This window comes from Podarcis gaigeae (genome assembly GCF_964106915.1).
Source record: "Podarcis gaigeae genome assembly, chromosome: 4".
Classification (NCBI taxonomy): Eukaryota; Metazoa; Chordata; class Lepidosauria; order Squamata; family Lacertidae; genus Podarcis; species Podarcis gaigeae.
In genome coordinates this window covers 96,663,604-97,613,431 of record NC_139677.1, presented here as the reverse complement: position 1 = coordinate 97,613,431, position 949,828 = coordinate 96,663,604, and the positions used below count along the sequence as shown (strand labels likewise).

The following is a 949,828-nucleotide window of genomic DNA, read 5'->3' as shown; positions in this document are numbered from 1 at the left end:
ATCAACTGCGTTTGCCATTCCTCCAGTGTGGGTAAATCTTGTGACTTCCAATATTTTGCAATCAAAATCCTTGCTGCTGTGGTGGCATACATAAAAAAAGTTCTATCCTTCTTAAACACCCTCTGGTCCACCATGCCCAAGAGGAAGGCCTCTGGTTTCTTAGGTAAGGTAAATCTAAGTACCTTTTTTAGTTCATTATGAATCATTTCCCAAAAGGCCTTCACCCTCGGGCAGGTCCACCAGAGGTGAAAGAATGTCCCTTCCGCCTCCTTACATTTCCAACATTTATTATCAGACAGGTGACAAGCTTGACTGGGGTCATGTACCACTGGTATATCATTTTCATAATGTTTTCCTTCAAGGCACTACATGCCGTAAATTTCATTCCGGTGTTCCATAACCTTTCCCAGTCTTCAAACATAATGTTATGCCCCAAGTCCTGCGCCCACTTTATCATTGCGGATTTGACTGTCTCATCCTGAGTATTCCATTTAAGCAGCAGGTTATACATTCTCGAAAGTAGTTTACTTTTTGGTTCTAACAATTCTGTCTCTAGTTTCGATTTTTCCACCTGGAATCCAACCTTCTTATCTACTTTAAAGACCTCTTGAATTTGTGCATAATGCAACCAATCTCGCACCTTGTTTTTTAGTTTTTCCAAGCTCTGCAACCTCCAATTGTCTCCAATCTTTTCAATAATTTCCCCATATTTAGGCCAATTGGCTTCCATATTAGGTCTCTTACGTGCCTTGGCCTCCACCGGTGAGAGCCACCTCGGAGTCTTACTCTCCAATAAGTCTTTATATTTTGTCCAGACCATTAAAATTGCTCTCCTGACAATGTGGTTTTTAAACAGTTTGTGCACTTTAACCTTGTCATACCACAAATATGCATGCCACCCAAAAGCATTGTCGAACCCTTCCAGATCTAGGACATCAGTGTTTTCCAGTAAAATCCAATCTTTCAACCAGCAGAAGGCTGCGGATTCATAATATAACCTCAAGTCTGGCAGGGCAAATCCCCCTCTTTCTTTCGCATCAGTTAATATCTTAAACTTTATTCGGGGCTTTTTGCCCTGCCAAACAAACTTAGAGATATCCTTCTGCCACCTTCCAAAACATTCCACCTTGTCCACGATCTGTAGGGTCTGAAACAAAAATAACATTTTTGGCAATACGTTCATCTTTATAGCTGCTATTCGGCCCAACAAGGAAAGTTTCAATCTTGACCACATTTCCAAATCTCTTTTGATTTCTGACCAACATTTCTCGTAGTTGTCTTTAAACAGATTCAAATTTTTGGAGGTCAGATACACCCCTAGGTATTTTACTTTTTTAACCACATTTAATTCTGTTTCTTTCACAAACTCATCTGTTTCTGTAGTTGTCAAATTTTTTGCTAGAACCTTAGTTTTTTGCTTGTTCAACTTAAATCCCGCCACCCGACCAACTCTCACACAAACTTCTGTGCCTTCATCCCAGGCTCCTTTTCCCCTGGAGCTTTTTCCTCTCCCTTGAAGAGAAACTTTTGCAGGTGCTTTACTCCATAGAGTCTGAAAGAACAACAAAACCAGTCATCACCCCTCCAAGATGGCAAATGTGCAATTCAATATCATAATCAGCTGATCTAAGGTTACTTATCACTTGTTAGCTGCTAGAGAACAACAGTCAGTTAATTATTGACCAGTCAAAGCTCAGAGAGAGCTCTTTTTTAGCTTCAGTGGAATCTCCCCACCCTTTTCACCAGGACACAGGTGTTCCCATTTCAGTGTGATTTAACCCAATTATACTTAACATGATCTTCACCTGGTCAGCTAATAAGCTGGGCTGTGTTTCCTTGCCCGCCTCAATTTCCTGGAGGGCACTTTCCACTGTTCCTGATGCCTCAGAGCCCGCCATGTCTGTGGAGAAGGGAGAACCTTTGGTTCTGGTGATGTGTCGACTTCCACTGGCTCCCATGAACTATCAGCTGCTCCTTTGACATCCTCCGATGTCCTGTGAGTACCTCCTAAGTACCCAACCTCCCCTTCTCCATCTTCAGCTTGTCCCAGTGTTTGCCAGTTGTGGTTACAACCCTCCCAGGAATCCTTTCCCCCTTCCTTGGTATCCCGTCGGTTCATGACAAGTCTTCTTCTTTCTCATAGCCAAGTAAGATTGTCTTCCATGAATGTGGTCTTAATGGTGTGTCCATAAGTGACTGTGGAGGCCAATTCTGGATCCACACGTCCTTCCACAGTGGGGACATAGGTTTCCGGGTGGGAGTTGATCATGGTGAGGGCTTCCCAAACGTGCCTTCCTCTTAGCACGCTTCTCCCTTTCGTCCTGAGTTCGAGCGTCTTCAAAGCCCATGACACCTTTGGTAAAGGCTGTTCTCCAACTGGAGCGCTCGCAGGCCAGTGTTTCCCAGTTGTCGGTGTTTATACTACATATTTTAAAGCTTTGCCTTGAGAGAGTCTTTAAACCTCTTTTGTTCAATGTTATTTTTGTTTCAGGCCCTACAGATCGTGGACAAGGTGGAATGTTTTGGAAAGTGGCAGAAGGATATTTCTAAGTTTGTTTGGCAGGGCAAAAAGCCCCGAATAAAGTTTAAGATATTAACTGATGCGAAAGAAAGAGGGGGATTTGCCCTGCCAGACTTGAGGTTATATTATGAATCCGCAGCCTTCTGCTGGTTGAAAGATTGGATTTTACTGGAAAACACTGATGTCCTAGATCTGGAAGGGTTTGACAACGCCTTTGGGTGGCATGCATATTTGTGGTATGACAAGGTCAAAGTGCACAAACTGTTTAAAAACCACATTGTCAGGAGAGCAATTTTAATGGTCTGGACAAAATATAAAGACTTATTGGAGAGTAAGACTCCGAGGTGGCTCTCACCGGTGGAGGCCAAGGCACGTAAGAGACCTAATATGGAAGCCAATTGGCCTAAATATGAGGAAATTATTGAAAAGATTGGAGACAATTGGAGGTTGCAGAGCTTGGAAAAACTAAAAAACAAGGTGCGAGATTGGTTGCATTATGCACAAATTCAAGAGGTCTTTAAAGTAGACAAGAAGGTTGGATTCCAGGTGGAAAAATCGAAACTAGAGACAGAACTGCTAGAACCAAAAAGTAAACTACTTTCGAGAATGTATAACCTGCTGCTTAAATGGAATATTCAGGATGAGACAGTCAAATCCGCCATGATAAAGTGGGCGCAGGATTTGGGGCATAACATTATGTTTGAAGACTGGGAAAGGTTATGGAACACCGGAATGAAATTTACGGCATGTAGTGCCTTGAAGGAAAACATTATGAAAATGATATACCGGTGGTACATGACCCCAGTCAAGCTTGCTAAGATATATCACCTGTCTGATAATAAATGCTGGAAATGTAAAGAGGCGGAAGGGACATTTTTTCACCTCTGGTGGACCTGCCCGAAAGTGAAGGCCTTTTGGGAAATGATTCATAATGAACTAAAAAAGGTACTTAGATTTACCTTACCTAAGAAACCAGAGGCCTTCCTCCTGGGCATGGTGGACCAGAGAGTGCTTAAGAAGGACAGAACCTTTTTTATGTATGCTACTACAGCAGCAAGGATCCTGATTGCAAAACATTGGAAGACACAAGATTTACCCACACTGGAGGAATGGCACACGCAGTTGATGGACTACATGGAACTGGCCGAAATGACTGGCAGAATCCGAGACTTGGGAGAAGAAACATTCGAGGAGGACTGGAGAAAATTTAAAGACTATTTGGAAAAACATTATAAGTTGTATGAATGTTAAAAAACGCACCTTTTAGGAAATTCTAGCTTCAGTAATGTTAAATTAAAGAAATGGAAATTAAGGTACAAAGAGTCAGAGATAGAAATAATGAAACAACTTTATTGTGTTAAAATGAAAACGTACATGATTTGGGCCATAATATATTTGAAATTGGGTAACATGATAAAATGGAAGATACAATAAGTATTGAAACAAGTTAACAAATTGCAGACGTTATGCATCACAGAGAATGCAGGGTTGGGAGGACGCGGGGAAGTCCAATAGATTTGGAAAAAAGAGTAAGAAAAATTTGTAACTTTCTTTTTCTACTTTTATAATATGCTCTTTATTCTTTTTTCTGTATTTCATAAAACTAATAAAAAATATTATTAAAAAAAAAACCTCTTTTGTTGACCGCCAGCATTACGCTTTCCATTTTTAAGTTTGAAATAGAGTAGTTGCTTTGGAAGACGATTATCAGGCATCTGCACAGCATGACCAGTCCAACGAAGTTGATGTTGAAGAATCATTGCTTCGAGACTAGTGATCTTTGCTTCTTCCAGGACACTGGCATTAGTTCGCCTGTCTTCCCAAGTGATGTGTAAAAATTTTCGGAGACACCGTTGATGGAATCTTTTGAGGAGTTGGAGATGGTGTTTATAAGTGGTCCATGTTTCACAAGCATATAGTAAGGTTGGTAGTACAATAGCTTTGTAAACAAGCACTTTGGTTTCCCTGCGAATGTCCCAGTCCTCAAACATGACAAGTGCTGGGGTTGTGATTCTGGGGCAATTTTGGGTATTTAGACACCAGGATATCTCTCAAAACCACAGCAGTTTCTGTGAATTAACTCCTAAGGCTCATAGTTGAAGTTCGTGTGCTGTTTTGTACAGAAATATTTCCCTGCACAGTATATCTAGATATAGACAGATATAATACAATCTGTTGTATATTGAGTCAAAGGATTTTATATCTGTATTATTATTGTCTGTATTGCATTAGGGTAAAGTAACTGCCTTTTGGTTCCAGAGGGTACAGCTACTATTGGTTCATTTAAGCTGCTGTATTTGGATCCTCTGTCTTATTGGTTTCCTCCAAAAGGCAGGACTGTGATTGCCTGAGATTGTTCCCTCCAAAATGTATCCTTTCTAGCTTGTTCCCTGTCCCTATAAATGTAGCTCTCCCCTCCTCAAGTCTCAGTCTTGTTTGCTTTAATAAAGAAGTGTTACTAGAGAACTGTCTCCAGCATATTATGTCAAGAGAGCTGAAATCACAAACCCCACGTCACAACTACTGGCGACGAAGGTGGGATCCGGAATGCTGAGGAGCGGTTAACGCAGCCCTGCCTCAGAGTCTGGATTGAAGCTAAAACAAGACTCACTGGCCAGCTGAGAAGACGACACTGCCCACAGGACAATGGAGAGTCCAAGGGTATTGGAGCCCTTCCAGCCATCAGAGGCCCACACGTGGGAAGACTACGTCGAACGCTTCGAGTTCTTCGCAGTGGCTCAAGGGATCACCGATGCCAGCAAAAGAAGGGCCACATTCCTGAGCTACTGTAGGCCTGAGATCTTCACGCTGGCCAAGGCATTGCTTGCTCCAGCGAAGCTAAGTGAGACATCTCTCAAAGATATTCTTGCCTGCCTAACAAGCCATTTGGCGCCTACTGAGACCATGATGGCCCGGCGGATGGAGTTTCATAAGAGGCAGCAGCGTGCTGGGGAGTCTGTATCTACATTTCTAGCTGAACTGCGGAAGCTCGCTCAGCACTGCGACTTCCAAGATCTGGAAGAGACTCTCCTGGATCATTTTATCGGTGGTCTGAGCAGCAAGAAAGCCAGAAGACGCATCGTGGCTAAAGAAGAGGTTACCCTTGCTTCAGCCTTGAAGGAGGCCACCGCCACGGAGAATTATGAAAGAGAGGAGCTTGATGCCAGTCGCAGGGCCCCTAAGCCACAGATAGAAGTTGCGCATGCCATGGACGAGCTAGAGGCTACTTCGAGCCAGAGCCCAGTCCGTGGAGTCGAGTCATTGCGTCAGGCCTGCACAGTGCACAAAGATCACCGAGGCAGGTGCCCTGGTTGTGGCGGAAACCATGAGCGGAAGAGTTGTCGTTTCCGGGATGCTATAGGCCGGACGTGCGGGAAGACAGGTCACATCGCCAGGGTCTGTAGATCGGCGGCGTTGGGAGCGACAGGAGCACCTAGACTGGAGCATCGCAGACCGGCCACAGCAACCCACGTTCTACAGGACTGCCACTACGTAACGGAGATCAACGGGAGGGTCGTGCAGTTTCCAGCGCAAGGCAAGGCACACGTCAAGGTGAAGATTGAGGGTCAGCTGTGCGACATGGAGGTGGACTCCGGATCTGGATTCACTATCGTGTCGGACCAGACCGCGAGGACGTTCTTCCCCAGGGGTAAGTTGCCCCCTCTGGAGCCTTTCCCAGCAACTTTGCAGTCATACTCAGCGGGCCGCATCCATGTCATGGGAATGTGTGCCGTGGGAGTACAGTTCCGGGACAAACAGGCGGTACTCAAACTGGTGATTGCAAAGGGCAGCCGCCCCAGTCTCCTGGGCACTGACTGGTTCCCCGCCCTGGGACTGAGTATATCAGGGCTTAATTCAATCCAAACCTGCCCTGAGATGAGTGAGGCATTATGCAAAGAATTTGCTGGTCTCTTTAATGGAAAACTGGGTTGTTATAAAGGGCCCCCAGTTGACTTCGAATTGGACCCTGGGGTGGCCCCAATCCGACTCAAACCAAGGCGAGTGCCATTTGCACTGCAACCCAAGATCGAAGCAGAGCTGGATAAATTGGTCAAGCAGGGAGTTCTCTCACCCGTGGACTCCGCTAAGTGGGAGACTCCAATTGACACGCCCCTTAAAGCAAATGGGGAAGTCAGGATCTGTGCTGATTACAAATGTACTATCAATAAGGCACTCAGGGGAAACTCATACCCCATTCCAGTCGTATCACATCTGTTGGCTAAACTGGCTGGGGGCAAGGTGTTCGCCAAAATTGACCTGGCACAAGCTTACCAACAGCTGCCAGTAACCCCACAATCAGCGGAAGCACAGACTATTGTCACACATAAAGGGGCGTTCAGAGTTAACAGATTACAATTTGGAGTTTGTGTGGCCCCAGGGATTTTTCAAGGGCTCATGGAACGCCTGTTAAGAGGTATGCCGGGGGTCTTGCCATTTTTTGATGACGTTTTGATTGCTGGAAAAGACCCACAGGAACTGGTTGCACGTGTCCGTGCAGTGTTGCTCAAGTTCAAGGAGGTGGGATTGCAACTAAAAAAGGAAAAATGCAGTTTTGGGGTGCCAACTGTGGATTTCTTGGGGTTTAAAATTGATGCATCAGGCATCCACCCCACAGATGCTAAGGTTAAGGCCATCATCGAGGCACCACGACCACAGAACAAGACGGAGTTGCAGTCATTCCTGGGACTTATTAACTTTTATCATTCGTTCTTACCCCAGAAAGCTTCGGTAGCTGAACCATTACATAGACTGTTGCAGAAAAAGAATGTGTGGCGATGGGGGCAGGAGCAACAGAAGGCTTTTGACTCCTTGCGAGGAATGCTGAGTAGCAGGAGCGTCCTTGCTCATTATGATGAGTCGAAGCCGCTGGTCCTGGCATGTGATGCCTCTCAATACAGTCTGGGGGCGGTGCTGAATCATAGGGAACCGGATGGGTCGGAAAAGCCCATCTCTTTCTATTCCCGTACGTTGTCTGCCACGGAGCGCAACTATGCTCAAATTGACAAAGAGGCGCTTGCAATTGTGGCAGGAATCAAAAAGTTCCATGATTATGTGTACGGTCGCCATTTCTCCATTGAAACAGACCACAAACCACTGTTAGGGTTGTTCAACCCGAACAAACAAACGCCACAAATTCTCTCCCCCAGAATGTTGCGTTGGTCTATATTCCTGAACAGGTTCCAGTACACCTTGACCCATGTGCCGGGGAAGCGGTTGTGCCACGCTGATGCGCTGAGTCGATTGCCCCTTCCTGGCGGGAGCAATGAGGATCCTGCTCCAGCGGAGCACATAATGATGCTGGAAACACTTCCGGGGGCTCCTGTAACGGCTACTGATATAGCTGAGAAAACGAGGAAAGATGCTGTTCTCTCCCGTGTGCTCACTTGGGTGGGGAGGGGGGTGGCCAGGTGGTCCGCATGAAGACAAATTCAGGCCTTATGCGACAAGGCAGCACGAGTTGTCCATGCATAAGGGTTGTCTCCTGTGGGGAGATAGGGTGATCATCCCAGCACCACTGAGAAACGGGGTTCTTGAGACGCTTCACATGGGACACCCGAGAATGGTCAGGATGAAGTCGCTAGCCCGATGTTATGTGTGGTGGCCTGGAATGGACCAGAACATAGAACAATGGGTACGAACATGCAAGGCATGCCAAGAGGTGCGGCCAGAAGTGGCCAGAGCACCAGTTCACTGGTGGGAGCAGTCCAGATCTCCCTGGAGCCGGCTGCAGTTAGATTTTGCTGGGCCATTCCAGGGGAAGGTCTTTTTGGTTATCGTCGATGCATATTCCAAATGGTTAGAAGTGGCGATGGTCCCTAGCATGGCATCAGCTGCCGTAATCAAGGTGTTGAGGCAGCTGTTTGCAACCCATGGGTTACCTGAGACCATTGTATCAGATAATGGGGCAGCTTTTGTATCCCAAGAATTCAGGGCATTCTTGGCTGATAACTTCATAAGAGGGGTCACATCCGCGCCCTTTCACCCATCCTCCAATGGGCAGGCGGAGCGCATGGTAAGAACAGCCAAAGAATCCATTGCGCGCTTAATGGAGGGTAACTGGTCAGCTCGCATCGCGCGAATGTTATTTTTGCAGCATGCGACGCCGTGTACTGCAACGGGCAAATCACCAGCTGAGCTGCTCTTGGGTAGAAGACTGGTAACGGTGCTGGATTATGTCCATCCGGATAAAATGCCAAACCGTAATGCAAGAGCAACCCCCCAGGCTGAGACTGACACAACAAGGTATCTCGCCCCTGAAGATCTGGTCTGGGTGAGGAACTATTCACGAGGTTCGCGGTGGGTGGCTGGTGTGGTCACCCGGGCTAGTGGACCTGTGTCCTATTATGTGACCTTGGAAAATGGGCACGTTTGGAAGAGACATATAGATCAGCTGAGGCGCCGGGCGCTCAGCAGAGAGGAGTCTGATAATTCATCCCTGGCTAACGACGCAGAGCTACAAGGCCAGGGTGAAAATGGCCCAGAGGTACAGTCACCAGGGGCCTCAGCAAATGAACCAGGGTCTGCTAGTCCTCAGGATGACGAGGTACAGGTAGGGGACCCTGAGATGTCTGGGACTCCATCTGTTCCTGGCGAAACCCCTATAGCAGCCCCCCTACCACAGGTGACACCCAATCCAGAACCGGCAACACCTGTTGTCAGGAGATCTAGTGGAAGTTGTAGGACCCCACAGTACCTGAGAGATTACGTCTGCTGTGCTCACTAGGGGGGGAGGGGTGTTGTGTATTGAGTCAAAGGATTTTATATCTGTATTATTATTGTCTGTATTGCATTAGGGTAAAGTAACTGCCTTTTGGTTCCAGAGGGTACAGCTACTATTGGTTCATTTAAGCTGCTGTATTTGGATCCTCTGTCTTATTGGTTTCCTCCAAAAGGCAGGACTGTGATTGCCTGAGATTGTTCCCTCCAAAATGTATCCTTTCTAGCTTGTTCCCTGTCCCTATAAATGTAGCTCTCCCCTCCTCAAGTCTCAGTCTTGTTTGCTTTAATAAAGAAGTGTTACTAGAGAACTGTCTCCAGCATATTATGTCAAGAGAGCTGAAATCACAAACCCCACGTCACAACACAATCTGAGAAGGCCTTGCCCAGTCACAACAGTAACGGTGGACATCCCAAGGTTGGAGGGCCACGTGACATGGATGCTTTAGTTGAGATTCCTGCATTGAAGCAGGGTTGGACTAGATGACCTTTGGGTTCCTCCCAACTCTCCAATTCTATGATTACAAAAGAGACAGGAGCTTCTGAACAACGTTGCTGTCTAAAAGCGAGAAGTTAACTTCTGAATGTCAAAAGATGCCAGCTTGATAGGCACGTTTGGCTGTGAAGCAGATGGTTAAAAGGTACATAGATATGAATTAGCCTGCTAATCAAAACCAACCGTTTGTGTATTTTGGAAGGGGGAACTGAGCATTTAGAAGCAGAGCAGGTTGATCCATAAGCTACTTAGTGCAAACTTGTTTACAATTGGCTGCTAATCCCGTCCTGTGTGGGACTTCATTAACACCGTATCTGGTCAACTGATAATCCAACTTTGTTTCAATAGTGGATTTTCCAACCCCAACGAAATGGAGATTAACCCAATGACTTTTCAAAAATTGAATTTGTTTGTTCTTCAGCCCAGTAGGCATTGTTCTCTATCAATTTATCTGCTATTATTAGCGGGTGGTGGGTGAGTATGTGCCGGGTGCTGACAAGAAACTCAAAGAAACCCAAGCCTGACTCAGGATCTTGAGAACAATCATGCAAAATTTGGTTATAATATCTTAAAGTGTGTCCAAATACCTCGGGAGCAAACATCTTCCAGAAATATTGAGTAGAGAGCAGAAAGTGCCAGGTGTTCCTCAGGAATTCTAAGAAACCAGTAAAATCAGTGCCATCTTGGAATCAGTTGTTAAAATCCATGCAATTCTGAAACGTTCAGTCTCTCGTCTTGATTCAAAATGGCATCGAACTCTATTCAGAGACAGACTCCTGCTCCTTGATGTCAGGAAACTGCCATACAAAATGTTCTTATGATACTGAAATATACTCGGAGTCGAGAGTGGATTTCATTCTCTTTATTCAGCTCATAGTGGTGAGGAGGAATGGAAGTTCCCCCAGAATGTCTGCTTTATATACATTATTTACACCATGGGCCCCACGTGATTGGCTCATTCCGGAATTCATCTGTAGGCCAATCAGGTTGCGGATTCACTTCAACCTGGAGCTGGATTGGGTGGCTCATGTGGACCAATCAGACTGCTGCAATCTGGACCCTATTGTTCTAGGACCAACCAGACTGCTGCCTTTTGGATCCTATTCAACTCAGTACATAACAGATACCTTACATTGTTTAAAATCAGTGCCTTTACCCCTCTCAGAGCTATTTTTCAGTTTATTGCATTGCATTTTCTCCCAATCTTTTTTACTCCAATGAGCTCAAGGTGATTTGCATGGTTCTCCCCCATCTCATTGAAACCCCACAACAACCCTGTGAGGTAGGTTAGGCTGAGAGACAGTGACTGGCCCAAGGTCACTCAGGGAACTTCTGGGCATGGTGAGGAAGGATTTAAACTCGGGTCTTCCAGGCTCTTGGCCAACTGTTGATAACCCCTGCACCATGCTACAATTGCCTTAAACAATTCCCTTGCACTACAATTCCCTTAAACTACAGTTCCCATGGTCCTTTGCTTTAAATATATGGTGTGGAACTGAGTATATTAAAGGGGGGGAGGGGAATGGCAGGCAGAATTTTTTTGCCGACACAAAAGGCTTGGTGAAACAAGCATAGGAAAGCCAGCCTCATGCTTAAGTCTAGTTAATGTATGAAAGGGTTAATATCACAAAGTAAGCTGTCCTGCCAGGCTTAGCTATGTCCACTTCCTCTCATCTTGGGAGGAACTTGGTCATCAAGCTTTCATTCTCCTCCACTATACATGAGAAGCTCCACTTGTGAAGAGGTTTCAGCTGGCTACTCCAAGCAGCCAGCTAAGGTTGTTGTCTTAAAATTATTGTTTTTTTATTGATTAGTTCAGCAAGCCACTCTCTTGGATTCTCACCCTCATTGCACGCAGCACCCCAAGAACTGGAAGCGACTCAGGACAGAATCCACAGTGCCGAAACCCATAAGAGCACATTCAACGTACATGACTTTCCCCAAAGAATCCTGAAATCTGTAGCTTGCGCCTCAGAGCTACCATTCCCAGCACCCTCTTGCCTAACACTCCCAGGATGCTATGGGGGGTGTCATGTGCTTTAAATGTATGGTGGAGACGTGGGACAGCGGGTGGCACTGTGGTCTAAACCACCAAGCCTCTTGGGCTTGCCGATCATAAGGTTGACGGTTCTAATCTGTGTGATGGTGATGAGCTCCCGTTGCTCTGTCCCTAGCTGTTTGAAACCATACCAGCGCAAGTAGATAAATAGGTACTACTGCGGAGGGAAGGTAAATGGCATTTCCATGCGCTCTGGCACTTGCCACGATCCTTCATGCTCCAGTAGTGGTTTAGTCAAGCTTGCCACATGACCCGGACATGACAAACGCTAGCTCCCTCAGCCTGAAAGCAAGATGTGCGCAGCACTCCACAGTCAAATTTGACTGGAGTTAACCGTCCAAGGGTCCTTTTACCTTTACCTTACCTATGGTGAGGACATCTGGAACGCAGGCTGAGACCCTACCTGCCCGTAGACCATCTCACCAGAGTGGTGCATGCTCTGGTTATCTCCCGCTTGGACTACTGCCATGCGCTCTATGTGAGGCCACATTTGAAGGTGACCCGGAAACTACAACTAATCCAGAATGTGGCAGCTAGACTGGTGACTGGGAGTGGCTGCTGAGACCATATAACACCAGTCCTGAAAGACCTACATTGGCTCCGAGTACATTTTTGAGCACAATTCAAAATGTTGGTGCAGACCTTTAAAGCCCTAAACGGCCTCGGTCCAGTAGACCTGAAGGAGCATCTCCACCCCCATTGTTCTGCCCAGACACTGAGGTCCAGCTCTGAGGGCCTTCTGGTGATTCCCTCACTGCAAGAAGTGAGGTTACAGAGAACCAGGCAGAGGGCCTTCTTGGTGGTGGCGCCCTCCTTGTGGAACACCCTCCCTTCCGATGTCAAGGAAATAAACAACTACCTGACTTTTAGAAGGCATCTGAAGGCAGTCCTGTTTAGGGAAGTTTTTAATGTTTGATGTTTTATCGTGTTTTTAATATTCTGTTGGGAGCTGCCCAGAGTGGCTGGGGAAACCCAGCCAGATGGACGGGGTAGAAATAATAAATTATTATTATTATTAGTGATAGGCAAACAGACACCCTAACCCCCCAGAGACTCTCAGAAATGCTAACACATTTGTATGCACATCCCTGATGCCTGTGATGGTGGGAATGGCAAGTTTGTGTGTGTGTGTTACTCCTTTCCCTAGGGAGAAAGAGGGGGCAGGGTGGGGAGACACAAGGAACGCAGAAAACGGCCCTAGGTTTCACCCTTTATTGATTAACCCGAGGAACCGACTGAGCGCATTAGATTGCTGGCATTCAGCCCCGCGTTCTATTCCCGAAAGGTGCTCACCGCATGGCCTGCGTCTATGGTGCGGCGAATGACACCATTCACCGCAAAGCGTTATATTTAGGATTGAATTACGGTAAGAGCACGGAGGTCGTGCGCACATCAGAGGCTTTCTGCCGGTGACTGCAAGGGGAGTTCTGCTCGCGCCCCGCAAATCTTTCTGTTACGTGCAAAACGTCCACAGGGTACTTTGGACACCTTGCAGAAAGTAGAGGAAGTGGCACTGTCCCCCCTCCCCCCGCAATGTGTTTTTATTAAAGTTTTAATTGGTTTACAAAAGTATGTGCAATGTCTCTCTCTCTCTCTCTCTTTTTCCCAAGTAACATTTTTTACAGATCAGTTTCATTTGTTGAGACATTAGGAAGAAGAGGGGGGAAAGAGGTGGGGGGGGAGGTGAGTGGGGGGGTTGGGTGTCGTTGTTTCTATTATACTTAATATATGTGGGGTTTTGTGTCAGCATCACTTATGCGGGTTCTCTGCTATTCACTAATAATAATAATAATAATAATAATAATTTATTTATACCCCACCCATCTGGCTGAGTTCCCCCAGCCACTCTGGGAGGCTTCCAATCAAGTGTTAAAAACAATACAGCATTAAATATTAAAAACTTCCCTAAACAGGGCTGCCTTCAGATGTCTTTTAAAGAGAAGATAGCTGCTTATTTCCTTCACATCTGAAGGGAGGGCGTTCCACAGGGCAGGCGCCACTACTGAGAAGGCCCTCTGTCTGGTTCCCTGTAACCTCACTTCTCGCAATGAGGGAACCGCCTTGTGTTCCTTTGGTGGTGAGAGAGGTTGGGGTTGGCCTAGGGTGTGGTTGTTCATTTGTGGTTGGCTGTGGTGGTCTTTGTTTTTGTTAAGTTGCAGGTGAACATATCAGACGACACAGCGATTCTTCAAACAGCTCTTGTTTATTCACAGGCCCAGGACAGAACTGGGCTAAAGGGTTCAGCCAACCTGCTTATATAGAGCTCAACTACAAAGCAACAGTAACAACTTTCTGTAACTATCCAGCCACTAAACGTCACTTTCAATTCCTTATTTGCATATGCAGACCTGAGTGAAAACTATCTACAGTGGTGCCTCGCAAGACGAAATTAATTCGTTCCGCAAGTTTTTTCGTCTTGCGAAGCACGGTTTCCCATAGGAATGCATTGAAAATCAATTAATGCATTCCTAGGGAGACCGCCTTCAGACCAGGTCCGGGGACAGTCTGTCCCCAGACCTCATCTGAAGGCTGGTGGGGGGGGGGGAGGACTTTTCTCCCCACCGCCAGGCTTCAGAACAGCCTTCTGAAGGCTGGCGGTGGGAAGAAAAGCCCTTCTCCCGCCGCCAGCCTTCAGAAGAGTTCCTGCAGGGCTGCCTAGGCTGCGAATAGCAGCCTGCTGCCCAGTGCGAGGGACGCTCTGAAGCAGAGCGCCCCTCGTGCGGGGCAGACATCTGCAGCTTGGGGAGCCCTGCCGGACTTCCCCGCAGGGCTCTCCAAGCTGCGGATAGCAGCCTGCTGCCCCGCACGAGGGGCGCTCTTAAGCAGAGTGCCCCTCGCGCGCGGCAGACATTCACAGCTTGGGGAGCCCTGCGGGGAACTCTTCTGAAGGCTGGAGGCGGGAGAAGGGCTTTTCTTCCCACCGCCAGCCTTCAGAACAGCCTTCTGAATGTTGGCGGTGGGGAGGAAAAACCCTCCTCCCACGCAAGCCCCGGGAAGAGAGGAGAAGCCGCGCGCCTTCCCCTCTGTTCCCGGACCTGTCCTGAAGGCTTGCAGCGGGAGGAGGGCTTTCCTCCCCACCGCCAACATTCAGAATGCTGTTCTGAATGTTGGCGGTGGGGAGGAAAAACCCTCCTCCCACCGCAAGCCCCGGGAAGAGAGGAGAAGCTGTGCGCCTTCTCCTCTGTTCCCGGACCTCCCACCGCAAGCCTTCAGGACAGGTCCGGGAACAGAGGGGAAGGCGGGCAGCTTCTCCTCTCTTCCCGGGGCTTGCGGTGGGAGGAGGGTTCCCCGCTGTCCCGGAGATTTCCCTATGGGCTTTCGTATTGCGAAGCAAGCCCATAGGGAAATTCGTCTTGCGAAGCCGCTAAAAAATCGGAAAACCTTTTCGTCTTGCGGGTTTTTCGTTTAGCGAGGCATTCGTCTTGCGGGGCACCACTGTACAGTATCCCCCTGCTGGCCCAGGGTGAGAACTTCAGTACTGTTACAGGAAAAATCCGAGGGCTCCCTTGGACAAAACAAAGACACCAACCAGGATAACTTGGAGCAAAACAGCAGCCTGTAGGCTTGGTCTTTATTGAACTGTTGCAACAGGGTATTCCCCTCACGTGCAGGAGAGAGGAAAGACCCCGAAGAATAGTGTGCAAGGTCTTATAAAAACTTTTGAAATTCCCCTCCTCTAGGTCTAGCCCACCCCCAGAAAGGAGGGGTTGAGGGAGGCATACATTACAGAAAGGAGGTGCTGAGGGAGGCATACATTACAGAAAGGAGGGGCTGAGGGAGGAGTTGGTGGTAACTTGAGTGTCTTGTCACCTGGCTGGTTCCTCCTTCCCCCCTCCCCTTCCAGGAATTTCTAGGAGACAAAGGGGATTTTGCAGTTTCCTGCCCCCTGAGGGAAGATCTGATCAGTGTCCTTTGTTTGAATCCACTCCCATATGCAGGTTCTTTGTGATCTTGATTGTCTTCTGTCTGGGATCATCAGGGTTGGCATGGGCAGGGCTCCAGTGTATGTGCTGAGACAGTGAAGGGATTATGGCTGACTAAGTCACCCCCCTTTGTTAGTTCTTGTCATAGGGAGTAAAATAAAAATGGAACAGTGCAAATCCAATGTATGGTTGATTTTCTATGAATTTATAACAGAAATGTGGCGTATGTAGTGTGTGAGTGTGAAGTTTATACAAACAGAATGACTGGGGTGGGGGGGTTCCTGCTACAGTACATAACAGTTTTCATGTGTGAGTGGGGTGGGTGGGTGTATGGGATCCGGTTTGCCATATTGATTTGTAAGCTGTTGGTGGATTTTTGTCATTGTCTTGTTGGAATGTGTATGTGATAAAGGGGAGCCATACCAGGGTGAAGGTGTCTTCTTCTGTTTGTCCCCATGTCAGTTTCAGTTTATTGGTTAATTTTTCTAGTAAGGCTGTTTCCCATACTATTTGGTACCATTGGTCCATGCTTACTCCTGACAGGTCTCTCCAGTGTTTGGTTATGGTGTTTCTGGCTGCTGAATGTAGGTGGGTTATGAGTTCTTTGTGGTGTAAATGGGCATTATTATTGATTGGCAGCAAAGGGACTGGGAGGGAGGGAGAGAGGAAGGATGGGTCCTGTAAGGAGAGAGGTGAAATGAGAAGGCAAAGCTGCTTTCAAGCTGAAGAATAAATTGACCTTCCATCTACCAAATGATGATGGAGGAGACGCCTTCGATTTACAGCTGGGTCAGGCCTTTCCCACACTGGGGCTCGCCATTTTGGGGGGAGAGATCACAACTCCCATATGGAGTGGGTTTTCGGGGGGAAAGTTGTGGCTCCAGCAGAAGTGCGGTTGAGTCCTAAGTGTGCAAAAGGGCCTTTTTCATATGCCCATATATTAGAGGCGGCAATGTGCAAAGCTGTTCAACAGATGGCAGCACAGCACAAAGAAAGAATATAAAAAAAATGGGTTGATGGCCAAGAATTCCAAATGGAGAATTTTATCTCCCAGGATTTGTTTTGATTTTTCTAAACCTTATTCTCTCTCCCCGCACCTCCATTTGGAAGACTATATTTTTCTAGCCATCTACTCTTTGCAGAACATTACGTTCTCTTTATTTCCCTAAATAAAGCCTGCATGTATTACATTTGCCGGACATTGGGGAAGATCTATGCTTTACCATATTCTCCATCTTCAAATAGCTCCGATGGTTCCTGCAAGTTAAAATAATAATAATAATAATGATGATGATGCGGCAGAACTTTATTTTTTTTATGAACTGCAAAATACCATGAAGCAAGAGTTTCCTAGGTGGGTTACTTCATGCGCCAGGTTGCAATGTTATGCTCTTAAAATCAACAGAAACGGTGTGGTATTGTAGCCTTATGAGGCTTTGCCCTCGGCTGGGAAAAATATTGCGCCTGGGAAAGGGAAGTGGGAGTCAACAGACACTCAAGGAATAGTTTGGGAGAAAAGGCTTTTATTTCTACCATCCATGAACTGGTAGAAGGAGCAAGTGTGATAAGTCACAAAAAGCATGCACGAGTTCACAATCATGTGCACAAGCATATATACCCATTCCAGATCCCTCCTCCTTTCTCCTCCCTCAGGAGTCCTCTGAGCATGAACAGAAAGCTGTCTTGGGACTATTGGACTCTTCCCAGGAAAGGGGTTTCAGAGTGTTCAGATATGTTTCAATCTCTTGTTCTGGCATGGTTCCCGGACAGAAAGTAAGTTGCAATGTGGTTCTTTAGCAAGGCCAGAAGGCATCAGAAAGGCCTGAGAAACAATGGACTGTTCTCTACCTTTGTTACAGCAGAGCAGAATGTTTCTGATGCTTAGCTGAGAAAATGATTTTGAAAAGCTCTGGGAAGCTTTGAGCCTGCTTTGGTGGGGGGTGACTTCGGGCCTAGGTGGGGTCACCTGTCCTCACCTTCCTTCAGTATAATGAGTTACAGTGTTGGGCGTGGGAGATCTGGGTTCAAATGCCAACAACATGAGCTGGGGTTGCCCAAGCTGGCTGAGGTTTTGTTATGGGGTTATTTTGGGCTAGGGGCTTAAAGGTAATCTGTGTTTCATCCTCCCAACTGTAGGGGGTGCTGCTGCATAATTAACTAAACACAATTCTAGTTTAGTAATGGCTAAAGAGATAGAGGAATATCAGGGCATCTCGGGATTGTCAGTATTTTGTGCGAGAGATTCAGACGCATACTAGGAAATGTTGGCATGCACAATTAAAGTGGATTAACGTTTCCCTTTGTGCGAGAAGCCTACTATGAAAAAGAAACAGAACTTTTGCGATTAGGAGAGTGACGCGGGGAGATTCACTGAACAGCAGGGAACGAACGAATGATTAACAGGTAAACACCCACAAGCAGATAAGAATGAATGCCCATTGTCGTACAACCTCCCTGCAAAGTAATCAGAATGAACGCAGAAGGCAGACTGGATACAATTTTACCTCTGCACGAGCCTTTTGCAAGCGAATCAGGAGGAATGCCTCATCTGCAGTGCCAAAGGTGAGCCATGGGTAGTTGCCAGAGTTGAACCCTGAGCCAGGGATTGTGCCAAGGGGTCAGAAGCCACCTGAGTTACAGTGGTACTTCGGGTTAAGAACTTAATTCGTTCTGGAGGTCCATTCATATATATATATATATATATATATATATATATATATATATATATATTTGCTTTCGTAGATATATATATACACACACACACACATATACACACACACACACACACATTTTTATTGGTTTTTTAACATATCATTTCCAACAATCATTTAACATAAATTCTTATCTTATACAATATTTTAGACTTCCATCAACAACCTCTGAAGATTTTCCGTTCTTTATCACTTATTCTGCATTCCTTAATTTCTCTATTACTTTTAATTATCAATAACTAATAATTCTCTTGCAATATTTTGCATAATCCTCCTTACAGAACTTCTTGCAGTCCTACTAGCGTAATCTGTTTATTACAATTACTTTTTAGATAGTTCAAATAGTTACTCCAGTCTTCTAAGAATCTCTGGTCCCGCAGGTTTTGAATCCTTCCTGTTAATTTGTCTGATTCTGCATAGTCCATTAATTTCATTTGCCACTCTTCTTTCGTTGGCAATTCTTCTTGTTTCCATTTCTGTGCTAGTTCTGGAGGTCCATTCTTAACCTGAAACTCTTCTTAACCTGAGGTACCACTTTAGCTAATGGGGCCTCCTGCTGCCGCCGCGCGATTTCTGTTCTCATCCTGAATCAAAGTTCTTAACCCAAGGTACTATTTCTGGGTTAGCGGAGTCTGTAACCTGAAACGTCTGTAACTCGAGGTACCACTGTATTGTTTTCGTTTGGTAATATGGTATATATTTTTGTGTTTTTATATTGCAAACTGCCCTGTTTACAATCTTTGGATGGAGGGGGTGGTATAGAAATTTAATAAATAAATAGCAGCTAGAACAGCAACGTTTTCTCTCTCCTGAATCTTCCAGCAGTCAGCTTCACTGAATCTCCATGAGATCGCTTATCGTGGCTGATAGCAACTGACAGCCTTCTCCATGAATTTTTGTAATAGTCTTTTAAAACCATCCAACTTGGTGGCCATCACTGCTACTTCCATTGAAGGTCAGATAATAAATTCTATTGCTGTCATTAGCCTGCATGGAAATCCGCATTGAAATAAATATGCGTTTAAATTAGTAGTTTTGAATAGGTTTTGTGATGGTCTGGGAATCTGATTGAGAAGCTGAATCTGAGGAGTCCCAGCCTGCACAGGAGTCCCCGCCTCCAGGGCCGGCTAAGCTGGGGCAGGGGCTTGAACCTGAAGGGCCCTCACCTGTGCCGGATCCTCAGGAGCAGACACCAGCTGACTCCACTCTGGCTCTGGAGGTGATCGAGGATCCATTGCCTGCAGGTGCTCCTCTCCCGCCCTGTGCTGCAGAGGCTCAGGGCAGAGAGGCGGAGGGAACTGGTTTCTCCCAGGAGGAGTGCTCGCCTTAAGGCCGGGAGAGGTGGGTCACCTGTGGGCCGGGGCCGCCCCTGGCCTCAGAGGAGATAAAGGCCAGTCAGCCCGGTCCCAGGTTGCGGGAGCAACGACGTTGGAGACCTGTTTCTGCCAGCACCCAGACCTAGAATGATAGAGTTGGAAGAGACCACAAGGGCCATCGAGTCCAACCCCCTGCCAAGCAGGAAACACCATCAGAGCACTCCTGACATATGGTTGTCAAGCCTCTGCTTAAAGACCTCCAAAGAAGGAGACTCCACCACACTCCTTGGCAGCAGATTCCACTGTCGAACAGCTCTTACTGTCAGGAAGTTCTTCCTAATGTTTAGGTGGAATCTTCTTTCTTGTAGTTTGGAACAATTGCACCGTGTCCGCTTCTCTGGAGCAGCAGAAAACAACCTTTCTCCCTCCTCTGTGTGACATCCTTTTATATATTTGAACATGGCTATCATATCACCCCTTAACCTCCTCTTCTCCAGGCTAAACATGCCCAGCTCCCTTAGCCGTTCCTCATAAGGCATCGTTTCCAGGCCTTTGAACATTTTGGTTGCCCTCCTCTGGACACGTTCCAGTTTCTCAGTGTCCTTCTTGAACTGTGGTGCCCAGAACTGGACACAGTACTCCAGGTGAGGTCTGACCAGAGCAGAATACAGTGGCACTATTACTTCCCTTGATCTAGATGCTATACTCCTATTGATGCAGCCCAGAATTGCATTGGCTTGTCTTTCCATTGCTTGACCTGTCTTTCCGGAGTTCCCGACCACGCCTGGCTTCTTGCTTTGGACCCCGCTTCCCCCTTGGTGGACAGTCTCCAGACCCTCAGCCCAGGACCGGACTTTGACCACGCCTCACGGTAACCCCCCCCCCCCCGGGACCAGCACAGGTTTTCTCTCCAAACTTGCAGAACCAATCAGGGTGCCTCTTAAAATATGCACCACTCGATGCATTTTGTCTCGGCATACGCATTTTTAAAAATGCATTTTCATGCCTCGAGCCCTCGTTTCCACTTCTTCTGCATTCCTGGGTACATTCCAGAGACAGCCTCTAATGTTTTGCTCGTCTACCGTACCATGAAGCCATCATGAGTTGGTTCCTAAGAGTTAATTCACACATCCATTATTAATGTGTGCCTGGAAATTCAATTTACTCTCATTAAAGAGTGATTAATAGCAAAAGATTCGGCAGATTACAGTTATGGCGCTGCACCTCTTCCAGTACGCCCAACTTGACAAATGCACTATTTCCCTCCTCCATTTTCCAAATAAATAATAATAAAATAATAATTCAAATAAACAATAAACAATAAAAACCCACAGCAAATTTTAGCCATTTGGAAGTTGTCTGGATTTTTCCATTTTTTTAATGTTCTGGCTATGAAAAATTGGCATCGCTGTTGGGAATATTTTATAACGGGAAGGAAGGGAAAGAGGGTTAGGATTCTTAATTATGAAAACGTCACCTTTCCCTGGCACCTCTCCGTCATCTACTCCTTTCAAAAAATAAGCACAGATGGTCAAACTGAACAGGCCTCCATCTTGATTGGGAAGCACAAAGAGGTGTAACGCCATTATCTGGGTTACAGTTTTGGACAAGAAACGGAGTATCGTCCCCAAACTCCTTCAACATGTTGAGATCTGAGGCCGGGCCCTGAGCCAAAACCTGAAAGTGGTCTAAGCACTGGCGTAGCAAGGTGCAGAAAATTTCTTCTCATACCCCATCGCCCCCATTGAAATTATTAAAAGAAGGAAAAATAAGATACTTACAGTCAGTGGCGTAGCTAAGGCTTAGGCTGCCCGGGGCGGTCACTGACTTTGCCACCTCTCTTGCTGTTTCTCATGAGGGAGTCCTGTTGATTTGCCACGGTTCTCCCCTCAGACTGACATGGATGAGCAGGGAGAACAGGTGGAAAGGGGATGCAATGCAACTGAACCCCGCTCCGTTCCTTGAGGTAACCACACGCGCAAACATGCACATGCACATGCACACACACGCAGACCATGCCCAGCCCACCACTGGCCCTGAAGAAGAAGAAGAAGAAGAATTTCTGAGCACAATTCCAAGTGTTGGTGCTGACCTTGAAAGCCCTAAACGTCCTCGGTCCAGTATATCTGAAGGAGCGTCTCCACCCCCATCGTTCTACCCAGACACTGAGGTCCAGCTCCGAGGGCCCTCTGGCGGTTCCCTCACTGCAAGAAGCCAAGTTACAGGGAACCAGGCAGAGGGCCTTCTTGGTAGTGGCACCTGCCCTGTGGAACGCCCTCCCACCAGATGTCAAAGAGAACAACAACTACCAGACTTTTAGAAGACATCTGAAGGCAGCCCTGTTTAGGGAAGCTTTTAATGTTTGATGTATTACAGTATTTTAATATTTTTGGGGAAGCCGCCCAGAGTGGCAGGGGAAGCCCAGCCAGATGCGTGGGGTATAAATAATAATAATAATAATAATAATAATAATAATAATAATAATAATTAGATATCCCACTTTATCACCACCCGAAGGAGTGTCAAAGCGGCTAACATTCTCCTTTCCCTTCCTCCCCCACAACAAACACTCTGTGGGGTGAGTGGGGCTGAGAGACTTCAGAGAAGTGTGACTGGCCCAAGGTCACCCAGCAGCTGCATGTGGAGGAGCGGGGAAGCGAACCCGGTTCACCAGATTACGAATCTACCACTCTTAACCACTACACCACACTGGCTCTCCTTTGCCTCGAGTACAAATTCAGAGACAGTGTTGAGATGAGTTCAGCAGGCATTTTGTCACCCCCCTCAGGGATGACTCCCGGGGCGACTCGCAACCCCCCCTTCCTACGACGCTGGGTCTAAGCTCTGGGTCTAAGCTCTGTGGTGCCCATAGGGACTCGGAATGCAGACGGCAAAAGTCCCATGCCAATGGGAAGTGAGGCAGCTCCATGGATAGATAGAAGCTTTTGCCTTCATTCTCCTGCCTCCTGAATTTGCTGGGGACAACATTGAGACCAGCTCTGACCACACATTTAAAGTGGTATCGTACCGCTTTAAATGCTCATGGCTTCCCGCAAAGCATCCTGGGAACTGTAGTTTGTTAGGGTGCTGAGAGTTGCTAGGAGACGCCTCCTCTTCTCCTCACAGAACTACAGTTCCCAGAGTGGTTTAACATGAATTCCTCTTTCCTGGGAATTATAGCACTGTGTGAAATAAGTGTCGTCTAACAGCTCCCAGCAGTCTTAACAAACTACAGTTCCCAGGCTCCTTTGGGGGAAAGCCTAGATAGATAGATAGCAAAATTCCCTGGATGTCAAAATCCAGTTTGGGGGCAAGTACTCTTCGGTGAGGGGATGCGGGTGGCGCTGTGATCTAAACCACAGAGCCTAGGACTTGCCGATCAGAAGGTCGGCGGTTTAAATCCCCGTGACGGGGTGAGCTCCAGTTCCTCGGTCCCAGCTCCTGCCAACCTAGCAGTTCAAAAGCACATCAAAGTGCAAGTAGATAAATAGGTACCACTCTGGCAGGAAGGTGAACGGCATTTCCGTGCGCTGCTCTGGTTCGCCAGAAGCGGCTTGGTCATGCTGGCCACATGACCAGGAAGCTGTACGCCGGCTCCCTCGGCCAATAAAGCGAGATGAGCACCGCAACCCCAGAGTCGGCCACGACTGGACCTGATGGTCAGGGGTCCCTTTACCTTTACTCTTTGGCAAAAGAACCCCAGCAGAGATTTAAAATCACAAAACATGCAGCAAAGTAAAGTGGGGAATTATAGGCTGTTAGACCAGTGTTTCCCAACCTTGTGCCTCCAGATGTTTTTGGCCTACAACTCCCATCATCCCTGACCACTGGTCTTGCTAGCTAGGGATGATGGGAGTTGTAGGCCAAAAACATCTGGAGGCACAAGGTTGGGAAACACTGTGTTAGACCTTTAAAATATGCCCTTGTGAGTTCCGTCCAAAGCTTCCCTCTTCCCACAACATAGAAAAAGACCACGTACTTAAAGACTCTCCAAAGCTCAGATTCATGTGCTTCAGGAAGTTGCACAGGCAGTAAAACCTGCCTTAGTTACAAACCGGTGAAAGTTCCCAGATTATTGGCATAGAAACTCAGGAGAGGCATGTCAGAGCCATGTGGTCTGAGCGGGAGCTACCAGCTCCAACTTCTTCACATATCGAGCTTCTCAGGTAGACTAGGGATGAAGAAAGGCTTCATTAGCTAGTTCCTCCCAAGGTGAGGAGAAGGGGATTTAGCTAAGGCTGGCAGGGCAGCTTATTCTATGGCACTGGAAGTTAAACGGCGTTTCCATGCGCTCTGGTTTCTGTCACGGTGTCCCATTGCGCCAGAAGCGGTTCAGTCATGCTGGCCACAGGACCCAGAAAGCTATCTGTGGACAAACGCCAGCTCTCTCGACCTGAAAGCGAGATGAGCACCTTTGAGTGGACTTAACTGTCCAGGGGTCCTTTACCTTTCCCCCCCAGTACGTTTCCGAGCACAATTCAAAGTGTTGGTGCCGACCTTTAAAGCCCTAAATGGCCTCGGTCCAGTATATCTGAAGGAGCGTCTCCTCCCCCATCGTTCTGCCCGGACACTGAGGTCCAGCTCCGAGGGCCTTCTGGCGGTTCCCTCCCTGCAAGAAGTGAGGTTACAGGGAACCAGGCAGAGGGCCTTCTTGGTGGTGGCGCCTGCCCTGTGGAACACCCTCCCATCAGGTATCAAGAAAATAAACAACTATCTGACTTTTAGAAAATATCTGAAGGCAGCCCTGTTTAGGGAAGTTTTTAATGTTTGATCGTGTTTTTAATATTTTTTTGGAAGCTGCCCAGGGTGGCTGGGGAGGACCAGCCAGATGGGCGGGGCATAAATAATAAATTATTATTATATTATATATCTGCATATATTAAAAGCAGTCAACACAACTGCATGGTAATATAACCACCAGTTACTGCTGCTGCGAATGCCGCTCACCTGGACTTGTCACAGACTTGTGCTTTTTGCATTTCATAGCATTTTGTCCCCAGTGTTTGCAATTCCACTTCCCCACCCCACCCAATCTTTGAAGCCTGTGTGTGAAGGATAACTCTCACGCATCTGAAGAAGTTGACTCAGGTCCACAAAAGCATATGCCACAGTAAATCTGTTAAGCCCCTGAGGTGCCACGAGGCTGCTTGCTATTTTTTGTTATGTCTCGGTGGCCCTGAATCGCGTTCTATTGTTATATGTTGTGCAGAGGCCTGAGGTGCTCTGATATCCTGCAGCCAAAGGCTTGAGGACGGTGGAGGTCCTTCTCAAATGAAGCCCATCTGTGGCAACACCGCTCTGTCCTTGACCCCAGCTGTTTCCCTTTTGCTTTCGGCGGGGAAAGAAAGCCCCTTTGCGCCTGCAAGCTAAGTGCTCCAGTTGCGTGCAACATGTGGGGAGCACCGTTGCAAATCGTGCCGAAAATCGGAGCTGGCAGGACGGCCCAGAAAGCTGCTTTGAAAGGTTATTGAGAGCAGAGCCAAACATTTACGTAAGGCCAACAAAGCCGGTCTCCAGGGTGCGAAAGGGCGTCCGAGTCCCACTCCCCTTTAGCCTTCGGGGCTTTCTCACCTGCCCTTTCTCGAAATGATCCATGCTCTTTTTATTACGATTATTATTTCAAAAAATATTGAAAGGAATAACTTGTGCTCAGATCTGCCGGGTAACTCATGCCATATGCCCGCCGTCCTTCAGACAGGAGCGACACCAAAAGTTCATTTTACCTTCCTCTGTTCTCCCAGTGTGCAGAGGTTTGTTAGAAGTAATTTCAGGTGCTTTCATAATTTCCAAAAGCGGCAATTAGATCACGGGGCTCAGACCGACACTGGCAGTGAAAATAAGCCCCTATTTCCTTTCCTGGGCCTAAGGCTAATCGCTTTGAATTTGCCATGGCTGCTCTTGTTCCCCTGGATTTATCCCTCAAGGGTAATTATAACGTTTCTGAGGCTAGGTCGACCATCACGTTTATGGGATTCGAGATGAAGTTTAACTGTTCCCTTTCCTAGTCAAAACCCTGCGTGCCCCACCAGGAATGGAACCCTCATGAAAATCCACTAGCATTTTAGTGTAAATTTATCCTATAACCAATTTTGCCTCATATACGCATTTTTGCAAAGCACTTTTCCAGGATTTTTAAATTTTCCACTGAGGGGCCCAGTCACCTGATGTCAGTGTGATATGTCAGGTAACTGACAGACCGGCGGTGTGAATGGTCAATAAACAGGTTGTCTGGAAGCAGCTGTGAGGGCAAGGTATGAAGAGGACCAGAAGTTGGTTCAGAAAAGTGGCAGATTGCAGCAAATAGTACATTTCTTGGCATCGGATCGTATATGCTAAATGGAGAAATTAGGCCACTCGCCTGTGGCTTTTAAGATTGCATAGCCTGCTCAGTGTACGCAATGCCCTTCTCTCTGCTAGCAGAAAGGGAAGTTGCCCTCTTGCTTTTCAGTGGAAAAAACCAGGAAGAGGAGAGTGGAAAGAGGCGAGGACTCGGGCGGGTTCCCGTATCACACAAAGGTTTTTTCCAGCCCTAGTTACCTGAGATCTCTTAGCCTGACAGAAAACGTAATTTAGCATGCCCAGTGGACATTTTATCTCTGCGGTGCCATGCCGTGGCTGGCCCTTGGGATGCAGCAAAACTAATTCTTGTATCATCCGAAGCAGAAGGAAATCTGAGGACAGCAAAACAGAGGAGAAGGGCTCACTATCTGGAGCGTTCCCTAATCCCCGTCTCTGCCAATCCCCGCTATCACCCGATTCATGATGTTCCTGCCATATTGCAGAGCAGGAGATAACATAATTCTAAATCTCTGTTACAGTTTGGGCTCTGCGATACTTGCCTTCGCCTTTCCACCTTTTATTTAAAGCTGAGCCTATTGCATCAAATGACTCGCAGCTGGGGCGTACGCGCCATGGCTCTCTCTTGTGCTGAATCCCACAGGGTCGCTCCTTGTATCGTTTTTCTAAGGCAAGCTGTTTTAAATCTCTCTCCTCCCCGTCCCCAATTTCTTCCTCACAAAGCAACAGAGCCTTTTAACATCTCCATGTGCCCAGGCCTTGCTGTTAACAGGCCCCCATAAATACTGTGATGTATTTTCCCCCTTACTAAATAACTCTGATTTATTAGTGGGAAAGAAACTGCACGTAATGGCTCCAATATGCAGTTACATGCTTATATAATGTAAACCGGTTGCCGGGTCTCGAGTAGCTGATCACTTCCTGCATTAGACCCTCGAGGTCTCACCTGATGCCATGAATGTTGCCTTCCTTGGGCTGCAGCCTAATTAGTTTGAGTTTATTACTATGCTATGGACATGGGTGGCGCTGTGGGTTAAACCACAAAGCCTAGGACTTGCTGATCACATGGTCAGCGGTTCGAATCCCCACAATGGGGTGAGCTCCCATTGCTCAGTCCCTGCTGCTGCCAACCTAGCAGTTCAAACGTACGTCAAAGTGCAAGTAGATAAATAGGTACCACTCCAGCAAGAAGGTAAACGGCATTTCCGTGCGCTGCTCTGGTTCGCCAGAAGCGGCTTAGTCATGCTGGCCACATGACCTGGAAGCTGTATGCCGGCTCCCTCTGCCAATAAAGCGAGATGAGCGCCACAACCCCAGAGTCGTCCACAACTGGACCTAATGGTCAGGGGTCCCTTTACCTTTACCTTTTACTATGCTGCCTTTTGACCATCACCTCCCCTAAGGTGATTCACAAAGACTAACACAAATATAAGATGAAATACAACCGGGAGGGGGGGGGCTGAAGACAATGGGGCCACTGGTGGGCTTCCCTCAGATCCACCCCTTGCCCATTTAAGCAGTCAGCACCTGGGGGCTCAACCTGTTTGTTCCTGTGCTGGGTTTCCCTGCTCACCCACCCTCGGTTTAAGCTGATAGTCGATGACTTTTCTGTGGCTACAGTGGTTGCCGTTCTTTATGGGCCCGGTAGGAATTTGCCCTCCGGGCTAATTGGCACTGACCCTCATAGCAATTGTCACAACTGGTTGGGCACTGGGGCAATCCTTTGTTTTGAATGGAGGGGAGGTTGTAGTCTCTGCCTGCCCCTCCAAACTCTGGGGGTATCCTGTTAAAGCAGCCTTTCTCAACCTGTGGGTCCCCAGATGTTGTTGAACTACAACTCCCATCACCCCTAGCTAGCAAGGCCAGAGCTCAGGGATGATGGGAGTTGTAGTCCAACAACATCTGGGGACCCACAGGTTGAGAACCGCTGTGTAAAAGGGATCTGGGGGGAGTGGCCCTGTCCGTATGCCCTGGGGGAGGCCAGGGCCGAAGTTTTGGGAAGCCCCGCCTGGATTGACCACATGTCACTTCTGGCATCCTGGCCGGAAGTATTTTGATTGCCCCATGCCCAAGCCAAGCCTCTTTCGTCTGTATTCAATAAAGTTGTGGCCTGTTTTGACCCAAACCCCAGTCTTATTGGTCTTTTACTATTTTGGTTGGGGTATGGGAAGTCCACATATGACTTATGTGGAAGTCTGATGCCTGGTCCTGTGAGGGTGCTGAATTGTCAAGAAACTACTTAGTTCCCAGCACCCTTAGAAAGCTAAGAGTTGTAGGCCAAAAACATCTGGAGGGTCGAGGCTGAGGAAGCCTGGTCTAGGCCCCCCCTCTACATCAATATAGGGCTGCCATATGTCCGGGTTTCCCCAGGAATCAAACAGCACCTTGGCGTCTGGGGAGATTTTGGTGAAATCGGCAAAATGTCCGGAGAAACCCTGAGAAATGACAAGGGGTGTTTCCTCCTAGCCTGTGCATTTTGGTTGCATGTTCGGTATGCATCATCTTTATTTAATTCCCACTTTCTTGTTTAGTCTGGTTCTGTTGGTTTGAGGCTTGATATCCCAACCTTATTGTTTTTAGATATTGTACACTGCTGAGAGATTTTTGATATGTTACGCAGTTTATAAATGTTTTAAAATAAATAACAAAAAAAGTTGGATGATATTCAGTGGTTGCTAAGAGGTTTTAAGCCCCCCCCCCCCATTTAACAATACAGTGGTACCTCGGGTTAAGTACTTAATTCATTCCGGAGGTCCGTTCTTAACCTGAAACTGTTCTTAACCTGAAGCACCACTTTAGCTAATGGGGCCTCCTGCTGCTGCCGCGCCACCGGAGTACGATTTCTGTTCTCATCCTGAAGCAAAGTTCTTAACCTGAGGTACTATTTCTGGGTTAGCAGAGTCTGTAACCTGAAGCGTATGTAACCTGAAGCATATGTAGCCCGAGGTACCACTGTAGCAGAAACAACATGGGTTTTTTTGTTCTAAATTAGGCACTTAAGCCCCAGATCCGCAGTAACTAGATGTAGTTTTGTCTGGCTCACGGGGTGCAGTTGGTTATTAGCGCTGCACCTCGGCCACCATTTTGCTTCTGGCTCCTTCCCCACAAACCACAACTTTTCAGCTGTCTCCAGTTAGTAGACACCGGCATCCTAGTAAAAAAACAGAGTAGATTTGGAAAGCCTCAAATCTGCCCACACCTGGTCCATATTATAACCATCATGGAGTCTCAGCATCCTTGTGGCAAATTTCCCACTCGCTGGATATATCATTAAGCAGAATTTATCAGATGAATAACAGAGAGACTTTCTTAAAGGTAAGCACAGCAGTTAACCCTTGGCGTGTATAGACCGCCCATGTAGTTTGATAGTGTCCTGACATTAGGTTTGTTCACACATTACACTGAATTCTGGTATGAGCGGTCTCTGCACACGAGCTTGTGCGAAAGAGTGTACACTTTTTAATTTGCACAGCCCAACCATTGTCTGCGCAGACTGTACACACACTGAATGCCACATGTGCAAAGTGCAGCACCACTGTGTGTTCACATTGGTGCATGTATTGCACGCTCATTGAACGTAAGGTATGAATACCCTTATCACTGGTGTTTACAGCTTCTTACACTGCGACAAGATGTTATAGCAAACACAAGGCAGCTGCTCAAAATGGCAACCTCATGGTTGTACCTCCCTCTCAAGAACTAAAGAAACTCGGTGTAAGAGCATAACATCACCATGTTGTGGATTTCCCCATTTTTGCTGTAGGTTTTCGGATCAGCTGCAAGGTTGCTGTAAAGCCTTAAATTGAGGGTGCCTCTGGATCAGCAGTTTATTGAGCATTCACCATGGTTTGTTTGCGGTGAGATGAGACAACATTTGGCTCCTTAATGAGCATTCACACCGATTTGTTAGCAAGGGAGATTAGATTGTTTTGCATCAAATTAAGCGTCACACTTTCCAGTGCAGTTCACCATCACTTTGCAAAAACTCAGACCTTTTTCTTGCACAATCAGTTATAACTATATGACTTATGTGGACATATATAACTATATGTCGCTTAGTGGAACAGCATCTGCCTTGAGATCTCCTAATAGGACCAGGAGAGTCTCTCTGTCTGAAACCCTGGGGAGTGGCTGTGAGTCAGTGTAGACCAGGCATAGGCAAATTCAGCTCTCCAGATGTTTTGGAACTACAATTCCATCATCCCTGACCACTGGTTCTTTTAGCTAGGGATGATGGGAGTTGTAGTCCCAAAACATCTGGAGGGCCGAGTTTGCCTATGCCTGGTGTAGACAATACTGAGCTAAATGGGCCAATGGGTCTGACTCTGTGTAATGCAGCTTCCTATGTCTGCTATGTTGGTATGTGGTTGAATCCATCCTGATAATAGTGAACGTCTGGAAGTGGCCTTCACTTGCTGACATCATGTGGCCCAGAGAGGTTTAGGAAAGGGTTGACAATTTTAGGGATTCTGCGCCTAAAGAACATTGGTGGGATCCTATCATCCTACGACCAGCCATAAGAAATTAGTTGTATGCATAGAAAGAAGTTAACCTTGTGTTGGGCTGTAGTCTTGGTATATTGTTGTTGGCACCTGTCTGTCTCAAGAGACAATGGAGTGTGCCTAAGGGGGTGAAGTCAACCACTGCGTTAGCAGCACCGAAGCGACCTCACTGGGCAGCGTGGATGGAGGTCCTGGGCTGCCCAGAAGACAAGACCCCGCTCTCAGCCTCGCTGATGTGGTCCAAAGGAAAACAGAGCAAGACGTTTGGCACCAGCTGGGCTGCAGGAGTTGCCGGAAGGTGTAAAATAATAATAATAATAATAATAATAATAATAATAATAATAATAATAATTCATTCATTCCCCACCCATCTGGCTGGGCTTCCCCAGCCACTCTGGGTGGCTTCCAACAAAATATTATAATACTATAATGCACCAATATTAAAAGCTTCCCTAAAAGGGTTGCCTTCAGATGTCTTCTAAAATTCTGGTAGTTGTTGTTCTCTTTGACATCTGGTGGGAGGGCGTTCCACAGGGTGGGCGCCACTACCGAGAAGGCCCTCTGCCTGGTTCCCTGTAACCTCACTTCTTGCAGGGAGGGAACCACCAGAAGGCCCTCAGTGCTGGACCTCAGTGTCCGGGTAGAAGAAGAAGAAGAAGAGTTTGGATTTGATATCCCGCCTTTCACTCCCCTTCAGGAGTCTCAAAGCGGCTAACAACCTCCTTTCCCTTCCTCCCCCACAACAAACACTCTGTGAGGTGAGTGGGGCTGAGAGACTTCAAGGAAGTGTGACTGGCCCAAGGTCACCCAGCAGCTGCATGTGGAGGAGCAGGGAAGCAAACCCGGTTCACCAGATTATGTGACTGCCGCTCTTAACCACTACACCACACTGGCTGGGTAGAACGATGGGGGTGGAGACGCTCCTTCAGGTATACTGGACCGAGGCTGTTTAAGGCGCCATCCAACCGTCTTAGAGTCTCCACTCTGGATTTGTGTAGGTTTGGCTCCTCAGACTTTTCTTCTCCTGAAGACAGGGGCATAGGAATGGTGGGGGGCAGATCGCCCCGGGTGCCCTCACTAAGGGGGGTGACATTCGGCATACCGCCTGCGACTCCTAAGCCTACCCCAAGCCATCGGGGTAAGGGGGAAGCTGCACCACGACATTCCCCCCTTCTTTTGACAGCTTGGGGGAGGGTTGGGAGTCACGGGCGGACGGCGTGCCAAATGTCCGTCATGGGCAGCTCGCTCTGCCCCATGGGTGGCTTGCTCCACGCTCAGCTGCAGGGCACACGCACCGCTCTGGGCACCCAAGTGGCTATATTGTGCCTGGGATGTCACCCTCCGTGCCATGCCCCCCTCACAAATGCAGCCACCCTGGGCAGCATGGGCATATACTGCACCACTGCCTGAAAAGATCCTGCAAGGCAGCAAAGTTTTAGGACGAGAGTGTTCCTTCTCCTGCCAGATTCTGCGCCCAGATTTGTAGGCACAGATCATCCTCTAGAATAAAATAGCTTACTAGGGAAATGCTAGGGACACGGGTGGTGCTGTGGGTTAAACCACAGAGCCTAGGGCTTGCTGATCAGGAGGTCAGCGGTTCGAATCCCCGTGACGGAGTGAGCTCCCGTTGCTCGGTCCCTGCTCCTGCCAACCTAGCAGTTCGAAAGCACGTTAAAGTGCAAGTAGATAAATAGGTACCGCTCCGGCGGGAAGGTAAACGGCATTTCCGTGCGCTGCTCTGGTTCGCCAGAAGCGGCTTAGTCATGCTGGCCACATGACCCGGAAGCTGTACGCCGGCTCCCTCGGCCAATAAAGTGAGATGAGCGCCGCAACCCAAGAGTCGGTCACGACTGGACTTAATGGTCAGGGGTCCCTTTACCCTTTCTAGGAAAATGCTGAAGTTGCTCTTTGGGGTGCCTCAGGGTCAATTTTTTATGGTAGCCCAAATCTCAGTTGTATGGCTATATATATATATATATATGTATATGTATATGCATATATCTCAATTTTAACTCATGCGCTATTGCTGCAATCTGCTCCAGTTGTATATTTTATCTTTATGAACGCTGTTTTTATTGTGTTATGTGTGGTGTAGTGGTTAAGAGTAGTAGACTCGTAATCTGGTGAACTGGGTTCTCGTCTCCGCTCCTCCACATGCAGCTGCTGGGTGACCTTGGGCCAGTCACACTTCTTGAAGTCTTTCAGCCCCACTCACCTCACAGGGTGTTTGTTGTGGGGGAGGAAGGGAAAGGAGATTGTTAGCCACTTTGAGACTCCTTCGGGTAGTGATAAAGCGGGATATCAAATCCAAACTCTTATGTTATGTGAGCTGGTCTTTGACCGTAATAAATAATCTATCTATCATCTGGAGGGCCAAGGTTGAGGAAGCCTGGCCTAAGGTGCATCTCCTCTTTTTAAAACCATAGTATCTGTTCCTTCTCCTAGATGGGCTCCTTTCCCAGGTAGGTGAGCCCCCCCTGCCCCTCTTGGTATATAGCGAATGGCATTTTCAGCATCCCTTTGCAAATGAAATAAAATAGTGGTCCATTCTTCCCATGTACCATTTATGCAAATCTCCAGAGCGCTTGGAGGCAGGCAGGTTCGTGTAGGTCCTCTGTCAGGAGAGGCTTTTCTAGGGCCTATTTGTAAATCCTGCACCTGGATTCAGAGGCGACCGAAACAAGACTTAGTTTGTTCCAAGCCATCAAAAACTCGCCCACTCTTTTTAAACACAAAATATTCTTTTTATTTGTCACCGAAGGCTACACATGGTCACTTCTGTTCTGAGACTTTTTTTTTGTTTTGATTTTTGTTTTCTAGAAGGTATCTACATCTGCACGTATTTACAGGCCTGTCTTATTTACACAATCAAGAATACAGTGTTAGAAACACAAAGTGGAGAGAGAGATTTCTATATATATATATAAAAGGAATAAAAAAATTAGTTCCAGACGTCAGGAAATTACAGACAGTAATGAGAACAAAATCGTCCAGTGCTCGGGATTACAAGTGCGGCTTTGATTTAAAAGAGGGGGGGGGGGGAGTCCTTCTTTTTCAAACTGGTAGCTGTGTTCAGAAGTTCTCCTGTTATATAAAGCATATTTTTCTTTGTGTACCATGGGGTAGGGTGAAAGTGTTTGGTTCTTTCTGTAAGGGTCCTAACCTTTAACCAATTCCTTGCTGGAAAAGGATGGGGAGAGCTAAGTTGTGGGTTTCCCCTCCCTCACCCCTATTCTTTCATTTAGGAGTTTACGGGCTTCTTTTGCAAATATAGTAAGCCCGCAACTTAGGTGGGTGATCGCGCCTAAAGCCAAAATTATATATAGTCAAAGCCCATTGGGTTCGATGGCCGGTGGTTTTGCCAAATTCTTTCCCCCCGAACCCCTGCCCCTTTCTCGTTTTGTTAAGAGTTTTGCCACGCATGTAAAGCTGAAGGCACACAAGTTAAATGTGGAAAAGTTGTGGGCTTACTACAGCAGTAACCTTAGAGGTGAAGTCACCTTTGTCTGTAGCAACATGATGTCAACAGCACATACCTTTTGATGCTTGGGGTGTGGCTGGGGGCATGTTTACAATGACTTGTGTTTCAGTACGAATTCTGGGTCAGTCCACATACCATTAAAATGAACACAGTCTCTATTATATTTACAGTGGTACCTCGAGTTACAAACGCCTCAGGTTACAAACACTTCAGGTTACAAACTCCGCTAACCTGGAAGAGTTACCTCGAGTTGAGAACTTTGCCCCAGGATGAGAACAGAAATCATGTGCCGCCGGCGCAGCAGCATCAAGAGGGCCCATTAGTGAAAGCACGCCTCTAGTTAAGAACAGTTTCAGGTTAAGAACGGATCTCTAGAAGGAATTAAGTTCATAACTAGAGATACCACGGTACTTTTCTCCAGCAAGGAATATTTAAGAGAGATATAAGGATGGCATCTGGAGTGGAGGAAAGAGAGAGGAGTCCTTAGCAGAGGAAACCCAGAATCCTAAATATATATTTGGGACTAGAGATGGGAGAATCTGCCTTTTACCAATCATAAGTTCAGTTTTCCACATCTGCATATTAAAAAGTTCTTTTTAACTTTAGTGCAAATCTCTTCTAATATGCACATTTGTATACATTTCCTGAATTTTCACATTTTTTGGTAAAGAAATCCCCAATAGAATGCATTTTTGCATTTGACTTTCAACAAGATAAGGTTTTTTTATATATACCTTACTGGAGAACTGCATTGCAAAATTCAGAGAAATGTGAAATCCCAAGGAAAGTTCTGCTATTGGTTCAGATATTGTTTTGGACAGTGTCAGTTGTCTAATTTGCCTTTAAATGCAAACTGAATCTAATTTCTCCCCCGCCCCCAAAAAAATCTCTACTTGGGAGTAAGATTAACTGGACTCAGTGGGGCTTCTTCCTGAGTAGACATGCATAGGATTGCACTATAATAAAGCTTCTTTTTCCTCTTCTCGCCTGTATAGCCATAGCACACACAGACCATCGCATCCAAGAGTGGCCTTTACTCTACGGTGGGATTTAGGTAAAGGCGGCTGCATCTCAGCCCCATTGAAATGAATGGTCCTCAAGTATTTAAACATGCACTTCCATGTCACTGGTTTCACTGGGAATTCTAGTGCTGTTAACTTTCTCTGGACTGTGCCCTGTGGCCAGAATCACATCATGTTCTCTCTTTGGTGAGCAGGAAAGACTTCAGTGGTGAGGATAATGGCAGAATCACCCATAACCCCCAGATATTCATTCTTAAAAACCTGCTCCAGCTCTGTACACAGAACAAGATCAGGAAAAGCAGATCCCATGCATTAGGAAAAGGGATGCTGTAATGAATTTCATGTTTTCCGCAGAAGATCTCAAATATCCCGTTTCTCTTATAATACACCCACTACACTCCCTTTAGAAGCCAGATTCCTCTTTCCATCTCCTTTTCAATACCTTTTCTGTCCTCCCATCCTCCTCCCTTAGCTCTTGTCTTACGAATCTGATTCCATCTGTGAGATAGAAAACAAATAATGTGCGCTAATTTAGCGCACCGTATGCACAAGTTGCTCCCTACTTCTTGCTTTGGTGTTCGAATAACACCCAGTGTCCTTCTTAGGTCCCCACATGAGTCAATGGATGCTATCAAGTGCCAAGAGTGTGCTATTGAAAAAACACAGCTGAGACCCAACTTCCTAGTGGTGCGTTCTTACTGCTCAGCAACATGCGTGGTGGAGACGTGTACAGATATGTAGAATGGGCATGTACACATGCAGAAGAAAGGTTTAGGTGTGGTGAAGTTGTCTGAAGCCCCTCCCCCTCAGTTTGCATGCGTTCAGCACTACGTTCTCTCTAAAAATAGTAATATCTGTGGTCATTGAGAATTCTTTCCCGATATATTCAAGAGGTTAAGCACCCTCCGATACATCTCTTCTGTCTTGCGTGGTACAAATCTTGATTTGCAAGTGTGTGTACGGATATCTTAACCCCAATTGGTTTTGTTAACTTGGGAGCCAGAAATTCTTGAAAGGAATGGTGAAGGAATCGGGTCCCCAGAATTGAAGCAGTTAAAACGTTTTGTAGAAAGACCCAATCGCGGCCGCGAGGAACTCCCAATCAAGCATGCTACACAAAGAGAGCTGTTGGGAACAGATAATTGTTTGCTTTTTATATCAGATCAGTTACTGGGTTCATCAAAATGCCTGTGGATGTGCAGGCCCTTGCGGTGGCAACCGTCAAGAAATAATCTTTTGGGTGTGTTATATTAGCCTTCTTTTCAAAAGGAGCTCTGGTGTTCTTTGGAAGCTTACTGAGGATTACGCCATGAGATCGATAATGGCAGACAAATGTCACTCAGAGACAACTTTAAGCAGAGGGAGCATTTGGGTGTGCTATAGGCTGAATTCAGTAAACAGTGGCGTTAAGACTGGGCTCTCAATCACAACCCAGAGGCCTGCATAATACACAAAGGGTTTGGATGGCAGTGGCCCAGGGAGCCCTGCCACAGGGAAACAAACCCACTTCAGGAGAAGAGGTTGCAGTAGACACACTAAGAAACCTACACCAGCTTTCAAAGACCAACACCCATGATGGCAACCACATCTGGCATTGAACAGACTGCTCTCCTATCTCTCGACAGTTTCCAGTTTCAGTTTCGTCCCTGGTTGCTTTTCTATCCTGTCCTTCCCTCAAGAAGCTCAAGGTCATATCCTGGCTGTCTCACCTCCAGATATTGGCCAGTGCCTAATTTGAGCCCATCAATACATGCGCCTATTTCATGTCAAGACTTGACATCTGGGATGCCACCAATGGCCCTTGCCTGAAGCTCCTTCTCCTCGCTTAAAAGATGAAGTGTAAACAAGGTCAAACCAATGGCACAGGATTCCTGTGAGTTAAGGATTTGCCAGGCAAAATTTATCTTGCTCCTTCGGGAATGTTCTATAAATGTGTGATGGCCTGGCGGGTTCCAAACTACATGTAGGGTAGCTTTCAGCTGCTGTAGGTGAGACAACTACACAAAACACCCAGGTAAGGCCAAAAGTGATGAAGTCATCTTGATACTGTGCAAAGGGTGGCTCTGAATTTTTCAAGGACTTGAAGTGACAGACATTTTCCTACAGTCTCCTCCCCGCTTCTCCCTGATGAGGTCCTCTACTGCCCTCCTCACAATGCTAAAATGGCATGATCTGGTGCCGGGAGTGGACCTGCAGTCTAGACACATGGCAGTCTGTTTATCTCACATCCTGTAACCATACTGAACACTCTTCAAGGCATGCATGCATGGACCAGTGTCACCTTCTGCTTCTCTCCCACGTACAGCCTTGCAGGAGAAACAACCAGCTGTGAATGGATGCAACCCATGAAGGCAGAAGACAGTGCACCTTTGGGCTAGCCATCACTATTTTTACTCTCTCACTCTATGGCTTCTTGACACTCAGGAAAGCATCAGGGAAGGACCACATGCCAGGAAGCTTGCTGGTTGGCCAGGAAGGACAAGGGTGAAGTTTTAGAACCTTACAGCCCTAGTCGAAACAAATTAAATTAAATTAAAAAATTCCTTCCACTAGCACCTTAGAGAGCAACTAAGTTAATTATTGGTATGAGCTTTCGTGTGCATGCACACTTCTTCAGATACACTGAAACAGAAGTCACCAGAACCTTATATATAGTGAGAGGGTGGGTTGGGGTACTACTCAGAAGGGTGGTGGGAATGGGTGATTGGCTGATTCAGCAACTTCTCTTTCTAGTCTATTTCTGAAATTCTTTTGTAATAAGACAGCTACTTTGAGATCTTGTATAGAATGTCCTGGGAGATTGAGGTGTTCTACTGGTTTCTCTGTCTTGTGATTCCTGATATCAGATTTATGCCCATTTATCCTTTGGCCTGTTTGTCCAATATAGAGAGCTGAAGGGCAAAGTTGCACAGCCAGGGAGAACGTGTGGGCTCACTGTGTTGGGTGTGTCACCAGATGAAAACAAGTGGAGCAAAGTCATCTCATGGCCCCATTCCCAGTCTGCCTGGTCTGTGCATTGTAAACATTTGGGAATGGCGCCACGAGACTCTTTCCTCCTTCTGAACTCCCAAGTGCTTCGTTCCTAGGTTTGGGGATTATTTTACTCATGGTCAATTCACAAGGGTGGGTGAATGCCCATATTTGTTTGGAATCCTGGTTTTCTTTGGAGAGACACCTAGGCACATGTTGATCTGCTCGTGAGGCCATGTGCCTTCCATGTACACATTCTTATAAGAAGCAAATGAAAGTATGATGCTGAGATGCTAGTAGGGTCTGGGGCAGGTTCTCCCTTGGCAAGGGGGCAAGTTGCAATATCCTTTCCTACCACCCCACCCCTAGTTATTTCTGTTCCTGCTTCAGCTCACCTGTCACCAGTCTCCATATCTTTCTAAAAGCATCCTCAGAAGTAAAGTAAATCGCAACAAAGAAATAAGAAGTAGGCCCAACACTATGTGGTAGCAAAATCTGGGTTTTCACGGACTACAACTGAGGATGTTGGTTTCTAGCATGGAGAATTAATGGCAGTTTCACTTTCCTAGACTGGAGGTAAAGGTATTTAGACACATGACTGCACTACCACACACCTCTGTAGTAGAAGATGTGTTCTGTGTGCTCAGTTCCTTAGGTTGAATTCATGAAAGGCTGCACAGAGGCAAATAAAGACCTTCCCCAAGCCAGAGAGGCGCTGCTGCAAGCCAGAGTGGGCGGTCTTGGGGTTGGCCTGGCTTAGTAGAAGGGGCAAAGCAGGTGTAGCTTGGTAGACATGTGTAATGTCTCCTGATGGATTGGTTTTTTAAAACTTCAATAAAATTGCAGTGGGCTTTCGGGATCCTAACTATGCGTGACATTGTGTTGCTTGCAAGCACGTTATTCCCCCCCCCCCCGCTTAATTTAATTACAGGTGGGGACAATAGGTTTGTGCAATTTCTATTTGCATCACAACGCGTGGGGAGGGGAGGTTTAACCCTTCCCTCCTGTCAAAATCTTGTCAAAAAAATCCCCCACCCTCCTCATACTGCAGTCAGAAAAACGGTTTCCCTATAGTAACAAGAATAATAAGAATAATAATATTTTATTTATACCCCGCCCTCCCCAGCCAAAGCTGGGCTCAGAGCGGAATGTGTTTTCAAGTGCAGTTAGGCCCAGAATTTGACCAAAACAGTGTGTGTGTATGTCTTTCCTCACAGACCATCTGCCCACTAAATATTATCGCCAGCTACTTTTCTACTTGAAGGGGAAAAGATACATGGACTGAATGCCTTTCTTTCCTGAGGGGGGAAAAGCAGCAAGGGAGTGGGATTCTGATTGGGAAAATGGCCCTCAGAGAAAGGGGTTGCTGTCGATCCAGTCACACCCAATTCCCCCCCCCCCGTCCCCACAGCAACACTGAATTAACAACCAAAGCCATTGAGAGATTCTCCACACACTCACACAGCCTCTCACATCCACCTCTAGTTTGGTCTATCGCCCTCGTGAGGCGCCAAGAACATCCCACCACTAATGGCGATTCTGCTATTGGCCATTTGCTGCCTCAAAAGATAACGGTTAAGACACTCAACCTGGTGTACAGAAATACTATATATTTAAGGAAGGTTTTGCCATTTGACAAATATACATCATAGGTGCTTTTTTTCCATCCAACAGCATGTGCAAGAAAATTTATTCTAGTAGAGCGTCAATCTCTCCCAACCCCCGCACCCTGGGAAACCCCCCACCCCAGTCTGAAATGGGGTTTCAAACTAATAGAAAAACAAACCAAAAGAAGCAAGGAAGATTTGCAGCGATACGTACTCTGTCGCACTCACACAAAAAACCCAAACCAAACCGGTGAACAAAATAGCCTATCGTAGTAAAAAAGACTCATTTAAAAAAAATAAAAAAGAGATTATTTCCATCTCGGGAAGGGAAAAGACTCATCTGGCAAGTCTATAAGACGCAGCTATTTCGCCTTGCCCGGCTACTTCTGAGCTGCAGGGTGGCCCAGAAACGAGTGTGAAGTGTGAAAATGACCTGCAAGTTCTCATTTGGAGGCTCACGTTTATCACGTAAAGAAGATTCAGAACAGTCCACGGCTGCTTCTTCTTCGCTTTGCTGTGTGCAGCACATGATGCTGAAAGCTCGCATCCCCCCCTCTTCTTCTTTCACCTTTTCTTCTTTTTCAACCCAAACAGGGTTTGCGCGGAACTTACGCAGAGACCCTTTTCTCGCCACACGAAGAAACCTAACGGGTTTTGCATGGACAAATCCCCCGATTTTTCAGAACGTTGCACAAAGGGGAAGGGGAGAAGGATGGACGAAAAGGACACAGGATTTCCACCGTGCTCACACAAAGGTGAAATATACCTTCTGGTCCGTGTTTGTGTGTGCGTGCGTGCGTGTGTGCATGGAGGGAAATGATAACAGTAATGGGTGAGAAGGCCTATTTTAGAGAGAGAAAAATAAAACAATAGGATGTTGCATGAGTTACAGTGCAACTGTATTATCATTCCACCCCAACCTTTTTCATCACCGTTTCTTTAAAAAAAAAAAAAAAAGAGGATTGAGTACAACACAGTCTGGTATGCGGCCACAAAAGAGTAGCTGTCTTTGGCAAGAAGTCAATGCGCCAACCCTCCCTGTCACCTCCTGCCCATCTCGCTCTGTCTCATGAAATGAATGTTGTTGGCGCTGTCTGAGAGTTCGGGGTACTGCTCCACCGAGATCACAAAGTAGCCGTCGTAGCCCTGCACCCGCCCTGTGCTCAGCAACTGCTGCTTCTCCCCTTCTGTCCAGGAGCGTGTCCCCTCCTCCCCGTCCCGCAGTCTCTGCTGCTCCTGTGCCCAGGCTTGGGCAACCGCTCGCTGCCTGGCCAGCTCCAGCACGCGGGTCTTTTCCTCGTCCAAGGTCGTCCCGTACCGGGTGTTCAGGCACAGTGCTCCGTACTGGAGCTGGATGTCCGTGTAACGTCTAGTCCTTCCGTTGAGCACCGTGTTGATTTGGGAGACAGTGACGTTGACGCCGTTCTCCAGGGTCCTCCGGCCGCCGCTGAGGCCCAGGATGGACAAGTCTCCGTCCGACGGCCCTTGCTTGACGAAGTAGTGGGTGTCCACGCCCTCGACGGTGAAGTGCAAGTCGTCTAGGTAGTGGGCGTTGTTGAGTATGGCCGCAACCCTCCGCCCGTCTTCGTTGGCCGTGCTGATGATGTCCGTGGCCACCCTGCCGTCTTTCATGGCGAACTTGACCCCTTTGCCGATGACGGAGCCCCCTGAGGCAAAGTTGTGGTTCTCCTTGGTTTCGTGGCAGCCGGCGATGCTGGAGCTGTAGATCTGCTCAAAGCGCTCCAGGGTGACGAAAGCCTTCAGCTGCTTCTGCACCTCACACTGCACTCCCAGGATCGACTGAGGAAGCAGCAGAGAGAAAAAGAGAGGGGAGAGAGAGGCTCGTGTTAGCGATGGGTGCAGGTTGAGCAAACAACAGCAGTGGCAGCAACAGCAACAGCTTACAGCGCCTTAAAGACGAACACATTTAGTCTTTATGGCACAGAGTTTCGTGAATTAGCTCCAACACTTGTTCATAGACCTCTGGACTTTCCCCGGTTTTTGCTACAGATTAATAATAATTTATTATTTATACCCTGCCCATCTGGCTGGGTTTCCCCAGCCACACTGGGCTGCTTCCAACAAAATATAGTCCTTCAGATATTAAAACAGGGCTGCCTTCAGATGTCTCCTAAAAGTCTGGTAGTTATTTTTTCCTTTGACATCTGGTGGGAGGACATTCCACAGGTCGGGTGCCACTACTGAGAAGGCCCTCTGCCTGGTTCCCTGTAACTTGGCTGCTCGCAGCGAGGGAACCGCCAGAAGGCCCTCGGCACTGGACCTCAGTGTCCAGGCGGAACGAGGGGGGTGGAGACGCTCCTTCGTTGGCAAGAGCTTCTGGGTTGTTCTGCACAATGTTATCAGGGACCTGGCCGGGATCGTAATTTTAAAAAAAGAAAAAAAAAACCCACTTCCCTGTTATCTCAAAACAAGCTCTGTGCCTTTGAAAAGCTGCTTAATTTTAAGATCTAACGACCTTGAATACACCCTTTTAATAATACAGTAATGCATTTGGGAAGAGCGTTTTCTTCCGCGGGAGAAAAACAACTCTTGGGCTGTGTGGCTGTGGAAATAAAAAGGAAGGGGCGCAAACGGATTGTGCAGAGTTCAAAGAGACAAAGTACCCTGCCTTTGAAAATTGCTATCCATTCCGTTTCATCTTCTACCATGTATTCCCCACCCCTTTGCCACTGAATTAGCAAAGACGAGCGGTAGAAAGTGCAACTTGAATGGGAGCTAGCGGGCCTCTGATAATGGGGAAGCTTTCAGCAAACTGTTCAGGTAGAGAGAAATGGTACAAAACAGCCCAGAAGTATCGTGGATGGAAAGGAGAGAACTCATGTGCATTAGTAGATAAGAGCACTGAGGGAAAACCTGCGGATGCTGACAGGGAGTCCCATGTAAATCCTGGGAAAAGGCAACTGTTTTGCTTGGCACAAAAGGAACATCTGTAAGGACATTGACAGCATGTGTGCAGATTGCCAAAAGTGACTACTAAACGTGGCCGCCACATCGCAGATCTTTGATCCGGTGAAGGGTAAGTTAAACCACCACTCCCACCCAATATGTTTTGAACGTGGGGGCAAAAGAACCAACTTTCTCCACATGTCGGGGGCGAGTCAAAATACCAACCAATCTAGCTGTGGAGCGGATTGCAGAGGCCATTCTGGCTTCCATGATCCATTTGGCAGAATGGAACCAATTTTAGCCCAGTCACTGCCAAAACCCTGCGGAGTAGATACGGAAGGAAGAAAATGCCACATTGCTTCTCCTGCTGAAACCTTGTAACTTTTGACACCACCAGTGCTCTGTTTTCGTCCTGCTTCCGTTGCATAAGAGCACCCCTCCAATGCAGAAACACTGGATGTGTGGTTTGGTATAAATCACGAATGCACTATTATTGTACCCATAACCATTTGCAAATGAGGTATAGGGGGTAGTGACTAAAGACACAGTCTTTTTAGTGGTGGTGCCCATTTGTCGAATGCCCTCCCTAGAGCGGCTTGCCTGTCACCTCCCAACATTTTGCATCCAGTTATGGCCCTCTCAGTCCCGGGTGAAGATCATTTTGGCTTCCCAGGCTTTTCAATCTTAAAATCTGTTGGTGCTTTAAACATTATTTGCACTACTGTTGTTTGGTTTGCATTTTTCTTCTTTACGTTTCTAGTTTTTTAAGGGAACCTTGGCTATTGGGCGGTATATAAAATGTTGTCTGTGTATGAATAAGGTTCTGTGCACCTGGAAGCAGTTATGTTTAGAGAAGTGGTCCGCTGGCTATTTACCCCACTAAATGGGAGGGTAATTTGTGGAATAATTTAATGACTCCAATAGGGGGCTTTCTAGAAACAGACAGTGGCCTGGTTCCCACATCACATTAAACCATAGTTAACGTTTAACTATAGTTTAACATGAATGAGCAGAATGCTGGTAGATTATGCTCAGAAATCCCTCCTTCACAACTCCCTCACTGTTGGCTGCAACAACTGAGAAGCTTTAGCTTGTCACATTAAGACTTGTGGTTGGCTTATTTCCAAACAAAACAACCAAGGCTTAATCTTGGCTTACTTCTCATGGGTTGCTTGTGGGAAACAAACCATGACCCTGGGTCCAAGCATCATGATAAACCAAGGCTTGTGGTTTGTAACTCAACGCATGGATCAGCCAGGAGTCAGGGAGGAGCAGAACTGGGTCTTTTGAAAATTAAACTATGGCTTACTGTGATGTGTGAACAGTGAGGTAGATTACCTTGCTATTGTCCCATTCTTGAGTCTTCAGTTGGGTGTGGATGAGTTCATAAGATGGCTCCACAGCATCCATGTCTGGCTTAGGATATCCAGGGATGACGTTGTGCAGTTGAAACCCAAATGTGAGCAGCCAGCTGTTGACATCTGGGATGTGATAAACGAGAAACCGAAGGGTTAGCTTGTTCATTATATTTTATTGCCTGTAGGCACCTGGAAAGAAAGTCAGGTAGCTTGGAAAGGCCTTCAACCCAATGTGTGTGGGTGGGGGGAAGGAATTGACTATATTTGCTCATGTCTATTCATGCAGTGAAGGGACATGGGTGGTGCTGTGGGTTAAACCACAGAGCCTAGGACTTGCCGATCAGAAGGTCGGCGGTTCGAATCCCCACGACGGGGTGAGCTCCCGTTGCTCGGTTCCAGCTCCTGCCAACCTAACAGTTTGAAAGCATGTCAAAGTGCAAGTAGATAAATAGGTACCGCTCTGGCAGGAAGGTTAACGGAGTTTCCGTGCACTGCTCTGGTTTGCCAGAAGCGGCTTAGTCCTGCTGGCCACATGACCCGGAAGCTGTACGCCAGCTCCCTCGGCCAATAAAGCGAGATGAGCGCCGCAACCCCAGAGTCGGTCACGACTGGACCTAATGGTCAGGGGTCCCCTTTACCCTTATTCATGCAATGAATGAGGTGTAAATCTGAAGCTGCACGTTTCCTAAGATGTCTATAGTGGCCACATGGCAACTCTACTTTCTCCAGATTTTAGATTGCCCAAGTTGGCTCAACGGGAAACAAATACACATCGTGCAAGCAGGCTGATGGCTTGCTTCTCCTTGCTATATTCTCAGAACTCTGCTAAAGATTCAGGAGAGAGAAGATCCTTTGCTGGCCATTGAAAATACCTTCCTTCTGTGTCTTTGAAAATCTGACAGAGAAAAGGCAATGTTGCTTTTTTTATTATTTCATTACCATTAAAATTAAAGCACTTTGCTCTCAACAGCCATTCACTCTCTATATCAATAGCAGCAGCAACCAGTTTCTTAATAGCTTTGTGGTGTGATCTTCTAAGTTATGCAGAAATCTACCCTGCTTCTGAGCAGTAGGCTATTATACCACTAGGAATAAGCCAGTGTCATTTATTGGAAGGGATAGAGGTCAGGAGGAGACGTTTTTTTAAGACGTCCCAATGTTCAAAAGACAGTCAGGGCAACGCAGAAGCTTAGTCCTATCATTGAAATCAATGGAACCCCGAAAGAATTTAGGATCTGCCCCAAATATCAATCTGCTGAAAATGAAGCAGTGTTTATTTATGTTAAGTAAAAACAGTGCATTTCATATGACACTGGGTACATTTTGGCTTCCACTCAGTTTGGTTCCCTACATGTCAGAATGAATTCATTTTGGGGGCAGAGTAAAGAGCATGGCTATTGGAAACAGGGGTAATACAAATGTCATAGAATCATAGAGTTGGAAGAGACCACAAGGGCCATCGAGTCCAACCCCCTGCCAAGCAGGAAACACCATCAGAGCACTCCTGACATATGGTTGTCAAGCCTCTGCTTAAAGACCTCCAAAGAAGGAGACTCCACCACACTCCTTGGCAGCAAATTCCACTGTCAAACAGCTCTTACTGTCAGGAAGTTCTTCCTAATGTTTAGGTGGAATCTTCTTTCTTGTAGTTTGGATCCATTGCTCCGTGTCCGCTTCTCTGGAGCAGCAGAAAACAACCTTTCTCCCTCCTCTATGTGACATCCTTTTATATATTTGAACATGGCTATCATATCACCCCTTAACCTCCTCTTCTCCAGGCTAAACATGCCCAGCTCCCTTAGCCGTTCCTCATAACGGCATCGTTTCCAGGCCTTTGACCATTTTGGTTGCCCTCCTCTGGACACGTTCCAGTTTGTCAGTGTCCTTCTTGAACTGTGGTGCCCAGAAGTGGACACAGTACTCCAGGTGAGGTCTGACCGGAGCAGAATACAGTGGCACTATTACTTCCCTTGATCAGTCTGCTGATCAATGTCAACTCAGTCTGCTCCCTCCACAAAAGCCAGTCACAAAAGCATTCCTTCTCCACTATAGGGGGGCTATGAACATAAACTCCAATTAATCCTAGGTATCCTTTGCCAGTTCTCTTTTAGGTGATCTTTTACAACGCTCACAAGCAGAATCCTAACATAGGTTTATTCAGAAGTTCCCCTGCATTCAATCAAATCTTATCCACTATAAATGTGTTTCAAATTGCAATCTTCATTTCAGAACCACCCCCCCCCCAAAATCCCCTCAACTTTAGGGACGGGAAAAATCTGTAAATTGTGGTTTCACCCAGTTTCTCAAATTTCCAATCTTATATTCAGTTCATTTTTCTACAACAATTTGCAATTATTATTATTTTTAATTACAGGTGGGTAGCTGTGTTGGTTTGCCGTAGTAAATGAATAAATAAAAAAGAATTCCTTCCAGTAGCACCTTAGAGACCAACTAAGTTTGTTATTGGTATGAGCTTTCGTGTGCATGGTATCTGAAGAAGTGCGCATGCACATGAAAGCTCATACTGATGCAACTTGTACCTGCGAAGTGGTTTTAAATAAGATCAGCCAGACATCAATGGAGAATAAGAAGGTGAGGTTTATTGCCAGGCAATAAGGTACCCAGTTGGAATAGTTTCCAAAGAACTGGGACCCTGATTGACAGAAATCCAGAGGTCTTTATACCTGAGCAGAACACAGCAAATCATTGATCATAAGACAATCACGAAGGATTCACAATATTGTCAGCAAGAGTCAGCCAATCAGCAAGCGGTTGTCACGCTACTTGACCCCCGGTCAAGCCTTGGTCAGCACCGGATTCTAGTTCTGCTTTCCGATGCTTATAGTGACGCTTTGTCTAACCTTTCCCCCAATTATGACAGGACATGGACATTTTGGACATTTTGTGGTTTTGCTCTTCCTGTTCTGTGGATTTATTTTAGCCTGTATCTGAGGGGATTTTGTACCAGAATCTCTGATTCATGTCTTTCCCCCTTGTTCGGGGTGCGCAGATGTTTAGGGGAAAGGTCGGCTCCAAATTCCGCTGTTTCAAGCATTTTGCAGTTTGCTAAAGCACAGCTTCCCTTTTGATTCAAAATGGATTTTAAAGTACTGTAATCCTTCATTATGTGTAAGCATATATGAATATATTGATTATATTGGTTTCTGATAACTGATTATGTGGATAGCATAGGGGTAACCCTTCTCCCTTGCCTCAATACCAATAACAAACTTAGTTGGTCTCTAAGGTGCTACTGGAAGGTATTATTTTTAAGGGGTCCTCATGAAAATTCACCATCTGTGAATTTCTCTTAGCATTCACAGGATTGTATGCAATTTAGTCTAATACATGTTTGTTGCAAGCAATTTTGTCTTGTAATGCATTTTTGGGATCTTAACTATTTTATTATTGATTTTGTTAAGAAGCGCAACATAAAAAAGAAAGCAAAGAATACAAAATGTCAACCATAAAGCGTCACAGCCTGGAAGGACAAAAGTACAAAGGTTCAGCACAGCTCCAAAGGAATAAAGCATGGACTCGTGCAAAGATTCCCTCTGCAAATAACTAAGATTCATAAAAACAAAAGCATTATCCACCTGTGAGTGCCATCATTATTGAAAATAAAGGTTCCAAAAAGGCTTAGATGAGCCAGACATTTGCGCATACTGGTGGCACTGAACTGCCGCAGGCCTCAATATTCATACTGGAAATAAAATCATACCATATAGCAAAAATGCCAAACAAAAAAACCCTGGTCATTAAAGGACCCCTGACCATTAGGTCCAGTCGTGGCCGACTCTGGGGTTGCGGCACTCATCTCGCTTTATTGGCCAAGGGAGCCGGCGTACAGCTTCCGGGTCATGTGGCCAGCATGACTAAGCCGCTTCTGGCGAACCAGAGCAGCGCACGGAAACGCCGTTTACCTTCCTGCAGGAGTGATACCTATTTATCTACTTGCACTTTGGCGTGCTTTCGAACTGCTAGGTTGGCAGGAGCAGTGACTGAGCAATGGGAGCTCACCCTGTTGCGGGGATTCGAACCGCCAACCATCTGATTGGCAAGTCCTAGGCTCTGTGGTTTAACCCACAGCACCACCCACATCCCCTACCCTGGTCATTAGAGTTCTCTTAATCTCAGGGTTGTGGGTTTGAGCCTCACACTGGGCAAAAAGATTCCTGCATTGCAGGGGGCTGGACTAGAAAACCCTCATGGGTCCCTTCGAACTCTACAATTCTGTGACAAAACGGGACACAATTTGCTCAGCCGGCTGTCCAAATGCTAACTATGGATGGACAAGGTCTAGTTCACCCTGTCTCCCATCCTCTCAAGCTCTCCCATTTTATGGTTCTTGTAGGTTTTGACCAGCCAGCACTCCAGATGAAGATGATTACTATTCGATACCCTCTCTAAAATGGGATACTGGGAATCCGTCCCTCTGGGGTCTCTTCCAGCTCTGTGAATCTAAGTTGCCTTGTGCAGAATCATGACTTGGCCCATGCGGCTAAGCACCGTGCCTTCCACTCACACTAGCGACAACCACCCAAGGCCTCCTGCAGGAAGTTTCCTCACATGTTCTGCCTGAGTTACGATATCTTTATTGTCATTGTCCCATACAGAACAATGAAATTGAAAAATCTACATAAGACATTCAAAACCCCCTAAAAACTCTGATACCCCATTTTAAAATACAATATACTCCTATAGAGACTCCTTATACTGTGTTTAAAACCAGAATTGCATTTGGGTAGAAACTGTTTCTCAGGCAGCTAGTCCTAGTCTTTATAACCCTGGACCTTCTTCCAGAAGGCAGAAGCTGAAAGAGATCATTTCCGGGGTGCGCACTATCCTGCGCTATCTCTGCAGCTTTCTTATTGCACCTGGAAGCATAGATTTTATCTAAGGCGGGAAGAGTGCACCCAATTATTCTCTCTGCAGTCTTTACAACCCTGGACAGCATTGTTTTTCCCCTGACTGTGCAGCTCCCAACCCCCCCCCCCCAGACCATAAGTTAATACACTCTCCACAGTACAATGGTAAAATGCCATCAACAGGTCCTTTGAGAGATTGTTTTTCCGGAGGATTCTCCGGAGGAGCTTTTAACTAGCAATCCCAGGGGCTGAACCTGTGATCATCTGATGCAAAGCATGCGCTCTACCACTTGAGCTACGGCCTGCCCCCCTCATATACTCTGCCATTCCTGTCTCCGTGTCTCTTGCTTTCAAACCAACTCTCCAAACTTGCTGCGTTTTCCCACCCCTCTTTATTTCCTCGCTGCAAGTCCTTCGAGACTTGCTGAACTCTTCCCGTGCCACTGAATTCTTCCCTACCGCATTCCTGCTACTGTTAATTCAGTGTGTTGTGTCTGTCCAGGCTGTGCTATTCCTCCCCCCGAATGCACACTTGCTCCCACCCGCGAATTACTTGCCCCAAATTTAATTCCGCAGCGACTCTGGTGGGAGTTTGGTCAAAGGCTGCCGTCTCTCTGCTCTGGCCTATATTTAAGGCACATGATACTTGTTTTTCCTCCATCCCTTAAGTAGCGCTTCTCATGGGTGAATTAACGCTTAATCGCATTGTTATTTTTAAAAGGCTTGATAAAAAGGTCATGATTAGAAAGGACTCAGCCGCTGCTCTCCTGGAGCGAGCCTCCTTAATGCAGTTTATTTAGATGCAATTTTGAATTTGGCCTGCCAGCTTATGCACACATGGATACCTCTGTGCAAGTGATAGGAAATTAGAAGAACATTAATCATCCTTTAATCTGCAGGAAGGGGATTATCGGGTCTGGCTGAGCCCCTTGGAAAATGGAGAGCTTTGCAGCGGGACTTCGCAAAACCCAACCATCAGCTGATAGTCAGGCCGTGAGGAGTCCCTTGCAAAAAATCCTTTGCAAGACCCGTGTGGACAAGCAAAGGTCACTTGACCCCTGCCCACTTGGCCTTCAAGACCAGATCCAGCCCCCTTCCACGTGAAGGACTCAAAAGGGGGAGAGGGACACCTTTTGCACATTGGCTTAAACTACCAACGTGGGTTTTTGATACAACCAAGCTAGGGAAAGTCTAGTGTCTATTGTGTCTTCTCCGGCAATCTCTAGGTTAGATAACTGCAGCGAGTTACATGTGGGGCTGCCTTTGAAGATGGCTCAGTAACTGCAGATGGTGCCAAAATTGGCAGCCAGATTGTCGAACAACACAATACTGTCTGAACATATAACACCAGTTTGGGCACAACTGCGCTAGCTTCCAATGAGCTTCCGGGCTCGCATCGAGGTGATTGTTTTGAACTATAAAGCTTGTATGTGGTTCAGGACCATAGCTGTCAACTTTCAGATTTGAAAATAAGGGATCGGCAGCCTCGAAAATAAGGGATCAGAGCCTCACCTGTCCCAGGGACAGTCTACGGGATATCTAACAATCTGGGATAGCAGCGGGAAATGGCGCTGGAATAAGGGGATTTCCTGCAAAAAAATGGAAGGTTGACAACTAGCTCTTCCCACTTGAACCCGGGTGCCCCCTTTGAGGGAGGTGAAGACTCATAATCTTGCTCCAGTGGGCCTTGTGGGCATTTCCCTTCTGCCATGAGTAGGACTGTTCCCAAGTTAACCCCTGTCAGACCCCTGCCTGAAACTTGAGAGAGCTGTAATCAAGTATAGATGATTCTGAGCCACACTGGCCAAAAGTCAGCTTTCTAAATTTATTAAGTTGTTTATGATGAACAGGCGGCTCGGCCAGCGTCCCTCCTCTTCCAGCTCACCTAAGTCAGTTCTACTTTGTTTTTGGAAATGAGGTCTGCTCGTGCAATTGCACTTCCTCCCTCTGGGTGCCCCGTGCACCCCCTAAATAGGCTCTGGAGGGCTGGGAGAAGCCCCAGATCAGGTTTAGGGGCCACAGGAGAGGAGAGATTGGAGGGAAGTCATGTTTCATGAGTGGACCTTGTCCCCTATGCATGTACTCAACTTAGTGCTACCCCTTTGATTCCCCTCCTCAGTCCTTACACCTTGAACGTTTTTGGGCGCGACAGAGATTTGTAGTCCTTTATAGCGTTTTCTGCTATAAACCAGTTTGCACAAGTTTGTGGAGTGTTTAAATCGAAGGTTTCCACCTAGCTAACTGACCTGAGAGAATAACAACCTCTGCATGAATCGATGCACCTTGTTATAAGGAGGTTTTCAATGTTCAATGTTTTACTGTGTTTTTAATATTTTGTTGGGAGCCGCCCAGAGTGCCTGGGGCAACCCGGTCAGATGGATGGCATATTAATATTAATATTAATATTAATAATAATTTGCTTTAACTCTTCCCTAGCAATCTAAGGAAACATTTCTTCTTTTCTATCTAGCTACCATGAAACAGTTGAAACAAAACTAGTACAGTCAGAGATTCAGCTTTTAACTCCAAAGTATAGAACCACATATAAGCTGCTCTTCCCAATGAAGTAAAAGATAATTCGGGAGAAACTGAAAATACCTGGGTGCAGATTTTAAAACTGGCATTGTTTTTAAGAGACGCATAGTCAAATACGGTGAAACTGAGCCGACTGGTGGACCTGGGCTGGCCAAAAATGAACCTTACCTGTCATGTAGCACTTGATATCCTGAGAGTTACTGATAGGATTGTTATTCTTGAACATGTAGAGACTGAAAGGCATTATATTGCTGCTGCTGAGATGTTTCCAAATGTCGTGGTCCGGGCTGGTCCACCGGCCGGCGAGCACATCATAGTCTCTCTTCCCCATGTGTATCAGTTTGGTGAGGGGATCGTAGAGGCCTCCATGGTAGCCGATGATGATCTGGAAGTTTGGGTTGGTGTCAGTGTAGATCTCCCCATAAGCCGTGTACAGGATCTGCTTGATCATGAGGCCCGTCCCACTGAAGACGGCCAGAGGCGTCCCAATGTTGTCGCAAGCAATGTAGAACTCGTCCCCGCTGCTGAGCTCCATGGCAAAGAGGTGGCCCTGCAGGTCGTAATAGAGGGACGTTATCTCAGAGCTGGAGTGGTTGTATAGGTGGGTGACTTTGGTGGGGTTGGTGAGATCTGCGTAGAAGAACTGCAGATGGTGGCCGTGGGCCGTTTTGCTGGAGACTCTCCTCCCAAGTCCATCATAGCGGTACTTCACGCTCCAGCCACTGGCTTTGTTGTACGCCTTGATGAGAAGTCCTGCGGAGTTGTACTCGAATACATCATTCCCTCTTTGTCTCAAGAAGCCGTCTTCGTCCATCTTATATTGCACGTCCCCCAGCCTCGTGATCCTGTCCCTGAGGTCGTACCTCAGAGGCGTGAGGCGGGCGCTGTTGCCGGGACTCAGCAAATGGAGATTCCCGTTCAGGTCGTAGCTGTACCGCCAGAGTGGCTTCTCGTTGATAGACACAGTCTGCAGCTGCCCATCGGCATCGTACTCATAAGAATACCTTGTCGTGTTTGCGTACGGGCCGACCTTCAGTTCCTTCTTCACCACCCTCCCCATGTTGTCGTACTGCACCGTCATCCAGTACATGAGGGACCTGAATATCTCGTACTGCACTTCCTTCATCCTGCCGTAAGCGTCAAAGTGTTTCGTGTGAGTCATGACGGCAGTGGTGATGATCTGGTTGATGTCGTAGTAGATGACCCCGAACTTGCCGAACTGCTCCGTCTTGCCCGACACGTCGTCGTACCGGTACAGGTCGATGGGCAATGGCGTCTCGTTGATCACCGCTTGCATGCTGGTCACCCGGAAGCTGTTGTCGTAGTTGTAATCGAAGCGGGCATTCACCATGCCTTCCTCCGTGAAGCGGAAAATCTGCCGGTCAATGAGGGGCCCGATCTGTCGGTACCGGATGGTGCAGGTGAACCCTTCGTTTTGCAGGTTTATGGTCTTCAGCATGCCAGCGGTTTCGTCGTAAGTGAAGCTGATCTTGGTGGTGTCATAGAGCATTTCGGCCAGTTTGGACAGCTTGCCGTACTTGTAGATGACCCGCCTCCCTGTCCCCAAATGATAGGTGTGGAGAAGCTGCTGCTCCTCGTTGAAGTCCTGAACGACAGAGGCGTTTCCCTCGGGGGGCCTGTAGATGTTCCGGTAGTAGCCGATGGAACGGATTGTTTCAAAGGTCTGCCGGGCTACATTGGGCATGGTCACCGACGACAAGCGGTCGTTCTTATCGAACTCAAAAATGTACTGTCGCTGGCTGTGGAGAAGCAGCACCATGGACTGTAACCAAGAGAGAAAGCAGTTATTATCCTTCTTTTTATAGCCGTTGGAAATCTGAACTTTCTCAAGCAAGGAAATTCTTTAGGGCACTGGGGGGCATTCAGTGTAGCGCTATGGCAATTGCTCCATCAGCTCAAGCATTTCAGCTTGCCAGGTGGAATGACCCCCCCACCAGGTGTACTATTTTTTTCGGTGTGTGTCCCCCTGTGCAGAATTCTGCTAGCTGGATTTGTTGAGTTGGATCTGGTCCATTATTTTAATTTTAATTATCATTTGCAATTCTGCCTCTTTAGAAACAGTGCCCCCTCCCCCTGAAATTTCTGTAATTAGGGCAGGGGCAGTACACTTGAAGACTGAAACATCGAAAAACGCCTATTCTGTGGTACTGATAGCTTACTTCCTCCTGGTGCCCCTGTAATAAAATTTTTAGTGGATGTCAGGGACTGGCTGGACGATGAGGAGTGATGGGAGGCGCCAGCTGGGGAACCCCTAAGGGAAGCCCTAGAGAAGGAGGGCTCAGAGCCCGGGGGTTGGTGGTGGGACACAGAGGAGAGGTCAGAAGGGGAAGATTAGGAAGAGGTGCTGGATACTGAACGGACAACAGGGTTCAGTGAGCAGGAGGAACCTGTGACAGGGAGCACTTCAGACTCTGAGGCTGAAGCAGAGGAAGGGGGCGGGGCCAAGGGACTGTTCAAGACTCCTGGGAGTCTCTGGATGCAACAAGTTCTCCTCCCCCCTTGTCTCCAGGAATGTGCAGGACAACAAGGAGAGAAGAACAGAGCCCAGCAGTGCGCGGACACAGTTTGAGACTGCTTGGGAAACATCTGGGAAAGGAGAAGTCTTAGGAGGGGGTGGAAGGCAGGGGCCAGCAGTCCTGGCAACTGCTCTATGTGGGTAAAACCTACTGGAAAGGTTGTATGCCATTTCCTTGAACAAAGAAGACACGGACAACAGACTCTGCTTCTTTGCGCTGACCTGCATCTGACTCCAGCCCTGACAGAGGAGCAATAGATAGCTCCAGTTTCCAGAGGGGTAGCTGTGTTGGTCAGCAAAACCGGTAGTGTGCCTTGTAGTACCTTAAAGAACAATGACTGTATCCAATGTAGTACTAAGTAATTCATTAGTGCAATGATTTACTGCTGAGTAATGAAGCTTCTTCCCCCATTCTCTTTTCTCAGTGCCTTGCCCAAATCTGCTCCAGGGGGTGCATGGGGTGGGGCGAGGAGGGACAGGGAAAATTCTGTTGCACAACTTTAAACCCTTGGATTAGCTGGATACCATAGCAACAAATTAATTATGGCACAAGCATTCATGGACTGGAGTCCACTATCATCTGACGAAGTGGGCTCTAGTCCATGAAAACTTATGCCATAATTAATTTTTCAGTCCTTAAGGAGCCACAAGGCTCTATTATTGATAGATCCAGTTTCTGAAACAACCAAAATCCCCTGTTAAACTCCACCGCTGAACGCTAAACAGCCCAGAATTCCATGAGAAGAGGGAATTGCTATGCTCAAAATTAAGAATAATGTGGATTTACTTGTTGACAAAGTGGGCTGATGTCTTCTTGGCTCGTGTGGGATATGGGAGTGGTGCTGTTGCGACCAACTCCAGAATCCCCAAAACTATGCTCCTTAAGACTGAATTTCAGGGTCACGTACATGAGCTGTTAGAATTATTAAATGGGAGTAAAAATGAGGAATAGGAGAGAACATAAATAAAGGGATGTGGCATTCAAAACACCTTTAGCTGAGATTGCATTGCAGGGGGTTGGGCTAGATCACTTTGGGGACCCCTATGGTTCTATTACTCTACGTAGGCTACAGGTTTAGCAGCATCTTTTTACAAGCGGTCCTCACCTTCTCCAAGTACGTGTAGCTCCAGGATTTGCCATCGGCAAAGATTCTGGATGTAATCCTGCCAGACTGGTCGTATTCCATCCTTTCTGACATGGTTCCCCTTTGGATCCCAGCAATATGTCCTCCCGTGGAGTAAGTTACGTTGACCCCGTTCAACCTGCTGCTAGGAGACCAAAGCGTGGGCCGGCCGGCCTGGTCGTAAAGGATCCTCAGGGTGAACTTGCGGTGGTCGTCGTAGATCTTCTCTGTCCTCGTCACGCGGTCAAAGTCTAATGACAGCAAGTTCCTGTTATGAACCTGCAGCAGAGAAAGGGGAAGAGTTAAGCATCAGAACTGAACAGAAAGCTGGTGGGTGACCTGCTCTGCAAAGCAACCAAGTCTTCTTCAGGGTTACAATTTCTGGATTTGAGTTTCTTTTTTTGAAAGCAAATCCAAGGGGTATCTGACAAGTTCCAAGATCCTGGATGCTGTTCGAATCAAGTTTTAAGCAAAGCACACCTACTGAAATGAATGGACCTAATTTAGCCATGTTCACTAATTTCAATGGTTCTGCTCCTGAGTACAATTTAGTTGCTGGCCACCCGCATCAAGAGAACAGGAAGGACAATAAAATGAATCTTCACACGCAGCTCAGTTGCTGAATAGAGGAATTAAGGCTGCAATCCTATACACCAGCCTTACTCAAGTTGGAGCGTTCCGGATGTTTTGAACTATAACTCCCATCAGCTCCCATCATTCATGACAATAGGCTGTGCTGCCTGTGCTGGGATGATGGGAGTGGTAGTCCAAAACATTGGTGGGGGGGAGGTAAGTTTGGGAAAGGCTGCTATACACAATTAAAGGTAAAGGGACCCTGACCATTAGGTCCAGTTGTGACCGACTCTGGGGTTGCGGCGCTCATCTCGCTTTATTGGCCAAGGGAGCCGGCGTACAGCTTCCGGGTCATGTGGCCAGCATGACTAAGCCGCTTCTGGCGAACCAGAGCAGCATGCGGAAACACCGTTTATCTTCCCACCAGAGCGGTACCTATCTATCTACTTGCACTTTGAGGTGCTTTCAAACTGCTAGGTTGGCAGGAGCAGGGACCGAGCAACGGGCGCTTACCCGGTCGTGGGGATTCGAACCGCCAACCTTCTGATCGGCAAGTCCTGGGCTCTGTGGTTTAACCCACAGCGCCACCCGTGCTATACACAATTACCTGGGAGTAATTACTCAGTGGTTAACCTTACTCTTGTATCATAGACTTATAGAGTTGGAAGGGACTATAAGGATAATACGTAGGACTTGAACCCTGAGATTAAGAGCCTCGTGCTCTGTCCTCAACTACTTCTTTATTAAAATAAACAACTCATCCATAGCTGCGTTTCGGTTAAAAAAACAACAACCCACTTTTTGGAGATCCACCAGCTCAGGTAGATTAAGTTTAAATGAATGGATGGATATCAAGGAATCACAAATCTCTCAGTGCAAATGTGGTTTGGCCCCAAAGACGTTTTAGGGTAGGAATTAAGCTGGAAGTCGACAGAAATGTTTGCAGACATCTTTGTAATTCCAAATGGTCTGCCTATGGGCCTGAAGTCCATAGAGCACATCCTTGAGGATTCTAGTCCATCCTTGTGTGACTGCTTTCCATGAGATCCTTGTCCATTCTGTGTACAAGACCAAGCCAGGGGAGACGTCGCTGAGATAGGAGTGAGAACATGCTAGGAATGTGGTCTTGTGACAGAATTCTAACCTGCTATGTTCAGCTAGGCATTTAATGGCTGAAATATACCATTGCTAGCAATCTTGCAATTATAAGGTGTGGGAGCGTGTGATTGCTTTTAATTTCCCCGAGTTTTTATTTTAATTTATTGTTGCGTCACTTATGCGTTTGCTAGCCTAGGCTACCTTGGAAGGAAGGGAAAGATATAAGTTTGATAAACAAATGGCCCCTTGTAATAAGAGCTCATCTCCCAGGCATAATGAGTCAAAATTGTAAGGCAAAAATCATACGACCACTGCAGAAATTTCAGCACCAAGTATGTGGAGTGTAGCAAGCTCTCTGCAGCGTGACTGTACACTGTGTGAATGGTTGTAGGGGCAAGGTTAGGACACTCTACTTAGCCAAGCCGCAGCTTAACAGTTGGCAAGGTAATCTCCGTAGTGCTGCTGGGAGCTATGGTGCAATCTGTCATTGTGACAACCACCTTTGCTGTCTCCCCACCAGAATCCCAAAGACAGACCTCCCGTTTTAAGCACGTCCCAGGTTAAATAACCAAAGTGAATGTATCAGACTGCGAAGACACCAGTCTGCGCAACCTAAGTGGCGGGCAGTTTTTGCATCGCTATTTGTGGAGGTTTGCATTTGTGCGAAGGTTGTGGTATTATCCAGAGCGGTGTGGTACTGCAAGCGTTTTCGATCCAAGGGGGTGTCCGGCGAGTGACTGCTGGCTATGGATTTTTAAGGCTGCTGAAGAGCGGGGCTGATCAATCCGTAATAGCCATAGGACCAATTAGAGGTCTAGAATGTTATGACAGCTAGAGGGCCATTGAAAGGTGTTGGCCTGCGAGGTGCTGTACGAGGATGCAGACACTGATCAGTGGGCTAGGGAAACCAGGAGAAGGATGGAGTCCGTGAATAAGGAACAAGATGCAAACTCTCTCTCTCTCTCTCTCTCTCTCTCTCTGTGTGTGTGCCCTTTTGTGTGTCTCCTTTTGTGTGACTCCAAGGGTTCTCCTGGTCCTAATGATACACTCTGTCCAAGTAAAAAGGTAAAGGTAAAGGTACCCCTGCCCGTACGGGCCAGTCTTGACAGACTCTGGGGTTGTGCGCCCATCTCACTTAAGAGGCCAGGGGCCAGCGCTGTCCGGAGACACTTCCGGGTCACGTGGCCAGCGTGACATCGCTGCTCTGGCGAGCCAGAGCTGCACACGGAAACGCCGTTTACCTTCCCGCTATAAAGCGGTCCCTATTTATCTACTTGCACCCAGGGGTGCTTTCGAACTGCTAGGTTGGCAGGCGCTGGGACCGAGCAACGGGAGCGCACCCCGCCGCGGGGATTCGAACCACCGACCTTTCGATCGGCAAGCCCTAGGCGCCGAGGCTTTTACCCACAGCGCCACCCACGTCCCTCTCTGTCCAAGTAAGAATCCCTATTTGGACACAAACATCTTGTGTTCTACAGTGGATGCTCGGGTTGCAAACGTGATCTGTGCGGTATGCATGTTTGCAACCCACAGTGCTCGCAACCTGCAGTGGCGCATCTGTGCACGCGCGGGTTGCAATCTGGCGCTTCTGTGCAAAGCGAGATTTGGCGCTTCTGCACATGCGAGACTGGAACGGGTTACTTCCGGGTTTTGGCGGTCCGTAACCCAAAAAAACGCAACCTGAAGTGTTTGTAACCCAAGGTGTTACTGTATAGGAAGGATGCTCAGCAATGTATTTCTAGGGCAAATGGTACCCGGGGAAGCCAATAGAGATTACTCCCCAATCCACAGATGTGGCAGGTCTTGGTGGTTTCCTTTGGCTCAACCGCATTCCCCACTGGTTATGTGAACTGACTTATGGTCCCTTGCAGCTCAGATGTCAAAAAGTGTGGACGCACCTCAAGGGATAGTTGTGAAGCAAGCTGAATACAATATTGGGATCGGGGTGTGTCAGGGCTGCCTCTAGGTCCCAGCTCACAGAGGACCAACGCCAGGTTGATGTAATGTACAAAAGTCTTTATTGAAGTTTGGTTTCCATTCCAACGCCAGAGCGTGCAGCCCTACGTCTTAACCTTAGATCGGCGAAGTTCCGTCTGACTCATCACCCCTTCCGCACCAGTTTAAGATCCTAGCCCTACTCCACCTCTTCCGTTGTTCTTTCCTCCTCTGGGTCCTCCTGCCCCCTGGGGTTTCCTCCTTTCTGGACTCTTCTGACGCTGACCCCCCTGAGTCTTGCCCCTCCTTCCGGCGGGCTTTAGGACCTGGCTCCCTATCCGGGCTACCTGCTGTGCCGCTCGCCTGTACATTTGAACTTGGCGCGCGCGTCCAGCCGGTAACCTTCCTCCTGACCGTTTCCCCGCTCTCCGATGGAGGCGTGGCCAATCCTGACTCATCTCCTCTCGCTGGTAGTGAGAACACTGGTCCCGATTCCTGGGACTCCTCCCCCCCACTGCGCTCTGGTGGGGAAGCTGGTCCTGATTTCCAACTGCTGCTCTGGGAGTCCCCGCTGGCCCCTTCCTTCTGGGGTTTCCCCCTTGGCACCCCCCTTGCCCTGGCCATCGGTGCTCCCTTCTGTGAATCTTCCGATTCGCTGGAGAGGCTCGTGGAATCCCTCTGACCGCTGTCACTGCCTCCACCCCCCTCGGATTCCTCCTCCTCGCTCTCCATCTCCGCCCACTCCTGTGCCTCTGCTCCCGAACCCCTGACAGGGTGGTTTCCAGGTAAGTCCCACTCCGCATAATCGATCACATGACATGGCACATGCACACCATTTGAATGGCCTTGGGAGGCCCCTGACCCCCTCCAATATTTTATGGGGTGGTGGTGAAGGGACCTCAGACCCCAGGAGTTGGCTCCTATGGTATGGAGTTAAGGCAGCCAGCCTATGAGTTGGGAGAGACCAAGTTCATATCCCCACTTGACCCATGAAGCTCACTGGGTGACCTTGGGCCAGTCCAGGGCCAGATTTAGGTTTGATGAGGCCCTCAGCTACTGAAGGTAATGGGGCCCTTCATATGTCCAGCTGTCCTTTGTCAATAACAAATTGTCGCTTTTTTGTGTTGAATATATGCTATATGGTAATTTATGGACCGAATAGGTTTCTAAAGTCATTTGCACAGAACAAAATACTGTATTTATTTTATCAAAGTAATTGATATAGAAAGGAGCAAACCAGTAAAATTTTAGGGAGCAGGCTAGCAGGCAGGGCCCATTCCTTACATCATAGGAGCCTACACAACACAAAACACTGTTGCTGGATGTAGGTTTTATTTTTTTATCTTATATTTTGGAAATGCACATCCAGTTTTTCCCCCTTTAAATTTTTTCGGGGCCTCCAAGAGAGTTGGACCCTAAGCTATAGCTTTTTTTAGCTTATACGTAAATCCGGCACTGGGCCAGTCGCACTGCCTCTCAACCTAACCTACCTTAAGGGGTTGTTGTGTGGGGACTAAAGGGGAACTACGGCATCTTAAAAAGCAGAGACATCACCTTGCCAATGAAGGTCCTTATAGTTAAAGCTATGCTTTTCCCTGTAGTGATGTATGGAAGTGAGAGCTGGACCATAAAGAAGGCTGATCGCCAAAGAATAGATGCTTTTGAATTATGGTGCTAGAGGAGACTCTTGAGAGTCCCATGGACTGCAAGAAGATCAAACCTCTCCATTCTGAAGGAAATCAGCCCTGGGTGCTCACTGGAAGGACAGATCCTGAAGCTGAGGCTCCAAGACTTTGGCCACCTCATGAGAAGAGAAGACTCCCTGGAAAAGACCCTGATGTTGGGAAAGATGAAGGGCACAAGGAGAAGGGGACGACAGAGGATGAAATGGTTGGACAGTCTTCTTGAAGCTACCAGCATGAGTTTGACCAAACTGCAGGAGGCAGTGGAAGACAGGAGTGCCTGGCTTGCTCTGGTCCTTGGGGTCACGAAGAGTCGGACACAACTAAATGACTAAACAACAACAACACGGCATGTATGCATGTCACCTTGAGCTTGTTGGGCTGGAAACGCAACAAACAACTAAGCATCAATACCGTCATCAATACCAGTTTCTTATTCCGCATGGTGGTAAAGGTGATGTTGGGGACTGAACCTACAATGCACGGCTTTTTCCACTCACCCTCAGCCTGCGCCCGAAGACGGTGATCTGACCCCTGGCCTGCTCTTTGCGCTGCCTCCACTCAACCAGGTTGAGACCATTGTCAATGGGGAGGGTGACATTCCTCTTCCCCACCGTAGGGTTAACTGTGCCGGCCAGAAGATGAGGCTCAGTCTGCAGGGCCACCTCCATTCCGTTAGCCAGGATGAGCCGCAGGGAGCCATCTGCGCCGATGTAATAGCTGTTTCGCACCTGATCTGTAAGAAAGAGGATGTGGGGAGGAGAGAGAGTGATCCAGAGGGCTGAAACTCAGCTGCTGAAGTCATGAAATAATAATAATAGTAATAATAATAATAGCAATAGCAATAATAATAATAGTAACAACAACAACAACAACAACAACTTATACCTCGCACTCCCTGGCCAGAGCCGGGCTCAGGGCGGCTAACACCAATAAAATCACAGTAAAAACATAATAGGGGGAAAAAGAGAGGGGGGGGGGAGAGAAACAACCAATTTAAAATACAGGTTAAAGTGCAATTTAAAATGCAGTCTCATTTTAATGTAGCCGATAAATCAAGACCATAAAGGGAGGGAAAGATAAGGGTCAGACCGAGTCCAAACCAAAGGCCAGGCGGAACAGCTCGGACTTGCAGGCCCTGTGGAAAGATGTCAAGTCCCGCAGGGCCCTGGTCTCTTGTGACAGAGCGTTCCACCATGTCGGGGCCAGTGCTGAATAGGCCCTGGCCCTGGTTGAAACCAATCTAACCTCCTTGAGGCTTGGGACCTCCAAAGTGTTGTCATTTGTGGACCTTAAGGTCCTCCACAGGGCATAGCAGGAGAGGCAGTCCTGTATGTACGTGGGTCCTAGGCCGCATAGGGCTTTAAAGGTCAAAACCATGAGATACAGAATGGGTTAAACCAAGGAAGAAGAAGAATTGAGCTGTAGGCTCAGTGGCAGAGCAGCTGCTATTCTGGTTTAATCCCTTGCACCTCAAGGTTGGGTTGGGAAGAAACCTCCACCTGGGGATACGGATAAGGTCCATTATCTGACTGTTGACTCAGGACACTAAACTGTGCGTTTCTATTTAATTTTCACTTTCTTCTGTGTATATTGTAATGTTCTCTTGCTGCTATGGCCATTGGCTGAGGCGAATAAAGTTTCTATTCTATTCTAAACCTCCACCTGAGACTTCGGAGAGCTGACGCCTGTCAGTGTAGACCAGGGTTTCCCAAACATGGGTCTCCAGTTATCGGACTGTCATAATCTCTAGCTAGCCATCTCTAGATGAACCATATCCTGACTCGGTATAAGATATTGTTACAAATGTTGGGTGCCTCTCTCTCTGCTGAGCGGTGGCAAAAGTTCATGGGGTTCCAGGCATTCACCCAAGTTCTGTGTTGCTTTGGAGAACTGAAGACACGGCAGAAACTGCTGTTGCTTTAAGAAACATGCTTTATTCACCTATTTGCACCTTCAGCCTGCATGGAAAGGGTCCAGATCCTACAGCGTGGTCATTTCAAAAGCACCTCTCCCAGCCAGCCTTCAGCCAACCTGCCCAAGATGAAGTCTTTCTTCTTCCTCCTTCTTCCCACAGCGGTACCTATTTATCTACTTGCACTTTGACGTGCTTTCAAACTGCTAGGTAGGCAGGAGCAGGGACCGAGCAACGGGAGCTCACCCCATCGCGGGGATTCAAACCGCCGACCTTCTGATCAGCAAGTCCTAGGCTCTGTGCTTTAACCCACAGCGCCACCCACGTCCCTCTTCTTCCCAGTACACCTTCCTAAAAATTCTCTTTTCCTGTCACCGTATACCCAGTTACCCTGGCAAACTTCCAAACACCCAGTCTCTGTTTATACCTCAGGGCAAAAGAGCAGGACACTCATCTTGCCTTGCCAATGGCTCTCAATGGCCCCATATTGTTTCTTACTGGACCCCAGGCTTGGCCAAGTCATTTTGCATAGGCTAGCTCAAGAATTCCTGTGCAGCTAGTATTTTCCCCTTCACTTCCCAAATCACCAAAATCCTACCATTTCTTAATTTCTACGGTTCTATGACAATATTTTCTAGGGTTCTATAACAATATTTCCCTGTGTTGCTTTTTCATTATTAGAATTAATATGGCAGAATTATTTAGTGCCCAACCAATTGCTAGTTTCAGGTTATATGAATACAGCAGTATTCAAACTGCTTTCAAACTGTTAGAATTGTCTCAAGAGTTATTTATTACTGCTCTTGTGCCTTTAACAAGCTGTAAAACAGGCAGAAATTCAGTAGGTGAAGCTATACATTTCTCCATGTTAGAAGGAGTATTCCCTGTTAAATTTCAGCCTCTCAGGTTGCTGTTACAAAGCCCAAGGTCTCGCTGCCTGTTCACATGCGTTTATGTGTAATTAAGATTTTTTTTGCCCCGATATGCATTGCTTTACCCCCCCCTTTTTTTTTACATTGCATGGCATTTGTGATTTTTCCAGGTGAAACTACAGGGTTTTCTTTGCCCAGCCCACCCCTCTCTCCAGTCCTGGAGCTGGTGCTGATTTAGAATGATGTACCTTTATAGCTGTGCCGAGCTGCCGAACACGGAGATGCTTGACCACAAGACAATTATTAGACCCTCACCCCCAGATGCATAAATCTCAGCAAATCAATTAATTCCCCGAAGAGCCCCGAGCAGCAGCTACTGTGCCTTAATTAGACTCATGAGGAGGCGCTAAATTCCCTTCCCAGCGTTTGTCAGACATCTGAACGCTTCTAAAATCCGGCTGGTCCAATTAGAAATGGGCTTGATTTGTCTACATGACAGGGAAACTTATGGGGCTGTAATATAATTCAGAAAGGGCAGGTAACAGTTCCATCTCCTTTGCCAGGCATAACCAGTGTGGTCACTTTCAGATTGTTGCTCCTGGACTCCCAGCTCCCTTCAACCCTGACCCCCTGGGGCTGATGGGATGGGAAGTCCCAGCAAGATCTGGAGCAGCGGTTCTCAACCTGTGGGTCCCCAGATGTTGTTGGACTACAACTCCCATCATCCCTGAGCTCTGGCGGTGATGGGAGTTGTAGTTCAACAACATCTGGGGAGCCACAGCTTGAGAAAAGCTGAATTCTGGAGGGTCAAGCGTTTCGCTTCTATCTGGATCACAGCCTTAGCAAAAATCCAAGTACAGTGGTACCTCGGTTTACGAACTTCATCTGTTCCGGAAGTCCGTTCTTAAACCGAGGTGGGCTTTCCCTAATGAGGCCTCCCACCGCCAACATTCAGATTCCGTTCTTAGACCAAGGTAAAGTTCTCAAATCAGGACACTATTACCGGTTTTGCGGAGTTTGTAAACAGAATCATTCTTAAACAGGACTGTTCTTAAACCGAGGTACCACTGTATTAAGGGACGCGGGTGGCGCTGTGGGTTAAACCACAGAGCCTAGGACTTGCCGATCAGAAGGTTGGCGGTTCAAATCCCCATGACGGGGTGAGCTCCTGTTGCTCTGTCCCTGCTCCTGCCAACCTAGCAGTTCGAAAGCACGTCAGAGTGCAAGTAGATAAATAGGTACTGCTCTGGCGGGAAGGTAAATGGAATTTCTGTGCACTGGTTCGCCAGAAGCAGCTGTACACCGGCTCCCTTGGCCAATAAAGCGAGATGAGCGCCGCAACCCCAGAGTCGGCCACGACTGGACCTAATGGTCAGGGGCCCTTTACCTTTTACCACTGTATTATGCACAAAATAAATGAGAATATAAATTTAATATGGTTTTCCAGAGCTGGGCTGTTTGTTTTGCATGAAGTTGTCCTAACCCCATTCCCTGTCCCCGATTATGATCTCTATGCTATGATAACAGCACAAGGACACTGGAAGACTTTTGCCTTGTGAGAAGAGCTGGCAAGCAAGGAAGCAGGCTGAACCCCCAACAGAAAACAGCTGCAGTACCACGACAGGCCTGGCAAGGGCTCCGCTTCTTAATTAGGTGCAAGTGCGCGCCAATCAGCAAAGGAAAGCATTAGAAGGCGCCAGGATATGGGGTCCTCATGGTGCTGGGATTACCATGATGAGGTCTGTTTCCTGCTGCATAATCCAGTCTGTGCCGCTCAGCCCTTCCCAGCCCTTGCCAATAGCTGCAGAGCGAGATGACGATTCATTATCTGAACGAATTTGTGTTAATGGCCTGACTTATCTCTGAGACTCTGGGGAGGTTACAGAAATAGTTTCAGCTTTACATTAGCACTCCCGTGAAAAGGGATTCATACCAGACCTTGAAGCAAGTTCATAGTTGTAGGGTCGAGGAGGTGGAAAGAGGTGGGGGGCTTCCCCCCATCCACCGGCACACCCTAGAAAATTGCATACAGTTTAATTCCCCCTTTCCCTTCTGCAGATTCTGTTCGCGTTCCTTTTGGTCGGGGTAAGTAAACTTTTTAAAGCAGGGGGCCAGTCCACTGTCCCTCAGACTTTGTGGGGAGGCCGGACTATATTTTGAAAATATAAATGAACGAATTCTGATGCCCCACAAATAACCCAGAGATGCATTTCAAATAAAAGCACATACAGTGGTACCTCAGGTTACATATGCTTCAGGCTACATATGCTCCAGGTTACAGACTCCGCTAACTCAGAAATAGTGCTTCAGGTTAAGAACTTTGCTTCAGGATGAGAACAGAAATCGAGCTCTGGCGGCACGGCGGCAGCAGGAGGCCCCATTAGCTAAAGTGGTACTTTAGGTTAAGAACAGTTTCAGGTTAAGAACGGACCTCCGGAACGAAATAAGTACTTAACTCGAGGTACCACTGTATTCTACTGATGCAAAAACAGCAGGCAGGACTCACAAATAACCCAGAGATGCATTTTAAATACAAAGACACATTCTACTCATGTAAAAAACATGCTGATTCCTGGACTGACTGATTTAGAAAGCGAATGGGCTGGATCCGGCCCCCGGGCCTTAATTTGCCTACCCATGCTTTTGGTGCTCCTAGCTGAGAACCCCTGCTTAAAATCTGGCGAGTAGACAGATTGCGGGTGGGCACAGTCAGATCCAAATAGGTCCCTTGCCCAATTGATCACTGCACTCTGCACAAAAGGGCTCCTGCTGATAACCATCTTATCAGGAGGTCTGTGGCACCATCCCCCTTGGAATTCCCTCCCATCACATATTGAAGGGGAGCTGCCTTTGTTGTCTTTTCAGCACCTATTGAGATCTCCCTCTTCCAACAGGTGGCACACCTGAACTTTGATCGAACTATTTTTAACTGCTTTTGTATACGGAATTCTTTTGAAATGTTTTATAGGTGGAACTGTTTTTACACTTTCCTTGGTTGTTGTTTTTTGGTTGCAACTGGTTTTTTTCTTGTTTATAATGAGTGCGCCTGTCTGTCTCATACCCTCCAACACCTCTCCAATGAAAATAGGGACGGCCTATTCAATAATAAGGGGCGTGGGTGGCGTTGTGGTCTAAACCACTGAGACTCTAGGGCTTGCCAATCAGAAGGTCGGCGGTTCGAATCCCTGTGATGGGGTGAGCTCCTGTTGCTCTGTCCCAGCTCCTGCCAACCTAGCAGTTCGAAAGCACGCCAAAAAGTTCTAGTAGATAAATAGGTACCACTCCGGCGGGAAGGTAAACGGCGTTTCTGTGCGCTGCTCTAGTTTCAGTATTCCGTTGCGCCAGAAGCGGCTTAGTCATGCTGGCCACATGACCTAGAAAAACTGACTGTGGACAAACACTGGCTCCCTCGGCCTGTAAAGTGAGATGAGCGCTGCAACCCTAGAGTAGTCTGCAACTGGGCTTAACTGTCAGGGGTCCTTTACCTTTTTATTCCATAATAATAATAATTACTAATATTTATACCCTATCCATCTGGCTAGGCTGCCCAAGCCACTCTGTGCGGCCTCCAACGTATAAAAAAACACAACAAAACATCAAAAATAAAAAACCTTCCGTATACAGGGTTGCCTTCAGATGTCTTCTAAAGGTTGTATAGTTACTTATCCCCTTGGCTTGGGGGTCGGATAGCTCTATACCCTCCAATATTTCTCTGATGGAAATAGGGAAAAGCGGGACATTCCGGGATCAAATCAGAAACCAGGATGGCTTCTGTAAATCCAAGACTGTCCCTGAAAAATAGGGATACTTGGAAGGTCTGCAGAGACAATGGAAGAATGCACCTTCAGAGGTGAAGTTAAACCATTGGAGAGTTACAGCGTCTGCTGTGGCTGTAGAGACTGAAGAAGAAGAGACATGTTTTGTTGCAGTTGGGGCACATGAAGGCATCCGGTTGTGGAGATGCAGGTGTATCATAGCATTGATAATAGTACGTTTTATTGCTGAAACCTGGATTGGGGCCTTAAGGTAAAGGGCAGGGCTGAAGGAGAACGAACCCAAGCCAAAAAAAACCTGGACAAAGCCCGTCCAGCAGATCTGAAGCTCACCTTGCAAGAGGGTGTAGAAGGCACCTGAGGCTGAGAGGTTGGTTGTTATGGTGACGTCATCCTTGCTGGAGGTCTCAACCTGGACATGCACTGAGCTGTCCGTGTCGCTGCGGAAACTGCTGACCAGACCGGTAGGGAAAGTGATGTTGGTGAGGCGGCCAAAACTGTCATACCTGGAATGGAAGGAGATACATGAGTGGCAAACAGAGGAGGAGGAGGAGGAGGAGGAGGAGGAGGAGAGAGAGAGAGAGAGAGAGAGAGAGAGAGAGAGAGATAGAGAGAGACAGCAACCTCCACCCCAAAGCATTGGGTTTTAACTTGCTGCCATCTGACCTAAGCCTTGCAGTGCAAGAAAAAAATTCTTTTTTTAAAAAAGAAATAGTATCACTGATGCTGCAAACCATCTGAGCAACCTCTTTTTTATTTTTATTTATTTGAGTTCCTGCCTCCGAGAGTGGCACATATTTGCTTCTTTGCTGTTTGCTCAGCAGGTCATGACCTCACTTACCATATTTTCCCGTCTATAAGACGCCCCCATGTATAAGACTCAGACTTAAGAAAATGGGGGGTGGGGAGATGGCCGAGAGTATAAGACGCCCCCTAATTTTTTACTTTATTTTTTTTAGGGGGGAAAACCTAGTTTTACACATGGAAAAAATACGGTATATTCCCAGTAGCTGTTAAAAGGTTGCATGTTATTGAGGAAGGTGAATAGCTGGAGCGACTGATGTTCTTTTGAAGGTGATTTTTTAATTAGTGGCAGATGAGGTGTAAAATATTCTTGCCCAGAAACAAAAATCTGCTCTGCTACCAAGGAGGATGTGTGAACGCAAATTCTGAACAGAGTTTGCTGCCGCTGTTCCTCTTTGCCACACAGGCATGCTTCTTTTAACAAACGCTTTGTGCAACTTTTCCTTCCACCTTCTTATGCCCGCTTTGCCCTGCTGTTCCTAAAGATGTCTTAGGGCTCTCCATAATGCTTTGAGGTAGAGTTCCTCTCACCCCTGGGCCCCAATTCGCACACGGCTCGACAGGTTAAGTTTTGAATCTGCAGAATTCTCGGCTTGCTTTGATTCAAAACAAAAATTTATGGAAAAATGGGATAGAAGATATATGTTCAAAAATATAGTAAAGGTTCGCTATCTATGCTGCCAATCAATTGACGCTGGAGAGAAATTGAGTTGAGAAACAAGATCAAGGGTACATATTGATATAGGAATGTATTAGATAAAATGTAAAGAACATACAACAATAAGAGTATATTCATTTGTAAAAAAAAGAATATACAACGAGATTGACAGGAAGTCCGTAGTGTTGGTACAAATATTATTTTGGAATAGCTATTTGTCTTTTTTTGTCTTTTTTTTTTAGGTATATAAATTTTGTATATAAACTTTGTATACATGTTGAAAATTATATTATAATAAGTCCTGTAATGTAATATGACAATGTATGCATATGTAATATAAGAACGTTAATAAATAAATAAGTTGGGGGGGGGGGAATTATCGGCTTGTGAGAAAGTGGTTTTGATTTCAAGGGTTGAGCGTGGAAAAATGGCACAAGATGTTCAAATACGCTGCTGACCTGGGCAGATGAAGCAAAAGCCAAAACGGCTTGAAATCAAAAGGGCTGAGTTAGATGTGTTCTATGAATGCAAGTCCGTACGTGTGGACATTTCTAGCCTTTCAGGAACTGTTTTTACACATTTTTAAAATTAATTGCGACCTAAAATCTGAACAGCTTATATCTATGTATATGTAAGGAATGCGGGTGGCACTGTGGGTTAAACCACAGAGCCTAGGACTTGCCGATCAGAAGGTCGGCGGTTCGAATCCCTGCAACGGGGTGAGCTCCCGTTGCTCGGTCCCTGCTCCTGCCCACCTAGCAGTTTGAAAGTGCAAGTAGATAGATAGGTACCACTCTGGTGGGAAGGTAAATGGTGTTTCTGTGCGCTGCTCTGGTTCGCCAGAAGCGGCTTAGTCATGCTGGCCACATGACCCGGAAGCTGTACGCCAGCTCCCTCGGCCAATAAAGCGAGATGAGCACCACAACCCCAGAGTCGGTCACGACTGGACCTAATGGTCAGGGGTCCCTTTACCTTTACTAAAATTTGAATAGCTTATATCTATGTATGTTGTTGTTGTTTAGTCATGTCCGACTCTTTGTGACCCCATGGACCAGAGCACACCAGGCACTCCTGTCTTCCACTGCTTCCCGCAGTTTGGTCAAACTCATGCTGGTAGGTTATATATATATGTATATGTGTATATTTTTATATATGTTGGAAGCTGCCCAGAGTGGCTGGGGCAACCCAGTCAGATGGGCGGAATACAAATAACAAAATTATTATAACTGATTTGTCTGATTCAGTGATATCCTAGAATCATAAGTTGGAAGGGACCACGAGGGTCATCTACTCCAACCCCCTACAATGTAAGAATCCTTTTGCCCAACGTTGGACTCGAACTCACAACCCTGAGATTAAGAGTCTCGTGCTTTAGCAACTGAGCTATCCTGCAGGCTTGATTATACTAACCACCCCTCTTCATACTTCAGGAGTCCCCTAAACATAAACAAACCAAGTTTCTCCTTTCTGTAACATCCTTTTTCTGTTACAGGTAGGTAGTTGTGTTGGTCTGCCGTAGTTGAAACAAAATAAACAAAATTCCTTCCAGTAGCACCTTAGAGACCAACTGAATTTGTCATTGGTATGAACTTTCGTGTGCATGCACACTTCTTCAGATACAAATTTATCTTTTTTTCTGTGTGCCCTTTCGTAAGTGAGGAAACCCAGGGAAGCTGGAAATTGGGGCAGCCTACAGAAAACCCCTGAAAAGAGCATCCAGAAGACCCGTTCAACAACTGCATCGTTAAAATCAAAACAGACAAACCAAAAGCACCACACTCCCCCCAAAACATCTGTTCTGAAAACTGGGTAAAACGGATGGGTGTCAACATATGGCGATCTCTGCTCATTTCCACCTCTATGAAGGCACATAATTCGGTTTGAAAAGATAGCCTAGGAAAATGAGGTTACAGGGAACCAAGCAGAGGGCCTTCTCGGTGGTGGCACCTGCCCTGTGGAACGCCCTCCCAGCAGATGTCAAGCCAATAAACAATTATTTTACCTTTAAAAGACAACTGAAGGCGTCCCTGTTTAGGGAAGTTTTTAATGTCTGACGCTGTATTGTTTTTAATATTCGGTTGGAAGCTGCCCAGAGTGGCTGGGGAAACCCAGCCAGATGGGCAGGGTATAAATAATAAATTATTATTTGAATTATGCTGCTGGAGAAGACTCTTGAGAGTCCCATGGACTGCAAGATCAAACCTCTCCATTCTGAAGGAAATCAGCCCTGAGTGCTCACTGGAAGGACAGATCCTGAAGCTGAGGCTCCAATACTTTGGCCACCTCATGAGAAGAGAAGACTCCCTGGAAAAGACCCTGATGTTGGGAAAGATGGAGGGCACCAGGAGAAGGGGACGACAGAGGACGAGATGGTGGGACAGTGTTCTCGAAGCTACCAGCATGAGTTTGACCAAACTGTGGGAGGCAGTGGAAGACAGGAGTGCCTGGCGTGCTCTGATCCATGGGGTCACGAAGAGTGGGACAAGACTAAACGACTGAACATCATCATCATCATCATTATTCTTATTCTTATTATTATCTGTAGGGAGACAAATCCTCGCAAGTCAATTCATTCCACGGCTAAGCTGGCTGTGCCCTGTTTCCACAGTCCAAAGGATTCAGAAGTTAGGCTGGTCTCCATCACACCCTAATGTTCTCATGTTCATTTAACGCTCTGACTTGCACCAGAATTAAGGACAAACACCGTGACGCAGGGAGGCTCCGAGCAGCCGGCACCGGCAATGAATTCATCACCCCCCCTAATGTAACCTGCTGCTGTCCGACCGAGGTACCCCAGCCTTTACAATCACGGTGGCAATTATGAGGCTGACAAAGGAAACCAGGGCCATCCATCCCCAAATGGAAACGCATTTAGCCGCGGTTCACTGCACAGAATTAATGCAGTATTTGGTGCTTATGAGACCTAATTGTTTGCTTGTGAACATCCGACACCGTCATTTGTCACATTACTGGCACGGAAAGGAGGCAGTTGGTTCCAGAAATGCCTGCTCAGAAGCTCCCATCCCCCCCGGGTCCTCTGCTTTCGGCAACCTTTGGCAGCTAAATAATCGGTGGGAAATGAGTCACCTTGAAATACTGCTACATTTGGTGACTAGGAAGCAGAAATAGCATCAGTGTTTTTTTCTTCCAAGACACGGGGGTTTGGGAGAAAGGGAAAAGGGGCCATATCCTCCAATTTCAACTGCCTCGCTAAACTTTTAGTCACTAGCAGTGCTGCAGGCAGGCCTTGGAAAATGGGATGAGGTTCAAAATGCAATTTTCAGTAAAAGAAATCTCCTCTTGCGTGTTGGATCAGCCCAACTTCTCAGGAGTTTAGGACAGCTTGACATGGGTTTGTTACTGCCCCTGTCCCAAACCTCGGTTGCGCTCCGCGGCGACCCGGAAGTAACGGAGCGCATTACTTCCGGGTTTTGCCGCTCGTGCATGCGCAGATGCTCAAAATGAATTCACGCGCATGCACGGAAGCGGTGAAACGCAACCCGCGCAAGCGCAGACGCGTCTTACGTTTACTTCAGGATGCGAACGTGGCTCCGGAACGGATCCCGTTTGTATCCAGATGTACCACTGTATATATATTTAGGGGGCCAGGCCCCCAATGTTCAGAGGGCACCCTGTGCAAAGTCCGGCCCCCTCGATCCTCCAGAGAAGGTGGTGCCTCTGTGCTGCGCGCATGGGTTCAGCAAGGGGAGGAGTCGGGGGAGAAGTCCATGCCCTGAAGTAAGTTCCAGGGGCCAAAATTACTTCATGGGAATTTGCTGCTGGAAGATATGGCGACGGTCACTGGACTTGATGGCTTCAGAGGGGGATTAGAGGGCAAATTCACCGAGGATGGGGAGGTGGTCTAACAGCAGCCATTAGCTTTGATAGCCACCTGAGCAGACTTTATTTGGATGAATACAATGATAATTGATAATATATCAGGCTACTGACAATTACAGTCGCACCTTGGTTCTCAAACCGAATAATAATAATAATAATAATAATAATAATAATAATAATAATTTATTATTTATACCCTGCCCATCTGGCTGGGCCTCCCCAGCCACTCTGGGCGGCTTCCATAGAAACCAAAAATACAGTAAAATATCACATGTTAAAAACTTCCCTGAACAGGGCTGCCTAAAGATGTCTTCTGAATGTCAGGTAGTTGTTTATTGCTTTGACATCTGCTGGAAGGGCGTTCCACAGGGCGGGCGCCACTACCGAGAAGGCCCTCTGCCTGGTTCCCTGTAGCTTTGCTTCTCGCAATGAGGGAACTGCCAGAAGGCCCTCAGCGCTGGACCTCAGCGTTCGGGCAGAATGATGGGGGTGGAGACGCTTCTTCAGGTATACTGGACTGAGGCCGTTTAGGGCTTTAAAGGTCAGCACCAACACTTTGAATTGTGCTCGGAAACGTACTGGGAGCCAATGTAGGTCTTTCAAGACCGGTGTTATATGGTCTCGGCGGCAGCCCCCAGTCACCAGTCTAGGTGCCGCATTCTGGATTAGTTGTAGTTTCCGAGTCACCTTCAAAGGTAGCCCCACGTAGAGTCATTGCAGTAGTCCAAGCGGGAGATAACCAGAGCATGCACCACTAAGGCGAGACAGTCCGGTTCTGATTTAAAAGAGAGGTAGAGCTGGGTATCATCCGCATACTGATGAACACCCAGCCCAAACCTCCTGATGATCTCTCCCAGCGGCTGCATGTAAATGTTGAAAAGCATGGGGGAGAGGACAGAACCCTGAGGCACCCCACAAGTGAGAGCCCAGGGGTCTGAACACTCATCCCCCACCACCACTTTCTGAACACGGCCCAGGAGGAAGGAGCATTCCAGGAGTCCGTTTGAACTCCCAGAACCATTCGAAAACCAGAGTGCGTCTTCCGATTGGCTGCAGGAGCGTCCTGCAACCAGTCGAAAGCTGCGCCTGATGTCCGGCTTCCAGAAATCATTCAAAAACTGGAACACTCACTTCCGGGTTTCGATCGTTTGGGAACCAATTGTTCGGGAGCTAAGGTGTTCGGCTTCCAAGGTATGACTGTATACTGTATTTTTCGCTCCATAAGACACACTTTTTCCCTCCTAAAAAGTATGGGGGAATATGTGTGCGTCTTATGGAGTGAATGCAGGGGGGGAGGCAGGAAGGATCCCGCTCGCTGTCTTGGCTTCTTTGCTCTTTGGGGCTGGGGGGGGGGGGAACCCGGGCTTCCCCCGGCAGCCCCGAGAAGCTCTGGGAGAAGTGGACAGGCTTGATTTCTCCCTCTAAAAACTAGGTGTGCTTTATGGAGCGAAAAATACGGTATGTGTATTAGATTAGTAAGAATATGCACATCTGTATATTAATGTATGGTAATGCAGTGGTATTTTTTTCATTCTCACTCACTTTTTTCTTACTCTATCTTTTTATAAATGAAATTCATCATCACCATCACCATCATTATTATTAAAGCTTTGATAGCTATCTGGAACTTTCGTGTCCCAAAAAGACAGTGTGCCCCTGTTTACTGTGCACACTGTGCACACTGGATGGCAAAAATGGGAGAGGCCTATTATGCTCATAGTGTTCTGTGGGTTTCTCAAGGGTATCTGCTTGGCCACTGGACTACACAGGCCTTTGGTCTGATTCAGAGAAGCTCTTCCTATCTCCTTAATGTTGGCTGTGGTTTTATTGTACGTGTAGCGACTGTTGGAATACACCATGTCCTTTGGTTGGTGCAATAAATGATGGTGATATTCTTAACGCGATCTGGGATTCTGTTACACCCAACAAAATACTCACTCATAAAACGTCGTCCACCCGTTTTCATTGCTCTTGGTGGCAAGGAGGCCAGAAATGCCATGATAGGTCATCATGGCCACCTCGTGCCCCTGGGCTGTGACGCTCTTTAGGGCGCTGTTGGTGCCAATGGTCAGCCAGTAGACCTGCCCGTCCGGTACCACCAGCCAGAGCGGCATCCCGGTGGAATCCCTCCGGATGTTGACCAGGTTTCCATTGTTGTCGGTGATCAGGGTGATGTCCCCGTCTCCGGTGTAGGTGAAGTTGTAGAGGTAATCTCCGGTGGGGAGGCTCTGGGTGAAGAGGTGTTTGCCGCTGGTGTCGAACAGGTAGAGCTCTTGGTCGATGGGCGAGGACAACTCGTACAAGTTCTGCGTGTTGAGGAACGGCTTGTTCTTCCGGATGAAACGGATCCGGATGTTCCCCAGGTCAGCCACGTACAGCTCCCCATCCGCGCACACCGCCAGGGAGGAAGGGGCGTTGAGCTTGGCGTCCTTTGCGTAGCCATCGTCGCCGGAAAAGCAATCGCAGCTGACGTCGTTTTTGCAGTCGCAGCCGCTCGGCGCGCCGGCCACCAGAGAGATTTCCCCGTTGGTGGTGACCTGCCTGATGCGGTTGATCTTCTTCTCGTCCGTCTCCGTGATGTACAGGACGCCGCTGTGGGAGACGGCCAGAGCTGTGGCCGATTCCAAGGTAGCATGGATTGCCACCTTACTGAGAAGGAAGTGGTCGATGCCTGGAACCTGGCAATGCATCGGCCTCCCTGCCAGGATTCGCACTTGGTGGTTTTCGGAAATCTGCAGTACCACGTTGTTGTCAAGGACGTACAGGGAATTGTCCATCGGGTTGACCGCCAGGTCCGTAGGCCACTCCAGGCGGACCTAACAGAATGGAAAGAAGCAGAAACGGTTCTTAGGACCACCACCATTCGTGTTAACATTGCAAGAATAGTGTCCTGGTTTCTATGTGGGTTACGCAAGAATAAATGGATTGTTATTGTATCATATATCTGTCACGAGGGTGCCATTCAACAGCTCACTGGGCTAACTGCCCAGTGAGATTTGAGACGCGGATAGCTTCTTTCAGTTCTTTTATTTATCAACATGCTGGACTATGCCAAGATGGCAAAATCAACCGGGAGACTCAGGAATCAAGAAGATAAGGACCTTAAAAAAGAATGGGGGAAACTAATAATCTACCTAAGAGAACATTGTAAGCAAATTAAAACGCTAGCTGGACTTTAAGAATCACTTGTAAAGTGATGAGGTTTATGCATAACTTATAGTAATGAGAATTATGGAGAATATATTGATATGTAGATTGGTAAAAAAATTGTTACTATGATCCATGTAAGGGGGGGGAGTCACGAGATTCAGAGAATCTCATGGATTGATTTTATAACAATTTTTGTTATTACTTTGTATATATAAAAGCCAATTTAAAAAAATTTCAAACAACAACAGAAATACACAGAGACATGGAGTGTACTCCCCCTTTCTTGAGCTGTTTCTCTGAGTGCCCGCTTCTCCCCCCCCCCCCCGCAGTTACTTTCTAGCTCTTGACCCCTCCTGCTGTTTAAGGTGGCCAGCAAGGAAATATTTCTGGTTCTAGGACAGGCATAGGCAAACTCGGCCCTTCAGATTAGGCTTCCTCAGCCTTGAGACTACAATTCCCATCATCCCTGACCACTGGTCCTGCTAGCCAGGGATGATGGGAGTTGTAGGGCCGAGGTTGAGGAAGCCTGCTCCAGATGTTTTGGGACTACAACTCCCATCATCCCAAGCTAGGTTTGAGCTTCCCTGCCACTTTCCCCGCAAAAACCTGAATTGACATTTACTCTGATTCATCCCTACCAATGGTCAGGGATGATGAGAGTTGTAGTCTCAAAACATCTGGAGGGCCAAGTAATACTGTAATATTGTTATGACATAAGAGACAAACGACAGCAAAGGGGGAGAAACCAAAATCACCATGGAAAGCGGGATGCGGTCGACAAAACAAAAAAACTAAATCATGTACTAGAGTGTATACGTGGAATTTTTTTAATTAGAATATTTTTTTAAATAAAATAAAATGGATTTTTTAAAAAATTAGATGCATTACTTACTAAAGGGACTCTGTTCTACATTGTGACTTGAAACACAATGTAGAACAGCATAAGAGAAACGTGTTTGGGAACTGGGTCCTTATACTAAGATTCTGATAGGTCCTGATCGTAGCCCTTTAAACCCAAACTGCCACACTCTTAAATTCGAAGCACATCCTGCAATTATAGAGAAGGGCTCATTGTGACTCAGGATCCCTGGCAAATGAAGCATGAAGCCATGTGTCATTTCAGCTCAGGATCCGGGGATCCTCACCACGAGAGTGGCTGAATGCCCAGAGCGAAAAGCAGATATTGATTTAAATGCAGTCCCCCCCCCCCATCATGGCTGAAGAGAAGAACGGACAAGAACCATGAGCAAAAAAAAGTAAGATGACTGTTTTGGCTCAGCCCTAATCAAGAGATGGTTGCGTTTTAGTTCGCGACATGTTTTAGAAAATGCAAATTGGATAAGATCCGCCTTTGAATATGAACCGAGCTGAATCCGTCCCTCCAACCCAGCCCTAATTAGGTGATATCTCCTTATCTTCTGGCCCTGAACGGCAGCAGCTTACCAGCTTGTGTAGACCCCAAAAAATTGCTGCAAGTTGGGTTCACCTGTCCATCTTAAGCAAAAGCTACTGTCATGGGTCTAGTTCTCGTTGAGGTCGTGGATAGATGCCCGGGCTGCTCCCCTTCAGAATGCCAATGGAGGCCCATGTAAATGAATGCTCTTCTCTCTAATTAGACTGGCATGCACCAGATACAGTGGGGAGACCCCCCCCCCAAGTATATACATTTGGACATCTGTATTGGTTTTTAAACAGGCTTTTGAAAACCCATTAATTTCAAGCTGGCGAGCTTCTGATTATTTAATGGTTTATTAAATTGCTGCTGGTGGTTTAAAATGCCCTCCCCCCCCCTACACTCCTTAATTGTTTAAATTGTTTGTGCTGGACTGTGAAATGGCTTCAGGCTGCTGTTTTAGTGTGTTCTAGTTTCACCTGAATGAAATACAGTGGTACCTTGGGTTATAGAGGCTTCAGGTTACGTGTTTTCAAATGTGAAGGTTCATTATTATTTCACAAGTTGTGTATGTCTTTAAGGGCCAGGGCCAGGGCAAATAACGAGACCCAGTCTTACAGCTGTGAAACATAGCAGGTGCTGCTGAGTTGTGTTAATCGAGCTGTGTCAGCAATTGGGTATAGTATATAAGGAGCAGCATTTAGCTCTCCCATTACCCTGGGGGATGGGTTGGTGGTTGGGTCTGGTTTGTTGTTGATGTATTTAGTGTATAAGGAGTTTTTATTTTTGTTATTAAAACCTTGTTTAAGTTATTTTTGAGTCCCTTTCTAATGCATGGTCTCCCCAGCAAGCTCTCTGCAGCACTACTAAACTGCAAATAGCCAACATGTTGCCCCCTGCAAGACGGCAAAGCAATATTTGAAAAGAAATAAAAATAACATAAACAACATCAAATATCCTGCAGATAGTAAACCGGTATGTCATGGAGAGAGCTAAGTTGGAAGCCCTTGGCCTGGCATCTCATCTTCTAGGTGCAAGGGTTTTTTACGGGGTTTCTTTGAAAGTTTTGTTCTTCTTAAGCTTTCGGACTCAGCACTGCTAAATCGGAGGCAGCTTTACGGGGCATCTAGCTTAACGCACTGCACAATCCTGGATATCCAGGACCAGAGGTAAAATTTTTGTCTGGGTGGATTTTTAAAAAATTGCCAAAACGTCTCTGGCTATACTTTCTGGATGAGATATAACTGGTGGTTGAAGACTTGCTTCCCTCTTCTCCTGCCCCACTCAACAATATATCACAGCTTCTATAGCCTACATATAGTAAAGGTAAAGGTAAAGGTACCCCTGCCCGTACGGGCCAGTCTTGACAGACTCTGGGGTTGTGCGCCCATCTCACTCAAGAGGCCAGGGGCCAACGCTGTCCGGAGACACTTCCGGGTCACGTGGCCAGCGTGACATCGCTGCTCTGGCTAGCCAGAGCCGCACACGGAAACGCTGTTTACCTTCCTGCTGGTAAGCGGTCCCTATTTATCTACTTACACCCAGGGGTGCTTTCGAACTGCTAGGTTGGCAGGCGCTGGGACCGAGCAGCAGGAGCGCACCCCGCCGCAGGGATTCGAACCGCCGACCTTTCGATCGGCAAGTCCTAGGCGCTGAGGCTTTAACCCACAGCGCCACCTGCGTCCCCCTACATATAGTAGGGGCATTTAAAATAGAGAGTCATCACAGTGTCCTCTTTTTTGATCTTCAAAATATGGCAACCCTAGACATTACAGTGGTGCCTCTGGATGCGAACGGGATCCGTTCTGGAGCCCCGTTCGCATCCTGAAGCGAATGCAACCCGCGTCTGCGCGTGAACGGGTCACGATTCGCCGCTTCCGCGCATGCGCGTGATGTCATTTTGAGCGTCTGCGCATGCGCGAGTGGTGAAACCCGGAAGTAATGTGTATGACTGTACTGTTCTTACCCAGAAGTAAGGTATGACTGTACTGTTCTATGCAGTACAGTGGTACCACAGGTTACAGACGCTTCAGGTTACAGACTCCGCTAACCCAGAAATAGTACCTCGGGTTAAGAACTTTGCTTGAGGATGAGAACAGACATCGTGCTCCAAAGGTGCAGCGGCAGCAGGAGGCCCCATTAGCTAAAGTGGTGCTTCAGGTTAAGAACTGTTTCAGGTTAAGAACGGACCTCTGGGAGGGGCCACTAGGGGCGCATCGGAAGATGGCTGACAATAACATCTCTCCGACCCACAGGAGGTAATTAGGAGGCTGTGATGGGAGTAAATAGCCTCCCTACCCCTCCCAAGGTTGGGGGGGCTGCCCTTGCCTGCTGTGCCCTATACCACCCCCAAATTTGAGGGGATGGGGGCACTAGGCAGAATGCCCTCCTGTGGGATCTCGGCGCTCCTGAACGCCGTTTCTGATCCGCGCCACTAGCTGCAAGAACTTCAAAAGAATCAATTAGGAGGAAGCGAATGCACATATTTCAAGGAAGGAGGGGGAGTAAAGACTGCTAACTGAAGAGATCTCTGATAAACAAGAAGAGTCGGAGGAACAAGCATAAATCATGAGAAGATACGCCAAGACTCGGTATGGCAAAGGGACTGGATGGGGGAGGGGAAAAAAACTTTCCTTTCTTTCCTCTATGTGATTAAACAAGAATCCACCCCCTCACATCAGAAATGTCGTTTAATGACTTAAGCTGTGGATTTAAGGCTGTGTGGAGATAAATTTTCTAACCAAAACATGTTTTAAGAAGATCGTGGAATGTACAAGAGCTTTGGAATGACGCAGTTAAAAATACCGTCGCCATATTGGCAAGCTCTGTCGGAAGACTTGAGTCTGGGAGGAGAAATAGAAATGCTTTTATATTGTGTGTGAGACTCCTCAGAGGGACTTAAGAACGACAGTTTGCGAGATAAATGATGGAAAGAGCGATGTTATTTATGAAAGCGATGATATATGGAAACCATCTCGATATGAGGATTGGACGAACGGAAAAATTCACACAGGATTACAATTGGTGTTTATCTGCTTAAGGAGATTACCAGAAGAGATCATAAGGAAAAAAGAAAAAAATGTACGAACAAGATGAGATGTGGAAACAGCAAGATGAGACTGGATAGAATTATGAACTTTATTTGGACTGATTTGGATATTAACGCAGTAGCAAGAAGATGATCGGAATCCCCCTTCGGAACTTGAAATATGGGTCGCCTCAACAAAAATTTAAAATTTGGCTTTGTAATTCGGAATTTATGTGATATGATTTGATTTGATTGATTTGATTTGATTATTAAAAAAAAGAAAAAAAAGAATGGACCTCTGGAACAAATTAAGTTCTTAACCCAAGGTACTACTGTATAAGGTTGGGGAGGAAGAGGGGGAGAGAGAGATATACTCTGCTACTTAGTATACATGTTGGGTACACAGAATCACTTGGGTAGGTTCTCTTTCGATTCGTTTATTATATTTCTTTGGTAGTGACAGAGCCATTGAGAGAGAGAGAGAGAGAGAGAGATGGAGAGAGATGGAGACCACCATCCCTTCAGGTAGACGAGAGATCAGTCCTACCACCCAACAACTTAGCTTTACTGCTTCGGTGGGAACTAGGCCACCGACAAAGCTGCGTCTGGTCTCTCTTTCCCCCCCTCCTTTTGGCTCCTGGCCCTCCTTAACCCTTCCTGTAGTAAAACATGACAGCTTGTGGTTTCCCCTTCAATAATGCATGCCTCTCTGCCTTGCCGATAGCCTTCTGAGCGCCTGCTACTACGCTTGCAACCTTGAGTTAGCATCAAGAATGTAAGTTTATTCGGAAACGGCGAGGGAATTCCAGCCCCCTCCCTTTCTTAAAACCAATTCCTTGTCAACAACGACTGCTAAATATTTTATGGCTGCTGGTCCCTCACTGCCTGAGGGGCTCTGACTGAAGAGACCTCGAGAGCGGCTTTATAGGATGAAAGAAGGGAGAGTTCCCTAACCGGGGTGGTTTTAAAGAGACCTATCGCCAGCATCTGCGAGATGCAAGCGGGAGACTCGAAAACGGGTCCATCGCCTTTGAAAGAAGGAAGAATGAGAGCCTGGGCTCCAGATGGCTGCTTTCTAAAAGCTTTTGCAAGGACTATATAGAGAAGATGTATTGTATGCATTTTTCAAAATGCAACCAACGCTGAGATGGAGTTGGGGAAAGCTTGGGAGCTGGGGAAATATGATGGACAATAAAGCTTCCTAAAGTTCAGTTGGAATAATAATAATAATAATAATAATAATAATAATAATAATACCCTGCCCATCTGATTGGGTTTCCCCAGCCACTTTTTGCACCTTCCAGAAAAATATAACAAAAATAATAAAATGTCAAACATTAAAAGCTTCCTAATACAGGGCTGCCTTCCAATGTCTTCTAAAAGTTTGGTAGTTCTTTATTTCCTTGACATCTGATGGGAGGGTGTTCCCCAGTGAGAGTGCCACTACCAAAAAGGCCCTCTGCCTGGTTCCCTGTAGCTTCACTTCCTGCAGTGAGGGAACTGCCAGAAGACCCTCAGAGCTGGACCTCAGTGTCTGTGCAGAACAATGGGCGTGGAGACACTCCTTCAGGTATACTGGGCCGAGGCTGTTTAGGGCTTTAAAGGTCAGCACCAACACTTTGAATTGTGCTCGGAAACGTACTGGCAGCCAATGTAGGTCTTTCAAGACCGGTGTTATGTAGTCTCAGCAGCCACTCCCAGTCACCAGTCTAGCTGCCACATTCTGGATTAGTTGTAGTTTCCGGGTCACCTTCAAAGGTAGCCCCACGTAGAGCGCATTGCAGTAGTCCAAGCGGGAGATAACCAGAGCATGCACCACCCTGGGGAGACAGTCTGCAGGCAGTTAGGGTCTCAGCCTGCATACCAGATGGAGCTGGTAGACAGCCGCCCTGGACACAGAATTTACCTGCGCCTCCATGGACAGCTGTGAGTCCAAAATGACTCCCAGGCTGCGCCCCTGGTCCTTCAGGGGGCACAGTTACCCCATGCAGGACCAGGGAGTACCCGACACCTGCCTGTCCCCTGTCCCCACGAAAACAGTACTTCTGTCTTGTCAGGATTCAACCTCAATCCATTAGCCCGTTAGCATGCCTATATATAACATACAAAAGTGAATAACATTAGGGGGAATTGCATACAACGTTGTGTACGTTCAGACAAATGGCTGCTGGCTTAGATGGCTTTAAGAAGGGGGCTGGACAAATCCACAGAGGGGTCTATCAACAGCTATTTAGCCATGTTAGCTGAACCCCCACATCCCAAGAGAGCATATCTCTAAATAACACTATCTGCCAGGTGGCAAGGAAACAGAGGTGTGTTGTTACTGCCATAGCTTGGGACATACATGCCAACTCTAATAATAATAATAATAATAATAATAATAATAATAATAATAATAATTTTATTTATGCCCCACCGCCCTTCCTGGGTCAAAAACTGGGCTCAGGGTGGCTAACAACAAATTTAAAAGACTTGATTATAAAAGCAGCATAAAATACATTATAAAAACATGAATAACAATAAAATTCAAAAATCAATTTATGGGGAAATAAGCATTAGATAATCCCCAGGGCTAGCTGGCTGAATTGGTCCTACTTGGGCCAGTGAGGAGGCCAGGGGAGAATTAGCTGTGGGGTCTCAGAGCGGGTAATCTTCATAAAAAGGGGAGGGGAAGGGAAATAGAAGATCAGGCTGAATTCAAATTAAACGCCAGGCGGAATAGCTCTGTCTTACAGGCACGGCAGAAGGAGGTTAAATCCTGAAGGGCCCTGGTCTCATGGGGCAGAGTATTCCACCAGGTCGGAGCCATCACAGGACCTGGCCCTGGTGGAGGATAGTCTGACTTCCTTAGGGCCCGGGACCTCTAAACTATGGTTGTTCATGGACCTTTGAGCTCTGGGTGCCTGAGCACCCACAAAATTCCCCATGAAGGGGCTGGGAACCCACAAATTAAGGTGCACGCTGCATGGCACCCATGGTCCTGGGTACCCACAGTCACGGGGCCAAGTTGGCACTCCTGCTGTGGGATTCCCCCAAAGCTGGCTACTGTGGAGAAAGAAGAAAGGATCAATGGGCAAGTTAGGCCACATCAGAGCTATTATTGTGTTACATTCCCTGCCCACCTTCTCTAGCTGCTTCCCCAGGGAAGACTGGTGTGAGGAGGTCTAGAGGCAGCCATTCCAAAGGCTCAGCAGATAACTAAACAAGCTGTACAGTGGTACCTCGGGTTAAGAACTTACTGTATTTTTTGCTCTATAAGACTCACTTTTTCCCTCCTAAAAAGTAAGGGGAAATGTGTTTGCGTCTTATGGTGCGAATGCAGGCTGCGCAGCTATCCCAGAAGCCAGAACAGCAAGAGGGGTTGCTGCTTTCGCTGCGCAGTGATCCCTCTTGCTGTTCCGGCTTCTGAGATTCAGAATATTTTTTTTCTTATTTTCCTCCTCCAAAAACTAGGTGCGTCTTGTGGTCTGGTGTGTCTTATAGAGCGAAAAATACGGTAATTCGTTCTGGAGATTCTGCCGCCGCCGTGCAATTTCTGTTCACATCCTGAGGTAAAGTTCTTAACCTGAGGTACTATTTCTGGGTTAGCCGAGTCTGTAACCTGAAGCATCTGTAACCTGAAGCGTCTGTAACCCGAGGTACCACTGTAGTTTGGTGGTGCTTTTAAAGAGGACTTAAAAAATAACAATCTAGTTTGAGTGGAGAGATGGTGGAGGAAATCACAGGTCTAAGTATGTATCAGGCCCCTGCTTGCAGAAGGGAAACCACAATGTTCGCCAAGACAGATTTTTTTTTTAAACAATCAAACTTTACCTCTGGTCCACCAGGCAGGTGACTTTTGTAGGGCTGTAATTTTTATCCCGCTCATAAATGGCAGACGGTGGGGTAGCTGCCACAATGGAGCGGGAGCAATCTTTTCAAATTAGGGGGAGAAAGAAGCAAAGGAACAGGTGCCAGGTGGATGCCTGGAAATTGCATGGGTGGTTGTGGAAAGAAAAGAAAAAACCCCATTGACTTCCATTGTGCCTAACTTACAGTGCTCAAGCTTTCCAGCTAGGAACTGTGGTTCCGCAGAACAAAGTTTCATCCCCCAAGCCGTAATAATAATTATTTGAGGCGTGCAACCCCTGGCAGATTTAGAGGTTATGGCTCCAGGCTGGTGCTGATTATTGGGACAGACAGTGCCCCTGAAAACCGAGCCCTGAGCAGCATCAGTTTGCCTACCTTGTGCTAAGAAATGCAGGTGCCAAAATAGATTTTTTTTCCTATATAAAAAAATAAAAATAAAAAATTGAGCAGCTGGACTGAAAAAGCCCAGCATGAAAGCCATTTGCAATCTGAAGCAATTCAAGATTCTTCGTTTTCCTGCTGCTGATAATTTGGGCAGAACAGACTTCAACCAGTTTCTGAGATATTAATTTGAACCAGTCCCACTCCAAAATGCACTGTGTCCAATTTAGGAAGTCTCCGACACATACGGAAAGAAAAAGTACTTCCAATGAGCAAATGAATTGTATATGTAATGGAAGACCTGAAGCCATTTTGAATTTAGGCTGCATTGCGATGTATATGCTGACTCCTAATAATAATAATAGATTATTTATAACATGCCCGCCCTGCTGAAGCCAGGCTCAGAGCGGCTAACAACTAGAAAAGCAACACAGCATTCTAAAATCATTTTAAAATCAATTCAAAATCAAATTAAATTAATGGCAACCATTGGGCTATACTATCATATATTGATTCATCTCTCTCTCTCTCTCTCTCTCTCTGTGACACAAATTGCCAACTGCAGTAGTCTCTTAGCCATTGGCTGAGCTGCAGTGATGTCAGAGAATGCTCATATTCTGAGGGCAGAATGTTGACAAAGCAGTTCAGTGGCTGGAAAAGGGAAATGGCTTGAGATGAATCCTCTTCCAAGGGCTGGAAGGCAGGTGGTAAAAGACAGGGACTTAGATGGCAAAGGAAATGGGGATAAAGTCAGAAGGCAGCTGCAAAAGGCTCATCTAAGCCAGAAGCTGAGGCTCCAAGACTTTGGCCACCTCATGAGAAGAGAAGACTCCCTGGAAAAGACCCTGATGTTGGGAAAGATGGAGGGCACAAGGAGAAGGGGACGGCAGAGGACGAGATGGTTGGACAATGTTCTCGAAGCTACCAGCATGAGTTTGACCAAACTGTGGGAGGCAGTAGAAGACAGGAGTGCCTGGCGTGCTCTGGTCCAGGGGGTCACGAAGAGGCGGACACGACTAAACGACTAAACGACAACAAGCCAAGGAGGCAGAGGAGGAAAGAAAAAGCGGAGTCAGAGAAGCTAGAGAATGAGAAGTGAATGAGAAAGGAAGGTGAGGGGAAAACCTGAACGAGAGCTAGGAATGGGCTTTTTCGTTACTACGGAACAAGTTCCCCAACCTGGTGTCTTCTAGATGTTTAGATTACAACATCAGATCTGACCTGCTGGCTGGGGATGATGGGAGCAGCAGTTCAAAATCTCTGGAAGGCCCAGGTTGGCAAAAGCTGTTGCAGGCAAAAAGTAAACAAGACAAATAAGAAAGTGAGGAGGAGTTAAAGAACCTTTTAATGAGGGTGAAAGAGGAGAGCGCAAAATATGATCTGAAGCTCAACATCAAAAAAACGAAGATCATGGCCACTGGGCCCATCACCTCCTGGCTAATAAAAGGGGAAGAAATGGAGGCAGTGAGAGATTTTACTTTCTTGCACTCCATGATCACTGCAGAGGGTGACAGCAGTCACGAAATTAAAAGACACCTGCTTCTTGGGAGAAAAGTAATGACAAACCTAGACAAAGAAGAAGAGAAGAGGAAGAAGAGTTTGGATTTGATATCCCGCCTTTCACTTCCTTTAAGGAGTCTCAAAGCGGCTAACATTCTCCTTTCCCTTCCTCCCCCACAACAAACACTCTGTGAGGTGAGTGGGGCTGAGAGACTTCAAAGAAGTGTGACTGGCCCAGGTCACCCAGCATCTGCATGTGGAGGAGCGGGGAAGCGAACCCAGTTCCCCAGATTACGAGACTACCACTCTTAACCACTGCACCACACTGGCTCTCAGAGGACAAGATGGCTGGACAGCATCTTAAAAAGCAGACAGCATCTTAAAAAGCAGAGACATCAGCTTGCCAACAAAGGTCCGTATATTTAAAGCTATGGTTTTCCTAGTAGTGATGTTTGGAAGTGAGAGCTGGACCATAAAGAAGGCTGATCACCGAAGAATGGATGCTTTTGAATTATGGTGCTGGAGGAGACTCTTGAGAGTCCCGTGGACTGCAAGAAGATCAAACCTATCAATTCTGAAGGAAATCAGCCCTGGGTGCTCACTGGAAGGACAGATCCTGAAGCTGAGGCTCCAATACTTTGGCCACCTCATAAGAAGAGAAGACTCCCTGGAAAAGACCCTGATGCTGGGAAAGATGGAGGGCACAAGGAGAAGGAGACGACAGAGGACAAGATGGCTGGACAGTGTTCTCGAAGCTACAAACATGAGTTTGACCAAACTGCGGGAGGCAGTGGAGTGCCTGGCATGCTCTGGTCCATGGGGTCACAAAGAGTTGGATACGACTAAATGACTAAACAACAACAACAACTTCATGAACACTAGGGGACAGGCAGCTGAACGGTCCATGCAGGTAAAAGATGAACTTAAGGAAAGGAAATAAAAATGCATATGAATTTGACACAACCAGCAAAATATTTGCAGGTCTCCAGTTCCACAATATTGATTGTGTGCACACAGTGTGCCAGTTGCTGTTCCGATGTGACAAAGATGCTGTCCAGAGTGCTTACAGTCAAAAGGACATTTAAAGCCCAGCTTGGAACACAGGAAGTGGCTTGAGAATAAGGAGACAAATCAGGCCGTTTCTGCTCCCAGAAGACCTCTGCACTCAGCCGGATAATCTAGTTTCCCAGACTCCAAATGTGTGATGATGCAGCTGGGAATCCCTACATTACTGGAGTTTGAGGGTACCGCAGATTGAGAGTTCCCATGTACCTTCTTTCCAAAAACATTGCAGAATGCTGATTTCAGTGCAGACAGGCCAAAAATGAAGATATTGGAAGGTCGTGAGACAGGAACGAAGAGGATTTATTTGTGGTGGATACTTTGGAATGAGCAGAGTTGTGGCAGCCCACGAGAACCTTTGCGGAAGCGTTTCCTATTGAGCTGTAGTGATGCCACGCAATAGCTTCACCAAAGTTGCCCATGTGTTGGAAACCTCAAGGTCAGATGACTGCAATGCCCTCCATGTGGGGCTGCTCTTGGGGGCTGTCTGCAGGCCAGTTGGGGCAGATCAAGGGGTAAACTGGTGCAAATACACCTTGCTTGTGGTATTTGCAATGGCTGCCAATCTGTTGCCAGGCCAAGTTCAGGATTTTGATATTAACATAAAAGGTCTTACATAGCTCAAGACTGTATACCAGGCGCCCCCAAACTCTGTTTTGTGACTACAACTCCCATCATCCCTAGCTAACAGGACCAGTGGTCAGGGATGATGGGAATTGTAGTCCCAAAATAGCTGGAGGGCCAAGTCTGGGGATGCCTTGCTTTATACACTCAGAAGGTGACTCACTGCAGTCTGTAGGAAAGCTTCTCCTCCAGGTTCCTAAGATGTCAGAAGCCTGCTGCAAATGCAAATGTGGAAAAGCATTCCTGTCGATACATGACAGGTGCTCAGTATTTTCCAGATTTTCCAGCTGGATGAAAAACCTCAATTTTTTGTATCTTCTTTAAAAAAATGTATATTCTATTTTTTTGGAGTTGTTCTGAATTGCTGTTTAGTTGTTGTTTTTAGCACGCTCTGCACATTGCCTCAATTACTAAACGGCGACGATAGAATATGCATAAACATTCCAACTTCTGAGCGAGAAGGTGCTGTAACAGAATGTGGGGAGGCAGCGCAGCCTGAAAGGAAAAGGTGCCTGGAGGAGGAAAAGGTAATTGGCTTGCCAGACAAGAGATGGAGAAGTTCTGCCGTGGCAGATGACGCACAGTTTTGACAGTGGAGAAGGAATGAAGAGGCCTTAAATACCTGGGATATATCCATGACTGAGTCACAGCTCAGAGGCCGGGCGGATGTTAGGTCATTGGAACCGAGCACCGTTGAGATGATCCCGTTCTGATCGATGCGCCGGATCATGGTGCCATCCACAAAATAGATGAACCCAAATTTGTCGACTGTGATGCCTGCGAAGAGGAAACAAAACCAGCTTGGATAACTGCGCAGAAAGAAATTCACTATATATATATCTATAAAGGTAAAGGTAAAGGAACCCCTGACCATTAGGTCCAGTCGTGACCGACTTTGGGGTTGCGGCGCTCATCTTGCTTTATTGGCCGAGGGAGCCGGCATACAGCTTCCGGGTCATGTGGCCAGCATGACTAAGCTGCTTCTGGTGAACCAGAGCAGCGCACGGAAACGTTGTTTACCTTCCCTATTTATCTACTTGCACTTTGACGTGCTTTCAAACTGCTAGGTTGGCAGGAGCAGGGACCGAGCAATGGGAGCTCACCCCGTCACAGGGGTTTGAACCGCTGACCATCTGATCAGCAAGTCCTAGGCTCTGTGGTTTAACCCACAGCGCCACCCGCATCTTTATCTATCTATCTATCTATCTATCTATCTATCTATCTATCTATCTATCTCTATCTATCTATCTATCTATCTATCTATCTATCTATCTATCTATCATCTATCTATCATCTATATCTATCCACACACAACAACAACAACAACAACAACAACACACAAATGCATGTTTGTTCTGAAAATGTGTTTGGCATCAATGCATGGCTGGCAGGCACTTCGTAACGACGGCTCAAGGGAACCGTCATGTCATGTGATTGGCAGGTGGGGCTGCCCCTCCCACCTGTCAAGGTTGCCCTGCAGGCAGCCTAAAAGATTCTCCCACTTCCTGGAAGGCTGGGATAAGGACTTTTGCAGCAACCGTTTTACATGTAGTGACGAGATAATTCAAAAGTGGACAAACTCTGCTTGGTTGAGCCCTTGACGTACACCAACTAAAATTACGTCTGCAGCGCTGCCAGCTAAAGATCAAAGGCATTGGCTCACCCCATTTTTTAAAAGTAAAACAACCTGAACCTCCTAGGTCAACCCAACCTGCCTGTTTCAAAGCCACTGCATTCTGCTAAGGAACGGCTGCCCCTCTTACCCCTAGGGTTTGTGAGCGTGGCCTCCGTCGCTTTCCCACCGTCTCCGCAGCGTGTGTCATCAAAGGGAAGGCACTGGTCTCCTGTTCCGGCCACAACCTCCGAGTTCTTCACAACGTCTTTCACCACGGTGATCGACTTGATTCTAAAGACACGGCGGCTGTTGGTGTCGGAGAGGTAGATGGATCCAGAAATGGGGTCCGTGGTCAGGTAATACTTATGAGCAGGGCTATGGCTGCAAAAACAAAGGAGGCAGGATATTGAACTTGTTCCTACATTCTCAGGACGACAATCAGGAATCCCGCTGGAGGTGTGATGATGTCACAGCACCATGCAGCCAATCAGGTTTGGCTATACGGGCGATGTCAAATGAAGCTCACACATTGCCTGAGGGCAAAGGCAGAATGTGCTCCCATTATTGGAGGAGGAGGAACAATGAACTTTTGTCCCCTGACAGTTGGCTCTTATGTAAAGTGCAATATTTTTCAGACTCCTCCCCCCGAAAGCTGAGGCGCAAGAGTGAGACTTGTGAGATTCAGGTCTCACTTTATTCGTGTGTAGCTCTGATCTGATCCTTATTCATTCCTTGAGATTATGTCACTAGACAGAGGGCGGGATGCTCACAGAGTTATGTGGAGCGCCCAGTCCAGTGGCTGCATCCACACATTACAATAACCTCGGTTTATTATGCATAACAGCATGCTAGTGCATGCCGTTGGATCCTTCCCACGTTGCTCTTTCCCTGGAGAAAGAAGGTGAAAACAAACTAGGAGGCTATGATTACGCTTGGCTCCCTATTACATCCAAACTTGGGATTGTGGCCTTTTGCTCCCTGAGAAACCAGCCTCCCTGCTCCAACCCTCTTTCTGAAGAGAATTGTAGATTATGCTTATCCGCACTTATCTTTCGCCTCACATTTTGCTAGGCAGAGATCCACACTTTCCTGGTTCGTCTCCAAGCATGTTTATTATTATTATTTGGTTTGTTTAACCCCAACCCTTTCCCCAAGAAAGCCTGATCTCTACTGCTGAATCGGAGCAAATGGCAATTCAGGTTTCCGCGGGGAAAGTGGCAGGGAAGCTCAAACCTGTGCCTAGAAATATGGAACAAAGATTAAGTGTGGATAAGCCCTTCATTGAGGGGAACCAGAGTCTCCCAGTGACTTTTAGAACCCTTAGCAAACCGTAGCTCCAAGGATTCTTTGGAGCACGGGTAGGCAAACTAAGGCCCGGCCCAATCGCCTTCTAAATCTGGCCCGTGGACGGTCCAAGAATCAGCATGTTTTTATGTGAGTAGAATGTGTCCTTTTATTTAAAATGCATCTCTGGGTTATTTGTGGGGCATAGGAATTTGTTCACTCCCCCAACCCCCCCCCCCCAATATAGGCCGGCTCCCCACAAGGTCTGAGGGACAGTGTACCGGCCTCCTGCTGAAAAGGTTTGCTGATCCCTGCTTTGGAGGAATCCACAGCTGTTGAAAGTGCCATGATACTGCTTTAAATCTATAGTGCAGATGAGGCCTCAGTCAGGGACCCTGGCCTATCAAGGCATGCAAGTCCGGCCACTGCCTTAATTTTGTAAAAACGAAAACAAAACCCACCCAAAGAACATGTTGCAAATTACTTACCTAGCTAGCATCCCACCTGGCTCATTCAAGTCTCATGCCATGCACCTTGCTTGAAACAGCCATTTTACGTAACCTTGCCCTTTTCTCTCACCTGTCTCCCAAATGCTCTGCATCCCTCAATTTGTAAAAAATATATATAATAACACCTCTCCTCTGCCCTGCCTATTGAATTAACTTAGTACCTTTTCCATAGAGCGAGGGAGCTGGGCAGAAGAGAGGGTTTGTTTGTGGGAAGACCTATCTGATTTATCCCAGAATATCCCCCTGTGATTTTACCTTATTAAAGTCTGAGCAGATTTCATCTGCGCACGATGACACTGATTCTTGCTAAATAAAATACTCTGACCTTCAGCGACTCGGGATGGCAGTTTGGGCTCCATCTGTATTCCTTCTCGATGACAGCAAACTGGCAGGGTATTATTTCATTTACCCGCCCGTCACTCAACCTGAGAATCCACTTTGTGTGTGTGTGTGTGTGTTGGGGGGGGAAGGTGCCCTGTGGGAATCTGCCATCCATTTTTATCAGGCCCCCAAGAGTTTGCCGCTCTTCTCCAGCAAGGCTCGGCTGAATGTCAGTCAGCTCTTGAGCGGCTCATAATCACCGGAGGTGGGCCGGAGAGGCATTAATAACCACCGGCTGACATTCCCCAGCACCTCGTTTGCCTCCAAGACTTTCAAAAGCACTTTCCGCGGAGCCTCTCGTCAAATTGGACGAGGCCGTGGCGGTGATTTACACACAATGACACACAGACAATTTGGACAATGTGACCCCTCTAACCACTTCAGGTGTGGAGGAGTGACAGGTGCCGGCAAGTCTCCCCTGGCGGCCTTCTAGAAAAAGCATTTTTCACCTCAGAAAAGTGACGGGCAGGTAGTTGCCGACGGGCCAGGTCCACCTCTTGAGTTAATTTGATCTGGCTGCCCGACCAAATTTCAATCAGCGCAGAGTTTAAAAAAGGAAAAGGAGTTCGGCCACATTTTTATGTAACTATGGGGGACCAAAACCCTCAGGTCTGGCCCGCATATGGGGTGGAATGAACCAGCTGCCTTGGGTGGCAAAATCCTGTGGGGCGGCAAATTTTTGCTGGAAGCCACCACCACCCAACCCCAGTAAGCGAGGCTTTGGTGGGACGGGCCTCCCTTGAAAATATTTTCCCACTTATGTCTCAATAGGCACACAAGCACCACACACACACACAACAGAGGATCATATTCCCCACCCCCAGCAACAACAAATATTTATTTGTGCTAGGAAAGTCGGATTCCCTTCCCTGCATAAGTGGTTTAAGACATCTGGATTCCCATACAACAACGTTGTAAACAAATGCAACATTTTGATACCCAAAGCAGTCTGAAATCTCTGTGATTTATTCTAACCTAGGTATTTTTGTGGGGAATGTCCATTTATGGGTGGATGAGGGCAGATGTAGATCTAACCAAGTTCTAATGTGTTTGGAGCAATTGCTATTGTGCTTAACTCTGCTACCAGAGAGTAAGAGATCTCTCTTCCAAACATTTCTCTCCGGCAGAAAAGACCATTGAAGTGCAGAAAGCACATCATCTTGGCATGTCCTGGGTATGATTTTCGAAAAGTACCTAGGAATATAAAAAAATGCCCTGCTGGATCAGACCAAATGGCCCATCTAGTCCAGGATCCTGTCCTCACAATGGTCAACCAGATGCCAATGGAAAGCCAGACATGAGCACTCCTTCCACTTGAGATGGGCAGCAAGTGGTATTCAGAGCCAAAACACCTCCAATAGTGGAGGCAGAATACAGCCATTTTGGCTAGTAGCTGTTATCCTGCATGCATTTCTCTACTCCTCTTTGCAAGGCATGTTTCGTCTGTACAGTCATCGGGTTACAGATGCTTCAGGCTGCGTTTTTTTGGGTTACGGACCGCCGAAACCCAGAAGTACCAGAATGGGTTGCTTCCGGGTTTCGGCGGCCGCGCATGCGCAGAAGCACTAAATCGCGCATGCGCAGAAGCGCCAAATCGCAACCTGCACATGCACAGATGCACCGCTGCGGGTTGCGAACGTGCATCCCGCACGGATCATGTTCGCAAGCCGAGCATCCACTGTAATTTGTGTGTGTGTGTGTGTGTGTGTGTGGCATCTAGCAATAAAATATCATTTGACAAATAATCCATACACCATGTAAAAAAACTCAACCATCTACATATAGCTCAACAGGCAAGAAGTAATAAACGAGAGAGAACACGCAACGGAGGAAGGGAGAGAAAGCGACGGTTGTCCGCTTGTTGGCTTACCTATGTCTGAAATCTTTATTTCTGACAGAAGAGCAGGAAAGCAGAAGAAGAACAAGACAGGAGGAGGAGGAGGAGGAAGAGAGAGAGAGAGGAGAGAGAGAGGTTAGCGGCTGAGCTCCGAAGCATTATTAGCAGGCTGAAAACTTGACAGTAACAACCACATTGTACAAGGCAATAATAAATAAAGATTTAGCAAGCCTGACACTGATACATTTCATAATGGAGATTACTTGTCAGAGGAGCTGCCTTATACGTTGCTGCTGCCCATCACTGGGGGGCCGGAGGAGAGAAAGTGATCTCCTGGATGCCTTTGGAGTTGCAGCTTAGGTACAGAGGGATGCAGAGCACTTGTCATGGGGTCCGCTTTTCCCACGGTCGCCTCCGTCTCGAGATGTCGTTTCTCGAGACAGATCTCCCTGGCACTTTAGGGACGGCTCATACAGCCCTCCTTGCACATGGTGGACCGGGTACCTTTCCCCTTTCACCGCCGTGTCCTCGTGAATGCACAGAACAGCTGTGCAAACAGGCCCCATACTGTGAGCATTCGTGTTCGTACCACCGGTCAGCGTGCTGCTTCTATTTTACAGAAAGGCAATTTAGCAGCTGCAGCGCTGAGGGCAACAACGCACGTCGGTGTGTTTAAAAAAATAATGTTTGAACAAGGCTAAAAAGCAGCCGCAGGAGAGAGAGAGTGGGGAGAGCCGCGCTGATGTTGAGGCTGCTTTTTGTTCTTCTCATTGTTCCCGAACAAAAGTTACAAACCTTCCCTCGCGGCAACCTTTTCTGAAACCCCATTTTACAGCCCTCTGGAAAACAGGGCCCCCCACAAAGAAACCACACTGAAATGGCAGTCACCTCCAAGGGAAGGCGCTTTGAAAAAGGCACAGAGTTTTTAAAAAATGTTTGCGCCCTCCAAAAAGCCAGAGTTTCCCCGGATGGCCATTAGCTGAGACCAGCCAGTCTGTGGGCCTTGAATAATTCCTTGATCCTTGGATGTTTAAGCACAAAAGAAACAAAAACGGCTTGCTTTCATACCAGAGTATGCTTACGTCGGAGGCAAGGAAGTAAGTTGTTCTTCTGAGGATCTGGAAAATGATTTTTGGGGGGGCTGGGCTGGGCAGAAGGTTGTCTTTAAAGTGATTGAGACTATTTGCCCACCTAGACCAGTGTTGTCTGCTCTGACTGGCAACAGCTCCCCAGGGTCTTTCTCACACTTGCTGCCTACTTGGAAGGAGTGATGCTGGAGACTGACGCTGGGACCTATTGCACGTAGAGCATGTCTCTCTCACTGAACATGGCTCCTTCTTCCCCGATATGATCTCATCTGATTTAGGAATGGCTTTGTAAAGTCTAGACCAGGATTGATCCAGACCAGACCTGAGCTAAGCATAGGCTAGTCCACCCCAGGATTTACAGAGAATTATGGTAGGAAGAGCTGCAGTTTGCATGGAATCGTGGGCAAGGAAACTATTCTAAAGCAAACCTCTTTACCCAAAGCAGTCTCAGTCCAGATTTTTTGTTTCTAAGAGTCCCAGGTCCTGAACACCGGATGCTTAATAACACCATATTCAAAGTGGTTTTATACCACTTAATGTGCCTGCAATTTTGTCCCTGCATTATTATTTTTTTAATGCTAACTAAGGAAGCAAACAGTAGCTTGAAATTGGGCTGTGGGAAAAGACTGCAACACTTCCTTTCCAGAATTTTTGGATCTTGAGTGCTTAGGAAAGGAAATTTGGAAGTAGGCTCCTGTCTGGTTTGGACTAATTTCTTTAGAAGCCCCAGACTCAAAGCGAAGGTAGGCTTGGAACGAACCCTTTCACAATCTCTAGATGTGTGGACATTATGGGTTGCATCCAACATAGGTAAAGGGAGCCCTGACCGTTAGGTCCAGTTGTGGCCGACTCTGGGGTTGCGGCACTCATCTTGCTTTATTGGCCGAGGGAGGCAGCGTACAGCTTCTGGTCATGTGGCCAGCATGACTAAGCCGCTTCTGGAGAACCAGAGCAATGCACGGAAACGCCATTTACCTTCCCGCCAGAGCGGTACCTACTTATCTACTTGCACTTTGACGTGCTTTCGAACTGCTAGGTTGGCAGGAGCAGGGACTGAGCAACGGGAGCTCACCCCATCACGGGGATTCGAACCGCCGACCTTCTGATCGGCAAGTCCTAGGCTCTGTGGTTTAACCCAAAGCGCCACCCAACATAGTATCCAACATAGTACTACGCTAAAGCCACCTTAACTGCACGACTTGCTCTGCTGGGATGTTGTTGCACAAAGAGAACGCAACAGCAGGTTGCACAAACACTCGTGCAAGGAGTTTCTGCAAAGCACAACTGTTGCGCTGCATTCTGCTGCTGTGTAATATTGAAATGCAATACGGCTTGTGTTTTCGAGACAGTCGCGGGAGTCAAGGACAGATCTTTCTGGCAGCTTCTCAGCGCTGTTGCCGTTCCACTAATATGGACACAAGGGAAGCACAGAGGGGGAGAATTCCTTCTGATGGCAGGTCACCTTTCCATTATGTTGGACGGCAGAAAGCCCACCCTCAAATCCCTAAAGAGGCTTCCTGCCCGCTTCTATGAACTTACTGAACTCCAGCGGGTACAGAATGCTGCAGTGATGCTCCTCATAGGGTCACTGCCATGGGAGCATATTCACCCAGTGCTTTTCCAGCTGCACTGGCTCCTGGTGGAGTACAGAGTCAGGTTCAAGGTGCTGGTCTTAACCTTTAAAGCCCTTCATGGCCTAGGACCCTCGTACCTACGGGACCGCCTCTCCCGGTATGCCCCACGGAGAGCTTCAAGGTCCATAAATAGCAACACCCTAGTGGTCCTGGGCCCTAAGGAAGTTAGATTAGCTTCAACCAGATCCAGGGCCTTTTCAACACTGGCTCCGGCCTGGTGGAACGCTCTGTCTCATGAGACCAGGGTTCTGCGGGATATGATTTCTTTCCGCAGGGCCTGTAAGACAGAGTTGTTCCGCTTGGAGCCAATTTGATTCCCTCCCCCTCTTTCTTTTTTCTTTTCCTTCTCCTCCTGCGATAAGGCTACATTTTAATATTTTAATGTTGTATCTTAATCTTGTTTTTAAGTTGTATTCATTCAACTTGTTTTTATTATTGCTTGTTAGCTGCCCTGAGCCCGGCCTTGGCTGGGGAGGGCAGGGCATAAATAAAAATTATTATTATTATTATTATTATTATTATTATTATTATTAATTATTAATTATTATTATCCACAGAGCTCTCCATTGGCTTGCACTGTCCCTTCCAACTTGTTCCTGTTCTGCACGGAGTTGATAGGATGGCCAAGAAGAAGAAGGCAGCTTCAGGAAGGTTTGGGACCCATAAATCACAGCTAACTCGCTGTCCTACTTATGAATGACTCTCTAATGTTCCCATTACCCCTGCTACCCTTCCAATATTAGACATTTCCTTGGGGCTGCATGTTAATTTTGCAGCGTGGGCAGCAGAAGAGCCGCCAAGGAGATGCTCAGCTTCTCAGGCAAAACCTTCCCTGTGCCCCATTTGCCCTGTCCGTCCTTTCATTGCAAAGTTTTGCTCTCACTTAGCTACTAGATCCCATAATAGTCGGAGCTCAAGCTGGCTATCAGAACTAGGGGGCTTGTGGAACTGGCTCTTTGCAGATTTTGAATGTGCAGGCGGTGTTGTCACAGTCCCTCGGATTCTGCACTTCTCTGGATTTTAGGATAAAATATGTTTAGAAATGCACATTTCGAGAGAGAGAAAATATGCATTTAAAACATGGATCTTTGTTTGGGTTGCTTAAAAGAAAAACCATAGTTTAGCATGAAAATGAGATGAAATGGACCCAATACTTTTCCGAGCACAATTCAAAGTGTTGGTGCTGACCTTTAAAGCCCTAAACGGCCTCGGTCCAGTATATCTGAAGGGGCGTCTCCACCCCCATTGTTCTGCCCAGACACTGAGGTCCAGCGCCGAGGGCCTTCTGGCGGTTCCCTCGCTGCGAGAATTGAGGTTACAGGGAACCAGGCAGGGGGCCTTCTCGGTAGTGGCACCTGCCCTGTGGAACGCCCTCCCACCAGATGTCAAAGAAATAAACAACTACCAGACTTTTAGAAGACATCTGAAGGCAGCCCTGTTTAGGGAAGCTTTTAATGTTTGATGCATTATGGTATTTTAATATTTTGTTGGAAGCCACCCAGATGGGTGGGGTATAAATAATAATAATAATTATTATTATTATTATTATTATTATTATTATTATTAAATGGATGCACCAATTCAAAAGAGACACAGTAGTAGACAGATCTATCCCCTCCTAACCTTAATTCCAGTACATTGGTGACGTTTCCGGAGGGGAAGATTCTGCGGATGTAGTTGAAGTCCCCGACGTAAAGGCTTCCATCCGAGCCGCAAGTCAAGGCAACAGGAGCCAGAAGCTTGTTCCCATCGGCAAGGCCATTGCAACTGGGGCAGGAGATGCTCCTCCTGCGGCCGTTCCCCATGATGCTCCCTATGACAGGTGGCTGCTGGGAGATGAACTGGTTCTCCCCGTTTCCTTTATGCAGGATACCTGGAGAGCAAGAGAAAGCAAAACAGAGAGGGGGGTGACTCTGCTGCAAAGGGTTTGGGGGCGGCAGCCAGGGGAGCTGTCGGGAAGCCAGCTAGCAATAATCACACAGTGCAAGTGAAGTTAACTCTTTGCTAGAAGAAACAGGATCTGGAGATGTGGAGGCTGAAGGTCCCCAATGACTGCCTAAATCTCCTCGTCTCCTGGGCCCTTCCCAGACTATGCTGATGCGCCTGTCTCCACTCCTGTTCGACAGAGGAATTTGCTGCCAAGGAGTGTGGTGGAGTCTCCTTCTTTGGAGGTCTTTAAGCAGAGGCTTGACAACCATAGGTCAGGAGTGCTCTGATGGTGTTTCCTGCTTGGCAGGGGGTTGGACGCGATGGCCCTTGTGGTCTCTTCCAACTCTAGGATTCTATGATTCCCTCCTCTATCCGGCAGTGACCCAGAGACATGCAAATTTAGTAATAGTAATAGTGCCACTGTATTCTGCTCTGGTCAGACCTCACCTGGAGTACTGTGTCCAGTTCTGGGCACCACAGTTCAAGAAGGACACTGACAAATTGGAACGTGTCCAGAGGAGGGCAACCAAAATGGTCAAAGGCCTGGAAACGATGCCTTATGAGGAACGGCTAAGGGAGCTGGGCATGTTTAGCCTGGAGAAGAGGAGGTTAAGGGGGGATATGATAGCCATGTTCAAATATATAAAAGGATGTCACCTAGAGGAGGGAGAAAGGTTGTTTTCTGCTGCTCCAGAGAAGCGGACATGGAGCAATGGATCCAAACTACAAGAAAGAAGATTCCACCTAAACATTAGGAAGAACTTCCTGACAGTAAGAGCTGTTCGACAGTGGAATTTGCTGCCAAGGAGTGTGGTGGAGTCTCCTTCTTTGGAGGTCTTTAAGCAGAGGCTTGACAACCATATGTCAGGAGTGCTCTGATGGTGTTTCCTGCTTGGCAGGGGGTTGGACTCGATGGCCCTTCTGGTCTCTTCCAACTCTATGATTCTATGATTCTATGATTCCTCTCTCCTCCTGTTTCAGCTTCTGCTTCTGGATTCTATCTGTCCCAGCCTCTTCCTGTTACCCCTACAGTTTCTGACAGCGATACTCCCTTGCCTTACCTGCTTCCTATACCAAGTCTGAGAGCAAGATAGGAACTAATTGTCGTATGCCGTCTCCACGAGATGTCTGGAAGGTGGCAACATGAGAACGGGGTTTTTTCTGCGGTGGCTCCCCTTCTCTGGAATGCTCTTCCCAGGGAGGCTCACCTGGCAGCTTCATTATACACCTTTAGGCGACAGGCAAAAGCGTTCCTTTGGCTGATTAACACTCTAAGGTAAAGGGACCCCTGACCATTAGGTCCAGTCGTGACCGACTCTGGGATTGCAGTGCTCATCTTGCTTTATTGGCCGAGGGAGCTGGCGTACGGCTTCCGGGTCAGGTGGCCAGCATGACTAAGCCGCTTCTGGCGAACCAGAGCAGTGCACGGAAATGCCGTTTACCTTCCCGCAGGAGTGGTACCTATTTATCTACATGCACTTTGACGTGCTTTCGAACTGCTAGGTTGGCAGGAGCAGGGACCGAGCAACGGGAGCTCACCCCGTCACGGGGATTCGAACTGCCGACCTTCTGATCGTCAAGTCCTAGGCTCTGTGGTTTAACCCACAGCGCCACCCGCATCCCTGATTAACACTCTATGTCCTTTTAAATATGCTTGTGAGATGGAGGGGGGCATTATTAGTTTGCTTTGTTTTTGTTCTTATTTTTTTATTTGTGTTTTTATTTTGTGAACCGCTCTGAAATCTTCAGATGAAAGATGGTATACTACTACTACTACTACTACTACTACTACTACTACTACTACTACTGTCATACCTCGGAAGTCGAACGGAATCCGTTCCGGAAGTCTCCTCGACTTCCAAAACCAAAGCACGGCTTCTGATTGGCTACAGGAAGCTCCTGCAGCCAATCGGAAGCCACAGAAGCCCCACTGGATGTTTGGCTTCCAAAAATAGTTCACAAACTGGAACAGTCACTTCTGGGTTTGCGGCGTTTGGGAGCCAAAACGTTCGAGAACTAGGCTGTTCGAAAACTAAGGTACGACTGTACTTTTTAATTAAACATCTTTAAAAACACGACCAATTTTGACCAGGTCAAAAGGAAACATGACAGAATGGGTGATCCTTCAAAAATCTCATTTTTAGTACCTTCTGCTCCACTGTCAAGGTCAGGAGCCTCTATTGGCCCACTCTAGTTATGTGTTGGGACGTGGGTGGTGCTGTGGGTTAAACCACAGGGCCTCGGACTTGCCGATCAGAAGGTCGGCAGTTCGAATCCCCGCGACGGGGTGAGCTTCCGTTACTCGGCCCCTTCTCCTGCCAACCTAGCAGTTCGAAAGCACATCAAAGTGCAAGTAGATAAATAGGTACCACTCTGGCAGGAAGGTAAACGGCATTTCCGTGCACTGCTCTGGTTCGCCAGAAGCGGCTTAGTCATGCTGGCCACATGACCCGGAAGCTGTACTCGGGCTCCCTCAGCCAGTAAAGTGAGATGAGTGCAGCAACCCGAGAGTTGGCCATGACTGGACCTAATGGTCAGGGGTCCCTTTGCCTTTTTTAGTTATGTGTTAGTGAGCCACCAGCCATGCAGGAAACAACTGCTCTGCTAGATCTCCCATGACAGGTCACTTGCTGTCCCCCTGTGATTTACCACCCTCTAGTCCTGCTCAGGCTTCTTAGCAATGCAGCTCCTGTAAAGGACGCACTTGTGTGTCGTGAGCAAAGGAAATCCAGGGAAATCTAGGCTGGCCACCCCCAGTCCGCGGGCCTGGATTTCCTCCGCTCATCCCAGATGCACCGGAATTCAAATGCTTACTCTAGGAGGACGGCGGCACTCGAGGCAATCTCTGCCAGTAGGAAAACGCTTGCAAGGGATTTGCCGAGTCCAGTCGCTCCCCGCATGCACACCCAAAGAGGTTGGCACCATATGTAGGTTGCAATAAATAATTTGTTAGCAATGTATGTGTGCGCGCACACTTTGTGTGTGCGCCCCCCTCTCTCGTTTGGGCTGAATTATTAATGGTGATCAAGCTACCGCTTGCCGTGCAACTGTGTCAACCCCTGTGCTATTTTTATTATTTGCAAGTCGGGGCGGTGTGGGGAGGAGGAGGAAGCTGGGACCAAGAAGACCCGACGCACCACTCTGGATGTTGAGGGCATGGTGCTTGTCCAGAGACCACCCTCCGAGTTTGGAAGCGTCGATCTCGTAACCTTGAAGCACCGCCGTTCGCTTCTCCCACAGGATCAGGTCCGGACACGATTCGTATTCATAGCCCACCGAAACTGGGAGGGAGAGACAGAGAGAAATGGAGACCAGCAGCTTAATGGCCTTAGAAGTGTACACTCAGCATAGAATGGAGGTTTCTAATTGGGTGGCCGGGTTGGCGAGAAGCAGATTTCTGCAGGCTACGGCAGATACTTATTTAAAACATCGTCACATCCATGCAGAGCATCCCTTTTTAAAGGCTACGGAGCATTATAAAAAAGGTCAGCGTAGTAATAGGTGATGAACAAATGCGCTAATGATTTTAAAACGGCCGGATCAGGGACGTGTTTATTAGACACGGAACGCTCAAGGTCTTCCGATTTGCATTTTGTTCCTTTTTTTCTGCTTTAGTGGGCAGAGATGACAACTGATGCAGGACAGGAGGAAAAAGAACTAAACGCAGAAAGAGAACATGCTGTGTTTTAGGACAATCCACATGTACCGTATTTTTCGCTCCATAAGACTCACCAGACCGCAAGAAGCGCCTAGTTTTTGGAGGAGGAAAACAAGAAAAAAAATATTCTGAGTCTCAGAACAGCAAGAGGGATCGCTGTGCAGTGAAAGCAGCAATCCCTCTTGCTGTTCTGGCTTCTGGGATAGCTGCACAGCCTGCATTCGCTCCATAAGGCGCACACACATTTCCCTTTACTTTTTAGGAGGGAAAAAGTGAGTCTTATAGAGCAAAAAATACGGTAGATTAAGCAGGTGAGCAGCGAGTGAGGGAAAGCTCCTTACTCTCTCTCTCTCAGGGCCTGGAGGCTGATGTTTGTCTGGGGGCAACAGAAGGTACCCCGGTTATGGAGTGTAAGAAGGAAGTTGCTGCAGGATCAGGCCCATGGCAGATCTAGCCAGGCATCTTGTTCTCACAGTGGCCAACCACATGCTCCAAGCTCCAGTTCTCAGCAAATGGTAAAAAAGCAGGCTGAACAATACTCCTTGCTCTGCCCATGATAATTGCTTAAGTCGTGGATGTAGGCTGGTTCAGCTTTTCCACTTGGAAGGGAGGAAGCAACTAAAATTCTCCAGTCCACTCCCGTTCTCCAACTTGATGGGGGCGGGACTGTCACCATCAACAACAACCTTTCCCTCCTGCCATCACAGAAACCCTGGAAGTGATTTACACCAGACGTTTAAAAGCAATCAGCCCTCCCCAAAACCAAGCCAAGCAAAGCATAAAAGAAGAACAAGGAGCAGCAGATTAAAAAGAATAAATCACACACCCAAAAGAGCCAGGGGAAAATAATAATAATAATGAATTATGAGCTGGGTGGAAGGCATGCAAAACATAAAACGGTATTTAGAAGTGCCAAGAAATTGACAAGGTGGGAGCCGGGTGGATGTCCTGGGGAAAGGAGTTCCACAGTTCAGGAGCAGCGACGGCAAAAGCCCTCTAGCGCAGGCATGGGCAAACTCGGCCCTCCAGATGTTTTGGGACTACAAGTCCCATCATCACTGACCACTGGTCCTGTTAGCTAGGGATGATGGGAGTTGTAGTCCCAAGACATCTGGAGGCTGAGTTTGCCTATACCTGCTCTAGCGTGTTCCTGTCTGCCAGATGGTGGTGGGAGCTGCAAAAGGGCATCGGCCAATTGAATGGATATGCAAGCTCATGTGATATGGGATGGAGAGCAAGCTCTTACCAAAGGCCTCCGATAACCCATACACCTTCTGGTTGTAGACATCAGTCTTGTCCCAGATGAAGTAGTAGGAGAGGTCCGGGGCGGCAGCGAACCACTTCCTGAACAGACGTCCCTCTACGGCTACCATGAGATGGACTTTCATGAGGTTGAATGGGATGGTAGGATGGGTCAAGCTGATCCTCAGGACCGATTTGTAGCCGGGCGTACGGCTGCTCAGGTAGCTCAGCTTGATTTTGCTGCCCGAGATTTTAATCTCTTCTTGCAAGGCCTGGAAAAAAAGCATCACACCAAAGTGTGTTATTATATCACATACCGAGCAGGTAAAGAAACATACGCAGAGATGCGATTTATGAGTTGTTTATGTGCGTTTCTTAAAAAGAAGAAAGAAAACTGATTTCACGGATAGAACTCTGGTTTTATACACCCACGATAAGACACACCGATAAGTAAAAATAATTTATAAGCTTGTTTTTGGAAGCTAAGAGATGCTCATCACTCTCAGACTGCAATCTTATCCATCCATACCTTGAACTCAGCAGGACTTCTTCGTTGGTATAAACAAAACTGTGATATCATTATTATCAACATGCCCTTCACTCTAAGGTCCCACAAAGGGTTGCAACAATTTAAAAGACAACATAAAGGTTTTAAAAACATACAATTGCAAAAATTACAATTATCTATATATATAAAACTATCATGGCACCATGAATCATAACAGATGTCTTTATTTGCATGAACACACACAACAGATCTAACAGCGTCCTTGTGATCAGCAGGGAATTTTGTTCCAGTAACCTGAAGATCCAGAAGCATTTGTTTTCGTTTGTTCAAGGCTTTGAGATTTCTTGAGGACAATGCTCCTTCTACAAGGTGAGCTTGTTTTCTCCTGCTCTGGAGGGTAGGATGTGAACTGGTGCCTTCAAGCTACAAGAAAGGAGATCCAAAACGAACACCAGGAAGGACTTTCTGACAGTAAGAGCTGTTTGACAGTGGAATGGTCTTCCCCAGAATGTGGTTCAGGAACCTAAGGAATTGTTGTTGTTTAGTCGTTTAGTTGTGTCCGACTCTTCGTGACCCCATGGACCAGAGCACACCAGGTACTCCTGTCTTCTACTGCCTCCCGCAGTATGGTCAAACTCATGCTGGTAGCTTCAAGAACACTGTCCAACCATCTCATCCTCTGTCGTCCCCTTCTCCTTGTGCCCTCCATCTTTGCCAGCATCAGGGTCTTTCCCAGGGAGTCTTCTCTTCTCATGAGGTGGTCAAAGTCTTGGAGCCTCAGCTTCAGGATCTGTCCTTCCAGTGAGCACTCAGGGCTGATTTCCTTCAGAATGGAGAGGTTTGATCTTCTTGCAGTCCATGGGACTCTCCAGCACGATAATTCAAAAGCATCAATTCTTCGGCGATCAGCCTTCTTTATGGTCCAGCTCTCACTTCCATACATCACTACTGGGAAAACCATAGCTTTAACTATACGGACCTTTGTTGGCAGATCTTTGTTGGCAAAGATCCTCCTTCATGGATCACCTCCTTGCCATGGCAAAGGGGCTTGAATAACTCAGAGAAGCTATGAGCTATGCCGTGCAGGGCCACCCAAGATGGACAGATCATGGTGCAGAGTTTGGACCAAACGTGATCCAGCTGGAGCAGGAGCCAGCAAGCCACTCCAGTATCCCTGCCAAGATAACTCCATGGACAAAGACAACAGGCCTAAGGAATAAACCGACACAAATCTGGAGTGGAGGCCCTAAGGCATTTGGACGGCGCCTTGTATGCTTCCTTCCAGCAACTCCTGCAGCCCAACTGGTGCCCAACGTCTTGCTCTGCTTTCCTTTGGACCACATCAACGAGGCCGAGGGGGTGTGTGTCTTGTCATCTGGGCAGCCCAAGACCTCAATAAACACTCCAGGGATATCACGTCGGTGCCACTAACACAGCAGTTGAACTTCACCCCCCGAGGCACACTCCGCTGTCTCTCGGGACAGATGGATGCCAACGAAAAGGATTGCCGCAGCAAACATTTCCATTTGATCAGAAGGCAGACAGGTGAGCCAATGCTGTGCTCTCCAAATGGTACTGGGACTTCTAACTCCCATTATCCCTAGTCAGCATGGCCAACGGTCTGGGCTGATGGGCACCATGTTGGCTATCTCTGGTGCACATTTTCAATGCAGGGTCTCAGATTATGTGTACAGTGGTGCCCCGCAAGACGAATGCTTCGCAAGATGAAAAACTCGCTGGACGAAAGAGTTTTCCGTTTTTCGAGGTGCTTCGCAAGACGAATTTCCCTATGGGCTTGCTTCGCAAGACGAAAACGTCTTGCGGGTTTGCTTCCTTTTTCGTAAAACCGTTAATACCCGGGGAATCCATGCTCCGCAAGACGAAAAAATCGCAAGACGAAGCAACTCGCGGAACAAATTATTTTCGGCTTGTGAGGCACCACTTTATATGTTGGGGAGAGGATATATTGCAAAAAGTTAGGCAATCACTGGTGACTCAGGAATAATGGATGCTTCACACAGCATGACCCATTGATAGAAAATGCCTTTTCTAACCTAGTGCCGGCTGTGTGAGACATATGCGTAACTGAGAAAGAAATAAAACAATCTCCCCCCCCCCCTTTTGAGCTATTGCTTTTTCTTTCCTTTTTAAAAATAATTTTTCTTAAATTTTCCACTTTAACAATTCAATCCAATCACATTAAATATTCCAAATTATAAAAATACATATCATATGAGCTATTGTTTTTTCATGCATTCAGCAATTCATTGATTAATCAACTTAAATCTCATATATTTTATCAATGGAGATTTCTTTGATTAGGCAAATCCTACCAGTTTTTTTTTTTAATGTTAATTTTTCATCTGTCCCCCAAGCCACTTTAAATTGTAAAAATAAATAAATAAAAAGGGTTGCTTTGAGCAACTAGCAAGGACCCAAAATATTTCCCCGAAGTGATAATTTGAAAGCCCGGAGCTTTTTGCATCTCTCGACAAACTGATAAACCTGGAAAGTGAATAGTGCCGTTTCCTTGATCTCATACATATTTACTTTCCCCGAATGCAGCTTTTTCAATTTACATTGCTTGCTGGGTATGAGCTCGAAGAAACAACAGAACTGGGAAAAGCCGGGGACTTGTCTTTTTTTATTTTTTTAAACTTATTTTACAAGCTTATCTGCCAGGCATGCTGGAATCTAACGCAGCCAGTTACAAGCCGAGGAAGGGGAGGTGGCCCTTTAATGCGATCTGTCTTCGCATGGAGAGAAAGCGTTGTTTGCAACATCTTGCCCTGATGCTGTGTTATAAAATTATTGCTTCGCTCTGCTGTGGCCCATCTTCCTTGCCTGACTGCAGTGTCTCGTAGTGAAGGTCAGTTGTGGGAGATGCAAGGAATTCCAAAATGGCAGCACTTTGAAACACATGGTGCGGTCATTCCTCCTCTTGTCGCCGCTGTGGATACACAATCTTGACTGCCTGTCTTCAGGTGCCGTGGCAGACTTTGGGCTTTAACATTTCTGTGGCGCCCTAGGCAGTGTCAAAATTCGGTGCCTCCCTTGCCTCTTGCCTTCCATTGTTCATCACTGCTGCAACAATCCCTCTCAGCTCGGTGCCCAGTGCAGGCAAACCCCCTAAATTTACCTCTGCCAGGCACTGACACGGGTGGTGCTGTGGTCTAAACCACTGAGCCTCTTGGGCTTGCTGATCAGAAGGTCGGAAGTTTGAATCCCTGTGATGGAGTGAGCTCCCATTGCTCTGTCTCAGCTCCTGCCAACCTAGCAGTTCGAAAGCATGCCAGTGCAAGTAGATAAATAGGTACCGCTGCGGCGGGAAGGTAAACGGCGTTTCCGTGCACTCTGCTTTTCGTTGCACCTGAAGCGGTTTAGTTCTGCTGGCCACATGACCTGGAAAGCTGTCTGTGGACAACCGCCGGCTCCCTTGGCCTGAAAAAGCGAGATGAGCACCACAACCTCATAGCTGCCTTTGACTGGACTTAACTGTCCAGGGGTCCTTTACCTTTTACCTGTCTACCTCATGGCAGGGTTGAGGTTGCCAGCCTTCATGCCACGTCTGCAGGCATCTTTGTAATAATAATAATAATAATAATAATTTGTAAATTATTTGTACCCTGCCCATTGGCTGGGTCTCCCCAGCCACTCTGGGCAGCCTCCAACAAAGATTAAAAATACATAAAAATGTCACACATTAAAAACTTCCCTGAACAGGGCTGCCTTCAAATGTCTTCTAAATGTCAGGTAGTTGCTTATCTCTTTGACATCTGATGGGAAGGCGTTCCACAGGGCGGGCGCCACTACCGAGAAGGCCCTATGTCTGGTTCCCTGTAGCTTTGCTTCTCGCAGTCAGGGAACCGCCGGAATGCCCTCACACTGGACCTCAGCATCTGGGCAGAACGATGGGGATAATCTTTCAGCTATACTGGGCCGAGGCCATTTAGGGCTTTACAGCTCAACACCAACACTTTGAATTGTGCTTGGTCTGCCAACGGGCCTGGTGCCTGAAGCCAGCTCCTTGGGGATCCTGCCATTTTCTATTTTGTGGACACGACCAAATCAGCCGCTGTGGCATGAGTGCGAACATGCTGGTAACATGGGCTTGGGAGAGCACATCTATGTTTGAGACTCTGTCTTGCCACATGATGCCCAAAATCTCCCTGACGCAGCATATTTAGAAGGCATTGAGGTGCTGCTCCTAACGGTTTTAAGTTGCCCATTACTCACTTCCATAAAGCAGCATTCTCTTCTTCTTTTTCATCATTTATTATTTATTTATACTTTCCAGAAATATACATTTCACTGCTTTTACAATCATTTTAACATTTTAAAACTTGACTTCCTTCCTCCTCTTTCTGCGGTTCCTTAACTTTTATTTTTAATATCTTCTGTATATCCAAATTACCTTAACTTACTCATTTATTTATCTTCTTTAAATATGTACTCTTATGTAGCTGCAGGTTATTACAATATACAAGCCAGTGTTTTCATCTGTTTGCAATTTATCTGTAAATATTCAACAAACCATTTCCATTCTTTTATAAAAAGTTTTGTCATCTTCATTTCTTATTGTTCCGGTAAATTTCGCCATTTCTGCGTATTCCATAAGTTTTTGTATCCATTCTTCCTTTACTGGGATTTCTTCTTCTTTCCATTTTTGGGCAAACAAAAACCATTTCCATTCTTTTATAGAAAAGTTTTGTTATCTTAATTCCTTATTCTTCCAGTAAGTTTCACCATTTCTGCATATTCCATAAGTTTTTGTATCCATTCTTCCTTTTCCAGGACTACTACTTCTTTCCATTTTTGGGCAAGTAACTTTCTTTGCCACTGTCGTCGCATATGTGAATAAATTCCTATACAATCTAGGTAGTTCCATCCCTACAATTTCCAAGGGATAAAGGTAAAGGGATCCCTGACCATTAGGTCCAGTTGTGGCCAACTCTGGGGTTGCGGCGTTCATCTTGCTTTATTGGCGAGGGAGCCAGCGTACAGCTTCTGGGTCATGTGGCCAGCATGACTAAGCCGCTTCTGGCGAACCAGAGCAGCGCATGGAAACGCCGTTTACCTTCCCGCTGGAGTGGTACCTATTTATCTACTTGCACTTTGAGGTGCTTTCGAACTGGTCGGCAGGAGCAGGGACCGAGCAACGGGAGCTCACCCCCGTCGCGGGGATTCGAACCGCCGACCTTCTGATCGGCAAGTCCTAGGCTCTGTGGTTTAACCCACAGCGCCACCTGCGTCCCTTCCCAAGGGATAGACTTCTTATAAAGCAGCATTCTCAACCCACAAGCCAGGTCGGTTTCACACTGGGATCTACCTCTGTTTCTGAAAAATCTCACCCCATTGCTCCTTTCACCCAGTGGCTGCTGAGCAGGAACAAGAGCTAGGAAAGGCAATGCAAGATGCCAGATAATCTGGATTCCTTTTGCCTGCTTTATTCCCCGTCTCTGCACGCTGCACCCTCCCATCGAATTGTAAATAATATAGCTCTGGGAGTGAGGGGTTTTCCCCCCTCCTTCTCCCCAGCAGAGACAATTGCAGATTGTCTCCACTGGTGACTGTTGTTAACCGGCGTTTCCCTGCCAGTTGATCAGATACGGGCAGAAACAAATAATGGCGACATGAGCGGCAAGCTTTAAATATCAAAAAGATGCAAATGCTTATGCAAATTAGTCCGAGACCCAGAGGGGAAGTAAGCATTTGTGCAGAGAGAAGTGTGTGTGTGTATTGGTATAAGGAGGGGAAAGGCCATGCGTATTTTGCATGAGTAAAACAGGAAGCTGGTTTTTTACGAGTCAAAACCGGCTGGTGCATCTAGCCCAGTTCTGCCAGGTTTCAGGCAGGAATCTTTCAAAACCTTATGCAAGGATATCAGGGATTGGAAATAGGAACTTCTGCATGCAAAACATGGACACAACTCTCCCAAATGCTAAAATCCTGCCCCTGTTTAGATGCAAAACATTAAAAAAAGTTGAAACAAACAAACAAAAAATTTCCTTCCAGTAGCACCTTAGAGACCAGCTAAGTTTGTTATTGGTATGAGCTTTCGTGTGCATGCACACTTCTTCAGATTAAAAAAATTGTATCAGGTTGAACAGGGGGAAGGAATGCTATGCGAGTGGCTGTTTAACCCTCTCTTTGAAGGCACTGGTCTATTAAAGATTCTCCCCAGTTGGTTTTCTGTCTAAGGAAAGGGCATTGTCCCCCTGTATCTTTTCCCCCTCTCGGGAGAAAATGGCAGCTGAGGAGGAGGATTTTGAACAGACAAATTGGGGGCAAGGGAAATGTTACCCTTGCCTGCCCCTCCTCCAAACATATTGGTTCTCACGTCTACCATCCGTGGCTGCTTTGCATTTAGCAGTGCCTGCTCAGCAAATAAACTACAGTGGTACCTTGGTTCTCAAATGCCTTGGTACTCAAACAGCTTGGAGCCCAAACACTGCAAACCCAGAAGTAAGTATACCGGTTTGCGAACTTTTTTCAGAAGCCGAACATGCTCTGTTTAGAGTGTTACACTTCTGTTTTGAGTGCCACACTTCCGTTTTGAGTGTTACACTAAGGTCTGTCTGTTTTTAAGATTTATTTTGCGTTTTTGTTTTTGTGGCTCTTTTTTGTTTGTTTTTGTGACTGTGTGGAACCCAGTTCAGCTACTGATTGATTGATTGTGTGACTGCAGGACATTGTTTATTGCTTTCATTTTACGGATCAATGGTCTCGTTAGAGAGTAAAACTCGTGTTAAATTGCTGTTTTAGGTGGTATCTGAAGAAGTGTGCATGCACACGAAAGCTTATACCCAGAACAAACTTAGTTGGTCTCTAAGGAGCTACTGGACTATTTTTTAATTTTTTATTTCGACTGCGTCAGACCAACATGGCTACCTATCTGAATATAGAATGCTGTTTTAGGTGTTGTTTCTAAAAGTCTAGAATGGATTAATCCATTTTGCATTACTTTCTATGGGAAAGCGCACCTTGGTTTGGGAATGCTTTTGGTTTTTGAACCGACTTCCGGAACAGATTAAGTTTGAGAACCAAGGTACCACTGTACATGCAACATGTAGTTTGGCCTTTTCACAAGCAAAGGCATTTATAATTTTCCATATATATATATATATATATATATATATAATCCTTATTATGGTCCAGAGACCCAACAAATCGTTACAAAGCAATGCACAATTCAGACAGCCTACCTCCAGGTTAAACAAGCATTTTGCTCAGACTTAAAGATAGGGATCACTGGTTCTTGCAACCACCGATAAAAACTTGACCACTACTAATGTTCTAGCATTTGTCCGGTCTTCCAATAGGAACCTGACATAGTGAGCCTCTGATTTTCCCGGGAAAGGTACCAGCAAGGGTAATATCAGTTCACTTCTGACAGAGCGAATTATAATTAGAAAAGGCTTTGGCTGGCCTGTAAGCTGACTTGTAGATGTGCTGAAATTCGTTTTAACTGTGTTTTTTTATTGTCTTAATTTTTCAAAATCTGGCATTATCGCTGCTTTAATCACAACACGATATTTTGTTAGTGCTGGTTCTAATGTATGTACACGTCCGTTTGGCTTGCTTGTTTTTCCCACGTTGAGCTGGGCTTTGAGACCACAACCTCCTTGCTCAGTACAGACAAGCAGGATCTGGGATCAGAAATGCCCTTTCTCCCCCTTGTCGTCCTACCTGTATCTCCGGGACGATGGGACCTCTCTCTGAGCAGGAGCTGGCGAACGCCGTCAGAGGGGAAGGTGAGACCACAGGATTGGGCCGGGCGAAGCTGCTCAGGTCGCAGCTGGGGATGTCGTTTTCTTCGTGCCTCATGATGATGGTCTCCATGACGAAGAAGCGGTCCCACGGCAGCCAGAGGGTGTGCTCCTGGGTGATGAAAGGCGCCCGCTCGAAGTGCAAGATGATGGAGATGCCGCCATTGGTCACCAGGTCAAAGCTGTCAATGTAAACACAAGAACCAGGCGTTGGAAATCTCTGCAGCTCGACCCTTCACTGAGCTTCTCAGTTCCCGGGTCACGCTGGAAAGTGACCACCGGACGGAACCTAAGAACCAGTCTAATTTAAGCGGTGTACACAAGGAGCATTTTGTTATAGAATCAATGGAAATGACCGTACTTTTCAGTGTATAAGACTAGGGTTTTTCTCTCTAAAAATTATGCTTAAAAGTGGGGGCCATCTTATACGTGGATAGTGCTTAATGAGGACAGTTGGCCTTGGTGAAGATTTGATGTTTTCACCCCCCAAAAGGTTTTTGATTTGAGTTTCTACTGAAATGAGGCTGCATTTTAATGTTGTATTTTAATCTTGTTTTTAAGTTGTATTTTAATCAGTTGTTTTTATACCTGGTGTTAGCCGCCCTGAGCCCGGTCTTGACTGGGGAGAACGGGGTATAAATAAAAATTATTATTATTATTATTATTATTATTATTATTATTATTATTATTATTATTAGCTACTGCTGTCAGCGGGCATTGTGCATATTATTGGTTGCTGCATCAATGGGTGGTGTTGATTGGCAGCTGTTGGGCGGGTGATTGGGAGCTTCTGCTGGCGATGTAACAGACAAGAGGTGGATTTTTGCGGTGCATGAGCAGTTTTCAGCAGTCCCCCAAAAATTCAACAACTCTGGGCAATCCTCTGCAAAAAAAAACCATCAACTCTAGGCAACCTGCCGCAAAAAAGTGCCATCTCCCCCCATTTTCTTAAATTTGAGTCCCCCCAAATAGGGGGCATCTTATACATGGAAAAATATGGTACTTGTTATTTTTTGGTCTGCACACAATCCAGATCTATGGTGTCATGTACTGAGGTTCTCACTCTGGGCCAGCAGGGGGATAACTGTAGATAGTTTTCACTCAGGTCCACATATGCAAATAGGGGGTTGAAAGTGACGTTCAGTGATTGGCTAGTTACAGAAAGTGGTTACTGTTGCGTTCTAGTGGAGCTCTATATAAGCAGGCTGGCCGAACCCTTCAGTTCAGTTCAGTTCTGGCCTGTGAATAAACGAGAGCTGTTTTGAAGAATCACTGTGTCGTCTGATATGTCCACCTACAACTTAACATATAGAGTATTCTTTGCCCCTGAAAAGCACTTCCTGAGAAACCGGCTTCGTTCCGAAAAGAAACACTCGTTGCAGATTGATTCTGCGTTCCCCCACAGCGTGTCAGCTTGACAACGAATGAAAGCAGACATAGGGGGTCTCAACAACGTATTCACACCTACTCAATGGTGCTGTGGGTGGGCATACACCTAGGCTGAAACCACCAAGATTGCTGGGCGATATAAAGAAGACGCTATGGGGAAAAAAATGAGTTTTTCAGAGGTGAATATTCCCTTGAATTATATGCCCATTGTATGGAAATTGACAACAGGACAGTGAAAATAGATTCTATCTGCCCTAATGGTGGCTGAGAGACTGATGCTGATGAACTGGAAGAACAGAGATACGATTCTCCTTAATCAAAGGCTTGACAACACAGCAACATTGGCAACTTATGAATGGACAGCTTATTGACGCAGACTTTCTTTGGATGAATACAATGATACCTGGAATGAGCTTACGAAGAATATATTATATGTGTTTTAGGATAATAAGAATATACATACCTGTAACTGTTTATTTAACTTATATGCAGAATTCATCATGCGAAAGGCTGGGCTGGATGAATCCCAAACTGGAATTAAGATTACCGGAAGAAATATCAACAACCTCAGATATGCAGAGGACACAACCTTGATGGCAGAAAGTGAGGAGGAATTAAAGAACCTTTTAATGAGGGTGAAAGAGGAGAGTGCAAAATATGGTCTGAAGCTCAACATCAAAAAAACGAAGATCATGGCCACTGGTCCCATCACCTCCTGGCAAATAGAAGGAGAGGAAATGGAGGCAGTGAGAGATTTTACTTTCTTGGGCTCCATGATCACTGCAGATGGTGACAGCAGTCACAAATTAAAAGACACCTGCTTCTTGGGAGAAAAGCAATGACAAACCTAGACAGCATCTTAAAAAGCAGAGACATGCTGACAACAAAGGTCCGTATAGTTAAAGCCATGGTTCTCCCAGTAGTGATGTATGGAAGTGAGAGCTGGACCATCAAGAAGGCTGATCGCCAAAGAATGGATGCTTTTGAATTATGGTGCTGGAGAAGACTCTTGAGAGTCCCATGGACTGCAAGAAGATCAAACCTCTCCATTCTTAAGGAAATCAGCCCTGAGTGCTCACTGAAAGGACAGATCGTGAAGCTGAGGCTCCAATACTTTGGCCACCTCATGAGAAGAGAAGACTCCCTGGAAAAGACCCTGATGTTGGGAAAGATGGAGGGCACAAGGAGAAGGGGACGGCAGAGGACGAGGTGGCTGGACAGTGTTCTCGAAGCTACTAAAATGAGTTTGACCAAACTGCGGGAGGCAGTGGAAGACAGGAGTGCCTGGCGTGCTCTGGTCCACGAGGTCATGAAGAGTTGGACACGACTAAACGATTAAACAACAGCTTCCAGATCACACCAAACAGGTGGTCTGTCTGGTAGTTTGATGCTAGCAGGAGAATCTGAGAAAGGCGTTTGTCTGCTGGGATAACTCAGCCAAGAGAGCATGAGGCTCTTAATTTCAGGGTCGTGGCTCCGAGCCCTACAAAGGATTTCTGCATTGCAGGGGGTTGAAGTAGACTCCAACTCTACAATTCTATGATTCTATGATCTTTGTGCCATAGATACACATTTCGCATTGCATAGCCCACGGAGCTTGAAATCTATAGTTCAGCGCATGGGAGGGTGTTGTTGAGTTGTAGAGTCAGGGGGCGGAGGACCTAGAGGGTCATCTAGACCCACAAGTTCTTTTCTCACATGGTCTTTTTATAAATGAAATTATTCTAATAAAATATCAATAAAAATAAAAAAGATTGCAACCACCGCTTCTTTCTTTATGCACCTGGGGCAAGTGCAGGATAACCCCATGAAGAGGACAATAAAATAACTACACCCATCCTTGGTTGATGGCAGTCTAGAATGCAAACAGTATAGTAAGGATAGGCCTAAACAGTTCCACATTGGGGAACCCACACTTTTGTGCTTTGAATGGGTTAGTGTGTACAGCCCTGGAGACAAAACCTGGAATCATCCCAAATGCGTGCTTTAGAGAGGACAGATTTTTTTTTTTTTGCCATGAAGTGATAATAAAATGCTTCCATTTTTAAAAACCTCTTTATTTATATATATAAACGAAGTGAGATGTTTATTCTGCAATTCAAATAGAGACATCAAAAACTCTGGCCGCTCGCTTTTAAAAGCCTCCATTTGTTGCTTGCCAGCGAAATGAAGAGCATTTAAGTCTTGATGAGGGCATTTTTAACAGCTAATTAGCATTTGGCAAAGCCTGGAAAGCAGCCTGGGGCTGAGTATGAAATGTGGGGAGGGGGAGCAACTACAAAAAGGACTGGGGTTGTTTTCCTTTTAAATACTAAAAATAAAAAGGAGTTCAACAAGCGGCTGGAAAAAGAAGGGTCGTTTATAAATGAAAACATCTCTTCTTTGCCTCACTGGCGAGGGGAGTTGCTTGGAACAGTGAACTCTAATGAGCTTTAGAACTGTGCTTCCTTTTGGCACAAGCGTGAAACTGGGGAAAAAAGGGAAGGAATCGATCTCAAGCAGGCGAGGTAAACACAGAGGCGACATTGTTGTTGCGGGAGATGCAGCTAGTCATCAGCTCCTGCCTTCGCCTTGAAGTTACCTTGATGAGACCAAGAAGCGATGAAGGAAAGAGAATGAGAGATAAGACCCAAGCCGGTGGAATCAAAACGAAAACCGCCAGCAAAACTCTCCTCTTATCAAGAAGCATCAAAGCGTTCTCTCTGACAAGGGCCGCCGATGATGCCTTGGCCTTTACGAAAGCTCTTTCAGAAGTGTGGGGTCTGCAGTCCTACCTAGTCAATGGCTCAAAGCGAGAATTTTGCTGTTGAAAAAAGAAGAGCAGGTTTTACAGCATGGCCCTGCGAACTTTTCCACTGAGGTGGAAATGCACGCAGCCTTAGCGGGGCTCTCCCCTGTCCCCTTGGAATGCCCCGCTCCTCTATTCTCCTGGCACGGCTAGGACTCAGCCACAGCACTGGAAAACAGCCGCAACTCCAACGAGGTTTCCAATGTTTCAATGCAATATGCACCTGAGATGCTTAGAGGACACTGTGCGCTGTGCACTAAGGCGGCTAAAACCAGTGTCAACTAAGGCGGCTAAAACCAGAGGAACGGCACGCTGGTGTCAGGAGTTCAGCCTACACTCGAGTAGGATCCTGGCAGAGACACATGCCCGACTGGCATGTTCTCTCCCTCCTGGTCTTTTTTCCGGGAGCTTCAAAAGCTTTCTCCAGCCCAAACATCACAGCGACCGATGCCAACCGGCACACTTAGGGATCCGCAGAGTTTGCACAGCATTGCGTAACAGACCTCAGAAACTCGGTATTTTGGCTAATCTACTTTATTTACATATAAACACACACAGAGCACTGCAACATGGCTCCTTCTCTCTCTAGCATCAAGACAGCAAAGAGAAAAAGAACAAAGGACAATAGTCCCACTTCACCGAACACAGTAACACAAACATCCTGTCTCTGTCACTTCCCACTCTGTGGAGTCAAAACATACACCGTCATGGGAAAGACAACAATCCCATGACAGCAATCATGGAGCAGGAATTCTAACAGCCGGAAGCTGCCTCATATTGACACAGACTGCTGGTTCCTGTAGCTCGGCATCATCTACAAGGACTGCAACCATCTCTCGGGGGGTTCAGAGAGGAGTTTACCTGGGGAATGTGCCAGGGGCCTTCTGCAAACAAAGCAGATGCAGTACCACTGAATCATGACCCTTATTCATCGAGGCAGCTGCACAAACCACAAAAGATCGCCATTATTACAAGTCAAAGGCCTTCCGTTGAATTTTCTGGAATTTGGCTGGTTTGGTCATTTACTGCCTACACTAAGGCCTTCCATGTATTGTTGGATTCCATTTCCCACCAGCTCCAGCTTCCTTGGAGGTTTCTAAGCAGAGGTTGGATGACTGTCTTTAGGTTAGATTCCTGCATTGCAGGGGGTTAGATTAGGAGACACTCTGGGTTTCTTTCCAACTCTATGATTCTATGCACGGTGACCAATCCCTACTTTTCTCGCTGTAGTTTAAGCCAATTCTTTCCCTTCTTTGCTGTGCCTTCTTTCATTCAGAATAGCCTGGTGGGCTCAGAGGCAATACCCTGTGGTGGGAAGTGCATTTATCTGGCTACCACTAAGTAATGAATCAGGCGGGAAGTATTGTCTATTTTCCCCACCCCAACAACAACAACAACAAATATTATTATTATTTATACGCCACCTATCTGGCTGGATTTCCCCAGCCACTATGGGCAGCTCGCAACAGAATAATAATAATAATAATAAAGTGATAAAACATCAGACATTAAAAACTTCCCTAAACAGGGCTGCCTTTAGATGTCTTCTAAAAGTCTGATAGTTGTTAATTTCCTTGACATCTGATGGGAGGGTGTTCCACAGGGCAGGTGCCACTACCAAGAAGGCCCTCTCCCTGGTTCCCTGTATCTTCACTTCTCACAGTGAGGGAACTGCCTTCAGAAGGCCCTCAGAGCTGGACCTCAGTGTCCGGGCTGGACGATGGGGGTGGAGATGCTCCTTCAGGTATACTGGGCCGAGGCCATTTAGGGCTTTCAAGGTCAGCACCAACACTTTGAATTATGCCCGGAAATGTACTGAGAGCCAATGCAGGTCTTTCAGGACCAGTGTTATATGGTCTTGCAACCGCTCCCTGTCACCAGTCTAGCTGCCGCATTCTGGATTAGTTGTAGTTTCCAGGTCACCTTTAAGGTACTATCAGGAGTAGCAGCTCTCCTTAGAAGTTGGAAGGTTCAAACTTCCCCACCTAATTTGCAGCCTGCTTATTTATTAGTGCCAGTCCAGACCCAGCAAGGAACGAAAGGAATCTGCAAGCACCCTATGAAACAGACAAGCTGATGTTCACACTAAAGCCTCTGCATTGAAGCCAGCCTTGCACTTCACACAATGAAAAGGCAGAAAGGGGCCCACATACGTACCTGCCATCCTGCCTGCTGATAGTGTAGCCGAAAAGAGGATTGTTGACAAAGCTGATATTCACGCCGACGAGTGGGGTCCCGTCCGATGTCATCACCTGTCCACGAATCACACAAGGGTGGCTGCAGGGAGGAGAGAAAGCACAAGAAGCTTATTTCTTAATCCTGTCCTCTGCTGTATGTTGAAGAAAAACCATATGAAAACGATGTACCGTTGGTACCTAACTCCTACTAAATTAGCAAAAATGTATAGAAGAGCTACAAATATTTGTTGGAAGTGTAAAGAAAAAGAAGGCACATTCTGTATGGTGAGAGCCAGTATGGTGTAGTGGTTAAGAGCGGTAGTCTCGTAATCTGGTGAACTGGGTTCGCTTCCCTGCTCCTCCACATGCAGCTGCTGGGTGACCTTGGGCCAGTCACACTTCTTTGAAGTCTCTCAGCCCCACTCACCTCACAGAGCGTTTGTTGTGGGGGAGGAAGGGAAAGGAGAATGTTGGCCGCTTTGAGACTCCTTAAAGGGAGTGAAAGGCTGGATATCAAATCCAAACTCTTCTTCTTCTTCATGTGGTGGGCGTGCAAGAGAACAAAAGCATACCAGATGGAGCTGGTAGACAGCCGCCCTGGACTCAGAATTAACCTGCCCCTCCATGGACAGCTGTGAGTCCAGAATGACTCCCAGGCTGCGCACCTGGTCCTTCAGGGGCACAGCTACCCCATTCAGGACCAGGTAGTCCTCCATACCAGCCTGCCCCCTGTCCCCCAAGAACAGTACTTCTGTCTTGTCAGGATTCAACCTTAATCCCTGGAAGGGGCAGCAGAAGAAGGGAAGAGTGCTTCCTTCCTTCCTTCTCAGATTGGCTTGTTGAGCCGAGGGCTTCTTGATGTGAGAAGGGATGATCTCCGAGAAATGTGGCAACCATGATTCTTCAGTCTCAACTGGGCATTACTCTATTTTTCCCAATTACTCCCTAGTCTCTGCATTTATAACTGCTTTGATTTCCCCGCTGCAGATCTGTTAGCAGCTGATTAAAGCCTGATCTCTGCCACTGGTTATTCCTAGAATATCTAATCCCGCTCAGACCATTTTCTCCTCCTCCTCCAAAGAAAAGCCTCTCTCTGATCTTGTTCTCTGCCGGTCTGAGTTGCAGCCTAGAGAGTGGCAGCCATGCCGTAGCCTTTTCATCTCATCTGCCTCTTTTATCTCAGGCCCCATCTGCGAATGATACAGTTAAAGGAGTGACAGAGCACTTTAAACCATTGTCGCTTCCCCCAGAGAATTCTGGGAACTGTAGTTTGTTAGAGAGCTCTCTGCTCTCCTCTAGCAAGAGGGATCGATTGTTAAAACACTCTGGGAATTGCAGATCTGGGAGGGGAATAGGGCTCTCAACATCTCTCAGCATCCGTATTGACCTACAGTTCCCAGAATTATTTGGGGAGAAGCCATGACTGTTTATAAAGTGGTCTCATACCCCTTGTGCGGTTGCAGAAGGGGCCTCAGATTCAACCAAACATTTATCCTCCTTCTACCGCAAGCCAGCTATTTTTTATCATTTGCATGTCATAGGTTTGTTTGCTGTTCAAGTAACTAATACAGCAGAAGATTGATTTACATGACTGGATGTGAGTTTAGCTGGAGGGATACACACTCAGCCTAATAATATAATATGTGTTGAAGTCAGAATAAAACCATAACTTGAGGCACTTTCTGAGACGCATTGGCTTATGGAGCTGGCATGAGAAATAAGGTAAGAGGTTGCTGAGTTTGGGGTATTTCCACACAAAGACATATATGAAGGCTCTGAGGTTTTTGAACCTCTGGGAAGACTATTCCCAGCTGAGGCTTGGCTGGTGGCAGAACCTTGAGGTGATAGCAGTCCCAAGGTGGTGGAACATTATAAACTCCCTGCATCAGCACAGAATCACACATTTGTAGAGCTGGAAGGGACCCCGTGGGTCATCTAGTCCAGGGTTTAGCAAACGTTTTCAGCATGGGGCCAGTCCACTGTCCCCCAGACCTTGTGGGGGGCCAGATTATATTTTTTGGGGAAATGGAACAAATTCCTATGCCCCACAAATAACCCAGAGATGCATTTTAAATAAAAGGACACATTCTACTCATGTAAAAACACACTGATTCTCAGACCATCTGTGGGCTGGATTTAGAAGGTGACTGGGCTGGATCCAGCCCCTGGGTCTTAGTTTGCCTACCCATGGTCTAGTCCAGGGGTCAGCAAACTTTTTCAGCGGGGGGCTGGTCCCCTGCTCCTCAGACCTTGTGGGGGGCCGGACTATATTTTGGGGGTGGTGGTGAATGAATTCCTATGCCCCACAAATAAGCCAGAGATGCATTTTAAATAAAAGCACACATTCTACTCATGTAAAAAACACCAGGCAAGCCCCACAAATAAGCCAGAGATGCATTTTAAATAAAAGCACACATTCCACTCATGTAAAAAACACCAGGCAGGCCCCACAAATAACCCAGAGATGCATTTTAAATAAAAGGACATATTCTTCTCATGTAAAAACACGCTGATTCCCAGACCGTCCATGGGCTGGCTGCACTTGGCTGAAGGGAGCCCAAGGAAGAATGGGTGGGTGAAAAATGAAGAAGAGGTTTAAGTCCTACACTTTGCCTGATGAGATTTCTTTTCTCCCCCCCCCCTTTTCTATTTCCCCCAAGTGATAAAAGTTACCCCGTTTGGGAAAAGCAATTAACGCCGTGCCTTGTCAGCACCTGGCCTCTACTGGGTCAACACGTCCTTTCTGGAGGCGAGACCGCCTCTCCCACAATGCACCAAGCCCCACAGGAACCTGGTTAATGCTAATTTAGTCAGTCGTTTCCTTCAGAAGACCTTGGTCTAAATGCAATTACACTGCAAACAAGCTAACTGGTACTGCAAAAGACCCTCTCCCTCTCTCTGCTCTGCCGAGGGAAGTCTTTCGATGTATGTACATAAAATTACCTCTCCTGTTAATAGGAGGAGATCTCTTTCCATCAGTCTTGCCTTGCCAAGATGGAATGCATATTCGGTAATTTAGCAACACTTATTTCCACCCCCCCATAGACGAAGCCTCAGCAATCTGATGAATTATTAACATATTTCCTCTTATGAATTTGCTTGCCTTTTAAAGTTATTTTGGAAATTGTTTTGATGCTCTCTTTTCACTGAAAACAGCTATTTAGTCAGCATTTTTAATTAGTCCTTCCCAAAGGGGCCTTTTCCACTAGTTTTTTTTTTTGTTTAAATGACCTTTTGGGGTTTCTTAATATTTTGGGAATGATAATTCATCACTGGATTTCAAGAAAGCAGACGGCAATTTAGGCATGCGGTAATTTCGGCCTGTCATATTATTAAGTAATGCATAATTCACCGGGAGATTAAAGTTAATGTTTCTGTTTTCCCTTAGGTGAAATGGGAAAGTTCTACTCAGAGCAAAGGCAGTGCTGGGGTTCATGGTCCATACACAGCCAAGGAAATAAAACGGCCTGATTCTGCAACATGTCTCATGCAATCACTCCTAAACATTAATTTACCTTGTTGTCTAGGAAATAACAGAAAGACAAGAAGGGAAAAGTCACTGAAGTGACACCCAATCCCATAAGCACTACACTTTCCCTTTTCCTGTGAAAGGGTTGCCCATGTTTAAATGCAAGTGTAATATGTAAAATGCTATATAAACACCAGCAATTGGGAAACACTGGCCTGTGGGTGCTGCAATTGGAGAACAGCCTTTACCAAGGGTGTCATGGGCTTTGAAGACAGCTGAACTCAGGGAGAAAGGGAGAAACGTGCTAAGAGGAAGGCCCACTTGGCAAACCCTGACCATGATCAACTCCCACCCAGAAACCAATGTCCACACTGTGAAAGGACATGTGGCTCCAGAATTGGCCTCCACAGTCACTTAAGTACTCACTGTTTCCTAAAAATATGAATAAACATACAAATTGATCTTGCCACCCAAGAGGCTTCCTTTCCTCCTTGTCTGGTTGTTTTTATTTATTTGAGTGGTTTTCTCTTACATTTTAGTGCGGGTGGCGCTGTGGTCTAAACCACTGAGTCTCTTGGGCTTGCAGATTGGAAGGTCGGCGGTTCGAATCTCTGCGACGGGGCGAGCTCCCATTGCCTGGTCCCAGCTCCTGCCAACCTAGTTAGTTCGAAAGCACGCCAGCGCAAGTAGCTAAATAGGTGCCGCTGTGGCGGGAAGGTAAATAGCATTTCCATCCGCTCTGGTTCCCGTCATAGTGTTCCGTTGCGCCAGAAGCGGTTTAGTCTTGCTGGCCACATGACCCACATGACGCCGGCTCCCTCAGCCAGAAAATGAGGTGAGCACTGCATACCCATAGTCATCTTTGATAGAACTTAACCATCCAGGGGTCCTTTACCTTTTACCTTTTATATCCTGATTGTCCGTATAGTTAAAGCTATGATTTTCCCAAGTAGTGATGTATGGAAGTAAGAGCTGGACCATCAAGAAGGCTGATCGCCGAAGAATGGATGCTTTTGAATTCTGGTGCTGGAGGAGACTCTTGAGGGTCCCATGGACTGCAAGAAGATCAGACCTATCCATTCTGAAGGAAATCAGCCCTGAGTGCTCACTGGAAGGACAGATCGTGAAGCTGAGGCTCCAATACTTTGGCCACCTCATGAGAAGAGAAGACTCTCTGGGAAAGACCCTGATGTTGGGAAAGATGGAGGGCACAAGGAGAAGGGGAGGACGGAGGACGAGATGGTTGGACCGTGTTCTCGAAGCTACCTGTGTGAGTTTGACCAAACTGCGGGAGGCAGTGGAAGACAGGAGTGCCTGGCGTGCTCTGGTCCATGGGGTCATGAAGAGTTGTACATGACTAAACAACTAAACAACAACATCCTGATTGTATTCTGTCAAGAAACCCAAAGTGGCTGGCCAAGACATGGACCAGACCCAAAGCCTGAGTGAAGTGCTGGACTCATTATGCCTTCAGGCCATACTGATGTTGTCTATGGGCCATGATGGTTATGCTCTGCATCCCTGTCATTTCTGAACGACAGTTGCTGCAAAGCACAGGGGAAGAGGGTCCTCCTTGTGGGTTTGCCACAGGCCTTTGGGTGGCCACTGCGAGGACAGGTACGTAGCTTGGGGGTACTCCAGGATCCTCTGCTGTCGCTTGAGGCTCAGGTGGACTTGGGGGCTCTGAGTCTCTTCCATCAGCTTAAGCTGGTACCCCATCTGGACAGGGATAGCCCAACGTTTTGTCTTTGCTCTGGTAACATCTAGGTTGGATTACGGCAATGCGTTCTCCATAGGACTGCATCTGAAGACGGTTCGGAAACTTCAGCCAGTGATGAATTTGGAAGCCACATTGCTCACCAGGAGAAGACAGTTTGAGTATGTTACACCAATCACGGCCTGACTTCACTGGCTGCCAATTAGTTTCCAGGCCCAATCCAAAGTGCTGGTTCCGACCTATAAAGCCTTAAACGGCTCAGGACTGCAATACCTCAAGGACTGCCTCTCTTCATATGAACCGACCCGGACCCTGAGATCATCCTCTGTGGCCCTACTTTGTGTGCCTCCTCCACAAGAGACCTGGAGGGTGGCAACACGAGAATGGGGCCTTTTCTGCAGGGGCTCCCCATCTGTGGGTAGTGGTTAAGAGCGGTAGTCTCGTAATCTGGTGAACCGGGTTCGCTTCCCCGCTCCTCCACATGCAGCTGCTGGGTGACCTTGGGCTAGTCACACTTCTCTGAAGTCTCTCAGCCCCACTCACCTCACAGAGTGTTTGTTGTGGGGGAGGAAGGGAAGGAGAACGTTAGCCGCTTTGAGACTCCTTAGGGTAGTGATAAAGCGGGATATCAAATCCAAACTCCTCCTCTTCCTCCTCCTCTTCTTCTTCTTCCCCCAGGGAGGCTCACCTAGCACCTTCATTGCACACCTTTAGACGCCAGGCAAAAACGTTCCTCTTCAACCAAGCCTTTAGCTGATTAACATTCAATGCCCTTTTAAAATGTGCTTGTCGGAAAGAGCAGGGATATTGTTTTGCTGTTTTGTTTTACTGATTTACTTGTATTTATGGGACGCGGGTGGTGCTGTGGGTTAAACCACTGAGCCTAGGACTTGCCGATCAGAAGGTCGGCGGTTCGAATCCCCACGACGGGGTGAGCTCCCATTGCTCAGTCCCAGCTCCTGCCAACCTAACAGTTTGAAAACACGCCAAAGTGCAAGTAGATAAATAGGTAGCGCTCCAGCGGGAAGGTAAACGGCGTTTCCGTGCGCTGCTCTGGTTCTCCAGAAGCGGCTTAGTCATGCTGGCCACATGACCCGGAAGCTGTATGCTGGCTCCCTCGGCCAATAAAGCGAGATGAGCGCTGCAACCCCAGAGTTGGTCACGACTGGACCTAATGGTCAGGGGTCCCTTTACCTTTGCCTATCGTGTATTTTATTCTGTGAATTGCCCTGGGATCTTATGATGAAGGGCAGTAAATGAATGAATGAATGAATGAATGCATGCATGCTGGACCAGATGAGCCACTGGCCTGATCCTGCATTAGGCTCATGGTCTTACATACCCAGTTATAACAGGTTTAGGTGTGAGCTCCAGTTGCTCGATCCTACTGCTGCTCATAATTGCCACCGTTCTTGACTGCGCCTCTGGCAGAAATTAACTCCACCGTTGGCTCACAGCTGCTTAAAAGCATTATAACTACAGGAGCGGAGGGAGAAAGGTATACGCACACAAGGCCTAAATAGTTTTCAAGAGTTTGTTTCTGTGTTTGTTTGTGCCCCCCTTCCCAAGTGTTAAATAAGAATTTAAAAGACATTACAGGAGATTGCTGGCAAGGGAAGCTGGAAATGCAAAAAGTAGCCATCCAGAAATGCTTATTACGCCACCTGTGTACGTCTGCAAGGGAGTTCTTAGAAGGAGCTGGCAGTCGGGAGACAAAACAAGCAATTAAGCTCAGCAGAAAAGCCCGGCAACAAACACAGAGCCAGGCAGCGACTGTCAGGCTGAGTGTGGGGACACCGCAAGCCTTGACGAGAGACCCAGAAGCTGCCTCGGGGTTTCATCAAGTGACATTGACAGGTGACAGGTCCCAGGCAGCCATTTGCTGAGGAACTGGCAGAGTGCAAGATGGCGGAAAGGAAGAAGAGTCACAAAATGTGTAACCAAACTGGAATTAAAAATGACAACAGCATGGGTATTTTGCAAAAAACAAACAAACCCAGGATCATTCTACTACCACGATTTGTAATATGGATCAACCTTTCCCCTGAGACCTGCTCTGGAGACCTTGCCTCTTGGTTCAACATTCAGGTTGCTTAGATTGGTGGGCACCAGACCAGGGGTCCTGGTCCATGGTGATGCCGCCACCAAGGAAAGGTGATGTCCAAGCAAGGTGGAGATAAGAGTAGGCCAGGGAACTGATGGAAGATGAGGTCAGAACTGTGGATGAGGAGCAAGGTATCAGTTCAGGACCATGGCCAGCGCCTTCAACACTATCAGGGAGCAATTGACAGAGCCTTAGGTCGTTGAGATGGAAGCCAATTCCAGCCTTTTTCTAGGCAGTGGGGTTTCAGATTGTGGGGATTGCTTTGGAATAAGCTCTCCTGATCCTCCATGGAGCTTGTAGTCCAGTCACTGGAGTCCAGTGGCAGAGATGTCTCAGGGTTCAGGGCATGGGATGTGGGCTCTAGCAGTTTCCCATGAGAAGGACTGGGCAAGTGATTAATCTCCTCTCCATCTGAAGATTCCTGGTCCAGAGCCATGACAACAGGGTCTTTTTACTGGTTGCCCCTAGTTTGTATTAATCCCTCCCAAAAGATGTGGGATAGGCCCTTTCTGTGGCAACCTTCAAGAAGCTGTGATGATTTTTACCAGTTGTTCCCTTTGGCTTTTGCCCAAGATTACGCTATCAAGGTCACTGGGCTTATTTTATTTTAGATCACCGGGTTTAGACTGTTGGTTATTGGATTCCAGAATTATATTTATGCCGAGTTGACAAACGTTTTAAGCGATACCCAATTTGCATTCACTGCTCACTGGCTTTCTGACATTTTGTTAGCAATTTGTTTTTAATTACACTATATCATTGCAGCTTGTAAGTTGCCCAGAGAGAATATTTGTTCTGAAAGGAGCCCCCAAAATCCTTTGAACAAATTAACGAACAACCTGGAGAAGATTGGAAGCGTGCAAAAAAAAGGGGGATAACTCTCTCACGCTGGCCCTGGCTTTCTTCGGAAGCTCAACCAAGAATTAAGGGCTGATCAGGTTGTGGGTCCTTCATCAATTTTGGGATGCCAGCAAACACATGACCCCATGACCCTCTGGAATCAGCCTTGGTGGCAGAAGTGATGGAGACAGGGAGGAGTTAGGAGAGCAGCTACCACTTTCACAAATGATGGGAGTTATCGCTCTTCCACCGGCTACAGCCGACTGTCACAAATCCCAATTCTCCCCTTCTTGTCTTAGTAACGGTGGGGCTTTTGACAACTGAAGAGAGAACGCAGATCAAGGAGATGGAAGGGTGCTATTTTTGATACTTTCCCCACCACCTCAAGAGACTGCCAGTGATTAAGGAAGTTTCAACACAGGGAAGAGAAAGAAATGGACAGGTGCTGCTGGCTGTCTGTCAATCAGACCGACAGGCAAGGGAAGCATTTTCCCCTTCTCTCTCTCTCTCTCTCTCTCTCTCTCTCTCTCTCTCTCTCTCTAGCTTCTACAGTGCTGTTATATTGCCTGTTTTATAACTATTGGTCAGAACTGTTCTATGAAACCAGGAATGGTTGCAAAACAAAACAAAGAGCTGTGTTCTTTATTTATTTCATTTCTAATAATAATAATAATAATAATAATAATAATAATAATAATAATAATAATAATAATAATAATAATTTATTTATACCCCGCCCATCTGGCTGGGTTTCCCCAGCCACTCTGGGTGGCTTCCAACAGAATATTAAAATACAATAGTCTCTTAAACATTAAAAGCTTCCCTAAACAGGGCTGCTTTCAGATGTCTTCTAAAAGTCTGGTAGTTGTTTTTCTCTTTGACATCTGGTGGGAGGACGTTCCACAGGGCGGGTGCTACTACCGAGAAGGCCCTCTGCCTGGTTCCCTGTAACTTGGCTTCTCACAGTGAGGGAACCGTCAGAAGGCCCTCGGCGCTGGACCTCAGTGTCCGGGCAGAACAATGGGGGAGGAGACGCTCCTTCAGATATACTGGGCCGAGGCCGTTTAGGGCTTTCAAGGTCAGCACCAACACTTTGAATTGTGCTCGGAAACGTACTGGGAGCCAATGTAGGCCTTTCAAGACCGGTGTTATGTAGTCTCGGAGGCCGCTCCCAGTCACCACTCTAGCTGCTGCATTCTGGATTAGTTGTAGTTTCTGGCTCACCTTCAAAGGTAGCCCCACATAGCGCTTGATTGGTAAAAAACCACAAAACTCACACACCCTTCAGAGCAGCCTGCAAAACAATAAAACACGGGGGGGGGGGATTGCAGCAATACTTGTTAAAGTTAAAATACTAAAACAGCTTGGGAAAGAGGAGACAAGAGGAGAGATGATATCCGTCTTCAAATAGCTCAAGGGGTATCACATGGAAGATGGGGCAAGCTTGTTTTCTTCTGCTTTGGAGGGTGGGACTCGAACTCATGGCTTCAAGCTACAAGAAAGAAGATTCCGACTCAACATCAGGGAGAACTTTCCGACATTAAGAGCTGTTCGACCGTGGAAAGGAAGGTTGTGGACGTTCTATCCTTGGAGGTTTTTAAGCAGGGGTTGCATGGCCATCTGTCATGGATGCTTTAGCTGAGAGAACTGCATTGCAGGGGGTTGGACTAGATGATCCTTTGGATCCCTTCCAACAATTCCGTGATTCTATGGTTCTTGATTGAAATTCGCACCAACTTCCTAAGCACTTGGGTTGGCTTCTCTAAACAAGAATGTTTTAGCAGCTGCCGAATAGAATACAGTGAAGGCACTTGTCAAGAGGCAGGGAGTTCCAAAGTGTAGGACCTGCCACATGAAATGATTGAGTTCTTGCAAACAGGTATTATGTGGCACTTGTGGAAATGCCAGTTCTGCAGAAGAAAGTGGTTGAGTGGGCACATTTTGGGCAATCCGATCTCATAGGTAAGCTGGTCCCATGTAAGGGGCTATATACTAATAGTATATGAGTAGCTTGGCCCAGTAATCTTATTATGATTTCAAAATCAGATTCTGATTTTAGGTTGCATGCTGTTCCTTGGGACCGGGAGCTCATTCCTCCTGGAATACTCCAAATGCCTTAGATTTTGTTGCATGCACTGATTCGGCCGATTCTTGACGTCCCCACTGTTCCATCTCAAATTGGTAAATTGTAATCGAGGAATTCTTCATGTCCTTCAGTCCAGAGTTCTTTCCCTTCCAGAGGAAACTGAGCTTACTCAGGCCGCCCTGAGCTTTCCGTGGCTCAGCAAAAGGGGGATCAAACTGGGAGGGCTCAACTTTGGGTGACGAGACGTTAAGTAAAACAAGCTGTTCTGGTTCCTCCTGAATGCTCCTAGGTTTCTGGGAAAAACGTGATCTCTAGTTGTTAAGGGATTCAATTAGGCAGAAAGCAATGGAGAGAAAACTGGAAATTCACTGGGAAGTAATAAAATAGACAGGCAAAAGCCTTGTGTGTTCCTTGGCTTAAAAGACACAGATGTCATCCTTGCTCTGAGGCCGACGAGAGGAAGAGGCTGAAATGTTATTTAAGCTGCCAAGTTTGGTCATGGCTGGGACTCATGTGTGCTAAGAACATAATAAGAGCCTGCTGGATCAGTCCAGAGTCCATCTACTGTCACAGTGGCCAAACAAATGTCTGTGGGAGACCAGCAAGCAGGATACAAGTGTCAGGAGTTCAGCCTACACTCTAGTCGGACCCTGGTAGAGACACATGCCCGACTGGTCAATCATTCGGGAGCTTCATAAGCTTTCTTCAGCCCAAACATCACAGCGACCGATGCCAACTGACACTTAGGGATTCTCAGAGTCTTCGCAACTTGCGCGTGACAGACCTCAGCAACTCAGCATTTTGGCTAATCGACTTTATTTACATATAAACACACACGGAGCACTGCAACATGGCTCCCTCTCTCTCTAGCATCAGACAGCAAAGTGAAAAAGAACAAAGAACAATAGCTTCACGGGACACAGTAACACAAACATCCTGTCTCCATCACTTCCCACTCTGTGGAGTCAAAACATAAACCGTCATCTGAAAGACAACAATCCCATGACTGGAATCGTGGAGCAGGAATTCTAACAATGAGCACCAAAGCACCATCTCCCCCTGTGGTCTTCAGCGACTGGTATTCAGAAGCATGGCTATCTCCAAAGGAAGAAAGGGAAAGGCAAGCAGGGTGCCCTGAACCAACCAGGAACAACCTGAACCGACTGGACTGTAGGAGAAGGGACAGGGAAGGGTCTATCCAGCTAGAGTCCTAGGGGAAGAGCCTGGAATGGCTATGCTAGCAAGAATGGAAGATGCAACTTATGTGGCTCAATGCCTGCATAAAATATCCCTGGGGTGTTAAAAGATACAGCTTAGAGCTCCCCTTGCAAGGGAACAGCAGTTGCTCAATTATCTGGTGCAAGTCAGGGGTACCACCTGGGAGGGGGCTGTGCTCTTTGCCCCCCCCAAATATTTATTTGACCAATGTTCAGGGGGCGGATGAGGCAAGGTTTCCATGGCTTCTTCTCCTCTTCCTGCTGCAGCTGCTGGGAATGAAACCTTGGCTCTTCCCAATGGGGAACCAGCATGCAATTGTTAGAATTCCTGCTCCATGTCTGCAGTCATGGGATTGTTGTCTTTCCCATGGCGGTTTATGTTTTGACTCCACAGAGTGGGAAGTGACGGAGACAGGATGTTTGTGTTACTGTGTTCCATGAAGTGGGACTATTGTCCTTTGTTCTTTTTCTCTTTGCTATCCGATGCTAGAGAGAGAGGGAGCCATGTTGCAGTGCTCCGTGTGTGTTTATATGTAAATAAAGTCAATTAGCCAAAATGCTGAGTTGCTGAGGTCTGTTACACAGGATGCGCAAACTCTGCGGATCCCTAAGTGTGCCCGAAAGATCGACCAGGAGAAAGGGAACATGCCAGTCGGGCATGTGTCTCTGCCAGGGTCCTACTCGAGTGTAGGCTGAACTCCTTACAGCGATGGGCAACCGGCATTCATGGAGCTAGGTGCACAAGGTGCAAAGGTCCTGCACAGCACCCAGGGTGCTCAGTGCAAGGTCTGCAGGAGCTGGGGGCTCCTTTCCCGGCAGCCGCCGCCGCCGCAGCCAGATCTTGGAATGCTTGGCATGCAGTGTGACATCACACACACACACACACACACTCAAAACACTGCCCCCCCCCAATCTGCCACGCAGGTTGGCACGTACGGTACCGGTAAACCAATGGCTGAAGACAGTTCATGTTGGGCCGAACTTATCATGGAATTACACTCTGGCTTTCTCGCAAACAAGCGGTGCCGACAAGCCACCTCAACGCCGCTATAGAGACAGAAGAGTGCAGGGTAAAGAGAGAAGCAAGAGATATAAAGAGGACAGTGACGAATTAGCCCAATGTGTAAAATGTAAAGGCCTCGCCTTCTTCAAAATATCTGTGCCGTGCTGCATTATTCATGGGCGGCAAGAAGGTGAGGTTTGTGGGGGCGGGTGGGTTGTGAAGCAAATGACAAAACTCAGAATGAGCACCCATACTGAAACCGAGCATTTTATGATGGCGAATCGAGCCGCCGAGACAGATTCCGAATGCAAAGGATGTCTCTCCGCATCATCTTGATGAACAGATAACAAGTGCTCTCATGCCACTAGATCATTCCCTTTATTGATTTCCCGGCCACTTACTCCCGCTGTTTGCTTTGTATCCTTTAAGCCATTTTTAGCTGTCCGTCACCGTAAAGATTGGCACGGGAGATCCGCTTGCGGTATCGAGTCGCCGGCTTCCCAGGGCGACACCCAAGAGCCCTCTTCTCAATCTCTCTGGAGTGGCGAAAGGTCGCCAGATTGCAGTAGAGGGCAAAACGCTTGACGCCTGCATGTCACAAATGAATACGGGGGGAAAGAGCACTTGCAGGAAGTGTTAAGTGCAGGCTGCTTCTCTGCGTCTGGCCTCCAAAGTCCGGACCCGATGGATGCTCAAGAATCGGTGCATAAACATTGATATGTTGATCTAGGGTTATGTCAAAAGGAACACAATTCCCTTCCTTGTCTGCTCCAGAAATAACCTTGCAGAAGGAAAGAAGTTTAATTCTTCAGGTGTCCACTGGAGAGTCCAGTTTTGAATTGGAGAGGATGGGACCAGGCTGATGACCAAATTGCTGCTGCAGACTGGATTATCACCTGGAGCCCTTCTTGCCAACCATCTATGGAAGTGAGGGTGCCAAAGAATTTTCCACCAACAACTCAAGCCCCGGATGTGCTTCCAAGGAGGCTACAAACCCCAGGAGCTAGACTGCCCAGGTGTGGCTCTGGACTCAGGACACATCCAGAAACTAAGTTCTTGCTTACGGCTTAATGAGCCACAGAAATGCCTCATTTTTGGTGGATTGTGCTTCATTTATGAATAAACAAACATTGCAGGAAGGGAGAAAGCAGTGTGGTCACTCTTCAAGAGTGTGTGTTCTGGGCTCTACTGGCAGGAGATGCAAGGAGGAAATGCAGTTCACAGATGTTTGTTGTTGTTTAGTTGTTTAGTCATGTCCGACTCTTTGTGACCCCATGGACCAGAGCACGGCAGGCACTCCTGTCTTCCACTGCCTCCCGCAGTTTGGTCAAACTCATGCTGGTAGCTTCGAGAACACTGTCCAACCATCTTGTCCTCTGTCGTCCCCTTCTCCTTTCCCAACATCAGGGTCTTTTCCAGATGTTCTTCTCTTCTCATGAGGTGGCCAAAGTCTTGGAGCCTCAGCTTCAGGATCTGTCCTTCCAGTGAGCACTCAGGGATGATTTCCTTAAGAAGGGATCGGTTTGATCTTCTTGCAGTCCATGGGACTTTCAAGAGTCTCCTCCAGCACCAGAATTCAAAAGCATCCATTCTTTGGCGATCAGCCTTCTTTAGGGTCCAGCTCTCACTTCCATACATCACTACTGGGAAAGCCATAGCTTTAACTATACGGACCTTTGTTGGCAAGGTGATGTCTCTGCTTTTTAAGATGCTGTCTAGGTTTGTCATTGCTTTTCTCCCAAGAAGCACAGATAGATTTTGCAATTCCTCCAACCAGTATCTCTGTAGACTCTGCACAGTATTCAACAAAGTAGTTCCACTAGTGCAAGGACCTTTGGCTGTGCAACAGAACTTGCCCTTCTTCTCCTCTCTTCTTCTTCTCCTCTCCTTGTGTGCTCCTTCCAGGTCCCCCTAAATCTCCTCTGGGTTCCCTCCCTCCATCCTCCACTGCAGATTTGGAGAGTGCGCAGGGAGAGGAAAGGGAGGGAAAGTTAGTAGAAATCCTTGCGTGAGCAGAAATGCTTGGCTGGCTACTGCCCCTACCCTCTCCACTGGCATTCTGCTTATCATAATTGGCAGATGGTCGCCTGCACAAACGTGAGCTTCCTGATTCATGGGCACCGCAAGTAGAAACCAAAACAAAGCATTGCAACATGGTATGTTTCTGTTCATGCCAGCCAGTCAGCCATACCCTTCCCCATGAAACTCCATTCCACCCTCCCCCTCCACAACCTTACGGGGGCTTTGCTGCGAGATCACATTCACCCGGTGCTATACCAGCTGCACTGGCTCCCAGTGGAGTACAGGATCAGGTTTAAGGTGCTGGTTTTAACCTTTAAAGCCCTATACGGCCTAGGAGCCTCGTACCTACGGGACCGCCTCTCCTGGTATGTCCCACAGAGGAACTTACGGTCTTCAAACAAAAACATCCTGAAGGTCCCAGGCCACAGAGAAGTTAGGCTGGCCTCAACTAGAGCCAGGGCTTTTTTTGGCTACGGCTCCAATCTGGTGGAACGCTCTGTCACAAGAGACCAGGGCCCTGCGGGACTTGACATCTTTCCGCAAGGCCTGCAAGACAGAGCTGTTCCACCAGGCCTTTGGTCGGGGCGCAGCCTGACTCCCTCCTTTGGCAATCTTCATAGAACTTTAGCTTAATGGCTGCCATTAATTTGATTTTAATTAATTTTTATAATGAAATGTTTTTAGAATGTTGTACTATTTTATTGTTGTTAGCCGCCCTGAGCCCAGCTTCGGCTGGGGAGGGCAGGATATAAATAAATAAATAAATAAATAAATAAATAAATAATAATAATTCCATTAACTGCCAGTCAGAATTTGCGTCCACAGAGCACACTCAATCATCATTGGGCTATTGTAGGGCTTCTCTTTTTCCCTTAGGCTCCCCCCCCCCCCAAATTATATATTTTGGTACTTTTGCAAACCTTGGGCTGGGGCAGGGGACTGTGGGCCTGCAGGTATTTGCCGACTTCTGGTATGTGGACATTGCGCATTTTTGGCTACCAATGCCTGGAGAATTGAAACCGCTATCAGTTTATACAGGCAGGTTTCCTAGCTAGCTGGTTATGAAGGAATTTAGAACAGCCTCTTTGTGGGGAGAACCTTAGGCGAACTGAAACAGGCAGGTAAGGGAAACTTGGTAGGTCATTGGGCTGCCAACTGGAAAAGCTCATTAAACGTGACATCAGATCTACATAGAACAAAACCTACCTGTCTGTTGAAAGAGCAAACAGACCCAAACAAAAAACAGCAGCAGCGGCAGCACCCTGCCCCAAACACAACCTCATTAGGTAAGGCTCTGGTGTGATGTTCACTTAAAAGGAAGTTCCTGGGAGACAGAAATGCCACAGGAAATGTTTCTTCTCCAACCATCAGCAGGGATGGTGGTGGGATGACATTTCCAACAGCATCATTCCAGCACAGGCTTGTTTATTACAAGGCTTGTGTTGGCACCGGAGAGCAGATCACAGCTTGTTTACTCCACCGAGATTGGGAGATTGATAACTCTGCGTCGCTGTCCTGGGAAAATAACTCCTACCTACAGGATGAAGGCAAAGGGACGCGGGGGGCGCTGTGGGTTAAACCACTGAGCCTCTTGGGCTTGCCGATCAGAAGGTCGGCGGTTTGAATCCCCGCGATGGGGTGAGCTCCCGTTGCTCGGTCCCTGCTCCTGCCAACCTAGCAGTTCGAAAGCACGCCAAAGTGCAAGTAGATAAATAGGTACCGCTCCGGTGGGAAGGTAAACGGCGTTTCTATGCGTTGCTCTGGTTCACCAGAAGCGGCTTAGTCATGCTGGCCACATGACCCGGAAGCTGTACGCCGGCTCCCTCGGCCAATAAAGCGAGATGAGCACCGCAACCCCAGAGTCGTCCGCGACTGGACCTAATGGTCAGGGGTCCCTTTACCTTTAAAGGATGAAGGCAACCTGAGGTTTTCTTTAGCAACACCCCCTTGCTGACTATTTTGGACCAGCCCTGCCTGCGCACACAAGGGAGTGAAGTGGGAGATCGCTGAGGCAACAGGCTGCACCACTTCAGACTGCAAACTGGTGTGTGTTGTGTGTGTGCGCGCACCATTTTTGAACACTCCATGTAAAAGAGAACATGGGCAGAGAAAATAGTTTCTCCTCCCATAACCTTAGACTCCTGGGTAGCCAGTGAAGTGGAAGGCCGGAAGGCTCTGGAAAGATTCTAAAATTACTTATCCATGCAGTGCAGGGTTTAAGCTATGGAACTCCCTGCCACATGAGGCCAGTGATGGCCGCCAATTTGGATGGCTTTAAAGGAGGACTGGGCAAATTCACGGAGGAGAGTGCTAAGGATGGTTTGGCAGTTGCTGATTTATTCCAGGGTTGCATGTTCCTGACTCCTTTGCCAATGGCTACCAGCTGTATCATAGAATGGATAGCTCAGTTGGTTAGAGTGTGGTGCTGATAATGCCAAGGTTGCAGGTTCAATAACCGTATTCCAGATGATACATTACCATGTATCATCTGACCCATCTACTGCAATTATTAAGTTTGCAGGTGACACCACCATAATGGGTTTAATAACAGGTGGAGACAAATCAGAGTATAGAGGGGAGGTCCAAAAAATATCTCCATGGTGCCTAGGGAACAACTTGCACCTTTATATCAGCAAGACAAAGGAGATGGTGTTGGATTTTCGGAGGAAGAGAGGAGAACCAGCCTCGCTGTACATCGGGGAGGGCTGTGTGGAGAGAGTCTCATCACAGCTATCTGCCAATCACCCATTCCCACCACCCTTCTGAGTAATACCCCTCCCCACCTTCTCACTATATAGAAGGGTCTGGAAACTTCTGTTTCAGTGTATCTGAAGAAGTGTGTATGCACACGAAAGCTCATACCAAGAACTAAATTAGTTGGTCTTTAAGGTGCTACTGGAAGGATTTTTTTTGTTTTGACTATGGCAGACCAACACGGCTACCTATCTGTAACTGGTTTGACATCATCTGACAGGAAGTGCCTACAGAGGGTGGTGAATACAGCACCAAGATATTATGGGCTGTCCCATGAATCCTTTGGATGAAATAGCGGAAGAACATTGTCTCAGGAGAGTGAGGAAAATTCTTAGGGATGATTCACATGCTGGGCGGCACTTTCTTGATCTCCTGCCCTCAGGCAGAAGATATAGAAGCATGATTAGTGGCACCAACAGGGTAAAGAACAGCTTCTATCCATGGACTGTTAGGCTGCTGAATGAAAAGATAACAACAGGGCAACTGACTTTTGGGTTTGGTGTGTGTGTGTGTGTGTCAGTAAACGAGGGGAATTAAGACTAAGAGAGCTGAGGGGGGGGGGGTGCTCGTGTAATCTCACGGTATACAAGTTGTACAAGTGACAATAAAGTATTTCAATATTCAATTTCAATTCCTGCCGAACTCTACAACTCTTTCAATTCCTGCTGAACTCTACAATTCTAGAATTCTATGACCCTTAGGACAGAGTGTTGTGACGCTCATGTCTTGCTTGTGGGCTTCCCATTGTGGCATCTGGCTGGTCAGCCAGGAAAGCAGGGATGCTGGACAGAGCAGCCCTTTGGTCTCTTTCAGCAGGGCTCTTTCTTGTGGCACAAGAACACTTTTGACCCTTGTCAGGAATGGGGCAAAGGAAAGCACTTACCCTCCATTGAAAGGGTTCTCCCCAGGAATGATGTGTGTGCTGTCCTTGCCAACCAGGAATTTGATCCGATCGTAGAACGAATAAAGGTTCTGCTGCGACACCGGGGGCTGTGTCTCCTGTATGATATCCAGAGGGTCCGGGGAGCCAAGGCAGAGGGTGTTGGTATGGCACAGGGGCTGAAGGCAGCAGTCTGGATCCATGCAGTCCATCAGTCCATCTGTGGGTCGGGCAGAAAAGGAAAGATACACACTCAATAGGGGAAGCAGAAGCAGGTGGCTGGAGCGATATTCGGAGCAGCGATAGTGTCAGGGCTGGTTCAGCTGCTGGTCAGCACAGAGTCTCAGAGACAAGCAGTGAAGTTAATTGTTTGTCCAAGAAAACAGTATACAAACAGAGAATACAGTGGTACCTCGGGTTACAGATGCTTCAGGTTACAGACTCTGCTAACCCAGAAATAGTACATCGGGTTAATAATAATAATAATAATAATAATAATAATAATAATAATAATAACAACAACAACTTATTATTTGTACCCCGCCCACAGAGACCAAAAATACACTAAGATGTCACACATTAAAAACTTCCCTGAACAGGGCTGCCTTAAGATGTCTTCTGAATGTCAGGTAGTTGTTTATCGCTTTGACATCTGAAGGGAGGGCGTTCCACAGGGAGGGTGCCACTACCAAGAAGGCCCTCTGCCTGGTTCCCTGTAGCTTTGCTTCTCGCAATGAGGGAACTGCCAGAAGGCCCTCGGCGCTGGACCTCAGCGTCCGGGCAGAATGATGGGGGTGGAGACGCTCCTTCAGGTTTACTTCAGGTTACATACGCTTCAGATTATAGACTCCGCTAACCCAGAAATAGTACCTCGGGTTAAGAACTTTGCTTCAGGATGAGAACAGAAATCGTGCGGCAGCAGCGTGAGGCCCCATTAGCTAAAGTGGTGCTTCAGGTTAAGAACAGTTTCAGGTTAACGAATTAAGTTCTTAATCCGAGGTACCACTGTACTCGGGGCAAGACTGGACCCCAGTAAAGCAATTTGGTGCACCCTTCCCTCTGCGATTTGTGAGACTCTCCTCCTGAAAACACATCTTTTTACTCAGGCCTTTCCTGATCCTCTAAACTTCGATTCTCCTTCTTTGCTCGTCTGCTATTTTTATTTCATTTTGCTGTTTATGCACAGTATCCATGCAACCCACTCAGCCAGCACGAGGATTCCCTTCTCAGTAGTGGCGCCTGCCCTGTGGAACGCCCTCCCCTGAGATGTCCAAGAGATAAATAATTGTACGACCCAGCGCTCGACATTAGCCAGTGTTTTGACCACTTGCGAGCAAGTGAAAATGCCTGGGCGCCAGGATGTCGCCTGACAGCTCCACTATCTGAAGATGAGAATCCTTAGATCTGGGCTGTTTTCACACACACTAGTATCCCGTCCTGTTATAATTCTATCCGTTATGTTTTATCTGCATAATTGGAATGAATTTCAGGAACCGAAACGCTTTATCTGTGCAGCCTGAGCAGGAGCAGTGAACAACGTTGTAGTTAACTGTTGTCGCCTGTCTTCACTTACCCCAACCCCGCTGCCCTGCTCCCAGTTGTGAAGAGTATTCTTATGTTATGAATGGTCTGTGTTCACCATTAAGAAAAAGAGGTTGGAATGGGCCAACGTATATGTGTACCAGCCCTGGATCAAGTGACTTTTCTTCTTTAAGTTCTCAAAACCCAAGGTTGTCATCTGAACTAACCAGATGTTTTAACTGAGAATCAATTACAGTCAGTCCATCCTTTGAAAAATAAGACTTGAGAGCATTCCATTATGGCAACTGCAACCCTGGTTTAAGAAGCCATTTGGTGCCTAGCTGATATACCTGAGTTCATAATAATAATAATAATAATAATAATAATAATAATAATAAATAGTAATTTTTTTTATTTATACCCCGCCATTCCCAGTTCAGAAAACCGGGCTCAGGGCAGCTAACAACAAATTTAAAACACTTACTTAATGCAACAAAAAATACAGCATAAAACATGAATAACAATAAATTTAGAATTCAAAAATCAATTTAGGGGGGGAAATCCATCCAATAAACATTAGATGATCACCAGGGCTAGCTGGCTAAATTAGTTCTATTTGGGCCAGTGAGGAGACCAGGGGAGAATTAGCTGTGGAATCCCAGAGCGGGTAATCTTAATAAAAAGGGGGAGAAGGAGGGAAGGAAGGGGAATAAAAGATCAGGCAAAGTTCAAATTGAAAGCCAAGTGGAATAGCTCTGTCTTACAGGCCCTGCGGAAGGAACCTAAATCTTGCAGGGCCCTGGTCTCATGGGACAGAGCATTCCACCAGGTCGGAGCCATCACTAAGAAGGCCCTGGCCCTGGTGGAGGATAATACTGATACGACCTTCTGTAGATGTGTGAAGGCACCCTGTATTGGGAAGCTTTCCATGCCTGATGTTCTGTTGTGGTTCTGTAAATTCTGGGAAGTATTTCTGCCCCAAAATTGGCAGGGTGTGGGGGCTGTGGGAAGATTCATGTAGGGACCTTACCTAGTCAATAGCTCAGTCTCATAACCGCTGAACTGTACCAGCTCAGGTTTATAAATGTAGCTTTGGTCTCCCGACGCCCAGAATAACCAGATAAGCGATTGTGGGAAGAGAGAGCAACATTATTTATTAAATCCTTGCTGTTTGCCAAAAGACGTCATGTTGACAATGTTGGTTTTTTTTTATGATCGTCATTTTTATTTTTATTTTAAAAAAAGAAAGAACACAGTAGCAAGGGTCCGTTTATAGGCTTCTTTCTCTTTGAGGCTTTAAGCCTTCCTGGTTTAGTGTGTGTGTGTTTCTGCACAGGTTGTGTGCGGCTGGATGTGCCCGACACACGCAGCTCCTAAATTTCCCTGAACCAAAGGGAGCCTAATCCTGCAACACCCATTAAAAGTCAAGGGGGGCTGAGGATCCGCTTTCAGAGAGTTTTTAAGAGCTCTAAAGACGTCAGGGTGGGTGGGGGGGAGGAAAGGTCCTTTGTCATGCTAGCAGAATAAAGGAAACAAGGAAAGAGGAGCCGGCAGGAGGGGATGAAACCTCAGCTGCACATGGACAGGAAGAAATATTAGGTGCCTCTGCAGCATCCTTGCCTGGTCCCAGATGCTCCGCTGATGGTTTTCCCCCCAAAACACATGCCATTGGCAGTTTAATTTTGGCCTTTGCAGTCTGAATCTGAGGCAGAAAAGCCAAGGCGGAAGCCAGCAACGGATGCAGTCATCCGTTCCAGCTGTCCCACGGAAGCGGATGAGAACAAATTGCACGCACAGGGGGACCTGATCCAGGTTGGAACCGAAACAGGGACAAAGGGGCATTGGGAGAAGGGCCACCGATGGCTATGAGCCACGATGGTTGTGCTCTGCCCCAACATTCAGAGGCAGGAAACGCTTCTGAATGCCAGCTGTTGAAAGCCACTGGATGGTGGAGAGTTGCTCTCAAGCTCAGGTGTTGCTTGCAGGTTTCCCACAGGCATCTGATTGGCCGCTGTGAGAATAGGATGCTGGACTACATGGCCCATTGGCCTGACCCAGCAGGATCTCCTTCTGTTCTTAAAGGTAAAGGGACCCCTGACCATTAGGTCCAGTCGTGGCTGACTCTGAGGTTGCGGCGCTCATCTCGCTTTATTGGCCAAGGGAGCCGGCGTACGGCTTCCGGGTCATGTGGCCAGCATGACTAAGCTGTGACGTTACCATATATGAGAGAGTGCTGGAGGGGAAATAGTTAAATAGGCTGCACAGACAGGACCCAGGGCGGTGGAGTCAGTGGGCCTATAAAGGAGTTCTGGGAGGAGTTCTGGGGGTGAGTTCGTTGGGAGTTGTGGGTGGGTAGTTGGTTGGTTTGAGTGCGTTGGCTGGTTGGGAAAGGCAGTTGGTAATAGAGAGACAGTTAGGGCAGTTGGTCCGTGAGTGTGGGGTGGTAGCACAGATAGAGAGAGGAACATAAGGCTAAGAAAGTAAAGAGGAACACTGTTTGGAAGGCTGTAATAGTTTTGTTTTAAGTCTGAAATAAAATATACTCTTCTTTATGAATTGAAAAGCTGACTGAGACTGAAGTGATTTTACCAGGGAGGACCTGGTTGGTGGCAGCGGATTAGTGGTGTACGGGTCAGTAGTCCGTGAGACGACCGGGGGCTCCGTACTAACGCCACATAAGCCGCTTCTGGCGAACCAGAGCAGCGCACGGAAACGCCGTTTACCTTCCCGCTGGAGCGGTACCTATTTATCTACTTGCACTTTGACGTGCTTTCGAACTGCTAGGTTGGCAGGAGCAGGGACTGAGCAATGGGAGCTCCCCCCGTTGCAGGGATTCGAACCGCCGACCTTCTGACCAGCAATCCCTAGGCTCTGTGGTTTAACCCACAGCGCCACCTGCATCTCTTGTATTAAAAACCAACAAATGCATTGGTTACGGACACTTTCTCCAAATATATGCATCGTTGTATACACTAGTTGGTTGGGAAACTGCACTGCATGAAGGGCAAAGGGGACAGCTGTGTTTTCCTTCACATATTATTATTGGTAGTTTCCAATTAAAACACAAAAATAATACTAATCAAATTTTCCCTCACCCTGAGTTGCAGTTATACTCCAAGCTGTCAGCTGAAAGCGCTATTTTGTGGGAAGAAAATTCTTGTGCAGGCATGTCCCAAAATTGTCCCATATATATATATATATATATATGCAGGTTTTGGTGTCCTCGGGTGTCTTCCCGTGTAAAAGTTGGGGTGTCTAGGCGACGTTTCGACGAGGTCTCACTCGTCATCTTCAGGCTGGTGCTTTCGGCTTCTTGTTACTGGAACAGAGCGGGATCTCAATGTTTGAGTTCCTATAAATACTGTAGAGGGGGTGTGGTGTCTAGCCTCCAATGTTCTGGGCAGACACCACACCCCCTCTACAGTATTTATAGGAACTCAAACATTGAGATCCCGCTCTGTTCCAGTAACAAGAAGCCGAAAGCACCAGCCTGAAGATGACGAGTGAGACCTCATCGAAACGTCGCCTAGACACCCCAACTTTTACACGGGAAGACACCCGAGGACACCAAAACCTGCATTCCTGTACCCGTGAAAATCTACGAAAGCAAATATATATATATATATATATATATATATATGCATATGCATGCAATATTGACCAGGAACAACTCCAGCTTTGAGCAACACTCTCTGACAATAACAACCACAGCTTCCATTCTTCCGTTCTGTTTTGGGTCCAGATTGCCTGTCCAAAAAAACACATTTTTTCCTCTCCACTCCTCCAAAAGGCAATTTTTGGTCCTCTCTCACAGAAGCAGAGATTAGAGCCTAAATCCACATATTTGACACATCTGGTGTGGTGAATGGCATCGCTGCTTTGAGCCTGTTGTAAACAGAAATGAAGACGGAGGTATCTAGTTTCGCGGGAGAGAAGAAAGTGTCCTTTGTTTTATAGCATGTATGTTTTCATACACTGGCGTGGGGGAGCGAGAGACGGGCGCAGTTTTTGCACCTTCATTTCTGAATCTTTTTCCATAGGAAGTAATCTGGGCCATTTACCACACCAGATGTCAAAACCATCTAAAGCATTCGATATATGTTTTGAAAAACCACAACCTTGGGTCATTCTGCAACAGATAATCTCCCTCCAACCTCCCTCCCCTTGAAATAGCATTGCTCTTGTAATACTGCTGTCTTAGGAAAGACGGAAGCTGACTTGCAGACTCAGGACATTGGTTTCCCTAGCTCACTATTGTCTACACTGACTGGCAGCAGCCAGGGATTGAAACTGGGACCTTAAATGGCTCAGGACCGCAATACCTCAAGGACCGCCTCTCCCCATATGAACCAACGTGGACTCTGCGTTCCTCCTCTGAGGCCCTTCTTTTGTGTGCCTCCTACATGAGAGGCCCAAAGGTTGGCAACGTAAAAACGGGGGCCTTTTTTGCAGTGGCTCCCCATTTGTGGAACGCTCTCCCCCGGGAGGCTTGGCTGGTGCCTTCATTATACACTGCTACCTCAAGTTAAGTACTTAATTCGTTCCGGAGGTCCGTTCTTAACCTGAAACTATTCTTAACCTGAGACACCACTTTAGCTAATGGGGCCTCCCGCTGCTGCTGCCATGCGATTTCTGTTCTCATCCTGGAGCTAAGTTCTTAACCCGAGGTACTATTTCTGGGTTAGCGGAGTCTGTAACCTGAAGCGTCTGTAACCTGAAGCATCTGTAACCCGAGATACCACTGTAATCTATTGAGCCAGACCACTTGTCCATATAGCTTAGCATTTCTACACTGACCAATGGTAGCTGTCCATGGTTTCAGACGGGAGATGCCCCAGCCCTACCCAGCGATTCCAGCAATCAAAGTTGGCAGCTGGGGCATGCGAGGCAAACTCTCTGCCTGGGAGCTACAGACCTTTGCCATTTGGGGACATTCAGGGACACCCTCCCCCCTCCAATTTTCAGGATGGCGCAGGCCAACGGAGACCTGCAGTCTGACAAACCACGGTGGTGGGTGCCTTACCTCCATCGTTGTCCTTCCCGTCGCCGCACGCCGTCTCCATGGATGTGTCACAGCCGGCCCCTCTCCAGCCCAGTTGACAGACACAGCGCCACCCATTCATGTCAAGTGTGCACCTGCCGTTGCCGTTGCACAAGCCGGGACAGCCCTCTGGAATGGCAGAAAGGGAAATAACAGTTCCATCGTGCCAGGAAGTCATTGGGAAATTAAAACAGGGTCAGGGAGGAATATGCAACCTATCTGTTGTGTCTAGACGTACAGGGACTTGCAAGGACCGTGCTTAACGGTCTTCCCTGGGCCGGATTTAGGTTTGATGAGGCCCTAAGCTCCTGAAGGTAATGGGGCCCTTTATATGTCCAGCTGCCCTTTGCCAACAACAAATTGTTGCTGTTTTTTGTGTTGAATATATGCTATATGGTGATTTATGGACCTAATAGGTATCTCAAGCCATTTGCACATGTTGCCATGCAGAATGGAGGCACCCTATATATAAAAAGGTAAAGGTACCCCTGCCCGTACGGGCCAGTCTTGCCAGACTCTAGGGTTGTGCGCTCATCTCACTCTATAGGCCAGGAGCCAGTGCTGTCCGCAGACACTTCCGGGTCACGTGGCCAGCATGACAAGCTGCATCTGGCGAGCCAGCGCAGCACATGGAACGCCGTTTACCTTCCCGCTGGTAAGCGGTCCCTATTTATTTACTTGCACCCGGGGGTGCTTTCGAACTGCTAGGTTGGCAGGCGCTGGGACTGAACGACGGGAGCGCACCCCGCCGCGGGGATTCGAACCGCCGACCATGCTATCGGCAAGTCCTAGGCGCTGAGGTTTTACCCACAGCGCCACCCGCGTCCCCTTCCCCTATATATAGAAAGGAGCAAACCAGTGATATTTTAGGGAGCAGGCTAGCAGGCGGGGCCCATCACTTACATCGTAGAAGCCTACATAACACAAACACTGTTGCTGCATGTACATTTTATTTTATTTGTTTTTTATGTTATATTTTGGAAATGTACATCCAGGGTTTTTTTCCTTTAATTTTTTGGGGGCCCCCAAGAGAGTGGACCCTAAGCTTTAGCTTTTTTAGCTTATACGTAAATCTGGCACTTCCCTGGAGGTTTGCACCATTTAAGTCAACATTTCTTTTTTTTAAGAGGGCATGCAAGCATCTGAACCCGATTTGTGAGTGGTTGGACATGCAATCGTAATGGAAGATATCTGGGAATGTTCTCTCCCCCCCTTAAAAACAACAACTTCTTTTTTCATCTCCAAATGGAATAATTTGCAAATTACTATAGTGAACGTAAAAGGAAGATTATGTCCTGCATCAATTATACTGCAATTTTTCTTATTCCAGAAAAACAACAACATGTGGAAGATTCATTTTCATTAACAGAAAACACTTTCATTCACTTTGCTTCTTTATGCCATACGTATGCCCACCAATTTATCCATTTACATTATCTCTCTTCTTAGCCAACTATTTACAAAAATAAAACACATTCTCTTTTAAAAAACCTACCCCAAAAAGTGATTGGGATTATCCATTTTTTGCTTCAGCATCTTCGTAAACAATTTCGTTACCTCCGTTATAATGGTATATTTTAAATAATCTAGTAATAACCGAGGAAACAAAGCGCCAAGTATTTGAAAAGAACTGGCAGTGAGGGATTTATCGACTGCTGGGAATGTCAACAAGGTATTAAACACAGAGTTTGTCTTATCGAATTAATCATTGATCTGTTCCAGTGTGTTGCTCGAGTCCTAATTCTGAGTACCTTTTTGTCAGAGCAAATCAAAACAAAGTTAAGGTAGGGCCTAGCGTAAATTATACTTCCAACGGGCAGGGTCCCCCGCCCCCTGTTTTTAGCAAAATAATTGCAGACATCCATTTTCATTTGTTCAGCCTTAAGCTTCTTGCATTTATCGTTGGCAAATTTCAATCTGAGTGGTGACTATAAATACGACATAACATTTCAGTACATCTATCCTTTGTCCGCAGTCTTCAGTCATTATCCTGTTTCCACTTAAACTTACAACCAAATCTTCCTGAGATTCTTGTAACTTATATTTTGCCTAGAAGCATGGTGTGCCGGTGCTGTGTCCCTCCTTCATTCCCTGAGTGTACATATTCATATTATCTCAGACCCTCCAAGTGTCCCTATTTTCCAGGGACAGCCCCGGATTTACAGAAGGCGTCCCAGTTTCTGATTTGATCCCGGAATATCCTGCTTTTATTATTATTATTCCACAGGACATCCCTATTTTCATCGGAGAAACGTTGGAGGGTATGGTATCACAGGAGAGTCTCCAGTTCTCTCAATTTTAGTTCATTGGAAAACTCAATATTTGTCCTGAGCACCTCGTGAGAGTGTGGATGGATCTTAGTTCAGGATAACTAGTTCTGCTCTCTGAAATAGTTATGGTTGGCTAGCATTGCCAGACTAACTGCAGTAGAAGTATTCTTATTATGGATGGGGAAAACCTATTGGTGTTTCAGAACTTTCTGACTAGTTGCAGGACCTTAGCCAGACCTAGCAGAGTACACACAGAAACCACAGAAGCAATTGGCGACTTGGCTGCAGACAGGACAGACGAAGCAGGAACCAGAAACTTGTAGTAAGGTGTTTATTATATACAGTGGACTATTTACAGGATAACACGGATCTTTAGCTAGCTGTCTCTGACACGACTCACAACTCCTACACTGACACACAGAACTACTGAACACTGAACTCTGAACTAACACATTCCAGTTAGTAGGCCATGACCATTCAGGGAGCTGTCTCCATGTCTCTGTTATCACCAGGCAGGCTTACTCCTTCACATGACCTTCTGGCTGTCTGCCAAACCTTAATTGACTCTGTGTGAGTAGCTGCACGTACACAGATTCCCAACACCTGTGGCCCTCCAAGATGTTGTTGGACTACAACTCCCATCACCCTTACCATTGCCCATGCTGGCTGGGGCTGATGGGAGTTGCAGCCCGACAACAGCTTCCCCATCCTTCATTTGTAAGTCCCCTACTTCCTGCAGCAACACAATGGCATTTTAGAATGCAAGGGGAATCTCTTGTATAAATTGACTTTGGGAGAGGAGACCCAAATGGAAGTTTTCACAAGCTTGGTGCCAAAAACCGAGCAAGCTTGAGGGCTCATCTGTTAGCACAGATGAGCACCACCTGTTTATCATGGTAGTTTGAGGGATAACGGACAAGCGGAGAACACAAAATCCATGGTGCAGGAGGGCTACAAGACTGTTAAGCCAGGCCACTACTAATTTTTGAAAATGAGCTTGGTTAAGGCTTGCGATTGAGCATCTTTTCTCCCTTCACCTCCTTTAATAATAATAACAATAAAATATTATTTTTTTATTTATACCCCGCCCTTCCTGGTTCAAAAACCGGGCTCAGGGCGGCTAACAACAAATTTAAAACACTTAATTGTAAAAGCAACATAAAATACAGTATAAAAAGATGAATAACAATAAAATTCAAAGTTCATAAATCAATTTAGGGGAAATCCATCTAATAAGGGCTAGCTGGCTGAATTAGTCCTACTTGGGCCAGTGAGGAGGCCAGGGGAGAATTAGCTGTGGGGTCTCAGAGTGTGTAATCTTCATAAAAGGGGAGGGGGAGGGAAGGGAAATAGAAGCTCAGGCTGAATTTAAATTAAAGACCAGGCGGAATAGCTCTGTCGTACAGGCCCAACAGAAGGAGGTTAAATCCTGAAGGGCCCTAGTCTATTGGGACAGAGCATTCCAGCAGGTCGGAGCCATCACTGAGAAGGCCCTGGCCCTGGTGGAGGATAGTCTGACTTCTTTAGGGCCCGGGACCTCTTAACTATGGTTATTCATGACCTTAAGGTCCTCTGCGGGGGCAGACCAGGAGAGGCAGTTCTGTAAATACGAGGGCCCTTTAGCAGGCAGTGGAGGAGAAAACTGGTAGCATCTGCTTCCAGGTTTAAATTAAACACAGTTTGTCACTGTGTTGGAACCAGGGTCTGTGTTAGTTTTAGCTATGGTTTGCTGGAACGCAGCAGGATCACAAAACACGGTTTCACCTCGGCTCGTTTCTGGAAGCCATAGTTTAAACTAACCACAGGTTGCCCTTGACTAACCATAGTTCATTTACATCTGGAAGCGGATGCTTCTCATTATCTTCCGTGGCACACAGCAGAGGAGAAGGTGAACAAACACGAGGAGAGACTGAGGCACCAGAGTACCAAACCAAGTGTCATTATTGTCTTGCCTGACATTCCGGCACAAATAATGAGCGAAGCTACGTCTGGGAGGGTGGAAGCAAACAAAACCAGTTGCTCCATATATACAATGACATTTTCCTTCTTTCTGCCAAGCGTATTTACTCAGATTAGCGAGTGATTACCTTGCAGTTTTTAGAGACTGGTAGCCGGAATAATCTGCTGCTAATGATCTGGGCAATTAGAGCTCTTTAATTAGTCCCAGTCATAACCCTCCTATTTCCCTCAGAAGGCTCCTTCTAGAGGGTTGATTTAGAGATTAGAGTTGGACGCTGAAGGAGCTTGGGTGGGAGGAGGGATTAAAATTGGGGTTTCTTCCTTGCCCACCCAGCAAAAAAAGGAAATGGGGATGCTCTGCTGTGCCCTTCAGATTTTGGTGGGGAAGGGAATATGGGCATAGATGGATGCAACTGGAATCATCATTTCAAAAGCCCTGAGAACTTTGTTGCACCCCTGTTCACAAATCCAGATTACTTGGTTCTCTACACAGCATGGTTTGTTTGTTTTTAGACCCTTCACCCACTGCTAGTCTTTACATGGGGGAGAAGGAGGAGAGGAGTTTGGATTTGATATCCCCCTTTCTCACTCCCCTTAAGGAGTCTCAAAGCGGCTCACATTCTCCTTTCCCTTCCTCCCCCACAACAAACACTCTGTGAGGTGAGTGGGGCTGAGAGACTTCAAAGAAGTGTGACTGGCCCAAGGTCACCCAGCAGCTGCATGTGGAGGAGCGGAGACGCGAACCCGGTTCACCAGATTACGAGTCTACCGCTCTTAACCACTACACCACAACAATAATGTAGCGCAGGGCTCAGCAACCTTCTTCAGTCATGGGCCAGTCCACTGTCCCTCAGACCATGTGGTACTGACCATGTGGTGCTGTACGCTGACTCCTTCAGTCAATAAAGCGAGATGAGTGCCGCAACCCTAGAATCGTCCATGATTGGACCTAATGGTCAGGGGTCCCTTTATCTTTACAGAGTCTCAAAGAAGCTAACATTCTCCTTTCCCTTCCTCCCCCACAACAAACACTCTGTGGGGTGAGTGGGGCTGAGAGACTTCAGAGAAGTGTGACTGGCCCAAGGTCACCCAGCAGGAGCGGGGAAGCGAACCCGGTTCGCCAGATTACAAGTCCACCGCTCTTAACCACTACACCACACTGGCTCTCTGAAGTCGAACTGTTGCATTAGCAGCACTGAAGTCACCTCCTCAGGACGCAAGCCTGGGCAGTGTGTCTGGAGGTCCTGGGCTGCCCAGATGACAAGACCCCCTTTTCTTGGACTTGCTAATGTGGTCCAAAGGAAAGCAGAGCAAAATGTTTAGTGCCAGCTTGGTGGAAGAAGCTGCCGGAAGGAGGTGTACAAGGCGCCACCCAACTGTCTTAGGGACTCACACTCCAGATTTGTGTAGGGTTGCATCCTTACATCTCCTGATGATATCTTGCAAGGCAGTGGAGGTTTAGGATCAGAGTTTTCCTTCTCCTAGATAGGCTACCTTCCCATTTGGATGAGCTCCATCTGCCCCTTATTTCCCTCTACAACAGGGATGTCCAACTCCCAAGAGACTGTGATCTACTCCCACTATAAAGAAACACAAAACTGGCTTTTGGGTTCTAGATTCAGGTAAGTAGCCGTGTTGGTCTGAGGCAGTAGAAATATATATATATAAAGTCCACTAGCACCTTCATTGTTTAGTCGTTTAGTTGTGTCCGACTCTTTGTGACCCCATGGACCAGAGCACGCCAGGCACTCCTGTCTTCCACTGCCTCCCGCAGTTTGGTCAAACTCATGCTGGTAGCTTCGAGAACACTGTCCAACCATCTCGTCCTCTGTTGTCCCCTTCTCCTTGTGCCCTCAATCTTTCCCAACATCAGGGTCTTTTCCAGGGAGTCTTCTCTTCTCATGAGGTGGCCAAAGTATTGGAGCCTCAGCTTCAGGATCTGTCCTTCCAGTGAGCACTCAGGGCTGATTTCCTTCAGAATGGATCGGTTTGATCTTCTTGCAGTCCCTAGGACTCTCAAGAGACTCCTCCAACACCATAATTCAAAAGCTAGAGATCAGCCTTCTTTATGGTCCAGCTCTCACTTGCATACATCACTACTGGGAAAACCATAGCTTTAACTATACGGACCTTTATCGGCAAGGTGATGTCTCTGCTTTTTAAGATGCTGTCTAGGTTTTCATTGCTTTTCTCCCAAGAAGCAGGTGTCTTTTAATTTCGTGGCTGCTGTCACCATCTGCAGTGATCATGGAGCCCAAGAAAGTAAAATCTCTCACTGCCTCCATTTCTTCCCCTTCTATTTGCCAGGAGGTGATGGGTCCAGTGGCCACGATCTTTGTTTTTTTGATGTTGAGCTTCAGACCATATTTTTGCACTCTCCTCTTTCACCCTCATTAAAAGGTTATTTAATTCCGCCTCACTTTCTGAGATCAAGTAGCACCTTAGAGACCAACTAAGTTTGTTCTTGGTATGAGCTTTCGTGTGCATGCACACTTGGTATCTGAAGAAGTGTGCATTCACACGAAAGCTCATACCAAGAAAAAACTTTTGTTGCCGGACATGACTTAATGACTAAACAACAATGTCTTGAGAAGTTGTGGCTGAATCTGTGTGTTTTCCCCCAAGCTCAGCCAGCAGCAAAGCAGTTGCGCAAAAAGTTTCTTCACCGACTCCCTCAGCTCCTCTTTCCTCCTGCAATCGTATCTAGTTTCAAACCCCTTTTCCTTAATGTTTGCTGACAGAACAGAGTGATGAATCCCTTACTGAGATGATGTGCATGAAGTGCTATGTACACTCTGCATGTGTTTATCACCAATCATTCCACCGTGAGACCGGGTCGAGTATAAAGATTTGCAGAAACCTCCTCTGGCTGTGTGGATGGAAATGCAAACTGGCTCCTGGCTGATGCGACTGAGTTTGGAATTTCGTCAGCCAAGGGCTTTGCCCCAAAGAACCCCAGGGAATGTAGTTTCCTGAGCGTGCTGACAATCTGATGCTCAAGACTTCTGCCTTCTCTCTCCCTCAAATGACTGCAATTCCCACAGTTAGTTCCCTGGGGGTGAGGGGACAGATATTAAACCAATTCAAGTCTCTGGTGTAGATAACGCCCAGATTGTTTTGCTGGTTTGGATTAGAGCAGACCAAATCCAATAGAGTCTCTCCCAGCTCAGCTCAGAACGGCTGATTTGGCAATTCCAACCCCAAACGTGCTGATGATTAGGAATGCCTAAATGGCGTGTTCCCTTCAAGCCATGCATTCTGCTCATGTGAGCAATAAGAGTTATGGGAGCTGGAAGCTACAGCAAGTGCCGATCTCTCCACAGTGCGTCGTAAACGCGAAGGTTTACGGCAAGCACGCTCGCTTTAACCTGCTGCAAACTTTATGGGAGGGCTGGCTAACCCCCGGACTGGGGCCTGATCTAGCCCCCAAAGGCATTTATACTGCCCCTGCCCTCCTCAGATTTCAGTGGTAGAAGCATAGAGAAAAATAATGTAAAGCAGACACAGTGCGGGTGGGGTTTGTGTCCCCGCCAGTCATCATATGAATTATCTGATGAGCAGGTAGAGATAACTCTCCCCTTCAGCTGATCTGCTTATGTCAGCAGGGACAGGAGGGGTGTGTGTGTGTGTGTGTGTGTGTGTGTGTGAGAGAGAGAGAGAGAGAGAGAGAGAGAGAGAGAAGGTTGCTTTTGACCAAATTCATTGGCCTGACAAAGTGTGAAGGTAACCTTTGTGTCCTCCAACAACAACAACAACAACCTGGACCCTGAGATCATCTTCTGAGGCCCTTCTTCATGTGTCTTCTCCTCGAGAGGTCCAGAGGGTGGCAACATGAGAACAGGGCCTTTTCTGCAGTGGCTCCCCGTCTGTGGAATGCTCTCCCCAGGAAAGTTCGCCTGGCACCTTCATTATACAGTCAAACGCCAATATTTTGGCTCCCGAATGCTGAAAACCCGATTTTTGAACATTTTCCGGAAGCCGAATGTCCTGCAACCAATCAAAAGCCGTGCCTCGGTTGTTGAACATTTTGGAAGCTGAAAGCGCTTCCAGAACAGATTACGTTTGACAACTGAGGTTTGACTGTATAGCTTTAGGCACCAGGCAAAAAGATTCCTTTTTAACCAGGCCTTTGGTTGATTTGATTGACATCCTATGCCCTTTTAAATTGTGGTGGTTTTTTTGGGGGGGGGGTATTGGGTTGTTTTTTTTATTTTGATTATTTATTTTGTAGTTTTATATTTTGATTTTGTTCTGTGAACCGCCCTAAGACCACCGGGTATAGGAGTGGTATATAAACTCAATAAAAAAATAAAATAAAATAAATAATAGTAATAATGATAATAAGTTAACCAGTCCTGCTTAACAAAGTACAATCTACTCCGTTCAGTTCCTGGCTTGCAAGGTTAATTCAAAGAAGATAAAGCAAGTATTTTATAGATTTTTATAGGGGGTTGGACTCGATGGCCCTTGTGGTCTCTTCCAACTCTATGATTCTATGATTCTATAGATGACTTTTTAAAAAAAGGGGGGGGATGAAAGGAGGGCGACGAACAAGGAAGAATGGAGATGTTCACTTCTTCACATCTCTGAATCTGAAGGAGATGAGGTATGCCTTTAAATCCTCTTTCTCCACCCACCCTTGTTCCTCTGTTATCTTTTGATTTGCTGTGCCCCCCAGCCCCCTTCCCTGTAAGGAGATGAGAGGCAGGAATGGGGAGAGAGGCACCTATTATTCTATTATTCGCAAGAATTGCCACCCCTCTAAGTGGGTAAACAGAGACAAAAGCAGACCCTTGCCCCTTGAGCTAACAAAGGATACCTAAAAGGGGTGTGTGTGTGGAAGCAACATAAAGAAATTCAGGGGCATTTCATTCATTCAATTAAGGGAAAACAACCTAGATGGGGAGCCCTTCCAAAGCGGCCAATTTGGCAAGGAGCAGTAGCCTTTGTTGCAAAGTTTCTCTGTCCCGGAAGGGCTAATTGGCTTGCCAAAGCAGCTTTTGCTGTTCCCGGGGATTAGCGTTTGTTTCGCCACTCTTGCCGTCTCCCCTGTTTGCAAGCACAAGTTGATCCTCTCTGCTTCTTGGATGTCCAAGAGAGGCGGCCAAGAGGGAGAGGGTCAAAAACTTGATCCGGAGGTCCACCACCACGTGATGGAGAACGGAAAGGCGGTGTCGCCTTGCAAAGAGGGGAAAGCATATGAGTTGGGCAGGAGATATGAGTTGGGCATGTTCTGCTGGGGTGAAGGGGGCCGAGTTGGAGAAGCTCACGGAGGGTTAGGTTGTAAATGGCTACTAGTCGCCAGGATGTTCCAGGATCACAGGAAGTATTGTGATAGGCATTTTGAGGTCTTAAAGGTAAAGGGACCCCTGACCATTAGGTCCAGTCGCAGACGACTCTGGGGTTGCAGCGCTCATCTCGCTTTACTGGCCGAGGGAGCCAACGTACAGCTTCCAGATCATGTGGCCAGCATGACTAAGCCACTTCTGGCAAACCAGAACAGCGCACGGAAATGTTGTTTACCTTCCTGCCAGAGTGGTACCTATTTATCTACTTGCACTGGCATGCTTTCAAACTGCTAGGTTGGCAAGAGCTGGGACAGAGCAACAGGAGCTCACCCTGTCGCGGGGATTGGAACTGCCGACCTTCTGATCGGCAAGCCCTAGGCTCTGTGTTTTAGACCACAGCACCACCCGCGTCCCTTTTGAGGTCTTAGATGCAGTAAATGTTCATAAGTGTACCAACCAAGCACGTACATAGATCAGCACAGGAAGACCGACCTGGAGCCATTTTTTATTCCCAAACTGTCCCAAACTGACCAAATGTTTTCTCTGCAAGGTCAAAGGAAAATGGAAAAGACTCCCCATCCTGTCTTAAGGGTATGTCTGTGTTTGAATAGGGTGTGAGCCTGTGACCTGGCCCAGGAACTATGTATTTATCATTACAAAAAGACTGGCCAGGCTCCCCAGGGAATCCAATCAAGTAACCTGCCAGACAGGAGATAAACAACAACAGGAGAAAAACAACATTCAAATTTCTGTTTTAGACGGCCTTTTCTGTGATGTAGGTATGATGTATCTGGGGGGGGGGGTGTTCTTAGGTTATACCCCATCTGTGATGTATGTATGATGTTTCTGGGGGTGGTCTTGATCTACAGGGTGGCAATTTCAAAAGTCCATATAAGGCCTTGCGCGCCATTGTTCAGGGTTCCTCCTCCCTCCTTCGTGTGGTGAGTGAGGACCCTGTTGCAACAGATCAATAAAGATCAAGCTTACTAGCTGCTTTGCTTCTCAATATTCTGTGGTTGGCCTCTGTTATTTTCTCCTACCAATAGGGAACCTATGTAAGGACTCTATATGGGCTCTTGGATACCCCATAAGGGAAAAGGGCAATTTTTGTTTACAGCAGTATGCCCCCCGAATACTACTTGGTGGGGAACAAGAGTTCGTCCTTCTGCCCTGCTTATAGGCTACCCATAGACAACTTGCTGGTCACTGTGGAAAACAGGATGTTGGACCAGGCAAGTTCTTGATGTGATTCATCACAGTTTGTAATATATTCTTAAGATGGAAATATATATATATATATATATATATATATGCAGGTTTTGGTGTCCTCGGGTGTCTTCCCGTGTAAAAGTTGGGGTGTCTAGGCGACGTTTCGACGAGGTCTCACTCGTCATCTTCAGGCTGGTGCTTTCGGCTTCTTGTTACTGGAACAGAGCGGGATCTCAATGTTTGAGTTCCTATAAATACTGTAGAGGGGGTGTGGTGTCTAGCCTCCAATGTTCTGGGCAGAGAGGAAGTTCCCAGGCTAGTGTGCCTTTTCTTCTTTTGTTCCTTAATTACTTGAGAGATACCTTGAGTGATTTCTTGAGTGATATCCTGAGTACCACTTAGGTGGGTCATTAGGTGTGGATTAGTTGCTAAAGTCTTTGTGTCTTGACCTCTTGAACTTTGTGAAAACCAAGTTGGAAAACCAAGGGATCTATGAAATACCCTGCAAAGTCTGCCCAGCCACGTACATTGGACAAACAAACAGACGAATAAATGCACGTATCGCAGAACACAAGAATGCCGTCAAAAAAGAAGAAAAAACTTCCTCTCTTTTCCAACACATGAAAGAAACAGGACACGAAATTAATTTTGCAGATTCCAAATTGCTCTTTAACACGGAACATCACCACAAGAGAATAATCATGGAAGCCATCGAGATAGAGAAACACCCTCACAACATGAACAAGCGTGACGACACATCCCGCTTGCCAGACATCTGGAAATTAGCCCTCCCCACAAAAACTGACACCAGATCCAGAGGCACACAGAACGCCAACACCAATCAACCACACCAGACCCAAACCCAGACCCTCTCCACAGATGAATTACTGACACCATCCAGTAGCCAATCCATGGTGGCACCTCCGGATGCTGCACCCCCCTGCAATCCCTACACAGATCTGGCTGACACAAGCCACAAAACCACAGCTCGCCCCTATACACGAAGCCAAGCCAAAGCACAACTAAGTGCAATACAGCCATCTTCTCAAGAAAACTCTTCACAAAGTTCAAGAGGTCAAGACACAAAGACTTTAGCAACTAATCCACACCTAATGACCCACCTAAGTGGTACTCAGGATATCACTCAAGAAATCACTCAAGGTATCTCTCAAGTAATTAAGGAACAAAAGAAGAAAAGGCACACTAGCCTGGGAACTTCCTCTCTGCCCAGAACATTGGAGGCTAGACACCACACCCCCTCTACAGTATTTATAGGAACTCAAACATTGAGATCCCGCTCTGTTCCAGTAACAAGAAGCCGAAAGCACCAGCCTGAAGATGACGAGTGAGACCTCGTCGAAACGTCGCCTAGACACCCCAACTTTTACACGGGAAGACACCCGAGGACACCAAAACCTGCATATATATATATATATATATATATATATATATATATATATATATTCTTCCCACCTTGGACCAAATCTATGCTTCCAAGTGTCACAAGAAAGTGGCAGAGATAGCTCAGGATAGTGCACACCCCGGAAATGATCTCCTTCAGCTTCTGCCTTCTGGAAGAAGGTACAGGGTTATAAAGACTAGGACTAGCCGCCTGAGAAACAGTTTCTACCCAAATGAGATTTTGGTTTTAAACACAGTGTAAGGTAGTCTCTAGAGGGACAGATTAATCAACCAGCAGCACAATCCAAAGCACGTTTTCTCAGAAAGAAGCCGCACTGAATTAAATGGGATATACTCCCAAGTTTGATTGCACGGGGTTGCAGGCCTACGCATTGATATAAAGGGGAAGCGACCTGGTTTTGCTCTGTAGTCAATAACCTACCATCAGATGCTTTTAGTGGGGCAGGGTCCTTCTGAACAGCACCCTCCCCACACACCGGCCTCACAACTATGCGCAGCAGTACCACTGCAGTTTCAAAAGTATGCGCTTGTCCAAGTCAATCAAATCTACTGCCATCATGACAGCCATAACAAGAAAGCATTGCTGCCTGTGGCCTCTGTGTTTAATGTGCATAATTAGCAACACGTTTCGAAATGGCAGGCAATACACTCCAGCATATACGTATCTCTCTCTCCTGCTGCAGCTATAATTCCATAAATTAAATTAATAAAGTGCGGCTCCCAACCCAGGAGAGTCTTGAAAGACGAAGACTGACGTTGGAGCAGTCTTTTTATGGCTTTTTTGGGGGGTGGGGGTGAGACATTTTAGAAAGTGTGTGGTTTTGAAGGCTGAAAACAAAACCTCGCTTAAAAGCACGGAGGCCTGAATCTCATTCCCGCATAATTTTGGATTTATTTGAAAAGCGGCTCTCTACTTTTTGTTTGTGAGGATAGACACCAGCTTGGTTGCAAGCCAACGTTTCTCTCAAGTGGGGATTCGGGTGGGTTTTGTGTTGGGGTCTCTCTCTCTCTCTCTCTCTCTCTCTCTCTCTGTGTGTGTGTGTGTGTGCGCGTGTGCACAAGCAGCAGAAAAGTTTCCATGTTTGGGGGCTTTTTCAGCAATAGAGGCTAGTTCATTAGTGCTGACCCAGAAACTCCAGCGGGTGCAGAATGCTGCGGTGAGACTCCTTACGGGGTCCTCACCGTGGGATCACATTCACCTGGTGCTTTACCAACTTCACTGGCACCTGGTGGAGTACAGGGTCAGGCTTAAGGTGCTGGTTTTAACTTTTAAAGCCCTATACGGCTTAGGACACCTTTCCTGGTATGTCCCACGGAGGACCTTGCGGTCTTCAAACAAAAGCAACTTGGAGGTCCCAGGCCACAGGGAGGTTAGGCTGGCCTCAACCAGAGCCAGGGCTTTTTCGGCTGTGGCTCCGATCTGGTGGAACGCTCTGTCACAAGAGACTAGGGCCCTGCGGGACTTGACATCTTTCCGCAGGGCCTGCAAGACAGAGCTGTTCCACCAGGCCTTTGGCCAAGGCACAGCCTGACCACCTCCTTTGGCAATCTTCACAGAACTCTAGCCCAATGGTTGCCATTAATTTGATTTGAACTGATTTTATTATGAATTGATTTTAGAATGCTGTATTACTTTACTGTTGTTAGCCACCCTGAGCCCGGCTTCGGCTGGGGAGGGTGGGATATAATAAAATTTTATTATTATTATTATTTATTACGGAATTCCCCACCAACTTCAGTTGACCCTCAGCCAAGAACTGCCTACCTGCCTTCTGGCTTATCCATCAGGCGTTAAATCTGTGAGGGGCAGGTGGGGCTCATCCACCTACGAAGGTAGCCCATCTAAGAGAAGAAAAACTCTCATCCTAAACCTCCACTGCCTTGAGGGATATCTTCAAGAGAAGACAAGGCTAAGGAGTCAACCCTACACAAATTCAGAGTGGGGTCCTTAAGATGGTTGGACGGCGCCTTCTACGCCTCCTTCCGGCAACTTCTACAGCCAAGCTGGTGCTGAACGTCTTGCTCTGCTTTCCTTTGGACCCCATCAGTGAGGCCAAGAGAAGGTCTTGTTGTCTGAGCAGCCCAGGGCCTCCAGACACACTGCCCAGGCTTGCACCCCAGGGAGGTCACTTTGGTGCTGCTAGCACAGCGTTTTGACTTCACCCCCAGAGGTGCACTCCATTGTCTCTTGAGACAGACAGGTGCCAACAAGAGGGGAGGTGGATCTGCCTGTCATTGGCTGTTGCTCCACCTACTGATGGTCTACCTGCCTTCACCCCAGCAGTCACAATACACACGAACCACAACCACCTTTTAGTTTAGATATGACGAGAAGAGATCGGGGACATGAACCTTATAAAATCAGGCAGGGGTCAGCAAACTTTTTCAGCATGGGGCCGGTCCACTGTCCCTCAGACCTTGTGGGGGTCGGACTATATTTTGAAGAGGAAAAGAAAAGAACTAATTCCTATGCCCCACAAATAACCCAGAGGTGCACATTCTACTCATGTAAAAACATGCTGATTCCTGGACCGTCTGTGGGCTGGATTGAGAAGGCGATTGGGCCGGTGTAGGGAAAGAGGACAGAGGAGCTTTGACCCTGCTCTTGTGATTCTATAACCTTCGGTTAGCCAATGAAGCTGAATTGTGGGAGACTCAGGACACAGGGAAGGAAATTCACACAGCACAAAGCTAACTCACAGAGCTGGTACCTGCTTTTGAATGTGTGCACCAGAGGGGCATACTTTGGCCCCCACCTGTTGCACAGTCACCAAAACCTTTGGTCACTGTTGTTGTAAGTTGGGCTGCAACGCTGCTCAAGGAATCACAAGTCGGTTGACTTTAGTCAACAAAATGTGCATGAAAAAAATTAAAATAACCCACAGCAGTTCTAAAGGAGCAAAAGCACATCTTGCAGCAGAAACATAGGAGGAAATGCCTCTTCTGAGATGGAGCTTACAATCAGCAGTTTTTGTTTCTTTTTGTAATGGAAACAACAGCCACAAAATTAAAAAGCCATTACCTGATTAATCAAGGGCACCACTTTAATTGATGGAAATATCTCAGTTTAAGCTTTTAACTGAAGTGAATGAGTGTTGCAGCAACGGATGAACTGCCAACAAATGCATTCAAAATATGCTGGGATTTCTTTCATTGCAACTAGATATTGAATTTAGCCAGTATGTATAAACTGTGCCCCACCCCGACACCCGGCTGCAAGTCCACGCAAACTGCTGCATGGTGTGAACTGGCCCATTTGTAAGCAGGTTCACTCGCTGCTTTTTAAGATAGCAAAAAGACATGCTCTGATGCAGTCCGTAGGGCACGTAGCATATCACCCAGAAATCTTCTCCGACACAGTGCAGTCCAGATATTCCTTGACTCCAGCTGCCATCAGCCCCTGCCACCATGGCTGGTGCTTAGGGGATGATGAGGACTGGAGCGTTTGGATTTGATATCCCGCTTTATCACTACCCTAAGGAGTCTCAAAGCGGCTAACAATCTCCTTTCCCTTCCTCCCCCACAACAAGCACTCTGTGAGGTGAGTGAGGCTGAGAGACTTCAGAGAAGTGTGACTAGCCCAAGGTCACCTAGCAGCTGCATGTGGAGGAGCGGGGAATCGAACGCGGTTCCCCAGATTACAAGTCCACCGCTCTTAACCACTACACCACACTGGCTCTGGCCCTGACCTACAGCACATATCATAAATGCATCAACAGGTCAACTTCGCTTGGGGATTTTGTCGGAACTTGCGTTCGGCCGAGCTGTTCCTCCGGTCGAGTCCTCCGACAGTGATTGATAACCTGAGCCTCTGATGAGGCTTCAGGCACGTTCCCTCATTACGCAGAGTATAGAAGCAGCAGAAGGACGAGAAATATGAGCTACATTGCTAAGAGTTTTATTTCTAACTACGCAGGCAGAAAAGAATATACATCCTCTCTCTGTGAAAGCAGAGAGGCAACTGGTACAAAGAAACAGGAAACCAGTAATATCAACATCCGTCTCCCGTCTCCGGTGAGACTTCCAACAGTCTGGAATCTCTGGAATGTAAACAGAGTCTTGTGACTCCAAGCACTGCACAGTGCCACAAACAGAAACCTAACAGATTTGGCCCCGCTGCTGTCAAGATTACCAATTTCAAACTGAAAACCAAGAGACTTTGTACATCAAACACACTCACCTGTGTCTTCACCTCTTGGGCCATACAATTATTATTATTATTATTATTATTATTATTATTATTATTATTATTAACCACATGCTGATGCAGTAATTGCTGCTATTCCCACCCCCACCCCCAAATAACTTGGCTAGGTGGGAAGGAGAGATGGAATGGGTAGGATAGAGGAAACATGGATATGACATGATGGAAGTTGCAAAAAAAACAACAACAACATTCCCCCTCCATTCAGCCTAAATGCCTGAAAAGCCAGGCTTTTCATACATTAGGTGAGAGCGCTTGTGAACATGGAGAAAAGATGCCATCTGATTTACTGACTCGGGGGCGTGCAAACAAATGGGGAGGGTTGTCTACCTGGGTTTCAAACACAGAGACAAACGAGGGAGAAAAAAGAGGAAAGGAAGACCACCGTACCTTTCACTACCTTATCCAGATAGTGAGCTTGGGAGATAAAAGACAGGACATGTAAAGTAGGGTTGAGTCAAGTGCAGTACAGCTAAGTACAAGACAGTGCAGAAGTGTTACAGAGGCGCCGGGAAGGAGAGAAGGCGGGTCAGAGGTTGGGGAAGGGGGAAAACGACAACATCAGCAGCAGCAACAACAACAGGAGACCGAGCCTTTGTTAGGGAGAAGCAGAAAAGTGGCAAGGAAGGAGGGGACAGTACCAATACCATCAGTCAAGGAATGGCGAAAAGGTCTGTTTATTTATTCTGGGTGCTGCGGGCAATAAGGTCAGAATAAATGACAGCCAGCCTGAAGGTCCTGCGAGCCTTTTCACGGCTATAGCAACCTCTGGCCATGGCCGCTGCTAAATGCATTTTTCCTCCTGCCTGCCTATCATTCATTTAGCAGGCATCAACACGGCTCTTTATGGGGTAACGTAAAGAGGAAAAGACCAGCCGCCAGCTCCAAGGACCTGGGAATCCCCCCCCCCCAAATCATTTTCTGTGCAATTAATAGTTCGTGCAGAGTCACCATTGAATGTGGTGCTTTGCGTCCAGCAGCACCAGCAAAAATGCCAGGTCTCTCCCGCAAGGAGCTTACAATCTAGCTTTCTGGCAGAAGCCCAATTTTAGTTTTTAACCTTTCAATGATCTACATGTGATCAGCATTTCAGAAGAGACAAATAGCTCAGCTGGTTAGAGCGTGGTGCTGATAATGCCAAGGTTGGAGGTTTAATCCCCGTACGGGACAACTGCATGGCAGGGGGTTGGACTAGATTGTACTCAGGGTCCCTCCCAAATCTATGGAAATGTGAGGTAGTAAATGTGTGCCAAAAGTAAAATCAGAACAGGTGGGTCATGAGTGCTTCAGTCCTGAGACAGGAAAGCAGGACAGAGTCTGAATATTCTACCTGTTCCCTAGAGAGCTATCAGCACTAAAATAAAAAAGGAAAAGGAAAGCCCTTAGTGTTCTGAATTTTGACTGACAGCTGTCTACCACAGTGGTCACAATTGGTGACGTCATCTCGCAACCCAGACACTGAGCGGACTCTTCAAATTCTCTGCTAAGCCAAGGGAGAGACAGCTTCTCCCCTTCACCTGATGGCTGGGGTGGCCTCATCCAGATCCCTGGCTAAAAGGTGACAACTTATGGGGGTGACAGCAAGGTGGTTGATAAAATTTAGAAATAAGCGAATGACATGGGCCCCTAGGCCAATTTATGGCAAAAGCAAGAGTAAGTTTTGCAGGGTGTTCCATAGTTGTTAGACAATTCCTCCCCTCTTTGTACTTGCGCTCACCGTCTCTTAAGAGGGGCGTTGAACCAGGGTGCCCCCCCTCGCTGGTACAGCCTGAAGCCAACTGCTTTGACTTTGCGGATTAACCTCGCCAAAGGGGCAGGGCAAATACCGCGATGATATAAAGGGACTCGGCAGAAGAAAAGAGAGTTTAAATGGCTGGCTTAAGGTCAGAGCGAGAGTGGAGAAAATATAAAAGAACCCCCGGGAAATTTAGCCGATGGGGTGACTGAACAGCTCTTTTTCTTCTGAGCAGTCGACAACTTCAGAAGTGGGGCTGGGGGCTGGGGGCTGCTTCTGGAGAGGGGTGGGGTGAGATATTTTCGGCTAAAGCTCTCATCCTGCCGAGCTCTTTGCTCTTATTTAAAACGTTGTCCAAGTAAGGACCGGGCAAAGCTTGCTGCTCCAATTTGGGCACCATTCCCACGCTCCTGGCTCTCAAACGACTCCTTGTATTTTCCATTTATTCTTCCCCCCACTCCACCCCGCCCCTCCTGCACTGGCTCAGGCAAGACCACCCAACTAGAAGGGCCGTGACCTCCGAAAGAATTTTTTTGGCGCGTCCCCAGCCCCCCCCACTTTCGAGTCTAGACTCTAGTATGTCTAAACGGGCAGGAGGAAGCACGGGATTCGTATCTGCAAGCGAGGAGGTAAGGAAATTGATGACTTGGCTCCGGGATGGGACAACCACAGCCGTCGCCTGGCGGTTCAGAACATTCGCTCAAGGATAGAGGAGAACGGAAGCTCCTGGGAAACACTGCCAGGAGGAGACACCCAATAGGTTTAGAGGCTCGTGCAGGCAACCCAAGTTACCTGGGTCTCCACCATAGTCTCTGGGAGAAGCTGCCATCCTTTTGCAGCGAAGAGCCAGGCCATGGGGCCTGCAGAACAACATGGTGAAATTCTTGGTGCACCGTTCCACTTAAGGCTGCTTAAGGTGGGAGATTGCATGGTTGGATGCGTCCTTATTATATTATTATTATTGTTATTATTTATTTATTTCTTTATATCCTGCCCATCTGGCTGGGTTTCCCCAGCCAATCCGGACGGCTTCCAACAAAACACTAAAATACAATAACCTATTAAACGCTTCCCTAAACAGGGCTGCCTTCAGATGTCTTCTAAAAGTCTGGTAGTTGTTTTTCTCTTTGACATCTGATAGGAGGGCGTTCTACAGGGCGGGTGCCACCACTGAGAAGGCCCTCTGCCTGGTTCCCTGTAACTTGGCTTCTCGCAGGGAGGGAACCGCCAGAAGGCCCTTGGTGCTGGACCTCAGTGTCCGGGCAGAGCGATGGCGGTGGAGACGCTCCTTCAGGTCTACTGGGCCGAGGCCATTTAGGGCTTTCAAGGTCAGCACCAACACTTTGAATTGTGCTTGGAAACGTACTATTATTATTATTAGCCCAGTCCAAATCTGGTTGAAAGGTATAGGAAGTAATAAATGGGTAACAGACCAGGCAAAAAATGAATTGGCTCAGTAGGCTGCAGGACAGTGCAAGAAAATAAATAAAAGAAGAAACCCTAATAAAGGAAAGCAGGAGAGGCCCGGAATCTGTCCATCAACAGCATGCTGTTAATCAGAAGACTGGTGGTTCGCACCTATTCAGGGCACGATTATTGCAATGCAGGGGGTTGGACTAGATGACCCCTGGGGTTCCTTCCAAGCCTACAATTCTATGAGCCTAAGCATCTAGGCAGCACATTGAGCAGGTCCGAAACTCACCTGGTCACTGTCTCCCTCCGTATGGGGAGGTGCATTGCATTTCTGCTTAAATCATCGCAATCAGTTGGGTCTCCGGCTGTTTTTGGACTACAACTCCCATCATCCCTAGCTAGCAAGTCCAGTGGTGAGGGATGATGGGAACTGTAGTCCAACTGCAGACCCAAGTTTGGGAAATCCTGGTCGAACGTTAAGATGAAGCCTCTCCCGCTTCTGCCAGAGACTCCTAGCAATGTTTACCTGCGCGCATGTCAATTACGGGCCAGGATTGGGGTTCAGCCACTTTGGGGGGGGGAGGAGGGGTTGGGGTGGATGACACAATTTTTATCAGGGATAAAGCAGGCAGGGAGACAAGATGTAACAACAATTTATGGCCGACCACGTATGTGCCCGTGCAGAAAAATCACACTGGGATGAGAGGGGGATGTTTGCCACACACATTGACCTTCCATGCCAATGTCCTTTCACATGTGCCAGTTCTGTTACTCCTCTCCCCACTCCCATCCCCCAAATACTGGATTTTTATGGTGGTATAATGCTTGTTTTTTCAGCGACTATTGTGTTCATGAGCCTATGGACAAAACAGTGCAGAACCACTGGGAAGACTTTCTGGGTGGTGGAGAAAAATGTGTGTGTGTGAAAAATCTCTCTCTCTCTCTCTCTCTCTCTCTCTCTCTCTCCCTACACCCTTGACAGACCACACTGCATTGCAGGGGGTTCGGCTACATGACCTCCTGGGGTCCCCACAACTCTCCCATTCTATAATTCTACAGGATAAAAGCAGCAACGGGGGCAGAGACATCCCGCTAAACATGGACCATCACCAGCTCCTCGTTCTAAGTGTTCAGAGTAGAAAAGGCAGCATGTAAGACTTAAAACCATAAAGGATGGACCATGAAGGCTGATCGTCAAAGAATTGATGCTTTTGAATTCTGGTGCTGGAGGAGACTCTTGAGAGTCCCATGGACTGCAAGAAGATCAAACCTATCCATTCTGAAGGAAATCAGCCCTGAGTGCTCACAGGAAGGACAGATCCTGAAGCTGAGGCTCCAATACTTTGGCCACCTCATGAGAAGAGAAGACTCCCTGGAAAAGACCCTGATGTTGGAAAAGATGGAGGGCACAAGGAGAAGGGGACGACAGAGGACGAGATGGCTGGACAGTGTTCTCGAAGCTACCAGAATGAGGTTGACCAAAATGCGGGAGGCAGTGGAAGACAGAAATGCCTGGCGTGCTCTGGTCCATGGGGTCACGAAGAATCGGACACAACTAAATGACTAAACAACAACAACAACAATGACTTAAAACAGGGCAGTCTCAAATACTGCCTTGGGTTCCAAACTGTTTAGGGAAGCTTTTAATGTTTGATGCATTACAGTATTTTAATATTTTGTTGGAAGCCGCCCAGAGTTGCTGGGGAAGCCCAGCCAGATGGGCGGGGTATAAATAATAAATTGGAAATTGGAAATTGGAAGAAAGGGATGTGTAGAAATAAATGGGCATCTCCAACCCCATTGTCCAACCCGGTTACTGAGGTCCAGCTCCGAGGGCCTTCTGCTGGTTTCCTCACTGCAAGAAGCAAAGTTACAGGGAACCAGGCAGAGAGCCTTCTCAGTAGTGGCACCCGCCCTGTGGAACATCCTCCCATTAGATGTTAAGGAGATAAACAATCACATGACTTTTTACAGACATCTGAAGGGAGAACGGTTTGGGGAAGCTTAGAATATTTGAAGTTTTGGTGTGTTTCCTTTATACTTTGTTGGAAGCCAGGCAACTGAGACAGATGAGCGGGGTACAATAAATTTATTGTTATTGTTGTTGTTGTTGTTGTTGTTGTTATTATTATTATTATTGATACTGCCAAGTCCTCCCACTTGAAAAATCTGGCTGCTTTTCAGGCCACATCTTGTTGCTAAGGCCCCGATCCTGTGCAGCTCTTCAGGCTAAAAAAAACCTCACTTGCATTTGAGTTTTTAAAAGAAAGAATAGAAAGGCTTTCTCTTGAGTAATGCAGCAAGGAAGGCTCAACTCCACCAGGAGAGGCTTCTTCTTAGCTGGAAACTACTCTCGTAGCATCCTTTCCTGTGGCATAAGTCAGTTTTCTAACTATAAGCTCCAGGTTCCCTTTGCAGGAAATGCTAGGAGTTTTCCCCCCAGAAGAAGCCCAAAAGGTTTTTACAGTGAGCCGGAGTAGGCTTGCAAACAGCTGATTAGGAGGTACAGAACAAATCCTGTGCAAACTCTCCAACTTGCAACTGGCCTTCCCTATCTGCAAAAGCATTTGTTTGTTTTTAGAATTTCTGCCTTAAGACAAAACGCTTTTGCATGTGGCTGTCCACAACTGCACTGATGCAAAACAACAACAACAACAACCCGCCCAGTAAACCAGGAAAACATATGTTTGCAGAAAGGGTAATGCCCTGAGATGGCAGCATGAAGAAGTTGGTCCGGGGAGGGCTGTGAAGTGGCTGGTTTAAGGTTGTGCTAAAATGGGGTGGAGATATGACAATTGCATGCTGAACGACATGCTGGAACAGCTGGGCTCCCTGGTGAAATGGGGCAAAGCTTCACCAGGAAATGGGACGGAATTGGAGGGGAGAAAATTGTCAGGTGGGAAGACTGCTCAAAGCTTCCGGTTACATGAACTATGCAATAGTTTGTCTCTCATAAAAGTGAAAGAAGCCCTTGTGCCCAACTCAATGAATACTCGATGGAAGAAGAGTTCACGGCAAGCTAGTGGAGTGAAACAGGCAAAAAACAGGTCTTGGGGGTTTTAAATCTGAAAATGAAGCATTTTCGTGGCTCCCTCTGTTCCACTTATTGGTAAGTTTCAGGCTTTGGCGATAAGCTGTCAGCAATGTTTAATGTAAGTTTCTATGGAAGCCGCCCAGAGTGGCTGGGGAGGCCCAGCCAGATGGGCAGGGTATAAATAATAAATTATTATTATTATTATTATTATTATTATTATTATTATTATTAAATGAGGCACTCTTGTTTCTTGACTTGTTCTCTTGAAAGAAAGGAAGAGGGGGAAGTCCCCAGGAAATCTGGGGCTAAAAGAAGGGGGTTGGAACCCCAACCCACTATGTCAGCATGGATCCCTCAATTCAGTTAGGGGGGAAAACCTGAATATTGCAATTTAGATGCATTATGGGGGGAGGGAAGCAACTATTTCCGCATTTTGGATAATTTACTGTATTTTCCCTATAATGGGAAACAATTCCCCCGGAGGCTCCCCATATCTAGGCTGCTAGGCTGTTTCTGGTCACTTTTGTTTAGGGAAGTTTTTAATGTTTGATGTTTTATCACTTTATTATTATTATTATTATTATTATTATTATTATTATTATTATGTTGGGAGCCATCCAGAGTGGCTGGGGAAACTCAGCCAGATGGGCGGGGTATGTATGTATGTACGTACGTACAGTGGTATCTTGGGTTACAAACACCTCAGGTTACAAACACTTCGGCTTACAGACTCCGCTAACCCGGAAGTTGTACCTCAGGTTAAGAACTTTACCTCAGGATGAGAACATAAATCACGCGCCTGTGGTGCGGTGGAAGCGGGAGGCCCCATTAGCTAAAGTGGTACCTCAGGTTAAGAACGGTTTCAGGCTAAGAACGGACCTCTGGAACAAATTAAGTTCGTAACCAGGGGTACCACTGTATGTTTGTATGCATGTAAAGGTAAAGGGTTCAGTCGTGGCTGACTCTGGGGTTGCGGCGCTCATCTCGCTTTATTGGCCAAGGGAGCCGGCGTACAGCTTCTGGGTCATGTGACCAGCATGACTAAGCCACTTCTGGCAAACCAGAGCAGCACACGGAAACGCCGTTTACCTTCCCGCCAGAGCGGTACCTATTTATCTACTTGCACTTTGACATGCTTTCGAACTGCTAGGTTGGCAGGAGCAGGGACCGAGCAACGGGAGCTCACCCCTTCGCTGGGATTCGAACTGCTGACCTTCTGATCGGCAAGCCCTAGGCTCTGTGGTTTAACCCACAGTGCCACCTGCATCCCTATGTATGTATAAATATAAATATGCATAAACAAACAAACAAACAATCAAACAAATAAATCCTAAATAATTCCTATGCACTCTGAAGCTTTACCTTAAACTTTTTTTTATCTTGTGAACTGTCCTGAGATCTTCAGATGAAGGGTAGTATATAAATTTAATTAATTAAGGTCTGGGAACTTGCTCCACGTGGGGAAAAAAATAAGCGGAGGAGACTCTTGGGGATGCTGGTACTAACCACCCCGTGTCTCCTTTTCTGGGCTTGTGTGGAGTAGCTGGAGACTGGAGACTTGAGCATGGGCAGAGCGTCAAAGGACATTGGTCAGGGGCTACGGGATGGGGAACGCCACACATGGGAATGTATGACACTGGAACACGGAAATCCAGGAACGGAAGGAAGGGGGTGTGCATGCTGTGGGGAATGTTGCAGCAGTTCGATTAAGCATGCTCTTTTCACCCAGTTCCTCCACCCCTCCTTCCGCCCCACCACCCCACCGATTACCCCTTTCCGCGTGGGTTTTCCCCGTAGTCGAAAGCGCTCTCCCCCTACCCCTACCAATGGTGCAGTGCTCTCCGTTCCAGCCCGGGCTGCATTCGCACTTGCCGTCCCGGCACGTCCCGTGCTCGTTGCAACGGGGGTGACACGATCGCTGGTTGCAGGCAGCGCCCATCCAGCCTTCCTCGCAGCGGCAGGTGCCTCCGACGCAGACGCCGTGCCCTCCGCAGTCCGCAGCGCAAATTTCTGTGGAAGAGAAGAAAGGGGAGGAGGGTGGTGGGCAAAGGGAAAGGGGAGGGTCGGTGAAAGGGGAGAAAAGGGAGAGAAAGTCAGAATTTTAGTGTTTGGGTGGGCGAGGTGGAAGAAAGCAAGGAAGAAGACACACTCTGATACCTTGCCAGTGGGGGGCAAGAAAGGAATTCCTGCAGCTCCTAACGGTAATCCTTTCCAACAATAAGAATCTAATAAGCAGATTACAGAACAGAGTGAAGGAATGGGTTTCCCAAACCCAAAACTGACTGCGCAGGCAGTTTGAAACTGCACCAAAATCCCTATTTTTCCTTAGCTCAAATGCTTTAACTTGAGCTCTTGAGCCAAAACCCAGCTGTATAAACAAGTGCTCAGAGCCCTCTCCTTTATCAGTTTGTGACAGCAAGGATGGCCTTGACTGTACCAGTAGAACAGGGAAGACACGTCTGTGCCTTATCTTATATCCTGACCACAAAAACGCACAGACCTAGTCTGGGAACAGCGCCAGAGGGTGCTCCAAGATAAGAGTAGGAACAGGAAGATCCTTTTATGGTCATAAGTATAGGAAGGAATATCCTTTTATGGTCAGAAGTATAGGAAGGAATACCCTTTTATGGTTAAGAGTGCCGGAGCAGGAACATCTGTGATGTCAACCTGCGTGTACAAGCTGACGTGGCTGGATTCCTGGGGAAGGTGCCTGGAGGATATATATACTGCATGAAATCTCTCATTTCTTTGGACTTGCTGTGGACTGACCATGCAAGTGCCTTTCTGCTGTTCCGGAGAGCAGAAATAAAGAACTCTTTCTCTGAACCAACCCTCGGTGTCATTTGACTTCCTTCCTCCTGTCCGGGAGCAACGCAGACCCAATCGGTGAACTCCAATAAGGCTACAAGAGGAGATGGACACGAATCTGGCGAGGGCCGAAGCCAAATGAATCTCCTGTTTACTTTTGAGTGCTATCACGGCTCCCATGGTGTTTGAGTGGAGCAGGGCAAATCCAGAAGCAGTGTGTGTGGCAGAGCAGGCTCTGCCACAGCAAAGAAACAAAAGCCGCTTTTTAATTAAAAACTGCTTAAGCATGAAAACAACGAGCCTCTGAGTCGGCCGAAAATAAAATTAAGTGTCCCAGGCAAAGTCTATTTATTTGCGGCTTGTTAGCTCTTCGGTTACGAGGCCAGGAGCCTACGAAAGCCTCACGTTTTTTGAAATATACTAGGAGTTGAGTGTGGATTTCATGCTCTTTACTCAGCTCAGAGTAGTGCGGAATGGAAGTTCCCCCAAAATGTCTGCTTATATACATTATTTACACAATGGGCCCCACGTGATTGGCTAGTTCTGGGATTCTCCTGTAGGCCAATCAGGTTGCGGATTCACTTCCACCTGGAGTTGGATTGGGTGGCTCCTGCGGAGCAATCAGACTGCTGCATTCTGGATCCTATTGTTCTAGGACCAATCAGACTGCTGCATTCTGGATCCTATTGTTCTAGGACCAATCAGACTGCTGCATTCTGGATCCTATTGTTCTAGGACCAATCAGACTGCTGCATCCTGGATCCTATTCAACTCAGTACATAACATTTTTGTTCTCGGATGTTGCTAACCTTCGCAAAGGAGGTTTCATTTTCTCTCCAATGTCTTGCAGGACTTTGAAACGTGGCGGAAAATGCAGGTTAGGGAATCTGCTGGGCAAGGAATTTGGTCCCCGCCCCCGTTTCTGAGGTTGATACCCACAATCCCAAGCGCTACAGTTAATAAAAATACGCTGTGGCCTTACGATTCACTTCATCCAGGCCTTTCGCTGCAAGATGTGGACTGGTACCTAGAAAGCTCTCCTTTTGTGCATCTTGCTACATTAAATGTAGGGCTAATCCCCCAGAGAGTAGCTGGGGAGAAGAGGGGTCTGGCGTTATACAAGACATTTGCTTCAGGTCACTGCCTGCAGGAGGGGGGCGAAATAGCGCCCAGTTTCTCTCAGCCTGTGCTAACGTTACACCTGGCTGAAATTCAGCCTTATATAACCATCCCTTGAAATATAATAGGCGGAGGCAGCAGCAATAACAATAAATTAGAGCAGCAACACTGCGGCTGGAAAGGCTGTAGCAGAAAAGCAGAAGGTCCCGGGATCAGTTCCTGCAGGCATCTCTGAGTGGGGCTGGGAGATAGTCCCTGCCTAAAACCCTGGAGAGCTGCTGTAAGTCAGTGTAGACACTACTGGGAACTGCAGTTCGCCCCTATAGGGAGCTACAAGTCCCAGGAACCCGAACGAACTGCAGTTTGTCCCATAAGCCTACAAAGCTGCCTTGCACAGCATTGGCCCATTGGTCTGTGGAGCATAGCTGTCAAGCGTCCCTTATTTGGCGGGAAAGTCCCTTATCCCAGTGCTGTGTCCTGCTGCTGACCCTTATTGATGATGTCCCTTAAATTTCCCGGGTTTCAAAGGAAGCAGCTCCTCTCCCTCCCTCCCTGCTGGCCAGGGAGGAGGGAGGCTCCAACTGTGTTGCTTGGCTGCGTAATAAGGAGCCAATAAGGAGTCTAAGAACGACTGAGGGTGGAGCTTGCATGCCTTGTGCTGATCAAATCGGCTGTGTTGCCTGGGGACTTGCCTTTGCTCAGCGCTTCCCAGCGGAGAGGTGACAGTGGTTTTCCTTGAGGCTTGAGGCTTCGTTTGGCTGCTGGCTGAGCTTTCTGCCTTCGAACATACCCGTGCCCGGAAAATCCCTTATTTTGGCTGCTGATCCCTTATTTTCGAGGCTGCTGGTCCCTTATTTTCAAATCTGTAAGTTGATAGCTATGCTGTGGAGCCATTGCTATGTAAACACAGAGGTTCCCCAGCCAAGCTACACATCACTTGGGAAGACAGGCCAACTAATACCAGTGTACTGGAAGAAGCAAAGATCACCAGTGTTGAAGCAATGATTCTTCAACACCAACTTTGTTGGACTGGTCATGTTGTATGGATGCCTGATGATCGTCTTCCAAAGCAACTACTCTATTCCGAACTTAAAAAACGGAAAGCGTAATGCTGGTGGTCAACAAAAGAGGTTTCAAGACTCTCTCAAGGCAAATATTTAAAAATGTAGTATAAACACCAACAATTGGGAAATACTGGCCTGTGAGCACTCCAGTTGGAGAACAGCCTTTACCAAAGGTGTCATGGGCTTTGAAGACACTCGAACTCAGGACGCAAGGGAGAAACGTGCTAAGAGGAAGGCACGCTTGGCAAATCTACACCGTGATCAACTCTCGCCCGGGAACCAATGTCCCCACTGTGGAAGGACGTGTGGATCCAGAATTGGCCTCCACAGTCACTTACGGACTCAGTGTTAAAACCGTATTTATGGAAGACAATCTTACTCGGCTACGTGATCACCAAAGAAGAAGAAGAAGAAGAAGAAGGAGAACAACAACTTTTGGTATGCTTGTGGTGCTAATAATAATAATAATAATAATAAACCTGCTATTTTTCTAGAAAAAGAGGTGCCAGAACTCATTATGAACACTTTTTTATGGAAGACAATCCTACTCAGCTATGAGGGATCGCCAAAGAAGAAGAAGAAGAAGACGAAGAAGAAGAAGGAGGAGGAGCAGCTTGTGGATGGGAACTGCTCAAGGCTTATTCAGGTGGGGGCATTTTGCTAACCTGTGGGTACTCGCCACAAGGCAGCGTGCGCTGAGAGGTTTTGCCAGTCTAGAGGAGAGAGAATTTAACAGGTTGCTTAAAGCCTGCGTAAATAAAAGGAAAGGGAGAAGACAAAATACATCATATGGCAATTAACACACATGGTTATCTTCCTTGGGGGCTGTTTTCCAGAACCTTGTGCTTAGCGGGATAAACTTCCCGATGACTCTGCCTATGATTCTTGGCAACTTGGTGAAATTGAAGGGGAAATCCTCAAAAGATTTCCTTCCTGTTCCTTAAGAGAACATATTTACCAAATTTGGGGAGGCTTTATGAGAGATATTTTTCAGGAAGGAAGGCTGACGGCTGTCTGGCATCCTCCCCTCTACAGAAAACATAAGCCACCCCTAGCCAGACTGATTGCGTTTTGCCCTTTGTGGTCTAGACAACTAAGAAAGAAATGTTGTGTTTTTTTGTTTCGTTTCTCAAGTTGCATTTTGGAAACCTGCCTTTTAAGATCCTCTTGCATTTTATACTTGAGAGAGATGCTCCCTGGTGGGCTCGGTGGGCTATAGACCCTCATCCCAGTGGGCTCAGCCAAGGCCAGGGTAAATTAAGGGGGGGGGAATCATCCTGGATTAAGGGCAAAGGTGGGACAGGGTGGCGGGGGGGGGGGAGATTTACCACTACTCCAAACTCCTTTCCGCCCTGTCACTTGACCTAGCAGAAGGGTAAAGGTAGGGTAAAGGTAAAGGGACCCCTGACCATTAGGTCCAGTCGCGAACGACTCTGGGGTTGCGGCACTCATCTCGCTTTATTGGCTGAGGGAGCTGGCGTACAGCTTCCAGGTCATGTGGCCAGCATGACTAAGCCACTTCTGGCGAATCAGAGCAGCGCACGGAAATGCCGTTTACCTTCCCACTGGAGTGGTACCTATTTATCTACTTGCACTTTGATGTGCTTTCGAAATGCTAGGTTGGCAGGAGCAGGGACCGAGCAACGGGAGCTCACCCAGTCACCACCAACTTTAGAAACCACTAATTTAGACTGTAACTTAAATGGTGAAGGGAGCCTTCTTTTTTTATTTGTTCGATGCTGCAAAGCAACTTGTACAAGGATAAGGCTGTCTCTGTCTACATCATGCCCAATTTTTATGGGATGATAATGAATTATGACATCGCTGTTTGGTCCAAACTGCCCAACCGCTGTCTCTGGTCCCCCTGCTGCCCTCAGTATAGAGATATCTGAGTCATATGTGCAGCCTAAATTAAAAAGAATAGTAATAAAATAGGGGTTTTTTTGCGGGTGCAATGAAAAACGAGATTATACAAAATCTGAGACTCGGAAGCAAATGAGAAGAAAGCTGAGGAGGAAAAAGGAGGCTTTAAATACTCTGATTACAGCACCGCGAGCCAGTGGGGGCAGCTTTTCAGAGCAGATCTAACAGACTCTCCGTGGGCATCAAAGCCTTTTCCCCAATAACAAATATTTTCACACCAAATGTTTCCCTCCACCCCTCCCTGCAAAAAAACTTGATGGTTAAATATTTCCTTTCATCTATAATCTCTTTTCACTGTTTGCGAGAACAGCTCAGGCTGCGCCCTGTGCCATCGTGAGGTGCTCAGTGCGCTCCTGCTGTTTTTGCCTCGCACACTGATTCATACGCCCTGTTGCTCAGAAAGTCTCATGCAGGAGGGGGGCCTGAGACAGTTTTTAAGGCCGGAGAGCTCTCCTCCTTAAGACTTTCAGGGTGAATTTTGACTTCGGAGTTGCCTACAGGTCCCTCTTCAGACACGGAGAGCTAAAATGTTAAGGGAAATTGCTATGTCTGCAGAAGGCATAACAGGGGTCAGCAAGCTTTTTCAACAGGGGGCCGGTCCACTGTCCCTCAGACCTTGTGGGGGGCCAGACTATATATATTTTTTTAAAAAATGAATGAATTCCTATGCCCCACAAATAACTCAGAGATTCAATTTAAATAAAGGGACACATCCTACTCATGTAAAAACACCAGGCAGGCCCCACAAATAACCCAGATATGCATTTTAAATAAAAGGACACCTTCTACTCATGTAAAAACATTCCGATTCCCGGACCATCCGCAGGCCGGATTGAGAAGGGGCCTTAGTTTGCCTACCCATGAGAGTAGGCACTCTCTCTTTCTGCTCATGGTACAGGTAAAGGCACACACACACACACACACACACACACAAACACAGAGAGTTATTGTTGTACAGAAACCAAGCTTCTCCCATGTGACTTTAAAGGTAAAGGTAAAGGTACCCCTGCCCTTACGGGCCAGTCTTGACAGACTCTGGGGTTGTGCGCCCATCTCACTTAAGAGGCCAGGGGCCAGCGCTGTCCGGAGACACTTCCGGGTCACGTGGCCAGCGTGACATCGCTGCTCTGGCGAGCCAGAGCCGCACACGGAAACGCCGTTTACCTTCCCGCTAGAAAGCGGTCCCTATTTATCTACTTGCACCCGGAGGTGCTTTCGAACTGCTAGGTTGGCAGGCGCTGGGACCGAGCAGCGGGAGCGCACCCCGCCGCAGGGATTCGAACCGCCGACCTTTCGATCGGCAAGTCCTAGGCGCTGAGGCTTTTACCCACAGCGCCACCTGCGTCCCCATGTGACTTTACTGATGCAATTATTTTATTTTATTTATTTATTGCACATAAAGGACCTGAGGGTGACAACACAAGAACAGGGCCTTCTCTGTGGTGGCTTCCTGTTTGTGGAATGCTCTCCCTGGGAGGCTTGCCTGGCACATTATACACCTTTAGGCACCAGGTGAAAACGTTCCTCTTTAACTGGGCCTTTGGCTAATTAACATCTTATGCCCCTTTTAAACGTGTCTGTGGCAGGGGGCTTGTTGGAGGGGGTTTATCGAGTCTCCCCTCCTCGTTTTTATTATGTGTTTGATATTTTTATCTTGTATTTTATGCTGTGAACCTTCCAGAGAGCTATGGAGGAAGGGTGGCATAAAGGTAAAGGTAAAGGTACCCCTGCCCGTACGGGCCAGTCTTGCCAGACTCTGGGGTTGTGCGCCCATCTCACTCAAGAGGCCAGGGGCCAGCGCTGTCCGGAGACACTTCCAGGTCACGTGGCCAGCGTGACATCGCTGCTCTGGCGAGCCAGAGCCGCACACGGAAACGCCATTTACCTTCCCGCTGGTAAGCGGTCCCTATTTATCTACTTGCACCCGAACTGCTAGGTTGGCAGGCGCTGGGACCGAGCAGCAGGAGCGCACCCCGCCGCAGGGATTCGAACCGCCGACCTTTCGATCGGCAAGTCCTAGGTGCTGAGGCTTTAACCCACAGCGCCACCTGCGTCTCTTAAGGGTGGCATACAAATTTAATAAATAAATAAGCAAATGGGAAGGTGATAAGATGAAGCAAACAACCTGGGTCCCAGTGAAGCTCATCTGTTGACGGCCAAGATTTTAAAGCACGTTGCGAGTATCAGATACTAAGCTCACAATTTAGCAGTCTAGAGATGAAGAACCTGGAAAGGGTAGGATTTCATCCACATGCAATTCATCAACTGATATAAAGAGCGTGTTTCCCTGTTTGTAGCAAGAGAGTGCTCAGAATGAGCTGTGCATAGTTTTCTACGCCACTGAAGGAGAGAGAGGGCATGCATTGCATGTGCTTTCCGCAAAACACTGCAAAACTTACTAAATAAAAATGGCAACGCCTGGCTTGAGAGTGCACTTCTTGTCCGTTGGAAGTGATCCCTCTTGGCTGAAGAAAATCTGCTTCCACAAAGTAATGAATTGTTCCTGGCTTGAGACGGGCCAGTTTTCTAGAGGAGGGAGAGGGGATTGGCTCACGAAACATGTGAGCGGGCTTAAGATGCTTGCTGTTTGCTTCCTGGCCAAACCTTTGATCCCAGCAAATGTCCTGTTCCTTTTTTCCCAGCATAACAAAAGCCAAACACCCAGGGGTGCGTTCTCAGGGCTTGCTGGAAAGGGGAGAATTTGCAAACGCGCAGCAATTGAGTGGCCTTCCTCAGCTGCTGCTCTCCAGAAGTCCTAGGCTACAAGTCCCATCATCCGTGGCCGTTAGCCATGATGGCTGGGGCTCATAGCTGTCAAGTGTCCCTTATTTGGCGGTACAGTCCCTTATTTCAGCACCATGTCCCGCTGCTGTCCCTTATTGATGATGTCTCTTAAATAAGCTACTGAAGGTAATGGGGCCCTTTCTATGTCCAGCTTGCTTTGTCAACAACAAATTGTTGCTGTTTTTTTTGTGTTGAATATATGCTATATGGTAATTTATGGACCTAATAGGTATCTAAAGCCATTTGCACGCAACAAAATATGTATTTTATAAAAGTAATTGTTGATCCCTTATTTTGGCTGCTGATCCCTTATTTTCGAGGCTGCTGGTCCCTTATTTTCAAATCTGTAAGTTGACAGCTATGCTGGGGCTGAAGAAAGCTGTAGAATCCTAGATTTGGAAGGGATCCACTAGGGCCATCTAGTCTAACCCTCTGCAACGCAGGAATCTTGATCTGTAGTATAAAATATCTGGAGGAAACCATGTTGATATACCGCTACAGAGGAAAGACAATTCTCACAATTCTCAACAATGCAACTCCAGAAAAAGTTTCCATTGAGCACATGGATTGATAATATGGACAGATTAGCTACATTCAAATCTGAATTGTATTCAAATCTGAATTGTCAATTGTGTTATTAGTGTTATTATGGTTTTTGTTGTATGTGTCTTTTGCAGTTGTTGTTTGTACTGAAAAAATGATTAAATAAATTAAAAATAAAATAAAATCTATGTGTATGTATGTGTATAATGTATGTGTATGTGTATAATATATGGGTATGTACAGTATGTAACTAAAAATTCAATAAAGATCATCGAAGAAGAAAAAAATTAAAATAAAATGCAACTCCGGAAATACTATAGGCTTGTGGTTAGCTGCTTGCCAGGTCGCCTGGGGCAAATTCAAACGGCTCCCAGGCGAGCAGAGACGGCCATTCACAGTTCCACCTTCTAGAAGAGTCTGGTCATTTTTGAAAAATGAAACTCACTGACCATGCTTAGTTTAGGGCTGAGTGTTCCTACGGGTAACCTCAAAAGTGGGGGAAGGCCCTCATTCATTCTTTTGTTGCAGTCTATGTCCAATGGGACGCAGGTGGCACTGTGGGTTAAACCACAGAGCCTAGGTCTTGCCGATCAGAAGGTCGGCGGTTTGAATCCCTGTGACGGGGTGAGCTCCCATTGCTCGGTCCCAGCTCCTGCCAACCTAGCAGTTCAAAAGCACATCAAAGTGCAAGTAGATAAATAGGTACCGCTCCGGCGGGAAGGTAAACGGCGTTTCCGTGCGCTGCTCTGAGTCGCCAGAAGCGGCTTAGTCCTGCTGGCCACATGACCTGGAAGCTGTACGCCGGCTCCCTCAGCCAATAAAGCGAGATGAACGCCACAACCCCAGAGTCGGTCACGACTGGACCTAATGGTCAGGGGTCCCTTTATCTTTACCTATGTCCAATTCAAAGTGGAGTAAGGAGGGATAAGTAATGACGCTAGCATCCACCTCACTTTTCAAACACCTACCCACCCACACCCTTTTTTCTATTAAGAAGAGAAGAAGAAGAAGAGTTTGGATTTGATATCCCGCCTTTCACTCCCTTTAAGGAGTCTCAAAGCGGCTAACATTCTCCTTTCCCTTCCTCCCCCACAACAAACACTCTGTGAAGTGAGTGGGGCTGAGAGACTTCACAGAGGTGTGACTGGCCCAAGGTCACCCAGTAGCTGCATGTGGAGGAGCGGAGACGCGAACCTGGTTACCCAGGATTACGAGACTACCGCTCTTAACCACTACACCACACTGGCTCATACATTTGTCACCCCAAAAAATCTTCCACTCGTGGAGCTTACTGGTTTGCAAGATGGCTGTTGGAAGGGGTGGGGTGGGGAGATTACATTTGTATGCAAGGGAAACAAAAAGAGAGAGAGATAGCCGCTTCTGTTACCCGTGCTAAATCCTTTAATAAATGTGGATTTAATGCTAAGATAGAAGATCAGGTAAAAATTGCCCAGAGCTGCTTAAAAACTGGAACCGTTCCACTGACCTTCAAAATGTTATTAGAAAATTTAATAATTACAAACTGTCTTAAGTTGGATTTTCTGGTTTCAAGTGAGCTTAATTAAGCAGCAGCACCTCACCCCACTGGTACTCTCAGTTTTTTATCAGAATTGGAAGGGTGTGATTTTCCTACTGTGTTGCAATTAAAGCAAGCAAGTAAGCAAGCAAGCAAGCAAGCAAGCAAGCAAACAAACAAACAAACAAACAAACAAACAAACAAACACACACCCTCCCTGATAGGCTGCTCACTCAGGCTACATAAGGACAGCAAAGCCACAATAAATTATCCCTTATCTTCGAATGATCCCTGGGTGATGAATCAGTTCCTCTCTTTTAGGCACCACTTGGGTTATTTCCGAAATTTTTAAACAAGCGGGTGGTGGTGGTGAACTTATGAAAATTTGGATTGATCTTTATTACGGCCATTGGCCCGTTACACGACAGTTTCCCATACCAACATATTATACTTCAACCTCCAAATTTAAAATCGCCAAAACTTACAAAAGACAAACAGTAACCGAAGCAAAACCAAAACAAAAACCACCATCATACATTACAATAAATTTGTAACCTATACATCGCCCTCTGCTCATAAATTAATCAAGGATATCAATGGTGATATCGCCTAAAACATAGCTTATGAAAATTTGGACGCCAACGGTTGTCGATAACACTCTGTTCCTCTGTGATGTTATTCCTCCCCCCCCAAAAAAAACAGCTCCATGTTGGCCTTATGAAACACCTTGGCACCTAAACAGGGAGGGGGGTCTGTCTGGATGATGCCCTAAGCCAGGGGTCCCCAAACTAAGGTCTGCAGGCCCGATAAGGCCCGAGGGACTCGTTTATCCGGCCCGCGGCGACCCCCGCTCTTAATGGTGCTGTGCTGCGTGGCTGCCCACTTCTGGGTCGGAGGAGCACCAGAAGTAGTTTGTGCGCATGCACAAGTGTTGTGCCCATGTGCAAGCAAGATTTCCGGTACACATCCGGGTCGGAGGAGGCCTGTGCACAGAAGCTATTTCCGGTGCTCCTCCGACCCGGAAGTGCGCCGGAAATAGCACGTGTATGAGCATGCATTCCCTCAACCTCTGGCCCGCCGCGCAATCAACGCTGGAGACACCCGCCTGAGGTGCGGTAAGTTTGCTGACCACTGCCCTAAGCCCCTTCCCGTTTGGGGTTTCCTGTGCCCAGTGAGGACCGAAAAGTAGTGGAGGAGGTTACTGGACTGTTTAGCAAGTTTCTTTGTGTGACAATGAGCTTAGCTGGCTGCTTAGAATCATGGAATCATAGAATTGCAGAGTTGGAAGAGACCCCAGATGTCACCTAGTACCACCCCCTGCAATGCAGGAATCTCAGCTAAAGCACCCATCAGATGTGTCCAACAGCAACCCAAAATAAAGAGTTAGGCTGCAAGAGCTGCAACCAAAAGATGGTGACCTAATGGGTGGTCCACAGCAGTGACCAGAGGAGGAATGGCCGCTGGGAGGAGCTCAGACAGAAGGAACGCCCTGGTGCATCTGCAGCAGCACAACCGGACGCCTTCCTCTGCCCCAGCTCTCCCCTATCGGTCTCCTACAGCAACAGCGCAGAACAAAAAGACTGGGATCTATTGGCAGATTTCCGAGTGGAACGCAAGCAGCAAGCGTAGAAACAGCAAGGATTTCTGGCTATTGAACGCAATGAAAAAAGGCTTTTCTCCACGTGCTAAATTAGGATTAAAAGAAGAGTTTTGGGGAGCGCAGGAAAAGACCAGGAGCAGATTTCTGTTTTGTGTGGAAGGCGCGCGAGTTCTGTTCCGGCACTGAAACCATATTCCTGGGCTCCTTAACTTTAACTGAGGTTGCCAGTCCGCAAATACCACCATTTCCAGGTAGTAAAGAACAGAGACCCTATAAGCTTAAATCCTGACATTCCATTCTTTAAAGGTCTCCAGAGATGAGGGAGATACGATTATGCCTTCCAACCCACAACAACAACAAGAACAACAACAACAGCAGCTTACCATTAAAAAAAGAAGCCGTTAATTCCTGAAGAAAATGAGAGGCAACTACAATTTGAGGACTGATTTAATACGGCAGACTACCCTCTTCCGTTATTTCTGCGTATAACTCCTCTCCCCAGCCCCGCTCCCACCTCAGTCCCACGGAAAACAACTCCCTCCAGGGGTCGCATAGCAAAACATAACCTTTCCCCTTTTTGCATTTGTAGAATGCACCTCAAGTCACTTTTTGTCAGGCAGTTCAGTAGTACATGGCTCCATGACTCCATCCCTCACAGAGCTGTTTCCCATGTTCAGAAAGTTATTATTGTTTCATGCCTGGTGGCAAGAAATCTCTGCCAAGGTGGTTTGTAAACACCCATTTGTTACCCAGACCTCTCAAGTCTATCTCGGTCTCAGCTCCGAAAGATGGATTTGCACGCCAACCGTGGCTGTACTCCTGAGACAGGCGTAGCTCCGCCACCACACCTCGCCCCCCCAAAAAATGAATAGTTTGCATGAACTATGGGCCTATATGTACACTGAGGGGCAAGGAGAGTTATGGGTGCAGGTGCTTAGAGACTACTGAAGCTAAGTGATATAGTGTTGTCATCCATCTTGTCTCCAGAGACAATGGAGTGCGCCTCTGGGGGTGAAGTCAAACGGCTGTGTTAGAAGCACCAAAGTGACCTCCCTGGGGTGCAAGCCTGGGCAGTGCAAATTATTATTATTATTATTATTATTATTATTATTATTAAATTTTATTTATACCCCACCCTCCCCAGCCAAGACCGGGCTCAGGGCGGCTAACAACCAATAATAAAAACAAGTTGATTGTAATACAACTTAAAAAACAAGATTAAAATACAACATTAAAACAATTAAAACATTAAAATGCAGCCTCATCACAGGAGGAGAAAGGGGAAAAAAGGGGGGGGGGAGTGAATCAAATTGATCCTAAGTCAAAGGCCAGGCAGAACAACTCTGTCTTACAGGCCCTGAGGAAAGAAATCAGATCCCGCAGGGCCCTGGTCTCATGAGACAGAGCGTTCCACCAGGCTGGAGCCAGTGCTGAAAAGGCCCTGGCTCTGGTTGAGGCTAATCTGACTTCCTTAGGGCCCGGGACCTCTAGGGTGTTGTTATTTATGGACCTTAAGGTCCTCCGTGGGGCATACCGGGAGAGGTGTTCCCGTAGAGCTCAGAACCTCCCCCCCCCCAACATTGACAGGCAAACGACCCCAAAAGGAGCCAGACGTGTCCCCCACCCCACCCCACCCCTAACACCACCATACACTGTTGAAATAAATAAATGGAAAAAAAGCCGCAGGTGCAATTACCAATGGCACAGTCGTGTCCAGTCCAGCTGGGGTCACAGCTGCACAGGCCGGTTTCGGGCACGAACGTGCCGTGGCCGGAGCACTGGTCCAGGCAGGTCGCTCTGGGGGTCTCGCAGTTGGTTCCCCCCCATCCGACGGAGCAGTGGCATTCTCCTCTCACGCACACGCCACGCCCGGAGCAGGTGGGGTCCATGCAGTCCACTGCAGGGGGAAGAGAGAAAAAGGGATGCACATGTAGAAATAAGCCTAGGTTCGCATTCATGACCTCATTTGTTTGTTCAGCTTATGCCCCTCCCGGGAGTGCAAGGTGGCCGAAGCACTCGCCTCCACCATCTCATCCTCACAACAACCTTGTGAGGTAGGCAAGGTGAGAGAGGGAGTGGCAGGCCCTAAGTCACACCCAGGTGAGTTTCACGGCTGAGAGAGCATTTGCTATAGATCATGGGTAGGCAAACTAAGGCCCAGGGGTCGGATCCGGCCCAATCGCCTTCTAAATCCGGCCCGCGGACGGTCCAGGAATCAGTGTGTTTTTACATGAGTAGAATGTGTGCTTTTATTTAAAATGCATCTCTGGGTTATTTGTGGGGCATAGGAATTAATCCATATACTTTTTTCAAAATATAGTCCGGCCCCACACAAAGACAGTGGACCAGCCCATTGCTGAAAAAGTTTGATAAATAGATAGATGATAGACAGACAGACAGACAGACAGACAGACAGACAGACAGACAGACAGGCAGATATAGATAGAGCTATTTAAGTAGGAATCTTTACCCTGCTCTGCATTTGCATTGGGCTGGAAAACGGGTTTTATATACAGAATCGTTTCACGTATGTTTCTGTCACCGGTGCTTCTGCTGTTAAAGCGCTTAGCGATGTTTCGACGGAAAGCAAATCCGCAAACGGAAGCAATGAATAGATATATTTATCTATCTATCTTGTTGTTGTTGTTTAGTCGTTTAGTCATGTCCGACTCTTCGTGACCCCATGGACCAGAGCACGCCAGGCACTCCTGTCTTCCACTGCCTCCCGCAGTTTGCTCAAACTCATGTTTGTAGCTTCGAGAACTCTGTCCAACCATCTCGTCCTCTGTCGTCCCCTTCTCCTTGTGCCCGCCATCTTTCCCAACATCAGGGTCTTTTCCAGGGATTCTTCTCTTCTCATGAGGTGGCCAAAGTATTGGAGCCTCAGCTTCAGGATCTGTCCTTCCAGTGAGCTCTCAGGGCTGATTTCCTTCAGAATGGAGAGGTTAGATCTTCCTGCAGTCCATGGGACTCTCAAGAGTCTCCTCCAGCCCCATAATTCAAAAGCATCAATTCTTTGGCGATCAGCCTTCTTTATGGTCCAGCTTTCACTTCCATACATCACTACTGGGAAAACCATGGCTTTAACTATACGGACCTTTGTCGGCAAAGTGATGTCTCTGCTTTTTAAGATGCTGTCTAGGTTTGTCATTGCTTTTCTCCCAAGAAGCAGGCGTCTTTTAATTTCGTGGCTGCTGTCATCTGGAAGCTCTCTCTCTCTCTCTCTTTGTGTGTGTGTGTGTCACACAGTCATACCTCAGGTTCCAGACGCTTCAGGTTGTGTTTTTTTGGCTTACGGACCCGCCAAAACCCGGAAGTACCGGAATGGGTTACTTCTGGGTTTCAGGGGTTGTGCATGTGCAGAAGTGCTAAATTGCGCTTTGCGCATGCACAGAAGCACCGAATCGCAACCTGCACGTGCGCAAATGCGCCACTGCGGGTTGTGAACGTGCATCCCGCATGGATCACGTTTGCAACCTGAGCGTCCACTGTGTGTGTGTGTGTGTGTGTGTGTATATATATATATGTGTGTGTGTGTGTGTGTATATATATATATGACTTAATTTACAAAGTCACCTGCATTTTACCTAGGCTCAGCCCTTTCCCTGAGCTGCGCGGGGATATATTTCTGTGGCATGAAGACTCTCAATCTTTTTGCATCGCCAGAGAGGCAGGAAGAGGAGACCCGGCTTATAAATCTCCGGGGCTGTTAAAAGCTTCCAAGAGCGAAGGCACCAACCTTAGAATGCTGGGACCTCTCTCAGCCCCCTGACTGCCCTCTTCCTCAGAAGTAACAGCCATGAAAGGGAGAACAGGGAGAGCGAGCTGGCAGCACCTTACGGCCCCAGCAGATGGTTCAACTGTGGGGAACAAAGATTGCCGGCTAACTGACAAGGGGCAACGGATAGGCAATTAATCATCCTCTCCGAAGGCCAATGGGGGGAAGGAGGTGAGCGGTACAGGGGTCTCCATCACAGGCTGCAAGAGCGCTCTGCTACCTCAGCGTTAACACAGGATTACTGGGGGGGGGGCGGTTGCATGCATGTCAGGACACCTCATTCATCATAATCCCAGGGCCATTTTTCATGTTGAAACGAGCCCTTTCAGAAGGCGCCCGGTACAATGGCTACTTTAATCTTGCCCTTGCTGGCCGCATCGCTTCAGAGTCTTGGCACCGTGGCAAGGGGTCTTGGATTGGAGAGCTTCGCTGCCTCCTTTGTGAACAAAAGCTTCAATGTGTGTGTGATTGCTCCCTTTTCGTTTCCCACTTTCTTCTTCTTCTTGAAGGAGAAGAATAGCATGGCTGTGGGTTTTCGTTTTTCGTTTTCGCAGGAAGTTCTGCTCAGCAAATTCCGCTGAAAGCGAGTGAGTGGAGGCCTCCAGCCTCTTTCTAGAGATCTGTTCCAGGTGAAAAACAGCAGAAGCTGTGAATTGAGGCACCGATCCACCGGGGGGACTTCTCCCGGGTCAGTCCCACCGAAATGATAGAATCCTTTCCATGGCTCCCATTCATTTCTGCAGGGCGGGCGCCAGAGAACTTCCTTGGCAATTATTAGAGGCTTGTTTACTGGCAATTATTAGAGGCCTTACAACTCAATGGGCTCAATTCTATACCATCAACGGTTCAGGACCTGCTCTCGGACAGGAATGATCAACTTACTTTGAATTTTTGAGTGCTGTCCATGTAGAAAGACTGGGCCATTATAAAGAGATTTGGTGGTTCTTAACTGATCGGTGATGTGGTAATGTTGTATTGTATTATTTATGCAAATTGATTCTCTCTGGAGTTAAAGATCTGACTGGGACAAACCTTGTTATGTTGAGCTCGTATTTTGCACAATTTGTATACAGTATTTGTTTGATAATGTGTGGTTTGCTATGCCTAATGAAGGATATTAATAATAACTTCCTTGGCCGAGTGTGGCATTAGGTTGCTGAAGCTAAAACAGCATTCTTTGATGAGCATGGAATCGTAGAATTGTAGAGTTGGAAGGGACCTCCCGGGTCATCTATACGAACCCCTTGCAATGCAGGGATCTTTCGCCCAATGTGCGGCCCGAACACACGACCCTGAGATTTAAGGGTCTCATGCTCTACTGACTGAGCAAGTGGAGCAGAGGTGCTCAAGGATGTGGGAGATCCAGGGGTTCCCTGTTTAAGGAAGTTTTTAATGACTGGTGTTTTAATGTATTTTTAATCTCTTGTTGGAAGCTGCCCAGAGTGTCTGGGGAAACCCAGCCAGATGGGCGGGGTATAAGTAATAAATTATTATTATTATTATTATTATTATTATTATTATTATTATTATTATTATTATTAATTATTTATTATTATTATTATTATTATTATTATTATTATTATTATTATTATTACAGTGGTACCTCTGATTACATACGCTTCAGGTTACAGACTCCGCTTACCCAGAAACAGTACCTCGGGTTAAGAACTTTGCTTCAGAATGAGAACAGAAATTGTGCTCCAGCGGCGCAGCAGCAGCTGGAGGCCCCATTAGCTAAAGTGGCGCTTCAGGTTAAGAACAGTTTCAGGTTAAGAATGGACCTCCAGAACGAATTAAGTACTTAACCCGAGGTACCACTGTATTATTTGGTACTACTGTATTATTTGGAGTTCAGGATAAGCACTGCATGAGAAATAATAATAATAATAATAATAATAATAATAATAATAATAATAATTTTAAAAAGCGGTAAAACATCAAACATTAAAAACTTCCCTAAACAGGGCTGCCTTCAGATGCCTTCTAAAAGTCAGATAGTTGTTTATCTCCTTCACTCTGACAGGAGGGCATTCCACAGGGTGGGCGCCACTACCGAGAAGGCCCTCTGCCTGGTTCCCTGTAAAATCACTTCTCATAGTGAGGGAATCGCCAGAAGGCCCTTCGGAGCTGGACCTCAGTGTCCGGGCTGAACGATGGGGGTGGAGATGCTCCTTCAGGTATACTGGGCCAAGGCCATTTAGGGCTTTAAAGGTCAGCACCATCACTTTGAATTGTGCTCAGAAACGTACTGGAAGCCAATGTAGGTCTTTGAGGACCGGTGTTATATGGTCTTGGTGGCCACTCCCAGTCACCAGTCTAGCTGCCGCATTCTGGATTAATTGTAGTTTCCGGATCACCTTCAAAGGCAGCCCCACCTTCAAAGGTAGAAGGACTATAGAACAATGGCAGAGCATCTCCCTTGCATGGAGAAGGTTTCAGGTATCTCCAGGTATTGCTGGGAATGTCTTGTCTAAACATACGAAAAACCTTCTGACAGTCGGAGCGCCTCCCTTGAGAAGTTGTGGATGTTCCTCAGAGGTTTTTGAGCAGAGGTTGGATGGCCATGTGTTGGTCATGTATGAGATTCCTGCATTGTGGGGGGTTAGACTAGATGACCCTTGGCGTCCCTTCCAACTCTGCAATTCTATGATAGCTTAGGAGTGTCGCTGCCAATCAGTGAAGACAGTACTGAGTTACATGGACCAGAGGTCTGACATGGGATAAGCCAGCTTCCAACATTCCTGTGCTCCCAATTGCACCAGCTGAACTGAAATAGCTACACAGTTTAAAGTCCCCCAAATGCCAGAAACCCACTTCACAGAAACTTCACAGAAACTGGCTGCCCCGGTTTTGTGGAACGCCATCCCCATTGAGGCAGGTGCCTGCTATCTGTGCCTTTCAGAAACATTTGCAAACACTCTTGCTTCAACAAGTTTCCCCCCAGTTGGGTGAAAAGGCGTCTCTGCCTTGGGAGCTAACTTCATATTGCTTTCCTCGGTCCAGTATATCTGAAGGAGCATCTCCACCCCCATTGTTCAGCCTGGACACTGAGGTCCAGCGCCGAGGGCCTTCTGGCGGTTCCCCATTGCAAGAAGTGAGGTTACAGGGAACCAGACAGAGGGCCTTCTCGGTAGTGGCACCCGCCCTGTGGAACGCCCTCCCTTCAGATGTGAAGGAAATAAGCAGCTATCCTATCTTTAAAAGACATCTGAAGGAAGCCCAGTTCAGGGAAGTTTTTAATATTCAACGCTGTATTGTTTTTAACACTTGATTGGGAGCCGCCCAGAGTGGCTAGGGAAACTCAGCCACATGGGTGGGGTATAAATAATAAATTATTATTATTATTATTATTATTATTATTATTATTATTCCAAACCTATCTTGCTTTCACGTACTGTTTCCAAAACTATTTCAGTGGTATGGCTGCACCCAGCCTTGCGATGTCTTTAGGAGTCCATCAATACATTAATCAATAACAATGCATTGGGAATTGAACCTGCTGGATACAATCGGGGAGGAAACACAGCTTGGTAATAAGAGCAGGTTCTCCAGGTTTTGCAAAGCTGCAACCAGCATCGTACATGACCACTCACTGCTGAGATAAACGGGAGAGGTATAGTAGACTAGGCAGACTAGCACAATTCCTGTTCAATTCAACAAAAGGCAGGCAGGAGAGATCTGGCTGGACCGCAATAACTCAAGGACCACCTCCCCTGATATGAACCAACCCAGACCCTGCGATCACGATCGGACGCCCTTCTCCATGTGCCTTCTCCATGTTTGGAGGATGACAACACGAGAACAGGGCCTTTCCTGTGGTGGCCCCCCATTTGTGGGGTGTTTTCCCCAGGGAGGCTTGCGAGGCACCAAGCGAAAACATTCCTCTATATGGAATGTTGGCTCCCAGTACGTTTCCGAGCACAATTCAAAGTGTTGGTGCTGACCTTTAAAGCCCTAAATGGCCTCGGTCCAGTATATCTGAAGGAGCATCTCCTCCCCCATCGTTCTGCCCGGACACTGAGGTCCAGTTCCGAGGGCCTTCTGGCGGTTCCCTCACTGCGAGAGGCCAAGTTACAGGGAATCAGGCAGAGGGCCTTCTCGGTAGTGGCGCCCGCCCTGTGGAATGCCCTCCCATCAGATGTCAAAGCGATAAACAACTACCTGACATTCAGAAGACATCTGAAGGCAGCCCTGTTCAGGGAAGTTTTTAATATGTGACATTTTAGTGTATTTTTCATCTCTGTTGGAAGCCGCCCAGAGTGGCTGGGGAAACCCAGCCAGATGGGCGGGGTACAAATAATAAATTATTATTATTATTATATTATTATTATATCTAGACCTTTGGCCAATTAAACACTCTTTGGCCTTTTAAACTGTGTGCGTGCGTGCAGAGCTATTGTTTTTGTTTGTTCTTATGGTAAGTATTTTTGTGTTTTTGTATTGTAAACCGCCCTGTGATCCTCGGATGAAGGGCGGCAAAGAAATCTAATAAATAAATAAGTAAAATAAAAAAGGCGCTTTGATAATACAGTGGAACCTTGGCTGTTGAACGTTCCGGAAGACCGTTCGACTTCCAAAACGTTCGACAACCAATGCGCAAAGGGCTGCCAGAAATTTCAATGGTGAAAATAGAAAAACACGCAGCGGAACCTGTTCGACTTCCGAGGCGCATTGGAAAACGGAAGCAATTACTTCCGGGTTTCCAGAGTTCGTCTTCTGAAACATTCGGCTTCTGAGACGCTCAAAAACCAAGGTTCAACTGTACTGTACAGGCTTAATACAATGTGTGTGTGTGTGTGTGTGTGTGTAAGAGAGAAAAGTTAAGAGAACATTAATCAGAAAAGGCATATTTTAAACATTGGAGGAAGAAGCACTGAGGCTTCAAACCGAAAGCGATCAAGACCAGATGGCCCCCCTTTAAAGAAAAGAAATAATATTTGTGAAATATTTGAAATCAACTTTTATTGGAGGGATTTACAGTTTTTTTTGGGGGGAGGGGGAAGAATCCCACAGATTTCCTAAATAACATATTTCATAGATTCTTTTTAATGTTCCTTTCCTCTTGGCAGAACTACGAAATATTGTCTTGCATATGGGAAACAAATGCTGAGTAGGAAAGGGGAAAGTTCCCAACCACACAAAGGCTCCTAGGAAAATGTGTTTCATTTGGTGCCTGCCTCTCTAATTTGGGGCTGCCATCCGATTAAATAATATTGGGCATTTATTTATTTATTTATTTATTTAAGAATCTCTGTCCAACTTTGTAGCCCTAAGAGGCTTTCAAAGCAATGGCAAAAAAAGTTGTCTGAATAGAGCTGTAATAAGATTGCAACTGATATGAACAAAATCAGAATCATAATTGTCCAAGCACTTCCTATTTAATTCACTGATTTGAAATAAAAGCTATGGAACGCCCTCCTTTGAGGGCTCCGAATGGCTTATTTCTCTGGCCTGCCTAAAAATGGAAGAGGAATTAGACCAAAGGTCTATTGAGTCTGACATCCTCACAGTGGCCATCAAGATATCTACTGGAAGCCCAAAAGCTGCACCCAAGCACAACAGTTTAAGTGTCTTGGTGTGAGGACACTGGGTCGTTTTCTATATGCTTGCACTTGAACGGGCTTAGTGTGATGGAAAGCTACAACCTGCTGATGTACTAGCTGAAATCCATAAAGAAACCTTTCTAAAGAAAGAAAGAAAGAAAGAAAGAAAGAGTGGATCTTGATGACGCCAGGGTACCACGCGTTGGACAAGGAGAGGAGAAAGCTTGCCATTTTCAGGGACAGCCTTGTGTTTGCTATAACATGTTGTTCCTGCTTGTTGCCTCTGAAGGAGCTGACGGACGGGTGTCTTGCTGACACAAGCACATCCGTCTGCCAGCGCTGTCCCAAGAGCCACTTTGTTCATCGCTTCACAATAACAGGAGGTCTGGCATTAAGAAAGCAGTTCAACCCACCCACAATAGCGACAGGGCTTCCATCTTTCACACACATAAAGGAAAGAATGAAAACACAGCGCCTTATAAGAGATATGGAAATGAATGCAGATCAAGGAGAAACGCCACAACATTTCCATCTCAGGCCCAGAACGGAACTGAAAGCAATCTTAAGGCAAGACTTTTTTAAAAAAGAGACGTTCAGTTGTGAAGCAGGAGAACTACCTGCTGAAGGCCTGAAGGACCCTGCCCATGCCTCTCTCCACCTGGCTTGGGGTGGGGCTTGGCAGGCTTCACAAGGACTGCAGCTGCTTTTAAATTGTTTTTAATTTTTATCTGCGTTGTCTTAAATGAGACCATCTTGCCTGTGAGCCTTGGACAACCTGCACCCTGCCTTGCTGGCCCTTTCCCACCTGGCCTGGGAGAGTGGAGTGCGGACTGACTCCAGCTACAAAAGCTGAAGAATGGAGTTTTGTTGACCGGGGGTTGAGAGAGAGCTGTTGCTTGCTGTTACTGATATTATTGTTGTATCTTAAGTTTTAAATCTTATTATAATTTGATAATTATGTGGAAATTGTTTCTATTTGGTTGTGTACTTTTTGATGTGTTTTATTTACAGTGGTACCTCAGGTTACATACGCTTCAGGTTACATACGCTTCAGGTTACAGACTCCGCTAACCCAGAAATAGTACCTCGGGTTAAGAACTTTACCTCAGGATGTGAACAGAAATCGTGCTCCGGCGGCGTGGCAGCAGCGGGAGGCCCCATTAGCTAAAGTGGTGCTTCAGGTTAAGAACAGTTTCAGGTTAAGTACGGACCTCCGGAACGAATTAAGTACTTAACCTGAGGTACCACTGTATTGTTTATGACTTCAGTTATGTTTGTAATTATGTAAAGCTTGTCATGTTGTAAGTCGCCTTGAGCATAGTTTCAGCTATGGAAAGGCGGCATACAAACAAAATGATGATGATGATGATGATGAAGCAGTGTTTGAATCCAAGGCCAGAATATGACACGGCTTTCAGACTCTGAAAGGAAAAGCAGCACATAAATGCACCACTTCGCATGCGCTGCCGCTCCGTAAACAATGGAATCAGTAATTGCTTACTATGGCACACCAAGGGGGAAAAAACCAGTGCATACTTTTAGATGTGTAGATGGGGAAGGAGATTCAAGTATGTGATTATATGAACTGCCTCTGAGAAGCCCCCTCAGGAGGACTGGCCATTTTCTCACCCAGTTATTGTACCAAAAATGAAAGATAGAATCATAGAATCATAGAGTTGGAAGAGACCAGAAGGGCCATCGAGTCCAACCCCCTGCCAAGCAGGAAACACCATCAGAGCACTCCTGACATATGGTGGTCAAGCCTCTGCTTAAAGACCTCCAAAGAAGGAGACTCCACCACACTCCTTGGCAGCAAATTCCACTGTCAAACAGCTCTTACTGTCAGGAAGTTCTTCCTAATGTTTAGGTGGAATCTTCTTTCTTGTAGTTTGGATCCATTGCTCCGTGTCCGCTTCTCTGGAGCAGCAGAAAACAACCTTTCTCCCTCCTCTATGTGACATCCTTTTATATATTTGAACATGGTTATCATATCACCCCTTAACCTCCTCTTCTCTAGGCTAAACATGCCCTGCTCCCTTAGCCGTTCCTCATAAGGCATCGTTTCCAGGCCTTTGACCATTCCAGGCCTTTGAACCAGCCTCAAACAGTGGTGTTGGCACTTCAAGGTTTGTGCGAAGTCTTGGCCTCCTCAAAAAACACATTGCAATGGGAGAAATTGGAAGGATCTCAAAAGAGAAGATAGAGAGGGACTGGAAGGTGTTTAAAGGATACTTGCAAAACCATATTGAAAAGTCAGAACTCCTATTAGAATAAACAAGTTCCGTTTTAAATACTGAAATACTAAATAAGATGGATAACAATGTGTAATAGAAAAAGAAGCATGAAATAAGGTTAAAGGTGTGTGAAAGAAAGTAATTGAAGTGGAAAGAAATTGCAATTGAGTAGATTGGAAGTCTAACACAAAGGTGGGGTGAGGGGTGGTGGGTGGTGATGGGAAAATGAATTATCTGTGGGACTGAATGTAGGTGTGTTTGAATATTTTTAAGGATTGTATGAAACGTATGTTTAAATGCTTGTATATTCGCAATATGTGTGTATTAATGCTGGATTATTTTAACAATAAAAACTTTTCAAAACAAAACAAAACACATTGCGGGAGTCGAAACGGCCTCGGCCTCTAGAACTTGGTCCGCCTGTGAACAACTCCCCTCTCTCTTGGGCTGAAAACCGAAGGGGGGAAATAAGACCCACTGGCCCATGCCTGCAAATACCTTCCTCGCAGCTCTCTCCTTTGTATCCCGGGTTGCAGATACAGGTGCCCATGATACAGGTCCCGTGGCTGTTGCAGGCGACGTCGATGCACTGGTTGGTTGGCACGTCACATTCGGCTCCTTTCCACCCACTGTGGCACAAGCAGCGCCCTTTCATATACTGCCCATTGCCGCTGCATAAGACCGGGCAAGATGCTGAGAAGCAGGGAAGAGGAAACAACAAGAAAGGCAACAGTTAAAAACTTCGTTCACAAGGGGCCAAGGACTTTGCAAGGACTTAATGGTTTGCGTTTTATTAGAATCGCTCCTACTGATAGAAGGGACGTGGGTGGCGCTGTGGGTTAAACCACAGAGCCTAGGGCTTGCTGATCAGAAGGTCGGCGGTTCGAATCCCCACGGCGGGGTGAGCTCCCGTTGCTCAGTCCCTGCTCCCGCCAACCTAGCAGTTCGAAAGCACCTCAAAGTGCAAGTAGATAAATAGGTACCGCTCCGGCAGGAAGGTAAATGGCCTTTCCGTGTGCTGCTCTGGTTCACCAGAAGCGGCTTAGTCATGCTGGCCACATGACCTAGAAGCTGTACGCTGGCTCCCTCGGCCAATAAAGCGAGACGAGCGCTGCAACCCCAGAGTCAGTCATGACTGGACCTAATGGGCAGGGGTCCCTTTGCCTTCACCTACTGATAGCCATCCTTACCTGTTGGAGCACCTGCCTGTTGTTTCATGAGCAGCTGCTCTGTTTTGCTGGAACTCCAAGGGGCTAGTTATTGGGCTTTTGAGAAGTCGTGGCCACTGTGCGGTCAGAATTATTAGCCCCCTCCCAGCCCATGTGCATCAAGGCATCTATTCCCATGCCCTATATTTTTACATCGTCTTTCCAATTAATGGCTCATGTGGCTTTCTTGAGCTCAGCTGTTCCATGCCTGACCTAACAGCCAGCACAAGCCTGCAGTGAAAGGTTTCTGCGGATGCTGAATCCGGAGCTTCTGCCAAAATGCACAACGTCTATTAAGCCTGAGATGGGTTGTTATTCTATTGCCTCCAGCTGCCTTTGGCCCTGCTCAGCTGTTCCCCAACAGCAGCTGTTCCCTCAGGCTACCTGAATGGTTTCCATCCCAGCTGGTCATTCTTAATGACTGCAGCTTGTTTGTTTTCCTCTTCCGTCCCCACACCCTTTTCCTTTTGTGTGTGTGTGTCTTGCAATAGAGACTGTAAACCAATGCTGTGAACCTTTTTGCTGTTATGAGAATGAGCCACAGCAGCCCTTGGGTTCTTTGAGAGGCCTACATGAATGATTCTTAGCAAAGCACAGACCTCGTTGTTTTGCGTGTTTCCTATGACAAGTCTCATACACTTTAAACTATTTTGCACTGACTTGCTTCATCCTCGGTTTCCGTGCAAAGCCTTCAGGAGCATTGCAGGCTATAGCTGCAGCAAGCGGGGGGAAAACCCCCACAAACCTTTTGACTAGCCATCTTTTTTGAAGGTTTGGCTTTGTGGGAACTTCAGGTAAAGAGGTTGCTTGGACTAGTCCTGGCTCCTGGGTGCCCTCCCTTCAATAATAATAATAATAATAATAATAATAATAATAATTTATTTATACCCAGCCACTCTGGGCAAACAAAATATTCCAACAAAATATTAAAAAACAGTAATGCGTCAAACATTAAAAGCTTCCCTAACCAGGGCTGCCTTCAGATGTCTTCTGAAAGTCTGGTACTTGTTGTTCTTTTTCACATCTGGTGGGAGGGCGTTCCACAGGATGGGTGCCACTACCGAAAAGGCCCTCTGCCTGGTTCCCTGTAACTTGGCTTCTAGCAGGCAGGGGACCTCCAGAAGGCCCTCAGCGCTGGACCTCAGTGTCCAGGTAGAACGATGGGGGTGGAGATGCTCCTTCAGATATACTAAACAGAGGTCGTTTAGGGCTTTCAAGGTCAGCACCAACACTTTGAATTGTGCTTGGAAACGTAAAGTGCACCAGGGCAGGCTCTCTAGGACAGGGACAGGCAAACTCAGCCCTCCAGATGTTTTGGGACTACAATTCCCATCACCCCTGACCACTGGTCCAGTTAGCTATGGATGATGGGAGTTGTAGTCCCAAAACATCTGGCGGGCCAAGTTTGCCTGCTCCTGCTCTAGGATAACCTCTGAGGTTCAGGCAAGGAAAAGAAGCTGCTCAGAGGCCACCTTATGGATTTACGGGAAGACAAAAGGGGTCAGCCTAAACTCAGCCAGCTATTGACAGAGTAGTTGCTGGAGAAACAATGGAACATAGTGATTGCTAAGCTTCTTGGACCAATTCTTTCCCCAAGGGGCAGTGCCCTTGATGGGTCATTGTTCTGTTTGCTCACATGCAGAAACCAAAAGGAAGGGGTGGGTGTGTTTGGTTGGTGGCAGGGAGGAGTGAGGCCTGTAGAGTCTCAGCTAGACAAACCTAAGAGAAACCTAAAAGTATGGATAAATGTTTATAGACTAGGGGGTGGGCTCCGAATCCATCCTTGCCCTTTGCCTGGAAGCCCCCATCCCACCTTCCACATGATACAGCAGGGACAGTAACAAACAGCAACAAAAGTTAACCCGAATCCCTACCTCGTCCACAATCGGGACCCAGGAAGCCGAGAAAGCAATGGCAGGTCCCAGAGACACAGTCCCCGTTCCCGTAGCAGTTGCTAGGACAGTTATCCACTGATTCTGCGGGAAGGAGAAACAGAGACAACAAAAGAGTGTTTGAAGGAAAAGCAAAGGACATCAGTCATAGGAGTGGAGAACATCCATAAAAAAAAGGTAGCGTAATTCAACAGCAAACTTCTAATGATAAGAGAATATATTTTGAAAACCGAAACAACAACACTGAACTCATTCTCCGCACTAGATGACGGAGCAGAAAGCATTCCTATATAAGGGTGACAGCAATTAAGTACGGTACGCTAAATGCTAACCATTGTGGATTTCTCCATACAATTCCAGAGAAGAGAGAGTTCTATGTGCCCGGTTTTGCAGGAACAGCAGGATCCCTTGCATTAAAACAAACCTGTGGGCACTATATGTGCCAAGACGTCCAAGCTTGTCGTAGGAACATAGGAAGCTGACTTATACTGAGTCAGTCTATTTAGCCTGGCCTGGTGTTGGAAGTGAGAGCTGGACCATAAAGAAGGCTGATGGCCAAAGAATGGATGCTTTGGAATTCTGGTGCTGGAGGAGACTCTTGAGAGTCCCATGGACTGCAAGAAGATCAAACCGATCCATTCTGAAGGAAATCAGCCCTGAGTGCTCACTGGAAGGACAGATCCTGAAGCTGAGTCTCCAGTACTTTGGCTACCTTATGAGAAGAGAAGACTCCCTGGAAAAGACCCTGATGTTGGGAAAGATGGAGGGCACAAGGAGAAGGGGACGACAGAGGATGAGATGGTTGGACAGTGTTCTTGAAGCATGAGTTTGACAAAACTGCAGGAGGCAGTGGAAGACAGGAGTGCCTGGTGTGCTGGTCCATGGGGTCACGAAGAGTCGGACATGACTAAACGACTAAAGAACAACAACAAGTGTTGTCTACACCAACTGGCAGCAGCTTTCCAGGGTTTCTTATAACTTGAGTCCATTGGTTTGGGTCCTACCCTCTGGAGCAGGAGAAAACAAGCTTGCTCCATCCTCTATGTGACATCCCTTGAGATATTGGACAATGGCCATCATATCTCCTCTCCAGTCTCCTCTTTTCCAGGCTAAACACACCCAGCTGCTTCAACCGTTCCTCATCAGGCTTGGTTTCCAGACCCTTGATCATCTTATAGCAATAAATGTAATTTTATTATATAACCCCTGCCCACCTGGCTGGGCTGCCCCAGCCACATCTTGGTTGCCCCCTTCTGCCCACATTCCAGCTTGATAACATCCTTCTCATTGAGGTGCCCAGAATTGGACACAGTGTGGTCTGACCAAGGCAGAATAGAGTGGAACTATTACTTCCCTTGATCTAGAAACAAACAACAACAACATCTTATTATTATAGCCCGCCCATCTGGCTGGGTTTCCCCTGTAACTCTGGGCAGCTTTCAAGAGAACATTAAAACAGAATAAAACATTAAACATGAAAAACTTCCCTAAACAGGGCTGCCTTCAGGTGTCTTCTAAAAGTCAGGTAGTTGTTTGTTTCCTTGGTATCTGGTGGGAGGGCATTCCACAGGGCGGGCACCACAACCGAGAAGACCCTCTGCCTGGTTCCCTGTAACCTCACTTCTCACAGTGAGGGAACCGCCAGAAGGCCCTCGGAGCTGGACCTCAGTGTCCGGGCAGAATGATGGGGGTGGAGATGCTTCCTCAGGTCTACTGGGCTGAGGCCGTTTAGGGCTTTCAAGGTCAGCACCAACACTTTGAATTGTGCTCAGAAACGTACTGGGAGACAATGTAGGTCTTTCTGGACCGGTGTTATGTGGTCTCCCAGACACCAGTCTAGCTGCTGCATTCTGGATTATTTGCAGTTTCCGGGTCACCTTCAAAGGTAGCCCCACATAGAGCGCATTGAACTATTCCAAGCGAGAGATAACTAGAGCATGTACCACTCTGGCGAGACAGTCTACGGGCAGGTAGGGTCTCAGCTTGTGTACCAGATGGAGCTGGTAAACAGCTGCCCTGGACACAGAATTGGCCTGCACCTCCATGGACAGCTGTGAGTCCAAAATGAACTCCAGACTGTGCACCTGGTCCTTCAGGGTCACAGTTACCCCATTCAGGACCAGGGAGTCCTCCACACCTGCCCGCCCCCTGTCCCTCAAAAACAGTTCTTCTGTCTTGTCAGAATTCAACCTCAATCTGTTAGCTGCCATCCATCCTCCAACCGCCACCAGACACTAGCCTTTGGTTGATGCAGCCTAGAATAGCATCAGGTTTTTTTGCTGCTGCATCACTCTGTGGACTCATGTTAAGCTTGTGGTCCACCAAGACCCCCAGATCCTTTTCACGAGGACTGCTAGTAAGCCAGGTGTCCCCCATCTTATATTTGTGCAGCTGGCTTCATGCCTGAGACATTCCCAGCCACCGGGGATTGGCCCTGGGACTTTCATGCAAAGCAGATGCTGTCCCACTGAGCTGTAGCCCTTCCCCTTAACAGATCAACAGATTAGGATACTTGCCTAATTGTTTATATTCTTACAGTGCATTTATTTATTTCAGCGGATTCCGGCTTCGGAGGACGTCAAAATCAATTAACGGCAAAGAATCAAAAAGCTGTATCGAAATCAGAGACATCCAGCGCAACTCCGAGAAAGACGACATCTTGTAAAGCTGTGTAGTTATTTACATAATTCAAAATATCTATGTAGCAGAACTCCTGCTTCTTGCCTGAGCAGGCAGCATTAATTTATTCCATATACGATGTAATACTTTTGCTAAATAACTCCAGAGAAACCAGAAACATACAGTCTTCAAGCTGTGCCTAGCACTTCGTTTTGTTTTAATGACAGCTCAAACTATTAGTGTTTACAATTTGCTTTTAATACAGGAAAAAAATACACATGGCTTATTAAACATAAACACACTTTTTTTTTTTACCCGCGAAGAGAAAATAAAGATCATTTTGATGATTTATTCGCCGACGTTTGCATGAAGACAGGTACGGCAGTGTGTGTGGCATTAGGCGAAATGATAAAATAGCATAGTTCGTTTGAGTCTATTGTTTCTGGTTCACACTCCATGCAATGTGTGTCATATTAAAATAGGATGTAATTATATAGGAGCGGCCTTAACTTAGCTAGATCTCTGTATGTGTGTCCCCACTGAAACAAGTTAGAAACAATGGAAGCGGCGAGGAAACAACTCCTCTCTTTTTAAGACCTTGATTCAGGTCTTTGCTGCAACTGAGCCATTTCATAAACCTCTCACAAAAATTAACCATTGAACTACAGTGGTGCCCCACAAGAGGAATGCCTCGCAAGACGGAAAACCCGCTAGACGAAAGGGTTTTCCGTTTTGGAGGTGCTTCGCAAAATGAATTTCCTATGGGCTTGCTTCGCAAGACAAAAATGTCTTGCGAGTTCCTGCGGGGTTTTTTTCTCCCCCCCCTTTCCCAAGCCGCTAAGCCGCTTATCAGCTGATCCGCTAAGCCGCTTAACAGCTGATCCGCTAAGCCGCTTATCAGCTGATCCGCTAAGCCGCTTATCAGCTGATCCGCTAAGCCACTTAACAGCTGATCCGCTAAGCCGCTTAACAGCTGATCCGCTAAGCCGCTTATCAGCTGATCCGCTAAGCCGCTAATAGCGCTAATCCGCTAATCCACTAATGGGCTTGCTTCGCAAGACGAAAAAACCGCAAGACGAAGAGACTCGCGGAACGGATTCTTTTCATCTTGCGAGGCACCACTGTATTCAATAAATGAGGTCTTAGAAATATGAGCCTTTCTAGATGATGCACTGCTTACTGTGAGGCATTGGTCACTGTACTCTGACGTAAAAGATATTCGTACTGGGCCCACAATAGAAAGTGTCCTTTCCTACTGCATCATGGTGTGGTACGCTGGTTTGACATCATCTGATAGGAAGTGCTTACAGAGGGTGGTGAATACAGCACAAGATATTATGGGGTGCCCCATGAATCTGCTGGAGGAAATAGCGGAAGAACATTGTCTCAGGAGAGTGAGGAAAATTCTCAGGGATGATTCACACCCTGGCCGGCACTTTCTTGATCTCCTGCCCTCAGGCAGAAGATATAGAAGCACAATTAGTCGCACCAACAGGGTAAAGAACAGCTTCTATCCGTGGGCTGTTAGGCCACTGAATGAAAAGATAACAACAGGCCAACTGACTTTTGGGTTTGGTGGGTGTGCGTCAGTAAACGAGGGGAATAAAGACTAAGAGTGGGGGGTGCTCGTGTAATCTCATTGTATACAAGTTGTTCAAGTGACAATAAAGTATTTCAATATATATATCAACTGCGTCAGACCAACATGGCTATCTACCTGAATCTAGAGCATTTTGAGGCGCAACTTGCGCGGGGCGAACATCTACGGGCACCACGCTGACTACTCCTGTCTCCTTAGCGACACACCTCTCAGGGCATCCGTTCACGGTACTGTGGGAGCCTGTTTAGCCCCCCACGACCCACAATGCAGACCCCGGAGATAGCAGAGTCACGAAACACTTGCCAGCTGGCAAGCAGCGAGCCTGATATATTGCGGCAAGCTTGTTAAAGCTGCCTTGCCCTGTCCTGCAATTACCCGTGTGAATTACTTTTTCTCTGGACAAAATGCAATTATATATATTAAAGAGATGGACAAATTGGCTGGTCTCCCAATAGATCTTCCTCCTCTCCCTCCCCCACCTCGCTTTCAGATTAATTATCCACCCTCTGGCGGGCTTGGGTGGGCCAGCAGAACAGCCAATGTTGCAATATTTCTTCCTTATTTATCTACTGGGTAGCATCATGCTTAATTACTAGGGGTCTCTCTCTCGGGCTAGAGGCCAAGGCAATGCCTTCCCAACACCAGGCCTTATTAGAGGCTTTGCTAATGAAAATGCATGTTAAGAGTTACATATTTTATAGCCTCTGTGCTTTGCTCGCGGCTCCCCAGGCATCGAGGAACGAACAAGCCGGCGCCAAGGAGAAACCAAACCAAAACAAACCCAAGCACTGCGAATTTAGCAGGGCAGCAGCTTGCATGCAGTTAGAACCAGCAGCACTTTCCACATTATGATGGAAGATTGGGGTAAATTATGGAAAACTGATTTAAAATTTAAAGAAAATTTAAAGGGTTGGTTTCTATAGGGAGAGGAGGTCCTTGAGTTACTGCAGTCTCGAGCCATTTAAGGCTTCATAGGTCAAAAACCAGCACTTTGAACTGGGCCTGGAAACTAAGTATTGGCATTATACACTCAAGCCAACTTGCCCTGGTGAGCAACCTGGCTGCTCAATTCTGCACCAGCTGAAGTTTCAGAACCATTTCAGAGGAAGGCCCACATATAACATGTTGCAGTAATCTAGCCTAGAGGTTACCGGAGCATACAGCATTGTTTTTGACTGTTGGTTTGTTTCGTTTTGTTTTCCCTCTTTGCTTTAAAAAAATAGTATCTGTAATTCTACATATCTTGGTCTTCCTCGTGAACACAGAGATCCCTCTCTAATTCCTTTGTGGCTAAGGCTGTGTGCACCTGACCCCTTACTCCTGGGTCCATTATGCTCCCACTACTAGTGTCTGAAGCCAAGCGGACTTGCTTTTTAAGTCACAGTCCATAGGTACCCTGCAGCTTCCTGAGAAACAATGCTGTTTGTTTGCAACAACAGCAGCAAGAATACTCATCGCAAAGTACTGGAAGACACAAGATTTACCCACTTTGGAAGAATGGCAGATGAAGGTGATAGACTATATGGGTCTGGCAGAAATGACAGGCAGAATCCGAGACCAGGGAAGAGAGACGGCGGAAGAAGACTGGAAGAAATTTAAGGACTATCTTGGGAAATATTGTAAAATTAATGAATATTAGAATGATGTTGTTTCAGAAATTAAGTGGTTCTCAGCTGTAATGATTAAGTAAAAAGAAAAGAAAGGTTGAAAATTAAATGAAAATTAAGAGTGAGGATTTGCTGAAATAATAATTAAAATTGGAATACAAAAAGGGGAAGTATGAGGAGGTCTGGGAAGTAAGTTATAAGAAAACAAGGGAACGAAATTTTACCTGTTTTTAAATTGTTTTTAGTTTTGTATTTTTTAAAATATTTGATATGTTTTTTGTTTGTGTTTTGTTTTTATTATTGTTTTTCTGTATAATTTTTGAAATGCTAATAAATATTTTTTTTTTAAAAAAAAGAAGAGAAACAATGCTGTTTGATGTGCTTACCCTCAAGCCAGCTTCCAAACGATTAGAAAACGAAAGCTGTGGTTCAGCTGAGGTGTGTACAGTTCAGGCAACTGTTGCACATGCTCAGATGATGGCTTCAGTGAACTGGGATTTGGAGGGGGGGAAACAATGCATGTCAGGCTGAAGACATCCACACCCTCTCTCAGGTGTGAAAAGCAACATAAAAAAAGCAAATTGGGACACAGCTGGGGGGAAGGGGGGAAAAGAGGGGGGACGACCTCACTGCCTTTCAAGCCGCTAATGGGTACATAGCAGAAGTTCTGGCTCTACAGATATTGGGACTCATCACCCGAGTTCTCTATTAAGGTGTTAAGAGAATACATTGCAGAAGGATAAGGTGATTTTTGGTTTAAGTTAATTACGTGTTGAAATAAATTCAGACAAGACTCAAATTTTGGTTTGGTTTTTGGCAGAATTTAGGCCACAACTTTATTGATTGCAGAAAGTGACTGGTTGCATAGGCTCTGGTTCGACTAGCTCCCTGCCATGCAGGTAGCGCTGACCCAGGGTTGCAGCATAGGTCAGGCAAGGGTGAACACCTGGATAAGCAGAAAGCTGGGAGCACGCTATCTCCGCCACCCAAATGTCCCCCTGGACTCAGGCACGGGCACAACCCCCTCACAGGGGTTGACCAAACCATTGAGTCCCTGGATTCCTTTAACGGAATAGCCTTCACATAGGGATGGCGAGAGCATTCTCCCACCCCATCACCTGAACCAGAGCCTATCTGCAACCTTACAAGTTGTGACAATTTGTTATGCGGCAGGCGAAACCCAAATGGCAACAGCCCATCAGCCAAGTGGGGGAAATTCCTGCCGTGCCCCTGTCCCAACGACAGACGACACATGACGGCATAGCAAGGTCAAGCGCAAAGCCCTAAAAGTAGGGAGAGGTGGGCGGGTGTTCAGAATGAACACGCCGAAAGAGGAAGCTCTGGGTCACGTGCATGGGCATAAATAGGTCCCTCAAACCGTTTGGACTGCGTCCCATTGGGCTGATTGAACCCTGCATCAAGGGACCTACCAATCGGGTGTTGTGGCTATCCAAACGTACCCAACCACAACACAGGGTTAGGTTGCCAGGTCCCACCGCAACACGTGCCCTATTTAAGGGAGGACCCGATTTATCATCTAAATAATTTGGAAGACACTTTTTTGCTGTTCTATTCAAACAATGTGCAACCATACCAATGCAAATTGAGTGGGGAGTGGGGTGGAATCCACAATTAATCAACTGCACAACAAACCAGTTTTGAGATATATATATACAGTTGTACCTGGGGTTAAGTACTTAATTCATTCTGGAGGTCCGTTCTTAACCTGAAACTGTTCTTAACCTGAAGCACCACTTTAGCTAACGGGGCCTCCTGCTGCCGGAGCACGATTTCTGTTCTCATCCTGAAGCAAAGTTCTTAACCCGTGGTAATATTTCTGGGTTAATGGAGTCTGTAACCTGAAGCATATGTAACCTGAAGTGTATGTAACCCAAGGTACCACTGTATTCTATCATCTATCTATCTATCTATCTATCTATCTATCTATCTATCTATCATCTATCTATATCTATCTATCTATCTATCTATCTATCTATCTATCTATCTATCTATCTATCTATCTATCTATCATCTATCTATCTATCTATCTATCATCTATCTATCTATCTATCTATCTATCTATCTATCTATCTATCATCTATCATCTATCTATCTATCATCTATCTATATCTATCTATCTATCTATCTATCTATCTATCTATCATCTATCTATCTATCAATCATCTATCTATCTATCTATATCTATCTATCTATCATCTATATCTATCTATATCTATCTATCTATCTATCTATCTATCTATCATCTATCTATCTATCATCTATCTATCTATCATCTATCTATCATCTATCTATCTATCTATCTATCTATCTATCTATCTATCTAATCTATCTATCATCTATCTATATCTATCTATCTATCTATCTATCTATCTATCTATCTATCATCTATCATCTATCTATCTAATAAATATATTTGGAGGCCTCAGCACTGACTAGTTTTGCTTCCCTGCACATCTGTCACAAATCAGCTCATGCACGTATTGCCCAACTTGTCCGAATGATGGAAACTCAGCTCGCTGCCACCACCCAACAGATAATGTGGCGAAACACAGTTAATACTGATTGATGAAGGCAAGGGAAGCCCAGCAAATGAATGATAATTTCTCGGGAATCACGAGGCCACGTCCTCAAAACTCTTGCTCTGTCTTATTCCTTTTCCGTACCTTCTAATGTTGGTCATTTATCACCCATGTCAGTAAGCCGGTTGGTGTAGAGACCCCTAGCCAAGCAGAATGCTTCGTCTACGCTTCTGCAGACTCAAAGACACGGTTCGCCGAGTGTAGGCTCAAAAATGTGGGCAATTAGAAAAAGGACTTGATGCCTGTCCCAAATTTGCACACTTTGACCATTGCTGCTGTGTTTTTTCTTTCTTTCTGGTATTGGATGAACTTTCTTCTTGGGCCTAAGTGCCTTTAAAGATAATGGCCATATTAAAGCAATGATTCAATAGTATAGAGCAGCAGTCAGCAAACTTTTTCAGCAGGAGGCCGGTCCACTGTCCTTCAGACCTTGTGGTGGGCCGCACTACATTTTGAAAAACAATATGAACAAATTCCTGTTTTTGTTTAGTCGTTTAGTCATGTCCGACTCTTCGTGGTCCCATGGACCAGAGCAGGCCAGGCACTCCTGTCTTCCACTGCCTCCCGCAGTTTGGTCAGACTCATGTTTGTAGCTTTGAGAACACTGTCCAACCATCTCGTCCTCTGTCGTCCCCTTCTCCTTGTGCCCTCCATCTTTCCCAACATCAGGGTCTTTTCCAGGGAGTCTTCTCTTCTCATGAGGTAGCCAAAGTACTGGAGACTCAGCTTCAGGATCTGTCCTTCCAGTGAGCACTCAGGGCTGATTTCCTTCAGAATGGATAGGTTTGATCTTCTAACAAATTCCTATGCCCCACAAATAACCCAGAGATGAATTTTAAATAAAAGCACACATTCTACATGCTGATTCCTGCATCGTCTGTGGGCCGGAGTTAGAAGGCGATTGGGCCAGATCTGGCCCCTGGGCTTTAGTTTGCCTACCCATGGTATAGAGTGTCACACCTTGATGTGCATTACAGTGGTACCTCGGGTTACAGACGCTTCAGGTTACAGACTCCGCTAACCCAGAAATAGTACCTCAGGTTAAGAACTTTGCTTCTGGATGAGAACAGAAATCGTGCTCCGGAGAGCATGCACCGGCGGCGCGGCAGCAGTGGGAGGCCCCATTAGCTAAAGTGATGCTTCAGGTTAAGAACAGTTTCAGGTTAAGAACAGACCTCCGGAATGAATTAAGTACGTAACCAGAGGCACCACTGTACCTCTGACCAGACCAGGAGAAAACCAACAACACAGGAGCAAGAAACTGAGGTACCATTGTAGTTTAAAAATGGGCAGAGGACAAGAATATTATTGGTACAAAAATGGAAACAAGAAGAATTACCAACGAAAGAAGAATGGAGGATGAAGTTGATGGACCACGCAGAATTAGATAAACTAACAGGAAGGATTCGAAACTGGCGGGATCAGAGATTCTTAGGAGACTGGAGTAAATATATGAACTATTTGAAAAGTAACTGTGATGAACAGATTACGCTAGTAGGACTACAACAAGTTTTGTAAAGTGGATTATTTGAAATACTGCAAGAAAGACTATGAAGAGAACTATTAGTTAAGGATAATTAGATGTAATACAGAAAGTAAGAAATGCAGAATAAGTGATAAAAACGGAAAATCATCAGAGGTGTTGATGGAAGCCCAAAATATTGTATAAGATGAGAAGTTACCATATTTTTCGCTCTACAAGACACACCAGACCACAAGACACACCTAGTTTTTGGAGGAGGAAAACAAGAAAAAAAATATTCTGAATCTCAGAAGCCAGAACAGCAAGAGGGTTCGCTGCGCAGTGAAAGCAGCAATCCCTCTTGCTGTTCTGGTTTCTGGGATAGCTGTGCAGCCTGCATTCACTCCATAAGATGCACACACATTTCCCCTTACTTTTTAGGAGGGAAAAAGTGAGTCTTATAGAGCAAAAAATACGGTATGTTGTATGACTGTTGGAACTGATATGTTTAAAAAAAAATACAAATGTATATAAAAAATGAAATAAAAATGGGCGGGGGACGGTTAGGGAAATTCATGGAAGATGAATTAGTCATGGTGACTGTATTACCTCTGCTATCAGACACATTGTGCCTCTGAAAGCCATTTTCTGGGAATCACAAGCAGTAGAATGTCACAGTAGAATGTCCCGCTTGCAGGCTTCCCATAGGCATCTAATTTCCCGCTGTGAGAAACGAAGGCCGGAGCGGATAGGCGTTTAGTCAGATCCAGCAGAACTCGTCTTATGTTCATCAGCGAGAACATGTGCCTCACGATCACAGAGGTGGGAAACGACACAAAGGGAATCAGAGGAGCGGAAAGAGGGCATGCTTCAATTCAATTTCAGAAATCCTCCTAGTTAAACTGGGATTCAGGAGCGGCATGGTGCAGGGCAGAGGAACAATGATGGAGAAGAACCAAAGGAACCCACTCATCGCTGCTCTGAATGTCAGGCGCCTGGGGACAAGCGAAGAAAGCCTGCCACTTTTTCAAGCTCTGCTTGTGAGTTTACAAAGACATCTGGCTAGCTGCTGTTGGGGGAAAGGAGGCTAGGCTAGTTTGGCCTTGGTCTGATCCGCCAAGTTTGATTTCCTAACGCCAAAAGGTATATGCTGCCCACGCTTGCTTTAGACGGGGGAAGGAAGGGAAAGGAAAATAGCAGGCTGTGGTTAATTCCCCTTTTTGTTTCTAGGTCTTGCCCTGCCCTCCCCAAAGTCGGCGATATTTTTAAACCGATGTTTTGCTGCGCTAAAATGAAGCACTCTCTTCTCGCCAATTTGCCCCAGAGACTGAATGTTAAGCCTACTAAAGGGTTTCTGTGCATATATATATATATATATATATATATTCTCTCCCTCTCCCTTAAACTCATACACTTGCAGAAGGCTAGAGAAAACAACAATTATGCAACCTCTGGAGTTCGAGTTGCAGGCCCTTTCGCTTGTAAGCAGGATGCTGTTTTATGTTCAGTATATTACAATCTCTGGTTTTCTAGCTGGGGGCAAGGCCAGCGCTGGCTTTTCTTCTAGGACTTTAGGAGTTCTTTAAATCAGAGCTTTCCAAATTGTGTATCGCGACACATTAGTGCATCAGCTGTAGTGTGCGAGTGTGTCGTGCGAATGCCCCCTGTGCTCTTCCCGGGGCTGGAAAGGGGTTAGTTTAACCTCTGGTTTGCTAGTAAAAGTGAATTACTGTGCCATGAAAATGATGCATGTCTAAAAAGCATCTCACCAACATGAAAAGTTTGGAAAGCTCCCCTTTTAAATATTACTAAAATTAAAGTGGAATTGAAATAATGCCAATGGAAAACACACTAGATTTCTTATATCAAGGCTGCTGATGCAACCAAGCAATGCATACCCACTCCTACCACACAGGAAACTTCCGGAGACCTAATGAATGTTTCTAACTAAATATAGGCCCTGCAATGATGGTACGGTCTAAATTTATTTATTTCATAAAATTGACAGACTGTTTGAGCGTGAGAAACCTCAAAGCGGTTTAACAAGAAGACCGAAACAGTAAAATGATTAGTAATGGCAGATCAAGTTGATGGATTATGCTTAAATGGCAAAAATGACTAGAAGAATCAGAAATCAGGAAGGCCAGAATTTTAATAAAGAATGGGGGAAATCTATAATTTATCTTAAAAACCATTGTCAACTGTTAAAATTGTTAGAAGGATTGGAATAACACTTTTAGCTTAATGGTGAATTTTGGATATAACGGAGATGCAAAAGATTTGGATTATTATAAAAGATGCAGGAGGAAATGAATAACAATAGCTTTTGGTTTTCAAACATTTTGGAAGTTGAACGGACTTCCGGAACAGATTCCGTTCGACATCCAAGATACAACTGTAAATATATATATATATGGATGTCAGGGAACTGCCATCGGAGCCAGAGGGAGAGGGAGGACTCCAGAGGGATTCCGGAGAGCCTCCCGGGAGGGAGAGAAGCAGCCCATCTTCTGGGGAAGGAAATCAGCGTAGCACCAGTGGAGAAGGGGGGCAGAAGGGGGAATTGGTGAGGCGGTCCCATGACTCCTTGCCAGGGACCAGCAGGGAGAGTAAGGGTCCTCCGCTGCCTACACCCTCCTTGCGCAGAAGGCTTCCGCGCAGGGAGAGTAGGCGGAGACTAGGCATCAAAGAGCCTCTTTGCTGGAAGAAGTTCAAGAAACGCCCACTGACGGATTCTGCCAGCAATTGAGACAGCCACGGGTGAGTGGCTCTCCGGACAGAAAGGGTTCACTCAGGCAACCCAGCCAGGTGTGGCGCCGATTTTATGCACGAGCAACCCCTAGAACCATTACAATATATATATATATATATAGAGAGAGAGAGAGAGAGAGAGAGAGAAATTTCCTTATGTTTGGTTTTTTGCAATGAAAGCCATCCTTTGAATGAGGTAGGTCAAGTCACGGTATTTTCATCCGCACCCACCCACTTCGAGAAAAACTCTGGTTAAGAGTCAAAAAGTGTTAGCTTTTTCACAGCTTCATACGCAGGGATATGCTCAATTGCACACTCATGTAGGCAAGCCCTTCGCTTTTATGGGTACGAGTTAAGAGCAAGTCTTGGGAACAACTGCCGTTCTTAAGAAGCCCCATTGTTTGGGACCCATAAAGATTTTATATCTGCGTGCCAAAATATACAAACAGTTCGGTACTCCGAAAGAAACCCCCTGCACCCGCTAATTTATACTCTACACTGTTAGGGCTTACATAGAAATACGAGCCAGGCAGTTCTATAATGTGAAACAGGAACAAAACATGCTTTGCTTACATTATCCGAGGGTCCAAGAACATTATACACCTAACAGAGAGTGCTCAGTCTTATATAAAGGGCAGAAACTCAAACCATACTGACTCGGGTTTCCAGGTTCGCTGGGGCAGGTTCCTCCGGTAACAACTGCGGCTAACACTGCAAGCCTTGTCGCAAAGGTTGAATTCGGGTCTTTGGAGAAATGTAATAGCAACAACCCTCTCCCCCCCAAAATGCATGTGAATTAAGTTTTAAATTATGTAAACCTTTCCTTGACCCCGAAGCTAAAGTAATTATGCCAGTCAATGAAACTTTTGTAGAAACTCTTAGATCAAGAGAAGTTACCTAGCTGAAATGCTGAGTGAATTGACAAGCTGTGGTTGAGAGGGAGTGGCCGCGAGGAAACGAGGCCTGGTGAAACAATGGACACACATTGGGTATATATATGTGTATATATTTAATGGGAAAAGAAGAAAAATAGAAGTAAATTTGATGCTACCCGTTTTCAATAGCAAATGAGACCAAAGGAAAACAAACCTCCTTATGCAACAACTGGCAAACTAATATCAGTGTACTGGAAGAAGCAAAGACCACCAGTCTCGAAGCAATGATTCTTCAATATCAGCTTTGTTGGACTGGTCATGTTGTGCGGACGCCTGATGATCGTCTCGCAAAGCAACTACTCTATTCTGAACTTAAAAATGGAAAGCGTAATGCTGGTGGTCAACAAAAGAGGTTCAAAGACTGTCTCAAGGCAAATCTAAAAAAATGTAGTATAAACACCGACAACTGGGAAACACTGGCCTGCGAGCGCTCCAGTTGGAGAACAGCCTTTACCAAAGGTGTCATGGGCTTTAAAGACGCTCAAACTCAGGACACAAGGGGGAAATGTGCTAAGAGGAAGGCACGCTTGGCAAATCCACACTGTGATCAACTCCTGCTTGGAAACCAATGTCCCCACTGTGGAAGGACGTGTGGATCCAGAATTGGCCTCCACAGTCACTTACGGACTCATTGTTAAAACCGTGTTTATGGAAGACCATCTTACTCGGCTATGAGTGATCGCCGAAGAAGAAGAAGAAGAAGAAGAGCAGATTTGGTATGCTTATGGTGCTAATAATAATAATAATAATAACCTGCTATTTTTCTAGAAAAAGAGATACCAGAACTCATTATGAACACCTCCCTTACTGTCTTATAATGGCAATTGTGCCCACCTGAGAGGTCCTGGAACTGAGTTCTGGTGAGTTCTGACTGGAAAAAGTCCTGATGGTGATAATAATAATTTACACACATATCTTACAGGGCACACTTGTTTTTCACATTTAAAGCCAAACCTGCCTAATCCACACTTTTTGAAACAGTACACAAATATCTTTTAAAATTTGCTCTTCTCCAAATTTTGCAATGTCGTTCCCCAGCCAAATGAAGGGCCCAAAAACACAGAGATAAAAGTGTGCATGAAATTGCACATCTTACTGAAAATAACATTAAAATGCATTATATATGGGGAAATTGCTTCCCTCCCTCCCCCCCCCCCAAACCACCTTTCAAAATCTGATTTTGGAAAAGTGAAGAAAAGAACTGAAGATTGGAAAGATTCACCTACTGCTAACACCCCTGTACCCCCAGAGCAGGCAAAGTTGGTCTTGATAACACTCCACAAATCCCTGGTTGCCTAACCTTCCCAGAGCTCTTTGCTTGGAGCAAAGCCTAGACTTGCTGACTCAAGAGCCTTCTTGCGGTATAATAATCCATTTATCCTTCATCTAACTACTCGGAGCTAAGATCAACAGGATGCATGAAAGAATGGAAGTAAGAAGGAAAACACATGAGAAGCATTGGGGCTGGGGAGGAGGGGGCTGGGAGACGGGATTTCTGGGTTTTGACAGAACTGCAGGATCACATAGAAGCATTAGTTTAGCTTAGAACTGAGCAGGACTTTCGTCACCAGTCTACCTTGAGTGGTGACTCCTCTGGAAAGGATAATAATAATAATAATAATAATAATAATAATAATAATAATAATAATAATTTATACCCCACCCATCTAGCTGGGTTTCCCCAGCCACTCTGGGCAGCTTCCAACCAAATATTAAAAACAATACAGTGTCAGACATTAATAACTTCCCTAAACAGGGCTGCCTTCAGCTGTCTTTTAAAAGTAAAATAGTTGTTTATTGCCTTTACATCTATTGGGAGGGCATTCCACAGGGCAGGTGCCACTACTGAGAAGGCCCTCTGCCTGGTTCCCTGTAACCTCACTTCTCGCAATGAGGGAACCGCCAGAAGGCCCTCAGCACTGAACCTCAGTGTCTGGGCAGGATGATGGGGGTGAAGACGCTCCTTCAGGTATACCGAGCCAAGGCCATTTAGGGCTTTCACAAGGGCAGCACCAACACTTTGAATTGTGCTCGGAAATGTACTGGGAGCCAATGCAGATCTCTCAGGACTGGTGTTATATGATCTTGGTGGCCGCTCCCAGTCACCAGTCCAGCTGCCGCATTCTGGATTAGTTGCAGTTTCCGGGTCACCTTCAAAGGTAGCTCCACGTAGAGCGCATTGCAGTAGTCCAAGCAGGAGATAACTAGAGCATGCACTACTCTGGCAAGACAATTTGCGGGCAGGTAGGGTCTCATCCTGCGTACCAGATGGAGCTGGTAAACAGCTGCCCTGGACACAGAATAAGAGGTGCAGATGACTGATCAGTGATCTGGGATGTTAGGAAGCCAGTGTGGTGTCGGGTTGGAGTGTCGGACTAGGGTTCAAATCCCCACTCAGCCACAACCTTGGGCCAGTCACCGACTCTCAGCCTAAACTACCTCGGAAGGTTGCCGTGGGGATGAAATGACGAAGGGGAGAACAATGTAGGCCATCCCGAGCTCAGTGGAGAAAAAGTTGGGATACAAATGCAATGAGATAAATCAAATTAAGGAAAGTGAAATGTGCAAGGATCATGAAGAGAATGTAATGGATTCCTCATGGGGTAACTACAGAAGAATGTCTCCAGAAGGACTCTGTGGAGACTCTGGGCAGGATCCAGCAAACTCATTCTGTCAGCATCAATATTTCCACTTGCTGTCAGTTTTTCAAATTGACAGATGTTGTTGTTTAGTCGTTTAGTCGTGTCCGACTCTTCGTGACCCCATGGACCAGAGCACGCCAGACACTCCTGTCTTCCACTGCCTCCCGCAGTTTGGTCAGACTCATGTTTGTAGCTTTGAGAACACTGTCCAACCATCTCATCCTCTGTCGTCCCCTTCTCCTTGTGCCCTCCATATTTCCCAACATCAGGGTCTTTTCCCCTTCATGGATCACTGCCTTGCCGTGGCGAAGGCGCTTGAATAACTATGGTTATGCCATGCAGGGTCACCCAAGATGGACAGGTCATAGTGGAGAGTTTTGACCAAAAGTGATCCACCTGGAGCAGGAACTGGCAAGCCACTCCAGTATCCCTGCCAAGAAAACTCCATGGACAAAGACAACAGGCATATAAATTGACAGATATAATAAGACAAAAACCAAAAAGTGAATTGAAAAACGAATGGGAGTGCCTAAATGAATACCTTAAAAGCCAAGGTTCGAGGACGGAAATCTGGCTGAGTCTGGAATAACCTTGTGAAATGAAAGGATAAGAAAGAGGGATTTCTATCTAGATGCTAGGATAGAGATGATAAGGGAAACAGGGAAACAGGAATACACAATGAGAGGTAAAGGAGGTGCTGTGGGATTGGTGGAAGTCAATGTTTGTGTTTCTTTTTAGTGTTTATATTATTAACTTGTAAGACATGGAAATTTTTTTGCATGCTGGTTTTTGTGTTTTGTGTATTGTTATTTTTCGATATTTTTCGTGTTGTTGTTGTTGTGTGGAAAATACTAATAAAATTATTATTTTAAAAATTTAAAGAAAAAAAGATTTCCGCTTGCACAACCTAAGAACATAAGATCCTGCTGGATCAGGCCAATGGCCCATCTAACCCATTATCCTGTTCTCACAACAGCCAAAGAGGTGTCTTTGGGAAACCTGTGAGCAGGACTCGAACACAAGACTCACCCTCTCCCCTCCTGTGATTTCCAGCACCAGGTCTTCAGAAGCATTGGTGTCGCCCAACTGTTAGAGGCAGAGCTTAGCCATCATGGCTAGGAGCCATTGCTAGCCCTCTCCTTTGTAAATCTGCCTAATCCTCTTTTTAGGGAAGAAATGGAGGCAGTGAGAGATTTTACTTTCTTGGGCTCCATGATCACTGCAGATGGTGACGGCAGCCACAAAATTAAAAGACGTCTGCTTCTTGGGAGAAAAGCAATGACAAACCTAGACAGCATCTTAAAAAGCAGAGACATCACCTTGCCAACAAAGGTCCGTATAGTAAAAGCTATGGTTTTCCCAGTAGTGGTGTATGGAAGTGAGAACTGGACCATCAAGAAGGCTGATCGCCGAAGAATGGATGCTTTTGAATTATGGAGCTGGAGGAGACTCTTGAGAGTCCCATGGACTGCAAGAAGATCAAACCTATCCATTTTGAAGGAAATCAGCCCTGAGTGCTCACTGGAAGGACAGATCCTGAAGCTGAGGCTCCAGTACTTTGGCCACCTCATGAGAAGAGAAGAATCCCTGGAAAAGACCCTGATGTTGGGAAAGATGGAGGGCACAAGGAGAAGGGGACGACAGAGGACGAGATGGTTGGATAGTGTCTTCGAAGCTACCAGAATGAGTTTGACCAAACTGCGGGAGGCAGTGGAAGACAGGCGTGCTCTAGTCCAGGGAGTCACGAAGAGTCGGACACAACTAAACGACTAAACAACAACAACAACAACAACAGAAAACAGTGCAAGAGGCAACTGGCCCACCTGGAAGACCTCTCTGACTTGATGCGACACCAACCTTTGCCTGCAAAGGACATGCCCTAAGATTGACATAATAAGGCCACTCTTCTTTCTTCCTTTCTTAAAAAATAAAATAAAATATTTTTGTCCTATCTTATATATTCCTCCTCCCTGAGCTGGCTGGTTCTTCAAGCTTGACAGCAACAGCTGCAGGAAGGCTCCGTAGATGACTGGAGCCGGGCTCTCGGCTGTTCCTTGCCATCTCTGAACAGGTTTTTGGCCAACATCTGTCCCAGATGCGTTGACTCCAGCTCTCCCTTGACCTGCTATTTTGTTCTACTTAGACCAGATTGTCCCAAATAAATCACTGCGATCTGGCAGAGGTGAATCCGCCAGGCGCTTTGCCTAAGAGCATCTGTGTTAGAAAAACACTGCCAAAGTCATTTACAAGGAGGTTAATTTATTACGGAGAGAGACCTTGGTCTTCCCATGCTGTAATTCGTAAGGACAGGGGATGAAATGGGCTTATTGCAAGGAGAAACCTCCACTTTGTAGTTCCATCCTTTCGTCCACTGCCAAGAGGCTAGCATTAGATGGTTGCAATAGCTTAGAAGTGGACTATAATGGGCCTCTTTCCCAAGGTTCTCCTGACATGGAAAGAGACTCTCAGGCAAAGTGCTGCTGCCCAGGGGCGGAGGAGTAATAATATAATAATAATTTATTATTTATACCTTGTCCATCTGGCTGGGCTTTCCCAGCCACTCTGGGTGGCTTCTAACAAAATATTAAAATACTGTAATACATCAAACATTAAAAGCTTCCCTAAACAGGGCTGCCTACTAAAAGTCTGGTAGTTGTTTTTCTCTTTGACATCTGGCGGGAGGGCGTTCCACAGAGCGGGTGCCACTACTGAGAAGGCCCTCTGCCTGGTTCCCTGTAACTTTGCTTCTTGCAGTGAGGGAACAGCCAGAAGGCCCTCAGTGCTGGACCTCAGTGTCCGGGTAGAACGATGGGGAGGGTGTGGTAGTTAGAATATTCTGTTCCACCTTAAGAGGGACAGGCATGACTGTTGTGTGTCACATGCCTGTTTACACTCCAGCACAACTTGTTGGGAACTTCCGTTTTTGTGTATAGCTTTTGCTTACGCTGCTTGCTTGGACATGAAAGGGAGAAGACATGTTTTTCCCTTTTGTCCTGATGTACGCTGAATAAACTGCTTGTAAATATGCTTCACACAGCCTCTCCCTGCCACTTCTGTTGTGTGTTTACTCTGCTGAGTTGCATGCCCGGCTTCTGAAGCTCTGGGTCGCAGTTTTATGCTGCACCAAGGACTGAAGTTCAACCGGCACGTTGGCCAGTAGGCTGGAGCCAGCTGGGGGCTTGCCAATGGCCCCCAATTCCTTAGCAGCATCCCAACAGTGGTGATACCTGCTGCCCAGGGGCGGACGAAGGAGGGTGCGGTGGGTGTGGGCTGCCCTGGGTGTCACCACTGAGGGGGGTGACAAAATGCCGGGCGGCACTCACCGCTGGGCCTGCAGCGCGCCTGAGCCACGCATCTCTCCTGGAAGAGACGCAGTGGCTTGGGCACGCACAGTCTCTGCGCTGCCCAAACAGTCTACCTGCTGCCTGCCCCCCCAGCTGTAGGGCGGCTGAGTGGGAGGAGGCAGGCAGACTCTGGAGGCTCTGTGGTGTGCGCGGCCTCTATGGGTGGCTCACCTCACCCTTGGGCACACAACTTCAGGCACCCAGGCAGCATCCTCCGCCGCCACCGCTGTCTCTCCCTTGGGGGAAAAACCCTCTGGCAATTGAGCCAGGGACATTCTGCATGCAATTGTTGCTGTTGTTTAGTCGTTTAGTCATGTCCAGCTCTTCGTGACCCCATGGACCAGAGCACGCCAGGCACTCCTGTCTTCCACTGCCTCCCGCAGTTTAGTCAAACTCATGCTGGTAGCTTCGAGAACACTGTCCAACCATCTCATCCTCTGTCGTCCCCTTCTCCTTGTGCCCTCCATCTTTCCCAACATCAGGGTCTTTTCCAGGGAGTCTTCTCTTCTCATGAGGTGGCCAAAGTACTGGAGCCTCAGCTTCAGGATCTGTCCTTCCAGTGAGCACTCAGGGCTGATTTCCCTCAGAATGGAGAGGTTTGATCTTCTTGCAGTCCATAGGACTCAAGAGTCTCCTCCAGCATCATAATTCAAAAGCATCAATTCTTTGGCAATCAGCCTTCTTTATGGCCCAGCTCTCACTTCCATACATCACTACTGGGAAAACCATAGGTTTAACTATATGGGCCTTTGTTGGCAAGTTGATGTCTCTGCTTTTTCTCTCTCTCTCTGCATGCAAAGAGCTGAGCTATTCACCCTTCCCCAAAAAGTCAGTAATAAACCACTCTTCAAGCCCCTCTCTGTGCAAGTCAGCTTTCCACCATCTGGGCAGAGAAAACAATTGTGCCTCCGCGATTTCCCAAGTCTCTGCCTACATGTTTATATTTTTTTAAACACGAATGACTCAGCCATCGTGCCTTTCTAAGCCAAAACAAATTGAAGCGTTAAAAGAGGCGGGTGTTGACAAGCACACACCCAAAAGTCTTGAAGCAGCTCCCGATTTAGACATGCCAGCATCATGCTTCTTTCCTTCCAGCCCATATTCTGGCATGGCTCAAATGTGTATATCCCATCCGTGTTTCTTCTGATTTTTGAAAGTCACACAGAGACGAAACGTGTTCAACAGCTCTTGTATGAATCACAAGATCGCGGTTAAAATTAGGCATCTCGGAGCTTGCCTCTCACCCCGCGAACTTGCCCTCCCGGCCCAAATCAATCTATTTCCCTCTTCCTGCACAGATCAAGTCTCCCATCTGCTAGGTGACCCAGAACATCGCACCCTAGTTAGTATATGCGGTGTCTCGCTCAAAACCGTATATCGCTCTTCCTGGCTGCACAGCAAGAAAAAAAAAAAAAAAAAAAACCAAGAAAAGGAGGCTAAGACTGCTGAGAAGATTTTAAAGTGTGCCCATAGTTCTTTCTAAAATATATGAAAATAAACAGCCTGCTTTTTAGCCCCACAAATGGGCTCTCAGTGTGGTTTTGTTCTCTTACCTTTACTTATAGAATTAAAAAACTTTGTATACAGTACTGCTTGACAGTAATAAACTCTCAAGTAAGTTTATAAAAAAAAATACTGTAAAATCATCAACAGTTATAAGCAGGTATTTAAAAACTGATTAAAACCAAGCTGCAGATTAGAACACATGTAACTTCTACATGTGGAAGACAGGAGTGCCTGGCATGCTCTGGTCCATGGGGTCACGAAGAGTCGGACACGACTAAATGACTAAACAACATAAACAAACTTCTACATGTCTGGCTAGGCTTGTCTAAACAAAAATGTTTTAAGAAGGCTCCTGCCTGGTGTCAATAGGCGGGGAGTTCCAAAGTGTATGTGCTGCCACACTAAGATATCTATTTCTTACCGCTGTGTAATGGGAATTACCGTATTTTTCTGTGTATTGGACAAGGGTTTTTGACTCAAAAATCACGTCAAAAAACTGGGGTTGTCCAATACATGAATAGTGGCATGGGAGGGGGGGGAGCGCTGCGCCACCAGAAGCGAGCGGGGAATGATCTGGGGGGGGGGGGTTCCTGCCCACAGCTATTGGGGGAGGGGGGAGGAGCTGGGTATGTTTAGCAAGGAAAAGAGGAGACTGGAGAGGAGAGGATGGCCATCTTCAAATATCTCAAGGGTTGTCACATGGAAGATGGAGCAAACTTGTTTTCTCCTGCTTCCCTGAACCAATGGCTTCAACTTACAGGAAAGGAGATTCCGACTCAACATCAGGAATAACTTCCCGATGGCAAGAGCTGTTTGACAGTGGAACGGTCTCCCTCGGGAGGTGGTGGACTCCCCTTCCTTGGAGGTTTTTCAGCAGGATTTGGATAGCCACCTGTCATGGACACTTTAGCTGAGATTCCTGCATTGCAGAGGGTTGCGCTAGATGACTCTGCAATCCAACTCTGCAACCCCACAATTCTCTGATAGAGACAGCAAGTCAGACCCATGGGTCCATCTAGCTCAGTATTGCCAACACTGGCTGGCAGCTGCTCTCGAGGATTTCAGGCAAGGTTATCTCGCAGCCCTGCTTGGAGATCCTATTGGGGACTGGACCTAAGACTTTCTGCATGCAAAGCAGATGTTCTACCACGGAGCTACGGCCCTTCTTGATCCAGAGGCCAGCTCTGCGACTGCATCGTAATGCAGACGTGAATATACCGTACTTTTGCAGTTGAAGTGGGAGTTTCACTGGCAGGGGATGTGGAACTAGACAGAAAATCTTCAGGAGCAACCTTGCAAAGTCCTCTGGAGGCGAAGATGCTGAGCAGAGAGTTAAAAGCGCATCTCATTTCCAATCGTAAGCTACAAGAGGATCACAGAATAAAAAACTGCATTCCGTAGGGTCAGATTACCACGTGGTAAATTAAAGGGCAATTATTTTCCGCGCCACTTAGCGATGAATAGGCTTGAGCACACGCATACGTGCACATGAGAAAACGTAACGCATTCCTGACAGTGAATACCTGTTCAAAGTTCCTACGCGAAAGCAGAATATTACCATTGCATTTCAAACTGTGATTAAGTAAACTTTCACGGTAAAAAAAAAAAAGGTATATTGCAGCCTTAATGACTTTGCTTTAATAAGACCTAAACTTTTAATTAACCTGCCAAGACAAATTACAGCCAATAGCTCTCAGGTAACTACTGCAGACAGCTGAGACTCAGAGCCAAGGCCTCTTTGGGGAGAAGGATTAATGGAAAGCTCGGAACGACCCCTCGTTTCGCAGTCCAGGAGAAAAAAATTGGACCATTAAATAATCATTGTGGTTTGGAGAATGCTAAGTGTTAATTTTTATGGGAGGGTCTGTGAATTACAACAAGATGGATTAGGGGGCGAAGGAACATGGTTGGCCTGACTCCGTGAAATATAAAATAGCTGTTAATTTTGGCCACCCTGTGTGGTTTTTATTGAGAGCCTCCTGATATTTAGTAGCTTTTTAAAAAAATAAAATAAACCAGAACAAAACCAAATACTGACCGTTGAAAGAATGTCCATCTTAGCTTTCAGCACAGCAAAAAATAATCTAGACTACTTGACGAGGCTTCGTAATGTAGCGGCTGCGAGCTACAAGTTAAGAAATTCCTGGATCAAATCTCTCACCAACCCTGAATTTGCTCTGCCTAAACCTCACCCTGACCCAGCAGTATGAGCAAATTAATGCTGCCCCACCATGCAGGCTTGTTGTAAGGACAGGACAGGACCAAATCACAACAAAATTACTAATTGAGTTATTGTTGTTTTTCTTGAGCTGCAGAAGCAAGTTTGGAAATGTGGCTGTCTCCTTTGTCATACAATGTGCAAGGGGAAAATGACACGGTGGAAACAGGTGCCAAAATAACTTTGTACCACCCCACGATCTCGGGATTGGAAGATGTGTAAAGATCACAGTCCAAAATGTATCTGATTGGTTTTGCATATTGTGCCAATAAAAGAAGCCTCCACAGAGCTGGCCGGCAGCTTGCTCCTGCACAGCTCACCTGCATTACCAACTCCTGCCTCATGTCCTTCACTTCAGGGGTCAATGGAAGATGTTGCCTAAGTGGTGCCCACAGGAGACAGGTGTGCTAGCCGGTACTTCCGGTGTTGCTCACGGAAGGCCTCAGTAATTTTCCCTTTAATAATCCACAATGCACAAGGAACTCTCCTCACTTCGTTCCTGCCTGAACTTGCTCAGCTTCTGCAGTGTTCAATGTGCTCCCGTAAATGTGTCCCCATGTCACTGGGTGCTTTGACTGGCTCCCCGTTTCCCTTCCATTCTGAACACAGGAGATGCATGAAGAGTTTCTCTCTGCAAACGAGTGTGGCAACCATTTTGTGGTCTTGCCTTTTTACCGCTCTGCCCAATCTGGCAGCCATTTTTTTGCTACGCCACGAGCCCCACAGCAGCCCATTCGGCACCTGTGGCAATGCCTCAAGATTGCAAACATGCTCGCACCGGTCCAAGAAAGGTTGCCTGGTCTGCGGCATTTCTGCGACCAAGAAAATATGAGCAAGTTTGGGTCAGGATAGCATCCCTGCGAGAAATACTGTTTGGTGTGGCGGAAGACAGGAAGATGGCAGCCCCAGTACCAATGCTGAAAAACAACTGAAAAGCATACATTTTCAAAAATTAAGTTCTTACCAACAGCAGTGGTGAGAAACGAGACCACCTCAGACTCCTTCCCGTCGTTGTAAAAGGCGAGGTGCCACATCCCTGAATCCAAATACTGAATAAATCCTGTCTCGTGGCTGGCTAGTGGCACAAAGCCCTTGTGTTGCCTCTGAGGGCCTTCCAGACTCCGGGCTTCCTGAGTTAGCAGTCTCCTCCCATCCAGAAGCTCTACAAAGTCAAACTGGAAAACAAGGAAACAAGGTGAAAAAGGGCAATTCAGAAACCTTCCCTAAGTCAAATGACTTCCGATGTTTTTTGGGATGCAGCCTGGTGAAATCTGCATCTGTGTCTAGGTTACAGGTGCACCGCAGAATTTCATGAACAGGAAATACATCTATTTTTCATTTGTTGTACTATTATTTCCTTTGGCGGGGGGGAAACACACGTGAAAACAATTACGCACAGGGCTTTTCCCCCCCAGCCGGAACTAAGTTGCGGCACCTCTCAACTGAAATTTGGGGTCGGGGGTTAATAAAAAATTAAGGCACCTCTCAAATACTTAATGGGCAGGAAGCAAAAAAGTGGGTCTCCAACAATGAAACCTTGTCTTCAGAATTTTTGGGAGTTTTAACCCCCTTTTTTGAATTTTGGTCATTTAAGGTTTAGGATTTTTCTGTTTCCTTCTGAGGAAACTGAATAGTTCAGTGAAACGAGGTTTGTAGCTGGCATCCCTTTAAGCCTTGTACAATTCTAGGGTTTTTTCTCATTTTTTCCTTAAACTTTTTGATTTTTATTATTTAGTTTATTTCTATAAGATAATATTTCTAGTTGATTAATAATAATAATAATAATAATAATAATAATAATAATAATATCTTTATTGTCGTTGCCCCCTCTCGGGGACAACGAAATTACTTGGCTGCTCCATCCACCCAGGTAGGGCACTCCACTCAAAATCAGAACAAGTATAAAAACACTAATTAAAACAATACAGTATAATACAGCAAGGAAGATTAGATGACTTTCAAAGTCCAGGCTTCCCATTCAGGGCCGAGATCGCTCTGGAGAAGAAGCTGTTCTTGAGACGGCTTGATTACTTCTCGTTTCAGGGTATTTCATTTGTTTTATGTAATTTATTGGTTCCTTGACTGTCTTTTTTCTACTAAAAACAACATGAGAGCAGATAAATTTTAAAACACCCATGGCCGGAGACCTGTTCATCCAGCAGGGATGAAAACTGGTTGGAACAAAAAAAATGTCTCCAGTTGTTCCAATTTAATTGCAGTAATAGCATTACTAGTAGTATTAATAATATGACCTCCCATCCTGCTAGGTTAGAGGGCTCTGAGCTGCATATATTACCTGAGCTCAACATACACCCTCAGGTGACAACATTCTTCTTACCTGTGTGTGTGACGGCGGAAGGCCTTTCCTGCCATAAATCCCAACCAGAGCAGACTTCCCTAATGAAACGTTGAACTTCAGATGTACCGGGTGGTCAATGAACACCTGAGATCTCCAGAAGATACCGGGAGCGATCTTCTGCATGGCTCGCCTGCCAACATCAATCTCCCCAGTGTCTATAAAACTGTCTTCTGGAAAGAAACTACTGGGCTTCCCTGCTGAGATACAGGAAAAGAAAAGGAAAGATTGGATTATAATGCTGCCGCCCATCACCGCCTCCGTGGCAGCCTACGGCGATGGCTTCTGGGAATGAACGTGCTCCTGCCTGCATTGTTATCCCCACCCCCCGTATTTTATTATCAAAAGCCACAAAGCCAGAGGGGTTGTTCGCCCTGAGTTGTGGGGTGTGTGTGTGTGTGTGTTTGCACATTGCAAGTAAGTGCAATGGGGCAGGTGTGGGGTTAGGGTCATCATCAACCCTGGAGATTCCTGCTTGAAGGAAACATTTGAGAACAAAGGAAGGGGATTTGGGTAAGACTTGTGGAAATTCTGTGGAAGACCCCTGAATACTGCAGTCCTTTGCCTGCTGGGCTGGTTTTCTGCTTGTGGAAAGTTTATTATTTGCGGACAGTGTTTGAAATCGTGCCCCCCCCCCCATCTGCAGTCTGAAGTGGCACAGTCCATAGAATTGCAGAGCTGGAAGGGACTAGAGGCTCATCTGCAACGCAGGAATTCAACCAGATCATGCATGCCAGATGGCCAAACTCATTCTTCTGCCTGCACAGCCCTTTCTCAGAAGGTTCCACATATCCTGAATTTGGGGGGGAGTAAATAAAATGAAAAGATGACCTGAAATGTCTGTTAATGTTGGGTTGTGTATGTCTGCATAGCACCCAATAGTAATTTGGGTCTTTAATTTGTGTGCAATTTGTTTACTCAATTTTTGTCTCTGAGCACCTAAAAGCTGGTTTGTATGCAGGTCAATGGAGCAGAAAGCTTCCGCAAGCAACTGAGGGCTGGATTCGGCCTGGGAGGAGGTCTGACGGCAGGGGGGCAGGGAAAATTATGCATATTAATGTCTGCTGAGACCTGTGTACCACAGAGAAATTTTGACTAAGAATCCAAATCGAACTCAACCCATCCTCTGACCTGCAAATGTTAACAGCTGACTATATTTGCTATTCCCTGCCAGCCCCACCTGAAACAGGGGTATAAGAGTAAGACCTACATTGACTCCCAGTATGTTTCCGGGCACAATTCAAAGTGTTGGTGCTGACCTTTAAAGCCCTAAATGGCCTCGGTCCAGTATACCTGAAGGAGCGTCTCCACTCCCATTGTTCAGCCTGGACACTGAGGTCCAGCTCTGAGGGCCTTCTGGCGGTTCCCTCATTGCAAGAAGCCAAGTTACAGGGAACCAGGCAGAGGGCCTTCTTGGTAGTGGCACCCGCCCTGTGGAACGCCCTCCCACCAGATGTCAAAGAGAAAAACAACTACCAGATTTTTAGAAGACATCTGAAGGCAGCCCTGTTTAGGGAAGCTTTTAATGTTTGAGGGACTATTGTATTTTAATATTTTGTTGAAAGCCACCCAGAGTGGCGGGGGAAGCCCAGCCAGATGGGCGGGGTATAAATAATAATAATAACAACAATAATAACAGAGTGTATTATTGTGCAGGACTTTTTTTTTTGCAAGGGGTTAAAAGCCACATGTGACTACAACCTCAGCTTCAGCCAAACCTTTAACCTGTAGTAGGAGCCTAATCCCTCTGGACAGCACTGCCGGGTTGTTGTAAACCACTTAGAGCCTGTTCTGCAGTATTCAGCCTGAATAAGGGTAGGTCTGTCATAAGCCGTGCTGTCTTCTGCACATTTCTCTTGGGGGAAACGGGAGGCAGAACTGCCCACTGCCCTCCTTGATTCTTTCCCTCTCAGCTAGATTCTCCTTCCACCTGACCAGAGGCACTTTGAAACATCCCAGTCTGCCCAGTTACACCCCGTTCTTCACCAGACACTTCCAGTGAGCTCACCGATTCAATTTTCTTTTCCGATTAAAAATGGTGAGGTTTTTCTCCTCGCCCCTTTAGGAAAAAGGCCACTTTGCAGATCCTTCCCCCCCAAAAAAGCCCTGGTGAAATGACCCACTTGATTTCCTTCTCAGCAAACAGGGGCAGTAGAAATTCCAGAGGCCACTTGCACAGAGCACTACGCTAAACAGGAAAATAAAATAAAATAAATGGAGCTCTCAGGAAGATAAACTAAACTAATCATCCGAACTCATGCCACGTTTGCGGGGATCTTTGTCTTCTTTCCTTTTTGGGGGTGGGGGGGGGGAAGAGTAAGCATCGTTCTGGGAAAAAGGAATTAAAATACCTCCTCCATCCACCACCTTTTTACATAGCCAAATTCCCTGACAATGCATGTTTAGTGGCAAGATCATGATTGGTAGCACATTCTTGCAGCCATAAAATAAAATAGTTTTTTGTTTTTTTTACTATTCTAGACAGTAAAAGTCTACTTAAAACGTTAAGTGATTCCATCTGTTATCAAGTCAGCATAAACTCCCCCTGTGGACACATCAGGCTGGATGCGACTTCATTTAAAACAAGTGCGTGGTGTTGCCGTACGTGTGGAAATGCAGCCGTCAGGGGCGATTTTCAGATTTGTAGTCGTGGCTTGACTGAGGATGGGGACAACGGGCTAGTCACTTGGAGGTTCCTCCTTCTCATCCACCTGAGGTAAAACTAGGGGAACATTCCACTCTTAGCTCCCCCAAAAGGTTGCTGTTTCAAATATTTCAGAATACTTAAGCATTCATCCACAGAGGAGTTTGTTCCCTGTGTGTCTTGAGTCTCTGTTCTGCATGTGCCTCCTTAATCAAATCATGCCCATAATATTAATTCAGAGCACGTGCACCCGCCTCAACTTGAGCACCATAGAAACAGGATTGCAGAGCTGGAAGGGACCGCGAGGGTCATCTAGCCTAACCGCCTGCAATGCAGGAATCTTTTGCCCAACATGGGGCTCAAACCCACAACACTGAGATTAAGAGTCCCACGGTCTCTCTCTCTCTCTCTCTCTCTCTGTCCTCTAGTCTAACTTTGTTGGCTGAGTTTTTGAGGCTCCAGGATAGGGTGGATGCAGGATTCTTCCTATCGATTGCTTGCACTCCTTGGTTTATTTGGCATCTAGCAGGAGATAGAGGATTGCTGGAAGGAGAAAGCAATCAATGCAAGAAGGGGTGGTTTCAGCTGCTCTGATGGAGGCGGGCAAACAAACTCTCTCTGGGTGGTCACATTTGGGGGGCAAGATGCCAGAGTGAGCGGTGGCTATGCAACTCTTCAACGGCACTAGTTGTCTGGATACTTTTCAATCTGGTTTCTCTTTTGGCAATGGACCAGCCTTTGGCCTGGTTTGCCAAGGTACCGTATTTTTCGCTCTATAGGACGCACTTTTTCCCCTTCAAAAATGAAGGGGAAATGTGTGTGTGTCCTATGGAGCGAAAACACCATAGCCCCGCGACCCTCTCCCGGCTGGAGAGGTGATGTGCGGCTATGGCAGGATCCTCTTCAGCCGCGCACCACCTCTCCAGCCGGGAGAGCGCGGACGGGGCTAAAGAAGCCATAGCCCCGCGACCCTCTCCCAGCTGGAGAAGTGACGCGTGACTATGGCAGCAGCCTCTCCGCTGCGCCTTTCCGCTGCTCCCAGACCTGCTCTTTGGGGCTGGTGGTGGGCTTCCCCCCGCCAGCCCCAAAGAGCAGGTCGAAAGGAACCTGAAGCCTGGAGAGCGAGAGGGGTCGGTGCACACTGACCCCTCTAGCTCTCCAGGCTTCCAAGGTAGCCGCCTGAATGCACCTTAAATGCCACCTTGTTTTAGAGTGGGAAAACAAGAGGGGGAAAATTCTCCCACTCTCTGCGCAGAGCTTCCTGCCACTTCGCTGAAGGGGCGCTGGTCAGAGAGCGGAAAAATTTTTTTCCCTTGTTCTCCCCCCTCTAAAACAAGGTGCGTCCTATTGTCTGGTGCGTCCTATGGTGCGAAAAATACGTTAAGCTGCGGTTTTAGTCACCAGGACCATGAAAACAAGCTGTAGCTTGTGGTTAAGTTTGGAAACTTGTGGTCCATTGCAAACTCAGGTGCAGACCAGCACGCTATGCCAAAGCTTGGCTTCGTTCAGCACGGCAGCAAATTGAACCACAGAGAAAAGAACACAACTGTGAGCTCTACTCCACATTGGTGCAGTTCTGCTAGACCATGGTTTACCTTAGCATGACGTATGAACCAAGCCATGGTCCTTCTAATGTTTGGACAGGGGAAGTGCAACTGTGCTAATTCTTCTGGACGTTTCCGTAGCTCTCCCCCTCCCCCAATAATTGACCATGAAATCCTCCTGTCTCAGTTTGGGGAGCACATTATTCCAGGTTTCCATTTCTACTGGGATGCCGAATTCCAGAAGACACGTCAACCAATGATAATATAATTTCACAGAATACCTTACAGCAGTGCTACCCAAGTTTAAATGGTCAGGAAAGCCAGCTGGCCTCTAACCTTTTAATCTTGTGTTAACACAACTGTGTGTGTGTGTATATATATATATATATATGCAGGTTTTGGTGTCCTCGGGTGTCTTCCCGTGTAAAAGTTGGGGTGTCTAGGCGACGTTTCGACGAGGTCTCACTCGTCATCTTCAGGCTGGTGCTTTCGGCTTCTTGTTACTGGAACAAGTAACAAGAAGCCGAAAGCACCAGCCTGAAGATGACGAGTGAGACCTCGTCGAAACGTCGCCTAGACACCCCAACTTTTACACGGGAAGACACCCGAGGACACCAAAACCTGCATTCCTGTACCCGTGAAAATCTACGAAAGCATATGCTTTCGTAGATTTTCACGGGTACAGGAATGCAGGTTTTGGTGTCCTCGGGTGTCTTCCCGTGTAAAAGTTGGGGTGTCTAGGCGACGTTTCGACGAGGTCTCACTCGTCATCTTCAGGCTGGTGCTTTCGGCTTCTTGTTACTGGAACAGAGCGGGATCTCAATGTTTGAGTTCCTATAAATACTGTAGAGGGGGTGTGGTGTCTAGCCTCCAATGTTCTGGGCAGAGAGGAAGTTCCCAGGCTAGTGTGCCTTTTCTTCTTTTGTTCCTTAATTACTTGAGAGATACCTTGAGTGATTTCTTGAGTGATATCCTGAGTACCACTTAGGTGGGTCATTAGGTGTGGATTAGTTGCTAAAGTCTTTGTGTCTGATCCCGCTCTGTTCCAGTAACAAGAAGCCGAAAGCACCAGCCTGAAGATGACGAGTGAGACCTCGTCGAAACGTCGCCTAGACACCCCAACTTTTACACGGGAAGACACCCGAGGACACCAAAACCTGCATATATATATATATATATATATATATATATACACACACACACACACACACACCACATCATTAGTAAAGGTAAAGGGACCCCTGACCATTAGGCCCAGTCATGACCGACTCTGGGGTTGCGGCACTCATCTCGCTTTATTGGCCGAGGGAGCAGGCATACAGCTTCCGGGTCATGTGGCCAGCATGAATAAGCCGCTTCTGGTGAACCAGAGCAGCGCACGGAAACACAGTTTACCTTCCTGCTGGAGTGGTACCTATTTATCTACTTGCACTTTGATGTGCTTTCAAACTGCTAGGTTGGCAGGAGCAGGGACCAAGCAACGGGAGCTCACCCCGTCGCGGGGATTCGAACCGCCAACCTTCTGATGAGCAAGTCCTAGGCTCTGTGGTTTAACCCACAGCGCCACCCACGTCCCATACACCACATCATTCAGAACATCCAAAAACTTGGTAGACCGGACTTAGAATGTCAGTGATTACCAAGAGCAGATCTTGGAAGGGGCAATGCCCATGGCTGAAAAAGAAAGGTGACTCGGGGCTTGGAAGATGAATCACAAGTGGGAAAGTTTGAATTAACTCAAATTTGGCTTGGGACACATTGGTTCACTTAGCATGGCACCTTTCATTTTTTGAAAGGATAAAAAACATGCCCATTCCATACCTGGAGCCAAATTCTGACTCACCACTGAAGTGGTTAATGATTGCTCTTTAGAAAGAGTCAGAACTTCACCTTTTGCAGGTATTTCTGCTATGGATTCCTCATTAGATGTTATCTCATAGGTTGTCAAGCTGTCAAATGTCCCCGTCCCCCCGAGCAAAGGCTGGTCTTGCATAGGCCTGAACAGCTGAGCCTTTATGAATGGCTCTAATTCCTGTAAGTACTAATTCCTCTTGGAGTCTTGCAAGAAGCCAGAAAGCCACGTACAAGACATGGACCCTCTATAGGACAATTAAGAAGAGAAATGGACCATTTCCAGATATTAAACTGGCATCCCTAAGCATGCTCACTTAGAAGTAAATAATCACTCATTTTTGCTTCTCAATAAAATATTTAGGACAAGGGTGATAAATTGCAATGATAAAGTTAACTATGCTGGGGATAAGTTCACTGACTGAAGGAGAAGGGAATCTGAATTTTGTAGCTTGTGGATTTTCATTTTGAGAAAAGTTAGGTGGGAGAAAGGGTGTAGATATTGTGAACTGGGTTGTTGTTTTTTTTAATATCCAAAATTACCAGCTGAAGTGCCAATATCAAATTTTGATTCCTGACATTCTAACGTTTAATTCTGAATATTAAATTTAAGTGAATATGTAGGGATCCAGTAGGATATCTTGGCTTTGGGTCACACGACTGAAGAATAGGGCCACCCAAATTTCATCATCATCTCCATTTCGATAGGAAAATTGGGCTGGTGTTACTCAGGTCAAAGTTGAGAAATGTTGCAAATTTGATTCTAGCTATTGCTATTAAATAAATTTGTACACTGCCCTTCATCCCTGGATCTCAGGGCGGTTCACTAATTACCCCGCTGACTTCCAAAATGGGCTTATTCAATAAGTGGTTTGAGGACTGCCAATTGATGCTTGTGGTTCCAGTGATTCTTAATTCATTTTAAGGCATGGCACCCTGTGGCATCAACCCTGTGCCAAGTTTGCCAACAAGCTGAATAAAGCAAGGTTTTTTTTATCAGCATTCAGTAGCCCTGTAAAAAGAAGGAGCGTTGAAACAACATTTGAGATCAGCAAAACATTTCTGGTGAGAGGAAATGGAAGACAGGAGGATTTTGGTGAAGAAATGTCGTGCCCCCACAATGCATATGGATTCTTCCCAATTCCCTTTATGAATGGCTCTGGATAAATCGCCAAGCGGCAATGCACACTTCAGGACTTGTAGGCCATCCTGAGCGAGGGACAGATGGAAACATAGATGGGCAATTACTGATTCTAGGAGGAGAAGGTTATGGAGTTATGAGGATGGATGTCTGGAATTCAGAGGCAGACAGAGGACTGACAACAAGGACAACACACCAACCGTACCTTCGCCGGCTCCTTTGCCTTTCCTGTCAGGTACCTCTAACCCCGTGCCCCCTGAGGAATATAAGGAGACGTCCGTTGGCACTGGCCAACTGCTGGCCGTGTCTTCCGTCATCTCAAACATCTGCCCTTCCATCGGCTGCAGGTGCCAGTTTAGGCCAAACAGGTGCATGGCTGTGGTGAGCAACGAGAAAAGTCATCTTTTTGTGGGGGGTTTGTTTCTCTGCCGAGGAAATACAAAGACTGCACCCAAGTTCACTGCTCCTCTCAATTCGACCCCCAGGGCTCCAACATCAGCACTGGCTTCTGCACTGCTTTGGGCCTACGAAGATCACAATGGCTTGGGCCTAGTAGGGATGGAGAGCCCCTGGTCCTCCAGAGATTGCTTGGCTACAGCTCCCATCATCCCATGCCACTGGACATGGCTGGCTGGGGTGGTTGGGTGTTGGAGTCTAGCAACACCTGGAAGGCTACACGTTCTCCATCCATATCCCACCCACAACTTTGGAGAGCTGGTGACTGTGGATTCTTGAGTATAGCATCCATTGGCCACATCCAAGCACATGCAGGTATTATCAGTGACTGTTCCCAGCTCCACAGATCCCTTGCCCTAGAAATACATGGAAATCCAAGCTAAGTACCCTTCAGAGGTTCAATAAGAAAGGCCGTTTTGTCTTGAATTTTTTCAGAGTCTGGGTGTGAGAGCAGAACATTTTTATCTTGGCAAATACGTGTTCCCAAACCCTCAATGTTTTCTGAGATAAACATGGATGTAGGGCATGGAATTGAAAATCTGTGGGTGCTTCCATGCCCACTGATTATCTTGTGCAAAGGCCTCAACCTCGACCTGTGGGCATCTTTCACCTCATTTGGAATTGCTTCCAGTTTCAGCTGAGGGGGCAGACATTTTTAAACAACCTAGGAATGTCTGACAAGGAAGATCTGCCAGCTCAGATTGGGACCATGTTGCAACAACCTGGCTGAAGCTGGGAGCTGAAAAGTTGCGTAGAGATATAATTCCACAGGGGAAAGAATTGGGGCTCTATCCAAATCAAACACAAACTGATTTCTTTGAGGTGAAGCTTTCTCTGAATGGAGAACGCTGCGTTAAAACAATCCGCAAAGGAGGCCGGCAACCAATGGCACAGGAACTTTTTCTCCTTTTGTTTCTCTTTCCACTGTACGCAGGAAGAGTGAAAGAGAACAGAGCGGGTCTTATGCCTTGATGCAATGCCAACGTTCTCCTAATCAGGTCAAGGGCTGCATTGGGTAGGCTGGAAAAGCGAGGCAGAAACATCTATGGGATTTGCTTGATGCTAGAATGCACTGTTTGCTTGTCTATGTGCATCACGAAAAGTCAAAACAGTGGAAGAATCAACTCCGCAGAGAAGGAAGCACCTAAATTCCAAGGAATGTGGCGGCTCCATTTTTAAAAAAACAGTAATAACAGAGCAGTGCACTGGCATGGTATATAGAACAGGGCATGTTTATATGATTAGCCATTGCCTCCTGAAAGCAAAGAGGAAAGCCAAAAGAGCTTCCTGTATCCTTTCTCTCTCCTCCCCAACATAAACATTTCATATTTAATCACAATCCAAATTTCCCTTTGGGCTTTCTGCAGTTCTCAGATTCGCTGTTCCCCACTCTCAAAATGGCATTTCCCGATTAAGGGGGCACATGTACCCACCCCATCCCACAAAAGTGCATGGCACATCCTCCAGGAACGTGTCCGGTGGTATTAGCATCAAGTCCACTCAACGTAATTAAGAGCAGAAAAACGGAAAGAGAACGGCTCCCCAACATTGCCATTTTGTTTATAAAACCATGCCAGAATTTGTCAAGCGTTCCAGGAGGCAGCTTAGCGCTGAGCGTAGGGGAAAAGGTCAAAGCTGCAAACTTGTCGCACAAAGCAGAATCCGAGGTTCCTGAACTCTCCTAACAAAGAAAAACAAGCTTGGAACTGGGCGAGTGCTTTTAGCTGCCAGTCTCTAATAACAAATTCCCAAATCTCTCAATGGATCAGATGCCATGCCAAACCATGGTTTGTCTAACTCATCATTTAGAAGCAATGAAAACAAGCACTGTAACTATGAATTGTCGATGTAGCTATTGTGCCAAACTATAGGTAGGTACCAGCCGTGGTTTACAAACTCACATCTAATAAAAAAAATCCCCAAATCTCTCAATGGATCAGATACCATGCCAAGCCATGGTTTATCCAATTCATCATTCAGAAGCCAGGTAAACCATGGTTAAGAGGTGCTTATCTCCTTCAGTGTATTCTCTGAGCTCTCAGCTCCAGCATTTGACCTTTCCCATTCTTAATAGAGCCTCCAGCAATGAAAATAAGCACTGTAACTATGCTTTGTCGATTTAGATAATAGGTTGGTACTAGCTGTGGTTTGAAAAACTCACATCGAAACCATAGCTTGCTCCATCAATGACTGGCATCAATTCAGACGTCTCACACAGCTACAGGAAAGCTTCCTAAGTAGCTATTATTTGGTTTTATTTAAAAATAAATAAATAGGAATAAATCAAAGGCAGTTGTCCCATTTCGATGCATAAACCAGGTCTAAGTAAGCTGACTAGGTACACACCTCTCGTTTTGCCATGTAAATAAGGGGTGTTTGTTACAAAAACTGCAATTAATATTTTGGATAGTCCTTGAAGGTTACTATACAGAACAAAATTTATCTGAGCTGTGGGAAAGAGTCGGGTCACCAGGAAGTCTTCAAAACCTATCTCACGCAAAAAGCTTTCAAACTTCTAAGGCAGGCCAGTGTAAGATTTCTGCAAAACACTTATTCCATCACTGAATTGCTTTTACCGTTTGGCAGCTCTTAATGTCTAAGCTATATCTTCCTCTGTGTAGCATAAAATAAGTGAAAGAACTGTGGGAGAAATATTTTTTTTATAAAAGAGAGAGAGAGAGAGAAAGAAAATATATACTTCGAAGCACTAAGAGCTCTTAAAAGCAAAATGGAAGTATTAGGAAGAGAGGATTCAGGGTTCCGGAAAGTTCAGTCTGGACCATTCAGGGACGTTTCCTCAGCTGCTGGTCTACTCAGCAAGATGGAAAGAAAGGGGCTCAAAGCACAAACACCTTCTTAACAATATTTCTCATCTCATGCAACATTCAATGCATTTTCAGCCACATTGAAGGCTTCCCACCCACTCAAAGAGCGCCAGTTAAAAAGAGCCATTTCCTACAGCACTTAACACCTCTGAATGCACACACTTTTGTTGTGTTTTAGCTACACCACTCACAGTTAATTGAAAGTGTTTTATTATTGCGTTTTCTCTTAAAGCTCCTTTTCGGCAGCTGACACACCAAGGGTATTAAAAGTAGAAGTTAAGCGCGGTTCAAACTGTATTTATATTTATGTGGAGTGCCGCAACTGCAAACTCATGAGGAGGGGGGGGAGAGAGACGCTGCGTGTCTGCGAATATCATTGCAATGTACACAACCCACCATATTAAGTCCTTTACAGGGCTGAGTTAATAAGTTGTGCCTGTGGTTACTGCTGATGAAACGCCATTGCTGGTCATCTTTCCCTTTAGTAATTAAGTTCTTGCATTTCATTTTGAGGCCAGGCTCATTAGCTTTTAATGATACCAGATTCTCACACAGTCACTTGTTGTACTTTAAGGTCCCTTGCTCTCTGGTTCTCTTCCCCTCTTTCGCTTCCCTATGGCTACCTCCCGTTCTATTGAAATTTGGGACAAGGATTCAGTTTTTCAGACAAATCTGGTATTTTGGCCCATATCAATTCTGCATGTTCATTCACTCAGAAGTTCACTCAGTCCCATAATTGATTTAATCTACGGTTTAGTTTTTAACCAAATGAACATGGCAATTTGTATTCAAATAGGTATTTGATCCCAAAATATACATTTCAAAGTCTAGGTAAAAAAAAAGCTAAAGTATCCCTGGACAGTTAGGTCCAGTCAAAGGCGACTATGGGATTGCAGCGCTCATCTCGCTTTCAGGCCAAGGGAGACGGCGTTTGTCCACAGACAGCTTTCTGGGTCATGTGCCAGCAGGACTAAACCGGTTCTGGCACAAAGGGACACCGTGACGGAAACCAGAGCACACGGAAACACTGTTTACCTTTCCGCTACAGTGGTACCTATTTATCTACTTGTGCTGGCGTGCTTTCAAACTGCTAGGTTGGCAGGAGCAGGGACCGAGCAACAGGAGCTCACCACGTTGCAGGGATTCAAACTGCCGACTTTCCGATCAGCAAGCCCAAGAGGCTCAGTGGTTTAGACCACAGCACCACCCGCGCCCCCTATTTCAAAGTCTAGAGTAGGGTTGTAGGGTGGTTATGCCATTTTCTCTCTGTTTCTCCATAGAAACATAGAATTGGAAGGCACCCCCAATTCTATGCAATGCGGGAGCTAAATAATTTTTGACAAGTGGCCTTCCTACCTCTGCTTAAAAACCTGCAAGGAAGGAGAGTCCACCACCTTTTGAGGGAGCCAATCCCATGGTTGGACAGCTCTAACCATCACAAAGCTCTTCCAGATGTTTAGCCGGGATCTCCTTTCTTATAATCTGAATCCCTTGTTTTGGGTCCTACCCTCCAGAGCAAGTTTGCTCCTTCTTCCACGGGAAGACAGGCTTGCCAACAAAGGTTTGTATAGTTAAAGCCATGGTTTTCTCAGCAGTGATGTATGGAAGTGAGAGCTGGACCATAAAGAAGGCTGATCACCAAAGAATTGATGTTTTTGAATTATGGTGCTGGAGGAGACTCTTGAGAGTCCCATGGACTGCAAGAAGATCAAACCTATCCATTCTGAAGGAAATCAGCCCTGAGTGCTCACTGGAAGGACAGATCCTGAAGCTGAGACTCCAATACTTTGGCCACCTCGTGAGAAGAGAAGACTCCCTGGAAAAGACCCTGATGTTGGGAAAGATGGAGGGCACAAGGAGAAGGGGACGACAGAGGACGAGATGGTTGGACCGTGTTCTCGAAGCTTCCAGCATGAGTTTGACCAAACTGTGGGAGGCTGTGAAAGAAGGAGTGCCTGGCGTGCTCTGGTCCATGGGGTAACGACGAGTCGGACATGACTAAACGACTAAACAACAACAACAAAATCATATCACCTCCGCAGTTCATATTGCTAAGCAGCACATTGTTCCAGGTTTTTATGTCACCGAACGATATATTATTCTAGGAGTGCAGTGCCACAAAAAAAGAAGACACAAATAAAGGGTGCGGGAACATTGCACCCATAGCTGTCAACTTTCAGATTTGAAAATAAGGGATCAGCAGCCTCACCTGTCCTGGGGATAGTCTATGGGATATCTAACAATCCGGGATAGCAGTGGGAAGCAGCGGGAGATGGCGCTGGAATAAGGGAATTTCCCACAAAAAAAGGGAAGGTTGACAGGTATGATTGCACCCCAAAAGCGACACATTATGCCCAGATGAAAATTGGCTGGCATGGACCAACATTTTAATTAGCATCCTGACAGGTTCGTTTGATTTTCCCCTGCCACCTGCTGCTATCAATTTGTGCAGGATCAAAATGGGGCTTAAGGTAAGGTTACCAGATGTCCCCGTTTCCTGGGGACAGTCCCCAGATTTACAAATCTGTCCCCTGACAGAATCCATCTATTTAGTAGGAAGTTGAAAAGTGTCCCCGGATTCATTGGGGAAAAAATCTGGTAACCTTAGCTTAAGGGACTAAGCAGCCCTCTGTATTGTCAACAGTGACTTATGAAAGAATTGAAGAAAGGAGGCAGAAAGTTTGTAGAGAGCAAAGAATGGAGTGGAAGGGAACCAGACATAGCTGTCAACTTACAGATTTGAAAATAAGGGACCAGCAGCCTTGAAAATAAGGGACCAGCAGCCAAAATAAGGGATTTTAGTCAACCGGTTAAAAGGGACCAGATAATTTGGGAGAGCAGCGCCGGTTTTTAGCCCTTCGTTTCCAGAGGTTGCTGCTCAAGACACCAGCCGATGAAACACTGCAATTAAATAACTACAAGGAGCAACCACTTTTCGCACAAAATGAACTCCAAGCTACGAAGATGCTGCTGCAGTTCTGTATCTTTTCTCTCGTGCTCCATCTGCAGCTTTCAATTCCATCAGGCGGGGCGGGAGGAAGGGGGGGAATAGCGCCCGAAGTAAACCCGCAGATCAGACCATCTATGCTAGTCTACCACTACAAATCTATGGGAGAAGCGCTTGCGCTCCTTCCCTTGTAGCCCTTGGAACACCTGCCCGCACCTCCGCCTCCTCTCTCAGAACTGCTTTCTCTATGGTTGCCCTCGCTCTCCTCTCAAGGCTCCTCAGCAATTCATAGGCCGCGCCAGGCTGCCCATCTCATTCGGGTCCTTTGGCGGCGCAGCCGCAGTATGGCCTAGCGGCAGTGGGCAGAGGGGAGGTCCCAGGCAGAGACACTCAGTTCGGCGGCCGCAAGGAGGATGGCGGCGGAAGGGCCCGAGGCTCCCACCAGTCCTGGCGGGGAGGAGTTCCCGGGGGCCGAGGCTGGTGAGAGGAGGCCAGAGGGGGGCAGGCCGGGCAGCCAAACAACACAGTTGGAGCCTCCCTCCTCCCTGGCCGGCAGGGAGGGAGGGAGAGGAGCTGCTTCCTTTGAAACCCGGGAAATTTAAGGGACATCCATCAATAAGGGACAGCAGCGGGACATGGCGCTGGGATAAGGGACTGTCCCTCCAAATAAGGGACGCTTGACAGCTATGGAACCAGAAGGAAAGGAATGAAGAGGCTTTCATTTGTTCGTGTGTGTGTGTGTGTGTGTGTGTGTTTGTGGTGATGAGGGAAGAGAAAGGTGGCCAACAAAATGGACTCCTCTCAGGACAGGTTGATGGAGTGAGGGAGTTAGCCGAGACAAGCCACTGATTTTGATAGATCACTGAGAGAAGTAAAGACCAAGACATGCTTAGTGAGGCGTGAGAGGCTTCTTTTCGGGGTGGGGTGGATGGGAAAGGAGAAATCCACAGAAGTCAGCAGGAAAATATAACAGAAGGAGGGGTGGGATGCGGGGTAAAAGAAAGAGAGAGAAAGAGAAGGAAAAAAAAAAACACCAACGAACCTCACACGTTGCTGGCCTTTTATTAGCTTGTTGACTTGCTAGAGCTGGGCAAAGGAAATGCAATAAATAACCAAAGTGATCAATTACAGCGTTTTAAATTAAGGCCTGAGTAAAAGCCCAGAGGCTGGAGACAGTAATTGATTTCTAAGTTGGTGCTGAAAGAGGGATCCAGGAAAAAAGTCTCCCTGATGGTGCCACTCCTTGTTTAATATTCGGAGGGGGGGGGCGGCAAAGTCCTCCAGGCCAACATTTTAGTCTTCAATCCTGAGCCACTGATCTTTAATTGAGGCAAATCTTCCAGTGAATGCAATTTTCTTAAATAAGGTCTCTCTCTCTGTGTGTGTCTCTTTCTCTCTGTGTCTGTAACCAACATCTTATTTATTTATTTTTAATCCCTTATACTTTACAGAGCCCGTCGGCTGGAGGAGGTCAGCACTCCTTCACTAGTTAGAGCATCAGCACCAGCCAGCAAAAGAGGTAGGTTGCTACAGGTAAGTTTACCTGCTTTTATTTTTGTTGCTGGTGGATAAGGGGAATAATGTCCAGAAGGGGCATTTGTCTTGCACCGTCTGTTCACCATCTGTTCTGTCAGAGTGGTTACAGAGTGCTAGACCTGGGAGACCTGGGTTCGAATCCCCACTCAGCCATGAAACTCACTGGGTGACCCAGAGTGGCTGGGGCAACCAAGCCGGATAGACAGGGCATTACTACTACTGTCATCATCATCATCATCATCATCATCAGAATCCATGCATCACCTCTGTTCTAGCCTTTCTTGATAATGAAGATGCTCAGGCCTTGATCATTTTTTGTTGCCTCTTGAACTTCCACCAGATCTACGGTGTCCTGTTCAAGATGTCTAATGTGTCAGCCAGCTCAGAAAAGTAGGTTAAAAGTCTTACATGAATAACACAGGTACTTTCCTCAGTCTGTACTAAAAAAGCACCAGCAAGCCAGGAACCTGAAAGATGCGGCATTATCACCACATGCTAGGATTGGCCCATCTTACTGTACCAGAATGGTTCACCGCAGGCCCCGTCGGAGCCAGTAAATTTTGTATTATGCATCCTACAAGGGCCTTTCCTAGTAAAATAATATTTTTCCATCTAGATCCTTTTACGACGGGAACCATATTACTTCCTAATCTATATTGCGGCATGTTTCTCCACGATCAAAGTCAATTACCACTCGGTCCCAGCACACCTCTAAATGGAGTTTTAATTTGTGTATATTAAAGAGGAATCTTCCCACCGGGGTATTCGCTGTAATTAGAGAAACCAGGGCAAGCAGGTTTTTACAGAGAGCCTCCCACCTTGCGTTGTAATTGATAAAGGATAGGGCTGGTCTGTTATGGTCAGTATAACTTTATGCAAACCACCTCATTAACCAACCTGTTATTAGGGGAGGGCACTTAATTGATGAAGCATGGTTCCGATGCTTAATTCAGCCACCTCCAGCTCATTCCCCAGCTGCCCCCAATATATCTACCAGAACACATTCGGTGAGTCCACCTCATCCCATTTATCAAGGTGATATATTTATTACATTTATGCCCTGCTCTCCCTACAGGAAACTCACGAGTGCAGGCATCCCACCCCTTACTAACACATGACCGACTTGCGTGCAACTGCATATATGTACGGCACCTGGAAGTAACAAAATAATTTAATTTGGAAATGGCGGGGGAGAGCTGGAGAGTCGTTGGGGCTCACAAGGAAGCCCTCCCCAGAGCCCAAAGAGGATGTCAGTGAGGGCAGAGGAAGCCCCAAATAGGCCAGAAGCACAGCGGGGCTTTGTTTCGGCTGCTTAGCTTCCCCGCCTAACAGCTGACACTCAGGGTAGCACAGCAGCAAGTACCACTTTCCTGCATATCCAACCTCTAGCCGGCTCAGAGCTTCAACTCCAGATATTTGGGTCTGGACTGGGGAGAGACCGGGAGAATAAGGGAGCTAGAGAGCAGGAAGAAATGGGAGTTTGGATGGTTTTTAGATGGTGCTCCCCTCTATGCGATTTCAGTTATGCACAGGGCCCCCCAGAATGCAACCCTGCATAAATGGGGAGATACCTGTAGCTCACATGAAACTACCCATCTCTTGTCCAAGTCCAGCTTAGTTTGAATCACAAAACAGCATCATGGACTCTCAAACCATCCCTTCTCATGGCTGTATTATAATTCAGACTGAGCTGAAGACAGGAGTGCCTGACATGCTCTGGTCCATGGAGTCACAAAGAGTCAGACACGACTAAACAACTAAACAACAAATCGTATCTTATCTCAGTCTCTTCTTTTCCAGGCTAAACATACCCAGCTCCTTCAACCATTCCTCATCAGGCTTGGTTTCCAGACCCTTGACCATCTTATAACGATAAATATAATTTTATTATATTACTCCTGCCCATCTGGCTGGGTTGCCCCAGCCACATTCTTGGTTGCCCTCCTATGCACACATTCCAGCTTGTCAACACCTTTCTTAAAACTGTGGCGTCCACAACTGGACACAGGACTCTGGGTGTTCACAGAGTGTGATTTCAGAGGCATCTCCACAAAAGCAGGACTTGACCCGAGAAAAGGAGAGTTGAAGTGGGGGCTAGCTAGACACGGCAACCCTTTTCAGCCGTGGGACCCACAACGGCTAAGTAAAGTGGGCCAAGAAAGGCCCACAGCTGGCGCGAGATGAAAATCAAAGCGGGGAGAATTGAGAGAGAAGAATGCCGAACACAGAAATGACTGGCAGGGAGCCAGGTCTGAAGGGTAACTACAGGAGCTGGGGAAAGAATTCGTCGTGGAAGTAAATTTACCACAAAGGAAAGGAGGAAGGGTGTGGAGGAGACTAGTTGTGCACAGCGGGGGAAATGTGCATTCCTCTCCTGTCCTTAAGACTGGAATTTTCGGAGAGCTACAACTAAGGCTGAACAAAACTTCTCGGGATTAAAACAGCCTGAGGATGTGCATGTGTGGAACTGAGGCAGATAGATGCTCCCAAGATGGGGACTGCTTCATTCAAGCTAAGAAGGTGTGAGCGAGACCAATTTAGATTTTTATTTGTACAGAGGAAGCTTTAAGAACGCTTTATTCTAACCTGCTTGTCCTCTTCCTCCAAACGAGCTTCGGTCATAAAAACTCTCTATTAAAAAAATGAAGAACAGTGTGAAGACGACAGCGAGGAGGGGGAGAACGGACCGAAAGGAAGAGAGGCGTTTTTTTCTTCTGCAAAAACAAGGCCTGGCAAATTGTTACAAATGGACCCAAGTCTGGGAGGGCTGATTAAGCAGCTGACACTGTGGAATTAATGACCGTCTCCCCTCCAGAGAACAGGAGCAAAAATCCAGCACAGGGAGTCGGGAGGAGAATAAATCTGAGGGAATGGGACAGATCAGCGTTAAGAGTCCTATCAATAATGAAATTTAACACAGCCCGGCAGCTGGCTCAGACAAGCCTCAAACGAAGGCGGCAGAGAAAGCGGTGGCTTGTTCGCACTAGGGTTGCCCCATAGCAGAACCCAATTTCCTCCCCCCACCCTCTGACCCCCAAATACCACCGTGGCAATTTCAACCACACATATTATCACAGGGCAAAGATTCCTGAGTTGCAAGAAAAATCTGTACCATGGGCTAGCTAATGTACGTTATCCCCAGGTAACAATCTCCGTCTCGCTCAATCCAACTTGCAATTTGTTTAAGTATGTTAAGAGCGGTAGAGCGAGAGGTTGGAGTGAGCCAAATCACCGATCAAGGGCTTTTGATCTCACTTTTGGGATCAGTGATCATAAAAAAACCAAACACAAATGGAGGAGTCGATGTTTTTCTCCGTTTCCCACTTGCAATGCTGCTTGTTCACTTGGGTTGTTATTTGTTTGCTTTTTAAAAAATAAATAAATGTTGGTTTGTTAACAACAGCAGCAATGTTCAGAGATAACAAAAAGCAAGAAAATAACCAACATTGTAATCTGTAAAGCATCATAGCCTGGAAGGACAAAAGTAGAAAGATACAGAATTGCTCCAAAGGGATAATAAAATATTAACTTATACAAAAATTCGCTTTACAAATAATATGGACTGGTGAAAAATAAATGTATTCTCCACCATTGTTGAGAATCACGGTACCATACAGGTTTAAATAAGCCAGATATTTGCATGTACGAGTGGCACTGAGTGACCATGTCCTCAATATTTGTATAAGAAATAAAATCATGCCTTTTTAATAAAGAACGACAGTAATGCGAGCTCTGCATCAAGTTTATGGGATAGCTGTTCAAGACAGGCAGTTTGCCTTTAAAAATAAAACAATTTAATAAAACAATTCAGTAAAAAAAGTTTAAATAATAAGATAACACAATATTCACTTTCGAAAAATGCTTTTTTCCTTAAAAAAAAGGCTACTAAACACCAATGAGCCATTCCTACCCTTAGCGCTGAGCAAATAAACTCTTAACTTGTGAGCTACAGCAGCCTGTTGCTTGCTATTTCAAGTAAGAACACTTCACATATGGCAAGTGTGTTCTCATGCAATAAATCCATTGTTGTGACAGAACCGCGAGAAAAACACGTTATTGGGTGGGAAAAGAACCAGATACCGACTTGAGTGTCAGAAGACTACACTGAATTTCAACAGCATCTCCGTCTCCAGGCATGTCTTTGTAATGGAAACAGGAGATTGAAAAGAAGATGGCCAAGTTTAATTCAACAACGTGGCCCACCCTCTCAGACAACTCAATCTGAGGGCCATTATTATGACTGGATTGCCCCACACAAAATGCGTGGTATTTGGAAACAGTGAAAGCAGCCATTATGGGAGAAGTTTCTCCCTCCCTCTCGTTCATCCCGCTCCCTCTGTGTCTGCATTTAGCTGCAATTAAAATACACTATTTCATGGTAATTAGTGCGAAATAAAGACCGGGACTTGAGGAGACCTCCTTTCAGAAGTTATTAAGATCTGTAGCACCACCCACCCCTTCCTGGCCACGATTACATTTTCAGTACTTGTGGGCAAAGGCTGAAGAAAGTTGAGAAATGAAGGGTAAGTCTGAGCAGACCACGGCAGCCATGCCCCCCCTCCAATCATCAGTGTCAGTAGGGACTTTTACAACCAGGGATTTATAATGACTCTTAAAACAAATCCCTCATGACAAGTGGATTTAAGACTGGGGCAGAGCGTTCAGAGCCAAACCGAAGCAGAAACAACCAGCTCCATCATATCCACACAGCCCACAAGGAGAAACGGACAGAAAAGCTCAAGATACACGTTGATCTACCCACACGTAGTTGTTATCTCTGAGAAACGTAGAAAATAACAGGATATATTTATCCGAAAGTCTTCAAAGTCACACGAACCTTTAAAAAGTTAGCTGATGAAGATGAATACATCGAAACAGGGCCCTGTCCTGGTTTCTGATCCATAACTGACTTCTGACTTCTGCTCAGTGATTGAAATTAAGACTTTCACGTTGAATCTGACTATGGACCAACATGAGCTTATCTCTATTCATAATCTCTTATCTCTAATTATGTAACGAATTATTGTGTTATACATATCTTTACGAGTTTGAGTTTGTTATCTCTGTTAGAGTTTGTAATCCTTGTATACTTTTGAATGGATTAGTTTTTGTTACAATTGACTACAGTGGTACCTCGGGTTAAGAACTTAATTCGTTCTGGAGGTCCGTTCTTAACCTGAAACTGTTCTTAACCTGAAGCGCCACTTTAGCTAATGGGGCCTCCCGCTGCCGCCACACTGCTGTCGCCGTGCAATTTCTGTTCTCATCCTGAAGCAAAGTTCTTAACCCAAGGTAATATTTCTGGGTTAGCGGAGTCTGTAACCTGAAGCGTCTGTAACCTGAGGTACCACTGTATTAATTTGCGAGTAGGGACCACTGCCACTATTGAAACTTACATTGGCCTGAGTTCTTGGTGTGCTTTTTTTCTTGGCACAAGGAGATAGGGCCTGAAAGGAATCATAGAGGTGGAAGGATCATTTAGTCCAGAGGTTCCCAAACTTATTTGGCCTTAAAGGGGCCTACCACCCCCTTTTCAGGAAATGTATATATATATATTACTCAGCGCCCCCAGGAAATCTACCTTCTTTAAGCAAACGAACAGAAAGATGCAGCTCCCATGAGACAGACCAGAGTGAAGCCTGCCAGCTCTGTTCGATCTGCCCCCGGGGCAGGGCTGGCGCCCCCCGCCGTTAACCAAAAAGGCAGGCAAGCTGAAAGGCAGGATGAAGCTGAAATGGTCTACTCAAGCGCAGGAAAACCCCTTGGTTCGAGCACGACCGTCGGATCCAGGGGAGACCTTGTTGCTGTCCCACAATAGTGCCCGACCTGGCGGTAAACGTCATTACACAACAGATTACACCTGTACGAATGTGGTTTCCCCTCAAAATTTTCTTCTTTTCTTTCTTTATGCTTCCAATGTCCCCCCAATTGCACCCGAGGCTACTACCGCCCCCCTTGATCTAGTTCAACCCCTTGCAGTGTAGGAATATGCAGCTGTCCCACAAGGGGATCAAACCTGCGGCCTTGGTAGTGTCATCACGACGCTCTAACCAAGTGGCCTATCTAGGGAAGGTCCTCAGGATAGGAGCACCTTTCCGTTCAACTCTTCAAATAATCCACTTACATCCTCACTGCAGAAAGACGCAGGAGTGGGGAAGGAGAATCGAGATGGACCTAAGATCTTGGGCTCCAGAACAGGTTTGGGTTTTTCATTTATTTACCACAGTCGCAAGCTATTCTGCTTCCAATAGGCTTCCTCTTATCTTCCCTGTGAAGTAGGCTAGACTGAAAAAAATAAATGTATTTCACAATGCCTCTCAGGGCCCGTTTTATGGAGCCACCCAGAATTGCATGTGTTCCTGTCACACCTCACATTGCACGCTAACTTCAAGATGGGAGCATCAGTAGGCCCAAGCCCATGACAAATGGAGGGATGTCTCAACACGTTGAAATATACATTTGTTAAAAAACCAGAAACATTTCTATTAGGAATATTAGGTTATGAAATTAATAAGAAGGATTGGAAGGTATTTTTATACGCAGTAACAGCGGCTAGAATTTTGTTGGCTCAGAAGTGGAAACAAGAAGAAGTGCCTACGATTGAAGAATGGAGAATGAAATTAATGGACTATGCAGAACTGGACAAGTTAACAGGGAGGATCCGGAACTGACGAGACCAGAGGTTCACGGAGGACTGGAATAAATTTACAGAATATGCAAAAAATGTTTGTGAGAAGCAGATAACGTTTGTAAGTTTTCAAGAAGCTTTGTGAGAATGTATGGTAGAAATATTGCGTAAATAATATGATAAGGTAAATAATTATATAGTGCAATATTAAATTAAGAAATGTGGAGAAAGTGATATTACGGAGAATTATCAGACATGTTGATGGAAGTCAAAAAAAAAGGACGTTGGTGATAATTGGATGTTTAATGTTGTAGAAATTTATATTGGAAAATTAATAAAAATTATGACAAATGGAGGGACGTCCAAGTATCTGGGCCTGAGGGGTGGAGCGAACAGGACTGAGGGATAGTCTAGCACAGTTTTTGCCGACTTGATGTCCTCCAGATGTTGCCAAGCTACATCTCCCATCAGCCCCAGTCTGCTCTGGGAGTTGTAGTTCCAACAACTGCAGGGTGTCAGGCGGGCAACGCCAACTTGTGGAACGAAGCGTATTATGCAGCTAAAGAGAAGGCACTGGCACGGGATGGGCAATCTTTGGTTCACCGTGTAGGATTCTGGTCTGTGGTGCTATCAGCCCATCTTGAACTGCCTGCGGACGACTTTTCCAGCCAGCCATTGCGGTTGCGCAGCAAGCAAGCAGCTAGATAGCGCTCGACCTACAGAGCTTCCCGGCTGAAGCTCTGCAGTGCCTGACAGATATAAGACAAAGTAGAAACGTGAACGTGCAAAGCTGCTCGGAGCAGAACTTGACCTGATCCCTCGAGACGGCATAGGAAAGAAATCTTTTAAAAAAGCAAAGGAAAAGAAAGGCTGATTGCCCTTTGGCTCTCCCGCGTGCCATTTCCGTATCATAAGGTTGTTGAGTTTGGGGTTGGTTTGTTTTCAAAGTTAAAACCTGCGCTGCTCCTTGCTTGGGGCTGCTTGCTGAACTGGAAGATCACTCTTAACATTTTTTAAACAATTATTTCGTGGCACAGAAAGAGGCTCGTTCCCAGCAGCTCCTATAGGACCGTATATCTCCCTTACTCTGCTGCTTTTAAATGTCAGGCTAGAGGTCTTGCTTAGATTTGGAGCAGAAAAAGGACCAATTCATTATAGCCTTTTTCCAGGATAGCTCTCCACTCCAGTTTGGGGGTGGCTGGAATGAATCGATCTCGAGAAGGAAGGCTCTAATGCAAGTTCTTGTATCTTCAACGCCATTACTTTCAGAGCTGCCGTTAAATCATTTTAGCCTCTGCAGTCCCAAGGCTACAAAAAGCTATCCGTGGCTGCTGTCCAAACCTATAACGCGAGATCCCAAAGCCAGCCCCTCTTAAAATAAAAAATTGGAAGCCATAAGGAAACGGACAGTTCTCCCCTAACAAAAGCAAGCAGGCCTCCAACAGCACTGCGGATTTGGAGAACAAAAGAAAACGTTATTTTTGGTTATATTTAGTTCTCGCAGTGGGCTTGAAGCAGCCGTTGAAACCAGGAGAGGAAAGAACGAGAGAGGCAGGGTGGAACTGGAAGCAATTTCCCCAGCTTGCCTTTTTCGGAGGTACTTTCCTCACTTCCCAGAGTTAAAGTGCGGCTTTTAACAGCTCAAAGGCGGCTGAGTCAGTGTTGCTTTTAACTGCGCTCTTGGCACAGAGACGTGGATTTGATTTTTTTTTTAAAAAAAAGTTCCAGGAGAGGAAGCCGGTTTAAAACAAAAACAAAAGCCTCGCACAACTTGACTGAGGTAAGCTTTTGAGCTGTTCGTCTGGAGGAGGGAATCCTTCGGATGCAAAGATTCCCCTCCCGCTCAACCGTCCTCCAAGCACTTTATTCTCCCACAACAGATGGGAGTCAGAGTGCGCAGGTTCTTTAATGAGGGGAGGCGTGTTAATTAGGCTAGAAAGCAGCCAGGAAGGCCTCCGGGGTTCCCACCATCCGCACGGCGAGGGGAGGAAATACCTGAGAGAGCTGTGCCCCCAAGACAATATTTTTTTTCTTTTCAATGGCCACCTTTGGTTATGTCTCTTGAGATGCTCCATCTGTCTATTCATCTACACATGGAACACTGTTGGGCTCAGGTTCCCAGAAACACTTCACAAGGGTGCATTGTGGAAGTCGAGGGCGGAATTAGCAGAGAGATCGTTAGGCCGAACGATCTGGCAGTCAGCAGAAGCGAAATCTGCATGCCGTTACAGTGGTACCTCGGGTTAAGAACTTAATCTGTTCTGGAGGTCCGTTCTTAACCTGAAACTGTTCTTAACCTGAGGTACCACTTTAGCTAATGGGGCCTCCCGCTGCTGCCGCGCCACCGCCGTGCAATTTCTGTTCTCATCCTAAAGCAAAGTTCTTAACCTGAGGTACTATTTCTGGGTTAGCGGAGTCTGTAACCTGAAGCACCTGTAACCTGAAGTGTCTGTAACCCGAGGTACCACTGGAATGTGTATGGGTTGCGTCCCCTTCAAGGAGGTGGGGGTTACCAGGTGAAAATAATAGTCCCTTCCCTTGCCCCAATTATCTGGGTGAAATAAATGCTTCCTAATTTTGGTTGCTCCTTCCTGGATCACTGCCTTGTCGTGGTGAATGGGCTTGAATAACTCAGAGAAGCTACGAGCTCAGAGAAGCTATGAGCCCTGGAACGGATTAATCCATTTTGCATTACTTTCTATGGGAAACTGCGCTTTGGTTTTGGAATGGACTTACAGAACGGATTAAGTTCGAGAACCAAGGTACCACTGTACTGGTGTTATCAGTACCATGCTCTAACCAACTGAGCCAACTCTCCCTGTGTTCTTAGTTCCAGTTTTTAAATACACAACCTTTCAAGACACTAAAAGTTTCATTTCCACCTACATCTTGTAACCAATAACTAGTATTTGCTGTATGTATACAGTCATACCTCGGGTTGAATGTGCTTCAGGTTGAGCGCTTTCGGGTTGCGCTCCGCGGCAATCCGGAAGTAACGGAGCACGTTACTTCCGGGTTTCGGTGCATGTGCAGATGCTCAAAATGACGTCACGGGCATGCGCGGAAGTGGCAAAACACGACCCGCACATGCGCAGACGCACTGTCGCGTCTTACATTCTATTCAGGATGCGAACGGGGCTACGGAACTGATCCCGTTCGCATCCCGAGGTACCACTGTATTATCGAGTTCAGAAATGATTTTAAATAAATAAATAAATCAAGTTTAAGGGGAGGACTGGAAGGAATGCAGTTTTATATAAATAAGATAGATAGATAATACTTTATTCAGCTGTAAGCCCACAAGGTAAAACAAATCAATAGATAAAATAGCATTTTACAATCTAAAATATCAACTAAAATATTTCAAGTTTTATATAAGGATTTCTCCATCGGGCTCCGAGGAGGGTCTCCTCAGAAGCCACAGGGACTCTCCAGGGTGTTCCCCATTTAGATATATTTCACTGACGCCCACAGAGGCCCGGAACATAACCCCTGTCTTAAGTGGGGAGTCTCCTGTACGTATCTTTTTGCAGACCGAAAGCAACAGCGTTTCCATTCCGGACATGGGACTAAGAAGGGAATGTCCACATTTTCTGGCCCTGCTTCCATTTTTGCCAGAATGCTCTGGCACCCCTATCCAGAACACGTGTCAGAATGGGACTCCCAAAGCCTCTCTGTCTCAGGCCATCTCAAGTTGAGATGTGCTTCCTTGCCTTCGCCTCTGTACACACCGCTGCGAATATTTGAAAAGGGAGTCGCTGGTGACTCAAAGCCCGGCTAATTCCAGCAGGGATGTAATGGCTTCCTCAAGTTAATGCACCTTTATCTTTCTGTTTGCCCATTATTCCTCTAGTACGGTGAGTCAGCCTTGTGAAAGCCTTCTGTTAAATCACAGTATTTACACATCGCACCAGTCGTACAATTTCGATGGGATCACATTCTTTTCCAGCACTCTCGCCGTCCCCCTCTCCGCCTGCGGAAAGCAGAACCAAAGCTTCTTCCGTAGATCTTTGAACGGAAAGAGAGCTAAACCAAGTTCCCTCAGTTTGTTGAAAGCTATGAGAATGTCACTGAAGCCTAAAATTCCTTTTCGGAATTTTAAATGATGATATTCCAAAGAATTTTTTTTCTTATATGCGATGTCTGCAGCAAGAATCTTGGTGGCTAAGTATTGGAAAGGGAACTAATTACCCACTAGGGGAGAATGATTATATAAGCTTTCAGAATATTTAGAATTAGCCAAATTGACAGATATAATAAGACAAAAACCAAAAAGTGAAGTGAAAAAGGAATGGGAGTGCCCAAATGAATACCTTAAAAGCCAAGGTTCGAGGACAGAAATCTGGCTGAGTCTGGAAAAACCTTGTCAAGTGAAAGGATAAGAAAAAGGGATTTATATCTAGATGCTAGGATAGAGATGATAAGGAAAACAAGAAAACATAATGAGAGGTAAAGGAGGTGCTGTGGGATTGGTGGAAGTCAGTGTTTTTCTTTTTAGTGTTTATATTATTAACTTGTAAGATATGAATTTGGGGTTTTTTTGTATGCTGGTTTTTGTGTTTTGTGTATTGTTATTTTTCGTGTTGATGTTGTTGTGTGGAAAATACTAACAAAATTTATTATTATTTTTTTTAAAAAAAGAGAATGTCACTGAAACACAATGAGTATGGACATTTCTACAGAACATCTTTCTCCCTTAAGTGGGCAATTTATCGCAACACCACAGATGTGCAAGGTATACGCAAAATCCCAGGACCAATTCCTTCTTTCTTCTCATATACAGAATTTTGTAAGTTAAAGGTACAGGGTAAAGGGACCCCTGACCATTAAGTCTAGTCGTGGCTGACTCTGGGGTTGCGGCGCTCATCTTGCTTTATTGGCCGAGGGAGCCAGTGTACAGCCAGTGTTCCGGGTCATGTGGCCAGCATGACTAAGCCACTTCTGGCGAACCAGAGCAGTGCATGGAAGTGCTGTTTACCTTCCCACCGGAGTGGTACCTATTTATCTACTTGCACTTTGACGTGCTTTCAAACTGCTTGGTTGGCAGGAGCTGGGACCGAGCAATGGGAGCTCACCCCGTTGCGGGGATTCAAACCGCCGACCTTCTGATCGGCAAGTCCTAGGCTCTGTGGTTTAACCCACAGTGCCACCCGTGTCCCTTTTGTAGTATCTGTCAATTTAGGGCTCATCCCCAAGGCTGTGGCCTACGGAGAGCTGACTTCTGGCACCAGGCCGGTTGTAAATAATGTCTGCAAATATGACATGAAGGCTGTAGGAATCTCTTGCAGGTGACCGCGGTGCCTGGAAACAGATAGACAGGCAGTCAGATTGTGCATCTACAGAAGTGACCAAAGAAGGAATGTCTTTGGGAGGAGCATGGGGAAAAGAAACCCCCTGTAGCAGCACATCCAGACGCCTTCATCGGCCCCAGCTGCAACAAAACATGTCTCTCCTGTATCGGTCTCTACAGCCACAGCAGGCGCTGAAACTCTCCAAAGGTTTGACTTCAAGGCACACTCCTCCATCGCCTCCTGAGACAGATGGATGCCAGCAACTGGCAATTTAGGGTTTCTTCCTTTTGTGCCATATTCCTAGGCACAGAAATAGGCTTTGAAGCTTCACACACCTAGATAGTTTTGGGGTCTTTTGTACCCAGGAAGACCAGCATTTTATCACTGAATTGCAGCCAACAGCAACTGGGTTTTCTACAGATTACCACTGGCTCTGTTTCAGCAGTAAAACGCGGGTTTCCTTTGGACAAATAGCCAACAACTCTCAGACATGGAGCTTTGAAGTGAGGATATGTTCCTGGAAAGCAAACGGAAGTTTGTTTGAATGTTAGAATGATGTTGGAATGAATTTATGTGATTTTAGCAGAAATGTTACAAAGATTTAGGAAAAATAGACTGATAATTGGTGAAAGGAGAGAAAGTAAAGTTATATTAATTTCAAGGTAAATTTAGAGGGCAAAAATTTGAAAAGAGGGAAAGGATTTGCTGAAATGGATAATTGACTTAGAATACAAAAAAGGGAGGTGTGAGGAGGTCAGGGAAATAAGTTAATGAAAGATCAGTAATGGGAAGATTTGTTGTATTTTTTATGGATTTTTCTTTTTTGCTTAATGGATTTCAATTTTCTGTTTTATTTTCTTTTTGATTTTTCTTTTTTTCTTCTTTGTATTTCATCTTTTCTTGTTTAAAATGAGGGTTTTTTTTTTTACTTTTCTTGTTGTATTTCCAAAAACTTTAATAAATATTTTATTAAAAAAGAAGGAAGTTTGTTTGAGTGCTAAATTGAGTGATTTCTCAACTGTGCAATGCAGGATACAACAGAGTCTTGTGGCACCCTGAAAGCCTAGCCAATTTATTATGGTATAAGTTTTTGTGGACTACAGTTAATGTCATCAGATGCATCTTGAATTGCAGGTATGTATAGTTAAAGCTATGGTTTTCCCAGTAGTGATGTATGGAAGTGAGAGCTGGACCATCAAGAAGGCTGATCACCAAAGAATTGATGCTTTTGAATTCTGGTGCTGGAGGAGACTCTTGAGAGTCCCATGGACTGTAAGAAGATCAAACCTATCCATTCTGAAGGAAATCAGCCCTGAGTGAACTTGTCCTCTGTCGTCCCCTTCTCCTTGTGCCCTCCATATTTCCCAACATCAGGGTCTTTTCCAGGGAGTCTTCTCTTCTCATGAAGTGGCCAAAGTATTAGAGCCTCAGCTTCAGGATCTGTCCTTCCAGTGAGCACTCAGAGCTGATTTCCTTCAGAATGTATAGGTTTGATCTTCTTGCAGTCCATGGGACTCTCAAGATGGTTGGACAGTGTTTTTGAAGCTACCAGCATGAGTTTGACCAAACTGCGGGAGGCAGTGGAAGACAGGAGTGCCTGGCGTGCTCTGGTCCATGGGGTCACGAAGAGTCGGACATGACTAAACAACAACATACAAGCAGGAGGTGTGGGGAGGCTGTAAACAGCGAGGTCAGGAGGAAATAAAATGCTGGAAAAGTACAGAAATGGATAATAATGCACAGTATTTAAACATGGTAATTCACAAAATAATGACTATGTAATACATGGCCTGCTATTTATGGCCAGCATCTGAAAGTTTATGCCATAATAAATTTGAATAAATAAATAAAATCATGCCATGGGTTAAGAAGAGAGTGGAAAATGATATACACCAACACTCTTGAGATAACAGAATTAATCACGGCAGTAGAATTTTTTACACTAGAGTCACTGCTCTGAGTTACTTTAGTGAACTATCCAATATTGTTTAGACATTTTAATGCAATGAACTCAAGCTCATTCCACTCCTTAACATAATCAAAGCCAACATGAGATATATTTTGTTAACCTTTCTTAAAATTAAATACTGAAACACAATTGAAATCAGTGCTACAAAACCAAAGATTAAATATTGTCCTAGAAGAGCAAAACAATTTAAAACCGTAAGCCTAGAAACGTACCCCAAAGTTCAGAAAGTAAAAGTCTGTTTTTTTGTTTGTTTGTTTTTTAAGTTGGGAATCAAAAGAAGTACTTTCCTTACTTTAGTAAGGAAAGGACAATGTGGAGGAAAGATTTATAGTGTCTGTGTGTGTGTGTGTGTGTGTGTGTGTGTGTGTGTGATTTCTAGTTAGTGATACAATTTTTATCTTCAACTTGACAGGATGTAGAAAATAATTACAAATGAAAAGGTTATTCATAATTTTTAAATGAGTTAATTAGTAAACCCAGTCAGAGTCACTCATTACATTAATTAATAATTGATTATACTTGAAATTAAACACAGTTTTTCATTAAATCTAATTAAATATCTGCATCCCCCCCCAACATGGTGATTAGATCAGAGCACCCGATAGCAGCTCTCCTCATTAACTATGTTTATGCAGTGCTCAACCAATTACTTTTGATTTTGAATAATTCTTTTAGAATTTGGAAATTACGGACTCATGATCCCCACGAGCATAACATGACCAATAATTCCCCACCAACTACCACCTTTAGCTTGGGTGCATCTTGCCAATCTACTTTGGCATGAGGAAGATACTTCAAAACCATCAGATAGGATATGAAAAAGAGTTAAGGACTGTATCCAAAGTAGTGCTACGTAAAGACCCTGTCCGCACAAGGATTTCTGTTTGTGCAAAGGAACATTCTCCAACTCTCTTTCCCATGTAATGCTCCATAAAGTTATTCCAAGGGTTCCCCCAACCCTTTTGAGCAATTTGGGTAGGGTGTGGGGCCAGTGCCAGATTTAGGTAAAGGGTAAAGGGACCCCTGACTGTTACGTCCAGTCGTGGCCAACTCTGGGGTTGCGGCGCTCATCTCGCTTTACTGGCCGAGGGAGCCGGCGTACAGCTTCCGGGTCATGTGGCCAGCATGACTGAGCCACTTCTGGCAAACCAAAGCAGCGCGCGGAAACGCTGTTTACCTTCCTGCTGGAGCGGTACCTATTTATCTACTTGTGCTTTGTTGTGCTTTTGAACTGCTAGGTGGGCAGGAGCAATGGGAGCTCACCCCGTGGTGGGGATTCAAACCGCCGACCTTCTGATCGGCAAGCCCTAGGCCACATTTCCATATATGCTAAACAAGCTATAGCTTAGGGCCCCACTCTCTTGCCCCCCCAAAAAAAAATTAAAGGGGAAAAAACTGGATGCACATTTCCAAAATATAAAAGACAAATAAAATAAAAAACAAATAAAATAAAACCCATGTACAGCAACGGTGTTTTGTCTTGTGTAGGCTCCTATGACGTAAGTCATGGGCCCCGCCTGCTATCCTGCTCCCTAAAATATCACTGGTTTGCTCCTTTCTATATATAGGGTGCCTCCATTCTGCATGGCAACATGTGCAAATGGCTTGAGATACCTATCAGGTCCATAAATTACCATATAGCATATATTCAACACCAAAAACAGCAACAATTTGTTGTTGACAAAAGACAGCTGGACAAATAAAGAGCCCCATTACCTTCAGTAGCTTAGGGCCTCATCAAACCTAAATCTGGCCCTGTGTGGGGCACACACAAGAGTGGGGTGGGGAGAGTGGAGGTTTTGTTGCGCGAGTATAAATCGTTGCACTAACGGAACAGGTGAAGCGGACAGCCCCTAAATGCTTATGTAAAAAAAAGAAAGAAAGAAAGAGGAAGAGGAAGACATTTTCACACATCCAACCCACCCCCCTGGCCAACAAGTCCTGCCTGCTTTTGATGGATGCCAAAGTTCTGCAGGAACTAGGGACAAGTTCCTCTGACACGCGGAGATAATGTCCCAACATCTACTTGGCGCATAAAGATAACGCAAGATAAATGGGACGCCGGGGTTGGACATACTTGGCAAATGATGAAAGGTGACTGCACCTTCCATCAAGCTGTTATCAATTTAATGCTCGCTGATTAATCACTTCTCCTTCTGCTATGGAGCACGCTAAAAAAACCGGTGACCGTAAGCACGGTGGCAATCTTTTGAGAGCCGGGGTTGGGGGTGGAAGAGAGATTTGGCCATTAAAGAAATATCCACCGGAAGAATACGGCCGCAGAAGAAATAATCTGTTGGTGACAAATTGCACGCACGAGGGATGCAAGCAGGAAAGTCCTATTTTCTACTCACATGTGCAGCTTGCAGCAAGTTATAACACTAATGCTTTACCATTCGATGGCATGGAAGAAGTGGAGGCAAAATCAACAGGGAGCTCGATTTTGCTGCATGGGAACAAGTGCTTTTACCTAGGCTTAAAGAGTCCTAGGAACATAATTATAGCAGCCCAACCATCCCCATCTATTGGGTTGTGGGTTTGTTGTTGTTTTTTGTAAGGTTTCAGGTTGTTGTTTTCTTCCCTAATGGAAACAAATACAAAACTGGGACTGACATGTTAAGCTGGCGTCTCAGCGAAGGAGAAAAGAGAGACATAAACCATAAGTAACTGTTTTCTGAATTGCAGAAGCATCATCAGCAAGAGAGCAGCAGGGAGGTAGAAAATATAGGAAAAGAAATGGGGGTGAGAATGCCAGTCACAAAGAGGTTTGTGTGTTTTCACTTAGACCGACATATTACAAGCTGAATTCTTCAGGGACTTGCTTAGGTACAACCACATTCCGGAGACAGCCTCCCTGCTCCATTAAGCAATAATTCTGAGAGATGATTTAATTATTACATAACAGAATTTGGAGGTTGTTGTGCCCAAGAGCACCCCAAAAAAGAATTGAATCAGAAATGGGCTGGTAAAGACACAGTTGAAAGCCTTTATCCTTATCCCGCAAGATTACTGTCCCCACCCCTCAAAGTCTTCAATCCTTTCTTGCCTTAAAAGTATTGGAAAAGCTGGAAAATTGAGAAAGGCCACTTTCCATGTTTGCCAGCTATTGTGCGAAGATTCCGAAAGGGGATAAAAATTTGTTTTGCCCCAAATTGCGCAGACTTCATAGATGGGTGAACCTGCAGACTGCTCTTCCAACCACCACTACCCCATTTGCAACTCCATTCACCTAATTTATCGGGGAAGAAGAAGAAGAAGAAGAAGAGTTTGGATTTGATATCCCGCCTTTCACTCCCCTTCAGGAGTCTCAAAGCAGCTAACATTCTCCTTTTCCTTCCTCCCCCACAACAAACACTCTGGGAGGTGAGTGGGGCTGAGAGACTTCACAGAAGTGTGACTGGCCCAAGGTCACCCAGCAGCTGCAGGTGGAGGAGCGGAGACGCGAACCCGGTTCCCCAGATTACGAGACTACCGCTCTTAACCACTACACCACACTGGGGGTGGAAACAAAGAAATCAAGAATGGGTATTAATCTCAAGGTTAAGTTGAGTACTGGGGTACTCTGGGGCAAGCTGACTCTTCTACTAACCTGCCCCCTCCCTTCCCACAAGATGTTTCCCTGTCGAAATTCAGAAATTCAGAAATCACCAAAAAGGAAGTAACCACATGCCGCCACGCCAAATTGCCCTCTAGGTATTTGTAGGTGTCTCCATTTCTCTAAGAGCAGAATATGCATTTACCGTATTTTTCACTCCATGACGCACTTCCTAAAAAGTAAGGGGAAATGTCTGTGTGTCTTATGGAGTGAATGCGTGGTCCCTGTAGCCAAATTGCCCAGGGGCAAAAAGCAGATCATGCTTTTTTTTTTTTTAAAAAAAGAGGGAAGTGGGTGTTGAAACAAAGCCGCTGATTGGCAAGCGATCGGGAGGGAGATAAGGGATGCTAGCAATAAAGGAGGCTGCCTGGGAGTGGGGAGGTAAAGACAGCGAACTTGCAAGGAGAGGAGACAGGAAGACTAAAGCAATGAGGAGAGACATTAGAAGAAAAGGAGGAGCAAAAAACTGTTCCAGCTAAGGAAAAGACACTAAGGCAAACAAGAGGGAAGGGAGTGTTGAAAGGAAACAGCTGATCAGTAAGGGATCGGGAGGGAGATAAGGGACGCTAGCGATAAAGGAGGCTGCCTGGGAGGGGGGAGGTAAAAGCCAATGGAACCTCAGGATTTTTGCATTGGGTCACCCCAAATTCACCATCAGATCACATAGCATGTCCATGGCTACAGCCTGCACCAAACAAATCACGCACCCACTGTTGCGTGAGGCCGCAATAGCGCAAAAACATGGTTACAAAGCATAGACCCATATGGAACCTCAGGATTTTTGCATTGGGTCACCCCAAATTCACCATCAGATCACATGTCTGTAGCCACAGCATGAACCACAAAAATCAAACATCCACTGTTTCATTCAGAATATTTTTTTTCTTGTTTTCCTCCTCTAAAAACTAGGTGCATCTTATGGTCAGGTGCGTCTTATGGAGTGAAAAATACGGTACCTGTAGCATATGGCACAACAGACCATTTAAAGCAAGGTTTCCCAAACTTGGGTCTCCAGCTGTTTTTGGACTACGACTCTCATCATCCCTGGCTAGCAGGACCACTAGTCAGTGATGATGGGAATTGTAGTCCCAAAACAGCTGGAGACCCAAATATGGGAAACCCTGCTTTAAAACATAAGCAACTTTTTGGAGCTATCCTCCTGATGTTCTAGACGTCTACTGGATGAGTTCCTGTATGTATTTGGGTCTTTTACTTATTGACCAGCTGTTTGGAGTTGCTGGGAGTAGATCTGTCCAGCAAATTCCTTCATCTCCCCCCCCCCCAAAGTGGAGAAATCAAAATTGTTACAGGCAGCGCACAGTATGCAAGGCAGATGTTCTCTCTGGACAACTCGGCCAAAGGAGCATCAACCAGCAACAACAACACTGATGTTTTCATAGAGTCGAAGGAGAAAGATAGGCCCCAGAAAGGGAAAGCTTACCGATAAAATAAGCCAGGAGTATCACCAGTGTGATTGAGATGATGATGGCACTCAAGGCAGCACATTTCCACGTACAGTACTTATAGGGTTTCTTCAGGTTAAAGGCCGGCCTAGAAAATGTACTTCTGGGAAGAGGTCGAGGGGGAGGCGAGTACACAGTGCTGGACGTCAAGGGGTATCCCGGAGACGTTGTACAAAAGAGGGGAGAGGTTCCTCCCGGCTTGAAGAGGAAGTGCCTATGGGATGAGAGAAAGAGAGAGGTTGCAAGTGATTGAGGCGCAAGGAGGATTTTAAACTTAGCAGCGCTTGGCTAAACACAGACACACACATAAAAACAGTGCCATGCATCGAGGACAAAGACTTTGTAAAAACAGGAATGAAGAAGAAGAAAGAAAGAAAGAAATGAAATGCATCCACTGAAATTAAAAAAGTAAGCCTGTTAAAGAACACTGAAGCTACTCATTCATGTCTCCATCAGAAAGCCAAATTATATTGGTTGTATACAGCAGTGACAGGTGTCCAATGAGCAGAACCCAGGGAGACCAAGAGAAGGTGGATCCAAGAGTTAATGACACACAGATCCAGGTCCAGTGAGGTCCAGCTCTGAGGGCCTTCTGGCAGTTCCTCGCTGCGAGAAGCCAAGTTACAGGGAACTAGGCAGAGGGCCTTCTCAGTAGTTGCGCCCGCCCTGTGGAATGCCCTCCCATCAGATGTCAAAGAAAAGAACAATTACCAGACTTTTAGAAGACATCTGAAGGCAGCCCTGTTTAGGGAAGCTTTTAATGTTTAATAATGTTTCCCATGTTGGCTAGGAAAGATGGGAGTTGTAGTCCAACAACACCTAGGGACCCAAGGTTGAGAAAACCTGCTCTAAGATGGATCACTGATATGTGGTCCAAAATGACAAGTTTTATTTACATCATTGACATTCTCCTGTTCTTCTTGTGAAGGCCCAGATGGCATACATAAGGTTTTCATAAGCAGCTCACCTATCCGCATACTGACCAGTCCTAGACTTGCTTCTGGAGAAGTTTTCTCCAGGACCACAGCCCTGAGACCGGGTACAGAATAAGCAGCTGGGAGTTAAAACTATCCTAATCGATTGCACTGTTCAGGATTTTTCTTTTTTAATAAAGAACGGGCTGCATTCCACTTGCAGAATGACTTCTCCTCAGGCAATGGAACTTACAGGCCTTCCCCCTGCATGCCCACCCTCCAAATATTCTCTGGGTCCACCCATCCCAACCCCAAACAAATTTAGAAGGAGGTGAAGGAGTGTGCAAGAAGAGGAGATGGAGCGAAATTTGTTTGCATGAGTGGAAGTTGTTCCACGAGTGCAAAGACTTTGTTGGATGTGGTCCCACGGGCTCTTACTGAGACACAACCACCAACCCTTTAGGGAAACAAAACGTTGCCAGTTCCACGATTCCCTGAAACACATGCCAACTTCTCCAATCAAAATGATGGACACGTGGGGAAAAGTGCCGCCGAAGCAAACCACCGCTGTTGTCAAATAGACACAAAGACACTCCCCACCCCAAAAAAGTTCGGATGTGAAACCTGGAAAACATCGGATTAGGACATTTAAACCATCTCAAACAAAGCATGAAGCAAAACACAGTGACATGTCTTAGAAGACCTGCTATCCCGCTACAGCTGCCTCTGTGTTAGTGAAATGGCTTTCAAGGTGTCAGGAGGAAGCCAATGAGATGCTATGAATTGGCATATTAACGAGGCTGCCATTAATATGTGCAGGACGATTTGCGTTCCATACTGTCATGAACCTCATTGTTCCGATTACGACTTTTTGGGGGGCGGGGGAGGAGGTGGGGGGAAGAGAGGAAAATAAGGTAGGGGGGGTAGATTACGTGAGACAAGAAAGTGAGAGGGGAAATAATAATATGACAGATTAATTTGTCATGCAGAGGACCGGGGAATGGTTGCAATATTAACAGAGCAAAGACCACATTAAGCGTCAACATACCCATCATTGAAAGCACCGTCATGTCGGGAGGAGGTGAGAATGTCCATCTCAATGAGGTTGTCCTGCAAAGTCTCTAGGAATGTCTGCTTTGCTATGTTTCTACATACATATGGAAACATGAATGAAGCCAAGTGAGACATGCATCTATGAAGTGTGACCTCATAAACCCACAAATGGTTATAAGTGCAGCTGTGCATGGGATTAGAATGATGGGCCACTCATTGATATGTATAGCATGTTACAACATATACATATATAGCATTTGTGAATGTTCACTTCCATATATACACATATCTGCTCTATGTATGCGCACACACAAGAATATATACGTGTGTGTATTGCTACAAATATCTTAACGTTTGCTGAATGTTCGCATTCACGTCTCAAGGCCAGCGACCCGACACGAACTTTGGGAACGTGTGAAAATTCCTTTTGTCGGTGAATGCCAACCATCTCACCGGGTGATAGGAACACTCAGCCGCGTTATCCTCTTTTGAGTTTTCAGACATTCGCAGAATTCATCTGGGATTGCCAACAGTCACAGGTAAATGGCGACATTCATAAGATTTCAGACATCCAATGCAATCGGTAGCGATATCTACACACACATATACACACAGATCTGTGAGCACAAAACATTGCTTGGTGCCTATGTTCGCATTTCACGGCTTTGCTGCCAACGCAGCTGTCCAAACCCATCGCGCATGAATCTATCTAATCCACTGGACGTCTTAATTTCGCGCAGCAAGCGTCCCTAGTAATGAGTCTGGCTCTGTGGGTGCTCCGGCAAGAAGACAGACTACGCCAGTCAGTCAATAATCTTTCTAGAGAAACCCTATTCTTGCCGATCCGCAGATAAGAATTCAATCAGACGGAATCTCATTCTCTTTCTTCTTTTGGGTTACATTTCACGCTGCCGCTGCAAGCAGAATTGTTAACGTCTAAGACAAGCGTCCCCCCCCCCCCCGGCCAAATATCCTTACCTTGCATTGCTGGAACGCATAGTTCAAGAAACATTTGAGAGTTAAAATTCTGTGTCTGGTTTTTCACTCCGAATGTATACAGCCCGAGACACATCAGCACCAATTCATTTTATCCAGGAAAACAGGCAGACAACATAATTATGCCCTGTACACATCCCCTGAATAAGCACCCTTGAACTCACGTCAACCTCTGGTTTGCTTAAAATTCAAAAGCTGAATCAGACACTGGAGCCAATTGAAAACAAGTCAACAAAGGTCACTCCCGGCGAGGTCAGGAGCTCTTGAGTCAACCCTTATTTCATCCAAGAATAAGCGGCCATGTAAACAGGGTGATCATACCTTGATATGCAAATGAGGCTGGAGCGGAGATTCCTGACAGCAGTTGTTTACTCTGAATGCCCTAACATTAGAGGAAAGCCTTCCTATCTTGAAATAAGCTGCCTGGGTGGCTAGGGAAACCCAGCCAGATGGGCAGGGTATAAATAATAAAATATTTTTATTATATGAAAGTTTCTGTGATGCTACTGGACTTTCAACCTTGTAGGGTCTTCCTTCCCGGCTTTACCAAAACCTACTGGCTTGGATTCACATCTTTAAAAGCAGAGAGATCACCTTGCTGACAAAGGTCCGTATAGTTAAAGCTATGGTTTTCCCAGTAGTGATGTATGGAAGTGAGAGCTGGACCATAAAGAAGGCAGATCGCCGAAGAATGGATGCTTTTGAATTATGGTGCTGGAGGAGACTCTTGAGAGTCCCATGGACTGCAAGAAGATCAAACCTCTCCATTCTGAAGGAAATCAGCCCTGAGTGCTCACTGGAAGGACAGATCCTGAAGCTGAGGCTCCAATACTTTGGCCACCTCATGAGAAGAGAAGACTTCCTGGAAAAGACCCTGATGCTGGGAAAGATGGAGGGCACAAGGAGAAGGGGATGACAGAGGATGAGATGGTTGGATGGTGTTCTCGAAGCTACCAGCATGAGTTGGACCAAACTGCGGGAGGCAGTGGAAGACAGGAGGGCCTGGTGTGCTCTGGTCCATGGGGTACAAGAGTCGGACAAAACTAAACGACTAAACAACAAATAAATTCAATAAATAAAATAAATTCCTGGGGCTGATGGGAAGGCCACAGGTGCCCCATCCCTTTCACAGAGCATTGTGTTTTCAGGTGTTATGCAATAAGGGTTGGAAGCAAACTTTATTTGCTGCCTTGCATATTGCGGGACCCCAGACCCCATCACCCCTGGCAACTGGCCATGGGGGCAGGAAATGATGGCATTAGGGAGTCTAGCAACATCTGAAGAGTCTCAGGTTCCCCACTTTTGCTCTATAAAGTGCTCTCAATTTTTTTTTTTGGGGGGGGGGGGAAATCCCACTTTCCCTTGGCAGAGGTGAGGGGCAATGGTTTCTTTCCATTTCCCCCACTTTTGCCAGCCTTTGTGGGAAGGCGAGTCTTTGGCCGCTTCCTGATCCCATGAAGAGAAACACAATTCACATTTATAGCTTTGAGGTGTAGAGGATCGAGCTGCGTGAGTCGAAACGCCGGCTCGGAAACCGTTAAAAACCAAGCCTGGCATATTCAGAAGTTGTATGTCAAGAAGAAGGCAGTAAAAAAAAGAGTGCTTTTGATGGATGCACCATCAAGAAGGGTAGCAGCGAGGATATAAATATGAATTTATCAGTAGTTAAAAGCCTGTGTGTAAAAATGGGTTTCTACAATGGAACTGTACGTTTCAGCGGGAGATTGCCAATATAACGCTAGGCAGGATGTTGGGTTGTATAATGTTTAATGCAAGCGTCAATAACAGAATAGAAGAAGGAAGGGGCTTAGCGGAGGAGGGAGGCAGGAGGCAGCCCTCTGAGCCGAGATGAAGGGGGGGGGGATCAAATAGGAAGGAGAGAAGAACGCTGCAAAGAACGATGGCTTTATTTTTGAAACTCGGACATGTTCCTAAGTCTTTTGGGAGGGGGTGATACTCCTTGTATTCACGCCTTTTAAAAAGCCTTGAGGGAGCAAGCAGCTAGAGTTAATAAGGAACAATGCTGAAAATAAAGACCCAACTCAGTTCGCTCCCATCTTCCATGTAATGTGGAAGAACGGTGTGATGTCATTACTCAGTAGGAAGTGCCTTGCCAACAAAGGTCCATATAGTTAAAGCTATGGTTTTCCCAGTAGTGATGTATGGAAGTGAGAGCTGGACCATAAAGAAGGCTGATCGCCGAAGAATTGATGCTTTTGAATTATGGTGCTGGAGGAGACTCTTAAGAGTCCCATGGACTGCAAGAAGATCAAACCGATCCATTCTGAAAGAAATCAGCCCTGAGTGCTCACTGGAAGGACAGATCCTGAAGCTGAGGCTCCAAGACTTTGGCCACCTCATGAGAAGAGAAGACTCCCTGGAAAAGACCCTGATGTTGGGAAAGATGGAGAGCACAAGGAGAAGGGGATGACAGAGGACGAGGTGGTGGGACAGTGGTCTCCAAGCTACCAGCATGAGTTTGACCAAACTGCGGGAGGCAGTGGAAGACAGGAGTGCCTGGCGTGCTCTGGTCCATGGGGTCATGAAGAGTCAGACATGATAGATCTCTGAACATAGCCATTGCGGCTAGTAGCTATGATGATGACGATGATGATGATGATGATGATAATAATAATAATAATAATAATAATAATAATAATAATAATAATAATTTATTTATACCCTGCCCATCTGGTTGGGTTTCCCCAGCTACTCTGGGCGGCTTCCAACAGAACACTAAAATACAATACCCTATTAAACATTAAAAGCTTCCCTAAACAGGGCTGCCTTATGATCTGCCTTATCTTCCATGAATCTGTCTAATCTTTCAAATCCCTCCAAGTTGGTGGCCATCATTACTGATTGTGGGAGTGGCTTTAACTCTGTGATGTGTGTATTTTCTTCCCCTGCCTTGTATCTTCCAACATTTGGTTTCACTGGATTTCCCGTGTTCCGGTAATGAGAGGGAGAGAAACCCTTTGTCAACTTTATTCGTGCCTCACAAACTGTTATACACCTCCATCAAGTCCCCTCATGCTACAAGATATAGCTGAGAAGAAAGGGAAATGGGACACAAGGCAACTGAACACTGCAGGCCACCCCAAAGTCCTGCCCCATCTCTGTCTCCTTCCTACTGCACATGTGGTTCAAGTTTGAAAAGTGTTGCATGTGTGCCTTTGAGGAAAGGTAAGAACACTCTGCAGGAGGGAAGGTCTTAGTCGCCTTCCCTGTTTCTGAGAGGCATCCCACAGCTCAAATCCACAAAACAGTGCAGTTACTGAACACCTAGTGACAGCTAGACTGATGAGTTGCTGCATTTTGCAACCCTCACCGTGTCTTCAGGGGAGTGAGATCACCTTTGAAGGTGACCCGGAAACTACAACTACAGTGGTACCTCTGGTAGCAAACGGGATCCCTTCCGGAGGCCCGTTCGCAACCTGAAAAGAGTGCAACCTGAAATGCCATATCTGCACAGGTGCTTGGCGCGATTTGGTGCTTGTGCACATGCGCAAAGCATGATTTAGCGCTTCTATGCATGCGTGAGAGGCGAAACCCGGAAGTAACCCTTTCCGGTACTTCCGGGACGCAACCTGAAAAGACAGTAACATGAAACGTCAGTAACATGAGGTATGACTGTAATCCAGAATGCGGCAGCTAGATGGGTGACTGGGAGCGGCCGCTGAGACCACATAACACCGGTCTTGACAGACCTACATTGACTCCAAGCACATTTCTGAGCGCAATTCAAAGTGTTGGTGCTGACCTTTAAAGCCCTAAACAGCCTCTGCCCAGTATACCTAAAATAGCGTCTCTACCCAGTATGGTCTCTACCCAGAGAGCCAGTGTGGTGTAGTGGTTAAGAGCAGTGGACTCGTAATCTGGTGAACTGGGTTCGCTTTCCCACTCCTCCACATGCAGCTGCTGGGTGATTTTGGGTCAGTCGCACTTCTCTGAAGTCTCTCAGCCCCACTCACCTCACAGAGTGTTTGTTGTGGGGGAGGAAGGGAAAAGGAGATTGTTAGCCACTTTGAGACTCCTTCGGGTAGTAATAAAGCGGGATATCAAATCCAAACTCTTCTACCCCCATCGTTCAGCCCGGACACTGAGATCCAGCTCTGAGGGCCTTCTGGTGGTTCCCTCACGGCGAGAAGTGAAGCTACAGGGAACCAGGCAGAGGGGCTTCTCGGTAGTGGCTCCTGCCCCATGGAATGCCCTCCCATCAGATGTCAAAGGAATAAACAACTATCTCACTTTTAGAAGACATCTAAAGGCAGCCTTCTTTAGGGAAGTTTTTTAATGACTGATGTCTTAATGTATTTTTAATCTCCTGTTGGAAGGTGCCCAGAGTGCCCGGGAGACCCAGCCAGATGGGGCGGGGTATAAGCAATTATTATATATGCACGTTGTGACAGAGACTGATAGTCCAAGAAATGTGAGAAGCCTGACAGTAGTTTGATCAGGCAGCAGTTTCAGCACCACGGACAGTTCCAAGGAGACAATTTGCTTCAATTACAGATAGGTAGCCGTGTTGGTCTGCCATAGTCAAAACAAAAAAAATTCCTTCCAGTAGCACCTTAAAGACCAACTAAGTTAGTTCTTGGTATGAGCTTTCGTGTGCATGCACACTTCTGTGTATCTGAAGAAGTGTGCATGCACAGGAAAGCTCATACCAAGAACTACCTTAGTTGGTCTTTAAGGTACTACTGGAAGGAATTTGCTTCAAGGAAAGGCTGGAGCTAATTTCCTGCTGAATCGGTCCAAGTTCCCTGGCATCTCCAGTTGAGAAGATCAGGCAGCATAAGAACGTAAGCGCATTCTGCCTGTGAGGAGCCTGAAAGTAGGACTGAGTAGAAAATGCACTGCCACCTGCTATTCCCAGCAACTAGTTTTCAAAGCCAAACTCCAACAATGGAGGCAGAAGACAGCCAATGTGGTTAGTAGTCATGTCTAGCCATCTCCCCCCATGCATTGATCTAATCCTCTTTTAAAGCCATCCAAGCTGATGGCCACCACTGCTTCTTGTGGCAGAGAGTTCCACAGTTTACCTATCAGCTTCATGAAGAAGCAATTTCTTTTGTCTGTCTCGAATCTTCCAGCACTCAGCTCCATTTGGTATAGATGGGTTTTTAGTGTTCTAGCATAAGAAAGGCCCCAGTCTAAGATCTTGGAAAGCTACTGTCAGTCAGAGCAGACAATACTGGATTAGATGGACAAGTAGCCTGATCTGATAGATGGCAGTATTGAAATGCTCAGTGGCAAAAATGGGGAGGGGGTGGGCAGGAAAGAAGTCAGAAACCCTTAAGTCAACACGCCAGGGCCCCCAAATTAAATCCGATTAGACGTGCCCATAGACTCTGGGTACATTTGCAGCAGTTTCTGACAACCTGTGGTTGACAACACTTTTAAAAGTGATGGGAGTTTCTCAGGAGCAATAAAGACTCACCTGTAACATGCAATTATCCAAAGACAGAAGGCAAGGAAAGAGATGTGGCGAAGGAACTCGGGGAAGTGGAGGGAGAGACTAATGGGGAAGGATGCTAATTGATTGATGTGGTGCTTTGTATGGTTCCAGACTTGCCGGAGCAATATTTTAGGCAGCGGAAAATGCATCCGATGACATCTCCCCCATTATGTCTTAACAAGATCAAGTTCTCCTGCGCGGTAGACTACAATTATTCTCGCTGCGATCGGCGCAGCTAGGAGGCTAAATCTTTTCAATATATTGACTGATTCCAGTTTCTTAAATAGGATATTGATTTATTTCGCTTCGGGGGGACGAAGCTATACAAAAGAACACACGCACACGTAAGCCCATTTTGAATTTATGTTTCTCATTCCCGTTTTAAATGGGGGAAATAGCCTTACAAGCTACGGTTAATGCCGATGATATTTCCAAACTGTGGAAGACGACTGCGAGGCAATTTCCTCTTTCTCTTCGTCCAAGTGAAAATGCGTCAGGAATAAGCTATGAAGATACTACTACCACTAAAAAAAAGGAAACGAAAGCTAAACTAAGTCCCCACTGAAAGTAAGGAAGAGCCATAACTCAGTGGCAGACAATGTGCTCTGCATGAAAAAGTCCCATGAAAGACCTACATTGGCTCCCAGTACGTTTCTGAGCACAATTCAAAGTGTTGGTGCTGACCCTGAAAGCCCCTAAACGGCCTCGGCCCAGTAGACCTAAAGGAGTGTCTCCACACCCATTGCTCAGCCCAGACACTGAGGTCCAGCTCTGAGGGCCTTCTGGCAGTTCCCTCACTGTGAGAAGTGAGGTTGCAGGGAACCAGGCAAAGGGCCTTCTTGGTGGTGGCACCCGCCCTGTGGAACGCCCTCCCACCAGATATCAAGGAAACAAACAACTACCTGACTTTTAGAAGACACCTGAAGGCAGCCCTGTTTAGGGAAGTTTTTAATGTTTGATGTTTTATCATGTTTTTAATATTCTGTTGGAAGCTGCCCAGAGTGGATGGGGTATAAATATATTATTATTATTATTATTATTATTATTATTATTATTATTACAGTCATACCTCGTGTTACGTTTGCTTCATGATACATTCTTTCCCGTTGCGTCCTGCGGCGACCCGGAAGTACTGGAAACGGTTACTTCCAGGTTTCACTGCTCACGCATGCGCAGACACGCAAAATGACATCATGCGCATGCGCAGAAGCAGCGAATTGCAGCCCGTGGGTGCACAGACGCGCAGCTGCAGGTTGCATTTTGCTCATGTTGTGAACGGGCCTCCGGAACGGATCCTGTTCGCAACCAGAGATACCACTGTATTATTATACTGGGGAAGCTGGAAATGTGCTGCCAATCCAAACAAACACTGCTGCACTATTCTATTGACTGATTCCAAACAGTTATACTCTGCTCCAGTGCTATTTTTCTAGAAAAAAGAAGTGCTGGAACTCACTACGAATGCTTGATGGCATGAAGTGACCACTGCGTTAGCAAAGCTTCCCAGGACACCTTCCTGCAGAGCAGAGGAGCGACTCGGCACTCAGTAGGGCAAGCCAAACAAAAGTGAAGACAATCCGTGCTCAGTGAGAAGATGGGAGGGAGCAGGCAGATCGCTCTGCCTACCCACCCCCTTCTCTCAACAAGAGGGACAGCAGCAGATGGGGGAAATGTTTGCATTCGGCACCCCAGCAAAAACGAAATTCTGCGCTAAGGAAAATGCAAATGTTATGCTCGGAACACGCCATGCAAAGGAAATCCATCTGCAAATATTGATCTGTTTAGCATAAATTGTATTCATTGGCGCTGATTCACACCTGAGAGAGCCACTGCTGGCCCTGGGCTAAGCGGAAAAAAGCATCCAACTTAGGGCAACGTCGATTCAAAAGTTCAGCTTCAGAAGGACAGAGAAACAGGCCTCATACTGTCAGGACAGCTGGAGGTGTCGCTATAAAATATATCCATGGATACGAGATAATGAACATACATGCGCAAAGCCCAAATCCCCATTCATTTCTCTGGCGCATCACCAGGTGCCCTAGACATAACTTCCAGCCTTTTCTCTACATTCATGAGGACTAGATGCCTGGCACAAAGAGAGCATCTTACACCACTCCAGCCGAACAGGACTTACCTGGTCTCGAGGGGGATGTTACTGTTCAGCAGCCAGTTGTCCTGAGCGTGTGTGGACTCTTGCGTCCCAGCTTGCTGCTCTCCAGAAAGGGAGTGGTCCGTCGGAGCAGGGCTAGGATTGCTTCGCGGGGTGAAGTTCCCTCGATTGAGAGAGTTGATGGAGGCCGCGTGATGTTGGTTTGGCGTGTGAGCGTGGGAAAGTGGAGGCGGCGGGGTTCGGAGCCTGGAGTGGTTCTGAAGACTCGGCGGATGATCTACAGGGAAAACAAAAACACCCCACTGGTGAGTTTCGAGAACCACTTACTTTCGGACATCTCTATCCTACTTTTCTTCCATTGTGGTATCTAATGCAACCGACACCTGGTTCTCTGGTGGTCCCCCTACAGGTGAGGCAACACCTTTCCAGCAACTCCTTTTGGTAAAAGTGTATGCAAGTTCAGTTTCATATTGCTGCATTTTTAAATAAAACACATGCATTCCCACTATCATCTTATACCCTATATTCCAGCAGTCAATAGTCCCCCAGGAGGTTTTTGTAGCTCCTTGAGGCAATTTGCCAGTTTAATTTCAGAGTGTTTGCACCCCACACAACTTGGGGGTCTTAAAAAAAAAATTTTTTTTACCCTATTGGCCCGAATATAAGCCACACTTTCCCCCCCAAGTTCTGATCGTGAAAAGTTAAAGTGCAGCGTATATTCATGACCTCACACCACTGGCAAAGCGGCATGGCTGCATGGCTCAACCCCCCCCCCCCCGAGCTGCCTGGGAGTGTGGGGCAATGGCGCCTGTCCTATCCACAGCTCCCAAGCCACCCCCAAGCTGCCAAATTTTAAATATATGGCTTATTTGCAGGTGTGTCTTATATTCGGGCCAATACGGTATTTAAAGATTTTTAGTTCAATTTATTAATTGTGCACAGGAATATCACTGTTTGGATTTGTGCATATCATCAACTTTGAAACTAATGTGTGCGTACAGAATAAGGAAAGGAGATTGATGGCCACAAATGAGATGCAGAAGTCTCCCAAGTCTTTGCACTCTCAAACTCACCCGTATTTTGGGTGGTCGGGGAGGCAAAAAGACAGAAGGGAAGATTGCGCCAATTAAATTTGGAAAGAAGCAGTCAGGTTTCTTTTAGCTCGACCAAGCTAAAGCATCGTTTGGTTCTACTTGGCAATTTGACGCAGGTATAACGGTTGTGTTGCCTGCTACAGCAGTCTATCTGCTTCCACTATGTTATGCTTACAATATTCATAAACAAACCAAGTGTGATACAGACACTGTAAGTCTCTGCTGCTCTGTCTCATGCAAAGCAAGCTACCTCACTTCTGACATCGCCCCTGGCGCCCAGATATATATTGTCATAATCGTATTTCCTGCGAAGTTCCTCGTTTACTGGCTGATTCTTCCTACTAGCCGCAACCCAGGTTAGACTCTGCTTCTATAAAGCTGCTAGGTCAATTCCTATTTTACATCCTCGTGATGCGGTTGCTATTACTGACAATGACTTTTGAATTAAGGAAGGCGGAAAGTGTCGCTTCTGTTCTCTGTTTACATAGTTTCTCCAATTTCTTCCCTAAATGCAAAGCAGCAAATTTCTCCAGCGCCTGCCAGTGTGATTTCCCCCCAGAGGGATTTATAAGGTACATTCCTTTCCAGATCATCATTTACTATTCCACACATACCCCCTCATCCTGAGCCCTAGAGCTTTTCGACTATATTCATGCACACTTATGTCATGTTTCAGCATTGCAGTCGTAATATACCTTGACTGGGATTAAAAAAGGGATTTCTAAAGCTTTTCTCTTTTTCTCGCTCTTTTCAAGTTCTCAAATCGGAGCCCTTAACTAAACAACCTGTGAAATCTGAGTGCCGCAAAGCACCGCAGGAAAGCAACGCTTTCGGAGAATACCTGTACCATGACACACCTTTTAGACTGACAAATTTATTACGGTGTATGTCTCTGTGGACCAAAGTCCAGGAAAGCTCTCTCGCAACAAATGTTGCAGTCTTTCATGTGTCTCAAGACTCCCTCTGTTGTTTCAGTTGCAAGACGCTAACACGGCTACCTCTCTGAAGATTACCACCTATATAAGGTTTGCATTTTTCCAAGGAATGCATGAACTATTTTGCTGGATCAGACTGAGACTTGTCTAAATTCTGCATCCACAAAGGGCCGGCCAGATGGATCTGGGAAGCTCACAGCCAGGCCTTGTAGGTAACAGCTGTTCTACAGGACTTCCCCCAATGCATCCTATATAATGCCATTGAACATGGAAGTTTCATTTATGCATATTTTAATTGTTGATGTTTTTATTCTTAAATCACTTCTAGATATCACATAGGCAGAAATTCGTAAATGGAGCTAAGTAAATGAAATTGAAGACTCTCTCTGAACAGAGGGTAACAGTGGTTAATTTAGAACCGCAGGAGCTCATCATGACAGACCCCAAAGAGAGACAAAAAACACAGACATCGTTTTATAGACAGTGGTAAACAGCATAATGACCACTGTATTAGGTTCTGTGTGACTGCAATCCCATGTGCCTTTTCTTCAGAGTAAACTCAGTGGAACTTACTTTTGACTGCATAGATTCAAGTTGTAAAATACAGTTTCCCGCCCCCACAAAAGGAAATGCAACATTTAGCTTTTAATGAAACATGACTAGGCTTGCAAGGAAGTGCCAACTGCCAGCAAGAAGCAGTAACCCCATCAAAGAAGGGGAAAGACGTACCTAGCCTCTGCCCAATTCTTTCCCTCATCTTCTGACTCCCTCCATGCTAATCTGTCACAAAGAAACTTGAAAGCCTAATTATCACCTCATTCGCTTTCAGTTATCAAGCTGCAAGGAAAATCCTGTTCCTGCTTTGCTCCACTGTATTCCCCCTGCATTACACCACTGTCTCTGAACATGAAGTTTCTGCTGAGCCATCAAAGCTAACACTTGTTGATAAAATACCCATCAGTTTGTCAAATTCTTCCTTAAAGTCACCTGAGCGAAGAAGCCCTTGCCAATTCCACAAGTTAATTTAGATTTCACAAAACGTGCTTTGCAAGAGCCAAATGGCGATTCCTGAAGTCACTATGAGTTAAGTTAGCAGTAATATTAGAAGAAGAGTTTGGATTTGATCTCCCGCTTTATCACTACCCGAAGGAGTCTCAAAGTGGCTAACATTCTCCTTTCCCTTCCTCCCCCACAACAAACACTCTGTGAGGTGAGTGGGGCTGAGAGACTTCAGAGAAATGTGACTGGCCCAAGGTCACCCAGCAGCTGCATGTGGAGGAGCAGGGAAGCGAATCCGGTTCACCAGATTACAAGTCCACTGCTCTTAACCACTACACCACACTGGCTCTATATTAGGGAAAACAGTTCTTGTAACAACACAGGTTGCTGGTTAAGATTGCAACGACAGCCTCCTTCGCACAAACACCTTCAGTGAAGTAGCTTAGTCCTCTCCTCTGTCTGAGCGTGTGGGTTGGAGGAGATCGAGACGCTTTAAAAATGCAAATCAGTGATATTACCTCAAACCCCTCCTGAGGAGGTAACTGAATAACTGATTAAAGAGCATAATTCTCTCTCGCACACACACGCTTATCTTTCCCAATCCTGAGCAATGATTATAGCATAATGAAATACACATTTCTGCAGTAAGAAAATAACATTTGTGCTGCATTAGCTCTCCCAATGTTCCCCTCCGAAACGGCACTCTTCAGAGTTATATAGGAAATCAGATTAACAACCTACTTATGCCTCCATTAAAGTAATGAATCAACATGGGGAGGTTACTTTTTTATGTCAGCCAGCTACTTCCCATCCCTTATTTTTACAACTACAAATAATTACACAGAGCAGCTAGCACAACCTTTAAGGGCTTTTTCTGGAGAGGCTGAGTCTCCTGCGTATTTTTGACGGAGATTTCAAATCCGGGAAATAACACAGTTGCGGTACATGGGGGAATGAAAATAGCACGCCCAAGTTTTCCCTCGCCCCCCCCCCAACCATGAACATGCTGTGATATATGCTACACATACTCCCTGCGAGACACGCAGCCAGGAAAACAATAATTTATTTATTTGTATTCACAAGGTGCCTGATAAAATACATTCTCGAGGTGTTGAATTAAAACTTATGCCTGAAAGTCAGTAGAAAAATAGCTCAACTGTGGAGTTGCAAACAGGTCATTACAAAGTTTCCCGTAAGTGAGACTTTAGGTGCTTCCAAGAGACCTGTTTGCGGTGCATCTGTCCTGATTCGTCAGCAGAGAGATTAGATGATGTTGGCTCTTTAAAGAGCACTCATTATGCTCTGTTTGTGGGGAGGTTAGCTGATCTTTCCGTGTCACTTTCCTTATCACGAAAAGTCCTTTCGGGGAAGTGGTTTTTGTGCACAACCATGTATAATGGTGCAACCCAAATTTGCCAGTACGGTTGTACTTTGGAAGTCAAACAGAATCTGTTCCGGAAGTCCGTTCGACTTCCAAAATGTTTGGAAACCAAAGTGTGGCTTCTGATTGCCTGCAGGAAGTTCCTGCAGCCAATCGGAAGCCACAGAAGCCCCATCAGACGTTTGGCTTCCAAAGAACGTCCACAAACCGGAACACTCACTTTGCAGCGTTTGGGAGTCAAAACGTCTGAGTACCAAGGCATTTGGGATCAAATGTATGACTTGATTTGAATGATTTGAATCCCACCTGAAAATAGGGACACTCTAGAACAGAGCTTTCCAAACTGTGTGTCATGACACAGTTGGTGTGTCAGCTGCATTGTGTAGGTGTGTCACAGAAACACTCCCCACACTCCTCCGGGGCTGGATAGGGGTCAGTTCAACCTCTGGTTTGCCTCTGACCATTAGGTCCAGTCATGACCGACTCTGGGGTTGCGGCGCTCATCTTGCTTTACTGGCCGAGGGAGCCGGCGTACAGCTTCCAGGTCGTGTGGCCTGCATGACTAAGCCGCTTCTGGCGAACCAGAGCAGTGCACGGAAATGCTGTTTACCTTCCCGCCGGAACGTGCTTTTGAACCACTAGGTGGGCAGGAGCTGAGACCGAACAACAGAAGCTCACCCCGTTGCGGGGATTTGAACTGCCGACCTTCTGATCAGCAAGTCCTAGGTTCTGTGGTTTAACCCACAGTGCCACCCACATCCCAATTACCGTGTCACAAAAGGATGCATGTCTAAAAAATGTGTCGCCAACATGAAAAGTTTGGAAAGCTCTGCTCTAGAAAGTGCCTTTCCCCCCAAGAATGGGCTAGATGGCCAACACTGTGGGTCACTTGTTGGAGAAAAAAAAAGGAAACAGCTGCATTGGCCATTGTAGAAACAAATGACTTGTTGCACCGCGTTGAAGTATTCCTCACTTGCCCCAGCCCCACTCTGACCCCACAACTTCTGTGCTTTGCTTTAGGATCAGATTCTGCACAGGAACAGCTGCAGGCGAAGTCAGGAGAGGGCGGGCATTCTAACCTAGTGTTTTGGGGTAGCATTAGCCGTCTTTTTGTTTCTCTGTTCATCATTCGCCATCAATTCTTTTTACCCTTTAGAGAGAGAGAGAAGGAAAGAAAAGGCAAGGGGGGACTTTTCAGCCCATACAAGTTGGAACAAAGCCATTTTTGTTCAAAGCTCTCCAAACGGCAACATAAACTAGGGACAATTTCTGTCCGGCGGCTGCAGCTTTGACACCCGGCCTGTCAAAATAATTTATAGCTTGCTCTCTCCTGCCCCAGCCACTGCTTCTTCACAAAGACCCACTGATCCCCCCCCCCCCCAGGCTGGAAAACCATGGGTGCACTTAAGTGTAAAATTTCTTTGCACAGGTGGAAAACCTTCTCTACTTTGGCTACCCATGTTTTAGAAGCGGTGGTTGCTGTGACCTTTTAGCATCTTGAAGGCATTCCCTGAATCGTGGCCGGCAAGTGGGGGGAGGGGAATGTAGACCCAGAGGAGCACACCGAGGCCACTAAAACAGAGACAGACACACAGTCCTTGCTTTTAGGCCTTACAGTCTAAAAAGACATGGCAGAAAAGGAAGAAGGGTGTGGGAGGGAGAAGGGGGAAAATCAAACTCGTGTGTAAGTTCTTAGTTATCTAAAAGATAAAGGTAACGGACCCCTTTTTGAATTATGGTGCAGGAGGAGACTCTTGAGAGTCCCATGGACTTTAAGAAGATCAAGCCTCTCCATTCTGAAGGAAATCAGCTCTGAGTGCTCACTGGAAGGACAGATCCTGAAGCTGAGGCTCCAATACTTTGGTCACCTCATGAGAAGAGAAGACTCCCTGGAAAAGACCCTGATGTTGGGAAAGATGAAGGGCACAAGGAGAAGGGGACGACAGAGGACGAGATTGTTGGACAGTGTTCTCAAAGCTACCAGCATGAGTTTGACTACACTGCGGGAAGCAGGGGAAGACAGAAGTGCCTGGCGTGCTCTGGTCCATGGGGTCACAAAGAGTCAGACACGACTAAACAACTAAACAACAACAAAGGACCCCTGGATGGTTAAGTCCAGTCATAGGCGACTATGGGGTTGTAGTGCTCATCTCGCTTTCAGGCCGAGGGAGCCGGCGGTTGTCCACAGACAGCTTTCTGGGTCATGTGGCCAGCAGGACTAAACTGCTTCTGGTGCACAGAGGACCGTGATGAGTGTCAGAGGGCACTGAAACACTGTTTATCTTCCCGCCGCAGCGGTACCTATTTGTCTACTTGCACTGGTGAGCTTTCAAATTGATAGTTTGGCAGGAGCTGGGACAGAGCAACAGGAGGTCACCCCGTCATGGGGATTCAAACCACGACATTCTGATCAGAGGCATAGGAAGTTCAGGTGGTACTTGGTGTTGAAAATTTCTTGTCACCCCCCCCCCACGTTGATTTTTTTATAGGAAGGCCCCAATCCTGCAAAGTCCTACTGGTCACAGGGCCTGGCTCCTGCACACACTCCTGACAAAATGGACACAGTATTCCAGGTGTAGTCAGGCCAAGGCAGAATAGAGCGGGACTATGACTTCCCTCGATCGGGAGACTAGACTTCTGCTGATGCAGCCTAGAACAGCATTAGATATATATATATATATATTAATTAAAAATTGAAATTTCTAACCATTTCAGGCTGTGGTCTCTCCTGCACCTGAGACACCAGAGATTTGACCTCAGACTTTTATCATGCAAGAGAAATACTCTGCCAGGCACCAGGCAGCGTTGAGATTCCTGCATTGAAGCGGGTTGGACTAAATGAGCCTTTAGGGTCCCTTCCAATTTTCCAGTTCTATGATTCTAAGATTCTATGGCCCCACTAGAATCCTCTGCTGCAGGAAAGCCCTGTGTATCCCTATGAATCTCAAAGAAAGGGCATGAAATAAAAAAAAAATTAAAGCCCAAATATGTAAGCATCTTCCTTCCTTGCCACCCTGCCAACCCTCAGAAAAAAACTGGTGATGTTCCTTTACTACCTGCTCCTGGTTCCAAATGGTACCAAACAAAGGGGGTGAAATGACAAGAAATTGGTATAATTCCACAGCAGAGCATAAAGATATATTATCTGTAACTCAAGGTGCACATTTCCATTTCTCCCTCTTTTTTCTCTCTTTATAGAGAGAGTGAAAACCGCGTTCTGAAGCGGTCTCCTTCATAAAAGCCTATAAATTAAACAATAGAGCGAATAACTGACTGGAAGGTTTTATTGGCCCTAATGTAATACACGCAATTCAGCCGGCTTTTTTGGGGGGGGGGGCGTGGAGAGAGAGAGACGGGCTCAAAATTTCATTTCGAAAGGAAAAGGGTACAACAACATAATAAAAATGAATTAAATTAATAAGGATTGGAATCCGGCACACCTTGGGAAGCCTGCGTTTCAAGGCGAGGGCGGAATTGTTGCTGACAGAACCCAAATTAGTTTTACGCCGGCTTTAACCCACAGAGGTCCTAAATAACTTCAGACGTCAGCCACAACACCAGGCTGGCTTGGCCTGAGAACGCCATTGGATGAAGCTCTGGTGCGGGGGGGAGGGAAGCACAAGGGCCCCATCCTTTGATGCATGCGCGGCTCCACTACTTTGGAAGCAGAACTTTTGTTTTGTTTTGTTTTACTTTTTATTAAATACAGTTGTACAAGAACAACTACTATTCATTTTCCTCACTGCGCAGTCTGGCATTTGGATTGGTGACTTTGATAGCAAGCTGAGCTGCTCTTTCCACAATTACCTTCCGATTCTTGGATGAAACATTGTGAGCAATCTCTGCACAATAGGACTTGTTGCTCATCATCAGCACTTCCAGCTCTTTGACGTTGTGGACAATCCTGAATCCTGAAGGCAACATGTGCTTTGTCTTCTTACTGCTACCATACCCAATGTTGGGCATCAAGATTTGGCCCTTGAACCTTCTGTGGACTCTGCTGTCAATACCTCTGGGCTTCCGCCAGTTATGCTTAATTTTGACATAGCGATCAGATTGATGGCGGATGAACTTCTTGGTCCTCTTCTTGACGATCTTAGGCTTGATGAGGGGTCTGAGGGCCGGCATTGTGTCTGCTGGAGAATGGCGGCACCCACGCAGGGAGCGAACTTTTGACTTCGCCCTCTCTCGGGATTACGGGAGGATTATAGCTCAGAGGCCGAGTGTAGAGGTTCAGTCCCTGACATTTCCAGGTAGGGCTCAGAGAGGTAGCCCTCAGCTCTTCCTGAAACCCTGGAGCAGGCATAGGCAAACTCCGGCCCTCCAGATATTTTGGAACTACAATTCCCACAATCCCTAGCTAACAGGACAAAGTTTCCGAGCACAATTCAAAGTGTTGGTGCTGACCTTTAAAGTCCTAAACTACCTCGGTCCAGTATACCTGAAGGAGCGTCTCCACCCCCATCGTTCAGCCCGGACACTGAGGTCCAGCGCCGAGGGCCTTCTGGCAGTTCCCTCCCTGTGAGAAGTGAGGTCACAAACAGAGGGCCTTCTCGGTAGTGGCACCTGCCCTGTGGAACGCCCTCCCATCAGATGTGAAGGAAATAAGCAGCTATCCTATTTTTAAAAGACATCTGAAGGCAGCCCTGTTTAGGGAAGTTTTTAATATTTAATGCTGTATTGTTTTTAACACTCGATTGGGAGCCGCCCAGAGTGGCTGGGGAAACTCAGCCAGATGGGTGGGGTTTAAATAATAAATTATTATTAGGTACCGCTCAGGCGGTATTAATAATAATAATAATAATACAATATGCATGTGTGCTTGGGCCCAAGGTCCCCCACCCTTTAGGCAACTGGTTCCAGGAACATAGATGGAGAAGCAAATCCCAGGCATTGTGGCTTAATTGCTCCGCATCTAGTAAAAGGACCATATAGGTATTTCAACTCTTTTGTGGAGTGACATTTTCAGAATAATCCGTTCTATAGCCACAGGAGCACTGACCTTTCAGGAGAAGCAAGAGATGCACTTTTCTATTATCTAGCGACTTTCACCCTACAATATCAAGCAGGCGGAGCCGGCCATGGTGAAGACGTTAGACGCAAAAGAGGCATCCATATCGCGTGCCTGTTTGCTCTGAGGTGAGGCCTGTACATTTCAAGAATGGCCTGTTCCTTCCAAGGAAGCAGGGAGACAGTAACAGCAAGGCAGCTCTGAAGCAGGAAGTCTCTGAGAAGCGTCACGAGAGCTTTCCAATAATCATCGGAAGGGAAGTGTCAACTGGAGGCAACAGAACTCGTCCCACTCACCTGTGCACATACCTGCACACACTCCGGCTGGATGTACATTACTTGGAAAGTATGAGAACTCCAGGCTCTCAGGAAACCCATAATCAGGAAGTCAGTACCTCTTGGCAAACGTTGCAAGTGTTGCCTCCAAACGTAAAACGATTCCTATAATCTTCCTGACCACAATACCTCAAGGACCGTCTCTTTTACTATGAACCTACCCGGTCCCTGAGATCATCTTCTGAGGCCCTCCTTTGTGTGCCTTGTCCGCAAGAGGTCCGGAGGGTGGCAACACGAGAACAGGGCCTTCTCTGCAGTGGCTCCCCATCTGTGGAATGATCTCCCCAGGGAAGTTCACCTGGCGCCTTCATTATACACCTTTAAAGCTAAAGGTAACGGGGTCCTTTTACCTTGACCATTAGGTCCAGTCGTGGCCAACTCTGGGGTTGCAGCGCTCATCTCGCTTTGTTGGCTGAGGGAGCCAGCGTACAGCTTCCGGGTCATGTGGCCAGCATGACTAAGCCTCTTCTGGCGAACTAGAGCAGCACACGGAAATGCCGTTTACCTTCCCGTTGGAGCGGTACCTATTTATCTACTTGCACTTTGACGTGCTTTCGAACTGCTAGGTTGGCAGGAACAGGGACTGAGCAATGGGAGCTCACCCTGTCGCAGGGATTCGAACTGCCAACCTTCTGATCGGCAAGTCCTAGGCTCTATGGTTTAACCTACAGTGCCACCCACGTCCCATTATACACCTTTAGGTGCCAGGTAAAAACATTCCTTTTAAACCAGGCCTTTGGTTGATCTCATTGACATCTAACATCCTTTTAGAATGTGGCTTTTTTGGGGAGGGGGGGTTATTGGGTTACTGCTTTTGGTTTGATTTTATATGTTGTGGTCTTGTTGTGATCCGCCATGAGACCTTTGGGTACAGAGTGGTGTATAAATTGAATAAATAATACAGAATTATAATGACCAATAGCCACTGATAAACCTAGCCTACGCTATCAATATTCTGACCCCTTACCCACTTCCATAAAGGAACTTGCAGCTTCTCTTCTCCCCCTGCCAGCCCCCCAAAATCTTCTCCAGAGGGTCCCCCAACCCTCTAGAGCAGCCTTTCTCAACCTGTGGGTCCTCAGATGTTGTTGAACTACAACTCCCATCACCACTAGCTAGCAAGGCCAGAGTTTAGGGATGATGGGAGTTGTAGTCCAACAACATCTGGGGACCCACAGGTTGAGAACCGCTGTTTTATAGCATATTTTGAGGGTGCACCGAGGGGGACAGAGGAGGAAGGAGAGGTCCCATGCATGAGTGGATGATGGCCACTCACTATAGTGGATTTCACTCAGATTACAGAGACTAACGAAAGGTAAAATTTAAATTCTTCTAGTAAAACGCTCCCATGTTCCCTCTTCTGGCTGTACATATCGGACACATTAACCCCACATCGCCTCAGGGACAGTACCAGCATCGCTTAGCTTCAGCAAATGAAGTCCTTCTAAGAATTCATAGAATCACAGAATTGCAGGAGTTGCAAGGGACCACGAGGGTCACCTAGTCCCACCCCCTCCAACGCAGGAATCTTTTTGCCCAGCGTTGGATTCGAACCCACAACCCTAAGATAAAGAGTTTCGTGCTCTACAGACGGAGCTATCTCTGGTACCTTCCATCCACAAAGCTCTAAAACTGCCACCATCACTTTTATCAGAGCCAACTGACGAAGCCGAAACGTTTTGCCGTAGGAATTTAAAAATCCTGTTTCGTTAGCCGTTGCGGTAATTGCGGTTTTGGTGATTAAGTGCATCCTATCAGGATCTAGAACAAACTTGTCTGAAGTGCGCTCTCTGTCTGTCTCTCTCTCAATGTAATCAGTGTTGGGCAACTTTCATGAAACAAACAGTCTGGGATTCGGAGCTATTTAATCAAACGCAGTAGTCATAGCCTCATCTCCTGCTATAAAACGCTGCTTCTAATTTCTGCTGCCAACGTTGCCCCCACGAAGCGGTGGGGGGCAAGTTTGGCATTCTGAATGACTGCAAAGGAACAGCTGAAAAACATTGCAGCGCCTACATATCTTTGTACCTGGCAACCCGAGGATATTAAAGAACTCTAGAATTGGAAACAATATCCAAGAGGGATTACACCTCTGAGTACACATCATAAACCTGCTACATTTTTTCCCCTTAAGTGCAAAGTAAACTTTTCATTAGATTTCTTATTTTCGTTTTCCTGCAGAAAGAAAATTAAAAATTTCTGCTGCCTACACGGCCCTACGCATTATGGGGTTTTTTTTCCTTTTAAAATAATATTATGTTCGCCAGGCAGTGAAGCCTTACGATATATTTATACCTCCATATAAAAATGCTTAAGGTGCAATCAATCCTATGCGCACTTCCTCCTGAGTAACTCTCACTGAACTCGACGCGGCTTATTTCTGAAAAGAATTGCAGCATCACTCTCATGCATGTTTACATTACTATCGTCTTCCGGTAACCGGCAGCGCCGCCCTAAACTGCTCTACCTAGGAGGAAGCTCCAGTGAGTTCATTGGGGCTTCCTCCAACATAAGCAAGGTTAGCAGTGCAGCCTAACTCCTTAATACACATCAGTTTGTGAGGCATTGAAACACATGTCAATGGCTGTGTTCGAAATTCCCCAGGTGCATTTTGCTACTGGCAAAGGTCCAATTGTGAGAGCCAGTGTGATGTAGTGGTTAAGAGCGATGGACTCGTAATCTGGGGAACCGGGTTCACGTTTCCGCTCCTCCACATGCAGCTGCTGGGTGACCTTGGGCCCGTCACACTTCTTTGAAGTCTCTCAGCCCCACTCACCTCACAGGGTGTTTGTTGTGGGGAAAAGGAGAATGTTAGCCACTTTGAGACTCCTTCGGGTAGTGATAAAGCAGGATATCAAATCCAAACTCTTCTACAATTGCAACTACTGTACGTGCAGATTTCTGGGTGACAGTTTGGCAACCGCAGTTTAAAAGCCTCTGCCTCAGTCCACAGTTCAGAGTTTTCTGAACTTTTCAAGTTGGTGACACACCTTTTGAACACACATCGTTTTGTGACATGGGAATTCAGTTTTGCATCGTTTCGCGACACAGTAAGTCAGTTTTACTAGCAAACCACAGATTAGACCAATGCCTTTCCAGCCCCAGGACGACTGTGAGGAGGGTTCGTGCAACACACCTACACACCGCAGCCAACACACTAACGCATGGGTAGGCAAACGAAGACCCGGGGCCAGATCTGGCCCACATGCCTTTTAAATCCAGCCCATGGACAGTCCAGTAATCAGCATGTTTTTCCATGAGTAGAATGTGTCCTTTTATTTAAAATGCATCTCTGGGTTATTTGTGGGGCATAGGAATTTGTTCATTTTTTTATCTTTTTCAAAATGTAGTCAGGCCCCCCACAAGGTCTGAGAGACAGTGGACCAGCTCCCTGCTGAAAAAGTTTGCTGACCCCTGCACTAACGTGTTGCGACACACAGTTTAGAAAGCTCTGCCATAGTTAATGCTACAGTGGTACCACTGGATGCAAATGGGATCCGTTCTGGAGCCCCGTTCGCATCCTGAAGCGGACGCAACCCGCTTCTGAACATCCACGGGTCACAATTTGCTGCTTCCACGCATGCACATATCATTTTGAGCGTCTGCGCATGCGCAAGCGGCGAAACCCGGAAGTAACATGTTCCGTTACTTCTTGGTCGCCCCGGAGCGTAACCTGAAAACGCCCAACCTGAAGCATATTCAACCCGAGGTATGAATGTATTTCCATTTCCACTGTGTTTCTCCTCCTTGCAAATTTCTTGCCAGCAAATTGTTGCAAGAGTGAACTACAATCCAGCAATGTACTTGAGATCATATAATTGCAGCACTGGAAGATATCCCAAAGGTCATCTGCTGTGGCGACCGTAACCTAGGTTTAAGGTGCCATGGGGTGCCTAGCATATATATCTGAGTTTCTAACACTGGTCAGTGGTGAGCAGGGTCGCTGTAGGGATTAAAGGGGGTGGGTTGAACAAGGAAAAGCACACATCTTCCGTGTTGAGCGACTGCCAGTGATGTCACACCCATAACTTCTCCTGTCTTGTGCGAAGCGGTTATGTAGCGGTACACACCTTCCATTGTACTGCTCTATCGCACTGAGCTGTCTTAATTTAATTGCATTAGAGTCTATTAGAATGCTTAAGAGATAAGGAAAAAATCCATAGCATCTCTCTCCCTCTGCCTAAACAATCTGATTATAAAAGTGGCAAGGTAGTCAAAATACATTAGGCCAAACAAACATACACTGCAGATGGCCTTTCTCTCTCCCCCGCCCATTGTCCTTCTGCCATTGACTTACTCGGAGGGGGATGGTGGAGAATACTGCTAATTACACTGAGTTGCATTGATTCCACCACCACCCCAATCTCCCCCAAGAGGACGGGTTACTGTGTCCTCCCAGACTCTTAAATGTTTAAGGTTAGAATAAAACTGCCATCTGATAATGGTTCTCCTTTCAGCAGCGCCACTTTCCTCCTTCTTAGGCTCTGCTTTCCAAACAAGCTTCCAAATGGGACGGGAAGCGCAACTCTCCTGCGCCAAAGGAAGCACAGAGGTGCAATTGAGCGAGACCCCAATGCACTTGGCTAGGAAGCACAGAAGGGGCCAAAAGGCAGATGCATCTCCTTCCGAGCTTCTCCTCTGGCAAGAGTCAGCAGACCATCCCATTCCCATATGACACCGGTCTTGAAAGACCTACATTGGCTCCCAGTACGTTTCCGAGCACAATTCAAAGTGTTGGTGCTGACCTTTAAAGCCCTAAATGGCCTCAGCCCAGTATACCTGAAGGCGCATCTCCACCCCCATCATTCTGCCCGGACACTGAGGTCCAGCGCCGAGGGCCTTCTGGCGGTTCCCTCACTGTGAGAAGCCAAGTTACAGGGAACCAGGCAGAGGGCCTTCTTGGTAGTGGCACCCGCCCTGTGGAACATTCTCCCTTCAGATGTCAAAGAGAACAACAACTACCAAACCTTTGGAAGACATCTGAAGGCAGCCCTGTTTAGGGAAGTTTTAAATGTTGAATAGGTTCTTGTATTTTAGTGTTTTGTTGGAAGCTGCCCAGAGTGGCTAGAGAAACCCAGTCAGATGGGTGGGGTATAAATAATAATAGTATTTATTTATTTATTTATTTATTTATTTATTTATTTTATTATTATTATTATTATTATTATTATTATTATTATTATTATTATTATTTTCTGCGTACACCTGGGGAAATTAAAGGACAGTTCCACCCACTGGAGCCAGAGGCAGGAAGAGACACAGCCACTGGGATAACTTAACTTTCAGCTCCCACCCAGCTGCCTCTCGCAGTTGCAGAAAACTAGGGAACGGTCTTATGCTACGTCTTATGCTATTTGCTCATCTGTTCCAGTGCCATCTTCTTAAAACGGCTTCAGCTCTTTGGGGTCTCTGGCAGAGTATTTTACATACTTCCTGATCCCTTTGCAAAACAGAAATGCTGGAGGCTGACCCATCAGAAGAACTGGATCAGGTTCAAGGTGCTGGTTTTAACCTTTAAAGCCCTTCACGGCCTAGGACCCTCGTACCTACAGGACTGCCTCTCCTGGTATGTCCCACGGAGGACCTTACAGTCTTCAAACAAAAACATCTTGGAGATCCCAGGCCACAGGAAGGTTAGGCTGGCCTCAACCAGAGCCAGGGCTTTTTTGGCTGTGGCCCCGACGTGGTGGAACGCTCTCTCACAAGAGACTAGGGCCCTGCGGGACTTGACATCTTTCCACAGGGCCTGCAAAACAGAGCTGTTCCACCAGGCCTTTGGCCAAGGAACAGCCTGACCCCCTCCTTTGGTAATCCTCACAGACCTCTGGCCCAATGGTTGCCATTAATTTGATTTTGAACTGATTTTAGAATGAACTGATTTTAGAATGCTGTATTACTTTACTGTTGTTAGCCACCCTGAGCCCGGCTTCGGCTGGGGAGGGCGGGATATAAATAAATTATTATTATTATTATTATTATTATTATTATTATTATTATTATTTAGTTCTGGAAATTCATTCCGATTGTGCAGGTAAAATGTAATGGATAAGATTCTACAGGATGGGGTATTAGTGTGCGGAAACGGTCCAGATCCAATGATCCCCAGATGGTGGAGATGTCAGCACCATCCTGGGCAACTTGACTTGGTCGCAAGTAGACAAAAGCCAGGTGTAAAATGCGCCTGGCGCCTGGCTAATTTCGAACTCAGCGGCTATGCTCCCCCTACGCAGCTGGGAGGCAACAATGTTTCTGAGTATCAGCAACTGAAAACTGCAATAAGAGAGAGTGCTCCTGCTCAGAGGTTTTCCACAGGCATCTGGGGGGCCACTGTTAAAAGAGGATGTTGGGTGACATGGGACATTGGACTGATCCAGCAGGATCTCTTACTATAGCAACACCCTAGAGGTCCTGGGCCCTAAGAAGGTTAGATTAGCCTCAACCGGAGCCAGGGCCTTCTCAGCACTGGCTCCGGCCTGGTGGAACGCTCTGTCTCATGAGACCAGGGCCCTGCGGGATCTGATCTCTTTCCGCAGGGCCTGTAAGACAGAGTTGTTCCACCTGGCCTTTGGCTCAGAATCAGTTTGATTCCCTCCCCCTTTTTCTTTTCCCTTTCTCCTCCTATGATGAGAATGCTCCCTAATTGTTTTAGTACTGTATCTTAATCTTTTAAATTGTATTTTAATCAATTTGTTTTTATTATTGGTTGCTAGCTGCCCTGAGCCCGGTCTTGGCTGGGGTGGGCGGGGTATAAATAAAAAAATATTATTATTATTATTATTATTATTATTATTATTATTATTCACTTATTGCAGAATTGGAGTGGGCAGCTCCAGGGCATTCAGGCAACAAACCTTCCAGGCCTACAGTGTCAGGTCAGAGCTAATGCTCATTGAAATATATTTGTTAAAAAGGCAGGCCACAAAGATGGAAATCAGATCAATAAAATAAGCGCCTAGTAACAGGGTTGGCAAGGAAGGAAACAGCCAAGAAGCATTTTGACAGCTCACGGCTGCCTTTACAAGGTTTCAGATTTGTTAACTTTCCCAAATCCCAGGTGGGCTACGATTCCTGTTCTTTTCCCATCTTTCTATCATCCGCTGTCAGGACACAGGCTAATTGTATGTTATTGCAGTAATTCTCGTTTGCAAGTGGTCTTTTATATACCATGCTGTTTCTTTTTAAAAAGCCACTTGTATTACATGGTGCGGTTGCTGACAATTTTGACCAGAGGAAATGTTAGGAAGAAGTAATTAGCTCAACAGGAGGACGGATTCTGATCTCCTGTTATATCCCCCCTTCCTTGGCTCATTCTCCACCCCTTTCCTCCCCTGCTTTATTCGTGCCCGAAACCTGGAAACAAACTTTCCCCCATCAGTTTAATATGACCACTCTCCACTTGCCTCTTTCGAAAGACACATATTTTGTCTGCAAAGCTGCATCAATCTGCAGGGACCTTTTTGTAGTCAAGCTTGGGCTTTTAACGGGTATGTGATAGGAACAAATGAATCTGTTCATATAGGTTTCTCTCCAGTTACCATCTTCACAGTCTTCAATTCAGTTCATCACAGTTCTGCACTGGTATAGGATTTATTTTTTTCTTAAGTCCTGACAAAGAATTGTCGCCATTTTTTCCCTAACATGCATGTGTTCCCACGCAATTTTACATTTGCTTCTGCCGGTTTTTAGGGTTGCCACATGTCTGAGTTTTCCTGGACACATCCGGGAATCGGACTGTCAAAATAGCATCCGGGCAGATTTTCACTTTTGGGAATATGGCAATCCTAGCAGTTCTACCATATTTTTCGCTCTATAAGACGCACCAGACCACAAGACGCACCTAGTTTTTGGAGGAGGAAAACAAGAAAAAAAATATTCTGAATCTCAGAAGCCAGAACAGCAAGAGGGTTCGCTGCGCAGTGAAAGCAGCAATCCCTCTTGCTGTTCTGGCTTCTGGGATAGCTGTGCAGCCTGCCTTCGCTCCATAAGACGCAAACACATTTCCCCTTACTTTTTAGGAGGGAAAAAGTGAGTCTTATAGAGCAAAAAATACGGTACTTTTTTCTCAGTTGGAGAATTGCATCACAAAATTCGGAGGAGAGCAATTCTCATATATTGTTTCGGGAAGTGCTAATTAGGTAGGTCCGCATGAAAATGCAAACTGACCCAAATTCCATTAAAAGCAGTAACATTCAACATAACAATAATCAACAATTATTAAAACAACATTTAAAGCTACTATGTCAGTAGAACAAGGAGAGCTCAACAGTCGCAGCTGGCCGTAACCAAGTCCATTTCTCCTCAAAATCTCATGGGGAAAGTGTATATTTAAATGGCACTGGAAGATCCACAATGAAGGTGCCATGCAAAACTCCTGAAGGAGGGAATCCCATCTACAGGTGACCCCAAAAGAAAAGGCCCTCTCTTGTGTCAACAATGACACAATGAAGAGAGTCTCTTCTGCACGTCTCAGTCTGTACCGGCTAATATAAAGGACTGCGGTCCTTCGAATTTTGGAGTCCCAAACTGAGCAAGTCTTTATCAACCCCTTGAACTGGGTTTGGCAGGCTATAGGTTGGCTGTGCAGCAGAAACCAGTATATAATTCCAGATATCTAGAGGTCCCATTATGTCCAGATATCTAGAAGTCTCACTAGCTGCAGCTCCCAGACAGTGTTAGAAACTCAGGTATATAAACTGGGTGCCAAATGGCTCCTTAAACCGGGGTTTCGCCAAAACGAAATATCTAGTTGCCATCCTGGGGCCAAGTTCTTCTTGGGAAGGGTCCTGTGCGCGCTCCCATTGCTAGACAGGCGCGTTCTCTTTCTGTTTGTCTCTCCCTCTTTCCTGCCACTCCCCCCCCCCCCCCGGCTTTGGTGAGCGAGACTTTCCAGAGAGGTGCTGCTGACCCCGCTGCCACACAGCAGCTGAATACAATACGCTTAGGTGGCTTCAGTGCCGGGCGCCTGGCACCCCCCAGAATTCGGTACCCAGGTACCCCGAACCCCTTGCTCTCCCGGGTAAAGACGGCCCTGAATGCAATGCTCAGTTGGGAGTTCAACACCCCCTGGAGAGCCACAGGTTCCCCATCTCTCCACAAAACCATGTTTTGGCGTTACTTGTGAAAGTGGCCTTGTGCAAGCAAATCAGGAAAAATGAGACATCTGTTAGAAAATGGGTGGCCAGCCCTCTGCTCCTGCATACGGATTCAGCCTCCCAAATGTCAGCCTCCTGCTCCCACGTGGCTTAGCAATGTTCGGCGCTAAGAGTAACCATAGCAATTTCTCCACACAAATAAATTCCTCTTTCCAAAGGCTCCCCTCCTCTCTCTCTCTCTCTCTTTTCTTTCTCTCACCCCAGGCTGGCATGGGTAGATTTGAATATCAAGAAAGGGTGCAGACCCTCTCTGGGCACAAACAGAAGCGACCGCACACATTAACTTGTAGAGTTATGTCTGCAAAGATTTGGGGTTGAAAGGGTTGTTTGCAAGTTCAGCCAGTCCCCTTCTAAACCACTCTGCAATCTCATCTCACCGTTTGTCAAGAGAGGAGGCTAAGAGGAGCGTTAATCCCAGCTAATTCCCTGGGGTCATGAAGGAAACATGAGGCTGGCTTGAATTTTTCTTTTCGTTTTTGGTAAGTGTGGGAGTGCTGGGATTCTGTAAGGTTCTTAATTAAAGAGGGGCATCTTTGCAGCAGCTGAAGGCTCAAAAAGCACATTCTAACAGCAAACTAGGTCTCTCTCTCACACACATACCAAAGCAGGCACTTGCAAAATGACCACAGTTGTGCCTCATCCAGAGTGGAAACTATAAAACAGGGAGCAAAGGAAGAGGGAATTAAGCAGGCACAAGATAAATAAGTGTTCTTCAAGCTTGGTTCCCCATATGTGGTTTGACTACATATCATCCACATCCAATGGCTAAGATGGGAGCCATAGCCTGCAAAAATGTTAATGAGCCAGTTTGCAGGCTAGTTAATAATAAAATTTACCAAGCACACTGGTGGAGAAGAAAACAAAGCTGGGGAATGGGGTTTCCTTCCTACATGGCCAGGATGGAAACTAAACAGACTGGCAGAGGAAGAAAGGTGAGATATACCCCTCATCTGGAATTCTAACTACAGTCAAACCTTGGATCCCAAACACCTCCGTTTTGGAACGTTTCAGCTCCCGAACGCTGAAAACATGGAAGTAAATGTGGCTACTGTTGCGTATAAATATAATGTCTTGTCCTCTTCCTTTAGACTTCCCGGCACTATTCCCAATAGAAAACCTTCTGATGTTTTCCTAAATGAATATCTGAACATTGTTCTCATTTCATTATACTGTATATTGTTTCCCAAAATTATTTGATGTTTAAACAATTCCACCATACAGTCGTACCTCTGGTTACGTACTTAATTTGTTCCGGAGGTCCGTTCTTAACCTGAAACTGTTCTTAACCTGAAGCACCACTTTAGCTAATGGAGCCTCCCACTGCTGCCACCGCGTTGCCACGTGATTTCTGTTCTCATCCTGAAGCAAAGTTCTTAACCTGAGGTACTATTTCTGGGTTTGAGGAGTCTGTAACCTGAAGAATCTGTAACCTGAAACATCCGTAACCTGAAGCATATGTAACCCAAGGTACTACTGTATATGCATCATAGTACCTTTTTCTGTGCTTCCGCAGCTCTGGGTGCACAGCATGTGTGCCACTCTGGCTTCCGGAGCAGCTAGAGCCTCCTCAAATCTGCTCTGGAGCGTTGGTGGCAAACCCAGAAGGGATTTAGAGAGCAACAGCACAAGCAGAAATATTTGCACTGCTGAGACAAGTTACTTAGTGCTACAATGGACGCAACACTAAGGATTCTAAATTTCAGAGGGAAATCATAGATAATGATGGGAAAATACTATCCAAAATGTACAAGTTGTTGTTAGAATGGAATTTAAAGGATGAAGAAGTTAAGTCGGTAATGATTCACTGGGCCAGAGATGTGGGTCACAACATACAATTTGAGGACTGGGAAAAACTATGGAAGGAAGGCTTGAAATTTACTGCATGTATGACGTTAAAAGAAAATGTTATGAAAATGTTTTATAGGTGGTATATGACACCCGTAAAATTAGCAAAAATGTATAAGACATGTAATAAGTGTTGGAAGTGCAAAGATAAAGAAGGTTCTTTTTATCATATGTGGTGGGAATGTAAGAAAGTGAAAGACTTCTGGGGAAAAATATATAATGAATTGAAGAAGATTCTAAAATATACATTTATAAAGAAACCAGAAGTCTTTCTGTTAGGGATATTAGGAAACGAGATAAAAAGAAGAGATGGTAAATTTTTCCAATATGCAGTAACAGCAGCAAGAGTGTTACTGGTCCAGAAATGGAAACAGCAAGAAATACCGACTGTGGAAGAATGGAGAATGAAGTTGTTGGACTATATGGAGGTGGACAAATTGACAGGAAAGATTAGATACTTAAGAGACCAAAAGTTCATCGAGGACTGGGGGAAATTTGTGGAATATCTGGAACATATATCTGAGCCTGGCCTTGGCTGGGGAGGGCGGGGTATAAATAAAAAATTATTATTATTATTATTATTATTTATATAAGTGAGGGACAGATAACGCTAACGGGATTTAAAGAAGCACCGTGAAAGACTATGAAATATTGTCTAAAGGGAATAGAAAGAAAGTTATAAACAATGTCAATACAAAATTAAGAAATGCGTAATTTAAATTATAACTACGGATGATTTACGGATAAGCTGGAGGAAGTCCTAAAAAGGAATATGTTGTGAAATTTTGATGTGAAATTAATATGTTTTTTGTTTGTTTTTTCTTTTGATGTTAATTAATAAAAATTCATTAAAAAAAAATAAATACAATGGACGCAACACTTAAGATCCTTGATCTAGGGTCATGTTTTCATTACGGTGGCAAATGTCTGCCTGAGCTGTACCACTTCAGACTCTGCATGTGTGAAGAATGGGGTGGGATATGGGGCTCCCATGCAAGGCACCCAAACCAAACACTCCCTGGAAATGCAAAAAACTATTATCAGGGAGAAGGGTTCTAGTCGGCACTTCCTTCCCTCGGAGAACCTGTTTTCTTATCTAAGGAGAAGATGTATTTATTGCCAAGAAATCTCCACCTGCGCTCTGAACTGGCATGGCCCTGAAGCAGCAGCAAGAGAACCAGGCCCAGGTTTGTCCGTAAACACACACCCGCCGTTTCCCCTCTTGTTTTGGAGACCCCCGGGGCCTGAAACCAATCTGGACCACCCCTGCAACGCTCCCCAGCAAAGCAAGCCATTCATCTTGGTTTTAAATTCAGCCCATCACTTGGAGTAGGGATCGGACAAAGAAACAGCAATCAAGCGATTTCCATGCAAGGCAGGTAATTACGGAATCTGTTAAATTACAGTGATTAGACGCCGCTCCAGAGGAGAACAAAGAACATTCCAAGCAACTTTTTTTGGAGGAGGGAAAGCTGGGGGGGGGGGGAGTTTTAATTAAAACAGCTGCACGCCTCTTGCAATTGATTTGATCCATTCCGTCCCGTCCTCCCACCTCACTCCTTGCAATCCATCACCTTCTTTTAATTTTTTAAAATAAAAAATTGCAAAAAGCAAGCAGGTTAACAAGAGACAAAAGGCAGAGGAGGGAGTGTAAGTGGATCAAGGAGAGCCTTGGGAAATCCTCGCACAATAGGTCTGAATATGGCATTAAATGGTTCATTTGGTGGAAAGTGATTAAACGGGAGAGATTTGCCTTTCTTATGGAAATGGGAGCCTCTGTGCTGTTGGACCTATGCTAATGACCTGAAACACACACAGAGAAAAGGGAGGGCAGTGTTCAAATGCTATATAATACACTACTTTGCCGTGGGGGCTCCCAGAGGTCATTTGCATGAATACAGTCACGCAAAAAGGGTTCAAACCCGCCAATAGATTCGGGGAGAAGGATGGCTTGGGCAGGAATCATTCGCGCCGGAGTCAAAAGTTCACGGCACAGAAAATCAGTATCCGGTAGGTACATTGGTCCAAAACCAACAATGGCGGATTCTGCCTCCCTTTTGCTTTTTAGCGCGATAGTGCGGAAACAAAAGGGGGGTTTCTCTCCCTATTATTTGCAGAAAAGCTATATTGCAAGGTTAATTTAAACTGGGGAAAGGCGGGGGGGGGAGGGGGGGAAGTTGCAACCACTTGGAGGAAGTGGACACAAGTGCTTAAAAATAAATAAATAAAAGCTCCAGCGCTTAAAACCATATAAATCCTCCGGAATCCCAATTTATATTTCACAACATAAGCTGGTTAGGCTCCTGGTTATTACGCTCACATCACAACAGTGGGATCTTTTTTGGAATTTTTTTTTGCCATGGGGCTCTTTTGTCTTTTTCCCTCCCCCTGATATAAATGGTGCCAGCAGGGTTATCCTGTCAGATTACGAAAAGGAAGGGACCCGACTAGGGAGAAACATCAGTTGGAGAGGTTTCAAGGGGGAGATCTTCGACTTCCTGTGCGGCGCTGCAAATTCCGCTTCCTAATTCTCGAGATTTGGTGGGTGGCTGCTGTTTAAGCCTTCAACACCTTCGCATCCTAAACTAACGCTTGGCTTGTGTGTTCCTGTTAAGAAGAAAAAAGAAAAACTCCACAGGAGTGGGAAGGGAAGCAGGCAATGTTTCAAGTCTAATTGCTGCGAATCTCAAGAACCAGTTCAGCCTTATAGAAGTTAAAAGGTTTGTTTATTTGTTTGTTTTGGAGGGAAGGATGTCACTGGCAAGACTGAAACTGGCATACAATCATACCTCATGTTATGTCCGCTTCATGTTACGTTCTTTCAGGTTATGTCCTGCGGCGACCAGAAGTACTGGAAAGGGTTACTTCTGGGTTTCGTGCACATGCACAAAAGCGCAAAATGACGTCACGTGCATGCGCAGAAGCGGCAAATTGCAACCCCGTGATTCGTTCATTTCCGCCGCGGGTTGCACTCTTTTCATGTCGCGAACGGGCCTCCGGAACAGATCCTGTTCGCAACCAGAGGTACCACTGTATTTTCATTCAGCCTAGGGCAGCCTCCCCCTAGCTGCCATCAAGCACTGCTGCCTCTTACCAAGAGCAAGAACGACAAAAAGTGCAAGGCAGGGGCAGAAACAGAGCCAATCCTGCCCTCAGGCCACTGTGCCTGCACCCAGATCCTGCCCATCCAAGAAGCAGGAGGAAGCAGCTGTCTTGGGTGGCAGAAGCCCCCACAAGGTGCCATCCACGCGATCACTGTGCCCGCCCCGCCAACTATGCTAGAGAAGAGCCACCGGCATTGGCACCGACTTCTGGCGAGATCTTGCGATGTGCGTAAGTTCACGTGACGTTTTGTCGAGATAACAAATTACACAGTTGAGTTCCCGCATTCGGGAAAATTGCGGGGGGTCAGCACACCCACAAAGTGATAGATGAGCCTGGCTTGTTCAGTCGGTTAGAGTGTGGTTGTGATGGCCTGGGGCTCGGGCTCGGACTTGGAACCAGAGGTGTCTCAGTCTGCACCGCATACTTTGCCAGTGAACCAAGATGGCATCAACTGAACCAAGTCTGGGGCCTGATCCTGAAGAGTCCCAGTCTGCACAGGTTCCCCTGCAACAAACACCAGCTGGGTCTAGTCAGGCGCCTGAGCCTGCCCTGCCTCCAGATGCGGGGATGACCTCGTTGCCTCCAGCTGGGCCATCACTTACAGCTGCTCCACTACCTTTTGGGTCAGGGGAGGCTGAGGCAGCCTCTGGGTCTAGTAACCCACCGACGTCTCCCGAGCTGCAGAGACTAAGGTCTGAGAGAAGGAGAGACCTGAGTACTTGCAGGAGGAGTGCTTGCCTTCAGGTGAAACAGGGAGGTGAGTCACTGGGGGATCAGGACCGGCCATTACCCCGACAGAGATAAAAGGTTGTCGGATCCGGCCCCAGGTTGCAGGAGCAACATTGCTGTATGCCAGACCCTGCCTGAGATCCTGTACCTGCCCTTGCCTCATGTTCTGCCTTGACCCTGTCAGACTGACTCCTAGCGGAACCTACGGATTCTGGACCGGACCTGGACTGCGGTTCTCGAGTTACTCTCAGGCCCAGCACAGTGGTGCTGATAATGGCAAGGTTGCAGGCTCGATCCCCGTATGGGACAGCTGTGTATTCTTGCATTGCAGGGAGCTGGACTAGCGTATCTGCCAGATCCCCTCCAATTCTATAGTTCTTGCTGGAAATCGGCACCTATGCTGGCACCACTTCTCCAGCGGTGATCTGGGCAGCAGGGGAGACTTCTGGTTTCACCTCTAGCACCACCCTGAGCTCCTCATGCCTCAGTAAGCCAGGCACACAACCAGTGAGTGAAATTCACCAGGCACATTCTGTACCTGGCTATCGGCCACTTGCGACCAAGCGAAGATGCCCGGGTGCCAGGATATTGCCTGACGTCTTCCCCACCTGGAAGTACATGCCTGAGGATCCTGGGACCTTGACTCTTTTCACACACTAGCAACACATCCTGTAGAATTCTATCTGTTATATTTCATCTGCACAATCAGAACGAATTTCAGTAACGAGAAACCTGAATTGAAAATTACGATGTTCGAGATGTCTGCCCCCCCAAATAGCAACTAGACCAGGGGTCAGCAAACATTTTCAGCAGAGGGCCGGCCCACTGTCCCTCAGACCTTGTGGGGGGCCGGACTATATTGTGGGTGGGTGGGGAAATAAACGAATTCCTATGCCCCACAAGTAACCCAGAGATGCATGTTAAATAAAAGCACACATTCTACTCATGGAAAAACACCAGGCAGGGCCCAGAAACAACCCAGAGGTGCATTTTAAATAAAAGGACACATTCTACTCATGTAAAAACACGCTGATTTCCAGACCATCTGCGGGCCAGATTTAGAAGGCGATTGGGCCAGATCCGGTCCCCGGGGCTTAGTTTGCCTACCCATGAACTAGACGTTCCATTTTGGTGACTGTAACTGTGTTTTAAGGAGACATTTGGCACCTAGCTAAGTTTTTGACACGGCACACACAACACTGGCTTGCCTGCTACTCCCTGACAAACACTGTTTATGTGAAGGGCACGCCATATTGGGGAAGACTGGCCTAACAAGTGATATTCCAGACTGGGAATATTCCAGTTCTGGGAAGGGAGCAGTTAATGGGCAGAAACATCGGCGATCAACTGGGCTCTTTCTCATTACTAACTTTTTGAAGATTGGCTGGGTGAAGAGCCAAAATGCAATGAACTTAGGACTGGACCAGTCTTCTAAAACAAATGGTAAGAGCCCTTCTCCCATGGCTGGCAAATACACCCAGAAACGTGACAGGGGTGTTTAACAATATGACACTACTAGACCGTACAAAGTCCTCAGTGTGTTGTATTGGTTAAGAGCGGTAGACTAGTAATCTGGGGAACCAGGTTCGCGTCTCCGCTCCTCCACATGCAGCTCCTGGGTGACCTTGGGCTAGTCACACTTCTCTGAAGTCTCTCAGCCCCACAGAGTGTTTGTTGTGGGGGAGGAAGGGAAAGGAGAATGGTAACCGCTTTGAGACTCCTTTGGGTAGTGATACGAAATTAAAAGACGCCTGCTTCTTGGGAGAGAAGCAATGACAAACCTAGACAGCATCTTAAAAAGTAGAGACATCACCTTGCCAACAAAGGTCCGTATAGTAAAAGTTTTCCCAGTAATGATGTGTGGAAGTGAGAGCTGGACCATAAAGAAGGCTGATCCCCGAAGAATTGATGCTTTTGAATTATGGTGCTGGAGGAGACTCTTGAGAGTCCCATGGACTGCAAGAAGATCAAACCTCTCCATTCTTAAGGAAATCAGCCCTGAGTGCTCACTGGAAGGACAGATCCTGAAGCTGAGGGTCCAATACTTTGGCCACCTCATGAGAAGAGAAGACTCCCTGGAAAAGGCCCTGATGTTGGGAAAGATGGAGGGCACAAGGAGACGGGGACGACAGAGGACCAGATGGTTGGACAGTGGTCTCCAAGCTACCAGCATGAGTTTGACCAAACTGCGAGAGGCAGTGGAAGACAGGAGTGCCTGGCGTGCTCTGGTCCATGGGGTCATGAAGAGTTGGACACGACTAAATGACCAAACAACAACAACTACAAGACTGTACTAATTTGAAAAAAGGTTCCCCAATGCATTCTCTGTAGCAGTTTCCACATGATTGTGCATGGAAAATGCAACAATATGGGCACATGCCAAATGGGAGTCTTTGTAGCCCGAGGAAGAGAGGAACCTAATGACCCAATTTGCAAGCCATAATCGAAATCGGGAGCAGGTTTCTGCTAGCAACACTTCTTTGAGTTGGCTGCATTGCTGAGGCAGAGAGGAGGGTTTAAACTAGGACTGCTGACCTATTAAAGGATTTTTAACTATTTGCCCTTTCACAGAGTGATCAATGAATCAGATCAATTGCCTTTAAATTATGACTGCATGTCACCAAATCTTCAGTACAGTATGGCTTGTAAGTCATTGCTACCACACATCCCTGGAAGGAATGGCCTTATTTAACAATTCCCTTTCCAGTACCTGTGACAGAAATACCTCAGAAACAATGCAAGGACGTACCCCAAACTCTCCCTTTTTTTAATGAATATTTATTAGCATTTTCAAAAACCACACAAAAACAAAAATAGACAAAAAATAACAAAAATACAAAAATCCAAAATTTAAAAACAATTAAAAACACATAAAATTTCAATTACTTATTTTCTTTTAACTTGTTTCTCAGACCTCCTCACACCTCCCCTTCTTGTATTCCAATTTAAATTATCAACTCAGCAAGTCCTTAACTGTACCCCAAACTCTCACTCCACTGACTGAAATGCGTTTTCACCAATTAATCAACTAAAGTTTAAGTGGATTTATCTCCCAGATAAATTGTTTCGGATCAGATCTATGTTACCACTTTTTTTAAAAAAAAAAAACCTCACAGTGAATGGAGGGTTGCCAATTGAAAATGTAATTAAGAAGTGTGGTAGTTTCGATGTTTTTAGTTTTGTTTGCTAAATACAAATACAATAAACATGCTAAACTAGATCACTCTTGCATTCTTTTTCTGCTTTTCAGCTGGGGCCTGTTACTGTGCCATGGCCTGATCCGCAATAGCTGTACTACCCTGCACAAATGCTTTAAAAATAGATAAATAAAGAGAAAGGGACCCTCAACTGCAAGCTTGTGTAAAGGAGAGCCTGGGGTCTCAATGACTAGCAGAAGACTACAGTCACGCCTTGGTTTTTAAACAGCTTAGTTCTCGAGCGTTTTGGCTCCCAAATGCCGCAAACCTGGAAGTGAGTGTTCTGGTTTGCAAACTATTTTGGGAAGCCAAACGTCCAGCGGAGCTTCCGAGGCTTTCAATTGGCTGCAGGAGCTTCTAAACCTCTGCTGCCTTGTGGGACATATTCAGGAGAAGAAAAGGCTCAGGAGTTAACAAATTGAGAGCGGAGTCCCTAAGGGGGTTGGATGACTCCTTCCAGCAACTCCTGCAGCCAAGCTGGTGCCAAACGTATTGCTCTGCTTTCCTTTGGACCACATCAGTGAAGCCAAGAAGGGAGTCTTCTCATCTGGGCAGCCCAGGACCTCCACTACCCAGGCCTGCACCCCAGAGAGGTAACTTTAGTGCTGTTAACACAGCAGAAACAACACAGGACGCAGCAGTTATGAGTTGCCAGTCTCTGCAGCCACAGCAGACGCTGTGATTCCCCAGTAGTCTAACTTCACCCCTAGAGCTGCACTCCATCGCCTCGCAAGATAGACTGATGCCAAGAAAAAAGTGGTGGCTTTATTCCAGACCGGAGGTGGTCAAACTAAGGCCTGCGAGCTGGATACGGCCCACTGGGCTCGTTAATCCGGCCCACAAACCTTGCAGACCCTGCTGCCCGCTCGGTCAGTCCCCGTGCTAAACAGGCGCAGTACAGAGGCCTCACCGCATGGAGACTGGCTTCCGTGATGCGGCACAGCTTCTGATTGGCTGCAGGAAGCTCCTGCAGCAAATCAAAAGCCGTGGATGCCTCTGGGCGGGCAGCGACGCTGGCACGGCTTCTGATTGGCTGCAGGAAGCTCCTGCAGGAAGCTCCTGCAGCCAATCAGAAGCCATGGACGCCTCTGGGCACCGCCCCTTCCTTCCTGCTGAGGCGGCTGAGTGGGAGGAAGCGGCAGCGGCGCTCAGGCTGCCCAGGCCAGCAGCATCTGGGTGCCGCCCGTTCCTTCCTGAGGAAGCGGCTGAGGCGGATGGAAGTGGCTGCAGTGTGAATGGCATAGGTGGGGGGGCATTTCGGGAGAGGGGTGTTAAGTTGTGAGTGAACATATCAGACGACACAGCGATTCTTCAGACAGCTCTTGTTTATTCACAGGCCAGAACAGAACTGAGCTGAAGGGTTCAGCCAACCTGCTTATATAGAGCTCAACTACAAAGCAACAGTAACAACTTTCTGTAACTATCCAATCACTGAACGTCACTTTCAGTTCCTTATTTGCATATGTGGACCTGAGTGAAAACTATCTACAGTATCCCCCTGCTGGCCCAGGGTGAGAACTGCAGTACATAACAGGGGGTGCTTTCGGGAGGCAGTGGGTCCACCCCCCCCACAAGGTCTAAGGGACAGTGGACCGGCCCCCTCCTGAAAAAGTTAGCTGACCCCTGTTCCAGACTGTCCACACATTATCCCATTTTATCTTTGTTCTAGGATGCTTCTCCCGCGCTACTGCCACTCTTGCGGAATAAAAGAGGAATGGATTTCTCGAAGGCAGCACACCGGTGTGAAGTTTCATTCGCGTCACTTCAAGCAACTGCCGAAGGGTTTTACGGAGCAAGTCAGAAGCTGCCGAAGGTGCTTGTGTTTTGCCTCCTGTGTGGATTTGCCAAGGCTGATAATTAAGAGGCTTGTTTGAATAGGAAGCCTTGTTTCTTTCATTTCTACTTTTTTGCTTTTAATAACACACACCGCAATTCCCCTCATACCCGTTTATGAAAAAACCATTTGTTCGTGGTATTAGCAACGCTTATGCCAGCCTGTCATTCCGTCACTTCTCCGCCCTCTCATCCTATGCCAAGCCCTTCCAAACACTACGCACATCTGGCTCAGAGGCTGGATTTCCTTCGACAACAGGTGGCTAAGCTGGCGCTGGAATCGTGCTAAGGCTGCAGAGCTGCCCCAGACCCACTTCTGACAATTCCCTGACATGCAGCTCAGCTACACATAGCAGAGACAATTACACACTCCTTCCTAAGCAACAGGGAAATAATTCTCCGCATCTATCTCATATTCTTTGCCCTATCCTGGAGATGGAATATGTCCCCCGCCTCCCCACACAAAATACTTGATGTTAGAGAAGACCCAGGGTTACCAATTGCTACCTGAAAGGGTCCAAAAGTCCGAAAGCAGATCTGTTTATTCTTTAAAACAGTGTTTGAAATTAGCCAGGCCAAGTGTAACCAAATGAAGACGTCTGGGTGCCAGAATGGTGCTGCCTGATGTGTTCACCATCTGAGGATCATTGGATCTGGACTGTTTTCACACACTAATACAGTGGTACCTCGGGTTACATACGCTTCAGGTTACATATGCTTCAGGTTACAGACTCCGCTAACCCAGAAATAGTGCTTCAGGTTAAGAACTTTGCTTCAGGATGGGAACAGAAATCGGGCTCCGGCGGCAGGGCGGCAGCAGGAGGCTCCATTAGCTAAAGTGGCGCTTCAGGATAAGAACAGTTTCAGGTTAAGAACGGAACTCTGGAACAAATCAAGTACTTAACCCGAGGTACCACTGTACCCCATCCGGTAGATTTTCTATCTGTTATATTTCATCTGCACAATCGGAATGAATTTCTGGAACCAAATTGCTTTTTCTGTGCAACCTGAGCAGAAGCAGTCACCATTAAGAAAAAGAGGTCGGAATAGGACTGTCCCTGGCGGCAGCTAGACTGGGGACTGGGAGCGGCCGCCAAGACCACATAACACCGGTCTTGAAAGACCTACACTGGCTCCCAATATGTTTCCGAGCACAATTCAAAGTGTCGGTGCTGACCTCTAAAGCCCTAAACGGCCTCGGTCCAGTATACCTGAAGGAGCGACTCCACCCCCATCGTTCTGCCCAGACACTGAGATCCAGCTCTGAGGGCCTTCTGGTGGTTCCCTCCCTGCGAGAAGCCAAGTTACAAGGAACCAGGCAGAGGGCCTTCTCGGTAGTGGCACCCACCCTGTGGAACGCCCTCCCACCAGATGTCAAAGAGAAAAACAACTACCAGACTTTTAGAAGACATCTGAAGGCAGCCCTGTTTAGGGAAGCTTTTAATGTTCAATAGGCTATTGTATTATAATATTCTGTTGGAAGCCGCCCAGAGTGGCTGGGGAAACCCAGCCAGATGGGAGGGGTATAAATATATTATTATTATTATTATTATTATTATTATTATTATTATTATTATTATTATTATTATTATTATTGGCTGCCCTTTCCTGTGCAGCCCCAAACCTTCCCAGGCGAGAAGGAAGACAGTGGAAAACTAGCACTGTTTGTATTGTGTATTATAGCACCATTTTACAAAAGTACAGGAGGTACACGCCTTCTAAATTTTGAGATAGGGAAGAAGGACAGAGGAATGGGAGCGAGATGGAGCCGGGGATAAGCAGGGAAGTGGCGCCCTGGCTTGCTCCCAGAATTTTGCACCACTGAAACCAAGGGATGCCAAAGCCAGCCTAAGTCGGAGAACAATGTTTGCTTCCTAGCTCTAAGATCATTACTCCATCCACTTGACTGAAAAGGCTTTCTTTCTTTTCAAAGGTTTCCCCCGCTGCAGAAGGAAGAAAGGGTTGCGTTTGCAGCCAAAGCCGGCGGGCAGAAGTTATCCTAGCCGCCAACTCGGGCAACTCCTTTGGCTCCTACCCCAGAATCTGCCGCGGACAGGAAAGGCCAAGCAAATCCAAAAGGCTCCCCGTTTCCAAATTGCCTACCTGCAATTTACTGCACGTTAATTCCACAGGAAGCAAACGAGGCCAAACCTAAGCTCCGAAATATATTAGGGGCACAGCTTGTTTCTGTGTGCTTGCATCTCCCCTCTGGTATCCAAAACCACCACCTCTCTCTCTCTCTCTCTCTCTCTCTCTCTCTCTCTCTCTCTCCCCCTTTTAAAAAACCAGCCATGGTAGTAGATTTCATGTTCTCTTAACATGCCAGAAAGCTGGCTGGTGTTGAAAAGAGCATTCCACAATGACAGATTATTTTGTGCAAACTGGGTTGCTGTTGTGGGTTGGGTTCTCCCCCCTCCCTTGTGCTTTTCAAAATCCACAGGCTCCCATCTGCATTTCCTTTCCTCTCGAGTTTTCCCACCATTGTTGGCACAATCTCCCTGACATTACACAACTCTGAGGTTTTTCCCCCCCCCCCCAACAGCTGTAAGAATTTCAGAGTGAGATCCTGCCTCCGTCTGGGCTGACAGGAGCTGTGCCACAGGGCCCCACATGGAGTTTGCCTTTCATGCGGTGTTTTTTCTGAAGATCGAAGGCGCTCTGGAGGGAGGGCGCATAATGCGAGGCATGCTGCAGAGCTCAAGGAAACTGCTTGCTTGTCACCCGGACCCAAACCCCCAGAATTCAACAAGGGGGAAAGAAAGGACTCCCTCTACCCCTTGAACAATACCAGAGGAAGAACTGGATTTTATTGGTGCAGAAGTTGGGCGAGGGGGGTTATGTTTCCCTTGAAAAGCACAGCAGATGTGCCAAACCAAAGAGGAAAAAAAGCAGCTTGAGAAATGGTGCCCAAGCGTCAAGTTTCAACCTTCAGGTTATTATTTCTCTCTTTCTCTTGTTTCCGCCACTACTAGCCGCTCCATTAAAATTCCACCTTCGAAATCATAGTCAAAGCAAAGGAACAAACTCTTATTGTTCGGCGTCAAAATCCACAGGAACCCATGGGGGACACGGATAATGCACCCCTGGAACTTGAGCTACGGGGATGGGAGAAAACCGCTCAGGCAGCGCGACGAGGAAATGCTTTTGTGGGGGGGGGGGAGAACAGATTAAACACACCACTAATCCATGTGTTGTGTTCCTACCGCACAGGTGTGTCCGGGGATTATCTTCCTGACAAGCACGGCGCTTGTGCCAGCTTTTAAACAAAAGTAAAACTACAAGAAAGAAAGAAAAGAGAGAGAAGGCTCCCCTCTTTTCTCTTGCAACTCTCCCCATCGATCAAAAATAAAAAGCCCTGCAGCTATTTTGATCAGGGAAAACGCTCCACAACACCTCCCAAGTCGGATTTTAGCATAGCGGCTGAGTGCAAACGCAGCCACTTCTGACGCACAACCGCTTAACCAAACTTACGAAGGGGGTTTGTCTCGCAGGGCCTGGCTGCTGCTAATATTTAAACGAGAAGCTGAAGGAAAGTTTTCAGGCAGGATGAAAACGAGAAGCAGCTCCAGAGGCCACCAATTATAAGCAAAAAGTGAATGTAAGTTTTGCTACCTTCGTAGACCTAGTGTAGGGTTAAGAAGACCAATATTCTGGTTTCATGGGTCCCCCTCCCCCCTTTACTGTGCCCACTCAAGAAGTCTTGTTCCCACATTACACTAAACAAAGGTATATGCCGTCCCCAGTGTTCATGTCAAAGCGCGCACATTTGTGGAGCTGTACATCTCAACTGTTGCATTATGAACAATCGCACGAGTGTACAGCTCAACTATCAGTTTAAAGAGATTGTGTACTCATTGAAATGTAATGTGTGAGCACCTCTGAGTGTTTTCCCCACCTATTCCCTTTTAAAAAACACAAAAAACACCACACTGTTTACTTGGGATTACTGGGTTGTCTCTGAGCAAGTGCTGTAACCCTCCAATAGTTTGACTTCACCCCCAAAAGGCGCACTCCTCCAGTGTCTCCTGAGGCAGGCACATGCCAACAACAACAGTTACTTTCTGAACACACACTAGAGCTGTCTGTCTGTCTGTCTGTCTGTCTGTCTGTCTGTCTGTCTCTCATACACACACATAAAGAGGGAGAGGGAAAGGGAGAGGGGGAGGGAGAGGGAGAGAGAGAGAGAGAGAGAGAGAGAGAGAGAGAGAGAGAAAGAAAGAAAGAAAGAAAGAAAGAAAGAAAGAAAGAAAGAAAGAGATGTTGCATGAGCAACTCTTTGGCTAAAGTGCATGGCAGATTGAGAGAAAGACAACTGGGAACTGACCAGCCCCTGACATAAGTGAAAAGCAGATTGTGGCAAAATGAAATACAGTGGACGCTTGGATTGCGAATGTGATCCGTGTGGGATGCATGTTCGCAACCCGCAGCATTCACAACCTGTGTCTGCGCACACTGACAAGAAGTGTTTGTTCACACATGGACATAACTCCACTTTCTATTTAGTCATCCCCGCTTAACGAGTGGACAGCATTTCTCAGGTTGCTATAGCATCGTGTTACCTGCTGCAGAGTACTGCTCTGGCACAGGTGGCACTGTGGTCTAAACCACTGAGCCTCTTGGACTTGCTGATTAGAAAGTTGGCGGTTCGAATCCCTACGACGGGGTGAGCTCCCATTGCTCTGTCCCAGCTCCTGCCAACCTAGCAGTTCGAAAGCACGCCAATGCAAGTAGATAAATAGGTACCGCCGTGGCAGGAAGGTAAACGGCATTTCTGTGCGCTCTGGTTTCCATCACGGTGTTCCGTTGCACCAGAAGCAGTTTAGTTCTGCTGGCCACATGACCCAGAAAGCTGTCTGTGGACAACTGCTGGCTCCCTCGGCCTGAAAGCAAGATGAGTGCTGCAACCCCATAGTCACCTTTGACTGGACTTAACCATCCAGGGGTCCTTTACCTTTACCTGTACTGCTCTGAAAAAGCTGCTTGGAATTACTTACTAGTAAGGCTAATTGCGGGACGTGGGTGGTGCTGTGGGTTAAACCACAGAGCCTAGGACTTGCCTATCAGACGGTCAGCGGTTCGAATCCCCACGGCGGGGTGAGCTCCCATTGCTCGGTCCCTGCTCCTGCCAGCCTAGCAGTTCGAAAGCACCTCAAAGTGCAAGTAGATAAATAGGTACCACTCCAGCGGGAAGGTAAATGGCGTTTCCATGCGCTGCTCTGGTTCGCCAGAAGCGGCTGAGTCATGCTGGCCACATGACCTGGAAGCTGTACACCGGCTACCTCGGCCAATAAAGCAAGATGAGCGCCGCAACCCCAGAGTCGGTCATGACTGGACCTAATGGTCAGGGGTCCCTTTACCTTTAAGGCTAATTGCCTTCAGGAACTTGCCTGTACAGATTCTTGGCCGAAGCTCTAAGGTAACTATCCTATTGCCCGTCCACACATGCAAACACCCTGACTTCCCATTACTTCATCTGCAGAGTCCTGCGTGATTTGTTGCTGTCAGGTGTTTCTGAATCAAGCATACCCGAGGCCAGAGAAACCTTTCATTTAGCCACACACACAATGAATCCCAAAGTGACATTTCACTGTAATTCTTCCCCACTTATTTGCTGTTACAAATGTGCCCTCTCTCCCTGAAGGCTGGGAATGAGATACAATCACAGGAAATGCAACATTAGCTTTCCATGGCAGAATTTCACATGGCTTTATTGCCGCTCCATCACGGGGAGATGCATTCGTAAAGGAAAAAAAGGTGCCGCGGAAGAATCAAGAGGGAAATATCAAGGTTTCCTCGTTGAGACTGAATCACAGCTTGGAAGGAATGAACAAACTCCTGGCCTTCTCAGATATCTTATTCGGGCAGAGAGCCACACACACACACGGATAAATGATTGGACAGCAAAGCAACTTGGTCCATTAAAATTAACAGCATCGTTAAGGTTAACAACAGACTGACCCCAATTCACGTGGCAGGTGGCCGTCCATGAATTAGTAACCTCCTAACTAGACTCCTAACTAGACCAGTAGTGATGTATGGAAGTGAGAGCTGGACCATAAAGAAGGCTGATCGCCAAAGAATTGATGCTTTTGAATTATGGTGCTGGAGGAGACTCTTGAGAGTCCCATGGACTGCAAGAAGACCACACCTATCCATTCCTAAGGAAATCAGCCCTGAGTGCTCACTGGAAGGACAGATCCTGAAGCTGAGGCTCCAATACTTTGGCCACCTCATGAGAAGAGAAGACTCCCTGGAAAAGACCCTGATGTTGGGAAAGATGGAGGGCACAAGGAGAAGGGGACGACAGAGGATGAGATGGTTGGACAGTGTTCTCGAAGCTACCAGCATGAGTTTGACCAAACTGCGGGAAGCAGTGGAAGACAGGAGTGCCTGGCGTGCTCTGGTCCATGTGGTCACGAAGAGTTGGACACGACTAAATAACAACAACAACAAATTAGACTGCTGGAAGGCATTCTACACAGGACTGCACTTGAAGACAATTTGGAAACTCAAAAGGCTACAAAATGCAGCAGCCAGAATACTGACTAGCATGGGCTGGAAATAACTCATCACACCAGTTTAGAGGCTAGTTTAAAGGCAATTTTCTGAGAATCCTCCAGAAAAACAATCTCTCAAAGGACCTGTTGATGGCATTTTACCATTGTTGAGAGAGTATTAACTTATGGTCTCTGTGTGTGGTTTGGGAGCTGCAAGGTCAGGGGAAAAACAATGCTGTCCAGGGTTGTAAAGACTGCGGAGAGAATAATTGGGTGCACTCTTCCCGCCTTGGATCAAATCTACGCTTCCAGGTGTCATAAGAAAGCGGCAGAAATAGTGCAGGATAGTGCGCACCCCGGAAATGATCTCTTTCAGCTTCTGCCTTCTGGAAGAAGGTACAGGGTTATAAAGACTAGGACTAGCCACCTGAGAAACAGTTTCTATCCAAATGTGCATTGGGTTTTAAATGCAGTGTAAGGAGTCTGTATGGGAGTATATTGTATTTAAAAATGGGATATCAGAGTTTTTAGTGGGTTAACCAGGTTGGGATAGCTGGGACAGCAGGCTTGTTGGTTTTTGAATGTCCGATGTAGATTTTTTCAATTTCGTTGTTCTGTATGGGACAATGACAATAACGATTATGGTATCGTATCGTATCATCGTATCGTATTGTCCCATCAGTTTGTATGCCCAAATCAAGGGGCTGCTTTAAATTTAGCCTCAAGTCCTCATCTCTCAGGGAGCACAGAAAAACGGTACATACAGCGTGTATTTTTAAACACCCAGTAAAACATTCTCTTTTCTGATGGCTTTTTGGGACGGGAGACATCGTAGGATGTGGGGAGATGTTTTATATTAGATTTGATCGCTGCTGCTTGCCTGAATTTACGAGCTTTGTTTATCCCAAATGGCTCCAAGTTCTTTAAACGGAGAAGAGTGAGTAATACATTTTGCAAATGAATAGATGAAACAAAAGGAGTTTGGCTCCGGATTGCTTTCCGAAAGCATCCTCCACACCCCCTTTGCCACTTCTACCCAATTTCCAGCTTTGCCCCACACTGAATCAGCCCAAGCCTGTTGGCTGTTCAATTTCCCATTAGCTACCGACTGCTTTGAGAGCATTGATTTCGCGGCAGCGAACTCTGCACATGAACCGTTCCAGGTCCCCTGGCTCTTAATTTATTCTGGGTACTCTGGGCACCTCTCCGAGGTAGCTGCTGTGCTAATGAGCCGCGTGTTGCCCCTCTTAGCTTCTCTGAACTGCATCCCCCGTTCTCTGGTTCTCAGCTTACGAGACGAGGGATTGAAATTCTGCTGCGGTAGAATGATTCAGTGCGCCGGGGACAATGCTACGGAGCCAGAGAGAGAGATGTGGAAGTGGCGTATTCAAATCAAAGCCGCAGAGAAGCCCACAGATGTCTCGTACATCACAGCAACATTCGCGCAAAGAAAAACAACGCTAAGAATGATGTCATTTTACCGACAGGCCCTCAGATCAGAGATCACCAATTGGCACCCATGAGCACGTCTCACTTCTACTTTAAATTAAGCACAGTAGCCTGTCTTTCATACTGATGTTGGAATCTGCCTGTCTCAAGAGACAATGGAGTGCACCTCCGGAGGTGAAGTCAAACCACTGCGTTAGCAGCAGCAAAGTGACCTCTCCGGGGTGCATCCTGGGCAGTGTGTCTGGAGGTCCTGAGCGGCCCAGATGAGAAGACACACACACATCCCAGCGCCTTGAGGATGATGATTAATTCAATTTGTATACCACCCTTTATCCGTAGGTCTCAGACAGTTCGCAACATAAAACTACAATATAAAATACACAAAACACGTAATAAAAATACAGTGGTATGTCTCGGAAGCCAAACGTTTTGGTTTTCGAACGCTGAAAACCCGGAAATAATTGCTTCTGTTTTCGAACGCGCCCTGAAAATCGAATGGCTTCTGCCGATTTTTCTCTCTCTTCAATTTTCTCAATTGAAATTGCAGACTGCCCTTTGCGCCTTGGTTTTCGAATGTTTTGGAAGCCGAACGGTCTTCCGGAATGGATTACGTTTGAAAACCGAGGTACCACAGTATGTATTTGTGGTCCAAAGGAAATCAGAGCAATATGTTGGGCACCAGCTTGGCTGCAGGAGTTGCTGAAAGGAGGCGTACAAGATGCCATCCAATCATCTTTTTTTAAAAAAATACATTTTTATTGGTTTTTTTTAAACATATCATTTCCAACAATCATTTAACATAACTTATCTTATACAATAATTTAGACTTCCGCCAACAACTTCTGAAGATTTCCAATTCTTTATCACTTGTTCTGCATTTCTTAATTTCTCTATTACTTTTAATTATCCTTAACTAATAATAATAATAATAATAATAATATAATTTATTTGTACCCCGCCCATCTGGCTGGGTTTCCCCAGCCACTCTGGGCGGCTTCCAACAAAGACCAACAATACACAAAGATGTAATAATTCTCATCAAATCTTTCTTGCAATATTTCAAATAGTCCTCCCTACAGAACTTCTTGCAGTCCTACTAGTGTAATCTGTTCATTACAATTGCTTTTCAAATAGTTCAAATATTTACTCCCACACCTAGGGACTCCTACAATCCAGGGACTCTGGATTTGTGTAGGGTTGACTCCTTGGCCTTTTCTTATCCCAAAGTTGTCCTACAAGGCAGACGAGGTTTTGGGTCAGAGATTTCTTTCCTTCTCCTAGATGGACTCCCTTCCCGGGCTGATGAGCCCCATCTTCCCCTCACTTCCCTCTTCAGAACGTGCAGAAACAGTCTTCTTGACCATTGGACCCAATACTGCTCTTATCCACTCAATCTGCCAGGGCCTGTTTTCGCATGGGGGGGGGGGGAGGAGAAGTGCCTCTCCCAGTGAATCTTTACTCCCGTCATCCCTGACAAATGAACTGTGCTGAATGGGGCTGGGAGGAACTGGAGTCGAGCTGAGGCAGTATGGTTAGTTGGGGCGGGGTGTGCAAGTGGGAGGGTGTTAAGTTGTGGGTGAACATATCAGACGACACAGCGATTCTTCAAACAGCTCTTGTTTAGTCAGAGGCCAGAACAGAACTGAACTGAAGGGCTCAGTGAGCCTACTTATATAGAGCTCCAGAACAACGTAACTGTAGCAACTTTCTAAAACTATCCAATCACTGAACATCACTTTCGATCCTTCATTTGCATACAAACTATCCAATCACTGAACGTCACTTTCAATCCTTCATTTGCATAACTATCTACAGTATCCCCCTGCTGGCCCAGAGTGACAACTTCAGTACATAACAGAGGGAGAACAGTTTCTCAAGCTGACTTGCTTTAAGAAAATATAGTTACAATTAACTGAAGATAACAGAGGAAGAAGAAGAAGAAGAAGAGTTTGGATTTGATATCCCACCTTTCACTCCCTTTAAGGAGTCTCAAAGCGGCTAACAATCTCCTTTCCCTTCCTCCCCCACAACAAACACTCTGTGAGGTGAGTGGGGCTGAGAGACTTCAAAGAAGTGTGACTGGCCCAAGGTCACCCAGCAGCTGCATGTGGAGGAGCGGGGAATCGAACCCGGTTCACCAGATTACGAGACTACCACTCTTAACCACTACAGAAGCTTCAGTTAACCTACAACGGAAGCACAGGAGGTTGAAACTTGTTCCCGTCACACTAAACTGTGATTCATCATTATGCCCAAAGAAAGCCATTGCGCAGTGTCTGCCCCTAACACAGTTGGAACCTGATACGTTATTAATGGCTATGCATTTTAAACCCAGCTCAGGGTTATAATATGACAAGATGCAGGGATGATCTAAGCAGACCAGTGTAATAGTTAAGGCATCCCCTGCAAAGCCCCCTGAGAATTGTTAAAGGTGCTAAAAAACCCGTCTGCTCATAATCCCCAACCAGTCTTGCAGATCTCCTGTTCCCAAGGGTTCCTTGGAAAGAGGGAATGCTTATTAGACCAGTTTAAGGCTGCGAAGTCAATATGTCTTAAGAGAAGGACTTGTTCTAATCAAAGGAGCTTTGGTTTGGATTTACAGAGTTTATCCTGTTTATTTTAATTGCAAAAAGGAAAGAGGAGGGGGGGGGACCCTCAAGAAACGGCGGAGAAAGAAAGAAACAGCTTGTATATTCTAAGGCCTGGAAAGATTAAAGAGAAGAAAGAAGACCACTGGTGCCCTGTGCTGATGTGAAGTGCCGGACAATTCATTCACTGGACTGACTTGACCCTCGCAGATCCCATGTATGTAGTGATAATATGGCTGCCCATATATCGCTGGACTGCAGTCCCATCCGGAATGGTCATTTTTCAGGGATAATGGGAGCTGGTCCAGAAATATCTGGGCAGCCAAAGGTGCCCCATACTCGATGGACAGAGACCCCGGCTTTGGCGCACATTGCTTGAGTGCAGCATCCAAAATTTGCCAGGCACATTTTGAACCTGGGTATCAGCCACTCGTGATCAAGTTAAGTTGCCCGGGTGCCAGAATGGCGCCTGAAATAACAATAACAACAACAACAACAACAACAACAACAACAATAATAATAATAATAATTTATTATTTGTACCCCGCCCATCTGGCTGGGTTTCCCCAGCCACTCTGGGCGGCTTCCATAAAAACCAGAAATACACTAAAATATCACAGATTAAAAACTTCCCTGAACAGGGCTGCCGTAAGATGTCTTCTGAATGTTAGGTAGTTATTTATCGCTTTGACATCTGATGGGAGGGCGTTCCACAGGGCGGGTGCCACTACCGAGAAGGCCCTCTGCCTGGTTCCCCGTAGCTTTGCTTCTCGTAATGAGGGAACCGCCAGAAGGCACTCAGTGCTGGACCTCAGCGTCCGGGCAGAACGATGGGGGTGGAGACGCTCCTTCAGGTATACTGGGCCGAGGCCGTTTAGGGCTTTAAAGGTCAACACCAGCACTTTGAATTGTGCTCGGAAACGTCTCCATCATCTGCATGTGCCTGCCTGGGAATCCATGGATCTGGACTCTTTTTTAAAAAATAAATTTTATTAACATGTAAAACACATACATATACATTTACACAATACACATACACAACACACTACCTTATTTTCATAACATAAAACATACCTACATTACTCTATATAATACCTACCTATACTGTACATATCAACATATGTACACACCTACCCTACACAGACACCCACCAAATGACTTGACTTCCAGCCGTTCTTGTTACGCTATTTTATTTTTCCAACTAGCTTAAACACATTTCATTATTTCTTTAATCTCTTCTTCTATCTTGACTTTACTCTCCTTTCACTCTAATAGTTTTCTGGATTCACTCAATATCTATCAGAAAATCTACTTTTTCCACATAAATTTTGATGTACAGTGGTAAAAGGTAAAGGTAAAGGTACCCCTGCCCATATGGGCCAGTCTTGACAGACTCTGGGGTTGTGCGCCCATCTCACTCAAGAGGCCAGGGGCCAGCGCTGTCCGGAGACACTTCCGGGTCACGTGGCCAGCGTGACATCGCTGCTCTGGCGAGCCAGAGCCGCACACGGAAACGCCGTTTACCTTCCCGCTGGTAAGCGGTCCCTATTTATCTACTTGCACCCGGAGGTGCTTTCGAACTGCTAGGTTGGCAGGCGCTGGGACCGAGCAGCGGGAGCGCACCCCGCCGCAGGGATTCGAACTGCCGACCTTTCAATCGGCAAGTCCTAGGCGCTGAGGCTTTAACCCACAGCGCCACCTGCGTCCCGATGTACAGTGGTACCTTGGGTTAAGTACTTAATTCATTCCGGAGGTCCATTCTTAACCTGAAACTGTTCTTAACCTGAAGCACCACTTTAGCTAATGGGGCCTCCTGCTGCTGCTGCGCCACCGGAGCACAATTTCTGTTCTCATCCTGAAGCAAAGTTCTTTATTTCTGGGTTAGCGGAGTCTGTAACCTGAAGCGTATGTAACCCGAGGTACCACTGTATTCCTTAAAGATAGCCCACTCCTTATTCACTTTTTGTACCATTGTACCATCTGGACTCTTTTCACACACTAGCAACACACTCTATAGAATTCTATCTGTGATATTCTACTTGCACCATTGGAATGAATTGCCGTAACCAAAAAAGTCATGTTGAAAAATACAACACCTGAGCAGTCTGGCATCAAAACGCCAACTACCCACCCTGGAAGAGTGGCAGATGAAGGTGAAGGTGATGGACTATATGGAATTGGCAGAAATGACTGGCAGAATCCGAGACCAGGGAGAAGAGTTGGTGGAAGAAGACTGGAAGAAATTTAAAGACTATCTGCAGAAACACTGTAAAATTAATGAATGTTAAAATGATGTTGGATTGAAAATAAGTGGCATTAGCAACAAAGTTATTAAGAATATGCAAAAATGAACTGATAATGGATGAAAATATAGAGTTATAATATGTCAAGATATAGAGTTAAGATAAATGAAAGAGGGTAAGGATTTGCTGATTTGATTATGTAAACGGGAATACAAAAAGGGGAGGTGTGAGGAGGTCAAAGAAACAAGCTAATGAGTGTAAAGTTATAAAAAAATGGATGTGTTTTTAACTTCTTTTTTCTATTTTTCTCGTTTTCTGTATTTTTGTTTTTCTTTTTTCTTTTTGTTTTTTTATGTATTTTTGTATTTATGACTTTGTAAAATCTTAATAAATATTCTTAAAAAAACAAACAAACAAACAAACAAACAAAAAAACGCCAACCAGGCATTCTGTTTTGGTGACACTGGTTTAAGGGGCCCATTTGGTACCTAGGTTATATACCCGAGTTTCTAACACTGCTTGAGTGGGATGGGATCTGAACTCTGGCATGGTCAACGCTCTGTATACTGACTTCCAGATATGGAAACACAAGGTTTGGAGAACTGAACAGCCTACATTTCACCTTCCACCCTTTGCAATGGCAGCTGCTGAAGGAGGCAGTGCTCCTTCAAACCAGACAAGAAGATTCCTGTAGAATACCTGCAGCTAGCGAAAGCGACAGGAAGAGTATGGGGCCAACCAAACCAAAAAGTCTATAAGGATTGGAGAATCTTTAAAGAATATTTAGAAATCTGTGGAATAAAAGGAAACATCTCGGCAGAATTAGACTGATCCCTGTATTGTATAAATATAAGTTTGTAGGAAGGTAAAAAGAAATTATATAAGAAATATGTAACTGTGCGGTATAAAGTAATGGATAGACAAAGTACAGTGAGGTTAACTGGAAGTCAGTTTTAAATTTCTTTTCTATAAATTTTATAATTGTGTTCAATACCAGGAGTATATATGATGATAATTACATTAATCTTCTTATATCTTATAGTGTGGTAGTTTGTTTGATTTTTCTATTATTTGTTTGTTTGATTGTATGTTTGTTTGTTTGCTTGTATGTACGTCTGTTTTTCATAAATGTATTTATTTTAAATTAATTAAGATATATTTAAAAACGAAAACAAAAGCTTTTGAAGCAGTAGGGGAGACAGCTGATGTGATCAAGTCCTGTTTACGAGTTTCTCACAGGGCATCTTGTTGGGCACTCTGAGAGCAGAATGCTGAACCAGCTGGGTCTTAGGCCTGATCCATGCAGCCTTTGTCAACCCAGTGTCCTTTTGTTGTTGTTGTTTAGTCGTTTAGTCGTGTCCGACTCTTCGTGACCCCATGGACCAGAGCATGCCAGGCACTCCTGTCTTCCACTGCCTCCCGCAGTTTGGTCAAACTCATGCTGGTAGCTTCGAGAACACTGTCCAACCATCTCGTCCTCTGTCATCCCCTTCTCCTTGTGCCCTCCATCTTTCCCAACATCAGGGTCTTTTCCAGGGAGTCTTCTCTTCTCATGAGGTGGCCAAAGTATTGGAGCCTCAGCTTCAGGATCTGTCCTTCCAGTGAGCACTCAGGGCTGATTTCCTTCAGAATGGATAGGTTTGATCTTCTTGCAGTCCATGGGACTCTCAAGAGTCTCCTCCAGCACCATAATTCAAAAGCATCAATTCTTCGGCGATCAGCCTTCTTTATGGTCCAGCTCTCACTTCCATACATCACTACTGGGAAAACCATAGCTTTAACTATACGGACCTTTGTTGGCAAGATGATGTCTCTGTTTTTTAAGATGCTGTCTAGGTCCTAAAAACCCCCAAATATCTGGAGAGTACCAGTTTAGCAAAGGCGGATCTGAAGAATACCTTCCCACCGGAGTCTACCTCAGGCATCTCTAGAAAGTGGTGTGAACCTCTGATGTTGTGGGTTGGGGGAGTCTAACAGTTAACACAGCCCTGCTTGAGGCCAAACCAAAAGCAACAAGAGGTAGAGAAAATGAACTTTTCTAATCAGGCCAACTGCCAAGTTTTCTCCTAAAACAGTAATATATATGTAACGTATGCTTTGGAGAAGGCATCCTATGGAACAAGGATGAACATGCATTGGACGCTCACATGCAAAGCCCGACCATGCCCTCCTGCCCAGTTTACAGTTACTCCTGCCCCCCCCAAAAAAACACACTGCTATTTATTTAATAAGCGCTTTAATGAGAAACTGTGACTTGAAATGTGTTTTGTTTCACTGACAGACGATAATGCTTTCAAGCACGTTGCAGGCGCATATAAACATTCCTATGGAAAGCAGACGAAAATCTAAAACACAGCCTATGAAATTTTCCACCACTGTTTGGGGCAAAGCTGAAACCACACGCAAACACCCATTTGCAAAACAAAACAAAGCCCACGTTAGAATTCTAGCCTATTCTGTTTTTTATTTGGTAACAGAGGGCTTACATGTGGTTTGGGCTTTTGCTCGGCTCTTCGGCAACAGCAGCAGGAAATAATGATTTGTTGCTGGTCCTACCTATGGCATAGGCTGAAGTGTGTGTGTGTGTGTGTGTGTGTTGGCGGGAGCTTCTGTCACAGGAACCTGGATGTGGTTGCATCTACGGCAAGTCCCTCAAGACTGGCCATAGAGTAAGTTTCCACTTTGGCCAAGATGCGGAGTGAACCTTGAAGTCTCTTGTCTTTCCACAACCATTTCACACACTGGAAATTCTGTCCAGAATCATGTGGGTTTCTGAAGTCTTCACAAACAACTGACCAAGTCTGCACAGGTCCTCATAACAAAGAACATTCCCCCCCTCCCGCCTCTTTCATGATATATGAGCTACTGAGAATGAAAAATTGAGCATACCGTGTCAGAGTCTGTGGTTAGGAATTCAGTCTGCAGCTATGTAAGACAAACAGAGGTCTGGGAGGTCAAACATCATGTAGAATTGTTCGGCGTTAAGTTCCCCACACTCTCATAACGCTAGAAATTGTGACCTTCCAATAAAGATGAATGGTGCAAAATTCAGAAGAAATACAGAAGAAATTGCCCTGAGGGATAACTCAGTCGGTAGAGCATGAGACTCTTAATCTCAGGGTCCTGGGTTCAAGTCCTGTACAGTGGTACCTCGGGTTAAGTAATTAATTCATTCCGGAGGTCATTCTTAACCTGAAACAGTTCTTAACCTGAGGTACCACTTTAGCTAATGGGGCCTCCTGCTGCTGCCGCGCCGGAGCGAAGCACGATTTCTGTTCTCATCCTGAAGCAAAGTTCTTAACCCGAGGTACTATTTCTGGGTTAGCGGATTCTGTAACCTGAAGCGTATGTAACCAGTGGTACCCCTGGTTTCGAACTTAATTCGTTCTGGGGGTCTGTTCTTAACCTGAAACCGTTCTTAACCTGAGGTACCAATTTAGCTAATGGGGCCTCCCGCCACTGCCGTGCCACTGGCAGGCAATTTCTCTTCTCATCCTGAAGCAAAGTTCTTAACCCGAGGTATTATTTCTGGGTTAGCGGATTCTGTAACCTGAAGCGTCTGTAACCTGAAGGTGGTGTGGAAACGTTCTCTGCTATTTTCTCTAGGTTGGAAGTACAATTGGGGAATGAGATTCAGCACAGGTTCGGCAGTCTCCTGCAGCAGAGAAAATTATTTTCAGACCAGGGGACTCATTCCCCCACAGGTAACCTCTCTAGGGCCACATGGCCATGGTGCATATGCGGTCATTGACAAAAGCACATGTAAAGGTAAAGGGACCTCTGACCATTAGGTCCAGTCATGACCGACTCTGGGGTTGCGGTGCTCATCTTGTTTTATTGGCCGAGGGGGCCAGCGTACACAGCTTCCGGGTCATGTGGCCAGCATGACTAAGCCGCTTCTGGTGAACCAGAGCAGTGCACGGAAATGCCATTTATCCTCCCGCCAGAGTGGTTCCTATTTATCTACTTGTACTTTAACGTGCTTTCGAACTGCTAGGTTGGCAGGAGGAGGGACCGAGGAACGGGAGCTCACCCCGTTTTGGGGATTCGAACCGCTGACCTTCTGATCGGCAAGTGCTAGGCTCTGTGGTTTAACCCACAGCACCAAGCACATGTAGTTGGCAGCAAAAAGGGCACAGAAATTGAAGGGACTCTTTCTTTGTCCACATTCCAGGATGAGACTCTTAATCTCAGGGTTGTGGGTTTGAGCCCCACGTTGGGCAAAATATTCCTGCATTTCAGGAAGTTTGTCAAGATGGCCCTCGTGGTCCCTTCCAAATTCTTTGCGTCTATGATTCTATGAAGTATTGTATAAATGCAAAATAATTGCAGAAAGCATGGCTGGCAGCCACCGTTTTAGAAGGGGCATTCTTTCCCTTTGAGAAGATGATTCTTGCAACAAGAAAAGCATGTGTATCATCTAAAGCAGTGTTCCCCACCCTTGGGCCTCCAGCTGTTTTTGGACTACAATTCCCATCATCCTTGACCACTGGTCTTGCTAGCGAGGGATGATGGGAGTTGTAGTCCAAAAGCAGCTAGAGGCCCAAGGTTGGGGAACACTGATCTAAAGGACAAAAGCAGAGTGTGGCTTTTGCTTCGGAGATGCCCGCGCATGCAAATTCAACCTGTCACTTAAAAGCTGCAAAACCACTGGCTGAAGCACAACGTCATTAAATCAAGTTGACAGCCCTAATATCAGAGAGCTCTTAATCACCTTGGGGGCTAGAAGATAGCCATGGAGATTTCCCCTCCCTCTATCTCCCCCTTTCTGAAGGAAAACAGGCTCAGTTCCCGCCCTGTGACCTCTGGAAGCCAGGAGCCCTGGCTTAAAGGGTTAATTCCCCTGCCAAGGCCTTGTTTTATTCAGATTATTATGTAGGTGACACTAAGACTTGCCCTGCTACTCCCACCATGCCGGTAGCATTATGCTCATTTGGGAGGCTATGCAGACAAAGGGCTGAGGACTCTGCAAACAAAGTTCAGAAGACACAGCTTCTTTACCTGATGCTCGCATGCCTGCGCATCTCCAACCATAGGACTCAGTGGGCCATTGTTGCTTCTATGTGCATTAAGTACACAGCAGGGTTAAGAAATTCCATTAGCCAACCAGGCTCCCTCCAGAGGTACCTGGTGCCTGATGGAACTACAACTCCCATCAGGAGTGCTGTTTTTTTGGAGCTGATGGGAGTTGCGTCAGTTTGCATCTCTTAGTACAGAAAGTATTGATCTGATGCAGGGGTCAGCAAACGTTTTCAGTCGTGGGCTGGTCCACTGTCCCTCGGACCTTGTGGGGGGCCGGACCATATTTTGAAAAAACAAAAAAATGTGAATGAATTCCTATGCCCCACAAATAGCCCAGAGATGCATTTTAAATAAAGGAGACATTCTACTCATGTAAAAACACCAGGCAGGTGTTTTACCCACGTATAACCCAGAGATGCATTTTAAATAAAAGGACACATTCTACTCATGGAAAAACATGCTGATTCCCGGACAGTCCATGGGCCGGATTTAGAAGGCGATTGGACCGGATCCGGCCCCCGGGCCTTAGTTTGCCTACCCATGATCTGATGTGTAGAGACCTTTCCTATTCTGCTTAGTTCAAGAGGTTTCTGGAAGCTTCTCTGTGTGGCAGAAAGTTCATGATGTTTGGGTTATTGTTTAGGTTATACCTTCAGAGAAGCTGAGTACAGCTAGTTTACACTGGCGCTCTTATCTGTCAAGGTCATGCTGACTATAAAAGTAGGGCCAGAAGGAGCCTGGGTTTCACTTTCTCCTTTCTATCTCTTTGTTTGGATGTGGTGTTCTGTTCTGTATGCTTAGTGTTAAGGTTTGGTCTTATTATAAGTATTTAAGTTTTATTGTAAGTGCTGCAACTGGATTTCTTATGGACAGGGCCAATCCTGAATGTATTGGATTTGCGACCATTATGCTCATTTGCCTTCAGTAACAGCAGAGCTCTTATATTTTAACTAGCTGGATTTGGGGGCATATTATCTTATCATTTGATTTATGCACTTAAAGGTAAAGGTAAAGGGACCCCTGACCATTAGGTCCAGTTGTGGCCGACTCTGGGGTTGCGGCGCTCATCTCACTTTATTGGCCGAGGGAGCCGGCGTACAGCTTCCGGGTCATGTGGCCAGCATGACTAAGCCACTTCTGGCAAACCAGAGCAGCGCATGAAAATGCCGTTTACCTTTCCGCCAGAGTGGTACCTATTTATCTACTTGCACTTTGAGGTGCTTTCAAACTGCTAGGTTGTCAGGAGCAGGGACCGAGCAACGGGAGCTCACCCCGTCACAGGGATTCGAACCGCCAACCTTCTGATCGGCAAGTCCTAGGCTCTGTGGTTTAACCCACAGCGCCACCCGCGTCCATTTATGCACTTACTGTGTTTTAAACCTGATTCTTAGTTGCCTCAAGTGCCAAATGTACACAAGCGGTCCATAATAAATGTTAAAATACACCCAAAAGGCAATGTGGGAAAGCAGGGCAGGGAAATCCTTTATTGCATTTCTGTCGTCCTTTTTGAAATGGCTGAAACACACCCAGCCCCGGACGCCCTTCAGGAAGGCTGCCACAACCCCATCACCTCCCCCCAAATAATGCTCTATTGTGTCTTCAGAGAAACAGCCTGCTCCCGCAATTCCATGTGCACCAACACTTGCGATTTACATGGGGATTTGCAGTGGCGGCACTTTTCCCTGGGCGTTAGTTGCTTTGGAAAGGTTCCTGGCTCCAAGCAGAGTTTACACAGCTGCGGGAGGAAAATCTAGCAGAGATCAACTGGAAAAAGAAGAGGGCAACACAAATCTCATGCAAAAGAGAGAGAGAGAGAGAGAGAGGGAGGAATGAATACTCAAGACAGCCCTGCTGTTGAAACAACTCTTACACCAAGAGAAAGAGAAGGAGTTCCCTAACTGTATTAAGTGTAGCCATAACCCAAATAAGCTTTAGCTCATTTTCACCATTTAGAGAGCATAAAGACTCCCTTTTGTCATCCAGAGTCTAAGCTGCCTAAAGCCTTTACAGAAACACAACTTTGAGGAAGGCAGGCAATTAAATCCATTTGGAGAGGCCAGGAAGCTGTGTTTTTTTCTTCCCCCTCCTAGTAGCTAGGATGGGCTTGTGTGGATCAGATTTATGGACTGTGGAGAGGACTATCCAAAGCTACTTTCAAAAGTCACCCTTTGTAGTTTTGCAGAAAGATGCTTGCAGGTGACCTCGATTGGACCGGTTGTCTGTCCTTATCAGAAGTCAGCAACCACATCACACACACACTCACACAAACACACACGTGCACACACAACCCTCCAGGCGCACTGTCTTGGTGCAGGACATATTTACTACCGACTTCCAGAATTTATTTTTCACATAAAGGAAGCTCCAGGGATGCAAATCATCTACAAAGGCTTAAGGAGCAAGCAGGCCGGGTAACAGACAGCTGAGAGCCCAGAACCGCTGCGGCACATCAATAATACAATAATGTCATCAACCCGCTGTAGAGACTGAACAATGCTTTTTCCTGTCCGTTAGTTAATTAGCAAACAGGGTGAGATTAAAGGCTTTAATCTCTTGCTTACTTTCATTCCCTCTCTTCTTATTTTTTTTAATAATAATTTTAAAAAAGCAAAAGCAAAACATGAAACCTGAACAAACCAGCAGCCACATGTAGGAAGGGAGAATAGAAAAGGGGAATACAAAATTGATTACATTTGTTGTGAATCGGTGTGTTTGGCTTAGGGAAGGGGTAGGCTAGATGATGATGATGATACCTTTACAGTGGTACCTTGGGTTAAGAACTTAATTCGTTCCGGAGGTCCGTTCTTAACCTGAAACTGTCCTTAACCTGAAGCACCACTTTAGCTAACGGAGCCTCCCACTGCTGCAGCGCCACCAGAGCATGGTTTCTGTTCTCATGCTTAAGCAAAGTTCTTAACCAGAGGTACTATTTCTGGGTTAGAGGAGTCTGTAACCTGAAGCATCTGTAACCCGAGGTACCACTGTACTGTCATTGTACAACCTGTGTCCAATGAAATTAAACAAGCCTCCCCCCCCCCCACAAACACTCAATCTCTTATCGAACAACACACCACCTCGCAAGTCAATTTCGCTGGGTTATTTTCCATTCAACAGCCTAACAGCCCATGGATAGAAGCTATTTTTTAGCCTGTTGGTACAGGTGATTATATTTCTGTATCTCCTGCCTGAGGGTAGAAAATTAAAGAGGTGATGGCCGGGGTGTGAGTCATCCCTGAGATGTTGTTGGGAAGCATCTGCCATCATCCTTGTCCACTAGCCATGCTGGATGGAATTGATCTGAGCTCAATATTGGGGCGGGGGGACAGGTTGACCTGTAGTTTTTAGTTGAGATTCCTGCATTGCATTCCAGTTCTACAATTCTATGACCCCCAGGCCACAGCTTCTGGTCATCACATGGAGAGGTAACCATGGAACAAGTCAATGGATCCAAACTACAAGAAAGAAGATTCCACCTAAACATTAGGAAGAACTTCCTGACAGTAAGAGCTGTTCGACAGTGGAATTTGCTGCCAAGGAGTGTGGTGGAGTCTCCTTCTTTGGAGGTCTTTCAGCAGAGGCTTGACAACCATATGTCAGGAGTGCTCTGATGGTGTTTCCTGCTTGGCAGGGGGTTGGACTCAATGGCCCTTGTGGTCTCTTCCAATTCTATGATTCTATGATTCTATGATTCCTGCACTGTGGGGGGTTGGACTAGATGACCCTTGGGATCCCATCCAACTCTACAATTCATTGACTCAGTTATTCTACCAGAGGGCAAAGTGTCTCTGGGCATGTCTAAAGTGCCTTTTCTTTTTAATTACGTTTCTGAGCACAGTACGTTTCCGAGCACAATTCAAAGTGTTGGTGCTGATCTTGAAAGCCCTAAATGGCCTTGGTCCTGTATAACTGAAGGAGCGTCTCCACCCCCATCATTCAGCCCGGACACTGAAGTCCAGCTCTGAGGGCCTTCTGGCAGTTCCCTCACTGTGAGATGTGAGGTTACAGGGAACCAGGCAGAGGGCCCTCTCGGGAGTGGTGCCCACCTTGTGGAACGCCCTCCCATCAGATGTCAAGGAAACAAACAACTATCTGACTTTTAAAAGACACCTGAAAGCAGTCCTGTTTAGGGAAGTTTTTAATATTTAATGCTGTATTGTTTTTAACACTTGATTGGGAGCCGCCCAGAGTGGCTGAGGAAACTCAGCCAGATGGGCGGGGTATAAATAATACATTATTAAATTATTATTATTAAATTAGCAACAATATAAAAAAAAATCAGGTGAAGGACAGAGTGAAGGACCTCACACATCTCTTTTGATTCTGAAGGTGTGTTAGAGGCAGCTGGGGTGTGAATTTCATTTTTTTGCAAAAGCCATCTCTTCTGGATTTACATCTCCCTGTTGTCGGAAGTGGTAAGTAGGGGAGAAATTGTGTCAGGGCCTGTAAAAGAATTCTGGTCCCACGGAAATCAGAGGAGGCTGGTTATGGCTTCACACAGGAATGTGTTTTGCTCCTCACATCACCTCGGTGTCTCCTTGAGCTGAAGGAGACCTTATTGTTTCTCTAAAATATTTCCTGGCTACTTTTCTGGGCCTGTTCCTGTTCAACATGGCTTACAAGCAAAACAAAAGGATAAAGAACCAGAGAGAGAAATTACACTACAAATCAACACTGGACATTTAAAAAATGAAATAAAATACAGAACCAGAGTGGTTGTAATTTGAGCCTTGTGTCTAGAGGTGCGGTGAGGTGGCAATGACAGCACTGGCTGTTTGATCTGCAGAGAGGCCGTTTTGTGCCTGGACTTTATCACTTAGCAATCCAGTGAGGACCGAGGAGTCGTGCACACCTTGACATGCTTAGGGGGCTGACATCAGAAGGACACCTCGATGGTGCCAGGATCCTAAGTCCCAGGCTTTCAGCACATCAGAAACGAATGCATGAACCACCTCGATTTACGCCAAGCGACGCCCTCAAGGTGGGACAGGAAGTAAATAAGAGTTTCCAGGTGTCTCAAAATCCCAGACCCTAATACGTGTTGGAATTATCCAGTAGCAATGCTGTTGGAAAGTTTGCAGGAGTTTTCATGGATTTCTTGCGGTTTCAACCTTCTGTGCATTTTGCAATACAGTGGTACCTCAGGTTAAGTACTTAATTCGTTCCGGAGGTCCGTTCTTAACCTGAAGCCCCACTTTAGCTAATGGGGCCTCCAGCTGCTGCTGCGCCACCGGAGCACGATTTCTGTTCTCATCCTGAAGCAAAGTTCTTAACCTGAAGTACTATTTCTGGGTTAGCGGAGTCTGTAACCTGAAGCGTTGGTAACCTGAAGCATATGTAACCCGAGGTACCACTGTACAGCTGCAATTTTTATGTTTTAGTGATGGTTTCATCATTTTATCTCTTGCAAACCGCAAGAGCTCTCCACTAGCAATCAAGCCGTGTATAGATCTTGCTTAGACATAGAATTATAGTACTGTAAAGTTGGGACTCCCAAGAGTCATCTAGTCCAAACCCCTGAAATGAAGGAAACCTCTCCACAGCCATAAACACATTAAGGATGCCACTATCTTATGGGCAAGTGTTGTATAGTTCAGTGGTTAGAGCATCTGCCTTGCAAGCAGAGGTTGCTGGCTCGGTCCCCATTGGCATCTCCAGGTAGGGATAATATTGAGAGGCAGTGTGGTATAGTGGTTAGAGCAGGGGTAGGCAAACTAAGGCTTTGGGGCTGGATGTGGCCCAATCGCCTTCTAAATCCGGCCTGTGGACGGTCCGGGAATCAGGGTGTTTTTACATGAGTAGAATGTGTCCTTTTGTTTAAAATGCATCTCTGGGTTATTTGTGGGGCCTGCCTGGTGTTTTTACATGAGTAGAATGTGTGCTTTTATTTAAAATGCATTTCTGGGTTATTTGTGGATCATAGGTATTCATTCATTCCCCCCCCCCCAAATACAGTCCGCCCCCCCCAAAAGGTCTGAGGGACAGTGGACCGGCCCCCTGCTGAAAAAGTTTGCTGACCCCTGGGTTAGAGTGTCAACCTAGAACCAGAGAATGCCAGGTTCCAATCTACCAGTCCTGAAACTCACTGGGTGCTCTTGAACCAGTCCCTGTCTGTGAGGCTGACCTACCTCACAGAGCTGTGGTTGCGAGGCTAAAGATGGCTGGGGAATTATAAAGTCTGCCCCGAGTTCCCTAGACTGGGGAATAAACCTAAGAGAGGAATACGACCGAAGGATATGTTTCAACCTGCTGCACAACGGCAACTGTAAATGTCGTGTAAAAAAATATGTAATGAACAATAATTTCAGCAAGCTTTTCCTGGATTATTGTTCTTAAATTGATTCTACACTGCCTCTACTCTTCTAAGCCTTTTAATTTATTTTATTAGATTATGTAAGTGTTGCATTACTATTTTTTAAATACCGAGCATTGTTTCATTTTAAGGTGCTAAAAGGTAAAGGTAAAGGACCCCTGACAGTTAACTCCAGTCGCGAACAACTCTGGGGTTGCGGCACTCATCTTGCTTTACAGGCCGAGGGAGCCGGTGTTTGTCCGGAGGCAGTTTTCCTGGGTCATGTGGCCAGCATGACTAAGCCACTTCTGGCGAAACCAGAGCAGTGCATGGAAACACCGTTTACCTTCCTGCTGGAGCGGGAAGGTACTATTTATCTATTTGTAGTTTTTGGGGTGCTTTCAAACTGCTAGGTTGGCAGGAGCAGGGACTGAGCAACGGGAGTTCACCCCGTCGTGGGGATTCGAGCCGCCGACCTTCTGAGATGCTAAAAGGTAAAGGTAAAGGTACCCCTGCCCGTACGGGCCAGTCTTGACAGACTCTGGGGTTGTGCGCCCATCTCACTCAAGAGGCCAGGGGCCAGCGCTGTCCGGAGACACTTCCGGGTCACGTGGCCAGCGTGACATCGCTGCTCTGGCGAGCCAGAGCCGCACACGGAAACGCCGTTTACCTTCCCGCTGGTAAGCGGTCCCTATTTATCTACTTGCACCCGGAGGTGCTTTCGAACTGCTAGGTTGGCAGGCGCTGGGACCGAGCAGCGGGAGCGCACCCCGCCACAGGGATTCGAACCGCCGACCTTTCGATTGGCAAGTCCTAGGCGCTGAGGCTTTAACCCACAGCGCCACCTGTGTCCTTAGCATCTGAGATGCTAAGCCGCCTTAAATGCTGGGCAGAAACTTTCACAATAAAGGCATTGGATAAATCCAATGTTAGGATGAGCGCGAAAGCCTCATGTCTGTTTTGTAATAAATCTGAACATACGAGTCAATGTGCAGCCCTTGACATCGCCTCACGTTAGCCGCAACCAGCATGGTCAATGGTCAGGGCTCATGGGAGGTGTAGACTGCAGACAGCAGCACCTTGGCTATTCAAAAGTACACAGCATCTCTCAAGTTTCCCTCACCAAAAGCTTTAGTTTCTGAGCATGTAACCTCAGGCTTGTGGGTTCAAGAACCACGTTTGGCCAAAAGATTCCTTGGTCCCTTCCAGTGCTACAATTCTATGGTTCTATGACAGAAACCCTGGCTTCTGGGAATTGTAACTCTGTGAGGGACAAACTATAATTCCCGATGTTCTTTTTGGAAAGCTGTGTGTTTTAAATGCATGGCAAGTACACAGCTCCAGTCTCCCATACAAAAAGGATTATTGAGAATGTGAAATCCACAACCTCTTTTTCCCCATTTTTCTTTTAAAATAAAAAAAAATGCTAATATTATTGAAGATACTTTAGCAATCCTTGTACCAGCCTTGTATGGTAGGCCATAATTATATTTGCAAGAAAGGGACGTGGATGGCGCTATGGGTTCAACCACAGAGCCTAGGACTTGCTGATCAGAAGGTTGGCGGTTCGAATCCCCGCAATGGGGTGAGCTTCCGTTGCTCGGTCCCTGCTCCGGCCAACCTAGCAGGGACCGAGTGCACGTCAAAGTGCAAGTAGATAAATAGGTACCATTCCGGTGGGAAGGTAAACAGCGTTTCTGTGCGCTGCTCTGGTTCGCCAGAAGCGGCTTAGTCATGCTGGCCACATGACCCGGAAGCTGCACGCCGGCTCCCTCGGCCAATAAAGCGAGATGAGCGCTGCAACCCCAGAGTCGGTCATGACTGGACCTAATGGTCAGGGGTCCCTTTACCTTTACCTTTAAGGTTGCCTGCCTAAGGCCCCCTTTGCAAGATGATTTCTGAGGTGAAATCTGAACCCAGGACTGAGCCAACTCTGCTAGTAGACCTAAGCTCTTTTTGCAGGGTCCTTCCCTTTATTATCAGGCTCTTTCTTTCCACATCCACAATCTCGCCTTGCAAGCCGCAGGGAACAAACAAGAGCAAACAAATGAAAAGATGCCCAACAGAGCAAGGGCCCAAAGGTCAGCCACATTGCTGGGAACCTACTGTACTGGCAAATGCTGGGGGAGGCAAATGGATGAGTTGTGAGCTGTTTTCCTAATGGAAGCAACAACACTGTACAGTGGTACCTCAGGTTACAGATGCTTCAGGTTACAGACGCTTCGGGTTACAGACTCCGCTAACCCAGAAATAGTACCTCGGGTTAAGAATTTTGCTTCAGGATGAGAACAGAAATTGTGCTCCAGCAGTGCGGCGAGAGCAGGAGGCCCCATTAGCTAAAGTAGTGCTTCAGGTTGAGAACAGTTTCAGGTTAAGAACGGACCTCCAGAACAAATTAAGTTCTGAACCCGAGGTACCACCGTATTACATTCATATCCCACCTTTTCTCCAAAGAGATCAACCTCTCCCCTTCTCCAATTTATACTCATAACATGCTTTTATTTTTGTTGATGGACTAAAGCGGTGTGGCAAGCTGGTAGATGCTGAAAATTTATACCATCCGACTTTTGATTATTACTGTTCGTGATGTTAAAACGCCCCCACCCCCAAACTTGAAACTGGGCGGGGAAGGGAAACAGCTCAGGAAGAGAACTATTTGTACAGTCTGGGTACCACTTTGCTCCTCTTATCGATATCTGAGCTAAGAGAATAATTCCCAATTCTTCCTCTCCTTAAATTCTGTTTCTTGAGAGAACTGCAGCTTCCTTTTAATGTGCTTGCTTGCTTGTTCATCAGGTGGAAGGGTGGATAAAATCAATTTAGGATAACTTTTCTTAAAGCTAGCAGTTTCTGACAGGAAGAGCTATTTGACAGTGGAACGGGTCTCGCTCAAGAGGTTGTGGACTCTCCTTCCTTAGAGGTTTTTAATCAATGTTTGGAAGGCCATCAGTCATGGATGCTTCAGCTGAGATTCCTGCATTGCAGGGGGTTGGACTAGATGACCCTCAGGGTCCCTTCCAACTCTTCTACGATATATATATATATATATATGGTTTTACATATAATTTCCAAAAATCATATAACATACCGTATTTTTTGCCCCATAGGGCGCACCGGCCCATAGGACACACCTAGTTTTTTGGAGGGGGAATAAAGAAAAAAAAGTATTTTCCCTCCAGGCTGGGATGGGGGAAGCCCGAGCTGACCCCAGCCCCCAGAACAGGCAGCTCTCTGCAAGCCTTGGGAGACTGGCGCGGCTTCCAGCCGGGCTCCCACGGCTTGCGGATATCTGCCTGAATCCCAAACCAGGTCGGGGAACAGCGGGATGGCGCGCTGCGCCTCCCCGCTGTCCTCCAAGCTTGTGGGGCTGGCGGCAGATATCCGCAAGCTGTTCTCTGTCGTCCCCTTCTCCTTGTGCCCTCCATCTTTCCCAACATCAGGGTCTTTTCCAGGGAGTCTTCTCTTCTCATGAGGTGGCCAAAGTCTTGGAGCCTCAGCTTCAGGATCTGTCCTTCCAGTGAGCACTCAGGGCTGATTTCCTTCAGAGTGGAGAGGTTTGATCTTCTTGCAGTCCATGGGACTCTCAAGAGTCTCCTCCAGCACCATAATTCAAAAGCATCCATTCTTCCGCGATCAGCCTTCTTTATGGTCCAGTTCTCACTTCCATACATCACTACTGGGAAAACCATAGCTTTAACTATATGGACCTTTCTTGGCAAGGTGATGTCTCTGCTTTTTAAGATGCTGTCTAGGTTTGTCAATTTCCTTTATTTTAATGCAAATGTTTAGGACTGGGGTGCGCATAAATATCAGAAGACTCCATCAGGGAAAGCCACTTTCAATGCTGGTTATCAGATAGGGCTAGTCCTTGAGGAATTCGCCACCTCTTTGTCAAGGACCATCTCCCTACTTAGAGCTCATTGACTTGAGGATGCGAATCTGGGGAGAGCAAACCCATTTCCTTTTTGCAACTGTGGAAGGCTGAGATAGCCACTTAGTCAATGGGGCCAATGCTTTGTGGATTGGAATCTGAGGCATCAGTAACCTAACCTTTAAGTCTCAAAAACTTCCTTTTGTTTTTTTCCTTTGTGTGTTTAGGTCTCACCCTTGATCAGAATCTTATTTAGGTGTCTCCCAAGGTAAGGAGCATCAGGGAGAGAGAGAGAACCAGTGCCTTTCTCTGACAAAAGGATGGTTAAAAGCACCTGGAAATTGCAGAACTGGATGCAAATGTCAGCTGATCACCTGATAAAATTGTTATGTGTGGTTTTTTTGGGGGGAGGGGGGCCACACAACCCAATGCTCCCCTTAACACACATAAGCACACACTGCATATATGGAAATTGTACATGTGGAAGGCTTCTAAGATTAATTTATTTTTAAATAAACTTTTGTGCCACTTTTTTTTTTTTAATGTACTGCTTATTTTCTTCATCTTTCTGGAGCTACTGCTGTTGTGGCTCCTTGTGTTTTCTTAAGGTTTTGACCCCCACTCCCTGAAAATAATCTCCCTTGATTATTTATAATCACATTAAATGTGATTCTGTTAGCTGTCTTGGGTCTTAGGAAAGAGGGGTGTGGGGCCGGGGAGAGCCCAAGTTTTTTAACTTGATTCCATTTTACTTTGAATTTGTATACCGCCTTTCTATGCACAAGGAGGTTTACAAACTGCAAAAGCAAGAAAATAGTATCAAGGATCACACTTGTAACAACCCCCTGATCTTATACAAAAAGACACAATACTGAAAAACAAACAACTTATATCAAATAAAGCAATATTCAATAATCCATTAGAATATAATAGTAAACAGTAAAATGAAACACCAGCAAATAATAATTCAACAGTTAACACTTATTTATTATTAACTATTAATTATTATTATTTATACCTCGCCCATCCGGCTGGGTTTCCCCAGCCATTCTGGGCGGCTCCCAACAGATTAAAAACAGAATAAAACATCAAACATTAAAAACTTCCCTAAACAGGGCTGCCTTCAGATGTCTTCTAAAAGACAGATAGTTGTTTATTTCCCTGACCTCTGACAGGGCAGGGGCCACTACCGAGAAGGCCCATTACAATGAAGAATTACTAAACTATAATCAATAAAAATAACAGCAAGTCACAATGAATGAAATGCCGCAAAACATACAAAGCCACGTGAAAGGATCCAACTGATCCAACAGTTAATGTATAAATAAGTAAGCGAGCAAATAATTTAGAAATAAAAGGGAGCCGGTGTTTGTCTACAGACAGCTTTCCGGGTCATGTGGCCAGCATGACTAAAATGCTTCTGGCACAACGGGACACCGTGACGGAAACTAGAGTGCATGGAAACGCCATTTACCTTCCCACTGCAGTGGTACCTATTTTTCTACTTGCACTGGCGTGCTTTTGAACTGCTAGGTTGGCAGGAGGTGGGAAAGAACAATGGGAACTCACCCCGTTGTGGGGATCCGAACCATCTACCTTATGATTGGCAAGCCCAAGAGGCTCAGTGGTTTAGACCACAGTGCCACCCGTGTCCCTACCTGTGTTCAACAGGTCTTAGTTTCAGGTAACTACCTATCTCCTAAGATAACCTGCACCTTAAACCTCATCTACGTCATTAGTTTTGTTCTTTGCCTCTTGATTCTCCACGAACGTTGCATTTGCCATGACGCTTCAATGTTATTTCCTTGCGTTTTCTGGATGGCAAGTGCGGGATGTAAATAAACCACCTGGTTACACAATTCCATCTGCCGTCTGGGCTCTCAAATGGAGCAAGCTAGGAACAGGGGCTACAGCTATTCTGGTTTCCTGTCCTCCATTGTATTTATTAATTTAAAGGTCGAATGGTGCACATCCATGCGTACTGGGGGTGGGAAAGGCCAGGAGGATTTTCAGCACCTATGTGGTAGGGGCTACTGATTTTTTAAAAAGAAAAAGATAGGTGCCAAATGGCTCCTTAGACCATGGTTGCAGTCACCAAAACGGAATGTCTAGTTGCCATTTCAGGGCAAGTCTTATTTTTCAAAGGATGGACTGACTGTGATTGATTCTCTGGCTCCTTCAGGTGACATCCTTGAGCTGGGGCAAGAGCTTTCGAGAACTTGAAGAAGAAAAGTCATTTGATCCAAAGACAGTCCACATATATATTGGCCTATTCCGACCTCCTTTTCTTAAGGCTGACTGTTCCTGCTCAGGCTGCACAGAACAAGCAATTTGTGTTCCAGAAATCCATTCCGATTGTGCAGCTAAAATATAGCTGATAGAATTCCAAAGGATGGTGTGTGTGTGTGTGTGTGTGTGTGTGTGTGTGTGTGTGTGTCATATCCAGATCCAATGACCCCCAAATGATGAAGAGGTCAGGTGCCATCTTGGCACCCAGGCATCTTCTCTTGGTCATAAGCGGTCAAAAGCCAGGTGCAAAATGAAACCATTCACATAACAAAAACTACCATTGAGGTATCAAAAATTTCAAAAGGAGGGAGGTCCATGGCTTGGCATTTTAAAAACAGGGTACTTAGCTACAGTGGTACCTCGGGTTACATACGCTTCAGGTTTCATACGCTTCAGGTTACATACGCTTCAGGTTACAGACTCCACTAACCCAGAAATAATACCTCGGGTTAAGAACTTTGCTTCAGGATGAGAACAGAAATTGTGCTCCGGCAGCGCAGTGGCAGCAAGAGGCCCCATTAGCTAAAGTGGTGCTTCAGGTTAAGAATACTTTCAGGTTAAGAACGGACCTCCGGAACGAATTAAGTACTTAACCCGAGGTACCACTGTAATTGGGAACCGCTGCTCTAAGCAGTGCTTTTTTCTGGGGGGGGGGGAATCAGGAGTACGCATACCCCTAAATATTTTGTCAATCTGATGTCAAATTCATTTCCTTTCCTGGTGATTTTCTTGAGTCAAAATGAGAGTACCCCTAAACATTTTTTTAAGGGGAAAAAAATCACTGGCTCTAAGCCATTTGCAAAGATACAAGACAAAATAATAATAATATGCAATTGGTTAAAACGATAAGGCCGGTTGAAATACCGGAAGTTTTTCGGGGGGGGGGGCTCTCTGACCTCAATTGGAAGGCAGTTCCATATAACAGGGACCCCAATACTAAACTAACAACTCCTGGTGGGTCCAAGTGGTGCATCTGAGCCATGGTGGGCCATAAATATTGACTCCCCAAAGACTTCAGCAATTGGGCAGGGATATAAAGGAGATATCCTGGACTCAAATTGTTAAGGGCATTGTAACCTAATGCAAGAACCGTGAGCTTTAAAAAACGAGCTGCCAGTGCGGACTTCTGAGAACTGGAGTTAAATGCTGGCGATAGCCTGTCCCCATAAACTGCCTAAAAGTAAAGGTAAAGGGACTCCTGACCATTAGGTCCAGTCGTGACCGACTCTGGGGTTGCAGCGCTCATCTCCCTTTATTGACGAAGGGAGCCGGCGTACAGCTTCCAGGTCATGTAGCCAGCATGACTAAGCCGCTTCTGGTGAACTAGAGCAGCACACAGAAACGCCGTTTACCTTACCATTGGAGCGGTACCTATTTATCTACTTGCACTTTGATGTGCTTTCGAACTGCTAAGTTGGCAGGAGCAGGGACTGAGCAACAGGAGCTCACTCCGTTGCGGGGATTCGAACAGTCCTAGGCTCTGTAGTTTAACCCACAGTGCCACCCGCGTCGCTATATAAACTGCCTAGCCACTGGCATTTTGCACAAGCTGGAACATCCGCACCAGGCCCCAGGATAGCCCCACGCAAAGTGCACTGCATTGATCAAGGCTGCCATTTGATCAGCATAGGACCTGGCTTGACTCACTTCCTTGAGTTATCTGCTCCGCACACATGAAGTCCTCTTCTTGCTTTTATGGTGCAGTTGTCTAGCTTAGATTGTGCCGTGATCTGCGGAGACCTGCTATGATGCTATCGCTTGGTGGCTGGGGACTTGTAAGCACATGTAATAGCTGTGCAACTTAGATGTTTTCTCCCGCTCTGCCCAGAAACTTTTTAATTTCAAGAGTTGGCAAATGTACCAATAACCACGCCCTAAAACAAAGCTGTTGACATACGTATTTGCAGAGGCTCTTAATTGCATTGACTGGAGGCGGAAACACAGCCGAGGTATTAATTAAGTGAATACTCATTTCATAGATTTGGCCCTGTCCAGTTTGGGACTACTGCACCAATCATATTAAAAAATAATAATTCTGTAGAACTTCAGAATTCTCTGTACACTGAAACATATCAGATTCAGGTACCAGGTGGCAAAGGTGGATGAAGCCAGAATAACAGATTTGGAATGAAAGATGGAACATTTGGGATTGGGAACCAAGTGTAAAACCAAGCTGGCTGTGCCTAATATAACCTTAATATATCCTGCAAACTCCAAGAATTTCTTTTCCCCCTCTCCCCAACCCAATCCATTTTACTCAAAGTAGCGTCCATGCACTAATAATGCAAACAACTCACTTTTTGCAAAAAAACACAACACGTGTAGAACAAGTGGCTATTTTTACAGCCTCCAAATTCACAAGGTACTCCTTGCAGCTGTCTCAGCCAGAAGCTGCAAAAACAACAACACACACCCCTTTTTAAAAAGGCTCCTGCAGTTTCTGAAGTCAAAAGACACTCTCTCCTGACCTGTTAGGACCCGATCGGACTGGGGAGAAAAACACCACCACCAGTATTTCTGAAAAGCATAAATATCATCTGATTTTCTAAAATGGGTCACAAAAATAAACAGCACATGGACAAACACAAATGCGGTTGACACATTTCCCTGGAACAAAACCTCAGGATTTGCTTGAAGTTGTGAAAAGATCCAAGGTTTCTTTGACTCTCCCAATATACTGTATCATTTTAATTTTTCATTCAGAAACAGAGACTCCAAAATTCACCAGGGGGGGGGGGGGACAACAGCACGTAATTATAAAGGAACACATCCTACTAGCACCTCTGCTGGCGAAACCCTTAGCAAAATTCAAAACAGAATGCATGAGATTTAACCGAATGGTCCAGTTCGTTATATTCACACGCACAAGCAACCCCAATAATCTTGCAGAGAAGACTGCCGGGAGAGAGCTGGGCTGAACGTTAAGTCAGTGAAATCTGTAACGCAGGATAAATGTTTTTGCCACCCTGACTGCAAAATCTCCATCAGATGCACGCCGTGTGGAATTTACTTCAACCCACACATTCTTTCTGCAGCTCTAAAAATGCAACTTGAGATCAGGCCAGGCCGAACCACCCCCTAACCATTCAGCCATGGGGGTGGGGGGTGGGGGTCCGAAATCAGCAAGAGTTGCAGAGTTGAGCTGCAATGCAAATCAAGCCCGCCCACGCAACCCTCCTCCCCTGCAAACAAAAAACAAAAAACCCACAAAAAAATCCATTTGCAAAACTTCGAACAGCAAGATGCAACAAAAGAAGCAGATTGTTCCCAATTGTAATGCGCGCTTGGCAATGCATCTTGCTGAAATGAGTTTCAAAACATTTCAAATTCAAAATAACCAACAAATACATACATATATATACTGTATATATTTAAAGCAGTAACACAGTTAAGTAGGTAGATAGAATGAACTCACCAATAGAAGGGAGGGAGAGATTCCCAGAGCCACTTTTAACTAAGAATGAATTGGGGACAAACTCTTCTTCAGAGTCAGAGTCCTGAGTTGGCTGGGCCACCCCATTGCCTAGCAACCTCCTCTGGCTCTCATTGGCTGGCGGGGAGGGGGGAGGGGAGGGGGTTTGCTCAATAGGGGTTGATGAAGCAGATGAACAATGCAAGGGAGGACCTGTTAAACACAAAACACAAACACAGACAGAAAATAAATAACTGAAAATTGCAACCCAAAATAGGAAAACAAAAGGAAGGAAGGAAAACACCAGGACAACAAGGGGGGACAAAGATACATCAAACAAACACACACAAAAAAAGCATGCACAGAGACACAGATAACTTCTTAGCAAAGCCTATGCGAGGAATCACCATTTGCAAATACTGTATATTGAGCACAATTTGGGCTGTCCCCTTGCGAAGGAGAAGATCCCATTCAATCCACTGGTGGAGATGACCTCTGAATAAATGCACAGAGATGCATAAAGCATTCAGGTGTAGTCTTGATTAAGCAGGGATTAAATAACAAGGGAAATCCTGCCGTTTTCAGACATTGGTTAGAAAGCTCTTGAGTTTCCTGTTGTATATGACTTCGGGGGTGGGGGAGAAAGGTTCTTGTCATTTTAAGCAGCCAGCTGGAGAGGGAATCCAAGAGTATTGAGGCTGGATTTAATCATGCATCGCTGCGATTTCTAAGCCCAGTGATCATGCCCTCCGAGGAGGAGACGGAGGGTTGCACCAGCAGGCGATTGCATGATGAAACTGAGCCGTAACAGATAAGGAGCAAAAGTCAATCGAACATCAAGAGAGAGGGTGCTTTGGAGTGCGGAACGCCAGGGGCGGAGAGATGCTTCGTTGGGTATCATTTGATGAGGGGGTCCTTCTCCTTGCCAGAAGGGAAGGAAGGAAGGGGCTTGCCCCAGTGGCACAGCTGGAAAGGGCTGCAGCTCAACAGGTAGAGCATCTGCTTTCCATGGGGGGGGGGCAAGGTCCTAGGTTCATCCCTCCCAAACGTCCAGATATAGGAATGGGAATCCTGCCTGTCTGGGATATTGCAGAGCTGCTGCCAGTCAGTGCCAGTGATGCTCAGCCAAATGGACCAGTTCTCTGGCTCAGTGTATAAAGGTAAAGGGACCCCTGACCATTAGGTCCAGTCGTGGCCAGTGGCGTAGTGTGGGGGGTGCAGGGGGGGCCGGCCGCACCGGGCGCAACATCTGGGGGTTAGGGTTAGGGGGCACAAATCCATGGGTTAGGGGGAACAAATTGCTTGCCTTGCCCCGGGTGCTGACAACCCACGGTTGCGGTGCTCATCTCGCTTTACTGGCTGAGGGAGCTGGCGTTTGTCTGCAGACAGCTTCTGGGTCATGTGGCCAGCATGACTAAGTCACTTCTGGGGAACCAGAGCAGCGCACGGAAACGCCGTTTACCTTCCCGCCAGAGCGGTATCTATTTATCTACTTGCACTTTGACGTGCTTTTGAACTGCTAGGTTGGCAGGAGCAGGGACCGAGCAACGGGAGCTCACCCCATTGCAGGGATTCGAACCGCCAACCTTCCGATCGGCAAGTCCTAGGCTCTGTGGTTTAACCCACAGTGCCACCCCTGGCTCAGTGTATGGCAGAGGATTGGAAAGAAAAGGATCTCAACAAATCTTTGTTATTTCCATAGCATACAGGTGTGGCCAACACATAACTCTGTCACCCATGGCTTCATTTACACATGCAGTCGCCACGCTGGACCTAGAAAATATAAAATTTGCCACCCAACCGGGGGCCTCTGGCAGAGAAGAAGGTTTCCTGTCAGTATTTTTTTGCATGCACAAAATGGGATAATAGGTTTTATTGCTGTTAAAGTGGATTAAAGCACTCTTGTCTCCCTGGCGCAATAAATCCAGGTTTTTTTTATTTTGGGGAAAAATGTATTTGGAAACTGATGGGGAAAGTGTACTGAAAAGGGTAGGATGGTGTAATAATTAACAGGAAGGTGCATAAACACCCCACATTCAAATCACTGTCATATGACCTTTCCACAAAAAATCACAACAAATCCTCAATAGGCACAGAACCCATCCAGCTAATTCCCTGAGGTTCAAAGTATCCAACAAAGTAAAACCAAACATACACAAAAAAAATTCACAGTAATTCATTTCTTAAAACAACTGGATCATCACCGCTTGCAGGCTAAAATGCAGCGTTAAAAAAAATGAGGCCCTCAGAACCAGGGCTAACCATTTATAAAAGTAATCAGCAGGAGAATCAAAGGTTTGTTTTTTTAGAAGGCAAGCCTTTAAACACTATCAGAACATAGATGAAGAGGGAGAGGGCCAGGTTAGTTATAACATTTTTATTTTTTAGAAGTTTAGGAGATGGTGAGTTTATTTATTTTAGAAACTGGATTTTCCTATTCAAATCTGAAAATTTTGCCTCCGTTTCCCAGCTTTTAAAAACTTTATACTTATTATCATAATTTATCATCATTGAAAGCTAGATACTCCTATTTTGTTTTGGTTTGTGTATACATATATAGTATGTTATTTACTAGTAATGGTTTGTTTGTTTGTTTGTTATTAAAGAGTTTGATGCTAATGTAAAAAAATGATTTTTAAATAAACAAATAAATGGGAAACAGCTTAATCTTCTGGAGCAGGGAGTAATTCTTCCTATTGGCCATTATTATTACTATTTATTTATTTTTTAAGTGTGTCCTTTTGGGGGGGGGGTTTCCCCTCCATTCATATCTCGCTGCCGCCTGAAAGGCAGGATTTGTGCAGCAAATTACATCTGAGGGTCTTGTAGACTCTACAGGAATCATAGAGTCATAAGAGTTGAAGAGCTAGAAGGGACCCCAAGGGTTATCTAGTCCAACCCCCTGCAACGCAGGAAATCTACACCCTGTGTGTGTACACGTGTTTATTTGTGTGCCTGCGTGGGTGCCCTCTTATGATCTGTGTCCAGCCTGGTATCTTGGAAACCCCCAAACTAGCCTCAACAGAACATGGCAATTTGGCTGCAAAACCTGCCCCAAACACCATGCACATGTTCTAGTCTGGTTGTCACAGGCACCGAACAGTCCATAACTGCACACTTCGCTGCACATCCCAGAGCGATTTTTGAACTGTTTCCAACCTTTTGAGTGGGTGCATATCTGCATGAAATCCATCCTTCCCATTATAGGCTGCAGTTTGGCTTAGTTTAAAGATAAAAAAAGATTCCTGTTGTTGCAATTGATAGCTTCCCCCTAAATCAGGGGTAGGCAAACTAAGGCCCGGGGGCCAGATCCAGCCCAATCGCCTTCTCAATCTGGCCTGCAAATGGTCTGGGAATCAACGTGTTTTTACATGAGTAGAATGTGTGCTTTTATTTAAAATGCATCTCTGGATTATTTGTGGGGCATAGGAATTTGTTCATTTTTTTCTTCTTCAAAATATAGTCTGGCCCACCGCATGGTCTGAGGGATGGTGGACTGGCCTCCTGCTGAAAAAGTTTGCTGATCCCTGCCCTAAATCTAACTTCAGCATGGGAGATAATCTGGAGTGAGTCTGCCACAAGAGCAGGAAGGATTAAGCCTCCTCACCCTGTTTGCTGCAGTCCTGATAAAAACTGCCTCCCCACAGTGCAGGTAGACCATAGCTCTTGTGGCTAGAAGCCACCTGGTGGATAAGAAAAGCTCAAGAGATCCAGCACTTAGCAGACACTCATGATGCACAGAGTTTCTTTAGAACCACAAAGACCATCTATGGGCCAATAAATCATGGCATCTGCCCCCTACGCTCAGCAGACAGTACCACACTTCTAAAAGATAAAGAAGCTATTGCACTGCACTGGAAAGAATATCTCCTGCTCTCCTGTAGCTGCGGATGGAAGACAATCTTACTCGGCTATGATCGATCATCAAAGACGACCAAGAAGAGTAGCCATTCATAGCCATATTCAGGGCCAGCCCTCGCATGAGGCAAGGGGAGGCAATGGCCTCAGATGGCAGAATACACAGGGGCAGCAGATCTAGTTGTTGACATTTATTCCTCCCCTTGTTCCTGAAGTAGTAGATCTTCACTCACTCCTGCGTCCCTGGCGGGGAGGGGGACATCCATTCCTCCTACATTTCGGGTGCCGAAATGTCTTGCTATGGCCGCATCCTCCATGAATTTCTCAAATCCCCTTTCGAAGCCATCCAGGTTGCATTAGTGCATTTAATCTGATGTGATTTTCTTCGCAAGCTACTCTGTGATATTTTCCAATGAAAAGGGACATATAAATACTGGGAAGGGGGCCACCACCAACAGACCCTCCAAGACAGTCCCGGATTAAAATAATAATAATAATAATAATAATAATAATAATAATAATAATAATAATATTAATAATAATAATAATAATAATAATAATAATAATAATAATAATAATTATTATTTATTATTTATACCCCGCCCATCTGGCTGGGCCTCCCCAGCCACTCTGGGCGGCTTCCATAGAAACCAAAAATACAGTAAAATATCACACGTTAAAAACTTCCCTGAACAGGGCTGCCTTAAGATATCTTCTGAGTGTCGCTTTGAAATCTGATGGGAGGGCGTTCCACAGGGCAGGCACCACTACCGAGAAGTCCCTCTGCCTGGTTCCCTGTAGCTTTGCTTCTCGCAATGAGGGAACCGCCAGAAGGCTCTCGGCGGTGGACCTCAGCGTCCGGGCAGAATGATGGGGGTGGAGATGCTCCTTCAGGTATACTGGGCTGAGGCCGTTTAGGGCTTTAAAAGTCAGCACCAACACTTTGAATTGTGCTCGGAAACGTACTGGGAGCCAATGTAGATCTTTCAAGACCGGTGTTATATGGTCTCAGCGGCCGCCCCCAGTCACCAGTCTAGCTGCCGCATTCTGGATTAGTTGTAGTTTCCGAGTCACCTTCAAAGGTAGCCCCACGTAGAGTGCATTGCAGTAGTCCAAGCGGGAGATAACCAGAGCATGCACCACTCCGGCGAGACAGTCCGCGGGCAGATAGGGTCTCAGCCTACGTACCAGATGGAGCTGGTAAACAGCTGCCCTGGACACAGATTTGACCTGTGCCTCTGGAAGCCATTCCAGTTTCTGATTTGATACCAGAATGTCCCGCTTTCCCTTAGGACAGTGGTGGCTAAACTTGGCCCTCCAGCTGTTTTTGGACTACAACTCCCATCATCCCTAGCTAACAGGACCAGTGGTCAGGGATGATAGGAATTGTAGTCCCAGAACAGCTGGAGGGCCTAGTTTGGCCACAACTTCCTTAAAGGTAAAGGGACCCCTGACCATTAGGTCCAGTCGTGACCAACTCTGGGGTTGCAGTGCTCATCTCACTCTATAGGCCGAGGGAGCCGGCGTACAGTTTCCGGGTCATGTGGCCAGCAGAACCAAGCCGCTTCTGGCGAACCAGAGCAGCGCACGGAAACGCCGTTTACCTTATCACCGGAGCAGTACCTATTTCACCCCATCATTGGGATTCAAACTGCCAACCTTCTGGTTGGCAAGTCCTAGGCTCTGTGGTTTAACCCACAGCGCTACCTGCGTCCCTACAACTTCCTTGGGACACACTTATTACCATAGGAGAAGTGTATGGAGTTATGTGACCCCCTGAGGCAAGGGGATAAGTAACTCTACAACCTTTAGAAGACATCTGAATGCTGCACTGTGTAGGGAAGTTTTTTTTTAAAAAAAGGTTAATGTTTTATTATGTTTTTCTATATATTGTAGGCTGGCCAGAGTGGCTGGGGCAATCCAGTCAGATGGATGGGGTATTATTATTATTATTATTATTATTATTATTATTATCCCTATTTTCATCAGAGAACAACCAACAAGGACCGCAGGAGAGACCAGAGATCACTGGACCAGCATCCTGTTGCCACAGCAACAAACCGGAGATGCCTACAGGAAGCAGAACCATGTCTGTCACAGCAGCCGAGTTCTGAGCACAGCACCACTCCAAGAAGGCCTTCCCAAAATTCCCGGGAACATCACTAAAACTGCCCTTTTATTATTATTATTATTTTACAAACGCCCTGGGAACGGGAGGCAGAAAGTGGCGTAATCCCGGGGAGCGACCGCGCACTTTCCGTTAACTGCAAAGAAAACAAATCGCCCCGAGAAATTTGTGCCAGACTCTGCAAAAACAACAAAAATAAAACTTTATAATACTTTCTAACATGTTGTATAAAAGTTACGGGCTGGCGTAACCAAAACCATACGGCGACTGCACAGTATCTCTTTCCAAAAGGCATGCGGGGAGGGTCGGGGGGGGCGCGAGGAACCGGCAAAGGGTTTTATCTGTTCAACATTGCCTCCCCTGCACCCACCCAGAAAAAAAGATTTGCTAAGGTTCAGAGAACTAAAAGCCCATTTCTCCTCCCTCGCTTCCTCCCTTCCTCGCATTTGGTCGCTGGACCATGTCACGATGGCAGGGGGGCTGGCGTGAAATCCCCTCCCTGGTTTATGTCGAGCTTGCCTTGTACATTGTCGAAATTGCACATCACTCCCCACCCTTCTCTTTCTTTGTCAGTAGGGTTTTGATCACAGCTTGTGCTGCGGCCTCATCCGTGAGGCCCTGAAGTTTCGGAGCAAGCAGATGAATGAAGCTCCAAGCCCTCCCATGTTAAAAGGTGCTGCGTATAATTCAGACCCACGTCCCCCGAAGACCAAAGTGCAACTATAACTCCATCTGTACGAGAGAGAGAGAGATTTGGTCTCGCCCCGAGGCCACATATATCATATATCATATCCATGCAATGCTGACAAAGCCAAACGCCACCAATGTCCTTCTGCTGCTTTGTTTACCACTGGCGACGATGTAACCTTAGGTAAAGGTAAAGGGACCCCTGACCATTAGGTCCAGTCGTGACCGACTCTGGGGTTGTGGGGCTCATCTCGCTTTATTGGCTGAGGGAGCTGGTGTACAGCTTCCGGGTCATGTGGTCAGCAGGACTAAGCCGCTTCTGGCGAACCAGAGCAGTGCACAGAAACGCCGTTTACCTTCCCGCCGGAGCGGTACCTATTTATCTACTTGCACTAGCGTGCTTTCGAACTGCTTGGTTGGCAGGAGCTGGAACCGAGCAATGGGAGCTCACCCCGTCGCGGGGATTCAAACTGCCGACCTTCTGATTGGCAAGTCCTAGGCTCTGTGGTTGAACCCATAGCGCCACCCGTGTCCCAGCGATGTAACATTACCCATGGTCTGTTCTTCCACTTACAGACGTACCTATCTGCACTGGTCAGTATGCAGGGTTCCTAATCTCCCACTGCCTAAACAAGGTTTTCTGGAGTCCTGGAAACTCACAGCGGCCCCACCCCACTCCAAAATTCTCTTTGCATCTCAAATAAAATGGAGTCCTGCAGTTAACTGCTGGGCTAGTTCAGGTCAGCCTATGGAATTAAGCCTCAGATGCCTGTCATATGGCCCCATTTCCCCCTAGATTAGCCACATGTGCTATAGACAAAGAATCATTTTCTATCTCAGGTGTCAGGAATGAGCCAGCAATAAATCACCCAGAGTAAGTGAAACGAACTCTTTATTGGAAGAAATAGGGAGTCTGCTCAGGGGTGCCAGGCCTAATCTTCTTTGGTAGGTCTTGACCCTATGAGGCAGTTGTGGAGGTTGAAGGTCCCAGAATTCCCACAGCAGCCTAAGTCTCCTCCTCCCCCAGGTCCTTCCCAAGCAATCTGAGACTGCGCCCGTGTCTTCCTCTGCTCCTCATGTTTCACACCTCTCCTGGTCCTATAGGGACCAGGGAGCAGGGAAGCTTGTCGCAGCAGGAGGGGGAGACACCTTGGCTTCTTCACCAGCCTGATTAATCTCTGCCATTTGGCCTCCTCCTCCCACCCTGCTGCCTCTCTGCCGTGGACTTTCCCTTCTCACTAAACCCTGTTACCCCTTCAGGTTCCGACACCACCTCCTCTTCCCAGGTTCCTCCCCCTTCTCCCTCTGACCACTCATTGTTGTCCCACCACCAACTCCCAGGCTCTGAGCCTTCTTCCTTCGGGGGTTTTCCCGCTGGTTCATCCCACCACTGTTCTGTGTCCAGTCGGTCCATGACATTGGGGTGGGGAATGACCTGTCCATGGGCCAACTTTGGCCTGATAGGCTGTTTCAGGCAAACAGCACCAGTGTTTGCCATTCAGAAGCCTATGGAGACCTGGCAGGAAGGACAATGAATGGCAATACTAGCTGGGTAAGGCTGGACGCGGGTGGCACTGTGGTCTAAACTACAGAGCCTAGGGCTTGCCGATTAGAAGGTCGGCGGTTCGAATCCCATCATCCCTGATGTTTGGCCATGCTGCCTGGGACCAATGGGGGTTGGGAGTCTATAAGCCCTATTCATGGGATGCGGGTGGCGCTGTGGGTTAAATCACAGAGCCTGGGACTTGCCGATCAGAAGGTCGGCAGTTTGAATCCCCACGACGGGGTGAGCTCCCGTTGCTCTGTCCCAGCTCCTGCCCACCTAGCAGTTCAAAAGCATGTCAAAGTACAAGTAAATAAATAGGTACCACTCCGGCGGGAAGGTAAACGGCATCTCCGTGCGCTGCTCTGGTTCGCCAGAATCAGCTTAGTCATGTTGGCCACATGAACCGGAAGCTGTACGCCGGCTCCCTTAGCCAATAAGGCGAGATGAGCGCCATAACCCCAGAGTCATTCGCGACTGGACCTAACAGTCAGGGGTCCCTTTACCTTTAAGGCTGGAAAAGAGGCCCTTCCGTGCTCCTGGAATCCTTAGCTAATTCCCAGCCTGGCTGACTGCTGCTGCCAACTTGGCCTAATGGATCCACTGGTCTCACGCAATGAAAATTAGGAGGGTATAGACAATTTCTTGCCGCCTTTCAGATTCAAAGGCCCTTGGTCAGAATCAACATTATATTGCATCTGCAAGCAGCAGTCAATGAAGCAGAGCAAGGGGGAGGGAAAATGGCTACCAGGCATCCTTGCAGCGGATGCAGGGACAAAGCGCAGCTACATTTTTCACAGCAGGGACAATGATGCCATCTCCTGGAAGGGTATAGGCCAATCTTCTGCAGGAGCAATAAATGAGCCTTTTTTCCTCCCCGGAGGAAAATCCACCAAACAAGCTAAGCAGAGGAAGAGGGAGGTTTCATTAGTATGAATGGCTAAGGGCTGAACTCCTTGTTTTCAGATGCTCAGGTCCTTTTATTTTGGGCAGCCAAAATGTCACTAAGCATGAGCAAGCTTTAGGGTCCAACAGAACTCTTCATTGGGAGAGGAAGTGTAGGACAGTGGCGGGGGAATATGCTTTGTTTGCAGAAAGTCTCAGGTTCAATCCCTAGCATTGCTAGGCAGGGCAGGGAGTTTCCCCTGCCTAAAACCCCGGGAAGCTGCTGCCAGTCGGTGTAGACAATACTAAGTTAGATGGACAATGAGTCCAATAGCTTTTCCCATGCTTCGCATCAGGCTGGATTCTAAGTTGTGGGGAGCAAAGAAACTGGCTTAGTATTGAAGCTATAATGTCCACACTGGTCATTTTTCCTGTATAGAACAAGGTTTATCAGACTTGGGTCACCCACTGTTTTTGGACTACAATTCCCATCATCTCTGACCACTGGTACTGCTAATGGGAGTTGTAGTCCAACAAGAGCTGGAGAGCTAAGTTTGGGAAACCTTGGTATAGAAAGGGCATAGCCATGAACAACATGCACCTCAGAATTTACAACTACTCCCTCCTCATCCTGTGAAGTTTTGGGCCAATTCTGGTATTCCCCTCCTTCTCCTCTTTCATTCCTTCCCCCCTCCCCTCCTTCTCTTCCTCTCTTGTCTCCCTCCCACTTCCAAGGACGCACCCCCCCCAGCGGAACAAATAACCTGCTGACAACGGCATGCCAACCCTTTGACACCTGGTTCCAAGAAGCCTTCAGAGGATGTGTAAAAATATCTGAGGCTGAAAGGCGTGAGAGAGAGAGAGAGAGAGAGAGAGAGAGAGAGAGAGAGAAACACACCTGGAAATGGTAAATGAAAGCAGTTGCTAAGATGCACTTTGCTGAAAGGGACTCAGCTTAGGGGTAAACAAGATGCATTCTTTCCGTGTAGAAATGCGTAAAGTTACAAGCAGTGCAGAGAGAAATCATTTGCTTCTCAAAATACCACTCACGATGTTTGGCATCTTCATCAAGCACGGAGGACCTTTTCTCCAGCCTGAGAGCCACATTCCAGCTGCGATAGCTCAGTCAATAGTGCATATGAAATGGGCGTAAAGGTAAAGGGACCCCTGACCATTAGGTCCAGTCGCAGACGACTCTGGGGTTGCGGCGCTCATCTTGCTTTATTGGCCAAGGGAGCCGGCATACAGCTTCCGGGTCATGGGGCCAGCATGACTAAGCCGCTTCTGGTGAACCAGAGCAGCACACACCATTTACCTTCTTGCCAGAGTGGTACCTATTTATCTACTTGCACTTTGATGTGCTTTCGAACTGCTAGGTTGGCAGGAGCAGGGACTGAGCAACGGGAGCTCACCCTGTTGCGGGGATTCGAACCGCCGACCTTCTGATTGGCAAGCCCTAGGCTCTGTGGTTTAACCCACAGCGCCACCCGCATCCCATGAAATGGGCTTATAGACTCCCAACTCCTATTGGTCCCAGGCAGCATGGCCAAACATCAGGGATGATGGGATTTAGAGTACAACAGCACCTGATGCGCTGTTTATAGCTCAGGCCACTGTGCTAGCATACAAATTTTTGCCAATAGGTTACAGAGGCAGAAAGAGGCTGGCATCGGAAAATCTGACCATGTACCATTGTTGTTGAACTTTCTATTCTGATATTTTATTCTAGTTTTAAAATAATGTTTTATATTGCCCACCTGGTTGTTGTTGTTGTTTTTTTTTAAAATAAGGAGAAGGGATATAGATTTGCACGGACAAATGTTTGTTCATCACAACTCACAGTTCACTTTTAGCATTCGTTGTCGCATAGACAGCTTTAAAACCTTGGCTGGCGATGTCATGCGCATCTGACTGCCCACTGTGAGAATGGGATGCTGGGCTAGGACTGATGTACACCTTAAATGGGGATTGTTGGAGGTGCATATGCTTAGCACATGAAAAACTGTGCATGGGATTATACAGCATACCCATGTAGGAAACGAGTCCTGTACATGAAAGAGTCGTAAACATGTCTCTGTGTTGCGTGGTCCCCGCTCGCCTTTCCCACACAGCAAATCTGAGCGTTACCCAGCTCACTTGTATGGATCTATGTCTGAAAGAGCGTGCAAAAGCTATGGGGGAAATATATTGCTCTGCTTGCACAAGTAGGCGCAGAGGTGCTGTGATCTAAACCAATGGGCCTCTTCGGCTTGCTGATCAGAATGTCGGCGTTTTGGATCCCTGCAACAGAGTGAGCTCCCATTGCTCTGTCCCAGCTCCTGCCAACCTAACAGTTCGAAAGCATGCCAGTGCAAGTAGATAAATAGGTACCACTGTGGCAGGAAGGTAAACAGTGTTTCCATGCACTCTGGCACTCGTCACGGTCCTCCATGCGCCAGTAGCGGTTTAGTTATGCTGGCCACATGAGCTGGAAAGCTGGTTGTGGACAAACCGGCTCCCTTGGCCTGAAAGCGAGATGAGTGCCGCAAACCCATAGTTCCCTTTGACAGGACTTAACCAACCATTGGGTCTTTTACCATTTACTTTTACAAGTAGGCGCATAGTTTAACCAAAGAAATAAAGTTAGTTAAAGCCGTTTCTTCCACACTATTTCAAACTGAATGAAATCCCCAAAGTGTGAAGGAAAAGAGCAAGGTGAGATTCTAAAATACGCACAAAGGTAAGATGAGCCATGTTTGGTGTTTTCTTTTTCTTTTCTTTTTTAAAAGGTATTCTAGCAAAAAAAAATCACACCTGGGAACTGAGAACCCCTTACTTGTTGAAATGTGTTGAATGGATTGCAGAAATGTGTGGTGGGGGGTGGCGGCGGAGGGCTGCCTAAGTCTGAGGGGCAGCAGCTGGCCTCCTTTACAATTTAAACACAGGCAGAGTTAGAAACACACACACTAACTTTGCCAAAGTTTCAGAGCTGTGGAGCTCCATGCTGCGTTCGGGGAGAGGGTGAGAAAAGCAATTTGTATCCCTCTAGAGCTGCTATTTACAAAAAGAGGGAAGTGTATGATTTGAAAAGCATTATCTGTGATCCTGGGGTTTTTCCTCCCCGTGTCCCCCAGGTGGGAGGGTCTAGGGCAGGGGTGACGCGGGGGCTCAATCCAGCCTCTGGGCAAATTTTTCAAGTCCTCCGAGACCCCACTGGTTTTGGTTTTGGCAGCGGCAGCAGAAAGAAAACAAATTTAGAGTGGGCAGGATGCTAGACCCCATAACCCGATGAGATGCAGCCCCAAACATCAGGGACCAGAGTTACTAGGAAAAGCTAACATAGTAAATTAATTACAGTGGTACCTCGGGTTACAAACACTTCAGGTTGCAAATGCTTCAGGTTACAGACTCCGCTAACCCAGAAGTAGTACCTCAGGTTAAGAACTTTACCTCAGGATGAGAACAGAAATCGCGTCGCGGCAGTGGGAGGCCCCATTAGCTGAAGTGGTACCTCAGCTTAAGAACAGTTTCAGATTAAGAACGGAACTCCAGAACAGATTAAGTTCGTAACCAGAGGTACCACTGTACAGTGATGAGATTCAGACTAGTTGCCACACTATACCAGAAGCAAGCAATTTCACATCTATGCTTCCAGGGATACGTGTTCAAAGCAGGCTTCGGACTAGGACTAGATTTTTTCTCTGCAGGTAGGAAAGCAAAAAACGACGCCCCCTTTGCACAGATTGTTGTGAGTACGTGCAGGGCTGTCTTAAGCATCTTTGGCGCTGTGGTGCAAAGCTCCCTCCGGTGCGCCCCCCCCCCCAGTTCCCAGAGTTTTTTAGGGAGGATGGTGATGCTGGTGGAGCTGGAGGAGGCAGGCAGCGGCTGGAGGGCAGTTCCTCTGGCGGGGAAGAGGTGGAGGCTGGATGTGGCGCCTCCCGGCTCAGCTGGCCACTTTGTGCTGCGGTGGCCACGGCAGACGGAGGCTCCGGGCCCGGCGCTGCTTCGGCATGGCATGAGCGGAGGCGGGCGAGGGCAGCGAGCTGATGCCGGGAGGCGTCGTGTCCAGCCTCCGCCTTTTCCCTGGCGCCCTCCAGAACTTGGCGCTCTGCGCCACTAGCCTCTATGGGTAAGACGCCCCTGAGTACTTGCAATGGACTCTCACTTTTGCATAGCTTGTGAAGAAACCTGTCAAAATGTCTCAAGAGCTCCAACCAGGCCACGGGAGGGAGAGGAGGCAGATACATAAAGCAGATAAACTGAATTGCATTGCAGGGGGCTGGACTGGACTAGTGTTCGAAATTCGCCAGGCGCATTTTGCACCTGGGTTTTGGCCACTTGCGACCAAGTGAAGATGCCCGGGCGCCAGGATGGCGCCTGAAGTCTCCACCATGTAGACATGCATGCTTGGGAAACCCTTGAATCTTGCCTGTTTTCGCACACTAGCAACACACCCTGTAGAATTCTGTTATACCGTGGTACCTTGGTTTTCGAACGTCTCCATTGACGAATGTTTCAGTTTTCGAACACTGAAAACCTGGAAGTAAATGCTTTGGTTTTCGAACATGCCTCAGAAGTCGGACATGCCACACAGCTTCCGTACTGAGTTTTTTGTACTGAGTTTTTTTGTACTGAGTTTTCCGTATTGAGGCTTCCATGTTGAGTTTTCAGTTTTTGAACGTTTCGGAACTCGAACGCTCTTCCGGAACGGATTATGTTCAAAAACCGAGGTGCCGCGGTATTTTATCTGCCCAACTGGAATGAATTTTAGGAACCCAAATGTCGTATTGAAAAATACGACTTTCGAGCTGTCTGGTCCAGAAATGGCAGCTAGGCGTTCTGTTTTGGCAACTGTAACCCTGGTTTAAGGAGCCATTTGGCACCTAGATTATATATCTGGACTAGATGACCCTTGGGGTTCCTTTGTCCCTACAATCCTATGATTCTGTGAAGGGTAGTAATGCAAGAGATTGAAAAGACATGATGTATTATTGGTAAGAGAACATTAAACCGTACTTTATCTGACTATTATCAGGGAGGGGCAGTATGGTGTAGTGGTTGGAATGTTGTACTAGCAACCAGGAGACCAGCATTCAAATTCTTACTCAGCCTTGAAGCTCGTGGGGTGATCATGGACCAGGCAGTAACCTGCTTAAATTTAACCTAACCTACCTACTTTACCATACATCACTTTACCATATACATCACTACTGGTTTTCCCAGTAGTGATGTATGGAAGTGAGAGCTGGACCATAAAGAAGGCTGATTGCCAAAGAATTGATGCTTTTGAATTCTGGTGCTGGAGGAGACTCTTGAGAGTCCCATGGACTGCAAGAAAATCAAACCGATCCATTCTGAAGGAAATCAGCCCTGGGTGCTCACTGGAAGGACAGATCATGAAGCTGAGGCTCCAATACTTTGACCACCTCATGAGAAGAGAAGACTCCCTGGAAAAGACCCTGATGTTGGGAAAGATGGAGGGCACAAGGAGAAGGGGACAACAGAGGACAAGATGGTTGGACAGCGTTCTCGAAGCTACAAACATGAGTTTGACCAAACTGCAGGAGGCAGTGGAAGACAGGAGTGCCTGGCATGCTCTGGTCCAGGGGGTCATGAAGAGTCGGACACGACTAAACGACTAAACAACAACCTACTTTACAGGGTTGTTGAGAAGATAAAATGTGGAAAGAGAGAAGTATGCATGCCACCTTGAGATCCTTGCAGGAAAGGGGCGAGATATAAATGTAATTAATTACAAATAAATAAAACACAAGCTGTGTTACTTATCAGCCTGAAAAGGAATATTTTAGTACAAATAAGGAAACAGTCAACATGTGGCAACCCCAGTTAAAGCCCTTTGCAGTCCGATTCTATCCGGCATTTCTCCCCCACTCTTAAATTCACCCCTACCTGGTGAAAATGAAATCCAATCGTGGTAAATGCTAACTTCGAAGTATTCCTGCCTTCCCTGTGCTTATCTCTGAATTTCACCACATGAGGAGATGGGGGAAACAACTCTGGGAAAGTTATAGAGAACTGTATTCTCCTGTTGACAGCCACCCATATAAGCAAGGCTTTTTTCTACAGCTGGAACTCACTGGAACTCAGTCGTGGCACCTCTCAGGTGGGCACAACTGCCCTTGGAAGAGAACAAGTGAGGCATTCAAGGTGAGTTGTGGCACATCTTTCGCTAGAAAAATAGTAAGGGACGTAACATCCTGCGTACTTGCTTATGACGGAAAGCACCTGCCCTCTTTCAAGGGCTTAATTTACAAACTGTTCATTTTCGCTACGACTAGTCATCATCCGTCAGGAGCAGGTCACACCCACACTGATTGGATCCTATATTTATTTAAACAGGCTCTTGTATTCATTAAGTAAGGTCTCACATTCATTTGTGCTTTGCATAATAGCATGACACATTCCTTTCTCTCTCCCTAACGCATTGCTTTTGGGCTTCACTTTGGAAGATATAAGCACTTCTTTCTATATTCACGGGATTTGCTTAGCTTGTCGCTTTATTTATTTATTTAGCTGTCTCCATCTGGTGAAGCGAAGCTTTAGGCCACAAATATTTATGCCACACTGTAGTACAAAGTGTGCTGGTCCCGGGGTGTGTGTGTGTGTGTTACCGTGCGGCGTGGTCTGAGTCCGGCTCTAGGCCGAGGGTATGGAGACTGTCCGTCAAGGGCGAAGCGGGGTCCAAAGCAAGGAGCCAGGTGTGGTCAGGAACTCTGGAAGAGCAGGACAGGGTCTGGCAGGAACAGGTTACCAACGATGTTGCTCCTGCAACCTGGGACTGGGCTGACTGGCCTTTATCTCCTCTGAGGCCTAGGGCAGCCCTGGTCCACAGGTGACTCGCCTCTCCTGGCCTTGAGGCGAGCACTCCTCCTGCGGGAACTTAGTTCCCTCCGCCTCTCTGCCCTGAGCCTCTGCAGCTCCGGAGAGGCTGGAGAGTTACTGGATCCAGAGGCAGCCTCACCTTCCCCTGACAGGGCTGGGAGAGGAGCACCTGCAGGCAATGGATCCTCCATCACCTCCAGAGCCAGAGTGGATTCAGCTGGTGTCTGCTCCTGAGGATCCGGCACAGGTGAGGGCCCTTCAGGTTCAAGCCCCTGCCCCAGCTCAGCCGGCCCTGGAGGCGGGGACTCCTGTGCAGGCTGGGATTCCTCAGGTTCAGCCTCTGAATCGGATTCCCGGGCCATCACACCAAGGGACGATGCATTGCTCGAGATGTTTTGCAGGCGAGTCAAAAGGACAAGGGGATGTCTTGCACAGGAGAGTCAAAAGGTTTGTCCTAGGAATGTGGCAATGGGGCTCATCCATGGATCTCCTTCTGATCGACTAAAAGGTTCACAAAGGGGTGAAAAGAACGTATGTAAACTGAGCTGGAAAGTGAGTTGAAAGAGGAAAAGTTGCAAAGTTGTGCAGCCAGAATTGTTAAGAGCAAGGAGTTGAAAAACAAGAAGAGAGAAGGTTTTAAACACTTTAAGAGAGCTGGAACGCTGGGAAGTGTTAGAGCTCAGCTCACAGTAGGGTAGTGTGGCAGAAAAGAGGAAAATGAAAAGCAAAAAGAACCCAGAAGCTGAATCAAGGGATGCAAATTGATATTGCCTTGGTTAGGGAAACAGTTCTGAATAGGTTTAGCTGGATGCTTTCATCTCTACTTATTTTTATTTGCTTTTATGGGTACTAAACTGCAAAATTAGGTGCTCCCCCTTTCAGTTATTCTCAAAAACCATTTGATTTGATGCCTGAATAAAAATGCAAGAAGCTTTAAAAAAAGAAAGAAATAGGAACTGGGGCTTTGATATCCACCCTATCCATGCCTAAGTGCTATAACAATCAAGCCAATCGAGGAAGGAGGTAGGTCCAGTGAAAGTACCAAAAGTTGTTTTATTATTATATTTTGTGTTTTTTACATTGTGATTTTATGTTGTGAACTGCCCTGAGATCTATGGGTCTTCTTCTTTGGCGATCACTCGTAGCTGAGTAAGATTGTCTTCCATAAACACGGTTTTAACAGTGAGTCCGTAAGTGACTGTGGAGGCCAATTCTGGATCCATACGTCCTTCTGCAGTGGGGACATAAGTTTACGGGTGGGAGTTCATCACGGTGAGGGTTTGCCAAGCGTGCCTTCCTCTTAGCACATTTCTCCCTTGCGTCCTGAGTTCGAGTGTCTTCAAAGCCCATGACACCTTTGATAAAAGCTGTTCTTCAATTGGAGCGCTCGCACTCTTTCCCAGTTGTCATTGTTTATACTACCTTTTCTTTAGATTTGCCTTGAGAGTCTTTAGACCTCTTTTGTTGACCACCAGCATTACACAGTATAGGGTGGTATAATAATAATAATAATAATAATAATAATAATAATAATAATGTGGTACCTCGGTTTACATATGCTTCAGGTTACAGACTCCGCTAACCCAGAAATAGTGCTTCAGGTTAAGAACTTTGCTTCAGGATGAGAACAGAAATCGTGCTCCGGCGGCGCGGCGGCAGCAGGAGGCCCCATTAGCTAAAGTGGTGCTTCAGGTTAAGAACAGTTTCAGGTTAAGTACGGACCTCCGGAATGAATTAAGTACTTAACCTGAGGTACCACTGTAATAGTAGTAATAATAATAATAATAATAATAATAATAATAATAATAATACCGCCAGCGGCTCATCTGCTCTAGCATCACAGTGGCCAACCAGCAGATAGGATTTGAAGACAAGACCACTGAGATTCAGAAGCCCCCAATGTGTTCCAAAAATAAAACCCCTGTGTTGCAATACAGAATAATCTGCTCACGTACAGCCACAACACGTGGCTAATACCTATGATAAATGTATTATTATTATGAGCAGTTAGAATATAACCCAAAATTTACAAATCAAATTTGCAGATGACACCAAACTGGGAGGGGTGGCTAACACCCCAGAGGACAGGATCACACTTCCAAACGACCTTGACAGATTAGAGAACTGGGCCAAAACAAACAAACAAGATGAATTTTAACAGGGAGAAATTTAAAGTATTGCACTTGGGCAAAAAAAATGAGAGGCACAAATACAAGATGGGTGACACCTGGCTTGAGAGCAGTACATGTGAAAAGGATCTAGGAGTCTTGGTTGACCACAAACTTGACATGAGCCAACAGTGTGACACGGCAGCTAAAACAGCCAATGCAATTCTGGGCTGCATCAATAGGAGTATAGCATCTAGATCAAGGGAAGTAATAGTACCACTGTATTCTGCTCTGGTCAAAGCTCACCTGGAGTACTGTGTCCAGTTCTGGGCACCACAGTTCAAGAAGGACACTGACAAACTGGAACGTGTCCAGAGGAGGGCAACCAAAATGGTCAAAGGCCTGGAAACGATGCCTTATGAGGAACGGCTAAGGGAGCTGGGCATGTTTAGCATGGAGAAGAGGAGGTTAAGGGTTGATATGATAGCCATGTACAAATATATAAAAGGATGTCACATAGAGGAGGGAGAAAGGTTGTTTTCTGCTGCTCCAGAGAAGCGGACACAGAGCAATGGATCCAAACTACAAGAAAGAAGATTCCACCTAAACATTAGGAAGAACTTCCTGACAGTAAGAGCTGTTCAACAGTGGAATTTGCTGCCAAGGAGTGTGGTGGAGTCTCCTTCTTTGGAGGTCTTTAAGCAGAGGCTTGACAACCATATGTCAGGAGTGCTCTGATGGTGTTTCCTGCTTTGCAGGGGGTTGGACTCGATGGCCCTTGTGGTCTCTTCCAACTCTATCATTCTATGATTCATAAACATCATTATATAATGTGTGTGGAGAATTACAGCGCCTGCTGTGGCTGTAGAGACTGAATACAGGAGAGACATGTTTTGTTGCTGCTGGGGCAGATGAAGGCGTCTGGTTGGGCTGCTGCAGATGCACCAGGGCATTTCTTCTGTCTGCGCGATGCAGGAATCACGGAACTTGAAACTACGCACAATTTACTTGAAAATATGTTATTTGGGAATAACATCAAGGTTGCAGGTTCGATCCCAGTCTGGGATGGTTTGTAGGGGGTTGGACTAGATGATTCTAAGGGTCACTACCACCTCTACAATTCTATGATTCTATAATCATATGATTCAACAGCATCTAAAAAAGCAGAGATTTCACCTTGCCAACAAAGGTCCGTATAGTTAAAGCTATAGTTTTCCTAGCAGTGATGTATGGAAGTGAGAGCTGGACCATAAAGAAGGCTGATCGCCAAATAATTGATGCTTTTGAATTATGGTGCTGGAGGAGACTCTTGAGAGTCCCGTGGACTGCAAAAAGATCAAACCGATCCGTTCTGAAGGAAATCAGCCCTGAGTGCTCACTGGAAGGACAGATCCTGAAGCTGAGGCTCCAATACTTTGGCCACCTCATGAGAAGAGAAGACTCCCTGGAAAAGACCCTGATGTTGGGAAAGATGAAGGGCACAAGGAGGAGGGGACGACAGAGGGCGAGACGGTTGGACAGTGTTCTTGAAGCTACCAACCTGAGTTTGACCAAACCGTGGGAGGCAGTGGAAGACAGGAGTGCCTGGCGTGCTCTGGTCCATGGGGTCACGAAGAGTCGGACACGACTAAATGACTAAACAACAACGATTCAACAGAACTTTATGTTCCTTTTATGACATGCACCAACACAGAGCAGCGCCCTTTCATTAAGAACTTTGTGGCAACTGAAGTAAACGCTAAAAAATAGTCAAAGGTTTCTGCTTTGCAATCACAGCAAGGAAGCAAAAATGTATTTTCTTAAGTTTAATTCGACCCCATCGCCTTTTGGGTGGGTGGTGGGGGAGAGGATAAACACTGAAGTAGGCAGGCGAGTGCAGAAGTCATCATCATAAAAGTAGCAAACGCAAGACAGACTCTCTCCACCTGGAGTCCACGAAGCAGCAAGAAGCAGCAGACCAGAACAAACCAACAGGGTATCTAATCTGCCATCATTCCTCAAACTGTAACCAACTGTGGGTGCATCTTTTTTTAAAAAAACCCTCCATAAAGGCCTTAATTATGCAGCTCCATAACCCGGGGAGAGATTTTTCCCAGGCACCACCTGGTGACGGGTCGACTTGCTGAGGCTTAATGACTGACAGCGTTGCTCACTGTTAACCCAGCCCCGTAATTCCCAAAGGGTGCACTTCCAAGCCTGGGAGAAAAAGGTTGACGTGCCTGGAGAAATAAAACAATTAAGAGCCCCTGCAAACCCAGCAAAGTATCCCTCTCCTTCCCCAGAAAACATAGCCCTGATTCTCCAGAATTCACAGCTCTGACATTTCCTTCTTCTAAGCAGCCGCTGGCGGGGACCAGCAATTCTGCTTTTTGCATCAGCTGGGACTGAATAATTCAAACACTCCCTGAGCCAGTGACATGGCAGAATTACCTGTCGGCTAATTGTTCCTTATTTTTTATTTATTAATTAACGCACACATATATATCCCTGCCTTTCAGTCCAAAAGGATCATCGAGACAGCTAAAAACTGGCTCAGACATCTTGCCCATGAGAGCAATGGGTGTTGATGACTACAGTGGTACCTTGGTTCTCAAACGCCTTGGTTCTCAAATGCCTTGGTTCCCAAACATCGAAAACCTGGAAGTAAGTGTTCCGGTTTTCAAACGTTTTTCAGAAGCCGAACATTCTGCACCAATCAGAAGCCACGCCTTGGTTTTCAAACATTTAAGAAGTCAAACGGACTTCTGGAATGGATTAAGTTTGAGAACCAAAGTACCACTGTATTTGGCGCTTTTGGTTTTGCTATTTATTTTGCATTTTTGTTTTTGAGGCTTTTTCGGCTCATTTGTTTTTGTGACTGTGTGGAACCAGTTCAGCTGATTGACTGATTGTGTTACTGTGGAAATGAATAAAAGCCCCCCATTCAAACAATGACCATCATCAGAGCAAGTAAATATATATATATATATATATATATATATATATATATATATATATATATATATATATAAATCTACGAAAGCATATATATATATATATATATATATATATATATATAAATTTCCATCATCTACAATACTGTCTTATTTATTTTATAGTACAGTACATTACTGCTTTCATTTTGTGGATCAATGGTCTCGTTAGAGAGTAAAATTCATGTCAAATTGCTGTTTTAGGGGTTGTTTTTAAAAGTCTGGAACGGATTAATCCACTTTGCATTACTTTCTATGGGAAAGGGCGCCTTTGTTTTTGGAATGCTTTGGTTTTGGAATGGACTTCCAGAACGGACTAAGTTTGAGAATCAAGGTACCACTGTATGGACCTTCTGTGTGTGCACATGCAACCCGCTTTGCACAATTCAGCAAACAAACCAGGAAATCTTCCATTAACTATGCTTCCGCATTCAGGGTTTACAATGGGATAGTGACACTTTGCCTACTCCCCCTTTTTAAAATGGATAGCCCCATTAGTTTTTTCTCTCCTGCACCTCTTCCATTGTTTTTGAGACTGGGAAGACTTTGACTGTGTTGGTGGAAAGGTTGGGTGGTCTGAGATGCTTTAGTTGAGATTCCTGCATTGCAGGGGGTTGGACTAGATCAGGCTTCGCCAACCTTTGACCCTCCAGATGTTTTGGACTACAATTCCCATCATCCCTGACCATTGGTCCTGTTAGCTAGGCATCATGGGAGTTGTAGGCCAAAACATCTGGAGGGCCGAGGTTGAGGAGGCCTGATCTAGGTGAGCCCTGGGGATCTTTCCAACTCTACAATTCTATGATTCTAAGAATGGAATAGCAGCACAATCTCCAAAGGTCTAAGCAGGGCTTTTTAGTTTCCCATCTTGCCCAAGCCACAAAACATAAAGTTATTTCTTGCCCTTCACCATAAGGTGGCCAGGCGCATTGCAATAACAGAATATGTATTTACAAGAATAGCTTACCATTATAAATACAAGGGAACAGCTACAGTTAACAGCTTCAGAAAAGGCAAAAAATTAACCTAGTAATAGTAGTAGTAGTAGTAGTAGTAGTAATAATAATAATAATAATAATAATAATTTATTTATATCCCACCCATCTGGCTGGGTTTCCCCAGCCACTCTGGGTAGCTTCTAACAAAATATTAAAACTACATTAGAATGTTACACATTAAAAACTTCCCAAACAGAGTTGCCTTCAGATGTCTTCTAAAAGTCAGGTAGTTGTCTATTTCCTTGACGTCTGATAGGAGGGCGTTCCACAAGGCAGGCTCCACTACCGAGAAGGTACTCCGTCTGGTTCCCTGCAACCTCAGTTCTTGCAATAAGGGAACCACCAGAAGGCCCTCTGCGCTGGACCTCAGTGTCTGGGCTGAACGATGGGGGTGGAAACGCTCCTTCAGGTATACCGAGCCAAGGCCGTTTAGCTAGTGTCTGGACTTGTTTGGACGCTGTTAGGCACCTCAGATATTTCCTGATGCCATGGGAAAGAGCTTTGTGGGTGGCCACAGCAGAAAGCTTCATTTTAGACAGAGTTAAACAATGTCAAAATTTCTCATATAGATATGGAACATTGCAAGCTAAGCACCCCACATGTGTGTTGGTGACACTATGGACGCTAGCCAATAGCCTCCAGCACAGTTACCACACTATCAGTGGTTGTTTACCCTACAGGGAAGGACATGGCTTTCCCTAATCATACCAGAAAATGCAATGGCACTGCACCATCCCTGGAACCTAGAAAAAATGAAGCATCTGAAACAGGTTCTGAAAGTAGGAATGCAGGTGGGGGCTGGTTGAGGTTGGTGGGGCAGCACCACATCATCATCAACAACAACAACAACAACAATAATTTATTTATACCCTGCCCATCTGGCTGGGCTTCCCCAGCCAGTCTGGGCTGCTTCCAACAAAAAAATATTAAAATACCGTAATACACCAAACTTTAAAAGTTTCCCTAAACACCAGTCTCCACTGCTCATATAGGGAAAGGTATATTTTCTCATTTCCCAGTAGTGATGTATGGAAGTGAGAGCTGGACCATAAAGAAGGTTGATCGCTGGAGAATTGATGCTTTTGAATTCTGGTGCTGGAGGAGACTCTTGAGAGTCCCATGGACTGCAAGAAGATCAAACCTCTCCATTCTGAAGGAAATCAGCCCTGAGTGCTCACTGGAAGGACAGATCCTGAAGCTGAGGCTCCAATACTTTGGCCACCTCATGAGAAGAGAAGACTGCCTGGGAAAGACCCTGATGCTGGGAAAGATGGAGGGCACAAGGAGAAGGGGATGACAGAGGATGAGATGGTTGGACATGGTTCTCGAAGCTACCAGCATGAATTTGACCAAACTGCGGGAGGCAGTGGAGGACAGGAGTGCCTGGCGTGCTCTGGCCCGTGGGGTCATGAAGAGTCGGACATGACTAAACGACTAAATGACTAAACAACAACAATATTTTCTCAAGGGCCCAATATCTTGCCCTGCATTTCCCCAGGGACCCTGAGACTTCCCTGCTGCCTACGCAACACATTTGGTTAGGGGGAATTTTTGACATGTACACATACGCATGTCTTCCAGCGTTCGAAATTCACCAGGTGCATTTTACACCTGGTTATCGGCCACTTGTGACCAAGTGAAGATGACCGGGTGCCAGAATGGTGCCTGATGTCTCTACCATCTGAAGGTGTGTGACTGGGGATCCTTGGACGTGGACTGTTTTCGCACACAAGCAACACACCCTGTAGAACTCTACCCGTTGTATTTTATCTGCCCAACCAGAATGAATTTCAGGAACTAAAAATATGGCTGAGAAATATGATCTTTGAGCCACCTGGCCCGAAAAATGGTCCATTTTTCCAACGGTAACCCCAGTTTAAGGAGCTACAGTGGTACCTCAGGTTAAGAATTTAATTTGTTCCGGAGGTCTGTTCTTAACCTGAAATTGTTCTTAACCTGAAGCACCACTTTAGGTAATGGGGCCTCCTGCTGCCGCCGCGCCGCCGGAGCACAATTTCTTTTCTTATCCTGAAGCAAAGTTCTTAACCTGAAGCACTATTTCTGGGTTAGCGTATGTAACCTGAAGCGTATGTAACCCGAGGTACCACTGTATTTGGCGCCTCGTTTGTATATCTGTGTTCTTAACACTGCACTCTCCATCTCTCGACCACAGCCTTCAACTCTCATTTTCGATTAAAAATGAAATAAAATAACCAGGAGGCCATTCACACACCTCCCATGTACCGTCTCATTTGGCCCTCAGACAACTATGGATTTTCCTCGAATTTGAACGACAGGATGCTATTAGCTCCCACAGCAAATTCGAGAGGGAGAATCTATTCCAAATGAATTCAATTATCCAGCACGGCCTGCAGCCAGCAAGTAACAAGAGGACTTATTGCTGGACTCTTTGTGTAATGTGGCTATAATTCAGTTCTGCTTTTGCCATGTGCAGGCTGCAGTGAGACTTAGGGGCATATTCGCTCTTCTTTCCTGCTTGCAGTTCTGTGCTGTTATTGTTTCAAACGCAGGCGATCCTGTTTTTTACAACTATCAATAAGATGCATGCCTTTACGTGTCTTACCCTAAAAGGTAAAGGTAAAGGTAAAGGTAAAGGTAAAGGGACCCCTGACTATTAGGTCCAGTCATGACCGACTCTGGGGTTGCAGAACTCATTTCGCTTTATTGGCCGAGGGAGCCGGCGTACAGCTTCCAGGTCATGTAGCCAGCATGACTAAGCCACTTCTGGTGAACCAGAGCAGCGCACGGAAACGCCGTTTACCTTCCCGCAGGAGCGGTACCTATTTATCTACTTGCACTTTGACGTGCTTTCGAACTGCTAGCTTGGCAGGAGCTGGGACCGAGCAACGGGAGCTCATCCCGTTGCGGGGATTCGAACCACCGACCTTCTGATCGGCAAGTCCTAGGCTCTGTGGTTTAACCCACAGTGCTACCCGCGTCCCCAATCGTTGGTAATTCTTGCAATTTCCACCTTTGGGCTAATAAAGTTATTGCCACTGTTGTGGCGCACATAAATAATCTTTGATCTACCTTTGCAATTTCCTCTTTTTTGCTTTCATTTCTCTTCCCAGTTCCTTTTACCTTTTGTACCGAACTTTCCAAGTTAAACGCAAGAAAATATACCGAGCTCAATACTGTCTGTGTTGACTGACAGCATCACTCCTGGGATTCTGGTCAAATTCCTTCCCAGCCCTACCTAGCGATTCTCTGCATTCCTGTGCGCACACATCCATTTATTTCATTCTGCAAGCAGCTGCAGATATCAGTTGCAGAGCAATTTTACCGCAGGAGGTTAATTCTTCCCCACGCTGGCTTCATCTTGACACAGGAATTAACACCCTCATCCTGCAAACTCGCAATACTGATTTCTTATTTATAACATGATCCTGTCAGCGGGGACCAGAGTAACAAAAAAGCAGCACATTCCATCTAGGCCTGGGAAGCCCGAGGCCACATCCTGTAAGACCAACATCTTCAGGCTGCATTACAGTAACTTCCACGAGGGTTGGGTCACCTAGGCTGTTTCTCCACATCCATTAACTCTAAGCAACCACTTCCATCCCAGCTAGTTGTTATAAGCACCATCAAACATCAATAAATTCAGAGTCTGGGTTTGCTTGTTTTCCTTTTCCCTTCCCATCCCTCTTTCCTTTTATGCTACGTCTTATTTGTATTCATATTTCAGCCACTCTAGGTAGATTTTCCACTTAAGTAAAGGTAAAGGGACCCCTGACCATTAGGTCCAGTCATAGCCGATTCTGGAGTTGTGGCGCTCATCTCGCTTTATTGGCCGAGGGGGCAGGCATACAGCTTCCGGGTCATGTGGCCAGCATGACTAAGCCGCTTCTGGCAAACCAGAGCAGCGCACGGAAACGCCGTTTTCCTTCCCACCGGAGCGGTACCTATTTATCTACTTGCACTTTGTGCTTTCAAACTGCTAGGTTGGCAGGAGCAGGGACCGAGCAACGGGAGCTCACCCCGTCGTGGGGATTCAAACCGCCGACCTTCTGATCAGCAAGTCCTAAGCTCTGCTGGTTTCAGTTCTATCTACCATCTATCTATCTATCATCTATCATAAGATTTATATACTGCTTGGTTGTAAAAAAAATCTCCAAGCGGTTTGCAGAAATATAAATTGTTTATATCACCTGAGTCTCTCTCCTATTTCCTTATCCAAAGTTTCCAGATAGTCAAATGAGGAATATAGATTAGCACTGAAGGGTCCAATGTAGCTTGCATAGTAGACTGTATTTTTGGAATTTGATACCAATACATTAAATTTTCATCTTAAACTGGAGGAATTTTGAAAGTGATCCATGCGACGGTCATCTCCAGGCTTGACTACTGTAATTCGCTCTACGCGGGGCTGCCCTTGAAGCTGTCCCAGAAACTCCAGCGGGTACAGAATGCTGCAGCGAGGCTCCTCACGGGGTCTCTGCCATGGGAGCATATTCACCCAGTGCTTTTCAAGCTGCACTGGCTCCCGGTGGAGTACAGGGTCAGATTTAAGGTGCTGCTTTGGACCTTTAAAGCCCTTCACGGCCTAGGACCCTCGTACCTACGGGACCGCCTCTCCTGGTATGCCCCACGGAGAGCCTCAAGGTCCATAAATAATAACACCCTAGTGGTCCCAGGCCCTAAAGAAGTTAGATTGGCTTCAACCAGAGCCAGGGCCTTTTCAACTCTGGCTCCGGCCTGGTGGAACGCTCTTTCCGCAGGGCCTGTAAGACAGAGTTGTTCCGCCTGGCCTTTGGCTTGGAGCCAATTTGATTCCCTCCCTCTCTCTCTCTTCCCCCCCCTTTCTTTTCCTTCTCCTCCTGCGATGAGGCTACATTTTAATATTTTAATGTTCCATTATTTTAATGTATTTTATTTTTGTTTTTAAGTTGTAACCATTCATCTTGTTTTTATTATTGCTTGTAAGCCGCTCTGAGCCCGGCCTTGGCTGGGGAGGGCGGGGTATAAATAAAAAAATATTATTATTATTATTATTATTATTATTATTATTATTATTATTATTATTATTATTTCCAGGTAGGACTTGAAAGGGTTCCAATGGACTCTAACAAAACTGATGAAAAGTGATGAAGAAGAGCAAAAATAAAATAAAAAAGTGTATCTTAAATGAGAACAAATTATTGCTGATTTTTGTCTTGAATATATGCTATTTGGTAATTTATGGACCTAATAGGTATCTCAAGCCATTTGCACATGTTGCCATGCAGCCAGTCCATGCAGAATGGAGGCACCCTATATATAGAAAGGAGCAAACCAGTGATATTTTAGGGGAGCAGGCTAGCAGGTGGGGCCCATTATTTACATCACAGGAGCCTACATAACACAAAACACCGTTGCTGTATGTAGGTTTTATTTTATTTGTTTTTTATCTTAAATTTTTGAAATGTACATCCTGTTTTTTCCCTTTAATTTTTTTGGGCGCCCCCAACAGAGTGGGGCCCTAAGCTATAGCTTGTTTAACTTATACATAAACCCGGGACTGATCTAAGCTCTGCTTAAGCATTGTGCAAGCAAAGCAGGACAAAAGTGCAATACAGTGGTACCTCGGGTTACATACACTTCAGGTTACAGACGCTTCAGGTTACAGACTCCGCTAACCCAGAAATAGTACCTTGGGTTAAGAACTTTGCTTCAGGATGAGAACAGAAATCGTGCTCCAGCAGCGCGACAGCAGCAGGAAGACCCATTAGCTAAAGTGGTGCTTCAGGTTAAGAACAGTTTCAGGTTAAAAACGGACCTCCAGAACGAATTAAGTACTTAACCCGAGGTACCACTGTAAACAGATTGTCTGGAGGAGCCCCTAGTTACATGCCCTTAGAAAAAAGAACAACAACAAAAAATCAGTAGAATATTCATTTCGGATGGACTGTCTGATCTTGCCATCATTGAAATTCATGCAACATTCCTCTAAAGTTTTGTTCCGTTTTTCATCCGATCTGCTACCAAACTGTAGGCAAAAGGACTTGGATGTATCTGCCAAATGTGAAGCTGCATCATATCTCCAAAGTCCTCCGGGGCTAAATTATCAGCCAGATAAAACCTTTTGTTCTGCGTTTCCATTCTGAAAAGCTTTCTGACGGAATGAGAAAGGACTACTGTCTGGACTCCCGTAGATACAGCACCTTATTTTTTATTGTTTACACTCAATCAAAATCAAGTGTCTCTCCCCCCCCCCCCCCCACTCTGAAGGAACAGTTACGGCAAGTAAAACGACCTTCAGGAACCGTCCTTCTGAACAAACCGGTAGGTGCATGACAACAGCCTGACCTGCATTAATTTCATAAAAAAATACAACTTCCCACCGTCCTAAACACACACACAACACTTAGGTGCCAGTTTTAGCAAATGAAACAAAGTTAAATTCCCAGCCGGATCTCAACACGTTTGCTCAAAAGCAAAACCCCACAGATCTCAAAAAGCCTGACTTTGAAATATGCACATCTAGGACTGCAGCTGTAAGTTCATTCCCTCAGTGGCAGACCAGCTTCCCACCATGCAAAAGTTCCTGTACTGAATTCCTTCCATCTCCGATAGTCAGTGCATACAGCAATAAGGCAGATGGAGGTAGGGAACTGTAAGTTAAGGCACCTGGGCTTAACTTCTGTGTCCTGCGAGCAGTAAGTATGTCCTGCGACAAAAATTGCCAACCCTTTATGGACAGGTGAACACATTTTGAATTTTGAGAGAGTGCTGGAGGCGGCAGTCACAAAATCGCTGCTTTGGCGTATGTTGTCACCAATGACAACAGCAAGCTGAACGTGAGAAGTCAGCTATGTACTGCAGAACCTGTTTGTGGAGCTTAGGGCTGGGTGATATCTGGTTTTTAACACTGTGATATATTGCAACTGGGACGAGGGTGGTGCTGTGGGTTAAACCACAGAGCCTAGGGCTTGCGGTTTAAAAGGTCGGCGGTTCGAATCCCCGAGACGGGGTGAGCTCCCGTTGCTCGGTCCCTGCTCCTGCCAACCTAGCAGTTCAAAAGCACAACAAAGTGCAACTAGATAAATAGGTACCACTCTGGCAGGAAGGTAAACGGCGTTTCCGTGCGCTGCTCTGGTTTGCCAGAAGCGGCTTAGTCATGCTGGCCACATGACCCGGATGTTGTATGCCGGCTCCCTCGGCCCATAAAGTGAGATGAGTGCCACAATTCCAGAGTCGTCCATGACTAGACCTAACGGTCAGGGGTACCTTTACCCTTTACCTCGCCAGCCAGTGCTCCCCCCCCTAAAAAATTGTTTAGGGGTACTCTCATTTTGACTCAAGAAAACCACCATTTTATAGTTCAAAGCAGAAAAAATAAATATAGTAAATGGACTAAAGCACAAAGATTCACAAAATGTTTAGGGGTATGCGTACCCCTGCGTTCCCCCAGAAAAAAAGCACCGCTGCCAGCTAAACATTGCGACATACTGATAGATTCACGAAGTCTGAAATATGGATGGAGCTATGTAGAGGAACTGGCTATTTTCACTGTTTTCCCTGCACTGTGATTTTTGCATAGCACACACAAACACATTGTGATTTGCAATATATTGCCAGGTCAGAAATTATGAAACCAATATCATGACAAGGACTTCAAAACAGTTTTGGACAATATATCGCCCAACCCTAGAGGAGATTAGACAATATTGTTCACACACACACACACACACACACACACACACACAGTTGCTGCCTAATAGCAGTTTGGTAACATCACATTTCTTATTTCACATTTGTACCTGTACTTTTTGCCCCTAACTTTTATTCCATGAGGGCTATATACCGTATTTTTTGCTCTATAAGACTCACTTTTTTCCCTCCTAAAAAGTAAGGGGAAATGTGTGTGCATCTTATTGAGTGAATGCAGGCTGCACAGCTATCCCAGAAACCAGAACAGCAAGAGGGATTGCTGCTTTCACTGCGCAGCGAACCCTCTTGCTGTTCTGGCTTCTGAGATTCAGAATATTTTTTTTCTTGTTTTCCTCCTCCAAAAACTAGGTGCGTCTTATGGTCTGGTGCGTCTTATAGAGCGAGAAATGCGGTACTTGTTTTAAAATAAATGACGGATCAGAGTAGGGGAAACCTGTCTAGGGACATCACTATCATAGACTAAGTTTAGATTGTAAACTCCTTGGGGCAGAGACCTGCCTTCTGCTTTCATTTCGTTGTAGCCCACCCTGTATCTTTTAAACTGTGGGAGCATTGTTTTGGTACATATGTTGTGTACTTTTGTGTTTTTATATTGTATACCTCCCTGTGACCCTCGGGTGAAGGGCGGTATAGAGACTTAAATTAATAGTAATAATAATAATAATAATAGTAATAATAATAATACTCCTCTGTTGGTGCAACAATGCCCACTGCAACAATTGTGCTGTTGAGGCACTTCCGTTTGTGGGGCCCTACAAGCCGTTTCTGAACACGGGTCTTGTGCCGGGGAAATATATTGATTTACACAATCTGCAGGAGAACATATGTCTTAAATTGAACACGAGAACAATGCCCAGCCAAACGCTTCCTTGTATAGAATTTAATGGGAAGTAACTTACACAATTAGAAAAGAAATTACGAACAAAATCGCAACAGACATGGCTATGCATGAGGAGAATCAAGCAATTTATTCACAATAGGCTCCACCGTTCGGGCTTTTCTTTGCCTTCTTTTTTTATTGCTTTGCTGAAATCCAATGAAGCCAGCTGTCATTCTGATTCAGGAGACCAAGTCCTGATCAAAGATCCCCTCCCTCCCAAAACACACATATTCAAGCTTTTATTTTCTTCCTGGAGGAGATACACCCCCCCCTCCATCTCGGAGCACTGGGCTGTAGTCTATCAGCCGACTCTATTACATTATGCAAAACTTTGCAGATAGCAGGGAGAAGGTGCAAAAGGACCCTTCTTGATTAACATCAGGGTCAACCCGCTGGAATTGGGGGATAAAGAGAGAGAGGCATTTAATATTTGTTTTAAGACACACACCCTGATTAAATTAATCCGCGTTACCAGACCAACAGGGGCACGTGAGAGAAAAGAAGCGAAAAATGTGTGTCATTCAATTTTCTGTTTCCCCATCCCTTTTGAGACCGAGGGGCACGGATGTCACTGCAAGAATTGGCGGCCGTCATCACCCAGCTACTAAGCCGACTTAAAACCCAATCGTCCCTTGAAGTCCAACAGTTTCACAGTACAGGTGCCTTGTGGATTTCCGAACGCTGAGCCACACACAAAACAGAACCGAAGCTTGTCGCAATCAGAAAGCAAAGAGGGGCACCCCTCTTCCTTTGTAGGCAAAGGGGAAGAGTCACAATTAAGCGGCACAATGGCAGAGGTAAAAGTCAACGATCACAGATATGAGAAGCGGAGGAAGTACAAAGGACCTCTTATAGGTCACGCTGCCCACCCCAAGAGCAAACTGTGATTGCTCCCTCTAATATATTCTCAAGTACTTCCATTCCACCAAGGTTTCAATGACATGAATGATGAGCTTCGCAATGTCTGATGAAACGTAATTTCTGTGTTCTGCACAATGGACGTCTCTGCTCCCAAGCGGTTGCTAATCAGACTATTAATGATAAAAGTCAAGGGGGGGGGGGAGAATGTAACGACAGGCTTGGCTTGTTAAGAGACTTTGTGGGGACTTGACCCCTGATAGGATGGAAATTAAACCCTTTCCAGATTTCTCTCTGACGGCGCTGGAATGGCTCTTTTCCAACCAACCGCAAGAGCTTTGAAAACGTTGTTGACATAATAAGCAGGCTGTTATAAAAAAATATAGACTAGATTTTCTTTTTCTAACCTTTCTATGAGGCTACAATTTGATGGTCCCAGGTGGTGGCATTTCAGGAATCATTGGATATAGTGGTACCTTGGTTCTCAAATGCCTTGGTACTCAAACAACGTGGTACGCAAACCTGGAAGTAAGTGTTCCGGTTTGCAACCTTTTTTCGGAAGCCAAACGTGCTCCGTTTTGAGTGCCACACCTCCATTTTGAGTGTTACGCTTCCAATTTGATGGATCAGCTACTGATGAATTGACTGTGTGACTGCAGTACAGTGGTACCTTGGGTTGCATATGCTTAAGGTTACACACTACGCTAACCCAGAAATAGTGCTTCAGGTTAAGAACTTTGCTTCAGGATAAGAACAGAAATTGGGCTCCGGCGGTGCGGCAGCAGCAGGAGGCCCCATTAGCTAAAGTGGTGCTTCAGGTTAAGAACAGTTTCAGGTTGAGAACAGACCTCCGGAACGAATTAAGTACTTAACCCGAGGTACCACTGTACATTGTTTCTTGCTTTCGTTTTATGGATCAATGGTCTCGTTGGATAGTAAAATTCATGCTAAATTGCTGTTTTAGGGGCTGTTTTTAAAAGTCTAGAACAGATTAATCGATTTTGCATTACTTTCTATGGGAAAGTGTGCCTTGGTTTTGGAACGCTTTGGTTTTGGAACAGACATCTGGAATGGATTGAGTCTGAGAACCAAGGTACCAGACTTGAAGAGGGAGAGCCATGTAGAGAGGTCCAGACTTGAAGAGGGAGAGCCATGACTGATGCCTCCTCTGCTGCCATTACAGGAGTGTACAGAGCTCAGTGGAAGAGCATCTGCTCTGAATGTGGAAGGTCACGGGTTCAACTCCTGGGATCTCCAGATAGCTATAGGAGAGACTCCCTGTCTGGAACCCTGAACAGCTGCTGCCAACCAGTGGTGGCGAAATGGATCGGCATAGACCAGAGGTCGGCAACCTAAGGCCCATGGGTCAGAAGCAGCCCACAGAGGTCGTTTAACCAGCCCATGAGCTGCCCCTGAACCAAGCCACCCACTCGACAAGCCCCTACCCGCTGCGCTAAACCGGTGCAGCGCGGCGCAGGGACTCTCTTCTGCAGCTCCAGAAATCCCTTCTGCGCATGCCCAGATGTCGGAAATTGCGTCTGCGCATGTCCACCTTAGCTGTCAACTTACAGATTTGAAAATAAGGGACCAGCAGCCTTGGAAATAAGGGATCAGCAGCCAAAATAAGGGATTAGCTTAGCTTATGCACTTCGGGGCTGCCATTGTCCTGGCGCGAGGAGTTCCATCGGCCCTTCCCCGCCCGAGAGAGAGGGAGGGAGGAAGAGAGACTCTTGCCCGCGAGCCCGGCATGATGCGGTTGCGGCGCGGCGGCAGCCTCTGAAGCACCGCCCTTCTTTGTCCCTCCCCATCCCCTCCTCTTCCTCCTCCCTCATGCCGCCTCCTCAGCCGCCTCCGGCTTCCCCTGGCAGTGCGGCGGAAGTCTCGCAAGAGAGGGGCTGCCTGCCTGCCCGCTGCCACCCATCTCCTCACGACACACCCCTGAGGGGGGAAAGGGAGAGATGGAGACGTGGCAGCTCATGCACACGCTCTCTCTCACAGTGGAGGACCCTGAGCCGCTGCTTCCCTCCTGAGCCGGGCGAGCATGAAACCCGGGAAATTTAAGGGACATCATCAATCTGGGACAGCAGCAGGACATGGCACTGAGATAAGGGAGTTTCCCGCCAAATAAGGGACGCTTGACAGCTATGATGTCCACGGTGCCAGAAATTGCTTCTGCACATGCCCAGACACTGAAAATCACTTCTGGGAAGGCACAATTTTCGGCATCTGGGCATGTGTAGATGTGATTTCTGGCGTCGCGCTGCGTTGGTCCGGCCCACAGAGGATCTCCATGGGAGTGATCTAGGCCATGCCCGGTAAGCCTTGCTGACCCCTGGCATAGACAGATAGCCTTCAACAAGTTCCAGGACCCACCTTCACCCCAAACATGCATTTGGGGTCCCATTTCTTAACCTTTTAGCATGGTGGTAGTGCGGCCGTTGTAACCTGCCTTGGAGCTAGTGTGGGTCCCAACCCATCAGTTGAAGACCAGCAGCGTAGACAACCCTGAGATGGATGGACCAATGTTCTGACCCAGTAGAGGGCATCTTCCTGTGTTCCACAGGTCTTGCCCCAGAAGAGGCCATTAGTCTTTCCAGTCTTCCAACAGGCAGCAGACCAGAGACAGAACTACAGTGGTACCTCGGGTAAAGTACTTAATTCATTCCGGAAGTCCGTACTTAACCTGAAACTGTTCTTAACCTGAAGCACCACTTTAGTTAATGGGGCCTCCTGCCGCCGCTGCGCCACCAGAGCATGATTTTTGTTCTCATCCTGAAGCAAAGTTCTTAACCTGAAGCACTATTTCTGGGTTAGCGGAGTCTGTAACCTGAAGCGTATGTAACCCGAGGTACCACTGTATACCACACCTGGAGATTAGTCAGTGGATTTCTCTTCCCAGAGGACCAGGAAAAAAATGGAGGAATTTGAGGACACTGCTTTACCTGTATGTCTGCCCTTCCAGCCTTCAGTTCTTCCCATCCCTGCCGCCGCAGGATTGCATCCTTAACCACCTTTTTTGAATCCCCTGTCAAGATGGCTAGACTGGGGCGCAGATGGGGACTTTCCAATGGGTCAAAATTGGGGCTGCAATCAGTAGTAACTTTTATGAGTATGCAACCAGAGCGCGATCGTTATTCCAGATAAATTAATGTTGAGGACAGGGACATTTTCTCAAGGTAATTGAAATACTTTTTGCCTCCTGGCCCCCCAAGTCTCTACAGTGATGTCACACTTGTCTGCATTATATATGTCTCAATGCTAATCTTTTTGCACTCTTAGTTATACCCACTCAAGCCATTTATTTAGGCAGAGAGAGAGAGAGAGAGAGAGAGAGAGAGAGAGAGAGAGAGAGACGTCCTGTCCTCAGGAAGAAGCAATGTTCTTTGTGGGTTGTTTTTTTTTAATAATAAAAAAAAGCAGCCAGTGACCCAAGAGGATGTGCATATTAAGAAGGAGAGGAAGATATGCCTGTCAGTTCATACAAATTAAGATATGCCTGTCAGTTCATACAAATTAAGTAGCTCGGCTTTGGAGGAAGAGGAAACGGCACGTGTAACCCGTCGTGCCAATTTTAAATGTAAAGAAGGGAGAAATGTAAAGTATTGCACTTGGGCAAAAAAAATGAGAGGCACAAATACAAGATGGGTGACACCTGGCTTGAGAGCAGTACATGAGAAAAGGATCTAGGAGTCTTGGTTGACCACAAACTTGACATGAGCCAACAGTGTGACACGGCAGCTAAAACAGCCAATGCAATTCTGGGCTGCATCAATAGGAGTATAGCATCTAGATCAAGGGAAGTAATAGTGCCACTGTATTCTGCTCTGGTCAAACCTCACCTGGAGTACTGTGTCCAGTTCTGGGCACCACAGTTCAAGAAGGACACTGACAAACTGGAACGTGTCCAGAGGAGGGCAACCAAAATGGTCAAAGGCCTGGAAACGATGCCTTATGAGGAACGGCTAAGGGAGCTGGGCATGTTTAGCCTGGAGAAGAAGAGGTTAAGGGGTGATATAATAGCCATGTTCAAATATATAAAAGGATGTCACATAGAGGAGGGAGAAAGGTTGTATCCTGCTGCTCCAGAGAAGCGGACACAGAGCAATGGTTCCAAACTACAAGAAAGAAGATTCCACCTAAACATTAGGAAGAACTTCCTGACAGTAAGAGCTGTTTGACAGTGGAATTTGCTGCCAAGGAGTGTGGTGGAGTCTCCTTCTTTGGAGGTCTTTAAGCAGAGGCTTGACAACCATATGTCAGGAGTGCTCTGATGGTGTTTCCTGCTTTGCAGGGGGTTGGACTCGATGGCCCTTGTTTTCTCTTCCAACTCTATGATTCTATGATTCAAACGGAGCCACTCCATTTGCCTATAACTGAGGAAGTGAAGAGAATCGGGGCCACTGTCAGCTCACTTGAGAAAGCAGCTCTATCAGGCTCCTCTCTCCACCCAGAATCACCTGGCAGCACCCATAATAATAATAATAATTTATTATTTATACCCCGCCCATCTGGCTGGGCTTCCCCAGTCACTCTGGGCAGCATCCAACAGAATATTAAACTACAATAATCTATTTGGGTATCCTTCTATTTAGGTATCTATTAAACTTTAAAAGCTTCCCTAAATAGGGCTGCCTTCAGTTGTTTTCTAAAAGTCTGGTAATTGTTTTTCTCTTTGACATCTGGTGGGAGGGTGTTCCACAGGGAGGGTGCCACCACTGAGAAGGCCCTCTGCCTGCTTCCCTGTAACTTCACTTCCCACAGCGAGGGAACCGCCAGAAGGCCCTCGGAGCTGGACCTCAGTGTCTGGGCAGAACGATGGGGGTGGAGAAGCCACTCAGAGTGGCTGGGGAAAGCCAGCCAGATGGGCGGGGAACAAATAATATTATATATTATATATTATTATTATTATTATTATTATTATTATTCAAAAAACAGCAACGGTCTGGAAACACCCTAGTGCCTGGGTTTTCCTTCTTGCTCTTCTAATGTGGTGTGGTGTAGTGAGCCAGTGTGGTGTAGTGGTTAAGAGCGGTAGTCTTGTAATCTGGGGAACCGGGTTCGCGTCCCCGCTCCTCCACATGCAGCTGCTGGGTGACCTTGGGCTAGTCACACTTCTTTGAAGTCTCTCAGCCCACTCACCTCACAGAGTGTTTGTTGTGGGGGAGGAAGGGAAAGGAGAATGTGAGCCGCTTTGAGACTCCTGAAGGGGAGTGAAAGGCGGGGTATCAAATCCAAACTCTTCTTCTTCTTCTAATGGAGGCAGACAGTTGGCAGCATGGGACGCCTCTGCTAAAAGACCTGCACTGACTGCGCTTATACATGAAGTTCAAGGTTCTTGTATCAACATGAAAGGTCCTGGAGGCAGGATACCTTAAGGACTCCCTGAACCCTCATATGACTGCTCAGTCATTGAGATGATCTAGAGGAGGGCTGTTAGTTACTCCACATGTAACAGAGGACTGATGGGCTTCAGCTATTGGCATCTGTCTGTCTTGAGAGACAACGGGGTGTTCCTCCAGCGGTGACGTCAAACCACTGTTAGCAGCACCAAAGGGACCAACCTGAGGAGCAAGCCTGGGCAGTGTGTCTGGAGGTCCTGGGCTGCCCATATGACAAGATCTTATCGGCCTCATGGATGTGGGAAAGCAGAGCAAGCATTTGGCACCAGATTATCAGAAGGAGTTGCTGGAAGGAGGCGTACAAGGTGCCATCCAACCGTCTTAGGGACTTTTGTAGGGTTTATTCCTTAACCTTTTCATCTCCCAAATATTTTCCTTCTCCTAGAACAGGGGTAGGCAACCTAAGGCCCGTGGGCCGGATGCGGCCCAATCGCCTTCTCAATCCGGCCCATGGACAGTCTGGGAATCAGCGTGTTTTTACATAAGTAGAATGTGTCCTTTTATTTAAAATGCATCTCTGGGTTAGTTGCGGAGCCTGCCTGGTGCTTTTACATGAATAGGATGTGTGCTTTTATTTAAAATGCATCTCTGGGCTATTTCTGGGGCATAGGAATTCATTCATTTTTTCTTCTTCCCAAAATATAGTCCAGCCCACCACATGGTCTGAGGGACGGTGGACCGGCCCACGGCTGAAAAAGGTTGCTGACCCCTGTCCTAGAACTTCAACCAGGTCTGACATTTACCATCTCCAAGTCTACGGAGATGGTAAAGTTATCCTCACTAGTTTTCCATTTCCATATCTTCCTTCTTCCCAAGTTCATTCCTTAAGCCATTTATTAGCATTGCAAATACTGAGCAGCTCATTCTTATGCTTTGAGCAGGAGTGGGTGAACTTTCTAATCCATTTATCTATTAATTTATTATCTAATTACAGTTCAGAATGACAGTGCTATTTGTTTAAATAGACCCCTCCAACTAAACCAATACGGAAAAACACATGCATTCAAATCAATTAGAATGATCCGCAGCAATGTTTTCCTTAATCAGCCGGTAACTGTTATTGCCATTTTGCAAAAGGGAAGGGGGGGAAAGTGTTCAGCATCCTTAGAAGCACACGATTGTGGCTGCTTACACAGAAAGAACTTGATCTAAAATATATGCATGCCAGCTCACTATGATAGCAGTACACAGGCAAACAAGTTAGAATTATTGGGTTGAGACAGACAATAATCTGTTCACTCCAAATGTACCATTTCCCCCTCCACTGTAAACCCTGAAAAACATAGCACGGAAATATTTAAACTGATGGAATTGTTAGATTAATAGGTTAAAATCTAGCTAAAATAAAATCTAGCTAATGTTTTATTATCCATGTAGGATTGGGACAGAGGCAGAGAAGAACCAGGTTGCCATTTTCAGAATTCCAATTTGCTTGAGGAAAAGCCACCCACGGATTGGCTAGTATCCATGCCATCACCAAAACAACTTCCCCCCAATTCCCAGAGTTTTTTCTTGTAACAGGCATTCTCTATCTGTATATTTCAGAAACAACTGAAGACCTTTTTGTATTGGCAAGCTTTTCCTGCTGGGCATGCAGGTCTGCAGCAGCCCATAGGGACCCGGCATGAAATAGTTCCGTACATGGAAAAAGTGGTACGTGGAGTCTTCTTTGGTATCTGGGATTGCACAGTGTGTGTGTGTGTTTGCTTTCAAAAAAATGTAATAATCAAAACAATGTGAAGGGGATGTAATATACATGTCGGGGTTTGAAAGTGGTCTGTTGTTTTCAACAGATGGGGAACATACGCAGCAAATATTCAGGGAAAAAGGGAAAGTTGTCTCCCGGGTACGACTTGAAGCCGATCTATTGGTTTCATTTGCAACTCAAGACTGCTTTTGAAACAGCATCCAGCCTTGGCTTGCAAATACATAGGGGAAACCCCACACATTCGTAATATTTATTATGGCAGAGCATGATTCAGTACAAACCACCAACGCTTTATTTCCTTCCCTTCCCTGGCATGACGCCTCACTTTCTTTTCAAGCAAGGTATTTATAGCTCAGTCAGATATATTTTTAAGATGAAGGGAAACAAAGAGAGAACCACCAAACCCAAACCGAGTGTTTCTTGCAGAAGAGCTACATATTCTGCCTTCGGATCGGAACCAATGCTATGTAACAGCTGCAAAATCTTATGACTCCTGTTAAGGTACTGTTAAGGACTCCTGTTAAGATAAGCTGAATTATTGCCTTGCCAATTTGTTAAGTCCCTTTAAAAGTGAGCATGTGTGTGTCTTAGGTAGTGGAAGAAGGGCTGGGAGTTGGAGGTTGGCTGGTTTTGTTTTGCCATTGTTTTGATGAGCATGGAAACTTCAGGCAGACTCTGTGTTCAGAGATTGTGAGGTCAGGCAAGCAATGGGCTGATAACTTATGCACTACTACGAAGGAATTTTGGAAGCAAGAAGCAAAAAAGACCCTTTCTTGGGCTCAAGGGAGACAAATGCATTGTATTGGACTTGATATGCATAAACACTAAAGGTAAAGGACCCCTGACAGTTAAGTCCAGTCACAGACAACTCTGGGGTTGCGGCGCTCATCTCACTTTACAGGCCGAGGGATTTATAGCTCAGTCAGATATATTTATAGCTCAGTCAGAGCCGGCGTTTGTCTGCAGACAGTTTTTCCGCGTCATGTGGCCAGCATGACTAAGCTGCTTCTGGTGCAATGGAACACCGAAAACTGAGCAGTGCACGGAAACGCCGTTTACCTTCCCGCCAGAACAGTACCTATTTATCTACTTGCACTTTGTTTTCCTGCGTGCTTTCGAACTGCTAGGTTGGCAGGAGCTGGGACTGAGCAACGGAAGCTCACCCCGTCGTGGGGATTCGAACAGCCAACCGTCTGATCGGCAAGCCCAAGAGGCTCAGTGGTTTAGACCACAGCGCCACCCGCGTCCCTGCTTGTTAATAAACACCACTGCTTGTTAATAGTTGCCATCCTGCAAGTACAGAGTCATCTTCAAAGCCTTGTGTGTGATGTCAACTTCATCACCTGGGCTGAAACCGCTGCATGACTCTGCATGACTCAGAAAAAATAACCAACAATCACTGCCTCCTGTTGGATTGAATTCCATGGTTTAACTATGCAATGCATGAAGAATTACTTACTTTCATTTTTCCTGAATCTCCCAACATTCGATTTCATTGGATGCCAATGAGTTCTAGAATTATGAGAGGGGGCAGGGACTTTTCTCTGTCTGTTTTCTCCATCTTTCCTTCACCTGCAAAATGTCCCTAAGTCCTGCAGTGAATACCGTATTCTTTGCTCTACAAGACTCACTTTTTCCCTCCTAAAAAGTAAGGGGAAATGTGTGTGCATCTTATGGAGCGAATGCAGGCTGCGCAGCTATCCCAGAAGCCAGAAAGGCAAGAGGGATTGCTGCTTTCACTGTGCAGTGAGTCCTCTTGCTGTTCTGGCTTCTGAGATTCAGATTTTTTTTTCTTGTTTTCCTCCTCCAAAAACTAGGTGCGTCTTGTGGTCTGGTGTGTCTTATAGAGCAAAAAATACGGTAAATTCTGGCCAGCTTGTCTTTCCTAGGACTTTCCTGTGATTTAGTACAAATAATCAAGTAGTGCGTTACAAGATTTCACCTCCCAAAAAGTTTTAAGGCTGCTTCTCAAAGTCCTTGTTTTATGGGGACGTGTCTGTGTTAAAACATGTAATGCCTTTCCTTCCAAAAAAGGGAAGAAGGCTATTGCTTCAGATAGCCAGGGAAATAAAATCAATTAACCAAGTAAAGTTATTTCAGTTTAAGATCATAGCACTTAAGTAGTGACATCTGCTCTTTCTCCAAACAATTTTAAGAGCTCCCTTTTTTGCATTTAATATAAACTGGTGTCATTTAGAGATGGAAAGAGGAAGTGGGCGGGGGCACAGTGTGGCTCTGTATGCTCTGATAAGTTGGCCATTGATGCATCAGCAAAAGAGACAACCAATGAGGGAGGACACTGAGTGGCATATAGTTTGCATATGCCTTCCCACACTTGGGAGGCGGAGAGGAGGAGTAGAAGTTTGGATTTGATATCCCGCTTTATCACTCAGCCTCAAAGCAGCTAACGTTCTCCTTTCTCTTCCTCCCTTGCTACAAACACTCTGTGAGGTGAGTGGGGCTGAGAGACTTCAGAGAAGTGTGACTGGCCCAAGGTCACCCAGCAGCTGCATGTGGAGGAGCGGGGAAGCGAACCCGGTTCACCAGATTACGAGACTACCGCTCTTAACCACTACACCACACTGGCTGATCTCTCCCTCTGCAGTACCATACGGGCCTTTCATCCTGCCTGGAATCTCTGGTCTGCTTGCTCACCACCTGGCCAATGTATTTTGCCCATATTGAACCACCAGAACACAGCAAGAGCCCTGATGCTTCAGGCCAGTGGCTGCTCCAATCCATAGAACCCGAGCGAAACAGCAAATTCATGGGATTGAGAGGAAGACTTCTCCTGGAGGCAGAAAGGGAGCCATCATGGCTAGTGACCTCAGTGGACCTCAGTCTCTGCCAGCCGCACTAAGGTTAGCTGAAGCTTCCCTGCTAATGAAAACAGCCACCGCCCCACCCCACCTGGGAGCAGAACGAGAGGAGGAGAAGTGAAAAATGCCTTTCTGCAAAAGGCCATTACGAATCAGAATCTATTATTCAACGTCTATGAAACTCTACGATGCATAAAGAAGGCTAAGTAATCACTACTGATATCAATGTTTTATGTGTGCTTTCCTAGTCTGCCCTCCCAGGCACAGGAACCGTGGGGAAGGTGACAAATTATATTTCCTCTGCTTGGCTCCTGTCAAATCGAGGGTGAAGCAAGGGAAGGCAGATGTGGGGAAGGGCACCAGAAATTTGGAACAGAGGTCCGCCCTCTCAGGGCCGGCTCAAGGAATTGTGCTGCCCGAGGCTAGGGAGAAGTTGGTACCCCCTCATCCCATGTACAGAAGCTAAATGGAATGGCAGTTGAATCTCACTTCAACACTGATTGCAGGGGAATGTTCTTCTAGTGCACCTGAGGACAGCAGGTTAATTTAGGAGACGTATGCAAGGCCTGTGGTACACTGAGTTTTGCTCTCCAGCAGAGGGGAATGGTTGGGGGGAGATCTCGGAGAAATATCCCAGGTGTGCTGCTGCTGACCTACGAACATCTGCCCCCTGAGTCAATTGCCTCACTTTGCCTAATGGAACAGTTGGCGCGGCACAGAGCAAAGAGCAACTGCCAGCTTCTGCTCTGACATTTTGTGATGACTTGCTCCCAGGTAAGTGGGGTTAGGATTTCAGAGTTGGCCAGGCTACATGTCTATGGGTCTTTCTTTAATGAAGGCTGATCGCCGAAGAATTGATGCTTTTGAATAGTGGTGCTGGAGGAGACTCTTGAGAGTCCCATGGACTGCAAGAAGATCAAACCTCTCCATTCTGAAGGAAATCAGCCCTGAGTGCTCACTGGAAGGACAGATCCTGAAGCTGAGGCTCCAATACTTTGGCCACCTCATGAGAAGAGAAGACTCCCTGGAAAAGACCCTGATGCTGGGAAAGATGGAGGGCACAAGGAGAAGGGGACGGCAGAGGACGAGATGGTTGGACAGCGTTCTCGAAGCTACAAACATGAGTTTGAGCAAACTGCGGGAGGCAGTGGAAGACAGGAGTGCCTGGCGTGCTCTGGTCCATGGGGTCACAAAGAGTCGGACATGACTAAACGACAACAAATATAGGGTGTATTTTTTAAAAATAATAATAATCAGAATTTATAGACTATTCTACAATTAAAAAGAGATATAAATACCCAAAAGGCACTACGTACACATATATTTTATTTCAAAAAAACCCATTCAAATGCAGAAAATTGTACCACATCAGGATTGTTAATGGGAGGGTTATAAATACTTTACTAAATAAATGCAAATTATGTTTTCATTCTATTTTATATTCTGTTGGAAGCTGCCTGAAGTGGCAACCCAGTCAGATGGATGGGGTACAAACAATAAGTTGTTGTTGTTGTTGTTACGCAAAATGGAGGCTTCCACATGCCCATGGGTCTTGCACAAATTGTCTCATAAGAACTCTACAGTGCTTCCCCCCAAAAAGAAATATGTTTAGAGGTACTCTCATTTTGACTCAAGAAAATCACCATTTTATAGTTCAAATTGAGAAAAATAAATACAGTAAATGGACAAAAGTACAAAGATTCGCAGAATGTTTAGGGGTATGCGTACTCCTGCATACCCCCAGAAAAACACACACTGGAACTCTGTATTAATTTCTGTGGTGTCTCACACTACACCAGCCTGGTCCCTTCCAGATTTTTTTGGATTTCAGCTCCATCCGGAGGGCACCAGGTTGAGAAGGCTGCCATACATTTTCTGCAACAGGTGAAACAGCAGCACAGCACCAACCCTACCATTAGGTCAGAGACAGGGACCTGGGACCTCTGGGCAGATGGTTTAAAGGTAAAGGTAAAGGGACCCCTCACCATTAGGTCCAGTCATGGCCGACTCTGGGGTTGCAGCGCTCATCTCACTTTATTGGCCGAGGGAGCCAGCGTACAGCTTCCGGGTCATGTGGCCAGCATGACTAAGCCGCTTCTGGCAAACCAGAGCAGTGCATGGAAACGCCATTTACCTTCCCACCAGAGTGGTACCTATTTATCTACTTGCACTTTGATGTGCTTTCGAACTGCTAGGTGGGCAGGGACCGAGCAATGGGAGCTCACCCTGCTGCGGGGATTTGATCCGCCGACCTTCTGATCGGCAAGTCCTAGGCTCTGTGGTTTAACACACAGCGCTACCCGTGTCCCGGGGCAGATGGTTTAGGGTGTCACAAAGTTTTTTGTTCTTTTTTTACCACCAAGGAGGGAGGAAATGCCCTTGTGGGATTTGCTTCCTTAGATACCCAAAGAACATGACTTGTAGTCTGAACCATCTCAGGTAGCAAAATGTCTTGGGAGAGATATGGGGGCATGTTTTAAACAGGAAAACAAAAGTGAGCGAGATCTCTGTACCCAACTGTCTTGTCTGGCCTGGGATCGCCCAAACGAAGGATACCCAAATCCTCAGCCCAGCTGCTCCGTACTCAACTGCTACACCCACAACTTCTTAAGGAATGGACTCGGAGAAAAAAGAGCTCTGCCGAAAGCTGTTTGTGGAGCGCTGCCAATGTCTACATGAGCTGGCTTTCTCGGCCAAGATCATTGAGCAAGTCAGTCAGTATCACAGTCAATTCACTCTCCCTTGGTACAGTTTGATCCCTTTGCTCAATGTTTGTCTTGGCCCTCGAAAGCAAATTCTGACACCGGCTATTCAGGACAATTAAGCAAAATGGAAATGTTCCGTGGTTAAAACAGATTTTTCACAACTGGCTATTGGACAGTTTTCATGAGAAAAATAGAATAGCAGTCATTATTTTTGTTCTGGGGAGGTGTTTTCCCCCCTCTTCATTTTAAGCACAGTCAGGAGCTTGACCTCTTAAATATGTTAAGGAGGGGGAGGTTTCTATGCACTGTGCACAAGTGAAAAAGAAAGAAAAAACCTCATCCAGGAATCTAAGAATGTGTAGACACTGTGCATTTAAAGCACACAGCCTTCTGCAAATAAACTGTAGTTTACCACTTGCAAAGCTATAATTCCCGGCACACCTAAACTACAGTTCCCAGGATTATTTGTCACAGGCTTTAAACGTGCTTAAAATGTATGGTGTGTGTCTGTTTGTATGTTCTGTTTCTGGCATCTCTGATTGAAAAGGATTCCAGGTGTTCAAAGAGGCACCTCCCCCCTTGAGAAATAACAGTACAGTGGTACCTCAGGTTAAGTGCCGCATTTTTCTCTCCATAAGACGCACCTGACCATAAGACGCACCTATTTTTTAGAGTGGGAATGCAAGAAAAAAAATATTCTTTAAAGAGAGCACTGAGCACAGCCTGTGTGCATCCCAGGCTCTGCTCAGCGCTCCCTTTCACGAGCCGCGTGGAGCGTGTGTTTGGCTCTTGGGGGCTTTTCCCCAAGGAGGGAGAAGGGCAGCCCATCTGTGCTGGTCCCGGGGGGAAGGTTACCGTTGGCATAGTCAAAGTCCGGTCCTGGGTCAATAGCCTGGAAACAGTTCCGAAGGAGCGGGGCGAGGTCCGAAGCAGGAAGCCGGGCGGGGACAGGAAAACTGGAGGAACAGGACTGGATGCTGGCCGAGACAGCTCTTCATCGACGTTGCTCCCGCAACCTGGGACCGGGCTGACTGGCCTTTATCTTCTCTGAGGCCAGGGGCAGTCCCGGCCCCCAGGAGACCCGCCTCTCCTGGCCTTAAGGCGAGCACTCCTCCTGGGAGAAACCAGTTCCCTTCGCCTCTCTGCCCTGAGCCTCTGCAGTTCAGGAGAGGCTGAAGGGTTACTGGGCCCAGGGGGAGACTCACCTGTAGGCACTGTGTCCTCAACCACCTCTGGAGCCAGAGTGGAATCACCTGGTGCCTGCTCCTGAGGATCCGGCACAGGTGTAGGCGCTTCAGATCCAAGGCCCTGCCCCAGTTCAGCCGGCCCTGGAGGCGGGGACTCCTGTGTAGGCTGGGGTTCCTCTGGTTCAGCCTCTGAATTGGAATCCCAGGCCATCACACCATCACTGATGGGCTGCCCTTCTCCCTCCTTGGGAAAAAGCCCCCAAGAGCCACACACACGTTCCACGCGGCTCGTGAAAGGGAGCTAAGCAAGAAGCCCCTTGACTGAGGGGCTAAGCCAGAAGCTAGAACGGCAAGAGGGAGCGCTGCTGTTCTAGCTTCTCTCACTGTTCTGGCTTCTGGGATAGCAGCGCAGCCTGCATTCGCTCCATAAGTCGCACACACATTTCCCCTTACTTTTTAGGATGGAAAAAGTGCATCTTATAGAGCAAAAAATACGGTACTTAATTCCTTCCGGAGGTCTGTACTTAACCTGAAACTGTTCTTAACCTGAAGCACCACTTTAGCTAATGGGGCTCCTGCTGCTGCCGTGCCGCCGGAGCCTGATTTCTGTTCTTATCCTGAAGCAAAGTTCTTAACCTGAAGCACTATTTCTAGGTTAGCGGAGTGTGTAACCTGAAGCGTATGTAACCTGAAGGGTGTGTAACCCGAGGTACCACTGTACATCCATTTCTCTTTTCGTATCTAAACTGTGAATTCTGATGCCTGGTTTTACACTGTTCTTATTTCATATTCACGCATAGCTTGGGGAAACGAAAATATTTTGCAAGGTGGCTAAGGAAGTGACTTTAATAAATAAATAATACATGGCTTATGGCTTCGGAGAAATTGGTGAATAATTGTTGATTCCCATGCACAGGAAGCGGTGGGGGTGGGGCGGTGGGGAGGAGAGAGAAATGCTTCTAATGAACTGCATTAATAAAGCCAGAACTGCCAAATAATTCAGTTCTTTCCCTTACTAGCTGAAGCCACAAATTTCCCAGCAGGCCAGAAAGCAGGATTACATCTCAAGAGTCTTCTTGCTGAGGTTGTTCCTGCATCAACTGGGATGTGTCCCCGAACACAACTGGAAACGCCCACAAGGCAATCTACACTGTATCTGGGGTATTTTCCTTGAAAGATTCCATCAATGGTGTCTCTGAAAAATTGTACACATAACTTGGGAAGACAGGCGGACTAATACCAGTGTCCTGGAAGAAGCAAAGATCACTAGTCTCGAAGCAATGATTCTTCAACATCAACTTCGTTGGACTGGTCATGTTGTGCGGATGCCTGATAATCGTCTTCCAGAGCAACTACTCTATTCCAAACTTAAAAATGGAAAGCTGGTGGTCAACAAAAGAGGTTTAAAGATGTCTCAGGGCAAATCTGAAAAAAATGTAGTATAAACACCAACAATTGGGAAACACTGGCCTGTGAGCGCTCCAGTTAGAGAACAGCCTTTACCAAAGGTGTCATGCGCTTGAAGACACTCAAACGCAGGATGCAAGGGAGAAACGTGCTAAGAGGAAGGCACGCTTGGCAAATCCACACCGGGATCAACTCCCGCCCAGAAACCTATGTCCCCACTGTGGAAGGACATGTGGATCCAGAATTGGCCTCCACAGTCACTTATGGACTCATTATTAAAACCGTGTTTATGGAAGACAATTTTACTCAGCTACGAGGGATCACCAAAGAAGATTTTCTGTTTGCTGCTTCAAGCAGCAAAATGGCCTTAGGCCAGTGCTGTCTGAAAACAACATCTCTCTCCTCCTTTTTTCTCCATCAAGGACCTCAACAGTCTGGGGTCCAAGTCAGCACCTCTGGCCTGGAGAATGTACTTTCCCCCTTTGTCAAGGTTAATAAATAAAGAAAGGGAAGGGAAGGGAAGGGAGATTCAGTTTTCCTACTCTTAAATTCCAACCTTCTTCATATCAAAGCAAGCACATGCCTTCAGAAGATGATTTAGAAATGCTAAAACATTTCCTGAAATCAAGTACGTGGTACCTATTGCTCATCTTATTGTTTAGCAGACAGAAGAATTGGCGTTCGGGAGTTTGTTCAGGGCTGATTATGATGGTGTTTGCGTGATGGAGGGGAACAGTAATTCATTGCAGGCAGGGAGATAATTCAACGCAGAGATTGGCTGGCAGAAAGTAAAAATGACAGATGATTCTGACAATAGTTTGCAATTATCCCCTTCCTTCTCTCTCTCTCTCTCAACTCTGGAAACTGGCTCAAAGAATACTCTTTGACATTTAGCTTTCAGGAGACAGGTATTCTTAAACACCTGGGCCTCATTTTTATATATTTTTTTAAAAACAGAGCTCTAAATACAGTAATTCAAACACTCCCCACCCCTTCCCACTAACAGAGTTACAGGGCTTCTGGAAATGTTTCTCACAAAATGAAGTCAATAGAACAGATCACAAATGCAACAGGGAACGATATCCTTACTTTTAGCTACGCCCTATTAGATTCCACAGGATCTCTCGCAAAAATGTATATAACAAAAGCATGGCTCTTTCCATTCTCACACTACAGACTTTTTCATTAGGGAAAAGGGACTATTCTGTTATTTGCTCCATCGCATCAAGAATGTTCCTGCTGTTCTCTAATAAAATGGGATTATATATATATATATATATATATATGCAGGTTTTGGTGTCCTCGGGTGTCTTCCCGTGTAAAAGTTGGGGTGTCTAGGCGACGTTTCGACGAGGTCTCACTCGTCATCTTCAGGCTGGTGCTTTCGGCTTCTTGTTACTGGAACAGAGCGGGATCTCAATGTTTGAGTTCCTATAAATACTGTAGAGGGGGTGTGGTGTCTAGCCTCCAATGTTCTGGGCAGAGAGGAAGTTCCCAGGCTAGTGTGCCTTTTCTTCTTTTGTTCCTTAATTACTTGAGAGATACCTTGAGTGATTTCTTGAGTGATATCCTGAGTACCACTTAGGTGGGTCATTAGGTGTGGATTAGTTGCTAAAGTCTTTGTGTCTTGACCTCTTGAACTTTGTGAAGAGTTTTCCTGAGAAGATGGCTGTATTGCACTTAGTTGTGCTTTGGCTTGGCTTCGTGTATAGGGGCGAGCTGTGGTTTTGTGGCTTGTGTCAGCCAGATCTGTGTAGGGATTGCAGGGGGGTGCAGCATCCGGAGGTGCCACCATGGATTGGCTACTGGATGGTGTCAGTAATTCATCTGTGGAGAGGGTCTGGGTTTGGGTCTGGTGTGGTTGATTGGTGTTGGCGTTCTGTGTGCCTCTGGATCTGGTGTCAGTTTTTGTGGGGAGGGCTAATTTCCAGATGTCTGGCAAGCGGGATGTGTCGTCACGCTTGTTCATGTTGTGAGGGTGTTTCTCTATCTCGATGGCTTCCAGAGGCACACAGAACGCCAACACCAATCAACCACACCAGACCCAAACCCAGACCCTCTCCACAGATGAATTACTGACACCATCCAGTAGCCAATCCATGGTGGCACCTCCGGATGCTGCACCCCCCTGCAATCCCTACACAGATCTGGCTGACACAAGCCACAAAACCACAGCTCGCCCCTATACACGAAGCCAAGCCAAAGCACAACTAAGTGCAATACAGCCATCTTCTCAGGAAAACTCTTCACAAAGTTCAAGAGGTCAAGACACAAAGACTTTAGCAACTAATCCACACCTAATGACCCACCTAAGTGGTACTCAGGATATCACTCAAGAAATCACTCAAGGTATCTCTCAAGTAATTAAGGAACAAAAGAAGAAAAGGCACACTAGCCTGGGAACTTCCTCTCTGCCCAGAACATTGGAGGCTAGACACCACACCCCCTCTACAGTATTTATAGGAACTCAAACATTGAGATCCCGCTCTGTTCCAGTAACAAGAAGCCGAAAGCACCAGCCTGAAGATGACGAGTGAGACCTCGTCGAAACGTCGCCTAGACACCCCAACTTTTACACGGGAAGACACCCGAGGACACCAAAACCTGCATTCCTGTACCCGTGAAAATCTACGAAAGCACATATATATATATATATATATATATATATAATAAAGAGAGAACACATGCTTAGAAGAATTTACAGAATATAGATGGTATAAAGCAGGCCACTTTCTGGAAAAGGGGGAAAAGGGGGAAGAAACAGGCAAAGGAAAACAAGAAGTCAAATACACTTTTTGAGGCTGCCAACTCAGCCTTGACAAGTCTTTGACAGGAAGCTGGCTGTAAAATATAGAGTTTGAGAGGGCAGAACGGGGAGAGGGGAGGAAAAAAACCAGTCATTTTGGAGATAGAAGCAAGAATTGGCCTCTCCAAGTCCATATGGGTGAACGTGTCAGTTTTAGTTTTTATCTTGTGTTTTTTTCCTGATCTTAAATTCAGCTCTTCACATTAGTTTACATTTATTTGGTTATCACCAGGTTGGGCATTGCTTTAATTCGGGGTGAAAGGGGCAAAACCTGCATGTGATAATTTATATGTGCAGACACACATTTAAAAATGACTGTTCTTTCGGTTCTGCCGGGACCTTCACTATGCACCTTTAGGCGCCAGGTGAAAAATGTGAATGTTAATGAAAATAGCATCAAAATGCATTTATAAAGGAAAAGTCTTTGCAAAAAATCTGTATATTAGGCAAAATTGCATACAAAGATGTGTATATTAGGAGAAGTTTGGACTAAAACCCCTCTGCATTTAGGACTTAAAAAATAACAATCACAATAATAACCACAAGTTTTTAATGTTTGATGTTTTATTGTGCTTTTAATTCTGTTGAGAGCCACCCAGAGTGGCTGCGGAAGCGCAGTCAGATGCACAGGATATAAAAATTATTATTATTATTATTATTATTATTATTATTATTATTATGATGAAATGTGGAGAACTGATTGCAGGTGCTAATTTCAGGTGCAGTGCTGAGGAGGAAGGGAGGGAATGGATCCTTCTAGGACACAAAGAGAGAAACAAAAACACCAGATTCACTTGTGGAAAAAGAGGTACAGCACTGATGGAATAAAAAGGAAGGAAGGAAGGAAGGAAGGAAGGAAGGAAGGAAGGAAGGAGGTTCCATGGAAAGTGCTATCAGGCTGATGCTTCTGCACCTGTTACCTCTCTGATACAGCCAATAATTTGGCCACTCCAATCAAGAATCCTCTCAGGTTGTTCCTAGTTTGTACTCCAACTTCTTGCGAGTGTGGGAAGTAAGGGGCTGTGGGCGATGGGGACAGGGCTGGATTTAGGTTTGATGAGGCCCTAAGCTACTGAAGGTAACGGGGCCCTTTATATGTCCAGCTGTCCTTTGTCAACAACAAATTGCCACAGTTTTTTGTGTTGAATATATGCTATATGGTAATTTATGGACCTAATAGGTATCTCAAGCCATTTGCACATGCAGAATGTAGGCACCCTATATATGGAATTGAGCAAACCAGTGATATTTTAGGGAGCAGGCTAGCAGACGGGGCCCATGACTTACATCATAGGAGCCTACACAACACAAAACACTGTTGCTGTATGTAGGTTTTATTTGATTTGTTTTTTATCTTATATTTTGGAAATGTACATCCAGTTTTTTTCACTTTAAATGTTTTTGTGGCCCCCAAGAGAGTGAGGCCCTAAGCTATAGCTTGTTTAGCTTCTATGTAAATCCTGCACTGGATGGGGCAGTCACTTCTGTTGAGACTCTTCTTTTGGGTGAGTAAAAACTCTCAGAATCATTCATTTCCTCCCCAGCTTAGGGTCTCTGTGTCACTTTGGAGACAGATGTGGACCTTGACTTTCAGGGAAGACAAAATGCCTCTCTATTCCTATGGAGGAAACTTAATGAAGCATTGCAGAAAAGATAAACAACAGTGAGGACAGAAACCAAGCAGAGTTGCAGGAAGGAAGAAAATACTTTATGTGTTTTAACCATCCTTCACTTTACAACAAAACTTTAGCTTCCCATTTCTGCCTGGATGGAATCTTATCTGGATTAGGGATTTTACGTTAACATAACATACATTATATTGGGAGAAATGCTTTGCAGAAACATTCAGGCGAAATTGCATACAAAAGGTGAAGGCTAGGAGGAATTTGCACTTAAAATGCTGGTGGGTTTTCATGAAAACTTCTAAAAAAATGTTTTACAACTAATTTGGAAATGTGGAGAATTGGATTTAGAATTGGAAAAAACTGGGAGAAAATTAAATGAGCAGATTCTCTCATTCCTGATCACATTTTATATCCTAATTCTCTCATTTCATGCAGCTCAGTGTGGTGGACTGTTTAAACAAGCCGAGTCTGGTGTCTGCCACAACCTCATTAAACAAACCTTTTGCTCAGATCGCACATTTTCCTGCACCAAAAAAATACACCACTCCTGCAACTGGAAAGTAAAATATGTTTTGGTTAGCTACTTGATTTTTAACTCTATTTTTACATTGATCCTTTTGTTCTCCTGAGAAGGAGAAGAAAAGTGTGTTGCCTAGACATACATGGGGTGGGTAAGAGAAGCAAAATTAATTTGCAAAATAACTAGAGACATTCCAGCAGAAGAACGCTAAGTAGGTGGGATTGGGTCACAGCCTCTGCACATTCACTCCCTCTCTCTCTTGCAAAAGGCTTGAAAGAGGTAAATCATGCAGGATCAGGATGCAGAGACAATAAGCTGATCCCCTCTTTGTAAGAGGTCTGTGCTTTAAAGTCCCTCGAGAGGCAAAAAGCCCCACACATTAAGAAAACATCACGGGCAAAGTCTTCCTTTTAAAAAGAATAAAATAAAATAATCTATATGAATGGCAGCCCCAAGCAAAATGAAGGGAGCAGCATTCCAGGATATCGGAGATTAGCAGATGTGATGACAAACCAATAATAAATGCAGACCTGCCTGTTTCATGGGGAAGACTTAGGGGATAACAATACAGAGTGTGTGTTCCATGAACCTAGCCCAGATTGTTAAAAGGCTTTGAGAAGCTTCGCTTGTTTTGCTTAGTAATCCCAAAATGGCAGCCCAGGACAAGTTTGGCATCCTGGAATAGAGGTGTGCTGGGTGAAAATAGCTCTTGAGTCACGCAGAAGAACAAAAGGAGGGGCGATACTAGGAACATCTGTTTGGAAAGAACGCCTTGGAAAGCAGGTGGACGTGAATGAAAACAAAACAAAAAACCCTCCAGAGTTTTCGCACACCATTAATGATGATCCAAAACCAAAAATCCAAGATGCAAAATATTTCAATGTTGATTTAAACATTACAAAACACACTCGCATTCTATGCAGCGGGACTTTTCAACTGACTATAAAATAGGTTAGTTAATTCTTGGTCAACCCTGGAATGGATTAGCAGTTTCTCTTCTGGGTACCACTGGTTTACATCTGCTATGCCCAAAACTTTTGGCAACCAGTCCACTTTAACCAATGGGGAATTAGTTTGTTTCCAAAGTTTTGCTAGCACAGTCTCTGCAGCGGCAAGTTTGGGGGATCCCAACTGATACTCATGTCATTTAATTATACCTGATGGATTCTACTGCAAATTGTAGGGTAGCGCTACATGCCCTGATAATCATGGTATTAATATGTTGAATTGCTTGGGGAACCGTCTATTAGGGTTGAAGAGCAGCTGTCAGTAAATCAAGCACTGATATGAAGGTTTCGGCAGCGTCCTCTTCCTCCTAGTCTCCCTTTGAAGTATCTCCTTCTCCATGTGCTCCAGACATTTTGTGAGGAACTGTGTTCAGACCCAGAATCAGCCCGCATTCTGAAGCAAAGAGCACAGATTTGCTTCGTAGCTTGTACAGGCTATGGATCATTAAGCATCAGGTAATGACCGGCCTCTTAACTGCATCCCCTCTCAAATCTATTACAGCTGGTTCCAAGCAGCTGTACAGTACAGCACTTTCAAACAATCCCATTGCAAGGAACTGTTACCGAATGATTTATTCGAGTGGCAGCCGTCGCCTTCGCAGGGATCATTTATTAATTAACAATCACTAACTAGATGGTGCTTGCTGGTTCTTTTTTTTTTTTATAAAACAACAACAACAAAACCCTTTAAAGTGGAAGCAGAGATGCGGCCATTTTGCCTCTTCAACCCAAGAATGGCATCGGAGATTCGGGTTGTTGTTTGCCCAGGCGGGCGCATCATGTGACCCATGAAAGCTGCAAAACAACCAGACTGTGCAACGGTGATAGGATAAAATCAGGCCAAATCTTTATTGACAGCAGCGGGCAGGGCAAGGGTTGGCATGGCATTGGGTCCCCGGATCAGTTCATCATTCCACAAGACCCATGTTGATGGAATGGATCTGCTGGGTTTGGACCTTTCCAAACCTGTAAGACACGAATCAACCAGGGTTGAGCTTTGCCGTGGTGCAAACCAACCAAGCAAGGTCTCCCTAGGACACCAAGGTGTGGATTCCAACCAGGCAGATACCCAACCCACGCTTGGGTTTGTCGGGGTCAGTCCTTCCCTCAGGCCCCTTACGACTCTCCCCATACTATAAGGGACGTGGGTGGCGGTTGGGTCTAAACCACTGAGCCTCTCAGGCTTGCTGATCGGAAGGTCGGCGGTTCAAATCCCCACGATGGGGTGAGTTCCCATTGCTCTGTCCCAGCTCCTGCCAACCTAGCAGTTCGTAAGCATACCAGTGCAAGTAGATAAATAGGTACCACTGTGGCGGGAATGTAAACAGCATTTCCATGCGCTTTGGCTTCCGTCACAGTGTTCCATTGAGCCAGAAGTGGTTTAGTCATGCTGGCCACATGACCCGGAAAGCTGTCTGTGGACAAACACCGGCTCCCTCGGCCTAAAAATCGAGATGAGCGCCGCAACCCCATAGTCGCCTTTGATTTGACTTAACCATCCAGGGGTCCTTTACCTTTCTTTAACCTTTTACCTGTGCTATATTGATCCTGCCCAATGCCAATTCCACCCTCATACAAACAATGTTATTCTGCCTAACAAAAGGAAGCCGTAATTTCACTGAGGGGGAAAAAACAAAACACACACACACAACCAACCAAGTGCCAAACAAATTGAGAGAAAAATAATAATTTCCAGCCCTGTCAACCAGCAACCCCAAATTGCTCTAACCTGAGGGTGGGAAGCTCTCAAAGCAAAATTGCTGTGAGCTCCAGGGGAATCAGCCTTAATATAGGGTTTCCCCTCCTTTCTGCAGCAAGGGCTCATGGGACAGCTTTTCCCCAGGAGCCCATCACACATAGAAGATACTGGGGAAAACCTTGCCTAGTATTTTGCTGCAATCCATGGACCACAGCACCATTGGGCAAAGGAATCCTGTGCTTATTGGGCATGGGATGGGGCTTAGAATGTAAGCAGAACTGCTTAAACTGGATCAGTCTTCAGATTCATCAGGCACACCCTTGCTGCATCCAGATTTTTTCCTCATCATCACATTTATACCCCCCACCCACCTGGCTGGGCTGCCCCAGCCACTCTTTCTGGGCTGTAGATGTGTGTTGATTTGCAAACTGGCTGTTGAGATATGGTAAACTGGTCACTGAACGACAAGTTATTTCTTGAACTTCATAGCTGAAGCTGGATGTCCCCAGTTAAAATACAACCATGTGTTCACTACGCAGTGTTTCCCAACCTTGGGCCTCCAGCTGTTTTTGAACTACAATTCCCATCATCCCTGACCACTGGTCTTGCTAGCTAGGGATGATGGGAGTTGTAGTCCAAAAACAGCTGGAGGCCCAAGGTTGGGAAACACTGCACTACAGGACATTGTTTCTTTCATGCAAAGGACTGCAGTGAGTGCAAAGGGTTAAAGACTCCTTATCTAGGTCCGAGTCTGGAAAAGAGAATATTTGCACAACTGTTTGCTCAAAACACACACAAACATTTGCTAACTGCATGGAAGTTATGACATGGTTAAGGTTACCATTTTGTTTAAACAGTTCCTCAATTTTCAAGCACTTGCTCATTTAAGGAACAGCTTCAATTTTTCATCTGCTGCCAATTAGATTTTCTTTCTTTCTTTCAGAAATGACCATATTAGCAATTCATCCAGCATCAGAGTTTTTGTTTTGTTTTAGCTGTTGACTTTAAATAACCTACGGGCAAAGTAGGATGGAAAAGAATGAAAATATGTTGCAGGTGAGATAAGACTGCTGTAACACTCGCTGCACAACATCACTTGGCTCTCACCAAGAGAAAAAAAGACAGCTGGATGAACCCCTTGAAATTGTCAAGCTGAAAACCAGTCTTGGCCGCAGACAGTTTGTGCTCAACGTGGTGACGAAAAAGCTTGACAAAAAGATACAGGGCAGTTTCCCCAACCTGATGCCCTCCAGATGTTCACAGAATTGTAGAACTGGAAGAGATCCCAAGAAATGCAGGAATTTCAGCTAAAGCATTCATGACAGATGTTGTTGGACTACCACTCCTATCACCCCTGGCTGTTAAGCCATACTGATGGGCCTAATGGGTGTTGTAGTCTGAAACATCTGGAGGACATGACATTGGCTCCTCCTCTCAAACCAAGGGGCTGCCATCTTTGCTAGTGGGCCACATGTCTAAAACAAGATGCTTCTTGACCGTGCAAGATCAAAGAATAGGCAAGATGTTATCTCATGGTTTCATGGCAAATGTGGTGCCTGGAAGAGTGTGTATGTGCAGTTCAATGGCTATCATTAGAGCAAAAGCATGGTCCTGTGTGATTTCCAAGATGATACCCACAGTTTGTATCTAAGGAGCGGGATGTGGGGTTGCCCACATGGAAGAGGTGAAGACCCTTGCGGTTAAGCCACTTTGAAGACCTTTCCTTACTATTTCTGTCTCCAGAAAGAAAGAAAGAAAGAAAGAAAGAAAGAAAGAAAGAAAGAAAGAAAGAAAACTTCACCTGAACGGCGTTCATTGTAGTGGGTTTGGGGGGAAATTAAAATTACAGGCCTGAAACTCAGACCAGCTTGTCCAAAAGAAAACAACGTCTTCTGTGAAGGATGAGAAACCTGGGCTGAATTTAGACCAAAGCTCCCTCTGCCCATATTTGTGGCTTTGGGTGCAAAAGCCAGCCTGGCTGTCACATGGTTTCAACTAGGGGTGGTTTAACCTCAAATTCCAAATTGAACCTGTCAAACAAGGAATGAGTTCACAAACCCTGTAATTGCCAGATCCACAGCTGGTAAAAATTGAGCAGCCTCCTGGGAATTTCAAGGGCAAGTCCATTTAAAAAAAAAAAGAGAGAGAGAGAGAGAGAGGGAAAGAGATGGAGACTTGTTTTCCATCATCCAATTATTTATACCACTGTTTTTAAAGTAACCCCTATTAAGTGTTCCTTGATGAGGCAGAAACGGTGGGCTTTCCTGAACGACATTTCGAACAATCCAAATATTGTTCGATCTAAAGTTAAGCATGAGTAGATTCCATTGTTTTCATTGGGAATGCTTCACTTAGTCTCTTCCACTGAAATCAAGGAGACTTACAATATGTCCTTGATGTTGGTTAGTATCTAAAACACCTTAAGTTATGCTTCAGTTTTTGAGATTTTAAAACAATGAGCAATTCACTTTTCCACCAAATGGTTTATAACTCAAAGGCCATCCTATAAAGCAAAAGTATCCCACAGGGTTCCCTTCAGATTTGGTTGGCCTACAACTACCATCTTGCCAACAAAAGTATAGTATAGTAAAAGCTATGGTTTTCCCAGTAGTGATGTATGGAAGTGAGAGCTGGACCATAAGCTGATCGCTGAAGAATTGATGCTTTTGAATTATGGTGCTGGAGGAGACTATTGAGAGTCCCATGGACTGCAAGAAGATCAAACCTCTCCATTCTGAAGGAAATCAGCCCTGAGTGCTCACTGGAAGGACAGATCCTGAAGCCGAGGCTCCAATACTTTGGCCACCTCGTGAGAAGAGAAGACTTCATGGAAAAGACCCTGATGTTGGGAAAGATGGAGGGCACAAGGAGAAGGGGGCGACAGAGGACGAGATGGTTGGACAGTGTTCTTGAAGCTACCAGCATGAGTTTGACCAAACTGTGGGAGGCAATGGAAGACAGGATTGCCTGGCGTGCTCTGGTCCATGGGGTCACGAAGAGTCGGACACGACTAAACAACTAAACAACAACAACTACTACCACTGGCCATGTTTGAAGGGCTGATGGGAGTTTGAATATCCCTGCTATAAAGGAAGCTCACCTACAGAAGCTTGGGAAGGAAGGCCAACAGTGGCAGGAGCACAGTGGAAGGAAGTAATCCTGCAGCTTCTCCAAGGTCGCGAAGGAAACATGTTGCAAAAATAAAGATTGCCCTCAGGACTCCGAAGATCTCAACCATAAAAGCCATGCTTCCCTCCCACATGTCAAATAACTTTTCTGCCCATCCTTTTATTGCTTCTCAGGTAATGTTTATTGCTCGGAAAGTAACTAATCATTGGTTGATGGGAGCTTGGATGCAATTAAAAGGATACCCTTCGCCTCTTAAAATGCAAAACATTTCTGAGCGTCATAATCATCTAGGTTTTATAACTCGGCTTTATTACTTTCCAAATATACAATGCTCATAAAAAAAAGAAAGTAATTGGCTCTTTACAATAATGCTGCCTCCTAATGTTTGCCAGCAACACTGGATGATCAGCCATATCACACAGGTATTACGTCTTAAATTGTTTTGCTTCCTATCCCCAGCATTGAAAGTTTTGAGGGTAATTGTTTTGCATAAATATATTAAAAGCTGATGCAACCGAGGGAAACTATCGACCAGGAAAATAGGAGGTAACAATACCAGCCAAAGGTCGTAGTAGAAAGCATCACTGAATACGAGTTAAGAAGATCAACATATCAGTTCAAGAGCTGTGGATACAGTTCTTTTTTCCCTTGTGATGCAAGCCTAATTCACATCCAGCATCTCAGGTTACATAAAACACCATGAAGAGGGATAGCAAATCATCTAGGCTAATGCGAGGAGGGACAAACCTAGACGATGATCCAGTGATCAGCTGCCCGTCTTGTCCCTCCCCTGATGAGTGAAGAAAGCTGCCTGCTTCTTAAAAACCCAAAGCAAAACCTTGTTACATAGGTCACTGCCAGACTCGATGGTATTCAAATTATGTAGATATAGCTGATTAGGAGAGCAGTGGCGAAAATGCCTGGGGAAATTTTGGGATAACACTTGCTTCGACGCAACATCAGCTAACCTCCCTGCAAGCACATTAGAACGAATGCTCCTTAGATAGCCAACGTTGCGTAAACTCTTTGCGAATAACTCAGGATGTGAGCTCACTAAATCGGTCCCCTGCAATTGCCTGTAGACTTCTATGAGCATATACACTTAGCTCTGTAAAGTGTAAAGAACATAAAGGTAAAGGTAAAGGGACCCCTGACTATTAGGTCCAGCCGTGACCGACTCTGGGGTTGCGGCGCTCATCTCGCTTTATTGGCCGAGGTAGCTGGCATACAGCTTCCGGGTCATGTGGCCAGCATGACTAAGCCGCTTCTGGCGAACCAAAGCAGTGCATGGAAACGCCGTTTACCTTCCCGCCGGAGCGGTACCTATTTATCTACTTGCACTTTGACGTGCTTTCGAACTGCTAGGTTGGCAGGAGCAGGGACCGAGCAACGGGAGCTCACCCCGTCATGGGGATTCAAACCGCCGACCTTCTGATTGGCAAGTCCCAGGCTCTGTGGTTTAACCCACAGCACCAACATAGCTAGCATTTAAAGCAAAGTTAATAGGTGAAAATATTTTGTAAATTTCCTTGCAATCTTTGGATGAAGGGTGGTATATAAATTTAATAACTAACTAGTTAACTGGGAGAAATCACAGAAACATTAGCCAATGGGTATCTAATAAAAAGGGGATCTTCCTCATCCAAGTCCTAACACACTGAAAAACAACAAGGTTTTGTTGCTGAATGGTCACTATCCAGGTAGGCCTGGATAGATATCAATATATCACCCAGGACCAGTATGAGGGACAGACTGCGATTACAATTTCACTCAGTGGTTTCTTGCTGGTGAAACCACTGCCTTCTGAGTCCCTCTGCTACCAGCACCAAGGGAGAAACAAGTTGCAGCTGGGTGCTGGAGGCACCGTCAGAAAGTTCTTCCTGATGTTGAGTCAGAATCTTCTTTTAAGTGACTTGAAGCCATTGGTTTGAGTCCTGCCCTCCAGAGCAAGAGAAAACAAGCTTGCTCCATTCACCACAAGACAGCCCATGAGATATTTGAAGATGGCTATTATATCTCCTCTCAGTCTCCTCTTTTCCAGGCTAAACATACCCAGCTCCTTCAACCGTTCCTCATAAGGCTTGGCTTCTAGACCCTTGAAGGGAGTTGGGAGTCTTCAAAAATCTGAAGGTCTACAGATCCCCCATTCCTGATGCAGAGTTCCTAGGTATCTGTTGTTCCACATATAACAAACACAAGTTGCGTGCCGTACCATAAAGGTGTTTGCTGGTGCGCCAGTTCTTTGGTTTGGTCTACAGGTCATCTTGAATTCTGGTGCTGGAGGAGACTCTTGAGAGTCCCAGGGACTTTAAGAAGATCAAACCTATCCATTCTGAAGGAAATCAGCCCTGAGTGCTCACTGGAAGGACAGATCCTGAAGCTGAGGCTCCAATACTTTGGCCACCTCATGAGAAGAGAAGACTCCCTGGAAAAGTTCCTGATGTTGGGAAACATTGAGGGCACAAGGAGAAGGGGATGACAGAGGATGAGATGGCTGGATAGTGTTCTCGAAGCTACCAACATGAGTCTGACCAAACTGCAGGAGGCAGTGGATAACAGGAGCGCCTGGCGTGCTCTGGTCCATGGGGTCACGAAGAGTCGGACATGACTAAACGACTAAACAACAACAACAGGTCATCTCCTTCAATTTCCTGATGAAACAGGATTTTGCCTGGTATATTAATATGCACTACCAGCAGACATCTTCCAGATGAGCTCCAGCATGAGTTCCTCTGATTTGCCACAGAGATAAGTGTGAAGGTTGCATCAAAGGTCAATGACAGTCCATGTTTATTGGCCAACTCTCCGGTCTGGAGCCACTGTTATTGAGCATGTCTATGAAATCACCTCGGAACGAGGTAGGGCTTAATCGATAAACAACAGCGCCTTGTGCATATTGATAAGCAGAGGAGCCTGGGGAGAAGTGCGGAACTGCAGGGAAGTAGCAAAACAGAGACTAGCAGCGCCATTGAAGTAAATATCCTGGCAAAGATTTGGGGGGAGCAGCTATCCCTTACCCTCGCCTTACAGCCATTTCTTAAAGGAACATCACACCCCAAGACCCACCTGCTGGAAATGGTCGCGTCAAACACCTGTTTGGGTTGCTTCTGAAATTGGGCTGGCCTGGTTGGGGAAATTATCCAGTATCAATCCCAGTGTCAGGCTTCAAGGAATCCGATCCCTCCCATGGTGGCAGCCAAGGAGCAGATAAACAAGAAGAGTTCTTACTAAGTCATTTATTCAATATTCACACAGAGAGACGAAGGAATGTAGTCTCTCTTAGAATACAGTGGTACCTCGGTTTTCGAACAGCTTAGTTCACAAACAACTTGGAACCTGAACCCTGAATGTCCCCCTGTGTTTCCTGTTGCACTGCTAATTTTCATCCCCCCATTGTAATTCAAGCCTTCTGTTTCAGATTGCAGTGTTCTGAGGTGATATTTGGAGCTTATATTTGGTGCTTTTTATTTTGAGGAGTTTTCAGTTGATTTGTTTTTGTGACTAAGTGGATCCCAGTTCAGAAATGTATATAAGCATTTGCTTTGCCCCTGTTGTCCAGTTCTGTTAGTTCAATAAAGGTTCTTGCTGTTATCACTGTGTCTTGCCTCTTGGGGACCCACTTTTCTGCAGCAATACACTTCAGAGCACCAGTTATTGAAAGGAACAACACTCCAGGTGGTTTTTGAAAGAGTAAAATAAAGACAAATTCACAACCCTACCTTGAAAGCACACTAAAGTTAAAATACTGAACAGATTTAAGATTCGCCTGGTGCCTTCATTATATGTCTTTAGGCACCAGGCAAAAATGTTCCTTTTTAAGCAGGACTTTGTTTTATTTGATTGATATCCTATGCCTTTTTTAAAATGTGGGGTTTTGGGGGGTGGGGTTATTGGGTTGCCGTTTTTATTTTGATTATGTATTTTGTGGTTTTACGTTTTGATTTTATTCTGTGAACAGCCCTGAGACCTCTGGGTATAGGGAATAATAATAATAATAATAATAATAATAATAATAATTCCTCAACTTTCTAAGCATCTGGGTAGGCCAGTCTATACAAAAATGTTTTCAGCAAGCACTGGAAAGAGTACAGCAAAAGCGCCTGCCTGGGCTCAAGAGGCAGGGAGTTCCAAAGGTGCTGCCACACTGAACAATCAAGTTTTTAAAAATGCAGAGCAGGCAATACGTGGCATCTGTAGTAGTGTCACATGCATGGGATCTAACTCATAAGGGCTGAGGGGGTCTTTGCCGCCCCCAGTAAAATATCAGGCTCAGGCCTCCCCAAAGATGATGGGCATTGCCATTAAAATGGTTTGTGCGTGCTGTGCTATGTGATTGATTATGTGGGGCATGGTCCCTCCCGCCACAATATTTTATTCAAGTTGGCACCCTTGGCCACATGTGTATCAATCATTTTAGCTTTTATTTCACTTTCGCTTCATATTGCTTTTAAAAATTGTTGCATTATATTCTAAGTCACTTTCAGTTGGCAAATCATAAAAAAATCTACTCATAAGAAAGAAATAAAAAATATTGAAAGGGTTTGGGGAGAACAAATACCTTACTATAAATGTAATGAATGTGCATGTTGATTTACAGGTGCAAAAACCTTCTGTTATCTTAATATACAGTTTTCCCCAACCTCGTGCTGTTTTGGACTACAGCTCCCATTATCCATTACCATTGATGGATGATGAGAATGATAGTTTATGTGGCTCAAGTGCGGAGCCATCTGACAGTTTGACACTGGAAGCGAAAGCAAAGAAAGCCTGACTGTGAGGATCTGATTCCCTTTTTTTCCTTAAAAAAAAGATTAAATATTAAGGATGTTATAGTCTCGTGGCTTCTATTCAACCAGATGTTCAAACCCTTCAGCATCCCACCAGATCTATGACCAAAATCTTGAAGGCAGTGATGAAAATGATGTATAGATGGTATATTACACCTGTCAAGTTAGTGGAAATGTAAAGAAAAAGAGGGAACATTTTATCACATGTGGTGGGAATGTAAAAAGGTGAAATGCTTCTGGGAGATGATATATAATGAGATGAAAAAAATGTTGAAATATACATTTATAAGGAAACCAGAAGCATTTTTACTGGGCATTGTTGGGAGTAATATAAATAGAAAGGAATGTAAGCTCTTTTTATATGCAATAACAGCAGCAAGAATATTACTGGTCCAGAAATGGAAGCAAGAAGAATTACCGATGATTGAAGAATGGAGGGTGAAGTTAATGGACTATGCAGAACTAGATAAATTAACAGTAAGGATTCGAAACCGCAGAACCAGAAATTCATGGAAGACTGGAGTAAATTTATGGACTATTTGAAAAGTATTTGTGAGGATCAGATGACGTTTGTAGGTTTGCAAGAAGTTTTGTGAGGCGTATTATTGGAAGTATTGCAAAAATGGAGAAGGGGAAGGATGATTTCTTAAGAGATGTAAAGGCAATATAAAGTTAAGAAATGCATAAGTGGTTAAAACGGTGGATCATCAGAGGTGCTGATGGAAGTCTCAAAAGATTGTATAAGGGATAAGTTTTCTGGTACATTTTATAATTTATATGTTAAAATCAATAAAAATTAATTTTTTAAAAAAATAATCTTGAAGGCAGGACAGACAAGAGCCAGCCTTGTCTTTGTATAGAGTCAGAGTAATGGGCTCATCCATGGTTTGAAAATCAGGAGAGGGGGAGAGAGAGAGAGAGAGAGAGAGAGAGAGAGAGAGAGAGAGAGATAGGGATACAGTTCTATCTAGCGTGCGCACATGTGCATGTAAGTATGTGCAGATAAAAGTGCCTGGCCTGTGAAACAAGAGATGCTTGAAAGCAGATGGCCCTGGGTAGAAAAACATGCTCAGGTTTATGTCTGAGAACAGGCTAACAGATGTGCCACATTATCCCAGCCTTTTAAGAAGATGTATGGTTTTGGTGCCATTCTGGTTTTCTGAAGGCTAATGAACTATCTTTCGGAAGAACCATATGTCAAAGGACACCCTGGCCAAAATCGCAACGCTTATTATCGTACTCCTCTCTACCCTGTTCTCTCGAGACATCTTAATTGCGTTGTTGTGACATTTACCACACAGTCCAAAAGAGACAGAAGTGCTTGCGTATTGAACTGTGATCAAGTGGGGAACAGGTTTCCCAAATATGGAGGGAATCTGATATAGTTGTGCCATCCGACAGCAGGTTTCTTCATAGAAGTCGTGGCATTTATTTACTTATTTTTCACCACTCCGAATGTGCGGATAGAAGCCCTTGGCTCCATCTCATGTCCTATTATGCCTGGTGTTTAAATGTTCATGTAATACTGAGATGGTGCAGTTCGGCTCACTAACTTCTTGGCTGAAACTGTCAACCATAGAATCACAGAATTACAGTGGTACCTCGGGTTACAGACGCTTCAGGCTACAGATGCTTCAGGTTACAGACTCCGCTAACCCAGAAATAGTACCTCGGGTTAAGAACTTTGCTTCAGGATGAGAACAGAAATTGCGCAGCGGCAGCGGGAGGCCCCATTAGCTAAAGTGGTACCTCAGGTTAAGAACAGTTTCAGGTTAAGAACAGACCTCCAGAACGAATAAAGTTCTTAACCCGAGGTACCACTGTATAGAGCTGGAAGGGATCTTGAGGGTCCCTGCAATGCAGGAATCTCAACTAGATCACTCATGAGAGATGCTTAAAAACCTTCAAGGAAGGAGAGTCTACCACTTCTTGTGGGAGTCCACTCCACTGTCACTTGAGCTCAGGATGCAAGGGAGAAACTTGCTAGGAGGAAGGCATGCTTGGCAAATCCAGACCATGTTCAACTCCTGCCTGGAAACCAGTGTCCCAACTGTGGAAGGACGTGTGGATCCAGAATTGGCCTCCACAGTCACTCATGGACTCATTGTTAAAACCATGTTTATGGAAGACAATCTTACTCAGCTATGAGTGATCACCAAAGAAGAAGAAGACTATCAGAAATGTCTTCTTGATGTTGAGTCGGGACCTCCGACTCAAGCCATCCTCCATGTGTCATCCCTTCAGATTTTGGAGGTGGCAAACCTATCTTCTCTCAGTCTCCTCTTTCCCAGGCTAAAAAACCCGCAGATCCCTCAACCGTTCCCCCTATGAGGTTTTTAAGCCCTCCGCTTACTGGCCTCTAGGAAGGTCATGGGAGGAATCTGGAAGGCCTTGAGAAGCTCCTGCGATCTTTGCCTTCTCCCTGCATCAGCTTTGGACAGGTAGGGATGGGCTCAGGGTGGCAGTTAAAGAGGTCTTTCCGACGTTATGCAATTTTGCCTTTCTGTGTGGACCTCTGGAACGCAACTCCTGCGTGCGTTTCAGGTCTACTGTTGTACACTGCCATCATGATTAATGGTCATTGATGGTCCTATGTTCCATGAGTAGTTCACAGGTTTCTTGGATCTGGAAACACCAGAGTAGATACTTCCAGAGTAGATACTTCAACCCCAAAGACACCTCAGGCAGATGAGTTTTTGACGGGTTCCGTTCCTGCATTTGGTTGCCAGTCAGCTATTGAGTGTTCAGGCATCTCACATGCATGTTTGAGCCATCCCTAAGGCTTGCAAACGAATGGGAAGGGTCGTGACTTTGTGAAACAGAGGAACACCAATCCCAAACTTTCCCTTTAAGAAACAGCTCTCTTCCAAAGCACCAAGCAATAAAACTATGCAGAAGGCTCTGGGTGTATAGACATCAGAATTCAATACTGATTATTTATTTTGCATAACTAATAAGGAAACATAACAAAAGTTGCTGATGTTAACATGCAGTGGGAGAAAAAAATGGGCTTTAATGGCCCCCATAAACTCTGCTATTGATGGCAGCTTTATAAAACTCCGCATTGACTACAGCTAAAGGCTATACGTTCTATCAATATGGTCAGCAATTAATATTGACCGATAAAATGCATCCGGTAAGCTCACTCCTTCCTTGAGTCGCTTTGAGCTTACTTTCAGCATAATTTTCACATCTGAGGAAATATTTCCCCATTAAAATCCTCAAAGTCATTTTGCGAGCAGCTCTTGGGATCCACAGTATCCCAAGTATGTATCATTAGTTGTGAGGAAGCTTCTGTTTCCTTTTTGCTTCCCTGATCCCTTCCCCTCTGGCCCACCTGTAGATCAGCACCTCTGAGATGCTTCTTGATTCATCCTCGGACTCGCATGCCATATTGGAGGAGAGAGAGGGGCGTTTGTGTGTGCAGACATTAGCTTTGTGTGCAAAGATAACATATTCATTCATCTGCTTCTTTCACTCTTGCTTCGGATCCCATCCACCACTAGCATCTTTGCATGGAGTGTGTTTAATAATAATAATAATAATAATAATAATAATTTAATTTGTTATATGTCGCTCATCTGACTGGGTTGCCCCAGCCACTCTGGGCAGCTCCCAACAAAATATTAAAAACACATTAGGCGAACTAATGCCAGTGTACTGGTAGAAGCAAAGATCACCCGTGTCGAAGCGATGCTTCTTCAACATCAACTTCGTTGGACTGGTCATGTTGTATGGATGCCTGATTATTATCTTCCAAAGCAACTACTCTATTCCGAACTTAAAAATGGAAAGCCTGATGCTGGTGGTCAACAAGAGGTTTAAAGGCTCTCTCAAGGCAAATTTTAAAAAAAATGTAGTATAAACAGCAACAATTGGAAAACACTGGTCTGCAAGTGCTCCAATTGGAGAACAGCCTTTACCAAAGGTGTCATAGGCTTTGAAGACGCTCAAACTCAGGATGCAAGGGGGAAATGCGCTAAGAGGAAGGCACGCTTGGCAAACCCTCACCATGATCAACTTCTGCCCAGAAACTTATGTCCCCACTGTGGAAGGACGTGTGGATCCAGAATTGGCCTCCACAGTCACTTACAGACTCACTTTAAAAACCATGTTCATGGAAGACAATCTTACTCGGCTACGAGTGATCGCCAAAGATTAAAAGGACAGTAAGACATCAACCAGTACAAACTTTCACGAATAATAATCATAATAACATGTGGCCCCGGAAGATCACCGAGAAGGGAATGTGACCTCTGGCTGAAAAGGATCTTCCACCCCTATTCTACAGATAGTAGTTAGTTAGTTAGTTAGTTAGTTAGTTAGTTAGTTAGTTAGAAACACACCCTCGCCCACCCTCACATGACATCTTTGTTATGACGGAAGAGAACCTTAATAGGCCTCAGTCACTGAAATTAAAACAGAAAGCGAGGGGGCAGCATGAGAGGAATCAGTGTTGCAAGTCTTCGTTTACAAAAAGCAACCCCCCCAAATAAAACACACACACCAATTTTACTTAAAATCACCATATGCTACCCAATCTGACTGTGGGAAGCAGCAGCAGGGAGAGAACCGCTATACTTATTCCATGCGGGTGCTCAGAACAAAATCCCATTCCCCTCTGTGGCCAAGACACCTGCTCTATATTAAGAAACTGGCAATGGAGCAGTTCAATTAAAGGTGTAAAAAGGAGCACGAACAGCACTTGCAACGGCTGCTGCTTCGGGATGTGCTCTGCTTCCCATCTGCCCACCCTTCCTTCCCGCTTTAAACACGCTGTGGTCAAGCCGCAATTGCGTACTGCGGCACACTCTTCCTCACAGAACTGTTGACCCTGAAATGTGCATTCCGTCGCCAACCCCACAACTGGGAGACATCTCTGCGGCCGGGGAGACAAAACTGAGGAGGTGAAAGAAGAAGGGGAAACACCCTGTGACCTTCATGTTTTCATAAAAGACAAGTTTCTAAAAATACGCCTTTTCTTTTCCCTCCTTACAGAGAGAGAAGCCGGGGTTATTTACATAAGTGGCGGGAGTCAGCGGAGATAGGCTTGGAAATGATCTGCTAGGATATCAGTTGGAGAGATAAGGAAAGCAGGGCGGAAAGAGAGGAGGAAATGCTTGATAGGGTGAAATTTCAAATGCAGGAGTTTGGGTGACATTTTTCCGTTTTTTGGGTTGAATGGGCCCTGCGAAGAGCTCAGGGGCTGCTGAACTAGCGCCGCTTTTCCACGACAAGCAAAACGGGAGCCTTTTTCATAGTACAACGCCGCCGACCATTTTGTACAAGAAGCCTTGCCAGTAAAGTACAAAAAGACTATTCTGCCCCCGTTTCTCCTCCGCCATTCCTCATAACCAAATCAAACGCCCCAGAGCTGCTGGAGAACCTTTTGTCCCCACCCAGTCGTGGATAGACTACAACTCCCATCGTGCCTGGCCAGGGTCAGCCCAAGGCATTTTGCCACATGAGGCAAAACAGAAAATGGTGATCCCCACCTTCTCCTCCTTAAGAGTCCTGCTTCATCCTCCTCCGCTGCTACCTGAAGAGGAACAGGTGGCTTCACACTTCCCAGGCAGTGACCATGGGCGACAGTGGGGTGCGGTCAGTGGACTAGGGGGGCTGGGCTAGTCCCCTAAATGTTCCCCCGGCACTTCCTTTCCAAAGCCCAGGAAGCTTCTGCCCAGCTTAGGGAAGTGTTAGAATATTCCGTTCCACCTTAAGAGGGACAGGCATGACTGTTGTGTGTCACATGCCTGTTTACATTCCAGCACAGCTCGCTGGGAACTTCCGTTTGTGTATAGCTTTTGCTTACGCTGCTTGGTTGGACACGAAAGGGAGAAGACATGTTTTTCCCTTTTGTCCTGATGTATGCTAAATAAACTGCCTGTAAATATGCTTTACGCAGCCTCTCCCTGCCACTACTGTTGTGCATTTACTCTGCTGAACTGTGTGCCCAGCTTCTGAAGCTCTGGGTCGCAGATTCATGCTGCACCAAGAACTGGAGTTTGACCACCACGTCGGCCGGTGGGCTGGAGCCAGCAGGGGGCTTGCCAATTTGCCACCGATTCCTTAGCAGCATCCCAACAGGAAGAAGGCGCTATGCTCACATGTGCAATGTCACACACACAACATTGAACCCCCTCCCCATCACACTTGTAAGCTGGCACCTCTGGCCCTAACTGTTCCCCTATGAAAATTTTTACCACATGCCACTGATGGGCGACAAGCTCAGAAGGTAGTAAACAGTATGCTCCCCAGAAGAGAACGCTCCTCCCAGTTGTCCCCAGCCTGCAGCCTGAAGCGACTGCCCCACAGAGTCTAATGACTGAGCCGGCCCATTTTATGGGCTGGGGCTGATGGAGGCAGGCTAACAACATCCAGAGGACCCTAATGATTTTCCACCGCAAGTTTAGAAGACAAAAACAAAGATTGGGACACAAAACAACAGGATGGAAGACAAACAGATGGACAGAAGAGTCTTTGTAAGGAGCAGAACAGAAGAACCAGTATCTCCCTGGCGGTCTCTCTTACCGGTTTCGGTGTTATCGTGTTCCGTATCGGTGAGGGTGAGGTTGGAGTTGGCTCGACTGGACAAGCAGGAGCTGCGGCCCGACTTGGGGTTACGCCCCCACAGCCTCACGGGGTGCTCTGGAGACATGACCGCGTCGGCTTCCGTGTCGGCGTCCGAGCCGGCGCTGATGGAGTAGCCGCAGTGGGGCAGCCCTATATCTGTCCGGTATAGAGTCCCGTGTGGCGGAGGCGATACGTCTTCAAGGCCCAGCTCTCGCAAGGAAAAGTTGGCTCCTGGGGCAGAAATGGGGGAGAGGGTTGGGAAAGAAGGAGAGAGCAGAACATTGTGGGATGTCCGTCTAACAAGGGATAATGAAGACGTTTACCAGCAGATGTTATGTTACATTGTGTGGACCTTCCATTGGAGATGTATCAGCGTTGGGGAGCCTGTGGTCCACCATATGTTGTCAGAATCCAGACCTCATCAGTCCCTGCCAACATGGCCGACAGCCAGGGATTATGGGAGTTTTAGCCCAGCAACATGCTGGTTCTCCAACCCAGGGTGAGAGCTGAACAAGAATTTGAACATTGCATCTCTGGTCCAAGCACAACACTCTTGCCTATTCCAATTCAATTGATATGCTGGCTTATGCAGTGTGAGTCATATGGTTGTGCTCTCCAATTCCACCCACACAATTGTGTGCGTGGATTTGAACTTGAGTTGGTGGGGAGAAGCAGAAGTATTTGCACTCTCTGGTCTGCCCTTCAGCCTCCGAAAGGTTGGAACAGACCTTGCTCACGTACAAACATCTGTCTGCATTATCATGAAACCTGAATTTTGCAAGGTTCTCAGCTGTGCATAGTCGCATGTGAGCAGGGTACGTACAGTTGCGCATGGGCCGACTCTCTTTCAAGATCCTGATGTGGAATTTGGGGGGGCAGTCAGCCTGGGAAAACCCACCCTGCAGGGCTATGGTCACGCTATGCCAGAACATCATTCCAAGTCCAATGTATAACACACTTTCTGCATCACACAAAACGAGTCCGTTTGGAACCCCAAGGTCATCCGCTCAGACACCTGCCCTTGACATTTTCCACTCCAATAAGGTCACAGCAGAATCTGTTCAGCAGCAGAACAGATGTGATTGTTTAGCTGGCTAAAAATATTACCTGGGAAGAAAGGGCTCTTGAATTCGCCTCTAGTTACCTGCAGAGCTACATAATCTTTTCAAGGCAGAATAAATAAACATTTGAATAATAGTCCTGCCTCTTCAAAGGAAGAGGAAAGTTCAGGAAAGTTGTCTTCACCAATTAGTTCTTCTGTTAGAAGCCCCATTTATTTATCAAATTCCTATCACCTCCCCCACCTCCTCTATTTATTTTTGTTAAACAGAATTGCAAGAGAGTACCCAGAAATCTTTTATTCCTAATCTTTTGTTCCAGCTCATTAATTCCAAATACTGCCAGGACGATCCTGTCATTTAGGTTGGGGATTATTGCTGTTGCTCTTAGTAACAGCATTATTTTATAACCCGCCCTTGACACTTAGGTTCCAGGTGGGTCACAACAATTAAAAAATACATTTATTTTCTCTAACAAGAAATTTCTGACACCCTTTCCCCCCGAGCATGTGGATACCCTGTTCCTGTGTCTCAGTGGCTCCATTTGGGCTACCATCCTATCGGCCACTTGAGATAGCTCCAGCTATCTAGGCGCAGAACAGCTAAGAGCAGGGGTACGCAACCTAAGGCCCGTGGGCCGGATCCAGCCCAATCGCCTTCTCAATCCGGCCCATGGACGGTCCGGGAATCAGCGTGTTTTTACATGAGCAGAATGTGTCCTTTTATTTAAAATGCATCTCTGGGTTATTTGTGGGGCTTCCCTGGTATTTTTACATGAGTAGAATGTGTGCTTGAATGAATGAATGAATTTATTAATACGGTCACAGACCAGCGTCAACACACACAATATCATAGATCATAAAAAATATCAGAAATACAAGGGACAATATAAATATAACAAGGATTTAAATATAAAAAATTAAAATTAATTATTAGCATGCCCCCTGTAATTATCATTTAGGGGTTTGGTCATTAAATGTGTGCTTTTATTTAAAATGCATCTCTAGGTTATTTTGGGGGCATAAGAATTCGTTCATATTTCCCCCCCAAAAAATACTCTGGCCCACCACATGGTCTGAGGGATGGCTAAAAAAGGTGGCTAAGAGGATAGAGGGGAAGTTCTACCATAGAGAGAGTCTGCGTAAGCTGAGTTTAAGGCCAAGCTAGGTTCAGGACATTGGACAGGGACTGCAGAACTAGTTCAGGACCGTGGACAACAGCCCTGCAGCGGAGGTAGGAGATTTCAGTTGTCTCAGCAAGGTATTGAGGGGCAGCTTTGTAGTTGGAGAGATAGACTGTGGCTCCGTTTTGGCTACTATCCTATCGGCCACTTGAGGTAGCTCCAGCTCTTGTCCTGCTGCTGCTGCAATGTGCTTTTTGCACCAGGCAAAAGCATTCTTCTTTACTCAGGCCTATGGCTATTGAATAATTTATGGCCTGTAAAAGTGTGGGGGTGAAGACTCTTTACTATGATGATTATTTTACTATTAGGCTGTCAGTACGCTTTTTACTATGTTTATAGTATGTTTTTATCATTGATGTTCTATAATGTGTTTTTGATGTACATCGTCTTGGGATCTTTTGATAAAGGGTGGTATATAAATTCATTATTATTATTATTATTATTATTATTATTATTATTATTATTATTTCTCCTCCCCATCACCAGTGAAATGGAGGGGGAGGGAGGGAGAGAGGATGCATAGCGATGATTTCCACTGAGCTCCATGCTATGGAGAGGAAAGAGAAAATGCAAGGCACAAAAGCTCTTTTGCTGGTAGCTCTGTTTCCAAGCTCAGGCCGCTCCACCTTTAAACCAACAGCTCCCTTCAACTCCTGCATTTGAAAAATAGCTATGATTTTTACACTCTTTTGTGGTGTGTTATTATGTAGGTCACACCTGTGGAAGAGCTGCCTCGCCACAAGCCTGCTCCCAGCAGGGAAGGACTTTTGCAATAACACAGGTGGCACCGGGGTGCTCCACTCAGCACAAGCAACCTGGCGATTCTGCGTCTCTCTCTCTCTCTGTCTCTCTCTCTCTCTCTCTCTCTCTCTCTCTCTTGTTTTTGTTCCTTACGGGGAAGCATTTGCTTAGCTAAGAAGAGGAGGAGGAGGAGGGGTTTAGATTTGATATCCTGCTTTATCACTACCCAAAGGAGTCTCAAAGTGGCTAATATTCTCCTTTCCCTTCCTCCCCACAACAAACACTCTGTGAGGTGAGTGGGGCTGAGAGACTTCAGAGAAGTGTGACTAGCCCAAGGTCACCCAGCAGCTGCATGTGGAGGAGCAGGGAAGCGAACCCGGTTCCCCAGATTACGAGTCCACCGCTCTTAACCACTACACCACAAGAAGAGCCTGCAAGACCAGGCCAATGGCCCATTCCAGCCCAACATCCTGCTCTCACAGCACCTGTGGGAAATCTCCAAACAGGATCCGAGCACAAGAGCAATTCCCCCCTCTTCTGTGGTTTCCAGCAACCAGTATTCAGAAGCATTGCTGCCTGCAATTGTGGAGACAGAACATAGCCACCATGGCTAGTAGCCATCGATAGCCCTCTTCCCCCATGAATTTGTCCAATCTTCTTTTAAAGCCATCTCAGTTCATGACCATCACTGTCTCCTGGGCGAGCGGATTCCACAGTTTAAATTTCTTTTCCCTGCCCTGAATCCATTGGGTGTCTGCAAGCACTATTTAGCGCTTCTGCGCATGTGTGATCGCCGAAACCCAGAAGTAACCCATTCCGGTACTTCCGGGTTTCGGCGGACCCCAACCCGAAAAAATGCAACTGGAAGCGTGTGTAACCCGAGGTAGGGCTGTAGTTAATTTTGATAGAGGACTTTGTAATCTCCTTTTCTTTTCTTTATCCCTTTTTTCTGTTTTCCTGTTTTAGATTAGCGTGCTTTCTTTGTATCTTTTGCAGAAAACCTTCAGTTGAAGTTGATTATTAGAAAAAGAGAAACGCCTTTTCTCTATTCTCTTTCTATGCGCCATTGATATCAAGTTCCCCATAGGTAGAGGTGAAGTTGCAGGGGGCGCCAGGCCCAAAGGATGCGCTAATAATTGCACGGAGGGGGTTGTAGTGGAAAGGCTGGTGCAATTCTCCCCGCAACCACACAAAAAACCCCCCCAGCCATTATTTGAAACAAGTAGTCTAGCATGAGAACAGGAGCTGAGGGTGAACTTCACACCTTTTTTTAATTACCTAAGACAGATTAAGCTTCCTGACAGCATTGACAGGCTTGGGGATAGCAGCTCTGCCAATTCTGCAGAGCTGGTCGAAAGAACATGGAGCGAGCCTATGATAAATTAATCCGGATAACACCACTGGGCCTCCTTGCAAGAGAAGCAGCCATCCCATTTTACCACCTCGCAGCCACAAGAGGATGGAGAAGGGCTAATGAAACAGAGAAGGCTGCACCGCCCTTGAAGTTTACCTGTGGGAGCAGCTCAGCACGGTTTCCCCCTCTTATCATTTGAAGCTAACTTGGTATCATGATTCTGGGCCCCAGGGAGACCCAGGGAGGAAAGGCCTCTGCTGGCTGGTGGTTTGCTGAATTGATTTCTGCTCCAGATATGGGATGGTTATAAATAATAATAATAATAATAATAATAATAATAATAATAATAATAATAATTTATTTGTACCCCGCCCATCTGGCTGGGTTTCCCCAGCCACTCTGGGCGGCTTCCAACAAAGATGAAAGATACACTAAAATGTCACATATTAAAAACTTCCCTGAACAGGGCTGCCTTAAGATGTCTTCTGAATGTCAGGTAGATGTTTATCGCTTTGACATCTGATGGGAGGGCATTCCACAGGGCGGGCGCCACTACCGAGAAGGCCCTCTGCTTGGTTCCCTGTAACTTGGTCTCTCGCAGTGAAGGAACCGCCAGAAGGCCCTCGGAGCTGGACCTCCGGGCAGAACTATGGGGGTGGAGATGCTGCTTCAGGTATACTGAGTCTCATTTTGCCTAACCCCTACAGTGCAGGAATCACAGCCCAATGCCATTGCTTTTAGATGTTTCTAGATGTTATAAATCAGTGGTTCCCAATGAGTTAAGTTCTGCGGACCCCCTGGTTTTTTTCTTAAAGCAGACCCCTGACTTTAGAAAAAGGTGATATCTCTCTGGTAGTTTTTGTTATGTGAATGGTGCTACCATAAAGGTAAAAGGTAAAGGACCCCTAGACGATTAAGTCCAGTCAAAGGCGACTATGGGGTTGCGGCGCTCATCTCGCTTTCAGGCCGAGGGAACTGGCGTTTGTCCACAGACAGCTTTCCGGGAGATGTGGTGCAGCGGGATACTGTGATGGAAACCAGAGCACACGGAAACACCGTTTACCTTCCTGCTGCAGTGGTACCTATTTATCTACTTGCACCGGTGTGCTTTCGAACTGCTAGATTGGCAGAAGCTGGGACAGAGCAACAGGAGTTCACCCCGTTGTGGGGATTCGAATTGCCAACCATCTGATTGGCAAGCCCAAGAGGCTCAGTGGTTTAGACAACACCACAGTGCCACCCACGTCCCTGCCACCATACCCTCTGACATGTCCCAGTGCCGTGGGTGTGACCTGCCATGAGATCATGGTGACTAAAAAGTGAGCATTTTGGGGCACTGCGATCTTGCACGAGAGCATGCCCCCGCAATGGAATGTCCAAATTTGGGACAGTGCCACGTGCCCCCTGGGTGGGTCATGCAGACCCCTTGGTCCATGGACCAATAATTGGAAACTACTGTTCCAAATGTTTTTGGATGGTGTTTCAAGGTTATAGATATGCTTTTTTTCCCCATTTTATGTTAAATTTTTGGTTTTCACGTTTTGAAGTTTTGAAGTTTTACCACCCTGGGCTCCTCTGGGTGGAAAGGCAGTCCAGGAATGTTCAGGAATAGATGGGAAAAACTTTGAGTGCCCTCCCCAACTGCCCAACTTCAAGGAGGCCAGGGTGCAAGAACCGTACCTGTTCGGCAGTATTCGTCCACTTCCTGGTGTACCATTTCTTTCACCCGGTTGCCGTATGTCAGCCTGGAGTCCTGGTCGTAAGCCTTCAGAGTCTCGCTGGAGCTGTACGACTTCTGAGGTATCTTGCTGTCCTCGCTCTCCGCGGACGAGCTGGTGTAGCGGCGCTCTGCATCGCGGCGCCTGGTCAGAGAACGATACGGCTTCCTTTCTTTCACATCCATGGCCCTCTCGTCTCTGTCTTCAACATCAAAGAAACGGTGTCCGTGAGGCAATCAGATCGGAATGTTCTGGAAGGGAAAACCAACCATCTTTTACAGTGTGTTCTGTATAAGGACGCGGCAAGCTATTAAGAAGGACAACTGGTCCATTTTTTATAGTATATGCTCCCGATAAACAAATCAAGTGTGCTCCTATCTGCTTCCTTGTTATTTTAGAATTAATATTTCAAACCCTTTTTTTGGCAGGGCACGCCACTAGACCTCACGAAAGCGGCGTTTGGCTTGGTCATTTTCAAGTTTACGGTCAAAGCACCTGACTTTCGAGCACAGGAGCGAATTCCCCCTCCAGTGGCTGCTTCCACGAGGCCCGCTCTATAGGAAGATTTCCCCATGGCAAGAAAACCCATGTGCCATGCCAGCATCTACAAAGCCGGTCTCTGCAATTGCCATTAGTGACTGTGTAATAAGTGAAGCAGCAACAAAGGAAAGCATAAAAACCTACCAGGAAATGGAGAGCATTCCTACCAAATGAGTTATATGAAAAATTTTCCCTCATAAAAAACGTGTTGGAAAACCTAAAGTTTCTGATCTGGAACACGTCGCTTCATGGATTATATAGAATCCAATAATCTGTTGCCTCGCCAGCCTCTCATTGGGTTCCAAAGCGGCATTCCACATAAACGTCAGGAAAAGAGGTTAAGAAATCCAAATCTGGGACTAGACATTGCAGGCGTTTAAAAATACCTGTGTCTAGTAGTTGGACCCCACAATCGCCCCTGTGGCGATCACACAGGGTCCCCAGACGTTTAACGGTCTATTGATCCCTGTGGCAACACTGAGTCCAGACAGTTGTTAAAAGTGAACCAAAAAAAAAACCCCAGTTTATTTTACAAACATCAACAAGTTTATGGTTTCTCAGATAATATTCCTGTCAGTATCTTAACTTTAGTTTCTTATCTGGCCTATACCTTCCTAATACATTCTGACTGATTATCTCAACTGTTTGACTGACTCCTCTTAACCAGTTCTCTCACTCTCTCACACCAGACTAGCCACAGACTTATCTTCTCTCTCTCTTCTAACTCCAGACTGTCTTCTCAACAAGTCTAACTCTAACTCCTTAAAAACCTCTGTGCTTAAACCTTATACACAGTTAAATCTGCCCCTTGGGTTCCCATTGGCTAGTCATTTTACAATTAGTTAACCCTTTCCTTATGAACCCTTATGATGTCACACACCTAGGAGGGCAAACGCCACACCCCCCTCCCAGATGTCTAGGGAAACTCAGTGTGTGACATGATGTCATCAGCCCATGGCTTCGCTTGCCTTATCAGCCCTGCAAAAACTCAGGTGGCAACCTTTACACCTGATTTGGTCAGATCTAGATTGGTTTGCTTCCAGTGGTGGCTGGTGCCTATTAGCTCTGGTAAGGGAAGGCAGGGAGCAGTAGCGGAGGGGTGCCAGGGGAGCCCTTGCCCCAGGAGCATGGGGTGCAAACCTGGTGCCCCCACAGAGATCCTCATTGTGCCAGCCCTGCCTGGCTCCAGCAGTGAGGATTGGGGATCATGGAGGATGCCCTCCGCCCTCTGTGTTCTGTCCCCGCTCTGTGGCGTCGGTGGGTGAGCACGCTTGGTGCCCGCCCCAGGTGCTGACAAACGGCGCTACGCCCCTGGCAGGGAGTTTGACAGTAGCTGGCACCAGAAACAATGGTTGGCAGAGCCATCTGATTCTAGTTTTGTCCCCATCCTCTTCCTCCCTGCTGAGTCCTACAAGGGCAACTCTGAGGCACAGGAGGGGGGGGGGGTTCTGCCACATGCAGTTTTGCCACATGCCTGGGCTGGTTGTCAGGAATTTGGCAGGCAGGTGAGAGATGAAGGTTGATGGGTGCAGTGCCCCCTTTGCCCTAACATAGCAGCCTCCAGTGTTTAGTTTCATGCCGGTGACATGGGGCTGCCTGTGCAAAGTGTTCAGAAATGTCAGCATATGTTCTCTGCAAACAGGGACAAAGGTCAGGTTCTGTACTTATGATTCGAGAAGTGTAGCTAGAATTCTGTAGCTAGAACACCTATTTAATAAATAATAATGATAATGATAATAATTTATTTATACCCCACCCATCTGGCTGGGTTTCCCCAGCCACTTTGGGTGGCTCCCAACAGAATATTAAAAACATGATTAAACATCAATTAGTTTCTGGGCTGAATTCAAAGTGCTGGGTTTTGAATCTTAATTTTAGTGGGGTGGGGTTGTATGTATATATATATATATATATATATGCAGGTTTTGGTGTCCTCGGGTGTCTTCCCGTGTAAAAGTTGGGGTGTCTAGGCGACGTTTCGACGAGGTCTCACTCGTCATCTTCAGGCTGGTGCTTTCGGCTTCTTGTTACTGGAACAGAGCGGGATCTCAATGTTTGAGTTCCTATAAATACTGTAGAGGGGGTGTGGTGTCTAGCCTCCAATGTTCTGGGCAGAGAGGAAGTTCCCAGGCTAGTGTGCCTTTTCTTCTTTTGTTCCTTAATTACTTGAGAGATACCTTGAGTGATTTCTTGAGTGATATCCTGAGTACCACTTAGGTGGGTCATTAGGTGTGGATTAGTTGCTAAAGTCTTTGTGTCTTGACCTCTTGAACTTTGTGAAGAGTTTTCCTGAGAAGATGGCTGTATTGCACTTAGTTGTGCTTTGGCTTGGCTTCGTGTATAGGGGCGAGCTGTGGTTTTGTGGCTTGTGTCAGCCAGATCTGTGTAGGGATTGCAGGGGGGTGCAGCATCCGGAGGTGCCACCATGGATTGGCTACTGGATGGTGTCAGTAATTCATCTGTGGAGAGGGTCTGGGTTTGGGTCTGGTGTGGTTGATTGGTGTTGGCGTTCTGTGTGCCTCTGGATCTGGTGTCAGTTTTTGTGGGGAGGGCTAATTTCCAGATGTCTGGCAAGCGGGATGTGTCGTCACGCTTGTTCATGTTGTGAGGGTGTTTCTCTATCTCGATGGCTTCCATGATTATTCTCTTGTGGTGATGTTCCGTGTTAAAGAGCAATTTGGAATCTGCAAAATTAATTTCGTGTCCTGTTTCTTTCATGTGTTGGAAAAGAGAGGAAGTTTTTTCTTCTTTTTTGACGGCATTCTTGTGTTCTGCGATACGTGCATTTATTCGTCTGTTTGTTTGTCCAATGTACGTGGCTGGGCAGACTTTGCAGGGTATTTCATAGATCCCTTGGTTTTCCAACTGGATTTTATCCTTGGGGTTTCTGAGGATATTGGCTATTTTTTGGTTGGTGCAAAAGGCTGTTTTGATATTGTGTTTATGGAGGATTTTGCTAATTTTATCTGTAGTGCCCTTGATATAAGGAAGGAGGGCCATGCCATTGTTTTCTTCTGTGTCTTGGTTTTTGGGGGGTGTTTCCTTTTGGATTAGCTTCGTAATCCTGTTTTGCTGGTATCCATTGGCAATTAACACATTTGAGAGATTCTGTAACTCAGTTGTCAAGTGGTCTTTGTCAGCCAGGCGTTTGGTTCTGGAGATGAGAGTCTTGGCTACGGAGTTTATTTGTGCAGGGTGGTGGTGTGATTGTGCATGTAAGTAGCGGTTGGTGTGTGTTTTTTTCTGGTAGATAGTGTGTCCTAGGGAGCCATCAGGTTTTTTGTAGATTAGGACGTCAAGGAAGGGAAGTTGGTTGTTGGCTTCTATTTCCATAGTGAATTGTATTTTGGGGTGTAAGTTGTTGAGATGTGTGAGGAAGCTATCCAGTTTTTCCTTCCCGTGTGGCCAAATTACAAAGGTGTCGTCAACATATCTGAGCCAAAGTTTGGGTTTGTGTTCTGACTTGTCTAAAGCATTGGTTTCAAAGTGTTCCATGTACAGGTTTGCGATGACCGGTGAGAGGGGTGATCCCATAGGTGCTCCTTCTATCTGTTTGTATCTTTGTCCATTGTGGATGAAGTACGTGTTGGTTAGGCAGTGGTTGGTCAGGTCCAAGATGTATTCGGGGGGATTGTATTTGTTTTGAATAGCTGTCAAGGCTTCATTAATGGGCACTTGTGTGAAGAGAGATACAACATCGAAGCTCACAAGTAGGTCATTAGGATGTAGGTTTTGCTTCTTTATTGTTTCTATGAACTGGAAGGAGTTTGGTACGTGTGAAGAGATGGATTCTGCATAGGGCTGAAGTTGCTTGGCGAGAAATTTAGCGAGATTTTGTAGAGGTGAGCCTATGGAGCTGACTATTGGTCTGAGTGGTGTTCCTTCTTTGTGTATCTTGGGGAGGCCGTAGAGTTTGGGGCATCTGGATGATTTTTCTCTGGGGATGATTCTTAGCTGGATTTCTTCACTGATAGGAGAGGCTTTTATTTTGGATTTGGTGGTTTTTTCCAGATAGGTGGTGGGATCTGTTTTTATAGGTTTGTAGGCAGGATCTTGGAGTAGCTTTGATAGTTTTGCTTGGTAGTCCGATGTGTTCATCACCACTGTGGCATTACCTTTGTCTGCTGGGAGAATGATTATGTTGTTGTCTTTCCTCAGGTTGGTGAGTGCTTTCTGTTCTTCTTTGTGTAAATTGCTTCTGGGTGGTTTGCTGGAGCAGAGGATGTTGGTGACTTCAAGTCTGATTTTATTGGCTTCATCTGGGTTGAATTTGGTTAGGCTAGCTTCGACTCCGCATATGATGTTTTCCGTGGGGATGCAGAATCCATCTCTTCACACGTACCAAACTCCTTCCAGTTCATAGAAACAATAAAGAAGCAAAACCTACATCCTAATGACCTACTTGTGAGCTTCGATGTTGTATCTCTCTTCACACAAGTGCCCATTAATGAAGCCTTGACAGCTATTCAAAACAAATACAATCCCCCCGAATACATCTTGGACCTGACCAACCACTGCCTAACCAACACGTACTTCATCCACAATGGACAAAGATACAAACAGATAGAAGGAGCACCTATGGGATCACCCCTCTCACCGGTCATCGCAAACCTGTACATGGAACACTTTGAAACCAATGCTTTAGACAAGTCAGAACACAAACCCAAACTTTGGCTCAGATATGTTGACGACACCTTTGTAATTTGGCCACACGGGAAGGAAAAACTGGATAGCTTCCTCACACATCTCAACAACTTACACCCCAAAATACAATTCACTATGGAAATAGAAGCCAACAACCAACTTCCCTTCCTTGACGTCCTAATCTACAAAAAACCTGATGGCTCCCTAGGACACACTATCTACCAGAAAAAAACACACACCAACCGCTACTTACATGCACAATCACACCACCACCCTGCACAAATAAACTCCGTAGCCAAGACTCTCATCTCCAGAACCAAACGCCTGGCTGACAAAGACCACTTGACAACTGAGTTACAGAATCTCTCAAATGTGTTAATTGCCAATGGATACCAGCAAAACAGGATTACGAAGCTAATCCAAAAGGAAACACCCCCCAAAAACCAAGACACAGAAGAAAACAATGGCATGGCCCTCCTTCCTTATATCAAGGGCACTACAGATAAAATTAGCAAAATCCTCCATAAACACAATATCAAAACAGCCTTTTGCACCAACCAAAAAATAGCCAATATCCTCAGAAACCCCAAGGATAAAATCCAGTTGGAAAACCAAGGGATCTATGAAATACCCTGCAAAGTCTGCCCAGCCACGTACATTGGACAAACAAACAGACGAATAAATGCACGTATCGCAGAACACAAGAATGCCGTCAAAAAAGAAGAAAAAACTTCCTCTCTTTTCCAACACATGAAAGAAACAGGACACGAAATTAATTTTGCAGATTCCAAATTGCTCTTTAACACGGAACATCACCACAAGAGAATAATCATGGAAGCCATCGAGATAGAGAAACACCCTCACAACATGAACAAGCGTGACGACACATCCCGCTTGCCAGACATCTGGAAATTAGCCCTCCCCACAAAAACTGACACCAGATCCAGAGGCACACAGAACGCCAACACCAATCAACCACACCAGACCCAAACCCAGACCCTCTCCACAGATGAATTACTGACACCATCCAGTAGCCAATCCATGGTGGCACCTCCGGATGCTGCACCCCCCTGCAATCCCTACACAGATCTGGCTGACACAAGCCACAAAACCACAGCTCGCCCCTATACACGAAGCCAAGCCAAAGCACAACTAAGTGCAATACAGCCATCTTCTCAGGAAAACTCTTCACAAAGTTCAAGAGGTCAAGACACAAAGACTTTAGCAACTAATCCACACCTAATGACCCACCTAAGTGGTACTCAGGATATCACTCAAGAAATCACTCAAGGTATCTCTCAAGTAATTAAGGAACAAAAGAAGAAAAGGCACACTAGCCTGGGAACTTCCTCTCTGCCCAGAACATTGGAGGCTAGACACCACACCCCCTCTACAGTATTTATAGGAACTCAAACATTGAGATCCCGCTCTGTTCCAGTAACAAGAAGCCGAAAGCACCAGCCTGAAGATGACGAGTGAGACCTCGTCGAAACGTCGCCTAGACACCCCAACTTTTACACGGGAAGACACCCGAGGACACCAAAACCTGCATTCCTGTACCCGTGAAAATCTACGAAAGCAAATATATATATATATATATATATATATATATATATATATATATATATATTGTACATTTTCTCCAAGGAGCTCAAGGTGGTGTGCATGAATATAGTTATAATTATAATAATTGTGAGCCAGTGTGGTGTAGTAGTTAAGAGCGGTAGTCTCGTAATCTGGGGAACTGGGTTCGCTTCCCTGCTCCTCCACATGCAGCTTCTGGGTGACCTTGGGCCAGTCACACTTCTTTGAAGTCTCACAGCCCCACTCACCTCACAGAGTGTTTGTTGTGGGGGAGGAAGGGAAAGGAGAATGTTAGCCGCTTGGAGACTCCTTAAAGGGAGTGAAAGGCGGGATATCAAATCCAAACTCCTCTTCTTCTTCTTCTTCTTCTTCTTCTTCTTCAATTTATTATTTATACCCCACCCATCTGGATGGGTTTCCCCAGCCACTCTGGGTGGCTCCCAACAGAATATTAAAAACACGATAAAACATCAAACATTAAAAACTTCCCTAAACAGGGCTGCCTTCAGATGTCTTCTGAAAGTTGGATAGTTGTTTATTTCCTTGACATCTGGTGGGAGGCTGTTCCACAGGGCCGGTGCCACCACTGAGAAGGCCCTCTGCCTGGTTCCCTGCAACCTCACTTCTCGCAGCGAGGGAACCGCCAGAAGGCCCTTGGAGCTAGACCAACGATGGGGGTGGAGATGCTCCTTCAAGTATACTGAATATTTAGCATATTCCACTTCCAGTTTGTTTCTGTGCCCAGTTCTTACATCGAAAGCCCTAAACCTCCAGCCCTCTAGATGTTTTTGCGGCCAGACCCTGATTTCCACGGAGCAAATTCCTCCTGATCAGGGGAATTCCACCATTGTCGGAGGTGCCAACCTGACGGAGGCGTCAGGAGGAAATTGGAGTTGTGGGGACCTGCAGATTTGGAGGGACTTTGAAACACGTCCTGAAATATCTTTTGGATTTTAGTTTTAACTACGGAGATTTGGCTGACCTTTCGAGAAGGAATAAAAACATTGCTAGGTCGGAGCTTCCCCGAGATCTACTCTTCAGTATCAAAGGAAGGAAATTAAGAACAAGATCAGCAGAAGACAAAGTAAAGTGTATGTATAAATATGAAGAAGATCTGCAGAAAGGACTTGGAAAAGAGTTAAGAGCCTCGGACAGAAGATCACCAGGTTGATGGACTATATGGAATTGATTGATGGAAATGACTGGCAGAATCTGAGACCAGGGAGAAGAGACGGTGGAAGAAGATTGGAAAAAGTTTAAAGTTTATTTATAGAAATACTGTAAAATTAATGAGTGTCAGAAAAATGTTGGAATGAAATTATATGGCTTTAGTAGAAATGTTATAAGGAGTTAAGCATAAATAAGTATTATAGTATTAATGGAAAATAAGGTTAAAATAAGTTAAGATAATTATATGACAGAAAATAGAGAAAGATGGAAAGGAATTGCTGAAACAATTAATAGAAGTGGAATACAAAAAGGGAGGTGAGAGGAGGTTGATGAAACAAGGGAATGGAAGATAAGGCATTGAAATGGTATGATGTATGTTTTTAAATTGTTTTTGCTCTGTTTTGTTTAGTCTAATGTGTTAATGTTGTGTTGTGTATTGTTTATATATTGTATTGTATTGTTTTTTCTTTCTTTTGCTTCTTCTTCTTTTTCTTTTCCTTTTCTTCTTTTTTGTAAGGTTTAAAAGTAATAAATATTTTTTTTTTTTTAAAAAGATGTTGTTGGGGCTCCCAAACAGCATGGTTAATGGTCAGGGATGATGGGAGCTGTAGTCCAGCAATATCTGGGGGCCACAGGCTCCTCATCTCTGGCCTAAACATCTGGGAACCTGGCTATGTAAAGAAGTCATCCACATGTTGAATTTGCTCAGTGAGACTCTTCTCTGTGTCCCACCACCCTCCACTTTTGCCAATGGCACCTTCTTATGTTCTTATGCAAAAGGGGTGGAGGGGACGAGGTGGACATTGGGATGCCACGAGCCAGCATGCTGAGAAGACACTTTCGTCAGCAGCCGAATAGGCAATATCCCCAGTAAGCTGGGCACTCTTCACAGAAACCCAAGGAATGCACGGTTGGCTTAGCAGATTTATTATAACACTGAGCCCCCCGTGAGCAAAATAGCTCTGCAGATATCCCTGGACAGGACTTTGGAAAATTGCAACATTTTTAAACACAGAAGGACCGAGTTAATGCTGTAGGAATGCTTCATAAATTCATGCACGGCTAGGGGAGGTGTTTTAGCCGTTGCAATGTAGGCAGTCAGAGAACTTAGATCCCTGCTTGCTCTTTAAGGATTTCACTTGGCTGCAGTGGAGAAGACCTTATTGAAGAGTTTTGAGAGCTGCAGGCAATCCGGGTGGACAATAGTGAGCTAATCTCAGTAGAAAGCAGTTTCGTATGCAAGAGGAGAATGTAAGAATAGACTGCGGGATCAAGACAATGGCCAATCTACTCCAGCATCCTGTTCTCTGCTCAATCCACCAGAGCCTGTCTTCACATGCAGGGTTTGAGACCCACGAGCTATCCTCACCTGCTTTAGCCAGCCTGGGGTGTGGTTGCTGTTGCTTGCTGACAGCTTCTAGGAACCACTACATTAGGGTATGATATATAGGATGTATATATAGGATATATAGAATAGTATAGTTAAAGATATGGTTTTCCCAGTAGTGATGTATGGAAGTGAGAGCTGGACCATCAAGAAGGCTGATCGCTGAAGAATTGAATTATGGTGCTGGAGGAGACTCTTGAGAGTCCCATGGACTGCAAGAAGAGCAAAGGTCTACAGGTCCCCCATTCCTGATGAAGAGTTCCTAGGAATCTGTTGTTCTACATATAACAAACATAAGTTGTGTGCCGCACTATAAAGGTGTTTGCTGGTGCGCCAGTTCTTTGGTTTGGTCTACAGATCATCTCAAATTATGGTGCTGGAGGAGACTCTTGAGAGTCCCATGGACTACAAGAAGAGCAAACCTCTCCATTCTGAAGGAAATCAGCCCTGAGTGCTCACCGGAAGGACAGATCCTGAAGCTGAGGCTCCAGTACTTTGGCCACCTCATGAGAAGAGAAGACTCCCTAGAAAAGACCCTGATGTTGGGAAAGATGGAGGGCACAAGGAGAAGGGGACGACAGAGGACGAGATGGTTGGATAGTGTTCTCGAAGCTACCAGCATGAGTTTGACCAAACTGCGGGAGGCAGTGGAAGACAGGAGTGCCTGGCGTGCTCTGGTCCAGGGGGTCACGAAGAGTCGGACACGACTAAACGACTAAACAACAGCAACAACATATAGGATGTAACATAAGCACACGGTGGTACTTTGTGAAGTCTCCCTAGCCATTGGCTGAGTTAAACTATCAGCACAGAGAGCGTAGGGGACAACAGGTGCCGGGAACTCTTTCTGTGACCCATAGAGGGTCAATTGTTGATGCACAACCTCTCTGCATGGCCTTTCTTGGACCAAAGACTGGGAAAAGAATCAGAAAAGTCCAGGGAAGCCAAATTATTGATGCCCGTGTGTAGCTCTTTATTACCGCCTTTGACAGAATGCTCTCTCCTAAAGATGTGAAGTTCTTAAGCATGTTATTTGCAGTCCTGGATTACACACATTGCAAACATTTGCCCAAAAGAGCCCAAAGTGCTCACAGACTAAGGCTATGCCTTAGGCTACTTCTAGACAAATTGGCTATTTACTGAAGACCTAATCCTGGACTGCAAAGACCAATTTCCTTGATAACGTGTTGTTGTTCTTAAGCAAATCTTTCCTTCAACACCCGGTATAGTACAATGCATGAAAAAGAACGCCGTTTAAGAAAATCTCTGATCTCTCGGCACAGAAAGAGACAAATACTGGTTTTTTTAAAAACTCAGCAGGGCTAAACTTCAAACCGAAGTTTATTACCGTGCAAGTTATACATATGAAGAGAAGCATGGGCCACAGATTGATTTTCGATTTTCTATGGGTCTTATTTTTAGACCTTCTCCTGGAGAGGGATAATCAGAGTGCACAGTAAGACAAGAGCAATTGATTAATGAGCATAGCCCCTGCTGTGTCCAAAGCTTAACTTTCAATTATGCTGCCGGCAGCCACACTTTTGCCTTACATATATAATAGCTGCAGGGGCAGAGATGGGGGAAAATATACAGAGAAAAACAGGGTGAATTAGAGAGCCTAAGAATTTTTCTTTCTGCTCTGCACCTGCCACATGCAGCCCTGTTTCCGTTCCACTGCAATTCTGCCAAAACCAATGTTACTCGCTTTCGCTGCCCCCGGTGGTGAAATGTTGTAACACATGTAATTTATTGAATTAATTATGTGCATTGCAATGCCACTATGTTATTTCACCCCATTCACTTCAATGCAAACATCAAGCAAATGGAGGGGAAGCATAACAAATTACATTATCGCTTGTGGGCTGAAAGCAGCAACCTTGTTTGAAAGTGTTTTAAATATTGTTCTAATTGTGGTAACCTGCCCTGGGGCCTTAGGGTGAAGAGCAGGTAATAAACAAACATACATTTATGTCCTTCATTGGGGGAACATTGCAGAACAGCTGACAGAATGGGATGATGGCTGGATGGTCCTGTATAAATCCAGTATTGAAGCGATGATTCTTCAATATCAACTTCGTTGGACTGGCCATGTTGTGCTGATGCCTGATGATCGTCTTCCAAAGCAACTACTCTATTCCGAACTTGAAAATGGAAAGCGTCATGCCGGTGGTCAACAAAAGAGGTTTAAAGACTCTCTCAAGATAAATCTAAAAAAAGGTAGTATAAACACTGACAACTGGTAAATACTGGCCTGTGAGTGCTCCAATTGGAGAACAGCTTTTACCAAAGGTGTCATCAGCTTTGAAGACACTCGAACTCAGGACGCAAGGGAGAAACATGGTAAGAGGAAGGGATGCTTGGCAAACCCTCACCATGATCAACACCCACCCGGAAACCAATGTCCCCACTGTGGAAGGACGTGTGGATCCAGAATTGGCCTCCACAGTCACTTATGAACTCACTGTTAAAACCGTTTTTATGGAAGACAATCTTACTTGGCTACGAGGGATCACCAAAGAAGAAGATAAATGCAGCACAAATGCACTGTTAATGCATCAGTGACATGCTACAGAATACACCCATGATAAAACAGCAGCTTGAAGATGTCCACAGTCTAGCAACATCTGGAGGGCTTCGTTTTGAGCTAAAAAGCCCATCCTCCTTCTTTTAAACAGTGCTGAGACAGCTACTAAAACATTCCAGGCCTGCTTTTTAAGTTCAGCTCATGGTCTCGCATTCCCTCTTTTGTTTTCTGCCAGAGCTAGAAAGAAGTCAGTCAAGGGAGACATCTTTTAAATCGCGAAAGGTTATAGCTCAAGCTTTGGCATATGAAAGATAACCCCTCCACAAGCTTACCCACCTCTATTGCCAACTTCCGGATAAAGATAAGTTATATCCCGGCCGCCACGATCTCAACACCAAATGCGCCTTGTGAACATCTCTTGTCTTTCCGGAAAGATGGAAGGCAGTGGAATTAAGGGAACAAGGAGGTGTGGATTTGAAGTATCAAGTTTGTAAAAGCAACGCAAACCCATCTTGGTTTTAGATCGCACGACTCTGCCTCAGGGGTGGGGAAAGAGGGTTTTAGTGCTTAGCAGGCGAAGCTACAGAATGAGGCTGCCTCTGTTTCCTTACCTTAAATTATTGTGATTTTTTGAACAATACATTTCACCAGGAATGTCCCACAGAGCTGCAAAGTCTTGCCTTAGGGCAGGTTACCTCACTTCCTAATCCCTAAGCAACACCTGCTGCTCGTTTCAACTCATTTGCAGTTTTTTTTAAAAAAAGCTTCAGGATCTGTTTGAAAAGTCCAGGAAGGGCTTTGTATCAGAGGTTGAAGAAGCCAAAGGTTCTTGGTTTTGTTCTGCGTTTTAAGGCTCTCCTGCAACCTGCTGTGCCTATATCTGAAATCTTATTCTGAATCTGGGGCTCCTTAACACCTTACAGATAATTGATTTCTTTCTGTCCTTTTTGGTGTACACAAAAAAACGTATACAGGCATGAGGAATAGGATCTGGCTGGTGGGCCAGACCGCTATCTCCCCCTCCTGCATGTAGGCCAAATTTGAAAGCTGGGCAGGGCTGCACACCTGTCAATCACTGTATGTCACAATGAAATTGGGTGGTGTGGAACCCTGAAGCCCAAACAACCAGCTGGCTGGTAGGACTTCAAGGCACAGCACAGGGCTTTTTTTCCCCAAGGTGCTTTGAAGTGCTGATGGATCAGCTGTTTGCCGGGACTTCAAAGCACCTACTTGCAAGCCTGCACTTTGAAGTCCAGTCATCAGTTGGTCCTTAGAACTTTGAAGGGATGTGCAAGGCTCTTCGAATGGGACTTCCAAAAGAGACCTATGTCGTCCTTTGAAGCCTTAACAATTAGCTGATCACCAGCACTTCAGAAGCCTGGTGCTTGGGGCTTCTGAATGCTGATGATCAGCTGATCGTCGGTAGTTCCTATGCAAGATGTGCTGCCACTTTGGATGCCCAACCAAACAGTTGAACTATTGGACTTCAGAAGCATCGCATGGGGCCTTTCAATGTATTTCAGGCATCTAATGCTCAAAAGTCTCTCACACACAGCACAGGGCATTCCAGTCCTGTCATGGGTTAATGCCAACTGGGCATCCCCAAGTGGTGGCACCATCAACAAGGCCTCACCTGATGATTGTGGGGCCCAAGCTGGTTGAAATTGGCTTGACAACTGTGGTAAAGGGGCTTTTACAGAAGAGGATATTCAAAAATTGTAGCCTCCTGACAGAGCGGCATGGCCAATTCCCCTACCTAATTCAATTAAATTGTAGACCAGGCCTAAGCCATTTGCAGATTTTTAAAGTGTGTAGCCAATACCAAATAGCATGAGAAACAGCCCTACTAGAAAAATTAACCAATAAACTGAAACTGACACGGGGCAAACAGAAGAAGACGCCTTTACCTCGTATGGCTCCCCTTGATCACATACAGTGGTGCCCCGCAAGACGAACGCCTCGGAAGACGAAAAACTCGCTAGATGAAGGAGTTTTTTGTTTTCTTAGCCGCTTCGCAAGATGCATCTCCCTATGGGCTTGCTTCGCAAAACGAAGCTTGCCCCGCAAGCTCCGGGGATAGCGGGGAAGCGCAGCGCGTCTTCCCCTCTGTCCCCGAACCTGTATAAAGCAAGGGGCGGCGGGGAGAAGATTGCTTCTCCCCGTTGCCTGCCCCGCAATCTCCGGGGACAGAGGGGAAGGCGCGCGCCTTCCCCTCTGTCCCCGGACCTCTTTAAAGCAAGGGGCGGCGGGGAGAAGATTGCCTTCCCCTCTGTCCCCGGAGATTGCGGGGCAGGCAACGGGGAGAAGCAATCTTCTCCCCGCTGCCCCTTGCTTTAAACAGGTCCGGGGACAGAGGGGAAGGCGCGCGCCTTCCCCTCTGTCCCCGGACGGTCTCCATAGGAACGCATTGATTGATTTTCAATGCATTCCTATGGGAAACTGTGCTTCGCAAGATGAAAAACTCGCAAGAACGAATTAATTTCATCTTGCGAGGCACCACTGTACACAGCCCAAGAAGACAATGACAATAATCTACCAACAGCATACAAATCAATATGGCTAACCTGATCCAAAACAGCCACCCACCCCACTCACACACAAAAACAAAGACATTATTGAGCATTATTGAACAGTATTTAAGAAAGAAACCATTATTGGGATTAAAAGGCTTGCAAGCTGTCTACCCTGGTTCTTGCAGAAGAAAAAAATTAGAATCTCATGGCATTGTCAAATCAAAACATTTCACAGCTCCCATCTGGAGATTGCTTCCTCCCTCCTTTCCTTCCTTCCTTCCTTTTTACAATCATGTTAACATTTTTAAAAAGCATCCCTTGATCTCTTACATGTCTGCAGAGAGCTGCAATGTCATTACAAACTGGAACAAATCTCCCTCCCTCCCCCACCCAATTTTGTGTGTGTGTCTTTAAGGACTCACAAAACCCCCTTTGCTTTGTGATGGTGGGCAGAAAGTGAAGGAAGAAAACTTGGGTGATAGCTCAGCGGCAGAACATCCACTTTGGAGGCCAAAGTTCCAGGGTTTAACCCTCTTTTAAGTTGTCAAATAAGCCTAAGTCGATCCATGTCGTATGTTGTGGGTTGCATCCAAATAATCAGCTGACAATCTGGATCTGGGTTGCTGTTGACATCTGTCTGTCTCGAGACAATGGAGTGTGCCCCCGGGGTGAAGTCAAACCGCTGCATTAGCAGCACCAAAGTAACTTCCCTGGGGCGCATGGCAGGGCTGTGTGTATGGAGGTCTTGGGCTGCCTAGATGACAAGACCCCGCTCTCAGCCTCGCTGATGTGGTCCAAAGGAAAGGGGAGCAAAACGTTTGCACCAGGCTTGGCTGCAGGAGTTGCCGGAAGGAGACGTACAAGGTGAAATCCATTCGTCTTAGGGACTCCACTCCAGATCTATGCATTCTGTGAACCGCCCTGAGACCCCCGGGTATAAATTCAATAAATAATAATAGAGCCTTTTCTTCTCCCAAAGATTCCCCGCAAGGCAATGGAGGTTTAGGGCCAGAGGTTTCCCTTCTCCTAGACTGGCTACTTTCCCAGGTGGACGATCTGCATATGCCCCTTACTTCCCTCTACAGCACATACAGTGGTACCTCGGGTTAAGAACTTAATTTGTTCCGGAGGTCTGTTCTTAACCTGAAACTGTTCTTAACCTGAAGACCACTTTGTCTAATGGGGCCTCCCGCTGCCACTGCGCCGCCACTGCGCAATTTCTGTTCTCACCCTGAAGCAAAGTTCTTAACCCAAGGTACTATTTCTGGGTTAGCAGAGTCTGTAACCTGAAGCGTCTGTAACCCAAGGTACCACTGTTTAGAGAACACCTTCTTGACCATTGGATCCCCTATTGGTCTCGCCCGCTCAACCCACTAAATCTAATTACATTACACAGAGTTGGCCAAAGAGTTGCCAGCTATCCATTCGTGCAGCACACAGTGGCTATTTAGGGAGCTCTGGCCTGTAGGCCCCTCTGCCCTACACCAAACGTCATATATGGCACCAGGTGTGGGGCAGATAAAGACCTGGTATAGAGGAAGGGGGTCTGCAGGCTGCACAGCTCCTTGCAAAGCACTCCACAAGGCTGAGCAATCAGCTTATAGAGGGCTTTTTAATGGGCTCTGCAACACCTGTCCGTCTGCTGGTTGCCGGGTCTTTAGTGACCCCTGGCAAAGTACCCCACAAGGTCTTCTAAAGTCCTTTGCAAGCTACGTATTTGATTTCAAAGTGGGTGGGCAGAAATGGCCACGTGACATGATGATGGAGGCAAGTGGTTGAAATGTGGGCAACCCTGCCCACCTATTAAACCTGGCCCATGTGGGGTGTAATAATAATAATAATAATAATAATAATAATAATAATAATAATAATTTTTTATTTATACCCCACCCTCCCTGGCCGGGCTCAGGGCAGCTAACACCAATAAAATCACAGTAAACACATAATAGGGGGAAAGGGGGGGGGACAAATTTAAAATACAAGTTAAAATGCAATTTAAAATGCAGGCTCATTTTGAAATAGCCGATAAATCAAGACCATAAGGGGAGGGAAACATAAGGGTCAGACCGAGTCCAAACCAAAGGCCAGGCGGAACAGCTCTGTCTTGCAGGCCCTGCGGAAAGATGTCAAGTCCCGCAGGGCCCTGGTCTCTTGTGACAGAGCGTTCCACCACGTCAGGGCCAGTGCTGAAAAGGCCCTGGCCCTAGTTGAGACCAATCTAACCTCCTTGAGGCTCCAGACCTCCAAAGTGTTGTCATTTGTGGACCTTAAGGTCCTCCGCGGGGCATACCAGGATAGGCGGTCCAGGATACGGATAAGGATCCAGCCTGCCATTCAGATCCAGTTCCCCTCCCCTGCAATAGCTTATCCCATTATATCATGTTGATGGTCCTTTCTCCCCACTAGAGCACAAGAGAGAGGGAGAGAGAGAGAGAGAGAGAGAGAAAGAGGGAGGCCCCTCTATTAAAAATGGTGGTAAATATGTGGAGAAAATTCTGTGTGGTCTTCTGCCCTGCAAGGGCAGCTGGACAAGGCTCTGACATTTCCGACTCCAGTCACTGTCACACAGAGACAGGAAGCCGCTTGGGTGCCTGGGGCAGTACACCCAGGGGTGGGGTGAGCCGGCCATAGAGGTTCAGGCGAGGGCGGGGCAAGCCCCCCATAGGGGCAGGGCACACCACGGGGCCTCCGTAGTCTGCCTGCCTTCTCCCACTTAGCCTCCCTACAGCTGAGGGGAGGCAGCAGGCGGAACATTTGGGCAGAGCGGAGCCTGCGCGCGCCCAAGCCACCATGTGCTTCCCAAGATAGACGTGTGGCTTGGGCGCGCTGCAGGCCCCCTCAGTGGTGACACCCATGGCAGCCTGTACCCACTGCACCTCCTCCCTCCGCCCCTGCTGTCACATTTCCAAGGCCCCTTTCTTCCTTGAGGTGAAATTGTGATTCGCTGTCAGCAAAACTTTCTCTGCTTGATGTTCTCAGAACTGTGCCTTAAATAATAATAATAATAATAATAATAATAATAATAATAATAGTAATAATAATAATAATAATAATAATAATAATAATAATAATAATATTTTATTTATATCCCGCCCTCTCCAGCCGAAGCCGGGCTCAGAGCGGCTAACAACAATAAAATGATACACATTCTAAAATCATTTCATTATAAAATTAATTCAAATCAGATTAATGGCAACCAATTGGGCTAGGGTTCTGTGAGGATTGCCAAAGGAGGGAGTCAGGCTGTGCCTTGGCCAAAGGCCTGTGGAACAGCTCTGTCTTGCAGGCCCTGTGGAAAGATGTCAAGTCTCGCAGGGCCCTGGTCTCTTGTGACAGAGCGTTCCACCACATCGGAGCCACAGCCAAAAAAGCCCTGGCTCTAGTTGAGGCCAGCCTCACCTCTCTGTGGCCTGGGACCTCCAAGATGTTTTTGTTTGAAGACAGTGTGTGTGCATTTTAGCGTGTGTCCGATCGTTGCTCCTCAGGGGGGGAAAAAAAGGATATTAAGTCACTCAATCTCTACACCATTTCTAGAAAGCACATAACTGGTGGGGCCTCCCGTCTGTTTGGGGTCCCAGAGCCTTTCCCAAGGGGCCAAGCGTCCTCTCTAGTTGCAGACACCGTTCAAGCAGCCAATATTTTAATAGCAGCTCACCATTCTGTCTCCGGGTTCCTCCCCGCCCTCTCCATCCCACCCTCCCTTTATAAATACTGAAAAGATGAAATCAACTTAAGTGTGGAGATGCATCTCTCCTGTGGCTTTTGCAATTATCGTCTTCCTCCAAGCTATATAAATCGCACACATTTAATATATTGTTATCTCCAGTCTGTTTACACTAATTTTCATTTATACAATACATCTAGTATAACAGAGGCAGAGCCAATTTCTCTCTCTCTCTCTCTCTCTCTCTCTCTCTCTCTGGCTTTCTTTTCTTTCCCCCTTTTTGGGGGTTTTGTATGAAAGCCTTCAGGGAAGCTTGTAGCTTTTGATCGTTCTCTACTTTGATGTAAGCAAATGTTTTAAGTTCTGCTCCAGCGGAATGTTTCCAGCGCATATTCATTAATGATGCAAGCTCTCTTGCCTTTTGCTGGCTAGACTATTTATAGTTCATTCTCTGTGTGTTTTATCTTCCTTGTAGTCATGAAGGCAAAAAAAAAGCAAGCAAGGAACGACAAACCACCACAGCTCTTCCTTTGTCCGATCTTATCCAATCAAGTGGTGGGGTTTTTTTTGGGGGGGGGGTTGCATTTACTTACTGCTAGAGATGTGTGAAACTATCAATTTCTGTTTCATTCTTCCAATCTCGAATTTGGTTCTCCACATTTTCATGTCAGTTAGTGATTTATTTCCTTCAAAAATTCCCCATGAAAATTCCCCAGCATTTGGGTGTGAATTTCTAAAGTAGAGATCTCTTAATGCATTTTTGTAAGGAAACTCCCTAATCATAATGTTATTTTCACCAATATATTCATTTTATGCACACAACACTCTTGTAAATACACTTTTCCACACATTACGTGGCTAGACAATTGAAACGCAAAATTCAGAGCAGCGCAGATTTCGAAGGGCAGCTGTGTTTCAATTCACATGCTGTTTTACAAAGTTCCAAACAGATAAGATTTGTCTTTAAATGTGGAGTGAACTGAATCCTGTCCCCTTATCCCTTCTAGCTTAAATCAACTAGGAATTGCAGACTAGAAATACTGTGTACTCTATCAGTGCCAAAAGGACTTCAGACCAACAACAATGAACTCTTGCTGATTAACTAAGATGAGCCATTGGATTAACAGTTCAGCCTTGCCAGAGATGGTTCATTTTCTTCTGCAAATATTCTTCTCTGGCCACCTCTTGCATATCAGTAAAGGTAAAAGGACCCCTGGATGGTTAAGTCCCATCAAATTCAACTATGGGGTGCAGCGCTCATCTCTGCTTTCAGGCTGAGGGAGCCGGAGTTTGTCCACAGACAGCTCTTCTGGGTCATGTGGCCAGCAAGACTAAACCGCTTCTGGTGCACAGAGGACCGTAATGAGTGCCAGAGCGAATGGAAACATCATTAACCTTCCTGCCGCAGTGGTACCTATTTATCTAATAAACTGCTAGGTTGGCAGGAACTGGGGGAAAACAATGGGAGCTTACCCTGTCTTGCATATCACACCCTCTTTATACAGAGCGAATCCTTTAAAAGAGGCCCTGTGGATACAGAATAAACATGTTCCACGGGGCCTCTTTTAAAAGACTCACCCTGTATATGTATCTTTCTGTCTATGCACCTCTGATGTATGTTGTGCTGTGTGGGTGGGTGGTCCACACAAAGATTTAATGCAGACTCATCTCACTACATAGAATATCTTATTTTTAAACAAGATTTTTGTGCTGATCACATTTCTATCTATCGAAATAGACTTCTGCCCTTTGGTATGCCAAACCACCCATTCAGACTCCTTGCCCTCGCTGGGCATCCGTTAGTCTTGGGGGGACAATGGAGGTCAGGGCACAAACCAACTCCACATCAGGAAGAACTCTCTGATAGTGAGAGCTGTTTGACAGTGGAACGGTCTCCCTCGGGACGTGGTGGACTCTCCTTCCTTGAAGGTTTTTGAGCAGAGGTTGGATGGTCATCTGCTGTGGATGCTTTAGCGAAGATTCCTGCATTGTAGAGGTTGGACTATAGGACCCTTGGGCTCCCTTCCAACTCTATATAACAACAACAACAACAATTTATTATTTATACCCCGCCCATCTTGCTGAGTTTCCCCAGCCACTCTGGGCGGCTTCCAATGGAATATTAAAATACAACAGTCTATTAAACATTAAAAGCTTCCCCAAACAGGGCTGCCTTCAGATGTCTTCTAAAAGTCTGGTAGTTGTTTTTCTCTTTGACATCTGTTGGGAGGGCATTCCACAGAGCGGGTGCCACTACTGAAAAGGCCCTCTGCCTGGTTCCCTGTAACTTGGCTTCTCACAGTGAGGGAATTGCCAGAAGGCCCTTGGCACTGGACCTCAGTGTCCAGGCAGAATGATGGGGGTTGAGACGCTCCTTCAGGTATATTGGACTGATTCCATTTAGGGCTTTCAAGGTTAGCACCGACACTTTGAATTGTGCTCGGAAACATACTGAGAGCCAGTGTATGTCTTTCAAGACCGGTGTTATCTGGTCTCGGCGGCCGCTCCCAGTCACCAGTCTAGCTGCCACATTCTGGATTAGTTGTAGTTTCTGGGTCACCTTCAAAGGTAGCCCCACACAGAGCGCATTGCAGTAGTCCAAGCAAGAGATAACTAGAGAATGCACCACCCTGGGGAGACAGTCTGTGGGCAGGTAGGGTCTCAGCCTGTGTACCAGATGAAGCCAACAGCTGCCCTGGACACAGAATTGACCTGCGTCTCCATGGACAGCTGTAAGTCCAAAATGACTCCCAGGCTGTGTACCTGGTCCTTCAGGGGCACAGTTACCAGGGAGTCCCCCACATCTGCCCACCTCCTGTCCCCCCAATCCTGTCTTGACAGGATTCAATCTCAATCTGTTAGCTGCTATCCATCCTCCAACCGCCTCCAGGCACTCACACAGGACCTTCACCGCCTTCACTGGTTCTGATTGTTTGATTCTATAGAGAGAAATCTCTGGCCTCTATGGCTGGAATGTAGCATGTTGTTCAAAGGTAAGAGTCACACCTGTGGCTCCAACCACTTTCCCCTGCCCATGTGGCACCCCAAAAGTTGCCTGTGAGGTAATGTGCCACTTGGGGTGAAAAGGGACCCCCTGCCTGGTGTAAAAGGATTACAGCTTCAAGTTATTAGTCTTTTGAGGTACCGCAAGACTTCCCCCTGTTCTTTTATCTTTCTGCGAGCTTCAGGAATTTGCATTGTTAGCTGCAGCCGGGGTAGATACAGTGAGATATGGAAGACACACAGGAACTACCATAACGAAGGCCGGATAATTACACTCTTAGCAAGCAAAAGGAGGAGGAAAGATTAAAGGAAGAGATATGCAGATACATGAAGGTGAAAGCAAAGCTGATCTCAATCAGATCTAATGGCCTCCTGACCACCTTGCTGATTAAAACAGATATAGGCAGAAACGAATATATAGTTTTATATATATAGGCAGGAATCTAAAACCGAGAAAGTTCAGGGGTGGCGGTGGCTGGGGAGAGAGGGTTGCAGGGCTGAAAAATGCAGCTGGGAAACTGGAAGTGCAGGAGCAACACAAAGATTCGGTTTGACTCGAAAGCTAAACAAACAAATCCTCTGATCACCGAAGTAGCAAATAAGGCAGAACACAATGCAGACCCTCCAACTCAAACAATGGGGAAGCTTGGGAATAGGTTTTGCCCTGACATAAGGGGGTCGGCTTTAACCCCTCGCGGTCAACAGGAGTTGTATTCCCACCAGCCAGTGACTGGTTTAGAAGTTTGCTCTCCTTTTGTACAGCTTCCATGGGACTCCCTCACATCAACTTGAACGGTAGCTGTATTCGTTTAAGGCAGTCTTTGTTTGCTTGGCGCTTTCCAGAAGTTTGGGACTACAATTCCCATCAGCCTTAGCCAGCTTGAGCAGGGAGGGGGTTGCAGGTCTGATCCAAGCTCTCTTGGAGGAAACTGATTTTCTAGATTCATTTCGACCAGGGTTTAGGCCTGGTTGGAGACATGGGGAGATATCGTTGTGAAGCGGCTGTCTGAGCTGCGGAGAGTTGGCACCGCTTTGCCAAGGTTCTTATTACACTTAGAATTTTAGAGTTGTAGAGTTCGAAGGGACCCTGAGGATCATCTAGTCCAAACCCCTGCAATGCAGGAATATGCAGCTGTCCCATGCAGGGATCGAACCTGCAGCCTTGGTGTTATCAGTACTGCATTCTAACCAACTGAGCTATAAGGCCACACTTCCAGAGGATGGTTCTTGGGGGATACAGGCAGCTCCCCATTTAAGTTCCAAGGCACCGCACATTTAAATGAAATTGTGTATATTTGAAACGCCCTTGAAAAAGCCCGCAAAAGCCCTGCCCCGCCCCTTTTGGTGATGTTTCCGGATCACTTCCGGGTTTGGCGTGATATGCACATGCGTAGTTGTGCAGGTATCAGATGTGCCTAAAATGGTCACTGCCTGTATTGTTTGGCCCCGTGGAGTGTGGGGTTCTGCAGGACTCAGTTTCATACTCCCTGGCTGTTCAACATCTGATGGAACCACTAAGAGGGGTCATCCAGAGCTTCAGGATACATTGTCGGCAATATCCGGATTTCGACTTCTCCTTTGCATCTGCAGGTGTGGCAGTGGATTGATGGACTGATGTCTTGCCTTCATAATGGACTGGACAAGAGCAAATAAACTGAAGCTCAACCCAGAAAAGACAGAGGGACATACTAGTGTGTGGCTCCCTAGACTGGGTGAGGTGGGTGTGCCCTGCTCTGAAAGGGGTTCACTTCCTCCAAAGGAGCAGGTGTGTACGTTGGGGGCACTTCTGGAGCCAGTGTGGTGTAGTGGTTAAGAGTGGTGGACTCATAATCTGGTGAACTGGGTTCGATTCCCCGCTCCTCCACATACAGCTGCTGGGTGACCTTGGGCTAGTCACTCTTCTCTGAAGTCTCTCAGCCCCACTCACCTCAAAGAGTGTTTGTTGTGGGGGAGGAAGGGAAAGGAGATTGTTGGCCACTTTGAGACTCCTTTGGGTAGTGATAAAGCGGGATATCAAATCCTAACTCTTCTTCTATTACTGTCCCTGAGGCTCAAGTGGTTTCAGTGACACAGAGTGCCGTACACCAGCTATAGCCAATGGCCCAGCTGTGCACCAATCAGGACAAGTAAAACCCACTGAAATTAAAGGAAATGACTCACTCAGGTCCATAGATTTTCAAGTCACTCCACTCTGAGTATAACTTAGTTGCACAGAGTGTTTCGGGGTTTTTTTTCCTCCCATGGAAGAGTAACATTTTTTTGATCACATGACCCTGCTGAAGGTATGAACTGCTGCTGAGGTTGGGTTTGCATCATGACTGATTATTTTCCTGTTCTCTCTTTAAAAAAATAAAAATCACAATAATGCACATTGTAATAAGGAAAGTGGGTCACAAGGGGGAATAATCACGCCTTGACATTTATTTTAATTCACTATTTCTGCCTGAGATTCTGCTTGCTATACCACTTTCAAACCTTCATCCTGATAAAATGTCAACCCCATTAACACGCAAAACGCATCTCCCAGAGTGGCAACATTATTTTCTAAACTCTGCTTTATGCATCGCAAAGAAACAAGACAGGAGAGGGAGGGGACTAAGCAGTCAGCAGCAGCGCTAGGGCTGTAGTCTTCTCGTTCGAAGATTTGCTGTTTAGACATTTATTTCTTGCATTTATATCTCGCCTTTTCCTCCAAGGAGCTCAAGGTGGCGGACGTGGTTCTCTCCCCCTTCTCATTTAAGCCCCACAACAACCCTGCGAAGTAGGTTAGGCTGAGAGGCAGGGACTGGCCCAAGGTCACCCAGCCAGTTTCATGGCCTAGTGGGCATTTGAACCCTGGCCTCCAGGCTCCTAGTCCAACACACTGTGGCGATCACACAGGGTCCCCGGACGTTTCACCAACTATTTTTATTTTTTTATTTTTTTTAATAATATTTATTAAAGTTTTTAAAGTTAGTAAAAGAAAATCAAAAAGAAAAAAAATAACAAAAAATACAAAAATACAAAATAGTTAAAAACACATAAAGTTCACAATACTTATTTTTCATTAACATATTTCCCCGACCTCCTCATACCTCCCTTTTTTGTATTCCAGTTCAAATTGTTAGTTCAGCAAATCCTTATCGATAGATTTTAACCTATTTCTATACCTCCCCCCCCCCATATCACTTAAAACATTACAGCTGGAAACCACTTAGTTTCTATCCGACATCATTCTAACATTCATTAATTTTACAATATTTCTGTAAATAGTCCTTGAATTTCTTCCAATCTTCTTCCGCCGACTCCGGACGTTTCACCATCTAATGATCCCTGTGCCACCACTTTATTTCTCGCTGCCACCACCCAGGCCCTACCTGGTAGAATACTGAGTCCAGTCAGGGTTAAACTGGAACATAAACTTCTGTTTATTTATTGCAGTTTAACAAGCGTGTGGTTTCATAAACGGTATGGGTCAATTACAATCATGGGGTGCCTATCCAGACCTATAACTTCCGCTACCTGCTCTCACTCACCAAACCACCTCTCAGATATTTACTTGTCTTCCTAGCTCCTAACTATTCCTGACTCAGCTTATTTCGCGACACTAACTCAACCTACCCACAGACTCTATCCCAATTCACTCCCACTCCAACCAACCACCCAACTCCCAACAAACTCCTCCCTTTGCTGGTTTTATAGTCCCTCTGACTCCACCCCCGGGTTCTGATTGGGTAACTTGCTTAACTATTACACCTCCAGCACTGTCATATGTTAACGCCACATACACTATATGTAGCAGAATCACAAGGCCCACCCTTCAGAGATCTCCCAAGCAGAACCAGATGCAAAATAGCAGTTCAAGAGTAGAGATATACATCTGAGAAGATGCACAGCACTGGCAGACGAAATTAGTGGTCTATGCAGAATTAGATAAGATGGCAGAAAGGATCCGAAACCTGCGGGATCAGAGATTCTCAGAGGACTGGAGTAAATATTTGAATTATTTGAAAAGCAATTGTAATAAACAGATTACGCTAGTAGGACTCCAAGAAGTTCTGTAAGGGGGATTATGTGAAGTATTGCAGAGAAGATTATGAAGAGAGTTATTAGTTAAGGATAATTAAAAGTAATAGAGAAATTAAGAAATGTAGATTAAGTGAAAAAGATTGGAAAATCTTCAGATGCGGTTGATGGAAGTCCAAAACATTGTATAAGATAAGAAAGTATGTTATATGATTTTTGAAAATTATTTGTAAAAATCAATACAGTGGTACCTCGGGTTAAGTACTTAATTCGTTCTGGAGGTCCGTTCTTAACCTGAAACTGTTGTTAACCTGAAGCACCACTTTAGCTAAAGGAGCCTCCTGCTGCTGCCGTGCTGCCGGAGCACGATTTCTGTTCTCATCCCGAAGCAAAGTTCTTAACCTGAGGTAATATTTCTGGGTTAGCGGAGTCTGTAACTTGAAGCGTATGTAACCTGAGTTACCACTATATATATATAGAGAGAGAGAGAGAGAGAGAGAAGATTCATAGCAGAGGGAATTTTGCTTCCAGTCCCAGAAACTCAGCTCACAGCCCTGTTTCTGGGGAGGGGGGGACCTCTTAGGGTTCCTCCATGCCCCCACCCCATCCAAAATAACTATAGAATCCTAGATTATAGTGGTGGAAGGGACCCCAGGGTCATCTAGTCCAGCCCCCTGCAGTGCCAGAATCTCACACATGACTAACAGATGGCCATCCAATCTCTGCTTGAAAACATCCAAGGAGGGAGAGTCCAACACCTCCTGAGGGAGCCCGTTCCACTTGTCAAACAGCTCTTCCTATCAGAAATTCTTCCTGATGTTGAGTCGGAATCTCATCTCTTGTAACTTGAAGCCCATGCAGGAAGTGACCAGCGACAGGGTCTTTTTTGGTTGTGTCACCCCAGATTATTGGGGGAGCGTGGGGGGGGGGGAATCAGATGCAAAGCTAAAACACACTGCATGTTCAATCGCCAAAGGAGTGAGCAAAGAAATGTGAGGGTGATAAATGCTCCTTCATTGCATCCCGCCCCCCACAAAATACATTAATTCCCTTCTGCAGCCACAAACCTTGCAAATTCTATATTTTCCAAAGTGCAAAGTCAACATCTGTTCATCAACGTTTGTCACCAAAATCAAGCCACGCGACAGATGAAGCACTTTTCATTTTGTGTCAAGCCGTTTGTCCACTTTGCCCACGACTATTTGTATCTAGCTATAGCTCCCCATACGCAGGTGGCGCTGTGGGTTAAAGCCTCAGCGCCTAGGACTTGCCAATTGAAAGGTCGGCGGTTCGAATCCCTGCGGCGGGGTGCGCTCCCGCTGCTCGGTCCCAGTGCCTGCCAACCTAGCAGTTCGAAAGCACCTCCGGGTGCAAGTAGATAAATAGGGACCGCTTATCAGCGGGAAGGTAAACGGCATTTCCGTGTGCAGCTCTGGCTCGCCAGATGCAGCTTTGTCACGCTGGCCACGTGACCCGGAAGTGTCTCCGGACAGCGCTGGCCCCTGGCCTCTTAAGTGAGATGGGCGCACAACCCCAGAGTCTGTCAAGACTGGCCCGTACGGGCAGGGGTACCTTTACCTTTACCTTTACTATAGCTCCCCAAGGTCACAGCAACCTTTCCAACCCTACTATGTGAGATCCAAGAAGAAGAAGAGGAGACCTGGAGATGCCTAGGATTGAATTTATGACCTTCAGGGTGCAAAGCTCGAATTGACCACTGGCCTATAGCCCCTCCCAGGAAAGAACAGAGGAAGCTACCTTATTGTGAGTCAGATCATTGACTCCCCCTCTTCTCTACAACAGGGGTAGCCGACCTGCTACCCTCCAGATCATGTTGGACCACAACTCCCACCAGCCCCAGCTAGAATGACCAAGGTGAGGGATGATGGAAACTATGCTCCAACCACATCTCAAAGACACAACGTTGGCAGCTGCTAGTCAACACTTCCTGGCAACAGGTCTCCAGGGTTTCAGGAGCATGGAGATGCCAGGATTGAATCTGGAACCTTCTGCACGCAAAGCAGGTGCTCTAACCACTGAGCTACAGCCTTTCCCTGTCCACCCACTGATGTGGAAAGTCAAGATATAATTAGGGATAGATGGATCAGTTTCTGGTCAGCGTCTCCTCTGAATGCACAAGTCCATTCTGTGCCATTTCTGTATTAATCTGCATTTTTAAAACAACAACAACAACAACAACAACTCTGCATTGAAGCCCACATCCAAATACTTTGCTGCAAGTTTTTTCTTACAGAGTTGGAATTTCTGAACGTCTTTTTTAAAACACAAAATTCAAAGACGTGCATCTTTTTGACACTCTTTCTGAGCCAAGCACAGCACCACGACATTCAGGAGAACGTGAAATCCAAAGGACATCGACGTTCTGACATCCACACCTTAATACATGGTATGTGGGTCAGGATTGCTTGCTATCAGAATTTGCAAAGCCCCGCTAGAGACAACCTTACCCATCGGTTCAAACGTAACAGAAATCTGACGAACTGCCATAGTTTTTATAGCCAGTGATCCCGTATAAAGTTACGCTTTTAAAAATATACAGCCGGGTGTTAGGTAGCGTCAATTCCATGCGGTCCCAACAACTGATATGCCAAGTCAGGTAGTGTTTTAGCAATTGAGGTATCATAGGAAAGCAAATTGAAATAAATGTGGGTTTTATTTATTTTATTTTTTTAAAAATCCAGCGCTTACCTCTTTTAGATGCCTCCCCCTGCCTTCTGCCAACCTAAAATAGTGGCTCCAAATCCTTCACAAGGAATGTCAGGCTGCTCCATCTACATTGCAGAGCTGTTCAATCATCTGCTTTTAGGTTGAGCCATTTACCAGACATCATTGTTATCTTTCGCCCCCCCCCCCTCTGGGGTGGAAAACAAAAACCAAAAATCCGACAAGGTACCAGGGCCTTAACAACCTTGGTGGACAGAATCCGGGCGGAGAAGAGGTAAAGAACAACAAGGATGCAACTTCAGTGAACAAGTCAAAGTTAGCTGTTGGGTTTCCTTTTCTAAGGCAGAGGGAAAGGAAGAGCTCTTTGCTAACCCCGTTGAACCGCTCGGCTTCTGCAGACCAGGAAAACTCCGGCAAGCGGTTGGCTTGAATGGAATGCAAAGGCATGCTCCCAGGGACTGGCCTTTGCCTCGCCAGCCTTTCATTATTTACACTTTTCTATCTGAATGCTTTAGAAAAGGGCTTTAGAAAAGACACTCCCCCATTGTCGGGGGCCCCCCTCCCTCTCCTTCGACAGGAACTTGTTGTGTTGTCGAAGTTCCTCTCATTTAAAGCTGAAGGGAGGGAGAAGCCATCCTCAATGGCATCACCAGGTGCTGGGAGAGGAGGAGGAAGACAGGAGGTCTCTTTCAGGCCCAGACGCTTTGAAATCTCCCCATCTTTGTCCTCCGTGCTTTTCAACAAGCTGGCTCTTTAGGAGCCGTCGCACCTTAATTCAGATTTCGCTCCCCCTCTTCGCCCCTGATTGAAGGTATTAAAAGAAGCAGGGGAAAGAAAGAAAAAGCAGCATGGAAAAAATTGAGCAGAAGGTGGGTGGAAGAGGGAAGGCACAATCCGGTGGCGAAAGAGAGGGAAGCTCATACCACAAAATGAAAACCAACAGGAGGCCAGGGCATTTTAAAGATTCTGAAATCTTCCCCAGGGGTAATTCAAAGAGAGATTCCCTTTCACTGGCAGAGTTCTCCCTCTGGCTTTCGATGATCTCCGAGGAAGATTTTTACACCAAAATGTATTACGCTCCGAAGGATGTTTGCCGCTTTTAAAGGTAAAGGTACCCCTGAAAAATTAGGTCCAGTCGTGGACGACTCGGGGCTTGCAGTGCTCATCTTGCTTTACTGGCCGAGGGAGCCGGTGTACAGCTTCCGGGTCATGTGGCCAGCATCGCTAAGCCGCTTCTGGCGAACCAGAGCAGCAGCAGAAGAAGAGTTTGGATTTGATATTCCGCCTTTCACTCCCCTTCAGGAGTCTCAAAGCGGCTAACATTCTCCTTTCCCTTCCTCCCCCACAACAAACACTCTGTGAGACACGAAAACACCGTTTACCTTCCTGCCAGAGTGTTACCTATTTATCTACTTGCACTTTGACGTGCTTTTGAACTGCTAGGTTGGCAGGAGCTGGGACCGAGCAACGGGAGCTCACCCTGTTGCGGGGATTCGAACTGCCGACCTTCTGAGTGCGAAGGTAGCATTCTTCTACGTCTCTTTGTAGAAGGCTTGCCTCTTGGTCGCCTTGACTTTGATGCCATTTTCAAACAAAGCTCTCCATGTGGGTGCCTGAATTCGGATGCTCAAAGCCTGGGGTGGCAGAAACTTGGTTCCCTCTAGCTGTTGCCAGACTACAACTCCCATCATCCCTGACCACTGGCTTTCCTGACTGCTGCTGATGGGAGCTGGAGTCCAAGCACATCTGTAGGATGCCATTTTAGCTATCCCTCCCCTAAGTGATGTGTAGAGAAAGGTGGGGAAAGAGGCAAAAGGATTCGGGCAATTTAGGGAAACAGCCAACATTTAATCGGGTGAAGAAAATGGCATTGTTAAAAAGCAGCCGCTGGCTTCCTAACTGATACATTGATACCCTTCTCTCCCCCCTCACCAGCCAAAAAAATATTTAAGTATTTTAAAAATATAATTATTTAATTATATATATATATATATATATATATATATATATATATATATATTATTTGAGAATAAAAATATTCTCAGTTAAGTTTCAGACTCCAGCTTAAAATTGTTTTATTCCAGGAGGTCTTTGCACCATGAATGCTCTCCTAATATTTCCATTTACTGATTCATTCAAATTTTAAAAAATAAAAAATATTTACCGCTATTGTGGTTTTTTTTTTAAAAAAAAGAAATCAAAGGGTTTACTGAAAGCATACATACAAAACCAAGCTGAAGTATTAAAACCAGAGACCATCGGCTAATTATTGTAGAAATAACTGCAACAGCTTGGCAGTGTAAAGGAGTTTAAAGGTGAGAACAGAAGGTGTCTGCTCAATCTCGGTTGACAGAGCATGCCACTGAAAGCTCAGTTTCCTGTTGCTGTCCGATGGGCCTCGCCAACTCTAGAGGCAACCCACAACTCTCCTGGCAAGCTGGGATATAAACTGATGCTTGAATCAATGTGTTATATTGTATGCTTTGCATCACATTCATCCAGTGCTTTACCAACTTCACTGACTCCCGGTGGAGTACAGGGTCAGGTTTAAGGTGCTGGTTTTGACCTTTAAAGCCCTATGAGGCCTAGGACCCTCGTACCTACGGGACCGCCTCTCCTGGTATGCCCCGCGGAGGACCTTAAGGTCCACAAATAGCAACACTTTGGAGGTCCGGAGCCTCAAGGAGGTTAGATTGATTTCAACTAGGGCCAGGGCCTTTTCAGCACTGGCCCCGACGTGGTGGAACGCTCTGTCACAAGAGACTAGGGCCCTGCAGGACTTGACATCTTTCTGCAGGGCCTGCAAGACAGAGCTGTTTCGCCTGGCCTTTGGTTTGGACTCAGTCTGACCCTTATGTTTCCCTCCCCTTATGGTCTTGATTTATCGGCTATTTTAAAATGAGGCTGCATTTTAAACTGCATTTTAACCTGTATTTTAAATTTGTCCCCCCCGCCCCCTTTCCCCCTATTATGCTTTACTGTGATCTTATTGGTGTTAGCTGCCCTGAGCCCGGCTCTGGCTGGGGAGGGCGGGGTATAAATAATAATAATAATAATAATAATAATAATAATAATAATAATAATAATAATATTGTATGCCCTGCTCCACAAGCCAACTTTCAGACCTATCAACAAGCAGGTTATAACTTCCTGAACAAACAGACATTAGAAACACCACTCGTTTCTGCCACTGGCCAACACGGAGACTTGAAATTCTCATTTCAGTGGATCTAGTGGCCTTGAGAGGAAATCAAGGGTTTTGTGTGTTTCACCTCCCCAAAGCAAATAAAATAACCAGCTTGCTTTTGAGAAAAGGATGCTGAGCTCTGGGAAACTTCCTGGCTGGATCGCATCAGAAACAGCCAACTGAGCTGGGGCTGAAGTGTGTGTGTGTGTGTGTGGCAGTAACACTACAGCGACAATGGCCTCAATCTGAGCTAGAAGTCTTCCCTGGCAGGCCAAACGTCAGACACAAACGCGAAGCGAGAAAGGGCCTTGTGGCACCCGCCACTCGACTGTTTGCCTCTTGTGCACGTAATTAGGTTGGGTTCACCAGCGTCTTTAATTAGTGTGTCTGCTAACGCGATTAGGCTATTTGTGCACACACAATTCATGCAATTATTTGGGTTTCCAACGGCCTTTTCCTCCGCTCTGCCCCTACAACTCAGAAGGCCACCTGCTTTGTTGTCAAGAGAGGACTTGCATGGGAATTTGCATGGGTGATGACCTCCCCTCTTCACATATGGATGCAAAGATCCTTCCAGTGCAGGTGGGGGCAGAAAGAGAGAGAAAGAACAGGGCATCTTTGGCACGGAGCTTACCCTTTATCTTTAGGACTCTTTCAATGGTACAGATGGACCTCCCCCTCCGCCCTGGTCCATTGCCAGAAAGGGAAGGTACGTAGCTCCATGGGAGAGACTCTGCATTGCAAGCGGAACATCTCAGATTCAGTCCCGGGAATTGTACTGTCTGGGGCTGATGTGAGTGGTGGTCCAAAACAGCTGGAGGGCACCAGGTCAGGCAGGACCGGATTTAGGTTTGATGAGGCCCTAAGCTACTGAAGGTAATGGGGCCCTTTATATGTCCAGCTGTCCTTTGTCAACAACAAATTGTCGCTTTTTTGTGTGTTGAATAAATGGTATGTGGTAATTTATGGGCCTTATAGGTCTCTAAAGCCATTTGCACATGGAGAATGTAGGCACCCTATATATTTTGTTGTTTAGTCGTTTAGTCGTGTCCGACTCTTCGTGACCCCATGTCGTGACCTCCTGTCTTCCACTGCCTCCCGCAGTTTGGTCAAACTCATGCTGGTAGCTTCGAGAACACTGTCCAACCATCTCGTCCTCTGTCGTCCCCTTCTCCTTGTGCCCTCCATCTTTCCCAACATCAGGGTCTTTTCCAGGGAGTATTCTCTTCTCATGAGGTGGCCAAAGTATTGGAGCCTCAGCTTCAGGATCTGTCCTTCCAGTGAGCACTCAGGGCTGATTTCCTTAAAGATGGATAGGTTTGATGTTCTTGCAGTCCATGGGACTCTCAAGAGTTTCCTCCAGCACCATAATTCAAAAGCATCAATTCTTTGGTGATCAGCCTTCTTTATGGTCCAGCTCTCACTTCCATACATCACTACTGGGAAAACCATAGCTTTAATGGCCTTGTTGGCAAGGTGATGTCTCTGCTTTTTAAGATGCTATTTAGGTTAGTCATTGCTTTTCTCCCAAGAAGCAGGCGTCTTTTAATTTTGTGGCTGCTGTCACCATCTGCAGTGATTATGGAGCCCAAGAAAGTAAAATCTCTCACTGTCTCCATTTGAGCAAACCAGTGATATTTGAGGGAGCAGGCTAGCAGGCGGGACCCATTCCTTACATCATAGGAGCCTACACAACACCAAACACTGTTGCTGCATGTAGGTTCTATTTTATTTGTTTTTCATCTTATATTTTGGAAATGTACATCCAGTTTTTTCCCCTTTTAATTTTTTGGGGGACCCCAAGAAAGTGGAGCCCTAAGCTATATTGTTTATCTTATACGTTAATCCAGCACTGGAGTCTGGGAAGGCTGATATAAGGCTTCGAAAAACATCGTCGACAAACCATGGTTTACGAAGCCATGAATAAGTGTCACGCTGAACCGTGAATAAGTGTCAGCCTCCGGCTACGCAGCAGCTTCAGCACACAAAAAATCCCAGCTTCCGTGAATCCAGTGTTCCCTGCCATGTTCGAAAAAGGAAACTTAACAAACCAGGATTGTGACATTTTCCTTGTTTATTAACCAGCATTAAGCCAGTAGCGGAGATACAGCCGTGGCACCTTTTCTCCAGAATTACCCCTAGTTCTTTTTTCTTTTAAACTAAGGTACAGCTTATCCTTCCTGGATCTTTGGTTGAGAAGGTGGGCTGGGTATTTTATTAGGTCAAATGGCTTCATTTGATTTTTCTTTTCTTTTCTTTTTTATATATATAAAAAAAGTTCCTCGGTTTTGTAAGATCAGCAAGAAAAAGGCAGCTGAGTTATCTTGATCGGTGACTCTGCAGTGAGCAAAATGGGTCTGGACATTAGTAAGGCTGATAAAGGTGACAGGACAGACTTGTGCCAAGCCATCCGGGTGCCGTAGCTGCTGATAATGTGATAATAAATGTTGCTTATTAGGTGTTGCCTCAGATCTGCGTTTTCACGAAGGGTCAAGGGCTTAAGGGTTTTCAGCATTGGGCAAAACAACTCGCAAAGCCTGCCAGGAAAGCCAGCTCTTGCGATGACCCTGGGAAAGAAGGATTTTGTTTTCCTGAGGCTTTCTATTTCCTGGACCATATAAGCCTTTGGTTTCTAGGTTTCCTGCAAGGGACTCTTCATATGTAACATATGGACTAGTAGCAGGGAGAAAACTCTGGAGGCAAAAATAATTAAACTAGGGGTTGAAAGCAAAGCATAAATATATACTGTTGGCCAGTCATGTGTCCGACGCTTTGTGACCCCATGGACCAGAGCATGCCAGGCACTCCTGTCTTCCACTGCCTCCCGCAATTTGGTCAGACTCATGCTGGTAGCTTCGAGAACACTGTCCAACCATCTTGTCCTCTGTCATCCCCTTCTCCTTGTGCCCTCCATCTTTCCCAGCATCAGGGTCTTTTCCAGGGAGTCTTCTCTTCTCATGAGGTGGCCAAAGTATTGGAGCTTCAGCTTCAGGATCTGCCCTTCCAGTGAGCACTCAGGGCTGATTTCCTTCAGAATGGAGAGATTTGATCTTCTTGCAGTCCATGGGACTCTCAAGAGTCTCCTCCAGCACCAGAATTCAAAAGCATCCATTCTTCAGCGATCCGCCTTCCATAGCCTCCAACATTTCTCTAATGAAAATAGGGATGTCCCGAGGAAAAGCAGGGCATTCTGGGATCAAATAAAAAACCGGGATGGCTTCTGTAAATCCAGGGCTGTCCCTGGAAAATAGGGACACTTGGAGGGTCTGAGATGCCTGTAGGAAACTGGCAAGGTGAACCTGACCTCAAGAGCTCACTACCACCACCTCCTGCACTGTCCAGGAACCGGTGTGCATAGGCATTGCTGCCTCCAGCCACAAAAGTCAGCAGCCAAGGGGCAGAAGGAATCGGGGGCCACTTGACTTGATTCCGCCATGCAGAGAGCTCTCCAAAACCCTGCGGCTTCGTGCGACCCCAGCGCTGGCCTGCTCAGCAGTCAATCTTCAGCAAAGCCCTGTCAGAGACAGGGCGGGAAGCAGCCCTAAGCAAAAAGCCCATCTTCCCCTGAGCTGAGGGCCCCATTGTTTTAGCCACAAAAGGAGCAATTCCAGTTGAGCCACCGTCCCCCCCCCCCCAGCCACTTTGCATATCCTTTATTTCCCTTTTAATTGGCATTATGCTCAGAGGCCGGTCTGCAAGGCCATGGGAACGAAGAGGCAGATCCCCTACACACACACACCTTTTTGAACAAGCGGGGTCCAATTAAAGAGCCATTATGCTCCCCCCTTTCCTCCCCCAAACCCCCCAGCTTTTGCCTCGTTTGACAGACTACCACAGAAAACGAGACACGTTGTTAATCTGCAGGGCCCGGCTACCTTTTCTTATGAAAATTAATGTCTTTCCCCCTTTTTTAAAAGGGGTGAAAGAAAGAGAGATAAATGAGGGTACAAAAGGAGAAGCAAGGGGAGACAAGTGGCTTCGACTCTGAGGACCAAAAGTGGATTGTTTCACAAATTGCACACCTCGACTCTCCAGATGACGTGCCTTCGTTTTTTTATTGCCTAAGATTCAAAATCCATTTGTGAGGTCTAGCCGAAGGGCTGGAAAGAAAGGGGAGTTGAGTCTGGGTACAGAGGGGACCGGTGCTAAGAGAAAGGACTCAGGCTGAGTGTTCATGAAGAGAGAGGCAATGTTTGGAACTCTTGAGCAATGGCGTCTGCACCCACGTGACCGAAGGCAATAAGCTGTTATTATTCTCTTAAGTTAGGGACGCAGGTGGCACTGTGGGTTAAGCCACAGAGCCTAGGACTTGCCAATCAGAAGGTCGGCGGTTCGAATCCCCGCGACAGGGTGAGCTCCCGTTGCTCGGTCCCTGCTCCTGCCAACCTAGCAGTTCGAAAGCACGTTGAAGTGCAAGTAGATAAATAGGTACCACTCTAGCGGGAAGGTGAACTGCGTTTCCATGCGCTCCTCTGGTTCGCCAGAAGTGGCTTAGTCATGCTGGCCACATCACCCAGAAGCTGTACGCCAGCTCCCTAGGCCAGTAAAGCGAGATAAGCGCAGCAACCCCAGAGTCGGCCATGACTGGACCTAATGGTCAGGGGTCCCTTTACCTTTACTCTCTTAAGTTATGCATCACCTTTCCCAGGACTCTCAAGGCAATCTGCAAACATACATTTAAAACAACTGAATATATACATATATATTAAAGTACCAATGAAATCTTCCAAAGATGGGTTCAGGGTGCCAGTGGGGTGCAGTGGTTAGAGCGGTGGTTAGAGCAGGTGGCGCTGTGGTCTTTACCACTGAGCCCCTTGGGCTTGCCTATCAGAAGGTCGGCGGTTCGAATCCCTGTGACGGGGTGAGCTCCTGTTGCTCAGTCCCAGCTTCTGCCAACCTAGCAGTTCGAAAGCACGCCAGTGGAAGTAGATGAATAGGTAGTGGGAAGGTAAACGGCGTTTCTGTGCGCTCTTGCTTCTATCATGGTATTCCGTTGCGCCAGAAGCAGTTTAGTCAGCGCCATTGCCATTATAAGAGAACAAAGGAAGTGTTTGTGGTGAGTTCTGGAACCTCTTTTTAAATAGAAATATAGCACTAGTGATGATGATTTTATTATTTATATGCCACCCATATGACTGGGCAGCTTCCAGAAAAATATAAAAACACCATGAAATATCAAACATTAAAAACTTCCCTAAACAGGGCTGCCTTCAGATGTCAGGTAGTTGTTTATTTCCTTGATGTCTGATGGGAGGGCGTTCCACAGGGTGGGCGCCACCACCAAGAAGGCCCTCTGCCTGGTTCCCTGCAACCTCACTTCTTCTAGTGAGGGAACCACCAGAAGGCCCTCAGAGCTAGACCTCAGTGTCTGGGCTGAACAATGGGGGTGGAGATGCTCCTTCATGTTTACTGGGCCGAGGCCGTTTAAGATAACTGGGGCAGCTACACTGAAAGCCCTGCTCCAAGCTGCTGTAGTTCTGAGATTACAAGGACTTCATGGAGAAGCTCTCAAGGAGGAATACATCCACAAAGGATTGTTTTGAAGGAGTTTCCTTCCACAACCTGCTGCCCTCCAGCTCCCTCCAACCCCACCCAACACTGCTGGTATGGAGGCTGGCTCAGCTCAAAAGCTCACCTCCAACAGTAGTGCCATGACATTTAAAAATGTAGTCCGAAGAGCAACCACACTACTTGGGGTTGAAGGGAATTGCACAGCAACAGCAGAGCAGAACATGTGGGGTCCTGATCGCTAGGTTTGTATGCTCAAGATGTCACCAGCCCCTCTCCGGACTTTGCAGGGTGTGGAAAACTAATAATTTAGCCTTCGGCACACGGGCAAACAAATCTAAAAGTGGCACTTTGGGGCAGCTAGCGCCTACCCGATGCTTTCTGAAACTGCATCTTCATTTTTCCAGCTGTCATCTGGAATCTATCAGCAGGTTATTCAAGAGCAATGCTCCCCTTGTTGTGACAATGGGAATAAAGAGAGTAACTGCCAATAAGGAAGGCATTCTTGTCTAATTTTTCCTGCCCACCCCTACAGTTTAATTTCCAAATGCCAGGAAGCTCTTGGGCTGCTTCTTAAAGCACGATGAGCCCCTCCAGTAAATGAGCAAGTCAGCACCGATCCAGCAGAGACGGGTGTTGTGAAAATGACTAAAAATGGATTTCGATGGAAAAGCATATAATTCAGTTCCGATGTTTACCAGTAAATTCAGGCACAAGGGCCATATAACTCCCTAACTCTGAGAAACTGACAGATTTCCCATTGCCTGCCCAATGGCAAAAGGGACAGGCTCCGGTCATCTGCGTGAAGCATTGTGACACGAAATGGGGGCTGCCGAGATGATGCCAAGCAGCCTGGTGCAAGTGGAATTGCTCATGCTGCAATGCTCCTTTGCAGGGTTGGGTCCCCAGAATATCTGGCACTGGGAGGACTTATTCCCTCAACCAGTATGCTATCTGTTGACTTAAAGCTCTACCCCTCTTTCAAATCTGAACCATGAAGGTGGTGAAGGTCCTGTGTGAGTGCCTGGAGGAGGTTGGAGGATGAATGGCGGCTAACAGATTGAGATTGAATCCTGACAAGACAGAAGTACTGTTTTGGGGGGACAGGGGGCAGGTGGGTGGGGAGGACTCCCTGGTCCTGAATGGGGGAATTGTGCCCCTGAAGGACCAGGTGCGCAGCCTGGGAGTCATTGTGGACTCTCAGCTGTCCATGGAGGAACAGGTCAATTCTGTGTCCAGGGCAGCTGTTTATCAGCTCCATCTGGTACGCAGGATGAGACCCCACCTGCCCACAGACTGTCTCGCCAGAGTGGTGCATGCTCTAGTTATCTCTCGCTTGGACTACTGCAATGCGCTCTATGTGGGGCTACCTTTGAAGGTGACCCAGAAACTACAACTAATCAAGAATGCGGCAGCTAGACTGGTGACTGGGAACAGCCACTGAGACCACATAACACCAGTCTTGAAAGACCTACACTGGCTCCCAGTACATTTCCGAGCACAATTCATAGTGTTGGTGCTGACCTTTGAAACTCTAAAAGGCCTCGGTCCAGTATACCTGAAGGAGCAACTCCACCCCTATCATTCAGCCCGGACACTGAGGTCCAGCGCCGAGGACCTTCTGGTGGTTCCCTCACTGCGAGAAGCAAAGTTACAGGGAACCAGGCAGAGGGCCTTCTCGGCAGTGGCACCTGCCCTGTGGAACGCCCTCCCACCAGATCTCAAAGTGAAAAACAACTACCTAACTTTTAGAACACATCTGAAGGCAGCCCTGTTTAGGGAAGCTTTTAATGTTTAATAGGTTATTGTATTTTAGTGTTCTGTTGGAAGCCGCCCAGAGTGGCTGGGGAAACTCAGCTAGATGGGCGGGGTATAAATAAATTATTATTATTATTATTATTATTATTATTATTATTATTATTATTATTATTATTGCCTGGACCTCTCACTTGATCTCAGAACCAGCTAGCAAAACTGATGCAGCACTTAACCACCTGAAAGAATGCCAAAAATGGGTGCAGAGGTGGTTCAACACAATCCAGTTACTAGGGAAATTTGAAAAGTGGACACTCTTAACCCTTCTCTCCAGATCATCTACCATAGGAGCCAACTCCTAGGGGCCGGGGTCCCTTTGTCCCAGCCCCCAATAAAATATTTGAGGGAGTTGGGTCCCCCCAAACTTGATGGGCATTGTCATTTAAATGGGGTGTGTGTACTGTGTCATGTGATCGATTAAGCAGGAGAGGGCTTATCTGCAAGCGGAAATAATGGCGCCAATGGAATCACTTCGTGCTATGTCGGGATTCCACCCAAACTCCGTCTCTATGCATTTGAACACCTCGTAAAAAGTCATCACCCAATTTTGCATGGCGGTTCCAGAGATGAGATGTTTAGATGCTGTTTTGAATCAAGCTGATGGACAGAACCTTTAAAAACTGCGCTGATTTTAACTATCGGTTTTGAAACTGCACCGGGTTTTTGTTTTGCTTCTCTCAATGCCCAAGCAAGACTCAGCCCTTTTTTTGCTAGTGTTTTGTAAAAGTGACAGGCATTCCAGTATACTGAAAGCCAGAACACAGGAGGGATACTAGGCAGGGGTGTAGCAATGTGGGGTTGGTGGGGAGCGGTGCGCTCTGGGTGTCATGCCTAAGGAGGGTGACAAAATCCACTCCCTGGGGGCTGATCGGCATGGCGGTACTTGCACCGCCGGCGGACGTATTTGCACGGTGGCGCTTTCACCTCCTGGTGGGCGTCACTCGTAGAGAGAGAGACTCACAAACACACACACACACAAATGGATGTGGAGATGCGGGTGCGTGCTCGCACGCGCAGCACCCCACCGCCCAGTTCCAGCCGCTGCGTCAAGGCCAGGGGGCTGCTGGGAGCCGCTTTGCTGCCTTACAGTGAGCCGGGGAGGGAGGGGGATGGATGGGAGCTGCTTTGCCATGAGCACGCTGGGCGTTTCCCAGCACAATTCAAAGTGTTGGTGCTGACCTCTAAAGTCCTAAATGGACTCAGCCCAGTAGACCTGAAGGAGCGTCTCCACCCCCATCGTTCAGCCCACACACTGAGGTCCAGCGCTGAGGGCCTTCTGGCGGTTCCCTCACTGCAAGAAGCAAAGCTACAGGGAACCAGGCAGAGGGCCTTCTCGGTAGTGGCGCCTGCCCTGTGAAATGCCCTCCCAGCAGATGTCAAAGAGATAAACAACTAACTGACATTTAGAAAACATCTGAAGGGAAGTTTTTAACGTGTGACATTTTGATGTATTTTTAATCTTTGTTGCAAGCCACCCAGGGGGGCTGGGGAAACCCAGCCAGATGAGCGGGGTACAAATAATAAATTATTATTATTTGTGTGATCGGTGGGCGGTGCTGCCACCCCCGGGAGGATTGGCGCATCGCTGTCGGCACCCCCAGGAAGATTGGCGCCCCCCCCGTGGGAGGATAGCCCCACCTCTATGGCCGGTTTCCCCCCATCCCCTGGGTGGATCAACCCGCCCCCCGGGTGCAAGCCATATTTGCCATTCTGGGTGCTCCAGCGGCTTCCTCTGCTACTGATACTAGGATGGGAGGGCAAATTAGCCTGGTATGGAGGAAAGTAGTAGTAGGAGGAGGAGGAGGAGGAGGAGGAGGAGGAGGAGTTTGGATTTGATATCCCGCTTTATCACTACCCTAAGGAGTCTCAAAGCGGCTAACATTCTCCTTTCCCTTCCTCCCCCACAACAAAACACTCTGTGAGGTGAGTGGGGCTGAGAGACTTCAGAGAAGTGTGACTGGCCCCAGGTCACCCAGCAGCTGCATGTGGAGGAGCGGGGAAGCGAACCCGGTTCCCCAGATTACGAGTCCACCGCTCTTAACCACTACACCACACTGGCTCTTGCCAGTGTAGCAGCCAGGAAAGTCTGCTTTCAGATTGTATAAGCTACACATTATTCCTGACATATATGTATAGATGCACAGAAAACCACACGTCTTTTGCTTACCCCTGGGTTTCCGGTGCAGTTTTCTGTTCTCCAGATAAGGGGCCACCGACACACAGAGGAAATCTAGTGTGACGAATATGCAGACTTGGGCTGGGTGGAAGGTGAGGCAGTGAAGAGAGAATCACCCAACACCCCATCCTGCTCCTTTTCAGTTCTCATTTGCCCACTCTCCGAACACAGTGGCTTTTATAGGAGAAGCGGTAAGAGTCTCGAGCAGGAAGCTTGTAAAAGTGGGAACAGAGTGCCTAAGGCTTTGTGACATTTTCTTAACAGGACCCAGAGAACCTGATTTTAAGCAAGTCATAAAACCCCCGCTCGTTCTCCATAAATCCTGCTTGCAGCGAGGAATTCGCCCTAGACGAGTCACACCGCCTTTGGGGCAAGTGGCTTGCCAGGCACCCCACTCAATTTATATGGATGAGCCCATTCTGCAGAAAAAGTGCAAAGCCAAGTGCTTGCAAATTTGGGGACAGAGAGAGGATTTTGCAGCAAGAAACGTTTGCAGCAAGGGAGAATATTCCCGTTGGATTCACAAGAGCTTGGTGCAAACCACATTCAACTAGGGGCATGAAGTCTGCTGCAGCCCAAAGGCCACATTCCATTAAACAAAACCTTGAAGGCCAAAAGCCAGCAGTGGTGAGCAGGGCCAGAATCAAAAGTGGGTGGTAAGACAAATGCCAATATAATCACATATTCTTCTCTATACTCTTTCCAGGCAAGAAGCATTACTAAATTGAGATTCCTCCATTGCAGGGGGTTGGACTAGATCAGTGTTTCCCAACCGGTGTTCCGCGGCACACTAGTGTGCCGCGAGACGTTGCCTGGTGTGCCGCGGGAAAAATTAAAAAATTCGAAAGATATCCGGAGAGGCGGCCTTCGGGCGAGTTTTAATTTTAATTTTCCTTCTCCCACTTAATGCCCCACGCTCGCCCGAGTGGCTTGCAGTCCTCGGTAACCACGGCGACCCGAGGGAGGGGAGGGAACAGGGAAGTCGAGGGCGGCGGCGAGCCGCGATGACGTCAGTGGGCCGCGCCGCCTCGCCCTGGCACGGTGTGAGAGCCCCGGCTAGTGCCGCGAGCTTCGGAATAAGTGGGATCCGCGTGCGCGAGACCGAGATCGCGGGTAAGGAGCTCAGCCCTGGGCAGGAGGAAGCGGGGCCGCGCGTGCGGGCCACATCCCCACAGAGAGCGAGCCTCCCCCGGCCCACCACTCCGGGCAGGTCCACTCGCATGAGGGGGCGGCGATGGCGACGGCCGGCAGCTTGCCTGCAATGCCATCCCTCGAGCAGGCGAGGAGCCCGGAGGCTACCAGATGCGAGTCCTCTTTCCCACCCTGCTCGGGAGTCCAGAGCACTTGGTCGCATTCAGGATCTAGAGTGGGGAAGCGGGGCTTGTGTCTGGGCTGGACACATTGGGCTGCCTGTGCCGCTCGACCTGCGGGGAGAAATCAGGGTGGGAGTCACGACCGTGAGGCAGGGCTGCCAAGTGTGGCAGAAGAGGACACGGCCGTCGCACCTGTCCTTAGGTAGGAGCTTCTTCCGTGTCGACCTGCTGCCCTAAAGTCTTGGCTTTTTTCTTGGCTTTTTGGCGGTTGGCACAGAAGGAAGGCAAGGGGGAGGGAAAAAAATTGAAACTTACACTTTCATGCGTCCCTCCCGGCGTGACGCTGCGCGCTGACGTCACGGGGCTGTAATGGTGGTGTGCCTCGAGATTTTTTTCATGAAACAAGTGTGCCTTTGCCCAAAAAAGGTTGGGAAACACTGGACTAGATGACCCTTTTCAACTCTACAATGCTATGAGCCTATGATTATCCAAGTTACATTTCAGTCAGATTTATACACTCCAAAGGGCGTGTGTGCTAAAGCAGGGTGTGTGTGTTAACTACCTGGGCAGTTATCATTCCACAAGGGCTGACATTGATGCCAAAATCCGGCATCGCCTGAGCTCTGAGAGTGCAGCTTTCTCCCAATTGAAATGCAGAGTGTTTGAGGACAGGGACATTCTCAGGGAAACCAAGATGCTTGTTTACAAAGCTATTGTACTGCCAACCTTACTGTATGCTTGTGAAACATGGACCACTTATAAACACCATCTCCAATTCATCAAATGATTCCATGAACGGTGTCTCTGAAAAACTTTACACGTCACTTGGGAAGACACGTGAACTAATGCCAGTATTGGAAGAACGTTAAATAAGTTGGAGTTCTTGTTATTAAATATACCAAGAAAAAAGCACACCAAGAACTCTGGCCATACTGGAAGAAGCAAAGATCACCAATGTTGAAGCAATGATACTTTAACATCAACTTTTTTGGACCGGTCTTGTGTGGATGTCTGATTATCATCTTCCAAAGCAACTACTCTGTTCTGAACTTAAAAATGGAAAGCATAATGCTGGTGGTCAACAAAAGAGGTATAAAGACTGTCTCAAGGCAAATCTAAATAAAATGTAGTATAAACACCGACAACTGAGAAACACTGGCCTGTGAGCACTCCAGTTGGAGAACAGCCTTTACCAAAGGTGCCATGGGCTTTGAAGACATTTGAACTCAGCGCGAAAGGGAGAAACGTGCTAAGAGGAAGGCAGGCTTGGGAAACCCTCACCATGATCAACTCCTGCCCAGAAACCAATGTCCCCATTGTGGAAGGACGTGTGGATCCAGAACTGGCCTCCACAGTCACTTACGGACTCATTGTTAAGACCGTGTTTATGGAAGACAATCTTACTAGGCTACAAGTGATTGCCAAAGATGACGATGACGATGATGATGAGGTGTGCAGCCTGGGAAAGAGTGCTGAGGTCCAGAAAGCGATTCTTGGGGAGGGGGGGTCTCATTGAACCCTGTTCCTGAGGTTCTCCATCCCAGCGTTAAGCCATAGTTCAAAGCAAACAATGGTTTAATTTGCATGCTGGTGCATGCTGCTATGTGCTGCTAGCTTTGCTCCTGTGCTGTGCCGCTAGGAAATGCCAGACACCTGGGATTGCGGTTCCATTTCCCCAAGCAGACCATAGGCAGTCAACCAAAAACAAACCATAGTTACAATTTAGTGAGGAACGATGGCAAGCCAGACTCTGGCTTCCTTCCTGGTGGCAGGGCAGCAGCAGCAGCAGTGGTGAGGTGAGGCATGCACCATATCAATGTGCTGCTCCAGGATGTCATGCATTCACATTAAACTAGGACGGCGCTGTGGGTTAAACCACAGAGCCTAGGACTTGCTGATCAGAAGGTCAGCGGTTTGGATCCCCGTAAGGGGGTGAGCTCCCGTTCTTCGGTCCCCGCTACTGCCAACCTAGCAGTTCGAAAGCACGTCAAAGTGCAAGTAGATAAATAGGTACAGCTCTGGCAGGAAGGTAAACAGCATTTCCGTGCGCTGCTCTGGTTCGCCAGAAGCGGCTTAGTCATGCTGGCCACATGACCCGGAAGCTGTACACCAGCTCCCTCGGCCAGTAAAGCGAGATGAGCGCTGCAACCCCAGAGTCGTCCATGACTGGACCTAATGGTCAGGGGTCCCTTTACCTTTACTAGAGAATCCGTAGCTCTCGCACTGCTGTTGGATTCCAACTCCCATCAGCCCCACTCAGCGTGGCAAAAAGTCAGGGATGATGGGAACTGTAGTCCCACAGCTTCTGTAATATCAGAGTTTCCCCACGCCTGACATCAAACCAAAGTTTGTTTCGAACTATTGTTTACTGCCATGTGCAAAGCAGAACAAATCATGGACTTTTGCTGGGCTAAGAAAAGCTCCCTAACCTCTGTTATAGCAACACTTAAAACACATGCTTGATTTAGGGACTGAGATAATTCTTTTGGCTCCGGTGCAGGCTTATGGATGAATTACGAACGACCTACTCAAGGGTGTTTTTCTGCTGAGCTGTTCTCGGGAAGCCTTGACCAAATCCGTCTCAGATAAAGACTCTCTCTTCCTTTTCCATTAAACGCTGGATTCGGGCCATTTCCAAATCTAAGTTGAGCATTCTTTAATCACCTTTTCTTAGCCGCACGGCGTTTGCCAAATAATTTGCCGACAGAAAGAGGAAATCGCATACAGCATAAAGAACCCCACTAAATAGTGCAGAGTTAGATAAACAGCTGAGATGGTAAAGGTTTCATGGGGGAAAGTGAAGAAACTGTGTGAATGCCACGACGTATCATGGAAAAGTGGCAAGGAGTGTACAGCCCACAACTTCTCGTACATTGTGAGCTGGCTGCAGGAGGAAAGGCTCTGCAAAATCACCACTAGGGCTAATGAAACACAACAGCAGCCTTGCTGGATCAAGCCAAAGTCCCATGCAGCCTAGCATCCTGTTCTCCCACAGTGGCCAACGAGGTGCCCATGGGAAACCCAAAAGCAACACCTGAGCTCAACAGGGCTCTCCCCACCCCCTTGTATTTCCCCGCAGCTGGTATGCGGAGGTGGTATTGGCAGTTAGGCATTGGTATGGAAGGGTAGTCTGATAAAGGATTCTGGGGGGCGTGGCCCTGTCCGAAGCCTGTGGAGGTGAGGCTTGACCCTGGGGGAGTTCCTAAGTGTTGTGCTTCAGCAGGACTCCCCCTACTGGCGGTTAACCCTTCCCGGACTTCAAGCGGACGGGCTGAAGCTGGATATAGTCAGTTAGGACCAATGTCTAAGCCAATACCGCTCATCACCTGTAACCAATAAAGTTGTGGCCTTATTTAGCCCATTAACCTTAATAATTGTGTCATGTGTCTTTATTTCCACTGGGGGCGATGGAAACTTGCCATGCAAAGTTGTGGCCAAAATTTTAATTCCATAACACATTGTCATGGGTCATTATTTGTTCTGGTGGTCCCTGGGGACCAAGGGTTTTATGGTGCCCTGGTTCAGATGGAACCCCCTGGTTAGCCTTACCCTTGGTGACAATGTAGCCTTTACATGCAAGTTTAATAAACTTCTGGAGTTGTGTCCAGAAAGGAGTAAGGGAGCAACTACAGAATTCACTGATCCGCTCCTCACCTTTCCATCCTTCATTTATTTCTGTCCTACCTTTCCACCAAGGTATGCAGCATGATTAACATAATATAATCAAACAGCACAACCTCAAAGCAAAATATACATATGGAATAACCAGTGCTTTTTTTCCTGGGGGGGACGCAGGGGTACACATACCCCTAAACTTTTTTTTTTTTTAGGAAAAAAAGCACTGGGAATATCTGCTGTCAAAGAGATCCCTGGTTTTTGAGTCTGCTGCAGCCTCAGAACGAATTATATTATTTTGTTCTCTAAGGTGTATTAAACTGAAAAACACAACTTTGTATAAACCTGAGCAGAAAAGCGCTGAGAATTATACCGGGGGCGGGGAAGGAAACCACTGGACCCAAGCAGCCAAAATAACCCTGAGATCAGGCCCTGCCAACCTTCATGGTTCCATAGGCACTATGCAAACGAACGCCAGTGCATTAATATTAAATAAAAAAGTGCTGGGTCTCCTTGGGAACATTGTTGGCTTTTCTTGCAAAGCAGGCAGCGCCGCTGAACTTGCCCAGTGACTTCTCATCCATCAACATCTAATTACAAGCTTCAAATTAAAACAAAGTTCTAGTCTGGGGCGGCTCCAGCTTTCAAACGCTGCTTGGTGGAAAAGAAGGATTTGCTCTCTCGCACACGTGAGGAGACAGGCTGCAACGCTCTGCGGGTCCACGCGCCATTTCTCCTAGCAGAGGCCCAGAATGCGCTCAATGGTCCATTCCACGGCTATTTGCTCCATGCCAAGGTTTTGCCACGGCGGTGCGCTTGAGACTGACAGGTGCAAAACAAGCTGACTTTCAATTGGGCCGTGTAAATAGACCCGCTGGTTCCCTGCCTCATGGTAGAATCCTTAAGAGTTTAACTGCTGTAAGAGTTTCCAGCACAAATTCATTATACAGTGGAAACTTTCACCTGATGTGGGTTTCGAACCCAGAACCCTGGGATAAAGAGTCTCATGCTCTCAGGTCCCATCACCCAAGGCATACCCTGCGTGGTAGGCTGTCATGTGAGAGCCGCATTCTAACACTGAGCCACAGCCCTGTAGCGACAGGAGTACAGTGGTATCTTGGGTTAAGTACTTAATTTGTTCCGGAGATCCGTTATTAACCTGAAACTGTTCTTAACCTGAAGCACCACTTTAGCTAATGGGGCCTCCAGATGCCCCTGAGCCACTGGAGCACGATTTATATTCTCATCCTGAAGCAAAGTTCTTAACCTGAGGTACTATTTCTGGGTTAGCAGCATCCGTAATCTGAAGCGTCTGTAACCTGAGGTACCACTGTATTTGTTATACACTGTATTTGTTATACAGTGGTACCTCGGGTTACATACACTTCAGGTTACATACGCTTCAGGTTACAGGCTCCGCTAACCCAGAAATAGTGCTTCAGGTTAAGAACTTTGCTTCAAGATGAGAACAGAAATCGTGCTTCAGCGGCGCAGCAGCAGCTGGAGGCCCCATTAGATAAAGTGGTGCTTCAGGTTAAGAACAGTTTCAGGTTAAGAATGGACCTCCGGAACAAATTAAGTACTTAACCCAAGATACCACTGTACTCCTGTCGCTACAGGGCTGTGGCTCAGTGTTAGAATGCGGCTCTCACATGACAGCCTACCACGCAGGGTATGCCTTGGGTGATGGGACCTGAGAGCATGAGACTCTTTATCCCAGGGTTCTGGGTTCGAAACCCACATCAGGTGAAAGTTTCCAGAATTGCAGGGGGTTGGTCTAGACCCTTGTGGTAAAGATAAAGGGACCCCTGACCATTAGGTCCAGTCGTGGCCGACTCTGGGGTTGCGGCGCTCATCTTGCTTTATTGGCCAAGGGAGCTGGCGTACAGCCGCTTCATGTGGACAGCATGACTAAGCCGCTTCTGGCGAACCAGAACAGCACATGGAAACGCCGTTTAACTTCCCGCTGGAGCAGTACCTATTTATCTACTTGCACTTTGATGTGCTTTCGAACTGCTAGGTGGGCAGGAGCTGGGACCAAACAATGGGAGCTCACCCTGTCACAGGGATTTGAACTGCCGACCTTCTGATCGGCATGTCCTAGGCTCTGTGGTTTAACCCACAGCGCCACCTGTGTCCCTGTAGTAGGGTTGCCATATTTCAAGAGGTCAAAGTCCCGACAGCTCAAAAAGTTATTGAGCTTTTTTAGGGAATCACCCGGTAGCCCCTTTGCCACCGCCAAGCCAGAGATATCAGAGCCAGAGCCCAAGTTGCCCACACCAGAGCCAGAACCAGAGCCGCCTGTGCACCTTTTTTAAAAAAACCAAAATTCAGGACATTTGGTTTAAAACGTAAAATCTGCCCCCCCACCGGATGGACATGTTGTTGTTGTTTAGTCGTTTAGTTGTGTCTGACTCTTCGTGACCCCATGGACCAGAGCACGTCAGGCACTCCTGTCTTCCGCTGCCTCCCACAGTTTGGTCAAACTCATGCTGGTAGCTTGGAGAACACTGTCCCACCATCTCGTCCTCTGTCGGCCCCTTCTCCTTGTGCCCTCCATCTTTCCCAACATCAGGATCTTTTCCAGGGAGTCTTCTCTTCTCATGAGGTGGCCAAAGTATTGGAGCCTCAGCTTCAGGATCTGTCCTTCCAGTGAGCACTCAGGGCTGATTTCCTTCAGAATGGAGAGCTTTGATCTTCTTGCAGTCCATGGGACTCTCAAGAGTCTCCTCTAGCACCATAATTCCAAAGCATCAATTCTTTGGCCATCAGCCTTCTTTATGGTCCAGCTCTCACTTCCATACATCACTACTGGGAAAACCATAGTTTTGCTATATGGACCTTGGATGGACATGTAGGACCCCCAAAAGAGGACATGTCCAGGAATTCCCAGACATATGGCAACCGTGCCTTGTGGCACCTTTTAGTCTATGATTCAAACTCTTTTAGAACACTTTTTAAATTTCGCGGACATGTTTGCAGTGTTGCAGATCACAACACAATTAAAAAATCCAACAGAACCACCCATTATCAATTTAAACACACACAAAATTCTGCATAGCATGTAGCTCTCTTGAGGCAGCACAGGGTGTTGACATTTTGTGCCCCTAGTATACACATGCAACTTGGTGAAAAATCCCTCTTACAAATTGGGGTATAACAAATGGGCTAAGCAAATAAATACATCTGCCTCCCTCTCATCCTTACCCAACACTGCCAGACCCAAACCTTGGTCAAAGTTAGCAGTAGCTTCTCCATGTCTCGACACTGTTGTTTGATAGATTGTGGTAGTAATACTTAGCTATTTCCCATGGGCGTGGAACAAGGCGTTAATTCACTAACATTTGTCAAAATACTGAAATTCTCTTCCGAGGGACGGCTGTAGTACTGCGGCACGTTATTACACCTCGAGAAAGACAGGGGGGAAAATACTATTTTGCAGCAGAGATCCTGCTCCGATAACCACCAGTGCACTTTTCATTAATATCTGGTGACAGATGTAGTTTACTGAGGAAAAGTCTATTACCTACACTCTAACATGAAGTTATCTCTTTTTCTTCCAAACAGCATAATGACTGGATCTCTGCCCCAGCATCGCTGACATATATCAGTTCTTTGCAGGGCGTGAAATCATATCCTCTGCTTATTGTAACTATATTAAAGTGCTTACAAGAACAGGAGGAAAAGGGTGTATGTGTGCTTGCGGGAGAATGACATCAGAAATGTCCAAAAGATACAGAAAAAACTCAATTACTGATCTGTACGTACAGACACACATACAACACTCTCAAACTATCCAAATTCTGCGCCCGTTTTTCTTCTCATGCAAAACTTATTTCTGCTCCTGCATAACAGAATTAGGAGTGATACAGGCCACTGAAGACCCAGCCTTGCCAAGTGAAGAGCCTGCTTATCTGATTTCGACAAATTTATATACTGCTCAACTGCTGTAGTCTCTGTGCGGTGCACAATAAGGTTACTGAAGATGCAATACAGGTAAAAAGTTTAAAGCTAGCCATAAATAAGAAAAGGGCTTAAAATGCCTGCAGAAATGAAAAGGTCTTTGCCAGATGGTCAACAGGGAAGGGGACTGCCTGGTCTCAGCCAGGAGGGAATTAGAGATTTAGAGCTCCTTTGGTTACTTGATATCACCCCTTAATGCAGGCATCCCCAAACTTGGCCCTCCAGCTGTTTTGGGACTACAACTTCCATTATCCCTAGCTAACAGGACCAGGGATGATGGGAACTGTAGTCCCAAAACAGCTGGAGGGCCAAGTTTGGGGATGCCTGCCTTAATGGGGAAAAGTTTCTTCTCCCCTGGGCTAAAGTGGGCATCTGATTAATGCGCAAAGCCTTCAAGGATAACCACCATCTTTGTGAGCCTAGGAAGGCCTGGCAAATAATTGAGTAATGTAGAGTGGGACCCAAGAGGAGTGCTTTGGAGGTGGCATGACAAGATGGCAGAGTGAGACACTCCTACTGTGGGTCAGAGAAGGTGCCTCAGCAGAGAGGGACCTTGGTGACAATGACTCACTTCCCTCCAGTAGAGGTCAGGAGGACTTTAGGGTCTCCTCTCACCTTCTCCACCTGACCTGTAAGAAAGGATGCTGTTTTCCTTCCCACATTGCAGCTGGGTGGGTGCCTGAGGGGCAGACAGGATGGTCTTCGCCAGAGGCCACCTAGAGATTCATAGGCCGAGAGGAAATCTGAACTGAAAGACCTACCTTGGCTCCCAGTACGTTCCCGAGCACAATTCAAAGCGTTGGTGCTGACCTTGAAAGCCCTAAACGGCCTTGGCCCAGTATACCTGAAGGAGCGTCTCCACCCCCATCGTTCAGCCCGGACACGGAGGTCCAGCTCCGAGGGCCTTCTGATTCCCTCAGTGTGAGAAGTGAAGTTGCAGGGAACCAGGCAGAGGGCCTTCTTGGTAGTGGCACCCGCCCTGTGGAACATCCTCCCATCAGACGTCAAGGAAATAAACAACTATCAGACTTTTAGAAGACATATGAAGGCAGCCCTGTTTAGGGAAGTTTTTTAATGTTTGATGTTTTATCGTGTTTTTAATATCCTGTTGGGGGCTGCCTAGAGTGGCTGGGGAGGCCCGGCCAGATGGGTGGGGTATAAGTAATAAATTATTATTAATAATTATTATTATTAATCTGATACAATGCAACAAATAAAACTGCCTCCCATGCCAACCTGGGAGACGCAGGGCATGAAAGGGGAGTGCATGCACAAAAAGGTATCTTCAGATTATTATTGTTGTTGTTGTTGTTGTTATTGTTATTGTTATTGTTATTGCAGGCCGAGGTGTGGGCAATTAAAAGGCAGTTTCCGGATACAGAGAAAATCTGCTACTGGTAAGAGGAAGAACAGATGTTTGCCCAGATCATCACAGGAGAGAGAGAGAGATGCAGTGGGCCATGGCAGATCCTTAAGAGGCCCACACCTTACAACATCTGACAGATGTAAAGCATCATAATTACCTTGCAGTAAGCGACCGAGCGGCTTCTGTGCAGACACTGAGCGAGGAAGCATGTCTTTCCCCCCTCTCCACCCCCTTTTGCTACTGGCTCATCAAGTGCAGCCTCCCCAAGGGAATTTCCGAAATGCTAAATTGAAAATAGCCTGTTTGCCATCTACAGAACCAGATCTATTTATTTATTTCGGACAGAGACATTGCCGGAAGGGTGCCCCCACTCGCTTGCCTGGGTTACTTCCTTTAGCACGGCAGGGGTGCTGCTTTTTTGCAATTAAGACAGAAGAAGCAGTATTAAATCACCACAAATACTTCAGAGAGTGCTTTGGAATTTTTTTTAAATTCAAGCAATGCCCTCCCTACCCCACCAGGGCCAAATATTTCCATAATGTCTGAAAGTCTGCAAAAGTCTTTAAAACTCTTCAGTGCAGCAATTTTCAGAAGGGTGACCACCTTAGAGGTAAAGGGACCCCTGACCGTTAGGTCCAGTTGCGAACGACTCTGGGGTTGCGGTGCTCATCTTGCTTTATTGACCGAGGGAGCCGTTGTACAGCTTCCGGGTCATGTGGCCAGCATGACTAAGCCGCTGGGAGAGACTAAGCACACTGGGAGAGCCAGTGTGGTGTAGTGGTTAAGAGCGGTAGTCTTGTAATCTGGGGAACCGGGTTCGAGTCTCCGCTCCTCCACATGCAGCTGCTGGGTGACCTTGGGCCAGTCACACTTCTTTGAAGTCTCTCAGCCCCACTCACCTCACAGAGTGTTTGTTGTGGGGGAGGAAGGGAAAGGAGATTGTTAGCCGCTTTGAGACTCCTGAAGGGGAGTGAAAGGCGGGATATCAAATCCAAACTCTTCTTCTTCTCTTCTTCTGGCGAACCAGAGCAGCGCACAGAAACGCCGTTTACCTTCCCGCCGGAGCGGTACCTATTTATCTACTTGCACTATGTGGTTTCAAACTGCTAGGTTGGCAGGAGCAGGGACCGAGCAACGGGAGCTCACCCCCTTGTGGAGATTTGAACCGTGAACTTTCTGATCGGCAAGCCCTAGGCTATGTGGTGTAACCCACAGCGCCATCCGTGTCCCTGGTGACCACCTTACTCAGTCGCGACAAAAGCAACGGGTCTTGTGGCACCTTATCACAGCCTCTCCGATTTGGCTACTAACCCTGATGGCTATGTTCTGTCTCCACAGATGTGGAGATTTTGAGAAAAGCAAAGAGGCAGCTGGTTCGGGTCCTACCCACCAGAGCAAGAGAACACAAGATTGCTCCATCCTCCATGTGACGGCCCTTTAAATATTTGAAGATGGCTCTCCTATCTCCTCTCATTCTCCTCTTTTCCAGGCGAAACATACCTCTACCATTCCTCATCAGGCTTCATTTCCAGACCCTTAATCGTCTTGGTCACCCTCCTCTGCACACATTGCAGCTTGTCAACATCCTTCTTAAACTGCGGTGCCCAGAAATGGACATAGTACTCTAGGTGGGGTCTGACCAAGAAAGAATAGAGAGGGACTATCACTTCCCTGGATACTACACTTCTGTTCATGGGTATAGCCAGGATTTTTGTTATCGGGGGCAGGCCATTTGTTGAGGGCAGAACCTCAGTTTTCTATGGATTTTTATTGATTTTTTAAAAATTGATTTGGGGGGCAGCTGCCCCTTCTGGCCCCCCACCCTTGGCTATGCCCATGCTTCTGTTGACGCAGCTGCTATTCTCTGCAGTCTGCTAGACCTTGCACAATCCTTCTCCTCTCACACACCACATGCCTGGTCTCCAATCCTCATTCTAGCTCAGGCATAGGCAACCTCAGCACCTCCAGACGTTTTGGGACTACAACTCCCATGATCCCTAGCTATCAGGACCAGTGGCCAGGGATAATGGGCGTTGTAGTCCCAAAACATCTGGAGGGCCGAGGTTGCCTATGCCTGTTCTAGCTCCTTCTTTTACATACAGAGAGACTTGAGTCCACTGGTTTCTTGAAAAGGATTCTTGGTTTCTCCTCTTGTATCAACAGATACATAAAAACACAAGACGAGCCTCCTGAGGTTTCCAGCAACTGGTATTAAGAAGCATTAGCTAATCTGACTAACAGCCGTTGTGCAATATTTACCGTATGATGTTGGGAACCGAAGGACCCTCAAGCCAACATCACCCCAGCTTCCCTTCCCTTTATCAAACGGCGCACAGATGTGCAGCTACGAAGTCTGTGCAAAGCATTCCCTCCGTGGCAGAATGAACAACAGCATTGCCAAGCCCATTAGAATGGCTTTAGAATTCAACCATGTGGTTATTTACCTGTTGGAAAGATCTAGGGATAATCCATCAAAAGATCCTTGAAGTATGCAGCCTTAACGTGGACATGTGTTGATTGCAGTTTACCTGTCGGGGGAGAGGAAATAAAGAAATACAATAAGGAGGTTGGCCTTTTCAGTTATTTCTTTTAGGCTGGAAAGCAGGAAGTGGAACAATCATATTAATAAGAATAATAGCAGCAGCCATGGGACACTTCTTCAGGGGAAGCCGGGAATTCAAAACAGCTACTGATTTAGCTGAATTAGAGAACAGCAATCTTGTCCCCCGATACAGTTAGCTCTTTAAAATCTCATTAAAATCTCAGTGATATGAGCAGATGAATGGAAGATGAAAGCATCAAATAAGCAGAGCATCTCAAAAGTTGGTTGAACATCCGGTCCACTGGGTTGTTTTCATATGGAGTCACCATGCCCCCTGGGTTGGCTTGATGGTTTCATATTATTTGGTTTGGCGGGTGTGGTAGAATGGATTCTTACATTGTCCGAAGATGGTTCCAAAAGTCAAATGGGTGTAATTTTTGGATCCTGTTTTTTTTTTTTAATTAAAAAATCTTTAAGCAAAAACATGGCTTATTTCCCCCACAATGAATGGAAAATTGGGTTTCCTTATATTATAATCTCTTTCGTTCAGAGAAAGAATCACTGGAATAGCATCTAATGCTGCACACAGGGCTGGACCCATTATTCCTAGGCAGTAGGACCAGTGGTCAGAGATGATAGGAGTTGTAGTCCAACAACATCTGGTGACACAAGGTCGAGTAAGGCTGCTCTAAAGCATGAATGAATAAAAGTAAATTTTGAGATCCTCCTCAGGTGAAACACGTGGGGATTTTCCAAGCAAAGGTTGGGAAAGGCTATTCTAGGGTAACAGACAGGAAATGCCATGGGATTTCTTGCATGAAAATCACTTGCTCAACCATTGAGCTACAACTCTTCCTGTAGAACAGGGTTTCCCAAATCTGGAACTCCAGTTGTTTTTGAACTATAGTTCCCATGATCCCTAATCACTGGTCCTGCTGGCTAGGGGTGATGGGAGCTGTAGTCCAATAATAGCTGGAGACCCAAGTTTGGAAATCCGTAGAAGCTCTAGAGGTTCCATATCACCAGTCACAAATGAAAACTAAAAAACTGTTCTAAATGTATTAAATATGTATACACCAACTACTCATTTAAAATATCAAGGCAATATACAATAGCCCACCCAAATCTCCACCACCAAAGAATTTGTCAAAGTTAGTAAATGAGAGTGAACCAACCTCCCTCCGGTTACAACAGACACCATCCCACAAGGAAACATTGAAAGAACAACGAAGCACTAAAGCACGACACAGAGCGATTGCACCTCTTGCATCATGGTTTAGCAAAACAACATCAGAGAGATCTTTAGCCTGCCCCTCCGAAACCAAACGAGCTATCTTGAGGCAGCATCACAAAGCATTAAGATACCACAAAACAATGCAAAATAATCCTAAGCATGAGCGGCTCACCTGGAATTAGTATTTGCTTAATTCTGAATACAGCTCTTGGCATAATAAAGTCTCCAAGAGACGCCTGAAAGTCAAAAGTGAAGATGTCAGAAGGAAGCTCTGCTGGAGGAGTTCCCCGAAGCAATGGAACCAGCAACACTAAATCCCTAGCTTCTGGTTCGAGGTCAGTTTGGCCACTCTAACCAGGGCTGTGGGTGGGGACAACTGAACACCACTCCTCTGGATGACCTTACTTCACCAACAAGGAGTGGTGACATCTGCCAATGAGTGTGTGTTTAAGTAGCGCTCTTGAAGGGCGACTCAGCTGGAAATGACAGTGTTCTGAAACCTCCACTCTCCAGGTGTTTCATTGAACTACAGCTGCCACCATCCCTAGCGACCTTAGCCAATGTCCAGGGATGGTGGCAGTCATAGTCCAAAGCCATTTCTGGGAACCCAGGGCTGAAGAATGCAACCTTAAGAGGCACAACGGGGAGAGAATTTAATCTCCCACATCTTGCCACTCGTTGTTGTTGTTTAGTTATGTCTGACTCTTCGTGACCCCATGGACCAGAGCACGCCAGGCACTCCTGTCTTCCACTGCCTCCCACAGTTTGGTCAGACTCATGTTTCTAGCTTCGAGAACAGTGTCCAACCATCTCGTCCTCTGTCGTCCCCTTCTCCTAGTGCCCTCCATCTTTCCCATCATCAGGGTCTTTTCCAGGGAGTCTTCTCTTCTCATGAGGTGGCCAAAGTATTGCAGCCTCAGCTTCAGGATCTGTCCTTCCAGTGAGCACCCAGGGCTGATTTCCTTCAGAATGGATAGGTTTGATCTTCTTGCAGTCCATGGGACTCTCAAGAGTCTCCTCCAGCACCATAATTCAAAGCATCAATTCTTTGGCGACCAGCCTTCTTTATGGTCCAGCTCTCACTTCCATACATCACTACTGGGAAAACCATAGCTTTAACTATACACAGACCAATTTCTTGCCCTGTCCACAAGTGCACAGGAGCCAAGCCTGACAACTGTAGCTCCCTCTAGGCCAGCCTTTCTCAACCTGTGGGTCCCCAGATGCTGTTGGAACTACAACTCCCATCACCCCTAGCTAGCAAGGCCAGAGCTCAGGAATGATGGGAGTTGTAGTCCAACAACATCTGGGGGCCCACAGGTTGAGAACCGTTGCTCTAGGCATTTGCTAATGGAGGAGATCAGGGAAAGCCATGCCTGACACCCTCTGTTTTATCCAAGGCCTTCTTGCATTGAGCAGGAAGATCTGGAGGGGCTTCCAAGTAAATTTGGCTGGGCATATTGGAAACCCTGGTGGCAGAGCCCAGTGCAGTAAGCTTGGTAGTGCCAGGGCATCGGAGAGGTTTGGGACACATGCTGCTGCCCTCATCCTCAGTTTATGCTCTTGAATGTTCTGTCTACATGCCTGGAGAGGGCTATAACTTTCTCCAAGGTCAAGGCCCTATGCTCTCCGTTGCCATGCATTTCCGTTCCATCACTTGCTTAGCCTTCAGAAAGCTCAGAGCAACTTACGTTAGGCATCAGTTACCCATTTCGTTTGCATATCATTAAGATTTCCAGGACAAGTCTTCATGACCAGCTGAAATGCAACAGGTGCACCAATAAGCAACGATCTTACTTTTAAAAGACATCTGAAGGCAGCCCTGTTTAGGGAAAATTTTAATGTTTAATGCTGTATTGTGTTTTTAATATTTGGTTGGGAGCCGCCCAGAGTGGCTGGGGACTGGGGAAACCCAGCCAGATGGGTGGGGTATAAATAATAATATATCATCATCATCACCATCATCTCAGTGCTGCAAAGAAAAGTTACAGCTGTTGGATGTGTGGTTGCTGTGGAGCTCTGAAAGATGCAGGAGACTTGTGGGTGCGCATCCATGTGTGGCAGCTGTGACAGTTTGTGCCCTTGGTTTCAGCACCCATCATTTGAGCTCTGTGGCTTTTGAAAACGCTATAAATAAGCATGAAGAGACCTCATTCCAAATCCATCATCAGTGTAATTTGCACTACACAGAACTTGGGTACAATATAATTAGCAAATGCATTGCAATAATTTATTTTTGGTTTAAAAGGCTGAACAGTCACGGTCTTCTAACAAGGTGGGGAAGAGAAAACAGAGCTATGAGCCAAGTGGTGGTTTTTTTTAGTTCCCCTCCCCCCCCCTTATTCTGGCTCCTATTAATTCAGTCATTTTACCTTTGGTGTGCATTCACTCACCTATGCAATGTGAGCCGCTCCACTGAGAAAGGCTTTGAATATGGAGCCTGCTTTTTTTGTTTCTTGTTTTGGGTGCGATGCAAAACGCAAAGCCAAAGCCGCGAGAGCCCCTCTGCATTTGCATTATTATGATTAACACTACTCCAAACAGAAAGCATCCGGCGGTATTAATTACAGGAATGGTGAGATTCAAATAGTCATAAATCATTAGACAGCATAATGTAAACTCCCCGAAACCTTATCAGAAACTAATTTTGCATGACTTCAGAGGCTTTTTTCTTCCCTGCTCTGCCTTTCCACCTCATTTATATGGTGACTGTTGACGTAGCGGCAGGAATTGTACGTGCTTGATTGAGAGGTATGAAAAGAAAGAGCAGAGAGGGTGAAATTTATGACTTTCCCTAACAGCTACTTTTGTGTTACGCATAACTCTTTATCCTAGAGGGTGGAAAGGTTATGGCTGGTATTTAACTAACTGCTCCCATCAGTTCAAGGATTTCCATTTGCACAACTCCTTCTCCCTCTTGCCAGATCTGCTCCAAAGGGTTGGGGAAACCTCTAGAACCGATTTGGGGGTACACTGAGGGAGGAAATGGGAGCTGTGGAGGATACCGCATTCACTTACCGTGCACTAGGCTCATCTGTCTGAGTTTACAGCATGTAATACTATATCTATAAAAGGTAAAGGGACCCCTGACCATTAGGTCCAGTCGTGACCAACTCTGGGGTTACGGCGCTCATCTCGCTTTACTGGCCGAGGGAGCTGGTGTACAGCTTCCGAGTCATGTGGCCAGCATGACTAAGCTGCTTCTGACAAACCAGAGCAGCGCACGGAAACGCTGTTTACCTTCCCGCCACAGTGGTACCTATTTATCTACTTGCACTTTGACGTGTTTTCGAACTACTAGGTTGGCAGAAGCAGGAACTGAGCAACGGGAGCTCACCCCGTCACGGGGATTCGAACTGCCAACCTTCTGATCGGCTAGCCCTAGGCTCTGTGGTTTAACCCACAGCGCCACACGCATCCCTATACCCACTATACCTATAATAACTCATAAATAAGTCCCATTGAGTTCAATGGGTCCTTTCCCCAAGGTAAGTGGAGCCTGAGGTTGTATTCTGAACTTGAGGCTCTATCCTGGAACTAATAGCCAGCTGGCTCCAGAGGCCTGCAGCAATGCACCCTAACTGCACTAAGGATGCAGAAGCACTTTCTGGCTGAGAGCGGGACCCTCCCTTGAAGAAAGGCAAAGTCCTCTTGACTCACAGAGCTGAGCTTAGGACCCCACCCTGAGGAATGTCCTTATCTTGGTTCCCTTTGAGATTCAAGGCCTTCTCCTAAGAACCTCAATCACTGGAATTAAAGAGGCAAACAAGCGTTTGTTCTCCGCAGGGAGTTGTAAGCCACCATATCAGGAGCTCATTGCATTGAAGTTGGGCCTTCAATGGAAAACTGGAGCTCTTTCCTGCACCCACAACGAACCAGACACCACTTCTTCTTCTTTGGCGATCACTCATAGCCAAGTAAGATTGTCTTCCATAAGCATGGTTTTAACAATGATTCCGTAAGTGACTGTGGAGGCCAATTCTGGATCCACACATCATTCCACAGTGGGGACATTGGTTACTAGGCAGGAGTTGATCACGGTGTAGATTTGCCAAGTGTGCCTTCATCTTAGCGCATTTCTCCCTTTTGCTCTGAGTTCAAATGTCTTCAAAGCCCCTGACACCTTTGGTAAAGGCTGTTCTCCAATTGGAGCGCTCTCAGGCAAGTGTTTCCCAATTGTTGGTGTTTATACTACATTTTTAAAAAAATGCCTTGAGAGAGTCTTTAAACCTCTTTTGTTGACCACCAGCATTACGTTTTCCATTTTTAAGTTTGGAATGGAGTAGTTGCTTTGGAAGACCATCATCAGGCATCCGCACAACATGACCAGTCCAACAAAGTTGATGTTAAAGAATCATTGCTTCAACACTGGTGATTTTTTGCTTCTTCCAGTACACTGGCATTAGTTTGCCTGTCTTCCCAAGTGATGTGTTTTGGAGACACCGTTGATTGAATCTTTCGATGAGTGGGAGATGGTGTTTATAAGTCTCCTTCCAAACCGAAATAAGTAACTTTTCCATTTATTTAGGCATTGAGTATTTGTACAATGGCAGCCCTTAAGTATCCACAGAATATTGGCAAGGGAGGACGCACTGAGTTCTGCCCGACATTGGGTGAGCTTGTCGCGTTTGTGTGACGTCACATGGGCAACACACAGGTGTGATGTCAAGTGCATCGAGAGGAAGCTGCAAGGCCCTATGAGACTCTCTGCCTCTGTGAGGAGGCCAGGAAAGTTCTGGCCCCTCAAGATCAGAGGGAGTAGGCTAAGCTGTCCTCAGTCCCATAGAATTAATGCCTATGATGGGCAGAAAACCAGGACAACTGATCACACCCATTATCACACTGGCCACACCCCATTATTTCCTGGCAGCCCCACGAGGTCCAGTGAACACCAGACTCCACTACTTCCCTCCCAGCTCAGGACACCAGTCTTGTCTGGATTTTAGCTATTCAACCAGTACTGAGTTGAATCGCTGATCCTTGAGTTTTTCCTTGTTTCTCAAGGAAGCAAGCATGTAATGAAGAAGACCCTTCTTTTGTCTGTCCTGAATCTTCCAACGTTCAAGCTTCCTTGGATGCACATGAGTTCTAGTGTTGCGAGAGAGTAAGAGAAGAAGTTTCTCTATCCTCTTCCAAACCATGCCTGACTTTAGAGACCTCAAGCATGTCTCCTCTTACTCAGTTACAGATAGGTAGCCGTGTTGGTCTGCCATAGTCAAAACAAAAAAATTCCTTCCAGTAGCACCTTAAAGACCAACTAAGTCAGTTCTTGGTATGAGCTTTTGTGTGCATGCACACTCCAGTGTATCTGAAGAAGTGTGCATGCACACGAAAGCTCATACCAAGAACTGACTTAGTTGGTCTTTAAGGTGCTACTGGAAGGAATTTTTTTGTTCCTCTTACTCAGCTTACTCAAAAGCCCCAAGTCACAACTGCAGGAGGAACTGGGAAACAAGATCTGGCTGAGACACAAACTGGAAATCAGAACCAAAGCATATCCAAGACGACAGAGCCAGGGCAGAGCTCAGGAAGAGCATGTTGCTCATCTGAAGTTCTTTTAAGAGGATCCCATGGCCAGCCTCAGTGGATGAGAGTACTTACTTCATTGAACAGCTCTGACTTCCATTTCAGGATGTCAAGTTTGTTCTTATGGGATATGAAAGAAGAGACAGAAACTCAACAACACAGGCTGTGCAATGCAATATTTAGCAAATGCAATTTTCTCATGTATACTTGTACTTAATTCATTGTAATCTTATGAAGAAGAGGAGGAGAGGGGAAACAGTTTTGTCAAGAAGGGGCTACAAGGAGGAATTTTAAGAATGCAACATCAGGGTCTTTTCCAGGGAGTCTTCTCTTCTCATGAGGTGGCCAAAGCCTTGGAGCCTCAGCTTCAGGATCTGTCCTCCCAGTGAGCACTCAGGGCTGATTTCCTTCAGAATGCAGAGGTTTGATCTTCTTGCAGTCCATGGGACTCTCAAGAGTCTCCTCCAGCACCATAATTCAAAAACATCAATTCACTACTGGGAAAACCACAGCTTTAACTATACGGGCCTTTGTTGGCAAGGTGATGTCTCTGCTTTTTAAGATGCTGTCTAGGTTTGTCATCACTTTTCTCCCAAGAAGCAGGCGTCTTTTTATTTCATGACTGCAGTGATCATGGAGCCCAAGAAAGTAAAATCCCTTAGTGCCTCCATTTCTTCCCCTTCTATTTGTTGGCCTCTGTTATTTTCTCCTACCAATAGAGAACCCACTTAAGGGCTCTCTTGGATACCCCATAAAGGAAAAGGGGCAGATTTTGTTTACAACAGTACCCCAAGATTTACAGTGCCTAGGCGGGCCCGCAAGATTGCTTGTCACCTCTAAGGGAAATCAATACAACCCCCCTTCCTTTTCGCCCAGTCATTTCGACAGAATGAGATTTCAGTTTCTGTGCTAGAAGCACGAATCCAGCCTCCTCGCCGTCCGACCTTCCCCAGCGACCACCACACAGGCACACACACCCTTCCAAGGTGCTATGCAAACAATATTACCATATGACATTACCCAGCCCTGTTCCATTATTTAATGCCTCTCGAGGAGAGCCTGAGAGTGAGCCTTTTAATCCTCGGCAAATTGACAGGATCTCTATCCTGGGAGATGCAAATTGAATAAAAATGAAAGGATCTGGACTGCACCCATTGCATTCTCCTCAGCCGCTTAAAGCCACCCTCCTCCCCACTGCCAATTAGTTCTCTCCCGGAAAAGGGTGCAGGAGGAAATCCACAGAACTGTGTTTCGCCAGTTGTCAATAACAATAAAAGCTCGCCTGTGCAGTCTTCCTCCAGACCTGAATTCTGCATTTCCAACCCGCCAATTAAACTCCTGCTGCGACTTTAGAAGTTGCAGCCACTGTGCAGCTGTTCTGCTTTGCTGGCACTAAATTTCCCTCAGTAGTGGATCAACGTGTTTAAACACTTTGATCTTCCTTATCTCAGCAGAGGGATTTGAAAGCCTACTTGGAGAAACAAGCTTTCATTTGGGCTCAACCCTTCTTTATCTAACCTGAAACTTTGGGTGTTTGGGGGTGTGTTTTTTATTTTATTTAAAAAACCTCATTGTCTTTGGAAATCGCTTCTTTTCCTGTGCACACAAACTCAAGCATTCTCTTTCTCTCTCTAACAAGAAAAAGAAAATGGGGGGAGATTTAGCCGATGGTACTTCAAAGGGCAGATAAAGGCTACAAAGGAGACAAAATTCTATATGCAGTAATTCCATATCATCTCAATATCGGGCACATGCTCTCAGATTTTCTATTAAATCTTCTTCAAACACCACACTAGCTTCCCTGAATATGCAGACACAATGGTGGTTCTGTTAGAAAACATCAATGAAGAAATGTGGTTTTAACAAGGGCTGCTCCAGTTTCCTATCCAAACCCGGGAACATCTCAGCTAAACTGAAAATATGCAAAGTGTTGATTGGTGTTTTCTTCTCCAAACAAAATTTTCAGATTGGCACCAGAATTCAAGGAATGCAGTATTATTATTATTATTATTATTCCTGTGCAAGCATGGTGTACGCTGCACCAATCACAAGGTTGTTGCAAGGACAGAAGGAATCAGACAGGGTAGGCATCCTTTGCAATGTCTTGAGCTCCTTGGGAAAGACATAGGATAAAAATAACACCCTCCCTTCTTTCCTTACAAGTGAAAGTATGAGGACCTGGACCCTACAATCATCATCTGAGGCCCTTCTTTGTGTGCCTCCTCCACAAGAACCCCAGAGGGCGTCAACACAAGAACAGGGCCTTTTCTGCAATGGCTCCCCATTTCTGGAATGCTGTCTCCAGGGAGGTTTGCCTAGCACCTTCATTACGTATCTTTAGGTGCCAGGCAAAAATGTTTCTCTTCTCCCAGGATGTGGCTTGGAGAGGGGGTGTGCTCTAGGAGCCAGACTGAGAAATCTCATAGAATCATAGAATAGAATCATAGAATCATAGAGTTGGAAGAGACCACAAGGGCCATCGAGTCCAACCCCCTGCCAAGCAGGAAACACCATCAGAGCACTCCTGACATATGGTTGTCAAGCCTCTGCTTAAAGACCTCCAAAGAAGGAGACTCCACCACATTCCTTGGCAGCAAAATCCACTGTCGAACAGCTCTTACTGCCAGGAAGTTCTTCCTAATGTTTAGGTGGAATCTTCTTTCTTGTAGTTTGGATCCATTGCTCCGTGTCCGCTTCTCTGGAGCAGCAGAAAACAACCTTTCTCCCTCCTCTATGTGACATCCTTTTATATATTTGAACATGGCTATCATATCACCCCTTAACCTCCTCTTCTCCAGGCTAAACATGCCCAGCTCCCTTAGCCGTTCCTCATAAGGCATCGTTTCCAGGCCTTTGACCATTTTGGTTGCCCTCCTCTGGACACGTTCCAGTTTGTCAGTGTCCTTCTTGAACTGTGGTGCCCAGAACTGGACACAGTACTCCAGGTGAGGTCTGACCAGAGCAGAATACAGTGGCACTATTACTTCCCTTGATCTAGATGCTATACTCCTATTGATGCAGCCCAGAATTGCATTGGTTTTTTTAGCTGCCGCGTCACACTGTTGGCTCATGTCAAGTTTGTGGTCAACCAAGACTCCTAGATCCTTTTCACATGTACTGCTCTCAAGCCAGGTGTCCCCCATCTTGTATTTGTGCCTCTCATTTTTTTGCCCAAGTGCAATACTTTACATTTCTCCCTGTTAAAATTCATCTTGTTTGTTTTGGCCCAGTTCTCTAATCTGTCAAGGTCGTTTTGAAGTGTGATCCTGTCCTCTGGGGTGTTAGCCACCCCTCCCAGTTTGGTGTCATCTGCAAATTTGATCATCTGCAAATTTAAGGAGGATATTGTCATGCTGGTACATGTGCAGAGGAGGGAGTGTGATCAAGGGTCTGGAAACCAAGACTGATGAGGAATGGTTGAAGGAGTATGAGTATGAGAGCCACATCAAAAGGCTTGTTACAAGGAAGATGGGGCATGCTTGTTTTCTCTTGGCTGTCTGTCAAAGATGCTGAGATTGGAGTAGGATGGACAAGAAGACGCTCAGGATTCCTTCCAACTCTACAATTCTATGTTTCCAGGAAGTGTAAGAGAGTCAGTGTGAGAGCCAGTGTGGTGTAGTGGTTAAGAGCGGTAGTCTCGTAGTCCTGGGGAACCAGGTTCGCGTCTCCGCTCCTCCACATGCAGCCGCTGGGTGACCTTGGGCCAGTCACACTTCCTTGAAGTCTCTCAGCCCCACTCACCTCACAGAGTGTTTGTTGTGGGGGAGGAAGGGAAAGGAGAATGTTAGCCGCTTTGAGACTCCTTAAAGGGAGTGAAAGGCGGGATATCAAATCCAAACTCTTCTTCTTCTTCTTCTTCTTCTTCTTCTTCTTCTTCTTCGGGGCCTGAGGTTCTGTCCCTCGGCCTGAGGTCCCATGGAATAAACCCCCTATGATAAAATACTATCAAAATCAGTCCCATGGCCCATGTATTCCAAGCATACACACCTGGAGGAAAGTCTCAGAGGGACTATCCTCTAGTCTCAGTAATGTGATGAAATAATAATAATAATAATAATAATAATAATAATAATAATTTATTTATACCCCGCCCATCTGGCTTGGTTTCCCCAGCCACTCTGGGCGGCTTCTAACAAAATATTAAAAATACGCTAAAACATTAAAAACTTTCCTAAACAGGGCTGCCTTCTCATAGTAAGGGAACTGCCAGAAGGCCCTCGAAGCTGGACCTCAGTGTCCAGGATGAACGATAAGGGGTGGAGATGCTCCTTCAGGTGTTTAGGGCGTTAAAGGTCAGCACCAACACTTTGAATTGTGCTCGGAAACATACTGGGAGCCAATGTAGGTCTTTCAGGACTGGTGTTGTATGGTCTCGGTGGCCGCTCCCAGTCACCAGTCTAGCTGCCGCATTCTGGATTCGTTGTAGTTTCGGGTCACCTTCAAAGGTGATCTTACTCCCCTGAAGACACGGTTGGGGTTGCAAAATGCCGCAACTCATTGTTTCCCAGCAAGCCGTCTATGATGAAGGCCCTTTGATTTGAGGCCATTTTACTTGCTGAACAAGTTCCTCTGTTGGAAAATCCTATCTATACACAAGTATCGGTCCCATCCACATTCCACCATGGAATGAAGCGTGCTCCCCTACCTGGTGAAACCAAGGTGATTAAGCACACTTACCGTATTTTTCGCCCTATAGGACGTACTTTCCCCCCTCCAAAAATGAAGGGGAAATCTGGGTGCATCCTATGGGGCGAATGCAGGCTTTCGCTGAAGCTTGGAGAGCGAGAGGGGTCGGTGCGCACCGGCCCCTCTCTCTCTACAGGCTTCAGGAAGACATCCTCAGCCTAGGCAGCCGTGCGGGAGTTCCTGCACGGCTGTCTAGGCTGCGGATAGCAGCCTGCTTCCTGGAGTGCCGGGCGCGCTGAAAGCAGAGCGCCCGGCGCTTTGGGAACACATCCGCAGCCTAGGCAGCCCTGAGGGAGTTCCTCGCAGGGCTCCCCACGCTGCGGATAGCAGCCTGCCGCCCGGCGGGCAGGGCGCCCTGAAGTAGAGCGCCCCTCGCACCGTGCATACATCAGCCAGCCCCACAAGCTCGGGGGACAGCACGGAGGCGCAGCGCCACCATTCTGCTGTTCCTCGACCTGGTTCAGTTTCCCTGACCAGCTTTTGAAGGGGAAATAAAGAAAAAAGGACTATGGGACGGAGCGTCCTATGGGACGAAAAATACGGTACATCTGTGTTGGACCCTTTTGAGTAGCACTGGGATGATTTAAGGTGGAATAAAATCATACGCTTTTGATACGGGGTTTCCCCCTTTCTCCTCTCCCCCAAGCGTTAGCTGCAAATCATCAGCACGTTCTGCTCAGTTGGAGACAAATTAAAGTCATACTTTGTGCAGGGGCAGGAAAGTTCTCGGGCAGCCTGTCTTATTTTATTTGCAGAAAGTAAGCCCAGGAATTTCTGGGGTCACGAGCAGACACCACGCTGGGCAGTGTCATAACACACACGGGTGGAACAGGCCCTACTCCATTTCCGAAGGAACCCCACAGCTCCTATAAATCAGTCAGCAGGTACCTTGGGCCCACAGATATTAGCAAAGCTGACTCAAGGAATTGAAAAATGGAGTGAGCTTATTTGAAGGCTGTGATTGTTATTACACTAGGCTTGCCGGGGGGGGGGGGGGAGGAAGTGCCAAAGCGACGAGAGACTTGAGCCAATGGAGACAAGGTGGCCCATGGCAGCCTTTCAGGAAAAGGAGGAAGGAAACAGAAAGGTGATTCATGGTATGGGCAGCTTGGACAGTGAATCTAAGGATGAAATTGATACCTGCTGCAATTCCTGCATTGCAGATAGTGATAATAATAATGTCTGGTTGCCCCAGACACTCCTTTGGGCTCCTTCACCTCTTCTAGCTGTCCATGGAGGCGCAGGGCAATTCTTTGTCCAGGGCAGCTGTCTACCAGCTCCACCTGGTATGCAGGCTGAGACCCTACCTGCCCACAGACTGTCTCCCCAGAGTGGTGCATGCTCTGGTTATCTCCCACTTGGACTACTGTAATGCACTCTACGTGGGGCTACCTTTGAAGGTGACCCGGAAACTACAACTAATCCAGAATGCGGCAGCTAGACTGGTGACTGGGAGTGGCCGCTGAGACCACATAACACCACTCTTGAAAGACCTACATTGGCTCCAAATACTTTTCCGAGCACAATTCAAAGTGTTGGTGCTGACCTGTAAAGCCCTAAACGGCCTCGGTCCAGTATACCTGAAGGAGTGTCTCCATCCCCATCATTCTGCCCGGACATTGAGGTCCAGCGCCGAGGGCCTTCTGGCAGTTCCCTCACTGCGAGAAGCCAAGTTACAGGGAACCAGACAGAGGGCCTTCTCAGTGGTGGCACCCGCCCTGTGGAACGCCCTCCCACCAGATGTCAAAGAGAACAACAACTACCAGACTTTTAGAAGACATCTGAAGGCAGCCCTGCTTAGGGAAGCTTTTAATGTTTAACAGACCACTGTATTTTAATACTTTGTTGGAAGCTGCCCAGAGTGGCTGGGGAAACCCAGCCAGATGGGCAGGGTATAGATAAATTATTATTATTATTATTATTATTATTATTATTATTATTATTATTGGGGTCAAAAGGACTCTGATTCAGGGAGGATCTCTGCAGATAGTGTCTACGCACATGTCATGTCAGCACCAAGCAAAAATATTTTTAATTTATTTTTTTACACCAGCAGGACCTGTTTTTTGCCTGCTTCTTTGATGTGCATATATGCCTATTACTGCCTCGGTGGTTAACCTTTATTGCCGTTAATCTTTCGCTTTATGGGTTTGACCGCTATTAGCCATGGGAGCTGTCTGAAAGTTTTGTTGCTGAAGGACAGGGAACAATTTTTACAAACAAGCAAGCCAAACACATGGACATTGATTGCTGGGGGCACCAAGTACCGTATTTTTTGCTCTACAAGACCCACTTTTTCCCTCCTAAAAAGTAAAGGAAACGTCTGTGCGTCTTATGGAGCGAATGCAGGCTGCGCAGCTATCCCAGAAGCCAGAACAGCAAGAGGGATAGCTGCTTTCACTGCACAGCGATCCCTCTTGCTGTTCTGGCTTCTGAGATTCAGAATATTTTTTTTTCTTGTTTTCCTCCTCCAAAAACTAGGTGCGTCTTGTGGTCTGGTGCGTCTTATAGAGCAAAAAATATGGTATACGTGGCACAAGGGGCTTCAGAACTCTCCCAATATTTGGGGGCAGGGGTCTGCACCCCACAAATATTGAGGGGGCTGCCACCCCCCATGTGATTTGGCTGAGCCCCCTCAATTTGGGGAGCAAGTTGGCATCCCTGCATCCCTGTTGATTGCTGTCCAAAGAGCTATCAAGCGCCAACCTGTTTCTAGTCCTTGTCTTTTCAAGGCAGTGATCAGCTTCCTGCATATTACGGATCACCATCATAATCTTAGTGTTCATGCCCCACTCATCTGACTGGGTTTGCCCCAGCTGCTCCGGGAGGCTTCCGACAGATATAAAAACAGGTTGTCGGCATGTCTTTCCCGGCCTCTGCAATGCCCCAGCTTGACCCCGAGCCTTGTTCGAACGGCGGAACGTGGCCAGCTGAGAAAGTTAAAGGCCGCAGCCTGCTGAGAGCATGTGACAGCACAGCATCTCCCCGTAGGGCAGCACCTGTCCGGCTGGATGTTTTGATCACGTTGCGCATCGAGGAAAGGCTTTCGCGTTGCTCCATATGGCTCTAAAAGGGGGCGCCAGCTGCCTCCCCTCTCCTGATAACGTTGGCTCGCCATCGAACGACATATGAAACCATATGGAATCATCTCTCCATTAGGAAGAGACGATAGCCAGACGCACAAAGTCTCTCTCTCTCTGTTTCTCTCAATAACAAAGTTATTAGTGGTGGCTTCTCCTGACTGAGAACAGGCCTTTGCATAGTGTGTGAGAGAAATTGAGTGTGAATGTGTGTATATGAAGGAGCTTAAGGAGCCTTAAGGGGTCACCACGAGAACCTCCTCTGTTTTTAAAAGCATCTATCGTCCCTCCTTTGTTTTTTATTTTTTAAATGGAGGCTTTTTCATCCATCAGATTAACCTCAGCCTGGCTTGATTAACCTGCTGCAGCTGCACAGTTTCTCCTTCACTCGGAGACGACTTGAGTGTGACGTGTACAAATGGCACATTTTCCTGCGGAGCAGGAGGAGTGGAACTAAGAGCAAATGAGTGATAGCTTGCAAATCGGCTGGGTTTGCGAAGAAACAGAGCCGCTTGCTGCAGCCTGCCCGGAGCGTCGACCGCAGGCTTCCCTGAAAGCAGCCTCGGCGACAGGTGGACGCTTTAATTTCCCCCAGTGAAGTGCTGCCCCGGGGTGTGTGGGAAATTAAAATCGCCCCCTGACGTTGGAGAGAGGGCACCTTGCCAAGGGCTCCCTCGAATCTGGAGCTCAGGACACAGGAAGTCATATTGGTTCAACTGGTTCTGTTATTATTTACGTTAACTGGCAGCAGCTATCCAGATGGGAATCTCTCCCAGTACTGCCTGGAGTTGCCAAGAATGGAACTGGCAATCTTCTACATGCCAAGCGGAGGCTCTGCCACGGAGCTATGGATCTTGCAGCTGTCCATGGAGGCACAGGTCAAATCTGTGTCCAGGGCAGCTGTTTAGCAGCTCCATCTGGTACGTAGGCTGAGACCCTATCTGCCCACGGACTGTCTTGCCAGAGTGGTGCATGCTCTGGTTATCTCCCGCTTGAACTACTGCAATGTGCTCTACGTGGGGATACCTTTGAAGGTGACCCGGAAACTACAACTAATCCAGAATGCGGCAGCTAGACTGGTGACTGGGAGCGGCCGCTGAGACCATATAACACCGGTCTTGAAAGACCTACATTGGCTCCCAGTATGTTTCTGAGCACAATTCAAAGTGTTGGTGCTGACCTTTAAAGCCCTAAACGGCCTCAGTCCAGTATACCTGAAGAAGCGTCTCCACCCCCATCGTTCTACCCAGACACCGAGGTCCAGCACCGAGGGCCTTCTGGCAGTTCCCTCACTGTGAGAAGCGAAGTTACAGGGAACCAGGCAGAGGGCCTTCTCGGTAGTGGCGCCCTCCCTGTGGAACGCCCTCCCACCAGATGTCAAAGAGAACAACAACTACCAGACTTTTAGAAGACATCTGAAGGCATGGGAAGGTTTAGGGAAGCTTTTAATGTTTGATATATTAGAGTATTTTAATATTCTTTTTGGAAGCTGCCCAGAGTGGCTGGGGAAGCCCAGCCAGATGGGTGGGGTATAAATAAATTATTATTATTGTTGTTGTTGTTGTTGTTGTTGTTGTTGTTGTTAATTAGGTGCCCTTTGAAATGCACAGGGTACTTTTACTCATCGTGTTGTGTAAATGGTACACACCTTCATGCAATAGTATCATACACATCAACTATATCTTGATTGCCTATATTATGCCCACCAACATTTCGCTGATGAAAATAAGAACGTTCCATTCCATAATGTCAATAACTTTATTATTTATACCCCACCTGTGTGACTGGGTTGCCCCAGCCCTTCTGGGTGGCTTCCAACATGTATCAAAACATAATACAACATTAAACATTAAAGAAAAAAAACCTTCCCTATACAGGGCTGCCTTCAGATGTCTTCTAAAGGTTGCATAGTTACTTATGTCCTTGGTTCAGGGGTTACATAACTCCATACCCTCCAACATTTCTCCAATGAAAATAGGGATGTCCTAAGGAGCGTCTCTCCCCCCCCCCCCATCGTTCTGCCCGGACGCTGAGGTCCAGCACCGAGGGCCTTCTGGCGGTTCCCTCATTGCGAGAAGTGAGGTTACAGGGAACCAGACAGAGGGCCTTCTCGGTGGTGGCGCCCACCCTGTGGAACGCCCTCCCTTCAGATGTCAAGGAAATAAACAACTATCTGACTTTTAGAAGGCATCTGAAGGCAGCCCTGTATAGGGAAGCCCAGCCAGATGGGTGGGGTATAAATAAATTATTATTATTGTTGTTGTTGTTGTTGTTGTTGTTATTATTATTATTATTATTATTATTATTATTATCCATGTGTTAGTCCTGGGGTCCGCATTGGGTGGTCTTCTGTCTGCCTTGATAGCTCATTCAGTAGAGCATGAAACTCTAAATTTCAGGGTCGAGCCCCGTGTTGGGCAAAAGATTCCGGGTTGGCCCTTGAGGTCCCAACTCTACAATTCTATGATTAATACGATTACTAAGAATAATAATTTTTATTTTTCAGTGATGGCTCCCACTTGGTGGAATGCTCTGTCCCATGAGACCAGGGCCCTTCAGGATTTAACCTCCTTCCGTTGGTCCTGTAAGACAGAGCTATTTCTCTTGGCCTTTAATTTGAATTCAGCCTGATTTTTTATTTCCCTTCTCTTCCCTCCCCTTTTATGAAGATCACCCGCTCTGAGACCCCACAGCTAATTCTCCCCTGGCCTCCTCGCTGGCCCAAGTAAGACCAATTTAGCCAGCTAGCCCTGGGGATTATCCGATTGATTTTTGATTTCTTGAATTTTATTGTTATTCACGTTTTTATGCCGTATTTTATGCTGCTTTTATAATTAAGTGTTTTAAATTTGTTGTTAGCCGCCCTGAGCCTGGTTTTTGAACCAGGAAGGGTGGGGTATAAATAATAATAATAATAATAATAATAATAATAATAATAATAATAATAATAATAATTATTATTAGTACCCCATCCATCTGATTGGGCTTGTTTTTAATGCACAACCTCAGTATTCTTGCGGGGCAGGGGAAGAGAAAATCTTTCCCACCGAAACTTCTATTTTCAAGCCGAACATTGAAACCAGAGAATATTCAGCGTGCCCCTGATGTCTGATCATTTGCTGGGCACGAGACGCTCCAGAATCCGACGGAATCCGGAGCATCTCCCCTTGTTTGTTCTGCGGCAGGTGACAATCACTTTGTTGCATTTCCAGTGTCTCTGTCTGAACTGTGAGAAGGTTGCAGCGAGTAATAAGAGCTTCCCCGAGGGAACGGTTAATCTTGTGTTCCCCCTAGTCCTGTGTTTTACACTCGCCTCATCTGGTCTATCCGACCCAGAGGTTGGAAACTGAGCTGAGGAAAGGCACACCGGAAGGAGGATAAGGGCAATAATTAACCACAAGCGTTCGAGGAACAAGGCCTAGTTTGGGGGGGGGGGGTGACAAGGCCTGGTTAGAAGTGCAAAGCCATGTTTAACAGCAAAACATGGGTACTTAGTGGTTTATTAAACAAGCGTGGGAGACGAAGAGAACTGTCAGCGTCACTTTGCTTCTCAGGCCATGCAAACGCACAGGTGCCCTTTGAAATGCACAGGGTACTTTTACTCATGGTGTTGTGTAAATGGTACACACCTTCATGCAATAGTATCATACACATCAACTATATCTTGATTGCCTATATTATGCCCACCAACATTTCGCTGATGAAAATAAGAACGTTCCATTCCATAATGTCAATAACTTTATTATTTATACCCCACCTGTGTGACTGGGTTGCCCCAGCCCTTCTGGGTGGCTTCCAACATGTATCAAAACATAATACAACATTAAACATTAAAGAAAAAAAACCTTCCCTATACAGGGCTGCCTTCAGATGTCTTCTAAAGGTTGCATAGTTACTTATGTCCTTGGTTCAGGGGTTACATAACTCCATACCCTCCAACATTTCTCCAATGAAAATAGGGATGTCCTAAGGAGCGTCTCCCCCCCCCATCGTTTGGCCTGGACGCTGAGGTCCAGCACCGAGGGCCTTCTGGCGGTTCCCTCATTGCGAGAAGTGAGGTTACAGGGAACCAGACAGAGGGCCTTCTCGGTGGTGGCGCCCACCCTGTGGAACGCCCTCCCTTCAGATGTCAAGGAAATAAACAACTATCTGACTTTTAGAAGGCATCTGAAGGCAGCCCTGTTTAGGGAAGTTTTTAATGTTTGATGGTTTTAAATATTCTGTTGGAAGCCACCCAGAGTGGCTGGGGAAACTCAGCCAGATGGGCGGGGTATAAATAGGTAAAAGGTAAAGGTACCCCTGCCCGTACGGGCCAGTCTTGCCAGACTCTAGGGTTGTGCGCTCATCTCACTCTATAGGCCGGGAGCCAGCGCTGTCCGCAGACACTTCCGGGTCACGTGGCCAGCGTGACAAGCTGCATCTGGCGAGCCAGCGCAGCACACGGAAACGCCATTTACCTTCCCGCTGGTAAGCGGTCCCTATTTATCTACTTGCAGCCGGAGGTGCTTTCGAACTGCTAGGTTGGCAGGCGCTGGGACTGAACAACGGGAGCGCACCCCGCCGCGCCCGGGTATAAATAATAAATTATTATTATTATTATTACTAAGGAAAAGTGGGACATTCTGAGCCAACATCGGAAGGCAATCTTGTATGTGGGAAAGTTTTCAATGTTCAATGTTTTTATATGTGTTGGAAGCAACCCAGAGTGGCTGGAGCAACCCAGTCAGATGGAAAGGGTGTAAATAGTAAAACAACAACAACAACGGCATAGGACATCCCTAGGACATTTAGGCAGAGCAACAGAGTGCAGGGGTGTAAATAAGGGTTGGTTTGGTTGGTGACCACAATTCCCACCATCCCTAGCTAACAGGACCAGCGGTCTGGGATGATGGGAATTGTAGTCCCAAACATCTGGAGGGATGGAGTTTGCCTAGGCCTGGTCTACACTGACTGACAACAGCTCTCCACGGATGCAGAGCTACCTAAAGATGCTGATACAGTGGTACCTCGGGTTACATATGCTTCAGGTTACATACGCTTCAGGTTACAGACTCCACTAGCCCAGAAATAGTGCTTCAGGTTAAGAACTTTGCTTCAGGATGAGAACAGAAATTGGGCTCCGGAGGCACGGCAGCAGCGGGAGGCCCCATCAGCTAAAGTGGTGCTTCAGGTTAAGAACAGTTTCAGGTTAAGTACAGACCTCCGGAACGAATTAAGTACTTAACCCGAGGTACCAATGTAATTGAACTTGGGACCTTCTACATTCAAGGCAGATGTTCTACCGACAATGACTTCTGTAAAACAACAACAACAACAACAACCATGCATATGATAGAATCACAACACTGATACCCCAAATCCTTATACTGACTTCCTTGGCCCATTTAAATCGATGGGTTTTCCTTCTAAGTTGGCATTGCATGTTAATGGAGTGACAGCTCTGCTCTTAAGAAGCCTCTGGATTCCTTCGCTTGTTTTCCTGCAACATCTAAAGCCCTCTCTGCGGAGCAACATTCAGCAAAAGAGCACGAGGTGTTTGGGCGCAATGATAAAAAGACTTGAAAACTGTAAAGACTGACAGATTTGCATGAAACGAAAGCAAGACTACAGTGGAATCGCTATGATCACATGGAGGCCTCTTGTGGGAGGGGGGGTCCTCGGGGGAAGAATCGCCTGAGGAAGAAGGATACATGCTAGACGCACCACAAGAAGATTTGAAAAGCTCGAGGTTTGCAAATTGACGGCGTAGAAACAAACAAATATTTCTAGGAACCATGGGGTTACTTTTATCAATGGAATATCAAGAAAACTTTTCTATCTTGCACTGGAACTCATGAGAGATTTTATATTGAACAACATGCTTACAAGCATCATGGTCTCATTCCCCCAAGCAACCAACCAACGCCCCCATCTCTCCTATTTTCATCAATTGGCTTGGACTGCCTCTACTCATTGTTTAAGCCGCTACTATCTGGGCTGGAATCTCACATCCCGTTTCTTTTAAGCTCAGCACAAATTCCAAGCTCATGCTTGCAGCAGATATCTATTTACACATGTGTAGAGTTGTGGTAAAGGGACGTGGGTGGCGCTGTGGGTTAAACCACACAGCCTAGGACTTGCCGATCAGAAGGTTGGTGGTTCGAATCCCCGCGACGGGGTGAGCTCCCGTTGCTCGGTCCCTGCTCCTGCCCACCTAGCAGTTTGAAAGCACGTCAAAATGCAAGTAGATAAATAGGTACCACTCTGGTGGGAAGGTAAACAGTGTTTCCGTGCGCTGCTCTGGTTCGCCAGAAGCGGCTTAGTCATGCTGACCACATGACCCAGAAGCTGTATGCTGGATCCCTCGGCCAATAAAGCGAGATGAGCGCCGCAAACCCATAGTCGGCCATGACTGGACCTAATGGTCAGGGGTCCCTTTACCCCTTTAGAGTTGTGGTGGTGGGGACTACTGCAGCCTTGGGAGCCAGATGAGTCCCTAAAATGTTATAATTCCTGCTCCATGATTGCAGTCATGGGATTGTTGTCTTTTACATGACGGTATATGTTTTGACTCCACAGAGTGGGAAGTGACGGAGACAGGATGTTTGAGTTACTGTGTTCCGTGAAGTGGGACTATTGTCCTTTGTTCTTTTTCTCTTTGCTGTCTGATGCTAGAGAGAGAGGGAGCCATGTTGCAGTGCTCTGTGTGTGTTCATATGTAAATAAAGTAGATTAGCCAAAATGCTGAGTTGCTGAGGTCTGTTACGCAAGCTGCAAAGACTCTGCGGATCCCTAAGTGTGCCGGTGTCTTTTGGCCTCAGTCACTGTGATGTTCGGGCTGCAGAAAGCTTTTGAAGCTCCCGAACAAACTACCAGGAGGGAGAGAATATGCCAGTTGGGTATGTATTTCTACCAGGGTCCTACTCGAGTGTAGGACGAGTTTCTGACATAAATTAGGGATGGAGAAAAAACTCCAATCAGGCTTAGCCACCACAGATTGGAAGAAGATTAACCATACTGCAGTTCCCTTTTTAAAAAAATCATACAGAGCTGTGCTTCTATGGGGAAGATGTAGACAGCTGGTTTGCTTTTAGGGGGAAATGCAAGGGAAAGCAAACAGAGAGCGAAACATGTTGAAAATGTGGATATTAGGGAAGAGTGCACAAAAATACATACAATTATAAGTGTGGATTTTCTGTGTGGCTTTTAGTGATGAATGGGGCAGTCCATTTTTGGCCGATGTGCAGGTGTTTGTCCAATACTCATATTTACTCTGTTGTTGTTGTTGTTGTTGTTGTTGTTGTTGTTGTTGTTGTTGTTGTTGTTAGAATTAGAATTAGAATTAAAACCCGCACTTAAATTTGCATACAAATGAACAGACACCTGACTTTTTAGGGGTTACGGGAAACCCGAAAACTGGGATTCCAGTTCTCTTGAGTGGTAAGACATGGGTTGGAGCCTGGACTTTTGCTGATGACACCGAGTGGGTTATGGATACGGCCCACAGGCTGGGAACAGTGTCTGTGGCTTTGCAGGGGGCACAGGGTTGAACAGGTGATGCTTGAGGGAGTTTGGCAGTGTGGGGCAATTCAGGAGGGATAGATCAGGTGGCGGAACCAACAGCAAAATCTCAAGCTGAGCTGGACCACAGGAGAGGGACCAAGTCCTGCAGGAAAACCATTATGTACTCTGGAGAAGGGAACATCAAGGTGAGACATGAGAGTTGTGCTTAGTTTTCTGAAGGGATGTCATGTAGGCAATGGTTTCTGTTTCTCATAAGGGGGTTCCTCAATCTCCTTGATCACCACGACTGCATTTTCTGAACCCTTTCCAACTTCACAATACCCGTTTTGAGTTGAGATGACGGGAACTGATGCCAATGCCCTCTTATGTATAGGAATAAAAGGCTGTTCCTTTCCAAAATGGGGTTTGTCCCCACAAAAATGGAAACTCTCCACAATGCAGCAAGGATTCCCCCCCCCTTTCCCTTCTTATCCTGACACTCGTTTTAAGAGCCTTCTGCGTTGACCTACTTCTTCGAAATTTGCCATCTTGGGTCTCCGGTTCCCGAAGTGGTTTTCTTTTTTCATTTACATGATGTGAGTTTATCCTAGCAGGAAACTGAAGTGTTTTCTACATATGTTTGAAGTGTGAAGAAAGGGCGGGGGAGGGAGGGGCAGGAAGGAAGCACCCTTGCCTAGATGAATAATACAAAACAGGGAGCTGAACTCTGTAAAAACAGTACAATACACAAAGAGAGGCTTCTCCTTTCCTGTTTGATTATACAAATGTAAGTCTGTTGGTAAATACCCTTCCTTCGCTCCAGACTACACTTCCATTTTTAACTACCATTCACAACTTGCTTTTCTGTATCTGCATACCTGTTCGTTCATCTTTGATAATCAAAATAGCAGGCCCTATTTCCCAGGGACAGTCCCGGATTTAGAGAAGCCATCCTGGTTTCTTATTTGATCCCAGAATGTCCCGCTTTTCCTTAGAAAATCCCTATTTTCGTTGGAGAAATGTTAGGGTATATGGAATCACCCCTGAGCCAAGAAGATAAGTAATTATACAACCCTGTACGGGGAAGTTTTAAAAGACAGCCTTGTATAGGGAAGGTTTTTTTTTTAAAAAAAAAAAGTTTAATGTTTATTATGTTCTTATATATGTTGGAAGCCGCTCAGAGTGCCTGGGGTAACCCATTCAGATGGGTGGGGTATTACTACTACTACTAAAGGTAAAATGTAAAATTTTACTAAAGGCAAAATTATACTACTATAATGTACTGTCCCTATTTTCATTGGAGTAATGTTGGAGGATATGGAAGAGGTTGTCCTGTCCTGTCTTTATTATTATTATTATTATTATTATTATTATTATTATTATCCTTTCCTTATTATTATTTATTAAATCTCTATACTGCCCTTCACCCAAAGATCACAGGGCTGTTTAACACACACACACACACACACACGCATGCAGACTTGGAATTAATTGTGTATCATTCATTTATAGAGCAAAGACAACCAGAGAACTTTTTGTTCCAACAAGTTTTCCCAGCATAAACAGGTCTTTCCACAAGTGTCCACTTGTTTGGGTTTTAGCCTTGTTTTAAATGCACTGGTTGTCCTTGTGCTCTTGACAGTTCTTAACTATCTTATATGCTCATTCGCCTTGTGATGGTGCTTTAGAAAGCAATGGATAAATTGATAAAGACTGAATCAATAACTTTCTTTTTCTTTGATGCAGTGCCGTCACAATGGGGGGGGGCGAGTGGGCTATGCGCTCCCGGTGTCACGTCCCTGGGAGTGACAAGGCAGCACCCCGCCGCGGCGACGCAAGCAGCCATCGTGCCGCTGCATGTGGAGGATCCTCCGTTCGTGGCTGCAGCCGTGAGCAGAGGATCCTGGCACCGTCCCTACAGCGCTGGAGCGGCTCCAGCAGCAAACCGCTATGTACAGCGCATGTGTGGCATCGCTACATATGGCACATGCATCGTACGTAGCAGTGCCACACATGCGCGCTACCCCGCCCATAGCTGTCAACGTTTCCATTTTTTAAAGGGAAATTCCCTTATTCCGAATAGGATTCCTCGCAAGAAAAGGGAAAAGTTGACAGCTATGGCCCCGCCCTGGGTGTTACGGCACCTTCGTTCCCCCCCAGTGGCGTAGCGTGGGTTGTCAGCACCCGGGGCAAGGCAAGTAATTTGCGCCCCCTAACCCGTGGATTTTAGCACTCGAATGCGAGCGCGCCCCCACAGATGTTGCGCCCGGTGCGGCCGGCCCCCCTGCACCCCCACGCTACGCCACTGTTCCCCCTGCTTTGATGCATAAATGGCCGCTCTGCCTGACCCCCCCCCCCCAGAGTTTGGAAGGGGACAGCGAAAGCATCGGAGTTATGTGTGTTATTCCTCGAAACAGCCCACTTTAGCCGACAACTCATTACATGGCATGATGACCACCACTCTCCCCAACTCCTTTCATCTTTTATATTCTCATGCACTTCTGATAAATTCTACATCTCCCCCCCCAAAGTCCAGCCTTGCTACCCCCGAGCCTCAAAATAGGCGTGCCGCACCTCGGCCAAGCGTCCTTCCCCACAAACTCGTGGCCAATTCATCTTTCCATTTGGCATTTCATTTTGATGTTCCAGGCGTAAAAGTCGGATGGCTCCCTCAAGCCATTTCTCCTCTACGAAACTGTAAATTGCTAGGCAATTGGGAAGGCGTTTAAAATACACTGTTAGGCTGGGGGGGAGAGATGGAGGAGGAGGAATAGGGGTTGCGGGAGACAGTGGCAGGCGAGGAACAAAGGGATCTTCTCTTCTAACTTTTAAGCAATGAATGAAGTCAGGAAAAGCCTGATCTGAATTCTCTGATTTTTTCCCCCCAGAGCCGCAGCAGAAGCAAGGCAGATGCTCTCTATTACCATAAAGCTATTTCCATAAAAGAAATGAAACTCAATAGTTTTTATGATAATTAGAGAGGTGTGGTTTTTTTTTTTTTAAAGTATTAATAAGTCTATTGTTATCGTCTCTGGCATTGGAGGGGGGGAATGCAGAGTTTCTGTCTGAAATACGGGGCTGCATTTTAAAGATGTGTTCCTTGAAGAGCACCATTCAAAGATCCATTGGCGTGCTTCCTGGGATCATGGAAGAAACGGCAGAAGATTGTCACTGATAACCATGGTTGGAGCTTCTTCTTGGCTGGTTTGTGCTTGGGATGCAAAGAAGCGCACTTAACATTTCAGAGCAGGGGTACTGAAGGTGTGGTGTAGTGGTTAAGAGCAGTGGACTCATAATCTGGTGAACCGGGTTCACTTCCCCACTCCTCCACATGCAGCTGCTGGGTGACCTTGGGCTAGTCACTCTTCTCTGAAGTCTCTCAGCCCCACTCACCTCACAGGGTGTTTGTTGTGGGGGAGGAAGGGAAAGGAGATTGTGAGCCGCTTTGAGACTCCTTCAGGGAGTGATAAAGCCAGATATCTAATCCATACTCTTCTTCTTGAGACAGCAATTGAAGCCACAACCACACCATACACTAAAAAGCCATTGTTGCTGACATCCGTCCGTCTCAAGAGACAAGGGAGTGTGCCTTCAGGGGTGAAGTCAAATCACTGTACTAGCAGCAGCAAAGGGGCACAAGCCTGGGCAGTGGGCATAGAGGTCCTAGGCTGCCCAGGTGACAAGACCTCCCTCTTGGCCTCGCTGATGTGGTCCAAGGGAAAGCAGAGCAAGACATTTGGCGCCAGCTTGGCTGCAGGAGTTGCCGGAAGGAGACAATGTGCCATCCAACTGTCTTAGGGACCCCGCTCTGGATTTGCATAAGGTTTACTCCCACAAGGCAGCGGAGGTTTAGAATCAGTCTTCCTTCTCCTGGATGAGCTACTTTCCCATGTCAACGATCATGTCATGTGGAAGAAGGAACAAGCTTGTTTTCTCCTCCTCCGAAGAGAACTCGAACCAATGACTTCAATTTACAGTGGTACCTCGGGTTAAGAACTTAATTTGTCCTGGAGGTCCGTTCTTAACCTGAGGTACCACTTTAGCTAATGGGGCCTCCCGCTGCCACCACGGCCGCACAATTTCTGTTCTCATCCTGAAGCAAGGTACTATTTCTGGGTTAGTGGAGTCTGTAACCTGAAGCGTCTGTAACCCGAGGTACCACTGTACAAGAAAGGAGATTCCAACTAAACACCAGGAAGAACTTTCTGAAAGTAACAGCTGTTCACCAGTGGAACAGTCTCCCTTGTGAGGTTGTGGACTCTCCTTCCTTCGAGGTTTTTAAGCAGAGAAGAAGAGTTTGAAGAAGAGTTTGGATTTAATATCCCGCTTTATCACTACCCTAAGGAGTCTCAAAGCGGCTAACATTCTCCTTTCCTTTCCTCACCCACAACCAACACTCTGTGAGGTGAGTGAGGCTGAGAGACTTCAGAGAAGTGTGACTAGCCCAAGGTCACCCAGCAGCTGCATGTGGAGGAGCGGGGAAGCGAACCCGGTTCACCAGATTACGAGTCCACCACTCTTAACCACTACACCACACTGGCTCTCAAGTTGGATGACCATTTGTCAAGGATGCTTGAGTTGAGATTCCTGCATTGCAGGAGGTTGGACTAGATGACCCTTGGGACCCTTTCCAACTCCACAACCCTATGATTCTCTGCGGGGCAGGGTTTACCTGTGTCAGCATCGCCCTTGAGCCAGTGCCACTAACTGGACTCATCTACTTCAGCCCCAACTGGGCTAGGCGAGCTGGGTAGCACTTCCAGAGACCACCTTCTGCACAGGAACAGGTCAAAGTGCTGTGGACTCACAGCTTAGAGTTGTGAGCACCGGATTCACTCCAACAAGAAGACAGTCGTCGCACAGCAGAGTCTAGCAGAGTATAAACGACTCGGAGAGCAGCTCTGTAGAATATCTTCTTTTATTCTATAACTACAACTATAATACACAACTATATACAGAGCTAAATAGGTCTAAGCATAAATGAATGCTGAACTGCACTGAGTGTCTGCAGCTGCTCTTAGCAGCAACCTTATCTATACACACGATCTCTAAGATTCAGTCTCTCTCTCTCCGACACACTGACTGACTGACTGTTTGATGTGGTGCTGGAGCAGAATAAGTAGAGAGCAGAACACTGCTCCTCCTCTCTGGAGAATCAGCAGACTCATCAGGAGATTCTTGGATATGGGAGGGGTGAAATCTCCTCAACCTGACCCCCTCTCAATATCTTATTTAAGTTGGTGCCCCTGCTACAGAGCAGAACCGAGCCGAGTAAGAATCATAGAATCATAGAGTTGGAAGAGACCACAAGGGCCATCGAGTCCAACCCCCTGCCAAGCAGGAAACAGAGGTGAGCAGACGTTGGGTTTCAACAATTGCCTCCTCTGTTTTCAGTGCTGCATTATGCCTTAGCGAGCCGAGAAGGGTGGAAGGGTGGTGAAAGTGGTGGAGGAAGGGAAGGTGCCGAAATCCACATATTCATCGGAGCCAGACCTTGGGCTGCAGGTTCCTGCCGTCTGCGTTGTGTAGCCAAACGCTGGTGGCGTATTGTCAAAGCAAGCCTGTCAACAGATTGATGTAGCGCATTTGGACACCTCGGAGACGTGGTCTGTTGACGGCGGCATCTTAAATTTGCCTGCGTTCGTCTCCTCCGAGTTTTGGAGCCTGTTCCAGAGATTTCATCTGACACCCTTAAGTAATTTGTTTAGTTCTGCTCTTCTGAGGGCTTAATCCCTGTCCACACTAGGGGGCCATGAATTCCTTCCTAGAGGGGAGATGTTTTGAGTTTTGGTCGTTTGCCGGCATAATGTGAAATGACAAGCACTTGGGGAGATGATAAATCTAATCAAAAAGCCCCCCCTTTGTGCCCTTTCCATGAAGGTGAAGGAAGGAGCTGAATATGGCTTGATATTTCTTAAATATATATTCATGGGAAGATTACGCACCAGGGGGGGGGGGGAATTTTGTTTTCCTCAACTTCTGTTCTGCCTCTCGGCCAAGCAGTTCACTTCCAAATAATGAGTGACAAGATTATGAGCTGAAAATTTTCAGATGAGAAACTTATTACACTGGTACCTTCGGTTCCAGATGCTTCAGGTTACAGATGCTTCAGGTTACAGACCCAGAAATAGTACCTCGGGTTAAGAACTTTGCTTCAGGATGAGAACAGAAACTGCACAGCCGTGGCGGCAGCGGGAGGCCCCATTAGCTAAAGTGGTACCTCAGGTTAAGAACAGTTTCAGGTTAAGAATGGACCTCTAGAACGAATTAAGTTCTTAACCCGAGGTACCACTGTATTAGAGAACATAGGAACAACCCTCTGGATCAGGCCACATCCCATCTACTCCAGTGGCCAACCTATGAGAAATTTGCAAGCAGGACTTGAGCATAACAACACTCTCCTCATCTCCTGCAGTTTCCAGCTACAAGTAGGCAGTATTGATGCCTCTGACAGTGGCGGTAAAACATAGTCGTCATGCTTAGAACATAGAACTGTAGAGTTTGAAGTGACCACGAGGATCATCTAGTCCAACCCCCAGCAATACAGGAATCTCTCCCCCCTCTTTCTTTTATTAAATAAAATCTATTAATTTTCACATAGACAAATATACACGAGTTACATAACATATAAAACAGAAAACGATACAATTGAATAGAAATGATGAAATAAGAAAAGATAAAGAAACAAACAAACAAATACAATACATTAAACTTACATGACAGATTAAAATATATAACTTTGAATAATTCTCATTATATTATCTGTATTCCTTGCACAGATTCATATTATTTTGTTTTGTGTGTGTGTGTGTGTGTGTGTGTGTATAAAATCCACTATTATATTTTATGTAATTCTTGGTTACCAGTATCTTAAGTATCTTATTGTTCGTACAGTACATTTTAGAGTATTATTTAAATATTTTCCATTCCCTATATACCTTCTGGTTTGACACTCCTCTAATTTTCCAGCCAATTTTGCTAGTTGCAGGTATTCCATCACAAGAATTTGCCACTTGGAAGAACGAAATCTTACCAACGATTACAGAGTGGCAAATACAGGAATCTTCCATCCAATGCAGATCTCGAACCCACAACCCTGAGATTAACAGTCTCATGCTTTCCCAACTAAGCTATTCCTCAGCTGCCATCGATAACCTTACCCTCTGTGAAATTGTCTAATTCTTCTTTAAAATAAATAAAAATAAATTTTAAAAAGTTGTCCAGTAGCACCTTAGAGACCAACTAAGTTTGTTCTGGGTATAAGCTTTCGTGTGCATGCACACTTCTTCAGATACTGCACACGAAAGCTCATACCCAGAACAAACTTGGTCTCCAAGGACAATTTTTTATTTTTTTAAATTGATTCTGACTGCGTCAGACCAACACGGCTAACTCCCTGAATCTTCTTTAAAATTATCCAAGTTGGTGGCAATCACAGTCTTTGGAGGGAACAAATTTCGCAGTTTAACTATGAACTGTGCGAAGGGTTTTCTCTGATTCTCATCAAGAAGCACCGAGCTTCCTCTACAAAATTATGTATGTGAGGACGATCATGGGTGCTCCACTGCTGCATGGAACAGAATACCCAATTCTATTTTTTTCCCTTTCCGTGCATAGCAGTGGCACATGTTAAATGCAGCTCTTTGCAGTCCCCCTGCTCATGGAGCGCTGCTCTTTTTTAAAGAATGGAGTTGGAAGGGACCCTGAGGGTCTTCTCGTCCAAGCCCCCACAATGCAGGAATCTCAACTCAAGCATCCATGACAGATGGCCACCCAACCTCTGCTTAGAAACCCCCAAGGAAGAAGAGTCCACCACTGTGATGGCCTGGGACTTGGGCTCAGACTCGGACCCAGAGGAGTCTCAGTCTGCACCGGACCCTTTGCCTCAGGCATCACCTGAACCAAGTCTGGGGCCTGATCCTGAAGAGTCCCAGTCTGCACAGGTTCCCCTGCAACAAGCACCAGCTGGGCTGAGTCCGGGGCCTGAGCCTGCCCTGGCTCCAGATGTGGGGATGACCTTGTGGCCTTCAGCTGGGCCATCACTTACAGCTGCTCCACTACCGGTTGGGTCAGGGGAGGCTGAGGCGGCCCCTGGGTCTAGTAACCCACCGACGTCTCGCGAGCTGCAGAGACTGAGGTCTGAGAGAAGGAGACACCTGAGTACTCGCAGGAGGAGTGCTCACCTTTGGGCGAGACAGGGAGGTGAGTCAACGGGGGATCAGGACCGGCCGCTACCCCAACAAAGATAAAAGGCTGTTGGACCCAGCCCCGGGTTGCGGGAGCAACATTGCTGTATGCCAGACCCTGCCTGAGATCCTGCACCTGTCCTTGCCTTGTTTCCTGCCTCGTCTCCTACCTTGGCCCTGTCGGACTGACTCCTAGCAGAACCTTCGGATTCTGGACTGGACCTGGACTGCATTTCAAGGATTACCCCCCGGGCCCAGCACAGTCACATTCCAAGGGAGAAAAGCAGGACATTCTGGGATTAAATAAAAAACTGAGACGGCTTCTGTAAATCCAGGACTGTCCCTGGAAAATAGGGACACTTGGAGGGTCTGCCCTCTCTGCTTACCCTCTTCAATTCCCTCCTGGTTCTGGGAGACAGTGGAGCAGGAGGCACTTGGCTCTTTAATTGCCTGGCCTGCCTCTTCCTCCTCTTCTTCAAACTCATCTTGTGCTCTACCCTTCAGCTCTGAAGTTTCCCTGCCTTTGACACTTGCCTCATGGCTGGTACAGTTTCCCGAAAAACACGGCTTTCGTCTCCCAAGTCAGACTCCAGATCCCCTGATGTTCACTCATCAGCATCCTGCCAGCTTATTATTTTTATTATTATAATTATTATTAATGCCCTGCACATCTGGCTGGGTTTCACCAGCCACTCTGGGTGGCTCCCAACTGTTAACGGAGAAATCTGAGGGCTCCCTTGGACAAAAAAACAAGGACACCAGCCAGGAATACCAGAGCAAAACATCAGCCAGTACACAACAGATTATTAAGAATAATAAAAAGCAATAAAACATCAAACATTAAAAAAACTTCCTTAAACAGGGCTGTCTTCAGATGTCTTCGAAAAGTCAGATAGTTGTTTATTTCCTTGACATCTGATGGGAGGGCGTTCCACAGGGCGGGCGCCACCACCAAGAAGGCCCCTCTGCCTGGTTCCCTGTAACCTCATTTCTCACAGGGAGGGAACCATCAGAAGGTTCTTGGAGCTGGACATTAGTGTCTGGGCTGAACGATGGAGGTGGAGACGCTCCTTCAGATATACTGGGCCGAGGCCATTTAGGGCTTTCAAGGTCAGCACCAACACTTGGAATTGTGCTTGGAAACATACCCAAAATTTTACATGCCCGCTTTTCCTAATTCATGGATTTGGGGACAGTTTTTTTGAGGGGGAGGGGATTGGATTGGAGAACAGCTTCTTGGGAATCTGAGGACTGTCAAAGGATAGCTGGGCTTTGGTTTGCATAGTGCAAGTCAGGTAAGATGACACAGAAATGCAAACCGTACGAAGCCATCCTCCCCCCTTGCCATAATATGCTAAAGGCTTCTGCAAACTGTCTTCTCTAGCACTGTCATAAATAATGAAAGCAGAACTCGGCATGTCAAAATAAATTAGAGCACTGCCTCGCAGAATGCGAGATCATCAATTCCGCCACCCCAGACTCATTGCCCACTGCCCTACCTTTCTGCTGCATTCGCTTCCTTGCTAACTTGGAGCGACCCCCAGTTTTGCAAGTACAGGCAGGATCGGGGACTGTGCATCCAATTTTCTTTCTTCTGTGGCTTTACTGCTAACTGCACTGGCTTTGTACATGTGGGTGTGTATGCATTTTCATTCATTGGTACCTATTTCAATATTTGTTCCACCTGTCCCTACGTACCTTTGTGAAAGGTTTGCATCCCTGGTAAATATGAATCTATGCCAAAACCAAAACCAGGGTGGTCTTGTCTGATTGCATTTCATATATGCATGTAGTTTTAATTCTATTGATGTTGAATAATAATAAAATAATAATAATAATAATAATAATAATAATAATAATAATAATAATTTTTATTTATTTATATCCCGCCCTCCCCAGCCAGAGCCAGGCTCAGGGCAGCTAACACCAGTAAAATTACAGTAAAAACATAATAGGGAAAGAAAACCACCATTTAAAATACAGGTTAAAATGCAATTTAAAATGCAGCCTCATTTTAAAAGTAGCCCATAGATCAAAACCGTAAGAGGAGGGAAACATAAGGGTCAGGCTGAGTCCAAACCAAACGCCTGGTGGAACAGCTCCTGTCTTGCAGGCCCTGCAGAAAGATGTCAAGTCCCGCAGGGCCCTTGTCTCTTGTGACAGAGCGTTCCACCAAGTCGGGGCCAGTACTGAAAAGGCCCTGGCCCTAGTTGACTGTTTTAACTGTTTTAAATTATTGTTTCTTCTATGTTTTTAAGCAACTCCCTAGCTAGCAGGAACAGTGGTAAGGGATGATGGGAGTTGTAGTCCAAAAAGAGCTGGAGACCCAAATTTGGGGAACCCTGGTCTAGAGGGTACTATTCTGGCTACCACCATTCTAGAGTCTTGCATTATTGGCAAAGCAAACCCATCACAGCCTCTCCTCTCCCACCGAGATGTACTGGGCAAATATTTCATTTGCACAGATGATCTTAGCAACAGCAACAACAATACTGAGCAGAAAATGCAGAAGTGGCCCATTTCACTGGTTCCCATGGTAATAGATGGTGCTAAGAGCTATAATTCGGAAGCCTTCACATTGTGAAAATAAGACGCAAAATGCATCATATTAGGGTAAATGGCTCTGCAGAAATGGGGCACATTAGATGAAACTGCATACAAAGATGCACATGTTAGGAGAAATTCCGAAGAATTTCCTCGAGGCCTTTCAAAAGAATCTGCAGACTGACACACAAATGTGAACTGAATGTCAAACTAAAAAAAGTAGAAATTAAAAGAAACCAAAATTGCCATTTTTGCCCATCCCAAATATATGAAAACCTGTGTCTCGTGGGGTGTGTGTGTGTGTGTGTGTGTGAGAAAGAGAGAGAGAGGGAGAGAGAGAGAGAAAGAAAAGAAAGAAAGAAGATAGATAGTTGCTTTGCAAACTCTTCATTATAGACATCCTGGAGAAAGAGTTCAGTTTTGCATGCAAAATAGGATGCCCAGTTTATTTATTTTTGCATGAGTAAATGAGTGATATGGAAATCCAGCAGGATCCTTTATTGTTCCACACCTTTGCAGGGGAATTGCACTAAAGCTTTGCGAACCTTTCCGTCAAAATTTGCATCTTGAACAAGGATTGTTCACCAGAGCAGTAACTTAACCACAACATTCATGCATGCATACACCTGCTTGGTACCTGAGTTATCTAATTGCCTTATCAACTGGTAAGGAAAATCTGAAATCCATAGAAGGACGTGAGTGTTATAATCCTCCTCCCAATCTGACAAGGCAATTCAGATGATCAGCCCCCTGCCATGTGGCAAATGTTTTTTTTAAAAAAAAAAATTATAATTTTTTATTGTTAAAATAATTCAACATTAATACACATACAAACATACAAACATACATTTCATACAACATACCTACATACCTACAACCTACCTACACTCAATCCCACAGATCATTCCCATCACCACCCACCACCCCTCACCCTTTGTGTTAGACTTCCAATCTACTCAATTGCAATTTCTTTCTACTTCTATTACTTTCTTTCACACACCTTTAACCTAATTTCATATTTCTTTTTCTATTACACATTGTTATCCATCTTATTTAGTATTCCAATATTTGAAACAAAACTTGTTTATTCTAATAGGAGTTCTGATTTTTCGATATAGTTTTGCAAGTATCTCTTAAACACCTTCCAGTCCCTGTCTGCCTTCTCTTTTGAGATCCTTCCAATTTCTCCCATTGTTTTGGATATATTGTAGTACTCCAATAATTTGGCAAGCCACTCTATCTTTGTTGGTACAGTACCACTTTTCCAATTTTTCGCAATCAATAGCCTTGCGGCTACTGTTGCGTACAAATATAAGGTCTTGTCTTCTTCCTTTAGGCTTCCTGGTACTATTCCCAATAAAAAACCTTCTGGTGTTTTCCTAAATGAATATCTGAACATTTTTTTTCATTTCGTTATATACTGTTTCCCAAAATTGTTTGATGTTTAAACAATTCCACCATATATGCATCATAGTACCAAATGGCAAATGTTTGTTTGTTTGCCTCCATCCTTCATTTCCAGAACACTTGTGGCTCAAAGAATCTTGAACATCCAAGAATCTATGCAGCGGATAAGCAATTTTAGCCAGAGGAATGGGCAGATGTGGGATTCCAAACCTACAACGTCGGAACAAAGAAAGCCAAGCTGCCTTCATAGAATCAGAGTTGGAAGGGACTCCCCTGGGTCATCTAGTCCAATCCCCTGAAATGCAGGTCTAACTGTTTGCACATGAATCCCATAATGGTCTACTAGGGATGGGCAGATTTCCAGCTGAAGAACATGGGAAGCCACCTTAAAGTGAGCCAGACCCATTGGTTCCATTTAGCTCTGTATTGTCTACAACAGGCTTCCTCAACCTCGGCCCTCCAGATGTTTTTGGACTACAACTCCCATGATCCCTAGCTAGCAGGACCAGTGGTCAGGGATGATGGGAATTGTAGTCTCAAAACATCTGGAGGGCCGTGTTTGAGAAAGCCTGGTTTCAGGTGAAGGCCATTCCCAGCCCTACCTGGATATGTTGGGGACCTTCTGCATGCAAGATACATGCTCTGCCACTCATAGATCCTAATTCTGTAAGAGCTAGGCATGCTCTGGTCCATGGGGTCACGAAGAGTCGGACATGACTAGACAGCTAAACAACAGCAACAGGTCAGAAGATCTAGTATCTCATTACTTATTCAACTGTGTTCTAAAAGGAACAATAAAGAACACCAGTCTTGTTCACAAGATAGATTTCCATTCCAGACACAGGATGGATAAGCAAACACCTGAAATTTGCACTCCCATTTCGGTTGGGATTCTCTGACACTCCTAATTGCAACCCACAGGTACTGGAAACAAAATTTGATGATATGCAATGTCCAGACTCTAAATTCAAAAGAATTTTACTTTCATAAAACAAAAAAACCGAGAAGAAAATATTTACAGTCTCACGCTTATGCAATTTGTTCCTTATAGAGAGCTCCTGCACAGGTTTTTCCCTATTCATGTTTTAGGGGTCTTCCTCAGTCTGTTTCACTTCAGATAGGTCACACTGACACAACAATGTCCTCAACAGTATCCTGAGAAGCCTCTCTCAGCAGCCATTCTCCCTCAAACACAGAGAGAACAGTTAAAAACAACAGCTATTGGAATAACAGTCACAACAGAATGGAATGCCACTCATGTGGCTCACAGTCAGCCAATCACAGGAGAGATACACAGTAATTGAACATAAGTAAACATTCCCATTTCAGGAAATTAAGCCATTATCCTTAGCACTAGATATGCCACAAGCCTGATCCAGCAGCGCTCTTATTATGATGTATTTCAGGATGCTCCAATTGAGACCATGGTGAAAACGGTCCCCTCTCACCAAAAAGCTCAACAACTTTGCTAAAAACAACGTTATTTTGTCCGAATTTTCACTTTTTGAAATATGGCAACCCTAATGGTGAGGGCTGAAGATGAAGTGGGACTTAAACTTCCATCCACCATGTAGTGGTTCTGTTATGTACTGAGTTGAATAGGATCCAAAATGCAGCAGTCTGATTGGTCCTTGAACAATAGGATTCAGAATGCAGCAGTCTGATTGGTCCTTGAACAATGCAGCAGTATGATTGGTCTGCAGGAGCCACCCAGTCCAGGTAGAAGTGAATCCGCAACCTGATTGGCCTACAGGAGAATCCCGTAATTAGCCAATCATGTGTGGCCCATTGTGTAAATAATGTATATAAAGCAGATATTTTGGGGGAACTTTCATTCCTCCTCACCACTATGAGCTGAATAAAGAGTATGAAATCCACTCGACTCCAAGTATATTTCAGGCTCTATGACAGATGTTGAGGAACTACACCAAAGAGAAGGTGATGTAAAAAGAAGGGAAGTTCCCTGAAAGCAGAAAGTTTGAAAGCCACATATCTTGAGACACAGGCAACTGGCAATGAATTGGGTGAAAAGACTCCTGGGGAAGAAGGAGAACTTATGACAAACTTCCACCCCCAATATATTCTCATCGGATTATCTTCTTTACCTTCAAAACCATTTCTTCCTTGCTTCATTTCCCCAAGCCCTTTGTGTGTTCGCTTTGTCCAAACCCATTGGGGGGAAACAGAAAGGGAAATGATGGATTCAATTTTGCACAAAGGGATTGCCTGTGGTTTTGCGAGATGCCCAGAAGCCCCCGAGAGCAGAACCCTGGGACTTCTGAATGTGCCACCAATTTTTTGTTATAAAATAAAAGTGACAGCAACTCATGCATAAGTCTATCTAGAGAGAGGCAGAAGTTGCGCTTTGAAGTCGAAGCGAATCTGCGGAGGAAGGGTTGTGGGGGAGAAGAAGATGGAAAGGCACTCAAAGAAGAGTTTGGCGGGAAATGTAGGTCTTGTTCATGCGTCTCATTTGCAACGTGGGGATAAGCCAAAGTTTCATGGGACTTCAAGATGGAACTAATAACATCTCTTCAATAAAGAGCAGAGACGGTTCTACCATTACACACAGAGAGGCAACCCCATCAGGCAGGTGGTTTGGGGTATCGTGAAGGAGCAGCAAATAGCTGGCTGTTTAATTTATTATTGTTGTGTTTTTCTGGAGAAGGTCTTTAGGGAAATTCATGCCCGAGGTGACAAAATAACTGTGCTGGCCTTGAGTAGTCTGTATATTGAATCAGAGGTGGAGGGCACTACATAAAAAAGAGGATAAAAAACAACAGTTTTCTCTCCCTTTCATAACACTATTGTTATGAAATTGCTGAATATTGCAAGATTCAAGACAGGGAGTCTAGGATCAGTCTAGGACACGGATGGCCAACTCCCAAGAGACTGTGATCTAGTCACAGTGTTAAAAACTAGCAGTGATCTACCCCCTTTTTTGAGGTTCAGGTCAGAGTTGTTGAACTTTTTTTAGGAATGAGGAAGGCCCATTTTTGGGGCGTTTGGGTCAAAATTGTTGAGTTTTTTCAGGGAGGAGGTAAAATGTTGAGCTTTTTTTTAGGGGAGCCACAGTTGTTCAGCTTCTTTGGGGGGAGCCCATGATCTACCAGTGATTTAACGCAGACGTCCAGTGATCTACCGGTTAGATCATGGGCCTTAGGTTGCCTACCCATGATCTAACGAGACCATTGATCTATAAAATGAAAGCAATGAACAATGTGCTGCAGTCACATGATCAATCAGTAGCTGAACTGGGTTCCACACAGTCACAAAAACAAAAACACAAAATAAATATCAAAAACAGACAAACCTCAGGGTAACATTCAAAGCGGAAGTTTGAGGCACTCAAAATGGAGCACGTTCGGCTTCCGAAAAATGTTCACAAACCAGAACACTTACATCCAGCTTTGCAGTGTTTGGGTTCCAAGTTGTTTGACTACCAAGGTGTTTGAGAACCAAGGTACCACTGTAACCCAAAGGCAAATCTTCAATTCGAATGCAAAAAAGATCTTGTGTTGGTGCCCTGAAATTAGGGTGCGCATAGACCAGGCGTAGGCAAACTCTGGCCCTCCAGATGTTTGGGACTACAATTACCATCACCCCTAGCTAACAGGACCAGTGGTCAGGGACGATGGGAATTGTAGTCGCAAACATCGGGGGGGGGGGGTCGGAGTTTGCCTATGCATGGAATAGACCCTTCTGCTCCACTTGGAAGGCAGGGATGGTCTGGGGAGCCTGAGAGGACTCCTCCCGCAGCCAGGATCTTATCGCGTGATCCTGCCTATCAAGCCAGAGGAGGAGGAATCTTCCCAGATGGAATGGCTGTCCTTCAGGAGCCTCAGGGGGAAAATAAAGCTTTTCATGCAGCTCCTAGTCGAACTATGGAACTCCTTTCCCCGCAAGAGGCAGTGAAGGCCACCAACATAGTAAAGTTAAAGGGACCCCTGACCATTAGGTCCAGTCGTGACCGACTCTGGGCTTGCGGCGATCATCTCGCTTTACTGGCCGAGGGAGCCGGCGTACAGCTTCTGGGTCATGTGGCCGGCATGACTAAGCCGCTTCTGGTGAACCAGAGCAGCGCATGGAAATGCCGTTTACCTTCCCGCCGGAGCAGTACCTATTGATCTACTTGCACTTTGACGTGCTTTTGAACTGCTAGGTTGGCAGGAGCAGGGACCAATCAATGGGAGCTCACCCCGTTGCGGGGATTTGAACCGCCGACCTTCTGATGGGCAAGTCCTAGGCTCTGTGGTTTAACCCACAGCGCCACCCGCGTCCTGCCACCAACATAGATGGCTTTAAACGAGGATTAGACAAATTCTCAGAGGAGAGGGCTACCAGCCATGCTGACTATGCTCTTGCTTCCACAGTTGGAAGCAGCAAAGCTTCCGAATACCAGTTACTGGAAACCACAGGAGCGGAGAGTGACTCTTGCGTTCAGATCCTGCTTGCTGGTTTCCCAAGCTGTGAGAACAGGATGCTGGACTAGATGGGCCATTGGCCTGATCCAGCAGGCTCTCCTTACGTTCTTGTGTTGGCCTTGAGAAGAAAGGCTTTGTGAACACATGAAACCATATGAACACATCAGACCACTGGCCCACCTTGTTACGTATTGTCTGCACTGACTAATAATAATAAATCATAATTATGAATTTTTATTTATACCCCGCCCTTCCCAGTTCAGAAAACCGGGCTCAGGGCAGCTAACAACAAATTTAAAAAACTTAATTGATGCAACAAAAAACAGCATAAAATACAGTATAAAACGGGAATAACAATAAATTCAGAATTCAGAAATCAATTTGGAGGCGGAATCCATCCAATAAACATTAGATGGTCACCAGGGCTAGCTGGCTAAGTTAGTCCTATTTGGGCAAGCGAGGAGACCAGGGGGAGAATTAGCTGTGGGATCCCAGAGTGGGTAATCTTCGTAAAAAGGAGAGGGGGAGGGAAGGAAGGGGAATGAAAGATCAGGCTAAGTTCAAATGGAAAGCCAGGCAGAATAGCTCTGTCTTACAGGCCCTGCGGAAGGAAGTTAAATCCTGCAGAGCCCTGGTCTCATGGGACAGAGCATTCCACCAGGGTGGAGCCATCACTGAGAAGGCCCTGGCCCTGGTGGAGGATGATCTGACTTCCTTAGGGCCCGGGACCTCTAAACTATGATTATTCATGGACCTTAAGGTCCTCTGTGGGGCTAGCAGGGTTTGACAGCCTCCTTTCAGGTAGGGCCTCTGGCCCTGACTGAGCACAGTTCCTACATGTGAGGACACTCCTGTTCTAACACAACTGCATTATTTTGCTGCAGATTCCCACTTGCGATGACTAACAACTAATTGCCATCTCCTGCAGTTGTGATTTTCTCTTACTGTTCCCAGACCCACAAAACAACTCCAAAGGTTTATTGCATGCAGATGGTTTCCCCGGTTTCTCTTTATACATATTTGAAAAAATTCTGGGTTCCCTTCCCTTTTAAACACAAAAGCAACAAGGCTGAAGAAATCTAATTTTCACGGCAAGAAACCAGCATTGTAGGCAACATGACAGAAGGAAATGTTTTGGCTGTGCTTGGGGTAGGGGGAAGACCCCCCCCAAACGACAATCTTTTGCAAAGCAAGATGTGATTAACAAGCAGAAAGCAAGCGCTATGCGATTCTACAGGATTTGGTAATTGAATCCACCAAGGATAATGACGTTGACCTTCCCATTTGGAAATAAACTAGGCATTCAGCTTATAAGTGCTGTTCGCATTAATTCTAATTGCCCATACATGGCTAACGCGGCAGGATACTACTGGGAGGACAAGGAACAGGTAAATAATGATTACCATTAGCCTGTTTTACTAACAACATCAACAAAGCAAGGAGTATTTATGACAACGGTTTCTGGACCATGTAAAAGGCAGAGTTCGACATCTGGATGCCATCGCTCCAACACAAGGATTTCCCTCCGCGTGCCAGAGCCCATGCATCAAAGCGTATCGTAAGGACATAAAGTCTGCCTTGTTGATTCAGACCAAACATCCATCGCGTCCAGAATTCTGGCTCTGAGGATCAAATGGTTATTTCTGACGATTGTTACTTCTGATGGAATAATCTCCCTTCTCTTGTTCTGGGGGTTCTTGCCAATGTTCCCAAGAAGAGTTTGGATTTCATATCCCGCTTTATTACTACCTGAATAATAATAATAATAATAATAATAATAATAATAATAATAATTTATTATTTATACCCCACCCCTCTGGCTGAGTTTCCTCAGCCACTCTGGGCGGCTTCCAATCGAGTGTTAAAAACAATACAGCATTAAATATTAAAAACCTCCCTAAACAGGGCTGCCTTCAGATGTCTTTTAAAGTTAAGATAGCTACTTATTTCCTTCACATCTGAACGGAGGGCATTCCACAGGGTGGGTGCCACTACCGAGAAGGCCCTCTGTCTGGTTCACTGTAACCTCACTTCTCGGAATGAGGGAACCACCGAAGGCCCTCGACGCTGGACGTCAGTGTCCAGGCTGAACGATGGGGGTGGAGACGCTCCTTCAGGTATACAGGCCTGAGGCCCGAAGGAGTCTCAAAGCGGCTCACAATCTCCTTTCCCTTCCTCCCCCACAACAAACACTCTCTGAGGTGAGTGAGGCTGAGAGACTCCAGAGAAGTGTGACTAGCCCAAGGTCACCCCGCAGCTGCATGTGGAGGAGCGGGGAAGTGAACCCGGTTCACCAAACTACAAGTCTACCGCTCCACTACACCACACCGGCTCCCAAGCAGATTTGGGGAGGGGGCAGGGGACACAGAGGGAGCAAGTCCCATGGCAATGGCAGGACATATCACACTGCTTCCTGCTAGTGCAACAACCGAGTTGGAGCCAATGTTTGTTCTCTGTACCTATTTTGCAATACTCCCTTCATCTGACCTTAGGAACAAATATAGCGACATGTTTCATAGGGGCAAAGGAAGCTTCCTTGTATCAAGTCAGACCATTGCATCCATCTAGCGCAGTATTGTCTGCTTTGACTGGCCATGGCTATTTCTTCCAGAGTTTCAGATAGGGGTCTCTCCCAGCCCTACTTGGACATGCCTGGGACTGAACCTTTGGACCCCCTGCAAGCAAATTGGATGCTGTATCCCTGAGCTGCAGACCTTTTCCTAAATCAGGATATTTATGGTCCATACAAGTGTTTATTTGTAAGTCCGCTCCATCTTGTTTCCACACTAATCTGGCGTTAAATAAAATAATAATAATCTGTACAAAAATTTGCCTATCTCTCTCTGTTTATTCGCACACACACATTTTCTCACAAAGTATGCTCTTTGGGAAATTTTATTCAAAAAATGTGAGTTTCTACATGAATTTGGGTATGTTCCTTGGGCCGAGAATCATGTTGTGGCCTTCCGAGAAGTGAGAGATCCAATGCACAGCTACATTTGACTTGTACGTTCACCCAGGGGGCGAGGACCAGGCCGCCTCATATTGGAAATTGCAAATACAATTTTCACAAATGTAATTCACAAATACGAAATTCCTCAAGCATCTCTGTGGAGGTTTCATTCAGCTCTCATGGGAACTTAGAAGGAGCTTCATACTTTAGATTTGCCCATCTACCTCAGCATTCTCCAACCCGGTGCCCTCCAAATGCTTTTGACCACACTCCCATCATCTGCAACCAGTGTTCCTAGCAGTGCCGGATTTACGTATAAAGTAAACAAGCTATATCTTAGGGCCCCACTCTCTTGGCGGCCCTTCCAAAAATCAAAGGAACAAAAAACTGGATGTACATTTTCAAAATATAAGATAAAAAACAAATAAAATAAAACCTATATCCAGCAACAGTGTTTTGTGTTGTGTGGGCTCCTATGATGTAAGTAATGGGCCTCACTTGCTTCCTAAAATATCACAGGTTTGCTTGTTTCTATATATAGGGTGCCTACATTCTGCATGTGCAAATGGCTTTAGATACTTATTAGGTCCATAAATTACCATCTAGAATATATTCAACACAAAAAACAGTGACGATTTGTTGTGGACACAGGAGAGCTGGACATATAAAGGGCCCCATTAGCTTCAGTAGCTTAGGGCCTCATCAAACCTAAATCCGGCCCTGGTTCCTAGCTATTTAAAGACTTACTGCGTTCAAACGCACCCAACCAATATGGGACAAGGCAAGTCTTCATTTGCCTTTCACTCGGCCCTCACCACACCGAAAGATAAAGTTGCCTGGCAAGCGCATGTGTGTACACCTAGTTGGAAAACATTTCCTTCCATTTCTATATTGCAAACAGATCTTTGCCAGTAGCCACCTCACTGCTAATGATCTCTGAAATGGTACCCTCGGCTGCTCTTGTTGACTATTCCAAAACACCACCTGGACACACTTAGAAATGCAAGACTGCCCACGGCAGGAGCAAAAGCTTCCCCATGCGAGATAAGATTCGATGTGGATGATACCTGGCTCCATTACAGCAGAAGCAAGACTAGCAGGGGCCTGGAGCTCTGCAAATCCCTCTTTGGTGTCATCTGATCTTCCTTTAAGGGCAGCCCAGAAGAACATTCTGAAAAAGGAGAGGAAAGAAAGAGAATCATTCCACGTGTGTTAGGCCACCGGAGGGGGCAACTATTTTCCTTGGCGGAGCTCCGCCGAGCAAGTGAAACACATACACAATTAGCAAATTAATTAGTTGGAGAAATAGTTGGATGGAGTCCGTTGCACCGCCAGGCCTTCTTCCTGCCACCTAGGAGAATGGTTTTGTTTTTTTGTTTTTTAACCCTCACAGTCTTTTCCCAGGCGTCAAGAGTTCGTATCACCTGTCCCCCTTCCCCTGCAAATGTAGATGGCTCAGAGATTGGCAGAAGTGGAGACTGTGGCAGGCCATGAGAAGGAGATCTTGACCTTGCGCAAAAAATACCCATTGGGAGCAGCCAACTGAGAATTAGCCAAAGGTGCGAGCTGTCTGAAAGAACATTCATGCCTCAGAGCTGAAAGACCCAGATTTTCTATCCACAGCCTAAGAGTGCCTCAGCCAATGATGTCTACTAGAGCCAGATGAAAGGACATAGGCCCATGACCTATATCTATTATCCCGCCTTTCTCCCAGGAAAAACACTCTCTCAAAGGACCTGTCGGTGGCATTTTACCATTGTACTGTGGAGAGTGTATTAACTTATGGTCTGTGTGTGTGGTTTGGGAGCTGCACGGTCAGGGAAAAAACAATGCTGTCCAGGGTTGTAAAGACTGCAGAGAGAATAATTGGATGCACTCTTCCCACCTTAGATCAAATCTATGCTTCCAGGTGCCATAAGAAAGCTGCAGAGATAGCGCAGGATGGTGCGTACCCCGGAAATGATCTCTTTCAGCTTCTGCCTTCTGGAAGAAGGTACAGGATTATTATAAAGACTAGGACTAACCGCCTGAGAAACAGTTTCTACCCAAATGAGATTTTGGTTTTAAACGCATTGTAAGGAGTCTGTATGGGAGTATATTGTATATAAAAATGGGGTATCCGAGTTTTTAGGGGGCTAACCAGGTTGGGATAGCTGGGATAGCAGGCTTGTTGGGTTCTGAATGTCTTATGTAGATTTTTCAATTTCGTTGTTCTGTATGGAACGATGACAATAAAGATTATTGTATCGTAAGATTTACAGAAGCCTTCCTGATTTCTCAATTGATTCTGGAATGTCCCGCTTTTCCTTAGGACATCCCTATTTGCACCAGAGAAATATTGGAGGGTTTAGTTGGACCTCCCTATTTTCATCAGAGAAATGTTGGAGGGTATGGAGTTATCCGTCCCCTGAGCCAAGGAGACAAGTAACTATACAACCTTTAGAAGACATCTGAAGGCAGCCCTGTATAGGGAAGTTTTCAATGTTTTATTATGCTTTTATATATGTTGGAAGCTGTCCAGTCAGGTGGGTGGGGTATAAATAGTAAATTTATTATTTGTATTATGGAATTGGATATCCCCATTTTCCTCGGCAGAAATGTTGGAGGGTATGAAATTAAAATAACACACACACATAAATAAAAATATTTAAATAAGTAACCCTGCTTTAAGAAACACTGGGAACACCTAAAACCATTTGAAAGCATGCACACACACTGAACGAAAAAAACATTTGTCTGTTGGCTAGGATTGCCAGATTTCCAGAGGTAAAAATCCAGACAAAAAAAAACATGTTGAGCGCTGTTTTTTTGCATGATTGCCCGCACCAGACCCCAAAACTGAGCCACCCATGCACACATTTTTTTAACCCCCCCCCAAAAACCCTGGACATTTGCTTAAAATTGTAAAAAATTCCTCCAGATGGGCATGTAGACCCCCCCCCCCAAAAAAAGAGGACCTGTCCGGGATTTCCCGGATGTATGCCAATCCTACTGTTAGCACAAGGGAGATCAGCCTAGCCACATAAACCCCATTCTCTTATTTTCTTCACAATGCATGTGAGGCTACCCTAAACCTTGCCATAGTCCTCAGACCAGTGTTTTCTCTGACATGCTCATCTTTACGTGTTCGGATTTATGGAGAGTTTGTGTGCATGGAGGAGCACTCGATTATGCGGTTCCCCAGCGGAAGCGAGATTCTGCAGAGACAAAAGTACCTTTCACTCTGCTGTTTGTGAGAACAAGGGCATTTGGGTGCGTTTTAGCGCTGCTCCAGAGCATCCAAGCACTTCCTTGAGTCCATCTGGGATATGAAATTTTAGAAGGGAAAATTTCCTCTCAAATGGAAGGACGGGAAACAAGGCTACTCCATCATCGTCTGTGCTCAAGCTTTACTTAGCGATGGAATCAGAGAAAGGTCAGAGGATCTCAAGAGGTTGAGGACTCCTGTGGCCTGAGGCTGTTGTGGATTTTGAGCGCTCTGGCTTCTGAGCCCTCTTCAGGGGAAAGGAAGTCCACCATCAGACACACTGGACTTCAAAAAGAGGACACTTCTAACTGAAAATAAAACGAGGGGATTCGGAAAAAGGAAGCTGGAAGAGAAAGTCAAGAGGGTCAAAGCTCTTCAGAATGCTAGGGGGGGTTCTTCAAAATTGCAACAATAGAAGTTCAGCGAAAATGTATACTGACGAACAGTGTGGTTGTTACAAAACCCAAGAGGATTTCTGTGTGGTTTAACAAGTTAGCGTCAAAGAAGTTATAGGGGGCTTCCTTCAGAAAATGGAAGTCTTGCCTAAGTGAAGAGGACCAAAAGGAACAGAAATGTTGGCTAAAGAAATTTCACAATTTCTTGTGGATGCTGAAAAAAGAATTCTGAGGATTCTAAGGGATGCTGAAAAAAGAATTCTGAGGAACGTGTTGCTAAAACCGTAAAAGCAAACAACAAATTATGTAAAGGCATTAGAAACAGGAGACCAAGCAGGGAGACTTGGTTGGACCTTTGGATGAGAAGGAAGTCAAAGGTGTGCTCAGTGAGGAAAAGGATGTTTAAGAGAAGGTGAATGTATTATTTGCATCCGTCGTCACTGCAGGAGGAGTTCATCTGTGACTGATCCAATTTTGTCAGCAAGGGACTCAGAGGAAATGTGGCAAATAGTGGTGACGAGAGATGAACACAATAAAAACCGACAAATCGCTGGGTCTGCGTGGCAACCACCTGAGAGTTCTTAAAGAACTCACATGTGAAATTGCTGATCTTCTAACAAAAATATGTAAGATAGGTAGCTGAAGGCTGGGAAATACCAATGTAAACCAATTTTTAAAAATAATTTGCAGTGGGGGGGGGGTGGCTGGTAAACAAGTAGGTTAGCTCAGTATCTGTCCTGGAAAAAAACTGGTGGAAAAACATGATCAAAGACAGAATAGCCAGCATATAGAAGAACAAGCCATGCTGAAGAAGTACCAGCATGGCTTCTGCAATGGTACGTGCTGCCTAACACTTTGGAGTTTTGTTGAAAGTGTCCATAAGCCTAGGTCAAAGGACAGTGGAGGAGTTTACAGTCATACCTCGTGTTGCGTTAGGTTCATGTTGTGTCTCTTTGGCTTGCGAACGCGGCAAACCCAGTACACTTCCGGGTTTCATCATGCATGTGTGCGCAGAAGTGTTCTGCATGTTTTGCGCATGTGCAGAAATGTTTTCAGTTAGGTGTTGATACAGATCCTTCATTAAAGACTCATTGAATAAGCTTAGCAGAGGTGGGGAAAAGGGACAGGTCCTCATATGCATCATTAATTGGTTAAAAAAACAGAAAGCAGGGAAAGGAATAAATGAACACTTTTTCCAGTGGAAGGATGTAGGAAGCTGGGTCCCCCAAGAGATCTGCACTGGGACAGATGCTTTTTAACTTGTTCATAAATAATCTGTAATTAGGATAAGCAGTGAGATGGCCAATTTGCTGGTGACACCCAACCATTCAGGATGGCCAAATAGGATTGTGAGGAGTTCCAAGATGATTTATCCAAAGAGGATGAACAGGCATCAAAACGGCAGATACAGGTTCAACGTAAACAAGTGTTAAGCAATGAACACTGGGGCAAAAACATCTAAACGTACACTAATGGGGTCTGAAATGGTAGCGACTGCCAATCCTTGGGAGGGCTGGTGGCTTAGAGTTAGCAGTATGGTGTAGTGGTTAGAGTGATGGACAAGGATCTGGGAGACTAGGGTTCAAATCTGTACGGATCTCATTAGGTGACACTGGCCAGTCACTATTGCGCGGACAGGCGGAGTCCCCAGATCCTGCGCGGTCCCCCTGTCATGTGGAATAACGACTCAAGACAACGTGCTATGGGATTAAATTGGCCACAACTTTATTAAATTTCAAATGTGGGTAGACCTTGGCTCAGGCATTGGGCGTTCTCCCTCCCCAGTCCCCAGCCGGGGACCTAGGGAGCATCAGGGTTATCCAGTGTGTGTGTGGGGGGGGGGATGGGCCGGCTCTGGAGAACATATGTTCAAGCAGAGATAGCCGCCCCCGTAACGCCGCCGCCGCAGGGGAGAGCAATGACGACCTTCCGGTGTACGGTCAAAGCCTCCCTTCAGAAACCCCTTTAACGGGGAACCCTGGTATCGCCGCCGCAAAGAGGAAGATGGACAAAAGGATTCCGCCCAAGGCCTGATACTGCCAAAGTTGTGACGTTTTGCTACGGGAAAGGCGAAACCTGCCAATGCAGGGAAATTCCTTTCTGGCCCTTTAACAGTGACCTTAACATAGCAGCGCCCGCATATCTGTGAAGAAAAGTTAACCTGCAAAACCTGTGAGGAAAATTAACCTGCAACATAAGACATTGACTGAGGGTGGGTAGGGTGGGAGAAGCTCTGGAGCCAAGTGAGAATTCCCAGGTAAGATCCTCCCTCCTTTGTGTGGGCAGGTAATCCCTCCCCTACCTGGCCTGGTCTCCATGGCAACTCTTCCCCCAGGTGGGATTGGACAACTGACTGAGGTAGGCAGAGACCTCCAGGTATCCCACCTGAGGGAAGGCAAAGCCTAGCCTATGCTGTTGGAGCCGCTCCAGGTCTAGGGGCTGCACGCGTCCACGCAAAGGGCGCCCCCCGTTTTAAGCGGGGAGCGGTCATTCCCAGATTAACCTAACCTCAAAGGCTTGTTGTGAGGATGAAATGTGTTGTGGGAGAGCCATCTCCGCCACCCTGAGCTCTATGAAGGAAGTGTGAAATCTGAATGTAGTGGTGAAAATAGAATAAAATAAAATAATAATAATAATATTTATACCCCGGCCATCTGGCTGGGTGGCTTCGAACAGAATATTAAAATACAATAGTCTATTAAACATTAAAAGTTTCCCTAAACAGGGCTGCCTTCAGATGTCTTCTATATGTCAGGTAGGTGTTTATCTCTTTGACGTCTGGTGGGAGGGCGTTCCACAGGGCGGGCACCATTACCGAGAAGGCTCTCTGCCTGGTTTCCTGTAACTTGGCTTCTCGCAGTGAGGGAACGGCCAGAAGGCCCTCAGTGCTGGACCTCAGTGTCCGGGCTGAACGATGGGGGTGGAGACGCTCCTTCAGATATACTGGACCGAGGCCATTTAGGGCTTTCAAGGTCAGCACCAACACTTTGAATTGTGCTCGGAAACGTACTGGGAGCCAATGTAGGTCTTTCAAGACCGGTGTTATGTGGTCTTGGCGGCCGCTCCCAGTCACCAGTCTAGCTGCCGCATTCTGGATTAGTTGTAGTTTCCAGGTCACCTTCAAAGGCAGCCCCACATAGAGCACAATGCAGTAGTCCAAGCTACTAATTTAACTAACACCAGTTGTTCATGTAGTTTGGTGTGATCTACTCTAATGGGCAACAGCTCTCAAGGCCATTTTTTCCCCCACCAGCTGCAACCTGCAGAACCTGGGACTGGTCTGCATGCAAAAATTTGGAATGGCAAAGCAGACCTTCCAGGTTTGGTTATGGGTAGAGCCACTTTGGCCCTGGACTTCTTGAAGTCCAGAAATCAGCGGCAGAAGGGGAGGCAGAGAGAGCGCCGAAGCACAGCAGCTGGGTTACTGCAAAAACAGGCACCCGGCCTCCTCTTAAACAGGCTTCCTTATTTCCCATACAATAAAAATCTTGATCCACTTAGTGACACCACCGTTTCAAAGAAGCATCAAATAAACACTGTGCTCGAAAACACTTTCTCTTCCCCCACCCCTTTCCCTTCCCTCGTTGCTAACTGTGAAGCTCACGTCTCAAGCCTGGTACTCTAATGGAATGTCTAATGCTCTGCAGCTGCACATTTTTAATGCAAAGCTGGGGGCGGAGCCCTGAGAATTATAGATATATATATACACACACACATACATACAGGCAACATATGGTTTTATGTAATCTTGCCATGAATTTTTTAAACGGCGTGTCCTAATTCATGCTGGACGGAAAGAGCTTTTTCAGCCGGTCCTCTGTGGCTACAGCCCCACATGCGTGGAGTGTGTGATGCCTTATTGCCGCAGTGTTTGCAGCAAAGGCAGCCCTGGCGCAGAGGCTTAGGCAAGACAGCCAGATAGCCAATGGCTAGGGCCGCGGGTGGCACTGTGGGTTAAACCACAGAGCCTAGGACTTGCCGATCAGAAGGTCAGCAGTTCGAATCCCCGCAAGGGGGTGAGCTCCCGTTGCTCGGTCCCTGCTCCTGCCAACCTAGCAGTTCAAAAGCACATCAAAGTGCAAGTAGATAAATAGGTACCACTCCGGCAGGAAGGTAAATGGTGTTTCCGTGCGCTGCTCTGGTTTGCCAGAAGCGGCTTAGTCATGCTGGCCACATGACCCAGAAACTGTACGCCTCCTCCTTCGGCCAATAAAGCGAGATGAGCGCCCCAACCCCAGAGTCGGCCACAACTGGATCCCTTTACCTTTACCTATTCAATGGCTATTGTTGGGAAAGGCCAGGCAATGCAAAGGTCAGACTGACACAACTAGGACCGATCAAGTCCAACACAACCTACTAGTGGACTCCTGGGGTGCAAGCATGGCTTTCTTAATAATAATAATAATAATAATAATAATACTAACCCGCCCTTCCCAGCCAATACCAGGTTTAGGGCAGCTAACACCAGGTATAAAAACAATTGATTAAAATACAACTTAAAAACAAGATTAAAATACAACATTAAAATGCAGCCTCATTTCAGTAGAAAAACAAATCTTGGGAGTTCTCCAGCCAGATGTCAGGGAGTAAGGTGTCCCAGTTTGAGTAAAAACCACCACCCTGTCTGCACACTGACTTCTGATGCTCAGGGACCGAAATACATGGAATCATAGTATTGTAGAATTGTAAGGGTCCCCAGGGTCATCTAGTCCAACCCCTTCAATGCAGGAATCTCAGCTAGAGCATCCATGGCAGATGGCTATCTAACCTCTGCTTAAAAATCTCCAAGGAACATCCCATTCTGTGGGGCAGTTTTTAATAGGTAGGGAAATACCTATTAAACACAATTTATCCCTCCAGGAGCCCCCATGTGGGGGCTGAAGAGAGTTTTAAAATCCCATTATTGGCAGCAAAATTAAAAGCATAGGCATTAGGGTGTAAAACCTTGTTTTGAGCAAATCCACCTATGAAGGAAGTTGGCTTCCCTTTTGTACCCCCCGCTTAATAAAGCACCAGACAACAAATTGGAAAGTAAGCTTAAAAATGTAATCTACTTATTTATTATCATGCATGGGTTTCACAGCAATGGCAGCATAGAATCATAGAATCATAGAGTTGGAAGAGACCACAAGGGCCATCGAGTCCAACCCCCTGCCAAGCAGGAAACACCATCAGAGCACTCCTGACATATGGTTGTCAAGCCTCTGCTTAAAGACCTCCAAAGAAGGAGACTCTACCACACTCCTTGGCAGCAAATTCCACTGTCAAACAGCTCTTACTGTCAGGAAGTTCTTTCTAATGTTTAGGTGGAATCTTCTTTCTTGTAGTTTGGATCCATTGCTCCGTGTCCACTTCTCTGGAGCAGCAGAAAACAACCTTTCTCCCTCCTCTATGTGACATCCTTTGATATATTTGAACATGGCTATCATATCACCCCTTAACCTCCTCTTCTCCAGGCTATACATGCCCAGCTCCCTTAGCCGTTCTTCATAAGGCATCGTTTCCAGGCCTTTGACCATTTTGGTTGCCCTCCTCTGGACACGTTCCAGTTTGTCAGTGTCCTTCTTGAACTGTGGTGCCCAGAACTGGACACAGTACTCCAGGTGAGGTCTAACCAGAGCAGAATACAGTGACACTATTACTTCCCTTGATCTAGATGCTATACTCTATTGATGCAGCCCAGAATTGCATTGGCTTTTTTAGCTGTCGCGTCACACTGTTGGCTCATGTCAAGTTTGTGGTCAACCAAGACTCCTAGATCCTTTTCACATGTACTGCTCTCAAGCCAGGTGTCACCCATCTTGTATTTGTGCCTCTCATTTCCCCACCCCCCAAGTGCAATACTTTACATTTCTCCCTGTTACAATTCATCTTGTTTGTTTTGGCCCAGTTCTCTAATCTGTCAAGCAGTCAAAACTATGCAAGCAAAATACTTATATTCACAGCATAACGAGCTTCAGGCTTGTGTCTGGAGCTGGAGTAAACACAGGGTACATCTGCCCTTATGGCTGCTCACAGGAAGAGAGCTCAGGAGGAACAGGAAGTACTGCATGCAACTTCCTCCAGGAAAAGAGGGGACATGACATCACACAGAGCCCTCTCTACCAAGTGCATTTCTATGGTCTATCTATCAGCTGTACAGCTCTGTGGACTTAGCTCCTAACTACCAAGAATACACATTTGTTAGGTTTGGCTCTCTGTCCACTTTATCATCATCACCATTTTCCTGAATAGCTCAGTTGGTAGAGCACAAAACTCTTAATCTCAGGGTCGTGGGTTTGAGCCCCACGTTGGGATAAAGATTCAGGGGGTTGGGCTAGATGACCTTCATGGTCCCTTCCATGGAATTCTAGGATTCCATGCACATCTACCATGACCTCCTTTCCTTAAACTAAAAAGTCTCAAGCATAGCCATTGAGTTGCCACCGTTTCCTGTAGTAGCTTCTACTCCTGCCGAGAATTTGCAAGTGAATCTCCAAAGAACAAGCACATCTTGCTGTATTCCCCACCAACCTTCTAGCCTGGCACATACTCAAATCAAACAAATGTTTCCAAACTTTCAACCGAGGCAGAGGGAAATGATCAAACAATGAAGAAACCGCCCGCGTGTGGAAATAATCAGCAGTGCTTACTTCTGGAGAGCGAAATCCACAATGCTCCAGCAGTTTCTGATGCTCTGATCAAAAACAATTGGTTTTGCGAGCAAACAACAGAGCTGCATTTTCTTTTTCACCTGCAGCTGCTATCATTTTCTTATCAATCAACACCTTGTGACAACCGATCCCCCTCGGGTGAAAGGAGGTTTGTGGGTTTTTATAAAAATAAAATAAAAATAAAAGAACCTATGAAAGATCACTGGCTTGCCCTTAAGGGGTAAAGGCAGCAGCTCATCTTTACACGGTATTGACGAACCGATAGACAATGAGGGAGGTTATTCAATAGACTTGGAAGATTCACTATAGACAAAAGAAAGGACTTCTTCACACAGCAAGAAGTTAAACTATGGAATTTTCTCCTGCAAGAGGCAGTAATGTCCAACAAGAGAATCAAGCAAATAAATGAGTCCGTTAGTGGCTATCAGGTGCAATGGTTATGTTCTCCATCCTCTATTGCAGCACTTCTCAACCTGTGGGTCCCCAGATGTTGTTGGACTACAACTCCCATCATCCCTGAGCTCTGGCCTTGCTAGCTAGGGGTGACGGGAGTTGTAGTTCAACAACATCTGGGGACCCACAGGTTGAGAAAGGTTGCTTTATCAGAAGAAGTGTTCTTCTGATTACTAGTTTCAGGGAATCACAAGTGAGAAGAGTGCTGTTGCATTCAGGTCCCACTTGTCGGCTTCCCATTGGGGAATTCTGGTTGGCCATGGTGAGAACTTGATGCTGGACTAGATGGGCCTTTGGTCTGATCCAGCAGGGCTTTCCTTATATTCTGAAAAATGTACACACACAGGACACACCACTTAAAATACCTGAAGGAACATCTCCACCCCCATCGTTCAGCCCAGACACTGAGGTCCAGCTCTGAGGGCCTTCTGGCGGTTCCCTCACTGCGAGAAGTGAAGTTACAAGGGAACCAGGCAGAGGGCCTTCTCGGTGGTGGCACCTGCCCCGTTGAATGCCCTCCCGTCATATCACAAACAACTGAAGACACCTGAAGACAGCCCTGTGCTGGGAAGTTTTTAATGTTTAATGCCTTACTGTGTTTTAATTTACTGGAAGCTCCCCAGAGAGGCTGCAGTAACCCAGTCAGGTGGGTGAGATATTACTATTATTATTAAAGGCTCAGAACTGCAAATAATGAAAAATTAAAATGGTAGAAGTCCCTCAAATGGTTTAGAATTGCAGGAGAGGAATCCTTGTGGCAGTCAACACGGTTTGGGGTCAAAAAAGTAGCCTGTAACATTCTTGTGGCTAACACATCTGAAGCTTGTCCACATTGACCTTGTTGATATGGCAAAGCCAGAGGCGAAAAGGGCTAGGGGACCACTGACAGATGTATGCAGTGTGGGGGCACCTGCCTCTAGTAGAAGCTGTGTCTTTAAGAAAGCATATTTCAAGGGTTGGCACCTGCTGAAGTGCCTGTCCGTGGCAGTTAGCTTCAGAATATGCACACTGAGTGGCATGAAAGGAAGACAGGCAGGAACGAACAATCCACCGAGACCAGAGGTTATTTTTAGAGAGAAAGCTTCTCCAGCCAACATTTAATAAATAAGTAACGGAGAAGACCTCAAAGGAAGGCAGCAGCCGCTGGGGCCACGTGAGTTGCTTCCTTAGCCATGAATCTCAAATGCGAAGGCTTTGCAATTTTCCCTTCCGTTAATGCACAGAGTGGTTGAATTTTCCTCCTCTACAATCTCAGTTTTATGCTGGAAGCTGAGCAATGATGGTGTGGAGGGGCTGCCACAATTTAGGGATGTGTTCCTCTGAACATGCCCAAAAAATCTGGTGAAGTTGCAGGGATTCACAGAGCAGGGGTAACTTAAAGGTAAAGGGTAAAGGGACCCCTGACTGTTAGGTCCAATCGTGGACGACTCTGGGGTTGCGGCACTCATCTCGCTTTACTGGCCGAGGGAACCGGCGTACAGCTTCTGGGTCATGTGGCCAGCATGACTAAGCCGCGTCTGGCGAACCAGAGCAGTGCACATAAATGCCGTTTACCTTCTCGCCGGAGCAGTACCTACGGTATTTATCTACTTGCACTTTGTGCTTTCGAACTGCTAGGTTGGCAGGAGCAGGGACAGAGCAACGGGAGCTCACCCCGTCGCGGGGATTCGAACCACCGACCTTCTGATCGGCAAGCCCTAGGCTCTGTGGTTTAACCCACAGTGCCACCCGCGTCCCTTAGGGGTAACTTGGATAGCTTCAAAAGAGTAGACAAATTCATGGAGGGTAAAGGTAAAAAGGTAAAGGTACCCCTGCCCGTACGGGCCAGTCTTGACAGACTCTGGGGTTGTGCGCCCATCTCACTCAAGAGGCCAGGGGCCAGCGCTGTCCGGAGACACTCCGGGTCACGTGGCCAGCGTGACATCGCTGCTCTGGCGAGCCAGAGCCGCACACGGAAACGCCGTTTACCTTCCCGCTGGTAAGCGGTCCCTATTTATCTACTTGCACCCGGAGGTGCTTTCGAACTGCTAGGTTGGCAGGCGCTGGGACCGAGCAGCGGGAGCGCACCCCGCCGCAGGGATTCGAACCGCCGACCTTTCGATCGGCAAGTCCTAGGCGCTGAGGCTTTAACCCACAGCACCATAGTACCTAGTCATATTGGTTATGTTCTGCCTCCATTGTTGGAAACAGCAATGCTTTGATCCTGCTGGGCTCTCACAGATGCTACTCTCACCTCTTTGAAAGAAAACACAAACAAGGCAAATAAATATTATCATTAGCTATGAATTCACTGTATATTTTGGGGCAAGCCATTGCCCGTTCTTTAAAGACAACTAAATATAATTATTAGCTATGAATTGATTGCATGGTCTTAGGCAAGTGAGTCTATTGCCCATCCAAATCAAGGTTAAATTCACTTCCGCGCGGCAACGAGCGATTTAAGTCATGTGCAACCACTCATGTTCTCTGCGCAGAACGTTTTTCCTCTTGCTGCCACCATAAACCTTCTCCCCGCTTCGCACAATCAAGAAAAATCCTCTTGTATCTACATATTCATAAGAACATGATCAGTACACCAAATCCAATTAACTTAATGGACAGGCTCTTTTGAAATACATGCACCACTCAGAGAGAGAGAGAGGGGGGGGTGGGGGTAGAGAGAGAGAAAAAGGCAGCGAATAACACTCTGCAATCAATACATTCCCGTGTTCTAGGTCAAGGATTGCAAGATTTTTTACTTTAAGGAAAAGAGCTTCTGTTCAAAACTACCACAGCAGGGAAACAATCAAAGGAACACAAAGCAGAAAAAACAAGGAATTCCTGGCAACCTGTCCTTCATAATGCAAATGCCGAGAGAGATGCCATGCAAGAGTGTGCAATGCTTGAAACCAATAGTATTGACCCCAAACACTGGAATGAAATGAATGGGGAAAGTAGCATTCGCGAAAGCACACACCGTCCTTGGCTGGTGAGCCGGCACTAGAAGGATAACAGGGTGCCGAGCAGAATTCTTTACGGAAATGTCAAGGCTAGCGGTTTATTGAGCATGTTTGCAAAGGTTCAAAGACAAAGATGCTGTCAACAGAGAAACAAGAACAAAACCGGTTAGGAAAACAATGCTGTCAGTCTTAACTGTGCTAACAGCGCTGTGTAGGTGTAAGTATTGGGGACAGGGGCTCAAACACTTCAAGCGTGGGTTTCGCCGACAAATCGCCCAGGGTTAACAACAGAGTCTTTATTTTGGGGAACAACGAGCGTCAGCTCAAGAGTAAGCCGAAGTCTGGGATGAATGCAATTGGAAATAGAGAGGGAGAAGGCAGATCTGGATCTGGATTTCTGGACGGTTTGCATTAAATCAGGAATAATTCACAGTTTTCCGGTTGTTTAACAACAAGCAGCAAGAAAATGGCTTCCACCCACCACTGCTGGGGTGAATATAGCACGCGGCAGACCAAAGTGGTGTTTCGTATGAAAGGGTTTCTAAGTTCCATTCATTCCTAGGCTCAGAATTCTGTCATTCTAAGTCTATGAATATTGCACCAGGCTTCAGATCGCAGATCTCAAGGTTCTGGTTTCAGGGATGCAGAAAAGCTTTACTTCCCCCTTGCATAGCTCAGTCAGGGTCATGGGTTCAAGCCCTACGCTGGGCAAAATATTCCTGCATTGCAGGGGGTTGGACTAGATGACCCTTGTGGTCCCTTTCAACCACAGTTCTATGATAACAGTATGAGAAGTGTTCTAGTGAACCTGAGTGCGGGAAGATTCAGGACGGAGAAAAGAATGGGATTCTTCATGTTAGCACATAGTTAAATGATGGCATTCGCTCCCACAGAAGGCAATGATGGCCACGAATGTAGGTGCCTATAAAAGAGGATTATCATGGAGGAGAGGTACATTGATGGCTGCGAGCCATGATGGCTATGGTCTTAATCCACAGCTGGAAGCAGAAATGCTTCTGAATTGCTGGAGACTACAGGAAGGGTCTATGGTAAGTTCTTAAAGAAATGGGAGTGCCTGATCACCTCATCTGTCTCCTGAGAAATCTCTATGTGGGACAAGAGGCTACAGTTAGAACTGGATATGGAACAACTGATTGGTTCAAAATTGGGAAAGGAGTACGGCAAGGCTGTATATTGTCTCCCCGGTTATTTAACTTATATGCAGAATTTATCATGCGAAAGGCTGGGCTGGATGAATCCCAAGTGGGAATTAAGATTGCCGGAAGAAAGTAAGGAGGAATTAAGGAACATTTTAATGAGGGTGAAAGAGGAGAGCGCAAAATATGGTGTGAAGCTCAACATCAAGAAAACTAAGATCATGGCCACAGGACCCATCACCTCCTGGCAAATAGAAGCCCTGAAGAAATCAGCCCTGAGTGCTCACTGGAAGGACAGATCCTGAAGCTGAGGCTCCAAGACTTTGGGCCACCTCATGAGAAGACTCCCTGGAAAAGACCCTGATTTGGGGAAAGATGGAGGGCACAAGGAGAAGGGGACGACAGAGGACGAGATGTTTGGACAGTGTTCTCGAAGCTACCAGCATGAGTTTGACCAAACTGCGGGAGGCAGTGGAAGACAGGAGTGCCTGGCGTGCTCTGGTCCAGGGGGTCACGAAGAGTTGGACACGACTAAATGACTAAACAACAACAACAACAGGAGGAGGAGGGGACAGTGTTCATAGAATCAAAGAATTGTGCTCGAGTTCTGCTTGCTGGTTTCATGCCTCTCCTGGTTCTGGGAGACCAACTGGACTCATCTTTGACTCCTTTCTCTTCTCCCAGACTCTCTGCCACAGACTCTCCCTACTCACTAAGCCCAGTTAAAGAAGGTAAAGGGACCCCCAACAGTTATGTCCAGTCGCAAACGTCTCTGGGGTTGTGGCGCTCATCTTGCTTTACAGGGCGAGGGAGCCAACGTTTGTCCGCTTCTGCTGACAGTTTTTCCGGGTCATGTGGCCAGCATGACTAAGCTGCTTCTGGCGAAGCCAGAGCAGCGCACGGAAACGTCGTTTACCTTCCCGCTGGAGCGGTGCCTATTTATCTACTTGCACTGTGTGCTTTCAAACTGCTAGGTTGGAAGGAGCTGGGACCGAGCAACGGGAGCTCACCCTGTTGTGGGGCCTCAAACCACTGACCTTCCGATCAGCAAGTCCAAACAGCACAGTGGTTTAAACCACAGTGCCACCCATGTCCCGTTACCCCTTCAGCCTCCTCCCAGGCTCCCCCATCTTCTCCCTCTGTCCCTTCATCGTCATCCCATCACCACTCCCTGGGCTCTGAGTCCTCTTCCCTTGAGGGTTGCCAAGCTGCTTCGCCTGCTACTCCTCTGCGTCCAGCCAGTCTGTGACACCTGCAAACCCGTACCTTTCGAGGAAACAGGAAAGGAGAGGGGCCTGTTAAGCACCACGCAGCGTATCTCAAGTCCAGGACATTTTTCACTGCCACCGACGGGGGGGGGGGGGCGATGATGAGAAAAGCGGAGGGGCAGGAGGAATCAGTCCTCCCGCCCTCCCTTATGCCACACGCCCAACGACCCACAGCTCCCTCTGTTTTGAATCGCCAAATCATGCATTTCTCATTAATGGCCCAGACACAGAGAGTTTTCAATTAAGTCAGAAAGCGCTGTTGTAGTAATTACATTATGATATTAGCCCCCACAGATTAATACACTGGCAGCCGCGTGCAGGTTGCCTTCTGCAATTGTGTCACGCTCCGCTCGTTTGCTCTCGTAATGAAACCAAAGCACAGGAATGTCTCACATAAAACGGCATCGGCCATCTGGATGGCTGCGATCAGCAGCTCCCGTAGTCTATAAGATTGGGTGCAGAAAGCAGCTTTCTTTCCTAGAGACTGGGAGTGTGGAAGCAAGGCCGCGACCCTCCTTCCCTTCTTTACATCTGCAAGCTGTATTAGCATGCTGATCAGTTCCCAATCCCTCTTCCGTTTCTCACCTGACGCTAAGTTTCCCAATAAATCTACCACTAAACATCTCTTAGCACCCTGGCTGAGTGCTTTGGCTGGGAGGAGTGATGTCATTGGAACTCCTTTCCTTGCCCAGATGGAGGAGAGATAAGTGTTTGTGTGCAGAAATCAGCCTGCAGTATAAAGGCAAAAATTTACATTTGTCCCTCCTCCCACTACTGCTTCTGGCTCCGCCCACCACTGCCATGTGGCCCTCAGAAGGCTGCCAAAAAAGGATTGTGGCCTTCAGGCTGAAACAAGGTTCCCCTCTCCTGCTCTGCTGCCTCTTGCCAATGCCAGTAGCATGCTAAGCCTCTCAAGCCAGGAGGACAAAGCAGCTGTCCAGATATTGTCTATGATATTTATTAAAAGTTTTTGGCCCACCCCAATTAAAATAGGCTAGAAGTCAATTTCACAGCCATTGCTTTTTAAGATCTCGCAAAAATGTTAATTCATGGAGAGGCAGTAATTTATCTTGCTGCAGTCACTCCCAGGCAAAGACTTGCACATTTTAAACACCACTCTTGCCTCTCTCCTTCACTTGGCTCCCAGAGCTTAAGAAGTCCAAGGAAGCCAATCGGGGTTGTTGTTTTTAATCCCAAAACTTAAGAAAAGTAAGCATGATTGAGGTCTAGCTCCAAGGGCCTTCTGGCAGTTCCCTCACTGTGAGAAGCCAAGTTACAGGGAACCAGGCAGAGGGCCTTCTCAGTAGTGGCACCCACCCTGTGGAACGTCCTCCCACCAGATGTCAAAGAGAACGACAACTACCAGACTTTTAGAAGACATCTGAAGGCAGCCCTGTTTAGGGAAGCTTTTAATGTTTAACAGACCACTGTATTTTAATACTTTGTTGGAAGCCGCCCAAGGTGGCTGGGGAGACCCAACCAGATGGGCGGGGTATAAATAAATTATTATTATTATTATTATTATTATTATTATTATTATTATTGTTATTGTTATTGTTATTGTTATTGTTATTGTTATTGTTATTATTATTATTGAAGGCAAAGCTCACCCACAACCACGACATGGCAGTCAAAGAGCTTGGAAGGCCCAGGAACCCACTTCTGACACCCTAACCGGGGTTGCGGCAACCTTGCAGATTTAATTTAAAGGAAATAATGGAGGGACTGTTCCACCTGAGGATGCAATTTGAAAAGCAGCCTGGCACTTAGGTGAGGAACGGTTGAAGGAACTGGTATGTTTAATTTGGAAAAGACAGAGGAGATAGGATAACCACCTTCCAATATCTGAAGAGCTGTCACATGGAAGATGGAGCAAGCTTGTTTTCTCCTGCTCTGGAGGGGACGACTTGAACCAATGGCTTCAAGTTACAAACAATAATAATAATAATTATAATAATAAATTGTATTTATACCCCGCCCTCCCCAGCCAAGACCAGGCTCAGGGCAGCTAACACCAGGTATAAAAACAATTGATTAAGACACAACCTAAAAACAAGATTAAAGTACAATGCAGCCTCATTTCAGTAGAAACTCAAATCAAAAACTTTTTGGGAATGAAAAACGTCAAATCTTCACCAAGGCCAAGTATCCAGACTGGTCCTACGTGGGCCAGAAAAAAGCCAGGGAAGTCCCCAAATAGGAGTTCCATCACAGGAGGAGAAAGGAAAAAGGAAAGCGGGGGAGGGGATCAAGTTGATTCCAAGCCAAAGTCCAAGCGGAACAACTCTGTCTTACAGGCCCTGTGGAAAGAAATCAGATCCTGCAGGGCCCTGGTCTCATGAGACAGAGCATTACACCAGGCCGGAGCCAGTGTTGAAAAGGCCCTGGCTCTGGTTGAGGCTAATCTGACTTCCTTAGGGCCTGGGGCCTCTAAGGTGTTGCTATTTATGGATCTTAAGGTCCTCCGTGGGGCATACTGGGAGAGGCGGTCCCGTAGGAACGAGGGTCCTAGGCCGTGAAGGGCTTTAAAGGTCAAAACCAGCACCTTGAACCTGACCCTGTACTCCACCAGGAACCAGTGCAACTGGAAAAGCACTGGGTGAATATGCTCCCATGGCAGGGACCCCGTGAGGAGCCTCGCTGCACCCGCTGGAATTTCTGGGACAGCTTCAAGGGCACCCCCGTGTAGAGCAAATTATAATAGTCAAAAAAGGAGTATCTGACTTGACTCAACATAAGGGAAAACCTTCTGACAAACTGTTCAACAGTGGAACCATCTCCCTCAGGAGGTTGTGGACTCTCCTTCCTTGGAGGCTTTTAAGCAGATGTTGTATGACCATCTGTCATGGAGGCTTGAGCTGAGATTCCTGCATTGCAGAAGGTTCGACTAGATGACTCTTGTGGTCCCTTCCAACTCTACTATTCTATGATTCTATGTTTACCACATCACTGAATCAGATCATCGATTGCTGCCTGCTTTGAGCGAAGTCCTCCGTTGCTGTATTTTGACACGGGCTACTATAGAGAGGGTGTAAACCTGCAATTAGCACATTTGCAGTGGCTGATGCAGCCCTTTGTCAAATTGTGAGCAATGGAGGATGTTTGGATGTAAATTGCTAATTACTGCATCCCAATGTCTCACTTGGAAAGCACTTTTGAGGCGGTTAAAGAGGAACGCCACTAGAGAAATGCTTTTTCCTCCTCTCTCCTTGTTCATCTTGTCCTGACGCAGATGAACATGCCCTGAATGCAGCCCGCTGCCGAAGTTTGGAGGCCGTAGGCAGAGAAAGAGAATAGAAAGCGCCGGTGCTGTGGGGCAGGGAGGAGGGGCAGAATAATCTATTGGCTTCAAAGAGTCAAAATATCTGCCCCGCTCGACAAGGCAGCCTCAGAGAGCACTCAATGAGAACACTGCGGGGAATTTAATGACCATGAGAAAACTGAAAAGAAAAGGGGTTTTTGTACAGGCATGGTTGGTTTTAGTCTTTTCAGGGAAAAAAATAAAAGGGTCAACGGGGTCAAGAGGTCATCGTTTCATGGGTTAAGCAACAAGACAAAAGGACCTTTTCTCCACTCGGCTATTCAGCCTTCGGAAATGTCCCGATCGGGGTTCCCCCACCCTCTGGCTCTGCCCACCTTGAAGACCACAACAACCTCCCAGACGACCCTTTTTCTACCACAATCTGTACTATTCATGAAATGGACTCGAGGTGACTTACGGGGGTGGAAGAGAGGAGGGGGCTGACCTCTCACCGGAGTTTAAAACCAGTCTTAATTAACTTAGGCCAATTCATCCCTCCGGCAAAGCCTATACTTCAGGGCAGGACCTCACCGGTGGGCTCAGTGGCCTCCAATGTTAATCTTTTGTTATCTTCTGCCCTGTAATCCCTTCCCAACCCTCCGGGTCAGATCATAGTTGCTGATTAATGGAAAGGGAGACCTGCTATTCTGAAGTTAGGACGGATAAGGTCTTGAATATCTTCCCTGCCCGTGTTTCCATTGGCTGAAAGGAGAGATGCATTTCTGAACGCTAAAGGAATCCAAGCGTTCACCCATCAACAATGAGACATTCGGGTGATACGCAACTAAGCCACACTCAGAGTTTGGGATGTCAGAGCTCTCTGATGAAAGCGAGAGTGGGAACGGAAATTGGCAAGGTCCACTTACTCATCCCATGCCCAGAATGGAAATCAACCCACTTAATATGATTGGCATTCACAGTTGTTGTTTCTTTCAAGCCACAAAGGGAATGCCACTGACGGAAGTTTTTCCCATTTCCATTGTGCTTCCTTTGCATTGGAAATGAATGGGTTGGGATAATGCAGTTAATTACATAAACCACACAGCGTTCATAATTTTGCTACAGTGGGCAGCAAGATGAATATGGTTTTTGGTGGAAGGCGAACTGCAGTGGGAATGGGAACAGCGCTGCGTGCGATTAATACAGGGTGGAATGGAAGATGGTGCCTTCTGGCATCCCTACTCACGAGTACACCCATTGGAAGCAAAGCATTTCAGTAACTTGAGTCCACTGAGGTCAATGTGTCTACTCTGAGTATGACTAACAGTTGGTATCACCGAGATCAGAGAGAAGGAGCACCTGAAATCTAAAGAGCCACAGAACTGGCATATTTGTGTGTCCGCTATTCCATTCAGTGCATCTATCATTTTGGTTTTCTTTTTCAACTGCTGGCTTTATTAATGAAGTAGTACAACCCAGCTGAAGCTGCCCAGAAGAACAAACTGAAGGATCCTAAAAACCCGTCAAAATTATCCCAGTTTGCACTTCATCTCCAGATGGTCCCAATCTCAGCATGAAAGTCCATACCTCTCCAAGCAGTGATTGATCTTAGCTCACTGTTTTAGACACTAGTTTTGATTAATATCCTGCAAGGTTCCCACACTCGCTTTCCCTATTCCAAGTGGTTTTTTCCTTTTAAAAAAAACAAACTTTATTCTCCACCTGCTCCCAATGACAGACACCTCATTTTTCACTTAAGAAAAAAAATCCAATATTTTTAGGCACTACACAGAAAGAACAACCAATGCAGAAAAACTTTGAGACAATTACCTAAGTTCGGTGCTGCTGAGATCAATTCACTTATTCTTTATGTATTAGTTTTCCCGCAGCAAGGTTTCTTTGGTTGACTTCAACAATATTGTAATTATAACAGATGCTTTACAAGGTTTATGCTATTCATTGTCACAACAACCCTGCATGGTTGGCCACAACAAAGGAAGACGCGTGGTAGAGAGAAGGTTGTCCAGAGCTGTCCAGTGACTTTAGGGCTAAGAAATTATTCTCCAGGATCAAAGGGAAATACACACACTAGATGATCCCTGGGGTCCCTTCCAACTCTACAGTTCTGATTCTCCTAGGATCTAGGAGTCTTGGTTGACCACAAACTTGACATGAGCCAACAGTGTGACGCGGCAGCTAAAAAAGCCAATGCAATTCTGGGCTGCATCAATAGGAGTATAGCATCTAGATCAAGGGAAGTAATAGTGCCACTGTATTCTGCTCTGGTCAGACCTCACCTGGAGTACTGTGTCCAGTTCTGGGCACCACAGTTCAAGAAGGACACTGACAAACTGGAACGTGTCCAGAGGAGGGCAACCAAAATGGTCAAAGGCCTGGAAACGATGCCTTATGAGGAACGGCTAAGGGAGCTGGGCATGTTTAGCCTGGAGAAGAGGAGGTTAAGGGGTGATATGATAGTCATGTTCAAATATATAAAAGGATGTCACATAGAGGAGGGAGAAAGGTTGGTTTCTGCTGCTCCAGAGAAGCGGACACGGAGCAATGGCTCCAAACTACAAGAAAGAAGATTCCACCTAAACATTAGGAAGAACTTCCTGACAGTAAGAGCTGTTCGACAGTGGAATTTGCTGCCAGGGAGTGTGGTGGAGTCTCCTTCTTTGGAGGTCTTTAAGCAGAGGCTTGACAACCATATGTCAGGAGTGCTCTGATGGTGTTTCCTGCTTGGCAGGGGGTTGGACTCGAAGGCCCTTGTGGTCTCTTCCAACTCTATGATTCTATTACTTTCACGAGCTACATTCCCAACCTCACAGATGCTAAGATAAAAGCCTCTAAATGTCCTTTTTTTCCAGGGACAGTCCTGGATTTACAGAAGCTGTCCTAGTTTCTCATTTGATCCCAGAATGTCCCACTTTTTCTTAGGACGTTCCTATTTTCAGTGGAGGAATGTTGGAGTTCTGTGAGCCCTGATCCAAGGAGAAAAGTTATTTTACAACCTTTAATGTATTTTTAACCTTTGTTGGAAGCTGCCCAGGGTGGCTGGAGAGGCCCGGCCAGATGGGCAGGGTACAAATAATAAATTATTATTATTATTTAGAAGGGCCATCTGAAGGCAGCTCTGTACAGTAATACCTTGGATCCTGAACGCCTCACAAGTCTAACGTTTTGGCTCCTGAACGCCGCAAACCCAAAAGTGACTGTTTCAGTTTGAAAACTTTTTTTGGAAGCCAAATGTCCAATGGCTTCAAATTGGCTGCGGGAGTTTCCTGCAGCCAATCAGAAGCTGTGCTTTGGTTTCCGAACATTTTGGAAGTTGAACAGACTTCTGGAACAGATTCCGTTTGACTTCCAAGGTATGACAGTTTAAGGAAGGTTGTTTAAAGTTTCAATATATTTTTATATATGTTGGAACCTGGGCTGGGGCAAACCAGTCAAGTTGACTGGGTATAAATAATTAAATTATGATTATGATTATAGAATAGGGTGTCCCCATTTTCATCGGAGAAATGTTGGAGGATATGAGATGTTCAAGTAGCTGATAAGTGTCAACAGTGCTTTTTTATTAAAAAAATGTTTAAGGGTACTCATTTTGACTCAAGAAAATCACCATTTTATAGTTCAAATCGGGGGAAATACAGTAAATGGACAAAACAACGAAGATTCACAAAATGTTCAGGGGTATGCGTACCCCTGCATACCCCCAGAAAAAAAGCACTGACTGTCAATGACTTTTGGGGTTCTTTCCAACTCTGCAATATTATGATTCTATTAGATGAACTGTGTTCCTTTGGATGGTCTCAGGAATTGAGATTTGCATCCTCAGGGATCGAGCACCATATCCCCCTCAGTTTCTTGCGTAGGAATGAACCTGAATGGGAACTGGACCATAGAATTGTTCTGAATTGCAGTCTGATCTTCTCCCCACCACAAACAAACCACCACTGCTACCAAGACAGGCCATGCAAATATTCCACTCTCACAAAACATGGTAGCAGCAATAATAACAGTACTACGTGTGAAGTGTAGAAGTGGCCTTTTTCACTGGTTCCCATGGTAATTGGTGGTGTTAAGAGCTGTTTGTAATTTGTAAGGCCTCAAGTTCAACAAAGAAAGGAGGGAAAGAACAAGGCAAGGCAAGGCAAGCTTTTATTAGTGTGTTAAATAAACTCTCCATTCCACAATTCCTTTCATATGCCTTGAGTTTCCAGTATGACCAGAGGAACACCAATCTTCAAAGGCCATAATCGTATCAAAATACACTGCAATCCACTCTCCCCTCCTAGCTTTCATCAGAATGGTCTCCATCATCATTAAGAAAAATTTAATTAATTGAAGGCTTACCACTCTGGTAATGCATTTTAGTTAATTATCAGAGTTTGTTTCTGAAGGAGCTATTAATCTTCAAAGATTGTCAAGTGTTTTGCAGGCCATTACGCCCCTATTTTGCAAACCCGGCTCTTTAATCAGACACCCAAAGGCCATGCTCCAATCAACCCCAGGCATGAAACCTTTGTTCCCTAATGGAAATGAATGATCTCTAAGCCCAGATGTTCAGGGACATTTCCTAGGAGGTTCTCAAGCACCTGTTCACTGCTGGGGCAATATTATATCCATGGCCTTGCATAGCTTGTTTATTTCTCAAGAGCCTGAAGCTGTTTTCATATGATTCTCAGGAGATGTTGCATCCATAAAGTCTGGATGTTCAGCTATATGCAACCCAAACTTGGAAGAAGTTTCAGGCTGCAACTCCCACCATTCCTGGCTGCCTGCCAATGATGGTGGAACAATGGGACAAAGCTTAGCTAGATGGCTTCTGAGATCCCTTGCACCCTATGATCCTCTGCGTCCATGAGTTAACGTGTGAGATTCTTGATGAAATTGCCAAGATTGACAATATTGTCAGATTCTTGAGGCCCTCTTTAGTAGATTCTGTGGGTCAATATGACTTTTTCTCTATGTTCATATTTGTAATTTTAGGATGGCCCGGGGAATTGTCTGAAGGCACGCAACATGGGTCTAATGAAAATCTAAGCCAGTCTTCCTCAACCTGGTGCCCTCCTTATGCTTTTGACTACAGCTCTTACCTGCAACCTTCCAGAACAACTATAATGGAGAACCCATTTAGCTGCCATGTTTAATGAGGGCCCTTGATAGAGCGACCCTCAGCGAATTTGTCTAACCCTTTTTAAAGCCATCTAAGCTAGTAATCATCTCTACAAATTGTGGCAGGTAGCACCATAATTAATTATTTCCCCTATCAGCAGCAGATTAGACTGGATGGAACTTTTTCTAACCCTGTAACTCTGTATCTTCTACAAAGCAGAGGTGAAACTATGACTCTGATTAAGGTTCAAAATCTTCTGATAGATCTCTATCTGTTTACAATTACTTCTGATAGATCTCTTGGTGCTCTCCAGCAGATCAACAAAGACTTCTGGCTCCTAATGGTTTAGTAACAAAAAACTCTCCCTTGCCCAAATTATACTGCCAAAATTAAGAATGAATGTGTGGCTAGTGGCCATCAGGTAAACCAAAAGTGGATTTCTGTGAAGAAGTAGTTCAGTTGTGGTATTGAAAACAAATGCCTGGGCTTGAAATTATTATTTCTAGATGTATGCCGTTGGCCGTAGGCTCCAGTTGGTGGATCTAGGGGTTCTGGAAAGAAGAGTGTTGTGTATCACCCTAGTAGTACCCTTGCCATATGGGTTTCGTGTCAGGTGAACATTGTTGTGTAAGATAATGCATTAGAAAGTCACTGGTAGCTTTGTAGCACAAGTTCCTGCTAGTGCAACCCTTGAGTTGAATTTCTCTGTTGTACAACATCAAAGCTATTACAGTGGTGCCTCGCAAGACAAAAATAATCCGTTCCGTGAGTCTTTTCGTCTAGCGGTTTTTTTCGTCTTGCGAAGCATCCCTATTAGCGGCTTAGCAGATTAGCGCTATTAGCTGCTTAGTGGCTCTTAGCGGCTTAGAAAAAAGGGGGGGAACTCGCAAGACTCGCAAGATGTTTTTGTCTTGCGAAGCAAGTCCATAGGGAAATTTGTCTTGCGAAGCGCCTCGAAAAACGGAAAACCCTTTCGTCTAGCGGGTTTTTCATCTTGCGAGGCATTCGTCTTGCGGGGCACCACTGTATTATGCTGCCGATCTGACTGGGTTGCCCCAACCATTCTGTGCAGCTCCCAATAAAATAGTAGCTAGCTCACTTATCTGCACTAGAGGACAGACAATGTGCAATTCAGCCCAAAGTCGAGGCTGCAGCCTTGAGGTCTATCCATCTTGACTGAAAGTCGTTTCCTTAGTCTGTCACAAAGCTGCTACCTATTGCTTCCACAGGGTGAACCACGAGTTCCATAGATGGCCCCAGTTGTGCCATAACCTCAAACTTGATTTCTATCTTTCTCTCCTTTTTCCCCTTAGCTACCTCTGCTCAGTTAGCTAGCAGGCATGACTCTTGGGTAATGAACTTCAAATCCCACGCCTCTGAAACTCTGATCATATGGCCAATCAGTCTGCAGAAAGCCCACTGAAGAGGATGGGAAAATTGCCTAGCAGGGGGGTTGAGAAAGAAGATTGCACTCCAAGATGGGTTATCAAACCGTCTTCCATCTACTTAGATTTAATTAAAAGTGCCTGTCGAAGATGGTTAGATTTTACCGTGCACATGGCAGCGAGAACGCAATGTTTTCAACAAGGTGATAATTATTTTCTTTTGCAGGCGGTTTTCGAGAACATTTCCACACCGGGGTATTTCTATAACTAAGATGACTCAGGTTGACAGAAGCTGTCGATTTGGGCTTGAGACGAACGATTTGGAAAAAGAAGAAGGAGAAGAGGAGAAAGCAAATTATAGTGGGAAGCGTTTTGATTCCTTTTTTATTGTTATTATCCTCATGTTATTGCACCTGTGAAATAACACCTCTGATGATTTTTGGAGAAAGATGGGGAAGAAGAGAAAAGCGAAACTTGTGTAACTTACTAGAACAACCAAAGTTCTGATACAAAGGCCAGGTTATCTCAGAACAATCCCCTACCATAATATTCTTAAGCCTACCACTTGGAACAGCACTGAATATTCCAGCAGGTCAATGAAGATTTTCAGGTGCAGTGCCGTATCGGCTGACTTCATCAGAGCAAGGAAGTAGAAGCTCATTTTGCCCATCATCAAATTAGCCACAGTCAGATCCTTTCCAGTCGTTTCTGGGACATTTTTTTTAGGACGTACAAATATGCAGGTGACGGGCAAGGAAGCAGGTGAGTGGGCATTTGAAGAAAAATGTAACTAATTGGTTACATATACCATGCTTACAGATGTTCCACAATAGCATGTCCCTCAGATTCAAGGATCTTTCTCAATGTGGCAAAACAAGGGACTTTCCCCAGGCACCAATTGCTGAGAATCACAAATGGTGAGAGGGCTGCTGTGCTCACCTCCTGCTTACAAGCATCCCATAGTTTGCTCGTGGTGAGAACAAGATGCTGGACTAGATAGGACCATCATCTGATCCACCACTGAGACTTCTTACGGGTGGAGTATATGAATCTATCCCATTTGGGAATGGTGTTATTTCAACATTTTGGAGTATGTGAGAGGGGGTGTCTGAATCTCACACCCTTCTAAAATTCATAAGGTAAAGGTAAAGGGACCCCTGACCATAAGGTCCAGTTGTGGCTGACTCTGGGGTTGCGGTGCTCATCTCGCTTTATTGGCCGAGGGAGCCGGCGTACAGCTTCTGGGTCATGTGGCCAGCAGGACTAAGCCGCTTCTGGCGAACCAGAGCAGCGCACAGAAACGCCGTTTAGCTTCCCGCCGGAGCGGTACCTATTTATCTACTTGCACTTTGACGTGCTTTCGAACCGCTAGGTTAGCAGGAGCTGAGACCGAGCAACGGGAGCTCACCCCATAACGGGGATTCGAACTGCCAACCTTCTGATCAGCAAGTCCTAGGCTCTGTGGTTTAACCCACAGCGCCACCAATGTTCCTGTAAAACTCATAAAGGGAAATACTTTTCAAGAAATGCACTCTTTCTGAAGACCGCTAAGTGCTTGAAATAAGATCTGCTAACTTCTTCAGGATTGCAATATATTTCACGTAATGTTAGGAGCATGAACATTTCTCCCCCAATCTGGGGCTACACATAACTTCAGCGCAATTAAGAAATGAATTATATGATCTTTGCAAGAATGAAATTCCACAGGGCATCTTTCCAGCCACCATTCAACAAGATTAATTTTGGACATAAGGGAATATCATGCCCCGTGATCTCCTTAATCTCTTTCACATCTCTCTGCCAAAACCCTTAAATGTATTTACAGGAACAACACGGATGCATAAACGAGCCTCTCTCCCTGCCTATTTCCTTTCCAACAAGCCCTTCTCTCCTTTTTTCCCTTGCAACATACGTGTTCAATTTGCACAAAGCTTTTTTCCGCTTTTGATTCCCTGACAGAATAAACGTAACAATTTGTTACATTTTCCCTGCCATATATCAGCTAATTCCATTTCCAAAGCTTTGTTTCCAGTTTACGATAAACACACAAAATCTCAGTCAAGTGTCATACACCCACCATAAAATCTGGACATCAAAGATCTTCAGAACTCCTGCCACTACCGTCAACAAACAGACCAATCCAAGTTTTTTTTCACTCCATGAAAGATACAGGGAGAAACAGCAAAGTCCCTATATGCAGATATCAGCTTGGATCTTGAGAAGTTAAGGAAATTCATGGACAGAAATTATCACCTTCCCCACACCCCAAACATCTTTTTTGAGGGGTCAGGCCCTCCATAACAATTGGGCACAGAGGACTACGGTGGCAGGTAGGAAAGGATGGGGAACATTCCTTCCATTACCTTCCTTATTCATTGATCGATTGCATTTATATCCCAACCTTTTCCCCACAGAAGTCAAGGTGGACTGCATGGGTCTCCTTTCACCATTTGATCCCCACAACAACCCTGTGAGGTAGGTTAGGGCGAGAGGCAATGTCTGGCTCAAGGCCACCCAGTGTGCTCCATGGCCGAGTGGGGATTTGAACCCTGGTCTCTCAGGTCCTGGTCCAACACTCCAACCATTATGCCACACTGGCTCTCTAACCTATCTCATGCTCCAAGCCAATGAGATGATGAAAGGTTGATTTGATGGGCCTTACCTGCTAATTTCTCCTACATTTCATGTCTACCCTGAGAGTTTAGCATGATGGATGTCACACTGGGCCAGCGTGGTGTAGTGGTTAAGAGCGGTGGACTCATAATCTGGTGAACCGGGTTCGCTTCCCCGCTCCTCCACATGCAGCTGCTGGGTGACCTTGGGCCAGTCACACTTCTCTGAAGTCTCTCAGCCTCACTCACCTCACAGAGTGTTTGTTGTGGGGGAGAAAGGGAAAAGAGAATGTTAGCCGCTTTGAGACTCCGTAAAGATAAAGGGACCCCTGACCATTAGGTCCAATCGTGGACGACTCTGGGGTTGCAGCGCTCAGTTCGCTTTACTGGCCAAGGGAGCCGGCGTACAGCTTCTGGGTCATGTGGCCAGCATGACTAAGCCGCTTCTGGTGAACCAGAGCAGCACACGGAAATGCCGTTTACCTTCCCGCCGGAGAAGTACCTATTTATCTACTTGCACTTTGACGTGCTTTTGAATTGCTAGGTGGGCAGGAACAGGGACCGAGCAACGGGAGCTCACCCTGTCGTGGGGATTCGAACCGCCGACCTTCTGATCGGCAAGTCCTAGGCTCTGTGGTTTAAGCCACAGCGCCACCCTTGTGGGGGAGGAAGGGAAAAGAAAATGTTAGCCGCTTTGAGACTCCTTAGGGTAGTGATAAAGCGGGATATCAAACCCAAACTCCTCTTCTCTTCTCTTCATCTGTCAAGAATGCTCTAGCTGAGATTCCTGCATTGCAGGTGGTTGGAATCATGACCCTTGGGGTCCTTTACAACCCTAGCATTCTGAGTTGTAGTTCAACAACATCTGCAGCCCAAAGGTTCCCTGCTGAGCAGATTCCAACTAAGCGTATGGATGAACTTTCTGATGGTAAGAGTTGTTTGACTTTGGGATGGGCTACCTTGGAAGGTGGTGGAGTCTTCATTGGAGGTTGGATCGCCAGCTGTCATAGGCCTAAGGTGCCGGCCACAGCAGAACTCAGTGGAGGGAGAATCCAGCCAACCAGCCAGATCTCAGCAGGGGTACTTGCCTGTTCATAGGCAGTCCAGACCTAAGGTCAGGAGTGTCTCAGTTCACGTAGTCAGAAGATCGAGCGTCAAGAAAGCCAATGGTCCAAGGTCGCAAGAAGCAGCAAGATCTGGTCAGGAACAATGAATATTGTTTCCAGCAACTGGCTGAGGCTGGAAACCCTGCTTAAGAAAGCTGGAGCCAGCTGGTTCTCATCAGGAGCAAGGAGGCTGATCAACAGCAGGTGAAGTCAACTTTGCCTCCTGCTCCTTCAGACTGCTGCTCAGCAGGTGAAGCCCATTATGTCATCTGCCAGGGATTCTTTAGGCATGATTTCTGCATTGAAGGGGGTTGGACATCTCAGAATGTCTCTAATCCATACTGCCTCCATTTCTTGAAGGCAGGTCTCTCTTGATCAGCCTTGAAAAGGTAGGTGCAATGCTCTCCATCAAATTGAGTCCTGTATCCTGTTTTCACAGTGGCCAACCAGATGCCTGGGGAAACCCCACAAGAAGGATTCAAGGGCAAGAGACCTCTCACTTCCTGTGGGTGCCAGCAGCTGGTATACAGAAGCATTAATAAGGTAAAGGTAAAGGACCCCTGATCGCTGAAGAATTGATGCTTTTGAATTACGGTGCTGGAGGAGCTCTTGAGAGTCCCATGGACTGCAAGAAGATCCAACCTCTCCATTCTGAAGGAAATCAGCCCTGAGTGCTCACTGGAAGGACAGATCCTGAAGCTGAGGCTCCAATACTTTGGCCACCTCATGAGAAGAGAAGACTCCCTGGAAAAGACCCTGATGTTGGGAAAGATTGAGGGCACAAGGAGAAGGGGACGACAGAGGAGAAGATGGTCGGACAGTGTTCTCGAAGCTACCAGCATGAGTTTGACCAAACTGTGGGAGGCAGTGGAAGGCAGGAGTGCCTGGTGTACTCTGGTCCATGGGGTCACGAAGTGTCAGACATGACTAAACAAGTAAGCAACAACAACAAAGGACCCCTGACAGCTAAGTCCAGTCGCAGACCACTCTAGGGTTGCAGTGCTCATCTCGCTTTACAGGCCGAGGGAGCTGGCGTTTGACCGCAGACTGTTTTTCCGCGTCATGTGGCCAGCATGACTAAGCCGCTTCTGGCACAATGGAACACCAAAACCAGAGCAGCACATGGAAACGCCGTTTACCTTCTGCCGGAGCAGTACCTATTTGCCATACTTGCACTTTTGGGTTGCTTTCAAACTGCTAGGTTGGCAGGTGCTGGGACTGAGCAACAGGAGCTCACCCCGTCATGGGGAATCGAACCGCCAACCTTCTGATCGGCAAGCCCCAGAGGCTCAGGGGTTTAGACCACAGCGCTGTCCATGTCCCATTTAGAAGCATTACTGCCTGGGAATTCAGTGTGACAGGCTTTCCTCTTCTTTTTGTATGAAGACTGTCATTTTAAAATGTATATATATTTAACAGAGTTAGTTGGGCTTTTATGAATTCTAGGCAAAAACAAAATAAAAAGTATGAGCCCTGGAATCAGGACCACATAATGCGGTTTGTTACTCATTACTGTTATCAAGAATCCTTCAATGCTTGTCAGGATTATTGCACAACCCCATCTAAAATATATTGTACGTTCTGTGCCGGATAGATGTTTGACTCGCCAAATCCCTGCTTATCTCTAGGCCCGTGTAATGCCAAATTCCTGATTTTATTCCTACTTTTATTCCAGATAAAGCCATCAATCAACTTTTGCCAAGACTTTAGAATATATGACATCAAGTATCCCATTATCACTTGGAACACTATGTTTTTTTTTAAATGGTATAATTTGGATGTTAATCTACATAATGATCTTTATTTGCTGCAAATGTTCCCTCCTGCCCTTCACCCTTGTATTCCCCCCCCCTATTATTTATAAATAAAATGGGGAAGGGGGAAGAAACAAAAGCAGAGGTTGGACGGCCAACTGTTATGGATACTGTCCAACCGCTGCTTAAAAACTTCCAAAAGCCCTGTCTGAGAAGAAGAAGAAGAGGAGTTTGGATTTGATATCCCACCTTTCACTCCCTTTAAGGAGTCTCAAAGTGGCTAACATTCTCCTTTCCCTTCCTCCCCCACAACAAACACTCTGTGAGGTGAGTGGGGCTGAGAGACTTCAAAGAAGTGTGACTGGCCCAAGGTCACCCAGCAGCTGCATGTGGAGGAGCGGGGAAGCGAACCCGGTTCACCAGATTACGAGACAACCGCTCTTAACCACTACACCACACTGGCGGAGCTCTGCTAGATGGCCCAGAAGTCTGACTCAGGATAACACAGTTTCCCACATTCCTACACTATGCAAAAAAAAAGAGAGAGAGAAAGGTAAAGGACCCCTGGACGGCTAAGTTCAGTCAAAGGCGACTCTGGGGTTGCGGCGCTCATCTTGCTTTCAGGCCGAGGGAGCCAGTGTTTGTCCACAAACAGCTTTCCGGGTCATGTGGCCAGCAGGACGAAACTGCTTCTGGCACAACAGAACACCGTGACAGAAACCAGAGTGCACGGAAACGCCGTTTACCTTCCCGCCACAGCGGTACCTATTCATCTACTTGCACTGGTGTGCTTTCGAACTGCTAGGTTTGACGCAGGTGGCAGTGTGATCTAAATCACTGAACCTCGTCATATGTGGTGGGATTGTCCGTTAGTTAATGAATTTTGGAAACAGATTGGTATAGAAATATCGGGAATTGTGGCTAGGAAGGTGGAAATATCCATAGGCGCTGACTCCATGGGGCCTGAGGGGGCCCGAGCCCCCTCAAAAATTCGTTTGGGGGGGCTCTGCCCCCCCAATAATTTAAGAAAATTATTAGTTATATTATGCTTTGTAAAATCACAAAATTATGTTGGTATTTTTTATTTTCCTTGTTTGACGATAGTTACCTTTTAAAATACATTCAATAATGAGTTAAAACAAAGCCACTCCCGATCTAGAGAGGGGGTGGGGTTGCGGGCTCTCGACCCACCAACAATCTTGCGGGGCTAGCATCAGCCCCGCGAGAAGCGGGGATTCCCCCTAGCTCATTAATATTCACCGCCCACGGCGGCAGCCAATCGGCTGCCGCAAAGGGCGGGCCCTCACAGGTTCACTTAAGGTCGGGGCAGCCCGGGGCTCGCCCCTTTCGTTCCCCCAGCAGCAGCGGTTTGGAGGTCTTGGGCCCCCCCAATATTTTTTATAAGTCGGTATGGGCCCCCGACCCCCCCAATATTTTTTATAAGTCGGCGCCCCTGGAAATATCTAAATCAATGGTTCTTATTAGTCTGAGTAGCACCGAGTTAAAAACAAAAGAGGAATGTAAATGGGTAAAATTGATGGTAATTGGAGCCAGACAGGTTATAGCGAGCAACTGGAAAAACGCAGAAGAGCTAGGGGTGAACCAATGGAGAAAAAAATTGAATAATATTAGAATTTTAGAATGTCTAACTATGAAGATACACAGAATGAAAGGGTTTAAGGTCAGTGAGAAAGAGGAGGATTGGATTGAGAAGATATTAAATTATTTGGGTAGATTTGAACAATTTGGGGCAATTAAAAAGTTAAAAAGTTTAATAACCATGTGGAGGGAGGAGTGTTAATGTATATAGAATTGTACATATGGTTGTTGGTAAAAATAAAAAATATTTTTTAATAAAATAAACCACTGAGCCTCTTGGGCTTGCCGATCAGAATGTTGGCAGCTTGAATCCCCACAACGGAGTGAGCTCCCATTGCTCAGTCCCAGCTCCTGCCTGCACTATATACAAGACAAGCAACCAATATACCGTATTTTTTGCTCTATAAGACTCACTTTTTCCCTCCTAAAAAGTAAGGGGAAATGTGTGTGCATCTTGTGGAGCGAATGCAGGCTGCGCAGCTATCCCAGAAGCCAGAACAGCAAGAGGGGTTGCTGCTTTCACTGCGGAGCGATCCCTCTTGCTGTTCTGGCTTCTGAGATTCAGAATATTTTTTTCTTGTTTTCCTCCTCCAAAAACTAGGTGTGTCTTGTAGTCTGGTGCGTCTTACACAGTGAAAAATATGGCACTTATAGAACGCTATGGGAACATGATGCACGACTAAGCCAGTGGTGGTTAACAATATGCACGACAATATTTCAGAGGTGTGTTACTTTTGCAGAAAACTTCCCTGAGCATGCAGTGCTGGGTGGATGGGAGAGAAGGCAAAAAAGAAAAGAAAAAAGTATCGGTGGAAACGAAAAGACAACTCTGCACTGCTGTTCCTTAGTGATCAGGTTACCTTTGTCCCAACTGCAAAGTATGGGATCAAGGCTGAGCTTTGAGCCAGATAAAGCTAATTCACAGAACTAAGCTGCTCTGCGGGCTCATTATGAAACAGCTTTGAGAACTTCTGCCCTGAATGGTTTAAATGCAATTCAAATTCAGGTCCTTAAAAAGAAAATGAAAAATCTAAACACAACTTTCTCTCTCTCTTTCTCGAACTTCAAAAGAAAGAAGAGTAAAGGAGCTCTTTAAGCTGATGTGGTGCCATTTCAGTGCATCGGAATAATGGGCTGCTTCCAGGGAAGAGATGAGTTCTCCTCTTGGTTCACTGGATGGCATTGTGTGAATGGGACCGGCTTTGCTCTTTTTGCTACTCACGGTTCAGAAATCCAGCAGGGAAGGAGGGGTGTGTGTGTTTCAGAATCACCCATTCATTCGCTTGGAGATCGCAAGTGGAATTGAAAAGGAGGCAGATGCGACAGTGAGATCTAAGCAAGGGGTACAGCAGACGTCAAGCCCAAGGACCCCAGCAAAGCAACCACATTTGCCAACGTTGCTGCCATTTCGTACCTCCCCTCTGCATCTAATCCGGGTAGCGGGTACATGCTTTCAGTCCCCTTAAGATGAGTCTTTAGAAATCAGCGCCCCAAGGCACTCAGATAAAATAAAACCTTCCCACCAGGAAGTATCAGATGCAGCCCTCCACCCCAAAAGAAAACAAATCAGGATTTAAATTTAGTGATGATTCATTTTAAGATCACCACCTGATTGTGTAAGCTGTTGTGTTTGGGGTGCAAAATGGATTAATCCATTCTAGACTTTTAAAAACAACCCCCAAAACAGCAATTCAGCATGAATTTTACTATTTAATGAGACCATTGGTCCATAAAATGAAAGCAATCACACAGTCAATCAATCTGTAGCTAAAGTGGGTTCTACACAGTGACAAAAACAAAACAAAAAAGAGCCGGAAAACAAAAAATGTAAAATAAAAAGCAAAAACAGACAGACCTTAGAGTAACACTCAAATCGGAAGCGTAACACTCAGAGCATGTTCGGCTTCCGAAGAAAAGTTTGCAAACTGGAACACTTACTTCTGGGTTTGCAGTGTTTGGGTTCCAGGTTTTTTGAGTACCAAGGTGTTTGAGAACCAAGATACCACTCTACAGCGAAATATAAAATAGATGAAACATTGGAATCCACAAGGGGGAATTCCACTCAGTCAACGGCCTGCTGTTCCAGTGCTGATTGTTGGTGGGCATTTTCCACCCCCCCGCCCACTCTCCCTATGGCTCTTTAGACCAGACAGCCCATCAAACAGAAGACCCTCCTCTGTAACCGTCTTATCGCAGAAACGTCTGTCTTCACCTTGAGAAGCTTATCTCCACCACCTGCCTGCACCACTGAAGATGGCGAAATCTCCCTTCGGGATTAAGAGAAGAGCCCCACACATTGCTATGACAAAGGGGGGACAAGAACGGTAATGGAAATGACTGGAAATCTTCCCTGGGTTAATGATAATAATAATAATAATAATAATAATAATAATAATAATAATAATAATAATAATAATTCGTATCGGGAAAATTCGTATCGGGAATTCGTATCGGGAAACAGGATCCCTGGAAAGCAAGCGTTGATTTCTAGGCAGGGCTCTGAGCGGTTTTCTGTCTGCCCCGCCACTAAACAAACTCTTAATAATAATAATAGTTTATTATTTATACCCCACCCATCTGGCTGGGTTTCCCCAGCCACTCTGGGCGGCTTCCAAGAAAACACTAAAATACAATAACCTATTAAACATTAAAAGCTTCCCTAAACAGGGCTGCCTTCAGATGTCTTCTAAAAGTCTGGTAGTTATTTTTCTCTTTGACATCTGGTGGGAGGGCGTTCTACAGGGCAGGTGCCACTACCGAGAAGGCCCTCTGCCTGGTTCCCTGTAACTTGGACGCCGATATCCCAAAAGCGGACGCCAGAAAACATATGGATCTGGGCATGAGCCTCACAGGCCTTTCCTCCCAGCTGCTCACTAAATTGCCACTTAGGGGAAGGCATTGCTGAAGACAGTCCCCCTTCCATGTTTGTCCCGGTGGTGCTGAGATGGAGGCCAGCTGGAGGCCTGCTAGATAAGCCAGCTAAAGAGGGTCAAGGAGGTTGTCCTTGACTTTCCAGAGGCATCTTAATAGCTTTCTAAAAACAGTGGGCCATCAAGTGTTCAGACAATTTAATTTCGCTTCCCAGCTGGAATGTTAAGTACAGTGGTACGAAGACATTCTGAAAACAAAGAGTGATAAAGGAGAACTCCTTTGCTGTCTCACTTTGTTTCTCTTGACATCACCGCAAACCTTCAAAGGATGTATCGAGCAGAGAGCATGCTAATGATCTTTTGGTACACGGCCAAGAAGAAATTAAAAGTGCTTTTGAGAGGTCTCCTCTCCCCAGGAATGAGAATGGCGGGCTTTTTCTAAACCTTCATCCCCAAAACTAACCACAAAGATGATGATAACCTGCACACAATATGAAATAGGTGTTTTTTCCCCCCATATCAAATTGTTTTTACTGTTGTTTTTACTGTGAAATCGCTTCAGGATACTTTGTGGGAAGCAACTCGTAAAGTGACACAAATAAATTAACTAAACATGCAAGTAAGGATGATATTATGTGCCCAAATCTTGTGCCAAGAGGAAGCTGATATAATTGTGCAAGTTAAGTAAATTTGTGTGTAATCTAAAGGATTTGTTCTATTTCTCCGCTTCAAGGGGAGAGAGGGTGAATCGTACAGGATATAGAAATTCATACCCGCCAACATTTCTCCGGTGGAAATAGGGACATCCTAAGCAAAAGAACAGGGATGCGGGTGGCGCTGTGGGTTGAACCACAGAGCCTAGGACTTGCTGATCAGAAGGTCGGTGGTTTGAATCCCCAAGAAGGGGTGAGCTCCCGTTACTCGGTCCCTGCTCTTGCCAACTTAGCAGTTTGAAAGCACGTCAAAGTGCAAGTAGATAAATAGGTACCACTCCGGCAGGAAGGTAAATGGCGTTTCCGTGCGCTGCTCTGGTTCGCCAGAAGTGGCTTAGTCATGCAGGCCACATGACCCGGAAGCTGTACGTCGGCTCCTTTGGCCAGTAAAGCGAGATGAGTTCTGCAACCCCAGAGTCGGCCACAACTGGACCTAATGGTCAGGGGTCCCTTTACCTTTAAGCAAAAGAACGGGACATTATGGGATCAAATCAGAAACCAAGATGGCTTCTATAAATCTGGGACTGTCCCTGGGAAAATATGGACACTTGGATGCCCTGCGACTACTGAACAAGCTCTTGAAGCCTTAAAGGATAGAAGTTGACTTTAAAAAACAAACAAAATAAAATGCAACAGTTGCGATTCTCAGGTCAATCCAATTTAGAAATTAAATCAATGTATTTATAGCATTAACTATGCTGTTCTTCAGAGTAGCCTTCTTATTATTCCCTTTAAAAGGAGGGGGAAAAGAAAAAAACACACACTACTCTTTAAATTCAACAGGGGAGAAAAATGCAATACCTGCAGTAGTAAAACATATGATAACTAAAACTTTCCTGCACAGCAATCTTGCTGGGTTTGGGGAGGGAGTGGTTGCTGTGGAAGAAGAACCAAACCCAAAGGATACATTCACAGAATCATACAATAGTAGAGTTGGAAGGGAACCCTGAGGGTCATGTAGCCCAACCTCCTACAATGCAGGAATCTCAACTAAAGCATCCATGACAGATGCTTAAAAACATCAGGGAAGGAGGAGTCAAACAGCTCTTATTGTCAGAAAGTTCTTCCTGGTGTTTAGTCGGAATCTCCTTTCTTGTAACTTGAAGCCATGGGTTCGAGTCCTACCCTCCGAAGCAGGAGAAAATAAAATTCCTTCACCTTCCATGTGACAGCCCTTGACATACTGGAGGATGACTATCATATCAGCCATTCCAGCCGGGTGAAAGAAGACCTTCCAAGGGGTCCCAATTTTCCAGGGACACTCCCGGATTTACAGAAGCCATCCTGATTTCTGATTTGATCCCAGAATACTCCACTTTTCCTTAGGACGTCCCTATTTTCATTGGATAAATGTTGGAGAGTACAGTATGCGACCCCAGAGCCAAGGAGATAAGTAACTATGCCACCTTTAGAGGACATCTGAAGGCAGCCCTGTATAGGGAAGTGTTTTTTATAAAATGTTTTTATATACTGTATGTTGGAAGCCGCCCAGAGTGCCTGGGGCAACCCAGTCCAATGGGTAGGGCATTATTATTATAGTATAATTAAAGCTATAGTATAGCTATAGTATAGTTAAAGCTATGGTTTCCCCAGTAGTGATGTATGGAAGTGAGAGCTGGACCATCAAGAAGGCTGATCGCCGAAGAATTGATGCTTTTGAATGATGGTGCTGGAGGAGACTCTTGAGAGTCCCATGGACTGCAAGAATATCAAACCGATCCATTCTGAAGGAAATCAGCCCTGAGTGCTCACTGGAAGGACAGATCCTGAAGCTGAGGCTCCAAGACTTTGGCCACCTCATGAGAAGAAAAGAATCCCTGGAAAAGACCCTGATGTTGGGAAAGATGGAGGGCACAAGGAGAAGGGGACGACAGAGGACGAGATGGTTGGACAGTGTTCTCGAAGCTACGAACATGAGTTTGACCAAAATGCGGGAGGCAGTGGAAGACAGGAGTGCCTGGCGTGCTCTGGTCCATGGGGTCACGAAGAGTCAGACACGACTAAACGACTAAACAACAACAATTATTATTATTATTGGCCTCCACAGTCACTTATGGACTCATTGTTAATACTGTGTTTATGGAAGACAATCTTACTCGGCTACGAGTGATTGCCGAAGAAGAAGAAGAAGAAGAAGAAGAAGAAGAAGAAGAAGAAGAAGAAGAAGAAGATTGACAGTCCTGTAGGGGAGATAAAGAGGCTGGGAGGGAAATATTTGGCCCCCGAGCCTGAGGTTCCCCCTCCCTTCTCCCAGGGCAACAAAAGGCTTTTGAGAGACTCCTAAAAACCATGCAAACCATCGTGCGGAGCCATATGCAAAATTTTCTTTCTCTAACAATATTTATACTTTCCTCCCTCGCCATGCTGGAGCACCAGTGTTTCATTAATTCAGTCTGAAGAGCTCTGAGGATTTAGAGTACCGTACAAGAGCGAGCATTATTAAGCATTATTGCTACCGCTGTTATTGTTATTAAGATGTATTTCAGGAGCCATTCATAAAAAGGCGGTTTCAAGGTTACCTGGGGAACCCAGTCAGGAACTGCAGGTGACGTTGTACACTCTACGACATCGGGCGAGGAGAAAGGCTTACCTGAGACGCCTCTCCCTGAGAGAATGATAAGCAAGGAAAGACGGAGATGGACTCCTGCCCCGCTGGAAAGCTTAAACACATGCGCTCTCTCCCCCTGGTAAATCCGGGCAGAGTTGTTGAGCTTTAGGCACTGTGGCACATTATTATTTTTTTGCATGCTGATTTACCAAACCTCTGTGTGCCAGTTTGGCTATAAAGCGGAGCACATGGGGGTTATTTTGCAGACCCGGGAGGGCAATCCAAATCACCAGGGTAAAACTGTGCCAAGTAAACTGTGGGGCGCGGGTGGTGCTGTGGTCTAAACCACTGTGGGCTTGCCAATCAGAAGGTCGGCGGTTTGAATCCCTGTGACGGGGTGAGCTCCCATTGCTCAGTCCCTGCTCTTGCCAACCTAGCAGTTCGAAAGGATGTCAAAGTGCAAGTAGATAAATAGGTACCGCTCCAGCAGGTAGGTAAACGGCATTTCCGTGTGCTGCTCTGGTTCGCCAAAAGTGGCTTGGTCATGCTGGCCACATGACCTGGAAGCTGTACGCTGGCTCCCTTGGCCAATAAAGCGAGATGAGCGCCACAACCCCAGAATCGTCCGTGACCGGACTTAATGGTCAGTGATCCCTTTACCTTTTAAACTGTGCCAGTGTAACTTACCCTGGTTCCAAACTCTGTTCAGGAGGAGTATTAATGCTGGCTGTGACAGCCCAGGCCTCACAGAGGGGAAAGAAGCCATTCAAATAGAGTTTGATGCACATCACACTTTGGACCGGTGTAAATTCTGGTGAAATCGGTACGTCATGTAGCCTAGCCGAATGGAGTTTGGAATAAGGATAACTGCTTTCTGCTCTATCCCGCCCCTTCTCTCTTTCAGAGAGAAGTCCTGTTCCAGGACTTTCGCTGGCTGAGCCAGGATTGAGGACTTAAGATAAGCAAGAAAAATGAACTGTTTTCAGTGTTACCCATTTGTTTTTGTTTTTTTTAAAATTAAAGTGCAAAATTCAAGGAAAAAGCCAACCCCCCCGGGTGTTAGAGGACACATACTATAGTCTTGAATTTAGGAACATGGTTTAAATCCATAACAGGCTGTTTTTAGCAGATGCCTAGGTCAGTAGAGCATGAGACTTAATCTCAGGGTCATGGGTTTGGTGACATGTAGCCAAAATACGAACCTAGGATGAGTCCTCACAATGGCTTTTCCACTGGGGAAGGAAAAGGACAGAAGCACCTGCAATTTCTGCAACACACACCATCAGTTTATTTTAAATATAGTTTAATACGGGGGCAGTTGATGCTGTGCCCTTCAGACGTTGCTTGACTACAGCCGCTCCCCACCCCTGACCAGTGGCCACGTTGACTGGAGCTGATGGGAAGGTTTACTGTATGCTTCTGAAACATGGACCACTCATAAACTCCATCTCCAACTCCTCAAAAGATTCCATCAAGGTGTCTCCGAAAAATGTTACACATCATTTAGGAAGACAGGCCAACTAATACCAGTGTACTGGAAGAAGCAAAGACCACCAGTGTCGAAGCAATGATTCTTCAACATTAACTTCAATGAATTGGTCATGTTGTGCGGATGCCTGATGATCGTCTTCCAAAGCAACTACTCTATTCTGAACTTAAAAATGGAAAGCGTAATGCTGGTGGTCAACAAAAGAGGTTTCAAGACTGTCTCAAGGCAAATCTTTAAAAAAATGTAGTATAAACACCAACATATTGGGAAACACAGGCCTGCGAGCGCTCCAACTGGAGAACAGCCTTTACCAAAGGTGTCATGGGCTTTGAAGACACTCGAACTCAGGACGCAAGGGAGAAACGTGCTAAGAGGAAGGCATGCTTGGCAAATCTACACCATGATCAACTCTTGCCTGGAAACCAATGTCTCCACTGTGAAAGGACATGTGGATCCAGAATTGGCCTCCACAGTCACTTGCAGACTCATTGTTAAAACCGTGTTTATGGAAGACAATCTTACTCGGCTACAAGGGATCGCCAAAGAAGAAGCCACATTGTCTATCCCTGGTGAAATGTGGCCGTACGTGGTTCAAAGGATAGCTGTGATCTGCTAATGCTAAGGCAGGGAATGCAAGCGGTTGCGCTACAGAGACGCCAAGATTCTTGTCGCTTATTAAAGTTTCATCTGGCTCCCCCGCCCCCGCCCTCCATGCTCTCCCTGCCATGCTGTGAACATGGCAATTAATTATTTAGAACAACTAATCAATCAGGGATTAGATGTACTAATCAAACACGTTTCAGCTGCTAAGTATCACTCACATGAAGACATTGATCAGCTGAAAGATGCTCCGCAGACTGTTCAGAAGAGGATTCTTACAGGCCGCGTTACGCACCTCTTAAAACCCCCAGGGGTCGAATCCTTGACACCATCTGCTGGACCATGTAGAGAGCTGAACACCAAACTGTCAGACAGACGGCAATTATTTTCTGTTCTGGTGCCCTTTTATGCGCTCTCAGTAGGGAATCGGATTTCAGGGCAAGTCTGGAAACTTTGCCATCGGCTAAGAGGTTGAAAAATGTGCTTGGTTCCTCGTTTTCTTGATTACCTGGTCACTTGAAGTAGTCCGGGGCTTTATTGCTAGTTAACAGCACTGGAGATTATCATGATTCTAAGAGCATATTTAATGTGCCAAGTGTTCTGCAATCAATAGTCCTTTTTTAAAAAAAAAAAAAATAGGCAGGAGAGGGGAAAATAATCAGAGCATAAATTTGCTTAACATCAAGAACTCCAGTTCTGTATTAGAATGGACGCTATGGCAAACCTTGAACTAGGAACCTTCTCCAACTGAGCTATGGGCCTGAACAACATCAGAAGAGCCCTGTTGGATCAAGTCAAAGGCCTGTGTAGTCCAGCATCTCGGCCAAACACTGGCCAAACAGATGTCTATGGCAAACCCACTGTCAGGTGTGTGTGCAGGAGCCAGGCCCTGTGACCAGTAGGGCCAAGGTCCCAAATGATATGGAAGCGAAGGCACAGAAAAAACTCAATATGGAGGCCAAGTGGCCGAAATATTGGGAAATTCTGGAACAAGATGGAGACAGAATAAAACTACAGAGTTTTGAAAAATTAAAAAATAGAGTGCGAGACTGGCTCCATTACTATCAAATAATAGAGGCATATAACTTGGACAAAAAAGTTGGCTTCCAGGTGGAAAAATCAAAATTGGAAACAAAATTGTTAGATCCCAAAATTAAGAACTTGTCAAGAATGTATAACTTGCTGTTGAAATGGAACACTCAGGATGAAACGGTGAAATCTGCTATGATTAAATGGGCACAGGATGTTGGACATAACATTATGGTGGCTGACTGGGAACAGTTATGGACCACAAGTATGAAGTTTACGGCATGTAATGCCTTAAGAGGGAATCTAATGAAAATGATTTATAGGTGGTACATGACACCAGTCAAGCTTGCAAAGATTTACAGTTTACCTGACAATAAATGTTGGAAATGTAATGAGACTGAAGGTACATTTTTTCACCTTTGGTGGACATGCCCAAGGATTAAGACATTCTGGGATATGATTTATAATGAAATGAAAAAGGTATTCAAATACACCTTTCTGAAGAAACCAGAGGCCTTTCTCCTGGGCATGGTCGGCCAATTGGTGCCAAAGAAGGATAGAACATTTTTTATGTATGCAAGCAGCAAGAATACTTATCGTGAAGTATTGGAAGACACAAGATTTACCCACCCGGAAAGAATGGCAGATGAAGTTGATGGACTATATGGAACTGGCGGAAATGACTGGCAGAATCCGAGACCAGGGAGAAGAATTGGTGGAAGAAGACTGGAAAAAATTTAAAGATTATTTACAGAAATACTGTAAAATCAATGAATGTTAGAAAAATGTTGGAATGAAGTTATATGGCTTTAGCAGAAATGTTATAAGGAATTAAGTACAAATAGATTGTTAATGCATTAAAGGGAAAATAAGTTTACAATATGTTAAGATAAATTACAGGACAGAAAACAGAGGAAGATGGAAAGGAATTGCTGAAACAGTTAACTGAAGTGGAATACAAAAAGGGAGGTGTGAGGAGGTCGCTGAAACAAGTGAATGAAAGATAAGACTTTAAAATTATTGGATGTGTGTTTAATTGTTTTCTTTTCTTTTGTTAATTCAATGCTTTATGTGATGTTTTTGTAATGTATTGTATTGTCTTGTTTAATTTCTTTTTTCTTCTTTTTGTAATTTTTAAACTGTTAATAAATATTATTATTTTTTTAAAAAAAAAACAAACAAAGTCCCAACTGATGTAAAATCCCTGCCAAAACTTCAGACTTTCGAAGTGTCCCTGTTTTCCAGGGACAGTCCTAGATTTACAGAAGCTGTCCTGGTTTCTGATTTGAGCCTGGAATGCCCTGCTTTTCCTTAAGATGTCCCTATTTTCATTGAAGAAATGTTGGAGGGTATGGAGTTATGCGACCCCTGAGTCAAGGGGATAAGTAACTATAGTCGTACCTTGGTTCTCTAACGGATCCATTCTAGAAGTCCGTTCAACTTCAAAAAACATTTGAAAACCAAGGTGCAGCTTCCGATTAGCTGCAAGAGCTTCTTGCACTCAAGCGGAAGCCGTGCCGGACGTTTGGCTTCCCCAAAAAGTTTGAAAACTGGAACAGTCACTTCCGGGTTTGCGGCATTCAGGAGCCGAAACATCACAAGACGTTCAAAAACCAAGGTACGACTCTATATAAAACCTTTTGAAGACATCTGAAGGCAGCATGATACAGGGAAGTTTTTTTAATGTTTCGTGTTTTATTATGTTTTTATATATGTTGGAAGCTGCCAAAATGGCTGGGGCAACTCAGATGGGTGGGGTATAAATAGTAAAATAATAACAGCAAGATCATCATCATCATCATCATCAACAACAACAACAACAACAATAAAATAATGGAATAGGTCATCCCTATTTTCATCAGAGAGATGTTGGAGTCTGGTTTTGTAAGACAACACTGCTTAGCTTTCTCAGAGTGGATTGTTTTTTTCCTGCTATCACCCCTGCAAAACCATCATTAAAAAGTTTGATGCTGCTTTTACATATTAGAGAAAGATAGGAATTAGGAAAACGAGTGGAGACCTCTCCCTCTGGGGAGTTCATATTACTGACCTCCCAAAAACGCTTGCCAAAAAAACGCAAAGGACGACACAACGTTAAAAGACTCTGTTTTCGATACATGATTGAGCTGCTTGCCACTTTATTTGCCGTCCCAGGACTTTCTGACTGTTCCTTGGCAAGTTGTTCTATGGTTTCCCCTTAGGCTGACCCCTATAGTAATTGGAATTTCAATTATTCATTTTCAATTATAAGCACGGCACGATGATCACAAACGTCATTAAGTATTAAATTACTCCTAATGATGGATGGATGGATAGACGGGTCCTTCTTCAGATTGTCCACCACCACCGTTTCCTGTTATAGCTGCTCAGGTCAATGTTCTCATAGCACAGCTTGCAAAAAAAGAGAGGAAAGGCCTCAGCTCAGTAGTACAGCATCTGCCCTGCATGGAGAAGGTCCTAGGTTCAATTCCTGGCATCTCCAGGTAATACCAGGACAGACCTCTGTCTGAATACCTGCGAGGAGTCATTCCTTTTGTGTGGTACCTCTGGAACTCCCTGCCTATTGACATTAGGCAAACATTTTTTAGGTGTCTGCTGAAAACTATTTCAGCAAGTCTTTCCAGGCACATGATTTCGTTATAAGTTGCTTTTTAAACTTTGATTGGTTTTATCTTCACTTTTAATGATGGTTTAAATAGGTACTGCTCCGGTGGGAAGGTAAACGTCGTTTCCGTGCACTGCTCTGGTTCGCCAGAAGCGGCTTAGTCATGCTGGCCACATGACCCGGAAGCTGTACGCTGGCTCCCTCAGCCAGTAAAGCGAGATGAGTGCCGCAACCCCAGAGTCGGCCACGACTGGACCTAATGGTCGGGGTCCCTTTACCTTAGTTACATTTGTGCTTTACTGGTTTGTGGATTCTAGTCATGTTTTATATATGACTTGGGAGATTTTCTTTTGAGCAAGTGGTTTATGATTTTTTTTCTAAACAACAACAACAAGCACGCATAAGGGCTGGAGACCATAGCGAATTTGGCTGACATCTTACTAGCCACTTCATAGTAAATCATTCAGCTTTTTTGCCAGTGCAGTGGTACCTTGGTTTTCAAACTTAATCTGTTCCGGGAGTCCGTTCCAAAACCAAAGCGTTCCAAAACCAAGGCGTGCTATCTCATAGAAAGTAATGCAAAACAAATTGATTAATTCCAGACTTTTAAAAACAACACCTAAAACAGCAATTTAACATGATTTTTACTATCTGACGAGGCCATTGATCCATAAAATAAAAGCAATAATCAATGTACTGTACTATAAAATAAATAAGACTGTATTGTAGATGACAAAAATGAAAATTTGATTTTTTTACTTCCCTGCACTGATGATAGCCGTTATTTGGATGTGGGGCTTTTATCCGTTTCTGCAGTCACACAATCAATCAATCAGTAGCTGAACTGGGTTCCACACAGTCACAAAAACAAATTAACCAAAAAAGCCTCAAAAACAAAAACGCAAAATAAATAGCAAAAACAAAAGCGCCAAACTTTATCCATTCCAGAAGTCTATTTGACTTCTGAAATGTTTGAAAACTAAGGCGCAGCTTCTGATTGGTGCAGGATCCCCGGAAACAATAGCCGACAGCCGTATCAGACGTTTGGCTTCCAAAAATTGTTCAAAAACCGGAACACTTACTTCCGGGTTTTCGGCCTTTGAGAACCAAACTACCGCTGTATATTTTCAGATGGTGTTTCTATAACCACAAACTCTAGGAAGCTACTGTTTTAAAAACCAGGAAGCTGAGATTCCTGGGATTCCAGCAGACCCTTGCTAGTTTTAGAAACGGCCCCATTCACTAAGTATCCCCAGTCTTAAAGGTAAAGGGACCCCTGACCATTAGGTCCAGTCGTGACCGACTCTGGGAGTGCAGCTCTCATCTCGCTTTATTGGCTGAGGGAGCCAGTGTACAGCTTCCGGGTCATGTGGCCAGCATGACTAAGCCGCTTCTGGAGAACCAGAGCAGCGCACGGAAACGCCGTTTACCTTCCCGACGGAGCGGTACCTATCTATCTACTTGCACTTTGACGTGCTTTTGAACTGCTAGGTTGGCAGGAGCAGGGACTGAGCAACAGGAGCTCACTCTGTCGCGGGGATTCGAACCGCTGACCTTCTGATTGGCAAGTCCTAGGCTCTGTGGTTTAACCCACAGCGCCACCCACGTCCCATGTCTTACTGCTGCTCAAATATTCCCAGTCTTACTGCTGCTCAAATATTCTTCACTGTCCCTAGTATGGTTTACTGCATATGAAACAATTTCCGTAAGGAAAAACACTGTGTGTGGAATAAATTACACAAAGAGGGGGGCGGGGACAGAGAGAGTATGCAAATTTTATTCATTCAAATTTCCCTCACAGCATGGAGTGACATCCAGAAACTATATTCTCTTTTATAGCATCATTCTGCCCTTTCAGGAACTGCCTGGAACCTCAGGCTAGCATATGGAGAAGCCTACATCTCTACGAATTGGCAAGAAAAGCCATCTTCAGAGAGGCAAAGCGGCAGGATGCAATCCTCACCCACTGACCCAATGGAGTTAAAATGAAAATTTCGTTTAAAAGGGGGGGGGGCACTAGCTCTTATGGTCCTTGGGGATCTTTGTGTAAACTGAGAATAAATCCTTATATTGGACATGTCAGCTATCAGTATTATCACTGACAGCAGGTCTAAGAGGGCCAGGAAGGCTGGATCTCTCTTTAAATACCTTGCTAGGAGCTTTTAATGAGGGTGAAAGAGGAGAGCGCAAAATATGGTCTGAAGCTCAACATCAAAAAAAACCAAGATCATGGCCACTGGTCCCCTCACCTCCTGTCAAATAGAAGGGGAAGAAATGGAGGCAGTGAGAGATTTTACTTTCTTGGGCTCCATGATCACTGCAGATGGTGACAACAGCTACGAAATTAAAAGACGCCTGCTTCTTGGGAGAAAAGCAAAGTCAAACCTAGACAGCATCCTAAAAAGTAGAGACATCACGTTGCCAACAAAGGTCCATATAGTAAAAGCTATAGTTTTCCCAGTAGTGATGTATGGAAGTGAGAGCTGGACCATAAAGAAGGCTGATCGCCAAAGAATTGATGCTTTTGAATGATGGTGCTGGAGGAGACTCTTGAGAGTCCCATGGACTGCAAGAAGATCAAACCTCTCCATTCTGAAGGAAATCAGCCCTGAGTGCTCACTGGAAGGACAGATCCTGAAGCTGAGGCTCCAATACTCTGGCCACCTCATGGGAAGAGAAGAATCCCTGGAAAAGACCCTGATGTTGGGAAAGATGGAGGGCACGAGAAGGGGACTACAGAGGACGAGATGGTTGAACAGTGTTCTCGAAGCTACCAGCATGAGTTTGACCAAACTGCAGGAGGCAGTGGAAGACAGGAGTGCCTGGCGTGCTTTGGTCCATGGGGTCACAAAGAGCCGGCCACAACTAAACGACTAAACAACAACAAGGAGCTGGACACAGGCAGTGCTTCACTCAATGTTTGACCTCCTCTGCCCCCTCAATATTAGGGGACTGAGCCCCCTCTTAAACAATATAGAGGTGGCTGAAGACACCTCAGCCCATAGGAATTGGCGCCTAAGTTGTGACTATATATGAGGAAGTGGGAGTAGATTGGTTCTTCCTGATCATCTGACCCTCTTTTGAATGTTCTGCCAGGGGATTCTGCCTGCAGTTCCCTGCAGTTCCCACTTCTGCCACCAATTGTCTAGATGAGTCAGGGCTTGTTGACACTTCCATTTGTCCTGCCGTTTCCCCCTTGGAAAACCCAATCCTTATGGCTGAATCAGAGCTAATGTCAATAGGGTTTTCCATTTGGGATTGATGTTTGCTAATATTCAGCACTTAAGAGTCTCTGTCCAGTATACCTAAAGGAGCGTCTCCACCTCCATCGTTCTGCCTGGACACTGAGGTCCAGTGCCAAGGGCCTTCTGGCAGTTCCCTCACTGCGAGAAGCCAAGTTACAGGGAACCAGACAGAGGGCCTTTTCGGTGGTGGCACCTGCCCTGTGGAACACCCTCCCATCAGATGTCAAAGAGAAAAATAACTACCAGACTTTTAGAAGACATCTAAAGGCAGCCCTGTTTAGGGAAGCTTTCAATGTTTAATAGGTTATTGTATTTTAGTGTTTTGTTGGAAGCTGCCCAGAATGGCTGGGGGGACCCAGCCAGATGGGCGGGGTATAAATAATAAATTATTATTATTATTAAGAGTTTGTTTAGTGGTGGGGCAGACAGAAAACCGCTCAGAGCACTGCCTAGAAATCAACGCTTGCTTTCCAGGGATCCTGTTTCCCGATACGAATTTGTCCAAGGTCAGCATGACACTCAGACATAAAGCTGAGTGTTATTTCCTGGGTAACTTTGAAATTCTCGATAGCATGCTCTTTCAGCCTCGAATATAAAGCTACTTAATAGGTGCAGCGTACCGCAATGTTCTGATAGCCCCCCGTTCCACCCTACTATGATCCCTGTGGGTAAAAGGTGAATTAATGTAAAATTAGATTGGTACTGTCTTGGTGCTCTTAAGTGCTCTTTGGTCAGCGCTGCCATGTTGCCGGTGCAGGGCCACCGGGTCATGGTTATTAGCATGTGGTTTATATGGATCATTGCCATTCCCTTGCAACAGGGGAAAGAGCTCCCCCGAGAGCCTTTTAAAACAAACTTGATTTTATTCAGCCTACGGAATTCAATCGTCATTATCCTCACGCCTAACCAGAGAGAGCTCTGCTGCATTCACACAAAAGGAGGCCACAGGTCAAACACAGAGATCAGTGACCCAGGCACTGCAAATCAATATCTTGCAACATGATGTCTATGATCCCCCCTTTTTTTTAAAAAAAATGTGGTTCTATGGATTCTGGATCTTCAGCTAATGCAAATCAGTGGTCAATCTAGTGCTTGTGTGTGTGTCTTCGATATCCAAACATCAAATTGAATCACATCCTATACAGTGGTACTTCTGGTTGCGAACGGGATCCATTCCGGAGGCACGTTCGCAACATGAAAAGAGCGCTACCCGCAGCGGCGCATCTGCCCACGTGCAGGTTGCGATTGGACACTTCTGCGCATGCGGGTGACATCATTTTGTGCTTCTGCGCAAGCAGCGAAACCTGGAAGTAACCCTTTCCAGTACTTCCGGGTCACCACGGGATGTAACCTGAAAGAACGTAACATGAAGCAGACGTAACGTGAGGTATGACTCAGCAAAGAACATAGGGGCTGAGCTTGTTATGTCATTTTAATTTATGGGCAATTTTTACGGCATGGCTGTATCCAGTGGCGGAGGAAGGGGGTGTGGGAGGTGAGGGTTGCCCCCGGTGTCACTGGGGATGTGTGACAAAATGACAAAAATATGAATTTTAAAAAATAATAAATAAAAAATTGCGCTCACGAAACGTTTTAGTTCAGTCAAGAAACGTAACAAAACGCGGCTAGCACTGGGCGCCATATTATGGGAGCTGGCGCTTACCACAGGGCCTGCAGCATGCCTGAGCCATGCGTCTCTCCTAGGAGCGATGTGGTGGCTTGGGCACCTGTAGGCTCCGCACTGCCTGAAATGGCACTGTGGGGCTTGCGTATGCCCACCGCTTCTCCCTCAGCTGCCCTACAGCTGAGGGGGAGGTGGCAGAGGGGCTCCACGCAGCGCACCCTGCCCCCATGGGCAGATTGCCCTGCCCCCGGCTGTAGGATGTGACCGCCACACTGGGCACCCGAGAGGCTAGCTACACCGCTGGCTGTACAGTGGTACCTCAGGTTACATACGCTTCAGGTTACATACGCTTCAGGTTACAGACTCCACTAACCCAGAAATAGTGCTTCAGGTTAAGAACTTTGCTTCAGGATGAGAACAGAAATCGTGCTCCGGTGGTGCAACAGCAGCAGCAGGAGGCCCCATTAGCTAAAGTGGTGCTTCAGGTTAAGAACAGTTTCAGGTTAAGTACAGACCTCCAGAACGAATTAAGTACTTAACCTGAGGTACCACTGTATCCACATTCCCAGCTGGACCCTGAAACACATATCTGGGAGCCATATGCTCCTGCTGTCCTGAATTTACAGGGACAAATCTTATTTTTCATGACCTACCCCTGGTATGTTGTTGCATATTGTGACCCTACCCTCCACCCTTTTTTAAAAGAAAAAAAAAGAATGGCATGTGTTTTGGGCACTAGAGTTGGCATCGCTCAGGGTTCAAGCTCCCCCCTCAAGGTCTCAAGGTGGATTGCTATTGCTCTTTCATTATTATTCAGTTCAACTATTTTCATCAGAAAAGATCGCAACACAATTTACAAACCAAACCAAAGAAGATTAAACTAGATTGTACGTAGCGTGGGAGGAAAAAATAAGAATATCTCTCACCCATGTGTGTGCAATAAATAGCAAAAGAATCAGTAGGCGCCTGGATTCAAAAAGCAGGCTAAACTCCTTCAACAGGAAAGCAGACTTTAAACTCACAAAAGTCAAGCAGCGGCATAGCATTAGGAATATGGGTTGTTAGACACTTTTATCCAATTTAGCCCACTTGCCAATGGTTCCCCTCTTTCTACACCTTTTGCCACGAACAGACCACATACTGTTAAGTAGGTCCCTTCCAGCTCTACAATTCTATGATTCTATGAAAATGGTATGCTCACAAATTGTTTCAAAGGTCAGATTCATGCATTTATCTAAGCAGCAGAAAGGACAACCCAGGCGGAATACTCTTAGGTGGAAATACAGAAAGGACAACCCAGGCGGAATACTCTTAGGTGGAAATACAGGAAATACGTGCTCTAAACTTAGAGCAAAATTTACTGTATTTTTCGCACCATAGGACGCACCGGACAATAGGACGCACCTTGTTTTAGAGGGGGGAGAACAAGAAAAAAAAAATTCTCCCCCTCTCTGCCCAGCGCCCCTTCAGCGAAGCGGCAGGAGGCGCTGCGCAGAGAGGGGGAGAATTTTCCCCCTCTTGTTTTCCCGCTCTAAAACAAGGTGGCATTTAAGGTGCGTTCAGGCGGCTACCTTGGAAGCCTGGAGAGCTAGAGGGGTCAGTGTGCACCGACCCCTCTCACTCTCCAGGCTTCAGGTTCCTTTCAACCTGCTCTTTGGGGCTGGTGGGGGAATCCCACCACCAGCCCCAAAGAGCAGGTCAGGGAGCAGCGGAAAGGCGCAGCGGAGAGGCTGCTGCCATAGTCGTGCGTCACCTCTCCAGCTGGGAGAGGGTCGCGGGGCTATGGCTTCTTTAGCCCCTCACACGCTCTCCCAGCTGGAGAGGTGGTGTGCGGCTGAAGAGGCTCCAGCCATAGCCGCGCGTCACCTCTCCAGCCGGGAGAGGGTCCCGGGAGGCTTCTTTAGCCCCGCGCGCGCTCTACCGGCTGGAGAGGTGGCGCGCGGTTAAAGAGGATCCTGCCATAGCCGAGCGTCACCTCTCCAGCCAGGAGAGGGTCGCGGGGCTATGGCGTCTTCGCTCCATAGGACGCACACACATTTCCTCTTCATTTTTGAAGGGGGAAAAGTGCGTCCTATAGAGCGAAAAATACGGTAGGCACATCTGTCCTCATAAGTTACATGGCACAGAAAAAGAGAGAGAGAACAGAAAGAGAAGGTCATGTGCTCCAGCTCCAGTGATGGAATCACACCTAAAGAATCCCTGACAGATGACCATCCAACCTCTGTTCAAAGACCTCAAAGGAAGAGGAGTCCACCACCTCTCGAGAAAGTCCATTCCACAGTCGAACAGCTCTGACCATCAGAAGGTTCTTCCTATATTGAGGGTCCAAATCTCTTTCTTTATAATTTGAATCCATTGGTTGAGGCCTTACCCTCTGGAGCAGCAGAAAACTCCACCATTCATGTGAAAGCCCTTCTGGTATTTGAAGATGGCTATCATAGCTCTGGCCCATGGGGTCACGAAGAGTTGGACACAACTAAACAACAACAACAACCAGACTCCAGACTCCTCTTCTCCGGGCTAAACATCCCCAACTCCATCAACCGTTCCTCATCAGGCTTGGTTTCCAGACCCTTGATCATCTTGGTCGCCCTCCTCTGCACACCTTGCAGCTTGTCAACATCCTTCTTAAACTGTGGTACCCAGAACTGGACACAGGGCTCCAGCTGTGGTCTGACCAAGGCAGAATGGAGTGGGACTATCACTTCCCTTGATGCGGCCTAGAATTGCATTAGCTTTTTCTTAATGCTGCATCACAATGTTGACTCACGTTCAGCTTGTGGTCCAACAAGACCCCTAGATCCTTTTCACATGTGTCCCCTCATCCTATAGTTGAGATGATGGTGGTGCAAATGGAAGGTGGCCCCCAGGCCCAATTACTTGGTGTTAGGGGCACCCCCCACAGAGTTGTGGGGAGAGGCTACTGGAATGATCCTGCCCTGGCAGTTTCCTGAGGTGGCATCAGGCCTGGCCCAGCTTACTAATGTAACGGAAATAGGTGTGTCCAGATCCTAGCGAGGTATTTAAGGAGAGATCCAGCCTTTCTAGCCCTCTTAGACCTGCTGTTAGCAATAATACTGATGGCTGGCATGTCCAATATAAGGATTTATTCTCAGTTTACACAAAGGTCCCCGAGGACCATAGGAGAGATGTGTGGCATCAAGCCTGGCCCAGCTTACTAATGTATCAGAAATAGGTGTATCCAGATCCTAGCAACATATTTAAGTAGCGATCTAGCCTTCATATCACCTCTCCTCTTTTCCAGGCTAAGCCTATTGTACGGAACAACGAAAATGGAATCTACGTGCTCTAATGGTAGCCAAGAGAATGATATTGATGTACTGGAAGAATAAAGATATGATACCCTTTAATCAATGGAGCGCTTTTTTGGGGGGGGAGCAGTGGTACACATATCGCTAAACAACTTGTGATTCTAAGTCTGGCCTCACTGAGGGGCAATATTTCAATATGAGAAGGATGTGGGTGGCACTGTGGTCTAAACCACAGAGCCTAGGACTTGCCGATCAGAAGGTTGGCGGTTAGAATCGCCGCAACGGAGTGAGCTCCCGTTGCTTGGTCCCTGCTCCTGCCAACCTAGCAGTTTGAAAGCATGTCAAAGTGCAAGTAGATAAATAGGTACCATTCCGGCGGGAAGGTAAACGGCGTTTCCGTGCACTGCTCTGGTTTGCCAGAAGCGGCTTAATCGTGCTGGCCACATGACCCGGAAGCTGTCTGCGGACAAACGCTGGCTCCCTCGGCCTATATAGTGGGATGAGCGCCGCAACCCCAGAGTCGTCCGTGACTGGAACTAATGGTCAGGGGTATCTTTACAGGAAAATGAGAGTACCCCTAAACATTTTTTTTAGAAAAAAAGAACTGAATAAATGGATCAACAATATGATAACACCTGCAACTTATGGATGACGTAGACCTTGTTTGGATTAATATGACAATATTTGGAATGAATCTATACAAAAGATAGTAGGCTATTAATATTTACATATGCATTAGAATAATATCAAATTTATAAAAGTATGTATGGGTTAGGGTATTATATATATATATTCATGTATTGTGTTTTCTCTACAGATTTTTGTGCCTTTTCTTTTCTTCTCTTATTCTTTGCATCACTTTATTTCCTTATGATTGAAAGCTTTTCAATAAAATATGAATACCAAAGGGGGTGGGGGGTGGGAATCACCTCGCAGTCTTCTCCTCTCCAGGCTAAGTAAAATAAAATAAAAGGCGGCGGCTGGATTTGACTCAAACATTTGTAGCGCTGTTCATGTTGTTCTGGAACACGCTCTTGAAAGAATTCCTTTCTGGACACCTGTTGATAAATACGGCTCAGAAAGTGTTTTGCCTCTATGTCTGCTATGCGGATTTCCATATCAACGCCTGTCCTCGCCGAAGTAATTCTCGCTTGGGGGACTTTCCACTCTCTGGACTCTTAATTCGGCCAAGACCCCCTCTCCACAGAATCTTTAGACTTCATGAATGCATTAAATACCTATAGATCATCTACCTTCTGGGAGGATTACCATAAACCTGGCCTGATAACACAGTCTAGGAATTATTTAAAAAATTCAATTTTTAAAAAGCATTGAAGCTTAAAAAAAGCCTCATTCCCCGAGCACTCGTATACTCTGCACACTTCAAAACCTTCCCCTCTTGCTTAACCTTTCCCTTCCCTTCCTCTTTCTTCGAAAGCGATGACTCATTCTTGTTATTTTTTAAATTGTATTTTTATTTATTTATCTGCTCACCGGTCGCAGTATGGAAACTTGGCAAGGAGTCCCTTCCTACCTGTCCCTTCCCATTCATGATTTAAAGTGGGGGCAGAGGAACTTGTTCTATAGGGAGGAAATTTAGACAACACATTTTCCAACTTGCTTCCAAATGCACCCATGAGGGCTAGAATCTTAAGAAGTAAAAGCTCGGGTTCCAGTGAATCAAGCAAGCTGCTGTTTCATGAACCCCTTCCTGTTTTAACCTGACGATGTTATAAGAAGGCCTGAGAGGGCTATTAACGGTTTCCGAAACATTTTGCTGCACCAAAGAATGTAACATTGCAGCAAAGACCTCCAGTTTGTGTACTCCTTGAGCTCCGCTGCTCCTGCTGCCCATGTTAAATTCGTACAGTGGTACCTTGGTTCTCAAACTTAATCCGTTCCAGAAGTCAATTCCAAAACCAAAGCATTCCAAAACCAAGACGCGCTTTCCCATAGAAAGTAATGCAAAATGGATTAATCCGTTCCAGTCTTTTAAAAACAACCCCAAAACAGCAATTTAACATGAATTTTACTATCTATCGAGACCATTGATCCATAAAATGAAGGCAATAAACAATGTATTGGAGTCACAAAAACAATCAACCAACCAGTAGCTGAACTGGGTTCCACACAGTCACAAAAACAAAACAAACAAAAAAAAAACAGCAAAAACTCAGAATAGCTAGCAAAAACAGACAGATCTCAGCGTAACACTCAAAACGGAAGTGTGGCACTCAAAATGGAAGCCTAACACTAAAAAAAAAAGCACGTTTGGCTTCCAAAAAACATTCTCAAACCGGAACACTTCTTCCAGGTTTGCAGTGTTTGGGTTCCAAGTTGTTTGAGTACCAAGGTGTTTGAGAACCAAGGTACCACTGTACCAATATTATCTCCGTCTGCATGCAACTTGCAGGTGTCACGTGTGTTGCTTCTGCATTTGCATTTACAAAACATTTGCCAGGAAGCAAATGGTCCTCAGATCATCCACAGGGAAAGTTTTTCTCTCACTCTCATGAGAACTCGGTGCCCATCCTGTGTGGTGGGACAATTTGAAGGCAACTTTGTGACCGCCATCGCTACTGCTTATGGGAGAAAATTCCATAGTTTAACTATGTGCTGTGGGTTCAATCAGCTCTGCTGCATTTTCATACATTTCTCTAATGAAATTAAGGATATCCTGTGTCATAAAGATAATCATTATGATTTATATCCTGCCCAGGGCCGGATTTAGGTTTGATGAGGCCCTAAGCTACTGAAGGTAATGGGGCCCTTTATATGTCCAGCTGTCTTTTGTCAACAACAAATTGTTGCTGTTTTTGGTGTTGAATATATGCTATATGGTAATTTATGGACCTAATAGGTATCTCAAGCCATTTGCACATAACAAAACATGTATTTTATCAAAGTAATTCTTGAAATTTTTTTCTTTAATTTTTTGGGGGGCCCCCAAGAGAGTAGGGCCCTAAGCTATAGCTTGTTTAGCTTATATGTAAATCCGGCACTGATCCAGGCCATCTGACTGGGTAAAAATATACAAAACATAATAAAACATTTTTTAAAAAAACTTCCCTATACTGGGCTGCCTTCAGATGCCTTCCAAAGGTTGTATAGCTACTTATCTCCTTGACTTGGGGGTCAAATAACTCCATACCTTCCAATATTTACCTGATGCAAATAGGAACGTCTTAAGGAAAAGCAGGACATTCTGGGATAAAATCAGAAACAGGGACAACTTCTGTAAATCCAGGACTGCCACTGGAAAATAAGGACACTTGGAAGGTTTACATTGGGGGGTCCTGGACATCTGCCCCAAAGTCTTGCCTTAATTGGGGCCCTGGTTTTTAGTCCTATTTTCTGGCTAAAAACCCCCGTTGCCCAGATCAGTCTCTGCGTGCTGATGTTCTTTATGCTGTGCTAGAATCTCAATCTCTGAGTCAGCCTTTAACGTCTTTAAAACTTGCCTTTACAATTGGCAGAAATGACTGGCAGAATCCGAGACCGGGGAGAAGAGTTGGTGGAAGAGGACTGGAAGAAGTTCAAAGAATATCTCCAAAAACATTTTAAAATGTTTGAATGTTAAAATGATGTTGGATATAAAGATAATATGGCATCAGTGACATAGTAAAAAGAAATATGTAAAAATGATTTGAGAAAAAAGGGGTAAGACCAGAGTATTATTATGTCGAGACTAAACAAATGATATAAGGGATTAAGTCATAAAGAACATGTGATAAGTGATTTTAAAAAAGGAAAAGAAACCAAAGGCATAATAGGTTGAAATGTACAATAGGGCATAAGATTGGAAAGAGGGCAGGAAATTGCTGAATTTGATTGTGTAAAGGGGAACAAAGAAAAGGGAGATGTGAGGAAGTCAGGAAAGAGGGTTATAAAGATTGTAAGTAAGAAATATTTTTTTCTCTTTTTCTTTTTTCCCCTACTTTCTTTGTTGTTTTTGTCATTTTTGGTTTCTGCTAGTTTTTGATTGTCTTTTTCCCGTTTTTTTTCTCTGATTGTGATATTTGTTTTATTATGTAAAACCTTAATAAACATTTATTAAAAAAAAAATAAAACTTGCCTTTATGTTTATTTATTTTTTTGAAAGAGTACACATAAGCTGCCAAGCCCCAAGGAGGACAATTTAATTCACCATCCAGCACGGTTCTAAATCCACTGTAATTGGATGATAATTTGCCGTGAAGCATAGATGTCAATCCTCATGTTTGCCTCTTGACCTGACAGGATATGGCGAGCGAAAAATGTCGAACAGATAATTACTGTTGGAGTAACCCTGATGTCTTGATTATTACTTGCAGGCTAGTCATTCTGGGGTAATTCCCAGGGGTATCTCACCCGGTGTGGTGGGGGGGAGGTTGAGGGAACGACAACTTTTCTATATGAAGCAGTTGCGGGCTTCCATCATGTGCCCCCCCCCCTTTTTGCTTGGGAGTCACACTCCCGATTCTGTCAAAAAAATTCCCTCAGCAAATGCAGACACGATAAGACAGGGAGGGAATTTACATGCTGCGAAAGGTCTTGCTCTCATTCTCCAGAAAGATGAAGCCTGCAGACCAAGGGTTTCAGCAGGGGGCCAGTCCACTGTCCCTCAGACCTTGTGGGGGGCCGGACTATATTTTGAAGGAAAAAACATGAACGAATTCCTATGCCCCACAAATAACCCAGAGATTCAATTTAAATAAAGGGACACATTCTACTCATGTAAAAAAACACCAGGCAGGCCCCACAAATAACCCAGAGATGCATTTTAAATAAAGGGACACATTCTACTCAGGTAAAAACACGCTGATTCCCGGACTGTCCGCAAGCCGGATTTAGAAGGCGATTGGGCCGGATCCGGCCCCCGGGCCTTAGTTTGCCTACCCATGCTGCAGACCATACATGGTGCAACCATATCAGATCCTGGGAGTAACACCTCTCCCCCAAAACACTAGGTTACTTCTGTCTCGTGCTTCAAGTATCCCCTCAACCTTTTCAGAGTTTGCCTTAGGCCTCGTACACACCATACACTATGATAATACAGTGGTACCTGGGCTTAAGAACTTAATTCGTTCCAGAGGTCCATTCTTAACCTGAAACTGTTCTTAACCTGAAGCACCACTTTAGCTAATGGGGCCTCTTGCTGCCGCTGCGCCACTGCTGAGTGATTTCTGTTCTCATCCTGAAGCAAAGTTCTTAACCCGAGGTACTATTTCTGGGTTAGCAGAGTCTGTAACCTGAAGCGTATGTAACCCAAGGTACCACTGTACTTTAAATAGTCATGGTTTCCCCCAAAGAATTCTGGGAGCTGGAAGGTACATTCTTTCACCTTTGGTGGACATGCCCAAGGATTAAGACATTCTGGGAGATGATTTATAACGAAATGAAAAAGGTATTTAAATATACCTTCCTGAAGAAGCCAGAGGCCTTTCTCCTGGGCATGGTCGGCCAATTGGTGCCAAAGAAGGATAGAACATTTTTTATGTATGCAACAACAGCAGCAAGAATACTTATCATGAAGTATTGGAAGACACAAGATTTACCCACCCGTAAAGAATGGCAGATGAAATTGATGGACTATATGGAACTGGCGGAAATGACTGGCAGAATCCGAGACCAGGGAGAAGAGTCGGTGGAAGAAGACTGGAAAAAATATAAAGATTATTTATGGAAATACTGTAAAATTAATGAATGCTAGAAAAATGTTGGAATGAAGTTATATGGCTTTAGTAGAAATGTTGTAAGGAATTAAGTATAAATAGATTAATAGAGTATTAAAGGAAAAATAAGGTTAGAATGATAATTATAGGATAGAAAACAGAGGAAGATGGAAAGGAATTGCTGAAACAATTAACAGAAGTGGAATACAAAAAGGGAGGTGTGAGGAGGTCGCGGAAATAAGTGAATGAAAGATAAGATACTGAAATTATTTGATGTGTTTTAAACTGTTTTTGTTTTTGTTTTGTTTTGTTAGTTCAATGTGTTAGTGTTATGTAGCGTTTTTGTATTGTATTGTATTGTTCTTTTTTTCTAGTGTTTAAATTGTTGGGAAAGTAATAAATATTATTTTTTTAAAAAGAATTCTGGGAGCTGTAACTTGGGAGGGGTGCTGGGAGACCCCCTCTTCCCCCCACAGAACTACAGTTTCAATGGGTGGTTTAACAGCCAATCCCTCTTCACATTCCCTCCTGTAGCTCTGTGAGGGGAATGGGGTCTCTTAACCAGGGGCGGTGGAAGCGGGGTGCGGTGGGTGCACCACTGGGGTGTGTGACAAAATGGCGGGCAGCACTCACTGCACGGCCTCTCTCCTGGGAGAGACAATGGTGGCTTGGGCGCGCGCAGGCTCCGCGCTGCCCAAACTGTCCGCCCGCTGCCTCCCCCCCAGCTGTAAGGCGGCTGAGGGGGAGGAAGCAGACAGACTCTGGAGGCCCCACCCTCACCCTGCCCCTATGGGGGGATCGCCCTGCCAATGGCCGTGCCGCCCCAGGCGCCCGAATGGCTTCCTCTGTCGCTCCTCCTAACAACTCTCAGCACCCTTAACGTATGGGGGCAGCCATTTTTATTTTTATTTTTGTTTCTGTACAAGTCATCCCTGGGATGATGGAATGACATTGTATTCTAGCCCCCCCCCCCCCCGAGAGCACATCTTCTCTTCTTGCATCTTTGAACACTGCGCCAGTCGCAGCGCAAGTGGGATTTCAAGCTTCTTGCGGAGGCTGCTACCCACGGAAAGAAAGACTTCGAACTTCAAAGGCAGACCTTGGAGCACCTCGTGAAATTCAAAGACTGTGGCACAAAGGCAGACTGAGTGGCAAAACTACGTTCTGATCCATACCAGGGTCCAGAAAGTGGAGATCAAGTCAGTTTTCTCTTAAATGCAGGTTTCTTTTTCTTTTTTTCAGTTTAATAATTTTTATTAAGTACAAATTAGAAAACATACATATTTACAACAAAAGAAAATACAAAAGCAAAAGAAAATACATATAACCAAGGAAAAAAATTAGAGAATACTTTGTCTATTTTCATATCTACAGTTATTTATACCTCTATAAAATGCTATTCACAATAAAGGAGTGAAATGAAAGATAAGATATCAGAAAAAAGAAAAAAAAATAACAAAGAAAAAATAAAGAAGTAAAAGAAAAAGATCGTAGGTGAAAATTTTTGAAAGTAGATAAGTATTCAGTATACATAGCCGTTTCCCATCTATATTTATATTTGATTGTATAATTTCATCTTGTCCTTATCTACCTTAAATAAAGTGGTTGTTTGTTTGTTTTTTAAGACTTCCACCGTTTGCCTCACGCGTTTTTAATAATCCGTTCGTCAGATCCTCTGTTCTTCATATTTTCCCTTTGGATTTCTTTAATGTCTCACTTTGTATTTTTTATATATAAGGTTTCTTTGACATCTCAAGTGTACCAACCCAGATGGGAGATCAGAGCCTTCGACCCCCCATATGTGGGAAGGCATATGCAAACTATATGCAAATCAGCATCCTCCCTCATTGGTCGTCTCTTTTGCTGATGCATCAATGGCCAACTTATCAGAGCATACAGAGCCACACTGTGCCCCCGCCCACTTCCTCTCTGCATCTCTAAATGACACCAGTTTATGTTAAATACGGAAAAGGGAGCTCTTAAAATTGTCTGGAGAAAAAGCAGATGTCTTTACTTTAAGTGCTATGATCTTAAACTGAAGTAACTTTACTTGATTAATTTGTTTTATTTCCCTGGCTCTCTGAAGCAAAAGCCTTCTTCCCCTTTTTGGAAGGAAAGGCACTGCGTGTTTTAACACAGACACGTCCCCATAAAACAAGGACGTTGAGAAGCAGCCTTAAAACTTTTTTGGAGGTGAAATCTTGTAACACACTGCCTGATTATCTGTACTAAATCACAGGAAAGTCCTAGGAAAGACAAGCTGGCCAGAATTTATTTACCGCAGGATTTAGGAGCATGAAGATAATGGGAAACAGTTGGCCAAGGAAACACGTATTAAATTGGAACCACTCTCCTTCTGCTTGTTATCAGGATTCTATCAGAAAGAAGCAGGTAATGCACTTTTATTTTATTTTTTTAACGAAGATGATAACTTGATGCATCATGATCAAAGTGGGAGTAGATGTCTTTCTTGACAAAGAACCTACCCAGGATAGAGGACGGCACTTGACCTCATCTCAACAGCGTCTCTGGCAGCAGCACTTCTTATCCCACATTGAACTTTATGCATTTGGCACAGGGTGGTAGTGGCTAAGAATCCAAGCTAAAGATCAGCCCATTTCCATTACACAGCTGTTTCATCTCATTTTTTGTGGATTTATTTTTTTAATAAACCAACAAACAGCATTTAAATTGTAAAGTGCACATTCTATAAAGCACACATTTTCTTTGCCTTTTGTAGATCCTTCCTTCTCTTAAAAAATTTTTTTTGAATGAATTTTCTGCTAAAACATGTGTTTTTTGGTGCATCCTTTATGATAAAATGTGTGTTTTCTGTGCGTCTGCATTGCAAAATTCAGAGAGGTGCATTCTCTGATTTATAGCTGTTTCTGACCCTCACATGGGCCTGGATTCCACAATCTCTGACCACCAGCGTAAAGGCTGTTTTGTGTCCGCATAAGGGCGAGAATAATGGTTGTGCAATACGAAATCCAGGGCCACAGCTGTGCCAGCAGAGGAAACAGCAATGTGTTGAGCAACCAGCCATGATAACCATAATGGCTGCCTTCTCTTCCACCAGCCGTTCAATCAGTGCAATTAATGCATCGCTAAGGGACTTTGTGCCACACTGAATTCCTCCCATGACCGGGTAAATCAGGCGTTTGCTTCAAAATGCAAACCAAGCAAATTTCTTCTATTTCCCAATGTGAGAGTGAGAGGGATTCCTAGCTCAAATTCACCACTCCACTCAACAAAAAGGAATACCTTTTAACCAGGGTGTGGGTGGGTGTTTGAAACACCACTATCTAGAGTTGCTCCAACTAGCCATGGGCTGGTAGCCAGAATTTTCCTTACCCAAAAGCTCCTACTAGAATGAAGCTACCTGACAATGCCATGTTGCTTCAACAGGGGTGTCTGAGGAAAACAGGGCAGGTGCCAGGAGGAAGGGCAAATCTAGCTAGGTGGCACTAGACATCACCCTATGTAGAAAGAAAAAAGTATACTATTTATTTATTTTCTTCCATTTCTATCCTGCTTTTCTTCCAATGCAGAACCTGAGGCAGTATACACTTGGATCCCAGGCAGGTACCCATCTAGGCCAGGGGTCAGCAAACATTTTCAGCGGGGGGGGGGGGGGCGGTCCACTGACCCTCAGACCTTGTGAGGGGCTGGAGTATATTTTGAAGGAAAAAAAGAACAAATTCCTATGCCCCACAAATAACCCAGAGATGAATTTTAAATAAAAGCACACATTCTACTCATGTAAAAACATGTTAATTTCTGGACCGTCCATGGGCCGGATTTAGATGGTGATTGGGCCGGATCCGGCCACCGGGCCTTAGTTTGCCTACCCATGATCTAGGCAATGACCAGGCTCAGGTGTGTTTAGTTTCAGCTGTCTCAAGTAATTTCAGACAACATAGGGACATAAACTAACCATTGTAATCTGTATTGTGGTTTGTTTGTTTGTTTGTTTGTTTGTTTGTTTAATTATTTTGTGGTTGATCTTTCAGTCCCTGTCACAAAAATCTTCACTAAAACATATTGGGAATTTTATTATATTGGTACATCTGGTTGTGAACAGGACCAGTTCTGGAGGCTCGTTCGTAACATGAAAGGAATGCAACTCGCAGTGGCAGGTCTGCGCACGCAGGGTTTGCGATTTTCCACTTCTGCACATGCGCGTGATGTCATTTAGCGTTGCTGCGCATGCGCAAGCAGCAAAACCCGGAAGTAGCCCTTTCCAGTACTTCCGGGTTGCCGCGGGACATAACATGAAAGAACGTAACATGAAGTGGATGTAACATGAGGTATGACTATACTTCCTGAAATTCCACGTATCTTTCCAGTATGATTTTGAGAGTTTTCTTCTTTTCTGTTTCCAGTGCTGCCTTCTGTTTAGCACCGGGGCTCCCTCTTCTGCCTCCTAATCCTTCCCTCCCTCCATATTTTCCCTAGGGATGTAGGTAGCGCTGTGGTCTAAACCACCAAGACGCTTGGGCCTGTCAACTGTAAGGTTGGCGGTTCGAATCCGTGCAATGGGGTGAGCTCCCGTTGCCCTGTCCCAGCTCCTGCCAACCTAGCAGTTCGAAAACATTCCAGTGCAAGTAGATCAATAGGTACCACTGCAACAAGATGTTAAACAGCATTTCCATGCGCTCTGGCTTCCGTCATGGTGTTCTGTGCACCAGAAGTGGTTTAGTTGTGCTGGCCACATGACCCAGAAAAACTGTCTGCGGACAAACGCCAGCTCCCTTGGCTTGAAAGTGGAGATGAGTGTAACATCCCATAGTTGAATTTGACTGGACTTAACTGTCCAGGGGTCCTTTACCTTTACCTTTGCCCTTTGTGTCGTTTCTCGGAACCAAACAGAAGAAGACCCCTGCTGCATCAGACCAATGGCCCATCTGCTGCCTAGCAACTTGTTCCCTGCCACAGCCAATCAGATGCCTCGAGAAAGCCCACCTGCAAGGCATGAAGGGAATACAGTAACCCTCTCCCACTCTTTCCCCCCAGCAACTGCACCCGAACCTGGAGGTTCTGTTTAGGAAAATCTATATATCTATGGTTTTGCAACGAGGAGCAAGGTTCCGAAAGCAGGGCAACGCCAGGATATCATACGCTCCTCAGATTTTCTGCTCCATCTCTAACATTTTTGCTGCTATAGACTTCCAGGATGTGAGACCGTTTTACTATTCTTCCCAAATCTTTTCTATTCCCCAGCCTGCAATTAAATCTCAAGAACTGGTCATCCTTCGGGTAATTAGTTGGAGCTCTCCGTGAAGAGGAAATAGTATGAAATCAATATTGCCACTTCTTGTTTACACTATGCCCATTGCCAGAGCTTATCTCTTTACGCTTTCTCTTTGGGAGTGTTGCCGCTTCAAGATATATCAAATAATATTTGCTAATGTAAATAAGAGCCTGGTGTTACATGTGCAGCGAGGAAGCAGTGGCGGAGCATGTGCCCATGCTGCCCAGAGCGGGCGTGCTCAGAGGGGGGTGGGGCACGGAGGGTGCCCTCCCACGCGCCACAGTTCAGGGTAAGAGAGGGGCAGGGAAGCTGCTGTTCACCTCCTGCTCTCTGCCGCCGGGTTGGAAGAGCTGCTGCCACTGGGCATGAGGTGTGCCACCCACTCGCCTGCCATTCTGACACCCCCCTCAGTCATGACACCCAGGTCGGACCGCACCCACCACACACCCCTTCCTACACCTCTGCAAGGAAGGCAGCACAGTGATACCTCGGGTTACAGATGCTTCAGGTTACATGTGCTTCAGGTTACAGACTCCGCTAACCCAGAAATAGTACCTCGGGTTAATAAATTTGCTTCAGGATGAGAACAGAAATCGTGCTGCGACGGCGCGACAGCAGTGGGAGGCCCCATTAGCTAAAGTGGTGCTTCAGGTTAAGAACAGTTTCAGGTTAAGAACGGACCTCCGGAACAAATTAAGTTCTTAACCTGAGGTACCACTGTAGTTTCCTGAAGGGCTAAAGTTTAATGTACCATATTCAAGCTGTGCATGAATCATTCAATCATGGAATCTCAGAGTTGGAAGGGACCCTAAGGGTCGTCTAGTCCACCCCCTGCAATGCTGGAATCTCAGCTAAAGCATCCATGACAGATGGCCATCCAACCTCTGCTTGAAAACCTCCAGGGAAGGAGAGACCACCACTTTTCGAGGGACTCTGTTCTACTGCCAAACAGCTCTCACTGTCAAAATGTTTAGTCAGATTCTCCTGTCTTGTAACTTGAAGCCATTGGTTTGAATGCTGCCCTCCAGAGCAGGAGAATGCAAGCATACTCCCTCACCCATGTGACAGCACTTAAGATATTTGAAGAATGCCAGGTTTGCATCTCTCCCCAGGTTAAAAAAAAAAAAAAAAACAGCCCCAGAGTTTCTCCCAGCAAGGCAAATAGAAGCAGGCAGAGCAAGAGATTTCAGAAAATACAATAATTTCTCTAGTACGGTGGTACCTCAGGTTACATACGCTTCAGGTTACATACACTTCAGGTTACAGACTCTGCTAAAGCAGAAATAGTGCTTCAGGTTAAGAACTTTGCTTCAGGATGAGAACAGAAATTGTGCTCCGGTGGCGTGGCGGCAGCAGGAGGCCCCATTAGCTAAAGTGGTGCTTCATGTTAAGAACAGTTTCAGGTTAAGAACAGACCTCCGCAACGAATTAAGTACTTAACCCAAGGTACCACTGTATTGTTATCTCAGTACAATTTGCTCTTCCCTTCTGTGGCTGTATTTGAAGAGAAATCCAAAGATTCTATTGCAGACCTCTAACTTCTCATCCGGCTTGCCAGATGTTGAATTTCTTATGAAATTCACTAGAGAGCCAGAGGTGGTGCAGCGGTTTGTTTGAGTGTCGGACTAGGACCTGAGAGACCATTGTTCAAATCCCTACTCACTGGGTGACCTTGGGCCAGTTACTGCCTCTCAACCTACCTCACAGGGTTGTTTGGGGGACTAAACCTTGCATGCTGCCACAAACTCTTTGGAGGAAAGCTGGGGCATAAAGGCAAGGAATGAATGCAATAATAAAGAAAGCTGAAGTGGGTGGACACAGGGACATAGGATGCTGCCTTATACCAAATTAGACCCATGGTTTATTTAGCTTTGTCTACACTGGCTGGCAGTGGCTCTCCAAGATTTCAGAAACCGGTCTCCCAGGTATAGAATCATAAAGCTGGGAGGGATCTTGAGGGTCATCTAGTTCAACGCGCCACAAGGCAGGAAACTCAGCTAAGGCATCCATGAGACATGGCCATCCAATCTCTGCTTAAAAACCTCCAATGAAGGAGAACCCCCCAACTCCTGAGGGAGTCTGCTCCATAGTCGAACAGCTCTTCTTATCAGAAAGTTCTTCCTGATGTTGAGTAGGAATCTCCTTTCTTGTAACTTGGTTTGGGTCCTAACCTCCAGAGCAGGAGGAAACTCCATTCTCCATGTGACAGTCCTTGATATATAGGTATCATATCTCCTCTCAGTCTCCTCTTTACAAGGCTAAACACCCAGCTCCTTCAACCTTTCCTCATAAGGCTCCATTTCCAGACCCTTGATCATCTTGGTCTCCCTCCTCTGCACACGTTCCAGCTTGTCAACACCCTTCTTAAATTGTGGTTCCCAGAAATGGACACAGGACTCCAGGTGTGGTCTGACCAAGGCAGAATAGAGTGGGACTATTACTTCCCTTGATCTGGACACTAGACTTCTGTTGATGCAGCTTAGAAGAACGTTAGCTTTCTTTGCTGCTGCATCACACTGTTGACTCCTGTTCAGCTTGTGGTCCACCCAGACCCCTAGATCCTTTTCACATGTACTCCTAGTGAGCCAGGTGTCCCCCCATCCTATATGTGTACATCTGGTTGTTATTGCCTGTGTAGAACCTTACATTTGTCCCTCTTGAAAATCATTTTGTTAAGCTGGTCCCGGTTCTCTAACCTGTTAAGGTCACCTTGAATTCTGTCTTCTGCAGCATTAACTAGCTACTCTTCTCAGTTTGGCATCATCTGCAAACTGCATGAGCATCCCCACCTTTGTCCAAGTTGTTTATAAAGTCGTTGAACAAAACAATGGACCGAGGACAGAACTCTGTGACACCCCACTTGTCACTTTTTTCTCCTACATGGGGAGACCAGAGGTTGAATGTGGGACCTTCAGCATGCAAAGTGGATGGTCTACCAGTGAGTATGGTCCATCAGCATTGTCTGCGGTGACTTGGAGTGGCCTTGGAGGGAGACTTTCCTAGCTCTACTTTGAAGTCTCATGGTTGAGTCTCTCTAAAACCTTGGGAAACTAACCAAAATTACCTTGAATTTCTGCTTAACTCTCAAGAAAGAAGGGCATTTTCGCTGGCCAGGTCTAATTCAAATCCACCCAACCTCCTTGGGGGAAGGTTCTTAGGCAAGGAGAAAGAACTTGCCCATGTGAAGACCACCTGGTGGAAACCCTTACACATATGGTTCTTAATTGTAAACTATATGCTGATCTCCGTCAGCAATTTCTAGATCAACTCTGTACCCCCAAATGGAAGCCAGAGTTGGAGGTCATACTTTTTCTATTACTGGGGAATGATCAGGAGCTCACCAAGTTAGTGGCTAAATATCTCTATTTGGTTTTTTGTCACCGAAATACACTGCAGACGTCTGATCTCCCTGGAGACCTAGAGATGTGACGATAGACTGCTCTGCCTCCTTTCTTTTAGCAAATGTTTTGTGCCACTGGGGAAGTGGTAATTCTGTATTGATTTGTTTTGGAAGTTTGTATGTGATACCAATAAAAGGTTTGATGATGATGATGATGATGATGATGATGATGATAAAACCTTGAGGAGCCACTACCAGGTCCTGTAATCACCCACTGCCAATCAGCATCCCTCTCCTGGACGGACCAATGGCGTGACTCCGTATCAGGCAGGTTCCTGCATCTCCAAGGCATCTTCTCCTCTCAATTGCCTCTGCCCCGTTACAGTGGCTTGGCTCCCCTCACCACTTGAAAGCCACGGCTTTGGAAAAGCATTCGAGCTGACAGCACACATTCTCCACTCCCACCTTCCTTCGCTATGCTCCCTTTCATCACCAACTTCAAAGGAATCTTTATCACTGGCTGCCTCCCTTGCGCATCAAAGCTTCGAGGTGTCAGCTCAAGAATGCAAGGTAAGTAATGACGCTGGGTTTACAGAGCTCGATAAGGAGGATTTCAAGACAGAGAAGTAAATACACTTTCCCCTTTTTTTGGAGGGGGGGGGGAAGCAGGAGTAAACTAACCCCTCCCCCAGCTACACATACAATAAAATGGAAATGCTATTGTGCTTCAGAATGCAATTAACATTATAGTTGGGTAGGGAGTAGGCGGAGAAGGAAAAGGTGACTGCAAAAGCAGCCCTGGTGGTTATGGAGGCATTCTGAACAGCATTTATCTTTAACATATTGGGATCCAGCCCAAACGAAACTGGGGAAAGTTCAGAAAGGGCACCCAAAGTGATCAAGGGGGTGGACCAAGGAATTTCCCCATGAAGAACAGTTACAACATTCAGGACTTTTTAGAGAAATTGTAAGTACGAGGAGACATGATAGAGGTAGGGGCTTCAAGGGGGTTGCTGGGCATTGGATTCCAAAGCATCTACTCTATTCCGAACTTAAAAATGGAAAGTGTAATGCCGATGGTCAAGAAAAGAGGTCTAAAGACTGTCTCAAGGCAAATGTAAAAAAATGTTGTAAGAACTCTGACAATTGGGAAACACTGGCGTGTGAGCACTCCAATTGCAGAACAGCTTTTACCAAAGGTGTCATGGGCTTTGAAGAAGCTTGAACTCAGGATGAAAGGGGGAAAATGAGTCAAGAGGAAGGAACGTTTGGCAAATCCTCACCTTGATCAACTCCTGCACGGAAACCTATGTCCCCAATGTGGAAAAATGTGTGCATCCAGAATTGGCCTCCACAGCAAAAGAAGAGTGGCAGATGAAATTGATGGATTATTCCCAGTTGGCGAAATTAGCTAGGAAAATTTGGAACCAGCAAGACCAGACTTTCCTGAAGGACTGGAAGAAATTCACGACATATTTGAAAGACAATTGTAATCAACTGACATCGCTTGTAGGGTTACAAGAAGTTTTGAAAGGAGAACTATATGAATTACTGCGAAAGAGGACTAAGAAGGGTTTTATTTAGGAGTTGGATTTTATAGCAATAACTATAATAATAAAATGCAAAATTAGAAAGGAAGTTAGAAAACCATCAGTTGAGGTTGATGGAAGTACAAGGCAGAGATAGCCAAAGGTCTGTTTTGTTGTTTAAGATGGGATGTTATGTTTGGAAAACGTGTAAAATCCAATAAAAAATATATTAAAAACAAACAAACAGAATTGGCCTCCACAGACACTTATGGAGTCACGGTTAAGATCATGTTCATGGAAGATGTGATAGGAATTTTATGATTTTAGATATATGGCAACGTTCATAACCACATGTACATAGATCAGCACAGGAAAGCCAACCTGGAACCATTTTGATTCCTAAACTGAGCAAATGTTTCTCTGCATGGTCAAAATGGAAAAGTCTCCCCATTGTCTCTTTCCTCACAAATCCTGTCTTAAGGACACATTTAAGATACAAGGTGTGAGCCGGTGACCTGGCCCAGGAAATAAGTCTTTTACCACTACAAAAGAATGGCCAGGCTCCCCAGGAAATCCAATCAAGTAACCTGCCAGACAGGAGATAAACAAGGACAAGAGAAAAAACAACATTTAAATTTCTGTGATGTAGGTGGGATGTATCTGAGGGGTGGTCTTAGGTTACACCCCTTCTGTGATGTATGCATAATGTTTCTGGGGGTGGTCTTGATCTACAGAATGGGAATTTCAAAAGTCTTTATAAGCCCTTGCACAGCAATTTTGGGGGTCCTCTTCCTCTCCTGCGTGTGAGGGGAGCACCCTGTTGCAACAGATCAATAAAGATCAAGCTTACTAGCTGCTTTGCTTCTCAATATTCTCTGGTTGGCCTCTGTTATTTTCTCCTACCAATAGGGAACCTATGTAAGGACTCTATATGGGCTCTTGGATACCCCATAAGGGAAAATGGCATATTTTTATTTACAACAAAGACAATTTTACTCAGCCATGAGGGATCACCAAAGAAGAAGGAGGAGGAGGACGACGGAGCCTCAAAAAGCTAGCTGATCCCCTAAAAAAAGCAAAAAAGGTTCAACAATTTTGGCTGATCTCCAAAAAAGAAGCTGAACCTGAAGGAGCGTCTCCACCCCCGCCGTTCTGCCTGGACACTGAGGTCCAGCTCCGAGGGCCTTCTGGTGGTTCTCTCGCTGTGAGAAGCCAAGTTACAGGAAACCAGGCAGAGGGCCTTCTTGGTGGTGGCACCCGCCCTGTGGAACGCCCTCCCACCAGATGTCAAAGAGAAAAACTACCACCAGGCTTTTGGAAGACATCTGAAGGCAGCCCTGTTTAGGGAAGCTTTTAATGTTTAATAGGTTATTGTATTTTAATATTCTGCTGGAAGCCACCCAGAGTGGCTGAGGAAACCCAGCCAGATGGGCAGGGTATAAATAAATTATTATTATTATTATTATTATTATTATTATTATTATTATTATTATTACTACATCTTTGGGCGATCTCTTTAAAAAAATAAGCTCCTCCCCAGGTGCCAGCATAGGTAGCTACACCACTGATGGGCAAAATACTCTGCAAAAGTATTGTGTCAATGTCTTCTTCTCTGTGATGCAGAGCAACCAACCATGTATGCCAAAGTTCAAAGGTTGGGCGAGAGCTCTTGCCCAAATGCCATCTTGGTATTTGCCAGTGTCCTCCCAGACCTAAGCCAATTAAAACACGAAAATAAAATCACAATAGCTGAAGATTGACTCAGTTACAGATAGGTAGCCGTGTTGGTCTGCCATAGTCAAAACAAAACAAAATTCCTTCCAGTAGCACCTTAAAGACCAACTAAGTCAGTTCTTGGTATGAGCTTTCGTGTGCATGCACACTTCTTCAGATACGAAGAAGATATGAAGAAGTGTGCATGCACACGAAAGCTCATACCAAGAACTGACTTAGTTGGTCTTTAAGGTGCTACTGGAAGGAATTTTTTTTTGTTTTGAAGATTGACTGACGTGCATTAACATGCCAAGGTTCCATTTTTCCTTGAATCTGTTTTTTACAAAAAAAAAAAAAAAGGCCAAAGGCACTGCATTAAATTTCATTTCATTTCATCTCTTTCTTTTCTTTTTTTTTTAAAAAAGAACCACCTGCGCTGAAGATGATCGGTTAGGCCCAGAGGGGTCGGCTGATTCTGTCCTGCTGATCACGTCCCCGAATGCAAAGTTCACCTTTTTGCGGCAGACGGTGCCTTTTGCCTTATCTGCAGTGGGGAGATAAGGGGGCGAGTGGATGACTCTTGAATCTTTATTGCAGGAATCCAGGGACACCGAGCATTCAGTCTAAACCCCGGCATCAAACACATAATTACTTCATCCGTCAATTCACTTGCGCTTCTGGTAGTTGGGCAGTGCAGGAGAAAAAATAGGGGTTCGGAATGGTTGCCAAAAGAGGAATCACAGGCAGACTGTTGACACATGCCATTGTATAAAACTGCCTTATAGCTAGTGAGACTATTGGTCCATCTGCTCAGTACTGTCTACATTATGGCCTATTCTATGTTCTGCCTCATTTGTCACTGCCAGTATGTCTCTGAAGGTCAGTCGCCGGGGAATGGAATAGAGCAGGAGCGCTTTCGCACTCAGGTCCTGTTGAAGTCAGTGTAGAAAAACGTAGCTAAGAAGCTCAGAAGCTCATATATGACCGATATGTTCATCCAGGTGCCAAATATGCTTTTTTGAGCGCTTCCCAAATACAATGACCTGCATCTTATCGTAGTTTATAGATAAAGCATTCCTCGTGCAGTATGAACTTAATTTCGCAAGCAGGTGTCTCAGGCCCACCTGGATTCTAGATGCAAGTACTAGGTCATCAGCATACACTAAAACTGAGAGCTTTTGGTCGAGAATTGTGACAGGGGCAAACTGTAAGCCCTCCAGTTCTTCAAAGGTAAAGGTAAAGGGACCCCTGACCATTAGGTCTAGTCGTGGCCGACTCTGGGGTTGCGTGCTCATCTCGCTCTATAGGCCGAGGGAGCCGGCGTTTGTCCGCAGACAGCTTCCGGGTCATGTGGCCAGCCAGATGTGGTTCGCATCTGGCGAACCAGAGCAGCACACAGAAATGCCGTTTACCTTCCCACTGGAGCGGTACCTATTTATCTACTTGCACTTAGACATGCTTTCGAACTGCTAGGTTGGCAAGAGCATTCTTTAACCATGTCATTAATATAAAAATTAAACAGGAAAGTCGCTAAAATGCATCCCTGTTTGACTCGCATATATGACTGACATTCTCCTATGGAAATTAAACCAACGTCCAGACTTTAAAATTCAAAAAAACTTTACTCACAGAAACTTATGGAGGAATGAAAACATAATATTTACAGCCACATGCTTCTCCAAGCATGCACTTGCAGTCTCTTCTTCCAACTTCCGAAAAACGGTATTTCCCTCTCTTTCCAGAGCTCAGCACTTTCAGCCTTCTGTATCTCAATTAAGCCATGCCTTGCAGCTTCCATGAGAGATTTCCACTTTCCCCTTCTCCTGCAGCTTTCTTCCAAGCAGAGAAGCAGCACTCCCGCACTCGATTCAACTTAGCAGTGTTCACAGTGGATTCTAAAACACAGTCACCTTGCCTCACGTAAAATGGAGTCTCTCCTTCGCTAGATACCTCCCATGTGACCAACGTTAGCCTATCCCATGAGAACTACCAGAGAACTCTCTGGAATTCAGTTACCAACCAATAAAATTTAAACACACAGTAATACATAGAGGCATTTACAATTTCAGTGAATTTGATTACAGTCATACCTCATGTTGCGTCCGCTTCAGGTTGTGTGTTTTCGTCTTGTGTCCCGCGGCAACCTGGAAGTACCGGAATGGGTTACTTCTGGGTTTCGACGCTTGCGCATGCGCAGAAGTGCCAAATCGCGCCGCGCACTAGCGCAGACACAACACTTCGAGTTGTGGGCTTTTCACATTACGGGTGGGCCTCCAGAATGGATCCCTTCTGTAACATGAGGTACCACTGTACTGTTCTTAACAGGTCCTGCTTGGGGGGGGGGGGGCTTTCCATAAGCATTTGGTTGGCCACTATGAGAAATGGATGCTAGACTAGATGGGACTCTGGCCTGATCCTGTGGCGCTCTTCTGTTCTTCATGGGACCTAAAAAAGGTAAAGGTACCCCTGACCATTAGGTCCAGTCGCGGACGACTCTGAGGTTGCAGCGCTATTCTCGCTCTATAGGCCGAGGGAGCCAGCGTTTGTCCACTTCTGGGTCATGTGGCCAGCATGACTAAGCCAATTCTGGCAAACCAGAGCAGCACACAGAAACACCTTCCCGCCAGAGCAGTACCTATTTATCTACTTGCACTTGACGTGCTTTCAATCTGCTAGGTGGGCAGGAGCTGGGAACGAACAATGGGAACTCACCCCGTCACGGGGATTCGAACCGCCAACCTTCTGATCGGCAAGCCCTAGGCTCTGTGGTTTAGACCACAGCGCCACCCACGTCCCCCATGGGACCTACTGCCAGGTAGATACTTATTTGTTAATCTATTACATTTAAATATGCTTAGCACTATGTTTTCTGTTACATTGCTCACATAGCAATCCTTTTGCACATGTGCAGGAAATATATATACAGGCAACAACCGTTTTGTGCGAGAGTTTCATCCCTGACCCACCAACAAAGTGCATGTAAGCCTGCCCCACCCCTTTTTCTGGCTTCAGGTTGCAGCGATGCGTGCATGCACAATCACACATGCTTTGAATGCGCACAAAAAGCATTTGATTCTCTAACTGGAACACACTTTTTAAAGGGCAGAATTGATTGGCTAGCATAAGAAAATGTATCCAAGCACCGTGGCTTTCAGATGAGAATGGAAAGAAAAGGAACCTAACCTTAATCCGATCCATATATCTTTAGGAAAGCCTTGGTCGATAGCATTCCTTCTGTGCAAAAAGGGGGTGAGTGCAGCTGCGAATGCAGCAGAAACAGCACCATCTCTACAAAAGATGGAGATAAGAGCAGGCTCAGGGGAAGCCTTAGCTTTGCAAAAGTTAGGGAGCGGGAGCCTAGGAGAGGTAGAATCCTAAACAGCCAAATGAGCATGCTCAGTCGTTGCAGAATGCTGTTGGAGGTTGGAAAACCAGGTGGGAGGAAATGGATGAGTCTTGAAGGGAGGTGGCTGATTGAGTGGATCACTGGCTTTAATTGAAATGGATGTAGAACCGGTTGTTCCACAGTTGGTACTGACCTTGAAAGCCCTAAATGGCCTCAGCCCAGTATACCTGAAGGAGCGTCTCCACTCCCATCGTTCAGCCCGGACACTGAGGTCCAGCTCCGAGGGCCTTCTGGTGGTTCCCTCATTGCAAAAAGCGAAGCTACAGGGAGCCAGGCAGAGGGCCTTCTCGGTAGTGGCACCCGCCCTGTGGAACTCCCTCCCATCAGATGTCAAAGAGATAAACAACTACCTGACATTTAGAAAACATCTGAAGGCAGCCCTGTTCAGGGAAGTTTTTAATGTGTGACATTTTAATGTATTTTTAATCTTTGTTGGAAGCTGCCCAGACTGGCTGGGGAAACCCAGCCAGATGGGCGGAGTACAAATAAATTATTATTATTATTATTATCCATTGTTCCATTTCTGTGTTTGTTCCTTGATGTAAAGTGCACACACATTCACCGTATTTTTCGCTCTATAAGACGCACCAGACTACAAGACGCACCTAATTTTTGGAGGTGGAAAACAAGAAAAAAAATTATTCTGAATCTCAGAAGCCAGAACAGCAAGAGAGATCGCTGCGCAGTGAAAGCAGCAATCCCTCTTGCTGTTCTGGCTTCTGGGATAGCTGCGCAGCCTGCATTCGTCCATAAGATGTGCACACATTTCCCCTTACTTTTTAGGAGGGAAAAAGTGAGTCTTATAGAGCAAAAAATACAGTACCTATCTGTGGGTCTTTTTGAGGGTTATGTACATCTCACAGAGCCCTGGTGCTCAACTGTTGGGTCGAAACCTGATCCAAGGTGGGTTGCAATGGGCAGTGGCGTAGCAAGGTCAGGTGGTACCCGGGGCGGTAAATTTCTTGTCACCACCCACCCCATCACTGAAATAATCTAGTTGGACTCCCAAGAGACTGCGATCGACTCACAGTATAAAAAGACTGGCTACGATCTACCCATTGTCATTGCCGGGAGTTGTTGCACTTTTTTTGGGGGGGGGGAGGTGTGATGGCCTGGGAATCGGATTCAGAGGCTGAACTTGAGGAATCCCAGCCTGCACAGGAGTCCCTGCCTCCAGGACCAGCTGAGCCGGGGCTGGAGCTTGAACCTGAAGGGCCCTCACCTGTGCTGGATCCTCAGGAGCAGACACCAGCTGAATCTGCTCTGGCTCCGGAGGTGATTGAGGACCCATTGCCTGCAGGTGCTCCACTCTCAGCCCTGTCAGGGGAAGCTGAGGTTGCCTCTGGGTCCAGTAACCCTCCAGCCTCTCCTGAGCTGCAGAGGCTCAGGGCAGAGAGGCGGAGGGAACTAAGTTCTCGCAGGAGGAGTGCTCGCCTCCAGGCCAGGAGAGGCGAGTCATTTGTGGACCGGGGCCGCACTATGCCTCAGAGGAGATAAAGGCCAGTCAGCCCAGTCCCAGGTTGCGGGAGCAACATTGTTGGAAGCCGGTTCCTGCCTGCACCCTGTCCTGCTCTTCTGCCAGAATTCCTGACCTCACCTGACTCCCTGCCTTGGATCCCACTACACCTTTGACGGACAGCCTCCATACCGCACCCTCGACCTCAGACTGGACTCGGACCTCATTGCACGGTAACCCCCCGGGACCAGCACAGGAGGATTGACCAAAGTTGTTGAGCTTTCTTGGGGGTTGCAGGGTTTGGGTCCTGAGTTGAGAGAGCTTCTGCATGCTTCCTCCAGCAGCCTGGGACCACGGGGCTGTCAAATCGAAGAGGCAAAAAGTGGCGCAACTACCCCAATTTCCCCAACACCTCGGGGTAGGTGGGAGTCGCGGGCAGGTGGCGCGCTGAATGTCACCCCCCTTGGTGATGACACCCAGGGCAGTCTGCACCCACCACACCCACCCTGGCAACGAAAATACTACCACAGAGCAAACCTTTGGTGAACAAGTAGGAAATGGCTTCCCAATTGGATGTTTGGGCCTGAAAAAAGTTGGGCACTGTAGACTGGAACACTGAGCAGGAAATACTATGTGCAGTGAAATTTTGAGTGGGTCCCTCTCACGTCTGATACATTGGCTATTTCAAACACAACCCAAGTTATTCCTTGCAGAAATGAGGCATTTAAAAAGGTGTGAAACGAGCTCTGTGGCATGGATCTGCCTTTGAAAGTGTGTAGAGTTTTACTACATCTTCTCTGACTTTTGTATATTTTAGTGTCTGAAAAAGCTGTCGGGGCCATTTTACAGCCCGGCGTGTCCACAGGTATTCTTCTTATTACCCTCATTTCCTGACAGGAAATCAAGAGCATTCCACGATGACCACATTCACACCTCGTGTTGGTAACAGGAGAAATCGAGAACACGATAGGCGCATTTCATGTAAGGTAGAGCAGACCTTACTGAGAGGAGTGATGCAAAGAAAACGCCTGGAACACCGGGGCCATTGCAACAGTCAGATAATCCTGTGCCAGGTTTTCATCCAGACCTCATGCCATGGCCAAAGCAAACATGATGCAGACTGCAGACAAAGAAAGCACCACCTCATGCTCCTAAGAGACCCATGCTACTCAATGGGTAATGCACAGACTGGGCTGGAACATTTGAGCCTAGCTGTAGGGGCAAGCGCATTCTTGGTGTATGAATGCTCCCCTGCAAATTGGCCAACTCACATGGTAAGTACATTTCAATGTGCCAATGTGGGCATCGAGCCCTTTCCTCATGGCCTGTGTCACAGGGCCTGGGGAAAACTAAAAAGCAGAATCACCACCTGCTAGATCAAAATGGAGCCAGAGTAACACCTGGCAGGTATGTGATGGGAGTCGGGCAAAATCCTAGCAGGCCATGGGCAGCGTTGGTAAGTTCAGGCATTTGACCAGAGGAGGAACGAACACTGTGAGAGCGCAGAGAGAAGAAGCACCCATGGTGCATCTGCAGAAGCACAGCCAGACACCTTCCTCTGCCCCAGTAGCAACAAAACAGGTCTCTCCTGCATCGGTCTCTACAGCCACAGCAGGTGCTGCAACCTTCCAAATGCTTGAGTTCACCCCCAAAGGCACACTCCTCCACTGTCTCCTGAAACAGACGGATGCTAACAGGGCTGTGACTAGCAAGGGGACTGTGCCCTGCCCCAGTGGCATAGCATGGGGGCACCCACATTGGTGGTTTCCCTGGGTGCAAAACTGTTAGGGTGTAAAATGTCAACACCCAGTGCTGGCTCAATACAGCTGTGCACTTCCATTGCTGTGCTCCATTGAAAACGGCTTCTTCGTGAAAACCAGGAAGTGACCTCTCCAGACAACTGAATGACTCTTCTTATTTCTGTGGCTGCAATCTGTTGGGTGATGCGGACACCATTTGGCAGTTGAATGCACATATGTAGACCATCCATTTCCCTCACTTCCCCCAACCCCACGCTCTCTGCATGGCCCCGGCACCGGCAACCCACGCTACACCACTGCCCACCCCCAGTGCTGCATATCACCCCTGCAATGCATATTTTGAAGTGCAACTTCTTTCAGCTGAGTATTTTCACCAGTGAAATGGCATTTCCTCCAACTAGAGGCCAGCATCCTCCCTCCCTCCATGTGCTTTTTGCAACATTCCATCCTGCGACTTGCTAACCAAACAAGCCTGGCTGTTTCCCATCCTCTCTCCTCATCTGAAACCCAAATGAGTATATGGTTAAGGCTGGAAGAGGGAGAGATGCAGGTGTTACGGGTCAGAACGATGAACAGGCTGCAAGTGCCACAAAAGGATGCTTGCAGGAGGCCAAATGGTCTCTCCTTCTGGCAACCAGCCCAGTTCTCATAAGCATGCAAACAAAAGTATCAGAATTTGCAAATCAACACTTCCAAAGATACAGTATAGTCTGCTGATGATTATGGTTGGATTTCCCTCACAGCCCACAGCTTCAACTTGTGTTTTCCTTCTCTGCACAAAGTGGTGCTGAGCTTTGCAGGGATCTCTGAATTTTCACGCAGGAATCCGATCGCCAAGAGTTGGTTTGGCACAGCTAGAAAACTGCTAAGCCAACTCCTCATTATGTCTCTAATGAGGGTTTCTTAAGTTCTTGCGTTGCACGGTTATTACATTGCTTATTATGTTCTAAACTGCCCTGTGGCCTTTTGGGAAAGGGCGGCACAAACCTTTCTCAATTAACTAAGTAGTTGAGACCATCCCCTTTTGAGTCAGGTGGCATCCTCTTCCCATTGGCAAAGCTCTGTCTATGTAACCGGCGTCTAGATGGCACAGGGTGGCAGGAACTACCTGTGGGCATTGGCTTGCATATGAGCCTTACTGTGCCAAAGGCGTGGGCAGTTGGCAGTGCCAAGGGGCATGGCTTCTCAGAACTCTTAAGTGCAGCAGCAGGGCACCCATGAGCAGTGATTCAAAATCTGTGAGCTTGCCTTTGCCAAATTTCTGAGGACCCCTGCCCCCTGCAACAAGCCAAACACAGCCAACCATAGGAGCCCATCAAGGGCTTGATGAAATCTCAGGCTTTTGCTGCTTGCCTGGGACAGCACAAAGAAGAGGTCAAGAAAGCTAGAAAGCCACAGCACGTGGTCTGCAGTTGTGCTCAGCCAGAAGCTATGCAAGACTTACCAAGGTGAACCCATTTTGAACAGGCACATTTGTACTTTTTTAATGTCTGTAGAAAACGGCTGCCTGCTAAGGTGGTCCTGTGTTCTACTTTACCGAGGAGATCCTCTCTTTGAAGGGTTATCAGAGGACAGTCCTCTATTTGAAGGAACATAGGAAGGATTTGCTGAGTAATTTTATTAACCAGCAAATAAGGAGCAAAGTGGCATTCTCACCAAACTAGCTAAGTTAATATTTCAAGTTGACTCAAATACAGTGCTTGTTGTTGTTTAGTCATTTAGTCGTGTCCGACTCTTCGTGACCCCATGGACCAGAGCATGCCAGGCACTCCTGTCTTCCACTGCTTACCACAGTTTGGTCAAACTCATGCTGGTAGCTTCGAGAACACTGTCCAGCCATCTCGTCCTCTGCCGTTCCCCTTCTCCTTGTGCCCTCCATCTTTCCCAACATCAGGGTCTTTTCCAGGGAGTCTTCTCTTCTCATGAGGTGGCCAAAGTATTGGAAATACAGCGGTACCTCGGGTTAAGTATGTAATTCATTCCAGAGGTCCGTACTTAACCTGAAACTGTTCTTAAGCTGAAGCACCACTTTAGCTAATGGGGCCTCCTGCTGCTGCCGCACTGCCGGAGCACGATTTCTGTTCTCATCCTGAAGCAAAGTTCTTAACCTGAAGCACTATTTCTGGGTTAGCGGAGTCTGTAACCTGAAGTGTATGTAACCTGAAGCGTATGTAACCCGAGGTACCACTGTACAACAGCACGGACAACAAAACATTGGTGAAACAATTGACAATCAAGCCTTTTGCCCACAAGCTGTTTCTCCAAAATGTATAGTTAAAAAGAGGGCTACCAGAGGAACTTCTAAGTGTGTAGATGCAGAGCTGCGATCTCAACCCCCAATTGGAATATGATATGGGGAGGGACAATCATGATGGTGTGACTACGAATTCCTAGCTGAGCTATCGGAAATTAGCTCCAAATGAAATAGGTAGTCCTCTCCCGAGAATCAAAAAGTATACTAACACCATTGAATGGGTTCCCACTGATAAGAGGAATGGAAGCAATTTTAGAAGATGAAATTGAGTACCTGGACAAAGTGGAAGCTGCCTTACACTGAGCCAAACACCTGGTCCATCTTGCACCAAGTTTATACACTGGCTGGCAGTGGCTTTATAGGGTTTCAAACTGGGACAATCCCACCCATAACTGGAGATGCTGTAGATTGACCCTGGGACCATCTATATTCAAAGCGGATGCCCTGCCATTGAGCTACAGTCTTCCCCAGAGCTACTCTATCCAAAGAGCTATTGCATCTAGGGCTGGGCGATACCTGTTTTTCAACATTGTGATACATCTCCAGCTAAACCAATATATCACAATGTCTGAAATAAGGACAGAGCTATGTAGAGGCATTGGCTGGCTTCACGGTTTTTCCTGCATGGTGATTTTGGCCGGCGCCTGCTCTTGTGATTTGATGTCCACTTTGAGAGCTGACTCAGCAAAGATAACAGGGGCTGCAGGAATCGAGAGAAACTTTGGCAGGCTTCACCGTTTTTCCTACAGTGTAATTTTTGCATAGCACACACACACACACCATGATTTGCCAGGTCAAAAATTATGAAACCGATATCACAATATGGACTTCAAACCGGATTTGGATGATATACTGAAATATCGCCCAGCCCTAGTCCCATCCAAGTCTACAGTAAGAGAGAAGGACCCCATTGGGAGTGGCCGCCAGGACCACATAACACCGGTTCTGAGAGATCTGCATTGGCTCGCAGTACGTTTCCAAGCACAATTCAAAATGTTGCTGCTGACCTTTAAAGCCCTAAACGGCCTCGGTCCTGTATACCTGAAGGAGCGTCTCCAGCCCCATTGTTCAGCCCGGACACTGAGATCCAACGCCAAGGGCCTTCTCGTGGTTCCCTCTTTGTGAGAAGTGAGGTTACAGGGAACCAGAAAGAGGGCCTTCTTGGTAGTGGCGCCCGTCCTGTGGAACACCCTCCCTTCAGATGTGAAGGAAATAAGCAGCTAGCCTATCTTTAAAAGACATCTGAAGACAGCACTGTTCAGGGAAATTTTTAATATTTAACGCTGTATTGTTTTTAACACTTGATTGGGAGCTGCCCAGAGTGGCTGGGGAAACTCAGCCAGATGGGTGGGGTATAAATAATAAATTATTATTATATTATTATATGAATAGAGATTGAGCAGGCTCACGGGTCATCTTGCCACAGACTTCCCCACTTTGTGCTGTATTTCTAGTGAAATTGTAGTCAATGTTTCTACGGCTGCATATAACTGGCATGTGCCAAACCGTTGTCCTCCCCCCCCCCCCGTGTTTCCTCTTTCTTAACGATGCACAAATTGCCAACCTCCTGCCTGTGGCACTTTCATTATGCAGATCAATGGCCGTCTGCCCGTGAAAGTGCACCTTTAGAAAGTGGTGGAAAAGATTAAATAACCTGTAGCAATAACTCAGAGAAAGGCTATTTCACCATGGAGGGAGCCGTTCTGAATCCTAAACGCACTATGCTAGTACTTCAAAGGCAAGAGGAACTCAGGCGTGCTGAAAGCTTCATTCTGGACCCGCCCATAACTGTGTCAGCTACCAGAAAAGGTAAGGAATCACCCAAGTAGAATGCCGCAATGAGCTCCTTTGGCTATTCATAGATTCATAGAATTGTAGAGTTGGAAGGGACCTAGGGTCAAATAGGTCAACTCCTGGAGAAGAGGAGGTTAAGGGGTGATATGATAGCCATGTTCAAATATATAAAAGGATGTCACATAGAGGAGGGAGAAAGGTTGTTTTCTGCTGCTCCAGAGAAGCGGACACGGAGCAATGGTTCCAAACTACAAGAAAGAAGATTCCACCTAAACATTAGGAAGAACTTCCTGACAGTAAGAGCTGTTCGACAGTGGAATTTGCTGCCAAGGAGTGTGGTGGAGTCTCCTTCTTTGGAGGTCTTTAAGCAGAGGCTTGACAACCATATGTCAGGAGTGCTCTGATGGTGTTTCCTGCTTAGCAGGGGGTTGGACTCGATGGCCCTTGTGGTCTCTTCCAGCTCTATGATTCTATGAACTCCTGCAATGCAGGTATCTCAACTAAAGCATCCACTACAGATGGCCATCCAACCTCTGCTTAAAAACCTCAAAGGAAGGACAGCCCACAACCTCCCAAGGTTGTCCATTCCACAGCTCTTACCATCAGAAAGTTCTTCCTGATGTAAGTCAGAACTTGTAACTTTAAGCCATTATCTCAAGTCCTACACTCCAGAGCAGGAGAAAACAAGCTTGTTCCCTTTTCCTTCTGACAGCCCTTGAGATTTTTGAAGATGGCTATCATATCTCCTCTCAGTCTCCTCTTTTCCAGGCTAAACATACCCAGCTCCTACAAATGCTCCTCAGAAGGCTTAATTTGCAGACCCTTGATCATCTTGGTCACCTTCCTCTACACACCTTCCAGCTTCTCAACATCCCTCTTAAATTGTGGTGCCCAGAAATGGACACAGTTTTCCAGGTGTGGTCTCAACCAAGGCAGAATAGGTACCGTGACTTCCCTTGATCTGGACAATGTACTCTCTGACACTACAGTCATACCTCGGGTTGAAGTAGCTTCGGGATAAGTATTTTCGGGTTGCGCACTGCGGCGACTCGGAAGTAACGGAGCACATTACTTCCGGGTTTTGCCACTCACACATGCGCAGACGGTCAAAATGATGTCATGTGCATGCGCGGAAGTGGCAAATCGTGACACGTGGACGCGGGTTGCGTTCGCTTCAGGATGCGAACGGGGCTCCAGAACGGATCTCGTTCACATCCAGAGGTACCACTGTATTCAAAGACTTGCAGGCTCACTATTCATATGGATCCTTCCTTCCTTCCTTTTATCACAATGCCCAAAGAACATGGGATTCTGCTATTTATTTATTATTTGGAAATGGTATAGGCAGCTGCTTGCATGCTGCATGGGTGCTGAAGGGCATTGCGATGCTGTCGAATCTCAACCCTGGCAACTAGCCTTTTGAGCTATTTTACAACAGCTCAGAAGCAAGCCAAGTCAAACATGCAGAACTGACCTTTGCAAATTCCACAACAACAACCACCACCACCACCATGCTAGCCAGGTTTCAGCAGCGTATCACTTATTTACCACCTTCCACAAAGAATTGTTGATGATACATAACAGTGGGGATGCGAGCTCCTTCAAAACTCTTGGGTTTATACACAAACGGTTATGTAATGCTGCAGGCGCCAAGCCAGACGGCCCGGCAACAGCCCCATTTATCATTCGTTAGCAACAGGCGCATTAATCGGCTCCAATATCAGCGCTGTCCTCCGACATTGACAAAACCCCTGTTGATTCTGAAGGCACATTTTATTAAATGAGATGAATAATGCGGAGGCCAGAGGTCACTCTCCTTCAGCTAAGGGAGCTCAATTATTTATGGATATCTCCGTCATTAAGATGTCTCTAGGTTGGCAGGCCCATTAGAGATTTCATTTCTTTAACGCACCGTGTAAAATGTAGGATCTTCACATGCAGGGATAGACACACGAGCCATGTTTTATGTATGTGGCAGGGAATGCTCAGCAAATGTCAATCTGGGATCGCTGATGGTTGGCGCTGTGATGGAGCCCGGCACTGATTGGCTGAGCTGGGGCGGGACGGACAAAAGAACATAAGGAGAGCATACTGGATCAGGCCAATGGCCCAACTAGACTGTAGAAGAATAGCCAATGCTCTCAAAGAGAGGCATGGATACTGTTTCTGGTGTATACAGTGATACCTTGGTTTTAGAACAGCTCAGTTTATGAACAACTTGGAAATAGAAAACTGCAAACCCAGAAGGAGGTGTTGCGGTTTGTGAACTTTGCCTTGGAAGCTGAACATGTTCCGCCTGTGTGTTCCGTTTGTAAATTGAGTCCCCCGCTGCTAATCAGAGGCTTTCTGTTGAGTCTGTTGGCTGTTGAGACCCGAGCACCCACGCAACACAGAGGTGACAATTGGAGCTTTTGTTTTTGCTTTTAAAAAATTGTGTTTTTGTTTGCGTGACTGCAGAAATGGATAAAAGCCCCCCATCCAAACAATGACTATCATCAGTGCATGTAAGAAAAAAATTAATTTTAATTTTTATCATCTCCAATACTGTCTTATTTCTTTTACAGTACAGTGGTACCTCGGGTTAAGAACTTAATTTGTTCTGGAGGTCTGTTCTTAACCTGAAACTGTTCTTAACCTGAGGTACCACTTTAGCTAATGGGGCCTCCCGCTGCTGCCGCATGATTTCTGTTCTCATCCTGAAGCAAAGTTCTTAACCCAAGGTACTATTTCTGGGTTATCAGAATCTGTAACCTGAAGCATCTGTAACCTGAAGCGTCTGTAACCCGAGGTAGCACTGCACAGTACATTGATTATTGATTTTATTTTATGGATCAATGGTCTCATTAGATAGTAAAATTAATGTTAAATTGCTGTTTTAGGGGTTGTTTTTAAAAGTCTGGAATGGAGTAATCCGTTTTGCACTACTTTCTATGGGAAAGTGCGCCTTGGTTTTTGAACGTTTTGGTTTTGTTACTGACTTCCAGAACGGTTTAAGTTTGAGAACCAAGGTACCACTGTATCCCAAAAAGTATGTTTCTATTATGCTAGACTAAACTAGACTGCACTGGTTAAATGTTTCTTCATGCCATATTTGCCATGCTCTCCTCCCACACCAAGGTGACACATCCCATCCTCCGAGAACCACTGGGCTAGATGAACCAATGCTCTAACTTGACTCTTTTGCCCTAATAGCCCAGTCTTCACTGCTCATCTACTTGTTTGTTTTCTGCAAACTTTTCTGTGGCCTGTGCAAAGTGGGCTACATACAGATACAGTGGTACCTCGGGTTAAGTACTTAATTTGTCCCGGAGGTCCGTTCTTAACCTGAAACTGTTCTTAACCTGAAGCACCACTTTAGCTAATGGGGCCTCCTGCTGCCGCCACGCCGCCGGAGCACGATTTCTGTTCTCATCCTGAAGCAAAGTTCTTAACCCGAGGTACTATTTCTGGGTTAGAGGAGTCTGCAACCTGAAGCGTATGTAACCCGGGGTAACACTGTAATCTAAATCAGGGGTCAGTAACCTTTTTCAGCAGGGAGCCGGTCCACTGTCCCTCAGACATTGTGGGGAGGCAGACTATATTTTGGAGGGGAAAAAATGAACGATTCCTATGCCCCACAAAATAACCTAGAGATGCATTTTAAATAAAAGCACACATTCTACTCATGTAAAAACACCAGGCAGGCCCCACAAATAACACAGAGATGCATTTTAAACAAAAGGACACATGCTACTCATGTAAAATCATGCTGATTCCTGGACCGTCCGTGGGCTGGATTGAGAAGGCGATTGGGCCGCATCCGGCCCCCGGGCCTTAGGTTGCCTACCCATGATCTAAATACAGTGGTACCTCGGGTTAAGTACTTAATTCGTTCCGGAGATCCGAACTTAACCTGAAACTGTTCTTAACCTGAGGTACCACTTTAGCTAATGGGGCCTCCCGCTGCTGCCGCGCCACCAGAGCACAATTTCTGTTCTCACCCTGAAGCAAAGTTCTTAAGCTGAAGCAATATTTCTGGGGTAGCAGAGTCTGTAACCTGAAGCGTATGTAACCTGAAGCGTATGTAACCCGAGGTACCACTGTAAACAACCACTACCTCAGAATGAGAGTCCATCAATGCTCTGGCTCGTTTTTAAAGGGAAAAGCAGGCTTGGAGCTTATCAAAGCTGGCGGAGAAACTGCCCACCTTTGTGTTGCCATTCCTTCTGCGTTTGTTTGTCAATTCGCATTCCCACCCCCCACTCCCCCTTTCCTTGAGCGAGCGATTATCACGGACACCGTGTCATGTTGGCAAGCTCGCCTTCTACCTGCGTGGCAGTGGAGCGGCGGCAGATGGCGGGAGCTAAAGGGAAATCCCACAGATCCAAGGACTGACATCTCAACAAGGCTCGGAGGCTGCCGAGTCTCGGAGAGCCAGGCTGCTGCGCTAACTAGACTGACAGCATCAGGCCAAATAGGAGGCTCAGGGAATGGCCCTGGATGTGTTTTGCCTGCAGCCTCTTATCGGAAAGGTCTAAAGCTAGGAGGCAAAGGCACGATGCAGAGCGGCGACTTTGCATTCTCTTCCAAGGGAATAAGGCAGGAGGGGGGAGCATCCCTCCACACCAGGGGCAGGCAACCTAAGGCCCAGGGGCCGGATGCGGCCCAATCGCCTTCTCAATCTGGCCCACGGATGATCCGGAAATCAGCAAGTCTGTGGCTGCAAGGAGGCTGAAGATGGGAGACAGCCTATTTCTTTTTCTTAACTTTTACATCATACTGAGAATGATATACCGGTAATTGTAGAATTGCAGAGTTGGGAGGGAAACTGAGGGTCATCTAATCTAACCCCCTGCAATGCAGGAATCTTTAGCCCAACATGGGGCTCGAACCCTCAACCCAAAGATTAGGAGTCTCATCAGGACCAACTGAGCTGTGGTGTCAATTCTTATACCAACTCCAGGTCGGGGATTTTGACACCCTTCCTAGAAATGAAAACGGTGTGTGTTTATCCACACACACACACAAATCTAAATCACGGGGGGGGGGGGGGTCAATTATCTCCTAGGGATAGAAACTGCTTTGTCGTTTCACATCCTTGCGTAAGATTGAGAAGCACATGATGAAACAGCTAATTGTCCAGGCAAAAAGTATTGCAGGGGAAGAAGGCAGAGAAGACAGAGGAGCTGAGGAACACGCCTCTTGCTTGACGGCAGCGAAATTCAGGATCCTCCTAATGAATGCACTATATCTGTACTTTCCAGAAACAATGGGAGGCATCTGAGAGCTCTGTCAGGCTTCCCCACCTGGATAAATGGATCTTTACTGCAAATGTCTACTATGGTTTTAGACTTGGCCGGGAGAGAAGATGATTTATTGACAGCAACAAGTGCAAACCTAGTAAAGAGAAAACTACAAAAAAGAATCGGAAATTTAAACTGCAAAGAGTCACGGCCCTGGAAGGAGAAAAATACAAAGATACTGGGAAGCCTACGAGGTATTAACTCATACAAATATTCCCTTTGCAAAAATAAAGATTCATAAGAATAAAGGCATTCTCTCCACTTGTGAGTTCCATTATTATTGAGAATAAAGGATCTATACAGGCTTAAATGAGCCAGACATTATCACATACTGGTTGGCACTGAGTGACCCTGTGCCTCAATATTTGCAAAAAAAGTAAAATCATGCCGTATATGGGGAAAACAGTCATTCACCGCCAAGCCCTTATATAGCAGCAATCGAAATGATTAGGATTAAAAGTCTTCCAGGATTTGGCAATACAGCATTTCTTAGTATAAATCATCTTGAGATGGTTGTTTAGAAGACCATTAATGAATTATTATTATTATTATTATTATTATTATTATTAGGTATGAAAAGGAGATGTGGGCGGCAGGAATTATACAATCTACATATAATCCAGAAGCTGAGAATTGGGTTGGTTTTTATGCCTTGTTATAACAACAACAACGGCTTCCGGTCTGCTTCTGGTTATGCTTCGGCTTGGAGAAGATGTGGGAGAGGGCCTTCTCGGTGGTTGCTCCCTGACAGTGGCTGCTCCCAGACATTGGAACTCCTTCCCTAGAGAAACTAGACTGACTCGCTCCTTGCTGTCCTTCTGGGGAAACTCAGCAAGATGGTTGGGGTATAAATAAATAATAATAATAATAATAATAATAATAATAATAATAATAATTATTTTGTTCCAACAGGCTTTGGGGAACTGGCTACTTTTAATGAGGGGTCTTGTGAAGTGCTGTATTTTTTTTTTTGGGGGGGGGTAATTATCTGTATGTTCTTAAAATATCACACACACACACACACACACACACACACACAACTCTTGAGAGTCTCATGGACTGCAAGAAGATCAAACCTATCCATTTTGAAGGAAATCAGCCCTGAGTGCTCACTGGAAGGACAGATCCTGAAGCTGAGGCTCCAATACTTTGGCCACCTCATGAGAAGAGAAGACTCCCTGGAAAAGACCCTGATGTTGGGAAAGATGGGGGGCACAAGGAGAAGGGGACGACAGAGGTCGAGATGGCTGGACAGTGTTCTTGAAGCTACCAGCATGAGTCCGACCAAGCTGCGGGAGGCAGTGGAAGACAGGAGTGCCTGGCGTGCTCTGGTCCATGGGGTCACGAAGAATCGGACACGACTAAACGACTAAAGAACAACAAATACACACACACACACACACACACACAGACTTCCTATCTGTAAGCCACCATCCTTGCCAGGGAAGAAGACGGGATATATTTAAATAAGGAAATGACGCCCCATTGGGTGACCTTGGGCCAGAACCCTGTATCTTAGCCTAACCTATCTGGCAGGTTTTGTTGTGGGGATTAACTGAGGAGAGGGAAACCCTCGTGTACCACCATCTTGAACTCTTGGGAGCAAAAGAAAAGGGGAGAGATGCAGTAGTCTAATAAACAAACAAATTTTTTTGGAGTTGGACTAGACAGGCAATCCAGGCCCCCTTTGATCTGATGCTAGGCTCCCCAACAGGTAAGCTGAAAACGCTTCTGTCTTGGCTATTGATAGAGCGCTCAGAGTCGCTGAAGCCCAGAGAGACTCTGATTACATTTGTATTCCTGATAGCCCGATCACTCCATTTCCTGTTAGAAATTCATTTCCCTGTCAAATAGGCAACTCTTGAACTTGCTGTGTGCGGAAAAGGAGAACGCTGAGAACGGCTTGCCTCCGACAGCCTTGAAGGTCAAGCGGGAGTTGTATTTCAACAGAGCTACACCTCTGGCATGTCTGACAGTGGGTGGGTGATGGCAGAGCAAAGGCGGGTGGGATGGAGGAAGAAAAACCCCTAATATGGTGGGGAAAGGCTGAGCAGGGAGTTCTCAGAAGCATATTTGCTCAGTGTGGGTACTAAATAACCCTTTATGAAGGTGAGAGAGGGAGAGGAGGGGGCTCAGATTGTGTGTGTGTGTCTTATTTCCCCTCTGAACTCGGTCCAGACAAAGAGCCTAATGTTATCGCGGGGAGTGATGTAAGTAACAGGATCAGCCCATTCCACAACTGGCATGAAACTCTAGCAAGCAAGCTCTGCGTAGATGCGAGGCCAGAATTAAGGAGAGATCAGATAAACGGCAGTTGTGAGTGGTGCAGAAAAATTGGGAGGCAGGGCCAAAGTGGCCTGGAGATCAGTGCAAATTCACAGGGAGAAAGGGAGGGAGGGAAGCTGGAGGAGGTGGTGGCAGTGGCTCCCCACACAGTAGAGTTTGGGCAATTTAATACGGCATAAAGGCTTTTGGTGGATGGGTCAGGGGGGAACTGGCCTCTCTCCGCAGCCTGGGAGCTTAATGATGCTTATTTAAAAGGCTTCTAATTGCTACTGTGGATGAAACAGGCCCTTACGCAATGCTTTGATCTCTCAGCTCGGAGCGCCGAGAACAATAAAGCAGCGAGCGGTAACAGTTCAAGACTCGGAGGCAGAATCAGGCCAGGTATGAGCCCAGGGCACAGCAGTCAGTATCCTCATGCATCTCCATGCCTGATACAACTCCTGTTTGTTTGTCCAAACAGAAGGGACAGTCCTCAGCCTGACCTCTGAAAACGCACCATTAATTGGATGGCATGAAAAGGTAAAGGGACCCCTGACTCTGGGGTTGCGGCGCCGAGGGAGCCGGCGTACAGCTTCCGGGTCATGTGGCCAGCATGACTAAGCCGCTTCTGGCGAACCAGAGCAGCGCACGGAAACGCCGTTTACCTTCCCGCTGGAGTGGTACCTATTTATCTACTTGTACTTTGACGTGCTTTCGAAATGCTAGGTTGGCAGGAGCAGGGACCGAGCAACGGGAGCTCACCCCGTCGCGGGGATTCAAACTACCAATGTTCTGATCGGCATGCCCTAGGCTCTGTTCCTATTTTCATTGGAGGATATGGAGTTATCCGACCCCCGAGCCATCTGAAGGCAATCCTGTATAGGGAAGTTCTTTTTTAATGCTCTCCAGATAGAAAACCCTGCCAGATAGTAGATTGCCTCTCTAACGTTGGACACATGGCCACTCTATTTATGTCTAGGGGAGCGAGAGCAACCTGTTTCAGTTCACATTTTAATATGAACCTGTGTGTTCATGCTTTCCGAAATGCAACTGGCCTTCAAAATTCACGTTTATCCCCATTTTGCTATGGTACTTTTCCAAGCCCAAAAACGTATGCAAGAAAATGCATATATTAGGGAAAATAACATAGAGAAATGTGTCAGGTGAGGGAAAATTGTTTGCACAAAACGTTAGAGACAAGGCATGCCAGAATGCTGGTGAATATTTGGGAAAGACTGAAAGAAATTGCATCCTAATGCAGAAATGTGGTGAGTTTCTAAGAGGAGCAAAATGAGAAATGAAGTTAAACTGAAGTTGGCATATTCCTGGTTGTGACTTTCTATGTACATTGAATTTTGGGAGGTGGGGTGTTTGGAGAGGGGTGGGGGTTGGGGAGAGCACGCTACACCAATTCAGGACGGCAAAGAACGTATATAAAATGATCTGTCCTGTGCCGAACACAAGCAGCCTGTGTAAGCCTAGTATCTGAAATCCATTGTTTCTTGCCTTTGGCGAGAAAATCTGTCACACAGTCTATCCAAGCGGCAGCACTCACAGTAATAAGTTATTAGGATTTCGATTTGCACAACCCACTCCTAAGGTCGGGGTCAATTGTTCGAAAGCCTGGCTGACCACTGTTTTTAATACGTTCTGTTTAACAAACCACATGGGACTCCGAGCCACATCTGGTGACGGCTTGCGCTGAAATGCGATGGATTGCCACCGTGGGGATGAATTGGGCTAACTAGGTTTAGTGGGGGAGGCCCTTTTTCACATTGACACGTTTCATTAATGCTGCCGTTTCGTTGATGAGTTATGGCGCCTCTGTCAGACATCTTTTTCCCCGCTCCACCTCCAAATAGTCACCGAGGGAGCAGACTTAGCAGCAGAAGAGAACTTTCTTAAGGTCAGTGAGGAAAACGTGAGGGAGGGAGAGAGGTCTGTTGGAAGCGTGTGTGCGCTGGGGATCAGAGTGAATTATATTAGCCAATATATAACTTCATGGGAAAACTAGCCGCAATGGTTATATCCTTCTTCCCCTCTGAGAGGCAGAAACACTTCCGAAAAACCAGTTGCTTGGAATCAAAAGTAGATAGAGTACTCAGTTCCTGCTTGCAAGGTCAATGTGAGAATAGAATGTTGGACCAGAAGGACCAGGGGCCTGATCCAGCACCCTCTTCTTATGCTCTTAACACCAGAATAAACAAACATTTTCAACTTAACTCCTTTCTCAATGCGTCTCTCGGAAGCTATGCTCTGCAAATGGACTCCATCAACCTCACCAGCCCGGTCAGGGATGTTGGAACATCTGACAACATCTGGAGGGTCAAAGGTCTTCCATTTCTACCTTTGAGTGAAAGTGCATGTGAGAACAATGCAACATTTCTGCTCTATGTGAGGTACACGCCGCAACGTCGATGCTGAACATGCATGTCGTCAAAACTCAGGCTGAACGTCAAATCCACACAACCAATCACTTTGTCAACTGCAGAAACCAGGACCCAAATTTCCTCTTTTTTTGGGGGGGGGGTCCCCCTCTCACAAAATAAACCTTTGCACGGTGTGGGAATTAAAAGGCTAGGAAGGTGCAAGAGTGAACACACGCAGAAATGTTCCTGGTGGTTCTGGCAGTCACATGAATCGCATTCATCTCACGAGGCTCAGAGCCAGCAGCTGATCAGACCCAAACACCATCGCTACATAGCTTAGACGCTCTCTGCCTGTCAGTGGTTGTTTTAATTAACACCAGTGAATGATATTTGGAAACACAAAACAAATCTAAAGTGACTGCCTTGGCTGGGAATATCTTGTTTCGGTCGAAGATTAAAAACCATGGACTGGTAATAACTGTGATGATCGTTACAGAAGGCAGAACTTAATGCTGGTTGGAATATGGTTACGGGCTCATCCATCTGACACAGAAACCTCCTAATTGTGGTGTGGCCCCATTATCCGGGTGAGTGCAGAAGGAGTTCAAAACTCACAAAGGCCTGAATGGTACCCAGTTCTTGCCCTGGGTCATTGATCGATAAATATAGAACATGCAAGCTCACCAGTGAGCCAGGGTGGATGTTATTGGAGCAATTTTTCGCTCTCCAATAGGTGGATGACATGTCGCCCGAATCAATAATGCCCATGAAGGTGATGAATGGGGGATTTAAGCAGGCAGACACCCCCACCGCCCGCTGGAGTGATACTCACTGAGCTTGATTGTCGTACGTTTGATTCCCAAGCTCTCTGGCTGAAAGAGCAAAATGGCTGTTATTTTAAAATAGAGTCCGGAAAGGAGAAGATTTTTTAAAAATGGAAAGTCTTCCAGCTTTGGAGAGACAACGCATTTTAAAAAAAGACAGCAGGGCTGTTTCTCATAGTAGTGACCTCACACATTTATTTCTGTAATGCCACTGCATAATAAAAATACAACCAGATACATGCCAAAATAATTGTGCTCCTTCTGACTGTATAATAATGCCTGACATTTATGTACTCTGCACATGGGACTCCAAACCCTGAAATGGACTCCATAATCAACCAACAAAGGTATTTTTATTATTATTACTGTTAGTCTTCCCGCCTTTTCTCCAGAACTGGGACCCAAGGCGGCTTGCAAAAATTAAAGCAACATGGATAAAACAAAGAAAGCTTAAACAGTTGGAAAAGATAATAGTTTAAAAGTTATTCAACTATAACAGAATCGTAGAGATCGGTGGGACCCCGGGGGCAAGACTGAAGCAACTATACAGAGAAAGTACTGTGTATATGGAGATATAGAGCAGGCATAGGCAAACTCGGCCCTCCAGATGTTTTGGGACTACAACTCCCACCATCCCTAGCCAACAGGACCAGTGGTTAGGGATGATGGGAGTTGTAGTCCCAAAACATCTGGGGGGCCGAGTTTGCCTATGCCTGATATAGAGTTATTAAATGGGAAGGGGAAAGAAAGAAAAACAAAACTCCTATACAAAAACAAAAAATCCCAAGCCCACACTAATGAGAAATTAATGTTGGCACTACTACATATCAATATTAAAGCGGATTAAAAGATTACTAGATAAAAAGAGCAAACGGAGCGTTCAGCATCATAGGTTCTAATAGCATTACATTCCCATTTCCTGCCAACTGGTTTTTAGTTAATTGCCATTAATTTATTTTTTTAAAAGGGACTAAATAGCAGAGGTAATGAGATTCCTGAGTTATTGGCCTATACGCTCTAGACTTGATACTGCCTCGTTCGGGAATTGGGTGATTTGGTGACTCATGGTGGATTTAGGCTAGCTAGCTTGGGTGTTCATGAGAGAGAGTGGGCAAGCCTTTCTCCCTTTCCTCTAGGATCAATCATGATTTCCGCTGGCTAGCTTCACCCTGGTGGATCAGACCAAAGGCCCATCTAGTCCTGCGTCCTGTGGCCAACCAAATATCTATAGGCAGCCCACAAGGCAGGAAATGATAATAACAACTCTGCTCACTTGTGATTCCCAGAGACTGGAGGCAGTAAAGGGTAAAGGTAAAGGGACCCCTGACTGTTAGGTCCAGTCGTGACCGACTATGGGCTTGCGATGCTCATCTCGCTTTATTGGCCGAGGGAGCCGGCATACAACTTCCGGGTCATGTGGCCAGCATGACTAAGCCGCTTCTGGCGAACCAGAGCAGCGCACGGAAACGTCGTTTACCTTCCCGCCGTAGTGGTACCTATTCATCTACTTGCACTTTGACGTGCTTTCAAAATGCTAGGTTGGCAGGAGCAGGGACCGAGCAACAGGAGCTCACCCCATCGCAGGGATTCGAACCGCCGACCTTCTGATCAGCAAGTCCTAGGTCTGTGGTTTAACCCACAGCACCACCTGCATCCCAAGACTGGAGGCAGAACATAGCCTTATTCTCCATCAGTGTGCCTAACCTTTATTTGGTGGCTATCACCGCAACTTGTGCCATCACATTCCTTTGAGCTATGCACCATGTTGGGTGAAGAAGTGCCCCAAATTTTCCAAGATTCAGTTTCCTCGGATGACCTCTGCTTCCAGTATGATGAGAGGAGGAGGGAAACCTCTTCCCACAAATCCCCTTTCTGCTACCAGCCAGCTACCCTCTTTCCACCTCCTTTCAGGTGGACTTCTTGGTCCAGAGACACTGCAGGATGAAAAAGAGACTTGATGGTGGCAGGGCTCCTCGAAGCAATCAAAGCTCGTTCTGCAACTGACACAGACTCCAGACTGACACTGCCCCAGCTTCTCCACCCAAACCGTAGTCCCAATCCTGCGATGAATTGCAATTCATTTCCTCCTGTGGTCTGCTGACCAGATTTGACATTGACACCTCTGGCTGCAAAGCAAATTTCAAGGCCCTTTTAGTCATTCCCTCCTTCTCTTGGGCAGCTGTTCTTTAAAAAAATAAACCAATCAGGGGAAATTTCAGCCCCGTATTACCCTTTGGAACAAGCAGTCCAAACACTCCTGTCACAATTGCCTTGAGATGCCATCAAGGAGCCCCGCTGTCATCAAGTCTCTTTCTCCCAAACCAGGTACCTCTCCAAGCCCCATAATGATTTTTGCTGCTGTTGGAATCCTCGCCAATTTGTCAACATCTATCAGCAACACCCAAGAGCTGTACCGCCACTCCGGCACAGCAGAGAGGCGGGGGGAAATATCACCTCCCAATGGATGGAGAAAGCCTGTTTTCTTATGTGCTCATATCGCCTCAGATCACATTTGCCCTTTTTTGTCATCTTAGAACATTTTAAGCTTATATATATTATATGTGCTGTCTGCCAAACCCCCAAGGTCTCTTTTGCCATTACTCCATTCCAGGTTGCCTTGTCTCGCTGAATATCTGTGTTTTAGATTATTTTCTTTTAGATTTATTAGCTTGGTGTTTTTTCCCCCTCTTGGCTGAATCTCACATCACAGTTCCCTTCCTCTATCTGTGACATCTCCCCTTAAATCTTTTATACCACATCTTTCAAGGATTTTACTGAGACTGCAAGGATGCTCGCTGGAGCTTTGTGCAAACGTGAAAAAATAACAACAATAACAGTAACAACAACAACACTTTTTAGTCTGTTCAATGGACTTGGTTGTATGATTTTAATCATGATTTTGATTACACGATTTTTAAAAAATTATTGCAGTGTGTGTGTGTCTTTGGATATTTTATAAATGGCGGGATATAATTTTGATGATGTTGAAGCTTTTGGAGCCAAGGAGGCTGTGATTTGTTGATGCTAGTTTGTATGGTATCCATTATGCTATCTTCTGTTATTTTAGTTAACATTGCATCTACTCAGTATTGATCTTGAAGGAAGCAATCCTTTCACAAGATGAGTCAGGTTAGGATCCAGCAGATCCGAAGCTAAGCTGGGCATCAGCAGTGCAGCCAGGCTACGCTGGTGTAACTCCCCATACTGAGCTCAACCAGAGCTTCACCGGCATATTTTCCAGGACACAGCTGGTTGAGTCAAACCCAGACAATCTTAAGATGGCGCAGGCCTTGAAAAAGTGTTGTGATGGGGGCATGGCAGCTGTGGAACCAGAGGGAGGAACTTAAGCTGGATTCTAACTCACTTAGCTCAGTAGTATATAGTGTGGGTTCAGGACCATGGATAGCGCTCCTCCCCATCCATCCAAGTTGTGTCAGCAAGGTCTTATAGGGCTAGGTGGTCTTTGGCCAGAGTCCCTCCAAGTCCAAACCAGAGTCCTACCCCCTGGCTAGTTAAAGGGCCAGCGCCTTCTTCTCTAGCCATTGCTTTCTTTGGGGGTAAGGGGGCTTACAGCTGTGGGGGGGGGGTCTCTCATTAGGGCTCTGTATACCAAGTCAGAACATTGGCCCCTCTAGCTCTGTATTAAGAGCTAGAGGTCCATATAGTTCAAGCTATGGTTTTCCCAGTAGTGATGTAGGGAAGTGAGAGCTGGACCCTAAAGAAGGCTGATCGTTGAAGAATTGATGCTTTTGAATTATGGTGCTGGAGGAGACTCTTGAGAGTCCCATGGACTGCAAGAAGATAAAACCTATCCATTCTGAAGGAAATCAGCCCTGAGTGCTCACTGGAAGGACAGATCATGAAGCTGAGGCTCCAAGACTTTGGCCACCTCATGAGAAGAGAAGACTCCCTGGAAAAGACCCTGATGTTGGGAAAGATGGAGGGCACAAGGAGAAGGGGATGACAGAGGACAAGATGGTTGGACAGTGTTCTCGAAGCTACCAGCATGAGTTTGACCAAACTGCGGGAGGCAGTGGAAGACAGAAGTGCCTGGCGTGCTCTGGTCCATGGGGTCACGAAGAGTCGGACACAACTAAACGACTAAACAACAACAACAAACAACAACAGCTCTGTATTGTCCACACTGACTGGCATTAGCTCTTCACTGTTTCGGAAAGGGGTCTAGCCCCTCCCTACCTGGAGACGCCACCCTTCTGCACATGCAAGAAATGCTTTACCACTGAGCTATTGTCAGGGGCTGGCTAGGCGAGGAGGAATGGGAGGAGGCTACAGCTTGTGAACCCCCCAGAGACACCCCACAGGAGGAAGGCTCCGAGCCAGGAGAATGGTGGTGGGATACAGAAGACAGGCCAGAGGAAGAAAGGGGGGCAGATGGGTTGGAGGCTGAGCAAGCAGCAGGTTTGAGTGAGAGTGAAGCGGCTGAGGAGGAGGCTGAGGTTGCAACAGATCCACAGCAGCCTTCAAGTTCCACTGCTTTCCTTTCCCCTCCTCCCCTGTCTCTAAGAACGAGGAGGGCATTACATGTAACAGAACAAAAGGCATAGAGAGCCCCACCCCACCCTTTCAGAGGAAGTAGGAGGCTCAGATCCTCAGTTCTGGCAACTGCTTCATCGGGCTTCATCCTGTCTGTGATGTTCTCTGTCTGTATTTTGTCTTTGAATAAAGAAACAATTTTACTGCTTGTCTTGGTGCTGACCCACAGCTGAACCAGCCCTGATAGCTATGGAGCTTCGTCAAAAAGTATCACGCTCCATTCTAGGTGTGCCACAACGCTTCCCTGCCCATGCCACTTGTGGAATGAATGCCTTCTCTGCCCGTGTGCGGAAATGTGAGATTAAAATCCCATGGCGCTCCCAAGTGAGCCTAACCCAGTGTCAGGGACTGGACTGAAGGGGAAGGCTGGGAATCACCCCTTCCTCCTCCTCCTTTGATTCCCTTGGAGAAGGAAAGGGAGTGTGTGTGGGGAACGGTCCCTCCTTCTCCGGTGGTTTAAAGAGAAGAGGGAGACAGGATTGAATTGCAGCAGAACGCAGAGCTGCCAAGTTACGAGGCGTTAGGAGAAGGAGAAGGAGAATTGCCAGCAGAGACGTCCTTGGAAAGCTTAGAAATGCCACCATCCCCACGGACTCGCTGCTACCTTAGAATTCAAGAGCAAAGGGCTCAAAGACATTTGACTCCTGAGGACACCTGAAGGGCCACAGGCTGTATCACGGGTGATCAAAGTCCCAGCAGGGGATGTCAGGACCGGGGGCAAGATGGCGGGGTGGAAGCAGGAACGGGGGTCCAGAAGCCAGGAGTCAGGAATCCAAGAGTCCGAGGGTCAGAGAGCCGGGAGTCAAGAAGCCAAGGGTTCAAGTGTCAGGAAGCAAGGAGTCACGAAGTCAAGGGTCCGAGGATCAAGAAGCAAGGAGTCATGAAGTCAGGGGTCCGAGGATCAAGAAGCAAGGAGTCACAAAGTCAAGGGTCCAAGGATCAAGAAGCAGGGAGTCAGGAAGCCAAGGTTCAAGGATCAGGAAGCAAGAAGCCAAACACAGCAAGGCAGGAAGCGTGCTGCTGTGGCAAAGAGCCAAAGGGAAATGCTGACCTTATATCCCTTCCCGGCTCTTGCCACCAGGTGCTGTGAGTTACCAATCGCCCTCACCTGTGAGGCTGTGCCTTGCCTCTCCAGAACAAACTTAGGAAGGCCCCAGTCCTGCAAAGTCCTATTGGTCACAGGGCCTGGCTCCTGCACATACTCCTAACATGCTGTTGCTGGGGAAAGAAGGGGTGGAACTGAGAATGAGCAATGTCACTATGGAGCTAAGGACTGGATTCTTTTTATTGCGCCACGAGAACTGAATAAAACCATAAATATGAACTTTCTTGCTTCTACCTTGATCCTTGATGCTGCCGGGGGAGGCTAAACCCCGCCCCCCAAGCCTGACACCCTAGAAAAGTATGCAAAACTGTAACTGTGCACATAGGAAAAATAAATAAATGTGGAAAGGTTTGGCATCAGCAGTTGGCACCCTTGGGCAGCTAACAGGACTCCAACACCCTGACAAGGCTGGTGCCTGCTCTAGTCCCTAATCTCCATCCCCCCCCCCCCAGACCAGCAATGAGCACTACCAGACGGCTACATCCATCTACCACTCTGATTTTCCACAATGTCGCCCAGCTATTATCACTCTGGACATGGTGGTAAATTAAATGAATGTCTAGATCCGACTCCACAATGTTGCTTGGAACCCTGCCACCATAGCCAGGTAATCCCACCTGGGTGCACTGGGAGCCATGGGAGGACACTGTTGCTCAGTGAGAGCCAGTGTGGTGTAGTGGTTAAGAGCAGTAGTCTCGTAATCTGGGGAACCGGGTTCGCTTCCCCGCTCCTCCACATGCAGCTGCTGGGTGACCTTGGGCCAGTCACACTTCTTTGAAGTTTCTCAGCCCCACTCACTTCACAGAGTGTTTGTTGTGGGGGAGGAAGGGAAAGGAGAATGTGAGCCGCTTTGAGACTCCTTAAAGGGAGTGAAAGGCGGGATATCAAATCCAAACTCCTCCTCCTCCTCCTCCTCTTCTTCTTCTTCTTCTTCTTCTTCTTCAGGACTCTCTCAAATCGGGTGCCAGCCCTGTCTTTTGAAAACCAATGCATCCTTCAGGCATTGACTTGCCGCCTCCAACTGCAGATGTTACAGGAATCTTGCGTACATTCAAGGAACACGGTTTTGGCGGCTCATGCTAAGTTTCTAATATAAAACTCGGTCCCGAATAACTCTCCCAGACATCTTTTTGAAGCGCGATACTCTCTGACATTCAGGACATCTTTGACGAGCCCATGTTTAATTGCCATTGTTCTGCTGGGGTAATAAATGCATGTCATGAATATTGGGCCTTCAACTTCCTCACTAGATTGAGCCAAGGAATTAATTTTCCCATTTCCAAAACCAGGAGCTACCCTGAGGCGATGGGCGAGGGTGAGGAATAAATTTAAATAACTAAATAAAATTAAAAGAGTAAGCATCGATTCATGAAAACAAGCTGATTCGCGAGCATGGAGCGATATCTGCGGGTCCCCTCCCTAGACGATCATACTCTTTGCTTTCAAATTGCATCTCAGCGTTGTCGTAAACACCAATTCACGAAAATGAAATAACTCCCGAGAAGATAAATAAAAAGATGACAGTTGCATAAACATATGTGCGGGCACCCACACCCCCCTCAAATGCATATATTGTTTTTAACAAGACTGAGCTGTGTAGTGTGTTATGCACTCTGAAGACTGGAAGAGCCCTGGCTGGTTGCTAGTTTTTAACATGATTCGTATTCTGAACTGAGCAAAGGTGAAGGGTTTTGCTCTGCCCACTGAACCACTCTCACCTGACTCAAGATACAGAGCAAAGGGCTCTTTCGCCCTCTGCTCTCCAGAAGCGGCTTTGCTCCAGTTCCACTTGTACACCCTTGTGCAAATTAACTGAAACTATGGCACATCGATCAGTCTGTCAAGCACCCACAAAAGAAGGTGTTTTGGGGGTGCTTCAGTTATTATGGTGTCGGAAGCCTGCAGCCAATAGAAGGAATGATGTGCTCGCCACAATATATTGAGATTCTACGAAAGAGAGTTATTCCAGAACTGGAAAAGAGGTATCCTGACGGTACTGGGATATTGCAGCAGGACCTATTCCCCTGTCACACATCAAAAGTGGTGAAGAAATTCATGACAGAGCAGCAAATACAGGTATTTGATTGGCCAGGGAATTCCCCGGATGTAAATCCCATTGAGAATTTGTGGGCTATATGCAAAAGTCGCCTCCGTGCTGTAGACTGTACGACTATGGAGAAGCTATGGAGACACTGATTCGAGTGTGGTACAGGGATCCGAAAATCAACAGTGACTGTTCGAAACTAGTAGACTCCATGCCAAACTATGTTCAAATGCTGCTTAAAAATAGCGGAGATCATATCCATTACTAATGTACGTATATGTGAGTTTTGTACATGTATATGTGGGTTTTGTACAAAAAAACTACTGTACTAAATTCACGGTTTGTTTCAATTAATTTGCACAAAGGTGTATTATTCAGCGCAACCACTCTGCATAAAGCAGGCTGGGGAACCTCTGGTCCGCAAGCCATTCTGCTGTTCACTTCTAGGGTGGGCAGAATGGTGTAAAGAACCCTCATCTTGCATTGGAGGAGGTGGTGAAGGTATGGAATAAGGGATGTATCCTTGAGGTCAGGGGCTACAACCTGGATACAAATGAGATGCTTCCAGTGGGCCAAATACAGCATTGAGGCCAGGGCCAGATTTAGGTTTGATGAGACCCTAAGCTACTGAAGGTAATGGGATCCCTTATATGTTCAGCTCAGCTGTCCTTTGTCAACAACAAATTATCACTGTTTTTTTGTGTTGAATATCTGCTATATGGTAATTTATGGACCAAATAAGTATCTAAAGCCATTTGCACATGCAGAATGTGGGCACCCTACATACAGAAATGAGGAAACCAGTGATATTTTAGGGAGCAGGCTAGCATTTAGGGGACCATGAATTACATGACTGCCAGTGTGGTGTAGTGGTTAAGAGCGGTGGACTTGTAATCTGGTGAACCGGGTTCGCTTCCCCGCTCCTCCACATGCAGCTGCTGGGTGACCTTGGGCCAGTCACACTTCTTTGAAGTTTCTCAGCCCCACTCACTTCACAGAGTGTTTGTTGTGGGGAAGGAAGGGAAAGGAGACTGTTAGCTGCTTTGAGACTCCTTTGGGTAGTGATAAAGCGGGATATCAAATCCAAACTCTTCTTCCAAACTCTTCTACATCCTAGGAACCTACACACAACACAAAACACTGTTGCTGTACGTAGGTTTTATTCTCTTTGTTTTTTATCTTATGTTTTGGAAATGTACATTTTTCTTTCTTTTAATTTTTTGAGGGGTCCCCAAGAGAGTGGGGCCCTAAGCTATAGCTTGTTTAGCTTATATGTAAATCCGGCACTGATTGAGGCCTACGGTCAACTTTCCAACTACATCCTCCAAAAGAGAGTACTTTCTTAAAACAAAAACATTGCCCGTAAGTATCACAATTGCACCCATCAAGGAGAGGTCATGGGGATGAGCGGCAACGTAATTGCAATGGTCAGCAGTTCTGAGAAACGTTCAATTTCATAAAATTACCTTGATTGTTTAGAAGGTTGGAGGTGACTTTCCTCTTAACAAGTTATGCTTCTCCAATGGGGATGTCATTGGCATGGGGCGGGGGTTGGAGGCTTGTTAAACAAGCCAGGTTTTCATGGACCCGTTTCTTGTATAATACCCTCCATTAAGTTTACTGATTCGAGCAAACTCACTTTATGTTTCGTTACAGAGGAAACTATCGGTTTTACTGTTTGCTTAACAAAAGGGAACATCCCATAACGACCCGTAATTGAAAATGCGCCATCCCTTCTTAACCCCTTGACATACTTTTATGGGTATTCTACTTTTAAAACTCAACTTTTAAAAGTAGGAATTACTTTCATCCGTCCCCCGGCCTCTCCTCCTCCAGAACGATTAAACGGTTTGGAAAACGGCTTTCTGATCCAGTGGGCCTAGAATAAAGGCACCATAATAGAAATCATGACTTAACTTTTTAAACATATACAGTGGTACCTCCGCTTGCGTTCACCTCCAGTTACATATCCTTTGGGATACGTACGCGGCAAACCCAGAAGTAATTTTCCGGGTTTCGACGCGCGCGCAGAAGTGGCACCTCCAGTTGGGGAAACCTCAGGATCCGACCAGAGTTCTGGAATGGATCTTGTCCACAACCGGAGGTACAACTGTGTGTGCGTATGTGTGTATGTATATGTGTGTGTGTGTGTGTGTGTGTGTGTGTATACAGTGGTACCTCGGGTTAAGTACTTAATTCGTTCCGGAGGTCCGTTCTTAACCTGAAACTGTTCTTAACCTGAAGCACCACTTTAGCTATTGGGGCCTCCTGCTGCCGTCGCGCCGTCAGAGTACAATTTCTGTTCTCCTCCTGAAGCAAAGTTCTTAACCCAAGGTACTATTTCTGGGTTAGCAGAGTCTGTATCCTTTGTTTGGAGCTGGCTCATTCCTGACAACATGTTGAGGAGGGGGTGGAGCCAGAAGCAAAAGTAGGCAGGGCAATGGCTGTGGGTCTCACATTTCTACAATAAGGTAGTTTCTACACACATGGGCACCCTTCTCTCTGTACTCTGTCCATGCAAGCAAGAGGCGCTATCTGAGTTTCATGACATAGTCAACATATTATGTTGTGAGCTGCCCTGTGATCTTTGAATGAAGGGTGGCATACAAATTTAATAAATTTAATAAATAATAGGAAAAGTAGATCAAACCTATCCATTCTGAAGGAAATCAGCCCTGAGTGCTCACAGAACCTGAAGCTGAGGCTCCAATACTTTGGCCACCTCATGAGAAGAGAAGACTCCCTGGAAAAGACCCTGATGTTGGGAAAGATGGAGGGCACAAGGAGAAGGGGAAGACAGAGGACGAGATGGTTGGACAGTGTTTTTGAAGCTACCAACATGAGTTTGACCAAACTGTGGGAGGCCTGGCGTGTTCTGGTCCATGGGGTCATGAAGAGTCAGACACGACTAAACAATTAAACAACAACAATAATATTTTAGCCAGGCATAATCAGCCAAGGAGAGCTGGTGAAGGATGTGGCTGAGGAATCAGAATTGGAAGGGATTCTGGGGGTCATCTCGTCCAACCCCCTGCAAGTGAGGGTGCAGTCTGTGGAAAGTCCCGAGGGCCTGATAAAGGAGCCCGGGGGCCACATTTGGTTCCTGAGCACAAGGTTATCATCCTTCACTCCTCTTTCTGTCTCTTTATGCTTCCCTCTTTTTCTTCCTTGCCATTCACATGAAATCCTCCAAGGCTTCCTCTTTGTCAGAGGAAGGAAGCTTGTAACAAACAACAACATTGAAGAACAGATATCAACACAGCCCTGCTTGTGACACAGTTCGCAGCTTGAAAAACATACCAGCTGAAAAAAAATGTGTGTTTTGTGATGCAACGTCTTTAGAAATGCATATTTTAGGGAGCAAATATGTTCAAGATACAAATTTAAATATGCATTTTCATACGTGTGTGTGTGTGTGTGTGTGTGTGTGTGTGTGATTACTGTGGAAACAAAACAGAACAGGCAAGCAAGACAGATCAGAAAAAGACAGATGCATCCCTTGGCAGTGATAGCTAGATATGGGGTCCATCACTGTCCCCTGAACTGTATAAACACAGAGACAGTCTCTGCTGAAAGGCTGAGTGGTGATTACCATAAGACCGTCAAGTGCATCTTGACAATATAACCAGAATAGTAAATATTTAATACGATGCAGCTCGTGAACAGCAAAGCAAAATTAAATGAGAAGTCAAATAAAATGAGCTTGGAAACACAATAAAGTTACTTATTCAGTGCCTGTGAGTTCTCTCAACCCCTCCAGAGGTACCAGTGTCTTGTATCTTGGCTGTTTCCCCATGGGCACCGTGGGCATGCTGGTGACAAGAGGGCTAACATGGTCATTCTCCTAAACCTGATAGAATTGTGTGTGTTTAAGTGTGTGTGTGAGAAGGAGCGACAGAGGGAATGAGCCTGTTGGTTCCACCTTCCCTCTGCACAGCTCTCCGCCTCCATTCCAACAATCCTCTACATGTTGGGGGATGATCTTCTCCTCCTCTCCTCCAACTGGATCCCCACATTGTGTGGGAAAACCACACACAGAGCTATTTATACTGAATGAAACCACTGGTCCATCAGAGGTCACTTTTGTCTACCCTGGCCAGTATTGGCTTTCCAGGGGTTCAGAATGGGAACGCCTTCAGTCCAGCTGGAGATGCCCAGAACTGAATCTGGGACCTTTGACCTACTACTGGGTTATGGCCCTTCTTCAAGTGATGGAAGTGATGCTATCAACCGTCTGACCTGGAATGCCTGCTTCATGTATGTTCTCGAGGAAAAGGCTCAGGACCACAATACCTCAAGGACCGCTTCTTTCCATATGAACCTACCGGACCCTGAGATCATCTTCTGAGGCCCTTCTTTGTGTGCCTCCTCCTCGAGAGGTCAGGAGGGTGGCAACATGAGAATGGGGCCATCTCTGCAGTGGCTCCCTGTCTGTGGAATGCTCTCCCCAGGGAAGTTTGCCTGGCGCCTTCACTACACACCTTTAGGCGCCAGGCAAAAACATTACTTTTCAACCAGGTCTTTGCCTGACTTGATCTATATTCTATACCCTTTTTTAAAAATGCTGGCTCTTTGGGGGTTTTTCATTGGGTTGTTGGTTTTGTTTTGATTTTATGTATTTGATATTTTATGTGAACCACCCTGAGACCTTTGGGTATAGGGCGGTATAGAAATTAAAGAAATAATAGGTAAAGGTAAAGGGACCCCTGACCATTAGGTCCAGTCCTGACCGACTTTGGGGTTGCGGCGCTCATTTCGCTTTATTGGCCGCGGGAGCCGGCATTTGTCTGCAGACAGCTTCTGGGTCATGTGGCCAGCATGACTAAGCCACTTCTGGTGAACCAGAGCAGCGCACGGAAACGCCGTTTACCTTCCCGCCAGAGCGGTACCTATTTATCTACTTGCACTTTGACGTGCTTTCGAAATGCTAGGTTGGCAGAAGCTGAGACCGAGCAACAGGAGCTCACCCCGTCACAGGGATTCGAACTGCCGACCTTCTGATTGGCAAGTCCTAGGCTCTGTCCCAAAGAAATAATAAATATAAATAAATAAAAACAGAAGTGCCATTTGAAAATTGAGTGCACCCATTACACTGACCGAAAGAACTTAGGAGCAAAGGAAAACCCAGGCATTGTTATCAAAAGGAGCCACGTGAATTCAAAACATTAGTGTGTTCTTGGAAATGCCAGCATACATCGCCCCTCATTTTAATTAAAACTTAAATTAATTTTAATTAAAAAATCAATCTTTGTAATGAGAGCAAATATCACCTAACACTCTATTTTCAGTTTTTGCTACCCTGCAGCTATCTTGATTATGGGAACGAAAGGAATGCTTTTCAACAAGCCTAGCCAATTCTCTCTCCCTCCACCCTCCTCTCAAGTTTTGTTTTCCAGTTTGCTCACAACACCGAGCAATTTACGGGTTGCATGCATTTAAACGCAGGGACGTTCCTAACGGTCTTTGGTTGTGTGTGTATATTTGACTCTGGAAAAGTTAGCAATGCAAGAGTCAATGCACATTAAACATCTTCCCATTCACACTGGGTCCCAATCATGCAGTGATTCCCATGTGTGCAGTGGGAGTTTCCTCTCCCTGTGCCCTCCCCAAACCCCTAAAACAGATTTAGGAGATTGTTCCATTGCACAGCCAGAAATACTTCCACGGACAGAACACTCTCATAGTATTACTTTGGATACAAGCCACTGGCTACAGGTGATTTCACAGAGACTCCAGGAAGCTTGTCGCTATTAGCAAACAGCAATGTGAACTGGCACCCCAGTCCTGGAAGCAATAAATATACACATGGAGGAAGCTTTCATGAACTGATGACCTTACTGGATTTTGAATAGGTCAGGCTTCCTCAAACTCGGCCCTCCAGATGTTTTTGGCCTACAACTCCCATGATCCCTAGCTAGCAGGACCAGTGGTCAGGGATGATGGGAACTGTAGTCTCAAAACATCTGGAGAGCCGAGTTTGAGGAAGCCTGGAATAGATGCTCACCTGGATGCAAGACATCTGACTACAGAATCTTAGTGTTGGAAGGAAATTATGGATAATCTAGCCAACCTCCTGCAATGAAGGAATCTCAGCTACAGCATCTATGACAGATGGCCATCCAACCTCTGCTTAAAACCCCTCAAGGAAGGAGAGTCCACCACCTCTTGTGGGAATCTGTTCCACTACCAAACAGATCTTACCGTCAAAAAGTTTTCCTGAATGTTTAGTCAGAATCTCCTTTCTTGAGCCACTGGTTTGAGTCCTACCTTCCACAGCAGGAGAAAACAAGCATGTTCCCTTCTCCATATGACAGCCCTTCAGATATTTGAAGATGGCTATAATATCTCCTCTCAGTCTCCTCTTTACCAGGCTAAACATACCCAGCTCCTTCAAGCACTCCTTGTAAGGCTTAGCTTCCAGACCCTTGATCATTTTGGTTGCCCTCCTCTGCACACCTTCCAGCTTGTCAACATCCTTCATAAATTGTGGTGCCCAGAACTGGACACCGTATTCCACGTGTGGTCTGACCAAGGCAGGATAGAGTGGGACTATTATTTTCCTTGATCTGGACACTAGACGTCTGTTGACGCAGCCTAAAATAGTGTTACCTTTTTTTTGCTGCTGCTGCATCACACTGTTGACTCACGTTACGTTTGTGGTCCACCAAGACCCCTAGATGTGGCCCCAATTGACACTAAATACTGTAAACACGTATTGTTACATGTTGCATATAAGCTGCTATTAGAATCACTGGAATGAAAAGCTGGATATAAATCTTCAGAATAACAAGCAAATAAATTTCTGCTTGTTTGTCTGGAGACAATTCTTTCCCAGTTTAGTGTCCCCTGCAAATTTGATCAGCATCCCCTCATTACCTTCAACCAAGTCATTTATAAAGGCACTGAACAACAACCATCTCAACTCAGGATCTCAACTTCCCAATATCACATCATGGAACAACAACACATGAATATAATGGTACCTCGGGTTATGTACGCTTCAGGTTACATACACTTCAGGTTACAGACTCCGCTAACCCAGAAATAGTACCTCGGGTTAAGAACTTTGCTTCAGGATGAGAACAGAAATCGTGCTCTGGCGGCGCAGCGGCAGCGGGAGGCTCCATTAGCTAAAGTGGTGCTTCAGGTTAAGAACAGTTTCAGGTTAAGAACAGACCTCCATAACGAATTAAGTACTTAACCCGAAGTACCACTGTATATAAAGCTGCCTCATTCCAGTAGCCAGTACTGTAAGTCCACTTCATCCAGTATCTTTTGTTTCAAGTAACAGTGGTATCTAGGCAGGCATCTCTTTCCCAGTGCTGCTCCCTGTGGGCTTTAAAATTGGAGATGCCAACGACTGGGCATGCAAAGCATGAAGTCTGTAGCTGAGACATGTCACAGGAAATTTGTACTGTTCTTATTTCACAAGGTAAAAGAGACGCGGGTGGCACCATGGGTTAAACCACAGAGCCTAGGACTTGCGAATCAGAAGGTCGGCGGTTTGAATCCTCGTGATGGGGTGAGCTCCCGTTGCTTGGTCCCTGCTCCTGCCAACCTAGCAGTTCGAAAGCACATCAAAGTGCAAGTAGATAAATAGGTACCACTGTGGCGGGAAGGTAAACGGTGTTTCTGTGCACCAGAAGGGCTTAGTCATGCTGGCCACATGACCCAGAAGCTGTACGCTGGCTCCCTCAGCCAATAAAGCGAGATGAGCACCGCAACCCCAGAGTCAGTCATGACTGGACCTAATAGTCAGGGGTCCCTTTACCTTTTCCTTATTTCACAAGGTGGGCATAAATGATAAGGGAACGGTTTCTGAAAACACAGGTGCCAAACGTGACTCAGGTTACTATCCTGCACATGCTCTCCACCAATCATAGTCAGGCTTTGCTTCCAACCACCCCACCATCGCCAGCCAGCTCAGCCAACAGCTAAGGATGGTGGGAGATGTAGTTTAACATCACATGGCGACTCAAGGTTGAAAAAACAGTGCTATGAGGACTTGATATTAATCACCCCACATGGACTAGCACACAGTGTGCTGAACAAAAGATAACAACCAGCCTGTTTATTAGCTGCTGTCTGCTCTGCTGCCAAAAGAGGATTCCTTCTTAGACAAGGATCTAATGATCAGCCTCCACTCTCATCTCCGGAGGTCCTTCTTCTCTTCCTTTTTTCCTCCCACAATGGGAGTCGTTTTCATCGACCTGCCAAAACGTGCCAGAGTTCTGCCCCCTCTTTTTCAGCTTCCTCTTCTGACCCCGTATGAGCAGTGGTCTCTTCGGTGGTTGGTGAGGCAGGGACCTCCCATTTGTGAAGGTTTTCGACTGCTCGCCAGCTGCTATGCGTGTGTTCCAATTAATGCTCTCACCCTTCAGAGCTAGCTTGTTTACTTCCATGCTCCCAATGTGTGGGCTTGGGGGTCAAAACCGTGCTCCCTCCCATATGTCAGGAGATAAACGCAGGAACACTGCAAGAACCCACAGTCCTTGTCATCGTAGCATCTCCAGTTCATTCCAGGACAGGATATGAGGAAATCAAAATGGGCAAGGATTATGTACAGCACATTAAGACATCGAGGAGCAATGGTAAACACTGAGGCTGTCTTGGAGCTTGTGCAAAAGCCATTCCAGTCAATTTTGAGTCATTCCATACACATCTGCCTTTACTTTTGGAGATCTGGGGAGGATGTCATGGTAAGGTAAAAGGTAAAGGACCCCTGGACGGCTAAGTCCAGTCAAAGGCGACTATGGGGTTGCTGCACTCATCTCGCTTTCAGGCCGAGGGAGCCAGTGTTTGTCTACAGACAGCTTTCTGGGTCATGTGACCAACAGGACCAAACTGCTTCTGGTGCATGGAGGACCGTGAGAAGTGCCAGAGTGCATAGAAACGCTGTTTACCTTCCCACTGCAGTGGTATCTATTTATCTACTTGCACTGGTGTGCTTTCGAACTACTAGGTTGGCAGGAGCAGGGACAGAGCAATGGGAGCTCACTCTATCACGGGGATTCGAACCACTAACCTTCCAATCAGAAAACCCAGGAGGCTCAGTGGTTTAGACCACAGTGCCACCCACGTGGTATTAACAATGGTTAAAAGATCAGAAATTCTCTGTGGAGAATTTCCTCTCCTGTGTAATCGCCTCCAGCTAACCTCTAACATGGTTGAGTATTACAGCTGGGTAATATATTGATATATTGTTCAAAACCGGTTTGAAGTCCATATTGTGATATCAGTTTCATAATTTTTGACCTGGCAATACATCGCAAATCCTGGTGTGTGTATGAGAGAGTGCTATGCAAAAATCACAATGTGGGGAAAACCGTGAAGGCACCCAACATATACAGTGTTACCTCGGGTTACATACGCTTCAGGTTACAGACACTTCAGGTTACAGACTCCACTTATTCAGAAATAGTACCTCGGGTTAAGAACTTTGCTTCAGGATGAGAACAGAAATTGTGCTCTGGCGGCGCAGTGGCAGCAGGAGGCCCCATTAGCTAAAGTGGTGCTTCAGGTTAAGAACAGTTTCAGGTTAAGAACAGACCTCCGGAACGAATTAAGTACTTAACCCGAGGTACCACTGTATCAGTATATCACAATGTTTAGTTGGTGATATATCACAATGTTGAGAACCAGATGTCACCCAACCCTCCTGAGTATCACAGCACCTGATAGCTCAGTTCGTAGAGCATGAGACACTTAATCTGAAGGCTGTGGGTTCAAGCCCCATGTTGGGCAAAAGAATCCCTTCCAACTCTACCATTTTATTATCTATGGTCAGCACTACAGACCGGCGGGAAGAGGCAGAATTCAACTCATTTCACATTTAGCGGTGAACCTACCTAATTTGCACTTTCTGAAACAATGCACAAACTGAAACACAGCCAACATTTGAAATTTGTGCTCCTCCAGATCTTGCAGTAAAGTTCTCAAGCCAAGCAGTGTGTACGGCAATGCGTAGACTAGATTGAAGTGTGCATCGAAAAGCACATATTTGTTAAAATGACATGCATTGTATTAGGAAAATATGCTTTGCAAAAAACAGTGTATTTGTTTGCTTCTTAAAATATATACGCTGCCTGACTGCGGGGGGGGGGGGGGGGACCCACCTCAAAGCAGTTTACAAATTAACCACAGTTGCATTTTAAAACACTGGTGAAATTTCTTGATGATTTCAAAACATATATAACCACAAACTGATGTGGAAAGTAGAGAACTGAGCTTAAGATTGGAATGTGAAACTGAGAAAAACCAGAAGTGACAGATTCACCCATCTCTAATCAGCACTGATGTTGGGTGTTTAATTTTGTGTTAGATATTACTTTCATAAAAACCATTTACTAGCCTCTCTCTTGACACTATTGCAACTATGGGGTCGCCAACTTTAATTGGGTTAATGCTAACCCAATTCCCTCTGAAGCAGAGTTGCCTAATCCATTTCAGACTTTTATTTATTTATTGACTTAGCATATCTCACCCTTCTCGTATAAATAAACCACTCAAGGCAGTTTACAACACATAAAAATTCTAATTCCATGAAAACAGTGGCAATAAAGGGGACAGGGCCAGCAGCTTAAAAACCATAAAAAATATTATATGTGTACCCCACAAAATAAAAGCCTGACAGAATAAAAAGATACTGAACCACTGGGCAGAAATTCTAATTTGTTAATGAGAAACTACCTAATTCACACTTCCTGAAGCAAGATGCAAACCGAAGAACAGTTATGCTTCATTTTGCAGTGCAGGACTCCAACCAAGACAGTATGTACAAAAATCCGTCTATTAGGAACAAAGGCACCTAATATGCAAGCTGTAGTGAAAACGAAATGCAAAATATCAGGTGAACATGAGTGCAAAAATGTTAATGTTAGAACTGCATGCAAAAATGTGCTTATTAGGAGACATGTATGTGAAAATGCTGACAGAACTTCATGATTAATACGTCCCACAACGCCTATCAAAATTATACCTCAATGCAGGCTTCAAGGAAACTAAGGCACAAAATAAACACTCAAGCCCTTCAAGATCCTATTAAGTGGGATTGCTTCCAAATGACTCTTAAGGACCATCTGCTTTTGGAGTTCCCTGATAACATCAAGGAACACTGGACCAAGCTAAAGACATCCATTATTGCAGCCTGTGAACAAACTATTGGATACCAAACCAAGAAACACCAGGAGTGGTTTGATGAAAATGATAGTGAGATTGAACACACTATTGACAAGAAAAGGAATGTTTCTTGGATCTGGTACAGAGATAGAAACTAAGAAAAAATACCTATGCCAACACTAAGGCACAGAGTTTCTTTAAAGCCACAAAGACCATCTATGGACCAATAATTCCTGAAATATGCCCCCTACGCTCAACAGATGGTCCCACACTTCTAAAAGATAAATAAGCTATTGCATTGCACTGGGACATTACCAGCATCTCCTTAACCACAACTCCCCCATAGCTGCTGAGGTCCTTTCACAAATTCTACAAAAACAAATTAGAAATGAGTTGGTCTTTAAGGTGCTACTGGAAGGAATTTTTTTTGTTTTGACTATGGCAGACCAACACGGCTACCTATCTGTAACTGAAATTAGAAATGAGCTAGCAGCAGGAGAGTTGTGTACAGCTATTAACTAAATGAAAAACAACAAAGCCAGCAGACCTGATGGGATACCTGCCAAAACCTTCAAAGTGGGCAGAATTGAACTACCCAGAAAAATTTGTGAGCATCCTTCAGCTCCTCCATGATAATATGGCAGCAACAATCACAGATAACAATGGCCCTTAAAGTGAACCATTCACAGTGGGATCAGGTGTTAAACAGGGTTGCGTTATGCCCCAACTCCATTCATTATTTTCATTTCCCTGATCCTATACATTGTTGAAAGGAAGGAAACTCTCCACTGGGGTAGAAACCATATATCCAAGAGATGGAAAGGTCTTTAACTTGAGAAAGCTGAAAGCAAAGAATAAGGTTACCATAACTTCTGTCATAGAGCTTCAGTATGCTGATGACAACGTAGTGTGTACACACTCAGAGGATGACCTCCAAACCATCCTAAATAGCTTTGCAGAAGCCTACAAAAAGCTTGGCCTATTGCTCAACATCGAAAATACCAAAGTGCTGCACCAACAAGCACAAAAAAACCCCTTTGCAGTGCCACAAATCCAACTTAACAGTGTAACATTGGAATGTGTTGATCACTTCTCCTACCTGGGCAGCTATCTTTCCACAAGGGCCAACATTGATGATGAAATCCAGTATTGCCTAAGCTCTGTGAGTGCAGCTTTCTCCCGATTGAAGTGCAGAGTGTTTGTGGACTGGGACATTCTCAGGGAAACCAAAATGCCTGTTTACAAAGCTATTGTATTACCAACCTTACTGTATGCTTGTACCACTTATAAACGGCATCTACAACTCCTCGAAAGATTCCATTTTAAAAAAATGCATATCATTTGGGAATATAGGTGAACTAATGCCAGTGTACCGGAAGAAGCAAAGATGACAAGCAATGGTTCTTCAACATCAACTTCGATGAACTGGTCATGTTGTTTGAATGCCGGTTTATTGTCTTCCAAAGCAACTACTCTATTCTGAACTTAATAATGGAAAGCGTAATACTGGTGGTCAACAAAAGAGGTTTAAAGACTCTCTCAAGGCAAATGTTAAAAAAAAAGTAGTATAAACACCAACAACTGGGAAACACTGGCCTGCGAGCGCTTCAATTGAAGAACAGACTTTACCAAAGTTGTCATGGGCTTTGAAGACGCTCAAACTCAGGACGAAAGGGAGAAACGTGCTAAGAGGAAGACACGCTTGGGAAGCCCTCACCATGATCAACTCCCACCCAGAAACCTATGTCCCCACTGTGGAAGGGCGTGTGGATCTAGAACTGGCCTCCACAGTCACTTACGGACTCACTGCTAAGACCGTGTTCATGGAAGACCATCTTACTAGGCTAAGAGTGATTGTCAAAGAAGAAAGGTTACACAACATGCTTGCCATGTATGAGACTCTTTATCTCAGGGTCCTGCACTGCAGACTCCTGCTTCGCAGGGGGTTGGACTAGATGATCCTCAGGATCCCAACTCTATGAGTTGAGGATTCTAGGATTCCAGGGTAGCAATGAGGGGATGAGATAGGAAGCAGGCAAGGTGCGCAGGAAACAGCAAATAATGCTCAGGATCAACAGTGCATGCTGGGTAGACAATGCACTGGGATCTCTTAGGGCCTGGAATACAAGCACTTCATTATTTTTTTAGTTATTGTCCCCCTCACCCCCATGTTTTTAACTGTTTCACCTTGAGTTCTTCTCAGAGAAAAATACAGGGTATAAATGAATAAATATCTAATAATATCCAGCCACATGGAATTGTAGTTAGCACATGCTCAACAGTTCACAGTGCTGCTGCGTGTCTGCAGTCAAGTCAATGTGTTATTGCCACTCTGGGTTTATCTGGGTTCTCTGGTGTGGGGGATTAAGGGGGGTGGATTTAAGGTTATCAATGGCTATAGAGAGAGGCAGGAACACTTCTGCACATTTCCATTGCCATCCCCATCAGTTGTCTCACGGCACAACCCTACTCAGAGATAAGTCCCCTCTGAGCTCATCTGAGGCTTACTTACAGGTTTAAGTGGATATAGGACGGCAGCTTTTGTGAGTCACCACGTAGCCAACGCTGTGAGTCATCGCATGGTTATGTAGCACCCGTGACATCGCCCTAAACCAGAGAAGACAAGCAGCTGTGAGTAAGGACTGTGTCGCAGGCTCCAGGCCTTGGAGAAGGGAACTGCTTTGCCAGGGAATGAGGCTGCAGACTTCTTGAGGACTATATGTTCGTCTGGGCCTCAGAGTCTTGCTTGGTTGCAGCAAGGAACAGGGAAGGGGAAAAGTAGACAAATGCCACACTCTCTCTATGGCCCTTGGGACATTTCCTGCACCACGCCCTTTCCCAGGCCACGCACCCCTCCCCAGGTTGTGCCCCTAAATGGCCCTGAACTGTTTCCTCCTCAAACACTTTTGTGTGGGTGGAGGGCATCCCTGAACTGTGATAACGCCTTTTGCCCAGCAGGACGAAAGATGGAGGCAGAGGGCGTTCTTGGTGGTGGCGCCCTCCGTGTGGAAAGCCCTCCCATCAGAAGTCAAGGAGATAAAGAACTACACAACTTTTAGAAGATATCTGAGGGCAGCCTTGTATCGGGAAGTTTTTAATGCTTGATGTTTTATTATGGTTTCATATGTGTTTTATATATGCTTCCATTATTATTATTATTATTGTTATTGTTATTGTTATTGTTGGAGAGCTATATCTCTATAAATGGAGAGCTATATCTCTATAAATAATTTTTATTTTTAAGTTGTAACACTTTTACTGACATACAAATCAAATAATTTCCCAATAAACATACAGTCGTACCTTAGAAGTCGAACAGAATTCGTTCCAGAACGTTTGAAATAATAATAATAAATAATACATTTTATTTATACCCTGCCCACCCCAACCAAGACTGGGCTCAGGGCAGCTAGCAACCAATAATAAAAACAAGTTGATTAAAATACAATTTAAAAAACAAGATTAAAATACAGCATTAAAACATTAGGATGCAGCCTCTTCACAGGAGGAGAAAGGAAAAAGAAAGAGGGGGAGGGAATCAAACTGATTCTAAGCCAAAGGCCAGGTGGAACAACTCTGTCTTACAGGCCCTGTGGAAAGAAATCAGATCCTGCAGGGCCCTGGTCTCATTAGACAGAGCATTCCACCAGGCTGGAGCCAGTGTTAAAAAGGCCCTGGCTCTGGTTGAGGCTAATCTGACTTCCTTAGGGCCCGGGACCTCGAGGGTGTTGCTATTTATGGACCTTAAGGTTCTCCGTGGGGCATATCAGGAGAGGCGGTCCCATATGTAGGAGGGTCCTAGGCCGTGAAGGGCTTTAAAGGTCAAAAGCAGCACCTTAAATCTGACCCTGTACTCCACCGGGAGCCAGTGTAGCTTGAAAAGCACTGGGTGAATATGCTCCCATGGCAGAGACCCTGTGAGGAGCCTCGCTGCAGCGTTCTGCACCCGCTGGAGTTTCTGGGACAGCTTCAAGGGCAGCCCCGCGTAGAGCGAATTACAGTAATCAAGCCTGGAGGTGACCATCGCATGGATCACTGTGGCCAGGTCGAGGCGGGAAAGGTAAGGGACCAACTGCTTGATGCGGCGAAGGTGGAAAAATGTCGCCTTGGCTGTTGCTGTAACTTGCGCCTCCATGGAAAGGGAGGCATCAAGGATTACACCCAAACTCTTAACAGAAGGCAATGGCACTAATTGGGGCCCCGCAAGAGAAGGGAGTTGGTCCCTCATCCCCATACCATGCTTTGATATTCCCTAACCAAGGGTTTTCACTGCATCCATCTCAAGGGCAGTCTTGTGTCTAAAATACCAGTTGCAAGAAACTGCATTCATTTCCTGCTTGTAGACTTGCCATGGGCACCTGGTTAGCCACTGTGAGAACAGGACACTGGGCTAGACAGGTCAACAGCCTGATCTACCAGGGCTCTTCATCACACACTTCAAAGAGTGTTGCAACTCGAGATAATCTTCTCCAGGCCCACACTCTCCCTGCGTTGCTGGGCTCCAACTCCCATTGCCCCTGACCATTGGGCATGCTAGCCAGGGCTGCTGGCAGACGAGGTCCATCCATGGAGCAGCCCCTGGCTAAGGAAGGCTACTTCAAAATTGCTGTAAGACAGGGGGGAAATGCCGCAAATTTTCAACCCACCTCCCAGTAGGCGATACAAAACAAACAAACGATCATCTCCTGGCTTAAATATTAATGAGGTGCTGCTGGTTCTTTCAGGTCTGCAATGTGGCTTTTGTGCTGGAGGCGGCTGCAACATCACGCCTGTTTCCGAACCAGAGATGATGAAATAAAAAAGGTCTTTCCCGTTTGGATTGAAGGGTGTGTAAACAACCTTTGAGCCAAATCTCCGGCTGTGAGAAATTGCACGTTGCTTTGCCCCATTTTTTAAAAAAATAAAAATAAATAAGTTGTGATGCCCGATCCGCCGCTGCAAGTGCTTCTGCTCTGGGTTTAAAGAGCTAGCTAATCAGGCAAATCCCCTGTTTTAAAAAACAGAAAACAAAACGCTGCTGTCATCTGATCATAGGGAAAAGGTTGCCTAGCATTTCCCTTCCCCTCTATTTGAATATCGCCATTTGCTTCCCTTAATTGGAAGCACAGGAACAAACTGCAGCATGTCTGCACGGCAGTGCTGACAAGTTTGCTTGGACCACAGCTTTGCTCTCATCTACCCGCCCCAAAACCATAAAGAAGGCTGATTGCCGAAGAATTGATGCTTTTGAATTCTGGTGCTGGAGGAGACTCTTGAGAGTCCCATGGACTGCAAGAAGATCAAACCTCTCCATTCTGAAGGAAATCAGCCCTGAGTGCTCACTGGAATGACAGATCCTGAAGCTGAGGCTCCAATACTTTGGCCACCTCATGAGAAGAGAAGACTCCCTGGAAAAGACCCTGATGTTGGGAAAGATGGAGGGTACAAGGAGAAGGGGACGACAGAGGACGAGATAGTTGGATAGTGTTCTCGAAGCTACCAGCATGAGTTTGACCAAACTGCAGGAGGCAGTGGAAGACAGGAGTGCCTGGCGTGCTCTGGTGTCCATGGGGTCACAAAGAGTTGGACACGACTAAACGACTAAACAACAACAACACACACACACACACACACACACACACACACACACTATGTAACCTTTTCAAAGCATTAAAATAAAAGGTTATTTCAAACCTTCGGACCTCCTTCCCTCCCTCCATGGGTTCCATTTCCAAAGAAAATATATTCTTTTTCTGCAACTTTTACTGTTATCTATCTATCTGTTATCTACCTGATATATAGTCACAGTTTCTAAAGTTCATTTCACATTACAAGTGTCATTGTCTCCCTACCAATGATTTTAACTGTTTACAGTGGTCTTTTAAGTATGTTAAAAAATTATTTCAGTCTTTTAGAAATACTTGGATCTTCTTGGTTGCTGATCTTTCCCATCAGACCCTGATGCTGGGAAAGATGGAGGGCACAAGGAGAAGGGGACGACAGAGGACGAGGTGGTTGGACAGTGTTCTCGAAGCTACCAACATGAGTTTGACCAAACTGCGGGAGGCAGTGGAAGACAGGAGTGCCTGGCGTGCTCTGGTCCATGGGGTCATGAAGAGTCGGACACAACTAAACAACAAAACAACAACAACACTCGCCCCCAAAAACGCCAAGAACTATACGGGGGACTTCACAAGCAACACCAGGAAAGGAAATCACCACCAGCAGAATCCCTACTTCTGCATGCATTTTCTGGCTCCCATTTTGGCTGGTTCCTGGAAGCAGTCCTACAGCCGATTTACCCCATGTAACACAATTTAAACCTACAAAAATGGAAATCAAAGGCATCTTCCTATTTTTCGTAACATCCTTTGGCGCGGGGGACCAACTCTCCCTACGAATGTGGCACTTATTACAGAGGGAACGAAGGTGACAAACTTAATTGCTAGGCTGTGCTACACAGAAATCAGGCTTCGATTTGTTCAATTTGAGAGAGGAAATTGTTGCACTTGCTTGACTGTGCCACTTCTTCAGCTCTGCAAACTCAAATTGAAACCCGAGTTGTTCCCTTAGTTAGTTAACTGATATTGGACCAGTATTCCTTGATTTCGATGCAAGGGGTATCTCTGGTTTGGAATGAGTCAGGGTCTCTGGGTCCAAGGGAAGAGCAGGGAGTGAGGTTCTCCTAACACTCAAACCTGGTTTTGAAGCTAGGAATGTAATCTGGGGACACAATACAGTTGTATGCCATAATGCATGGGATAGAGAAAGCGGGTAAATCTTTTCTCCCCCTGTTTTACTACCAGAACTCAGGGCCATCCAATGCAGCTAAATGTTGGATATGTAAAAGACAGGCCCTCTTCAACCAGTGCATAAAGGTAAAGGTAAAGGGACCCCTGAACGTTAGGTCCAGTCATGAACGACTCTGGGGTTGCGGCGCTCATCTCGCTTTAGTGGCCGAGGGAGCCAGCGTACAGCTTCTGGGTCATGTGGCCAGCATGACTAAGCCACTTCTGGCAAACCAGAACAGCGCACGGAAATGCCGTTTACCTTCCCGCCAGAGTGGTACCTATTTATCTACTTGTACTTTGATGTGCTTTTGAATTGCTGGGTTGGGAGGAGCAGGGACCGAGCAACGGGAGCTCACCCCGTCGCGGGGATTCGAACCGCCAACCTTCTGATCAACGAGCCCTAGGCTCAGTGGTTTAGACCACAGCGCCACCCGCGTACATTACTGAATTAGCTCCCGCAAGGGACAGCAGATGGGCATCAACTTGGATGGCTTACAAAGGGGATTAGGCAAATTCATGGAGGGCAAAGGCTAACAATGACTACTGGCCGTTATGGCAATGCTCCGCCTATCTTCTCAAACTCATGGTTGGGAATGACAAGGGGCAGAGCGCGGTCACATTCAGAGCCATCTTGTGGGCTTTCTGTAGGCACTCAGTTGTCCACTGTGAGGACAGGATGTTGGCCCAGATGGACCACTGGCCTGATCCAGCAGCAGCCCAACTGGGCCACAGTTGGTTTTTTTTGGGGGGGAGGGAATGTTCTTAGCTTAAGATGCAGCAGTATCAAGATAGCAAATTCTAAAAGCTCCTGCAAAAGGTTGGGTTACAGGAAAATCAATGGCCCAGAGAACCATTTCTCTTTCTTTTCTACAAGAAGATTCACTGGGAAAGGGATTAGAGACTAATACGCTCAGAAAAGCAATGCAGGAGGCATTGGTTTTGCACTAACAAATGTACAAATCCATCTTTATATTCCATGCATGGCCATAAATACTTCGCTTTCCTGTGCACTTACCCTCATGTCATCCTCATGAAATACTATATTATACGAACGACATACTGTCTCGCCTGGTCTGAATCGATATTTCTACATATATCCCAGTTTCAGAAAAGAAAAACGTATTAAGTTAATATTTCATTATACTGGAAGACAACCTGGGAGCATATGACAGCAGCCACCAGAGGGTATTTTTTTTTGGGGGGGGGAGAGGTAGAGTAGTGGAAACCATGATAAAGAAATATTTCCCCAAATTTAGAAAGTGTAATGCCCTTGATGTACTGGAGTACAACGAAGTTTTTGAAGAAGATGAGCCATTTTCCTGTTCTGAATTGCACTACAGAAACACACTAAAATTTATTACCATTATCCATTACAGTGGTACCTCAGTTACATACGCTTCAGATTGCATACACTTCAGGTTACAGACTCCGCTAACCCAGAAATAGTGCTTCAGATTAAGAACTTTGCTTCAGGATAAGAACAGAAATTGTGCTCCGGCAGCACGGCAGCAGTGGGAGGCTCCATCCGCTAAAGTGGTGCTTCAGGTTAAGAACAGTTTCAGGTTAAGAACGGACCTCCGGAACGAATTAAGTACTTAACCCGAGGTACCACTGTATTACCTGGATTACAAGTTGGGTCAACCAAGTTAGAATTTTAGGTGTACCCTCAACTTGACAATTATTGTTATTACTTCCCTGCCCTTCACCCTAACATTCCAGGGCAAGTTACAACATCAAAACATAGTATTAAGAAGAGTTTAAAACAATTTACAGTCACAAAAAGAAGGCAAGTCCTAAAAATATACACTTCGAGTGCCTAAGCTGTGCAATGACGGTGCGAGATGTGCCTCTGTGGGGTGCAAGTTCCACAGTTTAGGGGCCACCACAGAGAATGCCCTGCGGCCTTTGAAGAAAAAGGTTCCTCAGCTCTTAATTAAGGAATGCTGACATACACTTTGTCTCCCCCTTGTAATCTTTTCACCTGCCTTCTGTCCATGCTGAGTTAAACATTTTTACTGAACACAAAGGAACGTCACTTGGGAGAGGGAAGCGAGAAGTTGCTTCCTGCTCCCAGACTGGGGTCCCGAGTTTCCCGAGACTCCAGCTGTTTGTTTACTTCCCAGAAAGAATTAGGTAGTTAATTTCCCCGGCATTTCTTGCTGGCCTTTTACATCAGCTCCTTTGATAAATCATTTGGGACACTGCATAATCAAGTGCTGCCATAAAAACCCTTATACAGATCTATAAACCAGATTACATCGCACAGGGAAATCATTGCACCGGCCGGCTCCGAAAAAGCAGACAACTTGCGTTTAAAAATCAAAAGCGGAGGGCCGTTGCTCCGGTAGCGAGTTTAGTGTTTCCCTCTCTGGAGTTGTCGGTCAATGCCGTGAGAAATCATTGCAATGGCGTCTCGTGGGGTTCTGTAACCGCAGAACACGAGCAAAATTCACACTGGTCCTCACTTCCTCTCCTAGTTCCGTTATCTGGCATGGGGGGAAGCAGAGCGAAGGGAGACTGAGACAGAGATGGAGAAGCCCAGGCCCCAAAGCCCTTCCAGGTCTCCTTATATAGCATTTAGGATGCTCCCGACAGGCCACCCACTATATAGCCACTCCCCTTTTCCCTAGTCCACAAGACTGAAGTACTTTTTTGGGGGGACAGGGGGCGGGTGGGTATGGGGGACTCCCTGGCCCTGAATGGGGTAACTGTGCCCCTGAAGGACCAGGTGTGCAGCCTGGGAGTCATTTGGACTCACAGCTGTCCATGGAGGTGCAGGTTAATTCTGTGTCCAGGGCGGCTGTCTACCAGCTCCATCTGGTACACAGGCTGAGACCCTCCCTGCCTGTGGACTGTCTTGCCAGAGTGGTGCATGCTCTAGTTATCTCCCGCTTAGAATACTGCAATGCACTCTACGTGGGGCTACCTTTGAAGGTGACCCGGAAACTGCAATTAATCCAGAATGCGGCAGCTAGACTGGTGACTGGGAGTGGCCGCCGGGGCCACATAACACCGCTCCTGAGAGATCTGCATTGGCTCCCAGTTATGTTTTTGAGCACAATTCAAAGCGTTGGTGTTGACCTTTAAAGCCCTAAACGGCCTTGGTCCTGTATACCTGAAGGAGCGTCTGCACCCCCATTGTTTAGCCCGGACACTGAGATCCAGCACCGAGGGCCTTCTGGCGGTTCCCTCATTGCGAGAAGTGAGGTTACAGGGAACCAGACAGAGGGCCTTCTTGGTAGTGGCGCCCGCCCTGTGGAACAGCCTCCCTTCAGATGTCAAAGAGATGAACAACTACCTGACATTCAGAAGACATCTTAAGGCAGCCCTGTTTAGGGAAGTTTTTAATGTGTGACATTTTAGTGTATTTTTGGTCTCTGTGGAAGCCGCCCAGAGTGGCTGGGGAAACCCAGCCAGATCGGCGGGGTACAAATAATAAATTATTATTATTATTAATTATTATTATTATTTATCTCCCCTCCAACTTTTTACAAAACTGACGGTGAGGCTGTGGTTTTCCTCCAGAGCAATATGGGAACGTTTGTGAAGACTTGCCAATCCCTTTGGACATGTGCGGTCCTCTTGAGTAAAGCGGCAGGAGATAACTGATGCAACAAATGGGTAATACACGGACTGGTCTGTTTCAGCTTCGTTACAAGCGTATGGTGTATAAAATACCACAATGATAGCAGCCATATAAGCATCTAAAGGTGTTCGGCCTGGTTAGTTGACTGCCATGCAAGCAAAGCAAGTGGACCGAGAAGAAAACAGCTTTAGAGCCTTTGTTCCACACAGTGCCCTTCGGATTTTGCTGGACTACAACCCCCATAATCCCTGAGCATTGGCCTTGGTGGTGGGGCTCATGGGAGTTGTAGTCAAACAATGTCTGAATGGCACCATGTTAACTATCTCAGATTTAGAATGTTAAAAAGGCAACAGCAGGATTTTCGTTATAAACCCTGAAGATTAAAATTATGCAAAAAACAAAACAAAACAAACCCACCCCACGGAGTCATAGAATTCCAAGGGTCATTTAGTCCAAATCCCTGCAATGTAGAAATATCAATAGAGGAGTGTCTCCAACATTTCAGGTGGGAGACACTCCCATTCCTACCAGGAGGTACTGGGGATCAAACCTGGGACCTTCTACATGAAAGCCAGGATCAGTGCCAATGAGCTACAGCTCTTCTTCATTGCAAGCCTGTTCTTTAGTCCCAGTCTTGCCTGGTTTTCCTGACGCAACTGTATCGCAAAGCGTCTTCCACCCAGCCGGTAATTTTATATGTGCCATGCAAAGTACGGCAGGAAGTATCGGCTTCATTTATCACCCTCCTATCAAGGACAGTGCTTTCTTACAAGGCCTGCCACAAAGGCCTGTCATAATACGGGCCGGGGATGGAAGATTGTAACGGGACTCCGTTACAGCTTACTCAAGCTGATGGCCTTGATAATATTGCAGCCCAAGCCCAGGAAGCTGCTGCCTAGACGTTCTCGCGGCTGTCGGTGTCGATACCAATGTGGCGGTGACGGAGCCCGGGGGCAAAAGTCTAGGCTCTGTGCACGCTGAGTTGATGAGAGGGGAGAAGTCAGTTTCCGGCACTGGGAAGGGACAGAATGGCTCCCAGTGCAAGGTCACAGGGAGTGACGGACAGCTGAGTTGTTTCGGTGGAGAGCACACCGGGGGTGGGGCGCAGGGAGACAGCAAAGCCAAACAGGAGCCAGATAAGGGTCTGGAACAAGATCCTGCACTTTATCAATGGCCGGGGTTAACATAAAGGAGACACATGGGAACGCAAACAGAGGGAAAGCGATAGGTTGGTTTTTTGTTGTTTTTTTTGTCCTCCCTCTGGCTCTGTTGACAACAAATAAGTTTGCTCTGGAAAGGGGGGAAGAAAGGAAGACAACAAAGGAGCCTTGCAGCCCAATATGGAAGAAAAGTCCATTTGTTATGTGCACACAATTAGGGGTTTGTTCAGCATGACTGAGAGACGGCCGCATTACTGAAAATCTGAATTTTGCGTTTTGACCTCTCTCCGCTGCGTATACCGTGTCAACGAGAGCCGGCATTTCTGCTCTGTAAAGCTGATCTTTCTCTCTTTCAACTTTCACATGCTAAGATTAAAGAAGTGGCTGTTTGTAGGCATACTTCGCTGGCTGCACACAAACCTCCACTTGTCTCCAGAGGCTCCACATTTCATTCAGGTCAGAGACTTTTTCCCCTCCAAAGGGGATGCCCGTTAGCTATTATTTCCCCCCAGCGATGCAAAGCTGAGATTGAAGTCGTTGCACCTGTCGAACTTCAGCCTTTGCAGAAGCCCTGTCTCATGTCCTGTGATACTGCACCGTAACAGAACATGACCAAAATACAGATCCCCCAGACCTTTCACAGACAAAACAGTGATTCTTCTCGGTGGTGAATCTTGCTTGCATTCCAAGGTCGGCTGTACATTAAACTCTGGTTTTGGCACAGCCGTTCAGCTTTGTGAAATGTTTATCTTTTCGCCTCTCTATTCCAGCTGACCACTGCAGCAATCTTTTAATCTCTTGATGATCTCTGTTCCAAAGGAATTTGTTTTGATTTTATAGCCTTTTCATTTGCTGCTTCTTAAATGCTTGCCTTACTTCGACTGCGACTCTTAATTGGTTTCTGCTTTCTCGATCGCCCGGAGGACTCTCGTCACTGGGCGGATGATCAGTCAAATGCATAAATAAAAAAAATGTTAGACATTGCATGCAGATGCCCTCTTCTGAAATGCTGTGCCCACATGCGGATGCCTGGTGAGACATGCATGCGTGCTGGTGGGGGAAAGTGTGATCTTAATCCCTTAACTGAGCATAAGAAGATTTGGAGGGAGGCAGACTAAAGAATCTGGGAAACTGCCAACATAGTTTCATGGGGTCTTTTAAAGAAGGATCTTAAGGAATTGGATGGACACTGTTTCATTAGGGTTTGGCTTTCATTAGGGCGGCTGTCTACCAGTTCCACCTGGTACGCAGGCTAAGACCCTCCCTGCCTGCAGAGTGTCTTGCCAGAGTGGTGCATGCTCTAGTTATCTCCCACTTGGACTACTGCAATGCGCTCTACATGGGGCTACCTTTGAAGGTGACCCGGAAACTGCAATTAATCCAGAATGTGGTAGCTAGACTGGTGACTGGGACTGGCCGCTGGGACCACATAACACCAGTCCTGAAAGATCTGCATTGGCTCCCAGTACGTTTCTGAGCACAATTCAAAGTGTTGGTGCTGACCTTTAAAGCCCTAAACGGCCTTGGTCCTATATACCTGAAGGAGCATCTCCACCCCCATTGTTCAGCCCGACACTGAGGTCCAGCACCGAGGGCCTTCTGGTGGTTCCCTCATTGCAAGAAGTGAGGTTACAGGGAACCAGATAGAGGGCCTTCTCGGTGGTGGCACCTGCCCTGTGAAACACCCTCCCTTCAGATGTGAAGGAAATAAGCAGCTATCTTATCTTTAAAAGACATCTCAAGGCAGCCCTGTTTAGGGAAGTTTTTAATATTTAATGCTGTATTGTTTTTAACACTCGATTGGGAGCCGCCCAGAGTGGCTGGAGAAACTCAGCCAGATGTGTGGGGTATACATAATAAATTATTATAATATTATTATTATTTGGCTTACCAGTGTAGCCTATTTCCTTCCCACATGGTCAAACCCTTCCTTGGAAGTTTTCAAGCAGAGGTTGGGTGGCCATCTGCCATGGATGCTTTAGCTGAGATTCCTGCATTGTAGGTGGTTGGAATAGAGAACCCTACAGGGTCCCTTCCCACTCTAGAATTCTATGATTCAATCCCAGTATTTGTGTACAAACCCATGCGCCAACACAGAACATCTTGTCAGCGTCTGGCTTTCCTCGTATCGGAAGCCAACCCTCGAAGGCTGTCCTGGAACTTCCTCCCATTCAGAGTAAAGTGTGAAGCGTGAAACCAAATAAAACAGGCAGCCAAGAGGTTACGTGCCCCAAGGGCTTCCAGATCAGAATTTCACAATAAAGGGATGCTTTAGAGCTGTGGTGCTTGACATCCATTATGCCCTATGAAATAAACGAAGAGCATCTATTATGTATGAGAGGAATCCATTATGCCCCTTGGAAACAAAGAGTGTCGAAACAAGGGACATCCATTCCGGGAGGAGAAGGCATGCATCTTACAATAAAGGGATCTAGCAATCCTTGTATACATCTCCCCTTTGGTCCACTCACCTACCACCGACTCAATTATCTGCATCTGAGCTGCGTTAAATGACAGGATAGCATCTTAAAAAGCAGAGATATCACCTTGCCAACAAAGGCCCGTATAGTTAAAGCTCTGGTTTTCCCAGTAGTGATGTATGGAAGTGAGAGCTGGACCATAAAGAAGGCTGATTGCCAAAGAATTGATGCTTTTGGATTATGGTGCTGGAGGAGACTCTTGAGAGTCCCATGGACTGCAAGAAGTTCAAACCGATCCATTCTGAAGGAAATCAGCCCTGAGTGTTCACTGGAAGGACAAATCCTGAAGCTAAGGCTCCAATACTTTGGCCACCTCATGAGAAGAGAAGACTCTCTGGAAAAGACCCTGATGTTGGGAAAGATGGAGGGCACTAGGAGAAGGGGGCAACAGAGGACGAGATGGTTGGACAGTGTTCTCGAAGCTAGAAACATGAGTCTGACCAAACTGCGGGAGGCAGTGGAAGACAGGAGTGCCTGGCGTGCTCTGATCCATGGGGTCACAAAGAGTCGGACATGACTAAACGACTAAACAACAACAACTATTCACGAAGTACCAGAGAGAAACAATTTAAAATTGATTAATAATAATAATAATAAAATATTATTTATACCCCGCCCTTCCCGGTTCAGAAAACCGGGCTCAGAGCAGCTAACAACAAATTTAAAACACTTAATTGTAGAAGCAGCATAAAATACAGTATAAAAACATGAATAAGAATAAAATTCAAAGCTCAAGAACCAATTTGGGGGAAATCCATCTAATGAGCATTAGATAGTCACCAGGGCTAGCTGGCTGAATTGGTCCTACTTGGGCCAGCGAGGAGACCAGGGGAGAATTAGCTGTGGGGTCTCAGAGCGGGTGATCTTCATAAAAAGGGAAGGGGGAGGGAAGAGAAGGGAAATAGAAGATCAGGCTGAATTCAAATTAAAGGCCAATCGGAATAGCTGTCTTACAGGCCCGACGGAAGGAGGTTAAATCCTGAAGGGCCCTAGTCTCATGGGACAGAGCATTCCACCAGGTCGGAGCCATCACTGAAAAGGCCCTAGTTAATGATTATTATATAGATAGATAAAAGAAGATTTACTCTACCCCACTACTTTGAAGACAGGTTATAAAAAATATGTAAAAGTCTTAGCAGAAATTGGTAACTGAACAGGTGACGTGGAGGGAGAAGGGGTGAAATTTTAAAATGAAATTGGAAATGTTACTGCACCGGGAGCAGCGATGGAGGGAGGAAAATAGAGAGAACCTTTGGGGAGGGTTATACAAATTTGTATTAATTTGGTCACAATTTGTTAAAAATTATGGAAAATCAAAATAATTGGGGGGGGGGGGAGAACTTCCACAGGTCTCGAGTGTTAAGCAGGTGCCACAAGTGATGGAGTTAAGATTGCAGAAGATGTAAATGCAAATAGAATTGAAAGTCTGTCATGGTAAGGAAGCGAGGGTTGACATGTGGCGCCACGTTACAAGAGAGCATTAATCCCTGTATCCCTCATTAATCTAGAGGAACAATTACTTCATCTCTAAATATTCACAGCAACTAAAAGGGCTCAGAATCTCTTTTATGAAAAAAAAAAAATGAAATGGCCTCAGACCCACTTTCAGACAATGGAGACAATATTTGCTAGCAAGCTGTCCGCATGCCTTACAGATGGGAGTTTCGTATTAGTATTAATTGTATTGCTTATTTGTTATGTTAGGTGCCTGGTACCGAAAACAAAAGGCTTGAGGCAATTTACCATGAGGAAAACAACCGCAGCACGATACAAATATATAAAAATTAGGAAGAACCAGCAAGCAGCATGAGTGGCCATAAGCTTATTCTAAAAGCACCAGGCAGACACTCTGCCATCTTCCCACAACATACATAGGTTTGCACAATTGAAGTGGATTCCAGTGCTCTGTTGCCCTAGTGCAACGTATCCACTTTAAAAAAACAAATAGAACACTTGTGGTTAGGAGAAGGGGAAATGCATTTGAAGGCGGAGGATTTAACAATGACTGAGAGCAGTGCTTTTTCTTCTTCCAGCTGGAGCACAGTTCCAGCACCTCGCAAGTGGTCGCCATTGCTGGCCAGTGCTCCCCCTGCCCGATTCTTGCCTTTATGTACTTCTGATGAGCCCAAAATGATGGTTTCAAGTCCAAAATGGAAGCTGGCCGGCATGCACTAGTCTAAAGTTTTTTTAGATCTATGAGTCCACATTGCTCCTAGCTGCTTCTAGCCACGATTGGTCAAATTAGGGGGTGGGGCCAATTCACGGGTCCTTTTCTTCAATCCGTCTTCCGTCTAGCGGTGGGGAGGGGCTTTGCACTTTCCAGCCGCACCTCTGCTATTTCACACACAAAGGTTTGTACAACAGCACTTCCATACCCTCCAACATTTCGGAGGTCCCAAGTCGCAAGGTGGTTAGATTGGTCTCAACTAGGGCCAGGGCCTTTTCAGTACTGGCCCCGACTTGGTGGAACGCTCTGTCACAAGAGACTAGGGCCCTGCGGGACTTGATATCTTTCCGCAGGGCCTGCAAGACAGAGCTGTTGCGCCTGGCCTTTGGTTTGGACTCAGTCTGACCCTTATGGTTCCCTCCCCTTATGGTCTTGATCTATGGGCTACTTTTAAAAGGAGGCTGCATTTTAAATTGCATTTTAACCTTTATTTTAAATTAGTCCCCCCCCATTATGTTTTTACTGTAATTTTACTGGTGTTAGCTGCCCTGAGCCCGGCTCTGGCTGGGGAGGGCGGGGTATAAATAAATAAATAAATTATTATTATTATTATTATTATTATTATTATTATTATTCAGCAAGACACAGCATTGTTGTGAGATGCATTTGGTGAAAAAAAATGATAGCCACTCTTTCTCCTGCCCCCTTCTGGCTATGGGTTTGGATGACATTACATGTTGTAGCATCATTCTGGAACTTTGCTGGAGAATAAAAATGTGGGGGGAGCTATCAACTACAAGGAGAACACAAGAAGGTGTAGGCTATTTCACCCCTGCCTTTGCAATTCACTTTCGTTCCCCACCAAAAAAGGCAACATCAGAAAGGTCCACCTCAAATTCTGCCAAAAGTTGTTTTCTGAGAACTAGGAATTGGATACAACGCCAAAGAATTACTGTATTTTTTGCTCTATAAGACTCACTTTTTCCCTCCTAAAAAGTAAGGGGAAATGTGTGTGAGTCTTATGGAGCGAATGCAGGCTGCACAGCTATCCCAGAAGCCAGAACAGCAAGAGGGATTGCTGCTTTCACTGTGCAGTGATCCCTCTTGCTGTTCTGGCTTCTGAGATTCAGAATATTTTTTTCTGGTTTTCCTCCTCCAAAAACTAGTTGCGTCTTATGGTCTGTCTGGTGTGTGTCTTATAGAGCGAAAAATACGGTAAATGAAAATGAAAACCCTCCTTTCCCCCTCCCGTCAGCTGGAAGAGCCCTTAATGAAGACGCTGTTTGCAAGCACTCCTCCGATATAATAAATGCAAGTGGTTATCAATAATGCATTTGCAAGGCTACCCAAATGCTATTTTTAAAGCAAATCATTCACTCCACCCACCCCTGAAATGAAGCCATCCCGTAAAAAAACACCCCGGCTCCTCAAGAGGCTGCAACGCGCAGGCAGAACATGCTGCAAAACAAATGAGGTCACCCAGAGCTGTTAGGCGCATTTGCTCCAGAGTAATCCCATTAAAGCCAATCATTTCGCTCCCTTCCTGCACACTGTTCCAGAATGAGTGAGCTGTGGAGCCTAGCCAAACGGCAGGACAAAGTAATCTGTGCCGCTGGAAACCGTGGGAGAAATTGACGCAGACAGACAGTAGTTATCCTACATGGAAGACCGCCAGGGTACTGGGTTAATGTCTGCTGCCTCTTGCGAAGATCTCTGGGATCTCCTACTTGCAGAAGCTGCAACTTTCAGGCAGCAGAAGGTGATCCATTAGAACAAATGGGGCCTTATTCTGCCCTCACCTGACTGCCTTTTTGTCTGCTTGCAACCAGTCAGTTTCCTCCTCTTCCTCCTTAGTCCCAGGGTTGCCCTCATAGAACTTAGCAGGGATGTGGATGGGAGCAAAATTAGTTGGCTCCACCTATCACTGGCTCCGGCGCCACTAATAATAATAATAATAATAATAATAATAATAATAATAATAATAAATTTATTTATACCCCACCCTTCCCGGTTTAAAAACTGGGCTCAGGGCGGCTAACAGCAAATATAAAACATTGATTAAAATGCTACTTAAAACAGCCTAAAACGGCATAAAATACAACATAAAATGCAGCATCAATATCAATAAAATTCAAGAATTCAGGGGTCATTTTATTTGGGGGGGGGACCCCAGTCAGTAGACATAAAATGATCACCAGGGCTAACTGGCCAAGTTGGTCCTACTAGGGCCAGCGAGGAGACAAGGAAAGAATTTAAATGTGGGGTCCCAGAAAGGGTTTCTTCATAATGTATAACCAAAGTCTAAACGGTGTGTTTCAGACTATAGTTCTTATCAGTCTCAGCTAGCATGGCTGTGTTGGCCAGCGCTGATGGGGGCTATTCGTAGTTCAAAACATCTGGAAAGCACCAGACAACAACAAGAACAATAATAATTTTATTATTTATACCCTGCCCATCTGGCTGGGTTTCTCCAGCCACTCTGGGCAGCTCCCAACAGAGTATTAAAAACACAATAAAACATCAGACATTAAAAACTTCCCTAAACAGGGCTGTCTTCAGGTGTCTTCACTAGACATCACTAAGACCAGGCCCATAACATAGATGCACCAGGGCAAAATCCGTTTTGGGAGCCACACTAGTTTCCTTTTGGGGTGGGGAGAAGTTTGTTTTTGTTTGCATTTTAATGAGAAATGACTTAATTTGCACACATAAAACAGGGTCCATGGAAAGCCTGGGCAAAAAGATAAGTGTTTACAAGATGTGCAAACCTAACCATCTTTCAAAAGATGGCAAGTGACCAAAGTCAATGTTCTGGTGTGTCTTTAGTTAGGTTACAGAATAAGCTCGGGTAACCCTGTAGAATCACTATGTGACATCTCGGTTTCACATTTCGAGTAAGTCCATATCATGTTTACCCCATGTCACTTATTTATTTAAAAGCAATTATAAACTGCTTAATATTTTAAGCGTCTCTAAGTGGTGTACAACACAGAAGCAACAGAGTGCGTTGTTGAAACGAAAATACAACATAAACCCAGTAAAATGGTGGTATAAAAGCATACAACACCGAAAAGAAATGAATTTGGAGGATGCTTTTGAATCATGGTGCTGGGGGAGACTCTTGAGAGTCCCATGGACTGCAAAAAGGTCAAACCTCTCCATTCTGAAGGAAATCAGCCCTGAGTGCTCACTGGAAGGACTGATCCTGAAGCTGATGCTCCAAGACTTTGGCCACCTCATGAGAAGAGAAGACTCCCTGGAAAAGACCCTGATGTTGGGAAAGATGGAGGGCACAAGGAGAAGGGGACGACAGAGGACGAGATGGCTGGACAGTGTTCTCGAAACTACCAACATAAGTTTGACCAAGCTGTGGGAGGCAGTGGAAGACAGGAGTGCCTGGCGTGCTCTGGTCCATGGGGTCACGAAGAGTCGGACACGACTAAACGACTAAACAACAACACTGAATAAAAAAAGCACTCATGGGTCAGGGACGGCCTGAGCAAAAAGCTAAGTCTTTGCAACACATCCAAAGCAACTGATGGTTTGTGTATGGCCAACAGTGTTCGAAACTAACTGGGAGCCAGCCACATTTCATGACAGGCAACCAGCCTTTAGAGAGGAAGTGGGGATGTCTGATCGCCAGGTTTGGCGACTAATGTCTCCACCTGGCTGGCTTCAGAGGCAGCCCCATGCGCAATGTGTTGCAGTAATCTAATCTCAAGGTGAGCTGGTTTGACCAATGGGCTGACTTGCTATAAGGCAGCTTCCTATCTCTCTACATTCCATTCTTTTACTTTGTGCCGTCAGCCTCTATTGATAACACTGTCGTTTTTTAAAAAACAAACCACATCCATCATACCTTAAGTAAATATGTATATGAAATGATCAGGTTCTCCATCAAGTCCTTCAGAATGAATGAAAGTCATTGTTTGTAACCACTCTTTCATTCAATTCCATTTAAGGACATCACCATAGCTACGACGATCTGATTACCAGTGGCGAGCAATTAAGGCCAGGCTCTTCAATATTAACCAGGTGATTTTTTTTTTGAGGGGGCGGAAGGACCCCAAACTTTTTTTTTAAGAGCTCATTTAACTTTGAGGAGTTGACGGGGAGGTCAGCTGAATCTAAACAAAGCCTATCTCCGTGGATGCGGGGAAGTTATTCGATTAAATTCTGGATGTCTGATCCCCATTTCTGCTTGCTCTGTTTGAGGAAAAATGACAATGCTATGATTAAAACTAATTATATTGTGCCGTGGCATAAGATCACTGGAAAAGGGACTCCTTTGATGTGCTTCAGTAGGCCTGGTGTGTTTCTTTCTAAGAGGACATAATCCTAACCAGCCATGAAGATGGGGGTGGGGATGAGAATCATAGAATTGTAGAGTTGGAAGGTACCCCGAGGGTCATCCAGTCCAAGCCCCTAAAATGCTGGAATCTCAGCTAAAGCATCCATGACAGATGGCCACCCACCCTCTGCTGAAAAACCTCCCAGGAAGAAGAGTCCACAGCCTGCTGTGGGAGACCGTTCCATTGTCGAATAGCTCTTTACCACCAGAAAGTTATTGCTGATGTTGAGTCAGAATCTCCTTTCTTGTGACTTCGAGTCCTACCCTCCAGAGCAGGAGAAAGCAAGCTTGCTTCATCTTCCATGTAACAGTCTTTCAGATATTTGAAGATGGCTATTATATCTCCTCTCAGCCTCCTGTTTTCCAGGCTAAATGCACCCAGCTCCTTCAACCCTTGCATGTAGTGGTATTCCATGTGGTGGCCAGGATGAACATGCTTGGCACATGTATTTGCTGTGCCTCCAAGGGCTGCAAGGCCTATCCATATTTGGTTTGGATGCACTAAACGCGGATGGGCTCTTAGCCAAAGCGCAAACTAAGTGCCTCTTAAACATCGCAGCAGATCTGCCGATAAGTGCTTGCTGGCATCGGTGCACATCACTGGGAGGTGCCGTGTTGAAATTTGCACTTGGAGCGGGGCCATAGCTCAAAAACTGATGTCCCTCGACCAAACTTCAACATCTCCATTTTAAAAAGACCTTTGCCATCAGAGCTTGGAGAAGACTTCCACCCGAGAATTTGGGAACTGCTGCAAGTCAGATCAGACACAGGGCTGGGAACATCCATTAACAACTCTACAATTCCTTTATTCTTTCTGAATTCTTTCTAAAATTACATTTTAATCACAGACACAACTCTTGAGCTTTGTGGCATCCAGCTATCAAAAGCTTGATTGCAGAAGGCGAAAGATGCATTTGCAGGGAGGGCAGAATAAGACAGTTGCCGAAAAAACAACTTAGCTCAAAAGAGGAATGGCCCTCTAGCTATCGCCTGCCAACACGTCTCTCTGACTTTCCAGGCAAATAACAACATTCTCCCAAATGCAGGTCTCCCCCCCCTTCACATTTGGATTGCAGGTTCCAAATGGAATCTGTTTATTGTAATTACCTCTCTAACTGCAGCACGCTTCCAATGCGTCGGGTTAATGTTAATGGAAGCTGAAGCTGAGGCGACCAAGGCTTATTAATTCCCTTTTCTCTGTCATTGCATTTCCTTCGCTCCGAAACAATGTCGGCCTAAGATGCTTTGCCACCTGAGGAGCAAAGGCTCAAAGTAGGAATCAGAGATGGTTCCCCATGTCCTTTGGGGTGGGAGGGTGGGTGCGTGGGGGGAGAAATTCAATTCAGTTCACTTCTGCAGGCAAATGTACCCTATCTGCATGTTCCAACACAATACAGTGGTGCCCCGCAAGACGAATGCCTCGCAAGACGAAAAACTCGCTAGACGAAAGAGTTTTCTGTTTTTTGAGTCGTTCCGCAAGACGAAATTTCCCTATGGGCTTGCTATGCAAGACGAAACGTCTTGCGAGTTCTTGCGAGTTTTTTCCTTTTTTTTAAAGCTGCTAAGCCGCTAATAGCCGTGCTTCGCAAGACGAAAAAACCGCTAGACGAAGAGACTCGCAGAACGGATTAATTTCGTCTTGCGAGGCACCACTGTACATGAACTGAAACCCAGCCATTCTTAGAAACTTGTGCTTCTCCGAATTTTCGCAATGCGGTTCTCCAGTCAGGTGATTTGTGCAGAAATGCACATGTTGCAGTAAAATGTGCACAGAAATAAATATATTTGTGAAAATAACATGCAAGATGCATTGTGTTAGGCAGAAGTGCATGCAAAGATATGTACGTTAGGAGAAATTTGCATTAAAATGCTAGTGAATTTTTGTGACCACACAGATGGGGAATTGTGGAGACCTGAAGCTAAGCATGAGTGAAAAATCGAGAAGCTGGGGAAACATCGGCAGGATTATTGTAATAGCCTGCAGTTTCATAAGAGTATATAGTTACAGCAGATAATTAAATGGGCGAGCTAAATGAATTTGGATATGCAGAAGATATTAAAAAATAAATTTAAGGAACTGCAGAAAGAGGGGGAAGGAAGACAAATTTTGAAATGTGAAATTGATTGTAAAACTAATGAAATGTATAAATTTGAAAAGTATAAATAAAAACTTTTTAAAAACCAGACACTCGACCACTGAAATATGTTTTCCCCCAGTTTGTGAAATCTGTGGATACAATGCATATCTCCCCCGCACTGATATATTAACTGTCTCCTTGACATAACTCCCTTTCTCTCAGCTCAGAACAGACTCATGTCAAAGGAGCTAAATCAGGCTCAATGCAGACAAGATTCAATTTAACTCACCTGTGCTTAGCCTCTATAGCAGTCCTGTGTGTCACTGTGACCATCAAGGAGGCTGGAGAACTCCTTGTTCTCCCAATTCAACCTTCATTCCCCCCTTTCTCAAATTCATCTACCTAGTCAAAGGATGACAGCAACCTGGAAGCCTTCCAGCCTCAGGCATCAGACCTGGAAACTTTTCCTTTCCCACCTAGTGAGTCATTTCTGTCTATGTGACTCAAGAGATGTAGCTCCTGCAGCTTCACAAAGGATCTGGAGAACCTCTGGTTAGTTAACAATATTACATTTCTTCTTCTAATGAAGAACCATGTGGCGGTAATTGTGTGAGTGGAACAACTTCCACTTGCACAATGAAACTTCCACACACCACTGCCCTGTGCATGACCCACATCACTCCTAATTTTGTCCTAAGGGGTTGGGGGACCCCCAGAGCAGGTTTAGGGGGTGCAAGGAGGAGGAGGGGAAAAGTCCTGTTGTGCAAAGCAGAAGTCATTCTGCTTTAACAAGGAGTTACTCAACTATGCTGGATACAGTTAATAGGTTCTGATATACAATTTTTAAATAAACAAACAAACAAAGCTTCTTTTTTAAAAAAACAACAACCCACAAATTCCATAAAATGATAAAACCACCCCACTGCCATTAAGAAACAGAACAATCGGGAAGAACCAAGAAGTGTTAAGATCATTATTTCAAGACGATAGATTAATCATTTTCAAATGAAGGCATTAGAAGCAATATACTAAACTTTGGGGTCTTTCCCATTGCTGCCCAGTAGCTGTGTAATCTATATATTGTGCATTTGAGTCAGATCTCTCATTCTGAGTTTTGAGGATGTTTCATTCGCTCTTTTCCCTGTTTAGGGAAGCTTTTAATGTTTGATGCATTATGGTATTTTAATATTTTGTGGGAAGCCGCCCAGAGCGGCTAGAGAAGCCCAGCCAGATGGGCCGGGTATAATTATTATTATTATTATTATTATTATTATTATTATTATTTTCACATCATTTTACAAAACACACACACACACACACACAAGTTTGCACAGCACTTTCTAGGCAGAGCTACCAGTTTCGCACACCTGAATATAAATAAAATAATAATAATAATAATAATAATAATAATAATAATAATAATAATAATAATTTTCACAACATTTTACAAAAAAACACAAACACACACACACACACACACACACACAAGTTTGCACAGCACTTTCTAGGCAGAGCTACCAGTTTCGCACACCTTAGAATGCTTCCATTCTAAGGCCAACCCAGGGCCTCATCAACCTCGTGGCTGTTGTTTTTCCAGGGAAAATGTTCATTTTTCCATCTCTTTCACCAATTGTCATGCATGGCATTCCATTAAGTAAAAAAACCCCAAAAAACCACACACGCAGGAAAAACTTTAAACCAATAGATTTTTTTTTCATTGAATGACAGCAATCTGCTTTTAGTTTATTTAAGCGCTGATTTATGTGTGCTCACACCTATCAATTTTAGTTTAATTAGAGCCCATCCCTGCTTAATTACATGTACTGTCGCCATTCTAAATGAAAGCTTTCTTTTCCAACCCCCGCCCCCCTTTTAAGGAAAAGGCTTCATTTTTATTTTATTTTTTTACTGCAAGGTAGATCAAAGCTGAACTCTTTTCACTTTTGTATTAAAAGCGGGGGGCAGGGATGACGACGACGCATTATTTGGGTGTCTGCTGTAGTTCCACACACTGAGCGCCCTTGTGCTGTTTTATTTGCCTTTGCACATTAAAAGGAGGCAATCTGAGCAGACACAGAGAATGGCAACGGAAGCGATGAAGAGGCAAAGATCGCCGCGATAGGCCGCTCGAGCTCTGGAGAAGAAGGAATGCCTTTTCACACAACAGATCGGAGAATACTGAAATATTACTGGCCTGTGAAGACCCAGGGGCCCAGAAGCATATGTGCCTTGGCATGTGCATAATGGAGCATCACTGCTCAGTGGCCTTCCAGTGGGATCAAGGTGCAAACAACCCTGCCATAGTCTGTGTGATGATCTGGGACTCGGGCTCAGACTCGGAACCAGAGGAGATGCAGTCTGCACCAGACCCTTTGCCTCAGGCATCATCTGAACCAAGTCTGGGGCCTGATCCTGAAGAGTCCCATTCTGCACAGGTTCCCCTGCAACGAACACCAGCTGAGCCAAGTCAGGGGCCTGAGCCTGCCCTGGCTCCAGGTGCGGGATGACCTCGTTACCTTCAGCTGGGCCATCACAGCTGCTCCACTACTGGTTGGGTCAGCGGAGGCTGAGGCGGCCCCTGGGTCTAGTAACCCACCGACATCTCTTGAGCTGCAGAGACTCAGGTCTGAGAGAAGGAGAGGGTTTGAACCCACAACACTGAGATTAAGATTCTGCAGCTAGAATTTTGTTGGCCAAAAATTGGAAACTTCAAGAAGTACCAACAGTGGAGGAATGGCAGATGAAGATGATGGATTTTGGGGAGCTAGCCGACCTGACCGGAAGAGTCCGTGAACAGAGGGAGGAGGAGTACCAAGAGTATTGGAAGAAATTTAAAGATTATTTAGCTAAATATGTTAAGATAACATAAATAGAATTACTTGCGAGTACCAGATAGGCCTAGGATTTAAATTTGTGATGTTGTAAAATACTATGTTAATGTTAAAATGAGAAGAAAGAAAGATGTAAATTGACTGAGTATATTTTATGGGAAAATAGTTTTGGAAAACTGTTAAAATGGACTATAGGGAAACTCAGCTAAGGGGATTTGAGGAAGTCATTCAACAATGTTAACAAAAGTGGAATCATTATAGCAAGGATAAATGTTTGTCTGTCTGTCTGTTTCTTTGTTTTTTATGCTTTCTGTATGTTATAAATTGGAAAACCAATTGAAAAAATTGAAAAAAAAGAGATTAAGAGTCGTGTGCTCTACAGACTGAGCTGCAGAATCTCTTGCAGACCCTGTACACACACCACAACAGATCATACATTTCAATCCATTCTTCTGGCTACCACAACAGGCATCTTTCAAGTCCAAGTTCAGCAGAGGACGGTCTCAGGCTCACAGCGATAGGGACCAGTTATTCCCCGACTTAAGACTAGCATTTGCCAAACAGAATGCCGGACGAGCTGAACCGGATCCTGTTCCAAAACAGGTGCACGACTCTTTGCCACGCCACCAAACGGTTGCCAGGAAAAGCGGGGAGCATTCCCACTTATGTGCGCAGTTAAGGGCTGCTTAGCCAGTGTGGTGTAGTGGTTAAGAGTGGTAGACTCGTAATCTGGTGAACCAGGTTTGCATCTCCGCTCCTCCACATGAAGCTGCTGGGTGACCTTGGGCCAGTCACACTTCTTTGAAGTCTCTCAGCCTCACTCACCTCACAGAGTGTTTGTTGTGGGGGAGGAAGGAAAGGAGAATGTTAGCCGCTTTGAGACTCCATAAGGGGAGTGATAAAGCGGGATATCAAATCCAAACTCTTCTTCTTCTTCTTAAAATGTTTTAATTAGCCTTCACATGCGCGCATGAGTCAGTCAACCGCTCACACCAGCGGATTGTTTTTCCGAAGTAACTCATGCTGGTTGATGACTAAGCGACATCTGTGGGAACTCAAAGAAACGACAGCATGGTATCTGTCGAAGGCTTAATTGATTTATAAAAATTGCCGGCAGACAGATGTGAACAAACATTCTTGACAAACAACATAATTATACATAGGCTAGCATTTTTTCCCCCAAAGAGGGAAAAGCTTATAGAGACGCACAGTTATTTTGCACATGGCCAATGCGACTCAGCACCGCACTCCTCACAGCCCTCCATTTGCTCAGAGAGGTGATGATTAAAGAAAGCTCGGAGATATATATACAGTGGTACCTCGGGTTACGAAATTAATTTGCTCCGGAGGTCTGTTCTTAACCCAAAACTGTTCTTAACCTGAGGTGCTTTCGCTAATGGAGCCTCCCGCCGCCGCCACTGTGCGATTTCCGTTCTCATCCGGGGGCAAAGTTCTCAACCTGAGGTACTATTTCCAGGTTAGCGGAGCTTGTAACCTGAAGTGTTTGTAACCTGAAGCGTTTGTAACCCAAGGTACCACTGTATATACAGACCTAAAATAATAATGATAATAATAATTTATTATTTATACCCTGCCCATCTGGCTGGGCTTCCCCAGCCACTCACAGCAGTTCCCAATCGAGTGTTAAAAACAATACAGCATTAAATATTAAAAACTTCCCTAAACAGGGTTGCCTTCAGATGTCTTTTAAAGATAAGATAGCTGCTTATTTCCTTCACATCTGAAGGGAGGGCGTTCCACAGGGCGGGTGCCACCACCGAGAAGGCCCTCTGTCTGGTTCCCTGTAACCTCACTTCTGGCAATGAGGGAACCGCCAGAAGGCCCTCGGTGCTGGACCTCAGTGTCCGGGCAGAACGATGGGGGTGGAGACGCTCCTTCAGGTATACTGGACCCAAGGCTATTTAGGGATTTAAAAGTCAGCACCAACACTAAAGGTCACTGCCCCATAGCAGAAAGACTCTAGGGATCCTGTGTGGTGTAGTGGTTAGAGTGTCGGACTAGGACCTGGAAGGTCAGGGTTCAAGTCCCCACTCAGCCAGGAAGCTCACTGGGTGACCTTGGGCCAGTCACAGCCTCTTAGGGTTGTTTTAGGAATTAACTGAGGGTGGGGGTTAACCAAGCACTCCTTGAAGAAAAAAGGTGGAATCTAAATGCAATAAATAAGATGTTCTGCTTATCTGCTTAAGAAAGCTGGAGGGGCCAGCCAGGTGGAGATGTCAGTCGCCAGCCTGGTCTCCAGAGTTCTCCACGTGGTCACAATTGGACCCACATCATTCGCAAAATGCTCCTGGCGCCTGGCCAATTTCTAAGGCTGCTCTTTTCACATGACAAAATCTGGGGTTGCATCCAGGCATGGACTTCTTTCCCACCATTTGAAATTTAGCACACGGCAATATGTCGACTCAAAAGACTTCAGTTCCACAATGCAACAGATGAGGCGGCATAAAGGGAATGTTAGAAACGGAGACAGAAATGTTAAGTGTTCTAACCAATATAGTTTCTGGAGAAAGCTCTCCGCTTATTTCAGATTTCTTGTTTTGTACTAGCAAAGAGCTGCTCGCCCATCTCTAGCGGAGAGGATGGAGAAGAAAAGTCTTAGAAGAAATCTTCCTTTGTTTGAAAACAATGTTTGAAATGTGTTTTGCCCGGTACTGAAGAGCGGAGGTGGAAACACAACCCTGTGCTCCTCTTCCCACAACTGCTAGATTAAATATTGTTCGCTCGGAGGTTACCAAGACAAGGGCAAATCAATCCAGCAGCTCCACATACATTTTGAAAACCTTTACAGCTCCAGATATTCTAAACTCTGGCTGTCGGCCTGTACAATCCTGGGTTTTCCCTCTATTCGTTTGAAAGTTAGTTTCTTTCCCAAGTTGAGCTTTCCTCTCTGCCTCCAAAATAAAGCTCAAGAACACACACACACACACCTCAGTTCCAAAAACTGGCCCTTTAAAGACTTTCCAGACCAAACATCCCACAGGCTTCTTTCACATCTGATTCATTTTGCCTGCCTGGAAAAGTGTCACTGAACTCTGGCAATGCCTTGATGGAGTATGTACAAAACTAGCTTATTGTACAAAGGTTAAAATTTTCATACATTACTCCACCCACTTCTTCTGCTGGTCCTGCCCTCCAGTGCCACGTGGCCCTTGGAATGTTGCACAAAAGGCCCTCTGGCCATAAAGGGTTCCTCACCCAAATAATTCTGGGCTCTATAGTTTCTTGAGCAGTGCTGAGAGTTGCTAGGCAACCACTGCTCCCTTCTGATGGGATGGAGTTCCACAGGGCAGGTGCCACCACCGAGAAGGCCCCCTGTCTGGTTCCCTGTAACCTCACTTCTCACAGTGAGGGAACCGCCAGAAGGCCCTCGGAGCTGGACCTCAGTGTCCGGCTGAACGATGGGGGTGGAGACGCTCCTTCAGGTCTACTGGACTGAGGCCGTTTAGGGCTTTAAAGGTCAGCACCAAAACTTTGAACTGTGCTCGGAAACATACTGAGAGGCAATGTAGGTCTTTCAGGACTGGTGTTATGTGGTCTCGGCGGCCGCCCCCAGTCACCAGTCCAGCTGCCGCATTCTGGATTAGTTGTAGTTTCCAGGTCACCTTCAAAGGTAGCCCCATGTGGAGTGCACTTTAGAAGGTAAGCTCCTTCCTGAAGCCCAGCATGGTCCTGCCTTGACAAAAAAAACGCCCACCAAGCCTTCCTCCTTTGTTGCATATTTCCACTTTTACCTGGTTCCTTGAAGGATGCTTCAAACAGAGGAACTGGATAGAGGGCCTTTCTCGGTAGTGGCGCCCACCCTGTAGAATGCCCTCCCTTCAGATGTGAAGGAAATAAGCAGCTATTTTCTTTTTAAAAGACATCTGAAGGCAGCCCTGTTTAGGGAAGTTTTAAATATTTAATGCTGTATTGTTTTTAACACTTGATTGGAAGCCGCCCAGAGTGGCTGGGGAAACTTGGCCAGGTGGGTGGGGTATAAATAATAAATTATTGTTATTATTAAACACAAAAATAAACCATCAATACTCCTTTAAGGAATTCATGGATTCCCTCCGTCTTTTGAGGAGGAAAAGTTGCTGTCAGAATATTTTCCCTTTCGATTCATGGGCCGTAAATAATCTCATCTTCCTCTGATAACTTTTATAGAGCTAATGGGGCTGAGCAAGGCATTTATTTATGGGTAAATGCTATGTTTCTAAATACCTCAGGGCTTTTCAATATCAGGAGAGATCGGCTGCCTCTCTTCGCATTAGGTAGGTGAAAGATGGAAGCACTCTAAATGGAAGAGAAAGGTTTCTGCATTCAAATGTTAATATGGCAATTACCATACCCAGGGATCTATTTACAGACATTTTCTTCCCTGTTACTCATAGTTGTGAGGAGCAAGAGCGGGTAGCAGGAAGGCCACTGACTCACAACAATACCTGCACTCCAGAGACCACGAGTCAAGGCGATAAGGTGGAAAGATGGAGATTAATGTTTTCAATATTCATCGTGCCTGACCAGACAAAGTGGCTGAATGCATTGCAGGAAAAGCCTGTCACATTCTCTGCTGATTGACACCTAGGATGTGATCCTCTAGGAATCAATGTGGTGCACATTCCCGGGGCCAGCAGATGTCTAGGTTAGGCAAAGGTCCTAGAGACATTGAGAGGCCCAGCCAAGAAAGTCAACACAAGTCTCAGCCAAAGTTTATTCACTGCCACCCCTTAACTCAGCATTCCAAACTTTGAACCATGACACATTAGTGTGTCAGCTGCAGTGTGTAGGTGTGTCACACATACACTCCCCACAATACTCTCAGGGCTGGAGAGAGGTTAGTTTAACCTCTGGTTAACTGAATTACTGTGTTGCAAAATGATGCATGTCTAAAAAGTGTGTCACCAGCATGAAAAGATTGGAAAGCTCTGCCTTAACTGAAAGAAAAAAACCTGGAGTAATTATTTGGGGGGGGGAGTAATTATTTTTGGGGGGTCCACCCATATTAGGGTGTTATATTTATCATGCTAACCCAAGCGCCACACAGACCTTTCAAGTGTCCCTATTATCCAGGGACAATTCCAGATTTACAGAAGCCATCTCGGTTTCTGGTTTGATACTCGAATGCCCTGCTTTTCCTTAAAAGGTAAAGAGACCCCTGACCATTAGGTCCAGTCGCGGACAACTCTGGGGTTGCGACGCTCATCTCGCTTTGTTGGCTGAGGGAGCCGGCGTACAGCTTCTGGATCATGTGGCCAGCATAACTAAGCCGCTTCTGGCGAACCAGAGCAGCGCACAGAAATGCCATTTACCTTCCCGCCAGAGCGGTACCTATTTATCTACTTGCACTTTTGACGTGCTTTTGAACTGCTCACCTCGTTGCAGGGATTTGAACCACTGACCTTCTGATCAGCAAGTCCTAGGAGCTGTGGTTTAACCCACAGCACCACCCGCATCCCTTTTCCTTAAAGGTAAAGGTAAAGGGACCCCTGACCATTAGGTCCAGTCATGGTCGACTCTGGGGTTGCGGCGCTCATCTCGCTTTATTGGCCGAGGGAGCCGGCGTACAGCTTCCGGGTCATGTGGCCAGCATGACTAAGCCGCTTCTGGCAAACCAGAGCAGCGCACGGAAACGCCGTTTACCTTCCCACTGGAGTGGTACCTATTTATCTACTTGCACTTTGACGTGCTTTTGAACTGCTAGGTTGGCAGGAGCAGGGACCGAGCAACGGGAGCTCACCCCATCACGAGGATTCGAACCACCGACCTTCTGATCAGCAAGTTCTAGGCTCTGTGGTTTAACCCACAGCACCACCCACGTCCCTTAGGACATCCCTATTTTCATCGAGAAAATGTTGGAGGGGATGTCTCTATTTTCATCGAGGAAATGTGGGAGGGTATGGCCACGTAATGGTGATCCAGCTTTTGAGTTATCCAGAACTCATCATCCGGTTTAGGCCCCGCTCACACATTACATTTAAAGTGGTATGATACCACTTTAAACAGTCATGGCTTCCCTCCAGGAATTCCAGGAGCTGTAGTTTGTTAAGGGCAGCTGAGTTCTGCAAGGGTAGCACTGAGGAGAAGGAAGCCACCAGCCAAGGCCACTCTCTGGGCTGCATGCAAGTCAGCAGATGGGGTCTAGCTGAGGGCAAGCTCCATTTGCCCAAGGCAGTCACTCTCCTCTGCAATTGCAGGCCAGGATGCAACTAAAAACCAGCAATCTGAATAAAACATGCATCTTGGTATGAGCCTGCTTATTTTTATTTTTATTTTTTTTAAATTAAGACTTTTAGTAACACAGAAATAAAATTGTATTTAGAGGCCCTTCATACCTCGAGACCCTAAATTGTAGCTTGCTTGGTTTGTGAGTAAGCCACTTCTGCCTTGCAGAGAGGTGGGATTGCGGATGGCTGGAGCCCAGCCCCCGTGCGATTAGGGGAATCACCAGCCGCGTCACCCCCTGGGCCAGCCAATCAGCTGGGTCTGGGGGCGTGGCCTGCCCTATTTAACACAGGCGAGACTGGGGATCTCCCTCTTTTCCCACCTATCAGCTGTTCCTGCTTTTCCCACCCCCCCACCCTTTAAGGTTTTCGTTCCCTTGACCTTGGTTGGTCGCCGTTGAGGGGCCTGGTAGGAATTTTTCCACTTGGCAAATTGGCACCAGCCACTTGGTTTTCACCTACCTCGTAGCAAATCGTCACAACTTTCTTGGTATTGGCGGTTAGGCATTGGTATTGCTCTGTAGATGGAAGAAGGAAGGTAGCGCCATCACCTGCCCCACATATTGAAGGGTAGTCCGATAAAGGATTCCGGGGGGCGTGGCCCTGTCCGAAGCCTAGGGAGGTGAGGGCCTAAGGCACACCCCCAAGCGGTGACTCCGGGGGAGTTCCTAGTTGATGTACATCAGCAGGACTCCCCCTACTGGTGGTTAACCCTTCCTGGACTTCAAGCGGATGGGCTGAAGCCAGATATAGTTGGTTAGGACCAATGCCTAAGCCAATAGCGCTCATCACCTGTAACCAATAAAGTTGTGGCCCTTTTTAGCCCATTAACCTTAATAATCGTGTCATGTGTCTTTATTTCCACGGGGGGGGGGGATGGGAATTCGCCACGCAATTGTACTGTCTGTAGCAAGCTGCTTGGACGGGAAAAACAGAACAGAGAGGTTCCGGCTCTTTTCTGCTCCCAAACACACACTGGGGCACAGCATGTGGACTTTTCAAAAGCCTGAGTATGCAGATGCGCCTCAACAACTTACTTGGAAATCTAGCCTCTTCACCGTGCCATTAGCGATTGCTTCCACATGAGAGCAACTCGTAAGGTTATTTGCAAAAAAGAAATGGAGTTGACACAGCCATGATTTTTTTTTGGGGGGGGGAATCTAATTCTTGGCAGGAGTGGGGAGGAGGCAAGCTGCAGATGAGATTACCCTTGGATAATGCTTTTTTGACTCTTCTAGGACTGCAAAAATCCTTCTATGCAAAGGGAGGTGGTAGCAATGCATACCCTCCAACATTTCTCTGATGAAAACAGGGACATCCCATTCCATAGTGATAATTTTACTATATATACCCCACATATCTTACTGGGTTTCCCCAGCCACTCTGGGCAGCTTCCAACACATATAAAAACATAATGAAAGGATGAAGGAAGTCAATTAGAAAAGAATAAGAATGGAAATACCTTGGGTTACAGTCGCTTCAGGTTACAGACGCTTCAGGTTACAGACTCCGCTAACCGAGAAATAGTACCTCGGGTTAAGAACTTTGCTTCAGGATGAAAACAGAAATCATGCGGCGGTAGCTGGAGGCCCCATTAGCTAAAGTTGTATCATAGGTTAAGAACAGTTTCAGGTTAAGAACGGACCTCCGGAACAAATTAAGTTCTTAACCCAAGGTACCACTGTATGGATATATGTCTATTATTTGTTTTGTATCTATATCTGTATCTTCTTTTCAAGTCTGGTTTATGTGTGTGTTTGTGTTGTAATAATAAGCTAATAAAAAGCATTAAAAAATAATAATGTAAAATTTAAAAAAATTCCCTATACAGGATTGCTTTCAGATGGCTTGGGAGTTGGATAATTCCATACCCTTCAACATTTCTCCAATGAAAATTAGGATATCCTAAGGAAAAGTGAGACATTCTGGGGTCAAACCAGAAACTAGGACAGCTTCTCTAAACCAGGGACGTCCCTGGAAAATTGGGGGGGTCTGGGAATATGCCTTGGCTCAAATAGTCAAACAGGGGGGTAGGAAACATTTGTTACTGTTTTCTTTACGCTCTAAACCAGGGGTCAGCAAACTTTTTCAGAAGGGGGCCGGTCCACTGTCCCTCAGACCTTGGGGGGGGGGGCTGGACTATATTTTGAAAAGATAAATGAATGAATGAATTCCTATGCCCCACAAATACCCCAGAGATGCATTTTCAATAAAAAATACACATCCTACTCATGTATAAACACCAGGCAGGCCCCACAAATAACCTAGAGATGCATTTTCAATAAAAACACACACTCTACTCATGTAAAAACATGCTGATGCACGGGCCAGATTTAGAAGGTCCGCGGGCAGGATTTAGAAGGTGATTAGGCCAGATCCGGTCCATGGGCCTTAGTTTGCCTACCCATGCTCTAAACTCACCAAGCACAATCCTGCTGGTTTGTTTGTTTGTTTGTTTGTTTGTTTTGCAAAGAGAAAGGCAGGTGGCAGTGATTCTCACAGAGGAGGAACCAACAGCTAGCTAGCTTGCTGCCGGAAACAAATGAACAAAGATTCCCAGGGGTCCCAGGTATCCAACATGGAGAAAGGATTTACCCATGAACGCCCCTAGATTACTGTATTTTAATATTGTGTTGGAAGCCGCCCAGAGTGGCTGGGGAAACCCAGCCAGATGGACGGGTATAAATAAAATATTACAGTGGTACCTCAGGTTAAGTACTTAATTTGTTCCGGAGGTCCGTACTTAACCTGAAACTGTTCTTAACCTGAGGCACCACTTTAGCTAATGGGGCCTCCTGCTGCCGCCGCGCCGCTGGAACACTATTTCTGTTCTCATCCTGAAGCAAAGTTCTTAGCCTGAAGCACTATTTCTGGGTTAGCGGAGTCTGTAACCTGAAGCGTATGTAACCTGATCCTCTACCACACATGGGGCCTACAGAAGAGAGGTGTGTGAACAGGTCTCACCTTGCTAGTGACAACAGCATTTTCTGGGGCCGGCTGCTGTTATCTCATGGATGGGTTTCTACAATCCCAGCTCAGGCAGCTTGTGGGGTGTGGGTGTGTGGATCCAGTCATTTCGTATCTTCCTGCAACAGAGAGGGGAAGACCCCTCTTGTATCTAAGGAAAGCCTTCAGAAATGCAATTCAAGGCTCCAGTTCTCAAACGGGGTACAATCTTCAAGGCCTTCAATTAACCCTCAGTTGTCAGGAAAAAGGAAAAGGGAACTTTGCAGAGGATGGCGGAGTTATTCAGCGTATGATTGTCAGCATCCCCTCGCTGGGTTTCTTGTCATGTCTCTGCCAAGTGGTCTTTTTTATGCATCCGGGAAGCGCAAGTGCTCCCCAACTACTTTTCGAGGACCGGAGTCTCGCTTTCTTTTCTTTTAAAAATAATTTTAATTAAATTTTCCATTTTAACAATTCAATCCAATCACATTAAATATTCCAGATTATAAAGATACATATAATATAGTCCAAATATTCCGCCAAATTATAATTTTTTATTGGGGCTTCCCATGCTTCAGGTTCAGTGGGGCTCTGATCATCTTATATCTCTACTGCCTTGAGTTTTCAATAATTCCTTTAATTCTTCCTGTTGTTGCCTTTCTTGACCGGAGTCTCGCTTTCAGTGGGGTGCTGGGGAGAAGGCACTCAGTCAGCAGGAGGGCTGGACACATGCGAGGGCCGAAGCCCCGGGAGGCAAGGAGAGGCGAATTTGGGGAACGGTTTCTGAGCGACCAAAGGCTCGCCCCCTCCCCAAAATAAATAAATAACCAGAGTTCACTCGGCCTTAACCTGAATGGGTCTCTTGATCCGCAGGCCCTTACCCGCTAGATAAGAGGTGGATGCAATCAGCATGCATAATTCCTCCTCTCGAGGGTTTAGGCCGGAAAGTTTCATCTCATTCCTGATTAACATTTGCTTTCAGCCTGGTTCCCCCCCCCCTTTTTTTTTTAGCCTTCCCTGACAACGACAAATAGGCTACAAAGACATGGAGAGGACCAGGGTTGAAAGCTCCGGTAGAACAGCCACTCAAGTGGAATGCTAAAAGCACTGAGATTCAAAAAGCGGGCAGATCACCTCTCGCGCTCCTTTTCCTTTTTATTAACTTGCACCCCGCCAGCTTCAACTTGTGTGGTTGTAGCCGAGAAAGGAAAAAGAAAACATCTATTCACTTCTAAACAGCCTCTTAAATCATTCATCCCCCCCCTTTCCCCCCTTTCTCTCTCTCCCCTGAGGTGCCTTCTGCTTCTCATTAAGTCACTTTCTTAAACCAGGGGCAGGTGCATAAAAACACAAGAACAGTCTTCTGGATCAGGCCAGAGGCCCATCTGGTCCAGGATCCTGTTCTCACAGTGGCCAACCCAAGATACACTCTACACTCCTATGGTTCCCAGCACTGGTATTTTTCTGGGACAGAGCATAGCCATCTTAGCTAACAGTCAATGATAGCCTTATCCTCCATGAAACTGTCCCACCCTCTTTTAAAGCTATCCAATCAGTTGTTAGGAACTCAGGTATATAAGCCAGGGACCAAATGTCTCCTGAAACCATGGCTGCAGTCGCCAAAACAGAATGTCTAGTTGCCATTGGGGGCAGTCTTATTTTTCAAAGGATGGACTGACTGGTCGATTCTCAGTTAAACATCTGGTTAGGTCAGATGACAACCTTGGCTGGGTTAAGTGCTTTGAGAACTTAAAGAAGAAAAGTCACTTGATCCAGGGACAGTCCACAACTATATTGGCCTTTTCTGACTTCTTTTTCTTAGTGGTAACTGGGACCATTCATAACAAGAATATTCTTCACAACTGTGAGCGGAGCAATGAGTGGGGGAAGTGAAGACAAGTTAAATCTGGTACTCAGGCTGAGACCCTATCTGCCCACGGACTGCCTCACCCGAGTGGTGCATGCTCTGGTTATCTCTCACTTGTATTACTGGGGCTACCTTTGAAGGTGACCCAGAAACTACAACTAATCCAGAATGTGGCAGCTAGACTGGTGACTGGGAGTGGCTGCCGAGACCACATAACACTGGTCCTGAGTAGACAAATTTACTACAACCCGGCTATCACATGCCTGAGCCGTCTGAAACTGAAACCCATCACTGAAGGGGCGAAAACTCGCACAGAGAGAGGAAAAGAATACACAGAGAATATTAAACCAGCTGCCAGGTTCGGTGTAGGAGAATTCTGAAGGAATCAGATAGGATTACATAAACTGCACCAACACAAGTCAAGGCAAATTGACATTATCAAATTAGCAGCCTTCCTCTCGCATTCAAACTCTTCTCTGAAGCACATTTGATTAGCGATACATTAATAATAACACAAAACTTGCCAGAGTGAATTCCTTTCCAAACAAAAGAATTTGTTTTAAGACGCAGGGAAGTGCTCCAACAGCATATGTACATTAGAGACTGACATTCAGCAGACTGCATCATGCTAAACTCCTCACCTGCAGTCTCATCAGGACTGCAGCCAGAAACTTAAAATAATATCTTGCATGGCAGTCACAACTCTTGTTGGGTGTGTATAAGTGTGGGCGTACACCTATTTTTTAAACTGATTACTGCTAGAGCAATAAAAGGGGAAGGATGGGTGTAATTTTGGTCATTAAAGTCTAATAGGAGAATCCATTCCTATCATGGAAATCCAAGAGACAACGGCACATTTTTAATGAGCCAATTAACATCTTGGTGCATGGAAGCTGGAAAGCATTAGAATTGTATCTTTTTTTTTTCCTGCACTGAAAAATGAAACTAACCTGGCCAACAAGAATTGGATGCATGAAATTGCGTTATTCTGTGAGAACCACCAGAACCATGGCATTGAAAGGGTGCTACAATTTAAGAAGGATATCGACAAGCTGGAACATGTGCAGAGTAGGGCAACCCAGGAGGGTCTGGGAACCGAGCCTTAGAAGGAACAATTAAGGGAGGAATGGATAAGAGGAGACAGAGAGGGGATATGATAGCCATGTTCAAATATCTAAAGGGCTGTCACGTGAAAAACAGAGCAAGCTTGTTTTCTGCTGTTCCGGTGGATAGGGCCCAAACCAATGGATTCAAGTTACAAGAATGGAGATTTCGACTCAACATCAGCAAGGACCTTCTGATAAGAAGAGCTGTTCAACAATGGAACAGAATTCCTCAGGAGGTGGTGGACACTCGTTCATTGGAGGTTTTTAAGCAGAGGTTGAATGGCCATCTGTCATGGATCACATGTCTGATCACATTCATCCAGTGCTTTACCAACTGCACTGGCTCCCGGTGGAGTACAGGGTCAGGTTTAAGGTGCTGGTTTTGACCTTTAAAGCCCTAAGCTTTAAAGCTTTAAAGTACCTACGGGACCTCCTCTCCTGGTATGTCCTGCAGAGGACCTTAAGGTCCACAAATGACAACATTTTGGAGGTCCCAAGTCGCAAGGTGGTTAGATTGGTCTCAACTAGGGCCAGGGTCTTTTCAGTACTGGCCCCGACTTGGTGGAACGCTCTGTCACAAGAGACTAGGGCTCTGCGGGACTTGATATCTTTCCGCAGGGCCTGCAAGACAGAGCTGTTCCGCCTGGCCTTTGGTTTGGACTCAGGCTGACCCTTATGCTTCCCTCTCCTTATGGCTTTGATCTATGGGCTACTTTTAAAATGAGGCTCCATTTTAACTTGCATTTTAACTTGTGTTTTTTTTCCTTTTTTTAAAACTGTAATTTAACTGGTGTTAGCAGCCCTGAGCCCGGCTCTGGCCAGGGAGGGCGGGGTATGAATCAAATTTATGATGATGATGATGATGATGATTATGGATGCTTTAGTTGAGACTATTTAGTTGAGATTATTATGGATGCTTTAGTTGAGACTGTGTGATCCTCAGAGTCCCTTCCAACTCTATACAGTGGTACCTCTGGTTACGTACTTAATTCGTTTCGAAGGTCCATTCTTAACCTGAAACTGTTCTTAACCTGAAGCACCACTTTAGCTAATGGGGCCTCCCGCTGCCACTGCACCACTGCTGCGCAATTCCTGTTCTCATCCTGAAGCAAAGTTCTTAACCTAAGGTACTATTTCTGGGTTAGCGGAGTCTGTAACCTGAAGTGTATGTAACCTGAAGCGTATGTAACCCGAGGTACCACTGCAATTCAATGATTCTACGATCTGCTACCCACCAAGCATGGACTTCCACCATCCACTACCCACCAAGAATTAACACCCACCATGTACTAACATCCACCACCCACTGAGGATAAACATCGACTACCAGTGGTCTAAAGATCTCACTGCCCTTAACTTGTAACAGGTTTAAGTCAGTCCAACCCCCTGCAATGTAGGAATCTCAGCTAAATCACCCAAAAAAGCCTCCAACAGCCAGTCCTGCCTGGCACTCTGGAACCTGACCCAACAATATGTGCCGGTATCTTTCTGCGTGCAGAGTGAAGTGTGGCTTGAATTTTAGTGCAGAATCAAAAAGCAGCTGAGGTTCAAAAGATATGGGGTATACTGCATAGCGTATGTACAGTCGATCCTCCATTTACGTAACCCTCTGTTTACATAATGGGACGCAGGTGGCGCTGTGGGTTAAAGCCTCAGCGCCTAGGACTTGCCGATCGAAAGGTCGGCGGTTCGAATCCCTGCGGCGGGGTGCGCTCCCGCTGCTCGGTCCCAGCGCCTGCCAACCTAGCAGTTCGAAAGCACCTCCGGGTGCAAGTAGATAAATAGGGACCGCTTACCAGCGGGAAGGTAAACGGCGTTTCCGTGTGCGGCTCTGGCTCGCCAGAGCAGCGATGTCACGCTGGCCACGTGACCCGGAAGTGTCTCCGGACAGCGCTGGCCCCTGGCCTCTTGAGTGAGATGGGCGCACCAACCCCAGAGTCTGTCAAGACTGGCCTGTACGGGCAGGGGTACCTTTACCTTTACCTTTACCTTTACCTTTACCTGTTTACATAAACTTCAGGATGTGTGTGTGGCAAACCTGGATGTATTTTACCAGGTTTTGCCACGCGCGCATGCGCAGAAGCAGTCCACAGATTGCAGAAACCTTGGGATCTGACCGGACCTCCAGAACGGATCCCATCCGCAACCGGAGATACCACTGTATTTGAGTGTGAGCAAGCGACTAAAGAACAAAGCACCAAAAGTTCGTAGGGAGGTAAAAAGAAATTACATAAGAGATATGTAACTGTACAGTATAAAGTAATGGATAGATAAAGTACAGTGAGATTAACTGGAAGTCAGTTTTAAATTTCTTCTCTATAAGTTTTATAATTGTGTTCAGTATCAGGAGTATATATGATGATAATTATATTAATCTTCTTGTATCTTACAGTGTGGTAGTTTGTTTGTTTTTTCTGTTATTTGTTTATTTGATTGTATGTTTGTTTACTTGCATGTATGTCTGTTATCTCATAAATGTATTTATTTTAAATTAATAGAGATATATTTTAAAAAGAAAGAAAAAAGAACGAAAGAAGGGGGTTTAGAAGAAGCGTCATTTTAGTTCATTGGACAAGAAGCAGGAGTTATGGACAACACACAAACACACAAGCTGTGTTTAAACCCCACCTGTCCCTCACAATGAAGGGGTGCATGCCACAAATGCTTAAATAAAACAGAAAAATCAGATATATATCTCCCTTTCAAATGCCACGGCATTGTTCCTCAAGACATTTCTACGAGGTGGACTGATGAGGAATGAGATATGGAGACAGCAAGTATTTAAGAGCGACGTATATGGAAAACAAAATAGATCTATTTCCATGTCTTTAGTCCTTCGAATTTCAAACACTAGAGGGAGCGGTTAATGAAAAAGCTAATTGATAAATCCCATCCCACCCCCACTTTTATTATTATTATTATTATTTTAACTTTAGCACGCTCAAAATCTCCTTTTAGCTTGCTCAGGGTTATTAATCCATTTGCACGGGGAACGGAGGAGGGCTGCTCTTGTGGAATGACCAAAAACACAGAGCAGCTTAATTTAATTCCCACCCGCCAATCCCCCTAAATTGGCTCCCTGAAAAATTGCCATCCTGAATATGGCCGTAGTTTGGAATGTTGACGCTCTGAATGTTCTAATTAAGGCTAAGTTTGCAAACTGATTTCAAGGTTGGCTACCTCTGCCCATTGATACAATATGGACCAGATGTAAGTAACAGCAGGGCGTTAATAACTTTGAATGGCTGCATTGTTCCCTCTATGCAGTTTGGAGAAACTTGCCCTTTTGGATTCAAAAGGGGACCCAGAAAATGGGTTGCTGCTGCTGCTGCTGTTTTTCTGCTAAGAGAGTTTTTAAATAAAACCATCCCTTTCAGTTGTTTGTTTTCCTGTCTGGATTCAAGGGATATTTACTCAATTGATGAAAACAAGAGCTATGCAGGAGATTAGACAGCTTTACTTGGTATAGGTCCTTTTCTCCATAATAAGCAAAATGTGTGTGCAGATATTTCAGTGATAAACAATGCCTTTCCTCACTCCGCACAGAAGCTTTCTGCACAATCTCGTTTACTTGTTTCTTCATTGCATCTATATCCCACCATGCTTTCAAGTTGGTATATATGGGTCACCCCCAACTCCCCACATTTTATCATCACAACTACCCTGTGAGTTAGAATAGGCTGAGAAACTGTGAGTGGCGCAAGGTCAATGAGAGATGCAGCTTTCAAATACCGTATTTTTTGCTCTATAAGACTCACTTATTCCCTCCTAAAAAGTAAGGGGAAATGTGTGTGCGTCTTATGGAGCGAATGCAGGCTGCACAGCTATCCCAGAAGCCAGAACAGCAAGAGGGATTGCTGCTTTCACTGCGCAGCAAACCCTCTTGCTGTTCTGGCTTCTGAGATTCAGAATATTTTTTACCTTGCTTTCCTCCTCCAAAAACTAGGTGCGTCTTGTGGTCTGGTGCGTCTTATAGAGCGAAAAATACGGTACCTTTGCATGAATAATAATAATAATACAGTGGTGCCCCGCAAGACGGAAAACCCGCAAGACGAAAGGGTTTTCCGTTTGCGAGTTGCTTCGCAAGACGAATTTCCCTATGGGCTTGCTTCGCAAGAAGAAAGCCCATAGGGAAATCTCCGGGGACCTCTTTTAAATGATAGCGGTGGGGAGCAAAGCCTTTCCCCCCCTCCGGCCTTCAGAAGAGGTCCAGGAAGGCTGGCGGGGGCCGAAAGGCTTTGCTCCCCACCGCCAGCATTTTAAAAGCAGTCCGGGATAGCAGGGAAGCGCTTCCCGCTATTCCGGACGGCTTTTGAAGGCAGCCGGGGGGAGCAAAGACTTTTGTCCCCCGCCGGCCTTCAGAAGAGGTCCCGGGTTTTTTTTAAATGCTGGTGGGCGGCAGCGAAGGCTTTGCTGCCGCCCGCCAGCATTTTAAGATCGCCCCGGACAGCAGAGAAGTCCTCCGCTGTCCCGGGGTTTTTTAAAATGCTGGGGGTGGGAAGAAAAGCCCTTACCCCCCCCCCAGCCTTCAGAAGAGGTCGGGGGACAGACTGTCCCCGGACCTGGTCTGAAGGTGGTTTCCATAGGAACGCATTGATTGATTTTCAATGCATTCCTATGGGAAACTGTGCTTCGCAAGACGAAAAACTTGCAAGAAGAAAAAACTTGCGGAACGAATTAATTTCGTCTTGCGAGGCACCACTGTAATACATGCATAGTCTCACTGCATGAGTTATAAGCCACACATGTAGATTCCTTACATGATTTACACCAGTGTTTCCCAACTGGGGGTCATATGGCCCCCTGCCCGCCCCCTCCAGGATATTACAAGGGGGCCCCAGGTGGAAATCATGTAAATGAGGGGCCACAGCAAGAGGCTAGTAGGGCCACAGAGGGAAGTGAGAAGTGAAGGAGGAAAATCATTTTTGTTGTTTTGTTACTATTATTACTAGTAGTATTTCCATTTATATACCACCCATTATCCTACCCAAGGCCCTGGCCTTCTTGAAGCAAAATGCAGAATAAGGTAAAGGTAAAGGGACCCCTGATCGTTAGGTCCAATTATGGCCGACTCTGGGGTTGCGGCGCTCATCTCGCTTTATTGGCCGAGGGAGCTGGCATACAGCTTCTGGGTCATGTGGCCAACATGACTAAGCCGATTCTGGCGAACCAGAGCAGCGCATGGAAATACCGTTTACCTTCCCGCCAGAGCGGTACCTATTTATCAACTTGCACTTTGATGTGCTTTCAAACTGCTAGGTTGGCAGGAGGGGGACCAAGCAACGGGACCTCACCCTGTCGTGGGGACCTTCTGATCGACAAGTCCGAGGCTCTGTGGTTTAACCCACAGCGCCACCCGCATCCCTCAAAATGCAGGATAGAAATATTGTAAACAGATAGGGATTTTTAAAAAATCACAGTCTGCATCCGTATTGGATTTGAAATTTGAGATAGAAAGAAGAGTCCCTACCAGGGAAGAATGGCAAGCTAAGCTGAAATGGCAAAGTCGACTGGAAAACTAAGAAACCAGGAGGACAAAAACTTGAAGAAGTGTGCATGCACACGAAAGCTCATACCAAGAACTGACTTAGTTGGTCTTTAAGGTGCTACTGGAAGGAATTTTTTTTGTTTTAAGAAAGAACAGGAAGAAAATATAATTTATCTAGGAGACCACTGCAAGCAGATGGAAACATTAGCAGGATTTGAAACCCACTTGTAATGTAACAAATACTATGGATAATACGGGTGGATTTAAAATATAGAATATGGAATAATATGCAGTTGGAAATGTTGACAAGAGGACCCATAGAAGGGATGAGGGGTGTGTCTTGCGATTCAGAGTAATCTCTATGTATGGATATGCATTTGGAATGCTATAAATTTATATTTGTAAAATCAAATAAAAATTATTTTTTAAAAAATCTTTTAATATTTAAGAAGTGAAGTGGGGGAAACATTTTTGTTGTTTTGTTACTATTATTAGTAGTAGCTGTTATAAAATTGAGGAGTGCTAAAATGTCAAGGGGAAGGAAGATGCAGAATTACAGCTGAAACTATTTGATGATTTAAGGTGGAATTGAGAAAAGATAATAAGTTTTAATTTAATTGGTAAAAAGGGTTGCTGAAAAATTGTAAAACAAGGATGCAAAAAGGGTGAGGTATGGGGAAGTCCGAGAAAGGAGGGTTAAGAAAATGAGGTTAAGAAATGATATTTTGTGTATCTGTTTGATCCTATCGATGGTTATATGATGTTGCTGTTTTATTTTAAAAATTGGAAAATCAATAAAATTATTTTTTTTAAAAAACTATTATTAGTAGTAGCATTTCAATTTATATAACACCCATTATCAATACCAGGGCAGTGTACAACATTAAAAACACATTAAAGTATATCAGCTGATAAAAACATAATAAAAAGCATCTAATTGTAATATTGTTTTAGTCATGTCTGCATCGCTGTAGTTATTGTCAAATCTCTTCCGAGATGCATCACAGGCAGCGATTCATAAACGAAAATAAATGAATGAAGATAACTAAGGAATTCCGTTTCAGTTATCCTCCTTGACGTATCTGCCTTTCCAGCAGAATTTAGGTCAGAGGGGCAGGGCCCCCAGAAATTTGACAATTGCATATATTATCCTTCCCGCAAGCATTAAGATGCGTGGAACCCCCAAGGAATTAAAATTGCTCGGTTCAGAGTTTTTAGTTCAGCAATTTTTACACAGCACTTAAATCGCCTTATGCGATAACCACACACTATATGTGCATCTCTCTGTGAGCACGCAGGGAGTGTTCCTTGTGTGTAACTCTTCTCTATACTGGTGGAAAAGAGGGGAAAGGCTGGCTGAGCCGCATTTGCTAGCTCAGCAAGCAGAAGGGGCGACTTACAGATTGTCACGGGCTCGAGGGGTTGGCGTCTGATTTCCCTTCCCCACCAAAAGAAAAGGGGGAAAACGTTTGGCTGAGAAAATCATGATCACTGTAACAAGAAGCATCTTCATTTTTCTGCATCAGGGAGGGAGTGCTCTGTTTGCAGGGGGCAGTGAAATCAAAGTTTGTGGGACCAGACGATTGGAAGAAGTATACAAATTATTTAAAGAGCAACTGTAATCAACAAATTATGCTAGTAGGACTACAAGACATTTTGTAAGGAGGAATATACAAAGTGTTACAAAGTAGAAAAAGATAGAGATATTGGTTATGAGTTTGAAATGCAATAGGGAAGATAACAAATGCATACTGAAGAAGAAGAGAGTTTGGATTTGATATGCCGCTTTATCACTACCCGAAGGAGTCTCAAAGCGGCTAACATTCTCCTTTCCCTTCCTCCCGCACAACAAACACTCTGTGAGGTGAGTGGGGCTGAGAGACTTCAGAGAAGTGTGACTAGCCCAAGGTCACCCAGCAGCTGCATGTGGAGGAGCATAGACGCGAACCTGGTTCCCCAGATTACGGGTCCACCGCTCTTAACCACTACACCACACTGGCTCTCAGTGTGAGAGAGATTAGATTGGAAAATTCTCAGACAGGATTGATGGAAGTCAAAAATTTGAATAAGATGTAAACGTATGTTTAATTTCTGTTGAAAATGATATGTTAAAAAACTAATAAAAATTTATATAATAATAATAATAAAAGAAATTAAAGTCTTCACAAGGTCCGTGAGACATGCGAGGAGGAATAGTTGTTGAGATCAGCAATGGATGTTTGCGGAGAGCTAAGGCAGAATTGTTTGGAGCAAGGAGACCACAGTTCAGCGCTTTTTGGGGTGGGGCATACCTGCCATCCCTAATGCAGAGGTGTCCGCAAGAGAGAAAGCAGGGGCAGGGCCGTCTTAAGCATATCCAGCGCCGTGGTGCAAAGATCATTCTGGCACCCCCCCACCCTTTCCCAGAGTTGTCAACCTTTTCCCAAGCCTCTGCGGGAATTGCTCTCCTTCCACAGAGGCTTGGGAGGCAAGCTGCACACCTGCCAGCCATATGGTTGATGGGGCACAGCTGGCAGTTGTGCAGGGAAAGGGGAGGCCGCCGGTAAAGCCATGCAGCTCCCCCACTTGCTGGGGTGCCCCTGAGAGGCCGGCGCGCTGGCGTGACGCACCACTAAGCCCTATGGGAAGGATGGCTCTGAGCAGGGTGGAGGGGTTGTTGTTTTTATTTTAAAGCAGAGTCATCACCTTGCCAACAAAGGTCTGTATAGTTAAAGCTATGGTTTTCCCAGTAGTGATGTATGGAAGTGAGAGCTGGACCATCAAGAAGGCTGATCGCCAAAGAATTGATGCTTTTGAATTATGGTGCTGGAGGAGACTCTTGAGAGTCCCATGGACTGCAAGAAGATCAAACCTCTCCTTTCTGAAGGAAATCAGCCCTGAGTGCTCACTGGAAGGACAGATCCTGAAGCTGAGGCTCCAATGCTTTAGCCACCTCACGAGAAGAGAAGACTCCCTGGAAAAGACCCTGATGTTGGGAAAGATGGAGGGCACAAGGAGAAGGGGACAACAGAGGGCGAGATGGTTGGACAGTGTTCTCAAAGCTACCAGCATGAGTTTGACCAAACTGCGGGAGGCAGTGGAAGACAGGAGTGCCTGGCGTGCTCTGGTCCAGGGGGTCACGAAGAGTCAGACACAACTAAATGACTAAACAACAACAACAATGAACTATTGTTTTGCCATGAGTGTCATTAACTCCTTGCTGATTGTGTGTGTGCGTCTTTGAGGTTCCCCAAGCAAACCTTTCTAAGAAGAAAGGTTCCTCAATGGAAATGATGGTGCCAACTCATTTTCTGCTAATTTTTTTCCCCCAGAGCAGAGAACTAATGTAAGTAATGTGTGTTGGCCAGAAAATTATGAGCCTAAGAAAAAGCATTTCTGGACCAGGTCAAAGACCTATCCAGTCCAACATCACGTTTTCACAGCAGCAAACCAGATGCTTATAGGACAGAAGTCTCCTCATTTTAGTTTCCCTGCAAGTGGTATTTGGAAGTAGATCTTTGCAGCTAGTAGCCTTTAGATGGAATCATTTGTTGTTGTTTAGTTGTTTAGTCGTGTCCGACTCTTTGTGACCCCATGGACCAGAGCACACGAGGCACTCCTGTCCTCCACTGCCTCCCGCAGTTTGATCAAACTCATGCTGGTAGCTTTGAGAACACTGTCCCACCATCTCGTCCTCTGGCGCCCCCTTCTCCTTGTGCCCTCCATCTTCCCCAACATCAGGGTCTTTTCCAGGGAGTCTTCTCTTCTCATGAGGTGGCCAAATTATTGGAGCCTCAGCTTCAGGATCTGTCTTTCCAGTGAGCACTCAGGGCTGATTTCCTTACAATTCCATACAATCCTATGGAATCATAGAATTGTACAATTCTATAGAATTGCAGCCAAGCTGGTTCCAAACGTCTTGCTCTGCTTTCCTTTGGACCATATCAGCAAGGCCAAGAGGGGGGTCTTGTCATCTGGGCAGTCCAGGACCTCCATACATACTGCCCAGACCTGTGCCCCGGGGAGGACAATTGGTGCTGCTTACACAGAAAAACAATGCAGGAGGCATTAGTCATGAGTCACTGGACTCTACAGCCACAGCAGATCTCCAGTGGTTTGACTTCATCCCCAGAGGTGCAGTCCATTATCTTTTGAGACAAATGGATGCCAACAAGCATTGGAAGGACTCTGAGGGTCATCTGTTTCAGCTCCCTGCAGTGCAGGAATCTCAACTAAAACATCCGTGACAGATGGCCACCCAACCTCTGCTTAAAAGCATCTAAGGAAGGAGAGCCCACCACCTCCCGACGGAGACCGTTCCACTGTCAAACAGCTCTTACTGTCAAAAAGTTCTTCCTGATGTTTAGTCAGAATCTCCTTTCTTGTAACTTGGAGGCATTGGTTTGGGTCCTACCCACCGGAAGAGGAGAAAACAAGCTTGCTCCATCTTCCATGGGACAGCCCTTAAGATACCTGAAGATGACTCTCATATCCCATCTCAGTCTCCTCTTGTCCAAGCTAAATATGCCCAACTTCCTCAACCATTCTGCATAAGGCTTTGTTTCCAGACCCTTGATCATTTTGGTCGCCCTCCTCTGCACACATTCCAGCCTGGCCATATCCTTTTTGAACTGTAGTGCCCAGAACTGGACCCAGTATTCCAGGTCAAATCCATGCTGATCCAAAAAGCTTCCTGGGTGATTTGGGGCCTAGCCTCTCTTACAGTCTTGTTAAGGGAATCAAATGAGGGGGGGGGGGATCCAAATAGACCATACTGAGTTCTTAAGAAGGAAGGGAAGGATAGAGAAGTGATAAATAAATGAATGAACTGAAAGAAATCTTAATTAACAAAATGCACACACATTTTCCCTCCCTTCTGAGTCCCCTCTCTTCTTCTTACCAACTGGGAATCAGTCTATCTTAGCACTATTAATATATGCTATTGTTTTAATGACCAAGGGCCATTAGCAATTTTAAAAGCGGATGTTCCCTAATTAACTTGTGAGATAAATGTTTGTGTTCCGTGATACTTTCCCCCAGATCTGTATAATCAAGGGAACATATAATTTGAGAGCTGGAAATGATCCTGCAAGACCCACCTGCCTTCAAAGTCCATTAGCCAAAACGATGTTTCAAGAGCACAGCTGGAGGATAGGGAAGAGGACGGCTGGTTTTCAAGACATCCTGTTACAGAAAGTATATGGAGCTGAGAAATGGAAAGAAAAGGGCCCTGGAAACTGATAAACAGGCTGCTGATGCCTTATACCAGGCATCCCCCAACCTGTGGCCCTCCAGATGTTTTGGCCTACAACTACCGTGATCCCTAGCTAATAGGACCAGTGGTCAGGGATGATGGGAATTGTAGTCCCAAAACAGCTGGAGGGCCAAGTTTGGTCATTCCTGGTCAAGAGTATGAGAAGACCCTCCAGATGTGCTTTTTACTGTGTACTAGCGGGGACTTGGTGGTGCTTTTAATATTCTGTTGGAAGCCGCCCAGAGTGGCTGGGGAAACCTAGCCAGACGGACGGGGTATAAATAAATTATTATTATTATTATTATTATTATTATTATTATTATTATTAGAGAGCCAGTGTGGTGCAGTGGTTAAGAGCGGTAGTCTTGTAATCTGGGGAACCGGGTTCGAGTCTCCGCTCCTCCACATGCAGCTGCTGGGTGACCTTGGGCCAGTCACACTTCTTTGAAGTCTCTCAGCCCCACTCACCTCACAGAGTGTTTGTTGTGGGGGAGGAAGGGAAAGGAGAATGTTAGCCGCTTTGAGACTCCTGAAGGGGAGTGAAAGGCGGGGTATCAAATCCAAACTCTTCTTCTTCTTCTTCTTCTTCTTCTTCTTCTTCTTATTATTATTATTATTATTATTATTTCCAACCCCCTGCAATGCAGGAATTACAGCTATTTTGGGGATTGAACCTGAGACTTCAGATGCTCTTCAGAGCTACCTCTCCTGAATGTCACTGAGTCCAACCCTCAGCTCAGTTCAGGGTCTGCAATGCAAGATGTGGTTACAGCACCCTTGGCCACACAACCTCTCCCTAAATTCCTTCAGCGGAGGAAAGCCTACCTGTTCCCAAGGCAGTCTGTTCTACAGTTGAACAGCAGCTACTACTGGGAAGTTACTCCTAATATTTAGCCAAAATCTGCTTCCCTTGAAATCCCCACCGCTTGGTTCTTGTGCTACTCTCTGGTGCAACAGAGAACAAGTTTGCTCCATCTGCTGCATAGGAGCTCATCGGATACCTTACGGTCACTGCCAGGTTCCCCATCCTGGATCCGCTCCTTTGAACATGCTGCAGTTGCTCCATGTCCTTCATAAATTGTGGTACCCAGAACAGAAGTCTAGCAACGATGGAAGCCAAGCGAGGTCAGAGCAATTGCGCAGCACTGGGACACATTTGCAGCCTCTGTTGTTGTTGGGGATTACCCGATCGCTGCTCAGCTTCAAGGAGAAGGCTGTCTTTCTCTCTCTCTCTTTTTAAATTGAATTTATATTCCGCCCTATACCCGGAGGTCTCAGGGCAGCTTACAGAACAAAACCAGAACATAAAGCCACAAAACATATTTGTTGTTGTTTAGTCGTTTAGTCGTGTCCGACTCTTCATGACCCCAAGGACCAGAGCACGCCAGACACTCCTGTCTTCCACTGCCTCTTGCAACTTGGTCAAACTCACGCTGGTAGCTTCGAGAACACTGTCCAACCATCTCGTTCTCTGTCGTCCCCTTCTCCTTGTGCCCTCCATCTTTCCCAACATCAGGGTCTTTTCCAGGGAGTCTTCTCTTCTCATGAGGTGGCCAAAGTATTGGAGCCTCAGCTTCAGGATCTGTCCTCCCAGTGAGCACACAGGGCTGATTTCCTTAAGAATGGATAGGTTTGATCTTCTTGCAGTCCGTGGGACTCTCAAGAGTCTCCTCCAGCACCATAATTCTAAAGCATCAATTCTTCGGCGATCAGCCTTCTTGATGGTCCAGCTCTCACTTCCATACATCACTACTGGGAAAACCATAGTTTAACTATATGGACCCTTGTCGGCAAGGTGATGGTGTTCATTAGCATCAGTAATAGAACCCAAATCACTCAGTATATTTGCACAACTATATGACATGTGGGGGGCCAGTTACACCAGTGTTATTGGTTCCCTGTCAAAATGGAGATTAGAGTCAAACAAGGGACGAACCGGTTAATGTTCTTGCTTCGATACAGAATGTACAGCAGGAACCAGGAGGGAACAGACAAGGAATATTCTCCTTCCTAGTTTCTTGGCAGCAGTTCAGATGAATTTGCCACATTATTCATCTACTTGCTGCCTGAATTAAGAGAGAAACACTTAGAGCTTTGCAAACAATTCATCAGCAAAGCAGATCACGTACGCTTTGAAGAGCAGAATTTGGCCTGTCAATAGAGACATATGCATGCGCGCACACATACTGCGGCTCCGTGTCACACTGTAGTGTGACCAGGAGACATAGCACAGTATGGGTCTATGCAAATTAAGGGCCAGGCGCGTTGCATGACATTCACTAACAAGGGCTCTGCACTCTGCACTGGGTGGAGCAAGGTGACTGCCTCAGGCAGCTGACTTTGACGATCAGGAAAAGGCAGCCAATTGACATCTTTTTTTAATTTATATATTACCATGCATCATTTATGCAGAGCATGCCTTATTAGGGAATGTGCAAAAAACCCAAACCAAACCAGAAAAGAAGTCTGTTCTCCCTCCACCCCACCCCCGGGGGATCTTCAGAAGATAGAACACATACTGGTCATGGTTTGAAATGAATATGGGACAGAGGAGAACTGTAAGTTTTTTGCAGGACTTTCAGTTTCAGGTGCCAAAATAACTTGGTCAGTCTTGGGCAGGGCAGGTACCATTTGCTGTTCCCATTCTCTGGAAGGTAGGACCCAAAACAATGGCTCCAACTTAGAAGAAAGGAGAGTCCGACTAAACATCAGGAAGAACTTTCGGACAGTAAGAGCTGTTTGACAGTGGAATGAACTCCCTTGGAAGTGGTGGACTCTCCTCTACCTGAAGGAGTATCTCCACCCCCATTGTTCTGCCCGGACACTGAGGTCCAGCGCCGAGGGCCTTCTGACAGTTCCCTCGCTGCGAGAAGCCAAGTTACAGGGTACCAGGCAGAGGGCCTTCTCGGTAGTGGCGCCCGCCCTGTGGAACGCCCTCTCTTCAGATGTCAAAAACAACTACCAGACTTTTAGAAGACATCTGAAGGCAGCCCCGTTTAGGGAAGCTTTCACTGTTTAATAGACTATTGTATTTTAATATTCTGTTGGAAGCCGCCCAGAGTGGCTGGGGAAACCCAGCCAGATGGGCGGGGTGTAAATAATAAATTATTATTATTTTATTATTATTCCTTGGAGGTTTTTAAGCAGAGGTTGGATGGCCATCTGTCATAGGTGCTCTAGTTGAGCTTCCTGCATTGCAAGAGATATAGATGACCCCCAAGATCCCTTACAACTCTACCATTTGCTCCAATGAGGTCTGGCAGCAAGATGAATACTTGGTACCCAACCCTGCCCCTAGCTACTTATTCTAGACTCCAGCGCATCTAGGATAAATGGAGCCTTGACCTCCATCACTGTTTGTGGCTCAGGCTACCTGATGCACTGCCATCTCTGTAGTATGTTTGCGTGGAGGGTCAGACTGATATATCTTTGGTGCTGAGTGCAGCTGCTATTGGGGAAAGAGAAGCGTTCAGACCTGGGAGTGGCATCTCAGGGAGTTCTGGCTCAGGACCTCTATCTTAGGGAATCAGTAGTCAATTTTGCATTGGTGTCAGGATCTGGGCCACTGGGACTGTCCAGGCCTTTCATTCTGAATCAGCACTCCTGACACTCCTCAGAGGTCCACTCATCTTCCACGGTGGGCGATGTTGTGGCCGGGCCCGTGTCATTCTGACTCCCGGCCGTGTCATGCCCCCAGCTGTCCAATCAGCACAGCCAGGGGCGTGGCCGTGGGCCATATAATCTATGGCATGGCCAGGGGATGTCCTCCTTTTTACCTCCTTGCCAGAGGAATTGTCACGAGCATCTTCTTTTAATTTCAATTTTAATGTGGGGAGCTGAATTGAAGATTGTAAAAAGGAGGAATGCAGAGAACTGAAATTGCCAGAATTGTGCATCTGTAAGGGTCAGCACAGAAAGGTAAATCAGTAAGAAACACCCCACTTGGCTTGTGGTTAATAGGATGTGAGAGAAAGATGTCCCTTCACCCTCTTGTAAACAGAAAAGGCACATTATGTATTATACCCAAGCTACCGAAATATATACAGTACTGTGTTTAGTTCCTCGTCCAAGCAATAAAACAAGGATACAGCTGTGTACATTCCGCCAGAAACAACTGTCTCCAGGAATCATGGTCTCATTTATCGCACACCCTTTATCAGTGAGGATTAGTTTGTGCAACTCTGACCTACTTATGCCAGAATGTCCAAACCCCTTTACAAAGGAGAAAACACACTCCAAATTAATGCACACAAGTGATTAGGATTCAGCGGGCAGCTGGCGAGGACTCCAGGCATAAGACAAGGTGAACTGACGCTGGGGTACATTTGCTGCTCTCCTAACAGGTCTTTAACCTCCCATGTCTTTTACCTTAATAACTACAGTGGCATCATATCTGCCTCACCCTCTGAATTTTGCTTTCTAACACCAGACTCGCACACCTTACAACTAGCAATGTTGTCAAAGGTTATCGTTTCCTGGTTTGGAACACAAAGGTCTCCAGCTCATAACACTCAGCTGCATCACAAAAATATAGACTATAAATTATAAAATTATAAACTTAGAATTGTAGAGTTGGAAGGGATACCTGAGGGACACCCAGTCCAACCCCCTGAACATGCAGGAATCTCAACATACGGTCTCCCATCCAGTTGGAAACCATAACAGACCCTGCTTAGCTTTGCAAATGTGCTTGCAGATTTATTGCTGCCTTCTTAGCAACAACAGTAATGTATATTTTTTATTCTCTCTAAACCACTGAAAAGCTTTATTTACAATTAACCAGTATACATATTTTGTTAAGTTAAATAAATAAATGCAGGTTTTCCCCCACATGCTCATGTCAGTGAGCAGCCATGGAACATCTATCTATATCTATCTATCTATCATCTATATCTATCTATCTATCTATCTATCTATCTATCTATCTATCTATCTATCTATCATCTGCTATCTATCTATCTATCTATCTATCTATCTATCTATCTATCATATTCAGGCACCCTGAAAATATAGATGTTCCATGGCTGCTAGCTGACATGGACATGTGCAAAAAACCCACAGTAAACTACTTCTGGCGCAATGGGACACAGTGACGGAAGCCAGAGTGCACGGAAACGCCATTTACCTTACCTTACCTATTTATCTGCTCATGTTGCTATGCTTTGGCCCAGGCAGGAGCTGGGCCAAAGCAACGGGAGCTCACCCCATCGTGCAGATTCGAACTGCCGACCTTACGACTGGCAAGCCCAAGAGGCTCGGTGGTTTAGACCACAGCAGCAGAAACGACTTTCTTTTACCTTCCCCTCTGTCAATGACCCAAGGCCTAATGACTGAAGACCTAGCTATCTCCAAAGCACTCTGCGCATGCCGAAGGGTACATCAAAGGGCAATTGTTGCAATCTCAATTGATAGCCGTCTAGTAAGCCAAGTCAACGTCTGTGGACCCCTAAATAATGTTCTTTCTTGTGCATATTGATGACCTGCTGATCTGCACAGCCACCGCCCTCTCTGTGCAGCTGCAGCAGGAACAATGCTCACGGCACACTTCAGATGGCGCAGCGTTGATCGCCATGCCATGTGCAACAATGACCTTTGCTTCATTAGCATAAAGCATTCACCAGGTCTGCTTTTTTACGTTTGCCAGATGCTGCGAGGCTGGCAATCCTCATGCCCACCTAACCATTTGGAGGCGGGGCGAAGTTTGGTGTTTTGTTTCTGAACCATTAGTCGAAATAGGCTCTAGCATTTTTGTTGGCTTGTTCTGCAAATGATTCTTTGGCAGAACCTGTGCTTTATCTCAGCCTTCCAGTTCCTGCTCATCCATTCGGAAGGAACATGCCTTGTGGTTATCAATGCATTTGCTAGACCGGGGGTGGGGGTGAAAAATATATGAACGCCAGCAATGCCCATGCATTCCTCGCAGCGTCCGAGCAGATAACTCTCTTATCACCCATTTGAACATTCTGTTAAAAATGGCAGCTGTTGTCTCCAGCAAGACAGAGAACAAGGGTATCAATGACTATGGCTATGTTTCACCTCCACTGTCAGAAGAAGTATGCCTTTAAATCATCAGGGACAGGTGGTAATGGCAGGCAGAGAGAGCATTGGTGTGCTCAGGTATTGCTTTCAGGTCTCCCACAGGCATGGATGCTTCAGTTGAGATTCCTCCATTGCAGCGGGTTGGACTAGATGACCCTCAGGGTCCCTTCCAACTCTTCAATTCTAGCATTGCATGGTTCTGTGATCTACTTGGTAACTGTGAGGACAGGATATGGGACTCGCTGGGCCATTGGCATGAGACAGAAGGGTTTGTCTTATGTTCCTACATGCTATTATAATTTAAAAAAAAATTCATCAGATTGTTCCCTCTACAGGTCTCCTGGCAAAATGCTGCTGTTCCCATCAGTAAAATGGGAATATCATGCCCCCTTCCTTGCATCAATGGATTTTATTTAAATTAGGTATTTCCAGTCTTTTTTTTTTCTTAAAATTTTTTTTATGGGTACTCTCATTTTGACTCAAGAAAATCACCATTTTATTGTTCAAATCGGGGGAAATAAATACAGTAAATGGATAAAAGTACAAAGATTCACAAAATGTTTAGGGGTATGTGTACACCTGCATAAAGGTAAAGGTAAAGAGACCCCTGACCATTAGGTCCAGTCGTGACCGACTCTGGGGTTGCAGCGCTCATCTCGCTTTATTGGCCATCATGTGGCCAGCATGACTAAGCCGCTTCTGGAGAACCAGAGCAGCACACAGAAATACCGTTTACCTTCCCGCTGGAGCGGTACCTATTTATCTACTTGCACTTTGACGTGCTTTCGAACTGCTAGGTTGGCAGGAGCAGGGACCGAGCAACAGGAGCTCACCCCGTCATGGGGATTCAAACTGCCGACCTTCTGATTGGCAAGTCCTAGGCTCTGTGCCACCCACATCCATACCCCCCAGAAAAAAGGAACTGGGTATTTCTATCCAGCTCTTCAGCTGACAACACTCTCAAGAGAGGCTTCTGCAAAACCAGTATAATCACACACACACACACACACACAAAAACAAAAAACAAAAAACAAAAAACAGCAGCAGTCAGTGAAACATAAATGCAGAGCTGCTAAGTTGGTTCAGCTATTAAATTTGTCCATTGCTTCCCAGTGCAAAAGGTGTTCCGAATTGCTTTCAGACGGAGAGTGTGTGAGTTAATCTGAATCCTGTCTGCACTGAGACTGATTTAGCTCCTTTGATGTAAGTCTGTTCTGAGCGGAGAGAAAGGGAGCTATGTCAGGGAGACAGTTAATACAGTGGTACCTCGGGTTACATACGCTTCAGGTTACAAACTCTGGTAACCCAGAAATAGTGCTTCAGGTTAAGCAGTTTGCTTCAGGATGAGAACAGAAATCATGCTCCGACGGCGTGGCAGCAGCAGGAGGCCCCATTAGTGGTGCTTCAGGTTAAGAACAGTTTCAGGTTAAGTGCAGACCTCTGGAACGAATTAAGTACTTAACCTGAGGTACCACTGTATATCAGTGCAAGGGGGATATATGCACATCCGTATCTCAGTGGTCGAGTGCCTATTTTGCGTATTATTAAATAATAATAATAAGGGCTATTTTTCTAGGAAAAAGAGGTGCCAGAACTGAAAATAAGCCTTGATAAAATATCCCACAGCAAAAAAGAAGAAGAAGAAAGGTACCTAGACCATCTGAAGGCAGCCCTGTTCAGGGAAGTTTTTAATATGTGACATTTTAGTGTATTTTTCATCTCTGTTGGAAGCCGCCCAGAGTGGCTGGGGAAACCCAGCCAGATGGGCGGGGTACAAATAGTAAATTATTATTATTATTATTATTATTAGACATTCTGTTCTGGTGACCGTAACCTAGGTTTAAGGTGGCATTTGGTGATTAGCTAATTTATCTGAGTTTCTGACACTGTTCTGACACTGTTCATGTGCAAGAGATTATTCCATGGCAATACTCCATCCCTCAACACTCCTCTTCAGTTTTGAGTTCTTTGCATGCACTGGTTAACTTAGGTAGCTCAGTTTTTGCCAACCTGGTTTTTTGTACTACAGTTCCCATGAGTCCCAAACAGTACAGGCTGATGGGAGTTGTAGTCCTAAGGCAGTAGGCTGGAGAAGACTGAGTTACTTAAGTAAGCAAGCCTTCTCCAACCAAAACACTAGTTGGGTTGTCTCAATCTCCACACCTTTTGAATCTGAACCAACCTGTCACAAACAAGTGTTTAAAATGAAAAGCACCATTATCATCTCATTCACTCACCAGAGGAGGCAGGGCCTATTGGCATAATCACTCTGTCAGGTGATTTTTATTAAAGTCTGTAAATGGTTTTATTTTTTTCCTGAGGAGGTCAGTAAATCATCCAGGTAGTCAACAACCCTAGCTTAGATCTGCCCTCAAGTATGAGCTACCTCATCACACCCATTTGACTGTACAACTCACATTCCTCCTCTGTTTTTCCTAAACTAAACACCTAATTATCCAAATGCTTTGGCAATCCCACAGGCCATTTGAACAAATGAGGTTGAGCTATAGTTGGGATGAGGGAATCTTTGAAAAGCAGGTTCATTAGGGACCAAGGGGTGCGCAGTAGGGGTTAAAGTGGAGAAACCTTTCAAGGAAAATGCTCTGCTGTTGTGTTTTCCCACCTCCACCCTCAAAACCTCCTTCAGAACGTAATTTTTCCATCCTCTCGTTTCTCGTCTTTGTGTGATCCTCTGACGCTTGATGGATGAAGAGGGTAATTGCCGATTACTTCATGCGTTTCTGGCAGGAGCGCTTACCAAACGCAATTAAACCTCCGATTTTATGTTCTCTCCTTTATTAATAAGGTTCTTTGCCAAATGTTCGGGGCCAGCCAGTGTCTAATTTTGCTCCAGATTACAACGGCAGGAACTATTTTGGATCAAATGGCCTCACTGGGCTTTGTCCTCCCTCGGTCCCTGTCTGAACCAGCTCCGCTACCAGCCAGCAAGAGACGGATGGCTCTCAGCAGAAGGAAGACATTCACAGGGAATGGTGACTGTGACAGTGCTTGGGTTTTTTTTTTTTTTTTTTGGCTTAGGGTCATCCACCTCTTGAGATATGGTCACCAAACAAGCATGAAAGTTCCCGGGGTGGGAGCGGCAGTCTTCATCGATGTTTGGATACCAGGTACCATTTTGTATCAAGATGGCGGACCAAAATGTGACTTTGGCATGACTTCACCTGATTTTTGGCAAGACAGGTCCATTTAATAATCACAGTTGTTGTTGTTTTGTTGTTGTTTCTAAAAATTCCTAGGCAGTACCACAAAGTCCCCGCTAGTACACAACAAAAAGCACACCTGGAGGGTCTTCTCATACTCTTGACCAGGCATGGCCAAACTTGGCCCTCCAGCTGTTTTGGGACTACAGTTCCCATCATCCCTGACCACTGGTCCTGTTAGCTAGGGATGATGGGAGTTGTAGTCCCAAAACAGCTGGAGGACCAAGTTTGGCCATGCCTGTTTTTGTCTCTTTAGGCTTCTGTTCCAGATCTGATCCATCTGATAAGGATGTCCTCTGACCCAACTCAGGCTCCACTTGCAGAACTGTCCACGACTCAACTCAAGTTTCACACATCATAAAAGTCAGGGGTTGTTGTTGTTTTTCTATCTAGAGCATTGTCATATGATTATATATCTAACGAGGGCAGAAGCTCTCTGGGTGTATCTTGAGAATGCCAAAGGGGGTCCTAAGAAAAGAACCACAGTTGTAACATAGGAGTCGGCCTTGACAAACCCATCTGTAAAATGGGTATAAAAAATGCACGGCACTTTCTGCAACAAGCCTGGTTTCCATTCACCTTAATGATGACATTCTTTATGCCAGAGCTTCCCTCTTCGCTTCACATGCAACTGCATCACTCTGATAGTTGAAAGCTATCTGTTCCCAGCTATCCCACATATGCTGCAAAAATTCAAAACATCCCTCTCCATCTTAAGAATTTACTGCCACTTGCCTTGCATGTGCAATTAGGATAGAGAAGGTAAAATACTCCTGTTTCAGGGTATTTAGTCTTATCGTATTTCTTCCCGTGATGGCTTTGATCTCCTCGGTGCCGTTTTAGGACAGGATCATAAAACGCACACATCCAAACACCTGCACAAAATCCTTTTTCTAAATTTGTCAGATGTAGGAAATTACTAGCCCATTGTTCTGCATTAGGCACTGCTAGTTACCTCCATTTTGAGGAAGATTAGCCATTTAGCTGTCAGAATGGCTTTTGAGTTCCAAGGTGGTTCATTTCTAATCCATTGTATAGAACGGAGATGAATTCTTATGGACGGATTTTTTTTTTAGCAGAAAAATTGTGTGTCAGATTCCTTTTAGAAATGGAATCTCTCTGTTCAACCAGGAGCTGCTGAATTGGGGAACATTCTTTCCACTTGTTGCATTAAAAGATAACTCAATCCTTCCATTTTGTAGAAGACCTGAATTTCCTAGGATTTATCAGAGATGACTATATTTTGGAATAGGCAGCTCAGCCTTCAATGTTAAGCAAGGGCATCATTAGGAGTATCAGTGATGAAACATTAGAATCTACAGAGTGGAGTTGGAAGGGACCCCAAGGGTCATCTAGTCCAACCCCCTGCAACTCAGGGATCCTGCCCCCAGCTGTCCCTGCGTGGGCTCAAACCACCAACCTTCTGGTTAACAGTCAAATGCACTGACCCATTGCGCCCCCTGAGGGAATTAAAAGAGTCCATCCCATTCTCGTTCACAAAATAATCTGTGTAACTTGTTGCTGTGCCATTTGGTAAAATAATAACACTAGACGCTGACTTCTATATTTTGGCCATCTAGCTCAGTATTGTCTTCCCTGACCACCACCAGCTCTCCAAGGTTTGGGACAAGGAGACTTTCTTCTAAATGGAGATGTCAGGATTTGAACCAGAATATGGGGACGTCACAAATGGGGAGAGTGGTCTTGCACTCAGGTCCTGCTTGCGGGCTTCCTGAAGACATCTTGAGATGCCACCATGAGAACAGGATAGTGGACTAGATGGGCTATGGGCATGATCCAGCAGCCAGCTTCCTCTTATGTTCTTAAATAAAGGAGAAGCAAGGAGAGGGCCTTCTGGCGGTTCCCTCACTGCGAGAAGTGAAGCTACAGGGAACCAGGCAGAGGGCCTTCTCGGTAGTGGCACCCTCACTGTGGAACACCCTCCCATCAGGAGGAGATGAGTGACAATGTAACATTTAGAAGACATCTGAAGGCAGTCCTGTATTTTTTATGTGTCATGTTTTATTATGCTTTATGTATGTTTTATATATGTTGGAAGCTGCTTACGGTGGCTGGAACAGCCCAGACAGATGGACGGGGTACAAATATAACAACAACAACAACAGGTGATGGCCACCAATTTAGATGGCTTTAAACAGAGATTAGACAGAGTCATGGAGAATGAGGCTCTGAATGGCTGCTAGGCTAACAGAGAACTTCCCCAAACTATGGGAAAGCAATGAACAAAAGCACAGGAATGCCAAAACAAAGGATATCATGTATAAAAATGACTTATGAAATAGCAAGGCAACTGTCCTATGCAAATTAGGCTAATTGTCATATGGTAATTTGTACCAAAAATAAATTATGATGCCTAAGAGAATAATATAATTCAGCATGCTTATTTTGTTTGTGTTTAATAGATAAAGCTTTAAAAAGTATCTCATGTTTATTTATTCCAGTACGGCACAGGTACTTGAGCTGAAATATATGAGGGTGGGGGAAAATAAAGCATCCTTAGTTTAAACTCAGAGTAGACCCACCAAGATGAAGGAACGTAAATATGACTTACATTGGGTGTCAACCATGCAGAAATTTTTATTGGGATCATTATAAAAATTTAACAACAACAGAATGTACTTCCTTTACATTGTTTACATTTGAGGTGAAAAAGAAATAAAATCAAAAGATACTGAAGCAGCTGACACACTAATAATTTAATAACTAAATAAATAAATGACCAACCTGTATTCTCTCATATACTTACTAGGGACAATCCCTTGAAAGAAACATTAATGACAACTTTGAAATGTCCAAGCTTGTCCTAATACTGTTTTCGCAATGGGCAGCCATTCATTGCCATGAATGATGATATGAAATGGGAGATTTTCACTGCCCCAAATGTTGCACCTGCCCCACTCCTGACACTAGGGTGCATTCAGACGTGAGGATCATTGCATTAGTTTTCATGGTTATAATGCTAGTGCTTCTCTCCTGTTTTCTAATGTTCCTTGCGCACTGTGATACCTGTTGCGTTATGGAACTGTGGCTTTTTGACCGATACATCCGCATAGAGCAAATAACCCCAGAATCACAGAGTTGGAAGGAAGCCTGCAGATCATCTAGTCAAGGCACGCCCAACTCCCAAGAGACTGTGATCTACTCTGTTAAAAAACTGGCAGTGATCTACCCATTCTCATTGGGGAACTGACCTGAGTTGTTGAGCTTTTTTTTAGGGAGCCAGAGTTGTTTCAGCTTTTATTAGGGAGGAAGAACCAGAGTTGTTGAGCTCTTCTCTTCTTCTGCTCAGAAGAAGAAAAAGAGTTTGGATTTGATATCCCGCTTTATCACTACCTGAAGGAGTCTCAAAGCGGCTAACAATCTCCTTTTCCCTTCCTCCCCCACAACAAACACTCGGTGAGGTGAGTGGGGCTGAGAGACTTCAGAGAAGTGTGACTGGCCCAAGGTCACCCAGCAGCTGCATGTGGAGGAGCAGGGAAGCGAACCCGGTTCACCAGATTACAAGTCCACCGCTCTTAACCACTACACCACGCTGGCTCTCAGGAGCCAAAGATCAACCACAATCGACCAGGGACACCCCACAATTGACCAGTAGATTGCGATCGACTGGTTGGAATTGCCTCATCTAGTCCCGAAATGCAGGAATATGCAGCTGGTCCTTATGGGGTTCGAACCTGTGACTTAGGTGTTATCAGCACCATGCTCTAACCAACTGAGCTATGCTGTGCTAAGTTTCATTCATACCAGTAGGATGATGCGACAACAAACACTATCGGACAACATCGCTGCTGCCCTACCCTTTCTGCACATGCATGCTTCTGCCCCCCCATGAAAACATTGGGAAAGATCCATATGCCAGTATACTTACTCAAATTTCATCACTTTACCCCCCTGATCTTCTGGCAGAAGGGACTGCAAATGGATTTTTTATGGAGTCAAATAGCACATAAATGAGCGCTGAACACGACTTACATTCCATTGGTTTTTCAAAAGCAGATTTCCCCCCGTTGTGTGAAAGGTCAAAACTTAATGCAGAAATTCACAGACAGGGAAATGGAATAAACTTCGGTGTAAATAAAGACACAGGTCCCACACTGAAAAACCACTTTTCTATAGACTCCGCCCTTGACTGCCACTCTGGCCCCGCCCATATGCAAAGCAGCCACCGCCTCTCCCATCGCCTCTCCATCGAAGTTCCTTAATGCAGAATGGAAATGGAAACTGATGGCTGAGCTGATGATGTCAGCAAATTAACAAAGGCACTCTCTTAATGAGGAAAACCTGGTCCCATTCCCATGCAAGCCACATCTTTATTATACCGCTACTAATAAAACTTCATACGCAATAAAATGTCTATGCCAAAAAGCACTTAGAAAACAAAAAGCACAACAACCTCATTTTCAGAGATTTACACATGTTCCTCAATAGCTGCGGCAGGTGGAGATATTTCAAGCCTGGAAAATGTTCGCTAACCAAAACTTTAATTAGAGCTATGATTACACTGTGGTCTGCTGTTTGTATATGTGGATGTAATCACAGAAGCTTGGGGGACTATTAGCAATCCCTAACAGTCTCTTGACTTAAGACTGCTGGTGCTCACATATTGCCGATGGAGCATCAAGTTTGGATTTGGATTTGATATCCCGCTTTATCACTACCTGAAGGAGTCTCAAAGCGGCTAACATTCTCCTTTCCCTTCCTCCCCCACAACAAACACTCTGTGAGGTGAGTGGGGCTGAGAGACTTCAAAGAAGTGTGACTGGCCCAAGGTCACCCAACAGCTGCATGTGGAGGAGCGGGGAAGCGAACCCGGTTCACCAGATTACGAGTCCACCGCTCTTAACCACTACACTCTTAACCACTACACCACACTGGCTCACTGGTGGTAATTCGCATGAGTGTCCAGGTCACCTCTAGATCTACCATTGCAGAAGGTATTTTTGTGTTATTTCAAATACAATGCCTTCCATGCACTGAGATCGTAGAATGGGATCATAGTTGAGAGGACCCACGTGGGTCACCTTTAAAGCCCTTTGTGGCTTAGGGCCCTCATATTTACGGGACCGTCGCTCCTGGTATGCTCTGCAGAGGACATTAAGGTCCATGAATAATCATAGTTTAGAGGTCCCGGGCCCTAAGGATTATCCTCTACCAGGGCCAGGGCCTTCTCAGTGATGGCTCCGACCTGGTAGAATGCTCTGTCCCATGAGACCAGGGCTCTGCAGGATTTAACTTCCGCAGGGCCTGTAAGACAGAGCTATTCCACCTGGCTTTCAATTTGAACTCAGCCTGATCTTTTATTCCCCTCCCTTCCCTCCCCCTCCCCTTTTTATGAAGATTACCCACTCTGGGATCCCACAGCTAATTCTCCCCTGGTCTCCTCACTGGCCCAAATAGGCCTAATTTAGCCAGCTAGCCCTGGTGATCATCTAATGCTTATTGGATGGATTTCCCCCCTAAATTGATTTTTGAATTCTGAATTTATTGTTATTCACGTTTTATGCTGTATTTTATGCTGTTTTTTTGTTGCATCAATTAAGTGTTTTAAATTTTTGTTAGCTGCTCTGAGCCCGGTTTTCTGAACTGGGAAGAGTGGGGTATAAATAAAAATTTATTTATTTATTTATCTATCTATCTAGTCCAACCCCCTGTAGTGCAGGAATATTTTGCCCAACGTGGGGCTCAAACCCACAGTCCTGAGGTTAAGAATCTCACACTCTACTGACTGAGCAATCCTGGTCATGTTCAGATCCAGAAAACTGATGTGTCAATGTCAGCCTCTTCCCAACCTGGTGGCCTTCCTGATGTTTGGGGCTACAATTCCCAAGGGTCATGCAGGAATCACAGCTAAAGAATCCATGAATGAGGGCCGCCCAACCTCAATTTAACAAATTTCAATGAAGGAGAGTCCACCACCTGCTGAGAGAGACCGTTCCACTGCTGAACAGCTCTTACCACCAGAAAGTTCTTCCTAATGTTTTGTCAGAATCTCTTTTCTTGTAACTTGTATCCATAGGTTTGGGTACCATCCTCTGGAGCAGCATAAAAGAGGCTCGCTCCATTTTCCATGCGACAACCTTTCAAATGATTGAAGATAACTATCACATCAACTATCCCCAGGGCTGGATTTAGGTCTGATGAGGCCCTAAGCTACTGAAGGTAATGGGGCCCTTCATATGTTGAGCTGTCCTTTGTCAACAACAAATTGTCCCTGTTTTTGTGTGTTGGGTATATGCTATATGCTAATTTATGGACCTAATAGGTATCTCAAGCTATTTGCACATGTTGCCACGCAAGCAGTCCGTGCAGAATGCAGGCACCCTATATATAGAAAGGAGCAAACCAGTGATATTTTAGGGAGCAAGCTAGCAGGCGGTGCCCATGACTTACATCATAGGAGCCTACACAACACAAAACACTGTTGCTGTATGTAGGTTTTATTTTGTTTGTTTTTTATCTTCTATTTTGGAAATGTACATCCACTTTTTTCCTTTTAAATTTTTTTGGGGCCCCCAAGAGAGTGGCCCCTAAGCTATAGCTTGTTTAGCTTATACACAATTCTGGCACTGCCCATTCCCACCCCATACATCAGCGTATGCCTGAATGTGTGTTTGGGTCATGTGTCTGTGGGCTTTCCCTTCTCCAATCCATCACAGGCTTGATTCAGAAGAGACGCACTAGCTTCACGAGCACTACAAATCCAGTCATTTCCCCATTTGAGCATGCTGAAAATGGTTCCCACCTTCCTCTTTGTCCTCTCCTTTGCCATTTTTCCTGCTGTTGTGTATTTATTGCTGCCATTTATGAGTCGCCTGGTTTTAACGAAAAATCGCCCTAGGTGCAACAAGGGAAACTTAAAGGGGGGGGGGGGAATCACAACAATTCCGTTAGGTAGGTTAAGCAGGGGACGTGGCTGGCGCTGTGGTCTAAACCACTGAGCCTCTTGGGTTTGCCAATCAGAAGGTCGGCCGTTCGAATCCCCGCAACGGGGTGAGCTCCCATTGCTCGGTCCCTGCTCCTGCCAACCTAGCAGTTTGAAAGCACGCCAAAAAGTGCAAGTAGATAAATAGGTACCACTCCGGCGGGAAGGTAAATGGTGTTTCCGTGCGCTGCTCTGGTTTCTGTGTTCCGTTGCACCAGAAGCGGCTTAGTCATGTTGGCCACCTGGAAAAAATGTCTGCGGACAAACGCCGGCTCCCTTGGCCTGTAAAGCAAGATGAGCGCTGCAACCCCAGAGTTTTCTGCGCCTGGACTTAACTGACTTACTTTTACCTTTCTAGGTTAAGCAGAGGTTGACTTGCCCAAGTAAACTCCATAGCTGAGCAGGGATTTGAACCCCAGTCTCCACAGTCTGAACCCCACCACAATATCCACTACATCCTCAGTCGCTGCAACCCATGAGAGTTGCAAGCAATACAGTGGTGCCCCGCAAGACGAACGCCTTGCAAGACGGAAAACCCGCTAGACGAAAGGGTTTTCCGTTTTGGAGGTGCTTCGCTAAACGAATTTCTCTATGGGGTTGCTTCGCAAGACGAAAAATCTTGCGAGTTCCCGCGGTTTTTTTTTGCTCCCCCCCTTTCCTAAACCGCTAAGCCGCTTATCAGCTGTTCCGCTGATAAGCCGCTTAACAGCTGATCGCTAAAAGCCGCTAGACCGCTAATAGCGCTAATCCACTAAGCTGTCAATGGGCTTGCTTCGCAAGACGAAAAAACTGCTAGATGAAGAGAATCGCGGAACGGATTCTTTTCGTCTTGCGAGGCACCACTGTACTCTCCTCCAGTGAGTCCTATAGTTCCCAATGGGACTTGATTCCCTAAAACTGGGTTTAGGATTATAGCCTGTGTTTTGTAGGCCTCTCCAGATGGGTTGTCAGCCACCCTTAAATCCCCCATAAGGCTGTAAAAGGAAATGAGGAACCCAAAATGAAGCAACATTTATAAGCTCGGTAACCCACAGGCCAGAGCGCAGCGTCTCATTCAAGAGATTGTTCTCTTTCCATCACGCTTCCAGTTACCCACTTAAAGTCTAGGCCATCAATTAAAGAACAGATAAGCGTTTGGTTCATTTTCTTTTTTCTTTTTGCATCCCAGTCACTTGAAGTCCATCAGTCCCTTCCTTTTAAAACGAAGGTGGTTTCTTGGTGAAGACAACCCTCAAGAAACAGAGCAACTCAGAACTGTAAACCAACATTTAAAAGAAGTATATATACACCCCACATATGGTTTTAACAGATGTGGTTTTAAATTACCTTTGGGGCCTAATAATGTTTACTGAATGGTCTGAATGCTTTAAAAACCTTGGCTGTTCCCTCCAGCAGATTTCAAACTGACACACAAGCGTTTGGTCCTTAAAGCCACAAAAAAAAATCCTTTCTACTGCCCACCTCTCCGCGTTCGGCGCAGCTATGCCTCAGTCGTTGACCAAGTTTGGCCAGTTATGATTTAATATCTTGCCCGCCAGTTTCCTTGCTGGAAACCGGGCAGGGGTCGGAGGCTGCTGTGCGAATAAATAAATGCTGGTAGACCACTGAGGCCCACTGGCATCGCTTCTGCCCTTGGAGTTACAGCGTTTCCAAACAATGGGAAGCTTTCCAGTTGAGGACAGCCATGGAAGGGAAAGAGAAAAACGTTGAATAATTCAAAGCCATCGCTGCTCAAGCCCGATGCAGGTTTAAAAATAGTCACAAGACACCACAGTATATAGCGTTTTCATCACAGACTTCACTTGAAGTCTTTTTTATTATTTGTTTTGACGCAAAGGCATTTGTTCGGCAGGAAAGGCCCTAGCTTGGTGCTTTGCAGGCAGAAGGTCTCAGTTGAAATCTCTGGCATCTCCTGGTAATTCTGGAGAGAGACTGCCCATCGGCATACTGAGCAAGGGTCTGACTCATTACAAGCTAATATTAAAACTAACACAGGTATTCCTTACCTAGGTCTGGTGGTGGCTCATAGGGCCGAGCCCCAAGTCTGGCTTGAATGCTGCCATGGCTTGGAAGCAGGTCTGGGGGTTAAGCAAGCGTTCACAATTCAGTTTTGGAAGCTCAAATATACAGTGGTACCTCAGGTTACAGACGCTTCAGGTTACAGACTCCGCTAACCCAGAAATAGTACCTCAGGTTAAGAACTTTACCTCAGGATGAGAACAGAAATCGTGCTCCAGCAGCGCAACGGCAGCGGGAAACCCCATTAGCTAAAGTGGTGCTTCAGCTTAAGAACAGTTTCAGGTTAAGAACGGACCTCCGGAACAAATTAAGTTCTTAACCTGAGGTACCACTGTATAAGCTAGGCGCCAAATGGCTCCTTAAACCAAGGTTGCAGTTGCCAAAACAGAATCTCTAGTTGCCATTTTGGGGCAAGACAGTTCTAAAGGCTTATTTTTCAAATGATGGACTGACAATAATTTATTTATGCCCCGCCCATCTGGCTGGGTTTCCCCAGAAACTCTGGGTGGCTCCCAACAGAATATTAAAACCACAAAACATCAAACATTAAAAACTTCCCTAAACGGGGTTGCCTTCAGATGTCTTCTAAAAGTCAGATAGCTGTTTATTTCCTTGACATCTGATGGGAGGGCGTTCCACAGGGCAAGCAGGCAGCACTACCAAGAATGCCCTATGATTAAGTCTCAGTTAAACATATGGCTAGTTCAGATGACAACCTTGAGCTAGGTTAAGAGCTTTAACAACTTAAAGAAAAGTCACCCAATCCAGGGACCGTCCACATATTGGCCTATTCCAACCTATTTTTCTTAATGCTGACCACGGACCAACCATAACGTAGGAATGATCTTCACAACTGTGAGCAGGGCAGTGGGAGAGGGAAGTGAAGACAAGCTACAACAATTAACTGGTGTTCATCACTGCTCCAGCTCTGGCTGCACTGAAAAAGTACTTTGGTTTCAGAAATTCATTCTGATTGTACAGATAAAATATAACTGATGGAATTGTACAGGATGGAGTATTAGGATCCCTAAATGATGAAAATGCCAGGCCCCATCCTGGCATCCCGGCTAATTTCGAACCCTGATTCAGATCCCAAAGTGGAAATTATGTTGTCCATCAACCACCTTTTATTCCCAAAGCTCAGTGGAGATGCCATGTTGCTGTGAGGTTTACATATTCCACGATCTCTTCATAACAGGGAGCCACTGGCGGAGGAAGGGGGTGCAGTAGGTGCGGTCGGCCCTGGGTGGCATCCCTGAGGGGGGTGACATCGCTGTCCCACCTCCCTGGGGTGCTCACCGCGGGTGGCGCCCCCCAGGACACTTGCCCCACCCCTGTGGGTGGATAGCCCTGCCCCTGAGTATATAGCTAGCTTCGCCTCTGCAGGGAGGTGTAGGTAAACAGCCCTGAAATTGCTTTGAGTGCCGCATTGCCCACAATGAAAACCACAGAAAGAATGGCTGGATCAAGACAAAGGTCCATCTCCTCCATCGTCCTGCTTGCAGGGTGGCTAAGAGACGCCCCAGGAGAAAGCCCACAAAAACAACTTGAACGCAACAGGCCCCTCCCTGTTAGCAAATCACTCCTCCATTGCTGATATGTCGCCAGAAAGCCACATGTCACTGTTTACTTTCCTGAGCTGGGAAAGTCTGAGGGCGGAAGTTACGTCTTATCTCTTCCGTTATGTCGTGCTGTTGTGCTGTGGTTCTCTCTCTCTCTGCCTGCTGCTGAAGAAGAGAGCAGATGTTATTATGCTCTGTCCTGTAAATATTGCTTAATAAATCCTTAAGACGTTTCCGAGCACAATTCAAAGTGCTGGTGTTGACCTTTAAAGCCCTAAACGGCCTCAGCCCAGTATACCTGAAGGAGCATCTCCACCCCCATCATTCTGCCCGGACCCTGAGGTCCAGCTCTGAGGGCATTCTGATGGTTCCCTCGCTGTGAGAAGCAAAGCTACAGGGAACCAGGCAGAGGGCCTTCTTGGTAGTGGCACCCACCCTGTGGAATGCCCACCCACCAGATGTCAAAGAGAACAACAACTACCAGACTTTTAGAAGACATCTGAAGGCAGCCCTGTTCAGGGAAGTTTTTAATGGGTGACATTTTAATGTATTTTTAATCTTTGTTGGAAGCTGCCCAGAATGGCTGGGGAAACCCAGCCAGATGAGTGGGGTACAAATAATAAATTTATTATTAATTATTATTATTATTATTACTTAGGATGCTCACATTCACACTTCCAGTCATCACTGTTAACTCTGCTGATTAATAGCATGCACAGGATCATCCGACCTGTGTCCATCTCCCCCGGGATGGACATCAATGAAGTGATGTCCATCAATGGGGAACGCAACACCGGACAACACCTGGAGAGGTTTGTCTCATACCGGGGCAGTGGGCCCCCCCCCAGGGTGTGTTACAAACACTCCCCCCTCTGGATCCTTAGCAACTGGTACTCAGAGGTACGTCAACAGCACAGGCAGAACGTAAGCCACCATGGCCAGTGGCCCTGGCAGCCTTCGCCTCCATGAATTTCTCTACTTCCCTTCTGCAAGTCATCCAAGTTTGTGGCCATCGCTACCTATTATGGGAGAAACGGAGAAACTCCCCGAAGTGTGGTTCTATCCTGTCCTATTTATTTATTTATTTGCACTCCACAAAATTGACAAAATAGGTAACAACTAAGTGCTGCTGAATCCAACCCAGAAATCTGGAAAGTCGCTTGAGAGATGTGTACAATTCTATATGTGCAAACTTATACATAAATGCTCATCAGGAAGTCTTTCTTTTTAAAGTGCAGGTAAGCAACTTTAACCTGTTGCAGGATCTTAGCCAGACCCAGTTGAATATAGCAGGGCATACGCAGACTTCCAGAAGCAATCAGTTGCAGGCAGGAAGGATGAAGCAGGAAAAAGACACTGCTACCAGTAACTTGTTACAGATAGGTAGCCGTGTTCTGCTACCAGTAACTTGTTACAGATAGGTAGCCGTGTTGGTCTGCCATAGTCAAAACAAAACAAAATTCCTTCCAGTAGCACCTTAAAGACCAACTAAGTCAGTTCTTGGTATGAGCTTTCGTGTGCATGCATGTATCTGAAGAAGTGTGCATGCACACGAAAGCTCATACCAAGAACTGACTTAGTTGGTCTTTAAGGTGCTACTGGAAGGATTTTTTTTTTGTTTTGACCAGTAACTTGGTTACTTAGAGGGGTTTATTATTTACAGCAGACTCCTACAAGTTACTATATACAAGATACAGACATGGATCTTAAACTCTCTCTCTTAACAAACTCCAAACGACTCTCAGAACACCACTGACCAACAAACTACAGCTGTATCCAAGGTCCCATATCTTTAGGCAGAATAACTCCCTCTGCTCAGACCTCTTGGCCTTCGGCCAACTCTTAATTGCTTTGTGAGAAGCTGCATCAAACGGCACGTAGACAAAATATCCCAACACATAGATCTTCTGTTGAAACGTAAGATATGAAGTCCCACCAAATCAAAGTATGGCACAGATCCTGCTCAGTTGGTTAGAACGTGGTGTTGATCATGCCAAGGTTGCAGGTTCAGTTCCCATAAGGGACACTTGAATATTTCTGCATTGCAGGGGGGTTGGACTAGATGATCCTTAGGATCCCTTCCAACTCTATGATTCCATGCCAAAGATCTTTTCCCTTCGAGTACACAACTTTTGTGGGTTATTTGTTCAGCCCAGGCATTTTTATGCCATAATGCAAGAGACAACTCGCGCGAAAATTTCCATTTCTGTGCAATAGACAGCTTGGCAGGTGCCAATAACCAAGGTAATAACAATGCACAAATACATTTTGTGACCATGTATACTCAGATGATGAAGATACCTTGACCCCACTCCAATCATCATGCTTGGAAACGTCAGAGCCACCTCCCTCCTAATGCTTTCTAAAAAGTTGCGATAGACTTTCAGGTCTCCTGCAAGGCAGGAATCTCATGCTTATCAGTGCCTCTGGGGAGCTGAGAGGAACGGCATGTGGAAGGCTTCAGGAAGAAGAAGAGAAGCAGCTCTCTCTTTGCAGAAACTTTAGAAGAACATTAAATCACTAAACTCTTGGATGTGGAAAAGTGTGGAGCGCAGAGACGAGAAACGGATGCGAAGGCAGGAGATCTTTCGGATAACAAAGCTTTTAAGCCTCTCGCCAATGAAATAAAAGCCGAGAACTCTCAAACTTATTTTTCTTAGCCGGAGTATATCTTGCATCTGGTGAGCTGGAGGTTTATAGCCGGGGGGCAGGGGGGGGGAGTCAGGGAGAGCAGTACCCGTGACACTGACCTGATCCACACATGGTAAGCCAAAGTGGGGGTGTATAACTCATGGAATTCTCTCCAGGCTACAAACCCTCCCCTGCTTTGCAGCCTCCTTGGGTGCTTCTGGCTGGCTACAATGTGCCCTTGAGTTCGGCTAATGCCTCTTCCTCACCTAGGTAGAGGGATGCGGGTGGCGCTGTGGGTTAAACCACAGAGCCTAGCACTTGCCAATCAGAAGGTTGGCGGTTCGAATCCCCATGACTGGGTGAGCTACCATTGCTCAGTCCCAGCTCCTGCCAACCTAGCAGTTCGAAAGCACATCAAAGTGCAAGTAGATAAATAGGTACCGCTCTGGCGGGAAGGTAAACGGCGTTTCCGTGCGCTGCTCTGATTCGCCAGAAGCGGCTTAGTCATGCTGGCCACATGACCCGGAAGCTGTACGCCGGCTCCTTTGGCTAATAAAGCGAGATGAGCGCCGCAACTCCAGAGTCAGTCATGACTGGACCTAATGGTCAGGGGTCCCTTTACCTTTACACCTGGGTGGAGGACAGAGAAGGGTGTGTGAGTCTAAGATAGCCTACATAAGATACGATAATCTTTATTGTCATTGTCCCATACAGAACAACGAAATTGAAAAAATCTACATCGGACATTCAAAAACCAACAAGCCTGCTATCCCAGCTACCCCAGCCTCGTTAACCCCCTAAAAACTCTGAGACTCCATAATTAAATACAATAATACTCCCATAGAGACTACCTTACACTGTGTTTAAAATCAAAATCGCATTTGGATAGAAACTGTTTCTCAGGTGGCTAGTCCTAGTCTTTATAACCCTGTACCTTCTTCCAGAAGGCAGAAGCTGAAAGAGATCATTTCCGGGGTGTGCACTATCCTGCGCTATCTCTGCAGCTTTCCTATGACATAAGATCATAAGAAGAGCCTGCTGGATCTGGTCCAATGGAAGGATTAAGTCCAGTCAAAGGTGACTACAGGGTTGTGGCGCTCATCTCGTTTTCAGGCCGAGGGAGCCGGCGTTTGTCCACAGACAGCTTTCCGGGTCATGTGGCCAGCAGGACTAAACCGCTTCTGGCACAACGGGACACCGTGACGGAAACCAGAGAGCACGGAAATGCTGTTTACCTTCCCACCGCTGCGGTACCCATTTATCTACTTGCACTGGCGTGCTTTCAAACTGCTAGGTTTGGACAGGGGAACGGGAGGTCATCCCGTTGCGGGGATTCGAACCACCGACCTGATCAGCAAGCCTAAAAGGCTCAGTGGTTTAGACCCCTGCACCACATGTGTCCTTTCATCCTGCTCTCACAGAAGCCAACCAGATGCTGGCAAGCAGGACCGGAGCACAAAAGCACTCTAACAAGTGTTAGAAACTCAGTTATATAAGCTCATCGCCAATTGGCACTTTAAATGCAGGTTACGGTCCCCAGAACGAAAGGTCTGGGTGCCATTTTTCCCTGTGGGTGGCCAAGAAGCTGAGGCTGCTTGCCGCTAACACTGTTAATCAACACACCAGTTTTGCGCCTGGAGTTGGCAACTGAGGGAAGGGCGGTTGGCACCCACCAGAGAGCCAGATTTGGCCTCTGGGTGACAGTAGCTGAGCCCTGTCCTATCATAACACGCCATGGCACTCTGCAGCTAAAAAATGAATCTTGCCAGCCGCAGCACATGGGATTCCTGCACTCCCAAATACACAGACTGGTAGCGTAGTACACATTTAGAAAGGCCTTCATGAAATATTCAGAGAAATGTGATGTAAGGCTAGCTACCACGGCGTGCGTGCCAATTCTGCAAAGCTTACTCAGGGTATTTTTGTTGACACAGGACTGTGGGGAAGGAAAATCAAGTCCAAGCTTGGAATCAAGCGCTCAGGACTACTGGTGCTGCTGTAATCAGAGACGCGGCTTCGGAGAATATATGGGGTTGGAAATGTTGATCAGGGGCAAGCAGGAGGCATGCTTGGCCTGATTCTTTCTGACCAGTGCACTAACTCCTGCATTAATTAGTGCACCTCAGGCCAGGTCTATGCTCTGCTAATGCCAAATCCAAGCACACTCCCCCCCCCCCCGCAAGTGTGCTGTCCACACCTTGCATTAAAAGAGGTGCAATCAAAGTGCAATCTCCTCTCCCCAGCAGAGTGCAAACAAAGCACAATCTTCGACAGCAAATCTGCTGGGCAGAAGCTGTCTCTGGTAGCAGCCCCAGTTGTTTCCAGTTTGCGCTAGGGATAAAAGAGCATATGCACAAAAAATGGACCTGTGTTAAAACAAATAAAATTGTACGGGGCTCATAAAATCTCCTAATAGCTGTGTGCCTTGCCTTCCTTTCCTCACTGCCATTCCAATTCTGTTAAGATGAATCTAAGTGTGAAGACGGACATCCCGATAATTAGAAATACATAGACAGATAATTATGAAATTATTGTGAGGTTTAATAAGTTACCGTATTTTTCGCTCTATAACACGCACCTGACCATAACACGCACATCGTTTTTAGAGGAGGAAAACAAGGGAAAAAACATTCTGAATGAAACAGTGGATGAATCATTTTTGGGCTTCATGCTGTGGCCACAGACATGTGATCTGATGGTGAATTTGGGGTGACCCAATGCAAAAATCCTGAGAATTCCTGTGGATCCATGCTTTGTAACCACGTTTTTGCACCGTTGCAGCCCCAGGCAACAGTGGGTGCGTGATTTTTTTGGTGCAGGCTGTAGCCATGGACATGCTATGTGATCTGATGGTGAATTTGGGGTGACCCAATGCAAAGATCCTGAGAATCCCTGTGGATCCATGCTTTGTAACCACGTTTTTGCACCATTGCAGCCCCAGGCAACAGTGGGTGCGTGATTTTTTTGGTGCAGGCTATAGCCATGGACATGCTATGTGATCTGATGGTGAATTTGGGGTGGCCCAATGCAAAAATCCTGAGAATCCCTGTGTATCCATGCTTTGTAACCACATTTTTGCACCATTGCAGCCCCAGGCAACAGTGGGTGCGTGATTTTTGGGGGGTAGGCTCTAGCCATGGACATGCTATGTGATCTGATGGTGAATTTGGGGTGACCCAATGCAAAGATCCTGAGGATCCATGTGGGGAGCGAAGGAAAAACAAAGAAGGGACATGAGAGGGGTGTGCAGAGAAGCAGCTGGCTAAGAATGCAGGAGAGGGATTTAACGGGAGGGAGGAAAGAAAGGCAAAAGATTCCCCCCACCCAAGCCAGCCATCTCTCTCTCTCTCTCTCTCTCTGTCTCTGTCTCTGTCTCTGTCTCTGTCTCTGTCTCTCTCTCTCTCTCTCTCTCTCTCTCCTCCCCCCTCTCTGTCTCCCTTCCCCCCTCTCTCTCCCTCTCCCCCAGCAGCACAGAGAGGAATTCCCCTCTGCTTGCCTGGAGGGGAGGGGCTTTCCCTGCTCTTTGTTCCGTTTCAGCAAACACAGCAACGAAACAGAGGAGGGTGGGCAGTAAGACCCTGAGGCAGAATGCAGGAAAGCAGCCACTTCCTCTTTTCAGGTTTCGCTTCTCTGTGCAGTGCCGCGATTTTCTTTTTGCATGATTTTTCGGCTCCAAGGACCACACATTCGCTCTATAACACGCACAGACATTTCCCCTTCCTTTTTAGGAGAAAAAATCTGCGTGTTATAGAGGGAAAAATACGGTAACTGTTTATGTTTGGACAACTTTTCTGCTGTACCTTTTTAGGAAGGGGGGAAATAATCATTTCCTTAATAACAATTTAAACTATTTATTTAACCAAAATAACAACATTACAGCATATGTATTCATGTTTGTTAACTGATGTGGTTAAACAATAAAAAAAAACAGACTAAGTTTTAGCACATCTGAAAAACCTAAAACAAATCCTTATTTCCTGATGAATAGCCTTTGGACTATAATGTAACTTAAATAGAAAACTAGCTTTAGAAAGATTTTTCCTCCGAAAGCATTTTATTTTAAAAAATTGATTTAATTTTTTAAAAATCTGATTTTTTAAATTATTATTTTAAAAAATCAGTGATTTTTATCTACCCTGACTTGGATCCAGGATGCCTCATAGACTGCCTGATCCCTTAGATCCCTGCCCAATCACTGAGGTCTTCAGGTAAGTCAATGTTAGTGATTCTTCCATTACTCAGATGCATAACTCATATCCACCAGGAATTGTGAGTTTATGAAACTCCGTTCCACTTCAGGTCAGACAGGCAACTGCCCTGCTGAACTTCGAGCACCCATTGAAAACTTTTTTTATTCCATTACCCATTTCCAATGGATTCTGATTTTGCCATTTTAACTCATTTTCATTGCCTCGAGTTTCTTGCACCCAACCGTAATGAAGTGGTATGCATGGGCGTAGCAAGGAGGGTGTGGTAGGTGCGGACCGCCCCGGATGTCCCCACTGAGGGGGTGACAAAATTGCCGAGTGGCACTCACAGCAGGGCCTGCAGCGCGCCTGAGCCACACGTCTCTCCTGGGAGTGACGCGGTGGTTTGGGTGCCCGCAGGCTCTGCACGGCCCCAAGCAGTCCGCCCATTGCCTCCCCTCAGCTGTAGGGCAGCTGAGTGGGAGGAGGCAGGCAGACCCCACAGAGGCCCCACAGTGTCCCCGCCCCCATGGGTGGCTGGCCCCTCCCCCAGGCACAGGGCACACGTGTCGCCCCAGGCTCCCTGATTGGCTTGCTGGCGGTATGCAGATTGTCAGAATGAATAAACGAACCCGGTTTGTATTTCTTTTTATGTAACCAAAGGCTGGCTTTCAGCCCTATCAACACAATCTAATTAAAGACTCTACATTACAATAGACTGATACATGCAAATTAATATGACTGTCTCTGTGAATCAGGCATCCTAAGCAGACCATCAGTAACTTCTGCTCGCCTTTGTTTGGAAGAAAGATGCCGCCGTCCTAGGAGGCAAATCTGTATTTTCTGGCTTAAAAGAACCGAACGACAAATGTAATTGTGCTTACGATAAGATCTCCACAAATGCCGTTAGAACTCTGTAATCGCTAACCAACAGACACGCTAGCCTTATGATACATATCTTTAAGAAAACTATTGTAGGAATATTCAGCCAAATTGCTCCTGATCAAATTGAGGTCATGATTATTCCACCCTCCCAAGATGGTCCCTGCAGTTTGCTGAGAAACATCAGAAATGGTCACAAACAGAGGCAGCTCTGTACTCAGTAAGTGTTCAACTGGTGGTCTTCCATGGACAGAGAATGATAAGACACTACCTTATGTTGAGTCAGTTGATGGTCCCTCTACCCCACAGGTGGGGTAGGTGGAGACCTCCAGATGTTGGTGGACTCCAATTCCCATCAGCCCTTGCCAGCATGGCCTGTGGTTGGGGATGATAGGAGTTGGAGTCCAGCAAGATCTAGAAGAAGGCAGATCCCCTGTGTTTTCAAAGTGCTGTCATACCTCGGAAGTTGAACGGAATCTGTTCCGGAAGTCCGTTTGACTTCCAAAATGTTCAGAAACCAAAGCGCAGCTGCAGAATTGTAAATCTTGGAAGCCCCACCCGATGTTCAGCTTCCGAAAACAGTTCGCAAACCGGAACAATCACTTCTTGGTTTGCGGTGTTCGGGAGCCAAAACGTTCAAGAACTAAGCCGTTTGAAAACCAAGGTACAAGGGTATTGAAAATGGCAATGCAGGAGGATCTCATACCCTCCAACATTTCTCCAGTTAAAATTGGAATGTCCTGTTCCATAATAATATTCATATTTTTATTATTTATACCCCACCCATCAGGTTGGGTTGTCCCAGCCATTCTAGGCAGCTTCCAACATATATAGAAACATAATAAAACATTAAAAACTTCCCTATACAGGACTGCCGATGTCTTCTAAAGGTTGTATAGTTACTTATCCCCTTGGCTCGGGAGTAGCATAACGCCATACCCTCCAACATTTATCCAGTGGAAATAAGGAAAGCCTAAGGGAAAGTGGGACATTATGGGATCAAATCAGAAACTGGGGCGGATTCTGTAAATCTGGGACTGTCCTTGGAAAACAGAGACACTTGGAGGGTCTGGGATTTGCTCCCCTTGTCCAAATATTTCAAGGAAAATTATTTTGCCTATTAGCACATTAACTTTAGAACGTTACGCAGGAGAGTATCTTCTTTAGAAATTCCATGGAAACTAATCTGCTAGCCTCCACCCCTTATGCAAAGATCCAATTTCTTTCTGTTTCTCTCTCCGCCCCGCTGCCCCCGCCCCCGCCTTACCTTCTCAGCATCACCCAGGTCTTTGCCATGGTGAAAACACACGTGTATATATTTTTAGAAGCATTTCATTAGAATCTTGTTCTCTCTGAAAACATATTGGTCAAAGATCCATGAATACCCAATTCACTGGGAAGTGGTGCGTGCGGTTCTGTCAAAGTGCCCAGATACGCCAATCTGTCAGCTCCAAGGCAGCAACAAAATATTTTAGCTTTTTAGCAACAATAGGCTAGCCGGGACGGATAGGCCCAAAGTGTGCAGCAGGTAGCAATCAGGCATTAAATCTGAGCCGATGTTGATTTGAACATTTCCATCACATGGAGATTTAATCAGCAAAAGGCAATTTCAATCCCTGCTTCTCCATTTTAGATATCACACATTTCAAGGCAAGTGCATGAAATGCTTTGCATACTGCTTAAACTATGCATGCTGAGTGCAAGAATCTAATCACTTTTTCACACACGTACACCCTGCACGGGTGATAAGATCTAAAGGGCAATATCAATCCATTCTCAGACCAGGTTATGTGATAAGCTGCCTCAGATGTGCTGGGTGGATGACTTCCAACATTTCTCCGATGAAAGCAGGGGCTTTCATACCCTCTAACATTTCTCCGATGAAAATATGGACGTCCTAATGGGACAAATCAGGAACCGGGACAGCTTCTGTAAATCCAAGGCCATCCCTGGAAAACAGGGGCACTTGGAGGGTCTGGGTATGTGACCCTGTTGAATTTCTTGAACCTCTCAGCTGGCATTTGATACCAGGGAGCCAGCGTGGTGGGACTGTTGGACAGGTGAGGCCCAGTTGTAAAAGGTAAAGGTAAAGGTACCCCTGCCCGTACGGGCCAGTCTTGACAGACTCTGGGGTTGTGCGCCCATCTCACTTAAGAGGCCAGGGGCCAGCGCTGTCTGGAGACACTTCCGGGTCACGTGGCCAGCGTGACATCGCTGCTCTGGCGAGCCAGAGCCGCACACGGAAACGCCGTTTACCTTCCCGCTGGTAAGCGGTCAATATTTATCTACTTGCACCCGGAGGTGCTTTCGAACTGCTAGGTTGGCAGGCGCTGGGACCGAGCAGCGGGAGCGCACCCCGCCGCAGGGATTCGAACCGCCGACCTTTCGATCGGCAAGTCCTAGGCGCTGAGGCTTTAACCCACAGCGCCACCTGCGTCGAGGCCCAGTTGACCAGGGTTCAAATCCTCAGTCAGCCATGAAGCTCACTGAATAATCTCAACTCGGTCATGGTCTCTCAGCCTAACCTACCTCACAGGGATGTTGTGAGGGGGAAATGGAGGGGGATGGGGATAGAGAACTATATTCCCCACCTTGAGTCCAACAACCAGTATTAGAAACTCAGATACATATACGCCAGGTGCCAAATGGCTCCTTAAACCAAGGTTGCAGTCATCAAAACTGAATGTCTAATTACCATTTGGAGGCAAGGCAGCTCTCAAGTCTTATTTTTCAAATAACAGACTGACTGTGATTGATTCTCTGTTCAACATCTGGCTAGTTCAGATGACAACCATGAGCTGGGTTAAGAGCTTTGAGAAGAAACGTTACTTGATCCATTGCCGGTACACATCTACACTGGCCTATTCCGACCTCTTTTCCCAAAAGGCTGCACAGAAAAGACGTTTTGGTTCCTGAAATGCATTGGGCAGGTAAAATATAACAGATAGAATTCTGCAGGATAGGGTATGAGTGTGTGAAAACAGCCGGGATCCAATGATCCCCAGACGGTGGAAATGTCAGGCCCCATCCTGGAGCCTAGGCATCTTCATTTGGTTGCAAGTGGTCGAAAGGCAGGTGCAAAATGCGCCTTGCGCCTGGCTAATTCCGAATACTGCCAACAACATCTGGAGGGTGGCAGGTTAGCCACACCTGTCCTATCTTGTTCCATCCTGGTTCAAAGCCTGGAGGTACTGGGCAACAGGATCCCCTGATCTGACGGTGCTACTGAGGAGTAAGAAGCCTGTGGGTTTCAACAAGACAAAGACTGAAGGCTCCATCTCATCTGACCGATGCCAATGCTATCGAAGCATTTTGGGATTAAGCGACTTAAAGCAACATTGATCTGAAATCCCTAATAGGAAGCCACTTGTGTCATTCACTGTGCATCTCGCCAAACACCCCCTACCTTTCGTTTTCCTTACTGTGGCACTTGCAACGTTAGATCTGGAGACATCAAGTTACATAAGATCTTAGCTGTGCTCTGTGGTCAGGACGTGATTCTGTCAGAAAACGAACCACTGGAGCAGAAAAGTGAACAAAACTGGATTTGACTTTCCCTGGGATAAAAAAAAATAACAATAAAAGGAGAGAGGGAGAGAGAAGACGACCTTTCGTTATTTAAGCATCTTCCTCCTTTTAGAAGTGGGACCAGAGTTCACTGCACTGTTGCACTCCTGGGTAGCAGAATTCATGTGAATGGGGGATCACATAAAACAAAAGAGCACAAGTATTTTAATTGAAATACTGCTGGGGGAAAGAGATGGGTTTCTCTTGTTATACATGCCAGGGGAGCGGGGGGACATAAAGAAATATCAGGTCCCAATTAGTCTCTTGAAACAGCACAAAGAAAGAATGGCAGTCCCCTAGGGTGGGCAAAGAAATTCAATTCAATTTGCATTCAAAGTTGAGCGTACCTGATATGCCCTTTCTGAAAACATGGTTTTGGGTTTCTGAGAACCAAAGCACAGCCACTCTTCTCTGAATCTGCACTTTTCGGAATTTTGCAGTGTCAGCCAAGCAATGTGTACAAAAACACATATGCAGGGATAAACTGTGCACAGTCACGCACATCTTAGGGGAAACTGCATACACAAATGTATCTCGTTAGGAGAAATTGTTTACACCTCCCCAAAAAAGTGTGTATTGGGCAAAAGCAACATGCAAAATATGTGCGTTAGGAAAAATTCACCCCAAACTGCTGGTGGGTTTTCAAGAGGGCTCTCGAAAATAAATAAATTGCAAAGTGGTGTGGAAATGTGGAGAGCCGAACCTAAAAATGGGGAAAATGAGAAACCCAAACTGACTGATTTTTCACTCCTAGCTTCTGCCTCAAAACTCGGTTCCCTAAAAAAAGGCGAAGCATAGCATGTGCTAGCAATATAGCAGAATATCCAAGTGCTATTTCTCTGAAACACACACACACACTTAACCTCAGTAATCCCAGAAACCAGACAAGTACGGTAATCCCAGCTATCTTTCCAATTTTTTTTACTCAATGGCACGCATATACACACAGGACATTTTTGCCTCTTCCAGTAAATCTGCCACAGTCTTCATCGGCTCCAACGGACTCTGAGATTGCACATTTGTCAAAGGAGAAGCATATTTTCTCAACCCCTTCCCCTACAGAGACACCCCACCCCCCAAATATATTGGGGTGTGTGTGATGGAGGTTGCAAAAAGAGAGAAGTGAAATGCAGAAAGGTGGTTTGGCAGTTGTGAGAGACTCCCTGTAGAATTCCTTGACTGAGTGGTTCTCCTGTTACAGCTAGTTTTCAAGGGAAACAGGTTGCAAACAGAAACACACACACACAACTACAGTGCGTTCATGCACACGGAAACATGTGGCAGTGCACCAGTCTCTCTCTCTCATAGAAGCAGCACACACCCAAGCGTTGAGCATGCCTCCGTATAGGTGACTGAAGAAAGCCTTCTTTAGCAAATGCCAAAGAACCTCAGCCCACTTTCAACACACATAGCTGCTGAAAAGAAACCCAGGCGCGGGGGTTTTCCTGCCCAAACAGCCTTTTCCTCAAAGGGGGATTGTGGCAGCAGGGAAGCCTTAATGGCCCCAAGCAGTCTGAGCCAGGGAGAAATTATCCGGCAGGCTTGCGGCAAGAGCCTTGGCTCTAGCACGCTGACCGGGGAAGAAGGCAGAAGCGAGAGTGGTCTCTCTTTATTATAGGTACAGATTTCTCTCTCTCTCTCTCTCTCTCTCTCTCTCTCTCTGTGTGTGTGAAAATTCTAAAAGAATAATCTATCCAGCCTTGCGGATTCTAATCTTCAATCTCTGCCACAACGCAAGGTTTTCAGGAATGGTGAACCTCCCCCTTTAAGTTCTGCCTAGCATGCAGAGAGAGAGAGAGAAATTACTACCTAGAGCATGCTGGCTCTTTCCTCAAAGCCTGCAAAAGTAGATACAGGCTGTGAAATGGGGAAAAGCACAGGTATCTCTGGCCCTGGAAAGGCCAGTGAAATAAATTAAACGGAGACAAATTACTCGAGTCCATAACTAATCAGCCAGGCTGCCCCAAACCTAATGCTGCCCTGGGAACTAATGTATTCTCTCTTGGATGCATTTTTTCCACCTTGCCCTTGGTTCAGAATGCTTCCCAGGTCCAGAGGAAGACACAGCGGGAGTATGTATCGGGCACACATCCTAGCTTCCATTTGTGGTTGCACCTAACATGGCAAGAGCACATGAAGCGTGATAATGTGCCTCGGATGAAGGACATTTTCTTAAAAGAACAAGGGGTCATTCTTCTCTGCCATTGTTCACAGCATTCTGAACCTCCCAAAAGTGAGTTGCATTAATGGGCCAACCAAGCAGATCAGTATGGATATGGAACGAGTTAGACCTCCCTTGCTCTTGCCGTGAGACGGCGTCTAGTCAAAGAGGAAGGAATGTGCAACCAAGACCTAACTCATCAAATGCCCAAAGCCAGCTGGTAGCCCAAGATCATTAAAGTTTGTGTGTGCATTGAAAAAGAACACATTCAAATTAACAGCTGTTGATTTGTTTGTTCCTTAAAACACATCTTTTAAAAAAAGAAAACCACCCAAAAATAAATAAATCAGCTTTTCTAGAAGGCCAGGACTATATATTTCTAGAAAGTCTCAGCCACCTGAGCAAATCTGCTTCGCAGCTACAGAAGAGGACAAGACATACCACAGGAATGCTGAACCCCCTGTCTCAAAAAAGCAAACTCTTTCTCAGCATGGTTGACAGCATAACACAATGGTTGCAACGTATGACAGATGTGTTGTTCTGGAAGCGATTCTTTCAGCACATTCTTTTCTTCAGTGCTACACAAGTTCAAAAACAGACACTTTATACCTTCTGAAATCCAAGGTATCTAAACCCACTCCCCCTGCCAAAAAATATGCACATGTGTGTGTGCATGAACGCAATACTAAAACAGGCAATGCAATGCAGGACGTGTTATTTGGGTGTCTGCCTATGCATTCCTCTCTCTATATATTCCAAATTTCAACGTGCACCTAGCAACATCACTCCCTGAGACACACACAGCAACACCTTCAGAAGCAAAACCCTATACATGTCTGCTCAGAAGCAAATCCCAGAGTTCAAGGGGTTTAGGGTCTCCCAGTGCTAACTTGGCTGCCAAGAATGGGAAGGAAAGTGCTTAGAAATATAATTAGCAGGAGGGCAGATTTCCTTCCTTGCTTTGGAGCTGGAACTCCGAAAACTTCTCCCCAGTCTTTAAAACAGCAACAACGACCCTCTCTCTCTCTCTTTTTTAAAGCAGGCATGGATTTCCCTTAGAAAGAAGTCCCACTGAATTGAATGGGACTTGCACCCTGGTAAAAGTATGCATAGCTCCTCAAAGATGCAGATGTAAACAGACCCACAGAAGACCAAAGGAGGAGGAGGGAGGAATAGCAGGTGACCCCCCCCCCCCACACACCCCATTTCTAATTTTCAGCCTGTGGTTCTGAAATAACTTATTGATCTATTGGGAAAAAACTCCTCCCCCCCCTACCTCCCTAAATCTCCTCCTCCCACATATCTAGCAGCAGAACTGAGGGCAGGATCTCTCTCTCTCTGCCCCCCCCCCCTCCAAAGAATGACTGGAAAGAGAAAGGGGGTCACGCAGGCTTTTGCCACAAGCTTTCCAGCACAGAGAAGGTCTGTCCCTAGTTTACACGGCGAGGGATCCGCCGACCCTCGGGCAATGCTATTCAACCCGAGGAAGCTGAACGGATTCGCGTCTGCAATCTCTTAAAAAATAATAATAGCGGGGGTTGAAAAGCAGAGAACCAAGCCGTTGCAAAAATAGGCAGGGAGGGGTGTCTTTGCTTATGGGGTAAATCGCCCTTCTCTCGCCTATGCGAGTAAAAAAATGCCCAGACGTCCATATATATATATATGGGTGTATGGAAGAGATGGATTTTCTTCCAACTGTATTGCAGCACGAAACGAACCGGGCCCAAAGGGTGGGAAAGGCAGCTGGCGATCGCGAGAGAGCCGTGCAGATCTCTCTAAATCCTGACTCGGGTGGGGGTGGGGAGGAAAAGAGGACAGCGCCAGGGAGGTAACGGGGTGGGGGGGTGGGGAGGCAGCAGGGAGGGGACCTTCGAGGAGGAGGAGGAGGAGGAGGAGGAGGAGGAGGAGGAAGAGGAAGATCATCACCATAAAAAAGCCCTTTTGGCGCTTACCATTTCTGCAGGGCTCGCCGTCCGCTCCGCCTGCGCGTTCCGATCTGCCCAGCAGCTGGATCCCAAGCCGGGAGGGTGCTGTGCGGATCGCGCTAAATCAAGCCCGGAAACGGCCGCGGCTCATCCTAAAACCAGGCGGGATCAGCCATGCAGAGACCAACCCATGAAAAACGCCAAATCCCCAAATCAAAAGGAAGCGCCCCGTTCCCCGTTCTCAGCAGCAGATTTCTCTCTCCGCCAAGCGAGGTGAAAATGATGATCAGGACGCGCACATCTCTTTTCTTCTCTCTCTCTCTCTCTGCTTTCCAATGTCCAGGCTTCCCAGCAAGCTGCAATCCCACCAAAAAACGCCTCGCGTGCCTTTCTCCTCCTCCTCCTCTTCTGCTTCTCTCGCTCTCTTCCTTCTCTCGCCTTCTGGCTCTCTTATACACACAGAGACACACACACACTCACACGCAGGCAGGCAGGCAGGCGCAGGAGGGGCGAAGCGAGCGCGGCGCACTCAGCCAGGCAGGTTGCATGAATGGGAGCGCACGAGCCAATCCTCCGCTTGCCTGCGAACGGGAGAGCCACCCGGACGCTTGCAAGCTGGTCTGCACCATTCGCGCGCCGGGGAGGGGCGCGGGGGGGGGGGCGGGCGGGCAAGGGGAGCAGCCAGCTCGGCTCAGGTGAGCCTGCCCCCTTTCCCATCGCCCGGGCGCACCCGGCGCTCCTGCGTTGGATGAGGCTTTCGTGGGGAGGGGGGCATAGATCTGGGATCAGGGGTGCCCCAAATATTGGGGCCCCCAGGTAAGCCCTGCCCCATATAACTGATCACAAGACAAACGCACCATTTGAATGGCAGTGCCCATCAACTTTGGTTGGAGAGGGAGGGAAGGCGCCTCATTTTATTAGGGGGTGGTGAAGGGACCTCGGCCATTAGGAGTTGGTTCTTATGTCTTGGATCGTTCCTAGAGCCATCTCTGTTTGGGAACAATGTGGGGACCCTGCAAGGTGCCTTTTAAAATCTTCCCCCCTATCGCTCTCTCCTCCTGTCCCGCTGTAGACGTGACAACCATCAGGAACAGAGGGCGCCCAATGTGCACACAAACACGTGCATCACATCCACACAGAACATTGGAAGCATGCTTTGTACCGCTTTTTACAGTCCTGGTGTCCAAGGAATCCTGGGAACTGTAGTTCGCTCTCCGCAGGGTGGCAATTCCCAGCAGCAAACTGCGGTTCCCAGGATTGTTTTGTGGGGAAGCCACGGCTGTTAAAGGAGTACAGTGGGTTACATATGCTTCAGGTTACAGACTCCGCTAACCCAGACATAGTACCTCGGGTTAAGAACTTTGCTTCAGGATGAGAACAGAAATCGTGCTCCAGCGGCGCGGCAGCAGCAGCAGGAGGCCCCATTAGCTAAAGTGGTGCTTCAGGTTAAGAACAGTTTCAGGTTATGAACAGACTTCCGGAACGAATTAAGTACTTAACCCGAGGTACCACTATATAAGCATCCTTAATGACATGGTGCGGACTTGGCCAGTTGGCCTCTCCAGCGCACACGGACCCCTGGTTCGGGGACAGACTGGTAATATGGTGCCCTGAATATTGATTTCAAAATAATTCCTTTCGGTGCAGTTGGTACTGATTAGGGAATACTGCTTTCTAAGTTACGAATTGTTGTGGGAACCACCCGCAACACCCTAAATCCGGCACCGCCTGATTGCAAACCGCCCTGAGATCTACGGATGAAGGGTGGTATACAAATTTAATAAATAATAACAACAACAATAATAACCACTGAATCATGACCAGGCGGCCTTGTTTTAGACCTGCAGGGCTGGATTTGTGTCCCAGCTGGAAGCCCTGCCAGGAGGCACTGGGAATTGATGAACCTGGGATCTTTTGCATGCTAATAATAATAATAATAATAATTTATTTGTACCCTGACCATCAGTCCAGGTTGCCCCAGGCACTCTGGGTGGTTTCTAACACATATAAAAACATAATAAAAATTAAAGCTTAAAAAGCTTCCCTATACAGGGCTGCCTTCAGATGTCTTCTATAGGTTATATAGTTACTCATCTCCTTGACATCTGGTGGGAGGGCGTTCCACAGGGCGGGCGCCACTACCGAGAAGGCCCTCTGCCTGGTTCCCTGCAACCTCACTTCTCACAGTGAGGGAACCGCCAGAAGGCCCTCAGAGCTGGATTTCAGTGTCCAGGCTGAATGATGCAGAGCATCTGCTGAGCCAATGAGCTATGTCCCTTCACCATCAGCCATCTGCTGTTTCTAATAAGCATCTATATTAAAAATAATTAACTTTCTTAAAACAACCATGCACCTGGTTAATCGGTGCGTGTGCCTTTTTAGTCCATTGAGAAAGTGCCACCCAGAAGGTGTTGGACTACAACTCACATCATTTGTGACCATTCACAGTGCTAGCTGGAGCTGATGGGATTTGCAGTCAACTGGAGGACACCTTGGAGTTAACCAATTGGTTGGTCAAAAGTTGAAAGTTGAAATCTCAAGCAGATATTGAGGAATATAATAAAGAGGTGGGGAGACCAAGGGAGGAGCTGGGAAGCAAATGCAGTTATTTTCTTAGAGAGCAGGTGTCTCCAACAAGGTTGTCCTGGAGCCATAGAATTGTGGGATTGGAAAGGGCTCCAGGGGTCATCTAGTCCAACCCCCTGCAATACAGGAATCACTACTAAAAAAATCCTGGACTAATGGCCACCCAACCTCTGCTTAAAGGTAAAGGTAAAGGGGACCCCTGACCATTAGGTCCAGTCATGGCCGACTCTGGGGTTGCGGCACTCATCTCGCTTTATTGGCCAAGGGAGATGGCATACAGCTTCTGGGTCATGTGGCCAGCATGACTAAGCTGTTTCTGGCGAACCAGAGCAGTGCACAGAAATGCCATTTACCTTCCTGCCGGAGTGGTACCTATTTATCTACTTGTACTTTGATGTGCTTCCCAACTGCTAGGTTGGCAGGAGCAGGGACCGAGCAACAGGAGCTCACCCCGTCGCAGGGATTCGAACCGCCGACCTTCTGATCGGCAAGCCTGTGGTTTAACCCACAGCGCCACCCGTGTCCCCTAACCTCTGTTTAAAAACCTCCCAAAAAGGAGAGTCTACTACTCTTCAAATGAGTCCATTCCACTGTCAAACAGCCCTTACCACAAGAAAGGTCTTCCTAAAGTTTAGTCGGAATCTCCTTTCTGGCAATTTGAACCCATTGGTTCAGGTCCTGCCCTCTGGGGCAGGAGAAAATAAAGCTTGCCACTGACTACTTTCCTTGCAAATCTCATGGCTGGAATTGTTTGCGTTCTAGGGAAAGGAGCAGCACTCTTTATAGTCGAGTGGGCAAATGGTGGAGCGGGTGGGGTGGGACGGTTTGGAAACCCCCCTCCCTGCCCCCAATTCCAAAATGCACCTCTCCAGTCAAATAATGTGTGCAGAAATGCATGGGCAAAGGTCAAGCGTGCATCAAAGTGCCCATGAGTGGAAATAACAAATGCAAATGCATTCTGTTCAGGGAAACTGCTTTGCAAAACGGTGAACAAATTGCAAATGGAAAATGTATTCGAAGGAATTCTCACAAAAATGCGGGCAACTTTCATGGAGACTTGTGATTCATAGCAGCTCGGACACAGAGGCATGCGGCCTCCAAGAGTGAAGGTAGACCACAGCCATCATGGCTGGTACCCCCTGATAGGTTGGCATAGGTGGAGTCCAACATGGGTGCAGCCACCAGCTTCTCTCTTTCTCTCACCGCCAACCGCTGTCTCCCACTCTTCCTCCTTGCCACCAGAAGAAGAGAAAAGGAGTTTGGATTTGATATCTGGCTTTATCACTACCCGAAGGAGTCTCAAAGCAGCTAACATTCTCCTTTCCCTTCCTCCCCCACAAGAAGCACTCTGTGAGGTGAGTGGGGCTGAGAGACTTCAGAGAAGTGTGACTAGCCCAAGGTCACCCAGCAGCTGCATATGGAGGATCGGGGAAGCGAACCCGGTTCACCAGATTACGAGTCCACTTCTCTTAACCACTATACATAGCTGTCAAGTGTCCCTTATTTGAAGGGACAGTCCCTTATTCCAGCGCCATGTCCCGCTGCTGTCCATTATTGATGGATGTCCCTTAAATGTCCCTTAAATGATGTCCCTTAAATTTCAAAGGAAGCAGCTCCTCTCCCTCCCTCCCTGCTGGCCAGGGAGGAGGGAGGCTCCAGCTGTGATGCTTGGCTGTGTTGCTCACCCAATAAGAAGTCTAAGAACGACTGGGGGGTGGAGCTTGCATGCCTTGTGTGTGGCTAGTTCATGCAAGCTGAGGGGCTTTTTGAATGCTGGATGCCATTTTGTTGCACGTGCTGCTGCAAACTTTGCAGTGCAAAGCCAGGCCGGGGAGCCATCTTAAGTTGAGGCTGCATAGGCTTGTGGTGCATGTGATTCAGATTCTATTCAGTTGAACCTCTGGTTACAAAGATGGTTGGACAGTGTTCTCGAAGCTACCAGCATGAGTTTGCCCAGACTGCAGGAGGACAGGAAGACTGGAGTGCCTGGAACAGGTGAGGCTGCAAGTCCATTATTTTGGCTGCTGGTCCCTTATTTTCAAGGCTGCCGGTCCCTTATTTTCAAATCTGTAAGTTGACAGCTATGCCACTACACCACACTGACTCTCCAGCAGAACAATAAGCCTCATTCTTCGTAGAATTAGGCCTCACATGAGCCTAGACCTGCAAATGGCCAACTCCTGAGTTAATATTAGGTTAACGATGCGCCCTCCCCCAATTAAATGGGCGGCAGATTTATTTTTAATACTGCAGATGGCATCCACCGTCTTAATTGAGGCATCCCCTCCTGCGTGGTAGAGAAGAGGCAACACGTTTTCAAAGACGAGATCTGCTCTGACATATGTGTGCATTATCTAAAAAAGTAATTTTTTTTAAAGGAGAAATTGATGAAAGATATATTTCAGTTAATTAAGAAGCTAAGATTATTTTGTTTGGATGGCAGTTGTCCGTGTGTATGAGAAAGGGGAGGGGGAAGGGAGGAAGGGGAGAGAATTCATATTCAACTATTGAAGTTTAGTTTTTTATCTTGGCAGAGTGACCTTCAGCAATTTACCTGGTCGATAGCTGCAGATTTTTTTAAAAAAAGTAAATATCCATGCACTAGATTTAAGCACATCCTAGGCTGGTCTCTCACACACCTGGTCACTTGGTTACTCAGCTGCTAATGACTGGAAGATGGAGGAGAGATTTCAGGTGCAAAAAATCTGCCTCTCTTTGTTGTTTGTGCTGCAACAGAATTCTACACCCACCTGCTCCAAATAAATTTTAAAGTTTTGGTTTTTTTATAAAAAAGTTCCAAAGCACATAGAATCAGCTGCCCATAATGGAAACCTAAATCATAGGAGCTGTCTTGTACTTAGGCCACATTCACACCAGCCATTTAAAGCACTGTTTATTTTAATTTATTTTAAAATTTATTTACCGCCCTTCCTCCATGGATCACAGTGCAGTTTGGAATATAAAAAAAAGCCAGAATTCGTAACATGATAATGTTTTAGACAGCCATGGCTTCCCCAAAAGTATTCTGGGAATGGTAGTTTGTAAAGTGGGGGGTGAGAGTAGTTAGGAGACCCCTATTAACTTCACAGAAACGACAGTTTGCAGAGTGGGTTGAAATCCCTGCTGAGGGACCCTTCCAACTCTACAATTCTATGATTCTAATAGTAGCTCTTTGCAATAAATGGGGTCCCCTGGCCCCCATTTAACAAGATACAGCTACCAGAATTCTGGCTTCTGTACACGGAACTGGGAAGGTGAGATCTCATCTCGTCCTTCCCCTCAGACAGTACAATGTACGGGAAGTGGGTGGCACTGTGGTCTAAACCACCAATCCTCTTGGGCTAGCCAATCAGAGGGTCAGTGGTTCGAATCCCCATGACAAGGTGAGCTCCCGTTGCTCTGTCCCAGCTCCTGCCAACCTAGCAGTTCGAAAGAACACCAGTGCAAGTAGCTAAATAGGCACCACTGCGGCAGGAAGGTAAACGGTGTTTCTGTGCGCTCTGGTTTCCACCACGGTGTCCCATTGCACCAGAAGCGGTTTAGTCCTGCTGGCCGCATGACGTGGAAGGCATGATGTGGACAAACACCAGCTCCCACGGCCTGAAAGTGAGATGAACACCACACCCCATAGTCGCCTTTGACTGGACTTAACCGTCCAGGGGTCCTTTACCTTTTAAGAGTTGCCATATTTCAAGAGGAAAAAACCCAGGCATAAAAAGTTGTGGGGGAAAGTTGTTGAGGGTTTTTTTTTGCAGTGGGTGGGTGGGTGGGGGAGAAGAGGTTTCAAAAACCCGGACATTTTGGCCATTTCCCAAAATTCCCCCCAACACTAATTCCATCGTTGGAATCCCAGATATTTCTAGGAAAATCTTGATTCATTGCATCCCTAGTACGATGCCTCAGGCCAGCTCTAGCCTCAGGAATAATCTTGCCTCATGGTGGCTTCTTGTCCTGGGGGAAACTGATGGTGTATTTAGCGTAACGGCATTTCCCCATTACCTAAATATTGTTTAAATATCAGCGAGTGAGGAGGACTCCTTCACATTTTGACAGTGTCCCCCAACCTGGTGCCCTTCAGAGGTTGTTGCCCCAGCCAGCATGGCGGTCACATGGTTGGTCAAAGGCGTCACACAGTGGCGTAGCGTGGGGGTGCAGGGGGTGCCGGCCGCACCGGGCGCAACATCTGGGGGGGCGCACTCGCCGCCTCCGGAGTCGCCGCCTCCGGAGTCGCTACAGCGCAGGCTGTAGCAGAGCCGCATGTCTCGGGAAGGAGGAAGCCCCAGCCATGGGCGCTGCCCCCAGGTGGTGCAGCAGGAGCCAGGCGGCGAAGGGGAGCCCAGGGAAGCGGAGGTGCCGCGGGGACACGGCTCGGGAGCTGCCGCTGAGGAGCCAGAGCATCGTCCCCGGGAGGAGAGGAGGAGCGGCGGCGGCTGCTGCTACTGCAAAGCAGGGAAAGAAGGAGGCGGCGGCGGGGAGCTGGGCAAGGAAGTTGCTGCTGGGGATGAAGAGGCGGCGGCGGCAGGAGGCGGACTTCTTTCCCTCTCTGGTGCTGCTGCAGTGAGGCGCTCGGCAGCCCACCGGCCTCTCCTGAGCGGGATATGGGTGGGCGGACGGGGTGAGTGGGGGAGAGGCGCCGGGTGAGGCGGGGCCAGCCGCCGGCGGCTGCCGCTGCGTGAGGGACACCCGCCCGCCTCGTGCCCTGACAGGAGCCGCCGTTGCGCCCGCGGGCGCCCTTGACATGGCGCCCCTCATGCCCCCTCGAGAGGCGTTGGGGGGCAGCGAGACTCCGCCGGGGGCCCCGCCCCTCACTCTGCGCTCGGTTTCAGGGCTGTCTTGCGAGGGGGCGGCGGGAAAAGGCTCTGAGGAGAACCTCGCTCGCTGTCCCGCGTCGCTTTTCCTCACATCGTTTTCCCTTTCCCTTAAGGAGACGGGGAGGTGAAGGGAGCCCACCTTCCTCCTTGCACGTGGCGAGTCGTCGGTGGAGAAACCACACACATTTGATATTCATAATAATAATAATAATAATAATAATAATAATAATGGTTTGAAATTTAAGACTCCCCCCCCCCCCAAGGAAAAGGCACTTTCTTGCCCTGCCTGTGGACCAGGAGGTCATGGCGGGCGAGGCCTTCAGCAGCGGGGCCCTTATTCGCGCTGCCAGCCTGACCTTCACTCTCTTACATATAGAGCGGAAAGGAGACGCGGAGGTGCAAAGGCTTGCGGGGCAGAAGTTAGCCCTGCTGAGTTCATCAGGGGTGCCAACGTGAATACAGTATGATATTTGGGGGGGGGAGGCAGGTAAGCCCCGCCCTACATTGTTTACCACATTGGCAATGCCCATCAACTGGGGGACTGGCCCCCTCAAATGTTTTATTGGGGGGCCTGAAGCAGTGGTGTAGCGTGGGGGTGCAGGGGGGCCGGGCGCAACATCTTGGGGGGAGGGGCGCGCTCGCACTCGAGTGCTAAAACCCACGGGTTAGGGGGCGCAAATTACTTGCCTTGCCCCGGGTGCTGACAACCCACGCTACGCCACTGGCGTCACAGACCAGTCGTAGTCACTGGGGTGTCTTTCAGATGATGTTGGACTACAACTCCCATCATCCCTGACCACTGACCATGCTTGGTTGGGTCTGATGGGATTTGTAGTCCAGCAACATCTGGAGATGTTCCTGCTGTTCCTGCTGAGGTTGTTGACTATGATTTCTGTTCGTATAGCAGTATATTGCACCCTCGATGTACCTTTACAGAGCACCAGGAGCCAAAGCACCGAATTGTGATTTCTAATTTTAACAGTGAAGGAGCAAAAGAGGGGAGATTGGAAGGATGTGAAAGGTGAGGTGAGGATAACTAGGAAGGTATATGAGCAAATTGACACGTGTGCGTTCAGAATAAACTGCATTTCAGTTTGGGTTGGAGGCGAAGGGGAAAATTAGAAAAGACTCACCCAAGACAAGTCTGGGATCGCATCCTAATGAGATTTTGACAAGGCTTGGATTTTACTCAACACCTGTAACTGGAGATTATTTGCCTGGTCCCAAGGGTCCACATTTGCAGGTATCAGTTAAACCTCTTTAAGAGAGCCAGTGTGGTGTAGTGGTTAAGAGTGATGGACTCGTAATTTGGTGAACCGGGTTCACTTCCCCGCTCCTCCACATGCAGCTGCTGGGTGACCTTGGGCCAGTCACACTTCTCTGAAATCTCTCAGCCTCACTCACCTCACAGAGTGTTTGTTGTGGGGGAGGAAGGGAAAGGAGTATGTTAACTGCTTTGAGACTCCTTCGGGTAGTGATAAAGCCAGATATCAAACCCAAACTCTTCTTCTTCTCTTTTAAAGAAAGAGGAGGGAGAAGGTGCTTTGGAGTGCAGAAGGAGCAAGATGGGGCAGCTTAACTGTCCCACTGCCTGTTGTTTTCCTACTCCAGAGTACCTCCAGACCCCCATCACCCAATGGCCTAACATCCTGCCACTAGGAAGGGCTGTAGATCGCTGCCAGAGCAGCTGCTTTGCATTCAGAAGGCTGAAGCTTCAACTCCCGGCATGTGCAGGTAGGCCTGGGAGAGACCCTGGAGAGCCACCAGTCGCATTCACAGAGGATGCTGACTTTGAGTACATAAGAGCTTATTCTCTGACCCTTCCTCCATGTTTCTGCACTACTTCGTGTTGTGAGTGTGCCGCCTGACTCGAAGGAAGGAGACCTAGAGAGCAGTAACTCATGCAGCCAGGCGACAGGCAGCTTCTTCTCTGAGAGGGTCATTCTCTTGCATCTCTACGGAACGCTCTCCTCATACTCAGAGCTGAAAGGGGACGACAGAATCACCACTTGGCTATTAACTCTGCAGGTCCAGGTATCCTGTGTTGAATGGTTTCTTTAAATGTAAAGGTTCATCATTGTTCCACTCGATGTGTACCATATTTTTCGCCCTATAGGATGCACCGTCCCATAAGGCACACCTAGTTTTTTTTTGGGGGGGGGAATAAAGGGGAAAAAATTATTTCCCCCCCAGGCGCGGGGCTGGGGCGGGGGAGGCCCGCCCGAGCTTCCCCTGACCCCAGTCCCCTAACAGGCAGCTCTCTGCAAGCCGTGGGAGCCCAGCGCTGGCTCCCGCTGCTTGCTGAGAGATCCGCGAAGCCTGGACGTGCTGATCTCAGCGTGCGCAGGCTTCAGCATGCAGGCAACTCTCCGCAAGCAGTGGGAGCGCTCCCGCTGCTTGCGCAGCGGTCCGCGAAGCCTGGAGAGCGAGAGGGGTTGGTGTGCTGGAGAGCGACCGACCCCGCTCGCTCTCCAGGCTTCACCGAAAGCCTGCATTCGCCCCATAGGACGCACACACATTTCCCCTTCATTTTTGGAGGGGAAAAGGTGCCTCCTATAGGGCGAAAAATAAGGGATGTCTTTAAGGAGCCAGAGCAAGGGCCAGAGCAAAATAATGAGACCCAGCTTTACAGCTGTGAAACATAGCAGGTGCTGCTGAGTTGTATTGATTAAGCGGTGTCAGCAATTGGGTGTAGTATATAAGGAGCAGCAACTAGCTCTCCCATTACCATGGGGGATGGGTTGGTGGTTGGGTCTGGTTTGTTGTTAATGTATTTAGTGTAAATGGAGTTTTTGTTTTTGTAATTAAAACCTTGTTTAAGTTATTTTTGAGTCCCTTTTTAATGCATGGTCTTCCCACCAAGCTCTCTGCAGCGTTACTATACTGCAAATATCCAACATTCTGATTCTCCAAAGACGACCCCAGAATTACTACAGCCACCCCGGCTTCCGATTTGATCCTAGGATGTCCCATTTCCCCCACCAGTGCTGCTACCGCCAAGCTTGGGGAAGAGGTTGACCTGGCAATTGTCCCGAGTGGCAGTGAGGGAACATGGCTGCTGTCATTGGCCTCCTCTCTTGGGCAGCTTGTAGAGTGGGCAAGGAGAAAGAAAGCCAAGCCAAGCCCAGCCCCATGTGATGTGCCGGTTCCGAGGGGCAGGCAGAGGGCGCGTCTGCCCTGGTTGGGAAGAAATGGGGAGCAGAGCGCAAGGGCTCTCGATTGATTGATTGTTTAATGCTTTGGGCGTCCACCTCTAATCTTGTCCCTCTAATTCTTGTTCTAGAAATTTATTTATCGGTGTGTGTTTTTCTTTTTGGAAATTTTACCAATGATTAGTAGGATTGGAATATCACTGGCAGTTTAAGGGTGAATTCTGGACACCATGGAGAAGTAGAAGGTTTGGATCATCATAAAAGATTGCAGGAGGAAATGATATAATAATAATAAGAAGAAGAAGAAGAAGAAGAAGAAGAAGAAGACAGTGGTACCTCAGGTTACATACGCTTCAGGTAACATACGCTTTAGGTTACAGGCTCCGCTAACCCAGAAATAGTGCTTCAGGTTAAGAACTTTGCTTCAGGATGAGAACAGAAATCGTGCTCCGGAGGCACGGCAGCAGCGGGAGGCCCCATTAGCTAAAGTGGTGCTTCAGTGGTTAAGAACAGTTTCAGGTTAAGTACGGACCTCCGGAATGAATTAAGTACTTAACCTGAGGTACCACTGTAATAATAATTTAATATTTATACCTCGCCCATCTGGCTGGGTTTCCCCAGCCACTCTGGGCAGCTTCCAACTGAATGTTAAAAACAATACAGCATCAGACATTAAAAACTTCCCTCAACAGGGCCACCTTTAGTTGTCTTTTAAAAGTAAAATGCTTATTTATTGCCTTGACATCTGCTGGGAAGGCGTTCCACAGGGCAGGCGCCACTACCGAGAAGGCCCTCTGCCTGGTTTCCTGTAACCTCACTTCTTGCAGTGAGGGAACCACCAGAAGGCCCTTGGCACTGGACCTCAGTGTCCGGGCTGGATGATGGGGGTGGAGATGCTCCTTCAGGTATACAGGACCGAGGCCGATTAATAATAGGACCCACTAAGGGGAAGATGGAAGTCCAGGAGATTCCTTGGAATCTTGTTTTTATGATTTATGTTTGATATATCTCTGTAAAATTTTAATTTGAAAAACCAAATGAATTAATTTTAAAAAGGAAATCTACCATCAAATAAAATATAATAAAATAAAATAAATAAAATAATGATTAAAGGGTTTTCTCAAGATGCTGGAAATTGTGTGTGCTGTGTCCCATTGGTGGCAGTCTTCTTTCTTCTGATAGGAAATGCTCTGTGGGGGACGGGAGCAAAAATGGGAGGTCAAGGGGCGTCAGTTGGGGTGATGAGAAATGCCCCTATTTTAATCTTAGGAATGGTGGAGGGCATGCTTTAGCATTCTAGATATGGCAAAATGCATCTGGAACCCCAATTGCATGCGTGTACGTTAGGAAGAGGGACATGGGTGGTGCTGTGGGTTAAACCACAGAGCCTAGGACTTGCCCATCAGAAGGTTGGCGGTTCGAATCCCCGCGACAGGGTGAGCTCCCATTGCTCGGTCCCTGCTCCTAGCAGTTCGAAAGCATGTCAAGGTGCAAGTAGATAAATAGGTACTGCTCCGGTGGGAAGATAAATGGTGTTTCCGTGCGCTGCTCTGATTCGCCAGAAGCGGCTTAGTCATGCTGGCCACATGACCCGGAAGCTGTACGCCGGCTCCCTCGGCCAATAAAGCGAGATGAGCACCGCAACCCCAGAGTCGGTCACGACTGGACCTTTACCTTTAAGTTAGGAAGAAACAAGCTGAGTAGATAGGTATGGCAGGAGGGGAAAGGGTTAAGCCTCATCTCCCCACGGCATCTTCTCCCATCAAGGCTGCCACCTCCCAAGGCTGCGTTTCCTTTAAATAAGCTGTGTCAAGCTTCATTATCCTCGCAGTTTGCCACTGGGCAGAAGCTGTACAACTCCCCGTATTCTGCATTCCACATGCAATGCGGTTGGTGCTAAATCAATGCCCGCAATCGATAAATATTAGTATAATAAATAACGCCATACTTCTGAAGTGCAAGAATTTCTGCAAAGCCAAGTAGCGCTGAAGTGCCAGCATTTCGGAGCTTCGGTGTGGCTGATACTCTTAATGACGGCCAATCGTTTTGGCAAGGGGGCTAGAGCTGATGTCCAAAATAACAAACAATGCCTCTCTTGAGTGCACTACAGTAGATGCATGAGATCTCAGCCAAAAATTCTTTTGAGAACCTTTTAAACTTGAAACTGGGGCATTAACATGCGTGTTTATGTGTGTGTGAGAGAGAAGTCCCCAAAGATTTATATATCTTTCACACACAAACACACATACAGACACAAACACACTTTTTTTTTTGCACTTCTGCAAGTACTGGCACACTATTTCCTTTGTGCTTCCTACCAACCTACCCAGAAAACAGCAGTGTGAGGGCCTCACAGTGACGTTCCATGTGGAAATAGCACTCACAACAACATCACCAGTAATACATTGCTGAATTCCTGAATAAAACCTTTAAACCTAACTACCAGGATCCGAGTTCGAGTTCTGATAGTGCGAGCAAGGAGAGCACCCTGGGGAGATGAGGTGTGCTGGTATGAATAACCCCCAACATTTCTCTGATGAAAATAGGGACGTCCTATCCCATAAAAATAATTCTACTATCTACACCCCGGTCTTCTGACTGGGTTGCCCCAGCCGCTCTAGGCAGCTTCCAACGTATATAAAACATAATTAAACATTAAACTTTTAAAAATGAAAGCTTTCCTATACAGGGCTGCTTTCGGATGCCTCTGGGGTCGCATAACTCCACACCCTCCCACATTTCTCTAATGAAAATAGGGACAAGGCTGTATATTGTCTCCCTGTTTATTTAACTTATATGCAGAATTCATCATGCGAAAGGCTGGGCTGGATGAATCCCAAACCGGAATTAAGACTGCCGGAAGAAATAACAACCTCAGATATGCAGATGACACAACCTTGATGGCAGAAAGTGAGGAGGAATTAAAGAACCTTTTAATGAGGGTGAAAGAGGAGAGCGCAAAATATGGTCTGAAGCTCAACATAAAAAAAAAAAAAAACTAGGATCATGGCCACTGGTCCCATCACCTCCTGGCAAATGGAAGGGGAAGAAATGGAGGCAGTGATAGATTTTACTTTCTTGGGCTTCATGATCACTGCAGATGGTGACAGCAGTCACGAAATTAAAAGACACCTGCTTCTTGGGAGAAAAGTAATGACAAACCTAGACAGCATCTTAAAAAGCGGAGACCAACAAAGGTCCATATAGTTAAAGCTATGGTTTTCCCAGTAGTGATGTATGGAAGTGAGAACTGGACCATAAAGAAGGCTGATCGCTGAAGAATGGATGCTTTTGAATTATGGTGCTGGAGGAGACTCTTGAGAGTCCTGTGGACTGCAAGAAGATCAAACCTCTCCATTCTTAAGGAAATCAGCCCTGAGTGCTCACTGGAAGGACAGATCGTGAAGCTGAGGCTCCAATACTTTGACCACCTCATGAGAAGAGAAGACTCCCTGGAAAACACCCTTATGTTGGGAAAGATGGAGGGCACAAGGAGAAGGGGACGACAGAGGACGAGATGGTTGGATAGTGTTCTCAAAGCTACCAGCATGAGTTTGACCAAACTGAGGGAGGCAGTGGAAGACAGGAGTGTCTGGCGTGCTCTGGTCCATGGGTTCATGAAGAGTCGGACACAACTAAACGACTAAACAACAAGAAGAAGGAAAAGCAGGTCATTCTGAGATCAGATCAAAAACTCAAAGCCTCCCACATTTCTCAAATGAAAATAGGGACAGCCTAAGGAAAAGCAAGACATTCTGGGATCAAATCAAAAACTCATACCCTCCAACATTTCTCCAATGAAATAGGGACATCGTAAGGAAAAGTGGGACATTCCGGGATCAAATCAGAAACCAGGATGGCTTTTGTAAATCTGGAACTGTCCCTGGAAAACAGAGCCAGATAAGAAACCTTGGAAGGTCGCAAGCAAACCTCAAGCCTGTTGCTTCCTTCCCTGCCTTATTCTATTCCTTCCCTGCCTAATTCTCAGATTCCTTATAGCTCTGGTGTTCTGTTGTTTTCTTTTGGTTCTTGCTTTAAATTGCCGTTTTAAAGACAGCTTCACAGCTTTATAGACTTATCCAGGCTTCCTCAACCTTCAGCCCTCCAGATGTTTTGGACTACAGTTCCCATCATCCCTGACCACTGGTCCTGCTAGCTAGGGATCACGGGAGTTGTAGCCAAAAAACGTCTGGAGGACCGAGGTTGGGGAAACCTGGACTTATCCTTTCCTTGTTGAATGTTGAGGTTGGCTGCAAGTTTTAAGGGGTATTTATTTGGGTGCTTGGGCCGTCAGGGCCCCTGGGAGTTGGCCCCTATGGTGGAAGTGCAGATTCATTCCATTTTTATTTTTATGTTTTTACTATCTACTAAAATGTTATTTATTCAAAGTTTACCTTGCAAATAGCACAAAGCCAAAACTGCTGCCTCCCGCTTTCGCCGTCTCTCTGCCTCACCCATTTCAGCTACCGTGAAGATTTGGCGGGGAGCAAGCAAAAAGTCAGTGCACTTTAATTCAGATTTTGAAAGCCAAGCAGAAGAGGAATTGCAGATATGGAGTTTTTACTATAAGCAGCAGAATTTTCGAGGCAGAATTCTAGAGGGGCAGACGCGGCTGCCATTGCTAATTCCTTTACGATTGGATATATTCAAAATGCACTAATGTTTGCATTGATGGTATTGATTCTGCAACACTTTTTTTTTTTTTAAAAAAAAGAAACTTAGCTCAAAATGGGGGTGGGGGGAGTAAGATGGGTCTTTAAGAAGGACATATTTAAATTGGGGGACATCATACAGCTTTCCGAACAGATCTCAATTGAATTCACTGCGGTAGCAAATTATCCTCTCCACCAGTGTCTTGCGGTGGAATTTTTCAGGGGGAACAGTTTGGGTCAGAGATGCCAGCTTGCAAGGGCAAAAGGGGCTGCTTTTGAGCATTGTGCCTCCTGACCCCAACCAGGCAGAAGCTTCTTGAGCTTTGGAAAAGAGAGGAGGAGGAGGAGAAGAAGAAGAAGAAGAAGAAGAAGAAGAAGAAGAGGAGGAGGAGGAGGAGGAGGAGGAGGAGGAGGAGCAGCTTGGATTTGATATCCCACTTTATCACTACCCGAAGGAGTCTCAAAGCGGCTAACATTCTCCTTTCCATTCCTCCCCCACAACAAACACTCTGTGAGGTGAGTGGGGCTGAGAGACTTCAGAGAAGTGTGACTAGCCCAAGGTCACCCAGCAGCTGCATGTGGAGGAGCGGAGACGCGAACCCGGTTCCCCAGATTACGAGTCCACCGCTCTTATCCACTACAGCACACTGGCTCTCAGTGGCGCCAGGGGAACATTTAGGGGACTTGTCTAGTTGCCCTAGTCCACTGACTGCAAACCACTGCCCTCCACTGCTTGAGAGTGCTGCAGGAATGACCGCTCCCCACATGAAATGGGGGGCACCTTTTGCGTGGTCGCGCTCAGCCCCCTGGGCCCTATGCGGCACCATTAGCACAAGCTTGGCTTTGCCTCCCCCCAGGTGGGAAACCTGGAAGTTTCCGCCTACCTCAGCCAGTTACCCAATCCCGCCTGGGGAGTTGTTGCCAAGGTGATTGAGCCAGGTAGGGGGAGGGTCTACCAGCCCACACAATAGGGGGAGGATCTTACCTGGGAATTGTCAGTTGGCTCCAGAGCTTCTCCCACCCTACCCACGCTCAGTTAAGACTTATTTTGCAGGTTAACCTTTTCTCCACACTCAAGGTCGCTGTTGATGGGCCAGAAAGGAATTCTCCTGTATTGGCAGGTTTGCCTTTCCCGTAGCAAAATGTCACAACTTTGGCAGTATCAGGCCTTGGGCGGAATCCTTTAGTCTATCTTCCCTGAATTGGGGGGGGGGGCTGCAGCGCTGATCCACACTCCCTTCCTCTTTGTGGCAGTGATACCAGGGTTCCCCATTAAAGGGGTTGTTTGAGGTGGGGCTCTGGCCGTACGCCTAGAGGTCATCATTGCTCTTCCCTGCGACGGCGGCATAATGGGGGTGGGCTTTCCCTGCTTGAACATATGTTCTCCAGAGCCAGCCCATCCCCACCCCACACACTGGATAACCTTGATGTTCCCCAGATCCCCAGTGGGGGACTGGGAGGGATAAACACCCAATGCCTGAGCCAAGGTCTACCCACATCTGAAACATAATAAAATTGTGGCCTATTTTAATCCCAAAGCACGTTGTCTTGAGTCGTTATTACACGCGGGGGCCACCCAGGGTTTAGGGGACTCCCACCTGTTCATGCAAACCAGCCTGGCCAACAGTCAGGAAAGAGAGGAACATAAGTCACTGCCTTGCACTGAGTCATCCATTTTGCTCAGAAGCATCCACACTGACTCACAGCAGCTCTCTGGGGTTTGTGGAGGGTTCTGAAGATGCTTGGGCCAGAAACTGGGCCCTCCTGTGTGCCACACAGATGCCCTACCACCAAGCTGATGATGGGAGCTGCAGTCCCAAAAAGATCTGGAGGGCACCAGGTTGGGGAAGAGTGGTGCTGACAGTACAGAGCGCAAAGGGTCAATGGTCTGATTTTCATAGGGGTCCACTTGGGGCATAACAGGAATTGGCTTCCTGCACCCAAACGTTGCCAGGCCCTCCACAAAACACTTGAGCCATCAGAAGGTGGCAGGGCTGGGTGGGTGGAACAATGCCTCTTTTGCTCCCGCTGCCCGAGGTGTGCGGTTCACTCTGTCTCCTGTGTGGGCCGGTTCTGTGGTCCACCTTGCTTCAACCCTTGAAAAGGCCTTACTCTCAGCTGAGTTGTTTGCGCATATATATATATATATATATATATATATATAAAACGAAGAGGAAGAAGAGTTTGGATTTGATATCCTGCTTTATCAGTACCCTAAGGAGTCTTAGGTTGGCGGTTCGAATTCCCGCGATGGGGTGAGCTCCCGTTGCTCGGTCCCTGCTGCTGCCAACCTAGCAGTTCGAAAGCACGTCAAAGTGTAAGTAGATAAATAGTACCACTGCGGCGCTGCTCTGGTTCGCCAGAAGTGGCTTAGTCATGCTCGCCACATGACTCAGAAGCTGTACGCCGGCTCCCTCGGCCAATAAAGCGAGATGAGCACCGCAACCCCAGAGTCGGCCACGACAGGACCTAATGGTCAGGGGTCCCTTTACCTTTGCCAGGCCAGGCTAACATTCTCCTTTCCCTTCCTCACCCACAAGAAACACTCTGTGAGGTGAGTGAAGCTGAGAGACTTCATAGACGTGTGACTGGCCCAAGGTCATCCAGCAGCTGCATGTGGAGGAGCGGGGAAGCGAACCCGCTTCACCAGATTACGAGTCTGCTGCTCTTAACCACTACACCACACTGGAAGAGACATAATAAGTTTAAAGGGGGTAGAGAAGAATTTTTTAATGACAACCAGTAAACACAGGCTGAGCAGGCAGAAACACTCTCCCACCCCCTCTCCCTGGGTTTACACTCAGCTGATAAACCCAGACTTAACAGACCGGCATTCGTTACATGATTGACCTTTCCTTGTTAACCGAAGTAGACAATGATGTGTTTGGAAAATTGGACAATAGTCAATTTAATGGGAAAACTATTTTGCTTGGGAAGCTCTCCCACTTCACTTCACAGCAAATTACTGCGGTTGCTGCAGGCGGGTTAGGACTCTTATTTTTCAACAAATGTGGAGGTGTGTTTTTTTTATTATCTTATTTTGAAAATAAAAAATAAAAATTGAAATCTATGTATTTGTTAGCAAATTGCCAGGCCAGGGAGTTCACCAAATAGTCCATCAGTGTTGTAGCAGCGAGATTGATGAGTGCTTGGAATATAATAATTCGATGCTTCTAGGCTGCATTCGTCTCTCCCTCCCCTTGGTTCAACTTTGTCTGTCCCTATGGAAGGCATCTGGGAAATCTAATGCGCCAGCCTTCAAGACCTTCTCTTCTAGGGCATGGGGAGTTCACGCTGTGGAGCTGTTGTTCAGGTGACCACTTAATGGCCCCGGTATGGGCTTCTGTTTTGCCTGCTGGCATTTGCTCCTGGAAAATAATGGACAGTGGCGGGCTCTGTTGTGTGCAGACAGCCCACAGTTCACGAAATTCTTCCATCCATCCAGGAGAGAAAGCAGCAGCGTGGTCATAAGGCGCCACATTGCTCAAGCAGAATGGCAGTTGTCTCTGCAGGTGACTAGGTAGATGCCCTCTTGCCAGGTGACAGGAGACATCTGCACACCCATTGCTTTTCCAAGTGGAAATAGTGAACTGCCACAAATCTTATTTCATTCATGCCCGTTTTTGCCTTCTATTCTACATTATAGCTGCAATCATATTCCAATCTATTCTAAACTTAAAAATGGAAAGCGTAATGCTGGTGGTCAACAAAAGAGGTGTAAAGACTCTCTCAAGGCAAATTTTAAAAAATGTAGTATAAACACTGACAACTGAGAAACATTGGCCTGCGAGCGTACCAATTGGGGAACAGCCTTTACCAAAGGTGTCATGGGCTTTGAAGATGCTCAAACTCAGGATGAAAGGGAGAAACGTGCCAAGAGGAAGGCACGCTTGGCAAATCCACACCGTGATCAACTCCTGCCCGGAAACCTACCGGTATGTCCCCACTGTGGAAGGACGTGTGGATCCAGAATTGGCCTCCACAGTCACTTACGGACTCACTTTTAAAACCGTGATTATGGAAGACAATCTTACTCGGCTACGAGGGATTGCCAAAGAAGAAGAAGAAATAGTTGCAATATAGTGCCTCTTTTTTTATTTATTTGTTTGTTGGCAGGCTTGTTACCTCAAACTTTGGTGATGCTGCATGGAGTACGTACTTTGCTAGTTCCTACCCCCCAAGACCTTGCTGTAGAAACACACCAGTTAGTTAGTTGGACTACATGGAAACGGCGGAAATGGCTGGCAGAATCCGAGACCAGGGAGAAGAGTTGGTGGAAGAAGATTGGAAGAAATTTAAAGTTTATTTGCAGAAACATTGTAAAATTAAGTAATGTTAGAAGGATGCTGGAATGAAATTATGTGGTTTTAGTGGAAATGTTATAAAGGATTAAGTAAATATAGATTGTTAATTGGTGAAAGGGGAGAATGTAAAGTTACATCATATTAAGATAAATTATAGAACAAAAATTGGGAAAGATGGAAAGGATTTGCTGAAATAGCTAACTGAACTAGAATACAAAAAAGGGACGTGTGAGGAGGTCAAGGAAACAAGCAAATGAAAGATAAGTTACGGGAAGGTTCGATTTGTTTTTTTAATTGTTTCTATTTTTCTGTTTTTTTATTGTGATGTGTTGCCTTGTTTTTGTTTAATTTGTTTTTTTTCTTCTTTTCTTTTTGTAACCTTTAAAACTTCAATAAATATTATTTTTTTAAAAAAATAAACACACCAGTTAGTTAGTTAGTTAGTTAGTTAGTTTTGTTGATATAGTTTTGTAATTATTTATTGTAATTGTTTAAAGTGAATTTCTATTTATTCTTTGCTTCAGTTCTGAGAGTTAATTTTGTTGTGTACTAATAGATTATTGAATATTACTTTATTTCATTTAAGTTGTCCCATTTTAAAGTTATGATTTATTAAGACTTTTTTGTATTGGATCAGATTATTATAAGGTGTTTGTTCTTTGCTGTATATTTTGTTGCTGCAAACTGCCTTGTGTATAATAAAACAGAAAGGCAGTATACAAATTAAAAGTGAAATGGAAATGAAATGCTCTCCCATATTTGTGTGTGTGTCTTATGCTGAGTCATATCAATGGTATACTGAGCTCAGTGTTGCCAACACTGGCTGACAGAAGCTTCCCATGGATTTCAGACGGAGCAAGGAGTTAGGCTTTCATTGTTACACCAATTGAAAAATTTCCCTCTGCAGCCTATTGTTTTTGTTGAACCAATTCTCCAAACATAGGTCTACCAGTGGCTAGTGCTCATGACAGCTAAATGTCACTTGGGAAGACAGGCGAACTAATGCCAGTGTACTGGAAAAAGCAAAGATCACCAGTGTCAAAGCAATGATTCTTCAACATCAACTTCGTTGGACTGGTCACATTGTGCAGATGCCTGATAATCGTCTTCCAAAGCAACTACTCTCTTCTGAACTTTAAAATGGAAAGCATAATGTTGGTGGTCAACAAAAGAGGTCTAAAGACTCTCAAGGCAAATCTTTAAAAATGTAGTATAAACACTGACAACTGGGAAACACTGGCCTGCGAGCGCTCCAATTGGAGCGCCTTCACCAAAGGTGTCATGGGCTTTGAAGATGCTCAAACTCAGGATGAAAGGGATAAAATAAGGTAAGAGGAAGGCATGTTTGGCAAACCCATATTGTGATCAACTCCTGCCCAGAAAGCTATGTCCCCACTGTGGAAGGACGTGTGGATCCAGAATTGGCCTCCACAGTCACTCACAGACTCACTGTTAAAACTGTGTTCATGGAAGACAATCTTACTCGGCTATGAGTGATCACCAAAGACAAAGAAGAAGATTGCTCATGAAAGCTAAATGAAGCCTCCATGTTCCATGCAGTCTTCCCCTGAATAGTTGCCGAGGTGTGCAAATTGTGGGTCAGGGCTTTTGTCTTTACAACCTGTGAGCTTTCCAGAATCATCTGGCTGGCCACTTTGGGGAGTGTGGTGCTACAACAGCTGTGCCTGTGGTCTGATTCAGCAAGGTTCTCCTCACTTGCTATGCTCTCCTGTTCAGCCTGCCCACCTTAGACTATTCTGCAATCCGTTCGATTTCTCCCTCCTCTATGGATCCCAAGACTCACCCGCTTGTAAAGCTGCTGTTTTTACCTTGCTCTTGCAGAATATGCTTGCAGCACATTGCCCATAAAATAAAGCCATCTACGGTAAGCACCGTAAAAATCCAAAGCACGGTTGAAGCTATTTACAAACAGCAGCTGAGCTCCCCCAGCTGACATCCCAAGTTTTATCATTCTGTCAGGGACTCTGCCCTCTTATGGGTAATATGTAGCAGACAATTATGTCTAAGCAATTAGATGGAAGGTCCTATTAAATGTGCAGGGGTCTCTATTCTCCCTTGCCTGGCCCTTTCATTTCTCCCCCTCCCTGGTCCTGAATTATTTACAATTTAACTCTGTAAATGCATTGCGGTGTTGGGGCTGCTGTTGCTTTCTGACTACTAAGGGAAGTGTTTGGAGGTTGCCGAATGCAGATGAAGGAAGAAAAAAAGGAGGCATAAAGTGGTACGGGGCTTGAGAAACATGTTGCCTCCGCTGTCTGGGGAAGGTCAAGAATGAGAGGGAGAGTGAAGCTTGCACATCCCAACGGTGTGAATATCCAGTTTGTTTATTTGCCTCCAGAAATAGCTCTTGGTTGGTTACTCAGAGGAGACTTGCCTAGCAAAGGTAAGAACCATCTCTCTATGTTAGAATGTTTGTGTACATTCCATGACCTCACCATAGCCACCATCCAGCTTACAACCATGTGAACGTTGGTGACCCATAAACTACATTAGTTGAGTTCTGTAAGAATAGGGGTGGGAGACCTCTTGTCCCACCAGATGTTGTTGGGAGTCCATCAACTCTGGTTACCAAAGCCCAGGGCTTCCCAAACTTGGGTCTCCAGCTGTTTTTGTACTACAGCTTCCGTCATCCCTAGCTAGCAGGACAAGTGGTTAACGATGATGGGAACTGTAGTCCAAAACAGCTGTAGATAGACCTAAGTTTGGGAAACCCTGGCATAGCCAATGATCAATGATGACTTGAGCTTCTCATCCAGCAACACATGGAGGTCCACAGCTTCTACATCCCCATCCAGACTGTACACCTGAAGGACTCTTATTCCATGCCTCCCCCTCCAGAATCTTGGGAACTGTAGTTTGTTAAGGGAGCTGACCTTAGGGACTCTTAATGGACCACAGTTCCCAGGAATAGCTGTGGCTGTTAGAGCAGTATGGGTGTCAGGGACTGGGCAGAGAAGGAATAGTGGAGACTGCCTCCTCAGCCTGACCCTTCCAGAGAAGAAGGAGACAGTTCAAAATTGCAACGGGGGTTTTTAGGAGATCACATCTCAGAGGCAGATGAGAGGGAAAGCAGGGAAATAATGGGAGAGGAGGAGGAGGAGGAAGAAGATGCACCGGGGTGGTGGTGGTGTGGCAACTGATGGACACAATGTCTTTAGAAAGCATTCCAGTGTTAGAATTCCTGCTCCATGATTGCAGTCACGAGATTGTTGTCTATCACATGACAGTGTATGTTTTGACTCCACAGAGTGGGAAGCAATGGAGACAGGATGTTTGTGTTACTGTGTTCCATGAAGTGGGACTCCTTTGTTTTTTCTCTTTGCTGTCTGATGCTAGAGAGAGAGGGAGCCATGTTGCAGTGCTCCGTGTGTGTTTATATGTAAATAAAGTAGATTAGCCAAAATGCTGAGTTGCTGGGGTTCTGTCACTCGAAATGCGCAAACTTTGCGGATCCCTAAGTGTGCCGGTGTCGGTTGGCATCGGTCGCTGTGATGTTCGGGCTGAAGAAAGCTTATGAAGCTCCTGAATGGTTGACCAGGAGGGAGGGAACATGCCAGCTGGGCATGTGTCTCTGCCAGGGTCCTACTTGAGTATAGGCTGAACTCCTGACCGCCCCCCCATCACCCAGAGAGCATTGAAAGTAGGAGAACAAATAGCTCAAAGGCAGAGGGGACTTTTCAGCACCCTTAGCGATGATGCATGAGGAAGTGGGAGAGATAAAGGGGGTGGAGACTCATTCAGGACAACGCCATTATTCCAAGAGGTGCATTCCCAAGCCTCTCTCTGTGAATATTGAATAAAAAACAATTGGTAAGGACTTTTCCTTGTCTTGTCTGTTCCTGCCATGGTGGTTGAAAGGCAGTTCCATTGAATTCAGCAAGGTTTGCAGAAGCAAGTGTAGCGGATTGCACCGCTAGAAACATAAAGGCTTTCCAGCGTGAAAGCAGGTGCACATAAGAAGTCAAAAATTATACATGGCGGGCGGGAAATAGCAAAACATATTTCTGCACATGAGCTTTGGGTTTCAGACACAGAGCTATTTGATGAAATGCAGACAACATGGTGCAGACAAGAGCAAAGCCACCTGTTCCATATAGATTCCGCATGACTTATGCAGTGGTCGGGACATACGCCATGTGAATGAGAAGAAACTCAACATGCCGGAGTTGTAGTTTGTGGTCCTGAATTGCTGTTGTTTAGTCGTTTAGTCATGTCCGACTCTTTGTGACCCCATGGACCAGAGCACTCCAGGCACTCCTGTCTTCCACTGCCTCCCGCAGTTTGGTCAAACTCAAACTGGTAGCTTCGAGAACACTATCCAACCATCTCGTCCTCTGTCATCCCCTTCTCCTTGTGCCCTCCATCTTTCCCAACATCAGGGTCTTTTCCAGAGAGTCTTCTTTTCTCATGAGGTGGCCAAAGTATTGGAGCCAGCTTCAGGTTCTGTCCTTCCAGTGAGCACTCAGGGCTGATTTCCTTCAGAATGGAGAGGTTTGATCTTCTTGCAGTCCATGGGACTCTCAAGAGTCTCCTCCAGCACCATCATTCAAAAGCATCAATTTGTCTTGAATTGCTACCCACCAAAGTGGTCACGTCAATGACTTCAGTTCCTTTAGCAATGTATTTTTTTGTTTTGGACAACCACCCTCATTTTACGTACCCTTCCCCACCCCCAATGAAACTGCTGCATCTGATCTGATCAAAACCAGCTGCTGTATACTAATGGTATGAGACAAGGCGTCAAACATAAGGCCCAAAGGCCATATCACACAGTGTAAGGGAGGCCAGTCTGGCCACGACATACCTGCTGATGCCAATTTCTGGATCACCTCCAGGAAGGAGGATTTGATGCTGGTCTGGTTCAGTAGGAGGTAGATTTTTAAAAGCTAATTTATCACTGGCACTGTTAAAGGTAAAGGGACCCCTGACCATTATGTTCAGTCATGACCAACTCTGGGGTTGCGACGCTCATCTCGCTTTATTGGCCGAGGGAGGCGGCGTACAGCTTCCAAGTCTTGTGGCCAGCATGACTAAGCTGCTTCTAAGAGCAGCACACGGAAACACCGTTTACCTTCCCGCCGGAGCAATACCTATTTATCTACTTGCACTTTGACGTGCTTTCGAACTGCTAGGTTGGCAGCAGCAGGGACCGAGCAATGGGAGCTCACCCCGTTGCAGGGATTGGAACCGCCAACCTTCTGATCGGCAAGTCCTAGGCTCTGTGGTTTAACCCACAGGGCCACCCGCGCTGGTAGTTATCACCAAAACCAAGAAGGGAAGACAAACAGGAAGTCATCTTATACTTGCTGCCATATTTATTTTAATTCAAGTTTATATATATATATATATATATATATATATATATTCATTTTTTATATGCAGATTGTTGGGAGAAAAGCATTTGCACCAGTAGCGTTGCTGTGATTGTCAAGTTTAGTATTTCTCCCTCTTGAGAATGCTGAATCTTCAGGTGCTGTCTGTCCCTATTCTTTCATATTTACTGGTAATACCTTCCAGACGAAGGCACTACAAGCTGTAAATCCACTAATGGCTGTAAAGTGCTTTTGGATGGAGGGTTATAGAAATTCAAAGTTTTATTGTCCTCCGTCTGCTCTATGAGGTAGCTGCATCTATATTGCAAGAATATGCTTGCAGCCTACATGTGTTAAGTCAGATAGAATTATCTACAACGGAGTCCCAACCAGCCAGGTATTTCATATTACCTTTAATGGCAAGGATGGAGAACCTGTGGTCCTCTGGAAGTTGCTGGACTACAGCTTCCAACCTCGCCGACCAATGGGTATGCTGGTTGGGGCTGATGGGAGTTGGAGTCTAACACCATCTGGCAGACACCATGTTAGTGTCAAGCTCCGGGGAACCGGCTTCTTCCCCCCATGGCAGTAGATACGAAGATCAAAGAAAGGAATGTCCTACCAATTAGAAACTTTAATAATCACAGCGAGAGAACAAAGAACACATCTCCTAGAAATGGCGATGCTCCCAATTAAGGATCACACTCCCTTCCGTCCCTATTAATCTACATCACTCCTACGTCTTGTAATGTGAGCTAGTACCCTCTGTGCTTTCTGTTCTGAGACTTTCCAAGCTCTTCTTGACCTTGAAGGAATGCTGTCCAGAGACTGTGACTCTGTTAACCCTCTCTCTTCCAGTGTTTCTTCACCTAGCTGTTCCCCATCCAGTATTTCCCAGCTTCTGCCTTCTGAACTATGCCCCTCTGCAAACCACTGTTCCAAATCTATACTGTCCTCCTGCTCCTGGGAAGATTCAGGAACAGGAGCAGGAGAAGGGGGAGGCGGTGGCTCTTCAGCACAGCCCCTGATAGTTAGCTATCACACCATTACAATGTGGGAGTTGTTGTTGTGCGCCTCCTTGCTACATCATGAGCATATCCAAAGTCAACTTGCAGCACAAGTGATCACCTGCTAGGAACTGGGGGCAGGGCTGAAATGGAATGAGCCTTTGATCTGGCCTTGTCCCTTTGCCAAGTGCTTGGGTTCCTTGCGTTATCCAAGTAAAGAGCTGGACGTCACCAGAGGACAGAGCATGGACTGATGTACACAACAGCAGATCAACAAGTATCATTCTTGGAGCTAGAGTATCTAGCTGGTGAGCTGTGTTTAGCTCATTGGGTCACCAGCTCCAATTCCCCATTCTCTCTTCCCTTCCCTTACTTATATTCTGAAAACCACAGCTTGACGGATTAATCAGTGACGGCTGTAGAGATGCCAGCAGATCCAACCACATCAGCAAAAAGGGGGAAATTCTGGGTGTATGCATGCTGGACACTTTACTAGAGGATAGTACCAGCATCGCTTAGCTTTAGCGAACGAGGGTCTTTTGAGCATTTCATATATCTCACAGTGTGTGTGTCACATGCCAGTGGGGGTGGGGTGGGAGGAAAATGTGGGAGGAGTAATGAATGCAAATATTATTTTTGTGCAATAGGAAACACACCAAGTGTCCCTATTTTCCAGAGACATCCCTGAATTGTCTGGAATGGCTGGGGAAACCCAGCCAGCTGGGCGGGGAATAAATGAATGAATGAATATTCATTATTATTATTATTATTATTATTATTATTATTATTATTTAGGGACGCTGTCCAGGTTTCTGATTTGAACCTGGAATGTCCCACTTTTCCTTAGGATTTCCCTATTTTCATTGGAGAAATGTGGGAGGGTATGGAGTTATATGACACCCCCCAAGGCATCTGATAGCAGCCCTGTATAGGGAAGCTTTTATTTTTAAAAGTTTAATGTTTAATTTTATATGTGTTGCAAGCCTCCCAGAGTGGCTGGGGCAACCCAGTCAGATGGCCGGGGTGTAAATAGTAAAACTACAGTGGTACCTCGGGTTAAGAATTTAATTCGTTCCGGAGGTCCGTTCTTAATTTGAAACTGTTCTTAACAGTTTCTTAGCTAATGGGGCCTCCTGCTGCCACTGCGAGATTTCTGTTCTCATCCTGAAGCAAAGTTCTTAACCTGAAGTACTATTTCTGGGTTAGCGGAGTCTGTAACCTGAAGTGTATGTAACCCGAGGTACCACTGTATTATTATCCATATTATACATCCCTATTTTCACTGCAGAAGCGTTGGAGGGTATGCAGTAGACACACACATACACACACACACACACACTCACTCACTTCTCTGTCTTCCATCCAGATAAGCAAGAAGCATTATCAGAGTTTGTTGACATGATCCAGCCAGGCAGAAACACATAAGCAGGATGCCAAGAGGCTTAGCAAACTCTAAAGCTTAAAAAATAAGCAAGGAAAGAAACACGCCTGCTGTAACATTCACATGTGTTGCTCTACCCAGTTTTGCCTCCAGCCCAGACCAGCAGTGGAATGTGGTCCCCTCAGAAGGTTGCCCAGAAGGCAATGGGAAGTGGATTTCTAGAGAGCGATTGTGTCCTGAGGAGAGGCTTCAAGGGCCAGATCTGGCCTTTGGAGGGCTTCAAAGTGGCTCTGAGCATTTTGCTGAAATCCCAGACTTTAGGAGAAAGGTGAGACTGTCGTGATGATGGGAAGAGAGGATGCTCTCTGAGGAGACATTGGGAACTGATGCAGGGGTGGAGAGATGAAACAGAAGGAAGTGCCTGTAAGGATGAGGTCATGCCATCGTCTAGACACAAGGTGACACAGGGAGATGTCTTCACTTCTCTTCCCACTCCATGTGAAGGAGGGCATCAGTGCTTTCCCCAAGTTTTTCCAGAGATAAAGGCCGAATGGAAAATGATAATATTGCTAAATTCCAGCCAGCAAAAACTGCAATTTGCCTGGATAGTTTTAAGCTTCTGAAGTGCTAATTGCTGTGACTACTGTAAGCTCATATTTGAGCTGCTCTTTTAAGCTAGGCTGCGTAACAATTAGATTATGAGATTTGGGTTCTTATAAAGGGAGATACTTAAAAATGATTGTTTTGTCATGGTCTGTGTTGAAGCTTTGTTTACTGCCAAGCAGTGGCAGTGATCATCATAATTATCAACTTTACTTTTTCTCTCTCGTGGAGGCCAGAATTATGTCCTTCTCAAAACATCAGCTGAAACACGAGGAGTTGACCTGGACTTATCCCAAAGCAAAAAACATCCAAGAGGAACCGTAAGGGGGCTCACATTTATTCCAAATGTGGGTTGGTTTAGCTCTTTGGTTATCCCATGAGAAAAAAAAAAATGTATTCTATGTTTTATATATAAGTTGCCTAGAGTGGCTGGTAGATCCCAGCCAGATGGGGGTATAAATATTATTTTTTATTTTATTTTATTTTATTTTATTTTATTTTATTTTATTTTGTATTTATTTATTTATTTATTTATTTATATTATATTATATCACATGGTGTGTAAGAGCAATCTGAGCATCTTCACCAGTTTCCAATAAAAAGCATTGGAAGATACCTTCTCCTGAGTCAGACTATGAGTCCATCTAGTCCCGTCTCTATTCTGAACTTAAAAATGGAAAGCGTAATGCTGGTGGTCAACAAAAGAGGTTTCAAGACTCTCTCAAGGCAAATCTTAAAAAATGTAGTATAAACACCAACAATTGGGAAACACTGGCCTGTGAGTGGTCCAGTTGGAGAACAGCCTTCACCAAAGGTGTCATGGGCTTTGAAGACGCTCAAACTCAGGACGCAAGGGAGAAACATGCTAAGAGGAAGGCACGCTTGGCAAACCCTCACTGTGATCAACTCCCACCAGGAAACCTATGTTCCCACTGTGGAAGGATGTGTGGATCCAGAATTGGCCTCCACAGTCACTTACGGACTCACTGTTAAAACTGTGTTTATGGAAGACTATCTTACTCGGCTACGAGGGATCACCAAAGAAGATGATATTGTCTCCATGCAGTGAATGGCAGTGGCTTTCCATGGTTTCAAGCAAGGGTCTCTCCCAGCTGTATCTTCCTTCCTACGACCCTGTTCTGTGGCCTGCCAGCACACCAATTCACAGTGCATGGAAAACTGAACGGGGGAACGACTGCAATGACACAAGCCAGAATGTGACAGCTGCGGCGGTTGTCTCTTCCTCTCCCATCGCAGGCAGAGATTCTGTTTGTTTGTTTACGTGCAATGCCTATTACCCTGCCACTCAACTCCAAGAGCCCTTAAGGCAGCTTACAAAATAAAACATAATTTCCGCAAGAAGAACAATAAGAATAAAACCAAACAGGGAGCGTACTTCTGAAATTTAACAAGCAGACGCCACCAAAACCAACACGGCACAGGAGCAGCAGCTGATTCAAGGTGCTCCAAGAGCCTGGTAGGAAAGGGACTGTTTTAATTACCAGGGATGGAGATTCTGGGACCTTATTAATGCTGTTGGACTACATGTCCCAGCATCCCTGACTGTTGGCTGTGTTGGTTGGTGTCAGAGACCAGGCTGAGGAGAGCTACTCTGATGTGGAATGGTGGGGGGCCTCCCCCTCTCCCTGCTCCTGACCAGGATCCTGAAGCTGCCCAGGGGCAGTGGAGCAATATAGATTTGGAGCAGCGGTTTGCAGAAGGGCGTAGTTCGGAAGACAACAGCTAGGTGGAACTGAGTGGGGAACAGCTAGGAGAAGAACTGGGAGAGAGAAAATTAACAGACTCCCTTTCGCTGGAAAGTGTCCCAGCACTCAGTCCAAGGTCAAGGAGGGCAGATAAGGTAGCTACACAGAAGGCCAAATGGTTGTGAGATCAAATTGCCAGACGAGGAAGTGATGGGGGTGGCTGGGGGTGGGGAGTGGGAGGAAACCTTAATTGGGAGCACCTTTCCTCCGAGATGGAGTCTTTGTTTTTTTGCTGTGAACATTAAAAGTCTGTTCCAACTGGTAAGAGACTATTTTCTCTTTGTTCTGCTTATCCACGGCCAAAGGGAGGGAGGAGGCTGTTTCCTCGAAGCCTGACAGCTGGGCTGACAGGAATTGCAGTTCCGTAACACCTGGAAGGTGCAGTCCACATTTATTTGCATCTTCTAACCTGCCTTCTCCTATCATGGAACTCCAGGCAACGTATATAAGATTGGCATGCAATCTGCCATTCAGGTAGCAACCAGTCTCAGACCTGAGACTTTGTTGCATCAGGTGCCCTTTGGGCCTGGAACTATAGACCATCACTCTGGAGTAAGGATATGGGAGCCAGCTGCTTGTCATTTAGCAAATATGCCAGCTGTATATCCTCTACCACCTTCCTATGAGTTGTATTTAAGCTTGGCTCCTACGAGAGCAGCAAGACCAGTGCCAGAATCTTTATTGTCAATTAACTCTTGTTTTGTTATGTATTTATGTACCTAAGCCTACATTTATTTATTTTTTGTAATATTGAATTTATCCTGTATTTGCCAAATTGCTGATTTTTGTCATTTTTTAAAATTTACTGTCATATTTTGTATTTTCCATTTTCTGTATTTTGATGTTTTGAATGTTTGCTACAAGCCAATTTGGGCAAAGCTCATTGTGGAAAAGTGGTATATAAGTAAATCAGTCAATCATACAGTAGCAAGTGAAAACTACAAGTAGGGATGGGGGGGGGGTTCACATTCAAAAACGAACCTACCTAATTCACATTTTCTGCAATGCAGCCAATCTCTGAAATTTGCACTGCTCTGACTTTTGCAATACATTCTCCAGCCACGTAATGTGTACTAAAGTGCATATACTATGGTAAAATGTCCAGGCATTGTTGCAAAAAAAATGCATTATGTGAGGGGAAATTGCTCTGCAAAAAACGTGTACATTGCACCAAACGACACACAAAAATATGCATATTTCAAGAAACGCACGCTAGAATACTGATACGTTTTCATGAGGACTAAATTGCAAACAGAAGTGGAGAGCTGAGATTAAGATTGCAAAAAATAAAAATAAAAACAGCAAACCAAAACTGGCAGGTTCATCCGTCCCTAACGACAACAAAATATTTGCCACGTAACCTTAGCTCCAAATAGGAGAGCTTCTGATCAACATTCTTGCCAGCCTGCCACACCCTCCTCCAGGACAGTATCAGCTAAAAGGAGCCTGAGCAGAGAATTCCTCTTCCTTCTCCTCAGTGTTCTGTTTCTCTTTTCCCATTGACACACAACATTCCATGGCCACTAAACATTCCCAGTCTTCAGAGCACTGAGACGTCCATCTTGTTGCCCAGTGGTTCCATTTTAGCTCAGCTTCTGTCGGCGCTCAACCCTTGATTTCCCTATTAGTAGAAGTGGCTGGGGAAACCCAGCCAGATGGGCGGGGTATAAATAACAAATTATTATTATTAAATGGAAGCTTGACCTTAGTCCCTGATCTACCAGTGCTAACCAGTGGACGGACTATAACACCAGTATAAAAAGCTTTCTGCAGCTTACCCCAGCCAATCGCCAAGCAGAGGCATTCTGGGTTATCTGCACATTCTGAGCCGTATGGAAGGGAAACATCATGTAGACAATATTGCAGCAAGCAAGGCTTATGCGCTCAAGGTCAGGGTGCCCAGATGATAAGGCCAGCTTGCTGTAATGGCAAGTTCTAATAACTGGGCTACGGTACAGTCTGTCGAACCGTTGTTTGGCATTAACAGAAGCACACACACACACACACACACACACACACACAGAGAGAGAGAGAGAGGCTAGTTGACCCAAGAGAATTCTTGGGACCTGCATTGATTTTCTATATATTTTTTTATAAGCACAATATTCGTTTTCATTTCCTGACAAATAACCCTGTTCCCAAAAGGTACCCATAAAACAACATGCTGGGTAATTCTCACCTGGCGTAAAAACAGCCTTGCAATGATGCATCAGCAACAATCGCAAGCAGAGAGTCTGAGACTCTGGCCTTGGTGGTTTGGTCAGAGCTGACCAGCTGCCTGAGGAGCCAGACAGACAATTACCTATACACAAAGGGGCTCCCCCCCCTTGTAACACCCCCCCCCCGCCGCTTTGGTCTTTGCCACCAGGTTCCCAATAATGAACTCTAATTATGTTTCTTTTAAGAGTGCAACTCAGACACTGATCTCTGGTAACGGGTTTATTATTTTATCTAACCCCGGTATGATCACGGCAACTATTGGCCCGTAAACCAGCTACTAAAGCAATCAGCGTCTAAATTCTAAATGTATTTGCTTGGGATTTTAAATTCCATTTATTATATTTCCATTTTTCTTTAAAAAAAAAATCACATCCAAAATTTTTAGTTCACATTTTGCTTCCCCAAAGCTGCGTGATATTGGCTGTTTATGGTTAATTTCCACATTACATTGTCATACAGATAGCGGAGGAAAAGCACACTGGTTATAGTAGGTGGACTGAATAATTGGCTTCACTCATCCCAGTGTTCACACTGAAAAAGATGCTTTCTAAATTCACACCCAAGATGCCCCCCCCCCCCAAGTTTGGAGGTTTAGATCACCTGGTCTTGTTCCCAAAGCTGAGCCGGGGGATTAGGAATTCTCCAACGTTCCATGTAAACCTATTCCATCAAGATTAGGAACACAGGAAAGTGCCTTTTTTCTAAGCTGGACTGCTGGACCATATAACTCAATATTACATATGCTGATGGGCAGTAGCGCTCAAAGATTTCGTGCTGGAGGCTCTCCCGGCCGTACCCGGAGATGCCAGAGAACCTGAAACTCTTTGCCTGCAAAGCTTGAGTTTCTTCTACCACAGAGCTACAACCTAAAAGCCCAGGGCCTCTTGCTGTGTGGTGCTTGAATCCATGTGTGTATGCCTTTGGCTGCATGGAAACACATTGCAAAAAGCCGATTGCACATGATTGCACACACACTTGTATTTATATTATTTTAGTCTGAGGTCTAGACAGTGGGCATAGTAGGAGCGCTTTTCTTCATTGTCATACAGTCAAATGTACGTTCAGGTCAGGGCTGGATTTGGGTTTGATGAGGCCCTAAGCTACTGACGGTAATGGGGCCCTTTATATGTCCAGGTGTCCTTTGTCAACAACAAATTGTCACTGTTTTTTGTGTTGAATATATGCTATATGGTAATTTATGGACCTAATAGGTATCTCAAGCCATTTGCACATGCAAAATGTAGGCACCTATATATGGAATTGAGCAAACCAGTGATCTTTTAGGGAGCAGGCTAGCTATTACTTACATCATAGGAGCCCACACAACACAAAACACTGTTGCTGTATGTAGGTTTTATTTTATTTGTTTTTTATCTTATATTTTGGAAATGTACATCCACTTTTTTCCTTTAATTTTTTTGGGGGGCTCCCAGGGGGTGGGGCCCTAAGCTATAGCTTGTTTAGCTTATACATAAATCCGGCATTGGTTCAGGTTGAGTTTTTGCAGTATTGTATTGATGCACACAGCAACCAAGGGTGTGGTTAGAGGATAGGCCACAGTGCCTGGGCTCTGGGTCTCGCGCATGAGGGTCAAGTTTGCCTCCCCATTTCATTTCCTTTTTTAAAAAAATCTTTGCTTTCAGGGTGTCTGGCCAGACTGCAAAGTGCATTGCTACTGTGACCCCAAGTCTTAATTTGCCCTGAAACATTCATGTACACCCACCCACACGAGCTAAATATATTGCTGGGAATTTAATCGGATTGGCTTTTTAAATGGTATGATTGACTGACGCATGGAAGGATGGGAATTGCGTCAACGGTCTTTTTTATTATTTTAAATTGCTTTATTGAACTTAAAAAAAAATAACACAAAATCAAAATTATCCATAACAAATAAACATAAAAAATTATCAATATCTATTACACTTTATCACAGTCTTCTTTTACTTCCAATGACTTTCTGCCAACTCCATTTAGCTTTAAATATATATTTATCTAGCAAACTATTTATCTTTATTTTTAATAAGGACTTAACCAAGATACTGTACTTTCTTAAACCTATTCGGTGGATAACAGAAGCTATTCAAAGGCTGTCACAGACTTCATGTTATTGCAATCTTTTATGTAACTTTTAAATAAACCCCATTTATTGAAAAATGCTTGAACTGCATGGGCTCTTATTCTTCCTGATAGCTTAGCCAGGTCTGCGTATTCCATTAGTTGTTGTTGCCACTCCAATTTTGATGGTACCTTTCCTCATTGACGGTCTTTGGCCTGATTGTCTACAATGCTATTTCAAAAGTTATTTATATTTTTAGTTGATTTTCATCCCTAATGCTTAAAGGATATTTTGTTTAGGTGTTTACCATGTTTGTGATGAATTGCTTTTAGTAGCTGGTTTTTCTGTGCAATGCTTGTTTTCGACAGGAAAAAATGCTCTGCTTAGTTCACTGTGTTCTATAGACTGTATGGCTGGGTTTTTTTAGTTGTTGTTTTTTGAGGAGGTTTCAACCTATGTTTTAAGGCACTTAGAGCTTGGTTTGAATATAGACAGGATGTAACTCACCCAAATAAAGAAATAAACCAGCACAGGTAAGTTTTATACAAATTTGTGTCTTGGGCCTATGCTTTCAGTCCTTTAAGTATCTAGCAATCTCCTTGAACACAGGCAATATAGAAAGTGAACACACACAAAATTGAAGGGACATAGAGCATTAGCAAACTGAACAGGATCCAGTTCTGGAGTTTATAATAGAAATGGGAGCAAAATTTGACACGGCTTGTATTTGAAAATGAACCTATTTCATTAACGCTTTATGAAATGAGAGACGAATCAAAGCACAACTTTCTAAATGTATGCTTCCCCCCCCCCACTGAGTGCATGCAAAAAAAGAGAAAGAACCTACTACATAAAATTGAATTTATCATTGAAAATAACATACAGAAATGCATTATAGAAGGGGAAAATACAAATATTAGGAGTAAATGCGCTTTGCAAAAAAAAATGTACTAGAACTGCATACGATATTAGGAGAAATTTGCACTACAATGCTGGTGAATTTTCATGATGACTTCTTTTTGATTGTAAACTGGTGTGTGAATGTGGAGAAGTGAGTTTATGCCTGAAAAAGTGAGAGTTTGAGGGGGAACAAAACAGACAGGTCCACCCATCGCTAGTGTATATCATTAAAAATTATGCTAGTTAAATTGGAATGAACAGGGAGTGGGCTCTGGGTGCCATGGGCCAGGGAAGCAATAAAGGAATTTATTGGTTTGGCGGGGCGGGGGGGGGGGACTTCTTTTGCAAATGTGGTAACTAATTTATCAATGCTTATATTGAGAAACACACACACAACATGTCCACTTTGCTTGTCACTTTTTTTGCTACTGTAGGTGTGGCATATGATATAATGGAGATCTGTCCCATTCCAGAACTCCTTTTGAAATTGATGAGGATTCTGGGGTGTTCCTTCTGTTTGGAGAGTGAGCCATACCCATGCACTGTTATTGGAGGAATTCAATTCAGCTGGCGTTCAAAGGTGAACCTACTTAATTTTCACCTTCTGAAACAATACATGAAACACAGACACCCTTCTAAATTCTTACGTATCCAAATTTTCTGGCGGAGTTCTCTAGTCAAGTGGTGAGTTAAATATAAGGGCAAAAATGCACATCTTAGTGGAAATAACATGCAAAATGCATTGCATTAGGAGAAACGGCTCTGTAAAAGAAGTGGATATATTGGGCGAAATTTGCATTATGTGAATTTTCATGATGGTTTTTTAAAAACAATTGCAAACTGGTAAAGAAATGTTGGGAACTGAGCTTAAGATTGGATTTTGGTAGGGGGAAAACCTTTCAAAAATGTGAACACTAGGCAAAGCTACACACACACACACAATGTGTATATAAGGAGAAATTCACAGTAGAACGTTCCTGAATTTTCACAGGGAGTTTTAAACGGAACTAAATCGGCAAATGTGGAGGGCCGAGTTTAAGATGGGAAGCATGGGGGGAAAGGCATGAGAAATGGAAACTGGGAGGTCTGCTCATCCCTATGCTCATCACACTCTTTTCTGCCAGGGAGGGTGCCAAGTCTGCGTCAATGATTGTGCTGGCTCTGCCTGTGTGTATGAAAATGCAGCCTGGGAATTAAACCCCTGTGGTTGTTGTGGGACTTAATCTGCCTTACTTTTAATATTACAGGCTTAACAAGTTTATGGACCACAGTAATATATATATATATATATATGCATGCCCGATTCATTCCGCCAACATTTCGACCCCATAGGATATATTTTTTCCAATAATTGAAATGCATACGCTAACTTTATACTCTATCCAGGGACCACATGATCAACCTCAAAGTAAACATCATAGACACCTGTAAGTCACACCAGCACAGCCTAGGTCCAGAACGAACCTAATCGAGGATTCCCAGTCCAGCGATGCACTCCAAATACCACATACAAATCTTTGAAGTCAGAAATCTGTCTGCCCCATTCCCCAGGACTTACTTACCCACAGATGCTCTTTCTGCAGGGTCTTTTGGAACCAGCAAACCCCTGCAGGCTGCAGAGGCCACGCCAGCAAACTCGAAACACCGGTTTCTGCAAAATCCTCCCCCTTGTACCACCCCGAGAATTAGATCCGAGCTCCAAGGGGCTGGAAATGTCATTTGAGACGGCCGAGCTCAAAGGCTGAAATCAAAGCATCCGCCGAGGTCCAGGACAGGTAAACAAGCCATCGCCGACAAGGGCCCTAACCCAAACCGAAGCTTTCCGTTTTGAGAAATGGTGCAACAGGTGAAAATGCTGCCGAGATGATGATAGGCGGCGGACGGCACAAGGGATCCGGCAATGGCTCAACCTGGTGTAATAGGACATGCGGGTTGCTGGTTGTTGCAATGCTATTGCAACAGTCTCTTCGTTTAGAAAAAAAAAAAGAAACCCTGGCAGGCGAGACTGCATGGTTACGGTTTTCCTACAGGCAAGAATCTTGGCGTTGCTAGAGGTGGATATCTATTGATTATTGTTTTGGTGTCACTCGGCAATTTTCCCCACCCCTCGTTCTCTGGGACGCTTACAAAGGATGGGAAGGAGTCGTTCGAAAGGAACAGGCAGGTTCTGCCGTGTAGCACACTCTACTTTTTTACCATTATTGCTGAGCTCACGTTTCTTTTGCTTCTCACCGTTGCTTTAATCAGATCTTCCGATTACTCTTGCCCAGCAGCTTGGGCTGGGCTTCCCTTTAATGAAAAGGTTGGGAGGCCTGCGTCCAGCTTCTGTCCTGCTCCCCAGCTCCATTGCCCCCCCAAAAAGAACTAAAAATGAGCCTGTAAAGAAAATAAAAGTGGGGTGGATTTCTGTCTTATGGAAGAATAGGGAGAGGACTGAGAAAGTGGGGCAGAGCCCCCCGGCTCAAATATCTGACTTGGCAATGATGTGCCTATTGTTAAGGTGGGCTTTTAAAGGCCTTACTGGACTGGGACCCTCCTGGTGGGGCTGGCACTGGCTGCTATCTGGTTGGCATTGTCCTGTGACACAGGCTTTTTGGTGGTGGCTCCCTGTTTGTGGAATCCCCGCCCCGCAGTGAAGTGCACTTGCCTCTTGCAATGCAGGTGGAGTTCAAAAACGTTCCTTTCCTCGCAGGAATTTGATGGCTGAAATACACTACTTACTTCAGGCCACCCTGAAGCTGTGATTTATTTTTTAAAAAAATATTTATACATTTCAGGTTTATACATTTCACTGACTTTACAATCATTTTGACATTTCAAAACTTGACTTCCTTCCCCCTCTTTCTACAGTTCCTTAAATTTATTTTTAATATCTTCTGCTGATCCAAATTAACTTAATTTACTAATTTATTCATCTTCTTTAAATATATACTCTTGTGGAACTGCAGGTTATTATAATAACCCTGCCCATGTTCTCATCTGTTTACAATTTATCTGTAAATATTCAGTATAGTGGTATCTCTATTAATGAACACTTCTGGTTATGCATGCTTCGGGTTATGAGCTCCGCTAACCCAGAAGTAGTTGCTCCTGGTTGCGAACTTTGCCCCAGGATGCGAGCGGAAGTCGCACGCCAGAGGCGAGCACACATTAGCAAAAGCATGCTTCAGAATAAGAACGGTTTCAGCTTAAGAATGGACCTCCGGAACGAATTAAGTTCGTAACCAGAGGTAACACTGTAAACCCTTTCTATTCTTTAATTAAAAGTTTGTCGTCTTGATTTCTTATTCTTCCAGTAAGTTTTGGATATGTGATTGCTTTGAATTGCATTTATAATTTTGTTTTTAATGGTATTGCTGTAGGGTCTGAGTGTTTGCTGTACTGGGCTTGCTTGAGAGGAAAGGTAAGATAGAAATATTAATAACAATAATAACAATAACCCAGATATCTGTGAGAGCATCTCCTCCTGTACCCGCTTGCCTATCCTGTAAGGTCGGGGGGGGGAGGGCTTTTGGTGTAAGGGGGGAGGTCTACAGCAGGGCCTTCTCAGTGCCGGCTCCAAAGCTCTACAATAAAGCAAATGCAACACACTGGCTAATAACTGTTAGTAAATTTATAATTGGTATGATGTCATTCAAAACATACTAATAAGCCACTTCAAAATAATATATATATTATATTATATTATATTATATTATATTATATTATATTATATTATATTATATTAATATATATATATAATATAACACATCTCACAAAATATACAAGTAACTGCAAGTTGTTATATGCATCAGAGTCAAACTATGATTCAAAGATCCAATGATCAGTAGCTACATTATCCAGTGAGCACTGATCCACTAGTATGATCTTCACTAGTTTGTATATTTCATTGATAATTATTCGCTGATGAAGACTTTATTCCGAAACAGTTGAACTATTCCGGATGCACTGTCCTTTTGAGACTTCCTTTTGAGACTTTGGAGAGACATCTTCCTTTGAGACTTTTGTGAGACGTCTTTCTTTGAGAGACGGTTTGGCGTTCCTCGCTATTCATTGGTTGTTTATGGTGAGACGTTTTAAATTTGGTAAAGGCACATAGTACATAGGAACACAGGAAGCTCCTATGTCACCTCAGCTGGGAGTTTCACCTACTTGCTGCCACTCTAGGGCCAGTGACTCCCATAATCAACCCTATAATGGGCCCTGCGAATGCCACCACGTGGGAGTGCATGAAATGCTCCCCCCCCAACTTGAAGATAGACTAAAGGATACCTAAAGGTAAAGGTAAAGGTAAAGGGACCCCTGACCATTAGGTCCTGTCACGGACAACTCTGGGGTTGCAGTGCTCATTTCACTTTCCAAGCCGAGGGAGCTGGCGTTTGTTCGCAGATAGTTTTTCTGGGTCATGTGGCAAGCATGACTAAGCCATTTCTGGCGAAACCAGAGCAGCGCTCGGAAATGCAGTTTACCTTCCCACCGGAGCGGTACCTATTTATCTACTTGAACTGCGTGCTTTCGACTGCTAGGTTGACAGGAGCTGGGACCGAACAACGGGAGCTCACCCGTCAGGGGGATTCGGCAAGCCCAAGCAGCACAGTGGTTTAAACCACGGCGCCACCCGCCAAAAAATCGCTGGAGTTGTGACGAATTGCTACAGGGTAGGCAAAACCTGCCAATGCAGGGAAAATTCCTTCCCAGTTCTGAATACAGCAAACATTTTACAACCATAGCGGCACCCGCTGACCTAGGGAGCAAGAGGTTAGTCTGCAAATAAGGTGTTATTATTTAAGGGAGGGTGGGGTTAGGTGAACCTGGAGCAGGAAGAAACAAAGCTGAGTCTTGGCCGAAGGATCGGCCCCTTTTCCCCTGACCCTTGCGCCACCCCCAGGTGGCAGCCCATTGTCCTGCGAGACTGTGGGTGGGACGACAGCCGCCCTGTAGCAAGGTGGGTGGCACCTGGCCAGGTAAGCCTCGCACGTTTGCAAACCCCACCCACCGTGGGGTTCAGGAATGGCATCTCTCTCTGCCCTGCCTGGAGATGCTATTGGGGACTGACCAGGGGACCTTCTGCAAACAGTGCAGCTGCAGTGCCACCAAGCCAGTCAGTCAATCAATCAATCAATCAATCAATCAGTCCGTCCGTCCGTCCGTCCATCCATCCATCCATCCATCCATCCATCCATCTCACATACACCTGTCTGTGTACTTTGCTTGTCAGTAGATGTCCCTTTGGTGAAAGAGGAGAGCGCAAAATATGGTCTGAAGCTCAACATAATAATAATAAAAAGATCATGGCCACTGGGCCCATCACTGGGCAAATAGAAGGAGAAGAAATGGAGGGAGTGAGAGATTTTACTTTCTTGGGCTTCATGATCACTGCAGATGGTGACAGCAGTCACGAAATTAAAAGACACCTGCTTCTTGGGAGAAAAGCAATGACAACATCTTAAAAAGCAGAGACATCACCTTGCCGACAAAGGTCTGTATAGTAAAAGCTATGGTTTTCCCAGTAGTGATGTATGGAAGTGAGAGCTGGACCATAAAGAAGGCTGATTGCCGAAGAATTGATGCTTTTGAATTATGGTGTTGGAGGAGACTCTTGAGAGTCCCATGGACTGCAAGAAGATCAAACCTATCCATTCTTAAGGAAATCAGCCCTGAATGCTCACTGGAAGGACAGATCCTGAAGCTGAGACTCCAATACTTTGGCCACCTCATGAGAAGAGAAGACTCCCTGGAAAAGACCCCGATGTTGGGAGAGATGAAGGGCACAAGGAGAAGGGGACAACAGATGACGAGATGGTTGGACAGTGTTCTCGAAGCTACCAGCATGAGTTTGACCAAACTGTGGGAGGCAGTGGAAGACAGGAGTGTCTGGCGTGCTCTGGTCCATGGGGTCACGAAGAGTTGGACACGATTAAATGACTAGACAACAACAACAAGATGTCCCTTTGGGGGTGCTCAGTACTCAGCAGATCTGTGTGATAAGAGGGAAACTAGGGAATTATCACATCCCTGGTCCACCAAGCTCAATTTTCTGAGCTAAATCCTGTCTCGTGTATTTTTTGGTGCACTTTTAAAAATAAAAATCCCAGACAAGCCTTTTTAAAATGTCAGCTGAAATGTTTTTGTAGTTTTTGTTTTGTTTTTTGTTTTTTTGTTTTGTGCAAGCCCCTTTTATAGTTATTTAAATGCTGTTTTCAAGTCTGCTGTCTTTTATGCTGCCATTTCTTGATATATATTTATATATTTTAAAAGTCTCTCCCCCCTCAGAAAGATGAGTTGTTGTTTTTTTGCACACCACCTTGAAAGCTAAGCTGTTAGGTACTTAAATAAAATAGAGAGAATGATGAAAAACAGAGCAGTTTCAATACCTGGATAGGGGTGGGGGAGAGACTTTTAAAATTTCTCTAAATTTTGCACTACGGCAAGATGTCCATGCAAATTCATATATAGAGGCAACGTCCAATTTATGCACATCCAATTGATGTGCGACCGCATTGACGCGCATCATACTGAGCTTGGAAGTGACTTTAAAAAGGGCAAAAACAGCCCTAAAAGAGCCCAGAAAGGGCAAAAAAGGTGAAAACATTCCTTTTCAACCAACCCTTTGGCTGATTGACATCTAATGCCCTTTTAAATATGCTGTGGAAGGTGGGGGAAATTATTGGGTTGTCTTTGTTTCGATGTTTATTATGCATGTTGCGTTTTTTATATTGTGATTTTATGTTGTGAACCTCCCTGAGATCTGTGGGTAAAGGGTGCTATACAAATTTAATAAGTAAGGAAATAAGCCAGGCATGAGCGCGATGTCACTCTGTCCACCTGGATTTCCCAACAACTGGCATTCAGAGGCATAATGCCATCATAGCTAGTAGCCATGGGTAGCCTTGCCCAATCCTCCTTTGAAGCTGCCCAGGTTGGTAGTTGTCATTGCGTCCTGCAGAAGTGAGTTCCATAGTTTAACTCTGTGCTTTGTAAAGAAGTACTCTTTTATCTGTTGCATATTGGGGCCCAATTAGTGCCATTGCCTTCCGTTAAGAGTTTGGGTGTAATCCTTGACGCCTCCCTTTCCATGGAGGCGCAGGTTACAGCAACAGCCAAGGCAACATTTTTCCACCTTCGCCGCATCAAGCAGTTGATCCCTTACCTTTCCGGCCCCGACCTGGCCACAGTGATCCATGTGACGGTCATCTCCAGGCTTGACTAATGTAGCTCGCTCTACGCGGAGCTGCCCTTGAAGCTGTCCCAGAAACTCCAGCAGGTGCAGAATGCTGCAGCAAGGCTCCTCGCGGAGTCTCTGCCATGGGAGCATATTCACCCAGTGCTTTTCAAGCTGCACTGGCTCCCGGTGGAGTACAGGGTCAGGTTCAAGGTGCTGGTTTTGAACTTTAAAGCCCTTCATGGCCTAGGACCCTCGTACCTATGGGACCGCCTCTCCCCACGGAGAGCCTCAAGGTCCATAAATAGCAACACCCTAGTGGTCGCGGGCCCTAAGGAAGTTAGATTAGCTTCAACCAGAGCCAGGGCCTTTTCAACACTGGCCGCAGCCTGGTGGAACACTCTGTCTCATGAGACCAGGGCCCTGCGGGATCTGATTTCTTTCCACAGGGCCTGCAAGACAGAGCTATTCTACCAGGCCTTTGGCCAAGGAACAGCCTGACCCCCTCCTTTGGTAATCCTCACATAACTCTAGCCCAATGGTTGCCATTAATTTGACTCTGAATTGATTTTAGAATGAATTGATGTTAGAATGCTGTGTTACTTTTATTGTTGTTAGCCACACTGAGCCTGGCTTCGGCTGGAGAGGGCGGGATATAAATGAAATATTATTATTATTATTATTATTATTAGATGAGGTTTCCCCCCGTTAAAATCATGCTTTTTTAAAAATTGGGTCATCTTATACATGGGTAGTTCAGAGTGGTGACAGGTGATTGATTGCTGCCGCGGGTAGGAGATTCTCAGTGGCATTTTTTTCTGGTGATTGGTGGCTGTGGTGAGGGCTGCTGTTGATTGGCTGCTGTTGAGGCAATTGGTCGGGCAATTGGCAGCTGCTGGTGGCAAGTAGGCAGGCGGTTTTCGGCTTCTGCTAAGTGTGCTATTGTCAGCGTTGGCCTGGTGGGTGAGCGATTCCCCCTCCCGAAAAAGCTCAACAACTCTGGGCCATCTCCCCCCATTTTCTTAATTCTGAGTCCCCCCCAAATCGAGTCTTATACACGTGGGCGTGTTATACATGGAAAAGTATTGTATGTTCTTCAGGCTCCTCTTTTGTCCTTACTTTGCACACACAACCCCCAAACCCAATTAGCACTGCACTTTTAGGTTGCAATCTTATGCCCACTTAAAGGTAAAGGTAAAGGGACCCCTGACTGTTAGGTCCACTTGTGGCCGACTCTGGGGTTGTGGCACTCATCTCGCTTTATTGGCCGAGGGAGCCGGCGTACAGCTTCCGGGCCATGTGGCCAGCATGACTAAGCTGCTTCTGGTGAACCAGAGCAGCGCACAGAAATGCCGTTTTCCTTCCCGCTGGAGCGGTACCTATTGATCTACTTGCACTTTGACGTGCTTTTGAACTGCTAGGTTGGCAGGAGCAGGGACCGAGCAACGGGAGCTCACCCTGTCGCAGGGATTCAAACCACCAACCTTCTGATCAGCAAGTCCTAGGCTCTGTGGTTTAACCCACAGTGCCACCCACGTCCCTATGCCCACTTACTTGGGGGCAATTCCTCCATTGGGCCCAAAGGGACTTACTCATGAGTGTGTGTTTATTGGTTTGCACTGTGAACAAACAAATGAATGACAGGAGGGTCCCGTTCTCCAGACAGATGGCTGGCACATATGGTCTGTAAGTGGGGAAGAGGAATGGGGAGTGTCTAGGAGGAGTCCTCTGTCAACAACAACAACAACATCAACAACAACAACTGTTGACTCTGTCAAAAGCAGAGAGCACGTCTCTGGAGGCCAGTCTGAATTTGGAGCCTCAAAATTGGCTGACGAGACCGTAAAGCCATCAGACTTACAGTAAAAGGAGACAATAACACACAGAGCTAGAACAGCGCAACCCCCCTGCATGAAATCATAATGCGATAAAATGGTGAAATAGCAGATTAAACAGTGAGTACAGCAACAGATTAAACCAGCAAATAAAAACATTGTAGCAAAGCCGATAAAAAGCAGAGATAAAACACGGAAAGGTGGAAGGAGACCAGGATAAAAGCATGCTAAGTTAGGCACTCGGGAAGATGCTTTCTACTAAATCAGAACATTGGTCCATTGAGTTCAGTACGGTCAGCACTGAGCGGGAGCATCTCTCAGACAGGGGATCATCCCCAGTCCCTCTGAAGGACCAGGTGCACAGATTGGAGTCATTTTGGACTCGCAGCTGTCCTTGGAGGTGCAGGTCAATTTTGTGTCCAGGGCAGCTGTCTACCAGCTCCATTTGGTATGTAGGCTGAGACTCTACCTGCCCACGGACTGTCTCCCCAGGGTGGTGCATGCTCTGGTTATCTCCTGCTCGGACTACTGCAATGTGCTCCACATGGGGCTACCTTTGAAGGTGACCCAGAAACTGCAATTAATCCAAAATGCAGCAGCTAGACTGGTGACTGGGAGCGGCCACCGAGACCATATCACACTGGTCCTGAAAGACTTACATTGGCTCCCAGTACGTTTCCAAGCACAATTCAAATTGTTGGTGCTGAACTTTAAAGCCCTAAACAGCCTCGGCCCAGTATACCTGAAGGAGTGTCTCCACCCCCATTGTTCTGTCCGGACATTGACATCCAGCTCCGAAGGCCTTCTGGCGGTTAAGGTCGCTGGAGACTCTCGTGTCTTTTATGGTATATGTCAGAGCCACCCGAGGTCCCAGCTCACAAGAGACCAAAGTCCAGTCCAAGATATATACAAAAGGTTTTATTGAAGAACATTGTTGTCGTTACACCCAAGCTCCGTGGCTCCGCATCTGTTACCCTTAGATGTTAGAAGTCCCCTCTGAGTCAGTCCCGCCCCTGCACCAGCTTAAGAGGCTTGTACTGCTCCACCTTTTCCTCTCTTTCCTTTTCCGCAGGGTCTTCCTGCCCCCCTGTGCTCCCTCCCTCCGGGACTCCCCCGAGGCTGAGTCTTCTGCCGCCTGCTCCCCCCTCCTTCGTGCTTTGGGACCAGGCTCCTCCTCAGGGCTCTCCTCATTTCCGCGCGCCTCCACATTTGAACTTGGCGCGCGTACGTTGCCTCTGACCTTCCTTTCGACCGTTACGCTACTCTCGGTACTACACTCCTCCCCTTCCGGCAGGACGTTTTGCTCCGAACTCCTTCCCCTCTCTGCTCCCTGTTCTGCTCTTTCTGACACACTGGCAACTCCACCCCCTTCACTCCGTTCCGACGGAGAGGCCGGTCCCGATCTCCAGCCCCCACTGGGGATTCCCTCTTCGTTCCCCTGCTTCTGACTGCCTCCCTCTCTACTGCCCCTTGGCCTGACCAGGGGGGCTCCCTTTTGGGAATCCTCGGATTCACTTGACGGACTCACTGACAACCTCGGGTCGTCGTCGTCCTCTTCCTCGTCGCCCTGGGACCCCTCCCCCTCGCTCTCTGTCCCTGAAACCCTGACAGTATATATAAGTTTATTTGCACATATGTACACAACCTAGGCATAAGATAGAAGGGCTCACAGCTGTAAAGACTTTTCGCAGGGGAGAGACATGCTATTTTGCTGTGAGTTAGCATTTTCTTTCCTCCTGTTGGGCTCTTCCTGTGTTCTTATCAGCAAGGGACTATGGTTTCCAGACAGTCACCCATCAGGCACTGATCAGACCCAGAACTGAAGGAGCATCTCCACCTCCATCGTCCAGCCCAGACACTGAGGTCCACCTCTGAGGTCCTTCTGGCGGTTCCCTCCCTGCGAGAAGGAAGGTTACAGGGAACCAGGCAGAGGGCCTTCTTGGTAGTGGCACCTGCCCTGTGGAACGCCCTCCCATCAGATGTCAAGGAAATAAACAAGTATCTGACTTTTAGAAGACATCTGAAGGCAGCTCTGTTTAGGGAAGTTTTTAAATGTTTGATGTTTTATTGTGTTTATAATATTTTGTTGGGAGCCACACAGAGAGGCTGGGGAAACTCAGCCAGATGGGTGGGATATAAACAATAATTTATTAAATGTTATTATCATTATCATTATCATTATCATCATTATTTCTGGAGACATCAAGGATTGAATCTGGAACTTTCTGCATGCAATGCATGTACTCTACCACTAGCCTGTTCCTGTACGTCCTGGTTTCGGCGCGTCTGTAACCCGAAAATGCACAACCTGAAGCATCTGTAACCCAAGATATAAATGCATAAGCAAAACAAGCTATAGCTTAGGGCCCCACTCTCTTGGAGGCCCCCAAAAAATTAAAAGAAAAAAAACCTGGATTTACATTTCCAAAATATAAGATAAAAAACAAATAAAATAAAACCTACATACAGCAACAGTGTTTTGTGTTGTGTAGGCTCCTATGATGTAAGGAATGGGCCCCGCCTGCTAGCCTGCTCCCTAAAATATCACTGGTTTGCTCCTTTCTATATATAGGGTGCCTACATTCAGCATGGACTGCTTGCATGGCAACATGTGCAGATGGCTTTAGATGCCTATAAGGTCCATAAATTACCATCTAGCATATATTCAACACGAAAAACAGTGACAATTTGTTGACAAAGGACAGCTGGACATGTAAAGGGCCCCATTCCCTTCAGTAGCTTAGGGCCTCATCAAACCTAAATCCGGCCCTGAGTCTAACCTGAAAAGAAAAGATTGTAAATTCTTTCAATATGCAGTAACAGCAGCAAGAGTCTTACTGGCCCAGAAATGGAAACAACAAGAAATACCGACTGTGGAAGAATGGAGAATGAAGCTGTTGGACTATGCGGAGCTGGACAAATTGACAGGAAAGATCAGATACTTAAGAGACCAAAAGTTCATCGAGGACTGGGGGAAATTTGTGGAATATCTGGAACATATAAGTGAGGGACAGATAACGCTAACGGGATTTAAAGAAGCACTGTGAAAGACTAAGAAATATTGTCTAAAAGGAATAGAAAGAAAGATATAAATAATGTCAATATAAAATTAAGAAATGCGTAATTTAAATTATAACTACGGATGATTTACGGATAAGCTGGAGGAAGTCGTGAAAAGGAATATGTTGTGAAATTTTGATGTGAAACTAATATTTTTTTTTCTTTTGATGTAAATTAATAAAAATTCATTAAAAAAGAAGAAGTCTAGTCTAAGAGATGGAATTCTCTCCCATTGATTTATGCATACTTTTAGCCTGCCTTTTCCCAAAGGGTTGCAACAGGCAGCCATTGTTACAGATAAAACAGAAGGTAAAATGCCCATTAAGGTATTGATCTTCCCAAAAGGACACTTCATCCAGATACAATTATACACATTGCCCAAGTAGCCGTTTTGCAAGTGAATTTGAGACTGCGATTTACTCTGCAGGAATTAACGATGGCAAACGCGGAACACACCCCTTGCATTCCCCCCCCCTTTATCTATTTTGGCATCGATGCCCCCACCTTACTCACGATAAATAAATGCACAGGGCCGCTTCAGAAAGAAAAGAAAGGCATTTTCCAACCAATTAAAAGCAATCCTAAACAAATAAGCACCAGCAGTAAAAGAAAGGCATCGTGAAAACGGTTTGGGCAGACAGCAAATTGAAATAGACCTTAGTCATGCAACAGTTTATGAGGGGGGAAAATAAACTGCTACAGGAAATGAAGAGAGTTTACCAGCAGGCAAATACAGGTCTTTGAATTTATGAAGAGTTCTTCAGTTGTTTGGTACCAAACGTGTGAAGTGACTTCTGAGAAATTACCAGCTCTCCCTGTCCTCTAGATGACAATGTGCGTTTGGTGACGGTTTGAAGGGGGAAAATGTCTATGAGAGGTAGTGTGGTGTAGTGGTTATAGAGAACCAGACTAGGCTCTGGGAGACCAGGGCTGGATCTACACGCACCTTTTTAATGTTATTAGAACGATATTCAGCATCTTAAAAAGCAGAGACATCACCTTACCAACAAAGGTCCGCATAGTTAAAGGCATGGTTTTCCCAGTAGTGATGTATAGAAGTGAGAGCTGGACCATAAAGAAGGCTGATCGCCGAAGAATTGATGCTTTTGAATTATGGTGCTGGAGGAGACTCTTGAGAGTCCCAGGGACTGCAAGAAGATCAAACCGATCCATTCTGAAGGAAATCAGCCCGGAGTGCTCACTGGAAGGACAGATCTTGAAGCTGAGGCTCCAATGCTTTAGCCACCTCATGAGAAGAGAAGACTCCCTGGTCCAGGGGGTCACAAAGAGTCGGACACAACTAAAGGACTAAACAACAACAAGAACGATATTAGAAATATTTTTATCTAAATCGTATAGATAGGAGAAGGTCTCTCTTTCGCTTTGCTTCTAGGCCATCTAACTGGTTTCTGGCAGGGGGCTGCTCTGCAGCACTCTGGTGTCCCATTTTAATAACACATTATGAACGTTAAAAAAGAACATCATATGGTTATCCTTTTTAGCGTTAAAAAACCAAACGTGTAGATCTGCCCCAGGGCTTTTAATCCCCACTCAGCCATGAACCACAGTTACATTATTGTTATATTATTAACAAACCAATAGAAACAAACGAATCAATAGAACATTTATAATCTATAAAGCAATTTTATGTGCCTGGATAGCTCAGCTGGCTAGAGAGCGGTGCTGGTAATGTCAAGGTTGCAGTTTCAATTCCCATATGGGCAGCTGCATATTCCTGATTCTACAATAAACAACATTAACAAAATAGCAACCAAAAAATAAATAACATAAGACCTGTTGAGATTATACACTCCTCATTCCCATGATTCACAATCTTTTACACTGCATTCTGCACTATCTGGAGCTTCTGGATGAAACCCAAGGACTGCCCCACTCACAGTCGTAGGCATTGGCTAGGCAGCCTGGCTGAGGCAAAGGCATCTAGAGCAGTGTTCTTCCAACTTGGGTCCCGGAATATTGCTGGCCTAGAACCCCCATCATCCCTGGCTGTTGCCTGAGCTGGCTGAGGGTGATGGGAGTTGTAGTCCAATGAACGCAAAGTTGAAGAACTCTGATCTAGAGAATGGGGGTAGGGATCCATCCAGAACATTAATATTAATATTTATGACTTCTTCTTCTTCTTCTTGATGGAAACTGATGTGGAAATGTGAAGAGCTGATCTCAAGGTTGAGGAAAGAAGAAACCAGAAAAAGCCAACATTGGCAGATGAATCAATCTCTGCTGCTTACCCATCTCCTATCTCAAATGAAGCCAAGCAGATCCAGTCATGAGTCTGGTATGGCAAGAAATGCTACTCATTTTGTATTTAAAAACAAACCTCTCTGATTTGTACTTTCTGAAACCCTTTGTGAACTTCAGCATAGACAGCCTTCAAAATCTGCATGTCTCTGAATTTTGCAATGTAGTTCTCAATCAAGTAATGTGTACCAAATTGCATCTACTAGGCTAAAGCATGCATGAAAACATCATACAAAAATGTACAATGGTACCTCTGGATGCGAACAGGATCCATTCCGGAGCCCTGTTTGCATCCTCAAGCGAACGCAACCCCGCGTCCGCAGGTCGTCATTTTGACCGTCTGCGCATGCACGATGGTGAAACCCAGAAGTAACGCACTCCATTACTTCCGGGTCGCCACGGAGCGCAACCCAAAAATATTCACCCCAAAGCTACTTCAAGCCAAGGTGTGACTGTATTATATTAGGCAAAATGAAAATTTCAGGTAAATATGCAGAGCTTTTTTTTAAAAAAAATATGTTCCGGGGTACTCTCATTTCCCTACTCATATTGAAATACTGCCCCTCAATGAGGCCAAACTTAGATTCACAAAATGTTTAGGGGTATGCGTCCCTTTGCATCCCCCCAGAAAAAAAGCACTGGAAATATGCACTGAAAAATGCATATATTAGGGAAAACTGCATACGAAGATGTGTGTATTACGAGAAATTCATACTAGAATGCTAACGACATTTTTCACATATACAAAAATGCAAACTGATGTGGAAAGTTGGAAAACCGAATTTAAGATCTGAAAAACGAGAAGCTGAGGGAAACTCGAAGTGACAGATTCGCGGATCCCTACATCGTGTTACGAGAGGCGCTTTCATTCCAAAGCTCTTTTCTATGTGCCGCAAATATTTGATATCCTTCTCCACCGCAGCTGATTCATTTCTTCAACAATGGGGATGTACAAGTTATTACAAGAATCACCCTGCATTACCTGCTAAGTCGGGGCTTCCTATTTCAGCTGCCACTCTCTGACATAAAGCATCAGTTGGCTCCAGCAAATCCACGTTTGATGGTCATTTGCCTTGCGATCTGCAAGGAAAACATTTCATTCCCCGGTAATGGGGAACGGTGCCCCATCAGATGCAATGCGAGCGTCAAGAGTGCGAGGCAAAAGAACCAGAGCGGACACAGAGAAGGCGATGCAGGAAATGAACTGGGGAATGTTTTAAAGAGAGCTGTCAGGTTTAGCACAGCGTGGAATTGTCTCGGAGTGATGCAAGCAGGACTGCTTTTATTTGAAGGGGGGAAACAGAAGCAGATTGAAAAGGAAGGGGGTGGCTTTGGATTCCAGAGGTGATCTCCTTCCTTGAGCCAATGTGAAGGAGGAAGTATAAACCCTGCTTTTGCAGAGCGATGCTGTGGAATAATTGAACACTCAGGAACAGTGGCGCAGCATTCCTGTCCATGCCCAGTGTTGGATTTACGTATAAGCTAAACAAGCTATAGCTTAGGGCCCCACTGTCTTGGAGCCCCCCCAAAAAAATTAAAGGAAAGAAACTGGATGTACATTTCCAAAATATAAGGTAAAAAACAAATTAGATAAAGCCTACATCGAGCAACAGTGTTTTGTGTTGTGTAGGCTCCTATGATGTAAGGAATGGTCCCTGCCTACTAGCCTGCTCCCTAAAATATCACTGGTTTGCTCCTTTCTATATATAGGGTTGGGACGCAGGTGGTGCTGTGGGTTAAACCACAGAGTCTAGGATTTGCCGATCAGAAGGTTGGCGGTTCGAATCCCCGCGACGGGGTGAGCTCCCGTTGTTCGGTCCCTCCTCCTGCCAACCTAGCAGTTCGAAAGCATGTCAAAGTGCAAGTAGATAAATAGGTACCGCTCCAGCGGGAAGGTAAATAGTGTTTCCGTGTGCTGCCAGAAGCGGCTTAGTCATGCTGGCCACATGCGGACAAACGCCAGGTCCCTCCGCCTATAGAGCGAGATGAGTGTGCAACCCCAGAATCGGTCATGACTGGACCTAATGGTCAGGGTCCCTTTACCTTATATATATGGTTCCTCCATTCTGCATGGACTGGTTGCATGGCAACATGTGCAAATGGCTTGAGATACCTATTAGGTCCATAAATTACCATATAGCATATATTCAACACAAAAAACAGCTAGACATATAAAGGGCCCCATTACCTTCAGTAGCTTAGGGCCTCATCAAACCTAAATCTGGCCCTGTCCAATCCTGTTCAAACTACAGAACCCCTCTCCTGCCATAGATCTGGATGAACTGTCATCTTGCGTTTCCACAAAAGATTGGAAGCAGGTTCTTTTGGGGGAAAGGCTGTAGCTCAGAGGAAGAGAGCCGAACAGAAGAGAGTCCTTCTGGATGAGGCCAGTGGTCCACCAAGACCAGCATCCTCCTCACACAGTGGCCAACCAAATGCCTATGGTATGCCAATAAGCAGGACCTGAATGCACCAGCAACTGGTATTCAGAGACATACTGCCTCCGACCGTGGAGGTACATAACGTAAGACCAATAACACGAGATATTGGGTCACCGAGTTCTCAGGCAGATGGGTGGGTTTTATACATGATACAACATGCAAGCCGAAACACAACACTGCTTCATAATTCACACGTCTCTGTATTTTCCAATATAGTTCTCTGGTCAAGTGACATGTACAGAAATGCACAGACTAGGGCAAAGCATAAAAATGCCCAGATTAGTGAATATTCAGGAATTTTGCTTTGCAGGAAACTGCCTGATAGGCAAAATTGCGTTCCAAAGTGTGCATATTTAGGACAAATTAGCGCTACAATGCTGGTGAATTTTCCACATTTCTTTTTAAAAAAATAATTGGTAAACTGGTGTGGAAACGTGGAGAACTCAATCTAAGATTGGAATAATGAGAAACCTAGAGAAACTGAAATCGATCGTTGTTCGTTGTTGTTGTTTAGTCGTTTAGTTGTGTCTGACTCTTCGTGACCCCATGGACCAGAGCACACCAGGCACTCCTGTCTTCCACTGCCTCCCGCAGTTTGGTCAAACTCATGCTGGTAGCTTCGAGAACACTATCCAACCATCTCATCCTCTGTCGTCCCCTTCTCCTTGTGCCCTCCATCTTTCCCAACATCAGGGTCTTTTCCAGGGAAGTCTTCTCTTCTCATGAGGTGGCCAAAGTATTGGAGCCTCAGCTTCAGGATCTGTCCTTCCAGTGAGCACTCAGGGCTGATTTCCTTCAGAATGGATACGTTTGATCTTCTTGAAGTCCATGGGACCCTCAAGAGTATCATCCAGCGCCATAATTCAAAAGCATTAATTCTTCGGCGATCAGCCTTCTTTGTTGTCCAGCTCTCACTTCCATACACCACTACTGGGAAAACCATAGCTTTAACTATACGGACCTTTGTCGGCAAGGTGATGTCTCTGCTTTTTAAGAGGCAGGCTTAAGCAGTATGTGGACCAAGAACTCCCAGAACTGCAAGCTGGTTTTCGAAGGGGCAGAGGAACCAGAGACCAAATTGCAAACATGCGCTGGATTATGGAGAAAGCTAGAGAGTTCCATAAAGACATCTGCTTCTGCTTCATTGACTATGCAAAAGCCTTTGACTGTGTCGACCACAGCAAACTATGGCAAGTTCTTAAATAAATGGGTGTGCCTGATCACCTCATCTGTCTCCTGAGAAATCTCTATGTGGGACAAGAAGCTACAGTTAGAACTGGATATGGAACAACTGATTGGTTCAAAATTGGGAAAGGAGTACGGCAAGGCTGTATATTGTCTCCCTGCTTATTTAATCTATATGCAGAATTCATCATGCGAAAGGCTGGGCTGTTACCCACCCCTAATGCAAGTTACCACTGAACAAGCCATCGGCTTAGAGCATTAAGTCCAGAGCCTAAAATAATCGAAGTGCACCACTGGATCCATGGAGACCAGAGGGAGGAGAACTGGGATCCCTTTTTGGAATATGCTGCATCATGTTGCTTCTTGCCTAAGGCTGCCATCCTATTGCTTAGATATCTTGCGTGCCTCACCCTGCGAACTGATGGCATGATTATCGGCCTGCAAGTCCTGACAGACACACAGGGACTCAAGGTTCACAAACTAGCAAGGTAGAGGTGATACGGCAATTTCTGGCCTGTACCACTTCAGACAGAAGGATGGAGGTGGGAATTTCATGACTGACTGCTCCTCCACCCTAAAAAAAACCCCACAACTAAAAAATTACATGCCAGGAAGAAGGTCCTAGACTAACTTCTCCCCTAATGTGCTAGATTTTGATGTGTGGGAATGTGTGTGCATGTCATGGGGGCAGTGTGGTGTGTGGTACAGACCCTGCAAGTGCCCCAATTTTCCAGGGACCACCCCAGATTTATGAAAGCCACTGTGGCTTCTGATTTGATCCAGGAATGTCCCTCTTCCCCCTGCCAGAACCGCTGCTCAGTACAGGAAGATGGAGGAGCTGGCACATGTCCCAAATGGTGGTGGCTGCGACTGTTGCTAAGAGGAAGCATCCTGTTGCCTCTGTGGCCATCACTTGGGCAGCTCATAACGGCTGCTGGAGAGCGGGCATGAAGGAGAAGAGGCTGCCGCCACCAAGCCAAGCCCCACATGACTGGCGAGACTCACAGGAGGGGAGAGCGCTCTTGTTCTCAGGTCCCGCTTGAGGGTTCCCTACAGGCGAGGGAGCCTACAGGTTCCCTGCTGTGAGAACATGGTGCTGGATTAGGTGGGCCATTGACTTGATCCGGCAGGCAGGCTCTTCTTAAGTTCTTATCTGCCATCAAGGCATGCGAAAGGCAGGGTCAGAGTTCAAGGGCAGGTTTCCAGCCAGGCAAAAACCCTCAATGAGGGTGCAAAGCTGGCTTGCTGAGGGGTGTGGCCTAGTGGGAAGGAGTGTGGCCTGAAGAGAGGAGGAGTGGCTGGTGAGAGTTTGGCTGGAGAGAGGCATGCGCCTGATGAGGGATGTGGCCTGGAGAGAGGAGTGTGGCTGATGAGGGGTGTGGCCTGGAGAGAGGAGTGTGGCTGACGAGGGGTGTGGCCTGGAGAGAGGAGTGTGGCTGACGAGGGGTGTGGCCTGGAGAGATGGGTGTGGCCTGGAGAGAGGGGGAGTTGCTGATAAGGGTGTGGCCTGGAGAGAGGGGGAGTGGCTGATGAGGGTGTGGCCTGGAGAGAGGGGTGTGGCTGATGAGGGGTGTGGCCTGGAGGGAGTGGCTGGTGAAGGGTCTGACCAGGGGAGAATCCCAAGGACTGGAGAGAGAGAGAGAGAGAGAGAGAGAGAGAGAGAGAGAGAAAGAAAGAAACCTCAATGACTGCATTTTGGCCCCCAAGGTCTGAAATTTCCCATTCCTGCTGTAAAGCCTGATGTGATTTGATTACGTGAAAGAAAAACATATAATTTTATTTATTTTTATCTATTAATTTTCTATACTGCCCTTCATCTGAAGAGCACAAGGCAGTTTACAATATAAAATATGTAACAAACCAAAACAATACCCCCCCTCCCCAGACAGTATTTTTTATTTGTTAAATCGGGCTCTGCATATTTACATTTCCACGGCTGTCTTTCAAGAGCCGCTTGGCAGCTTGTAATAGGCAGCAAAGAGGTCCTTTCTACCCAGGTGCAATAGCTCCTCATCCTTGACAAGGTGACACGAGCCGGCTTGGGCCATTAATATAAATTTCCCTATTGACACAGCTGTAAACTCAAATGGCAGGCGCCTTGCTAATTCCTGCAAGCCTAGCAGTGGCCGACGTTTCTGGAGCCTGGCTTTTGTTCCCAAATGTGAATGGGGTGTTACAATGCCATTGAATGTGCCTCCAGACTATAGCTGACATTCAGAAGCAGTTGCTTGGGACCCCCAAGCCCCAAGAGTGCCAGGTAAAGGACCCCTGGATGGTTAAGTCCAGTCAAATATGACTATGGGGTTGCGGCGCTCATCTCACTTTCAGGCTGAGTCAGCCGGCGTTTGTCCACAGACAAGTTTCCAAGTCATGTGGCCAGCAGGACTAAACCGCTTCTGGCACAATGGGACACCGTGATGGAAACCAGAGTGCACAGAAACGCCGTTTACCTTCCCATCACAGTGGTACCTATTATCTACTTGCACTGCTGTGCTTTTGAACTGGTAGGTTGGCAGAAGCTGGGACAGAGCAACGGGAGCTCACCCCGTCGCAGGGATTCGAACTGCTGGCTTTCCGATCAGCAAGCCCAAGAGGCTCAGTGGCTTAGACCATAGTGCCACCCATGCCCCCGTGCCCTGTAGCATAGGAGCACAGACAACCATTGGTCCATTCAGCTCAGTATGGTCCATTTAGTGGCTGCCCAGGGGACATTCCCAGTCCCAGATCATAGAATTGTAGAGTTGGAAGGGACCCTGAGGATCATCTAGTCCAACCCCTTGGAATGCAAGAATATGCAGCTGCCCTATACAAGGGACTGAACCTTCAACCTTGGAGCTATCAGCACCATGCTCTAACCAGTGGACCAATGGCTTGACTCAGTAGAAGGCAGCTTCCTATGCTTCTGTGTTGGGGGAAACCCGTCTAACACATGCAAGCTGTCTTCATGCACTGGCACCCGGTCGGTGCATGGTTCCAGCTCATGAAGGCAGCCAACATGCACTTGGCAAGCTCCTCTGATTTTGTCCTTACCTGTCTCACTCCATCACCTGAGGCGAAACCGGAAGGTGCCACCCTGCATGTGTGCTGCTCCAGGTCCAGGCCTTGCTTACTGGGGGCGTGTGACTGTCGCTTCTGGGTTCCAGCAAGATCTCGCGAGCTTTTGTGGGGGATCTCACAAGACTTTGCTGGAATCTGGAAGCTGCTGCAGGTGCTTGTCTTCGCATCTCTGGTGGCAGCAACGTGTGTGTATGTCTGCATCCTTGGATTATGCTGCCTGAAGCACCTGCCTCATGGATGGGCCGGCCCTAACTTACCTGAACAGGTAGTGTCTGGTTTGTGATGCCAGATCCTATAGAGAAGGTGGCAGCAGCAAGACAGGAGCTGCAGGACCACAGATGGTTGCAGGTGAGCAACTCACTCCAGCAAAGGTTGAGAGAAGACCGGGTATTTTTAAGCCCCCATACTCTTTTCCCCAGGCTCTGCTCCTTTGTGAATCACCTTAGCATTCTTAAAGAACCAAACCTCTGGTACCCCTCGTCTCCACCTCCATTGTTCTGCCTGGACACTGAGGTCCAGCTCCGAGAGCCTTCTGGAGGTTCCCTCGCTTTGAGAAGCCAAGTTACAAGGAACCAGGCACAGGGCCTTCTCGGTAGTGGCACCCACCCTGTGGAACACCCTCCCACCAGATGTCAAAGAGAAAAACAACTACCAAACTTTGAGAAGACATCTGAAGGCAGCCCTGTTTAGGGAAGCTTTTAATGTTTAATAGGTTATTGTATCTCAGTGTTCTGTTGGAAGCCGCCCAGAGTGGCTGGGGAAACCCAGCCAGATGGGCGGGATATAAATAATAAATTATTATTATTATTATTACAGTGGTACCTTGGGCTAAGTACTTAATTCGTTCCGGAGGTCCGTTCTTAACCTGAAACTATTCTTAACCTGAAACACCACTTTAGCTAATGGGGCCTCCTGCTGCCACCCGAGGTACTATTTCTGGGTTAGCGGAGTCTGTAACCTGAAGCGTATGTAACCTGAAGCGTATGTAACCCGAGGTACCACTGTATTATTCTCACCTGCTGTGCTCCCTGGGCTGCTGGGCAAGTGAAGTCTCCTTTAAAAACACTAATCAGAAATATGCTTTAAACCACATAGAAAAAAACCTATCCTTCATGTAAATATAGGGCTAGTTATCCCCTCCCCCTTTTCCAGAACATGATCCCATTTCCAGAATAAAGACCTTGTTTTCAGCAATATTACATCATAGTAGCGGCAGGGGAGGTACCATTTAGAAACACTCTTCCACCCATTCCTGAGTTTCCTTCTCTAAAATCCCTGATTAAAGCACCTGCCAGCTCCTGCACTTTGCATCTTATTACCCCGGTGTTGTAACGGGGTTCTAAAAATAAATGAAAATGTATATCCAGCAGACCCATCTAACCACCGGAGGATTCGAGCCGTTTAGAAGATGTGATAATTTCTCCCAACTACTTTTCGCAATTAAAGGGCAAATTCTCTCCCCCCTCTAAAAGACTAACTTTGTAATGGATGCTGCAGCCTGCTGTATCTGTTCTGCAGCTTCCCCCGGTGTTGTCGAAAAGGAAAGTGAGCGGGAGAGAATTGCGCAGGATATTCGTTATCCATAGGAAGCAATCAGAACAAGGAAAAGGTGATGAGATAAAGGTGTTTCCTTTCTAGCACCTTGAACTAGTGCTGACATGGGGGAAAAGCACCTCTCATTTGGCAATTTTATCTGCGGCCGCTGCAAATGGGTTTTTCGTTGTGCGTCAGTTCTGGGATTATTGCTCTCATTCTGAATTGGCTTTGTTTCATCTCTCTCTCTCTCTCTCTCTCTCTCTCTCTCTCTCTCTCTCTCTCCTTCCCATTCACAACACTTTAAAAAGCACATATTTAATGAAACTAACAAAGACTAAATATCACTCAGAGCAATAGAACTTCATATACAAACCGAACAGCCAGCAATTCACCCAATTGCCAGAGTAAATGAACAGGTCTTTAACTGGTGTAAAACAAAACAAAACAAAACAAAAACTCAGGTGAGTTAGTGTCAGTCTTATCCGAGTGGAGGGGGAACTCCACAATTCGGGTGCTTGTACAGAGAACACCCTTTCTTTTGTCACTGCGGATTGAATTTCAAATCACTGTGCTACTGTCAAGAGGGCAAGCGCTTCAGATTTTAAGGTCTACATAGGAGCAGGTGATCAGCTAAATCTCTAGCTCCTGAGCTCAATAGAGATTTGCATGTCAATAAAGTACAAGGGACGCGGGTGGCGCTGTGGGTTAAACCACAGAGCCTAGGACTTGCCGATCAGAAGGTTGGTGGCTCGAATCCCCGCGACAGGGTGAGCTTCCGTTGCTTGGACCCTGATCCCGCCAAGCTAGCACTTTGAAAGCACGTCAAAGTGCAAGTAGATAAATAGGTACCGCTCTGGCGGGAAGGTAAATGGCGTTTCCGTGCGCTGCTCTGGTTCACCAGAAGCGGCTTAGCCATGCTGGCCACATGACCCGGAAGCTGTACGCCGGCTCCCTCAGCCAAAAAAGCTAGATGAGCGCCGCAACCCCAGAGTCGGTCACGACTGGACCTAATGGTCAGGGGTCCCTTTACCTTTAAAGTGCAATGCATTGCCCTCTGGCGTATAGTGATTGGCAGCAGCTCTCCAAGACTGTCCAAGCCCTATCTGGAGAAGCTGGGGGTTGAATCTGGGACCTCCTGCCACTGGGTTACCGCAGTTCCCCAATGCAGTCCTTTTCGCATGCGTGAAATGTGTTCCTGGCAGGCTGTCCCACACAACAGCTGCATGGCATCATCTAGAGCAGCTGTGACTTCGCCACAGCTCCCCACAGAGCACATTGCGACCTTGAGGGTACCAGTGCACAGGATCCCAGCGACCAGGATTTCCCAGCCCAGGAACCGTCCTAGCTGGGGCACCAGCCCAAGTCGACAAAAGGTGCTCCTCTCCACAGAGGTCCTTTGCACTGGGTGTCATCAGCATCCTGTTGACGTGTCGTGGCACAATCCCATTTGCTACGAAATCCCCCAGCTGCCTGGGATTTCCCATGTGGCTCTTGCCAGAAAGTATTTTCCTCACTGCACGGCTCTTTCGCTGCTGCACTTCAACTCCCAAGGACAAGCACTTGTGGGATTTTCTGTTTCAGGTGCCAAAATAACTCGAATGACCCTGAGTACGGTGCACTTTGCCTTAGATACCTTCCATGTGTGTCACTTGCTGTTCTGTCTTAGGCAGAAAAAAATCTCTCATGTACAGACTAGTCAGCTATGCAACGCATAGTAAGTTTTCATTTCTCACTGCAAGATTTGGAGTAGATTTCTTGCATATATTCCCCCCCCCCTGCTTTTTTTCAAAAAATAAGAATCGTATCCAGGCTCCCCTCTCTGCCTCCGCCGTCTGTGTGCAACAGAATTGATCCCCATTGTTTTCTGCTTTGTCAAATAGCTTCGGGAAGGAGGCGGGGAGGAGATCTCAAGCACATGTGCAGAGGGGCAGCAGCTGCTGAAAAATGACAGCAGTGAGATGATGATTTGTTAACGCGCGGCCCGGTGACAACACAATGAGGCCGTTACAATAAGCAATGATCATTTATACTCCGCACTTGGAGAGCTTTTGCTTCCAAACGCCGAAACTTGGCAGCAGCGCTGGGCTCCTTGCTGCAGGTGTGCTCCGGCATCGGAAACGGCTCAGGTTTAAAGTGCCTCAAATGAAATTCTCTATCTGTCTGCTGGGATCGGTTAGAGCTGTGCTTAGCCTACACAAGCTAAGAGGTTGCCGGTAGAGTGGCACACGTGTGGAGTGGTACAGTCGGTGCATTTCTTATCAATGCAATATTCTGCCTTACTGCCGTCGCCTCCATCGATCTCCAGGCATATTTGGGGAAGGGATGAGAGCACAAACCCTTTTAATTGGCAGGTCCATCAGCTGAAGGGACAGTTGATTTGGCTGTGCCAAAAGGAGACACTTGTTCATTATTGAAATGTTCATTTACATATGGAAGGCTGACACGACAATAAGGCATCAAAGAGGCATTCGGTAACACAGGGCTGCAGCCTTAGAGTAAGAGAACATAAGGAGATTCATGTTGCATCAGGCCAGTGGCCCGGGAGCATGGCGTTGGGAGGGCCAGGGGGCCATAGCTCTGGGTGTATGATTTTGAGGGGGTGCAAGCTAGTTGCCCTCTTGTTTGCCGCTGGACGTTTGTGCCCAATCCCCTCACTGAATGGCAGCGTTGGGGGCCAAGATGCACCCACCATGGTCCGTGTCGGCTGGCCAGGCTCCCCCCTGTGTGGGCAGTCAGGCAGTCAGCGTAGCACAGCACAACATGGCCTCCATGAACCCTCAGTGACTGTTGGGAGTCCAGGTTCCTGTCTTGATAACACAGTAAAAAGGGTAAAGGGACCCTTGACCATTAGGTCCAGTCGTGACCGACTCCGGGGTTGCAGCGCTCATCTTGCTTTAATGACCGAGTGAGCTGACATACAGCTTCCATGTCATGTGGCCAGCATGACTAAGCCGCTTCTGGCGAACCAGAGCAGTGCACGGAAACGCTGTTTAGCTTCCCGCCGGAGCAGTACCTATTTACCTGCTCGCACTTTGACGTGCTTTCAAACTGCTAGGTTGGCAGGAGCAGGGACTGAGCAACGGGAGCTCACCCCGTCGCGGGGATTCGAACCACCGACCTTCTGATCGGCAAGTCCTAGGCTCTGTGGTTTAACCCACAGCGCCACCCGTGTCCCTTGATAACACAGGAAGTGTACATAATTAAAAAGGAGGATTTATTGCAAAAAAACCCAAACCCAAACAATTATCTCCGGATGGCTCTAGCAAGCCTCTGGCCCCCATCACTCACTTGACCCTTCTGAGGAGTTCTTCCTGTGTCGACAGAAGAGATTGAACCTTCGACCTTTATGTTTCTTATTTTGCTTCCTGTCCAGCAGCCTTCCTATACGCCTACGCCTCAGACTTATTTGGTTAACTGCAGCCCCTTCCTGTTCCGAAAAGCTGTGTCTGTGGCTTTCTGCGCCTGTTTGGACTTCCAGGGAGCTTAGGCTGTGTTCCAGCCTGCTTTCCGTTCCTCCCTTATCAGCCAGCCATCCAAGGTCAGGGGAAGTTGACGCTGGCAGCTGCAAGCTCTCCTGTGCCAGCGTGAAATCCCAGCCTCCCTGTTCCTGATGGCATTCTGCAGCCGGCTGCGAAATTACACTGGGAGCTGGTGTGTTCATGACAGTGACCCCTGTCTTTCCAGTGGTGGTGTCTGGCAAGGGTTGGGCTGGTGCAGTGGGTTTTGTTGACCCTCCGTGCCCAGCACCTGTTCCTGCCTGGTACACATGTACACCCTGGGTGACAACGAAGGACACAGTACTGCTGCAGTGGCCCATCTTGTCCAGCATCCTGTTCTCACAGCTGCCAAGCAGATGACCATGGGAGGCCCAGGACCTTGGCACGACAGCATTCTCTCCACCTGTGGTTTCTGGCAACTGGTAATTATTATTATTATTTTTTATTTATTTATGTCTCACCCATCTGGCTGGGTTTCCCCAGTCACTCTGGGCAGCTTCTGAAATAACACTAAAATACAATAACCTATTAAACGTTAAAAGCTTCCCTAAACAGGACTGCCTTCAGATGTCTTCTAAAAGTTTGGTAGTTATTTTTCTCTTTGATATCTGGTGGGAGGGTGTTCCACAGGGCGGGTGCCACTACTAAGAAGGCCCTCTGCCTGGTTCCCTGTAACTTGGCTTCTCGTAGTGAGGGAACCGCCAGAAGGCCCTTGGCGCTGGACCTCAGTGTCCGGGCAGAACGATGGGGGTGGAGACGCTCCTTCAGTTATGCTGGACCGAGGCCGTTTAGAGCTTTACAGGTCAGCACCAACATTGAATTGTGCTCAGAAACATACTGGGAGCCAAGGTAGGTCTTTCAAGACCGGTGTTATATGGTCTCGGCGGCCACTCCCAGTCACCAGTCTAGCTGCCGCATTCTGGATTAGTTGTAGTTTCCGGGTCACCTTCAAAGGTAGCCCTACATAGAGCGCATTGCAGTAGTCCAAGCGAGAGATCACTAGAGCATGCACCACTCTGGCGAGACAGTCTGCGGGCAGGGAGGGCCTTAGCCTGTGTACCAGATGGAGCTGGTAAACAGCTGCCTGGGACACAGAATTGACCTGGGCCTCCATGGACAGCTGTGAGTCCAGAATGACTCCCAGGCTGCACACCTGGTCCTTCAGCGGCACAGTTACCCCATTCAGGACCAGGGAGTCCTCAGATGCATGCCGCCTCCAAGAGCAGAGGTTGAACGTAGCCATCATGGCTGGTAGCCATTGCTAGACTTCTCCTCCATGAATTTATATTTTACAGCAATCCAACTTGGCTGCCACTGTTTCCTCTTGTAGCAGCAAGTCCCGTTGTTCAGTTGTGTCCTGTGTGAAGAATCAACCTCCTGTCGTTTTTACTGAATCTTCTAGCAACCAGCTTCATGGGATGCCACCAGTTCTAGCGTCGTGAAAGAGGGACAAACCCTTTTCTCTACCCACTCTTTCCATGCCATGCATATTGTGCTAAAACTTCCATCATGTCACCTCCCACTTGCCTTTTTTAGTGTAAACTAAGATGCAGCCCGTATAGTTAAAGCTATGGTTTTCCCAATAGTGATGTATGGAAATGAGAGCTGGACCATAAAGAAGGCTGATCGCTGAAGAATTTATGCTTTTGAATTATGGTGCTGGAGGAGACTCTTGAGAGTCCCATGGACTGCAAGAAGATCAAATCTATCCATTCTTAAGGAAATCAGCATGGAGTGCTCACTGGAAGGACAGATCCCGAAGCTGAGGCTCCAAGACTTTGGCCACCTCATGAGAAGAGAAGACTCCCTGGAAAATACTCTGATGTTGGAAAAGATGGAGGGCACAAGGAGAAGAGGATGAGATGGTTGGACAGTGTTCTGGAAGCTACCAGCATGAGTTTGACCAAACTGCGGGAGGCAGTGGAAGACAGGAGTGCCTGGCGTGCTCTGGTCCATGGGGTCACAAAGAGTCAGACACGACTAAACGACTAAACGACAACAAGATGCAGCAACATTTTTTCATAGAGGAATCATTCCATCCCCTTGATCATTTCAGTTTCCCTTCCTTGAACCTTTCCCAACTCTACAATATCCTTTTTAGGAAAGGCGACCAGAACAATGCTTAATATACCACTCGTGGTCACAGTATAGACTGCATTATTTTGCGATATTTTGCCATTTTGAACTTTGTCCCGATGTTAGTGTAGTTCTGAAATGGTTTTGTCATAAGGGCTGAAGAGAAGCCATTAAAACTGCTATTTCCACGTAAGAATTGATGGTGGTCTTTCTCTGTTTCTCTTTGTACGTTATCTCCCTGTTCTTTCAATCCTGTCCAAAAAAAAAAAAGGCACCTCCAGAGAGCTTTTTGGTAATGGCAAACATACAATGGATTGAAATGCGGGTGATTAACCAATTTAAAAACTTTAATTAACCAATTAACCAGCATTTAATTGATTAATAGCCCTATACTTCACACACGAAGTAGTACTAAAGCAAGCATAATTTATACCTGCAGCGAGAGGCTGCTTTCAGTCATGTTCATATCATGTGCAGTAAGTGTTGTGCAGTATGTGTTGACTGCCATGAGAAATGCCAGGCTGACAGACAGCTAACAGCCTTTTCAGCCACATCTGCCGACCAGGAAGTGCTTCTCCTTTAATCTCAGGGATGTGTGTGGGCTAGAAGTGCTTATTCATCGGTGTGATGAGAGCACTCTTCTTGATGATTATGTGGAAAAAAGCTCCAAGGTTGCGTTCTGGCACTGAAAGTAGATTCTGGGACCCAGCGCTGCTTCATTCTGCCTCGGTGCCAGGGTGAGTACACAGTGTTTCATCGCTGTTTGCCGTCCTGAACAGGCAAACTGTGATGGACAGACAGGCATGTCTAAACACAGAGAGGACATGAGCCAAGAGTGCAGCCAGCCACAGGCCCCTGGGACTTGCCCATAGGACGCACGTACACAAGTGTTCGGAGCCCCTTCGTGCTTCTTCTTTCTTCTATGGCAAACACAAGGAAGCTTCTTCATCCTAAGTCAGGCCTCATTATTGTCCACGCCAGGGATGGGAAACTTGTGGTCCTCCAGGACTCGGTTTGGCCCTCTGAACTCAGAATTCAAAGTATTGGTGCTGACCTTTAAAGCCGTAAATGGCCTTGGCCCAGTAGACCTGAAGGAGCATCTCCACCCCCATCTTTCAGCTCAGACACTGAAGTCCAGCTCTGAGGGCCTTCTGGTGGTTCCCTCACTGCGAGAAGTGAGGTTACAGGAAACCAGGCAGAGGTCCTTCTCAGTGGTGGTGCCCACCCTGTGGAATGCCCACCCATCAGATGTCAAAGAAATAAACAGCTGACTTTTAGAAGACATCTAAAGGCAACCCTGTTTAGGGAAGTTTTTAATGTTTTATTGGGTTTTTAATATTCTGTTGGGAGCTGCCCAGAGTGGCTGGGGAAACCCAGCCAGATGGATGGGGTATGTATGTATGTATGTATGTATGTATAAATGAATGAATATATTATTATTATTATTATTATTATTATTATTATTATTATTATTATCTTCCCAGATATATATTTATTTATACCTGCCCTCCCCAGCCAAGACCGGGCTCAGGGCGGCTAACACCTAATATAAAAAAAATTGAATGAAATACAGCTTAAAATACAAGATTAAAATACAACACTAAAACATTAAAATGCAGCCTCATTTCAGTGGAAACTCAATCAAAAACTTTTTGGGGGATAAAAACGTCAAGTCTTCAACAAGGCTAACTATCCAGACTGGTCTTACTTGGGCCCGAAAAAGCCTGGGAAGTCCCCAAATAGGAGTTCCAACACAGAAGGAGAAAGGAAAAAAGAAAGAAAGAGGGGGAGGGAATCAACTTGATTCCAAGCCAAAGGCCAGGCGGAACAACTGTCTTACAGGCCCTGTGGAAAAAAATCAGATCCTGCAGGGCCCTGGTCTCATGAGACAGAGCGTTCCACCAGGCCGGAGCCAGTGTTGAAAAGGCCCTGGCTCTGGTTGAGGCTAATCTGACTTCCTTAGGGCCTGGGACCTCTAGGGTGTTGCTATTTATGGTCCTTAAGATCTTACTTGGGGCATATCGGGAGAGGTGGTCCTGTAGGTACGAGGGTTTTAGGTTGTAGAGGTGGCATTGGGGAAGCTGCCAAGGAGGTGGCAGATGCAGCCTCCAAGGGCTGCCCCACAGCTGCCTCTGCCACCATGGTGGTAGTAGCAGCAGTGGGTGATACATTCCCTGGAGACTGGATCTGCTGGCCGTGTAGATGCTACTGCCCGAGGCAGCCTCACATTGCCTCATTGGTGGGAAACCAGAAGAGGGAGAATTCTCTTGTCCTCAAATCCTGCCAGCAATCTTCTCACAGGTATCTGGTTGGCCAATGATGAACCAGGTGGGCCACTGGCCTGATCCAGCAGGTTCTTCTTATGTTCTCAGGATAAGCAGGATTCTGTATTTGATGGCCTTTGGTCTGATCCACCAAGGATGCTCCGATGTTCTTATGTGTTCATGGAGAAAGCTTAGTAGAGGATGTGGTTTGCGCTGCCCTTGTTGCAGAAATATCAGGGGGTGAAATCCTCTTCCCGGTTTGCATTAGGATATTTCCCTGGTCTGTCTTTCAGGCTCTTGAAATATTTGTCAATGGGAGGCACAGTGTAGCTTGCACATGAGGTTCCTTTATTAGTCTTGATTGCAGCAAAAGTTGAGAGCCCTGTTTGCTAAAACAAATGTTGTTGATTGCAATGCAGATTTAGCAAGGCAATTTGAGGCTGTTTCGTTACTGCATTGTGATCGTTTTACAGCATTTGCTGGCATGCTTTCAGTTACTTCTTTGGTTAAACAATGACCTGGCTCACACATAGCACCGAGCTGTAGTTTAGCACTGCAGGAAGGAGCAGCTTTGGGGCTCACACATTCCCTTCCCACTCCTGTCTCCCCCTCTGGCATGGTTGAAAAAACGAGATTGGAAACATCTGCTTCCCATTTTAAAGAACTGGGTATTTCTTGGTATGCCTGAATCTGGGAGCTCTGGTTAGTTTGAAATAATGGTTTCTCAAAACAAGCTGGGGTTATAAATTGCAGATGGTTTTAGACTGGGCAATAAGTTTGTTTGGGGGTGGGAATTGCATAACCTGCTTTTGCAAATATTCCATGTTCAGCAGTCAGCATCAGAATATAAATGCAGTATTACTACTATTACTACTGGGGGACGCGGGTGGTGCTGTGGTCTAAACCACTGGGCCTTGGGCTTGCTGATCAGAAGGTCGGCGGTTCGAATCCCCACGATGGAGTGAGCTCCTGTTGTTTGGTCCCAGCTCCTGCCAACCTAGCAGTTCGAAAGCACGTCAAAGTGGAAGTAGATAAATAGGTACCACTCCGGTGTGAAGGTAAACGGTGTTTCCATGCGCTGCTCTGGTTTGCCAGAAGCGGCTTGGTCATGCTGGCCACGTGACCCAGAAGCTGTACGCCGGCTCCCTCAGCCAATAAACCGAGATGAGCGCTGTGACCCCGCAGTTGTCCGCAACTGGGGTCCCTTTACCTTTACTATTACTACTACTATTATTGCCCCACTCCCCCCCCCCGAAGTTAGCAACTCTCTTCTCTTGTGATTCCTAGCAACTGCCTCTGACAATAAGTGTAGCACCCAAATCCTTAAACTGTATAGCCCCCCCTGGTTGCCCACACAGCAACCTTGCCACCAACATTTCACTTTGGAAATGAATACCAGCCATTCAGTTATATGGGAAAGTGAAGGCAGACCCAACGGAGGACAGTAGGAACCCACTTGCTTTGTGGGACCCCAGCATATTAAACCTTGTGCTATCTGCATAGCTCTGCGCTCTCAACTGCATAGACATAATAATAATAATAATAAATTTTATTTATATCCCGCCCTCCCCAGCCGAAGCCGGGCTCAGGGCGGCTAACAACAATCAACAATCAAACAATCAGATTCTAAAAAACACATTCTAAAAATATTTCATTATAAAAATCAATTAAAATCAAATTAATGGCAACTAATTAAGCAAGATTCTAAGCAGGTTGCCAGAGGAGGGAGTCAGGCTGCGCCCTGGCCAAAGGCCTGGTGGAACAGCTCTGTCTTGCAGGCCCTGCGGAAGGATGTCAGGTCCCGCAGGGCCCTAGTCTCTTGTGACAGAGCGTTCCACCAGATTGGAACCGCAGCCGAAAAGGCCCTGGCTCTAGTTGAGGCCAGCCTAACCTCTCTGAGGCCTGGGACCTTGAGGATGTTATTATTTGCAGACCGTAGGTTTCTCTGTGGGGCATACCAGGAGAGGCGGTCCCGTAGGTACGAGGGTCCTAGGCCGTATAGGGCTTTAAAGGTTAAAACCAGCACCTTAAACCTGATCCTGTACTCCACCGGGAGCCAGTGCAGCTGGTATAGTACCGGATGAATGTGATCTCGCAGCGAAGACCCCATAAGGAGTCTCGCCGCGGCATTCTGCACCCGCTGGAGTTTCTGGGTCAGTCTTAAGGGCAGCCCCACGTAGAGCGAGTTACAATAATCCAGTCTGGAGGTGACCGTCGCATGGATCACAGTGGCTAGGTCAGGGCGAGAGAGATAAGGGGCCAACTGCTTAGCTTGGCGGAGATGAAAAAATGCCGCCTTTGTTATAGCTGTAATCTGCGCCTCCATAGAGAGGGAGGTATCGAAGATTACACCCAAACTCTTAACGGACGGTGCTGGCACTAATTGCACCCCCGCAAGAGATGGGAGTTGCCCCCTCAATCCCATATCGTCCCGCCCCAGCCAGAGGACCTCTGTCTTCGAAGGATTTAACTTCAACCGGCTCCCACGTAACCATCCAGCCACATGCCCCTCCTTTGAAATGACCTGCCATGGCTTCTGTTTGCAGACCCTCCAAGTGCTCCTATTTTCCAGGGACGGTCCCAGATTTACAGAAGCCACCCTAGTTTGATCCCAGAACATCCTGCTTTTCCTTAGGACGTCCCTGTTTTCATCAGAGAAATGTTGGAGGGTATGGTAGGGTGTCTCTATTTTCATTGGAGAAACCCCCAAACCATCTGAAAGCAGCCATGTATAGGGAATTTTAAAAAATGTTTAATGCTTTATTATGTTTTTATATATGTCGGAAGTTGCCCAGAGTGGCTGGGGCAACCCAGTCAGATGGGCAGGGTATAAATAGTAAAACAACAACAACAACAACAGACTAGGACGTCCCTATTTTCATCGGAGAAATGTTGGAGGGTATGAATTTGTGGAAGGGCTGTAGTCCAGTGCTAAGGTAAAGGTAAAGGACCCCTGGACGGTTAAGTCCAGTCAAAAGTGACTATGGGGTTGTGATGCTCATCTCACTTTCAGGCCGAGGGAGCTGGCGTTTGTCCACAGACAGCTTTCCATGTCATGGGGCCAGCAGGACCAAACTGCTTCTGGTGCAACAGGACACCGTGATGGAAACCAGAGCACACAGAAATGCTCTTTACCTTCCCGCCACAGCGGTACCTATTTATCTACTTGCGCCGGTGTGCTTTCGAACTGCTAGGTTGGCAGGAGCTGGGACAGAGCAACAGGAGCTCACCCCGTCACAGGGATTCGAACCACCAACCTTCTGATTGGCAAGCCCAAGAGGCTCAGTGGTTTAGACCACAGTGCCACCCACATGCCCAGAGGGCAAGAAGTTGCTTCTGATTAGAATGCGGACAGCACAGCGGCATATCTGGAGATGCCTGCTAGGCCGCTCACCTCCAGTAAGAAGGATTTCGGGACGTTGGGGTTGGGTGGGTGGTCTTTTTGTCTTCTTTGCATTGTCAGCCGGAGACAATAAAGAAGCATTTCCGTTCCTCACGCACAAGAGCGCCAATTATAATCTAATTCAATTCAGATTAACGGCGCTTTGATGGCATTTCCATTACATAAAAAATAAATTTATTAGCCCAGTATAATGCGACTTGACTATCATGCTAATGCTAATAAGGAGGCTGTTTAACTTCCTTAATGCCACATTTTAACCACAGTTAGAAGCGAGGGCTTCAAAATATATTCATCAGATTGGGTAAATATTACATAGGGAACCTGGGCGCTTTGTAAATCATATCAGGTTTGAAGGCGCTTTATTAATTTGTCAGTGGTATGTGCATCCTTCCCTTCTAACAAGGGGCATTATGCGCCTTCTATATGGGTCTCTGGTTTTCATCTCTACTCCTGTACTTTCAGTTCATACCTAGGCAGGTTTAGGTAACCTGAAGTGAGGTCAATGGGGTTTGTTCCTGGGTAAGTTCCTGCAGGGAGTTGCAGCCTCAGTCTGTTCCCCTGTTCTCAGGGCCAAGCTATGCACATATGTGGAGAAACTCCCCTGCACATTTTCACCATATCGTACAATGTATATTTGCAAAAGCCTCTTCACATGTTTAGGCTGAACATGACTACAGTGGGGGGTGACGGGCCAGAGGGCATGATCCTGTGTTCACATCTATGTGGTGTTTGCAAAAGCTATTTGCATATCTTCACCAAGGGTATTGTTTATTTATTACCAGCAGTTTCATTGCTCGGGAATACAGTGGTACCTCGGGTTACAGACGCTTCAGGTTACAGACGCTTCAGGTTACAGACTCTGCTAACCCAGAAATAGTACCTCAGGTTAAGAAATTTGCTTCAGGATGAGAACAGAAATCGTGCTCCAGCGGCACGGCAGCAGCAGAAGGTCCCATTAGCTAAAGTAGTGCTTCAGGTTAAGAACAGTTTCAGGTTAAGAATGGACTTCCAGAATGAATTAAGTTCTTAACCTGAGGTACAACTGTAATAAGAAGGGGGGGGGGGACGGATTGTTAAGTTGTGGGTGAACATATCAGATGACACAGCGATTCTTCAAACAGCTCTTGTTTATTCCCAGGCCAGAACAGAACTGAACTGAAGGGTTCAGCCAGCCTGCTTATATAGAGCTCCATTAGAACACAACAGTAACCATTTTCTGTAACTAGCCAATCGCTGAACGTCACTTTCGATCCCTTATTTGCATATGTGGACCTGAACTATCTACAGTATTCCCCTGCTGGCCCAGGGTGAGAACTTCAGTATATAACAGGAACCCAACACAACATTGGGATCAGTGGCTTAAAACAGTGCCATTTTGAAAGTTTCTGTCCGCCATCTTGATTCAAAATGGCATCCAGTTGTATCCAGGCATGGAGAAAAATCCTGCTCCTTGGTGTTCCTGTTTGCTGTGTGCCAGGGGATGGAAGCCTCTCCCAACACCGCGGAGAGAGACAGACGGAGGTAATCAGAAAATGATGGGGGAATTGCAATTTCTGCATTCCTCTTCAGTTGGCAAAGGAACTGGGTGCATGGAGCACTCTGGCTACAGCAACCCCCCAATCCCATTTCTGGAAGCACGGGTTATCCTGCTAATTGGGTTATTTAACTGGAGTAAACTACAGGCACGTGCTAGAGGAGATGAGATAAGAAACTGTGAAAATGAACCAAGCTACAAGGATTTAAAAGGTTTGGATTGAGAGGAGATTTCGTTTGGTGAAGGAGACGATACCAGGAGGGGAGCCGATGGTTTGCTTATATTAATTTTTTTCTCTACATTTATGATACGGTAACCCTCCCCGGAAGGCAAGTTTTTTTAAAAAATATCTGTACAAGTGAGGAAGGAAGAAATTGGAATACAAATATGGAATTCAACAAAACTGGAACTGCGTGTGTGAGAGAAAGGTATGTTAGGTTCCTGTGAAGCATGTTAGGCTCAGAGATAGGGAGTGGCTCAAACTCCCGTGAGCTTCATGGAGTTGAGGATTCGAACCCATTACCCTCACCAGTCCATGTTCACACTTCTACACACAAAGCCTTTCAAGGTAGAGCACATTATTTGCATGTGCAAGATCCCAGGTTAAATCCCAGTTATCTCCAGGTAGGGGATACCAGAAATTGTGGGGAGCTGCTGCCAGCCAGTGTAGACAATACTGTGCTAGATGGGCCAATACTAATTCTAATACTATTATTTGTACCCCGTCCATCTGGCTGGGTTTCCCCAGCCACTCTGGGCGGCTTCCACAGAGACCAAAATACACTAAAATGCCACACATTAAAAACTTCCCTGAACAGGGCTGCCTTAAGATGTCTTCTGAATGTCAGGTAGTTGTTTATCGCTTTGACATCTGATGGGAGGGCATTCCACAGGGCGGACGCCACTGCCGAGAAGGCCCTCTGCCTGGTTCCCTGTAGCTTTGCTTCTCACAATGAGGAAACCACCAGAAGGCCCTCGGTGCTGGACCTCAGCGTCCGGGCTGAACGATGGGGGTGGAGACGCTCCTTCAGGTATACTGGGAACCTTCAGGTATACTGGGCCGAGGCCATTTGACTCAGTATAAAGCATATTCCTGTGTTCTGTTGTCTAAGCTCAGAGCAGGGATCCATTGTACTGCCATAGCTTAATGTTTGATTGAGTGGTTATATGTAACATGTGTACAGTCTTTTCCTTTTTAAATCTTTACTGAATTGGGGGGGAAAAGACTAGAGAGGAAATTGAAACAAACATATACATAAGCATCAAAGGTTTTGCCTGTTTGATTATTTTAGCTAGTTGTTTGTCCTATCTATCACTTTGCAATTGATGAATTGAATTATCTCCAACATCAATCACCCAACACTTTGATAAATGGCTTTTGCATTCCAGAACTGCAGAGACACAGAACCTGGGGCCCTCCAGATTGAAGACTCCAACTCTCATCAGCCATCACCAGCTTGGACAATGTTCAGGGGTGGTGGGTGTGGTAGTCTAGCAATCTATAGAGGACCACAGGGTCCCATCTCTGCCACAAGGGCTGATATCAATATTCCAAAGAGATCTTTTCAAAATCTGTTACGCTATCATTTGCATTAAGACCCTGGGCCATCTATTTCATTTCCATCCCTCTATTAATGGCAGTTGTTGTTTCTTCCCATTTTGGAACTAATAATAAACAGGCTGCAATTAGCATATTTCCCACCATTTTGTCACTCTTGATCAGCATTAACATATGCACAGTCTTAATAAGGGTTTGCAATCAGCACTAGCGACAGAAACAGCATTTTCCCTTTAAGTGGTTCCTGCTGAAAAACAATCTTGCCTCATCATCTTCCCCTCCCATTTTAAAAAGTGTGGTGTTTTCTTCTTGATGGAAACTTCCCTCCAAAGGAGGATCCTACTGTAGGAAAAAGGAGCGATCCTGTACGAGACAAAACCTTGGTGCTTTGCTCCAGAATCATGCAAACAATTGCAAGCAGCGGCACCGTACAAAATCCTGATTATTCAATTTTTATATCTACGAAAGCGCCATTTTTAAATTACATTCCACTCCGACAGGAAGAGAAGACCCCTGCTGTATTTATGAATTACAGATGATTCAAGCTAATTTCTCTTGGAAACCGTTATTTCATGTGAGCAAAAATGTGCCATTTGATTCCCGAGACTTCATTTTGGAACGCATGGTTTAACACCCCCCCCCCTTCCTCGCTCCCAACCTGCAATCAAATCTGAGGTAACATGAGCAGGAGGAAAAAAACACAGTGAAGCAGAGCTGCTCAAATGATTAAAGCAAGCGATCTGTCCTGTTTGTGGAGTTACAAATGGAGATAGGCAGCTAATTCCCTTTCCCTAGCAGCTGTTTCTCACTCTTTCACGGTAGGAACTAGGAACTTGATCCGTGTTTTGCACTGCCCCGTTTTGAAACTTACCCACTGAATTCTGTTGGTTGGGGAACAATGAACAGGAAGTGGCTCTTGCCTCCCTGACATGCTTATAGGTTTCTCAGAGGCATCTGGCTGGCTACTGTGAAAAATAGGGTGGTGGTCCAGATCAAGGTCTTCAGCTGGTTGGGAACCAGTACAGTGGTGCCTTGCAAGATGAAAAGAATCCGTTCCGCGAGTCTCTTCGTCTAGCGGTTTTTTCGTCTTGCGAAGCAAGCCCATTGACGGCTTAGCGGATTGGCGCTATTAGCGGTTTAGCGGCTTTTAGCGGCTTATCGGCTTAGCTGATAAGCAGCTTTGCGGCTTAGAAAAAGGGGGGGGGGAGGAGGAAAAAAACCCAGCAGGAACTCACAAGACATTTTCGTCTTGCAAAGCAAGCCCATAGGAAATTCGTTTTGCGAAGCGCCTCCAAAACGGAAAACCCTTTCGTCTAGCGAGTTTTCAGTCTTGCTAGGCATTCGTCTTGCGGGGCACCACTGTACCAGGTGTGATCTAAGGTGGGTCACAACAACAGCACTTGTTGTTGTTTAGTCGTGTCTGACTCTTCGTGACCCCATGGACCAGAGCACGCCAGGCACTCCTGCCTTCCACTGCCTCCCGCAGTTTGGTCAAACTCATGCTGGTAGCTTCGAGAACACTGTCCAACCATCTCATCCTCTGTCGTCCCCTTCTCCTTGTGCCCTCCATCTTTCCCAACATCAGGGTCTTTTCCAGGGAGTCTTCTCTTCTCATGAGGTGGCCAAAGTCTTGGAGCCTCAGCTTCATGATCTGTCCTTCCAGTGAGCACTCAGGGCTGATTTCCTTCAGAATGGATACGTTTGATCTTCTTGCAGTCCATGGGACTCTCAAGAGTCTCCTCCAGCACCATAATTCAAAAGCATCAATTCTTCGGCGATCAGCCTTCTTTATGGTCCAGCCCTCACTTCCATACATCACTACTGGGAAAACCATGGCTTTTACTATACGGATCTTTGTTGGCAAACAACAGCACTACCACCATACAAATAGATGACAATTTTTTTTGAAAATGACTCTCCAAATGCATGTTGCCATTAAAACCAGATCCCTAGCTGAAGACTGCTAGTCTATTTTTAAAAAAATAATATTTATTAACATTTTAAAGACTACAAAAGAAAGACTACAAAAGAAAGAAAAAAAATTAAACAATACAATACAAAAACAAAAACAAAAACACCACACAACACCAACCCCAAAACAATAAATTAACAAAAGCAAACAAATGAAGACTGCTAGTCTAGATCAGGAGTGAGCAGAAGCAGGATCTGGGTTGATCGGTAAATCTCAGGATGATCTACAGTGCATTGTGCAGGATTTCAGACTCTTGAATGTTTACCCACAATTTCAGACAGCAGCAAAGGACCATGAAGTACCGCCATAGCTGTCAACGTTTCCCTTTTCTAAAGGGAAATTCCCTTATTCCAAATAGGATTCCTCGCAAGAAAAGGGAAAACTTGACAGCTATGAGTACCACTCCCATCTTATGGGGATGGCGTTGGAAAGAGCTTGCATGCTGCAGTTGCAGAGACTGGCCTTCATGCCATTACCCTCAAAGAACTATAATTCCCAGAGTGGTTTAATGATCAATCCATCTTAGAATCATAAAATTGTAGAGTTGGAGGGAAGATGGAGGAATCTCAACTAAAGCATCCATGATAGATGGCCATCCAACCTCTACTTTCAAAACTCCAAGGGAGGAGAGTCCATCACCTCCCAAGGGAGTCTGTTCCATTGTTGAGTTCTTCCTCCATCCTTAACAAACTACAGCTCCCAGAATCCTTTGGGGGGAGCCGTGGCTGTTTGAAGTTGTATAAGACTGTTTTGAATGTTTAGTGTAGATGGGGGTCTTAGAGAGGACAATGTTGCCAAGGAAATAAGATTGTGAGGACCTCACACAGCAAAGAAAGGAAAATCTGGCTTTCAGCTGGCTAAGATCAAATCTGCCTCTGTTTCTCACCATTTGGTCTGTGGCAGGATTTGCAAAAAAGAAAAGAGTGTAACGGGGCATTTAAACTTCTGCCCTGTTCCATAGGAGTGGCATCATTATTTGTAGCCTTCAGGCCCTTTTGCTGTTTTACACATTCCTGCCCACACACCGCCAGAATATTCGAGGATGAATTATGAGAAGCGGGCAGAAGGAATCAGAGTCCAAGGCAGGACCGCCATTGAGATAAATGTTGCCAATTTGCCTTTTTTAAAGAAATAAAAAAGGAGGGAGATGTTAGGAAAAATATTGGGGGGTGTATGTGCTTTTGTGTGTGTATAAAGTGCTGCAAGGGAGGGAGAAAAGAATTTGAATATCTATTTCCCATGCTCCCTCCAATATTTACCAGATGAAAATTCATTTTATAATGAATTAGCAAAATGCCCCATTGTTGAGGCCAGTGAGAGGGATGGCAAAGGCAGGGATTGCGCATTGCAATTACTGTGGCTGCGCATGTGCAACCCATCACAGTTGCCTTGTCACTGAGGGCCACGCCAGACCCTATCAGGAGAGTGACAGCTGGCCAAGCCAACCTGTGCTCAGTTTTCTTGCCCATAGGAGAGAGGCAACAGCCTGCGGCAAACTCTCTCAGTAAAGATGGGAGCGAGGTAACTCGACTGAGTTTAGGGTATTATAGAACTTAGACATTCACTGTCAGTAACACTTGAGAGGTCTGAGATTCTCAGTATGTGGTAGCATTTGAAGATATCCAGCAGCAAGGACTCCTATTTATGTGAAAAGATTAAGATTTTTTGGGGGGAAATATACAATGAATTAAAAAAGATGGTGGGGATAACTTTTACTAAAAAAACGGAGGCATTTCTATTAAGTATTTTAGATAAAGAGATCCCAAAAAAATCTAAGAGAGGTATTCTTGTATGCAACCACAGCAGCTCGTATACTTGTGGCCAAGGGATGGAAAGATCACAAAGCTCCAAAAATAACAGATTGGCAAATCAAATTACAGGAATTGGTGGAGACGGCTCAACTGACTAGTAAACTCAGAGGAAACTCGAAGCAAAAATTTGAGGGGAAATGTGATGGTTATAGAAGATATGCTCAAAAGTACAATAATAGTTTTGACTCCGTGCTAGCATTCGAGTGATAAAGGAACTAAAAGGAGGTGGACAACAATTAAGGATTTATTATGTTTTCAGAATGTATTGGAAAAATTATATAGAAAGGTTTATTGTTTTATGTACATTCAAATGTAAGATAAAATATATGCAAAGGGACTTGACAGGAAGTCAAAGTTGAAGAAAATATTTTGGAAGATAAAAGGGAAAAATATTTACTTTACTTATTATAATTTTGTGTGTGGGTATGGGTGTGTGGGTGTCTGCACATATGTGTGTTTTTGTATGCAATGTTTGGGAGGAAATAAGACGGTAAATAACAAAAAAACAAACTAAAAATTGATGTATGTAATTTTTATTTCTTAATTATATTTAGTGGTAGTATGGCTGTATTGTTTTTTGTAACATAAAATCATTCAATAATATATGTTTTAAAGGACTCCTATTCATGCGAAAAGAATAATTGATGTGGTCGTCACCACCACCATAGAACCCCCCCCCCCAAAAGAAAACCCAATTCTGGTTCACTGCTAATACAGTCATATCTCGGGTTACAGATGCTTTGGGTTGTGCGATTTCGGGCTGGAATGGGTTACTTCTGGGTTTCGGCGCTTGTGCATGTGCAGAAGCACTGAATCGCGACCCATGTGTGCGCAGACTCAGCACTGCGGGTGGCGGACGCTGCGGATTGCGAACGTGCTTCCCGCACGGATCACATTCGCAACCCGAGCGTCCAGTGTAATACTATTGACTGTATTACTAATTATTGCCCATGATAATGGTAGTGATGTCGTCTGTTATGAGGAGGTGAGAGTAATTAGCATCCTGATAGCCTGGGTTGTATCCAATGCTACTTATACTCAGAGTAAACCCACTGAAAGTGAGGGAGGTTATTGGTTTGTTTGTCTTTTATTGCGTATGTTGTATTGCCATTTTGTATTTTTTTTCTGTTATGGATCTTGGATCTTCAGATGAAGGGTCATATACAGATTAACAACAACAATAACAATAAACTGTGACCACTTAATCTCTCAAAGTCACGAGGAGACAGATTGCAAACAAAACTGGAAGGCTTTTTTGATAAGGTGCAAGGCTTTGGGTCAAAATCAATTTACCAAAGAAATTAAGAACTTTAGTTAAAATGCCCACACTAAACCAATTCCTCCTAGGATGGCTATTTGCTCTACTAAGCCTGTAAAACACTTCCAGAACTTTCTAGAATATTTTTCTCCCCCACAGGGAAATAATATGGAATGCCCTGCCTAGCAAACCCCTAACCACACAGGTAATACCCAGCTCCTGTTTCCTATCTGATCCCTATCTCAGCCATATCCAGTCTCTAACCAAGCCATATTTAGGCTCCCATCCATGTGTACCCATACCCCTCAACTGTCCCTTTATAAGTGAGACGTCCTGGAATCCCAGAAACCAATCCCAGATGCTTCTGTTTGCATCCCGGAATGTCCCATATTTTGGTCTGGCACTCTGGAGTCCTTGCACCAGAGAGACAGACCCAAAAGTGTTCACTCTGACACTCATCTGCAGGGTCATGCCAGAGCTCTGGTACACCCTGTTGACAAGTGCCCAAGTGCCAACAGAAAGATGGCCTGACCCTGCTAAGAGCACCAAAGTGCCAGACGGGAAAGCATGCCCTTTCTGACATCCCGATTTTGGGGAACAAAAATGTTGGAGGGTATGTAAGCCTCAATGACACCAGCCAAGCTCCAACCTAGGTTCTGCTTCCAGTACGAACTTCTTGAATATGAAGATAAAGGGACCCCTGACCCTTAGGTCCAGTTGTGACCGACTCTGGGGTTGCGGCGCTCATCTTGCTTTATTGGCCGAGGGAGCCGGCGTACAGCTTCCGGGTCATGTGGCCAGCATGACGAAGCCACTTCTGGCGAACCAGAGCAGCGCACGGAAACGCCGTTTACCTTCCCGCCGGAGCGATACCTATTTATCTACTTGCACTTTTTTTGCATGCTTTCGAACTGCTAGGTTGGCAGCAGCAGGGACTGAGCAACGGGAGCTCACCCCATCACGGGGATTCGAACCGCCGACCTGATCGGCAAGTCCTAGGCTCTGTGGTTTAACCCACAGCGCCACCTGTGTCCTTCTTGAATATACCGACTTGCTAAAGGCCTACTGAGTTTGATGAGTTAGAAGGAAAGTGGGGTGGGGGGTGGGGATGGTGGAAGCGTTGCCAAAAGAGAGGGCAAAAAGGAAGGAACAGATTTGCATAAAATTCACATGTGCTAATTTATATGTACGGATGCAAATTTAGAAATAATGACTATGATTTAAAGAAGAAATACAATCACCGTCAAAATATCCAGGAAGACTGTGGCCAGGTGTGTCTGTTCATTGTCAACAGGCAACTTGCAGACCTCCTGCAGACCACACTCCTTAGGGATCCTTATCTTAAAATGGTCTCCTTCATTATGGACTTCCAGGAGGAAATTAAACACGTTCTTGTTTACTCTGCCTTTTGATGGCTGGAAGGTTCCTGGCCACCCTGAAATCTGTGGTTGAGAGAATGCTTTTAACTGAACTAGGGGTATTTAAAAGTGTTTTATAGAATGCTTTTAATTTTTCTACTATTACTGATGTGTATGGAGCCTTGGAACTCCTTTGGGAGGAAGGGTGGGCGAGAAATTGAAATAATAATAATAATAATAATAATAATAATAATAATAATAATAATAATTCACCTAGGTTCTATACCTCATGGAGAACTCCTTTAGTTAGAAGAGAGGACTGTTTGATGCTTTGGAATTATGGTGCTGGAGGAGACTCTTGAGAGTCCCATGGACTGCAAGAAGATCAAACCTATCCATTCTGAAGGAAATCAGCCCTGAGTGCTCACTGGAAGGACAGATCCTGAAGCTGAGGCTCCAATACTTTGGCCACCTCATGGAGAAGAGAAGACTCCCTGGAAAAGATCCTGATGTTGGGAAAGATGGAGGGCACAAGGAGAAGGGGACGACAGAGGACGAGATGGTTGGGCAGTGTTCTCGAAGCTACCAGCATGAGTTTGACCAAACTGCGGGAGGCAGTGGAAGACAGAAGTGCCTGGTGTGCTCTGGTCCATTCGGTCACGAAGAGTCGGAAATGACTAAACAACAACATAAGCGGCATACGGTAAAACGGCTTGAAATAAAGCACACTGTAAAAACACAATAAGGAAACAACAACAAAAAATGCAAAAGCAAACTTAGTTGGACATCATCTGCGGAATATTGTCTGATGTGATTATCAACCTGATCATCGCCTGCAGGCACTTCTGTGTAGGAAATGCATCACAGCTGAAGCCGTCCTGATTAAGGACCATTGAAACAGAGGCTGAAGGCAGAGTAAGTGCGGGATAAACGAAGATCCTTCATAAATGGGACATTGTTCTGAAGGGAGCTGGCTGGGAGAGTGAGAGCTCTTTTGCTAGCAGGCGCTGATGGAAGCAGGGCAACTGCTATTTATAGCCCCTTCCGAGTCAGTCTTTCCCCGCACACCAGCCGCTGAATTGCATCTGTTACTCACTAGCTTATCCTGAGTCAAGTGATTGCCAGAATGTCGTTCCCTTGCCTAGTTGGAGCAGGAAGACTTTAAAACTGGGCCCTGGAGGAAGAGATGGATGCAAGGAACGGGCAGTTAAAGTTCGGAAGAAGTGTCATCTGTTCTAATCTGTCTGCATGTCATATATCCCCGTCCGTCTACACTAGGAATTAGGCAAGATTTCGATTCACTCTGCAATTTGGAATGAACCTACCAAGCCTTCACACAATGAATCATGCCCAGGCATACAGATCTCTTCTCTCTGAATTTTTCCAAACTGCGGATACATGGGGCGTCACACTACCACCTGCCTGCCATCTTTCTAACAACTGGGCTAGAGGCTAGAATGACCAATCAGCTTGCTCCTCCCAGTGTTAACCCTAGCAGACCTCAGCAGAGAGGACAGGGACAAAAATGAGTTAGCTCAGCCTGTCATTTTGTTCTGGCTCCCCCTGCTGTTGGTCTCCCGTCCTTCCATCCTACCAGCCTAAAGGGCACCAGCCATCACTGTTGCACCACCCCTTTGTAAGACAGAGCTATTCCACATGGCTTTCAATTTGAACTTAGCCTGATTTTTTATTTCCCTTCCTTCCCTCTTCCTCCCCTTTTTATGAAGATTACCCGCTCTGGGATCTCACGGCTAATTCTCCCCTTGTTTTCCTCACTGGCCCAAATAAGACTAATTTGGCCAGCTAGCCCTGGTGATCATCTAATGTTTATTGCATGGATTTCCCCCTAAATTGATTTTTGAATTCTGAATTTGTTATTCACGTTTTATACTGTATTTTATGCTGTTTTTTGTTGCATCAATAAGTGTTTTAAATTTGTTATTAGCCACCCTGAGCCCGGTTTTCTGAACCGGGAAGGGTGGGGTATAAATAAAATTATTATTATTATTATCATTATTATTATTAGTGTGCATTTGTTCTTAAATGAGGTGGTCGGAGGGATTTCTGGCTCGTTTTCTTTCTTCCTGTCTGGTTGGAGCGCAAAGAAAACGTGGGAAGGCCATGTTCACTGAGCCGTTTTGAGTGAAAAGCTGCTGGAAGCTGCAGTACACAGTGATTTCTCACCATTTCCAAGGTACTTGTATGGAGCAAAAGCATAGCTGTCAACCGTCCCTTATTTGGCGGGAAACTCCCTTATCCCAGCGCCGTGTCCCGCTGCTGTCCCTTATCGATGATGTCCCTTAAATTTCCTGGGTTTCAAAGGAAGCAGCTCCTCTCCCTCCCTCCCTCCCTGAGGCGCCAACTGTGTTGCTTGGCTTGGCTTGGCTGCTCACCCAATAAGGAGTCTAAGAACGACTGGGGGGAGGGAGCTTGCATACCTTGTGCCGATCAAATGGGCTGCGTTGCCTTGCCTTTGCTCAGCGCTTCCCAGCAGAGAGGGGACGGTGGTTTCCCTTGCTGCATCCCCTTTGCTGGGTTGCTGCACTGTGGGAACCACCATTTGAGGCTTTGTTTGGCTGCTGACTGGGCTTTCTGCCTTTGGCTCGGAGGGGCTCAGAAGTTGAACATACCTGTGCCCAGAAAATCCCTTATTTTGGCTGCTGATCCCTTATTTTTGAGGTTGCTGGTCCCTTATTTTCAAATCTGTAAGTTGACAGCTATGAGCAAAAGATGGCTGCTGCCTCCATGTACCTATGGGGCAGCCAACGGAGGCTGTTGGTATTGGGACAGGGAGGGCAGAAAGCAGGGAGGCGAAGAAGTCAGAGCCAACGATAGGCAGATCCAGCTAGTTCTGGTTTTGTCCCCATTCTTCTCCTTGCCAAATTCTACCATTTATTTATTTATTAAATTTATATAATTTCATCGCAAGATCTCAGGGCGGTTCACAGAGCAAAATACAAGGTAAAAGCACAAGTAAATAGTTAAAGTGAAAACAACAAAGCATTAAGGGCATGTGCCTGATTATCGTCTTCCAAAGCAACTACTCCGTTCCGAAATGGAAAGCGTAATGCTGGTGGTCAACAAAAGAGGTCTAAAGACTCTCTTCAAGGCAAATCTAAAAAAATTGTAGTATAAACAATGACAACTGGGAAACACTGGCCTACGAGCACTCCAGTTGGAGAACAGCCTTTACCAAAGGTGTTGTGGGCTTTGAAGACACTCAAACTCAGGATGAAAGGGAGAAATGTGCTAAGAGGAAGGCATGTTTGGCAAACCCACACTGTGATCAACTCGTGCCCAGAAAGCTATGTCCCCACTGTGGAAGGACCTGTTTTTGCAGTGACCAACCACATACAGTGGTACCTCAGGTTACAGACGCTTCAGATTACATACGCTTCAGGTTACAGACTCCGCTAACCCAGAAATAGTACCTCAGGTTAAGAACTTTGCTTCAGGATGAGAACAGAAATCGTGCTCCATGATAAATCAATACAGTGGTATCTCGGGTTAAGTAACCCGAGGTACCACTGTATGGCTAAAATGACCCACAACCCCCTCCTTCACACCAGTGGCGTAGCGTGGGGGGTGCAGGGGGGGCCGGCCGCAACATCTGGGGGTTAGGGTTAGGGGGCGCAAATCCACGGGTTAGGGGGTGAAAATTACTTGCCTTGCCCCGGGTGCTGACAACCCATGCTACGCCACTGCTTCACACACATACGAACAAACTGCACCACAATCAGCCGAATGACACCAACCATGCTTTGGGCTCCCCAATCTCTCTCACAGCCCACAAAAACTAGGTTTAGTGTGTATGCTCGATTTTCTATTCTATTCTTTTGGATAGAAAAGCAGTATGTAAAGCTCTTTGGCTCAATCTAAATCTTCGAAGAAGCTCTCGCAACAATGCCAGGGCACAAAAAAAAGAGTGAGAAAAATGGGAGAGGAGCAGAAAGACTGGTTACCTTGAGGCAAACAAATCTCAAGCAACAATACCATTGCACTATTGTGTTTGCATTGTTTTTCTATCACATTATAAGCCGGATTCCAGCTGGATGAGAGACAATCAGTTTAATGAACCAGGGATCTTGTTAAAAGCTCTTGTCTGGCATGATCTGCGTAACGATTCATTCTTCATGCAATGAAAACGCCTTGTCAGATGATGCTCGGGGGCATGTTACATGCAGATCTGTGCGCAATGAAACCCCACTACTGGTTTCCGTCAACATGTTGTGAGGGATGGAGGAGCAATTCGATTCAGCTCACACTGCGTTTTCTGAGGCACCGTGAGAGGCAAAACGCAGCCTTCCTAAAGAAAAATTCTCACTTTAAGGCAAAAAAGTATTCTAGCCCAGCAACAGGTGCAAGAATGTTTATAATAAGGCTTGCATAAAAAGGCATAGATTCGTGAAAATAGCATTAAAACGTTTGTATAATATATGTATGTATCATTTGTATAATATATGTATGTATGTTGGTATGTTTAATGGAAAATCAATAAAAAATTATGTAAAAAAAGAAAAGAAAATAGCATTAAAACGAATTACATTCGGCAGAATATGCTTTGCGAAAAATGTGCACATTGGGCAGAATTGCATACACAATTTTGTGTGTGTGTTTGTGTGTGTGTGAGAGAGAGAGAGCGCAGAAATTTGCACTAAAATGGTGATGAAATTTCAGAAGGACTACTTTTAAAAAATGCAAATTGTTGCGATAATGCAGAGAGCTGAATTTAAGGCTGGGAAAATGAGAAACCGAGGGAAACCGATATTGACAGGATCGCTGAGAGAAACTGATACGGACCGATTCTCCTGTCCTCATTTTTACTGCGATGTACCTTCTTGCTGCAGATCCAGTCTCCATCTGGCTGGGTGGGAAGCTTCTCTGCTACCAACAGCTGCCACAAAAGGAGCATTGTACCGACTGAGAAAAGTCATCAGGAAAGGTCTTCTGGGTGGGTAAGCCATTCAGAAATGCGCTGACGTCTCAGAATTGCTCCTCACTGCCTGCTTTTCTCTTGAGGCAGCTGCCTCCTGCCCCACCCCTGTTCCCCGGACAGAGATTGATGGTCTCCCTAATGACGGTCAGCAAGATCCTTTTCTCTCGGTCTTCTCCCTTGTTCGTTCCCCACAGCATGGGGCCTGCTCTTTGAATTCAACACACCCAGCGCTCTTTCATGTTGAGTTCAATGTGTGGAGGGTTCCTACAGGCCACGTCGTGAGGACAACAGCCATTGTGGAGGCACTGGTACAACAGAAATCAAACTGCCTCTGGATCATGGAGCCTCATCTTCTCCCCATTTTCTGCCTCAAACTGAACGGCTTCTGCCAATGAATTTCGTCCAATTATGGCTGGCCGGCTTCGATGAAAATGAAAAGGATCTGTTTCGGTGGTGCCCTCGCTGACCTCCTGCCCAACGCCATTGTTAGGGGGTTGGCAACCATCCACATCTGCAGGGCTTCGCCTTCCTAGGGCAGGGCAAGAGGTGGCTCTCTAACAAATCTGTGCTAAATGGAATAATTTGATCAAGCCAAATGCGTAGTTTTGGTTTGACCCTATTTAAAATAAAAGGACAGATGCGCGCTTATTTGCCTCCCAAGCAAATAAGCGGGAATACTTCGCTGCCTCCTTGCACCCAGCGTGGCCTGTATATATTCATTATTTCCTGCTGCAGGGGGCAGTTAGCTGCCATAGAGCAAACACACAAAGGCACCTCGGAACCCCAATTCCAACCTACAGAAAGCAGATAAGAACTCGGCCCTGAACCTCGACATGAGCAAATGTTTATTAGCTGTAAACGTGAAGCTGTAGCTCAGTGGAACAGTATTGCTTGGTGGGCAGAAGGCACCAGATTTAATTCTTGGTATTTCCCGGTAGAGTTATGGTCCCCACTCTGAAACCCCTGGACAGCTGCCAGTCACTGTAGACAGTATACATATTTAATTTATTATTATTATTATTATTATTATTATTATTATTATTATTATTATTATTAAATACTAAAGCAGATTAGCATTCACACCAGCATTTCTAAGCATCTCAGTAGGCTTGTCTAAGCAATAATGTTTTTAAAGGTAAAGGGACCCCTGACCATTAGGTCCAGTCATGACCGACTCTGGGGTTGTGGCGCTCATCTCGCTTTATTGGCCGAGGGAGCTGGCGTACAGTTTCTGGGTCATGTGGCCAGCATGACTAAGCCGCTTCTGGCGAACCAGAGCAGCACACAAAAACGCTTTTTACCTTCCCGCTGGAGCAGTACCTATTTATCTACTTGCACTTGATGTGCTTCCAAATTGCTAGGTTGGCAGCAGCAGGGACTGAGCAACGGGAGCTCACCCCGTTGCAGGGATTCGAACCACCGACCTTCTGATTGGCAAGTCCTAGGCTCTGTGGTTTAACCCACAGAGCCACCCGCATCCCTAATAATGTTTTTAGCAGGCAGCAAAAATATAGAGTGAAAGTTCCTGCTTGATATTAATAGGCAGGGAGTTCCAAAGTGCAGTTTTTGCCGCATGAAACGGCCAAATACGTAAAAATGTGGAACGGTTCTTACGGTGCAGAGCATGTCAAAATGCAGGCGTTCCTTCTTTGTGCCTCACCTCAAATTTCTCTATACTAGCACCATCTTGAAGTAGAGCGTCTGCTGTGTGGCAGTCTGCCTTTACGTCTCTCAGCTGATCCCTTTCAATTAACTCTTTACTGAATCAGTCAATCATGTTTCAGCATTCTCCCTCCCCCCGGCCCCCAAACCCTTCCATTCTAGCAAGTCGCACCTTGCCGAAAGCTATAAATCACAAGGATTGCAATTATTGTGCGTTACCTCAAACCACTGTAATTATACAATTAAGTTGTGACGGGAGGTCCTCAGCTTTTGGCTTCACAATGTGGTGCTTAATGTAGTGATTAAACTATCTCTGTACAAATGGGGCTAATTGGAAGAAAATGGGTTTTACTGAGGGGCGGCTCGAAAACAATGTCTGCGCCGGTTGAAAAAGGAATTTGCGCGAGGACAAGCTTCTTGTGGCACAAAAGAACAGGGCGTTCCTGCTCCAGGGGAAGGAGAAAGAAGCTGAAAGAAGGAGGAAAGAAACAACAAGCAGACTCTAAGACTGCCTGGGATGAGAAGAGGTGTTCTAGAATGTTCCATCCTTGGCAAGTCAAAAAATCTAATCCATTTCAGCACCATCGTTTTTAACAAGATTCTCATTGATGTCCATGAGAACCTCTCAGACGTCAATCATTGTGAAGGACACAAGAGCTCTCTGATGGGTAATGAATGGTCTGGACTGTTTAGGGACATTCTGAACTCTGCTCAGCTGTGAAGGCCATATGGCAGCCTTGGGGCAACGTGCCCCAGAGGGTGTTAGGATTTGCCTCCTGTGGCTTCCTGTGAGTAGTCGACATTGATAGGCCGACATTGGCAGGTGTGGAGGACTCCCTGGTCCTGAATGGGGATCATGGGAGTTGTAGGCCAAAAACATCTGAAGGGCCGAGTTTGAGGAAACCTGTCCTAAATGGCTCTAGCCCAGTATACACAAAGGAGCGTCTCCACACCCATCGTTCAGCCTGGACACTGATGTCCAGCTCTGAGGGCCTTCTGGTGGTTCCCTCACTGTAAGAAGTGAGGTTACAGGGAACCAGGCAGAGGGCCTTCTCGGTAGTGGCGCCTGCCCTGTGGAATGCCCTCCCATCAGATGTCAAGGAAATGAACAACTGTCTGACTTTTAGAAGACATCTGAAGGCAGCCCTATTTAGGGAAGTTTTTAATGTTTAAGATCACTTTATTATTAATACTCTATTAATATTCTGTTGGGAGCCACCCAGAGTGACTCAGGAAACGCAGCCAGATGGGCCGGGTATAAATTATAAATAATAATAATAATAATTAGTGGAAACCTCCACAAACTTGCCTAATCTGCTCTTGAAGCCATCTAAATTGGGGGCCATCACTCTATTTTTGTGGAAGGCGATTCCAGAGTTGAACCAGTTACTTCCTTTTGTCTGTCCCCAGCCTTTTCTACACAGTGGTGGCCTCTCTTTACGGCAGACCACCCTGCACTGCAAGGAGGTAGATATTGAGCAGTGTGGTGCAGCTGAACTCTGGAAGATGCTGCACACTGAATCCATTGATTGATCCATCCATCTCACCATTTACCGGTAAAGGCTCTCCAGGCTTCTAGAAAGGGGGTACCTCACAGCACTGGCTTGAGATGTCAGGGATTGAGCCTGGGCAAAGCAGGTGTTCCACCACTGAGCTATGGCAAAGCATCATTTGGCTTAGAATTGCAGAATCAGAATGGAAATCAGCACCCAGCTCAAGGGGAGTGGCCACAACAGTTACAGTATAGCTATATAGCTATTCTGGGGTCTGGGTCTTCATCTTAAGATCTAATAAGAGGAGTGCTATGTTTTGCCCGCTGAGGTATACATGCTATATGTTCATGCTGCAACTTGGGGCTCCTGATGCCCTTCTGATGTACTCCGTAAATCTCCGTGGTAATCCCTGTTAATGCTCCAGATATCGGAGGGATAGACCGCCTATCTCTCAATTTGATCCAGCTTTCAAGAGCATAATAATGTCAGTATTACATTGTTGATAATCGTTTTCTTAAATGCTGGATTTTTAAAAAAGAAAAGAAAAGAAAGAAGATTGGTTGTTGTGAAATAGGGACGGAAGATGCACACAACACACACACACACTGATTGCAGAGGATGAACTCAGTTTGGTGGCCCTGAACTTGCCTACAGATTGAAGAACATTTCCCAATCTGATTGTGCATTTCTCCAGATTTTGCAGTGCAGTTTCAGTGTGCAAAAAGCACACACAAACAAATGTATATGTTACAGTTAAAATGTGATTAAAATTCCTATTTTATGGGGCAATGCTTTGAAAAGCATTAATAAATGTCTTTGGGGGAAAATCTGTATAAAGAAGCATGTAATTTCAGTGCCATCTTTTCATACAATCTTTCAAACAATCTGTGTAAAATGTGATGGAACAGACCTATGATCGAGTGTCAGTTATGGATATGAAAGTCTGTCAATTTTGTTTTCATTCCATTTCTCGCTTTTCCAATCTTAAGTTCAATTCACAACATTTCTGCATCACTTTGCAATTTTTATTTTTATTTTTAAGTCCCCATGAAAATTCACCAGCACAAATTTCTCCTCATGCACATTTTATATGTGGTTTTTCCTAATATACACGTTTTCACAAAGCAATTTCCCCATACAGAATGCATTTCTGCATGTGATTTTCAGTATGTGCATTTTTATATACAATACTGGACTGAAGACCTGCATTACAAAATCCAGAGAAGCATGGATTTCCAAATATAACTGTGATTCGGTTCATTTATTACAGAATCATGCAATCATAGAATTGCAGATTTGGAAGGGACTCTGAGGCTCATCTATTCCAACCAATTTAGAAATCTGAACTAGATCATACCTGGGAGATAGCCACCCAACCTCTGCTTAAAACCTTCCAAGGAAGGAAAGTCCACCCTCTCTTATGGGAGTCTGTTCTACCCAGTATTGTGCTGAAAAGTGAAAATTCATAAAATTTGCCTTTCACTGTGAACCCCATCACAATATACTTACCAAGCAAGATGAAATCATATTAATTTTACCCAAATATTTTTTGAATTCCCAAGTTATGCTACAGCTTTTTTAGCACCCCTCATTTTTGGAATTCAAAAGTTGAAAAATTCAACAGGCCTGTGCTAGGAACCTTGCTTCTAAGTCACCCACACCAGCGCAAAGCCTGAATTCAGGAGCCATGCTTCTACAGAGAACACAACAGGTTGTTGTTGTTTTTTTACACCCATCAAGGAAGTTCAGAGTCCAACTCCTATATAGTGTACCAGCCTTTGTTTGTGAATGCAGGAGATCTGTGGATTTGGGCCGATGAGTGTACAAGAATAATGTTAAACAACAACTGATGAACTCCCTTTACCTGTCCACAATAGAAAGTGTCCCTTCATATTGTATCACAGTGTGGTATGTTGGCCTGACAGCCACGGACAGAAAGTCTCTACAGAGGGTAGTGAACACAGCACATGATATCATGGGCTGTCCCTTGAGTCCGCTAGATGACATCGCAAGGGATCGTTGCCTTAGGAGAGTGAGAAAAATTCTCAGGGATGACTCACACCCCGGCCATCACCTCTTTAATCTTCTACCCTTGGGCAGGAGATATTGAAGTATAATCAGCCGTACCAACAGGCTAAAAAATAGCTTCTATCCATGGGCTGTTAGGCTGCTGAACGGAAAATAACATAGCCAAATTGACTTGCGAGGTGGTGTGTTGTTCGATAAGAAATTGTTTGGGCGTGGGGAGGGAGGCTCTTTTACTTTCGTTGTACACAGGTTGCACAATGACAATAAAGGTATTATTATTATTATTAAGTGGAGTCCAATCTTTAATTTCTTATCTCATCACTGCGAAATGCACAAGGATATACAATGCTGCCGTGAGACTGGAGACCTTGTTGATGACTTACATGCGTAATGAAGGATGAACAGCCTACTGGAGATTATCAGTTTAATTCTTCAACTGTTCTGTTTCTTTCATTCCTGCTGAGTAACCTTTAATCCTCCACTCCTGACATGCGTTTGGGTACCTCCTCCTCTTATTGTGTCTCCCCCAACCCCAGATCTGCCCTCCAAGCCTACCAAAAGCAACACCTTCCTGTTGAACAACGACACAGAAAGAGAAGATGACATTGAGCGCGTGTGGTTGAATGCCGAGAGATAAAAACAATGTAAGAACGATGGAGATTCTCAGAGCTTATCAGCCAAATAGGACACCGGATTGGGGAAGAAAGGAAAGAAAAAGCAATCAATGTAAAGCTCTTATCAAACCGTCTCCCAGGAATAGATTGTTTTAAAAATAAATAAATAAAAAATCTGTTATTGCTGAAGGGGGAAATATTATGAGATTATTTTAAAGCAGTTTTATTGGAGAGAGATTTGGCACATTACATTGAGTTCCAGCAATCATTGGGAGAATCTATCTCTGCATCTAGCTATTCTCCAACTATCAATGGGACTTATTTGGGAGTAGTCCTGGATATAGGACTGCACAGTGTGTCAATGAACTGCCTAGAGTGGGGGTGAATTTAAGGATCTACATTGGCTCCCAGTACATTTCTGGTGTTGGTGCTGACCTTGAAAGCCCTAAATGGCCTTGGTCCTGTATACCTGAAGGAGTGTCTCCACCCCCATCCCAGACACTGGGGTCCAGCTCCGAGGGCCTTCTGGCAGTTCCCTCACTGTGAGGTGTGAAACAACAGGAAAACAGGCAAAGGGCCTTCTCGCCAGTGGTGCCCTCCCTGTAGAATACCCACCATCAGATATCAAGGAGCTAAACAAATACACAGCTTTTAGAAGACAGCCGAAAGCAGCCTTGTTCAGGGAAGTTTTTAATGGTTGATGTTTTACTGTGTTTTTAATACAGTATTACCTTGGGTTACCACTGTAACAGGGACGTGGGTGGCTCTGTGGGCTAAACCACAGAGCCTAGGACTTGCCGATCAGAAGGTTGGCGGTTTGAATCCCCGTGACGGGGTGAGCTCCCGTTGCTCGGTCCCTGCTCCTGCCAACCTAGCAGTTTGAAAGCACGCAAGTGCAAGTAGATAAATAGGTACCGCTCTGGCGGGAAGGAAAACAGCGTTTCCGTGTGCTGCTCTGGTTCACCAGAAGCGGCTTAGTCATGCTGGCCACATGACCCGGAAGCTGTATGCCGGCTCCCTCGGCCAATAAAGCAAGATGAGTGCCGCAATCCCAGAGTCGGTCACGACTGGACCTAATGGTCGGGGTCCCTTTACCTTTACCTTTTACCTTGGATTAAGTACTTAATTCGTTCTGGAGGTCTATTCTTAACCTGAAACTGTTCTTAACCTGAAGCACCACTTTAGCTAATGGGGCCTCCCATTGCCGCCACACCGCCAGAGCACGATTTCTGTTCTCATCCTGAAGCAAAGTTCTTAACCCGAGGTACTATTCTGGGATAGTGGAGTCTGTAACCTGAAGCGTATGTAACCTGAAGCGTATGTAACCCAAGGTACCACTGTATTTGGTTGGGAGCCACTCAGAGTGGCTAGGGCCAGACTAGATTAGCTGTTGGCCTGATTTAGCAGGCCACTTCTTTTGTTCTTATCCACCCTTGGAGAGACCAGCTGTGATTTCTGAGCATCACTTGTAGGGAGCACCATCATTCTTCCCTGGTCTGCTGGCTTTCCTGAAGTTGGATCACAAGCTTTCCCAAAAGAAGTATTCAGTGTGCCCAACCTGGACCCAGGCAGTTCCCTCAAGCGCGAATGCTACAATAGGCGTTTCCTAGCTATTCAATAGCTCATGAATATTTCAGGATAATAAATGTCAAATTAAATGCTTAACGATCTTGTTTACACTTAGAAGACCTTGAGAAGGATCCATTAAAAAAAATATTAAAAATGAAGTCACAGAACCCTTGCTTTTTGTGAAACAGGAACACACCAAAAATGTGGCAAGCGGGGATGGAGTCACAGATAGGCTGCAGGCCTCCCATCAGGTGTCAAGGAAATAAGCAATTATCTGACTTATAAAAGACTTCCAAAGGCAGCCCTGTATAGGGAAGTTTTTAATGCTCGATGTCTTAAAAGGTAAAAGGTAAAGGGACCCCTGACCATTAGGTCCAGTCGTGACCGACTCTGGGGTTGTTGCGCTCATCTCGCTTTAATGGCTGAGGGAGCCGGCGTACAGCTTCTGGGTCATGTGGCCAGCATGACTAAGCCACTTCTGGTGAACCAGAGCAGCACACAGAAACGCCGTTTACCTTCCCACCGGAGCGGTACCTATTTACCGTATTCTTCGCACCATAGGGCGCACCGGACCATAGGGCGCACCTAGTTTTTAGACGGGGGAATCAATAAAAAAATCTTCCCCCCCCGCCCCAAAGATCAGCGTACAGGCTGCGCACAACCTCTCCCTGCCAGAGGGGTTGCGCACGGCTATGGCACAAGCCAAGGTAGCCAGTGGGATGGATCGCGCTGGCTGTTTTGGCATCCTCTTTATCCCCGCGCAATCTCTCCCTGCTGGGAGAGGCTGATGGGGGCTAAAGAAGTCATAGCCCCGTGCAGCCTCTCCCTGCCGGAGGGGTTGCGCGCGGCTATGGCACAAGCCTGCATTCGCTCCATAGGACGCACACACATTTCCCCTCAATTTTTGGAGGGGAAAAACTGCGTCCAATGGAGTGAAAAATATGGTATCTACTTGTACTTTGACGTGCTTTTGAACTGCTAGGTTGGCAGGAGCTGGGACCGAGCAATGGGAGCTCACCCCATCGCGGGGATTTGAACCGCCGACCTTCTGATTGGCAAGCCCTAGGCTCTGTGGTTTAACCCACAGCGCCACCCACGTTCCGCTTGATGTCTTACTATGTTTAAATTTGTTGGAAGCAGCCCAGAATGGCTGGGATAACCCAGTCAGATGGGCAGCATTTAGATAATAAATTATTATTTTTATTATTATTATTATTAGTAGTAGTGGTAGTAGTATTACTTTTTCCCATTGAAAACAATGAGCATACCCTCCAACATCCTGCTGATAAAAATCAGGATGCTCATTTTTTGGGGTTCTCAGCTCTTGTGGAAGCCAGCTGATTTGCACAAGAGCATGAAACTAAATAATGAGTACTGGATCAAAAAATGGGACATTCTGGAATCCAATCAGAAGCTGGGAATGGCTTATGTAATTCGGGATGTCCCGCTTAAATTGGGACAGCGGAGCAGTATGAATGGGGTTGACTTCTGAGTGGACATGCATAGGGCTAGGGGTTAAGGTGAAATGCGTTTTGGTTTGCATTTTAATGTGAATCTACCGAATTGCCATTTCCCAGAACAATATGTGACCCAAAATAGGTCTTTATCAAGAATGTCCACTTGTTTGTATTTGTGCCTTTAAACTGGTTTTAACCATCTGGTACATAAACCTCATCATATCACGAAAGATGATAATCTGGTTGACATGTGTAGCCAGCTCAAATAGCTTCGGGATGAATTTTTTCAGGTTGCGCTCCGCGGCGACCCGGAAGTAACGGAGCACGTTATTTCTGGGTTTCGTCACTCGCGTATGCGCAGACGCTTAAAAAGATGTCACGCGCATGCATGGAAGCGGCGAATCATGACCCACGCAGATGCGGACACAGGTTGTGTTCGCTTCAGGATGTGAACGGGGCTATGGAACGGATCCCGTTCGCATCCAGAGGTACCACTGTACTGCAGAAAGGACTTTGGAGAGTAAGGAGGCTTTGTACTACCTGCTAAATTTCAGAAATGGAATATTTCGCATTAACGCTCCCAGCCTAAATGGATTTGTGAAAGCAAGTCCCATGGATTTTGAGGGAGCTCATTACCAAGTAAGCCTGCCTGAGGCTGCAGATTTAATTTCCAGTTTCTAATCCAGTGAAAATGGCCACAGGGTTCTAACAGTGGTGTGGGAGATGTCACTGTTCGATGAGGGAGGTAAAGGTAAAGGGACCCCTGACCATTAAGTCCAGTCGTGGCCAACTCTGGGGTTACGACACTCATCTCGCTTTATTGGCCAAGGGAGCTGGCGTACAGCTTCCAGGTCATGTGGCCAGCATGACTAAGCCGCTTCTGGTGAACCAGAGCAGCGCATGGAAATGCTGTTTACCTTCCTGCTGGAGCGGTACCTATTTATCTACTTGCACTTTGACGTGCTTTCAAACTGCTAGGTTGGCAGGAGCAGGGACCGAGCAACAGGAGCTCAACCCATTGCGGGGATTTGAATGGCCGGCCTTCTGATCTGCAAGTCCTAGGTTCTGTGGCTTAACCCACAGCGCCACCCACTTATTCCCCTTGCCTCCACTCTCTTGTGTTGCCTGTGATTCAACCTGAACATGCTGGGATCCACCCACCCTATCACTTGTATCCTGAATTGATACAGGGAAGGCTGCACCAAGTGGGTCCTTTAAAAATATAGATCGACTTAGATTTGTCAATGGGACTTCATTTCCCTTGCGTGAATGACCGGTCTCTAGACTGAGTTGCATGCATTGGTGGAAGTTCGAGTCCAAAATCTACAGAGGGCATGAGGTGTGGTAGACTCTTCCTGTAAGAGCTGAAGATTCTTCAAAACATATCCATGGAAGCCAATCTCAGTGCTATAATCTCCATGGTAACTATTGTTGGGAATGAGATTTCTATGGTAATCAGATCATCTGTGTGTTGGAAGGGACACTTGTGGGTTACCCAGTATTCTACCAAAACACCCTTTGACAGATGCATGTCCAAAACTAAGAACGTTTTTAGCCATAAAGATTCAGGTAGGTAGCCGTGATGGTCTGACACAGTAGAAATATATATATACACATACATACAATTAAATTGTCAGTAGCACCTTAGAGACCAACTAAGTTTGCTCTTCTTATGAGCTTTCGTGTGCATGCACACTTCTTCAGATACCCTAAAAATGCAGGAAGAGCCTGTTAGATCTGGCCAAAGACCTAAAAGATAAAGGGACCCCTGACCATTAGGTCCAGTTGTGGCTGACTCTGGGGTTGTGGCGATCATCTCACTTTATTGGCTGAGGAAGCTTTATTGGCTGAGGGAGTTGATGGGTCCATGCCCATGACCAGTGTAGGCTTGATCTAAGATGAGATGCAACAGCAACATGACCCCCATCTAAATATATACATGACGGTGTATGTTTTGACTCCACAGAGCGGGAAGTGATAGAGAAAGGATGTTTGTGTTACTGTGTTCCGTGAAGTGGGACTATTGTCCTTTGTCCTTTTTCTCTTTGCTGTCTGATGCTAGAGAGAGAGGGAGCCATGTTGCAGTGCTCCGTGTGTGTTTATATTAAATAAGTAGATTAGCCAAAATGCTGAGTTGCTGAGGTCTGTTACACATGATGCGCAAACTCTGCAGATCCCTAAGTGTGCCGGTGTCGGTTGGTATCGGTTGCTGTGATGTTCAGGCAGAAGAAAGCTTATGAAGCTCCTGAATGATCGACCAGGAGGGAGAGAACCAGGGAACTCTACCAGGGTCCTACTCAAGTGTAGGCTGAACTCCTGGCACTTGGGTCTGGAAAAAGTTCAAAACTACTGCTAGAGCATGTACAGATGACTTGGGGCAAGAGAAATCTAGACCCACAGATAGCAAGATAGTCATGAGGAACCCCTAAACTGCCTCGGACGTAGAGACACACTAGGGTCTGGGAGGGTGATTTCCTACTAAGAACCCAAGAATATTCTGCTGGATCCGGCCAATAGTCCACCTAGTTCAGAATCCTTACAGTGGTCAATGAGATAAATGTGGGCAGCTCAGTACTGGAGTGGTACTGGGAAACAGAGCTTTAGGAAACTGGCCACCAAGCTGCCTGGGTAAGGTATAAACTGGTCCTTGTGTTCAGGAACTGAGCAGAAGTCTTTGATCTGCGGCATTCAGCCAACTGACGATTCCCCCTCTTTCTCTCTTTAAGTTTTATTTTCAGACACGCAGTTTACGAAAACAGGAAACTATAAAGAGAAAGATAACTCATGCTAATGAACTCCCCGCCCTCCCCACCCGGAGCAGCAATAGAGGAGCTTTGCTAGAATTTTAATTAGCCTCCCATTGGCATGTATATCATCCATAATATCTCATGCTGTTCGGAGACCACAGCGGGAAAAGTAGTTTGGGGAAAGTAGCACAAAGTGGGACGTTTGCTTGGGCTGCCCTATATTATGGGATGGCAGCATCAACCGGAGAGTTTGGAGCTGTTGATGCGGATGTTTTATCTGCCTTCTTCCTAATTTAGGTTCTCTCTCTCCCCCCAGTTTAATTTTTTAAAATTTGGATTAAAAAATGAATTATTATTACAATTATCAACAGCATGTAATAACGATGATGATTATAATCATAATATTAATAGTAATGATAATGTGTAGGCTCCTTTACAGTTTGGCCACCTGCTAAAACTTTTGTTTTGTTTTGTTGAAGCAAGCCTGCTTAGACATCTAAATAGGATTTCAATGAATAATATTTCATTTTATAATGTGTATTTTGCAAACTGTTTTGATTTTTTTTAAAAGCTAACTTGTTTTCAACATCTGATTTTATTGGTAATTTTAACGTATATTTTAGGTCTACTGCTTAAGGAATTTGGGGATAAAACGGCTTATAAATCTTGCTAAACAATTTGATGCAATATAAGATGTTGTCTTCCAGCCCTTACAGCTTGTTGTTTATCTCTGTACCAAATCAGACATGGCATTATTTACACATGCAACCATTTCATGCCCCCACCCCCGCAAAAACAAAACAAAACCCAGTTGCAGGTGGCAGGATCCTGATCAGGACTGTGGTGAGAGGTGGTGAACTGCAATCCTTTACTCCATTTGTAGTCAAGATTCCTCTCTCTCAATAAATTCTCCATCCCCTAGGAAGACAGTTGCCCACTGCCACTGATGGGGCTGTCGCTGGTAAATAGGGGCACTTGCAGCATCTGAGATATCCTGCTTCCTTCTAGAGTTGAAATGCTTAAAAAATTATAGCTATCATGAGTGTTCTGTGACTTTTGTTTTTTTTAAAAAAGTTTTCATTTGTTAATGAGAAAAAGGCATTGAATTATTTCTTCCCCATCATTTTCAAAGTTGCCAGTGACAAATTGTACTGAATTCAATTAAATTAAGGCAGCAGGTCTAAAGTTCTTAATTACCAGCTTTTCCTGAGCTGGGTTGCAAAAATTCCACTGGAGGCAGAAAAGCCACAAACATGCCGCAATTTGTCCAAATCACGTGACCTCTGTGTAAATCCTAGCAAGGTTCTATATTGTTTTGTTTCCTAAAATGAAAGAAAAACAAAACAAACCCCTTGACTTTGGCGTTATTGGGATACACGAGAGACAGTTTGTGACGTGGGTAGGCAAACTGAGGCCGGGGGGCCAGATCCGGCCCAACTGCCTTCTAAATCCGGCCCGCGGACTGTCCGGGAATCAGCATGTCTTTACTTGAGTAGAATGTGTCCTTTTATTTAAAATGCATCTCTGGGTTATTTGTGGGTCCTGCCTGGTGTTTTTACATGAGCAGAATGTGTGCTTTTATTTGAAATGCATCTCTGGGTTATTTGTGGGGCCTATGAATCCGTTCATATTTTTTTCCTAAATATAGTCCGGCCCCTCACAAGGTCTGAGGGACAGTGGACCGGCCCCCTGCTGAAAAAGTTTGCTGACCCCTGGTTTATGATATCTCTTTTCTAGTCCTCATGATCACCGAGTACAGGTCAAGATGAATGTCCACACTTAAATTTCAAAGCCTGTCTCAGTGACGTCTATGCTGGCTTGATCATCTTCACAGAATGGAAGATGGTAGATTCCCTAACGATGTGCTCTACGGAGAGTTGGCTCCGGGCATAAAGTCTGTTGGCAGACCAACTCTGTGTTCCAAAGATGTCTGTAAGCATGACATGAAGGTTGTCAACATCAACCCTGACGTGTGAGAATCCCTTGCAGATGACGGCAATGCCTGGAGACAGTTACCCTATTTTTCTGTGTATAACACCCCCCATGTATAAGACGCCCCCTATTTTTCGGGACGCAAAATTAAGAAAATGGGGGGAGATTGTCCAGAGTTGTTGAGTTCTTTTGGGGGGAGGGGTGGCCCAGAGTTGTTGAGTTTTCCTTGGGGGGGGTTTGCCAAAAAATCGTTCAACCAGTTAATTTGCTTGAAAAGGACAATAGAGACTTTAAAAACGAATGAGAATCCCTTACAACCTATTTACAAAAACAACATAAAGAAATTGACTCATTGGTAGGTTTTGAATAAACACCCACAATTTTATTTAATTAAAACATAGAGGAAGATAATGTAATAAAATTTAAAGTACCGTGGATGCTCGGGTTGCGAATGTGATCCGTGCGGGATGATGCACGTTCACAACCTGCAGCTTGGTCTGCGCACACGCGGGTTGCATTTTGGCGCTTCTGCGTATGCACAAAGCACGGTTTAGCGCTTCTGCACATGCACGACCGCCAAAACCCGGAGGTAAACCATAGAATCATAGAATCATAGAGTTGGAAGAGACCACAAGGGCCATCAAGTCCAACCCCCTGCCAAGCAGGAAACACCATCAGAGCACTCCTGACATATGGTTGTCAAGCCTCTGCTTAAAGACCTCCAAAGAAGGAGACTCCACCACACTCCTTAGCAGCAAATTCCACTGTCGAACAGCTCTTACTGTCAGGAAGTTCTTCCTAATGTTTAGGTGGAATCTTCTCTCTTGTAGTTTGGAACCATTGCTCCCTGTCCACTTCTCTGGAGCAGCAGAAAACAACCTTTCTCCCTCCTCTATGTGACATCCTTTTATATATTTGAACATGGCTATGATATCACCCCTTAACCTCCTCTTCTCCAGGCTAAACATGCCTAGCTCCCTTAGCCGTTCCTCATAAGGCATCATTTCCAGGCCTTTGACCATTTTGGTTGCCCTCCTCTGGACACGTTCCAGTTTGTCAGTGTCCTTCTTGAACTGTGGTGCCCAGAACTGGACACAGTACTCCAGGTGAGGTCTGACCAGAGCAGAATACAGTGGCACTATATCCGGTACTTCCGGGTTTTGGCGATCCACAACCTGAAAAAAGGCAACCTGAAGCGTCTTTAACCCGAGGTATGACTGTATATGAACATGGGGACGGGATGAAAAATCTAAAATTGGGCCGACTTCCGGGTCGGCGCCATCGCCGAATGGCGGGCTCCCTCCGAGCTCCGGAGGGAGCCGGCTCGGCAGGGGCTGGGTCCTACCGCACCGGCGATGCGGGGACCCTCAAAAACCACGGCCAGATTGAGGCCGTGGACATGGAGACTCGGCTGGCACCATTAGCGCTCTCCCGACTCGTGAAGGAGCCTTTTTAAAGGCTACGGATCGGGTGCCGGGGAGAAGCGTGGTGCTTTGAGTTCTCTGCTATCCCTGCCGAGCGCAGCCGCATGCCATCCGGCGGAGAGCGCTGACTTCTTCTATTGAAAATTCGGCTCTAAAGAAGAACCCGTGAGTAATTGGAATATGGACTAAAAAAGGGGGATAAATTTTTAAAATTCGGAGCGAACGGGGGAGGTGGAAAAAAGGAAGTCAGCCCACCCCTAAATTGTAGAAGAGCCAAAACAAAGGACTGGACAACTAAGATCGAGTGTAACCTTATCTTGCCGAATCAGCAACTACGCGAGGGAAAATTATAAGATTGAGCTGGAGGAGAAAAGTGGAATTGTTTTAAAAAAAGCAACCCCCCCGGAATCCCTGGAGCGATTCGTGAAACTGCCTGGAGAAAAGTGATGGAGGTTTTGACAGCTGTCAAAGAGCTGTCAAAAAGGAAGATTAAAATAGAGACTTTGTTATGAGGACTTTGCCGGTTATATTTGTTATAAATTGAATACAAACTGTTTTAAGTATTGGTCAACAAGCTACTTGGTCTGGTGGATGTGATTCTGGAAGGGAACTTTGTTACTGCAATCCACCTAGAGGAGCCGAGGGATATTGCATGTGTTTTTCACAGGAAATCTGAACAGTTGAATGGAACTTTTAATCTCCTGGGAAACTGCAGGAATGGAATATTATTTTGTCTACAGAGGTCTACATACTACAGGAAACAATGGAACTATTTGTTGGAAAATGAAAGGAACATGATGCAATGCTTTGCTCCATGAATAACAAACCTCTGCAGAGGCACTAGAAACTTTTGGAAAAAGAACATTTCTGTGGGAGAACAGAGAAATAAAAAGGAGGAGAATGATTGACAAGAACAAGGAAATAACAAGAACTGGACAGAACTGGGGGAACATTTGGGATATTCAGGTTTGACAAGCTTATGGATACAAAATAGGAGTTTTTACTCCTGGATATAAAAACCTGGATAGAAGAAATGGGCCCTTATTTGATAGACTCCTTCTACGATTGGACATCCGTAATTAAAGACTGGCAAAGAACTGGAGGGACATAGTGTAATGTGGGACCTCCAGGGAGATATTAGAAGTGGAGGGATAGGTGAAACGCAAAGGGGAAAAAGGGGAGGAAAAATTGGAATCCAAAGGCTGTAAAATTATTATTTATATTTATCTTATTTCCATCTGTATTATGTTTGAAAGGGGGAAACTCGTGGAAGGGTATAGATCGATCTTAGGGGATGAGAATTTGGATAAATTGGGTTATTGATGAAGAGTGTAATTTGGGGATAAGAACTTGTTGAATTTAATTGCTTATTTGGAAGATTTGGAACACAAGAGGGGGTAGGGAGGGGAAGTCCTAGTTATTGGCAAAAAGTTTATAGATTGGATCTAATTTGTTTTGATTTGTTTTAATTTGGAAAACCTTAATAAAAATTATTATAAAAAAAAGAAAAATCTAAAATTGGAAAATTGCTATTTGTAATTTGTTATAAAAGAGGAATTTCAATAAAATATTTGTGAAAAAATAATTAAAAAATCACTCACCCGACTCGCTGACACAGCCATTTGCACGTGTAACTAAAGCCAACTTTCATCCTGTTCTCTCGCCACAGCAACAGCCAATCAACCCCACGCCTTGCCGCAGCCACCAATAACACACCCAAGAGCCGCTGACAATCTCCAGCTTGCGGCAGCAATCAACCCCACGTACCCACTATGCGTGTATAAGACGACCCCCAATTTTTTACATTATTTCTTAAGAAAATAAACCTCGTCTTATACACGGAAAAGTACGGTAAGTTGTGTATTTATAGCAGTAATCAGAGGAGGAATGACCACTGGGAGGAGTGCAGAGAGAAAAAACGCCGTGTTGCATCTGCATCAACCCAACCGGATGCTTTCATCTGCCGCAGCTGCAACAAAACATGTCCCTCCTGTATCAGTCTCAATAGCCACAACAGGCACCTTTGACTTCACCCCCTAAGGTTCACTCCTCCATTGTTTCCTGAGACGGATGGATGCCAATTAATTTCAAAGCCAGGAGGAAAATCAACTCTGTTGATTTGCTTCATTGGAAGAACTTATGAAATGCCAGACTACGGACAGTCCCATTTGATCAGGGATTGTGCATCACAGAGTGCAAGTGAGGGTAACCGAAGCGAATATATTTTCAACAAATGGGGGGGGGGAGAAGACTTGTTTTAAGGCTGCTGAAAACATTCATAAGATGCAGAGTTTCAGCTTACCCTTAGCATAACACATGACAATCTTTAAGCGGATTGCATATTAATTACTAGATGGAAATGATTTGTGCAGAAGAAATTTGCAAAAAAAAAAAAAAGGTTGTTGATTTTATCTGCTTTCTTGCAGCCGAAGCTAATCCTGAAACAGTTGTCTTTGGGGGATAGAAATCAGATGAATCTATACTGTAACCTAACCTGAGTGCTTGAAATTGCACAGGGATAAAGTCTAAGTAAATAAGAATACGTCCCCCGTCCCCAGTTAATAGGCCGAGAGTGGATTATGAGTTGCCACCATGCATTAATGCTGTCATTAGTCAGGATCTTTTCCATATATATATAAATAAAGTTGGTTCCTATGAGCGATAATGAGAGAAGTCACTTTGCAATAATACATCCAGTAATTAGTGAGGGGAATGCTTTGGGGGCTAAATTTTGCCCTTGAATGCACGCATATGGCTTCAGTTGGCATTAATAGGAGCCATACGAATGTCCAAGGACAGTAATTAACCTGCAGTGGGAAAGCTAGGATAAAGGGAAGCAATGAAATAGCAAACCAGGTGGGTTTTAGTCTCTGCCTAGCACACACAGTGAGAGATTTTACTTTCTTGGGCTCCTCGATCACTGCAGATGGTGACAGCAGCCATGAAATTAAAAGACGCCTGCTTCTTGGGAGAAAAGCAATGACAAACCTAGACAGCATCTTAAAAAGCAGAGACATCACCTTGCCGACAAAGGTCCGTATAGTTAAAGCTATAGTTTTCCCAGTAGTGATGTAGGGGAGTGAGAGCTGGACCATAAAGAAGGCTGATCGTCCAAGAATTGATTCTTTTGAATTCTGGTGCTGGAGGAGACTCTTGAGAGTCCCATGGATTGCAAGGAGATCAAACCGATCCATTCTGAAGGAAATCATCCCTGAGTGCTCACTGGGAGGACAGATCCTGAAGCTGAGGCTCCAAGACTTTGGCCACCTCATAAGAAGAGAAGACTCCCTGGAAAAGACCCTGATGTTGGGAAAGATGGAGGGCACAAGGAGAAGGGGACGACAGAGGACGAGATGGCTGGACAGTGTTCTCGAAGCTACCAGCATGAGTTTGACCAAACTGCGGGAGGCAGTGGAAGACAGGAATGCCTGGCGTGCTCTGGTCCATGGGGTCACGAAGAGTCGGACATGACTAAATGACTAAACAACAACAAAGCACACACAAAGATGTATCTTTTTCAAAGTCTTGCAGCAAAGGGAACTTACGGAGCCCAGGGTGATGGGAGGAGGCTTAAGGCCATATTTCCTGCAAGATAATGACACTTTCAGACTCAAAGCACTTCAGGCAAACGGATTGGAACAGCGTGCACAAGAACGCAAGCATACCCTCCAGGTGCCCCGGTTTTCCAGGGACAGTCTTGGAATTAGGAAAGCCATCGCAGCTTCTGATTTGATCTGGCAATGTCCCTATATCCCCCGACAGTGCTGCTGCCACCAAACTCAGGGAGGAGGCCCAGTTGACATTTCTCCCGGGCAGCAGCAAGAAACATCCCATTGCCTCTCCATGGCTGCTGCTGCCAGGCCCCCAACCTTGGGCAGCTTGTGGCAGCCGCTGGAGAACAGGTGAGGAGGAGGAGAGGCTGCCACTGCCAAGAACCAGATGTGCATGGACATGGCTTGGTGGGGCAGCACTGTTGGGATGTGTCCGGGGAAACGGGGGGCAATTGGCAGGTCCCCAGCTGGCTCCAGCCCTCTGGCCGGCAGCCGGCCAAACTCTGGTCCTTGGAACAGCATCAAAACTGTGACCCGAGCTTCAGAACCCTTTCAGAAGCTGAGCACGCAAGCTAGCAGAGATAACAAACCCTTCGCTGCGAAAGGGCAGACAGAGGCATACGTAAAGCATATTTACAAGCAGTTTATTCAGCACAGATCAGGACAAAGAAAACATGTCTGCTCTCCTTCATGTCTCAGAGCAGGAAGCATAAGGCAAAAGCTATACACAAACGGAGGTTCCCAGCAAGCTGTGCTGGAATGTAAACAGACATGTGACAAACAATGATCATGTCTGTTCCTTTTAAGGTGGAACGGAAATCATTATCCTAACAAGCACCACTGTGGGTGCGAAAAAAGGGGGAGTAGAGAGAAAGGGTCTTGTTTTGTTTTGTTTTAAACACTTTGTGCGTACGCACAGTGGCGGAGGAACCCTCTCCGGCACCTGGGGCGGGACGAATTGCCCGGTGGCGCACACACGACATCCATACAGACTGCCATGTGTGCGCACTCCGTACAGGATAACGCTCGCGCACACCGTCCATACAGGTGTCTGTACAGGCTGCAGCCAATACGATACAATAATCTTTATTGTCATTGTCCCACAGTAAAGGTAAAGGGCCCCCTGACCATTAGATCCAGTTATGACCGACTCTGGGGTTGCGGCGCTCATCTTGCTTTATTGGCCGAGGGAGCCAGCGTACAGCTTCCGGGACATGTGGCCAGCATGACTAAGCCGCTTTTGGCGAACCAGAGCAGCGCACGGAAACACCGTTTTCCTTCCCGCCGGAGCGGTACCTACTTATCTACTTTCACTTTGACGTGCTTTCAAACTGCTAGGTTGGCAGGAGCAGGGACCGAGCAATGGGAGCTCACCCCGTCGTGGGGATTCAAAGTGCTGACCTTCTGATCGGCAAGTCCTAGGCTCTGTGATTTAAGCTGCAGCACCACCAGTGTCCTTTTTAGAGACTACCTTACACTGTTTTTAAAACCAAAGTTCCAGTTACAGATAGGTAGCCGTGTTGGTCTGCCATAGTCAAAACAAAAAAATTCCTTCCAGTAGCACCTTAAAGACCAACTAAGTCAGTTCTTGGTATGAGCTTTGGTGTGTATCTGAAGAAGTGTGCATGCACACGAAAGCTCATACCAAGAACTGACTTAGTTGGTCTTTAAGGTGCTACTGGAAGGAATTTTTTTGTTTTAAAACCATAATTGCATTTGGATAGAAACTGTTTCTCAGGCAGCTGGTCCTAGTCTTAATAACCCTGTACGGACGCCTGTATGGATGGCACGCGCGAGCAGCAGCCCATACGGACACTGCACAAGCAGTGCCCATACTGACTGCGCATGCCCTCAGCCGCTCTACAGCTGGGGAGAGGCAGGAGTCATCTTGTCACCCCGAGTGGCACCCGGGCCGGCCTGCCCCCTCCACCCCCCCACTTCCTACGCACGCCCCTGCATACGCACAAAGATTAGACCCTTTGTCTAATCTTGCCCCTTTCTAAAATTTATTTATTCGTGTGTGGTTTTTTTTTCTATTTTTGTATTCTACCAAAGGATAAAATAAAATAATATTGGGATTAAGAGGTTTTCTCAGAACGCTGGAGGGAGTGTATGCTATGTCCCATTGTTGTAGTAGTGGCGCTCTCCTTTATTCTGATAGGAAATACTCAAGGTGGGGTGGGGACACACTGAAAAAGGGAGGTCAAGAGGGACAGTGGGGGGGGGGGAATGAGCAATGTCCCTATTTTCATTTGAGGAATGTTGGAGGATTTGCATAAGAAGAGACTCTGGAGGTGGAACATGCACAGTAGCCTACAAGACTGCGGGTGGCATGCGGACGGGCAAATCTGTCAATTTAATTTTCTCTGAATTCCTCAATTTTCCACTCTTAATTTCACTTTGCCACTCCTGTATCAGCCTGTGATTTTTAAAAGAACGGTCCCTTTGAAAATTCACCAGCATTTTAGTGCACGGGTCACCTAATACGTATATTTTTGTATGCCGTTTTGTCTGAATATATTGCACGCTTGCATACATTTTCATGAATATATGCATCCTTAAATGTGCATTTTTATACCCTTTGGTCGGAGGACAACGCTGCAAAATTTGGAGATGTGTGTGCTTCAAAGGAGTTTCAGTCTATATATTTGGAGGGAATTGTGAAGTAGGTATGCCCATGTTAAAATGCTGATTGGATCGCACTAACAACACCTGCAATATCTTCTGCAAAATGAATTGGGTGCCCATGAACATATAGGAGCCTCATTTAAGAAACTGCCAGCAAGTGAATGCTATTTTCTATGCTCTTCAAAAAGTCCTTTGCTCTCAAATAATCCAATTGAACATGTACAGGCAGCATTTTAGAAAACCAGGGCACTTATTCAGGGTATCTAAATATGGATTTCAGGATCTAATTTTAAAAAAGGCCCTTTGTTTAAAATAAAAGTGAGGCACACAGAACGGGTGCAATTGATGAAGACGTACGAGCTCAGGGGACTCGAAAGAATGAAGAAGAGGATTTTAGGATATCTCTGAAACACATTCCCAAACAATCACTTTCTTGTAGCTAAGCCCCAAGATTTATGCAATTTGGTTGGCTGGCCTTGTGCGGTTCCTTTGAGATTTATGTCATTTTCCATTCCTTTACGCATTCTGCAAGCTGTGGTCGCAAACGTAATACAGGGTGCCCTCTTGGCTTTCAGCATGCCCCGAATAAGACATAGAATAATAGAATTAAAGAATCACAGAACTGGAAGCTCCACTCAAGGGTTGCATAGTCCAACCCCGGGGGGGGCATCAAACAGAGAGTTCAGAAGAATCACATTTGCCCCCAGCCCTGAGGTTCCATACCACTGCTACATCAAAAGGGCCACCCGGACCAAGTTTTGTTTAAAGATAAATAACCACAAGGAGGCAGAACAGTGGCCCACCAAATGGGATCGTCTTAATAGATGGTCCTGGTTGTGGGCAGGCCCTCAACCTGGTCCCACCCCCACCCCCCGGCGTTGGTGGAGCTATCACTCTTACGCTGCGGTGGCACCACAATCACCCAGGGCTATTGCCCAATCATTTTGAAGGGTGATTGTGGGAGAAAGTATAAAAGTGGCCGTGCGATGTGTGCCAAGCACCTGCTTTGCACTGCTGAACACCTGCCCACCCTCCCTTTAATTTAAGTGTCATTTGGCCTTGCTTTGGACTTCGGTTGGTTATCTCCCACTTGGACTACTGCAATGCACTCTACGTGGGGATACTTTTGAAGGTGACCCGGAAATGAATGCAGCAGCTAGACTGGTGACTGGGAGTGGCCGCCTGGACCACATAACACCGCTCCTGAGAGATCTGCATTGGCTCCAGGTAAGTTTCCGAGCACAATTCCAAGTGTTGGTGCTGACCCTAAATGGCCTCGGTCCTGTATACCTGAAGGAGCGTCTCCCCCCCCCCATTGTTCTACCCGGACACTGAGATCCAGCACCGAGGGCCTTTTGGCAGTTCTCTCCCTGCGAGAAGGCAAGTTATAGGGAACCAGGCAGAGGGCCTTCTCAGTAGTGGCGCCCACCCTGTGGAACACCCTCCCATCAGATGTCAAGGAAATAAACAACTATCTGACTTTTAGAAGACATCTGAAGGCAGCCCTGTTTGGGGAAGTTTTTAATGTTTGATGTTTTATCATGTTTTTAATGCTCCGTTGAAAGCAGCCCAGAGTGGCTGGAGAAACCCAGCCAGATGGGCGGGGTATAAATAAATTATTATTATTATTATTATTATTATTATTATTATTATTATTATACGTTCCATCCCCTCAAAAGCAGAAGTCTCAGCAGCCTATGTGGCTTTACAATAATGCTTTGTTGGCTGCCTATGTTCTACACACCTATACTACTTGCAATTTCTTCAATGGCAGATTACATTTTTCTCCCCTTCCCTTTTACACATCGCCTTGATGTGGTTGCTGCACACATCGCTCGGTGCCCCAGGGACACATTATCAACGACAGGTGTGATTTCACAGTCTTTGTGCAATGGACTTCTGGAGCAGCAAAGACATGCCTGGATCTTCCTGCAAGCTCTCTCCCTCCTGCGCTTCTGCCGGGGGACATCCTCATTTCCTGTATTTGCACAATACTTTATTTCATGGGTCCTCCAAGCTTTGAGCGCTACCGTAATAATGCAAGTGTTTATTAGATCTGTTGCGCAAACATTAGGCATGTTACCACAATAGTCATAAGCACCAGCTAGTCTTAAGCAGTAGCTCCTTAGCTGCGAGTCTCTGTGTGAAGTATTCTCAAAGCTGTTTCCTCCCACTGTTCCTAACCAGTCCATTACAATGGGAAACATTTGACTCAGTTCACATTTTAATGCAGATCTACTTGATTCTTAGTTCCTAAAGCAATATGTAAACCAAAAGGCATCTACCCCTGGAAATTCAAGACTACCCTGAATTGCATGATGCAGTTCTTCAGCCAAAGTTTGTGTCGCATTGGCTAGGGATGTTGGGAGTTGTAGTCCAATAACATCTAGAGGGCAGCTGCACTGGCAATCTCTGTCCTATGCCCCCTGAACACTCATCTAGTTATGCAATAATATGCCTCCGTTCTGGGGAAAGGAGCCTGCATACAAACATATGAAGCTGCATTGTACTGAGTCAGACCAATAGTCCATCTAGTTCAATGTTGTCTACACTGACTAACAGCAGCTCTTCAGAGATTCAGGCATGAGCCTCTTGGCGATCACTTGTGGCCGAGTAAGATTGTCCACCATGAATATGGTCTTAGTGGTCCGTAAATGATGGTGGAGGCCAATTCTGGATCCGCACTTCCTTCCACAGTGGGGACTTAGGTTTCCGGGTGGGAGTTGATCACAATGAGGATTTGCCAAATGTGCCTTCCTCTTAGCTCATTTCTCCCTTTCATCCTGAATTCGTGCTTCTTCAAAATCCATGATGCCTTTTGTTGTTTAGTCATTTAGTCATGTCCGACTCTTCGTGACCTCATGGACCAGAGCACGCCAGGCACTCCTGTCTTCCACTGCCTCCCGCAGCTTGGTCAAACTCATGCTGGTAGCTTCAAGAACACTGTCCAACCATCTTGTCCTCTGTCGTCCCCTTCTCCTTGTGCCCTCAGTGATCTCCTTCATGGATCACTGCCTTGCCATGACGAAGGGGCTTGAATAACTCAGAAAAGCTATGAGCTATTCTGTGCAGGGCCACCCAAGATGGACAGGTCATAGTGGAGAGTTTTGACCAAACGTGCTCCACCTGGAGCAGGAACCGGCAAGCCACTCCAGTATCCCTGCCAAGAAAACTCCACAGATAAAGACAACAGGTATATTATGCCTTTAGGAAATGCTATTCTCCATTTGGAGTGCTCGCAGGCCAGGGTCTCCCAATTGTCATTGTTTATACCATATTTTTAAAGATTCGCCTTGAGAGCATCTTTAAACCTCTTTAGTTCCTCATCAGTATTTTGCTTTCCATTCTTAAGCCGGGAACAGAGTAGTTGCTTTGGAAGATGATAATCAGGCATCCAAACAACATGGCCAGTCCAACGAAGTTGATGTTGAAGAATCATCGCTTCGACACTGGTGATCTTTGCTTCATCCAGTACACTGACATTTGTTTGTCTGTCTTCCCAAGTAATATTTAATTTTCCCCCAAAGACACCATTGATGGAATCTTTCAAGAAGTTGGGGGTGGCATTTGTAGGTGGTCCATGATCAGGCATTTGCCTCCACCAGCCCTATCTGGGGATTGAATCGGGGACTTCCTTCATGCAAGGCAGATAGATGCTCTACCACTGAGCTATATCCCTTTCTCGAAAGATTTCTCAGGACTCTGGTGCTGGATCATCTCTTGCAATCTTTGCCATTTTCAGTCCAGCAGTCCAGCTCCTCTATGTTTGGGATGAATTGCTACGATATATTAAACTGTGTTCTCACATTGAGGACCCCCACTCCAAACACAGAAGCTGAGTGCCGAAGCGATGGAAATCCATCCATCAAGCCAAAATTTGGCTCTCCGTCATCGGTGACTTTGTGTCAGATGAAGGAATTCTTCTCTGTTTGCCCACCCCTAGGTGACCCAAATGTTCCCCGTATTGGCCTCTTTTTGGTGTATGAAAGATTAACTTATTTTCCTAGCTTCTGTGTTAAGACGACAAGTTAATTTTTCATTCCTTTGGTTGAGTTATTGTGCCACTGGCTTCTATGAGATATAGCCGAGGCCTTAGAAAGTGGCTCATAATTCACCAGAGGTGAAGCTCCGAGTGAGCAATGAGTGGGACGGCGATCACTCGCTTCCCCTTTTTAAGTTTCTGAAGGGTATTTTTCCTTCCCCCACATGGAGACAAGTAGGAGATGTAAATCAACCCTCTACAAAACTCTGAAGCAGCCAAGATCAGGTGTTTCCCAGAAAATAGCTCCTACGTTGTGTGGCTGCCAAATCATCATCCAAAAGGAACTTTGAGCCAAATTTAGAGGCTTATCCCAAACATTTGTGGGAATTTGTAGGGTACTATTACCAATGGTGTCACCAATGGTAATGACACTTTATGCTGTGGTAGGGGACAGGCACATCTAATTCAACATTAATTGAGGGAGAAGGACGTTAGAACATCAGAAGAGACCTACTGGATTGGGTCAAAAGTCCATCTAGTCCACCAACCTGTTCGCACAGTGGCCAGCCAGATGTTTCTTCTGGAAAGCCCACAATCAGGGCCTGAGTACACCACCATCATCATCATCATTTTTAATTTGTATACTATGTATACTATCTTTCTATCTTACAATAATCAAGGCGGTTTACAAGCTGAAGAAACAGAAAATGTACATCTTATAACAATCTAATGCAATACAAAAATGTGATAATAAAACAAAACTTTTAAATAAGCAACCTACATCAGTACAGTCATACCTCGGGTTGAATACGCTTCGAGTTGAGCACGTACGAGTTGCGCTCCGCGGCAACCCGGAAGTAACGGAGTGCATTACTTCTGGGTTTCGCCGCTTGCGCATGCGCAGACGCTCAAAATGATGTCATGCGCATGCACAGAAGTGGTGAAAAGCGATGCGCGCGTGCGCAGATGTGCCGTCGGTAGTTATGTTTGCTTCTAGATGCGAACGGGGCTCTGGAACGGATCCCGTTCGTATCTATAGGTACCACTGTACTTGCATCAGTACTCTCCCCACCTGTGATTCTCAACAACTAGTATTCAGAGACACACTGCCTCCAACGGTGAAGGCAGAGAATGCAGCTAATGTGACTAGTAGTCCGCGAGTGTCTATAATCCTCTTTAAAGCCATCTAGGTTGGTGGCCATCACTACCTAGTCCAAGGAGCAAAGACCTAGAGTTGGAAGGGACTGAACTAGAGGCATAGACATAGAATCATAGAGTTGGAAGGGACCCTGATGATCATATAGTACAACTCCCCCTGAAATGCAGGAATATTCAGCTTTCCCTTACGGGGATCAAACCTGCAACCTTGGCATTATCAGCGCCAAGCTCTGAGCAACGAGCTGTCCATGCTCTCATGTCATCCAATTCAACTCCCTGCTGAATTCAGGATCTACAGTGCAAGATGCAACCATGGCTTCCTCCATCTTCTACCCCCATGCATGCCTTGTGCCCCATCAAACTGGCTTGGGGAGGGTCAGGAGAACCCCAAACAATGCCCAGGGCAGGAGAGGGGAGATAGTTCTGTTGGGCAAGCAGAAAAATCCTGATAGCATCTCATAGGAATTCTCCTGCTGAGTGGTGTTGAACTAAGTTTGACACAGACCAGAGGCTTTGAAATTAAGGAACATGGCTAAGTTTTGTCCATCCATTCCAGTGGGCTTACTCTGAGTATGGTCACCTGATTTTATGAAATAAATAAATCAATTGATAAATTATATAGAGCTCCCTATATAATATATAGAGTCACTATATATTATTTGATTTATATTTAATACAGTGGTACCTTGGCTAATCCGTTCTGGAAGTCTGTTCTTAAAACAAAGTGTTCTTAAACCAAGGCATGCTTTCCCTTAGCAGCGGGGAACTCAATTTACAAATGGAACACACACAACAGGAAGCGAATCATGTTCTGATTCCAAGGCAAAATTCACAAACCAAAAGACCTACTTCTGGGTTTGTAGCGTTTTTAATCCAAGTTGTTCATAAACTAAGCTGTTCTTAAACCAAGGTACCACTGTATAAGGATTAAGATATGAAATGCAATATTTTGTGCGTTGTTGTTGTTGTTATTAAATGTATATACTGCCGTATACCTGAGGGTCTCAGACTTTCAGAGTAGGCAACAGTATCCCAGAGAAATTCTTAACAACAATAAAATCAAAATGTCAACGCATTGTCAAAACGTGTATCTCAGAGCAGAAGCGATGAAAGCGTCGGAGAAAAGTCAGCAGAAGAACCGCAATTAAAACTTACCTATGCTGAAAGGCCCAGACGAATACAGTGGTACCTCGGGTTACATACGCTTCAGGTTACAGACTCAGGTTTGTTGTTGTTGTTTAGTCGTTTAGTCGTGTCTGACTCTTTGTGACCCCCTGGACCAGAGCACGCCAGGCACTTCTGTCTTCCACTGCCTCCCGCAGTTTGGTCAAACTCATGCTGGTAGCTTCGAGAACACTATCCAACCATCTCGTCCAGTCCATGGGACTCTTAAGAGTCTCCTCCAGCACCAGAATTCAAAAGCATCAATTCTTCAGCGATCAGCCTTTTTTATGGTCCAGCTTTCACTTCCATACATCACTACTGGCAAAACCATAGCTTTTACTATACGGACCTTTGTTGGCAAAGTGATGTCTCTACAGATTCAGGTTACTAACCCAGAAATAGTACCTCGGGTTAAGAACTTTGCTTCAGGATGAGAACAGAAATCGTCCTCCGGTGGCGCGGCAGCAGCGGGAGGCTCCATTAGCTGAAGTGGTGCTTCAGGTTAAGAACAGTTTCAGGTTAAGAACGGACCCCCGGAGAGAATTAAGTATGTAACCAGAGGTACCACTGTAGTAAAAGAGAAAAAAGTTTCGCCTGGTGCAAAAAAGAAAATGGACTTGGTGCCAAGTAAGTCTCTCTGGAAAAGCAGCAAGTATATTACGAGGCAGGCAAGTTTGCATTCCGGGATAATAGAAGCATCACTGACATCTCATGCATGCATTCAGCATCAGAAGCCCTGGTCTCACCTATGGCTGTTTTGTGAGGTGCACACCTTCTTTGGAAGAAATAAAGGCTTGGGAGTAAACCCTACAAAAATCCAGAGTGGAGTCCATAAGGCGGTTGGATGGCGCTTTGTACGCTTCCTTCCAGGAATTCCTACAGCCAAGCTGGTGCCAAATGGATTGCTCTGCTTTCCTTTGGACCACATCAGTGAGGCCTGTGACTTCACCCCCAGAGGCACACTCCATTGTTTCTCAAGACAGATAGATGCCAATAAGGAATTGGTCCATCTAGGTCAGTATTGGCTACACTGGCTGGTAGCAACTCTCCAGGGTTTCAGACAAGGACCATTCCCAGCCCTGACTGGAGATGCCGAAAATTGAAACTGGGAGATTCTGCTTGCAAATCAGATTCTCTGCCATCGAGCTACGGCCCTTTCCTATAGGTAAAGGTAAAGGGACTCCTGACCATTAGGTCCAGTCGTGGCTGACTCTGGAGTTGCGGCGCTCATCTCGCTTTATTGGATGAGGGAGCTGGCATACAGCTTCCGGGTCATGTGTCCAGCATGACTAAGCCGCTTCTGGTGAACCAAAGCAGCACACGGAAACGCCGTTTACCTTCCCACCGGAGTGGTACCTATTTATCTACTTGCAGTGGTGTGCTTTTGAACTGCTAGGTTGGCAGGAGCAGGGACCGAGCAACGGGAGCTCACCCCATTGCGGGGATTCGAACTGCTGACCTTCTGATCAGCAAGTCCTAGGCTCTGTGGTTTAACCCACAGCACCACCCGCGTTTCCTATAGAGGCAGGCCTATATGCTCGAGTGAGTCGGAAGCTCTTATATACTCGAAATCCATGATGTGAATATCAGGAGGGGGAGGAGGGAGGGAGGGGGAGCTAGGGAAAACCCTCGTAATTGATCAAATGGAAACAAAGGCTTAAATTGGCAGCAAACCTCCAGAAATCTGAAAACCGCACATCTGCTGCCGTTGCGTTCTAAATACACAGTTGTGCCCCACATGCTGCGAACGCCAGTAGCAGCTGGCCCCCTGTTGTGAATAAGGAATGAAACAATTTATTACAAAGGGACCTCTCTAAATCAATCTAGAAACCAGTAGCAGAGGACTGGAAGCAGATGTGACACGAGGAATGCCAGCCCACCCGAAGTGGCACTGCCTATTCATCGCGCTTTAAACACCGGGCGGATTCTTCCCTCCCTGGGGTGTGGAGAAAGAACGACGATGGGATGCATTACATGAGAAAGGCAGGAATTGACGCTTACGCAAACACCCATGAAGTTGGCATTTTCTGACGTAGTCCATTGCCATACATCATCATCATCATAATTTATTATTTATACCCCGCCCATCTGGCTGGGTTTCCCCAGCCACTCTGGGTGGCTTCCAACAAAATATTAAAATACAATTGTCTGTTAAACATTAAAAGCTTCCCTAAACAGGGCTGCCTTCAGATGTCTTCTAAAAGTCTGGTAGTTATTTTTCTCTTTGACATCTGGTGGGAGGGCGTTCCACAGGGCGGGTGCCACTACCGAGAAGGCCCTCTGCCTGGTTCCCTGTAACTTGGCTTCTCGCAGCGAGGGAACCACCAGAAGGCCCTCGGAGCTGGACCTCAGTGTCCGGGCTGAATGGTGGGGGTGGAGACACTCCTTCAGGTATACTGGACCGAGGCCATTTAGGGCTTTAAAGGTCAGCAGCAACACTTTGAATTGTGCTCAGAAACGTACTGGGAGCCAGTGTAGGTCTTTCAAGACCAGTGTTATATGGTCTTGGCGGCTGCTGAGACACTGGGTCAGAGTTTCTAGGGAGGCCACCTACACAATGGAGGATAGTCCTCTGTTTGGAAGGCTGCTGCCTAATCCAAGTATGGATCAAGTATGGATCTATCACCAGAAGGTCTTGCCCACCAGCAGTTGACACCTGGGCGCACAGGTCAGCTGATCAAAGTCTTTCCCCCTGCAGCACATGTATTTAAGTTACCAACATTATTTCTACACCTGCATCTCCCATGCAGAGCTGTATTTAGGTTTGATGAGGCCCTAAGCTACTGAAGATAATGGGGCCCTTAATATGTCCAGCTGTCCTTTGTCAACAACAAATTGTCACTGTTTATTTGCATTGAATATATGCTATATGGTAATTTATGAACCTAGTAGGTATCTCAAGGCATTTGCCCATCTTGCATTGCAACCAGTCCATGCAGAATGGAGGCACCCTATATATAGAAAGGAGCAAACCAGTGATATTTTAGAGAGCAGGCTAGCAGGTGGGGCCTATGACTTACATCATAGGATGTAACACAACACAAAACACTATTGCTGTACAGTGGTACCTCAGGTTACAGACACTTCAGGTTACAGATGCTTTAGGTTACAGACTCTGCTGACCATGAAATAGTACCTCGGGTTAATAGTTGCTTCAGGATGAGAAGAGAAATTGAACGGCGGCGTGGCAGCAGCAGGAGGCCCCATTAGCTAAAGTGGTTCTTCAGGTTAAAAACAGTTTCAGGTTAAGAACGGACCTCCAGAACGAACTAAGTTCTTAACCCGAGGTACCACTGTATATAGGTTTTATTTTATTTTATTTTTTCATCTTATATTTTGGAAATGTACATCCAGTTTTTTTCCTTTAATGTTTTTGGGGGGCCTGCAAGAGAGTGGGGCCCTAAGCTACAGCTTGTTTAGCTTATATGTAAATCTGGCACTGCTCTCATGTTTTGGCTAAAGGCGAACCTCAGAGCACCTTCCAGATCACCATTTAAGACAGTTTCACAGTCCCTCGCCTTACAATCATAAGAGGACCTGATGCAAAAAGTAAACGGATGAGGAGTGAAGAGAAAGTGAGCAAACTCAAGGGAATGTTTTCCTGGAAAAGAAAATGACCAACTGGCTGGAATGGTGAACAGATGCCCTCTATACCAGGGCTGACTGGTGGGGTGGGGAGGTGTCACCTGGCCAAACCCACCACACTGTTGTTCCTGCTGTGTATCTAGAGCAGCAGTTCTCAACCTGTGGGTCCCCAGATGTTGTTGGACTACAACTCCCATCAACCCTGAGCTCTGGCCTTGCTAGCTAGGGGTGATGGGAGTTGTAGTTCAACAACATCTGGGGACCCACAGGTTGAGAAAGGCTGATCTAGAAAGTGTGGGGAGAAGACAATGGTGAAACTCGGGTTGTGCAAGTAGCTCTGTGGGAGTAGCAGCTTGGCTCTCTCACTGTGCCCAAGCAGCCATCTTGTTGTTGCTGCCCTGCCCTGCCTCTGCATCATCCAGGCACACAGCGATGTTGGTGTGGTGAGGGGAGGTCAGAAGTACTGCCCTGCCCCACCACGCCACTGTTAGGATCGTCCTACTCTCGTGTAGGACCCTGGCAGAGACACAAGCCTGACTGGCAAGTTCTCTCCCTCCTGGTCTGCCATTCGGGAGCTTCAAAAGCTTTCTTCAGCCCGAACATCACAGCGACTGATAACAAGAAGCATCAGCACACTTAGGATCCTGCAGAGTATTTGCAGTTTCCATAACAGAACCAATAGCACAGCATTTTGGCTAATCTACTTTTATTTACATATAATACACTCGGAGCATTCTGACTTAGCTCCATCCTCTTTCTCATCAGACAGCAAAGAGAGAAAGAAGCAAAGGACAATAGTCCCACTTCACGGAACACAGTAACACCAAAACATCCTGTCTCCGTCACTTCCCACTCTGTGGAATGAAAACATACACCATCATGTGATAGACAACAATCTCATGACTGCAAACACGGAGCAAGAATCCTAACAGCCACCACCGCCTCCTCCTCCTCAATAATAATAATAATAATAATAATAATAATAATAATAATAATTTATTATTTATACCCCGCCCATCTGGCTGGGCCTCCCCAGCCACTCTGGGCGGCTTCCATAAAAACCAAAAATACAGTAAAATATCACACGTTAAAAACTTCCCTGAACAGGGCTGCCTTAAGATGTCTTCTGAAAGTCAGGTAGTTGTTTATCGCTTTGACATCTGCTGGAAGGGCATTCCACAGGGTGGGCGCCACTACCGAGAAGGCCCTCTGCCTGGTTCCCTGTAGCTTTGCTTCTCGCAATGAGGGAACTGCCAGAAGGCCCTCGGCGCTGGACCTCAGCGTCCGGGCAGAATGGTGGGGGTGGAGACGCTCCTTCAGGTATACTGGACCGAGGCCGTTTAGGGCTTTAAAGGTCAGCACCAACACTTTGAATTGTGCTCGGAAACATACTGGGAGCCAATGTAGGTCTTTCAAGACCGGTGTTATATGGTCTCGGCGGCCGCTCCCAGTCACCAGTCTAGCTGCCGCATTCTGGATTAGTTGTAGTTTCTGAGTCACCTTCAACCTTGTGTCAGCTCTCCATGCCCTGCTTGGGAGCTACCAGAGGCTTTGCGTTGGCTTATTTTGGATGCAAAGAATGTGGGACTAGAGGGATATTTGATGTGATCCAGTAAGGCAACTGTTAAACTGAGCAGAAGAACATCCTGCCGTTTGGGGAAGGGCGAGAGCTCAGCGGTAGAGTGTCAGGGACTGGCTGCATGAGGAGTGGTGGTGGAAGCTGCCTGACCAGGAGCCCCCCAGGGAGAAGATTTGGATCCGGGCTCCTGGTGGTGGGAAACCAGCTACACCCCAGAGGAGGGGGAAAGCTGGGAAGTGCTGGAAGAGAAAATAGGCAGATGCCCCAGCCCACAGGAATCAGACTTGACAGAGTCACCCTGGCAGCTTCTCTACTGACAGCCTGCAAGACCGCCCCCCCCCCAACTCCCAGAACAAGGCATCTATTGCATGTCACAAAGCAAAGTGCCAGGCAGAAACAGAGAGAGTCCCTTGGGGCTCGCCGTAGACAGAGAGAGGGGCCTGACTCAGAGGGTTAGAGAGTGAAGTGGGAGGGAGTTAAAAGTCAGTCTGGGCAACAGTTTCATCTAGAAAGAAGAGGAGGAGGAGGAGGAGGAGGAGGAGGAGGAGGAGGAGGAGGAGGAGGAGTTTGGACTTGATATCCCGCTTTATCACTACCCGAAGGAGTCTCAAAGCGGCTAACATTCTCCTTTCCCTTCCTCCCCCACAACAAACACTCTGTGAGGTGAGTGGGGCTGAGAGACTTCAGAGAAGTGTGACTGGCCCAAGGTCACCCAGCAGCTGCATGTGGAGGAGCGGGGAAGCGAACCCGGTTCACCAGATTACGAGTCTACCACTACACCACACTGGATGTCAAAGGAACAACCCTTCCTTAATCAATCACCACCACCACCACCACCATCATCATCTTCATCAAACTAAATGCAAGTTTGCTGGCTTGTTACTGACTTTCTCTGTTCAGTGAAAGACCTGTTCTCCCTTTTGGCTCCCTGACACAGAGCATCTATATTGTACACAGCAGCTCCTGTGTTCAATCCCCGGCTCCTCCAAGTAGGGCTGGGAGACCTGCCCTCTCTGAAGCTCTGGAGAACCCCTGCCTGTCCATGTAGATCATACTGACTCAGGATAATGTTCTGACATTTTTAAGAGAAGAGTCCTTCTGAGTCAGACCAAAGGCCCATCTAGTCCAGCATCCTGTTCTCACATCCCAACCCGATGCCCACGAGAAGCTGAAAAGCAAGACCCAGGGAGCTCTGCAATCTTACACTCGCATGCTTATGCATGAGTAAATCTAATTAACTCAAGGGGACTTGCTTCCGAGTAGGATTGTGCTGCTGCATTCTTAAGGAGGACAAGGGTTTTGTCTACATGGCAAAGGAGCTCTTTCTTGGCAGATGTCTGCCTGCCTATGGGATCACACAGCATTTGCCATCTTGTGAATAGAGGGCATTGTATGTTTGTTCTGGTAATTACAGGCCTCCGAGTCCGATTGTGATGCTGGCATTAGAGCCCAGCTTCTCAGACTCTGAGATAGTGAGCCTCCCAAAGTCAAGAACTGAAATTGTTTTGAGCATTCCCAAGTGGAACGGAAACAAAATGAAGACAGATGCGAAGGGTTGGCAGGCGACCATCTTGGATGGGGCCTGGAGGAGATTGGCAGAACGGAAAAGGTAGAGGCGCGCATTGGCTTCCAACAATCCGACTCCAAATTCTCCTCTGCGAATGTTGACGTTAAATACCCTCCAGATATCCTCTAAGTGCTGGAGTATTTACTGAATATTTGATATCTGAATTTGACACTTGCTTATAGAATAGCTGGACTTGAGCAAACCCTCGAAAGGGCTGAATCGGATTGACTCGGAAGCCATCCACAGTCAGTAGCCCCTGGGTAAGTAGCATTACCATGGCAGAAGCAAGATTTAAATCCGGGATTTCCCAATTTCTAACGCAGTCTCTTGGCTGCTATGCTATGCCATTGACAGACAAGGATCTTCATAGTGTTATCAGCTGTTGTAGATCATACAGGCGGAAACAGGAAGGTGCCTTAAACCTAGTTGCCATATTGGTTTATGTAGCTCAGTATTGTCTATACTGACTGACAGCAGCTGTCCAGGGTTCTAGGTGGGGCTCTCCGCAGGGGTCTAGGTGGTGTTCTCTCCCAGCCCTACCTGAGGATGCTGGAGAACATGGGACCTTCTGCATGTAAGGCAATGGTTCTACCATTGGGCTGTGGCTTCTTATGGGCAGGTTATCATCCAAGAAGTCCAACGCATTGCTCTGCTAATGCAGCAGTTTGACTTCTCCCCGGGAGGCACACTCCATTGTCTCTCAAGACGGATGCCAACGAAAGCAGCAACAAAATGATCTCCCTGGGGTGCAGGACTGAACAGTGTGTGTGGAGATCCTGGGCTGCCCTGACCACAAGACTCCCCTCTCAGCGGCAAGATATGTGGCACAAGCTTGGCTGCAGGAGTTGCTCGAAGGAGGCGTAAAAACCGGTTGGGGAATGGATGGTGGCTAACAGATTGAGGTTGAATCCTGACAAGACAGAAGTACTGTTTTTGGGGGGACAGGGGGAGGGCAGGTGTGGGAGACTCCCTGGTCCTGTATGGGGTAACTGTGCCCCTGAAGGACCACGTGCACAGTCTGAGAGTCATTTTGGACTCACAGCTGTCCATGGAGGGGCAGGTCAATTCTGTGTCCAGGGTGGCTGTCTACCAGCTCCACCTGGTATGCAGGCTGAGACCCTACCTGCCTGTAGACTCTCTCCCCAGGGTGGTGCGTGCTCTGGTTATCTCCCACTTGGACTACTGCAATGCGCTCTATGTGGGGCTACCTTTGAAGGTAACCCGGAAACTACAACTAATCCAGAATGCGGCAGCTAGACTCTTCTGAAGATTTCCTGCAAGGCAGTGGAGGTTTAGGATCAGAGTTTTCCTTCTCTTAGATAGGCTCTCTTCTCAGGTTGACGATCCCCACATGCCCCTCACTTCCGTCAGAAACTGCCTTGACCGTTAGACCCCTGATTCTTTGACATCACAGGACACATCTGTTGAGACATCCATTTCAGCTTCCACTTCCTCAGCTTTGTAGTGTTTGAGCCAACGGGACCTTTAACTCTGATCATAAACCTCCCAGCTTGTGGGTCCCTGGATATATATTGATTCCTGATTCTGTTGCTCTCACACAGCACCTGCCACCGTCTGTGGCTCCACGTCAATCTATTTGTGAATGCAAGGTCCCAGGTACATCTCCAGATAGGACTGGCCACTTAGTGTTGACAGTGCTGAGCTCACTGGCCCAATGATCTGACTCAGAACGAGGCAGCTTCCTATAGGAAAATAATAATAATAATAATAATAATAATAATAATAATAATAATAATAATAATAATAATTTACTATTTATACCCCGCCCATCTGGCTGGGCTTCCCCAAGCACTCTGGGCGGCTTCCAAAAAATATATTAAAATACTGTAATGCATCAAACTTTAAAAGCTTCCCTAAACAGGGCTGCCTTCAGATGTCTTCTAAAAGTCTGGTAGTTGTTGTTCTCTTTGACATCTGGTGGGAGGGCGTTCCGCAGGGAGGGCACCACTACCGAGAAGGCCCTCTGCCTGGTTCCCTGTAACTTGGCTTCTCACGGTGAGGGAACTGCCAGAAGGCCCTCGGTGCTGGACCTCAGTGTCCAGGGTAGAACGATGGGGGTGGAGACGCTCCTTCAGATATACTGGACCGAGGCCATTTAGGGCTTTAAAGGTCAGCACCAATACTTGGAATTGTGCTTGGAAACGTACTGGGAGCCAATGTAGGTCTTTCAAGACTGGTGTTATATGCTCTTGGCGGCCGCTCCCAGTCACCAGTCTGGCTGCCGTGTTCTGGATTAGTTGTAGTTTCCGGGTCACCTTCAAAGGTAGCCCCACGTAGAGTGCATTGCAGTAGGCCAAGCGGGAGATAACCAGAGCATGCACCACTCTGGCGTGACAGTCTGTGGGCAGGTAGGGTCTCATCCTACGTACCAGATGGAGCTGGTAGACAGCTGCCCTGGACACAGAATTGACCTGCGCCTCCATGGATAGCTGTGAGTCCAAAATGACTCCCAGGCTGTGCACCTGATCCTTCAGGGGCACAGTTACCCCATTCAGGACCAGGGAGTCCTCCACACCTGCCCACCTCCTGTCCCCCCAAAACAGTACTTCTGTCTTGTCGGGATTCAATCTCAATCTGTTAGCTGCCGTCCATCCTCCAACCGCCTCCAGACGGTTCCTAAAACGCATGTGACAATGGCTAATGAGAGAAGGATGCAGTATGCCACATGGGCGTTGTACCACCCTCGGGGTGTGGGGGTGTGGGAGTTGGGAGGAATGTTCCAATAAACACTCCATGTTCCTAGGGGGCACATCAGGAATGGGCTTGCGCTAAAACCTGGCATTGATTTCAAAGCTCAGAATACAGGAGAACTCTTGTACAGCCAGAGTCATAAAATCAGCTCCCCAGTTTCGGGTTACAACAGAGTCAGTTTGCCCACCGTGATTGACATTCTGCAGAGCCCTGCTCAATATTACAGGTTTCTGACAGATTATAAGGTCAGCAGACCAATGATCATAAAGTTTAAAAGACGGAGCCTTGATTTTCAAAGTTTGCAATACAATTTCAGGAAAACAACCTGCCCTGATCATCTTAACAGAAAAGCGAAAGACCATCCCTGACTAATATTCTTGCCTGCAATAATAATAATAATAAAATGCCATGGACAAAGTATGAAAGACCTTTTCCCCTCCATTGATAGTTCATTGAGTTTTTCTTCTGCTGCCTAATTCATTCTGCATTGATCTAGTTCAAGAGCTTCAAGCCATTAATGTACATGCACTTAAACCAGTTTTTGCTTAATTCCGTCATTTAGCAAGGGAGGCTAAACTGATTTCAAGAAGGGTTCCAGTGGTTTAAGTGCAGTGATGTTATGGATTTGCACTCATTTATCCAGATCAGATTAACACCTACTTTCTGAAATTAGTGCATATTTTCCCCACGTAGGCAAGTTTATTAGGAAAATTAATGGAGTTCTTTTGTGGCTTAAAGAAAAAAATAATCAACAAGACAAAACCCAAACAGAGCTGAGCTACAGTTTGTGGGAAAGAAAGCTCTGTGAATTATATGACTGTATTCAGTGCAAGACAATATTCTCTCTCCAAATGAGAAATCACCAGGCCTGTGGATAAGTCAAACACATTTTGGAACATTAAGGGGCTCTAATTCAATCGCCACTCCATTCATTTTTAAAGCATTTAGAGTGATTCTCCCCTGATTTGTCATGGCAGCTAGAATCCTCATGGAATAGATGCATTGTCTGGTTTAGATTCAGAGGTGGAGAGTCAACAGGCCATCAGTATTGCCAAGAGACTAACCATCTGTTCTGTTGGATGGTTATTTGGAGTATTCTCACCACCTGCCTCTTTTTTACTAAATGGCTTGCTTATATGATAACCAGTTGTTGCGCTTTTTTTTTTTTAAAGGCACACACATGTTGAAAGGAAGTTTTGCTGTTTTGTAACCTGTGCTACCTATTGCAGCTTTTAGGGGTGCAGAACGGATTTCAAACCTGGAACATCTGCAGAGATGTTCAGCTTCTGCGTATAATCTGAGGGCACTTCCAGACTACTGCTGTTTTCGACAGGCTCCAATCACGTACCGGCAAATCCCTGCTGGCACAACTATAGTTGTGAGTGATTTGTGGAAGTTGGTCAGTAGTTCGCTGCACCTCAGCCAGTGCGGCGTATCAGCAGAAGATACAGAGCTCCAGTAGAGATTTCCTGCTCCTAACAGAACAGCTTTTTCCAGAGACCTCTGTTGAGGGGAAAAGTACTCTTCCACACATTTCAAAAAGTGTCTCCAGACTCTATAGCTAAACGCTACTGTCTAGTAAATATACGGAGGTATGGATCCATTAATATTCTCTCTTCTTCTTTGGGGATCACTTGTAGCTGAGTAAGATTGTCTTTCATAAACACAGTTTTAACAATGAGTCCGTAAGTGACTGTGGAGGCCAATTCTGGATCCACACATCCTTCCACAGTGGGGACATTGGTTTCAGGGCGGGAGTTGATCACGGTGTGGATTTGCCAAGCGTGCCTTCCTCTTAGCACATTTCTCCCTTGTGTCCTGAGTTTGAGCGTCTTCAAAGCCCATGACACCTTTGGTAACGGCTGTTCTCCAATTGGAGCGTTCGCAGGCCAGTGTTTCCCAGTTGTTGGTGTTTCTACTACATTTAAGACAGTCTTTAAACCTCTTTTGTTGACCACCAGCATTACACTTTCCATTTTTGAGTTCAGAATAGAGTAGTTGCTTTGGAATATGATAATCAGGCATCCGCACAACATGTACAGCAGTTTCCCCTACTTGTGATTCCCAGCAAGTATACTGCCTCTGAAAATGGAGACAGACCATAGTCATCAGGGCTGGTAGCCATCTGAAGCCCTCTCCTCCACGAATTTGTCTAATCCTCTCTTAGGTAAAGGTAAAGGTACCCCTGACCATTAGGTCCAGTCATGACCGACTCTGGGGTTGCGGCGCTCATCTCGCTTTATTGGCCGAGGGAGCCGGCGTACAGCATGCGGGTCATGTGGCCAGCATGACTAAGCTGCTTCTGGTGAACCAGAGCAGCACATGGAGACGCCGTTTACCTTCCCGCCAAAGCGGTACCTATTTATCTACTTACACTTTGATGTCCTTTCAAACTGCTAGTTTGGCAGGAGCAGGGACCGAGGAACGGGAGCTCACACTGTCGCAGGGAATCAAACCGCCAGCCTTCTTATCGGCAAGCCCTAGGCTCTGTGGTTTAGACCACAGTGCCACCCGGGTCCTCTCTTAAAGCCATCTAAATTGGTGGCCATCACTTCTCCCCGTGGGCGCAAGTTGCACAGTTTTAACTATGCACTCAACGACGGAGTGCTGTCTCTTATCCGTTCTGAATCTCCCAGCATTTAGCTTCATTGCGTGTCCTTGAGTTCTAGGTGATATTAGAGACGGAGATCCCACCTTTCCTTCCAAAGGATCCCAGAGTCCCCTTTGATGAGTATCCGATCCAATCCATTTGCAACGGACGCGAGATGATGTGTTCACCCCACACTTTTCAACGTCCTTTCTCATTGTTTTCCTTATCACGGGGGAGTATGATATTTTTGGGGAAGCGGGTTTTTGCTGTTGCTCAGTATAATGTGAACAATACACTGGGCCTGGTCCATGTCTTGAGTCAGCACATCCCCTATATCTGGATGTTCAGGAATAAGGGTACCAGGTGCACTCGGTTACCATAGCAACAACAGCAAGGTTGAGTGTACGGTTTGCTGAGTCATTCACCCTACTATTACCTCATCTTTTCAAAATAATCTAAAATTTCATGTTTCCATTTCAATTATAATATCTGTTACATTACAAGTGTTATTAAAATCCCACTAACGATTTCAGCTGTTTACAGTGGTTGTTGAGGTAAATTATAAATTCCCCCCATTCCTTGTTCAAAGTTTTGATCATTGTGATTTTCTAATTTTCCCAGGCAGTTTCGCCATTTCGGCGTAATCCATCAACTTAGTCTGCCATTCTTCGCTGGGACTTTGTCATCTTTGCTGCTCTGGGCTAGTAAAATCCGTCTTCCAGCCACATAATTTGTTATGCCTCTCTTGGCATAAAGCTGGGCTTAAAATTGAGAGAAAGCAAATGCGCTGTAATCATTTGGGTCTGGTTTCCTCAACACCGTAACAAGGAACTGGATTTCTAAAGACCACTCTTGGGAAGCAATGTTAAGAATTGCTATGACACTTAACATGAAAGGAGGTCCAAATGTACGTAGCTATTATTTCAAGCCTGTTCAGTCTTATTTGCAGACTGTTCACTGAGTAAGGGGAGAAAGCATAGAATCACTGAAAATGTCATGTCCATTTTCCTAGGCCCGGATGAAATCCCATTCTTTCCCCCTCTTCCACTCAGGAAGGCCTGGTTGTTGGGGTTTTTTTGCTGCTGAGATTATGTCACTTTCAGCACTCTGAGACATTTTAAATCTGCTGGATCATATTCCTTCTTAATTCCACCCCAGTGAATTTGCCTGAAACTTGAAGAACATTTGCTGGTTTTAAGTTCGCTCTTCCACCCCACTCCCACTGTTCAGCCAGAGCCAGCAACGAAACATAACAGAGGGAATGGGTTAAAGGCAAAATATAGGGTACATTCACCCCACACATTTAAAGCAGTATGATACCACTTCCAGTCATGGCTTCCCCAAAGGATTCTGGGAGCTGTGGTTTGCTAAGGGTGAGGAAAGCTCTTAGGAGACCCCAATCTCCCTCACAGAGCTATTCCCAGAATTCCCTGGGAGGAAGGATTGACTGTTACATCTTTCTGGGAATAATAGCTCTCCTAATAACTTTCATCACCTTCAACAAACTGCAATTCCTAGAATTCTTTAGGGGAAGAAGAATGGCAGACAAAATTAATGGACTACGCAGAATTAGACAAAATGACTGGAAGGATTCAAAACCAGCGGGACCAGAGATTTACAGAAGATTGGAAGAAATATCTGAAAGATTTGGAGAGCAACTGTAATCAACAAATTAGGCTAGTAGGACTACAAGAAGTTTCGTAAGGAGAAATATATGAAATATTGCAAAATAGAAAAAGAAGAGAGATTAATGAAAGTAAGAAATGTATACTAAATGATTAGAGTGGAAAATTTTCAGATGTTATTGATGGAAGTCCAAAAATAATTGTATAAGATGTAAAAGTAAGTTGGAAAATGATGTGTTAAAAAACTAATTTAAAAATTATATATATATATATATATATGAAATAAGCACCAAATAAATAAATAAAATTCTTTAGGGGAAGCCTCGGCTGTTTAAAGTGGTACTATGGTGTTTGAAATGTATGACAGGAATGTGGCCTGATGTCTTCCCTAACTGAAAGCTGGCTTGTAAGTCGGGCAACTGTGTGTCCTACTTTACAGAAGACATTTCTCTATCTGATGACAATCTCTGTCTGAAAGGCTATTCAGTCGGAAGGAGATTCCAGCTGAACATCAGGAAGAACTTTCTGACAGTAAGAGCTGTTTGACAGTGGAACGGTCTCCCTCAGGAGGTTGTGGACTCTCCTTCCTTGGAGATTTTTAAGCAGAGGTTGGGTGGCCACCTGTAATGGATGCATCACAAGGGGTTAGACTAGATGACCCTTGGGGTCCCTTCCGACTCTACAATTCTATGATGAAATCCAGGTCCGGTTTGAACAGAAAGAATCATAAGAAGGGCCTGGTAATTGCCCATCAACGGTGAACACCTGGGAAGCAGACTGAGCAGGTATGCAGCGCACCAGCACACAGTCTTCCCCATTATGGGAAGATGCATTGCATTTCTATTTAAATTATAGCCATTATTTCTACATTTGCATCCATACATATACATGAGCATATGCACACTTCAGGCAAATCAGTGTTTTTGTTGACGCCTGCCTTGGTACGCTCTCCTGACATGCCTTGCAGCCTCAGGCTCACTGAGAGGCCAGCCACACCATTGATTTCCATGGCAGGTCAGAAGCTTACATCAAAAGTTTTGACATGCTCAGCTTGCTGACCTTAGTCTATCCTTGATGCTTTGGAGCAAATGAGATACAGCTCAGGGACATCCCTGGACAGTGAAGAAGAAGAAGAAGAAGAAGAGGAGGAGGAGGAGGAGGAGGAGGAGTTTGGATTTCATATCCCGCTTTATCACTGCCCGAAGGAGTCTCAAAGCGGCTAACATTCTCCTTTCCCTTCCTCCCCCACAACAAACACTCTGTGAGGTGAGTGGGGCTGAGAGACTTCAAAGAAGTGTGACTAGCCCAAGGTCACCCAGCAGCTGCATGTGGAAGAGCAGGGAAGCAAACCCAGTTCACCAGATTACGAGTCTACCACTCTTAACCACTACACCACACTGAGATTCAGAATATTTTTTCCTTCTTGTTTTCCTCCTCCAAAAACCAGGTGCGTCTTGTGGTCTGGTGCGTCTTATAGAGCGAAAAATATGGTAGTTTCTTTTGTCTGTGCTAAGTCTCACAATCTTTAGCTTCACTGGACAGTCTCAAGTTGGAGAGGGAAAGAAAAACTTCTCTCAGTTATGATTCTTATGATAATTACCATATTATTATTTATACCCCGCCCATCCGATTGGGTTGCCCCTGCCACTCTGGGCAGCTTCCATCACATATAACAACATGATAAAATGCCAAACATTAAAAACTTCCCGAAATAATAATAATAATAATCTCTCTCCGCATGTCTGCGTCCAAAACACTACCCTGCCTCCCACAAAGAGTCCAAGGCATGCTTTTAAAAAGCAGACCAGGAAAAATATATATAATAATCTCCAAACCATTATGGTCAGATTGTACACATTTCTTTTTCTCTTCTTCTTGCCAGAGATGATGGACAGCCCATATGCGCGGTCTGATATGCCCAGCTAATTACATTGATGTTCAGCAGCAGTGCTCCAGTTAAAGACCTGTCAGCATTTTCTTATTTGCCGGGTTCAGAATGTAGTTGTAAAGCAATCGATTCTGGGCTGAGTTCTGACATGCTGGTCTATGTACTCGAGAGGCATCAAACATCTGCTAAATACAGCACATAAACAGCCTTTTCTATTACATAGCAGGGGAGGGGGAGGGGGAGGAATTAACACTGCCCATCAAACTAATATACGTGGAGCGAGCGCCAGCCCATGAAATCTTACGCTATAATACAATCAATTTGGGAGCAAGCCTAATGCCAAGCCAAAGGATGGGTGGCTAAGGGGCCTTTGGAAGAAGTGGGATCACTGTGGAGAGGGAAGCCTGTTTTGGGGCACTCATGGCACAGGAGAAGCCCTCTGATGCCAATGCGAAGCTCCACAGCTGTGCATAGGAGGTCAGCCATGTTGGGAATTGTCCAAGGGAGCCAGTGTGGTGTAGTGGTTAAGAGCGGTAGACTTGTAATCTGGTGAACCGGGTTCGCGTCTCCGCTCCTCCACATCCAGCTGCTGGGTGACCTTGGGCCAGTCACACTTTTCTGAAGTCTCTCAGCCCCACTCACCTCAAAAAGTGTTTGTTGTGGGGGAGGAAGGGAAAGGAGAATGTTAGCCGCTTTGAGACTCCTTTGGGTAGTGATAAAGCGGGATATCAGATCCAAACTCTTCTTCCTCTTCTTCTTCTTCAGGCTCAGAAATGCCCCCCCCACTGGCCTGACCTCAGGGCCATTCCCTGGAATGGACATTTCCCCTGCAGACGGGTGATAGCAGTGCTTTTGAATGGAAGCCATGCTCAGCACCCACCCACGGCAATGCATTTTGGGGAGAGATCTATTGTCTGGGGAACGGGATCTCTGGTACGCTAAGGTGGCAGGTGGTCAACATGAACCAGTGGCGTAGCGTGGGTTGTCAGCACCCGGGGCAAGGCAAGTAATTTGCACCCCCCTAACCCGTGGATTTGCGCCCCCTAACCCTAACCCCCAGATGTTGCACCGGGTGCGGCCGGCCCCCCCTGCACCCCCCATGCTACGCCACTGACATGAACAGGAGCAGAGTTTGTGTCCCATTCAAAAGTGGTCCCACCATCTGGACCAATGCAGTAAGAGAACTGATGAAGAAATCATAGAATCATGTAAGTGGAGAGTTGGAAGGGACCACGATAGTCATCTCTTGCAACCCCAATCTTTTGCCCAACGTAGCTCAGACCCACAACTCTCTGAGATTAAGAGTTTCATGCTCTACTGACTGAGCGAATCTGCCCATTTCGGTTTCTCTCATTTTTACAATCCTAAACACAGTTCTCCGCATTTCCACATCCATTTGCATTCTTTCTTTTTTAAGTCTGTATGAAAATGCATCAGCATTTTAATGTGAATTTCTTCTAATATACACACTTTTGTATGCACTATTGTCTAATATACACATTTCCAAAAAACCAATTTTCCCCAGTATAATGCACTAGTGAATGTTATTTTCCAACACATCCATTATTATTATTATTATTATTGCTCATTTCACCCTAGCACCTGAATATTTGAATATGCAGGAGGACTGCATTGCAAAATTCACAAAAAGCACAGTTTTTGAACAATGCCTGCGTTTCAGTTCACATACTGGTTTGGAAAGCGAATTAGGTAGGTTCCCCCCTTTAAAATCAAACTGAATCAAATTTCTCCCGCTCCCCAGGAAAGAGTTAAGTTCAGAGTATGGCCAGTACCTCTTCTATCGCTACCAATGTAGATTTTTATTACTGCACCTAAATCAATTTTCTGCCCTTCACATTTGACCCACTAAGCTTTGAATCTGCTGACACGGGAGAGAAGCAGCCCTTTCTAAATTGAGGTTGCAAGATTTCCTTTTTGTAACACACACAGACACACACTGTATTTTTTCATTATTATTATTATCGCCTCGCCGTGTTTCCTAGCACAAAGCTGCTTTCTCTTATGTTGTAACAACATGCTTTACAGTTTGCGTTGTGTGCCTCACACAAACAACAGCTTCAATGGGGGAAGTAGGAGAAGAGGCAGTCAAAGTGGCAGGTCCACGGTCAGGAAGCAACAACAAGCCCAACAAAGGTCAGAAGGAAGAGGAGGCCCAGAAGTGTATCAGAGTCTAAGCAGGTGAGAAGTCCAGCCAAGCAAGGATCACAGGAACAGGCTACAGGTCAGCAAAAGATTGAGATGCTGTGGCAAAGACCAAGGGAAAAAAGCAGGTCTTATGTAGTCCTCCTTGAATTGCTCCCAGCTGTAGTGCATCCCATCACCTGACTGTACTTGCCTACCCGATTCGGATAATAATAATAATAATAATAATAATTTATACCCCACCCATCTGGCTGGATTTCCCCAGCCACTATGGGTGGCTTCCAACTGAATGTTAAAAACAATACAGTGTCAGACATTAAAAAATTCCCCAAACTTGTCTTTTAAAAGTAAAATAGTTGTTTATTGCCTTGACATCTGCTGGGAGGGTGTTCTACAGGGCAGGCGCCACTACCGAGAAGGCCCTCTGCCTGGTTGCCTGCAACCTCACTTCTCGCAGTGAGGGAACCGCCAGAAGGCTCTCGGAGCTGGACGTCAGTGTCCGGGCAGAACGATGGGGGTGGAGATGCTCCTTCAGTTATACTGGACCGAGGCCGTTTGGAGCTTTAAAGGTCAGCACCAACACTTTGAATTGTGCTCGGAAACATACTGGGAGCCAATGTAGATCTTTCAGGACCAGTGTTATACGGTCTCGGTGGCCCCTCCCAGTCACCAGTCAAGCTGCCGCATTCTGGATTAATTGCAGTTTCTGAGTCACCTTCAAAGGTAGCCCCACATAGAGAGCATTGCAGTAGTCCAAGCAGGAGATAAGAAGAGCACAGCTAAGGCCTGGCTTCTGCAAAACCTCACAATGCTCATGACAACTACAAAGAGTTCTGGCGGGGAGCAGGTTTTTGTGTGCAAGAGCTCCAGATCATCTTTAATGCTGCAACCTGAATTGGGTTGTGTGCGATTGAGTCTCATTCCCAGATAGTGACAGTCTGGATTTATGGAAAGTACCTACTGTAGCTTCTAAAAAAAAATAATAGAAAGTCTCTCTCTCTCTCTTTCTCTCTCTGTTACAGATAGGTAGCCGTGTTGGTCTGCCATAGTCAAAACAAACAAAAAAATTCCTTCCAGTAGCACCTTAAAGACCAACTAAGTCAGTTCTTGGTATGAGTGTATCTGAAGAAGTGTGCATGCACACGAAAGCTCATACCAAGAACTGACTTAGTTGGTCTTTAAGGTGCTACTGGAAGGAATTTTTTTTGTTTTCTCTCTCTCTGGATATTGTGACTAGTTTGGGCAACCTGACATGGTATCCAAATCAAGAACTGTCTCCCACATTGTGGTTTAGGAATGGATGGTTCTTCTCTGATGCAAAGGACAAAGCATCACAATCGTTTTGCAGGGACATTTCCATCCGCAATTTGATCTGGGAATCAAAATGAGGCAGCGACTGCAGACCTGATGACCCAGTGCTGGACTGGGGGAATAAGCTGCAGATGAAGCCAAGGCTGCTGCCTTATTATTCTGTTCATCATCAGAAACTGCTTCTTTCTTTTTCCTGTTCCTAGATAAGGCTAGGCTATTTGGATACTGGCTTATATGAATACAACAGTCGAAGCACTCAAAATCCACCTGTTTCAAAGAGCTTTCCACAGATGTATTTTTGTTCGGACATGCTGTTGTCATATTGTTCTATAGCTGTTCTATTGTTTTGCTGCCACGGCTTTGGAAATGAATCTGTACTGTTTAATATAGATTCACGGTGCGGGAAGGGACCCTGAGGGTCATCTAGCCCAACCCCCTGCAATGCAGGAATCTCACCTCGAACATACAGGACAAATGGCCATCCAATGTCTGCTTAAAAACCTCCAAGAAAGGTAAACATTGAAGAGAATTGAAGTTGCATGAGATTTTTCAACTGTTCTTGTATGTTCTTTCAACGCTGATTTCAAATCTGAAATCGATTTTTGTGTACATGCTATATTTATTTTCAATTTCTGACTTTTGACGATATGTCATATTTACACTGGGGATAAGTGGACACTGACACGTTGACCTACCTTAACCGCATGGTAATTATTGTTTTGCAAACTTAATTTTTCTTTATTTTTATAGTTTTGTAACCTAAATATTTGTATTTTTTCAGATCAGACCATGGCTTCTTCAAGTAGACAAAAATGTTTAAACAATCTATTTATTTCAACACACCAAGTCTGGGAAAATGTTTATGAAGACTACACATGAGAAATGGATTTTATATTTTTGAAAAGTTACAGAGGTGCTGAGTAAGGGAACTAGAAAGGTCAGCTGTGTGAGAATGGATTAACATCAAGAAGAAGGATGAAGAGGAGATTAAAGAAGAATGAAGTGGCTACATCAGGAAGTAACGGACATATGTTTGCAACAGAAGAGGGGAAACCTAATTTTTTAAAAGAAATTGTATTAAATTTAAATAATTTGGACCAATTTATTTTTAATTTTGACAACCAATAAAATTAATTAATTAATTAATTAATTAATTAATTAAACCTGCAAGGAAGGAGAGTCCATCACCTCCAGAGGGAGTCTGTCCCACTATCGAACAGCTCTTACAAAAAGTACTTCTGATATTTCGTCGGAATCCCCTTTCTTGTAACTTGAGAACATCAGTTTGGGTCCTCAAGGGCCACCTAGTCTAACCTCCTGCCATGCAGGAATATACAACAATTGCTTTGCAATTTGTGTTTATTAGGATAAATTCATACGAAAATGCTGATGAATTTTTGTGAGGATGTGTGTGTTTGTGTGTGTGTGTATGATGTAATATATATATATATATATATATATGCTTTCGTAGATTTTCACGGGTACAGGAATGCAGGTTTTGGTGTCCTCGGGTGTCTTCCCGTGTAAAAGTTGGGGTGTCTAGGCGACGTTTCGACGAGGTCTCACTCGTCATCTTCAGGCTGGTGCTTTCGGCTTCTTGTTACTGGAACAGAGCGGGATCTCAATGTTTGAGTTCCTATAAATACTGTAGAGGGGGTGTGGTGTCTAGCCTCCAATGTTCTGGGCAGAACATTGGAGGCTAGACACCACACCCCCTCTACAGTATTTATAGGAACTCAAACATTGAGATCCCGCTCTGTTCCAGTAACAAGAAGCCGAAAGCACCAGCCTGAAGATGACGAGTGAGACCTCGTCGAAACGTCGCCTAGACACCCCAACTTTTACACGGGAAGACACCCGAGGACACCAAAACCTGCATATATATATATATATATATATATATATATAGTCGTTTAGTCATTTCCGACTCTTCATAACCACATGGACCAGAGCACGCCAGGCACTCATGTCTTCCACTGCCTCCTGCAGTTTAGTCAAACTCATGCTGGTAGCTTCGAGAACACTGTCCAACCATCTCGTCCTCCATCATCCCCTTCTCCTTGTGCCCTCCATCTTTCCCAACATCAGGGCCTTTTCCAGGGAGTCTTCTCTTCTCATGAGGAGGCCAAAGTATTGGAGCCTCAGCTTCAGGATCTGTCCTTCCAGTGAGCACTCAGGGCTGATTTCCTTCAGAATGGATAGGTTTGATCTTCTTGCAGCCCATGGGACTCTCAAGAGTCTCCTCCAGCACCATAATTCAAAAGCATCAATTCTTCAGCGATCAGCCTTCTTTATGGTCCAGCTCTCACTTCCATACATCACTACTGGGAAAACCATAGCTTTAACTAGATGAACCTTCCTTTTACGCTAGGCCTTTGCAAAGTCAAATTATGGGGCAGGTGTTTTTTTAAAAAAACAGCAGCGATGATCAGAGTTAATTGCGGCTGGCCCTCCTAAAGGCTTGAAATGTACAGTGTATATACTATTATTCTCCATCTAGAACACACAACTAGTTGATATGAAGGGAAGTGTAGTAACCCTATAGAGAACTTGGGAGCTGGATCCGGGGGGCGGGGCGGGGGGGCGCTATAAAGAACCGGGTGCTTTATAGCTGATGTGATTAGATTAGAGGCAAGCCCATTTTGAGAGGCTTTCTTCGCGCTGCCTGCGACACTGCAGCAATTTCCCCTTCTACATTCAGGCAAGGTATCAGGCGAATGATAAATCATTTGCATCCATTTCTCAATGAATGGAGGGGAGGCGAATTAGTATGCAAATGTAACTGTTGGCAAGCAGGACCGTGTCAGCCTGAACGGAGTCAAATTAGTTGACGATTTTCCAAGAACAAATTTGCATATTTGCGGGTGGGGTGGGGGAAGGAAACACACACACACACACAAACAGAGAGGGAGAAAGAACCCCGAGACCTGCTTGCAGGCCACACGTCCAGGTTATCCAACTGGGAACAGAGGCTCTTTTTGAAATGTTGTCTGAAAGAATGTGATTAGGAGGAAAACTGACGACCGGTTGATGCATTCAGCTGGACCCGTTGCAAAGCATTATTCCCCAAAGAATCTGTCACTTTTCCTGCTGCAGGCATAGGCCTGACATCAGTGTGAGGCATCTTAAGGCAGTACCCAGAGACCCAGCAGGCCTAGTACTGACAACTGCTCTGGGCCCACTGATTAAAGGTAAAGGGTAAAGGGACCCCTGACCGTTAGGTCCAGTCGTGACTGACTCTAAGGTTGCGGCGCTCATCTCGCTTTGTTGGCCGAGGGAGCCGGCGTACAGCTTCCAGGTCATGTGGCCAGCATGACTAAGCCGCTTCTGACGAACCAGAGCAGCACACGGAAACCCCGTTTACCTTCCCACCAGGTAAACGGCTTTCTCAGCCTGAAAGCAGAGATCATATCCCATAGTGAAATTTGACTGGACTTAACCATCCAGGGGTCCTTTACCTTACCTCTTTACCAACCCATTTTGATGGATTAATGAAAACAGACGGCTCTGACGGGAGTTGTAGTTCAAAACATCTGGTGGGCACCAGGTTGGCAACGACTGTTCCATATACAATGCCCTGTGGCCATATAGCAGAAGCCATATTTGCTCACCAGGAAGCAAAGGGGGAAACAACCTAACTAAAGGCAGGGACCACTTAAGGAGCAAACGCCATTTTTAATGCAAATCGACTAACGTTTTTAGGCAATCTATATATACAGAGCACTCGGCAAAAGTATTTCCTCTCTAGCGCAGCGGCACACTGCATGCAGTGCTCTCAGGGAAAATTCTTCCTGCCGTGGATGGGAGCAATAAACCAGATTATTTTACGGCAGGCAGTAATTAGGCAGAAAGGCTGCTAGTAAATATGAAATACCCTGCAAAGTCTGCCCAGCCACGTACATTGGACAAACAAACAGACGAATAAATGCACGTATCGCAGAACACAAGAATGCCGTCAAAAAAGAAGAAAAAACTTCCTCTCTTTTCCAACACATGAAAGAAACAGGACACGAAATTAATTTTGCAGATTCCAAATTGCTCTTTAACACGGAACATCACCACAAGAGAATAATCATGGAAGCCATCGAGATAGAGAAACACCCTCACAACATGAACAAGCGTGACGACACATCCCGCTTGCCAGACATCTGGAAATTAGCCCTCCCCACAAAAACTGACACCAGATCCAGAGGCACACAGAACGCCAACACCAATCAACCACACCAGACCCAAACCCAGACCCTCTCCACAGATGAATTACTGACACCATCCAGTAGCCAATCCATGGTGGCACCTCCGGATGCTGCACCCCCCTGCAATCCCTACACAGATCTGGCTGACACAAGCCACAAAACCACAGCTCGCCCCTATACACGAAGCCAAGCCAAAGCACAACTAAGTGCAATACAGCCATCTTCTCAGGAAAACTCTTCACAAAGTTCAAGAGGTCAAGACACAAAGACTTTAGCAACTAATCCACACCTAATGACCCACCTAAGTGGTACTCAGGATATCACTCAAGAAATCACTCAAGGTATCTCTCAAGTAATTAAGGAACAAAAGAAGAAAAGGCACACTAGCCTGGGAACTTCCTCTCTGCCCAGAACATTGGAGGCTAGACACCACACCCCCTCTACAGTATTTATAGGAACTCAAACATTGAGATCCCGCTCTGTTCCAGTAACAAGAAGCCGAAAGCACCAGCCTGAAGATGACGAGTGAGACCTCGTCGAAACGTCGCCTAGACACCCCAACTTTTACACGGGAAGACACCCGAGGACACCAAAACCTGCATTCCTGTACCCGTGAAAATCTACGAAAGCAAATATATATATATATATATATATATATATGGCAGACCCCCCTCCAACAACCCCCTTCCCTCAGCTCTCTTGCATGCCGACGTAGCATCTCCTGCCTGGTTTTTATAGTTCTCTCTGGAGCCGTCGTTTCCCGTCCCTCATCAACATGCCTTGCTCATTTTCCAGCGGCGGCCAATCGTGGGCCAGCGCACATATTGAGTGGATATTTACGGCACCGGAGCTGTAGGTCGTAACTCAAAGCCTGAGGAAAGCGGGTGCGGAAGAACTCGTGTCTTGGAAAGCCCCGACGCTGAGCCAAGGCTGGCCAGGAGACAAAAGGAGGCTTGCAATCTGCAATGGCTGCAAGTGTGGTTTTGTCGTGGAACGTAGGAGATATGGAATTCCGGGGCGGAATCGATTAGGTTGTGCATGTCGAAGGAAGCACCCAGGAGATATCTATCTCCATTCATTGTACAGTCATACCTTGGTTTTCAAATAGGTTCGTTCTCGAAGGTTTTGGCTCCCAAACGCCGCAAACCCAGAAGTGAGTGCTCTGGTTTGCGAACGTTCTTTGGAACCCAAAGGTCTGACACGACTTCCAATTGGCTGCAGGAGCTTCCAGTGTGGTGTAAGAGCAAGAGTGTGCAAGAGCCAGTGTGGTGTAGTGGTTAAGAGCGGTAGTCGTGTAATCTGGGGAACCGGGTTCGCATCTCCGCTCCTCCACATGCAGCTGCTGGGTGACCTTGGGCCAGTCACACTTCTTTGAAGTCTCTCAGCCCCACTCACCTCACAGAGTGTTTGTTGTGGGGGAGGAAGGGAAAGGAGAATGTTAGCCACTTTGAGACTCCTTAAAGGGAGTGAAAGGCGGGATATCAAATCCAAACTCTTCTTCTTCTTCAATCAGAAGCCACACTTTGGTTTTTGAATGTTTTGGAAGTCGAACGGACTTCTGGAACAGATTGCGTTCAACCTCAGGGCCGTCTTTAGCAGATGCGGCACCAGGGTGCAGATATACACCCAGAGGCCCCAAATTACCACAGATAGTGTTAGGGTGGCCATAGCTGTGCACTGCCAGCCATGGGGGGGGGGCAACTCCCCCCCATGCTGCTGCGGGAGAGCGATGCTCACAGTGGCTTGGGAGTAAAGTTGTGCATCTCCCTAGCCTGCGCAGGAGGAGAGTGATCCCCACAGAGGTTTGGGAGGGAAGCTGCACACCCACCAGCCTTATTGTTGGAGGGGCGCAGCTGGCGGGTGTGTAGGGAAAGGGGAGGCCACCAGCAAAGCTGCGCAGCTCCCCCACTTGCCGGTGCGCCCCTGAGAGGCTGGTGCCCTGGCGCGATACACCACTTAGCCCTATGGGAAAGACGGCTCTGTTCAACTTCCAAGGTACGATTGTAATAACAAGGTGACTTCATATTTAAAGACAAGACCCTCCCCATCCTAATTCTTATAAATCACCTGATTTGAAGATTAATATAATTTGGATATATATATATATATATTGCAAACCACCCCATCCAACCATTTTTTTAAAAAAATAGAGTATTACTGGGATGAATAAGCATTAGAATTTTGGCTGGCCTTTTCTCCAAAATCAGTCATTATAAGAATTGCCTGCGGTCTGGTGTGCCAGCTGGGGATGGGTGGGTGAGGGACTTTGGCTTCCCCACCCAATTTCTTCGGGGGGGGGGTCTGGGGCCCCTCAATACTGAGCGGCAACATCGCCCATCACAAGAAGCTCCCAGTGAAGTGGAGTGCAGAAAGTCACAAGGCAATGACAAGTCGCATCGCAAGATTTATCTCAGATGATCTCACAAAGGGAACTGCACAGCCTCTGCTTTCAATGGAAGCCATGCATCTGATGAGATGTCCACCTTTCGCTTGAGATCCTTTTAAATGAAAATGTCAGGGACTGAATCTGGGACGCTCTGCATGCTAGCATGTGCTCTCCTACTGATCCACGGTTTCTTCCCAATTAGACTATCTTCACATTCAAACTGAAGGAACAAAAAATGAGAGTTTTCGCTCATGCTTGCACTCCTCCGACAACTTATATTAGAGAGCAGTGTTTCTGCATGCGAATGTTAACAGTGCGTCCCTTCTCGACGACTGCTGCCCTGTCATTGCATTCCTTATTGACGTTAACGTTAGCAGGACTAGAAATGAGATGATGCTAATTGGCCTAAAGGGGTGTGCGCAATTTATCTCTGTTGTAAAACATTGAAGAGAATTTATTTGGCAAAATTTGCATTGCAACAGAATGAGCTCCGCCTTGCAAAGAAGAAGAAGAAGGAGAAGAAGAAGAAGAAGAAGAAGAAGAAGAAGAAGAAGAAGAGGAGGAGGAGGAGGAGGAGGAGGAGGAGTTTAGACTTGATATCCCACTTTATCACTCCCCTTAAGGAGTCTCAAAGCAGCTAACATTCTCCTTTCTCTTCCTCCCGCACCACAAACACTCTGTGAGGTGAGTGGGGCTGAGAGACTTCAAAGAAGTGTGACTAGTCCAAGGTCACCCAGCAACTGCATGTGGAGGAGCGGAGACGCGAACCCGGTTCACCAGATTACAAATCTACCGCTCTTAACCACTACACCACACTGGCTGAGAGGTGCTAGCTGCAAAGGTCTCTAAGCCCGGATCAGATCAGAGGAGTGATCTTTTCCTCCCCTTTAAAAGGAAAAATGGAAACTTCAATCTAGACCAAGCCAGCAGAACATGTGACCTACCAAAATGAACAAAGTCTGATAAACACGTCTTGTGATCCACCAGTGCCTGACCCCCATTTCTGTAGCATGAAGCAAAGGCAAGAGGCTTAGAATGATAGAAAGCTGCCTTATACGGAGTCAGAGTATTGGCCTAGCCAGCTCAATACTGTCTACACTGGCTGTTGTTGTTGTTGTTTAGTCGTTTAGTTGTGTCCGACTCTTCGTGACCCCATGGACCAGAGAACGCCAGGCACCTCTGTCCTCCACTGCCTCCCGCAGTTTGGTCAAATTCATGCTGGTAACCTCGAAAACACTATCCAACCATCTTGTCCTCTGTCGCCCCCTTCTCCTTGTGCCCTCCATCTTTCCCAACATCAGGGTCTTTTCCAGGAAGTTTTCTCTTCTCATGAGGTGGCCAAAGTACTGGAGCCTCAGCTTCAGGATCTGTCCTTCCAGTGACCACTCAGGGCTGATTTCCTTCAGAATGGATAGGTTTGATCTTCTTGCAGTCCATGGGACTCTCAAGAGTCTCCTCCAGCACCATAATTCAAAAGCATCAATTCTTCGGCGATCAGCCTTCTTTATGGTCCAGCTCTCACTTCCATACATCACTACTGGGAAAACCATAGCTTTAACTATACGAACCTTTGTTGGCAAGGTGATGTCTCTACTTCTCAAGATGCTGTCTAGGCCTGTCATTGCCCTTCTCCCAAGAAGCAGGCGTCTTTTAATTTCGTGGCTGCTGTCACCATCTGCAGTGATCATGGAGCCCAAGAAAGTAAAATCTCTCACTGCCTCCACTGGCAGGCAGTGGCTTTTCAGGGGTTCTGACTGGGGACTCTCCAAGACCTACCTGGAGATGCTGGGGACTGAACCTGGGATGTTTTGCATGTTATGGTTAATAATAATAATAATAATTTGTATACAGTGGAACCTTGGTTCTCAAACTTAATCCATTCTGGAAGTCCGTTGCAAAACCAAAGGCGTTCCAAAGCCAGGCGCGCTTTCCCATAGAAAGTAATGCAAAATGGATTAATCCGTTCCAGACTTTTAAAAACAACCCCTAAAACAGGAATTTAACATGAATTTTACTATCCAACGAGACCATTCATTCATAAAATGAAGGCAATAAGCAATGTACTGCAGTCACACAATCAATCAATCAATCAATCAATAGCTGAACTGGTTTCCACACAGTCACAAAAACAAAACAAAAAAGCCGCAAAAACAAAAATGAAAAATAAATAGCAAAAACAGACAGACCTCAGCATAACACTCAAAACGGAAGTGTGGCACTCAAAACGGAACATGTGCGGCTTCCGAAAAAAGTTCACAAACTGGAACACTTACTTCTGGGTTTGCAGTGTTTGGGTTCTAAGTTGTTTGAGTACCAAGGCGTTTGAGAACCAAGGTACCACTGTACTGCCCTTCATCCAAAGATCACAGAGCGGTTCACAACATAAAAATACAAAACTACAGCACAAAATACATAATGAAACAAAAACAAACAAATAACCCTTCTCCTATAAACACATTTAAATGGTGGAAGAATGTTAATCAGCCCAAGGCCTGGCTGAAGAAGAAGGTTTTTGCCTGGTGCCTAAAGGTGAAGGCACCAGGCGAGGTGAAGGCACCAGGCCAGCCTTCCTGGGGAGAGCATTCCACAAACGGGAGCCACTGCATAAAAGGCCCCATTCTCATGTTGCCATCCTCCAGATCTCTTGTGGAGGCACACGATTGTGGGGTCTGGGTCAGTTGATTTTATTGAGTCTTGGACTCTTATTCTGGAACCTAATCTCTAGTGAAGAGCAGGACCACCACGACACAGCGTCTCAACCCCCAGTTAAGACAATTGGTTCAGTTGAATACCATGACCAATAGTTCTGAAAGTTAATAAGAGCTCCTGGAAAATCCACAAGATCAACCTCCCTCCCTCTTCTTTCGTACTGATCATTGACCACAGCAGCTAAGATAAGCCTGGCACCAGATTCAAAGGGATCCAGAGGATTGCTTTCACCACCAAAGTTCCCAGAATTAGCTTCCTAAACTTCTCCCAGCCAATTAGTGCCACTTTAGAAAATTAGTTCCTCCCTACTTTTTAAATCATTTTGCTGACTCTGTATTTTCTTTTAATTTAATTTACGTTTTTGCTTTTTTATCACTTGTTTTAATAGGTATGTGTACAACACTTTGAATGCCATTTCAGGCAACAACAACAACAAAAAAGTACCTTGGAAAATCTAACAATAAATAACTATCTGATGCCATTCATACAAATGGAAAAGACACCCCAGGTTGGTCACAAAATAGGAACCCTTTTTGAAGTGGGGGGAGGGACCATTCCTGATATCCTGGCATGCTGCATTGGGGGAAATATCCACACCTACCAGCACAGGTGTGTCCTGTAAAATGAAGAGCATTGGGTTGTTCTGGGTTGGCAGCTGTCAATCATCACTCTATTCTCTAGGTCAGCCTCCACCCACCTGACAGCCCCTGTGCTGGCTGGGGCTGATGGGATTTGTGGTCCAAAGCATTTGGAGGGAATTGGATCGGCAAAGGTGACTCTGGGCACTCGCAGATGGATCCCTTCGTAACCTTTTCTCTGCCTAATAATTTCCCAGGGTTTGGAATCAAAACTAATTTGTCAATAATTCCTTGGGCCCTCCTCAACGAGAGGACCTATCTCTCAGAGAAAGGTAATTGGCATCGGATCTGAAAAACTGCTAAGTTCATTTGGCACCCGAGGGTATATTTTGTCAGGTGCAGCTCAGTTAGATTAATTCATATGAGTCAGATGTGCTTTGACCTCATCCTTCCCCTAGCTGATCTGCATTCATGCCTTATCATTTTTTCCTCTCCCCATCTGTTCTCTAGCTATTTCCTATTAAAGTTTTCACTGTTGTGTTTTCTTCCTCTACTTCTGCCCGTTGTATGGTTGTGATTTGAAAGTGACATTTTCTATTCTATTCGATTGATTGATTGATTGACTGATTGCATTTCCATCCCACCTTTTTCTCCAAGGAGTTTGAGGTGGTTACACGGGTTAAACCACAGAGCCTAGGACTTGCTGATCAGAAGGTCAGCGGTTCAAATCCCCGTGACGGGGTGAGCTCCCGTTGCTCGGTCCCTGCTCCTGCCAACCTAGCAGTTCGAAAGCACGTCAAAGTGCAAGTAGATAAATAGGTACCACTCTGGCGGGAAGGTAAACGCCGTTTCCGTGCGCTGCTCTGGTTCGCCAGAAGCGGCTTAGTCATGCTGGCCACATGACCCGGAAGCTGTACGTCGGCTCCCTCGGCCAATAAAGCGAGATGAGCGCCGCAACCCCAGAGTTGGTCACGACTAGTCCTAATGGTCAGGGGTTCCTTTACCTTTACATGTTTCACCCCCTCCTTGCTTAATCTCCACAAAAACTCCCTGAATTCTTCAGCACTCTCTTGACCCCACCTCTTCCCCATGAATCAGATGTGTTCCATGTCACTTCACTAAAGGACCTTGACTAGCTCATTTAGAATTCCGCAAAATGTCAGCCATCATCATGGCTTCCATCTCAAATACCAGTTCTTTTGCTTCTCTCGCCTTCCCCACTCTTGGCTAGACTGGCTCTCTGCTGCAACCCAAAAGGGAGCTTGGCCTGCTGCCCACTTAGAAATATTCAGCGCTGAGGAGGCAACTCTCTCACTCATTCTTTCTCTCCCCCAAGCACAATACTTGATAGATTTGTAATTAATATGCAGAGGCAAGAAAATCGCGGTGTGATGAGTAGATTACAAAGCCAGCTCTTTCATCATCTTTGTGATTCCCACCCACCTCCCCTGCCAATGGCGGTGATTGCAATCCATTTCCATATTTCCTTGAGCTTTTGAAGGAGCATGCTGATTTGATGCTTTGCTTCCATTTTCAAGGCTGCAGGTGTTTGGTGACAATCAGGATTGCTGTCATAGGTTGCTTCCGCAGTCAGGCCCGGACGGGTGTGTTCCTTGCTGTTGTTCAACCAGCCCAAAGTGGAATTAATATAGCGGACCAGCTGGCATTGAATAGAATGCTATACGATCCAGCAATGTCCTTCACCGTGGCTAAGGGCCTTTGCTGGTGAGTAACACAGGTGGCGCTGTGGATTAAACCACAGAGCCTAGGACTTGCCAATCAGAAGGTTGGCGGTTCAAATCCCTGCGACGGTGTGAGCTCCCGTTGCTCGGTCCCTGCTCCTGCCAACCCAGAAGTTCAAAAGCACATCAAAGTGCAAGTAGATAAATAGGTACCGCTCCGGCGGGAAGGTAAACGGTGTTTCTGTGCGCTGCTCTGGTTCGCCAGAAGCGGCTTAGTGATGCTGGCCACATGACCCGGAAGCTGTACGCTGGCTCCCTCAGCCAATAAAGCGAGATGAGCACCGCAACCCCAGAGTCGGTCACGACTGGACCTAACGGTCAGGGGTCCCTTTACCTTTACCTTTAAGCCCCTTTCAGCAAATATCTCATCCAATGTTAAGTAATAGCTTTCTCCTCACCTGTTCTACCCCAGTTATTCCTTCCTGTTCATAGTGGCTGGGCGATTAGTGATTAATTGCCCCTTAATTAGTTAGTTCCTGTTCATTGGGGGAGTAGAAATTTATTCACTGCTTTATGAAGGAAAATAAAGGTAAAGTTAAAGGTACCCCTGCCCGTACGGGCCAGTGTTGACAGATTCTAGGGTTGTGCGCCCATCTCACTTAAGAGGCCGGGGGCCAGCGCTGTCCGCAGACACTTTTGGGTCACATGGCCAGCGTGACAAGCTGCATCTGGCGAGCCAGCGCAGCACACGGAACGCCGTTTACCTTCCCACTGGTAAGCGGTCCCTATTTATCTACTTGCACTTAAGGGTGCTTTCGAACTGCTAGGTTGGCAGGCGCTGGGACCGAACGACGGGAGCTCACCCCGTCACGGGGATTCGAACCGCCGACCATGCGATCGGCAAGTCCTAGTCGCTGCGGTTTTACCCACAGCGCCACCCGTGTCCCATTATGAAGGAAAATAGAAGCGAACAATTAATTGCAAAATCCCCAAACCCCTGAGAGAACAGAATCTAACAAAGGGGCAGGATCTAACTAAGGGGAAGTTCCTCACCACTTCTTCTAATATGCTGAACAAGGACTAAAAGGGACTGAAATTGCTATAAAACTACAGCAGCTTTTATAAGCTTCTGTAGAATTATAGAACGGTAAAGTTGGAAGGGTCCCAAGCGTCATCTAGACCAACCCCCTGACATGCAGGAACCAAAGCTGAAGAATCCCAGACGTTTGATCTCTGTTTAAAAACCTTCAAATCCACCAGGCTTTGCATGTCAACAATAGATGGATGTGCTGGTGTTACAGCTGTATTGTCCTCTCTGTCCACCCCTTATTGCCACAAAAACAGGCCTCAGGGACATTGGGCACACATAAAAATTATGGGAAGGCAGCAATTTGCTACCAACTTTGGACGAAATCTGCAGGGGTGGAAAGGAGAGTGGTTGTCGTGGTTTCACAGCAAAAAAGAAGCACGCAGAGCAAGATCTTTTCTCAACCAACACGGGTTTTAAAATAAAGGAAGCAATCTTTAGGTGGAGGTACTTTGGGCAATGTAAGAAACATTGGGACTAGGGCGAGGCAGTTTTACAGATGTTGTTGTACTACATTACCCATCAGCCCCAGCAAGCATGGCTAATGATCTGGGGTGATGGCTAAAGGGATCACTGGAGTTGTAGTGTAAAACCCCCTGGAAAGCATCACATCGACAACATCTGCACAAGGGTTTTTGTGTGATCTGCTCTCCTTCCAAAAACAGCTCATCACTCCCCCTCCCCCCGGATGATTCTCCAAACACAATGGTACCTCAGAAATCAAACGGAATCAGTTCCAGAAGTCTATTTGACTTCCAAAACGTTTGGAAACCAAGGCGCGGCTTCTGATTGGCTGCAGGAAGCTGCTGCAGCCAATCGAAACCTGCGGAAGCCGTGTTAGAGGTTCGGGTTCCAAAGAACGTTCACAAATCAGAACACTCACTTCAGGGTTTGCGGCGTTCGACTCGCAAGGCGTTCGGGATCCAAGGTACGACTGTATTGTAAGCCAGTGTGGTGTATGCAGGCATGTGTATGCGTAATTATGCAATGGTAGAAACAGATTTATTACTTTTAGTCTACTGAGTTTATAATCTTTCCTGTTTTGTCTTAGATGACTGCACATCGTTTTTGGCAAGTTTGGGTTGCAAAGCAGTTTACGAATCTGTCGATGAATAAAATAAAACCTCAAAAAGCCCGTCAGCCTCGAAGACTTTAGAATAAGATTTTGATCAGCTTTTTAAAAGAACACTGCACATTTCCTAACCCGCTTGGTTGTTTCACTCATGGCTGAATTTTGTTCATAGGATTTACATTTTAAAGATTGCCCCAATTAATCTGTCTGGAAAAAAGTATTGCGAAAATGCATGGTTTGGTTGCGTGCTTCACTTGTAAGAATGAAAATGGCTTGTTGGGGGAACAACTTTAAGTGTGAAGCATAAATGGAAATCAGTCAGTCAGTCAGTCACAAGAATGCAGATGGTTTGTTGCAAAAGGTTGACTCTTAAAATGACACCGCTATCACAAGAACATGTAATGACTGTAAATTGAAAAGTATAGCCCATTTCAGAACGGCCAGGAGATTTTTTTTGGATCGTGATCCAGGCTGACACAAATTTATTAATTCATAAAATTTCTTATCTGCCCTTCACCCGAAGGTCCCAGTGAAGCTTACAGCAACAGAATAGACAATTATGAAACCAGGCAAATATAACTGTTCCAGCCAGAAGAATTGAGCAAAAGAGGTGAGGCCCACAAAACAAAACACCTTAACTAGCAAACTCCAGATTGAAGAGATCTGTCTTGAGCATAGGGCAAAGGCTATTCAACAATGAAGCTAGATGCACTTCTTTGGGGAGGGAGTGCCATAGTCTAGGGGCTATCACCGAGAAATACTTCTGAGGCTGGTGGAACCACCAAGAGAGGCCCCTCTGCCTATCAACATCTGTCAGGGGGGACTGCACTGAGGAGCAATGGTGGGAAGCCTCCGCCTGCTCTTGCTCCTGAATCTTCCCAGGAACAAGAGAACAGTATAGATTTGGAACAGTGGTTTGCAGAGGGGCATAGTGCAGAAGGCAGAAGCTGGGAAGTACTGGGTGGGGAACAGCTAGGAGAAGAAGCACTGGAAGAGAGAGGGTTAACAGATTCACAGTGGCTGGACAGCATTTCTCTGCTCAGCCCAAGGTCAAGAAGAGCTCAGAAAGTCTCAGAGCAGAAAGCACAGAGGGTACAAGCTCAGATTAAAAGATGTAGGGGTGATGTAGATTAATAGGGATGGAAGGGGGTGTGATCCTTAATTGGGAGCACCGCCATTTCTAGGAGATGTGTTCGTTGTTTGCTCACTGTGATTATTAAAGTTTCTAACTGTTAAGACATCACTTTCTTTGATCTGCTTATCTACTGCCACGGGGGGAGGAAGCAAATTCTCCAAAGCCTGACAACATCTGAGCATTTCATTAGGGACTAAATCCTTTCAGGAGCACTCTTCCTCTATCATAATACTAGAAGCTGTATAAAGCTGATTGTTGAAAGATTGGGGTGCATAATAATAATAATAATAATAATAATAATAATAATAATAATAATAATTTATTTGTACCCCGCCCATCTGGTTGGGTTTCTCCAGCCACTCTGGGCAGCTTCCAACAAAGATTAAAAATACATTAAAATGTCATGCATTAAAAACTTCCCTGAACAGGGCTGCCTTCAGTTGACTTCCAAATGTCAGGTAGTTGTTTATCTCTTTGACATCTGATGGGAGGGGGTTCCACAGGGCAGGTGCCACTACCGAGAAGGCCCTCTGCCTGTTTTCCTGTAGCTTCACTTCTCGCAATGAGGGAACCGCCAGAAGGCCCTTGAAGTTGGACCTCAGTGTCTGGGCAGAACGATGGGTGTGGAGATGCTCCTCTAGGTCTACTGGGCCGAGGCTCTTTAGGGCGTTAAAGGTCAACACCAACACTTTGAATTGTGCTCGGAAACATACTGGGAGCCAATGTGGGTCTTTCAAGACCAGTGTTATGTGGTCTCGGGGGCCACTCCCAGACACCAGTACAGCTGCCGCATTCTAGATTAGTTGTAGTTTCTGAGTCACCTTCAAAGGTAGCCCCATGTAGAGCGCATTGCAGTAGTCCAAGTGGGAGATAACCAGAGCACGCACCACTCTGGGGAGACAGTCTGCGGGCAGGCCTGTGTACCAGATGGAGCTGGTAGGCAGCTGCCTGGATACAGAATTAACCTGCGCTTCCATGGACAGCTGTGAGTCCAAAATGACTCCCAGGCTGCGCACCTGGTCCTTCAGAGGCACAGCTACCCCATTCAGGACCAAGGAGTCCTCCACACCTGCCCGCATAAAAGAAAGCACATCTTTTCTCAGCACGTAGTTAAACTATGGAACTCACTCCCACAGGAGGCAGTTATGGGCAGCAGCTTGGCTGACTTTAAAGGAGGATCTGACAACTTATGGAGCCATGACGGCTCTGCTCTGCTTCCACAGCTCGAGTCACTGACAGTCCGAAACATCAGTTGCTGGAAACTGCAAAGGGGAGAGTGGGCTCTTGTGCTCACCTCCTGCTTGCTGGGTTCCTACAGGTGTCTGGTTGGCCACTGTGAGAACAGGAGGCTGGACCAGATGGACCATTTGCCTGATCCAGCAGGGAAGAACCATATGTTCTTGTGATGGTTACCATGAAAGTACTTTCTCAGTATATATAAATATAGAGACAGAGATAGAGGGTGGATCTACACATGGAGGGGGGATGCTATGAATAAGTCAGTAATTAAATAGTTATAACAAAAGAAAAACAACCGCTATGTAAAATCACATAGAAAAGTTTTCTGCTCTACAGCGCCACCCGGTGTCGCATGTTTATAACACATTCAAAATGTTTCGTTCTTTTTACTAATGTAGCTGTTTCCAGAGACAGAGATGGAGATAGAGATAGAGAGAGATGCATAGATTCCAAATATGGGATGTTCCTTTGGATTATATCCACTGGGCAGAGTGACCTAACCACTGTGATCCACGCAACGGTCACCTCCAGACTGGATTATAGTAACTCGCTCTATGTGGGGCTGCCCTTGAGACTGACCCAGAAACTCCAGCGGGTGCAGAATGCCGCGGCGAGACTCCTTCACTGCGAGATCACATTCACCCGGTACTATACCAGCTGCACTGGCTCCCGGTGGAGTACAGGATCAGGTTTAAGGTGCTGGTTTTAACCCTTAAAGCCCTATACGGCCTAGGACCCCCATACCTACGGGACCGCCTCTCCTGGTATGTCCCACAGAGGAACTTACGATCTTCAAACAAAAACATCTTGGAGGTCCCAGGCCACAGAGAGGTTAGGCTGGCCTCAACCAGAGCCAGGGCTTTTGTCTCCGATCTGGTGGAACGCTTTGTCACAAGAGACTAGGGCCCTGCGGGACTTGACATCTTTCTGCAGGGCCTGCAAGACAGAGCTGTTTCACCAAGCCTTTGGCCAGGGCCCAATGGTTGCCATCAATCTGATTTGAATTAATTTTATAATGAAATGAATTTAGAATGTTGTATTATTTTATTGTTATTAGCCGTCCTGAGCCCGGCTTCAGCTGGGGAGGGTGGAATATAAATAAAAACATATTATTATTATTATTATTATTATTATTATTATTATTATTATTTCTATGGTTAAGTGGGCTGTGGGTTTCTGTGCTCTCTCCAATTACCTCTCCCCTCTCCAACAATTCCCCCACTCCTCTCTCCAGGGCTGGCCCTACCATTGGGCAGAATGAGGCAGCTGCCTCGGGCAGCAATCGGGTTTTGAGGATTGTGCTGCAAGTGTCCTACACCCCCTGAAGCTAGCCTGATGCTCTCAGGTACGGTGGACGATGCTGTCCCATCACCAGCACTGAGTGTCAGTATATGGGAACATCACCGCTGCAGACAGCCAGATTGTTGACACCACATGATGCGCTTATCTCTGGGAAAGAATTTCCCAGGACGTTCACAGGCTGGATAAGTCTTTGTGAAGAGTGTAACTTGAAACCTTCCGATTGCGCATGTTCAGGAAGTTTGTCAGACTTGCTGGAAGAACTGAACTGAAAGGACGTGTTTTTCTCTACTGCTGTAATGTCAGAAATAAACATCATGTAAATAGATTTCTGACTTATTTTCTTTCCCCTGAGGAAGCAGGAGGGAGGGGTTGTGCATTTTACCCACGCTTGGGAAAATGTCGCCTATCAAAATCTCCCTGGTCTGTCTGGATATCAGCCAGAGGAGGTTACCGGTAAGCAAGCTCCGAGGACAGTGAGAGGGGCCAGCCTCTATGGAGGGGGCTTGCAAACTAACACTGAGATGAGATCCAATTGCTCGCCCAGCTTCCGTACATGGAATTGTGGGTACCATCTCATCCTTTGCCTTAGGAAGCGGAATGTTTTGGACCCGTGAAACATACTGGTCCCTGATCAGGATCCAGAAGTGATGGAGCTGAAACGTTCAACCTGGAGCCTGATATTTTTTGGCGCGAATCTCAACCTAAGCATAGGCATCCTTAAGTGGCAGTTTGTTCAATGATGCATGGAGTGACCCAGTTCCACCGCTGCCTTTTTGCAGGATTGCAGCGAGGATAAAACTCAAGGCATACATATGTAACAATTTTACCGAGCGTTCAAGTACTTTGAGGCTCCTGTCATAGCCGGGCCTTCCTTCTATAAAATATAACAGATGGAGATTAAAATCAATGATCGGGATTTGACTGAACGACTGAAAGCTTTCCAGAAAAACATATCCTGAAAGTTTTATGAAGGTATCCTGTGAGCATCTGACTGTCATTGCTGTCGGAGTCTTAAAGCTGTCTCACCCAGTCCTGGCTCCCAGTCTATTTGTAATTTCATGATAGCCAATTTCACAACACACAACAATGAATGCATCCCATCGACTGGGTTTCTCAACAACGACAGTAAGATTATCACAAGTGGGATAATGTTGCAGCATGGAGTGTTCCGGTCACTCCGTTCCACTCCCCCATTTTTTCACCCTTTCCCAAATAGCTCATCAGCATTATGTGACCACTGAGCATGCTCATTTTTCATTGGCCTGTTCTTGGGTCACCCCCTGCCCCCAACTTCTCTCCCACCCCAAGTTTGTTTGAATATCCACATGCATAAGAGTTCCCCCATGTCTGCTGATTCCTTCCTCCGGCATGTGGCTGTTGCTGTTTTGGCCACATATGCAGCGGCACAGAACTCTGAACATTGGAAATCGAGGGAATTGGGATGGGGGGGGGAAGAAATGTGATTCAGTTTGTGTTTAAAGGCAAAGTTACCCAGTTCACATTTTCTGGAACAAAATACAGCCACTCTTTCAAAAGCACACGGCTGCAAATTTTGCAATATCCAATATATCCTACACATATATTGGTGATGATAACATGTTGTTGTTGTTGTTTAGTCGTTCAGTTGTGTCCGACTCTTCGTGACCCCCTGGACCAGAGCACGCCAGGCACTCCTGTCTTCCACTGCCTCCCGCAGTTTGGTCAAACTCATGCTGGTAGCTTCAAGAACACAGTCCAACCATCTCGACCTCAAGGCTACCAGCAATAGTCTGACCAAACTGTGGGAGGCAGTGGAAGACAGGAGTGCCTGGCGTGTTCTGGTCCATGGGGTCACGAAGAGTCGGACACGACTAAATGACTAAACAACAACAACAACAACAACATTGTATTGAACTGCTATGTGTCGGCAGGGTCAGCGGCACCTTTGACATTGGTGTATCTCTTAAGTAGGTGCCTAAACAATACTTATAAGTTAAAGTGTGGTAGTGTTGTATACTTAAGTGTAAGTATATTGTAATGAGTAAATAAAAATATTTCTTTCTTTTTCCTCCTTTCTTTTGTAAACAAGAGATAACTGTGGTGTCTCACATAAGCATAATAAAAGTTAATTTGGGGGCTATACTAAATTTTGGGCGCTTGGCGGATATTTGCACCCCGGCAGCGCATGTGCTAAAGACAGCACTGACAGAAAGGCGCACTTTAATTTCACCCCTTCCTGCAGGCAGGGCATTCGCTCACTACCCCTCCCATCCTGACCTGGCATGCAGAGATAAATAATGTTTCTTATTAAGGTGATTGCAGTTTCTCTAACCAAACTGTTTTGAGGAGGGGGAGATCAGACCCAATTACTCGAGCGCATGGCAATCTCTAAGTTGGCCCATTCACCTGCTGAGCCAGCAAACATAGCTCACCCTTTATTCCCTCTTTTCCAGCAGCATAGATAAGAGTTAAACACAAGTAACACACCCACCCACTCTCACACATACACATATACACGCACATACAGAGTATGGTTATTGCATAAGGTGATTTCAGTGCTGGGTAAAAATCGCTGAACTAAAAACTCTGAACCGAGCATTTTAATTCCTTGCTTGTGATATGTACAAATGTCAGCTTTCTGGGAGTCCCTGCGCCTCCCCCCTGCCCAAATTCCACTGGAAAGAAACATAATTCAAAGAGGATAGCTGAAATGGGAGTCATTTGTTACACTCATTCATTCATTTTTTATTTATTTCCATTCATGAATCACTTCCTGTGAAGCGCTGTTAAATTGCCAAACAATAATAACAGCAACAATAAAGGCATATCTAAAACGACTTCGCGTATAAGAGCAATTCCATATATTAAGAACAATTTTGAAGCTACCAGCTACAGACTGGTATAAAAACAACTCCATCTATTTATAGCATTTCTACCATGATCAGGGAGGGACGCAGGTGGCACTGTGGGTTAAACCACAGAGCCTAGGGTTTGCCGATCAGAAGGTCGGCGGTTCGAATCCCCAAGACGGGGTGAGCTCCCGTTGCTCCGCCGGGAAGGTAATCAGCGTTTCCGTGCGCTGCTCTGGTTTGCCAGAAGCGGCTTAGTCATGCTGGCCACATGACCCGGAAGCTGTACGCCGACTCCCTCGGCCAATAAAGCGAGATGAGCGCCGCAACCCCAGAGTCGGCCACGACTGGACCTGATGGTCAGGGGTCCCTTTACCTTTACCTTTTTACCATGATCAGGGGTCTGGAAACCAAGCCTTATGAGGAATGGTTGAAGGAGCTAGGGATGTTTAAGAAGAGAAGAAGAAGAGTTTGGATTTGATATCCCGCCTTTCACTCCCTTTAAGGAGTCTCAAAGCGGCTAACATTCTCCTTTCCCTTCCTCCCCCACAACAAACACTCTGCGAGGTGAGTGGGGCTGAGAGACTTCAAGGAAGTGTGACTGGCCCAAGGTCACCCAGCAGCTGCATGTGGAGGAGCAGAGACGCGAACCCGGTTCCCCAGATTACGAGACTACCGCTCTTAACCACTACACCACACTGGAAAAGAGGAGACATGATAGGCATCTTCAAATATCTAAATATTTGTCACATGGAGGAAGGAGCAAGCTTCTTTTCCCCTGCTCTGGATGGCAGGACCCCAACCAATGGCTTCAAGTTACAAGAAAGGAAATTCCCATTCAACATCAGGATAAACTTTCCGACAGCAAGAGCTGTCTGACAGTGGAATGGTCTCCCTCGGGAGGTTTTGTACTCTCCTTCCTTGGAGGTTTTTAAGCAGAGGTTGGACGGCCACCTGTCAGTCATGTATGAGATTCCTGCATTTCAGGGGGTTGGACTAGATGACCCTTGGGGTACCTTGCAACTCTAAAATTTTATGATTCTAGGAATAGCAGTTGCTGGAAACCTCAGAAGTGGAGAGATGCTGTTGGTCTTAGGTCCTGCCTCTGGGCTTCCCAGAGTCATCTGATTGGCCACTGTGAGAGCCGTGCTGGACCAGATGGGTCATTGGCCTGATCCAGCTAAATGACTTTTCTAATGTTCTTATGAGAAAGCAGAATTGCAAGCAATTTTTTTTTTGTAGTGCAAAGAATAAAAAATAAAAAATAGGTAAAGAAGCAGGAGCAAAACATACAAACTGCAAATCATGGGCTTCATGTATACATTTTAATAAGGAACCGAGGATCTATGAATTACCAGTTAATCTGCATATACCAAAGAGCGAATTTACAAATTCATCACAAGTGCCAAGCGCGCGCAATCTGCATATTCACAAATCAAGCAACTGGTGCTTTGACAAAATCTGAATGTAAATTCAGTAGGTCGAGAGAGAAGCTGGAAACTCCAACCCCATCTGAAATCTGTCGGGTCTTCTCTTTTGACCCAGCCGATCAATTGGGCTACAAATCCTGGGGATGCAAAAAAAATGGAGACATCACTGATGATTGTCAAGTCACACGAGGCTCTATCTTCAAGACAAAAAAGTGCCTCTCTTTATTCACCCACTCAAGTGCCAATCAAATGACTGATCCCGGAATGGCTTCATCAACGTGAGTTTTACTAGATGGTTCATTCTCTCAAGTAATTTTCAGAGGATCAAGGGAAATCTGCCTTTTACCATGTCATACCATGTGTCCAATGAGCTCATTATTGTTGACACTTGACCGGGACAGATGCTTTCAAGAGGTTTGAGCAGGAGTCTAGCTGGATACACCAGGGATTGAACCCGGTAGCTGGAGCAAAGTAACTGTGGCCCCTTCTGCTGGCCATGCTGGTTGGTGGTAATGGGAGTCCAGGAAAAGTCTTCTTCTTTGGTGATCACTCGTAGCCAAGTAAGATTGTCTTCCATAAATAATGTTTTAACAATGAGTCCGTAAGTGACTGTGGAGGCCAGTTCTGGATTCACACATCCTTCCACAGTGGGGACATTGGTTTCCGGGTGGGAGTTGATCACGGTGTGGATTTGCATCCTGAGTTTGAGCGTCTTCAAAGCCCATGACACCTTTGGTAAAGGCTGTTATTCAATTGGAGAGATCACAGTCAAGTGTTTCTCAGTTGTCGGTGTTTATACTACTTTTTTTTAGATTTGCCTTAGATTTGTCTCGAGTCTTCAAACCTCTTTTGTTGACCACCAGCGTTACGTTTTCCATTTTTAAGTTCGGAATAGAGTAGTTGCTTTGGAAGATGATCATCAGGCATCTGCACAACATGACCAGTCCAACGAAGTTGATGTTGAAGAATCATTGCTTTGACACTGGTGGTCTTTGCTTCTTCCAGTACACTTCTTCCAGTACCCTTTCTTGCTTTTCCAGTAGGATCTTTGTTTTCAGTATGATTGAATCTTGGTCAGAGTATTTACTGTCTCCTGCCCATTTGCACTGAGGTTCATGATGTGATGTCTAGGGCCAAGCCTACTGCACTCAGAACACATGGCTAACTTAGGAAGACCCCCACCATAACTGCTGTTGCATTTCCCCATCTTCCAGTACACTGGCATTAGTTTGCCTGTCTTCCCAATGGATGCATAATTTTTTTGGAGACACTGTTGATGGAATCTTTCAAGGAGTTGGAGATGGTGTTTGTAAGTGGTCCATGTTCCACAAGCAGACAGTAAGGAAAAGTAGAGCTGGGATGAAGAAACTTGTAGTACTTTGAACAAATGTTGTACCACAATGCCCATCGTCCCTGGTCACTGGCAACTCTGGCAGGAGCTGATGCGAGTTGGAATCCAACCACATCTGAGGTCTGAATCACCTGCTTTCTTTTCCCCAGTTAGCAATTTCTACTTTGTTTTATTCTATTTCTAAAAGAGTCGCACATGCAAAACTGGTGCAAAGCAGCTAGATTCTCCGGATGCCGAGTCAATCTGATAGGAGCCCATTTAATTAATATGCCTTTTGTATTCTAATTGAAAAGGGAAATAAAAGAACGCCAGCAAGACGGAGCGCAGAGACTGCGCAGCTAATGCCCAGCTACTGTTTCCTCCCTCTGCCAATGCTTTATTCCATTTTCCCTCTGAGCTAACTAGCTGTGTTATAATGAATTATTTTTATGCCATCGGCATAAAAGGTTAAAACTCTGCATGGGGTTTTGGGTCTAAAAATGGAATGCGACACTTGCTTCTCAGGTTTGCTTAATATCTGCAAGCTTTTGCATGTGTAATTGTTTTCATTGCAGTTTGATGCTCTTACGAAGTGAGCATGAAATGTGGCATTCTCGATCCTCAAGGGAAAAAACCCTCATTTTAAACAGGGGTGGGAAACTGTCAGGGAACTGCCATCAGTGCCGGAGGGAGAGAGCAAGTTCCAGAGGGATTCCAGAGAGCGTCCCGGGAGGGGGAGAGGCAGCCCAGCTTCTGGGGAAGAGAATCAGCGCAGCACCAGTGGAGAAGGGGGGCAGATGGGGGAATCGGCGAGGTGGTCCCATGACTCCTTGCCGGGGACCAGCGGGGAGAGTAAGGGTCTTCCGCTGCCTACGCCCTCCTTGCGCAGAAGGCTTCCGCGCAGGGAGAGTAGGAGGAGACTAGGTGTCAAAGAGCTTCTTTGCTGGAAGAAGTTTAAGAAACGCCCACTGACGGATTCTGCCAGCGATTGAGACAGCCACGGGTGAGTGGCTGTCTGGACACAAAAGGTTCACTCAGGCAACCCAGCCAGGTGTTGGCACCGGCTTATGCACGAGCAACCCCTAGAACCATTACAGAAACCTATGGCCCTCTTAATGTTGATAGACTCTAGTTCCCATCAGCCCTAAGAAGCATGGCCAGTGGACAGGGATGATGGAGGTTGTAGTCCAGGGAATGCAAAGGTGCGGTGAATCTTAGGAATACATGAAGTTGCCTTAAATGGACTCGAGACCACTGGCCCACCTTGCTCAGTATTGTCTACTAACTGGCAAAAGCTGTCTGGGGTACTGGCAGGGTTTCTTCTCAACCCTACCTGGAGATATTGGACCCTCCAAGTGTCCCTGACTGCATCTGCATCTGCATATCTTCCAGAGACAGTCCCGGATTTACAAAAGCTGTACTGGTTTCTGATTTGATGCCAGGATGTCTCTCCCCCGCTCCATTTTTCTGGTCCCCCCCCCCCCGCCAGGCCTTCTGAAACATAAGAAGTCTTCTATTCCAGCATCCAGTTCTCACAATGGCCAGCTGGTGGAAAACTCACAAGCAGGACTTGAGCCCTTTTTCCCCTCCTTTGGTTTCCAGCAACTGGAATTCAGAAGTGTTGCTGCCTCCATTTTTAGAGGCAGAGCTTAGCCATCATAACTGGTAGCCTTATCCCCCACGAATTTGTCCAATCCTCTTTTAAAGCCATCCAACTTGGTGGCCATTGCTGCTTCCTGTGGGAGGGAAGATGAAGAAGAGGAGTTTGGATTTGATATCCCACTTTATCACTACCTGAAGGAGTCTCAAAGCAGCTAACATTCTCCTTTCCCTTCCTCCCCCACCACAAACACTCTGTGAGGTGAGTGGGGCTGAGAGACTTCAGAGAAGTGTGACTAGCCCAAGGTCACCCAGCAGCTGCATGTGGAGGAGCGGGGAAGCGAACCCGGTTCACCAGATTACGAGTCCACCGCTCTTAACCACTACACCACACTGGCTCTCAGTGTTCCACAGGGAGTTCCACAATTCCTCCTCCCTCTTTCCCTCTCCATCTTACATGGGTTCAACCACAGGGGTGACGAGGCACAGAAGAGGAAGCTCTCCCAGTTCAACTCCCAGCTGATCTTGACCCAAGGTCCGCAAAGCAGAAGGAAATCACAACCAAGTTTGAGCACCGCTGCCAGATTGTGCGTGCCATTTGACAACCACCATTTAACTCGATGTTTATGTTCTCCTCCAATTCATTAGTCAGCAAAACACTCCTTCGCCTTGACCCTTGGGCTGGCGTGGAGATGCTGCTTATTCCTTCCATCCTATCACCTGCCACTAACCCAATCCATAAATCAAAAGGAAGACTCTGCTCCTTACCCTGCGGGAGATTCAGTTTCCTTAATACTGTTTTATGAGATGCCCCATCAAAGGCTTTCCAGAAATCCAAGCAAATTATATCCACTGGGTCACCTTTAGCTGCTCTTTTATGAACTTCCACAATGAACTCAAACAGGTTAGTGAGGGAGAATGTCCCCTCTAAGGACTCCCAGTGGTTTGACCCCACTCGCCTGGCGCCGCGCTGTCCTTTTCTTAACGAGGTCCGCATCATCTTTTATTTCCAATTTGCACCTCCGCTGAGGTAGTTTTATGTTCCATAATATGCTTTTGAGACTTCCACTCTGCTCTCTGACGCTTTACAAACGGAAATGGGGATATTGTTGCAATCCTTTATAAACACACTGACTCTCACGCTATGGGTGGTGGCTGGAATGCCCCCATGACTGTCACCTATTCAGGAATGTTCTCCATGTGGCACACGTAGCCGTCAATGAAGAAACTACCTGTCCTATATTCACTGAAAAAGAAAGGGGGGGATCTGGCGAGGAGTATATTGCAACACAGGGATGTAGGTGGCACTGTGAGTTAAACCACAGAGCCTAGGACTTGCCGATCAGAAAGTCGGTGGTTCGGATCCCCGCAATGGGGGGAGCTCCCATTGCTTGGTCCCTGCTCCTGCCAACCTAGCAGTTCGAAAGAACATCAAAGTGCAAGTAGATAAATAGGTACCACTCCGGCGGGAAGGTAAACGCCGTTTCCGTGTGCTGCTCTGGTTCGCCAGAAGTGGCTTAGTCATGCTGGCCACATGACCTGGAAGCTGTACGCCGGCCCCCTGGGCCAATAAAGCGAGATGAGTACCGCAACCTCAGAGTCGGTCATGACTGGACCTAATTGTCAGGGGTCCCTTTACCTTTACTTATTTGCAACACAGGGACGCGGGTGGCGCTGTGGGTTAAACCGCAGAGCCTAGGACTTGCTGATCAGAAGGTCGGCGGTTCGAATCCCGGCGGCGGGGGGAGCTCCCGTTGCTCGGTCCCAGCTCCTGCCAACCTAGCAATTCGAAAGTACATCAAAGTGCAAGTAGATAAATAGGTACCGCTCCGGCGGGAAGGTAAACGGCGTTTCCATGCGCTGCTCTGGTTCGCCAGAAGCGGCTTAGTCATGGTGGCCACATGACCCAGAAGCTGTACGCCGGCTCCCTCGGCCAATAAAGCGAGATGAGCGCCGCAACCCCAGAGTCGGTCACGACTGGAATTAATGGTCAGGGGTCCCTTTACCTTTACCTTTATATTGCAACACACAGTATTATATCCAGCTACGTTCTACTGAGCATGGACCCACTGGGGAAGATCTCAACGTCAAAGACTTGTTGGAAGAGGTGGGTCTTCTGAAGGCACCAGAAGGACAACAAGCATGGCACCTGCCTAACAAAGAAGCATAGGCTGCTGCCTTATTCAGAATCACACCATTGGTCCATTTAACTCAGTACTGTCTTCACTGACTGGCAGAGGCTCTCTGGCTTTTCAGGCAGTGAGATGCCAGAGATTGAACCAAGGATCTTCTTCATGCAAATCAGATGCCCTACCATTGAGCTTATGCTCTTATATGGCCATCACAACCATATAAGATATCCTCAACCTTCAGGATGGCATCCTGCAGGAGATTGGACTATATGCCCCTTGGGATCCCTTCCAACGCTACAATTCTGCGATTCTATGAATTTTTCCGACCCCCTTTTAAAACAAGTTTGGTGACCATTCTCACATTGTATTCCATAGCGTAGTTCTGTGCTGTGTGATGAACTACTTCTTTCCATCTGTCCTGAATCTCCCACCTTACAGTTTCAGAGGAGGTCCCTAAGCCCTAGTGTTATGAGAGAGGGGGAGGGAATCACCTCCTGTCTCCCTTCTCCACAATGTGCTTCACATTATATGCCTCTATCATAATAATAAATAATAATATTTCTTTATTTATACTCTGCCCTTCCCAGTTCAAAAACCGGGCTCAGGGCAGCTAACAACAAATTTAAAATGCTTAGTTGTAAAAGCAGCATAAAATACAGTATAAAAACATGCATAATAATAAAATTCAAAGTTCAGAAATCAATTTAGGGGAAATCCATCTAATAAGCATTAGATAATCCCCAGGGCTAGCTGGCTGAATTGGTCCTACTTGGGCCAGCGAGGAGGCCAGGTGAGAATTAGCTGTGGGGTCTCAGAGTAGGTAATCTTCATAAAAGGGGAGGGGGTGGGAAGAAAAGGGAAATAAAAGATCAGGCTGAATTCAAATTAAAGGCCAGGCGGAATAGCTCTGTCTTACAGGACCAACGGAAGGAGGTTAAATCCTGAAGGGCCCTGGTCTCATGGGACAGAGCATTCCACCAGGTCGGAGCCATCACTGAAAAGGCCCTGGCCCTGATGGAGGATAGTCTGACTTCCTTAGGGCCCGGGACCTCCAAACTATGGTTATTCATGGACCTTAAGGTCCTCTGCGGGGCAGACCGGGAGAGGGTCTTGATCATTTGGGGTACCTTTTTCTGCTCCTTTTCCAGCTCTACAGTCTTCCTGATGTATAGTGACCAGAAACGTACACAGCACCCCCCTCCCAATCTCACTCTCTCCTTCCCCCATAATTTCTCCAATAATTTTTGAGGAGCATTTTGATTTCATCCGTACAGATGGGATTTTCATGCTGATGCTCAATGGGCTGGATTTATTTGAGACTGTACCCCAGTGAGACAGCAGCAGCGAGGAGAGTTTCCTTGGTGACACACTGTTCTCAGCTCTGGTAGAAACCCAGGAAACTGCCTTAGATCAAGTGCTGCTCAGTAGTGACAACACCCGGGCTGGGAGACCTGTGGCCTGTGGGTCAATCCTGGCCCATCAGCAGCGCCCAAGTTGTATCAATGTATGTGGAATGAAGTGGAGGGTTAGGACAGCAGTCAGAGAGAGACACTTGGTGCTATAGAAGGAAGGAACAGATTAAGGGAGCAACTACCAGAAGCACAACAAGACAGAGCAGGAGGGTCAGGGAGAGTTAGGAATTGAATCCAAGCTTGCTTAAATAAAGTTCTTCATTTTGTATCGCTCCTGCTTGATTCTTAGTCATAAGTAGCAGCACTTGAAACATGGTGGCAAAGGTTTAGAAGTCAAACCCAGTTTGAAGCAGCCAAGAAAAGAAAAATAGCAAAGATTTTTTTTACATCACAGAGAGAGGCCTAAAACCTCTAACACCACTGAATTTCACTGCAGCTAATCTAGCCCAGGGATGCGAGTGGCGCTGTGGGTTAAACCACAGAGCCTAGGATCAGAAGGTCGGCGGTTCAAATCCCTGCGGCGGGGTGAGCTCCCATTGCTCAGTCCCTTCTCCTGCCAACCTAGCAGATCAAAAGCATGTCAAAGTGCAAGTAGATAAATAGGTACCACTCCGGTGGGAAGGTAAACAGTGTTTCCGTGCGCTGCTCTGTTTTGCCAGAAGCGGCTTAGTCATGCTGGCCACATGTCCCGGAAACTGTATGCTGGCTCCCTTGGCCAATAAAGTGAGATGAGCGCCGCAACCCCAGAGTCGGTCACGACTGGACCTAATGGCCAGGGGTCCCTTTACTTTTACCTAATCTAGCCCAGGTTGAAAAGGAAGTTGGCCTCAACCAACCCAAACCATGCACACCTGTCCATCAGCTGACATCACTGGGTGACATCAGCTGAAGGGTGGGAAGGCGGAGCACAATCCTGCCGGGGTCTGCTTTGGAGGACATTCCTTGTGGGAAACTTGCTGGTGAAGTGGATGGCTGCAACCAGCAGGACTGAAGCCTCCACTCACCAGCAGGTATGCACAGATGAGGTGCGGTGCAGGGCTTTTTGAAAGCCCTTTTGCAAACAGCCCAGTGCTGCTCCCCAAACCTGCTGTTTTCAGAAGTTCATAGAGCACTTGCTGTGTTCAGAGAGCAGTGCAAAAGGGAGGGAGAGGACCTAAGTCCATCAGCCGAATGATGTATAGATGGTATATTACACCTGTGAAATTAGCTAAAATGTAAAAGACAAGTAATAAATGCTGGAAATGTAAAGAAAAAGAAGGATAATTTTATCATATGTGGTGGGAATGTAAGAAAAAAAAACTTCTGGGAAATGATATATAATGAGACGAAAAAGATGTTGAAATATACATTTTTTTAAAAAACCAGAAGCATTTTTACTTGGTATTATAAGTGATGACATTAATAGGCAGGACATTAAACTGTTTTTATATGCAACAAGCAGCAAGAGTATTGGTGGCCCAGAAATGGAAGCAAGAAGAAATACCGACGAAAGAAGAATGGCAGATGAAATTAATGGAGTACGCAGAATTAGATAAGATGACAGGGAGGATTCAAAACCTGCGGGACCAGAGATTCACAGAAGATTGGAAGAAATATACGAACTAGTTGAAGAGCAACTGTAATCAACAAATTACGCTAGTAGGACTACAAGAAGTTTTGTAAGGAGAAATATATGAAATATTGCAAAGAAGATAAAGAAGAGAAACATTAGTTATGATACTTAAATGTAATAGTGGAAGTAAGAAATGTAAATTAAGTGGAAAAGATTGTAAAATTTTCAGATGTGATTGTCAAAAAAACTGTATAAGATATAAAAGTCTGTTTTATAATTGTGGAAAATGATATTATATATATATATATATATATATATATATGCAGGTTTTGGTGTCCTCGGGTGTCTTCCCGTGTAAAAGTTGGGGTGTCTAGGCGACGTTTCGACGAGGTCTCACTCGTCATCTTCAGGCTGGTGCTTTCGGCTTCTTGTTACTGGAACAGAGCGGGATCTCAATGTTTGAGTTCCTATAAATACTGTAGAGGGGGTGTGGTGTCTAGCCTCCAATGTTCTGGGCAGAGAGGAAGTTCCCAGGCTAGTGTGCCTTTTCTTCTTTTGTTCCTTAATTACTTGAGAGATACCTTGAGTGATTTCTTGAGTGATATCCTGAGTACCACTTAGGTGGGTCATTAGGTGTGGATTAGTTGCTAAAGTCTTTGTGTCTTGACCTCTTGAACTTTGTGAAGAGTTTTCCTGAGAAGATGGCTGTATTGCACTTAGTTGTGCTTTGGCTTGGCTTCGTGTATAGGGGCGAGCTGTGGTTTTGTGGCTTGTGTCAGCCAGATCTGTGTAGGGATTGCAGGGGGGTGCAGCATCCGGAGGTGCCACCATGGATTGGCTACTGGATGGTGTCAGTAATTCATCTGTGGAGAGGGTCTGGGTTTGGGTCTGGTGTGGTTGATTGGTGTTGGCGTTCTGTGTGCCTCTGGATCTGGTGTCAGTTTTTGTGGGGAGGGCTAATTTCCAGATGTCTGGCAAGCGGGATGTGTCGTCACGCTTGTTCATGTTGTGAGGGTGTTTCTCTATCTCGATGGCTTCCATGATTATTCTCTTGTGGTGATGTTCCGTGTTAAAGAGCAATTTGGAATCTGCAAAATTAATTTCGTGTCCTGTTTCTTTCATGTGTTGGAAAAGAGACCCTCTCCACAGATGAATTACTGACACCATCCAGTAGCCAATCCATGGTGGCACCTCCGGATGCTGCACCCCCCTGCAATCCCTACACAGATCTGGCTGACACAAGCCACAAAACCACAGCTCGCCCCTATACACGAAGCCAAGCCAAAGCACAACTAAGTGCAATACAGCCATCTTCTCAGGAAAACTCTTCACAAAGTTCAAGAGGTCAAGACACAAAGACTTTAGCAACTAATCCACACCTAATGACCCACCTAAGTGGTACTCAGGATATCACTCAAGAAATCACTCAAGGTATCTCTCAAGTAATTAAGGAACAAAAGAAGAAAAGGCACACTAGCCTGGGAACTTCCTCTCTGCCCAGAACATTGGAGGCTAGACACCACACCCCCTCTACAGTATTTATAGGAACTCAAACATTGAGATCCCGCTCTGTTCCAGTAACAAGAAGCCGAAAGCACCAGCCTGAAGATGACGAGTGAGACCTCGTCGAAACGTCGCCTAGACACCCCAACTTTTACACGGGAAGACACCCGAGGACACCAAAACCTGCATTCCTGTACCCGTGAAAATCTACGAAAGCATATATATATATATATATATATATATATATATAGTCCATCAGCCGAAAAAGGTCCCACCGCCCTGGCCTACACTGACCGGCAGTGGCTCTCAGGGATTTCAGACAATGGATCTTTCCAGCCCTGGGACCTTGTGGATGCAAGACAGGTGTTCTACCACTGCGCTACAGCCCTCCCCCTTTTTCTCTGATATGACTTGTGCCCTTTATGCAGACAGGTATACGAGACAGGTATTTATTCAGTTTCAATCCCCTGTCAAGCTGGAAGAGATTCCAGCCATGCTCCCTTTGCTACTTTTAACACACATCCATCATTATGAGCTCCGTTCTTCCTCCACCAACTTGCCTGCCACAAAGCACACTTTTTATCACCTACTGCTCAGTGTAAACAACACAAGGACGGAATGAAATCAGCTCCATTTGTTAGCAATTTTCAGGGCGCGCAATGACAAAGCCGACCTGATCTGCTCCTCCCGAGCGCAGCTGTTGGAGACGGAAGAATCTGCGGAGAGGCTAAATTCCAAACAAATCAAGCATTGGGAGCCTCGCGCTGCCACAGGTGTCTTCAAGGAGCTGATGGGGGCCATCAATCAACAGGTCTTGCTGCCCTCCTCTGAATGACAGGCAACGGCGGTGATGAATGCAAAATTTATTGGACAGAAGCTGCGTTTCCAAACCTCTGCGGCAAAAAGAAAAAAGTTTGCCCCTCTTCCCAGCAAATGCAGGATTAATCGCTTTACCCTTGAACTGGGGGTCTTCTAAAATATACAACCTGGCATGTCGTACTCAAACAAGGCGAGGCAGGAGCCTCCAGCCTCTTGCCCTCAGTTATGTTCGACTCTTCATTTATTTAAAGTAGTCCAGATGCAGTCAGGAGTTCTTTGTTCAATATTTATTATTGTTTAACCTGCCCTGAAACAAAAATGCGGGAGGGCACCGGGGTCAGTGCATTCAATCTTGAAAAGCAGCCTGGTCTGTTTCTTTGTTCCAGGCATCCACAGCCCCTCCAGCTTTTGACTCGCATCTCTTAATCAACATGCCCTGAGGAAGGAGGCTCTGAATATTTGTAACCACCAAAAGAAATTTTGCAAAGAGGGAAAGAGAAAGAAAAAGATCCCAGCTCCATTCCAGCGGCTGATGAACTTGGAGCTAGCTGGAGACAAGTAGTATTCAGTGCTGGCCAGGGTTGCATTTATAATTTCATTACACTCTACTCCGGGACACGGGTGGCACTGTGGGTTAAACCACAGAGCCTAGGACTTGCCAATCAGAAGGTTGGCGGTTCGAATCCCCGCGACGGGGTTAGCTCCCGTTGCTCGGTCCCTGCTCCTGCCAACCTAGCAGTTCGAAAGCACGTCAAAGTGCAAGTAGATAAATAGATACCACTCCGGCAGGAAGGTAAACGGCGTTTCCATGCGCTGCTCTGGTTCACCGGAAGCGGCTTAGTCATGCTGGCCACATGACCCGGAAGCTGTACGTCGGCTCCCTCGGCCAATAAAGCGAGATGAGCGCCGCAACCCTGAGTCGGCCACGAATGAACCTAATGGTCAGGAGTCCCTCTACCTTTACACTCTACTCCAAACAGTGTGAAATTCCAGAGGTTTGGGTGTATATAGAGCAGGCTTCCTTAACCTTGGCCCTCCAGATGTTTTGAGACTACAATTCCCATAATCCCTGACCACTGGTCCTGCTAGCTAGGGATCATGGGCGTTGTAGGCCAAAAACACCAGGAGGGCCGAGTTTGAGCAAGCCTGATATAGAGTGTTCGTGGGCACACTAGGCAGAGTGGAGACTGCAGTGTCTTTATGATATATGGCTTATTTACAGTGCCTGGAGACAGACAGACAGGTCATGCATCCACAGCAGTGACCGGAGGAGGAATGACCACTGGGAGGAGCTATGGTGCATCTGCAGCAACTCAACCACATGCCTTTATCTGCCTCCGCTGCAATGAGACACGCCTCTCGCATATCGGACTCTACAGCCACAACAGGAGCTGTAACCTTCCAACAGTTTGACTTCAAACCCCAAAGCACACTCCTCCATTGTCTCCTGAGACAGACGGATGCCAATAACTATTTATACATACATTCAACCTAAGTCTACAGTGAAGGCGTTTCTAGCATTCACATCTTAATATTATTCTTGATTATTCTTTCTTAGGAGTAGCAGGCTTCAGTCTACAAACAGAGGAACCAGCCATGCTGCCTGTCTGTTTGTTACAGCCCTCCTTCTCCTCTGCTTTTCATACCTCTTACAAAGGGCCACTATTCAGACCTTTCAAGTGTCCCTATTTTCCAGGGACAGTCCCGGATTTACAGAAGCCGCCCCAATTTCTGATTTCTGATTTTGGAATATCCCACTTTCCTATTTTCACCAGAGAAATGTTGGAGGGGAGTCTCTATTTTCATTGGAGAAACGTTGGACTGTATGAAATAGAATGTCCCTATTTTCATCAGAGAAATGTTGGAGCACTGAAATCTTAAGCCTTTCTTTCCCTGCCCACCATCACACTCCTCTCCTAGCCTGGCAGTCTTGGCCTCTGAGGGTTTCGTCAATGGACCATCAGCAACCTTTGTCCCCTGCTAATGGCCCACCTGAGCGGCTTTGTAAAGTTGGCTTGGGTTGTTAGCATAAAAACTAAATCAGCGTTTCAGCATTTGACAGAGTTTAATCAAAACTTGATTAATTCTAACTTCTGCTAAATTCAGGAATTATGGGGAGACCGCACCTCAAAACCCCCCTCATAAAAACATTCATCTATGGCTGGTGGCAATTCATGCACCTAGGCCACATTAACACCATACATTTAAAGCACTAATAATAATTTTATTATTTATACCATCTGGTATACCACCTTAAATAGGCATGGCTTCCCCCAAAGAATTCAGGGAACTGTAGTTTGTTAAGGGCACTTATAGTTGCCCGGAGGTCCCTATTCACTTTCCAGAGCTACAATTCCCAGAGTGGTTTAACAATCAATCCCCCTTTCCCAGGGAGCTCTAGAGAGAAAGTGTTTCTTCACGCGGTGCATCGTTTAAACCAGGCTTCCTCAAACTCGGCCCTCCAGCTGTTTTTGGCCTACAACTCCCATGATCCCTAGCTAGCAGGAGCAGTGGTCAGGGATGATGGGAATTGTAGTCTCAAAACATCTGGAGGGCGAGTTTGAGGAAGAGGGGTCATACACAGGGAAGAGATTCAGACCAATTGTGGAGGATGAGTTTAAAGCACCAACCAGTGGATGGGGGGCGGGCTTTGTTTATATGACCATTATTAAATTTATAGCCCACTTGTTTTCCTTCAAAGAGGTCAAAGTGGAATGTATGGAACTTCCCCATGTTAGCTTCACAACAAACCTGTAAGGTAGACTACTGGGGCAACGCATCAAAGTGAGCAGGGTAGGAATAAAATTATTATTATTATTACAGTGGAACCTCTACTTACGAGCACCTCTGGTTATGTATCCTTCGGTATACGCACACAGCAAGCCCAGAAGTATTTTTCCGGGTTTCACCATGAACGCATGTGCAGAAGTGCTCTACCGTGACACACGCATGCACAGAACAAACACCTCCAGTTGCGAAAACCTTGGGATTTGACCAGAGCTCCGGAATGGATCCCGTCCACAACAGGAGGTAGTACTGTATTATGAAAGAGAGTAACTGGCCCAAAGTGAGTGAGCTTCAGGGCTGAGTGCTGATTTGAAACCTGATCTCCCTGGTCTTAGTCCAATACTTAACCCTTACACCACACTGGCTCTCTTATGCACTCCAAGATGGAGCCTGGCTGGTGTTAAAAAAATGGAACCTAAGAGATTTAGCCCAAGATGTCTTCTAAGCCACAGATAAGCAGGATTACCATATGAGCTAATATAAAGTGCTGCATGTTGACTGATGTAGAAGAGAAAAACTGGATAACGAACCAGCGTTGCTTTCCTAAGCCAATGGCGACATGATAAAAACCAAAAAGCCAATTACTATTATTTTTTTAAAGGAAGTATGTGCAATTGGCAAAATACACTCTGTTATGCGGAAAACTATTCCAAATGCCTTCATTGCCAAAACATGGATTCATCCTTGAAATGTCAGGAGACAAAATGTGAATCCAAATTGCCGCTTCTTAGGAAGTTCAGACTATCGGGAGAATGGCTGAAATTGTGTTTTCTGCTCTAGTGATGGCCAATTCCCAGAGTTCCCTGGGGAGAGGGATTGATTTTTAAACTGCTCTAAGAATTGTTGCTCTGTGAAGGGAATAGGAGTCTCCCAACACCTGTGAGTACCTGTAACAGACTACAGTTCCGGGATGCTTTGGTGGAAACCATGACTATTTTCAGTGGTATGATAATAATAATAATAATAATAATAATAATAATAATAATAATAATAAAATTTATTATTTATACCCCGTCCATCTGGCTGGGCCCACCCAGCCACTCTGGGCAGCTTCCAACAAAACACTAAAATACAATAACTTATTAAACATTAAAAGCTTCCCTAAACAGGGCTGCCTTTAGATGTCTTCTAAAAGTTTGGTAGTTATTTTTCTCTTTGACATTTGATGGGAGGGCATTCCACAGGGTGGGCACCACTACCAAGAAGGCCCTCTGCCTGGTTCCCTGTAACTTCTCGTAGTGAGGGAACCGCCAGAAGGACCTCAGTGTCCGGGCAGAATGATGGGGTGGAGACGCTCCTTCAGGTATGCTGGACTGAGGCCATTTAGGGCTTTCAAGGTCAGCACCAACGCTTTGAATTGTGCTTGGAAACGTACTGGGAGCCAGTGTAGGTCTTTCAAGACTGGTGTTATATGGTCTCGGTGGCCACTCCCAGTCACCAGTCTAGCTTCCACATTCTGGATTAATTTTAGTTTCCGGGTCACCTTCAAAGGTAGCCCCACACAGAGCACATTGCAGTAGTCCAAGCGAGAGATAACCACAGCATGCACCGCTCTGGCGAGACAGTGATAGTGCTTTAAATGTATAAAGCAGATGTGGTGTTAGGATCCCACCACTGAGTGAGACCCAGTGTTCCCAACCTTTTTTTGGCCATGTTAAACTCTAACAGCTCTTCTGTCAAAAAGTTCTTCCTGATGTTTAGCCAGAATCTCCTTGCTAGTTACTTGACTCCGTTGGTTCGTGTCCTACCCTCCAGAGCAGGAGAAAACAAACTTGCTCCATGTGACAGCCCTTGAGTATTTGAAGATTGCCATCCTATCTCCTCTCAATCTCCTCTTATCCAGGCTAAGCATACCCAATTCCTTCAACCGTGCCTCATAAGGTTTGGCTTCCAAACTGAAATATACTCGGAGTCGAGTGTGGACTTCATGCTCTTTATTCAACTCATAGTAGTGAGGAATGCCAGTTCCCCGAAATGTCTTTGTATGCATTATTTACACAATGGGCACCACGTGATTGGCTAATTCTGGGATTCTCCTGTAGGCCAATCAGGTTGTGGCTTCACTTCCACCTGGCGTTGGATTGGGTGGCTCCTGTGGACCAATCAGACTACTGCATTCTGGATCCTATTGTTCTAGGACCAATCAGACTGCTGCATTCTGAATCCTATGTTCTAGGACCAATCAGACTGCTGCATTCTGAATCCTATGTTCTAGGACCAATCAGACTGCTGCATTTTGGATTCTATTCAACTCAGTACTTAACACTACACCTCCCAGAATTCTTTGGGGGAAGGCCTGGCAGTCTAAAGAGGTATTGTAGTGTTTTAAGCTTGCGGCATGACTGTGGCCTAAGTGGGCAGAAAGTTGGGCAGGTGAGGGGACCTTGTAAGCCATGAGGCCACATCTATTGCCCAGTCTGGCTGGCTGCTGGTGCCTGGGCTGTTCACACTTCCTGAGACAACATGTCAACAGTGAAGCAGTGCTCCTTCAAAATCTGCAATTCCCCAATTAGGTAGATTAGCCTTTAACTGCAAACTGAATAGAATATCTCCCCCTTCCCTAGTTGACAGGTTAGGGTAACTGCTGCATTCTGAATCCTATTGTTTTAGGACCAATCAGACTGCTGCATTCTGAATCCTATTATTCTAGGACCAATCAGACTGCTGCATTCTGAATCCTATTGTTCTAGGACCAATCAGACTGCTGCATTCTGAATCCTATTGTTCCAGGACCAATCACACTGCTGCAGTTTGGATCCTATTCAACTCAGTACATAACACAGACCCTTTATCTTCTTGGTCACCCTCCTTTCTTAAACCTCCTTCTTAAATTGTGGTGCCCAGAAATGGACACTGTTTCCCTTGTCACCACTTTTCCTTTCTTGGGCTGCAGCTCCCTCCTTGCATCGTTTATTCTGTTATCATTGGGTTGGGCACTGCTTTCCTTTTGGGTGAAGACATTTTTCCATGACCTGCTCTGTGGCTTTGAATGAGGGGTGGTATATAAATTGCAATAAAACATAAATAAGTTAATTGATGAAAGAACTGGATGTCTCCCTTGTCACCACTTTTCCTTTCTTGGGCTGCAGCTCCCTCCTTGCATCGTTTATTCTGTTATCATTGGGTTGGGCACTGCTTTCCTTTTGGGTGAAGACATTTTTCCATGACCTGCTCTGTGGCTTTGAATGAGAGGTGGTATATAAATTGCAATAAAACATAAATAAGTTAATTGATGAAAGAACTGGATGTCTCAGACACTCACCCATCTTTAGTTAATAAAATATTAGCCCAACATTTGGTGTTCTCCCTTTCTCTTTATTGATTTGTTCAGACTTTTTTTTTAAAAGCATGAGCTTTCCAATGTCAGAATCACAAAAAGCTTTTCACTCACTTTTCATTAACTTGGCCAGTGACATTGGCTCTGCGCCCAAATCTGGCATGGATACCATTGATTTAGGGCACTGAGGTCTGGGGTCCCTAATGGCTTGACTCCTATCTCTTGTCTCCATAATTAGATATGCCTGATTATTCCAAATATAAAGGAAAACCTCAAAGCCTGCGAGGCAGCTATGTGCAATGAGGTCTTCTTTCTAGCCAGAAGTTGTTTGTATTAACTTTGGCTTGGAAGAAAAAAAAATCATCGATATTTGCAAATGTTCAGGCAATGATGTGGGGGCTAACAGATGGGCAGCCAAAATGGGTCATGAGAGCTCTTATGATTGCAAAGGCACATGGGGAAGATCTACCAGCATGAACAGCTTAGAAGGCAGCAGATCTCTTGTGCAGCTGGTCGATTCCCGGATCAGTCTGTGTCCCCAATCCTGGCTCAAGAAATAATAATACTTGCTCGTCGTGGCTCAGCATAAATCTCAAACCAGGGGCATTCTAGGGTTGTGAGGGGATGGGACCAGAGAAGGAGGTCTTAGTCTGGATCTTAAGCCCATTCATCTTGGTCTTGTGACTTGGAAATCTGGCATAGAAACAGAGGCGGAACTAGGTATTCCGACACCCAGAGTGGCACGGCTAGCCACGCATGGCGAGCGTCCCAGGGGGTGGCACAGCGATGTCACCCCCTTCAGGGATGACACTCAGGGCGGACAGCACCCATTGCACCCCCGCTTTCTCTGCCAGTGCATAGAACACAATTTTAAAAGCTTGTTTTCCTTCCACGGGGCTTAGGCAGAGTAGCAGCAACCCCACTTCTGAACGGGGTTTGGATCTGGTGTAAGTTTACGCTTCCTTTACGCCAGCTTTTTGTGCAGAGGATTTCTCCTTTATAATGCAATGTTGTGAGGGTAAACACCCGCTATCCACTACTCAGTAGACTGAAGATCTCACTGATTTTTTCTGTGTTTGAATGCATGGTATTCAACCAAGTACTGAGTACATGTGCATGCTTCTACTTCTCAGAGGTCCAATATTTGCAGTCCTTGTTTTGCTGATTTCATTTATTATTCTAATTTTCTGAGATTGTTAATTTGGGGTTTTCATCAGCTGTACGCCATAAACATCACAATTATAACAAATAAAGGCTTGACATATCTCGCTTTGCATGTCATGAGTCTATCTCATATATTAGTTTCACCTTTTAAGTTGAATTACTGAAATAAATGAACTTTTCCACAATATTCTAATTTTCTGAGATTCACCTGTAATGGCCAGTCTCATTCTGATGATACAGCCTGTCTATATTTATTCATACATTTAAATTAGGATCTATGGAACATACTTATTAATACCAGCTAACAGTGCTCCCCACCCCGTTACAATTGCTTTTTTTTTTTCTCATCCTCTCCAGAATCCTGAGATCTACAGACTTTGGACCTCATTCATTAGGCTTCTATCCCAATTAGCAACAAAACCCAAAGTGGTTTACAGTCAAGCACACAATGGAGGGAGTTCAATGAATAACAGTAGCCCCACTGAGGTACAGGACTGGAAGACTGGCAAATATAATGCAAATGAGAAGATATATTAAAAAATAAATAAATCCCAAATGGCGTTGGATTTCTGCTCCCACGCAAAAAAAAAATATGCACACTTGGGCTAGGAAATACACTCCATAATACTAAGGCCACCAAGGAGAATGCTTTGCCACACATACCACAAATATACAGACAAGTACACATTTTATCCTCCTGGTGTTGGGTAATGTTGGTAAAAAAAACCTGGAAGCCAAACACTTTTTAATTCAAAAGGAGGAAGCCAGCGCCTCTAATTAGCAACAGGATAATAGCCACACAATAAAACAAGTTCATCTTTATATAAAGAGAAAGTGGTTTTCTTAAGAGACTACACAAGGCTACAAACTAGCCAACTTCTGCCCCCGTACTGGGCTGTACTGGGCTCCACCCCATATCTCCAGCCTTCAACCTCCAAACTCCTCCCCTTGAATCTTAGGCTCTGGGCCTCAGTGGGCCCTTGGGGGACCTACCCCTGGTTCCCTCAGTGACTGACCAGCTTGGTCTGGCTGCCCCTTGGAAAGCATTGATTTCTTGACGTCCAAAAGCTAAGCTTCACCACGGAACAAATATTGTTATCTAAGAAGTCCAAGCTGTTCAGGCCGGGGATGGAAAACGAAGAGAATAATGATGCGATAAGAGGAGGGTCACAGGATTCGTAAGCTTTACAACCCCAAGCCTTACGCTTCCTGTGGACAAAGCTCTCTTTCTTTCATACTTTATGGTGTTCTTTCCAAAGCCTTTCTAAAGATCTCAGAGTATCATTAACCAGATAGAAATAAAAACTTCAGTGGCATTTATGGCCTCACAAGCTCGCTTTGGCGTCAGACAAGCGGCAATATAGTACCTCCAGTAAAAGGTACACACTTAGGAGCCCTCCAGCAAGGCCCAGACCACTCACTCGGCACACCACGGCTCACAGAGACAAGAAGCTAAACCATTTCAGTGTCACTTATCTTGCAAAGCACTCTCCGACTCAAATAGGACTTAGCTGCCCATTGAAAACCTCTTCCTAGAGACAGGACATTGCCGCGGACATTGGAACAGGCCGGGCGTGCTGAACAAAAATCCAAAACATGCAAAATGGTATCTGATTTTGAAAAACACACACGTATTACTCCATCAAGAGGGTGGCCAGCCCTCTAGCATGGTTTTAAGGCATCAAAGAACTCTTGTGATTTTTACTCACCAAGTATGCTTGCTAGGCACTGGCAATCGTCCTTCCACTATTTTCGGGAGAAGTTTAATTCCTTCAGGATCCACAAGCAGTGATGAAGAGTCCTGAAAAGAGAGATTGGGGTGGGGAGGAAAGTGCATTAATTAATCAATACTAATATTGCAATTTATTAATTAATATATGGCACTCAGCAAAAGAAACCATACAAGTTTAATCCATGATTTGGTCCGATGATAAATATCACCTGCGTAGGAGAAAACAGTCCTAAAAAGCATAGGGCAGGGGCAATTTTCTTTGGTTTTAGATGATGTGTCGCTGGAGTTTTTAACGTTCCTTAAAGGTAAAGGGACCCCTGGCCATTAGGTCCAGTCGTGACCGACTCTGGGGCTGCGGTGCTCGTCTTCCTTTATTGGCCGAGGGAGCCGGCGTACAGCCTCCGGGTCATGTGGCCAGCATGACTAAGCCGCTTCTGGCAAAACAGAGCAGTGTTGTAGTTCTACAACATCTGGAGGGCACCAGGTTGGGGAAGGTTGGTCTATGCTGACAGGAAGCAGCTCTTTCCAGGATTTAAACAAAATTATTTTCCTGCCCTACTGGGATATTCCAGAGATTGAACCTGAAGCCTTCTGCATCCAGAATACAGCCGTACCTTGGTTCTCAAATGGAATCCATTTGACTTTTTTTCTCAATCTCTTGCATTTGGAAAAGGTGATGTTTCTTTAACACAGGAAACAAAGACACTCTCCGAAAGTCAACCAGCTGAACAAAAGAGGATTCCTTCCCAAGGAGTCAACAAGCCCACAGATACGTCTAGACATACCCAACCATTACGGATAATTACATGACACCGCCTTTGAAGCAATCAACATTTTTTGTGTGTGTGTGAGTCAACCAACCTCGGTCATGATCCAAACCTGATGAAAAATATGCCTGGTCTGTCAGTGAGCTCTAATTTAGCAAACTCATGCTAGACATTGTCATTTTATGCTTGGAGTGACTTGGAGGTCAGAAATGGAATGCGCTGGGTTGTGCTGGTGGGCTGGATGAACACAAACATAACAGCCCTGTTACAAATCTAGAGGCTTCAGGTCACACCTGGAGGTCTGACAATCCTTAAGCAGCATCCTCTGTTGCACCCGAGTGTAGTAGGGAAGGAATAGGGGTCACCGAGAAGGCTTTACGGCACACAGAACTGTTTCCTCCAACACTGGCACTGCTCCCTGCCACTTGGCCACACAAAATGCCGCCTGAAGCAGTAGCCTCACTCCATCTAATGGTACAGCCGGCCTCATCCAAGCTTTTTCTTTTTATGGCCGAGAGCAAATCAAATGACCAATTTGAAGCAGCTTTCTCTCCTAATGGCTTCACATTTGATTTTTTTTGCAGCGCCTTTGTAGGAAAGCAGCACACACACACACAACACACACAGAGAGAGAGAGAGAGAGAGGGAGGGAGAGAGAGAGAGAGAGAGAGAGAGAGAGAGAGAGAGAGAGAGAGGAGCTCAATTGCAATGGCAGATCTTCGGCTTGGAACCATTTCAGGCCATCTCAGAAGCCTGAGTCATCTGATTGTGGGATGTTTGGAGCCAAGCAGGAGCAGCCACGTTTCCAAAATGCCATTTGGTTTGAAGCCGGCTTGTAAAAATCCTTGCAGCACTCGGCACGCCATCCTAGAGGCTATTGCGCTTTGATATGTCATCCCAAATGTTGCTTGTTGCTTTTTTAATGCAAGGGAAAGTGTTCCCGTTAATATTTCCACTCTCGCTCGAGGGTTCCCTGTCTCCTGTATGTGTCTGCGTGTTTTATTCCTAGCTGGTCTAATGGCTCTAGTCAAAATAATTGACTTTTGCACACACAGCAGCGATGTCCTTCAAAGACCTTGCAAAGGTAAATGGGGATTATTATTTTTTTAGCAACCAGCTCGACCCAGAGTCTGGGTCTTTGATCCATTCGAATAAGCAGGCATAAAATAAGACAAGCAGATGCTTCGCCAAAGATTTTGGAAAGCGCTTCGATCCCCCAAGCTGAATCCGAAGCTTCGCAAAAGCTTTATTCTGCAGAGTGACCGCAGGCTGCCTCAAAAGGCAGCATTTAAACAGAATTGATGTGCAGCAACGTTTGGTGGGTTGATGTGGTGTTGAGGCCACCTTGACAGGTATTCAAGTCATGAATCATTACGATTCTAGTTTAACTAATTTTTTTTTTTTCAGTATGTGGCAAGCTGACATCCGGAAATGAGTGGGGAAATTTAAGTCAAATACTTTATAATGTGTCATAGATAACAACTGAGATTGACGTGTAAGGAGAGTCAAAGAATGGGGTGTAGGGAGGAGGCAAAAGAGTCACCTTACTTGTCTCAAGATGTCTAGGGGTGGCCCATTGCTGGATTTACGTATAAGCTGAACACGCTATAGTTTAGGGCCCCCCAAAAAATTAAAGGAAAAAAGAACTGGATGTGCATTTCCAAAATATAAGATAAAAACAAATAAAATAAAACCTACATACAGCAACAGTGTTTTGTGTTGTGTAGGCTCCTATGATGTAAGTTATGGGCCCCGCCTGCTAGCCTGCTTCCTAAAATATCACTGGTTTGCTCCTTTCTATATATAGGGTGCCTACATTCTGCATGAACGGGTTGCATGGCAACATGTGCAAATGGCTTGAGATACCTATTAGGTCCATAAATTACCATATAGCATATATTCAACACACACAAAAAAACAGGACTATTTGTTGTTGACAAAGGACAGCTGGACATATAAAGGGCCCCATTACCTTAGGTAGCTTAGGGCCTCATCAAACCTATATCCGGCCCTGGGGTGGCCCATGCATTATGATACGATATGATACGATAATCTTTAATGTCATTGTCCCATACAGAACGGCGAAATTGAAAAAATCTATATCAGACATTCAAAACCCAAGAAGCCTGCTATCCCAGCTATCCCAGCCTGGTTAACCCCCTAAAAACTCTGATACCCCATAATTAAATACAATATACTCCCACAGAGACTACCTTACACTGCATTTAAAACCAAAATCACATTTGGATAAAAACTGTTTCTCAGGCGGCTAGTCCTAGTCTTTATAACCCTGTGCCTTCTTCCAGAAGCCAGTAGCTGAAGGAGATCATTTCTGGGGTGCGCACTATCCTGCGCTATCTCTGCAGCTTTCTTATGACACCTGGAAGCATAGATTTGATCCAAGGTGGGAAGAGTGCACCCAGTTATTCTCTCCGCAGTCTTTACAACCCTGGGCAGCATTGTGAAGCCATGTGCTTCAAGTAGCAGATCCTGCCAGGGCTCCACTCGCCAGCACAGTGCCCTCACTGCTGCCACTGTGCCCTCGCTGCTGTTGAGTTGTGGCAGCAACATAGACACAGCTGCAGGTGAGGGTGTGACTGTGGTTCCTGTTAAGTTGTGGGTGAACATATCAGATGACACAGCGATTCTTCAAACAGCTCTTCTTTATTCAGAGGCCACAACAGAACTGAAGGGCTCAGTCAGCCTGCTTATATAGAGCTCCAGTACAACATTACTGTAGCAACTTTCTAAAAATATCCAATCACTGAACGTCACTTTCGATCCTTCATTTGCATAACTATCTACAGTATCCATCCAATCACTGAACATCACTTTCGATCCTTCATTTGCATAACTATCTACATAACTGCTGGCCCAGGGTGAGAACCTCAGTACATAACAGTTCCTGGCAGCAGTGTACACACAACGGCGGGGGCAGAATGGAGACCCAGGACTGACCTGCTGGAAGCCTGAAGGGCCCTGTCCTGCTTCTCTCCACCTGGCTTGGGATGGGGGCTGACAAGCTCCACAAAAGGATTGCTGCCATTGCTGCTGGGAAGAGACGGCTACGTTTTTGTTTTAATTTCCTTTTATTTTTTACCTGTGTCATTTTAAATTGTGATTGATATTAATGCTGTATTCTTAGTTTTGGATTTTATGATTTATGTGAAAATTGCTTTCCATTTGGATGTGTACTTTTTGATGTGTTTTATTTATTGTTTATGACTTTTGTTATGTAAATCTTGTCATGTTGTAAGCTGCCTTGAGCATTGTTTTAACTATGGAAAGGCGGCATACAAATAAAATGATGGTGATGATGATGATGATGAGACCTGGATCTGCAGGATCAGGGGGACATCGGGGCATTGTCAGGGCATTTTGTCTACAATGACACAACATCATAGCTGTCAACGTTTCGCTTTTTTGAAGGGAAATTCCCTTATTCCAATAGGATTCCTCTCAAGAAAAGGGAAAAGTTGACAGCTGTGCACAACATCTCTGGTGGGCCCTGCTGGGATTCAAGGGATATTCCCCTTGAAAATATCAAGTACGGAGGTTTACATCAAATTCCCATTTTGTCTGACTTTATTCAGTAATGCATTACAGGACAGAGTCCAGAGAGTCTGCAAGAGCATTTCCATTAGGACACACAATATATAGGATCTATACATCATCTTAGCTGTTCATTCTCTGCTCAACCTCCTTCTGTCACCCCAGCACCCCACTATCTCTCAACCACCCACAGCCCTTGAAAACATTTACTCATCCACCCCTCCCCACATACTATACATATTAGAACCCTCCTTATACCTTCACTGGAATTATTTTTCACTTTAGCATTCAGCTAAAGGTTGCTCCTTAACTAGGTCATACCAGATTTGTGGTCAGGTCACTTTTTTGGCCCCAATGATAATGAATTTAAGAGAAACTCGACATCATTCCCCCATGAAAAATGGCAGGAAAGAACTGTATGCTGGTATACCACCTCAAATTTTGTCACAAGATGTCCCAGGTTAAGGGGACCGCAAACAAATCCCCCGCCCCAAACACACCTATTAATTTTCCAGCAGTGGCTTTTACGTTGTGCAAAAGTTTGAATATAATTTGGAAATAAAGAATTGGAGAAACATTGGGGGAACGGAATAAAATACCTTGTGAATGCAGAGAAGTTCTAGCCAGGTTAAAGCAATCGGGGAGAGCACAGAACACAGCTGTTGAAGGGCCCTGACTGAGGAGGGGACGTGGCCTAGGACTGAGGACCACACACACACACACACACACACACACACACACACAATAAATGTCTTTGAGGTTCTCCACTCCTGGCATAAACAGATTGTAGAAATGGCTAGGATTTTCCAGCTCTGGCTGTTTGCTCCAAATGAGTACAGTGATACCTCAGGTTACATACGCTTCAGGTTACAGACTCCCCTAACCCAGAAATAGTACCTTGGGTTAAGAACTTTGCTTCAGGATGAGAACAGAAATCATGTGGCGGCAGCGGGAAGCCCCATTAGATAAAGTGGTGCTTCAGGTTAAGAACAGCTTCAGTTTAAGAACCGACCTCCAGAACGAATTAAGTACGTAACCAGAGGTGTCCCCTTCTCTCGGCTACTAAAGGTAATAAGAGACATGGGTGTAGCTGCCCTCCATCAAGTAAATAAAAACACTTAATTAAAAGTAGACATAATAAGAATATTTGAAGTTGAAATGTTGACTGAGGTCACTTGGATAATGTCATGGTTCATTCTAGCGATGCAACTGGTGACCTGACTGAATCAGGGCCGTCTTTCCCATAGGTGCTAGGGGTGTGGGGCACCCGGGTGCCAGGCTCTCAGGGACACCAGGCTGAGAGTCCGGGGCCCGAGAGTTGGAGTCCAGGACGGAAATGACTGGCAGAATCCGAGACCAGGGAGAAGAGTCGGTAGAAGAAGACTGGAAAAAATTTAAAGACTATCTACAGAAATATTGTAAAATTAAAGAATGTTAGAAGGATGTTGGAATGAAGTTATGTGGTTTTAGCAGTAATGTTATAAAGGAGTATTTAAAGATGGATTATTAACAGGTGAGAATGTAAAGTTATAATATATTAAGATAAATTATTATCATAAAAGTAAAAATGGAAAGGATTTGCTGAAATAACTAATTGAACTAGAATACAAAAAAGGGAGGTGCGAGGAGGTCAGGGAAACAAGCAAATGAAATTTAAGACATCGAAAGGTTGACTTGTTTTTAATTGTTTTTACTTTTTTGTATTTTGTATTTTTTGTTTCTTTCTCTTTTCTCTGTTTTTATTCTTGTAACTTTTTTTGGAAACTTTAATAAATATTATTTTTTTTTAAAAAAGAGAGAGAGTTGGAGTCCAGGGAAGAGCCCAACCGTTGGCCGGAGCACTGCGGCGAGTTCTTCTTCTGCGGGCATCTCTGTGCTGCGAGTTCGGGGGCGACCAAGCCAGCAAGATGCTGAGATAGCCAGCCGGCTATGCCCTCCTGCACGCCTGGGACTGGGCAGCCTGGGGAGGGTGGCGCGCCGGGCAGATCTTTACACCCCAGCACCACATATGCTTAAGACAGCCGTGGACTGAGTGATAGGCTTGGCTTCAGTGAACTGACCAATCATGTTGCAGGTAGCTTGTCCCTGCCCTGCTAGCATAAATTGTGGCTCCCCCCCCCACAGTAAGAGAGGAGAGTATCTTTACATCTGACACTGCGCTGTCTGGTTTCTACAAAATCTCGTCTGTAGCCTCCTTTGCTTTTGGAGATGGGGTAGTCCGGAGCTTGAACCGCTGAGCATAGTCCAAAATCGGGATTATTACAGGGGCAATCGTGAGTGACCAGAGGACACAGCAAGTTCAAATCCCCTCTCTTATCACTTGAAAGCGGAGAAAGTGTGGCTTGTATCGCTGATGGAGATCAGGCTAGAAGCAGAGCTGTTGGGGGGCTAGCTCAGGGAATGTGTCAGCTCTTGTTTTCCTTCCTGTAACCTTTAGAGTAAAAGCAAGTGACATCCTGACTCATACATGGATTGCTAATGAATCTCAAAGGCTGTTGAAATAATTAGACGGCAAATCAAGGCCTATATACTTACATATATAGAGAGAGGGTTTTTTGTGTATGCTTTGATTTGTAGATAGATAGATAGATAGATAGATAGATAGATAGATAGATATAGATAGATAGATAGATAGATAGATAGATAGATAGATATAGATAGATAGATAGATAGATAGATAGATAGATAGATAGATAGATAGATAGATAGATGATAGATAGATAGATGATAGATGATAGATAGCTAGATAGCTAGATAGATAGCTAGCTAGGTAGCTAGCTAGATAGATGATAGATAGATAGATAGATAGATAGATAGATAGATAGATGATAGATAGATAGATATAGATATTGGTCTTGGTGGATTTACCATGATCACAAAATAATTTATTTATGTATGCTACTACGGCCACACAAATACTACTAGCGCAACACAGGAAAGAAGAAGGTGAAAGGGGGAAAGAAGAAGAATAAGGTGAAAGGTGAAAGGTGTCCCAGCCAAAGAAGATTGGCAAGTTAAATTAATGGAATACACTGAAATGGCAAAATTGAAACAAAGAGGAAGAGATGACAACGAATTTAAGGAAGAGTGGAAGGAGTTTATTGCATATATACAGAAGCAATGTGCACAGGTTAATACATTAGCAGGGTTTTAGTACTACTTGTAATCTTATAATGAATGAACAATAAGTAATTTAAATGGTTTTTAAATATATAATGGACATGCGGTATGTTGATAAATAATGGAACCAAGGAAGGGACTAGGGGGAAGTCAATTAGATTTACTATATTTTGATTTTGTATCGTTGTTGTATTATTTTTGGAAAATTAATAAAATGGAAGGAAGGAAGGAAGGAAGGAAGGAAGGAAGGAAGTGCTTTTTTCTGGGGGTACGCAGGGGTACACATACCCGTAAACATTTTTTAATCTAAGTTTGGCCTCACTGAGGGGCAGTATTTAATATGAGTAGGAAAAGTGAGAGAACCCCTAAACTTTTTTTTTTTTTTAGGAAAAAAAGCACTGCATACATACATACATACATACATACATATTAGGAAAGGGGGGAAAATTCTGTTGTTTCATAGAATCATAGAATTTTAGAGTTAGAAGGGACCCTGAGAATCATTTAGTCCAACCCTCTGCAATGCAGGAATATACAGCTGTCCCATACAGGGATTGAAACTGCAACCTTGGCATTATCAGCACGACACTCTAACCAACTGGCCCAGTACACAGGCTGGGATGTAATTATCCATTGAATTTCATGCATCTCGATATTTTGCAATACAATTCTCGACTTAAAAAAAAAGTCCCAAAACGCACAAAAAATGTTTATTTTAGGATAAACTGCATTTACCAAAGTTCCGGCTTTTGAAGAGGCACCTGTTTGCAAAAGCATTTCCCTGATCTCTTGCCCCATGTCACCTGATTTATTTGCTCTTCTTTTTGAATCAGGTTGTTTTACTCCATATCTTAATTGTGGGTGGTTATATTTTAATGGGGTTGTTCTATTGTATGTTTTAACTGCTGGAAGTTTATGTTTCAATGTGTGATTTTGTTTGTTTGTTTGTTTTCTTCTTTACACATGCAAGTGGCTTACAATACCATTTTGGATTTAAGTGGTATATAAATTAATTAAATGACACCACTAACAACAATAGTCATTTTATCATTTCATATTTTGTGACGACACAAAATAAATTATTGTTAAATATTATATGCAGTTATGAGTTTGTGAGTGCCCTGACACCCCTAAATTCCTGGTTCTAGTGAGTGTTGGAACTCCTGTAATGTACCAGACTGCCATTTTCCAATAACATGCATGGCAGGTTTCCAAATGCTTATTTGTCTGTGACCATCTAATATATTTATGACTCTTCAGAGAAGAGTATTGTTTTTCTGACTCCCCCCCACCCCGCCACACTGCTCTCTCTTTTAGTAAACATATATTCTTAGTCGAGATGGATTCAAGATGGCGACGTGAACGGCAGCCTTGTCCTATGCTCGGTAAAGCTTTGTTTTTATTACCTACTTTGGTGGGTTCTAAGGGCCCTAAGACGCCTTAAGGTGTTTATTTTAGAAGTTTTATTGTTTATGGTTCAGATTATTTCTACTTCTCCCATAAATCTGCAAGAATTCGCGGCAGATAAAGATAAGTGTGGCAGTTAAAGACTGTTAAAGGGAGCAGGGCTCATTAACAGCACAACCTGCCCTGACCCTGCAATTTTGAGAAATCCTCTCCCTTTTTTATTTGCCGACATGAGAGGGAAGAAACGCTGCAGGCAGCATTCCAATGAAGCCACGAGCACGGCCAAAAAACAGACTAATATCAGGGATTTCCTACCTGACAATGACCTAAACGAGATCTGTAGAAACTTCCCTACAGCAAACAGCTATGAGGCCCTTGCTCCCAGCACTACTCATGAGGAGCCTGCCGGCATTGTGGACGGCCCACAACTAGCCTCGAGCCTGTGCCCGAAGGAACAGATGGAACAGACTCTTGAGTCCCTGCAAAAAACTTCACCTGAATTATCCCAGCCACCAGCCCAATTAAACAAGGACCGAGAGACACTGGAACTGCTAACTTGCCAGACTGAGTTGATAACATATACCATCACTAACCTATATAAAAGGCTGGATGGGATTGAAAAGAAGCTCGAAAAAGTCTTCGGCTTGCTCAGTTGCCCCTCCTCACCTCCTCAGCTCAACAATACTGCAAATCCTACTCGCCCCTGCTCAACTGCGCAGGCTAACCTTGCACAAAAACAAGTGAGATGCCTGCCCAACCAAGTACAAAACTCAAGTCTGCAACTCCAGAACAGCAAACTTGCAGTACTGGTGGGAAACCACCCTTTGAATCACAACAAATGGGTGGATAAACATTCGGTCGCAAATTCCCTGTCCCAACTGCAGGGGGAGACACTACGCCCCGCAGATATCGTGGACATCTCATGGCTGCCTTCTGGACCTTATATGAGACGTATGGTTATTAACTTTAGATCTACCCACTGCGTTGCAAAGATTCTAGGACTAAGAAACCGTACAAGAAAATGGCACATCTATTTCACAAGGGTATTCACCAATCTGACCCGTACACCCCTATGCACCAGGATAGGTGCTGTCTGTGCTGATGCCGGGCCTGTGTGCCATAAAGAACAAACAGTCGGGGGATTGGAGCCAGGACACATTACCCCTCAGAGAGTGGCAAGCCTGCCCGTAAATGACTTAATTGATTTTTTACACCCCCCGCTTGGTACCCTGGCCTCCACGTGCAACGAGCCTGGTATTGGACTACTGAAGCAAGATCAGTTTGAAATGCTCTCGTCCTCATACGCCTCGATGCCGGAACTGGAGGCTTCTATTATTTCAAGCCCAACACGTAACCAAGATCCACAGCACTTGTTAAATTTTGACCCGCTAGCAGTACCGTCACAAGATTCAGCTGTTGACCTGCTACCTGTACAGCCTATACGGGTCGACAAAGCCCTCGCTCTGCAAAAACCAGCGGAACATCATGATACATCAGCTGATCATCATGATATATGTAATGGTGTCATCGAAGATCCTCTGGGCCAAATCAACCTACTGGCCCCCCAGTCAAAGCCATCACACCTACCTAGGGACCAGGGACCTCAAACCTGGAACCACCAAGCAGAGCAGAAGGAGGAGGAGCTTAACTCAGGAGCCCCAAACCACCGGAAAAGTGATTGACTGCCACTATTTCCACCATCACCCTATTTCCACATTCTATCTTGGAACGTGGCGGGATGGTTATCTAAGCAGGGTGACGTCGACCTCCTGGATTTCCTTACAAAATTTCAGATTATATGTCTACAGGAGACATGGTGTTTAGATCTCCATGTTCCTTCTCTTCAGGGATACGATGCCTTTGCTACCCCTGCGATAAAACCAAATCTCCGAGGCCGACCTAGTGGTGGCTTAGTCACTTTTGTTTCCATCAAGCTAAAGTGCAAGGTCCGGCAACAGCAGTGGGCGAAGAGTAACAACCTACAAACCCTACTTATCTCTAGCAGTGAAGGAGGTGACTTCCTCTGCTTTAATATATATATCCCTCCCATAGGTACCCCTTCCCAGTCGTCACAAATCTGGGAAGATTTAGAGCTATGTTTGGAGAAGGCTGAACTAGAATTCCCTGGCATGGATATCCTGCTGGCAGGTGATTTCAACGCCAGGAGAGGAAACGACTTTAATACGTACTGTTCTAAATCTCAGTTACTGCCAGAGGCAGATTGGTTTATTCCCTGGTCCTCTGACGATAAGGTCTTGAATAAGGAAGGCATTACATTAATGGAGATTGCCTTCAAACATAATTTGTTTAATTTGCATGGTACCCATATGGATAGGTCAGGGGGTTTCTTTTCTTTCCTTGGGCCTAGAGGTGCGAGCGTTATTGATTATATCCTGGTCTCCCCAAAACTTTTGGAGAGGTCACAGGGCTTTAGGACTTTCAACAGAACTGAGAGTGATCACCTCCCTATCTCAATCTCACTAATCCCCCGCGGTTTGGAGGATCCGCAACACCGTAATCACTGTGCAGACCTACCTCCAACTCTGGCCCTTCGTAGGCGTAAATGGAACAGCAACCTGGAACTCAAAATCAAACTACACCTGCATTCACCTGACTTATTGGCCTTGAGAGACCAATGCATTTTATCAAATTCTGACCCATTTTTAACATTTCAGCAGGTCTCAGAGTCGCTCCTCCCATTACTTACGAACTCCAACCCTCCCAAACAACAAAATAACTCGAGGGCCTGGTTCGACAAAGACTGTAGGAATATAAGATCTTTGCTTAGGAAATTACAAAATAAGGTAAAACAGGAAGGGACCCTGTCCTCAGTGGAAAACCTGCGCAGGTGGCGCTCTCATTATAAAAATACTCTAAAATTTAAGAAATCCCTCTATAGAAAGGAACAATGGGAGGCTCTCGACAAGGCGATCAAATCGCGGGACGATAAAAAGTTCTGGGAAATAATTGCTCAGGGAGTCTCACCCAAAGGGAAAATTGTAACCAATAGTATCTCATCTAACTTATGGTACCAACACTTTTCCCGGCTATACACAGCTCCAAACATTGCTAAACCGAGCCAGTTTCCTCCTATTAAAAACGATCTATTAACGGGCTGGGATCCTGTTACCGAATCAGAATGCTTACAGCTAATTAATACACTCAAGAATGGCAAGGCTCCCGGTGAAGATATGATTCCTCCTGAGGTGCTTAAACTAAATGCCCAGTGGTGGGCTGCTTTTTTGGCCCAACTTTTCACGGCAATAAATGATACATGCAAAATCCCAGAAAATTGGAAACTGAGCCTGGTAGCCCCCATCTATAAGAAGGGAGACCCCCAAGACCCCTCAAATTATCGCCCCATAAGTCTCCTGGACATTGTGTATAAACTTTATACTCGCCACCTGCTAAACAAATTGGTTGATTGGGCTGACCACTCTAACTTGTTTAATCCGGAACAGGCAGGGTTTAGAAAGGGCCATAGTACAATAGGCCACTGTTTGGTATTACAGACAATGATAGATAAGTATACAAAGACATATAAGAGCAAACTTTTTGTGGCTTTCGTAGATCTCACATCCGCTTTTGACTCAATCTGTAGGGACAAATTATGGCAAAAACTATATGGCACAGATATTGATAGACGACTCCTCAAAATACTTAGAGAGTTACATTCAGACACCACAGTTAAAATTAGAACTGGGATGTCAGGCAACTATACTGACCCTCTGCCACTGGGGAAAGGGGTTAAACAGGGCTGTTTGTTAGCACCGTTCCTTTTTAATTTTTATATAAATGACATTGTTCAACATATGGCAAAGTATAAGTCATCAGCTCCTGCCCTGGAAGGCAAACACCTGAACATACTGCTATATGCTGATGACATGGCGGTCATGGCACTCACTCGAAGGGGCCTACTCAGCATGCTGGAGGGGCTCGCAGCTTATTGTTCTCAAAACTCTCTAAAGATAAACTATGATAAAACAAAAATTGTGGTGTTTACTAGAGCTCGACATACATTTAGATGGTCTCTAGATGAACACAAAATTGAACAATGTCTCCTCTTTAAATATCTTGGTATCACCTTCCAAGCCACATCTAGCTGGCTTGCCCACTTCAAGACTGTAGCCCTTCTAACACGTAGGACAACTGGTGCTCTGCTCAGCTTTTTTTATTCGAGGGGAGGGCAACTGGTGATCCCGGCACTAAAAATTTTTGTTGGAAAAGTGATTCCACAGATGTTATACGGAGTAGAACTCTGGGGTTGGAATCAGAAGCTGTTAGAACGGCTTGAAATCTTCCAAAATTTTTATCTCAGAAGAATTCTAGGCCTCCCTCAGAGTACTCCGGCAGCTCTCCTAAGAGTGGAAGTAGGATTACCTTCTGTGTCTGCCAGGGCACACTTAAGATTCCTGCGTTTTTTTACCAACCTCATAGATGCCCCGAACACCTTATTGGCTAAACAAGCCTTTGTATCATTACAAAATAACACTACTTGGCATAAAAGTCTATCAGACATTCTATCCAGATACAACCTACCTGAGTTAAATACTCTCAAATTGTGGAGCGCTGATAAAGTTCGGGAATGGATCTTTGAAAAAGACGCCTTTATGGACTCCACCAAGATAAAGAACTCTGGGTTTTCCTACTGGCTCCCCCAAGTAAAAGCAGTCAAAATCTGTGCCAACTACTTGGTCGAGATCACTGACCCCACCCTTCGGAGAGCTTTTACTATGGCACGGTTTCAAACATTGCCAACTGCCTACCTGACCGGTAGATACACAAAAACCCCAGTAGAACATCGTCTATGTCCTTGCCTTATGAGAATTAAAGAGGACCTTACACATTATTTCCTCTATTGCCCCATTTATTCGGGCTTTAGAGATGCATTGCTGCAAATTATACCCAACTGTATAACCAGTCCTGAAGATAGAGTAAAATTTTTGTTAGTTGATGCAAACCCACGCATTACCCATGTGGTAGCGGTCTTTGTGATGAAGGCCATGAAAGCCAGGGAAAGATTTATGAATGACAATGTAAAGACCCCTCCATCGTCTGTTTGACTCGCTGCTCGTTTTCCCTCCTTTTCTATTTTGTGGGAAGAAGGTTTTGTCGGCATAGTATGTAATGAATTTTAACAATTTTTAACTACTGTTGATTTTTGTGCACAGGCATGGTCCTCACAATAAACGAATTTGTTGTTGTATTCTTAGTCTCTCAGTGCTTTTTCAAAGGGACGACCTCCCCTGAGCCTGAAGCATACATTTCGGCTTCTGCTATTGAGGAGGCATTTAAAAATAAGGCATTTCTGAAATTAAGCTCCTAAGTAGGTACTTGCAATAATAAAAGATTGCCGTTTCCATCATCATAATCCTAGTGGAATGTGGTTGGTTTTTTTCCTTCTTTTTAAATAAAAGTATTAGACAGAACTATGAAACCTTGTTTAGGGATCAAAAACCACCTCTAAAAAAGTAAAGGTAGAGGACCCCTGGACGATTATGTCCAGTCAAAGGCGACTATGGGGCTGCAGCACTCATCTTGCTTTCAGGCCGAGGGAGCTGGCGTTTTTCTGTAGACAGTTTTCTGGGTCATGTGGCCAGCATGACTAAAATGCTTCTGGCGCAATGGAACACCATGATGGAAACCAGAGCACACAGAAATGCCATTTACCTTCCCACTGCAGTGCTATCTATTTATCTACTTGCACTGGTGTGCTTTTGAACTGCTAGGTTGGCAGGAGCTGGGACAGAGCAATGGGAGCTCACTCTGTTGCGGGGATTTGAACCGCCGACCTTCTGATCAGCAAGCCCAAGAGACTCAGTTGTTTAGACCACAGTGCCACCCGCGTCCCACCTCTCATATAACATATCGTATCATATCATATAACAACAACTCATATAACAATCCTTAGCTCGGGGGTTGATGAAGACCATCTAGTCCTGCCCCTTGTACGGTGCAGGAAATCCAGGGTGTCTCCAACAAATGGCTGTGTGGCCACTGATGGAAAAGGTCTAACTAGAAAGAGTCCACCACCCCTCTAGCTAATCGGTTCCACAGTCAAACTCCCATTGCTCAGTCCCAGCTCCTGCCAACCTAGCAGTTCGAAAGCATGTCAAAGTGCAAGTAGATAAATAGGTACCACTCCGGAGGGAAGGTAAACGGCATTTCCGTGCGCTGCTCTGGTTTGCCAGAAGCGGCTTAGTCATGCTGGCCACATGACTCAGAAGCTGTACGCCGGCTCCCTCAGCTAGTAAAGCGAGATGAGCGCCGCAACCCCAGAGTCGGTCACAACTGAATCTAATGGTCAGGGGTCCCTTTACCTTTACCCTCCTGTCACTTAAAACCATATCCTTCTCCACTGCCCAGTAAGACCAATAAGAAGGCAAAATGGATCCTGGTTCCTTTTGCCATGGCCTGATGATTATCTGCTTGTGGGAATGTGGAGAAAGGCTTTTTCACTGGCCGCACCAGTACAGTGATACCTCGGGTTACAGACGCTTCAGGTTACAGACGCTTCAGGTTACAGACTCCGCTAACCTGGAAGTAGTACCTCGGGTTAAGAACTTTGCTTCAGGATCAGAACAGAAATCATGCGGCGGCAGCGCCGCAGCAGCGGGAGGCCCCATTAGCTAAAGTGGTGCTTCAGGTTAAGAAGAGTTACAGGTTAAGAACGGACCTCCAGAACAAATTAAGTTCTTAACCCGAGGTACCACTGTATTGCGGGCTGCCTTCCCTGCTGAAAGGCTCCATCAGTATTGGCATTCTGCCAGCTCTCGAAAACACACCTGTTCAGACAAGCATTCCCCTGGGTGTAAGCATCCTGGTCTCATTGTTTTAATTGCTCTTTTAACTGTTTTAAACAGTTTTAATGCCTTTTAAAGATAAAAAATATATATCCTGGGGTTGTTTCATTGTATAGTTGGGTATGGATGTTTCTAATGATTTGATGGAATTACTTTATTCCATATTTTAATTAAGTGCAGATATTTTACAACTGATTTGATATGCGTATAAGCCATTCCAGCATGTAGGTAGCATATAATAAGATGATAAGATAAGATAAGATAAGATAAGATAAGATAAGATAAGATAAGATAAGATAAGATAAGATGATAAGATAAATGTCATGAACTGGCAGGACAACAGGGAGGAGGAAGAGGAGGATGAGGAAGAAGAGGATACCAGCGAGGGGTACAGGACACACTGGAGCAAGCAGGGGATGAAGAAAGAAGAACTCACAGGCTGATGGAAGATGATGAAGGGATGGGGGTCAATGCACAGGAACCAGAGCAGCAGAACCCATCACCAGAGCCAGAACGGCCCCTGTCTCCACCAATACGGCGAGCCTGGAGGTGTATGGAGCAGCCAGAATGGTGCTCTGAGAAGCTGAGGCAGGCAAGGGCCCACAACCCAGTTCCCTAGCTGGCCAGGTGGAGCACGTTGGCTCTGGGAGGAGGGGTGTGATTCCTCAGCCAGAGAAGACTTTGAACAGGTGAGGGTTACCATCAAGCCCAGATGCTGCAATCAGCAAACTGCCCATGTTGAAGGACCTTGGCTACTTCCTCTGGACCTCTATGGACTGTTCTTTGGGTTTGACTCTGGATTGTATCCTGACTGCAGGACTTCAGGCTTGGCGACTTGGATTTACCCTGGTCTGTTTTTCCTGACCTTTGGGCTTTGGCTTGTGAACTTTAGACTTTGCTTGTGTGGTTTGACCCCCAGACTAGTCCTGCCATTCAGAAGACTCAGATTCCTGCCTCTTGTGGGAGGACAGACCTGAATGTACCACACAGCCTACTTTGCACTCCTTAAACTGGGCCCTTTGCCCTCACCTACAGTGGTGGATAGGGACGCGGGTGGTGCTCTGGGTTAAACCACAGAGCCTAGGACTTGCCGATCGGAAGGTCGGCAGTTCGAATCCCCAAAACGGGGTGAGCTCCCGTTGCCCGTTCCCTGCTCCTGCCCACCTAGCAGTTCGAAAACACGTCAAAGTGCAAGTAGATAGGTACTGCTCCGGCGGGAAGGTAAATGGCATTTCTGTGTGCTGCTCTGGTTCGCCAGAAGTGGCTTAGTCATGCTGGCCACCTGACCCGGAAACTGTATGCTGGCTCCCTCAGCCAATAAAGTGAGAGGTCCATGACTGGACCTAATGGTCAGGGGTCCCTTTACCTTTTAAGATAGTGGGCATCACTACCTCCTGTGGAGCAAGTTCGATAAGTTAACGATGCACTGAACGAGGAAGTCCTTTATTTCATCTGTCAGAGAGGGGAGGAATCTATCACTATTTTCTGTGGGAGATTCTCTACGACAATCTTCTCCCTCCCTTTCAACCCTCCCTGTATCCATTTAACAATACTGCCGAGTAATCCTGCAGCAATCAAGGCAGGATTTTTCGTTGACACCCAACGTGAAATTCTCCTTTCTCTTTACCCCTGAAGGGAGGGTTGCAGCAGCTTCCACGCTCAGCGTCACTTGCAGGGACAACATTTCTTTTGTACAGGAAATCAATGTCATTCAGCAGAATTCACTCTGCAGGGCAGGAAGCCCTTGGGGTAACAACATGGCGATGGGAATATTGGAAATGCTTACCCAGACAGCTAGTTTAATACCGTCACGCAAGCTAAAGGAGACAGAACCTGTTTGGACACCCGGGAAAGATGGTTAGTGCCTTTCTCGGACAAAACTGCTGGCTGTGGATGAAAACATGCTGCGGAACGTGCAAAGGAAAAGAGACCTTTCCCAAAGTTTAAGTATTTGGTTTATTGTTGGTAAGATCCAGTGCATAGTTCTGGTTTGGGTGTCATACTAGGACCAGTGTGTGGTGATCACACAGGGTCCCCGGACGTTTGACGGTCTATTGATCCCTGTGCCACCACTGTGATTGCGCCTTTGCTGCCACCAACCCGTTTCTCTCAGGTACACACAGAGTCCAGACAGTTGTTAACATTAACAAATAATCAAGTTTATTTTTATAAGCATGAACAAGTTTAAGGTTTCAGTTAATTTTTCTTGTCAGTTTCTTAATCTTAGTTTCTATACCGGCTTATACCTTTCCTAATAACGGCTAACTGATTATCCCAACTATCTATCTGACTCCACCTAACAGTTTCTCTCACTCTCTCACAACACAACTCAACCAACCCACAGAACTTATCCTCCCTCTTCCTTCTCCAACTCCCAACTCTCAACTGACTTCCAAACAACACCAACTCTAACTCTAACTCCTCCCCTTGGCTTCCCACTGGCCAATCACTTCACACTCCTTTAACCCTTTCCTTATGACCCACCTAGAAGGACAAACGCCACACAGTGAGATTGGCTTTTAAATTCCAGGTGTTCGTGAAGCTCACTGGGCGTAGCTGTCAACTTTTCCCTTTTCTTGCGAGGAATCCTATGTCACTGGGTGACCTTGAGCCAGTCACTCTGTCACTTCCTGCTGTACCTAAGGATGGCCAACTGGTTTTGAGAGTCTCATTTCTTTCATTCGACATCTTTTCTCCTGTGGCCTGCATTCTGCAGCCTGCCCAGATGCCCCTAAAACAGAGCTATTCCGCCTGGCTTTCAATTTGAACTTAGCCTGATCTTTTATTCCCCTCCCTTCCCTCCCCCTCCCCTTTTTATGAAGATTACCCGCTCTGGGATCCCACAGCTAATTCTCCCCGGTCTCCCCGCTGGCCCAAATAGGACTAATTTAGCCAGCTAGCCCTGGTGATCATCTAATGCTTATTGGATGGATTTCCCCCCTAAATTGATTTTTGAATTCTGAATTTATTGTTATTCCCGTTTTATACTGTATTTTATGCTGTTTTTTGTTGCATCAATTAAGTGTTTTAAATTTATTTAATATTTTTTATTATTATTATTATTATTATTATTATTATTATTATTATTATTACTTCCTAAAAACACCATGTCATCTACGGATGTGCCAGTCCTTTTTTTCTGGGGGGGGGGGACTCGGGGGGGGGTATGCATACCCCTAAACATTTTGTGAATCTTCGTACTTTTGTCCATTTACTGTTTTTATTTCCTCCGATTTGAACTATAAAATGGTGATTTTATTGAGTCGAAATGAGAGTACCCCTAAACATTTTTAAAGGGAAAAAAATCACTTGGGGGGGGGGCTATTCTGTAAATGCAGGGAGGCAGGATAGCAGCTGATTGTGTGTGTGTGTGTGTGTGTGTGTGTGTGTGTGTGTAAGTGAATCATTTTTACTTGTAAATCACTGTTTAAAAGATTTTGTTTTAAGGTAAAAGGAAGAGCTTCCCATTTAATCATAATCAGTGATCACACCGATCTCAGGCATTTGGTAGGCAGCCCCCCCCCCCCAGCATCTCATTCCTCAATGAAAGCCCAGGAAAAATATTCAAAAGGTGACCCCCTCCTAGGGGATATCTTCAGATCAGAAAGCATAGGCAGCCAGGGAGCTGCAGAGTGCTGGGGATGTTTACTGGAAAGGAAAACACACAACCCTGGGCCATCTCACAGCAATAAGCCGAGATGATCCCTGTGCCCACCAAAATTCTGCGGAAATTCCAAAGTTTCCGTTTTGTGGCAATGGGAGGCAGGGAGAGTTGGTTCAAGCCCAGGATGGAATGGGTGTGAGGTGATATGTATGAGAGAAGTGAATATGGAGGAAGGAGCTAAGGATAAATTTCTATGTTTCCTCTTGGCCAATCAGATACTCCTGGGAAGCCCATAAGCAAGGCATGAAGGGAACAGCTCTCCCTCATTGTTGCTCTTCTTGACTCAGGAGCGTGTGTCAGTTATCACACCGTTCAAAGATCATTAGCAAAACCACGATCTCTGCAGACTTGGTTGAGGGTCAAGCCTAATGAGCAGAGCAGCTCATTCCCAGTGATCGTTCTCCATGGAAATCAGTTGCCGAGACTGAAAGTTTCCACCTCTTCACAGCCATATAAGTCTTCTCCTCCCCAGGGCTTTCCCCAAGGACTACGCCTGTGTGTAGTCAACCTATCCTCCACCATTTTCATGCCTTTTCTGGTTCTGGGAAACAAGGGAAGAAGGGAGCTAGTGACTGCAGGAGGGGGAGGCACTCCTGACTCTTCACCAGCCTAACTCATCTCTGTCTCTTGGCCTCTCTCCCCCCACTCTCTCTGGCACGGATTCTCCCAGCTCACTAAGCCCTGTTACCTCTTCTTCTACCGACAACTCCTCCTCCCAGTTTTCTCCCATTTCTTCCTCTCCCCACTCTTTGCTGTCCTACCACAAATCCCTGGGCTCTGAGTCAGTCAGTCAGTCAGTCAGTCAGTCAGTCAGTCAGTTTTATTGCACATAGCCAAAGGCTGCCGCAATGCACACAGAATCATTCAACAGTTAAAAGAAAATATACTGGATTGATACAAAAGACTTAAAACATTTATATTATCAAAACATTGCGTACTCTAAATGGAGCTATAAAAGGACCCCAATATACAAATCAAGACATTAAGCAATAAAATTCGTAAGCTAAAAGCATCACATGGCCACTAATATATCAAAAAACAATGTCAATTAATACAGTGTGCCATTATACTCGGAGTTTGGTGACAAAGACAGAACATGGCCTGATGTAGATAGGGGCTCTGAGTCCTCTTCCCTTGTGGTTTCCCAGTTGGTTTCTCCAACCAGTCTGTGTGTTCAACCAGTCCGTGACACCTCTGAACAAGGAAATTCGCTTTAACCCTTGCCACAAAACGTTTTTGATTGACATCAGGATTACAGAGATGGAAGTATTAATCATGATTCAGAAAGGGATGTTGCAATTCTTTTTTTAATCCATTCTGTGTGGGTGCTTTTTCCTGAGATATCTCTCTCTCTCTCTCTCTCTCTCTCTCTCTCTCTCTCTCTCTTTTAGTGTGTGTGCTTCCTTGTTAAATTCTTTTGCTGACATGACTGAGCGATTTAATAAACTCCCAATGATCTTTTCTGAAGAGTTGTTTCTCTCCGGCCTCTAAGTCCCATCTAACTTTCCGCCTGGATTTTCCCATGCCAGAACAAAATGGCAATTAGCCCATTAAAAATAACAAGTTAGCGGCAAAGTGAGTTGGCTCCCCCCCCTCCGCCGTTCCTCTTTTTTTTATGCCTGTAGATTTTATGCCACACACAAGTCAGAACAGGAGTCATGGGGCTTAAATCTTTCTGGATTACAGTCCAATCAGGGCTTGTTTAAACTTCACCCACGTGGAAGTGTAATCCATAGACAAAGAGAGAGGGGGAGAGGGAGAGAGTTACACTTACATTTCAAGGACAAAAAAGACCTCCTAGCTTTGAAAAGCCAATGAGGGGGTCTCTCCTGCTCTTTCTCCTTTTCTGTTGCAAAGACCTTGCCGTCTACGATTCAATCCAATTTCCTATGGAGAGTCTGTTTAAATGATATTACAAAAACATTGCTAATAGAAAACCCACTTTCCAGCTTTTCAACATCCACACTTTAGTGCAATGTCTAGAAAGCATGGATTTGAGCAGTTTTCCACTCCCTGGTACTGAATGGGGTAACTGTGCCCCTGAAGGACCAGGTGCACAGCATGGGAGTCATTTTGGACTCACAGCTGTCCATGGAGGCACAGGTCAAATCCGTGTCCAGGGCAGCTGTCTACCAGCTTCACCTGGTATGCAGGCTGAGACCCTACTTGCCTGCAGACTGCCTCGCCAGAGTGGTGCATGCTCTAGTTATCTCCCGCTTGCACTACTGCAATGCGCTCTATGTGGGGTTACCTTTGAAGGTGACCCGGAAACTGCAATTAATCCAGAATGCGGCAGCTAGACTGGTGACTGGGAGTGGCCGCCGGGACCACATAACATCGGTCCTGAGAGATCTGCATTGGCTCCCAGTATGCTTCCGAGCACAATTCAAAGTGTTGGTGCTGACCTTTAAAGCCCTAAATGGCCTTGGTCCTGTATACCTGAAGGAGCATCTCCACCCCCATCGTTCAGCCCAGACACTGAGATCCAGCACCGAGGGCCTTCTGCCAGTTCCCTCATTGCAAGAAGTGAGGTTACAGGGAACCAGACAGAGGGCCTTCTCGGTAGTGGCGCCCGCCCTGTGGAACGCCCTCCCTTCAGATGTGAAGGAAATAAGCAGCTATCTTCTTTTTAAAAGACATGTGAAGGCAGCCCTGTTTAGGAAAGTTTTTAATATTTAATGCTGTATTGTTTTTAACACTTGATTGGGAGCCGCCCAGAGTGTCTGGGGAAACTCAGCCAGATGGGCGGGGTATAAATAAATTATTATTATTATTATTATTATTATTATTATTATTATTATTATTATTATTATTTTCCAGTGCTAGGTATGGGTCTGGGTGGTTTTACCTTTGCCCTGCTGCTTTCTCCCTACTGCTCTAAATCGGAGCAAACAATCTAAAGGAAACCTGGTGGACTTTTGCTCCGATTCAGCAGTAAAGATCAGGTTTTCCCAGGGGGGAGGGGTGGGGCGAGTGGAAGTGTGGGCAAATCTAGAATTGCTGATATCTCTTCCTTGAGTCAGCTGCACCTGCGTTATACTGTATTTCCAGGCCCCCAAACAATACATTCCCCACCTCCTCAATGAAGACAGGTGCTAAGACAGTGACGGATTTTCCTCCCCGACTGGAGATGCCTTTATACCCACTTGTGTTTTCAGCAGAGTTGGGGTAAGTGCCTGGCGCCACATTATATCACAGTTGAAACATCCGTGTGCCTCGAGCATCGCCAGGTGAGCTTGGTGTTCCATATTGGTTCAGCCTGACAAGTGGAAACAAATCTAGACAGGTTCTTTGCGCCCAAATGGTTCGAGACTTGGCTGCTTTCCTTTCTTATACTGAGCTGCACCAGCTTCATAGACATTGATGTCTGCAGCTCAGTCTTAACGAAAAGGAGTGAATATTTCAGCATTCAAAGAACCGTTTCCCCCTCCGAAACCCTGCACTTCAGTGACAACCAGAATAGGGAGAAAACACAATGATGGGTTGGGGTTTGCATTGCTTGTGGAAAACTTGTTCCAAGCGTGTCTGTATCTCTACATATGAGGTAAAAACAGGTACTGAAGGACCCCTGGAGGGTTAAGTTCAGTCAAAGGCAACTATGGGGTTGCAACGCTCATCGTGCTTTCAGGCCGAGGCAGCTGGTGTATGTCCACAAACAGCTTTCCGGGTCATGTGGCCAGCAGGACTAAACCTCAACGGGACACCGTGACGGAAACCAGAGCGCACAGAAACGCCGTTTGCCTTCCCGCCACAGCGGTACCTATTTATCTACTTGCACTGGCGTGTTTTTGAATTGCTAGGTTGGCAGGAGGTGGGACAGAGCAACCCCGTCATGGGGATTCGAACCGCTGACCTTCTGATCCGCAAGCCCAAGAGGCTCAGTGGTTTAGACCACAGCACCATCCGCATCCCTCATCTATGTATGAATGAACTGTGAGAGGTCGTACTTTGTTGTAATCTATGGAAAGACTCTTGAGAGTCCCATGGACTGCAAGAAGATCAAACCTATCCATTCTGAAGGAAATCAGCCCTGAGTGCTCACTGGAAGGGCAGATCCTGAAGCTGAAGCTCCAATACTTTGGCCACCTCATGAGAAGAGAAGACTCCCTGGAAAAGACCCTGATGTTGGGAAAGATGGAGGGCACAAGGAGAAGGGGACGACAAAGGACAAGATGGTTGGACAGTGTTCTCGAAGCTACCAGCATGAGTTTGACCAAACTGCAGGAGGCAGTGGAGGACAGGAGTGCCTGGCGTGCTCTGGTCCATGGGGTCATGAAGAGTCGGACACGACTAAACGACTAAATGACTAAACAACAACATGGAAAGGGGCTGGAGCTCTGGGCTGGAGCATCTGCTTTGCATGTAGAAAATACCAGGTTCAACCACCAGCATCTCTCCATAGGGCTGGAGATGTCCCCTGTCTTAAACCCTGAAGAAATGTTGCCATTCAGTGTTGACAGTATTGAGCTAGATGGACTGATAGACTGACTCACTTTAAAGCACATGCTTATGTTCCAACTCTTTTTTTTTTAAGGAGGGTCAGGGGGCTTCAATTGGTGCCATGGGGTGCCCGTGTGAGGGTGCCCGGGGGCCCACAGCAACACCAGATTTAGGGAAGTGGGGGTGGTTCTGCTGCACAGGGATCTTGGGAGCATGCACAGAGTGGAATTTGAGAGAGGAGCGGGCGCTTTTACAAAGTCTGACCAAAAAGAATTCTCATGAAAACAAGAAATATTTGGAGGGGTGTGTGTGTCGATTTTTGTCCTCGCTCAGGGTGCCATGATACCAAAGTCTGCCCCAGCCCTCTCATTAGAAGAAGTCAGTTCCACCAAAGCCAGTTGCAACAATAAGATCTCCGCCTGCCATCGGAAGGACAGGAAGGGAAGAAGAAGAAGAGTTTGGATTTGATATCCCGCTTTATCACTACCCGAAGGAGTCTCAAAGCGGCTAACATTCTCCTTTCCCTTCCTCCCCCACAACAAACACTCTGTGAGGTGAGTGGGGCTGAGAGACTTCAGAGAAGTGTGACTAGCCCAAGGTCACCCAGCAGCTGCATGTGGAGGAGCAGAGACGCGAACCTGGTTCACCAGATTACGAGTCTACCGCTCTTAACCACTACACCACACTGGCTAACTTCTTTACGAAGGGAGCCATCACCGAGAAGGCCCTCTCCATTGTTCCCAGGGTGGTGGGGCTGAGAGAAGGACTTCCCCTGAAGAGCTCAGAACCCAGGCAGGATCATGTGAGGGAATATGGTCTTTTATATAGCCTGGACCTACGCCATGGAGGGCTTCATTGGTCATAACCAGCACTTTGGATTGTGCCTGGAAACAGACCAGCATCCAGCGGAGCTGTTGTAGCAAAGCAGCCATATGCTCCCTATGTTCTTAGGGAACCCTGGACCATTTCCTGACCCGCTACAGAAAAACTGAGGTTGATTTGCCTGCTACCCAGCCAGCCAGCTGCTTTGCACCCTCTCGTTCCCTCTTAAAATAGCATCTATGATATACTACCGTTTCTCAACATTAGCCACTGAACAGGCCTCCTCCTGAGCATATTTCCCCAGAAGGCTGGGCCCGCATTACGTAGGAGTAATCCAGAAAGCATGATGTGAAACAAAGGCGGCATTATTTTGCAAATTAACATTTAACTTTAATTGTTCTTTTCAGCATTCGTTTGCAGCTGCTCCATCAGAACACACAGAATCGGAGCGGAAAAGGTCACGTTTTTCGAATGAAGACTTGATCGGAAAGCGCCTGGGCTCCAAGTCACCATTTTACCTTCTGTTGTGGGGTGTGTGTGAAATGCAATGAAAAATGAAGGGCAAAGTTAAAAAAGAAAAACCAGGGAAAAGAAAATAACACCCAAATTGCCAGGCCACTTTGCATTAGAATCATACAAGGGAGGTTTGTAATGGCCTCTACCTCAGCACCCCCTGGAAAGGGAGGGAAAAGAATAACCAATTTGCTCCCATGTGGCTGGAGAGGAAAATAGCCTTGAGGAAAAGTTATTGACGCAGTGTATTTATGTAGGGTTGTAAGACGGATTATGCCATCAGCAAATAAGGTCAGGGTGGCAGATTGTATTACTGGGGGAAAATAGGTAATGCGGAGAAAGAAAGAGGTTCGTTCTGCAGCAGTTGAACCTTGAAGCAAGTGGAGAAAGGGGGGTGTAATTGGGATACACAAAGTAGGCGCAAATGGACAGGGCAAGGGAAAATGGCCACCCCAAATTCTCCAAGCTATTTGTGGGTGCTGAAATCAAGAGGTGGGCATTTGGCAGGTGGGCTTTTTTTTTTTTTTGCTGAATATTGTTGTTAGGGGGGAGATTTTCTTCAGAAAATTATTATTATTATTATTATTATTATTATTATTATTATTATTATTATTATTGGCTCACTTAGGCTACATTAACACCATACATTTAAAGCACTATGATCATAGCTGTCAACTTACAGATTTGAAAATAAGGGACCAGCAACCTCGAAAATAAGGGATCAGCAGCCAAAATAAAGGATTTTAGTCAACCAGCAGCCAAATGAAGACTCAAGTGGTGGTTCCCACAGCGCAGCAACCCGGCAAAGGGGATGCAGCAAGGGAAACCACCATCACCTAGACTCCTTGTTGGGTGAGCAACGCAGCCAAGCAACATAGTTGGAGCCTCCCTCCTCCCTGGCCGGCAGAGAGGGAGGGAGAGGAGCTGCTTCCTTTGAAACCCAGGAAATTTAAGGGATATCATCAATAAGGGACAGCAGCGGGACACAGCGCTGGGATAAGGGACTTTCCCGCCAAATAAGGGACGGTTGACAGCTATGACTATGATGCCACTTAAAGCATTATGATGCCCCCCCACAAAGAATTCTGGCATTTGTAGTTTGTTAAGGGTTGTTAAGGCCGGGACGCAGGTGGCGCTGTGGGTTAAAGCCTCAGCGCCTAGGACTTGCCAATCGAAAGGTCGGCAGTTCGAATCCCTGCGGCGGAGTGCGCTCCCGCTGCTCGGTCCCAGCGCCTGCCAACCTAGCAGTTCGAAAGCACCTCCGGGTACAAGTAGATAAATAGGGACCGCTTACCAGCGGGAAGGTAAACGGCGTTTCCGTGTGCGGCTCTGGCTTGCCAGATGCAGCTTTGTCACGCTGGCCACGTGACCCGGAACTGTCTCCGGACAGCGCTGGCCCCTGGCCTCTTAAGTGAGATGGGCGCACAACCCCAGAGTCTGTCAAGACTGACCCGTACGGGCAGGGGTACCTTTACCTTTACCTTTACCTTTAAGGGTTGTTAAGAAATCCCTATTCCCCTCACAAATTTCCTAGAGTTGTTCATCCTTGAAGCAAAAATGGAAGCAACAAGAAATACGGAGGAAATAAGAATGGCAGATGAAGGTGATGGACTTTGCGGAACTGGCGAAGCTGACCGGAAAAATCCGAAACCAAACTAATCAAACTTTCCAAAAAGACTGGAGTAAATTTATACAATATTTAAAGGACCACTGTATACAATTAACAACCCTAGCAAGCTTGTAAAGAGTCTTGTAATGATAATTGTCATTACCTTTTTATATTTATTTAAAAGTTGTGATATTCTGAATGAGTGAAACTGGGAAATGTATAAATGCTATGATATAAAAATTAACTTTGAAAACCATGAGGCGGGAGGGAGGGAAGTCGACAGGCTCTTAAGAGCAAAAAAAGTGGATAATGAGGATGTGTTTAAATATTATAAAATGGAAACTTAATAAAAATATTACACATATACACACACACACAATTTCCTAGAGTTCCCTGTGAAGAAGTTTTGATTGTTCTACCACTCTGGAAATTGTAGCTCTTGGAGGCAAATACTGGGTCTCCTAGCAACTCTCAGGGTCCTAAACAAACTACAGCTCCCATAATTCTTTGGGGGAAGCTAAAGCGGTATCATAGTGCTACAAATGCATGACGTGACTGTGGCCTTAATGTCAAGTGCAGCTCGCTTGTTAGACGGCGTTGGTAGACAAAACGAAGCGCTGAACTAAGAGAGGAGGAATGGGAAAAGCAGGGACAGGCCCATGGCTTCCTCCAATGACCAACCCTCCAACATGTGGAGGTGAAAAAACAGGGCACCGTCTTCCGAGGTTGCACTTCCCTACGGGTCACATGACCCATGTACGGTCGTGCCCCTGGAAAAAGTGGGTTTTAGGGGGGTGAGATCGTGGCATAAGATCACGGCACGCAAAATGGCCACTGTGCTCTTGTGTGAGAAAGTGTGTTCTCCTTCATGGAGAACACGGGTTGCGGTGGGGTTAACCAGACACCCCCTGTTGCTGGGCAAGCTGGTTTGGTTGGCCCACTGTGTGATTGGACTCCTTGGGTTTCTGGGGAGAGTGTGATGTTGCTATTATTGATTGACAGCCTGGGTTGAAATATATTCCCTGCTCAGACATAAGATTACCAGGTTGATGGACTAGAAGAAATGGACAATAAGGACTGACATAACCCGAGATCAGGAAAAAGAGACGCTGGATGAAGATTGGAAGAAAGTTTTTAAAGATTTACTTTGGGAATTAATGTAAAATTAATGAGTATTAGGAAAAACATTGGAATGAAACTATTTGGCTTTAGTAGAAATGATATAAGGAGTTATGTATAAATAAGTATTGAGTTTTAAGCTTTAAGGTATTTTATGGTAAGATAAGGTTAAAATAAATTAAGGTAAACTGAATGACAGAATATAGTGAAAGATGGAAAGGATTTGTTGACTTAATTAATAGGCTAGACTGTTAAGATAAATTACCTAATAAAAATTGAGAAAGATGGAAAGAATTTGCTGAAACAAATAATTAAACTAGAATACAAAAAGGGAGGTGTGAGGAGGTCGATGAAACAAGTAATTGGAAGATTAAGATATGAAATATTGGATTTGTTTTCTTTTTTTATGGATATTGTTGTATGTTTTTTGTCTTTCTTTTTCTTTTTTATGTATTGTATTGTATGTTTCGTTAATTTTTTTGCTGTCTTCTTTTTCTTCTTTTTTATTTTTAAACTTCTAATAAATATCATATTATTATTATTTTTTAAAAAAAGAAATATATTCCCTGCACACAGCGCTGAGCATTCTCTTTTTCGCTGCGCGCATCGGATCACCCACCCTCCCTTAATTTTGGGGAGTTTGTTGCACTTGACCTTGCTATGTCTGTCATGGGGTCTCCCGCTTTTTGGGCAGGAGCCTGGTAGGAATTTTGTCCATTTGGCTGATTGGCTGGTGCCATTTGGTTTTTGCCTACTGCATAACAAATCATCACAACTTGTAAGGTTGCGTTTAGGCATTGGTTTATAGAAAAATTGGTTGGTGGAAGTGTAGGGATTGGCTGTGCCTACCCCTACTACGTTGCTGCTGCAAGGGTATTCTGTTAAAGGAATCCAGGGGCTCACCATGCTTTTGTCCGCACCCCTGTAAAGGGGGATAGGGCCACGCAAGAGCCCCTGGGAGCATTTGGGGAGAGGTGAGGGTCTGGTACCTAGCTCCATTTACTCCCCATAAAATGTTTTCCTTTACTGACTTCGCAGGATTGCGGATGTCAGTTCTGTCCCAGGGCAGGGACAGATAGTCGCAACCAATGCCTAACCAACCACTCACTTTGTTTGTATTTTAATAAAGTTGTGGCCAAAATTATGCCAAAAACCTTAAACAAAAATTATGGTGTGAAGTGTGAATTTATTTACAGGTAGCTTGGGGACCTCGACATGCAAAACAGGATGTCCCAGTTATATCGGGACAGTTGAGGGTTATGCAATTATAGTAAAATAATATCAAATAATATTAAAACAGGATCCAAATCAGGCCTCCTTCCACACATACATGTCGCCGGCCCCTCTCAATGTAGGGCGAAACATGGTGCGCCTGCAGCTATTCTATGGATAACTGCAATTTATAGTGTGACAAGATATGGAGAAAAACTTTGCTCTATCAACTTTCTCTACAGCATGTGTAATTGCATGCACTATTACTGGGGAATGATATATAATGAATTGAAAAGGATGTTCAAAATAACCTTTGTAAAAAACAACAACCAGAAGCTTTTCTTTTGGTAATTATAGGGACAGAACTACCTAAATTGTATAGAAATTTATTTATGTATGTTACTACAGCAGCAAGAATGCTACTCCCCCCAAAATGGAAAGAAGCAGAAGTCCCGGCAAAAGAAGAATGGATACAAAAACTTAAGGAATATGCAGAAATGGCGAAACTCTCCGGAAGAATAAGAAATCCAGATAGCAAACTTTTTATAAAAGAACGGAAATGGTTTATTGGATTTTACAGATACATCGCCAACAGATAAATTCATTGTCAGGATTATTGTAATAACCTGCAGTTTCATAAGAGTTCATACTTAAAGTAGATAATTAAATGAGCAAATTAAATGAATTTGGATATGCAGACGATATTAAAAAATAGGTTTAAGGAACTGCAGAAAGAGCGGGAAGGAAGTCAGACTTTGAAATGTTGAAATGATTGTCAAATTAATGAAATGTATAAATTTGAAAAGTATGTATTATTATTTTTTTAAATTGCATGCACTATTATCAATTTTAAGGGATGTGGTTGGTGCTGTGGGTTAAACCACAGAACCTAGGACTTGCCGATCAGAAGGTCGCCGGTTCGAATCCCCGCGACGGGGTGAGCTCCTGTTTCTCGGTCCCTGCTCCTGCCAACCTAGCAGTTCGAAAGCACGTCAAAGTGCAAATAGATAAATAGGTCCCGCTCCAGCGGGAAGGTAAACGGCGTTTCCATGCGCTGCTCTGGTTTGCCAGAAGAGGCTTAGTCATGCTGGCCACATGACCCAGAAACTGTACGCCGGCTCCCTCGGCCAATAAAACGAGATGAGGGCTGCAACCCCAGAGTCTGTCATGACTGGACCTAATGGTCAGGGGTCCCTTTACCTTTTATTATCCATTCCACTTCTTACATGCCCTTTCCCCCCTAAACTAAAAGGCCTCAAAGAGAGTTCCTTGGAGCTGAGGGGCTGGGGAAAGTCACTCCACCTCCTTGTTTTGGTTGCCGTTTACTGAACCTTTTCTATCTCTGCAATATCCTTCTGGAGTTGCTTCCTTGCTTAAATGCACCTCAGTACAGGGTGCCAGCTGGCTTCCTCTTGCTTGAAGGACTGATTGGCTTCCTGTTGCTTCCGCATCCTACCCACTCCATTTCAAGTTTTAATAGAGAAACACACTTTATTTATTTGTTGGAACTTTTTTTTTAAACGAAAACCACTTTTCTGTCCTAACGAGGCCCTCCTAAGGTGGTTGACATAAAAGAGTGAAATCAACAAAATGCCACCAATGAACAAAAGCGAAAATTTAAACCTTAAGATCAAAAGGAGCGGAGTTTTAACAGCCACATGGAATAAATGGACCTGGAAAAATACACAGAAGCCAAATAAATTAGACCTAATGGGGAAAATAAAGGCGTATTTAAATGTGATTACATTGACAAAAAATATATATCAAGAAATGAGGAAAAGTACATAGAAGTGCTGAATTAAGGGAGTTATATAACTATAAGCATATTAACAGAGCACTGGAACTCTTTGTTGCTATAATTGATTACAGTGCTTAAATGGATTTAAATTTGAGTGGCTAGCTAGGGTCCAAGTGAGAAAATGTATGACAGAAGATAATTTCTATTATAGAGTAAGATGCTTTTTTTGTAGTATATTTTTGTTTTAGATTGATAAAGTGCATGTTTAATAAAATTGCATATTTCAACAGAGCAAAACAGCCAAGCAGAATACGAATGGTTTCATTGCCCACCAAACACCATCAGAGACGGAGCTAGTCTAACCCCCTTTGGAAGAGAATTCCACAACCATGGCACTTTTGCAGAAAAGGACCTGCCTCAACTTCCCTCTTTTAGCCTTTTGCAGCAAAAACAGGAGAGTTTTGTGCCACCTTAAAGACAAAATTAATGAAGTGGCTAATGGTGCATCGCAAAGCCATCTATTGCTGCAATCCTAACCCGGCCCACTCAGAAGTAAGCCCAGGGCCAGATTTAGGTTTGATGAGGCCCTAAGCTACTGAAGGTAATGGGGTCCTTTATATATCCAGCTGTCCTTTGTCAACAACAAACTGCCTTTGTTTTTTGTGTTGAATATATGCTATATGGTAATTTATGGACCTAATAGGTATCTCAAGCATTTTGCACATAACAAATAGGACCCTACACAACACAAAACACTGTTGCTGTATGTAAGTTTTGTTTTGTTTATTTATTATCTTATATTTTGGAAGTGTACATCCAGTTTTTTCCCTTTAAATTTTTTTGGGGGGCCCAAGAGGATGGGGCCCTAAGCTATAGCTTGTTTAGCTTATAGGTAAATCTGGGACTGGGGTGGCGCTGTGGGTTAAACCACAGAGCCTAGGGCTTGCCGATCAGAAGGTCGGCAGTTCAAATCCCCACGACGGGGTGAGCTCCCATTGCTCGGTCCAAATTCCTACCAACCTGGCAGTTCGAAAGCACGTCAAAGTGCAAGTAGATAAATAGGTACAGCTCCGGCAGGAAGGCAAATGGCGTTTCCATGCGCTGCTCTGGTTCGCCAGAAGTGGCTTAGTCATGCTGGCCACATGACCCGGAAGCTGTATGCCGGCTCCCTTGGCCAATAAAGTGAGATGAGTTCCGCAACCCCAGAGTTGTCTACGACTGGACCTAATGCTCAGGGGTCCCTTTACCTTAAATCTGGCACTGAGTAAGCTCTATTGAATTCACTGGAGCTTACGCCCAGCTAAGGGCTTGTTCATACTTCCTCTTCTCCCACTGCTTTCCTCTGGAGAAAACAACTCTTTAGCACTCAGTTTGAGCAAACAGCAATTCGAGGTTTCTCCGGATAAAAATTTTCTCTGATTTACAGCTAAAGAACAGATTTTCCCTGGGAAAAGGAGCCATGCAAGGGGGAAACTTCTCAGGACCATGCTTTCTATGCATGGGATAAGCAGAAGTTTGGAGAAGTGGGATTAATCTGCTTCCTTCTGTGGATTTTAAAAACCAGTGGATAAGTTTTTCTCCCTGTCCCATAACATAAAAACTCAGGGACATCCAATGAACTTCAAGGAAGCACTTCTTCACACAATGCATCGTTAATCTATGGAATTTGCACCACAAGAGGAACGGACAACCACCAACTTGGATGACACTGAAAGAGGTTTGGACAAATTTATGGAGGAGAAAGTTATCAATGGCTGTTGGGGATGTTCTGCCTCCACTATCATAGCTTCTGAATACTAGTTGCTGGAAACAACAGGAGGGGGGGGGGAGTCTGGTTGCATTCAGATACCGCTTGTGAGATTTTCCATCAACATCTGGTTGGCCACTGTGAGAAGAGGAAGCTGGACTACATGGGCCACTGGTCTGATCCAGCAGTGATCCTTCTGTGTCCTCATGTTCTTGTGAGACACACTCACACATTCCAAGCTGCCATGCAGAAGATCAATTAGACTTCTGCTGGCTTCTCCAGAGGGCAGGATAAGAACCTGTGATGGCCTGGGACTCGGGCTCTGACTTGGAACCGGAGGAGTCTCAGTCTGCACCGGATCCTTTGCCTCAGGCATCATCTGAACCAAGTCTGGGGCCTGATCCTGAAGAATCCCAGTCTGCAGAGGTTCCCCTGCAACAAACACCAGCTGGGCCGAGTCAGGGACCTGAGCCTGCCCTGGCTCCAGATCATAGCTGTCAAGTGTCCCTTATTTGAAGGGACAGTCCCTTATTCCAGCACCATGTCCCGCTGCTGTCCCTTATTGATAGATGTCCCTTAAATGATGTCCCTTAATTTTCAAAGGAAGCAGCTCCTCTCCCTCCCTCCCTGCCGGCCAGGGAGGAGGGAGGCTCCAACTGTGTTGCTTGGCTGTGTTACTCACCCAATAAGAAGTCTAAGAATGACAGCGGGGTGGAGCTTGCAAGCCTTGTGTGTGGCTAGTTAATGCAAGCTGAGGGCCTTTTTGAATGCTGGACGCCATTTTGCTGCACATGCTGCTGCAAACTTTGCAGTGCAAAGCCAGGCCGGGGAGCCATCTTAAGTTGAGGCCTTGTGCTGCATGTGATTCAGATTCTATTCAGTTGAACCTCTGGTTACAAAGTTGGTTGGACAGTGTTCTCGAAGCTACCAGCTTGAGTTTGACCAGACTGCAGGAGGACAGGAAGACTGGAGTGCCTGGAACAGGTGAGGCTGCAGGTCCCTTATTTTGGCTGCTGGTCCCTAATTTTCAAGGCTGCTGGTCCCTTATTTTCAAATCGGTAAGTTGACAGCTATGCTCCAGATGCGGGGATGACCTTGTTGCCTTCAGCTGGGCCATCACTTACAGCTGCTCCACTACCGGTTGGGTCAGGGGAGGCTGAGGCGGCCTCTGGGTCTAGTAACCCACCGACGTCTCCCGAGCTGCGGAGACCAAGGTCTGAGAGAAGGAGAGACCTGAGTACTCACAAAAGGAGTGCTCACCTCTGGGCAAAACAGGGAGGTGAGTCGCCGGGGGATCAGAACCGGCCGTTACCCCGACAAAGATAAAAGGCTGTCAGACCCCGCCCCAGGTTGCAGGAGCAACATTGCTGTATGCCAGATCCTGCCTGAGATCCTGTGCCTGTCCTTACGTGGTTTCCTGCCTTGACCCTGTTGGACTGACTCCTTGTGGAACCTATGGATTCTGGACCAGACCTGGACCACAGCTCTTGGGTTACCCCCAGGCCCAGCACAGAATCAATGGCAGGAATCTGTGAGGAAACAGGTTTTGGCTTAAGCAGGGGGTGGATGGCCATCTGCCAAAGAATTCTGCAGCTTGAGATTATGAAGGTCACAAGTCCCTGGGACTAAAGACAAGGACAGAGCAAATATATAACCTTTTCCCTATGTGCCCAGATCCTGCACCACCATTTAATCCACTTTCAGAGGCAGTGTGGTGCGCTGCAGTAAGTATCGGCCTATTTACACCATCCTTTTTATATTTAATCTCTTATGGGATTTTTTTCTTTCCATGCAACACCTTTCAAAAGATAAAGCGTCCATTTTAAAGAGTTAATAAATGAAGAGGATGCAATATATAAATGTGGACAATTAAGCTTTGGGATGCTTTCGAAGCGTGGGCCCGTGGAGCAAGGGGAATGGATTTATTCAGAACCCTACATCTGTCTCACCTTTCTTCCAAGGAAGAATGAGGGGATGTACGTGCAAGAGGGAGTTTTTTTTTTTTTAAAAAAAAGAGGAAGAGCGAGAAATAATGCACAAAAGGGTACAGTGGAGAGAGGAAGAAAATATTGAGTGGGAGAATAAGTGACGTTCTGCTGGGGAAGCTTCACTGAGTCTTGCAAGAGTGGTATTGGGTGAGGAAGAGAGAGAGAGATTGAGCAATGCACTACTGCCAGCATCAGCAACCATCAAACTCCCTCTTTTCTTTTTTTTATTTTAATAATATATTTATTAACAATTTTTTAATTTAATTACAATTCCAATAGACAATACCATAAAACATATCTTTTAACATAATCTTCTTAACTTCTTTGGGCTCCCTCGCATCTCCCGCTCCTGCGTTCCTAGCCAAAAAGATTTTTTCAGCAAATTTATCCCCTTATTTCGATTCTTATTATCTGATTTTCCAATATTATATCACTAATTTTTAATATCCTTTATTCAAATCTAAAAGAATTAAATATAACTTAAACATTTTCCAAAAATTTATCTTTTCTTAAATTTAACTTATCTTCATATATCACTTCCACTATCTCAATGGTGCCCAGTTGTTTACATTCTAGCATCCTCCTTAACATTCATATAATTTATAATATTTTTGTAGATAGATCTTGAATTTCTTCCAGTCTTCTTCCAACGTCTCTTCTCCCAGGTCTCGGATTCTGCCCGTCATTTCAGCCAGTTCCATATAGTCTGTCAGTTGCATCTGCCATTCTTCCAGCGTGGGTAGATCTTGGGTTTTCCAATACTTAGCGATAAGTATCCTTGCTGCTGTTGCGTACATAAAAAATGTTCGGTCTTTTCCCTCTTTTCAATGAGCCAAGACCCAAGTTGACCTAACCTGTCAGCTAGGGATGGGGGAGATATTCTATTCAGTTTGCACTTAAAGGCTAATCTACCTAATTGGGGAAGTGCAGATTTTGAAGGAGCACTGCTTCACTGTTGACATGTTGTCTCAGGAAGTGTGAACAGCCCTGGCACCAGCAGCCAGCTAGACTGGGCAATAGGTGTGGCCTCATGGCTTACAAGGTCCCGTCACCTGCCCAACTTCCTGCCCACTTAGGGCACAGTCATGCCGCAGGCTTAAAACACTACAATACCTCTTTAGACTGCCAGGCCTTCTCCCAAAGAATTATGGAAGGTGTAGTGTTGTGTACTGAATTGAATAGGATCCAAAATGCAGCTGTCTGATTGGTCCTAGAACAACAGGATTCAGAATGCAGCAGTCTGATTGGTCCTAGAACAATAGGATTCAGAATGCAGTCTGATTGGTCCACAGGAGCCACCCAATCTAGCTCCAGGTGGAAGTGAATCCGCAACCTGATTGGCCTACAGGATAATCCCGGAATTAGCCAATCACGTGGGGCCCATTGTGTAAATAATGTATATAAAGTAGACATTCTGGGGGAACTTCCATTCCTCCTCACTGCTATGAGCTGAATAAAGAGCATGAAATCCACTCTCGACTCCGAGTATATTTCATGTAGTCAATTAAGGATTCTGAAAGGTTTTAGGAGACCCCTATTCCATACACCTCAACTCTATCAGGACATGCTCCTTTCCCCCACTGAGAGATCATGGTGGCCATTTTGGACCCAGCAACCTTGCACAATATCTCACCCTGAAAAAAGTGCTTTTGCGGGGACTGCAATCTCGCGCAGTGCCACAAAATGTGTGTGTTTGGGCGCTGTGTACCAAAAAAAGCCCTTTTTCAGGGCCGCCGTCTCACATGGGTCATATGGCCTGGGTGGGAGTGTGGCCCTGGAAAATGGCATCCTGGTTTTTCAACACAACTTGTTGAAGGCTACGCTATTTCCCTCTGAGAGCTCCAATTCCTAGAGTGGTTTAGCAATGAATCCCTTTTTACAAGTAGATCTCAGCACCTGTGACAAGATACAGTTCCCGGGATTATTTGGGGGAAGGCATAAGCCTTGCCAACAAAGGTCTGTATAGTTAAAGCTATGGTTTTCCCAGTAGTGATGTATGGAAATGAGAGCTGGACCATCAAGAAGGCTGATTGCCAAAGACTTGATGCTTTTGAATTATGATACTGGAGGAGACTCTTGAGAGTCTCATGGGCTGCAAGAAGATCAAACCTACCCATTCTTAAGGAAATCAGCCCTGAGTGTTCACTGGAAGAACAGATCCTGAAGCTAAGACTCCAATACTTTGGCCACCTCATGAGAAGAGAAGACTCCCTGGAAAAGACCCTGATTTGGGGAAAGATGGAGGGCACAAGGAGAAGGGGACGACAGAGGACGAGATGGTTGGACAGTGTTCTCGAAGCTACCAGCATGAGTTTGACCAAGCTGTGGAGGCATTGGAAGACAGGAGTGCCTGGCGTGCTCTGGTCCATGGGGTCATGAAGAGTCGGACACGACTAAACAACAACAACAAAATAACCCTTCAAAGAGGCAACATAGTGCTTAAAATTCTTTAAATGTAGGGTGTGAATGTGGCCTACATCACTGCTGTGCCCAAGCGGTGGTGTGCAAGCATTGTTCCACTTGGAAGCCAAGCATGGCTTCTCTCCTTGGTGTCTTGCTAGCTGCCCACCTCCACCCTCCACCTCTATTTTTGCCCGGCCTCTGTGAAAGGTCCAAAAGTCTCCCAGGGGCTGCCCTGAATGTGAATTATGTAGATTTGCAATACAATGCAAACCAATCTGAAATTCTTCCCCATCCCTACCTCCAGGTGTTCTGGCTGCCAACTTTCATTGTTCCTGGCCATTGGCAATGCTGGCCGGGGCTGATTAGGGAAACGGCACAGCCATTCCATTATTATCTCGAAACTCTGGCTGTTTGAATGATCCCAGGGAGCCAGACCAATCAGGGACACCTGAACTAGCTGTGGAAAGAGAAACAGCATTATTTTTAGCTTCTGGCTGTTCCTGTCACTTTGGCAGAGCGTGTGGCGGGGAGTCCTAGCAACATCGGGAAGCTCTTGAAATCACTGCGTAGCAACCAAGTTGCATAAAATACCCACCTATGAAAGGATTCTTATTTTATTTTTTTGCACTGAGCATTAAGACAATCCAAAGAGAAAAGGCAGCCTGTAGCAGGCTCCGTTTGTCCAATCTGTGTGCGTTTAAGGACAACTTTGCTGCTGAAGTGGAATTTCTGTTAGGCCCGTTGTTAGCAAGGCCAGTGTCACGTACGCAACAGTGCAACCTGTCCACAAGTCTGGTACGAAGCAGTTAAAGGGGGAAATTAACAGCTGACAGTTAAGAGAAAAACAACTCCATATAAGGTACAAGGACACATACAGTTTTTTAAAAATGGATTGAATAAGTTGCATTTCATGGAGTGTAGTTGGTGGTGCTGAGGTAGCAGGAAATGGTTGTGTACAGGATGAACAGGTAAGATGACATATATTTGGCTATGTAGTGTGTATCTTCCGACTCTGTCAGGTAATTCATCACTGAATAAATTCTGACCAGTTGTGAATTTGGTCTGAGCCTCCATACTTTAACACCCAAGGCAAATTTCCTCCACACTGCCCCGCAGAACTTTGCTACCTCCCTCTCTCTCTCTCCCTTCAAATACCATACTTTTCTGTCTATAAGACTACCCCTATTTTGGGGGACACAAATTTAAGAAAATAGGGGGAGATGGCACAGAGTTGTTGAGCTTTTTTTGATAGAAGTTGACAGCTGCATCAGCAACCAATCAAACTTATTAGACGAATCCCACTTTTCCGCATGATTTTTACAGAAAAATACATAGTCTTATACATGGAAAAGTACGATATTTCCTTAGAATATTTAAATTTGATGCAACGTCCAGTGTAACCATTTCTTTGTCTTCCTCTATGGCTACATTCATGCCATACATTGAAAGCACCATGATTCCACTTTCAGTATTCCCCTCAAAGAGCCATTCCCCGCTCAGAGCGCCAATTCCCAGAGTGGTTTAGTAACCAAACCTTATTCCCAGGGAACTCTCAGCACCTTTAACAGACTACAGCTCCCAGAATTCTCTGGGGGACATTGTGACTGTTTGAAGTGGCATCATGGGGCTTTAAATGTATAGGGTTTGTGTGTGTGAATGTGGCCTAAGTCTAGTCTGTGGAACAGGATATCTGTGTGTTCAATTCCACTGCATTTCTAGAACACTGGAAGGGACTCTTCCTACATATTCTCCCCAGCAACTGCTATTTTGAGGCAGGCTGCCTCCAATACACCACAACCATGGCTTGTAGCCACTGATAGATTTACCCTCCATGAAGTTGTCTAGCCCCCTTTTTAAGTCATCCATGTTGGTGGCCATCTCTACATGCAGTGAAAGTAAGTTCCACAATTCACGCACACACAGCGTGATTCAATGCTCTCAGCCCTAAATTCTCCAACATTCACTGGATGACCCAAGTTCTAGGACAGGGGTCAGCAAGGTTTATCCTGCCTGGGCCGGATCGGTCCTCTGGAGATCCCTTTGTGGGCTGGATTGCGCGTGCATGCGATTTTCAGCATATATGTCTAAAGGTAAAGGGACCCCGACCATTATGTCCAGTCGTGACTGACTCTGGGGTTGCGGCGCTCATCTCGCTTTACAGGCCGAGGGAGCCGACGTACAGCTTCTGGGTCATGTGGCCAGCATGACTAAGCCGCTTCTGGTGAACCTGAGCAGCGCATGGAAACGTCGTTTACCTTCCCGCCGGAGCGGTACCTATTTATCTACTTGCACTTTGAGGTGCTTTCGAACTGCTAGGTTGGCAGGAGCAGGGACCGAGCAATGGGAGCTCACCCCGTCGCGGGGATTTGAACCGCCGACCTTCTGATCAGCAAGTCCTAGGCTCTGTCGCTTAACTCACAGCGCCACCCGCGTCCATATATGCGTCTGTCTACGCAGATGCGATTTTCGACAACATCGCATGCACAGACGCGATTTTGGGCACTTGGAAGCGAGTCCCTGTGCCGCGCTGCACCAGTTTAGTGCAGTGCGCGAGCGGGTGGCTCAGTTCAGCGGCGGCTTGTGGGCCAGTCAAATGACCTCCACGGGCCGTTTCCGGCCCATGGGCCGTAGGTTGCTGACCCCTGTTCTAGGATTACTGGGGGGGGGGGGGAGAACGCCTCTCTATCTACTTCCTCCAAACCAGGTATAATTATATCTAACTCTATCTTGTCCCCTTTACTGTCCTTTTTCTCTAAACAAAAAAGCCCCAAACATTATGATTTTTCATTATGAGTTGCTCCAGCCCTTTCACCATTTTGCTTGCCCCTTGCTGCCTCTTTTCCAGCTCTCTTCTCCTTATCAAAACACAAATATACGCAGGTCCCCATCGTTGCTTTTATACAGGGATTGCTGGTCTCCGCCAGGTTCACAGCAGAACTCACAGCTTTTAAAGGATGCACAGCATTATGTCTGTAGGAAACAAGTAGATAGTGGACTGGAATCGAGACTCTTGCTTCTTCCTTTATTTCCCTCTGCAGCGAGAGCCTGTTTTAGGCTTGGCTGAATCCTATTTCCCTCTAAATCGTTCTCAGTTCCTGGAGACGGCGCAGCTGAACTTCTATTATTTTATAAGGTGACAATTGAGTGTCTCTGTCACTCTCCTTTTCTCAATATTTCTCTTCTGCCTCACGGAACCGGTGCAAATGTTATGAAGATGAATCTGGGCTTGCAAAGGTAAAAAACAAAACAACACAGCACAACACCGTGAGTGTGCTGCAGTTATACACAGGCAGGCACATATTAAGGGGGAAGATTAGTTCTGGTACTCTTGGGGCTGAGCAATGGGGAACAAAAGACCATCTGGGTAAGTCCTGATTCCCAGCAAATTCCACCCTTACAAAAATATTCTGAAGCTCTGCTCTCCAAACAGATCCACCACCTACTAACTTATTGGTTCTGCAGGACTGCTAACTTCATGGAGAAGAGGCATAGCTCAGTGGAAGAGCATCTGTTTTGCATTGTTGTTGTTGTTGTTGTTGGGGTTGTTAGCCTGGGTGATGCCCTGAGACCCTTCCAATTCTTGGCAGTCCTGTACTCCGTAAGGGGTAGAATCTAACACAAATAGAGGACCCTATTGCCAAAGTTTCTTGACACAACAATGACCTTAGTTTGCCACTTAAGTGTCCTCATCAGCATCCCAAAAGAACGAGCCAAGTTGCAAGAGCTACAGCTAAGTGATGGTGCCCTTCAGGCTAATGGGTGGACCTTTCCTCCATCCCACTCACCTGGAAGAACAATAGTCAGTGAGTGTGGAGGCGCTGAGCCAAAATGGTCAAAGGCCTGGAAACGATGCCTTATGAGGAACAGCTAAGGGAGCTGGGCATGTTTAGCCTGGAGAAGAGGAGGTTAAGGGGTGATATGATAGCCATGTTCAAATATATAAAAGGATGTCACATAGAGGAGGGAGAAAGGTTGTTTTCTGCTGCTCCAGAGAAGCGGACACGGAGCAATGGATCCAAACTACAAGAAAGAAGATTCCACCTAAACATTAGGAAGAACTTCCTGACAGTAAGAGCTGTTCGACAGTGGAATTTGCTGCCAAGGAGTGTGGTGGAGTCTCCTTCTTTGGAGGTCTTTAAGCAGAGGCTTGACCACCATATGTCAGGAGTGCTCTGATGCTGTTTCCTGCTTGGCAGGGGGTTGGACTCGATGGCCCTTGTGGTCTCTTCCAACTCTAGGATTCTATGATTCTATTCTAAGCAGGCTGGAAGCTGGGCACAGAGATGTGCCGTGACTAACAGAGAAGCAAGATACGTTGCCTTCAATGTTCGTGCTGCAAGCCCTTCCAAATTATGCCCAGATTGTATATTTGTGTAAGTAAAAACATATATCTTAAAGACAACACAGCCCCCTCTTATCTTCACTTCAAGGAAAGTGAACCCTGGGTTGGAAACCCCAGAGTCTCTCACTATTCAAAGATTGGGGATGCACGTAACATTCTTATTAAATTTATTACCTGCTCCTCACCTGGTGTGCTAGAACAATTCAAAACAGATCTCAATCATGGGAATAGGCTGGACCGTGAAAACACATATCTCCAGTGTCAAAGGTTAATGTAAAGAGGTATGTCTTCAGCATCTACATGCTGACGGTCCCTGGTTCAGTCCCCAGGTGGAGCTGGAAATGTCCCCAGTCTGCAACCCTGGACAGCCACTGCCAGTCGGAGTAGACAATACTGAGGTAGATTGACCAATGTTCTGATTCAGCATTAGCTTTTCATGGTCAGCTGACCACCTGAGCCACATGACACCTTGGTAGCCTGCCCCATCTACATTTTGCAAAGACAGTTATTCTGCCTACATTTGCCTCTAGCCATGCCCAGCACTGGTGTGCGGCCCTTGTAAGGTTACTCAGAAGAGAACACGGCCCTCAGTGTGAAAAAGGTTCCCTGGTAGATCCAAGAGCCGACAGAAAACGTTGGATACAGCCTGTGTGTGTGCGCGTGCGTGCGTAGAAGTGTAATAATAATAATAATAATAATAATAATAATAATAATAATAATTTATTTATTTATTTATTATTTATACTCCGCCCATCTGGCTGGGTTTTCCCAGCCACTCTGGGCGGCTTCCAACAAACACTAAAATACAATAACCTATTAAACATTAAAAGCTTCCCTAAACAGGGCCGCCTTCAGATGTCTTCTAAAAGTTTGGTAGTTATTTTTCTCTTTGACATCTGGTGGGAGGGCGTTCCACAGGGTGGGTGCCACTACCGAGAAGGCCCTCTGCCTGGTTCCCTGTAGCTTAGCTTTTCACAGTGAGGGAACCGCCAGAAGGCCCTCGGCACTGGACCTCAGTGTCCGGGCAGAACGATGGAGGTGGAGACGCTCCTTCAGGTATACAGGACCGAGGCTGTTTAGGGCTTTCAAGGTCAGCACCAACACTTTGATTGTGCTCGGAAACGTATTGGGAGCCAGTGTAGGTCTTTCAAGACCGGTGTTATATGGTCTCGGCGGCCGCTCCCAGTCACCAGTCTAGCTGTTGCATTCTGGATTAGTTGCAGTTTCCGGGTCACCTTCAAAGGTAGCCCCACACAGAGCGCATTGCAGTAGTCCAAGCAAGAGATAACCAGAGCATGCACCACTCTGGCGAGACAGTCCGCTCGGGGGTCGCATAACTATATGCAGGGGTCTTCTACAACATATGTATAGAAGTATGAGTGAGGCCAAAGGAGCAGAAAAGACTTTTCATGCATGCAATGACGGATGCGACTAGCCCAGAGATGGAAAGAAGATAAAGTCCCTACCAGAAAAGAATGGCAGACTAAGCTGTTGGACTATGCCAAAATGGCAAAACTGACTGGAACGCTCAGGAACCAAGAAGACAAAAGTTTTAAGAAAGAATGGGAAAGATTTATACATAATGTATTCAAGAAACCACTGTAAACAACTGAAAACATTAGCAGGATTTTAACAACACTTGTAATGTAACAAATACGTTGGATAATATGGAGAGACTTAAAATATGGATGATGAAATAAGATGCAGTTGAAAAAGATGACAATAGGACCTATGGAGGGGATGGAGAGAAGTCTTGAGATTCAGAGGAATCTCTAAATTTGGGTGTGTATTTGATATTGTTATAATTTTACACTTGTAAAATCAAATAAAAATTACTTTTTAAAAAGTATGAGTCAGGTCTCACATTGAACTGTATTTCTGCTGCATACTTTGGGAAGTGTTACTCCATAATTAGTTTTACGTAGTTCTGTGCATTATTGTATGTACCTCTTTATATGCTGGTTACTTTAGGAAACATAGGGTGCATCTGATGCCCTTTTAAAATGTGTGGGGATGGGGGGAATTATTGGGTTCTTGTTTTTATTATGTATTATGATATACATAGGGGACGTGGATGGCGCTGTTGGTTAAACCACAGAGCCTAGGACTTGCCAATCAGAAGGTCGGCAGTTTGAATCCCTGCGACGGGGTGAGCTCCTGTTGCTCAGTCCCTTCTCCTGCCGACCTAGCAGTTCAAAAGCACGTCCAAGTTCAAGTAGATAAATAGGTACCACTCCAGCGGGAAGGTAAACAGCATTTCCATGCGCTGCTCTGGTTCCCAGAAGTGGCTTAGTCATGCTGGCCACATGACCCGGAAGCTGTACGCTGGCTCCCTCGGCCAATAAAGCGAGATGAGCGCCGCAACCCCAGAGTTGGCCACGACTGGACCTAATGGTCAGGGGTCCCTTTACCTTTACCTTTTTATGATATACATATGATATCACACCATTGGCACCTCATGGGATTCCCCTCACTCATTCTGCGGATCCCAAGAGCTCTAGTGTGGAGCTATTGCCCCATGGTCTCCACCTGATGCATGAAATATGGGCTCTGGTCCCATGGCAGTACAGTCCCTGCGTGAGGACTGTACCACCTCAGAAACCCACCTGGAAACCAGGCCTAAGAGAGAGCATTTGCACAATTCTGTTGCAGCCTGTTAGATATTTGAAAAAGAGAGAGAGCGAGAAATGATAAGACGGCCAGTGAGCCAAAGAAATCCATTCTCCGCTTGCTGTCTGAAGCACGGGGAAGATAAGACAGACAAATAAGGTGAAGGAAAGATCAGGGCTCTAGACAGTATCCGAAAGCAAAACAGCCTTTCCGGCAGATTTCTCCCTTGGGGCCCCCAGCTTTCAATTTGCACCGTGCTTCCAAAAATAATACAGCCGAGTAGTGGCACCATGTTTCCACATCCCATGGGGGGGCTGAGCAAATCCCCATCCTAACCCCTGAAGGATTGGTGGCAAGAGAAAGTGATAATTAAAAGACAGTGTGGGAAAGCTGTGGGCATCTGGCTGAAACGTGATCCGATCGAAGAATGGAAAGAACAAAACAAGCGCCCCCCCTCCCAAAATAAAAGCAAATTTTCAGAGAGAGGGGGAGAGAGCGAGCGTCTAAAATAATAAGAGCCCCCGATGCTAATAAGGGTCCGTTCATTTCACCGGCGAGGCATAAACTTTAAAAGAGAGCTCTCATCCATAATTAATCGGAATGGGCTGCTTCTAATGTGGCTTTTCAATATTAATCTATGCCAGCCTTTGAAAAAAGAGAGAGAAAGTCCTTTGAAGGCACCCTTTAGACAAAGCACCATGCTGCTATGATTTGATGCCTTTAATTTGTTGCATTGCAATATACGCGGACGCCTCTGCGGCCGACGGGTCTGGCTTAGTTAAAAATTACATTTTTAAAAAAAAAATGACGGGATTTTCGCAGACATGAGCCCAGTAGGAACAGCCTCGCTCTGACTGATCGGAAACGACACGTCCCCAATTTTATCAGCTCGTGGACATAGCTTGGCAAGCTATCGGGGGAAGGTTTCGTCCAGAGGGTCACCACATTCAGCTGGAGTGATACAGGCATCTCAGGAGGTGGTGCTTGGCAGGGCAAAGGAAAAATCTAGAAGGGTTTGGCAAGGGGCGGTATCAAACTAACATGTCCACAACTTAGGGTTGCACCCAACATAGTGTGAAGCACTACATCCCTTCGCTGCAGGGATTTCCTGCCTCTGCACACACCTCTAACTTGCGCCAGATAGGGAAGAACTTTCTGACGGTATGATCTGTCACACGTGTGGCGTTTGCCCTTCTAGGTGTGTGACATCATACTGGGTTCATAGGGAAAGGGTTTTGTTGTTGTTTAGTCGTGTCCAACTCTTCATGACCCCATGGACCAGAGCACGCCAGGAACTCCTGTCTTCCACTGCATCCCGCAGTTTGGTCAAACTCATGCTGGTAGCTTCGAGAACACTGTCCAACCATCTCACCCTCTGTCATCCCCTTCTCCTTGTGCCCTCTATCTTTCCCAACATCAAGGTCTTTTCCAGGGAGTCTTCTCTTCTCATGAGGTGGCCAAAGTATTGGAGCCTCAGCTTCACGATCTGTCCTTCCAGTGAGCACTCAGGACTGATTTCCTTCAGAATGGAGATGTTTGATCTTCTTGCAGTCCATGGGACTCTCAAGAGTCTCCTCCAGCACCATAATTCAAAAGCATCAATTTCTTCGGCGATCAGCCTTCTTTATGGTCCAGCCCTCACTTCCATACATCACTACTGGGAAAACCATGGCTTTTACTATACGGACCTTTGTTGGCAAGGTGATGTCTTTGCTTTTTAAGATGCTGTCTAGGTTTGTCATTGCCTTTCTCCCAAGAAGCAGGTGTCTTTTAATTTCGTGACTGCTGTCACCCTCTGCAGTGATCATGGAGCCCAAGAAGGTAAAGGGTTAGCTAATTGTATAATGACTAACCAATGGGAACCCAGGGGACAGAGTTAACTGTGTATATGGTTTAAGCACAAAGGGCTTTTTTTTAGGAGTGGGAGTTAGAGTTCAAGTGGTTGAGAAGACTGGAGTTAGAAGAAACAGAGAAGATAAGTCTGTGGCTTGGGCTAGTCTGGTGTGAGAGAGTGAGAGAACTGGTTAAGAGGTGTCAGTCAAACAGTTGAGATAATCAGTCAGAAGGTATTAGGAAGGTATAGGCCAGTAAAGAAACTAAAGTTAAGATACTGACAGGAATATTATCTGAGAAACCATAAACTTGTTAATGTTTGTAAAATAAACTTTTTGTTGTTGTTGTTCACTTTTAACAACTGACTGGACTCAGTGTTTTACCAGAGAGTAACTGGTTGGTGGCAGCGGGGAAGTGAGCACAGTGGTGGCACAGGGATCAATAGACCGTTAAACGTCCGGGGACCCTGTGTGATCGCCACAACATTGAAGATGGGGCAAGCTTGTTTTCTCCTGCTCTGGGACGTAGGACTTGGACCAATGGCTTCAAGTTACAAGAAAGGCGATTCCCAATCAACATCAGGATAAACTTTCTGACACTAAGAGCTGTTCGACAGTGGAATGGTCTCTCTCAGGAGATGGTGGATTCTCCTTCCTTGGAGGTTTTTAAAGCTGAGGTTGGACGGCCATCTCTCTTGGATGCTTTAGTTGAGATTCCATAATAATAAGTGCACAAGACTTCCTATCATTAAAGTTGTGAAATGGAAATAAGGCAGGGAAAAGGCCCATATCTTTTTTTTTTTTTTTAAAGTCCTAGCTTATCTTGCTTTGCACAAAAGATATATCTAGAACACAACCAAGGTGAAATCTAGACACACATGAAAACACACTGTGAAAATGCTTTTTCAGAAAACGTTTTGAAAAATAGATTGAATTTCCCATAAGCTCACCTTCGCCATCTAGTGTCACATTTGTATAATGCGCTTAAAATACATTTAAAACGTTGTATTTGCAGCTATATAGCTGAGTCCCAACTCTCTTTTTTTGTGAGTTTTGGGATCTGCAATTTTTGGTCATTTTCCATTTCTCATTTTTTTCCAAGTTTAAGTTCAGTTCTCCGCATTGGTCTGCAGTTTTTCTTTAATTTGTGAAAATCCATTAGCCTTTTGTCTGTGAATCTTAAATGCGCACAATTTTTGCAAAGCATATCTCCCTAAGAGAATACATTTCTCTTCATTAATTTCACCAACATGTGTCTTTTACGTACACGTTACCCTATCGTAAGCATTCCTGTACACACCACTTGGCTGCAGAACTGAATCCCAAATCTGGAGAAGTGCAAATTTTGAAGGGTGGCTGCCTTTCAGTTCGCACACCATTTTTGAAAAGTGTAAATTAGGTAACGGTAAAGGTACCCCTGACCGTCAGGTCCAGTCGCGGACGACTCTGGTTAAGCGCGATCATCTTGCTCTATTGGCCGAAGGAGCCGGCGTTTGTCTGCAGACAGTTTTTCTGGGTCATGTGGCCAGCATAACTAAGCCACTTCTGGTGAAACCAGAGCCGTTTACCTTCCCGTCAGAGTGGTACCTATTTATCTACTTGCACTTGATGTGCTTTCGAACTGCTAGGTGGGCAGGAGCTGGGACCGAACAATGAGAGCTCACCCCATCGCAGGGATTTGAACCGCCGACCTTCTGATCAGCAAGCCCTAGGCTCTGTGGTTTAGACCACAGCACCACCTGCATCCCGTAAATTAGGTAGGTTCGCTTTAAAATGCAATGGGAACCAAATCTCTACCTCATCCCTAGTGGACTGAAAACACGCCTGCAAATCACAGGGAACGTTTTGCATGTCATTCACTACACCATGTGGGTTGATGGCTGCATTCCATCAGGCTGCTCTGAAATACCTGCACAGAGATAATTTCTCAAAGCTTGTTTACCACGGATTGCCATATTTCAGGTCTTTCCAAACGCCCCGTGACGGATCACGTGCTCCTGAGCACAAACAGCATATTTTGTTTCAGGCTGCCTGGGCAGCCGTCCAGCCAAGCCACTCTTATCTTCCTCTTTGTTTCCTCCCCCCCCAAGCTCTCCACAACTTGAATAAAACCGTTCTCCTTTTCTTGTCCACTTCACTTGCCACGTGCCAGGAAGTCCCCAACTGAGGCATCACACAGCTGAGCTTTTATCTCCATGCCGGCCAAACTTATCTCTCCCAGTGCCATTCCACAGCGGTCCTTGGCAGCCATCATGGACTGTGGCTTCAACCAAATGCATTCTTCCATATAATGGTCCCCCTCTTCGCAAGCCCATTTGCAGATTTGTCCTCCCAAAAAATGACTTCGCTTTTCTTTCTTTTTTACTCCCTTTCATTTTCACCAGAAAGAATAAGACTCACTTACAATATAAGGCAGAGAACCCCCTCTCCCTTAACCCAAAAACAACTTTGTTTGTTTGTGTGTGTGTGTGTGTGTGTGTGTGTGTGTGTGTGTGTGTGATAGCTGTCAATGTTTCCCTTTTCTTGCGAGGAATCCTATTTGGAATAAGGGAATTTCCCTTTAAAAAGGAGAAACGTTGACAGCTATGGTGTGTGTGTGTGTTTGGAAACCAGACTGGGATGACTATGCCTGAGGGTTATTTTTTTTAATCCTATCCCATCATGCTTTATTCATGCCCAAATTCCCCTGAAATACTTTTGGTTCCCGAAGGCATTATTTGCTTCAGGAAAGAAACACCAGTTTGGGAGAATGTTGTTTGTAAAGAAAGAGGAACAGGCACTCCAATAATGGTCTTTAAATCTCTGCTAAAAATGAAACACATTCTTTATGAATCACATTTGTCCATGATGTTATGACAATGTTGCTTCATTGTTTCTAGCGCATTGTGTTTTGTTGCGCTCCTACGACTAAATTCGCTCCGGCAGGCTGTTGTCAATGCCCCCAATTTGGGTGCCTTGAAAAGAGGATTAGATAAATTCGTGAAAATTAAAGCTATCAGAGGCTTCTAGCCATAGTCGCCAATGGGGATGGGGCTGAGCCCCCCAGTCTTGAGGGATCAGGCCATGGCAGCAGTGGGCCTTGCTGGACTTCCCAAGATGGCGGAGGGCCCTCATGGGCCTTGCAGCCTCCTCTCGATTTGTGTAACATCACATGTTATATGTGACGTCACACCTGCTAAAAACATTTTGAAGACAAGCCTAACCTGTGGTGGGAATGTAAGAAGGTGAAAAGCTTCTGGGAGATGATATATAATGAGATGAAAAAAATGTTGAAATATACATTTATAAAGAAACCAGAAGCGTTTTTACTGGGCATTGTGGAGAGTGATATAAACAGAAAGGAATGTAAGCTTTTTTAATATGCAACAACAGCAGCAAGAATATTATTGGCCCAAAAATGGAAGCAAGAAGAACTACCGATGATTGAAGAATGGAGAATGAAGTTAATGGACTATGCAGAATTAGATAAATTAACAGGAAGGATTTGAAACCGGCAGGACCAGAAGTTCACGTAAGACTGGAGCAAATTTACGGACTATTTGAAAAGTATTTGTGAAGATCAGACGTTTGTAGGTTTGCAAGAAGTTTTGTGAGGAGTATTATTGGATTTATTACAAAAATGGATAAAGGGGAGGATGATTTGTTAAGAGATTTAAACATAATATAAAATTGAGAAATGCAGAAGAAGTGATTACAACGGTGGATTTTCAGAGGTGCTGATGGAAGTCTAAAAAGATTGTATAAGTGATAAAATTGTGTGGTACATTTTATAATTTATATGTTAAAATCAATAAAAATTATATTAAAAAAAACCAAAGACAAGCCTACCCAGATAGGTAGAAAGTTGCCATGTCTTTTAACCTGTTTTTAGCTTATTGTTGATTTTAATAATTTTTGAACATTTCAAAAGAAACATTTTGAAGCAACATTTTAAGAAGTGGTTTTAAATTGTTTTCACTGATCATTTTAATGTTTTTTATTCTTTTTGTAAACTGCGTTGAGGTTTGTTTGTTTTTTACAGTCAAGCAGTACATCCATTTTAAGAAATAAAATAAATGGTATATTTTAAATTATGGATGTTTATCTTTGAATGTCTGCATCACTTGGATTTCACACTTGGAAACTGCTTAGAAAGCTATTTTGACATTAAGCGGTATATAAATTTATTAAGCCACCTACATCCTCAGCTCTTGATTTGTTAGCGTCTCTGGGGGTGAAGGTGCAGATATTAAAAACATCACCGGAATGTTCCTCATTACAATCACCATCTCCCCAAAATATGGATGGAAGGCAGGTCAGTATCTGATTTTGTCATCTTCCCCCCTACCATTTCTGAATTAGAAGCAACAACCACCCAGAAAGGAGAGGGCTGGGCTCCAGAAAGTAAGGGAATGGTAAATAAGGACAGCTGTGGCATCTCTCCTCCTTGTACAGTGGTATTTAGATTTGGCGGACAAAGTGACGATTTCTCGGGACAACGCTGACAAATAACTCTTGGAGAAAGCTTGCCTTGACAGAGCCTGATGAAAATAGACAGCAGGGGTGACTGTGGTGGTGGTGGGGAGGGAGGGGCGGTGGAGAGAAAATGTCAGATTGAGATGAAACAGTTCTGAGGCCTGGAGAGGGGGGGGAAAAACTTGTAATGACAAGCACAGCACCATAGAAAGCAACTCCAGACAGCCTGAAGAGGAACGATTGCTGGAGATCTGAGGACTGGAGCAAAGAAAAGTGTTTGTGATGGCCTGGGAATCTGATTCAGAGGCTGAACCGGAGGAATCCCAGCCTGCACAGGAGTCCCCGTCTCCAGGGCCGGCTGAGCTGGGGCAGGGCCTTGATTCTGAAGCGCCTACACCTGTGCCGGATCCTCAGGAGCAGGCACCAGGTGAATCCACTCTGGCTCCAGAGGTGGTTGAGGACTCAGTGCCTACAGGTGAGTCTCCCCCTGGGTCCAGTAACCCTTCAGCCTCTCCTGAACTGCAGAGGTTCAGGGCAGAGAGGCGAAGGGAACTGGTTTCTCCCAGGAGGAGTGCTCGCCTTAAGGCCAGGAGAGGCGGGTCTCCTGGGGGCCGGGGCCGCCCCTGGCCTCAGAGAAGATAAAGGCCAGTCAGCCCGGTCCTAGGTTGTGGGAGCAACGTCGTTGAAGAGCTGTTTTGGCCAGCATCCAGTCCTGTTCCCCCAGAGTTCCTGTCCTTGCCCGGCTTCTCGCCCGTGGAGGACTATCTGCTGACCCTCAACTCAGGTCCTGGACCTCGCCCCACAGTAACCTCCCCCCCTGGACCAGCACAGTGTTGCAGATTAATTTCCTCGAAACAAAATAGGAAGCTGCTTTCTGCTGACCATTGATCCGTTTTGCTCCACTTTGCCTGCACAGACCGGCAGAGGCTCTCCAGGGCTTCAGGCCCTACCTGCAGATGCTCCCGGTGTGAAAACCAAGCCTTATGAAGAATGGTTGTGGGAGTTGGATATGTTTGGCCTGGAGAAAAGAAGAATGAGAGGAGATACAATGGCTGTCACATGGAGGAGAGAGCAAGATTGTTTTTCCCTGCTCTGGAGAGTAGGTTCCAATGAAGAAAGGAGAGTCTGATGAAATATCAGGGAGACCTTTCTGACAGTAAGAGCTGTTCAACAGTAGAATGGACTCTGTCAGGAGGTGGTAGACTTCTTTGGGGGTTTTTAAGCAGAGGTTGGATTACCATATGTCATGGATGCTATAGATGACCCTAGAGTTCCCTTCCAAGTCTACAATTCTATGATTCTATGCTCGGCCCAGTGAGCCACAGCCCTTCCTCATTTCATTTACACACCCAGACACTGTTAGAATTCCTGCTCCATGATTGCAGTCATAGGATTTTTGTCTATCACATGACGCTGTATGTTTTGACTTCACAGAATGGGAAGTGACGGAGACAGGATGTTTGTGTTACTGTGTTCTGTGAAGTGGGACTATTGTCCTTTGTTCTTTCTCTTTGCTGTCTGATGCTAGAGAGAGAGGGAGTCATGTTGCAGTGCTCCGTGTGTGTTTATATGTAAATAAAGTAGATTAGCTAAAATGCTGAGTTGCTGAGGTCTGTTATGTGAGATGCGCAAACACTGCGGATCCGGCGGCGCGGCGGCAGCGGGAGGCCCCATTAGCTAAAGTAGTGCTTCAGGTTAAGAACGGACCTCCGGAACGAATTAAGTACTTAACCCGAGGTACCACTGTATTGTGTTTTTAATATTCAGTTGGAAGCCACCCAGAGTGGCTGGGGAAACCCAGCCATATGGGCGGGGTATAAATAAATAAATAAATAAATAAATAAATAAATAATTGCTGCAGGTGCACCATGCCATTTTTTTCTCTGTGCTCCTCCGAGCAGTTATTCCTCCTCTTGTCACTGCTGAGGATACACAACCTGACTGTCTGTCTCTAGGCACTTTGTGGTCATCTGCAAGGGATTCTCACATGACAGGGTTCATGTTGCCAGCCTTTGGGTCACATTTGCAGAGATCTTTGTAGCACAGAGTTGGTTCGCCAACACACCTGGTGCCTGAAGTCAGCTCCCCGTAGAGCACGTCCTTGGGGTGCCTACCTGTCAGGAGGTCCCACACACAAGTAGGAGTCCGGCAGAGACACATGACCGACTGGCATGTTCTCTCCCTCCTGGTCGGTTGGGAGATTCAAAAGCTTTCTCCAGCCCAAACATCACAGCGACTGATACCAAGAGGTATCAGCACACTTCAGGATCAGCAGAGTATAGGCAGTCAGCGTTCAGACTCAGTAGCGCAGCACTTTGGCTAAAGTACGTTTATTTACTTCCGGGTTTGCGCCATCGCCGAATGGCGGACTCCCTCCGAGCTCCGGAGGGAGCCTGCTCGGCAGGGGTGGGTTCTACCGTGTCGGCGTCGCGGGGACCCTCAAAAACCATGGGCGCTGAAACCCATGGGCATGGTGACTTGGCGGGCACCGTTTGCGCCCCCGACCTGCGAAGGAGCCTTTTTAAAGGCTGCAGAGCGGGTGCCGGGGGGTGTGTGGTGCTGTGAGTCCTCCGCTTCCCCTGCCGAGCGAAGCCGCATGCCATTTGGCGGAGAGCGCTGACTTCTTCCATTGAAAATTCGGATTAAAAGAACAACCTGTGAGTAATTGGAAACTGGACTTAAAAAGGGTAAAAAGTTTAAATTTCAAATTCGGAGCGAGCGGGGGAGGTGCAAAAAGGAAGTCAGCCTCCCCCCTGTCGTAGAGGATTTAAAGCAAAGGATTTAACAGCTAAGATCGAGTGCTACCTAAGTTTGATAAAGTTATTAATTTCACGATGGAAAATTATAAGACTGGGCTGGAGGAGAAAAGTGGAATGTGAGCTAAAATGCAAACCCCCCCCCCCCCCCGGGAACCGGGAGTGATCCGCGAGAGCACCGGGAGAGGAGAAACAGAGGCTTTGACAGCTGTCAAAGGAGCTGTCAAAGCTGAAGAATAAAAAGAGAACTTTGTTATGAGGACTTTGCCGGTTACATTTGTTACAAATTAGATATAAATTGTTTAAAACAAGGAATAACAAGTTACTTTGACTGTTGGGTGTGATCTGGAAGGAAACTGAGTTACTATAATCCCTCTAGAGGGGCTGTGGGACACTACAAGTATTGCTGGCATGGAATTTGAATTGGACTTTTTATCTCCTGGGAAACTGCAGAAATGGAACACTATTTTGTCTACAGAGGTCTCTACACTAAAGGAGACAATAGACTTATCTATTGAAGAATGGAAGGGACTTGACGTAAAGTTTTGTTCCTGAATAACAAAGCCTCTGTAGGGGACTTAGAAGCTTTTGGAATTGGAACATTTTTGCAGGAGAGCAGGAAAAGAAACTAGAGGAAAGTGATGAGAGAGAACAATAAAAACAACATGAACAACAAGAATTGGACAAAGTTGGAAGTGGGAACATTTGGGACATCCAGATTTGAAAGGTCTAAAGAAATAAAATTGGAGTTTTTACTCTTAAATACAGAGATCTGGATGGAAAAAATGGACCTTTTTGAGATAGAGTTTTTCTAAGATTGGACGCTCGAAACCAAAGATGATCAAAAAGACGGCAAAGACTATTAAAAAGACGGCAAAGTGGACTTGTGAAGGATTTTGGCCTAGATGTGGGATCTCCAGGATGACAACAGGCATTGATGGACATTGGGGAACATAACCGGGAAAGGGGGGAGGGAAATTTGGAATCCAAAGGATGTTAAATTATACTTTATTCATTCTTCTATTTTCTTTTATTTTAATCTGTTCTGCATATTAAAGAGGGGAACTCGTGGAAGGGAGCGGGGTCGATTTTAGGGGATGGAGAAACATTTTTAACATTGGGTTAATTATAATAAGTTTAAAATTTGGGGTAAGAACTTGCTGAATCTATTTGAAGGAATTGGAATACAAGAGGGGGTGGGGTGGGGAAGTCCTGGAAAGATGCTAATGAAAACAAGGTTATAAAATGGATGTTTTATTTCTTTAAAAAAAAAGTACATTTATTTACATATATACACTTGGAGCATCATAACTCAGGTCCTTCCTCTTCAGCATGGGTCAGCTAACTTTTTCAGCAGGGGACCGGTCCCCTGTCCCTCAGACCTTTTGGGGGGGGCGAACTATTTTTTTTGGGGGGGGGATTCCTATGCCCCACAAATAACCCAGAGATGCATTTTAAATAAAAGGACACATTCTACTCATGCAAAAACATGCTGATTCCTGGATTCCTGGATTCCTGGACCATCCGCGGGCCAGATTTAGAGGGCAATTGGGCTAGATCTGGCCCCTGGGCCTTAGTTTGCCTACCCATGCTCTTCTGCATCAGACAGCAAAGAGAAAGAACAAAAGGACAAATGTGTTACATCACGGAAACACAGTACAGTGGTACCTTGGGTTAGGAACTTAATTCATTCTGGAGGTCCATTCTTAACCTGAAACTGTTCTTAACCTGAAGCACCACTTTAGCTAATGGGGCCTCCTGCTGCCACTGCACCGCTGCTGCACAATTTCTCTTCTCATCCTGAGCAAAGTTGTTTACCCAAGGTACTATTTCTGGGTTAGCAGAGTCATAGAATCATAGAATCATGGAATCATAGAGTTGGAAGAGACCACAAGGGCCATCAAGTCCAACCCCCTGCCAAGCAGGAAACACCATCAGAGCACTCCTGACATATGGTTGTCAAGAGTGTAACCTGAAGTGTATGTAACCTGAAGTGTCTGTAACCCGAGGTACCACTGTAATATAAACATCCTGTTCCCCACAATGTCGAATGAAAACATACACCGTCACGTGATATCAACAATCCCATGACTGCAACACGGGAAAAGAATTCTAACACTACCACCATCCATTCTGTGGACATGGCCAAGCCAGCGTAGAAGTCGCTGAGACAGGAGTGCGAACATGCTGGGAATGTGTGCTTGGGAGAGCACATCTTTGTTGCAGCCTCTGTCCTGCCATGTGATGCCCCCAAACTTCCTGTGACTCACTTTCCTAAAGCACTTTCTGTTGCCTGTGACTCACTTTCCTAAAGCAGCATGCTGAACACACAAGCCTGACAAATAACCTGTGATGAGATGATGCTCACCTTTTGGACTTAGCTGCTCGCTGGATTTTGCACTTCTCCAAACAGTATGATACAGTCCTTGGCATTTGAAAATAAATGAATAAATATGTACAGTATTTGAATTATTTATTTTTTAGCCCCACAGATTAACGCAGAAATGGAATGGAACAGGGTGAGGTGAAAAAACACGAAAAAGAGATGGACTGCAAATAGACAGATGCGCCCGCCTCTTGCTTCAGTCTTCCATTGCCAAGCCAGCAAGGTTACAAGACTGCAAGGTTACCCAGGGTATTTGATTGGGGAGGGAGAGACTGTGGTGGAGAGAAGCAAACACTGTCTTGTATATCAGCCAACACTTAGTGTCCACACTGCCTGCTAAATGTAATGGAAACAAATAATGGATGTTGTCAAAAGAGGTTAATTAAGCATTTTATTCAAGGATTACAAAGTTCAAACAGAAACATGTCGCCAGCTCAGAATGCACACAGAACGATGTGGAAAATCCAACTTAATTTGCTAAAAGTCTTTGGTGAGAATCCCCCTCCCCTGCCTTCTTCTCCAGCTACTGCTGGCGGTGGTGGAGGAGACGAGGAAGACTTAAATGTTCAAGACAGATTGCCGCCTGTTTATTGGCAATCAAGATCATTACGTGGCAAGAATTCAGCCATCCATATTACAGCAGGGCTGGGAAAGCAGGTTGCACAGACACCATTTAAATTAACAATAGTCCTTTAAGAAGTAGCAGTGGACCGCCGTTGAAACCCAAGAGAGACATTTCGTCTCTGGAGATACATACATGCTGTCTTTTGAACTTGGTGGAGACTAAAATCTAAACAGAGTCTGAAATAAGCAGAGAGATAGAAAAGTGTGTGCAGGGATGTATCACGCCCCTTTGTGTGGAAAAGGCCTGGACTTCAGAAGAAGAAGAAAACAGAAAAGGCATGAAAGCTGGAGACTGAGGCTTTTCAAACTTCCTGCTGCATAGAAACACTTTGCATGCTATCCAGGTATTAATTAAATTTATATCCTGCCCTTCTTCCCAAAGGAGCCCAGCGTAGCAAACACATCAGTGATGAAGCAATACAATTACAAAGGAAATGAAAACATATTTAAATTAATTTAAAAATATCCAATAAGCTTTCTGAACAATCACATATCCTCACAGCTGCAAAGAACAGTACGGTTGAGAGGGTTTTTGGGGGGTGGGGGCCAGTTTGTATGACGCCCCTAGACCCTTCCAATTCTTGGGGTCCTGTACGCAAAGGGGTGGGGGTTAGAATCTAAGTGTGATGGCCTGGGACTTGGGCTCGGACTCGGTCTCTGTCCACACCGGATTGTCTGCCTCAGGAGGCATCTGAACCAAGTTTGGGGCCTGATTCTGAAGAGCCCCAGTCTGCACAGGTTCCCCTGCAACAAGCACCAGCTGGGCCAAGTCTGGGGCTTGAGCCTGCCCTGGCTCCAGATGTGGGGAATTACCTCATTGCCATCTGCTGGGCAATTATGTACAGCTGCTCCACTACTGGTTGGGTCAGGGGAGGCTGAGGCGGCCCCTGGGTCTAGTAACCCACTGACGTCTCCTGAGCTGCAGAGACTAAGGTCTGAGAGAAGGAGAGACCTGAGTACTTGCAGAAGGAGTGCTCAACTTCGGGCGAAAGAGGGAGGTAAGTCACCAGGGGATCAGGACCGCCCATTACCCCGACAGAGATAAAAGGCTGTCGGACCCTGCCCCAGGTTGTGGGAGCAACATTGCTGTTAGCTGGAACCTGCCTCAGACCCTGTGCCTGACCTAGCCTGGTTTCCTGACTTGTGACTTGCCCTGGCCCTGTTGGACTGACTCATCATGGAATCCTTGGATTCAGGCCTGGACCGTGTTGCTCGGGTTAACCCCCGGGCCCAGCGCACTAATAAAGGAAATTGCTGAACTGGTCAAGCACAGTTCTTTGTAAGACAACAACCTTAGCTGGCCACATAGGTGTCCTCATCACCATCCCAAAAGAATGAGCTGGGCTGCAAGAGCTAAGAGGAAGTGATGGCAGCCTCCAGGCTAATGGTTAGGCTGTTCCTCCACCCACCTCCTACCTGCGAGGCAGGAGAACAATAGCCGGAGGCTTGGGTGGAGGGGTGCTGATCAGGAAGTAGGCTGGAAGATGAAGACACAGAGACATGCTTGCTCTGTGCTTGATCGAAAGCTGTGAGTAACGGAGAACCAAGATCTGTTGGTGTGGCCATGCTGTAAGCCCCTCCAACGTATGCTAAGTTTTCCAAGGAAACTGGACCTGGATAAGTGCCTGGAACCCCTGGAATCTCTCACCACTCAGACACACCTCAACAAGGAGCTACAAGAAAAGGGGTTCCAACTCAACATCAGGAAGAACATTTTGACAGTAAGAGCTGTTCAACAGTGGAATGGTTTCCCTTGGCGGTTGTGGAGGTTTTGAAGCAGAGGTTGCATAGTCATCTGCCATGGATGCTTTAGCTGAGATTCCTGCATTGCAGGGGGTTGGATGAGATGACCCTTGAGGTCACTTCAAACTCTACAAGTCTATGATTCTGTGATTCTACGATTTGCAACAAGGAACCCCTGATAAGATTCTCAGGTGTTCCCAGGAGGGGTTTGAAAACCACAACATAAGACAGAAGGAGCCAATGGTTTGTACATCAAATCAGATCCAACCTGCAAATGAAATTCTCCCCCAAACAATCCAAAGATTAAATCAATCAATAAGTTACGTGCTTCTTTTTTAAGATGGATGTGAAAGACAAGGAAATACAACCCCCTCCCCCTCAAAAAAGAAATGAGAAGTGAATAAACCTTGGGAGTCCTTCTTGTGAGAAGGAAAACCTATCAAGATGTAGAGTTTTATGGTCCTGCACTTTGATTTTGAGTGCAGGCTCAAGTTGCTATGGTGATTCAGCAATGTCAAATACGCTGCAGCTTAATTAACTGTGTGATTTTTTATTTAATAAGGTGGGATATTCATTTCTAATCAGCTTCTGGGGCACAGTCTAGATTCTCTTATAACTTCCTATATTTTTACTTTCCTTTAGAGTCTTGATTCCCGGTACAGGCCTGTAGAAATCCCCAATTCCATGTGACAGTCTCTAAGAACCCAAGAGGAGTCTGCTGGATCAGGCCAAGGGCCCAGCTTGTCCAACATCCTGTTCTTACAGTTGCCAACCACACGCCTGTGGAATATTAAGGGCCGACTGTTAAAGAGACAAACCACTCCATATACAGTACAAGGTGGGCTCTGAGACTTCCAGTAAAAGAAGTTGCTTGAGTAAGTTTAATGGACTGTGGTTGGGTGAGACATGGTGATGTGCTGGGGTGGCAGAAGCTGGTTGGGTTGAAGATGAACAACTAAAATGCCATACATTTTCCTGTGTGGTGTGTGTCCTAATGGAAATGCTCTTTCATTTCATTTGCAGGTTGGATCTGGTTTGGTGTACAAACCATTGGCTCTTTTCTGTCTTACGTTGTGGTTTTCAAACCCCTCCTGGGAACACCTGAGAATCTTATCAGGGGTTCCTTGTTGCAAATCATAGAATCAGACTTGTAGAGTTTGAAGTGACCTCAAGGGTCATCTCATCCAACCCCCTGCAATGCAGGAATCTCAGCTAAAGCATCCATGGCAGATGACTATCCTCTGCTTCAAAACCTTCAAAAAATGTCCTTTAATGGTGGCACCCTTTGGGGGATGAAGTCATATTTTGTGACTTCACGTGATGGAAGAGACATGTTTTGTTGCAGCTGGGGCAAAGTTAGGCATCTGGTTGGGCTGCTGCAGATGCAACATGGCGTTTCCTCTCTCTGTGTTCCTCCCAGAGGTCATTCCTCCTCTTGTCACTGCTGTGGATGCGCGACCGGTCTGTCTGTCTCCACACGCTGTGGTTGCATGCAAGGGATTCCTGTCCTGTAAAGAGTTTCTGTACTTGAAGCTCCCAAGGGGAATTTCCCCCACACTTTCAGGGAAGTGCGTGTGGGAGAAAACCTTAAAGAATCTGCCTTTATACAGAGCCAGATGTCTGTCCCAACTATCTCAATATTGTCTATGTTGACTATAAGCAACTGTGTAGCATTTCAGGCAGGGGGACTTTGCTAACCATACTTGGAAGAGATTGTACCTGGGACCTTTTGCATGCAAAATGGATGCTCTTCCGATTAACATCAGCCCTTCCTATCTGTGACATTGTTACATACCCTCCAACATTTCTCGAATGAAAATAGGGACCTCCTTGTTGGGATGCTGCTAAGGAATTGGGGGCAATTGGCAAGCCCCCAGCTGGCTCCAGCCCACCAGCCGATGTGCCGGTCAAACTCCAGTCCTTGGTGCAGCATGAATTTGTGACCCAGAACTTCAGAAGCTGGGCACGCAAGTCAGCAGAGTAAACACACAACAGAAGTGGCAGGGAGAGGCTGTGTGAAGCATATTTACAAGCAGTTTATTCAACATACATCAGGACAAGAGGAAAAACATGTCTTCTCCCTTTCGTGTCCAAGCAAGTAGCATAAGCAAAAGCTATACACAAATGGAAGTTCCCAGCAGGCTGTGCTGGAGTGTAAACAGGCATGTGACACACAACAGTCATGCCTGTACTTAAGGTGGAACGGAATATCGTAACAGTCCTATCCCACAATAATAATGATGATGATGATCATTTTATTATTTTTACCCTGCCCATCTCACTGGCTTACCCAGCCATTCTAGGCAGCTTCCAACATACAGTGTTACCTTGTTTGTCGAACTTAATCCATTCTGAAAGTCCATTCGACTCCCAGAATGGTTTGAAAACCAGGCTTTCGATTGGCCACAGGAGCTTCCTGCACTCAATCAAAAGCCGCGTCAGACGTTCGGCTTCCAAAAAATGTTTGCAAACCGGAACACTCACTTCCGGGTTTGTGGCGTTCTGGAGCCAAAACGTCCAAGTACTAAGGCGTTCGACAACCAAGGTACAACTCTCTATAAAAACATGAAACATTAAAAAAACTTCCCTATATAGAGCTGCTTTCAGATGTCTTCTAAACGTTGTATAGTTACTTATCTCCTTGGCTCGGGGGTTGCATAACTCCATATGCTCCAACAGTTCTCTGATGAAAATAGGGATGCCCTAAGGAAAAGCGAGACATTCCGGGATCAAATAAGAAACCGGATGGCCTCTGTAAATCTGCGATTGTCCCTGGAAAATAGGGACACTTAGAGGGTCTGCTGTTGAGGGTGCAGAATGGCAGCTGCCATGGCTAGCCACCGAAATCAGCTCCTGCCGATGCCACTAGAGAAAGGAGAAGATGGCGAGGGATGATGAAAGCTGTAATCCAACATCACAGTGTTTCTCAAACTTGGGTCCCCAGGTGTTGTTCGACTACAACTCCCATCGTCCCTGAGCATTTGTCCTGCTCACTAGGCATGATGGGAGTTGTAGTCCAACAACTGCTGGGGACCCAAGTTTGAGAAACTTTGAGAGGGAAACAACTTTCTTGCTCCTGCCTTGCGTGGCAATACAAGGGGCACTCTATGCTGGGTTTTGTGGCCCTCAGATATGCAGATGACACAATCTTGATGGCAGAAAGTGAGGAGGAATTAAAGAACATTTTATTGAGGGTGAAAGAGGAGAGCGCAAAATATGGTCTGAAGCTCAACATAAAAAAAAAAACTAAGATCATGGCCACTGGGCCCATCACCCCCTGGCAAATAGAAGGGGAAGAAATGGAGGCAGTGAAATATTTTACTTTCTTGGGCTCCATGATCACTGCAGATGGTGACAGCAGCTTCTTGGGAGAAAGGCGATGACAAACCTAGACAGCATCTTAAAAAGCAGAGACATCACCTTGCCAACAAAGGTCCATATAGTTAAAGCCATGGTTTTCCCAGTAGTGATGTATGGAAGTGAGAGCTGGACCATAAAGAAGGCTGATCGCCGAAGAATGGATGCTTTTGAATTCTGGTGCTGGAGGAGACTCTTGAGAGTCCCATGGACTGCAAGAAGATCAAACCGATCCCTTCTTAAGGAAATTAGCCCTGAGTGCTCACTGGAAGGACAGATCCTGAAGCTGAGGCTCTAGTACTTTGGCCACCTCATGAGAAGAGAAGACTCCCTGGAAAAGACCCTGATGTTGGGAAAGATGGAGGGCACAAGGAGAAGGGGACAACAGAGGACAGATGGTTGGACAGTGTTCTCGAAGCTACAAACATGAGTCTGACCAAACTGCAGGAGGCAGTGGAAGACAGGAGTGCCTGGCGTGCTCTGGTCCATGGAGTCACAAAGAGTCGGACACGACTAAATGACTAAACAACAGCCCTTGCCTGGTAGTGTAATTTTTGGGTGTTAGGGTTGTTGTTTTTTGCAGGGGGTGGAGGGATGTGATCATGACCTCACATTAAAAGAGGAGGAAAAGAGGAGGAGGAGGCGGCGACCACAAACCAAATGAATTCTAAGCCTAGCCAATTCTACTTTGCCACCTGGGAAGGCAGCACATGTGTCCAGGTGGTGGCAAGCTTTTTAAAAGCTGATTTAATTAAGTGTTTTGATTTGATTTTGGCAATCTTGAAGGCTGAGCAGGTGGGCTGTAGTATTTTAGAGTAATGAGCATTAAAGGAGAATAGCGACAATGGTGCTCTAGGCTCAAGAGGCAATAATGAGAGGGATTCTAAAGGTCAGAGAACTTGAACAAGAAGAGAGGGGGGAAGATGAACTTCGAAATGTGGCACCGTGCCTCAGCTGCTGTGTCCCAAGTTATCTTCCCTCTGGTGTACTGCGCCCCTCTAAAGCTTGGGATCCAGATATTCAGCCACAACTAAACTACAAGTGATCCAGTTAGACTGGTGACTGGTGGTTCCCTCACTGGGAAAAGTGGAGGTACAGGGAACCAGGCAGAGGGCTTTCTCGGTAGTGGCACCCTCTCTGTGGAATGCCCTCCCATCAGATGCCAAGGAGATGAGTAACAATATAACCTGAAGGCAGCCCTGTATTGGGAAGCTTTTTAATGTTTAATGTTTTGTTATGTTTTTGTATATGATGGAGGCTGCCCAGAGTGGCTGGGGTATCCCAGTTAGATGGTTGGGGTACAAAAAACAAATTATTACTACTACTACTACCATGTATATAAATAACTAAGACCTGCCTTCATAAATGCATGTGGGAGCCTCCATGATGGTTTCCCTATTGCTTCAGGAACATAAACTGGTTCATGTTCTAGATTTGACCCTGACATTGGATCATGTGGGGGAAAGTATATTCAGTATGATCATACTGCATATTCTTGTGAGATATGTGTGTGTGTGTGTGTGTGTGTGTGTGTGTGTTTACAAGTAAAACTGGTCCTGAGTTTCAGACTGATTTGATTACATTTCCCTTAGCAACGGGTGTCTTGACCAGGGAGGAGACATTTCTCGGTTTTACTTCGAAATGAGATGCATATCCTATTATTCTGATGGCAAAATGAATATGCTTATCTTAAAGTGAAGCAAAAGTCTGCAATAAGACAGATTGGATTGTTTTTGCTAAGTGGAGGAAACCCCGGCAAGCCAGGCAAGGTCGTGGACAAGAAAATGTGTTAGTTTCACAACAGGAAGCCAAACGCTCCTTGGATGAGGTCACCCTCGCGAGGAACTGTAAATATTAATTTGCCCTTATTGTCCTGCTCCTCACATCATCTCTGCAGAGAACAACCATTGGTCCGATGCTTTAAAGTCCCTGCTATTGCTAGATCCTTTTGAAGAGAGAATATTTCTTATAAAAATGGGGACAGCAGTTGCAAAAGGAGCACCAGTTTCAAATCTTCCTGGACAGAGGTCAACCGAGCCCTGTGACATCCCATTTGGAATGACAAAGGGGACAAAATCTGTCCTCCAATTTTGTGCAGATCTTTATTCTTCCTGCAAAGGAAGCTTCTGTAAGAGCATAAGAGTCTCACTGGATCAGGTCAAAGTCCCATCTAGTTGAACGGTCTTTCTTAGGAAGTGGCGGACTCTCCTTCCTTGGAGGGTCTTAAGCAGAGGTTGGATGGCCATCTGTCATGGATGGCCTCGATAGTGGCACCCGCCCTGTAGAATGCCCTCCTATCAGATGTCAAGGAAATAAACAACTACCAGTTTAGGAAAGTTTTTAATGTTTGATGTTTTATCATGTTTTTAATATCCTGCTGGGAGCCACCCAGAGTGACTGGGAAAACCCAGCCAGTTGGGTGGGATATCAATAAATAAATTGTTGTTGTTGTTGTTGTTGTTACTACTATTCACTCTGCCTGAGCACAGCACTAGCACCCAGTTTCTTTTTGAGTGGGCAGGGAGAGTTTTTGTTAGTCCCCAGCCAGGTACCACTAACATGTACGTACATACAGTTTTATCCCTTATTAATGGACCAGAACAATTTAAATCAAGCTGTAACTTAGCTTAAGAAAAAAAGAGAGAGACGCCAGAGCAAGAGTGAATCTAATCGGAGCTCTCCCTTGAGAAGAAAGGCAGTGTTTAAGCTCGCCATTCTGCAAATAATTTTTATGAATAATACCAATAATAAAAATTCTCTGCACTATCTAAGGCTGAGAGCCAACTCCATATGTCAAAGGAAACGTAAGCAATTGTAATTCACAAGAGGCTGTTTTTATAGACTTGTTTAACACAAGGCCTACAGCAGCTCTCGTAAGAGCGGAGGCTGGGAAATGGACGACATTGCTTCCTAGAGAGTTTCCCCCACCCCTCCGCTATGGCAACTCTCTTGATTCTTCATGATGCATTGCTGTTTTAGAGCTCACTGTTCCTTCATTTTAACCAGGCTCCAGTCTTGGGGGACAATCTAAACCTGTTGGATCAACAGCTTGGCCAGTCAGTTCCTGGATTGGTCAGCTATGCAGACATCACTCCCTCACCCCAGCTCAGTCACCTTACACTGGTGTAAACCCTGAAAAATGGGTACTCTCGGGCAGTGCCAGATTTACATATAAGCTAAACAAGCTATAGCTTAGGGCCCCCCTCTCTTTGGGGCCCCCAAAATAATTAAGGGGAGAACAAACTGGATGTACACTTCCAAAATATAAGATAAAAAACAAATAAAATAAAATCTACATATAGCAACAGTGTTTTGTGTTGTGTAGTCTCCTATGATGTAAGTATGAGTGACTGTGAAGGCCAATTGCATCCTGTTATCACAATGGCCAACCAGTCACCCATGGGAAGCCTACAAGACACAGTTGCAACCACAACTCCTCTTGTGGCTCCCAGCAACTGGGATTCAGAGGCAAAACTCCTTTCTGTTTCCTATGTCACACGCACACCCTACAAGTGTGCCTCAGCCCAACAGTCTGGTAATTACTGTTATATAGGATTGGAAAATCCATACTGCACTAATGGTGCATAATGTTGTCTGAGGCTCCATACATTGGGTGACAGATATACAATAAGTAGAATCTGGTTCAAACTGCCTCGCGATATCTCTCCTCTCCAAGCAACCAAGGCTGGTTTCCCCTCCAAAGTAATTTGAACTGTCCTTTGTGCTAATTGCCACAGATTAAAGCGGGACGCTTATAAATGCGGGAAGGCAACCGCAATTTAAAAGTCGCACACAAAAGGCATTTCTTTTGCTCGATCTCTTTGTTCCATCTCTCGTCAGGTGCTGTGCCTTACCAGCTGCTATGGGAGTCTGGTGGAATCGGTGTGTTTTGAAGTGTTTTATCTCCTTCAGCTCTGGCAAGTTTCCAGACCACAGAGAGGGGAAAATATTTTTTGCAAAAGCACACGGACACACTATGTGAATCAGGGGTGGGAAATCTGTTTCAGCTAGAGGGCCACATTCTCTTCTGGGGACCACATGTCAGGGGTGGGCGTGTCCAGAGGCAAAACTGGGAGGAGCCACTGATGCAAATTTTGCTTTTGTCCCATAGGCTGGTTTCTACATAGGGCCACCTATGCTCTTTGTCGTCCATTCAGACAAGCAAGAGGCATTATCAAGGAGGGATTCCAGCAGGCCAAAAACACTTGCGGTGCAACGCAGGACCAGAGAGGGGCATGGCCTGGAGGAAAGGGCATGGCGAAGGAGGAGACATAGCCTCAGCAGTGTCCTGAGTACCTAGTAGAAACACCAGGGTGATGGGCTGCATTTTGCCCTGGGCCTGAGGTTCGTCACCCCTGATATAGATATACAACAGTGGTTCTCAAAAAATTTTCTCTGGGCCACACTTGCAGAATAAAAATTTGCTTGCACCACAAATTTTTTTATTGATAAGAAATACATTGGAAAACTAGAAGAAAAAGCTCCCAGCAGTGCTTGGGAGAACTTTAGAATATGATGACGGGATGTATGGAAGTGAGACCATAAAGCTGGACCATAAAGAAGGCTGTTCACCAAAGAATTTATGCTTTTGAATTATGGTGCTGGAGGAGACTCTTGAGAGTCCCATGGACTGCAAGAAGATCAAACCTCTCCATTCTGAAGGAAATCAGCCCTGAGTGCTCACTGGAAGGACAGATCCTGAAGCTGAGGCTCCAAGACTTTGGCCACCTCATGAGAAGAGAAGACTCCCTGGAAAAGACCCTGATGTTGGGAAAGATGGAGGGCACAAGGAGAAGGGGACGACAGAGGACAAGATGGCTGGACAGTGTTCTCGGAGCTACCAGCATGAGTTTGACCAAACTGTGGGAGGCATTGAAAGACAGGAGTGCCTGGCGTGCTCTGGTCCATGGGGTCACGAAGAGTTTGACATGACTAAACGACTAAACAACAACATGATGACGGGACATTCAGAAAGTCTAAAATGATGCAGCTGCGCAAGAAGAGGGATCATTCCTAAAATATAATTATAAACGGCCCTCTTCCATATGTACCTCAAGTATGTATACAGACTAAATGAGAGGTGTGAGCTTGCTTTTGCTGGAGAATCTCATAGGTCTAATTTGAGACAAAGTCTCATCTCCTCATCAACAGAAAGGAGCTTTCCACCCCATCCCACCGGCTGCTACTTGTGGCAGGGCCACTGCTGCTCGTGGATCTCTCCTCCCCACTTGGTCCTTCATCTTTGGCACCCCATCCCATGCTTCCCATGTCTGGGAGCTTTGGCAAAGTGTGTGTATGTGCATGCCCCTTTGGCCTCAACCTCTGTAAGCCCTCTCTAAGAAACATTCCAAATCACATTGTGTGGAAGGGCAATTAATGTGGTTCTTCTTAGGTGCTGTTATCGGAATTTATGGAAAGGTTGGGGGTGTTGCCCCTCCAGTGGATATCACACACACACACACACACACACACACACACACACACACACACTACCCAAATCACTCCTGTACTGGCTCGATGGGAAAATTTTAGAAAGTCATATACAGTGGACGCTCGGGTTGCGAATGTGATCCATGCAGGATGCGCAATATAGCACTTTTGCGCATGTGCGACCACCAAAACCCAGAAGTAACCCGTTCTGGTACTTCCGGGTTTTGGCGGTCTGTAACCCAAAAAAAATGCAACCTTAAGCATCTGCAACCCAACGTATGACTGTAAAATTGCTCCAGTGTGGATTTGTGCCATTCCAACTTGGTTCTGTTCAAGAAAGGAATGGCTTCGGGGGTGGAGTGGGGGGAATCTGGGATGTGGACAGCCAAATCCCTCAAGCCTGGGACCACGTACAGTGGTACCTCGGGTTAAGGACTTAATTCATTCTGGAGCGTTCTGGAACGAACTTAATTCGTTCCTCCCTGTGGAATGCCCTCCCACCAACTGTCAAAGAGAACAACAACTACCAGACTTTTAGAAGACATCTGAAGGCAGCCCTGTTTAGGGAAGCTTTTAATGTTTGATGTATTACAGTATTTTAATATTTTTTTTTGGAAGCCGCCCAGAGTGGCTGGGGAAGCCCAGCCAGATGGGCAGAGTATAAATAATAAATTATTATTATATTATAATTATTATTACCCTGTCACTAAAAGAGAGAGGATTTGCACCTTTGGATCACGTACCCAGTGCTTTTCTACGCTTCTTCGTTTGGACGCGGTCCCCGTTTACACAGCCCTTTTTATTTAGACTCAATCGTGGTTCAGAGCAAGGAAGCTGGCTAAAAGTACAGATTAATACTTGCAAGTTGTCTAAATGGTGACCATGCTGAGGCTGCCTATATTGGAGCACGCATAGACGTGGGTCTATTGAGAGATGATGAATGGCCAATGGCCAACTTTGCATGGTTTCAAACAACTAGTGCTGTGCTGTCCTTTTTAAAAACCTTCAGCAGAATGAAGGGATAATGCTTGTCTCTTCTTTTTTTTGGCACCCCTCCACGCTCTTCACAATGCCTTATTCTGTCTCCACAAGGCCCTGTGGCAGCCACACCCTCTTGGGATGTGCTCTTTGCAATGCGCATCAGTGAGTAACTGTGTTGTTGTCATTGGCTGTGATACATGATCAATGCCTTTTTCTTTCCCCGTCTTTATCTCGACGTAGCCGGCTTCTACAGATTTGTCACATTTCATTCTTTTTATCATTTGAAACTAGTCACTCACTCTTGACTCTCAGTTTCACTTTCCATTATTTATAAGAATAACAATTTCAGCCCATTCTTGCGGCACAGGCGGGTGTCATTTTGTCTTACAATGAAGGCAAAATGACTTTGGGAGCTTGGCGAGATAAGCGCCGCAAAGATAAGGATGTAAGCAAAACAGTCAAGAGTCCATTAAGCCCAGAATCCTATATATCTGGCTCAGGGGCAGAAGAATTGGAAACAAGGGGGGGATTGGTTCATTCTCACTGCCCAAACCAATACGCTAGCCACACCCAAAAGCTATCCTTTGAAATGGTCTCTGAATGTTGCAGCGCAGCTCTCCGATTAAAAGGAAAAGTGTGTGAAATGTGAAAAACTAGGAGGAAGTGTGCACCAAAACATACCTATTAGTGAAAATAACACCGGCCTTGAAAGATCTACATGGGCTCCCAGTACGTTTCCAAGCACAATTCAAAGTGTTGGTGTTGACCTTTAAAGCCCTAAATACCTGAAGGAGAGTCTCTACCCCCATCGTTCTGCCCGGACACTGAGGTCCAGAGCTGAGGGCCTTCTGCCAGTTCCCTCACTGAGAGAAGCTAAGCTACAGGGAACCAGGCAGAGGGCCTTCTCGGTAGTGGCGCCTGCCCTGTGAAATGCCCTCCCATCAGATGTCAAAGAGATAAACAACTACCTGACATTTAGAAGACATCTGAAGGCAGCTCTGTTCAGGGAAGTTTTTAATGTTTGACATTTTAATGTATTTTTAATCTTTGTTGGAAGCCGCCCAGAGTGGCTGGGAAGGCCCAGCCAGATGGGCAGGTACAAATTAACAACAACAACAACAACAACAACAAAATAATGTAGTGAAGAATGCATTATATCAGGGGAAATTGCTTACTTAAATGGCAAATTCGCATGCAAAAAATGCAAATTTTTGTGAGGGTTTTCCTTTTTTAATTGCAAACTGATGTGGAAACATGGTGGACTGAATTTAAGTTTGGAAAAAATGAGAAGTGGATGACCTATTTGATGTAGGTCATAGAGCAGGCAAAACAAATTGCTAAAAAAAATAGTGCCCTCTTCTGTCCCGACCAACATGAGTTGGACACCCAACAAAGTTGAAGGTTGGAAGATTTGGAACAGCTAAAAGAAAATACTTCCTCACTCAGTGCATAGTCAGACTTCAGACGCCGCAGAGTCTGATCTGCTCATCCCTGAGTCTGGGTCAGGATTGCTGTGTCAGTCTCCAACTAAGCTTAAGGTCATGCGACTGAAACAGCCACATATCGCTCCTCTCTTTACCCTTGCCTTCAGTTACCCCCCCCATTCTTGTCGCCTCCCCCCATTTTGAATTTTAATTTGTAAGCTCCTTGTGACAGGGACCTCTTTTCTTGCAATCTGTAAACACCATGCACATTGATGGTGCAAGGTGATGATGATTTATTGCACTTTCAACATGAAGTCCCATTAAAACACAATTATTAAAAACAATTCACAGCAACTTACAGTAGTAGTAAAAATGTAAAGGGACCCCTGACCATTAGGTCCAGTCGTGGCCGACTCTGGGGTTGCAGCGCTTATCTTGCTTTACTGGCCGAGGGAGCTGGCATACAGCTTCTGGGTCATGTGGCCAGCATGATTGAGACGCTTCTGGCGAACGAGAGCAGCGAACAGAAACGCCATTTACCTTCCCACCGGAGCGGTACTTATTTATCTGCTTGCACTTTGACATGCCTTTGAACTGCTAGGTTGGCAGGAGCAGGGGCTGAGCAACGGGAACTCACCCCGTCGTGGGGGTTCGAACCGCCGACCTTCTGATCGGCAAGTCCTAGGCTCTGTGGTCTAGACCACAGTGCCACCTGCGTCTAACAGTAGTAGTAATGGTTAAAAAAATAATACCTAATAGTAGCTATTTGGCAATTAATAGTAATTTAATAGTAAATAGTAACCGTTAATAGTTATTGTAAGTATTAGATAATTAATAGTTACAATCAGTCGCTACTATGACGATTTGTTACAGGTAGTATACATTCTTGAGGAAGACGTGTTTAGCCTGAAGGCGGAAACAGATGAAGGTTTAATAACCTGAAGGAAGGCGAAAAAGAAGGAACTCTTTTCTTTCTGAGATGTCTCTTTTGCTGAGCAATGGAACCTGCCACAATTAAGCCATGTTTTGTTCTGCTACAGGTTTGTTTACATTTGAGAAAATGCAATCACACAATTAATATTTAATAATATAGTAAATAAGATCTGAATAATTTACCCAGAAACAAATAAAATGGATGTTGGTGATTGCAATGCGAAGGATAGGAGGGAAGAGGTGCATTCTGAGACTGCCGAGGATTGAGTCTTTCGTCTGTTTATTTGGGGACATTATTTGCATTAAATTAATCTGGGTGTGGGGAGACAGAGGTTTATTTCGGGGGGGGGAGGGGAAATGGGTTTGCAATTACAGCCCAACTCTATCAATCTACTTCTAACTGACGGTAGGTTTACTTGCTTATCCAGATACAATTGAATTCCATGCGGTGGCTCTGTTCTGAAAGACTGCCCTCATCCCTGCGGGATGTTTTGAGTATTAAGATTGGCAGAGGGGTTCTTCTCGTAGTTAGGAAAGAAAACTTAAATAATGCAGGAAGAGTCCATAGAGAAAATGTATCCTGATACCACTTAACATCATCATCAACAACAACAACAACAACAACAATTTATTTGTACTCTGCCCATCTTGCTGAGTTTCCCCAGCCACTCTGGCAGCTTCCAACAAAGATTGGAAACTCCGTCCGCAACTGGAGTTACCACTGTAGTAGTAGTAGTAGTAGTAGTAGTAGTAGTAATAATAATAATAATAATAATAATAATAAAGAAATTGTATGTCTCTTAAAATCTCAGAGCTTAGAAATTTAGTGGAATATAAATAACTAAAAGAACACAATTAAATACCTGAAATAAATTAAACCATTGAGAAGTGATGAAATGGGAACATCTGTATCTAACACCCTATCCAGAAGCTGGACATGTAATAATAATAATAATAATAATAATAATAATAATAATAATAATTTATTTATACCCTGCCCATCTGGCTGGGCCTCCCCAGCCACTCTGGGCAGCTTCCATAGAAACAAAAAATTCAGTAAAATATCACACGTTAAAAACTTCCCTGAACAGGGCTGCCTTAAGATGTCTTCTGAATGTCAGGTAGTTGTTTATCGATTTGACATCTGCTGGAAGGGCGTTCCACAGGGCGGGCGCCACTACCGAGAAGGCCCTCTGCCTGGTTCCCTGTAGCTTTGCTTCTCGCAATGAGGGAACCGCCAGAAGGCCCTCGGCGCTGGACCTCCGCGTCCTTGAAAATGTTGACTTCCCAACTTTCAATTCCTTTCTTTTTTAAGAGCAGCTCAGTAAGCAGGTGTGCCTTGAGTGAAGCATTACTATGTCGGAAAATGATTACCTGTAAAATTTCTGCCCAACGTCCTTGCAAAGAAACAACAACAACCTCCTAGTTAAGAACCCTAATTCCTCCATGGGAATCAGTCAAAAAATCCTACCAGGAAGGGGGGTGGGGAATGTCCAGAATTGCAAGGATTCCTTCAGTGCCAAATTTCAGAATTATAGATGGGCATTGCAGATGGCGATATGGACTTGTGTGTGCTTGCGTGTGTGTGATTTTTAAGTTGCACTGAAGGAGCCTGTTATGTTGAGCCCAGAGGAAGATGAATTGATTAGCAAGCAGATATGATCAAAGGTAAGCAGCAAGCATTCCACACCCTCTACATTGGTCTAATTCTTTTTTAATTAATCTGACCCTGAAATGACTTTTCTCTTTCAGCAAAGATGTTGGGTTTCCTGCCCCCTGTTCCACTCGCTACATTATTGCTGCCTAGGGTCTTTGTACAGGAACGTTTCAGACCCTCCAAATTTCCCTATTTACAGAAATCTGGATTTACAGAAGACGTCCTGGTTTCTGATTTGATCCCGGAATATCCCGCTTTTCCTTAGGACATTGCTATTTTCATCGGAGAAATGTTGGAGGGTATGGATTTATGTGACCCCTGAGCCAAGGAGATAATTAGCTATACAACCTTTAGGAGACATCTGAAGGCAGCCCTGTATAGGGAAGTTTTTAAATGTTCAATGTTTTATTATGTTTTTATATATGCTGGTGGTCAACAAAAGAGGCTCAAAGACTGTCTCAAGGCAAATCTAAAAGAATGTAGTATAAACACCAACAACTGGGAAACACTGGCCTGTGAGTGCTCCAGTTGGAGAACAGCCTTTACCAAAGGTGTCATGGGCTTTGAAGACACTCAAACTCAGGACGAAAGGGAGAAACGTGATAAGAGGAAGGCATGCTTGGTAAATCCACACCGTGATCAACTCCCACCCGGAAACCTATGTCCCCACTGTGGAAGGACATGTGGATCCAGAATTGGCCTCCACAACCACTTATGGACTGATTGTTAAAACCGTGTTTATGGAACACAATCTTACTCGGCTACGAGGGATCGCCAAAGAAAGAAAGAAAGAAAGAAAGAAAGAAAGAAAGAAAGAAGATATATTGGAAGCCACCCAGAGTGGCTGGGGCAACCTGATCAGATGGGTGGTGTATAAATATTATTCCTATTCCTATTCCTATTCCTATTCTTATTAAATAGGACTTTCCTATTTTCATTGATGAAATGTTGGAGGGTATGGGAATTCTGAATACCATTTGGAGATGCACACACACATATCCTCCAGACACTGATTCTCACATTGCTCTAGAGAGGGAAAAGGAGGGCTGGATTGAACAGTGCCAGTATTGGAGGCTTTTTAGCCTCAGGCTGCTGAGCTTTGCAGAACAGCCTAATAAACTGGCCACCAGAAACATTTCACCCACTCATCTTATTAACCAGATTCCAGATGGCCCGGGCGAAGTTGCAGGGGGCGAGAGGCTGGAGTCTCAAGCAATTTATTGCCCACAATATAGGCAAAGGGTAGGGCAAGGAGCAAGGGGAAGGCTAATTTGTTAAATCATAAAAGTGATTAACAGTGGATGTAAACCCTGTGAATAAGGAAACATGGCGCTGCTGGCGGCAAACAGCACAGCAAAGCTTGCAAAGGGCTGAGGGTCAAAGAAGTGAGACTGGTAAGGAAAATTGGAGATGGATTCTACCACGTTACTGTGATCTGATGGAGCTGGGATGATGCCATAGGTGGAAGAATTGACTCTGCAACAGCCAATCGACTAGGAACAGCTGAGAAGCTTTGTGAGGTCTTGTGGTCTCGTGAATGATTTCCACCCTGCTTCTAAATTTCTATTTCAAAACTACAGACTGAGGGTGCTACAGAATAAACCTATTTAATTGAACATTCTTCTGGATTTGTTCATGGGGTGATTAGATTGCAGTAGCGATTGATTGAGCAGCCATCCTTAATTGTTTATGGGGTGTTTGTAGACAATGTTGCATCACAGCCCGTGTCGCCCACACTTACCATTGAGTTTCCACGCTGCTCTGCTTACTGCAAAAAGACCGGTCTTTTTAGGAAATGGATTTGTTATGCGATCAACTGTAATTGGCCAGCCTTGAATTTGCTGGTATGTGACTGATTCCCAGTCAAAAATAGAGACAGTCTGGAAGGGGCATGACAGGAGGAAGAAGCAAAACATAAGAAAGAAAGAAAGAAAGAAAGAAAGAAAGAAAGAAAGAAAGAAAGAAAGAACAAGCAATAAAAGAACAAAGTAAACAAATGCAATAAGGCAGGAAAACTGTAGAATTGGGTATTGCCCTGAAATTTATCATTCCAGAGCATTATGAATAGACTCTGTCTATAAATTTATTTGGCTGTTAATATTCCTACATTCTTTTATAGTAGCATAGAAAACTTAGCTTATATTCCATATTTTATTAAACCAGTCTGATAACAAAGGAGCTGTATTCCTTTTCCAGTTGGCCACAATACACAGAACAGCAGCGACCAGAAGATTAATGACCATTCCAGTAGGGATTAAATCTCTCAGGTATCTCAATAGTAAAACCTTTGGATCTTAAGATAGTAAATAACTAGTCAGAGCTCTGATTAGATGTGGGATTTTAACACAAAAGAATTATGGAGGGGTTCCAAAATATGTGCAATTTCTTTTGGCCTTGCATTGTCCCTCCAACAATTGCTTTGTACAATCCAGTGAATTTTACTTAATCCTTATATTGTTAAATACCACTGTTGCTGAGATTGCACCATATTTTTCAGGAAGAGGAGAAAGCAACCAGAAAGATGTCTGAAGCCACTACAGCTTCAGTTGGCTGTGGGAGAGAAAAGGATTACAGGTTCAGCTACAGTAGCTTTGGACAGGGAGAAATTTGGTTTGCTTCAAATTTTAACATAAGCCTACCTTAATTCTAGGGACACGGGTGGCACTGTGGGTTAAACCACAGAGCCTAGGACTTGCCGATCTGAAGGTCGGCAGTTCGAATCCCCGTGATGGGGTGAGCTCCCGTTGCTCCGTCCCTGTCCTGCCAACCTAGTAGTTCGAAAGCACGTCAAAGTGCAAGTAGATAAATAGGTACCGCTCCAGTGGGAAGGTAAACGGTGTTTCCGTGTGCTGCTCTGGTTCGCCAGAAGCGGCTTAGTCATGCTGGCCACATGACCCGGAAGCTGTATGCTGGCTCCCTTGGCCAATAAAGTGAGATGAGTGCCACAACCCCAGAGTCAGCCACAACTGGACCTATTGGTCAGGGGTCCCTTTACCTTACTTCTAATTTTCCCCCAAAATAACGTGAACCAAAACTCAGCTATCCTTTAAAATTTGCACTTCCCTGAATTTTGGGGTGCAGTTCTCCAACCAAATAATGCTTGCAAAAATGTGTACGTCGCAAGAAATTTGTACTAAAATGCTGACAAATTTTCAAATTTCCACAGTTGGAAGCACTAATGCTTCTGAATACGGGTCCCGCTTGTGAATTCCCCATTGCGGCATCTTTTGGGGATGCTGTGAAGTCAGGATACTGGACTAGGTAATCCACTGGCCTGATCTATGTTAAGTATAGTAATTTAATACACTGAAATGGCAAATGCTTGTATGCAGTACAGTGGTACCTCAGGTTCCATACGCTTCAGGTTACAGACTCCGCTAACCCAGAAATAGTACCTTGGGTTAAGAACTTTGCTTCAGGATGAGAACAGAAATCATGCTCCGGCGATGCGGCGGCTGCGGGAGGCCCCATTTGCTAATGTGGTGCTTCAGGCTAAGAACAATTCCAGGTTAAGTACGGACCTCCGGAACAAATTAAGTACCTAACCTGAGGTACCATTGTACTGTGTGTTTAAATCTGACTGGTTGGTAACTGAATTCTAGAGAGTTTGCTAGTAGTTCTCATGGGATTGGCCATGGGTAGGCAAATTAAGGCCCAGGGGCCGGATGTGACCCAATTGCCTTCTCAATCCGGCCTGCGGACGGTCCAGGAATCAGTGTGTTTTTACATGAGTAGGATGTGTCCTTTTATTTAAAATGCATCTCTGGGTTATTTGTGGGGCCTGCCTGGTGTTTTCACATGAGTAGAATGCGTGCTTTTATTTAAAATGCATCTCAGGGTTATTTGTGGGGCATAGGAATTTGTTCATTATTTTTTTTCCAAAATATAGTCCGGCCCCCCACAAGTTCTCAGGAACAGTGGACCCACCCCCTGCTGAAAAAGTTTGCTGACCCCTGGGATTGGCTAACGAATTTTTGCTGGTAGGGCAGCTTTCCGGTAATACAGCTCTCGGGTAATGTGAAGATTGTCAGCAATCCAGGGAGGGTTTTCTCCCCTCTAGTGTTGCTGCCATAAATCCTCTATCTGGAGCTAGCAGGGCTTGAACTGGGGTCCTTCTGCATGCGATGCACACCCTCTGCCATTCAGCTACAGCCCCGCCGTCACTGTGAAATAAAGGGGCTCCCTGATCCTTGCTGCTTCTACATCTGTCTGGAATTCTCTGCTGCTCTCGTCCGACGCGCTAATGTTTACGACCAGTTCTGTATAGCCGCGGGGGCCTTGGCGTCCTGCTGAGGCAGGTGTGTTTCACAATGGTAAGCTAATGGACTCGAGTTGTATGGGGATGAACTGATATTCCCCTTCACTATTGATATGCAACACATTCCTGACCTAGAAAATTAGACCTGAATTTCAATGAAAAACGCCGCCCGGCTCCCAGCAAAGAAAGCAGAATAAATCAGCTGAACTGCTGGTAGCTGTTTACTGAAAATGTCAGGGCGTTTTTGCAAGTTGCACTCAAAGTGCCTTTTTAGTTTCTCTCTCTTTCTCTCTCTCACTTGTGAGCAGCACACATGCGTGAACGATTGCTATGTAGTTTAGCAGGCGGCAAAATCCAGTTTTTAAATTGACAGAGTGTTCGTGCGGGATGGCGGATTCACGTTCAGATTCCAGCACTGGCGCCGGGTGCCGGGAGGACATGCAGAATGGGACTGGAGCTGTGATGGAAAAGGTATGTCGGATCCTGCAGGAAGCAGTTTGGGGAGGCTGGAGTGTTGACCAGTAAGCAAGGAGGAAGTCAAAGCCCATCGCACCAGACTCTAGGGAGGACGTGGCAGAGGTGTGTCAGTATCTGGTGAAATGGGTAAAATGTATTTCATTACATAGTCGCTAGGCTGCCCCCAAGACTGGAAGGGCGCAACATGCACATGTGACATCACAAATGCAACGTGTGATGTCACACATGCCTCCCAGTACCATGCAGGCCTGTGGAACCTTCCACTAGCTGCAGGGAGGCACGTTGGAGCCGGGTGGGCTGTGGAATATTGAATATTGAAATACTTTATTGTCACTTGTACAACTTGTATACAGTGAGATTACATGAACACCCCCACTCAGCTCTCTTAGTCTTAATTCCCCTTGTTTACTGGCGCACAGCCACCAAACCCAAAGTCAGTTGCCCTGTTGTTATCTTTTCATTCAGGAGCCTAACAGCCCACGGATAGAAGCCGTTCTTTACCCTGTTGGTGTGACTAATCATGCTTCTATATCTTCTGCCTGAGGGCAGGAGATCAAGAAAGTGCCAGCCACGGTGTGAATCATCCCTGAGAATTTTCCTCACTCTCCTGAGGCAATGTTCTTCCGCTATTTCATCCAGCGGATTCACAGGACAGCCCATAATATCTTGTGCTGTATTCACCACCCTCTGTAGGCACTTCCTATCAGATGATGCCAAACCAGCATACCACACCGTGATGCAGTATGAAAGGACACTTTCTATTGTTGACCGGTAGAAGGAGATCATCAGATGTTGAATGACATTGTTCTTCCGCAATACTCTGAGGAGATGGAGTCTCCAGCCCAGCCCCCTCCTTGAAAATTTTGGGGGGTCCTCAGTCCCATGCCCTCTCTAAGATGGCTGTCTTGTTTCATGAGTACTTTGAGCACCACTTTGAGACTGCCAACTGGGACCAGTTACTGGGAGCATGGCTATCACCCCATTTCTGGGCACGATTCAAAGTGCTGGTTACGAACTGCAAAGCACTATACAGTATAGTGTGAGCCCAGCCTATCTATAAGAACCTGCCTGGACACCAAGATCCCATGAAGCCCATTGGGTGACCCTGAGCCACTCAGGTGTAGAGACATCACCTTGCCAACAAAGGTTCGTATAGTTAAAGCTATGGTTTTCCCAGTAGTGATGTAGGGAAAGGAGAGCTGGATGATAAAGAAGGCTGATTGCCCAAGAATTAATGCTTTTGAATTATGGTGCTGGAGGAGACTCTTGAGAGTCCCAGGGACTGCAAGAAGAACAAACTTATCCAAGGAAATCAGCCCTGAGTGCTCACTGGAAGGACAGATTGTGAAGCTGAGGCTCCAATACTTTGGCCACCTCATGAGAAGAGAAGACTCCCTGGAAAAGACCCTGGTGTTGGGAAAGATGGAGGGCACAATGAGAAGGGGATGACAGAGGACGAGATGGTTGGATAGTGTTCTTGAAGCTACCAGCATGAGTTTGACCAAACTGCGTGAGGCAGTGGAAGACAGGAGTGCCTGGCGTGCTCTGGTCCAGGGGGTCATGAAGAGTCGGACACGACTAAACGGCTAAACAACAACAAGAGCTACTCACAGCCTAAGCTACCTCACAGGGTTGATGGTGGGGATTAAAAGAGGAAAGAGAGAACCATGTACGCCACCTCGAGCTCCTTGTGAAAATGAAATAAGTAAATGGATAAAGAAATAAAAAGTTTATAAAAATACAAACACCATTAATATGGATATCCCTTATTTTCCAGAAGGATGGACTGCGGTTCCAGCAGACCTTAGTCTGTGACATTCTGCATGTATTCCCATCTTTTGCCTTTTTACCCTGATTTGTTTCAACTGGTTTTGATTCTGAATTTTAAATTGTGGAAGGCTGACCTGTGACCTGCTGGTGTACATCAGGGGATCATAGAATCTTAACCTTGCAGAGTTGCAAGAGACCGTGAGTTTCACCATTCTAGTCCAATCCTCTGCAATGCAGGAATCTTTCTTCCAACGTGGAGCTTGGACCCACAACCTTGAGATTAAGAGTCTCGAAATTATAAGTGAGGGACAGATAACGCTAGAGGGATTTAAAGAAGCACTGTGAAAAATTGAGAAGTATTGTTTAAAGGGAATAGAAAAGAAGGGTATAAACAATGACAATACAAACCTAAGGAATGCGTAATTTAAATAATGACTATGGATGATTTACGGAAAAGCTGAAGGAAGTCCAGAAAAGAAACAATTTGTGAAAAATTGGATGTGAAATTAGTATGTGTTTTTGTTTTTGTTGTAAGCTAATAAAAATTATTTCAAAAAGAGAGAGAGAGATTAAGAGTCTCATGCTGAGCTATCCCCTTTTATGAATAACAATTTGTGTTCAATACAGTCATATCTCGGGTTATAGCCGCTTCAGGTTGCCCTTTTTCGGTTAGGCACCCACCAAAACCTGGAAGTACTGGAATGGGTTATTTCCGGGTTTCGGCGGTTGCGCATGCTCAGAAGCGCCAAATCACAACCCGTGCATGCACAGATTCACCACTGCAGGTTGTGAATGCTGCGGGTTGCGAACATGCATCCTGCACTGATCACATTCACAACCCGAGCGTCCACTGTATTGTGTTTTAATTGTGAAACTCATCCTGGGACACATAGGAGCGAACTCCTAGGGGCTGAGGTCCCCTTGGCCCCCTGAATAAAATATTTGCAGGGCCAGGCCCCCCGCAGAGTTGATGGGCATTGCCTCTTATTATACTACTTTTGATGAGCAAAGTATTTGCCGTCTCTGACCATCTCAGGCATCAAACCAACCTTCCATCTGTATAGCAGTACCAGGAGATTATTCTGTTACTGTGCCATCATCATAGCAGCTTTTTAAAAATGTTTTCAGGAACAGACGAGATGAATTCAAGAGGAAGGAAAAAGACAGATGTACTGCTCTCAAGTTGGCCTGCTTATTCCACTCTGCCCTCTCCAGCCAAGGGCATCTCCTTGATATATTACTCAGAGCTCTTACGTAACAGCATTAAGTTTAGAGGGCATCACCTCCCCTGTGCACATTCCTCCATTGCTCCCGGTTGTGCTTCTGCCCACCAACTGGCGCCCAACCCTGGGCGAAGAGAAAGAAAGCTAACGGGGGGAGGGGGGAATTACAAGAAATTCTTGCACAGACAAACACCCATCTGGAGAGTTTAATTGCCATAACCGTATCAACATCTGCTATAGAGTTTTGTTTTGTTTCGTTTGGGGGGAAAAAAAGAAAGAGAGAAAAGAAATGGAAGCCTATCAGAACCTGACAATGTATCGCTTGCAATCTGGACAGATTCACCCTGTGGCCTAACATCGCAAATGGACCACACGTCTTCCTTCGCCTGGAAAACTCCTGTCAAGTATCTCTAGACAGCACTCGCCATTAGACAGTATTCCTCCAGTCCCTGCATCTCTGTTCCAAGTGCATTTTAATTTTAAGGGCAAATGAGAAGCCAAATAGCGGGCGAATCTGACACAGCTTACACCCTTTAGGAAGGAAGGAAGGCAGCCCTGTTTAGGGAAGTTTAAAATGTTTAATTTTAAATGTGGCACTGTGGGTTAAACCACAGAGCCTAGGGCTTGCCAATCAGAAGGTTGGCGGTTCGAATCCCCGTGATGGGTGAGCTCCCATTGCTGGGTCCCAGCTCCTGCCAACCTAGCAGTTTGAAAGCACATCAAAGTGCAAGTGGATAAACAGATACCACTCCAGTGGGAAGGTAAACGGCGTTTCTGTGTACTGCTCTGGTTTGTACGTCGACTCCCTCAGCCACTAAAGCGAGATGAGCGCCACAACCCCAGAGTCATCCGCGACTGGACCTAATTATTATTATTATTATTATTATTATTATTATTATTATTATTATTATTATTAATTGACCAGCTGTCCAGTTTAGACTCAAGACAGATAAAAGGAAATTGTTCTTCATATGGCGCTGTTGCTGTTGCTGTTGCTGTTGCTGTTGCTGCTGCTGCTGCTGCTGCTGCTGCTGTTAGCCACTGATCTGACTAGGTTGCTCCAGTCACTCTGGGTGGTTTCCAACTGCAAGAATAGGATGCTGGGCTAGATGGACCATTGGCCAGATCCAGCCAGGTTCTTGCTATGTTTTCAGGAGCATATTATGCAGGGATATAGGAACCAGTGGCATCGCAAGGCAGGGTAGGGTGGGGCGGTGTGCATTGGGTGCCATGTCTGAAGGGGTGACAAGAAGGCACCCCGCGGGGTGCTCACCCAGGCGCAATGGCACGAGCAGCCATCACGCTGCCACATGTGGAGGATCCTCCAGTCGTGGCTGCAACTGCGAGCAGAGGATCCCACCGCTGTCCATACGATGTTTTGCAGCGGCAGCGGCAAACCACTACATACAACGCAAATGATACGATACAATAATCTTTATTGTCATTGTCCCATACAGAACAACGAAATTGAAAAATCTACACCAGACATTCAAAAGCCAGCAAGCCTGCTATCCCAACCTGGTCAGCCCCCTAAAAACTCTGATACCCCATTTTTAAATACAATATACTCCCATAAAGACTCCTTACACTGCGTTTAAAGCCAAAATCGCATTTGAATAGAAACTGTTTCTCAGATGGCTAGTCCTAGTCTTTATAACCCTGTACCTTCTTCCAGAAGGCAGAAGCTGAAAGAGATCATTTCCGGGGTGCGCACTATCCTGCGCTATCTCTGCAGCTTTCTTATGGCACCTGGAAGCAGAGATTTGATCCAAGGTGGGAAGAGTGCACCCAATTATTCTCTCCGCAGTCAGTGTGTGTGGTGTCACACGCATGCGCTGTATGCAGCGATGTCACACATGCGCTGTACATAGCGGTTTGCCGCTGCTGATCGAGCGCTGTACGGACGGCAGTGGGATCCCTTCGTCATCGCTACAGCCACCAGTCGAGGATCCCTCTGCAGCCATGATCAGAGGATCCCACCACCATCCGTACGGTGGTCGGGCGGCGCCGGCAGCAAACCGCTATGTACAATGCATGTGTGGTGTCACACGCATGCGCTGTATGTAGTGACACCACACATGAAGAAGAATAAAAATAGGAGTTTGGATTTGATATTCCGCTTTATCACTACCCGAAGGAGTCTCAAAGTGGCTAACATTCTCCTTTCCCTTCCTCCCCCACAACAAACACACTGTGAGGTGAGTGGGGCTGAGAGACAGAGAAGCGTGACTGGCCCAAGGTCACCCAGCAGCTGCATATGGAGGATTGGGGAAGCAAACATGGTTCACCAGATTACGAGTCTACCGCTCTTAACCACTACACCACACTGGCTCTTTCTCACATGCACCCTACGAAGCGACGCCACACATGCGGTGTATGTAGCGGTGCAACACATGCGCAGCCGGTGGTTTGCCCCGCCCCAGGTGTTGGTTAGCCTTCGTTCGCCCCTGATAGGAACATAGGAACCTGCCTTTTACTGAATCAGATCGATGAGCCCTTTATTTCAATAGTGCATGCACTCCCTTGACAGCCTGTAACTTGGACCTCCGTTCTTCAAAGGGAGGAGCTGCCTGTGTGGGATCTGGTGGTGGCGGTAGGATGCAGCGACGAGCAACGAGAACCCATTAAACATGTGGCAACAAATTGATGACAACATCCAGCAAATGGAAATATGAACCCCGTGGCATACGGATAAAAGAAGCAGCATCTGCAGAATGTGTGCGGGAAATTGCAAATACAATCGCAGCAATTATGATTATAGCATTGTGGATGCTCTTGCATTTAATTACCATTTGTCATTCTTCTCCCGCGATGGGGATGGACAGAAATGGACCGCAAACTATGTTTCAAAAGACAAGCAATCTGCACTGTGAATAGGAGCCTCCTTTATGTGAGCACAATGGGCCCCCATTTCCCAAACATGGCAACATCTTGAAAGCCATTTTGACGACAAAATGAATGTGATGTGGGGTGGAGAGAGAAATTAGCCAGTTTATTATTTCATCTAAGAACATGAAGAGCTTATTAAGAGCTATTATGAAGGTTGTTGTTGTTTTTTTTTTTAAAAAAAATCTTTTCTAAAATTACATTTAAATGGAAATGCTTTTCTTAGAGTTGACTTTAGGGAGAAAGAAAGAAGGTTGATCTTCCATTTTTGCCCATATCTTTCCATTGGCCATTCCATTCCATTGGCCATTTGCCATGATGGCTGGTGCTGATCTGGAGCACTAGGGGTTCCCCATGTCCATTTGAGGCAAAAAAACAACCCTGGGTCAGGCCATGCACCTGTTTCCTGCAATATTCCTTGCAATGCAAGCTTAAACACTCCCCCCTTGAAGAAAAGTCCTGCAGATGCAAACTTCAAATGCCAAGAAGGAAGTTTTGGGTTAAATGTCTCCTTTAGATGCTATTTTCAAGAGGACAAGAAGAGCCTGCTGGATCCGACCAAGGGCCTGCCCAGTTCATCATCCTGCTCTCACAGTGGCCAGCCAGATTATGATGATGGATATTTATTAAATTTATATACCACCCTACCCATGTGCAGAGCCAGGGAGTCATTTTGGACTCACAGCTATCCATGGAGGCGCAGGTCAAGTCTGTGTCCAGGGCAGCTGTTTGCCAGCTCCATCTGGTACGCAGGCTGAGACCCTACCTGCCCGCAGACTGTCTCGCCAGAGTGGTGCATGCTCTGGTTATCTCCCGCTTGGACTACTGCCATGCGATCTTTGTGGGGCTACCTTTGAAGGTGACCTGGAAACTACAACTAATCCAGAATGTGGCAGCTAGACTGGTGACTGGGAGCAGCTGCCGAGACCACATAACACCGGTCTTGAAAGACCTACATTGGCTCCCAGTACGTTTCCGAGCACAATTCAAAGTGTTGGTGCTGACCTTTAAAGCCCTAAATGGCCTCAGTCCAGTATACCTGAAGGAGCGTCTCCACCCCCATCGTTCTGCCCCGACACTGAGGTCCAGCGCCGAGGGCCTTCTGGTGGTTCCCTCGCTGCGAGAAGCAAAGCTACAGGGAACCAGGCAGAAGGCCTTCTCGGTAGTGGCACCCACCCTGTGGAACGCCCTCCCACCAGATGTCAAAGAGAAAACAACTACCTGACATTTAGAAGACATCTGAAGGCAGCCCTGTTCAGGGAAGTTTTTAATGTGTGACATTTTAAGCTTTGTTGGAAGCCGCCCAAAGTGGCTGGGGAAACCCAGCCAGATGGGTGGGGTACAAATAATAAATTATTATTATATCATTATCTGAGCCCAAGAGCACTCTCCTCTTCTGTGGTTTTCAGCAGCTGGTATTCAGAAGTGCAACTCCCTCCAAATGTGGACGCAGAACATAGCACATCATGGCTAGTTGCAGTCAATAGCCCTTTTCACTAAGTGAATTTGTCCAGTCCTCTTTTAAAGCGAAGTTGGTGACCATCTGTGTGTTCCATAGTTTAACTGTATGCCATATGAGGAATTACTTTCTGTTATCTGTCCTAAATCTTCCAGCATTCAGCTTCATTGGATGTCCACAAGTTCTTGTGTTGCAACAGGGGGAAAATCCCAGAGCGGCTTGGCTGGTCAATGCTCCTACCTTGCCTGGAAGACTCGCCACAGGAGAGCTATTTACTTAAGCACAACATGGTGCTGTTTCTTTACTCCAGGCATTACTGCTTTCTGTAGCCCTTGCTTGTTCACCTCTGCTGTGATATGAAGCAAAACTAAGATAGCTGTTGTGTTTGTAGTTAAAAGACGGGTGCTTCCTCAATTCCTCTGCCTTACTACACAGCTTTAATAATACATTTTTTTTAAAAAAAGAAGAAACCATTTTTCCCAAGCTTCATCTTTTCAGGGTGCATTTTCCTGGCTCCTGTGGACAAAGGCTTTTTGTTTTAAAATTATCTATAATTGAAAGGCCTGCTCCAGAGCCCTCTCACAGTGGCAAAGCAAAGCAAGGTCCCGCGACAAATCTTATCGCTTTGCCCCAAAGAGTGAGGGAAAGCTCATTCCCAAGAGATGCCCTGCTCTTCCAGTCCTTTTTGCATTTCTGTATTTTAAAATGGAGGAGGAGGAGGAGGAATCAAAAGTTGTTTTAGCTGCATCTCCCAGTACTCAATAATAAACCCAGGCACCGTGTCCCTGCTTGCTACACCCAGCCGCAGATGGGAAGAGGATGATGAAAACCCAGCCTGGGAGGACTCTTTGAATCTGTATAATCAGATTATGCTAATTTCCTGAAATCCCCATTTCCAAAAGCTAACATTTATCATTAGTGTGTGTGCTTGCTAATTGTTTTATGGCCTGTCATGAGGGCGGAACGCACATTGGAAACCTTCTCTCTCTATCTCCCACTCTCTCTCTCTCTCTCTCTCTCTCTCTCTCTCTCTCTCTCAGACACACAAAATTCAGAACATATCAAGACTGCTTTTGTTGTGCTTGTTTTGTTTAAAGAGACAGTTGTCAGATGCGCCAGGAGATGATACTTCACGGGAGAAAGGTTTGCTTATAAAGATGTTGATATCACTCCGTCATCGTTACCAGCGATGGAGAAATCTGTCAATTTTGGTTTTTCTTGGTTTCCCGCTTTCCCAGATCAATAGGCAATACTGTGTGAGCATTGCTAGGAGTGCATAGGCCTATTCTAGGCTGGTTCACTAGCTCTATCCATTCCTGGACCAGGATAGCCTGGCCTCAGTTCTCCACACTCCAGTGATCTTCCACTTTGACTACTGTAACACACTCTACATGGGCCTGCCCTTGGAGACAGTCCACAGACTGCCACTAGAGCAGAATGCAGCTGCTAGGTTGGTAAATGGAGCAGCTTGATGGGACTGTGTGATGCTGGTCCTTGGAATTGGGTGCCAATGAGAAACCTGGCTAAATTCAAGGTGTTACTAGTAGCATATAAAGCCTTTTAGGGTGCAGTAACAACCACCTTGCACCCTACAATTGGAAGGTGAGGACTTGTTGCACTGGGGCCTGCCTGGTTGGCCTTGACCCATGAGAGGGCTTTTTCAGCCCTGCTCAGAGTACACCCATTAAAATCAATGCACCTAAGTTGGTTGTGTTCATTCATTCCTGTGGCCCAACTCTGAGTAGGACTAGCATGGCATGACAGCTGTCCAAGGGTATCACATGCTAATGTGAGTCCTGTCCCCAAACGGTTTTTATATGGTTCTATCTCGACTCCCACCACCGCCACTTCAGCTTGGCTGCCATCCCTGGATTGCTTTCAGATGACATCATCCTCTGGTGCCAAGCCAAACAGAAGCCCTTTATGAGGGGTGTGGAGAGGGAGCAGATGGCTGACAGTGGCAGATGGTGCCTTGCCTTTATTATTTAAATAAATGTCAAGATTCTCTTGCAAAAAGATGGGGGTCCACTTTCCCCCTGGCACATAGCCTGGGCTCCCACTCAAACAGCCTTCACACGTTACATTTCTTAAAAGTGTATGGCTAAAAAGGACACAATTGGTTTTCTTTAGACATGGGGGAAGAGCATCTCCCTTCCATGTAGAAGGTTCATCTTTGGCATCTCCAGGGAGTCAGTGGAGACAATCCCGATCAGTGTAGACAATATTGATAGAGGACCATCTAGTCTGGCCCCATGCAATGCAGGAATCTCAAGTAGAACGTTCATGACAGATAGCCAACCAACCTCCAAGGAAGGAGAGTTTACCACCTCCTAAGGGAGACCATTCCACTGAAAAACTGCTCTTACTGTCAGAAGGTTCTTCCTGACGTTGAGTTGGAACTCCTGTGTTGTAATTTGAATCCATTGGTTTGAATCCTACTCTCCAAAGCAGAAGAAAACGAGCTTGTTCTATCTTCCATGTGACAGCCCTTGAGATATTGGAAGATGGCTATCATATCTCCTCTCAGTTTCCTCTTATCCAGGCTAAACATCTTTAACTCCCTCAACTGTTCCTCAACAGGCTTGGTTTCCAGACCCTTGACCATCTTGGTCTCCCTCCTCTGCACACGTTCCAGCTGGTCAATATCCTTCTTAAATTATGGTGCCCAGAACTGGACACAGTTTTTCTACTGAGATGGGCCAATATTTTCCACTTCAATATATATATTTTTATCATATCAGATTGTTTAGCGGGTTGATGATAAGCAGAAATGAATACTCAGTATGGTTAATTAAACATGATCCCCACTTTTGTTGCTGCCAGTCAGTTTAAGCAAATCTGAGACCATGTTTCTGTGTGTTCGTGCAATAAAAAGGCCCTCAAGGATATGTCCCATGCTGCTACACATTTAAAGAGGATGCAAAAGGTAAAGGTAAAGAACCCCTGAATTGTTAAGTCCAGTCATAGGTGACTATGGGGTTGTGGCGCTCGTCTCACTTTCAGGCCGAGGAAGCCGGCATTTGTCCATAGACAGCTTTTCGGGTCATGTGGCCAGCATGACTAAACTGCTTCTGGCTCAATGGGACACCGTGACAGAAACCAGAGCACACGGAAATGCCATTTACCTTCCGGCCACAGCAGTACCTATTTATCTACTTGCACTGGCGTGCTTTCGAACTGCTAGGTTGGCAGGAGCAGGGACCGAGCAATGGGAGCTTACTACCATCGAGCGGATTTGAACCGCCAACCTTCTGATTGGCAAGCTCAAGAGGCTCAGTGGTTTAGACCACAGCGCCACCCACATCCAAAAAAGGCTGCAACTGACTGTTGAGTGCACCTAGTGCCACACCTGTTTCGCCTCTGTGGAATGTGTGAAATGATCCTACAAGAGACACTTTACTGGGGACCATTTTCCATTGACCAACGATCCCACATCCTGGTTTCGCTAGCAGGGTGCAAAGGGAACAACCCTTTCCAGCTTTTGCTCCACAACAGCTGGGATAGAAGAAGCTGCCTTACTCCAGGTCAGACTATTTGTCTGTCCAACCCAGTGTTGTCTACTCTGAACAGAAGCAGCTCTCTTTTTCCAGACCCTGTGGGGAGGAGTTGTAGCAGACTGTGCGGCCACCCAATCTCCTTCGGGGGCGGGAGATCCCAGTCACATCATCGACCAGCTGCCCAATCCGGCGGATGGTGGGGGCGTGGCCGGGAACATTTAAAGTTAGGCATTGTTTGACCCTATGATGGTGAGGGGAGGTGTGGCCTGTCGGAATCTCCGCTCGGCCAAGCCGATAAGGCCTCTTCTTCCTCCGAGCCGAGCCTTTGAAATCGCCTCCATTGTGTTTAAATACCCGAGCCTTTGATAAGGCCTCAAGCACATTCTATCCAGCAGAGTTTCCAGCAATCATGCGGAAGTGATGAGATTTATGGCTACATTGTAAAGGGTTTTATTTCTAAACTACGCAGAACAGAAAAGACATCCTCTCTCTATGAAAGCAGAGAGCAACTGAACAAAGGAACAAAGGAAACAGGAAACCAGTAGCGTTACATCCTGTCTCCGCTCCCGTGAGACTTCCAAGAGTCTGGACAGTCTCTGGAATGTAAACAGAGTCCTGTGACTCCACGCAGCTGCTCAGTGATAAGAACAGAAACTAACATGGCCATCACCTGCCCCTCCAAGCTTAAGGGTATTCCGTTAAAGGAATCTGGGGGTGTGGACCTTGTCTGAAGCCTGGGATGGGGCTAGGGCCATGCCACAAGCCTGACAGGAACATCTGGGGGATCCCAACTTGGTCTGCATCAAACCGGTGGTTTACCCTTACCAGACTCCCTGTGCGATGGGGAGGAGTCAGATATAGTCGGGTCCATTCAATGTCCATTCAATAAAAAGAAGAGACATCACCTTGCCAACAAAGGTCCGTATAGTAAAAGCTATGGTTTTCCCAATAGTGATGTATGGAAGTGAGAGCTGGACCATAAAGAAGGCTGATCGCTGAAGAATTGATGCTTTTGAATTATGGTGCTGGAGGAGACTCTTGAGAGTCCCATGGACTGCAAGAAGAACAAACCTATCCATTCTGAAGGAAATCAGCCCTGAGTGCTCACTGGAAGGGCAGATCCTGAAGCTGAGGCTCCAATACTTTGGCCACCTCATGAGAAGAGAAGACTCCCTGGAAAAGGCCCTGATGTTGGGAAAGATGGCGGGCACAAGGAGAAGGGGACGACAGAGGACGAGATGGCTGGATAGTGTTCTCAAAGCAACCAGCATGAGTTTGAACAAACTGCAGTGGAAGACAGGAGTGCCTGGCATGCTCTGGTCCATGGGGTCACGAAGAGTCGGACACGACTAAACGACTAAACAAGATCAACAACATTCAATGCCTAAGCCAATACTGCTCACATTCTGTAATCGATAAAGTTGTGGCCAAAATTTGCCCAACAACATTAACCTAATATCTGTGTTTTGGTGTGTTTTATTCCATACAAGGGGGTGGTTGTGGGGTCTAGACACTCAACTCTACATTGCAACTAAGGATACATGCTAAGGAAGCATCGTGGGATGTGCTTCTCCCGTTCACCTCTTGTTTTGAGTGCCATGCTGAATACCATGGAAATCCCCTGCACACAAGCCAAACTGGGGCACTGCCAGTAGAAAAGGCTTTATCCCAAAGCATAATCGACACATGCTTTAAAAGCTGGCATTCGGAAAGGCTTGCCTTGTACCTGAATAACCATATGGTCAGCCCACGGAGCCAAACCATTTAAACAGATGGGCCTAGTTTGTATCCGATTTCTAATTACCGTAATCTCAATGTCTTCAGGTGGAGGTGGTTTTTTCCTTCTTAAAAATATATATATTATTATTAGTTGGGGGTGAGTGGGACATGATTTGTCCCAGATGGTAGGAAATATCAGTTTCTTGAGATGTTTAAGCATGATGGGCTGTAGCATAAAAGGTTAGTTTAAAATTTTCAGGAACAGATTGTGAAGCCTGCTGACATTCCTCACCTGTTCTGTGACCCCCTAAAAATAGGGAAGGGGTGATATTACCACACCGACCCTCCCCTCTTTTTTTTTTTTTTTTACGATGGCAAACTACTGTATTTTTCACTCCAGAAGGCACACCTAGTTTTTAGGTGGGGAAATCAAGGGGGAAAAATCTTATCCCCCCCCCCCCCAGATCCCGGAGCTTCTTGGGCTGTCAGGGGAAGCCCAGGTCCCGTCCCCCCAGCCCCAAAGAGCAAAGATGGATCCTGCTCGCTGTCTTGGCTTCCTTTTTAGCCGCAGGGCTAGGGCGGGGGAAGCCTGAGATTCCCCCGACCTCAGCCCCCAAAACAGGTCGGGGAGCGGCGGGAAGGTTGCATGCAGCCTTGCCGCCACTCCCGGAGCTTGCAGGCCCGGGTTCCACCCCCCCCCAGCCCCAGGGACCACACATTTGCTCCATAAAATGTCCCTTAGTTTTTAAGAGGAAAAAAGTGTGTCTTATGGAGCGAAAAATACGGTATTTTAATAGGATGATTCAAGTGTGGCCACTTTGGGGCTGGCGCCATTTAGTTTCTCCCATCTTTTCCCATGGATAGATGGCTCGACCTCTCTATATCTTCCCATGTCAAATTCACATTCATAAATCTGCCCATGCCCATTTCTGCATTAATCCGTGCTTTTTCAAAGTGTGTTTTTACATAGTTTTAAATGAATACGCAAATGCATATTTTTACACAAGACACCTATTTTCCCCTTAGTGTATTTCTAAACACATTTCATCCTAATATATGCCATTTCTGACACGTTTGGTTACATTTTTGAACTAGATTGCAAAACTCGAAGTGTGAAACCCAAAGCGTCATTACATTTTGATCTTGTATTTATGTCACTTATTTATTATTACAACTCTGTCTCGTCTTTCTGCTAAGGAACTCAAAGTGACATACACAGTTTTATAGCCCCCTCCCCCATTTTATCCTTACAACCTCCCAGCAAGGTAGATTAGGCTGAGATGTGAGGATGGTTTAAAGCAGGGGTCAGCAAACGTTTTCAGCAGGGGGCCGGTCCACTGTGACTCAGACCTTGTGGGGGGCCGGACTGTATTTTGAAAAGGAAAAGAAAAAATGAACGTATTCCTATGCCCAACAAATAACTCAGAGATGCATTTTAAATAAAAGCACACATTCTACTCATGTAAAAACACTAGGCAGGCCCCACAAATAACCCAGAGATGCATTTTAAATAAAAGGACACATTCTACTCATGTAAAAACACGCTGATTCCCGGGCCGTCTGTGGGCTGGATTTATAAGGCGATTGGGCCAGATACAGCCCTCGGGGCCTTAGTTTGCCTACCCACGGTCCCCCCATGAACTTCATGGGAGACTGGGGACCTGAACCCAGAACTCATAGGTCTT

The 949,828-nt window shown here is 46.0% G+C and overlaps 1 protein-coding gene and 1 pseudogene across 14 annotated transcripts; both read right to left on the bottom strand.

Annotated features, from left to right (window-relative positions):
- Positions 1 to 39,117: 39,117 nt before the first annotated feature.
- Positions 39,118 to 689,654, bottom strand: TENM4 (teneurin transmembrane protein 4). Of its 13 annotated transcripts, none has more exons than XM_083735741.1 (35): positions 689,095 to 689,654; positions 608,156 to 608,250; positions 496,064 to 496,167; positions 453,377 to 453,460; positions 400,233 to 400,521; positions 394,175 to 394,447; positions 325,439 to 325,648; positions 262,184 to 262,436; positions 253,588 to 253,686; positions 251,604 to 251,839; positions 225,121 to 225,291; positions 217,718 to 217,935; positions 216,344 to 216,554; positions 192,078 to 192,179; positions 189,494 to 189,688; positions 179,137 to 179,337; positions 165,908 to 166,093; positions 158,292 to 158,318; positions 141,532 to 141,678; positions 134,991 to 135,207; positions 116,876 to 116,995; positions 110,462 to 110,723; positions 102,269 to 102,536; positions 100,502 to 100,645; positions 97,059 to 97,308; positions 92,747 to 92,767; positions 88,851 to 89,083; positions 87,710 to 87,864; positions 74,039 to 74,916; positions 67,132 to 67,304; positions 60,739 to 60,974; positions 54,933 to 55,229; positions 51,459 to 53,073; positions 43,868 to 44,010; positions 39,118 to 41,422 (listed from the first exon to the last, which is right to left on the bottom strand). In XM_083735741.1, exons 5-35 carry the CDS (start codon positions 400,453 to 400,455, stop codon positions 40,664 to 40,666), a joined length of 8,523 nt encoding a protein of 2,840 aa, XP_083591867.1. In that variant the 5' UTR covers positions 400,456 to 400,521; positions 453,377 to 453,460; positions 496,064 to 496,167; positions 608,156 to 608,250; positions 689,095 to 689,654; the 3' UTR covers positions 39,118 to 40,663. The 13 variants fall into 13 exon arrangements, with proteins under 13 accessions (XP_083591867.1, XP_083591873.1, XP_083591874.1 ...); XM_083735747.1 differs by having other exon boundaries at positions 217,718 to 217,932; XM_083735748.1 differs by lacking the exon at positions 92,747 to 92,767.
- On the bottom strand, positions 270,241 to 270,733 carry LOC310843799 (large ribosomal subunit protein eL32 pseudogene; annotated as a pseudogene). The gene has a single exon. The product of its transcript is annotated as a large ribosomal subunit protein eL32 pseudogene (transcript).
- Positions 689,655 to 949,828: the final 260,174 nt, after the last annotated feature.

What these genes read in the sequence shown, in the direction of transcription:
- TENM4 (XM_083735741.1), bottom strand. Translation starts at nt 400,455, where the DNA reads ATGGATGTGAAAGAAAGGAAGCCGTATCGTTCTCTGACCAGGCGCCGC. An exon ending in TCTGGATAAGGTAGTGAAAG is followed by an intron (nt 141,679 to 158,291) that starts GTACGGTGGTCT and finishes CTGCCATTCCAG; the next exon opens with AGGGCTGTCCCGGCTTGTGC. An exon ending in GGGTGGACGACGTTTTATGA is followed by an intron (nt 67,305 to 74,038) that starts GTGAGTATTTTG and finishes CTTCCATTCCAG; the next exon opens with GTATGACAGTTTTGGCCGCC.